This window comes from Tursiops truncatus, chromosome 17 (assembly GCF_011762595.2).
Source record: "Tursiops truncatus isolate mTurTru1 chromosome 17, mTurTru1.mat.Y, whole genome shotgun sequence".
Taxonomy (NCBI): Eukaryota; Metazoa; Chordata; class Mammalia; order Artiodactyla; family Delphinidae; genus Tursiops; species Tursiops truncatus.
This window is the reverse complement of record NC_047050.1, coordinates 69,340,525-70,493,957: the sequence shown is the minus strand read 5'-3', so window position 1 is coordinate 70,493,957 and position 1,153,433 is coordinate 69,340,525. Positions and strand designations below refer to the sequence as shown.

At 46.8% G+C, this 1,153,433-nt stretch overlaps 10 protein-coding genes and 5 long non-coding RNA genes across 46 annotated transcripts in view; 8 read left to right on the top strand and 7 right to left on the bottom strand.

Annotated features, from left to right (window-relative positions):
• ST3GAL1 (ST3 beta-galactoside alpha-2,3-sialyltransferase 1) overlaps positions 1 to 35,453 on the top strand; it is an 87,932-nt gene extending 52,479 nt beyond the window's left edge. For 2 of the 3 annotated variants that reach the window (XM_073794782.1, XM_073794783.1), the window contains exons 3-8: positions 18,337 to 19,243; positions 25,047 to 25,243; positions 26,382 to 26,561; positions 27,828 to 27,873; positions 28,993 to 29,112; positions 30,998 to 35,453. In XM_073794782.1, the coding sequence (XP_073650883.1) occupies positions 18,932 to 19,243; positions 25,047 to 25,243; positions 26,382 to 26,561; positions 27,828 to 27,873; positions 28,993 to 29,112; positions 30,998 to 31,171 (1,029 nt within the window). In that variant the 5' untranslated portion in view covers positions 18,337 to 18,931 and the 3' untranslated portion in view covers positions 31,172 to 35,453. Of the gene's footprint in view, positions 1 to 18,336; positions 19,244 to 25,046; positions 25,244 to 26,381; positions 26,562 to 27,827; positions 27,874 to 28,992 lie in introns of all 3 variants that reach the window. The other variant, XM_073794785.1, reaches the window with a different exon arrangement.
• A 104,476-nt stretch (positions 35,454 to 139,929) lies between these two features.
• Positions 139,930 to 194,740, top strand: NDRG1 (N-myc downstream regulated 1). 2 transcript variants are annotated; one of them, XM_033842894.2, is made up of 16 exons: positions 139,930 to 140,081; positions 152,101 to 152,181; positions 155,509 to 155,544; positions 169,225 to 169,330; positions 171,296 to 171,416; positions 174,821 to 174,883; positions 175,686 to 175,746; positions 176,845 to 176,931; positions 179,135 to 179,191; positions 181,972 to 182,075; positions 183,631 to 183,687; positions 184,517 to 184,568; positions 185,795 to 185,842; positions 186,944 to 186,979; positions 189,970 to 190,021; positions 192,918 to 194,740. In XM_033842894.2, exons 2-16 carry the CDS (start codon positions 152,119 to 152,121, stop codon positions 193,097 to 193,099), a joined length of 1,125 nt encoding a protein of 374 aa, XP_033698785.1. In that variant the 5' UTR covers positions 139,930 to 140,081; positions 152,101 to 152,118; the 3' UTR covers positions 193,100 to 194,740. The 2 variants fall into 2 exon arrangements, with proteins under 2 accessions (XP_033698785.1, XP_073650881.1); XM_073794780.1 differs by lacking the exon at positions 192,918 to 194,740 and adding an exon at positions 190,502 to 192,534.
• A 7,013-nt stretch (positions 194,741 to 201,753) lies between these two features.
• CCN4 (cellular communication network factor 4) lies at positions 201,754 to 232,284 on the bottom strand. 7 transcript variants are annotated; one of them, XM_033842905.2, is made up of 7 exons: positions 232,057 to 232,284; positions 225,076 to 225,418; positions 222,999 to 223,118; positions 215,775 to 216,031; positions 209,153 to 209,413; positions 205,716 to 205,909; positions 201,754 to 203,994 (listed from the first exon to the last, which is right to left on the bottom strand). In XM_033842905.2, exons 3-7 carry the CDS (start codon positions 223,049 to 223,051, stop codon positions 203,695 to 203,697), a joined length of 1,065 nt encoding a protein of 354 aa, XP_033698796.1. In that variant the 5' UTR covers positions 223,052 to 223,118; positions 225,076 to 225,418; positions 232,057 to 232,284; the 3' UTR covers positions 201,754 to 203,694. The 7 variants fall into 7 exon arrangements, with proteins under 7 accessions (XP_033698796.1, XP_033698798.1, XP_033698795.1 ...); XM_033842907.2 differs by having other exon boundaries at positions 215,752 to 216,031; positions 232,057 to 232,280; XM_033842904.2 differs by lacking the exon at positions 225,076 to 225,418.
• LOC141276951 (uncharacterized) lies at positions 212,878 to 215,745 on the bottom strand. Its single transcript, XR_012327431.1, has 2 exons — positions 214,121 to 215,745; positions 212,878 to 214,035 (listed from the first exon to the last, which is right to left on the bottom strand). It is a non-coding gene; the product is annotated as an uncharacterized lncRNA (long non-coding RNA).
• Positions 232,285 to 261,290: 29,006 nt separating the features above from the next.
• On the bottom strand, positions 261,291 to 268,051 carry LOC117308666 (uncharacterized). 2 transcript variants are annotated; one of them, XR_012327430.1, is made up of 4 exons: positions 267,544 to 268,051; positions 264,951 to 265,010; positions 264,612 to 264,784; positions 261,291 to 264,353 (listed from the first exon to the last, which is right to left on the bottom strand). It is a non-coding gene; the product is annotated as an uncharacterized lncRNA (long non-coding RNA). The 2 variants fall into 2 exon arrangements; XR_004522782.2 differs by having other exon boundaries at positions 261,291 to 264,784; positions 267,544 to 268,041.
• A 10,297-nt stretch (positions 268,052 to 278,348) lies between these two features.
• On the bottom strand, positions 278,349 to 520,842 carry TG (thyroglobulin). Its single transcript, XM_019931980.3, has 48 exons — positions 520,523 to 520,842; positions 519,422 to 519,530; positions 518,013 to 518,110; positions 516,672 to 516,875; positions 516,148 to 516,307; positions 510,297 to 510,403; positions 509,680 to 509,823; positions 509,304 to 509,489; positions 503,359 to 504,459; positions 501,913 to 502,500; positions 496,925 to 497,164; positions 494,315 to 494,452; positions 493,638 to 493,715; positions 492,968 to 493,080; positions 490,838 to 490,940; positions 489,597 to 489,797; positions 483,852 to 484,064; positions 482,384 to 482,538; positions 479,593 to 479,749; positions 477,908 to 478,132; positions 470,903 to 471,052; positions 468,778 to 468,948; positions 456,518 to 456,634; positions 455,885 to 456,000; positions 452,012 to 452,120; positions 446,711 to 446,902; positions 441,752 to 441,916; positions 434,478 to 434,543; positions 432,346 to 432,426; positions 427,564 to 427,701; positions 426,575 to 426,751; positions 425,055 to 425,166; positions 423,981 to 424,060; positions 423,147 to 423,290; positions 415,617 to 415,679; positions 393,568 to 393,702; positions 391,751 to 391,915; positions 387,675 to 387,894; positions 385,990 to 386,083; positions 383,331 to 383,490; positions 374,688 to 374,890; positions 313,624 to 313,788; positions 312,446 to 312,613; positions 298,890 to 299,071; positions 296,696 to 296,803; positions 280,810 to 280,944; positions 279,480 to 279,670; positions 278,349 to 278,581 (listed from the first exon to the last, which is right to left on the bottom strand). Exons 1-48 carry the CDS (start codon positions 520,587 to 520,589, stop codon positions 278,463 to 278,465), a joined length of 8,313 nt encoding a protein of 2,770 aa, XP_019787539.2. The 5' UTR covers positions 520,590 to 520,842; the 3' UTR covers positions 278,349 to 278,462.
• SLA (Src like adaptor) lies at positions 335,329 to 369,227 on the top strand. 2 transcript variants are annotated; one of them, XM_033842702.2, is made up of 8 exons: positions 335,329 to 335,464; positions 346,559 to 346,699; positions 355,771 to 355,870; positions 356,699 to 356,785; positions 359,713 to 359,816; positions 362,087 to 362,218; positions 366,087 to 366,219; positions 367,133 to 369,227. In XM_033842702.2, exons 2-8 carry the CDS (start codon positions 346,639 to 346,641, stop codon positions 367,344 to 367,346), a joined length of 831 nt encoding a protein of 276 aa, XP_033698593.1. In that variant the 5' UTR covers positions 335,329 to 335,464; positions 346,559 to 346,638; the 3' UTR covers positions 367,347 to 369,227. The 2 variants fall into 2 exon arrangements, with proteins under 2 accessions (XP_033698593.1, XP_019787541.1); XM_019931982.3 differs by lacking the exon at positions 335,329 to 335,464 and adding an exon at positions 343,869 to 343,891.
• Positions 520,843 to 526,820: 5,978 nt separating the features above from the next.
• On the bottom strand, positions 526,821 to 611,635 carry PHF20L1 (PHD finger protein 20 like 1). Of its 15 annotated transcripts, XM_073794772.1 has the most exons (22): positions 609,106 to 609,225; positions 604,541 to 604,684; positions 603,325 to 603,504; positions 593,382 to 593,553; positions 593,152 to 593,236; positions 589,345 to 589,433; positions 589,027 to 589,116; positions 583,989 to 584,202; positions 583,281 to 583,409; positions 578,330 to 578,412; positions 574,547 to 574,799; positions 572,212 to 572,400; positions 571,744 to 571,950; positions 565,196 to 565,252; positions 563,832 to 563,939; positions 548,327 to 548,491; positions 544,418 to 544,599; positions 543,321 to 543,420; positions 541,751 to 541,946; positions 538,262 to 538,622; positions 536,825 to 536,990; positions 526,821 to 534,977 (listed from the first exon to the last, which is right to left on the bottom strand). In XM_073794772.1, exons 4-22 carry the CDS (start codon positions 593,508 to 593,510, stop codon positions 534,835 to 534,837), a joined length of 2,946 nt encoding a protein of 981 aa, XP_073650873.1. In that variant the 5' UTR covers positions 593,511 to 593,553; positions 603,325 to 603,504; positions 604,541 to 604,684; positions 609,106 to 609,225; the 3' UTR covers positions 526,821 to 534,834. The 15 variants fall into 15 exon arrangements, with proteins under 15 accessions (XP_073650873.1, XP_033699171.1, XP_033699174.1 ...); XM_033843280.2 differs by lacking the exons at positions 603,325 to 603,504; positions 604,541 to 604,684 and adding an exon at positions 611,370 to 611,630; XM_033843283.2 differs by lacking the exons at positions 603,325 to 603,504; positions 604,541 to 604,684 and adding an exon at positions 611,370 to 611,630 and having other exon boundaries at positions 583,281 to 583,406.
• A 6,782-nt stretch (positions 611,636 to 618,417) lies between these two features.
• LOC141276949 (uncharacterized) lies at positions 618,418 to 621,420 on the bottom strand. The gene is made up of 4 exons (XR_012327428.1): positions 621,385 to 621,420; positions 621,019 to 621,203; positions 620,424 to 620,605; positions 618,418 to 618,436 (listed from the first exon to the last, which is right to left on the bottom strand). It is a non-coding gene; the product is annotated as an uncharacterized lncRNA (long non-coding RNA).
• On the top strand, positions 621,178 to 662,649 carry TMEM71 (transmembrane protein 71). 7 transcript variants are annotated; one of them, XR_012327426.1, is made up of 13 exons: positions 624,838 to 624,951; positions 625,377 to 625,432; positions 626,351 to 626,426; positions 627,647 to 627,707; positions 629,697 to 629,879; positions 631,665 to 631,837; positions 641,511 to 641,696; positions 645,289 to 645,364; positions 648,398 to 648,459; positions 648,550 to 648,610; positions 652,771 to 653,036; positions 654,711 to 654,910; positions 662,533 to 662,649. XR_012327426.1 is itself a non-coding variant. In XM_073794775.1 (12 exons), the coding sequence occupies exons 4-12, from the start codon at positions 626,387 to 626,389 to the stop codon at positions 651,699 to 651,701; spliced, it is 882 nt and encodes a 293-aa protein (XP_073650876.1). In that variant the 5' UTR covers positions 621,178 to 621,346; positions 624,470 to 624,831; positions 625,377 to 625,432; positions 626,351 to 626,386; the 3' UTR covers positions 651,702 to 652,685. The 7 variants fall into 7 exon arrangements, 6 of the variants coding, with proteins under 6 accessions (XP_073650876.1, XP_073650877.1, XP_073650879.1 ...); XM_073794775.1 differs by lacking the exons at positions 624,838 to 624,951; positions 652,771 to 653,036; positions 654,711 to 654,910; positions 662,533 to 662,649 and adding exons at positions 621,178 to 621,346; positions 624,470 to 624,831; positions 651,662 to 652,685; XM_073794776.1 differs by lacking the exons at positions 624,838 to 624,951; positions 625,377 to 625,432; positions 652,771 to 653,036; positions 654,711 to 654,910; positions 662,533 to 662,649 and adding exons at positions 621,178 to 621,346; positions 624,470 to 624,831; positions 651,662 to 652,685.
• Positions 662,650 to 666,078: 3,429 nt separating this feature from the next.
• DNAAF11 (dynein axonemal assembly factor 11) lies at positions 666,079 to 775,367 on the top strand. The gene is made up of 19 exons (XM_033842708.2): positions 666,079 to 666,367; positions 676,428 to 676,595; positions 680,862 to 680,939; positions 689,012 to 689,184; positions 694,554 to 694,780; positions 700,075 to 700,266; positions 701,748 to 701,825; positions 704,819 to 704,884; positions 708,209 to 708,278; positions 708,974 to 709,069; positions 731,703 to 731,788; positions 737,705 to 738,525; positions 741,760 to 741,825; positions 749,338 to 749,466; positions 750,509 to 750,711; positions 751,994 to 752,086; positions 760,016 to 760,176; positions 772,742 to 772,879; positions 775,278 to 775,367. The coding sequence occupies exons 1-12, from the start codon at positions 666,358 to 666,360 to the stop codon at positions 737,880 to 737,882; spliced, it is 1,422 nt and encodes a 473-aa protein (XP_033698599.1). The 5' UTR covers positions 666,079 to 666,357; the 3' UTR covers positions 737,883 to 738,525; positions 741,760 to 741,825; positions 749,338 to 749,466; positions 750,509 to 750,711; positions 751,994 to 752,086; positions 760,016 to 760,176; positions 772,742 to 772,879; positions 775,278 to 775,367.
• A 2,390-nt stretch (positions 775,368 to 777,757) lies between these two features.
• Positions 777,758 to 803,380, bottom strand: LOC141276948 (uncharacterized). The gene is made up of 3 exons (XR_012327427.1): positions 802,722 to 803,380; positions 798,816 to 798,889; positions 777,758 to 777,846 (listed from the first exon to the last, which is right to left on the bottom strand). It is a non-coding gene; the product is annotated as an uncharacterized lncRNA (long non-coding RNA).
• LOC141276950 (uncharacterized) lies at positions 781,470 to 788,813 on the top strand. Its single transcript, XR_012327429.1, has 2 exons — positions 781,470 to 782,655; positions 787,688 to 788,813. It is a non-coding gene; the product is annotated as an uncharacterized lncRNA (long non-coding RNA).
• Positions 803,381 to 803,685: 305 nt separating the features above from the next.
• Positions 803,686 to 1,095,513, top strand: KCNQ3 (potassium voltage-gated channel subfamily Q member 3). Its single transcript, XM_073794769.1, has 15 exons — positions 803,686 to 804,642; positions 1,041,767 to 1,041,857; positions 1,043,466 to 1,043,592; positions 1,047,549 to 1,047,721; positions 1,052,821 to 1,052,976; positions 1,054,038 to 1,054,148; positions 1,055,857 to 1,055,952; positions 1,056,855 to 1,056,953; positions 1,070,022 to 1,070,044; positions 1,084,435 to 1,084,637; positions 1,085,537 to 1,085,639; positions 1,087,993 to 1,088,124; positions 1,090,655 to 1,090,747; positions 1,092,783 to 1,092,867; positions 1,094,528 to 1,095,513. Exons 1-15 carry the CDS (start codon positions 804,251 to 804,253, stop codon positions 1,095,260 to 1,095,262), a joined length of 2,619 nt encoding a protein of 872 aa, XP_073650870.1. The 5' UTR covers positions 803,686 to 804,250; the 3' UTR covers positions 1,095,263 to 1,095,513.
• A 17,620-nt stretch (positions 1,095,514 to 1,113,133) lies between these two features.
• HHLA1 (HHLA1 neighbor of OC90) lies at positions 1,113,134 to 1,139,116 on the top strand. The gene is made up of 15 exons (XM_019931994.2): positions 1,113,134 to 1,113,212; positions 1,114,305 to 1,114,364; positions 1,117,306 to 1,117,365; positions 1,118,437 to 1,118,517; positions 1,119,004 to 1,119,087; positions 1,119,459 to 1,119,542; positions 1,124,677 to 1,124,760; positions 1,126,404 to 1,126,460; positions 1,126,565 to 1,126,657; positions 1,129,120 to 1,129,359; positions 1,131,310 to 1,131,558; positions 1,134,304 to 1,134,372; positions 1,134,697 to 1,134,771; positions 1,136,152 to 1,136,308; positions 1,138,949 to 1,139,116. Exons 1-15 carry the CDS (start codon positions 1,113,134 to 1,113,136, stop codon positions 1,139,082 to 1,139,084), a joined length of 1,608 nt encoding a protein of 535 aa, XP_019787553.2. The 3' UTR covers positions 1,139,085 to 1,139,116.
• Positions 1,139,117 to 1,153,433: the final 14,317 nt, after the last annotated feature.

Genomic DNA, 1,153,433 nt, shown 5'->3' with positions numbered 1-1,153,433 from the left:
GGAGGGAGCCCCATGCAGGTGGCTTGGGCCCCGAGTGCTGTGGTGTTGAATGGGCTGAGCTGCCCTTCCTTTCCTCCCGAGTGGGGCTTGGCTGGGGGATGGGGAGGGAAGCTGGGCCCGGGCAGTTTTGGGGTTTTTTTAAGTTTTTTTTTTTTTTGATGTGGACCATTTTTAAAGTCTTTATTGAATTTGTTACAATATTGTTTCTGTTTTATGTGGTTTTTGCCCACGGGGCATGTGGGATCTTAGCTCCCCGACCAGGGATCGAACCCGCACCCCCTGCATTGGAGGCAAAGTCGTAACCACCGGACCGCCAGGGGGGGTCCCCTGGGCTAGGGTAGTTTTATCCCAGCGGCCCCACTGGGCACTATGATACCCCTCTCACCCTTGTTTTCCGGGGATGGTTTGTGCCAGACACGTGCTTGTCTGGGGTCCCCGCCCATCCCAGAACACGGGGGGCGGGAGGTGCCGGGCTCCTCGCCACTTTGGCTGCTGGGTTTATCAGGCACTCCAAATCCCCGTTCTGGGCATCACCAGAGATCGACCCCCAACCCCTTCAGGAGCCTTCTGGAAGCCCCTTGTTAATCATTAGAGTGCAAATCTCCCCATGAAGTTAGGGGGCCTGGGAGGAAGTTATCTCTTTAAGACCAGTCAGGACTCCAGCCATTCACTTCTGCAAAGCTCTTTGGAGTCAGGGGCCAACCCCGGAGGCGGGGCCTGGGGTGGGGATTCAGAGTTCCCAATTGGCTTTCCTTTGTCATGACTTTTGTGCCACCCAAATCAGGGAAACCCCTCTTTCTTCTGGGGACCAATATCCTCCCGATGTGCTGCCTATACAGGGCAACTCCTTAAATTCCTGACCACGTTACACGCTTTGGATGTTGTGCGGATGTCTTTGGACTCCGAATTGAGCACCCTTCAGTCTACACACATAAGAAGATTTGTGGATTTAAATTCCTTTTGTGCAGCTCACAATAGGAAAATTTATCCAGCTCCTTCTCATATGACCCTAATCCTGGTTAATCATGTTTCTCGGGAGCGCTTCTCCAAAGCACCTGCTCTGAAGCACTGCTTGTGCTTCCGGGAACCTCTGCTTTTTCCTCCAGCGCTCCTCAGCAAAGCAGCAGGCAAGAGGTACTAGGGTGAGGGGAGGAGGATTTGCAAGCCCTGGGGAGGGTTCTCCCAGCCTGCCGCACTTCTTGGGTGTGGGGGAAATGGGCAAATGGTCAAGTTAGTGCAGGAGTGGGGAGACAGCCCTCCCAAACAGGCTTCCCAAGGCGCCGAGACGGAGGCAGGGCTGCTCTCCAGACTCTAGGGGGCGCTGTGTGCACCCTCTCCAGTCCAGACTCCATATGCTAATTGTGTCACTACTGTCTGCTGCTCACAAAGCATCATTGGCTCCCCATTTCCTTCATCCCAAAGTCCATATTTCTTAAGACTTCCATGACCAGGCCCCTGCCCACCAAAGTCACCCCTAAGAGCACCCTGTTTTCCATAACTGTGCCAATTGCCCCCATCACCGCTGCCTCCACCGTGCACTTTTTGGGAGCTGCCTGGTTTACCCCACCCTCTCCGTTCTCCTCCATCAGTGCTAGAGGCCCCCTGTGTTCAAAGCTGGGCTCCATGGCCACCTCCTCCACAGAGGTTGTCTCCCTTCTCCCTTCGGTTATCACCAACACGCCACTCCCGCATCCCTGGGGCCCTTGGCGTTCCCTCCTTGGAAACGCTGGTCCCTCACGAGCAGAAAGTTATATGTACGAGCTGCCGTGCACATGATCCTGGAGCGGCCCAGGCTGGCTTTACCATCTAGCGGTGAGGAGAGGCGTGGCCGGTGTGCTCAGTGAGGTGTTACGGGGTCCTCGCGTGCCCAGGTGAGAAGCCAGGCAGGCTGGCACTGAAGAGCAGGCCTGGGAATCCACCCCAGCCCTCGGTAGTTGTGTGACCCCAGCTCCCTCTCTGTAAGATAACAGTACCTTCCCCACACGACCTGCAACTGTCTCGTTCCCATCCTGGCTGGTCCCTAGGAAGCTACATAGCCTTGAAGGGTACCTTCCCTGGAGATCCTCTGGGTGCCTTGCCAGATGTCCGGCACATAAAGAGTCAGATGCTGACACTGCCAGATGGGCGGATTGCATGGATAAATGGGGAGACGGTGGCAGCTGCCTCATCAATCCAGAGACAGGATGAAGGAGACACTACCAGTGGCCACCAGACCTGGTTAGAGATGTTCTAGGGGCCTTAGTCTGCAGGAAAAACAATGAGGATTCTCTCTGATATCTGGATATTTAACTCCAGCAGAAGTCAGAGAGTTGACAAGTGGGAGAGAGCAGGTGAAACGGTCACAGAGCGGGGCTCAGGAGTGGGTGGGGTTCAAGCTCCAGTCACTGCCCAGAGCGGCCAAGGGCTAAGGGGGCCTTGCCCTGTGATTCCCCTGCGATCCAGTGGGAGGCAGTGTTGGGAGGTGGCTGGTGGGTGTCCCCAGGGAGCCTGGAGGCGGGGCTTGTTAGCACGCCCCCTAGTGGGAACTGGAATGTGGTGAGCCTGGAACTTGAGCGGTGCCCACAGGGAGCCTCCCTGCCCCCAGTTCTCTCCCTGCCCCAGACTCCATGGCATGAGGAGGACAAGCAGGCCTCCCGATGGGTGAGTCCCAGGCAGTGTTGGGAGCAGCATGGTTGGGAGGATTCCAGAAAGTGCAGGAGGAGGGAGGGGAGCCGGGGCACAGGGGGATCCAGCTGGCCTGCGCCAGCTCTTCCTGCACATCCTCTGAGCTGCCAGGGCTGTTCTCAGAGCAGCTTGTTTCTCTGGGGAGAGGAGTGGTGGGGAGGCAGGGCTCCCTGTGGGCCAAGCCTCCAGGTGGTACTGCTTGCAGGATGCAGATGGGGAACTCAGAGTGGGCCACCGAGGGCAGGTTAATGCCAGGGTGATTCTCAAGGGCGTGGTCTGGGATAGGGAAACACCAGGACAGTGTGGTCCCTGGGAGTGAAAACATTGGGGTGTTTCTAACCTTGGGGCTGAAGAGGCAAGAGGACAAGGACAGAGACCCCCAAACAGAGCCATTGCGTGGAGAGGGCCGCTTGACAGGAGCCAGCGGCCACCAGGTCCTGGCTGCCCCCCAGGGAGGGGGCCAGGGCCCTAAGCACCTGCCCTCAGCCCCCTTTCTCCCTCCAGTCTCCTTTCTGCGTCCCCATGGCCCAAAGCCCCCAGGGAGCCCGCCAGCGTGGGAACCCGTGCGTGCAGCCCTTGGGCACAGAGCAGGGTGCGAGAGGCGGAGAGACCATCTGGAAGAGAAGTGAGGGTGCCCGGCTCACCTCCCGAGACCCCGGAAGGCCTGGCTGCACACATTCGGCCCTCCCTGGCAGGCAGGGCAGGGACAAGGGGTGGCACTGCAGGAGGTGCTGTGCTGTCACTCCTGGTTTTCCTCCAACTGGTGTGACTTAGGCAAGTCTCGACCTCCCTGAGCCTGATCAGGAGACCCCACGGCTTCAAACCCTGCAGGGGCTTCCCATGGTGCCTGGGATGTGGCTGCAGCCCTTAGGGGGCCGCCAGACCTCGCCTGCCCGCCCCCAGCCCCATCCTGCATCTTCCTCTCTGGGTTTCCGCTTGACTTGACCTCTCTTTCAGTTCCTTCGGCCTCACCTGCTCTCCTGACAGGCCTTTGCACCTGCAGGTTCCTTTGCCTGGGGACCCTTGCTCTCTGCCTAGTTACCGGCCCATCCTGCAGTCCTCCGGGCACTACCGCTTTCTCGGGATGCCCGCCGGCTCATCCCACGCTCTATCCCCCATCGCCCTGAAGGAGGCCGTGTCATTTGGTTCTCCATGGGAACATGTAGTACAATAGCTGTATGTGTATACGCAGAGATGAATTTTTAGGAATCGGCTCACGCTTTGCTGGTGGGGCTCGCAAAGTCAAAATCTGGATGGCAGATCTGCAGGCCGGAGACTAGGCAAGAGCTGATGTCTTGGCCTTAAGTGTGTGAAATCTGTAGGGCAAGCCGGGGGGCTGGAAAGTCAGGCGGGATTTCTGTGTTACTTTGTGTCACGGCCCGTTTGCCTCTCCCTGGCTGGGGCCATCTCTCAGGCCTCACCACACCAGGCCGGGCTTCTGTTGGATGACGTTTTCTGGAGGGACCTGGGTCTGACTGCAGCCAAGGCTGGTCCTTCCTGAGCGGGGCCAGGAGACGGCACAGGAGCTGGCCCAGGACGGGCCGGGGGTGGGGGTGGGGGGCCTGGCTGCCAATTTCGTGTGTGACTCAGAGGGTGGGGATGGGCTGGAGGAGCTGACCAGGGAGAAAACAAAACCGGGAAGGGAGGGTTCACATCCGCTTGCCTGCCAGGCCCTGAACTGGCCGCACGCAAACCCTGTTCAGTGCTCGGGCTGCCACCATGGAGTGCAGATGGTCACTGGCCCTCTCTCTCAGCTCAGATGTCGCAGGGCTCAGGGCTGGGCCACCACCCACTGGGCTTTCCCTTGCCCAGAATCCCGGCTCCTTGGACAAGTCGATTGACAGCTGTGGGCCTCTGTTCCCACCTCTGAAAGAATGGAGCTGGTACCAGTGCCGTGTGACTGTCCAGTACCGTGGTTAAAACAGGGTCTGCAAGGAGAGACCCTCCATGAATGGAAGGTGGCCTCCATGAATTAATTAATAGATTAATTCGTGCCCCGTGCGGCCCCCTCAGAGGCAGGGATGGTTCTTAACCCCATTTTCTACATTAGGCACTCGAAGCTCAGGCAGCGCCTGTAATGCCCCTGGGTTACACCGCAAAGGGCTCGGTGCTTTTAGGATTTCCCGGCAGCGTCCCACCCCTGGCTGCAGCAGCTAGACTAACTCCTGACCTCTGACCTCTCCACCTCAACCCCTGATGGCTCCATCTGGGCCCATGACGCCCTCTGAGCTCCTGCCCTGGGAGGTGTAGAAACAGCCACGCTAGGGCAGCTGCGTGAATACAGCCGGTTCCTTATAAGGGGCCACGCCCGTCTTGGAGTTGGGAGCCTGGTTCCCCTCTGAGCTCTGGACTTTGCTGTGTGTCATTGGATGAGTCACTTGCCCTTTCTGAGCTCAGCCTCCACAGCTGTTAAATGAAGTGGGGCAGAAATGAGAGGGGGCAGGTGGGAGTGTCAGCTGGCGTTCCCCGCAGGAAACCGCAGGAGGAACGCCAGTAATCAAACCTAATGTTTAGGGAGCAGTCGCTGTGTGCCATGCACAGACCTATGAGCTTTCCCTGCACTGACTCGAGTCTTTCTCGGCCCCACCCTGTGAGCTGGACACTACCTTATCCCCATGTGATGGATGACGCTTCACTGAGGCAGAGGCTTCATGCAAAAGGATTTGGTTCAGGGGATCTGGTGCTTATAAAGTTGTTGGAAAGGTGATGGGGGGCATATTGGTCCTGATGCTGCAGGCTGGGGCCCAGAGGCCAGGAAGCCAGCACAGAATCGGAGGCTGCCCTGCAGACTCGGGGGTAGAGGGAGGCAGAGGGCCTGGGTCCAACGCTCAGGCCACACAGCAGCCTCCGCCCCTGCGGGAGGGAGGACAACCTGCAGTGTTTATCCTTCTCTTATTGGCCGATTCTCAACTGCATCCAGAGCCCTCCGGTCAGCGGAAGCTGGGAAATAGAGTTTTTAGACATCCAGCCCCTGCGGCACAGGGCCGAGAGCACAGAGGGAGGAAAGAATCCCCAGTCCCATAGACACTAACCAGCAGGGGGACCCTGCAAACAGAAGGAATCAGGATGCCCCAAAAGCCCTCACAGGCACACGGGTTGATGCACTGAGAATTAACCCTTTGAAGAGAGAATCTGGGCCATGTGAATTACAGATACCCCTTATGCCTCTAGCCCATTGACTGCTTTGGGACCCCCTTCACTGCAGGTTCTCAGAGGTAGAGCAGAGAGCAATGAAGTACTGGTTGTCCCGTCCCTTGAGGAATGGAAGCAACTAATGAAGCGAGTCAGAATCATAATTTTCGTAATTCCCCCGGTTGGTTCTTTCATGCCTGATTTTGTTTGGTCTTTTATGTAACCCTGTCAGTAGGGCAAGCCAGGGACTCTGTTGGACTTTTTACAAATGAGGAGCCTGAAACTTAGGGAGGGAAGAGAACTGACATTTATAATGTATCCTCTCTGTGTCCCGAAACCAAGCTGGTCACTTTTGTGCAAATAATTTTTATCCTACAGCAGCCCTCCATTTGGGCATTATTCGTCCCACCTTGTGGATTCAGAAACCGAGTATTAGAGAGAGGCAGTGCTTTGCCCATGAGAACAAAACTGGGAATGGGAAGAGTTGGGATTCGAACCCAGGTATGTCTGGGCCATCTTTTATTCCAACAACCATTGGCCATGACCCACTGGCACAGAACCAGAACAGATGGATTCCTAGTGTCCAGTGACCAGGGGCTGCAGAACAGTGCAGGAAAGATTGTTCTTCTTTTTTTAGTTTATGTTTTATTGGTCATTTGGAGCTCTTTGGAGGTTTTTTCTTCCAGTTTTATTGAGATATAATTGACGTACAGCACTGTTTAAGGTGTACAGCATCATGATTAGACTTAACATACATCATGAAATGATGAGCACAGTAGGTTTAGTGAACATCCAACATCTCGTATAGGTACAAAATAAAAGAAGTAGGAAAAAATGTTTCTTGTGGTGAAAACGCTTAGGGTTTGCTCTCTTCACAACTTTCCTATGTAACACACAACAGTGTTCATTGTCTTTATTGTGTAGTACATCACATCCCTAGCACGTCTTTATCTTACAACCGGAAGTTTGTACCTTTTGACCTCCTACATCCTGTTCGCACTCCTCCTACCAGAGAGGGTGGGAGGAGTGGGAACTGGTAACCACAACTCTGATCTCTTTTTTTTTTTTTTGCGGTATGCGGGCCTCTCACCGTTGTGGCCTCTCCCGTTGTGGAGCACAGGCTCCGGACGTGCAGGCTCAGCGGCCATGGCTCACGGGCCCAGCCGCTCCGTGGCATGTGGAATCTTCCCGGACCGGGGCACGAACCCGTGTCCCCTGCATCGGCAAGCGGACTCTCAACCACTGCGCCATCAGGGAAGCCCACAAATCTGATCTTTTTTTCTGTGAGTTTGTTTGTTCGTTTTGAACTATAATTGACCTACAACACTATGTTAAGTTCCTGTTACATAACATAGTGATTCCATATTTCTATACATTTCAAAGGGATCACCATAATAATTCTAGTTGTGATATGTCACCATACAAAGATATTACAAAGTTATTGACTGTATTCCCCACACTGTATATTCCCCACACTGTATATTCCCCACACTGTATGTTTTCTCTCCCTGACTCATTTATTTTGCAACTGGAAGTTTATACCTCCTAATCTGCTTTCCCTATTTCTTCCCCTTCTTCTTTCTTTCCTTCCCTCACTCCCCTACCCTCTGGCAACCACCTGTTTGCTCTCTGTGTCTGTGACTATTTCTGTTTTATGTTTGTTCATTTGTTGTTTTTTAGATTCACATGTAATCGATACCATACAGTGTTTGTCTTTCTCTTTCTAACTTCACTAAGCATGATACCCTCCATGTCCATCCATGCTATTGCAAATCTGCTTTATGGCAGAGTTATTTATGCACCTCTTCCTTATCCACTCGTCTGTTGATGGGCACTCAGATTGCTTCTGTATCTTGGCTGTCGTAAATTATGCTGCAGTGAACATAGGGCTGCGTATATATTTTGTAATTAATGTTTTTGTTTTCTTTGGATAAATACCCAGAAGTGGAATTGCTGGATCGTACGGTAGTTCTATTTTAAATTTTTTTAGGAATCTCCATATTATTTTCGATAGTGACTGCACCAATTTACATTCTCACTGACAGTGCACAGTGGTTCCCTTTTCTCCACATCCTCACCAACACTTGTTATTTGTGATACTTTTTTTAAAAATGTATTTACTTTAGTTATTTATTTTTGGATGCTTTGGGTCTTCGTTCCTGCGTGGGCTTTCTCTAGTTGCGGTGAGCGGGGGCTACTCATTTGTTGCGGTGCGTGGGCTTCTCACTGCAGTGGCTTGTCTCGTTGTGGAGCACGGGCTCTAGGTGCGCAGGCTTCAGTAGTTGTGGCGTGTGGGCTCAGTAGTTGTGGCGCACGGGCTCTAGAGCGCAGGCTCATTAGTTGTGGCGCATGGGCTTGGTTGCTCCGCGGCATGTGGGGTCCTCCCGGACCAGGGCTCGAACCCGTGTCCCCTGCATTGGCAACTGGATTCCCAACCACTGTGCCCCCAAGGAAGCCCTGTGGTACTTTTTTGATAACAGCTTTTCTGACAAGCATGAGGTGGTATCATTGTGGTTTTGATTTGCATTTGCCTGATGACTAGTGATGTTAGGATCTTTTCATGTGCCTGTCAGCCATCTGTATGTCACTGTTGGAAGAACATATATTCAGGTCTTCTGCCCATTTTTTAATTGGGTTATATGTTTTTGATGTTGAGTTGTATGAGTTCTTTGTATGTTTTGGATATTAATCCCTTATCAGCTATATCATTTGTAAATATCTTCTCTCATTCAGTAGGCAGCCTTTTTGTTTCGTTGATAATTTCAATTATAGGTCTTTTACCTCCTTAGTTAGATTTATACGTAGGTATTTTATTCTTTTTGAAGTAATTGTGAGATTGTTTTCTTAATTTCTATTTCTGATAGTTTGCTGTTAGTGTATGGATGTGGAACAGATTTCTGTATATTAATTTTGTATCCTGCAACTTTACTGAGTTCATTATGAATTGATTTAGGTTTCTGGAGGTGTCTTTAGACTTTTCTATGTATAGTATCATGTCCTCTGCAAACAGTGAGTTTTACTTCTTCCTTCCTAATAAAGGAATGTTTATTCCTTTTATTATTCTTTTTCTTTTTCTTGTCTGAGTGCTGTGGTTAACACCTCCAGTACTATGTTGAATAAAGCTGGTGAGAGTGGGCATCCTTGTATTTTTCCTGATCTTAGAGGAAATGCTTTTATCTTTTCACCATTGAGTATGGTGTTAGCTGTGGGTTTGTCATATATGGTGTTTATTATGTTGAGATATGTTCTCTCTGTACCCACATTGTGGAGCGTCTTTGTCATAAATGGACGTTGAATTTTGTCAAAAGCTTTTTCTGCATCTATTGAGATGATCATGTGATTTGTACTCTTCAGTTTGCTAACGTCATCTATTACATTGATTGATTTGTGGATATTGAACTATCCTTCCATTTTTGGGAGAAATCCCGCTTGATCATGGTATATGTTCTTTTAATGTATTGTTGAATTGTTTACTAATATTTTGTTGAGGATTTTAAAATTAATTTGTTTATTTATTTTCAGCTGTGTTGGGTCTTTGTTGCTGTGTGCGGGCTTTCTCTAGTTGCAGTGAGCGGGGGCTACTCTTCGTTGTGGTGCGCAGGCTCCTCATTGCAGTGGCTTCTCTTGTTGCAGAGCTTGGGCTCTAGGCGTGTGGGCTTCCGTAGTTGTGGCGCGTGGGCTTCATAGTTGTGGCGTGTGCGCTTCAGTAGTTGTGGCGCGTGGGCTTCAGTAGTTGTGGCTCACGGGCTCTAGAGCGCAGGCTCGGTAGTTGTGGCACATGGGCTTAGTTGCTTCGCAGCATGTGGGATCTTCCCAGACCAAGGCTTGAACCCGTGTCCCCTGCATTGGCAGGCGGATTCTTAACCGCTGGGCCACCAGGGAAGTCCCGAGGATTTTTACATCTATGTTCATCAGTGATATTTGGCCTGTAATATTTTTGTGTGTGATATCTTTGTCTGGTTTTGGTATCCTGCTGGCCTCATAGAATGAGCTCAGAAGTGTTCCTTCCTCTGCAATATTTTGGTATAGTTTGAGAAGGAAGGGTGTTAACTGTTTTCAGAATGTTTGGTAGAGTTTATCTGTGAAGCAATCTGATCCTGGACTTTTGATTGTTGGGAGGTTTTTGTTTGTTTGTTTGTTTTCTTACTGATTCAATTTCATTACTGGTCATTGGTCTCTTCATATTTTATATTTATTCCTGATTTAGTCTTGGGAGATGGAACATTTCTAAGAATTTATCCATTTCTTCTAGGTTGTCTATTTTATTGGTGTATAATTATTCATAGTAATCTCTTACGATCCTTTGTATTTTTGTTGTGTTGGTTGTAACTTCTCCTTTTTCATTTCTGATTTTATTGATTAGATTTCTATTACTATTACAATTTCTTCCTTTATTTTTGTTAAGATTTGTTTTGTGTATTTAGGTGTGCCTATGTGGGTGCATATATATTTACAATTGATATATTTTCTTCTTGGATTGATTCATTGATCATTATGTGATGTCCTTCTTTGTCTCTTGTTACATTCTTTATTTTAAAGATTAGTTTGTCTGACGTAAGTATTGCAAACCTGGCTTTCTTTTCATTTCCACTTGCATGGAGTACCTTCTTTCATCCCCTCACTTTCAGTGTGTGTGCCTTTAGATCTGAAGTGAGTCTCTTGTAGGCAGCATATGTATTTGTTATTATTCCTGTTCAGCTTCAGTGATTTCCACAACTCCGTCTTCCAGCGCGCTGATCCTTTCCTCTGTATAATCTAATCTGCAGTTGATTTCTTCTAGTGTTTTTTTTTTTTAATCAGTTATTGTATCTTCATCTCTGTTTGGTTCTTCTTTATATTTTCTATCTCTTTGTTAAAAAACTTCTAAAGGCTCACTTTGTACATCCAATCTTCTCTCAAGTTCTTTGACCATCTTTATGATCATTACCCAGAACTTTTTATCAGGTAGATTGTTTATCTCTGCTTCACTTAGTTCTTCTTCTGGGGTTTTGTCTTGTTCCTTTGTTTGGAATATATTCCTCTGCTGCCTCATTTTGCCTAATGTGCTCATTTTATTTCTATCTGTTTGGTAGGTTGGTTGTTTTTCCTGACCTTGGAAAAGGGGCCATATGTAGGAGACAGCCTATGGGTCCTAGCAGCACACTCCCCTCTCATCACCAGAGCTGTATGTTCTAGGAGTGCCCCCTGTGTGGGCTGTGGGGGTCTCTGTGTTGTGGCAGGCTGACTACTATGGGTGGCCTGGAAGGTGTGGCTGGCCCCCAGTCGGGGGGATTGCCGGGCCCTGCACTGTATGGAGTGTGCCAGCCACTGGTGGGAGTGGTTGGGTAATGAGGCCCCTAGCCATGGGTCCCTAGGGGACCCCAGGGCTAGTGCTGGCCCACTGGTAGATGGAGCTGGGTTCCAGGGTGAGTGGTTGCAGGTCCGAGGTTCCTGGATCTAGTGTTATCCTGCTGTGGCCAGGGTCAGATCCTGACATGGCTAGCTGCAGGGTCCAGGGTGTCCCAAAGCTGGTGTCAGCCAGCTGGTAAGTGGGGCTGGATCCCAGGGCAGCCAGCTGAGGTGTCTAAAGTGTCTTGGAGCTGGTGTTGGCCTGCCTACTGGTGAGTAGGGCTGGGGCTCGGTAGTGGGTGGGAGGAAGGTTCCTGGGTCTGGTGTTGGCCTGCTGGTGGGCTGGGCTGGGGCCCAAGGCCCCCTGGGGCTAGTGTCAGTCTGCTGATGTGCAGAGCTGAGTTCCAGGGTCTCTGGCTGCAGGGCCCTGGGGGTCTCAGAGTTAGTGTGTTGGCCTGCTGGTGGGTGGGGCTGTGACCTTGCCCCGTTTGTTGTTTGGCCGGAGGCATCCCAGTGCTGGTGCCCAAAGGCTGTTGAGCAGGGCTGGGTCCTGGTGCTAATAAGCTATAGAGAGGATTCCAAAATGGTGCTGCCAGCACCAGCATCCTCGTGGTAGGACGAGCTTCCCAAAAAGGCTGTCTCTAGTGTCTGTGCCCCCAGGGTGAGCTCCAGTTGCCTCCTGCCTCTCTGGGAGCGTCTCCGAGATCAGCATCAGGGTCTGACCCAGGCTCCTTTCAAGTCACTGCTTCCGCCCTGGGTCCCGGAGGGTATGAGGTTTTGTATGTGCCCTTCGAGAGCAGAGGCTCTATTTTCTACAGTCCTCTGGCTCTCCCCAAAGCAAGCCCTGCTGGCCTTCGAAGCCAGACGTTTTGAGGGCTCGTCTTCCTGTTTCAGGACCCCCAGGCTGGGGAGGCCAGTGTGGTCTCAGACCTCTCACTCCCTGGGGAGGATCTCTGCAGCTGTAATAACCCTCCCGTTTGTGGGTTGCCTACCTGAGGTCCTGAATATAACGTAAGTCTGCCCCACCTATCCATCTCATTGTGGTTCCTTCTTTATGTCTTTAGTTGTAGAAGATCTTTTCTGCTAGATTCTGGTCTTTCTCATCAATAGTTATTCTGTTGTAATTTTATTCGGCCCATGGGAGGAGGTGGACTTAAGGGCTTCCTACTCCACCATCTTGGCCACTCCCCCAGAGCTGTTCTTCTCTGATGGAAGGTTTGGGGGCCCTTCACCAGTCAGTTCTGATTTCATGCCACCCTGTGCCTTCACGTAAAGCCAGCCAGGACCCCAAAGGCCGGGACGTGGTGGGATCCAGTTTTCCGTGATCAGCAGGTTCACAGATGCTAATTCCCCACCACTGCTCCTCACGTTCTCAGGATGGTTGAGCCAGCCAGTCACCTCGCTGTGTGTCCCAAAGCTGCTGTGTGAGGAAGCAGAGTGAAAGCAGATGGGGCTGGGCCTCTTCCGGGACAGGGAAGTGGTGGCAGATGAGAGGCTGCAGCTGCAGCCCTCTGCTTGTTGGTTTGTTTCCTTCCCTCCCACGGTCCGCTCACTCAGCTGGTGCAAGGAGCTTTGCCCTGGCACCTCTGGGGACTCTCTGCCCCTCCCCCTTCTCCGGATCCACCAAGCCCTCATCATGTGCAGGGCGCCACGCCAGGCACGCAGAGTGGCAGAGAAAAGATTCCATGCCTTCCACGTCGGGCTGTGGCTGAAGCTTGTGTCAGACCACTTATCCCACCAAGGACTGTGAGAGCTGGGTAAGATAGAAATTCAGCTCTTCGAAGGTTTTAGAGAACAACCAGGCAGCCAGGACTTGAGGGACGAAGACCCCTGGAAGGAGAGAAATGGGCGGGGGTGAGCCTGATGCTTCCTGCCGCCTGCCTGCCCAAGGGATGCACTGGCTCGTGGGAGGCTCCAGAGGACAGACGGAGAGAAGCAGCTCAGTGTCGAGCAGTCCCACGAGGCTGGACATAAAAAATAACAGTAAAGAAATGAAATGAAAGTGTAGTGCGGGACTACCAAGTCAGCTAAAATTAAGGGGCCAAGAACCTAGGGCAACAGAAACCACAGGCAGAGAGTCACTATTCCTCACCTCTTTTTCCTTTCAAGGCATTTGCCGGAATTTCAGTGGCGTGGGACCAGAGCCTAAGGAAACAAGCTGGAAGCTGAGAGGTTGAGAAGCTAGACTGAGCCTTTGACAATCTCACAGTGTAGGGGAGGCAGGAATTGGAAGTGAGAATGTGCAAGGAAGAGGTCTCTTGGTAGGCCTCCTAGCTTTCCTTTAAGAAGGGCTATGCCCTGTAAGTAAGGGCAAGCCAGAAATAACTAGTCATCCTGAAGACAAGTGCGGCCCCAGTCATCCTGGTCACCAATTGGAACAAGGTAATGTGCCCGTGCTCTACCTAGCTCCAGGAGCAAACAAATTCCTCCCTGAATTAGGACAGCCTTCTCCTCAACTGCTACACTTCCAGCACGTGCGGTATCCACCGTCACCAGGCGTGCCAGGAGACAGCCAAATGACCGAAGAGAGATAAGGAGAGAAAATCGACGGCAGAAATAGACCCACATCTCCTCCAAACGTCATGAGGGTGAGACGGTCTTTAAATAACTGAATAACTCTGATGGCTCATTGGAGGAAGATAGATGACAAGGTGCAGATTTTCACCTGAAAACTAGAACTTATTTTTAAAAATTACTCAGATGGAAATTCTAGAACTGAAAAATACAACTGAAATGAATATAGTATATAATTTAAACAGATTAGACACAGCAGAAGAGAGGATGGACAAGGTAGTATCCATCTCAGGAAGCTGAAAAGATGACAGGTTACAAACCCAAAGAAATGACAAGAAAGGAAATGAAAATGAGAGCAAGTCCTGATGAAGTAGAACAATTAGCTGTGTCTACAGAGGACAGCCCAGGAGGAGGCAGGAGCCTGGAGCAAAGTGCTGGCTTTGCCACCATCTCGCTGTGTGACCTTGGACAAGTCTCTTGCCTTCTCTGAACCTCAGTTTCTCCTCTCAGGGAAATAAGCATGATGGCTCACTTCACCCAGATGACGTGAGGACCCCGTGGAGGACGGTCATGGCAGCTCTATATTAGAAGTGCTGATATTACCGTTCACTCGGTCATTTCACCAACAGTCATAGGGCAGGAGGCTAGGCAGAGAGCTAGGAGGGCATCCCAGCCTTGTTAGAACTACTGTGCAGTTCAGCAGGCATTAAATAAACGTTCACAAACCCATACTGTCCGTTCATTTGGTTTTCCGAGTATTGGAAACAACTCTTCTCTCGGTGGCTGGTAATTGCTGCTCTCTCCTTGTTGACGGGGTGGGGGGGTATATCTTCGTTAGGGACCCTCCTTCGGGGAATCCTTGCTTTCTGAGTTCTTGAAAGGACACCAACTTGCGTCAGCTTTTTGCAGTGACCCCGTTAGCCCGTCACATCCACGTCCGCTGTGCCTCTCCCAGAGCTCCCGTGTGTGGCCGTGAGATGACTGTCTCTCTGCAGACAGGACAGGGAGCTGTGTCCTCCTCCCCCTCCCTCTCCTCGTCCTCTTTGTTTTGGGAGGCTTGGCCAGCCTCCGTCCCTGGCCGCACTCTTGGCATGCGGAGATCTGTGGCCCATGGTGTATTGGCTTCAGTTCCACCTCCGGGTGCCAGGGCTGGCGCTCCCCGTGTGTAGCAGGCTGCCTCACATCACAGAGTGCAGAAAGTCACGCATTCCTCCTTTCTTCCCTGGGGCTGGGGGAAAGGGGAAGGTGGAGGGCTGTTCTTGCTTTTCCACTGCAGTTTTCCAGGGCTTTCAAAAGTGCTAATTGATACCAGCCTGGAAGTGTCTGCTGGTAGGTGGGTTCAGAACAAGCACCCTGGCCTCAGAGATGCAGCTACCAAGACGTCCCAGCTGGATGGGAGGAGGATGTCATAATCTGTACCTCGACAGCTCAGCCTTGCCCTCTGTCCCAACTCTCACCACACCTTCCCCCGGCCTCCGCCAGCGCTAGTGTAGAACATTAATATCTCTCGTGGAGCTGGGACGTTGTAGGGAACCTAACCTCTCATTCAGAATTTTATTCGATCAACATGGTTCAGTAATCATCTATTTCAGTGAACTTGTCTCTGCCCTTGGCATCAGGATACAGAGTCAATAAGAGCATCATGGGCCCTCCTCATGACAAAGACAGATGTAATGAGACCATGTGAGTCCTCTGCTTAGACCCTCCAGTGGGTCTCCATGTCCCTCAGAGATATCATGGCTTCTGAGTCCCGCACACCCTCGAACCCACCCACATACATGCCACATACATGCTCCTCTCTGATCCAAGGACACCAGCCTCCTTTCTCCCAAAGGCACTGGAGCCTTGCAGATGCCTGGGAAGCTCCCACCTTAGAATCTTTCATGACGGGTCCCCCCACCACCCAGCCCAGAGCCTGGCACAGCTCAGGGCCCCAGCAGATATGCAGCGAGTGAATCACGTGAATGGACAGATCTTGCTTGGTTAATAGCCTCGAGAAGCGGGCAGAATCTGTGTTGTCAGCCCCATGTTCCTGTTGAAGGGATGGTTCAGAGAGGTTAGGTAACTTGTTCACAGTCACACAGCAAATGCGTCGTGCAACCTGATGAGAATCAGAATCTTCCGACTCTTAGTCTGTGCTTTCTTGCTCAGGTCTCCACTCTGAGTTGGTGGCTCTTTCCCTTCATTCACCTCTGCATTCCTTCATGCCATGTGTGTTCCCGGTTTCCGGGCCACGACAGTGAGTGGGACTGAGTTTCTATCCTCCTGGAGCTCCCAGCTCAGGGAGGAGACAGATTAAGTACACCGCACAGGCAGAGTGGAGCCAGGATGCTGTGGAGGCCAGGAGAGGCCCCTATTCAGGCCGGCAGTGGGCAGGCCTCCCTCCAGGATCGGTGCCAGCTGAGCCCTGAAGAATGAATCAGAGCCAGGTGGGGTGGGGTGGATTTTCCGGACGGCGGGGACAGTCTGGGTAGGTGCCCAGAGGCAGGAGCAGCTGTGACCTGTGGGTTAGTTAGGGGATTTATTCTCTCAGGCCCCTGAAAAGTCAAGGCGTAGGGTGGGCCGCAGGGCTGGGTCGACGGGATTCAACACTGTTCGCCTCTTCCAGTGAGCTCGCAAAATGTCCAGTACGACCCTGACCTCGCCTCCAAACAGCAGACTGGCCAGAGCAAAAGAATGTTCCTTTGCCCCCCACTGCAAAGAGTCAGGAGTTTCACTCCAGATGAATTAGGCTGCACGTCCATCCCTGGACCAATGACTGCGGTAGGAGGGGTGGGAACCCTCTGCCTGCCAAGTTAGATCAGAGCCCGCCCTTGAGGACAAGCAGGTTAATCTAACTCAGATGACAGAGCTGGTGCTTGATGGAGAAGCAGGGGACAGCTGGAAGGGACAGCTCTGGACACCATTAGGTTCTACATACAAGTCACATGGTCACGACAAGTAGAAAGTGGAGCAGTAGGCAAATGGAGAGACGTTGCCACCCGGGCTGAGGTGCTGAGGAAGCAGTGGAGGCAACACATCTTGAGCCCTGGCTGCCTCCAGGAAGGCACTGTGGATTTAATCTGATTTTTGAGCTGCCCCTCTTTCTACCAAAAAGGTAAATCAGTCTTCCTTCCACTGTTGCTTTCCTGGAAAAAATATATCCTGCTTGTTGGTAGTCTATACCTTGAGGATGGGGAAGGAATTGATCAGACAGATAGAGATAGGGGCACGTTCCAGGCAAGTACCAAAGGGAATCATGTTCAAGTGCAGAGGTGTGACCACAGCTGCACTCTGCAGAAGCCCGGAAAGTCAGTGAGGTGTGGGAACTTGTGTTACAAGCGTTTGAGGAGTCCTGGTTTGCTTTCTTTGATTAAATAACTCCCAGCTTTCTCTGTATCCCTCCAACTATGGTCATCTGGAGCCCAGTTAACAGACAGGTTGTCCCGTCCAGGGCAGACCTCCTGCTTGCGTTTCTGGTACCCTGGCCCCTCCAGGTGCATGGAGTCAGAGGGGTGTGGGTCTGGATTCAGATCCTGCTTCTTACTTTCCCCATGACCTTGGGAAAGTCATTTAATCTCTTTGAATCTCTGTTTCTTCTTAGGACAACCTGGGAAACCCCTATCTAGCTGATGGTATACTTTGTCAGTCATCTGAGGAGATGGATATGTGTGACTGTACCATCCTGTTTGGCTGTTAGTGGCTCATCCAAGAACATTCATTCATACATTGAAAATGGAAAATGAAAGTTTAGCAGTTACTTAATGAACACCAGAAACTCAGCATTTTTAAAAATTAATTAATTTATTTATTGTTGGCCGCATTGGGTCTTTGTTGCTGCACGCGGGCTTTCTCTAGTTGCGGCGAGTGGGGGCTACTCTTCGTTGTGGTGCACGTGCTTCTCATTGCGATGGCTTCTCTTGCTGTGGAGCACGGGCTCTAGGCGTGTGAGCTTCCGTAGTTGTAGCACGTGGGCTCAGTAGTTGTGGCACGTGGGCTCTAGAGCACAGGCTCAGTAGTTGTGGCACACAGGCTTAGTTGCTCCGCGGCACGTGGGATCTTCCTGGACCAGGGCTTGAACCTGTGTCCCCTGCATTGGCAGGCAGATTCTCATCCGCTGCGCTGCCAGGGAAGTCCCAGCATATAGCATTTTGTCTTATCTTCATAACCATTCTATAAGTGGAGCTATTACTATCCCATTTTACAGAAGGGAAAATTGAGGGTCAGGAAGGCTGAATAACTTTCCCAAAGCCATACAACTGGTAAACCAGTACTTGAACCTGGGCCAGGTGGAAGCCTGGGCCACCCCCTAAGCATACCATTTTGGTTGTGGTTGAACTTTAGAATCTGAGAGACAGAGAGTGAAGGAGAGAGAAAGTAGCATGTCCTTGGCAATCTCTGTGCACCTGGCACTGTACGTGCGTTATTAACTCATTTCACAAACTTAGGTCTGATTCTTAAAGGTACTAGGTTCTGGTTGCAGGAAAGATGGGTGGGCCACCTTCCGTGTCTCTTAGCAACCCTGAAGGATAGGCGTTAACATCCCACTGTACACATGCACACACTGAGGCTCAAAAGGGTAAAATATCGTCTGCAGCCACTTGCCACATGGGCTTGACAACAGAACGGAAGACGATGGGAGGAAGTGGAGAGAGAGAAATGGTTTTTATAAAAAAGTAATAGAAGTTCATCCTGTTTTCTTCCTCCTTTTCTGTGCAGATGTCAGACAACCCTCAGTGCCTTTGTCAAGTCGGCTGCTTCACCGCCACATCTCTGGTGACAGCATGGGCAAGACCAAGTTCTAACTAAGGATTGCCACACACCGTCTTCTCTGGAGGGCGGTAACAAAGACAGCTTGACCCTGTCCTGTACCGCGACCCTTCCTTCGAGGCCCTCACCTCCGAGGGACCTGGCCTGTCACAAGGATTAATTACCCCTCAACCCCCTTGGATGGGAAAGGAAATCACTGTTATCAAGTTTCGATTAAAGCTTCATCAGGAGACATTATCGGCTGTTTAAGGATTGCTGAGGAAGCAGGCCGCTTTATTTCCTGAAAAGACAAATTATATGCCAGCAGAGGCACCCCGCCACAAGTGGTCCGCTTAGCCTTTGAGTGTCGCGGGTGATGTCGGGCATAGCCGGGTGGCCGTTGCCCAGCAGCAGTGGCCATAGGAGGCTTTGAGGCTCCCTGGGGCTCCCCGCCTTGCCTTGCAGTCGATCCTCTGTCTCTGGGATCTTTCGTGGAAGTTCCTCCTCAATTAGGCGCGATTTCCTGCAGCCCATCCCTGGGAGGCCCCGCGTCAGGAGAGCAGAAATGGCGACCGCGAGGAAAAGAACTCTCAAAGTTCTCACTTTCCTCACCCTCTTCATCTTCCTCACCTCCTTCTTCCTGAACTACTCCCACACCATGGTGGCCACCGCGTGGTTCCCCAGGCAGATGGTCCTCGAGCTCTCGGACAACTTCAGGAGGCTCGTGAATTACCCCCACAGGCCCTGCACCTGCGCCCGCTGCATCGGAGAGCGCAAGGTGTCCTCCTGGTTCGACGAGAGATTCAACCGGTCCCTGCAGCCGCTGCTGACGGCCAAGAACGCGCTCCTGGAGGAAGACACCTACAGCTGGTGGCTGGTGAGAGCCGGGGCTGAGTGTGGGTCTGGGGGTGAGATGTGGGCGGCCCCTGCCTGCCAGATGCTCACACCCAAGTGTGCACCAGGGGCCCTGCCAGGCGCTTGGCGGGATTCAGAATGCTGGTCATCCGTACGTTCGTTGGTTCATGCATTCAGCCTCTGTTATGGAGGATCTCCTGTATATATTATAAATCAGAGCAGAGGGCTCTGTAGCCGTTCCCTGTGTCTGCCGTAACAGGTGACCGCACGGGTGGTGGCTTACGGCAACAGAAGCGCATCCTCTCGCGATTCCGGAGGCAGAAGCCTGAGCTCAAGGTGCAGGTTCCAGGGGTTAGGACTTGGGCATATCTGTTTAGAGGCCACTACTTAACCCACTCTGGGTATGGAGAAACCAGATCGTTATTCTCATGGAATTATATCCTGGCAGAGAGAGACAGATAAGAAACAAATAAACAAGATAGACTCAGATAGAAGTGCTCGGAGGAGGATAAAAGGGGTTTGGGAGAAACTTGGGGCAGGGGCCTCTGTAAATGGGCTCGTCGGGAAGGTCTCTGAGCAGCCGGGAATTGAGCTGAGACCCAAAGGCGGAGAGGGCGCCGGCTGCGGGAGGATCTGGGGAAAGTGCCGCTGGTGACGGGGACAGCGAGTGCGAGAGCACTGGGGCAGCATCCGCTTGGTGTGTTGGAGGAGCTGGAGCTGTGTGTGGCCGTGAGCGCGGGCGTCTGGGAGTGGTCAGGACCCACAGCCAGGAGCCTGGGGTTTGTTCTGAGTGCAACAGGAAACCACTGTAGAATTTTAACTAGGGGAGGTCCATGATCTGATCTAGTTGTTGAGCGCAAAGTGGATTGAAGGGGAGTGAGAAATACCCATTCATTGAGGACTTATTGAGCATCTATTAGATGCCAAGATACTGAGATGGAAAGAAACAGCCTTGCCTTTTTAGCTTGCAGGGATGGTTGGAGGAGAAGGGAAAGCAGACCAGCCCAAGGCAGGGTGATGGGTGATAGGCACCCAGGGTCCCTGGGTTTTGCTCCTGACTTTCTATATTTTATCAAGGGTGATGTTGAGGAAGCTCTTCATCTCAGATTCTCAGACTGAGGTAGTAATAGTCGCCTCACCAGGTTTCTCTATAGCACCGCAAACATTAGGTTTTAACATTTTTATTTATTTTTGCTGTTTTAACGGGCAAGGGAAAATGAATTTGCATTCTTTCAGCACTTATGAAGGCTGAATGTTTTCTCATGTGGCTCTTACCGTTTCATCAAATTGTCCTCCCACGTCCCCACCCCAGCCCTTATGTGCAGTCCTTCTTTGCTGGAGTTTAGCCTCTTGGAAGGGATTTTGCAGGGTAGGAAGGAAGGGGAGAAGGTTCCTCATGAATAGAAATCAACAGAAAGGAGCAGGGCTTTAGAGCTTCTGGGTTCCTTGACAACACACAGACCACATGTTTTGAGTAAAGAATCAGGACACCACATCTGACAAGCGCTCCCGTCCCTCCAGACGGAGACACAAAATATTGAAATAAAAACCACCCTGGGGGCTTCCCTGGTGGAGCAGTGGTTGGGGGTCCGACTGCCGATGCAGGGGATGCGGGTTCGTGCCCCGGTCCGGGAGGGTCCCACATGCCGCGGAGCGCCTGGGCCCGTGAGCCATGGCCGCTGAGCCTGCGCGTCCGGAGCCTGTGCTCCGCAACGGGAGAGGCCACAACAGTGAGAGGCCCGCATACCGCAAAAAAAACAAAAACAAACAAACAAAACACCCTGGGAGTTCCAGCAGGCACCATAGCTCTGCATAAAGGCCCCCAGACAGCCAGGACAATGTCTGACAGATCCAGATTTAGGACCCCAAACACAGAGCCCTGCTTTTAAAGTATGACGTGCCTGGTGGGAAATGCCCTGAAGGATGCTTGGCTGGCCGGGAGCCCGCAGAAGGTGATTGATGCCAGGTGTCAGAGGGGCTGGCCCTAGACATGCTGTTCCCCAGACCTATTCGGGGCCCTGGTTTGGAGCAGACCCCTCGTGTCTGCTCCCTCTTCTGCTTTGTCTCCGGGATGAGGGGAAGGACTTGACTGAGGTCACTCAGCCATCTGTACAGAGCCAGGCCTGGGACCCGGCCGCCCGCCCCAAGGCACCCTTGCTTTCCCGTCCTCTTGCCCACCGCTGCTCCTCCAGACCCACATGGGAGGGAGGGCAGGCGTGGGGGAATCAGGAAGAAGCCTTCAGGAGCTGGGGGCTGACAGCTCAGGTGCCTTGGGTATCACGAAGTCCCCCATGTCCTGCGGCAGTGGGGTGATGCTGGCTGCCTCAGCCTCTGCCTCCAGGCTCTGCCTTAAGACTTGATGCTTCCAGGGAGCCTCTGACAACAGCAGCAGCCACTGCCTGAGCGCTGATTGTAGACCAAGAAATACACTGCTTGGAAACTAGGCAGGAAGAGTGAGAGGGGAGAAGGGCGTCTTGGAACTTCTGCCCTTTCTCTCCTGCGTGCATGTCAGCAGCCCTCTGGGACTTCCGTTGTCATTTACAAAAGGCAGAGAACTCAGAGAGTTCCTTCCCAAGGAAGACAGGGACATAGCGGTACTGACCTGCCTCATCTACCCCAGCTGGTGAGTGGATGCTTTAGGGCTCTAATCCCCAGAAACACAGCTCGATTCCAGCCCGCTGTCCCCGAGTTCTACTCAGCTCTGTACTCACCCCGTGGCCTAGATCTTTCCCTCTCTGGGCCTCAATCTCCGTTCCTGCCAGTGAGTGTCTGAAACAGAGCCAGGGTTCCTGAAGTGTGAGCCGGTGGGGCAGCGTGATTCCTGGTGATACAGGGGCAGGGCCTTTAAGAGCATCGCATCACGCTCAGGGCGAGGATGTCATTCGGCTTTAATTCTCTTTCCATCTTTGAAGCTGCGAGGATTAAATGTCGCTCCTTGTTTCATGATGCGCCTCTAACACCTGCCCATCTTGGTTCTAGCAAAGGAGGGCGGCTTGCCTGGGCAAGCAACGGGATGGAGCTGGAATCAAATAAAGTGGTTTTGTTTTCATCGTACTGGACACTTTCCTTTTTTTTTTGGACAGATTTTTTTACTTCTGCCAAGTAATTCTTGCTTCCCGCTTGTGGCAGAGAGATGAGATTTCCTTTAAAAATAAACTTACTTTTTAAAGTGAATCGTTAAAGAGGGGTAAGTCAGTAGTAGGTGGACGGGACAACGTGATGCTGCACTCCCAGCATGGGTACCCTGCTGGCTGTGAGCCTTCAAACCCCGGGGCCCCCGAGGCAAAGCAGGCACACGTGTCACGTAGTAGGTGCTCAGTAAATATTGCTGAGCGCTGGATTAAAGAACGCCGTGTTGCTCCCTTAACCCAGCATACAGTGTTGTGCTCCCTGAGGCAATGACATGGATGGAGGACACTCTCTGGTTCTGAGCGCATCTTCACGTTGTCAGGGCTCTTCCTGGGTGGGGGCCCCCGTGGAGGTCCCTGCCGGGCAGCTTGGCTGTGGTCCTCGATCCCAGGGGTCCTCAGAGTGTGGTCCCTGCACCAGTAGCAGCATCACCTGGGAGCCTGTGAGACATGGCTCTGTTGCCCAGATGTCACACATCAGCCCAGGTGATTCAGGAGCCTGGAGCTGCCCCAGGAGATCCTATCGGAGCAGGTGTTTAATCTGGATATAATTTTTGTCTTATTGTCGTAAAATATACATAACATAATATTTATCGCTGTTTTCTAAGTGTGCAATTCCATGGCATTAAATGCATTCACGATGCTGGGTTACCATCACCACTACCCGCACCTGGCGCTTCCGTCACCTCCAACAAAGCCCCCTGTATCCATTAATAACCACCCCCCTCGGCACCCCTCTCATCCCTCAGGCAGCCATTCTACATGCTAGAATTTGGCGATTCTAGTATCTCCTGTAAGTGGAATCGTACAATATGTGTCCTTCTGTGTCCGGCAAATAAGCCGGTGAAATAACACTTAGCATAAGTGTTTTCAAGATTCATCCATTGGGAGCATATATCAGAATGACCTTTTTTTTTATAACTGAATGATATTCCAGTGTCTGCACGTTCCACGTTTTGTTTATTCATTCATCCATCGATGGACACTTGGGTTGTTTCCACCTTTTGGCTATTGTGAGTAATGCTGCAATGAACACGAGTGAACAAGTTTGTGCTCATGACCCTGGTTTCAGTTCTTTTGTTTGTTTTTGTTTTTGTTTTTGTTTTTGTTTTGGCCTCATCTTGCGGTTTGTGGGACCTTAGTTCCCCGACCAGGGATTAAACCTGGGCCCTCGGCGCGGAGTCCAAACCGCTGGACTGCCAGGGAATTCCCTGATTTCCGTTCCTTTTAACACTTAGGAATGGAATTGCCGAGAAGCCACCCAACAGTTTTCCACGGTGGCCGCGCGAGTTTACATTCCCACCAGCGAGGCACGAGTGTTCCAGTGTCCTCACCTACGCTTGCTATTTCCCCTTTTTCTTTTATTGTAACCAGTGATGTTTCTAAGTAGAAGTGTGTCTGCGGTCCTGATGTCGTTGCCTGCGGCTCCCGCAGCATGTGAGTGTCTTAGGCTGGAAGAGATGCTGGGTGGTTTTATCTATTGGACCATCCAGGCCTCCTGGTGTGCCTCTCCTTGGGGATGCTAATTCCTCCAATGCCAGGTGGGGACCAGATGCCTGGGGATCTCCCTACGCGATCCCCCCGTCACTGACCTCCTAGACAGTGGCCAGAGCAGCTCCTAGCCTCACCTTTCTCTCCCAGCCCCTCTCCTGTCCCTGGGGCTGCGAGTAACTGGTGGGACTCACCTCACAGCCATCTACCCCTCCCCAAGCTCAGGGACTGGGCTTTCCAAAGGTCAAGGTTCCAGGGCTCTGAGGCAGGGGTGATGTTGTGGGAGAGACTTCAAGGTGGGTTTATAAAAGCCTGGCTTCAAATCCTGCTTTGGATTCGGGACACGTGCTCAACCGACCCGGGCCCCAGAGCATCCTTTCTCGTCAGCCTTTGAAGTGACACAGCCCTGCGGCTTGGTGACGCAGGCAGATGCGATGCTTCTTAGCAAATCTCTCCAGGTTTCACTCTGAGGGGGGGAGTAATGTGCATCAGCGAGCGGTCACTATGCAGCGTGGCCGAGCTCCCCCTCAGGCAGTGGACGGACGTGGGTGTACAGAGAGAGGGCTCAATAGGGAGACCCACTCATCCCACTTTTAGCACTGAGAGTCCTGCTTCTAGGGAAACCCCTGGGCCAACCAGGGGGCTGGTCACCCTCAGAATAAACCCAGTGTTTGTCTCCGCCTGTGGGTCAGAGAGGTCCCAGGGCAGCTGACCTCGGGTGTGGGTGTGAAAACAATTTGTTAAGCAGACATTGGACTCGTTGATGCATCCGGCAAAGGGCTGATTCTTGAGTCTGGCTGGAGCCCGGTGGTCCTGGGGCTGCAGGAGCTGAGAGGCGGGAGGGTGAGGGGAACAGAGGGGAGGGGAGGCGAGCGTGAAGGGTCACCCGACCCTTCTCCCATGTGCTTTACTCATACCAGCCAGTCTCATTGCGTCGAGGCCAGAGCTGTACCTCGCACGTAGTAGGTGCTCAATAAGCCTTTGTAGAATGAGTGAATGATCTCTTGCCTTCCCATCTCCCTGAGTGGCCCTTGGGCTCCTGGCAGGGGAGGTGGCTGTCTGAGCTGCCTGCATCTCCAGGTGCCCAGAGGAGAGAAGGGTACTCGGGAGGGGCTGGGTCACCAACCACAGGGGCCTCGGGGCCCAGCAGCGGGGGCCTGAGGTAACACATCCAGACTGACTGTGTCCTGCGTCCTCCGCCCACAGAGGCTCCAGCGGGAGAAACAGCCCAGTAACTTGAACGACACCATCAAGGAGCTGTTCCAGGTGGTGCCCGGGAACGTGGACCCCCTGCTGGAGAAGAGTTTGGTGGGCTGCCGGCGCTGTGCCGTCGTGGGCAACTCTGGCAACCTGAGAGAGTCCTGGTACGGGCCTCAGATAGACAGTCACGACTTCGTGCTCAGGTGGGTGCCAGCCCCTCGCCCCCCAGGCCACCCCGCTGCCCCCCAGGCCCCTGGAGCTGCAGGGGCTTCATGGCTCAGCGTCAGGAGGTCAAGACCCCAGTCCGGGTGTGCCCAGCCTTACCTGGGGACCCCGGGCCCCTCACTGCCCCCTCTGGGCCTCAGTTTCCCCATCTGCATTGCAGATGGACCAACAGGACCTCTCTGGATGGAGAGAGGAAACCATACACAGAGGTACCCAGGGGGCTGGGAGATTGGCCTTGAGAGGCCTGGCCAGGGGGCAAGACTAACTTGAGGACTCTTGTTTAATCTTTAAAATCCATCCCTGTCTGGGAGTTCCCTGGCGGTCCAGTGGTTAGGACTCAGCACTCTCACTGCCAGGGGCCGGGGTTCCATCCCTGGTCTGGGAACTAAGATCCTACAAGCTGCGCTGCCAAAAAAATAAATAAAATAAAAGCCGTCTCTGTTTTGCCATCTAGGCCATAACGTAACTATATACTTTTAATGTAAAATATGTTTCCCTGACACCAAGTAAAATGGGTATTCCAGGAAGATGCCCCAGGTCTCTCCCATGTTTCTTGTCATCCCCACACCAGTCACCCGACCCAGGGGCACCAGTGACTCAGATGAGAAGCGCAGGCACCTTCTAGAACCATCCCCTGTTTCTGTGGTGTCTGACTTTGTCTTTAGACCACTCACCTGGCCTCAGGGAGCCTCAGTGTACCTGGTGTCCGGTGGGCATGTCCATGGTGAGGGGGAAAGAGTCAGGTTCAGGGTCAGACAGGCCCTGAGTTCAAGGCTGCCTCTGGGTTACTCTGTGTCCTGGGATCAATTCTTTGCATTCAGATTTCTTTGGCCATAAAAATAGGACCATAAAGTACGTACTGGACACTGTCATCATTAAGTGTCAATGATGTGCGTCACTGGACCAGGACAGAGTAGGCCATCGATGGTGGCGATGGTCAGGCTCACTCGAGATCATAAATGAGAAAAAAGTAGCAAAAGCCTCTGAGCTGTGCCGCAGTTGCCCCCATTTCACAGATGCGGAAGTTGGGGCCCAGCACAGCCTCGCGGAGCTGAAGCCGACCCTCAGAATCGGTGCCGCAGTGCGATGCCTGTCCTCTCTCCCTCCCCCTCCCAGGATGAACAAGGCCCCCACGGCAGGGTTTGAGGCCGACGTGGGCAGCAAGACCACCCACCACCTCGTGTACCCCGAGAGCTTCCGGGAGCTGGCGGAGAACGTCAGCATGGTCCTGGTCCCCTTCAAGACCACCGACCTGCAGTGGGTAATCAGCGCCACCACCACAGGCACCATCTCCCAGTAAGTCCCCTCGGGGCGCCTGGAGGAGGGGCACTGCTTGTCCCGCTGCTGCTCCTTGCTGTGTGAGGGCCGCTGAGCCCCCCGCCACGCTGTTCCTCCCCCGGAACACCCCCCTCCCCAGGCCTCCTCCTGGAGGGCAGAGCCCCAGTCCCCCGGCCGCCTCCAGACCCTCCGGCTCTTCTTGGTACCCCTCCTCCCATCACCCCGATGCACCCGGAGCTCCGGCCTTCCTCTTCCTCGTGACTTCCCGCCCCTCCGAATAGACCTCCCAGCTTTGCTTCCCCAGACACCCTGGAGACCCCTCGGGAGAGGGAGCCCCGCTGGAAAGGACACAGCACGTGTTAGTTCTGACCCCACGCTCATCTCTGGGGTGCTCCCCGTTGATGACAGCCTCCGCCCGCCCCCGCTTCTCAAACCGTCAGAATGGCCCCGGCCGGGCTGGGGGGCGGGCGGGGAGACCGGGCGTGGAGCACGTCGGCTCCGGCTGCCTTGAGCACCGAGGAGCTCACGTCTTCTGATTTGTTCCGGGCACTTGGCACGGGTCTCAGTGAATTCCCACTAGTCCTTCTCATGACCTCCAGCCTCCAGGGAGACCCGGAGGCTTGGCGCCTTCGCAGAGCCAGGCTCGCACCTGCCTGAAGAGAAGTGGCTTAGTGCCCAGATGGCCAAAAGCCTCCTTGTCTGAGGCCTGGTTAGGAAGCCCGAGGGATTTGGGTGCGGGAAGCTGGGGTGGGGGGGCTGTGCTCGGAGGAGGAGGGCAGTGAGGGAAGCGGGCGCAGCCAGGGGAGGAGCTGGACCAGCCAGGGCTCCGCTGCCGGCCCCTCCCTCCTGGTCCCACAAGCTGGAACGTGACTTGTCCCCGAGGTAGATGCAACCCAGGTGGCCAGGCACGTATACCGTCATCTTGGGGGCACGGGAAATCTTGCAGGTGAAAAGGGGCCGTTGTGGGCCTATCAGCCAGCGTCCCAGCAGCGGGGGATGGGTGTTGTGGGCCCCGCTCCGTGCTGCTTGTGCTGTGTGCATGGCTTGGAGCAATCCCGCTTCTTAAACTTTCTGGGAGAAGGCGGCATAATGCAGCAGCAGGTCCTCGAATGGGCCACGATCGCCCTCTGGTGTCCATAATGGGCCACTGCGAGGAGGTGGGGTCCCTTGGGGAATGAGTGTGCTTTCCCGCTTGCCCCACCTGCGTCTCCAGCTGCCCCTACCAGCTGATGCCCAGGCCGCCAGCCCCCTCCCACATTAACCACCTGCCTTGTCCTCCCGCAGCACCTACGTTCCTGTCCCCACGAAGATCAAGGTGAAAAAGAATAAGGTGAGTCAAGGCTCAGGTGCCTTGTCCTCTGAGCTCAGCCTCGCTTTCAAGGCTCTGCGTGAGGACGGAGATCACCGTCTCCCTGCTCTGCCAGCATCGGGCGGCGGAGAGCCCCTGGGCCCCCGGGCTGCTGGGGCTGGTGGCCCCCCGCTTAGAGAGTGGAGAGACGAACCCTGGAGAGGCTCCCTAAGCCTGGACCCTGGACCTGCAGCACCACCCAGGAGCTTGTCACCAATGCGGATCCTCAGGCCACCCCAGATCTGCTGAATCAGAAACGCTGGATTTTTACAAGCCCCCCAGGGATGCTGGTGCTGTTCGAGAACCACTGCCCTACAGCATGAGCATCTGCAAAGCCAGACCTCGTCACCTGTCTCCATATCTGCATCTTCCCCAGTGGGCCCTGGAATGGGATTGGCTAAGATGTGGGCAAAGGGCAGAGGGATGAAGGAAATGAAGTGTCCGCCACACCAGACGTTTGCATACACTGTCATGTGTAGATGGAGAGATCAGGTTCAGAGAGGTCAGGTAACTTGCCCAGAGACACACAGCTAGTCACTGTATGGCTGGAGCTGATGTCTTCCCGATGGTGGCTGCGTGACATTGAGCATGTCACTTAGCCTCTCTGAGCCTCGATTTCCTCATCTGTAACATGAGGAGAGGGAGAGCTGGCATGCGGGGTCATTTTAGGGACTGGAGATCATTCAGGCCCATGTGAGGCAGACGGGTGGCTCGGTGCCTTCCTGCAGTGTGACAGGAGTGTCCCTGCCCCCAGCTCATGCTCTTCCCTGGAACCTTCTCCTGCAGCCTCATGTCCCACTCCTTGGCTGCATTTGATTGTAATTCAGATGTCACCTTGTCTGCAAGCCTTCCCACCCCAGTGCCTTATCTCCTTTCTCTGCTTTGTCTCTGTAGTCTCATCATTCTTTTCTAGCATCCTCTGTGTCTCAGTGATTTAGGTCATGATCCATCTTCTCCACTAGAACGTTAACCCCCCCACCCCGAGTGCAGGGTTATGAGTTCCAGTCCCAACAGGGTCCCCCGAGGTTACAATAGTGTGTGGCACCTAACACAGGCCTGGTATCCTTCTCCAGACCCCTCACCGTGTCCTCCCTCCCGCAGATCCTGATTTACCACCCAGCCTTCATCAAGTACGTCTTCGACAGCTGGCTGCAGGGCCACGGGCGGTACCCATCCACCGGCATCCTCTCGGTCATCTTCTCACTGCACATCTGTGATGAGGTAGGACCCCCTCCCCCATGCCTGCCTGCCCCCCCCAGGGGGTCGGGGACCGAGGGCTCCTCATTCTGTGTTCTCAAGAGGGGTGGCGAGAGCGCCTGCAGTCAGGCAGACCTCCATCCCCCTCCCGGCCCCGCATAGCCTGTCTCTTCTAGAAGCTCTGATCCTGTCTCTACAGTGAGGCTTGCACTGTCTCCCGCACGGGAAGTCTAGGTCGCAAGGCAGAGCCTGGCCCAGCAGGTGGAAGCTCAGATCTGATCTGGGGGCAATATAAGCATATCTCGCCCCCAGGAGTATATTATAATCGGGGGAGCTGTACGGGGTTGTGGTTTCGATCTCAGTTGCTCATCAGAATCATCTGTGGAGCTAAATTCTGGCCCCCAGGCCACAGCCCAGCCCACTTCCACCAGAATTCCTGAGGTTGGAAACCCGGCACGCAGGGGTTCCACTGTTCACGGAGGTTGAGAATCAGTGATTTTGCCAACCGTGTGTTTCCGATCATGGATTCGCCTCGCCGTACGCCAGCCTGGGCCTGAGTTTCCATCAATGATCTGGGGTGCTTGCTGCCCGTGGACAGTGAAGCAGGACGGGGACCACAGTGCCCCCTGCTTCTTCCCTGGCCTTGGGTTCAGGCAGGGCACTCCGCTGTCCCTTCTTGTCACGTACAGCCCATCCCCGCCCTCACCCCATCAGGCTCATCAGTGGACATCGCAGGGAGGAGGGGTCGAGGGGGTAGCAAGGTCCACCCACCGTCTCTGCCTCAGTTGTTCTGCCACCATCTTCGCCTGCCCTTCACCCCAGAAACCATACCTGCCTCTCATCTCCCCACCAAGCCCCTACCTCCAGCTGGCTGGTCAAAGAGCCCGTGGGCTTCTGCCTCAGAAATGCCCCTCCCATCCCTTAGCGCATGCTCTGGGGCGGGCCCGTGTCCCTGCTGGCATTTTCAGAAAAGGCTGCACTTGCCACAGAGCTGTCTCCTGCCCCTGGTGGGTCCCCACCCCTGAAAGCTGTCTGCCATGCTGCGGCCCACATAGCTTTCCCTCTCCCTGGAAGCCCCTCCTCCCGTCCCTTTCTGGTTACCTTCTGCTCATTTTCCAAGACCCAGTTCAAGTGTCACTTGCTCGAAAGAGCTCTCTCTGCTCTCGTCGGCCTCCTGCCCCTCCGCCCTTGGTGTTGAGGGAGCCCCAGCGTTAGCCCCTGTCCCCCACGGGGGCCCGGTTGGTGCTTGTTATAATTTAGGAGCGCCAGGGGCTGAGACCTGACTCCTGCATCCCTGATCGCGCCAGCATCCGCCTGAACTCTGACGGATTTAATGCAGCACCTGGCACAGAATAAGTGCTCAGTAAAAGTTTGTCATGCATGAGAAGCACGCCCCCTGCCCCGCCCACCGAACAGTGAGGACCCCCGGACCAGATGGGTATTCGTCCAAGGGAAGGCAGGGATCAGAGCTACCGCCCACCTCACTGTGGTCATCGCTCTTGGCCCCATTTTCCATATGAGGAAAGTGAGGCTCAGAGAAGTGATTCGGGACTTGCAGGATGTATCAGCAAGAGGTAGAGCTGGGATCTGAGGCAGGCTGTTGGGCCTCGAAGCCCTGCTCCTCAAGCCTTGGAGAAGAGGTTGTGCCTCCCCAGAGGTGGACCCAGCACCCGCAGGGCCACCCACAAGCCGTAGCCTCCCACTGTGCGCTCTGGCATTGGACTTGACTTTTTACTCAACTTGCCTTTGCTTCCCCAAGCCTCTGGGAGTTCCAGGCTCCTGGAGAAGAGTTTCTGTGAATCCTTGGAAGTGGTGTTTACAGATGCTGGGGGTGCCTGCAGGCTCTCTTTGTCAGAGGGTCCACCTGCAGCCCTGCTGTCCGGCTCTCACCTGTGCTTTGCCCCGGCAGGTGGACTTGTACGGCTTCGGGGCGGACAGCAAAGGGAACTGGCACCACTATTGGGAGAACAACCCGTCGGCAGGGGCTTTTCGAAAGACTGGGGTGCACGATGGGGACTTTGAGTCCAATGTGACGGCCACCTTGGCATCCATCAACAAAATCCGGATCTTCAAGGGAAGATGACGCTGTGAAGGGCTAAGGACAGATGCACCAGAGCGCACCTCTCCACATCCAGCCCCAGCTTCTCGCCAGAGCCACTGCGCTCTGGGAACTTGGAGGGCCGGCCTCAGGGGTGCGCCCAGGTGCCCCTCGCAGCCTCTTGCACCCCAACATTTGGTAGAATCTACTCAGCAAGGTTGCTGAGCCCTGCCAGGGCTGCAGGGCAAGTCTCAGAACCATTCTGGGGTGGGGAGACCCCTCTCGCTGCTGTTCCGGGCTGGGGAAGGTGGGGAGACTGTGGGGGAGGTCCAATCCGAAGACTCCCACATTCGAAAGAAGAGGATGGTCTCCTGGGGAGGATGCACAGAGACTCTGCTCTGCTGACGGGTCCGGGGCCAGCGCTCTGATTCTCGCTGTGAAGTTCCTGGGTGAGGACGACCCCCAGGACAGCCATGTGGGGCCTCCCTCACATGGTAGGACCACCACGCCTCCCCTTTCTGCCCAAAGCTCATTTATGGTGGCCAGGAGGGCTCCTCACCCACAGGTCTTCAGAGACTCTAAGTATCCAGATGTCTCCTTCCCAAGCTGCTGTTCCCTTGAGTAATCAATCTTTGTGTTTATCATGATGACTGAGAGCAGATCTGACGCCTTCTGTGTGCCTTTGTATTGGGGAGAGAGATGCATGCATTTGGCTGAAATGAGGCAAGAGCCCCAACTTGGGAAAGGGGACCGCAGCAGTGCACTCCCCTTACTCTGTAGCCGGGGACAGTTTTCTAGTTCCCTGAGCCAGCGTCTGAGTTGGAACAAAGCTCAGATGATACGCGGCTCCATCCAGAGGCCCGTCAGCCATGGGGACTTATTTTCACAGACTACTGGATTTGGTGCCCGTAACCTTCCAGAGCTGTGCAGGAGGCCGCCACCAGCCAGCAGTTTCCCCCAGGGGTCTACGCTCTGGGCCAGATCCCTCCTGGTCACCTGTGTGGTGTCCTGGGGGTTGCAGGGTCATCCTAGGAACGTGACCATCAGAGGGGAGAAGTCATACCTCATCCTTCACGTCCCAGCTGCTCGCTCTTCCTTGTCAGCCTTCCTGATTATTTATTGTTTTGTTTTTAAAATTCAACTGACGTCATCTGCACTTTGTGACTCAATTGCTCTCGCTTCGGCTGGTAGCTGGGGTGCGGACGCTCGAAGCCAGTTTTGTAGGAATCCTGAGACTTGGGGTACTGTGGTGTCTAGGGCTTGAGGGCTTGCTGGTGGGCAGATCGTGGGGTGTCAGGTCGGTAGGTTTGTGGGATGCTCTGTGCCTCCTTCTCTCCCAGTCCTACCTTTCTTATTTCTCATTACGGGCTTTAAATTGAGTCTCAGGCTAGGAATTGCCAAACCCAGCGGCACTGTCTTGGGGCCGGGTGGGGAGTAGAGTCGCAGGCGTGAAATGACAGTGATTTTTGGCTCCAGTTGCTGACATTTAATCAAAACAAAACAAACAAACAAAAAAAAAACAGCCCATTTTTTTCTGTCAAGAGCATTTCCTAAAAGGCCACTGATACTTTGAGGAGTTGTGACCGTGTCCTGGTCTGGGAAGCCAGCAGGCCGCCTCCGCTGCTCCCTGCAGCCCTCTGGGTAAGCCCTGCCCTCCCCAGCCTCACTTTCTCCCTCTGCAAATGGGGAGAGAGGAATTACAAATGGACCACAGATGGCAACGGGCATTCACAAGCATCCCTAGAAGTCACACACCGCGTTTGTTTTTCCCCTGAGTCCCTGTATATGAGTATTTTCCTGGGGAGAGGTTCCAGTTTTTATTCGATTCTCAAAGATTCAGGATCCAGAAAGTGGTTTTTAAAAGCTAACAAACAAAAACCTGTTCCAGCTTTAAAATTCTGCAAAATTGAAGACCCTCTTGACTGATAAAAGGCTTGTAAATTGCTGTGAGGTCATTATTCCGAGCATAAATCCTCAGAGGCTAGAGCTCATGGGAGTCCTTGACGTGAAGAATTCAGCAAACGTGCTGGTCGGCTGATTAATCCCAGGGACAAACCTTGCAGAAATGGACACTGGCGCAGGGAGCGGTGTGGGCTGACCCCTGAGCTCGCTCTCCCCTTCTCCTGAAAGCCAAGTCTGTTCAGGATGATGGGGTCAGAGAGAGCACTTAGCTTTCCTGGATGTGCTGAGTCAGGTCCCCAGAGCAGACAGGTGTCCACAGCTGAGCTGCGCGCCACCTGGGTTGGCCGCCTGGTCCCCACTCCACCTCTCCTTCCCACCAGGCTGTTCACTGTGAGATGCCTTTCAGCCCTTGGATCCCATTTTACAGATGAGAAAAGCAACGCCAGAGAAGGCAAGTGATTGCAAAAGTGAACCAGTTGTGAAACAGATTTTGAGCCAAAATAGGGTGTTCTTGGCTCCAGAGGTGGGCTTTCCCAGCCAGGCTCATCCAACCCCTCAAAGAACTGTAGTCGGTGTAGGTTTCGGACTACAAGCCTCTCACCGCCGGGCTTCGTTCTCAGGCTGCCCACGGTGGCCCGAGGCAAGCTGTAGCCTCGGCCTTCTCACACCGTCCTTCCAGTGGAGGAGGTAGCATCATGCTTTCCCAGAGCTGGGGCAGACATCATCTTGTGGCTTAACAACGGCCGCCTACCCGAATCCAGCCAGCCACTGTGGCCGGGATTAACGCACCATTGCCTTAAACCAGCGGGGCCCATACCGGGGTAAAGGTGGCTGAGAACTGGACAAGAGTGTTTCCCACGGGGATTTGGCCATCGGCTGGAGGACAAGAAGCACCCACACAAGGAAGTTCTTGCATGAACAGTATATGCAGTTGGGCTCCCCGGGGCTCCGGGATCCCAGCCCAGGGCTCTGTCCACTCCGCGGGCAGAGAGCTCCTTGGAGACCAGCCCCGGGCACGAAGCCTGCAGTAACCAGTGCTGAGCCTGAAGCCGAAAGGCGGAACTGATGAGGGAGAAGGATGTTACCAACATCCCAGACATCTGACTCCCCCAGGGAGTGAAGAGGCTGCTTTCTCAGCTGAGCAAAGCAATGTCTGCAGCCACACGACCCCTGGAGCCCCTGCTCTCACCCACCTGTAGGGGAAGAAAGGAGGGTCGGTTTGTAGTGATCTGGGGAAGAGAAGCAAGTTCTTGAATTGATGCCTTTTGAAACCCTGGCTTGACCAGGCATCGTCCAGCAAACCACGAGGGCTGGGCTTAGTGGGAGAAGGCAGACCCAAGGAAATAGGACATAAAAGAGAGAAGCCAGGTTAGAACGGGGGCAGGCGATTTTTGTCGCGGGGATTGGGGGTGGGTTCGGGGACGTGATGGCATCCCAGGCTCTGCCGCGGCCAGAAGGGCCAGCGAGAGGCCAGTCCTACCTCGACGCAGTCTGGGCCTCTGGATCAAAGGTGGGATAGAATCACAGAGAATATTGAGAACTGTGATGTTTGCTTTAACTGTTCTCTTCAAGGCAGCTTGAACCCAAAGGAAAAATGGAAAACTGAAAAGAGCTCACTCTCCCTCTCACGGTTCTGGTCGGAAGTGCTTTCTCCAGGGAAGCCAAAGATGGCTGGACTCCAGCCACGTGCCATCAGGGACTGGCAACTGTCCTCGCTCCCCCAGAGTTCGGGGATGTCACTGTGTCCATCGTGGACATCTGGTTTGCAGCAGACGTGGCCTGAGGCCACTGGCTGGTCATCCTCTCCTGGGATCTGGGCTAACAAGTTTTGAGCCCTCCTGGGGGGCAGTCCACGACACCTCTGCAAAAAAAAAGAAGAGGGTGTAGGAGGAACAGCAGGCCAGGCAAAGCAGCATCACATAGTCTGTCCTTACCCAAAGCACTGCATTTCCTACAAGCAGCCAGCCTCTGGCCTCCTGTCTCCCTCCCAGACCATCAGAGGTCCGTACTCGTGCTGAACTTGACCCCGTTGCTCAGCTTCTGAACTGCCATTGTCGCCCTCCTGCCCAACGTCCTGGTCCAGACATCAGCTTTAACCTGGGAGCCCTCACAGGGCCCCGGTAGGATGGACATGGGTGCGCCATCACGTTAGCACTTAACTGAATTCATGTCAAAGCCAAAGTTTCCTGAGCACTTTTTCCTCTTTGCAATCTTGTTGGATTGGTTGGTGGTGTTTTAAAATCTGCGTTCTTTGCCCCCCCCTTGCCTCACTCCCAGGTTTTGCAGCTAAGTGTTTGTTCTTCTGAATGAACTTGGCAAGAGTCTGCCTTCCTCAGCCTCTGCTCTGTTTTTTATTTTTAATTTATTGTTGAACATTTCCAATGATCCGAATCAAAGTGAATAAAAAAAGAGCTATTTTATTGTTTGGGTGTGTCTGTCGTTTTTCTGTGAGGGCTGTACCTTGGTGCTATCTCTTGAGGTTTCCGCTCAGGAGATGTTTTCAGTCCTAAAAAGACGCCTCCTGTGTTAGTGTCTGCCCTGAACTAAGTGCCCAGATGTTCAGGACATGGAGAGAGAGCCTCTCCTCAGATGCAACCGTGCCTTCTCCCTGCTGTGTGACTGTGGTAAAGTCGCCCAACCTCTCTGAACCTCAGCTGCCTCATCTGTCCAACGGGGACCACTCTACGGGCCAGCAGAGGGAGTGTGAAACCAAGAATAGATGCATCGTAGGAGGCTGGTGGAGACGCAAGCCCGCTGCTCCAAGCGTTTGCTGAATGAAATAGGCCAATGTGGGCAGATTAGTGTCCATCCTTCCCAAAGAAGACTCGTCCATGAATGGATGCAAGTCTGATCCAGAGCTGGCACAAACTGCCCAATTTTTAAAATAGATCCAACAGTCCACTACCAGGACTCTGTAAAGCTGGTGTAAATAATACTACTTCCCGATTTGCGTGGCACTTTACAGTTTGCACAACGCCTCCCTGGGCACGATCTTGAACTCTCTCAGGAGCCCTGCAGAGCTGGTGAATGGGGGCAGGCAGTTGAGGGCAGAGGTGAGGTTCAAGCCAAGCCTTCCCTCTCCAGATCTGGGGCTCCCTGTTCTCCGTGGTGACACCTCCCAAGTCACTTGAGAAGTTTGTCTGTGGTGACTTTCTGAAGGCAGCCCCTCCGGGATAGGACGGTGCAGAGATTAACACAGGTGCCCGGGAGTCAGGCTGCCTGGGCTCCTACTTACTAGCTGTGTGAGTGTGAGCGAGTTATTTAACCTCTCTGTGCATATTTCCTTATGGATAAAGTTGGGGTGATGAAGTACCTCCCATATAAGCAGGCGTTGAGGGTTAAATGAGTTCTACCATACCTGGGACCTTCTCTCATCAATGGTTAACAGGCTTCCTGACCCTCCACTCCATCAGAGACCCATCTTACCCCAAATTTATTTCTAGTTGGTATCACATTAGAGCTGCAATGTGGACAAGTGGCCACGAGGTGCCGACACATGGACCCCAGCCCCGCTGGATGAGCTAGGCCAGGCGGGAACTCTTCACTCCATGGAGACCCCAGCAGGGAAAGGAATCAGCCAGGGCCCTCCACAGGGAGCCCCGAGCATCTAAAGGCATTTCTTTGCGACCCTTCAGCACCCGCCAGAGACAAGCCAAAGCCAGCCTGCTCTGCACCACCCGACCCTTCCCACAAATGCAGGTCCCCCAGGATTTGGTTTTGGGAACCCTGGGGAAATCCACCCAGCAACACGCCTCAGGCTGCTCCAAACACGCACTTGATTGTTCAACAAAGAGCTAATGGGATAAAAAAAAAAAAAAAAAAAAAAAAGAGGGCTTCCCTGGTGGCGTAGTGGTTGAGAGTCCGCCTGCCGACGCAGGGGACACGAGTTCACGTCCCGGTCCGGGAAGATCCCACATGCCGCGGAGCGGCTAGGCCCGTGAGCCATGGCCGCTGAGCCTGCGTGTCTGGAGCCTGTGCTCCGCAGCGGGAGAGGCCACAACAGTAAGAGGCCCGCGTACTGCAAAAAAAAAAAAAAAAAAAAAAAAAAAAGAACGAAATTTTGTCATTTACCATAACATGGATGGATTTGGAGGGCATGAGTCTAAGTGAAGTAAGTCAGACAGAAAAACAAATACTGCATGATATCACTTATGTGTGGAATCTAAAAGATACAAAAACTAGTAATAACAAAAAAACAGACTCACAGATATAGAGAACAAAACAGTGGTTACAGGCTGGGATGGGGGGCAGCATGGTGGAGGGCACGGGGCCGGAGGAAGGAGGTACAAACTACTGGGTATAAGATAGACTCAAGGGTGTATTGTATAACACGGTGAATATAGACAATATTTTGTAATAACTGTAAATGGAAAGTAACCTTTAAAACTTGTATAAAAATTGTTTTAAAATTAAAAAAATAATAAGTTAGTTAAATTTTTAAAAATAGATAAAAAACCAACCAAAAGATATTTCTAATTTCTTTTTACTTTCTACCATAAGGATCTTTACACATACACAAAGATTGAAAGGAGAGAGTGTATGATCCCAGGTGTTAGATTCAACGATCCTCAGTGTTTTCCACATACGCCCCCTCATTTTTTCTTCTCCTTTCTTTTTCATCATCATTTTTCATGTCCAGCTGTGTTTAGGGATCTGCCTCAGATGTCACTTGGCCCCTGTGCATGAGTGAGTAGGTCTCTCAGAGCATGCCTGTCCCATCCACCTGAGTGTCACCCACCACGTGGAGATGTCCCCAGGCCCTCTGGCGCCCCGTCCTCCAAATGCCTTTGGAAGGTGGTTTATTTACACTAGGATTCACAAAAGTCATGTCACCAAAGGTCTGTCCCTTCCTAAGCAAGGAGGTCATGTGAGGTCCAGGATGCTATGCTTCTAAGGGTCTGAGAAGAAACACCGCCACTGATTCGTGGGTCCCTCTGTACCCACTGGGGAAGGGCCAGCTTCTCCTTCGCTTCTGCTTCGTTCACTGAGTCAGCACCCACCAAACACCTCCGGGGCTCAGGTACTAACCAGCCCTACGTCATCAATATCCATCTGTGGGACGATGATGATGATGAATTTTTCCCCTCTCCCCCCCACCCCGCACCCAAAGCCCACCACTGGGTCTGTCCAAACTCTGGAGCCCTGAAGAGCAAGACGATGCCCCGTCCACATGTCAGAGTCACAGCTCTTTGGTCATCTTCAGCTGAAGCATCAGATCTTCATGGAATCAGCAAATTCCAGGTAACCTGCTTCTCAGAGATGCTAGGCACCTCGCCACACCTTTTATCTGTGGTCATGTGGAAGGATTCAGAGACTGGTCGCACTCAACTCCAGTCCCACTGCTATGGACTGAATTGTGTCCCCAAAATCCATATGTTGAAGCCTTCACCCCCAGTGTGATGGTATTTAGAAATGAGGCCTTTGGGAGATGATTAGGTTTAGATGAGGCCCCATAATGGGATTAGTGCCCTTATAAGAAGATACATAGTGAAAAAAAAAGAAGCTACATAGTGAGAAGGCAGCTCAGCAAAACCAGATCCCAGCTGGGCTCTGGGAAGCACGTCCCTCCCCCAGTCTCTCCCCCATCTCCGGATCTCCACGTGGCTCACTGCTTAGGCTGTCCTGGCTGCTGCAATCAGCGATAGAAAAGTCCGTTCAATTGGATGAGATAAGCAAAGGAAATTGAATAGTTTGCTCCAGTTCTAATTCAATTCAAAATTAAATTAGCATTTAATTTTGACTGGTTCCTGAAGCAATCTCGCCATGACCTCAGAGCTCAGGACAGTAAGGTGGACTTGAGGCCCTAAGGCCCCAGCCATTTGGAATCAAGAGACCTGGGCCTTGTCAGGCTATGGACCTTGGAGGCCGTGGATCTGGCTGGAAGCCTGCAGGCCAAGGGCACAAGCTGGTAGAAACTCACAGCCCCAATTTGCACTCTGCCGCGAACGAGGGAAAGTAGGCAGCAAGATGGTGGGTGCCAGTGATAGGGAAAGGCGAGTGTTGCACCCAGATGGTACACGCTGCAAAGGAAGGTTTGGGGAGTGGGCGTGTGTGATGTCCAGAAACGTCAGTGTGGCCAAGGGAGACACGGTCCTCACCTGGACACTGCTGCTGAGAGCTGGACGTGAGTGGCCAGGAGCTGGGGTGGCAGTCGTGTCCGCAGGACCCTCCAGGCACGTCTCACAAGACAAGGCAATGAGCTACCACCCTCTTTTCAGGGCCAGGGATCCCCTGGGTGCCACCTGCCCAGCACACTTCCTGGCTTGTGGAAGGCCTCAGCAAAGGGTCTTGATTGCTATCAATTCAGAACATCCTTTCTCCAGCCCTGGGGAAGGGGTGCTTACCTATAACCTATTACTGTGGTAAGTTGCGTGCCCTGAGGGCACCTTCAGATCCACGTAGGTCCAAGCTCGGCTTCCTATGGGGACCGACCAGTTCTGAGGACTCCTTCCCATCCATATTTTAAAACATTTGGACTGGCTTTCCTGAAACTTTATCCAAAACAGGGAGCTAGAGGTGGTGTGGATTTGTGGATCGCTGGAAGATTCCTTTCCTTGGTAAGTCCCCCGAGAAGGAGGCTTGAGGCACACACAGGTCCAGGGAGTCAAAGACCTGGATTCAGACATGGGCCTTTTCTGTAAGGTAGGAAGATGATTCCTGATCTGCCTGTCTCATGGGAGTGTATGAGAAACTAACATACGCTATGTACACATACACTTCATTTGCTAAATATGTACCGAGAGCCACTGGGGGCTGGGCAAGACAGGCTCTGCCATCAGAAGGTCACAGCCTTATGGGGGGACAACCGTCACACCAGGAAACGTGGGAGATTATTAATAATGATGATAGCTCCCTTTCACACGCTGAGTACTTTGCCTACGTTAATCTCATTTAATCCTGCAGCAATCCTACCAAGAGCACTGTTCCTTCTAGAGGAGAATTTAACAAGGAAACTGAGATTCCAGGAGACGAAGTAACTTGCCAGGGTGGGAGGGGTAGAGCCAGGGCTTCAACAGCAAGACGCTGAGTTCCCCACAAGAGTGTGAGGACAGGGGACTGTCTGCTTTGCTCCAAACTGAAGCACTTGGGAGATGAGCCCTCCCAGAGTGGTTGCCCTGCCCTGGGAGCTGCCAAACCTTCACTGTGATCTTGGCCAAGAGCCTGACCAGAACACCTAGAGACAGTGGCCACCAGAGGGTGCAATGGAATCGCCTTCAGCCGGATTTTCAACACAGAAAGGGTTTGAAAACCACGTGAAAACACACACACACCCAGGTCAGAACTTAAAAAGCCTTGGCTATTATCGAGTCCACCGCTTCCAGATGAGGAGATTGGGATCTTTGTCTCTCAGCCAATAGAACTGTGTCAAGAGGAAAAGTCTGGACGCAGTTGGAAAAGGTCAAAACCGCAAGCAAACGAGGACTGGCTAAAAAGCGTTACGTGGTGTCGCGTTGTCACACAGCGTAGCGGGGCCCAGGCCCCTGCTGTACCTCCAGACCTCAGAATTTCACTAGCTTCAAGCCCCACCCTTTCTCTATGACTCATTAGCTTTCTAATCTATGGGGTAAACCTGATTTCTTGGACTTGGTTTCTTAATCTGTAGAATGAGTAGTAAATGAAAAAGTATATGGAAAGCACAGATGGCAGCATCACATTTTCTGAGTTCTTTCTCTGTACCAGGCATTCATCATGCATTTTCTCATTCAGTTCTCACAAGAGCCCCTCGGATGCGATAGTGCTACCACCTTCACGGAAGATCTGAGGCTCAGAGACTGTTAGCTACTTGCCTGTGGCCACACACTGCATGAGGGATCAGAGGATTCAACATCAGACCTGCCTCCATCAGTCAGGATACAACAGCCTAGCGCCGCAGCAACAAATAAGCCCGAGAATCCCAGTGACTTCGAACAGACGACAGACGTGTATTTCCTGCTGTGTCAGAGTCTGATGGGTTTGGCAATTTCCCTACATGGGCCGTCCATGTGGTGACTTGCGCTCCCCTGTTATTTTCATCTTGTGACAGTACCAGGTTCAACTTCAATTGGCCTTCAAGGCCAATGGCAAGGGGACAAGGGGGTGGAAATGACTCACTAAATCTTAACTTGGAGTCCGCACCCACCACTTCCATGCAAGGTCTAGTGGCCAGAGCTACTACCCACGTGGTCCAAACAAAGCTGCAAGGGAGGCTGGGAATGCGGGGGAGTGTCTGGGATAGTAGAGGAGCAGTATCTCCGCCCACGTCTTTCCTTGACGTCACAGACATCAGAGAGCTGCTGGTGAGAGGCCCCCTGGCTCTGCCCTGTGAGTCCTGAGTGTACCTGGGCAGAGCGGTCTGTTCTGCAGGCTCAGCAAAATGCAGACAGGCCAGCCCACACCCTAGGGAAGGACCCCAGAGACAGGGGTAGTGGAATCAAGGCTGTTCAGCCTCGTCTTCGTCAATGCCTTCTATTACCCGAAGGGCTGTTGTGCAGATGAGAAGCTTGGTGTGTCCAGGCGGCTGTTAGCGTTACCTTTGTCCGGCTTCTTCTGCGCAAGATGCTTCTTCCCAATGTAGACCCCCCAGCGATGGCATGAGCTGCTGTCTCAGGAAGGAAGTGAGCTCTCTTTGGGTAGCTGTCTGAGCAAAGGCCAGAGAACCACTTTTGGTAGATGCTAAGAGCAATCTGGACATCAGGAAAGATACACTGGGAAGAAAGGGTGGAGTTTGCCAGTGACTCCAAGCCATTCCCATTCTTGCAGACAGCATGGCAGCTGGACCACACACTGGCTCTGGGGTCTCCGTTTCCAGATCTGTACGTCGGAGGAGCTGGACAAAATCTATGTGTTTCAAGCCTTTATACCGAAGGACATCTAATCTCCTACTCGCCCAAAGTCACAAATAGAAGTTCCCTGAGGCCAGGGACGGTGTCAGTTTCTTCCCTTCTGAATTCCCTGCTCCTAGCACAGTAGCAGACATGTAGTAGGCACTCGAAAATTGTGTTGCTTGACTAAGTGAGCCTTTGGGAATTTATTCAATTTAAGTTGAATGCTAACATTTATTAAATATCTCCCATGTTCCAGTCTGTTTGTAGTGTTTGCAGGATGTAACTTACCTGCTGCACAATTCCAGGGGCAAGTATTCTTCCTGGCTGCACATTTTACAGATAAAAAAGAAAGGGCAACACAAACACAGCACTGAAGATGGTCATCAAACCACAAGAGAGGAAGGGAAGAAAAAAGACCTGCAAAAACAAACCCCAAACAGCCTCTGTGGAGAACAGTATGGAGGTTCCTTAAAAAACTAAAAATAAAGCTACCATATGATCCTGCAATCCTACTCCTGGGCATATATCCAGAGAAAAAACATGGTCCGAAAGGACACATGCACCCCAGTGTTCATTGCAGCGCTATTTACAATAGCCAAGACATGGAAGCAACCTAAATGTCCATTGACAGAGGAATGGATAAAGAAGATGTGGTACATGTATACCGTGGAATATTACTCAGCCATTAAAAAGAATGAAATAATGCCATTTGCAGCAACATACATGGACCTAGAGATTGTCATACTGAGTGAAGTAAGTCAGACAAAGAAAGACAAATATCATATGATTTACCTTATATGGAGAATCTTTAAAAAAATGATACAGATGAACTTATATACAAGGCAGAAACACCCTCAGAGAACTTGTTGCCGGGGGAAAGGGTGGGGGGGAGGGATAGTTAGAGAGTTTGGGATTGACATGTGCACACTGCTATATTTAAAGTGAATAACCAAGAAGGACCTACTGTATAGCACAGGGAACTCTGCTCAATATTATGTAACAACCTAAATGGGAAAAGAATTTGAAAAAGAGTAGATACGTGTGTATGTATAACTGAATCACTTTGCTGTACACCTGAAACTAACACAACATTGTTAATCAACTATACTCCGATATAAAATAAAAAGTTAAAAAAACCCGCCAAAACTCTGAGAGGTAGACCACCTTGCCCAGGGGCACACAGCCCATCAGCAGTGGACCCTGAATGTAAACCAGGCGGTCAGGCTCTGAGCCTGCACTCGGAACCCCTAAGCCCCTTGCAGTGTCTCCCCAAATAGCTGGCAGACACCTTTGAGGCACCTAACGCCATGGGACAGATAGAGGACAAGCTCCTGGAGATAAATGATGCTAGGAATGAAATGAGTCATGACTAGGGATTATGTGAGCTCCATCTGCCACCAAGGCCATGGGGACAGGGAACTCAGCTTTGCTCTAAACCGAGGCACTTTGGAGGTGAGCCCCGTGGGCTGATTCATCACAGAAGAGCCAGCCCAGTCTGGGGAATGCCCAGGGATGCCAGAAGGTTAATTTTCACCTTGACCAAGAGTGTTGACCAGACTGGGGTGGAGGGTGCAGCCGTACTGGTGCAGCTCCAAAAAAGAGAAGATGGTCACACTCAGCTGGGTGCTGAGGGTAAAGTAGGAGTTTACCAAAAAGGGAAAATCAGGGAACGGGCCTCCCCAGCTGAAGGGCCAGCTTCTGTGGCATGTCTCCTTCCTCTCTGATTCCTTCTTGGCCCTTTGCACATTCCCCATCTCCCACTTCATCTTCATATATCTGGGCTTCCTAAGACGCCATCTTTGGTCCTCTTCTTACAAACTACAGTCACACTGCCCCTCACTGCTGGTGCCATGACTCTCTATTTTTTCCCTTTCTCCTCCCTCAGACCCACATATCCATGTGTCTTCTGCATATCCTCCTTTCTATGTCCCAAAGCCCTGCACCTTCCACAAATCCAAACCAAATCCATCATCTTCCTCCCTTGCTCTTGCTCCTGGCGTCTCCACTGGCCTCCCTGGTCTGCAAAACAGGTGTGCAAGGTAGCATCCCTGGGGCTCCCTCTCTCTCACCCACCACAGCTATCCCACCCCCAAGCCCTGTCCATTCTGCTTCTATAACATGTATTGCTCACATCTAATCTTCTCCCCAGCTCCATTCCAATCCCCATTAAGCCTTCCTTATTACCTTGCAATTAGATAATATCAAGGACCTACTAACTCTAAAGTCCTCTCTCTGCTACTCATCTTGTCACTCTCCAATTCATTATCCACATGCATGTAATCTACTAAAACCCAAACTTGATTGTATCAGTCAGCTATTGTCATACTAATGTTTGTAGCAGCGCTATTCAAATAGCCCAAAGGTGGAAACAACCCAAGTGTCTATCAACAGAAGAGTGGGTAGATTGTGATGTACACACACGATGGAATATTATTCAGCCATAAAAAGGAATGAAGTACTGATACATGCTGCAATGTGGATAAACCCCGAGAATATTATGCTAAGCAAATAAAGCCAGACACAAAAGGTCACATAGGATATGAGTCCATTCTTGTGAGCTATCCATACTTCGTCAATCCAGAGACAGGAAGGGCTGGAGGTGGGGTCAGGGGGAGGGCTGGGAGTAACTGCTCAGCGGGTACAGAGGTATGTTCTGGGTTGATGCAAATGTCATGGAACTAGATAGAAGCAGTAATTGCACACCACTGTGAAGGTACCACAGGCCACCAGATAGTATACTTTAAAGTGCTTCCTTATATATTATCTAGATTTCGCATAAGTTAAAAGATTAAAATAGTAATCAATAATTGTTTTCCTATATTCTCTCATTTGATGAGCCCTGTGAGGGGGGCAGAATGTGGATTAATAATCCCTTTTTATGGACGTGGAAACCAGGGCCCAGCGTGTTAAAGTCTTGCTCAGAATCTAACAGGGTCTTAGCAGCAGGAGAAAGATTGGACCGGATTCCCTGACTGTCCAGCTTTGGGGAAGAACCTAGGGGCCGGTGTTTGCATCACTGGGCCCATGGCCAGAGGTCAGGGAGACGGGAGCCCCCTCTGGGCAGAGTCTCTGGGCAGCTGTCCAGCCTTGTGTCCGATGGGTAGGGGATTCTTTTCGAAGCCCCGAAGGAAGGTGTCCAGGTTACACATTCCCCACAGCCGGGTCTCTGCGAAGGGAGAGGAGGGACGGGGAGAAGGCAGGGAGGGCGAGTCAGGACCAGAGACAACGAGAGAGAAAAGCGGGCCTTGCAGGGTTTCATTTAAGTTTTCTAAAGAAATTGGAGCCCGAGAATTGTTCCAGAAATAGAGCTGTGACTGCAGGCACGTCCTGGAAATCCGACTTCCTGTTACAAACACGTGGCTTCCCTTTACCAGCTGAACTTTCCAAATCAAGGTAGAAAATGAACTGCTCAGCCTCTCCAGGTCATAGCTGCATAAACAGTGCGAGTGTCTCTGTCCTGACGCACGTAGGCACGGCTGAGAGTGGAAGGTTAGAAAGAGAAGAGCTGATCAGGTGATGCCTCCGGTCAGATTCTTCCCCAGGGGCTCCGAGTCCCTGGGAAACCAGGTCCCAGCCCAGGTGACCAAAGGCTTGTCCCAGCCCCGTCCCCGACCTCCAGCTCTGCCAGCCATCTCCTTGCTGGCCTGCCGTGGACCACCTCCCTTCCTGCTTTGGTGCTAACTGGCCGGATGGGGACAGGAGCAGCCTCCTGGGCCACGGGAAATTCATCCACTGCCCTCTCAGCTTTGCCTGGAGGATGGATCACCCCTTCCCTCCTGGCACCTACATCTCACGTCTCATCGTGCTTCCAGAGCTCCCAGGACAGCCGTCCATCCTCAGAAGAACGTGCTTATTCCGCACCAAAACTGTTTCTTTGCGGACTTCCCTGGTGGTCCAGGTGTTAAGACTCCACGCTTCCACTGCAGGGGACACGGATTCCATCCCTGGTCGGGAAGGTCTCACATACCAAAAAATAAAAATAAAAAATAAATAAAATGGTTAATTTTTTTAAAAAAAATTAGCAGCTCTTAGTCAGGGCTGGGGGAGTCCTCCTTGTGTTCTCACAGTGGCTGGCAGCTGGCAGGTGCTCGGGCAGTGCTGGCTGAATGGGAAAAGGCATCCCTTTAAAAATGCTGGCTGGATAGGTGGACAGGTAAATGGAAGAGATGAAGCTGACGTGAAGGATGCGGGGCGAGAAGTGTGAAGATCGGAGAGTCCTCCCTGAGTCATTCCAGACCCACTGGAAAGCCATAGGATTGCCCTGTGCCTTCTCTGACCCTGGTTCTCTCGGCCATAACGTAAGGGCTTTGGGCGACCCGATCCCAGAAGGCCTCTCCTAATCTGATCCTCTATGAGGCTCGGAGCCTGGGGCCTTAGGTGGCATGGAGGGGCTCTTCCCAAGGCCGAAGTCTCAGGTCAGCAGTTTTGGACCAAGATACATCACCTGGAAGGATCTACCTGGGGTGGGGACGGGGGGTGGACAGGTCGGGGGGTACTTTGTGCTAGGAGTCAGGGGTCCCCGGGAATATCACGCAGTATTCCAAATTCTGACTTTCCCCTTATACGTTCGTGTCCACAGCCATATTCGCTGCTTGCACCCGTGCACACAGCCGGGAGCAGAGGCCACCAGCTCCACGTTTAGGGAGGAGCGGTGGCTTATCCAAGACCTCACAACACATAGCACTGCTGCCATCCTTCATCAGGCTTTGAAGGTCTCTGCAAAACTGACCCAAGAGAAAGCGCTCAGTAAGTTCGGATGCCCAGGACCCTTTGTGTAAATTACTTGGCAGGCCAGCCTCAGTGCAACACAGTGATGGCCGATCGGTTCTGGCGGGGTGAGGAAAACAGTGACAGGCTTGACACCAAGCATGCTCCTTCCTGCCCTCCTGTTGAGATGTTTCAACTTCTCAACTTGAAAAGCTTCCCTGTCACTGCAGACAGCCAGTTCCTCGTGAGGGCCCTGCCTCTTGCCCACCTCTCCAACCTTCTGCATCTGACACGCCCCTCCTCCCCTCCTTCCCTCGGACACCTGCCCATCACGCCCCACCTCCATGCCTACACCCTGTCTGCTCCCGCCTCTGATGCCCTTTTCTATAAGACCAACTCCTTCCCGGTCCTGCTGTTTATTTCCAGCCAGAACTGATCCCTTCTTTCCTCTGTCCCCCTGGGCTAACGACAGTGCCCGAATTAGCACGCAGTACAACTTGCTAAAACGGTGCGGTTCCCCGCCCCCCTCTCCCCTCCCCCATCACACGGTTCACGGGGGCTTTTAGCTTTGTACTCTCAGTGCTTCCCATATTGCCCCGCACTTAGTCAGTTCTTTAGTATATATATAATAACAGCCGACATTTATCGGGTGCAGATTATGGGCAAGGCGCTGTACTGGTTCCCCCCATAGATGAATCCATCGAAGGTACACCGCTATGGGCAGGGTTGCTCCTGGCCTGTTGCTTGTAGACGCAGCCTTGAGCAGCAACCCATAGGCAGCCTGCAGCAGTGACTGTGCATGGTGACCCTGCCTGTAATGTAGACACCATCATTATCATTGTCACCATCGTCATTGTCATCATCAGCCCCATTTCATAAATTAAGAGTGAGAGGCACAGAGAGCTTCAGGAATTTGCCCAAAGTCACAGAGCTAGTAAGTGACAGAGCCAGGATTTGAACCGGCCCTTTGACTCCATAGTTCAAGCTCTTAACTATTATACGCTGCTGTTTTCTACCACACCGGGCTGCCAACAGGTGAGTCTGGGGTGTTGGAATGGAAGAACTAATGGATTGAATGCCTTTAGGAAGACCAAGAAGGAGAAGGCATTTCAGGGACTTTGTTAGCCAAAGCCTATGGAAGCAGATCAAGATGGTGTCCCTTCCAGACCCAACAGTCTAGGATGAATTGATGTTGCTGTGGTTCTCTGACTCCCATCCTTTCCCCAACCTGCCCACAGGGCTGAAGTACCTCCTGCTGGCATAGCAGAGACCTGACCCTGCCACGTACTTTACGTGGGATTTGGGGCAAATTTCTTAATCTCACTGAGCCTCAATGTTTTCCTCTGTAAAATGTGCCAAAGAATTGTGTCTTCCTTTGTAGTTTGGTTAAGGATTGAAGGACATGATGCTTATGAATTGCTTAATATGATGCCACAAACATTGTGAGGGCTCAAGAAATGGTTAAAGAAGTCATATATATATATATATATATATATATATATATATATATTTTTTTTTTTTTTTTTCGGGCAAGGCTTTACTGGGGCCCCTGCTGCAGCAGCGGGGAGTGAGAGCAAACAACAGGTTCCCTTGCTTGCTGGCTCCTGGGTTGGGGGGTGAGATTGTTCCTTATGTGGGGTGAGGGTAGGGGTGTGTCCAGGGGTCGGGCTGGAGGGGTGGCTTAGGTGTTTTGCCCACCACTTAGGTGGTGTCGAGTGCAGGGGGCATGCTCGGTACCCTGCTTTTGCTCCCAACGCCCTGGTTTTGCTCCCAGCTCTTCAGAAGTGGCAGGTTTTTTTTGTCTTTTGTAACTTTTGTCCAGAATTTGCCCCAACTGTGCATGCATGCAGTTATTTTTAGTCCCTTATAGTTTCTTTGTATTTTGTTGCTGGAGGAGAGGTTTGTCCAGGTGTGAGCACTGCAGCACTGCAGCAAAGGGTCCCAGGTCCCAGCCAGTCTCATCTGCCCCTGAGAGACTCTACACTGTTATTCTTAAGGGGTAAGGGGCCAGAGGTCTCTTCTTCTGAAAATTCTTCCTCCTGGACAGGGGCTGCAGACCCTAGCCTCCCCTAGAGGTGTAGAAGTCCCTTGCTGACTGTTCCAAGGACCTGTATGGACCTGGGCCACCCTCCGCTGGAACGGGTTGAATTCTTGAGTCATCATGAAACTTACTTCAAACTGTTGGAGCCTAGAAGACACAAACTCAATCAAAAGGTTAAATAAACAAGGGCCAAAAAGGAGAAGAACAACAGTAGCCGTTAAAGGGCCTGGAAAGGGAAGGAACCAGCTTAACTTTGGGAGGGCTTCCTTAACCGTTGACCAGACAGGGGAGGTGATGTCACCCCTGCCAAGAAGCCATTCTGCTTGGGTATATATTTTTGTTAATCTCAGGGTTAAAGTTTAATGTGTTTCTCTATTTTTAGAATGGAAGGTCTGGACCCGTTGGTCCCAGGTCTCCTTCTTGGAGAGAAAAGTCTTAGTCACAGGTTTACAACAGTAGGGAAGACAACGGAGTACTAGATGAAACAGCACAAGTCAGTATGACTGAAAAGAAAAGGTTATAAGAAAATAAAAGCCTCCTGCCAGAAAGTTTATTTTTTTAATTTATTTTAATTTTATTTTTGGCTGCATTGGGTCTTTGTTGCTGCGCACGGGCTTTCTCTAGTCGCGGTGAGCGGGGGCTACTCTTCGTTGCGGTATGCGGGCTTCTCATTGCGGTGGCTTCTCTTGTTGTGGAGCATGGGCTCTAGGCGCGCGGGCTTCAGTAGTTGTGGCACGTGGGCTCAGTAGTTGTGGCTCGTGGGCTCTAGAGCGCAGGTTTAGTGGTCGTGACACAGGCCTTAGTTGCTCCACGGCATGAGGGATCTTCCAGGACCAGGGCTCGAACTCGTTTTCCCTGCATTGGCAGGCGGATTCTTAACCATTGCGCCACCAGGGAAGTCTCCAGAAAGTTTTTTATACCTTGTGGGATCCAAGAGAACAAACTAGAGAAGCAGTTTTCAGTTTCCTCACGATATCAAATAGCAAGGATTGGTGGGTAATTGTCTGCTGGAGCCAAGTGGCTTGTCAAATTTTCTCAATGTTGGTTTCTATCTGGTGTGGGCATCAGGGCTGCTTTCTTTGCTTCCCGATCTGCCCTGTCGTTCCCTTGGGTAACTTGCGAGTTTCCTTTTGGTACCCGCGGCAGTGAATGGCTGCTACTAGTTTTCGTTTTTGAGCAGCTTCTGTAAGATATAAAATCTCAGGCCCGTCATTTACAGGGGAATTTTTTGCATTTAAAAGTCCCCTTTCCTTCCAGATAGCTGCATGGGCATGTAACACAAGGAAGGCATATTTTGAGTCTGTATATATATATTTATTTATTGTGGTACGCGGGCCTCTCACTGTTGTGGCCTCTCCCGTTGCGGAGCACAGGCTCCGGACGCACAGGCTCAGCGGCCATGGCTCACGGGCCCAGCCGCTCCGCGGCATGCGGGATCTTCCCGGACTGGGGCACGAACCCGTGTCCCCTGCATCGGCAGGAGGACTCTCAACCACTGCGCCACCAGGGAAGCCCTGGATATATATTTATAATTTACTTCCCCTAAGGTTAAGGCTCTAGTTAGGGCTATTCGCTCAGCCCTCTGGGCTGAAGTGTTAGGTGGCAAAGGTTTCGCTTCTATATAACACTGTAAGCGCTCACAGTAGCGCACCCTGCCGTCCTGACTCCATCTTTAACGAAACTACTGCCATCAGTAAACCATTCTTCCTCAAGGTTTTCTATGGCCTGATCTGTTAGATCAGGTCTACAGGTAGAAACCTGGTCAAGGGTCTCAGGGCAGGAATGTGTTAGTTCTGGGCCTCAGCAGGTATTAGTGCAGCCGGGTTGAGGGTGCGTCAAGTTTTAAGGGTTAGTTCTGGGGAGTCAAGGAGTAAAGCCTGGCACTTAGTAAGTTAGGCAATGGTGGCCTTTAATTCCCAGAATCCCTTGTACTTGATGAGGGGTCTGGACTTCCAGTCGCTGTCTGAAGGTAAGCTTGTTAGCTTCCTCCACTAATAAAGCCGTGGCAGCTACTGCCCAGAAGCAGCCAGGCCAACCTCGGGCCACAGAATCTAGCTGTTTGGGAAGATAGCCTAGAGGCTGAGGAACTTCTCCCAGCTTTGGGCCCCAGCCCCAGCGAGGCATTCCCTGCCACGGTACCAGCTCCAGGGAGCAGCCTCAGCCCCTGGACCCCGGTAATAGCCCCTCATTTTTTGTTCCCCAGCCCCAGGAAGAGATGTTTCCTGCTATTGCTAAACTCTAGGTTGCCTCAGCGTTTCCCATGAGTAGAGTTTACCAGAATTAAGAAATAAAAATACAGGAAGCCCAGTTAAATTTGCATTTCAGATAAACAGCACATCGTTTTTTAGTATAAGTAAGTATTCCCAAATATTACATGGGACATACTTATGTGAAAAACAAAATTCTTGCTTACCTGAAATGCAAATTTAACCGGGCTTCCTGTATTTTATCTGGCGACCCTACACGTAAGGCCTCTCAATTCTTCCTACACCACTGTGCCTAACTTTCTGTATTAAACGTTCTCTATTAAACTTCCTGGTAAAGGCTCTTTCGTTGCTGGATCCTGCTTGATATAAATGCCGAGTCCAGCAGGATCCGGTGGCTTATTTCTGGAATTCTAAAGTTGCTCCCTTACCCCAGCCTTCTATTCATCTTCCAGCTCCCCAGGAGTTCAAAGAAGAAGACGGAATTCAAAACTAACATTAATTCAGCATCTCTAGATGCCAAGCACTCAGAAAACTGGCAGAAATAAAACACTTTGCTATCTTAATTGCTGGCATCAGGACACATCCCAGAGAGAAGTTTTGTTTAGGAAAATACCTTAATAAGCTACTTGGGATGGAATCTGAGACCCTGAGGGCAGAGACCGGGACAACAAAAGAAGTGGCTAATGGGATGCTTAAGAAAATGAGGAAAATCTTTTTTTGCCTCTGGGAGAGCTGGGAAGAGATGTTTCAATTGCTCTATTATTGGAGAGCAAAGCACCCCCAAACCTGCTGTTGGAAAACCACAATGTTATTACGCTCATGAATTCTGTGGGCTGGAAATTGGGGTGGAGCCCAGACAGGTGGCTCGGCTGGGAAGACTCAGCCGAATGGGGTGACTCAACAGCAGGGAGCATCAAAAGTCTGGTGGCGGGTGCAGCCTCAGCTGGGGCTGGTGACCACAGCCAGCATCACGGCGTCTCCATGTGGTCTGGGCTTCTTTACACTAGGGTGGCCTCGGGGGAGCTGGACCTCTTACACGTCAGCCAAGGTTACCGAAAGCAAGCGTCCCAGTGGACGAGGCAGAAGCCGCATTGCCTGTCATGACCTGGGCTCAGAAATCACGTGATGTGACCTCCCCCTCGTTGTATCGGGGTGAAGCAGTCACAGACTCCACCTCTTGACGGGAGGGTGGAGAGGTCCCATAGCTGAAGAGCGTGCAAGATGGGAGAAGGTGTTACAATCTTGGCACGATCTGCCATGAGGAGAGAGAGGAGAGAAGGAGGAAAAAGAGAACCAGAAAAGGGCCAAGCGGTGAGAACAGCATGGAGAGGGAAATGGCTGGGCAGAGTGCCTGGGCGGAGCAGTGGGTGGCCCCAGAAAGTAAAAATGAGTTGTTGACTTCATTTGAACGTTGCATGCAATGTCACCCTCTTCCCTCCACTAACTTTAGTCCACCTTGGGCTGCTGTGTGCGTGTGCACGGTTCTGTGTGAGCGTGTGCACACAGAAAGAGATGGGTTTCCACGCTCGACTTATCAAGCTGTGAGTATGATGAAATGAAGACGCTTAGACTTAAATAATCCAGCGGAAAGGGGAGCAAAACGCCAGAACTCTGAACCCTTGAGCCCAAGTCCATGGGAATTTGCAAAAACGTGGGGTGGGCTTCGGATTTCTATAGAACATAGAAAGGGGAGTCAGGCCAACTTTATTTATTCACTCATGTATTTATTAATTCAAAAAGCTTAGGTTGTGCACCTACCTTGTGTCAGAGACACTGTGCTCGGAGCTGAGACAACAACAGGGACCAAGACATCCAGTGCCCCTGCACTCCTGGAGTTGACATTTTAGTGAGATAGACAATAAACAAGGAAGCAGATACAAACAAAAATGTCAGGGTTAGCCAACAACCCCCAAATCTCAGCCGCTTAAAACAATAAAACTTTATTTCTTATGGAGAAATCCAATATAGGTGTTTTTCAGGTCTTCTCGGATTGGGGGTGCAGGCTTTACTCGAATGTGACCCCCTCCCCATCTGCTAATCCTCAAGTACAGACCCTCTGTACTTGGCCTTGCAGACGGGAGCAGAGAGAGCAGGGACGACCGTGCAGGGGGTCTGTATAACAGACTGATGTAACAGTGGGCACCCCTCCTGTGCACGTGCCACTGGTGGCGAGGGCACAGTCACGTGACCACATCTCACTGCAAGGAAGGTGGGAGGTGTGGTCCAGCTGGATGTCCAGGAGGAGGAGGAAAGTGACACGTGTGATGAAGGAGAGAGACACGGTGTGCAGATGGGGAGTAAGTGGAGGAACCAACTCAGACTGAATGCTCCTAAGAGACGGGATTTGAGCTAAGAGCCGAAGGGCGAGGGGGAGACTGGTTCACACAGCTGGGCGACAGTGTTCTGGACAGAAAGGGAAGGACAAATCCCAGAAGTGGGTTTGATGTATTTAAGGAAAGGAAGTGGGCCAGTGGGGATGATTTGGGGTGAGAGGAGAGAGGTGGGCAGGGGCCTGGCTCTGCTGTTCCAGGGAAGCCTCGGGAGGGAGCTTGATGTTAACCCAAGCGCTACCGGAAGCCGCTGAAGCATCCCAGGCGGGGAGCGCCAGAATCCGAGCTGCGTTTTTCAGAGATCTTGTCCTTTTTGCAAAGGGCAAAGGGACCTTTATGGGTGTCTGAGTTATCTGAATTACAGTTTGCCATTTCCAGTCCTCACAATAGCTTCGGGGAGGAGATGGCACTGGCGCTTTTGTGTGTGTGAGGAAATGGAGGGTCAGAGGCGGGAGTAATCTGTACAGTGTTACTCATGACCTTGACATGGCCAAGTCTGGTTCTGAAGCCAAGGCTGAGAGAGGAGCCCTGGTTGAGAATAGAAGCTAGAGCTCCATCAGGATCCAAGGGTGAGGATGTGCCCAGAGGGGCTGATTCCTGGCAGCATGAGTGCCACCCCCGCCAAGCACAGCTGCACCTTGTCAGCCTCAGGGAAGGCTCCTCCCGGCCCTGGGGAGCAGGCCATAAGGAAGGAAATTTGGGGATGCCTGTGTCCAGGGGTCAGTGGGAAGCTTGGTGATCTTAGGACAACAGGGCTGTCAGTGCTCACTGCAGAGAGAGCGCAAACCCACTGTGCCCCCCTGAATAATGGCCCCTCCCCAGAGATGTCCACATCCTGACCCCAGAACCTGGGAACGTGTTACCTTACGCGGTAGCAAGAGGGATTTTGCAGATGTGATTAAGTTAAGGGTCTTGAGGTGGAAAGATCGTCCTGCGTCACCTGGCTGGGCTTCATGTAGTCGCAAGGGTCCTTATAAGGAGGAGGCGGGAGAGGCAGAGTCCCAGAGGGAGATGTGACGGCAGAATGATGCAGGGCCCTGAGCCGAGGAGCGGTGGGCAGCCTCTGGAAGCCGTAAAGACCAAGCAAATGATTCTCCCGTCAAGCCTCCAGAAGGAACACAGTCTCATTTTGGACTCCTGACGTCCAGCACTATAAGATAACCAATAAGATAACCAATTCCTTTGGCTTTAAGCCCCCAAACTGGTTGCAATTTGTTACAGCAACCATAGGAAGCTCACACCCCCATCAGCTAAGACAGCGCCGTGGGGACTTTGAAAGATCCCAGCACTTCTTTGAGGTTGTTGTTTGCTTCTCTCGGTGGTCATTTTTCTTCCCCTTTTTCTGTCCCTCTACAAATATTATTCATGAAACTCTGAAGCCAACAACAACTGTGGGCTCATGTTGGGAGTGCCAGAGAATGCTTGCCAGGGTCCCCAACCTGGAGCCAGCGTGAGAGCCAGGACAGAGGTGGCAGCTGAGGCCCCAGGTCCAGTGGGAAGGGGGACCGCCGAGTCCCCAAGCTGCCTGGGGCCAGGGTGGGGGACAGCCAGCTTCCCTCCAGTGGGCCTCGTGGCGTCAGAGGAGGCAGGACTCAAGGAGCACCTCCCCTGAAAAATACCCGCCCGCAACAGGGCTTTCAGGAGACTCCAGGGGCCCTTTCCACTCCTGGTTTTCAAGGCTCCTGACAGTGGCCCCCAAACAAGCCCAGCCTTTGATCCTTGGCTACCTTGGCGGAGATGGCGGCGTTGGCCTCCCCAGGGCTGCAGAGCGGCTGGCAGGCCTGGAAAGCAGGGCTTGGTTAATCAGTAAGGCTCTTGTTTGTCTGGCTTGCCCTTTTGATGACTTAGCACCCCTTGGCCTATTTATGAGGGTTGGCGATATCAGCATTTAATAAAATGTAATGAGTAACCTGCATCCAGAAACTTCCATACCTGCCTTTTATAAACACCATTCACTGGGCCCAGTCTCCCTGGGGACTTTGGGCTGGGGGCAAATCCGACATAGTTGAGAACATGCAGCTTCCTGTGGGGATGGGGGTCTGAGCCCTGAGCCAGCTGGTCTTGGGTTCTGGACCCAGCTCTCCTTACCTGCTGTGGGTCACCCCGCCTCTCAAGGCCCCCGTGTCTGCCTCTGCAAGGGACATGCCTTTGTCCTTTTGACAAATGCTTATTAACCATGAACTCTACCGCCTGTGCTCAGGAGTATGTGATAGGATGGAAGGAAAGTAGATGAAGGAATTGGGGCTGCCTAATAAGTACCCAATACATGAAGATCCCCTTCCCCTCAGTCCCCGGATGTCACCCAAGTTGGTGTGAGTTTGCCCTCAGGGGGGTCCCAGTGACCCAGGGTTTCTAAGAGAGGCATGTCCGGCTGGCGAGGGGCATCATTCAGGTGGACACGGGACAGGGGTGGCCATCCCAGTGGTGCCAGGCTCAGGCTCTGTGCACCAGGCAGCATGCGGCATGAGGCAAAGAGCCAGGTTCAGGCATCCCGGCTGTGTGTCCTCAAGAGAGTGACTCAGTGTCTCAGAGCCTCAGGTCTGAAATGAGAGTGAGTCGTGTGTCCCCAGATTAGAAGGACTCAGTAAGGATTGACAGAACGCTGTGCCCTGCGTGGCTGGTGCAGTAGAGGTGGGCTCCTTTCTCTCCTATCAGCTCCACAGCCCTCAAACCCACCCTTGGAGACCCCCAACAATGGAAGACCTCATTCCGTGCGGTAGGGAGCTCCACACGGCTGGAAGCTTTTGAGGAGAGATTGGACTTCCACACGTGGGGTATTAAGAAAAGTTTGAGGGAATTCCCTGGCAGTCCAATGGTTAGGCCCCTGCGCTTTCACTGCTATGGCCTGGGTTCAACCCCTGCTCGGAGAACTAAGATCCCACAAGCCACTCAGCATAGCGCAAAAAATAAAAATAAATTTAAAAATTAAAATGTATTTTAAAAAAAAAGAAAAGATTGACGTATGTGGGCCTCCTCAGTGGCCTAAGATTCTGTGTAGCCACGTGTTCCTGGCAGGGGACTCCAGAGATGCTGACCACCGGGGAGATGCGAAGAAATTCTGGGGGAGAACAGCAGAGGTGATGGCGTCAAGAGGACACCTCCATTCGTCAGACCTGCCTTCTACCAGGACCCGGGGGCCAGGCTGCGTGTGCCTGCCAGAGGCTATTTGATGGCCGTGTTTAAGGCACAGCCTGTCTTTTGGCCATGCCGCACACGGCATGCGGGATCTCAGTTCCCCGGCCAGGGATTGAACCCGTGCCCCCTGCAGTGGAAGCACGGACCCCCTAACCAGCGGACCTCCAGGGAATTCCCAGGCACGGCTTGTTCTTGAGGCCCAGAGAGTTTGAAGGACATTTCGGAGAGTGTCAACTGATATGAACATTAACATGTTAGAACTTGAAGGGGGCGCAGACACCGTTGGGTCCAAACCCTCATTCTATAGATTAGGAAGCTGAAACGCCAAAGCATGGGGATTTGCCCAAGGTGACAGTCAGGTAACTGGCCAGGTCTTCCTAACCAGGGCTATGCCCTGGGTAGACCTGTGACCTTACACAGGCCAGTTCTACCCTTGCACTCTTCCTCCCAGCAGCCTCAGGCTCCCAGGCCACCCCTGTTGGAGAGAAGACCCAATGCTCTCGGCTGGGCAGTAAGAGCCAGAACATTCCAGAGCGTGGGTATGAGGATGCACAGATACCTCTGTTCAGCCACAAGAGCCATGGGTGATAGAAGATGCTGACCCCTCCAGGAAGCTAGGGCAGGGCCGCCATGGGGGTCTCCACAGAGGGTCATGGTAGCGGGAAGAAAGTCAGAGGAAACTGTGACAGGAAGTGACGTACCATTTGGACTGGGGTAGTGATGAGATTTGGCCTCAAAGAACAAAGAAAGGGAACATTAGGTATCATATATTGAGTTATTGAATAGTTTCTATATAATGGACAACTGTGCTACATCCTTTAAAAATATTGTTTTGTTTAATTCTTCAATATATTTTCCTCCGAGAGGCTACCTACTGAAAAGACTTTCTCCTTCTTACTCTGTATCTCAGCATTTAACTCAGCGTTCGGTCATTTTGGTTTTTTATTGAAGACATTTATGCATTCGTTCAACATGTTATTAGGTGTTATTAGGCACCTTCCTATCTGCCAGGACTAAAAACACAGCAAGGGACTTCCCTGGCAGTCCAGCGGTTAAGACTCTGTGCTTTCACTGCAGGGGGTGCAGGTTCGATCCCTGGTCGGGGAGCTAAGGTCCGTGCCGTGGGGCACCCCCCTCCCCCCAAAAAATAAAGATAACATGACAAGAAAAAGTTTTTTAAAAATAAAAATAGTCTTTGCCGTCACAGAGCCTAGAGGTGGGACAGATCTATATTAAATTACCATACAGAGAGTTCTTGATTTTCTCCCATGAAACCGCGAGCCCATGGAGATCAGGATTAAGTGTGTCCTCGTGGGACAGGCTGAGTGCAGAAGCTCATGAGATCCTGGTTGTTAAAGATGCAGGAACCTTGCCAACCAGTTAAACTGTTGGTAGCTTGAAATGGATGATAGTGGGTGTGTTTACACCACAGCATCTGGCGAAGGCCACACACCAGGGCTTTTTTCTTCTTTTGCAGAGTGTGGTTTACCAGCACGGCCTCTTGCCCTCCGTACCAGGGGGCCCACACACAGAGAGAACTTAGTAATTGATGAACACTCACATATCCATTTCTTTGAAAGAGGAAGTATTTTTCAGATGAGGAAACTGAGCTTGAAGAGGTTTAGTAATTTGCTCAAGGTTATGCAGCTTGTAAGTGGAGAAGCTGGACTTCAGACTCAGGCCTCTGGCTCCCTCTCTGCTCTCAGCTTCCCGTCTGCACGGCCAGGTCTTCTGGGGAAAGAGCACCGTCTACACAGCAGGAAGGAGCCTGGACACCCGGGGCTGCCCGATGAGGGGAAGAAGGAGTCTGAGACACCACCTTGTGAGATCAGAGCTGGGTTTCTGAAAGTGGAGGCAAAGAATGCTTTTGCCTGTTGTTGATCAGTTTTGTTTCCAAAAATATAAATGTCCACCTCAGGGGCCTGGAATCCTTCCCAGAAAGGCACATGTGAAGCCAGGGTGAGGTCAGCTGACGCACCCCGGGGCCGATTGTTTCAATGTGCAGCTGACGGTGGAGCTCACAGACAGACCTGCCTCTTTTTTTATAAGAAGAGGTAGCTCAGGAGGGTTCGGTGTCCCTGGGCTGGCCGCAGATCTTGCTGCCTCCGTGAACTTGAGGGCTCCTTGCAGGCTTGCCTGCCGTGGCCTGAGCATCTCAGTAACGCCTGGGTTTATTAGTACTGACAGCAGCGTCAGCACTTGGTAAACATGATGCGTGAAGGAGACAGAGTATCTCTGATGTGGGTTAAACAAATAACACCTATGTTTATTCTGACTTAAAAGTAACCAAGGTACTTCCCTCGTGGTGCAGTGGATAAGACTCCGCGCTCCCCACGCAGGGGGTTTGATCCCTGATCAGGGAACTACATCCCATGTGCATGCCGCAACTAAGAGTTCTCATGCCGCAACTAAGGAGCTGGTGAGCCGCGACTAAGGAGCCCACCTGCAGCAACCAAAAAAAAAAAAAAGTAACCAAAACTTAATATAATGTCATTTGGGATAACACAAAGAATTATAAGAAAGAAAATAAAAGCTATACCTAGTAGTCACCGAGATAACCACGCTTAGCATTCTGGTGTATTCTTTTAAAAATGTGTGTGTGTGTGTGTGTGTGTGTGTCCGCATCCTTATTGAATCACACAGTATGTATAGGTTTGTATTTTCTCATTTTCACATAATCCTTTAACAGAAAAAGTTTCTCATGCTATTGAAGTCCTATAAAATATTCATTTTATAGTCTATGTAGCCTACCATCATACAGAATTACCCCTAATTTGACTTTTGTATTGTTCCTTTTTTTATTCTTATACCTAACATGGCATTGATGATGTTTCTACATAAGTCATTGCTCAGATGTCTGCTTTGTCTTCTTTCCCTTTTGAATATGAGTCCTGAGGAGTGGAATTAGTGGGTCAGAGAGTATGAAGTTTTCCAAATAATACATAAGCCTAAATTGATTTCTAGCACATTTATTTCAAGACCTTTGAGAGCGTGAGTATTAGTATTTTTAACTTCACGAATGTGACAGGTAACTGGTGTACGTTTCTTTGATTGCTGGCAAGGGGACCTGTGTCTTCCTCCTATTCGCCGTCCACATTTCCTCTTGCTCTTCTCTGTGCTCACAGGAGCCGTGGGTTTAGACCTCTAGCAGAGCTCTGGATTTTTTTTTTCCTGCGGTACACGGGCCTCTCACTGTTGTGACCTCTCCCGTTGCGGAGCACAGGCTCCGGACGCGCAGGCTCAGCGGTCATGGCTCACGGGCCCAGCCGCTCCGCGGCATGTGGGATCTTCCCGGACCGGGGCACGAACCTGTGTTCCCTGCATCGGCAGGCAGACTCTCAACCACTGCGCCACCAGGGAAGCCCTAGCAGAGCTCTGGAGAAGGACCTGGAAGCCTGTCCCGCCCCAAGGTCCCAGCTGGTGCCCACTCCCGTGCAGGCCAGCCAGAGCAGCAGAACCAGAGCTCCGCCTGGCACAGCGAGCAGCGTGGATTCCGGGAGACGTTTGGCACAGAGTGACGATTTCTGGGAAAAGCCACAGCCCACCTGGCCAGCGCCCGAGACCGCCTTGGCACCCTAAAGCCTCTGCTCCCCAGTGGGAAGCCAGGCGTGGAAGCCACAGGGCAGAGGCAGGGGCACAGCCTGGCTGGCTCCCCGACCTGCCTCTCCGCTCACTTGGCTCCCAGCGAGGACAAACCTCTGCTCCAGCTGTTTTCCTGCCGGCTTCCTCCTCAGGGAAGGAGGGAGAAAGAAGGTAAAAAGGAAAGGGAAAGAAGAAAGAGAGGTTCCTACCGCTGGGGTCTGGATTAGGAAGGAACTAAGATCCTTTTAGATTCTTCCTCAGAATCAACACTAACACAGTCAACTACAACTACAGTGTCTTGAGATCACAGAGGTGAAGATGCCCAAACCCTTTAATTCAGAGGAGCAGCTGAGAGCTGGGGCTCTGGAGCCAGAGTTCCAATCCCCACCTGCCACTTAGTATGCATGTGACAGTCACGTCACTTCTCAGCCTAAATGATACAACAAATGCAGCAGGCTGAGCACAGGGGAAGGTACAGGGAGCCTTCCACACATATTAGCTATTCCTTTTGCGATACTTTCCTACTGCTGCTGTAACAAGTAGTCAGTGCCTTAAAACAACACAAACTTAGGATCTTACAGTTCTGGGGGTCGGAAGTCCTAAGTGGGGCTCCATGAGCTGAAATCGAGGTGTCAGCAGGGCCGTGTTCCTTCTGGAGGCCCTGGGGAAATTTTGTTTCTTTGTCTCTTCCAGCTTCTAGAGTCAGCCTGCATTCATTGGCTTATGGCCCCTCCCATCATTTTCTCTTTTTTTAATTTAATTTAATTTTTATTTTATATTGAGGTAGAGTTGATTTACAATGTTGTGTTAGTTTCAGGTGTACAGCAAAGTGATTCAGTTATACAATACATATACCCATTCTTTTTATTTTTTAATTTTTAAAATGTTTTGGCCGTGCCACACAGCATGCGGGGTCTTCCCTGACCAGTGATTGAACCCATGCCCCCTGCATTGGGAGCATGGAGTCTTAACCACTGGACCACCAGGGAACTCTCCATATATCCATTCTTTTTCAGATTCTTTTCCCATATAGGTCATTACAGAGTATTGAGGAGAGTCCCCTGTGCCCTACAGCAGGTCCTTGTTGATTATCTATCTTATCTACAGCAGTGTGTGTATCTGTTAATCCCAAACTCCTAATTCACCTCTCCCCTCACCTCCCCCCTCCACTTTTTTTTTTTTTTTTTTTTTTATCCCGGTACACGGGCCTCTCACTGTTGTGGCCTCTCCCGTTGCGGAGCACAGGCTCTGGACGCACAGGCTCAGCGGCCATGGCTCACGGGCCCAGCTGCTCCGCGGCATGTGGGATCTTCCCGGACCGGGGCACGAACCCGTGTCCCCTGCATCGGCAGGCGGACTCTCAACCACTGCGCCACCAGGGAAGCCCCACTTTTATTCACCTCTCCCCCCACCTCCTCCCTCCACTTTCATTCACCTCTCCCCCCACCTCCTCCCTCCACTTTCAAAGTCAGCAGTCACTTCACTGGGACAGCTGCTTCTATCATATCTCCTTTTCTGACTCTTGCGCCCTCCTCTTCCATCTCTGAAGGCCCTTTGTGGTTACTTTGGTCCCACCCAGATCATCCAGGACAATCTCCCTGTCTAAAACTTCTTAACTTTATCACATTTGCAACGTTCCTTTTGCCACGTAAAGTGAGATATTCACAGGTTCTGGGAATTAGGACGTGGACATTTTTAGGGGCCATTAGTCCGCCTATCACACAATTATATTTTCACACATATTTACTGAGTACCTATTCTTTGCCAGGTGTAGTATCTTATTCTAAAGTGAACAATATTTAGGGCTGTTTTCTCAAGGAATTCACAGGCTAGTACAGATGACAAACAAGTAAACAAATAAGCAAATTAGAGAGTTTCGGTTGTAAAGATGTAATTCTATACAGGGAGTGTCAGGACCACCAAGGGGAAAAAGAAGCCTGAGAAATTCCAAGAAGAGGGAGGAGGAAAAGCAAAAGCATAAAGGGGAGAAGAGGCCAGTTAGAGGTCGTGTCGAGGAGCTGACTGTCCTTCCAGATTAGAGCGTGGGGCTGCTTATATGTAACAAGTGTTGGCTGAGTCGAGGGCTGACGTGGCTTTGAGGCAGGAGCCTGGAGAGGAGAGAAGAAACCAGATCACAGAGGACATCATACGTCACAGTAAAGAGCCTGGACTTTATTAAGTGGCCAGTGGGATGAAGGAGAAAGATTGAGAGCACTGTGTGACATGCTTAGGTTTCTAGGTTATGACAATAAGATAAAGTATGGATTACAGAGGGTGATGCTGCACGAGGAGAGACCAGCTCATCCACTACCTTCCTTCCATCCGTCCTTCCATCCACTCACCCATCCACCCATGCATGCATTCAACTATCTATCCATTCTTTAATCCATCATCCATCCAACTGTCCATCCACCCATTCTTTAATTCATTCATAAATACATACATGTATACCTACATTCAACTAATCTATCCATTCTTTAATTTTTCATCCATCCATACAACTATTCATCCATCCATCTATCCATTAAACTATTTATCTATCCATTCTTTCATTCATCATCCATTCACTGACCTTTTCATCCATCCATCCATCCATCCTCCCATCCATCCAGCCTCAGTTCATCTACTTATCTATCTGTTTAATAAACATTTACAGTATTTAGTACTTATTTCTCTGCTTGGCACTGTGCTCAGAATACAAAGACACAAAAGACATAATCTATGTCTTGAATAGTTCAGCTTCTAAAAGAATTGACAGATGGATAAAAGCCACTTACAATAAGTATGATAAATATCAAGATAGCAAAAGCTCTCAGGGTTAAGGAGAGGATATGTGGCTGAAGAAGTCACATTTGAAGGATACCTAAAACAGCCAGAGTGTGAGATCAGGGAAGGCTTCCTGGAAGAGGTAATGCCTAAACTGAGTATTTAAAGTTGAGTGGGAGTTAACAAAGCAAAACAGACGAAGGGTGGGAAAAGCGTTCCAGGCAAAAAGGACACTTAAAAAGCATGTTCAAGCATGGTGGGTTCTGAAACTCTTCAAGGGATTCATAACAAGACCCCAGACGAAGCAAGTAGCAGGAATAATTGTCTTAGTGCCCAGTAGAATGTCAGCTCCATGAGAGCAGGGACTTTTCCTTGTTCTGACACACAGTAAGTGCTCAACTAATATTTGTTGAATGAATGAATGATGACGAAAAGGAAATCTACGTCCTTATGCATGTTTCTAACATTCTTCCATTTCTACCACCCGGTTATGACACTTTTCTGATTATAGAGGTTTTCAATATTAAATTTGATACAACTTGTATTCTATTTCAGAACCATAATTCTTGCATTTGTTTTGAATCACTTGGGCATTTAAATGGGCTAGATGTTCATCATTAGTCTGTGGAGCTTCTCCAACTCAGGGTCCTGTGTTTGGTTTATCGCTGGGGTGACAGGAATTCATATCAACTGGTTTTTCTCTTGCTTTCTTCTTTCTTCCTCCAAGAAAAGCTCATGGACACTCTGGTCCTTCTCTTAGCATTAAAGTTCAATAACTATATCTTGGCATTCGTTATTTTGCAGGCTTTTTCCCCCTGGGACTTTGCCTATTTAATCTGTGTATTTATTTCAGGAAAGTTTCGCTCTAATACATATGTGTATAATTTCTCTCCCATTTTTCGTTTTCTTTCTCAGAAACCCTACTTAAGAATAAGTTGAATATTTTCTGGTTTGTCTTCCTTGTTTATCTCTCCTCTATTTGTATCTTATATTTCACATTACTGGGGCAAGAAAAAGAGAGGAGGAAAAGATAAGATCAGAAAAGAAGGAAAGGAGAGCTGATTACATATGACCTTGTGGCCACTGTGAAGTTTTTGGCTTTTTCTGTGCATGGGAGATGGGAAGTCATTTGAAGGCCAAGAAATAACTGTCATTATTATTGTTGCCTTTGTTGTTGCTGTTAGCAAGATGGCTGCTGTGTCACGGACCACTCCAAGCTGATAGTTGGCCATCAATTGGGCCAGTAGGAATCCATCCAACGGTGTGATTTCTGTGAATGTATCATGAGACATACTGCTCCACCCACAAGAGCCAGGCTGAGCTGCCTCTCGGGGCCACCCTCCTGGTCCCAGGCCCCAAATAAGGAGCAGAACTCAATCCAAGGTGCACTAGGACACCTCCGATGTATAGCCAGCAGGGGGGGCCAACCGAGCACCTGGTGGGTGCTGGCACTGTTCTTGTCTCCTCCACCCTCGAGCTCATTGAATGATTCCAGCAAACTCCTTGGGGGTTTCCATCTTTATCATCTGGCTTAAAGGAAGAGCGGATTGCATGGGGGCAGATGAGAGGTGGAAGACAGCAACTGACAGTCTCTTAAGCAGAGTGATAAATGCCTGAGGAATCAGGGAAATGGCTGGAGAAGAGAACCCGAACATAATGGCGGCCAACTGTGCAAAACCAGAAAAGAAAGCACAGATGGGTCTTTACGCAAAGGTTAGGGCATAGGGAGCTAGAGAAAGGAGGGCAGGGCACACCAGATATCTGGGGACGGGAGTGAGTGCCTGGGACAAGACAGTTGCCTCTCATGTGTCCCTGGGGGTAAGATCAATGAGGAGTAAAGAATGTTCCAAATGCCAGAGGAGGCAGAGCCAGCAGGAGCTGCCAAGTCTCAGGTTGAGTCTCCCAAGCATCAGACTCTAACACGAGGATTTGCGTGTCGGTAGCTTTTTGGGGAAATGTTCTCAGGAAGCAGCAGGGGTGGGAGACTGAAGCAGGGAAGGGACGGACACCAATGCCGGATGCATCCGTGAGCAGGTCGTGGCTGTGGAACCCTGGGGCTCGCTCCTACGGGGGTTGTCTGGGAGACGGCAGAGAACCTGACTCAGCACTGTCTCACCGAAGGGCGAGAGAGCTGGACTTGCAGCCACCAACTCCCACCTGCCATTGGTCACAGCGGCTCCTGGGACCCCCGAGCCCCTCTGAGCACAGGCTGAGGCCGCTTCTGCTCAGGTTGGGGGTGCTTCCGTCCTGGGGAAAGAAGCAGTGGGCCTCAGAAAGAGCCAGGGTGGGCGTCCAGAGCATCAGCCACAGGCAGGGGTACAGAGGTTTTCCTGGGATGCTGCTGCCTTTGGGTGAGACCACGTGTGTCCCAGTGGACGGCGTAGGATCCTGCCCCAACCCCAGACCAACCTGTCCACTTCTGACCACCTCTGGGGCTGCAGGAAGAGAAACTCTGGTCTAATGAGCTCAGAGCCCTTCCCTCTCCACCCTTTGAGGGTTTTCTGGAAGGAATGTTCATTTTCAACTCCACTGAGGGAACCATAAACCCAGATGCCACTCCCACCACGTCCCACCCATGCAATCCAAACTGGGTGAACCTGTTTCCTGCCATTGCATGAGGTTATATGCATTCCTCTTCCCCCATGACTCTAGAAACAATACTTTCACATTAAAGTCTAAAAAATACAAAAATGTGAAAGGAAAGGAATAAATTACACCTGAAATCCCATCACCCAGAGATAAGCATTGGGAATATTTTTGTAATTTATCTTTCAGATTATTTTTATTACACACATTTTTTGGTGATTGAAGTTATAGTTTTATGTATTTACAGTTGTCTATTCTGCTTTTTAACCTAGCATATCCTGAGTTTTTATTTTCTTGTTAAACAGATATTTGCAAACCTGCCTTTTGTGACTGCCTACATCCTACACTGGGGTTTATCTTCACCTTATCTGCTCAGTACATAAGAGCTGGGCATCAAGATGGTATCGAACGTCTGCATTATACCAAACACTCTGATGACTAACATTGGACTCGGCATTATTTTTGCATCTCAGATTATTTCCTTAGGATTCTACCCCTCATATTGACTTTCAAGATATGAGACTATTATGATAGAGTACCAATGAACCTGAAAGACGGCAGAGAGGGAAGGAAGCCCAAAATGCATGGCAAGGTTTATCAGAAAACTCCTCAAGAAGAAGGGGACATCACACTGGTCCATTTTAGTTTAGTTTATTTTTTTTTAATTAATTAATACTGTTAGGGACAAGGCAAGCTGAGGGAAAGGAGAAATGTTTGTGCTTATTGACAATTTCCTTCACATATTCTGTTATGAATAATGGAAAAGTAGGTTAGAGGTGACTGCTAACTGCTAAATCCATCCTTTTGGTAACAGAACCCCTATTTTTTAAGGACACTTTTAAATGAAAGGATTGAAAAAGATGTTGCATCTAAATGGTAACCAGAATAGAGTGGGCTTGGTTAGACTGATAACAGGAGAAACGGACTTTAAGTCAAAACTGTCGTAAGAGTCAAAGGAGGATGTTATCACTAATCATTAGAGAAATGCAAATCAAAACTACAGTGAGGTATCACCTCACACCAGTCAGAATGGCCATCATCAAAAAATCTACAAACAATAAATGCTGGTGAGGGTGTGGAGAAAAGGGAACCCTCTTGCACTGTTGGTGGGAATGTAAGTTGATACAGCCACTATGGAGAACAGTAGGGAGGTTCCTCAAAAAACTAAAAATAAAACTACCATACGACCCAGCAATCCCACTACTGGGCATATACCCTGAGAAAACCATAATTCAAAAAGAGTCATGTACCACAATGTTCATTGCAGCTCTATTTACAATAGCCAGGACATGGAAGCAACCTAAGTGTCCATCGACAGATGAATGGATAAAGAAGATGTGGCACATAGATACCATGGAATATTACTCAGCCTTAAAAAGAAATGAAATTGAACTATTTGTAGTGAGGTGGGTGGACCTAGAGTCTGTCATACAGAGTGAAGTAAGTCAGAAAGAGAAAAACAAATACCGTATGCTAACACATATATATGGAATCTAAAAAAAAACCAAAACGGTTCTGAAGAACCTAGGGGCAGGACAGGAATAAAGACGTAGACATAGAGAATGGACTTGAGGACACGGGGAGGGGGAAGGGCAAGCTGGGACGAAGTGAGAGAGGGGCGTGGACATATATACACTACCAAATGTGAAACAGATAGCTAGTGGGAAGCAGCCGCATAGCCCAGGGAGATCAGCTCGGTGCTTTGTGACCACCTAGAGGGGTGGGATAGGGAGGGTGGGAGGGAGACGCAAGAGGGAGGAGATATGGGGATATATGTATATGTACAGCTGATCCACTTTGTTATAAAGCAGAAACTAACACACTATTGTAAAGCAGTTATACTCCAATAAAGACGTTAAAAAAAAAAAGGAGGATGTTATATAATGATAAATGGGTCAATTCTCCAGGAAGATATAATAACTATAAATGTTTATGCACCAAACATCAGAGCTACCAAACACATGAAGCAAACACTGCCAGAATTGAAGGGAGAAAGAGACAGCAACGCAGAAATAATAAGAGATTTCAAAGACGGCTCCATGGAAGAGCTAACGTTTGAGCTGAGACTCAAAATACCAAAAAAGATCCTCTAAGCTAAAGCAAGGAACAGTGATCATATCATATCACAGGTAAACCGAGCACTAAGTTCTACCAGCAAAAATTCATGAAATCATCCGCTGTGCTTCAGAAGGAAGTATATGATTTTCCGCTCAGACCAATGAGGAAACAGAGGCCCAGAGAGGTTAAGTCACGTGCTCAAGGCCACACTGCAAGGAGGTGGGAGAACTGGGATTATGGCCCCGTAGAGCTCACCCCATAACCACTGCTCTCGATCCCCTGTATGAGCTTGGCATGACAGGCAGAGGGAAGGGATGGAGAAAGGGCACAGAGGCCTAACCACCCCCAGGTGGGTGGGCAGCTAGAAGCATTCCGTGTGGCTGTAGGGAGAGGTGCAAAGCGGCCCATGGAGGGAGAGGGCGAGACCAGAGCAGGGAGGGCCTTGCCAGCCATGCTTAAGAGCTGGGCCTTTAGACTGAGGTCAAGGGGGAGCCTTCAAGGTATAAAGCAAGTGGAGATCAGTGCTCAGTCTTGCCTTTTGGACAGATCACTCCTGCTTCAGAAGGGAGGAGACACTGGAGGCCAAGGGAAAAGGATGAAGGTTAAGAAAGGCAGACGGTGGGGAAAGAGAGGGAACTTGACTTCTAGACATAGCCCCCCAAGTTCAAGCAACCGACACTTACCGAGCTCACTCTGTGCAGGCCCTGTGCTGGGCGCTGTGAGGTGCATCTGCTGAGAGCTGCTCCTGTCCACCCATGAGGGTGTTATTACCCCCAGTCCACGGCTGAAGAGTGGGAGAGGTTTCCCAAAGGCCAAGGCGTGGGTGGCATTGGAACTTGAACTCAGACACACGTTCTTCCCTCTGGACCTTCCTAAAAGCTTTTGGTAAATGTAAAGTGTTGGAGATGTAAAAGGATTGCCATTGCCCAGTTCGGGAGAGGAGGCCAGAGAAGCGAAAGCTTGATTCTGCATGTGTCCGCGGGGCACTCGCTGTGCGCACCAGGCCCTTGGCCCCTGTCAGGTGCGACAAAGGGGAATCTGCCCTTGACCTCCAGGAGCTTGACGACGTCTAATGAGAGGCATACGGAATTCAAAAGGTAACTGGAGACTCTGAGAGGCTCAGCCCATTAGCACCAGAAAAACCTTCCTGGAAATGGGAGCGGTGAGCCCAGAGCTGGATGGAGTGTCTTTCGCCTGGCTTCTGTGTATCCCACATACCTGCAAGCACTGCTTTTCTCTCTCCAAACCTCAAAGTCACATCTGCCAGCTACCAGAGCTCAGACAATTGGAGTCAACTCTCCCAGGCTGCAGGGGGATTCTAGACTCGAATTGTCTTGTGTTTTTCCTCCAACATTTTCTGAAGGGCAGCTCAACTAACTTGAAAACTCTCTTTTGTTACATCCAGCATCATATTTTTCCTTTCAGTACAGGCGACGAGTCCAAACCATCATCTGCATGTGTTTTGTCAGCTGTTATGAGTCACAACTGTCAACCCAAATGTGAAAGAAATAAATGGCTAGAGGAGCATCCACAGGGGTGTAAACGGCACCACGCGTGGCAAAGAACACACCCAGCTGGGGGAGCCCAGGAGCGCCGAGCTGGGTGCTGGGAGCCTGTGCCACGCAGAATGCCAGGGAGCTCACAGAACTGGAGAGAAGGCTGGAGGCACAGAACCAGGAAAGTGCAGAAACCGAGAGCACCAGGGTCTCAGCATCCTCGTCTCCTGAAGGTTTGTATTAGTTTTCTGTGGCTGCCTTAACAAATTACCACAAACTCAGTATCTTAAGGCGACACAGATTTATGGCCCTACAGTGCTGCAGGTCCAAATTCTAAAATCAAGGTGCCGGAAGGGCTGTGTTCCTTCTGGAGGCTCCAGGGGAAAAATCCGACCCTGGCCTTTTCCAGCTTCTAGGAGCCGCCCACATTCCTTGGCTCCTGGCCAGCTCCACATCACCTTTTTTCCCTCTGCTTCCATGGTCACATCCCCTCCTTCTGTCTCTGACTCTGATTCTCCTGCCTCCCTCTCATAAGGACCCTTATGATTATATTGGTCCATTTCAGGATCCTTAGCTTAATCACATCTGCAAAGTCCCTCTTGCCATGTAAAATAACATATTCTGGGGCCTCCCTGGTGGCGCGGTGGTTGAGCGTCCGCCTGCCGATGCAGGGGACGCGGGTTCGTGCCCTGGTCCGGGAAGATCCAACGTGCCGTGAAGCGGCTGGGCCCGTGAGCCATGGCTGCTGAGCCTGCGCGTCCGGAGCCTGTGCTCCGCAACGGGAGAGGCCGCAGCAGTGAGAGGCCCGCGTACCGCAAAAAAAAAAAACACCAAAAAAAAACAAAACCATATTCTGGGCAGTAGGAATATGGACATGTTTGGGAGGGGCTGGTGAGTCTGAGTGTGGGGAAGCGCTAGCCCAGAGAAACACTAGCCATCTCGGTCCCACTAAGATCGTGGCTCCAGGCCAAGAACTGTGGGGCATACTTTCCAGGGAATGATTGCTCATCCTTCAACACACGGCACGATCTTTGTTACTATGCCCATTTTACACCCAGGAAGCAAGCAAACTGAGGCTGAGAGGGCTTGAAACGTGTTGCCTAAAAACATCCATTTAGGGCTTCCCTGGTGGCGCAGTGGTTGGGAATCCGCCTGCCAATGCAGGGGACACGGATTCGAGCCCTGGTCCGGGAAGATCCCACATGCTGCGGAACAACTAAGCCGGTGCACCACATCTACTGAGCCTGCACTCTAGAGCCCGCGAGCCACAACTATTGAAGCCCGCAAGCCGCAACTACTGAAGCCCGTGTGCCTAGAGCCCGTGCTCCGCAGCAAGAGAAGCCACCGCAATGAGAAGCTCGCGCACCACAACGAAGAGTAGCCCCGGGTCACCGCAACTAGAGAAAGCCCGTAGGCAGCAACGAAGACCCAACACAGCCAAAAATAATAAATAAATAAAATAAGTAAATTTATTAAAAAAGCAAAACAAAACAAAAACATCCATTTAGTGGATGGTCAAGTACAGAAACTCAGCTTTAAAAGACTTCATGCGATAACTGACTCAAGTGTTAGACTGCTTTGGGTTTTTTCTTCTCTGTTTTGTTTTCCATGAAATTCAAGGCTGGGTGGGTAAAGAAAGGAATCTGATAAACTTGCTCAGGTCTGGAACTTTTCCCAGAGCACAGGGGGCAGAGAACCAAACTGCACAAACACACCCTCTTGGCCAGAAAGTTCTTTTCAACAGCCTTCCCAGCCGGCTCAGTTCCTGTTTGTACCACTGGGAAGGGACTGCCTCCAGGTCTGAGTGGAAGGAGGAACAGGCTCTCATGGACTTCACCTCTGGGCAGCCCTGAGTGGGGCATGTGGGAGACGCGGAGCAGAGAGAGGTCAACCAACCTGCCTGAGGTCACACAGCAGGGAAGAGGGGGTTCCAGGATACAGAGTCTGTTCTGCCAGACACAGACCCCCTCTGACCAGCCCCCTGAAGCGACTCTCAGAACAGAAGCAACCTTGGAAGCAAGGGTCATGAGCCAAAGGCTATTCCTCAGAGGTTTTAGGAAGACGCCCTCATTTTATCCCAGACCCAGAGAAGGTTTCTCCTTCTCTCTGGTTTCTGGTGGCCTGAAGTTTCACACAGAAACTTCATGCACAGAATCACCAACTCCGGGGTACCCAGCAAACTGCCCCAGGAGACCTCAGCTTGTGAGCAAAACAAGAATCTATAGAACACGTTGTTTTATTCTTTTGTTCCCAAATCAACAAAGAAACTCTCAGCGGGCAGCCCCAGCTTGCTCATCTGTAAGATGAGAGCTTTGGAACCAGGAGAATTCCATGCAGAGGCTGAGTACTTGCTCACACAGCCCGAGCACCTGGAGAAACCCCCAGGCTCGGGGCTCAGCTCTGCTGCTAATTTGCTGTGTGACTTTGGCAAGTCGAGTCCCCTTTCTGAATCCAGCTGCCCTCTCTGTTGGAGAGAGGGTTCCTACAGGTGACATCCTCTCAGAGTCCTGGTCCAAAGAAGGCTGTGCTTCTGAAAAGGTTAACCTGACTGTCCTAGCACTCTTTGGCCTTAGCAGGAAGAGGTTCATTGCATCTCCTTCCAAAGCAGGCTCTGATCTGGGAAGGTGGCTGGGGTCTGCTGTCTGAGGGACAGATCACGTGTGGGCAGCCCGTCCTGGAGTGGGACCTCCTTTGACCATCTTCCCATGGGTACAGCGGCGCCTCTGCATCAGGGCCCTGCCTGCATGTCGACCTCACTCAGTGCCTACTTCAGCTCGGCCACGCTGATCTCCTTTCCATTTCTCAAACCAGACAAATCCTTTCTCACCTCTGCTACCTCTCCCAGGTGATACAAGACCCAGAACCCAAGCCCTGGCCTGGCTCTCAGCTGGCCCACCGCTGGCAGGTCTCAGTTCCCCCCTCTGTCCCCAGGGGCCTGGGGCAGCCGCAGCTAAAACCCCTCTATTCTCAAGTCGGAAGACCCCCTTACTCAAGGGGAGGAGACAAGAGAGAAGGCCGTGGCCCCTGCTGAGCTCACGAGGGCAGCCATCCCTGCTGCTTGACACCTGCCCGGGCCCTGCGAGCCAGCACCGTCGTGCTCACGGCACAGAGAAGACCCAAAGTCACAATCCTTACCCTCAAAGAACACCTGCTGGGAGTCTGGGGAATCTCAGGGACCCTGTCGTGGGCTGAATGGTTTCTCCACCCCCGAAAAGATATGTTCACTGGAAACTGTGAATTCAACCTTGTTTGGAAAAGGGTCTTTGCAGATGTAATTGAGCATCTCTAGTTAAGATCACGCTGCGTATAGGATGAGCCCTAAATCCAATGTCAGGTGTCCTTATAAGAGAAGGAAAGAGAGATTGGTGACACAGACACAGAGGAGAGGCCATATGAAAACATAGGAAGGGGCTGCAGTGACGCGTGTACAAGCCACGGAAAATCAAAGACTACTGGCGGCCACCGGATGCTGGGAGGGGGACAAGGGATGGACCCTCCCTCAGAGTCTCCAGGAGGAACCGACCCTGCCGACACCTTCATGTAAGACTTCTGCCTCCAGAACCGTGAGAGAATGCATTTTTGTTGCTTTAAGCCACCGCGCTTGTGGTCACCTGTTACAGCAGACACAGGAAACTAATACTGACCCTCTTTCGCAATATGTTCTTAGAAACATACAATCAAATAACTTGGATGATAAAGGAAACCAAAGGCAAGGAACTGCCCGCTCCCTCTGCACTCCACCCCTGCAGGCCCTCTGAGCATCCCCACTCTTCCTTCCCGGCTGGTCATGGGCGCTGCATCACCTCACTCTCAGCCTTGTGGGGCGGACACCACCATGGTTCCCAGAGGTCTGGCCTGGCCTGGGTTCTCTTCCAAGGACTCCTGCGTCCCTCCAGCCAGCCCCAGGCCTGCATTTGCTGCCCTGCCCAAAGCTCGGCTGGTGGGTGTGTGCAGCTGCAGGTGGGTGTCCTGGCCACTTCCTGCCTCCACCCCACCCTCTGGGCCACCAGGGCTGGGTCAGGGGTGCAGGGTGGAGCCTGGTGACTAGCCCCACCTGGCTCAGGGCCTCAGCCATGCAGGAAGAGAGGAGCGTGTGTTGTGCTGTGTTAAAAATACTGTGGGAATGCACACTTCCCTGTTGTGGGGTGGCCGAGGCCTGGCTTGAGCTCCGGGTCTCCAGAGCTTATGCCGAGAGACGGGGGGCTTGTGACAGCCTCCCGTACCTCCAGCCTAGTAGGAGATAAGCAGCTTCCCAAAGGGCTCAGCGTCCCGCCAGACACTAGGGGAGGGGGGCTCCCAGGTGCCTCCGATAAAGCCCAACTCCTCCCACCGGCTCTGAGGCCCTATGGGCCTGGGTCCCGTCTCCATCCTCGCCCGTCTGCCTTTCACTTCCTCCAGTGATCCAGGCCCTCTCCCACCTCGGGTCTCACGGGCTGATCCCTTGCCTGGAATGCTTTGCTGCCTTGACTGTCTTCCTTTCACCCTCCAAGTCTTGGCTTAAATGTCTCCTTTGCACAGAAACTCTCCTTTAATCAGCTTGACTAAGTCGGTCCCCCTCTCCCCCAACCCCTGTGATTTTCTCATTCTCTCTCTAGTCCTATTCTTTCCTTCAGAGCACGTATCGCAATTACATATTGCATTTGTTTATTTGTTCACTTGTTTATTATATTTTGCCCTCACAAGACTTTAAGCTCACCCAGGGCAAGGGTTCTGTCTTTCCTATTCCCCAATTTATACCCAGTGGGAAGTTTCTGGTCCATAAATACTTATTAAGTGAATGAGGGAGAGAAAAACAGCTTCTTTCCCTCTCTTGTCTCCTCTACCAAGCCCCGGCTGGGCTTCCAGGAACTGGGAATCCTAATTTAAAATGTAAAGACGCCCATGAGCTGGTGGAGAAATTTAGGTTCACTCCTTGGCCTCCAAGGCAGAGCTACTCGGGTGGCCCTGGGCAGCTCTCACGTCCTCCTGTTCAGATTCCAAACTCACTCCAAGATGAGCCAAGAAGGACACTGCAGCCTGGAAGGCAGGTCCCAGGAGGGCTGCTTCTCCTCATGCAGAGAAAAGGGGATTTTCTTCCATCGATGGGCACTTAAATTTTTTCCACGTCTTGGTTATTGTAAATAATGTTGCGGTGAACATGGGGGTATAGGTACCTTTTTGAATTAGTGTTTTCATTCCCTTGGGATAAACGCCCAGAAGTGGAGTTGCTTCTGACTTTAGGTAGTCCTATTATTAATTTTTTGAAGCACCTTCCTACTGTTCTTTCCATGTGGCTGCACAAGTTTACATTCCACCAACAGTGCACGAGGGTCCCTTTTCTCCACATCCTCGCCAACTCTTATCTTTATTTTCTTTTTTTTTTTGCGGTACGTGGGTCTCTCACTGTTGTGGCCTCTCCTGTTGCGGAGCACAGGCTCCAGACGCACAGGCTCAGCGGCCATGGCTCATGGGCCCAGTCGCCCCGCGGCATGTGGGATCCTCCCAGACTGGGGCACAAACCCGCGTCCCTTGCATCGGCAGGCGGACCCCCAACCACTGCGCCACCAGGGAAGCCCTTGGTTAGGGTTTTTATGTCTCGAAGGCTTGCGTTGTGCGACTTCTCCGTCTGTTTTCCAGATGATCCCCCTTCTCAGTTACATCGTTTGCAAATCATTGTTTTCTCTCGTTCGCTCTGCTGTGGACGCTTTGCCTATGCTGTTGAAAATCCTTTTCAGATGCCTGGAGCCCCAGCTGGCTTTATTGTGCTTCTGTTTCCCTTGTCTGAGGAGACTGATCCACAGACCTGCTCCCAAGACTGGGGTCCAAGAACGTACTGCCCATGGGTTGCTTCTAGGCCTAGCCTGGCTTCAGGTTTGACATTGCGGTAGTGGATTTGGTGTGAGGTTCTTGTTGTATGTGGCACGAGAAAGGAATCCAGTGTGCTGCTTGTGCATGGAGCAGTGCAGTTTCCCCAGCGCCACTCATTGCATAGGCTATCTTGTTCCCGTGGGACCTTCTCACCTCCTTTGTCAGAGACAAATTGACCGCACAAGCATGGCTTTCCTTCTGGGTTCTCTGTTCTCTTCCTTGGATCTGTGTGGATGTCTTCTGTGCCAATACCATGCTGTCTTGATGATGGCAGGTTTGTAGTCTAGTTGGAAATCAGGCAGCATGGGACGTCCAAAATCTGCACTTCTTTCTGAAGCGCATATCGACACGCTCTAGGTTCTTTTGTGTTTCCAGACACATTTCGGAATTCTTAGTTGTACTTGTCCGAGAAAATCCGTGGGTATTTTGAGAGGAATGGCATCGACTCTCTGGGTTGCCTCGGGGGCGTGGAATCATTTGCACCAGATGGACTCTTCCGATCCATGAGCACCACCTATCTTTCTGTGTTGGGTGTGTGTCATCTTCATTTTCTTTCATCAGTATGACTCTCGTCCCATTTTGTGAGTTACGGGTCTTGTAGGTTGTGGGTTAGATGGACTCCTAGGTATTTTCTTTGTGTTGTTACCGTCATTGCCCAAGGGGTTGTCTTCTTCCTTTCTCTTTCGGATAGTTTGTTGTGAGTGTACAGAAAGGCAACCGATTTCTGTAGCGTCGATGTAGTTTGTACCCTGCAATCGAGCTGTTTCCTGAGTTTTGTTTTGTTTCCTTTCGGGGGGAGGAAGGGTCAACTTCAGCATTTTCTGTGCAGAGAATCGGGTAAACTGGAGTCTTCCCTCTGCCGTCAGAACGTCTTCTTACTTCTTTCCATGCCGTTACTATAGCGAGGCCTTCCTCCGTCTAGGTGGGCTCCGGGCCCTCCAGCTGACTCGGGGCGGTGGCGGGAAGCTTGGCATCGTGCTCCAAGTCAGAGCCGGCTGCGCTGAGCTCTTTTTGGAGCCCAGGATTGGGCCCCATGGATCTCTGGGCCCTGGTTCTGGAGACCCCTCCATAGCCACACTCACCAGGAGCCTGTGCTGGCCCTCGTGGGCAGTGAGGGCAGGAGGTGGGGTGGGTCACCCCAGCCCCTCACTCGGGGAGATGCACTGGCTGTCCCCAGCTGACAACTTTCTTGTTTATATAGTTGAATAAGACAAAGTCCTTGGGCTTCCCTGCTGGCGCAGTGGTTGAGAGTCTGCCTACCGATGCAGGGGACGCGGGTTCATGCCCCGGTCTGGGAAGATCCCACATGCCGCAGAGCGGCTGGGCCCGTGAGCCATGGCCGCTGAGCCTGCGCGTCTGTGCCCTGCAACGGGAGAGGCCACAGCAGGGAGAGGCCCGCGTAACGCAAACAAACAAACAAACAAACAAACAAACAAAAACTCCTTGATTCATAGTCCAGTGGGAAGAAATCAATAGATACACTAATAACCATTTATCAGAAAAGAGGTGCTAGGTACGTTGGAGAGGTTCAAAGCTGGACAGAAGAGCAGGGAAGGGAAGGTGAATTCAGAGGGTGGGTTTTTGGAGGTTCCTGGTAGGGAGGTTTAACCCCAGCTGGACTTGGGCAGGGCATGGAGCCAGATGCGGGGGCAGGGTGGGGTGATGGGAAGCATGTCTGCCTGGGAGAGAAGAAAATCAGGAAATGGCAATATTACTTAATACTTGCTGACTGCTTACTAAGTGTCTGGTGCTTTCCATGTGTTGTCCAACCCCCCACCCAGTCCTATGAGTTGTGTGTTACTATTATTTTATAGTTGGGGACGATTCATTTCAGCAAGGAAGAATAGCTAACCTGCTGTGGTAGTTTTATAATATGTCCACAAATTGTTTGACTCGCCTTCCTTCAAAGGGTGGAGACTAACTGCCCTGTTTGAGTGTGGGCTGTTCTTAGTGACTCTGACAGTAGAATGTGGTAAAAGTGTTGGTTTAGACTCACAAGAGTAGGTCCTCAAAGGCACTGTGACCTCCTGTAGGTTCTCTCTGTTGGATCACTCATTTGGGGGAAAGTCAGCTGCCGTGTCACAAAGACACTCAAGCAGCCCTATGGGGAGATGCATGTGGAAAGGAACTGAGGTCTCCAATATCCATTCTTCCCTTCTATTAGAGGTATAAACTCTTTACCTGGGCAGGATACCCAGCTAAAATATCCATTTCCCAGAGTCCTTTGCAATTAGGCCATGGGACTTAGTTCTGGTTCAAAGGATAGGAGAGGAAAGGTTATGTGTAACTTCTTTCTTTCTGCTCATTAGATGGAATAATGTGGTCGGTGGAACTGGACCCACCATCTTGGAACATGAGATGTAAGCTCGACATTGAGAATGACAGAACAATGAGGTAGAAGAAGGCTAAGTTCTGATTGCTGTTGCTGTACAAGCCCTGGACCGTCCACCCAAACTTTTATGGGGAAGATAATTAAATGTAAATTTCTGCATTAAATTATTATTGCTTTGGGGCTGTGTGTTACAGGGGTCAAGCTGGAACATTAACTAATGCAGTCATTATGTTCTGCTGTCCCATCCTCACCACTAAGTCATTTTACGAAGTGTTTCATATCCTTTTCCTAGAGGCAAGGAGGGCTTTTGGACCCCCATTCTACACTGCAGGAACTTGATACTCAGAGAGGTTGACTGACTTGCCCCAGGTCACACAGCTGGTTAGTGGCAGAACCAGGACAAGACTTCAGGCCCCTTTCCCCTATGCTGACTGCATTTATCCTATCACCTCTTGGCTTACGACGAGTGCAATCAGCCAGATGCTGGACAGGAGAACCAAACCTGTGGTCCAAACCCATTGGCTCAGTAACTTCATGGGGCAGTTATGCATCACCGGATTCGAACAAAGGCTCAAGAGACCCCTGATGCTGTGCAGTCTCGTGCTTTCTCTGATCCACTTTCTTCACACCTGAACTTCTGAGGACGACTGTACATCCTCAGCCACCCAGCTAGAACAGGAAGGATGTTCAGTGTACGTACCCACACCATGCCCCATGAAAATACAAAAGGAGGAGTTCGTAGACACCGATCACTGTCAGTTGGCCAAGCACCTTACAGAGGTCATTTATTGATTGTATTTCATTTACACTCTCGCAGACTTTCTTTGCGTAGGTTCCATTCTATCCTCTGTCTACAACAAGGAAATGAAATTATAAGACGTGGTATGGCAGCCCCCCCAGCCATGAGTGACAGGTAGGGTTCCAGTATAAGACCTGTTGGCTTTAGACCTTATGTTCTTTCTACTCCAAAGTTTTGCCTGCCCCTTTTACTGCCTAAAGTTTAATTCCTATAGATTTCAACCATTAGTTTTACCTTTTACTTTGCCACTGAATTATACTGTATTTTATAAGAGTGAGATTTATTTGCTGTGATTCCACTTTGAGATGACCAAGTGAGTCAGGCTTCCTTGGAAGGTCAGGAGGAGAAAATCTTCTAAAGGGTGTGTTCTTTCAGCCTGTTTTGCTAAACATTGTCTCTACCAGAGAGAGAGAGAAAGAGAAAGAAAGAGGAGGAGAGAGCAAGCTAGAGGCGCTCATGGGAATGTGACTGCTTAAGAGAAAGAAACTTTTCCAGGAAAAATAAATCAACGTTTACAGAGGAAGTGATTTCTTCTGTTTGTTGAGGACAGGCTGCCCACTTGGCCAGTTACTTCTCCCAAACGAGTCCTCAACCCCACCCAAATGCTCTCCTCTCCGAACTCCTAACATTCCTAACTGTGCCCCTGTGACCAGAACTATGAGTTTTCATGTCACCCCAAAGGCAGGTTCGTCAGAGGAGGAACCACATTGCTGTGAGACATCCCACCCATCCCCGGAGAGTAAATGTCTTCAGGTCAAGGTCAGGTCTGTTCCTCTTCGCATCCTCAAAGCCATGCTCATTGCGTGACCAACTGTTTATGCTCCACACGTGAGAAATATCTGAGTGTCAGGAGCCCCAGGTAGATAACTTTGGATTCCTTTCTTAAGCCCGCCTTGGTGAGTCTCATCTGTCCTTTGAGGAAGTAGACCAGTTCTCCGGGAGTCAAAACTGAGACCAGTAAGCAGAAGTTTTGTGAAATCAGATTATAACACCATGTAAGAAAGAACATTCAATGCTCTCCAAAGATGAAAAGAAATGTAGTGAGGTCCCTGCCACCAGATAAGTTCAGGAAGAGGCTGGTAGAACACTACTTCTGTAAAGATTATTTAGATATTCCTTCAATACATATCACTGCTACCGAACACTGGATGAATAGGAGTGTGGAATTCGGATTATAATAGGAAGGATTCTGGACACATGGTTGCCCCTGTCTCCCTCTGTTATATTTGGCACTTTCTCTTTCAAGACTTTTCTTGCCTCATCTATAAAAGGAAGAAGGTGGTGAGGTTTAAAAAGGACAGGAACTAGTCATCCCGCTGTGGCAGTCTGCTGAAATATCAAAGCATAGTTGTGAGGGTATTTATACCGGATATCTATTGCAGCAAGGTTTATATTAGTTGAAAAGCAAGTAGAAACCTCCTCAGTATATCACTAGAAAAATTGTTAAATAAATTATGGTATATTCATACTATAATTTAATAGCCTAATGTGAAAAAAATTCTGTTGGAGTTCTGTGTGCCCTGGCCTGAGAACTTGATCTTGATATATATACTGTTAAGCAATTACTAAGTATGGCATGCAGGATGATATCATTTTCTAGGCATGCATTCATAAATATATCTTTGCTGTGAGCATAAACTTATAAAAGATGTGATTGTTAATACCAGTCATGTCAAGAAGTGGAAGGGGAGGAGAAGTTATTAGTTATAATTAGATCTAGGTCCATACAATGGCAAACTCAAAAAAACAGTGGCTTAAGTAAATTGGAGGTTCAGTTGCTTTTACGAAAAGAAGTTCAGAAAAAGATGGTCCAGAACTAATGTGGCAGTAGCTCGATGGTAAGCAGCTCAAGCACTATCTTTTCGCTTCATCATCCTTGACTAATGGCCTCTAGCCCCAAAGGCCATCTGTGGTCCAAGATGGCGGCTGGTGTGTCAGCCATCACACCTGGGCAGGAACACAGAAGAAGTTGTTTTATGCCTCTTTTAGAAATCTATCTCAAAAGTCCCACCAACCATACCTAATTGCAAGGGAGGCTGAGACATAGAGTTTTTTAGCTGGCTATAATAATTGTATTATATTTTATTTTATTATAGTAGGCCTTGGTAATGTAAAGCTTTTATTACTAAGAAAGAAATCGAGAATGGACATTGGGTAAGCAAGCCATGATCCCTATCACAAGAAGATTATTTACTTTTTTTTCTGAAATAGACTTTCATATGCTCTGGCTGAATACAATGAGAATCCATTGCTTTACAATTAAAAAAATCCAATTAGGAAAGGTTTTCTAAAGAGAAAAGACTAAATAACTTTCCTTAGCACACACCATGAGCCCACCAGGCATTTCGAATTATCTCATTTCATCATCACAGTAATCCCGCGGGGGACAGGATGAGCTCCCCCTCCCCCTTTGCAAGAGGAGGGGTCCAGGATGCAGAGGGATGACACAAATTTCCAAAGGTGTCATTGTCGTGAGTGGCAGAGCCAGGACTGGAATCCAGGAGTGCACGATTACCAATTTTGTGCTGCAATGTCTAAGACCATTTTCAGGAGGGGAAGAAAACCCACAAAACACAACTCATGTATGATTCTAGAATGCTAGATTTGAAAGGGGCTGTATTCCCTAACCAGATCATTAAGATGAGAACAAGACAGTGAATTCTGATCCTCCCTTAACTTCCAGATCTCTGATGGGTGTTCTCCAACGGGCAAGGCTTAGGACACCAGCCTCTAAGATGTATCGATTCCTGACAACATAAATCTTTCTTTTCTTCTTTCTTGTTCTTTTTGCTAATTTTCATGCAAACATCCAGGCAAAGACCAGGAGGTAAAAAATAAAGAACATATTTTCATTTCTTTTCCCCTCTGTTTCCCAAGTCTAATTTCATAAGAGTGAGAAGGACAAGACCAGAGCCTTATGTAAACACTGGGTTCCTCTCAGATTTTTATTGACATGAATTTATGAGGGAATCATGGAGGAGAACCTACAGGATAACATTATTCCAGCCAAGATGCTGTCTGCTTAGTGCTGGGTGGGAACACATGAGCACCGGGGGTATTTTCCTTGAAGCACTTTCAATTCTAGACAGGACAGAATCAAGCACAAAAAGAAGATATTGTATTCCTCCATCCTGTGCTAACTTGGGGTTCAAACCTTGGTCTCTTTATCCTACCAGAGACAGAGTTTTGTCCCTGAAATGAAAGCTTTTCTCAGAGAAATCTGAACTTCCCTCAATGGAAGGTCTTTTTCATAGTAGGTTCTAGTTTGTTCCCTATAAATTCCAATAAGGGACTAGCCCTGCCCGCTGGAAGCCCAGAGCGGGAGCTTTCTCGCCTGGAAGGCCCGTTGAGTATTGGTACATGCCTGGCGTTTCTGCCAAAGGGCGTCTACGCTTGCCTGGGAGTGTGGCAGGGAGTGGGCCTTACCTGGGGAGGAATCCCAGCTTCACTCCTCACCCGCGGTGGGAACTAGGGCTGATCCCTCAACTCTTCTGGCTCGATTTCCTCATCTGTAAAATCGCGATTCGCTTTTCCTCTCCCTGTCCTTCAAGAGTCAGGGAAGGTATCTTAACTCATTTCTGGGCCAATCTAAGGTTGTTGGAATAATTCAGAAAAAAAATCAAACAAAGATTCTTCTATTAGTACCGTGTAAGACTATATCCTTAGCCACTGAAAAATTGGCTAGAGGCTGGCTCAGAGCCCGAGAGGCAGCAGGTGAGAACGCATTATTATAAAACACTCCGAAACCCCAAAGCCCAGGTTCAAATCCCAGCTCCATCACCTGCCTGTTATGTGACCTTTGGCAAATGACCTGACCTCTCTGTGCTGTAGTTTCCTCACCTATAAATGGGAATAATGATAGTGATGATCTCATCTATGAGTTAATTCATGCAAAGTGCTTAGAACAGCCCTAATAATACAGACTCCATAGACATTGGCAGTTGGCTGTTATTATTATTTTTCCCACAGCTGCTCAGGGGAGGTTAGGGCCCCGCCCTCATCATATTCCCTCCAGGCAATAGCCACGTCCAGAAAACACGGCTGCTTCTGTGGCCAGCGCCCAGAGGGGCGGGGCAACCACTCCTGCTGCCCGCATAGAGTTCTAAGACTCACGCTCTTCCATGCTCCTCCCCGCGTGCAGCCCACAAGACAGAGTTCTAATGAACCAATGGTGAATTGGAAAACAACTCTTTCGAAACCAGTGAGTGCTGCCAGGATCCAGCCTCCACCTCCCAGCTGTGCTTATGGTGCTACCCTAGGCTCAGACAAAACATCAATGACGTGAGGCGACCAACCACTTGCTCCGCGGGAAAGATGTTGTTGGACTGGATCTGCGAGCCCTCCAGCGCTCACTCAGGACACCTGAACTTGGTAAATTTCTAGAGCATCCAGCAGTTCTGGGCTAGACACAGCTTTCATTCAAGCAGATCTGGTTTACCGAGCTCCTCCCGTACACCAGGTCTTATGTTAGCTTCTTTACATATTTAGTTCTCTCGACAGCCTGGGCTGAGTGTTCCAGAAGCAGCTATTGGGCACACGTGGCCCTCATGTAGAATGGTGGTTAGGCTGGTAGGTTCTGGAATCATTCTGCTTGGCTGAACTGTGACTCCACCGCTAACTGCTCAATGACCGGGTCCCACCGACTTCCCCTCTTAAGCCTCGGCTTTCTCATTGGTGAGATGGAGGTCACAACGGTGTCGAGTGTGAAACAGGAAAATCCACGTGGAATGCTTGGCATACACAGGGAATTCCATAACGTCAATAAATACCAGCTCCCAGACGCCAGGGTGGCCCGAGCCCTGGGGATAGAGGTGACAGAGGCGAAGTGCCCAGCTCTGAGACGAGTGTGGTCTCGGGGAAAGATGAGGAAGTGAGCCTAGACCATTGGACGTCTTGGCCTCCCTTCACAGAGGAGGCCATTGCGGCCCAGCAAGGCTCAGTGACTTGCCCAAGACCCCTCTGCTGCAACACCAAGGGGAGATCCGAGGACCCCTCTTGTTTTGCTTTAGGTTGACCTGGTCTTGTCCCCCCATCACACATATTCTCCACCTGCTAAGGCCCTCCCTTACCCTAGAGCGGGTATCACACTTGCAGAATCCCATTGGGGAGACCCTGCCTGGTTGAAGGAGGTATGCTTCCCCCTCCACCATCTTTGAGTCTGGGTGAGACCTCAGGGTGTGCTCACGGACAGGCGCAGCCTTGGCCTTGGTGGATCTGTCTTTGTCTGCAGGCCTTTTGTTTTGCGCCCTCTAGTGGGGTGGGAGCCAAGAGCTCCATTGTTGGGGTGGAGCTGGGGAGGCACCATGGGGAGGAAGCTGATGGGAGTCAGGGAGGCCGGCCCTGTGTGGAAGCTTGAGGGATGTAGGGGGAGAGTTTCTAGTGTGTGCTGCTGCCTGGGCCATAGCAACCCCACCGCAGCCACCTTCACAAGGACCTGTGGCCCTTGAGTTACTCAGGGATGCTTGGTTTTAGAAGGGATACCCAGAAAGTGAAACCGAGCAGGACCCTGTGGGGCTCCTGGGCACAGATGCCTTTCTGTCCCCCGTTTCTTGTCTGTAAGGAATAGACTCCAGCCTCCATGACCTTCCCTGCATTCCAAAGGACAGATTAGGACAGTTGCTCGTTAGGGAAGGGAGAGGATGCAGAGACAAGGGAGGAAAGAAACAATAGTGCAGGGTCCTGGTTCTCCCTCAATGGATGTACATAACAATATATTTGAGCTCTTTATACAGCTAAAACCCCCAACAGATAAAAGAGGTCAGCATTCTTCATTCCAGATTAAAGGAACCAGGGAAGCTCTTCAAGAAGACCACCAGAAGCCAGATTAAAGGAGCCAGAGAAACTCATCAAGAGATCTCCCGTGACCAGATTAAGGGAGTGCAGGCCCTGCACACACCCTAATCTTATCAGCAACCCCACCCTTGAACTATTGCTATAGAACTCCTCTCCAAATGCTCCTGGGTTCGGACACAGTTTTTCAGGGCAGGAGCCCGCTGTCGCCCCCTTTGTCTGGAAAAGCAATAAAGCTGTTCTTTCCTACATCGCCCAAAACTCTGTCTCTGAGATTCGACTTGGCACCAGTGCACAGAGGCCGAGTTTTCAGCATCAAAAGGTGGGGACAGGGGCTGACATCGGGGCTCCTGCAAACTCCTTCAGAGTTTACCAACCAGTGAGTACATCAACTCTTCTTTGCAAATGCGCTCGCGTCCAGCCTTCCTCTGCCCCCCTGGTTCTCTGCAGGTCAGGATGTTTGGGGGACTGGCCCCTCCTTCCCCTCCCTGCACTACCTCCATGCAGGCTGAACCCTGGGGTGGAGCATTTGCCAGAAGGAGCTAATTCCGACACCAGCTCTAATTTCTAGGAGTGCGGAGCCTTGGGCTGATTTCCTAATTGCTCTGTTTCAGTGGCCCCATCGATAAAATGGGAATAAGAAGAGCATCCCCGAGACATGCTTCTGAAGGTGAAGAAACAAAAACAGCTGGAATCTATTCCCAAGCAGTGACCTAAGGGCTTCTGCGGAAGGAAATCATTTCATCCTGACCACACTCTCCGAGGTCCATAGCAATGATTGCCACCTTTTACAGAAGCAAGTCCCGGGGAGCTTAGGAGAATTTCAGTGGCCGTGGAGTGGAAGTGAGTAAAAGGGTGAGGTAGCTGGGAGCTGAACGGGAAGGTGCAGGTGCTGAGTCTGTGTCCTAACTTGAGGCAGGACGGAGGAGGGCAGGCAGGTCTGCGTTTAAATTCAACCACTGCAGCTAGAAGGGCACTGAGACCTTGATGCTGAAAACTCGGCCTCTGTGCTTTGGTGCTGAATCAAATCTCAGAGACAGAGTTTTGGGTGAAGTAGAAGAAAATAGCTTTACTGTTTTGCCAGGCAAAGGGGGACACAGCGGGCTCCTGCCCTGAAAAACTGTGTCCCGACCCGGGAGGATTTGGTGAGGAGTTTTATAGCAATAGTTCAAGGGTGGGTTTGCTGATAAGATTAGGGTGTGTGTAGGGCCTGCACTCCTTTAATCTGGTCTCAGGTAACCTCTTTTTAAAATTTATTTATTTATTTATTTATTTTTGGCTGCGTTGGGTCTTCGTCACGGTACGCATGCTTCTCATTGCGGTGGCTTCTCTTGTTGCGGAGCACAGGCTCTAGGTGCGTGGGCTTTAGTAGTTGTGGCACACGGGCTCAGTAGTTGTGGCTCGCGAGCTCTAGAGTGCGGGCTCAGTAGTTGTGGCGCACGGGCTTAGTTGCTCTGCAGCATGTGGGGTCTTCCCGGACCGGGGACTGAAGCCGTGTACCTGGCATTGGCAGGCGGATTCTTAATCACTGCAGCACCAGGGAAGTCCCTCACTTAATCTCTTGATGAGTTTCTCTGTTTCCTTTAATCTGGCCTCAGGTGGTCTTCTCTGGAATGGAGAAAGCTGACATCTTCCATTTGTTGGGTTTTAGTTCTGTAAAGAGCTTAAAGATATTGTCATGTGTATCCTTGAGGGGGAACCAGGACTTGTCCCAAGGCTGCGCTACTGTTCCTTGGCCACTCCTCCCTTGCCTCTGCATGCCCTCCCTTCCCTGATTAGCATCTGTTTGAACCTGCCCTTTGGAACTCAGGGAAGGTCTTGGAGGCTGAACAGAAAGGTTCCTGGGCACGGGAGCCGCTCAGTTTCAATCTCTGTGTCCCAAGCTCCCCATTCTGGCCAGCAAAATGGAGCCTTGAAGGGTTTCAAGCAAGGTGACGACATAACCCATCAAGTGTGGCTAACGGTGCCCCACTGGGGAGGCTGGCGTGAGAATTCATGCCAAAGCCCCTGCATGGCTCCTGGGCCTTGGTAAGCACTTCTTAGAGGTCAGGCCTCCCTCCACGGACATATTTGTCTTCCCAAGTCCGTTTGCAAAGGGGAAAGACCTCCCTTCCTTTTAGACCCCTGGGTGTTCCCCGGCCCAGGGAGAGATGAGCAATGCTCAGGATAGTCTCAAAGCCTGGGGATCTGGGAGATGCCTGCCCGAGGCCAGGGCCTGTGGGAAGAGAAGGAGAACAGAAACAGCCTGGGGAAACAAACACACAAACAAACCTACAAACAAGGGCTGTGTTTGTTACGAAAGAGAAAGGGCCCATTCAGCCCTTGGCCCTGGGCGCCCCGTGCTTCCTCCAGGCCTGGAGCTCGGGGCAGTGTGCTCACAGTTATCCTGGGGCCTGGCTTCCCCAAAGCCACCTGTGACCCCCGGCTGCAGTGCAGGATGGGCTCCGGGGCTGCGGTCTGCCTGACACATCCCGGAGTCTGTGAGGATGAAGGCAGCTTTCCTTTCCCCGAACGCTCCTGGGTCGGCTCGTCTGAGAGGCCTAGGCATCTCGGCCCGGCCACATGGCCTGGGTGGGTCTCCCTTTCTCTTCCCCTTTCCCCTGCTCTGCTTCGTCATCATCTCTGAAGCTCCAGGGGCAAACAGTAGAGAGAATTATTCCAGCCATCTTAGGGGAAGAGGGGAAAAGGCAAGTGCTATTTATTGAGCACCTACCATCTGCCAGGCACTCAGCTAAGCCATCATCTACTGCTCCTGGCGGAGAAGGAACTGAAGCTCAGAGGACTGAAGAGGCTGGATCTGACTGACAGTGCACTCTCTTTCCAGCGCAAAATCTACCTTATGGGGCTGTGATGGTGAGAAATAGGGTGAAGAGGAAAGGCTATAATGAATGGGTGAGAAGGCAGCACGCAGTAAGTGTTCAGTAAATGTACGCTGGGTCCCATCTCGAGTCTCTATGGCACGCGCCAAAGACGTGTTTAATGCAAGGAAAGAATGGCTGCTTTAATCGGTTCATTTCTTTCGTGCAACAAATATTTACTGAGCACCTACGATGTGCCAGAAACTGTGTAGGGGTTGGAATACGCTGGTGACGGAGACAGAAAATGTGAAAATGTCCCTGCTCTCCTGCAGTTTATATTCTAGGTAATGTCAGGGAGAGGTATTCTTGACATGCATTTATCCAGCGCAAATGTGTTGAGGGCCTACTACGTGCCAGGCTCTGTCCTCTGTGCCATATTCTTCCACCAAATTCTGTCAGGCTAGGAAGCAGCGTTGCCTTGGGCTACTCAGTGACTTCATGGGGACTTGAGAAAAAGTGTCTTTTCCTCCGCTGACATCTGCAGGAAAATTGTGCTAATCAACACACAAATCATTAGTAATAACAATGTGAATGGTGCCCCTTGGAGGTGTGCAGTGAGCGAGTGGCCAAGTGGGGTTGTACCCAGTGGGGCTGCTGGGAGGCCACTCGGGATACCCTCCAACCCTAAGGAAGTCCCTCCAGGGCTCTTCCACACCCGATGGAATAGCTCCACCATGCCAGCAATAATAGTAATTACCGTGAATGAAAATCAGAGCTAACATTCACTAAAGACTCAGTACTATTCCAGAAACTGTGCTAGACATTCCTGATTTCATTCAGTCCTCCCAGCATTCTATAAGTTAGAGTCATGGGCTGAATTTTTTCCCCCCAAATTCGTATGTTGGCGTCCTAACCTCCAGAACCTCAGAATGTGACGAGATTTGGTAACAGGGTCTTTAAAGGGGTGATTAAGTTAAAAAGAGGCCATTAGGGTGGGCCCTAGTCTAATATGACTGGCGTCCTTATAAAAAGAGGAGATTAGGACAGGTACAGAGGGAAAACCACGGAGACACCAGGAAAAGACGACCATCTATCTATTAGCCAAAGAGAGGGACCTCAGGAGAAACTAACGCAGCTGACACCTTGATCTTGGACTTACAGCTTCCAGAATCATAAGAAAATAAATTTCTGTTGCTTAAGCCACCTAGTCCGTGGTACCTTGTTTCGGTAGCCCTAACAGATTACTACAGGTAGGCACTATTTTTCCCATTTTACCGATATACGAGCTGAGTCTCAGAGAGGTTATGTAACTCATCCAAGGTCACAAGCTAAGAAGTAAAAAGATGGGGTCGGAACGCGTATCTATCTGACTCCAACCCCATGTGCTCAGGCACACTGCACTGGACAGGTTTTTCTTCTTTGATACTTTTTTGGGCTTTTCAAAAATGCATTTTTAAACTTCATCTCCGCAAGTAAGTGTGTCATGGGGAGGGAGGTGGCACTAAGCCCGTTCACTCACATACCCTTAACCTGAGCCGAACCTGCAGAACCTGGGCAGTGGGCTTTCTGTTCCTCTGACCTCTGCCGCTTCAGCTGGGTCCCGCTAAAGGAACTGTCTATGCATGCTGTTTTGTTCTCTAAATCAGCTTGGTCTTTGGAGGCAGTGACCTTTGAAGAAAGAAAGAAAAATGTGAAATATTCCAAAGACAGTGAGTAATCTGAAAAGTCAGCTCTAGACCAGGGGGCAGCAAGCTTTGTCTGTAAAGAGTCAGATAGTAAATATCTTGGGCTTGGCCTGTCACACCGTCTCCATGGCAACCACTCAACTTTGCCTCAGTAACTTGAAGCTGCCATAGACAGTATGTAAATGAATGAGCATGGCTGTGTTCCAATAAAACTTTATTTATAGATACTAAAATTTGAATTTTACATCATTTTCCCCCTGTCATGAAAAAGTTATTCTTCTTTTGACTTTTTTTCTACCACTTAAAAGTGTAAAAACCATTCTTAGCCGGTGGGCCCCATGAAAACAGGCATTGGGCCAGATTTGGCCTGTGTGTTGTAGTTTGTAAGCCTTTGGGATAGATAAGTGTGTTGAACATTTCTGGGAAGCGATTTTAGACTGTTACAGCTGGGAGGGCCTAGGGATCAAGGCCGTCCTCCCTTGGTTTACAGATGGAGACGATGAGCCTCAGAGCATGAAGTAACTGCAGGACCCTGAACTCCTGGGGGCTGCGGCTCCATCTCGGGTCTTCAGGCCTAAAGTCTCCTCCCTCCCTGAGGACACAGGTCCCACCATAGGAGAGATGGCATTTCTTTCCAAAATAAGCTCCAGACCCAGGGTCTGTTGTCCCAGGTAGACAAATTTCCAAGAACAATTCACCTACTCAGGCTAAAATGCTATGAGTTAGAATAGGGAGATGTTTAGAACTGTGGGAAAGGCACACAGTAAGTGCTGTGTGTGGATTTGTGATAATAACACCTTGCTCCCTCTGGATGAACCCTCAACCCATGCTGGGAGCTTTACACAGTGCCCCATGGGCATTACTGCATTATCTCCATTAATCCTCAGCCCCAGAAGGTGAGTGCTGTTATTGTGTCCATTTTACAGACAAGGAGATTAAAACTCAGAGAGGTTAATTCACTTCACCAAAGACACACAGCTAAAAAGTGGCAACCTCAGGCCTCAAACCCAGGCCCGAGTGGCTTTATTGCTGGATGGTCAGTGGTGACATGACAAGTGCCCCCTGCCCTGTTAGACCCCCAGGCCAGATGTTGGGCTTGGTAATACAGTCACCCTGACCACGGAACTGACAAAGAGTAATGCGTTTCTGGTGTATTCATGGGGAAATTTCTCAGAGAAGGTGGATACAGAGAACTCCATCACTGAAATGCCCTTTGAGCTAAGGGAAAGACTTATCTTTCTGTCACAAGAAACTCAGGTGACGTTCTTACCACCCTCCCTCTTTGTTCTGTCCGGATCACTTTAAAATCAGTCCTGCAACTAAGCCTGTGCACCACAACTACTGAAGCCCACGCACCTAGAGCTCTTGCTCCGCAACAAAGAGAAGCCACCACAATGAGAAGCCCACGCACTGCAACGAAAAGTAGCCCCTGCTCGCCGCAACTAGAGAAAGCCCACGCACAGCAACGAAGACCCAACGCAGCCAGAAATAAATTAATTAAATTTTAAAAATATACATTTAAATTTCCTCCATGTCTCTTCATGGTTTGATAGCACGTTTCTTTTTTTTTTTTCTTAATAAATTTGTTTATTTATTTATGGCTGCGCTGGGTCTTTGTTGCTGTGCGCAGGCTTCTCATTGTGGTGGCTTCTCTTGTTGTGGAGCACGGGCTCTAGGTGCGTGGGCTTCAGTAGTTGTGGCACACGGGCTCGGTAGTTGTGGCTCACAGGTTTAGTTGCTCCACGGCATGTGGTATCTTCCCAGACCAGGGCTCGAGTCTGTGTCCCCTGTACGGGCAGGAGGATTCTTAACCACTGCACACCAGGGAAGCCCAACACATGTCTTTTTAGTGCTGAATAATATTCCATTGTCTGGATGCACCCCAGTTTATTTATCCATCCATCTACTGAAGGACATCTTAGATGCTTCCATTTTGGCAATTATGAATAAAGGTGCTATAAACATTCGTGTTCAGGTGTTTGCATGGACATACGTTTTCAACTCATCTGTGTAAATACCAAGAAGGGAGATGGCTGAATTGTATGGTAAGAGCATTTTTTTTTTTTGCGGTACGCGGGCCTCTCACTGTTGTGGCCTCTCCCGTTGCGGAGCACAGGCTCCGGACGCGCAGGCCCAGCGACCATGGCTCACGGGCCCAGCCGCTCCGTGGCATGTGGGATCTTCCTGGACCGGGGCACGAACCCGTGTCCCCTGCATCGGCAGGCGGACTCTCAACCACTGCGCCACCAGGGAAGCCCCGGTGAGAGCATATTTACTTTCGTAATAAACCACCAAACTGTCTTCCAAGGTGTCTCCACCGTTTTGTACTCCCACCGGCAATGTAAGAGGGTTCCCGTTGCTCCTGAACCTCACTGGTATTCGGTGTTGTCAAAGTTTTGACTTTTTGCCATTCTGACAGGTGCGTAGTGGTAGCTTGCTGTTGTTTTAATATGCATTTCCCTAATGATATGATATCGAGCATTTTTTTTCATATGCTTATTTGTCATCTGTATATCTTCTTTGGTAAAGTTGTCTGTCCAGGTCTTTTTCCCATTTTTTAATGGGATTGTTTATTTTCTATTGTTGAGTTTTAAGGTTTCTTTGTATATTTTGGATTAACAGTCCTTTATCAGATACACCTTTTGGAAATATTTTCTCCCGGTCTGTGGCTTGTCTTCTCGTTCTCTTGCTGAGAACGAGATTTTTAATCTTGGTGTGATTTTTAATTTTTTCTTTCTGAGTTCCTGTATTTTCAAATCTTTTTGGAATAAGCATGTATGACTTGAGTGTGGATCATCTTTAAAAAGATTTCAAAGTCATGTATAAAGGAGGAAAAGGGAGCATTTACATATATGCCACTTAATAGTCGCATTAACTCTGTAAGGCAAAAAAATAATGACTATATGTGTGTGTGTGTGTGTGTGTGTGTGTGTGCTCGTGTGCAGAAGACCAAAGTCTGGAGAGAGGAAGTACCTAGCTCAAGGTCACACAGCTCAGAGGTTTTGTTGGCGCCTTTGAACGGGGCCCTGGCAGTTCTAGGACCCAGGGGATCCCCGCCATTACAGTCCACACCAAGGAGCGCTAACAGACGAGATTGGCTCCGCTGGCCCCTGGGTGGTCCTGAGCTGCTCCTTCCAGGGCTCTGCATCCACCAAGACCAGCCTGGCACTGCCTGCCTCTTTCCATCTCAGCGAGTCCCCCTTGCATTGAACTCCTAGAAGAGCTTCCAGATTCCCCAGAGTGACCAGCCAGCTTCAAAGCAACAATGACTATATCCAGGGCAAACAGGGGAGCAGGGTGGGGCGAGGAGAAGCAGAAGCGGACACACCCAGGGTACAAGATAAGCCAGAAGGCCTCTCCCCAGCCCCACTGGGGACAACGCCCCTCCCCTACACCACCCCTCTTTCCTTGCTGACGGCCAGGCCGGCTTGGCCTACGGCAGACAATCACCCTCATCACCTTGCACCTGGCATTGAGCTGAGCTTAAGGCGACTTCCCTGAGACCTGGGCTGCACTAGCCAGACACTTGGACTTAGGGGACCGTGTTCTCCTTTCCTGACAGGTCTCCTAGGTGAGACTCCTTCTCTAAGGCTCCTGGGCCAGGGCCTGGTCCATAGTGAGCTTCTAATGCATGTCAGAGGCATGGCCCTTGTGATGGGCCAACCTCCTAGCCTCATCCCCCACTCCTGCCAGGGGCACCGCATTATATGCTCGGTCATTGTTTTATTGTCACCATGCTTTCATTCATTCACTGAAAAGATGATTATTGAGCACCTACTAAGTGCTTGGTGCGGTTCTAGGCACTGTGAGTTCCATGGACAAAGCAGTCCCAAACTTCCCTCCTCTAGTGGAACTGACATTCCACTGGGGGGAGATAGGTTTTCAGCAAAATAAATTCATAGATGACACAGAGCTGAATATTAAACAGTGATCAGTATTACAAAGAAAGAAACAATTGGGAAAGAAGAACTGGGCATGAGGAGTGTGGGTGTTTGCAATTTTAAATATGCAGTTCCTTTAAGTAAGCAAACATTTTATTACTACTCAATAAAGCTATTTTTAAGCATTCGTCCAAGTTAATCGTATGTCTATCTTTTACCAACGCAATCATCTTACTCCCTGCTTGCTCCCCTCCAGGATTTCTATCCCGATCTTAAAGCTAGTGTTTAGGGAGCCCTTGGAAGACGCTGGGTGAAGGCATCTTCCCTGGCACCGTGTCTGGTTGAAATGCCATGACTTGGTGTGTTTGGCGTCCTGGGTTGGTCGGGAGGCTGCAACTGCAACTTTGAAGAGTTAAACCGTGAGCACAAGGTCCCGAAGCCACGGAGCAGCAAGGTCCTGTTGAAATCCTGATTTGTCTGAAGGTAAACCCCATGCCCTCGAGTTTCTGTCCAGCTGTCCCCAGTAGGGCCCAGGCCCTAGGAGGGCCCTACTGGGCGGTGGGTGGGCTCCCTGCGCAGCTCTCCCCCAGGGTGTCTTTGCCACCAGCCACACTCTGTGCAGGTGAGGCTGCCACCTGAGATTCTTGGTTCAGCCGCTCCCCAGGCTTTTGCCCAGTGCGCGTCTGACAAGCTGGCTTTGCAACCAAGCTCCGTATCTGCTTCCGTGTCCTTTCTTCTCTGCATCACCTTCAGAGCCTGAGTCATCTCTCACCTGGCTCTTTAGCAATCTCACACCTGGAATCTGGAACCCAAACTCATTCCCTGAAGTCCCTCCCCATGTCTTAGCGAGAGCCGTCTCCTGAAGCTCCTGTCTGACATGCGTGCCCCAAGCTCACCACCGCCCCCTTCCCCCATCCAGGGCTTCCTAGTGCCCAGAGGCCCAGGTATCACCCAAAGGCCTCAGTGACAGGAGCGCCGCCCAATCCACAGGCCCCATGCACCATTCACTTCCACGTTGTTCACATAGTATTTAGGCCTCAGAATCCAGAGTGCCTGGGGTTCAAATCCCAACTCTGCAGATTTCTAACCGTATAGTATTGGGCAAAGAATGAAACTTTTCTGTTTGCTTGTCTTAGAACTGGAGTAATGCGAGTCCCTCTTAGGGAGGTGGATGGATTAAGTGAGATAACGCAGGTGCAGCACTTAGAGGTGGGCCTGCCAGTAAGCTATGATTAAAGCCCAAAGCGGGAAGGAAACTGGCAGACAGTCAGGATAGGCATATTCTCTTCTCCTGGTTCTGCCACTTCCTGGCTGTGTGAACTTGGGCAAGTCCCTTGGCCCCTCTGAACTTAAGGATGCAAAGTTCTTTGGAAAAGGTGTGAAATTATCCTGACCGAGCCACTGCCCAACACAATGCTATCCAATAAAACTATAATGCAAGCCACATATGTAATTTAATACATAAAAATATTCTAGTAACCATGTTTTCAAAAGTTAAAAGAAGCAAATGAACTGAACTCAAATTTTATATTTTTATTTAACCCAATATCCCCAACATGGTTTCAACATGTAATCGATAAAAAAAATAATGAGATATTTTATATTCTGTTTCTCAAGTCTTTGACATCTGGTGTGGATTTCACACTACAGAGTACATCTTTATTCAGATGCTAAATTTTCATCTGAAGTACTTGATCTGTATTTAGATTTCATAAAATTTGCAGTTGGAAAAAGTAGGTTCACGTACTCAACCCATTCCAAACACACTTCAAACTTTTCCAATATCTGCATTGACTATCAGTTTTTAACTTTTTATTTTAACAAATTAAAATGAAATCCAATGAAAAACTCAGTTCTTTGGTTGCTCTGGTCACAACTCAAGTGCTCTAAAACCACATGTAAACTGTCACATGGGGAGTACAGTCCCAACACCTCCTTCATTCACTCACTCATTCATTCATTCACCACCCCTCCTCTGGGTGGACCCCTGCTCCTGTCAGCCACAGAGCCCACCCCGAAAAGGAACAGAGAGGGAATTATTGTCCTGTCCTAGGACAATATCATGGTGACCTGCCTCTCCCCCACCAGCCACTTCCCTTCCTTGTACCTCAGTCTTCCTCTCTGTAAAATGGGCAAAAGGGGGTTGGCTGTCAATAGCCCCCAAAGGACCCACCATCCCCACTCAGCGTGACTGCCATGGGGAAAGCTCCTGGTCTTGGGGTCAGGCTGAGCTAGCTTTGAATCTCAGCTCCTTACCCAAGTCACCGTCCCTCTCTGAGGCTCAGTTTCCCCATGCCGGCCTGGCAGGATTGCAGACAGGATGGCAGGAGGGAACGTCCCTGGAGCCCTCAGCACTGCGCCCAGGGAGTGAGGACGGTAATATGGAGGACATGACAGATGTGCGAGGTCCCTCCTAGGAAAGTGGAAGGAAACTGGAGGGAGCGGCGGGGGATGAAAAAAGCGCAGGCTGGCAGGGCAGGTGCTGGTGGGCGGGGGAGGGGTCGCCCCGCCTACCGGCCCACACCCACGGGCGCTGAGTCACCTCTCAGCCTTGAGGATTCCTGGGAGGAGCATGAGGCACAGCACGTCCCGTCCCCGGATCCCGGATCGGGGCGGGCAGGAGGGGGAGATGGAGGGTGGCTTTCGGCACCAGCTCCTCTCTGCTGATGGGCAGTCCCAACCAGAAAAAGACCCGGCTGTCTGGGCACCAGCTAAAAGCCCTCTTGGGGTTCAGGCACCCAGACCTTGTCTACTGCTCCTGGAGCCCACGGCTCCGTGCGAGACAGACCTATAATTTTATCCCAAGGCACAGGGACTTTAGGTGCCAGGCCTGGCCATCCAGTGGCAGTGACCCTGGGCCCAGCTCTTTGCTTTCTGAGCTGCAAGTTGGCACATCTGCAAAATGGCCATAAATAACACTGCTCCGCCCTGTCTTCTAAGCTGCTAAAAACAAGTGGAGCACAGACTGCCCGAAGGCCTCCCTGAAGTCAGATGGAGAGGCTGGTAGAGCCAGGGGTGCTACAGGGGAGCCTCAGGAAAGAAGGGACCCAGATTCTTGCTGGGCAGCTATGTCCAGATTGGCCTTTTGGAAGCTTTTGGAGGGTGGAGGGCTTGGGGTCTTACCTATACACCCCACTTCCCTTAGTTTGCCTCTCTGTCGAATGGGCACATTCCATCTTCTTCCTACAGCAAAGTGTGTCCTCAAGAGGAAACGAGATGATGGGTGAGAGGTGGGTGGGTGTTTCCTGACCACCCAGGGGACCTCATTGGCTCTTTTTTACTTGGTTTTACTTGGCACAATGCTTGTCACTGTCAGTCAGAGTCACCTTGTTTACTTGGTTTTTGTGTGTCTTGCCCTCTAGACTCAGCCCCGTGTGTGCAGGATCCTTCCTGGCTTTGCTTTCCACAGTGTCCTCAAATCCTGTGCTTAATAAGCCCTCAGAAATGTTTGTTGAATGAACAAAAGGCAGTGAATGGCAGAGGGCCTGCTGAGAGGAGGTGCCTGTTGCCCCACGAACCCTGGTGATTCCAGAGCAGTTGGTGGGCAGACCGGCTTGAATCTGGCCCAACTGCTCAACCCTTGCTCCGTGCCTGACCACGTGGACCTCAGTTTCCTCATCTGTACAATGGGTACTTGAAGATGCAACAAGTAGTCAGTTGAATGAGTGTTATTATCTAATAGAGAAGACAGCTGGGTTGGGCCCAAATAGTGGATTTTTGCTGCCATGAATGTTTGCTGTTGTTGTTTAATTGAGAACTTACTTAACTAGAGAAAAGTGAGCAGAGTGCACTCATCCCAAGTGTATGTGCGATGATGCTACCCCATCAGTTACACAAGTCACAGTGGGAGCAGCAGGAGGTCCTGGACTTCATTTATTTAGTCTCTGGTTCTGATGCCAAAAACTCAGCCTCTGTGCGCCAATGCCAAATCAAATCTTGGAGACAGAGTTTTGGATGAAGTAGAAAAGAAGAGCTTTATTACTTTGCCAGGCAAAAGGAGACACAGTGGGATGGTGCCCTGAAAAACTGTGTCCCAACCTGGAGGATTTGGTGAGGAGTTTTATAGCTATGGTTCAAGGGCAGGGCTCTCGATAAGGATCAGGGTGTGTTCAGGGCCTGCACTCCTTTAATCTGGTCTCAGGTAATCTTTTGATGAGCTTCTCAAGGCTATCAAACTGTGACCTTCTCTCTGGAACATCTTCCATTTGGTGCGGGTTTTAGTTCTGCAGAAGAGCTCAGAGATATTCTTATGTGTATCCCTCAAGGTAGCACCAGGACCTGCCTCAAGGCTGTACTATTGTTTCTTGACTGTTCCTCCCTTGTCTCTGCATCCCCTTCCTTCCCTGATCAGCAGATGTTTGAAAGGCTCCAGTGCGCAGGAGCCCCACAGTGTCCCGCTCAGTTTCAGCAGAGAGTTCCCACCTTGTGCCCCAGGCTCTGGCTCCATCATCTCACTGAACCCTCCCAGGGTCCCTGTGCCTTAGGTGTCCTAGTCCCATTTCAAGGTGGAGGAAACTGAGACTCAGATGGACCTAGTAACGTGCTCACAGTTACACAGCTTGTTGGTGCCGAAGCCGGCTTCAGGATCCGGTCTGGCCTCGTGGCTGGGCTCGCCCTCTGCAGTACGGAGCCAGACACTGGCGGGCGAGGTCCTGGGGTCTCCACCAGGAAGCAGCTTCTGCAGCAGCCGCATGGGTGGCTGGAAGCCAGGACCAGGTCCAGGGCTGAGCTGGAGAAAGGTGCTGCCCTGGGGGACGCATCTGAACCAGGGTGAACTCTGTCTTCACTGGGCATTTTGTTTTATTTAATTAATGAGTTTATTTTTGGCCACACCGCGAGGCATGTGGGATCTTAGTTCCCTGACCAGGGCTCGAACCTCTGCCGCCTGCTGTGGAAGCACTGAGTCTTAACCACTGGACTGCCAGGAAGTCCCTTCATTGGGCATTTTAAGCATTTCAAGCCCTCTCTCTCTCTCTCTCTCTCTCTCTCTCTCTCTCTCTCTCTCTTTCTCTCTCTCTCTCTCTCTTTCTCTCTCTCTCTCTCTCTTTCTCTCTCTCTCTCCCCACCTCTCCCAGAGTCTCTCCCTCCTACATGTGTCCCCAACCTGTGATTTGAAAACTGTCAGGGGCCTCAGCCTAGCTGTTGCTGGGAAAGCACTGGCTAACAAACAGTGACATGGTTTTAAAATCATTCCAGAGCTCAGCCAGCCACGGTGGGGAGAGGAGGTAGGAACCTAAATAACTATAATCCAGGGAGGGGAGTGATAAGGTCCTGGAGATAATAGACCTACTTCTCAGTTAAGGCCTTGGTCCTTGGGTGGCTCCAGTTCACTGGGAAGGAGACAAACAGGTAATTAAGGTGGTGGAGATAAGGCTGTAATAGAGCCTTGGGCAAAGGACTGTGGGAGGTGAGGAGAAACCAAAACCTTTGTCCAGAGCCCACAGAGAAGCTTCCAGGAGGAGGGGCTTTGTGAACTAGGGTTTGCAGAAGATTCTGGAACTGGAAGAGCCTGGAAGGCAGGAGGGGTGTTCCCGGCTCAGGGAGCAGCAGGGCAGAGGTGACTTGGGTGTCATGTGTATCCCAGGAGCATGGAGTGGACAGACGTGCTTGTGGAACAGGGGTGCTTGGACTCATGGTCTGCGCAGCTCCAGACTAACCGGTTGACTTGGACGTGCTACTTTATCTCTCTGCGTGTTTGGAAAATTGGGGAGAATATTAGCTATGCTCAAGGTTGATGCTGGAGTTTGGGGGAGGTGGGGCATGCACTCCTGCAGGTTTGCTGCTTCCGGGAGCTCCACTGCTCTCAGGGAACCTGCATTTCCACTGGGACTTGCTGTCTCCTTGCACAAGAGCAAGTCCCACTGGCAGGGTGTCCAAGGTTGCTGGGACAGCAGCAGGGACACCCTGGCGTCTTCAGGACTTCCCAGAGCCTGCAGAACTCTTCACGTCTTAAGGACTGATGACAGCTACCATTTATGGAGTGCTTGCAGTAGGCTGGGCACTTTCCAGTAACTCTGCAAATAGAGGTTACCATCCCCCCTTTATAGACGAGAAAACTGAGGCACAGAGACAAGCTGGGTGCCCCAGGTTGCACAGCTAGTGAGAGACAGAGCCAGGATTCAGATCCAGACCTAGGCCTAGGCACGGGGCACTCATTAAATGTTTGAGGACAGATTGACGGTGTGTGAATGAGGAGTAGGGTACACAGAATCTGAGCCTTTCATAGTCTCCCGCATTATCAACGTCTCCCACCAGGGTGATACATTGGTTACAACTGATGAACCTGCATTGATACATTATAATCACCCAAAGCCCATAGTTTACATTACAGTTCACTCTTGGTGTTGGACATTCTCTTTGACAAATGTATATGATCTGTATCCATCAGTATAATATCATACAGAGTAGCTTCCACGGCCCTAAAGACCCTCTGTGCTCTGTCTCTTCATCCCCCGCTCCTCCCTAGCTCCAGGCAACCCCTGATCTTTTTATTGTCTCCATAGCTTTTCCTTTTCCACAGTGTCATAGAGTTGGAATCACACAGTATGTAAACGGTACAGTTTGACTTTTTCCACTTAGTCGTATGCATTCAAGTTTCCTCCATGCTTTTCATAACTTGATAGCTCACTTCTTTTCAGGGCTGAATAGTATTCCACTGTCTGGATGGACCACAGTTTACCCACTCACCTACTGCAGGACATCTCGGTTGTGTGATCTGTTTTTTCACACACCCTCCAGGTGATTCTGGTGCCAACTAGCATTCCAGAAGCCCTTATCTACACTATAGTTTAACAAATTTGACACCGTAGTCATTCCATGACTGTTCCCTACGCCTGGATAACTTTTCTTCCCAGCTCTGCCTACAGCAGGCTTGCTCATATTCTAAGGCACTTAAAATGCCAGCCCTTCCAGGATGCACCCCCAGAGCCCCACAGTCTGAAGCAATAACTCCCTGGCGGTGTCCCCCGGCGTGCTTGTCCATTCTGGCTGGAGCTGTCTCTCCTCTTCCACTGGATTGCGAGCTCCTGCAGACTGGACCTGGGTTTCTTCAACCCCCAGGCTCCTCGCTCCAGTCTGGGTCTACAGTGGTGCACAATAAATGCTGGTAGCTTAACGAATGCAACAGGCTGCCATCTAGTCAGCTCCTAGATACAGACTCACAAACCAGCAAGCAATGCGGCCGAGTGATTTTTATCACGTTCCCAGGAGCGACATCTTACGAACACGTCTCTGCAGACCAAAACGCATTTCTGAAAAAAGAACTGATAAAATTATCTCTTTCTAACGGTAAGGCAAAGAAAAAAAATTAACATAAACCAAGCATCATCCATCTGCTGGCACTGTTTTTGCTTTTTCTGTCTTATTATTTCTCCCTGCCCGGGTGGTAGATATGTGGAATTATCCCAGCTGAAGACAGCAGTGCTCAGAGATGTTTAGTAACTTGCTCTAAGGTCACACAGCCGGTGCTTTAATATTGGCCCAGGAACCTGTGAACCTGTGATTAGAATGCTCTTCCCTTACACCAGTCCAGTTAGAGGCAGGAGCCAGTGGGGTGAGAAACCAGCGTTTTGCAGGAATAGACCTCTTCCACCCATCTTCACACAATTTTCAAATAAAATAAAAGGTGCCACCTCTTTGGGGGCGGGGACACCACATCTCCAGCAGTTTCAGCCAACAGGAGGCACTGGGTGTGGCCACTGCAGGGACAAGCTGAAACGTTTGTCATTCCACAGGCTCTTTACTGGGTCAGGCCTTATCTGGCTGGGTTTCAGCTCATTTCATACGTGGAAGTCGTAAAACAAGCGAAGTGCGAGTGGGCAGGCTGCTGCCTGCCTCGCAGAAATAAACTCCAATAGCGTTATAAACAGCTGGGGGCAGGCAGCGTGGAGAAAGACATAGACCCAGGCCATGCCAGCCCCCGGGTCTGCAGGTCTCATATAAACACCCCATGTGCAGGCATCTTGCAGGGCAGATGAACGTACACAGTCAAGTCTGGTGTTTAAATATGCCGCTGGCTCACCTGAGTTACAAGGCCGGGGGCTCTTTCACTTTTCTAAACTTCAGTTTCCTCATCTGTGATGATGGTCATGACGGTGCCAGGGCTTTCACACATGCAGCTTCCAAATCCTCCAGCAAAACAGGTTCCCAAGGCTCAGGGGAGAACGGCAGTGTCAGGGTAGAGCTGGGAGGTAAACACACATCTCCTGACTTGGGGTCGCAGCTCTTTTTCTCTTGCAGGGTGGGTCTCCCGGCTTGGCAAGGGATTGGTTGGGGGTTTGGTATCATTTGCTCCACCTGGACTCGAAAACCCGAATCATGATGGCTCGAGGCAATCAACATCTGCGTGCTGTTGCCGGGTCAAATTCCTTAACAGAAATCCATGTGCCGTGTTTTATAGGATACAGAACTCTCCCCCGTCAACTTCTCCCCTGATTCTCCCACCTGCAGGGCTGTGAAGGAGGTGGCACTTGGGAGCATGTACTCGCAAACTTGAGTTCAAATCCTAGCTCTGCCCCTTACAGCCTGCGTGTCCTTGGGCAAATCTCTTGCTATCTCCTGAGTCTCCACCGCTTCCTTCCCTACAAAAGCGGAAGAGGGAGAAGAACACACCGGCTCTAAGAATCCGCAGAATGCACGCAGCCCTCCAGCTACAGAGCAGGGTGGAGTGGGTGCTCGCAAAGGGTGACCAGTGTCGCCCCGACTCATGCTAAGGCAGAGAGGTTAAGTGCCTCGCCCCAGGAACCGCCTGATGGTAACCTCATGACTACGAGCCCCCAGCCCCCCACCTGCCTTGCTTTACACCAGCCTCTGCCCTCTGGAATCTTCCATCTCCCAGGGAGAACAGAGCAGCTCACAGGGACTGAAATCCAGGTGGAATCAAAGCCCCTGCAAAAAGGTACAAGAGGAGAGCCGGAGGAGATCCCACGAGGGGACAGTTCCAGTTTGGAGAAAATGTCCAAGTTCCAGGAGGAGGTGGCATGAGGTTGGGTCTTGAAGGATGAGTGGGGTTGGAGGAGGGAGTGTGCTGGGCCCTGAGGTGTTGAGCCTGCTGGTGCCTTGGCCTCGGGATGGCTCTGTGGTGGGCCTGGGGAGGCTGGCAAGGCAGGACCTGGCCACCATGGATGGCTTTGGGAAGGTTGCCCTGGAAGCCAAAAATATGGGCTCCTTTCTGGATCCTTCCACACACCTCTCCTCCCCCCTGGTCCCCATCTCCACACCTCCCACCCTCTACTGGTTTCTTTGAATTGATAGAGAAGCCAGCATTCATGGGGCCCCTCTTGGCTGGGTACGCTGATAGGTCTCGAATATATACACAAAAGTCTGTGATGTAAAGATCAGACCAGAAAAGGGAGTCGCTTGAAGTCACATGGATTGGAGGGGAGAGTCGGGATCCCAGCTCCTTTCTCTCTGGTTCCCAAATTGAGCATCTTTCCATTAAAACACGCACCCTTGAAGGCCAAAGGAAGCCTTTTTGCTGGAGAAAAACAAAGCCTCTGGGAGGGATGGTCAGGCCTTAATAACTGCCCAGCGGGATGATTAACTGCCTGGTAGAAATCATCTATTTAATCTTTACCGTGTACACCTCTAAAGGCTTTCGATACTTCAACTTAATTGTCACAGCTGCTGCCTAGGCAGAGAGACAGTATTATGACCGGCATCGATTTCACACCAGGAAATTGACACGTCGAGTTTAAGTGGCTTGTCCAAGAGCACATGATTCATAGTACTTAAAGGTGGGATTTGAATCCAGGCAGCCGGGATCCAGCTCACTGCCCCAACTAGAATGACACGCGAGGTTGGTCAGGCTGTACCCTGCGCAAGGGCACACGTGGAGGCTGAAGTCCAGCTTGAATTCTGCTCTCTGGGCTGTGTATGCTGGCTGGGGGCTGCCACTGCTGGGAGGAAGGGGCATCTCCGTGTGACTTACTCACCAGGACCACCAAACCAACCTGTCCCCCCGGGAACTGTAGCTGCTGACCACATGGCGGCTTTTGTTAATTGCTCGATTGTTTGTTTGTTTGTTTTTTAAATGACCTTCTCAAAGCCATCTAAGAGCACAGATGAAAACACAAAGTGCATGGAGGCTGGGAAAAGGCGTTTAAACACCACCCAGCTCAGACGTTCCTGCTCCAGCAAACGGAAGTGAGCCCTTGAGCAGTTTTTCCTGGGCGGCCTGGCAAGCCCGTCTGGGCTGCATGTCCACACCACTGACCTGGCAGCCCCTCTTCTAGGAACCAGTCCAGCTGAAATGCTCATCAGCCTTTGCCACGGTTCCCGTGGGAGCATTGTGTGTAAGAGCAGAAAACTGGAAACCACCCAAAAAACCGTAAAGAAGAGATGGGTCAGATCGATGACGGGATGTTCGAATTTGGAGTACCAGATTTTGAAATGAAGGAGGTAGATTTGCTTGTAGTCACAGTGAAAGTAGCACAAGATCTACCTGAAATGCAGGATACTTAGTACACCAGGAGACCATTGGGACAAATAACATTTTCATGTAGGTGTATGTATTTAACCATTATGTTGAAGGCGGCAGAAAGCGGGGTTAAGTCCAAGTGTTCTAGAATAAGACCAGCTGGGAGAGTGTGGGTGAGGATCTTGACTTCCTGTGTCTCAGGGTTAAGGGCTCAGACCTGGAGCCAGGTGTCCTGGTTCTGCCCCTTCCTTCCTGTGTGTTACCCAACCGGTGACTCACTCTCGCTGTGCCTCAGTTACCCCATGTAGGAACGGGTGTGCAGATAGTACTTTCCTCATGGAGCTGTTGTGAAGATTAAATAAGTGAAACCACGTGATGCTTTCAGGCCTGGAGCAAAGTGAGACCCCAGGGGTCTTGGTTATGCTGAAGCCTGGAAGAAAATCCTGGAGAAACGTACACAGCCGACATTGGTCATAGATTATCTCCGATGAACATGTATGGTTGAAATCACACATTTCATAGCATTTAACATTTTGGGGAAAAAGAACAAATGACACACTTGCAGTCAGGAAAAGAAATCATTGATTCCAAAAGAAGGCACTTGCAAATGGCCTTCTAGGAGAGGTAAACTCATCCTTCCACTGCCTTCCCTGGATTCATCGCCCCAGGCTGCCAGCCTCCCTGCCCACTACCCTCCTCCCCACAGTTCCCTGGGCTTATCACTGTCACTGTTCTTACACCCCTGGGGTTTCCCTTTACAGGGCAGCCTCTCGCACAGCCCTGGAGCTCCCTAAGGACAGGGATGGCATCTAACTGATGGAACTCCTCTCCAGGCCTGGTCCACAGCCTGCATGCCGTAGGTGCCTGATGAGAATCTGCTGAGTCCGGGATCTTGAAAGCATTGCCCCAAGGGCTCGTTGGAGGAAGTGGCTTCTCCAGCCTGACGGTAAACACGCTCCCTCCTGACCCCTTCGGAATGCTCTTGGCTCTCGTTCCCAAGTCAGGCCCGAAAAATGAACACTGTGTGTTAATTACACAGCAAAACAGTGCTTTCTGGACTCAACCTCCGGGCGGCTGACCCTCTGGGCTGCCATGTGGTCAGCCAGCTGCTCCAGAGCCTGTCTCCCGGGAAGGAGCCTCCAGCTCTCCCAGCCCTGGGCCACAGCCTTCTCCAGGGCCTCCAGGGGCAGACAGCCGACCACGGAAATGAGAGACCCACTTTGCATATTAAATAAGAAGATCTGTCCTTTCCATGCACGTGTGCGTGTACGTGTGCGTAAGTGAGCGTGTTCGCGTGCGTGTGTGTGCACACGCCCCAAACCAAACAAAAAACCAAAAAATTGTAAAAGAAAGAAAGAAAGGGAAATTTTTCCTTTCCTAGATAAACTCTCTCTTCAGCTGTTTTCCTCTCTCACTTTAGAAAGACACAGATACTGAGAATTATTCCTCCCTTATAATAAACCACCAGAAGAAACGCACTGCTAAAGGCAGCTGACCCTTGACCTGGGGACACCCTAGGGCTTAGGAGGGATGGGGAGGTCTGGAGAGCTGGTGTCCCATACCCCAGGCTGGCCAGAACTGTACTCCAGCCACCTCTGTCCTGCAGGAAATGAGGCCAGTGATGCCAGTTTTGTCCTTTTCAAGTAAAAATCTGGACAGTTGGATTTTTATTTGAAATGTTTGATTTTTTAAATTGCTGTTGGCGGGAGGGTGGGAACACAAAGAAAGAAAGGAACAAAAGAGTGTTTGTGGGCCACATAAGGCCCTTGAGTTCACAATTCCTGAAGCTCCTGCCCATTTTACAGATGAATAAACTGAGGGGCTACAGTTGCCCAAGGTCCGTCCCTACGAGTGAGTGAGTGATCGGGGACGGAGGTTTCCGATTTCCCAGCCCAGACTCTTCTCTCCGTTCTGCCGTTGCAGCCAAGGGTCTGCACGCCCAGGGGCGGGGTCTCCAGGAGAGGAAACAGGTGCTCCTGCCTCCCCTCCATCCCCCAGTACCACCTCTTCCCAGGAACCTGTTGTGACAACTGATGGCCTAGAATCAGGTGGCCGATGCTTCCAGCTGCAGGAGAGAGACCAGAGGTAAGGGACTCAGGCTATTACAGAGATACTAGGGTCAGGGAGATGGAGGCTTCTCTGAAATTAGAGGTCAAGGGCAGGGGGACCAAGCTGGAATGCCGGTGTTTCCCCTTCTCTGCTGGGTAAGTGGGTAAGTGACGGAACCACTCTGGTCCTCAGTGTACTCAGGTTGAAAGTGGGGTAACACACAAGGCTGTGCGCAAGGTCAAGTTAATATAAATAAGGCCCCAGGTCCGAGAGGGTGCTCCTTGGTGCAAGAATTCTAGATGGCCGGGCATGGCTTCTTGCAAGAGAAAATAGAGAGGGTCTGGTGCAGTTTTAGGAGAAGGATCAGAGCTTCATGGAGGGTCAGCACAATGAGGAATCCCACCCCCTATATGGAGCCAGTATAACCAGGACTAGAGTTAGTACTGAGGACAGAGGTGTGCCCAGAAAAGACAGCTCAGAGCTTGCAAACTCAGCTCCCTAAATGTGCAGTGGAGGGGAGAAGGGACCTTGAGCAGGGAAGCTTCACGCCAGGGTGGAAAGGGCACTGACCCAGGGGACAAGACCTCTGGTCCTGTCTCCACCTCAATGGGCTGTGTGACTTCGGGAAAGTCACTGAACGTCTCTGAAATCCAGTTTTCACAACCGCAACAGGGAAAATGGCATCTTGCAGGCTGGTGGCAAGAGTAACCTAGGGAAAGCAGGTACATAATAAATGTGACTCCCTGGGTGGTCCCATCTCCTCCACATACTGGTTGCCTGGCGTCCCCTTCTGGGGCCTCATTTTCCCTGCCTGGATTCAGGTTTGTGTCTGAGTAATGTTTCCCAAACGGCAGTCTTTGGAATATTACGTTTATGATTTTTGCCATCACCCAAGCACATTTGGTAAAATTTATTACTTCACATTTAAAAAATTTAATGGATTCCCTTATATAAACTGAAACATAAAAAATTAAGGAAAACATTGCATCACTGTTCTAAGTGGAGAAGCCCTTTTGCTGGTCATAAATTGAAATCACTGGTAGAAATAAACACCATCAAAGGCAAAAGAGGTATTAAATTCGAGCTACGTACAGCTGCCCGGGGAGCTTCTGAGCACAGAGACTGCTTTTCTCCTTGTTACGAGGAAAGGAGAATAAGTGTTAGAGAAACGTCACCACCAGTAGCAAACTGAGACTTTTGCTCTGGGTGTAACAGGGAGGATTTAAGGAATTAACTTGGGAATAATTTTCGTCCTCTGTGATTTTATTTAATGCCTTGAAACTGTGCCTCAGAAAATCATGTTGGCAGCCCCCAACCCCATCTCCATGAGCAGAGGCCTGTGGGCTGAGCAGAGCCTGTTCCCAGCAAGTCTGTCCTGGCGGCAGGAAGTGCTCTTGTCGGGAGGAAGTAGTTCTGACGGCTGTGGGAGGGACCATAGAGTCCTCAAACCCTGGGGAGGGGTCCTAGGAGGGGCCTTTGGTAACAGACTGTGGCACGGCCCCCTGGGACACTGGTCACGTGAAGTGTGTACTCAGTCTGGAGAAGAGACCAGTGACTTAATCATGATGATGACCACAGCCCATTATACAGCCATCCAGGGCTTTAACTGGAGGCGACCATAAAAGAAAACCGTGAGATCCACTAAATCCACTTTCCCCACCCTGAAGCTTATGAGAAGCCTCCCAGGCAGACTTTTGGTAACTTACATCTTGCTCTCACACATGGAATTGAGGTAATAAAGTCTCTAACCTTTATCGGGTGTCTACCACGTGCCGGGCAACCGTGCTAACCATTTTGTAGGTGTTGTCTCATTTACCCTTCACGGCAGGTAATCATTATTGTCGTTATTTTAGATCTGAGGAAAGCGAGACGCAGAGAGGGTGATGTGTCAGCCAGGATCAGCGTCTCTAGGAGCCGGGGCTGGGTTTAATCAAACTCCAACTCCATGGGGTCCTGCCACAGATTGGAACAGGTGCGGACTGGCTCTTGTGACCCAAAGACGTAAGACTGAGGCATAAGGCCGGACATTTTCCAGGGAGCAGCCCGGGTGTAACGGAGCCTCTGGGTGTCGGCTGGAATGGACCCGCTCTGTGAGGCACAATGGCCAACCACCCACAGGGGCTGGACCATCCCCATCACGGGTGCCGGGACCAATGCGCAGCCTGGGGACAGTGTACTGATGATCGCCGCCATTACCCTGAGAGCAATCTGCAAGACGCTTGCCTCCCAGGCCCCTGGCAATGCACTGAGCTGTGCCTCCTGATTCTGATTTAACAGACTCTGCAACAGACTCCAGAAACATGGAGTCACCGCCCAAAGTCACTGGGTCCCTGGGAGGCTGAGCAAAAGTTGAATCCAAATTTGCCAGGGAAGAGACCTTGAGACTATACATTCCCCGAGCCTAGAATAGCCCCTGGCACCCAGCAAAATGAATGAATGAATGAGTGAGTGAGTGAATTACTTCCACTCTCCCTTGCTGGACCAAGAAAAGGTGTGGGAGGAAAATGCATCAACTTGTTAACAGTGGTGGTCTCTGGCCAGTGGGATCGTAGGCAACTTATTTTCCTTTTCACCTTTTCTGGCTGTTGTGAATTTCCTCTGATGGCTGTACTTGACCCTTGCAATGACAAACAGACGTAGCGTCCCTTTATTCTTCATGAGCTGCTCCACTCAGGTAAGCCATCCCAGATCCCAGGATCCCAGGGCAGACGTTGCCAGGCTCCTGAAACATTTTCTGGTACTAAGTGGAGAAAAGGAGTAGAGAGAGACCCTTGGTATACCACTGCCCTGTGGGCATGGCCTTGCCCCAAGGTCTGGTGCAGAGGGAGCCGGGGACCCCATAGACGGTTTCCGACCCCTCCCCTCTTCCCCACTCCCCACATCAGCACCACCTTTGCCAGGGCAGGTTGGTGGGGGGACTTGGCACAGCTCCGGCCTGACCCACTGCTGCCTCTCAGAGGGGCAGGACCCCGGGGCTCAGAGCCAGCCGGGGGAGGACCCGTCCAGGCCGGATGGTGCCCATGTTGAGCGCTGCCCTCAGCAAAGTGGAGAAGTAGGTCAGACTTAGCGGGGAGGCCCCAGCTTCCCCGATTCCTTTCTTACCTTCCCTGGACTTCCTGTTCTGGCCTCTCTGCCCATCCCTGTTCTCCCAGGTGTAGGAACCTGCCCACAGAGATTGATCTCAGTCAGTCTCATGGGTTTGGGACCTAGCAGAATTCTGTTCCTACTTGCCTGCTATGTGATTCTTTTTCTCATTCTGAAGCTCACTGTTTTCATATGTTGAATGGGGTTAGTGAGGCCTTGAGGGTGGAGCTCTCATGATGGATTCACGCCCTCGTGAAAAGTACAAGAGACAGGAAAGCTCTCTCTCCACCTTGTGAGGACACAGCAGGAAGGTGGCCATCTGCAAACCAGGAAGAGAGCTCTCGCCAGGAGCCAAATCTGCCTTGATCCTGGACTTCTGAGCCTGCAGAACTGTGAGAAATCAGTATTTGTTGTTTAAGCCGCCTGGTCTATGGTCTTTTGTTACAGCAGCCTGAGCAGACGAAGACAAGAAGGATGGGTGTCAGGAGACTGAGTTTGTATCCCTCTTCTGCTAGTGCGACTCTAGGCAAGAGGTTCCCTTCTCTGGGCCTCAGTTTCCCCGTCTGTAAAGCGGAAGTCCTAATCCCCCGAAACCTCTATAGCTAAGGGTTTCTGACCTGATTATAGGAGATGCCTGCACCTTAGCTGACCACCACTGAGGACCCAGAAAAGGATGGAGCCTGCGCCCTATAGGCTTGGAGCTGCCGGGAAGCACCCCCAGGGGAGGCGAGAGGGGGGAGGGGAAGGCATCCCCAGGCAGGGCCCTCACGGGGTCAGCGCTGGGGCTGAGTCCTGTAGGCTCTGGGAAGCACAGGACATACCTGTCCCTTCCCTGGTTAAATATTTGCCTTCTCTGGCCCCATCTCAGAGGAGTTCAGTCAGTCAGCCCAGTCAACGCATTTGTCCATGTCCTCGTGCATGTGGGCTGAGTGCTGAGGCAGCATTTTTGCTACACAGTTTTTTATTTAACTAGAAAAGAAAAAAAATAGCTCCCTGCTCCCTGCCCCCTGCTCACATCTCCCACCCCATCTCCAAGACCCAGCTGACCTTGGCTCTGCTCAAGACTAAGGTCAACCAGCGCTTGTCAGGCCAGCCCCGCAGTGCTCAGAGCCACAGGTCCTCATGCGGAGAGTATGGGTCTGAATTCTTGCTCAGCCACTGGGGCTGTGCATCTTGGGCAATTCCCTTAACCTCCCTGAGCATAGGCTCCACTCCGGCAAGATGAGCTAATAAAGGGTTTGTGGCTTGAGCCCGGTGAGGTCTCAACCCTTCCCCTTACACCCTTTGTCCTGCCCTGCCAAACTCATTGCCCTTCTTATGGGCAGCTCTCCCCTTCTAGGCTTTTGTGTTCCTGCCCGTTCCTTGAAGAAGCAGTGATGCCCGATGGTAGCAGCACCATTGTGAGTGGGCAGCCTCATGGGTGGGCTCAGGTCTCCTCCGCATCGCTAGCCTTTAGGGAAACTTACCTAACCTCTCTCAACCGTGATGTCCCGTCTGGGGATGAGACGGGGGATGAGAATCAGGTCTTCTTAGGATCGTTGGGAGGGTGGAAGACGACGATGCCTGCCGCATTGACACGAGCAAGGACCTCAGTAAAGATCAACATCACTGTTCATGAGACCAGCCTAAGCCCCTTGGCCCCACTCACTGTTCTCCCTGCCCCACCACTTCCCTTCCTCACCCTGGGCTGGTAAGCCCCTCCTCTTTATTCCGCTGTGCCATGCTGACTCTAAAGGCATAGCCCGTGATGGACTTAATCACCGTTTGTGCCTCATTTATCCGCCAGTCCCTAGGTCAACAGCACTTGAGCAGAGCCAGGTTCTTGAATGAGTGAATAAATGAACTGCCAATGACCTTTCCAGCCCCGTGGGGAAATGCTCCTGGTATCCAGCAATCAATAGTGATCTGTGTCCCACTTTCTAAGTTTCGCCCTAGAGGACGATCGCCAGGCTTAAATGCATGACACAGGGATCGGCGGACTGCACAGCCTGGCAGGGCAGAGGAAGGAGGCCAGAGAGGTCGTGTGGGCCAGGCCCTGGATCTCAACACGCCTCCTATGGTGGGCGAAGGAATATCACACACATCTATACCCTTTCATTCAGCTCACCCCGGTGGTGGGCTTGCTGGGCCCCCCTCCCAGGCTGGGTCCAGTCCTCAGAGAGGCTCCTTAAATTGCTGAGGGCTGCCCTGGATGAGTTTCTAGGATCCATAAGACCTAAAGTTCAGCTCCGTGAGGGAGGACACTCCCTCTGCCATGCCCAGACCCTGATGATGGGCACTTAGAGAGTCAGCCCCGGGAGGGAGGGGCCTGAGCCCTGGAGTATCACTGAGGCAGACCGGCATTTTCTTGAGGGTCTTGATAAAATACTGAGAGAGGACCCGAAGAGACTGTGTCTCATTTTCCCTGGCACCGTGCCTGCATTTTATCTTTCATTTTGAAAACAACACAATGATCATTCTTATAACTACTTCTTAAGATTCAACAGGATTCGCATCTTCTTTTTATTTTGTTTTTTTATTTGCTGGAACGTTGGAAAATAAGATGCAGGCATCACGATCACTTATCCCTAAACACTTCAACAAATATCTTCTAAAACTAAGGGCCTTGTCTCATATAACCACACTCCATCACCTCACCTGAGATCATTAATGATAAATTCCTAATCTCATTTAATACCCAGCCCATAGTCAAATGCACAGAACTGTCTCCCAAATAACTTTTATGTTTCTTTTCTTTCTTTCAAATCAGGATTTGATCAACGTCCGCACAGTGCATCATGTATGATGTGTTTTAAGTCTCTTTTAACCTAGACGTGTGCCTCCTGCCTGCCCCTTTTTTGTTCAGTCTTTTTTCCCTGACATTGGCTGCTGGTCAAGGGCAGGCCAGACATCGTGAAGGACGCCCCACACCCTGGTATTGTTCACCCTCCCCTCTTCCACCTACAACTCGTTCCCAGATGGGCTTGAACGTGGCTATTTTCAGAACTGGTGGTGTTAGGAAAGGGACTCTTGGTGACCTTCTCAGCAATAAAGGGGTGGCACATGCCATGGGAACCCAGGGGGGCCTGAACAGAAGACGGGCTCTGGGGACGAGGCACCACGGTCACATCAGAGGGAGCCCAGAGGCCCCGGGCTGGTGAGGGCACCTGGGTTATTCCTGACCCTTGCCCCCCATGTCACCTGCCAGCCCTCCTCCAGCCGACTGTGTTGTCTCAGATAGCTGGCCCCTTCCCACCCCACCTCCTCTATCTTCTCACCTGAGGTCCAGAGAAAGCCCTGGGCACCCACCGACTTCTCCTCTACCTCTGCCCTGGTTCGGTGTGAATTCTAGATTAATGAAAACATTCAATATAACATATAAAAGTAAATAAATAAACATAAACAAACAAATAAATAATACAATAGCAGAAATATAGGGGAGTATTAGCTACTTTACTGAGTCGAGTGGGAGCTTCAAGCATGACCTCAAAAGCTGGAGCCGTGCAGAGAACAAGGAATCGATCTGATTAAATCAATCAGCTGTAATGAAGACCCAAATAAATCCTGGAGAAAATAAAATGAACCACTGATGGTTAACTTCGGACATTTAATCTTGTCCACATACAAACTTTAATCTGTAGCATTTGTATAAATAGTAGACGTTTTGGTTAGCTACTGGGGTATAACGAATGACTGCAAACTAGTGGTTTGAAACACCAATTTGATTTGTTTGATCAATTTTCCTATTGATCCTGCAACTGGACAGGGCTTGGTACGGCCGATTCCTCTCAGCTCTGCGTGTCTGCTCATCAGCGAGCAGTGGGTGGAATGGGCTGCAGGACCCACTCCCAAGGTGGCCACTCACGTGGCTGGCTGCCAGGAGCCAAGCCAGAGCTGTTGGCTGGAGCCTCAGTTTTCTACCTCGGGGCTTGTCCATATGGCTAGACCGGGCCTCTGACAGTACGGTGGCATCATGGTGGTAGGATTAGATGGTTGGCAACTGGCTTCCGAGAGAGCCAAAGCAGAAGCTGCTACGGTCTGTGAAGGCTGAGTCCTGAAACTGTCCCAGTGTTACTTCTGCCTCATTCTATCAGTGGAAGCAGGTCACCAGAGGAGCCCAGGTTCAAGGGGGAAGGGAGCAAAGGCATGAATACCAGGAGACGTGGCTTATTGGAAACACCAAAGAAACCTTCGGCCACAATGAGAAATTAAACAAAATCCCAACAGAAAAACTGACAATGGATGAGAACAAATAATTCATATAAGAAATACCAATTGCCAACACATGTATAAAAATATATTCAACCCAACATCATTGAAGAAATACACATTTAAACTTCACCTAATTTTTCCCCACCCAAGAATGGAAGAGAGTATTGCCAAGACTCATAGACCATTGTTGGAATAAAAATCTTCTGTAAATTTCCCGGTGGGAAATTTTGATAAGATGGAACAAAAATCTTTAAAAATAATGAAACTTTTGATTCAGCAGTTCCACATTTAGGATTTCCCAGAACTTTTTGCTAAGGAAGTACTCAGAAAAGCATACAGTGTTGTTTAGATAGTAAAAGATTGAAAGGAAGTTGACTATCCATTAATCACGGACCAAATAAATAGTTGCATTGATTTAGTGGAACACAATGCAGTAAACATCTTAACGAATTTGGTGTTTATGCCACTGACCTGGCGTCAGAAAATATTTGCCAACCTTTCCTACCTCACGTCCTCCAGACCTGACCATTCAGACATTCGATTACTCATTCATTCCACAAACCTACTGAGTGAACATGGGGAAGAGCAATTATGCAAGATACAGCCCCTGCCTTCAAAGCAGTTTCACAGTCTTCGGGGAAAACGCACAGACATATTAATTGTTAAGCATAACACAGTGTAAATTGCATGGGTAAGTATACATCGACGACCCCACCTCTTTCATCCAGAAGTTGACCAGTGAGGTCCGAAGATGAGTTAAATAGTACCTAGTGCTACTGAAGATGAAGGAAAACAGGCCCCAGTCGTGAGCACGTTAATTGGCATATCACCCTCATCTTCTGATAGAAACTCGGTTAAATAAATTATTACGTATCTGTCCAATGGAACTCTATATAGCTCTAAATAAAGATTTATAAGAAATAAAAAAGATTTTATTTTGTTTTATTTATTTCTTCTAATTGAACAACTTGTATAACATGTCCTCAGTTATGTAACACTGGGAAATTTCTAAAAATATAAAAAAACATTTTGTGGGTTGGAACACCTGGGGAGTGGTCTTAGGAGGTGGAAAAAAGACTCACTTTTCATTTGACACCCTTGGGCACTGTATGGACTGAACGTTTGTGTCCTCCCGCAAATTCATATATTGAAATCCTAACCCTCATAGTGATGGTATTAGGAGGTGGGGTCTTTGGGAGATGATTAGGTCATGAGGTGAAGCCCTGGTGAATGAGATTAGTGCCCGGTATAAAAAAGACCCCAGGGCTTCCCTGGTGGCGCAGTGGTTGGGAGTCCGCCTGCCGATGCAGGGGACACGGGTTCGTGCCCCGATCCGGGAAGATCCCACATGCCGCGGAGCAGCTGGGCCCGTGAGCCATGGCCGCTGAGCCTGCGTGTCCGGAGCCTGTGCATCGCAACGGGAGAGGCCACAGCAGTGAGAGGCCCGCGTACCGCAAAAAAAAAAAAAAAAAAAGACCCCAGAGGGCTTCCTCACCCTCTTCCACCACAGAAGACACAGTGAGAAGTTGGCCGTCTACCAACAAGGAAGTGAGCTTTAACCTGCCAGGGCCTTGATCTTGGACTCCACAGCCTCCAGAAGTGTAAGAAACAGGTGTTTGTTGTTGTCTATGGTATTTTTGTTCCAGTAGCCTGAACGAAACAGGCACTACAGGATTTTTTTGGATTCAGTATGTGTGTTTTATAAAAATATTGTAATAAAATATGTAAAATATCAAAGACAGTGTTTCCATTACAGTATCTTACTATTGTCCTTTAAATTCACGCATGGTTTGATCCCTTTGTTCATTGATTCATTCAACAATTTGGTGGCAGAGTCACATCCCAGGTGGGAAGATACAAAGGAGAGAACACTCAGAGTCTAGGTAGGGGAGACGCCTGAGGAATGGGTGCCAGGAGGGGTCACATCGGTGCTGCAGGAGGGCTCCAGAGACAGTGACCTCCTCAATCAGCCAAGGGCATGTTGTAGGGGCCATGGAGCCGGCAAGCAGGGGGTGGGGCGCTTCAAGGAGAAGGGGACATCTGAGTCGGGCTCTGAAGTGTGAGCCGGGTGAGGAAGGCCAGGCAGGAACCTTGGCATCCAAGAGCACAAACTATTAATGTTTCCAGTTCAACTGACCTATTTAGCAGTAATGAGAAATTCACAAGTCAAAGGGAAGAGAGAAGAGAGGAGAGGCATCCAGATTGGGAGAACATGTCAGGCATTTTATAACTTATCACAGAAGGAACCACGCCTCACTTTGTTTTGTTTTGTTTTTGTTTGTTTTTAACAACGAGAACAAGAAGCTTCTCTCACCATCCCCAGTCACCATGGTAACCAAAGACCCTTCTGCTCAGAGTGATGGCTTTGTATCTTCTCTCCCAGGATAGCTCGGGAGGCTCACAATGCCATGACATCCAGGCAGCGTTCCCATGAGGACAGCCCACACCCTTCCTCAGATGCTGAAACACATTTCAGTGTCACAGCGGCAGACAACCAAGGGTTCCGGGAGGGCCTTTCAAAATTCTGTCCTTCAGGATCCCAGTTAATAAGCAGATGTAATCATGGCTTGGTTCCTGGAGGTGTGACCTTGAGCAAGTCACTTTCTCTCTCTGAAGAACAAATATCCCAGGACCAACCAACTCTCAGGATTGGTCCAAAGATTCGTGTGACGTTGTCCCACGTCAGGTGCAACCCATATAAAACTGCTCATCATCTTGTATCTCAGATCCTTAGCTACATCCTTTACACCTCTGGGCAAATTTTCTCTGCCCGGGGACCTGCTGGTGATAGCCACTCAGGCTGCACTCTGATCGCTCTGTTCTCTTCAGCATCTTTCAGCCCCACCTCCTCTTAATGATTCCCATGGCCACAGCCTCAGTTCAGTTTCCATGGTCTCTCCCTTTATAACCATCATCCACTCTCTCCCTGCTCTGTGCTTCCACTACACAATAGAAGACATCAAGCTCTTTTTTTTTTTTTTTTTTTTTGCGGTACACGGGCCTCTCACTGCTGTGGCCTCTCCCATTGCGGAGCACAGGCTCCGGACGCGCAGGCTCAGCGGCCATGGCTCACGGGCCCAGCCGCTCCGCGGCATGTGGGATCCTCCCGGACCGGGGCACGAACCCGTGTCCCCTGCATCAGCAGGCGGACTCTCAACCACTGCGCCACCAGGGAAGCCCCATCAAGCCCTTTGAAAACACAAATCTATGCCCTCTCCTGCTTGCAGAACTTCAATGGTTCCCAAGTGCCCAAAGGGCAGTCAAAATTCCTTATGAGGAACTTCCCTGGCGGTCTAGTGGTTAAGATTCTGTGCTCCCAGTGCAGGGGGAGCAGGTTTGATCCCTGGTCGGGAACTAAGATTCCCTATGCTGCCAGGCGTGGCCAAAAAAAAAAAAAAATCCTTATGAGAGTCTACAAGGGCCTTCCTGGCTGGCCCCCATCTACCCAATTAAACTCGATTCTAGATTTTCCAAACCCCATATTATGCCCAATACATCTATTACTAATCTGTCTTAAACACGCCACATTTTCTCATGCCTCCATGCCTTTGTTGTTCCCACTGCCTGGAACTGCCATGCCTTCTAATCCTTCTCTTTGTCTAAAAATGTCATCTCCTGTGGTGCTTCTCGAGCACCTTCCCTAACACCTGCCTGCCCCATGCTCACGTCACTTTGGAGCCTACCTCAGTCGTCCGGTGGGCACACAAGCCTGTGCTTGGTTTTCTCTGTACCCATCTCCTCACTGCCCTGGAGCAACCCGAGGGGCCTGGCTGGGGGAAGGTGCTCATCAAATGAAAAATCGGTGGTCCTGGGCTGACCCAGTGTCCGAGGAGGGAAAGCCTTCTGCTCACAGCTCAGACACCGGAGCCCTGCGTGGGAGCTGGCACAGCACGTGGACGTGACCGTCATCACCCTCCTCCCTGGGAGTCATTTTTCCTCCTGAGGCTATTTCCAGACATGTGGAACGTTTGGGGTTTAGCTTCTTTGCATTATTAGAATAGAGACTATTTTTTCTGAGTAAATGTATGTCCCCTTTCCGTGAAGAAGTTTAACCTTAAATTAATCTCATGGGACTTTCGTGGGCAAATGGGCCTTAGGACACGTCTGGTGAGTGGGTTCTGTGCCTGCTTTGCGGGTGGGGAGACTGAAGGTAAGCCTTGCAGACCTGGGGTGGCAGTGCCGACGGGGGCGGGAGGGGGGAGGGGGAGGGGTGGACAGAGCGGATCTGGAGGCTTTCTCAGCATGCCTCACTCTCCAGGGCGTCCTGACTTACTCCCCTCAGTGCCTGGGGCCCCAGCCTCCAGGGCAAGCTGCCTTGTGCTCATGGGACCCTTTACAGATCCCCAAACACTGCCCCCTCGGAGATGGGACTATCATTCTTGCTTTTACAGTTGGGGAAACAGGAGCTCAGAGAAGTACAGGGTCCCCAGGTTAGCCGCACAAGGGAACTCAAACTGAGGAGTTCTGCTTTCCAGCCGGGCCCCTTGCCCTGTAAAAGACAAATACATGCAACCCATACCCTGAAGAGCAAAAACCCTTAATTATTTCTAAAGCCAGTTAAGGGCAAAGACACATGGATATTGCTGGTGTCTTAAAGACCAGAAGAAAGTGCAGCCTAGAGGCCGGGGAGGAATTACTGGAGGAGCATCAAGTAACTTCCCTAAGTGATGTTTACATGCCTCAGATTCCACCATGACCCTCTACCAAGGCGCTTCCTCTTCCTGACCTACTTATCTCCTAGCAAAAATCAGCGACTCCATGCCCCCCTTTAAAAGTAATCCCGTGCTATCTCGAAATCAAAATCGTAGTATAAACTGCTTTTACGTATGATATTTTTTCTTTTAAAAAATTTATATTTTATATTGGAGCATAGTTGATGTATGATTTGAAGAAAATATATATGATGATCTAACTTTAATACAAAGGAGGAATAAGAGGAAACTGTTTTGCAATACACTGATACGTATTTTGATATGTAAACACTCGGGCAAGACTGTACTGGAAAACATAACGAAGCAGTCAGATTGCCTACACCTATAAATAAAAAAGTCACCATGAATAGTTACAGATACAGACCAACCTGGGTGTGCTCTGTGGGTGACGAAAAGCACTTCTGGGAGTGATGTGATTTTCCAAAACAGTGAACAACTCTTGAAAAGACCCCAGAGCCAACAAAGCACAAATTTCCCTCAATTTACATGGTAGCTACATCCTAGAAAATTCAGGGAATATTAACTCCGTGCAAAAACCCCTTCAAGTGTCTGTGCAAAAGAGAAATGGGTTCGGGGCTCAGACCATTATGAAAGGCTGTTTTACTTGTGTGGATGTCTAGTGGGAGAGTTTTAAGTGGGGTAATCTTTGTTGTACAATAAACCGCGCAGGGGATGATAGCGTTTCTAGGTGACTCGCATTAGCCAGATCATGATGTATGCAGGAGTGAGAGTGAAGGGGAGACGTAAATAATGATAATAAAACTAATCATGACCACTTGATAATTTTTATTAGGTGTCGGGGCCTGTTCTAAACTCACTAAAACCTCACAACAACTCTGCGAGGTTGGTCCCGGTATCACGCCCATTTTACAGATACGCAACCTGAGACATGGAGGTGTTACTGAACTTCCTTGAGGTCACACAGGTAAAAGGTGTTTAGTTCAGCACAACAAATGCCCATGAGCGTCTACTGTTTACAGGGGCCAAGCTAGGCAGGGAGAGTGTGGAAATTAATCACGCTCAGAGCCCACAGCAGAGGGAGCTAATGTTTACTGAGCACCTGTTATGCGCCAGGGTCTGGGCTGGATAGCATACCAGTAGCACCTCCAAAACGCATCTCGGCTCTGTCCCTTCCCTCCACGTGAGCTGCCCGCCCTAGGCTGGGACCTGGCACTGTCACCTCTCACCAGAACAGCTGCAGTAGTTTCCTCCTGATCGCTGCATTGCCAACCTTGCCCCACACCTGCACCCAGCAGTCAAATCATCTCCTGGCTCCCCTGCTGAGGACCTCAGGCCTCCCATCACCCTGGAAGGGAACCTGAGCTCCTGGGCACACCCACCAGCTTGGGGAACCTCCCTCTCAATCCACTCAGCCCCGCCTTCCTGCACTCCAGCCTGCCCACTGCCTTCCTTTCTCTCCTTTACCAGAACCTTCCTTTGCTCCACCCCATCTGCAGGGGACGTTTCTTGTCTTTCAGGTCTTCTCAGCATCTCCTGGATGGTGCTCCCAACCAGCCCCTCTCACTCTGGTTACCTTTTAGCTCACCTGGCTCTCCAGGTCATCTTGTGATACCACCCATCTCCTCCCGCTGGTAAGCTCCACCAGGGCGAGCACATGTTGTCCGAGGCTCCGTTGGAGTCTTCGTGCCTGACAAATGGTCGGCCTCAATGCAATGGGCAAAATGGATGAAGTAATAATTGAAAAATAAATGAATCCATGCATTTAATCTCTGTACAAGCCCTGCAAGGGCCTTTTAAAGACGGGTGCCCGTGGCTGCCGCAGATCAACTCCACTGGGATTGGATTCTGAACCAACCCAGCTTTCTGGAGTGGTCCTCCTGCTTCCCTTCCCCAGCCCTGGGTGGTGCGAAGGGACTTTCGTAGGAGCAGGGGGGCACCCACATGTGCACGATGATGGCAGCCAGGCAGGGAGGCCCCTGGGGGTGCCACCTGGACCCCTTCTCAAAGTAGATTCCCCAAGCTTGACTCATCTTCTTCCCATGAAAGTTGAGGAACCGCTTTCAGAAAAGCTGGCAGACTCTACCACGTCCTTGAGCAGCAGAGCAGGCCTGCTTTATCTGTGCCTGTGAGAAGCAGCCCTGCAAGAAGAGATGCTTTCTAGCTTAGCTTTCCGACTTAATAAACCCCCCTGGGTAATCCCCGTGATGTTTCGTGAACCTAATTCTGACTTCTTGGGGGCCCATTATTTCTTTAGCTAAGATCTGGGATTTGCCTAATTTCAGCCAGAGGGCAACACCCACGAGCCCAGAGTGGAGAGTGAAGTCATCAGCTGGGAAAGGGAATGGGGAGACAGGACGGTGAGGCAGGAGGAAGTGTGGAATCAGACAGCCCAGCTCCCATCACCTCTCTGCCGTGAGCCCTTCCAGGAAGTGCGGGCTCCTCTGACCTCGGTGTACCTCACTGGGAAATGCGGTGGCCAGGGTGTGCCCATCACTGTCACGTCCCTGGATTGCTGTGCAATTAGAAGACAGGATGGCATGAAGCAGCCACCCCTCCCTATGCTAAGTCTTTCCTACATTTTGAGACCCTGGAATTTCCTCCTAAAATGGGAACATTTATAAGCACAAATGGGATTGTTTCTTATTCACCGAAGGAGCGAGCTTGAACCTTGTTCTGCCTCATCTTAGGAGGGCAGCCTGTTGGTCCAGGGCTCAGGAAGGGGACTTAAATATTCCCTAGAGGTTAAGACTGGGAAGCAGGCACAGGAGAGGGAGGACAGGGGAGGAAGCAGCGGCTTGTATATTTTCCCCAGATTTTACTGTTTGCAAAGTGCTTTCACATTCTGTACCTTACATTAAGTCTACTATGTGCTTAAAGACACAGAGGCACAGAGGGTTTAGGTCACTTGCTCCAGGACACAGTTATCAGGAATCCAATCCAGGTCTTCTGATCCAATTCCAGGCTGTTCCCTCCTGCTGCAAGCATGTTCCAAGACCATTTGGCATCTTAGCTGGGGATGGACTATGGGTGTAGCCAAGAGCGTGGGTTTTGACAATACAGGACTTGATTTGAGTCCGGACCCTGCTCCATTTATGACCTTGGTCCAGCCACTTCACCTCCATGAGCCTCAGCTCCCATCCGGAGAATGGGGTGATAATGCGTACTCACAGGCGGGTTGTGACAATTAAATGACACAGATGTCTGAGCCTGGCACATATTCAGCGCTCTGTATGAAGCAACTGTCTTCCAACACTGTTCTCTTCCTTGAATGATGGACGGTTTAGATCGTTCATGTTTCTCCGCTGAAACCCGCCAGAGAGGTGACGACAACCGTGATTTGCTCCTGAGAGGGAATCTCAGTTCTGCCCAAGTCTTATCAAAGAAGCTGTCACTATACCCCTTTCTCTTCTTCCAAGATGCAGGTGTGCAGTAGAATAACGTCTTATTACCAACTCACCTGCAGTTAACACGCTTCCATTCCCATGAGCTGTCAGATGAAGTGGTCCAGTGAGCGCTAACGGCAGGCTGCCTGTTCCTCTCCTAGCCAGCCATGGAGAGAAAGTTATTTAACTTCATTCTCCCTGGTTGAGTCAGCTGTACATGGGGACCATGCTCTGACCCACCTCACAGGGCTTCAGCGAGGAGTAGGAAAGTTAACACACGTGTTTCACAAAACAATTCTTGTTATCCGCCCCCAAAGCAGAAAGCATTTTACATTCCCACTGTTATTAGTGATACCATTATAACATACAGACACTAATGATAACACCTGTGGCAGAAGATGTTAATGCTCACCCCATATCTACCTGATCCTTTCTACTTACTTTGGGACCCTATACCTGTTTCTGGTCAACGGACGATGAGCAAAAGTGACTTGTGTCAGTTGCAGGTCATCACACCTCCTCCCTTTCTTCCTGCCATGGCAAGCTTGCTGTCCACGTGCTCCTGAAGGCACAGGTGCACACAAAGAGACAAGTCTCACTAATAGATGTCAATGCAAAACTTTTTTTTTTATTTTTATTTTTTGCGGTATGCGGGCCTCTCACTGTTTTGGCCTCTCCCGTTGCGGAGCACAGGCTCCGGACGCGCAGGCTCAGCGGCCATGGCTCACCGGCCCAGCCGCTCCGCGGCATGTGGGATCTTCCCGGACCGGGGCACGAACCCGTGTCCCCTGCATCGGCAGGCGGACTCTCAACCACTGCGCCACCAGGGAAGCCCCCTAAATGGCTTTTAAAAATATTAAAAAGATGTAGAGCTTAACACAAAATAAGAGATAATTAAAGTAAGATAACTGAGACACCGTTTTCACCTATCAGATTTACTTAAAAATTTAAATATTTATAATACATGCTATTAATGAGATTGGATTGGATGGAAACTGGTTCATTGCTGGTGAGTGTGTAAATTGGCACAAACTTTATGAAGGGCAATTTGGCAATACTAGCAAAGTTATAAAAGCATGTACCCTTTGAACCAACAATCCCATTTCCGAGAATTCATCCAACTGATAAACTCACTCAGTTACTATGTGACATGTATTACTGCAGCATTATTTACAGTAAAAATTTGGAAATGTACCTGATATCTACCAAGTGAAGACTAATCAAATACTCTAGTTATCCATTCGATAGAATTTATGCAATGTCAGAAAGAACAAGGACTTTTTTTAATGTTTTATAAGGAAAGAGCTTCAGGATATATTGTTACTTGAAATAAACAAGGTCTAAGGTGATATATACACTATGCTAACTTCTGCCCAGTAGAAGTGGGGTGATAGACACATATGTTCAGATATGAGAGTGTTTTCTCTAGGAAACTAGGAAAGACTTGCACAAAGGTAACAAAACTGGTTGTTACGGTGGAGGGGAGGGAACTCAATGGTTGGGACAGGAGCGGGAATAAGACATTTTCATCTGTACCTTTTTATGTTGCTTATTTTGTTAAGCTATTAAAATGTATTCCCTATTCAAAGTTACTTAACATGAAAACATTTGCAAAATTAGCGCAAAGGCAATACAAAGAAGAAGGGGTGCAGGTGAGGGGGAGCGAAGTCTCCTAGGCTCCCACGAAGAGCTTGCTTTGGTCCCCCCAGATCCTTGGCCCACAGGCGAGAAGCTGGTGGAGAGAACACAGGTATTAACACTCCCAGTTCTGCTGGAATAAGCAACCCGCACCATCCGGGCAGCCCTGAGTCAGCACCTGGCTCTGCCTCTGCATGCAGAGAAAATGACTTTCAAAGGTGAGTCCATGGAGAACGTGCTTCTGGCACAAGCGGAACTGTCTGGGACAAAACACAGGCATTTCCCAACCCCTGGAAGAACCACCCCACTGTCTGGTGAAAGCCAAGGCTGTGTCCCAGAGTCAAAGCCAAATGGAGACCAAAGAGGTTGCCTGGGTAACTCTGTGAGGCCCAAGGAAAAGAGAGCTTCTGTAATGGGCTAGTTGGAGGGTCCACTCCTTTGCCCCATGGGAACACGGTGTGGCTGAATGGAAGATTCTAGCTCTGCCACTTAACAGTTCATTACACTTCTGGCAAGTCACTTAAACTCTCAGAAACTCAATTTCCTAATTTGTAAAATGGGTATCCTCTTGTCTCGCTGCACAGCTGTTGGGGGGATCAGAAGCAATGTGTGTGAAATGCTTGGTCTTCTGTGCTCAGTTCTGGATAGATAACTGAACACAGGATCCATGTATCTTTCACTTCCAGCTCTGCCTGGAGAAGACCTTCACCAAGGGAAGGTCTCTGAGCTACTACCTAGCTATTACCTAGCTTCATGAGGTTTAACCAGATGATAGGAAGGGACTAACCCAGGGATGGAAAAGACCCCGACATGTGTATATGGTCACACTTCTGCCCTGTGCCCAGAGCAGACATCACTAGTTGACATGAAGGGCAGACATCACTAGTTGCTATGACGAGAGAATTCTTAACGCAGTGCACTCCAGGCAGCCGTTTCTCATCCACCGCCATGCAGGAGAGGTGAAATCCATTTATCCATTCTAGACAGATCTCCAAAGTCCCATTACAATCTTGCTATCTCTGATATCTCAGATTCTATCAAAAATTAAAATATAAAATAATTTAAATATTTAATTAAAAAATTAAAAGATATTGCCACTTCCAAATTACTTAATATTTAATTCACATTAAAACACTTCTCTTTGGTGTGATGTGGACCAGGCCAGGGAGCAGAGCTTTCCTGCAAGGCACTGCTGCACCTGGACATGTGTCACTTGGCCTGGGCTCTGCCCCTGTCTGGCTCACCTGTGATCAGGAGATCACGTAGGACAAATACACATCCTTCTCCACTTGCGCTCTTGAAATAAATTCTGTGTCCTCTAGGGGCCCGCTGTTGTGGCCCTGGGGGCTGGGGTGGGTAAGGGAAGGAACAGAGAATATTTATTAAGTACCTACTGTTTGTCAGAAAATTGTATTTTATATCTTAGCAACATTTTGAGGTTGGTATTACTATCCCCATCGTACACGTGACAAGATTAAGGCTCAACGAGTTAAAATGGCTTCTTCCCCAAGGTTTCAGGGCAGGTAAACCAAGCGAGCGAATTTCCTGCCTGTTTAAATAACAGATACGAGACAGGACAAACCCTTCCAAACTAAAACTGTCTGAGCCAGACTTCTTTCTGTCCCTATAACTTAAAGTATTGGACAGTCTGGGGGCATAGAGTGGTCAAAATTTTTGATTTGAAGGCACATGGTTTCATGGTTAGAGGCTGTGGTGTTCTGATTCCTGCGGTGTGGTGGAACAGTCAGCCCAGTTCCCCCTAGGCCCACCCACATTTTCAGAGAATTCTCTGAGCTGGAAAAAGCTGCAAAGTCAAGGGAGTTCCCCAGGTGCCTTTTCCTGCCTGGCAGCCCTCTGCCCCCTTTGACGAAGGCTCCGTCAAGAGTCCTGGGCTGCCCCATGGTCAAGTCCAGGCTGGCTCACGGTCACCTATGACAGAAGGGAAAGCATCGTCATTGTCATCATGATCTGACAAAAGCTGACCCTGTGTCCATGCTGGGGCCTGGGCGCTCAGGGCAGGATCTCTACGGGAATATTCCACTGCCTGGACCTCACAGCAAGCTGTGTGCTAAGTACTTTATATGATATAGCTCACTTAATCTGCACACCCACCTTACAGGGTAGAAGTTATTACTAACCCTGAGCTGAGATTCTAGAAGGTAGAGTAACTTGTACAAAGTGATCCTTTAGAAAGTACATCTAAATCTATAGCCTTAGCTTTTGACTAATTCCTCTCTGCTAAACAGGTTTCTCTACTAGAGACTTGAAATAGTTTTGTCTAATTCTGAGTAATAGAAAAAAGAAACCCAAATAACAGTAGTTTAAGCAATATAGAAATTTAATTCTCTCTCATGTCCAAGGTGTCCAGAGGAGCTGTTCAGGGCTGGTATGGTGCCCCATGATATCAATAACCCAGGCTCCTTCTCTCGTGTTCTATGCTACATCTCATTCCTAAGGTTACTTTACGGTCCACCATGGCTGCTGGAGCTCCAGCCATTGCATTTCATTCTTGCCATCATTAAGGAGGAAGCAGATTAATTTGTGCATGCTTTCTCCCTTTAAACATATTTCTTAGATTTCAACTACTTCTACTTAAAACTTAGTATTGCTCCAAACTTAGTCACATACAAGAGAGATGGAAATATCATATTTATTTTGGCTGGTTTTGTGTTAAAAACTGGTGTCTATGATGGAGAAAGATGAAGAGAACTAATAGAACCCATTCTTTCTGGAGTGGAATGGGGCAAAAACAAGCAAACAAGCTTGGTCTAGGAATTAATTTATTCACTGTTCATTCATTCTTCAAACAAATATGCACAAATATGTACAAAAGGCTTACTTTCTTCTCATTTGGTTTTCCATGCAGGGGATTCAGGGTGACTAAGGCAGACCCCATCCCTGCCCTTATAGGCTCAAAGTCCAGTTGGGTGTCCTAGCTATGACTTTTGAGCGAGTGTTATGGCTTCAGTAAACCACATGCCTTCTCTGATCCTCAGTGGATCCTCGGCTATAGAATTCTTGAATCCTGTAGTTCATATAAACCTCCCAGTTAGAATATTTTCTGACGTGATGTCTCTGAGATGTGGGAAAAGGTAGGACCACAAAGAACCCGGCTTCCATCTTCTCCTCTCCGGGATACGGATCACCCACTTGCAGGGTTATTGTTTGAGTTGAATGGGTCCTGAGGGGAAGCACCCAGCAGGGTGCCTGGTGGAGAGCAGGGACTTTTCTTCTGTTTACATGTCTGTCGCTCTGCTGCAGGGGAAGAGAGATTCCCTGGCCTTGTAAGGAGGTCCTTTTGGAGCCTGAGAACTTCCAGGGAACATGGGGTACCAGGGTTTGGAGAGCTGTGGTGAGGGGGCTTGCAGGACACCAGCCATCAGTCCCTCTCACTGTCTCCTGGTGCCCCCTACTCTGGGACTCCTCCAACCTCAGGTTAGGGGACCTCTGTGGCTCTGTCATCCACAGTGGCAATTCTGTGTAAGGGGCAGTACTTGGCCCAAGTACATGGATTCTGGAGCTGCCGGCCTAGGTTCAAATCCTGACTCTGCCACTGTGGCCCCCAAAATTCATGTGGTGAAGTCCTAGCCTCCAGGACTTCAACATGGGACTGTATTTGGAGACAGGGTCTTTAAAGAGGTAATTAAGTTCAAATGAGGTTATTGGGGTGGATCCTAATCCAATATGACCGTTGTCCTTAAAAGAAGAGACATGTGTATGTACGGCTGAGTCCCTTTGCTGTGCACTTGAAACTGTCACAACATTGTTTATTGGCTACACTTCAATGCAAAATAAAAAAATAAAAATGAATAAGATAAAAAAAAAAAAAGAAGAGGAGATTAGGACAAGAAGATACACAAATGGAAGACCATGTGAGGACACAGGGAGAAGACAGCCATCTCTAAGCCAAGGAGAGAAGACTTGAGAAATCAATCCCGCCACACCTTGATCTTGGACTTTCAACCTCCAGGACTGAGAAAATACACTTCTGCTGCTTAGGCGGCCCAGTCTGTGTTCCTTTGCCATGGCAGCCCTAGCAAACAAATACAAGCTGTGTGACATCTTTTCACATAAGTTATGTGTCCATTTCCCTCATTTATAAAATTGGGGTTACAATAGGATCTCCCTCATAAGAATGTTTTGAGGCTTTAAACACAGCATATATTTAGAACAGGGCCTCAGTCAGTAAATGAATAATTATGACGATGATTACCTGTCCCCCTGCCCCACCAGATTTCAAGGGCAGAGATTCCCAACCCATTTCCCAATGTCTAGCACTCAGTGGAATATAGAACACTGCTCCTAGAAGGGAATAGTGTTGGACAAATGGGTGAATGAGTGAATGCCCTTTCAAATGCTTCCTGGAAGAAGGCAGGACTAAAATTGTTTTCAGTTGTTCTCTCTCTAATATCTACATGGAAATGCTTAAAAACAAAGTCAGTGCCCAAGTGTCAAAATGGGGGATTTCTGTATTTGGGGGAAAGGAGAGGCAGTGACACTCAGTCACCGCTGCCCAGCAGGTGACCTTTACCAGACATACCTGGGCCTGGGCCAGAGGCTTACCTGCATCTTGTGAGGCTGACGCAGCGTGCGTGGGGGATGTGGCCGACGAGCAGGACATGACCAAGCATGCAAGCAGGGTGAGGGTGTCAGAGAAACAGGCGAGACACCATTCCAGCTGGGCTGCCTGTTAGCATAGCGGCCGGCACCTGCCCTGGGCAGACACAAGGGCCTGTCCACTCCAAATGCCCCGCCTACATCCATCTTTCTCCTTTTTTGCATATTGAGTTTCGACGCCACACCCCACCCCCGGCCCTCCCCATTTTCTGGTCACTGATCTCTCTGCCCTTTTACCTGTAATCCCAAAGCCAGTTCTGTGAACATAAGAAAGCAATGGGGAAATCTTGGATCCCTGCAGAGAGCAATTCTGGCCCTTAAATACCTATGATTCTGCCCAGAGTTGGAGGCTGTAGTTGGCAGAAATTTCCTGGAGATAATAAGGTTTAAATACAATTATATCAGACATTAAAGACATTAAATACAATTATATCAGATGGCAAGCCAGCCTGCCATCCGGCAACGTATGCATCCTTTCATCAACGTTTATTAAGCGTCTTCTCTGTGCCAGCCAGGCTCTGGATGCCGGGGACACACTGGTCACCAGGAGAGTTTTCTCAAAGAGCTAGCCCCACAAAAGAAGAGACAGCCCTGCAAACAAAACATTCAGGCTTCATTGCAATGTTGCCATCACAGAAAACCTCCTTTAGGGGCGCCATGGGGGGAAACAGCAATGGCGACCTTCCGGATGGCATCCTGGAAGGTCTGAGGAGGACGAACCCACAGATGTGTCTCAGAGAACAAAATGACCACAAATACCTTCGCAGGCCAGGTAGACACTGTTTGTATGAGCACTTCCTCCGAGTAAATTTTAATTGTCTCCCACGCTTTTTCTAAGCCTCTTCTTCCATGTTGATAGTTGGAAATTATTAAAACTGTCCCTGGAAAGGGCGGAGGTCTTCACTTGCTGTCAGGCAGAGTAGAGAAAGTTGTTTCCCAGAGAATTGTCCAGATCAGCGGCGCCCAGTACAACCTCCTGTTATGATGGAAGTACTTGCTGTCTGGTGCAGTAGCCACTGGGTCACGTGGGGCTATCATAAGCCCTTGAAATGTAGCTAATCTTTCACTTCATTTCATTGGAATTAATTTTAAAATAGCCACACGTGGCTACTGGCTATTATATTAGAAAGCGCAGGGCTGGGCATCAAGGAAGCTGCCTCATCAGACCTGCATCCACCCTGTTTCCTAAGGCAGGCTCTCTCCAGGAGCGCTTCATGCCCTGGCGCTCTGTCTCCTGCGGGGATGCGGGCACCCTGCTGCAGGTGTGGTGTTGACACCTCTGGCCGCACACTCAGGCGCACAGGAAACGTCCATTTCCTTATTTTCTTTAAGTCAGATAAAACCTGACTGGCAGTTCCCTTTTTGCCAGCTCTGGGGGAAGTTCAGTCTCAGTCCTGAGCGGGCACCCAGCTCTCCCACACCGGTGTCACAGCAAGGTTCCAGGGCTGGGTTACGGAGCAGCCAAACACTGGGTAACCCAAGCTGATGCGTCCTGGGCACCAGGACCCTCTGGAGAGGGTGGGCTGAGGATACTGCCGCCCCTCCCCCTCCTTAAGACATGGGGTCAAAGGTCCCGGCTGCTAATAGAACCCTAGACTCTGCCCGCACCCCAGACAGAGAGATCTTCCCCCTCTACCTTCTAGCTTCTCTCCTTCCCTTCTGGTATTCTTGGCCAGAATCAAAATTTTACTTGCTTCAGCCTTTCCCAAAACAAAACCCAGCAGGGGCTGTGTCTTGCTTTGAGCCCGGTAAGCCCAACTCTGGGTCAAGAAGGGTCAAGAAGGCTCAAAATTGAGGCTTCCCTGGTGGCGCAGTGGTTGGGAGTACGCTTCCCGATGCAGAGGACGCGGGTTCGTGCCCCGGTCCAGAAAAATCCCACATGCCCCGGAGCGGCTGGGCCCGCGAGCCATGGCCACTGAGCCTGCCCGTCGGGAGCCGGTGCTCCGCAACGGGAGAGGCCACTACAGTGAGAGGCCCGCGTACCGCAAAAAAAAAAAAAAAAAAAGGCTCAAAATGGCCAGGTTTTTTCCCCTAGAACCCTACTGAAAAAACTTTAAAAGAACCCCACTGTTTAATATTGCGATTAATTACACTTCTTCATAAAACTGTGATGCCCCACAAGGAGAAGAAAGCGAGAGGCCAGGAAAAGACGTTCACAGCACAGGGAACAGCACGTGCAAAGGGACAGAGGCCGTTAAGCTCCACAGCAACCGGATTCCAGTGGGGCAGCCTCAGGTAGTTCATCTGAATGGTGGCGGCTCACTGAATGTCTGCCATGTGATTATTCCCACCAATCCTCGCGACTTAGATGTCGTCGTGCCCATTTCAAAGATGAGGAAACTGAAGTTTCAAGAGGTCAGACGATTTAGCCAAGGTCTCCCAGGATCCAAACCCAGGTCTCACGGACTAGAAGCGTCAGTTCCTGCAGCCAGCCTGGGAACAGATGATGTAGGTGAGGAACAAGGAGGAAGGTGAGACAGCAGCTTGCCTGGGAATGCGGTGTCCCAGTGGTGAGAGGCCCAGCCCGCAGCCAGGGGGCGTGTCAAGGGAGACGGCCTAAAATCTGAATCACCCAGGTGATGCCAGAAACCGCTGGCCCGTCGGTGAGTGTGTCCACCTTCCCCAGCTTCTATTAATAATCAGCCAGAGGAAGCCACCCACGGTTATGCACTTAATGATTAAACACATTGTCACCCCTCCCCAGAGCGCAGCCCTACTGCCCTGGAGCAGGCAGGAGTGACATCACCGGCAAAACCCTCCCTCCCTTTGAGAAGAGATGGTGTTGGCTGGGATTGTGGGAAGACTGGATTCAGAGTCACAGGGCTGGGGGCCTGGGGCCCGATGTACTCTCTCTGACTGTCAGGTCCTCCACCTACAGAGAGAAAGCGTTGGCTCCAAGCGTCTCCCCACCAACATTACATACAAGAGTGTTTGTAGAGCCGCTTGCATTTAGAAGGCACTGGGTGGTTTAGGAGAAAGAATGTGGGTTCGGGGACCCTCCAGACACAGTGGTTAGGGACAAATTTGGGAGCCAGACCGCCTGGGTTTGAATCCCAGCTCTACTATGTACTAGCTGGGCCGTCTTCGGCAAATTACTTAATCTTCTCTGCCTTGGTGTTTCCATTTATGAAGTAGAGATGACAAAAATGGTACCCTAAGTCTTAGAGATGTGGCGAAGATTATGATTATCACATGCAAATGATTTATAACAGTCCCCAGTCCCTTGTGCTTAATATGTATCAGCTATTCACCTTAGCCATGAATCCTTGGCCCAGGATTTTATCTGTTTGAGGCTCAGCTTCCCCATCTGCAAAATGGAGACAATCCCTACTTTGAGGTTAGACTGCTAATTGTAGGAGATGATGTATGCAAAGACCCTGGTTTAGAATTGACATTTAGTCACTGAAAGCCCCTTCCCCTCATTTTTTTCCTTCTAAGAATCATCAGGTTAGACCTTCTGAGTTTCCATCAGGGAGAGCCTTCTGGACAGGTATGAAGCAGTCTCTCCATCAGTCTGGATGTGGCATCAAGCAGCAATGGTACCACCGCAGGAGAAGAGTGACATCCTCCAAGAAAATTCCCAGATTGAGACATATTTCCCAGATGCCATTAAATAGTGATGGTCATTCCGTATACTGGAAAGAGCTGCTGATGGTGCCAGGCCCTCCAGAGACAGCAGGTTCTTGGGAATCAGCCACACTGGTTAGTCTTCCTAGCTGTGTGTCCTTGGGCAAGTCACCTCCCCTCTCTGAGCCTCAATTTCCTCGAGTGTAAAATGGGGATTATAATACTTGCTTTGCAGGTTGCTGTAAAAACTAGAAATAAAATGCGTACTGTCTAATGCAGTGCCTGGTGTATAATAGGTGTTCAATAAGTAGTCTCTAAAAAAAAAAAAAATAGAGTTCAAATTCTTTTCCACTTTGATTGTTCTCTCCTCCTGTCTGCCCAGGATCATGAGGCTCAGAGAGGCGGGTGGCAGCCCTGTTCCCGAAGCTCTTTGTTAGAGCCAAGGACTTTGTCTAAAGTAATCATACAGAGTTTGGCTTCAAGCCTGGGAGCTGAAAACTGGCTCCGGACGTGGGGTAAGAGAGAGGAGGGGTGAGATGGGATTTTTATTTCTTAGGGATGAACACAGAGAAGGGACAAACTCTTGAGATGACATCTTAATAATAGGACCTCTCACTTCTAATCCTGGGAGGCCAAGTATAAATACATAAAATAAATGACATCATTCAGCCTCATCAGCAAACAAAGGTGTGCAAATGCATTGAGAAAATGAGGTGCCAGGTGCCAGCTTTCACCTATCAGATGGGCAAACAGTCCCAGGGGCAGAGACGTGCCCACGCACACCTGCTGGGACCCCGCCTCACGCTGCCTATCGGAAGGTGGTTTGCAACACTGTATCAAAAGCCTTGAAAAATATATAAAATACATATTTTATATATATTATAATTATTTATATAATATATAAATATATATTATTATAATTATACACACACACACACACATATATATGTATATATATACCCGTTGGCCCAGAGATTTTGCTCTATAATATTATACAATGATGGGTTTGGGGAAGCATATACAGGGATAGTCATCCCCGCAGAAAACTGGAAACACCCAAAATATCCATCAATCTGGGACACGTTTAATGAAGTGTGGTCCATCCATGTAATGGAATAAATACTACGTGTCACTAGGGAGGATCTTATAGCCTCGCGGATGGCGGTGGTGGTAGTGGGGAAACCATCCGGGGGTGGCCGCGGTCCCTGTCTTGCGCCAGGCGGCTGTCATTCTCACGGGCGTTCCCTTTATAATTATTCTAGTCTACCGTACACTTACATTTGATGCACTTGCTGTTTTATGCTGTTGCATTTTATAAGAAGAAAGTAAAAAATGTAGGGACAGATTTTTTTAAAATGCAAAGTGTCTATCATGTATGGCTTTGTTAGAAAAAAGCAGGTTATAAACGTATATGTATCTTTATAGATAAAACATATAAGAATATAGTATGATAGCATTTTTAAATGCTGTCATCAAAATATCTATTTGCAATTAAATGTTATCATACGATTATATGATAATGCTGTCATCAAAATGCTGTCATCAAAATATCTATTTGCAATTAAATGCTGTCATCAAAATATCTATTTGCAATTAAATGTTATCATACGATTGTAAATATACCTTTACCCACACAAGCCCATAGGAAAATATCTGGAAGGACGAAAGCACTAAAATATTCAGAGAGATTATTTCTGGGGGGTGGTTTGTTTGCTGAATTTTCTGTACATTTTTTTTGGTTGTATGTATATATATGTATTTAGCGCTCCTCTGAATTTTCTAATAGTTCTACAGGGGGCGTTAGTTTCTGAAACGTTTTTTGTTTCTTATTATGGAGTAACACCCATTCTATAGCATTCCCCGGTTCATAACAGGCTCAGGATTAAGCCACGGTCCACTGCCGCTGCTGTTCACATGCCGAAGGTTAAGTCAGCATCTGCCTGGACAAACATGCATTTGGACTTGATATAAACAAGGGCTTGTTTGTCTGTTGTGGGTGCACTGGGCCACTCAGGCTGCATTCCCCGCCCCCGCCCCGACATGGCTCTGGGGGCTCTGTCCCCTGCTTCCCTGGAAGGCTGGGGGACTGTGGCAGCCACTTTTTCTCCTCTCCGTACACTCCCCGGCTGGCTTCCTCCTCGGAGACAAACTGCTCAGGTCACCGGCTCCCTGTCCAGCAACCATGCAGCCTGCGGGTCACCAGGGCCACCTTCCCAGGCCTAGGCCAAGAGTTGGATTGCTTTGTGCTATCAGCCCAGTCTGGGACTCAACTTCCTCATCTGTGAAATGGGGCTAAAAGTGCCCACACTGCCCACAGAACAAGTGGCACTTCCCTCTGATAAGTCTGTGCTCTGCACTTGTAGAAAGAATACTAGGTACAAACCTGTCCACCTGCTCAGGTGAACCTGGTTGGGTTTTTTAAAATTAATTAATTAATTAATTAATTAATTTTGGCTGTGTTGGGTCTTTGTTGCTGTGCACGGGCTTTCTCTAGTTGCGGCGAGCGGGGGCTACTCTTCGTTGAGGTGCACGGGCTTCTCATTGCGGTGGCTTCTCTTGCTGGGGAGCATGGGCTCTAGGCGCGCGGGCTTCAGTAGCTGTGTTTCCGCAGGCTCAGTAGTTGTGGCTCGTGGGCTCTAGAGCGCAGGCTCAGTAGTTGTGGCGCACGGGCTTAGTTGCTCCGCAGCATGTGGGATCTTCCCGGAGCAGGGCTCGAACCCGTGTCCCCTGCATTAGCAGGCGGATTCTTAACCACTGCGCCACCAGGGAAGCCCCGAACCTGGTTGGGTTTTAAGTAAAGACTTGTTTGTCTTCCCGCCACATCCCTCTGTTCTTTGCTTAGGAACAGGGCAGCTATGCCTCGTCTGCCTTGTACCTTGAAAATGACCTAACTTCTGCTCCAGCCCGCTCTGCCCTGTCCATGCCCACGTCTGTCGTCTGGCTCCTTGCAGCTTGCGGGGGGCATGTTTGCACCTTGTTCCTCCGGGTGCACTGCAGAGCCCCCTCCTCTTGCACGTGATCCCGATGGTGGCCAAGGGCACACGTTGCTTGAATGCTTGGGTGGGGTGGAAATTTCGGTCTCTGTCCAGAAAGAGGGAGCCACAGGCCCCTGCAGAATCAGGGTTGCGCTGAGCTGTGCTTTTGGACGCTCCCAGCAAGCGGTGAGGCTAAGAATCACTCAGGTTTAACTTCAGAAAGCATTGTGAGGGGGGAAGAAGGCAGTAAGCTCCCTTTCCTAATTGTAATAACACTGGGCCTGGCAGGATAATTTATTGACCAAGATGGAATTTGCCGCTAGGTCCAGGAAAGGGGTGGTGGCAGCTGAGGTTTAACACAAGGAATGCAAAGTCACGTGATACTCCTTCTCTAATCTGGCTGGGAAGTAAAATTCATGGTTGCTACCAAAAAAATCCTTTTGCATTTCTTGACCCGGTCCCAGGTGATGGTGGATGGGGAGCTGTCAGCCAGGAGCCCCCAGGGACACCTATCAGACTCTGGTCTAACTTCCTACCAACTAAGACAATCTAAAGTTGTGCCCAGAGCACCTGCAGAGATAAGGTAAATGCAGACTCGGAGGCAAAAAGAGCAGATTAAAGTTTAGGAAATGCCGAAGAACCATCCTATCTCCTAAAGCTGGAGGATTAGTGCTTGTGTTACTGTACTCAGGTTCAGCTGCTCGTGGCTCAGGAATCCAAAACTGAGAGGTAAGTGTTGAGTAAAAGAAAAGATTGCTTTATTGAGGAAGCCTGCAATTCTGGGGAGAAGGTGGACTCATGTCCCCCTAAAACCAACTCCCCGCTTCCCAGGTTTTGCTCAGAGATTATACAGGGAAAAGAGTAAAAGGGCTACATGCTAAGGAGAGGTTGTAGGGTATGTGATCAGCTCGGGGACACTCTTCTGATGGGTTGGTGGGGAGGTAAGTGGGAGTCAGCATCACCAACCTTCTGGTTCCGAACTGTGTGGGTCTATGTGCTTGTGGGCAGCATACGGTTAACTTCTCCCACCTGGCGGGGGTTTCAGTATCTGCAAAACAGCTCAAAGGATATGGCTCAGAATATTATCTATAGCCCTTGAGGAGGAACTAAAAGTCCTTGACTTTGTTTAATGGGTAAACTATTACTATTGGGTGTTGTTTGATTGCTTTCCTTGGCTTTTTCTTGTTTCTCTGATTAAATTTATTCTTTGGCTAAAGTTTTCCTACAGACAAGAGGCAGGTGGAGGACATGGGTGGCAGGTGTCTGTCCTGGGAAGGCCCCACGGTGTCCTGCTTGGTTACAGTAGTTTTAAGTCGACTGTCCATACATAAGTTCACATCTTCTTCCTCCTCTCCTCCTTCCTTCTGTTCAATTAGCAAATATTATTTAAGTTTTGCCTGCCCTGTGCAAAGTAGTGTGGTCCCAAGACAGAGAAGCTGCTGCTCCTTTTTGCAGGGAGCTCTGCCTACAGAGGTACAAGCAAAGCAGAGAGGATGAAGGAGCTAGAACGGCTGGGCCGGGCAGGCAGGCAGGTTAGGCTGGAAAGTGCAGTTGCAGGTGGTGGTGGAGACAGGAGGTCAAGCCAGGAAGGCGGGTGGAGAGTGAAGGGTCAGCAGCTTCAGGATGAGCCGCTGCCAAACATACATTCAGGCTCCTCGAAGCTCCCATGACCTCTCAGAGAAAACAGGGGAAGCTTCCCAGGGTTCTGTCCTCCTCAGAGTTTAGGAGTTCTCTAAAGAACTGACCTAAAATTAACTGACAGCCTTCTGATTTACTCTAGAAAGGACCCATCCGAGAACAAAGCCAACATGGAGTAAAACTGATCTGGGAGATACTGAGAGCTAGAGAGACAGAGATCTGGTGACACCAGGCCCTGGATCCAGCCATGCCTGAAGCCAGCACTTCTCTGGCTATTACTGCTACACGAGCCCCTAAGTATGTCCCCCTTTTATTGCTTAAGCCATTTGAAATTATGTTTATGCCACCTACACACTAATGAGTTCTAACTAATGACAAGAAAGGAAAACGCACAATGCTCTGGGGGCAGAAGGTGGTGAGAGCATGCTTATCCGTGCCTGGTCTAACGGCTGCCGGCTTCAAGTACCCCCTTTTCAGGAGGGTTTTTCTAAAACCTTGAGAGTAGGTGAGATCTCGGGTCATACGGTCTTCTAAGACACTGTGTTCTTAACAACATGTGTAACAATTCCAATTATAGAATCATGCCGTTTTCATCTCTTTATTGCTAGCACTTCACATGGTGCCTGATGGATTTTAAATGCTAGACCAACTACGTATTGAATTTTTTAAAAAAGTGAATCTAGTTGGAGAAGAACAAGAGAGGCTTACTGGAGGAGCTGACATTTGCCGTAGCCTTGGAAGATGGTGACCCAGTCAGGATGGGCTGTGTTGGGCTGCAGTGACACACACCCTCAGAATGCTAGTGGCACGTGGCAACAGGGTTTATTTCTTCTCCTTGTCACGCGTCCACTTTGGTCAGCTGGGGACTCTGCTCTGAGTTTCCTCCTTCCAGGGCCCAGGGGATGGAGTTTCTACCATCTGGAGTCGTCAGTGTGGCTGGGCTAAGAATGGTCAGGACAGGAGGTGAATTATAGGCTGGCTGTTAAAGTCCCCATTTGGAAGGGACACAAATCACTTCCACTCCCCGTTCACTGGCAGTGAAAATCATACCCATGTGCCTGATTTCAGGGACGGTGGAAGAGCTGAAATGGGGGTGACCAGTCTGGTGGCATCTCAGCTCTCAGCATCTCCTAGATCAGTGTGCTCCACACACACCAGCTTTGTTCTCAGGCAGGTCCTTTCTAGATTAAATCAGTGTTTTCCCCAGATGAGTGACAACTCCAGAGAAGGGGATGTAGGAGGGCTTTCTAGAAGGAGAAAAAAGCTTGGCCAAAGGTTCAGAGGTGAAGACGTGAGGGTCTACTCAAGGGAAAGTGGTGAGTAACCCAGTGACTGAAGGACGGAGAGAAAAATGCGGACATGTCGAGGGACATCTCCGTTGACACACGGGGGAGGGGTGGTGAACTTGGCAGGCAGCGAGAGCAATAGAAAGTTTAATTAGGCAGGACCTATGATTTAGGTTATTCAAGATGCCAGCCAAGCACGGGATGAAGGGAATGGAGAGGGTAGATGACAGAAGTGGGGCGGCCGGTGGGAAGCTCGTCAAGAACTACTGCGGGATCATATCCCAGAGTAGCTTCATCAGGGCTGCCCTGAGCCGGCAGGTTAGTAGGTCTCTCTGCAAATATTTGTTAAATACATATTAACTATGTACTGGGTTGAATCCTGTCACCACTGCCCCCCCTCCCCCCAACACATTCATTTTCACCCCTCAGAATGTGACCTCATTTGGAAATACGGTCTTTGCAGAGGTAATCAGTTAGGTTCAGATGAGGTCATATTGCATTAGGGTGGGCCCTTCAGCCAATATGACTCGTGTCCTCATAAGAAGAGGAGAGATACAGAGACAGAGACACAAGGGAAGAAGCCCATGCGATGACAGAGGCAGAGATCAGAGAGAGGCAGCTACGGGCCAGGGAACACCAAAGATTGCCTGCAAGCGCCGGGAGCTGGAAGAGGCGGGGAAAGATTCTACCCTGCAGGCTGCAGAGGGAGCAAGGGCCCTGCTGACGCTGTGACTTTGGACCTCTGGCTTCCAAAACTGTGAAACAATACATTTCTCTTATTTTGAGCCGCCCAGTTTGTGGTAGTTTGTTACAGCATCCCTGACAAACTACTACAAACCAGGAGCAAAGAGACCCTGATTTTTATGGGCCAAACGTTGTATACCTCTTCATTTCTGTTCAAAGTAAAAGATTCATTACAGACCCTGAACATACGCTAACACCTGCCCTCCTCTGGAATTGTTTTGCTTTTGCGGATTTTCCCCATCGCTCACAACTGGACATTATATGTCAAGGATGCCCTCAGAGGACTGGGAGAATGTACACAGGTCCACAGAGAGAGATCCTTCCACTTGGGCTCCTGAAGCAAGTAGAGAGATCCCTTCCCCTCCCAACAAAGTTTCCAAGCAAGGCTGCATAAAGTAAGGAGAGTTCAGGAATAAACGTTTGCATTCACTCACTTATTCGACCAGTATTTACTGGATTTCTGTATGAATCAGGTACTTTGCAAGATGTCAGGAGAGGTGGGATGAGATGATGATGGTGATGATGATGATGATGGTGGTGACTAACATTCTCTCAAGGGCTTTCTACGCGCCAGGCACCGTTCTAGGACTTTTCACAGGTCCTTTACATGTAGTAACTCATATTTCTTACGACAACCCTAGAAGTTAACTCTGTCATTATGAGTACATCTTCTCCAGGAGGAGGCTGAGGCAGGAAATTACAGAACTTGCCCAGGGGTAGAAAGCCGGTGAGTGGCAGAGATGAGATACAGATGATCTGCAAAGAGATGAAAGTAATTGGCTTCCAAGGAGGCGCAGGAAGTAAGAAAGTTGGGGGGTGGGGTGTGGAGGCAGCGAAGGCTATTGTTTTTCCTAACAAGCTTTGTAGAATTATTAAGCCAGGACTGACCTGTGAGCAACTTGATAAATTAAACACTGAAAAGTTAAAGGAAGGGGAGGTTGTTAGAATGGGTCAGTGACTGCCGTGAACATGTACTTGTTGATTAGAACAACTCACAAGAGAGGGAGACATGGATTCTGGAGAAGCTTGAAGATGGGGGGCGGAGCCCAATACTAGAGTGTGGGATGCTGGGTTTTCAGGGACAGTTTCTCATCTTAACGAGAGGGGAAAATAGGAACTGCAGCAGTGGGCTCATAAAATGTGGTCATTAGGTCTGACGGCTCCTCTTGCCCCGAGGAGACGCGGAGAGAGGCAGGGTAACTGCCCAAGGTACCACAGCTCCTGGGTGTTGAAATCAGGCATTCTTCCCCTGAACTCCAGCTTTCTCTTGGGTCTCTCTCAAGCCTGAGTACCCATGAACTCCAAGAAAGAAGGCCGGGAAGAATGATGCCTATGGTCGTTTTAGTTAGAACAGCCTATGAAAAAAATTTTGGTGTTGCTAACTAGAAATTTCCAGGGACATTAGTCCAGAAAATCCAGTCTCATTCTGTGTTGGCTTTGCAGCACACGCGCATTGACTAAGCAAACCTAATTCTACTGCTGACCAGCGAGAAAGAGAAATAATTTAAACAGTTCAGTACAATTGCACCCACGTTTGGCTCGGAGAGCTTCTGCTGTCTCAGCTGGCCTGGGCTGGGGGATGCGGAGCTGCAGGAAGCTCTCAGTTCCCTGGGGCTGCTCCACAGGATGAGCATTTTCTACCCGTGTGTGTGCAGCCGGGGCTGCCCCCAAGTCAGTCCTTCCTACAGCGAAACGCAAGAAAACGGCTTCATCTGGTACTCAGTGCACCGCAGAAACAACAATGCATTGCAGCACTGAAGGAAAACGTGGCTGTGTTGGACCCATGAGAGGGAGTCTGGGACCCAAACGACACGGTCATCAGAACTCTTCCAAGCTGATGTGGGCTCTGCAACGATCTCCTTTCACCCTGGTTGAAGAACGCCACCCCTCTCAGAACGTTCTCCTCCCCTGTAGAATTCTTCTTCTCTCCTCTCTTTGCCTCTGGTGCCTTGTCTCCTCTGCCCTCTCACTTGTTCTCTGCTCGTTGTGTTCCACAAGGCTGGTTTCCTAAGCAGAAGTCTAGCCTCCCATTGGGCAAATCTGGCTGCAGGTCTGGGCTCCTCTGTGTGCCCCACCCCCAAGTCTTCCTCAAAGCTTCCACTTGTTAATGAAGGAGTAGGCAGCCTACTCCACTTTCGAACTGGACCTTCTATATTTTTGCCAGGTAATAAACCATAGGGGCTCAAGAAATGTGTGTTCAAAGTCAAAATGGGGGAGGTAAGGGAAAATGGATGTATGTGGGTGGGGTAAAAGAAAGCTGGCCTGCAGACTGCTAGACCGGGGAGGGTGTTCCTACAACAGGGTGGATCTGGAAAAGGTAGACTTTTTGTTCATTACCATGTCCCCAGAGTCTAGAACAGAGCCTGGACAGAAAAGGTGCTCAATCCAGTTACCCAGTGAATGAGCTCAGCTTAACCTTCTTGTGCAGATGGAGAAAATGAGCCTTGGGGCTCCTGTGCTATGAACCCCAGGGAAAGGACCTTGCCTTTTCACTCCTTTTCCCAGAAGCTGAGCACAGGACCTGGCTCACAGCAGTGGCTCAATAAATATTTGTGGAATGACAGAATAGGTAAATATCAGAGCCCATGCAGGCAAATGGGACACACAGAGGAGAGGCAGGCCACTGCCTTGAGCAAAGCCTGGGATGGTGGAGGGAAGAGGTTTACCACTGGCAGGCAGATGGAGGGGGAGGGGCGCAGGTCCCTGCAAACACAAGTCTGGGCAAGGGGCCTGGGGACAACGACAGGGTCTTTTCTTCACCCATAAAATGATGCTCTCGCAGTGCAGTGATTCTCACCGGGGCTGCACATTAGAACCATCTGGGACGCTCTTAAAAGACGTCTGGTCTGCCATCCTTGAGATTCTAACCAAACTGTCCTGGGGTGGAGCCCTGGCACGTACCTTATAAAAAAGAGTTCCGCCGGGCATTCTGACCTGCAGAGCGTCTTAAGAACACGGAGTCAAAAACCAGACAGCAGACAAGGAAGCTAAGCGTCGAAAGGGCGCTCAGTACAAGTTCTGGGATCCAGAAGAGGAAAGAGTGAGAATCTTCCCTTCCAGCCAGGGTCCTGGGGGCGGGGAGAAGGACTCCAGGGCGGGAAAGGGCGGGTGGGCTCAGAACTCTGGAGGCGGGTAGGAAGCGGTGCGGGGGGTGGGGACGGGGCGGTGTCCAGGCTGTAGGATGGGCTGAGCAAGACGGACGTGATTAAATGGGAGCGTGCATTTCAGCGGAGAGCTGATGCAACAAGGCAGGGGCATGGGGTGAGAGTCGCAGGGAGCGGGTCTCCGGGAAGCAAAGGAGGCAGCTAAATGGGGCTCGGGAGCTAAAACCTGGAGGAAGTAGGGAATCGCCCGTAAGGGATGTCAGGGCGTGGCGCGACGGGACTCGGAAGAAGAAACTCTGAGATGGAGATGGTCACACAGAGACACACGGAAGTCCCCATGCACACGCACGAGCGCGCACAGGCACACGCACCCGCGCACAAACGCATCCCCGGTGCACACACGCCCGCTGCACACGCCGAGGCCCCGGCCTTCCGGGCGAAGGAAGGGACAGCAGAGCCTAACGGCCGCCGGGACCGGAGGCCCCTCCCCGCCGCGCCCCTACTCGGGCTTGCGCAACAGGCGGCGGCTCCGGCGGGCGCCCGCCGCGCGCTGCCCCAGCACGGCCAGTGGAGCCCAAGGGAGCGGGAGGAGCGCCCGCGAGGAGGGAGCGGCGAGGGGTGTGTCCCCGCTGCGAGCCGGGCCCGGGAGGGCGGGGGCGGGGCGAGGCACGGGGGGCGGGGCCACAGCGCCTATAAAGTCGCCCTCCTCCGGGGCATAAACAAACCTCCCCTGGCTCCCAGCTCAGGTTCGGGAGCGCACGCCTCTCTTCGCCGCTCTCCTTGCTCCCTCTGGGCGCCGCCAACCTAGCTCCGGCTCTTTCTGCTTTTCTCTCTCAACCTCAGGTAAGCCTGACGCCCTCTTCCCGCCGGGCGGGGAAGGATCGGTAGCCCGTGGGTGCTGCTGCAGCTCCTGGACCGCCCTTTGTGGCCCCGCGGAGCTGCAAGTGCTCGGCTTCCCCGTGGCGCGAGGGCGAGAGCGAGCAGGGGCTTTGGGGGCGCGGGCACTGCCGGAGTGAGGGGTTTCGATTCGGCTACAAGAGGAAAAAAGGGTCTACGTTCATCTTTCCCCTAGCTGAGGAAGTGGGATCCTGGGGGTCGGGGTCGGGGGTGGAGAGGCTCGGGGCACACCTTGACCGCGCTCCCGGGGCCCTCCCAGATCACAGCTGGCGCCGCTGGCCGGGGGGCGAGCTGGAGCTGGGAGCAGGGGGAGGGACCAAGAGTGTGTCGGGGGCGGGTTGGCGTTTGTCCCTGCAGTGGGGTGTCTGGGGAAGGAGGGGTTGAGTGCGCGTGTGTAGAAAGGCGGTGGGTAGGGGTGAGCGGCGATGGGGATGAGGCGGGAGAAGGGGGCGTGGGTGTGCCTGCTTCCCAGACTGTGCCCAGAGTCAGGGTGCGTCCGAGGGGCGGGGGCCCATTCAGCCTGGAAGCAGGGGTGGGGCGCGCTTGTGTGTGTGTGTGTGTGTGTGTGTGTGTGTGTGTGTGTTCGTGGTGGGGTGGGTCCGAGGTGTGTCACAGCGCGTGTGACACGCGCGGGAGCGAGGGTGGCAGGGTGCGGCCCCCAAGGTGGCCTGGGGTGGGCACTGTGGCGTCGCGGAAGAGGTGGCCTGGGCCGGAGGGGGCTTCGAGTGGCGTCACTTTCGCCTCCGCCCAGCCTCCCCCGCTTCGCCTCTCTCCCCTGCCTCCCGGGCCCGCCTCTCCTGCCCTGCAGGAGGAGAGCCTCTGGAGTTGCTCGGACGTTCTTGGGCCATCCGCCGCGGTCTCTGGTTCAGCCGTGGGCAGGGCGTGTGGTGCAAAGCGGTGCGCTCCGGGGCAAACGCGCGGTCACCGCTTGGGTCACGTTAGTGGCTGACGCTGGGATTTAGTGGCTCTTTTCCTTACCCCTCCCCCCCACCCCAGCCCACCAGTCCCACTCGCCCGTCTGTCGCCTCTGCTGTCAGATGTCCCTGTGGGTCTGGGGCAGCACCGATTTGTGGCTTGGAAGGGGGAGGTGCCTGGCAGCTGGTGGGGGAGAGTAATCTGGGGGCGGCGGAGGGCCCGGTTGTCTTGTGCCCGAGACCAACTCTTCTTCGCAGATGTCCTGGGCGCTTCAGTTTGAAGTTTGTTTGGTTCCTTTGAGCTACTGGGAAAGATTAAAGATTCGAAGAGAGTTCAGCCAGTGGCCACGCAGGAGGGCTTTAGCCTCCTCCTAATGGCCATTAGCCATACTTCACCTTCTCCTAAAGAACAAAATAAACACAAACCGTGTTCTTGCTATGAAAAATGCAGTTTCAAGGCAAACCTTCCAGCACAGCCTCCTCCTTTATAGAAATTCTGGAATCGTTACTGAGTTTCACAAACGTGAACTGAAATAAGCAAGGTACAGAGAGTGCCGGCCCCGGCACCTGCCTTCAAGGGGCTCACCAAGTAGGGGAGGAATGCAGGTGCCGGTGCAGCCCCCAGCCCTCTGTGGTGGTAACTGCTGGAATGGAGCGGCACAGGGTGGGAGTCAGGGGAGGGGGGGAGGTAGAGGTGGTCTGGAAGTGCTGGGAAACCTCCAAAGGGACAGTGCTCTGGTGTAAGGATCGAAGCCTGGGATGTCCCTTCGTAGCTTTGCGGGACCTTGTCTCTCATTAGAGAGTGAGAAGGAAGCTGTTGCCTGCCTCGCCCCATCACTTGGCACCTGGCCCAGGGCCAGGTCCTTGGGCAGGGATCAAATACAGACGCTGAATGAATTGAATGGCTCCTTCCCTTCTGGCCCACTCCCCGATGATCCCGCAGGTAGCCAGCATCCCGAGGAGGCAGTAGACCTTTCGGTGGTAGCATGTGCCTGGGCTTTCCAAGGAGACCTTGGAGCAGCTCTTAGGGTCTCCTCTCCTGAGAATCAAATCCAGGATTACTATCCATTGGTTTGATAATTTGGACTGGAATTGAAAACTCACACAACTTACTGGTCCAACTTCTACCCATTTTACAGATGGAAACTGAGACAGGGAACGACTTACCAAGGATGAGCCGAAACCGGGAATCGGCTCTCCATGACCCTTTCCAGGGGTCTCCTGGCTGGGATTGAAGGTGGTGAAAGGGTGTCTCAGTCTTGAGAGATTTATTTTCTGCTGTCAGAGGGGCAAAAATAAATTGGATCTTCACTGAGTTTCTGGTGAGGAAACTTTCCAGACAGAATGTGGGTGGTTGATTGATTTTCAGTGTGAATTGTGTGTTCTTGAGAGATTAGCAGACTCAGTCTAGTGAGAAAGGGCTGCAGCCCCGCTAAGCGGTGGTTGATGGGATTTGGGCTGCCTCCTCCAGCTTGGACCCCAGATCTAAACAGAGCTGGACCCGCCTTTCCCTCCCCTCAGTGCATTGAAATCTGGCCTGGGCTGCCTCAGCAAGGAAGGGGAAGAAAGATCGCATTGTGTTTTTCTGATGGCCTGAAGCTGCAGTTCTTCCTTGGGACCCAACTCCAGAGAATCCCATCCAAGGCGTGACTCAGAAGGCCCTGTGCTTCAGAAAGGAAGCCAAGGTGATGACTCAGCATCTGAGATTCTAGCAAGGAGGGGGCCTGACTCAGGCGGAGGGGGCCGGGGAGGGACAAGACCTCTCTCTCTTCAGATCAGTGGCTGTATCCTCGCATCCCCTCTCATCTTTGCAAGAGCTCTGCTTGGGCTGTCTTGGCTCCATTGAATGGATGAGAAAACCAAGGCCAAGAATGTTGAAGGGACTTGCTTGTGGGCCACGTGACTGAACGTGGGAGAGCCAGACTTAGAACCCAGGGAGTCAGACTTGAAAGCCTTTGTTCTTTTTCATGATAGCGTGTTGGGGTGATTGCATAAGAGCTTGAATGAAAAGTACAGAGAGGCAATCAGGAGCTCTGGGCCTCAGTTTCCTCCCCTGAAAAATGGGAATAACAGACAGCACTGTCTCACTGGGACGTGTAAATATTAATTGAGTTAATCCGTGGAAGGAACTGAGAACATCCGTGGAAGGAACTGAGAACAGTACTCGCCTGTGAGGACACCGTGAGGGACTTTGCTGTCAATCAGTTCCACAAATGACAAGGCATTTCCTTGGCAATCAGCGGCAGGAACCTTTGTTCTAAACTTACCCAGACCAGTGGGAGCACCTGCAATGCTGGACTCATGTCTTGCTTCTTGAAGTTTTTCCAAAAAGCTAGGCTTGGGCTTCCCTGGCGGCGCAGTGGTTAAGAATCCGCCTGCCAATGCAGGCGACACGGGTTCAAGCTCTGGTCCGGGAAGATCCCACATGCCGCGGAGCAACTAAGCCCGTGCGCCACAACTACTGAGCCTGAGCTCTGGAGCCTGCGAGCCACAACTACTGAGCTCGTGTGCCACAACTACTGAAGCCTGCGCGCCTAGAGCCCATGCTCCGCAACAAGAGAAGCCACTGCAGTGAGAAGCCTGTGCACCGCAACAGAGAGTGACCACTGCTCGTTGCAGCTAGAGAAAGCCCGCACACAGCAACAAAGACCCAACGCAGCCAAAAATAAATAAATAAAATAAATACACTTATTTAAAAAAAAAAAAAGCTAGGCTTATGCTGAATGCATAAAAATGTAATGGGAACCTGGTCTGAAATGCAGATTTCCAGGCCTTGTAGGTCTGGGATATGCCAGGAATCTGCATTGTTTCAAATCTCCCTGGGCTGGGCTGGGGGTAGGGTGTACTGAAGGCGGCCAGAGTTGAGGATACCTGCTCCAGAATAATGGGTAGGGGGAGAGGAAAAGAAAGGGGTGGCCACATTTCTCATGCCTCCAGGGTCTGGGGACACAGTACTCAGTACGTAGCTCTTATCTGGCTAACGTGACTTGTGATTTCAGGGCATCGCCTGGTTCAGTTGAGATAGGAGACATCCTTGCCATTTCTCAGGTCAGAAAACCGAGGCTTGCGCAGGTCACTTGCTTGTCCAGAATCAAGTGATGGGGTTCTGTTCCACGTGAGCCGCCCTGGACCTTTCCCCGCCCACAGCCTTCTGGACCTGTCTTTAGAACTTGAACTTTGTTTCTTGGATTCATTTCGGGCAGCCCTTCCTGCCTCCCTGATCTCAGTCTGGTTCCAGCCCTGCCCTTCTGCTTGCTCTCTCTCTTTATGTTTGGAGACAGAGACAGGCGGGTTGGCCATTTCTGCTGCAGAACCTGAGGAGGTTAAATTCCCTGGACACTCACTTGGCCCCCTGCTGTGCCAGCCCAGGCTTGTTGGAGCGGGGTGGGCAGGAGGGGTGGGGGACTCTTATCAGCTGTGCATGGAGCCCAGCTCTCCAGGGTGGGCGCCTTGTGAGAAGAGACCTGGGTAATCCTGGGAATCTGACTTGGCACCACAGGACAGACCAGATTACAGAATTCGGGTCCACACAGAGGTCTCTCTTTGACCCAATCTTTGACTCCATTTACTGAAGACCTGCCAAGCCCTGCTCACCCGGGCTCCAGCTCCAGGCGTTTCCATTCCGGCAGGGCTGCCCCTCCAACAGGTGGTAGGAAATGGGGCTCGTTAGCAGTCTGGGGGCCTTATCTTTTATAGATTTTTTTTCCTCCTTAAACCTGTGGAAACCTCTGTACGTATAAATTTTACGCCCATGTGCAGCTCTGCTTAAAGAGGTGGATGGGGACCGGGGTTCCATCCTGTTCCCCCATCTTGACCCCCGACTCCACCCTGTTGGCTTTGAGAAGGTTCTGGGCAGCCCTCTCTGAATGTGGGTGTGAGAGGCATTCTTACGATGCAGGTAATTCTGAGGACTGTCTTAGCTGGAAGCCTTCACCTCCTTTCCCCTCTCCTTATTAATCATTGAACTTGTCTCTTTTCTCCAGAAAGCCCTCCCTGGCCTTCCCCTCCGGGAAGGCAGGCTGGGTTAGGTACCCTTCTTGGATCATTCTGGGCTGTCTCCTTAGGCACCCTTTTCCCCGTAGACCTGAGAACCTGGCACTTAGTAGGCGCTCAATTAATGTTGGTCCAAAGGAAACCTCCACTTTTTAAGGAAATAACTTGGGCCCTCTTGTGTAGGAAAGGTCGGAAGGCCATCCAGAGGGTAGAAGCAGCAAGACCGTTTCGGGGAAGGATCCCGTCAGCGTGGCACTCATCCCATCTCGGGGACAAAGGGTTTTGTAGGAAGAAACTACATCCACATCCAATGCGACACTGGCTCCGTCTGTGTGCTTTCCACAAATTATCCCACAGACCATCCAGTGCCACCTATGCTTGTCCCGCAGATTCTCAGAAAAATCCTCTGACCCACCCAGCATCCTCCTTTGGACTTCCATCATTCTGCTCGTCCCTGCAGACGGTCTGATCTTCTCTCTGCCAAACACGTAGCTGGGCTGCCAGAACTCCGCTGAGAACCTACAGGAAGATCCTGGGTGGTGTTGCAGGGAAGGGGGTGGGCGAGGACCAAGTGCTGGCCCCTCCCTCTTCCTGCTATTGTGTCCCAGACACACTCCCTGACCTTCTTGCTGGTTCTGTGCTCTGGCCGAAGACAGACAAGTTCCGTTTCAGCTCTAGACTCGTACCTGGGGAATGCATGCAGCTGGGTGTGTCTTCTCTTTAGTGATTCCTTTTTCTTTTTTTTTTTTTTCACTCTTTCAATATCAGTCAGTTCCTTGAATGCTGCCGAGGTTCAACCTCCATGCAGAGCAGCAGGGGCCTCGAGGAATTCTGAGTCCAGTGAGTCCAGCCATATTTTTTCCTAGGTTTATTACTTAAGAAAAACATTGAGAGTTAAGGCCACCAAGTTCCTCACCCTCCCCAGAGCCTTGGGTTTCGAAAGGTCCAGAAAACATCAAGAGAACCCGCCAACTGCCTGGTAGCTTGGCATCAAAATCTCTTTGGCAAAGAAAGGACCAAAGAACGCATTCACAGCAAGGCAGAAAGAGGCAAGGCAGAAAGAGGCAAGGCATACCCCAAGGCTACTTTCCTTGAGGTTAACGCAGACAGGGGTCTGTTCTCTGGAACCTTCCGGGGGTCCCTGTATTCGGGGAAGATGTTGTGGCGACAGCAGCACCCGTTGATCCCCCCGCCCCCCTTTTAAATTCTGTTCTATAAAGAGCCCAGTGTGCTGGAAAAAACACCGCTTTCATGTGGCTTGGAAACCAGGCGTGTTCTGGAGCAGACAAGATCTGGACCACTGGCTGACCGTCACAATCAATGCCAACTTATCAACAATCGCTCCTGGGCCCTCTCTCTCTGCTTCACTGAAGGACTCCAGGAGGCTGTGGTCTGCCTGCGCCTGCCCTGCACACCTGCACCCATGTCGAAGGATGGAGTCTAGGCCTTAAGGGAGTCACATGGGCCTTGGCGTTTGAGCCTCAGGTGACCCATCTGTAAGCTGGGATGATCAGATCCACATTCTTCCAGGGACCTCCTTGAGGAACAGATAGAACAATGCAGGGAACCCTTTTTCAAAGTATTGGATTTGCCATGTCAGGAAGGCACTCTGGGGAAAAGCTAAACACAGAAGTCCTTCTGGGTATTGTGAAGGGAGAACAGAAAAGTCTAAGACGTGGGCTGGGCCTCTCATGGTGGCTCAGGGGGGCTGAGAACCTACAGGAAGATCCCGGGTGGTATTGCAGGGAAGGGGGCCTCTCGTGGTGGCTCTGGGGGGCTGCCCATGGTAGAGGGAGAAACACATGACTCCCCCAGCTGATCCACACAGGGGAAGCCTCCTGGGCACACATATAGCCCATCCTCAGCACATCCTCACCCTGGGGCTGGGTGCACGGTATGTATGTCTGTTTAGAGCAAGCTGGTGTCGCGGTCAACTGTCCCCTTTAAGGTTGCTTTAAGCTGTGTCATCTTGATGCTTGGCAACTTGGGGTACATTTCATAATCTCTCTGTGCCTCCGTTTCCCTGTCAGATTGTTCACGCTAAGGTCCACCTTCTGGGGTTGCTGGAAAGCTCAAAGGAGGGACAGAGTTTGGAGCCCGGGAGGTGCATAGAAGTTCTTGCTGCTGCGGTCCTGCTGTGCGCGTGCAGGGTTTTGGCCACTCCTGCTGAGATGGGCGCATCTTGGGGCTCCCAGAGCACATCCTGGATGTTTGTCTGCTGGACACCCCCGCCCTGCCTCGGGGGAGTTCTAGGGGCCCAGCAGAGCTTGCAGATAGGTCCCCCTGTGTGGCTTGCTAGAAGAGTGCCAGAGCTGGAGGGAGACCCTGTTTAATGGACAGGGAGGGTCGAGGCCGGGAGGAGAGGTTCTTCCAGGTTCCCAGGGCAGATGGATCCAGGCAGAGCCAAGCTGCATGGGGCCCTGGTAGGACCTCAGGGTGCACGGCCCTTTTGTCTGCGTGCAGCACCCTCCCCTAGGCTCCCATCCATCCTGAGCTTTGGGGACCAGGTGCTGTCCATAGAACACCCGCCACGTATTTAGTAGATGGGAAGCCAAGGCCCAGGGAGGGGATGAATGACTTGGGGAAAGTCATGTGGCGGGGTTTCCATGCCCCGACTCCTAAGCAGTGTTCCTGCTGCTCTACCAGGGTTTTTGAGAATCCCAGGCTCTGTGTCCCTCACTCTCCCAGTGACTGGTTAACAGCTCTCACGTGACCTCATTGCCTGAAATGCCTCTGCCCGCTGCCTTCCCAGTCCCCGAGGTCACCTATGTCCCTCCTCTGGACAAATCTCAGTCTTGGCTTCCCTGGAACCCATGAAGTCCAGCTAATTGCTGACTGACTCCTGGGTCTGTTGAACTGGAAAGGTATTTGCCCGCACCCGTTGGGCCTTTGTTACTCATTGACCTGTGTGATGGTGCATTGGGTCTGATTGCTGGAAACCCATGTGGCACCTGCTGAAGCTCTTCTCTGTGTCCCCTGCTTGCTGGGCCACTCGGGGACTAAGAATGTATAAAGCATAGACTTGTGTCCCCACAGATGTCCGCGGTCTCTGAGGCAACCAGAAAAGTGCACTGATTAATTAAGCAGCTGTTTGCCACATTCTGTGTGCCATAGTTTCATTTAAGCCCCGCTGCTACTCACTGGGAACAGGAGTTGTTATGCCCATTTTATAGATGAGCAGACTGAGGCTCAGAGTTGAGATCACAGAGCCAATCAATGGTGATGCCCAGGTCTGACCCTCAAGTCTCCCCGCCTAGCTCCTGGCTACCTTTCACTTCTGCGATGTTGGTTTTCTCAGAATTCTTTCTGGGCAAGTAGGTGGGAAAGGAAAATGTGGTATAAACCAGTCTGGCAGCTGGCCTTGTGACCTGGAGCCCCGTTTGGGCACGGAGTGGGGTTTTAGCAGAAGGAGGCCTGTCCCAACCTCATTTCCTGTCTGGAGCCGCTTCCTTCTGTGCTGAGACACAGTTGGCAGGTACGGCCCCATCCCCATGCTGCAGGGTGGCTGGGAGTCGGACTCCTGGGCTCCCACTCCTGTGCCCTGCGCGGCCTGGCCCTGTCACCCCCTGTCCATTGCATGATTGCCTCAGCCCTTTTCAGTCCGACGCTGCGCTGGGACTTTTCAGGAGGCCGTGGAGAAGGGCAAGGACGGGCATCCAACGCTCGGCCTCAGGTGCAGGGAGAGAGCTTGCTGAGCCAAGTTGGGCCTCAGGTCGGCTGTGGGGAGTGACGCTGGTGTGACCCTCCGAGTGGCACCTGGTGGGGGCGGGGGCACCAGCCAGAGCACCCAAATCAGGTCCCCTCCCATCGGTCCCTGACTTGTCACATAGAGTTGTCAACGGAGCTATCAGGGGTCCTTTCTGTCTCTGCTCAGTGCCTGCATGAGAACCTACTGTACGGGAAAGCCACCTCCGAGTAAATCGCCGTACAGTCCACGCTTGTTGGAACTCAGATGGTCTTTGAGGGCTAGTCTTGCCGGGGGCGGTGGCAGATGATAGGAAGGGGGGGCCCGAGGGGCTGCTGGGAGATGTCCCTGGCTTCACCCAAAGCACGTCAGCTTTCTTCTTAAAGACAATCAATTTTTATGTACTGAACTTCCTTGTAAGGTTTCCTTTAGGCAAACAGCTTCTGAACCAAAAGTTTGCGAAGTTTTTGGATTGAGGCGACAGAGACAGGGTGAGGGCTGGCCTCAAGTGGCCTAAGTCGGCGGAGCTGGGTGCCAAGCAGGCTGTCTTCTTGCTCCTCCAGTAGCGCAGGGAGGGCGGTGGGGGGCATGGGGAGGGGGAAGGTTCAAGGTGCACCTTCTGCAGCCCATTTGGGCAGCCTCGGTTATTGCGGGCAGTGACCTAGATGGAGGCCCCGGCCAACTCTTCCTGTTGGGACATTTGCAGTTACGGCTATCAGCTACAGGCTGCCCCGGGCCTGCAGGCACCCCCCTGCCCCGGGCAAGGAGAACTGGAGCGTCCCTCTGCTTTATCTGGTCTCCCTGCAGACCTCAGCGTCCTGGGGATCTCACTAGCTGCTGCTTGGTCTAGGCCAGGGTGTCTCAGCCTCTTCTTTCCTGGGACCAGATAATTCTGCTGCGGGAGCATCTTGTGCGCTGTGGGATGATTAACAGCTGCCCTGGCCTCCACCCACTAGATGCCAGTAGCATCGCCCAGTCACGATGATCAAGAATGTCTCCATAAAAAAAAAAAAAAAAAAGGTCTCCAGACAGCGCCAAATGGAGGGGGGGAAGAATCACTCTCGTTTAGACAAACACCGGGAGAGCTCTCCGTGGCCTCCGCCCTGAGCCTCCCCAAGGCCCTGAGCACATGGAGGGCGGCGCCCTCACCCAACCCGCCCAAAGCAGCGATTCTCAAATGCTGATGTTCAAGGGATTCGTGCCAGTTTTCAACCCACTGTCTCTTGGGGTCTGGGAAGCTGGGTTGTCGGAAGGAAAAGAAGGCGTGGAGTGAAGAGATGTCTCTGGGAGCATGTTCGGGAAGCCAGGAAGGTTGGACTTGAACTATTTCTTGTTCTGAAAGAGGATGAGGGGGCAGGTAGAGGCCAACAGTCTAGTGGGATCATGGCACCTGGCAGCCAAGGAGACCTGAGCACACCGGGCTGAACTGCCGTCTGGGATGAGCCCTTATAAATGTAGACCTGTTTTCACAGTGTTTCACTCTTGTGGTCTGGTGATCACGTAAGAGTGAATTTACGTACAAACATTGCTCTGAAGCTGCACGAAAGCCGTTCATCTGTCTATTCAACAAGCGAGTTGAGGCCCGACTTTGCACCTGGCTGTGATGCTGGGAGCTACAGGTAGGGAAGGGAAGGGGCCGGGTAGGCTACCTGTCCACAGGGGGCTGAAGGAGGCCTGCCCGGGCCCGCGCAGGAGGTAGCGGGAGACCCCGACTTCATCCCTGGCTTCTGAAGGAGCCCCTGTGAAATGTAAAGTCCTTGCCCTCTGAGCACCAACGGTGGCGTTGCCAGAGCCCCGGGCTTCTGGAAGTCTCCCTGCGCTGTGTAGGCGAGGTGTCCCACGGCCAGGGTCTCGGGACCACGAACACGCTGAGTTAGCAAGGCCGACAGACCTTGGCTTTTCATGCCTCCTGCTTCCAAGCTGGCAGCTGCCCAGCAATGTTCACAAATATAAAACCGACTTTGTTTTCAGAATGTTCTGGAGCCTGGACTCCAAAGGCTGCATAAAGGCATTCTTGTGGGGCTGGTTATCTACTGGGGAAAATCGTGCCGGGGCCCCAGACCCGAGCGTCCCAGGGGATCTGCCCACGGAATGCCATGTACGGCGGCGCAGGGCTGGGGGCCGGGTGGCCCCTGCTCTGTCGCCCGCTGACCTCTGAGAGGTGTGTCACAAAGAGGGCTCTTCTGGGTTCGGGGAGCTGGATCTTCAGAGGAGCCCTGGGCTGGAAGTTCAGAGACTTGCATTCTCTCTGTGGCTGTTAACGTCTGCGGGGAGCTTGGGGCGAGGTCCCCATCCTGGAAAGGAGCAGCGTGAGGGCCGAGGTCAGGCGGCTTCTCACCAAGTACCCGACGCGGAAGGTCTGGGTCTGTGACCTGAGGGTCCCTGGCCTCCTCCTGTCACTTACTTCTTCACCCTGTCTCGTCGGCCTCTGCCTGCAGCACGGAACCCTCATTCTGGACTCTCTGTGCCTCACCCCGGTACTGGTGGGCGCTTCGTTCTCCCAGCTTGATTATTCATCCGTAACAAGAAACGTTTATGCCACCAGGTCCTTGATTAGGCACCCAGGTGTGCGCTCAGTAACTGTCACCGCCCAAGCCTCGCTCCCCAGGGAGTCGATTATGGTGGCATTTCCGCCGCCCGAGCTCTGCTCAGCTTAGCTCTTTGGGTTCTTCTGCACTTGCCTGGGCGTCAGAGCCAAGGAGGACCTCTTCTGCCGCACCCCGATCTCTGCCCCCACCCCGGCCCTCCCCACCCCGGCTCTCCCACCCCTGCTCTGGCTCATGCAGTGCTTTTTGCCTCGAAAGTCCTTTTTCTTTCAAAATCCTCCTGAGTGGTCAGTGTCAGACCCCTTGGCGTGAGGTGTTCCCTGCCCCCTGCCCCTCTTCCCCCCAGCATGGAGCAGAGTGCCCTGGACAGAGCTGGACACGGGGGCGTCTGCGTGGCCGCCCCTCTGTTGGGGCCCCTCTCGTTTGAGGAGGAAGAAGGAGGAAGCTAGTGCCACGCCTGCCTGTGGCGGGCCTCCGCGACCTTCTGCCCCCTTTCGGTCGTCAAGCTGGGGCTGCCTGACTTTGGGCTCGGCGATGTGGGTCTCCTTCTAAAATGCAGGGAGAAACGTCTTCGGTGTGGTGGGTGGTCTTGGACTGGGTGTGAGGGCCTGGTTTTGAGTGTAGATGCGTCCGTAAGCCTCAGTTTCCCATCCTAGGAGATCTACTCCCCTGGGTCCCCAAGAGTGGGATGGGATGGGGCGGTGGGTAGGACGTAGGAGCTGCTGGGCTGTGCAAGTGAAGGCTTGCTCCCTGGCCTCAGATTTGCTCCTTTCTGAAAACATGTCCCAGCAGGAAGCGCTAACCTCCTGGTCTCTGTCCCTTTGTAGGCAGGTGACAGCAGGGACATGTCTCGGGAGCTGCAGGACGTGGACCTCGCTGAGGTGAAGCCTTTGGTGGAGAAAGGAGAGGTGAGTGGAGATGCCCCTGGCTAACCCCATCCCGTGCCCACTCGTACACAGGCATACGTGTGTGCACAATGGGAACACGCGTGCATGTACACTGCCACGTGTGTATACATGCACACACACGCACATGCCCACTGCTTCCTGGTTTCCACAGGTCACCTTGTCCAGGGATGCAAAGGGACAAGAAGTACCAGTTCAAGTCCCAGCTTGGCTCCCGAGTGCTAAGGCACTGTGGCCAGGCCTCTCACCCACCGCTGGCTTTTCTGCCCTCTCCTCACTGATCTCATTTGTGAAGTAAGGACATTGAACCAGAGTTGTCACCTCCACCTCTGGCATCCTGTGGTTCTAAAACCTTCAGCATGAAGCCCGTTGTCCATCGACTCTGTCTGCCCCATAGCTTAGAGGTTAAGGCCACATACACTGGGACCGGACTCTCTATGTTCAGATCCTGCCTGTGACACCCTGCAGCTTTGTGACCACCGGCAAATCCTTCAACCTCTTTGTGCTCCAGGCCCCCGACTTTAAAAAGCAGTGACACTAGGACTTATGTCATGGGGCCAGGGTGAGGATAGAGTGGGTTAATTCATGTGGAGCCGTTAGAACCCTGTCCGCCCTGAAGGGGACCAGCTTTGCTCATGAGCTCTTGTTGCTACAATTATTACCATCTTTTTGGGCAAACCTTTCAGGTCGACAAGGCCTCCCTGTTGGAAACAGAAGCCCCTGCCCTACAGCCCAGCCTGGCATGATCCATCCTGGACCGGCTGTGGATGGATGTGAAAAGGCTTTTCATTTACATAGTTGACGCTGTATTTTTAAACTATGTTCGTGTCCCGGTTCTCACGGAGCCTCTTAGCGGCCGGTGATGAGACACCTTTTTTTAGAATGTAAAGCTCAGGTTCAAAAGTGCAGTTACTCTGAGGTCAACTCAATGCTTTTGAAAGTAATAATTAGCATGCGTGAGCCACGTCCTGTGTGCCTGTCTCTGGGCCAGTCACACTTCATGGATTTTCTCCTGCTAAACGGAAGGATAAGGCTGTGGTTGATTAGAAACTAGGTTCATTGATTGCTCCCATTTTACAGAAGAGGAAGCTGAGTCTCCAGGAGGTTAATTTGTCCTCTTGGGTCGGTCACATGGTTACAAAATGTGGGGCTTGGAGCCAAGCTCAGGCCGGCTGCCACTGGAATGGGCTTATGACTCTGCTAGTGGCTGCTCTGTTTTAGGTCCATTAGTTCATGGACTTTTCATTATGAAAGTGGGAGGCAACTTTCTATTTCCCATTATATAGATGAGGAAACTGGTCTTGTTGGGAAGGGAATTGCCCAAGTTCATTTGGATATAGGTGACACAGCTAGTATTAGAAGCCAGGCCAGGCGAAGCTGCAGAATGCTTGAGATCATTCCCATGCTAGGGGTCTGCAAACATCTGCTATAAAGGGCCAGATGGTAATATCTTAGGCTTTGAGGACCACATGGTCTCTGTTGTAACTACTCAGTTTTAGAGTTACGGCATGAAAGCAGCCCTAGACAATATGTAAGCAAATGGGCTTGCTGTGTTCCAATAAAACTTTATTTACAAAACAAAAGGTGGAGGAATGGGGAGGGCCGTAGTTTGCCAACTATAATACTATTCACTATTCATGCTGCAAATCCATTTCCTCTTCTGTCTGAATCTTTGACACCGTATTGAAAAGCAAACAAACATACAAGAAAAAAAACAACCCCTAGGTGATACAGATACATATCAACATATTCTTATCCCTTTTGAAAAACCATATGAAATAGTATACCATGCTTTGCTTTATTTATTTAACCACTTACGATGGAGACCTTTCCAACGTCAGTCCATAGAGCACTTGCTTCTCTCTTGCCAGTGTCACAGTGTTCCACCACATTTATTTGACCAGTGCCCTGTATGTGGACACTGGGGTCCACATTGCCATTACCAACAGTGCGGCAGGATGTTCATACACTCGTTGGATCTTACATGTACCTCATTTCATACACATGCAGGTGCAGCTCTAAGGTAAACTCCCCAAGTGGCATCGCTGAGTGCAAGGGTAAATGCATTTTTAAACACAGCATTTATATATTTTAGGCAGCACAGTGCTACCCTTGGAAAATTTTACTTCTCAAACAAACGTCTAAAAGATTATCATCTCATGTCAGCCTATCTCTAAGTAGATATTGACCCTTTCTTTCAAGGTTTAGATGGAAGTAAACCTTCCAATTCCTTAGATTGACTCAGCAAAGCGTTTTTAATTAGGTTTGCTGTTGGGAAGTTCTTCCTGATGTCTGTCCTCAATCTCGATGACCTCTGCACTCTTGTTAACATATTGAAGGTTAGAGTTGTTCAGAATAGCTTTTCTACTCCCTCCTAGCAACACACACACACACACACACACACACACACACACACACACACACGAAGTATTTTTGGCCACATTTGCTTCCACCTGAATTTATCAAACTCCCTAATGTTCTTAACCCCAGCCCCAGGGGGTGTGAAGCTATTTTAATCTCTCTCAGCAGGCGGCTGTTACAATCTTATCTTCCAACCCCTGGCTGTCCCAAGGGGTCCTCCTTCCCCTTCCGTCACCTCTTTTGCCTTTTGCTCTGCTGAGCTGTTTTCTTTCATGGTGGGTAGTGGTGGGTCTAGCTGGGCCTCCGCTTTCAGGGGGTGTTTGAACTCCATCTCTGAGCTGAGAGGAAAGCATGCCAGTAACATCTCTTGGAAACTTCGGCCCAGGGTGGCTCCAGCTTCAACTCTGAGCTGTACTTTCACTGCTACTCAGGGGACAAGGGCCCCTTTCCTGTCTTCCTGGGCTTGGCCTGCCAGTGTCAGCTCTGGTGAAAGATGGAATTTGGGCTGGACACTCAGAATTGTTGGATTGAGGGAAATGCTCTGTTCTCCTCTTCCACCCATGAGAGATTGGACTTTAATCTAGATGATAGGCTGTCGTGGAAGAAATTTAAAGGCAGTAACATGGTCAGGTTTGAGCTTTAAAAGTATAGCACATAGGTGGAGACAGAGAGATCAGTTAATAGGCAATTACAGTCCTGTATCTCTCAAGCTTGTGGTCAGCTTAGACCTTCAGATCTTTTTTCACTAAGGCTGCAGTCAAAAAGGAATCCATCTACTGTGTCTACTTTTCTGCTGGACTGCTATTCTTTGAGATGAAAAGTCTCTCTCTGTAAGGCATTAGAGAGGCCCCACAGAGGACATAGGGTAGATATAACAGACTCAGGGCATGGAGAGGTCCGTGTGTTCTGACATTATTTCTCTGCTCCGGGAAACTGATGAAACTGACCATGTCTCTTGTCTTTCCACAGACCATCACTGGCCTCCTGCAAGAGTTTGATGTTCAGGCAAGTAGAAGACGTGGCTTCCCTTCCCCCTTTCCTACTCTGTCTTCTCTCTTTTCCTCTTTCTTCCATTGGTTAGATCAGTGTTCAGATGTTAGGGGTAAGGGGAGAGAAGGAAGTGGCCTCAGCTGATTCCCCACACTCAGCTTCTCTCCCCGGAGAGAAGCGCATTTGAGTTCTGGCCAAGGGCGTAGGAGCCAGTTACCCCCTGTGAAAGCAGGACAGATATCCAGCCCCCTTCAACCCTGCAGAGCTGGGCAGAGCTGTGGGGCGTGTGTGGAGGGAATGGCAAGACACTGAGTGGGCTTGGGACCCTGCGATGGGAGGGAATGGAGGAAGCAGAGGCTTGACGTTCTTGGCTGTGCCTGGGAAAGTGAAACCAGCCTTCTCTGTGGTTTTCTGGCTCCATCTCTGCTCCAGGTTGACATGAGAGCTAGGTGGGAGGTGCATCTGAAGGTCTGTCCAAGAACAAGTTTTGGGGAGAGTGGGTTGGCCTCTCATAGCCCAGGGGTGGGTCAGAACCTCAGGAACTGTAAATCCTGGACTCATTATCCCAAAGCTGCATGGGCCCCATGCTGTGCCAGGTGCTGGGGATGGAGCCGGAAGCCTGAGCACATCCGGGTCTTGTGGGCTTCCTGGAAAAGATAGGACCGAGGAGAGACCAGATGCAGACCGTCACGCTCACCTGGACCTCTGCCTGCACATCACACAGGTGCCCGGGCTTCCGGCCCATTCTGAGCCCTGCGTCTCCATCATACCTTTCACCCCCTTCCCCCCCAAATAGCTCACTCATCCTCCTGAATCTTGTATTTCAACGATCGGCCCACCACCCACCAGAGGCTGGGAATCTTGGCGTTGTCTTTGGAAGGAAGGGGAAAGAGGGAGAGGGGTTGGAAACATCGGCTGCGGTGAAATCAGGGAGGTGAATGTGCGAAGATCACACTCAAGGTGTGTGGGCCTTAGTGCACTTATGCGTCATCCTGGCTATACCTGGAGACCCCCCTGACCCGCGCCTGTGGAACCCACAGGGTGTGTCCGAGGTGTTGGTTTCTGTCCGGCCGTTTGTTCTCTGAGGCCAACACATCCTACTGTGTAACACTGACTTGTTCAGAGCACACTTATTACACCACCACTGTGCACCAGGCCCTGGACATCCAGACGTGTGACACCTGAACTCTGCAGGGGACGCCCCACTGAACCCCAGCAGCGCTGTGCAGTCGGGATTGCTGTCTCCATTCTTAAAGCTGGGGAAACAGGCTCAGAGGTTAAGCGTGCCTGGCCCTCAGTTGCACGGTTAGACAGTGCCCGGTGTGATTTGACCATGAAACCTGCTTTTACAGCCTCCTAGCAGCGTCTGTGTCAGGGCCAGAGCAGGCAGCCTGAGCAAGGGTTAGCAGCCGTCACGTGCCCTTTACTTAAGAGCGGTGCTGGCTTGGCTTGAAGGCGACTCCGTGAGCTGGCAGGGATGCCGCCTGCCCGAGGGAGGTCCTTCCAGCCAGGGGCCCTCTCGCCTCCCTCGCTGTCAGTGGGCGTCTGGGGCAGTCTGCAGGGACAGCTCAGGCTGGGACAGGTCATTTCCACCCCAGGGGTTTGTGATTAAAAGCAGCTGAGCCTGGAGATGCCCTCTCACCCCCCGGGAGCAGCTCTCTGACTCATCAGCCCTGGGTTTATAGCATCACTGCTGTCCCAGCCTCTCGGTGCATCTGCAGTGGATGAACTCAGATCAGGGCTGGCATCTCCCCATTTTATGAATGAGGAAACTGAGCCACCCAGACGGTGGAACTTGCCACAGTCAGGCCACAGCTGAGATGTCATGGCATCTTGGACAAAAGCATCTTTTTTGCCCCCTTTTTTGAGTCAGGCCAACCAGGTTTAATTCTAGCGGACCCTTTCAAGGTGTGTGCCCTTGAACAAGTTACTCAGCTCTTCTGAGCCTCCCTTACCCTCCATCTGTAAATTTAATAAAACAGTAAGAATGACTGATTTTGAGCCCTTACTGTGTGCCAGGCGCTGTTCTAGGCAGGCCGCCTTTACTTTAATTTAATTTAATTAAGTGCACGCATTTACTCTTTGCAAGAGCCCTGGGTGTGGGTTCTGGTATCACCTTATTGCAGGTGAGTGGTGCCCCCAGGTCATGCAGACTTGGCCCTCCCGACTTCCGGGCCCCTCCCCATCTCTCCCGGCTGTAACTCAGACACCAGTGCCGTTCACAGCGGCGCTTACTGCTTAGAAAGCAGAGGCCACACTCTCTGCAAGAATGCAGGTCATAGGCATGGATGGACATGTGGAAGCGACCCTTAGACTCCAGGGTCTGGGAACCCCCTGAGCCACCAGCTCCCCCCTGCACATGTCCCCGGGGGTGGGAGGAAACGTGGTCAGACCTCCAGGCACACTTTCTCCTCTGGGGTCACTGCTGGTGGGGGCTCAGCGGGGTGGTGTTGACTGAGCCTGCAGCCCTACTAGAGCTGGAAGCCAGGCCACCCGGTGGGCTCAGCCCACCTTTGTGCAGAGGAACAGAGAGGGACCTGGGATGGGTAGGACTAGGGCAGCTCCCTGGGTCCAAGACTGAGAGGAGGCAGGGCTATGAGTAGCTCAGGCCCAGGACAATGGCTAGTCACTCAGCCCCACCCATCGCCGACCGACCATGTCTGGTTTGTTCGTCCCACTGTGACTCAGACTGTCAGCTCCCTGCACCTTCTAGGCCATCAAAGGTTGGGGGACCCGAACCCATCACTTCACTGGCTGTATCGGCACCCAGAATACAGACCTCAGTCTTCAAGGAGCGCTTGGTCTCATGGGACATGGCCTCTGGTTCTACTCTGTTATACTTGTTTAAGAAGAAGAGAGTCAGGGTTCGGAAGCCACTTGCCTGAGGTCCCCTGCAGTGACAGGAAGGTGGCACCAGACCCCGGGCCTTGCCTCTTCCAGCCCTGAGAGCTTCTCGTTCTGCCCACGCCTGATGAGGCTGGTTTAATGGTGCTTCCTGCGAGCCAGGCCGTGTGCTAAGGGCTTCCCGGCCAATATCTCATTTAACTCCTCAACAACAGCATAAGCAGAGATACCGTTATCTTCATCGTTCAGATGGGGAAACTGAGGCCGGAGGCTGGGACTGGGTATCCCACCCAGGTCTGTCGGAGCGGGAAGGAAGCCCGTGCTCTTACTGTGCCGTTCACTGGCCGATGTCTCTGCCTCTCCCGTCCCCGGGCCAGAGCTCCCCCCGCTGGTCTCTTGTCTCACAGGACACTGGGTACATGGGGGTGCTCTGGGAAAGTGGGAGGTGAATAGGTTGTCTCCAGGGGTCCCAAGTTTGGCTCACCCAGCCCCTCAGTTTACACCTGGGGAAACTGAAGGACAGAGAAAGAGGGGAATCGTTTGTCCAGGCTTGTGAGGTGCGGGCAGCTGAGGGTGATGACATCTGATCCTCTGTCTGGTCGTTTCCCACCCTCCTGAGAACAGGGAGAGACGAGTGACAGGGCAGTAGAGCTGCAAAGATGCAGCAGCTGTGGCAGCCGCGGCCCTGGCTGTTCGATGGGCTCTGGGGGCTGTGAAGCTTGGGTGGCAGCCCCAGGGGCTGGCTGATCATTCGGGGCTGGGCTGGGCGGGGCTCCGGGCAGGGAGACTAACGTACTTTCTCTGTCACTGAAATGTCAGCTCTCGGTCCCGCTCCCGCCACCGAAGTAGCCATCCCCTCTGTGGTTTCGTCTTCCTGCAGCAGCCTTTTGATGTCCCTCCTCCCCAAGGTCAAGGCCACAGATTCAACCAGACTCGAGAGCCGAGTTTGCCCTTTCTTGGCTGTTTGACCCAGAGCAAGATGCTTCACCTCCCTTCAGCCTCAGTTTCCTCATCTGTGAAATGGGGAAATTCGCTCCAGCCTTGTGTAGAGAGGACAGTGACAGAGGGGAGCCCTGATGTGATGTTTCCCAATCAGTATTGGTCCAATAACACACCTGCTCTACCAACTGTATCATGAAGTTCTTCCAATTTTTATTTTTGTGTGTGTGGTGAAACACATACAACATAAAATTGACCATCCTAACCATTTTTAAGTGTCCACACTCCAGTGGCATGAAGTACATTCATAATACAGTGCAACCATTCCTTCCATCCATCTCAGCACTCTTTCTTTTCTAAAAAAATTTTTTAAATTAATTTTTTTATTGAAGTCTAGTTGATTTACAAAATTGCATTAATTTCTGCTGCACAGCAAAGAGACTCAGTTACACAAGTTTATACACTCCTTTATTATATTCTTTTCCATTATGGTTTATCCCGGGATATTGAATAGAGTTCCCTGTGCCCTACAGTAGGACCTTGGTGTTTATCCATTCTATATGTAATAGTTTATATCTACTAACCCCAAACTCCCAGTCCATCCCTCCCCCACCCCCTTCCCATTGGCAACCTCCAGAACTCTTTCCATCTGGCAAAACTGTAACTCTGTCCCCATGAAACACGAATTCCCCATTCCCCTCCACCCAGCCTCTGGCAACCATCATTCTACTTTCCGTTTCTAAGAATTTAATTACTCTAAGTAGCTCACGTAAGTGGCATCACACAGTGTTCGTCCTTTTGTGATTGGCTTCTTTCACCTAATGTCACGTGAGAGAAGTTTCATCCAGGCTGTAGCCTGTGTCAGAATGTCTTTCCTTTTGAAGGCTGAATAATACTCCTCTATATGTCTAGACCGAATTTTAATTATCCTTTCATCTACCAGTGGACACTTGGGTTGCTTCCACCCTTCTGCTGCTATGAATAGCACTGCTGTGATCATGGGTGTGCAACACCTGTCCAAGACTCTGCTTTCAGTCCTTTTGGGTGTGTACCCAAAGTGGAATTGTTGGGTCCTATGGTTATTGTAGATTGCTAAAATTTTGGTCATTCAAGAAACCTGGAAAACGTAGTTTATCTCTTCTCTGTGAAGATAATTCCTCGCTTCTGTGTCACTCTTGACGGTTTGCCAAGCACTGTTATGCGCTCCCTTCTCCGGGCACAGGTAGTAGCAAGAGCAGGGGACAGGAGTTTGGGCCCTGCGCAGGCGAACTTGAAGGTGGCTAAGGCTGGAGTGGGCGGGCTGCCACGTCCTCAACGTCAGCAGAGTGGCAACCTGAAGACCACAGAGGTTAGCCTCGGCGAGGGGCTGGGGAGGCAAGAGACGGCTCATCAACATCGTGCCCCAGCCTGGGCTGAGCCAGTGAGTCCCAGAGCTGTCCTGGGAGGTGGATGCATTTTCCCAATTGTGCATTCCTTTGTTCCTAGAACAAATGCCTGCTCTGTGTCTGGCATTGTCTTAGGTGCTGGGAACACTGGAGTGAGCCTGACAGGCAGTGAGCCCTCTTTCCAGGGGCTTCAGTTCTAAGCGAATAGCTCAGCACCATTCCCCGTGTGTTGCCCGGTTTTGCTTTCCCACTGCTCACAACGAACTGTCTTCATCTGACAGATGGAGAGCCTGAGCGCAGAGAGGTTCAGTCGCTTGCCTGAGGTCACGGGGTGGGAGAGGGGTAGGGCTAGGATTGCACCCAGCCTCCTGACTCCCTAGAAGGGGGAGGCAACACACATGAAGGATTCAGCAAAATGACAACCCCAGCTACTGTAGGGGCTTGGAAGACGATGGTGCAGGTTGATGAGATGGGGCAGGTTAAGGGGTCGGGCAAGGCTTTTGGAGGAGGTGACATTGGACTGAGACCTGAGTGATTTGTGAAGTCATATGACAGGAGAAGATTAGGGACCGATCACCCATGCAGAGGCATTGGCACATGGAGAGGTCCCTCTGGCTTGGATTCTGAGTCCTCGAAGGGCGAAGTGTATTCTTCCTGGAAGCTGTTATCTTACAAATGAATCACAATATTTGAGCTGCATCCGCGTGCCGAGCGACACTTTGTCAAGGTCGTTTCCAAAAAGATCTTTGGATAAAACTATATTCATTTAGATTTGGCTACTAGATCTTGTTGACTCATGATATCTGTGAAGGTTTCCCAGATTTCCAGCAGTCTGTAAAATCGTGGGCGTGGGTCGCTGAAGGATGTCCTTCAGAGGATGCCGTGCACCGTGCTGGCTGACGTTCTCTGGGTCACGGGGCCGGGAGCAGAGACGGACAGCACCTTGGTCAGCGGTGGCTGCAGAGCGTACCAGCGCGGAGACTCTCCCACCCACCCTAACCTTGGATTCACGCGGGAGCTCCTGCAAAACGACAGTCTCCTGCCTGCTGTGGGCTTCAGCTTCTCTGAGGAGCCAGGCGGGGGCCCAGGCTTTCCCAGGGGCTTTTGTTGAATCTTTTGGGACTTTGTACCCTCATGCCTTCTTGACAGATGAGGAAACTGAGGCTTTCCCATGGCCAGCGACTGTGCAGGGGCCGCATCGAACCCAACTCTGCCCCAGATCAGCTCTCTCAACCACGGCGTGTACTGCAGTGCTAGTAGGTCACCTTTGCAATTTCTGTCAGAAAGGATCTGGCCAGGTAGATAATCTGAACCGTGCTATGGTGGGTTTATGTTCAAGCCCTTGAGGGGGAGCTGCTGTAAGGACCCGAGAACTGACATCCTCAACGGCCGCCCACTTTCATCTGTTCATTTAGTTGGTCCTTACGGCTCATGGAATCAGGGCCCTGTCCGGGCAGTGCTTTGGGAGTTGAGTTTAAGGAGGCTGAGCTGCCTCACCGTGTGTGTCCAAAAGCAGCCAATGTTATTTTTCGAGGAGTATTTGGTACTTCAGCATTTTGACTAAATCGGGCAGACTCGTTTCCTTTCCCAAAGTGGTCGAGAATTTTTTTTTTTTTTTTGCATGAATCAAAATACACATTGTTAGCCCAGAGGTCCTCAGTGAGAAGCAGCTCCAGATCTGCTGTCTTAGGAGACAGCTTAGCTGCCAGAGCAGATGGCGTCTCGGCCTTATCTCTTCTGGCCTGACGTCACCTTAGGATGGGCAGCTCCTGAGACCCTACTTTGTCCCCCCTTGGAGAGGCTCTGGAGCCCTCAGAGCACAGAGCTGGGTGGGCGGCTGGCCTGAGGTGCTGGGGCTGCAGGAAGGAAGTGGTTTGATCTGACTCTGCAGAGAAGGTTCTGGCATCAGACTAGGCAGTTGTGTTTGCAAATCTGATGAGTGGGGAAAGTGAGAGTATTTTGGGTTCTGGTTTATTTTCTTTGGCTAGAATTCTAGAATCCAAGAATATCAGAGCTGGCAGATGCTTTATTATCCACCCCTACCCCTTCTGCTCCAGGTGGGGAGCCACTTGGTGGAAGGCCACTGAGGGGAGGGAGAGGTGGGAAGGGAACAAATGGGTATTTGCGTGCCCACCCGTTGTCTCAGGGCTTCCCTGCCAAGGTGGGAAATGATACTCTACTTAGCAGATGAGAGACCAGTTTGGAGATGTTAAGAAACTCGTCAAAGGGTACTATTGAGATAGTCCTAAGTTTGGTCCATCTGACTGTTAGATACATACTAAACCATGGGAGTCGTAAGAGCTGGTGTATCTTGAGCGTCAGCTGTTTGTCAGAAACTGTGCTGCCCTCTCTTCCTGCATCATCTCATTTAATTCTCAAAACAACCCTTTAAAAGAGGTTTTGTTGCCAACCGCGCTGAAGAGACGGGGGTTTAAGGGACTTGCCCAGTGTCACACGATGATGAGATAGATGGCAACGCTTGACTCAGTGCGGAGCCAAAGGCCATATAACTGGGGTGGGGGGGGGGAGGGCAGCGTGGGGACAGCAGAGTCCACTGCTCGTCACTCCCCGCTCAGGGCTGGGTAACTTCCTTTGGCCCCAAATCTCCTCTCCTGGTGCTATTTCTAATTCCTTCCACCTGGATCTTTAGTTATTTGGATGGTTTGATTTGATTCAGTTTCCATGGGAATCTGTGTTTGTGTGCTCACCAGGGATCTCCGGGCAATGAGCTGATGTTACCCACAGGCCCTCTGGGTGGAGGGGACAGAGGGGGCCGGGGCAGGAGGGGCAGTGGGCCGGAGGGTCTCCTGGGGTCTGGCTCCTGCTCTGGAGCTCCCAGTCTGGTGGAGCTGGGCCCGGGGGGACGTCTGATCCCCATCGTGTGGGTGCTGACTTTTTTTTCCCGTCTCTTGGAAGCAGATCAGCTCACAGGGAAAATGGAAATGGTGACCTTTTGCGCATTTCTTTCTTGGCACACGATTGCTTCTTGTCCTCCTGCCCCCTGACTGAAGGTGGGAAGACCTCGGAGGCTTGGAAGTCCTCAACCCACCATTTCCCATCCCCGCCTGCCCCCAGCCTCACTTCTGGGAAAGCCGTTGGGACTTAGAGCGAACTCCGAGCGCCAGATGGCAGCGGCACGCATCTGGGTCAGTGCCAAGGGAGGCTTTGCCTCTTCTGCCCTCCTCTGTGGGCTTCCTGGGAATGCCCTCCTGGTGGAAGGGACAGAGCACCTCGCCCGACAGCGTCCCCGTGATGGGGCTCCGATGGGCTTCCCAGGTCGGTCCAGCCCAGGCCACCAGGCTGACCTAGTATAGACGCGCATCTCCTGGTGCTGCAAAATAGATACAGTGGACAGAAGCGGGTTCAGGTCAGCTTTCCCTCTGCTAGCCCTGCGTTCTTGGGTAGTCACCTGACTTCCTGGGGGCTTAGTCTTCTACCCTGTAAAAATGGGGGTAGTAGCACTGTCCCCAGGGTGTCACGATTGTGACGTAAACACAGCATCAGACTCAGCACACAGGCGTCCTTTGCCTCCCTCTGCTCCGGGGATGGCCCTGCTTCCACTCTTCCGCTTTTCCCTAATCCAGGAGAGACTTTCCTCCTGATTCTTTCTTGCTTGGAGAATCGCCGTCGTCACGTGGGTTCCAGCTTCCCGCTGTACTCCCAGGCTGGTACCCTTTCCCCCGCTACAGATCATTCCCTGACTCTAACTCTTCTGTTTCTCCATGTGATGGCAGCATTAAAGAAAGCTGAGAAACGGAGGGAGCTTGGCCCCTTTGAGATCTTCTTCTCTTCTAGGTGTCCCAGGGGGCCAGGTGTCAGGACTCAGAGGCCCGAGGGCCTGTCCAGAATCTTAACTCTGTTACCTGCAGCTGTGTAGCTTTGGGGGCTAGGCTTCAGCCCCGGAGGCTGGCTTTTGCCATCTGTGAAATGTCTGTCCTAAGAGCACCGGGGCCAGACCTGGCTTTATGGTGTTTGTCCGGTAAGGGGACGGCTGCCCTTCTGTGCAAATACGATTGTGCGCCTCCACACACGTACCGTCCCCTGTCAGTCTTCATAATCCATGTGCTCCTTACTGAATGGTCAGGACGAGACCAGTGGCTCAGCCAGGCCTCCCCTCCCCCACTGCGGGCACAGGAGATGGACCAGGAAGATGGGGGGAGGGGTTATTGCACATAAAGCTGGTGGTGGGGCAAGCCCCTGGCCTTTTCTCTGGAGCCTCTGTTCTCATGCTTTGCCTTGCTTGCCTCAGCAAGCCTTGCCTTAATGCTACGTCTGATGAGCCTAAATTAGCTTTCTTTGCCTGCTGTTGCAAAGGGCGCCCTCTGCCCTCAGGTTGTGGCTTGACCAAGGCTTGCTAGACCGAGGGGAGGGGCGGCCCAGCGCGCCAGCTGACTTAGAGCCTGGGTAAGTGTGTCATCCTCTTAGAGTCCAAAGCGTTCAGCGTCTCCCTAGGGCCTGCTGGGCAGGCGGATTATGGAGGGAGGTGCAGCAGCTGGTCTCAGAGCTCTCCTAGATCATCCAACCAGTTGCCTTAAACCCTGGGGACTAGTCCCTGTGGCTTCACAGTAATCGTCTCTGGGGTCGGCATCTGTAACAGCCAGCATGGAGGGAAACGCTGCGATTTCCAAAACACTTTCCAGTCCCTACTAAAAGTCTTGGGAGCATCTCCACAAGCAGAAGGCTTTGTTACTGACCTCAGTTTACAGCTGAGGGAAGGAATTCTCAGAGAAGTCCGGTAACTTGGCCAAGGTCCCATGGTGGGTGTATCGTTAGAATTAATATCACCCAACAAACAGTGCCCTAAACAAGGAAATGGTTGATATTTTCGCTGACCCAGAAGGCCTGGTACAGCAGGCTGTGAATGTCACCCAGTCTCAGACTCCTTTCAGCTTCCTGCTCTGCCACCCTGGGCGTGTAGCTTTTGTCCTCATGCTCATAAGATGGCTGCTGAATCCCTGGGCATCTCATCCATGTTCCAGGTAGTAAGCAGGTGGAAGGGTGAAAAAGAAAAATTAAAAGGCCAAGTTTGAGTCTTTAAAAGAATTCTCCTCAGAGCTGCAGCAAATTCTGCTGACATCTCATTGGCCCGAACTGAATCTTCTGACCATCCTTGGCTACAAGGGAGATGTGGAAGGAGAGAATTTCATCAGGCACATTGCTGGGAATTTTGTCGTAAAGAAGAGGACAACGAATGTCTGGGAGGCCCAGCGACATAGTCTGCCATAGCTCACAAAGCTCTCAAGCCAGAATTGGCAGCCGAAGAGCTGAAATCTTTGAGGACCACTTGGTGCTAGGTTCTGTTTTCACCACCTGCCAGCTTACAGGCAGTGTAGACAGTAGGCATCGGTGCCGTTTCACAGCTTACCAGCTTACAGGTGGCGTAGACTGTGTAAATCTCTAAGCACCTTCTCCAGGGCAGAGCAAGCCTTTCTCCCTGGGAATCTGCAGTCAGGCTGGGGAGACGGCTAAGAACCAGATACGTGCCATTGTGGTAAATGCTACAAGGAAGAGGACAAGAACCATGTGTCCTGTGTACAGTGGGTGGCAGGAGGGGCCACCCCGAGGAAGTGACGTTTGTGCCGAGGCTGTTCCAAGTCAGACACGCCTACTGTACGTGCCTGCAGTTTGGGGGCAGATGTGTATTTGACGAGTGTGGGAGGAGCAGGTGTTATTTCTCTGTTCTATGTACCAGCGTATCCCAGCACCTGCCCCGTGGATTACTGGGTTTTGGAGATGCTGGGGAGATAAAAAACAATCTATAGCACGTCAGTGGGGACCTGACTTCCTGCGTCCCTCTTTAGAGAGTCACTGTGCACGTTGCATGTTAAAAGTTTTCTTTCTTCACGGGGCACCTGGCACAGAGTGTTAAAACGGAGACAGCAAAGAGCACAGGCTTTGGACTTGGACGGCCTCGGGTTCAGATCCTGCCGCACTGCTCCAGCTGTGTGACCTTGAGCAAATTCCCCTCAGTTTCCTCATCTGAAGTGCGGACAGGTGTTACCCAGTGGGGTTGTTGTGTGGGTTCAACGGGAGAGTGGATGTAAAATCCTCAGAGCAGGGCCAGATACGATGCTAATTGCCATCATACTGCCCTCCCCTCTGCACCCTGAGAGAGTGGCTTTCTAGACTCTTCCAGAGGAGGTGAGAGGAAAATCCAGGCCGCCTGGCCTTCTCTTTCTTGCATGCCCCTGGCTGGATCAGACCCCTGTGAGCCCGGACTCCTGAGATCTGGCTCTGAACTTGGAAGAGCTGAGGAGGGCGGTCTGGGTGGTGGACGGGTTCTGTGAGTGTTTCCAGCCACTGTTCTAGCCAGACGGGGGACCCCTGAGGAGCCCTGAGACAGGCTTTCCCCTATCAGCACAGGGAGTGGACCATGCAGTTCTGGGTCCCTGGGTGCCCTCTCTTTGGGAGAACGCGGGGGACACGGGTGGGTTCCTCCCTCCAGGACACTGGGTGATTCATCCCCACGGAGACAGAAGGGCAGAATGTTCCTTTGGGACTGCAGAGGACAAAGGGACGTGTCTGTGAGAGCTTTAATTCCTCCATCCAGTCTCAGACCCAGCCTTCTTGGTTTGGGCCAGTGGAGAGAGAGGCCCAGGGCCAGCTGAGGACCTTGTGCGTGTGCGCGGGTGACTTAAGGAGTGGGTCTCAGGCATGGGGAAGGTCACACTTGCCTTCCCTCCTCTTCCCCGTGTGGGCAGGTGGACACAGAACTCAGAGGACGGCTGATGGGGGCCAACACCCACATGAGGGCCCAGCAGACGTGGGTTGTAATCCTGGTTCACACTACAAGCTGTGTGCTCTTGGCCGGGGGCTGGGTCACCTCGAATTCTTCATCTGGAAAACGGGTTCGCTCAGCTCACCTGACTCTTGGTGGGCACTTAGCGAATATTATCCCTGTATCTCGGCGACCTTGCCACACCTGTACACCTACACCAGGCCACTTCCAGCTTCTGAGACTGGGTTCTTTATCCTTCCAGATAAGGATAACCACAGCTGATGCCTCTTCTGAGGCCCAGGCTGAAGTCTGCAGTGGTGTGAGGCCGCGGGCCATGGTCACAGCACTTCTGTAGTGCCTCGTGGGGGTGAAGCGTTAGTGCTCCGGGGGGCTTGTGCCAATCCTGGGAGACTTCACACCAGTCCTGGGAATTCTGTGGGGAGAGAGCTTGCCGACACCCTCACAGCCAATTAGGGGACAGAGTGGAGCCTGAACCCAAAATAGATTAATGGACTCCCTAGAGAAGCTCTGTTTACCATGATCATGCGAGTGTCAGGTCTTTATCCAGCAGATCCTGAGCTGTGCCAGGGCCCGAGGATCTCATAGTAAACAGGACAGAGGCAGCCTCTTCCTTCTTGGACACATTTAGCTCTGGTCCCACGGCTTTATCATTTTAAGGTCTTCAAAGAGATCAGTCAGCATCTGTTACCCATTCCCACCCCTGGGGGCTGCTAGACACATCCTGGGTGCCAGCCAGGGCCAGACGTCCCACACTTGCCACCAAGGTGGGGCTCAGGCGCATCATTACCCCCCTGCCCCCGTGTCCCGCGCAGCCCCATCTCGCCGGCGACTGTATCCCTCACCAGGCTTATCTCCTCTGCTGAAGAACCCGGGGTGGTCAGCTCCCTCCCGTCTTACAGATGGGGCTCCGGGGGCTCAGAGGGCTTGGGGAAGGCAGAGCCTGGATTTGAACCCTGATGCCCCAGGCTGGTGGGGACATTGCCCAGCCTGGCCTATTTTTAGAGGGCGCCTTGTGGGTCAGCTGAGGAGACAATAGAGAATGCGGTCCCCACAGTGAACCATTGTTCCCACGGTGGCTTCAGGGCCAGGGCTCCGCCCAGCAGATGATCTGTGGTCCCCCCTGGGGGCTGGACCATTGCCCCACCGTTTGCGGATTTTTCCAGCATTTGTATAGGCAGGAGTGAGCAGGCACTCGGAGGAAGAGAGAGAGGGCTGGGGAGATGGGGACCTCTGTGCTTTGGTTGGGGGGATAAGGCAGGTAGCCCAGGAGGACCCCTGTGCTGGGGATGGGCCCGGGCACGAAGCACTCAGCCTTCCCCCTGAGGTTCCATTGTTCTTCCCATTTCGCAGAGGCACGACGGCCGCCTGGGAGATGCTTCAGGGGTCTTCAGAGCGGATGCCTGGAAGCCCCAGCATCTCTCAGCCTGGGATGGAGAAGGGAGAGGGGTTTTGTTCAAAACTCAGATACTGAGTTTTCCCGCTCTCAAGGCGGAACCTGAAAATTGGGGTGTATTTATTTTTGAGCCGAGTTCTTCAGATTGGCAACCATTGACCTTAACGGATGGCGGGGTGCTTCCTTGGTCCCCCTTTCCCCTTTTGTCTCTGCTTCTCAGAGTGGCTTCTCTGGCCAGAGAGAGCTGCCACCCGAAGCCCAGTGCTCCCACGACCAAACTAGGAGCTTTCCCCCAACCGCAGTGAGACGCGCGCTGGGTGTCTGCAGGCTGTAATTCCAGCCACACCGTGACTGCGGGTCCCACATGACAGGCCCGTCTGTCTGTCTCTCCCCAGGAGCAGGACATCGAGACTTTGCATGGCTCCATTCACGTCACACTGTGTGGGACCCCCAAGGGGAACCGACCCGTCATCCTCACCTACCACGACATTGGCATGAACCGTAAGTTCCGAGGAGCCGCGTGTCCTGGGCGAGCGGGTGTCTGCCAGGGTTGGAGGAGAGGACAGCTAGGAAGGGCGGCTGGCAGGGAGTCTGCCTCATCCTCTTTTGCCGGGACTTCCTGGAGCTGTTCTGGGGAGAACTCTTGCCACAGACTGGACGAGCCCAGAATGCACTGCCTGGGTGCTGGGAGATGCTGGGGACTCAGGAGTCCTCCACCATCAGTCTGTGTGACAGTGACTGCCTTTAATGAAGGTCTACGGTGGTTTTTAGTGTTTTCACAGGATTGTGCAACCTTCAGCAGGATCCATTTTAGAACATTTTTATTATTCTGAAAAGAAGTTCTGTCCTCTTGTCTATCGCCCCCCAGTCTCCCATACCCCCCAGCCCCGGGCCACCACTAGTCTACTTTCTGTCTCTAAGATCTGCCCATTCTGGGCATATTTTATCAATGGAATCACACAACGTGTGGTCTTTCGTGACTGGCTTCTTTCGTCATGTTTGCAAGGTACGTCCGCATTGTGCCACGTATCAGTACTTTATCCTCTTTTGCTGAATGATATTCCATTGTACGGATACACCGCGTTCTGTGTGTCTGTGCTCGTTTAACGGGCGTTTGGATTTCCCACCTCTCGACTCTTCTGAATACCGCTGCTATGGATGTTTAGATCGCGAATTCTTAAGATGACCAGGAAGTGTTCCCAAATGTGGGAACAAATGGGACTGGAACAAGATCTACTTAGTATTACAGTTACACAGAACAGAAATGCTTCTGTGATGATTCAGAGGCGCTTGTGGCCCTTCCCGGTCCAGTGCTTATTGCGAGCTGGATGCTTGCTCGATTTTTGATTAACAGATGGACTGAATGACATTGTTTTTCCAACAGCTTATTAATACCTCGAGGCTACGAAGGATGTCAGTCACTGAAAACCATTTTTCTCCTTCACTCTCACTTCTCTTTTCTCTCTCTTTTCCCCCCATATGCCCCCTTGTAACCATCATGTACCAAATCCGATGCTGGGTACTTTGATATATACCACCTTATTCCACCGACTCTGATGAGGATATGGAATTGCATTTGGCGGTGTTACTCCTCCATTGTTAGGGTACAGTGAGCGCTGTAACAACAGACCCAAGGCCTCTGTGGCTTAACATGATATATGTTTAGTTCTCACTCATGTAACAACTCAGTGGACATTCTGTGGGACACCTTCCATGTGGTGATTCAGGGACCCAGGCTCTTTCTAGCTGTGACTCCACCGTCCCGTGGAGCCTCTGAGGGTTCTGTTGGCTCCTCCACACCTGGCAGTCACAAAAGAAAGAGGAGAGAAACCTAGAGGATTGGGTGGCAGGTGTTATGAGGAAATGGGGAGCCTCACATGCTATTGGCTAGAATCTGATCACATGACTGCCTCTGATTGCAAGGGAGGCTGGGAAATGTAGTCCAGAAGTGTGTCCTGGAAGAAAAGGGAAGTGTTTCGGTGAGCAGCTGGCCGTCTTTGCCTCAGCGATTAGGAGGGTCGTCCAAGCCCACCTAAGAGTGGTCCTCCTTGTTTGAAAATCCTGTGTGCCCTGGCCAGTATCCCTGAGGTGAGGGTTTAGGACACCTAGAGAGAAAGAGAGTGTCAGTGGGGCAACCCCACCTCATACGAGGACCGTCACGGCCACGACTGTTGGGGGAAGAAGCAGGAGCTGGAATGGGATCCCCTCCCAGCGCTGCCTGGAAGGTTATGTCATCCACCAGCATAGGCAGGAGAGTTTACTGACCGTCTCCACTTCCACACCCACTCCCTTGCCTCATGACTTATTCTTGCCTTTTATCACCAGAGGAAAGTGGGAAAGAAAATGTAGCCATTCTTTCTTGAAAGTTCCTTCCCCCTGCTGTGTAGGCATGAAACCAACAGAATGAATACAGACTTTATTCTCTCCTAACTTCTTCCTCTTCTCTCTCCCGTGCCTGTTCTCCAGACAAAACCTGCTATAACCCCCTCTTCAACTCCGAGGACATGCAGGAGATCACCCAGCACTTTGCTGTCTGCCACGTGGACGCCCCCGGCCAGCAGGACAGTGCGGCATCCTTCCCCACGGGGTAAGAGGAGGGAGCCTCGGGCCCCAGGACAGGGAAAGGAGAGCCCTGCAGGGTGGGAACAGGTGGTGGGAGGAGGCATTAGTCAGGCTTTTAAGGTTTCTTTTTTAATTGTAATACAACATATATAAGCTAAATTTTACTGTTTTTAACCATTTGTAAGTGTATGGTTCACTGACATTAAATACATTCACACTGTGTTGTAGCCATCACCACCATTATCTCCAGGACCTTTTAATTAGCCTAAACGGAACCCCCATAACCATCAATCAATAGCTCCCGACCTTCACCCCTCCAGACACCCTGTCCCCACCCCACCACAGCAGCCCAGCTAGTCGGGCTTTTTACTAGGGGTACATGGCCCGGACAGGACTAAAGTGGAAGAGGGTCTTGACAAGAAGAAATAGTTAGGAGAAAGATCTAGAAGGTTGGGAAGAAAAATAGAGACGAAAAAATGAAGTACGTCCTGTGGTTGGGAAGAAAAATAGAGACGAAAAAATGAAGTACGTCCTGTGGACCAGACTTAATCATCTTTATTTACAAATGTCATTTGTGTTTAATCCTTACATGGCTGGTGCTGGCAGCTCCATTCTCTAGATGGAAAAACTGAGGCATGCAGGGGTTAACTGCTTTGCTCAAGCTCGCGCAGCTGGTTTCATTGCGGGGGCGGGTGTCGGGTTTGAGCCCAGTCTGCTGGCTCTAAGACTCCAACTCTCTTTGGAACATCAGGCTGCCTTGGTCCCGGGTGTCTACACTGCCTGCTCCTCCCCAGTGCGTGGCTGATGTGGACTTTCAGCTCTCGTTGTGAGGCTGGGGGCAAGCTTACCGAGGGCACTGGACAGTCAGGGTCACATGGGGGTGGCAGACCTCTCGGAGGCCCCTCACCATGCTGTGATCCAACCAAGGTGGGACCAGGTTCTTGGGTTTAAAGTCTGTCAAAGAGGCCTTCTCGGTAGCACAAAGAGATCTTTTTTGTTAGTGTTCTGAATCATCCTTAATCATTAATCTTTATCAGAGAGGAAGGGAAGGGATGCCCAGACACACGTTAAAAGAGTTCAAAGCTTCTTAATACAGCAGCAGATTAAGCGTCTGTCAGCATATCCATCTTTGTTTGGACAAATTGTTTGAAAGACTTGGGGTGACCCAGTGACTCTCAGCTCCCCACGGGGAGATTTTAAAACTATTCTGAAACCTGGGCCCTGCTCGCAGGAATTTTCATTCCCTTCACCCGGAGGCCAAGGCGCAGGGTATTCGTTCCCCTAAGTTACCAGGCGATTCCAGCGTGTGGCTGGTGGGACCCACTGTCTGGGCGGGGCCCGGCGTGGTCAGGGGTCTCCTGGGCCCTCCAGGGTGCACGCCCCCATCCTGAGGCTGAGACGGCAAAGCAGGGATGGGGCCCCTGGCCGGGTCACTCCCGGCTCTGGAGTCAGCTTTCTACACATGGGGCCTCGTGGGTAGAACCCTGTCGCCTGCTGGCTGTGTACCCACCCCCAAGAGCAGTGAGGAAAGAAGCTGTGGAGTTAGGTGTCTCCCCAGCTCTCACCGTTTGGGGGCTGCTGGCTCCAAACCGAGCCGTGGCCATTTCAGAAAGACAACGGCTTCGTCGATGTGTAGCCCCGCCAACCGGGGCCTTCCTGGCTCTCTCCCTTTTGCACATGCTGGTCCCCCAGCCTAGAACGTTCCCTACACCCTTCAGTCCTCAAGCTCCCCCCCGCCCACGTCCCCTTCAATGGCACGTCTTCCAAGAAGCCCTCCGCTTGGTCAGAACAGATCTCGCTGCTTCAGCCTCCCGCTCTCAGCACCTTCCCCTCCCCGGTGGTCGCCACCGTCATGAGTTACGCGTATTTGTTTCTGCTGACTTGCCCCCCGGCTCCTGCACAGGACCGTGTCTGCTCTGCTCACATGGGTTCCCGTTGCCTCGCCAGGAGCCTGGCATGAGAAAGGCCCAACAGCTCCTCTGTTGAAGGGACTCCCTCCTGCCTGCCTGAGCCCCGAAGTCGGCGTTGTGGAATGCCTTCTAGTGGGCGTCACCCCCCCTCCCCCCAGCACCTAGACCGAGTGGGTCTTGTGGGGCATCTTGACGGCTCCCCCAGGGACCTGCCTCCAGGATCACAGGGCATTCGGAGGAGCTGGCTCCTAACACAGCGTGCCGTGTGGACTCGCTTTCCATAAAACGGGCCAGACTCCCTGATGACAGCCAAGACCTTGGTGAAAAGGACAAATCGAGCTCCTTCCAGGAAGATGGGAAAGAAAATGTGTGGGAACTCTGGCTAGGGTTGTAGGCACCTGGCCGGGCAAAGGCTCTAGGGCTTCCTTCTGGAAATTCAAGGGAGGTGAGCATACACTTGCTTCTGGGGAGGCAGAGGGAACAGCATGTGCAAAGGCTAAGAGGAGAGCCAGTCTAGAAATGGTAGGTAATCTGGAAGGAGCACCTGCTGGCCGAGAAGGATCCAGCCTGGGAGGCGGCCTCTGCTGTCCCCGTTGGAAAGGTGGGCACAGTGGGGACAGGAGACCCTTTCCAGGCCCTGCTAAGGAGGGGATGATGGGAAACTTGTTTCCTGCCGAGGGGAAGCCCTCGCCTTAATGTACAGACCCAGGCAGCCTGCAGGCTCCCTGGTCACCCAGTGTGAGTCCTCCTCACTGTCACCCTCCTCGGTACCTGCTGTCATGGGCCAGTTTTGAACAGAGAGGAGCTCCCCCAGCCCTCTGTTAACAGGAGGAGTGGTCCCGGAAGATGTGCGAGTCGAGGCATCCCTGTGCCTTAAAACCGCCCTGGGTATCCGTTTCCCGAAGCCACTGTGTCCAGCCAATCAGGGTGGCTTGCCTTCTCTGCCTTGTCTCCCAGGCTTCTTCTCAAGCATCTCTTGGGGAGAGGAGATGAGAGGGAGGGGCTTCCCCAAGGTCAGGAGGGCTTCACGGGAGGGCTGCCAGGGGGCCTCCTTTGGGAAGGTAAGTGAGTACATGGGCCTTGAAATCCTGAGAGCTCCAAATCCCTGCTTGTCTGCGAAGCCAAGTCACTTATCTCTTAGCCTTAATGATATTCACAATCTTTATATGAGGGAAATCATAGCAACCTCACAGACTAGTCGTAAAGATTAAATGAGCTTACAATGCTCATCAAACGCTTGTTGTGGGACCTGGAACATAGGAAGTGGTTTGTAAAGGGTCACTTGACAAAGTAAAAGGTGGGGGAATTGGCCTGGAGAGCATCCTTGCTCAGAGGAGCAGGCTGTGTACACGGTGGGGTGCTCGGAATGGGGGCCACGGGCGGGGACTAGACTGGGGAGTCTGGGCGCACGGGGCGGTTTGTTGCACGGTCTCCGCCTATCAAGTGTTTTTCGTTTGCACTGTTCATTTCCGCTGAGGTCCCGGCTTTTGTTAACTGCCTCTGCATGGCCTCTCCCAAGGTACGTGTACCCCTCCATGGACCAGCTGGCGGAAATGCTGCCCGGAGTCCTTCACCAGTTTGGGTAAGAGTGAGGGATCCACTCCCCCACCAGCTTGCAGAGAAGGGTGATCTCTAGCTTCTGCCTCTCCTGGGGTCTTGATCTGGCCCCAGCACTGAAATCTAGGTTAATGCTTAAAGATCAGGGAAGAAATCAGCTTGTTATACTCTGCAGACAGTGTTTTTCATGCAGTCTCTTTACTCCCATCTGCCTCTTGCAAGTTGGGCTTTTCTCCTTGAGTCAAAATCCATCACCCGATGACAGCCACTCCACCCATCTTTTCCTAGCCTCTCTTCTTTTATTGCTTTCTCTTTCCCATGGAACATTCTGGAATAGGGTTGCCTGAACGCTTAACGTCTCCCTCCAGGCCTTTATTTCTTCAGGGCTCAAGGAAACCTCTTAGTGGAGCCTTTTGTACGATGAGAACACCTCCATGTTCTTGCCCAATTCATTTTCATTCCAAGTTTTAGAATCCAAAATGAAGCTGGAGAGCGGGAAGAAGCAGTTTGGTAAATAGGCCTTCCCGGAAATGACAGCGGGGCTGTCAGAGCCTGGCCGCGGTCGGGCGAGGAGTGAGGAAAAGGCATGAGTCTTTCCAAGGTCATGGTCTTCTGTCCAGACATAAAGCATGATGCATTGCAGGTCCTGCAGGGCACGTACGGCAGCGTGGTCCCACTTTGTCTAGCCTGCCAGCCACCCTCAGCGATGCCCACGACACACCCTTGGGGAGATGAGGTTCCTCAGGGCAAGGGGCGGGGAAGGTTTTCAAAGGGCGCTTCCCATCGCTCACTCCTTCTGGGACATGAACTTTTATTTCTCCTTCCAGACTGAAAAGCATCATTGGCATGGGAACCGGAGCGGGTGCCTACATCCTCACTCGATTTGCTGTGAGTTCTTTCATTAAAAAAAAAAAACAACTCTCTCTCTCTATATATATGCACAATATATATATATATGTTTTAAAGAAAATTAATTCAAGATTAAGGAAGAAAATTAGAAAAGCACCAAAAAGAACTCCCCAAAGGGAAAAAGAAATGAGCCATAATTCCATTTCCCAAAGGAGAGCCACAGTGCACTTCGGGGTGTGTGGTCCAGAGTTACATATGCACATGGGGTGTGTGGGTGTGCACTCATGTACACACCAGCAGCTCTTTCCCTTCGCTGAAATGCCACACGAGACATGTGCTTTTATCATCATCTTCGCTCGGTTCGCGGTGATTGTGGCCGGGTCCTCATGTCACTGAGTACTCTACTGGGCTACTTCTGTGGCAGCTGCACAGGTTTTGTAGTCAGGGAACTCTTGGACCCTGACTAACTCTAAGCTAATCAGAGATGTAGGTGCTACCATGACAGATGTCACTTACGTTACTAGGGGTCCCGGTCAGGTGCTGCTGGGTCCTTTGGAGCCTTACCAAACGGTTGTTTCAAAATGCAGTGATGCTCATTTTGTTCAACTGTATGTAATCTGATGGGCTATTATTTGCTGGACTTTGCTAGAGGTTAGGCATGCTGGCACGAATACAAAATGGTCTGGCTGTCTAGGCTCTGAGCAGATAAAATAAGGTCTCAACTGTATCTTAGGTCTCTGTCTCCATATCTCTGAGAAGTAATAGAATTCTTACTGATTACTGAAGAGCTGATTAGCTTGTCTGATTTATGAGGGCCATGGTATGTTGTACCCATTTCACAGCTAGGGAAGCTGAGGGGCAGCAGCGTGAAGTGACTTGTCCCACGTAGGTCTGCCAAGCACATGTGCTCCTACTTCTCCTATGGTTTCCTCTTTCCCTTCTCTCAGGAGCCCCATTTAGTGTCTACTAAGCTGGAACCTCAGTTTTGGAAGGGGGGCAGTGTCGAGAGCAGCAGCCTGCTCTGGGGGTCTACACGGGTCCTCTTCTGGTACTTTTCTCAGTCTTTGGTTTGACTTTAAAGTTCACAGTCTCTCAGATGGCTAGGTTGTCTCTCTCACTTCGTGTCTCCAATTGCAGCTGAACAACCCTGAGATGGTGGAGGGCCTCGTCCTCATTAACGTGAACCCTTGTGCGGAAGGCTGGATGGACTGGGCCGCCTCCAAGGTGCGGCTGGGGGCCTGGGTCGGGCAAGGGGTGTCCCAGTCTGCAGAGGGGCAGGTGTGCCTGACTCTGCCTGGAGCACAAAATGCAAGAGACCTCTCCTAGCCCCACCCCTTCACCACCCCCAGCAAAGAAGGCAGCTTTCCTCCGCTTGGCTTTGAGTAGTGAACATGACCTCAGCCATGTGCTGTTCAGATTTCGATAGGACACTGCTGTCCAAGCCAGCAATACCAGTGGGACATGGGTCCCGAGCCAGCTTTGATAAGGACAGCCTGGGGACTTAGCATATGTTGGGCTTAGATCAAGATGCTGAGAATAAAAAGATGAACAAGACAGATGCCTGTCACCCCAGTCACCTACATGTTATTAATGAAAAAGAAATAACGTATCTGGTACTGATTCTATGCCACTTAACTTTACGATAATAATAATTAGCTAACAAGTGTTGAATGTTTATCGAGTTCTCTTTCTACTCTCCGTGGCTATACCTTCATGACCTCATTCAATCCTCAATCACTCCAGGAGTGGGGATTGTTAAAACCATTTTACAGAGGAGGAGACTGAGGGTCGCAGGGGTTAGGAAGCTGCCTAGGGCCGCACAGAGCCAGGTAGTGGGAGAACTGGGGCCAAACAAGATCCCTTGGGCTCTGTGGTGCTTGGAATCACCTCTGAGCTGGGCTCACCGCCGGCCCCGTCTCTCCATCAGCAGGTGTCAGATGCCCGCCGAGACCCAAGCACTGCAGGTCTGGGAATGCAGAGCTAGCAGGACACATCCCTGGCTGGGGAAAGGGCCCGAGCTGTCTCAGGAAGCTGTGCTCTGGCTGGGTTCCTTGTTTATCTTTTAAAAAGATGATTGTTTTTTTTCATAAGGGCCCCAGTATTTGCCAAGGAGAGGGGGAAACCATTCCAACTCTAACAGGACAGACTTTCAAGCCGGGGTGATCCTGGCTTCTCATTTTGAAAGTGTGTTTTTGCCAAGTTTGGGACGGCTCTTGGGGACAGGGGGTTTGAAGGGGTCTCCCTCCCCCTGCTTCCCACCCCATCCTGGCCACTGTGATATTTCATTCCTTCCTGGAACATTCCGCCAGGATGAGGGAGCCCTTTCTCCCACCGGCGTGATATTCAGAAGCAGAACACACTCCCTGGTTGTTTTTTTTTTCCAGCAAAGGCAATGGCACTGCAGTTGGCCAGTTTGGCTTCTTGGTAGCTGTTCTGAGCCAGACGTGGGGGCTGGGACGTTGACCACTGGCTAAAGTGGAGCCCGAGGGCTGTTTGGGGGTTTTTAGTATTTGCACCGTATCCTTCCTTTCCAGCCCCAGCCCTGGAAGAGGAAGACCTCTCTTGGGGGTCTAGTGTGTGTCAGGCACTGGGGTCTTATCCTGTGACATGTGTAGTTGCCGTGTGTAACCCTCACCTTGGCCTTGTGACTCTGAAGCTCCTGGCATCCTGGTTACAGATGAGGGGTCTGAGGTCCAGTGGCTCTGCTACCCTCCCAGGGCCACACAGCCGGGAGGTGGCAGATGGGTCAGCCTAGGTCCCCCAGGTCTAGAGCTTCTCTCCCCTATGGGTTCCTGCCTGACACTCAAGTTGGCCAACACACATTTATGGGGCTTCTGCTGTATGCCTAGCATTTACAGTGCTCTCACTGTGTACCTAGCATTTATGGAGCTTCTCCTGCACAGCTAGCATTTATGGAGCTCCTGCTGTATGCCTAGCATTTATGGAGCTCCTGCTGTATACCTAGGATTGTCAGTAGGAGCAGGTAGAGAAGAGAAGGTCAGTATATTCAGAGAGAGGAAACTGGCTTAAGAGGGAAAATCTAGAGGGTGATATAGTTTGAGGTAAGCAGATGCTGGCATGTAGACTGGGAGCTCAGTGTGTGTTTAGAAGTCCTTTACCGAGGACTTGGTGAACTGAGGCCTGAAAAAGCTGGGAGTACGTGGGGTCTTTGTTCAGATGCATTTTCTCCGCATCTCCTGTGCCCCGGGCTCTGAGAGTAAGGAATCGATGACCCTGCCTTCCAGGGCCCCAGGTTCAGTAAGTAAGTAACTGGAGACAGGTAACCGCCTTCCCATCAAAGGGGCGTCCTCAGACCTGAGTGCCAGGGAGCCCACACTGCTGCTCCGCCCCCAGGGCAGTGGGATTGGCCTGACCTTGTCCGGCTACTAGAACGCCGGCTTTCTAATCCCTGTTTCTGTCCTCCCAGATCTCCGGATGGACCCAAGCCCTTCCAGACATGGTGATGTCTCACCTCTTCGGGAAGGTGAGCAGCGTGGCCTGTCGTTGTGTTGTTCAGTCGTGTACTGCCAGGCCTGTAGAGTGCAGAGACGGCCCAGGCACAGCGAGGGGCCGCTCCGTCTGACCCTCCTGAAATAGCCCATCGTTACTCATTCACAATCGTCACTCCATTCCTTCTCTCTTGCTCTCCCTTTAACAGAAGTCTTTTTTTAACAGCTTTGTTGAAGTACAGTACACTGCACATATTGAAATTTGACAAATTTGACAAATTTTGACATTCTTAAAACCATCACTGAAGCCATCACAGATGACTAAGGAAATACCGTAACCCCCAGAACTTGCCCTGTGACGCTTGGTAATCCTTCTCTCCTCCTCAGGTAACCTCTGATCTGCTTTGGGTCACTGTAGGTTCATCTGCATTTCCTAGATTTTTATGTAAACAGTATCAGTACGTGCTCTTTTATTTTTAAATCTGACTTCTTTCACTCAGCGTTAAAGTATTTTGCCATCCATCCATGTCATTGGGCGAATCAAGAGTTCGTCCCTTTTTAGTGCTGAGTGGTGTTCTGTGGTATGGGTGTACCAGAGGCTGCTTCTCCGCTCACCTGTTGATGGACATTTGGGTTCTTTCCAGTTCTGGGCTATAACAAAGCCTACAGCAAACACATCCATGGAATTTGCTGTGCGTCGGCCTTGGTCCTAAGGACTCTATGACCGTATGAGGAGGACCTTTTATTCCTAGTTATGGATCTGTTTTTTTCCCCAGTTGTACATGGGGAAGCTGAGACCAGAGAGGTTGAGTGAGCTGTGTGAGGTCTTGCAGCCAGCGAGAGGGGCTGGGATTGGAACCTACGAGTCTCGCTCCAGTGTGGGTTCCGGTAACCATCTGTGCCTCTGCTGGTGCCTGGCTCTCAGGCGGGTTGTGGTGCACTTATCCCCACTGAGCATGGGCTGAACCAAGCCCCGGGCAGCACGCGAGTGGTGTGTGGTTCTGCCCCGCCACCCGGCCAGCGTGGCCTCTGACTCTGGCTTTGTACCTCCTGCTGGGCTGGAGGATGTACTGCTCTGATGCAGGGGTCTGACGTGGCCTTCAAGTTGCCCAGCTTGAGGTGACTTGTCTGCTCACTGTGTGTGGCCTACACACCACTGTTTGCTCCTTAGCTGAAGATGACCGTCTGGCGTGTGACCATATGACACCCAGGGAAGCAGAGGTTTTGCTGGGCTGCTGAAGTGTGCACTGTGTTTGGTCCTTGTATTAGTTTGTGGTAACAAAGGACCACAAACTGGGTGGCTTAAAACAACCGAAATATATCCTCTCTCAGTTCTGGGGGCCAGAAATCTGAAACCGAGTGTTGGCCGGGCCACACTCCTCCCGTGGTCCTAGGGGAGGACCTTCCTTGCTTCTTTCGGCTTCTGGTAGCCTCAGCCTTCCTCGGCTTGTGGCTTCTCACTCCGGTCTCTGCCTCCATCTTTGCGCGGCTTTCTCTGTGTCTGTTTCAAATCTCCTTCTGTCTTACAAGGACACTTGTCACTGGATTTAGAACCTACCGGCATAAGGCAGGATGACCTCATCTCTGGATCCTTAACTTAAATTACGTCTGCAAAGACCTTTTCCAAATAACGTTCGCAGAGTCCAGGAATTTGATGTGAAACATGTCCTTGGGGCCACCTTGTAGCCTACTAGAGTCCCCTTTCCTTTCTCATGCTTCCTTTCACGGTTTGCAATACATTTTCTCCACCCTGAGTGTATAATCTGAATCTGACAGCAATATGGGAAAGATCGGAGCCAGCATCTGTGTTTTCCTGGAAGAGGGGTGTCAAGTATAGAGTAAGAACTTTGCCTGACTGTACCCCAAATTACCTGGGGTATATGTTGGTACCCCCGAGTTGCTGCAGCTGTGTTTCCATCTGTAACCCCAGCACAATTCCTCGGACTATTTTTTTCCTGATGTTTTTTGGGGAAAAGCTGGTCTCTTTGTTGCTTCAGTGACCGTGGACTGTCTTGACACAGCTCAGGGAGACACTGGGCCCCCTTTTCTCCCTCTCGCTCCTGATCTGGTTGTTGTCAATCACATCAGACCCTTTCGTGAAAACTGTAGCATCCGCTGTTGCACAAATGAGAAACAGAGCAAGCTCATAACTTGTTTGTTTGTCCCAACTCACATTCAGAAAGGAACCAGGGAGAGGGAAGGCTGAGGCCAGCCTTCTGCAAGGGTCTGGTTGGCCCTCCTGGAAATCAACATTGCCCTTCATTCCGGCAACTTCCTGTTGCATGAGTTGGTTTTGTTTTGCAAACATGAAAAACTTCTTTTCACCTCTCCCCATTAAAAAGAAAATAATAGTAATTGCTAACAGTCGCCTCCATGCTTACTCTTGACAGTGGGCTTTCCAGAGTGGCCAACCTCTGATAAATCCTACAATTTGATGAAGGCGGGTAACGTCATCCCCACTCTTTTTTTTAAAAGGGAGCTGAGGCTCAGAGAGGTGAAGCACTCGCCCAATTAAGGGGCAGTGACGGAGCCGAGAGGACCGACTTCAGATCAAAACTCCTGAAGTCTGAGCCCAGCAGGGCGTGCTAGCCCCCCAGCTTTGCGTTCGCTCTGCTCCCAGCTGATATCCAGACACCAGTCTGCATCTGGGTGCGGCTCCCGCTTTCCTGAAGGTTCCCTCAGGCTCCACAGCAGGCTCGTGGAATAGGCATTACTGCCTTCACGACGTAGCTGGATAACCTGAAGGATGGTGAGGGTAGTGACCGGCCCGTGGCCGCAGTTCCCACGAACGACATTCTCCCCTCTGTCAATGCAGGAGGAAATGCAGAATAACGTGGAGGTGGTCCACACCTGCCGCCAGCACATCGTGAACGACATGAACCCCGGCAACCTGCACCTGTTCATCAACGTCTACAACAGGTACCAGGATGCCGCTGGGCCACACGATGGCCACTTGTCAGGCTCCTTTTGTAGTTCCGGGACGAACATGGGGCAAGAGAGGAGGGATTATAAAATTAATATAAGATGCAGCCCCTGAGCAAATAGATGAACAGAACAAGGGTGCCCAGTAAGGGCCCCTGGGAAGTCAGGTGCCTCCTGGAGTTTTGAGTGCTTTGCAAGGAGCAAACTGAACTTCTACTCCAGACCACCAGGGGCACACGCACGAGTGGGAACAGTCACATCGCAAAGGGTTTGCGTCCACGCCTGTGCCAACGCTGACCCTAAGGAAGGTCCGGGTGTGGGGAGAGCCGAGAGGGAGGCAGCAAAGCCCTAGGGGAGGACGGGAAGAATCCAGGGAGGCTGCTGGGAGGCGAAGGAGTCACTCCAAGGATAAGGACACACGAGCATGGTCTTTGGCGAGGGCGCAGCCCTCTTAAGGATACCTGAGTGCTGGTCTGGGGCTCAGCTAGGGGAGGGGACAGCTCGGGGCCCCTGGGAGCAGCCAGGGGTTCTGGAATCTCCAGGGAACTCAGCCTGCAGCTCCCACAGAGGGGGCAGGAATAAGCCTCCTGGGCTCTGTGTCTCTCACATGTTAATAACTTGGCTTCACGAAGGGCATTTGTGTCCCTTTCCTCTTACCCTCCACCCAGCCTCTCAGTGCAGGGGTGACTGGTAATGGCCCCAGCGTGTAACCAAAGACACGGAGGCTGAGTGCTCATTTATTCAGCAAGCGCTAAGTGAGAACTGGAGAGGGCAGGCTTTCAGCTGGGTAGTGGGCACCCAGAGGAGACGAGCAACAACCCCTCGCTGCCCCACATGCTGCAGGGACGAACTGGTGCCTCTGAAAAACCCTATGATGAGGGTGCTCTCACCGTCATTTCCTGCTGAGGAAGTGAAGGCACAGAGAGGTTCGGCATCCTGCCCAAGGTCACACAGCTAGGAAGCAGAGGAGCGTGATTTGAATGCAGCCGGGCTGGGTCCGGGCTGTGAGCCGGGAAAGGGTGTCTCATGGTGGGAGCTGCCAGGCAGGGAGAGGCTGGTGTCCGTCTGCAGGGGAGAGTAATAGAGCCACACTGGGTACAGTGGGAGACCATGGGAGGGTTTAAAACGAGGGAGTGAAAGGATCAGGTCTGAGTTCTAAAGAGTTGGTTTGGTTACTATGTAGAGGACTCAGAGTTGGGAGCGAGAGTGAGAGTGAGGCTAAGAGAAGAACCTGGACACCATTTGGGAGGTAGAGGCTCCTACGAGGGGGGATGGGAAGCAGGGACCTTCTGTAGAGGAGGGTGCGATTTGTATATAAAAGGAAAAAAGCACCTGGGGGACAATGAGGTGGGATTCGTGAGTCCCGCTGTCTCTGAAGCCACCTCTATGGACCCAGAGAGGCTGGGGTGGGACCTGACACAGCTTGGGATGTAGGTGGGTATTTGCCAGAGCGGCCAGTGCAGGAGCTCCTGGGATTGGCTCGGTGGGAGGGGCTTCCTCCAGGGGAGGGTCTGCTGATGTACAGGTATGTTTGTTTGTTGTTTGTCCGTAGCCGGCGGGACCTGGAGATTGAGCGACCGATGCCCGGAACCCACACGGTCACCCTGCAGTGAGTTGCCCTTCTCTCCTGCACCGTCTCTTTAGCTGTGCTTACCGTTGCCAGCAGCACCTCAGTTCTGAGTTTGGCAGGACTGCCCCCCTTGTGCTAGGACAGCCCAGTCAGCGAGAACTGCGTGGATCCTGCCCAGGGCTTGAGCACAGCCCAGCCTCACTGGTCTTCCCCTTGTGCAGGAATTTGGTTTGTAGGGTGTCCCTGAGAGCTGTGGGGGGAGCCTTGGACCTCCAACAAGGAATGCTAATAACCACAGCGGGACAGAATTTATGAAGCACCTATGCTATGCCCAATGCTGTGTGAGGCTTTGCTTCACAGAGCCTGGAGATGAATAAGACATAGGACCCACCCTGAAGTGCTCTATAGAGCTAGAAGGAAAAGACAGTTGTGGGTGCAGCCACCTGGATTCCAATAGTAACAACTATGTCTTTTTATAGTTCCTTAAGTGAACCATATTATTTGACACCTGAACTTCGCACATGCCATTTTCTCTGTCAGGCATGTCGTTTGCATCTCTGTTTTTGATTGCTGGCAAAGTCCTACTCATCCTTCCCTGCGGAGAGGGTGCTTGAAAATAAAACATCAGGGCATAGAAATTCTCTGGCTGAAATTCATACTAAGGTGTAAATGACTACTAACCCGTTTTTCCCTAAGAATAAAGCAGAGGATAGAGAATGAAGGTAGTAAAAAGAGCCAAAGGTACTGGGGAAAACAAAGTCAATCTTTTTTTTTTTTTTAGAATTCTGGCCCCAGCCTGGCAGGGCTGGGAGCATGAGAATCTCTCAGTGAACCTTGTGTTAACTCCCCCTTGTCTCCCTGCCCCCAGGTGTCCTGCTTTGTTGGTGGTTGGGGACAGTTCTCCTGCTGTGGACGCTGTGGTATGTAGAAATCAACCACTGGTTTCTGTGCTTAACTCAATGGTCCAATTTTAGTTACCTTGGTATGAAGTCTCCCTGCCCACCCTCTTCCCCTCCTCTGCTCCCCATCAGGGCAAGTGACATCTTCTAGATGCCATATTGGCCTTTGGTCAGAGGGTCCAGCCACCAGCCTCCTTCCCTGGTGACTGCCAGCCCTAGTTGCTTGGCAGTGGGGCCTCTGTCTCCTCTCCCAGGCCCCCTCACCTGCCTCCCATTGGCTTGTTTATACGGGCGTGTTTCCGCTTGGCTTCCTGGCTAGGAGACTGTCTGCGTGTTTGGGAATCAGGTGGAGCTTTCAGACCTGGTTGGAGCCTGATCCGTCTGGTGGGGCAGACAGGCATCTGGGGGGCGGGGCTTAGGAAAGGTTTTCTGGCTCGTTTCACCCCTTAATTCCCACCTGTGATGTGGTGGAGGCAAAACAGGACTCCATCTTTCCAACACCCCCATAGCCGAGGACACGGGAGACTTGGGGGCTAGTGGGCAGAGTCCTAGAGTAGTGACATGCCTTGTGCAGTAGGCTAGAGCAGGGTCAGCAAATGTTCATTTAGTAGAGACCTGGGGAATCCAAATGAACCATGAATTACTTGCAATCTAGTCCACTGGACATAATCATAAGATGCATCGATAAGGATATATTCTTTACATTAAGGGAGGTGATAATTCTACCATAGGCATTTTGAACATCACACGTTACGGGCGGGTATTTTGCCCACTTCTAGATGCACTTTTAAGAGGGTCATTGACAAACTGAAGAAAGAAACCATCCTGGTGGGTATGATTTCATTTGAAGAATGGTTGTTGGGACTGGGGTTGTTGAATCTGAAGAATTACTGGCAGCAGCTGGTGAAACAAGCCCATTCGTTTAGTAGCCGTTTCTGGAGCACCTTCTACATTTTAGCTCATCTTCACAACAGCCCTTTGAAAAAGATATTATCCCCATTTTATTGATGAGGAAACTGAGGCTCAAAGAAGTTAAGTAACTTGTCCAAGGTCACATAGCTAGTGATGGTAGGGCTGGAATTTAAAGCCACATCTGTTGAATCCCAAAGCCCACATTCTTTCTTCCATGACCGTAGGAATACTGGAGCTCCTGGTGATGGTGGCAGGGTGGCAGGGAGAGGGGGAAAATTTATGACTTTGGCTCCAGGTAGACAATTTGCAAATTTCTTCTCCCTCCTCTTGTCTAGGTGGAGTGCAACTCGAAACTGGACCCAACGAAGACCACTCTTCTCAAGGTACAGGGAAAATGATGGAGGGTTACATTTGTTCTCTCAGAAATCCCTAAGTTTCCTGCAAACTTGAGTTGTGCCTGATTATGGCAAAGCTGGTGGTCAGAAATCACAGAAATGGTGAATTAATGTGTCTGTTCACAAACATCTATTGGGTGCTGGCTGGTAACCCAAGGCTGCAAAGATGAGGGGATCCCTCTCTGGTACCCCAGGAGTTTACGGGCTGCCGGCCGTGGTGCTCTGAAGAGGGATGGATAGGAATTGTGTGGGTGGGGCCTGATTCTAGACAGACTGTCCCCACTGCACCCCCCTGCCCTGCTGAACGGGCCCCTGGAGTTCTGTCGCTGCATTCCCGTTGGGCTGAAGGCTGCCCCAAGTTAGCTGACCTTGAGGCTAGCCCTTGGGATTTAGTCTTGAGACTCTGGGCTGTAGGCTGGCCACAGCCCCACTCAGTCTCACCGAGACCTTCCAGTCCTATTTCCCCATCCTCACCTCGCTGCCCAAGTGCTCCAGAACCCTGGGCTTTGGATAAGTATTCACACATGCCTGGAATGGCTTTAAGCAGTGATGATGGCTTTGGGTTTGGTGATTTACTAGCAACTCTGGAAATTATAGCATTTACCAAGCGTGGCCAACCAGGAGCCCCGTCAGGCCTGAAGCCTTGAATCCTGCAGTTTCCTTCTGAGGGGTCTTTAAAGAGATTGTGTGTCCAGGGCCTCGTGCAGTGAATGCTTTCCGGTCAGACAGACCCTGGCGAGAACTTTGCAAGTTCCTCAAGTTCTCTCTGGCCCAGTTTCTGCCTCTAAAGTGGGACAGTCGTCCCTTCCAGGGTTTTGGGGGAGCAGAAAAATCATCTACGGGGCCTAGCACAGCGCCCGGCCTGTTGGAAGCTGCAAGTAATGGTTAACGCCGAGACGGATGGTAACCAAAGCAGGCGCGCCAGGTGAGGTGGGTGTTTCCCCACCTGTAACATGTCCAGGCCCCCCTCAGCAAGGCAGGCCCGGGGCAGGGCAGCGGGCAGAGTGGGTGCCCGTTTGGAGCTGGTCCACAGAGCCGGCATCCCCTCCACGTGAGGCCTTTGGCACTAACCAGCTTTCTTTCTCCCAGATGGCGGATTGTGGCGGCCTCCCACAGATCTCCCAGGTGAGTTACACCTGTCCCCGCTCCCCAGGTGGAGGGCATGTGCCTCTGGGACCCGTTACCCCCCTTTCCCTCACTGCCTGCTGGCCGCCCACCTTGCTGCTACATCTGATGACACATTTGGACCTGCTACCGTTTATAAAAGGTGCTTGCATGTCAGGACTTGCTTGGTCGTCCCCCAGAAGCCCCTGTGGAGTAGTTGATGCTGGCGTTCACAGGGGTGAAGGGATTTGCCAAGTGGACACAGCTTGGCAGTCATGCATCAGAATCTAGGTGTGTCTGACCCCAAAGACCACAGGCTTCCGCTGGAGCCACAGGCTCCTGGAGCCCAGGGGCAAAGCAGGGAGCGCAGAGAGGAGCTGAACCAAAGGGTGTGTTTCTGTGTGTGTGTGTGTGTGTGTTTCTGTGTTTGTGTGTGTGTGTGTGTGTGTGTGTGTCTGTGTGTGTGCATGCACATGGGTATATGTGTGTGTGTGCGTGTGTATGCATGTATGCATATGTGTGTATGTGTGTGTATGCATGTATGCATATGTGTGTGTGCGTGTATGCATGTATGCATATGTGCGTATGCACGTATAAACATATCAATCATTGTACTGTGTTTGCAGCACAATAACTGTCCCCTCCAAGTCTCCACCCATAAATACCACCCCCCAACCTAACAAGTGAATGAATTTTTTATCTCTTCTTATAATTTTCTATCAGTACAGTTTTGCACTCTATCTTACTATGAAATATTTTGTGCATTTTGGGTTGTCTTTTCCACCAAACTGTCCCCTAACCTTCTTTCTCCCTCCAGTCCTGAAAGGGACTTCAGAGCTTCGGTAATCCAGCGATTTCTCAATCGGATGTGTGCCTTTTTCTAGCTCTAGGTGCCCCCCCAGTCCTGACAAGTCCCGCTGAGCTCCCTGGGAGCCTCCCTTGCAGAGTGAGCGGCACAAGTGGCCTCGGGTGGCTCTCTTAACTTCTGTTTCCAGTGTCTCTCTCTGCTCCCACTGGCAAAGAACAAAATATTTTCAGCTTTTTATCTGCTGTTGTGTTTTGCCCAGTTGATAGCTGGAGTAGCCAGAGAAGGATGGGATGTCTCAGTTTCTAGAGGGAACAGATGGCTTTCCAGTAGAGCCCTGCTTGGATGTAAACAGGATTAATACCTGCACACTAGTGACTAGTTCATCCACCCAGCCCGCTTGACACTGCTACTGAGACAGTGCAGCAAAAGTTGGCTGCAGAGAAGGGGCGCCATTTTTCTTTCCACCTATACTTCCTTCCTCCCTTTATTCCTTTCTCTACTTGAAATGAGAGAAATCTAACTCTATCCTTAGTGAAAACACGTTTTATATGTCATGGCAGGAGCTGAGCTAGCCCAGGCTCCCAGGAGAGCAGCCCAATGAGGACCAGTAACTGTGTAATCCCTCCTCCTCCTGCCCTTGCAAGTTGGGTGTGTTTTTACAAAGGGCGTTCCCATCCTTCATTCCATTCAATCCTTGCAACAGTCTTTAGAGGAAGGAAGAGCATGCATTCTATCACAGTCACAGAAGGGAAACTGAGGCTAACAGATGGGAGAGATTGCCCTTGGTTACCCAGGGGAGCCGAGTTTGGGCCCAGATATTCTCCTTTCCAAGCCTGTCCTCTTGTTTCTGTCCGCCATGTTGAACACAGATGTCCCTGCAACTCTCGTCCCCTTCTTACAATCATCACGTGACCCCCAGAGGCCAATTGCAGCACAGGCTCTTCTTTAAATGTCATTTGGCTCTTTGAGAACAGCGGCAGGAGCTGGTGGAGGTGGGCAGGGACACTCCCTCCCCGATGACTGCTCACCAGTGAAATGAGAGGGTGTGAGAATAGACCCAGGACATTGCATTTAAGAGTTGGAATTAGGGCTTCCCTGGTGGCGCAGTGGTTGAGAGTCCGCCTGCCAATGCAGGGGACACCGGTTCGTGCCCTGGTCCGGGAAGATCCCACATGCCGCGGAGCGGCTGGGCCCGTGAGCCATAGCTGCTGAGACTGTGCGTCCGGAGCCTGTGCTCCGCAACGGGAGAGGCCACAACAGTGAGAGGCCCGTGTACCACCAAAAAAAAAAAAAAAAAAAAAAAGAGTTGGAATTAATTAGCCTGCGAATATGGCCTTCACCTCCCGTTTAGATTAAATTTTTGAGTGTAATTGGTAGAACTGGGTGTGTTCTCAGCATTCCCAACTCATTTTACTTAAAGTAGCCCAGTCGATTGATTTGTCTGTCCACCTATCCATCTATCCATCCATCCATTCATCCATTCATCTATTCTTCCTTCTTTGACCATCTTTTTCTTTCCTTCCATCCATACAGCCTCTCTTTTCATTAATCTATCCATCATCCTTCCTTCCTTTTTCCCTTCCTTCCTTCCTTCTTTCCATCGATCTTTTTTCGTTTTCATCTATCCATTTATCCACCATCCTTTCATCCAGCCAGCCAGCCAGCCAGCCTGCTACTGAGGCTGAGAGTAAACTGTTATGGGGTTTGGAAAGCCCTGGGTTAATATACAAGACCACTGATTAATCATAAGACCTTGGACGGATTATTTATCTCTCCAAGTCTGCTCAGCTGTGAAACATATATGAAGATGGTACTAACCTCATAAGGCCGTTGTCGGGAAGATGAGATAATGCTGCAAAGCCCTTAGCACAGTGAGTGGCTATTACATTCTAGACCCTGAGTTGGACACATCACTTTATCCAATGATGTCTTCTTTAGAGAAGCCCTCAGGAGTAGGTGTGGCACTCTGCCCATATTTTAGAGGTGAGAAAACTGGCTCAAACAGGTCATGTAACTTCTGGTCAAAGCTAATTTTGGTCTCCATAAGTATCCCATAGTCTTTCCTTTCCTTTCGTGTTTTGTCCTATCCACCCGAGGTGGCCTTCTGTCTTGGGCCAAGCTCTTTAACGAAGGTGACCACAGGCACGGCTGCATGATCTGGACCTCTGGTGACTGACAGCACTTCCCCTCTTTTCTCTTGCAGCCGGCCAAGCTTGCCGAGGCCTTCAAGTACTTCGTGCAGGGCATGGGATACAGTGAGTATGGCCTTTCCTGGCAGGCGGTGGGTTGAAGGGCAGCTGTGGGAACTGGAACCAGGTTGGGATGAGTACAGTATTCTGTATCACCTTGGCCAGCTTCAGCCTTTTTGCAAACTGGGCAGGTCAGGGAAGAAGTATTTAGGTGTGTGGAGGATGGGCCCCAGGGCAGGGGTTCCAGTGTCTCCTCATACCACAGTGCCTCATTCTCCCTCCATTGTTGAACAGAAGCTGCTTCACACCAGGGAATGTTTTAAGGTTTAGGTGAGGATTATCCCTTGAGCACCAAGAAGACAACAAACAATGAGACCATGAAAATCTTTTAAATTTTGGTTACATTCTTTCTAAGAGACTTGCAGTGATGATGGCGATGCTGGTAAAATGGCAATGATGATGATGATGATGATGGTGGTGGTGGTGGTGGTGGTGGTGATGAAAGATTAATAAATCCTTTATTTTTTTCTTCTTTAATCATCACAGTAATCCTAGGAGATACTCTTATCCTCATTTACAAATGACGAAACTGAGGCTTTGAGAGATTAAGTAAGGAGCAGAGTGGGGATCTGCGAAAGTTCTTTGAAAACTGTAAAGCTCTGAACAAGTGGGTGATAAAGCCACTTACATTCAAGACAGAGCATGTCTTTGCTAAATCATTAGATGTGGGAATTGAAGGATAAATAGAAGCACAATTAAAGAACTTGGAGCTTCTCGCGTTATGATTATCGTTTATTTACAGACATTTATTCACAGACACATTTTCAGAAATGCGGTCCCATGACCAGGACAGACAACACCAAGTGTAAGCACACTGCTGGGCAGCAGCCACCGTTGGTATATGTTGGTGTGTCGGCCACGGTTCCGGCCCCGGTGTGGTTCTTTGGGTTCTTTGTCTGCTGCCTGGAATTATAATTCATGTGCCCACCTTCACAAGGAAGTCTGAGCGTCTCATCACTCCCCCGTCCTTTTTTTTTGCTGAGGCTTAAACCGTTTGCTCATTTAAAATAGTAATGTTATGTTTGGTCAACTGACTGCAATGCAGTCTAAGGTTGGCCTCAGCCGTCCTTAGTTTCTGGAGTGACTGAGAGTGGACGAGCCTGATTTACATGCTTCGGACAGGATCCCTGTCCCAACGTGCCCTCTTCCAACAGAAAACATCTGCTCGTGGGTCTCCTGCCTTTCCAGCCTCTCTCCCTCCGAGGAAATGTGCAGGCAAAGGCAGTAACTGGAGAAGGCCTTCATTTACCTTGCAGCCATGAATTGCAACTCGTTTGTCTTGGACCTGCCCTGGGTTTAGATTTCTGCTTTGAAAGTGCATTCTGGGGAGAAAGGCAGGCCTTGTTTCCCCCCCCCCCCACATAAGCTTCTATTTCCAGAAAGCTGAAGCATCCTGCAGGTCGTAGGGAGAGACAGCAGAGCGAGCTGGAGGCATCAACTAAAGACAGAGTAGTCATTCATTTACTGAGTGTCTGCTCACAGCAGTGGGCAGAATGATGAGCCCCCAGCACCCATGACACCATGCTAGGGTCACCAGAGCCCCGCAAGGTCAGTAAGCCCCCAGATCTGGGGTCAAGAAACAGGGGCTCAGAGAGAATATGTGAGCAACAGATATAGGACTGATCCCAATTTTTCTCCAGATTCAGCAACTAGCTCTGTAAGAAGAGGATTCGGTACAGCAAGAATGAATTCTGTCTGTGGGTGTCTGCCACAGAAAGCCAACACCTGTGCCCACTGAGTGAACAGTGTAGCCCTTACATGCCTCTGTATTTATCAGCTGCCTCAGTGTGTGATATCCATTATTCAGTATGGCCTTGGCAATGACGCTTCAGTCGGGTGGTGTAGTAGTTTCCCAGGGCTGCCATAACAAATCCCCACAAACTGGGTGGCCTGGAACAACAGAAATTTATTCTCTCACGGTGCTACAGTTCTAGAGGCTAGAAGTCCAAAATCAAGATGTGGGCAGGGTCACGCTCCCTCCAGAGATTCTAAGAAGAATCCTTCCTTGCCTTGTCCCAGCTGCTGGTGGTTGCCAGCAGTCCTTGGCTTTTAGCTGCATCACTCTGACCTCTGCCCGGTCTTCACATGGCTTCTCCCTGTGTGCACCTGTGTCTCCTCCTCTTAAGAGGAAACCAGCCATGGCATCAGAGTTCACCCCAACCCAGGGTGACCTCATCGTATCTAAATAGATCTGAAAAGACCTTATTTCCAAAGAAGGTTACAGTCTGAGGTGCCGGTGGACGTGAGTTTGGGGGGATGCCATTCCACCCAGTACAGGCGGGGCGATTTTTTGTCTTCATTCCACCTTGTAAGCCACCTGCTGTGTTCAAGGGCATTTTAAATCCTTTGGAAGGGACAGTGCCGTTGATAGCACCTGGGAGCTCGCAGGTTTCCTGGAGGGAGAGACGACAGCTGACCACTCTGTGTGGCCTTGGTTTCCAGTCTGTGGCGTGCGGGGATTAGCCTGGCCAACCTTGAACGTCCTCCCCGCTCTGGTCATTGTTGGCCTTACGGGGTGGTGGGCACACACCCCGGCGCTGCTACCAGGGCGTCAGTGGTAGTATTCCCATTTTATAGGGGGGGCCGGGGGCTCAGAGAGGGACACTCCCAAAGCCCCAGAGCTGGGATTCAAGTAGCAGGTAGCAGACAGAGCTGGGATTCAGACCAGCTGTGGGTTCACGCCGCTGTGGGATCGCAGCCAGTCCTTACTCCACCTGGGTCTTGCGCTCCACCTCTGTGGGCAGAGACAGAAACGATGCGGAGCCCAGCAGCCGGATGGCTGCGAGGATGGACAGGAGCAAAGGTGCCCAGGCGGGTGGGGCGCACAGCAGGCAGCATCCCCGGTGTGCAGGTGCTTCCAGCGCTGGCCCATCCCCTCACGGGTCTCTCTCCTCTCTCGCAGTGCCCTCCGCCAGCATGACGCGCCTGATGAGGTCCCGCACAGCCTCAGGCTCCAGCGTCACGTCCCTGGAGGGCGCCCGCAGCCGCTCCCACACCAGCGAGGGCGCCCGGCTGGACATCGTCCCCAACTCCGGCGGCCCCGGGAGCAGCGCAGGGCCCAACTCCACGGAGGTGTCCTGCTAGGTGGCCTTGGGGACGGCCGCCCCTGGACTCTGGGATCAATCGCTGTAGCTGCCCCTCCTCCGGCCCCTCCCCGCCCCTGCCTGCCAACCACATGTAGCTCGGTATTAATCCAAAGCTTATTTTGTACGAGTGAGCTCTGGTGAGGACAAAGTGAGATTGGGTTTGTGGAGGGCTCCCCTTCCGGCGAGGGCGGGGTGGAGTGGACCAAAGGGAAAGAAGCATCTCAGTGTCCTGTTTCCACTAGCGAGCGGCCTAGAGGCCACTGTCTTACCCTCCCTCAGAGACACCAAACTGCCAAAAACAAGAAACACAGAGCAAACACTTGATCAATCCAAGGCTAGGCTGACCTGAGCATCCTGGCGCGAAGGGACGTTTTGTTGGAAGCCCAGCCCACCTACTTCCTGTTTCCTTTCCAACTAAAGAAAAAACAGACCCAGTTTCTGGAAACCAAACCCCTTCTGATTTGGAGAGGGGGAGAGGGGGGAATGGTGGCGAGCTCTTTTAGCAAAGCCAAACAGGAAGCGGGGAAAGAGGTGGAATTTATGCAGCGGCTCCGAAGTGTTTGGAAGAGCAAATCTCTGTCGTGAACTTGAAGAAGTAGATTTTTAACGTCTGCGCATATATACACTTTTCAGTGCCGATGCCAGAAGCCTGTTTTTCTGGCATTTTTTTAATGGACAACAGAAGCAGGTGACAAAATCTCCCAGTTTTTCAAAGAGACGGTCTTGGCAAACGTTTGGTATCGGGGGTTTGAGGCTTTGATTCTGCTGCCTGCCTCTTCCTCCACGTCACCTACTTCCTACCCCAAATACATGGACGAGTGATCATTTCATTCATGGGGAAGATCGTGCAGATTTGTAGCTGCTGCTTTGAAATGGAGGGCCGTGCCTGGCTCTGCTGCGTCTCCAGGCAGCGGCCGGGGGAGGGGGGCAGGGGCATTGAGGTGGGCTGGTATTTTTGGTTATTAGATGTAAAGGATTCCTCGTGGTTGTGATGGAGTCCAGTGCAGTTGTGATTTCAGTTGATCCCATCTGGTTCCCAGGAACCATGTGTGATTGAGTTAAATCTAGCTTCCAATCTTGGACAACCTGGGTTGAATCTGAACTTGACTGCCAAACATTTCTGACCTGGTGACCTTCCGGGATCTTCAGATAGAACTGTTCGCTCTTGTAGGGGGTGGGGATTCCCTTGGGGAGTGGTGGCCCAGAAGATGCAAGGATTCTGGAATGTGTATTCCATGGGCTTTCCTTCCCTCTCCCGCCTTCCTGCCCCTCTACCCTCTCGCTGAACCGGGTGGCATCACTGACATTTCTGGGCAACGTCAGCGTAGCTGTCGAGTTCCTGTACTACTTACTGCCTTTTGATTTTTACTTTGGCTAACCGTGGATCTTATAGGAAGTTTGATCAGAGTGAAGGGAACATTGTGAGTCAGCCGCCGGGGCCTAGTGGTTACTGGGAGGAATAGTCAAGCCTTCTAGGTAGCTTGGGGGGAATAATGACTCAGTTTACCTGCGACCTACCCCCTGGGAGGCAGAAATGGCTGAATCAGAACAAGAAACTGTTGTGTACAAGTCTTTCCAGAGGAGTTTCTTAATGAGATATTTGTATTTATTTCCAGACCAATAAATTTGTAACTTTGCAGTGGCTTGTGTCCTTTTCCTCCGCCTGAGAGGTCGTGCATTGGGATGGGTCTTTCTTACCTGGGGCTTCCTACCACGTGCCCCTCACCTTTGGAATTCTTTGCTTTACAGCATCCCTGTCCAGTAAAAATATAATACGAACCACAGATGTAACTTCAAATTTTCAAGTAGCCACATTAAAAAAGGTAGACACAAGTGAAATTAACTTTAATAATTTAACCCAACATATCCAAAGTATTATCACTTCAACATAGGATCAATGTAATTATTAAGGTCTCATGCATTCTTTCCTTCCTACTAAGAAATCCAGGGTGTGTTTTACATCCCAGCACATCTCAATTCGGACCAGCCCTGTTTCAAGCGCTCAATAGCTGAATAATACAGTGACAAGGGGATCAAGCTTTTCGACCTGTAATTAGAAGGAAACATCTTTTTCACATTTTATTTTTATTATAGAAAAGCGTGTGGAAAGACCACCCAGTGACAATCCCTGTAATGCTTCTGGCCCTTGTATTTAAAAAAAAAATGTAGACACAACAGGTTTCAGTACCACCTCCCATTTCTATTTAAAATTAGTTTAAAATTTTCAAAACAGTTGCAAAGATAGTACAGAGAGTTTCCATATACCCCACCTCCAGTTTCCCCTATTATTGTTATCATCTCATGATACTGCAGTGCATTGGTCACAGCTGAGAAATCAACATTGATAGATTACTATTAACTAAGCTCCCTACTTTCTTGGGATTTCACTAGTTTTTCCCTGTTGTCCTTTTTCTGTCCCAGGATCCCGTCCAGATACCAGGTTACATTTCGTCATCGTGCCTGCTTTGCTTCCTCTGGCCTGTAAGAGATTCTCAGACTATCCTTGCTTTTGATGACCTTGACGGTTTTGAGAAGCCCTGGTGGGGCATTTTGTAGAATGGCCTTCAATTGAGGTTTGCGTATATGGTTTTCTCATGGTCCAGTTGGGGTTCTGAGTTTTTGGAATGAAGACCCTGGAGGCTCAGTGCCATTCTCATCACCTCGTGCTGTCAGCATGATGGGCCAACGTGATTGAACACGGATGAGGTTGACTTTGATCGCCTGGCTGAGGTCGTGTTTGCCAGGTGTCTCAACTGTTAAGTTACTTTTTCTGCTTTTCCATACTTGTTCTTTTTGTTGGTGGTGGTGGTGTTTTTTTTGCGGTATGCGGGCTTCTCACTGCTGTGGCCTCTCCCGCCGCGGAGCATAGGCTCCGGATGCGCAGGCTCAGCGGCCCCATGGCATGTGGAATCCTCCCGGACCGGGGCACGAACCCGTGTCCCCTGCATCGGCAGGCGGACTCCCAACCACTGCGCCACCAGGGAAGCCCCATACTTGTTCTCTGGAAGCAAGTCCCTAAATGCAGCCCACACTTAACATCCCCCTCCTTTTTAAACAACTATCTTACTGTTTATTATATTGGTTTTTTTCTTCGCGTACCTTGAAGAGTTTCTTAGCATAATTAGCTATAAACACTGTTGCAGCCTGCACCATCATGCAGCAAGTGCCTGGGCAGGGAAGGATGAGGTGACCGTGTGTGGTGTGCCCGTCAGGAAGGGTTTTAACGCATGAAATACAGCACATAACAGTGCAAAAGAAACCACTGATGGTGAAGTGTAGTTCTCCAAATGTTCCGATTGTGTGACGTTTCTTTATTAGTAAGTTAAATAGTGATGTGGAGGCAGGTCTCAATATAATTTCAAGGTAGTGATGAGCATCATAGCAGTTCGAGAAAACTGCCACAACTGTGGTAAGAAAAATACATGTGATTTCAGCTGGTGACATTAGGGTTTGTGGCCCACAATGCCACACTGCAATTAGAGATTAGTAAAAACAAAGATTCGTTTCCCCCCATCCAAGCACACGACCCCTGAATTTAACCCAGGGATTCCTGGTCCGAGGACCCGAGGTTAAGGAGCCCTGCTGTAGATGCAGGAGGAGGAGCGTGTAGGCTCATCCCTATTCTACATTCACAATAAGGGCCTTTTCCGTGACGGATCCTGTGTGAGGGTCAGGAGCAAAGGAAAGGCAGGCACAGAAGAGCCAGCGGGGAATCGCCGTGGCAGTGGGCGCACGTGTGGCGCAGAGACCCCCTGGACCTGCCACGATCAGCTCCCTGGAGCTCAGGCTTCCATCGAGAGAAATGAACCGTTGCAGGTGTTTGCATGTATCAGATGCTATTTAGAGATGGTTTGCCCAGAGGCTGTTTTGCCAGCTGGGGATCTATTTCTGTTTTCCTAGCTGCTTATTTTGGTTTCGATCCCCAGACCCTTGGGTGTCAGCAGCAGCTGGGAGACAAGTGTGCACCAAGACCAACCACGTGCAGGCTCTATAGGGGCAACAGAGGCCCATCTGCCACCTTCCTCATTCCGCTTCTCAGACACCACCTCACTATCGGTCACTGGATGGGTCCCTAGATATAGCTTAAATCCATCTTGGGCTTCTCAGGCTGCATGCAAACCCTTCAACTGTGTTCCACATGGAATCCAAGGGCAGAGGGGAAGCTTGGCCTTATGGGTTTGGAGATGGGTTAGGGAGGGGGCCTAGTGAGCCGATGAGCCTCCTTCTTTCTAAGCACAGATTTCCCTGCATCTCTAAAGCATAAAACGATGGGATCCTTGACCTTCTGGTTCTTGGACCTGGAACTAAATGGGTCTTTGTGTCTTTCAAGGGTAAGAATTGAATGGGACCAGCTTGATTCAAGTGTCCAGCCGCTGTCCAATCAACTATGAGCGTAAGAGCATCTCGAGATAACTGCCACCATTGTGATAATATATGTGATTTCAACTGGTGACGTTACGGTTTGTGGCCCACCTTTAGGTCGGAGATGCTACATTGTAATCAGAGGTTAGTTCACACTACTCCCATCCCCTCCCTCACATACACACGGCAGGATTCCGAGTAGTTGATGCAGCTGTAGCCGGTGAATTGCTATGTGCTTTGCCATTAAACCCACTGACAGCCAAACTCACTGTTGCAGGAAAGGCCCTTCCTCATTCCTGCTCTGAGAAATTTCCTGAACACCCCGCCCTCCCCAGGAAGCACTGACCATGTGACCTCGTGACAAGGGCACCCTGCAGAGAATGCATCACTAATAATAGTAATATGTAGCGTTTATTATAGTTTCTTTTCCCTTTTTATCTTTATCTGCTTCACAGATAAGAAAGCCAAGGCTCACAGAGACGAAATGGCTTGTGCAACGATTTCTAAAATGGATTACGTCCCTCTGGTCTGGAAAACAGTTGGCTGAGAACGTGACTAATGCAGCCACCTACTGCCGTCTTGGGACTGTAGAACATTGGTTAGTTCCTGGGACTAATAAACTGGAGGACCTTGCGGCTTTTACTGCCCATGGGGACATCTGTCCCTCCATTCAGTAGTCCCACCCAGGCGGTGACCAGCCTTTACCGTATCTTTCATCTGGTTCTTAATTCTTCTGTCTCCTCCTTCGCTGGCAGGCTGACATTTTTCTCATGGCCATCAATAAGCCAGGTTTAGCAGCTTCCTTTTCCTCTTTATGGGATGGACTAAGAAACCCACTTTCGCTAGTGGTGTGTGAAAAACAAGATTTAGCATGGAGATCTGGAAACATTCTTTACAGCATATAATATACGAAACCATACCTGGGTTTGGTGCCAGCCTTTTCATCTCCTTAGAAATCATTTTTGCTCAGTTCTACATTGGAAAGAGCCCAGGTTCAGCTGGAACTGGGACCTCTGAATACATAGGATGCTTCTGCAACTTCATTTCATCGGTGGAGGGTGAGAGAGAACAGTGGCTTCTCTGCTATATGCTTTCTAGCCTTCATAATAAAATGCTCTGGCCATTTTCCCTGAATCCCATTTTCCCCAAACTTCATCCACCTGATATCATCTGAAATCTTTCCCAGAGTCCACACATGCACCTTAATTGGAGGCATCCATTGGACTCCACGATCTGAATTCCAATTTTGAAAAAAGTATGTTTCAGGATAGAAGTGTACTTGGAAATGATTCATGGGGCAATTATTTTTGTCCTGGAATGGATTCTGCCCTAGACTTTATTATAATAACATAACATGTTTTGGGTTGATGAGGGGGATTTAGCGGGAAGGTATCAAGTGCATCATTCCCTTCATTTACTCAGCCATCTGCACACCTGTTCAAAGAGCTGAGCGTGTGCTATGCACAGCACTGGGTTTGGGAGACACAGAAAAGTACGGCACCCTTCCTGCCTTCAAGAAGCCGGGGGCTTAATCAAATTACAGCATAAAATGAAAACATAAAAAGTTAAGGGATCGAGAAGCATAGGATGGAAATATTAAAGCATTCAACTGAATATCGGTGACACGTTTCCTTTACCTTTGTGATAGGACTGAAAATATGCAGACACAAACACTGACTTCAATTCTTACCATCGCCTTGCGGGTTCTTCCCAGTTCATAAGGAAACAGACTCAGCTAAATAATAGATGCGTTTGTTAAGTGCTTGCCACGTACCAAGCGCTATTCTAAAGCTGGTCGTGCATTTTGGTTATCACATCATCACCCCCACGAGGAAGGTACTGTCGTATTTTGCATTTCACAGCTGAGGACGCTGAAGCACAGATCGGTTAAGTGAGGAATTCCAGTAAAGAATAAAAGAAAGGTCCGCCGGCCTCCCGACGTCAGAACTGGTCCCACTGCGTCCTGCAACCCTCCTTATACTTCATTTCACTCCCCTTGGTTCCCAAGGCAGCTGGCAATGGACCTCTATCCACCCATCCCTCCATCCATCCAAACCCTGCTACCCAGTCCCTGACACGTACGAGGCTCAGAGGATGCAGTCATGGTCTCTGACCTCCAGGTACCCACAGGGCGGTTGGGGATATAAAAAGGCATGGAATAAATGAGTAAGTGAATGAATGCCAAATGTTCATTTTATATTTACATGAGATGTCTTCCGGCCTGGACACATTTGTACCCCTGGTGTTTTCTACATGCCAGAATTCATGTTTCTCAGTGCATTTCCAAACTTTTAGCTATTTTTATTGTCATGTATAAAATATCTGGGACCTAATTTCCACCAGCTGCACATTTATTGAACGTGTTCAATGTTCCGTCATTGCCTCATAATAACTGAATATACAAGAAATTCACCCAGTCCAGTAAGTCACTTTGCGGATGATATATTGCTTTAAGGCGAAAAGCTATAAACAGGGAATTTGAGCAATGAAAACCCTTCACATTAAATAAACACGTTCCGTGCTACCCAAATCATGAGAAAAATGAGGACTTGTAAAACATGACGGATTGCCCAAGTGCTACTTCTCCTCTATTGGGAAATTCCAAGACATTTCTTCATATGTGTTTTGTAGTCACCAAAATGGCAGTAGGAATACTTAAATATTAAGTCATAGTCTGAAAACAGACACACACACACACACACACATATATATATTTACACATACATACAACACGTATGTGTATGTGCAGAAATACACAGCTGGCCATTCTGACCATTCATGATTCCCAGCTGTGCAGGGTTATCATTGCAGTTACTTTGGATCAAGGTTAAGTCTTTAAAAATCAGTGACCTGATTCAGTATAACAGTCACAGGCTACATTACCTCCCCACGATCTCTAGGTATACACAGTACTTACAATGTCAGTGAGAGTCTAGACAATCATATCACTTGAATCGACCTTCTTTGATCACTCTCTGAATCCCTTTCAAAGTTAAAATTGCAGCTATTGTCAGTAAAGCACGTCTTGTGCCTTTTGATTCGGACGTCAGACTAACCTTGGTGTGCAATCCTGGTCTGTAATTCATTAGCTGGTAAGACATTGAGCAAATAACTTAACCTCTAATAGCCGCAGCTATCTTATTTCTAAAATGGGTAAATGATAATAAGGCCATATCTCATAGGTTTGCTCTGAGGATTAAATAAGACACTGCAGTAAAGCACCCAGTATAAGGCCTGGTAAGTGCTCAACAGATGCTAATGATAAGGTTTAGCAAGCATCGGTGGTTCAGTAAATTCAGGTTTCCTCTTTCCCCTACACACCTACACACACACGAGATGTTCACTCCAAGCACCTACATGAATTTCTTCACCAAAAGTTGACAAATCTTTAGCATACCTTTCCCTTCCCCCAGAACATGGGGTCACAGAGGACTAGAGTGGCAAGCTTCCTGCTCTATTTGAGCCCCCCGCCAACGTGACACTCCGATAGGGCTCATTCAGGCTCTCCCCGGAGGCCTCCCCAAGAGCAAGGAAGAGTGGAATAAGCTGGGATTTGGGTCGCTACTTTGGGAGGCAGATTTCCCAGCCTCTTTGAGTCCCAGACTTTCCATTTATAAAACAGGCAAGAGATGCTTCCTCAAAATCGCTGTGATGATTAGTACTATAATTCAAAACTTAAGAGCGCTTGGTACCAAGCAAGCACTCTAAGTAAAGGGACAGCTTTTCATTATGATTATTATTTGTAACTTCTACTGACTCAGGGCACACCACGGCTGGGCCCATAGCTCCTTCCCCATGACGTCAAAACACGGGGCTGAGACGTTCCGTCTGGGGCCTGCATAGGACAGATCCATTTCTCAAACCGGAGCATTCCGGCCACGCCATCCCACCCATTCCCAGGATAAAACCCCCAATTCCACCAAGCAGGCTTCCTAGGATCTTGGAAGCCATGCTCACTTTCCCAAACTGGGAAGCAAATTCAGTAAGAACCTAGCTCTTGGGTGTCTGCTGAATTTCAAATGGGGTCAGCGTTCATCTAGTCTTTGTAGCTTGTAGGTGGCAGGTGATTTCTACGAAAATCCAACATGTTCCATGAAGACTCAGAGAAGAGATTATTCATGGGATAAATTCTCTTCACACAGGAATTCTTCTTTTGTTTTGTTTTTTTTTCCAATAAAAATGTACACTTCTTTCAATAGTAAATGTCTTTCTACGGCATTTAAGACTTGGCTGATAAAAATCGGATTGTCATGTACCTTTGGAAGAAAGAGATCTTCTGAATACAAGTAGGAACATGTACACAATTTCCTTTATTCATCAAATACACATTGAGCACCACTGTATGCCTTGCATCGGGCATTCCGGAGGTCACCGTTAAGGAGGGCACATTCTCAACCCTTCTTCCCTGTCTAGGAATCCCACCCACAATTCGCCACCCAGAATTCCCTCATGAATAACCGCCCCGTCACTCAGTCTGCAGCACTGGGTAACAAAATCATCTTCAAACACATATGAGAGCTGGTTCGGATCTGAAGGAGGGAACGATCTGTAGGGGATTCAGTGGATTTTGGTTTAGCCCAGATTCTGTTTGACGCTTAGGCACGTAAATAATCTGAAAGTCAGACACTCTCTTCTCTTGTGAAAAGAGCCAGAGAGACACCAAGAAGAAGCAAAAATGATGTGAGAATCGCCTGTCCTGACATGTTTTCCTGCTCTGACACATTTGGAAGCTCTAAAAGTAGAGGGAAAAGATGGGTTATAGAGTCACTTCAACTTGGATTTGCATTCCGACTCCTCCACTGGCCATCTGGGTGACTTCAGTCAAGCTCCCTTCCCTTTCTGAGCTTCTGTTTCACATTTGTAAGAACAGAAATAGTAACGGGCACTTTTCAACACGGCCTCGAAGTTTCCATGAGCTAGTGTTAACGGTTACGTACAGCATGGGAACAATGTCTGACACATAGAAGGTACTATATAAAAGAATTATAGCAGTAAATATTTATATTTTACTAATAAAATAAATAATAGCCTCATGTCCATTAATAGCAACTTTCTCTTCCTTTTGTTGAACAGCTTCAAGCCCTTTCAGCTTTTCATCTCTGTTAAATATACTTGTTTTGAAACAACTGGTTAACCTCTGTCTTTGTACCAGAACCGGGTTTTACGGGTCAGTAGAACCCCAGTCTGTGAAACGGGTCACTGAGGCAGAAAGAGACATGTCCTGGGCCCAGGGACCCTTGCCACCCTAGGCTGATGCAGACTGGACCCACTTCTTGTTTCTGAAACCACTTCTTGGTTTGACCCACACTCACGCTGGACCCAAGGCTCCCTAAGAGCACAGGAATGTCACAGGGCACCATTCTCAGGGGTCAGAGACATCACCCCAGGGGACTCCACCAACTCCCACGAGCTCCCGTGCAGGGAGAGGATCCAGAAGTGAGGAGCCCGGCCGATTGCCCAGCACCCTGCCCTGTCCACGAGCAGCAGATTCAGTGCTGGAGTCAATCGCTCCTTCTGACAGTTGGCGGACCTTGCTCTGACCCTGGAGTATTGACTGGGGACTTCTCCCAGGAACAAGAAGGACGTTTATCGTCTTGCATTTCTGACTGGGATGAACCCAATGTACACCCCTCACAGGGCAGGGGTGAAGAGAAACCTGACCTCAACAATGCCCGGAATAATGGATACAACTGTTCATTAAAAAAACCAAACCCAAACAGCAATTCACCTCACTTGGCAAATGCTGGGTGACCTCGGGAGGCACAAATCTTTGGAATGAGAGACACTTTGGTGTGCAGTGGTCACAACCGTCGATCGGAGTAGCTCTAAATCCCATCTATCCTTCTGAATGGACCCAGAGAGCCTTACGATTTGGTATTTAAAGAAGGAATTAGTGACACTGAATGCCTAGCTGATTCTGTTCCTTGAGACTTGGGCAAGATCCAGCCAGACGTCCAGTGACTTGGACAGGCCGGACCAGCCTCGGGTACTGACCAGAACGGCTGGAGACAGGCACTTTCCTTGGAGTGTGCGTGGAATTGTCCAGGAGAGCACCCACTGTCTGGGCTTGAGCGGCACCACGATGGGTGCTTTGGGCGGTCGGAGACAGGAAAGGGGGCCACGGGTCCGGATCAGGGTTAAGGTGGACAAAAGAAGGCTCAGTGTGGGCCTCAGAAGGCTGCCTGCTTTACAAGCATGGGGCCAGGCCTCGAGCTCGTGTTTTGTGCCTGCCTAATTGGCAATTTCTGAGAAGTCAGGGTAGGAATCCAAGTCGGCAAAAATATCGTTGGGATTCCGACAGCTCAGGTTGCAGAAGCAAGCATTAATCCACAGGGCCTGGCGGGAGAAGCCAGGCCCGTCGGGACACTGGAAGGAGATGTCGATGGTTTTGGACTTGTAGGGGATGCAGCACCTGTTGTCCGTGCAGACCCCACAGTACTTGGGCCGGTACGAACGTGTGCTGGTGCAGCCGGCCAGTGTAAAGTTCACGGGCGCTTCTGGCTGGTACACGGCCAGACACTTCTTCCCTTCCTGCAGGAAAGGAGGTTTCAGTTGAGATGCTCAGAGGATCAACAGCCACTTTCTTCCCTCCAAGCCCTCAATTCTTCCCTTTTCACTCTCCACGCGCTCCGCCTCCCTTTCAGATTTGCGGCATCTTCCAACTGGGAAGGACCACCCCGAATACAGCAAGACCCAGTCATATTACGCAGGAGGAAACAAGAGCACAGGAGGGGGCTGCCTTGCGGTGGTGGTACCTCTCAAGCTGCAATTTCCTTTCTCTCCTGTGTTCCTGCCTTGCCAATGCCCAGTCCCTGGTCAGTTTCACTAACACGGAATGCCTTTGCGGCCGCTTTAGCCCATTAAGTACCCCTCGCTGGTTAGGGGCAGAACCATCATGGCCTCCCTGACTGGGGGATGCATTTTACCCTAAACTCTCCTCCTCCTCTGCCTCTGACACTCTCCCACACACCCTTTCCATGCAATGGATTCATTCACAATCCACGCAACTGGATTGCCATTATCCAAAGGGAGCTCTGTCCCTCCACCGGGCTGTGGGCCACTCGAGATGGGGCTCCTTCTGTGTCCCTGCAGTCTAATTCTGTGCCTGGTGCATAGTAGGCACTTACTAAACTCACTGAATGAATGGTCGTCGGGGTCTACTATGTACCGGCACCATGCCAGAAACGGAGGTAGAGCAGATCCAGGCGATGTGGGGTGGGTCTGAGGCTTGTATGATTGATCTGAGAGCTCTCTTAGGCACAGAATTATGGAAATGAACTTGGGTGGAAAGCATGAGGCAACAGCACGGGACGTGGATTCGTTTGGTGGTGAGCCCACCCCTACCTCGCACGCACCGTGCATTCACCCAGCTTAGGACTCTCTGTCCTGTGGCTGGTAAATTTCCCTCCCATGCTTTCGGTTAAGAGATGTTTGCTGAGTACCAAGCACCAAGAATACAAAGGCTAGTAGGGCAGGGGAAATTCAGAGAGGGAAAAGAGACAAGGGGAGGAACTGTGGGAAGCTAGGCTATCTCGCCTGCTGGACAACCCTCTCCTCAGCATCCCCAAGAAACCAGCAGTGCTCCCCAAATGGAATCAGTGCCGAGTTTTTCTTTCTCTTTATTTTTCACATGACACCAAGGCAGATGACCAGTCCTAAGGCGTTAGCAAGGAGGTCCTGGGTTAAGCAAATCAGATCCGTTTCTAACTCCAAGGACTGGGTCTTAGTCTCCTGTGGCCACTACACCCTTGATCCTTTATTTTAATTATCTTTGACTCTCAAAGCTGGAAGGGATGTCCGAGATCATTTCTGGTGTTTTACCAATGAGGGGACTGGGGCTCAGAGATGCAGGGAGATTGGCCATGGTCACACAGAGTCAGCAGCAGATGGGCATTTGACTCCAGCAGTCCTGAGTCCCGTTGTCCCCTACCGCCCCGTGTGGCTGTCACGTGAGTGCGGGCTGGCCCAGGAGCAGTCGGTGAGGGGTCCTTGGAATCACCACAGGAGAGCACTTCTGAGGGACCCTGCGATCTCTCCAGAGTCACCTTGATTGTAATAACATGGTCACCACTTCCACTGAGTGAAATTCACAACCCACCAACCCAGTGACACATGTGATCCCAAGAAACTGCTACAACGTGGGCTTAATTATTATACAAATACACACCACAAGCAAGCTCAGGAGCCGGGCTCAAAGCCAGGCTTGTCTGTTACGCCCGAGACACCTGCCCCACCCTGGGAGGCGGACCCACCTTGACGTGTGGCCAGAGGTCCACGTCACACGGCCGCAGGTTGCAGAGGCGACTCTCCTGCTCAGGCCAGCACCGGGCATTGATGTTGGAGATGCGCGTGGAGACCCCCAGGCCGCAGCTGGCGGAGCAGGGGCTCCAGGGGCTGCTGTAGGCTATGCAGTTCCTGTGCCACGGCTCTACCTCCTCCATGGCTGCTGCGGATGGGAACCAGATGCCCTGTCAGTTTCCAGTCTCTGTCAGCCCCCAATTCCTGTCGCCACCGCCCTAAGGGCTGGGGTCCCTGAACCTCAGGCAGGACAGAGGTGGGCTGTCCCTCAGCACAGAGGGCAAGTTGGCTTCAGCACAGTTTCCCAGGGAGAGGAGGGCTGTTCTGAGCTCCTTACACCTCTCCGGAGGGAGGACCATCTTTAGAGACAGGTGGACCTAAGTTCAATTCCTGCTTGAGCACCGAGAGGCTGTGCCCCTCTGGGCCTTAGGCTCTTCACTAGAATAATAACATCTGCCCTGCAGGGCTAGTACGGCAATAAAAGGGTCCAGATACTGACTGAGTACACATCAGGCATCTGCAAGGGGCTGGGAATAAAAGGTTAAAAGACACTGTTCCTGCCCCTGCAGAGATTATGCTATGCGGGAAAGGTCAAAGGGAAATGCCCGCACTGTAGTACCAGCATTTCATCTGGGCGATGCTGCGGGCATCGTGGTTAAGGGGACACACAGGCTTCAGAGGCAAATGGCCTGGGTTCAGCTCTGAGCACCACCACTTAGTAGCTGGATAGCTTCCAATAAACTAGCTCCCACCTCCGTGTCCCCACCTGTAAGAGGGGCTGACAGTAGCACCTCTCTCCCTCCTGTCCCAGGCTGGGGACAGAAAAGATGGGTTCAGACACGTGACAGCGTTCAAGCTGTCCCTGGCCCTTAGTGAGCCCTCAGTCAAGGTGGACTGAACCCCAACTCTTGGCTGGTTCTATCAACGCGTATATCCTGGCATCCAGATGCATGTGTAACTGGAGTGAGCTAGAGATGGAGGCAGGTAAAAAGCCAGGAAGACCAAGGAGAGATCTCACAGAGAGATGGAACACGGTACCCGAGAGAAAGACTGGAAGAGGAAGCTGGTCCAACCTGGCACACACACGCATGGCAACCAGAGACAGGAACGGGCAGGGACAGCAGGCGTGCAGGGGAGACGGGTGAATGAACGCGGGAATACATGAGTAAGAGAAGAGGATGGACAAGACGGAAGAGAGGAAAAAGAGGCCTCTGAGGACAGAAGGGAGGAGGGTCCGGGCTGGGATGAGCTGGGGCTGCGAGCACGGATGGAGAGGGCAGTGGGGGGGGATCTGCTTGGAAGGATGAAAGGGCTTTGGTTTCTGGGTCAGCCACTCAGCAGGGGCTCTGCTTGTGCTCGGTCAGAACGGGGTCACTGGGCCACACACAATGACATGATGGGCAGACAGCCGCTGCCCTGCACCCTCACCCCGTGACCCTCCTGTGCTCTGCCCTGGGAGGCCTGCTGGGGACAGAACTTCCCCGGCCACCTCCTCCATGGGCAGGGGATTGCTGCTTCCGGGAGCTGCTCAGCCCCGGATGGGGCACCCCAGGCCCCACCCAGAAAGGCTGTGCATCCCTGAACTGTAGGGGTGGCAGTACCACCCTCCTTCCTGGTCCAGTCAGACCCCTGGGGGCAGGCAGCCTGGGGACAGGTCTCTATTCTGGCCTTTACACTCCCCCCTCCCCTCCCCTCCCCTCCCCTCCCCTCCCCTCCCTTCTCCTCCCCTCTCCTGTCCAGTTTGTTCTTCTCTGAAATCCTCCCTCACTTGGCTTCTGAAACCCTCTTTCTCCTGTATCCGTCCTGCCTCTTGGATTCGTCTTCCTCAGCTTCATTCCCTCTCTCACCTTACATGGTGGTGTCGCAGGGCCACATCACTGGTCCTCCATAGAGGCAATTTTGCCCCCCAGGTCACAACTAGCAAAGTCTGGGGGTATTTTTGGTTGTCGCTACTTGGCTGGAAGGTGCTACTGGCACCTAGTAGGTGGGGGCCAGGTGTAAACCTCCTCCTACAAAGCCCAGGACTGTCCCCTCTATAAAGAATGATCCTGTCCAAAATGAGGTCAGCACTGAGGTCGAGAAACCCTGCTCTACGCAGTCTCTCTGAGCACTTCTCTCTGAGCACAATCTCTCATGCACTTATAACTTTAAAAAAACAACCAGTACCCTCAGAACGCCCAAACTCCATTGCCATTTCTTCACTCCCTCATGTCCACTTGCCTGGTGGACACTTTCCTTCTAGAAGTGTCCTCATCTGCTGTCTCCCACGTCACCAGACGCTCCTGGTTTTCCCATTACATGCTTGGCTCTCCTTCTCTGTCTCCCCCTCGGTCTCCTCTTCTGTCCTCCCTCAAACATCAGCCCCCCAGACCTCTGCCCCAGGCCCCCCCAACACATTACCCCTAGGCCCTCAGCAGTTCTGGGCCGGAGACTTCCGGAGCTCTCTCTCCGCCCCACCTCCCTCCTCCAGTGCTTTCCCCACAGGACGCTCCTCTGGGTGATCTCATGGGCAGGGCACCCAGCCTCAGCCTCAGCCTGTCTCCAGCAAGGGCGCTCTCCTCCCCAGAAGTACTCCCTGCTTTCTGTCCTAAGTAATGACGAGCCCCGGGAGTCTCTGTTACCCTCTCTCTCCTTCCCCCCACCCGTTGTATTGACGCCGAGCCCTTCAGTCTTACTTGTTCAATTCCTCTTGCATCTGTCCCTGCCTTGATACCTCTGCTCCCACTGCCCCAATTCAGGTCTCCTCGGCCCACATACCCATCCCTGCGTCCCTCCATCCATTCATCCATCCATAAGACGAACACTGATTTGGTACCAGCTAAGTGTCTGGCATTGGCTAGGCTCATGTAAGCTGTGGCTGAAACAAATAGGTCTGTCCCTGTCCTCTGTTTCCGGAGCTTCCTCTGGCCTGGCCTACCTGGCTGAAGTCTCACCTGTCCACCCATCCCCCAGAGTGAGCGGGAAGCCATCCACTCCCTCTCTGCCCTTCCACCTGCTGCTCAAGCCTCTCCTCCCGGGGTCCCCTCACACCGGTCCTTCCTCAGCCTCCACCCCTCCCCTCCTAAACTCCTTAGTAGGAGAATAAGGAACCGCAGGCCTCTGCTTCCTTCTTTACAAAGCACTTCCTCCTTTGACGCATGAAGGATCCCATAAGACAGGTGGACAGGTGGTCTTATTTCCATTTTACCAGTGGAGAAATAGGGTCCTGGAGGAAATGTGACTTTCCCAAGGTCACACCGCTCCTGAGTGGTGGACTGGGGGCCGGGGGCTCCTGTCAATCACAGGTGGGCAGTCAGAGCTTCGGGAGTGTCCGCCCCCACACTCCCGGACCCCAGGGCCTGCCCTCCCCACCCCCGCGCCCTGCGCCCCGCGCCCCGCGCGCAGCACCCACCTAAGGCGCCCGTGTGGCGCGGCGCAGTCTTGCGTGGCCTCCTGGCGTCGTCGTCGCACACCCACTGCTCGCAGCAGCGCCCGGGCACGCTCACCCGCCGGGCGTGGCGGCACCAGACGCGCGGGGGTCGCGCGCGGAGGCAGAGCGGCGTGCAGCCCACCGCGCCGCCCACGCACGTGCAGTTGTACTTGCAGTTGGGCTGGAAGGACTGGCCGTTGTTGTAGCGCACGCCGTCCAGCACGCAGCCCACGCCGACCACCTCTGCGGACACAGGCGCTGAAGGTCAGGCAGGTGGGCTCCGGCGTCCCCCGCAGGGCAGCCCCGCCCCCGCTGGGCCACGCCCCCCCACGTTCACGTCGTAGGGGAGGGGCGAAGGTAGAGCAGTGAGAAGCCACTGGGCCCAGCCGGCGGCGTGGGGGGAGTTCGGTGGCACCTGAGCAGAGGCAGCGCCAGTTCAGTTAACCCGCGGAGAAATACGCAGTGCCACCCTGGAGCGGGGTGGGAGGCCGGGACGGGGAGCCAGGTGGCTAGCCCCTGGTCCTGTCCCATCAAGGGGCACAAAACCTGGTCCTGACAATTTTCTGCCTCCAGGGTCACGGTTCTGAGCCCGGCAGTAAAGCCAATTCGAACACTTTGAAACAAAGACTCAGTTCATTCAATGCAAATTTATGGAGCAGTCTAGGTGCTGGGGATTTAGTAGTGAAGCAAGGAGCCGAAAAACCACGCCCTCGAAAAGATTACATTGTAGTGGGGGACAGAGGAAAGACAATGGACCATCTAGAATGTTGATGGGGCCAGTAAAGCAGTTGATGGGAGTGTGTGTGGGGAGTGGTTTGCAGATTTAAACAAGGTGGGCCAGCAAAGCCTCAAGGCGGTGAGGATGATTCAGCAAAAATGGGAAGGAGGTGAGCTGCCCAGGTCTTGTGCGAGGAGCCTTCCAGGCCGGGAGGGGCTGTAGGCGGGAAGGCCCGAGGTGGGAGCAGCCTGGGATGTGGGAGAGGGCAGGGAAGGGTGAGAGAAAGTCAGGAGGCAGGAGATGAGGTGAGAGGGGGCTTCCCTGGAGGCTCAGCGGAAAATACAAAGCTCCTAGAGCTTAGAACTGAGGCTGGCACACAGTAGGTGCTCAATGAGTAACTGTTGAATCAATGATACGAATTATGTTTCACAAAAACACTCGTGGTGCTGAGTTGAGAACAGACTGATGGGTATGGGTGGTGTCAGGAGGCCACACTAGGAATCCAGATAAGAAGAGGTGGTGGTGATTGGACCAGTGAGGGACAGCCAGGAGGAGAAGGGCTCAGCTTCTGGGTATATTTGGAAGGACCCGCTGACAGATAGGATGCAAGGATGAGAGGAGAAGCATCAAGAAGGACTCCTAGTTCTATGTCCTGAGCCCTGGAAGGAGAGGGATGCTCTGTCCTCAGAGGAGCAAGGTTGGGGTGGGTGGACTCAAGTTCCTCACTAGACACGAGATGCCTGGTTGACATCAGAGTGGCCGTGTGGAGCTTGTTCTGCAAGCCTGGAGTTCCAGGAGAGATCTGGGGCTGCTGGGCCCCCACCAGCATTCCCACCCTTGATGCCGGGTCCCACCCTGAGGACAGTGTCTGGAAGTGCAAGCAGAGAGCCCAGGGTGGCAAGGGCATTCACCCGAGGAGGGCTAGTCTGCCAAGAGTTCCAGCTTATCTCCTGGATTCACCCGAAGGTGAATCATCATCATCATCATTATCATCATCGTCATTGTCATCATCATCATCATCATCATCGTCATCATCACCATCATCATCATCATCGTCGTCATTATCATCATCATCGTCATCATCGTCATCGTCGTCATCGTCATCGTGATCATCATCCCTGTATCTAACAGGAGTGAGGGTTCTTGGTTGCCTGACCTGCTTTGTGTTAGCCTTCCTTGCTTTGCTGATTTCATCCCATAAGGAAACGATACCACATCATCACCTGCATTTTCACCTACAGCAAACCTGAGTCTCTGCGATGTTGCGTCACACACCTAAGGTCACAGAGCTCGGCTCAGCGGAGCAGTGAGGGCAGCCTGTGGGAATACTGGGGTGACTGCCTGTTTCCTTGGGAGGTGATTGTGCTGGAGAAGGTACAGAAAGGAAAGGCGCTAACACTCACTGCCCCTCTGATCTGGAGCCAGGCACCATCTGGTGTCTCACGCAGTCCTCGCGGGGGCTGCCCTAGGAGAGCTTTGCTTTCTTCCTTTGGCAGAGACGGGAACTGGGGGTGTGGGGTTAGTGCTTGAGGTCACCCAACAGGTGACTGATGGAGCTGCTCCCAAAGCCTGGGGGCTCTGACTCCACCATCCATTTCCTTCCACCAGACACCAATAAAGGAGGGGAAATAGGAAAACAAAACAAAGCAGAGGAAGCGCTGGGTGAATCACTGATCTTTGCCTCTGAGTCACCCCTGCCGGTGCGCTTTTGCTCCAGGGAGCGTGTGCGCGTGCGCGTGTGTATTGGTGGAGGGGGAGAAAGGAGTGCTGAAGCCCGTCTCTGCCCGTGTGTAGGAACTTCTGGTGGAGAGGGCAGCGCTGGGTGCTGGGAGCCCTTAGCACAGTGGTTCTCAACACCAGCTGCACGATAGCACCACCGGGGGAGCTCTTTAAAATTTTGATGCCCACACCATGCTCCAGTATATGAGGGTGGACCTGGGTTTCAGTATTTTTTATTGTTTTGCCCTTGGTAGCTCCCAGGTGAATCCAGTTTGCAGCCAGGCTTGGGAACCGTTGCCTCTAGAAGTTGTTCGCAGTCTCCTGGGAGGTTTAGGGGGTAGGGACAAGCGATGGCTGGTATGTGTGATGGCTGTGGGTTGTCTCGTCAGCGGACTCTGGCACCCCTTCCTTATTCGATTTCTTCCTGACTAATTGAAGGACCAGCTCCTGGCTAGATGGGGAAGCTGGCTGAGTTTCCTTCCCCATTCAGATGTGCAAGTCCAGGCATGAACGGGTGGGCTTTCATTTTACTGACGGACTTCAAGGAACTCAAGTCACCTTGCTGTGCCGTCTGGACCTCTACTCCCCTTGCCCCACCCCTGCTGGACTGTCACCTGCCTGGGAGCAGGGACAGTGGGCCATGCCTTGTAACCCCATTGCTGTATTATCACTAACCTGTGTTCACCGCGTGAATGAATCAGTGGACGGATGGGTGGATGTCAGATGGGGTGAGACCTACTCCGTATTGGGCTTCTACTGTGTATCAGGCACTTGACATCCTAACCACCCAGAGAGGTAGGCGTTATTCATTCATTGCATTTTTCCTTGATGAGGAAACTAACTGACACTTAAAAAGGTTAAGCAGCTTTCCTAAGACCATTGTACTAGTTAGTTACGGCGCTGGGCTTCGAACTTAGGTTGTCTAGCTCCAAACCCCATGCATGGGTTTTCTACTCCCTCACTCTTCAGATGGGAGAGTCTGCGCTTGGAACCAGCCCTGCCCCCAGACTCTGAGGATGACCGTGGACAAGGCTAAGGGAACTTCTACAAAGGAAAGTTGAAGCACATGAGACACTCACCAAGAGCAGCCTCAACCACCACGCGAAGCTGGTTGGATCAAGCTCCTTAAGTGACGTGCCCAAGGTCACGTAGCCAGTAAGTGGCAGAGCCAGGAGGCAAAACCCAAGTCTGTCTGCCTGTAAATTTCCTGATCCTTCCAGCAAACCACACTGCCCTCAATCCTGACCCAGCTGTATTGAATGCAGTCATGTTTGTCCACGAAAATAGCCAAACAGTTTAATCCAGAGGTCACTCGCTGCCCACAGAGGTGTTTAGTTTGGCCCATGGAGTGTTTTTAAAAAAAGTTTTCAATGTGTTGCCAACATTTACAAATCATGCACAAATCTGGATTTCTTTCTGGATTCACTTGAAAACGGAGCAGACGGGATCAGACCAAGCTCACTTTTCCGCCTGGCCGCAGTGGCCAAAGCTTGCATTCACTAGTTTGCCATAATCCCTGTGATCCTCTCTTTGAGTTATTTGTGCCAGTGTTGCAACTGCTCATTTTTATTTCCTTGTCCTGGCTTAATGACACGCACATCTCTGAGGACAGATTTAGCCTGGCCTGGGGATCGTCCATTGGTTGTTGGCCATTTGCTGACAGATGGTGTGTGTAGAGGAACACTTCTTTCTCTTTCCCCTCTCGCCCCAAAGCCTCTTCCTCTCTAGCGTCTCAGACCCTGGACTCTCTTCTTTCTCGCATTAGGGTCTCATGAATTCAGACACTATGGCAGCATTTCCGGGAAGATGTTCAGTAGCACACTGGTGAATTGTGTGTGTGTGCGTGTGCGCACATGTGTGCATGCTGTGTGTGTATCTGAGTGTGTGTGGTGGGGTAGGTGGGTCATTGGGTAAAATTCTGCCTGGAAAAACGTGTTCACTGTGCAAATAAGTTCAAAAAGAAAAGTTCTCTCTTGTCAGCTCTCTTTTTGGAATTTGACAATGGACGTGAACGTTTAAAACCTCTGAAAAGTTCTGTTTCACTTATTGAACCTTATTTATTCCGAAGTCTGTAGACCTATATGACCAGAGAACCCTTGGCAAGTGTAGTACTCATTACAGTCTCCTGAAAACCAGTCTTCTTTTCAAATACAAGGAATGGAAATAGAGACTCATGACGAGAGGGAGCCAGGTGAAGACAGGAGCTGACATTTAAAGACAGAGGTCTGGTGCTAGATTGGGAAGCTGGCTTTCCAGGCCCCTGGTGGCAAAGGCAGGCAGGATAGGCAGTCCCGGGGTCTGTACAGTCTATGGGTCCATGAGAGAATGTCTATAAAGTTGTGGTGCCTGGCACGTGGTGAGATGTCTTTGCAACTTTAGGGAATCATATAGTCACAATGAATTTCCTTTTAATGACCTTAAGGAACAGCTGTAAAAGGGGAAAGGAATGATGAGACGGTCTCAGAGACGTGGAGGGGATTCTACTGCGGGAGGGCTCAGCCTGGTTTCCTTACCTGGGTAGGGGGAGAGAGTATATGAGTGACTATATACGTCAGCAGTCAGTCTCAGACCTGAGTACGGGAGTGGTCCAAGGAGCTTGTTAAAGTTGTAGATTCCCATCTCCACTTGCAGAGAACTGGAATGAGTAAGTCTGGGGTGGGGCTCAGGAATAACATTTTTAACCAACACGTCAGATGATTCTATGCGGATGGAATCTGCAAGTTTTCACTGAACAGAGTTTTGTGGGGTTAATAATGAGTTTCAGTAAAAGGGGGGAAGATGGAAAGATGGCAGAATCAATGGTGGTTACTTGGACCGCGAAAGACAGATGACTTGGTGTGAAAGCTGAGGCATGAACTGAGGTCGAAAGAGCAGAAAGTGCTCATAAGTTAACCATGATTGTTTTGACTTGGAATTTTGTGCATAACCCTCGTCAACAACCCACTTCAGGGAATATAATGGGTTAACTGAGGGTGAGGGAGTCTGCTGTGTGTGAATATGCAGTGGTGTGTGTTAGAATCATAGTTACGGGGAAAGCTGGATTCAGCATTAGGGAAGAAGGGAGTTCTTGGGTTTATGAGGCTTTGAGTAACTTTTCAGAAGTTAGGCTGCTGTGTCATGATGCCTAGTGACGTCTTTTCATCATGCTGGATCAGGTATCTTGAATAAATGCTTAGATGATTCAAGCTAAGTGAATAACAGTCCAGATAGAAGCAGGAGACCAGAAAGTCCCAGAAAGGAGGTCTCTGAGAACAACAAAGGAAATGGTAGAACCCTGTGAAGAGCAAACAAACAGCCTCTCCCCTGGCATGGGGCTATTATAAGGACAAAGAGTAAAGAAAAAGCAAAGGCAAATAGAAACCCCAGGAAAAACAAAAGCCTTCATAATAAAGGAAATTCAAACAAGTGCACTGTCTCATGTCACAGTGAAAAACATTTACATAATCCTAATATTGTAAATAGTGGTTTATAACCAAAAATATGACAATGATATTGGAAGATGGGGGAGACGTCAGGTGGTAGTAAGGAACTCAGACATTAGCTATCATATAGGGATCATTCATAGATTATCCACAATTGATATTTAAAGCTGATCAATGTATAACTGAAGACATGTATTGAGGATTTGCAACTACCAGAAGAAAGGGCTGAAAGCTAAAAGTGACTGTAGTAACCAGAGGAACATGGGTGGGTGGTAGGAAGGGATGGTTTCAGGCTGCTGGGTTTTATCCTTTCAAGGCTACTAAATGTTTTAAAGCCATGTTATTTTAATTTACAATATTACTGAAATATCTGGAGCTCTGCAGGGTCCTGGTGCCCCTGGGAGGTCATGGGCAACCAGCAAAGAGTTCTACCACTAAGAAAACAGAACCAGGCTTGACTGGTGGATGCCTCTTCCCTGGACTCATCCATGGATGGAGAACAGAGAAGACAGCCAGGTTCTGGGTGCCAGAGGAATGCAGCATCCCTCCCTCCTCAGGAAGAGCCCAGCCTCTGGCCTCTAATCACGGCCTGGGGTAGGGGGCGGGGGGTATTTCCTGCAGAACTGGAGCCAGGCCAGAGGAAGGGCAATGGGTGGGGGTCCCTGGGCCAGAGCTGGGGATGCTGGGGGCTGGCCGGATGGTGTGTGTGGGGTGTCACTTACGTGCACATACTCCTACTGCGTACCTCGGGCTGTCCCCACTGTAGTCACAGTAGAGGCCCCGGTGGGGGTCACAGACAGCAGCCTCCGTGCAGTTGTCCCCGAGCTGCTGAGCACACATCTTGCAGCATTCGCAGCCGTCTGTGATGAGGCTGACCCCCAGCGGGCAGCGGGGCGGGGAGGACGGGCACTCGCACGGCCACTTGCAGAACTGGGGGTGTGCAGAGGTGTCCTCCAGGGGAGCCGGGGTGAAGACCGTGGCCGTGGGAGCTGGAGAGAGGGCCTGCAGGGGAAGGGCAGACATAAAGGGAGCTGCCAGGTAAGGGGTTCAGAGGCCAAAGGTCTGCAGTCACCTTCCCATCTTCACGGTGTTCAAAAGGTTTACGCGAAATTATGTTTCTCCACCATACTTTTACTAGCCAGACGTCTCCTTTCTCCTCAATGCAACCACAGGAGGAGCCGGAGTTCAGAGACTTAAGCCCGTCGCCCAAATTCCCCAGCTGGTAGGCCAGGGGGCAGGGGGCAGACTCTAGGTCAGACCTCTGAGCCCCATGGGTGTTTCCTTCCCTTCTGATCATCCCGAAACCTGGGAGGTCCTTGAGTTGGCCTCGATTGAAGATGAGGAAGCTACAGCTTTGAGGAAATGCCTTCTGATGAGTCACCTGTGTGGCATGGCCCACACCCCATCCACTGGTTGCTCTTTTCTCTGCGTCCTAAAGATCTACCCTCTCCACTGAGGTTTCAGGTGTACAGCACAGTGATTCAGTTACACATACATACATAGACACATGCACATATATATACATTCTTTTTCAGATTATATCCCCTTACAGGTTATTAGGAGATATTGAGTATAGTTCCCTGTGCTCTACAGTAGGTCCTTGTTAGTTACCTATTTTAGATATAGTAGTGTGTATCTGTTAATCCGAAACTCCTAATTTATCCCTCCACCCCCTTTCCCTTTGGTAGCCATACATTCGTTTTCTATGGCTGTAGGTCTACTTCTGTTTTGTAAATAAGTTCATTTGTATCTTTTTATTTTCAGATTCCACATGTAAGTGATATGCATATTTAACATCGGGTTTCAGGCAGGTATTTTTATGAATTTTCTTCTCCTTCTTATTTCCCCTCTGAGCCCCAGGAAAGGGCTGCATGGGTGGCTCCTGCAGCTGGCTTGCTCTGCCTCCGTAGGGAAGGGAGTCATGCTCTTGTTGCTGGTGCAAACCATGCAGAGAGGGGTCTTATTTTGCGCTAAGGGTAACGGACCACCACTCCGCTTCCCCAACCTGCACTCCTCCCCAGAACCCCATTCCCATCCCCGAGCCCATATATTCATCTTTATGCTGGCAAATATGATGGACAGGACAACAGGCCAGCGGGGAAGGAGACGTAAGTCCCAAAGAGCCCCCGCTGCGCTGAAGATCAGGCAGATAGAACGGGAGGCTGCTGTGGGGTGCCGGCCTGTATTAGGAACTTCCAACTGCCTGTATCTCAGGGATCCAGTCCCCCGCCCGGCCCCTCCGGCTGCCTTCCTGAACGGCCCTCCTGGCCCCTCACTCTTTATACTGGAGGAAACCTAGGCCCAGGGAGGAAGGGAATTGCCTGAGGATGGAGAGTGGAGGCTGCATTTTCCCACCCCCAGGCGGTGGTCCCTGCTGGGGAGCCTCCTGTCTGGGGCTCCTGAATTCTGAGGTTAGCGGAGGTGGAGCCAGGGCTTGCGCGGGGTGCCCCACGGGCCAGCTCCTCCGTCTTGAACCAGAGCCTGCTCTGTGGGCTTACAGATCTGCGCTTCATTCTTTGAACAATAGATGCTGAGATATTCCGACAGATTCCTTCTTTTCCTGAGGAGGAAAGCGAGATCCAAAAGGCAGAGGGACACCTCCAGGATGACACGGGCCATGTCAGGGCGTAGGCACAAATGACTCTCCAAGCTCTCATTTCTGGGACCTTTACCTCTGCCCCCTCTGGGCTCTTTCAGTCACTCCACAAACGTTTGCTGAGCTAGCTCACCGTCTCTCTTAAGTTTTAGGCACTTGAAGATGAAGTTATTAAAAATGTCCTGTGCTTGTGGCGCCGCAGCTCATAGGAGAGACAGTTATTCGAGGTGATTTATCACAATGTGAGGCCGTGTGTGAGTGCTGGGCACCGGGGCGGCCCCGGGAGCTCTCTGCCGAGGTGAGTGGTGGACATCCTTGAGTGCCTGGCTGTGAGAACCAGAGGCCAGGAGAGATGGTCCAGGCTGAAGTGCTGGATTAGCTGGGCTCTTGGTTCTGTGCTCGGCACATAACAAGTGCAGTAAATATTGATTTGACACATTAAGGGACTTTGAAAGTCAAAACTGCAAACCTTGATTTGAGGCTTTCGTCGCCTCTAGGCTTGGTTTCAGGCAGGTTTGCTGGTGGGGAGCAGACTGCTCTGCAGGTTGGCAGGGCTGGTCTGTGTTCATCGGGAAAGCATTTAGGTTACCTTCCCTCGTTCGCTTTTCCTCGAAAAGTACAACGTGACACACAAAACCCCAAACCCCCAAATCAATGAAACCACACGCTCACACACACACACACACACACACACACACTCACACACCCTCATCTTTCTGACTCTGTGCAGAGAGACTTTTCCTTGTCAGTCTGTGACAGTGGAGGCCTGGAGCTTTATGAATCCCCCAGACCACCTCTGACAGTCTCTAGACCCTCAAGACCTACTCCTGGCAGAGGAAATAAAAAAAAACCCTCTCCTCCAGGAAGCCTTCCATGCCTTTCCCAGGTTGTATTAGAGGTGCTGCCTCCCCTACTAAAATGTGAACTTGTAAAGGACAGAGCCTGTGCCTTACTTCTCTCTGTGGGCCTGAAACACGGCTCACGGCCCACAGCAGGGCTGTGTCAGTGTCACCTGGTGGAATGGATGGATGGGGAATTGTTGACTCTAAGGGGCTTTGGTGTCTCTTGATTTTTCAGGGTCTACCATCTTGGAAGCTTTTTTCTCTGCTCTAAGTTTGAGGGTCAAGAAAACAGCATGGGACCCGAGACAGTCAGAAGTGGGTTCTCTGTGTCCTTGGACAACCTTTCTGAGCCTCCACATCCCCATCTGTGAAATGGCCACAGTAATGCCCCCTCGGGAACTGTTGGGAGGGTGGAGGCACTGTGTATGCAGAAGCACTGTGTATGCAGGCCTGGCAAAGGGCAGACGCTCGAAAGCACGACTTCGCCCTTGCGCTCCCGTGCTTGTGCGCCCTGCCTCGCACCCACACAGCCCAGCACAAGACTTGGGGGTCTGGACACTTTGAACTGAGCTGGGATGGTCTGGAATCTGGATAGTAACCACCTCCACGTGGTTACTATCCATCCTGCTGTCTCCATACCAAGTTAAACCTCCCCAGAAGGAAGCCTCCTTTCCAAGTGCATGCCGGGAGCCCCAGGGCACTCAGCTCCTCAAGGGGAGCTGCAGAGAAGGCCCCCGCCCTGGATGAGGGAAGCAGGTGATGGCGCCGTGGGGCAGTGGAGGGAGGGGCCCCGGGTCCGCTGAGCCAAGCCCTTGCTGCTGGCGCCATCTAGTGGTAGAAATCTGCCATCCCTAGAAGGTCCTGGATGAGAGCTGTGGGTTGGGAAGACCTTTAGACCCCAGGGCCTGAGGACTCCTCATTTTGGTGCATGACCCTCTGAATCCCGACTGCCTTGTCCAGCACCCACGCCCCAGGGAAAGTGACTGCACACACACACACACACACACACACACACACACACACACACACGCATCAGCCACCTTGAATACCCAAGACGGCACTGCACGTCTGCCTGCCCTTGGTCACGGTACAGGGACTATTGCAAACTCACTGGGCCTACATCATTTTTTATAACAGCAGAAGCTAAGGGTGAACAAAGGGAAGGAAAGCAGTCAGAAAGCAAGGAGAATATCTATCGTCTGGAGAAAAAGCCAAAGAGAATCAAGAAGAGCCTTGGGTACTTGCAAATTGCAGCTGTTCACATAAGAGCCTCTTTTACAATGTGCTTCTGCATGCGGACTCCCCGCAGACACCACTGTGTTTACAGGAAAGACAGGAGGGTGGGGCTGTGCCCTGATGCTTCCCAGGCTGGGCACCCAGGGCTCAGGCTCCTGCCTGGTTCTGCCCGCTCAGCCCCTCAGCTCCCGGGCTGAGCCCACGGCCCACCTCCATCCTCAGAGCCCCCAGGGCAGTGCCTCACGCAGTCACTTCCTACAGTGGCTCCCAAACTTTGCCGCATGTTAGAACCACCCAGAAGCTTTGATAAACTCTGATGCCTGGCCACTGTCCGCAGACAGCCTGACTGAAGTGGTCTGGGAAGAATCCTGGGCACTGAACGCAGCCGAGGGTGACAAGGGTCCACTTGCCTAAGGACCTGGTTAAGATACAGATGCCTGAAGCCCACTTGGAATATTCAGCTTCAGCTCTTCTATGCTGGGCCCAGAATGTGTATGTTGACCTGCACCCCTGGTGATTCTCGTGAGAATGGGAACCGTTGTCTTAGAGAACTGGGCCAGGGGAGGGTACGATGGGGAGATTCTAGGCCATTTTCCTGTCTTAACATGACTTTTCTAGAACATCACTTACACGCCTAACCTGTCGGCAGCTTGATCAACCTTCCACAAAGCAGTCCAGGCCAGACTGCAGAACACACACCGTTTTCGGTAAGCAGGCCTCATGTAGTTAATTGAAAATGATGTACTTTGCTTTTACTGTTTTGTGAGAAAGACTGAAAAATGAAAGAAATAGAAAAGGAGCAGCTCCCCATGATAAGGCCCCTAAGTGTCAGCTGGGTACTGAATGAATGTGTCCCCTCAAATTTATATGTTGACGTTCTAACCTCTCTAAAGGTCATGGTATTAGGAGGTGAGGTCTTTGGGGAGGGTGATGAGGTCATAAGGGTGGAGCCCTTATGGCAGGGATTAGTACCCTTATAAAAAGGATTGCAGAGAGCTCCCTGGCTCCTTCCACCATGTGAAGACACAATGAGAAGATGCCAGTTATGAAAAGGGTCCTCATGTAGAATGTGACCATGCTGGCCTTGACCGTGGACTTCCAGCCTCCAGAACTATAAGCAATAAATTGGTGTTTGTGGCCACCCGGTGTGTGGTTTCCTAAAGAAGCCCAAAGGGGCTAAGACCATGTCTGCTACTTAACCCTCTGGGCAGGGAGGGTAATCAGTCGGCAGGTTGAAAGCCGTGAATCAATCCATTTAATCATATTTATTGGACAAACTTAAGCAGATGAAAATTAAGAAGGAAAACATTTTTACAACAATAAATGGTGGTAGGCATGGGAGCAGAGAGTAGGAGCTGGCAGTGGTGGGGTGCCACCCTGAGACCTTAACCATCCTGATCGATGATGGAGCCAGACCCCACCATCCTCTGAGAGTGTGTGTGGTTCATCGATGAGCAGGGCCCTGGGACCAGGAGGAAAGGGCAGGGCATCTGCAGTGAGTGGAACCCATTTCCCAAGGCTCTGTGACCTAGGGCCGTGCTCACCCTCTCTGAGCTTCAGTTTCCTCATTTGTAAAATAGTAATGATGACAGCATCCTCCAGCAGCCCTAATGCAGTTACAGTCTTACCTCCATTTTACGGATGAGGAAACTGAAGCTCAGAGAGCTTAAGTAACTTGCTCACAGTCTCGCAGCTGAGAAGGGGTCTCTGAGTGTCCCCAGAGTGTCCCTCCAGAGGGACTTATCACCATGCTGCCCTACTCCTTCATTCCTTCACATTCATATCCGTACATTCATTCCTCCATCCTCCCATCACACACATGTACTAAGCATCTCCTGCGCGGTTGGTGCTCAGATGAACAAGGCATGTGGTTCTTACCCGAAGGCAGTCACAGTATGGACACACACACAAGATTACAACACGGGGTGGTGACAATTGTAATTCATTTGAGCCCAAGCTTCCGGGGTCCCCGGAAGAGGAGATGGGAGCCTCTCGCGGGGCTTTTCAGGGACAGATTGCCCTTTCTTGACTCCTAGGTGCTCAACACTGAGCCTGGCACACCGTGGGCTAGTGCTTCGTGAATGGAAGGGATGGTAGAGAGCTTGGGCTTGCCCACGTTTGGGCGGCCACCCCCAGATGCTCCACCAGGGGGCAGGGTTGAGACAGGAATGGCCTGAGCCAGCCTCAGCTGGGCCCTGGGGGTTTTAGGAAAGGGCTGCCTTGTCTGGAAGCAGTTTCTGTTTGCTCCTTCCCTGAAAAGAGGCCTCGGTGGGCAGTGGGAGAATGTGGACACAGACCTGGGTCCAGAGCTGGGGATGCCCTGTGGTCAGCCCTCTCCGACCGTTTGCTCTCACTTTTCTGGTGTAACTAACAGGCGGCCACCATGTGACCTGGTGGACACATTTTCTGAGCATCTCCTCCTCCGAGGATACCCCTAGGGGTCTGTACCCAGGGCTTGGTAGGAATGCCCTGCAGGTGGGGTCACCGTCTTGGAAAACTCTTAGCTCAAACCCCACCAAGGCACCTGGCCTGAGTGTTTGGAGGACCCAGCACTGCCCAGAGCCTTCCATGTTCACTCCGGTTCCGATGGCAGGATCTCTAGGGACGTGAGGCCCAGCGCTGGCCAGGCTGCACGTCTTGGGAGGTGGAAGGTTTGTAGAGCTTTTCTGCTAATTAGTTTTGCAAACATGCAGTCTTATGAGCGTCTGTTTGGAAAAGTCGACTTTATATGGAGAAGGTAGAAAGGGCAGGAAGCCAGATTTCTTTCCAAATAACGAGCCCTCATGAATTTGTTCATTCATCAACTGAATATAAAGCATCTACAAAGTTCCCCGTATAAAGTCTCAGGGAGCACCCAGCCTCCCCAGGAGACAGGAGTATGAAAAAGGCAATTGCATTATAGAGCAAGGATCAGAAACCAGCCCCCAGGGACATCCCGCCCACAGCATTTTTTGTAACAGACTAGAACGGTGTCTACACTTTTAAAAGGCTGTAAAAAAAACAAAAAGAAAGATTCCATGGAAAGCCTATAGTCCACAAAGCTTAGAATATTTACTCTCTGGTCCTTTTTTAGTAAATGATCGCTAACTTCTGTTACAGAGTGACAGCGCTATTAATAAGAGCTAACCCTGACGGAGTGCATAGCCAGTGGTGGGCATTTCTACCAGGGTTACGTATAATCAAACTTAAAACGTGTTCATTCTTTTTTGGGGACGTGTTCAAATATTCACACTGTTGGGAGAATAATATAGTGAATCTCACATACCTATTCCCGCTTCAATAATTATCAACCTACCTCTGTCCACCTCCTTTCCTCCATTTCTCCCGCCTACACACATGCTTTTTCATTCTTGAGGATTTCAAAGCAAATCTCAGACATCATGTGATTGTACCTGAGATTCTTCAGAGAGTGTCTCTAAAGTGTGGAGAATTAAAAACAAACAAACAAACAATTTTCACACCGATTAACTTAGTTTGGTTACAATTTTGTAATCTTCCCTATAGCAAATACTTAGTCCATATTCAGACTTCACTGATTATCTCAAAGCTTTAAAAAAAAAAATCAGATGGTTTCTACGAATCAAGATCAAAATGAGGTCTACATTGTCTGTGTCTTGCCTTTTATGCCTCTTTTATTGGTTTCCACGCTAAGTCATCTAGTCGTTGTGAGAACCCTAAGAGGCAGGCTGCTTTTATAACCATCTCCCCCAGTTTACAGATAAGTAAACTGAGCCACAGAAAGGTCAGATCATTTGCCCAAGACCGTTCACAAGTGGCAGAGTTGGGATCTGAACCAGTATCAGTCTCTTAAGGCATCACACCCAAGGGCCACACGGCGGGGTGTCTCAGCAGAGTCTAGGGGCTATGAGAGCAAGGTGAGAAGGGAAAGGATGGGGCCGTGGAAGCAGGGAGGGCTTCCTGGAGGAGGAGTCATTTGGTCTGCATCTTTAAAGGATGAGTGAGAATTGACCAGAATGGCAAAGAGAACATCCAAGCTGAGGAACGGCATGAGCAGGGGCGTGCGGGTGCTGAAAAGTGGCATGGAGCAGGAATGACCAGTGGTCAGCGTTGCTGGGGCTTAGGGCTCAAGGACACGGGGAAGGCAAGCAGGCCTCATGGCCAGAGGACCTAAGGGCCATGCCTGGGACGTGTGCGCCTGCTGGGGGGAAAACGGGGATCTCTCCTGAGTCAGCCAACCCATTGTGCCAGGCAATGACCAGAACACCCCTGTAAGGGCAGTGCTGCGGGTCCCCATTTGACAGATGGGAAAACTGAGGCCCACGGAGGTTAGAGACACAGCAAGACAATTATACACTCTGTTCTGACTCTGGGTCTCGTATTCCCCCAGCAACCTCTAAGAGACCCTGTTCTTGCCTGATTTCCAGTTCATTCAACTCACGAAAAGGAGCAGAGAGCCTTCCACATCCCAGGCTTGGCTGTGGTGGTGGCCATGGCTGACCAGGGAGGGGACCAGCCCTGGAGCAAGAGCCAGTACAGACACAGGGGGAAGAAACTGCCCTCTGAGCTTAAGCCTGTTCTGCATACAAGGGAAGAGCTAGCAGCCGTCCAGTAGGACAGAGGGAACGGTCTTCAGCCCCTACGGGTGGACCTGTAGGTGGGAGGCCCTGGGCTGCAGCCCTGATGCTGAGACTGTGGCCTTGGACGAGTTGCTTGCCCCCCTGACAGGGCAGGGGCAAGTGGGCTGAGGCAATCCCTCTGGCGCTGTCTGACTCTGACCATCAGCTCACTGAGCTGGGCCTCCGACAAGGCCTCCCCTCCATCCACCGCCTGGACCCCGACCGCCCCCCCCCCCCCCCTGGATGGGGCCCTGTCTCGGGTGGGGAGGGCAGAACGTGGACAAGAGGCTGGGGCACTGGACACCCTGGGAAGGGGTCCTGCCAGCCCTGTGTGGGGAGCTTGGGGGTGTTCTTGAAGCGTGGATCGCAGGGAGGTCATCAAAACGTGTGCCTCAGTCTCCAAGTCTGTAAAGTGGGGGTGAGACTCAGTGAGACTCAGTGAGCTCCGTGTGGTCCTCAGCCCCCAGCGAGGTCCCAGCAAGGGTTGATGCTTTTGATCCTTTAAGAGCTGAAGTTTGCAGTTGTCAGGATGTGGCTACTTGGGGTATAGGGCCAGAGACAGCTGGAGTGAGTGTGTGTGTGTATGGGGGGCAGATGTGAACACCAAGGGCAGCAGTAGGGAGGACGGGTAGACGGCTGCAGTCCCCAGTCCACATAGCACGCACCCACCAGCTTCTGCTGTCCAGGAGCTCTCAGAAAAGCCTAGAAGACAGCACCCCAACCCCAAAGCACCCTGATCATCACTCTCTCATCGCGGCCCCCAAGCTCCTTCTCGACGCGCGCTCAGCATCCAACCTGCATTCTCTGCCTCTGTCGCTGGGGCTCTGTGAGTCGGGCTTTTAGGTCCCTTGTATGGATGAAAAGCTGAGGCCCAGCCCGGAGGTGGGGGGCTGGCTCTCAGCCCCAGATGCTGTACCGCCATCTCCCCTCGGCCACCACTCCATCCTGCCGAGAGCACGGGCAGATGGGTTTCTCGTCTCCACTTTCAGATGAAGAAATCCAGGCTCAGAGATGAAACCAAAGCCTAGCCTAGAATGGGGTCTGCGACTCCTTGCTCTGTGCTCAGGAACCACGCCCGTGGCTATGGCTCGCTGATCAGTCCTCTTAGTGACCGGGTCCGAGCGGGGAGCTGGAGGCCCTGGGAGGGAGAAAAGGGTGCATAATGGTGCAGTTTTCTCACGGGGCAGATGGAGGCATTATTCACGGAGATGGGGAGGCAGGTGGGACTGAGCTCTTAATGGTATTTACAAGGATGCTTCTCGAACGTGCGAGGCCTCAGGGATTGACTGTGGTCGAAAGTATCAAAACTCTGGAGTCCTGGATGGCGACTCAACCAGCTCAGTAGGCCCAGGGGAGCCGCCACTGGTAAAGACCAGCAGCGTCCGGGCATCCTAAGGACCAGGCCTGACCGGGTACCACTGAGATGGCGGGACCCTTGGAGATGAAGCTGGTGGTATGCTTTCCAGTTTTATGAGACCAGGGGTACGCTCTGAGAGTTGAAAGAGGAGACGTGGGAAAAAGGGAGAATATCTGGGGACACCTTGAAGGGCAGAAGCATATCTAGAGGAACATTCCAGAGCATGGGCTTTTGGGGTGTCAGGCCAACCGTACTCTTAATGAAGAGGCAGCAGTATGCGTTCCCTTACAAGAATCATGGCACCCGAGCCCTGTGACTGGCCCACCTGATGAATGAGTTGTGGCCCCTAGGAGTGGCTCACGCCTCCAGCTGGAAGCAAGTTTGGGGTCAAGTCCAACCTCCTCATTTTCAAGATTAACAGATGAGCGCTATGAAGGCAAGTGGCTTGTCTGATGTCACGGTGATGACTAGCTCTTTCCGCAACATTATTCTGCCCCAGGAGCAGGATGTGAGTCCCAGCTCTCTCAGAACATTCCTCCACCCTTAGACCACTTCCTTCCTCCTGCCCCTTCCAGCCCTGGGCGGGCTCAGGGCACATGGCCCTTCTCTCCACTCTAAGACTCGACGCGGGATTATGGGAGGGGCAGGGGAGGACCCCTCCCTTCCTGTCCTTTGGGCCTGGGCGCTCGTTTCCTCCGTCTTCCCCCTTATACCACCACCAAGGCCGAGCAGAGCCCAGGCCCATGCCCCAAGCCTGGACTTGCTTCCAGATGAGGGGGATGAGATGGGAAGATTTTATCACATCCCCTGGAATGCCCATTATCCACATTTGAGAGGCCCAGCTCCTCCTCTGATTCTGTCTCTCTTCCCCCCACCCCCCGCCCCCGCCATGATGGAAGGAAGAAGGGTAGGAGAGCTGGTAGATTATCAGGACGTCACGGCTGGAGGAGATACCAGAGTCTCTCTAATTCAATGGTTTTGGAAACGATGTGTGTGTAAGAATCTTCAAGGTGCCAGTTAATGTACAGGTGCCTGGGGGTGGGGGTGGGAAGTCTCCCCAGGAATTCAGGCTCAGGGCCCCAACGTTAGTTTTTTTTCTTCTGCAAGCCCTCTAAGCTTCCCTGTCAGATTTTCAACACATTCGTCTGTGCTAGGGAAAAAATCTACCTCCAGCACGTGAGCCGTCCTTGTCGGTAGGGACTGAGTTAACCATCTATCGCCACATCTCTAGAAATAGGAAGGGGCTGGGCACATAGCCGCACTGTTAACATCCATGGAACAAGTGAGTGGATGGGCATGAAAATCACTGTCATTGTCAACCTGACTCAGGGTTGTAAGACACAAGTCTCCCCTTCAAGCATCATCATCACCACCATCACCATCACCACCATCATCGTCAACATTACCACCATCATCATCATCAGTATTTCTTTCTCCTACGTGATAATCCAGAAGCGTTCACTGACTCCCTCTACATGTTCTGGGAAGCTGGCCAGGATGTGGAAACCTCGAGATCTTCTGAAGACCAACTCAGCACTGAGCCCAGCACAGCCCACCAATTACTCTGCCCCCCCCTCTTGCCCAGCTGGTACTGAGCCTGGGGTCTTTACCCTTTATTCTTTAAGCCTCCCAAGAGGATTAGCACCCAAGAAGTGAGTACTAACATTATGCCATTTTACAGATGAAGAAACTGGCTCAGAGAGGCTGGGTTACTTGTCTGAGGGTGCACAGCTTGCAAGGAGAGGAGCTCAGTATTTTCCCTTCCCCACCTATCACGATCGTTCTATGTACACTTGTGTCTTTCCAGGACAACATTGTCTAGTAAAACATAATGTGAGTTCTGAATGGAATTTTACATTTTCTAGCAGCCACACTAAAACGTAAAGGTGAAATTTATTTTCATGATGTATTTTGTTTAGCCCAATATCTTGAAAGTATTATCATTTCAACATGGAGTCAACAGAAAAAAATTATCCTGAGAATTTCACGGTCTTGTATTCACACTAAGTCTTTGAAATCCAGTGTGTATTTTAGCCTTTCGGCTCAGCTGGGACACAGCCACATCTCAGCTGCCCAGCGGCCTCATGTAACAAGTGGCTACTGGTTGGGCAGTGCAGGTCTGGACTATAATAAGCCTGCCTTGTAGGTGTGTGGTTTTCAAGGGAGCTGATGTACGCAGATGCCGCGGATACAGTGCCCAGGACACGGTGAGCGCTGGATCAGTGTTAGCCCTCATCGTCATCCGTGTTCCTGGGACAGAGTGTGCTCCACGGGAGTTGCTGAATGAATGGACAGTGTGCTGAAGCCTCGCCCGCAGACGTCTGCAGTGTTATACGGTCCTCTTGTGGGCCTTCCTACCCGGCTTTACTTCCTGGGCTGTGGTTGGCATCCCTCCCAGCTCCTCCCACGATCCCACCCTGGACCACTGCTGGCTCACCTCCCTGCTCCCATATGTAACCTACAGTGTGTGGAGCAGCCCATTCCCACCGCTCAGAGAGATGGCAAAGCTTCCCGGGAGGAACTCCAGGGTTTCTGTTTGTACAAAGACAGCCTCCTGGCGTTTGGCTGCTTTGCAGGCGTGGGGCAGGGGCCTTTCCTGAAGCCTGGGGAGGTGATGCCGCTGACAGCCTGGACGTACTGCCCAGCCCAAGGTCAGGATCGGGTCTCCCAAGGAGCACCGTTCCCGTGCCCATTCCAGAGGGTGAGCCCTCACCAAGGGCCGTGCCCAGGTGCAAAATGCCAGTCCGAGCCGCGCTCTCGCCAGCATCCTGGACAAGCAGTGGGCGGGAGGGGCCCAGAGCTGGGAGCAGAGTGTCCAGTCTGACGGAAGAGGCTCTGAGCAGGGAGCTGGTGGGTGTGGGGTTTGAAATGCTAGCTCAGTTCCCAGCTATACACAGGAAGTGTAAAGAAGCCATGTCGCTTATGCTCCTGCAATCTTTTAAAAGGGGTGTGCCGCCTACCCGGGGCCACGCGATTCTGTAGTTGGTCTGAGGGGCTGAAAGTGGGTTTGCATTTCACACTCAGCCCACGTATCCTCAAGCACACACACACACACACACACACACCATGGGGCTTTATACCTTCAGACAAGCCACAGTCACTTACACATGCATGCTTTTACCCCTGTGACACCAACACACATTTCTGTGGGAGAAGGTATATGGGTCTCAGCTGTACACAGACAACCAGAGACCTAATGTGTGCCCCGGAATTTATCCGCACAGCGTTCATGTACCTGGTCATGTGCTTCTGAGAGGCTTCCCTCAAGCAGCCCTGTGTTCACTCCTCGGCAACGGGGAATTGACGGGGCTCGGTCGTCAGCCCCGATTAACAAGAGAGGACGGGAAGGTCCGAGTGGTTGGGAACCTGCTGGAGCTGCCTCAGCCAGTGACAGAGCTTGCACCCGGCCTCTCTTTCCTGGATGACGTCACCCCTGCCTCCTCTCATTCCAACGTATGAGTGGCTGTCGCCTGCCTCGCCAGCCTGTAAGCTCAGTAGGGTCACGGACTTTGTGCTTCTCATATGTGCACACGTACATGGACCAGGGAGGCAAGAGGCTGTATTGTTGAGAGCTGACCTAGGTTCAAAGGTCAGCTCCACAGATTACTAGCTGTGTGACCTTGGGCAAATTACTTAACCTCTCTGAGCTTTAGTTTTTATCTACAAAGGAAGATGATTACATCTGCTTAATAGTATCGCTATGAGAATTTAGGAGATGCTTAATAAATAATCATAAATGTCATGTGGATGAACTGAGGAAGGTCTTACGTATATAAATATATAGGCTTTGGCGCAGTGCTTGGCAACCGCCCCCCCCCCCCAAATGTAGACCCTCTCTCTTAGCACAAGGGAGGTACTCACTACATGTAGAATGAAGAAAAGAACAAAGAGATGGAAAAACAAGGTCTGTCTGTAGCTCACCTTTATCATATGTTACATTCCTGAGTACACTTGGCTACGTTTCTGAGCTCACTGCCCTGTCCCGCTCCTGGATTTATCTCTTCCTGGGTTGGCCTCTTCCTCCTTCAATTACGGAACTTTTCGATAATGTTTTACTATCCGACAGGGCAAGTCCCCCCTCACAATTCGACTTCCTAGAAGTTTTCTTGGCAATTCTCATGAACCTTTTCTTCCATATGGACACATCTATCATCATTTTTTCCCATTAAAACCTCAGTGGGACCTTGAATGGACTCACATTCCCTTTATGTATGAGTTTGGGGAAGATGACCACAGATGGAACTTGGCTCTGAAGGAAAGTACAGGTTGACCTTTGTCTCCCAGCCCTCACGGGGGGGTTAATGCTCTATCCGGAGAGCTCCTGAATCAGATAACAGTGTTGTAGGGGGGAAGTATGGGTCCCCACAGAAGGTCCCTGGACAGGGGCACAGAAGAGAGGTAACTTGTCTCCTCCCAGAAACCTTCCCTCCATCCTGCTGCCTGGGTCTGTCTGTACTCCCAGCTCCTGTGCTGTGCGTCCCCTCCGCTGAGCCTGTGGGCCTGTACCCCCTCTTCCCTAGTGCAGATTGCTCTGAGGAGGTACCTGGGGTTCCCGTGTACTTGGACCCCCCACATACTTCTCTCCTTCTCCTCACTCAGACCTCACTACCCTACCCCTCTCACCTCTTCACCATCCACCCCCTGTCCTCCCAGACATTGCAACCCTGAAATAAAGGCTGATATGGCGTCTTCTGGGTGCTCCAGTTTTCAGGAAAGCTATGGAAGAGAGAGTGGGATTTGGCAGGAAACGATCTGAGTTTGAGCCCTCCCACTTATTAATTGTGAGACCCTGGGCAAGTCCCTGATTTGCCCTGTCTCCATTTCTTTCATTTGTAAAATGGAATTAATATCCTTTTTTAAAAAACTTTTTATTTTATATTGGAGCATACTTGATTAACAATGTTGTGTCAGTTTCAGGTGTACAACAAAGTGATTCGGTTATACGTATAATGTATCTATTCTTTTTCAAATCCTTTTCCCAGTTAGCTTGTTACAGAATATTGAGCAGAGTTCCCTGTGCTATACAGTAGGTCCTTGTTGGTCGTCCATTTTACATACAACAGAGTGTACATGTCAACCCCAAACTCCAAACTCCCTAAAAGTTCCCTGACCAGGGATGGAACCCATGCCCGCTGAATTGGGAGGGCAGAGTCTTAACCAATGGACTGCCAGGGAAGTCCCTTCTTCTTTTTTTTTTTTTTTGGTAGGATGGTTCAGCATCAACTACATTCAGAAGCCGCACAAGTTATGGAGGATTTAACAGCAAGTCACCCAGACGCCCTCCCTGATCTCATCAATGCACACGACCGTGCTTGGAGGAATATCCATCACCCAGCGCCTATGAGCAACTGGCCTGTGGTCAGCCGTCAGCTCTCAGCCTCAGATTTGGTTGATTCAGAACCAGCGTCTTTGAGCCCACGGGCAAGTAGCTTACCCCCAAGCCTCAGCTTCCTCATCTAGGAATGGGGCACATCAGTCCCCAAGAAAGCCGTCCATGGGTAATAAACTCCCTCTTGCCATCCTCCCTCGTTCTCTTGGCCTTACTACTGGCAGCAGGCCCTGGCCCGGGCTGTGGGATCTTGGATGCAGAAGCTCTTCACAGCTGCCCACCTCCTGCCCGCCCCGTGCCTGCTCCAAGCCTCGAGCCAGCCGCCTGGCTCTGTGCTGCCACGTGTCTTACTCCCTGGCTTCTCGGAGGTGCAGACCTTCCTCCCTTCCCCTCCGTGTGCCTTGGGATGGAGGTGGGAGAGAGAGAACCCTTAGGGTTCCCCTGAAACAGCGGGCTTCCTCTGCAGACCCGAATGTACATGCTTCATAAACTGTAGAGGGCTGTGCAAGCCCAAGGCGGCCGCATTTGGGTTAGAGAATCAGCACAAGCACTGTTTGTGCAAGTTAGTGCTTTTGTTGAGAGCTGATATTATCCCTTCCAACTTTTCTTGGCCTTTACTAACTCCCCCACCCCCCACCCCCTGCCTTGTAGCATCTCCGACACTTGGAAACTCATTTTCCAAACTCAAAGACTAGAAGTCTAACAATAGTTTTCCTTACTTTATGCTGCTCAGAGAGGGTGAGTGACTAGCCCAAGGTCACACAGCCAGTCTGGGCATTCCCACGTCTGGAGTCCAGGCTCCCTGACTCTGTTCCTTCGAGTGTCCCTTTCTGCTGCATTTCAGGTGGGAATAAAAGGCGTGGAAGTCCTGTTCGTTTTGTTTCCCCAGGTGCTGGCTCTGCTCCTCCCCTTGCCGGGATCAGCTGTCCCCAGCAGCCCTACTCCTCACCCTGGGCCTCGCCCTTGCTCCTCAGTGGACACCTCCCTGCCCCCTAACATTCCAGTCCTTCTCATCCTGCCCACCCATGCAGCAGGACCAGTGGAGATGGGAGCTGGGACCCCTCTCCGTGCCCCTCCGGGCAGGACTCACCATGGCCGGGGTGCTGCCCACTGCTCCTACTGCTGTCACTGCCACCAGCGCCCACGGCAGGAACCACCTCATGCCTGGAGGTCAGTGGCCAAGGCATCTACGGAGCAGCCCAGAGGATCCGGCCACCTCTCGGGGGAGCTGGGCCGAGACTGACCTGGCCCATCAGGAGTGCCAGATATGCCTCTTCCCGCAGCCCTGAGGGGGTTTTATTAAAGCAAGATCTGACGTCAGGGTTAAGGACAAGCCCTGCATTTTCCTCTGAAAAAACTTTTCCTGCCTCTCGCTCTCTCTCTTCTTTTTTTTTTCTTTCTTCCCTCTGTCCCCACCTCCAGCCCAAGCTTGGCCAGCCTCCCCGGCTCTGACAGCTCTTAAAGGGAAAGTTACAGGGCTATGATTTCACATCAGGGCGGTGAATTCTCACAGAAGGAGCTGGGGTCATCCTGCCTAGGCGTTTCTCAAAGGTGGGGCGGGGGAGACGGTGGGAGGGTACCAGGCGGAGGTGGAGATACAGTTACAGGGACCAGCGCTGGCACGGGCTTTGAAAGCGCTCCCAGTGGAGAAAATCAACTCCCTTCCATTCCCTCCCGGCTGCTCCTACTTCTGGTTTGCATTTGTCATCTTTCGCTCCTCTCTCCCTGGCTGCAAGCAAAGGAGGGTGGCTTTAGTCCACTGATCATGAAATGGTATGAATTCACAAATGAGCTCAGGGCTGGGGCCCTGGTTACCATCACCACCTCCTCTACAAATTAAAGCTCTGGTTTCCAACTTACAGGCGTTCCCGCCCCTGCTTTTAGCCTGAAGCCCTTGGGTACTGGAGCTGTCTCCCCATGTCTGGGCGCCTGTTACCCCTGGTGGGTTGGGGTGCCTGGCCTTCACCTCTTGCTGGACACTTGCCACACTGGTGAGGGGTCTCCTTTGGAGCCTGGTTTGCCCTCGTCCAGCCCCCTCATCCCCACGTGGACCTCAGCCACAGCCTCCTGACTGGTTCATTACCGTCCACACTTCTTAGAGCCACCAGAACAATCCTTGGCAAATGGAACCAAGGTGATGGTGGTCTCCTGGCTCCAGCCTCCCAAAGCCTGCCCATTGACTTAGCATGGCATTCCCAGCCCTTGCGTGGCCTCCAGGCCAGCAGCCTCCCTCATCTCTTCTGCTTCCATTCTCCCTCCCCTGCACTACACTCGGCCTCGGTGGACTCCTTGCTGTTCCTCTCACACCCCAGCAAATTCTCATCTCTGGACCTCAGTGGGAACTCTCTTCCCTGTGGTTTTCATAACAATTACGCCATCTCTTCCCTTTTACTGTAACATATACAAGCAGATGCTGAACCATGTGTGGCTGCTCGGAGGTGGTAGCAGACTTGTGCCTGTGGAGGGAGATTATGACCATAGACACGACCCCCATAAGAGGTGACTCTGATGATCTCTCCATTCATTGACTTAGGGGTGGGCCTCTCACCCAATTCTGGCCAATGAGACAGAAAGAGGACTCTGCTGGGGGCTCCTAGAAAGGACTCCATTCCTCAGGAGGAGAATAAACTTCTCTATGCATTCTCTTTCTTCCTTGAGTTCAAAGTTGACGGCTGGAGCTGCAGCAGTCATCTTGTGCATATAAGGCACAAGCTGGAGGATGAAAAGCCAACATGCTGAGAATGGTAGAGCAGAAGGAGGGAAAGAACCTGGGTCCTTGGAACTTAAGGTGTTACTGAATTAAACCTGGACCTTCAGACTTCCCACTGCATGAATTAATTTGATGACTTATTGCTTAAGCCATAGATTAAGAGTAACTTGCTCCTATAATCCTAATGAATATACGGGATTTGTAGAAATCATGTATGTAAAGTGGCAGTGGGGTATCTGTCACAGAGCAACTGCCCAGTAAACATCAATCCTCATTTTCTTCTCATGAACTCACTTGATGCTCTTAAAACAAATTCCATGAGGCAAGCACTGCGGAAAAGTGTCATTAAAGGAATCACCCAAAGTGTTAGGTGCTAATCCAGGTTCAGTGACCCTTTGATGAGCACCAGGTATGTAGAGGCCCTGTACTAAGAGACAGCTCATGACCACAAGGTGGACGGTATTACTGCCCCATGTTATGGGGGAGGGGAAGCGGGAACTCAGAGATGCCAGGTGATGTCAGGACATGTACTAAAGTAGGGGCAGGAGGGGGGCTGGAACCAAAGTCTTTGAACCCTGACAGCGACTGAGCCCTTCCAAGCCGGCTTCACCCGCTAAAGTCCCTAATGTTCTGTAATAAGAGTAAAGCTGAGCCCAGAGAATGCCAGGATCGCTTTTAGGAAGTCTGATTGCAAGACGCACTTGCAACAGATCCCCCAAATCACGATCGAAATGCTGGCCCCTTGTGCCTGCCGGTGAACCTCAGATGGCTCAGCTGCCATTCTTCATTGCCAAGGAAACCTGCAGCAGGCTGACCCAGTGAGCCAGGCAGGGCAGTGGGTTAGGAGGGAAAGCGCCTGGGGCGCCACCGCAGCCCTGCTGCTCACCTGTGGGCCTTGGACAACCAGCAGTCTCTCTGTGCTCAGTTTTTTCTTTCTTTTTTTTTGCGGTACGCGGGCCTCTCACTGTTGTGGCCTCTCCCGTTGTGGAGCACAGGCTCCGGACGTGCAGGCTCAGCGGCCATGGCTCACGGGCCCAGCCGCTCCGCGGCATGTGGGATCTTCCCGGACCGGGGCACGAACCCGCGTCCCCTGCATCGGCAGGCGGACTCTCAACCACTGCGCCACCAGGGAAGCCGTCTCTGTGTTCAGTTTTGTTTGCTTGAAGAAACAGCAGCATATTAGTGCCTACCCTGTGTGGTTGTCGGGAGGCCCCCTAAGCAGACAATTTGGCGTGTCCCAGCATTTGCGAGTGGAGGAGCCAGGATGGGTCGCAGCCCAGGCTGGTCTGATTGGGTGGCCTTGTGCCCATCCTACGTCAGGGCTTAGGCGTCTTGGCAGACCTCGTGTTGCAGCCTGGGTGTGTGTCTGGGGTCGGCCTTGGTGAGTGTGGGCCCAGGACCTGGCACGTCCTGCTCACGAGCTGGGCAATCTCTAAGTGACCGGCTGGTGGTGACCGGAACAGCAGCTGCATTTATGGAGCATCTATTGCGCCCCTGGAGACACTTGCCATTTCGCTGAATCCTCATCTCAAGTCATCTCATGCCCATTCTACAGATGAGGAAACTGAGGCATGGAGAGATGAAATAAATTTCCCCAGCCATTTGGCTCACGCACGGCAAAACTGTCATCAGGACTTAGACCCGTATGACTCCAAAACAATTTTTTTTCCAAGTAGACGAATCTGTCTCATGAGTGGAGCCAATAAGGGAATAAATGCGGGAATGAATGAATACAGTAGCTGGACAGACGGATGGGCGGATGGACAAATGACTGAATGTGTGAGTAGGTGATTCCACTGTTAGGAATATTCCATTCCCCAGGTCTCCCCAGGATGGGCTCCTCATTTTTAGTTTTCCGCATCCGTGTGCCCCTTCTCTGACCACTCTGCCTAACTCTTCAGCTCCATCACCCACTGGCTTCCTTCACCGCCCTGGCCCAAGCGCCACTGCTTGTTTGTTCAGCTGTTGACTGTCTCCCTCCTGGGCTATGAGATCCACGGGCAAAGCCAGGCCTACACCTGTCTGCCTCTCTGGGCTGAAGCCCAGCAACACGGAGAACCCGGCACAGCACGTGTTAGAGGCAGACTTCAGGTGAAGGGCCAGATGAATGAAGGAAGCAGACGAATGGCGTGGTGATGGGAGGGATGGATTGAGGAAGGAAGGAAGGAAAGAAGGAGGGAGGGAGGGAGGAAATAAAAGGAAGGAAGGAAGAAAAGGAGGAAGGCGGGCAGGCCTAGAGGAAGAGACCAGCAAAACCACGTGTCTCTGCTTCTCAAAGTGCCTGGAAGACTGCGTAGCACATAGTAGGTCTTCAGAGTCCATTTGTGGAAAGAGGAAGCTCAGGAGCACAGGAAAGACGGGGCTGAGCTGTGTCTAGTTGACAGCAGGAATGTGTGGGGGGCTGGGTGACAGACTACATCACCCAGGCGTGGGGCCCAGGGCCAATGCACAGGGTTATTTATCTCCTTGTCTGTAATTCATTTCTATCTGCGCTGCAGAGGTTCTCGGTGCGCTGCCTAGGCCACACAGGGCCCCTCTGAGTCCAGCACTTGCTGCTTCCCTCATCCCCATTTCCCACACCTCTCCCCACACTCGATCCACATCCCCGAGCAATGTGCATGTATATGGCCTTATAAAGTATGGAATGGTTGTCAATTTAATAATCGCGTGTAAAGCACTAATGATGTGCTAAGCTCTGCTCTGAGAATCTCTCAGGTCGGTGCTCATTTCATCCCCTCTTTACATTTGGGGAAATTGAGGCACAAGGAGCTAAAGGACCGTGCAGGAGGTGACACAGCAGGCACGCAGCAGAGAGCAGACTCATGGCAGAGAGTGGACACGTGTGAGCTTGTACTCTAGGTAAACGGCGGGATGCTCCAGCCCCGTCATTTCTCCTTTTCCCCCGTCTGTTCCAGTTTTCCGACCTCTCTGGCTACCTCTTTCCAGTGTGTGACTTCTGACCGTCGCCCTGGTTTCCCCAGTGTGCGAACTTTGGGTCCTGTTTCATCCCATCCCCCTAGTGAGGGGCCCTCCTGTGACCCCCGACTCCCCACCTGCCAGGCCTGCTGGAGAGTTTCTCTGGGATTTAGGCCTCACCCTTAGCTGTTCCCGTTGTTGATGCCGTTCCCACGTGGCATCAAGCCCATGGTTCAGGGCTGCCTGCACAAGCCTGGGTCAGTCTCCTGCCCCCTGCCACTCTCCTGCAGTGTGACCTTGGGGAAGTCACATAATCTCTCTGGGTACTGGCTTCCTCATCCCTAAAACAGGGATGAGAGAGGTATTGATCACTCTGAATTGCTCCTGGCACAGAGTAAGTGCTGTGGGAGGATGTATTAGACACGCTTAGCTCATAGTAGATGCTCAATAAAGCTCCTAGTCCGTGATGAATATTCTTCTTGGGACTCTGGGCCGGGAGTGCTTCAAGGGCAGGGTCTGGACAAGGGTGTCAAGGTCTGGGTCCTGCAACCTGACCTGACACACAGCAGGCACTCGGGACGTATGTGGCGGGGAGGACAGAGGCTGGGGTGGGGACAGTGTCAGGGCTCTGGCCTCATTCCCCGAGGAGGCCACGGCTCCACTTCTGCCTCTCCCGGCCGAGGGTCCCCGCGTCCAGCTGTTCGTAAGCTCTCCTTCAGTCTGAGCCCAACCTCTCAGCGGTTTCTCTAACAGACCTCCCAGAGCAGCTGTAAATAAATTCCAAAGAGCGGCTGGTGGAGGGGGTTTAAGAACAGAGGCCTGTTGAAAGCATTGCGACGCCAAACAATAAGGCCTCCTTGACCAGAGCCAGATGCACAGAGAATTCCAGAGACGCTCGGGACCAGGCGTCCAGAGGCCCCGGATCTGCTCACATCCTATTTGTTTGTCATTTATTTGTTCCACGAATGTGCACGGAGCCCACACAGTATGACGGCACGATGCCAGCTCCCGGGGCTACTCAGATGCACGCCCCACACCCCGGCTGGGGCAGCAGAGGACCCTTCCGCTGAACCAACATGGCTGCTTTAGAAAGCAGAGGATTTGGGGCTGGTCTGCTCTGCCCTCCACCTCCCTGTGATGCTGGCGCGGTGGCACAGGTGGGGCTCTACCTCTCCTCCTGGGGCCTAAGCGAGAATGGAGGCACTGATAAAGGGTGGCCCTGGGCTCCAGGTCTGCTCGGAGGTCAAGGTCAAGGTAACTGTCCCTCCTGCCCCAGCCTAAACAGCTAGGGCGGCTCTGGGAGGGTCACTGGGCAGCCCCTGGCCGGCTCCACGGCTGCTACTCATTTCTTGAGCCGCGACTGACTTGGGCAGAAGCTCACCTCTAGCGCCAGCCTTGGCTACAGATAGGGGCCCCCAGGGAAGGTGGAAGAGAAGAGCAAGGGCTTTGGGGTTAGGGGGGCCGGCGGCAAACTCTCGCTTTGTTATGTACAAGCTGGGAGATCCTGGGGAAGCCACTTCACCTCTCTGAGCCTCAGTTTTCCTATCAGTAAAATGGGGGTGATGATAATGGCTACCTCCCGGGGTTGTGATGGAGATGAAGTTAGTGCTCAGCATGTGGTAGTTGCTGAATATATGGCTGTTATTAATATTCCTCTTTGCTCTTCATCACAGACACTCTTCCAGTGCCCTCCGCCTGGGTCACCTTGATCCCTCCCCTCCAGCTATGAGTCTCCTGTCCTCAGCAGGGCTGAGGTTGGAACACAGCGTCCCCTGTTCTTCACCCCGCCTCCTTCAGTAAAATCTCCCAGTCCTCAGGGCGAGTGTTTCTGCTGGTCTCTTTGATGAAATTGACCGGGGGTGTGCGCAGGTGAGGAAAGAGAAATGAAACCGGTGAGACAGAGGCAGCGGTGCCGGCTGGTCTGACTCACTCCCTGCCGGCCCCTGACACACCCTGGGAATTCTCCCCTAAAGGGGAGGCGGGGTCACCTCACTGAAGACCCCTTCAGAACCACATGTAAATGCGTCCTGAACTCTCCCACCCAGAGACCCCCTCCAGCCCCGGACCTGGGCTCCAGCTACAAGGATTCCCGGGCAAAAGCAAGGCGCTGCTGTGGGTGGTAGCAGGGACACAGGGTCACAGGACACCCTTGTCATCTCTACGCCCCCTGGGAGCTGGCCCTTTGCTAGGCATGCAGAGTCACTCAATAGACGTTAGTTACAAAAACAAAGCTCCCTCACCCTCTTAGAGATGGATAATGCCATCTATTGCATGGGATTTCTGTGAGCATTAAATCAAAGAAAGTGTCTCCGATCCCTGGGATAGGAGCTGCCACAGGTTGCTTCTATGTGTCAGGTTCTCGCCCAAGCTCTCCCATTTTTTTTTTAAAGACTTTAGTTTTTAGAGCAGTTTTAGGGTTAAAACAAAATCGAGAGGAAGGCACAGAAATTTCCTATATACCCACGGACCCCACAAACGTATAGCCTCCCCCATTACAAAGCTCACTCACTAGAATGGTACGTTTCTTACCAAGGATGAACTGACATTCATGCATCATTATCACCCAGAGTCCACAGTTAGGTTCGCTCTTGGTGTTGTACATTCAATGGTTTTAGACAAATATACAGTGACATATATCCACCATCCCAGTATCACACAGAGTAGTTTCACTGCCCGAAAAATCCTCTGAGCTCTGTCATTCATCCCCTTGCCTCCCTAGCCCCTGGAGACCCCTGGTCTTTTACTGTCTTTGTAGTTTTTCCTTTTCCACAATGTCATACAGTTGCAATCTTATAGCATGTAACCTTTTCAGATCGGCTTCTTTCACTTAGCAATATGCACTTGAGTTTCTTCCTTGTCTTTAATGACTTGATAGTTGATGTCTTTTCAGTGCTGAATAATGTTCCATTGTCTGGATGCACTCGTCTATTTATCCATTCACCTACACTCGTCTATTTATCCATTCACCTTCCGAAGGACATCTCGGTTGCTTCTGAGCGCAGGCAATTATGAATAAAGCTGGAATACACATCCGTGGGCAGGTTTCTGTGTGGCTATAACTTTTCAACTCATCTGTGTATATACCAAGGAGCCCAACTGCTGGATCGTATGTAAGACTATGTGTAGTGTCGTAAGAAACCGTCAAAGTGTCTTCCGAAGTGTCTCTACCACTTTGCATCCCCACCACCAGCGCCTGAGAGTTCCTGTTGATACACATCCTCACCAGCATTTGCTGTTGTCAGTGTCCTGGATTTGGGCCATTCTAGTAGGTGTAGAGTAGCATCTCACTGTTGTTTTAATTCGTCACCTCAGAGCCACCGGACAGGCAGTCGTTAACGTCATCCCCATTTTACTCAGGTGGAAATTTGTGTTCACAGAAGTAAGTGATGACCCAAAGTCCCATGAGGGGTGGAGGTGGGGTTTGGACCCCAGGATGCTGGTGCCCTTGCCCAGGTTTATGACTCTCTGAGGGAGGAGGGGCTCTCGGGGCTCCAGGGCTCTTGAGTGCTCAGACGAGGAAGAGCACGGTCTGGGGTCCCGGGCAGGTTTGGTGGAAAAGCTACGTGCATGCTGGACTGTGCAGGTTGCATTGGGTTTGGCTCGGCAGCCGGCGGGAAGGAAGCTGGGTTCCAGGCTGGGAAGCAGAGAGCAGCCCTGCTGTGGAAAGGAGCATCATGTTACCCTTGTCCTTGGCTCTGAGGCTTTCCAAAGCACTCGTGGAAAGAACATTCAAGAAGAAGGTCCCATACCAGCCTGTGCCAGGAGACACCCCAGCATCTGAACCAGGCTGGGGGAGCCACTGTGTCTTCATTCTTGAGCCCCTGGGTGTCTGACCAGCCTCAGATGCAGCCCAGTGTTGACTGGGCGTTCTTGAAAGGAACTGTGCATGGGATTCACCTGGAAGCTTTTAAAATGTACACATTCCCAGGACTGCAACTGAGAGGTTGTGAGTCAGTGTGTCTGGAAAAGGCCGCAAATTTGCTCTTAAACAAACACTTCCTGGTTAGTCTGAAGAAGGCCTTCCTTGGAGCCTGACTTGAAAAACTGGTCAGAGTCATCAAGCCTGTGCTGTGATACAAACTGGCCTGGATCTGATCCCGGCTCCTGTCAGTGTTTCATCTTGGAGAAGTTGTGGACATTCTCTGAGCCACTGATTTTTTATCTGTAAAATGGGGTAATAAGATACGTTCCATTGTGGGTATGAGGATGAAATGAAAAACTGTGTTAGTTTTCCAGTGCTGTTGTAACAGATGACCATAAACTTGGTACTTAAAACAACAGAAATGTATTCTCTCACAGTTCTGGAGGCCAGAAATCAGAAAGCGAGGTGACGGCCAGGCTGGACTTTCTTCCAATTCTGGGGGAGACTGTTCCTCAGCTCTTCCAGGTCCTGGGGGGCCCCATCGCTCCTTGGCTTGTGGCCGCATCGCTCTGGTTCCTGCTTGTCTTCACATGGCCTCTCCTCTCCTATTTGTGTGTCTGTCCACTGTGTGTCTCTTATAAGGGACACTTGTCATTAGATCTGGGGCCACCCAAGTAATCCAGGCTGATCTCACCTTGAGATGTTTAACTTAACGGCATCTGTAAAGCCCCCTTTCCTAAATACGGTCACATTCACATAACATCTTATGGAAAAACCCAAACGAACTTTTTGGCCAACCCAATATCTTTTGGGCAGTTACCATTCAACCCCCTATATTTGAAAACTCTCAGTACAAGGCCTGGGGCATCACAGGGGCTCAATAAATAGTATTCTTCTACTCCCGCCCTTTCTTGCTTCTCTGTTGGTAAATTCTGCTCTTTCTACCTTCAAATAAATGTACAACCTGACCACTTCTTCCCACTTCCACTGCCACCATTCAGGTCCTGTGACCTGGGCTCACCAGGGACAGTGTCAGCCCCAGGAGAGTCCTGAGAAGGTCTGGTAGCCACTCCAATGGCTGGGTATGCAGCCGAGGCTGGACCCGTAGGTGCAGCGCAGTGGCCGTGGTGGAACTCGGGGCCTCACCAGATACAGGGGTGGAGTCTGGCAGGCCCTCGGGGGTGTCGGGGCTTTGAGAATCAGCCCAGCTGCTCAATATTTCCTGAGGGTGTGGAGCAGATCAGCGTCCCTTCCGGGACTCAGTTCCCCATCCACGTGATGAAGAGGAGGCCTCCACTCTGCAGCCTTGAGGCCCTGGGCTCTGCGTTTGAATGACATCTCTACTGCGTAGGCAGCTTTGGCGCAGAGGAAAGAGAGATTATCAAGGGCTCCAGCGGAAAATGGGGTTTTCTAGACACGAGGGACCAATGTCCTTAACCGTGTACCCAACACTGTCCCTGATGACCTCCAGCCTCATGTCCCACCATACACCCCTCACTTTCCTCTGCCCAGGCCAGACTGATGTCCCACAGGGCCAGTTTGCACCCTGGTCTCTGCTCTTCCCACCGAGGCTTTCAGCAGCTTCTTTGCTGCAAACTCTTACTTGTCCTTCAAGCATCTGCTCAGGGTTTACGGCCCCCAGCAAGCTTCTGTATCACTCTCGATTCAGAGGGGGAAAGGAATTGCCGTAAGCATAATGGGAATACAGATTCCCTGCATTGCACAAAGGAATTTATGGAATTTATTCTGTATGGGAATTTCGGCATTAGTGCTCACACACATGAGTATTGAACAGGGAGGAATGGGGAGAGGTGAGGTCAGGGAACAGTCCCCAATCAGTCCACCAGAGTTTGATTTTGACCCTGTTACCCGTCATGACCCCTGACCACTGGGTCTCCAGCAGTTACTGCTCTGAGACTCTGGTATCCCCACGGGACGCAGGGCGCACATTTGATGGGAACACCTCCCACTGTCAGTACCGCCCTGCAGGATACATTGCCGTCAGAGGCTTTCAAGGATGCTGGAGCCCCCTCCCCAGTGTGTATCCCAAAGGCTTGAAGAAGGACTGTCCACTGAACCTCCTGGGGAAACTAACTCGGGGGTGGGTGAGCACATTGAATTAAAAAACCCATTCCATTTTTTTTTTAATTAAAAAAAATTTTTTTAACATCTTTATTGGGGTATAATTGCTTTACAATGGTGTGTTAGTTTCTGCTTTATAACAAAGTGAATCAGTTATACATATACATATGTTCCCATATCTCTTCCCTCTTGCGTTTCCCTCCCTCCCACCCATTCCAGTAATCCAGTCTCCCTAAGTCCAAGGAAATTCTGGCATTTCAACCTTGTTCTATTTTGACCACCTTTGAGCCAGTTTCAGTGAATTTACCAAACAAACTGTTAAAACTGCTCACAGCTGCTTAAGCTGGCATGTTGAATCCAGACTCTCTGGTTAGTTAGATCATGTTAACAAATAAGACCTGATTCAGTATCATGTTCCTTGCACCCTGATTCGACATCCTTATGAATCACTTATACACAGATGACCTAAGTGCCTGTTCATATAAATTAGCAAAATTTTTTTTTTCTTTTTTCTTTTTTGTGGTACGCGGGCCTCTCACTGCCGTGGCCTCTCCCGTTGCAGAGCACAGGCTCCAGAAACGCAGGCTCAGGGCCATGGCTCACGGGCCCAACCGCTCCGCGGCATGTGGGATCTTCCCGGACCGGGGCAGGAACCCGCGTGCCCTGCAACGGCAGGCGGACTCTCAACCACTGCGCCACCAGGGAAGCCCAATTACCAAAATTTTACAGGTGATACATCGCATCCCTTAGTGCTGCTGGAAGACGCATCTGGCTGAAAATCTAGGAGCCACGTGAGCTGGTGGAGGTAGACCTCGGGGAGGATTGACACTGCCCCACCGCAGCCCCCTCAGGACCCTTCTTCATAGGTTCTGCAGACAAGGGAAGATGAGCCTCTCAGACGGGGAGGAAGGGCCGTTTTCTACTTGAAAAGGAAGCTTATAGAATTAGGGACTTTGTGGTCCTTGGAATCTTCATTGGAATCTTCCCACATGCCCTCATTCTGATATCGATGGTCTCATTTTCCCAATTCCTCCTTTGCAAGGCTGTGAATTCCATTTGCATTGTAATCCAGCTGCCCCAGGATTTGGTGTCGGGTTTGGCACACACACACACACACACACACACACACACACACACACCCCTACTGGTTTGCATCCTTGTTCTAGGGAGAAAAACACTCTAGACACATGACATTCTGCTATATCCTCAGTTCTCCCAAGCTCTGGATGGGGAATGCAGGTGTCTGCCATGGGTGGTCCTGTCTGTCAACTGTTGGAGGCTTTTTGGGGCCAAGGGCTGAGAGTCACTGCCTCCTTAAAGCCACACCTACCCCCTCCCCTGCCTTCCTGGAGATGATCCGCTGAAGGTGAAGCTTGCATGGCCAAGCCCCCTTCCCTGAGTGAGCTGGGAAGCCACTCCGCAGAGCAATCTGGCACTGTTTAATAAGATCAATAAAATAAAACAGGCGTGTGTCCTATGGCCTGGCAACCCCACTCTTGTGTATATGCCCCGAGACTTTTTCCGGGGACTATAAAGGGATACGTGGGAAGATGTTAATCTGGGTTTAGCTTGAGGTGATGAGAAGCTGGAGGGGGCCTTGTGTCCACGTGGGAAAACGGGGAAGTAAACCCAGTGGACAATGCAAACCACGCAGAAACAACGTACAGTTGTGCCCAGAGCAACAGGCGAGAACTGTGAATCCAAAGATGAATGAAAGACTTAAACAGGGGGGCTTCCCTGGTGGCGCAGTGGTAGAGAGTCCGCCTGCCAATGCAGAGGACACGGGTTCGTGCCCCAATCTGGGAGGATCCCATCATGCCATGGAGCAGCTGGGCCGTGTAAGCCATGGCCACTGAGCCTGCGCGTCCGGAGCCTGTGCTCTGCGGCGGGAGAGGCCATGGCAGTGAGAGGCCTGTGTATCGCAAAAAAAAAAAAAAAAAAAAAAAGTGCCACAGACTTCATGGCCTAAACAACAGAAATGGATTTATTTTCTCCCATTTCTGGAGGCTGGTTGTCCAAGATCAGGATGTCAGCAGGGCTGGTGTCTATGAGGCCTCGTCCTTGGCTTGTAGAAGATGTCTCCCTGTGTCTTCACAAGGTCTCCCCTCTGTGGGTGTCTGTTTCCCAATCTCCTCTTATAAGGACACCAGTCACAACAGATTAGGGTCCACCCTAGTGATCTCATTTTAACGTAATCACACCTTTGAAGACTCTGTCTCCAAATACAGTCACGTCCTGAGATCCTGGGGGTTAGGACTTCAACACTTCAATTTTAGGGAGGGATCCAACCCAGCGCATAACAAATGGCTCGTAATCAACAGAGCAGGACTTGACCCCAAACCTTCGGGCCGTTCAGTCCTTTGCCCACCCACAGGTGACCCAGGTCTAAAGCACACACAGCCGGATGCTTCGCTTGCCCTAACATCCTCATGAGTCTGTTTTGACCATGTCTGAGTGACCGGTCTGGCCCTGGTTCTCTGCGCACGTCCTTGCCAAATTCCCTTGACTCAATCATCAGGGCAAATTCTCCGGGGACAGGCAAGCAGACGTGGTGAGTGGCAGGGCCTTGACAGCCGAGCAGACCGTGGGCCGGGGCTTGGGGAAGCCAGGTGGCTACGGGGTTTGTGCGCAGTCCTCTGAGCTGCAGAGCTTCTTCTGGATGAACGGCCGGTCTGCAGCAGGGCTGGGATGACCTCTCTCCCCTGGCCACAGCGCTCAGCTCGCTTCAACATAGAGGCCAGCCGGCTGGAGTCCCACACGATTCCCTGGAGCTCTGAGCGCATGGGAGGTCCCAAAAGTCAGACAGCAGCCCCGGTTTGGCATCTTTTCCCGCCAAGCCCGTCTGGGACTTTTGGAGACGGCTATGATTTCTTCCCGGTACCTCTGAGCAGCGATGTTGGTCTCTGGGCATCACGGTCCTTGAGTGCCAGATGTCTCATACTCTCCCCCAGTTCTGTGTCCAGTGTGTGTGAACAGATGGAGACATAGATGTCACTGTGGGGAAGCAACATGACAGCCTCCTGATCCTTGCCCTTCGCTCTGCACCAACTCAGATGTCCTCCACACTCTCAAATCTCTAACATCTGTGTAAAGTGAGTTAATTTAACTCCACACTGTCTACACACCCAACTGTGAGCTAGGCCCTCACTTACAGAGGTGACCCCAAGGTGACCAAGGGGATAAGCTGAGGTCCTGGTCACTGCAGAGCCATGGGGATCGTAGCAGGTCCACATGCAGCTTCCCCACATGGCAGGTGGAGGTCATCCAGGCATGCATCAAGGTGAGCAAACCTGGGAAGGCCATGGGCAGGACCTAAAGGGCACGTAAGGATGAATAGGAGTTTGGTTGCTAGGTAGGGTGTGGAGAGGGAGTCAAATTCCAGGCAGAGGAAAGAATGCACAGATTTACCATGCAATCCTGTGTTTACTGAGCTCTTTGTTTGTACCAGGTGCCTTGTAAAGCACTTTACACATATTCATTCAATAATCTTCACCGCAAAACACAGCAGTCCATTTTATATGTGCAGATAAATTCAACCACGTCTCAAATTTCATGGCTCATAAGTGGCAGAGGTGGGATTCGAACCCATAGAGCTTGGCTCCAAGTCTACCTCCTTAACATGATTCCCATCTAGTTCCCTACTAGGCCTGATGGGGATGCTCCCCTTCGCTGTTCTGTGTTCTCTGAGCACCTACTGTGTGCCAGACACTGGAAGGGGCTGGGGTTAGGGTGGCCAGTTACAGCCCTGGTCTCCAAAACATTAACATATAAAGAAATAGTCAAGTTCAATACTAAGCAATAGAGTTGCCATTGAGGCAAACTCAGGGAATTATGGGGATACACTCAGCCTGGGGGAGGCATGGTCTACGGGGCCGGAGGTGGGTGGGAGTTTGCAGGTGGAGGACGTAGGGCACTGCACGTCTGCAAGCCAGGAAGAGTCCAGCCTGTCCAGGGAGGGCACTCTGAGAGGTGAGTGGCTGGGAAAGCTGCCAGAACTAGAAAACCCTTGCGGTCCTGCTAAGGACTGTGGGGTCCCTCTGAGGGCTGTGGGAACCACTGAAAAGGTGTCGACAGAACAGTGCTGTGGTCAGATCTTCTAGAATGTTCTTGGTGGCAGCCACCAGGAAAAGGCATGGTGAGGAGAGAGCTGGAGGCGGGGGTCCAGCTGGAAGCCGGTTAGGGTACAGTGGCGGGGAGACTGGGGCTCGGGGGACACCCAGGGTGTAGTAGAGGGAAAGGCTCAATGGGGAAAGGAGAGCATGTCAGGAGACAGTTGACTTCGGTCTCCAGGTGATGGCAGCTCCTCGGGCTTCTGAGAAGGAGGTGACATGATGAGAGGTCAATAAATGACGCATGGATGGATGGATTGGCAGTGGTGGGGAGAAAGCAGATACGAGGGGAGACAAGTGTGAAGGCTGGGGTCCCAGGCTGGAGAAGGGACACCTGATGAGGTGGAAACACACCTGTGACAGCTGCCAGCCTGATTGACTTTAGAATCTGGGCATTCAGGAGACACGGGTTAAACTCCACCACTGGGGGAAAGCAGCGTGAGTGAAGGTGAGAACAAAGGTGAGGAGCTCATCAGAGTTCCAGCCTTGCGCTCGGCACTCGGTAGGGCTGGGGAACTAGCTGACTAGGATCCCCACAGAGTGCACGGCCCTTGGAGGAGTAATGGAGACAGAGACTGGACACTGAAATCAAGAGCAGGCTTGCAGACCGGAGCGTGACTCTGTCTCCCATCCCTGCTCCTCCGAATGCTTTCAGATGTTCCACATCCATCGTTTCTCCTCCATGCAGGTGTCAGCCAGAGGTCTCACTCCATCTCTCGTTCCTACAGCATTTTGTTTTTCCCTGTTCGGTTCAAAAGACAGTTACAGACGTTACACATAAAATATACACGTATATTATGTGTATTATAATCATGTGGATATACTTTCAACTCTCTCAACAGACTGTGAGCTACTTGGGGTCAGAAGTGGGACTTTGTTTAGCTGGGTACACCTGTGCTAATAATGTCTGACCTTGTTCAGGTTAAGTGTTTACAGGAAGGAAGGGGGGAACGGAAAGAGGAAGAGAGGGAGAAAAGAGGAAAGAAAAAAAGGAAAAGAAGCATAAAGAGAAAAAATAATAAAGAAAAAGATGACAGAATTGGGAAAATGAATATATAGGTGGGTGGTTTGATGGTTAGAAAGATGAATGGATGTATAGGTGGATGGATGGATAGACAGGCAGATGAATGGATAGATAGTGATTAAATGGATGAAGAAACAGGAATGTGGGGGAACCGAAGAGCAACGTTAGAGTTTTTGCAAGCCATTGGGACGGCGGCGCTAGCCCTGCGATCTGCGGTCTGGTGGCCTCAGAGAACGACAGGGTCACTTGGCTGGCTGTGGGGCAGAACTGGGCCTAAAGACCTGACTCCTGGCCCTGAACTCGGGGCTATTTCTACTCACGAATCTGTGCGTGCAAAGACAGTAGGGAAGACCTCAAGTATCCCTGCTTAAGTGATCTTGGAGCAAGTTGCTTAATCCCTCAGCTCTCAGTTTCCCTTTCTGTTAAATTAGGATACAGCGCTTATCACATGGACGTGCGGCGTCCAGACAGCAATGAGCCTGTGCACTTTGCCCACAGCTGCACCCTGGCCTGGTGCAGTTAGCGTGCTTCCCTCTGAGTCTAGGGCAAGGGGTGTTGGCTTCTGCAGTACATATGGGCACTACCACACTGTGAGTCCTTGGGCTGGTCTTTCCCCTCTCCGTGCCTCAGTTTCCTGTTCTGTAAGGTGAGGGGCTGGACTGACCATCTGAAACTTCACCTCCGACTGACCTTGACTTGCCTGGGAAACCTCAGCTCCGTCCTTGGATGAGGGAATCAGGATAGCCCCTTGCCCCACGGGCCAGCGGGATGGCGCCTGGTCCGTCTGCCTTGCAGATTCCAGGGCATCTTTGGCTCTGCGTGGGCAGCCTTGCCGGGGGGTGGGGGGGGTGAGGGGGGGTTGCGTGTGTGGTGCCTCGTCCCCACTGTGCCCGGCCTGCATGCTTCACCCAGACACAATGCTGCCTCTCTTCTCTCTTCCAGATCTGGTTTAGATAATCTGTCTACTTTTTTCTTTTCCCCTATTTTCTATGAGATTCAGCAAATTCTGCTCTGGAGAAAGCTGCCAGGTCAGTGGGAAACTGGCATTTGTCAACAAACTGAACCAGTGTGATCTTCCAAGGCAAAACAGCCCAGACTGGTTTCCAAAGCAACTCACCCCAATGTCCACACTCGACAGAGGTAGCTGATTCCTGGGGGGCTGGAAGGGCACTGGGGCCCACGGCTGGGCATTCCGGGCCCAGGGGGAGAAGCCGCGGGTGTGAAATCTAATTTCTGCTCACTTGCTGAATATCTTTAACAGTTTCTTCATCTGTAAAGAAGAATTACTAATAATTGACCAGAAAGGGCTTTTGTGAGAATTAGAATAGAACATTTAGAAAGAGTCTAGCCAAATGTCTGATACATGGAGAAATGCTGTCTATTTAATACCAATATGTGTGTGTGTACATGTGTATATATGTATATATAATTTATATTTTTTAAAAACAACATATGCTTATAAAGGAATCTTTTTAAAGAAGCAAATCAAAAGATACACCAAGATTGACTCCCAGAGATGAGCCCTGTTACCACTAGTGACATTCAGTCATTTTTTTCTCTATATGTACAAATTGCACGTATATTTAGAAACTGAGGTCTTGCTACTTTTATTTACTGTTTACTTGATACTTTAAGCTAAACATTTTGTGCCTTCGGTTTCCTGGGAGAGCCTGGGGTGAATTAGCTGCATGATATCCCGTGTGTGGACCCATTGTGATTCAGGAGAACAATCCCCTGTCACTGGACACGCAGCTGGGATGTGAACCCAGGTCTGTCTGGGACCAAAGCCCTGGACGATTGTATCACCCACAAGAGCCTCCTATGGGGCTGAGGCTTCAATACCTGCCAATCTCTCTGAGTTTCTCAAACTCCATCTCTGCCCGACTCGCACTCCCCACTGCTCCTCCCTGGGCCTCCCTCCAGAAACCCAGGAGCCTGGTCTCCACTCACGTCTCACTAAGGAGCTGCAGATACACCCTCTTTAGGACCTGCACCCACCCCCTCCCCACATGGCCTGCCTGGTGAGAGGGGAGAAGATTAAGGGATTTAGAAAGAAGTGGAGTGAGGGGAGATGCCATATAAACATGGGTAAAAAGCGTGATATTTGCTGACAATCTTTTTTTTTTTTTTTCCTATCTTTCAGGGCTTGGCCCAGAGCTTCAAAGCACGAGTTCAGAAGTTTCTCTTGTAGAGCTGTTTTTGTTTTCCTAAGTGTGAGAAACCCAGAACCATGTGTTTCTCGTTCTACTTACTCCACATGTAAGAAAACCTTGCTAGGGGCTGGGACAGATACAAGGCCTAAACACTGATAAGTGCCGGATGAAGCCCCTTCTTCCTGTTGCGTGTGGACGTCTTCCTACGACGAGTCGCAGAGTCCATCTTCTCACTTCGCAGCAAATTCTTCTCTGATCTCTCTGCAGCCCTCTGCTTCCAGTTCCTCCTCTCCCGGCTGCCGTAGTGATTGGCCTACAAGAGAAACCTGACTGTTACATTCCCTTTCTTAAAATCTATAAAAGTTTTCCTTTTGCTCTCAAGGTAAGATCCACTCCTAAACCTGGGACCCAAACCCCTCCGGGATACAGTCTCTCCTGACCCGTCGACCCCCAGCCTCTTTCAGACTCTTCATTTCTCTTCCTCTGGACCCTGCTCATCCTGTTCTCTTGGCCAGGAAGACACATCCCTGATTTTAGGTTTTTTCACAAGCCCCTTCACCTGGCCACCTCCTAAGAGTGGGGCTAGACAGGGTGAGCTCTGGGTCACGCAGTCTGAGTTTTAATCTTGGTTCTGTCACTTTAAATCTGTGTGGTATTTGGCAAGTTACTCAACCTCTCTGAGCCTCATTTATCGCAAATTAAAATGGGGCTAATGATCATACCTATCTTGGAGGGATGTGATGAAGATTAAGGGAGCTATTACATATAAAGATGAAGTGCTCAGACCAATGCTTGCCACATAGTAAGTGTTCAATGAATGTTGGATCCTTGAGCTCAGGCATCACCTCCTTTGGAAGATTACAGATGATAGGAAATTCTTTGATAATCTTCTAGCAAAAGGTAGAGTCTATTTCTACTGCCCCTGAATCTGGACTGGTCCCATCACTATTTCGCCCAACGGAGTGTGGCAGAAATCACTGGGGTCTTGCCTTTAAAATGATGGGAAGCCTCTTCGTTGGTTGTTTGTAGCGTACTGGAAAGGTCCCAAGACTATGTGGAAAGGCAGAGGTGCCCAGCCTCCCAGCCATCCCTGCCAAGGTGCGAAGGTAAAGCAGCCATCTTGGAAGTGAGGGCTCCAGCCCCAGCCGTCCTAACTAATGCCATGTGCATCAAAGATGAACCACCTAGCTGAGCCCTTACCAATGCATCACACTGTGAGCAAAACAGAATGATTGCTTTAAGACACTGAGCTTGGGGTAGTCTGTCATGCAGCAATAGATAACTGAAACACCTCCTCCAGGAAGCTGCCTGGATTTTCCAAGTCTTGGATCTGTGCCTTTTCTGTGTGCCGAGTCTGCTTGCTTATATAAGACTCAGTCTATATCTTACAGTAGCACTTATGATAATGATAACTAAGTTTGGATGAGTGGATCTTTCAACCTGATTCTGGGGGTGGAATTATCCATGGAATCCACGTGGAGAACCTGTCCAGGTAAGACTTGGGCTTAGAAGAGCAGAGAAGGATGCCTGCTCCCCAGAGGACAGGGCAAGAGCTGCATTAAGCTGCCCAGTTATTCTTTCCTGGGGCCGGGTGTGTGACGGGATAGAAAGCGTGGAGGATGATACACTCACGGAACTCCCTCTGCCTAGGAGAAAAATTTGGGCTTCAGAAAGACTGCAGTTCTACCATAGATAGTCACCTCCAGCTGTCACATCCTTCTGCCGCCTCTGCATTTTTGTTCTGACTCTGCAACTTGTCCTGGGATGGATGCAAACTTGGGGCTCAGCCCTCTACTTCACACACACACACACAAACACAAATGCACACACACAAACACACACACACAGGGCCTCTGTATGTAGCAAAGCTTACCGTAAAGCTTTGGGGAAATGGAGGAAAATTTATTCACAGTAATACAAACGACTTCAAAAGAATTATACCCGTCTCTCATCTTACCGGGTCACCAGCCTCTCTGCCATGTGGCTGGGCCTCTCTCTTCTCTTTTCTCCCCATCCCGTGACCCCAAATCCATCTTTATTTCTAACACTCCTTGAGTCCTTGTCTCTTACTAATTCCAGTACAACCACAAGCTGCTGATCACAGGTGCTTTCTAAACAATCATCCGTGTGAAAATGTCACCTTCTAAGAGAAGCTGCTCAGATAATCATAGAAAAAATGACTACCCCTTCTCTTTACCCCTTTACCCATCTTTATTTTATGCAAGGCACTGATTTCTACCCAATACAGTCAGCTCACTGTATCAACCACAGATAGTTGGTTGAACCTGCGGATGCAGAGCCGGTGGATATAATAGCTGATTATACTACAGCATTTTGTACAAAGAAACTGAGACCCTTGGATATTGGTATTTGTCAAGGGTCCTGGAACAAATACCTAGCAGATACCAAGGGACGACTGTACTATACATAGCTTCCATGTTTATTATTGTTTCTCTTCCCATCAGAATGTAAACTTGAGGAGGGCAGGGACTTCGTTATCTTTACTATTAAATCCATAAAGTCCACACGAGTGTAGGCATATCACAGGGCCTGAACACATATTTTTGCAAGGATGAATAAATGAATGAATTGAAGGGACTCTGGTGCCAGTTAGTAGTACCTTTAAAAAATTTATTCTGCTACATAATAAATGGCCTGGAGCCTAATTACCATTAGAAATCAGATGTCCACAAGACAAGGGAACCCTCGTACACGGTTGGTGGGAATGTAAATTGGTACAGCCACTATGGAAACAGTATGGAGGTTCCTCAAAAAACTACCATATGACCCAGCAGTTCCACTCCTGGGTATATATCTGAAAAAAACAAAAACACTAATTTGAAAAGATACATGTACCCCAAAATTCATAGCAGCATTATTTATAATTGCCAAGGTATGGAAGCAACCTAAGTGTCCATTAACAGATGAATGGATAAGGAAGATGTGATATACACACACACACACACACACACACACACACACACACACACACACACAATGGAATACAACTCAGCCATAAAAAAGAATGAGATTTTGCCATTTGCAGTAACATGGATGGACTTGGAGGGCATTATGCTAAGTGAAATAAATCAGACTGAGAAAGACAAATACTGCTTGATATCACTTATATGTGGAATCTAAAACATATAACGAACTAGTGAGTAAAACGGAAAAGAAGCAGACTCACAGATATGGAGAACTAAGTAGCGGTTACCTGTGGGAGGAGGGAAGGGGGAGGGGCAATCTAACGGTAGGGGATAAAAGGGTTATTATGGGATTACATGAAATCACGTGCATGAAACTTTAAAAAATTGTAAAGCATTATAGAATTTAAAGGATCTTTCATTCAATAAAAAATAAAATTAAGTTAAATTTAAAAAAAGAAAAGAAAAAAGGAAGACTGCATCTAAAAGAGCAGTTGGATTGAACAAGGTCAGGTGTGGAGAAGAACTCACGGACGGAGCAGGGGAGGCCGTGCCGCCGCCCGCTCGCATCATCCCCTTTCCCATCACTGTCCCACCTCCATGAGGAGATGCCCTTTGCCCCTTCTCTCCTGCTGTCTTCCTTGTTCTCGGTCTAACCACGGCCAGAGCTGAGGTTTGGCTGATAATATGCTCCAGAGCTAACATTTTCCAGGCGTCTGCAGATGCCTGGTCTCAGGCCATTCCACACATCTGGAAGGAAGCTGTCTCTCATGGCTGGACCATGTGCTGGACCAATCTGAGCCGACCCCGTGGGCCCCCCACTGCTCGCCCACCGTGCACTCACTCAGGAGCCAGGCGAGCCGCCCTGGGGGTTGGGTGAGACAAGCCTGCCCTGGGCTTGGGGCAGATCTGTGGTTGGCGAGGGGTACCCAGAGCCAGCATTTGACCTCAGAGTTAAATCCCCTAAACCTCATGGACTGGAGCTGTGGGTTTTGTCTCTCTGCCACGAGTAACTCTTGGAGAAGAACAAGACACTCCAGGAACGGAGTGAGGGCCGGCCTCAGCCCCACGCATCCTCACAGCCCGGCTGTGGGTCACAGATGGGAGCTAGCTGAGAGGTGGGAGGGTGTGGTATCAGGACCATCTGCTTATTTTACAGACAGGAAGATGGAGGCCAAGAGAAGCTAACAGCAAACTAAGGAGGAGAGCTGGATAGGTGCCCACAGGCCCAGTGTAAGCTCGAGGTGACGTGAAGAAGGCCTGAGCGCTGCTGTCGGTGTGGATGGTACAGGTCCTGCTCTGCCCCTTTGCATGTGTGACTGCCAGTGGGTCCTTTAGCTGCTCTGAGTGTCAGTCTTCTCATCTGTCAAGTGGAACAAAAACATTCATTCCAGATTAGCCGTTGGAAAGATTAAATGGGAGAAGAGGCAGTGTTCAAAAAACAGGTGATCTTTTCAACTCCAGTGACCTTTGCATCTTCACCTCCTTGAAGGAAGGGTTCTTTTTCTTTTTTTAAAAAACACAACAACAAACATTTATTATCTCCCCGTTTACTCGGGGAGGTTAAGTAGGCTGGAGAAACCACATAGCTCATATGAACTAAAATCTGAAGTTTATTCATGGAACATCTTTCCCAGGAGAAGGTGAGAGGTTATTAAACGTTAGCGCTCAATCGACAAAGATTTATTAAGTGCCGTATGTGCGCTAGACACTCTTCTTCACACGGAGGATATAGAAGTGTCAGAGACAGACAGAGTCCCAACCTTCTGAGAAGAAAGTCAGATAACAAATATCTACCTAAATAAACAAGAAACTGGCAGGTACCAGTAGGTGCTGTGATGGAGACAAAAAATAAGGTAATATTGGTAGATGGAGACTCAGGCAGCCAATTCCTTAGCCAAGTTCAGGGAAGACCAGAGAGCAGGTGGCACCTGAATGATTAGAAAGAGGCAGAGAAACAGGATGATCTGGGGCAAGGGTGGTCCAGGCAGAGGGAACAGAGAATTGCAAAGTCCTGAAGCAAGATGAGGGTGATATGGTTAAGGACAAAAGGGAGGTGAGTGTGGAGAAGCACAGTAATAGGAGGAAGCACGGAGGGAGATGCAAACAGAGAATTAGCCAGGAGCTGGACCGCAGTGCTGGCCACAGAGTTTGGGTTTAGCTCTAAGAATAAGGACCCGCGGCATAGGGGTGGCATAGTCATCTTACTCTTTAGCAAGAAGACCCTGGCTGTTGTGTGGAGGATGGACTGTGGAAGGGGAGGGATGTTGAAATCCGCAGCCACGCTCTACCTGAGAAAGGTGCTCACACCCCTTCCTCCCTCTGCGGTGACCTCTACCTGCGCAGACACCAGAGCCCTCCCTTTCATTCTGTGGCTACCCTGCTGGACCTCCCCCAGTATCTGTTCATTCTGGAACTGAGGCATCTCCAAAACAAAATCCCACAGACCTGGCTTTCTCATTTCCTTTCTGGACATTTGTGACTAATATTAATTGAAGTTGTAGTCTATGAAAAAGAAGGCAAAATCTTGTTAAATCCTTGTTTAACCCTTGTTAAATCCCTCCTTCCAGAACTCTAAGACCAAAGTCCCATTATCTCATGGGGCAGAGGTGGAGTGGAGGGAGGGGAACAGGAGGAAGTGGGATCACAGGGTCTGGCACGGGGACCGCTGGAGGAGACGCGGTTTTCAAGACAGTTTTGCACCGCATGGGCCAGCCAAGGTCCGGGGCTGCAACGTCACTCCTGCAGCCAAAGATGATTAGTGGAACCAAGCTCCTCAGAGGAGATCCTTCCAAATCCTTTACCTCAAAAATCCTCGAGGATCTGGGTATTTTGTTTGGAAATAACTGAGTTGGTTTTTGAACTTTGTAAGGGTCTCTTCTCTGCTTCGCCTGTGACCGCGTACATTCCAGTGCTCTTAAATGACAACAGTATGCCAGCAACTGCCGGATGGACGCTTCCGGGCAAGGCTTCTCCTGGGAACCTGAGACTCTTAGGTCCAACGGATCTGTCGTAGACATCCCAAGGACGACATGTTCAACTCAGCTCCTGGTAGAACTTCCAAAATGGCCCTCCCACAGCCTCTCCGTGTTAACAAAGCTACAACCATCCACTCTCTGGCTAATGCCAGAAAAATGGGGATGTTTCTGCATTTCCTTATCTACTGTCTTAACAAATCCTCTTTTCACCTCTTAGGTGGGTCTCGAGTCTAGTGATTCCTTTCCTTCCTCATTCTTACCATTCCGATCCCAGCTTCCTCCCTGGATGGCCCTGCTAACTGATCCATCAGAGAGAGGCCATGGAGTTGCATCAGCACCGGAGATTTTGCTAAGACATGGGATAAGGGATATAAACCTTTTCTGAAGTTTCTTTTGACTCAGGATACGCTTACATGTGTGAGATTTCTATGTCTCTTCCTTGCAAGGGTCTGTAAATATACATCGTTTGAGTGATGAACTTTGCAGTTCCAGAATATTTGGGAAATGGAATATTCTAGTCATTGAAGATGCTGGTCAATTAAGAGGTATGACATGTATCATCTCTTAGAAGATCTCTCTCACTCCTCTTAATTTTTAATTACTTCTAATTCGTCAGGTTTGCATGGGGCCAATTCATTTTCTGCTGTTTACGATGAAAACATCAGGACCCTTAAACTCCCTACGTTTTCCTCTCCTTTCTCCACCTTCTCACAACTTCTATTGGCCATTCCACTGCCAACGAAAGGAGGAAAACTTCTGTGATCTTAATTACACTCCTGCTGCCACTTCTCCTGTATCTGTTCTCCCACTACTCTGGGACGTGCCTCTCCAGGCCAGGAGGGCACCCCCGCTTTTCAGGTCTGAGTTTTTGCACCTGCTCCTTCCTTTGCTGGGACTGTCCTTTCCCTACGTCACTCAAAGTTCAAGTCCTACTCATTAGCATTTTCACTATAGTTATTAGTTTCATGTTACCCAACAACGTGCCATGTCCTTCCACTGAGTCATATGCTGTACACCTAATGGAATCTTTTTTTTTCCTGAATTTTTAAATGCATGTAGACACACGCACCAAAATGAGATTATATTGTATGTGCTTTTGGTCTCACTGACCTGCTTTTCTCTTCCTTTGTCTTTCTGCTTCCTTCACCCTCTTCCTTTCACGTCATAAGCCCCCCCCCCACCCCTGGACCCCACCCTGATAATCAGTGTTCCCAACCTGATGTGCACATTCCCCATCTGCTCTGCTCTCCACGTATGTGTACATACATGGATCGAGTTTTTCGATCATTGTTTGCTTTACCAGAATGACATAATATAATGTAAACACACCTCTTTGCATCTCACTTTTATCACTCAAAAATACGTTCTATAAATCAAACTGATGTAATGTAAATATGGTTTTTAAATAATCCCATAATGTTCCCTGGTGTAATGTAGCATTACAGCTGACCCCTGAACAATGCAGGGGTTAGGGGCACAGAACTCCCATGGAGTCAAAAATCCATGAATAACTTTTTACTCCCCCAAAACTTAACTACTAATAAGCTATCGTTGGCTGGAAGCCTTACCAATAACAGGAACACTAGTAAAACACATATTTTGTACATTATATATATTATATACTGTATTCTTACAATAAAGTAAGCTAAAGGAAAGAAAATGTTAATAAGAAAATCATAAGGAAGAGAAAATACATTTAGAGTATTACTTCTGTTGATACTGTAAGTTTATGATGTCTGTTTAACAAGATGAATTTTCTATCAGTATCTACATCAATTTTTTCTTATATGACACAAAACACTGTAGGTATTTACTAACACTAGACATCAAAAAACAAAAGATAATGTGAAAAAGAAATTCACATTTATTTACATGTGTAACAATTCATGCATTGATAACAGAGAAGCAGCCACGTGATCGCTTTATGGTCGCCTAGGGCGATCAATACGATTGCGTCACTGTAGCTCGGCCTGTACACCAGTGAATACATTGTTGTAAAATGTTTATGCCGAACAGTATTGGAGTCACAGTCATTATACAGTATTGGAAACATTGTTGCTTTTTTTCAGAAAAACCACTTGCTTGTGATAATAGGCTGACAGGCAGGTTCTCCAGCTATTAGAGGGGCATACTGTACAGTAATGTAATTCTTTGAAAGCAAAGTTATGAAACAGTAGGAAAACTAGCACATCATTAATGTTATATTAAATATCACCCACCTTCTGCCTATGTGAGAATAGACTAGGACCTCCATTTAGGCATTGATGACATTCCTAACTTTTTCTGAATTTTTTCAACATTTCTAGGCCACATGGTTTGTTTGTGTTTTTTTCAAATGATCACAAATCTCCAAAGGAATTTCTAAAATATTTATTGGAAAAGAATCTGTGTGTAAGTGGACCTTACGCAGTTCAAACCCATGCTGTTCAAGGGTCAACTATACTTATTTAAACATTCGTTGAACAGTATGTTTGCACACGTGAAAACAGAGTTACAGAGATTAATTTACTTCTCAAGGTCATAGGAACGGCAGAGTCAAGATTTGAATCTATGTCTGTCTTGTTCTAAAACCCGTTCTTTCAGATGTTCTCCACTGGCTTCTAAGCACATCTGAAGCTCACAGCCACCCTGAGGACTGCAAGGCAGCCTCCATCACCCCCTTTCTTAGACTCAGAAAAGTTGAACGACTTACATTTGGCACAAATGTAGGTGAATTGCAAACCTACGGTTCCATCATCAGATCTAGAACTGTTTCAGCTCTGGTGCCTGCCCACCCCTTTTCTCTCGGGCTGGGATACCAGGGGCGGGATGGCAGCAGGGAGCCATTGGGTGGGTCTGTGTCTTTCAGTGGATTATCTGCGATCCAGATGAGCAGAGGCACTGTCTTCTTTGCCAAGGTTACAAGAACCTCCTCTCTTCAGTAGATCTTCCCTTTGGGGGCTCAGGTGGGTGAGAGAGAGAGGCGAGACATGCATAAAGGGAGGAACCCTGAAATCCCCAGGACAAAAATAACCTCATTTTCCACCACTTCCACTCCTACCCTCCATCCAAGGGGAAGGGCAGCAAAGTTTCAGAAACTGAAATGACTAGAAAGAAAAGAAAATTATTCAGTTGCCCAATATTTACATAAGAAGCTGCTTACATTTTCCTTTCCTATATTTAGCTTATGAGCTGGCCCACAGACATGGATATCCACCCACATGCACACGAGGATGCGTGCCCAGATCTACGTGTCTCACACACGCAGGCTCGATGTGCATGGCAAGCCGTCCCTCAGCCCACCTGGATTACGGACACAGCAGGGTCTCTGGGACGTGTCTATTCTCCTCCCCAGGCTCTGTGTCTTTGTTCGTCATACTGTCGATTGAATAAAAATGCACAATCTAAAAGCTGAAAATTATGTTTTACTCAGCAGTCTTACTGAGGACTATAGCCCAGGATACAGCCTCTTGGATTGCTCTGGGGGACTGTTCCGAAGAGGTAAGGGAGCGGCCGGGATATATAGGTGTTTTGTCCAAAAACAAAAACAAAAACAGATGGTCAAACATCAAAAGATAGTAATCTAATTAAAGAAAAAACAGACATCTCAAGTTAATAAATTTAACACTTTTCTATGTATGAGGAGATGCAAGAGTCTGGGCTAAATGAAATTATTCCTTTGATGTGCATCTTAACTATCTAGGGCGAGCATCCTGGTTTTCTCCATCCTGAATCCCCTCAAGGTGCACAGTTGAGGGAGGGCGGCAGGGGCAGCTGCAATGGCTGGTGGCTTTATGGCCGCAACATCCTTTGTTTACTGAAATGACAGGCGACATTCTTTGTCCAGAATGCGAACGAGTCTACGTTTGAGTTTCTTCAGAGGAAGGTCCTGAGATGAGAATTCAAGTGCAAGGGAGTTACTGGGAGGTGACTTGGGGAATCCCACTAAGAGAATGGTCAAGGGACACAGGGAATGCAAGGAACATCGTGAACACACAGCGGTGACCAGGGCAACAGAGGCCCAACCCCATGGGGAGCTCTGGGAGGGAGTGCAGAATGTGGCTCAGAATTATCCCACCCATGGAGGGAGGACGCTGGAGTGTGTATAGATCAACTCCCTTTCTGTCCTGGTGGAAGGCTGGTGTAGGAATGCACACTTTCACATGAGCCTGTCTGACGCGTGGGTGTAGGACACAGCCAGTCCAAGAAAGATGCCCATCACCACATCACCCAGAAAAAGGCTTCCATCCCAGTTCCGTTACATCCTTATTTGATACCTTCAATAATTCCCTTCTTGCCTCTGAACTTCAAGTTTCCTCATCTATAAACTGGGGAGAGGATGAAGGGTGGGGATGTGATAAACTAACGCACCTCAGGCATTGACTCACTTCACTCAACTTGCTTGAGGATCAACTCAGACTCTCAAAAGAGACTCATTTTCCGTCTCACCACCTCAACTTTCTTGGTTCCTCTTCAGCCTCTCCTTGTTAAATGGCCCTGGGCTCAGTTCTCAGACGTCTGTCTTCTCTAGAACACACCTCTCAGGTGACGTCATCTAACCTGAAAGCTTCGAGTATCATCTGGAGTAACTCTCAGGGCGCCCACACTCCTGTGTCCTCTCTGCCTCCTTCAAAGCAGATCTGGAATCTGACCACTTCTCACATTGCCTTCTATCACCCAGGTCCAACCCCTCCTCCTTTATCTTTGGCTTGGATCATTGCAATAGCTTCTTAATGCTTTAAACAAAATTTTTTTTTTAAATTGACGTATAGTTGATTTATAATGTCGTGTTAGTTTCAGGTGCACAGCACAGTGATTCAGTTATACATATATGTGTATATATCTATTACACTTCAGATTCTTTTCCTTTATAGGTTATTACAAAATGCTAAGTACAGTTTTAACTCTGCTCTTTTTAATTCCTGTTCCCTTTACAGCCTTTTCTCCACACGAAAGCCAGAGGGATTCTTCTTCAATACAAGCTGGACCATGTCACTCTATTCAGAGTCTTCTAATGCCATCCCATCTCATCTAAAGGAAAAGCCAGGGTCTCGACATTGGTTTACAAGACTGACTGGACCCTTTGACTCAAATCTCAAGTCTTATCTTCTCCACCCCTCTCTCCTGCCCACGGTCCAAGTACCCTCGGCCTCAGGGATTTTGCATGTGCTGCCGGCTCTGGGGGACATTCTTTCCGATGTCCTCCTTCACCTCCTTCAAGACTTTGCTCAAATATCACTGTCTCCTTGAGGTCTACCCTAAGCACCCTATTTCAGATTGCGATGCTATCCCATCTCACCTCCTCTTCTTTCCCTGTTAATTCTTCATAGCGCTCATAACCATTTATTATACTATAAGATGTTTGTGTTTATTTTATTCATTGTCTATTTTCAACCCACTGACCCCCAGTAGACAGTAACTTCATGAGGGCATTTCTTTTTGCCTGTTCTGATCACTGATGTATTCCAGAGCAATGCCTGGCAATAGAAGTACTCAGTCATTTGTAGAGTGAATGAGTAAATGAATGAATGGTATGGTGTGGGATCAATTCAATTTTATTTCCACAACTTACTGTTACCTCGTACACATTACTTACCCATCTAAATCTTAATTTCCTGATCTGTAAAATGGGGGGAAAAGTAGTACCTCCCTTCTATGGCTGTTGTGAAGAGAGGTGATATGTGATATATTAAACACTCAGCGACCAGAACATAATATGCTAAAAAGGTAAAAAAAAAATTTAAGTTTCTCTTTCACCTTGTACTTTGGTGGCTTCACAGATATCTTAGTGGAAAATTCAAAGAGCTCATGGTATAATAGTAGATACAAGAAAACGAACAAAAACACAACAAAAAATGATGCAAAGTGTATGTAAAAGATTAGCATAATTATGTAAATCTACACATACTCACACACAGAGACAAAAGGCCAGAAGAAACTTTGTCAAAATATTTATGACAATTATTTCCGGCATTTCTGGGGGGATTATGGGTGCCTAATTTTTTTATTCATATCATTTTTACGAAATTTCCCATAACAAATTTGTGTGACTTTTACAATTAAAAAAGCAATGGACAATCTTAAAAGAAAAAAATAGAGACCTTGTAAGAAATGTGTGTCTCTTTCCTCAGGAAGACCCTTCAAGCCCAAGTCCTCATCCTATAGTCCACAATGTTTTCAGAACACATTTTAATTCTTGTGTGTCAGGAGTTCACACTCCTTTTTTTTTTTTTGAGGTACGCGGGCCTCTCACTGCTGTGACCTCTCCCGTTGCGGAGCACAGGCTCCAGACGCGCAGGCTCAGCAGCCATGGCTCACGGGCCCAGCCGCTCCGCGGCATGTGGGATCTTTTTGGATCGGGGCACGAACCTGTGTCCCCTGCATCGGCAGGCGGACTCTCAACCACTGCGCCACCAGGGAAGCCCAGGAGTTCACTCTCTTATTACAAACCCACATCTGTCTTCTCCAAAGCCCATTTTCCTACTACATACCAAGTAGTAGCTTCTATATATCGAGGCCAAGTCTTCTCCAGCAACTTCGTTTACCTCATCTGTAGCACCACTGGGGATTAAAATGTAGAGCTACTAAAAATAATATGCAGTATGTACTTCTAATCAATGGGTCAAAGATTGACCAACATGATCAATGCATCATTTCTTGAAACAAGAATAGCAGATTGGGGCCAGGGTGCCAGGCTGTGGTCCAGCTGTGCCTCTCCCCCCTTGAGCTAAGCCTGCCCCACCGCTGTTTTCCTGAGACCCCAACTTGCAAAGACCAAATCTTGGCAGAGAATATTTACATCCGGTGGGCATCATTAAGGGACATATGGGGACATGAACCAGACATCCAGTCCCTGTCAATGCTCTGAGATCCAGGATTCAGACGTTTCCTGGTGAGAGAAGAGGCAGGGGAATGTCTGTTCCTGCCTGGTCACCCCAAAGAGTCCCCACATGTACTCGCAGTGACTCAATTTGTCAAGAAATGACTACATTGTGTTTTCTGTTACCTGGCAAAAATGGGTCCTCAAAATAGACTTTAAGTTGAATTTTTGTTATCTGTTTTGGTGACAGTAAAATTCAGAATCTACTGCAATAATGATCAGAAGGTTCCTCGGGTGGTAGGTCATGAACTTCCTCTCTGACGGCTTTTCAAGCAACGATAACACAGCCTGTAAGCAGAGCATCTATTTTCCCTGGGCCCAGCCTTGTTTCTGCGAGGCAGTGTCCTCCTGGGCTGTGTGGAAGTCCCGCTGGTGCCCTGGTCGTTCCAGAGAGCATCCTGGAACCCAGCAGCAATTGGGGCTTTATGCAGAAATCAAGGACAGATACAGGAGGGAGGGATTAGGTAGTGAAGCAGCTAGGAGAGGGGATTTGGGAAGACACGGCTGTGTGAAATTTCCCTTTGGCTCTGCTCACCGTCTATTGACACCAAGGAAGAGGGGGCTAGAGGCAGAAATAGACGATGTAGTTCACTCAGAAGAAATTGCTAACCTGAGAGGCAAGCGGGCTTTTGGGGTGTCTTAATGGCAGTGAGGTTCCAAATGCATGAGTCAGTGTAGGGGGCGGTGGATGGGGAGTGGGTGGGAGGGATTCCCTCCCCGACCCCAAGGGGCGAATATTTCACAACAGGCAGGGCAAGTGAATCAGCTTTCCAGCCTGCTTGCTGCCTGTAAATCACCAGCATGGTGGTTCCAGTGCCTTCCAGCCAAACACCAGCACTGATTCTCTCCGTGGCAGCAGAAGGTCCACCCGTGAAATTACAGGGTGGCCTCAGCTCAGGGCAGCACCTACCTTCCAGCCAAACACCAGCACTGATTCTCTCCGTGGCAGCAGAAGGTACACCCGTGAAATTACAGCATGGCCTCAGGGCAGCACCAGCCTATGGGATACAACGTCCAGCCCAGAAAGAGGCACCACCCTGGGGCCCTTCGATGTGGCCACTTGGAAGCTGCCTTTCGATGCACCAGGATGCCCTGGTCTGACTGTATGATGGACACCTGTCCTGCTGACTGACGTGCTTGCAAATATTCCCCTGTCTTGTCCCACGTGCCAGCCCCCACCCCCGGGCTCTCACCACAGGGTAGGGGAAGGGTCTCGGACGGGGTGAGGCGTCTGGGGTGCGCATTCTGGTGTATGAAAATGTTTACTTTTTGGTGGTTCCTCGGCTGGACACGGTCCCAGTGCCCCGTGTCAGCAGAGCTGATGCTGCGTCACATGCCGTGGCTCTGGGGTGACAGGTCCCCACAGGGAGCGTGAGTAGGAGAGAAAGAAAGGGACAGCAGGGCAGACATGGCCGCCGGGACCTGTGGGACTTCGGCGACACTCCAGGACCTCCTGGGGCGAGTTGGGAAGGCTCTGGTTGGGGAGATTTTGAACACCGAGGGCAAAGGTGGAAGGCTGAGCTGTGTTCTGGGTGGAAGAACAAGCCAGAGGGAGGGAGTCAGGGGATGGCGGTGGTAAAGGGTTTCCACGGGCCTCCGAGCTGTGGGCAAGGAAACGGGTCTTCAGAGGCACCACCTGGAAGCTGAGGGGCGCAGGCCGGAGGCTCTGGGCCATCTGTCGGCGGCAGGACTGCGGGCTTTCAGAATGAGTCAGGGACCGGCTGCTGACGCTGGTATTTTCCGTCCCAGGCCGTGTGGGCTGATCCTGAGCTTCAGAGGAAACCACTTGGCGAGAGGCGGCCTGGGAACCCTCAAGTCATATACCAATGTCCTCCTGCCCTTCAGCCCCCTGACCTCCAGCTCGGGCATACGTGAGGACACACGCCACCGCCAGGACCAGCACGAGGGAGCACGTGCCCACGCACAATCTCCAGCTTGTCACACGCGCAACACGCACTCACACCACCGCCGGCCCCGACCTATGCGTACACCCTCCCTGCCACACAGAAAGGAGCAGCGTTTACTCACTCATTCCTGCTGAGCTAGCGTGAAGGGAAGAAGTGACACAACCCGTGCCCAATGGGCAACGCCACTGGAACTGGGGCCTTGTCTGTGTGCGGTAGCTGGGGAGGGGCAGGCTGGAACCCATCGAGGGGTGCGCTGAGGGACGCCTGCAAAGCCTCTGAACTGTCCTGATGTAGCTAGAGATAGAATACAATGGAAGGGATGGTGTCACTGATGATGCTGGGTGACTCTCTGGTTTAGAAAAATGCCATAGAGGGCCTTCTGCATCCAGAGAAGCACACTTCTCTCCGCCACCCTCCTCGGGACGTGGACCCAGATTGGCCGTAGGTGAAGATGACTCACCTGATACCATAACAGGGATTCCCGATCTCTTCTGATGGGCAGGGAGAGAGAGGCCAGAGCCTGGAAAGAAGAGAAGAGGACAATATAGGAAGAGTTCCATGGGTGAGCAAGTGGGAGGCTGGGCAGAGCAGACGGCTGGAGGGTGTGACGCCGCCTGACCCCGAGGCTCGGCCTGGCCTCTGCAGGGAGCAGGTCTGAAGCTCTATGCTTTCTTGACCTCCCCAGAGCTCATTGCCTACAAAAGGAAAGAGTAACGTCTCAGGCAGAAGCTTCTAGCTTTGGGTGTTCAGCAGCCTGTATCATGAAGGTAGGTCTACCATTACCTCCCATTTTCCCAGCAGGGTTGAGGAGGGGGTGGCCTAGCTGGAAGAAATTCTGCACCTTTAAAAACTTGAACAAAGAATTGAGGAGGAAAAATATGACTATTCCAAATAGATGTCCAGCCAGAGGGATAAAGCTCTGTAGTCAACAGCAGAGAAATTGGTTAGGCAATGCAGACACGCCCTTGTATCTGACGGAGGACGTCCCGTTCTGCACAGCGGCATCGGCTTAGTCCCCACCAGTGGGCTAAGGGCAGTGGCTGAAATCCACCTCTTGCCTGTCACCAGGCCATGAAGCTACAGGGCCCTCCCCAGAGGGGCGCAACTTGTTCTGAATGTCATAGATGCCAACAACATAAATATGGAAAGCAGAGTTCCAAGAACACTGGCCTGCAGTTAGGAGCCCTGTGCTCTAATCCCACTGTGGCTACTCGGAAGGTACTAGAAGGGGCTCTATTTCCCCACCATCTTACAAAACACAGCGTGACACAGTGGGTGAGAGGAAGTGCACCGTGACGAAAAAATGCCCTGGAGTGTGTCAGATGAATGACCCAAGGAGACCCGAGGGAACAGCTCTGTGATGGTGGGCAAGTCACTCACCCCGTCTGAGCCTGAGTTTCCCATCTGTAAAATGCTGATGATAACTGCTCTCTCTCTGGCCTACTTGCCCGAGTTGGTGTGGAGAACAGACGAGTTATAAACATCCATGCCCTGTGGACACCCCAAGGTAGTCATGTTTATATAAAAGAGTCCAGGAGCGGGAGTTTGGTGACCCCACCTGGCCAGTCAAGGTGAGGCCAGGATACATCATCCCCAATGTCCCCGCCAGCCTCGCCTGGGGGCCCTGATAACATGTGGTCCAGCTGCTGTTGACCTGTTGTGGGTCCCTTCCTTTCTCCCAGCTTCAGTTTCCGTTTAGAAAATGGCAGAGGGGGACAAGATGATCCCAGATGTCCCTGCAAGCTCTGACCTTCTATGCGACTGCAGTGCTATACAATGTGGTCTCTGTGGTGGGACTGTTTGGACCTTCAGATCTCCTCCTTCCTCAGTGAGGAGGTCGAAATGAAGCTGAAGAAGGTCCAGTAAAGCAGAACGTGGTGACACTGCATCGTGTTTGCGTTCCCTTGTGAATAGTCGACTCTATGCACTAAGTCAATAGGAATAACAATGGTATGATGAAAATATGGAAATTTAAACAATCAAATGCCTATAAATACAAGCTACCTATTGCTCTTTTGTGATGAACCAAAAAGACAGAGATCTGCTCCAACATCAGAGAAGAAGCTGTCATAGATTTAAAAGGGGCGCACTCTGTACCCCAACTGTACCTATTGGACATTTACAGGAGATTCTCAAGGTTAATTTTGGCTGTATATGATTTTTACTCAAGAAATCAGAGCCTAACCTCCCTCCAACACTGCAAGATTCAGAGTAATACTCGTACTAGTACTAAATTCAGTACTAAAGTAATACACCGTGATTAAAATTTACTTAGAAGAATAATTAATGATGCAGTGAGTGCCCACATTTGATTAAAAAAGTTTCTTTTAAAGCGGGGTACAAAATGGTATATAGTATATGTGCCTTTTTGTTGTTTAAGTGTGTAAATAATTATATGCTACAGGAGTATGTTCATAAATGCTCAAAGTAGAAAGATATAACACTCTGAACGATGTGAGTGTATCTCTCTGGGTACTGGGGTTTGGGGTGATTGCGTTTCTCTCCTTTGTCTGGTCTGCTTTCAGTAATGATTCTTATGCCTCTGCAATCCAAGTCGTAAGTCGCCGATTGATCTAAGGAGCAGCTGGGGAAGAATCCCCAGAGGGCCCCAGAGGAACGGCAGAGGCTGGCCGTAGAGGGCCCCGGTGACCTTGCTCCCTCTCTCTCAACCGCTAACATACGTTGGAGCTATTCGGGGCCTGTGATGTCACCCGGCGGGCCGGCCCACGGCTGTGGTTATGATGTCATCTGCTGTCTGCGTGTGTGGCTCTGTGGCCAGTGAAGTCACTGGGGTGGGGCAGTCCCTGGAGGCGGCCCCTTTGTTCCCTGCACGGGAAGCTGCCTCCCCTGGACTTGGTCTATAGGAATCCACCACGACAGCCCAAGAAGCTCCAGGGCCGAAAAGGAGGAGCTGGCTAGGACTGGCGGGTTTGGCCTTAAGCCTCTACCCTCGGGGGGCTGGCATGCCCGGGCCCTCCGCAGTCCTCCCAGCCTGCCTGCTTCCTGCTGCTCCACCACCGAGAGGGCCCATATCGTGACTGTGTCTACTGTACCTTGCAGGAGGCTTTCAAGGTCAATTTTGATGATTCTTCAGCATCCCCGGCTGACCCTGAACTTCGCCTCATGATAGGCCCTCTACCCAGCAGCAGCGCCTGCCCCCGACCCCTGCACGGTTAACCTCAGCCCGTCCTTCAAAGAGCCTGTTTCCAAGTCCCCGCCTCTGTGGTCGCACAGAGGCAGCGTGGTATGGCTATTCACGGCTTGAGCCCTCGTGCCAGACTTCTGGGGCCAAATCCCTCTTACAGGGTGTGGTCTTGGGCAGGATTTCTCACTCCTCTGGATTTCGGGGAAACGGATTTTTCACCCCTCCCTTCACTTGAGAACGAAACGAGGAATTTCATGTATGATCCTGGCAGAGCTCAGCCTGGGTCCGGGTTACTGTTTGCTGCTGCTCATGGCAAATAACCTTCCTTTGTGTCTCGTTCTAGCTTCTCCTGGACATTTCTGGACACTGCGGCACCTTACATAAACCCACCTGAATTACTTTCTCATCAGTAAAAAGGGGGATGGAAATAATTATTAAATCAGGACAGATATCTGATATTAAAACTGGAAATGAACTCAGAAAGAGATGGTCAGCTGGTCTCCCTTCTCTCCCAGGCACCCTGGAGATCTTTAAAGGGAAGGTCGCTGAAAGACCAGGCCACAGTTTTGGTTCTTTTTGGCCCAGCTGATCGCGTTTGCCACATCTTGTTCTGAACCATCACGCATCCAAATCCTTGACCCAGTTGCAGCCTCTGCGAATAAGAAAAGGGGTGAGAAGAGAGGAGAATGGTGACTTTTACCTTAATGGCCTGTGAAACCACAACTAAAGGATTTTCCCCCCTGACGTGATATCAGAGTTCAAGGTGGAAGTAGCAACAAGCTGTCCTCCCAGCAAAGTTTCCCCCACCCCCTCCCTGTTCCCATCCCCTCCACCCCCATGAATCCCCACCTGTCTGCATGACCCATCAAGTGGTCGTGAGCCGTTACACAACTGGGAGGGGTACCGTCAATGGGAAGGGATTCAGGACATTAGTTCACCACGGCACTTGTGAAACCTTTGGGGAAAATCTTGACTTTGTCTGGAACATTACTCGAATTCTATTGTATGGGATATGTTTAGTTTCAGTGAAATTCCCCCAAGATTCTCCCAGCCAAAAAGTCTTGGTCTTAATCGACCCTGCCTGGTACCCTAGGGGCCCAAAGTCTAACGGTCCATGGGTCTTGGTAAGATATCTTGAAGGATGGTATATGTTTAAGGAAGAGAGGGATATGGGAGCCTGGCTCTCAGCGGACACCACAAAGAGTGGTGACGGTCATACTTCCAGTATGCTTGGTAGAAGTATACAGTAGCCAAGGGGCTTAGAGGTTCTGACTTCTTCATAACCTGGAGGTTCTGTGTATTGGTTTTTATTATTAGCGTAGAAAATTGGCTTAAAACAATACAGATTTTTCTCTATCACAGTTTCTGTAGGTCAGGAGTCTGCCACGGCCACCCCAGGCTAAAATCAAGGTGTCATCAGGGCTGCATTTCTCACTGGAGACTCTGAGGAAGAATTTACTTCCAGGCTTCTTCAGGTTGTTGGCAGAATCTAGCTCCTTGTGGTTGTAGGACTGAGGTCCTTGCTGGCTATTAGCTGGGGGCCACTCTTAGCTCCAGAGGCTTCTGTCTGGTCCTTGGATGCAGGCCCCTGTATCTCAGAGGCAGCAACAGCAAGTTGAATCCTTCTCATGCTTGGAATCTCCATGCCTTCCCCTTCTGCAGCATCTCTTCTGCCCCCAGACAGAGAAAGTTCCCTGCTTCTAAGGGGTCAGGTGACCAGATTGGCCCCCACCCCAACTAGATACTCCAGATATCTTCCTATATTAAGGCCCCTAAACTTAGTCACGTCTGCAAAGCCCCCTTTGGCATATAACAACCTATTTATGCGTTCTAGGTATCAGGGCATGGCCATGTTTGCAGGGCCAGTATTCAGTCTGCCGCACCCTGCAGTGAATTCTGTCCCACCTTGAGAATTCTGTCTGATCTGGGGTCTCTGAGTTTTCCTTCATCCTTCTGAAAAGCACTCACTGAGCATTCCCTGTGCCAGGAAATTTCTAAGTGTTTGGGATACAACATGGAAATGATAATATACTACTAAGAGGAGAGAGAAAAAGAAACTGGGTCCTCTTGAACACCTACGATGTGGCAGGTGACTTCATGCATTTTCTATAATGGTCAAGAACATCCCATTGTACAGATGAGAAAACTGGGGTTCAGGGGTTCAACAATGCACCCAAGATCGTCAGGACTCACCTGCTCGTTCCTCCTGGGCTGTCCAGGTTCTAGACCTTCCGGACACCTCCAGTCCACAGAGGGAAACACCACACCTGCTGGGACCAAGCCCTGGACCCTCTGCACCGGGGGCCATTTCCCTCTTCCCTAGAGCATGAGGCTGTCTGCATTTGTGGCCTTCCTGAGGGACCCCAGGGGGTTTCCCAAGGAAGCTGGAGGGGGAGCCAGCTGGCCTGCAGTCCCTAACATGGATGCCCAGAGTTGCTCTGCAGATGCCAGAGGGTACTGGGTGGGCTCCAGGCCCTGAAATCTCCTTTGGCCAAATTTACATGTTCTGGGCTGCCCAGGTGTGCTCCTTCCTCTTTCTGATGACCTGATGTATTTATAGCTCATCCTTCAAAGGGTAACGAGCAGTTGGCTTCAGACTACAGTCTTGTAGACAACTGGGAACAAATTAGGTGTTAATGCATGCTGTTGAACTAAGTGAGAAGGGCGGTGGCCAAAAGCCAGAAATATCCAAATAAAAAGCATTGCATCATAAGAGCAATTCACCTCCAGTTACTAATATTGTTTTTAATTATGACAATCACCTCTTGAACAGTTGCTGCATGTAAATGCTTTTAGGTGCCGTTGATAGATGTGAATTTATTTACTCCTTATGGCTCCTGAGAAGCGTAGGTATGGGATTTCATCACTAAGTCTGGAGGTGCTCAGAGATGTTAAGTAACCTGCTCTAGGACACAGAGCCGGCAAGGTGCAGAGGCTGGATTCAAAGGGGCAGGCGTGCCTTCTGCCAACTCACAGCCAACCAGACCACGTGGAGACCAGCGAGCCCTCTGGGTCCCTGACTTACACTGTAGTCACACAACTCTGTGCTGTTGGTCATCTCCTTCCCCGCTTTTACAGTGAAACAAACCGAGCTTCAGAAAAGCCGGGACCCCAGGGCTAGAAGGACCACCAGAAGGAAAAAAGAATGGTGGTGTGGATCTGGAAGCCAAGCTTTGGCATTTCTATGCTGCATTGTCCTTCTCTGGGACCGTGTTGGTCCAGACACCTGGGCTGGTGTCTGAGGTCACACTGACTTCTCCACCTAACGGGACAGGCCCAGGACTCCTGGGTCTTCTCTCTGCTGTTGGGGTGGGGCTTTGTCCTGGTTTGCTATTTTTTCTTTCCAGAACACCCTTCCCCCAGCTCTTCCATGACTGGTTCTAGTCCTTCAGTGAGATACACACAAATGCCATGTCCTCATGAGGGGGTTTATGTTCCCCTTCTCTCTCATTACCCCACCGCTGACCAGGCACACAGCTGGACTCAAGGATGCTTGGAGACAGCGGGACGAGGGCAAGGGAGGGAGGCGGAGGGTTCATTCAGAGAGAGGGGAGGCCCAGTGAATTCCAGTTTGAATATAAAGAAACAAAGAGGATGAGACGATGCCAGGGCTATCTTAGAGAAGGGTCAGCCAGCAAAGGCCTGGGACCAACTCTGGTCCTACCTCCCCTTTCAAGGGCAGCCCACGTCCCAGGCCAGGCAGCACTTCGGCAGAGCCCCAGACGTTGGTCACTGCCCCCAGGTTCGTTGGTAAAGTTCCCTCACTTGTCTGTTTCCCCGCTGTGACTCACTTTCTGACCTCGGAAAGGCCCAGAAGGTTGGCTCACACAGGCACCACTGGGACGGGGGCGCTGGCACGGCATTCGAGCAGACTTGCTCCAGGTACCGGAAGCTGAGCGCCTGCTTAGGCGGAGGGTGGAAGCAGGACCATCGAGGGAGGGGAGCGGGGGCAACCCCAGGAGCCCTGGGAGGATGGAGAGCTGATGGGAAAGAAACTCAAGGGCTCCCCTGGCAAGTGGCGGGTCGGGACCCGGGCCGGAGGGAGGCAGCTCCTGAACATGTGAGCTTACTAGATGCTGTCATGCCTTAGGGCTCCTGTATGCTTGCTGGGAGCCAGCTGTGCTTCTGTTCCTGCAGGGGACGGGGGGGGGTGCCTAGAACACCATCCCCACCTGCCCAAGCTGTCTACGCCAGGCTTATTTTTATTCATCCTTTGTATTCTGCCTGGGGCCACCTTTCTGGAGAACATTCTCCCATCGGACTTAGGTGCCCCCTGGGGCTCCTGAAACCTCAGCTTTGTCTCTATCAGCACACTCGTTGCCCTGAATTGAGACCCGCTGCTTACTTGTCTGAGCCTCTTTCTAGACCCGGAGCTCCTCAAGCATTGGGACTATTTATCTTTGTATTTTCAGCACCGAGTAGAGGGCTCAGCCCAAAGTGGGGAATGAGCTGCACAGAAACATATATTCATAATGAAAACATCTTCCAATGATTGTCCATCAATTTCTAATTATGCAGGACATTGATTTCTCTTGCCTTATAGGAGCCTCACAGCAGGGCCAGGAGAGTGATGACGTGTCCACATTTTCCAGGTGGAGCTGATGCCCCAATTGGTGGAGGGGTTTGGTGGGTCATTCAGTAGGAGAGCTGCTGAGTCAGAGCTCAGACTCCTATCTGAATCTGAAAGCCATATATCATCCTTAAGGTAGTGGTACCCAAACCTGGCTGAGACTCACTAAGGGGGATGTGAGAACATACACATTCCTGGAAGATGTGAAAAAAGTACAGAGGAAAATGAGGAGGGAAGGAAGGAAGGGAGGGAGGGAGGGAGGGAGGGAGGAAGGAAGGAAGGAAAGAAGGAAGGAAGGAAGAAGGAAGGGAGGGAGGGAGGGAGGGAAGAGAAAAGAAGAGGAAAGAAAGCAATTATAAATGTTAGATAAAACAAGAAGCTGTACTATAATACTATAGTCTAAACAGAAATCGCTCTAACACATAGCATGATTTTAAGGAACTGATGGAGTCTAGTAAAAGAGAAGCTATTTGATCTAGAGGCTTACGAATAGGCCTCTGGAAATGCCCAGAGGCTGCATCACAGACCAAGAGAACAGAATGTGTAATTCTAGCTCACAGCTTGGCCTGTGAGCAATATATATAACATCTTAACCTGGTAAATGAAGTTAACTGGTTTTTAACTGTAGAAATCACCAAGAGGACGAAGCGTGGAAGGCTTAGGGGAGGCTACAGGACAGAATGATTCTAAGAGCCTGGACAGCAAAAAAGAAGAAAAGAAGAAGAAGAGATATCAGGATACAAACACACTCATCACTTAACTAGCAAGATAGGGGTTGCTAGAAAATTGGTGGCGTAAGAAAAAAATATCTTGTTCAGAATTACAGAAGTATCCAAAAGGAAAAATAAGAATTATACCGTTCCTGAGCCTTTGGAGGTTTGCGAGGAGAGGCTGGGCGAGGTGAAGTGAGCTAAGTCTTCAGCTTTCTCAGCAGGAAATCAATAGTCCTAGAATGAAGCTGATAGATGACAAATAGAAACAAATTCATGGTCTAGAGTCACGGCGGGGAGGCTGAACTAAAATGAAAACTGTGAGAAGTCGCGAAAATGGGATTATGGCAGACGGGGGAACAAGGGAGGAATTCCTTAGGTGGGGTATTGTTTATGTGAAGATGTAGATTTCGGAGCCCTACCTGAGACCTACGTATCCTCAAAAGTTTGAGAACAGGAACCTCGGGTGATTTTCACACGCTCAGACCTTTCTTGGACCGATGGCCTGACAGCCTTGGATGGTCCGGGAGGAGATGCCCTTGTCTTCCCAGCTCCACTGGGGACCCTGGATTCCCCAAGTTCCCGACACCCCGGGGCCTCTGTGCCGGGGCCTGGAGCTGGGGGACTTGCAGCTGTGTTACAACTTCCCTTTGAGAAAGTTCCTCACCTCATCCCCTTGTCTGTCTGGCTTCCGGCTCAGGAGGAAGCTGACTCAGAACGACGCTGGACTCACGGTGAATATCATCACTTCCTTTCCTGATTCCTGCCTTACTGATCCCCAGGGTCACCATGGGTCTCACCTCCTGGCTCTTGGGTGACCCTCGCCTTGATGCCAGGTGTTCTGGGGCCTTCCTGCCCTTAGCAGAGGCGGGGAAAGTTTTTGACGTCTTCATGCTTGCCCTGCCACACGTCAGGCTGGCCCAGATCATCTGGGAAGAGACAGGGACTTGCAGAGGCATGTCTGCAGTGCAGGAGAAAGTGCTAGAATGGGAGCTGGGCCCAAGCTCTGAGAGCAGTCCCAGCAGGGTTGGCGGTGGGACCTGGGCGAGCCCCGCTCAGCTCCTTCCTCGTGATGTGGGTTCAGGCCTCCTCCAGCTTGGACAGTCTAACTACTGTATGTGTTTCTTTGGCCAGGCTTTTCTGAGAGCTGCTCCAGTGCAGAGCCAAGACGGCCTGGCCCCTGGACCCTCTGGCTCCCCATCCCTGCCTCTGTCACGGACTGCCTCGTATGTAGTAGGTAGCCTGAATCAATGGCTAACTGTCCAGGCTTTGTGGACAGTACTTTCTTGTGTTCTGTTCCTGTACACAGCACATCAGCAGAGGGTGAATCTGAAGAGCAGGCATGATGATGATGACTGGATGTTCAAATGGGATGTTTTCTATCTCAGTTTGCAAAGGCTGCAAACAAGTAGCCGGTGGCATCTGGTGCTAGGCCCTACGTGCAGGGTCTACAAAGTCGGTGGGCCATACGGGCTCTGTGAGCATCAGTCCATCACCTACCCCAACCAGGTTAAAGAATGTGAATGCCCCATTTTCCAGGCTATCGATGGTGAACTTGGGGTTTTGATATTGGACAGGAGTGAACTTTTTATTAACAGGAAATTAATAAGCTATGCCTGATCTTTGGTCCAAGCACAGGATACAATATACCTCTGAACAAGTACAGCAATGTATTAGTTTTCTATGGCTGCTGTAACAAATTACCACACATTTATGGGCTGAAAACAGCTCAAATTTATTATCTTACAGCTCCGTAGATGAGAAACTGACGTGACTCGCAGTGGATTAACATCGAGGTGTCCGCAGGCTGCATTTCTTTCTAGAGGTTCTAGGGAAGAATCCACTTCCTTGCCTTTTCCATCTTCTAGAGGCCACTCACATTCCTGGACTCATAACCCCTTCCTCCATCTTCAAAATCAGCAGTGTCAGGCCAGGTCCTTCTCACACTGGCATCTCTCTGGTCCTCTCCCTTGCCCCCCTCCTGTTTTTCGGGACCCTTGCGATTACAATGGACCCACCCAGGTAATCCCAGCTGTTTTCCCCCATTTTAGGGTCAGCTGCTTGGTAACCTTAACTCCATCTTCGACCCTAATGTCCCCTTGCCCTGTAACCCTACTTATTCACAGGTTATGGGAATTAGGCTGCGTTCATCTTTGGGGAGCCCTCATTCTGCCGACCACTAATGGAAAATGGTAGGAGAAAATACAAATACTTCCCGCTTACACATTGCTGAGTGTTGCTCATCCAGTAAACTCAGCTGAATTCATTCTGCAGGTGATGAAATTAAAGATTAGAGAGCTTATGAGTGGGGCTCATTTTTTTTTTTTTTTTTTTTTTTGCGGTACGCGGGCCTCTCACTGTTGTGGCCTCTCCCGTTGCGGAGCACAGGCTCCGGACGCGCAGGCTCAGCGGCCATGGCTCACGGGCCCAGCCGCTCCGTGGCATGTGGGATCTTCCCGGACCGGGGCACGAACCCGTGTCCCCTGCATCGGCAGGCAGACTCTCAACCACTGCACCACCGGGGAAGCCCGGGGCTCGTTCTTGAAATCCCCTGATGCCCCCCCAACCCTTCTGGGATTCTGATCTACTCCATCTGGGGTGTGGCCTGGGCGCTGGGATTTGCTACAAGCACTCAGATGATTCTAACCAAGGCCTGCAGCCGCTGGGCTAAAGGAATTACTCCAAGTCACCGCCCTACTGTGAGCTCCTGAAAAAGCAGGCACTGCACTCAGGCCTGTCTTATTTCAAAGCCCCCACTAGGTGCTGGTAGAGGAGAAACCTTCATTTCTTCCGCAGGGAATTGGTACTTTAACTGGAGACAGACTGTAGTTGAAACCAAGGGAACGAAGGTTCAGGGGTAGAATTTCAAGCACCCATTTCCTGATGGCAACACAAGAACAGGACTTCATTTGGGGGAGAAAAATGAGACAGTGCTCATAGGACAACACTTGGCATAGGGTGTGAGACCTCAGAAAATGATGACGCTGCTATTGGTTTTGTTAGGGCCGGGCTGTGGAGAGAGCAAGGCCAGCAGGGCCTTCTGGGTGCGTGAAGCCTCACCCCAAAGTTCACGCTGGCCGCTTCCTCTCTCTCCCCCCGGCGGGAATCTGAGCTCAAGGCTCTCCCAGAGCAGTCCTGGGTGGGCCACCTGGGCATCAGCCTCCCTCCCATCCCTCCCTGACACAGTGCCAGACCCCCCAGGTCTTGAATCCTGCAGTGAGTTGAATTGTGTCCCCCCAAAAGACAGGTCCAAGTCTTCATCCAAGTACCTGTGGATATAAATTTATTTGGAAATATGGTCTTTGCAGTTGTAATTATGGATTTCATGATGAGATCATTTTGGATGAAGGGTGTCCTTGTAAGAGACAGGAGAGGCAGATCTGACACATACAGAGAAGTCCGTGCGAAGACGGAGGAGAAATTGGTGGGACTCCATGGGTCACCAGCAGCCCCCAGAAGCTGAGGGAGGGGCATGAAACCCCTCCCTGAGGGGCCCTCAGAGCCTTAGAGACACTGGCTCTGCCAACATCTTCCTGTTGGATTCTGGCTTCCAGAACTGAGACCATTCATTACTGTTGTCTTAAGACCACCCTCCTCACCCTTTATGGTAACGTCTTATGGCAGCCACAGGAAACAAAGAGAGAGCTCACCCACCTCCACCTCTGGATCCCCGAAAAGAGCCAAACAGGCCTGGGAAGGCAGAGCACTGCCTCTCGGCGCTGTGTCCCCTGCCCCCCGTCTGAGTCCCCAGGCCCTGGAGCCTGATCCTATATGAAAGGTACCAGGAAGCACCAGGGCCATGACCTCTGGCACGGGGGCACTCATGCTCACCTGATTTTACAGCCCACTCTGGACTGAAGAGGTAGAGGTGCTGCAGGCCAACTCCAACTCCAGGTCAAACAAGAATGGCCCCAAGGACGGGTGGGCAGGACCAACTCTTCTGGTCTTGGGAGCAAAGATTGTTTATGCGGCAGAATGACAGCTACCTACCCAACAACTGTCTCCATTCATCTCTGCTAACTTCACCCAGCTTTGTTGAGACAGCAATATCTCCTACTCTAGGGAATAAGTCATGCCTGGTCTCATCAGATCATGGTAAGCCCATTCCCCACTGTCAGTAATTGGTTTAAAAGTGGGGATACAATTCTATTCTGGCCAATGAGATGCAAAGGGAAATTGGCTAGAAATTACTGGGAAAGATTTTCCTCCAAGAAAAGAAAGAGGCACTTGAAGGCAAGGCCCTTGGTACCCTGCTCTGCTTGCTTCCAGCATGGGATGCTGTCAGGAGGGGATGTGATGTCTGGAGCTGTGGCAGCTATATTGTGTTAGTGAAGTGAGCCATCATCCACGTGCTGAAGATGGCAAAGAGGAAGGTTACAAAGTGTCTGGGTCCTTGATGGCATCACTGAGCCACTGATCAATCTTGGGACCATTTGCCTCTGGGAGTCTTCTTTAGTTAAGGCATTGTAGTTGGGTCTTTGTTTACTTAAATGGAACAAAAAAAAGCCTATAATGAAGGTTAGAGGTTACCTGGGGTTTTCAGTGATATAAATAGGTTTTACAGGACACATGATGTGGCTATAGATTTATGTGAAGTCCAGGAAGAGTGAGGAAACAGAGAAGTCAGGAGACCTGAGTTGAACTCTGATCCTGCACTTTGCCCCTGTGTGAATTTAGGCGTAACATAAGGCTTTCTGAGCTCCGCCTTCCATAGCTGCAAAATGGGGGTGATAGTCCCAACATATGAATATTCACTGACTTTGGTCTGAGTTCAAATGAAATGACGTGTGAACGCATTTTATGACATGCCGTGTAAATGACAGACTGTTAACCGGCTCCACCTGCTTTGACTTTGGGTTAATTGCGTGTATGTATAATGGGGATGGGGTGGGGAAGGAAGAAGTTTTAAACAGAAGATTTGCCTTCATAAATGTGTCCCTCAGGAGATGAATGGTAAACTCAGGTGCTTATCTGGAAATGCAAATCAACCAATAGCTGGGGTGATGATTCTGCATCCTTGCACCTCTGCCCTCTCACACTCAGTCAGGCCAATTCTACTTCCTGAAGAGTCCATGGATCTGGACCTCCCCTCCATCTCTGCCCTCACGGCCTCCTTCCAGACCATACTGTTTCTCACTCAGAGATTTGTCCCAGCCCGAGTTGGTCTCCTACCTCCATTCTGGAACCTTCACCAGAGAGCTCTTCCTAACACGCAGGTGAGGCTGTGTCACTCTGGGGCCTGCCCTTGATGAATCCCCATTCCCTGGTCCGTGCGTCCCAGCAGCCAGCAGGGCCTGATGCACAGAGGATGCTCCCTCATCATCTACTGGGAGGAAACAGCAGCCTGGGATTCAAACCTCGGGAGGGTTATTAAGACATAGTTTGGCGTCTCCCAGGGATGTTCTCGAATGAACAAAGCTGAGTCACCACTGCTTCTCTGCATGTAGACACTTTATTGAAAGTGAGTGGCTAAGTTGGAGAATAAGGTGTCCAGGGTGGCAGCTGGGGTGAGGCTGGCAGGGTGGGGGGGTGGATCTTGGGGGCTGGTCACTTGCTGTAGGTCTTGGAGCCAAACTCTGGGAGACCTAGGAGGTCTTCTGTCAGCCCAGGGGCAAACGGGTGGCCTTCCTCTTCAGTCCCTGCTGACGGCCTATCCTCAGCTGCATCTGGAACAGGAGAGGCAAGGCTGGTCTAACCTGGCTCAGGACTCATCCTCCCTCGTCTCTTTCCCTTTGGCCCAAAGAGACCCCAGCCTCTGATGGGAGTTCCCTACTAATGCCCTACAGAGGGACATTTCTGGGGTGGGGCACCAGACTTACCTCCCGGCTCTAGGGACATGCTAAGGGTACAAGGGACTTGGGTTCATCAACTGAGAAGATAAAAGCAGAGTTGAGAGTCTAAACTGTATATTGGGCAAAAGGTCGCTTCCCTGCTGAATGCTACACTCTGCCCCTCCCCATGTGAAGAGCTCCTGTCACACTGAAAACCTCAGCTCTGCACCGCCTGCCCCAGGAAGGCTTCCGGGGACATGTGAGTCCTCCCTCCTTTGGGGGTCTCACTAGCTTGGGGGTAGACTTCCATCGTGGCACCCAAAAAGCTGAAGGACATTCGCTGGGTTCTGTCACTCACTCCCCCACTCTTCTGGAAGCTTCTTAGGGCACTGCATTGATCTCTATATTCCCCGTGCCGTCATTATGATTCACTTCTTCTCAGCACCTTTGCAACAGGAAGTTCTCTTCAACAGGAAGCAGTGAAATACCCATTTCTCCCCCGGCTAGGAATCCCTCTCCAAGGTGTTTCGTCCGAGCCACCAAGGGCAGCGGGCGTGAGGTTCAAGACCCTGCCTTCCTTCCCCACACCAATGCTGCCATCGGTCCCCTACTGAACCCGCCCAGCCCTCCCCAGCCCGGGCCTCCCAGTATCTTCTCCCTGTGCCCCTCCCATCCCCCATCAGAACAGGAGGCCCTTGACAAAGAGAAGCCGCCCCCCCAAAGACTGTGAGTTCCTCACAGGAAGGGGCAATGCCAATGGCATCCCAGTAACCCAGTGGCCCTGGATCCCTACCTGCTGAGGCCTTTAGAGACCGGATGTACTTGGACCAGAAGGAACAGTCGGCCTTTTTCAGGCCCTGTCGATTGGGCAGCAGGACGCTGAGCTCCTTGTAGCTCTCTGCGCCGTCACGGGGCACGAAGTTAGGCCAGGGGGGTGCAAACCCAGGCGCTTTCCTGGAGAACTCGTGTGGGTAGTTGGGATTTCTGGGGGAATGAGAAGAAAGAAAGAAAGTTCCCCAGGAGGCAAGAAAGTTCCCCGTGAGGGAAACTGCTCTCTCCTTTCATCACCTGGGATCACTTCCCACTTGCACGTGGTCTCTGAGGACCACGTCACACATCTTCAGGTGTCACAGCAGGAGTTGAACCTGCCCTATGTGATTCCAGGGCTGTGCTCTTAACAGCTGCATTACACACAACAGAAGTTGCAGATGCCCGAACTCTTCGCTCTTGGGCCATTTCTGGAAGAGGAAAGGTGGGAGCTCGCGACCCAGCAGTGTCACTCAGGACCTAGTGCTGCCCTCTGACTCTCTGAACGCTCAAGACGTCACCGTGTCTCTTTCAGTCCTGGTGTCCTTTATCTGGACACCACAGACAGTGTCTGGAATGCCTTTGTTTGCCCAAGGCCTGTGCAGGAAGGTGGGCCAGGAGCTGGGCAAACCTGTTGGCCACCTTCTTTTTGAAGGTCAACTTCCCTTTGAAGTTTCCAGGGGGCTGAGCACCGTGCTCGGTGAGCACTGCTTGTCTGGTGTAAAGGGAGACAGGGTGGAAAGGAGAGCAGGAACCAGTTCTGGAAGTGGGAATGGTGAGTATGCTATAGCTGGGCTAGAATAGAGGTTTGTGGGGAGGCCAGAGGCAGACAGGGAAGGATCTCGCGTGTCGTAACTTCATTTGATCATCTAAGACAGTGGTTCTCAACTTGGGGTGATTTTGCTTTCCAAGGGCCATTTGGCAATATCCGAAATATTTTTGTTCTCACAACTGGTACAGGGGTGAGGTGCTCCCAGCATCTCATGGGTGGAGGCCAGAGATGCTGCTGAACAGCCTACAATGCACAGGACGGCCCCACGCAAAGACTTATCCAGCCCTGTGTCAACAGTGCCGAGGGTGAGAAAGTCTGGTCTAGAGCCATCAAATGTGGCTGAACAAGGGAGTGTATGATTGGGATGTTTCTTTGTTAAGACTAATCTATGCAAAGGTCATTTTGGCTAGAAGGGGAGGCTGAGCCGGGGAGACCAGTGGTAGGGAGGAAAGGGTGAGTCCATCAACACAAAGTGTGGCCTTTGAGTTCAGAATGAGGGGAGGGAATGCACGGGGCAGGCTCCAGGCACACGTGGTCTACTCACCCGGATCGGATGAAGTTGGAAAAATACTGCATGATTTTCAGGGAAAGGCTTTTCTCCTCCAGAGTAAACTGCCCCTCGTAGGCAGGGTAGAAGGGAAGCCCAAAGGCATATCGAACATCTGCCAGCGATTCCAAGCTGGGAAAACACACGGAAAGAAGAAGGAGCAAAAGTTAAAGGAATAATAAACTGCTGGAAGAACCAAAGGAGCCAAAACCCAATATTCTTTGCCCAGCGAAGATTTTTCTCTCTTTATGTTTAGGATTACTGTTTGGTGCTTAGTTTAGTAGAGATTCTGCTTGGCCCTTAGTCCAATGGCCCCACTGGGGCAGATCCATGGCAAGTCTACAGGTTAAAGTGTACTCAGTGCTGAGCACTTAACTCCCTGGAAACAACCTCTGTAAGTTTGTAAGCAATTTTCCAAGACAATGTTCTCTTGACCACATTCCAACCATGATACTTAGAGTATCAATTGAACATCTGTTTCTTCGAAACAGCCCGCATTTTCAAGCCCTTCTCTGTGCTAGTCCTTGTTCATAGATGGCTTATACTTTCCAGCTCTTCAAGGTTGCTATTCATCCATGGAACCAACCCTAACACAGTGCCTGGCACATAGCTGGTCAGTAATATATGTGCTGTGCTGAACTGGATACCTAATATGCAGCAGACGGGGGGAATAAAGATTCGGAAGCCAGATGAGTGGTTTAAATGGACTGAGTTGGCACTGGTACAGGGGGCCATGGGAGTGAGCAGTGGGAGAAAAGCTGGAGGGACTTTAAAGCTGTGTAGTAGAGAAACTGGCTTTTCCCAAGGAGAAGTCTGGCCTTTGCCCTCTGGTGTCTGGGAGGTAATCCATGTCATACCTGATACGAGTGTCTTTGTTTAGGGCAGCGGCTGGCCACGCTGGACCTTCTGTGAATGTGGCCTCATTCAGCAGTCTCAGCGCAGGGGCCGTCCATGCCAAAGACCAACCACGTGACTCAGGGTGGGGGGCTTTGGGTCACATGGTAACAGTCAGGCTAGAGGCTGACACCAACCACACAGGCAGTCAATCATGCCTATGTAACGGGGTCCCAATCAAACCTCTGAACACCAAGTCTGGGGGAGCCCCCCTGGTCGGCACCGCTCTGTGTGCATCGTACATCAATGCCCAGAGGGTGAGCCCTCCTGGTTCCATGGGGAGGGGACAGCGGAGCTCGTGTTTGGAAACCCCCCAGGCCCGCCGCTATGTCGCTCTTCCTTTGTCTGATCTTAATCTGCATCCTTTCCCTGTGACGACCTCAACCACGCATACAGCAGCTTCCCGTGAGGTCTGTGAGTCTTTCTAGTGAATTATCAGACCGGAGGGTGATTTGGGGAACCCCCCCGAATTGCACTTGGCGTTAGAAATGAGCACGATCTTGGGTGGAGACTGTGTTCTCTGACCTTGTAATTGGCCTAATTTATCACAAGAGTCAATCTCTAATCTTACAGACGAAGTTCAGAGAGGTTTCCTGACTGACGCAGAGACACGCTGTAACTTGAGCAGCAGAGTTGGGCCGGGAACATTGCTAGGGAGCATGATGCTAACCAAAGGCCTGGAGGGGCCCAGGGGCGCCATCCCCGGGTCGTGGCTCCTCCAATTTCAAGGTGTGTGACTTCTCGAAAATTATTTGACCTCCCTGATTCCCTGCTTCGTCATCTACGGAATGGGTATAAAATACCTACTGCACAGGGTTGTTGTGAAGCTGGAGATAAGATGGTGTGTATGCAGTAGGTACTTAAAGGCCTGGCCCACTGCTTTCTCGTCCATCATTCTAAATACTTCAGGATGTAATCAACCATCTGTAAGGTAGCAGCAGTGTCTCTGGCCAGGCGACCAGTGACTCTCATCCACGCTGGTATAATGGGCAGATGTACCGATTGGACAGATGTCCTGGGAAAGGGCTCAGACCAGGTGGCTCCTAGATAAAGGCAATCTGTACAGAGGCTAAACTACTCTAAATCAAGATGCAAAGTTGTGTGAATAGACAGTGTGACGCTGGCTCAGGGTGACTCACTGTGATGACGCCCAGAGACGGGAAAGGGGACCCTCAAGATTAGGGATGTGAAGGGGAACATTTCAAGACAAGAGGGGGCCTTCTCTGCTATCCCTTGCCTGCTCATGTCGGGAACTGAGGTGACCCACCAGCGCAGGGCTGGAGCTGGAAGCCAGGCACCTGGCCCAGCCTGGGGACTTCTGAGGGGCTCGAGAGCTGGAACTCCTCCTTTCATCATAAGAATTATCAGCAGGTGTACATGTGACTAGTAGCACGGCGCAGAAGAAACGACACGCCACTGAGTCACTCAGCAGAGACCCCGCTCTGTCACTTGTCACCCGTGGAACTTTGGATGAGTCATTTGACTTCTCTGAGGCTTAGTTTCTACATTGTGAGATACAGACCAGAGCAGCCATCGCATGTGGAAGCTATTAAAACAAGTGTTTCACAAATGCCAGGGACGACTGTGATTACGGTTATTGTGTGTGAATATCGGCCACCTCCACCGGAAGGCATCATAGAAGGAACACGAGACAGTGTGAGCCACACAGGATGGACAGCACTCGGTCAGGATGGAGAGAATAACAGCCCCAAAGGGTGATGTCTCTTTGCAACTGTTGTCAGGGACCCCGACCCTCTTAGAGCAGCTGTAAGCTTTACTTCATGCCTGAGCAGGAAACAGAAAGAGGCAGTGGCATCAGAATTTATAGGTCCTGGCACCCGAAGAGCCAAGTCCTTTGTCCAGCTCTGGTCAAGCTCAGACGAGAGCCCAGAGTCTGCGGCCAGCCCTGCTGAGCGCCTGTTCGGAGCTACTGTTTCCTGAGCACCCGAGATGTGCCAGGGACTGTGGTTGGTCTTTAATCAGCAACTTTCAGGACCAGCCAGGAAGTAAAGTGTATCATTTGCATCGTTTCCAGGCAATGACCCAAGGCTCAGAAAGGTGAAGTGACACGGGAGAGCCAGGATCGGAAGCTGTTTCCCAGACCCCAAACCCTGTCTGTCTCTACTCTACCTCTGGGGGTGCAGCGCTGAGGACCAAATCAATACCCATTAATTTGGGTATCAATGCCCCAAATTCTCAGTGGTGTTTTAAGAGCCATAAAAGGAAAAGGAACACAGGACAAAAACATGCCAGGAAGATAGACATCGTAAGAAGGGCGATAAAAAATCTCTCACTAATACCCATGCTTGGTAGTTCGCAAATCACTGTCACCTTGCTTGTCTCAAGGGCCCCGTGAGTAGGTGGTATTGGAATGATTCATGGAGTTTTACACTGGAGGAAACTGAGGCTCCCAGAGGCCATTTTCCTCCCAAGGCCCTGAAACTCAGCGGCGATGCCAGGACCAGGTCTGGACTCCAAGGCCCGCTGTCCTCTTGGTCTTGTTGCACAGGGTCGTCCACCGGCACCACTACCACCACTGGGCTGGCTGAGGTCTGTGCATCTCAGTGGCTGCATAGGAACCGGGGGAGCCCAGAGTCGCAGGGGTCCCCCTCCCCCCGCTGCCCCGACCCCCCGAACCCGCTCCTCCCCTACAGCGTGTGGAAGGGAAACGTCTCGGGAGGCCCTGAAGAGAAAGTGACTTTATTCCTTTCCTACTGCTGCCCCCTAAGAAATGCCACAAACTAAGGGGTTTAAAACAACACACATGTACTATCTCACAGGCTCTGGAGTTCAGAGGTCCAGCATGGGTCTCATTGGGCCAAAATCAAGCGGTCAGCGGGCTTCATTCCTTTGGGAGTGGCTGCGGGACAATCTGTTTCCTACTCATCGGGGGTGTGACAGAATTCAGATCCCTGAGGGGAGGGACCCAAGTTCCCGTTCTGTCGCGGGCTGTAAACTGAAGGCCGTTCCCAGAGGCCACAGTTCACGGTCCTTCTTCTCTACCCTCAGAGCCATCAACAGTCAGTGGAGTCCTTCTCTCGTCCCATCTCTCTGACCCGCTCCTCTGGCCCCTCTCCTGCTTTGGGGAACTCGTGTCGTTAGATCAGGCCCACCTGGGTAATCCTGAATCATCTCCTACGTCCAGGTCCTGAATCTTATCCCATCGGCCAAGACCCTTTGCTACGTAAGGTGACATATTCACAGGTAGGGTGGGATTCGCATGTGGATGTTTGGAGGGGCCATATCCTGCCTTCCACAGTGGCCTTTTCCACTGTTTCTTCCAAAGAAAGCTGCATTCCCAATGGTGCAGCGAACAGCGTTCAAATCCTGGCTCCACCACTTAAAGCTATGAAATCCTGGGGAAGGTACACAACCTCTCTGAGGTTGTAAAATGGTGACACAATCACGCTTCCAAACATTGAATGAGGTTTAGCAACAACATTTTTCAAATCCCTTGCTCAGTGTCTGGCTCCAGTGTTCACTGCTATTTTCGTTTCCCCATGAGAACCGTCAGAAAGCTTAGGAATAAGGGTCTCTAACGTGAGGGTCCAGCACAGGGTTCCAGAGGACCACAAGTTCCCTGAAATTAGTATAACATATGCCGTGACGCTGTGGATGTGCATATTCCTTGGGAGAAGCTTCATAGTTTTCATCACGTTCTCCAAAAGATCTGTGCCGATGGTGTGACGGTAAACGCTTAATGATTGGCTTTTGCCAGTTTCCACGGTCTCCCACCATAGACGATGCCAAACTCCCAAAGTGATGTCATAGAACATGAAGCTGGGGAAAGATGTGCACAGCGGCTCCTGGGACCACACGCGAGCTGGCTCCAGCCCGCCACCCAGAGTTGACAGAGCACTGCCTTGGGGAAAGGCCTGGCCTTCCAGCGCATCTGATCTGTTTCATCTGAGGGCTCGCTGCGCATGAGGATGGCTGCTTTGCTTGCTCCTGAGCAGGATGCTGGAGTTATTTCAAGCTGCTGAAGACAGACATCTGGAGGAGGGGCAGGCAGTGGGAGCCTTGGAAGAGGGCTTATGGGATCGGAGCACCAAGGCCTCAGGGAGTCTGGGCTGAGTCCCTGACCCTCTGGAGGAAGAAGAGGGATTTGGAGTCAGCGTCGGCAGAGGGGGACACGGAAGGACACTCCAGGGACTGACGAGGTAAAAGGAGGAACTCGCTAGCTGAATGGCTGCAGTGCTGCAGGCTGAGGCAGGCAGTTCATGCCTGTTGATGTGGTTTCTAGGTTCTGTGCTGGATGTGATCACTGGTACGTCATATACCCAGACTTGTGGCACTCATGTGGGTATATGGCCACACTGCTTTTATTTAGCTTTTCGGTGTCATCTGCTGTCTTTGATAATAATCTTCCCATCATCCTTCCCTAACCTGATAGTCACGCATCCTATCTCAGACCAGGTCTGGATCTTCCCATCGTCCCATGTGGACATGGGGTCTAGGAAAGCTCCCTGCCCAGGCTGGGTGAGCTTGGCTCAAACCCCACTGACTCTCAGCTACTCTACCTGTGAAATGGGTCTGATCATCCCTGTTCAGCCTCCCCTGTGGCATTACCAGATGCTCACAGACTGATGGTGGGTGGAAATCGCTCTAAAAGCTACAAATTACCATCCAAGCAAGAGCTACTGTTGCTGGTGTTGGTCACGGTACATTTAGCCAGAGGGTGGGGAAACTGAGCGGTCACACAGCCCGGGGGACACCTGAGTGTGCGCTTCGGTTTCAGGATGTGAGTACAGTTCAGTGAGGACAGTGGCAAGACACTGCCTATCGTGGCAGGACTGCACTTGAGTCATATTTGCCAAATGCCTACTGTGCACCATGCTCTGAATAGGTGCTGGGGGAAAAGAGGCATAAGCCTGCCATCCATCAGGGAGCTCACAGTCTGACAGGAAATGCAAAGAAGCCAACATTAAAAAAATAAAATTCTCTGGGTTGCATGATGGATACATAGATATCAAATGATAGAATTGCTTACAAACTTCATAAAAGGAGAGAGAAAAGCAATACTACTTGTTTCAGGCAGGGGAATGGCGAGGAGTTCGTAGAAAGTCAGAAAGGAGAAATTATGGTTGATTTGTGCCTTGAAACGTGAGTGGAGGTCTCTAGGAGTGGGTGAAGTGTGGACGGGTGTCCGGGCAGAGACTTGGGGTGTGTGAATCACAGACTGGGTTCTGCGCTTTGTACGGACGACGGGGTGGGAGGTGTGGCCTGGCACAGAGGGGTGGAGGCAGGACGGGGAGCTGCGGCGGCAGGTGACGGATTCTCCAGCGCTCTGGGCCTCATGTATTGTGAGAAGTGCATCACGCTGAAAAATGAAATTGGAGTTTTTCCTGATCCAGGAAAATCAAAAGTTTGGGAAACACTCAAGCACATGCTCACTAAGGTCTTTAGGCTCCGGTCCTGTGGAAGGCATGAGAACTGAGGCCAGAAGGAACTGAGGGCCACATCTTAAGGGATAGAGGACATTGGTGGTTTCTACACAAGCCAGTCACAGGCTGCATCTCTTTCGGAACGATTGCCAGAGGGGGCTGGGAAGAAAGCTTAGAACTGAGAAATCACAGGGTGGCTGCAGTTATCCAGGAGAGATAGAAGTTTGCTTCTGTTTACAGATTGTCCCCCGACCTTACCTGTCAGTCATCCTGCATTCCAGCAAGTCAAAAGTCAAAGCCACCTTTCAGAGACTATTCATGTACAAGCTCCTGACCTGAGCTCTGCTTCCAGTATAAGAGAGGCATCACGTGTGGACACTGGGGCTCGTTAGGGAGCACGACTGAGATGGTGTCCCCAGAGGAACGCACTTGACACTGGGCCCTGCTGACACAGTGACCCGAGCTGGGGATCAGGGTGCGGAGAGGGACTGGGTAGGATCTTTCTTGACATAAACAGGCCACACGTTTACCTTCCAGGGCTTGAAGAGGCTTTTGGCTGGGGCCCGTTGCTCCAGCCCATCTCACTGGATTGATTTGAGAGTCTGCTGTTCCAGAGACTTCTATCCTTGTTGTTCTGTCCGAAAGAGGAGGCTTGCTGACCTCATCCCCATAAAATATACTCCTTTTTTTAATCTTTAGCCAGCATCTCTAGATAACTTCCTCCAAAAGAAATTAGGGAACATGGAGGAATAAAAGCCCTTCTGCTTCCCAGGATTTTTTCTTTTCTTTTTTTTTGAGGGATTGTTAAATAACTTACAAATAGGAGCTTACCAGTGTACTTCTCTTTGGGCAAATCTAATATGCAAAAGTTCAGATTCTGCCTAGGAATTAATCAAGAAGTAATTATATGCTTTGGTTCGCGTTTTACAAAGAGATTCGCTAAGCAATACTTTAAATAATTCAACCCCATCCCCGGCCCCAGATGAAATACTTGCAATATTTCCGTAACTCCCTAAAGCCCAGCACAGCTGGATGATATATGCTTTGGCAAATCCGGCGAAGCTTTCAGAGGACTTGCTGGATTAACCTGGACATTTTATTCTCTATATGAGGTGCAACAACTGTTGCTCAGAAAAGGCTGAACTTTCCTGGTCCAACACACCTACTCTCACCAGGAAGTTAGATGTTTACCAAGAACCAACTGTGTTCAGCACTGACCGGTCTGTGCCAGTAATGGTTCTTCTTGTAAGTACAGAGCTGAATTAAATGCATTACATGTCACGTGGATGCCCCACTTTCAAGAAACCAGAAGTGGACATCCACTTGCATTATGGTTATGGGTTTGCACAAATTTCAAAGGGAGAACTCTAAACCACATTTTCCTACTCAAACTTTTGACCCTGCATGAGAAGAATGGCAAGTAAATGCACGTTTGTACGTTTAGAGTGAAAATTAAATGTTTCAGGCATATTCATTAGTCATAAGTTCCCACTTTAATTGATTTTTTTTGATTAACTAAATGACCATCATATTGGATAACAGGGTTTCTATTCTATATTCAATTAAAAATCTGGTTTTTAGTGAGTTGTGTTCTGAGTGTGAGAGAAAAGACCAAGGTGCATTCTATATAACCTGTCTTAAAAATCCCCAATAACTTTCCATCATACTCAGATAAAATACTATCTCTTTGCTTGCCACAGCTTACAAACTCTTATGTGAACTGCAAGACCCTGTCTTTTTTCCCCATATCTCCAGCTACTCTGCTCCTCTTCAATAAACGCCAGCTCTCTGCCCGTCTTTATCCTCAAACATGTCAATCCCTTCCCCTTTCTCCTTCCTAGGGCAGTTATCTGAATTTACTCTACATGTTTATTTGTGTATTGTCTGTTCTTTGCACCCTAGCCCTAGACCCTCATCAGCCCACCCCCCTGACTACAGTGTTAGTCCCAAGATGGTAGCCCTTCTCTGTCTTACCAGCTGCTCCACCTCTAGGATCTCCATCTCAGAGAATCTGGGGCAGAGAAGACAGTAATTATTTGTCGAATCAGTGTTGAAGAGGATATATAGCACAAGCCCTTATACATCATGAATTTGGCTTCAGTCTCAGAAAATGATTTACTTCCATCTTTACTGGGAAATAATCTTGTTAATCACACAGGATGTAGCCAGGCCAATGGACCCAGTTCAAGAATTCAACCACTTAATAGTTGCTTTGGTTTGCTAATTCCAACTAATTCACCAAGACAGTCAAGTAAAAACATAATATTTGGAATCTGGAATGTTAAAGGCCCCTGGAATGCACAGAAACATCTAGAATGCCAATGCAGTGGTGTACAAAATATCTTGAGCCTGGAATTGATGTCTTTGTTTTTCCAGGGTTGGGACAACTTGTGAAGGAGGAACATTACTGCCTCTTTAGTCATTCTGATAATTTTTCTTCTCAGAACCTTGTTTTTCCTAAAAGGAAAATAACCCAAATATTGGCCATCTACAACACGCCAAGTATTTAATGTACATTGATTTGAATCTTCACACTATGAAGCAGATGTAACTACACCTATTTTCTAGGTGAGGAAACTATGGTGAAGGAACTTGCTCAAACACAGACAGCTGACAAATGGAAGAAATGGGATTAATACCCTAGTTGGTTTAACCTCCAAGGATGTGTTCTTTCACTACACTGAACTGCTTTTCCCAAAATTAAAGACTGGTCCAACATCCTACACGGAGCCTGGGTAGGCGTTTAATCCCAAGAGCCCTACCCCACTGCCCATTCAAAGTCAAGTCTCATCTCTCTAAAATGCCTCTGCACCGCTGAGACGTGGCAATGACATCTCAGGACTCCGGGGGCGAAGGACTTTGGAATAAGGACCTGAACACAGCACATAATTCAAGCATGATGGCTCGCACACAGCCCCGAGGTGAATTTCCATGGGAAACGATGAACTGGTACCACCCCCAGGAATCTTAAGATGATGGGTCCCCATCTCCCCTCTGAAGCGGCCACAGCAGATCTTTCAGGAGCTGCTACACAAAAACCACTTCTTCTGTGGTTGCTTTCTTCCCGGATCTTGTTCACTCCAACGTGGGTTCTCCCAGCATCAGACATTAAGCAGTATTGGTAGCACTTACTGAGTGCCAACTTTATGCCAGCCAGCTAGCTAGGCCATTTGCGTGTTTTGTCTTATTTGATCCCGACACACTCCTATAAGTGTACTATTATTAGCTCCATCTACGGATGAGGAAACCAAAGCTCAGAGAGGTCGTCACTTGCCAGAGGCTCGAAGTGAGAGGCAGAGCCAGGATAAGCCCCCTAAGGACAGGCAACGTCAGAGAATACATCAGTGCTCCCTTCTACACTCGCTGGGGCCTGGCTCCTGGAGGAATCCCCCAAACCTAGGCTAGCCACAGGGTCTTGGAGTCCGTGGCTCGTGAGTGGCAGAGTACACAATGTGGGTCCCGCCTAGGAAGACACTTGGGCGAGAGTGTCCTATGGGAGGAGCTGGTTAGAGAGAAAGACATCAACTGTCATCAACAAGATGGCGATGCCGGGACTGGCAGGGAGGGAAGAGTCCCAGCAGAGTGTGGGAGGTGGCGCCTAGACACAGCCGGGCAAGAGAGAGAACAGCCACGGCCTCAGACCTAGGAGTGGATAGCAGGTCAGGGTCCTGCCTGGTGTGACCACGGGAGAGAGCCTGCCAGCTTCCAGGTGAGCTTTGTAACAGAAGAGCCAGATGCTCCGGTTTGTGGTGCACTGTGGTCTGCCCGAGGGTCCGTGGGACCAGGGACAGTACCTGGCGGCGGAGGGATCTTGTGTTGATTCAGGAATAAGATCTGGGAAAGGGGTCACACCCTCTCTCCAGGTGGTCTTAGTGATAACTCCCGTTTTAAGGGATGCCAGCAGTGCTTACCAACAGAGGACCATTTTGGGCCCCAAGGGACAGTGGCCTTGTCTGGAGACATTTTCAGTGGTCACAACTGGGAAGGTGTTTCTGGTATTGAGTGGGCGGAGGCCAGGGTTGCTGCTAAACAGCACAGAATGCACAGGACAGCCCTCCATGGCAAAGAGTTATCCAGCCTGAAACGTCAACAGCGTCCAAGTTGAGAAACCCTGGATTACAGTCATCACTGAAAATCCCTCTTCGTGAAACAGCGGGCTATAGATGGGAGCCATGGAGGAAACTGGCTCAAAATCTCCCCAGTGAGCAGAACTGAGCAAAAGAAAACTGCTAAGTTTTGTCCTCGTGTCAATAGTCTTGGTGAGCAAAGCTGCCAGGCATTGTGGTGTGTACAAACACATACACACACCCACAAACACACCCTAGATGCAGACACTGCACCCCTGAACCCTTCCAGCAGCCCTGTGGGACATGCACTATTACTCTCCCCTTGGATAGATAAAGATGCATGGAGGCTCAGAGAGGTTAAGCAACTTGTCCAAAGTCGCACAGCTAGCAGGTGGACCTAGCCATGGCAGGCACTCAGAGGCTTTGGGTTGAAGTGGGTGCAATTGAAAGAAAACTGGAGAAAGGGCAGGAGGCAGGGTTTGAGTCCAGACTGCCGCTTACTGACTCTGGGACTGGGACATAATTCCAGTCTTCTCTGGGCGTTTGTTTCTTTATCTGTAAAATGACTTGGATGAAATCATCTTACATAGTCTATGATGCTTTGAATCTGGATCTTAAAATTGCACCTTCTTCTCACACTGTAGATTTTCCTTTTTTTGTCTCCTCCCCCATCCATTACACTTATTCTTTCCTCACAAAAGTTGGCCCTCAATTTCAGAGATGCAAATCTCATCTACATAATCCAGGTGAGCATGCAATGCTGTGATCAATTAACAAGAGTCTGCAAGAAAGTGGTAATTTATTGTGTTTTGTTCACTAGCTATGCCAGGAAGGCTAATATATGCTCACAGACAGATGGCTGAAACCATAAGGCACGCGCATATATTTTAAGTCTGTAGATTTCAGCCAGAAATAAATGAGAGTGTGACAGCTCCAGGGCAGAGTGAGAGAGATGTCTTTTCGAGCAGAAAAGATAAACTTGCCAACAATTAAATGGGTTAGTTTCTATGATTCATTCATTGACTCAAGTACCTACTACATAGACGGCACCATACTATGGTCGTGGTGGGGAGAGATGATATATGCCCAGAAAGATATCAAGCACGTGTTCTGATGGACAAGAATAATGAGACACTCTTACCATTTTCTGTTTGCCAGGTCCTGTTCTATACACAAATCGTCACAATAACCCTCTGAAGTAGGTACGATTATTCTTCTTCCCATTTTCAGTTGAAGAAACTGTCACCAAGGAGGTTAAGTGACTCGCCTTAGGTCCCTGAGCTAGTAAGCGTCAAGATGGGTTTCTAACGAGGCAGTTGGCCCAGAGTCGCTGCTCTACCCAGGACACTTTCTGCCTTTGTACAGTTGGCAACATCTCTGCCTGTAAAATGTTTCAGTGGCTCTGAGTGTCTCTTTCCTCCCAAACTGATAAAATGTCAGAGTCAGAAGGTGTCTGAGAGGTGACTGAGCCCAGACATTTTTCATATCTCTGTAAACTGAATGACCTTGAAATTTTAATAGAAGCTCAGTTATGAAGTAGAGAGAAAGGGGCTGGGAAGCTCGGACCCTCCATCTCGCTCTCCTTCTCCCCCGGGTCCACAGAGCCCAGTGAAGAATCACTACTCCTGACCTGTCCCACCTCCTTACTCCCATTTTGCAGATAGCAAAACCGAGCCCCAAGGAGCCTGTACACTAGAGTGGAAGAGACCCTTTCCCACCTGTCAACTGAGGTAGTTGGATCAGCTTCTGTCCTTCAGCATGATTTCCTGAGCACCTACTACGCCTCCTCTGTGCCAGGAGGCTCTCTAGGCCCTGAGGTGACCCAGGAGGCACTTTGTGTGGTTCTGATGCACGGGCGTGGCTTCCTTTCAAGGAGGGTTCTGTGGATCAGCGCAGTGGCGTCCTGTCTGTGGGTCCCCAGAGGGGCGTGAGGATGCTTTTCAGCAACAGAGAAACCCAAACTGGCCACAAGAGACTGAGGATGTGGTTTGGATTCTGTTCAAGGGCTGCTCCTCCGGGAACCACCCTGATCCCAGGTCCAGACAGCCTGCTTTGCACCCTTGCCCCTCGGGAGCCTCCCCAGCAGGGCTGTCATGTTAGAGAGAAGGGTGGTGCTTTGCGTTGAACTCTATCCCCCTTAAAAGATATGTCGGAGCCCTGACCTCTAGGATCTCAGAATATGACCTTCTTTGGGAATAGGGTATTTGCAGAGATAACCAAGTTAAAATGAGGTCGTTGCGGTGGGCCTTCATCCAGTCTGACTGGTGTCCTTATAAAAAGGAGAAATTTGCACACAGACACACAGTGGAAAGATGTTGTCTACAAGCCAAGGAATGCCTGAGGCCTCCAGAAGCTGGGGCGTGGGGTGCCTGGAGCAGATCGTCCTCTAGAGCCTCCAGAGGGAGCGCGGCTGTGCCGACACCTTGATTTCAGACTCCCGGCCTCCATAACGGTGGGACGCTACCTGTTGTTCTAAACCCGCCCGGGTGTGGTACTCTGTTACAGCGGCCCTAGGAACCAAATACAGGGGGGCTCAAAGCATTACTGATGCTGGCTGGAATCACCTGGATCCTTTTGCTATGTTACGTTTTGATCGTTTTTGTCCTCATATAACAGGTGCAGTTCTTATTTTTTTGCCACTTGGAACTTTTGGAGTTCCAAGCTGTATGCACACGTTGAAGGCTTTTGATGGACTTGCTGCAAGAGTATCGCGGCTTCTGCTACAATCTCTGCCTTGAAAGAGGGGAAGGTGGAGAAGCAGATGGAAGAACTCGCGCTCTGGGTGTGAACTCCTGAGAGCCCTGGCATTGGGGAGGCGCTGCCAGAGCACTCCACGAATGGCTTCCCATGCCTGGCCTCCCTGGATGTGGTCTGGCCTCCTGGATGTGGTGGCCACGGGATTAGGAGACCTCCTTTCATCTCTGTCCAAACCCTCGGCTCTTCTCACCATTCCTTCTCTCCCGAATGCCTTCTCACCAGAACCCTAGCTTGGCATTTACTTCCCTTCCCACAACCTGGAGGCAGTTGCTTGAATCTAGGAAGTAAATCAAGTTGGAATTATAAACAGTTCTAAGCAGAGAGACTGCGTGTTTTAGTGGAAAGAGAATTCTGGGGCTCAGAGAAGCTATGAGTAGGTCACTGCTCTATAACTAACGGCTGCTTGTCCTTGGGGAAATCACGTGGAACTTCTTGAACCTCAGACTCTTTATCTGTAACACAGAGATGCTCTTTCCAACACCGCTGGCCTCACAAAGATGGATGTTCCGTGAAGTGTTATGAATTGAATAACCCGTTGGGGGAAACCAGGTAACGAGTGCTTGTTTAGGAAAACTAGAATGTCTGGGGGCCTGTATTAGTTTCTCATGGCTCCTGTAACAAATTACCACAAGCTTTCATGACTTCATAGCAACAGAAATTTACTGTCTCACAGTTCTGGAGACCAGGAGTCCAAAACCGGTTTCACTGAGCCAAACTCCAGGTGTGGGCAGGGCCAGGCCCCCTCTGGAGGCTCTAGGGAAGAAGCCACTCCTCTTTCCTCCAGCTCTGGTGGGTGCTAGCATTTCTTGCTTGTGGGTACATCACTCCAATCTCTGCCTCTGTGGTCACGTTGCCTCCTCTTCTATGGGTACCAAATCTCTCTCTGCTCTCTCTTATAAGGACACTTGTGAAAGCACTTAGGACCCACTGGGATAATTCAGGATAGTTTTCCCACATCAAGATCCCTAACCTAATCACATCTGCGGGACCCCTTTTCCTTATAAGGGAACATTTACAGATTTCAGAGGTTAGGACCTGGTATCTTCAGGTGACCATTGTTCAACCTACTATAGGGATGTTGCCAATTATAATAAGAAATCGTGTATGGTTGTAAGACGTCCCTTGATGCTGGTGCAAAGCAACACAGGTTAGATAGGGATAATTTATAATCCAGATACTATTCACACCAACTCAGTGAGAGGAAACCATTAGCCTCATTTTGTAGATGAGGAAACTGAGGATCAGAGAGGCAAAGGAGCCTGCCTAAGGCTGCACAGCTGGCTAGTAGTGGAGCTCATCCTTCAGCTCTAAAGTTCACTTTCGGGACGTCCCTGGTGGCGCTGTGGTTAAGAATCCACCTGCCAATGCAGGAGACACGGGTTCGATCCCTGGTCTGCGAAGATCCCACATGCCGCAGAGCAACTAAGCCCGTGCACCACAGCTACTGAGCCTGCGCTCTAGAGCCCATGAGCCACAACTACTGGGCCCATGTGCTGCAACTACTGAAGTCCGTGTGCTGCAACTACTGAACCCCGCAGGCCTAGAGCCCGTGCTCCGCAATAAGAGGAGCCACCGCAATGAGAAGTCTGCGCACTGCAGCGAAGAGCAGCCCCTGCTCACCTGAACTAGAGAAAGTCCACACGCAGCAACGAAGACCCAACACAGCCCCCCCAAAAAAGTTGACTTTCTTACACTCAGTAACAGACCATGGACATGGGCGATGGATGTCCTTGCTCCATATGTCCTTGCTTCATACTTTCGTATGAGATGAAGCAACACACTCTGGCCTCTTGTGACACCTGACCCCCTGACATTCTGTTACCAAAGGAGCTCCAATGTGAAGTGGCTAATCTGATGTAATTTGTGGGACTCACATCAGATTATGTGGGAAGTTACTGGCCCAGCACTGGAGGGATCTGGGGTTTTCCAGCACAGGTGAAGAGCTCAGGACTGTAAGGTCATGAAGAAGTAGAACACGCGGCCTCACAGTCCTCCCTCCAATGCCCTGGAAACCTTGTGCCCCAGCGACGCACGTTGCTTTGCCTCCCACTGGCCGAGACCAAATATGCCTTATGACACCACTCCTCTCTGTTCCTTTGTTTAGCTGATGGCGCTATGAAAACCGAACCTTTGTTCTTTTCTTCTTTATTTTTCAATCTTTTCTTTGACTTCCGGGAAACTAGGATCACATCCTGGGCCCACTGGTCGCCGCTTCCTTTATCACTGGTTTTCTTTTGCTTGTATCTCTTATTTTTCTTTTCCATTTTGATAATTTTATTGCCCTTGAGACTTTTATTATAAGATACATTGAACTTATTCTGGAAGTTAGAAGGGTATATAAATTAGGGGTAAATAAAACTCCATTTGTTGCAAAAGAAATCTTTTTATACTTTGGAAAGTCATTTTCTTAAATTAAGATGAGTGTTCAGTTTTTAGAGACATAAACAGGTAGGATTAATAAAGATGGCTCCTCCCCCCAAGCCAGGTCAGTCAACGAATGCCTGATGTTGCAATTCCAAACTGCTTCCTATATCTTTTATTTGACTTGCTCTTCCTACAAGGCTGTGAGATAAAGTGGTGATTACTATTCTACCCATTTTTCAGATGATAAAACTGAGACTCAGAAAAGTTAAGTGACGCGTCCCATGTCATTGAACCAGGACTTGTATGATGGTCCTGCCTTCTTTTCTCTGCTGGCCTGTGGATCACAGAAGTGACAGGGACCCTCTGCCAGATTCTCTTTGTGTGCCAACACCCGCTGTGGCCACGCAGCCACCTTACCTGCTGTGGCCGTAGCTTTCAGGAGCGTGATACATGAAGACGTTTCCTTGGGCTCTCCTTGCCCAGTGTCTGGCCATGTCGATCACAGGACAGATGATAAAGTAGTCCCTGGTGAGAGGAGGACAGAGGATGGGGTCTAGCTATGCACAGCTCTATGGACAACAGTGCCGGGTAAAGGCTTCTCCCAGGCAAGGGACCTGGGCCACCAGCCAGCCCCTCTGCATAGGCCTGCAGAGAACACCCCCCGCCCCTCCTCACACCCTCCAGCTTTCCTCTCGCCCCTGCTGGCCCCCCTGCTGGCGCATGGTCCAGCCTGCTTCACGGAGGGCCACGAGCACACACTATGTCCATACGATGCATCGCAGGGTCAAGAGTCCCACGGAACAAACATCTTCCCAGGACATCAATTTTACTCAAAGACTTGGGAGCAAAACATTTTATATTAAAATAAATATAATATACTATGAAGCTGAACATAAAATAATTGTGCATTCTGAAGGAAGATGGAGACCTCAGGGACGTTTCAGGTTATGACACCTTTAGACCAGTGGCTCTCAGCTGGGATGCCTCCACGCTCCAGAAGACGTTTGGCAATGTCTGGGGGACATTTTTGGTTGTCACAGCTGGGAGTGGAAGGTTCCACCCTGGCAGCGCTGTGGATGGACCTTGCCGAGGAGACTGGAGGCAGGGAGGCCCATGGAGGCTGCTGCCTCAGTCTGGCCAGGAGAGAATGAGGACCTGGCCTAAGGGAGGAACGGAGTCCACCTCCTCAGTGAAGCCTTTTTTGGTTACCTGCCCTCCTTCAGGCCTCTGCTCTTGCCCTTGTTCACAGATTGTCCTCAAAGACAGTTACAGGCAAAGTTGGGGCAAGAATGAACATAGGTTTCTGAACTCTAGCCCTGAGCTCTTTCTACAACATTGATCTAAGCCAGTCCCGACTTGGCTGTGAGCTGCTCAGGGTCCAGGATTTGGACATCTGTGAGTTCTTCAGGTCCAGTCTGGGGCTGGGCCTCCAGGAATAGGTGTCGGCTATTTTGTTCAAAGCTGAGCTCTCTACTAGAAGGAAAATTAGAGCCTTCCTGTCCCCAAGATGCCAGGGGGTGGTACAAAGTTTTATTCTGAACTAGTGAACCTCTGATTGGAAACCACAGGCTCCTGGGAGGAATGACCAAGAAGGACAGTGGGCCTCAACATCTGAGTCAAGTTCAGCAGAGGCTTCTGAGCCTTGACAGTGGCTCTGTCCCCGGGGACAATGAGCAAGGGCCAGTGTGGACCTCCCTCCCCGAGGACGGGAAAGAAGTTACAGGATGCGGAAACCACCTGACCACACTCTCCCGGCTTGGAGGGGGGCCTGTCAGGGAAACAGAACATGTCAAGCAGCCCGTGAGGAACTCAAAGGTGACACGAGAGCTGGAGTCCCCACTGTGGTCTCATCCCAGGGGGCTCTGCAGGCAGAGAGAACTGGAATCCTGGCCATCTCTTGACGGTGCTGAGAGGGACATTCTGGGGACGGCAGAGCCTGTGACGGGTGCAGGCACCCACTAACCCCTCTTGGGTTGGGGGACCTGGGCGGACTTTCCCAGGGAAGGAAGCTTGAAGCAGCGGACTTGAGCAACAAGACGCATAAGCAGTGAGTGCAGAAACAGCACTCCCCACCCCCGGGAAGGGGATGTACGGCGTCAGGAGCCCTGGGTCTTCTGTTCTGGGTGTGACATCAGGCACAAGCCTTCCCCTGTCTAGGCCTCCATTTCCTGTGGAAGGTGAACTCTGGCCGCCCAGCAGAGTCACCTGGGGGAACCTTGAAAACTACCGATGCTTACGAGGCCTGGGCTCTAGCCACCCTTGGAGCTCTCCTCGCGCTGTTCTCAAGGGCAGCAGGGGTCCAGGTACTGGGCTGGAGGTGGGGTCCTCTCTGCTGGACTGCCCCCCGCCCGCTCTCCATCCACACAAGCTGAGCGCAGCTTCTCGGTTCGGGGCATATCCAAGCAGGCACCCTCTGACGGCGCGCGAGCACCACGGAGGGGAGGGGTGGGTCACCCTCGTGTCTCCCACTGGCGGGCAGGCAGCCCGCGCTGTGGACTGAATGACCGACACAGATGAAGCAGCAGCACCAGGCCCCGGTCCTCCTGGGGGATCTGAGCATCCCCACGGCCTCGGGGAGGCGGAGGCAGGACGGCGCGCCCAGGCGGCTCACCTCGCGGCCGCCTCCAGGGCGCGGGAGAAGGCGGCGTAGTCATCCGCGTGGTGCTCCAGGGAGTAGTACCACGTCGCCGCAGCCTGCACGTGCTCGTCCGCCGCCTCGCCGCCCAGAGAATTCTGCAGCGCCTGGTAAAAGGCTGTTTTGCTACTGGTCCGGCCTTGACTTTCCTCAAATTGCTTAAAAGAAAATATATGGAAAATCCCCAGTCAGATTCTGAAAGGCCCGACTGAGCATAGCTCAAGCCCTTGGTCTAGAATTTTCTCTCTCGGAGGCAGTGGAAGACGGCGAGAAATGCGTGGGAGCTGGAGCCGGACTGCCTGGTGGAAATCCCAGCTCTGCCCTTTTCCAGCTGTGTGGCCTTAAACAAGCACCTGTACCCCTCTGTGCCTGCCTGAAGGTGGACACAGTGGAGCCCCCAAGCAGGGTGGCGGCGAGGGTTAAAAGGGTTCATACACGTGAAGCCCTGAAAATGGCGCCTGGTGCCTAATACGTGCTCACTGAACACAAGTCTTTGTCGCAGGCTGATCACAGGTCTCACGCGTGCTCGTGCACTTGGTTCTCAGCCAGCTTGTCACCTGGTTTTGTTAGGAGAGCTAACTTCAGTCGCATTCACTGACTCAAGCATTCAACGTAGGGACACTGCCTGTACCCTTTTCTACTGATAGACACACTCTTGGTCCAGGGCCAGCGGCTTGCTAGGCCTGGGAAACAGCCCTGAACACGCTAATCAAGCTCTCTGCTCTCAAGGGCCTTGCGTTCTAGTGGGTGGAGACGGAAAATAAGCAAAGAGTTGTGCAGTTCATCCGGGACAGGTGCTATGAAGAGAAACGGAGCAGGGTGAAGGGATGGGGCAGGGCTGTTTTATATAGGATGGGCAGGGAAGGCAGGGAGCTCTGTGGGATGTGTGTCCAGATGGAGATAACTCTTTCTCCCTCCCTCCCTCCCTCCCTCCTTTCCTTCCTTCCTTCTTTTCTCCTTTTTCTTTCTTCCTCAGTCTCTTTTTTCTCTCTTCTTTTTAAGATTTATTTTTAAATCGAGGTAACATTGGCTTATGACATTATATAAGTTTGATGTGTCCAACATTCCGTTCCTACTTCTGTGTACCCTACAGCACACTCACCACCAAAGGTTCAGTTTCCGTCTGGTCACGCACACTTGAGTCAGTAAATGAAACTGAAGTTAATCCCTTTTACCCATTTGCCCTCGCCCCAACCCTCCTGCCCTGGTCACCACTACTCTGTAGCTTCGTGTTCATTTTTGCTCGGTTTGGTTTGTTCATTTGTTTGTTTCCCATGTGAGTGAAATCATATGGTATTTGTCTTCCTCCTCCCCCTTCCTTCCTTTCTTATCCTGTCTGCCTGGGAGAGTCTGGGGAGGCCATGTCATCCCCTCAGGACTCAGTTTCCTCATTTCTGAAGACAAGGGGTGGGGAGGGAGTATCAGTGACGCAGCTCTGGTGTCGGAGATCCAGACCCCTCGGCCCTTGTACGGTCCTAGGATGTGTGTTTACATATTTCTAGGCTCTTATTTCAACACGGACATGTGCTTATCAGGATATCCTGACATGTTTAAATTGTTTTTCTAAACATTACCAAGCACACAGGAACTGTGATTAGAATTCAAGGAGTGGGTATGATCAGTAAGTGACCCCTTCCGTCCGAGACACTCTTTCAGCACATCCTGGGGTTCTGGGTTGGACTGCCTTCAGCCTGGCTCACCAAGAGGCTGGACCAGTGGCTGGAATCACTGATCAGAGGCACGTCTGCTGGTGGCCACACACCAGCTTCAGGAGAGATGAGGAAAGGAGACAGGGAGAGGTGTGCAAAAAGGGCTTCATTTGAATTCTATCTATATTCTATCTATCTATCTTTGTTATCTATCTATAACGGGTTGTTTCTTGGAAAAAGATCTGAAGCAAATGTGGCAAAATATTAATATCTGTTAAATCTGAATAGTGATGTTTCTTTTATCAGTGTTTTTTTATATCAAATATTTCTGACCATGATCTATAATAAAAAAGACATTTTATACATGCAGAATTCACACACACACACTCACCCTCAATGCCTGTAGTAACGTTCACGAACAACATTCGTACTCATTGCTGTTAACATACATGATATATCTGATAGTTTCCATTCTATTCTAGTCTAGTCTAATCTAGTCTATTCAAAAATGCCTGCCTGAAATCTACTTAATTGACTTCACAGCCTACTAATAGTTTAGGGGGAAACCTGCATTATGTTATTCCCTGTTATTTTCTGAGTTTTTGGAATATTTTATCACAAAAATTATATTAGTCACCATTCGCATAACTCCAATTATTGCCAAACATTTAGCATGTGTATTTCACTGGAGTATCAAAAGCACCATACGAGTTGGGCAGTTGCATAGAATCATTGCCAGATTCCAGGGAAACCTGCATATAAGGGGCTTAGCACAGCTCTGGGCACACACGGTCAGTAGCGGTGAGCGATTGCTATTGCCCTGTCCCAGGCGCAGGCAGGGGCCCCTGGGGGGCTTCAAGATGCTGCGCTGAATCCCCAGGTGCTGTTATTGTCAGTTTAACGCCTAGTGTTCCAGAACTACCAAGTGGCAGAGGGGCACGCAGGGCTCTAGCGGGTGCCCAGGAAATAAGTGTTGGACAAATGAATGGAAGAGACACTGACCTCCACAGAGAGAACACAGGTGAGGCTGCAAGTCCAAAGTAGAACCTCCTAGATTCAAATCCCAGAGCTGGAAAGACCTGGGCTTGGATGCCCGCTTTGCTACGTATTAGTTATGTGACCTTGGGCAACTTACTGAATCCCTCTCTGCCTTTGTTTTCTCCTCTGTACAATGGGCACAATAATATTACCCTCTTCATAAAACTGTCCTGAGGTTAAATGAGATGACACCTACACACTCTTAGCATGATGTCGGCGGCTGGGTGTCTGCAGCGCAGCTGGCCCAGGGGAGCCCATGCTTTAGAGCCAGGCCTGATCCAGGCTGGTCCCGCTGGCTGTGGGTCCAGATCCTTGGGAACTCCTCTTCCGGATCACTGCTAGAAAACGACTGACCTCTCCCAAAGGACAGAGCCTCCTTCACGGGTGCTGCAGAAACTCTTTCCATAAGATGCACCTTTTAGGAGCAGCAGGGCACCAAGCCCTGGGCCTTGCCAGAAGTACCTCCAACCATCTGAACAATTCCATGGCTAGAATGCTAAAGGGAGGGGCCCAGGTTCTGCTTCCACAAAATTGCAATTTGTTTCCCATTCTGAGCGGATCTGAGCCTCTGAGACAAGCTGGGCCGTGGCTGCATCCACAGTCAGTATTTTGAAGAGACGGTTGGAGTGCGGATCTGAGCCCCCTGGGGGCGCGTGGGGATGCGAAGGGGCCCGTTCTCAGGAAGACCCAGGTCTCTGCCTTCTTGGCGAGGACAGAAGCACAGATGCTGTTGCTGGTTTAATTAGAGAGGCAGCAGGAGGGATGTGGCTACCACGTGACTGCCAAGCCAGGGCCGAAGCCACAAGCTGTAATGACAGGCAAGACGTGCCTCAGAGGCGGGTTTGCTGGGCCTGGGCTCATTAAGGGCCATCGAGAATTGTATTAATTATTATCAAATGGGTGACAGTAGATATTACTTCTCTCCCCCCTCTGGTTAGTAAATTACTAAAAGTAGGTGTCCTTGTGTTCACCCCAAGTTTGAGAAACAGGATGACAGCCACGTTGCTGCAGGGTCTTTATCTTCAAGTCACTGTTCAGTCAACAAATTTCTGCGCAGCGCCTGCATGTGCCGGGAGCAGCTCCAGGCATCTGGGGTGCGTCGGGGAACCGCACAGCCCACGTTCCTGGCCCTTTGGGGGCTTTTAGTCGAGTTCGGGGGAGGGACGGCACAGGACAAGTCTTTGTAACAGAGGAGGTTCGGTGGTGATCACTATGGCACAAGCGAACAAGCAGGGCTGGGGAGGGCGCAGGGTGCTGGCTGGTGAGGGTTGAAATCGTAAATGGGCTCATGGGATGGGCCTCGGACCTTGTGGAGGACAGCGGAGCTGAGACTGGAGGGAAGCGGGTGTTGGGTGTGGGCTCTGCAGGGCCCCAGGAGGGAGCCCGGGAGCTGCTGCTTCTTACTGCTTCTCTTCCGCCATGTGGGTCCCACGAGGCTGCTCGGAACCCCAAGGCGATCCTCAGAGCTCTTCATTCCCCCGCACCATCCTCTACTCTCAGGGACTCTTCTCGAATCCCCTCCCTCTTCTTGGACCAAGGGACACTCCTTCCCTCTGAGGCTGATGCCTCACTGCCCGGCGCTCTAGGGACCCTCCCCTCTGCTTGTTCAGCGACGTCACTGGGTAAATCTCCCCCCTCTTAGAACATGCGATGTGCAACTCTCCGTGACTCCTACCGCCACCCAGAAGGAAACGCCAGCCAAGGTGTCTGTCTGCCCACCTCGGCGTTCCCAGCACAGGGAATTCACCCCTCACCCCACAGCTACCTGGCCCCTCCACTCCCCCACCTCCACGCTTGCCAAGGTCGCTGATGGTCAGCACCAATGCCGGCGCAGCTCACCATCCCAGCCTGGGGCTCTTTCTTGCCTGGACTTGGTGACCCTCCCCATCTCCTTTTCCATAAAATTCTCCATCTCGGGCTCATTTCTGAACCTCCCCGCCACCTGGCTGTCTTGCCCACTTTAAATGCTGATGTCGTCCCCCCCACAGTTGCCACCCCTGCCCTTTCGCATCCCCTTCTGTCCACACACGCTCATGAGGTGGTACCATTTCCTCCCTTTGTTTCGACAGTGATCCGTAAGTTGACGATTCCTAAATCTCTCTCCAGCCTATGTGTACTTCCTCACCTCCAGAACCTTCTTCCCCTCCTATTTTCCCAACCTCAGTGATGAAGACCAGTACCCAGCAACCTGATTCGAAAAGAGATGTTTCCCGACTCCTCCCACTTGCTCATCTTCCCCAGGGCTCTGCGGTACCATGGTCCTGTTGAGTCTCCTCCTGAGGACGTCTCAACACACTCCTCCTGTCCACTTCTCCTGCCCCATCGGGGCTCCTTCCCTCCTCCTCTCCTTCCCACCCTGGGACAGAAACACTGACAATGTTCTCTGGGGAGTGGGGACCGCAGGAGGAGTGCTTTGTACACGGAAGATAGTTAATTAACTTTCGTACACTGATTACTCTTGATGTTATGCAAAATGGTTATGACTTCGTAAGTTTGAGAAGAGGGAGACCTGGGGCAGCATCTCCAAAGGCAATTGGGTGAACTCTGAAAGGATGAATGAATGAACAAATGCCCCAGAATTCTCTAGAGCTCTGAGGTAGGTAGAGACACAAATACTCTTTCATTTAATGGGCATAAATGAAAGACATACTGTTGGCCAGCAACTGAGGATTTGAAATGAACATGACACAGACCTTGCCATGGGACAGCCTGGTAAGGTCGCAGAGGTAATGTGGCAATGAATGAAGTGGTCATGAAACCTGGCTGAGGGTTGGTGTCCAGTGGAGATGGAGGTACAGTGGAAAGAGGGTGAGTTTGGGAAGCACATGACCACTTCCTCACTCTCCCCTCAGCCTACTCTGATCAGTCCGGCCTTCCACTAACCCCACTGAAATGGCCCTTACCAGGGGCGCCCAGGACCTACATCCTGTCAGGTCCGGGGTCAGATCTCTGCACTCAACTCACACCACTTCCAATGACATTGTACACTTGACCTCGGCTTCCTTTCAGAAAAACATTCTTTTCTTGGCTTTCTGTGACATCATAGTTTCCTGGTTTTCCTCCAAATCCATATATATAGCTCTGAACTCTCTCTTGAACTCCCAACTCATCTACTCAGCTGCCAATCTAAGATATATCCCAAATCTGGGCATTTCTCACCATTACCACGTCTTTAACCTTCATTTAACATGGCAGCTTGCTCCCTGGACCTCGCAATGGACCTCAGTCTGGTCTCTACCTCCTTTGTTACCCTTCCATAGTCAATTTTCCATAGAGCTGCCAGAATGCTCTTTAAAGAGATGAATCAGCCTAGTTGATTTACAATGTCGTATCTGTATGGTAAAACTATTTTAAAAAATAATAATAAAGTGAATTTTCCTGATTACTAAAAAAGAAAGAAAAAAAAAGATGAATCAGTACGATCATTCTCTAACTTAAAACTTTCTGATAACTGCCCCCTGCAAGTAGAATAAGTCACTCTTCTGATGACCTAACAGGTCCCTGCAACACATCTGCCTTCCTCCCTACTGCTTCCTCCATCATCCACTGGGTTTCCCAGCAACTGGCCTTCTGTGTCCCCCAAACCAGCGCTGCCTCAGCCCTTTGCACTGGCCCCTCGCCTCACTCGCCCCACAGCTGGCCCTTCTCATCAGAAACCACTTCCCTGAACTCTGTACAAAAGTGCTTTCCCCCATTGCATCACTTCCTCTCCCGTTACACTTTCCTTAAGAGCACTCTTCAAGATCTTAAACTCTTACTTTCTCTGCTTACGCATCCCTGTCTGTGTCCTCTCCCGAGAAGAGAAACTCCATGAGCCAGGAGCCTTATCTGTTCGGGTTACAACTTTCCCCCCAGCCTGGAGGAGAGCCCTCAGTGAGCATGTGCTGGCTGCATGCACGAATCAACTCGGGACCGCTCCTGCCCCAACCACTGGGTGTGGATGTGACGGGACAAGGGGCCAATCTCTCCACCATCCAGCAGGCCCGGTGTCCAGACCCCACCATCATTGCAGGGGCACACGATAAAACGTTCCTTTTAATTTAAAATCAGAAGAAAAAATAAATATGATAATAATGGATATATAAGAATGAATCCAGTCTACATTCATCTTTTACCTGCACGGTCAGAAAATACTTTTACTGTTCTGGGGGGACAAGTCAACCCCGCCAATCCCTGGCTTCCTCTGCACTGAGAATGATAACCCCACGCATCAGGGCCGGGGGACACTTAGACAAGGCGCCGTGCGTGCGTGACCACTCTGAGGGCCAGGTGGCTACAGCGCTGGCGTGGAGGGGTCCCAGCGTGGTCCCCAGGGGTTGGGTACTGTCTCCTTCACCTAGAAGTCCTCTCATAACTGCAGGGCTGGTCACCCTGTGCCCGTTCAAAGCCTAAAGAGAAGGCAGCCCCAACTGGTTAGGCAACCTGCCTGAACTGCGTGGCTAACGCAAGGAATTGTGACCCACTTTTCTAATTCCAGGTCCTGGGCTCTCCAGAGAGCCTCACGATGCCTGGGGTTGGGATCCTCGAACCACCCCACCCCAAAGGGCTGGGGAATTCGGTGCAGCAGCCCCTCTCCGCAGGAAATCCATGTACTTCCCTGGGACTCCTGTACCGTCCTCTGCTATAATCTGTCACCAAAGGCTTGATTTTCCCAGGCTGGAGCTCGTGCCAGCGCCTGGGGCTGCCAGGTGCCACTTTCCAATTCTTAGGCGGGCTGCCCTCCCCCTCCCTACTCTCCGCAGGGCCCCCATCCCACCTGCTCCTGGATGAGGCCAACTCCTGGCCAAGCTCAGGGGCACCTCAGCGGCAGCGATTCTGATTTTTCTCGCCTTCCTTGGAGATGCCTCTGCTTTGGAGGAGAAGGCAGAGCATCGCCTCTTGGAACAAATCTGCTTTTGATCATGCAAATTAATGCCTGGTTAATGTAGGCAGACTGTCAGTTTCACCAGTTAGGGAGAGAGAGAGAGAGAGAGAGAGAGAGAGAGAGAGAGAGAAGAGAGGGAAAAATCCCCACCATGGCAACTGATGAAGAATTTCAACAGAAAGCTGCTACTTCAGAAAATAAGATCGTCCTCTGTGAACAGAGCCTTTCTAGGCATCTCAGGCAGCGCTGATGTTCCGCGGGTATGTGGTTAACTTTGCTGGTATCATTAAGACTCCCTGGGTGGGCCATAGATGGCTTGGGGTGGTAAGTGGGTGAGGGTGTTCACGTGGAATCTCTGGAAGCCCTACCCAACATCTTTGGGCTGCGGGAATTTAGTGGGTCTCCGCTGATGTGATGGACGCGTGAGTCCGGGGGCTCACTTGGGGTGGGAGGGACATCTGCCCCTCCTGTGGCTTCCCCCAGGGAGCTGGGTGGTGTGTGTTTGTGGGCTGGGCTCCGGATGGTACTGATGCAGGGTGGCATGAGGAGAAAGCGTGTGTGTGCGTCTGCCAGGATTTGGAAAATTGGCTCAGGTCAGGCGAGGTGATTTAGTGATTGTGCGTCCTCTGTATTCCTGCTTTCTCGGGATTCTTCTCTGGATTGGGGACAATAGCTTTGGATACTGACCATAGTAGTACAGTTAAAGAATTAAGGGAAAAACTAATATTTATCGAGCACATGGTATTTTCCAGACATTGCTGCATGTATGATTTCCTTCAATATCTTTATGAGGATATGTACTAATAATCTCCCAATTTTACAGATAGGGAAACTGAGGCTCAGGCTCTGGAGAACTCATATACCCCTGATTACAATCCATGGACACCCAGGGCACTCTCCCCGCTCCGTTGACAGACAGCTGGGGGAACAGGGTCCTGGTCAGTTCCTTCGTCACTGGGTCACTACTGCTGGCAGTGCCACTGCGGGTCCAGTGACGCCCCCTTCCCTAACTGCCCTGAGGTCCTACAGTAGGACGACCATCTCTCCAAATAGTGTGTATCAAACTGCATTTTAGTTACTTACTTTTGCCCATTTTCTATTTCGTTACTTGACTGAGCTCCCCGAGGGCAGGGTTTAATTTGTATTGATGCCCCCAGACACCTAGCATGGCACCTGGCACGTAGTAAGTGACCTTGTGAAGTATCCCCATGACTAGATGAATAGGTCTCTGTGTTGGGAAAACCTACTTGAGACCCTGTTCTAGGCGGATGTGGACATTTTCTACAGTTGCAGGTATGTTCTGCTTCTCAGCACAGACAGGGTGGGAAGGGCTCAGCCCATGTGGATGGACAGAGGATTCGGGAAAGGAATCACTGGGATGGAGGCCCTCAGGAACGTGCCATCCTGGGTTTCTCCTCGGCTAACGGCAGCTGGACTCAGGGGCTATGAAGCCTTCCAGGTGGAAATGGAGAAACCCACAACCCAACGCTGAATACAGGTCACGAGCAGGCTGAGGAAGGGAAGGCAACCCGGAGGGCATGAGTGAGCAGAATGTTTGGAAATAAAAGAGGAACTTCAATACCACCTCCAGAGGGCAGCTGGTAGCTTGGTTCCCACGTGGGTGTCCACGCTACTCCATGGCATTTCTGTGTTGGGCATGATTCTGAGGATTATTCCTCTGGGCTATGATCTGGCTGTAGGGTGGTGTAGGTGGTGCTAGTGCATTTCCATCCCTGTCCTAACTTTAGCACACAAAGTGCCCCCAGTTGGAGCCAGAGGACCTTCAGTGGAGACTTGGCTTTGCAAATGACTAGCTAGTAGACCTTGGGACAATCATTAAACCTCTCGATACTTATTTCTCCCTCCGTACAATGGTGTTAAATGTTGGTTCGTGGGTATGGAGCTCATAGCATTATGGCTGAGAGAAAAGAAGAATGTGGGTGCAACTGCAAAGCCCTTTGCACCGAGGGGCCCTGATTCTAGATGGGTTTGTGCTCACCCGGCATATGCTGTCATTGTTGGACGACAAGCTCGTGGAGGGAAGGCCTGGCTTTTCCCAGAGGGCTGGGATGGCAAAAGGGTGCCTTTGGCGTTGAATTCTGGCTTCTCTCTGAACTGGTTTCCCATCTGAGCGTTAGTGATAAGAATCCCTGATCCATAGGGTCGTTTGGGAATAAATGATCTCCTTGAAGACTCCTAGGTCAGACCCATAATTTCATTCTTTCCACTGAATAAAGATTCATTGAGCACTTACTGTGTGCCAGCCACTTTTGTAGGCACCACAGATATAGCAGAAAGCAAAATAGATAAAGTCTCAGAGCTCCTGGGGCTCACATTCCAGAGGAGGAAGAAACAGAGTAGACGAATATAGAACATGTCAAGGGGAACAGGTGCTGAGGACGGGGGGCAGGATAAAGGGGAGAGAGGGTGCTGGGGGTGTGGATGCCTTTGCCACCAGAGTGGTCCAGGATGAAGGAAGTGAGGGAATGAGGTACCTGGGGAGGAACATTCTAGAAGGGGGAACAGAAAGCGCCAAGACCCTAAGGTGGGAGTGTGCGCGGCAGATTTGAGGAGCACCACAGGGACCGGTTAGGCTGAAACACAGTCAGCGGGAGGAGGCGGGCAGCAGGAACGAGGTCAGAGGACAAACAGTGGCCACGTCAGATAGTGGGCGTTAAGGACTGTGGCTTTTCCTCTGCATGAGCTGAGACCACTGGACGGCTTTAAGAAGAGGAGTGACGTGATCTGACTTACACCGTAAAGGGATTACTCCAGCCCCTGTGGCTCTCATAGAGCAAAGGGGGCAAAGCCAGAAGCAGGGAGATGGTTGGGGGCCATTGCAAAGCTCCCGGAGAAAGATGATGGCAAGCATCAGGGTGGTGGCAGAAGAGGTGGGAGAGGGGGTTGGAAACATCTTGAAGATAGACGTGCTGATGGAATGCTGGTAGGCAGAGAGAGAGGTTTGGAGTCTGGGTTGCTGTTTATTGAGATGGTGAAGACAGCGGGGGCATAAGCTGGTTGGGGGTGGGGACATAAGTGGAATCAGCAGTTCATTTTTGCTGTGTTAAGACTGAGAAGCGATCAGACATCTAAGTGAAGACGTCAAGTAGACCCTGCGCTAACCCAGTCTAGAGTTCAAGGGAAAAGCCCAGGTGGGAGGTACAGAGTGGGGCTGGAGGTACATGTTCAGGAGATGGCGGCATGTAATGGCACTGCAAGTGTGGACTTGGCCTCAAACCCGACTGTTACTGCATCCCTGCTTCTCCCAACTGTCCACAGCAGTCAGCACCTAGGTGGGTTCCCAGCGGGATGCAGGCTCACAAGAACCACCCAACGACTGCACTAGTGCCTGTTCAAAGGAGAATAAATGGAGAAGGGAAGTCAGACAGGAATAGTCAGCCTGTTCCCTATTCTGGTGCCTGGACTTGAGGGCACGCTCTCCCACCCGTCTCCTTCCTGGTGCAGGCAGTGAGCTCTGTCAGCAGACACGATCTTTCTTTGCAAGCGGACCAAGGAAACATCTCCTTGAAAGCCTCAGAGGGAAACTCAATGCATTGTTGAGGAGGGCTTCCAGTCCTCTGGATGCAGGTTCCCTGCTGGAGGGGGTTCAGAAATTCAGGGCAGAGGTGGGAAACTCCCAAGATGCTGCTGGGAGAGGACCAGGAAACACCAAGGCAGCCGCAGACAATCCTCTTACAATGGGTTGGCATCACCCGAAAATATAAACTTGAGCTGCCCTATGGTCAACCCCAGCACCAAGACTGCCAGTAACAGCTCCCCTCCCCCCAGCCCCGACGGATGGCCCTTCCACTGGGGGTGGGAGGAGTACAGGAACGTGCTGCTGGGGCCTGCTTCTAGGACGATTCCCCAGGCTCCCGGGAATGGAGTTCTCTCTCTCTAAGGTCGGAGATGGCTGGGATGCATTTCCAGTGCATGGTCCAAAGAACCAGAGCTGTGAGGATATAGCATCTTCTGCACCAAGATTTCCACATCCTCCCCTGATGGGCAGTGTGGAATGAGGTGTTGCATGGAAGAGGGTCCAGGGCCGATGGCCATGTCTTTCCATGCTGCCCATGCTGTAGGGCATCGTCTCTCTCGGGCAGCACGCAGAGAGTGCAGCACAAATGTAAGGACGTTCATTTCTTTCTCTTGCTTTATAATTCTTTGTTTTTGTGAATCTTTTTAACGCTTAGTATAAGAGTACTCATGTATATAATTTATACTCAAATGACTGTGCTTACTATTTTCTAACTGATGACGGGCTTGATCAAAGTAGTGGGAATTTGAAGACCCACTACTTTAGAGAAGAAAAGCCCAGGGCTAGTGGTGGAGAGTGGCATTGTTTCAGTGTTTCCTGAGTGTTAGTCTGGTTCAATAATCAAGTTGCAGCCCCTTGAAGTAAAGGGCTGAGTCATATATGGGCGCTCGGCAGAAAAAGGTAGAGATGGATCAGGGGCAAAAGTTCCTTCTCCGTGGCTGTGAGTCAACGGGATGGAAGCTGTTAGTGACCTAAGCTCTGCTCTATGCCACCCCCCAATACACACACACACAACGCAACACAATGCTCTCTACTTATACATATACATATATATGCACACATATATGCCTATGTGATGTATTCTCACGTATATTAGTAATGTTAGTCATATTAAATGCATAGTATTCTTTTTCACATTGCCACACCTCCTGGGACAGCCCATGTTAATTGCTTGCTGTGGCTCTTTCTGCAGCACTATCCTTTCACACAGAAATACATACAATTATACACACTTACATTTTACAGATATACACAGGTTGGTTGTTTTTTCAATCTATGAATGCTACCTTAATTTCACACTCCTCTGCATTCTGATTTTTTTTTGTTTTCCATTTAACAACATATCACAGGCATCCTCAAGCCAGGAGAGATGTATCTGGTTCATTCTTTTCACCGTCTGCATCATATTCAATAGTTCATCATATTCAATAGTGTGTATCTTCATGTAGTCAACCATTTCCCTGTTCATAGACATCTGAGTTGCTTTCAGTGTTTTTGCCACAGTAATCAATGCTGTGATTAATACCCTTGTATATATATCTCATGTCAAAGTGGTGCTTTTATCGCTGTGAGATAGATTCCCCTAAGTGAGGTAGATTACCCAAGGGAATAGCATAATCCAAAGGATGCCAGACCCCATTTGGCTGCATTAATGATTCTTTTTTTGTTGTTATTCATTCCAACGAAACTGCCTTATATTCAATAGAGCCAGACAGAGCCCTAGGCTGAGTGTGGGTCCTCACCTTGTGTCATGTGCTGGGGCCACCATCCCAGGCTGATGACCTAGAGGACCCATCAGGAGTAGCTTGACAAGGAGGGGTGGGCAGGCCAGGGGGGAGCGTGCTCGACCTCTTCCTGGGTGGCTGCATCCTGTGAGGAGTGATGGCCTCTCTGGTCTGAGAGGAAGTGTCTGCTCAGGCAGATAAATGACCTCACAAGTCCCTCGCACTTTGCTGCGTCTCCGCACGAAGCTGCTCTTGCCCTGGGCCTGGTCCACACTTTCCTGGGACGGCTGGGAAGCTCGGGAGCTTGGAAGGCTAGTGTTTGGGTTTCCCTGCCGGGACTCTCTTCATCCCCACGCCTCTCCTTCTCCCAGCCTCCGTGGGACAAGCATCTTTCATGGAGCAGCGGTACCCACGGCCTGGAGCCCTGAAGCTGCAGAGCTCCTGGGGCAGCCCTACTGGCAGTTTCCCACAGTGATTCCTTCGCAGCTGTAATCTGTGGATGTGTCTGTGTTGCTCACAACTCGGCAGGTGTCTTATTTCTGAATCCCACCCACCACTACCACCTCCCAAACTTCTTATAGAGCCTTTGCACATGTAGTTTTTCAGCGATTGTTTTGAAAATAAGCAAGTAAGTCGATGACTCTTGACCAAGGTCAGACTTAGGTCCAGAGTCACTGGGCCGCACCCCGCAGGGGCCCCTGAGGCCTCCTCCCACCTACCTTCACGGCCTTGGCTCTGCTGATGATCCCGTCGTCCTGAGAACTCCCGATGAGCAGATCCACCTTGACCCGTGGAGCTCTCTGCAGTGCTCTGGCTGGAGCTTCTTGGAGGTACTGGCCACTGACCACAGGGCCCCAGTAGTGGAAAGGGCCACTCACGGCCAGAAGCTGCATCAGGTGCAAAGGGGTGTCATGATTTATATGGACTTTGTCCTTTATAAAAATGGTACCGGAATAATCGTTGCATTGCTTCACTTAATCGGGCCTGAACCATTATGAACACCAGCGCTGCTTATTTACCCAAAGCTCTACTGGGAAATAAGAGTAACGTGGCCAGACAACAGCCAGGCGGGACACCAGGCGACAGCGCCGGGAAGGGGGGTCTTGCTCTGAGCAGTGGTCGGTCCCTAGGGGAGCATCCCAGAGCCTCCCGCCAAAGTGACAACAGATCCACAGGGAGGAACGGGTAAGCCTGAGCCTGTGGTTGAGTGAGTGAAGCAAGAGATATTGATCGAGGAGGAGGTGCTGGCCAAAGGCAGGATATGACAGGGGAATTCATCAGCTGTAGCCACCATCCAATTAGCCCACATTTGGAGGAGCTGAGGATAAGACCTGCGCCGCGTCTGCAAGTCCAGGCTCATTGCCGAAGGGATTAAAGTGTCAGCTCAGATGACAAGTTATTCCTGCTAGAGTCCCCTTTGTTAATATCAGGGCCAGCCAGAGAGACTAGGGGCTGTGAGCAGGGTCTTTATAGGCTGGAGAAGGAAGCGCACAACTGTCCTGCCTAAGGGGGCATGTTGGCCTCGCTCCACTGCAGCCGTGACCATAGTGCTCAGTGCATGTCGCTGTGGCTTGACGGGGTGCCACCAGGGTACCAGCAAGACCCTTTACCTATGTCACTTCATTTTCTTTTCCTCCTCTATAATGTTCCCATCATTATCCCCATCGTACAGATAAAATCTGATGAGCAGAGAGAACTGCCGACCCTCAGGACCTGTGCTTGGTCCATCACATCCTGTGGCCTACGCACGGCACAGGGGCTCTGGAAATATGCACTCAGTTCCAGCTGGTCACCTGCCTACTGCGTGGCCTTGGGTGGGTCTTGTCTCCTTTCTGGCCTGGTTTCCATTTGTAAAAGATCAGAGGGTGTCCCTCCCAACTCGCACACAAGTGCCCACCTTGGTCTGGGCATCATTGAGGACACGGGCAGGCTCCCGGCGGAGGCAGGACACCATTTCTTGGATGGACGAGGTGGGGCAGCCAACCTCCTTCGCCAAAGCAGCTGCCTGCTGCCGAGCCTTCTCCGGACTGATGACAGCGGCGGGGGAGAGCACGGAGCCGCCCTGGAAGACAAAGCAGACTCAGGGCCCAAAGTCTAGATCATCTCCCATCCTTTGCTCAGCCCAGAGACCTCAGGGCCTCATCAGGGCTCTGCATCCTTCTTCTAGGTACGGGAGTCCCAGGACCCTTCCCGGGATACCCACAGGCATCTAGGAAGTCAGAGCTGATCAATATTATATCAACATGTTGTGAGCTCTTGAGTGAGTCTCCCTAGGCCTCAGTTTCTCACCTGTAAAGTGAGAGCAGTGGACCGAGTGACCTTCAGTCTTGGCTATAAACTAAAGTTGTATATTGAGGCAAAGAGTTGATGGTGGTTGAACAGGGACAAATATTAGAACTGTCCCCTGAGAAGAGGACTCTGCAAAAGTGGATACATCCCACCAGCACCTCCTGGGGGCTCCTTAAAGAGCAAGATTTCCTGGCTCAGTTAAGCTAGAGTTGGACTTTAAAATAGATGCCCACTCAAAGGTGATGGAAACACAGTCATTGTGAAAGTAAATTGTATCAGCAAAGTCATTGTAAGTCTCCGTACAAATTTCAGGTCTCTGGGAGCATTTCCTCTCTAAGAATGCAGGTGATGGTTACTGGGTTCTGGGACATGGCTCTCCGGGCCTGGACTGTTGGTGGAACTGGGTCTTCTGCCAGGGGTGGAAGAGGTGAGCTGAGTGGGGTCTTGACCAGGGTAGGACCCCGGGGCCCATCCTCTGTGGGTCACCCCTTCCCTCCAGCTCAGACGCGGGCTACTGCCCACCATAGAATCAGGGACGGTCTGGGACTGGACTGCTGGTACCGCTACCATTACTCGTGATGCTGCCACTAATAATAGTAACAGAACGGCCATCGACTGGGGACTTAGACTATCTCGAGAGCTTCCGCCTTTTTATCTCATTGGATCCTCATTAGAGATGTGTACGTTAGCGGCTGTTCCTGTCTCCATTTTATAAATACAGAAAGAAAGAAATGGGGAAATTAAGTAGCTCGGCCAAAAATCTTATCAGAGGTGGAAACAGCCTGTGGCTTCAGACAGCTGGGCTCCAGAGTCTGCTGTGCTCCAGGGCCTTGGGCAGAACGTGGAAAGCTCTAGATCTATGACCAGCCTCTGTAATGAGGGGCAGCTGGGCTGGAGAGTATTGGTCATGGGGCACTTACTGCTACCTGCCAAGTGGTCCCCCCTCCCTGCTTTGTCTCATGTAATCGTCACAACCAGAATACAAGGTGGGTACAACTGTCATCCCCGCCCTGTCGACAAGCAAACTAAGCCTCCAAGAGGAAAGGGAGAATCCTCACTTATCAAGTCCCTAATATATACCAGGAGCTGGGAGCTTGGCAACCACAGTTTACAAGTACTTCACATGTATTAACTCAGTAAATCCTCTCCACAGCCCTGGGAGGTAAATATTATTTATGCCCTTATCTTAGAGAGGAGGAAAGTAAAGCACAGAGAGGTTCAGTATCCTGTCCAACGTCGCACAGCTGGTGAGTGGCAGGGCCAGGACCCCAGTCTCAGCAGCCCACCCCCTGGGCTGTGCTCTCAGCCCCACGTGATGCCATGTGTGTTTTCACATCCAGAACAAGAAGGTGTGTCCAGGAGCTGAACTGCCCCCCTTGCTCCAATGTAAAGAGAACACTGAGCTGGCTGACTCTATGGTATATGTTTCCATTTTAGGCCCTACCCTGAGCTAAAAATACCAGCAACAGAGAGCTCGGTTTCCTCATACGTGAAATGGGTTTACCAGCAGGTGCGGCTCTCTCTGGGTCTTTGAGAGGGTCGTTGAGGTAATGCAGAGGAAGCACTCTGGAAACTGTAAAGTGCGGTGCCCATGCTCCCCTAGGTCATTGTGTTCCTACCCACCGTGTAAAACAGACAGAGGTCTAGAGGGGGGGACACCGACCCTCCTGAAAGCCTGCTGGACGAGTTTCCTGAAATAGGGAGTACATTCCAGCGCTGCCCCCGGGAGGTCCCAGGGGTCTTCATGCTTCAGGTCAGGACTGAGGGTCACGGGCAAAGCACGGGCACCGCAATGACAATAGGCCGCCCTGAGGGTAGACAGAGAGCTGAGGGCAGTACTGGGCCAGGCAGCTGCCCAGAGGGCAGGCAGCCCTCTGACTGGGGCCTGGAGCCTGGGGCTGGGCCTGCCCACACGGAACGTCGAGGCTCCAAATCCCAGAAGCTAAATGCAGCGAAAGTAGAAGCTCTGTGCTCCAGACCCGGCCCCAAGTCTGCAGGCTGACTTCACATGTTCCTCAGCACCTTTCCTCCTGGGCACCTTGACATAGAAGTATTGATCCTCGTGGTCCCTCTGGGGCGGCTGAGATGCCCAAGAATCACAAGAGCCAACCTCGATGGAGCGTTTCTGTGCGTCCTCAGTATCCGACAGATATTAATTTACTTAAGCCTCACTACCATCCCATAGGGCAGGGGGAATTAGCACCCTATTTTGTAGAGGAGGGGGTTTCAGGCACAGAGAGGCTCTGTGGACCTCCAGCCAAGGGCTCTTGCTCTGAGCTTCAGCGTCTACAAACCAGGGCGAGTCCTAAGCAGTGATAAAAGTAATATGCCAGCCAATGCCAGCCAGCCTGGAGCTCAGCAATGGTGTCAGCAAGTGAAGGTCATGATGGTTGAACCCTGACGTGGAGTCCCTGTGCCCGTGGGATTATCCTTCCAACACTGAGAATGTCAGCCTTTCTGAGAACCACTGGATGTGTTCAGTCTGAAGGGAAAACACACACACACACACACACACTAATACACACTCACGATATTCAAGGTTAAAGCCCCATGTTCTAAAGGGCGCTTTGAGCTGACGAACTGCAGAAGGATGAGGTGGGCCTCTGAGCCTGCTCTGCCCACAGAGAGGCTGCGAGGAGGTGCGGACTTCAGGATGGGGCCCTCTAATGCGTTCTACGTTTTCTACAGATGTCAAAAGCCAGAGTCCCTGATACGGTGAGGAAGTGGTTAAAGGCGTGGGTTACACTGACATTGCAAGAGAGAACTCAGAGAACTTTCCTGTCTTCAAGGACTTTGTTTTAATCGATCTTTCTGAAGGAAACCACATTCTTCATGGAAAATCAGTGGTTAAACAAGCCAACAGCCGGCTCAGCCCTCACTTTGAAGCACTTGGTTGAAGACGGAGAACTGGGGGCGGCAGGAGGGTGTGGTGCGCAGAGTCGTGCAAAGAGCGGGGCCTTTGGGGGCAGAAGGACCAGGTTCAAACCCCGACCCTGATGCTCGCTGATGTAGTGACCTTGGGCAAGTGAGTGACACCTGGGGCCTCGGTTTCCTCATCTGTGAATGGGGACGACGAACCTACTCCACAGGTCATGGTGAAGATGCCCAGAGGAGGTGGCTGCGTCTTCCCCATGGCGGGAGGTGAGGTCCCTACTGCTGTGAGCGCCACGGGGCTCAGGGGACCGGGGACCGGCAGCAGGGTCTCTCCAGCCTGCCTGTCACGCCAGCCGTCCATCCCCAGCCCTGGGCCCGCGCTTTATCTAAATCTGATCTAGCTATCGAGTGGCAATGAATTTCCGCTTGCTGTTTTCTTAACTTTAAAAATAGTGCAGGGCAAAACCACAATTGCTGACCACTGCTTTTTCTTTCTGGAACCTCTGAACACAGGAAGGTGTCTTGACCTCAGCCAGCCACTACGGTCACCTGAGAGTCAGGGCATGACCCTGGCCAACCACGGGCACAGAGCACGTGCTCATAGACAGAAAGACACACTCACAGTACAGCCATGCACACATACAGTCACGCACAGACACACACACACACATTGCAGACACACACAGACTCACACACAAAAACACACACTCTCACACAGAGACACAGATAGAAAGACACACACAGATACACTCAGCCACACACAGACACACCAGACTTTTCTTGAAATGGACACCTCCGTGAGCCATTCACAGGTCTTCCCCAGAAAGCACCAAGGAGGGGGGAGTTTCTGTAACAAACACGCCGTCCCAGGAGGGCCTGGTGGCCCTCTCTTAGGGGGACAGGTGAGTCCAAGAAAGTGGCTCTGGGTGGCAGGTGAGCCCTCCAGGAGGTGCCCGTTCCTTCTCATCTCCTTCCTCGAGTCCGTCACCTTCTGCCACCTGTCCCCCCTGCAATGGATCCCTCACCCATGAGCGGGCCAGTGATGTTACCTAATGGGGAAAGAGGGGGTGGGTGGGAAGCTGGGCGCCCGCCGGGGGCACAGTGTGGAATCAAGGAGTTAATTCACGCCGAGCCCTTGCGAAGGTGCCCTGCATGTAGATGTAACAATGATGGCAATAATTCTCATTTAAATAACACTCACCATGTGCCACACACGCTAGGAGGCTGTGCACATAGAGGCTGGTTTACACCCAAGAACAACCCTACGAGGTGGGGACAGGGTTATCGCAGCCTTACAGGTGATGAAACTCAGGGCAGAGATCAGGCTCCTTGCCCCGAGTCTCACAGCTGGGGAGCGAGGGCACCGGGATTTGAACCCAGGCAGTTGGCTCCTTAGCAGCATGTTCTAACCTTGTGAGCCCTCAGTCTTATGCCTCTGGTCACCGGTCCCTTTCCGTCCCTTGTGAATGTGAGGCCAAAGCAAAGTGGAAGGTCATGGCTCCGGGCCCGGGCAGACCAGGGTTTCGACCCCAGCTCCACCCATTGCCATCTTGCCAAGTCCCTTTGTCATTCTGAGCTTCCAGCTCCTGATCTGAAAAATGGGGATATTTTGGTGAACACTCATGGGGCTGGTACGCAGAGTGAGCGAGATGATGGATGCAAACTACCTAACATGGAATCATCACTCGATGGAGTTAGTTATGATCGTTGTGATGAATACTGTTACCCAGGTATTTTACTCCTACAAGTTGATGTACTATCATTTGATATTATCATTATCAAAGTCACTTACTTAAACGTGTTGTTACAAACCTAGTGACAGGTAGCGAGTCCCCTGCAACCTCTGTCTTGGATTTCTGCTCACATGCACTTCCTACTTTTTGAAAATACGGACTATATCCATAGGACACACATGTTAGTGGCCTCAAGATGAGTCTGTCTATCATCAGCGTCAAGAGAGAGCCGGGAATTCTCATGCTTTCAAAGTTCAGAGCGGGGAGAGATTTCTGAGCGCGAGGGGGTCCAGAGGAAGCTGCACAGAAGAAGGACTTGAGTGGGCTCTGATGGGAGGAAATGATTAGAGAAAAGGAAAGAGGCCAGGTGGCCACTCTTGGGGGGAATAGGCGGGGATGGCAGGTGAACTCAGGGGTCTGATTACCCAAGGGAGCTGTAGGGGGTAGGAGCTCGTTGCAAGTAACCCAGCATCCCCAGAACAGGACTTAGAACTCAGAAAAATATGTACTGAATGAATGAGCCAGTGGCTGTGTAAGTGGATGGGTAGATGGATGGATGGACCAATTAATTCTCCTGGGTGAAGAGAGACATGGGCATAGAGAGATAGTGAGGAACAAAAGGGAGAGGGCTTTAAATCCAGCCTAAGCAAGAGGTGCAATTAGAAGGTAGTAAACCCCAAGATACAGGACAGGTATCTCACAGGCAGTGAGGAGTCAGTAAAGGCTTCTGAACAGGTGTTAGAGAAGGTATTTTAGGAATGTCCTTGAGTCATTTGTCTTTGCATCTCGGTGCTGAAAATAGTGCATAGCTTTCAATAGCCTCTCCGCAAATGAGCCTCGAAGCTTCCTGAAGATGAACTTCTGATGGCAGAGGTTGGGATGGTTATTCCTTTACCCCCGGAGCCTAGCACAAAGCTTGGCATACGGCAGACCTTCGCTAAACATTGGTGAGCAGGAACTCAAAGGAATGGCTGGATGGTGGATTGGCCGCTGAGTGGGATGAATGGGAGAGGTGCTGTCTGAGGCAGGAAGCTCAGCAGAGGCTCGTGTGCCCAGAGGAGAAAGGGGTGAGGCGTGGTCCAGAGCATCACTGCCACTGCCCTGCATAGGACCCTCTCCTAGGAACGGGCCCAAACCGGGAAGGTTGAGACCAGAATGTTGTAGACTAGCCGGACTGGGGGACACCATCGAGGCGGACAACTCAGAGAGAATTCTGCAAACTAAAGCAAGAGATAGACTTTTTAAAAAACCTTCTGTACATCCAAGTTAATATTCTCTTTAATCTTTTCTACACCGAAATAGTCTTATTTTCTTGATCCCTAAAAGCATGAGTTTTAGTCTAATTTGTAACACTTCGAGTTTGGCAAAATTTCAGTCAAAGGGATGATAATTAACACAACTTTCATCTTGAAACCCTAGTCTGAGGGCATGAGAGCATGCTTCCCCCTTCCTCTTCTTCTTAGGAATCAGCAGTTCTTGTTTTCAGTTGGTGAAAGCCCAGGGAATTGGGATGAGGAAAAAAAGCTGTATCTTAGCCCTTGTTAATGTCCTTCGAATATCAGACGAGGTGTTGCCCTTGCCTCGAAGCATCTTAACGCCAAGTACAGGGATGAATCGTAACCTAGGGGAGCGCGTGAAAGGCAAGGCTGGAAAGAGGCTCCGTGAGTCCTTCCCGTCTTACGGAAAAGTGTGTGTGTACGAAATACATCACCTCTCTAAGCCTCAGTGCTCTCCACTATCCAGCCTCACAGCCTTGTTGCAAGAGGTGTACGAAGCGCGCCGTGTGAGGAACTCAGCACGGGGCCTGGTGCAGAGCACACGCTCACCACTGGCTTCCGTTCCTTCTCTTCCCCTTAGTTCTGTGGGTCCTCCCAATAGGACAACAGCTCGCCAGCCCTTTGGTGACTAATTCTACCTTGTCATTCTCTTTAAACCTTTGAAAGCAACTTCCAGTGTGGAAAAGTGGGGTAGCGCTTCATAAATTGCAGCTGATGGCAGGAGTCAGAACCTGCAGGAAAGACAAACAGCCTGGTCCCTCTGAGGCGCAGGGAACAGAGCAGGAGGTACGGCTTCACGGCCGGGTCTGCTTCCTCCCGGCCCTGGGACGCCTGCTAAGCCCTCCGCAGCCTCTCTCCACCTCCATCTCTCCATCTTTATATAACTTGCGTTAAAACATTTTTTAAAAAGCTTCTGGCCACACCACGCAGCATGTGGGATCTTAGTTCCCCAGCCAGGGCCTGAGCCCCCTGCATTGGAAGCACGGAGTCTTAACCACTGGACCACCAGGGAATTCCTGCTCCATCTTTATCTAACTTTTAAAGGGAAGTGGAAGGGAGTTAAATGTTTACAACGTACCTTCTAAGAGCCAGTCACTCACGCACACTTTCTCATGTGGTCCCAGCAACAGCCCCGTGTGGACCATCATCCCCACCTTGTAGATGGAGGCTCAGAGTGGGCACACACTTTCTTCAAGGTCTTGGGACTAAAAGCAGCAGAGCCAGGGTTATAAAGCTTGCGCTGTCTCTCCCCTACACTGTCCTACCTATGGCTGGAAACAACCAGAACTCAGCCCATCACACCCTTATTTTCCACGTCACTCGGGGTGGCTTATGGGTGATGACCCGTAAACAAAATCTTTGCGAGGGTGGCCAGGACAGAGAGAGGAAAGGCGGGGAGAGTCTGGCTTCTCCTGTGTCCGGAGTGCCGAATGGGGAAGAGTTACACAGGACGGCTTGCAAAGGTCCCTTGTCATGCCCTCGTGATGTCTGCAGCCTGGAAAAGCCACACAGACCAGAACCCACCCTCCGTCACTTTGACGTGCATTTACAACTGTCCCACACCCTGCTTTATACAGAGCGCTCACTCCATCTCATTTCAGTACGCTCACCCACCTGATGAAGTAGGAAGAACCAATAGGATTTAAAAAGAAAATACATTACTTGTTTAACCACTCTTTTGTACGTTCCCTACTTCATTCCAAAAAGATATTGGGGTATACTCAGGAAAGGGTGTCAAAGAAGTTTAGCAAGCTGCTGGTACCAAGCGAAGGAGGTTAAGAAGCCAGATTTCCTGAACCCCAAGATGCTGTGGCTTTCCCATGATGCCATGCTGCCTTGATGGAGGGCAGGGGTCCTGTGAAATTCACGCCATCTCCCCACTGCCTATCACTCCACCAGGCTCTCTGCATAGCCCAACTTTGCCAATTCCCAGAGTCCCCTATTAATTCCAGGAGAGGGAATGATGGGTGAGTTTTATGGGCTTTTTACACTTTTCAGAATATTCTAACTTTTCTCCAATGAATTTATATTACTTTTAATTAGAAAGAATTTTAATTACATTTAAAAGATCAGTTCCATACTAAAACATAACCTGACTCTTGTCAAGAGGAAAGCAGCCATAGTCACTGATCAGTGGATGAGTGGCAAGGCCAAGACCATGGAAGAACACTTGGCAGGGGAAATAAGAGGAAGACCCCCGAGGGCGGGAGAGGCCATCCTGACCGAGAGGAGTGGTCCCAAGAACAAGCCTTGCGTCATCGCATCACAGGTCTGCCTAAATGGCAATCTTCTTCACACCCTGGAAGAAAGCTAACGTGCCTTGTCCTACAGCCATCGGTGTCATCTGTTTAGTTAAAGGCAGAATGACAACCTTTGCAATCTTTAAAGCAAAAACAGCGGCACAAAAGTCTATGGTAGAAAATACAGGCGAACAAAACAAAGAAATTTAAAATTACTTACTGTCCTCTCAATCATGACTGCTAAATACTGTTATCCTCCTAGCATGTATCTTCCGTGTGTGTGTGTGTGTGTTATAAGTAGGAAACAGGTTAAATCATATTGATTTTGAACTTGTCTTTTTTTATCTCACAGTCCATTGTGAATATCAGTCTGTGCTGATACCTAGCCATTTAGGAGATTTTCTAAAGCCATCGTGCATCAGGTATTTAGGCTCTTAGGGAGAGAGTCATGGAGAGGTTAGGAGCAGCTGCAGGTCACACTTGGATGCAAAGCCCTGCTCTGCTTTGTACGTTTTGATTTGGACTCTTCCTTCGTCTGTAAGAAGGAGTGTAATGATGCTGAGAGCTTCCCTAGAGGACTGTTGTAGTGAAAAATAAGATGATTTTCCTGTAACAACAGGGTGCATTACACATGTGAGTATTCAGTAAACGATAGCTTTATTGTTTCTAGTTTTATGATGTTTTAGACAACACTGAAATGCACATCCTTGTAGCTAAATCTATTCACATAGCCATCATGATTTTCATATACAAAAGAATTACTAGGTCAAAAGGTATACATATGTTTTTTCTGCGAGATAATGAAAATGTATTGAATGAGCAGTTTACATAATATTTTAATCGTTTCCCAACAGATACCATGTGAAAACATTTATTAAATGGAAATATTTTTGTATTGTATATGTATGATAAACATTTAGATAGTATTTTAAACCATGTTTCTCGGTCCCTATAGCTAAGTTTTTAAAAATGGTTTTAGGGCTTCCCTGGTGGCGCAGTGGTTGAGCGTCCGCCTGCCGATGCAGGGGACATGGGTTCGTGCCCCGGTCCGGGAGGATCTCACATGCCACGGAGCGACTGGGCCCGTGAGCCATGGCCGCTGAGCCTGCGCGTCTGGAGCCTGTGCTCCGCAACGGGAGAGGCCAAAACAATGAGAGGCCCGCGTACCGCAAAAAAAAAAAAAAAAAAAAAAAAAATGGTTTTAATGAGCTATAACTCACATACCAGACAGTTCACTCACTTAATGCATACAATTCAATGGTTTTTAGTTATATTCACAGAGTCGTGCAACCATCACCATAATCTAATTTTAGAATATTTTCATCATCCCACAAAGAAATCCTGTACCCACTAGGAGTCAGTCCCCATCCCCCACCCTCACTCCCTGCCCCTGGAAACCACTAACGTACTTTCTCATTCTGAACATGTCATATAAATGGAATCACACAACACCGTGGCCTTCTGTGTCTGGCTGCTTTCACTTCATCCATGTTATAGCATGGAAGCGTCAGTACTTCATTCCTTTTGGTTGCTGAGTAATTCTCCACTGCCTAGATATACGATTATTTTGTGTACCTATTTATCAGCGGATGGACATTCGGTTGTTTCTACTTTTTGGTGATTATAAGCAATGCTGCTGTGAATATCCGTGTTTAATTTTGCGTCTGTGGTTATATGTCTTCATTTCTCTTGGTTGTATTCCTAGGAGTATGTATGTGTGTATGCTGGGTCATATAGTAACTCTATATTTAACCCTTTGAGAAGGTGCCGACATGTTTTCTGAAGCAGCTGCACCACTTTATATTCCCACAAGCAATGTACGAATGTTCCGATCTCTCCACACCGTCACCAACGCTTTGTCTTTTTTATTATTATTATGGAAATTTTAGTGGGTATGAAGTGGTATCTCATCATGGTTTTAATTTGCATTTCCCTAATGTCTATGATGTTGAGTATCTTTTCATGTGCTTATGGGCCATTTGTGTATCTTCTTTGGGGAAACATCTATTCAGATCCTTTGCCCATTTTTAAATTGGGATAATTTGTGTTTTTGTTACTGAGTTATTAGTGTTCGTTGTATATTCTGGATACAAGTCCCTTATCAGATATATGATTTGTAAGCATTTTCTCCCATTCTGTGGGTTGTCTTTTCACTTTCTTGATGGTATTTTTTGCAACACAAAAGTTTTTAGTTTTGGTGAGACCCAATGCATTTATTTTTTTCTTTGCTGTTTTTGCTTAACCCAAGGTTCAGGAGCCCTGCCTAGCATTCTAACTATACATATTTTTAAAACATTTTTTATAACATGCTGCCAAAATGCCTTACAAAAAGGCATTATTATTTGCAAACTTAACCCACCAACCAACCGTGTCTACACGTGGAAGAAAGAGGAGGAGATGCCAGCAGGTAGTGGGTGGCTGCTGCGTTGCACGCCCTTTACATCATCTTCTAAACCTCGGAACTGGGGAGAGAAGGCTGTGTCCCTTTTGTGAAAGAGGCACAAAGCCTCAGACAGGATAAATGACTTGCCCCAAATCACCCACTGCTTCCGAGTTGGATTCAGTCTGTTTGTCTCCAAAGCAGCTGCACCGTCCGGCCTCCCTATGCCAAAGGGAATAGGGACCAGGCAACTATCTGCTCTCAGCCTCCCTTCTCCTGACACCTTTGGCAAATGGTACTCTCCACGGGACCTGGCTACAGATCGTCCCCTGTACCTGGATGCGCTGTGTGGAGGCCTTGCCCAGGTATCCGCTGTGGGGAGCCCTCCCGGGTCGGGGAGCCTCCTGGGCACTTGCTCAGCCTTGGCTTGGCCCCTTTAGAACAGAGCTTGCTCTCCTGTCATGTTTCTCCTCCAGGCTCTTGGAGACTTGACAAAATGCCTTTCTCCATCTGTCACAAACATTACATCCAACGGCCTCAGTCACCTTCTGGCTGTAAGAAACCATTTAAACTCTTGGCACTTGAAAAGTACTGCTTTCCTAGGCAAAGGTATCACCCTTTAAAAGTGACACCCTGAGTGATGGCCAAGGCAATGGCTGCCCCCTTATTTCAAAGGGAATTGAAAAGGCAGGCTCCTGAGCATTTCTCCCTGTTCTCAACAAGCAATTCATACATACACGGTGGGCAGGTGTCGCTTTTTAAAAATAATATCAAAATTATAACTTGTAAAAGTGCCTAGATGTTTCTTCCTAGGCATGTGTTCCTGTGGCTTTGTTTCAGGGACCAGCTGGCCCAGAATAGTGCCTAGGGCAGCTGGGACTGTGTGGAAGAGAGGGCAAGTCTTGGCCTCGGAGGATGTGAGCCTAGGCTTTCCCACATTCTTATCCTTTGGCTTCGAACAAATCAGTCACCCCTTTAAGCCTCAGTCCCCTCAACGATACAGCACGTACCTCACAGCCTTATTGCAAGAGGTGTGGGAAGCACAGTGTGAGGAGCTCAGCACGGGGCCTGGGGCAGAGCAAACGCTTCACTGGCTTCCGTTCCTTCTCTTCCTCTTAGTTCTGTGGGTCCCCCCAGTAGGAATGGTAGCCCTTTGCTGACTAATTCTACACTGTCGTGCTCTTAAAAATTTTGAAAAGCAAAACCAGTGTAGAGAAGTGGTAAGAACACGGGCTTAGAAATCAGAGAGACTTGCGTTTGAGCCTCTGCTCTGTCCCTTAGTGGCCTTGTCGTGTTCATAGTGATGCATCAGTGAACTTCACCAAATCAGTGAACTTCACCAAATCCATTTTGTAAAGTCGGGATTTTACTCATCCCTCTTAGTTTTGTTGTGTGGGTTGGTGACATCAGGTTACATGAATAAATGGTACTGACGGCAGCTCTGGGGGTAGCCAGCCCTTGCCCAGGGCTGCACTTGCACATCTAATTTCAAGGTGGAAAGATGGAGGGGCGAGAGGCACAGCCTGGATTCCCAGCCCAGAGGAAGCTGGCCTAGAACCGAAGCCTGGCCACTCTGCCCCACGGGAGAGACTGAGCTGCCTGTTTTCCCTGTAAGTTTGACTCCACACTCAGCTGTGGTGCGTGAACTTCCCCACCAAACGTGAGCAGCTAGAAGACAGCAGAGCCCAGCCCAGACATCCAGGAGTGCAAAAGCCACGTCTGATTACTAGTTTCCTCCCCGTCACCCCCGACTGCCTCCCTCTCTCCATCTCCCCCTCCTTTGCTTTCTTCCTTCTCCCTTCCCCCCTGGAGTAAATGGCCCCGATCAGCTCCTGACCCATAGAAAGGGCTCCCTGTGCCTGCCCTGGAGAAGCACAGTGTGTGTGGAAGTTCTGAGACTCTGGCAGGTGTGGATGGTCTTGTGTGTGCAGGAGGGGAACTGGCTGGGGGATAGGGTGTCCCCTCAGGGGACAGTAGCAGCAGGAGGGGTGACCTGGGCTGCATGGACATGACTGGTGGTGACTCTGGGTGGAGCGAGCAGAGCAGAGAGGTGGGGTGTGGCCGGTGTGGGTGTGACATCCCTGGAGAGGTCAGCTGAGGAGGGGCACCTCGGCAAGAGCCTGTGCTGGGAGGAAGGGCACTGGCCCAAGAGGGCCTTCCTGGGTTCCACGAGCAAAAGCGTGGGGAGGGGGCTGCCCCAGGGAGCTCAGTTATAGGGTGCTGGGCTCAGGTTCCAGGATGGGAGTCCCTGTGCTGGCCACAGAGGGTGGGGAGGAGGCCTGGAAGGAAGGGTCGCACCGGAAGTGGACTGTCCAGGATTCCTGTAACGTCCGGGCCACAGAGGCCACTGTGGACTTGCTCTTTGAGGTTGCAGAGGGCGAACTGTCTGCACAACCAGCTGAAGTGAAACCCGCGACCCGGGCCTGTCCTGGCGGCTGTGCCTTCGGGCCTGAGCCTCACACCCCAACCCTCCCGCACTTGGCCTTGTGTGTTCAGTTGGGCCTGGCATTTTCCACTGCCCACTTCCTTATCTTGTATTAGCTCTAGCTGGGTGTGAAGTCTGAGCCCAGCGCCCGCCCTGTAAACGAGGGTAGCCCCGGGGCCCATCATTCCGGCAGACCCGCTCCCCAAACTTTCCCGTGTGGATAATCCCAGGGGACTCTGGCTAAGGTACTGATGCATTGCTAGGAACTAAATAGGTACCCTCCTGAATCCTTGCCCCAGCTGAGCTCCCAGAGTCCATGTCACATCATTTGCAACTCCATCCCCTTCAAATTTGTCAGGGAAAAGAAGTATAAATTATTATACAGAGTAGAAAAAAGAATGGGCTTTGGGATTAGAGAAATCTTCCTGAGTCCTGAGCTGACAACTCGGTAAGTGGCTTTACTCCCTGGGTCTCAGTTTCCCCACCTGTAAAATGGGTATATAATAGTGTCTCAAGGTACGGCATCGAGAGCATGGGCCGTATGTCAATTATTAGCCCAGGTTCAAGTCCAGCATCCCCTGCCTACCAGCTGTGTGTCCTCAGGAAAGCTATTTACACCCCCCGTGTCTCAGTTTCCTCAAATGTAAGATGGGGGTAAGAAGGATATTTACCTCACTTGCTTGTTGAGATGAGCTGGTGACATAAAAGGTAATGTGCTTACATGTGTTAGGTTTCTAATAAACAGTAGCTGTCATTAAACTCAGAATTGATATTTCAAAGAGTTCTTGCAAAACTTAAATGAAATAACAGGTTTGAAAAATACTTTATAACCTGTAGAGCACTGTCAGAGATCAGTTATTATTATTTATAACATTATTGCTACTCAAACTAAAATTTAAAAAAATAGTGAAATTTTCTCCAGTCTAAAGAAGGCTTTGGGGTTGAAATTCTGTTTTGGCCGAGGATATTTTAAGCGGCTGAGCTTGTCTGTCCTTTCCTATCCCTCCTTGGCGGCCTGATGATGCTGGGTATAATTAGCTGTGGCTCAGTAAAGGCTGGCTGACAATTTCACACCCATCCAGTGGCTTATAAATGGATGACACCGTTCTAAATTACATCAAGGCCAGCTTTGAGCTTGTTCTTTAGAGGAGAACCACAGAATCTCGTCACGCGTGAAAAGCCTATCTCACAGAAGTGTTAAGGCATCATAGAATGAGCAAGTTAGAAGTTAGAAAGGGGACTTTAATAAAAGCCACAACCATCCTGTGATAGATCGCAACCTCCTTTCGTGCCATTAAAGCACATTTTGAGGTGTTTGGGTGAGTTTAATTGCTATTATTGTTTATGAGATGAAAATACAGGGGCAAAGCAGTTAAGAGGTCTGACTCTGGTCATGCTGGGAAGCTAATCACAGAGGCCTGATCTCTAAATGTCTGTGCAGCTGTTTCTACCAGCCCAGGGACACAGCCTGCTCTGCTGCTAGAAGCTAGTCCTTTATCAGGATAATTCCAGGGGCATTTTTGAGCCCCTCTTATATGCCAGATGCTGCAGGGAATCTGAAGATGATTAAAACCCTCAGAAAGTTTGTCATCTACAGGGACGGGAGTTTTTTTGTTTTTTTACTCCCTCTCTCCCACCCTGCAATTCTCCCTCCCTCCCCTTCCTGCTTCCTAGTAAATTCTTGACGGCCACTTTGGCCATGCAAGGTACTAGTGCTAGGTATCAAGCACTGGCAAAACAGGTAGGTTCCTTGCCTTCATGGAACTTAACGGTTCTGGAAGTCAGACCAACATGGAGATGGGAAAGGGAGATGTTAGGGATACCCTTGAAGAAATTCCCTTCATGGGGCCTGATACCACCGGATGCCACTATGCACCCCCTCTTCTTTCTCTTGGGGAGACTGCCTCTTGTCTTTGTTCTAAGTGGAATTCACAAGGATCTCTGTGCCCTTCCCCTAAGACTGACTATATATTTGCCTCAAGGGAAGATAACCCACAATGTTTCCCAATTCCTTGTTAAGAACGCTCTTCGTTTAGAAATGATGCCTTGTCTCCTCCTTTATGCTTCTACTAGAGTCTTGGTCTCCTAAATAGGGTGCACGAGACAATCCATTGGAGCACAGGAAGAAAATTCTAAAATAGTTACTTATAAATATCACTTAAGTAGCCTTAACCTTTTAAAACATTTTTTTAGGGACTTCCCTGGCGGTCCAGTGGTTAGGGCTCCGCACTTCCACTGCAGGGGACATGGGTTGGATCCCTGGTTGGGGAACTAAGATCCTGCAGACAGATGGTACCACATCTTCCATCCCTCCTCCCCACCAATGTCACGGGGCAGGAGCCAGCCTGGGGAATAGGCCACTGGGACAGCTGAAGAACATCACCTTAGGACAGAGGACATGAGCTGGGGGCACAGGGCTTGAGCCCACCTTTTGCAGGGGGTAAAGGGAACATGAGCCCTTCTGCCAGGCTCTGAGTCCCTAAGAGGAAAGGATCAAGCCCTGGCTGGCCTGGACTGGAGACTCATCCCTGATTCTGGCAGATCCTAAAATGAGGGGAACAATAGAAGTAAATTCAGACGCAAAGCCAGCAGAGCCTGCCAGGCAGTAGGAGAAAGGGGAAGGTCACTGAGACGGCAGGTTGGAGCCGTGAGGACCGGGGAGGAATCCACACAGACGCCAAGCACGATGCGGGGAGGGTGGGTGGAAGGCTGGGGCGGGTCTGGGCTGAGACTCAACTGATCTGAGGAGGGTCACCTCATCAGCCTGTCCCAGGAGCATCTGAGAGGGAAGAGGAGATCACAGGGGGCAGCATGGCCGGCGAGTGGCAGATGCCCCTCCTCACTGGAGACACTTCCACCTCCAGACCAGATGCAACTCGTCATCCCGTAACGAGAAAAAACGAGAAGGCACAAACGGAACGTCCTGGCCCGCACCAGCAAGTGTGTAGCCTCAGTGGACTCTGCTCGTGTTCACGGGTGAGCTGAACACCACCCGTCCATTGAGCCTCGGGCCCACTGCAACATTCGGAACCATTTCCTTTGGCTTCCCACAGTGCTGCCCTGTCATTGTGGTCCGTCCCTGACCTCCTGGGTGACAGGGCATGTGTCCCAGTCATCCTTGTGCCCCCAGAGCTTAGCCTCATGACTGGCGTGAGGCTAATATTTACGTAATACAATATTCGTTTAAATAAATAAACACCTGTTAGGTCTGGAAAACAAAAGAGTTTGCATCTTAGTGCGTCTAGAGGAAGTTAATAAGGAAAGCAAAGTTGCAACGTTGCGAAGGCTGAAACCGGCTCCCTGCTCAGAGAGCCTCCCCGGCTCTGGGAATGCATTGTCCCTGAGGGGGACACAATGGGGTCGGGTTGAGCAAGAATAGAAGAGAACAGCTCTGGTGAATCAGCAGCATTTATGCAACTCCTCACAGCAGAAAACCCCAGTGCAAACGGAGCCTCTGCTTCTCTTTTTCCCAAGAACACTGTCAGCTCCAAGAGGTCTCCCAGATAAGCGCAAAGATTCTGATGATGTACGTTCAGGTCCCACTCTAGCTGGAGAATTCAGCTCATCCAGATGGACCACTTACCCTGCTTTGGAGATGGTTCCAGAAACATGAACAACTCCCACTTCTAGAGAAACAATAGGGTCTGACGTCTCCCAGGTGATTTTCAAGGTTAGCTCACTGTGCTCCCCAAAGGTGAAGAGCCAGTGTTCACAGTGTACATGCTTTCGTTCTGAAAGCAGGTCCACCACCTTCATGTATCTGTACACTTGATGGACGGGTGTGGGTCATGTGTGGGGGCAGGCGGCGTGCTGGGCTCACGGTCATGTGTTAGACCTGTCCCTGCCCTCCCCAGCTTATACTCCACTTTGAAAGGAAAGGGGGGGGGGCGTGCATATTCTGTGCCCCACCTCGTGCCTTGCCCTATGCTAGGTAATTTACACACATCCTCCTATGGACTCTCACAATCTAGGAAAGAAGGAGGATTATAGTAACACCATTTTGGCTCACAGAGAGATTCAGAAACCTTGGCAAGGTCACGCAGCTCCGAAATACCTTGAACCACTCTCTTCTCTTGACTCCAATATGCATGTGCCCTATTTCTGCAGGGGCAGGTAAAACTCCAAGGGGTGTTGCGAGGAGGGAGCAATCCCTTTTGGTTGGGGGAGGTCTGGGAACTCGTAAGGACAAGGTGAGCTCTGGGCTGGGCCTGGCAGGAGGGAGGACCTCTCACCCAGGGAAAGGAAGGGCAGGGCAGCAGCAAAGTGCATGGTGAAGGGGTAGGAGCCCTGGCTGCAGCGCAGAGGGGCGCAGGAGGTCACTGCAAGGAATGGGGCGTGGAGGCCTTGAGTGGGGACTCATGGGAGGACAAACTATGATGAACGTTGAAAACGGATGGAGTTGGTCCTGTAGGATGCAGAAGTCTTCAGTAGGTACTTGAGGAGGATGGAGACAGGCGCTAAGTCTCATTCAGGCATACAGGGCTGGGACGGAACGACAGAAGTGCTGGGACATGAGAGGACCAGGTGGGAGGCAGCAAAAACAGTGACAGCAAGCTCACCTCCCGGGGCTAGACCTCATCAGATGGGGGACCCAGAGCAAGTAAGTTAAACCTGAGGAGCCTCGGTTTCTTCGGGTGAAGTCTAGACATAGAGAGTCACTGGAAAGAAGAAAGGGGGGCCACAGCAAGAGCCGAGTTCCTTTCCTGGCACTGCCCCCCCCAATATGAGATCCCTTTCCCTGCTTTCTGCTCCTTGAACGCTGCGAGAACTTGTAACCCCAAACCTTTGCACATGCCCTTGGCTTTGCCTGACGACTCCTCCCCTTGATCTTCATGCTGGTGGCACTCTGGGATCTTTTCAGAATTCTCTTCCAAGATGAGCCTTTTCCTTGCTGTCCCCACTCTCTCAGCCACCTTCTATGCCATTACCTGTTCATTTCTCTAACTCAGCACCAAAGGCAGCACCTAGCACATAGCAGGTGTTCAACAAATGGTTGTTGAATAAATGACTGAATGAGTGAATAAGTACTTATCCAGCCATACGAGGTGCATGAACTTGGCTCTCAGACAACCCAGTAGCTTGCATGGGATCTTGAAGCTCGTATGGTTTAACCCCTTTGAAAAGGAGAAGCCCATCGACAGTTTTACGGCACCAAGTACAACTCTCATGTTCGGTACCTGCTTATTGAACTTCCCTACTGAGTGGACGAGCTGACACTTGACTCTCCCCATTGACAGGGGGTTTACTAGTACTGAGGTCACCTTTTTCACCCTCTATCCTTTCCAACATTTATGTAGAAAGAAGGAAAAGTGCTTTCGAGTAGAACTGGTAAGCTGCTAACACTGGACCAAGCTGTAAACTGTGGGGCTTAAGCATTGCATCCCCTGCCGTGTGACGCTGAGTCACCTTTACCTCCTGGAGCCTGGAGCCCCTCTGAGACCTGACGCTGGGGAAGTGGGCTTGGTCCTGCTTGGGTTAGGAGACCTGAGGACCCCCAGGTGGGGAGGTTACACCCGACTCCCGACAATATTAAGTGTGTAAATCTGGCTGTTTACAAAGTGGAACATGTCATTTCAATAAGGTGACGACTGCACATAAGTACGAGGAAATTAATCGAGCAAATCTCAACTCACGGGGGCATCTTGCTAACCTGCCTGTGGCCACTAGCCTGGGTCCTAACAGCGAATTAACTCGCAAAGCCCTCCAGAAATCGGATGCTTTTACACCTATGGACCTGGGTGTCTCCATGTGCTCTAAAGTGTGGCCGCCGGACACGACATGGTCACCCAGCCAGGGCCGACCCCAGACTTATCCTCAAGGACCTTGGCGGGGGCAGCCCCTGCTAAGGGTGGGCTCCGACCTCCGGACCCCCTGCTCGGCCTGCAGCCCAGCATTCTTGGCAGCGCGGTTGACAGCTTCAAGAACATCTTCTCACACACGTTCTGTTTCGGCGCGGTCACCACGGGGGTGCCAGGGAGGTAGTGAAACACCAGGGCCAGGGCAAGTCAGCAACAGTCCCAGGCTACCTAGTCACCCCCTGGACATGGGCACAGTGGTTCCCGCCACCCGGGCTCCCGCGGCTCCAAATTCTGGGCTTCTCCTTCGCAGCAGCTTCTCCTGGGTGTGGACTGCTGCCTTCAATGGAGACCGCTCTCTGGTCCCTGCCTGCCTGCTGTCGGCCTCCGCCACCAGACTCGAAGCTTCCTTAAGGCCCGCTGTGCCTTTCCCCTACCCTCCAGAGTCTGCATGGGCCTCTAACCCCCTAGCTTGTGTCAAGGCCGGCTCCTTTTCCACCCCCGCGGGTCTCAGCCAATGGCACAGAGGGCCCACCCCCCACCCCGGTCCCCTCTATCACGCTGGCCATGTCATTTCCTTGTAGAGTCACCGGAATTGACAGTCACTATAGTCCAGTCCTTATCCCCTGGCTCCTTGGAGGAGGTAATCAGCTCAGTGAGGGCGGGGCTTTCATGCACGGCTGAACTCCAGTGCCTGGAAAACTTCATTGAATAAATGATTGAATGAGGGAATGGATTCAGAGTCTAACTCACAATAGATTCTCAGTAAATATTTTTTGAAAAGTTGCCGAAAGCGCATGACTTTTGACTATCAATCTAAACCTTTTTTCCTCCTCTGTGTGAATTCTGGGGGAAAAAAACTCCACTTCTGCCTCTCCCTGCGCACCCGCTCTTCCCCATCGAGGCGAATCATCCATTCAGTCTTTGCACCATCTCCTCTGCACCTTCCCAGGGTGCCCTGTGCAGAGCAGGGGCTTTTACGAGTTGTCTAAGGAATCCTCTCTCTAGTGCAGAGTTCTTGCTAAATCTAGAAGCAGCCCTGGTGTTTTTAATTCATCTTCGAGAACAACACCGAGAGAGGTTTCTAAATGACTGTTCCCGCTGGCCGTATTGGCCCTGCTGGGTTGGGGCCGTGACACTGGCCTTGGCTCTGCTTGGGGACCAGCTGTGTGATTCTGGGCAAGTCCCTGGATGCTCTGTCTTCTCTGTGAAGCACGGGTTGGGCCAGGGCTCTCAGAGGGAACTCATCTGGTGTTCCCAGCTCACGCAGGTGACTCTGGGCGGGCCGCCTGGAGTCGGCATCCCGGCAGCTTCCATCTCTGCCACCAACAAGCCCTTGCGCCCCATGTGCCTGGGCTTTCCTGCTTGAGACTCACATGCTATGAACAGGGAGCTGTACACTATCATTTAAAAATTATTAGACCCATCAAAAAAGTTGAAATAGTACAGTGCACCTATGCCTTTCACCTAGATTGACAAAGTATGACATTTTGCCACATTTGCTTTCTCATTTCTCAAATACATTTCTCATTCTCTTTCTCTTTGTATGCGTGTGTGTTTTCTTTTTTTTTTTTTTGCGGTACGCGGGCCTCTCACTGCTGTGGCCTCTCCCGTTGCAGAGCACAGGCTCCGGACGCGCAGGCTCAGCAGCCATGGCTCACGGGCCCAGCCGCTCCGCGGCATGTGGGATCTTCCCAGACTGGGGCACAAACCCATGTCCCCTGCTTCGGCAGGCGGACTCTCAACCACTGCACCACAAGGGAAGCCCCCCTTTTTTTTTTTAATGAACCATTTGAAAGTTAAAGACACCATGCCTCTTGACCTCTAAATACTCAGAAGTTAACACTTTCTTCACATAACTATAATGTCATTCTCACGCCCAGGACAATTACCATCGACGCAAGTGACCTAACATGCCGTATATATTTGAATATCCCCCACCTCCATCCCAATGTTTTTCTAGTCCTTCTCCCTTGATCCAGGATCCAGCATCACACATTCAGTTACCCCGTTTTCTTAGTCAACTTGAAGCAGAAACCTGGAGAAGCTGATTATTTTTCATAACCCTTCTAGTTTCTTCTGGTTGTAGCACAGCCGAGGGGTGGTGCGCCTCCCTGGGAAGGCTGGTGGGTTGCTCCTTTCTGTAAAGGGTCTTTGATGCCCACTATTTCAAGCCTCTGCCAATTAAAAACTCATCTACAGCGGAGCCAGGGCCAGAAGCTCTGCTCCAGGGTCCACTGGGCAGTGACATCAATAAACTGAGAAAAGAGAAGCTGCAGCTCTGAACTACAGCCTCCCTGGACCCAGGGAGCTTTGGGGACTGTGAGAGCAGCCTCTTGGCCTCCTCTGCCTTTTAATTAGAGACAAAAAGTTCCAGTGTCTGAAAGCCAAGCGTGGCCCAGACATTTAGAACCAAGCTGCCCATATTCCCAAGTGCTTTGTCAAAAAAAAATGAACAATGCTGCTATCTGCCCTGTCCTTACAGAGAGAAGTCTGCTCGGTGCCGTTGCTGAAAACAGGAACCTGCCTTCTGCAAGCCTCTCTTGTTTCTAGCAGAGGAAGTTGTAACTGGTTTAGCAACTGCGCTTCTTGACAGCATGGGTTCCTCAGCACCGCACAAGGCTCACCCTGCCGCAGAAGCAGCAGCTGATGGAGAGGCGGTGATGGTGCTCCTGGCGGCCCTGCTTCAGCTACTCCCAGGGGAGACCATGCCCAGCTGCTGAAGGTATCTGGGGGGACATGGGGGGGCTGGGGTGGGGGAGGCTTCAGGACCCCAGAGACACACAGCTGGTAGCAGGTGGACTTTCTGGAGACAGATGTGCTCTGGGAGGACAGGCAGAGCCTGGTCCCAAGCGAGGCTCAGCACCTAACACGGCGGCTGGCACGTCGTGGCTGCTCAGTGATGGGGAACCGCACGGCAGGAAGGGCTGGGAGAGCTGGGACGGGCACGCTCCTGCCAGAGAAGGTTTTTTCCAGCCGCAGAACATCCTAGCACATAGCAGGCTTCTTACCGAGGGCTCTCCTGCTCGCTATTAGACTTTTTAGCAGCGTGACCTTGGGCGAGACATTTAAACCTCTCCAGGCCTTCATTCTCTCCTCTGTGAGGCAGGAATAATGGTACCCAACTCACACAGGTATCGAGCAGATGAAATGAGCTGACATATGCAAAGTGCCCAAGCCAGTTTCAGACACATAGTAGGTGCTCAATAAATGCTATCAGTGTGGAGTCATGATGTCTAAAGGTACGTGGAGCCCAGGCAGGTGGACATCACAATAGTGCTTCTAGGAGTTTGGGAGTGTGGATCTTCTGTGGGAAGATGCCAACGAGGGCGGATGATAATAAGCAACAAGGATCCAAGCAGGTGGGCTGTGTACAGGGCAGGAGCAGTATTAAAGGAAGGGCAAACACACCAGGCACATAAAACCTGAAAACAAGATGTGAGGAGTAGAAGAGATCTGGGAGAACCAGAATCCCCTCAGGAGTGCGGCACACTCCACATCTTTTTAGGTTCTTAGATGTCCAGAGAGCCTGGTGTCAGGGAAATGACCTGGGTTTTGGCCTCAGACTGTCCTGAATCGGGGTTATGCACGCAGAGTGAAGGGAAAGAGTCTGCCAAGCTGAGTGGCAGGGGAGGGGTGTTGCATGAAAGGTTCTTCTCCTGCACTCCTCGGCACAATCCTGTAAGATTACGATGATTATTTGCTTTTGACAAATGAGAAAATGAGGCTCAGAGAGGTTATGAATCTTGGTGATTCATCCAAGTCACACAGCTGGTGAGAGCCTCTGAGGGCTCCAACGGCTGAGGTGGGGAAGCGGGAGCCTTACCTCAGCGAGAGCAGATGTGGGAAGGACGAAAGTGTGTCTTTAAAGCAGTGCTTCTGTCTTAGGAGAAATAACACCCCATAGTTGCAAATTGTCTTTCTGTAGTTTGCTATAAGGTGCCGCAAACTGGGGCTGTGGTCCTTTTAAAACTGGGGAGGTAAGGCCAAATCAAAGTTCTGGCAAAATCTGGTGCAATCTATAGTCTCCAGTTGGAAAAATGTTATTCAAGAGTGCTTAACATGCTCTGACAAATATAACAGTAATAATATTAAAAAACGATTGCAGGGCAGAACTAGAGACACAGATGTAGAGAATAAATGTATGGACACCAAGGGGGCAAAGCGGGGCGGGGATGGTGGTGGGATGAACTGGGAGGTTGGGATTGACACGGATACACTGATGTGTATAAAATAGATAACTAAGGAGAACCTGCTGTATAAAAAATAAATTAAATAAACTTCAAGAAAAGTAGTAATTAAAAAAAAACAAACGATGGAACAGACAGACTGAAAGCTATTTAGACTCCTGCATCTTAAACGGATCTAGAATCAGGGAAGTAAGACCAGGGAAACCCATTGTTTTAATCAGCTACACCTGGGCCAACGTTCTGGGTCAGCCGCCAGTGAACTAACTGAGTGACTCTGGGCAAGTTACTTTGCTTCTCTGAGGGTTAGTTTTTTCCTCGTAAAAAGAAGACCAGCTTCCGTGTGTGTTAGTAAGAAGTTTAAATTATATACAGTATGTAGGAGACGCTAAATACTAAATAGCAGCTATTAATATTATTCCTAACCCAGACAATTAAAGTACCCCCAGTTACTTGTATACCCCTAGGCAGTAAACAGTAGCAGACTGTGTTAAATATGATGGGTCAAACTGCACAGCCGATGACCTGGACATTCCTTCATGATTTTTCTGAACGCTTATTTCTAAGTGTTCCTCCATCTCATATAAGTGAAACAGACATGGGATGGGTAGGTTTGTATTGCACTGAAATCATTTTCCTATTACAGAAAAAATTTCCCCACGCTGAGCTTCGAGTGCGGGCGATGTATTTCCAAGGGGAGTGGATCTTTCTTAAAGACTTAGAAATGATTCATTTCAATAAACCCCAATCAGCTTCCTGCATTAATAGATGCTGCTGGGTTTTAATTTTTCATTTGACATTCAGCAAGAATTTATTTCCCCCAGCTCTGAAAGAAGCTGGAGCTTAAAATTCTCATTAAAATTTTCCAGCATGTGAGGCTAGAGCATTTGGTTCTTGTCAGCCAACGTGAGGGCCCTGTAAGCACATGTATCCATCCATCTGCCCACCCGTGCATCCATCTCTCCTTCCCTTAATGAATATGCGTTGAGGCTGTACTGTGTGACTGACTTCCTCCCTCTCCTTCCTCCCCAAGAGTTCCAAAGGAAATAAGTACACTGGGTCCGAACCACTTCCTCCTATCTGAGAACCACGAAGGGAGGGGTCTCATTTCATTACGGTAACTTGAGCTACAGACAGAAACTGTGTGGCCTCAAAGTGGCTCACTATTTTTGTCAAACAGCTTTGCAAAGTCACACTTCCCTCCTTGGCACCATCCAGGCAGCTGGGACCATGGCCGGGGGGCTCAGGGTTGGGGAGGGGGGAGGGAAGGTGGGGAGACTCAAGGAGCTTCAGAAGAAAGTGGGAGTCGTCCTCCCAACTGTGCTCAGGGGCAGAGGGCCACCTTGAGAGGGTCAGGCTGCCCCTGAAAGCACAGCCCCGCCTGCCTGCACTGTGCTGGGTACTTGTGGATGGTAATTTTATCCACTCGACTGAATTCAGTGAGCGCTTACTATGTGCCAGGCACCTGCTAGGTAATGATTTTTCATTGAGCAATATAATAGACATGGGATCGTGTTCTCAGGGAGTTTATAACCTGGGGTTGTTAAAGAAACAAATACATAATGACGAACAGTGGCGTGAGCCACGAAGGGGACCGAGCCCAGGACAGAGAGCAGAGGGGAACCAGTTGTCACTGAAGTCTTTAAGTTTAGTTCTCACGCGAACCCTGGCAGGCGGCCGCGCTCCTTCTCAAAGTACAGATGTGCTATCTCCCCTACTCTTCCAGACTCCAGACCTTCCAAGTCACATGGACAGTCAGCTAAAAAATACATCCTCTGAACAGAACTTCTAAGCACCCAGGGTTCAGGACCCACTTCCCAACATACCACTTTATCAATATGCCTATTGGTCCATCTACTGAACACCTGTGATGTACCTGACCCTCTAGCACACAAGTGCCGTGATCTTGTCATAAAAAGGGGTCGATTCAGCTTTATGGAACCGTCTGTCCATTTCCTTATGCCTCAGAGCAGAGTATTTAAGAGTCAGGCTCTGGAGCCAGACGCCTGGGTTCAAACCCTGCCTTCTCTTTTACCAGCTTGGTGATAAACTCGGACAAGTGATGTACACTCTCTGGCCTGGGTTTCCTCAATCATACAAGAGGCATAATGACGGTGGCGTGTCTCTCGCAGGCACAGTGTCTCCTCAGTTTCCATCTATTCCTTTTATTTCCTTATGGAACATCTACCGTGTTCCAGCTCTGAGTGAAAACAGACTTCTGTCTTCACGGCACTTACAGTCATTCATCAAACAATCACAGAAGTGAGTGTCAGAATCATAATCTACTTCAGGTGACGCCGAAGAGATAAGGATGGAATGGTGAGCTGAAAAGGAGTAGCTCGGGGGTCCTCACCCCGGGCACCTGTGTGTTTTGACAAGTGATTCACGCGGGGCTCAGCACATGCAAATGCCGTTAGGAGGCAAGATATGAATTTTCATCTCGCTCCATAAGCTTATGAGCCTTGCTGGTGGTTCGTGTGTATGACCCAAAAGCAAAACTAAGTCTTGCTGGGAAAAGCGATGTAATAGAGGAATCACTAACTTCATGATCCCTGGGCCCACGTGTCCAGATGCCCTCCTCTTTCTAAGGAGTCCTGCATTTCCCAAGCATCCAGATTTGAAATGAAAGGAAAAGCCTATTTCATATTCACTGTTGTCCCATTCTGTCCAATTGTGTATCTGTGTGATCTAACATCAAAATAATTGTCTTTACGACTGTTTTCTCATTGCCAAGGATTATTCTCATTGCCCAGGATTCTCATTGTTAGCTTATAGGTTATGAGGGTATCCAGGACCCGGCCTGGGGCCTGAACCTCATTTGGACCATTTTTTGTCAGATGTGTTCAGTGTCCAGCAGGCTCACAGACTGGAGGTACCATATCCCACCAGCCCTGGGTATTGGCTGTGGCGGGGGGACTCTGAGTATGAAAAGCTGATCTAGAAAAAAAAGAAATGGGGAAATGTGAAATTTTGCTTCAATGACGTGTTAAAAGCCATGAAGGGAAGGAGAGATGGATGCACGGGCGGGCAGATGGATGGATACATGTGCTCACATGGATCCCGTAGGTTTGGGGAGAAGGCACTTGCTTGTAGCACAGTTATTGTCAGCAGAGAGTTGAGCCACAGAGAGCCCCCCGCCCCTGCCCCGCAATGTGCTCGTTTTGTAACACCTACTCTCTAATCCTTACTCGTGAAAAATCCAGCAAGGCAGATATGGTTATGCTCGTTTTTTAAAATAAAAACAAACAAAAAACAGTGGAAAGAAGTTTAGTGACTTCCTAAGAGGTGAAACTGAGATTTGCCCCAGCACCAAGAGGTCCCAAATCTGGCTTCTTCCTACGACATCCTAAAATGACCATAAACTGTTTTCTAGGATGCATCCACCCTGGTCTTAGGGTAAAGCCAAGCCTCCCTTTTATCCTGAGGGCATATGAGATCCCCTTCCAGACACCCGAGGGTGGAAGGGGCTCGTGGACATGTGGGTCAGTGCTGGCAAATGGGCAATGGCTCTCTGTGGTGGACAGGGTGCTGGACAGGGGGTCATAGCACTTATCCAAACTTACTGAGCGACCCTGAGCTGATGGCTTGCCCTCTCTGAGCCTTTTCTTTGTAATGTGAGGGCACTGAACTGCTCTGTTTCAGTTGGTGCTTTATGATATCCTAGGATCAGGGAGTCCTATCAGGAGAAACAAAGGGGCAAGAGTGCTGAGTCCCCAGCCTCCAACCGGCAGCTTGCTTTGATCTATTTTTCATGTGGAGCTTCTGGGGCAATTTTGTTAAAACAGGTTTCAACCAGCAGACCGTATCGCAGCCTCCTTCTCCATGGAGCATCAGGAGGAGAAGGTGGGCCTGGGGGGCAGGGAGGACACGCCTGTGGCTGCACCCGCCCGGAGAGGAGAGCAGGGAACGATGTGGGTCACAGGGGTGGTGCACCTGCCAAGCGAGGTCAGGATGTGGTGGGGTGCCCCCCGGAAATCCTGCGAGATCCTTGGCAGGGGAGCCAACCGATGCTAAGGCCCTGTCCCAGCTCTTATTGCCCCTGGTGCGGAGGGCAGACCACAGGCAGCCCTGAGCAAGTACCAAGGCAGTTGGGCGGATACCTGGGACCACTCACGGGGCACGGGGCAGGGGGTGGGGGGCACGGTAGTTGAGGCAAAAGGGCTGTGAGCCATTGTCTGGCCCAACTCTTTCCCCATCATATTTGAGAAGCCGAGGCCCAAGGAGGGGAAGGACTGCTCAAGCTTGCACGAGGCCCAAGGAGGGGAAGGACTGCTCAAGCTAGGTCAAGCTTGGTGACCTAGCTGGCCACCCAGTACCCCCAAGGGATCCAGCGTGGGTAAATCCGTAGCTATCCCATCTTACCAAACTTATCTCTGCTTAAATATGACCTTAATTTAATCCTCAGAATAACCCCTCAGGGCATGTATTAATATCTCAAATGTCTGCATTTGGAAATCAAGGATCAGAGACGTGCAATAACTCGCTAAAGGACACACAGCCAGTAGGCCAGGGAGCTGGAATCTGAACTCAGGCTTGCTTGCTTTGAAAACCCTCTTTGCAAGGCACCCTCATTCTTCTCTAGTTCTGCTTCTGATTATAAAAGCAATTCAGGCACATGGGAGAAAAATCGGGGCATTTTAGAAAGGAGTAAATACGAAATCGAGAAATTCACCTATAAAATCACTACTCAGAGAGAGCCCTTGGAAACATCTCGGCAATAATTTCCTCTAATATTTTTCTACATATATGCATATGCATGTTAAAGTTTTATAAAATTGAGATAGTATGAACATGACGAGTTTTGTTTGTTTGTTTTGGGTTCTTTTTTTCCCCCATAGCATTAATAGTTCTTTAAAACAATGCTTTGAAAGGCTGGAAAACATCCCACACGATTCACTCCTGCCCTTCTGACCATGCCAGGCGACCTAACAGTGGCCATGATAGCTGAACCTGAGCAGGCCCTAACTGGCTTCTCTCTCCTGTCCCTCCTGCCCCGCCCGCCCTTCCCAGCCAGATCCCCAGCCCTGGGCTTCCAAACATTGCCACCTGACATCCAAGAGACCCCTCGGGACCTCTGAGCCCCCTGGACTGAAGTTTCACCCTAAAGTTTATGGTCCCCGAAGTTTGCTTTGATGACCTTTCAAAATCACTTTCCATTGAGTTCTTGGGCTGGGCCAGAGGGCAGAGAAGCAGGACAGCATTTCATGGTCAGTTGAGAGCAGGGGTTTTGGGGTCAGGCAGACCTGGTTTAAAACCCATTTGTCCTCTTACTGATCGTATAACCTTGGACACGTTACTTAATTTATGTCGCCTGTAGAGCAGGGCTGCTGTGAGCCACCCAGGGGACGAAGGCTGTACAATGCTGAGCCAGGTGCCTGGCAGAGGAAGGGCTGAGCACCTAAGGTGGTGCTGCTGTGGGGGGTTGGATGTGACGGGTGAAGAGGGTCCCCACCCGGGCCATCTGCTCCCACACCTTAGAAGCAGGTCACGTGGGTGGGCTTCCCGCTGTCACACTCTGTGGAAGAAATACCTAGGGCCAAAGGGAGGGTTCCATCCCTAAGTAGGTGTTCACATTCCAACTGTCGCCAAGGTTTCCCAACTGTCCCAGACCTGCCTTCCCTTGGTTGGGGCTCCTCGAGCTGTCGCCCCCTTGCCATACGATGAAGGGGTTCAGGTTACTTCCTTTCCCACGGCGAGGCCTGGCTTTTAGAAGCACCAAGTGGATGAGATGCACAGAGCTGTCCTGGGATGCTGCCCTGGGAGTGGAAGGCTCTGAGAAGTCTGAGCCCCTGTGTCCACACGATAACGCAGAGCGCGTGACAAAAGGATCCCTGATCTGGTCAAACAGAAACCAGCTGGAGACGGCACAGCCCACATTCCTGTGACCTCTCCACGCCAGGTGTCCGCTCAAAGGGTGGCCAGCCATTTGCTGAACAGAGTCCCTCGGGGACCTGGCTTCCAGTGGAGACGGCAGCATGGCCCTGGGAAAAGGACGTGGGCTCTGAAGCCAGGAGGGGAAGGTAGGCCCCTGCATCCCTGGTCTCCGGGGCTCCAGCCCCAGGTGTGTGGGCAGGGGAGCTAACTGGCTGACCCCTACACAGAGAAGGTGAGCTGGGAAACTCTGCCTCCTGGGATGCTGGGAAGATAAAAGGCAGTGGCATCTGCTAATTGCCCACCAGGAGGTGGGCATATAGCACACCTGAACTGCCTGGCCTGGATCCCGAGGGATGTAAAGACAAGGCTTGGGTTCTGTCTAATGGGACTTCATAAGAAAGTGACAGTGGGTCTTTTCTCTTAGTAATAATTTTCCAAAGGTCACTGAGTCTTGATTGCTAGAATTGAAAGGGATTCAGTGGCTCTCTCTTTGGAGATCACCTTTTCCACTCATCTCATTTTTAAGAAGAGTAAACTGGGGCCCAAGGTCATGCAGAGAAAAAGAAGCGTTGGTCCAAAGACTGGGGGAAAACGAAGAGGCGGAGGCCAGTTTCAATCCTCTGACATCACAAAGAAAAGGGAGAAGGAAAGCAAGACTGTTCACAGCCAATGTTAATTAACTCATTTCTCTGTGGCTCTCTCCTTATTGTTTCTAGAAGCATTTGTCTCTCATACCCTCGCTCCCACCTCCAGCCACGGCATAAAACTGTCACAGATTAAATCAGATTGTTCAGTCATTTCACTGGGGAGACCCCAGCTCTCAGTCCCTGGAGGCACTTCCGCTCTTCTCAAATCAAAGCCTCTTTCAGATGAGTTCACTCCTACTTGGAGTCGGTAGGAAGCCAGCGAGCAGACCTCTAAGGGGCAGCTGGACCGATGAGCTTTTCTGAAAAGCGCGGGCAGGATACGGTGCTTGCAGCCCAGCCCAGCCCCTGCTCACAGCTTGCGCCCACCTGCCAGACAGAAACAAGGAGAGGACCGAGAACCCGGGCTCCCAGCCTCCACTCCACTTTCTCATCTCGAGACCGTGGGTATGTTTCTTTCCTCGGATGGACCTCAGTTTTCCCATCTGTAAAATGCAATTTTCAATCTTTTGTTTTGTTTTGTTTTTCTATATTGGATTCCCTGAACTCCTCCAAATAGCACACAAATGCCAGAGAAGAATTATAAAGTTGTTAGACAGAGAGAATTCACTTGGATAGATAACAAAGTCTCTCCCCACGACTTTTCTGGAGTTGTTGGTGTAGAGACCAGTGTTGGACATGATGGCTAGAGGCTGTCGCTTGGAAGTGGCTCGGGGAGAAGACGGAGTAGGTGGACGGCTAAGACAAGCTGCAGAGAAGGGGCCTGGGATGCCTGCAGGGGTGGGAGCTCACCTGCCTATTGGTGCTCTGGTCGGGGGTGAAAGGCGCAAGTCCTGGGGTCTAGCCGATCGTGGAGGCCAAGCATCAGGCTGCAGGGAGCAGAGTGGCATTGTTCTAGGAGTCAGGTGACGGGGCGGGCGGTGAGGACCCTCGGGAGAGTGAGGGGTGAGGCCAGCACACATTTCAGAGTCATCTCCGCACGAGAGGGCTGCCAGGGCCTCTCCTCCACCTGTCCTGAGAGCTTTCTCTAGAGGCCTGAAGGCCTTGGTGATAACAGAGAGGGAGGCTGAGGGACTGGGGAGACTGTGGGCTCTAGAAAGGCACTGGGAGCAGGACGGAGGCAGCAGGTGCCTCTCGAACATCTGTGCATCTCATGTGGGGCGCTGGCCCCCCAGGCAGTCTGCTTGCTTCGCTCCTTCCCTGGACCAACCTCAGGTGGGGCCCCAGAGGCGGTGGCCTTCCCTGTCCTCCGGGTGGGACCCCGTGGGCCGCCTTCCTCCGGGCACTGGCTCAGGGTCCTGCACAGGAGACGCTGAACTGCAGGGAATGAGGTTGCCAGTCCCTCCACTGGTGTGGTTTCCCCAGCACTTTTTGGGGAGCACATTTCTGGGAGTGCCTACACCAGACCAGGGACCGGCCAGGGACAAAGAAAACTCGTCCTTGCCCCCTGGAGCCAGGGTGCTGCTGTTAAAACATGCCCCACCTGCAGGAAGGGCCCTGACCTTGCATCGGGAGGGGCCTCACCCTTAAACTACGCCCATTGTGTCCAGTCACAAAGGCCAACAGGCTCAGAAGACAGGCCTCCTCATTTGAGCATGTGGCCCATTCCAGCCACATGTTCTGCAGTGCATTATGAGTTTACAGTTTTTGCAAGTCTTGCCATTATCTTGGGAACAGCACAATGATACTACAGTCTCTTGGCTTGAGTTGTAAGTGATAAACTGTCCATGTAAGTAGTTAAAATAGATTAACTTTCAAAGAACACTCACTCTGGTTTTCCTTGTTTCATAATATACCAGGTATCCCCTCCCCCCAGTTAGGAAGCGCTGCAGACCTCCCTCAGCCTCTGAAAGGCCTTGCTCTGAGAGCATCCATCTTTCCAGTATCTGAAACTGTAATGCATAAAGGAAGGATGTAAGGCCAGGCTGGGGGTTGGACTAGCTGACTTTGGGACCCTTTCAAACTCATGAGGCATTGCTCTTAAACTGGAGACAGACAATGGGGTGGAATGCAAGTTTCCCAGTGGGCTGGACACCGGCTGGGGGATTCTGCCCCATCAACTGTCTTTGTCCCCAGGAGACAGGCATAGTTCTGTCTAAGGATGTGGCCTTCTTCTCTGTGCCTCAAGCAGCCTGGGAGGACACGTCTATGCCGGAATCACTTAAGTCCTTTTCCAAAATACTTATACAAAGACCCAGAATTTAAGCTTTTCTCACTATGGACTAACAGAAAACACACAGTAAATGGCAATAACCTACAAGGATTTTATGCCGGGTTGTGTTCTAAGTGTTTCACAGGCTTTATCTATTAACGTTGCAGCCACAACCCAATGTTGTTTTATTATTATTCCCTGAAACAGTCAGGAAAAGGTCGAGAACTTGCCCGAGGTCACCTAGCTTGCACGTGCAGAGCCAGAATTTGAACATTATGGAACAAACCGGAGACTTAGCATCAGCCATTCAAATCCCAGCTCTCCGGTTACATGCTGTGTGACCTTGGGCAAAATCCTTACCTTCTCTGAGACTCAGTTTTCCTTTCTGCAAAATGGGGTTAGGGATGCAGAGATTCTATGATAATCAAAAGTAACAGCAGGTGTCAGAGTGCTGTAGCAGCACGGGAAGCAGGCAGCCAACAAACTGTATTGTCAGGGTTTTTCACTTGCCACCGTTGCTTAGAGCATGTTGAGAAACTCCAACAGAAGAGAGAAAGTGGAAACAGAAAGTACCCTCTTCTCACCCCCTTTTGGTTGTGGAGCCACATAACTCCTGAGTTTTAAGAGCTCCGAATGCCAGGACCCTGAGAGTTGAGGGTCAGGGCTCAGGAGAGCCAGGGTGGGGGGATCTGAAAGGCACTCAGTCTGTCTCACAAACACTGCCGGCTGCTTGCTGTCAGCCGTGCGGAGGAATGGAAGCTTTCTCCACCGACAGCACTTGCTAGCAACTTCCCTCTCTGCGGTTTTTCTCTGTCATTCCCTTGATAAAAGAAGTAGAGCTGCACAAATGTAACCAACTTTCACGAATCTCATCTTCACATAAAAACACCCGCCTTTCAAGAAGTGAGCTGCCTGAAAGAATGATGCAGGATGTACTCTAAACTGGGTCATTCTCCACCCAGAGGGCTCGTGGCTCACTCTCCGTGTGGATCCCCTGAGCCATTGGCTTCGAGTGGCTTCGACAGCCCGGGGAGAGAGAAAAATGGGAAACAGCATGCGATCTACCCCGGCGCCTCCCGAGAGGCCTCTGCCTAGCCCAGAGGGTAAGTCTGGCTTCTTTGGCGAAGACGGGGCAATGCGGGTGCTGACAGCTGTTAAAACAGGGCAGTGGGTACGTTGGGCTTCCTTATACTTGTCTCTCTCGCTTTGCTTGCGTTAACATGTTTGTAGTTAAATGTTAAAAAAAGATCCACAATGGTGTCCTGGAAGGATGCCGAATCACTGGCACTTTGCGATGGACCTTTGAAGCAGCTGGTTCGATCCTTTTATTTTTTTAAATAAATTTATTTATTTATTTTTGGCTGCATTGGGTCCTCGTTGCTGTGCGTGGGCTTCTCATTGTGGTGGCCTCTCCTGTTGCGGAGCATGGGCCCCAGGCACACGGGCCTCAGCAGCTGTGGCTCACAGGCTCCAGAGCACAGGCTCGGCAGCCGTGGCGCACAGGCCCAGCTGCTCCGCGGCATGTGGGATCCTCCTGGACAAGGGATCGAACCTGTGTTCCCCGGGGTTGGCAGGCAGATTCTTAACCACTGTGCTACCAGGGAAGCCCTGATCCTTTTATTTTATAGGTGGTGAAACTGAGGCCCACAAAGCAAATGTAATTTGTATATTAGCTATTGGTAGAGTCAGATTTCCAACCCAGGTGGGTCTGGTTCTGAAACCTAGGCTCTTTCGTACCATAGCCTGCCAGCTGTGATATAATATTATGATGGGTATATAATGCTATCATGAGTATATGATACTATCATGGGTATATGATATTATCATGGGTATATAATGTTATCAAACTCTGCTGGAGTGTTTTCAGTGTAACTTTACGAAGCCAGCCACTAGCCCTAGGAAATCTTCCTGAAAGTAAAGGAATCCTTGTGTCCATTGGTAGGATCACAGGGGACAGGCGTTCTAGGGGGAAGGCACAATGTGATGGGTTAATTGAGGATGACAAGAATCAGCTTTTCCCAGAGATGCCAGGCTGAGCCATTCCCCCGAAGCTACAGAGTCTCGTTCAGGGATGGCCCGAGAGCTGGGAGGGGACATCCGCAATGATGACCTAGGCATGTAACATAATGCAAGCATTTATGATATTAGAGATTATAAATTTGAAACTCAAACAATACAAATTAAAAAATAGGAATTTAATTATTAAAATTTCCTTGTAGCTCATGTAAGGCTGAGAGCAAAGCCATCGAGCTCCAGGTTCAGGGGTGCTGGTGGCCACCAACACCCTCTCCTTTATTTCCTAGCAGGACAGTGTGGGTGCACCTGTGGGTCCTTGAGGAGTTAGGAAGGGGATGGTCAGGAGGATGGGTGACCCATCAGTGTCCCCAGGGTGAGTCATGGGGGATTTGGGACACTTGGGCCTCCCGCCTTACATCACAGTACTTGGGGCCTGGTCCCTCCCTCCTAATGGGGGTGACCCCACCTGGTTCCACCATATCCCCTGCAGCACTGAACTGGGTCACGTTCACAGGCACAGACGCCCAGCATGGTGCGTGCCGAGCACAGCTCCCCATGAGCGGAGCGGGGACGGAGCCAGGTGCCATGACGCTACCTGCCACTCACTCCGTGACTTCCGGGGCCCTTCAAAAAGGAGTCGCCTTCTCACTTTTTCCAAAGTGGAGACCCCCAACTTATGCACAGTCTCATGACTCCTCAGATGTCCCCAAGTGACCATGCACAGACCTTCCTGCTCTGTCCCCGGCTCCAGTAAAATGCGGGGCGATTCTAGCAACCCTCCTTTCCAGCTCCTCGATACCCCTCCCAGACAGAAGTGGGGGAAGACAGGAAGAATGTTCCCGGAGGTGGGACCACGTGATTAGCTGGAGCTGCGCCGTGGGCCCCCCGAGCGAGCGGGGGAAGCTTTTCCCTCCGATGCAAAGCTCAGAGCTGTGTGCAGTCCTCCTGCTGCCATGGGGGAGGACCTGGGCCCCTTCCCTCACCTCCTCCAACCCAGCTCAAGTCTCAGTCTCCTCCTCTGGTCATGGCCACTTCTGGAGGACCAACACTGCCAGGCCAGGGCGCCGGCTCCAGGGCAGGGGAGGCACCGCCCACGAGCCCATCGTGTGTGGTCGCCCCTCCCACGGGGCTGGCGGGGCTGGCAGGGGCGGCATGCTTGAGCAAACCCCATGAAAACACGGGCCTCCAAGGACTTGCCCATTTGCCTTTATTTTCTCAATGCAAATCATCATGAAATAAGTTTCTCTTTTTCCACTGCGTGGGTGGGAGGTCACCTCTAGAGAGGAGGGAGAGGGGTCTCCCCGCCCCTCCGCCCCCTGGTTCGGAGAATTCCCCAGGTCGCACCCAGTGTGTGACCCAGGCACAACCACATCAAGCGCTGGCGGGGGGCGGCTTTTCCAGCCCCCGCCCCTGAGAAGTTTCCTTTGCGATCGGTCCTGACTTGATTTCCTCTTTTCTCTGACACCTAGTTGAATAAGGGACAGGTGGTACAGTTGATGCTACATTAATTAGTCTTGATTCAAATGATGTAGAGAATGTGGGTTTTCATGGAACAAGCACCTCTCAGGTAACACTCCTGCTTACTCATTTGACTGGTCTCAAATACCTAGGAGGTCATGCGGGAGTGCATTGCTTTGGGCCAACAAACAATTAGTGCTTCCTCTGACATCAGCCTGAGTGGTGGGCCTGAGGCCCTAGGCCCCGCACAGGGGTCAGCAGGAGGCCAACCTGTGGACTTCTAGACCAACAAGTGTCCTGAGCAGGATTGTGAATGCTTTGGAATACGGGTTTGCCCATCGGTTTTCTCCTAAACTAAGCTTTCAAGAACATTCCTGATTAGTCTGGTTCCCAGAGATGAATATCACAAACCCAGAGAGGTAGCAGGGCTTGATGGAAATAGGGCAGGTCTGGAAGTCAAATGGCCTTGTTGGGCTTCTCGTATTGCCCCCTGGGAGCTACCTGACCACAGGTAAGTCACACAGCCTCCCACGAGGGAGGCTCTCACGTGGAGATCAGAGCGACCCCCCCAGCAGCAATGGCAGCACAAAGCAGCTACCTGATACGTGTGGGTAGAAGAACTTTTTTTTAATTTAACTCCATTTAAGGCTATCTGATTGTACTAGGCTGTGTCTAAATGGCCTTCCCCCCAAAAAAGTTTTAAAGTGATAGAATTGGGGATTCCGTGACTTGTTTCCAAATCATCCCAAACAGCTCATTTTCTCTGCAAATTCTACACATGGTTCAGACTCCTGTTTTGGGCCCGACATAGGCGGTACAAAGTTGAATGAGAGCCAGGGAACTCCCAAGGAGTAGGGAAATAGCATATTTCCACCTTAAAAAGAGCATTCAGTCACATTGCTGTGATCTTTTCCCCTCCCCGTTCCTTATCTTCTTATTGCCCTGGCCGAAAATGAGATCTCACTGGCAGAGGTGGTGACACAAACCCAGACCCCCTTCCGTGCAAGGATGGAAATAATGCTAAACTGTGCATTTACATAGCATCAAGGGTGCTGCCAGGGTGGGTGGAAAGAGGGGCGGGTGGGGCTCTGGGGGAGGAAGAGGGGGCAGGGAACCTCAGAGACAGCAGAATACTTCTCAGAGAGTGGTGCTCAGACCACCTGCCTCGATCCCCTGGGTAATCATCAAAACTGCAGATTCCTGAGCCCCACCCTGGACCTGCTTGTGGGAATCCTGGGGTGGCGGGAGGGAGCCGCACACCTGATTTCGTACAAGCCCCCGGTGCATCTTAAGTCCCCTAAAACTTGCAGACCACAGAGCTACCCCTACACCAGCACACAAGGAGAGAGAGAAAGAGAGAGAGAAGCCAGCTGTCTCCCTAGTGTCTCTCTGTCCTCATTGGTAACATGGGGGTAATTCGAGTTACTTGGTGCTCGGATGTGCCTGCGCAGGCCACGTGCTTTAGACACCCTGGATTCTCACACAGTGCAGGGGTGATCCCGATTATCGTTTCAACTTGGCAGTTGAGGAAACTGAGGGACGAACAGGGTTAGTTACTTGCCCGAGGCCATACGGCTGGGATTTGAAGTCAGTGGCCTGAATCTAGTCCCCGCTCTTCACCCACGCATCACGTGCCTGGAGGGGACAGACTTGCAAGAAGCACATGTGTTTTCTGGAGTGAGAGAGAGCGTGGTCACCAGATTTAATGACACAGACACTCAAGCGCCCTTGTGAGGGACACAGACGGGAACCGCGTCAGATCTTTGACTAGATGCAGGTTTCCCATCCGGTCTCACTCACCCCACTGCTGGTACATACTATGGCTTTAGGTGCAACATGATAATTCAACGTTTATATTGAATGTACAACGTTCGTATACTTAACGGATACCATACAAATTATGATTAGTCCATCAAACCCCTGATTTCACATTGCTTAGGAGGGGACTAAAGGTTTTTTGAAACTGAATTTAACATGAAGAGAAATGCTATTAAGTAAGTGGTAGTGTAGGTGGTACTCAGTTGTGACCAGGAGAAGACCAGGTCATCAAGAACGGAGTCTGCGTCCTCTGCTGATAGGTTACCTGGTTCCAAAACGAGGCCCTCAACTTACTGGTTGTGTGTTCTTGGCAAGACTCTCCACCTGGCTGTACTGTCTGAGAGGCCTGCTCAGTCCCATTCTGCCCCATCTGAGTGATGGAGAAGCCAAGAGCTTTCTGGGCCACTGGGTCTCACTTTCCAGCCCGTAATACAGGACCCACAGGTACAAATGGTTCGTGGTAACCAAGAGAACTCAGTAGATCTTCTATCAGGCCAGTCTGCCTAGCCCTGTCTTATTGTTTCGGTGTGTGTTTGGGGGGTGGGGGGTGTATTTCCAGTAAAAGATACTAAAAGTAAGGTCTGCTTTCACCCCTCCCGAGGCCGTGAGTTTGAGCATGACTCAAGGAAATGCAAAAGCAGAAGCTGAACTCACTGGGTTGGTTACTCCTCTCCTGCCGGCGGCACTGAGCTCCTTGTGCCAGCTCTGAAGGCTCCCTCACATCAGCCTTTGTCTCAGCCTGTCAGGGGTCAAGATCAACTGGGAAGAGCCTGGTAACTGCGTCTCAAAAAGGCCTGAGTGGCTTAGGCACCCGACTGTGAGCTTGGAAACCCTCATGCTCTCTCCCAGACGTTTTCCTAACATGCCCCCAAGCCTTGGTTCCTTCACCCTTTAAATAAGAATATATGTTCCACAGCATTGTATTGGAGCAAAGGAAGTAAAGAATGGCTGCTTTTGCAAGATGGTTATAAATGGGATCTACTAAAAGGTTTTCAGCATTTTAAAAGAAATGATAATACTACTCTAAGGAATAATAATGCAGAAAAAGGGCCTGTCCTCTTTTGACCACGTAATATTTGTGGCTAGTAAGTTCTGCCTCAGTCTCCTTCCTTGTTTGGATTCATTTCCTATTTTACACTTTTGTGCAGTGTTCAATCTGATTCACTTCTGAGTTGAGCTGTCACCAATATTTGGTCTCTTGAATTTCATCTTCTGTTCTCAGCAAACGGAGTTTGTTTTTAGAAGATAAGAATATTTTCAAATTTATGGGACTAGAGGCTTTTCAGAATTTAGAACACTACTGGCTGAGACTGGCCTGGATTACGGCATGATAACCCTACCCCGTGCCATAAACATGATACCAGCTGCCACTGATTGAGGCAGGCTCTATACAGACACTTCCTCATGAATCCTAACCCAATCAGATGAAGCCCATTTTGATATTTCCCAGTTTTATACATGAAGAAATCAAGCTCAGATTGGTTAAAAATAAATCTTTCTCCAACTCGCAGAACAATTAAGTTGAGGAGGTGGAATTCAAGCCAGGCCTGATTTATTTCAAAGCCGGTTCTCTCTCCCGAAAATTCTCCCTGGATTCTCTTTTGTCTGCCCTGCACACTATTCTTCACTTAATCTGTTTCCTTATCTTGAGTCTGCCATAATCCCATCTGCTTCCTGTGAGCTCCGCTTCCCTGTATCACTCATTTATCTGACTTAATTCAAAAGCTCTGCTCTCCACAAAGCCAGGGGCTCCAGAAGTCCATAATAATGTGTTTGAACTTTATGAGCGAACTTAAATTTCCTATCTTGCGTTTATTTCACCGTAGGGACCTAAGCTCAGGGAAGACTTAGCTGGGATCCTGGCCCCCGACCTTACTTAGAACGGCCGCCCTTCCCACAAAAGTACAAACTGAACTTTCTATCTTCCACTGACTTTGCCTTCTGTTTTTCCAATGCTGGGGAAAAAGGTGATAGGGATGGACCTGAAATCCCTGGCAAATGACCACGCAAAGGCCATAACCTTGAAGCGGAAGCTCCATTGCAAGATTTTCTCAGCAATGTTTGTGTCATAGCTATAAAAAAAATCATTATTATGAAAATTCCACAGGAAACTCAACTCTGTTATTGTAAAATTGAAACTCTCCATCCCCTTAAGCCTGTTTTCCCCGATTGAAACAATTTTTTTATAATGGGATTTTGTTTTTGTTTCTGTTTTTAGCATTATGAAAAGACGGTTGTTCTGTTTCACAGCCTTACTCTTGAATCAGAGATCAAAGGCCCAGCCCCTCTTGTAGACACACAACGTGTTTCAAGTTTCCATTATCGGCACAGATAAATGCTGTGCCTCTCATTTCCACACTTGTTTTTCAAAAGGGGCTGGTTCTGTGATGACCTCCCCACCCCATGCTGCCTGCTGCAGATCAGGTTCCCTTCTCCTGGACCCTTTAAAACCTTAGCCCAGTAGCACTTTCCAAGGTCCTAGTAGCATGGGGACCTCTTCATTTGGTAAACCTGCCTTGGGCATTCTGGGTGGGACAGGACCGGTGCTGGGCTAGGGGCCACAAGACAGCTCCTCCTGAGGTTCACAGCCATTCCCTGATAGCCACACAAATGCAAACACACACACAACCCTGGCTAATTGCCTCTAAGGAAAAGCCCAGGGCCCAAGACGGGGTACAAGAGGAGGGCTGGGCCTCTCCCGAGCATCAGACCAGCCTCCCCTCTAGGAGGTGACTTCTGAGTTGATAGAGGTGGGAAGGATGAGAAAGGGGACAGCAGAGTGTAGTTCAGGCAGAGGGAACAGACTGTTCACAGGCTCTGAGGATGAGGGAACCTGGCTGGCTGAGAAAAGCATACAATGGCCTATCTCACAGCTTCAGAGGCAGTGGAGACCATGTTACTAACTGGTCCTTTCATATTTGGGAGCAATTAGTCCAGGAAGGACAGATTTCCATCATGAAAGCATTTTCCAACCCCTCATTTCCCAGACTAACCCACACCTCAGAGGGGAAAATGGGTCCACTCTCAGAGTGGCAAATCAGCCTCAGAACCGGGGCCGATTTACCGGGCAGCTGGTCAAACCCACTCACTGCCCAGCACCTTCCTAGGGCCCCTACCTAACACCGTATCTGCAATTTCGTGCTCTTTTTCTTAAAGAGGACCTCCAAATGTGTATAGGCTTCGTGTCCCACCAAGTCTGGACCCATCCCTTATTAAAACTCAGGACTCCGGGCTTCAAGCCCAACTGCAGTGCCACCTCTAATTATTGGACTGGGCCAGAGCTACACAAGGGAAGAACTCTTTTTATAGCAAAGCAGAGTGTGGGGAGGCCTCCGCACAGGCTCAGGGAAGGTCAGAGGCCTCACTGTCAGCCCTTCCCCGGCGACTCCATTCCTTCTCATGAGCCCTCCCTGCTTTCACTGACTGTGGCCACCGTGAATCACTTGATTTCCATCTCACTGCCTGTGACTCAGCTTCCCCAAGTGAACAATCTGTCTGAGTGCGCTCTTCCATGGTGATCACTCGTTTCTCATTTATTCTTATTCATCCTCATACTTAAGCTCTCTTTCGACTTCGTCTGATAGGGGACATGTGAGTTGGAGACTACAGGACATGTGGGCTCTAAGGGGCAGGGGCTAGAGGTCCCGCATGAGGGTGTCTGGATCCTAGAAAGTGGCCACCAAGCCTGAGGTGCCCAAGTGCTGGCTGGGGTGAAGGGGGCGGGGAATGACCCCTCCCCCCATTAGTGGCGTATTCTCTAGATTGTGAGCTCCGTGACAGCAGGGAGACTTGGCTTGCTTTGTTCGCCATGCTTGGCCTACAGTAGGTGCTCAATAAATAACTGGCAAATGAATGAATAAATGGTATGTTACCCAGAATTTTGAGTTCAGATGCCCAGCCAGCAGACAGACTGATCAACGCAACATCCCAGCAAACAGTGACTGAATTTGCCAATTTGTAGGATATGCTATTTCCCCAGAGACATAGCCCGATATTCCCCTGCAGCTAAGGGATCCGAATTACGGCAAATCACTAAGGCTGTGAAACAAGGCTTTGTTTAGTGTCAGAACGTGACCTCTCATGCTATCTCTTTATCTGTGGTCTACAGTAAGCTGTAGTCACCTGAACCAGAATGAACGAAAGAGCATGCTTTCCTTTTCAAAATTTCACCAGAATTACTTTCAACATGTGTATGATGAGTACTTAATATTTCTTTCACCTTCCCTCCCCAGCAAAAGTCCCTATTAAGTAGATTCCCGACACGGTACCTTCCATTCTACAAGGAAGAAGGGCTTTGTTGAGCTTCAGAGTTAATATCTCCTGACCCTGGTGGGTCCTCAGAACTCACAGAGCCTAAGCCCGACACCCCAACCCTGATACGTTGCAGACATGGGGCCCACAAGCCCCAAGGAGGGTACCTGAGGTGATGGTAATAAGATGGGATGTTTTCACAGCATCTCATTATTCATGGCTGCTGCTACATACTTTCATCTTATCTCATAAAAAAAATCCTGGAAAGAGGTATTATTAGCCCCATTTTAAAGATGGGAAAATCAAGGCTAGGAGGCATTCTAGGACTTGCCCAAGATTATATGGATCAGTAGACACAGGGGCGGACCATGGAGTCAGATCTTATGACCTCAGCTCAAGGACCTCTGGATTCCCATTTCTCAGATGAGAACGTCAGGGCCAGGGCAGGCTTGATCATGAGAGTAGGTCACCTGACCCTCTGGGTTCCTTCAAGCATCCTGTCTCACCATCCCTGAAGAGAGGAGGATCAGCTGAAAATTGCTGTTTCAAAACAATCAAGTGTCTTTAGCTGAAAAGTCCCCAGGAAGATCTTACCTCTGCCTCTACATCCCCTTTGCCTTTGTTTCCCCAGGACTGGACAGCGACTTCCTGGCTGTGCTGAGTGACTACCCGTCTCCTGACATCAGCCCCCCGATATTCCGCCGTGGGGAGAAACTGCGTGTGATTTCTGAGTGAGTGAGCTTTCCAAAACTTCTACAAAGCCCCCAAAAGAAGAACTCGATTTTGGTGGGAATCATTAGATTTTAGCTATAGCTGTCCATTTCCACATGGGCCCTGGTCCTGTTGTGAGGTGAGAAATTTGGCCCATACAACAGGCCTTAATGCTTAATCCTCCTTAGTGCTGCCAGTACTCTAGAGCCTTCCATGGCTCCCCATTGCCTGACGGATAAAATTTAATTCCTTAACTTGGCTTTTGAGGCGCTTTATGATCCAACGACTTCTTCTTATGTTGGCCTCATCTCCCAGACACAGACAGGGTTGATATTATATATTAGTGCAGACTCAGAAAGAGGACACAGAGGTCTGAAAAAAACTTCTGATGATAAACAGAAAGGTATTGCCTTCTAGCCTGTTGTCTCTCCATGATTTGAAATAGGCTATAAAAGAAATAGGGGCTCTGAGCACCTTTTATTTAGATCCTCATTGATGTAGACATGTGAAACTATCTTGGTTAAATCTCAGGGTCTATTTCAGCACAGCAAACATTTATTTTTAAAAAGCCTCCAACTGTGGAAGATCAGCTGGAAACATCATCTGCTCATCCCTGAAAGGTGGCTATTGCCAACTTGTGGGAAGATTTCCTGTTAGCTCAGAATGGGGGAGATACACTTAAAAACTAAATTTTCATAGGGAGAAATTCCAGTTAACATGGCCATTGACAGACCTTAAAAAAGGAACATCCCAATGTATCCCAGGTTAAATCTGATTACTCTCTTCATTCGTTCATTCACTTTGACACTCCCCTATTCACTCTTTTTTATTTGTTCTTGTCCTTCTAGTGAAGGGGGCTGGTGGAAAGCCATTTCCCTTAGCACTGGTCGAGAGAGCTACATTCCTGGAATATGTGTGGCCAGAGTTTACCATGGGTGAGTACATTTCCAAAATAGCATCAATAAAGCATAATCTTTATGCAAGTGACTCAGACATCTGCATAGAGAGATCCCAGCCTGGGACAGTGGAAAGGAAAGTATTGGTTCGAGAGGGTCACTTCTATTCTCAGCTCAGTCCCTAAGGAATGGTGCGACCTTGGGCTAACCTTGCCCTCTCTGAGACTCGATTTCCTCAATAGTAAGACAAATGATGGACCTTGCAGCTCTAATGCGGTGTTCCTGTAGCAATAAGGATTCAGGAACTGTGACCACAGGATGCAGCAGCCAAAAGTCAGTCTAAGTTCAAACCCTGCCTCTGTCACTTACTGGCTGTGTGACAGTGGGCAAGTTGTTCAACATTCTAAGAATCAGTTTCCTTTCCTCACGCGTCAAATAGAGATCATAGTATAGAATGATAGGAATAATAATATACAGTAATGGGACCAAAGTCTAGGGTTGTTAGGAAAATGAGATAGGATAATACATGGAGATCTCTTGAAACCATGCCTGGCTTTACCATCAGCACTCAATACGTAGTAGCTACATTCTTACCAAATCATATCCAGAACACAGAGAACAGGCTCTGACAAAAATGCTTACGTACCCAACCTGACAAATGGAGAAGTCAAGCAGAAAAGGAGACCCTTTAAATAATTGGGCACAGCAGATGAGAAAGCAAGGACGTTGCTTTCCTCTGCAGTTGTGACATGACGGGTGGCCCTGGTGGCCAGCACATCCAGGCCAGGACAGGTGTGTCTCAGCCCTGCTTCCTTGGTGGGGCCTCGCAAAACTTCCTTAACCTCCTTGAGCCACAGTCTCCTCATCTGTCGAGCTACCAAGGCCAGACCTTGGCATATAGGAAGGGAGAAGGGAACTCCACTTTCCATTTGAGGGATCCAGAAATAACTTCCTTACAGTCAGAGAAGGACTCTGCATGCCACCTGCTCACCTGGGGAAGCAGAGCAAACTGCCTGAATATTTGAAGCATAGAATTCAGCGCAATTCATTGCAGTGTTACTGATTTTGATGATGAATACCCAAAATTGTCTCTGTGCTTAGGATGACGAAGCTGAGCGGAGATGGGGCAGTAGCTACTATGAGAGTTATGTTCTGAAAGAGAAGTGAGTCATGGAACTCTTCTCATCAGCTGTGTGTCATTGATCCATCCATTCACTTAGCAATCGTGCATGGATACCTTCATGTTGAAGATGTGGCGCTGAATGCTGGCAGGAGCAGGGAGTAAGGAACCCAGATGAATAAGATGTAATCCTGACACTATAGCACTTCCAATCTAGCAGATGCAATAAATGTTCTTAAAATATATAACAGGAAGAGAGGCGTTGCAGCATAGCGGTTATGGAATTCGAAAAATGCATCTCAATTCTAGCTCTATAAGTTGCAACGTGGGTAACTTGGATAAATTACTTAATCGCTCTGACCTGCAGTATCCTCATCGGTGAAAGAGAGATAATACTACCTGTCGTAGGGGGTTAATATGAGGCTTAGATTTCAAGTGCTTAATATGGTATGTGGCCGATAATTAGTATTCATGCATGGCTGTTGTTACTGTCATTGTTTTATTGTCTTCATATTTATAAGTGGAATTTCACGTAAGGACTTGAAAGGATGAATGTCATGTATGCTGCAATAATTAATATGCCATATACTATGGAGACCTAAGGGAATAGTTGAAGTATTTGGCCGAATATGGTGTCATCATGATCTTAGTAACAAAATCTTTCTTGGAGACCAGTACATAAATAAACGGTATGGGATGTTATGCCTGCATGTCTTCTCACACACGGTGCTTCAGGAGCCCTCAGCCAGCCCCGTCAATGGCCCGCTTTCATGCCACAGGGAATGTTAAAGAGTGAGAAACAGCAGAGTGTTAATATTGGTCACAGCATGCACTCATCCAGACGTGTGATTGAAAGCCAGGGCACGTTCATTGAAACAGAGTCAGTTAAAAAAGGATGTACAATTGCTTCCGAGTACACACCAGCCAGCTGCTAACAGCATTTCCTTCCACGCTGAGATCTGGCCCAGCCTGGTCTGAAAAATGAGACGGGCCCTTCCCTTTAGAACACAGATTCCTTTGTGTCCCGAGCTGCTTTCTAAAGCGTATTCAAAGTGCCCACTCTCCTCTGGAAGGTGAACATTACACTGAAAAGCTGGACTACAGTATTACAACTGCTTTTTTTAATTGTTCAGTGAAAAAAAAGCAAGAAACGTATGGAAATGCATCATGCAATGACAACTGAGTTTAAAATATGTTGAAAAGAGAAGACAAGGAGGAAATAGAATGAATGCAAGGTGGGGCATCACGTGGTGAAATTAGGCACCACCATTTTTTTCTTTTTTCTTTCCTCCCTCTCTCCTTCCCCCCCTCCCTCCCTTCCTTCCTTCCTCCCTCCCTCCCTTCCTTCTTTCCTTCCTTTCTCATGTTCATTCATTCATTCACTCACAGATATATACCAAGCTTGATAACCTGGACACAAAGGCAAAACCTCAAACGACAGACACAGTCCCTGACCCCATGGGTGGAGGAGCCGGGTAGTCAGAGTATCAGGGACATAGACATTAAATAAACTACCAAATAGGTCCCTTATCACATTTTAGGATGCTTTTATATAATACGGAATGGGCACAATGCAGCTGGCATTTGAGAAACAGGATAAGAAAGATGCTTTGTGCATCTCTGTGTCCTAATTATCCAATGTAACACCTGGCTTGCAGTGTGTACTTGGGAATTTTATTTGAAAGATTAAATGAATGAATGAACTGTTGATTACCTTGCTCTTTTTTTTTTTTAATTCCAACAGAGGGTTTTATATTAGCTGGACCTGAATCATTTCTGCATCCCTCCTGTCTTTCTTGGGGGAGGGTGTATTCAGGATACTCATGGCTGTCTTTCTTCTCCCCAGCTGGCTGTTTGAGGGGCTGGGCAGAGACAAAGCTGAGGAGCTGCTGCAGCTGCCAGACACGAAGATCGGCTCCTTCATGATCAGGGAGAGTGAGACCAAGAGAGGTGAGCAGCCTCCAATTCATCTTTCCGTACGTGGGTCAGACATGCAGGCTTTGCTCCGGGCTGACTCATTCACTACCTGGCTCAGGTTCCCTCCTCCTATGAGGCATGCAAATCACTCCGGCGCGGTGAGCTCCCAACAGCCCACACACCATCAGTGCGGCCAGCACCGAAGCCGAAGCCGGGGGCAGTGACCTGGGGCGGGGCGGGGGGGGGGGGCGTCGCTGGCGCAGGCTCTGACCCACAGCAGGCCTGGCAGACCTGTTGTGTTCTTACTACACAGCAGACCTTCATTCTTAGTCCTGGCTGTGCCCTACAATGAAATCAGGCAGCTTAGAGAATCGGGACCAGCAGATTCACCATGACCTTCACTGTTTTAATTTTCATACATCCTACGCACTAAATAATTCAGTGAAAAAGAAATAGCCGGGCTTCGTCATGGTTCGAAGCAAGGGTCCCGAACTCTAGTTTGGCCTGCGTGAATTACTAAGAAGTCACCTCTTCTCTCTAAGCCTAAGTTACCTGCTTTATAACATGGGATTAATAATAGGAAAATACTTGGCAGGTGTCTGGAATGGCGTATACACTTAAGCTCGCAGAAGCAAAACATTAATAGCCTGGGCTTACTCAGGCTAACTGAGAATTGATATTAACTTCTTAAATATAGAAAATACTTTCAAGGTCTTAGCCTGCTTCCTGTACGTTCGCTATCAAAGAAGAGAAAATGTGGTATGTGAGACTATTTCCCGTGCACTTATTAAGCACCAGAGCTACCTGGTGCCGGATGGAGCCCTCCACCAAAATGGGCACCAGCTTTCCTTTGGGGAAGCAGGGACCACATATATGTGGATTAAAATTTTAAAAAAAGCCAGGAACAGCTTTTCTCTCCAAAACCTGAATAAGCTGGGTAAGAGCAAAAGCAAAGCAAAGGCAAAACTTCCTGTGCAGGTCCCAGGGATCTCCCGAGGCAGGAGACCCAGACTCCGGCATGGCCGGGGCGTGGCGGGGGACGGACCCAGTGTGAGTTGCCAGAGCTGATCTAAAAATAATCAGGCCGAGCTGCGGCCGAGCTGGGGCCCAGGTGGGGGGCCCAGGCCCTGCTCCCTTGGGTATGCAAAGTTCTCTTAAGTTTCCACCTGCTACCCTTGACCTACTCACCATACTTCCAGTCCCTGCTGACATTACCGGAAGACACAGGCTGAACTGACTCACAGGGCGGGCCTGGGACAGAGCGGCGAGGGACGCCCGGCAGAATGCTCGCAGGCCTGCTCTAGGGGGACAAAATGGGGCTGCCACTTCCAAGCTGTGTGCCTCAGGCTATTTCACGCAGTGCTCGAGCCTCAGTCTCTCTGTCTATATAGTATTTGAGAACAATACCTCCCAGAGTCTTTCTGAGAATCATCAGAGACGTTGCTATGGAATAGCTCAGTACCCAGCCCAGCACATGCAGCAAAAACTCAGCAAGTACAAGTGCCCCTCCATCTCACTGCTTCGCCAGCCTTTTCACTCCTCGAACCTCAGAAGACAGAGCAGGAAGGACTCTTAAACATGACCTAAGCTCAATTCTCTCACTTTCCATTTGGGGAAGTCGAGGCTAAGAGAGGTAGTGGCAGGTGCTCACCCAAAGTTCTACTCTGATTAACCCATCTTGGGTCATTACTCTCATGGTGCTGAAGGAGACAAAACACATTTCATGTTGCCTAGGAATACTCAGAAAAATGTCTTAACTGCCACAGTTCCTAAATTTCTGAGAACACCAAGCATAAGTCAGAGGCAAAACGGACCAGGAAAAGGGGGCATAACTGTAAGGGCCCCTCAACTGTGTGATGGAGGAAAACGACAGCACAAATACCTTGGAGTGTGAACTTGGGAAAGACTCAAGAATGACCGCAGATCCGGGATGTACAGGATGCAATCCAACTCTAGTCATTTCATTTGGTCTAAGGACCCACAAAAGGATGTGGAAGCCCCCAGAATGGTAACTCACAAAGCAAAGACTTATTCCTTGCATTTGAACACCAGCATTGCAACAAGGTTAATGCAACTGGGCTGCTCAAATACTATGCTCCTGGGGTCTCTAAAGAGTGAGCTACAACCAAGCAGACAGGGTTTGAGCAGCCGTTGCTCAAAACACAAAAGCATGTGTCTGGGTACCACCATCATATCACAAGGCTGAGAAGGTCTCTCTGCCTCAGCGGTGGTGGGCTCCTTAGCTGGCGGCCCTTGGGTGGGGACACATGGAATGCCACTGACTCGTCCTTCACTTCCTGCAGGTTTTTATTCGCTCTCGGTTAGACACCGGCAGGTGAAGCATTACCGCATCTTCCGTCTGCCAAACAACTGGTATTACATTTCCCCAAGACTCACCTTCCAGTGCCTGGAGGACCTGGTGAACCACTATTCTGGTAAGAAACACTCCATTGGGACCAATACATGACGCCCCTCTTTTCTAACTGCCCCTACCCCGGGCACTCAGGCTAGGCTGCACACGGGTCACCAAGACATGCCAGGTGGTTTACTTTGCTCTCTTGCCCATCCTGGCTTCTTCATATGCTCTTTTCTTTTTAATTCAGACTGTAAATTTCAGGCTAAAACAGACTGAATGTGAAGGCTGCCTAAGGAAGTAAAATGCAGCCAACCTCAACTTCACCCCCTCTCTACCTGTAAGTGCAACGAATTAGGATGCCCCTACATTCACAACCACAGACAGTCTGCACTTCCTTAAGTGGACTGTACGCTTGGGCCTCCGGGGCTTTGCTCTGAAATGCCGCTCATTTCCCCTTTTCTGCATGTCAAAATCCTCGTCAACCTTCAAGGCCAACAGGAAGCCACTTCCTTGATGAAGCCCTAAGAGTCAGAAAACTAATGGTCTGTTTTCTCTGCTCTCCTAGCATGTCAGGTGCTTTTCTCCCTAGAACTCTGGGCGTCCTGCCCAGTGACCTAGTTAACTGTGTACTGGTCTGTGTTTCCCAACAAGCTCTTAGACACCAGGGATTATACTTTGTTCATCCATATGTCCTCCCTGGGCCCAGGAGAGAAGTCCAAATGTTTCATGCTGACCAGGATGGGGCGCATCCTCCAGGATGGCGGAAGCAGAGTGGGGTTTGATGGAGGCGATGATACAGTGTGCAGAGTTGGAAGAGGACCTTCGTGTTAGATTGGGAAAGGCCTGAATGCCAGGTCAGGAGTTAGAGTTTTATCCTATGGAAAAGGGAGAAATAGTAAAAAGGTGGCTGCATTTCTAAGAGTTGGCTCTGGAACCTTCTTGTGTTCATATCCCAGATCTGGGCAACCTTGGGCTGGCGGTCCACCTTTGTGCCCACATTTCTCCAGATAAGGCAGGTGCTGACTGTTCCTACCGCGCGGATGCTGTGAGGTCCGCTGAGTTAGAGCACGGAAAGTGCTGACGAGAGCGCCGGCCACTCAGACGTGGGCTCCTGCTATGTGAGCCACTGTTCCCCGGCCAGGAGGGCTCCCTCCTCCCTGCTTCTGCCTTGTGAAAGGGAGGAAGACAGAAGCTGCTTTCCCTTTGTAAGCATCTTCCCCCTTCTGGGCTCAGGATGTCTGACCCCACACCCTGGCTTCTTTAGGATGTGGGATCTTGAAGGGCATTTCAAGGTGAAAGGAGGAGTCCACGGGGCTGGGTTATCACACCTGGCCTGGGAGAAGTGCAGGTCTGGAAGGAGGAATGGCCGCTATGGAAACCCAGGCCCAGGCTCCGGTATGGGCTCCGTGAGACCGTGGGCAAATACCTTCACTTCTCAGAGCCCCGGATCCCCATTCATGGAAGGTGGATGAGAGCAGCGCCCCCTGCAGGTAGTTGTCATGATTATTGAACACGAAGGTGAACGTAACATGTTTATCACAGCCTGGCACGTGGCGGATGCAAAATAAATGATAACAAATATTACTCCCATGATACCCCAACACCTAGCAGCTTAGCTAAAAATGAAAGAGGAAGGGAGTCCTGGAAACAGTCAGCTTTTACTGATCATGAGTCAAACTTGGTTGTGGTATTTGGCTTTTAATAAGAATCTTCTGAGAGGTGTGGTGACCATAAGTTTTGCATAGACAAAAGCAAACATGAAAAGGATGCTGGCCCAGCAAAGATTTTTATGGACCAGGAGGTCCACACGGCTTCCAGGCCGCAGACGCTCGAGGATCTCACGCCAGCGCAGAAGCAGCGCCTTCCAAAAATGCACCCCTGGCCATCGCATCAGCACAGGGATCGCAGTCAGCAGTCACCTCTGCGAATGACTGAAAAGGGTCTGGATGGAGGCCTGAAAGGCTTCCGGTGCCTTCAGGACCTCAAGGTGGGAATAATGTGGCCAATTTACGTCCCACCAGGTTCTTCCTAAAGGCGCAGAATCAGAGAAGATGTTCGCTAAGCGACGTGAACAGACAATTTTGTTTTATGAGTTACTTATATTTATTATCCTGTGCTCTTGGGAAAATTATTTAATATCTCAGAGCCTCAGTTTCTGCATCTATAAAATGGGGATTAAAATGCCTCACAGGATTATTGTTAGGACCAAAAAAAATAATGCCTGTGAACTGGCTGTGATCCTGACCCCAGGGGCCTTGTTTTCTTCATTCCCCAAATGGATGTAACAGTACTGATGGCCCAGAGTAGCTCGGGGTTCCCTGAGCTGGCACATGCCACGCTCGCCCAGCACCGGGCTCAGCCTACGTGCTCAGAAGCGTTCGTCCTCTTCTTCTTTGCCAGAATGTATTTCTCAGCCTAAGTGTTAACCTTGCTAAGGAAGGAGGCTCCCCCGCCTGTGCTATCTCCTGCAGCTGGTTTCTTTTGTCTTTGTGTCTGACTCAGTCTCCTTTGCCTCCTAATCTGGGAGGGCGTTTCAATTTCCAACCTGTGACAGGTAATTATTGCAGATCCACATCCAGTTAAGCTCCCTGTAACCTCAGGGTCCAATCTCACATTCCTCAGTGTGAGCCCGTGTGGGCGGACAGCTGAGTTCACGGGAAGATCACATGGAGACGCAGCGTTGCTGACGGCCACCCTCTGCCAGCCTGGGCTTGCTTCTTCAGCTACCATTACCTTTTGTTCTTCGGCAAGGACACCCCAAGAGCTGCATCAATAAGCTGGGAGGTGGAGCCTGCCTTAGGGGCGATGAGCTTCCTAAACCCTGGTGATTTATGTGCTCGGGGCTGGGGTGGCGTTGTCCTGAGAGGCCAGTGGCAGCTCACATCCTTGGCCACCTCATCTCCCCCAGGACGTGAGACCCACTGCGCTCTTCGGCCTCAATAGGGCCACACAGAATCTCCTCTGTCTGTAAGAACACCTGAGCCCAGCAGGCTCGAGTCTTTCTCATGATGTCGTGGGCTACGGGAAGGCTTCGAAGAGACGGAGGCTCTACCTTAAAGCTCCTGGAAAGATGGGGGACCATGGAAACTCAGCTATGTCCTACTAGCAGAGGGATAAGAGGAAAGGATTTATTTAATTTTCATCCTCTTTGTATCTAGGGTAGAGAAGAGAGATGTTTCTTCCTTTTTTCTTCGTCCATTTTCTCCATTTGCCTTTTATCTTTTTTCTCCTCCTATTTCTGTATCTTTTATCCTTTTTGTTCTGTCTTTGCTTCTTCCCCTCCCTCCCTCTCTCTACCTCACTCCCTCCTTCTCTCTCCATCTTCCCCCCTCCCTTCCCTCCTCCCTTCCTTCCTTCCTTCCTTCCTCCCTCCCTCCCCCTCCCTCTCTCTCCCCCTTCCTTTCTGTCTTCTTTCCTTGTTTCCTTTACCTCCCTTTCTTCCTGAAGATGCATTAGCCCCACCCATGCTGTACTGAGCCCCTTCTGTGTGCTGTGGGGGAACACACATTGCACACATCTCCCCCACCGCCGCGCACACAGGAGGCTCACCTGAAGCGGATGGCCCTGCACCTTGCTGTGAAACCACTGAGTCTGGGCCCTCACGCGAGTGCTCTGCCAGCTGTTCTCTCTTGGTAGCACAGTCCCCTCATCCAACAATTGAGGAAACAGGTTCAGAGAGGGTCAAGGTGATTCACTATCTGGGCGGAGCTGAAACTCAAACCCAAGTTTGGTGGATTCTGGATCCTAAACCCTTCTCTTTACTTGTGTCAAGCCAAGCACGGTGTGTACCCAGGACACGTTAATATTTCTTCAACAGGTGGGCACGTGACTCTCAGCCCCTCTCAGATCTCAGCCTCCATTCCCCCTTGTGAATATCCAGGGCCCCGCACCTCACACTGGCCGGGGCATCCCACAGTCGCTGACTGGTTCTCTGCTTCCCTCCTCAGAGGTGGCCGACGGCCTCTGCTGTGTGCTGACCACGCCCTGCCTCACTCAGACCACGGCTGCCCCAGCAGTGAGGGCCCCCGACGCACCTGTCACCTTGCGCCAGAAGACCTTCGACTGGAAGAGGGCGTCCAGGTGTGTGTCTGCATGTGTGTGAGTGTGTGTGTGTGTGTGTGTGTGTCCTCCATGAACGAACGTGCAAGCCCCAAACCAGCACGTGAGCCTGGCACATGAACACCATGGCCAGTTACCGCTGGCCCTGCTAAACCCTCGCTCTGAGCAGATGCAGACCCCAGGAATCCCACTGTCCCCTGGGAGGCAGACCCAGCCTCAGGCCTCATGCCCCGGGTGGCATGGCCCTAGCAACTCCCCGCCATGGCCTCAGTCCCCGCAGTTGTGCAAACATTTATTGAGCCCTCCTTTGGTGTTAGCTGAATATTTTCTAGCTGAACGATACCATCTTGCTTTTTTCTAATTGTTAGTATCCTAACAATTAGAGAATAACACACAAATCAATCTTGTACAAATTTAATATTACTGTAAACTTAATCTTGAAGGTAAACATACAAGCAAAATCCTAAGGCAACTTCATTTTTTTAAGGGAAAAAAAAATCTTCCCTTATTTGTTCTATTTGATTGTCAGCTATTGCATTTTTAGGGGTATCTGTAGTTGGAATTATCTGTAGTTGGGGTTATCGTATTAATTAAACACCGATCCAGACATCCCATTGGCAAATTCAAAGAAAATCAGTCATCAGAATTGCCTGGGAAATGAATAAAACAGCTCCTCCTTGTAAATATCATGAAGAATATTCATTAAAATTTATAGTTGGAAGTTTTAGCCATCCAAGGAAATGGCAGTTCAGAGAGGTTGAGTGATTTCTCCAAGATTACACAGCCGCAAATGCAAGAAGCAGAATTAGAATGTTAGATATATATTAACCAGGCTCTTCATTTGTTTTTCTACCTTTTCTCATTCTTTTGTCCTCCATCCCACTATGTCCCTCTCTTTTGCCCCTTTCTCTGTCCACTTTCTGCCCACTCGCAGACGGCAAGATGACCCGGAGGGGGCTGAGAACCCACTCAGTGTGGATGAGTCCCTTTTCAGCTACGGCCTTCGGGAAAGCATCGCCTCCTACCTGTCCCTGACCGGGGATGACAGCACCTCCTTCGATCGAAAGAAGAAAAGCGTCTCTTTGATGTACAGTGGAAGCAAAAGAAAGAGCTCTTTCTTCTCGTCAACGCCGTACTTTGAAGACTAGCCCGAGAACAGACACCATGGTGTTTGCACAAAGTAACAGAGGTTCAAACTGTCACCTGGGATCTTGCAGAAAGGCACGGTTTCCTGGTCCCTGGGGAACCCCACATCTTCCAGAAGCCAAGAGAAGCCACATGGAGAATTGAACTCTCATCTTCTCTATCTGCGTCATGACAAAGGGAGCCCCTCTCTGGCATTTGATCAGGCACATTGCAAAATGTGGACTCCTGGCATCTTCAGGCGAGGGTTCAGAAGAGCCCTGCGTGTGTGCATGTGCACGCCACATTTGTGGGAAAGACAAAGATGCTCTCTCACAGGAACGTGCCCAACCAAGGACCACTCTCCAACACACCGCCCAGGTGGACTCACTCTGAGGTCCCTGAAGAAAACCTCTGAATGAGATAAGCCTGAGAAGAAGATGAGCCAGAAACTGTGGCCTGGCAGAAAGTCTGGGTTTGCAAATTGATCTCCTGCATTGAACTTTTGTAACCAATCTGTAAAGAGACCTCTGGGATATGCCTCCTCTCTTTTTAAGGGAGTTCAGTGACACTAAATGCTAACCTTCCTTACGAGCCCTGAATGGGGAGATCCCTTTGGGCTTCTCGTTCCAAAGCTACGTGTGCAGAAGTCAGATGGCCTCCCTACTTCTGCTGAGACCACGAGTAATGGGGGAGGGGGGCGGCTGCTGACAGTGAAAGCGCGAGGGCAGGCCTGGCACTGCGCAAGATTTCATGAGGTCACCGACCACAGCTCACAGCACAGGAAGAGCTTCCCTGGGGTGCTGAGATTCTTGTCTATATTAATGCATCAATTACTCATTCATGACAGTGACTGCCAGAAGCGGCACTGTGTTAAGTTCTGTGTAAGGTGTCAGGTCAAAAATATGTATATGTATGTGTGTGTGTGTGTGTGTGTATATATATATATATATATATATATATATAGAGAGAGAGAGAGAGAGAGAGAGAGAGAGAGAGAGAGAGAGAGAGAGAGGGAGAGCGGGAGGGGCCCCAGCAGTGTAGACAGGGAGAAAAGTGTATAAACAAATATTGGGGGCTGTAGAAGCAGAAATCAGCTCACAGCTTTGGGTGGGAGTGGGGTCAGGTGAGGGTGACCCAGGAGCTCATGTTTCAGCTGGATCTTTAAACAGTGGAACGGTTGGTTGGACTGGGTAAGTGAGAATGGTTGGATTTTTTGAAAAAAGGAAACTGATAAGTTCTAAAGGAATAACGCATCCAGTATCTTATTCTAAAACGAGTCTGGCAGCCACAGGAATAAAAATGCTCAGCTCTAGAAAAGATGGGAATTGGAGTGGCTTAATTCTGTCAAACATAATTCTAAGAGACGAAAGAGAAAACATAGCAAAGTTCTAGAGCAGAAGAAGCCTTTATCTCCAGATCCTGTTAGGAAGGGGGCTGCAGATGTCGCCGTGACGCATTTTCCCAGTTGCAAAGGGATTCAGGGGGAGGAGGGGCACTGCCAACAGGAAAGGTTTGTCTGTCCAGTATATATGCATTCTGTCCATCTGAGATCACTGCGCTGGTGGTGTGTGCACACGCGCTTACATGATTTTCTGTATCATCAGATTCCAGTGTGTTTATCCAAGAAGACACTTGTGGTTTCCTCAACATTCCCCAAAGGCTGTTTCTATAGAGCCAGCCAATGTATGGGAAATGAATGTAGCTCTGGGGACCTCGGCTTCCGCCATAAGGCAGGGTGACCTGGTGAACACCTGTGTATACAGCGTCTTCTGTATTGTTTTCTGTTGTGATTCACGTGGTTGGAACATTTGGGGAATAGGCGGAGGGATTTCTAAGTGGGAAGCATTACGCTTTGCTAAATCATGTATGTATTCCTGATTAAAATAAACCTAATGAATATTTAATTCTTGGAAAGTGGGGAGAGCTTCCTGGGTGAGGCTGGTGGGTGGTTCGTCTAGAAGCTCTGTGGGTTTCGAATTTTCAAATAAACTTGCAGCTGGAGAGAGAGGAGACCAGGGAACACGAGACGAACCCGCATTGGTTAGTATCTTGGTTTCTTCTTGAGGTGCAGCCTTAAGAAACCAGGGTTTTATGACTTTTGAGGGTGCCTCATCCAACTTGAAGGTGGATGTCCAGGGATCGAGGGAGAGAACAATTTCTTAGCAATTGTTATGAAAATTTTGTCTCACCTACACATCCCTGCAAATTACTTTTGATACCTCTGCTATTTGTTCTTCCAAGAGTTTCTTTCTACAAATATGTTTTTGGACACCTATTAAATACCAGACACTGTCCTGGGTGCTGGGGTCATTGCAGTAAAACCAGAGGAGGTCCCCGCGGGGCAGAGCCGGGAGATGTGCCCTTCCTTCCCCACGTCAGCAGGGGTGGCTCTCCTCTCCTTCGTCCCCTCCCCGCAGTCTGCAATCCCTGGCAGCCCAGGCTCAGCCCTGCAGATGACAGCAAGGCCCTGGGATGACAGACAAACACCTAGAAGGAAGCCGGCCCCCGAGAGATCACGAGATACCTGTACTCCACACTTGGGGAAACATTATGGGAAAGAGGAAAAAAAAGAAACGCATTTGTTATTTAAGCTACTTTTGTGATGGGTCTCCTTGTTAGAGCAGGTGAGTATTTGCTCCAAAGCGCACAGAAATAAACCCGCCATGATTTGCAGATAATGAGATAACTCCACAGAAAATCCAATGGAAACAACAGACAAAGTATTAGAGGCGGTAAGAAAGCTCGCCAAATGCGGAACCAACTTCTTCCACTACACCCGTATTTACCAACTGGAAAGTAAAATAGAAAACACGAAACCATTTATGTAGGGTCTCGCCTCAAAATAACTTCGCAAAACTTTTATGGAGAAAAGTTCAAAACTCTATGAGAAGACGTAAGGAGACAAAAATACTATGTTCCTGGTTATGGGGTTAAACTGATCCATGGATATAAGAACTAACATCCTAAAAACATAGATATTTTTCTGAAATGATTTGAAAAATTACATGAAACTACAATCCAATTCCCATCCGGAATATTTTTAAAAATCCGTAAACTTATTCTAGAATATATATGGAAGCATCAAAGCCTGTGAATAGCTAGGCCAGTTTTGATTAAGGGAAGCAATGGGGCGAGGGCTCCCACTGGGAGGTCTGTATGAAAACAGGAAAAATCAGTGCTCTGGGACCAAGCCAGCATCCCCTGCTCTCCACCACTGCTGGTTTAATGGACTCAGCATGGTCTCAGGTGCCCTCTTTGAACCAGGAGCTGAGCTAAGTGCTAAGGCCGTACTAAGAGCTACTAAGAGCATAAATCACGTACCCAATCAAGCACCGAGTCACAGTAGAAATGGAATAAGATGTGTTAGAAAAGTTAACAAATGGAAAACAAGTCGGAATTCCTAAAAATCGCTACGTAGAAGTCTCTTCCCCGCCGTGAGATGCTTTCTGTTTTAGAGCTGGAGGAAGTCTTAGAGGCCCAATTCTGCTGAGCCCCGAAGGGTGGAGTGATTGTCCAGGTGGAAAACAGGATGTGCTGACCACAGAAGAGCCTGGAAAGATCTAGAGGAAGGCACAGCATTTTCTAGGAATGGTGGCAGAGCTGCTGAGCCTGGACTGTAGGGCTCATGTGGGAAAGGAGACCGGAAAACTTAGCTTGAGGCCAGTTTCTGAGGCCTGGAGTTCACTCAGAGGAATGCAGAATTGGGGCAGTGTCAAAGGAAAGCAATGGAAATTTCTTCTGGGTCCTGAGAATCACAGCACAGAGGACATGACCTCCTCTGCCTTCTCTTAAAACTGGCCAAGGGGTCAGCGCCACAGAATTCAGGCTTGCAATATGGCTCCCCTCTTCCTTTTTCAAGCTGGCCCCCAGGGCAGGTGAAACACTCGGGATCTGCTTTTGCCTGGAGTTGCCTTCGCTTGGCATGGGACATGGGGGAGCTCGGGTTCCTTGAGTTCCCACAGTGTGCAGGGCACTTTACAGACCTTGTATCATGACTGCGTGAGCCCGTAGGAGACAGAATTAATCACACCTATTTTATCCATGAAGAAGGCAGTGGTAAAGTGTTTCACCCAAGGCCAGCATCTTAACTGAGGCTTTTCTGACCCTAGGCCTGCACTCTTCCTCTGACACATTGAGACCCCGAATGAGTCACAGGCTCTTGGAGGAGCCTCACAGTGTAGAAGAACACAGGGTTTGGCTTCAGCTTCCAACCCCTAACGCAGCTCCTTCTTTACTGTGTGTTCTTTAGCGGGTCACTAAACATCTCTGAGCCTTGGCTTTATTTTGTCTAGATTAGAAATAAAATAAATGTCCCTGGCAAATTAATGTGAGGAATCTATGAGGTAATATATTCGAAGTGACTTATGGTCCCAAACATGCTAAACAAATAAATATAAGTTATTAATTATCACAGGAGTCTGTTTCGTCCAAATTTCAACAGTTCTGGTCCCAAGATTTGTAGAAAGACTGAAGATTTTATCCAAGAATATAGCACCAACTCACATTCATTCCCCCAAACATCTGTTGGTAGAGAGCACACTGAAGAACTGCTAATATCTTGAAGTATTTTAATTCTCTCATTCCCAAATAATTTCACAGGCATCCCCCCAAACTGCAGGGAGCAGTTGTAAAGGCTACCTCCACATGACTAAAACAGATGGAGGGATTATTCTTAAATACACTACCATTTGCTAAAACAGATTAGTTTTTGAAATTCCCTAAACATCGAAACCCTCCAGAACCTTCAAAAGGAAAATTCTGCCTTCTGGGCGCACTGGAAGGTATTTTTGGTGTCCTCTGGGTCCCACTCAGTGTCTGGCTTCTGAGCAGGCCCTGGGGGCATCAACGCAGCCCTTCAGGATCAACTCAAAGTCAGGAAGGTCTGCTTTCAATACCAGGAACTGAAAGATGTTTGTGCTCAGGCCTCCTGACACTCAGATGCACCAAGCATGAAGGGACAGATTGAAGAAAACCTGATGCAAAGGACGAGAAACACAAGGAAGAGGTGGGAAGGCAAGAAGTGGACTAGCCTGTGGGTCCCTTGACACCCCCCCCTCCCAGGCTCATGAGCTCCTTTACTGCCCGGATGTTAATCACGGAGCATCGACCCTAAGACAGCAGTGCTGGGTGCCCCGGGCTCTGTGGAGAGCCAGGCATCCCCGGCTGTCCTGGAGATGACAGTCTTGTAAGAGAGACATACATGGCAGTAGAAGCAATTATGTACCGGTGGGGAAGCAGGAGAGATGCCGTACGAGATTTACGGATGGCATCAGCCATAGGAAGAGGGCCTGGTTCGAGGCTGGAAAGTCTGGAAGTAGCCCCTGAAAGACGAGTAGGGAGGGCAAAGAGGAAGACGGGAGAAAAGGAATCCACGCACAGGAAACTACCAGTAAGAGGCAGGAACTAGTGCAGGGACCCTTCAAGGAGTACTAGAAGGCTCCCGTGGCTGAAGGGGAGAGATGAAGTGGCAGGAGGCCCTGCTCCTTGGCAGGGACAGCAATGATGTTGATCCCGCCTCCGTTGTGCCCAAACAGTGACACTTCTCCACCCTGCTTATGATCACAGGTTTGGATCCTGGGAAGGCTGGAGAGAGCTAGATGTGGTTTGATGGCCTTAGAATCGCCAGCAGGTCCATGGCACTGGCCTCAGTGGTTCTCCTTCGTACCTTCCTTTGGGTCACTCAGTAGTCTCCTCATTGCTTTCTCTTCCTCCAGCACTGCCCCTCTTACACGCATCCTCCGCCGAGCTCTAGAAGTCTTCCTGAAGGCGAGTCTAAGCAAGTTTCCCACCTGCCTAAAACCTTCTGATGGCATGAGAGTGTTCATAGTAGCACTATTTCCAGCAGCCAAAAGGGGGAAGCAACCCAAACATCAATCAATAGATGAATGGATAAACAAAATGTGCTGTACACATACAACGGAATATCATTCAGCCCTAAAAAGGAATGAAATTCCGACGCATGCTACAAAGTGGACGAAGCTTGAGGACACTATGCTAAGTGAAGTAAGCCAGTTACAAAAGGACAGATCTTCTAGGATTCCACTAACATGAGGTAAATTCATATTAGAGTGGGCAAATTCACAGACACAGAAAGTAGAGTAGCAGTTGCCAGGGGCTGGGAGGAAAGGAGAATGGGGAGTTAGCGTTTGACAGGTACAGAGTCTCTGTTTAGGATGATGAACAAGTACTGGTGACAGTTCATGCTGATGGTTGCACTACATTGAAATGTACTCAATGCCAGTGAATTGTACACTTAGTACTGGTTAAAACGGAAAACCAAACCAGCAAACACACAAAAGACGCTGAAGGCTCCCATGCACTCAGGATAACACCCGAGGCGTTTACTGCAGGCTGGCTGCTCTCTGCCTCCACACCACTGTCCACGCAGACCCGGTCCTCCAGCTGCACTGCATGATGGGCAGACCGCAGCAAAGAGCCAAACTTTCCCTTGGTGCTAGGACTCTGGTTACAGCCTTCAACATCAGCTGGCACAGTCTCTCTCTCAGGAGGCATTCTGGGACATTCTCTCTTTCCCCTGAGTTTGGTTGGGAGCGTCTCTCTGAGCTGCTCTAAGATGCTCTTTTAAATATCTGCTTTAAATGTTTGTCACCTCTTTCTCCAGTAAACTACAAGCTTCCTGAGAACTAGGTCGTGTATTATTTAGCATGGCACTTCCAAAAAGGAGCATAGTACCTGGCACCAGTTGGACATTCAATAACATTAGAAGCTCATCAGTGACACCATAGCCATCAGAGCATATGCTGTGGTCAACAGGTTGTTTCCTCCATCATAATTATTTCATCACTATCAACATTCTCATGCCATCATCATCACCACCAACATCACCATCACCAACATCACCATCATCAACACCATCATCATCATCATCATCACCATCATCACCATCATCACCATCAACACCACCATCATCACCATCATCACCATCATCATCATCATAATCATCATCATCATCACTCAGCAGGTACTTCAGACCATCCAGTGGAATCCTGAGTGTTATGTTCTATTCTTTGCCTTCACTCACCAGTCAGCAACAAAGTTGGCCAAACCTTTGTTGCTCTGTGACAGATCCAGCTGCCCTCCACTGCTTTAATTGCTATTAAACCCTAATGAGGCACTCCCAGGAAATAGAAACTCTTCCCCGTCTAGAATTATTAACATTTTAGATGTGAGTGGACAGCAGTCAGGGGAGCCCTGCAGCATCCGGGCTCACGTGAACACGGAAAGATGGCCATGGGCAGGACACCCACTCAGAACAAAGGATAAAGCAAGTCCAAGCAACTGAAGCCAACTGGGGCAAGGAGGGACCACCTTCAGCAAGACTGAAGGCAGAGCAGGCGACTCACCATCAGCATGGCTCTCCGGAAGAGTCTGGAGTCTGTGGCCCTAGTGGTTAGAAGGTGGACGCTGGCCACGTCGGCTCCGCCACGGTCTGCTGCCAGTGTCACGCGCTGAGGGTCCCCACCAAACGCTCCGATGTGGGTCTGCACCCAGGTCAGAGCCACCACCTGGTCCAGCAGCCCCCAGTTGCCGCTCAACTCGCCGGACCCTTCAGAAAGAGGAAAGCCTTCAGCACTCTGCGATTCTGCAACCTGGGATGTAACCATCCTCGTGTTGTGTAAGCCAGGCACAGGGTGCCGGTGGGGGGCCTGGGCTCCTGCCCGCATAGGTCTGGACTGTGGTTTCCCAATATAGTGGGGCAGTGGGAAGAGCCTGGGCTCCGGAACCAGGCCCATCCAGCCCGGATTCTCGCTTCAGCTACGAGACTGCAGACATGTCCCTCCACCTCTGTGGGCCACGGCCACCCCATCTCCCCCCACTGCCCGTAAGGAGGGCGGCTTCTCAGATGAGAGGCATTGCACGTTCAGACCCCAGGCTTGGCGCATCCGACGAGAAGGAGCTGAATTTCCGGCCCCCCATCTCCCCCCACTGCCCGTGACTCTCCGTGTCTCCTGCCCCCCGATGATGGCCAGGCCCGGCTGAGACGCTCGGCCCCACCTCTTCCCACTACCTTCCATGACCTTCGCAGCAGCGGCAGAGCTGCGATTCAAGTTTCTTACATTGTTTGTTTGTTGTTGATTGTCATTTGATCCTGTTGCTTGTTTCCAAAGCACACACCTTTTGACTACAGTCATGTATATGACCACATATGCAGCACTCAGTTCAGTCCATCTCTCTTTCATTCATAGAATTCAATAAATATGTATCAAAAGCTCAGCATGTTTTTTTAAGTCGAATGATTCCGATACAAAGAAACCATACAGCCAACACATGCTCTTCCCCTTGGCATCTGGGACACGCCATGCCCAGGCCCTTCCGGGTCCTCTGAATTCAACGGCTCCTCTTAGTCTACACTGCTAACTGCCCTGAAACACCAAGCCTGCTCTGGTTTGAGCCGAGGTTCATGCCCTTCGTCTCCGGCTTCTTTCCAGGAAACCCCAGCAGAACCCGTAGCTCCAGCCACCGCCTACGTGCCAACGACTCTCGGGACTGTGTCCGCAGCCCAGGGCACTCTCCCAGGCCTGGGACCCTCGAGTTCCCCCAAGAGGCTGTCTCACAGGCACCTCAAGTCCATTCAGCCCCAAAGGGAATTGATTCTAAGTCTCCTGAGCGCTCCCACCGGCGGCCTCGGCTGAGTTTCTTACTTTCTCCTTCAAGCGTGGCACCGCCCAACCTGCTCCTGCAGGGCCTCGCGGGAGTCTCCCCGACTCCTCCTTCGACCGTGTCCCCCTCCTCCCCAGCCGCTGCAGGCTCTCCCGCCACTGACTGCCACCCCCTTTCCTCCACGCTTCTCCTTGGCCTCCTGTATCCACACATTCCTCCCTACAGTGAATTCTCCATGGCGCATGCAGAGTGGTCTTCTAAACTTAGAATCTTGATTATCTCTCTCTCTGACACACACACACACACACCCTGCCCCATCCTATGTAAAATCTCCCCTCTCATCCCATGGTCCTTAGGACACCATTTCAGTTCTTCTATCACATTCAAAGCCCCCCGGGACCGGGCCATCCATCTCTCAGGCCACATCTCCCTTTGTCTCCCCACTGTCCTGTGCTGCAACCAGCCAGGCTTCCCCTCAGAGGCTCAAACACACCAGCCCCACCCTCCCCCATGCCTGTGCTTGCACATGTGATTTCCTCCACCCAGAGCTGTGCCCTCTCCCACTGACCTTCTCTAACTCCCTCCTCTGGCCCAGTCATCCTCCAAGTCTTAGCTATACCATCAGCTCATAGGCAGCCCTCAGGGGAAGTGAGGGGCCCCTTTCAAAGTATTTGTCACCACTGGCTTCCCTGCTAGACTCTACCCCCCATGAAAACCAGAAGCACAGAGTAGGTCCTTATGAAATGTTAGGTAAATGAAATGACTACAGTTATTATGAACACGATTCAACGTCAAGTGAAAAACTATCAGAAAGAACCCATATTCCCAAATAGAAAAACAGAAAGACCTTGCATCCGATTCCCCAAACTGGTGTTCACAAAGCTGACGAGAACACCAGCTCAGTGGACATAATGGTACGAATTACTCTTCCAGCTGGGGAGACACTCAGAATTTCTTCAAATGCATTTCATGTTCTGGGTTTAGTGAAGCCATTGGTACCATCCTCTCTGTGGACTTTTCTGGATTACATGAACATTCCATTGGTTAGGATGAGTGCTTTTGTTTCCAAGGTCTGAGGGAGGGCAGGAAAGCCGGGCACCAGCTGAGCAGGACCCAGTCTGGGAAGTGACGTCCACGGCCTGCATTTCTAGTGACAACAGGGAGGGACGCCACTGTCCCTGACTCTCACTCCCCATGTACCAGCTTCCCACTTACGATGCTGACAGTCTGGGGTCTACAGACCCCTAGGATGTCAGAGATGAGGGTGCATTCAGGAGGCAAGTCCGAACTGGGCTTCACCTCATGCCAGGTGCTGTGCTGGGTAGTGCAGAGAGCAAGATAGACGAGATCCTGGCCCTCGAAGCAGACGCCCTCTGGGACGTGCACACGAAGCAGCCACCTAGCTGCTCTGAGATGGTCTAATTCAACCCTTTCCTCCCCTGGTGGAACCTGAGACTTGAGAGGGAAAGAGACTGTTGAGGTGCAAGAAGCAAATTCGAGATCAAGTTGGCACTTAAATCCAATGCACACTCGGAGCTCTTTGTCCTAACATTCAATCCAATTCAACAAACGTTTGTCCAAAAAATCTATGGTGTGCAAGGCACTGTGTTATTTTCATTAAAAAATTTAAGTACTCTATTTATGGAACTTTCTCTGCTCAGAAGCCTTCATAACTCCCTCATTCCTGCCGCATCAAGTCTAACTCCTTCCTGGCTTTTCAGCTCCTCTAAGATTGACTTCAGCCCATCTGAACAGTCCGGGTCCCTTCACTTTCTAACACCTGCCCTTGTCCAGCCATTGGCGTCTGCTCATCACCTGTGTTCATTGCCCTGCAGTCTGGCCTTGGTTGAGCTCCATTCTCTTTATCCTCTGGGACTCCGTCTCACCTGGCTCAGCCCCGCCACAAACACATAGCGTTCAGTGCTGCTGGGGATGTGAAACTGGACAGGGCTGCTCTCTGCTGGCCAGGCGTGTACAGTCCAGGAGGGAGACGGTGTGAGAGGAAGGTGTCCGGACAGCGTGATGGCGCTCCTCCCCATCTGCCTCACGCCGCCCTGATGGGCCCCCCCAGCTCCATGCTCCCACCTCTCTGGTCAGAACACACCAGCAAACATTCGACTGTTCCCTCACTGTCTAACCGGCTCCTGCTAGCTCATCTGATTTCTTCATCTGTCCCTCTAAAGCTCCTTAGCTGGGCTCACAGTGGGTTCCCCCCAGCTCTTGTTGATGGCCATCAACAGAAGGCATCACGGTGTGCGGGCTTAGCAGGCAGGTTATGGAGCCAGACGAGCTGGGCACAGGTCCCAACACCTACTAGCTGTGCGGGGCCCTGGACAAGTTACTTAATGTGACTTGACTTTCCCCGTCTGTAAAATGGAATAATAATAGTTCCAACCTCAATAGGTTGTTATGATGATTGAATTTGTTAATATCCGTAAAAGGAACAGAACAGTGCAATGCCTGGCATAAAGCACTCTGGAATTTGTTTGGTTTTTCTTAAATAAAATGAAACAGGTTTAGGTCCCAGCATTATCTCACAGGTGCCCTTTGCATGGTCTGCCTTGTCTTTAGTAGCAAAAATTACATCTGTGACGGGGGCAGGACTCTGTGCCTGTTTTTCTGGTTAGGATGGTGAGCAGACCCCCTCAGAGGGGAGGCTCCAAGCGCCCCAGGGATGACGGGGTGATGGGTGTGTTACGTGTCTGGCCTTCGGTCTGTCTCCCTGGCCAAAGCCCACTTCCTCTGCTCCCACACCCTGCAGGGCGCCCGCGAGCCATGGCCGACCCGCTCCTCTGATCCTGCACGCCACTGGCCTGGGTTGCCCTTGCTGCATTGCTTTACCAGAGAGAGAAGGATAATCACTGTGCCCCACGGCCCTGGGGTCTGTCCCACCGGCAGGGTCCAGGCTGGGAGAGGGCCTCCCTGGCCCATCACCAACCCCCTCACTTCCTTCCCAATTGCTCTTCATCAGGAATCGTGCTCCTTTTAAGTACTGCTGGGTTTCTCGCAGAGAACACGAGTTTGTCTGGTCGGCGCAGGCCTGGCGTGAGCTGCTGTTCTCAGCTTCCTCCCATCCCTTTCTTAATGTGCCTCTGGAGTCTGGAGCTCTTGGGGGGTTATCTTCACTCTGGGCTACAACAGCAGATGCTGCACACATTTATCACATGAGAACGATGTACATGAAGCAGCAGCTTGGCCTAACTCAGTAAATGCCAGGGGCTGCAGTTGCTGGTGGCCAGATGCAGGGCCGGGACATGGCTGCAGCAGAGCCCTGGCTTGGAGAGGCCCTGCCAGGGAAAGGAAAGGGGCATTAGCCCCCGGGAGCCCCTGCAAGGTACCAGCAAGGTTCCCGGTGTTTGCCTTCACATGCTTGATCTCCTGAGAGACGGGCAGCCTGGGATGGGATGGGACGCTGAGGGAGGGACCGAGGGACCCCCCCAGAGCCCCTGAGCCCCATGGAGCGAGGAGCTGCCCCTGGACTTGCTCTTCTCGGGTGCGAATCCTGTACACTGTGCAGGACACCAGTCTGGGGCTGGCACTTGAAGTCGCCCAGCTCTTTCCAGACCTGTCCTGAACCACAGTTTCCAACTATTTAAAATGGAAAGGAGGAGGGATGAGTCGGTGGAGCTCAGGCAAGTCTCAGGGCGGGCGGTGAAACTATTCTGTATGATTGGTGGACACGCGTCATGATGTTTGTCAAAACCCACAGAATGTACAACACAAAGAGTGAGCCCTGCTGTAGAGTATGGACTTTAGTCAATACTAACATACCACTATGGGCTCATGGAGTGTAACAAGTGTGTGGCACCAATGCGGGACCTTAACAGGGGAAACTGAGGCAGGGGAGGACGCAGCATATGGGAACTCTGTAATTTATGCTCAAATTATTCTGTAAACTTAAGATCATCTAGATAATGAAATCCATTACATATATGTATTTTTTTCTTTTCTTTTTTTCTTTTTTTTTCCGGCTGCGCCACTCATCTTGTGAGATCTTAGTTCCCTGACCAGGGACTGAACCTGCGCCCTCGGCAGTGTAAGCGCCGAGTCCTAACCACTGGACCGCCAGGGAATTCCCTATATATTTTTTTTCATGGGAAAGGGATGATGTATTTGTGTTGGAAGTTTATTGGGGGCTTAGCTGAATCGCACACCTGCTCTTTTCTCCCTCTGCTGTGAGTGCGCACCTTCTCCGCCTGGAACCTTGCCGTGGGACGCCCAGTGTCTGGCGGGAGGTGGTCGTCTGCAGCCAGGAGCCTGTGTGTGTGTCCTAGAGCTGCTGCCCCTCCACCCACCGGCCCTGGCGGCCACTCTCTGGGTCTCAGTTTCTTGATTGACTGATGGCTCCCCTAGGGGCTGAACTGCAAGGAGCTCCAGGTAAGAGATGCTAAAGCTCTGGAATGTGGGAAGTACCAGGAGGTCTCCAGAATAAAGCAAAGAAAAGCTGCCTGAGCCTAAATGAATTAAAACACTGATCCTGGGCTTCCCTGGTGGTGCAGTGGTTGAGAGTCCACCTGCCGATGCAGGGGACGCGGGTTCGTGCCCCGGTCCGGGAAGATCCCACATGCCGCGGAACGGCTGGGCCCGTGAGCCATGGCTGCTGAGCCTGCGCGTCCGGAGCCTGTGCTCCACACGGGAGAGGCCACAGCAGTGAGAGACCCGCATACCGCAAAAAAACAAACAAACAAACAAAAAAAACCCCCCAAAAACACTGATCCTCTCTGTACACAGAAGAATGAGGAATCTGTAGGGCATTTCTAAACACCAAGGGAGAGTAAACTATTTTTTAAAATGATACCTATTCTCAATCTTTAACATTAACTGCTAAGTATTGTTCTTTCTTCCTTCTTCCTCTGTATCCCCTGTCTCCTACATTTATTTTTTTAATTAATTTTTATTGGAGTATAGTTGCTTTACGGTATCACATTAGTTTCTGCTGTACAGCAAAGTGAATCAGTTATACGTATATATATATCCCCACTTTTTAAAAAATAGCTTACCCTTACATGAATCATATATCATATATGTTATATAAGCACTATATATAAAGCATGAGAAAAAAGCAAACATGTTAACCCACCACCCAGCTTAAGAAACAGAACAAACACCACAAATTCTTGAGAGGACCCTTACACAGACAACACACGTAAACAGGAAGGCAAACACCATGGAAACTCCTGGAACCCCAGTTTTAAATGTGCAACTTTAAGGGGAAGCAATTCTCTTTGAGGAGTTTTCTTTTCTTTGTGGGGGAGAGGGAGTGGCACACATAACTTTTCCAGACATGTCAACTTTAGATAGCTGGGGTTTTTTTCAGTTTTAAAAGAGATTATATTTGTGAAACAACTAAGTTAACATTTTTCTCCTTTCCCTATTTCCTTGAACACTCAAGTTATATGTTAAAGATATTTTAAAACTGTCCTGAATTAAAAGAGATTGTGAAAGTTGCGAAAACAACAACAACAACAATAAAACCGAAAACATCGAGGGAGCAAGCTACCATTTCTTCTTAGTGCTTCATCCACGGGATTCAACGCCCAGTGTGACATTAAATTTAACTCACGGCTGCGGGGCATAAAGTCCCTTAACCTCTCTGAGCCTCGTCGTTTCCTCTATGACATGACCGCACAGGGCTGACCTCGCAAAGGTGCCTGGAGACTGAAATGACGTCACCCAGAAAAGATGTCTGGTAGAGATGGGTGCTGGGTGAGGGTAACTCTCCTTCTCTCTTGCTGACAGCTTTGCTTTAAGCACAAGGAACAGGCAGTGTTGCAAGTCAGGAGTGAGAAGGTGTGGGTGTTCTGGAAGAGTTCCGACCCCAGACTCTGCCTCGCCGGCAGCAGAAATGAGTTTCCCTTCCAGGAAGCCCACAGAATTCTCCATAAGATCACAGCCCATGAAATCATAATCCCCGCCCCCTCATGGAGGGATGGCATATGGAAATTCGCTCTCTTGTGTCTGGAAACACTCTGAGCCAGAGTCAGCCATGTCTGTGAAATGCTCCACCTGAGCGGGTCCCACAGGCTAGGTTCTGAGTTTCACCATCTCTTTAGAGAAAGGAGCTCCTGATTTAACAGATTGTCAGTCGTGTGTTTGAAAAGAGGAAAGAAAACCTGGGCAGGGCATTCAGTGCTCCAGCAGCTTTCCCTGCACCCCTGAAGGAAAGTCTGGAATCTGGTCATCGTCCACATTCCCCTCATTGGCACCTGGTCACATGTTGCCTTAACTTGTTGCCTGTTTCATGTTTGTTGTGCAGACGAAGAATCTTCTTTATGACACTCAAGGCCTCCTGCCACGTGGTCCACCCAGCCCTCATTCCCCAGCACTGCCTGGCTTCTGCTCACGCAGGATGCCTGCTCCACTCGGCCACATTCTAGAGGAGTCCGTCATTCCCACCAGGCTACCTCCCACCCACCCAGCCATACTCAGCAGGCAAGACATTCCAGGTCTTAAATGAGATCCCCGGAGAACAGAGATGCTGTTAGGTGCCTGTCCCTGAGGACTCCTAAAGCCCATCACAGCCTCTAAAGTCCCTTTACATGTAGCATATCACTGGAGCCTCACAGTGACTTTGGAAGTTGGGTAAAATTATTCCCATTTTACAGAGGAGAAAACTGAGACTTGGAGAAAGGAAGGGTTTTATCCAAGGTCACACAGACAACCCTTGGCTCTTCAGATTCCCAGACCAGCGTGTCTGCCCTCTGCCACGTCTGCCTGTCAAACAACTGCCCTACCACTGGGGGTTGGGGTGGGGGGGTGGGGAGATGGAGGAAGAGACATGGGTGGATGATGCTGGGATTGGTCCAAGCCTCAATTCTGCCCTGTGGACTGGTGGGGAAGGTGGAGGGCATAACCAGAGTGATAAAGGCATCTGTGACTGGAAAGGGGACAGGCCGGATGTTCAAAAGCGATCTGGAATTCGAGGGGAATCAGAAATCATTGTCTATGCAGCCCTCACTCCAGTAAATGGCTTTCTGAGGGCCCAAGAGCTCTAATCCATGCCTTAGAGTCTCCAGGGCAGGTCGACCCTGGTGATGAATCCTGGCTCTGCTCCTTCCTGACCACGTGAGCTTGAGCCAGGGTCTAGCCCTCTGGGGTCTCGGTACACACACGCGCACACACAGATACATCACAAGATAAAACGTACTTGGAACAGCTTCAGACACATGATAAGTGTAATCAGTAGTAACTGTGACTCTCATCTATGGGCATCAGCATGGCTGGAGGGTCTCGTGAACGCACTGGTCATACCACTCCCTGCTCAGCGGGCTGGAGGAGGGCTGCGGGCTGGGAAGAATGGGGCTTGGGGAAGAAAGGACTAAACGCACACAAAGAACACACCCGGCTCAGGAGGTCAGCGGTCCCCACCAACGCCAGCAACTCACCGGAACTCAGGAAGCCAAAGACGCCCACTCGGTAGCTGGCAGTGACCACGATGAGGTTGCCAACAGCAGCCAAGAAGGAGCCATCCACGGCCGGCTGGCCCCCGCTGGCCCCGCCCTCTGCGGCGTTGTGGAGGAACACCAGCACAGACACGTTGGGGGCCTGTAGGGATTGGAGAAATGCGGGAGCTCCAGGCGGCCACCCTCACCCCCCAGAGCTTGGTGAGGGTACCTTCCCCATGCAGGTGCCCAACTGTGAGGCGACGCACGACTCTTCCTTCACCTCTGCCCTGTAGGCATATTCAGTCTCAGTTAGGGGCTGAATTGTGTGCCCCCCAAATTCACATCTTGAAGCCCTAACCCTGGCTGCCTCAGACTGTGACTGTGTTTGGAGACAAGTCCTGTAACGAGATGGCCCTAATCCAATAGGACTGGCGTCCTCATACAGAGAAGAAATTTAGACACAGATGCACACAGAGGGGAGGCCTGCGGAGACACAGGGAGGAGAAGATGACCATCTACAAGCCAAGGAGAGTGGCCTCGGAAGGAAACAACCCTGTAGACATTTTGATCTTGGACTTCTGGCTTTCAAAATCATGAGAAAATACCCTTCTGTGGTTTCAGCCTTCCAGTCTGTGGTACTTTGATAGAGCAGACTGAGCAAAGGAGCAAAACCCACCTCCCGGATGAGGACCCAGAGCGCCATAAAAAGTGAAGACACGTTGCCCACGCTGCCGAGTGAGCCGGGGACCTGTCCCATGCAGCCACGTGGTCTCCCAGCAGCCCAGCTCCTGGCCCGCGTTTACTCTGGAAGACGGTTCTGTGTCCTCCTTGGGGAGTCCTTGAGTTTGGTCACCATCCCTGGAATCCCATCTTGTTAACACAGAGCCACCTTTGTTTAGCCCGACTGAGCGCCAGGCACCATGCTGACTATTGGCGTGTGTCACTTATTCAGTCCTCAAACAGCTCCGTGAGGGTGGCATGTTGTCGTTACTCCCATTTTACCGATGAGGAAGCAGAGGCTTGCTGGCGTTAAATAGCCTGCCTCAGGTCACATGGCTATGAGTAGCAGAGCTGGGATCTGAACCCAGGTTGACCCCTTCCTATCAGAATATTGTGTTCCGTCTAGGGGATCTGACACCCCGCCCCAGGCCATGGTGAATGCAAGGCCCCAGGTGGCTCTCGCTCACTCAGGCCCTGAATCCCTGGGCTGTGACTTCTCTACTCCATGTGCCCTGGGCTCCGACACCAACAGCAAACACTGACCAAGGACCTGCCTGGGTGGGTGCCGTGCTAAGTGTGCTCACCTAGAACGTCTGATTAGAGCTTCCGCCTCACAAGGTAGATGACTCTAAGCACCCCCATTCTACAGGTGTGAAAACAGAGGCTCAGAGCAGTGAAGTGGCTTCTTGAAACATCTACAGAAAGGAAGGGACCGAGCAGAATTCTGACCCCAGCCCCCTCCTCCCTCTGGGACACCCCTTCTCGTAGATGTCACCACCTGGTAGGCTTGTTGATTCTTCCAACAGGAGGCCTTTCAAATGCCATAGAAAAAGGCCAGCTCAGGTGGCCTTGGTTTCATTTGCTGTGGGCCGCCAGAGAGGTCAGGGACAGGCCCTGTCTTCCCTCCTCAAAGTACCCTGAGTTATTTTTGTTGAGTAGCAGGCGAGCAAGAGAGGATACTTCCACTCACGCAGCCCAGGAGGGCCTGCACATTTAGGCGCCCTTGTTCCAAGCTTACTCAGGCCAGCCTGCTGTGACCCAGCCTCCAAAGTACACCGCCTCTCACTGCTGGTAAACTGGGGACCAGGAAGCGGTGGCCCAGTCACATGTACCATGGGATCTGTCAGTACAGGGCTGGCGTCACCAGAAACTCATGTTTCCTAAGGCTCATCAGTTCTGTTTTCTCTCATGAGCTCCGACCCTTCCCCCCAAACAGGAAACTCAAACACTCAACATCAGGATCATAGCTGCTACCTAGGCAGATACAGCCTTCAAAGCAGGACCTAACCAAAGTCAGGGTCACCTCCCAAACCTCACCCTCTAGAACTGCCTCAAATGAGAGACCAATGGAAAGAAATACCCGCTAGGGGGGTCTCTCCAAGGGTCTCTCCAAGAAGAGCCACTGGTTTCCTCATTTGCGGATTAGTTTGATCCAGCTCCACACTCCCCCAGCCCGCGGCCCTCCAGGGGGCCCTGCGTCAGCGGCTGGCCCTCACCCGCCGGCGCGGCTCTCACCCCGCCTCGTCCGCACCCCTGCTCAGGTGCGCCCTCCTGATCACCACCTACCTCACTCCTCCTGCCACTCCGTCTCCTCCCCTGCTGTGTTTTTCTTCACAACCATATTAATACCACAGTTGTCCAATATTTATCTGCTTATCTGTTTATTTCTGCTCCTCCCACTGAGAACAGCCCCTCCTGTGACGGGCGCTTTATGAATACTTCTTAGAGGGCCGGAGCCGGATAGCCACGCACGTGCTCCCGTGCGGGAGATCAGGTGAGGCCGTGGGGGACCCAGGCTTGCTCTCAGCCACTCAGGCCTCAGGAAGCCAAGAACCCACCAGGAGAGTGCAGGGCGGACTGTGCTGGCCGCTCTGGGGCTGGGGATTTCTAATGGGGCCGTTTTCAGGGCAAACATAGTTTTCAGGGCTGCAGCACTCACCATGTTCTGAGGGACAAACACGTTGAGATACAGGCAGTCCTCGCTGACCCCGGGGGACGAAGGCGTCCTGGCGCCTGGTTGCCAGCAACTGGCCCTGCAAGTACAGACAGACAGAAGGCATGACTTGCAGGGAAAACAACCAAAGCGACAAGTCCCAGCCCCCTTCCCATCAGCGGCGGCAGAGCCCACTGCCCCATTCCAAAAGCCCAGCGGCCCACCAGCATTTAGGCAGCTTCAGGAAATGGTTAATGGGATTGGTGAGTAAATGGTGGAAAGAGCAGCATGCCCATCCCTCTCTCTACCACGGGCCTGAGGAACATCCCACAGGGACAAAGGGCTGGTCCAGAGAGAAGGATGCCCGGATAAAGAGGAAAGTGTGTGTCACCTGCAACCTGGGCCCTTCCTGGCTCCAAGGGAGCAGACCTGCTGGGATGAGGTGTCCCAACCGGTTTTCTACGTCAGTACAGAGTCCAAGTGTGCCAGTGGAACATCTCCTGGCATAAGAGCTGAGACTGCATCTGGGACACATCTAATGGAGGCATGATGGTTACCCGCCCAGGCCTTGTTAGCACTGGGCTCTGATGAACCTAGCTCTCCAACTACTCTCCACTCAAAAGCCTCAACCACCTCATCTGTCAAATGGGTGTATCCTAACACGCTAAAGTGTTCTAATTAGTCCATATTTGTTTCTCTGGTTGCCCAATGGTGGAGACTTATTCATGACTTTCTGCATCTTTCTGCCACTGTCCTAGTTTAAGCCTCCACTGTTGCTTGCCTGGAGCAGTCCAGAGCCTCCTGCCCATCCCTCTATCTGGCCCTGGGCCTGTAGACCTGCCCAGCAGCCAGCCGTGGGAGCGATGGACAGAGAGAATACGGCTGCCTTGAGACAGAGCTGTGGACCCCTGTGGGAAGGGGAAAGGCCATGGGGATGGGAGAGGGAGACATGGGTGCTCTTTCCATAGACGCTCTGAACACGCTTTAATTTAGAAAAATCACAAAATCGTATCCAATCTGTCAACTCTTTACAGTGGTATATGCATGGGAGGGAATGGGCAAAACTGAAAGCAGTTGATGACGAAGGAAAATAAGATATTCCATTATTTCCCCTTTTTGGAAAATTCCTTTTAATATTGTTCCTGTTGGGGGAATCAAAGTCCTTTTAAATTATATTTTCACTAGCTCATGTGTTTTTCCTTCTCTGCTTACTTCTCAGCCCCACTGAAGTCAGAAGTGGCCGGGAGGCTGAGTCCTGGTCACCGCCACACTGGGGCACGTGACGAATGCATGCCCCACCTGCAGCTGTGGCCGTGGAGACCTCCCCTGCAGACTCTTCCACAGCCTCTCTTTCCTGGATGCGAAGTCAAGGAAGGCTCCTAGAAGGAACCTTAGAAGGTCTGTGCTGAAGAAGGCACATCAGCCTGGGTGCCCGCATTACTGCATGGAGCAAAGCCCACCTGCCCCTCCATCACCAAAGGGATTGTGCAGGACCAAGACAATGTTAAGTCACCGACAAGTGGGAGTTTATGTGTTAAAGCACTCAACACCATCTGAACAAATATAACCCCTGCTCCACGCATGGCTCAAATTCGCATGCACTGCTCTGTTATCAAGTCTCATTTTGAAGGCTTAGAATGGGAGAAGGCTTCCCTGGGCATCCCCCGAAAGGTACTCCACTCCACCCTTACCGTGGCTTGGTGGCATCCCAGGACCCTGTCCAGTTCAAGGGCTCCGGGGCCCGGAAGCGGCTTCCCGCCAGGGGCGGGGTGGCATATGGAACTCCCAGGAACTGGTCCACTTGCTTCCACGAAGTGCCCACCTGGATGGCCTGGGACCTGCCCAGCAGCCGGCCGTGGGTGGTGATGGTCACAGAAGGTGCAGATGTCCCAACGCCGAGCAGAGGGATGTCTGGGAGGGGGGAGAGAGAGAGAGAGAGCAGCTGGTGCTCTATTCACAGGTATTCCGAATATACTTTAAGAAACAAATCTAAAAGCCCAAACACTGCTTTCTGCATTAAAAAAAAAAGAAAGTTAGTTATTCATTCAGGCCCCAATAGCTTAAGTCTAGTCATGTTAGTATTCAATGTGGAAAAAGAAAAGAAAAGAAAAGAAAAGAAACCCAGCAAAGACACCTGATCTTCCCCGGGCACTGAGCAATCCCTCCCCCAGGTGTGCCACCTCAGCTCTTCCCAGAGAGGCAGCCCAGGCCCACAGCCCCTGCCTCAGCGCCCTGGGGCCAGATGTTACCACAATTCTGAATTATTTGGATTTTAAAAAGAACAGAGGGGCACAGAACGGGCAAGGTCCAATCCTCCAGGGGGGTATGGAGTTGAGACCCATCAACAGACACACCAGTTACTTCTGGGATGAAATGTATAGGTTATTCCTACTAAGAGGGATGAACACATAATATCTTTTCTTCGGTCACTTCAGGTCAGATATTGCCACCAAACGAGTTTGCCACAAACTTACAAAAAAAATTTTTTTTTCTGACTTTTAGAGTGTTTGGATTTCAGAATTGCAGCTAAGGCACTGCAGACCCGGTACTTGTATTTCACTGGTGAGGAAATAGGTTTAGAGTCTGGGGGTGGGCAGCTGTCAGGACTTCAAAGTGATGTAGGATTCAAAGCTATACTTTTCTGAGCCACAGCTCTGACCACAGGGTCAGAGGTTCACAAAGGGTCAAGGCCAGGCCTCGGCCCAGGTCTGCAACGTGCATCCCCCTTTGCGCAGGTCCGGATCCCACCCGGTCTGTGAGTTCACACTGGTGCTGCCGAACCCTGCACTGTGCTCCACAGGCCTTCCGTCCCCACCCTGTAGTGCTAACCTCCAGACGCTTATCAGCCTTTCTTCAGCCCTGTCTTACCCCCTCCACTATATTTCTCACATTCATTCATTGGTTCAATAAACTTCTGTTGGGCCCCGGCTCAGGGCCAGATGCCATTTTCAGGGACTTAAGACAGGCCTGTGCCTGGTTCCCCACAGGCCTTAGGGCCTTGCACGGAGGAAACCAACACTGGTGAAGAGAGTGTGTGTGTGTGTGTGTGTGTGTGTGTGTGTGTGTGTGTGTGTGTGTGTGTGTGTGTGTGTCAAGCGGGGGGGTCTCTCATTATTTCCAACATGTTGAGCCTGGGAGAGGAGGCAGACAGACAGACAGGCAGGCGGAAGTCTATCCATTCCTCAAAAGCTTGGTACCATGCAGTGGTTCAATTAGAGGTGGTTTTGACCCCAGGAAGCATTTGACAATGTCTGGAGACGCTTTTCGTTGTCATAAGGGTTGGGGAGAGATACTAGCTACTGGTATCTCATAGGGCAGAGGCCAGAGAAGCTGCTAAACATCCTGCAATAGAGAAGATAGGCCCCCACAATGAGCCTTCTGCTCCCAGCTGTCAATGGTGCCGAGGCCGAGACTCCCTGGCGTGATGTGCGTTCATGACTTCCAGGCCACTGAGGGTCAATGTGGTGAGAAGGAAACAACGGATGGTCTGAGGAGTCCAGCAGGTCTGTGTTTTGTGTTATGGACCAGCTACTTTAGAAAACCTCTATAATTCTTCTCATCCTCAATTTTCCCATCTGCAAAATAGGAACAGTAGCAGTTCCTACAATGCAAAGATGTTAGGAATAAATAACACAATGCCTGTAATGTCCCAAGCCCAGTGCCTGGCAAATGACAGGAGATCAACACATGAATGAGTGAATGGGAAAGAGGGAGGGAGGGAGGGAGGGAGGGAGGGAGGAAGGAAGGAAGGAAGAAGGAAGGAAGGAAGGAAGGAAGGAAGGAAACAGTGAGTGAAAACTTCTCTGTTGCATAAACACTGGCATGTGAGTTAGAACTCAAAATGGAAACTCAGGATGGAAAGAAACAGTTGCCGATTTGTAATCTGGCCTTGATCACAAATCATGACTGCTCTCACTCCCACGGTTCTTTCCTTCTCACAAGATTTCCTGTTTCAATTGCAAATCACAGGCTCTCCGGCCAGCATTCAGGACTGTGGGCGCTAAAGTAGCAAACCATCTGAGGTCAGCTCTGCAGGAAACAGCCCCATTTCACCAATGTGGCAGCATCTGAAGCAGGGAGCGAAGACAGAAAACGTAAAAGCTCAAGCATTTCGAGGGAAGGCAAGCCTGCTTTCCCACAGATGGTGGTATTTAAGCCTCCCTCCAGAGGCTGCCCAGAGAATCCCAGACTGAAAGAGATCCAACGTGGGGAAAACATTTGATGTGCATTTCTCCCTTTGGAATCTTCTGCAGAAATGTGGATTCTTTCAGAATACCCACATATTTAGGCCCTGTGACTCTCTGGATTAAGAAAGTTATCTGTAGCTCTACATATGCATTGGGTGCAGACAAATCACATCTATGTAGATAAATGTGGGCGTGCATCTTCTGCTGGAAGGTGAGCATTTCACATTGAATTTGAGACACACAGAACTAGGAGAGAAGCAGTCGGATTTGTTTTACAGAACTCAGACCTCGAAGTGAAGGCATTTCTCAGCAGGACTACCATGCAGATTAGCTACACTATGGGTGAAATCTGTCTAACTCACTGAATGACATAAACGTCCTGAGAGAAGACAAGCCTTGAGATTAAGGGCCCAAGACCTCAGTTTACAGGAATCAAAGCACTCCCAGCCCTGGGGGCCCTCTCCGGATCTAAAGGCTGAGGTGCAGGAGGGGGCAGAGGAGAGGTCACTGGATCCAGACAGGCCTGAAGGACCGTTAATGCTCAAGCACAGGGTGGGCCCAAATCCCACTGCTACTTGGTTTTGTAAATAAAGTTTTATTGGCACACAGCCATGCCTGTGGATTGGTTGTTGTCTGTGGCTGCTTTCCTGCTACAACAGTAGAGCTGAGTAGCTGGAACAGAGACTTGTGGCTGTAAAGCCTAAAATATTTCTTATCTGGCCCTTTACAGACGGAGTTTGCTGACATCTGCTCTTGAAGATAAAATGGCAGACATGGCCAACATTTCTAAAAAATTATTCATTTCATCCCATAAGCATGTTTAATGGGGGAGGTGTGTCCTCCAGGCCCTCGATTCCCATGTTTCCTGTCCCACAGCTCTTATTAGTTCACTTAGGGATGCACTTATATGCTGCTCTCTCCTTGCTTGCTTCACCCCTGTATCCCCAGCACCTAACACAAGGGCTGACACATAATAGTACGTTATTCGATGTTTCTAAACTAAACCGAGCCGGAAGCAGCTGCTCTCTCCGGGCACTGTGGTGTGGTCTTTAGGCGATGCGGTTTTATGGGAGAGGACTGCCTCTAGAGATAGGAGATCTGTCTCCAAGTCCCCGTTCTGTCATCACTAGCTGTGTGAAATCAGAGAAATAACTTTAACTTCCCTGGACCAGAGTCTCCTGATCTCTAAGACGGGGATAAAACCCTTATCTTGCCACCTCACAGGATAGTGTGAGTATCAAATGGGACAAGGCATGTGAAACAACTTTCTAAATTCTAAAATAGTAGTTAAAAAGTGGTCTAATTATTTTACTCAGAAATGCAAAGGCCAAAATGGCTTCTATAACTCAAAGGAAATAATGAATAAAGGCAGTCCAGAGAAGTTCTAGGTCAGAAGTAGGGTTTTTCACCTTCCTTCAGTCCATCCCATGTGAGTGCCACAGAGCCTAGGATGACTTTGACTGACTTTCCCTTAAGAACCTCAAAAGCCACTGCCCATGAGTCACCAGGTGCTCGGACAGTCCCTCCCAGCCACACCCAGGCCCTCAGGAATGGCTGCAAAGACACAGGCCAGCACTTACTTGGCTTCTGGTAGATGTGGGTGGCCTCTTCACGGAGCAGAAGTTGGCAGTTTTGGGCCTGCAGGCTGTGTGTGCAGCTCTGGGTATCAGCATAGAACATACACCTCACAACGCCAGGTTGGGTTTGCAGAGTAGTGACAAGGCAGGCCTGGTGATGGGAGCATTCTGTGGAGGAGGAGATGAGTGGGGCTTGGGCCTGAGAGATCACCGCAGTCATGTACCCAATCCTGCATCCATGAATCCATCATCCCTCCATCCATCCATCCATCTATGCTACCATCTAATCATGCATCCACGAATCCATGCATGCAACCCTCCATCTATCCAAGCATCATCCCTCCATCCATCCATGCAATTTTACATCCATGAATCTGTGTATCATCCACCCACCCCCGCTTCCATTCATCCCAAGATAACCTGGGATGCCCAGCAGGAAATAATTAACCTGGGAGAGAAGACCCTGGGTGGGCTCTCTGCTGCAGTCTCCTCATCTCCCTTCAGGGTCAGCCCAAAGTCAAAGCTTCCAAGGGGGTAAGCCAGCTAGCCATCCTTCCATCCAGTCGTGCCTCATGAATCTGTACATCCACCCATGCACCATCCATTCACCCATCCAATGATGCGTGCATGCATCCATCTATACAAACACTCACTTCTTCATTTAAACACCAGGCCCAGTGCTAGGGGCTGGGAATAAAATAGTGGTGGTGGAGGCCCCAACCCTCCCATCAATCTATTTTCCACACAACAGTCCGGATGTTGGTTGGTTATTTATTCACAAATGTGCTCTTGTCATTCTCCGACTGAAGTCGTAGCAGACAAGGCTCTTCACACTCCAGCCCTTGCCTTCCTCTTCAGCCTCGTCTCCCTCTGCCTCCCCAACCCCATCACACCCACCACCTTCCGTCAGGGGTTATGTCCTTTTCCATGGGTACCAGGTCATGCACTAGACTGTTTAAAAGATTCATGGCATTAGGGTATTCAGTCCTAAAAACAGCTCTGAAAGTAGTGCTGCTTCATTTGATTGAGCAAGTTGTGCATTGCCTAAAGGCCTTATTCATAGCCCAGTCTCTGTGCTGTGGCACCACCCAGAATTGCGTGATGTACAACCTATACAACCGTACATGGTGGCCCTGGCTGTAATATGCACATATTGTTATCCAACCTTGTAGGGGAGAGGATCCATGTAATCTCAGAATTGAAAAGTGTAAATGTTACCCAATCTTGGCCTCTTTCACAAGGTGAAGGCTTTGCAGAACATTCTGATCATATGGTCACCTAGCTTTTGTTTAAATACCAATGACTGAAACCCTGTAAAGGAAGTATGCATCCGTGGACAGCTTTGCCTATTAGGAAGTTCTTCATATTGCACTGAAAAATGTCTCTTGAAATTTGAGTTTTACCCATAGGCCTTTGCTTGCCCCATGAGCTTGGCCAGAACAATATCCTTCCTCCTGGCCACGACGGCCCACCTGTAATCTGAGGACAGCCGTCACAGCTTCCATGCATCTCCATCTCAGACTAACCCCCTAGGTCCTCCCTCTGATCTTCCTCTGACCGGGTTCAATGTTGCGCATTTTCTGGCTGGCTTAGCCCCTTGGAGACCGTGACCATGGCCAACCCTGCAGGAGGATGAGGAGACTACAGAGCAGAGACCCCCCGCCAGGGCCTTCTCCCCGAGGTGAGGTCCTTCCGGCCAGACACCCCAGGTGATCTCGGGGTCTCCTATGTGTTTTTGAGGTCAGAATCTTGAGGAGCACTTGTGTGAGAGGAGTCCCATCCCAATCAACCCCCTACCTGGAGGTGGAAACTCCCCTTACCCCACAAACAGCGGTCTCGGGCAGCAGAGAAGTCACCCGTGGCAGCAGTGCTGATGTGGGCAACGTCAAAGTTCCGGATGGATGGATCAACAACTACTGAAGAGAGGGCCAGGGACTGCCACGAGTCCAGAGCGACTAGGAGGGAAAGCAGGGACAGTTAGTGGAGTGTCATCCGATGCCCCCAAAGGGTGCCCAAGGGCTCCCTCCTGGTGGTCTCCATCCCCAGTTCTTTTTTTTTTTTTTTTTGCGGTACATGGGTCTCTCACTGTTGTGGCCTCTACCGTTGCGGAGCACAGGCTCCAGACGCGCCAGGCTCAGCGGCCATGGCTCACGGGCCCAGCCGCTCCGCGGCACGTGGGATCCTCCCGGACCGGGGCACGAGCCCGTGTCCCCTGCATCGGCAGGCAGACTCTCAACAACTGTGCCACCAGGGAAGCCCCGTGACTCCATTTCTTTATCCATCTCTCCATTCTACTATGATTTTTAAGAGTTTTTTTTTCATATGAGCCAAGGTCCCGAGCTTAAGTCTAGGGATACAGAGGTGAAGAACAAAGCAACCAAAACATGGGCGTTTCTATTGAGCAGCTCACAGTAGAAGGGAGAGAATGTGAAATGACAAGACAAACACTGTAGTACAGTTGTTATAATGCAAAAGTCAGAATAACGCTAGTAACCATGATAATAACAGGCTCGTCAGTGTTCCTTATGTGGTACTTTGTGATGTGCTGCCCGGCTGCCTGCAGGACCAAGGCTCTCATTTCCCAGCTGCTGGAGGCTTATGGCCGGCGCTCCCAGCTGAGTCCCTCTCTAGGAGCTACCTAGGTCTACTAGGCTAGCTGCCTCCCCTCCACAGGGTCAGCCTTCATCCCCAAACTAGTCCCTGTGGGTATACCAAGGCCCTCTTGCCTCAAGATGGTCCAACTCCCAAGGGCCGGCCCGGCTTCACAGCTCACTGAGGCGTCAATGCGGCCATTGTTTGGTTTGCATCAATGTTTTACTTCTCCCCCTGCCCAATTCTGCCCCCTCGCTTCCTTGTTTCTCCCAAGAGCACTGAGCACTGCCCAAGAGCACTGAGCACTGAACTTTCTGCATATGCAAATCTGCATCTCAGAGTCTGTTTCCTGGAAAACCTCAGCTAAGGCCTCCTCTTTAAAAGATGAAGACAATGAATGAGGCACAGGGATGTGGAAACGGCTTTGCCCGAGAGCGTGCTGTGCTTTCGGAGTGGGCAAGATGGAAAGCAGGTCTCTGCATCCAGAAAGCCTGTGCCTGCCATTGCTCTACTCTGCTGCTTCCCAGTCCTCGCACAGGACATGCTGTCATGGCGAGAGGGAGGGACATCTGCTTGTGGCTGCCACAGAGACGCTTGGCAGAGGCAAAGAAATCTGCCAGAGCACCTGTGTCCCTGTGAGGACAGAGGTGACCCTGCACGGGGGGCTTAAGCTTCCACCGCGAGGAAGGACTGTGGGTCCAGGGGGATGACTGCATTACTCTGTCCACAAATGGCATCAAACCAGGCACGATGCCACCTCCCAGAATAGGCCTCCGTGACCACTTGGGAGTGCTAATACCAGAATACTGTATGGAACCATTCAGTGGGTACAGCACTGATAGTTAATGGAGAAAATCTATTTATCTACTTATTTTTTCTTTCTGTCTTTGACTTTTTTTCTTTTTTTTTCCAGAAGACGGTAGCAGTTTACCCTTATGACAAATATTTGTGTCTACTTTGTGCTAGCGAAACACAGTGGCAATCTTAGGTGTAACATTTCACATTTTACAAAGTGCCGTTACTTATCGCCCAAGCCCTGTGGGGGTGATACGCCATCATCTCAGTTTCCTTGTCTGTAAAACATCATCATGTTTGATCCTCGCAGCGCCCCAGATGGGGGTGGGGAAGGGACTCTAATGCCTCCTTCACAGATAAGGAGTCAGAAGCTGGAAGAGGTATGTGACTTTCCAAGAATGCTGAGCTGGACAGTGACCAAGCCAGAGACAGACCCAGGCCTCCTGGCTCTAAACCAGGGCTCCTTCCATCCCTCTGAGCTTCCTACAGAGCTGAGCATCCTCTCCAGAAAATTATCCCCAGGTAGGAAAAGGTCGTTGTCTTTGACAGCATCATGCTCTTAGCTATACGGGGAAGACTGTCATTTTTATCTTGAACTTGTCTTTGACACCAGAGCACTGAGCATCACTAAAATTAGAATGGTAAATAAAGTAGCAAAATGATCTAGCACCACCACCCTTCTTTTCAATGAAAGAAAGAAAGAAACAAAGAAAGAAAGAAACAAAGAAAGAAACAAAGAAAGAGAAAGAATGGAATTCTTTGATAAAATTCATCAGTGAAACTACCTAGATCTGAAGTTTGCTCTGTGAGGGGACTTTTGTTAATAAATTTAACATTGTTTATAGACAAAAAAAAAAAAAAAAAAAAAAAAAGAAGGAAGAAAGTAAAGAAAAAGAGAGCGAGAAAAAAGGTTTATCCAGAGAAGTGGCCAAATAATGCAACCAGATTTCGCGTGGACTCAGCAAGAGGAAGTGAAAGCCCCACACCTGTCCTGGAGCTGCAGGGCCACCCTCAGAATGTGGAGCCGTGTATTTCTGAACTTGGGACCTGGCTTCCCTGTAAGAGACCCTGGGCTTTCATTTCCTTAAGCATCCTCCACGTGTTGCTATTTTCATGGTCATTACAAGTGGCATTTTTGCAACATGGCCAAACCGAGGTGTATATTTTTAGATGGTGAGCACACTGCAATTTCAGAGAAGGGTTATGATGGGATTTCAGGACGGAACTTGCCAATTATGGTCTTAAAATGGAAGCCTTGGCTGCCCTCCACCTTTATTTAGGTTGATGTCTAGGGGAAAGCGTTCTAATTAAAGGGTGAATTTCCCCTCCAAAGTGAGAGTCAGCTCATCTGTCGCCATCCCAGGGCCTGGAGTCAGCTCTCTGCCACACCCCACAACTGTCCCCCTCCCCTGGCTGGCAGGACCCCCGGATGAGCCATTGCTGCCATGCAGAATCTAACATCTGGGGTTCCACGCGCATCTCGTGAAAATTCTGAGAACAAGTTCTTTGTGAATGCAGAAGCATAGTGAAGCACGAAAGCTGGGCGAACTTGGTAGCATTTCACAGGAGTTTACTAATTTGCCAAGAACCTCGCAATACCATTGCTGTTTAATGTTCACGATAACCCATGCTGTGGGCATCACTACTGTGCGCATTTTACAGATGAGGAAACAGACCCAGTAAACACACCCAAAGTGCTTAGCTGATAAGCGGCAGTGCTTGGGCTTGAGCCCCGCTCCTTCAGCTTCAGAATCCACGGTTTACTCCAAGGCAGACCTCCTCTCCGGGTGAATGAGATGGTGACAGCTTTCAGACGCACCCAAAGGGATAGTCTGCTCCGAAATGCACCATCTGTGGTTTGTTAATTAGTTTTTTCTTCCTTTGTTTAAAATATATTTTACAGACTGCATTGTCAACATCACTTATTTAAAAAAGAAAATCGTTGGTGTTCCCTGGCAGTCCAGTGGTTAGGACTCAACACTTTCACTGCGTGGTCTGGGTTCAATCCCTGGTCAGGGAAGTAAGATGCCACAAGCCATCCAGTGTGGCCAATAGCTAGCTAAATAAATAAATAAGAAAATCACTTCCCCTTGAATTTGAAATGCCACGTTTATCATATATTAAGTCCTTATATGTAAATGAGTTTTCTTTGGTGAGTACCAATTCTTTTTCATTCATTTCTGCTAATTCTGGCTCTATTCCCAAACTGCTTAAACTAGAGTCACTTTATACTATATTCTATCGTCAAATGGTAAAAGTTTTCCCACATTATTTTTCCTTTAAAAATATTTTTTGGTTGTTTATTTACCAGATGAAATTGAAAATCACTTGGTCAAGTTTCAAGAAAACATTTTGTGGATGTTATTTGGAAAAATTGATTTGAGAAAAAGATTTTTAATTGTATTCTGTTTAATTTTCGGTGTCATTAAGAATGGAATGGGATTGTTTCCCATTATATTTTTTAAATGGTTACAGTTGACCAAAAGGAAAGCTATGTATTTGTGTGTATTTATTTTCTAACAGGACCTGAACCTACTCTGAACGTAACTCACAGACGTAGTTGAAGCTCAGGCTCATATCTCTGTGGCTACTTTGGAAACAGGCCCACAGTAGATTCCAGTCTTAGGGAATACATGCCATCCAGCAGCTGTAACTCATGATGGCATAAATGACACGTACTTGCTTAAGAAGTCAGGTTCCAGGAGTTTATCTCAGCTCCTCCACTTAACAGCTCTGTGACTCTGGGCAAACCACTCACCCTCTCTGAGCTTCAGTTTCCTCATCAGTAAAATGGGTATATTACCAGATGCTCTCTTCTAAGATGGTCATTGGGAATGAATGAGCTACTGTGTGTGAGCTGCACAGAGCCTGCTTGGGGTAGGATTAGTGAAATCAGCTGCTCCCATTCTCTCTGGGCCGAGTTGCTCAATTCTTGCTGTGTTTGGGTCACTGTCTTTTTGAAACTATAGAGGTAGGAGCCTGACTGAGGTGCTGGGGGAAGTTCTCTAAGGGGTAAAGGAGCAGAAATCACTGTTGGTGATTTCAAAACCTTCCTCCTGAATTCGCCTCATCCCCTCACCCCAGCCTTGTCCCTGCCCAGGAGGGCCTCTGTCAGCATCTCCCTTCCCGCCTCCAGCCCTGGGACTCCTGGTCAGGCCATTAGCACAGTGGACGCAGGATGCGTGCCCGACCAGGAGGCCTGCTGCTGAATACAGCAACTTTCGGAAACAGAAGCATTTCAAGGTTTTGTGAGCCCAGCACACCCCAGATGAACCCATCGCCACCCCCTCTCTCCATCCTGCTCTTTGCTCCCACACCGTGCTCTTTCTTTCCTCAGGGACTGCATCCACCACCCACCCTGATGCCCAACCCAGAAATCCCACCATCTTCATCACCTTCTCCCTCACTTTGTCCTGGCAATTCTGCCACCTCAGCCCCTCTGGGAACTGTCCTTTCTTTTCCACCTAGATTCTGGCCTCATCAATTTCACTCCAGATGCTCCAGTTACTGAGACCCAAACGGGCCTCCCTGTCACCGGCCCCCTCATCCCTTCTCAGGCCATCAACACACTGCGACCAGGGTCACCTCCAAATCTGATTACGACACCCACTGCCCCATGTCCTTGGGGTAACAGGGCGGGTCTGCTGAGGTCTTCAGCTATATCACACCCCTCTCACTTTCACATGGTGGGCCTGGGTGCTTGCCATGGTCACCCATACTCCAAACACATTGTACAATCATAAGGAGAAAGAGATGTTGCTTTACTACATAATTTGAGTTACTTATGTTAACTCAGATCCATCCTAGTCATAGCAGATGAGGCAATGAGCCACCGGGAGGAATAGTCACAGGGCACTCCCCAAGGTCACCGGGCACCCCCAAGGTCACAGGGTAGAGCCTGGTCTCAGACCCTGCCAGCATGGTTTCCATCTGCCTGGCTGTAGCCTGGGACCTCCTTCCCAGCAGCAGATGCACTCCCTCTCAGCCCTTGACACAAGCCTGTGTTATGGTGTGGAATCTTGATGACTCTTTCATACTGTAAACAACCTACATATGAAATAGTTCACCAACAGGTCTGAAGACCTTGGAGGAAACACGCCTTCAGAAGAACGTGGCCCTGCCTGTCCATTAGCAGAGAGGAAAGGGTCACCCTGAAGGGAAGAGAGACTCACCCATGTCACACAGCCCTTACCTCTGTGATGGGGACAGACAGGCTACCATCTAGTGGGCTGGCAAATTCAAGATGACCTGATTCTGTCTTACAGTACAGTGCTGAGATGGACAACATTATCCCTATTTTACAGAAGAGAAAAGTGAATGAGGGCCAGAGAGGGCCAATGACTTGCCCAAGGCCACACAGCTAAAAGGTAGTGAGCCAGCATTTGAACCCGGGACAGCCTTGTGCCATTAGGTTGCCCTGTACACCTAAGCATTGCTGAGGGTGGGCAGGGCCGAGGGGAGGGAACGAGAGGGGCAGCACGGCCTGCAACCTTGGTACAGGCAGGCCTTGGGGTGATATCAAGGTACTTCCATTCCCTTCCAGGCAGCATTATTCCTTTTAATGTAGACTCAGCTTAAAAAAAATCACTAGACTAAAATATGTTTGAAAATTTCCACCAATATATGGAAAACTGTGTTTAATTCCCTTTCCTTCCTCCCTCCCTTCCTTCCTTTCTTCCTCTTTTCTTGCCTTCCTGTCTTCTTGCCTTCCTTTGTTCCTTTCCACACGGATATCAGTTAAAGAAAGAAATGTTTGATTTTGATTTCAAGGCCCAGAGAGAGTAATTCCAGCTGTTAAAAATAGCTAAAACAAAACAAAACAAAAAACAAACACCCACGGAACTACAGACCTGTGTTAAGACAGGAGGAACAGGTCTCCCGCTTGCTGGCTGGGTAAGTAACCAAGGGTAAGTTCCCACTCTGGCCCTCCTCTCTCTCATTTGAAAAACGGTAGGGGTGTGGGGGGGAAAGAGCCTTTCAAAGTTTTTTAATCAGATCAAAGTGCAGAAATGTCAAGCCAGTCGCAAATGCCTGACCTTCTCTCCAACATTCAAATAATCACAGAGCCATTTTTTAAATGAAAAGATCAATGTGATTTTCTTAAGAATCACCAAGAATGAAGATAACAAGCAGACACTCTAGAGCACTGAAAAGAATCCAGGATTCTTACTGTTCTTCTTGCAATCAGAACCAAGAAGAATTCCTTTCTGCTCCTCAAGGCTTATCGAAGGGATAGGTGCTGAATGTCGAAAAAGCTTGAGGAAATACTGGAGGTGGTTTCCATGCCCAGGCCAGCCGGGGGAGAAAACATCAACGCTTTGAAGCCTTTCAGCAGGAAAGGTCTTTCACAAGGAAAACATTTCAGGCACCAGCAAGCCTCCGTGACCTTGGAGTCAGCAGAGTATAACAGGCTCGCTAATGCTGCTTTCTCAGCTTTACGGCCACAAGCTCTCGCTGGTAGAAGACACTTGTGTGCTGTCATTATTGGATGGGACCAAGACTCAGACATCCTGATTTCTCACCAGACACCGTCTTTCAAGTGAGAACCACGTCACACTGGTCTATTTTTACCCTCATTAACACTCAAAAAAAAAAAAAAAAAACAAAAAACCCCAAAACCCTAGATGTTCCTTTGATAACAGAAAGAAGAAAAAAGATGTCCCTTGTTATTTTGCAACTATTTGAGAGATGAAACTGTGACCAGAGCTAGCTGTTGGTCTAGCATACCTTCAGAGAGAAATGCCTGACATAGCAGACCCTACTGGACCCGTTTTAACATTTATAACACTAGAAAAATACACAGAGACGTATTTACCTCTGTTCAGCCTCCAAATACCTATTTTTGAGCTATCCAGGAAGCATGCTTTCATCTTTAACTTTGCACCTCCAGAGCTTAGCAGAGGGATGGCAGTGAGTACTGTGGGTTGAATTGTGCCCCCTCAATCCCAAGATTCACACTTCAAATTCATCCTAACCCCTAGCACCTCCGAACGTGACCTTATTTGGACATAGGGCCTTCACAGAGGTAATCGAGTGAAAATGAGATCATCAGAATGGTCCCTAATCCAAAAGGACTGGTGTCCTCATAAAAAGAGAAAATTTAGACATAGAAACAGACATTAAAGGAAGATGACATGCAGACACAGGGAGAAAACTACCATCTACAAGCCAAGGAGAGGGTTCCAGAACAGATCCTTCACTCACAGCCCTCAGAAGGAACCCACCCTGCCAGTACCTTGATCTTGGACTACCAGCCTCCAGAATTGGGAGAGAATAAATTTCTGTTGTTTAAACCCCCAGATTGTGGTATTTTGTTACATAGCCCGAACTAACACAGTGAGTGACTATCCAGTAAAAACAAACATTCCTTGATTCACAGAGAGCTATACCCCTGTGTTGCATAGAAATGCTGATTGTAATGATAATTCTTATCATGTCAAATAACACATATTACCATGGCTAATGTTTACCAACCATTTCCTATTTGCCAGATGCGCTGCGATGTGCTATGTGTGTTGTTTCATTTAATCCACACACAGCCATGTGCATGGCTGTCCTGGCCACCACTGTGTGCACATTTTAAGGAGGGACCACTCTGGGAGCACCCTGCCTGCCCAAATCCCAGCTCTGCCCACTGCCAGCTCCGACATGGGGTAAATCGTACTCTGTAAACTGGAATAGTCGTGTCACCTGAGGTCACCTGAGTCACAGAGAGGGTTTCCCATATGCTAAGGGTTACAGCTTGCTACTGATCCTTCTAGCCTCCCTGAGGGGAGGGGTGGAAGCAGCTGTGCTGTCCTCCCATCTGGTTTTCCCAACACCATATCGTTGTCCCCATTGTGTGTCGTGGCATAAAAAGTCAGTGGGCCTTGGACACACGGTGAGGGTGAGGGCTGAATGGATTGATGCCTACAAACTGCTTGGAGCATAACAAGCACTCAGTAACACTTATTAAAGATTTGCCCCCTGTGTGTTGACCCCCAAAACCAGAGCTTCTAGCTCTGCCGTGTTGCTGAATGCACAAGGGCGTACACGCTGTTACTTGTAAAACAGGGCATTTTCAACCAAAACACGAGCATTAACAGTACTGATAGGAATGCTGCCACCCCCACACTTTCCTGGTCAAGAGTGTTGCACAGTGGGGGGTTAGGTCTGGTTATATGGCCCAGGAGGACCAGAAAAGACCCACTCTGATGATTCAGGGGCTTGGGAGGAAGGATGGAGAAGACAGCACATCTTCAGGCTAGGACAGGGGTGAGCAAGAAGCTTCTGTTAGAAGACGAATAGTAAATGTCAATATTTTAAGCACTGTTGGCCACGTTCATTCTCTGCTGCACGTTATCTCTATATGTCACATTCTGAGCTTACAGGTCTTGCACAGAAACAGACTACAGGCTGTGGTTTGCGACCCCCAGGCCAGAAGGCAGAGCCAGAAGGGACAGGGGTTCAGTCACTATGTACCATGACGGGTGGAGGGTCTACATTCTGGGAACCAAAAATCCAATAGGAAACTCGACAGGGAGTTTTGTACTTTTTCCGGGAATGAGGAGCCATCTGGGAAATGCCATCTGGAAGGTAAAGTATCGTAATTTTATGACATGTTGATAGTTCTCCTTCCTAGCCTGGAATGTTAATGTCCTTTTACAAAATGATTCGTTTGTTTTGTTTTTTTTTAAAGGGTTCTTATTTGGTAGAATGAAAAGGTGGCAGACATGAGCTGCCCTCCAGCCCGAGGATAGAATCCAAGCCCTGCCTGTCTTCTCGACATGGAGGTGGTCTCCCCCGACTCCTGACCCAGCCTCCTGCAGCTGCCAGCTCTCTGAAATCATCCGCCTGCTGTCACAGCGAATCCCCGACCCTTTCTCATCCTTCCCTATCCGCTGTGTCCTGGAAACAAGGGTTCTTACCATAACGTCCCCTGCCCTCATTCTGAGTCACAATCTTCCAGCTATGACACCTTCTAGTACTTCTCATCCTCAACTAGGGGTGCCTGGTCATTCTCCCACATTCTTCAAATTCTTTGCCAGCCAGCTGGTAATTTTCATCTTCACCCCAAATCCTGCTAAAACCTTGGGGGACTTTGTCATCTATGGAGAAAGTAGATGGCCTATTTCATAGTCTGGCCTCAGTTTCCTGGCCTCTTTAATCCCAGAAAACTGTATTTGCATTCATTCCAGCCAAGTACCTCCACAATCGCATCCCAACCCCTGGCACAGCACTGAGCTTCGTCACCCTGTAAATCCCACTTGTCTAAGGGACACTTGCCGTTACGTCCCACAATCCTCCTTCCTTCTAGCATTTTTGCACTTTATTCCATCAAAACCAGCTCTTTAACTTCACTGTGATTTCTACTCTCTTACCCTCCACACCATGTTATCCATCTTCACTGGCTCATAAACCAAGGCCTCCGATCGGTTGGGGTCCATCATTTCAACTTCCCTTCTGCCACTGCCCTCAGCCCCCTTTCTTCCCCCTTGGGTTAATCCGATGGGCCTGCTGCCTCTGCAACTTGTCTTGGCCTGAGTACGGCTAAAGAAATACCCACAGACAAACAGATTGGCGCCTTTACAACTATGGGATCTTCAGCCTCCATTGAAGTCTCAAGGCAGCCTGACAATGCAGTCGTCTCTCTCTTGTGTTCTCCCCAGGCCTGGGTATCACCATGACCCCTGCACTCTCAGCAGGTGCCTGACTTCTTGCAGCCCAGAGAAAGAGGGACCGTTATCAGCAGCAGCTTCAACTCCCCACCCTCCAGCTACTCTCTATGAACCATCCCATCTTTCCCTCTTTGTTTCTCCTGAACGGAGAAAGGGTGGCTGTTTGAAGACAATTCCCCCATCGGTGCTCGACAGCTTGACCTCACCCCCTCAGGGACATCCATCTACCGACTATCCCCCCATCCAGGCCCACTCCCATCCCTCCTATATGCCCAGTCTACCCCTGAACACTGACACTTCACTCTTTGCATAAAAACGTACACACATTTCTCCATTATTAAAACAACCCTTTACTCTAGCCCAAGGTTTCTTAACTTAGGGTCTGGGTTTAAGGGGGTCCGTTTCCCTGAAAATACATGCAAAATTTGGTACGTATGGAGGAGTATGTTGTTTTCAATACATTCTCGTGGGTGACTCATGACCTAAACGTTGATAGTTACTAACAAATGTTCTACAGTTCTTTTTTTAGCTGTCAATCTCTTTCTTTTTCTTCAGAGCCAAGATTTTTGGGAAAGTTTGTAGTTTCCATTTTCTCAAATCACTACTATGTAGTTTCTTCCCTCATCACCTTGTGAAATCTGCAAAGGACTCTTCATGACTAACCCAGTGAATGCTTGCAGTCCCCAGCTTCCTGGAAGCTGCTGACCACTTGACCCACCCCTGGTTTCCACGACACCACGTGCTCCTTCTAGCTTTCTAGCCGCTCTTCTGGCTTCTCTTCTGCTCTTCCCTTAAAAACTGCGATTCCTCAGAGATCTGTCCCTGACCTTTACTATTTGCACCCTACACACTCTCCGTGGGTGATCTCATGATCCCCATGACTTAAAATACTACCGACATGCCAGTGATTATCAAATGTATCTCCAGGCCAGACCTTCGCCCAAGCCTCACGCTGAGATACTCAGTGCTCACTAGACACCTCCAAGCAGATGTCCCTGAAGCATCCCAAACTCAGCATGTTGAAAGCTGAACACTTACATCTTACTTCCATCCTCACCCACACTCTTTAACTGGTCCCCTCCTTATATTCTCTATCTTGAGAAGTGGCACTCCACCCACGGGACTACCTGACCTGAAACGTTCAACGTTATCCTCACCTGGTGTTTCAGTAGACTGAACGTCCATCTAGAAAGGTCATTATAGAAGGAAAGTCAAAATGAATATTAGTTTCAACTCTAAATTTCAGATTCTACCATTGTAAGTGGATGGGGTAAATGCAGTTATCTGATTTGCTAGCAAAATGCACGGCCCCCAAGTTTCCTCACGTTCTGTCTGCTGCCTCCCTTGCCTGCTTCTCCAGACACTTCTCTCATCTGTCCACTTCCTACCACCCCAAACTCACATCTGGCCATCTAGCAACACACTCTGTGTTGTCTGACTTTGTTCATTATTCCCCTTGTTTACACTTACAAAGTGAAGTCAGTTTATGCATATGATGAGCTTGTATCATCCTTCAAAACCCAACTCAGATGTCACTTCCCTTGGAAACCCCTCTGAAAGACTCCTTCCTCCACCACGCCGCCATAGTTTTTCTTCTGCTCTAAGTATCTTCTAAATATGTCTAGTGTTCCACTAATATGCTGCATCGAAACTTACTTATGTTCTTTTCTCAGTTAAAATTATGAGCATCTTGAGATCAAAGGCTCTGCCTTAGTTTTCATTAATTCTCCAAGACCTATCATGAGAGCATATAAAAATATTAACAATAGAAATAGTAATATAGCTGTAGCTAGCATTTATTAAGGGATCTACATGCTAAACAGGAATAACGTCATCACAATTTCGCATGAGCCGCCCAGTCCATAAATATGTAATGAATGAGTAAATGAACATAGCTCTCTAATTAATAAAGGAGAAATGAGATACTCATTCTTTTTTCATCTCTATAAAGATTAACGCTAGAATTATTCTCATACCACAAGACCTCAGTAAATAATTATTGAATAAATCAATTAGCTGATCAATTAATCACATAGGAAGCAAGTAATGGGCATTTGATTTCATAATATCTCACGTTTATGTGATGCATTCTAGTTTGTGAAACATCTTCACTTACACTGTGATATTTAATAATGACATCAACCTGTGCATTCACTGTATCACTATTACTATTTTGCAAGGGACTAAACTGAAGATCAGAGGTGGGGAATAACTTGGCTAAAGTCACAGCTCATGATGGGCAAGCCAAGGGCTTGACCCAGGCTGCCCCCTCCCAGTCCCCGCCCCGCCACAGCTGCCCCTTTCTCCCTGTGGCTCAACTCCAGACTCATAAATTGGTTCCCTTTAGTGGCATGTACATCTCAGGCGGGGGTTTTCAAAGACATCAGAAATGGTCCAGCATCTGTTGAGATTATGAGCTTGTGGTTGGTGAGTAATCATCTTCTACACGGCTAACTTCAAAGACACTTCTAGAGAAATGTCTAAGAAAAAAGCATACACATGAAACCAGACTTGGAGCTATACTCTGTCCATGTCCTCATGACAAATCGCTAAATGCATTGCAAGCAAAATTCCTAGTGGAAATTCAAAGGCTCAGATTGAATCTGATTTCTCTCTAGGAAGTTTGACTCCTGTCAAGTAGAACCCCCCAAATTCCACCCACATGCAAAGGCTACCTGGGAGGTGGCATGATAAATGGGTTACTGAGAGCATCTGAATTCCTCTTTCTTGGGGTCATTGTGAGTGATCCCAGGGAGCTGGGGAAAACTGCAGAAATGTGGAGGCACAGATGCATATGAGAACCAACGTGAGCTGAGTAAAGTAATTCCAATGATGCGGAGGCTTCCCTAGAGACATTGAACAAGAGCGTGGGACGGAGGCCATCCTGACCTCTGAGTGGACTGTAGGTAACTTGCACAAGGTCTGACAGCTGGTTTGAACCCGGGCGGGCAAACTCCCAACACTGCACTCCTGCCCTCTGCCTCTCCAGTCAGTGTGAGGGTAGGGCCCCTGCTGCTGTCGCCACTCAGCATGCATCCACTAGCACGCTAGGCACTGTGCTAAGCACCTGCCCTACACGACTTCATCCAGATCTCACAGCAACTTGTGGATGGAGGTGATATTATGAAAACTCTGCCTCAAGGAGCCCAAGGCTCAGAGCAGTGACGTGACTGGCCCCCATGACACAGAGTAGGAATAGAACTGGAATTGAAACCCAGATTCGCCCCGTGCCAAGGTCCCTCTGCTTCATTGCTTCTGCTTCTCAGAACATCCGCCAAGAGCCGTCTGCTTGTCTGCGGGTAAAAGTTATCACAAAACAGAAGAAAAAAAACCAAAACACCTTAAAGCATAACTGAGCCAATCGTCAGAATGACCAAAATAGAAAACTTAAAGAGAAACTTAGAGGGCACGTAAACCACCCCCCACCCCGCACAGTGAGGGAATCTCCAACATGCTTGAATACCCCACTAACGGGGAGCTCATCCTCTCCACCTTGCGCCATCCCAGCAGGACACACCACGACTTCTTCCTCCGTCCTCTGACCCCATCGCCTCTCACCTCATCCCCCACTGCCCCTCCCATGACGCCAGATGCTCTGTCTATACTGAAGCCCCTCCCTCGGTCTCTCCCGTGCTAGGCTCCTCTCCCCTCCTGGACTTTACTCATGGGGGAGGGAAGGTGATTGCTTCCTTGGTAAATTGAATTCAGTTCCACCAAGGAGGCCAGAGAATTCAGCACAGACTCAACAGTGGGGGGAAAAGAATCAATGAAGAATGACCAAAGGATCATTAAAAAATTTTTTTTAATTTAAAAAAACTGTGTAGCCATTGGTAACATAGTATTACCTTTTTAAATCAACAGCTAAAATTGTTATAATCTATAAAACTAAAGGAAATCTACCACTGTTGATGGTTGCATTCAGGAATGGTCTACTCCATAGTCAGCTACTCAGAATGGTTACAGGGCTCCTAGGAAGGGTAAAAAACCATCTAAAATATTTTCCCCCAAATGCTTAGCAAATGGTCTGAATTTCCACTCTTAAAAACGAAATCTTTCTGGTTTACCCACTTGTTAAAATGTTACCACTCTTGGAGAAAATATTATATTAAAAAGAAGGTAGGTTCTAGGTTGGCATATTTTGTTCTTGGTTCTACTCCCTTCAACTCAGTCGAGCAAATAAACCCTTGATGGACCAGGAACAAAACTGTTGTTGTCTGGGGAGGGAGTTATCAAGGTAAATCCTCTGTTTTCTCCAGCCTCAAAGATCTAACAAAGGTTTAAGACACAACTATTCAGCAAACATTGATCAAATGCCTCCCAGGCCCACTATGCACATATGCACAGGTTGTATACTGTACAATTGCAGGGGCAGCATTCACAAAGATGACCTGTGAAAAGGATCCCTTAGCACTGGCAGTGCTTGACTTAATCTAGCTATTCCAACACAGTCAGCCTTCACCAGACATTGGGTGCAGCAATTTTACATATAATATATCTTTCCAGCTTAATAACAGCCTCTTTGAAAACATCATCATCTCCATTTTATAGGTGAGACAACTGAGATTCACAAATATCTTTTAAATTAGTCAAGTTCCCATACCTAAGGAGTGGCAAAGATAGGATTCCTGTATCCCATGTGTGTTCCAATCCATTCATGTGCTTACCATTCATTCATTTATTCATTCTTTCAACAAGCATTAATTGAATCACTGTTGGTTTTAAATATTAACCTAGAGCAAAGTGAACATTTATATATTTTTTTCTTTTTTAAAAAACCAAACAATTATAAATAAAATAAGACTGAGAGTCTACTAGACACTTGGCTAAGTGTTTAGGATCAAACCATGAATTACAAAATAACTGCCCTTCGGAGCACGAAATCTAGCAAGCAAGCAAGCAAGCAAGCAAAATATATTCATTCATTTGGTAACTATTTCTTGAGAACTGACTAGGTACCAGTCATTCTTCTAAGAGCTAAAATAGCAGTGAACAAGCCAGATAAAGTCCCTGCCCTCTGCGGCTTCCTTTTTAGAGGAGGGCAAACAAATACTTAAGAAGTAAACAAGTGAGAAGATTTCATAGCAAAAAGATAAGAAGACAATAAAGCAAGGTGAAGGGGTAGAGAGTGCCGAAGGGGCTGCTTTGATGGGGTGGTCAGGGGGGTCTCTTTGAGGCGGTGATGTTAGCTCAGAGCAGAGGAGGAGCCAGCCCTGAAGACGTACTAGGATGAAGGCTCCATGGGGCAGGGCTTTCTGAGGCTCTGTTCACTGCTGTAGCCCCAGCACCCAGTGCCAGGCACAGAGTAAGTGCTCACTAAACACCTGTTGAATGAATAAGCGAATGAACAGGGGAATGGCAGCCGAGGCAGAAGAAACTATAACTGTGTCCCAAATCCAGCACCTCACCAGCTGGCCGGAGGCTCCCTCCTGCTTCGTGGAGAGAAGTGAAGCCTTCCAAGCTGGGGCCCAGTTTCCCCACGTGTCCCACTTTCCTTCAGTCTGCCGTGGCTGTGATCCCAGTTTGCCAGCTGTTCTTCCATCACAGCCCCTGGGTCTCAGAGAAGCAGAGAAGTGGTCCAGGGGAGCTGCCACATGTAAGGCTGTGCCCAGAGCACACTCAGCCCTGCCAGTTACAGCTACCCAGGCGCCTCGGGGCCGTGGCAGATGTGCATCCTGGCCACACGTGTTAGTCTGGGCACGCAGCTACTAACTAGTCCCAGCACTCTCGACAGACTGAAGGTAGGAAAGAGTGCGTGCCTGCCAGCCTCACCTTGATGGGCCCTGGGATACGGGATCTTCCCCTGGACAGCACTTCCCGTGAAGTAGGGACAGAGTGTACACCGTGAGGTCCAGAGAGAAAGTGTGTGTTTGTGTGTGTGTGTGTGTGTGTGTGTGTGTGTGCGTGAGCACACATCAGCTCTGTGCATATTTGGAAAGGAGATTTAAGTTTTATACAAACATTAGGCAATTTTGGAGTCAGTGCCTGCTCACATGGCCCTTTCAGCCCAAGGACCAAAGGGATTAAGAATTAGCTTGTGTGGGCTAATGCACCACCAGACTCATGGCTACAGCAGGCAGGTGACAATGCCCCAGGGTTGGTGCAGGGCAGCCTGCACAGTTTTAACAGCACCCATTCCACCCTCAAATGTGCCCCAGATGAGATTATTAAAGTATAACACCACTAGGCTGCAGGCTGTGATGTCCTCCAGATCCCCCTTCATTAATGAAGGGCTCTTCCCCAGCTGCTAGGAGGGCTGCTGGCAGATAGACCCCACTGTCAGCCCCTGCAGGGAGAGTGACCCCTAGAAGGGCAGCCCGTATCAGTGAGTGACCAACGTGAGGGCATAACAATTCTGAAGATCGTCCCAGCATCCCTAGAGGTCAGCTGAGGCCTCCTTTAAGGCTGCATTGAAGCTCAAGTTCTCCCTCTGCCCTTCTCTTTCCCTCTCCCACCCCTCTGGATTCCATTCCCTTAAAAAATGACCTGCATACTGAACTCAGAGTCTGATTCCTGAGGAACCCAACCAGCAACAGTCAGCATCTTCAGTGGGGAGACTCTGGATTTGGATTCAGATTGGGTTTGAACCCCAGCTCTACCACTCATTAGTTATGTGACCTTGCGCCTTTCTGACCCTCAGTTTCCAAATCTGTAAAATGGACATAATGGTGCACACTGCCTAGGGCAGTTGTGGGGATTAAAATATGGAAAGCATTTAGCATAGTGATTGACATATTTAGTCACTCAATACCTAGGAATATTAAAAATGATTTTATAGCTCTGCCCTTAACTGGCTGTGACTTGGGAGAGTCACTTTCTCTCTCTCTGCCTCAGTTTCCTCCCCTATAAAAAGATGGTTTGGACTTGGGCACTATTACTGACATTTCTTAAACACCCACTCTTACCAGGTTTTGTGCCGAGCCTTGTACTTTATTCCACAACACAAGCCTACTAGGTTGATATTTCTTACTTTTCACCATCATCCTCATTTTACAGAGGCCAACAAAGGCATCAGGAGGCTGAGGAATTTGACCCCAGAGTACCCATGTGTTAAGTGATGGAACGGGATTGGAAGCTGGGCAGACGGACTTCAAATCTCATCTCCACACCAGAATGCGCCGATGTTTCCCTCAATTAGATGATGCACACACTCCTGCCAGTGCTGACATTTTTTAGGATCACACGACTCTGTCTCCAGCTTAGTGGAAAACATTTGCAGAAAAGATCAACTGAATTCTATCAACCCTTTGGCACAGCTGTGAAAAGCCAGAGGCAAAGCAGACAAAAGTGATTGACTACAAATCGCAGGTCCCAAAAAGACTGCTGGTGTGGCCACTTCTATCTCCATATACCCAGGGACAGCTTTGTTGCTGTCACCGGGCTCCGGGCTGGTGAAGCTGAGCAGGGCAAACTTTCACCAGGCATCCCTCTCAGCCGTGCGTCACACCCTCTCAACTGCAGCCTCACCCACAGCCTCGATCTGCTGGTAGCAACCTGTGATCACAGTCAAGGGCTGGGGCATTTTTTAAAGGGTATTTTGAAGTTCCTCAGGTGAAAGGAACCTAGAGTACAGGTATAACTTTTTAAAGACTCACATCTGTGTTTTCCCCTCGCTTGCAATCTAAATACTCTAAATAATCTAAATTTGTTTCAATGGCACCTCTAAGAGAAGAGCTTCTGAGATAGTGGATGACAAGCAAAACGTCAATTCTCCTGGGAATTAGCCCTTGGAAGACCTCCCCGCCCCCCATTTGGCCTGCAGGAGGGGGCAGACAGTGGTCATCCTACAGACAGGGTCCAACATCTGAAAAGACATCTCATGCTAACCCTGAGCTGGGCTGTCATGGGTCTTTTAAGAAGCAATGGACATTTTCTCTTATGAAGAAATATCACCTTTACTGTGTTGCCCGTTTCAAAAAGCATACAACGTTTCCCTAAAGAGCGTAAAACGGCACTCTACATACAGATGACGCAACTGTCCTCGTTCTCTCAAAGCCTAGCTTGTCAGGCACCAGTGCGTCTCCCACACAGCCCAAAGGGAGAGCGTCTGAGTCATTTTAAAGCTCATTATGGAACTGCCTAAAACCCTTCAAGGATTCGTGGTACCCAAGGCACTCGAATGTTTGGCCCCAGTCCCCTGTCCAGCCTCCCTCCTGGCCCTGCAGTCCTGAGCTACCTGTACTTCCCTGCATGTGCGGCGCTAATGCAGGCCCCGGGATTCTGTCCATGCACTGCCCTCTGCCCAGGATGCCCCCTGCCCCCTCCTGGCCATCTGACAAATGCACACTGGCCTTTATGGCACAGACTGGCCCTGATGTGCCTGGGTGCTTTCACTGTCTGTGGTGAATTTTGGGGGAGCCTTCCCCAGGCTCCCACTGCCACTGGAAGTGGCTTCACTTTGGTAAGTGGCTCATCTCCTTAAATTCTTTCTTCCTGTGCCTTTCTCCTAATTAGTAGGTGGGATACTCTCTTTGCAAACAAGACCTTCAACACAGCACACCTTTCCTGGAACGTAAGTGACAATTCAGAATCCATTTTCCAAAATAGATATTCACCAGATTGAACTAAATTGAAGTGAAAGAGGAATCTGTTTTGCCATAACATGCTTCTCTGTTTGTGCCCACCCTAGCGCTCCCAAGACACCTTGCCAAGGTCTAGTTCCAAACCCAGTACGAAGTCCCACACCGGCTCCATGTTCAAGCTACAGCATTTCTCTACTGATCATCTTCTGCCTCTCCCACTGACAGCCCTAGGCCCACCACCCTGGACCGTTTCCAATGTCTGAATGCCTCAGGCTGTTTTGTGGTCCTGGGCCTTTGCACGTGCACTCTCTTTGGAAAGACTTTCTGAAACACACCCATTTGATAAACTCCTGCTGTCTTCAAACCCCGCCCCCCACCCGTTAATGTGTCTGAAGTCTTCTCGGGAGCAACATAGACCAAGCGTTTAGAGTGTATGTACCCAAGACAGGCCCCTGAGATTTCACAAGCCACCTTTGGCTTCACCATCCCCATCGACCAATCAGCTCATCAGAATCCCATTTTCAAAGAGGCTTTGAACGGGCAGCTTATACACACAATCTCATAAAAGAAACAAGGCCGAGACTTTAGGTCTCCCGACAAGTCTGGGGCTGGGAAGTCCATCTCTGTCACCCTTTCCAGAAGCTCAAACCAAATATTTTCATCTAACTTTGAGGGGGGCCAGGCAGGCACATGTGGGTTCCAATCCCAGCTTGATCATTTAACCTAACAGAGCTTCAGTCTCCTTATTTGAAAAATTAACCTTGTTACCATCTAACTTTCTTCTGAGCATTAAATGATTTCTGAACTGCTTGGTATTTAATAAATATTTCCTTTTCTCCCCGAATAAAAAGTGCATAAACATGAGGGTTTTACGTATGCTTGGTATATACATGCAAGTGTGAGCACACACACACACGTGCACACTCACCAATCCATGTCACAATCACACAGACATACCAACACCCCGAAGGCAGAATGATGTCCTCCCTCGGACTCGCATCAAAGGAACACGCTCAACCTCTTAATTCCAACTTGGAAGCTCTAAGCACACATGGAATGTCGGCCCCCCCATCTCTCCTGCTTTCAGATCACACTCGTCAAAGGCACACTTGAAAATACCGTGACATCTCATTCCGCCTTCAAAACATCTACTCAGCTCCATAGACTGTGTGTGTGTGTGAAGGGAGATGTGGAATTCTACACCTTTTCTTTCTTTTGTTAGTAACTCAAGTCTCAGTAATACAAATTTTAGCAAAAACAGACTGGAAGCATTGTAAAATCACCTGAAGAGGTTTATGTGTTGATCGATTCCTGTCTAACATATGCATTTGACATCAGGTACGGAAGTTTTCTTTATCCGTAAATTTAATAAATGATATTTTTAGTGATAATAGTTAAGGATTCTAAGCACATGATGGAAAAAAAACCACTTTGAGGGACTTCCTTGATGGCGCAGTGGCTAAGAATCCGCCTGCTAATGCAGGGGACACGGGTTCGATCCCTAGTCTGGGAAGATCCCACATGCGGAGCAACTAAGCCCGTGTGTCACAACTACTGAGCCTGTGCTCTAAAGCCCGCGAGCCACAACTACAGAAGCCCAAGCACCTAGAGTCTGTGTTCTGCAGCAAGAGAAGCCACTGCAATGAGAAGCCCGTGCACCGCAATGAAGAGTAGCCCCCGCTTGTTGCCACTGGAGAAAGCCCACGCGTAGCAACGAAGACCCAACACAGCCAAAAATAAATAAATAAAATAAATAAATTTATTAAAAAAACAACAACAAAAAAGGAACCACTTTGATTCACTGCTAGTAAGTCTGCAACAACAAACAAGTGTTTGGGACTAATTTGGCGATATAGATCTAGAGTCAAAAAATCTAGAGTTTTCAAACCCAGTAATTCTGCTTTGGAGAGTCTGCCCCCAGGAAATAATCTCAACATTGGAAAGAGCTTTATGTACCAAGGTATTCTTGTGGTATTTTCGTAATAGTGAGGAGTCAAAAACAATCAAATGCCCAGAAATAGAGGAATGAGTTAGTGAACGACAGTGCGTCGACCTAGTAGGATAATGTGACAACCATGGTTGATCACTGTACTGTCTTTGTTTCTTCATCACCAGATTGGGAGCATTTTAAGGGGAAGAACATAGACAGATGAATGAATGAATGAATATACACATGCATACATGAATGGTTTAGACATATATAACTGTTTGGAAATATACACATGATGCAATATTAGGTAAAAACAAGACACATAACATTGTAGCAAGATTACAACTACTTTTCCATACAGAAAAGTCTAAGGAGATTAGGAAATAAACCGATATATGAACTGACATGGAGTAACTTCTAAATAATTCTGTGATTTTTTTCCTTCTGTATTTCAGCATTGTTTGAATTTTCTGTAATTAGCAAATAGGAAAATAGGACCTGCCCCTTGAGGTTGGTGTGAAGATCAAATGTCTTAGATGTGAAATCTTTAAGTGCTTAGACATCGATATTCTGTACAGAATGCTCAGGGGAAAAAAATACACACAAAGTCAGCTCTTGTAACTGAGGGAAGGAAGTGACAACATGCTTGAGGACATTCATACTCTCAGCCCAGCCTTGATGACAAATGATTCTCTCCTACACGAGCTACATGTTGTCCCTTCAGCCAGGACCATAATGACAGACATCTAGTGCCCCTCAGACATCATGTCACAGGACAGGAATGATGAGAGCCTCTCATTTCCTGACTAAGGGGAAGCAGAAAAGGGACATGCAGCAAAGCCCACGCTGCCCTGCCCGGTCCCGTGGCGACCACCGCCCCGCGCTTCCTGCTGCCAGACAGGGTGTGTGCGGTGGGGACGGTGCCATGTGCAGAAGGAGATGGCAGCCCCAGCCCAGGTGGTGCTCCTGGGATCAGGGCCAGCGCCCGGCCTCAGATGTCACTGTGCTGCACGGGGCACCGACGGCTCGGAGCCCCGACTCCTCTGCACATAGTTCCCAAACGCTACTCTTCCTGACACGGCCCCGGGCTTGTGCAGGCCTAGTCACTACACAACAGGGTGCAACAAACCTTAGAATGAAAAGCAGGAGGACTGGGCTCCCGCCGCGCTCTGCGGCCAGTTGGACGCACTCCTTGGCTGGCATGTAAACTGCTGTGATGTGCTGCTGGCATTTGCCCTCTCTATGCATGTGTGAACTGAGAGGGGCTTGAGTTCATGGATGTGAGAGGGTCGTGGGAGCTATAAACTACGGGACAAAAGCAAGGAGAAAGATGAGGCCGCATCACATCGGAGAAATTAGGAAGACAATGAACTTACCGCTCTCTGTGAGGGGAGGCAAAGCCACCGAAGGGCAAAAACCGGAAGTGTCGTTTTGAGCAACTGCAAAAGAAGACAACGGCAGCCCTTTAGCTCTTTTTCACCCTTTCGATCATTGAGTCCTGAAAGGCAGGACTAGAGGTCCAACCTGGTGACAGAAAAGTCAAACTTGGAAGGCAGACGGTGGGCCCACAGTGCCCAGCACCACTCCCACGTGGTCAGAACGGGCTAGGCTGTGCTGAAGGGACGTCCTGACACCTCAGGGGCTTAAACCAACCTGGCACCACGCGCTCACTGCAGCTGGGCTGCTTTCTCTCCTCTGTGTCACCCTCCCTCGAGGCCCAGGCCGGGGAGACGCCATCAAGCCCCTGCCTCACAGACACTGCGGCAGGGGACCTCACTCCTGCTCTCACAGCTTCGCCGACGAGTGACACACAGCACTCGCCATCTTCACAGCGTTTTCCAAAGCCAGCGGTGAGGAAGTGCAGACCTACCGTGTTCCAGAGAGTGAGCACCCAGGGACACACAGGGAACGAGTGAAACGCCCACCACCATGGCTTAACGGACTCACTCAGGGAGGGCACTTAGCCTGTCTGGGCCTCAGTTTCCACATCTGTACACTGAGGATGACACAACATATGCTGAGAATGGCTGTGGGCATGACAGGAGGTAGTGTAGGGCCAGACACAGGGTGGGAGTTCACTAGACGGCAGCTATTCACCGCAGGCTGCGTGGCAGGTGGACGGAGCCTGGAGTAGGAGGGCAGACAGACTGGGCTCGAACCTCCATATGCCTCTTAGAAGCAGGGCAGATGGACAAGTTACCTGGCTTCTTCTGTGCCCAGCTTTGGCGTTGGCACATGAGGATGATGTCAGAATTAAATGAGAAACCGTGCAGACCCAGCAGGTGACCGTGAGAGCCCATTATCCCCTTCCCCTTCCTCTTCCTTTACTGAACAAATCAAAATCTTCAAAGCCTCAGCATCCTTTTCTTCCAGTGGCCCAAACTAGGAGTGCTGTCAGATCTTCTCCCTCTCTGAGCTATGGTGTAGCATGGTCAGGGGTCAAGGGTCATGGGTGGGGCCCACAGTCAAGGGTCAGCAACCCAGGGTGAGATTGTGTGACCTTGAGCAAGTTGCTTCACCTCCCTGTCCTCAGTTTCCTTGTCTGTAAAATGGGGGTAATGACAGTACCTCTCTCAGGGTTGTGAGGCTTGGATGAGTTGTTGTATGTAAACCTTTGGGCATACAGTAAGCACTCAATAAACGCCGGCCACTATTCACTCTTTTTTTTTTTTTTTTTTGTGGTACGCGGGCCTCTCACTGCCGCGGCCTCTCCCGCTGCAGAGCACAGGCTCCGGACGCGCAGGCTCAGTGGCCATGGCTCATGCGCCCAGCCACTCCATGGCATGTGGGATCTTCCCAGACCAGGGCACGAACGTGCGTCCCCTGCATCGGCAGGCGGACTCTCAACCACTGCACTACCAGGAAAGCCCCACTATTCACTCTTAATATCGCCCTTTCACAGTGACACACCCTTGTCCTTGACTCTTGGTCTTGTCTGCCTCCATGAAAAGCCTCGAGTCAGAGTCATGCTCTATTCTGGTCCCCGAAGTCCCGGTTTGGGTTCCCTCCCATCCCGTCCCCTCCGCCGCCTTCCTCACTTTGGTCAGACATGCCACGACCCAGCCTCCCTGAGTTCTCGAGCCCCCAGCTGTCGTGTGTCTCTCCTGCTTGACTCCATCTGCCTAGAAGCACCTGCTCCTGGTCATCATTCTATGGCCCTGGTTCCCAGCCTTCGGCAGACATTGGAATCCCCTGGAGGGCTTGATGACACACACCACGTTGGCCCCATCCCCAGACTGTCTGGTTCAGCAGGTGTGGGCTGGGGCCTGAGATCCGGCGTTTCTAACAAGTTCCCAGGTGAGGCTGACACTGCTGGTCCAGGGACTCACGCTGAGGGTTGCTGAGCTAAGGCTCCTGTCACCCAACATTCTGTGAGCTCCTCCCACAAAACTCAGAATGACTCAGAACCACCCACCATGCTCTACAGCGCCCAGGGGCCCAGCTTGTTTATTTAAATGTCCATCTTTGCTTTCTCAGAGCAAAGACCCTGAGAGTCAGTGCAATCTTCAGAAAACAATCTGATGAACCTACATCGAGGGCATTCCGATGCCCACACCCTTGGACCCAGTAATTCTGCTTCTGGAAATTTATCTGGAAATTCAAAGCAAGCTCGGTTTGCAAAGGAAACATTTATACAGCACTAATGAAACACTGGAAACCGTATACGTCTAATGCTGTGAGAACAGTGAGGCGAGCTGCCGCACATCCGCGGGGAGAATTACTATGCGCGCGTCTCAGCCAGGCATTCATCACCTAGTTCTGGGGCTGCTGCTGCTCTACTTACCCTTCCTCATCCTCCATCAGTGTTTCCTGACGGGGGGCTGTCGGCCCTTTGGGTGGGACCTTCTTCACTGTACAGGAATAGCTGAGCCCTGAAAGTTCTCAGCTTCCCTGGGCCGCGGGGCACTGAGCCTCAGCCCCTGCGAGGGACTCCGTCCCTGGGGACGCCCCTACAGAGCATCATACCGTGCAACCTTGACCAAGTTGCTCAGCTAATTCATGCTTGTTAAACAGATGGATGGTAACCCTTCTGCTTCTTCCCAGCTCTGCTTTCAGTGACATCAAGCTGGTGGCTTGAAATGGGCTGTGGCTGGAGTATTTACACCACGGAAAGTGGCAACCGCTACAAAACAACAAATCAGGGCCCCTGCCACCCTCCCCAGTTGTAACACATTTGCCAGCACAGCAGAGAATGCGGGTAAGGATAGACCCAACCTCATCACATTCTTTGGGGACCAAATAAGATGTTGCCTGTGAAACACTAGCCTAGCCCTGGAGCCCACTCCGTGCTAAGTAAATGGCAGACACTCTTGAGGGGATGTGAGTGATGATGTGAAGAGCGGACTGCACAGTGAATTCTCCTACGTGTGGTGGTTTCTACATGGGCTGCAGAGAAGCATAATTAGAAGAGCTGGTCATTTCCTTTCCATTTCCCATATCTAGAATAGCTACAGGGTCCAAGTACATTTGCTTAACAGAAGAACAAAGGAAGTGTGAGGCTTCGGTTGTTTTTTTTAGATGCTGCCTGTGACTTTGTAAACAAACCAAAGATCCTGCCCCACTTGCAAGTCACGCACAGCTGCGGAGCGAATGGCAGCCCAGTTCTCCGAGAGCAGCAGGTACCAGTGCCCCAGAGGCCGCCCCCTCCAGGCAGCCCTGAGCTCTGGGGCAGCTGGACTGCAGAGCAGCCTTCTTACCCTGTACTCCCACCTTGGTTGCTAAGATGCTTCCGCGTTGGGTCCTGCTGTTGGAAAGTGGCTGCCAACAGCCTCATTTGCATCATAATTGCTTGGCCTGAGCCTCTCAGTTTGGTGCTCAGACCCATGCAAATTTCTGTTCTCTGTGGACAGCAGTCAGAAAGCACACGGCTGCAGGCTCTCTGGGGGCCCCTCTGGGCGCTCCCTGCTCTAGGTTTGTGCCTCTCTCCTGGATCCTAAGAGACTCAACTCCCACTTCTGTTTTGAGAACACAGCCCAGTACCAGGGTTATGTTGCCCGTGTGCAGGTCTCTGCGGCCCCGGGGGCTGCAGGGCAGGACCACCCACTATCCCTACGCAGCGGCCACTGCGCCCTTCACCCAGCTTTCCTTTATCTACGCCCAGATTTTCCCCCAGAGTGGCTTTTGCATAATCTCTTATAGAACAAAATTTCTTGCTCCCCTTTTGTGCTTCAGAAGCCCCCGTGGGTCCCCCCCACCGTAACACAAGCCACAGGGCTGAGTAGTTCTCTGATACAGAGGGAATAATTACCTCCCGGTGAGGGGATAGGAGAGTACCAGCCCCACAGGCGTTGTAAGTGAATGCAGGGAGAGTGCTGGAGAGTTGTTTCTGACATTAGTAAGTGTTTGAGAGATGTTCATGTCTCTCACTTCTGCCTCCCCAGCCAGGCTAAACGCTCTTGGGGAGGACCTTCTACCCCTGATGCTTCCATGGTGTTTGACACATAGTAGGAGCTCAACAAATAGCCCTTCCTTTCCCCTTCCTCAGTGTCATTCTTCAGAAACAGAACCTGTGTTACCTTCTTTGTGTCTGGCTCTCAGCCTGCAGTCAAATCAGGGGTCTGTGCTCATCACTCAACAGAGATGCCAGTACACTAAATGACCAAACCATGGATTTGAAGTGAGGGCAAAGCCTATTAACGGAAATTCTTTGCAAGAATTCCTTTGTAAAAAATCCGTGTCTCCTGTGCTGACAGAGAGGTCATCCTTCAAGGCTCAGGTCCCCCTGTGCAGGCTTCCCTGGCCCTGCAGGGGCCCTACTTCCTACTATTGTGTGTGATGTATAACTGATTCACTTTGTTATAAAGCAGAAACTAACACACCATTGTAAAGCAATTATACTGTAATAAAGATGTAAAAAAAAAATCTAACCACTCAATTAAAAAAATAATAATACAAAGATAAGGATGTGGGGAAAGTAACGACAATGTCAGCTTGCCTGTTGGGACTTTCCAACGTTACACTAGGGAAGTTTTGTCTACTACAGAAAACAGAATACACCACCGTCTAAGGTTCAGAATCCAGAAGATGAGTGTGTTTTGGCTCAAAATATATCACAAATCAGAAGGTGGCTTTGCACTAGGTCAATGTGACCCAGCGGAGAGAATGGTCTAATTTATCGAACCAGTTTCCCTGAGTAAGGTTCCTTCTCTCTGCCTGGGTCTTAGGAGGAGATAATCCATCACGTCTTGAGACTTAGCCCACCACCCGCAATGGGTGGTGAAGACGACTTAAGGGAAAAAGACTGACCAGTGAGGACCTAGTTCTGCTCCGATGGAGAGTCATGGGTCACACCAGGCCACCAGAACCCCTGCAGCTGGCCCTCTTCTGAAATGGAAAATTCAGAGCCACTCACACCAGAATGGCCGTAAGCCATGTGCATCCCGAGGTGTTTCTCGCCCAGGGGTCCTGAGAGACTGACGCCATTTTGGCATTTTTCGATTTTTCTCCCCACTCACCCAGACACAGAAAGCAGGCGGCATGCAGGGTGAAAAGCTGCCTGCTTGGGCAGCTCCAGGCCAGCGGGCCAGAGCCTGCAGGAGGTGGTCCCTGAAGCATAAAGGAGGGTGTAGGAGGCTTTCAGTAATGGATTTCCACCAGTCTGAAGCAGAATTAATTTCTTGCTCCCATGTTCCCACAGCACTTCATGCATATGACTGTTCTAGAACTGAGCCTATGATGCTACAATTAATCATACGTGCCCGCATCTTCTTCACTAGGATGTGAGCACCTAAGAAAAAAATGACTACATCTTATTAACCCCACACTTCCTAGTGCCCAGCACAGTGCATGACCCAGTATGGACACTCGATAAAGTTTGAAAACTTCTAGATTTACGACATGAGCAATCCAGAGCTAGAACGGCTTATTTACCTACAGGCTGTAACTCCTCCTTAAGTTGTGAGCGCCTGGAGGACAGGAATCATTTCTTATTCCAACTCAGCCATATAACACAGTGAATACGTCATATGGCTGAGGAGAGCCATATAATATGGATATATGGTTGGTTATTTGGACCCAGTTCTTTCTGACTAGGTCCACAAATTCTGGGTCCAAATTCTGTCATTTACCTGCTATGTGTGACTTTGGGCAAGTGACTTAATCTCCCTGAACCTCAGCTAACAGTGGTTATGAGGATTCGGTGAGATAACACTTATAAAGTGCTTGGCATCCAGCCAGGCACACAGTAAGAGCCCAGGGATTAGAGGCTGGATTTGTAAAACCAGAGGCCCCCCGGGCGTGGCTGACATTCGGTCAGTGTCTGTCGAATGAATTTGTAATTCCCTGCCCTGCAGTTCCTGGTCAGAACTCCTGAGTCCCCAGCCTGACCCCACAGAATATACATTGGAAAAAGTCAGTGGTCTGTGCAGTCAGATAAAAAGAAACAGAACAGATGGAAAAAGTGGGGGCAATAAGCACCTTGGGTTCTTTTCCTTGCTAACTCCTGCCAGATGTTGTAACCCTGTGATATGATTCCCATATTTCTGAACAAATGAATTATTTCTTAGCCTCTTTTTATCCAATTCTTCCCTGAGCAATAGAAAGATGAAAAATGACATTTTCCAGCTTTGGGTGGGGTGAGGAGATGGGAAGAGGTGTGGGAGGACAGCTGGGCAAGGAGGCACTGTGGGCTGAGAGTTCAGTTCTAAAGGCCCTAAATACCCAGAGCTGGCACTGGAGCTCCTGCGGGGCCACCATCCTAGGCAGGCGTTCACTCCCCGTCCTCTATACGGCACACCCTCCCCCCTAAAGAGAAACCCACTGAGGATGTTTCATCATACACTCCTGATGTTTTTCTTAAAACAATTCAAGATGTTAAAATAAAATAAAAGGAATAAATAGAGTGAACTCAGATCAAGTCACAGGATGCTCAAAGTAGACGTCAGCAAGGAAGATTCTTTTCAGCCTGGTAACAATCAACCCCAAAAGACTCTGCCTTGAAGCCACAGAATGTCTCGGGGGTTCGTAGGCTCATGAACAAATGTCAAGGACCAGATTCCACCAAAAGCCCCATCCCAAGCCTCTCGGGTTGGACGTAGCTCTGGAACAAGAGGTCAACCTACTGCTGGTTTCGTTTATTAGTTTTATTTTTTCAGTTTATTGGTCAAATGGTTGTTTGAGTTGAGCTGGCAATGTGTCCAGACAGTTTCACATACAGTCACTCATGCCATATGGGAGACCTGCCAGGAGGCAGCAGGTAAAGGGGAAGAGTGAAGTCTGGAGTCTTGAGAGCTGGGTTTGCGACCTGACTATGCTTCTTGATGGCTATGTGGTTTGGGTCAAATAACTTCCACTGTCTACACCATACTCTCCTCATCTTAAAATGGAGGAAATAATGTCTACTCCATGGAGGCATTGAGTAATATATTGTATAACCCGTGTAGAAGCCGCAGCACACATGTAGACACACAGTGGGCACACGAGGAATGTCAGTTCTCCTCTCCTTTCCTACATTGGGCAAAGCATTGTGTTGGGTGATATGCAGAATGTGAAATCAAAGTTACAGACCTCTAAGGTTCCTCCAGGTCAGACATCCTGTTACTCTCATTTCTAGGGCAAGGACCAGGCCAGGGCCAGACTCTCTCCCTTAAATTTAAAGCTTGAACACAACCACCAAAACCCTCTGGGGCAGACTGAGGAAGACAGTGTCACACTGAAGAGGTTGTCCATTCACTCCTGCTGAATACATCCATGGAGCTGAGGCCTAGTTGGACATCTTTCCTTTGAGTCTACAAGCAGACTTTCAATACGTTCCTTTTCTGCTTACGTTAAATAGAATCTGTCTCTGTTGCTTGCACCCAGTGAATCCTGACTAATCTCCTCCCGGGGCCAAGGACATCATCCTAACATACAGTTGAGAAGCAGTCAACTAAAGATGTCCATGTAGCTGTTCGGAGAATATCACTTACCAGGCTTCTGGTACCACCCGAAGGGATAAGTGCGGACCTCAGTGTCGGGAGAGCCACAGTCCAGAATGCGCCAGGCTCCTCCATTTTCCTCACTGCACATCTGAATTCCCAAGCTGTTCAGAGTTAGGCATGTCACCTCTCCTCCTGGAGCAAAAAATATCGAGGACCAGGGAAATGATCATGATGGAAGATTCTAACGGAATGAGAGAAATTCTGCAAACTCATTCTTCAGCAGACTTTTGAGGTGCAGCACACTATTCCAGTGACGATCTTAGTCACTGATGAAAAACCCGCTACCTTAATGAGCTTCTGATCAAAGAGGACATCGATGGAGACAGCACAGAACTGTCGTGTGCCTAGGGCTATGCTGGGGCTGTGTTTGCATCATACTCCTTGGTCCTCACTCAGCCCTAGGAGGAGGGTAACATTTCTATCCCTATTTACAGATAAGAAAACCGAGGCTCAGAGAGATTAAGTCGCTTGTCCAGAATCAAGATTTAAATGCAGATCGTATGGATGGATCCAAAGTTCACACTACCAAGCTGCCTGACCCAGGTCTTGAAAGCTGAGCAGAAGACAGCTGAGTGAGCCATGGCAGGAAGGCTACTTGGGTCAGGGAGAAGAGTCGTGTAACGCTGACTGGGCACTGGGCCAGGGGCCATGTCCCAGCTACCGTGTTTATTAGCCACCTCCCCTCTCCAAGCCCCCACCTCCCATCTGTGAATGAAAGGCGCTCTTCTCCACCCACACGAGGAGGTGCTGAGGATTAGATCAGACTGTAGACGCGAACGGGTTTTCTAGACTGTAAAGTGTCGTGGGAGTTACCATTATTACCTTTTAACTGGGAAACGTTAAGAAAGCCAAAGCCCGTGCAGCACGGGTCCACGTCACACAGGCGTTCACATTCGAAGAAGCTGGAGGAAGGGGAAAAGAGCAGGCCTGAAGGTTTGTGCTGGGCAGGACCTATGGGGCAGGCTGAATCGCTACCACTGCCTTCTGGGGGCCTGCCCTCTATGACGACCCTTTCCTGAGTCCAGACACACAAGCTCTGCTCCCGCAGCGCCCATCCCAGCACCAGAGTCAGACTGATCTCCATTTCCCACCCTCCTTCTTGTCCCCCTTCCTGTCGGCATGGGTGGTGCCCAGCCAGAACTCAAGGCAGACTATCCTGTATCATCTTTTAATCTGCATTTGCAAAAGCAGATCTTAAATGCCAGCAGCATGGCGTAGTTTCATAAACCAACAACACTTCGTAGATCAACAATTCATAGATCAATGACTCTCAAATTGTAACTTCAACGGGGGAGCTTAGTTAAAGCTCAGATTCCCGAGCCCCCTGTAAATGCTGATTCGGCAGGTCCAGGGTAGGACCCAGGAATGCAGTTTGTAAAAAGTCCCCTGGTAATTCTGATGGGTGAGATCGACAGACTGGTGGAGAGAAACATCACCTTTAATGAAAACAACTAAATTACAGCTGACTAGTTAAATCAATAATAGAATACATTTTTTAAATAAAAAATTAAATAAATTGAAAGCCGTGATATGCCTATGGTCCCGCTGGAAGTTCTGCTTGCTCTCTGGATTTTCAGTGCAGCACAGGAAGACTTGGCTGGTCAACTTTATTACAATGCTTGATAACTTGTATTAACTGATAAAACACGGGTCAGTGTTTCCCTTTTGCGTCAGCTGACCAGATATTCAGGGCTAAATGTTGTGCTGACTATTAGTAACTGACCTTAGCCATGGTTTTTAGATAGTTACCTCCTTAGTACTTTTTCACCCTTTGCTTTGGGTTTTTCAGTCTTTTATGCTTGTGCCTTTAACTGATATTATATCACCATCTTTATGAAAACAGAAGGGTCGTTATTAAGTATTGCAGTGGGGCGGGAGTGAATGGAAACAGCTTACCCATTGGAAATGGATTTGTTAAACATGGGCACTTTGTTTCTAATGGAAATCCCCGTCAGCTTTTGGAACGGCAGGCGAGTGTAAAAATTCTTCACTTTATCTTGCAGTACAACTACACAGAGGGAAGAAAGACATATTATGTAAGGAGAGATGTGCTGTAGCCATAAAGATACTTTTGTAGGGGGACAAAGGTATACAAACCACACTGAAAGCTTCCGATTAAGATGGCGTATTAAACCCATGTACTTACAGTCTACTCCCACCCCAAACCTCACTAAAATCATAGTAAAGGCATATACCCCCAAGGCAAAAGAGGATAGGAGAGGGGAGAGAGAGAGAAATTTTGAAAGTTAGAAAAACACAGAGGAGTAAAAGTTGACCTAAGAACGCTGAATTCTCAACTTTTCTGTGGGAAGAACTGAGAAGCAACCCCACACACCTTCTGGAATCCCCCAAAGTTTCAGTATCAGCAGCAGTGGGATGAAAGTGAGCTAAAACAGAATGGGCTGGAAAGCTTCTGCAGAAGAGTTAGGTCTCCAGAGGCCCTCCTCTTTTTTCCACAGCCAACAACTGCCCCTTCCTACCATGGAAGGATGGGGTCTCTTGGGGGTGCCAGGTTGAGTTGTAATGGAGGGGGTACCACACCGAAGCCGGGGGATTTTTTCCAGTCAGTCCACATGGTGAATATTGAGATCCCCTAATTTTCCAATCTTATTTGGCATCTAAACCACAAGCATCCAGGCTCACACCCCCAGGCCAGATATTACAAGATTCCTCTGGAGGAAGGGCCTAGACATATGGACGTGAGGGAGTCCCCAAAGGGTGACCCAACTAGATTATCCTACCAAGAAAGCCCAAGTCAACAAGCTCCCACAACACACTCAGAGCTTCCCAGTTAGCCCCTGTCTTACATTTAAGTGGAAAAATCAAGGGTCACCAGACACCTGAGAAAGGCCTCCAGCAAGGAAGATAGAACAGTAAATGAAAGATCTCAGCATGATGGAAGAAATGAAGACTGGGCAAGGTGAACCCCCCTCCACCCAAATAGTATTAATGTTAAACATTAATAAACATTAATGTTCTCAAAGGGGTAAAATTAACTTCTATCTTGTTGAAGCCACAGTTGTTGGGATTTTCTATAATAAATGGCCAATTGGAATTCCACCTGCTATGTGCAAAAAACATGATTTCTATGAGCAGTGGGATTCCAGAGTGAGATTATTCTCTCTAGTCAATTTGATGCATTTCTAAATGCCTTTGCACCTCTACAAGAAGCCTGGGTAACTTTACTTTTAGACATTTTTTTTTTTTTTTTGGCCTCTCCACACAGCCTGTGGGATCTTACCTCCCCGACCAGGGATCAAACCCGTACCCCCTGCAGTGGAAGCGCAGAGTCTTAACAGCTAGACCGCCGGGGAAGTCCATTTTTCAAGGAAGAAGAACTGATCTGGATATTTGTAGAGCCACAGAGGCAGCAGCCCACTAAAAACGCAGTTTGGGTTGATCCAACAAGCACTCACCTTTCTTCTGGAAGAGGGCACTTGGCCTGTGGGGCAGGATCAGTCTGCAGCCTTTGGGACTGGACTCCATGACATCATCACACACCTGGGCCTCTGGGTAGAGGGTGCAGGTGAAGTACAAGGGTGCGCTGTCTGTTACCTCTGCCAGCTGACAGAAAGAGGGCTCCTGGACACAGCCTACAGGCAAGAGAACAGTTGGGTGTTAGTCCTAGGGAGGCCAGCAGTGGAGGGTTACCTCTACAGGACCTTCTGGGAGAAATGCCCCGTGGGGACTCTTCCCAGGCAGGGAAGAGGCCCAGGTCAGTCAAGGCTGTCCAGTCTGGAAGGCCCAAGAAAAACACTAGGGTTCTCCTGGCTGGGGAGAGGGCCATGCACGAAACAGGGCGTCCAGGTGGCTCCAAAAAAAGGCAAAGTCCAAGAGGGTGAGGGGTCAGCTGGAAACTCAGCAATACGGGAGCAGAGAGGGTAAAACTCCATTGGATCTGCCCAGGACCATCTCAGAGGCAGTCAGGACCTCAGACCACAGGCCACAGGATGTAAAATTTGGTGGCGCTGTGAACAATCTCCCCTGTTCCCGTGTCAGACTTTGCCACTGGCACACGTGAGCTCCCTCATGGGGAGGCATATGGCTGATTTTGATTTTCTTATTCCCAAGGTGAAACACAAGGCCTAGATCACAGCACCTGTGCAACACAGCATGTGCCTGTTAGGTAAAGGATGGATGGATGGATAGATGGGTGGATGGATGGATGGGTGGATGGATGGATGATAGGTTCTGAGAGCAGAGTAGAGACTAACTACACGATTAGCTTCTTGAAGATATGGGTTATGTCCTGCCTTCTGTATCACCCATGACACTAACACTGAAGGGACCCCTGAGTTATGCTATTGAATTTGATCATATCTGTGTCTCAAGAGTTTTTAAACTAGGCCTGAGATGCCTGACCACAGGGTGGAGAAGAAGGAGGAGGAGGTCTAAGGATACTTACGAGAAAGACACCACAGATTTGCCTGCTGCAGTGAAAATAGGTGTTTGAAAAGCCAGTGCTGCTGGCTGGGCAGGGATCGGTTTCCATTGACAATGACTTGGTTAAGGTCCACAGGGGAGAAAAGCTCTGTTGTCAAATCTGAAAAAGAAGGGGCAAGTCAACTTCCTTTGCCTTTATCTCCATGGTGAAAATCTCTGTCTCTCTGTCTGTCTCACACACACACACACACTTGCAGGCTGTGTGAGGCCACAGCATGTCTGGAGTCAATAGGGTTGGGAGCCTTGTCAGGCAGGACAGATTCAGAAGGTCCCAGAAAGCCCTAAAAATTATGGAGTTGCAACACCTTAGAATCTTGGTTGGGGAGAAAACTTGGGAGCCATCTGGTTTAACTTTTCACCTAATGCAGAACTCTTCCCCACGATATTTCTGGCCGAGGTCCCTGCAGCCCTGCGTGACATGTCTGTGCCCACCGCAGCCACCCACTCCATCATTAGGACGTTGAGGAACCAAATCTGCCCCTTTGTAAATGTGAACCACTGATGCTCCTTCTGTCTTCCGAAGCCACATGGAAGTTCTAACTTCCTCCCAATGGCAGCCTTCATCTGTGAAGACAGCTCTCAGCTCCGCTCAGCCCCAGACTTGAAAGTTCCAGCTTTCATATCTCCCACCTCACCCCACCCCCCATCTTTCTTTGTGTCTTCATACGCCATGATTCTGGCTGAAGGCTCTTCTTGGGTACACCACTGCCCACGGGACGGCAGTCCAAGCTTTCTTCTTGGTCCGGACTCTACCTGCATTTGGAGCTTCATCTCTGATTGCTTCAACTCACACTCAAGAAGCATGTACATTACACTACATTAATCATGTAGTTAATCGCTATTCTGCTCCCAGAACACTGGTAATTCCAGCTCATCACCTCACTGCTTGCTGCCCCAGGACTACTGTCCGTGCTCACTTGCCCTTTACCCCCTTCCTCGTCACCTGCCTAGTCCTCCTGGGCTTCAAGGACCAACATTGCTCCCTCCTGCTCTGATGTTCAGTGGCTCTATAAAGAGGGTCTCCAGCGTTGAGGGACCTAGCACCCCAGCCCAGGAGTAGGGGCACATTTCTGCACCTCATGAGGGCTCTGACTTCCCAGAGGGGCTTTCACTGGGGGCATAAAGCGGATCATGGAATGAGCTGGGGCAGGTTTACAGCATCCCTTAGCTTGGGGCCCTGGAATGAGGGGCTCTACAGCCCACGCATACCCCACGTTGCCTTGGACTGCAGCATCTTCTCAGAAGCCCACTCTTCAGGCCACTTAAAGCAGGCTCACAAAGGCCCTCACCAACAACTACCACCAAAGGGGATAAAAGTGTATGAGGTCTGGCAGGGCCAGAAGTTTAGTGCAAACAGAGACCCCAGGAACCGTGTCGCCAGTCCCTCCTCTGTGCAGCCACCGCCCTTTGGGTTATTGCTTCCCATGCTACTGTACCATGGCTGGTTGCATGCCTGTCTCCCTGCTGAACCATACCTGGCATAGGTAGGAGCGCACACACCACCCCTTAAGACAGCAGAGGAAGAAAGGAAAAACAACATAGCCAGCCTAGAGGCTCACTTGTAGATCCTGGAGTCACACTTTGTCCTCAGAGCCTCTGCACAGGCTGTCCCCCTTGCCTGGAACTCCTTCACCCAGGTGTTCTCTGGAAATGCCTGGCAGATCTTCCAGGCTCCTCTGAGAAGCCCCTGTTACCTGTTGGAGGCTGCCAAGCATCCTCCCTCCCTGCAATCCCTCTGCACTGACACCCCATCGCAGCCCTCACGACCCTGGCCTGCCGTGGCTGGCACATGGGAATTCTCACCAGCCTGGGAACTTCTGAGGGCACCGAGTATGTGCACCAAAAATGTCTGCTGGGTGAAAGAATGGCTACTGTAGCCTCTCAGTTTATCCCTGATGCTGCATTAGGAAGAATCCATTTTCGACTTGTTCTCTCAAAACTTTGCAATCCTCTTGAAGGCCAGGAGGCCAATAGGGGGCTGCCAGCTGGGAGGTTGTTCTCTGCTTTTCTGTGTGTGTCTAAGACACTCGGAGTAACTGCAGTAACTGGAAGCAGAAAGGGGAACATTCCTCGCTGTGCTGTGACTGGGAAAGGCCCTTCTGGGGAGCACGGAGGAGCACCGGCCAGGGAAGTGACCCACTGCAGGGGAGCCCATCAACGGGGCTTCTCCTGCAGGGGCGTTATCTCCTCAAGTCCAGGAATGTAATCAGCTGGGAAGGGGAAACCCAAGCTGGGCTTTGCCTATTCACCCTGAAGCCCTCCAGGGTCTCCCGGTGGGGGAGGAGAGGCAGGCCTTCCTGTGGGAATCATGTGATAGCTTTGTAGATGCGCCCGGCACAGTGGATAATGACGGATTTTACAGAACATTCTCAAGTACCAGGAAAACATTCACATTTACATGGCCGTGAGCGGTCTGGCTACCGCTCAGAGGCGCTGCTAAGGTTGGGGATCACGAACGTAAATGTCCCCAGGGCAGGCTGGCCTGCAGGAGTGTAGGGTGCTGGGGGGTAGGGGCAAACAGGAGAGCCACACCCCATGGAGGGGGCAGCTCAGCTCAGCTCGAGGGTGGTCGCCAGGCAGAAATTTGAAGCCTGCGCTGCTAGAGCTTTTCCTCTGTTTTTCTCTACAGAAGCTGGAAATCTGAATTTTTATATAAAATCTTCCAATTTAAAAATATTGGCTCTGTTAAATAAAATCAGAAGTCTACTCTGCAAATCAAACAGAACCCGTCTGCCCTGTCCGCCAGGGGCCACCAAGACTCAGCTCTCAAGTCCATGCTGTCTGCACCTGGGAGCAGCTTGTGTTCTAGAAGAACCTGGGCCTTAGAGTCAGCTGACCAGGGTTTGAATCCCAGCGTGGCTGCTTCCTTAGCACTGGACCAGCTGAAGCGAGGGCTACCAGGCACTCTGAGCTCCGCATTGCTCATTGGTAAAATGGGAAGAATGACAGCGATGAGCAGGGCTGTCAACGTTTGTGCGGCGATGGATTTAAAGCACCAGAGGCAGGGCCGGCACCCAGGAGTCTCAAGGGGGAGCGGGCTCACTGCTGCTCCCCTGCCTGGTGAGCTCACTCCCCCTGCCCCTGTGGCAGCAGAGAAACCTGAACAGCAGCCATGGGCTTGGGAGGCTCCCAGGACACAACCAATATGCCGATTGCCAGTGCAGGCAAAGATTGGACAGGAGAGGGGCCAGGTCTCTGTGCAGGAGGGACCCAGCTAAAGGCTTGCACCTGAGAACAAGAAGGGGAAGGCTCCTGTGAGGGTGCCCACTCCCCCACTCCCCCCAGCTCGCTGGCAAGACTGAAGCTGCCACTACAAACCTCTGAAGGTGCAGAAGGGCATAGCTGTTAAGGCATTTGGACGGGAATATGCCCCGTGACCCTAGCACGGTCCCCAGCTGGGATCTGCTGTCCGACAGGCAATACAGGAAGAGAGATGGGCTGGGGACAGAACCTTCTGGAAGGCTTGCTACGAGCCAGGCTCGGTGCTAGGATCATAATCCCAACTACCACATAATAACAGCTACCGGTTTTTGAGCACCTGCTCTGTGTCATGGCAACTTATAGAATTACATCCTCTAATCCCGTCTCATGGGGACTGCTATTACTCTCATTTAAAGAAGGAGAAACTGAGGCTCAGAGAAGATGACTCGGGGTTGCACAGGCAGATGGAGACAGGGCTGGGATTCGAACCCTGCTCTACTGACCTGAGGGCCACACTCGGAATCAGGACACAGCCCTCGAGCCCTCAGCTCTATGGACACAGAGCAAACTCATAACTGCTGAACAGCTAGTATGGGATGAGCCCCAGTTGTAATGATTTATGTACATGATCTCATTTTTATCTGCACCAAAGCCATGGGAAAGGGAAGAAACTACCATTGTGTGGGCATCTGGGGATATTATGTACCAGGCAATGTGCCAGATGTCTTCCAGGTATGTTCTCTATAAGAGGATAAGTGGAAAGCAAGGTACGTTCTACACAGCAGGAATCGAGGCTCACAGGAGGTGAGCAAAGTACCCATGGCCATGCAGTTCGTAGTGAGTTGCCAAAAGCCGCTCCAGCCCATCTCTCTGCTGTGCAATGTGGTGTTTCTCCCCTCTGGTGTGCCGTCCCCCACCACCGTGCTGCAGGCTGACTGCCTCCCCTCTCCCTACCCCCTCCTCCCCTCCCCTCTCTCTCTCTCTCTACCTGGCTCTCTTTCCCTCTCCCTCTGCCCCCAACCGGGACTTTCAGCTCCACCTAAGGAAAAACAACTGTAGCCTCGGGCAATGGAGAAGCCTCAGACACCACACACACGCTGCCCCTAGGAAGCTGTGGATTTACATCTTCCACTGCATAAAATGACTCTCTCTCAAGAGACCCTCACAGACATCTCATCCATAAACAGTTCCAGAACATGAACATTTTGCTTACATTCTTCAGCGTGTACATAATCGAAGGCACTGATCACCTTCAGATGAACTTTGCTCTTTAATAGTCTTTTGCTGGATTTGTTATTATGGTTGTTTTCTTTCTCAGCAGCAGTGGTGACTTTGCAGTCATTTCACCTTACTTTTTGTGCCAATTGCCCCTCCGAGGAGCGGTCCGTATTAACGAAATGGATAGTGGATTAGAAGCTTAGACGGGGTCCATGGCTGCAGAATGGAGTGGTGTTCATGGGTCCACTCATCGACCAGACCCTTGGCATCACCATCTGTCTCCCCAGCCAGACACCAAGTATATTAAGAGGTTTGGGATGGGTACCTGTTTCTGCTGGAGACGCTGGCCTTGGTTCCACAGCTCGTCTGCACCCCATAGACTCAGACCGAGACCCCATGTCAGAATCTAGGAGAAAAAAAGAAAAGGATCGCTGTTCTAATATTGGGGAGGAAAAGGGGAGATATTCCTCTGGTCAACAAAATGGTAATGACAATGTAGGAAACACTCATGGTCCACAGCCAGGTGCCCCAATACAATCTGGAACAAATCCAGCGGCATAGGTCTGCATTCTTCGTCCTTTTGTGGAACATCAGCCACCCTCTCCGTAAGAGAACTATTATTGTCCTTGATATTGAGATTGCTAGCATTGGTAAAGTCTTTTAGAGTTAACAGGATATGCTTATAAATATTGGTCTTTACGACCCCCTGTGAAGGGAAGGAGTAAGACCTCCATTTTACTCTTGAGAAAACTGAGACTCACAGACTTGAAATAACTTATCCCAGAACATGCAGGTGGAAAGTAGATGAACTGGAAGTTGAAAAAATTAAATGAAATTCCCAAGTCAGGAACAGGTCTTCCGTGACGGGGGAACCAGGTTTTAGGCAGGTCTTTGGGTGCTTCTGTTTAGTGGGGCAAATGTCCTGGGGAGAAGCAAGTCCTTAATTTTTCACCAGCTAGCAAATCATTTACCAGAATTTTAATTTTTTTTAATTGCGGCATCACTGACGTACAATATTATATGTTAAGGTTGTACAATATAGTGATTCACAATTTTTAATGGGTATACTCCATTTATAGTCATTAAGCTACAAGGCTATATTGTACAACACAGAAATTTCTAATAAATAGAAAGCACTGGACTTGGAACCAGTGTCTGGGTCCCACCCCAGGACCACCTCCTGAGATGCTCCTGTGAGCATCTCACTTAACCTCTCCAAGTCTCTTTTTTTTTTTTTTGTCTGAAAAGTGAACAGAATATCAACCCCGCATGTACCATATGGGTATTACTAAAGGAGAAAAGAAGTGTATCATCTCATTATATCACCTTAAAATGAAAACCATGATGGGCACCTTCCTTTCATCTTCCTCCCCTCTCCTCTCCTTTTCTCCTTCTTCTTCCTTCTTCCTTCTCCTGCTCATCATCCACCATCATCACCACCACCATCACTCACATTAATTAGCATGGATGATGCACGAGGTACTGTACTAAGTACGTTACAGGAATTACTGAGCCAATGCTCACACAACTCTATGAGGCCAGGACCATTTTTATTGCCTTGTCACCCATGTGTTCAAGCTCACACGGGTGGGAAGTAAAGGAACCAGAATTCTTACCCAGTCACTCTAAGCCCACCCTTTGTGCTCTCTCACACTATTTCACAGGCATAGAATCAGGTCACCAGTCCTATCTCTCAGAGGACTGGAGATCAGTCAGGAGGGATCATGGGAAGAGGAGGGAAGTGGTACAGTGGCCGGGATCTTTCCCCATGTCTCTCACCCGGCACCTAGGACCATGACACCTAGGACCCCCGCCTGTCTGCTCCCTCCTGAGGCTGGGGCCCTTTCCAGGTCAAGGCTGTGCCTCACTCATCTCTCTCACCATGTTAGACTCATTGTACATGCCTTCCACAGTCCCTGGCTCTGAGTAGGCACTAGGTCAAGGTTCATTAAATTCAAAGGAGAAAAAAGAAAGCAGAAAAGAGATGCCAAATATGCATTTCATCTGAGCCCAACCTGTCCCATGAACCCACGGTAGCATCAGCTCTAAGCAGGAGCCCATGGCACACCCCCCTGGGGTCCTGTCCCTCACCGAGCCTCGGGGAAGGAGGGGCCTGCGGCTGAGGCTCCCTGGAGAAATGCCTCCTGTAGTTTGTGGTGGCCTCAGAGCTCCCATCCTACTAACAAGGGCAGCTTGTGGTCAATGAACTTGATCTCACAGGAACCAGTGCTTACTTCCTTCATCCTTCCTTAGGTTTCCACACTTTTCATTTTTGTTTTACACTGTGGTATCTTATCTGATGAGAGTTGGGGCCCTTCTATCCACACAGAGCACTCACTTGGAAAGTAAATCTCTACATTGTTTCTCTGGGGAGCAGAGTGCCTTGTGAGTGAGAAGTGGGTCCAGACCGTCTCCTATGATCAGTGTCTGCTCACCCCCTCCCACCACAGAGCTTACCTTTCCAGAGATAAACCTGCTGGGAACTGGTAAAGGTGCTCCGGTTTCCTTTCAGGGGTGTCAGACCTGCAAAGAAGATGTTTATTTGTACGAGCTTGAGTGTGCTTGCTCCTACTGGGGACCCACCGTGATCGTAACCGCCTTACCTCCCCAACACTGGCCCCTCCTGGGCCTGAGACTCTGTTTCCCACACAAGGCACATCCCAAAATCTTCTCGAAGCTTTCCTCCAGCTGCTGGTACAAAACCAGAGCTGGCCAGAATTATGGATGTTAGCATAACTGATGCCATCTTGGGCCCCTACAATCCTTTCTGTCCTTCCACTGACCCTGCCTAGGGCCGTACTGTGCCATAAATCACTTCTCTGTCATCAAGAGCTTTGTAGTTAATAGATATTGTTTAATGATCGTTAGGTCCAGGTGGCCTCTATGCTCTGGTAGCCTCCAAACAATGATGAAGACCTTGGCTGATGTATTTCCAGCACACGAGAGTAGTTACCCATTCATAAACCTTCACTTAGGAATGCACGTCCTGTTTCCAAGCACGTACCCCCATACGCTAGGTTAATTATAAAATTGTCCTAGTGGCTCCTCAGTAGTGCAGAGTGCAGCTACTTATGCTTCCAGAGCATTGATGCTCAATCCCCATCCCGCCCTGTGAGCAAGTTACCCTATAATAAATAGACCCACTGATTATTTCGAGCTGCCTGCCTCATTTTACGGTGTCAAGATACCGTCTCAGTTCAGTGGGCACTTTTCGTTCCCTCCATCCTCCAAAACCAGAGCCCACGTGTCTTTCTTAGAGCACCAAAAGGACTATTGTAGGGAGGGGTCAGGATCCTGCGACACTGAGAATCACTTAAGGAACTATGGATTGGTTTAAAGTGAGCCAAATTCATAGAAGCCTCAACAGCTGTGTTAATTTTCCTTGTCACTTACATCCTCTGAGAGTCTTGCCCCATTGGCAAATGGGGATGGTATTTGTGAGGCTGGGAATGTCTGTCTTCAACCTCATGCTTGACCATAATTTTCCAGCTCCTTGAATGTACTGTGAGCTTCCAGGGGCTGAGAATGGGCCTTATTCCTCTTTATATCACCCACACCTATTATTATCCCTGCCATAGAACCAGTGTTCAGCACCGTAACGAATGCAAAGACAAACGAATAGGGAAAACAAAGCAATCAATGGTTTTCAGAGTCCACCCAGTCAGTGCAGAGCCTCATCTGCCCAAGCACAAGAAGGCTGGCCAGGAAATTAGTTTTCCTAATGCAGACTTCCGATCCCCCAAACTCCCCCAGTTCAATATTGTTGATGGTGAGAAGACACATAGAACAGAAGGAAACCTCATCCCTCCTCTTCCTGGCTCATGGTTTAGACTCTCCAGACATCGTCCCATGCCTTCCACAGTAACTGAGTTAAAATACCCCTGCTGCACAAACAGGCCTGCAGACTCTGCCTTATGTGATCTGCTCTCTCTGTAATCAAGGCTGCAGGAACACACACACATTTAGAACTGTGGGGCTTTGGCAGGGAGCCGGACCCTCGAGGGTTGATGGGTGTTGTGTGGTCTTAATTGACTTTAGGACACTTCTGCAGAGATCATGTGCTACATCTGGGGTGGGGGTTGGGGGGCGCGTGGTATGAGTAGTTTGAATCTACGACGTGGGAGTGGGCACGATCCTAAACTGGAAAACCTAGGTTTCAGAGTCCCTCTTTTACAGGCCGTTTTCTCTTCTCTGTATCATCACTTCCACCACGTCTCTACTTATATTCCTTGCCCTTCCTACATAAACTACACTCCTGAATCCTTGTCTCAGGCTCTGTCATTAGCTTACTGCTAATGACAGCTACCGTAAAGAACTGAGAGAGGCATCCTGTGTCTAGGTGTCCATCATACATCTACTCCAGATGCCCTTGGTGACCATGAACATTATAGATGCATGTAAGTTCCTCCACTCAGCTCCCAGCACCCCAAGGTAGTGACAATCATTGATACAAAACAGACTCCCACAAAGAGAACGCCAGCCATCGGGCTGAGCCTCACCATTAATCAACAACATGAAGCCTTTGGGATGTAGAAAAAACCCAGGAGTATTTCTTCCAAGGCCTGTCTTTCCTATCCAATTTTAAATCCCTGTGGGCACTAGGGGATGTTCAGTCTGCCTATTTTTTAATTCATCTGCACTGCAAGGTGTTGTCAGAAATGGGGCATGTGCAGCCCCAGAGCTTCCCAAGTAGTTTTTCTTAGAAACAAGATGATCCAGACAACACCAAACAGCTGAGAACACCTGACGCGTCCACTGGGAATCGGGGAGAGGCAGACCCCGAGTGGACTCTTCTACGGAGACACACGCCAACCTGGCACCAGGTTAAACAGAAATTGGCGACAGGAAAGAGAAACCTCACAGCCAGTGAAACGTGCTGATAAGACTGCTTCCGGGTGATTTGTGGGGTTATTTGTTTTGGGGTGTATTTGTTTGTTCTGGGTAATATTAGAAGTCTACCCTACTCCCATGGAGTCGGCTGGCTTAACAAAAGAGGAGAGAAGTGTTAAAGGGGGTTCTGCGCCCCACAATCCTTCATCAGTCCATAAGATGAGCAAATAGGAGGCCCACTCTACTTTAATAATGTCCGTATCTGTCACCCCAACTAGCCTGTGAGCTCCTTGAGAGCAGAAACCACTCTACCTGTCTCTGTAGTCTGCTGCCTGGCCTGGCACCTCACACCCAGCTGCTTGCCAGGACGAGCGATAGCGGGGCTAGCTCAGCAACTCCCCTCGCCATGGCTGTCATGCCCCTCCCAGCTCATCTCTGCAGTGCACACTTGACCCGCTGCCTTTCCTGCACCTTTTGTTCCCTTCTCCCCACAGCCCTTTAAAATCTTGAAATAGAATATGCTGGTAGATGACCTTCATTCCCCAATATCTGAAGTACAGCGGCCCCAGAGAGATGTCCAGGGAGCAAAATTCTCAATTACCAGACTCCTTAATTTGCTGGTATGATACAAGGGTACCTCTGAAGCACTTTTCTGCTTCCAGTAAATTAGATGCAGGGCCATTGCAGCAGACAGTGAGAGATGCCCCTGACAGCTCCGGTCTCCACAGCTTGAGTTGAAGCCCCAGCCATGGCACTTAATGTAAAGATAGTTTCTTGAAGTGTGACACGTCACGGCTATAAAATTCACCCCCATGAGCAAAAGTGTGATATAACCTCACACTTCTGCCTCAGATTGCCTCTGCCTCACCAGACTGTCAAAAGGATCAGTTGAGTTGATGGATGTGAAAATGCTTTGTAAAATGCGGCACGGATGCTGACGCCCTTACTATTTGAATTTAGTGTGTTCCGTTGGGTTGTGATTTCCTACAACTGGCAATCAATTCACTTACATTTTATAAGAAGATACTCATTCTCCATGAACCACCTGCTGAAGCAGACCCTTGCCGTACCGGTGAGCTGAACAGTGAGAACGGATGTCCAGACCGGACATCCTACAGAGCGCCTCTGCTGCATGTGCAACTGGGGGACCAGGGACTTGGGGTTCGGAAAACGATACCTTAAACTACAGCCTGTAGAGCACGTTAGCACTGCCTTATGTAATATATTTTAAAAGTGTGCCCCCATTTTACAGATGAAGACCCTGAGGCTCAGGGTGGTTAGGTGCTCTGAACAAGGTCACGGAACTGGGGGATGGGTGGGGAAGCAGGATTCAGCTGCCAACCATTAAATGCCAACCATTGCTCCAGGGTCTCCAGTATCTACTGAGTGCCCGCCTCGCTCCAAGCACTATTCCAAGTGCTTCACATGCTTTCCTCCTATAATCCTCCCAATCTCCCCAGGCGTCAGAAGTCACCATTATCCTCATTTTATAATTGGAAAGACCAAGACACAGAGAGCTCATATAACTAGTAAGCATTCACACTGGGATTTGAATCCTGGGGTCTGATTCCAGAGTCTGTATTTTAAAAACCATCTAACCATTTGCAAAATGGAAGGAAGAGGCTGGCCCTCAACCAACCGTGGGAGGGCTAGAAATCCTCTTTGTTATCCCTATCCCCTTCCCACGTGCTACCAATCCACTCCACAGTGTCTCCTTCAGTTGTTCGGATACCTGGAATCCTCACTCCTCTTTCCCTCCATCAGTATCCCTCCATCAATATCTGCCATTAGGAAAAGGTACTTATCAGCTCTTCACACTTTAGTAAGAATTCAGATCCCTATGTTTATTTTCTCAAGGGTTAACTGTACTGAAGGCTGATGTCTTACTGTGGGAAGGAAGGATTTGGCCCTATTGTTCCCAATTGGAGGTGGCCTCCAGATCAGTCTGTGTGCAAGTCAACCTTCAGTCTGGAACATCATGAATATGCCTCAGGCTGCCCGAAATCCCCATCAGAGGGTTCCCTTCTTAAAGCTCTGCCAGCACCCCAAAATATATACATACACAGAGGGCACTGAAAACAATAAAGAACTTCAAAAGTCTTCGGTAATCACTCCTCCTCAGGGAGGCCAGACAAGGGCATAGTCTTCACTTCTTGGGCACGTACCAAGCACACACTCTGTGTTAAGCATTTCACTCTGGATTTATTGCCCATGAATGGATCATATGTCTTTCTTCAAATGCTTGTTTCCACACTGGGCTACCTCTCAGAGTAATGGATACCATGTGTTTACTATCCATCATAGAAATAAGTTATTGGATTTTACTTACCCCAAAAGAAACTAAACCTCATGGAATTCCACAAATTCTGCAATATTTTTTCCAGGCTTTGGTAAATAGGCATTCCACAGATACTATGTATATTCTCTATGCCAGGTTTTATGCTCCATGGTGTGAATCCAGAAATTAATAAGACACAGTTCTTATTATATATTATATAGTAAGTCCAGTTCTTAAATATAACAAAAAATGACAGATTTTTAAATGATACTAAAATCACCTAATAGTAATACTATGTGTCAGAGACCATACTAAGTTCTACACGTGTATCATCTGTAAGTGCCGATATAGGGAAGCAGTTATGAACGTCACTGTGGAGCCAGAATGCCTGGTTTCAGCTCCCTTCTACGTGCAAGCTCTGAGACCTTAGGAAAGCCCCACTTCTGTGTGCCTCAGTGTCTTCAGCTGTAAAATGGGGATAATGATAATAGTACCTCCCTTTTTTAAATTAAACTTTCTTTCCTTTTTGGTTGCACCACGCGGCATGTGGGATTGTAGTTTCCCGACCAGGGATGGAACTCATGCCCCCTGCAGTAGAAGCGCGGAGTCTTCCCCACTGGACCACCAGGAGAGTCCCAGTAGTACCTCCCTTAAAGCACTGTGCTGAGGATTCACGAGTTAGAACAGGCCAGGACCTTGGAGCAGGACCTGGCTCCTAGTGAGCACCACGGAAGATGTTTCTATCACCATTGCCATTGTTTACCCTCTCCTTTCATCTTCACAACCCAGTGAGAGGGAAACTGTCATTACTCCATTAGCAATCAGGCCTGAAGGTATTTACTGGCTTGCTCAAGGTCACACAGCTGGTGTCCAAAGGTGGGATTCAACACCAGGGGGCAAACTCTAAGCCGGGCCAGGGAGGGAAGCAGCCAGGCAAAGGCTGGGTTTAGATGCACTGCCCACTGCACTGTCTAACAGAGCAATGCATGCAGCATGCACGAAGCTCTGCAGAGGAGGAAGCAATAAGACCTGCAGGGGTAGTCAGGGAGGGCTTTTGGAGGAGGTGACATTGAGCTCTCTGCCATTAGAACCCCAAGGGCTGCAGTACACTGAGAAGCATGGAAACTTCTCCGGGAGAAAGGACATGGTCTCTGCCAGCCCTTAGAGGACCACCTTCCAGGGCATCTCACGGCTCCTTTGACCTCTGCCCAGTCCCCTCCTCTCCTCTATCTGGCTGACACCAGCTCATGCTTTCACCCTTCTCAACTCAGAGGGTGGACTGGAACCATGGGGTCAAGTTCTGAGTTCACAGGCTGGCAGATAAATAGAGCAGAGAGGAGACAAGATGGACCAGGCTGCCGCCAACCGCACACTGGGTCCGGAAGAGGGAAGTGAGCAGCTGGGCCCCGTTTACGCTGAAAACTCAGACTGTCCAGGTCGGAAGGAAACTTCCAGGTCACCTAACTCAGTGCTTCTCAAACTTAGCGGGCATGGCATTACCCAGACAGCCTGTTAGAACAGATTCCTGGGGCCTCCCTGGGGTCCGGGGAGAGGCCTGAGAATCTGTATTTCTCATGATCATCTGGCGATGCTAAGCCTGCTGGTCCCGACCACACTGAGTAGCCCTGGCGTGGTGGTCCCTGGCTCAGGACAGAGCAGTCTCCACTCCTCCCTGGTGGAGGTCTGCTGAGAGGCAGCAGAGGCCGGGGCTGGGGGAGGCAGAGAGAGAGCTGACTGGCCGCCGGGGCCTCGGGTGCTAAGGCCCCTCCCTGTAAAATGAGGAGTGGGGCGGATGATCTCAGGGGGGATCTCTAGATCCAGTGCTTATACGTTTATGGAAAATGTTGGAAGAGCTTCTGAAAGAAAAAAGGGCAAGGAGCAAGCTCAATGGTTATTTCTGTCAGTGGAGCCCCTGTCGGGGGGCCAACAGTTCCTTGGGCCCCTGTATCTAGGATGGGCAGTGCTGTGGTTATCTCCTGGAATTCCTTGACTGACAGAGGGGAAATACACCCAGGGAGATAGCCCTGGGGGACATACCGCATCTTTGGCCCCAGTTCTTCCCCCTACCTTGTAGTCACACATTTTACACTGGACTTTGCAGTTCCTGCCACTAAAGGATGGAGTATGTTTCCCCACTCCTGACTTCCAGTCGGGCCGGGCCAGTGCAGTGAGGCAGTGGTGACAGGGACAGACCCAAGCCTCAACCTTCAACGGCCTGGCTTGTTTCCCTTGTTCTTTCCTGATTCTGCCCATAGGAGAACGTGCTCATCCAGAAGAAGAGGCACATGAAGTAGGGCCAGGCCACCCTGGCCAAGTCCAGACAAGAGCGGTCAACCACCAAGTGACCCCCGAGACACGTGAAAGAGCCCGGTCAAGGTCAGTGCAGCTGCCCTGCTGAGCCAGCCTCCCCCCAGCCAACCTGCGGCCCCAGAGCTGTGTCACGCTTCCCGTGGAGCGCTGCTGAGATGCTCTGGTTGTTTTTTCTGCCCCTCTTGGGTACAGTTTCTTTTCAGAAGGATAAACACCTCAGGGTATGGAGAGGGCTCACAGCAAAGGAGCAGACCTTGCTGGTGAGGACAGCTCATTGTGAAGGAACGCACACGTGCAGAAGGCAGAGGCTTACTCTTGAACTCCTGGCCTCCCAGACGCAGCGTCGCCTGGCGGCTGTCTTGCTCATACGTCACCCCAGGACACGCAGCTTTAGCCTGAGCTTCCGAAGGGTCCCTCCAGTCTCTGACATGGCAAAGCAGGACATCGGGAGAGCTCAGCAACCCACAGATGATGGAACCTACAGAGTCATGAGATGGGAGAGAGGTCAGTGTGATGGGGACCAAGCAGAGCCCCTTTAGAGACACGCGTCTGTGCCCTGAGAGGCTTGTAGGCTGTGGGCGGGCAACAACTCCTCGGGAGTGGACACCGGAACTCAGGAGCCTGGTTTTAATTTGGGCTATCCTTCCCCAATCGTCCTGCAGTTGTCTTACTGGAAAATTCCTGAGAGGAGGGACACTACCTCCTCCTCCATGAGAGCCCTTCTTCATGGGGACAGCAGCAGTGACACCTCTGATACCACCAGGGGTCTTACTGCCAGAATCCTCTGTCTCCATTTTCCATCTTTTTGAGGCTTCAAGGAATGATATGCGCTATGATAAGCGCTTTAAGTATATTAATCTCCTTAATTCTTATTGACATTATTTTCTCCATCTCACGGATGAGGAAACTGAGCTTCATATAAGTTAAGTACATTGCCCGAATTTATTGAGATCTAGAAATTACATATTTTATGTATTATTTGGATACATAACCCTGCTAGGTAGTACAGTTGTTCAGATTCTCCCGGGGGAAAAAAAGAAAAGAAAAGAAAAAGGAAATATACCACCCCGCAGCTCCTATTCCCTTCTTTATCCTAACTTATGTCCAAATCCAGATAAGTTTCAAACTTCTTGCACCAAAATCTCCCCAACGTAGGGGACTCACAGATGCCTGGCTTATGAATCTGACGTGTTGTTCTCTCCTGTCCCGCTTTTAACCTGAGTAGTTAAAACTAATCGTCATCATTATCATCAGCAGCATCTTTGTGGTAAAAAGTTACCTGAGAGACCCACTAACTCGGTGGTTCTCAAACCAGGGTGTTTAGACCGATTATATCAAAATCACAGAGAGAGCTTTGAAAGTGCTTGTTCCTGGGCACCAACTACAGAGGTTCCGACTTGACAGGTCGCAAGGGTGGCATTTGGGAATTAGTCCTGTGAACAGCACCACAGGTGATCCTAGCGCACAGCCGGGTCCCAGAATCCCTGAGCTGGTGAGGCCACTTCACTTCACAGATGGGGCTGTTTGAGTGACTGCACAGAACTAGAGGAAGGACCAGAGGGCAGTGAGTGCCTCGCCCGGCCTGGCCGGACCCAGAGCCGGAGCCGAGCACAGGGCAGCAGGGGTGCGTAAGCGCCTGCCGAGAGCCCAGAGGAAGCCTGAGCTCTGCGGCTGCCCCTCTCCGAAGCCAAAGGAAGAATCATGGACTTAAACAAGAGGTGGGGCACGTTTTTCCTCCGGCTCTCGGACCTGGGAAGAGAAATGCAGGCAGCTTTCTTCTTTAACTAATGCTCAAGTGTCGATGAGAACTCCGGGTGTCTGAGAGGTGGGCGCCAGCTGGAGATTTGAAATCACTTTGCTGATCACGTGAGCCGGCTTCAATTACGCTCCCGGGAGCCTCAGGCCACACAAGTGCCACTGAACCCCATTTCCAAGTTGCCTCAACTCCTTGTTGTGTTACAAGTAGGCTCATGAAATGTAGGTCCAGAAGCCTCATGAATTTTCACTAATAATTATCAGTGGAAACAAAGCCATTTCAGGGTTGGAGGTTGGAGGGGCTGGAGTCCTGCAGGGGAGAAGGGGGCGGGGACAAGGGGGACTCTACCAGAAATTAAATGCCCTTCCAGACTGCAGTAAAAGCATGTAGCGGGATTCTGTTCCTGGTCATCAGCAGATCCAGCCAAAGCTTCACAAGTAAAATTCCAGGACTGCCCATCAGACGAGACTGGGAAAAACATCTGCCTGATGTTTGATGTGTGTCTCAAAGAAAAGCTTAACTTGCAGCATTGCGAGGTGGTTGTTCAGATCAACATAATTCACGGATCACGGGTTACACTGGGAGGGAAAGACAGGCAAACTGCTAGCCAGAAATGTCATGGAAAAAAGGATTGTGTGGGCTTTACCGCTCCCCAGAACAAAGTAATTACTCCATAGATGATCCTAAGGAAAATGAAGTCAACCTTTCCAATTTGAAAAATCTTGTGGTCTGGTGAGTAATCGAACATCTGGGGAAATTGTGGTATCCTCAGAAAAGACATTAAGATTAAAGAAGGCAGAAAGCACCCTGGATTTGAATTGCAGTGTTTCTAAATATAGGCACACATCAAGAAGACATATACAGACACACCTCAGAGCAGTCGCAGGTCTGGTTCCAGGCCACCACAATAAAGCACAAGTTGCAAGAAAGTGAGTCACGTGGAATTTTTGGTTTCCCAGCACCTATAAAAGTTATGTTCACACTATACTGTAGTCTACTAAGGGTGCTATAGCATTACGTCTAAAAAAACAAAGCACATACCTTACTTTAAAAGTGCCTTGTCGCTAAAATATGCTAACCAGCATCTGAGCCTTCAGCGAGTCGTAATCTTTTTTACAACAGTAACATCAAAGATCATTGATCATAGATCACCATGACAAATGTAATAATAATGAAAGAGTTTGACAAATTTTGAGAATTACCAAAATGTGACACAGAGACACAAAGCGAGCAAATGCTCCTGGAAAAATGGCGCGATAGACTTGCTCGGTGCAGAGTTGCCACAAACCTTCAATTTGTAAAAAAACGCAGCATCTACGAAGCACGATGAACTACAATAAAATGAGGTGTGCCTGTGTGCGTGTGTCCGTGTATATGTGTGTGTACAATGTCTATTTTTTTGCTTATCTAAACACTGACATGAATGCACATCACATAACCACAAAGCATTAAACCTAGAAGGAATTTTAGGATTCAACTTACTTCAATCCACATTCCTGCCTGGGCTCCTTTGACCTCCAACAAAACATTCTCACTGTAGCCTCTGCTGACCACTGCAAGCTGACCTCAGCATTTTTCAGGAATCACCTTGTCTGAACACCCAGCAGCATTCAAAACTGTTGACAACTTCCTTCATCTTTCAACCGTCTCCAGTCTGGTTTCTATGACCTGCTGCTCTCCTGGGTCTCCTCCTCTCTGTCTTCTATGCAGATTCTTCATCAGTTATGTAGATATTCCCCAGGGATCAGTCCCATTCTCCTCCATCTTCTCACCCAGCACCCCCTTCCTAGGAAATCCATCCGTACCCACACCTCTGCTACTACCTCAATGCTGGCTGTTCACACATTTCCATCTCCCACCCAGACTCCCTCTCTGAGCTCTGCATCTTTGTATCCAAAAGCTCAGTCCACATTTTGTGAATGTCTTAAAGCCACTTCATACTTAGCATATACCCACTCCATATGGACCTTCCCAAATATCCCTTTCCCATCATCAAATCTGACACCCGATATCTTCCATCACTCACCATACAACTGTCCCACCAGGTGACCAAGCTAGACAGCCAACAGTATCTACCTCTGAGTCTGGAGAGAATGATGTACAGATGCTGGAATTGATCATAGCCTTGGGTCTGTAGACTGATAAGTCCAGTGTCATAGATGATGTTCTCCAGAATACGCAGTCTCCCCAACTGAGCTCAGCTCCCAGGAATACCCACTCTGACCAGACTCTCTCTCCTCTCTTACCATCTAAACATTACCCATCCCGCAAAGCCTGGATCAAGTCTCTCCTCTTCCAGAAGGCTCTCCCTGACCACCAAGCCCCCTTGACATCTCCCTCCTCTACACTCAAGCCTCCTACGGCCTCAGCCACTTGTGTCGCCTTGTGTATCGAGCCTGGTGCACAGCGGAGCTCCATACATGCCTGGATGGCAGCACAGATGAGGGAGTGAAGGTTATGGTCCTTCATGGTACCTTCGCCTCCCTGACCACATTCTAAGCTCCTTTTATAGATTCCCAATACCTGGAACATTGGATTTCACAGGTATGGTGATCACTTAAGGTTTATAGCTGACTGGAAGTGAGGGTCATAAAAAGATATATAAGATTACTTCATATATTTTTTAATCTTCAGAATTCTCCATTAGCTGAAGCTGCCAATCATGCAGTTGGTCACAGGGAAGTCCCTCTGTCACTAAATTAATAGCATACCAGGAGCCAAGCTCAAGTCCAGCATTTTGCACCCAGTATCTTTATAATGAATAGTCAAATAGGAATTATCATTATCTCTCTTTCATGGATAAGGGACCTACAACTTAGTTTAAGCAATTTGTTCGAGAAAAGTGAGATAGTTACAGAGTGATGACTAGAACCCAGGTCCGTCTGACCTAAGCCCCTTCTCAACAACCATGAGGCTACGTAGCCAAGGACATGGATTTATTTCTGTAAACAGAAGTCTATTCCCACTGTTGAGAGACAACTGAAAATTCCAGCCCTATGGGTCACATGACCTGGTATACAGTAGGCACTCAAAAAATAATCAATCACTGAATGAACGATCATGGGTGATGGGAATGAACTAACATTTTTCAACCAAGTGTGGTGGGTCCAGGCTTCAAAGGCGGCAGTGAGATGCTGCTGAAGATACACCTGGGCTCAAATCACAGCCCCATCACTCGTGACTGTGTCAGGAGCAGGGTGATTAGGAGCAGCTAGTTGAATTCTCTGAGCCTCAGTTTCTTGGTTTGTGAAAATGGAGCTCGAAATATCTCCTCTGAAAGCAGAACTAAGGAAAAACGTGGTATTCAAACGCAAAGTGGCCAACATAGTATGTGACCTGTTGGAAGGGTCGTGATAGTCCCTAATTTTGTGAATATCACTTTCTAAGTGAGTGTGGCCGCTTCCCCAGGCATTCTCCGTGTTGTGGATCCTGTCTTCTGCAATCCCACGCCTTCCCCAAACTTTGTAGACCACAGCTCGTGGAAGAGGGAAGCCCCAGCCCTCACTGTCATATTACCTCCTTGGACCTGCGTGAGGACGAAGCCATCGCAACAGGAATCACGGTCACAGGCAAGAAGACAGAAGAGATGGACTTCGGTCAGACTGGCTCCTGATGCTGAGAAGGTGACGGGGCTGTACATCCCAGAGAGCACATTTTGGAAACCAGTCTGTTCAAAGCTTTTCTGACCTGTCATGGTGAATTCTTGGCCTGGGGAAAAGGTAGAAAAAAAATTTTTTTTAAGATCTCAAAACAATGCAGAGTTGAGCAGAGCGTGCTGGTCACATGACAGTGGGCCCTCTGACCACACCAGGTACAGGGTGCGGTCCACCGAGATGCTCTCTGTGCCATGAAAATCCTGGGCCTCCCGTGTGTGCAGAGCAATGGAGCCCACCAAAGCCATGGCCCCAAAGCAGCAGACCTAGACAAACACCTACCACACCTTTGAGGGTCTGAAGGGGAGGTGTGGAGGACTGGCATTTATTATGGTTTTTATTATTACCAGCAAATATTTACTGAGCTCTAACTATACACACAGACACCAGGCCACGTGCTTTACCTAGACGGCCTCACTTAATGTTCACTGCCCTTGAGTTCGGTTCGGACCGCTCTGCTGTCACGTGTGTTTCTGTAAGGCAAAGTGGTTTGAACACGTGGTGCCCAGGCAGCTCGGCCGCTGCAATGCTGAGGTTGCACTGGTTGATCTGCAGTGTTCCCAGCTTGTCGCTGCCTTGTGTCATCCAACTACAGGTGAGTGCAGCACATACACGTGCAGCTGAAGACAGCAAAGCTGCGGAAACACAGGACTGCATGATGCCCGTCAGCCCACGGATTTCCTCTGCCTCAGACCGGCCAGCAGCTCTGTCTTCAGAGTGAGGACGGCCGTTTTCCCTTCCCTTCGTGCATCTGTGCGCCTCAACCTCTTCAGGCCTTCCCCTCTCCCATCAAGCTACGCTGCCCTTCACACTTACTGTAGCATTTCTTTGTGATGGATTCAATATGTCTCTTTTTAAAGTTTTGCTAGCATTTTAAATCGGATTGTTATTGTCAGTCCTCTGGCTAGAAGTGGCATGGTTTGAGTTTTGCCTGTCCCTAAGTCTCGTTTTCCCATAAAAGCCCAGTTATTTTTAGAGCATCTTTTTGCAAATATGAGGCTTTTTCAGATACATATATTTCACTATAGCCAACATGTCTGTGCTATTATTATACCCATTTTGCACTTGAGGAAAGAACCTTAACGAGTGAACAGTCTGGCCTAGGTTCACACGGCTGCTGGCGGCAGAAAGAACACCACAGCCTGTGCGCTTGGCCGCCCTGACCTCCCAGTGGCCTGACAGGTCACCAGGTCTTAACCAACACATGCACCTAAAGGTGGTGGAGACCTTACAGCGTGGGAGCAAGAGTGCAAGCTTCAGAACCAGGCGGACCCGAGCGCGAATCCCCGCAGCACCCCTGGCAAGTGAGTTCTTAGGTCCTCCGAGCCTCAGCTTTCCCTTCTGTAACCGGCGAGGATGGTACATAATCCTCACAGATGCTGAGCGGATGAAACGATAGGCTGGACATTAAAAGGCTGAACCATGAGCTTGGCCCTTAGCTGACGCTCAGCAGATACATTACAGGTCTCCAAAAAGCCAGCATCTTCTTCCTCCAAGCCCTCGCTCACGCAGCCCCCCTCTGCCTGACTGTCCTCTAACTGTGCCAGGCCAAGCCCCCGCCCACCCTTCGCCAAAGCCCAGCTTGACTTAAAGGGCCCATCTCCCAGCTTTATACGGTTAGAATTCATCTCCCTCCCTTGATCTCTCTTACATTCTGTCTGTGCCTCCACTAAGGCTCTGTCATCCTTCACGCTACAGTTAAGCCACTGGAGACAGCTACTGCTGCCCCACCAGCTGTGATTCCCCGGACACAGTCCCCGCTCTCACAGCAGGAGTCACAAGCCACGTGTGACTACTCGAAGACCAATTTCAGTTCGTCAGAGTTCATGCTGCAGTAGCCACATTCCAAGTGCTTAGCGGCTACCTGTGGCTACTGGCTGTCATTTTGGACAGCAGAGATTTATTGAGCATTTCCATCCCTGCGGAAAGTTCTACTGCACAGTGCTGCCCTGGATGGTAGGGCCGCGTCTCAGCTCACTGGGCATCCTCCCACAGCCTGCACAGAGGACCGCCTGCCCTGAGATCTGGGCACGGTGGGCTCCTTCTCATCCTTAGTTCCGACATTCCCTTCTCTGAAGTTCCTTCCCTGAGCACCCAAAGCAGCTCATGTTCATTTTTCTTTTCCTTTCTAAATTGTCATAAAATATACATAACAAACAATTTACCACTTTAACCGTTTTTAAGTGTATAGTTCAGTGGCGTTAAGAACATTCATGATATTGTGCACCATCACCCCATCCACCTCCAGAACTTTTCATCCTCCCAACTCAAACTCTGTCCCCATCAAATACTAACTCCCCTCTCCCCCCTCCCCCAGCCCTGAGTAACTACCGTTCCACTTTCTTCTCCATGAATTTGGCTCTTCTAGGTAGCCCACGTCCATCTTTACCCTAAAGTCCTGTTTCATTTTCATCAAAGCACTTATCACCCTCTTGAAGTGCTTTTATTGCTGGACCAATTCCTCTATCAATCAGGGATGCTGTCTGTTTCGATCACAGCGGCATCCACAGCACCTGCGAAGTGTGTATCCTTTCACAGGCACTCAGTAAACACGTATGGGGCGTGCAGTGCTGGGCTCACCCACATGGTGGTGGAGTCCTAGACAACGGAGCAGGTCTGGGAGATGCTCCCTAGTTGGGGGAGGTCGGGCCTACAGTCCTTGGTCCACCCGGATGCAGTGGGACAAGATGCTTCCTGTTTCTAGGCTTCACCTGTGACATGAGGGCTAGATAATCTCCAAGGAACCTTCAGGCCCTGACTTCCTTTGATACTGAAAAATCACATGGCTCCTCCTCCACAGTCAAGGCCACGGACCTTAAGTGGGTATGGACAGAGGACGGCCCTGGAGGATGGACCCAGCTGTCCCATCTTCCAGGTCACTTAAGCACAGGCCTGTGGAGGAACATGCTGACTGCCTACTGGGTGCCATGGACTGTGCAGGAGACTTTCAGAAACTGTGTCCTTTTCTGCTCAGCTGTGCCACTTTATTCCCACTTTACAGAAAGTAAAATAAAGAAGTTGTTCCTGATCAAAGATAGAACTAGTACGTTGGGAGCGGGGGAATCTAAAGCCAGATCCAGTTTACATCCCTTCTCTTTTCATTACAACAGAACCCAGAATGGCTGGGTCTGTGCATTTTCTGCTTGAAAATATAAAAGGCAAAACAAAACAAAACCAAGAAAAGGCAAAACAAAACAAAAAAAGGCAAAAAACATTTCTGCCCTTGATTTAGCTTGGCAGCAAAGAAGCTTCACAATTTCCCTTGCAATTTTCCCCCAAAGTATAAACTTTCAGGAGACAAGGAGGAGAAAAAAATAACAAACACTTAAAAAGAAATACAATTGCCTTTTTTAAAAAATATGATAAAAGGCCAAAGTAGGGTTTTAAAGAACATTTTTGAGAGGGGTTACTTGTTTTATTTTGGTTTTCCTTTTCAGAAAATAATCTCTGTGCTCTGTCATTTTTCAAAATGGGTAGTAAAAATAATTGGAATAAACACTGGGGCAGAAATTCTAAAACCTGGCCAGAGATCAGAGAAAACCCAGCTCTGCTGGACTCCATTCTCCCAGGGGAGCTCTCATTTCAGACAGGATGGAGGTATTAGGCGAAAGAAGGACCAGAGACAAAAGTACACAGACGCTTGTCCCTGCCGTGGGCTGAGCCTGCTACCGAGGTCGGCCGAGGCCCTGGGCCTGGTCCAAGGCATCCTCTCCATCGCCAGCTGCTCGCAGCGCAATTCTGAAGCTGCTGGGAGCAGGCTGCCTGCCCGGAGCTTCAGACCTAAGGAAGTGACATGCCTGCCACCTTCATTCCAATGCCGCCCCCCGCCCCAGTCCTCGCTCAGGTCCCCTGGCCTATCTTCCAGTCCACAGCCATTGCCTCGGGTCATTGGGAAACTGTTAGCAAGAGTGACAAGGATCGTAGAAGGCCTCCTCTGGCTCTTTACCACACACCACACACTGTTTTAAAAGCATTGCATCATTCTGAAAGCATCCTCATTCCCACCCCCCAACAACCTCAGTTCACCTGCGACTACTATTTGACTAACGGAATCACAGCAGCCTACAATGTCTAGGAACTTGTCCACCGTCACACACAGCTCGTGGTGGCAGAGCTGGGGTCAACCCCCCAGGTGGGCTCCAGCCCCCTCACCCTTGACCGCAGGAAGCGAGGCCGGGGGAGCGGTGACTAGAAAGGGCATCATAGCTCACGGGCAGAGTGTAGTCGTGGGCCAGGGCTCAGGACCCTGCACTGCTGTCCCCTCTCTTGGCCCTGATGGAGAGGGCAGAGTCGTGCAGGCTGTAGGATTCTTGGGAAAGACCCACTGCTTCGTTACAGCAACCAAAAGTATCTCCCTGACCCCCTCTGTGAGGCCGTGTAGGGGAATCAGACGCACTTAGATTCAAAGCCAGATCCCCAATTTACTAGCAATATGACCTTGTGCAACACTCTTAATCTCTCTGAGCCTCAGTTTTCTCATCTGTAAAACAGGGATTATGATCCCATTTTCACCTTCCTTCAAGAATCTCTGTGAGGGTGGAATGAAAGGTGTCTGGGGAAGTGAGCTGTAAACTATAAAACACGAGACGGCTTCGCTACTCAAAGTGCAGTCCAGGGACCAGCTGCTTTGGCGTCCCTGAGAGGTTATTTGATAGGCAAAATCTTGGCCTTACCCTGACTTACTGACCCGGCATCTGCAGTGTTACCAGCCCCCAGGTAACGTGCATACACACTGCAGCCGGGGAGGTCCTGAGTGCAGGGCAGGGAGAGACAAGAGCTTGGAGGTCTGGCTGCTTATGAGAAGGTCTGACAGCTTCTGGGGAAGGTGGACAGGAAAGGGAGAGGGGAGTGAAGCTCCGTGAGATGGAGGGCCAGGATGGGCAGCTGCAGGGAGCCCAGGGCCTATGGCCCTGCTGGGGACACCCCCATATCACAGGCAGCCACATGAGCTTGCACAGGGCACACGGTGTGGACTCAGCTGGCCTCTGCCCGCAGCCCTCGTGTCTGCTCTGCAACTGAATCACTCACCTGCAGGATGGGCCTCCCTGTCCCTTGCGCTGGGGGCAGCGTGGCTCCTCTCTAAACGTGTCCTGTGGGAAAGCAGCCCCAGACACTGAACAGGCTAAGCCACTGGGGCCCCGAGCTACCCAGCTCATCAACCTACCCTTTTTCAGATACACAGCTGGAGAGTCTCCACCCCTGCTCCTCGCTTTCACCCGGCACATCAGACTTCCAAAGCTGGTGGCCTCCGAGGTCCCCAGTGCATCTTCCTCCTAAACGTGGAAAGAGGCTGAATTATCGTCCGGTGACACTTAACAATTAAATTCAACAAACATTTATTAAACTCTAACCAAAGCTAGGCACGGGGCTTACAAGGATAAATAGAAGATTCCTGCTCCTTAGTTTCTCCCCATCTATTGAAGCACACAGACATGTAAGCAGTAAATTCCAGCCCAGAGTGTTAGCTGCAAAGACATGTGCAATAAAAGAGGAGATAATTACCCCTGAAGAAGGAGTGGTTAACTCTATTGAGAAAGGGGAGCTAGAAAATTTTCCCAGAAAAAGTGAATCTGGGTGGGGTTCTGACGTATAAATAAGAGTTTGTCAGGTGGAAACAAGAGATGGGGGATTGTAAGCAGAAGAAACGGCAGAGATGGAGACCTGGGATCCCGTGGGTGTTTTCATTAACTAGGTCTAGTTGTTCTCAGGGACTGTCAGTTATGAGAGGGGTGTGATGGGAGGAGAGAGGGAGAGGGAGAGAGAGAGAGAGAGAGAGAGAGAGAGAGAGAGAGAGAGAGAGAGAGAGAGAGAGAGAGAGAGAGGCAGGGTCCAGCCCAGGGAAGACCTTGTTTGGCACACAGCTTGTACACAGGGAGGATCAGGGGAAGGTTCTTTAGCCTGGAAATGGGGAGGTCAGGCTTCTAAAGGTCTTGCTGTTTTCCAGTGCCTCTGACCCCTAGGTCCAGAGCTCTTGCTGGGTGGGCGTGGTAGGCTAAATCTGTATCAATTTCTGTCTTGTTTCTAGTATTTTGCCCCCTCCCTGCCCCCACCCCCTGCAAAGTTGCCCAACTTTGAGTTTCCCAGTTCAATTTTGGGAATTTGGGGAGGGCAGAGGCTAAAACAAAGGCGATTTGAAGGCAACAGCTCTCCTTGCTTTTTGAAAAAAACCCAAACTCACTGAACGGATGATGGTCTGAGGAGGGAAGAAGGGCCTTTGAGGAGGCGGGATTCCTGCAGACTGACAAGGACCTAAGTCTTGGGTCCCAGATTACAGGAGCCCTGGCCCCGTCTGCAGTCAGGCTCTGCTGGGTGGCGGCGGGCACTGAGGGAGGGGGCGGAGGGAACCCGAAGCACGGGGCCCCTGCCTCAGCAAGAGTCCCTTCCCCACCCTGAGCCTGGCCCAGACCCAGTGGTGCCAAGGGGCCTGAAGTCGGCTCCTGGGACCGTGGCCTCGGCTCTGGGCTGAGTGGACCGATCCCTCATGGTCAAAGGCACTGCAGGGCCCCGGCCCTGGAGAGGAGCCTTACTAATGGTTGAGATGGAATCCCCGTCGACCTGATGTGTGGATAAGACACTAACAACCATGGTGACGACTAGGACAAAGGTCATTGAGCATTTCCTTTGCAGCAGAAACTGTCCTGTGAGTTTTCCCATGTATGACTTCACAACAGTCCTGTGACGCGGGTGCCGTTATTACCCCATATTTATGGGGGCTCTGAGGAACCAAGGTGCAAAAGAGCAACAAGCAAGTAGTGGGACTGGGACTTGAACCCAGGCAACCTGGCTCCAGAGTCGCCTTCTAACTACTCTCCCTGTAAGACAGTATCTCTCGTGGGCTGAGGGGTTGAAGTTAGAGTTAGTTCTTCTTTTGTCTTTTTTAATAAAATGAAATGTTGTATATCTTGTAGACTAAAATCCACACTTACTGAGCAAGCACCTGTCAGCAGAGGATCAGATGATCAATAATCTAAGACATTTACTCACAGAAATGCCAGGTGCTTAGTAAGCGCTCAACAAATGTCAGCTCTTTCTCTTATTTTTAATTCTATAAGCTGGTTCTGATCCCTTAGGGAAACACAAGTAGCAGACGTTCTTTAGATCAGGGATTCCCAAGGACATGACAGTTGCCTAGGGAACCACTGTCACTGACAGCTGTGACCCTCAGACCACAAAGGACCTGACAGAAGTCTGGACAGAGGTGTCCCATTATTAGCAGAATCACTCACCATGGACCAGCCAAGATGCGGGAGCACCACCTGGACCCTGATAACAAATAAATAAGCCCAGCCTGTCTGCACTGTCCCAGGGCAGGAGAGGTGACACTGAGAGCACGGCTCAGTACTGACCTTAATGGGTTAAGGTGGTGAGTTCTTGCTGAGTGTCACCAGTCTACTAGCCTATCCTCCCTCCCACACCCCACCCCTTTTTCCCCCTGATATATCTTAAGGCAGGTCTGAATCATGATCGCAAAAACAAACAAAGGCGCCGTCATCCTCCTCAAAATGCTTTAAACTCAAAGAAGTGAACGTGTCCTCAGCAATCTACTGTGTGTATGGAGTTAGTCTCTCAGATCCTCACCAGACTCCATCTTACCGATGATGAGACGGAGGTTAAGGAACCTGCACATGGTAAACAGCCCCAAAATGACAGGGTTGAGTTTCAATCCAAGACAGCTCCCTACTTTTCTCAAGATCCTACAGCTCCAGGCCCCAGCTTGAGTCCTAAAATTCAGGGGTCCACCTTCCATGCGGTTTCTGGGCTGTCACTTATGAATATGCACTTGCACACAAGCACTGGTACCTGGTGCTGATGCAAAACTGCTAACAGGGGACTTCCCTGGTGATACAGTGGTTAAGAATCCACCTGTCAATGCAGGGGACACGGGTTCGAGCCCTGGTCTGGGAAGATCCCACATGCCGAGGAGCAACTAAGCCCATGCACCACAACTACTGAGCCTGCGCTCTAGACCCCATGAGCCACAACTACTGAGCCCGTGTGCTACAACTACTGAAACCCGCGCACCTAGAGCCCATGCTCCACAACAAGAGAAGTCACCGCAATGAGAAGCCCGCACACCGCAACTAGGAGTGGCCCCCACTCGCCACAACTAGAGAAAGCCCACATGCAGAAACGAAGACCCAACGCAGCCAAAAATAAATAAATAAAATAAATAAATGTATTTTTAAAAAAACTGCTAACAAATCTATATGCCCTTAAATGTGAGATAAATGAGGTCCATGCAAAGAATGGATTGGTATGTTGCCATTAAAAAGAACAAGGGTCATTTTTTAGATACAGAAAGATAAATATTATGTAAGAAAATCAAGGTAGAAAAGAATATGCATTGTAAAATATTAGCATGTAAACAAAATGTTTTTATGTAATAAACACTTATAAACACATAGAAATGTTCTGGAAGGATCCATAAGGAATGGAGGAGTGAAAATGGAGATTTGCATGTGGCTAAGAGTTAGGAAGTTAGGAGAATTGCTTTTCACTGCATACCTTTCTGTCCTAATTCATGGTAACAATGAAATTGCTGATACCCGACCAGCTTTCACTTACTGAAACAGCAATTTCATGTGGTTCTAACTAATATTTAACTTTCTTTTCCGTTTTAAGCCATAATCATGTTTTACTTCTACAATGGGAAGGAATGCTGGGGTCTGGGGCTCAGGGAGACAGATGGTATTTTGGTCTCTGGACAATGTCCTGGTGTGTCCAGTGGCCCAAGCTACCCAATAAGCAGGTGGGGGACAGAAGGAGGGGGTTCATCACTGAAATCCTCTTCTGATGGATCTGTCTGGAAATGGTGCTGCTCAGATAAACAGTCCCTAAGTTAACTTCATCCTGAGCCATCACTGGTCCTCTGCAGTTTCAATTTCCCAAAGTCCCATCGTTTTGAAGAAATGGAGGTAACGTGGGATCAGCTACTGACAATCTCATCCCATCACCTGATCAAAGTGGTGTCAATTCAATCAGGGCATGTCTGATGTAGGACAAGAGACAGACCCACCATGCAGCTGCCACGACTCACCCGACCAGAAGTTGTGCAGGCGAAGTTGTCACTTGCCCAAGCATAGAAATCGCAGGAGACTTCTGATCCCACCGTGGACACTGTGAGGAAGCTGCAGGTTTCATCTAGTGCACAGTCTGCAAGCACCATGGGACAGTCACCCACCAGTCCCTCAGGAGATGCTGAGGACAGACGGACACATACCCCTACTCCCTGCCCCCCCAAACACACACACATACACACACACACAGTAACATGGGTTACAATGACTATTCATGGAGGACTGGAGGATTATGAGACAGTGCTCGTAAAGATGAATACTCAGTAAGTGGTAGCTGTTATTACCCATCCCTGGCCTGACCGCTGAAATAAACAGATACATCTCCTGATCTGGACAAAATGCTCTACAAGGAACGAATGTCCTTCAATTCTGCTCCCTAACATCTGGCAGAGCCTCGTTCTTGGCAGGTGGTGGATGCACTATAAACTTCTAACTGAAATTATGAGTTGGATGCACATTTTGAGAATCAAGTGATTTACAAAGTATTTTTTATACCGTATATTTGATGATCATTTCAAGGGTTGTACTTGATGTGTCTTGCAAGATCAGCACAGCATATTCGTACGGCACCACCCAGGTGCCCGGCCCCTTACCTGCCAAGCACTGCGTCAGTGAGGACTCAGAACCGGGAACTTCGGACTTGACCAGCACAGCGACATCTGCATCGAAGATCACCTTAGATTCTGGGAGCTTCTCAAATTTCCTCATCACTGAAAGGAACGCAAATCTATGAGATTTGACTCTGAGGGGTCTGGGGCCGCTGTAGAGAAGCCAAAAAGAGTTTTAGGTCAAGAAATCACTTCCCACTCACAGCCCTTGGTCACACAGGTGTTCCAAAAAGAGAAATTCCCTTTTAAGTGTAGTTCCAGAATGCTGCCTCATGGCTAATACTGAGAGCTATAACTTGCCATGTCTCCTTTTTCCACCTCATTGTCAGGAAGTAAGAAGAATAATTTAATATTGTATTAGTCCTCACAACTCCCTTTTTCACATTGATATTGATTTTCTATCTAAATTTATATTTCCTTGTCCTTATCTTTTTTTTTTTTTTTTTTTTTGCAGTACGCGGGCCTATCACTCTGCTGTGGCCTCTCCCATTGCGGAGCACAGGCTCCGGACGCACAGGCTCAGCTGCCATGGCTCACGGGGCCAGCCGCTCCGCGGCATGTGGGATCTTCCTGGACTGGGGCACGAACCTGTGTCCTCTGCATCGGCACGCGGACTCTCAACCACCACACCACCAGGGAAGCCCATTGTCCTTATCTTTGAATGCTAATGATATCTCATAATTATTTTATGTATAATTCTATAAATAAAATATTTTATTTATAATGATATCTCATATTTATTTTAAAACAACTTGTCCACTTTCTGGAAAGAAGTAAGTTATTTTTAAAAGACAAATAAAACATGTGCACATGGGTTCACGTAAGTCTGAAAATGTGTCATGAGGCTCAGATATGTTTATGATAGTATTTGTTTAAATATGTTAGTATCTGTTTTCCCAGGTACCAACAACACACCTGAGCTCCTATCTGTAGGAATGACACAGTCACATGTTCATGGAACTAGATAAGAGAGGAGAAAGAAATAAAATTTCTCAAGGCTATGAGACTTGGAACTCACTTTTCACCAAGCAAAAAGCACTGCATGTAACTCTCAAGGAATGAGACTTACCTGACAAGCCAAAATGCCCAAGAGTGTCAATATTTTGCAGGTAACTATCAAAAACAAACCCTGAAGTGCATGAGTACTAGTTTTTTGCAGACATGATTATAAACATGTACGTAAGTCCTCATTCTCACACACATCCACTTCTTTATAAAAGAGACCATGTCTGAGTTGGTTTTCATCATGTCAATAAATTCATAGCCATCCAAAGCAATATATTCTCAGTTTTCATAATAAGTGCAGAAAAAAGTTTATTTCCTTTGGAGTGGGAATGGGAGAGGGCAGCATTAATATAATAGAAATGGCATGTATTAAGCCTTCAAAAACCTTGATATAAAAAATTCTAATTTTGAGAGGACCTTCAAGATGGCAGAGGAGTAAGACGTGGAGATCACCTTCCTCCCCACAAATACAACAAAAATAAATCTACATGTGGAACAACTCCTACAGAACACCTACTGAACACTGGCAGAAGACCTCAGACCTCCCAAAAGGCAAGAAGCTCCCCACGTACCTGGGGTAGGGCAAAAGAAAAAAGCAAAAACAGAGAAAAAAGAATAGGGACGGGACCTGCCCCTCTGGGAGGGAGCTGTGAAGGAGGAAAGGTTTCCACGCACTAGGAAGCCCCTTTACTGGTGGAGACGGGGGTGAGCAGGGGGGAAGCTTCAGAGCCATGGAGGAGAGCGCAGCCACAGGGGTGCGGAGGGCAAAGCAGAGAGATTCCTGCACAGAGGATCGGTGCCGACCGGCACTCACCAGCCCTAGAGGCTTGTCGGCTCACACTCCAGGGCAGGCGGGGGCTGGGAGCTGAGGCTCGGGCATCGGAGGTCGGATCCCAGGAAGAGGACTGGGGTTGGCTGCGTTAACACAGCCTGAACAGGCTAGTGCACCACAGCTAGCCAAGAGGGAGTCCGGGAAAAACCCTGGACCTGCCTAAGAGGCAAGACACCATTGTTTCTTGGTGTGCGAGGAGAGGGGATTCAGAGCACGGCCTAAACGAGCTCCAGAGATGGGTGTGAGCTGCGGCTATCAGCACAGACACCAGAGACAGGCATCAGATGCTAAGGCTGCTGCTGCAGCCACCAAGAAGCCTATGTGTGAGAGCAGGTCACTCTCCACACCTCCCCTCCCAGAAGCCTGTGCAGCCCACCACTGCCAGGGTCCCATGACTCAGGGACAACTTCCCCAGGAGAATGCACGGCACAACTCAGGCTGCTGCAATGTCACGCTGGCCTCTGCCGCTGCAGGCTCACCCCGCACTCCGTGCCCCTCCCTCCCCCCGGCCTGAGTGAGCCAGATCCCCCGAATCAGCGGCTCCTTTAACCCCGTCCTGTCTGAGCGAAGAACAGACGCCCTCCAGCGACCTACACACAGAGGCGGGGCCAAATCCAAAGCTGAGCCCCTGGGAGTTGTGCTAACAAAGAAGAGAAAGGGAAATCTCTCCCAGCAGCCTCAGAAGCAGCGGATTAAATCTCAACAGTCAACTCCATGTACCCTGCATCTGTGGAATACCTGAATAGACAACGAATCAGCCCAAAATTGAGGCGGTAGACTTTGAGAACAACTGTAGACTTGGGGTTTGCTGTATGCAACTGATTAGTTTCTGATTTTTATGTTTATCTCAGTATAGCTCTTAGTGCTTGTTATCATTGTGGATTTGTTTCTTGGTTTCCTTGCTCTCTTTTTTTATTACTTTTTAAATTTTTTATTATATATATATATTTTTTATTTCCATAACTTTATTTTATTTTATTTTTCTGTCTTTTTTTTCTCCCTTTTTTTCTGAGCCGTGTGGCTGACAGGGTCTTGGTGTTCCGGCTGGGTGTCCGTCCTGAGCCTCTGAGGTGGGAGAGCCAAGTTCAGGACATTGCTCCACCAGAAACCTCCTGGCCCCACGTAATATGAGTCAGCGAGAGCTCTCCCAGAGATCTCCATCTCAAAGCTAAGACCCAGCTCCACTCAATGACCAGCAAGCTCCACTGCTGGACATCCCATGCCAAACAGCTAGCAATATAGGAACACAACCCCACCCATTAGCAGAGAGGTTGCCTAAAATCATAATAAGTTCAAAGACACCCCAAAACACACCACCGGGGGCAGTCCTGCCCACCAGAAAGACAAGATCCAGCCTCATCCACCAGAACACAGGCACCAGTCCCCTCCACCAGGAAGCCTACACAACCCACTGAACCAACCTCACCCACTGGGGGACAGACACCAAAAACAACGGGAACTATGAACCTGCAGCCTGCGAAAAGAAGACCCCAACACAGTAAGTTTAGCAAAATGAGAAGACAGAGAAATACACAGCAGATGAGGGAGCAAGGTAAAAACCCACCAGACCAAACAAGTGAAGAGGAAATAGGCAGTCTACCTGAAAAACAATTCAGAGTAATGATAGTAAACATGATGCAAAATTTTGGAAATAGAATGGAGAAAATACAAGAAATGTTTAACAAGGACCTAGAACTATAGAGCAAACAATGATGAAAAAAACAATAAATGAAATTGAAAATTCTCTAGAAGGAATTAATAGCAGGATAACTGAGGCAGAAGAACGGATAAGTGACCTGGAAGATAAAATGGTGGAAATAACTACTGCAGAGCAGAATAAAAAAAAAAGAATGAAAAGAATTGAGGACAGCCTCAGAGACCCCTGGGACAACATTAAACACACAAACATTCAAATTATAGGGGTCCCAGAAGAAGAAGAGAAAAAGAAAGGGACTCAGAAATATTTGAAGAGATTATAGTTGAAAACTTCCCTAATATGGGAAAGGAAATAGTCAATCAAGTCGAGGAAGCACACAAAGTCCCATACAGGATAAATCCAAGGAGAAACATGCCAAGACACATATTAATCAACCTATCAAAAAATAAATACAAAGAAAAAATATCAAAAGCAGCAAGGGAAAAACAACAAATAACATACAAGGGAATCCCCATAAGGTTAACAGCTGATCTTTCAGCAGAAACTCTGCAAGTCAGAAGGGAGTGGCAGGACATATTTAAACTGATGAAAGGGAAAAACATACAACCAAGATTACTCTACCCAGTAAGGATCTCATTCAGATTCGATAGACAAATTAAAACATTTACAGACAAGCAGAAGCTAAGAAAATTCAGCACCACCATGCCAGCTTTACAACAAATGCGAAAGGAACTTCTCTAGGCAGGAAACACAAGAGAAGGAAAAGATGTACAAAAACAAACCCAAAACAATTAAGAAAATGGTAATAGGAATATACATATCGATAATTACCTTATATGTAAATGGATAAAATGCTCCAACCAAAAGTCATAGACTGTCTGAATGGATACAAAAACAAGACCCATATATATGCTGTCTACAAGAGACCCACTTCAGACCTAGGGACGCATATGGACTAAAAGTGAGGGGATAGAAAAAGATATTCCATGGAAACGGAAATCAAAAGAAAGTTGGAGTAGCAATACTCATATCAGATAAAGTAGACTTTAAAATAAAAACTGTTACAAGAGACAAAGAAGGACACTACATAATGATCAAGGGATCAATCCAAGAAGAAGATATAACAATTGTAAATATTTATGCACCCAACATAGGAGCACCTCAATACATAAGGCAAATGCTAACAGCCATAAAAGGGGAAATTGACAGTAACAGAATAATAGTAAAGGACTTTAACACCCCACTTTCACCAATGGACAGATCATCCAAAATGAAAATAAATAAGGAAACACAAGCTTTAAATGATACATTAAACAAGATGGACTTAATTGATATTTATAGGACATTCCATCCAAAAACAACAGAATACACTTTCTTCTCAAGTGCTCAGGGAACATTCACCAGGATAGATCATATCTTGGGTCACAAATCAAGCCTTGGTAAATTTAAGAAAATTGAAATCATATCAAGTATCTTTTCCAACCACAACTCTATGAGACTAGACATCAATTACAGGAAGAAAACTGTAAAAAATACAAACACATGGAGGCTAAACAATACACTACTAAATAACCAAGAGATCACTAAAGAAATCAAAGAGGATTTCAAAAAATACCTAGAAACAAATGACAATGAAAACACAACAACCCAAAACCTATGGGATGCAGCAAAAGCAGTTCTAAGAGGGAAGTTTACAGCAATACAATCCTACCTCAAGAAACAAGAAAAATCTCAAACAACCTAACTTTAAACCTAAAGCAATTACAGAAAGAAGAACAAAAAAACCCGCCAAGTTAGCAGAAGGAAAGAAATAATAAAGATGAGATCAGAAATAAATGAAAAAGAAATGAAGGAAACGATTGTAAAGATCAATAAAACTAAAAGCTGGTTCTTTGAGAAGATAAACAAAATTGATAAACCATTAGCCACACTCATGAAGAAAAAAAGAGACAAGAACTCAAATCAACAGAATTAGAAATGAAAAAAGAGAAGTAACAACTGACACTGCAGAAATACAAAGAATCATGAGAGATTACTACAAGCAACTATATGCCAATAAAATGGACAAATTATTATAAAAGCACAACCTTCCAAGACTGAACCAGGAAGAAATAGAAAATATGAACCAACCAATCACAAGCACTTAAAATGAAACTGTGATTAAAAATGTTCCAACAAACAAAAGCCCAGGACCAGATGGCTTCACAGGCGAATTCTATCAAACATTTAGAGAAGAGCTAACACCTATCCTTCTCAAACTCTTCCAAAATATAGCAGAGGGAAGAACACTCCCAAATTCATTCTATGAGGCCACCATCACCCTGATACCAAAACCAGAGAAAGATGTCACAAAAAAAGAAAACTACAGGCCAATATCACTGATGAACATAGATGCAAAAATCCTCAAGAAAATACTAGCAAACAGAATCCGACAGCACATTAAAAGGATCATACACCATGATCAAGTGGGGTTTATCCCAGGAATGCAAGGATTCTTCAATATATGCAAATCAATCAATGTGATAAACCATATTAACAAATTGAAGGAGAAAAACCATATGATCATCTCAATCGATGCAGAGAAAGCTTTTGACAAAATTCAACACCCATTTATGATAAAACCCATCCAGAAAGTAGGCATAGAGGGAGCTTACCTCAACATAATAAAGGCCATATATGACAAATCCACAGCCAACATCATTCTCAATGGTGAAAAACTGAAACCATTTCCACAAAGATCAGGAATAAGACAAGGTTGCCCACTCTCACTGTTATTATTCAACATAGTTTTGGAAGTTTTAGCCACAGCAATCAGAGAAGAAAAAGAAATAAAAGGAATACAAATCAGAAAAGAAGCACTAAAACTGTCACTGTTTGCAGATGACATGATACTATACATAGAGAATCCTAAAGATGCTACCAGAAAACTACTAGAGCTAATCAATTAATTTAGTAAAGTAGCAAGATACAAAATTAATGCACAGAAATCTCTTGCATTCCTACACACTAATGATGAAAAATCTGAAAGCGAAATTAAGGAAACACTCCCATTTACCATTACAACAAAAAGAATAAAATATCTAGGAATAAACCTACCTAAGGAGACAAAAGACCTGTTTGTAGAAAACTATAAGACACTGATGAAAGAAATTAAAGACGATAGAAACACATGGAGATATATACCATGTTCTTGGATTGGAAGAATCAACATTGTGAAAATGACTATACTACCCAAAGCAATCTACAAATTCAATGCAATCCCTATCAAACTACCAATAGCATTTTTCACAGAACTAGAACAAAACATTTCACAATTTGTATGGAAACACAAAAGACCCCAAACAGCCAAATCAATCTTGAGAAAGAAAAATGGAGCGGGAGGAATCAGGCTCCCTGATGTCAGACTATACTACAAAGCTACAGTAATCAAGACAGTATGGTACTGGCACAAAAACAGAAATATAGATCAATGGAACAGGATAGAAAGCCCAGAGATAAACCCACGAACATATGGCCACCTTATCTTTGATAAAGGAGGTAAGGATATACAGTGGAGAAAAGACAGCCTCTTCCATAAGTGGTGCTGGGAAAACTGGACAGCTACATGTAAAAGAATGAAATTAGAACAGTCCCTAACCCCATACACAAAAATAAACTCAAAATGGATCAAAGGCCTAAATGTAAGGCCAGACATAATAAAACTCTTAGAGGAAAACATAGGCAGAACACTCTATGACATAAATCACAGCAAGATCCTTTTTGGCCCACCTCCTACAGAAATGGAAATAAAAACAAAAATAAACAAATGGGACCTAATGAAATGTAAAACCTTTTGCACAGCAAAAGAAACCATAAACAAGATGAAAAGACGGTACTCAGAATGGGAGAAAATGTTTGCAAACAAAGCAACTGACAAAGGACTCATCTCCAAAATATACAAGCAGCTCATGCAGCTCAATATCAAAAAAACAAACAACCCAATCCAAAAATGGGCAGAAGGCCTAAATAGACATTTCTCCAAAGAAGATATACAGATTGCCAACAAACACATGAAAGGATGCTCAACATCACTAATCGTTAGAGAAATGCAAATCAAAACTACAGTGAGGTATCACCTCACACCAGTCAGAATGGCCATCATCAAAAATTCTACAAACAATAAATGCTGGAGAGGGTGTGGAGAAAAGGAACCCTCTTGCACTGTTGGTGGGAATGTAAATTGGTACAGCTAGTATGGAGAACAGTATGGAGGTTCCTTAAAAAACTAAAAACAGAATTACCATATGACCCAGAAATCCCAGTAATGGGCATATACCCTGAGAAAACCATAAATCAAAAAGAGTCACATAACACAATGTTCATTGCAGCTCTATTTACAATAGCCAGGACGTGGAAGCAACCTAAGTGTCCATCGACAGATGAATGGATAACGAAGATGTGGCACATATATATAATGGAATATTACTCAGCCATAAAAAGAAACGAAATTGAGTAATTTGTAGTGAGGTGGATGGACCTAGAGTCTGTCATACAGAGTGAAGTAAGTCAGAAATAGAAAAACAAATACCATATGCTAACACATATATATGGAGTCTAAAAAAAAAAAAAAGGAAAGGTTCTGGAGAACTTAGGTGAAGGACAGTAATAAAGACGCAGACATAGAGAATGGACTTGAGGAAGGGGGAAGGGTAAGCTGGCACATAGTGAGTGAGTGGCATAGACATATACACTACCAAACGTAAAATAGATAGCTAGTGGGAAGCAGCCGCATAGCACAGGGAGATCAGCTCAGTGCTTTGTGACCACCTAGAGGGGTGGGATAGGGAGGGTGGGAGGGAGACACAAAAGGGAGGGGCTATGGGGATATATGTATACGTATAACTGGTTCACTTTGTGATACAGCAGAAACTAACACAACATTGTAAAGCAATTATACTCCAATAAAGATGTTAAAAAACAAATTCTAATTTTACAAAGTAAAATACAAATTCTAATTTTACAAAGTGGTCCTTCATTGATCATTGAAGTTGCCAAGTTCATGTGCTCAGCCCATACTCAGTCCCTCTGCTCTCATCTCCTCCTCTCTTTTTTATTTTTTATATTCCTTGTTATCTTATTTCTAGGGACCAGAAGCTGCAGTCCAGCAAACACCACGTCATAGGCAGCCAGTGTCCCTGAGGCTTGGTTGCTATGGACCAGCAGCTTACAGCATTCTAGGAGACTAAATAAAATTTGAAACATTTTTCAGTTTCCAATTAAAGTCTTCTCAGGAGCCAGAAATGGTGTAAGTTTAGCACTTCAGTTAGAGAATCTGCTGGTTTTCACACAAGGGACACCTTGGTGATGGAGGTCCTGACATTTCAGAGTTCTGTGAAGAAGCTCATTGACAAACAGAACAGAAACAATTTATGAACTGAGCTACCAATGATTCCGTGGAATATTGAGTTAGTGTACAGATTTATACATTCTGTTGGTGCCTTACAGATAGTTACGAATTTACATACATAACAGATATTTACAAATGTTTTGGGGAAAGTATAAAGGGTCAGCATCTGGGCACATCGCTCTATTTGATCATGATTCCGCACAGTGTACTGTGGCTATTTATGTGCCTGTCTCTTTCCAAGACAAGGATAATGTCCTGATGATATGTGAACACCCGCCAGCTAGGATAGTGACAGATATATACTAGTTTCCTACTTATTAGATGGATGGATGACTGCCAAAATCATTACAACACCAGGAAACCAGGGCAGAATATTATGAAGACGGTGTAATTCCAATGGTAGGTGTATTCCTCTGTTTGAGCACTTGACATGGAATATGAAGTCTTTGGTGTGGACCAACAAAGGGCAGAACTAGAAAACTGGATCTAGAGTTAAAGGGAAGATGAGCTTGAAATATTTCCACCGGCCAAGGTCTAAACAAAGGGTTTACCACAGGCAACGTCAGAAAGATCAAGGGGGCCACGCTGAAGGTGTAGCAGAGAGAGATAAGGTGTGGAGGCGGCTGGCAATGGGGAAGGGGCACTAGCTCTGGAGTCAGCCAGTCCTGATGCCACCGCCCTCACCAGCTCTGTGTCCCGGGCATGTCTCAGCCTCTGAGAGTCTCAGCTGCCTGGTGTGAGGAATAAACAGAGCAGCACGGAGTACCCGGTACCAACTCAGGAAATGCTGGGTCCCTCTGCCCCCTGCAGGGACACCCCGCCTCGGTGTCAGGGCTTGTCAGACTGGCTGCAGGAATTCAGGTGGTGGGAGAATCCCTTTCCCTGATGACCTTTAGGAAATAGTTCCAAAGAAGCCCAGATAATTAGAGTCATTCATGCATTGTGTCGACAAGACAAGCGCCAGCTACTCTCGAATAGAACAAAAAGAAAGATACAGGTCTAGCCGCAAAGGAACATGTCGTCTAATGAGGCTAGAGTCCAGAGAGGGCCCTAAGGCGGTGCAATTCTACTGTATCCTGTATAATTGCTTTACAATGGTGTGTTAGTTTCTGCTTTATAACAAAGTGAATCAGTTCTACATATACATATGTTCCCATATCTCTTCCCTCTTGCATCTCCCTCCCTCCCACCCTCCCTATCCCACCCCTCTAGGTGGTCACAAAGCACCGAGCTGATCTCCCTGTGCTATGCGGCTGCTTCCCACTAGCTATCTATTTTACGTTTGGTTGTGTATATATGTCCACGCCACTCTCTCGCTTTGTCACAGCTTACCCTTCCCCCTCCCATATCCTCAAGTCCATTCTCTAGTAGGTCTGTGTCTTTATTCCTGTCTTACCCCTAGGTTCTTCATGTCATTTTTTTCCTTAAATTCCATATATATGTGTTAGCATACAGTATTTGTCTTTCTCTTTCTGACTTACTTCACTCTGTATGACAGACTCTAGGTCCATCCACCTCATTACAAATAGCTCAATTTTGTTTCTTTTTATGGCTGAGTAATATTGCATTGTATATATGTGCCACATCTTCTTTACCCATTCATCCGATGATGGACACTTAGGTTGTTTCCATCTCCGGGCTATTGTAAATAGAGCTGCAATGAACATTTTGGTACATGACTCTTTTTGAATTATGGTTCACTGAAGAGTTTTAAGGGGAATTGTATAAGTAGAATTGCCTCTTAACTGCTCTGAAGCACCGTGGGCAAGTCATTGGATGGAGGCAAGGCTGGAGCAGAGAGATGAATCAGGAGGCTACAGCAGTGATCCACGTGTCTGAGGATCCAGGTCGGACAGAGGGAGGTGGTGTCAGGATGTGGAAGGGGCACCGTCCTCGCCGGTGGATACCTTTTCGGGGAATTACACAGCTGACCTCTACGCGCTTCGCCTTTTCTAGGGGACAAAAACCTCAATAATGAGACTTCAATCCCATGCCCAAAGAGAAAGATCTCAAAGTCAAGTTGAAAGGATTCTGAGACAGCGTGCTGCCATCCCAGTGGGGGCCCAGCTTCTTAACATGGAAATCCTCCTGCATATCCAGAAAGGGAAATCTAAGCTCCAAGCTTTGCATAAGAAGCCAAGATGCTGAGGACGAACCTGGAGGCTATTCATAAACCTGTACTTCAGGGAGGCGTCATCAAAGTTGGCAAAGCTGAGCTGCTCCTCATAAACATTTCTGGTGCCACTGATTAAACTGGCCTGTCTGCTCCAGATGAACACAGGGCAGAACAAGCCAGGAAATGCTTTACAAAGTGCGCATTACAATCCGCACAGCCAAGCCAGCGGTACGGATGCAAAGAGGGCCAGAGTTAAGATGCAAGCACCCAGAATGGCCAGTAATCACCGTGGTCCTTGGGCAAGTTGCTTTCCCTCTGAGGACGTCTTCTCCCTCATTTGTAAAGGATAACAAAGATCTGCCTAACTGATCTCTTAAAGCACTTCCAGCTCTAACTCCCCAATTGCTATTTCTGCCCAAGAGGAGGGATACTGACAAATAATAATAAAGACTTTCATTGGATTTGCAATTTATCCATGGACAGACACACACACACACACACACCCTTGGCATTCATTAACACTTCGCTAAGGCATTAACAATCCCATTTTACAGATGGGGAAACTGTTGAATATAAGTGACTTGCCCAGCACTGCACGACCAGTAAAGGGCACAACTGGGATTAAATTAGTTCTGGTCCCACTCCCATGCACCTAGGATTATAGGACTCCTGTCAGTTCTTTCGCACCCATTATCTCATTGAAGAGCTGGGCTCAATGTTTGGCATCTTCATAGGATAATATTGACCCTCACAGTGTCTCAGGAGGCAAGCAGGAGGCTTCTGGGGTGATGAGCATCAGAGAAGTTGAGCGATTTGCTCTGGGTAACCCAGCAAGTAACATGGAAGAAGGACTGGCACTCGGGTCTTCCCCCAACATCCCACTGAGGGAGAAATGCTGACCAGCTTTTTGGAGGCAAGCTGCCCACAAGAAAGGAAACCTCAGCAGACAAATGATTTTTAAATTCATTTCTCATGCTGCTGAAGTATTTAGGGGTGAGGTTTCATGATGTCTGAAATATACTTTCCAATGATTAAAAGAGAGAGAGAAAGAGCAAAACAATAACAATTTTTGGATCTGGGTGACGAGTATTTGTTCTTCCTACTATTCTTTCAACTCCTACATAGGTTAAAAGTTTTTGAAATGAAAGGCTGGGGACAACTGCATCTCACATGTCTCTCCCCTTCTAGAAAGCCCTTGGGATTACAGGCCCTGTCCCCAGGAGTGGCTGACTTAACGGCCTGCACGTACTCAGACACTGGGCGTCCATCAGCAAGGCCTCCGTCTCTGACCACGGCAGCCTCTGCCCCTCGCTGTCCACGCAGAAGGCCTTCCCGCTGGCCCCATCCCTCTGGCTGGCTCGGTACTGGCCGTCCTGGTCACACTGCAGGCCTGCCTCATTCTTCTGACAGCCAGTGACACCTGGAACCAAAGATGGATACAGCTCTCAGTGCCGTGCCTCTGGGGTCCCCTCCCTGCCGGACCCCAGGCTCCCAGTCCTTGATCAGACGTCCAAGTCACACGTTGGAGCCAGACACCCCCCAGCTTAAAACTTGTCAGTGTCGCCACCCCGACCAAAAGACAAAGTCTGGGCTCGCCTTTGGGCCACTAAGGCCGCTGTGACCTGGCCCCGCCCATCTGACCCTGCACGTGCCCCTGTGTGTCCACAGTCGGCCTGGAACGCACTGCCTGCTCTGATACCATTTGCTGGGACTCAGGTTCTGCCCCCCGGTTCTTCTCCTGGTGCACCCTTCTCCCCAGTCTGCAAGGAGTTAACTCTTCACCGGCCAGTCCTCATTTCCTCAGGGAAGCCCCCAGACCCCTTGATGCCCGAGTGTTACACACTCTCCTCTTGACCCCTACCTCTGCTCAGAGCCGGCACAGTTATCATTTCCATTGGTCTGCGGGAAGGAACGGTTTGCAGCTGTCTGACTCCCTCCCAAGCAGGCAGGGACCTCATCTGGCTTTGCTCCCTATTTTATTCCAGTACCTTGCTCAGTGTCTGACATATAATACAAGCCTCCTACACGTCCCAGGCTTTGACACTGTGATTTATAATAAGAAATATGTGCTTGGTCTTTATCCCCATTTCTGGAAGTTGACATTCAGAGAAGGAAGGTGACTTGGCCGAGGTCACAGTGCCAGTAGGAGGGAGCGTGGGGATGGAAATGGGGTTGGGGGGTGGCGAGCCTCCGCCTCCCCCTCTGCTCCCTGCCATGTAGGCAGCACCCGCTCCACAAAGATCAGCGCTCTGCAGGGACCTCCTTTCAAGAAAGGATTCCTCGGGGCCGTGTGACAACACTTCATGTCATCCCAAACCACAGTGTCTGGAGCCAACGTGTGCAAACTGAGCGGGACGCCCGGGTGTCAAGGACACTCTGAGTTCCTGGGAAAGAGTTTCTCCTCCAGAAGGAATGTCAGACATCTGGCCTAGGAAATTCCTCTATTTACTTTCTTGGAAATACCGCCCTATTTCCACTGCTCTCCTGACCAAGGAAACTGCCTCTGTCACAGAAGGTGACTTGACCTCTTTTGATTATTTTACAATTCTAAACACTACTCTGATTTTAAGCAATGCCTCATGTTGACACCATTTCAGACTAACATGAAAAGATTTGCGACAAGGCAAGTTATGGGCCCCTGCTAGAGAAAACCCAACACTCCCCAGTTGACTGTTAAGTAAATAGGCCAAGTGAAATCACATGACATACAAGAAGGCCACCGGTACACACAGTCCTGACAGATTCATGGGGCCAGAAAGGGAATATGAGCTACACAGTGGTAATGATCGTAGGTGGAAAACATCTTCCACTTCTTAATCTGATAACATTGACTTACAAAAATCAGAAGTTTCAGAATCAGACAATGCCAAGATCAAAGGCAAGCTATGTCACTTTCTAGCTGAGCAACTTTAGCTAAATTTCTTCCGTGAGCCTTAGCCGTTTTATACGTAAAAGTTGGGCTCATAATGTTTACCTGGAAGGGGAGTTGGGAGGATTGAACGAAGCAACACGGGCAAAAGGTCTGGCCTAGCTCTTGACAGAGCACAGGCATTCAAAGGGGGTGCCCTTTGGATTACGATCTGTATCCAATGGTTCTCAAGGGTGGACAATTTTGCCCCCATCTAGGAGACATCTGGCATTGTCTGGAGACAGTTTGGTTGTCACAACTTGGTGTGCGTGGGTGGTACTACTGGCATCTAATAGGTAAGGAGCAGTGGTGCTGCTAAATAAACATCCTATCATGCAAGGGACAGCGCTCCAAAACGAAGAAGTATCTGTCTCAAAATTTCAGTAGTAACAAGGTTGAGATGTCCTGCAGGGTCCCCATGACATTGTAGGGTTTCTCTTTCGAAGTGGGACCCTTTAGAACTTACAGTGAGTCTGGCTGAAAGCTCCAACGGAAATGGTCGTTCTGCCCACAGGACAAGGGACGCAGGCCAGGCTACCTGCCTGTTCTTGGTAGAATCCAGCAGGACAGGGAATACACTGCTCATCCTGAAAATAGCTTCCTTCAGGACACTTAACTGGAAAAGATAAACAGAGCAATGAGGTTAAAGAACAAGACACTAGCTTTATAGTTACAACCTCAGAACACACAGGGTCTCTGAAACTCCAGAGTCAGACAAGAGCTCATTCATTTAACAAATTGCCCACTGAGAATCTGCTGTGCGTCAGGCTCTAAGAGTAGGGGATAAGCCGTGAAGAGGGTCGACAAAGTTCCTGCTCTCCAGGAGCTGATGGGCTGGTAGGATGAGAGGGTGTCCAACCAGCATGTCAGAGTTGAGTGAAATGAAGCAGGAGCAGAGGGCACGAGGAAGTGAGGAAAGCCCCTCTGAGAGGCGACACATGAGACCTGATGGGTGAGGAATATTCTAGGCCAAGATGCAGAAGAGAATTCTGTGCAGAGAGAACAGCAAGTGCAAAAATCCTGAGGCAGGAATGAGTTTGGATTATTCAAGGAACAGAAAGATAAAAGCCAACTAAAGCCAGCTACTGAGCTAGAGCTTACTAGACAAAGAGAAGGTTGTCATGGGATGAAGTTGAGAACATCTTGAAACATGAGCGTCCCTCCATAGGTTGCCATGGGAATATGGGAGAGCACAGTGGTGGGTGCAAACTTTGGGGTCAGACAGACCGGGTAAAATTCCCCACCCCACTCTACCTAAATGCCTCTGGACTTCCCTGAGGCTCCATTTTCTCCTCTGTAAAAAAAGGATTAATAATATTATCCCGTTGGAGTGCAGTGATGATGTACAGAAAGCACATATCATAATGCCAGACTCACAGGTGCTCAACACATGGTAATTCATTCTAGACTTGAGGGAGCCATTCCTGGCAGCCAACCTCAGCACCTACTCTGTCCAGACAGAGTGCCCTCCCTCTGTGGGGTGATTTCAACAATTCAGCACCATCTCACTTGAATGTGGCCTCTCCCGCTTGGTCAGTCGGTGATGGCATGGCTCAGACCTGGGACTACCGGGAGGCAAGTGAGACGCCCAGGGCACAGGACTGACAGAGGCCCTCACAGTTGGCTTGTTGAGTCTGATTTACTCAGAAACTCCAAGTGTGACCCTGAGAGTGAGGACCTACTCACGTCTTGCAGCCTGGATGCCTCATTCACCTCATTCGTCTCCTCCCTGTGCTCCCCTGTCAATCAGCAGTCTTTCTGTCCCTCTGATTCTAACACTCCCAACCCTTCCTAATTTGGCTCCTCCAATATGATACGAGCTGAGAAACTAGAAACCCAAACTGGACAGATGCATGCCGCATGAGGGTTCTAAGTTGGCGTCCAAGAGCCCTGCTCTGAGGCGAGTGCGTGAACTTGGCCACACAGATTCTGACAGCTCAGAGAAGGGGATGGCGGAAGGAGGTTCTATTTTGTCTTTTTTCTTGATTCAGGGTTGTGTTCTGGAGATTTTTCCAAATAACTTCTAGAAGAAGTGAGCTGCTACCCAGTAAGGGTGGGAGCCAAAAGCGTGCCCACTCTTGGGGGTGCTGTCTTTGTGCCTGGCCCTCCTCTATGTGCCACGTGTACATCACTACAGCATACCCAGGAGTCAGCGTTCTACCTGCACTTCACAGATGAGAAAGCTGAGCCTCAGGACATTCATGCATGACGCTCCCAGCATGCTCTTCTGAAAAGGGCAGGGAGGAAGTAAAATTATAGAACGCGCCAAGCACAGTGCCAGGTATTACAATGTCACCACGTTATGGGAAAGCTATCAGCGCCATTCTAGCCTGGAGAAAACTGATGTTCAAGGGCAAGGTCAACCAGGCAGCGAGATGACAGGGGTGGGATTCAAGCCCCATTCTCGCCAAACCAAAGCCTTTTCTCCACACACCAATTCAACCACCTTCCTTTGACGACGAAGTGAGCACAAACGTGTAGGATGTGCTCGAACGGAGCCAGCGTGGATCTGAGAGCTACTCTCTTGAGTGTGCATATGTGTGTGGTGTTTCTGAGTAAATCAGAAACTCCAGGCACACCCTGGAAACTGAAAGGTGTGTTTTCCGGCCTGCCCTGTGCCATGCACATCCTCGCTCAGAGAGCGGGGTTTCGTTACTTCTATGAGTCACATTGTTGATCTTCTCTAGTATTTTTACCTCAGTACTGTGGCTGTTTTTTCAAGTAGTCTCCAAGTTCATTGCTAAAGGAAAACAAAACCTTTTAAGCCAGCCTTAGTTGCTGCCTCTGAACCCAAGGTGCAGGTGAAGGGGCAGAAAAAAGAGAGCTGGGAATTTTTGCTGCCATACATTTCAGGCCTCTCGAGCACGCGCAAGGAACCTGTGTTCTGTTTCTTTCCATGTCTGACGTCAAGAGTCTTTTCCACCCAAAGGCACCTTTGTGAACATCACGGTGAGGCTCCGTTGCCTCCTTCCCCAGCAGGTGGGTCCTCCTAGAGACCCTGAGTCCGCCGCAGCAACTGGATGTCTATCCCTCAGTTAAATCCCTTCATGGAAATCACTGGGAAATCCCTGGCGCCTCAGTGCCCTCTTCCGTAAAATGAGGCAATTTGGCCAATTTGAGTTTGCAAGTTGCACAGAGCTTTGGGGTTATGCCATCTGTCTAGCCAACCCATTCCCAAAGTCCCCAAACAACAGCAGTCGTGTTTCTGCTGAAGAAAAATATCTGAGGAAGCATAACCTTCCTTCACTCCTTAGCCTGCTTTGCTCAACCCCACCCCTGGCCCCATCACTCTCCAACTTAAAATTCGCCCCTGGTGATCCCACCAAACCCAGCCCCTTGCTGTGCCCCCAGGCCTCTCCCACTCTGGTCCTCTCCTATCTCTCAGGCCCCATTCTCCTGTCACGCAAACCATGTGCACTGTCCCCATAATGCCACAGCACCTCGTAACTCCCTGCTTTTGCGCTAATCTCCATTTCTGGAATGTGCTTCATCACTTTAGCGAACTTGACACGGGGGCACACACACACACACACACACACACACACACACACACACCACTTCTTGTCTGTTCTTGTCCAAGTGACAATTTTAACTAGCCTTTAAGACTTCGCGCCAGCCTTTACTACCCCAGCAAGCCATCCCTGACTGCCCTGAGTGGGATGCAAAAGGCTTTTCACATGGTATTTTAGCTGTCTTTTCACTTAACCTCGCTTCAGCTAGACTGTGGGCTCTTTGAAAGTGGAGCTATGACGTTTGCTTCCCTAAGAATGTCACGTGGTATTGGACACATAATTATATTTTGAAAGTTTGGATGGAATGGATGGATGGATGGATGGATGGATGGAAGGATGGATGGGAGGACTGATGGAAGGAAGGACAGATGCTTGCATGGACAGATGCATGAATAGAAAGAAGGAAGGAAGGAAAGGAGGGAGGGAGGAAGGAAACAAGACATAACATGTTACTTCAGGAAAAAATCCGTAGAGAACTAGCTCTATTATACGAATTTGCAGTGAACGAGTGACAGTGAATGGTGTTCAGAATGGAAATGGAAAATCCAGACAATTTCTCTGGGATTCTCCTTAATGGAACAACCTGGTATGAAGGTTGCCAGCAGGTAATTCTGAGGGGAAGCCACGTGGCTGGCAGTGAGGCAAGAGGGTGAACATAACTGACCGCGTGGGAGGGGCAAGCAAAGCCTCCACCCCTTGCAGTAGGCACTGCCTAGACTAAGGCTGCTACGCCTGCCTGAGTCACGGGAGGCGGACATTCCCACCAGTCTCCCTGAGTCACTGTCCCCCCGGAGACCATCCAGATTGGCCCCCCACGACAACACACAGAAACCCTGCCTTATCTCCACAGGACAATGCTCTGCTTGTAGCCTCACAGCTGTATTCCAGATGTGCTTCAGAAGGAAAAAGAGCCAGTAAGAATAGATACAAGAATCCGAGGGCGTGATTTCACCAAGAGCCCTTGTTGAGAAGGGAGACTTGTGAATCACCGGACAGAACAAAGAATTTGGAAACAGCAGGGCTGAGTTTAAATCTCACACGGACAATTAACAACAAAACAATGTGCTGAAGTTTCACTTTGTGTGAAGCAATGTGCTTTGTATCCATTATATTCAGCTATGCAAACCACAGTCCCCACGAAATAGGAACTACTGTCCCTGTTTTCCAGATTACGCCTAGTGAAGGTGGGCAGTGTCCCAAGAACCCACACTGAGAAGGTGCTGGAGCTAAGACTTGAACCCAGGTCTACCTGACTTCCAAGAGCAGTTTCCTCACACTCTTAACTGTATGCCCCCCAGCTGCTTCGTCAACCCCTTGGCATTAAAAATACCTGACATCCTGGACCAGAGCAATGCAGAAATTCAATAGAGAATGGATGTTATCATTGATACTGGAGAAGATCCAGGGCTTTTGGTACAGCTTTTGTGAATTCCATTCTGGACCTTTCTAACCATTTGGAGTAAGGGGTGGGGCTGAATGGTGTGATCAACAATGCTCTGTAACTTGGTAAAAAGCTGCCGCAGTTGAAGAACAGAATGTAGGTTTGTGTAGAGCTAGGATGGGTAGACTACAGCCCTCAGGCCAAATGCAGCTCACCTTCCGTTTGGCAAGCAAAGTTTTATTAGGACACAGCCACGTTTCTCCCCCCACAATGGACGAGCTGAGTCCACGAGACAGAAACAGAATGGTCTGCAAAGGCTAAAAGACTTGCTTTGGCCCTTTACGGAAAAAGGTGGCCACTCCTGTTCTGCAGCAAGTGCAGCCCTGGCCAAACCTTTCATTCACAGGCCCACCCTATAACTCCCACTCTCTCTGAAGCCGGTCACCCCGAGGCCGGGTTCTGATTCCCTGGGTCTCCACTGCTTGACACCCGTCAGGCAAGTCTGTCTGTGCTCCTGGCTCGGCTTCCCCTCCCACTTCCCAGCTGAGCCGCACTATCTGTCCTGGTAGACAGGAAATGGCCATCTAATCATCAACCGAGTTCCCTAGAGGGAACCGAGGACCAGATTCCCAGTCCACCCCCTTTATTTTACACACAGGAAATGCGGACCTGGCGCTTGACTGGTCCCTCTCTCCATCTCCTGCTGTCCCGCCTCTTGGCTCCAAGCTCCAGAGGGGGCACCCAAGGTTGGTGAGGCTCTTCAAGTGGGGCTCCCAGACCCCCTTATCAACACCACCTGGGGTGATTATAAAAGCAGCCTCCTCCCAATACACGCATGCTTGTGCACAAAGACACACACACACACACACACACACACACACACACACACACACACACACACACACACAGAGAGATTTTGGCAGTGGAGCCCAAGGCTCTTCACAGCAAGTCTGAGAACACAGTGGCAGGTGTTGCAATCACCTCTGTTGCTGTGACCCTGTTTCTCCCACCCTGGCAGGTGGCACATCCACGCCTGCTTCTACTTCTTATCTTCTTTGTTTGGGCAGCTCTGTTGAGGTGGAAGGATCGTGAGCTCTGGTCCCAGAGGACCTGGGGTAACTCATCCACAGAGAACCGAGTCCCTCCTTTGAGTCAGCCCTGCTCTGGGCACTACAGACCCATGACCTCATTTCATCTGAGTCTCAGCCTCTTCACCTGTCAAATGGGGCGATGACCTGCCACCGGGGGCGATAGTAAGAGTTAAGTATTTGTGAAGGTGTTTGTAAACTGCAAAATCCTCTGTAAATGTTAGCAAGAAGTGGTTGTGTCTCTGGTTTCTGTGTTAAGAGTTAGCTGTGCCTGAAATCCAGTGTGGAGCTTAGAATCTGGCATGGATTTCATAAGAGGAAAGGCCTTATAGCTTTTGTGTTGCAACCAACATGAATAGTGGAAAAATAAATCACTGAGAAACATAGTCTCTCTCTTCAGCTCAATAAAAATGCCTCTGTCTCATGCCATGTGGGAGGATGACTTCTCACCATGAGGCCCTGGAAGTTTCAGTAGTGGATGGAACAATGGCCCCCAAAGAGGTCCATGTTCTAATCCCTGGAAACTGTAAATATGTTAGGTCACATGGCAAAGGGAAACTAAGGTTGCAGATGGAATTAAGGTCGCTAGTCAACTGACCTTAAAACAGGGAGAGTGTCCTGGATTACCCAGCTGTGTGCAATCATAAGGTCCTTAGAAGTGACAGACAGCATGCAAGGGAGCTCTGACCATGGAAGAACGGCCCGAGAGCTACAACACTGCCGGTTTTGAAGACGAAGAAAGGAAGCCACAAGCCAAGAAATGTGGGCAACATCTAGAAGCTGGAAAAATCAGGAAACTGATTCCCTCCCAGGGCCTCTGGTAGGAATGCAGCCCTCCTGACACCTTGATGTGAGCCCAGTGAGACCCTGTGTGAGAATTCAAGCCTACAGAACTACAGCACAATAAGTGGGTGTTGTTTTAAACAGCTACATTTGTGGCGATTTGTTACGGCAGCAAATCACACAGCTTCTATTCAGGGAACCGGCAGCTGCAGTCTAGTGAGAATGGCTTCCAAGGCTGCTGATGTGTCAGGCCAAGAACAGCCCAGTAAACCTCCACCAGGAATCACTTCCCCTGAACCATCACGTCCTGGGATGATCGCTGGCCATTTGGGGATGGTGGTGGGTGACGTGTTGCCATAACCAGACTGGGAAAAGTCATGGAGCACATGGGGTAGACATCGGCCTTCTCCACCAAGACAGCGCAGCCCAGGCCACAGGGTCCAAGCTCATCAAGGACTAAGAGGAAGGATAACCTCAAACATGGGAGCTCTTCCTCTGTCATGTTGCCTCTAGTTTCAGCTACTACCTGGTGGGTGATAACTATATGCCTGTGAGTATATTTGGACAATTGAAAAGCTTTCATTCAATAAATAAATGAATGAGTCTCCACTCTGTATGTCAGAATAACCTCTATCAGAGCTCTGTGGCCTTTCCCACAACCTCGCATGGCTCAGTAACAGCGGTCCAGGGAGAGAGGGGGAACCTACCACACCCCAATGGGTCCTGACTGGCGTTGCTGGTGGCCGAGACTTGGTGGAATCCTTCCAAGCACCCAAACTGTGTCCTGGGAGAGGTGCCAAAGCGGTCCCCTTGGAGGAATTGGATGAATGTGTCTGCTGGGAACGTCTTGGAATTCAGATGAAGCTGGAATTTTCCACTTTGGATCAGATCTGCAAAGCGCCCAACGAGATCCTTGCCCACCAAGGCTTCCTCTGCAAGACACAAGATGAGGCAGGAGTGTCATTGCTCCTGCAAGGGTCAGGGAGGATCCAGGGACAGAGCCACCCAGCACATCCACAGCGAAAGGAGACATAGGCCTTTGCCAGTGTCTCATTTTACAGAGGGAGAAACTGAGACCCAGAGAAGGGGATTGATTGACCCAAAGATACACAGAATCAGAAGCACAGCTAGGACTCCAAACCAGATCTCCAGCTCCTGTCATTTCTGTGGCAGCAATGTGACCCCCACTGGTATAGGATATCATGACTTCAATCACTCATCTAAGGTACACTATCCAGATACACGACTGTCCCAACCTTTGCCAAGCCACCATCCCTGCGCCTCAGTTTCCCCATCTGAAAAATGGGGCTAGGAATGCCCCTGTTGCAGTTGGTGAGGATTACAAGAGAGAATGTGATGGGGCCGATCAAAGGGAAGGCAGAGCCTCCGTCTCAGGTTCAGCTAAACGCTGAGAAGGCCTCCAGCTGTCGAACTCCAAGTGTTTCCTAGGAAGAAAGCAGATGCGTGAGCACTACATCTGGAGCTGGGGAGGGTCCCAGCACGCAACGAACATTCACACCACAACGGCTACTGTAAAGGCAGCCCCAGGCCATGGACGCCAGGAATAAACATCTCATCCATTTGCAGCTTCAAACATACCCAAATTATGCCGGCTGTTTCCAGAGGAAAAAAAAGTGACCCTTAATTCATAACGCTACTGGGGGGAGATGGTAATTAGGGTCACAGGCACTGCAGAATGTCTGAGATACAGTCTGCCTCCTGGGTTACACTGTGGCGTTGTCTACAAGTTCCCCCTCATAGAACAGAGGTCAAGCTCCAGCCAGCCCCGACCCTCGGCATTTGGCCACCAGACAGTGGAAGAGGAAGTGGAGAAGCTTCCACCCTCTGGTCAGAAGCCCATGGGTTATGTCCCACCCTGGTTCAGAGTAACGATCGTAAGAGCCACTCTGCTTCTCCTTAGATCTTTCTACTCTCGATTCATCCATATCATTACCACTCCATTTTAAATAGTGTTAATAATGGGTTTAAACAGTGTCAGTGGTCTGAGACATTCTGTTTGGAAGTAGGCAGGACATAAATTATAAACCAATGGATGCGCCCTCACCCCGCCCCACCCTCCCCTACTTCACACCTGTCTTCCTTCTCTGTGCCCAGAAAACGAAGATGAGAATTAGAAAATGTTCACAAAAGCACAGTCGGGTGATATTATTTAGCTCTAGTCAGCTATGGACCAGAACTCTATTGCTCTTTATAAACTTCTCAGGAAGTAGCCCCTCCCACTAGCCCCTTCCTCCCACGGGAACCCTCCCATGGTTCCCTCCCTGAGCCCCACAGGAAGGCGCTGGGGCCGCAGTGGCTCCATCTGATGGATAGGAGCATTGAGACCCAGCGAGTCTGTGCACCTTCACGGCAGCAGTGCGGGAAAACATACCAACGTCACGCAGATCTGGGAGAGAGGCGGGTGGGACATCCTCCAGCCGCAATTTCCACGTGACATTGGCTCCTAACCGCTCCCCGCTCAGACACTCCACCCGCACCGTGAAGTCGTCACAGACGGGGATGGAGACAGGGGTCCCAGCCGTCTTCACCTGCACGGAGACACGAGCTCAAGAACACGGAGCAGGGAGCCAGCGTTGCCGAGCCCGCGCCAGGCACTTAAACTGGCTTATGTTACTGTCAGAGGAGGTCGTGACCTCCCTTTGACCCGGGAACTGGCCCCAGGCAATCAGAGCTCCTGAGCCCTCCCCTGTCCTCAGAAGGTCTGCTCTACACCCACCACCTGTCCCCAGTGGGAGCTGTTTGGGAGGACACAGCCTTGAGAAAGCTGGAAAATGAGGTTCCAGGTTCAGAGAGGTTGAATCACCTGCTCAGGTCACACAGCCTGCAGACAGAGGTGTAAGCAGAATAAAAGCCAATGTAAATGGGAAAAGAATTTGAAAGAGAATAGATACACATATATGTAAAAATAAAATAAAATAAACTACAAAGAAAACAAATATACTTAGAAAAAAATTTGAAGATTCTCAAAAAATTAAAAGGGCACAGACACACACACACACACACACACACACACACACACACACGAAAGCCTAAACACTCCGAATTCACGGGGCTGTACTTCATTGGAGAAACAACTTCTGCCGACGACTCGGCCAATGTCCTCACAACACCTACATCCAGCAGGACACGACCCTCCCTCCCGGGAAGCAACAGCTCCTCCATTGTGACCACAAGGCCTGGCTTCTCCTCCCAACCTGAGCACGGCCCTCAGTGCCCCCTGACCGTCTGCAGGGCAGGGCAGTGGTGGTGCCTGGTTAGCCTGGGGACAGTGCCAGGCAGGGGCCGGGGTTCAACACAAGCCTCACTGGGCCCTCTTCCCATCGTGCTCTTTCAAAGGCAACATCCCAAGAGCTTCTATATCAAGCCCCAGGGGGTGTTAGTTTATCAGAAGCTTGGGCATCTAGAGGTGAATGAGAAGGTTCTGTGTAAAAGGAAGGGTCTGTGAAGGACATCTGTCCAACCCACGATCCAGAGTCGATCTGGGCCTTGGCTGTCAGCCTGCTGCACGAGAGACCTTGACCACCTCATTCAGGGTCCAGACGATGCCCTCTCAACACAGGCCCTGGGCTGCAGGAGGTCATTCAACATGAATGGCAGGTCAAGCCACAGACTGGTACCAGGCACCCACTATGTGCCGTGCACCCCACGACGCCCAGGGTGCAGGTGCGCCAGTGGACGTGGGGTTCGTGCCGCTGTCACTGGAGGAGAACTGCTGTGTGCCAGGTACCTGGCATTCCCGCAAGGCAATGCGCACACTTTTTGAACATCCCCCATTATTCAGGCCCTGCGTGGAGCGCTTTAAACATGTTGGCTAGTTTAGTCTCCAAAACAGGCCTGTGGAGTCAGAACTGTCATTACCCCACGTTACAGATTGAATTAGCTTCAGAGAGGCTGAGGGGCTGCTGAGCACCAGTGTATTACTGATGAAAATCTGTCCTGGCCGCTGTAACTAGTGTCTGGCTTTGTTTATCTCCGATAATCCTCAGTGCCTAAAACCATGCTTGGCCTGTAACAGGCACCCAAACACTTGCTAAATGGAAGAATGAAGGAGGGAGAAAATGAGTGAAAGAATGAACAAATTTGGTGTAGTGAGAGTCTAGACTTACTCCGTGATGTGAAATCTCGGGCAACTTACTTACTCTCCATGGGCTTTAGTTAATTCACTTACCAGTCAAGGGCTAATGATACCCACTGAGCAGGGTGCTGTAATCATTAGCGATAAGGAAAGTAGAACTTGCAGCCTGGCACCAGGAATACAACCAGTGCTCACTAACCCATAAATATTGCTGATACTGCTGTCAAGTGCCTTTCTTTAGATAAAAGGGGGCAAGATTTGTTTCTCTTTGTTTTAAAATCAATACTCTTTGTATTTGGTTTTGTGAAAATGTGTGTTCTCCGAAATTCTTAACATGAGGTGCTAGAAATGAGTTGCTCTGATGAGACAGCAGCCTTTGAGCAGAACGAGGACTTATTTAACTGAGTGACTTTTAAAGACTCCCTCTGTGAACGCTTGGGACTTCAAATCACCAAAGTCCTTGCCTATTACACAGCTAAAAACTCTTTGGTAACCATGTCTCTCCAGTTGGCATGTAACATTTTCCTTCCAAGGAGGATCCATGATGCCTCCTCACAGATTTAAGGACCGGCCCGGCATAGCAGCTCAGAGAGCGTGTCGCAGCACTGCAGCCTCCCTGCCCCATTCCCAGGCTCTTTCTTCATGGGTGGGGACAGTACCATATGGTGACCACAGCTCTGTCCTCACGTCAGCCGGCCTGGCTCTACCATTTCCCAGCTGTGACTCTGGCCAATTATTTTTACTCTCTAGTAATAACACGGTAACAATAATAGGGCTCCAGTGAGGATCGCATTAACTAACCCATGCTAAGGGATGCACGGTGCCTGGCACAATCTAAGCACTCAGCACGCATTTGGTTTGCTATCTTTATGCAGAAAGAATGGTCAATGATGAGATGGATACCAGATCCACCTCTGCCTCTATGTCATTAGCCTTGTCTGAGTTACTTTCTCATCCTGGGCCTCAGTTTGCCCATTGGTAAAAGGACCGTGGGTTGAACTGTAAGTTCATTTGAAATCTGAGGTTCTCTGCCCGGTGACCCTCAGCTCAGTCCAAGCCCCCCTTGTGGGGAAGGCCAGGCACATACCTGGATCTGACAGAAGCCGCGGGCTGTGAGCTCGTCTAACAGGAAATGCTGGAAAGCTGGCAGCAAGCCTGTGTAGTCGGCGTGGCACACCTTGCCCGGCGGGAGCTGGAGCTGGAGCTGCCCTTGGGTCCAGAGAGTCTGCCACAGCTGGGGCCCTGCAGACAAGCACCAGAGGTCAGCAGACAGGGGCGGAAGAGCTGTGGGATTCTTTTCTTTGTCTTGTTTGGTTTTTCCTCTGCAAAAATAACCCTTCTTCATTTAGCTTGGAGCCCACGAGCACTGCCATCTTGCTGGTCACCCTCTGAGTCTAACTACTTCCTAGCATGCCGGCTCGTCTCAAATTACTTCGCACCCTCACAGCAAACTCAGTCCTGCCTCAGCCTCTAAACCAGGCTGCTTTACATTTACATGGGACCTGGACATTCTTGTTGGAAAATCTTCCACTTGCACTCAAACAGGGCCACTGCACCTGGTTTGGCCAGTTAAGAGTTTCACCACAGCCTATGTGAAAGGCTTTCTCTAAGGTTGCTCAGTGCACAACTTGCACAGTCGTACACAGCAGCCCTGCACTCCACTTTAGGAGCTCAGGACCTATGCCTCTCTTCTCCCAAGTCCCTTGCTCAGTCGTGACCAGTCTGGTCTTAATTTCGGCTCAGGCCACTCTGTCATCATCCAGGGAAATAGGCCACGTATTTGTCCAAATCATATTTTGAAATTTTTCTGGATAGTATTCTCTCTTTCAGAATGCTTTATGGCAAATACTGTCCTTTGATGCTCTACCAGCCACCCAGAGCCTTGTGACAGTCAGTCCCAGGATCTGGGTCTCCCTCCTGAACGCCCCTCCCGCTGCCCTGGGTGGACCCAGCGCCGGTCCCCGAGTCCGCCCCCGGCCTGGCTGTGAGTAACCATGGCCAGCCTTTGCCAGGACAGATGCAGTCAGAGCCTGATGTGGCCTCACAGCCATGTGCATGTGAAAGTGGGTTTGCTATGAGAACAGGAGGAAGGAGCTCTGCCCATATTTAAATATGGCCCAGGCCCACAGTGATCAGAAAGGATGCCATACCCCGGAGCTCCAAATGGACGTGGGGGCAGGGCTGGCGTGGCAGTGTCACTGTCCCTCTCAGAGGCCGGACCAGCAGCTCTAAGCTTGCCAACACCATAGTAACCAATACGGCCAGTGGATCACCTGTATCTTGAATGCAGTCCTGTATCCAAGAGCCCAGAATGATGGCAGGTGTCTCAAGGGGCAGATTGCTCCAGAGAAGCCACAAACAGCGCTTCCCCCCCAGGGGTCTGGGAAGCACATCTGCTCCTTCTAGAAGAAAATGCTCCATTGGACCTTCTCTCCTGCTCTGATGCCACCTGGCTTACGGTGGACAGGCTACACTCGGGTGGGGAAAATGAAGGCCTCGGCCCCGAGCCCTGAGAGGGAGCGGGGCACCGGGCAGCCCTTCCTGGGGCCACTCACGCTGGCAGGCACGGGGCTGAGGGGGCTGCGACTCCCAGCGTCTCCTCTGCAGGCTACACAGCAGCGGCCCTGGCGGGAAGGCACTCCGGTAGCCCGGGCGGCACAGCAGCTGGCACCGCTGCATGGCAGCCCCTCCTGGGCCTGAGGCTGGCGCGCACAGGAGGGCCCCGCCGGCCACATCCGACACGTTGAAGGGCAGTGGGCACTGCGGGCCTAGGAGAAGGAAAGGGACAGCTGTGGGCACCTGCCCAGCGCCGGGGCTGAGCACTGCCCCCCTCACTGCCGCTCACTCGCACGGGGGGCCCCCGTCCTCCCTTCCCTCAGGCCAGCCTGGGCCTGTCCCCACCCTGCCCCGCCCTCCGCCTGGCCGAGCCCATCCTCTCTCGGTTTTATCACACGCCTGAGCAGGGCTGACTCTCGTTCCTCCACCACCAGCTCAGGCCCTCTCGAGCTTCTTCCCGTCTCTTCCATCTCTAAGTCCCATTCCCAGCCAGTCTCCTCCACCTCAAGGCCAACGGGTCCAGAGCTCAGTGTCTGCTGCCCACACCCGCTCTGGCTTCAGCACCCCGAGCTCAAGGCCTGGCACCTCCAGCCAGGAACATGGCAGCCAAGACGGTCCCACCTCCTCTGCCCATCAGCTGAAGCAGTGGCTCACACCTCCTCAACTTCTCTTCATTCCCACCGCACTTCCTTCATTTAGACATTCGTCATCTTCTTCCTGAACGGCTATCGAAGCTTCCTCACCAGCTCCCCGCATTTGGGCCTCATCCCCTGCCCTTCTGCTCCCGTGTCCAATCCAGTCCCCGCCGCCGGCAAAGAAATGGAGCTGGACTTGGCTCTCAAGACCCCCCGAGCGCCTGCTGACCCAACTCCCTCTCTCTGCTCTGGTCTCTTCCAGCCCCATTTTGCCCCATAGTTGTCGTTCCCTGACCGTAGGCTGGTTGCACACCCCATGCCCTTCCCTCTGCCTGCTCGTCTGCCTAAAAGTTTTCTTTACAGGTCCTCAGTTATCAGCTCAACCCCTCAAACTGTCTAACCCTTCCATGGTTCTCCCAGGCCAACTTAGGCCTCCTTTCTCTAAGCTCTCAGGCCACTTGGAGTAGACCACCCCCCACCACCCCGCCGTGTTATCAATTATTCAAGACTCTATCTGCATTCTGGTCTCCCCACTGGATTGAGCTCCGAGAGGAAAGAGGACCCCTTTCCTCTGTTCACCCAGGCCATGGCACAATGCTGACCCAGAACACAAGCTCCATGAGTATGTGTTAAATAAGTGGGTAACTAAGTAAATTAAAGGACAGACATACTCCATGCGACAATTTCACACCTGGCTAGAGGTTTAGTTCATCATCTGACCGAAGCATAGCCTTGCTGCCTGCATATGTCTGGCTTTAAAATCTGCAATCCACATGTGACTCAGGAGTACTTGGGGGCCTCACAGATGGAGAATGACCCATTTTGATCTCCAGGGGGCAGCCTGGGTCTTCAAGACGATGGCCTCTGGCCAAAATTTTGCACTGTAATTTGAGGGCTTATTGAGTTGGCTCTTACCAAGTACCATGTATACACTGGGGATGGGAAGCCTGTGGGCTATGGGGCCAGCCTGTGGGCTATGGGACCAGCCTGTGGGGCCAGCCTGTGGGCCAGCCTGTGGGCTATGGGGTCAGCCTGCAAGCTTTGAATCCTGGCTCAATCATTTACTAGTTGAGCCCCCTAGAGCAAGTTAATTACTGTCTCTGTGACTCCGTTTTCTTGCCCATCAAATGGTGAGGATAGCAATAGTGCCTACCACCTAGGGATGGTGTGAATCAAAATGAATTAAGGCATGTAAAGAGCTCAGAGGAGTTACTGGCAGCTAATAGATGGTCATTAATGTTAGCTATTATTAACAATAACAACAAGCGTAATACATTATTGCCTGACTGGAAATTATAGGATGTGAATTCACCCTTTCAGAGCAATGAAATAGCATTTGATGCACCATGAGGGTAAACTGAGAGAAATAATAGCTGATATTTACCACGAATTTTAGAGGCTGTTTAACTCTGTCATGATCAATACTTAACTGGACCTCACTCAAAATAGCCCTATGAAGCAGGGATCCCCGGTTTTATCATTCCCCTTTTACAGATGACGAAACTGAGGTTTGAGGATTTGGAGGGACAGAGCCAGGGCTTGAGTGCTGGTTCTTTGAACCGAAGCACTATCCCAGCAGGGAAAGGCCCTTTAGTCTGGCGCTGCTGAGGGATGGAAGGGTGCTCCTCCCTGGGCTCCCCGGCTCCCTGGCTCCAGCATACCCTTTCCAGAGCCCGCAACACTCGGTGTTATAATGGCTCGCGGACGTCTCCCAGGCCCCGGCCCTATCTCTGGCTTAGACAGCGGGCTCGCCAGGCCGGGGGAGGACTCCACCCCTCCGTGCTGAGCGCGGGATTGTGCACAGCCCCACACGTCTCTGAGCCTCCGCGTCCGACCTCTAGGATGGCGATAAAGGTCCCTGGCACTTCCGACCACCAAGGCGGGCCAAGTACAGGAGGGAAGGTTTGGGGCACCTGGAAAGCCAGAGCACCGCTGAGTTGTGACCTCTCACGTGGGAGGGTGCCTGGGCCCCGGGCCGAGGACCTGCGAGGGGCTTCCCACACCAGCAGCCAGGCCCCCATTGGCAGCCAAGGCCACTGAGGCTGACGAGGCCAAGCTCCTCCTCACGCCAGGCAGAGCGGAACTGGAACCTGCATGCCCCCGCATCTCCAGCCCACGCTCTTTCCTCTGTCCTCCCAGGCTTCCTGCAACTACTCGGCCAGGCCCCTCTCAGGACTCACGCAGGATCCCCAGCTGGACCCGTATGTGGGCCCAGAACTGGCTCTCATCCTTCCCGCGGGACCCCAGGGAAAACCCCTCACCATCTGAACCTCCAATACCACACCTCTATTTAAAAACCACTGTGCGGCCCTTGGTATGTGCCCGGGATACTGTTAAGAGCATCACCAATACCAACTCCTTCAATTCGCCCCACAAAGCTGAGGGGTAGGTCCCACTATCCTCATTTCCCAGATGCCAACGCTGAGGCACACTGAGGGTAAATATCTTGCCTGTGACCCGAGAGCTAGGACACGGCACAACCGGACCCCAGAATCTATGTTCTCCACGAGTGTGCCAGGCGTGTGTGCATGTGTGTGTGAAAAGCGAGGTATCAGTGAGGGAATGTGCACATGTGAGCCCCTGGTGCACAGAGTAAACCTCAATAAATGCAGGTTCCCCTCCAGGTCCCCAGGATGGCTCTGTACCCTGGGGCTCTTCTGGTTCCCCTCCATGGCCTTTTTTGGGAGTGGGCCAGTGAGTGCTTTGACTTGGCTGGGAAGGCATCTCCTCCTGGGGTCTCCGCGTCGTCTGAGACACAGACGTTCCTCTCGTCAGCGTCTCACCCTGCCCAGCCGACCTGCTTTCCCATGGCCTTCCTCCCCAGTTTCACTGAAATGCAGACTCCCTGGCTATGGTTTGACTCATCCAGCCTCCGTGGTCGGGGAGGAGGGAAAAAGGAAGAAGTATGGAAACTGACGTGAATTGAACACCCACAGCGGGCCAGCATGGAGAGGGCACTCTACCTCCTTAATCTCACGCAGTCCTTCCAAAGGATAACTGCATCATTGCCATTTTAGAGGCTAGGAGAGCAAAGGCTCAAAGCAGCTGAGTGGCTTGCCTGGGGCACGTGCTGGTGACTGGACTAGAAACCAGATCCTGCTTCCAGCCCCTCATACAGGAGCTCGTGCGCACGGCGCATTTACTGTGTGCCAGGGCCGCCCAAGCATCTCCCAAGAACTGATTTCATCTTCACAGCATCTCTGTGAGGCAAGACTGTTGTCACCCTCATCCCACAGGTGAGGACCCCGAAGAAGCGGGACCTTAAATTTCTGCCCTAAGTCCTACAGCAGCAAGTGGGGAGCCAGGCCTGGCCCTGGAGGCTGCCCTCTGAGCCACCAGGTGAAGCTGTTTACAGAGACTATTTGAATTAGTCTTAACGATGACTCTAAGAAATAGCTACGATTCCCCATGCCCATTTCACCGATTGGGAACCTGTGGTCCAGGGAGGTTAAGGGACTAGCCCAAGGTCACCCGCAAGGGAGGTGGCAGAGCTGACACTCAGGTCTGTCTGTCTGGCCCCTACATCTGAGCTTTCTCCACCACGCTCTGCAGTAGGTCAGCAGGAAGGGGCTTCGTTAGCGCTGGCTGTTCCATTTGCCAGAGGTGTGGCTTTCAACATATTAACGAGCTTCTGTGAGTCCCAGTTTTGCCATCTGTATAACGGGGAGTGGGACTGTTCTATTTACCTGCATCGCTGGGAGGCAAAAATGGGATAAGTAATGTGAAAAGCACATTTTAACAGGTAAATCTCTGCACAGGTAAGTTATTATCGTGGAATCCTGCAAGGCCAAGCCGCATGGAGTCTTCTCAGGCCCCAGAAGAGCTGTGCTTCCGGACCTGTTCCTGCAGGAGACACATCAGGCTGTTTCCTGGGTCCCAAACAGTGCAGACCACTCTTAGATGCCCTGCAAGTTCAATGTGCGTGGCGTCCGACCCTAAGGCTGCCACATCACTTCTCTCGGCAGCATCTGGCAGGGAGCTCTACTCATAAATACCCACTGAGCACCTACTATGTTCCCTGCATGATGGAAGCTGCTGAGGCCCTTGAAGCAGGCCCCGTACAGAGAGGGGGAGTTGGGGGCTTGGGAGAAAAGGCGTGTGGTGAGAGCCGTGGGCACACGCCACAGGTTAGGGTCAGGTGAGGAAATGGACAGAAGGGGACAGAGACCCACAAAGAAAGCAGGTGACTCTTCCTTCCCACCCTTCCTTTGAAGAGACCCCCTGTCTCTTTACAATATAAATATAAATTTACAAATATAAAAATTCTCTTTACGCATAGAAATCACTAGACCTAATTAAATGTGTCCGCAGTTCCAAAATGTTGCTTATAGACTGCAAAAGTTAAAAATAAGGCAACGAAACAATAAGGACAGCAAAAGAAAGGCAATTGCAATAAAATTAGTATTTAGTACAATATCCCTCGACCCTGCCAGACCCAACATCCCAATTTGTAATAAATATTTTGCAATGTCTTCATTTACTGTTCTGAAACGAAAGTCACAGATAATGTAACCTACCTGTGCCCATAAATTTTAGCGTGACTGCAATGTTCTGTGACTTGAGTATATAGGAGGAATGAAAGGTAAGTAACTGATAATTAAATAATATTTTAATAAGTAATAATATATTTCAATAGTATAATATATAATCATAAGAGATATGTTTCAATATCTGATATCCAAATGATTTTTAAACTAGAAATAAAAATAAACAGATCGACACCTCCACGGACTCCTAAAGCTCCCTGGCTGGGATGGACCCGCCCACACTGAGATCCTGCTGTGTGTACCCTCCTCTCCACTCGAGGATGGGGAGACCAAGACCCGGCACCCCTCAGCAGGCCTGAGCTTTGTGAGGCGCCGGCTCAGGAGGTCCCTGCACGGGTTCTCCTTGGTTTGAGCCCCAGGGCTGGGCATTGGTACAAAGCAGACGCAGTTTCAGCATCACGGGAATCAACTGTGACCACATCCCTCTTGCGGTTCCCTTGTCTCCCTTCCTGTCCCCACTGTCCTGGCACCTTTGGAGTCCCCCCAACCCCAGCCAGGACAAAGGAAGAGATGAGCAGGACCCCACCAGCCCAGGGAGCCCCTCTGCAGCATCACCACTTACTCTCACAGGCCGGCTGGCTCCCAGCCACGCGGGTCCCAGGCACCTCCTCTCCGCTGCCCAGGACACACCAGCAGCTGCCCTGGGACGGGTCGCATTGCACTGGGGAGAAGCCTCCATCCTCCGCCGTGCAGGCTGGGGCGTAGCCAGGGCTGGCTCTCCTGGAGGGAACTCCACTCTGGAGCACTTCACAGAGGCTCGGGCCTTGATGCAAAGACAAGCCCTATGGGCTCTTTGCCCGTGAAGCTGCCATAGCCCTTGTCACCACCCACCACCGACTGCCACCTGCCTGCAGGGCCCCAGGGTCTGGGGTGCCTCCTCACTGGGGTGTTGAACTAGGACAGGGCAAAGCCTGGGCCTCGCTCAGGTCTGTACTCCCCTATCTGCTACACACACACACACACACACACACACACACACACACACACACACACACACACACACACACGCAACCACAGTTCAGATGATAAGGGCGACAACAGGAGATGTGCAGGGCAGTTTAGGAGTCCGTAGGAAGGTAGTGAACTCCGCCGTGGAAGGGGGAGGCCCGCAAAGGCTTCCTGGAGGGACCTATGGGTGGGCTGAGTAAGACTTAGCCAGCTGGTAGCGGGAGGGGTGGGAGGTTTGCAGAGGCTGAACCAGAACACATTAAGGCCCCGGGGGAAGAGAGTGTCTGCCTGCTTGAAACGTCTGACTACAGTCTATTACACCTGGATCTTGATGCTGAGATGGAGAAACAAGAGAAGCAAAAGAAGTTACAGGAGCCACACACACAGGGGCCCATGAGCCACAGCAAAGAGCCTGGCCCTAAGGACCATGGGGAGTGTCGATGGGTTCCAGGCAGAGGAGGGACATAAACACGTCTGCACTTTACGGACATCGTCTTGACCTCACCGTGGAAACCAGACGGCGGAGCCAGGCTGGAGCCTGTGGTGGCGTCCGTGCTGCACAGCTGGTCTCCCATGAAAGCACCAGTGCCCACTTTAATAGGGACCAGCGCTGGTTTGCGCCTCTAGTTACGAAGTGCAGCCCCAATCTCTGCTGTGTGTATTTCTCCCAAGAACCCACTGAAGTGGAGGAATATTGTCCCTATTTCATAGGTGAGAATACTGAGGCACAGTGAGGATAGAGGCTTGCGCAGCTCTGGAAGTGGTCGAGCTGGGACGTGAAGCCCCAGCTCTTGGGGCTCCACACCCGGTGCTCATGGGTGGGGTAGGGGGTAACGGGGGAGGAGCCATACTTACACTGGGCACTGCCGTTTGTGCCAGGCGGTGTGCCCTCTCCTGAGGCCGGGTCCACACACCAGGTGCTGGCCTCTGACACCTGCAGCCTGGCAAACTCTCCTGTCTGAGACAAAGCCGAGGTCGTGTCACCAAGGGCAGGTGATTTTGTAGCTGATACGTCAGTAGCCAGATGTCAAGAATGTTCCTTCAGAACCACTGGGGATGGTTTCTCCAAGTGGAAGGGGTGGGAGGAGGTGCTGTCCTCTTCCAGACCCTCTACATACATTATTTGAGTTGGTGATTTTAACAACCCCATGAGACAAGAACCACAGTTAACCCATTTTAGGGCAGGCGAAACTGAGGCTCACTCAGAGAGGGAAAGTGACAGGACAACATCCCATAGGTTGGGGAGCGGCAGACCCGGGCTGGGCCTAAACCCATCCAGCCCCAAAGCCCAGCCACTCTCTTGAAATAATGCCCCCCATTCCAGAAATGATTTTCAGCAAGCATCCCTTGGAGAAAGGGAGTCTGTAACACCTGTAACAGGGAATAAAGAAAAGGTAAAAGGGAGCCACCCAAACCCTGACCGGGGCCCCTGTCTCCTCGGCCTGCCCCAGGGCCAGCTGGGGGATGCTGGGGAAGCTCCTTCGATTCACTGGGGAGAGTTTCCTCATCTAAAAAAGAAGGAGGTGGGACTAGATGGACCCTTGAGCACGTTCCTTCTCAGAGCCCTTGATGGAAGAAAACATCATCTCTCCTGAGCGTGTGTAACAGCAGGTGTCGGGAGAGGGCAGCTCCCCCAACCTTCCTGGCCGTCACTGGAGGTTTCCTTGACTTTTCTTGGGCACTTGTTCGTTTTATACTCTGCTGTGCCATGTTCACAGACAAGAAATGACCATCATAACGACACCCGACATTTCCAGAGAACATACCAGGAGGCCCCCCCCTCCCTGGGGGTGTCATTCAGTCCCTGGGAGGTAGGGAGCCCACTGTCCTCATTCTACTCAGAGAGGCCCAGAGAAATCAGGTGATGCACCCCTGGGCGCACGGCTTTTTAGCTACACAGGTAAGAGTCAAAGCCAAGCAAAGGTTTGAGAAAACATGGGATAAAGACTTAAAATTGAGAACACTTTAGCCATTAACGTGAATTTTCTTCGAGAGTTGGGTCCAAGGCATAGCCATCCCGTTTGGGCAGTGGACGTCTTGGGTCCTGTTTCCTGGCACCTGGGTGCTCCAGGAGACAGGCTGGTAAACCACACGATCAGAGGTTCTCTGGGACCTGCTCTGAACCCCTTTTCCCTCCGTCAGAGCTGTGGTTTCTGCCTCTCCTCCTCCATGGGTGAACTCGCCACCCCACCCCTGATGATGGAGCAGACTCTCATTCCAGTGGTAGGGGGCTGTCAGCCAAAATAAAAGATTAAATTTCTCTATAAAACTCCATCATAATTGGGGTCCATGTTTACAGCACCAAACAATAATAATAATGAGGAATAATAATAAGGACACTTTTGCTCAGTAATTTGCAGTTTCACTAACCTCTACACTGCTGATTTCATCTGATTTTCTTGGAGCCCCTTGGAGCCTAGCAGAGTGGGTGGCGGTGTTCCTATCACTCCTACTTCAGGGAAAGGGGCCTGAGGCACAGAGATTGCCATCATTTGGCACCTAAGTGGTTGATTCCAGCAAGAAGCTTTTCCCTAAGAGCTTTCACATCAGTCACTGCACTAAACCATGACAACCCTCCACGGAGCTGCGGAGGGAAATACATTACGTCCCCCATTTATGCTGAGAAGCTAAAATGTGATGAGCGTGGCGATGTGGCAAACGGCCTCAGAAACTGTACATGCGTAGATTATTTTTCAAAGAGTTTTCATTAAAGATATTTCCTTAGGGCCTCAAAACAATCCTAGCGCTAGGGAAGGTTAAAATGTGGCCTGATCTTAGGATAAAACAAAGTACGGAGAAGCACAGAGAAGGTAAGTAAATTACCCAAGTTCACACAGCTAGGGTCAGCCAGGGCTGGGACAAAAACCCAGGTCTAGAACTCCTGTGAGTTTTCGACTAAAACAAATTTTATTGAAAACTAGAAAAATTACCATCCAGGAAGTTCTAGCTTCCCTCTCAACCCTTCCTGGGCCTTCAGAGGCTTACCTCTAAGCAGGTTGGGATGAACAGGTCTTTTGGAGATGGGTTTCCTTGGGAACCAGCCTGTTTCCAACTGGAAAGCAGCGCCCTGGCTCGAGACTTCTCACAGCTGGTGGGGCCTGGCAGGGAGAGAGGGGATCTCTTAACAGACTGGCCATGGGTGCCAAGGAAGGGTGGGGAGCCCAGGTTGGCCCGAGTGTCAGAGCCGTGCATCTTGGTGGATGGAGGTGCCTTATACATAGAGCTGGAAACTCAGAGAAGAAGCAGGCTGAGATTCTGGGACAAAGACCCACATGGGACGTATCATCTCTGACGTGTAATGCGAGCGCTTGATTGCACGGGTCTGAACTCAGGAAAGAGGTTGGACTATAGACCAGATGCAACGTGGCTGCTGAAAGTACAGAAGTGGCAGAAACTGCCCAGGGAGCAGGTGCAGCGGGGAGACCTGGGGCTCCCTCTCCCCCTGCAGCTGCCTCTCTCCACCTGGGAAACGAGGACCACCAATTAGGAAGGGCCAAGGTCAGGGAGAGTCTTCCAGGCCTGGGGACTAGAGGAGGCGTGGTCTGGCTGCCCTCAGGGGCTCGTCTGAAGGGCTGGCCCACGGAGCCTCCCCAGGCTGGGAGTGGGCACCACCCACCAGAGCACCCACCGCCCGGGTCAGGGGGGCTTCTCTTACACTGCGGGATCTGAGGGGAGCGGGCAGCCAGCGAGGTAGGGACGTACTCTCCCTTCCCGTCCACACACCAGCAGTGCCCTGGAAAAGAGCCACAGCCAGAGTTCAGGAAGCGCCCCGAGGGACCTGCCCCAAGTGTCCCGCAATACACACTACTATATATAGAATAGATGACGAATAAGGACCTACTATACAGCACAGGGAACTCTACTCAATACTCTGTAATGGCCTATAGGGGAAAAGAATCTAAAAAAGAGTGGCTATATGTATATGCATAACTGGTTCACTTTGCTGTACACCTGAAACTAACACAACACTGCAAATCAGCTGCACTCCAATAAAAATCTTTTAAAAATTTTAAAAAACTTTCCTCATTTGCATGCATAGCAGTGCCAATAAGGTCCCTCTCCCATCCTCCCATCTGTCCGCCCTCCCCAACACTGTCCACAATCACAGGCCTTAACACCCAGAAACCTCAGCAACCACTCACGTGACCTTTGGGCTGGTAGAAGGCCACTGCTCCCATTGTACAGATGGGACAACCAGAGGCCAGAGAAACTAAAGGACTTGCCCCCAGCCGCCAAACAGGGGCCTAGAGTCCAGCTCACTTGCCCCCCAGGGCCGGGCTCTTTCCTCTAAGTGGTGTCACTTGGCCTCCCCAGGGCGCCCGCCCCCCTCACCAGTTGCGGCGTGGCACTGCACGGGCTCCCAACTTCCGAATGCATCACACTGGGGCACGTAGATGCTGGACCGCAGAGGGGTGGATGCCTGTGGGGATCTGCCCAGGTGGACACGGAGTCTCTGGTAGAAGTCAAAGGCTGGAGTCAGGAGAGAGGAGCAGAGATGTGAGTGCCTGACTGGCAAAGCCCGGGCCGCGTAGGCTCCATCCTGAGAACAGCCACACAGACCCTGTTTCAACATAGGCAGCTTTTTTATTTATGTGACAAACACTTCCACCCAAAATAGGCTCACTGAGCAGTGGGTAGGCACTCACCAGATTGCCCATTAAAAATAAAAATGTAAAAAAACATAAAACTAAAATGTCAGCTGATGGGAATTCCCTGGTGGTCCAGTGGGTAGGACTCTGTACCTCCACTGCAGGGCGCACGGATTTGATCCCTGGTGGGGGAACTAAGATCCCGCAAGCTGCAAGGCGCAGCCAAAAAAAAAAAAGAAAAGAAAAGTGTCGGCTGAAGTTTGAAGGAATGGAATCACTGTTCCTCCTTCTTCAGGAATTCTCATTTAGAGCTGATCAGGTCAACACAGTGTCTTCAGGCACATGAGATAGCAGTGATCACTGATGACACTTATCACACGTTGACTGTGTGCCACGCACAGCTGCGTAGCAGCTACCTTTCCTCCTGCGCCCACCCCTCCCCCTCACGAGGACCTGGGACACTGCTACCAGGTTCTGATGGTCAAAGACACTTTGTGGCCCTCAATCTTTTTCTGCGCTGGGCCTTCGATCCCCGTACTCTACAGGACATGGAGGTTTGCACACCAAGAGCTTCCTCTCCTCTGCAACAGTAGACGTGCCTCTTCTCATTTGCAGGGATGCCAAGGAAAGTGACCAACCCTGGTCCTTCTCTATAGACACTTCCTTTTTTCCCAGTGATGTCAGACATGCAAAATCAGAGCCAGTGGCTTGGTGGAGGGCAACTTCCTTAGCCTGACTTCTGAGGAATATGCCATCATACCATTCAGCGAATAAATCCCTATGGTGCCAACCGTTCTCTCTTCCCTTCCTCTAAATTTCCCTCTCTAACCAATGTGGTCACAACTCAAGGGGCATCAGTCCCTCCCCCTCTCTTTGATTACATCATACCCTGCCCATGCACAAAATTTTAAAAAACTGGTTTCCTGCCCAAAGCAGAATCTCCAAGTCTCTAAGGAACAGAGAAAGAAAGTACCTGGGCATGAGGGGAGGGAAGGAAGGAGAAGAGAAAAAAAGAGGAGGAAAGAATCAAGGGTGGTTAAGCAACATTCTCCAGGTTCCCACTACCTGTTGAGTGCTGTTCTAGGCCCCAGGATATAAAGAATAAGACGGGTGCCTTGTCCTCCCAAAGCCACGGCTGATGAGCAAGAGAAGCAGGAAATAAAGATGGCTCTTGGGAGACTCTCACATGTGGTTAAGGAAATAAAGACATGCGAAACCCAATGTCAAGGTGGCGGCAGACATGCCAGGAACATGAAAGCAGGGAGGCTCCAGCCTGTGGGCGTGGGCGCTCGTCATCTCAGTACAGATGTGAGGGGAACACTGCTTGGCTGTTTTGTGGCCCAAGCCCAGAGAACCCCTGACAGGGAATCAGCTAAGCTGACAAGGGGCTGGGAACTCGGGTCTGCTTGGAGATGGACGAATCGGTCCTCCCTGCCAAGTTGGTGCGGGGTCAGCGAGAGGACTGCAGGGACATGGGACCCTGCTGCCAGAGCAGGCTGCAGGTGCTGGAGGATGAGATGGGGCCCTGGGATGAGACCAATCTAGGCTCCGAGCCTGGCCATACCAGGCAGCAGGGGCATGGGACGGAGGCCCGGGGGCCAAACCACCAGCATCGCATCCAGGCTCTGCTAGTTATTAATTAGGTGAACTTGGGCGTGCGACTTAACCTCTGTTTCCACATTTGAAAAGAATCAAAGATGGGGATTATAGCATCATTCTCATGGAGCTGTTGGAGGACCAAATGCAAAGATGCGGTAATCTGCTTAGCACAGGAAGTGCCTGGCCAGAGGCACATTTCAATTAGTTGAAACGCTGAGCTGTTATTAGGCCAGAGCAGTGTCAGTCCTCTGAGCGTATTTCTGTTACACGCAGGCACTGAGTTGTGCTTTTTGGAATTACTACCTGGATTAGATTCGCTCACATGAGGAAGGTGCCTAAACCCGGAAGTTCCTCAGTTAGGAGGGTTCCTCTCCTTTCCCCCTTGGAGGGGTGTTCCTGAATCCTTGGAAATGGGGGGAAGCCTCAGAACATGCCATGAGGGGAATGGGAGCATTTGGGGCTCACATATTTGAACCTTCTAACCAGAATGCTTGGCTTCCTGGTGGGCGGCAGGCACCATCTGCAATACAAAATGTGAAGCCCTGCCCCCAAGGGGCTCTGCTGGAGGATCGGGGGACATCTCGGAGAGGTGTGCAAAATTCCAGCTTTGGCTGGGATCACAAAAAGCCTTTGTCTTTTCCGGAATCCATGGGCCCAGGGAAACCACAGTCCTGAAGATGACTGAAGAGGAACTAATTCAAGCTCTTGCTTCCTCCAAAGAAGGAACAAGAAACCAGAAGCACCGGGCACTCACTGGACAGAGCTGCCAATCGAATGGCATAATCACTCCCGCTCAGAAACTTCTCCAATAAAGTCTCTCGGGGCAGGGAGAGGCGAGGAAGGGCCAGCTCCTCGTCCGTCAGCCGGATTCCTTTGGCCGCTAGGAAACTCTCTCCCAGAGGGAACCGAGAACTGTTGGAATCCATGACGATCTCTTCTGCTTCCTTAATGAACTGCAGGACACGAAGCTTCACTTGCTCACAAGAGCCAGGACCTAGGGAAGTAAAGACATCACAGACGGATTCATCCACCTCGTGTTGCTCCCTTTGACCCCTTTGAAGTATGTGAGCATGTAGACACACACTCACACACACACTCACACACACACACTCACACAGTCACTCACACACACACACTCTCTCTCTCTCTCTCACACACACACACACACACACACTCACACACTCACACACATATTTCTGCCTCTGCTGTTTCCTTCACCTCAGCTCTTTCCACAACCTGAAATGTTCTTCCTGTTTTGTCTCCACAATTGCATTCACTCAACATTTATGGAGTATCTATTTTGTAAGAAGATTAGTAGTAGTTAATGTTTATTTCATGCCAGGCATTGTACTATGAACATTTACACAAACAATTTAATTTAATTTATTAAACAGCCCAGTATGATGTTATTATTATGTGTGTGTTACAGATGACAAACTGAGCCATGGTGAAGTCATATAACTTTAAACAAGCTCCTAGCTGGCAAATAGTTGCTTCAGAATTCCAGTCTAGTCAGTATGACTCTAGAACCAGTGATGTTGACCAGCTGCCTCAAATGGAAGGATGGACAGATGGATGGATTGATGGATAATAGACAGATAAATGCGGGAATGGATGGATGGATGGATGAGTGGATGGACGGATGGATGTATAGACCACAGATGGGGGAACGGATGGATAAATGGGGGAATGGATGAATGGATGGATGAGTGGATGGATAGATGGATATCAAAAGTTGAAAGAAGGCATTGTAATTTAGTAAAGAGTTATTCTTGTGAAAGGGAAAGAGCATGACTCTCAGAGACCTCTGTGTTCAAATGTCAGCATGATCTCTTATCAGCTGTGTAATAATGTACTTAACTTTTCTGAGCTTCAGTCTTGTGATCTGTGAAATGGGGATAATCAGGGAATCTACGCCATAGGGTTTTTGTAATTATTCTATGAGTGTGGCAGCTGAAGTGGTTGGCACATGTCTGGTACATGCTGTCCTTGAAATTGTTACTACTATCAAAAGCCACCGAGCCATATTTATTTCAATCAATCACACTGAATTCAACAGTGAATGTGTTCAGTAGATTCTTTTGAGAGCACAGGATTACCAGAAACTCTTGACACCTAGGATTTGAAGACATTGATTTCTGTGGATGTTCTTGATCAAAAAATCTATTCTCTCAATCCCACGGATTTGGAATCCCTGAAGCAAAAGTTCACATTCAAAACTCTATGCTTACTGCTCATGTCTTTCAGAATAGACTGAAGATTCCATAACTGGACACTTAAGACCTTTGAAAATCTGGCCCCAATTTGCCTTTAGTCTCTCCTTCTATAATTCCCTCCTAAGTACCCTGCCCCCCTTCCTACCACCTTTCTCCACCCATCCCCAACAAAGCAGACCCTTTCACAGTCTCCCTGACCCGGCACATCTATTTCCTCTGTCAGGAAGGGCTGGGCAAACATCCCTCACGATCCAGAAGCTGATGCCATGCAAATCTTTCCCCAACTCCCCATTCGGTGAGTAGCCCCATTCTCTGGGCATCCTCCGTCGTGTCTTCTGTGTTCACACTTCTGTTCTATCATTTCAGCTTATTACCCGATGACAAGTCAGTTTCTCACACTAGGCTCTGAGCCCCTGGAGGACAGACACCATACCTTTCTCATGATTGTTTCCCCGTCACACGGCACAGTGCTCACAGCAGGTGGTCCATAAATGCATATGAAGTGAAGAAAGCAAACTGCAAACAGGCCAGAGATGGCAATACGGACAGGACCTGACATCATACCCCTAAGGGCAGGAGCCATCATCCCTGCATGTGTGCAGGAAGTTACTGGTCACCTCCTTACTTACTGTCAGTTGTATTAATCCAGTTAGTTGAGGACTTTCTATGTACTGGACCTGGCACTTTCCATCTATTGTCTGCTATAATTCTCACACCAACGCTTTTGAAGTAGTTATCTGTCATAACCCAGATTTTACAGATGAAACTAAGACTAAGACAGACGACCTTTCTCTAGCTCACAGAGTAGGAGGTAACAGAACCCGGATTCAAGATGCCTAGGGCTCTGTCTTCTAGGTCCATCCTTCTCAAACTTTAGGGAGCATTAGATCCACATGAGGATCTTGCAGAAATGCAGATTTTGATTGAGCAGATGGAGTCCGAGATTCTGAATTTCTGACAAGTTCCCAAAGTGGTGCTGATGCTGCTCGAGTCTGATGCTTTGAGCATCAGGGCTCTGAACCAATGGCCACCAAGCCCTTCTGATAACACACCCCTATCAACGAAAGAGTTTGAACATGCACCCCAAAACATGTGCATTTCTTTATTTATAAAGCATATGTATGTACCGGTATAATAAGGTGCTGGGTACAGTTTTCTCAGCTGTTTCAGCTGTCAACAATTAATGGCAAAAACAAAAACAGAAATGTAAAAGGAAGAGATAAAATACTAAATATAAATGGAAGTTCTAATACTTTCTTCCCAGTGGATTATTCTATAAACCCGGGTGGTCTACTCTACACAACCTCACATTACTCAATGAAAGAGATGGTATATTCTAAGTTCAGCTCCAACGCTTTGGTGAATAAGGTCTCAAAGTGAATGAGACTAGCTACTGAATTTACTAGGTGCTTTTGGTATCAGCAACTCAGGCCCCAAAAATTAGATCCAAAGAGGACCAAATTCAGTCTTAAATCATCTAAAAATACAGGAATGTCCCCGTGTAGGAGACCTGACCATTGGTCCAGAGAATCTCAAAAAATAAATGAGACTTCTTATATAACAGTCATGCTGACATCTGTGTGTTGACTTTGAAGGTCAGCCCATTGCTAGGACTTGACATGTTAAAGGAGAATCCTAGTAGTGGGTCTCCAGGCTGTTCAAGATGCCCAGGGAATTACCGTTCTCATCACATATTCCTATCACCAAAAACCCACTTCTGCTAAAGCCTAAACTTCGGCTAATGTCAAAATAGTGACACTAATTCAAAAAAATACATGCACTCCAGTATTCATAGCAGCATTATTTACAATTGCCAAGATATGGAAGCCACCTAAGTGCCCATAAACAGATGAATGGATAAAGAAGATGTGTATACACACACACACACACACACACACACACACACACACACTGGAATACTACTCAGCCATAAAAAAGAATAAAGTTTTGCCATTTGCAGCAACATGGATGGACTTGGAGGGCATTATGCTAACTGAAATAAGTCAGACTGAGAAAGACAAATACTGTATGATATCACTTATATGTGTAATCTAAAAAATACAACAAGCTAGTGAATATAACAAAAAAATAAGCAGACTCAACAGATACAGAGAACAAACTAGTGGTTACCAGTGAGAGTGGAGGGACAATATAGGGATGGGAGAGTGGGAGGTGCAAACTATTGAGTATAAGATAGGCTCAAGGATGAATTGTACAACATAGGGAATATAGCCAATATTCTGTAGTAACTGTAAATGGACTGTAACCTTTAAAAACCGTTTAAATTTTTTAAAATTTTTAAATAATAAAATTTAAAAAATTGTCTGATTAATTTTAACAATAGCCAGAAAGGTCTGGACAATGTTGAACATTGCAAAGGATGAATGGAGAGATTTTATTGGACTTGAACAGCTATAATATTACCTGTAAAATTAACAACTGCTAGTTAGTGAGATTCTGCTTTGGTAATACCAGTGTTGAATCTGTCTGGCGGCTCTTTCAAACTGATGTCATGGCTATTTGGTGGTAAGGCATTTTAGTTTAAGACACAGAGTCAGCTACATTCTGTTTATGTCATACACCATAGCTTTGTTGTAAGTCTTCTGCCACAAAGCTGCACTCACAGGCCTCCTTCAGCAGCTCTTCAATTAGCCCTTGATTTAACCCCCCTCAAGTATAGATAAATAAAGGCACTTTGAAGACAGAAGCTCTTCCTGAGGTCCAGAGCACCTAGCAGTGTCCTTATAAGTAACAAAACCATCACAATATGTGCTGGTTAACCAAACGATGCACCTACTTAGGACAGATTACTAAAGCATTCGCCATACGGAGCAAGAGCCAGGTCATATTCACTTTATAGCCTTCACTGGGCTAAGATAATGCTTTGCACACAGAAGACATCCAGTTAAAATTTGAGGCATTGATTTAAATAATCGATTATATGAAAATTTAAAAATGAATTACATTAACTTTGCCGATGCCTGACTGTGTAGATGTAGGGAACTCACTTCCCTTCTGTGAGCCTCGGTGTTACGGACTGAATGTTTGGGTCCTCCTCAAAGGGATGTGCTAAAGCCCTAATCCCCAATGGGATGGTATTTGGAGGTGGGACCTCTGGGAGGTGATTAGGTTTAGGTGAGGTCATGAAGGTGGGGCCCTCAGGATGGGATTAGTGTCTTAAAAAATGAAGAGACCAAAGCTCTTCCTCTCTCTCTGCCATGTGAATACACAGTGAGAAGGTTGCCTTCTGCAAGCCAGGAAGACGGCTCTCACCAGGAACCGAGTCTGCCGGCACCTTGACCTTCCACCCTCCAGAACTGTGAGAAACAAATGTCTGTTGGTTGAGCCCCTCAGTCTGCTACTCTGTTACAGCCTCCTGAGCTGACTAATACATTCAGTTTTCTCAGTCATACGTTGAAGGGATGTACCTGGCCTTCTCTAAACTCCATTCCAGCTTTGACAATACACTCCCACCAGATACCCATTTTTAAAACCCACAAATTCAGCTCTTCGTGGTTTAACTCACATGCTGGGACCTTGCCGGGCTCGGTCCGGGTTCCTTCCAGCTTTTGACCAGCCTCATCCACACACCAGCAGCTCCGGAGGTCGAAGTGGGCCAGTGGCGTGCTAAAGTCTGAGTAGGGCCCTGGGTATCGGCTGAGCTGGCCGTTTAGGATCTGCCAGAAGACGGAGGGCTCCAGAAGGATGTTCCCTCCGGGCTGGGTCAGGTTCCCTTCCAACACTGCCAGCGGGACATCTTGGACTGACGAGTATCTTGCCAGCCCTGGGAAGATGTCTTGTTGGCCAGTCTCATACAGACTTTGAATAAAGAGACGGAAGTTTCTGGAAGCCACTTCTCTGTAGCTCCTGACCTTCATTAGCAGCTCTGCAGGGCTCAGCTCCTGGCCACCACGGTTCTGAGCTCGCCACTGTTCATACCACTCAAAGGCCTGCTCGGGGGGCCCGTCACATTGCACGCGTCTCCACTGCCCGCTGGCACTGCACTGCGGGATATAGATGCTGGAGAGGGTGGGCAGCATGCTGGGATTAGAGACCAGGGCCCGCACCGTCCCAAGGAAGGCGCGCTCAGCCTGTAACTGACAGGGTGTGGGGCCTGGGGAGGAACAAAGCACAGGTACGTCAGGTTAAGAAGTTTAATAAGCCCCGAAGACCGAGATGGAAGACCTTAACTGTCCAAACTCTATCTAACACCTTATACAACCATAGAGATGCCATCAACCTTAAATTTGTAAGTATCATCCAGAAAGAGAACATCCCCATCACTAAATGAACATGGTTGAGACCAGCTGTTGTCAGCACGGCAGACACGTACGTGGCAGTTCCTTAAGGCCAAATAAATCTCCCTATTCACTCCTTAGAATGGTAAACATTATCAAGACCTTTCTGGACAATTTTTAAATCAGCCAGCATAATTTTTTTTTTTTTTTTTTTGTGGTACGCGGGCCTCTCATTGTTGTGGCCTCTCCCGTTGCAGAGCACAGGCTCCAGACGCGCAGGCTCAGCAGCCATGGCTCACGGGCCCAGCCGCTCCGCGGCATGTGGGATCTTCCCGGACCGGGGCACAAACCCGTGTCCCCTGCATTGGCAGGCGGACTCTCAACCACTGTGCCACCAGGGAAGCCCGCCAGCATAATACTTAAAATGGATAAACAACAAGGACCTACTGTATAGCACAGGGAACTCTGCTCAATATTAAGTAACAACCTAAATGGGAAAAGAATTTGAAAAAAGAGTAGATATATGTATAACTGAATCACTTTGCTGAACATCTGAAACTATCACAACATTGTTAATCAACTATACTCCGATATAAAATTAAATGTTAAAAAAAGAAAACAGCCAGCATATTTTGCCATAACAGAATTTGGGGCTTTAGCTACAGCGGTAAGGCACTGTGTCAGGGGCCCAGGGGAGAATCAGAGTCTGCAGATTGAATACCCAACAGACTTACATTGCTTGGGTTCTCCAAGTTCACTTCGAGTTCCGGGAATAGGCTGACCCTCGGCGTCCACACAGTAACACTCTGAGTTGAAGCACTGGACAGGGAGGAAGTGCCCCTCACTGGTACAAGAAGGGACAAACAGGCTGGACCCGGCAGGCTGGCTACCCAAGAGGCTTTGCATGCGCATCCTTTGCTTTTCACACTCTGTGGGGCACTTCGGTTGTCCACCTCTGACCCTGGAGCCAGCAAGTTCTTGGCCCTGGGCATCCACGCACCAGCATTCTCCAGCAAAGCACTGGACCTCCTTGTAGCTCCCTTCTGCAGTGCATGATGGGACAAAAAGGCTGCCAGGTGTCTGCCCACAGCCCTGGGAGCTAAGCACCATTTCCATCACGTCACCTAAATCCTTTGCTTTGTCCTCTGGCACAGAAATAGCATGCTGCAAGAAGAGAAGGAATTCTGGAAGCTCCAGGAGGGAAGAAAGGAATTTCATGGCATTTTGATTCTCTTGTAAGTTGATTTCAAAGCCAAAGCTGCCCACAACTGGCTTATTCATAGCAGCACCCCTCTTCAAGGCTTCAGGGGCTTCCCTGGCAGGATTTGAATCCAGTCCCACGGAGAAGGGCTTGGCTGGATCTGCTAGTGCCCATCCATTTTGGAAGCCTGGGAGACCAAGTTGCTGGAAAAGGCGACTGAAATTAAACGTACCTCTTGGGCCCAGGGCTCCAGACAAGTTAAACTGCATGACATTCTCCAAAAATCTCCCTCCAAAGAGGTTTTGCTGGAGTCGCTTTGGGTTGGTGGTGAACTGCAGGGCAAGACGGGCCAGCTCTTGGGAGGGAAGAATCCCTCTGATGGCTTCTTTGAGGAGACTTTCTAGGGCAGCAAACCGTGTATCCTGCCCTTGTACCATTGGGTGGAGAATCCCAGAATCCACAAAGAGCTCCTTGATCAAGGAGGGGCAGGATGAGGCAAATCCAGTGACTCTCTGAGAGCCCGGTCCTTCCTCGGGAGCCAGGAACAAGTCATGCCGGCTGAAGTAGCCCGAGGGCCCAAAGCGGAGTCTGGAAATGGCCCGCCGCCTCTCAGAGGGACAGGACTGGTCTTCAGCTGCAGGAGAAATGCAAACAGAGATGCAAACAGAGAAATGGTTTTACTATCACCAGTAACCCTGCCACAAGGCCTCAGATCTTTCTGGTAGTGAGATGAAAAAAGTCAGTCAGGGACCGAATTCACACCTCTTGCTTCTCTGTATCTTTGTATTAACACTTTCTTCCTTCCCCCTGAGCAGAACCCGTGGCTCCCATCTTGGGGAGTAAGGACTCCAGGTGACTTGACTTTCTCTCCTAGATTTCATTACAGGGTGACCTCCCCCTCAGGCTGGGCTCAGAGACACCAGCTCACTTTCTGGAACGTTGACCACACATTCACCACCATGAATGGTGTCTCTTCACCAGGTGTCCTGCCTCGCCCAATATTCAAGTCCACCTGGAACCTCAGAATGTGATCTCACTTGGAATGAGCATCTCTGCAGATGTCATTAGTTAAGATGAGGTCATACTGGATTAGGGAGGGCCCTAAATCCAATGACTGATGTCCTTAAAAAATGCCATGTTACAGAGAAGATACACGGGGAAGAAAAACACAGGAAGATGGATGCAGAGGCAAGAGTGAGGCAGCTATAAGCCAATGAATGCCAATGATTGCCAGCAAACATCAGAAGCTAGGAAGGGGCACGGAAGGAGTCTACTCTGGAGCCTTCCGAGGGAGCGCGGCCCTGCTGACACCTTGATTTCAGACTTTTGGCCTGCAGGACTGTGAGAGAATAAACGTCTGTTATTTTAAGCCACCCAGTTTGTGGTCATTTCTTACGGCCCCCCTAGGAAACTACTATACCAACAAATTCCTATTTGTTTTTAATGAAATGTTGTTTTCCAGTATTCTCCTACTGGAATTCTTAATGGCCTTTAATGCTTCATCATATGCTCTTCATGTGGCTTTCAATTCCTCCTTGTGGGTCATTTCATCTAGGCTAACTCGTTTGTAGTCTGTTTGAGGATAAGAACCATACTTTAAGTGCTATTGGTATTTCCCATAATTAGAAATATTTTCCTATGTTTCAACATATTGATACAGTATTTAGGAATTATGATATTTCCCATAATATAATACAATAATGCCCACTCAGCAAACACACTTAGCACATTCTCCCAGGCTTCTTGACCTTCCCTTGAAATTATTAATTAGATAGTATTAACTCAGTTAACTCAATATATGTGTGGTCAGGTCATTCTATCTGAATATCCTAAGTTGACTGTCATCCCATTCAGAGAGAAGATTTTAAATTCAAACTCCGATTGTCTCAGTCACATAGGTGGAAGGGAGAGAGCTCCATTTTTCTCCATAAAACCATAAATCTTAGAAGTCCTTTGCGATCCACCCACCCGCAACTTTTCCAAATCATTCTTTTCCCTCAATTCACATGGGTGCCAAAAAGGAAGTCAGCCAATTTTCCTCTGTAACCAGGCAATAAAGAGCTGGAACTTGCGGTCAGAGAGAGTGAGAAAGACTGGCAACATCTGAACACATAACACATCCGTCCATGAGGCCACAGCTTCCTCTAATGGATATTACAGCAAGGTATGGAAGAAATCAAGCTCACGGCTCGGCTTACTCTCTTTCCAAATTAAGAGCATATTGTGTCCATTCATTTGTTATGTAGAGTTACCAAGGCAAAAAAAAAAAAAAAGAAAATTCAGATATTTGTTCCATGTGGCATTTGTTTCCATGGAAACAGGACTGATACACCAGAGAGAAAAAGTAAAAAAATATATATGATCCATGCATTTGGAAGTACTTTTGGTTTTAATTTGGAAGACCACAGTTCTTCATTTTTACCTGGAAATTGGAGGGCACAATATTCTCTGGGTTTTAATAGAACCAAAGTGTAATTGTAAAACTATCTTCAAGGCAGAGCTTCAGAATGTTCTTTTTCTACATCCTCACACTTAGCAGATAGGATGGTACCCAATACTGTGCCAAGAACTCAAAATGTTAAGTTGGAGAAATCAACTGGTTTACCAGGAAGTATTGAAAGAACATTAACACATGTCTATTTTGAGCCTCTAAAAAGACTGTACTCCTCCTTCACTGTTTCAGATCTTGCCCAGGCCATCCAGTTCACCTAAACTGGAAGCCTGCAAGTGCTCCTGGATTCCTACCGCTCCACCGCTAACACCTTTCAGGGTCTCACTGCAAGGTGGAACAGTCTTTTTTTTTTAAGATTTTCTTTTTTTGATGTGGACCATTTTTAACATCTTTATTGAATTTGTTACAATATTGCTTCTGTTTTACGTTTTGGTTTTTTGGCCACGAGGCATGTGGGATCTCAGCTCCCCGACCAGGGATCGAACTCACACCCCCTGCGTTGGAAGGTGAAGTCCTAACCAGTGGACCGCCAGGGAAGTCCCTGGAATGGAGTCTTACTGGGATGCCTGGTGACATGTCTCAAGTCCACACCCTCTTCCACAGCCCGCTACTTCTACTTCAGTATTGCTTCCTGTCCTGGGCTGAATAGGCTCCCCAGAACTCATGTCCTTCCTGGAACCTCAGATGTGATCTTCTTTCGAAACGGGGTCATTGTAGATGTAATGAGTTAGGATGGGGTCCTACTGGAGTAGGCTCTACTACTCTAGAGTGCTCTTAATTATAGGATTAAGTGGGCTCTTAATCCTATACAACTAGTGTCGTTACAAGAAGAGGAGATGAGATACAGAGGCAGACACCCAGGGAGACAGCCATGTGACAACAGAGGCAGAGTGTGGAGTTATGCAGTCACGAGCCAAGGAACACCAAAGACTGTTGGTGTACAAAAGAATGAAACAATGCCATTTGCAGCAACATGGATGGACCTAGAGATTATCATACTGAGTGAAGTAAGTCAGACAGAGAAAGACAAATATCGTATGATATTGCTTATATGTGGAATCTAAAACAAGGGTACAAATGAACTTACCTACAAAACAGAAATAGAGTCACAGATGTAGAAAACAAATTTATGGTTACCAGGGGGTAAGGGTGGGGAGGGACAAATTGGGAGTTTGGGATCGACATATACACACTACTATGTATAAAATAGATAACTAATAAGGACCTACTGTATAGCACAGGGAACTCTACTCAGTAGTCTGTAATGGCCTATATGGAAAAGAATCTAAGAAAGAGTGTATATGTATATGTATATGTATAACTGATTCACTTTGCTGTACACCTGAAACTAACACAGCATTGTAAATCAACTATACTCCAATAAAAATTAAAAAATAAAACAATTACGTTTCTGTCTAAAAACACAAAGATTGTTGGCGACTATCACAAACCAGGAAGAGGCAAGGAAGGATTCTCCCCTGAAGCCTTGAGAGCGAGCATGGCTCTGCTGACACCTTGATTTTAGACTTCTAGCCTTTAGAACTGTGCAAGAATAGATTTCTGTTGTTCTAAGCCACTCAGTTTGTGGTCATCTGTTACAGCCACGCCAGGAAAGTAACATAGGCCCCTTATCTCTCTTCAGGACACTGCAATGACCTTCAAACGCCCCACTACCTGCAGCTTGATGCTCCTGTACAATCTGTCCTCCAAAATGCCTGGGCTGTCTTTCCTACACACCAACCCCACACGGCACTCTCCAGCTTAAAAACCCTCAACAGCTCCTCTGACCCTCCAGGATGAAGCCCCCAAGCCTTTGCTTTGCTATGAAAGACCTTACTACCCCTGCCTTTCAGAGTTCCCCACCCCAAACATACTCCAACATGCTTTTTCTCTATCCTTCTCGCGGATTCACTGTTCATTAGCTCACCAATGCCTATTACAGATCTTCCTCCACTGTGGCAGGGTGACATCCTGATAAACCCATCGTAAGCAGAAAATATCATGAAGTCGAAAACGCATTGAATATCCAACATTGTAGCTTAGCCTCGCCTACCTTAAATGTACTCAGAACACTTACATTAGCGTACAGTTGGGTAAAATCATCTTAACACGAAGCCCATTTTATAATAAAGTGCTGAATATCTCATGTAAGTATTTTTTTTTTTTTGGCCTCACCGTGATGCTTGCAGGATCTTGGTTCCCCGACCAGGATTTGAACATGGGCCCCGGCAGTGAAAGTGCCAAGTCCTAACCACTAGATGGCCAGGGAATTCCCTCATGCAATTTATTGGATACTGTACTGAAAGGGAAAGACAGCATAGCTGTCTGGGTACAGAATGGTCATAAGTGTATGGGTTACAATCGAGTGGCTAATGGGGGGAGCTGCGGCTCACTGCCATTGCCCATCATCACGAGAAAGTTTCATACCGCATATCTCTAGGCCGGGAAATGATCGAGATTCAAAGCACTGTTTCTACTGAATGTGTATCATTTTCGCACCATTGCAAAGTCAAAAAATTGTAAGTCAAACCATCATAAGTTGGGACCCTTTCGTATTTATATCCTTATAATTTTGTTTCTCCTGTTCTTTGTAGAGAGAACACCTCTCTTTATTTTCCTCCTTCAGGAAACATCTTTATTTTAGAAGATGTTCAACAAGTGTCACCTCTTCCATGAAGCCTTCCTGGATATTTCCTTGTCATACATGCTGCGAGATAGGATTGACCCGGTTCTGCTCTGTGCTCCTTCAGCTATCAGCACACACTTCTCTCATGGCACGTGTACACTTAATTCTTCTACTATTCTCTGAGCTCCCTGAGGAAGCAACCATGCCTGATGCAGGACAAGAAATGTGCTGGAAATTAATGATGATAAACAGGTTTGCATCATGTTGAACCTGAAAGGCCTGTGGGGGCACCCTCAGGAGGCAGTGGAATTAATGGGTTATGAAGAGGTCCATCTGGAGAGACACTTAAAGTCACATAACCTGACGAGAACAAGAGAGGAGGCCTGGAGAGGACACCCACCACAGGACGGAGGCTCCCCTTGACGCCGCGTCCCCTGGATCTCCCGTCCCTGGGCGTCCACACACCAGCACGGTCCATCCCTCTGGCACTGTACCGCCTGGTACTCCCCATCTGGGCGGCAGCTCGGAGCGCAGGGGTGACCGAAGCTGGTGGCTGTAAACCGCTCCACTTCACATTTCGTGGGGCCTACAAGAGATCCGCGTGGTAAAGGAAAGGACAGTTGGTGTGTTTACAGCATGCGTTCTGGGCGCTGGTAAGACTGTTTCAATCACTGCACCCACTTTGCTGGGACAGCCACAGAGACTGCAGCGACTTGAAACCCGAGTGGTTTTCTCCTAGCAGAAACACACACATCTGCCGTCGGCTTAGTACTTACATCGGAATCTGCCAGAGATGACTAGCTGCACCGCTAGGAACCGTCTCTGCAGTATTCGGTACAGGGTGGTCTCAGTGAAGGTGGAAGCAAGGTCCAGGCCAGCAAAAACGGTGTCGTAAATTTCATCGAGTAGCAGCTCCAAACCTGAGCCAAGACAGCAAGCGTTTGGAGGGATGGGTTCATTCAGACAGGAGGCCCTGACCTCGCTGCGTAAACAGATACAAAGAGGCCAGAGCCTCCACTGGCATCATTGTGCTTTGGGTCTGAACAAGGCTTTAATGGTTTTCAAAGTCAGGGCGGCTGTGTATGGTTGCACAGTTTGTTCACAGCACAAGGGAGCACAGCTGAGAGAGTGAGAGATTGCAGTCCATCCTGGGTCCTACTTGCCACGCTTGGAGCTGCATCTGCGCAGGGGAGGGGTGGGGTGGGGCAGGGGCTGGGCACCTCTTTCCAGTGTGTGCAAAGGCACCACGTAGACTAGCAGCAGCTGTGTTTAAAGGACCGTCCCTGAAAGTTTGCGAAGGCCACGCCCTCCTCCATATCCAGGGCAGCCCAGCCGCTGTTTCTGATTGACAGGGAGTGACATTTAGGCTCTCGGGTCTGGCGAATGCGCTTACCTGTCTCAGCCAGCTCCCGCCCTTGGCTGTCCACACAGTGACAATACCCAGACACCTCCGGAAACCTTCTGCGAAAGGAACTGAAGGTCACAAATGCATCTGGGAACCTAAGAGACAATGGATTTATGACCACCGTTTCATAAAAAGCAAGTCATCATGAGCTCTTCCTGTAGAAATAAATTAATGTGGCCTCATTTCATCTGGGGAAAAGAAATGGCTGCTTCTTTATTTCATGCCATTTGCTCCATGCTTCCTGCAGTAAATGTATTTTTTTTTTTTTCTAAATTGGTTGTCCTTGGCCAGAGCGAGGCTGGACCTGTGAAAATAAAGCTGTGCTTGGCTGTCATCCACTAATTAGCATTTTTCTCACTCGTGGCATTTGACCAATTTATGCCCAAGCGTGTGTCTCATAGGACCAGGCAGAAAACAGTTAATGAGCATTGCATTAACAAGTTCCTTTACCAGAATATAACCCTAGAGACTAAGGGCCAAGTGTGCTTTACAGACATATGGTACACATTGTAGATGATCTCATTTGGGGAGATCAGACGACTTCAGATCCCTTTACAACTTTTCAAGAGCTTGAAAGGAAGCCAGATTCCAGGATAGGAAATTCTTATGTAGGCCATTTCCCAGTCCCACAGTTGAAAAAAACACCAAATCAATGTGACATCACTAACAAGGACTAAACATCCCTTGCCATAAATTGAGGAAAAGGATGCCTAAATCCTGCCTGACCCGGCAATTGCTAAAGGGAGCTAATTGGCTGGGCTCCCCATCCTGGAAGTAATATGAAGCCCAGGTGAGTGACGTAAAGCTGTATCAGGAGTTCTTCCCACGTGCAATGACATAGCAACCAGAGAGGATTTGTTCATGTTTATGCAACACTGAGAGATTTATTGTATGCCCTATATAGCAAGTCTATGAAACCAAGTATAGTATGTTTCTACCTACATCTGGAAATATATCCCCAACCAATAAGTTAGCAGAAAAGCAGCTCTCTGCACAGATAGGTCTACTGCTGTGTAATATATTCTAGCAAAATGTTGAAAACAACCTTAATGTCCAAAGATATGAAAATTAAAAGTGAATTATAGTAAACCCCCCAAACGAATGCATGCATAACATTATGTAAAAAGCGTAGAATACAAAATGGCATGTACATATACTACAATTACTCCTATGCACATGAACCAGTATTGGAAGGGAATATATTTGCAGGAACCGCTCAGAGCCTGAACACAGGGTGCACGAGTATTAGTTAATCTGAATGTAAATGAATGCACAAAACAAGACCTATGAACGCACTGTAGAATTATGGATTTTTTCCATGTTGTTGGTCTATGACTATGTGTATGTGAGTTAAATTAAAAAGAATGTTACACTAAGTGAGTTGAATAAAAGAAACTAAAAACTCACTTGGCCCAGTTGCTCCCACTGACAGGAGGTATATGACAGAAGTTCATTCATTGGAACATGGGACAATTCAATTACAAAAGTGCTAATAATAGTAGCATAATCATTTCCATTTATTGAACACTAATCTGTAGAAGACAACCTGCAAAATGTTTAATATATGTTGACTCATTTAATTCATTTAACCCTCCTAAAAGGCAGGTGGTATTTTTTTCATGCCCATTTTAGAGGTTAAAAAAGTGAGGTGTATTGGCCATGGGTCTTGAACCAGTGGTGGGAACGGGGGTTCAAATCCAGGGCTTCACCACCACGTGATCTCTGCTAATGGTGTTACGCAGTGTGTTTGGCGGTACCCAGTTCCTGCCCCATATCCTGAGAGGCAGTCCTCTGTTTTGACACTCTTCTTTCTAGGCTGGACACTGAGCTTTTCCTGGCATCTAATAGAGAGTGATGGGTCACTCAGCTGGCCCGAGGTTCTGAAGCCCATTCCAGCATGAGGCACGGGAAGTTTAAATCACTCCAGTCCCACATTCCACCAATTCAACCCAGAGACCCAACTCAACCTTCAACTAATGGAAAAGGATGCTTCCCTTTCTTTGGATTTTATCAGGATAAGAATAAAAGAGTCCTCAAGAAGGAAAATTGTAGTGGAGGGGAAAATGATGGCGTTTCTGCTTTTATGTTCAGATTGTGGCCAACACAGAGTTAGAGAAATCACAAATGAGGCTCCGTGCGATACAAAATGTCAGGCCCTGCCAGGCGTCCGGTCCTGCTCACCTGCAGGGTAGGATTCGTGCCCCTGGACCCAGGGAGCCAACACCCCTACTCAGTCAGATGCTCCAACCCTCTCCCGGATAGCCCCTCCAGACATCTCGCCATTGATGAAGACTAGCAGAGCCCTCCTCAAAGTCAAGCGCTATGACTCCCACAGTGCCTGGGGCACTGCAGACACTGCAGAGGGTCCTGTGAGTGTAACAGGTGATGAGTCCACGAGGATGTCTCCACACACAGTCGCTCACACATTCAGGTAACGAGGCCCCTTTACCACATGTTATGACGCATCTGCTCCTTCCCCCTGGATCACCTGTATCGCATGGGTTGCCAAGGCATTTGAAGAAGTTTGAACGAGCTCAGTCACTAAGGACGAGAACTGATAAAGAAACCAATTGAATTTAATTCGGGTCACTAAAGCCTTGATAATGGCATCGGCTCTTAAGCCCTTTACTACAATCTGCTTCGCCAGAATACGCTTCCCTAGTTAGTGGTTAGGTAAGGGCAATGTGAAAGGTGGGGGAGGGGCCAGAAGGACTAGCAAAGCTCACTCCATCACGTCACCCCATCATGACATGTTCTTTTGGTCACCGGCCAAACAAGTGTAGTTAACAGCTGCCTTTTTCAAGAGGCAAAAGGACCTGCCTTAAATGGGCAAATGCTGTGGTCAAGTTCAAGTGTATATCATCACCCAGCACATCAAGAACCCACAACAAACAGGTTGGCAAATGAGGCTTCCAGGCTCCCTGTGGCCCCATGGAAACAGGTCAACTGCCTTACGCCACTTCTCCATGTGAATTTCCCATAGAAATCGCCTCAGATTCAATATGCCAAAAGCAAATTTGTGACTTTTCCTTTCCAGACTCTTCCTGTACCATCCATCCAGAAACCAGACCTTGGAGTCCTCCTTAATGTTTTCTCTCCCTCGCCTCCCATATATGTTCCTTCACCAAGTTCCATGGAGTCTACCAAGTCAATATTTGTCCAATCCCACTCCATCTCACCATGGTCCTCTCCATCACCTGCTCTGGTCCAAGTTGACAGCACCTCTCACCTGGACTAGTACGGTAGCCTCCGAACTTGTAGAGTCGCCCCCAGGCACCCATTCTGCTCTTCCCTGACCCCAGTCCATTCTTTTCAAAATCCAAGTCTGATGGTTAATAAGATATACCCAACTCCCTCTCAGGCTTAAAATTCTTGATGCAGTATTGGGGACGTACTGAAACTAAAAATTACTCCTTGTTTATGTGAAATTCAAATATCACTGGCCATCCGGTAGTTTTTCAACTGGCGACCCTAGGTGTTATATCTAGACTCTCCACGTAGCCTCCGTGGCTCCTGACACTTTGCCCCAGTGGAGTCACTGGGGCTGGCACTGCCCAGGTCTGCTTATCAGAAAATTCCTGAATATGGCTGGGCTTCCAGTAACCAGCCACCTGACCCTTCCCATGACCTTCTTAAATCAGAATTCGCTCAGAGACATGCTTGCTTACATAAAAGAAAGGCTCCCGTTTCAAGGGTAAACTTTTTTTGTTCCTTAACAATGGATGCTTAGTCCTGAATGTTTGCCTTTAACTCGACTGCCCTCTGGTGGAAGCAGCTATGAATTGTGCCTCAAGCTGGCACCTGCAAGAAGTTCTTTGATGACTGTAGGCCTACTGTATGCAAGGCTCTGTGCTCTATGCTGTGGGGAACAGAGATGAACTGAGGTTTTGTGGGATGGTAAAAGGAGACAGACAGCTCTGGGACCCACCAACTGTGATTCCTAGGCTAGGGTCCTTAACTTCTGTGCTTCAGATTCCCCATTGTATGCCAGAGACCATCAGTTCCAATTATTTTTGTAAATATTGAAGTAAATGAAAGGATCTCAAATTCTCTGTATATAGTGAACATCCAGTTGAACTTGAACTGAGCACACGTTGGTTTGTATCAATGAGCATCAGTAAATCAGGCTGTTTGCAGATTCCTATGTGCACACGGGCAGGCCTTGTGGGGCGGGGAGGGGAATGTAACCTACATTTGCTGAATGTAACCTACATTTGCTGAAGCTGGTGATCTTCCTCACAGATGCATAATAATTTACAATTTTCGCAGTGGTTTCACAGACAAGGGCTCAGCATATCTTCACCGTGACCTAATGAGCCAGTGTTGTCCTTACAGATGGGGACACTGAGGCTCAGAGAAGTAAGTGACCAGGTCACTTTGCCAGCAGTGACAGAGTCAGAATGAGGGTCACAGGGCAAATGCTATGGGGCCAGGCGGGTAATGCAAACAGATGGAGCAGAGGTATATGGCAGCAGGACACGGAGAGACCCAGAGCAGCGGCGGGGGGCAGCGCTCAGTCCAAAGAGAACCAGCTTCTTGGTGCCATGCGACAATGCATGTAGCCCTCACCCTTGTTCTTCAGAATCAGGAATTCAGAATTTTGTGTGTTATGTAGAACATATAAAATTGCTGATGTTCAACTATTTTTACCTACACAAACGGAAATTTCACAGGATTCTACTTAAAATCCCCCAGTTTTTAAAACACTATGCAGCTCAAAAGAGACTTATCTCTGGGACAGTTCTTGGTCACAGGCTTTTATCTGTGACCTCTCCCGGCACATCCCTCTCTCTCATAGGGAAAGAAACTTGTTGTTTTGAAAGCCAGCCACATAAAGGCTCAGGTTCTCCAAGAGAATTCCTATCAGTATTCACAGACTAATATTCTTATTTATTTTCACTCAGAATGTTTCAATTATATCTGAAGTCTGTGCGAGCCCTTTACAGCAATAGAGTAGCCATCTTGAATAACCAGAAGCTATCCAGTTATTTGGGCCAAGATCTATGATGCACCTCCCTTTTCATATTTGTTATTTAAATCTTTAAACTCATTGATAAGTGCAAACATACATGCAATTTATAAAAACGGTCCACGTTTTTTACGGAGCCATCATTTTTCCTTTTCCGCTGGTTCCCTTCTCCACAGCAACCTGACCCTCAAGGCGGCTGTGATAACCACACAGTGTGTGCTCATTCATGGTTTTCTCTGCACCCACCTAATCCTATATGGACACAAGCACGGTCACATAATATGAACGTAATATAGAATCATATATGCACATGAAGGGACCTGTCTGATGTTTGTTCTCTAAAAATTAAATCCTCTTACATGATCTGTACCTTGTGTATCGTATTATCTTAATGGGCTGCAGAATCCTCTCCGAATCAACTGGAATTGTTGATTTGCATTTTTTTTAAAAGGCTGCAGAAATATTTATGGCAGGTACACATTTATCCAGCCATCCACCTTGGGTTGTCAGCCATTTTGTTCCCAGTTTTTGGCTACAATAAACAACAATGCAGTAGACCTCCCAGAACGTACATCTTCACATTGTGGTGTTTTCATCTCCACGGGCTGGCCGGACCAGAAGGTTCGCCTGTTTTTAATCTGAATGGCTATTGCCAGCCCGCTCTGTGGGGAATGCTGTAGCCCTTCAGTCCGTCACAGCAAAGGAGCGTGAGGCCTCTGTCCGTTCCCACGGGCTGCGTGTCTCACACACACACACGCGCGTGAGCACGCGCGCGTCCCAGCATACAGTCCCAAAGCGAGCGGGAGCTTTGGCAGGAGATGGGAAGGGATGGCCCGTGACGAGCACGCTCAGGGGCCCAGCAGCCCTTACCTGTTGTAGCTGTGGACCAAGTCGAAGATCATCATGTCCGTGGTGTTGACGAACTTGCACTGCACAGACATGAAGGCTCCGTCTAGAGAACACTGGGGCGGGGACTTGTCCCCCACCCCATGGAGGAGACGGCGATTTCTTATCTCACAGCTCCCTGGACCTAAACATTTCCAAGAAAACAATTTTTAATTCTCCCATACAAGGAGGTGTGTATGCTTCTGCAGTGGAGGTGCATGGGTTCATACGACACTCGTGACAGCATCCCAAACAGGGACTAAGGCCTGGGACAGGAGATGCTCCTTGAAATCCTACTTACTCTTCTAATGATCAGCCGGTGAATATTGCTGTCCACCACATGGAACTATCAGAAGGAATAAAACCTTCCTAAAATCCCTTCCTTCTCTGTGTCGAGGGCCAGGTCCTCTGCCTTTTCTCGGGGAGCCCTGACCCCGTTTTGGTTCCGATATGGGAGGCCGCCCACAGCCTCCACCTCCTCATGGGGTGCTGGTGCCGCTGGGACTTACATCGTGTCGGCCTCCCTCGCTGGCGGGTCCCGTACACCTCCATCCCTTCCGTGTCCACACACCAGCACTGCTCCCGTCGCAGGTCGCACTGCACGGGCTCGTAATCCCCCGAATCCTGACACTGAGGGAGGTAGGATGTGGCCGTGCTGTTGATGTAGCTGCTCAGTAAGATCTGCTGCTTCTGCAGCTGGCAGAACGACAGACCTGTGGCAACAAAGAGTGGCGTCAAAGCAGGACAGCAGGGACGACGTAGGGGTCGTAACCCAGGAGGACCCTTCTCCCTCCCCAGAGGCGGGAAGGCAGGGCAGTCCTTCCCACAGCCCATGGGTGCTTGATGAGCTGGCAACAGCCTCAGGACCAGCGTTCCAACTGCCCAACTCTGTATCCCAGGATTTCTCCTGACATCCTGCGGACCGAGCTTGGAAGGGCAGGTTTCATCGTGTCCCATGGGTCCCCGGGACACCCCACAGCCCTGCCACTGCAGAGGTGCAGTGTGAATGGAGTACACAGGCTGCTGTTGACAGCTTGTCTGAATTCAACTTTCCCCGCACACTTGCTGTGTGACCTTGAGGAAGTCTGTCACCTCTCTGTGCCCCACTCACGTTATCTACAGAATTAAAATACAACTGTCTTCTTCAGGTGCATGAGGACTAGTGACGTTAGTGATTACTGCTCCTACTGAATACCTACTGTGGGCCGGGTGTCTTATGTGCATTTTAAATCCCCTCAACCATCACAGTTGATCCTATAGCAGATACTACATTCTTGTTACAGACAAGGAACAAGAACTCAGTGAGAGCATGGGACCCAGCAGCATGCTGGCCCCCAAAACCAGTGCCCAAAACAGAGCTTTGCTCCATTAAAGGATAAGTGGTTCCAAGCTCAGTTTCACAATTTTAAGATGACCAGTGTAAACTGACCTTTGTTTTAGGCTGAACTGTGACATGCTTTAAATGGGGACTGGGCTTTCTCTGACTACTCATCGTAACAACCATTTTAACAGGAAAGTTTTCACCTCAGTCTCAAATTTTAGAAACACCCCAGGTGAAAGAACACTTCCTGTGCCCGTGGCTGCTTTCTGGTTTCAGAGACCTTTGATGTCTGCTCCCTGTTGCTTCCTTCTTAGCACCAGGCACCGAGCCTGGCACATGGGGGAATTCAGAGGCGACAGCTAAACAAATGACTTGTCAAGTTGGTTTTCACAGCAGTCCCGTAGGAGATAGGGTCGAATTCAAAGGGGAAGATCCAGCAGCCCATGGGGAGACTCACCCTTGACACACCCAAGCCTAGTGCTCTACCCAGGATGTGAGTTGTCCCCAGCGGGTCCCCCCGCCAACTTACAGGATGCAGGCCGCCCAGGCTGCCGGCTGCCGGGCACTTCCCTGCCGTCGGCGTCCACACACCAGCAGGAGCCTCCATCCTTCCCGCACTGGACAGTCCTGGGGGCAGGAGACACAGTCAGGTAGGTACCTTTCTTCTTCCTTTCCATCCCTCCAAGCCTTAATTCATTTAAACTGGGAAGAGATTGGTGTGGAGCAGGGCAGGTGACTAGAGAAAGGGAAAGCGCTGACACCTGTGACAGCCCCGCACATTCATTCTCCACCAGGCCAGTCTGCCAGCCCTGTAGCAAAGGCCACCCTGGTGTCCACGCTCCTGCCCCATGGAGGCTGCAGAGGGTAAAGGTGCCCCTTACGTGGACCAGAAGTGGGCAGACAGTGGCCTGGGTTATGGTTACTCAGGAAGCGCTCCATGGGTCTCCAAGGGGAAGTGATAGCTAAACTGAGGCGGAGGGGCGGACAGGTGTTATACCAGGGGCCTAAGAAGGTAAAAGGTGTTCCAGGTAAAGAGAACTTCGAATGCAAAACCTTCTGAGGAGGAGCAGGGCTGGCTTGAACCTGCACGTGGCCAGGAAAGAGACACGAGAACAGCTAGATACTGATTAAATAAGGCGGCAAAGGTGAACCATCCTCCTAACCCCTCTGCTCCAGAACTCCCAGAGCTCCAAGCAGGGACTGGCCTTTGCACTGGCCTTCGCTCTCGAGAGTAGGTAAGCGCTTCGTTAGGCACACAAAGCAAGCTTGTGAATAAAATGGAGCTGGGGTGGGGGGTGACGGATGTCTCAGGGATGTTTCCCAGAACACAGCCCTAGAGACGGAGTTCCCCTTGTTCAAACGTGGCTGGAACAGCGTGGGGAAAGTGAAACACATGCAAAGGGTTCCTGTGTGTTATCACTCCACTCTCCCGGGAGAGAGTCCCGGGCCCCAAGTTCTTGTGAGGGCAGCCAAAAACCCCTTTCAGAGAGGAGCCCAGTGGGGAGACAGCGTCATGCAGCCCAGAGGGCCGAACTCAGCACAGCTTGGAGGCAGCCACTGACCTGAGTTCAGAGGCCCCTGCTTCCCTCCACCTCTGACTCATCAAGAGGATGCAGGGAGGAGAAGAGGCACCAAAGCATCCGTCATGTGATCTCCCCACCCCGGCGCCCCTTATTAAAGTAAAGCTTTGGCAGGAAAGGAGGGGGCATCCTTGGTTCTGGCTGGAATGGAGCATGGGTTGGGGCACTCTGGGTCAGATGACTCAGTGTTGATTAGTCTGAGGATCTCAGTGGCAGGCACCCTCCAGGTGACAGTAGCCACATCTCACGTTCAAGGAGGAGAGTAAAGGGAGGGTGGGAAGGGTGGACGGGGGACAGGAACGAGATGTGCTTTAAGGCCTCCAAGGCCCCTGAGTCCACATGGCTGGAGTAGCCTTACTGGAAGCTGCCATCCTCAGCGCACTGGGGAACGTAGTCTGCTCCCTTCAGAAAGGCCGCCTCCCTCTGCTGCTCACACGGACGGAGAGGCTGGGCGTCCACCTGGTACTCTGCACAAAGGAAGTGATTCATCAGAGAGGAGTTGCTGGTCTGGATTCCAGTAAGAGAGACGGGCTCCCTAAAGGCACAGATGCTCTTCCGGGTTTTATTTCCAGCACCATCATCAAGTATGTTCTAACTTGCAATTTTGCAGCTACTCACACTTTTTCCAAGTATGACATTGGCTCCCGTAATCCCCTGGGAGGCATTATCTCCACCTTACCCATGTGGCCCTAAGACTTGGGCAGGGAATGTCCTCTGTTCAAGATCATACAGCTGGCAGGAGAAGGGTTCAAAGTGAACCCTTGGATTGCACGTTCCCCCAGCGAGCAGCTGGGTCAGGTCAGAACACCATAAAGGAGATGCTCTTGAATTTACCAAGGCACTCCCTGCGGACAGAGCACCTTCCTGGTCCCGCATGGAATACAAAATAACTCCCATGTGTCTTATTTTCCATGGAGAATGTGTGTAACATGCAGGAGCTTATGCCGAAATCAGTCACAACTGCTTACTTTCCCAGCGAGGAAGCAAGCTGAGACTTATCCGAAGTCACAGGCTAAGTGGCTGAGCCGCAGCTAGAACTTAGGTCTATTTCATGCCACCAGTAGATTTGTGTTTTTCACTACCTGCTATTTCTCAAATATCCCACACGGATAACCTAGTACTTGAGATCTCTAAGAGAATAAAAAAAAACAACAGCAATGCCAAAATTTGCCAACAGGGTGGGGTGGGGGAGAGCTAGAATCCGACGAGGAATATCTGGTTTCCCATCTCCTCTCCACAAATCACTGACTCCGTGACCTCAGACCATCCAGTTTCCCTCTCAAGACCCTCTGTCTCTTCATCTGAAAAGGGAAGAGCAAGTAACTGAACTCGGGACACTGTGAGGATTAAATGAGATCACAGAGGTTCCAAGGCCCTGGGGCAAATCCTGGCTAACAAGGGGCTGGCCTGAGAGCTCCCTCCTGACCCAACGCTCCATGGCCTCAGGCTCGGAACTCACCAAAGCTGTTGGCTGACACCAAGCAGGCTGAGCCCAGCAAACTGAAGACCGCCAGGGCCAGGGCCATTTTCCTGGGCCCTTCCAGGCACGAAGAGGTAGAAGCCGCTGCCTCCTTGGGCTCTGGCCAGGGAGCCTTTATAGAGCTGACGGGGGTGCCCCCAGCCCACCCGCCACTGGCGCTCAGTGAAGCAGCGCCGCCCTGTTTTCTCTGCTGGCCACGAGGAGGTCCTCCACCTGCGTCTGCTCCCTCTGAGGACACTCATGTGGCCAGTGGGCGATGAGAATCTTGTGCAGCTGTCGGGGAGGAGAACTGGGGGGCATGGCTTCAAAATTCATCTTCAGGGGTAAAGGCCAAAGCTCTGCGGCTTTCTGGGCAACGGGCTCAGGCCCACCATGAAGGAAAGGCAACCCCGCCTCCCTTCCCCCTCCTTCCTTCCTCCTTCCTTCCTCTCTCCCTCCCTCCCTTCCTTCTTTCCTTCCAACAATGTTTCTTTAGAGCCCAAAAGTGTAGCAGACAGTATTCTAGGCAATGAGGATATGGCAGAGGACAAAAAAGGCAGAACCATTAATACAGACTGTACGAATTTTAGTGAGAGAAGCCAGACACACGCACACACACATTCATATTCATATTTATCCTCCTCTCCCTTCTGTCCCAGGACTTCGGATGTCGCCAACCAAAAAAAGAGCAGGAACTGTGTCTTGCACATGAAGCCTGCACATCAGTGTGTTTTCTCCGTTTGCTTCTCCACCGGAAGGGGTAGGGGATGGAGGCTCCCTCCACAGGTGCTCAGAAGGAAGCGTGGGCAGGTCTTGAAGAGCACTTGGCCGTGGGGTCAGGGAGATAACTAACAACGAGACTTAGATTTCAGACAAAGGTGATTTGAGAAGGTGTGTTCGCATTTACTGGAAAATTAGAACTCCCCCCGTGTGGCCCCTTGCTATCCCCATTACACGGGGTAGTTCTACACATGCTATGGAGACCCTCTAACAATATAATAAGCGTAGCCTTCTGCAGCCCCTGCCATCTCTCCAGGTCCAGGTGTTCTAAAGCAGACGAGTTTTCTAAAACATTGAAATCACGGTTAGAGGTCTACCAGAAACCCCACTCACCATGCTTCCTACCACCCCCAACACGTATGCACGGACCTTGCACAGGTCAGCCTGTGTGCTGAGTCATTCTCGCTGGTCTGGCCTCCGGCAAGCAACAGAGTGGAGTCAATGAGGGTGAAAGCGTGCAGCCAGTGAGCCAGAGCCACATGGGCTTCCTTCAGAGTCAGCATGACGCATACCTGGAAGGAGAGGTGCTTCTCTCCACCCAAGCGATGGAGCGGTAAGCTTGGAGAGAACCACACCAAGACGCTGCCTCCTCACCATGAAAACCCCTTTCTCATGATGACTCAGCTCCTTGTCACTGCTCTCACCTGATTCCCCCTGAGCTGGGAGGACGTACAAGCTTTTGTGGTAACTCTGAGTGGCAGTGCCCTGGTCTGGTCTCCCCCAGTCTGCTCCTGGCTCAGGCCTCCATCACTCTGGCAGGCTCTTCACCACTGGTCCTGTCACCTCTCCCTCCCTCCTCGATCCTAATTCAATCACTTAGTCTTCTCGTTCATCTCCTTCATTCTTGAAGACTAGGGTGCTAGGTATAATAAGCACCTACTGGGGATTTGGGGGAAATGGAGAATAATTGGAATCCAGAGGAGGAAATTGCTTCAAAACAAACATCAGATGCCACTCTTTCTGGCCCACCATAGAGAACTGCTTACCAGCCATCTCTCCTAGAGCTCCGCTTGATGCCATGCTGCTGGGTCCCCTGCCACTGCCTTGGACAGCTACTCTCATCTCCCACATAACCAGTGACTCAAAGCCACATTCCTCTTTCTCCTTGGTTGCCAGAGCAATAATCAAAATTCCTGGAACTAGACTTCTGCTTCCAGAAGATGGAATAGACACATTTTTTCCCTATTGCTCCTGCTAAGTACATCTAAAACCCCTGGATATTATATGTAACACAAACAGAAGACACTAAAAGATGGATAGAAGAAGACAGCCATCAAGCAACCTCAGGACCAGAGGAACAATATGGTAGCAAGTTCCCTGAATGTTATTTTGCCTCATGTATCTCAGACTGGGTGTTAGAGAAGACAGCAACCAGAAATGCCAATAAGCACAGACCCCCAAAAAAGCCCCGAGAAAAGCTTTTCGAGCCAAAGGTCCAGGAAAGGGGAGCCTGGCAAGACAGAAAACTTTTAGACAATAATTGCTCTATTCCAGCAACCCTCACAGGAAAACACTGTGGCTCCACCCCAACCCATGCCAGCAAAAGCCAGCGGGGGAGACGTGGGAATTCCACCCTTGCCAAGTTAAGGAGGCTCTCCAGGCCCCCACCAGGGTGGTGACTGAAAGGCCATGTGAGAAGCCAGAATTTTTACCCCAGTTGGGCTGGAATGAGCCCCCTCTCTCTGTGGGGTCAGTAGAGACCACATGGGCAGCCTGAACTTCCACCCACTCCCAGCCAGCAACAGTAAGGATGCCAAACCTCCCAGCTAGGGTTGCATCAGCATTGACCGACAGGGGAGCCTAAACTCCCACACCCAACCAACTGATATCTGTCAGGGGGCAATGGAGATGGAGCAAGAATTTGGACATCTATCCTTACGAACAGCAATGAGGTGGTGTCCCTTTTCTCCCACCTCAGTGATATCAAGAGTTCTACTAAAACAGAAGATTTAATAAGATCTAGATTTTCTTAACACACACCCGAACTGTCCAGGTTTTAACCAAAAATCACTCATCCTACCAAGAATCAGGAAAATATCAACTAGAATGAGAAATGACAGTCAGCAAATGCCAATACCAAGATGATACAGATATTAAAATTATTTTAAAAGAATTTTAAAGCAGTCATCATAAAAATGCTTCAACGAACAATCATGAACATACTCAAAACAAGTGAAACTATAGACAGTTTCAGTAAAGGCATAGTCACGAACAAAGAAACAGAAGATGTAAAAAAGAACCATATGGAAATTTTAGAGCTAAAAAATAAAATAACCAAAATTTAAAAACTTTATATACGGGTTAAACAATAAAGTAGAAGGAACAGAGCAAAGAATTCATGAACTTGAAGACAGAACAATAAAAATGACCCAACCTGAACAACTAGACAGAAATGTATCAAGGACACAGAAGAACTCAACAGCACCATCAACCAGAGGATCTAATCAACATTCACAGAACACTCCACCCCACGAGAGCAGAATACACATTCTTCGCAACACCCGTGGGGCATATACTAAGATCATATCCTGGGTCATAAAACAAATCTCAACAAATATGAAAGATTTGATGTCATACTCTGACTACAATGGAAATGAACTAGAAATCAATGCCAGAAAGACAACAGTTCTTTGAACAAAATTTTCAAACAACTAAACATCAGACTTGTAAATAATCCATGGGTCAAAGAAGAAGTCTCAAGGGAAATTTAAAAATATATTGAAGTGAATGAAAATGTAAACACAACACATCAAAATTTGTGGGACACAGTTAAAGCAGTACTGAGAGGGAAATTTATAGCACAATGTTTACATCAGAAAAAAAGGAAAGTTACCTGCCAAACTGGTAACTAACAACATCCATGGAAAAGTAAGGGGTGGAATAAGAGACCAAGAGCACTTAGGGGAAAATCCCTTCTCATGGACTGAAAACCAAGAACAAGGCAGGGCATTTACCTTCTAACAATTCTCTAACATACTCCTCCATCCATAAATCCAATAGTCTTAACCATTAAAAGCAGAATGGTTAAGTCTTGGAGAGGAAAAGATCATCCATCAGAGTAGTCCTACTCCCACCTCAATGAGATCCTACCAAGAGTACCAATGGCATGGCCATCAAGCTACTTGATCTCTCCATGCCCCAATTTTTCCATCTACGAAGTTGTAATGTTATTAGTGCCCAAACTCATAGGATGATGTGATTACTAAATACATAAATATAAGATGCATAGTGCAGGGCCTGGCACACAATAAGCACTCAATGTTCTTTTTCTTGTAAAACTGAGAAATTTCCAGTGGTGGGAGCACCAGACATCAGTCAACATACTTAAAATCTCAACTTCTATCTCCTCTTTAAGCCCAATGTGCTGCACTGAAGGCAGGTGTTTATCTGGCAATACCTCATCCACCAGCTTGGGTGGGCAGTCATTCACAGCCTTGTCCCACGCTGACTGCCGTCCTGGAATTTTGCCACCCTCTTAAACCTTAGCCTTGGCAATGTTTCCTCCTCATCACCATTTTTTTCAGCTGTAGAATCATTCTCAGTTCATTGAAGCTTTTGAAGTCCATGGCACCATGGAACTGGTGGGACCATGTCAACTGAAAGAAAAATGCCCAATGTAAGAGTTGTGAGTTTTTTTTATTCAGGAATCTTGCTGAGGACTGTAGCCTGGGAGATGGCCTTTTAGTAGTTCTGAAGATGTAGGGGAGAAACCAGCTTCTAAATGCTTTTTGCCTAGGGAATACATGTAGGCAGGCATACATCTTGATAAAAGACTACTGCTAGTCACAAAGAACAGATACCTTGAGTTAATAATTTAGTGCTTTTCTATGTACAGGAAGATGCAAGAATCTGGGTTCATTAAAATTCTTCCTGAGATATACATCTAACTACCTTATCTAAGGGGCCTGTTTTCCCAAAGCAGAGTGCCTCATTCTGTTCTTCATCCTGAGTTCCTCACAGGGTGCATAGTGAGTCATTGACTGCAGTGCCTGACAACTTAATCCTCGTAGAACTGGGTGATGAGCAACACTCTTTGTTCTTCTTTGTTTGCAGCCAGAAGGCTGATGCTCCTGAATCACTGCTCCTCCTCACTTTCAACTCTTCAGGTCTTGAGCAGTATGTGTTTTGCTGTATTATTTTCTGCAACAGAGGAATATGATGCTGACATTTTAATTTCCATGGTGGCTCTCCTTTTGCTTTCAGGAAAGCTCAGCCTATTTTCTAACGCTTTAAATAGCTTCTTAAGTCACGCACTTCTCTTCTCTGGTTCATTTTGACTGGTATTGTTCGCTGGATTTGAGTTTCTCTTTCCCCTTTTCCTTATGGAAAATACATATATTTAACATCTATGTCTCATGTATGTCTCTAGGTTTTGTCCTTTTGGGTCTCTCAAGTTGGAAGAGATAAAAATCATGAAGCTCAGGGACTGGCAGAGCATCAGTTATTCAGCCCAATCTTGTCTGCTGCCATTTCCTCTGCTGTCACAGTCAAGGCATTCTGCCGTCCAAACACGGATGCTGTCTTGTTCTGCCAGGCTTCCCTTCAATGGGTTTCTTATCTGTGTGCCTTAACTTCAGAGTCAACATTTGATAAATTTCTCAGGCATGTTCCTCAGGGCATAAGTACTATCTGTATTTCTACCTCTGCACGAAGGTGGCTGCCTCACCTTGAAACTCACTGAAATTACTTGGAGTATTCTGTGCTGATCTTCCTGGTCCAATCTTCTCACATCTGTCTAGATTTTCTGTAAGCATCCCACACAATGGCCCATTCAAGGTGTTGGAGAGAAGACATTTTCCTTTACTCTTCTAGGTTCTTCTCGCTAGTCCAAGAATTAAGTCAACATGAGACAAATTAACAGGGGAAAATCAAAAGTTTAATAACGTACACATGGGAGAGACCCACAAGAACTGAATAATGTGCCCAAATGGCCTAAATCCTCACCTTAAATACTATCTTCAGCTACAGACAAACAAGGATATTAGGGGTAGCGATCTGGGACTTCAAAGGGGAGGAAAGCAATTGGCATGGAGATGGAAAAGCAAATATTTGGTAAACAAATGCTTGCTGGGCCAAGCAGAGACAATGAGACCCAGAGTGGACTCTCATCTCCAGGCCCTGCTGAGCTCCCCCACCCCACTCAGCCCATATTCTTTGCAGAGATCTCCAGTGACAGCTCTGTTCTGGAACAAGCCCTGTATCTAAATTCTCTTAGGCAGTTACAAGGAAGCTCAAAGTTTCTTCCTGAGTCTTTTGGGCCTTGATTGTTTTCAGCTCAAAATAACCCACATTGCCGAAGAGACATCTGGGGGTGGCAAATTTTGCTCCCCTATAAAGGGATGGTTCCCCCTCACTCTTACTGTGAGCCCTCCATTTGTGGCTTTAAGTTGGAGCTTCTCAATAGTCTCCTGATCTCCTTACATTTCATTTACCTATAAGGCCTCCTTAGTTTCCTCCCTAGAAAATATTTGGAAATATGCAAAAATTCTAGGATTAATAAGTCAGTTTGACAATGTCATAGGATACAAGATATAAAAAAATCAATTTTATTTATATTCTAGTAATTAAACATCTGAAAACAAAATTGAGAAAACAGTTCCATTTACCATATCATCAAAAAGAAGAAAATACTTAGATATAAACTTAACAAGTGCAAAATCTGAACACTGAAAACTACAAAATTTTGCTGAAAAAAAATACAGAAATCCTAAACACATGGAGAAACACAGCATGCTCTTGGATCAAAAGACTCAATAGTGTTAGAATGGTAACTGATCTGTAGATTCTGTGCAGTTCCTGTCAAAATTCCAGCAGGTTTTTAAAAGAAGGTAACAAATCTGATCCTAAAACTTTTATAGAAATGCAAAAAAACCAAAGTTGGCAAAAACAGGTAAGAAAGAACATAATTAAAGGAATTACACCATCCAATTGATTCCAAACCTTACTCTTAAGCTACAGTAATCAAGATAGTGTGACATTTGCATAAGGACATATAGATCAATGGGAAGAGTATGGAAATAAACCTACATAATTATGGTCAATTGATTTTTGACAAAGGGACCTAGGTAATTCAAAGGGAAAATAATATTTTTAACAAAAGGCACTGGAGCAATTGGATATCTACTTGCAAATTAAAAGGATGGATCACTTCACACCTATTAAAATGGTTAACATCCAAAACATTGGCAAACACCAAATAAACACTGGCAAGGAAGGATGTGGAACAACAAGAACTCTCCTTCATTCAACTGATCGTATTTTTTTAGGTTGATTTCTAGATTCCCTGTTCTGTACTATCAATCTACATCTCTATCTTTATGCTACTTCTATACTGTCTTGGCTACTATAGCTTATTAAGCCACCAAATCAGAAATTATATGTCCCTCAACTTTAGTTCTTCCTTTTCAAAATTGTTCAGGGCATTCTAGGTCCTTTACATTTCCATATAAAATTTAGAATCAGTTCACTAATTTCTATTTCAAAAAGTCTGCTGGGATTTTACTCGGGATTGCATTATATCTATCAATCCATTTTGGGAGAACTGACAAATGTTAACAGTACTGTGTCTTCCAATCCATGTTCTTAGTGTATCTTTCTATTCATTTATCTCGTCTTTATTCTAGGCATTGTTTTGTAGTTTTCTCTGTACAGGTTCTGCATGTTTTCAGATTTACTGTTAAGTATTTTTTTTTATGCTATTGAAAATGGCATTTAAAAAATTCTAACTTCCAATATCTCCTTGCTAATGTACAGAAACATTAGTTCTAGTGGCATTTTGATAGGCTCCTTAGACTTTTCCAGGTACACAGCATGTCACCTGCAAATGTTTCTTCTTCCTTTCCAAGTGCTATGCCTTTTATTTTTCCTCCTTTATTGTCCAGTGCCATATTGCACTAGCAGGACCTCCAGATTGATGTTGGATAATAATGGTGATAGTGGATATTCTGGACTTGTTCCTTATTTTAGAGAAAAGTATTCATTTACCATTATGAGGTTTAAGTTTCTTGATAGATGCCCTCTATTGTTATGCAAATTCTTTTCTATTCCTTTTCTGGTAGTTTTTAATCTTGAATGGATGCTGAAATTTATGAAAACCTTTATCTTAATTTAGTGAGATTAACATAATTTCATTATTTTACTGACACTAAACCAACTTTGTATTGGTTTCCTTGTATTGGTATTCCTGTGGAATACCCAACTTGATCTTGATATATTATCCTTATTGTATATGACTGGGTTCACATTGCTAATATTTTGTGGGGACTGTGTCTATGTTCAAAAGGGATATGTATTAGTCTGTAATTTCCTTTCCTTGCAGTGTTTTTTTCTGGTTCTGGAATGAGGTCAAAGTTGGTCTTGAAACAAGTGTTCCTTTCTTCTCTATTTTCTGTCAGTGCTTGTGTAAAATCAAGTTTTCTTCCTTAAATGTTTGATAGAAGTCACATTTAAGCCTGGAGTTTTTTGGTTTTTTTTTTAAAGAAGGGATTGGGTCCTTTTTTTTTTTTTAATTTGTTTATTTTTAGCTGCATTGGGTCTTCGTTGCTAGGCACGGGCTTTTTCTAGTTGCAGCGAGCAGGAGCTACTCTTCATTGCAGTGCGTGGGCTTCTCACTGCAGTGGCTTCTCTTGTTGCGGAGCATGGACTCTAGGCGCATGGGTTTCAGTAGCTGTGGCAAGCAGGCTCAGTAGTTGTGGCTTGCAGGCTATAGAGCACAAGGCCTGGAGTTCTGAGGGAACATTTTCAATTTCAAATTCAATTTATTTAATTTCTTGAGTCAGTTTTGCTAACTTGTATCTTTTGAGGAATTTCTCTGTTTCATGTAAACTATTAAACTTATTGGCACTGGTTTTTCATAATACCCTTTAAAAAAAACTGTATGTTTTAATGTTCCCGCTTCCATTCTAATTTCCGATCAGTCTATGTAGGAGTTAACCAATTTTATCGTTCTGTGCAAAGAATCAGCTTTTTCATTTATATTGATGCTTCCCTACTATTCGTCCATTTAGTATTTCATTGATTTCAGCACATTTCTTTCTTTTTCCATTTATTTTGGTTTTAATTTGTTTGTTTTTCTAGTTTTTTTTAATCTTAAACCAGTGATTTTGTACCTTTTGTATTTAAAATGTCTATTTTTTTAATTGAGGTATAATTGACATTAGTTTCAGGTGTACAATAAGATTCAATATTTGTATATATTGCAAAATGACAAGTCTAGTTAAAATCTGTACCTTGCTTTTTATTATAAGCATTTGAAACTGTAAATTTCCCTCTAATATTGAGCTGCATCCCACAAATTTTAACATGATGTATTTTCATTTTCATTCAATTAAAAATATTTTCTAATTTTACTTGTAACTTTTTTGAGTCATGGATTGTTTTACAAGTATGTGATAATTTCCAAACACTTTGGGGTTTTTTCAGTTATCTAATACTGATTTCCAGTTTAATTCCATTATTGTTGGAGAACATTTTATGCATTTCAATTTTAAATGAGTTGAGAGCTGTTTTATAGTCTAGTATGTAGTCCATCTTTTTGAGTGTTCCATGTGTATTAAAGAGGAAATTTGTATTCTCACGTTGTTGGGTGGAACATTCTATCAATGTCAATTAGGTCAAGTTGAGTGTTCATCTTTGTTCAAGTCTTCTATCCTGATTTTCTGTCTACTTGTTCTATCAATTAGTGTTAAAGGAGGGCTAAAATCTTCAACTATAATTGCAGATTTTTCTATTTTCTATTCAGCGATATTAGTGTTTGCTTCATGTATTTTGATACTCTATTAAGAAGCCTATAAATACGTTTTAAAAATGCAATTTACTTTTCTGTGTGTATGTGGACAAAAGTACAAGAGGATGACAAAGGCCTGTAAGTATAAAAGAAGATAACATTCTATCAGGAAGCAAACTGGAAAGGCAGAAAACAGAATATAAAATTTGTAAAGTTTTCAAATGTTAAAGAAGAGCTTGCTCATGTATTTTTAAAATAGATGTTGGTAAGTAGCAAAATTGTATCGATTCTATTGTATACATTTTAAAATGATAACAGGTTGATTTTAATAGGCCAATATTTATAAATTAGAAATCACACTCTTTGCAACTGTTTACATTTATGATGAACAATTTCAAATGGCAGAATCAAAGCCCCACTGCCCATAGCACTGTTCTCAATTGTGCATATTTACCTTGGCTTTTTCCTCCCCTTCCCTACTTTTCCCCCTTCCTCACTCCAACTTCCTTAGATGACTCACTCCAACTTCCTCTTAAATAAACAAAATACACTTAAGTCTTGTCTCCAGATCTCCAGGTACCAGAAATGAATTACAATTTTTCAAAATTCCTACAGAGAGGTCACAGTCAAAAAACATTCAAAGACCACCACTTTAATTAACATATATATTCTATGTCCCCCAAACCTCTCCACCTACATACAAGTCTAGTTATCTTTCCTTTCTTTTGCCTCTGTGGTTCCTTATACTCTTTGCTATCACCTATCTCGTTGAAAAAAAATTTTTTTAATGTTTCCGTTAGCCTGTAGACTGTGGTTCCATTAACATTAACTCCATAACCAACTATATGACTTAATGGCTGGCACACAGATGGCATTCAATGTGTCCCCTATATTTAATTTTCAACTTTGTAATTTAAATACTTTATTTGCTTCATTTAACTCGCAAAACCAGGTTCTAGCCTAAGTATTCTTCCCATTTTATACATAAGAAAACCAAAGCTCAGAGAGATCACTGCTGGTAAACCGCCAGAGTGAAAATCTGAGGAGAGAATTGCAAAGCTCACGCCTGCTCCACTACAGGAAATATATGATTCACTGACGTGGTTCCTGCACGTCAGTACAACGCAGGATACTATAAGAGGCCTTCAACAATGGACTGCTTCTCTTAGGAAGAGAAATTGAAACCTGAAGAACTGCCTGCATTTATAGAGACACAACAAACAAAGAAGAATTTTCCAGAAGAGGAAAATAATATGAAGGCAAGAGATGGAAACAAGCATAGTCTATCTAAACAGTGAGGCTATATTTAAATGGATTTGAGAATCGGTTAGGTAAAATACAAAAGATCCAGATTATACACACCTGACTTGGTTTGAAATAGGGAGTCACTAATGATATCAGAAAACACAAATGACAAGAATAGGTGAAACACACCTGCTAGGAAAAGAACATGAGTTTAAACAGCACGGGGTTTGCGTCTTGAACCTGTCACTAATATGTGACAAGTCTCTAAATGTTTCTAAACCTCAGCTTCCCCATCTTAAAAATGATCCTGTCTTATCTTTCCACAAAAGAACGAAATTAGATGCTGCAGGTAACATGTACAATACCTGGCACAGAGCAGTCACTCAATGTTAATCCCCTAACTTGACAGTGACCATTTTGATGAATCAGAATGAAGAGAAAATTAAAATTTCTTAAGCCCACAGTAATACCTCCATGACATGATTTTGTAAAAGACGGTGTACTACTGGTGGGATTGAGAAGGAAGAAGATGACACCATCCATTTTAAGGAACCAGCACATCTAGTGAAGGAATGGATAAGGGGGAGGGACTGCAAGTTTCAAGCCGGGGCTGAGGGTGGTGATATTAAAGCAGAGAGAGTGAAACTGGCAGGAGACCCAGTTGGCTGGAGGGGAAATGGGCTCCTTCATTTTGAACACACAGAATATGAACACCTGAGAGGACGTCAGTGGAAATAAGGTGAGTGTCAGGAAAAAGGATTTTACCTGAAATTATGAGAATAATCAATTTCCTTTAAGGAAAGTGTGCATTACTCTTAAGTTTGAAAATAATAAGTCAGTAGAAACACACAGGAGTATGAAGAAGTACAAATTATACTTATCAGTACCATACTAAGAAGGATCCTTCCCCACCAATGTCAGTCTATTCTGTCTGGGTAGCAATGAAAAGTTATCTTTTCAAGAAACACCCTCTCTAGTTTATTGCTTATATTTAAATATATATACTCACATTTTTTAAGTAAGACTAAGTGGAAAGAAAACTCATCTGAAACCTCACACAATGGACTTACTTCTCAAAAATGAATTCACTTTCCTAAATAAGGAATGACTCGGCCTGCTAGTTGCTAAAAGGCTTCAACCAATTGTTGATATACTCTATATTAAGTGGGTATGTGCATACAAGTAATTTGATACAGATTTACTTTAAAAATATGAAGTAAAAATTCAGACTCCCAATTCATATGCATAAAAGCAGAGCAAAAATTCAATATTCTAATTATTAGTTGAACTTCTAGTTTGCTGGCTGCTAACAAATAAAGTGATCTAATTTTAAGATACTCCAAGAACAAATGCACATTAACTTAACTGTGGTCATCAGGGATTAAGAATATGAGTGCCACTGGGTACAAAGGGTCCTCTGTGCATGTGACAAGAATCTAGGCAACACCGCTATTCACAGCCTGTTAAGGATGCTACTTGCTCCATTCTGAAAAAAAAGATATAAATTAAATGTCTAGAATTTAACCATAATAGGGAAAAGATTAGAGCCATTATTTTAAAACACAAATGAAAGGCAAAGTATCAAACTTGAAATAGAGACATTAGCAAATTTACTCCACACATGAAATATAGGCACTATTATTTTTACTTTAATATGCAAATTTAATAACTACCTCATATCCCTCTACCAAAGCTTTTCATTTCTCAGTAAGATTTTTGACAAAGTTAATGTATCATAAGTAATACATAGGGCTGTATTTTATGTCTGTGATCTTTGGCACATTTGTCAAGTTGGAGAATGTCAAAAGGCAATAAAAATGTCTAATGACTGTTTTGCACATTCTTTTAATCATCTTTACATCAAAATATAAGGCTGCAAAAAGGCAAGCTGAAATTTTATGATATGTGGAATTGTTTTAATAAAGAGTTTTACATACAGTACCTTACATATAGAACAGTGTGTTTGCAAATTTAAATAATATCTGAATGTACAGTGGCATGTATTCTTATCAAAGATAAATTCAAGTTTACTGTCCATCAGTTCTAAAATGCATTTATACAGATTGCTAGAACTGATCAACAGAACGAGGCATAAAATATTCAAGTGTTATATGTCATCAAATAGCCTCCTAACAGTCTTTTTTCCTCTTTTTAAAAAAGTTTCAAAACCTGTACATACATTTTTAATTTTTAAAAACAGTCTGTTAAAAGGTAACATTTCATGTTAACCACCAGTTCTTATAGTCTATAGTAATAAAACTAGATATGTGTAGATATAAATATGTGTAGATTATGTACATATGTACGTTGAGTGTTTGTTTCAAACAAGCACACACACTTAACGCATACCTGCACGCAGAGCACTGGGGGCAGCACACAACTCACAAGAGCACTGGCAGACGGGAGGGCCTGGGCTCGAAATCCAGCAAGAGCTGACACAGCAACTGAGTTGCCTTTGGTTTCAGAAATCTGTCCATTTGTGATCAAAGCTAAGAGTTTTGAGTGCGTATGTATTTTTTAAAAATAAAATTCATCTTCAGAAATGAAGCTTTTCCAGTATTCCACTACCAGCAGTTAAAAATCCACAGCCACAAATTATTTTGATATTTTTGTCACTCCTCATCCCAGCTGAGGTTATTTACAACTTCTTTTTTTCTGAAGGCAAATACCAAGCATACTCAGGATCAAACTGTACGTTGAAACCTGAATACTGAAATTTGACCATATATATTCTCTATATAGTATATGTGATATATGCGTTTCTGATGGGCTGATGGCATTATGTAAGACTTGGGTGAGAGAACTCCCACAGGATTTAAAATTCTCTTTCCAGCAGTATCATCATCATTTGGCACACTGACCCTTCTGCGAGCCATTCTGTGTTTTACAGTGAGCTTAATGCCAGCAATAAACTCCAATTATTTTGTTGTTTGTTTTTACAATATATTCATAATGAAGTAAGAATTCCACAACTGTTTTCCTCAGAAGTGAGACTTCTACTGTCAGTTTTCTGATTAAGGACATTCATCACCTAAGAAACAGCTCATGATCCTATAAAAGTTTCAATACTCTAAACTTCGGTGCAGGTAGATCAACTGCAGAGAAGACAGTTCTTACAACAAGCTTATAGAACTCTCCAGAATTTAAATTTCCTCTACAATTTTGGTTTGGGCCAAATGTTGGTTTATAAACATAGATCTTTCTACTAAAAACTATGTAATACACCATATTTCTTTCTACAGGTATCTCGAGCTTCATGTTAGCAACTATTCAAAAATCCTGCCAATCTGATTCCCTCAGCACAGATTATGTTCTACCTCCACTGATCCTTGGCATATGACACATCATCATTTGTATCTAGCTCATAAATTTTTTTAATATTAGCTTCCTTAATAAAGTTGTTCTTCATTTTCCTTTCCAAGGTGCCATCCTATTGATGTCACAAATCAGTAAATGACCAAACATCACTAAGCTTTTTAACTATCCACTTAGCAGCCGTGTGGATAATAAAAATTAGTCGACTGAACAGAGCCACATTCTTTGCATTAGGTGTTCACTGCTGTCATACAGAGCAGAGAGTTGCTATTTGTTGTACTTTGCCCATGTCCATTAGGAGCTGTTTGATGTGGCGTTTAAGTTGGGGCAGCCTCGTGAGAGGATCAGGTGGCTCCAACTCCCCTGTGAAATCAAGCCAGCTTTCCAGAACTAAAAGAGAGAAGAGAAGAACAAACACATTTAAACGGCAACTGGAAACACAGTCAAAAAATGGTATAATTAGAAGGCTGAAAAAGTGATGGAGAAAGAGTTCACTTCCCTTTCACTAGAAAGCCAATCTACAGAAGTCACTTCTGAGCAGTTAAGCATCCTCTACGCCTCATCCCACAAGAGTTCTAGCCCCTCTCAGTAATCTTTATCTGTTGTTCTACCTGTCGTCATTTTAGGTAATTTTTCCTTTTAAAGATAAAAAGTAACTGCATTTTGAGTGTCTCCTTTACTCTCTTCTGGAACAGGAAACAACATTCCCTGTTCCTGCTCAAGCTTTCTATTAATTTAGGCTTAAATCATCTCCATTTTAAATGAAACTTAGCTACTCTAACCATTTTTTTAAATCTAGAAGTTCTTTTTAACAAAGGAAAGGAGGTAGAAATTTCTTAGTGTCCTTTCATTCCCACTATTTTATCAGTACTTTAAAAAAAAAAGAAGCATATTAGAAGTTCAGGCAGAATGCAATTAATTACATTCTATACTTTTTATTAATAATAATAGGGGATAGCATCAAGTTGCATTTTCTTCTTCTTCAAAAATCTACTTAAGGGCTTCCCTGGTGGCACAGTGGTTAAGAATCCGCCTGCCAATACAGGAGACACGGGTTCGAGCCCTGGTACAGGAAGATCCCACATGCCGCAGAGCAACTAAGCCCATGCACCACAACTACTGAGCCCACGAGCCACAACTACTGAAGCGCGCCTAGAGCCCATGCTCCGCAACAAGAGAAGCCACCGCAATGAGAAGCCTGCGCACCACAACAAAGAGCAGCCCCCACTCCCCTCAACTAGAGAAAGCCCGCGTGCAGCAACGAAGACCCAACGCAGCCAAAATAAATAAATAAAATAAATTTATATATTAAAAAAATCTACTTAAAACTAACTAAACTAACTCTACAACTGGCTTATAACCAAACAGAAGATGCTTCTGAAATGGGTTTCCATTTCTTCTTTTCACAGGGAAAAACGAAGCAGTAGAAACTCTAACTTACCGGGGGATGAAAGTAGCACATACTTTCGCAAATAAAAAAAGGGGTGGGGGTGGGCAGGAGATACAATCTATGAGGTTAAAAAAATGCAGTCAAAAAGCATAGGAAAACACTAGATTAGGAATTGAGTAATCTAAAGTACTCTATTTTCTCAACTATAAAATGGGGATAACATTTTTCCTGTCCACTCCTTAGGGCTCCGGTGCAATAAAATTTTTAAATATAAAAGAAAACATTTGAAAATGTGTATGCAAACTTAAGCTTTATCTACTTAAACTTGCAGGACTTCTTTGTTATTAATTTCACTTAACAAACACTGTCCAAAGTGAAAACAAAATGTTTTCCCCCACATTTCAAATATGCTTAAAGTCCTTATGCTGACTTCCAAAAAAAAACACAGTTCAATGAAAATATTCACTGAATATTATTTATTGAATAATAATTTATTGAATAATATTATTCAGTGAATAATAATATTATTGTTTTCCATTAAATAATAAATATTCCATATGGTATATACTGAGCCTGGCAGGTAGGCAATATTTAATAAATATCCATCTTAAAAAACAAAATCCCTAAAATATCCAGTCATATTGTCTTGAGACTAAAAGACCCTAAATGCCAGATGTGTTAAATACAATGTAAAGGGAGCAGCAAAGCTCCATCAGCCTGGACAGCATCTGTAGTTTTTGTCCCATAATTTTAAAAACTTCAAATAACTTCAATTAAATTATTCAAAAGTACAATAAACACACTTTACAGACTACAGCAATTGTATTTCAATTCTTTCTTAAATTACCATCAACTTCTTTTTCTATCAGGTCCATCCTGCTGGTGACTTCATTCTGCACATTCTCTATGTGTGTAAGGAGATTGAGTTGCCACTGAAGATGTGAGTCTCCCGGGTCTTCAGTGCCCTTTTTATCATTATAAACAAATACTGTATTCCTTTCAGCTGAATTCTTCTCCAAAGAGCCAACAGAAAAAACAAAGAATTGGATGAAATGTAATGTCATAAAGGGAAAGATGCATTAAAAACATCACTACCCACAATGATAGGTAAAATCCAACCTGACTCCCAGAATATTCGTAAAGGAAGTACTAGCACATAACTAAATTACATCTGATGGTCCTGAAAAGCAGACATGCCTGCTATGTCTCTTCACAATGCCTAGCAGAGTGCTACACAGGGTAGAAGGCCTTCAATAAAACCTGCTGAAAAAATGAAGGAGCTAATTATATTCTGTAACTAGAAAGCCCAGCTAATTTAGACTGACCCCTTCCTCAGTTAATCTAAGCCGTGTCACAAGTGGAGTGAAGGCAAAAAGCAATGATGGAAAAAAATTAAGATAGTTGGCAAAGGCTAGTATAAAGCATAATTAACTGCAGACTGGACTTTATTATTGCAGCTAAATCAATGAGGTGAGGGGAAGAGAAAAATCCCTTAAAAACTTAAAAAGTGCAGACTGCTTAACACACACACAAAATCTGACCTCAGTTTCACCAGCGATAACTCATTTCATAAGAGGGATATTAATTTGACAAAATAATTTACCACGAAATTTTGGGTACCATAAGCTTTTCAAATTCAGTTAAGTATTTATTTATAGAACTTACTTGATAAAAGAGGCCAGAAAAATAAAGAACTAATTTTAAAGCAGTATTGCTAATTGAAAAATCAATTAAAAATGAAGGCATGACATCTCTAAGTTGTGAACAAGAAATAAGTTTACAAATATTCAATGTACACAGAGCTATAAGAATTCAACTTAGTGCATAATGTGATTGATATGCATATACAAATATGCTATAATTTTTAAAAAGATGATTTTTTAGATAAAAAGCGCCACTTTTTATCTAAAACACATACAAAAGGAACACAAATTATATTAATATATACACACCCACATGCACTTTCATGTTTTCACATGTAGACATTCTCATTTGGAAAAAAATTTGGCTCATGGTTTTTAGAGGCATCTAAGTGTACTTATAAACTTGAAACTTCTGTTAAGGCAAAAGTTTAATGAATTACTACATTCCTGAATTAGGGGATAATTAAATGTTCAAATGGCCAGTGTTTTCCTGTAGCGAAAGCAAAAAATGTCTTTACCCTAACAAGGTACTTGTGAACTTGGAAATGTAAGTAAAATCTGGAATCTCAGTATGTTTTATTTCACAAAATTTTCTTTTGTTCTATCGTATTTCCAAGCAAAGACAAATGAACTAGTTATACCTTTCTGGGCTTTCCATCTTCTTTTACTGGGTATTGTAAACGGTTTTTATCTCTCATGTGAAATTCCTGTTCTTCTTCAAAACTACTAACATCATCATCATCTGAGCTCCCAGGGTCTGCGAAAGTTTTGCAGTCTTGACCAAAACTTTGTGGCTTTTGGTAGCTGTGTTCACTTGTTATATAAGTTCCCTCCACTTTTAGGGGCAAACGAGGTGGTTCCTTATGGTTCTGTACATGATACTTCTTTTCTTCCACATTAACTGTGTCTTGCACCATTAGTTTTTTTTCTACCCCAGCAATTACTTGATCTTTCCTCTTCCCAGAACAAGCCCAGAGACGAAGGTCAGGATGATGTTTATTCCTTAAAATAAAGTTGGAGAAACAGCAGTTCAGAAAAAAAAAGTCCAGTAACAAGTATAATGCCACAATAAATTTCAGAATGTACAATTACATAGTTAACCCTCAGTTATCCATGCCTTTTGTATGTTCAGTGTACTGACTTAGGTGGACCGATCCCCACCTCTCTATTGAAGACCTAGAGCACCGCCAAGCAAACAAGGTTAGCAGGAGGTCAGGAACTCAAGACAAAAGGAAAGGTACTTTCTAGGTTAACCTGCCCCAGAATTTCATCCAAAATGTACATTTTCATAATTTTACAGAAATAAAACTCAGGTGGAAAAGCAATAATGAATGTACTTTTGTGACAGTTCACATCATCATCTGATATATGCACTTCTTTTACTCATTTTTCACTGTATTTTTTAAAACTGTACAACATAAAAAACTTTTACATGAGCATATTTTAACATCTTTAGTCAATCAAAAAGCGATACTTCCTCATGACAAAAAATTCAGATTATAAATGTGTACAAAGTAAAAACCTCCCTGCCATGGCAATCATAGATAACTGAAGTATAATCTTCCACACTTTTTCTGTACATATAAAATTATTTTTTAAGTGGGTAAGCACACACTTTTTCTTTGTACACAAATGGGGCTCTCATACAATTTGCCTTCTTCATATATAACACGTAAGGGCATCTTGCCTTGTCAGTACACAGAGATTTTCCCTTACTTTCACTCTAGTAGCTGAACAGTATTAATGTGCTGCAGTTTAGTCTCACCAACCAATTCCCTGCCAATACACGTGTGTGTGTTTGCACCTCTGCACACAAGTGCGAATTTATCAGTCAGATAAATTTCTAGATATGAAATTCCTAGAAAATGTACGCACATTTTAATTCTGACAGGTACTGCCAAAGTGGCCTCCAAAGAGGCTGTACTAATTACATGCTCACTAACAGTCCATGATAATATCCCTTTTCCCCCATCCTCACTAAACATGTGAGCATGATATCGCATAGTTAATTCTGTAGTAATTAAAATTCTGTAGTAAGCAAAAGAGCAATCCATTCATCATATTCTGTAGTAAGTAAAAGGAGGATATTCTGGAGGCATAAACCTTTGAGAAGGCTCAATAATGTTTGTGAACTGATAATTTCCAAATTAGATAAATACCAGGAGACAAATTAGTTTTCTTTCTAATAATAAGGCTTGTTTCTGAAATTATAAATTTTATCTTTTGAACTCCTAATAGTTTAATAGCCAGAAAATACAACAATTCTTCAACAGTAAAAGGCATAGTAGAAGGAAAGCTAGATTTGTAATTCAATAGTCCAATGTGTTGAATCCTGCTGTGCCTTAGAGGAGGAGTTTGGACAAGTTACAGAAACTCTATCTTTGACTACCCATCTATCAAACAAAGTAAGAACTTTATTGTAAGGATTAAATGAAATAGCACATGAAACCACCAATTTCAGGTTTTGTAGTAGACTTCCAATAAATAGTAGCTAGTGAAAATAACTATTATTATTAGAAATATTAACATAAAAAGAGCCTATAGGCATGAGGCAAAATTTGTCCAGTTGAAATCCTTAGAGAAATTATGAATGTACAGAAATTCATATTGATGTCAAGGACAACCAGGTTTTAAAAAAAAAGCTTAGCTTAATAATTTAGTTTCTCCTTTGAGTTTTAGCATTTGCATGGCCTTTTTATAAAGAAATCCATATTCAGGTTTATGACATACAACCAAAGCAAATTCCATTCAACAATTACTGAGTACTTATCCCTCCACTAACCTCTAGGAATAAAAGGATAAATAAGACACAAGCCCTACCTTCAAGGAACCCATGGCTTAGTAAGGGGAGGCAGACATAAACAAGGTGCACCAAAGTGCCTGAAATCAGTACGCATGGAGTCTGCCAAGGATGCGATCAGCTCTAGTTGGGAAGGTAATCATGAAAAAGCATTTGCTAGAAGGACTAATGGTAGAAGGTTATTCTGGCTGTGAGTAAAGGCCTGGAGCTATGTAAAAGCATGCTTCATTCAGCGATTATGGTTTGGTATAGCTGGAACATTTGGGGGAAAAATCAGGAGAGGGAAGACATGACAACAAAATGACAGAGAGAATACGCATCGTGGAAGGATTCAGAGTGCATGCTGAACGAGCCTGCACTCTTCGCATTGGGCACCAGGAAGACACGATGGTATATTAAGCTCCAAAGAGACAAACTCCTCCTTATCTTTTACTAGATCACATTGGCAACAGTATGAAGGATGAACTGAAAGAGCACAAGACTGGAGCCACCAGGAATTTACAAGGTATGGCAACTGTTCACGTGAGAAGAACAGCCCGCTCAGACAGTCTTGGTGAGGAGAAAGACGGGACGGTAAGGAACCACAGGGACAGAGTACTCAGTGGGCCTCGCCACTGCGGGAGGGGCGGGACGGAGATGGAAGGAAGGGAAGGGCACGTTTCCGGTCCAGGCAAGTGAGCCAAATAAAGAAAATCTTGTGAAAAACCAGTGAATCACCCTGTTTTATATAATATATGTATACTTTTAAAGAGAAATTCTAGGGAGGTATTAGGAAGAACTGAAAACAAGGACTTCAAGAACATTCTGATATGTATGGAGGCTCAGTGTTTTTTCTGTTTTTGTTTTGCTTTGTTTTTAAGGAGAAATTGCCCGGGATGACTATAACATATTTGGTGCACAGGAGACGAATGGATTACATGACCTGTTGGCTCCCTTCAAAGCCAATCTTAAGGTAATTTAAAAATATACCTTTGCATCTATTTCATCGTGACAGCATTCCTGAAGGAGGACACACACCACACGGTTCACCACAGCAACTGTACTTCTGTGCACAAGGTGAGCCCACAAAACAGTGTGACGGGACTAACATTTGCTGAAATACTAGACGCCGTTGTTACTCACCCACGCTTCTCTATTCCAGGACAATAGGCATGAAGGAGCTATTCATCCAAAAAGTTACTAACCTTTCCTTTTTTTTAAAGTTAAAATTTGTTCAAATATCTATTCTGTCTTCCAAGCTGCTAATCTGAACCTGCAAAAAGCCAACTGATTTAGTTTAAATTAAAATTCACACTAAAGTATGCCCCTCCCTTCGCCGCCCTTCACTTACTTTAGGATTCCGATCTTCAGCTGTAACCCATGCAGGACTTCCGTAACGCCATAGACATCAGCAAGCAGGTGGTGTGTGGAAACTATCTTCTTGGCATTGAGATGAGAGTAGTTTTCTTTTAAAAATGATAACCCACACATTCTCCCATTATTCAACCAATCCTTATCATAACGGTATTTTGCGCTCCATCTCTGACCTGTAGATAAAGTTGACATTAAAGTGACAAAGGATTCCACTTATTCAGATTTCCCTTCAACTGCTATCCGATTAACATCACTCAGTGAACAAGGCGAGCTCTAGGACTAAGAACAAATTCAAAAGACGAGTCAGACAGTGCGTCGAGGAGTTGGCACTGTGAGAGCTCCTCCCACCTTCAGATGTCCTGCCCGGTAAGCAGGACAAACTCCATGAAGGATGTGGTCAGTGGCAGGTCACACCTGCAGAGGAACCTTGAGTGTGTTGCTTTCCATTTTTTATGTCTCTGTTTTATGTCATCTGTTTTCTAAAAAGGCCAAAAGGGCTCGATAGAAACTAGACAGGGGTACCTGTTTCTCTCACTAACATTTGTTTTGAACTGGGCGAAACAAAGAGTTCCAGTTAACTGACTAAGGACCCCTCCCTCACATCTAAGAGCTCACAGAATCCAATATAATCCTATATCTTCACCACCGATAGTAATTATTTCCTATTACAATTAGTTGCTTCTATGTCTGTGTCCCCTACTATGCTGTGAGAGAGAGGAAGGTGTGGTTAGAATCAATCACCTTACCTCTCACCACAGATTTTGGCAAATAAAAGGCATCTGATAAATGCTGCTGGATGAATGAATGAACAAATGCCTACCTTCATGTAGGTTTGGATAACTCTCCTGCTTCTTAATGTTATTATTATTATTATTTCTGATAGACAGAACAAGGCAGCAGCCTTTCATTTGAGATGTCTAGATGGGTTCTGCCTCGGAGATGAAGCGCACACGACATGCAGAACACTGCTGCTCGGAGAGCCTCTGCGTGGAGGAAGGCACCTAGTGGACAGGGAGCCCAAAGGCACAGGTCTTCCTCTCGGTGCGGCCAGTCTAGCACCATCCTTGTGCACGAGGCATGCGACATTCTGTGCCCTAGCTGCCTCGTCAGTAAACTAAAGGACTTGGGCGTGATAACTGGACATCCCATCTGCTCTGACGTTAGGTTCATTTGCTGCACTATCAGACACTCGTTCAAAACCACGTCAGGAGGAGCGTGAGTTCAGACTCTGAGTCCGTTCAAATAGCCATATGTTAACCTATTTAGAAATCAATAGATTAAGGAGCTAGTTCTTTTCAGGTAAAAGCCACAACCCTCTCCTTCCAGTAAGGTAGTTACTTATGTTGAGGAATTTATGCTAATGCTTTTGCCTAAATAATTAATATAGAAAATGAAACTATAACAAACAGTGAATTTTAAATTTTAACATGGAAGCGGAGTCTAGCTGACACAGAGGTCATGGTGTCTCAGTCAGCTGACGTACAATGGAACCTGTACGTAACAAGACATCCAGACACCTTGCGATGAGCACAGGGACCGAAGCTTACCTGGAGGGTCCCGGCAGATGTAGCAGAGGTACTGCTCCGGGATGCTCTCCTCCAGCAGCCCCATGCACACGCTGTGCTGCCAGCACAGGCACTCTTCACACTGCCGGGAAACAACCGTGCTTTACTCGCTAGAAATCAAGACAGACCCCCTTCTCTTCAACTAGCTGGCTGAATCTTGCTGCGGCAGCGGCTGCGGCAGCTGCCACCAGTTCAATTCTTAATCCACGTAACAAAAGCAAGTGATGACTTACGAGAAATTTCACTTCTGAAACAGTCAGCTATTTCAAGCACTTCCTCTCGCTGCACCCATTAAAATGTGCTTTGATAAACTGGCTTAATCGTAAAAAAAGGCATAAGATTATTTCTCCCATCTATTTCACACATCCTTAGAACTCTTAAAAATAGCTTATTGAAGTGCAGAAATTTTTAAAAAAAAATAGGTGACTTTGTAGCAGTGCGTTAGGCAACAACCTCTTAAATACTACCTGTGTGGTGAACCTATAAATTTGTAGTTCCCTTATTGAGAAAACCACTGAAAAGGGGGAAAAAAGAGGATTACTTTTTCTTCGTTTCTATAACTAACATCTCCGAATCTTCAAAATGTAACCACAAAATATGGGTTATGCTTTCCTTTTTTCTTAAAGATACCTTTTCTACAGGGAGAGGGTATTTGTAATGGTAATCCTTGCAACAAAGCTTTCCTTTAATCTTCAATACTGTGGAAACTTTTCTACCCTTTGAAGGGTGACTATATACCATGAACTATTAAACAACAGGATCCAGACCAGCGGGAAAAGGATGGCTATGGTCTACCCTTCAGTGTGGATGCTAAGCCACCTTAATGGCTCTTGAAAAGAATTTCAGCTAGAAGACCTCAAAAGAAACACCCCGGAGAGAGAGCCTCAGATAAGAAAACAGTCTACTTCATCTGAAGAAGCGATCTGCCAATCATTACAACTGGTACTTTAAACTTGATGCTAAGCTAGAAGCCTCCATCTTCAAAAGGACGGTGAGGAAAAAGAGAACACACAGATGCCCCGACGAATGTGCTGAGCACCTGAACTAACTCATTCAGTGCTGAAGGGAAGGCAGGTCACCTGAATCATGAAGCCATTCTCCTCGTCCATTTCACAAATGCATCGCACAATTTCATTAAGCGCATCATCTTCATCTTGAGATTCCTCAAAATTGGTTGAATCAAAGTCCTGATTGTACTCATCCCCACTTAGGAGCAAACTCTCCGTTGAAGAATCATCTAGGAAATCCACATCCGATAAGTCTAGAATATACATAAAAGCATACTCAGCATTTTTTTTCATTTTTACGTCATTTTCTAGAAAGAAAGGCACTATGGGAAGTGATTATAAGCTATTAACTATTTAGAAAGGGAGGGCAGATGAATGGGAATACAGCATTTGTCTCTAGACAAAGAAACAAATGATTTTTGAAGCTTAGGCAACTATGATTGTTTTACATCTTAATGTTAACACCATTACAAGTAACTCAGAAAGTATCCCTTAGTCCAGGTGCTTACAGAGGTTAGGGCTAAGGTTGATATTAACAATTAAAATGTGCAGTTTTCAAATGCTTTCACAAACATTATTCCTTCTGATCCTCACAACAACGGCTTGTAAAAAGAACAGGGTTCATTATTTGCACCATACAGCTACATAGCACTTCAGAGAGGTGAAGGAGCTTGCCTAGGGTCCTAGCAGCAATACTCTGAATCTTAACAGTAACAGTATCTTCAACTACCACTGCACTTAATACACACCAGGTACCACCCGAAGCACTTTAAATATGACATGACTTGCTCGGTAATGCAGCCAGCTAGTGGTAAAGCCGACTGCACACCAGGACTGCCCGACTCTACAACCTGTGCTCTTAATGATTTCAGCATTTCTTAAACTGGGATTATGAGTCCCCTAAGGAATTTTAAAATGTTTTAAATTTCATTTTGATAAAAATCTTTAAAAAAATAAATAAGTATACCCTAGAAGTTAGGTTATATTGATGACCACTATATACAACTCTATTTACATCCTAGGCTTTAGGTTGTACTTATAACAGCGTTGAGTCAAAGACTATCATTTAGCTCAGGCTATTGAGGAAAAAAAATATCAAGGCAAATATAAGGAAATGTTTAATCATGACAAAGGGAAAGAAATGATGACAGGGCACTAAAGGTTTGCCGGAGTGTGGGTGGAGAAATGTTGGGGAAACTGAGTCATCACGTGGCACGTGACACAAGACCTCACCACTGCTCACAGGCTCCTGGAATGGAGGCTGCTCCTCAGAACAGAGAGCAGAGCTGGCTCCTCCCTACCTTACCACCCTAACCTGCAGTCACGTTCTCAACCATTCCTTCACCTGCTGCTTTCATCTCCCCTTTCTAGAATGTCAAGAGTCCATGAGGGCAATCAAGAGTCCATTGCATTGCTGAATGCTCTGTAGTCAGTGCTTAGGATGAAGCCTGATACATATGATAGCCACTCCAGAATGTTTCTGAAGAGGGAAGGAGGGAGTCGTTATATAGAGAAAAATTTTTCAGACTTAATCAGACCAGGTGGAAGTTGCCTGCATTCAAACTAAATAATTCATGCAATTTATATTTTAAATATTTCATATGACTTAGTGTTTTCCTTATCAGCTTCTAATCGTGCTTATTTTTTCCCCAACTCAATGTTTTTGAATGTTTCGTTTCTGATTTATAAAAAGTTAATGTTTTCTAGAAAAATAAATGTTTTCTTCTCTTCAGGATTGTAGGACATCTTGGAGAGAGTAAGGTCAGTAGAAATGAGACAATGGTACAGAAATACAAAAAAACATTCAAGGAACCAAAAGTAAATCAATTAGATATTATAAAATCTTTCTAATATTAACAGTATGGGTAGTTTTGAGAACATGAAGAATAAATTTCATTTATTCATAATCTTGCTAACTTAAATCCAAAATTTGCATTTTCTCTTGGGCTTTCTTGAATACAAGTTCATGTTTCAAAATGGCAGACTAGAACGTGGATGAACAGTTTCAAACACTGCTGCAGCACGTATGTGGTATTCAATGAATGGCAATCGTAACAGGGTTAGCAACGAATTTAATTTAAAAACTACTATCATTGAAAGGAATTAGTGTATATCTCACATAGGCTTGTATGGCCAACACAGCCAGGCTTTACGGTGCCAGAAGGCAAATTTAAAAAACTGGCCAGAAAATCCAGTTCGACTAACTCACAAGCATCAACGCAGTGTCTGGCTGAATTCTGGAGGCTAAGTAAATGGGCCACTGGGTTGAAAGTTAAATAAGAAAAGCAAGTACAAGTTCTTTCTCACACTGAAATGGCCACCTGGACAACAGCTCCAACCGAGTGGCCACAGAACACTGTTCTCTTATAACTGCTGCCCCTTGAACTGACATTACTGTTTCCCCAGACAGTATTCTCAAAGTGTGGTTTCCACATCAGCATCACCTGGGAGCTTGTCAAAAATCAGAAATACTATGGGTAAGACCCAGAACTGTGTTTTAAGAAGCTCTCCAGGTGGCTCTTATGCACATTGAGAACCTCTCCAGCTTTCTTCTCAGAGCTCAGCGCTTGAACACATGAAGGGCAGGGGAGAGACAGAGGGACTGAGGGTGCACATTCATGACACTCTTCCCAGCCCTCTCTCAAGTGTTCTAGTTCCAGCAACACCGGTCATCCAGATATTATCTCCCACTCTCCATCACTCTGTATAAAAAGGCAATTTTGAGACCTTGACGGCTCACAGTATGGGTGTTATGTGATTTTCAACCCTGGCTACTGGGGCTGTCTTGCCAGGACCCACCCTCCGAGAAATCCCAGATTTGTGCTCCGCTGAAGGACCTGATATCATATATTTTAGCATCACACCAATGAATCTAATGTACACCTGAGGTTAAGAACCACTGGCCCAAAAGGGAAAAGGGGACTTGTATTTGTTAGAAAAGGGAATAGAACTTTTTCTTAATCCCAATTTTTTTTTTTTTAGATTTGAGATTTTAAAATCTCAAAAGTGCTATGTGCTTATTTTAGGGGAAAGGGAAGAATATGCTTTTCTCCACAGTGAGCTAGAGGGGAGTTAGGCCTGGAAGAGAATAGGCAGTAACAGTGCCAGAGAAAACACATGACCTGGCATCTGCCATGTAGGGCACTTAAGGAAAAGACAGGGCACTCCCCATAAATATCCCTGGGATTTTACATAGGACGAACCCCCATCCCTTACTCTTCACTCCTTGACTTTGGTTCCTACTGTGCTAGACCTCTGGTCTCAAGCCATCAATATCTGCAGTTGGGAGAGTTCCTCTTCCCATTGCTTAGAACACTGGCAGGTAAGAGTCCTCAACACCTTCCACTGTCAGGACTGGACTTACAGGAAAACCTGAGAGATTCCAACTCCAGGGCTCGTGTCACCACCTAACATGGCCTTCTGTCTACGTGCTTAATACCTGAATGTGTTCACATCACTGATCTGATCACATTTCCAGACTTTTGGTTACAGACATATCTGTGATCAGGAATTCAAAGTGCATTTTTAAGACTATGATAAATATCTGGCAGAAAAAGCATTACCTTAGGAGTTAAGATAGACCTTCGTATGAGTTTTAATTCTAACGCTAACTAGCCCCATAAGTTACTTAACCCATAAGCCTCTGCTTGTTTATGTAGTGTGGGTAACAATATCTACTTTATAAGCTGGTAGTGAAGAATATGAAAATACATGTAAAAACACCTGCAGAAGACCAGTACACAGTAGACACTAATTGTTTCCTTACTACCTGTCCTACAGTTAAGTATAAATGCCAATTTTACTTTATATAAATTAAAAAGTAGCTCAAATTTCTAATGTTGAGATTTTCATATTAGTTCATGGAATAACTTTTTAAATTGTGTGCCCTGCTCAGATAGGCCTCATTAAAGTATGTTTTATTTTCGGTTCCACATTTAAGAATCTTAAGACTTGTTTTAAGCATTACATGGTTACACATACTTTCACCACTAAGATCAACTGACAAAATTGCCCTTGGGTACTGATATGTTGTATTTTTCTCCGTAAACATGCTTCGTAGAGCCAGAGAACTCCCAGAAGATCGAGTTAGTGGAGAAGAGCACCTTTCCAAAAATTCTAGGGAACTGTCTTCATAGTCTGAATAGTCTGCAACATAAGATACATAGAGAAATATTAATAAAGTGTCAAGTAATCAAGAAGAGTCACTATAAAAATAATGAGAAAGTCATGTTTTATGATACATAAATAATCATGCCACCACTTTCTCTTCTCATCCATGAACAGCTAGATCATTATGCATCTGATGAACTAGGTTTGGCAAGGACACCTGGGACATACACCCCAGGCAGTATATACATAGCAGGGAGCACCATTTTCTAACTGGTACCCATAAACTCTTATTAAGTAGTCCAGAAGTGAAAAAGGATTACAGCTACATTTTCTCTTCATTATAATCACAGCTATGTCTGCAGTAAGATGTGCAAGATGGAAATTAATCTTTTTTTTTAAAGAGGTTCTCATGATGTCTAGCATGTCAATTATTATAGTGATAATTTGATCAATAAATTCTTCAGCAGAAAACCTCTGAACTAAATTAAATGGTCCTGAAAAAAATTAGTTCTGTCTTCCTCAGCTTAGAATGAGTCATGAAGATGGATAAGCAGAGTGGGGTGGGGAAGCAAAGACAGGAGAGGGTATGAGTCTAGGCACATGGGGAGGCCACAAAGCAGAATACCTGGCACATCTGACAAACTACAAGACCGTGGTTGGAGCACACTGAGTGAGGGAGATGAGCAATGAGGCTGGAGTGACACCAGCCAGATCAGGTTAAAGTTTTTTTTTGTTTTTAAGTTTTATCCTGAAAGCAACAGAAAGTCAAAGTTTGTAAGGGGAAGCAAGATGTGACACACATCCAGTTCCATTTTTCATCTGTGGAATGGAGGAAGGGGTCCAGGGAGCACAAGTAGGCGGTGGGGACACAGTTCAGAGGCAGTGGCCTGGGTTGGGAGGCAGCTGAGGTGACATTTGAGAGGCAGACGCAGTCACCTGTGGACTGGAGATGGAAGGCTGAGATGCTACCTTCCAGGACGATTTCCAGGTTTCTGCTTGAACAACTAGGTGTTGAAACTGGCATTCTGAGATGGAGCTGAAGTGTAAATGGGAGATGGAGAAATCAGAGGAGAAATGCAGATTCAGAGGAGGGCTTTTTAAAGATGGGAGATCCTACACACTGTCCATATAAATCTAAAAATCCGGGGATGGGGAGGCAGGCAGTGAGAAATGCCAGGATTTTAAGAAGAGAAAGATAGACAGTCTCTTCACTGTAGTAGAGGCAAAGGAGAAGACTGATATGTTCAGGTAAGTATGTGGATGTGGTGGATAAGACATGTGCAAGTGCTCATCCGATGCCTTCTATTTCCTCAACTGAGTATGAGGCAAAGGATGTAAACTGATGCAGATTAGGGAATAAATAAGAGGTAGAAAAGGCTGAAGAAAGGTAGAGAGTGGAAAAGCAAGCTTACAAGAGAAGAGCAGTCCAATGCTGGTGTGTACTGAGTATCATCCATCAGAAGCTGGTAGTGTGGGAAGCAGAATAATGGTCCCCTAAAACGTCCAAAGCCTAATCCCCAGACTTGTGAATAGGCTGGGTTACATGGCAAAGGGGAATTAAGGTTGCTGATGGAATCAGGCTGGAAGTCAGCTGACCTTAAAATAAGAGATTATCCTGACTTATCTGGGTTGGCCTAATATCAACACAAGGGTCCCTAAAAGTAAAAGAGGGGGCAAAAGAGTCAGTGCCAGAGTGATGTAAAGTAAGAAAAGACTCGAGCCACCACTGCTGGCTTTGAAGATGTGAGCGGGACAAGGGCCAGGACACTTGGCAGCCTCTGGAGTCTGGAAAGGCAAGAAAACGGATTCTCCCCTAGAGCCTCCTGAAAGGAGTGCAGTCCTGACACCCTGATTTTAGCCCAGTGAGACCCATTTTGGACTTCTGACCTTCAGAACCTTAAGATAATCAATGTGTATTTTTAAGTCACTGTTATGTAGTTGTGACAGCAGCAATGGGAAACGAATATAGTGGTCATCGTAAATATCACAGCAGAGCTCACGTTTACCGAGAGCTCTCTATGTGCCAAACTGGACTCTAAGTGCTTTATGTGTACTAACTCGTAATCCTCACAACCATCCAATAAGGGAGGTACAACTGCTAGTGCTGTTTTACAAATGAAAAAACAGAGGCAGAAAAGGTTAAGCTGCCCAAGAATACACAGCTATCAATGGCAAATCCAACATTTGAGCCCAGACAGCCTGACTACAGAAGCCTTACTCTTCAACAAAAAGCATCACTAGTGGATTTCAACATTTAACGTGTACACACACTGGAAGGCTTGTTCAAACCACTTCCTGGGCCTCACACCTGCGTCATTCAGCAGTGGGGCCACTCCCAGATGATGCTGGTGCTGTCAGCCCTACAGAGCCTTCTCTCATAGCCTCCCAGAAACTGCAGGGCTGCCAGCACCGTGTTACTCAAGCACAGGCGTGGAAATGTGAAGGGCACTGATTAAGCGCTAGCCAGGCACTGGGTTAAGTATCGATACTTCACGATTACCTTAAGGCATCCTAACAATAAATCTACATAGCAGAAACTATCGTTACCCTTTTACGAGTGAGGAAACTGAGGTTTATAGCATTTAAATAACTTGCCAAAGGTCACCCAAGCTCTAAGTGCTGCAAGCAGGATTTGAACCCACACACTCAGCTCTCAAAAGCTGCCCTTTCATCCATGACATGCTACAATGCCCTCTCAGCAAAAGTGAAAGCAGAAGTACTGGCTGAGTATAAAAATGGTAAAAATCTCAATTTGGTGTTAAAAATAGAACATAGCTGACATTTAATCTCTTTACGTTATATTAGCAACTGAACAAAATTTCTTAGCATTCTACACCCCTCCTGTATTCCCCGCTCCCACGCCCTCAGGCTATTATGAATAAAAGTCTACTGCTATGTTTCAGGGTTAGAGCAATGTAATCTTCTACATAAAGCTTCTCTAAATAGAATTTATTTTGTACTGCTTTTACCACACACAAAATACATCATACCTTTCCTAGTAGATATTTATGCATGCTTTTTACCACTCGTAACATATACGCTTGCTTACAAGTGCCTGGAAGGGAATCTTGGTTTTTACTATACGATACTTTGGATTCTCTTTGCATTTCTCATTCTAGTTCTTTTAAACCTCTGTATGCCTTCAGTTTTCTCATATTTACAGATACATGAAAGACAAAGAGATGGTGAGATGTGCTCAAAATAACAAAGCTAAAGACTGGCAAAGATGTCACTCTTAAATAGAATCCAACACGGCAATTTCTCACACACACAGATTGAACACAATGTTAGCTTTATATTATGGAAACTAATTCTGGTAATTGAAACATGTCAACCCACTCTTGAATGGGATAATTATAAAGAACTACTTAACTCAATTACTACTTTCCATAACTTCATTTAAACAGATAAGTACTGACTTAGTATGCCAACAAACACAAGGAGGGAAGGATACACAGCCTAGTAAACAATCTTTAAGACACAGGAGGTAAGATTAACAACACAGCATGATGGTTGAAGTTAAAATTAAGACTCAGAAGCCAGACTGCCAGGGTTTCAATCTGCTTTTCTCCACTCACTAGCCATGTGAGCTTGGACAACTCTCTTCATCTCTCTGTTTTAGTTAACTGTTTATAAAATGGGGATAACAGGCCTCACCGTAAAAGGTTAATGCGGGGATTAAATGACCTAGTATATGTAAAATGCTTAGTGTTTGGCATATAAAAAGCACCAGCAGGATATGCAAAATCACACTGAGTGATGAAAAGAAAGATTTTTTTAAACTCCTTAATGGCAGTAATTGCAGACTAAAATACATATTCTATTAGGAACCTCACGTAGTAATAATGTGAATTCTTTAAAATTAAGATGTCTTTGAAATTTCAAAGTTACTTAAACCCCCCTATTTCCAGTTTAAAGAACACTCTTCTGATTTAATCATCTGGGGAAAAGTGTCACTTCCAAGATAAATGTAAATAGCCCAGAAAAAATTCTCCTCAAACGTAATAACTAATTGCAAAGACGTTGGTAATTACTCGACCCAACTCCTGCTGTGTATGAAGAGCAATGCTTCTGTACATCTTTAGTATTTACCAGGACTCTACTTTCGAAGTTAAGATTTTCACTTATAGATCTGATTTTAAAACATTTTTTAAAGGTTTATTTTTTTAATGGCTCTTTATAAATAGGGTTACCATAGGTAATGGTGGGTTACAATTCTGAGGTGCAAATTTTCTCTGTACTTTTTTCTCTAAGACTTATTAATCCTAATCCCTCTCTCCTTTCTTTCAAGTTACCACTTCCTGCATTCTCATAACTACCCCTCACTTTGCTACCAGGTATGGCCCACTTCTTACTTTGTTCTTTGTCAGCCCCTCCCTGTTATCTTTTCCCCACTTTCACAGGTGTTTTGGTACACAGGATTCTGCATCTGCTGCTGTAGTACTGGAAGAGAGCTGTTTGCCGATGCAACGTAAGGTGACTTAAAAACCTTGGCCCTTCCTCTCCTCACGCCTTGGTGTCTCTGTTGGAATACCCAAGGCAGCCAAATCCCCTCAGCCTCTGCTCAGCTGCGAGTACATCTGGCAGTCTGGTCTGCAGTGTGAAGCTTCTCATTTCTGCATTCCGATACATAATCACAGGAGGGCAGTCACTAAACAAGGGAATCTGTGGTTCATGGTTTCCATTTACAGAGCTCCAGAGCCTCCTAACGTTAGGTTCTCTCTAGTATGGATTCCATAGAGCTATCTGTGAAGGGGTGGGGTGGAGGAGAAAGGCTGAGGACCAGTGCAGACACAGAAGTGTCCAGAGATGTTCAAGACAATCTCTGGGAAGTGGTTTCAAGTTTTTCAATCCCATTTTCATCCCATATCTTTAAATTTACTTTGGTAGCTTTAGAGTTAGAAAATGTAGAAATTTCATATCCTGTGGAAAGATTAGATGTTATTTTTGGTCTATAGAGTTAAAATCTGAAGAATTTACCAAAAGTGACTACCAACTCCGAAATTACCTCGTTGCCTTTACAGTTTTTAAAACTTTTTTTTCTTTTAAGTGTTTGATGAATACGGGGAAGAAATGGGTATGACATAAAGCACATAAATACTACAAAAGACTTAGGTACTCATCATAAAATTTAAGAGGCTGTCACTGTCAGTTTTGAAGCTTCCTTTGTGCCACTTTCCAATTTGAACTAATAAATTTCCTTCGTCCACCTCAGAGGTAATCACTATCCTAAATTTCTATTCATCATTCTCTTGCTTTCATGCTTTTGCTACATACATTTGAATCTCTAAAAAATATACTGTTTAGTTTTACAAATTTTTGATCTTTACATAAATGAAATTATATTACTGTACATGTTTTCTTCAGTGACTTGATTTTTATTTATTTATTCTTCTTAGTTATCCATTTTATACATATTAGTGTATACATGTCAATCCCAATCTCCCAATTAATCCCACCACCACCACCACCCTGCTGCTTTCCCCCTTGGTGTCCATACGTTTGTCCTCTACATCTGTGTCTCAATTTCTGCCCTGCAAACCGGTTCATCTGTACCATTTTTCTAGGTTCCAAATATATGCGTTAACATACGATATTTGTTTTTCTCTTTCTGACTTACTTCACTCTGTATGACAGTCTCTAGATCCATCCATGTCTCTACAAATGACCCAATTTCATTCCTTTTTATGGCTGAGTAACACTCCATTGTGTATATGTACCACATCTTCTTTATCCATTTGTCTGGAGATGGGCATTTCGGTTGCTTCCACGACCTGGCTATTGTAAACAGTGCTGCAATGAACATTGGGGTGCGTGTGCCTTTTTGAATTATGGTTTTCCCTGGGTATATGCCCAGTAGTGGGATTACTGGGTCATATGGTAATTCCATTTTTAGTTTTATAAGGAACCTCCATACTGTTCTCCATAGTGGCTGTATCAGCTTACATTCCCACCAACAGTGCAAGAGGGCTCCCTTTTCTCCACACCCTCTCCAGCATTTATTGTTTCTAGATTTTTTGATGATGGCCATTCTGACCGGCTTGAGGTGATATCTCATTGTAGTTTTGATTTGCATTTCTCTAATGATTAGTGATGTTGAGCAGCTTTTCATGTGCCTCTTGGCCATCTGTATGTCTTCTTTGGAGAAACGTCTAGTTAGGTCTTCTGCCCATTTTGGGATTGGGCTGTTTGTTTTTCTGATATTGAGCTGCATGACCAACTTGTGCATTTTGGAGATTAATCCTTTGTCTGTTGCTTCGTTTGCAAATATTTTCTCCCATTCTGAGGATTGTCTTTTCATCTTGTTTATAGTGTGCTTTGCTCTGCAAAAGCTTTTAAGTTTCATTAGGTCCCATTTGTTTGTTTTTTAGTTTATTTCCATTACTCTAGGAGGTGGATCAAAAAAGATCTTACTATGATTTATGTCAAAGAGTTTTCTTCCTATGTTTTCCCCTAAGAGTTTTATAGTGTCCAGTCTTACATTTAGGTCTCTAATCCATTTTGAGTTTACTTTTGTGTATGGTGTTAGGGAGTGTTCTAATTTCATTCTTTTACATGGAGCTGTCCAGTCTTCCCAGCACCACTTACTGAAGAGACTGTCTTTTCTCCATTGTATATTCTTGCCTCCTCTACCAAAGATAAGGTGACCAAATGTGTGTGGGTTTATCTCTGGGCTTTCTATCCTGTTCCATTGATCTATATTTCTGTTTTTGTGCCAGTACTAAACTGTCTTGATTACTGTAGCTTTGTAGTATAGTCTGAAGTCAGGGAGTCTGATTCCTCCAGTTCCGTTTTTTCCCTCAAGACTGCTTTGGCTATTCAGGATCTTCTGTGTCTCCATACAAATTTTAAGACGTTTTTGTTCTGGTTCTGTAAAAAATGCCATTGGTAATTTGATAGGAATTGCATTAAATCTGTAGATTGCTTTGGGTAATATAGTCATTTTCACAATATTGATTCTTCCAATCCAAGAACATGGTATATCTCTCCATCTGTTGGTATCATCTTTAATTTCATTCTTCAGTGTCTTATAGTTTTCTGCATACAGATCTTTGTCTCCATAGGTAGCTTTATTCCTAGGTGTTTTATTCTTTTTGTTGCAATGGTAAATGGGAGTGTTTCCTTAATTTCTCTTTCAGATTTTTCATCATTAGTGCATAGGAATGCAAGAGATTTCTGTGCATTAATTTTGTATCCACAAATTTACCAAATTCATTGATTACCTCTAGTAGTTTTCTGGTGGCATCTTTAGGATTCTCTATGTATAGTATCATGTCATTTGCAAACACTGACAGTTTTACTTCTTCTTTTCCAGTTTGTATTGCTTTTCTTTCTTTTTCTTCTCTGACTGCCGTGGCTAGGACTTCCAAAACTATGTAGAATAATAGTGGTGAGACTGGACATCCTTGTCTTGTTCCTGATCTTAGAGGAAATGCTTTCAGTTTTCCACCACTGAGAACGATGTCTGCTGTGGGTCTGTCATATATGGCCTTTATTATGTTGAGGTAGGTTCCCTCTATGCCCACTTTCTGGAGAGGTTTTATCATAAATGGGTGTTGAATTCTGTCAAAAACTTTTTCTCCATCTATTGAGATGATCATATGGTTTTTAATTCTTTAATACATTAATATGGTGTATCACATTGATTGATTTGCATATATTGAAGAATCCTTGCATCCCTGGGATAAATCCCACTTGATCATGGTGTATGATCCTTTTAATGTGTTGTTGGATTCTGTTTGCTAGTATTTTGTTGAGGATTTTTGCATCTGTATTCATCAGTGATACTGGTACTTTTTTTTTTTTTGTAGTATCTTTGTCTGGTTTGCTTTCAGGGTGATGGTGGCCTCACAGAATGAGTTTGGGAGTGTTCCTTCCTCTGCATTTTTTGGGAACAGTTTGAGAAGGATGGGTGTTAGCTCTTCTCTAAATGTTTGACAGAATTCGCCTGTGAAGCCATCTGGTCCTGGACTTTTGTTTGTTGGAAGATTTTAAATCACAGTTTCAACTTCATTACTTGCGACTGGTCTGTTCATATTTTCTATTTCTTCCTGGTTCACTCTTGGAAGGTTATAACTTTCTAAGAATTTGTCCATTTCTTCCAGGTTGTCCATTTTATTGGCATAGAGTTGCTTGTAGTAGTCTCTTAGGATGCTTTGTATTCCTGCGGTGTCTGTTGTAACTTCTCCTTTTTCATTCTGATTTTATTGATTTGAGTCTTCTCCCTCTTTCTTGATGAGTCTGGCTAATGGTTTATCAATGTTGTTTATCTTCTCGAAGAACCAGCTTTTAATTTTATTGATCTTTGCTACTGTCTTCTTTGTTTCTATTTCATTAATTTCTGCTCTGATCTTTATGATTTCTTCCCTTCTGCTAACTTTGGGTTTTGTTTGCTCTTCTTTCTCTAGTTCCTTTAGGTGTAAGGTTAGATTGTTTATTTGAGGTTTTTCTTGTTTCTTGAGGTAGGCTTGTAATGCTATAAACTTCCCTCTTAGAATGGCTTTTGCTGCATCCCATAGGTTTTGGATCATTGTGTTTTCATTGTCATTTGTCTCTAGATATTTTTTGATTTCCTCTTTGATTCCTTCAGTGATCTCTTGGTTATTTACTAATGTATTGTTTAGCTTCCGTGTTTGTGGTTTTTACGGTTTTTTCCCTGTAATTGACTTCTAATCTCATAGTGCTGTGGTCAGAAAAGATGCTTGATATGATTTCAACTTTCTTAAATTTACTAAAACTTGATTTGTGACCCAAGATGTGATCTACCCTGGAGAATGTTCCATGTGCACTCGAGAAGAAAGTGTAATCTGCTGTTTTTGGATGGAATGTCCTATAAATATCAATTAAATCTATCTGGTCTATTGTGTCATTTAAAGCTTGTGTTTCCTTGTTAATTTTCTGCTTGGATGATCTGTCCATTGGTGTAAGTGATGTGTTAAAGTCCCCCACTATTATTATGTTACTGTCAATTTCCTCTTTTATAGCTGTTAGCAGTTGCCTTATGTATTGAGGTGCTCCTATGTTGGGTTCATATATATTTATAATTGTTGTATCTTCTTGGATTGATCCCTTGATCATGATGTAGTGTCCTTCCTTGTCTCTTGTAACATTCGTTATTTTATAGTCTATTTTATCTGATAGGAGTATTGCTACTCCAGCTTTCTTTTGATTTCCATTTGCATGGAATCTTTTTCCATTCCCTCACTTTCAGTCTGTATGTTTCCCTAGGTCTGAAGTGGGTCTCTTTAGACAGCATATATATGGGTCTTGTTTCTGTATCCATTCAGCGTCTTTTGGTTGGAGCATTTAATCCATTCACATTTAAGGTAATTATCGATATGCATGTTCCTATTACCATTTTCTTAATTTTCTTAATTGTTTTGGGTTTGTGTTTGTATGTTCTTTTCTTCTCTTGTGTTTCCCACTTAGAGAAGTTCCTTTAGTATTTGTTGTAGAGCTGGTTTGGTAGTGCTGAATTCTCTTAGCTTTTGGTTGTCTGTAAAGCTTTTGATTTCTCCATCGAATCTGAATGAGATTCTTGCCAGGTAGAGTAATCTTGGTTGTGGGTTCTTCCCTTTCATCACTTTAAATATGTCATGCCACTCACTCCCTTCTGGCTTGTAGAGTTTCTGCTGAGAAATCAGCTGTTAACCTTATGGGAGTTCCCTTGTATGTTATTTGTTGTTTTTCTCTTGCTGCTTTCAGTAATTTTTGTCTTTAATTTTTGCCAATTTGATTACTATGTGTCTCGGTGTGTTTCTCCTTGGGTTTATCCTGTATGGGACTCTCTGTGCTTCCTGGACTTGGGTGGCTATTTCCTTTCCCAAGTTTGGGAAGTTTTCAACTATAATCTCTTCAAATATTTTCTCTGGTCCTTTCTCTCTCTCTTCTCCTTCTGGGACCCCTATAATGCGAATGTTGTTGTGTTTAATGTTGTCCCAGAGTCTCTTAGGCTGTCTTCATTTCTTTTCATTCTTTTTTCTTTATTCTGTTCTGCAGCAGTGATTCTGTCTTCCAGGTCGTTTATCCATTCTTCTGCCTCAGTTATTCTGCTATTGACTCCTTCTAGTGAATTTTTCATTTCAGTTATTGTATTGTTCATCTCGGTTTGTTTGTTCTTTAATTCTTCTAAGTCTTTGTTAAACATTTCTTGCATCTTCTCACTCTTTGCCTCTATTCTTTTTCCAAGGTCCTGGATCATCTTCGTTATCATTATTCTGAATTCTTTTCCTGGAAGGTTGCCTATCTCCACTTCATGTAGTTGTTTTGTCTTGTTCCTTCATCTGGTACATAGCTCTCTGCCTTTTCATCTTGTCTATCTTTCTGTGAATGTGGTTTTTGTGCCACAGGCTGCAGGATTGTAGTTCTTCTTCCTTCTGCTGTCTGCCCTCTGGTGGATGAGGCTATCTAGGAGGCTTGTGCAAGTTTCCTGATGGGAGAGACTGGTGGTGGGTAGAGCTGGCTGTTGCTCTGGTGGGCAGAGCTCAGTAAAACTTTAATCTGCTTGTCTACTGATGGGTGGGGCTGGGTTCCCTCCCTGTTGGTTGTTCGGCCTGAGGTGACCCAACACTGGAACCTACCCAGGCTCTTTGATGGGGCTAATGGCGGACTCTGGGAGGAGTCACACCAAGGAGTACTTCCCAGAACTTCTGCTGCCACTGTCCTTGTCCTCACAGTGAGACACAGCCACCCCCCCCCCCCCCGCCTCTGCAGGAGACCCTCCAACACCAGCAGGTAAGTCTGGTTCAGTCACCTATGGGGTCACTGCTCCTTCCTCTGGGTCCCGATGCGCACACTACTTTGTGTGTGCCCTCCAAGAGTGGAGTCTCTGTTTCCCCCAGTCCTGTCGAAGTCCTGCAATCAAATCCCACTAGCTTTCAAAGTCTGATTCTCTAGGAATTCCTCCTCCCGTTGCCGGACCCCCAGGTCGGGAAGCCTGATGTGGGGCTCAGAATCTTCACTCTGGTGGGTGGACTTCTGTGGTATAGGTGTTCTCCAGTTTGTGAGTCACCTACCCAGCAGTTATGGGATTTGATTTTATTGTGATTGCGCCCCTCCTACCGTCTCATTGTGGCTTCTCCTTTGTCTTTGGATGTGGGGCATCTTTTCTGGTGAGTTCCAGTGTCTTCCTGTCAATGACTGTTCAGCAGTTAGTTGTGACTCTGGTGCTCTCACAAGAGGGAGTGTGAACACATCCTTCTACTCTGCCATCTTGAACCAATTCAGTGACTTGATTTGTAGCTTAACCATTTTGTCGATGAGATTCCAGTGGGTATAATCCATTTATTTACATAGTGATACGGAGTCCACTGAATGGACAGGTGGACACCTGGGCCGATGCCAGTGCTGCTGTGAACATTCTTATATGTGTCTCCTGATGTACCTACTGTGTGAGTTTTGTTAGGAATGTGAGGTCATGTGGTAAGCACATCGTCAACTCTACTCTCATCAGAAAAGCATCGCTGCTTTTCCATAGCAGTCGTACAGCTGTCTCCATCTCCTCAGCAACGTCTGACATCATCCACCTTGTAATTTCCGCCCATGTGGCAGATAGGAAATAGATTTCACCAGGTTCTGAAAACTGCATTATGCAGCTGCTCATAAGAGTGAGCACTGTATTATATAATCATTTTTATCATTTTCAGGTTTCCACTTCTGTGAAATACCTGTTGAAACCTTTTGTCCATTTTCATACCGGGTTTTCTTTTCCTTTTTGATCTGTAAGGGTTTGAAATATATTTTGAATACTAATGCTTTGTCAGGTATTTGCATTGCCAGTATCTTCTGATGGTTTGTGCTGCATTTTCACTCTCTTTATAATGCTTGTGATGAACCAAAGTTCGTTTCAGTCTAGTCACATTTTCAACCTTTTTGTTTCGGGTTAGCATTTTTTGTTTAGAAATCTCTGCCCAAATATAATAAAGATGTTTTCCTATACTTTCAAAGTTGTCTTTCACATACTAAGTCTTTAATCAACCTGGAATTGATTTTTGTGTACGGTGTAAGGTGGAGTCCATTTTCATTCTTCTTCACCATATGGATTATAAATTGTTCTAATACCAATTACTGAAAACTTCATCCCTTACCTGTTATACTAAGATGTCAGCTTTGAATAAACCAAGTTTTGAAATATGTATGAATCTGCTTTGGATTATCCTGTTCTTAATAAATCTATTCTTTCAAAATACCTCACTGCTGTAATAACTATAACTGAACAGTAATTCTTCTCCTTATTCTTCTTCAAGAGTGACTGTATTATTTTTGGCTCTTTACTCTTCCATATTAAGTTTTAGAATCAGCAATGAACCTATAGATTTATTTGAAGTGACATCAATAGCGAATCTACAACCCCACGAACATGAATTATTTCCCATTTGTTTAGGCCTTCTTCACATTTCTAAATAAAGTTTTATAATCTGCTAGTCACAGTTTTTTTTTCAAACATAAGTACACATGCATGTATCAAATGGTTTTTCTACATTTATCAAAACTGTAATGTTACTGTAGTGAATTTCATTAATTGATTTTCTAATGTCAAACCAACTCTGCATTCCAAACCTATGCAGTCATACTTTTAAATATACTGCTAGATTTAATTCCATAACATTTATTTATGTGTTTCGCATCTTTGTCCATAAATAAGAACAGCCCGTGATTGTCCTTTCCCATACCATTCTCTTCTGATTTTGAGAGCAAAGTTATTTAAATCATCTAAAGTGAATTTGGAGTTGTATTAGTTTCCTAGGGCTGCCCCAACAAATTACCACAAATTTGGTGGACTGAAACAATAGAAATTTATTCTCTCTCAGTTCTGGGGGCCAGAAGTCCAAAATTAGGTCTCAGCAGGGCCACCTCCCTCTGACTTCTCTAGGGGCAAATTCTTCCTTGCCTCTTGCAGCTTTTGGTGGCTCAAGCTCCTTGGCTTGGAACTGCATCACTCCAAGCACTTCCTATGTGTTTGCACAGACTTCTCCCCTGTGTCTCAAATCCCCCTCTCCTTTCTCTTATAAGACACCAGTCATTGGCTTTAGGGTTCACTCCAAAACCCAGATGACCTCAATCCTAATTATATCAGCAAAGATCCTATTCCCAAATGCAGTCACATTCACAGGTATGGGGGTCAGGAACTGGACACCTACTTGTGGGGGACATGATTCATCCCACTACAGGAGTGCACCCTCTTTTTCTAAATTCTAAAATGATTTATGTAAGTTTGGAATAATCTTCTTCTTTAATGTTTGGTAGAACTTGACAGCAAAACTTGTTGGACCAGGATGTCTTTCTTTGTGAAAAGATTTTAAAATGCTGATTAAATTTCTTTCAAGGTTTGAAGACTATTCAGGTTTCTACCTTCCTGAATAAGTTTGGTTTCTGCCAATTGCCCATACCTTCAAATAACCTCTCAAGTTCACTGGCATAAAGTTGTTTACATTATCTTATTTTTATGTCTGGAGCATCTGTAGTTATGTTCTCTTTATTCTTAATATAGTTTATTTGTACATTTTGTCTTTTCTTTCTTAACAGCCTTCCCGGAGGTTTGTTGATCTTATTCGTTTTTTACAAAAAAATTAATTTTGGCATTGTTCATTTCTTCCTAGCATTTCTTTTTAACTTATTAATTTCTGCTCATATGTTCATTAATCATATTCACTTCTGCTTTTTTTGGACTTATTCTTTTCTAACTTCTTAAGCTCGAGACTTAGCTGACTTTCAGCCTTCTTTTCTAATATAAGCATGTACACCAATATATATTCTTCTTCTAAGTGCCATTTTAACTACATTCTCAAGTTTTGACACATATATAACATTTTCATCACCTGTCAGGTTCTTAACATCTTACTTTCCCTTTGGTACTGTGCTTTCATCCATAAATTATATAAAAATATTTTGCTTGATTTCTAAACATATGGGACTTTTTGTCTTTTCAATACTGATTTTAGTTAACTATAATATCTTTAAAATGTGTTGAGGTTTGCTTGAAGCTGCATCCCATGGTCAATTTTTTTTTTTTTTTTTTTTTGCAGTAAGCAGGCCTCTCTCACTGTTGTGGCCTCTCCTGTTGCGGAGCACAGGCTCTGGACGCGCAGGCTCAGCGGCCATGGCTCACGGGCCCAGCCGCTCCGCGGCATGTGGGATCTTCCCGGACCGGGGCACGAACCCACGTCCCCTGCATCGGCAGGCGGACTCCCAACCACTGCGCCACCAGGGAAGCCCCCCATGGTCAATTTTAATAAATGTTTGTGTCTGTTTGATAAAACTGTCTACTCTGCAGCTGCTGAGTTCAGTGTCCTGGACAGGTCTATTAGATCAACTGTGCAGCTGCCATCTTTCTTAGTATCCTTACAGATACTTTTGAGTTTTGTTAATTTATTAATTACTAAGAAAGATATGAGGATGTTACTCTTGTGATGAAATTCAGAAATTGTATGTCTAGAAAGATATAAAGTGAACTGAACCTTTATCATTATATGGTAACCTCCTATCTCCAGGAATGATTTTTGCTTTAATGACTATCTAAAAGGACATCCTTTAGAGACAGGCTATTGATAGAAAAATAATTTGGTTTTTTCCAGGTTTTTCTAAAAATATTTTCCCTCATTTTTGAAAGCTAATTTAAGGGACTGTAAGATTCCAGATTGAGAATAATTCCTTCAGTACACAGAAGGGTACTTGGTCAGGGTATCCAGTCCACCACAACGCTGGCAATGAAACACTCTAACAGTTGCAGTGATTAATTTACAAACCACTTAACTTACAGACTGTAGTAAAACAGAGCTGCGTATTTTCAAAATTAGCAAGACAAGGGAAAGCTACTACAGGAACTTCTCAGCTGTGAAGAACATGGGAATATTGTCCTACCACAATTTTGGTAGAAAAGGACAGTTGAAAGCATCTTAGAATTTTTAAAAATGGGAATCAACGGGCTTCCCTGGTGGCGCAGTGGTAGAGAGTCCGCCTGCCGATGCAGGGGACACGGGTTCGTGCCCCAGTCTGGGAAGATCCCACATGCCGCGGAGCGGCTAGGCCTGTGAGCCATGGCCGCTGAGCCTGTGCGTCCGGAGCCTGTGCTCCACAACGGGAGAGGCCACAACAGTGAGAGGCCTGCATACCGCAAAAAAACAAAAAAAAAAAACGGGAATCACCATTTTAGCATACAGTCAGCCCTCTGTATCCACAAGTTCTGCGCCTGGGGATTTAACCAACTGCGGATCAATTTTCAATTTCCAAGGATATGGAACCACAGGTATGAAGGGCTGAATATACCATGCCATTTGATATAAGAAACTTGAGCATCAGTGGATTTTGGTATCCGCTGGGGGTCCTGGAACCAATCCCCCTCCCCACCAACCGGATACTGAGGGAGGACTGGACTTACCATGCTGCTTAGATTTCTTTTTCTTTTTCTTCTTCTTCTTCTGCTTTGGTTTGTAGTGATCTTTGTCCCTCTTCTCTTTTCTTTCTTTATCCTTTTCTTTTCTCTTACCTAAATGACCAAAGTGAGTAAGTTAGTAATCATGACTGATCCTGATTTGTTCCTCTGTGGTTAACCTAAAAGCAGCATTTATGTTTTAATCAGCTATTCCAGTCACCTGCCCAGAGTGGATGGATTCAATTAAACTGTTCCTGTCATGAGTCTGGAACTCCTGATTAGCTTATTGGGCTATAAGAGGGGATCTTCATTAGCAGTGTTGAGAAATCCCAACTCCTGACACCTTAAAGTTAACACAGACAGTAGTTAAAATCTTTAAATGAGTAATATAACTCAGTTTCCTGATGTGGCAAGAAATAAACTCCATAACTTAAGAAAGACCTGACTGAGGAGACTCAGCATTTCCACACAAAATTTAATGAGAAAATATACTAGAAGCTTAAAAAATAAAAATAAAAAAACTTGAATTTTTTTCCTTTGGAAAAACAAAAAAACTAGATCATTTCCACAAATAATTCCTTCAGTCTTTCAATACTTTCCCAGTGTATACAAGAATGAAAATAAAAAGCACAAAGAAAAAAAACTTATTTCATTAAACTAAATTTTGTCCCCAAATTTTAAAATATTCCTTTTTCCCAATCATATGCACTTTAAAGAAAATGAACAGATGTTAAAACAGTTTCCTAGAGTATTTTATTTAAAATTAATTCATCACATATATTCAACTATTGTTCCAACTCAGAAAGGTTTAGCCCATAACTTATCAACCATATTAAACCAACTTTCAGTAACTCAAGCTCCAGGTAGCTAACCTGTAGAATACTTAAGACTATTATCCATTATTCCAAAACTTTTAGTCATTATAGCACAGAAGACAGAAAAGATAGCAGAAAAACTTTCAGTCATTATAGCACAGAAGACAGAAAAGACAGCAGAAAACTTAGTAACTTTTTATAAAGTAAAAAAAAAAGGCTGAAAAAAAAGGCTATTTTAATTTACCATCCATTCTCTAAGTTTCAATAATATTAAATGGTAGCTTATTTTTAAACAGTCATAGTTTTAAAGATGTTCAAAAACATCAAGTTCTCAGAGAAAGCCTTAGGCTCCCTTGACAAAAAATACCCATACTACTGCAAGATATGTATTTAAGAAATCACATATTTGGAGCCGAATAATACTAATAAACACTAAAACAGATGATCACTTACACCTAAAGGAGCACTAACAGGTAAAAAGTAAGGGACAGACTATGTCCTCCCACTGCCAAGCCATCTATAGCCTTTTGCTTAAAGATTACTTTCTGTTCATACCAAATGTAGTTGAGCTTTTTTCTTCCAATTTCACTTTTTTTTCTGTTTTCGATATTCCTGCAGGTTTAGGGGAAAAATATGTAAGTTTAGTCAGAAAGGATTAAAAGTATGGGACAATGTTTTAAATTACAATTGCTCACAAAACTCTACCTAAGACTCTTTTCCCCTAAAGGTCTACATTATTTTATTGCCTGAACTAGTAACAAAGAAGTGGGATTTATTACTTCAAAGGAATAATAAATTAAGAATGATTTTTGTTCCCTCAGACTACTCAGATTAGATTCCTAGTTCCACCATTTATTAGCTCACAGCCTCGAGTAAATCATTTAATCTCTCAGTGCTTCAGTTTCCTTATCTGCTAAATAGGACTAAGAGCATCATCTACCTCCTGTTGTTATCAGTATAAGGTGAGTCAAAATGTGTATTGATGAAATGCTTAGTGTCTGATAACTACTGTTTTTTTCTCACTTTCTCCTTTATGGTGGGGTAATAATTTGAGACTACATCAGTTCTAGAAATAGCATAAATATGGGTCTGAACATAAAAAAATGTTAGGATAAATGCACTAGGCAATCAGTTAAGATCAACTTTGGCATCACAGCCTTTGGCAGTCCATGTTGAAATGCACTCCAGTGGTAGGTCCACGTAACATTTCTGCTCCTGTGACAATTATGACAAAATGCTATTCCAGTCATCCAAATGAAATATTAAATTTCACATTAAATTATACTGGTTTTCAACAATCTGCATAAAATTTTTAAACTAATATTTAACCTCTGTTGCCTAGAACAAACTTGTACCTTTGAACTTCATCATGAATGTGTTATTAGGTAACGATAAAAGCCAAAACAGAATTATTCTATAAATTATTTTGGTCTTTATCCAAATGTAAGATATAAAGGCTTATTATCACATACAAAATATTCAACCTTAGTGGCACTTAGGTTTTATTACCTAATAGTCCAAAATACATTTTTAAACCAATAGTGTACCTCATGAACTGTGCTGCTGACACAGACACACTTAACCAAGCTTCTCAACTCATATTCAACCACTGCCAATGCTAATATCTTATGTGTGTATAGGGTTAATCTAAGAAAAACACTCTAGTGCATTTAAAATACACTTTCAGTCTATTAAATTATGCTTTAATATCACAGTTATGAGTTCTTTGATTTTTAAATCACTGCAGTACAGTATCAAAAAAGCTAGCACTTTATTCATCTTACTGCAAATAATTTACATAATTTAAATAAAACACAATAAAAATGTAAAAATACCACTCAACTTGAATTAAATGCTAATAAGGCTCTAATAATTAAGTTTCAAATTAAGTAAATATATTGATAATCTCCATGACAAAAAGATTTCTTATGACAAAAAAATGAAAAGGACATCAGAGCAAAGAGAAATACAATTAAACTTCCTTATTATCAAAACTGTTGAACAAATGCCTCACTTAAACTGTTAATTTACTAATTACTGTTTACTACAATCAATGCCATGAAAATTCCACAAATTTGACACAATTTTCTTGAAAATGACAAGGCATTTACAACGGAAACAGTAAGAGATTTGCTTTCTAAATCCTCTGTGATAGTAGAGCTATACCAGAAGCAGCCCTTGATCATGATTATTGCCTTGTAGGTCCCTCCCTAATCCCCAGGAGCACTGAATCTCCAGAGTGAAAGGTGGAGCAAGGCCAGAATCCCCTGGGGTGATTCAAATGGAAGGAACTGCCTTACAGGGCTGCCTTTCCTGACTAGAATGTGTGGGATCCCTCAGGTACTTGGAAGACAAGTAAAATGGTCCTGAACCTCAGCTCCAGAAAACAGGTCAGCACAGCAGAACAGATTCAGTAACTAGCAGAGTGCTTTCAGGAGGACCAGTTCTAGATTGTTTTCACATGTTCTGGTGGGTCCCAAACCTTTATATTTCTTAACTGATAAAATTTTGCAAGTAAAATTGGGGAACTGAGAAAGGCTTATCAACATTTTACACAATTAAGGATATTAAAATAAATATTCCTATATGCAATAATGGCAGGACTTTAAAAAACACCCATGCCCAAATAGAAAAAAAAATAGATCTATTCAAGAATTCTACAAAAGAATCAATTTCATTTTATGAGAAGTTCTCTACATTGTCCTTATTTCACCAGGCACTAGAATTTGGGAACCAAAGTACGTGGATATTAGTTTACAGAATACTGGTTTTTACACTAAATTTTATCAACAGAACATTTTCGTCAAACAAAATGTTATGTAATATTCCAATACATAATACAACCACCCCCCGCCAAATGAAAAACACAATAAAAAAACTGAATGGAGCGCTTTAGATTAAAGCAAGAGTGACAGATCTCTGAGCCACGCCTGCTTTCACATCCTGCAAGGCGCAGTAATGTGGAGAGGTTTTGGCAGTGTGCGAAATATCTGATTCTCCTGGCAAAAAAGGCGGCTATCCCTGAGACTCTCCATGGAAACCCCAGGCTCTGTACAAGCCATGAACATCTGCTGTGGGGTGGAGGGAGATTACGGAGTCTCTGGTTGTAGTTCTGTTTTGTACAATTCTGGAAAAAAACTGAAAAACACTTTAAAACAAAAAGGCTTTTTAGAAAGTAAATGTGAAATTGGTGTCCCCACAAGTCAGAATGTGACTGTTATTGTCTCACCCGTCCATACACTAAGCTTCCATATTTTAACTCCTTGAAGGGCTCAGAGTAATTCAGTATTTGTTATATCAGTACATATATCCAGTAGATAAATAAGAAAACTAGTTAACATCCCAGTTAGCAACAGAACTAACACTCTATCCTTACCTAAAACTGGTTGGCTCTGTTAGAGAAAGTATTCTGATAATAAAATAAAAACAAAGGCATCGATTTTTACAAGGGCACCAATGACTGTTTTTGGTAATGAGGGCGGCAGGGCAGTAGTATTCTTAACCTTGATTAGTCATATTCTATGCATGCTTCCCAGTGGAAGAATGCAGAGGATTAGGGCAAGTTCATTATCTATACTGGAAAAACAAGTGTTAACCTATTAAGAACACATGTATATAATAATTGGATAATTTGCATAATCTCATTAATTCTTTACCATGACTGTGATATGAGCATGCACATACCACTCACACGAAAAAGTAAAACTCTAAGTCTGTTAAACTATTTCACAGTTAATGACTAACATCCTCATCATTCTTAATACCCCCAAAATTCCAATTTGAAAAAAATACCCCCAGAAAATGTCTTTGATACAAGTTCTGGTAAATAATGCTTTCTACAGAAGTTTTAAAATTCAACAGTAACAAAATTTACTTTTATAATTAACATGAAACAAACCAAGCAAACAGATTAAAAAATTAAAAAGAAAGAAGAAACAAAAACAAAACTCCTGGTACTTTGACTGCAGATGGAAGACAACTTGGGAAGCAGACAGAAGGCCAACAAATACTACGAAACAGTTTCGAGAGGGTAGCTAACAAAAGTGTTGAGAGAAAAAAGCACGCAGACCACTGAGAATTTCAGTGCAAGTCAGACAGGTTCACAAGGTTTTAATCAAAAGATGTCCAATTAGAACATGACCTGAATTCCATTACTTCCCTCAAAAAACAAAAAATGAAAAGGGGTAATAGAAATAAATCAGAATCCCCCCCAAACCCCGCATTCAAATGCTGTGACTGTGTTCAACCCTCTAACAAATGGACTTCCAGTAATTAACATTTAAATCCATGCATTTCCTTGATTTAAGCAATTAAAGTTGCCAGTTATCACCATACTTAAGATGATCCTCATTTTTCAACAAACTTACAAATACATCACATTATAAATCCAAACTCCTCTCTACCTTTCACTTTTCCAGCAAACTATCTTACAACTTTGACTTTCTCAAAGAGTTTTCGAATACTTAAAAAGGAAAAAAATATGGTGCCTTCCCTCTACCTCAGTACATTTTTTAACCATTATGAGAAACAAGAACCACACCCCAATGATAATTAGCTACATCTCCACAAATATACTAGAAATTCTGGGGGAAAAACGAAAAACCACTAGGCTAGTACTCTGATTAGACACAAAATCACTGGAATTAAAGATTTCCATGTATAATCACTACTTTGACATTTTAGGATACATCATTCAACTAAGATAACTTAGTTATTATACAGCTATTTACATTCATCTATCTTTCAGGCTTGTTACTATTGCTATATAAAAGAAAATACAAACGTTTTCAAATGCACATCTAAAAATAAATTCCCCGGGCTTCCCTGGTGGTGCAGTGGTTAAGTATCTGCCTGCCAATGCTGGGTACACAGGTTCAAGCCCTGGTCTGGGAAGATCCCACGTGCCGCAGAGCAACTAAGCCCGTGTGCCACAACTACCGAGCCTGCACTCTAGAGCCCATGAGCCACAACTACTGAGCCCACGTGCCTAGTGCCCATGCTCCGCAACAAAAGAAGTCACCGCGATGAGAAGCCCACGTGCAGCAAGGAAGACCCGAAGCAGCCAAAAGTAAATAAATTAAATACATAAATTAAAAATATACACATTGGGGGCTTCCTTGGTGGCCCAGTGGTTGAGAATCTGCCTGCCAATGCAGGGGACATGGGTTCGAGCCCTGGTCTGGGAAGATCCCACATACCATAGAGCAACTGGGCCCGTGAGCCACAACGACTGAGCCTGCGCGTCTGGAGTCTGTGCTCTGCAACGAGAGGCCATGATAGTGAGAGGCCCGCGCACCGCAATGAAGAGTGGCCCCCGCTCACCGCAACTAGAGAAAGCCCTCGCACAGAAACAAAGACCCAACACAACAAAAAATACATTAAAAAAAAATATATATATATATATATACACACACATACATTTTAAAAACTAATGACTTTATCATTTAAAAAAATAAATAAATAAAAATAAATTCCCCAATGAATATATCTTTTTTTTTTTTTTGCGGTATGCGGGCCTCTCACTGCTGTGGCCTCTCCCGTCGCGGAGCACAGTCTCCGGACATGCAGGCTCAGCGGCCATGGTTCACGGGCCCAGCCGCTCCGCGGCATGTGGGATCCTCCTGGACCGGGGCACAAACCCGCGTCCCCCGCATCGGCAGGCGGACTCTCAACCACTGCACCACCAGGAAAGCCCAATATATATCATTTTAACTTGAACATATTTTTCATATATTCAGTACAGCAAAAAATTCCAGATTGTTAAAGGACTCATAAGAACTTCACCAGGAAAAGTATCTCAAAGGGTTAAAGGTAATTCAGAAATCTTGTGAAAACTGCGAAAAGAAAAATTAATCACCCTACAGATAGAAGGGGCTTAGAAATTGTCCAAAGACAATGGATCAGTTTTGGGAAATGACAAGAAATGTTTCAAAGCCTACAAATCTTCAAATTTGGGCTCTGATTTTTTTAAAACAAGATATGGAAACACTATCATGTACAAAATAACTTCAATCTTTTATTGATTAATGGAATTGTAGAACACTGTATGTTTAATATTAGTTACACTTTCACTTTGAAAGAAGGAACAAGAAGGTAACAGCAGTAATATAAGAAGTATGCTTAAGTTACTTCAGTCATTTTATTTTAATATACACCACCACCAGAAAAGAGCAAGCTCTATTTTATACTTCACCCAAGGATTTGATAAAGTGGTTTCAGAGAAGATACTACTAAAATCGATTATCCCAATACTCTCTGGCTGCTAATCAAAAAACAGTTTTATGTTTTTCCCTACTTCTGAACTGACTCAATTCACCTTATTTATCCATCTACTGATAATTCCAAATTAGTAATTTACTGGAAAAGCATTTGAAATTAGTATTTGCCTTTTTTTTTCTTTTACTCTAGGGGCTCTTTGGTTGAGGTTAAAATTCTATAAAACTTCCAAGTAAAACAATGTAACCATATAAGGGAAATATAAATAAATATAAATCTAATATTCTGTTAGATTAAAACATCAACTTGATAAAATACCTCCGCACGATTTCAGATTACAATAAGTGTCATAAAATCATCAAAAAATGTCTTACTGAGTAGGGCTGATTTTACACATTAGACTCCCAAAATAACATTACAACAAATTACATTTAAATTTTGGAGATTCTGCTCCAAAATATGGGATTATATGTAAGATACAGGTATATAAATCAATTTAAGCTAAGTGTTTCTTAAATATTAAATTCTATTAAATCCTTAAACCTAAGTATTGAGCCCATTAAGTTATTTTCTGGCTTCAAAACCAAGAAACTTCTGTAATTATATTTAGCTCTAATAATTCCTATTTAGTGGAAACAGGATATAAGAAAGAAGTAGGGAGAAGGAAGTAGATTAAAGTGACAAAATAAGAAGTATATCCAGAGAATACGATAGTAAATGGTCACACAAAAGGACGTTAAACAGACTGAGAAACCCTATCTTCCACAGATGTTATGGAGAAGTATTTATAAAGAGGAACTACATATTAAAATAATGTAATTATACATCAAACTGTTTTTACTGTATAAATGCAAGCCTAGCTAACTTGTAAAATGAATCTTTTTTACCTGATGCTGTTGGAGCTCCTCTTCCATCAGTTACTGCTTTGGAAGAAAGATTTGTAAGCATCTGTGTATCTTCCTTTTCTGCCCTGGGGCATTCATTATGGTAAGAGGGATCTGGGGCTAGCGGTGCTGTAACTTCCGAACCACGACTTAAGTCAAGAGGGAGACAGGGTCCCAGTTTCTCAAGTGACAAATGTGCAACATCAGGCACTACACAAAATAAAGAATGTAATATGTTAATATAAATACACTGTCTCGGTTAATATCCATGTGGATTAAAATGTTATATAAATTAAACAGTGCCTGGAAATAAAGAAGGCACGAAATAAATACTTGTAGAATTAAATGAAGTGCTTATAAGTCCAAAGGTTGTTAAGGAAAAAGCAGAAATTTCTTAATATTTTAATAATCTTTATCTCAGTGTTTTGTCTTCTTTTATGTTTGGTTCTATAGAAAAGCAATATACATTACCCTCTGGTACTGAAGACTCTTGCTGATTTTGAGAACTGATGGAGAATACTTTCCCATCAGTGGCTGGAGAGGGAGGAGAAACCTTTTCTACAGAATCATCAGGCATGGGCAAGGTGGCTAAACGCTGAGATCTTCTTCTCCGCTCACTATGCTTGAAAGGTCTAGGGGGGTTCACAGGCTGTGGAGGACCTAGAAAAAGATCTTCAATGTTCACGAAGCAGATACATGCCAGGATCATCTTATAATACTTAAGGAGAAAAATGGGAAAAATGATTCAAATTCTGCCCTCTGATGTTGTAAGGTATCCACAAGGAACGGCATGTTCCAAAAGTAATCAAAGGCAAAAACTGCCCCCATTCACAAGGGTTAATCAAAACTTCTAAAATCTAAAGCCTACTAGAACCAAAAGAAAATAACATGGAACATTAATTTCAGGTAGTTTCCCAAGTAACAGACTACAGTTAATTCTCTAATTGCAGATCCTTGTTAGTTGCCATTTTTCCTTTGGGAAAATAATCTCTGTATAGCCAAAGATTAAAAAAAATACATATATATATATATATATATGTGTGTGTGTATATATATATATATATATATATATATATATATGTCCCTTTTGCTACATTACAAATCTAGAAACTCTAAGAAAAAAAAGGCAGGGGCATAGGTGACAAAAATCTGACATGCATTGTAGAGTTAGTGCTTTACTTGCCAAAGTAAAACTAATGTAAGTAATTTTATCCCACCCTCATTCCCGCAAATGGATTTTTATAAACATATATTTGGGCCTGATTCATTAAAAAAAATTGAACACAAACAACTTTAAGGACTCATTATGGGCAAAACCCGAGGATTTTTAAAGAATATGACACTGTTCTTGCCCTCGTGTGTTTTTTATTTTGTTTTAAAAAACTAACTTGGTGAGCCATTTGAGCATCTTCTAGCTATGTATTAACAGAAGTTTGGAAATTTTTTTTTTTAACCTTTCATTTTCTTCTTTCTACACGGCATGTAAATATGTTTGATGATTTAGAACAGGCAGGACTACATAAGCCAATATATGCATGTTAATTTAGCAGGAGGAAATGAGTAGTTTAAAAAGGTTGACGCTTTGGGTATTTAAAAATAATTTTACAAAAGTCAAAATGGAAAAGACATGGTGATAATTGAAAAAAAAAAGAATAAAATTCAATTGCTGTAACACTGGTCATAATACCAAAATACAAAACAATTGCAAAATAAAATACGTATCAATGTCATGTGACACTGTAGTGACTACTAATGATATTATTTCATGATAAATGCCATAATGAAATGAAGCTTATAAAGAAACAGTTGAGTTTTTCTGTTTCCATCATTTCTACTCATTTATTAAAAAGAACCAAAACAAAACAAAGAAGTACCAAAACCTGATCAAAAATTGAAAAACATGGTTTGGCAAAAAGAATATAGCAATGGAATGCAAGAGGAAGTTAATATATTTGATTGATAGACGTCTTCTCAATGTCACCATTTTTAATTGTTGTGGAAGATATGATATGGAGAAGTTCATGAGGAAATGTGTCATATTCATTTAATAATCAGGTTACTAATTCATTCACTGTATAAACAGCAAAATTATCTTTTACCCGGTGACTTTTCAGGTAATTATTTTTCATATGTCTCTAACTTAGAATACTAAAACATGAGAAACACACAGTCAACACAAATCTTGTCTTATATATATCCAAACCCATGTCAATAGGCTATTTAAAAAAGACCAAGTTAACTCTTGAAAAATTAGTGGTATTGAAACAGTAAAATCTTTAAATATAAGATCAAGGAAGCAATCTTCTTCTTTCATCAGTAAGATTAAACTGAAGTTTGCACCCTAAATCCTACAATAAGAACTGAATAAAATGTATTGCCGAAGAGGGTACAGACAACTGGGGACAGTAACTAAATCTATCCATAAGAATAGTCTTAGGAGTTCAGGAAAACATCCACTATGGGTCTTTTTGTATCTCATAATGGTTTTGTTCTGTTTTTTTGTAATGAATCAGGCCTCTCATTGTGCTTGGATTATTAGTTGAGGAGAGTCAAACTACAGTGGAATTTGGTTATTAAATGCTAAGGTTTCTTAACCAGCAGTATAGTCACTGTACCTCTGTACAATACATCAGTCAGAAATGTAAATGGGTTTTGCCCCTAAAATAGTTTCAAGTCTTCCCTATCATATCCACTTAAGTTTGAATTTTTAAAATGCAACTTCATAAAAATACAATATAACTACAACCAAACTGTTTTTAATGTATCTTATAGGATAAGTAACTATTTTTTAAAAATCTGTGCTCACTAGTTTTATTTATCATTGAAGAAGAAAGCTGAGATACAAGCGTCAAATCCTCGACTTGTATTAATTCTGGGGAAAGTGGTGATTTAGGGGGTTTTATACACCCAGAAGAATCTCCAGATTCATGTTTGCATTTCTTGCTGCGAGCCTTCCCTGAAGACAAAGTTGAGGATAACAGTGCAGGTTTCTGAGTGTTGGCAGAACTGCTAATGTCAGCTTCATTTTTTTTCTGACTTTGAGGTTTAGGTGAAATCGCCTGAATAAATAATAAAAAATTGATATTTTTATTTTGGTTTCTTCATTTTTGTTGTTTTCTATTTTGACTGTTAAGCATCTTTAGTATCCAAAAACATTGTTAAGCAACATATAACATTTCTATTACAAATGAAAAACCAAAAAGAACCCCACAAATTATTAACTAAAAGTTGAATAGGCTGTCTTTAAAGGGATGCTGTCAACTTGTAGTCTAAATTCAGGTTTTTTAAAATGTATTATTTATAATATTCTCAGAAATAAAATGTTATCTTACTGGACAAATATGTTCCGTATTGAGTTAAAATATACCTCTTTTGACACCATAATTACCAATGACATTGATAATAATTAGGTAAATAAACAGCATTTTCAAGTTTTAGAGCATTGGAAGAATACATTTAAGCTTCTGACTTTCAGATTTTTTTTTTATAAAATAATTTCCTTTATCGAGTTCAATGCAGAGGTTTAAGTAGACAATTTCCCTTTAAAGAAAGATCTCAACAGGAAAACAATGATCAAATTAACGAAACATTATCTTTAACTCATTTTAATGCTGAAAGCTAGAGTTTCATAAGCATAATGCATCATGAAATCAAAGCCACCAGCAATACAGAGTTAAAAGACTAAAAAACAATACAAAACAAGCAACAACAACAAGAACAAAAAAAAAAAAAACAAGGAGTAAAACCAAGTGTAAGTTAAAAACATTGGATTTAAAAACAAAATACGTCGCATTCTTAGATGAGAGTTTTTACCTTCTTCCTGCCAACTGATACTTTTAAAAAAAAATTAGAACTTTGTCAGTTCTTTCATAAAGAATATCTTCATTCATTTGGCAGTAAAATGTCCTACATATGTAAAACTATATGTGAATGTGTCCTAAGACATCAGAGAACAGCCACATTAGATGGATTTGCAATCTACGGTGTTGGAATGCCTATACTGTATCTCTTTTTGATATATGTTATCTGAGAGCAAAGTATGAGATACACTTTTTTAAAAAAAACCTATACTAGAATAGGTTTTTATAAAGAACCAAACTACTAGCTCTATGAACAACATGCTTGTCCCCAAGATACCTTTTTACTTCCATATCTTTTGTGAGGGATGACCATCAGGTCTGCAGTCTGCAGTTCTCTGGAATATGGAAGATCATTGTCTGGGGACCAAACAGCTTTCTGTTCCCACTAAAAATATTTATAAAGCGCTCAAATTTTGGTGGAAAAAAAGTGAATATTTGGTATTAAGTATGGCACCTTTGTGCTACAGATGGCATGTTGGACATACCACATAAAGGGCTGGTGTCAAGTGTCTCATTCATTGAGTTGTCATTTCTATTCTTGAATTTACTCATTACACATGTGTATAAGTGCAGATTAATCATTTGAAAAAAAAAAACTCCATATGCAGAAAGGATTCCTAAGCTTATCATAAAAGGTGTTGCCAGAAAAGTAATTAGAGCCATTACTTGTAAATAAACAATTTTATTGTTCATCTTCACATATGTGAGAGACATCACTACAGCATCCATTACTCTCAAGTTACAAAGTTATAAAACAAGATTTTAATACTTAAATTAATATCTGGATAAGGTGCTTAACCGCTAAACAAGGACAAATTAACATTTTTTAAAACTTACTGAATTATGCATCTAATGCAGGTTTTATCCAAAAGTAAATATAACATGACAATTCCCTAATACAATTAAATAATCTGTAATTAATAATCTGAGAACTGGGGTTCAAGACCACAGAGTTTGAGGTTTTTTTTAATGTAAATAAATAAATCCCTCAGGACAGTAAGTTTTGGCCTTAGGCCTGTTATAAATCTACGTCATGAGTGGCATTATTTTACTCATTAGGGCAACAGAGGTTAGTGACAATCTCTCTCCTTCAAGTCTATTGTTGATACCGAGATGTAATTAAGAATTTTATAACTCGGCTTTTTAACTTTGAAGAAGGGCAAACACTTAGCACAAAAATTAAGAGTATGGTTACAAAACATTTCACATTGAAATCAACCTGAATGAAAAAAAGGGGGGGAACAGCATCCTGTTCCTTAAAAATATAAAATAATTTACAAAGTTTTCATTAATGATCATTGGTCTCTTTGTTACAAAACTGGGAAGGACTCTCAAAATTTTTTTAATTATGTAAATAAAAACAGCCGAGTTACTCAATTTTTTTTCTTTGTTTTTTAAGCTCAGTTTCAAAATGTTGTACTTCTCTCTGAAATGGGCACTGCCCTCTACACTAACTTTCACATATAATAAATAATTTTCACAATCACATTCATCTCAGCAGGATTGTGCATAATAAAAGATTGACATTGTAATGAATTTTCCAGAAACATTTTATTACCCAAGTCCCTGATTTATTGCATTCTGAGAATACCATAAACAGTGGTGAAAATACAAAATATTGTTATATCTGGGACGTTGAATATAGTAATACACAGTAAAAAAGTCACTTAAAATTTGGTTGATATACTGACAATAACGGCAAAGACTTAACCGTTTGATGACCACAGAAAATCAGAAGGTATGATTCGCTGACATATTAATCAATTTAAAAGATCACTGATTCAATACAACATTAATGGAGGCACCAAAACAATGCACTGTTATCATATCAGGCCTAAAATAACCCTGAAAAACTCAATACAATATCAATTAAATTTGGACTGTTTTTTAAAACGCATATAGAGAAGAGCAACAGGTACTCATTTTAAAGTCTTCTTTATTAGGCTACTAATAAAGACAATTAAAATAATACAAAAAGGGTATATTAAAACTACATTAAGGCTCAGATTTTAAAACAGGAGAACCAAGGAAATCCAGTTATGGCTATTACTGTGTTCTTATAGTCTTACAGTGCCCAAGAAGGTAAGCCCTTAGAAAATGGAAAAGCATGCACAGTCCACTATATACAGGTATTGTGGGAATCTGAAGGTAGCCAAGGCAAAATCTAGCAACTGCAACCTTCACTTTTAAATTCCTCTATTAGGTGGTTTAAAGACAGACCCTTAATAGTTTAAAAAAATTTTTTTTGTAGTTATTAAAATATACATCCTAGCAAAAATGTATGGCTCATTGATCAATTCATAAAACACATAGTCAGTCTAACAACACCAATTGTTACAATATAAAAGAAACTTCTTACAAAAGAAGCTTTATTAGATGTCAAAAAACCCTGTTTTAACTCACAAATGAAAAGTATTTGTGTAAGGGTCTTTTTGTAAGCTAGTTAAATGTGATCCAGCTGGAAGCCTATACCCTGGGATGCCTGCCTCCAGGCCTTCAACTGTTGGGGGACAAAGGCTTTAATGCCAGCCTACTGAAAATAAACACTAATGAAGTCTGTAGTTTATCTGTATACCTTGGAGAAGGCAGAGTTAAAAATATAGCATCAATTAATTACCTTCCTATTCCCATATCTGATCAAAAGGGCAATTTCAATTATGTGGATACTATAGCTCCTTGATCATTCCAGTTGGGAACCTTGAAAAAAATCAAATGCTACCATTTCATACCTGCTCCAGCATTGGAGCCGTTTCACTGTTGTCTTCCTTTTTTTCAGCACCATCCACCCCAACAGCTTTGGATGCCAACAAACCTTGAGAAAAATTGTACAGAAATTGCTTATTAGAAAAAATATCGACTTTCACACTAATTAACTTCTCAAAAATTTTAGCAGTTGAAATCCCCTATACTTTTTTATAGAAAGTAAATACAACACTCTCAGAAATTTACTTGTCAAAAATACAAACACCCTTAATAATGGCTCAAGGGGCTGAATTAGAACTTGAGAGTTGCTTACACAATTAGTTTTTAAAATAAAAAAATTAACTAAAAATACCCTTTTAAAAAAATCACACATATACACATTTATTCTGTACAAATTTAAATTTCTATGGTTTAATGTCCCAAAACCTAAGATGGCTTAAATTGTTAATACTTAGGCTTTGTCTATAACTGAAATAAAATATGGAATTAATATTAAGATATAAGGAATCCTTCCAAACAACCAGAATATAAAATAAGATTGTTGTTGTTGTTGGATTATTAGTTAAAAAAATACTTCCAATTTTTTATTTCACCCGGATCCTTTAACCTAAGCTTTACAAGTTTGTTTCTATACCCAGCTGTAGCTTACCTTCTTACAAAAGTGGTGAAAACATGGATGCATCCATTTTATGTTAACGTAAAAGAGTACAGATCCTTCCTACAACATTTGAACTTACTTAATATTATAGCCTCATTCTACAATTAATGAAATACACTGGGAGTTCCAGTTTTCACCAATATATACCATTAATTCTGAATTTTAGAAGACAGAATATTTTATCTGGAGTATATATAATTAACTTTACAAGACATTAAAACTCTGCTTTAATTTAGAAATTACAGGCATTTACTTAGTCAAGATTCTTTGCTAAGCACCAGATAGGTACCCTCAATGGAATCAAATTTATTTGCTGCTTCTTATGGCCACCAAGCACATAAAAAGTCACCAAAAATCATTTTTGTGTCATTTCAAAGTCAGGCACACAAAACCTTGGCCTCAAAGGAAGCATGTTTAATAACTGACAAAATAACAGTAAACTTACTTCAGCAATTGTACCATTATATTATTAACGCTGTCTACATCATATTTAATAGGAGAAAAAAGGTGCCCCAAAATGCCACCTAACTTCGAGCTACCCTGTGGCAACATCACTTGACTTTTTCAGGTAACAATCTCAAAGATGTTAAGTAATCTAAGTGGAAATTCAAATATTAAAATTGTATTCTCAAAATAGTACTAGAGCCAAGTGTTAAATCAGGCAAAAGGCACCTTTCCATTATTAGATAATAAAGTTGAATATCTATCACTCAGAATTGTAATTCAAAACAGCAAAGGCTGAGAATAAAACAATGATTTTGATACAGCAGTGATTGGTATTAAAACTGCTATTTGGTGCAGTTTGACATAATTCATATTGCTCAAGTCCCACACAGTATTAAGTGTAGGTTTAAATGGAGGAAAAAAGACCCAATGTATAAGTAATTTTACAAAAATAGTTTATAAATCATAAATTCAATCCTAACTATAATAATAAAACTTTTGAACACATTTTTAGATGACTAAAAAAGATGTAGCACAGAATATTTCTTTAACATTTAAAGCTGCATTCACTAGGTTTTTCTTCTCTAGCTAATATTTCTGAGGTTAAATACTACTAAAAATAAAAAGAAAAATAATTAGGAAATTAGGTTCTTCTTTTGTAGGGAACTGAGTAGAGGCCCTACTTCGAAGGGGTACTCAAAGAGGACAAATATTTGCTATTCAATCTACTAAATACACTTTACGTTTTTCGTTTCCTTTCATATAGGTGGTGGAAATACTTTTAAATCATATCAATAGATGAAACAGATCACAACCTTCAAGAATTAATTGGAGGAAAATAAATACAAATGAAATTAATTTTTGTTATTTGCAAATATGTATTAATTATCAATATATTACTTATCAATATATTACTAACAAGTCCTCATCCAAATAAGATATCTACAAACATTTTAACAGAATGTGTTATGCAGTTTTAAGAAATTATTTAAATATCAGGTAGAAGTAGAATGTAAATTTTTGTAAGTCCCACCCACAAAGTGATAATTTCTCAATACTCTACTTCAGCTATAAAGTAGAGTTAGTCTCTCACTGCTGATAGGAATAAACACAACAGAGGCCAGAGCATCTGGTAATGGGGAAGACAGAAAGAGCAAAGTGGTTAAATTCATGGTCTACTTTTCATCCAGCGATTCCAAAACACAATATTCTTGCTTAGATTAAGAACCAAATATCCTGGATATTATTATCAATAACTTATTACTGGCCAATTCAAATCTCTGGGGTTTTTTAATTATTTTTTAAATTCCTTAAGCTGTACAAACATATCTAAACTGGCTGAATGTCTAGGAACTCCTAGAACTATTACAAACAGACCATGCACTAACTGCTGTTTCTTCTTTTACTCTCTGACAACCCGTACTTTAAAATCTACTCAAATTTGCTTACAGTTTGCTTGCAACTTTGTCCCAAAGTATAAACTTCATTATCTTTGTAAAATAGTTTGTTCTAAATCAGTATGCATAAAGTTATCAATAATTATCAATAAGGTACATGACAATGAAAAATAAGATTCTGGAAGAACATATATATACTATGCAACAATAATTTCAGTGTCTACTTATTTGAAAATTTTGAAGAAAGCCATCCTATTCCATTCTCTGTAGAGAAATCATGTTTGGAATCTCTGTAGGGTGTATATATGAGGAAGAAACAGAAAGAGAGTGAATAAATACATGAATTAAATTTATCCAGCTGCTGGTCCACTTATTTCCTGTTAGAACTATTTAAAAAATAAATAAAATGGTGTGCGTGGGGGGGGGGGGGTAATACATCAGAGCAGGCTGAGATGCTGCCATGTTACCAGCCTATTCCTCTCAGTAGTAAAGGGACAAAAAGACAGATATAAGTGAGCTTGAGAAATTTAAAATATGCCATAATTCCATAACAAAATTGCTATTTCATATTAGTTCTCATCTCTTTTTATGGTCCACAGATGAAATTTACTGTACAGAGGCAAGCCGGAGTTTCAATCATAAAAGACAATCTTAAAATATCTATTATCTTTTTGCATGGTATAGTTGTAACATGAAATCAGAAATAGATGCAGAGATGAACTATTAAAAAAACTAACATACATCTTCTGAGTAAATAAAGGGAAAAGATCATAACAGTTTCACATTCGTAAAATCTTATGCCTTTCTACTGTTGCCCAAACTATTACTTGTTGATTTGCGATTCCCAAGAGGAAGTGAAGACAAAGTCCCTCCACAGAAGGCACAGGGTGTTACTAAAGCAACCAGTATTAGAACTTCCTTGAGGTACACGGTAAAATGGTTTTCCCCCCACTACTGTCTTTTCAAGGCCAAGCGGAAATACTGCATCATTGTGGATTGAGCTGTTTTCTTACTTCTTTAAATGGTGAGCTTGAACTTCTCAGTAAGACACATGTAAGAGTATACTGACTGAAACTAAAATCAGATTATCCAGATTGTAGGAAAAACCATGATGCTGGGAAACTGGCAGTTGTAGCGTCAGTGTCACTTCCATCTTCCTTGATCTTGGCTCCCCCAATAAGGCTGTTTCAATCTTGGTATCACAGCAGTTAGAAGTACTATTCCACAGTACAGAGCTCGGAGTTCCATTATTCCAAGTCAAAACGGAAGTCTCAAGTTGCCATCATAATAATCACTAAGATAACATTTTGGCTTTCTCCAAAGCTAATAGTTTCTAAGGAAAAGGTGGAATGGGGATGGGTAAATTGATTTGAAATATTTCCTGTCCTGGGGCCAAATATATCCTTTATCAGAGAAAGGCACAAAAATAATATTAACAATGGAAAGACTAAATACTCTCACTTGTTGAAACCAATTATAATTACTTAGATGAATACTGTAATAAAACAGTGGCTCTAAAGAACCCTCAGCTGCAAAGTCATCTTTCAGTGGACTTACACTCTTTAGAAAATGGTCAAAATGTTTAATTTACATTTATTCTTGGGTCTGACAATGAAACCAAGCTTTTTCAAGTTATTTAAAAGAATGTCAACAAAGATTTACATAGCTTTATTAGGCCAAAGGCACAAAAAAATCATTTGTCCTTAAAATAAGAGCATATGACTGAATATTAATTAAAATATTTTACCTCCCCTTTTATAACATATACTCAGAAAAATTAAATATATTCACAATTTCTTTTAAAGATTAGAATCATTAGGCTGAATGGAACTGTGGGTCTTAGTATGACTGGCCCCTTCTTCTGTAAACACTAACCAGGCTAGAATTTCCAGTGCTTTTCATCATTCTAGTATTCTACTTCCTAATTACAACAAGGCATAGAGAAATAAGTCCAAATTCTAGAGACCAACCTGAAGATAAGAATAGAAATTTTTAAAATGTATAGAAGTACTTTTACATTGGGCATAACAAATTTGGGAGCTGAATTTAATTCAGTATTCATCTTCCCAACCATATATGGTACCATCTTTAATGAGACCAGTCAAGCGTAAGAATGTGTAATATTTAGAACCTCAGACATTATGTCACCACAAGTTGACAAAAGCATATAATTCAATTCTTAGAGAAACTACTCCTGCCACCCAGGTGATTTTAAAACTACGGAATTTTGTAACATTTGATCCTATGGATCCTCACAACATCCCTGTGAGGTAGGTAGAAAATATGTGATACTTTTCACATTTCCAACAGAAAAAGCCCCTGGTGTTGAAAGGGATGACCTTGAAGAAACAAAGCAACTGTCTTTCTCATTAACCAGTTAGCTTCACTAAACCAATAGATACATTTTCCTTTATTAAAAACAAACTACTATAAAATCAAACCCTCCATTTCCCCCCAAAAAGAATCATTGTAGTTTACCAGTAATCTTGTTAAGTCGAGCTCTCTTTGCCTGAAATGAGTTGCCTTGATTATTTTTCCTCTTGTTTGATAATGTGCTCTCTGGCTGTGGAAAGACCATCTTTGGAACGTTCTCTACATGAAGTCCTACTTTTAATAGAATATATATATGAGAGTTTATCTAGAATCCAAAGTTAAAACACATGAATATTTTTAAAATAGCAAAATAATACAAAAGATCTGCACTTAATTTTTTCAATCTAGTGCTTGACACAACTTTAAAAAACACAAATCTCTCTAGACCAACATATTAGAAATAAAAAAACTACTAAGCAGTTATGCTTTAGGAAAGGAGTGACTTACTGCTTTTTCTGTATTATATATTGAAATGCATGCAGAAACATTTTAAAGGCTAAAGAAAACAAAACAAACAAACAAAAAAACCCACACAAAAGAAATCCGAAAACCTACTTGGTAGAAGTTACAAATCAAATTCTCAATGCATTTCTATTCAAGAATACTGAGGGTAACCATTATCAAGCACCCATATTAGGCCATTAATCTTCAGATCTGTAAGACGCTAAAAAACTTAACCATCATATTATGCTAGGAAAAAAATCCTAATAATTTCAACACATGTTCAAATTACAGGCAGCCAAAGGATTTGACTTATTCACTATGTGAGTTTACCACTGCCATAGGGAATGAATGTAAGAACATATTTTGTACCAAATGTTTCACTAGATGTGGGCAGATCTTCCTTCTTCTCAACTTCTGGTGTGGCTAGAGAAGCTGAAGTTTCTTCCTTTTTTGAAGGTACTTTAAACCATTTTCTCTCATCTTTCTCTTTATCTTTATTGCTGTTAGCGCTAGTCCGAGGTTTGTTCCCTGTTTTATTCTTGGCTGCAGCTGCAGCAGCTGCTTTGACTAAAGCTATCCAATCCTCCAAAGGAAAAACACAAAACATGTGAAGCATTAAAAATTAATTAAAATTTAATTATACTAATGAATAAAAACATGTATCACATTTTCAAAGCTATTTTCACTCACATGCACACAAATATAAAAATCAAATTAACTACATTTACAAGGTAGATCATCAACATGGTAGATTATCAAATTTAACAATCTAATCGGTTATATGATCTTAGAGAAAATGGGAAAATATTCAATATCAAATACTCTTTTGATGGACTAAAATCTAAAATATAAGAAAACCTATGACAAATGTGGAATATTACATGACAGTCTACCTTAGGGTTTAAACGTTGAATTATGTTTCTTCTCTATAATGCAACAGATCATAAAAGTAATAAGAAAAAAAAGCTTATGTTGTAATTCTGCAAAGATTAAAAGAAACATATAGTCAGCCCGCCCTATCCTTGGGTTCTGCAGGCGTGTATTCAACCAACTGCGGATCAAAAATAGTTGGGAAAAAGAATTCCAGAAAGTTCCAAAAAGCAAAACTTGAATTTGCCATGCTCTGGCAACTATTTACATAGCATTTACACTGTATTTACAACAATTTACATAGCTTTTACCTTGTATTAGGTATTGTAAGTAATCTAGAGATGATTTGGGAGCATGTGAATAGGTTATATGCAATATTGTGCCATTTTATAAAACAGACTTGAGCATCTACAGACTTTGGTATCCATGAGGGTCCTGGAACCAATCTCCTGCAGATAATGAGGGACGACTGTATTACCACTGAGCAAATTACTCTTGCTTATTAGGAAGAATGTATCACCCAAGGTAAGGTCAATTTCATAGAAATCAAAGTATGATTTTATTATTTTTTAAAGCTTTTAAAGTTTGGATACCTATTTATCACAACAGCTTAATATTACTAGTAAAAAAAAAAAAAAGAGCTACTTGACTTGACCAAGGTAAAGTACACACTGTCAGACTCCAGTTTAATTTCCCTCCCTCTACAATTTCCTGAATCTGTATTAGTTACCATTCTTCTGAGATGCAAATATTTATATTTCCTGTGATAATTTTTTTAGTTTGTGGCTAAATAATTTTTACTGTTTTACTTTTAACTAAAAACACTTATTGTATTATGGAAAGATGTAAAGAAGTGGTACTAACATGTAAATTTTCACAAAGGCTCTTTTATAACAAATATTTGTAATATCTCTACAGAGTTAATCTTCAACTGATGACTGATGCCACTAAGCTATCAAACAGACCATTGATTCAGACTCAACCAAAATGTGTAATACGTTAAATTCTTAGTCCAAGCAACTAAAAACAATTTCACAACATCAAATGCATTTAATTCATGGGTTACATTAACAAACATAGGCCATTAAGCAATTCAAGTTGATGACTCCTCAGTCTTGAAAATATATGGCAGAGACAATAAGCCATTAAAAGCAAACATACAAAATCTGTCTCTCTCTCCCCCATGACTGAAATGAACTGAAAACATCATGCGATGTTCTACCTAACACATTCATTCACCAATTTTCTATTGGATACCCTATTACATATACCAGGAAACATGCTAAGCTAATAAAAGATGCTAGATGAAAACCCCAGGAACCCACTGGCCTGGAGTGACCACATCTTTGCTCCTGCCTGGAAGACACTCAATATCCAGATTTCCCCGTATTTTAAACTACATCCCCAATGCATGTCTTATTAGAAAATGAATTATGACAAAGTTGTGAAATAATTTTTTTTTTTTTTTTGAGGTACGCGGGCCTCTCACTGTTGTGGCCTCTCCCGCCGCGGAGCACAGGCTCTGGACGCGCAGGCTCAGCAGCCATGGCTCACGGGCCCAGCCGCTCCAGGGCATGTGGAATCTTCCCGGACTGGGGCACGAACCCGTGTCCCCTGCATCGGCAGGCGGACTCTCAACCGCTGCGCCACCAGGGAAGCCCCGTGAAATAAAATTTTGTATCTCTAGTTTGTAAAACCAAAGAACAGCAGATGCACCAGTATTGTCCAATCCAAGTTTTACTTAGAACCACCTCCTTTTTTAGTCCTGCCCATAACGAACTGACAGGCAAATAAAATTAACTATAAGACAGTGTGACAGGAGAGACAGTAGAGAATAAACAAAATATTACAGGAGAACAACAAAATTTTGCCTGAAGAGAAAGACTAGTGGAAGGCTTCAGGGAAAATGATAAATGATTTGAACCCTAAAGTAGGAATTTGCTAGGGAAAAAGGCAAAGAACAAGAAATGGACACTCCAAGCAAAAGGAAAACCATTAAACAAAGGGGTGGCAAAGTGTACGCTAATAGGAAAGAGGGGTTTAAGGTCAAGGAGCAATCTGGGTGACTTAAGTATCATGGCTAAGTTGAGCCTTGAGACTAACATTTAAGTAGAAGGAAAAAAGCAACACCAATGAAAACAACTTATAGAGTGCCATCAACAAAGCAGAAAGAAAAACAGGAGTAAGTACAACAGGCAAGCAAAGGCAAGTGATAATTCAGCAGAGATCATATGTTTGCAGTCTTATTAAGAACAGGGCATTTAATTCTGAGTTCCACATTGCAAGGAAAATTTTAAGTTGTTAAGAGAAATGCTAAAAGATGCCGGGGATAAATTCCATGCTCAGTTGTTTTCTCTCTCCAATAAAGAGAAAACTAGAAGAAAGAGATTCATGCTGTACTCTTTGAAAGTGAAATTAGATAAAACAGTTCTTGATCACATGACTTGTTAATCATGGGAATCGCTGCAGTTGCGTGATTAAAGAATTCTCCCATTATTTTGTTCTTCCATTTTTTAATTGGAAAGATTCACTATCAAAAAGAACTCGTGTAGGGACTCTGGCGGTCCAGTGGTTAAGCCTTTGCCTTCCAATGCAGGGGGTGCGGGTTTGATCCCTGGTCGGGAGCTAAGATCCCACATGCCTCGGGGCCAAAAAACCAAAACATAAAACAGAGGCACTATTGTAACAAATTCAATAAAGACTTTAAAAATGGTCCACATCCAAAAAAATCTTTGAAATAAATAAATAACTGGTGTGATCCTTCCATGAATGAGAACTAAAGATGTTTCAAAGTTTCCTGTAGATAACACAGAGCACTGCACTATAATGAACACTATAATGAAATCGGGTATGAGTTCAGTCACTCTGCACACTATGGTTGAGTGAAATTTTAGGTAAGTCATTCTCTAAATTCTGAATTCCTCAACTGTGAAACAGAAATATCAGCTATACCTATGTCAAAGGATTTGCTATAAGAATCCAATAAAACAATGCATACAAAAAATGTTCTAAAAATGGTAAAGGATCTTATGAGCCAATCTTTAACACTAGTGAGTTACAGTGTAAATTTTATATCAGCTCACTCTCAAGAAGAAAAATAGGTGAGAAGAAGCTACAGAAAGTTTAAAGAAGAACATTTCCACACTGCATTTATTTGATTCCTTATCCTTTGCTGGTTTAATAAAAGAAATTTTACTGTATAGTTTTATAAAGGAATTCTCAAAGGACTCAAAATTTAGATGATAATATGCAAAGTGGGATTCTCTTAGCACGGCCCAAACACCTGGTTTATTAAGACATTCAAAAAATAAGAACATTTTATAAAAAACAATTCTACAAATGTTTTGAATATGCTCGTAATTAAAAATTATGAAGAAAATGTAAAATTAAAGGAAATATACTACTAATATTTTCTTCTCAAGTTTGTACTTGACATTGATTTTAATGTTAAATACATCATGGTGTGACTAGAATACTAATTAAAAATAAACATCCAATACATCCAAAAAATTAATTTTTACAACTTATTATTTTACCACGAACCAAACTGGCTCAATGTCTCTTTGGAAAAAATAAAGTTTCAAGGTTAGTGCCATCTCATAAACATTCGAACGACTAGAATGACAAAATAATATTTTTAAAGCAAAAAAAAAAAAAAAATGAGAATTTTAATTAAACAGGTACTAACTTCCCAATGTTTAAATCAATCTTTCCATGCAGTAACCAAGGAATCACACCACTGAATGCTTAAGAGAACATTTTATTTATACATACAAGTAGGAAGACACAAAGCAATTTCACAATCAAAAGCATTTCCATTTTAAATGGCATCTCCACATTAATTGGGGGAAAAAAAAACTCTGCTAGCTGATGATTTCAAAATTATATTTTTGAAAACCACATCACTTAAAACACTCACGCACTTCTCAGAAAACATCAAAAATAATTTTTTTAACTGTGATAGTCTACGTTCTAGACTACTAAATATATACACTTGACTGGAACTGACCATGTGATTTCAACACAGTTCAGGATGATATTTTTTACTGCATGTTATGCAATAAATATGTAGCATATTTCCATATTAGACATTTTTATAGATCACTTTCAATTTCTTAAAATTAATTGTAGGTCCAGGTGCTGAAAATCCCAAATAACAGCAGAACATAAAAGAAAATATTTTAAATTTCTACCGGCACCTTTTCTTTCCAGTATTTCAGGAAACATAATCAACCATAATGGAATTATGGTTTTAACTTCATCCCAGATTCTCCTTCAAATGCTTACCGTTCATTCTTGCTTTGAGCAGTGACAAAGCATGTAATACACTGCTTACAACATATAACTCAGAGAGCCCTACCTGAAACAGCCTACAGAGTGTCAGGTAAGCGCCTTTTGAAAGAAGATTAACGACTATGATTTATAGAAGAAAAGAAGAAGATAAGAAACTCAATATAAAATTTTATATTAAAAATTAACTTTCTAAATGATACTATATACCAGGAAAAACAAAACAAAATTAAAAAAAGGCACTTACCTCACTTCCCATAGACTGGTTACACGATCCAGCTGGGTCGATAGGACAACACCAGCTTAGTGGATGCTGGGATTTCACCTGGAACAGAAACTAGTGACCTATAACTTTAGCAGGTCTAAAACCAAAGAAGCAAAAATCAAGTGTATAATTTATTTTACATTCTAAGCTTCTCTTTCTTGCTGCTATTTGGGGCTATCAGCACATAATCCTACAATTAGTTCACTTTAAAATATATATATGTCTGTATATATATATTTTGATCAGTCACCATTCAAGAAAACATCCCTGTGGGTAGCTAGGAATGCTGAACACTCTTACCTGCCCCTTAGCATCCTCGGGCATGGCTTTAATGTGCATTCTCTTTAAACAACGAATAACTCCATCATAAAACTGAACTGTGAAAGTTCCTGAAATGGGAGTGAGTCAGCATCATTAGAAAATACAATTCAACCTTACAGCAACACATGATATAGAACAAGTAATGCCCTGACAGAAATAAACACCCTATGATTGCAGTAACTGCAAAGACACACCCCTGCTAAGGACCCCACCAAGTTTACTGAGTTTATTGTCTCTTTCCCTGTAAAAATAACTTTGACTTCCCTTATAAAGTACACGAATTAAATCTTGATAAGTTAGTTGCATGTAATTTTGATTTTTACTGGAGGATTTTAAACAATTTTAAACTGGAGGATTTTATAACAATTTAGGTATATGTTTAAATAACACATCAGGTATGTTATACCTGAAGAAAATAAAATCATTAATTATAAAAATGTATAATATTTCTAAGAATCATCATTTGTTCTCTTTGAAAGCTTCTAAATAATGGAGAGAAAGATCTGCTATAGGGAAAAAATCATTTTCTCAGGAAAGGATTATTCCTTTGCAAGATTAATTAACTGGCAAAGAAGAATTATAGATTCACAGGCTTTTCAGCTAGAAAATATACATATCATCTGCATACCAGTCTTCCTGTGCAGATAAGAACACTGACTTCCAGGGAGGCGAAACGCTGCATCCAATGACAGCTAAGCAGCAGCCCAGCCATTAACTAAAAACCCTGATTCCCCTGTCTTTCCCACTGAACGATTCTGCTTTTAGGACTCAATATTCTGTTTACATGGCTATTTCAAAGCATATTCACTTTTTGTTACAGACTCCATGCTTTCAAGTCTTTTACAGTACTATCAGAAAATATATCAGTTACGTAGATTTTATACTTATGGAAATTCCAATGTTTTTCTATCATTTCCTATACAAATGAGGGCAGAGTGCCACTTCAAGTAAACAGATACTTGACCTTTACGAAAGAGGTATAAACAATTGGCGCCAAAGCCAATAAATCTACGCACAAGGATTTTTCTTTTCTTTGTAATTTGAATAACACCATTGATTTCATATCTTTCTATAATTAGCATAATGTACAAATCACAGATATAAAGATCTAAACCCAAGTTATGAAAACAACTGATGAACTAAATAGCAAGAATGTGAAGAATCTGGGAAGACTGTGAGAATGCCAAACCACACGAACCCCTTACACCCCAACATGCTTGCCCCTGTCCTCCTCTCCTTCTTCACAGGGCACTGCCGACAGCAGCAGGCTCTTCACTACGCAGACCGTGCATTCATCCCTCCCTGCCATTGCTCACACTGCTTCAGCTGCTGTGATGCCGTCCTCCTTCCTAACTCCAGCCCACTCTTCAAGGATCAGCTCTTCAAATCCCACCCATAATATGAAAACTTCCCTGACCACTCCAATCTACACTGATTTGCCCCTTCTCTTCAACTTCTCTAAGACATACTACATATACCTAAATGTTCACATTTGTTAGTTTTGTTTAGCTTTTGTAGTGAACAGAAAACTCTTTGAGGGTTTCCTTTTTCTTTCTTTTTTTTTCAGGGGGGGCGGGGGGATAGTGGCAGGCGGCGGGGGAGGCTCATCCACCATGTGGGACATACAGAAAAATGACCAAATTAATACTTCCCATGGAAATTTTTTAAAAACAAGTTATATCTGCCAATATTTCACTAAGGGCTTACTCAAAACTACTGCTGAAATGGCAGAGGCTGCAATCAGTAACATCACTCTTCCACTGATGTAAGCTTAAATTTCTATATAACATGCCCATGAACAAACAGAATAGAATAAAAAATGAAGGTGGTTTGTTTTTGTGCATGTTGTATGTGTGTATGCATATACTGGTAAAAGAAGCTTTAAGCATGGAAGAAAGGTCCCAAAGCTCACACATTTAAAGAAATCTCTCCTAATGATGAGAGAGCATTGTTTAATTTTGCTTCGCTTTGTTCCATTTTGGGTAGATCCTATTAACCTACGAAACTGATTCAATACTTCTTTTCCTTCCAAAAATTGTTACTGACTGCCTACTCTGTGCTGGGCTCTGGACTAGACACTTGGGGAGCCAGTGTGAGTTAAGACACGGGAGTAAGAGCTCCATAACACAGCTCTCCAGAAGTATTAAGTGAACAGTGATTTAAAGGCCCCACTAGAAAAGAAGTAACCTGCAAACTTAATAACTGAGATGTCCCTCAGGTGACCAGTAATAAACTCATAGCCATATTTGTTATTTCAATTAGGTAAACCAATAAATTGGACCTTGGCTTTTGTAAAGTTACATTATCATTTCTAGCTAGACAACTATGATTTACTTTTTTACACCTAACATTTTTAAATATATGTCTTTTTAAATGTTTTCCTCTTCTATCTTCTCTTACCTCAATTTTTCTCATTTTTTGTTAGTTTAAATTCTCAGCTTAAATCCCTTCCATGCTTCCCATCACCTCCAAGTAAAATTCAAATTCTTTAGGAAGACTACAGGATACTTCACATGCCGATCCTTGCTTCTCTCTCCCACCTCTTCTGCTATTCTACAACCTTTAAAGGAATCCTTCATTCCAGTCACATCAAAGATTTGCAGTTCCTTAAAAATGGCATGCCTTTCTACTATTCTTTTGCATACACCATTTCTTCTGACAGAAAAACCTTTTCATCCGTCCTTTTCTAGATAACTTGTGTGGCTTTCAAGATACAGTTTAAAGTACGTATCCCCTTACTTAGGTTAAATGCCCTTCTTGCAAAGAAGTTGTCACTCAATGTGTTTTTTTCTTTTTTTTTTTTTCGGCCATGCCATGTGGCTTGTGGGATCTTAGTTCCCCGACCAGGGATTGAACCCAGGCCCTCGGCAGTGAAAGTGCTGAGTCCTAACCACTGGACTACCTGGGAATTCCCTCAATGTGTTTCTTTAGTAAAAAGAATGAATGAGTGGTCGAGTTTAAGAAATAATTAATAGAAAACTAATGTATTTTGGAAAATATGCTTAGAAGTATTTCACGACTGTTTTAAATGAGATTTTAAACAATTTAAAAAATAAAATATTTAAGTATATTTCCAATAATAATTTAATGCCTTTCTAAATTAATGCCTTTCTAAATTAATCTACAATTTTTAAAATTCATTCCCTGTCCAACAGGTTCTCTCATTTTATGCCACACTAACACACCTGATTTCTGTGGTACTTTCAACATTTCTGATAAGTTCAGTAACTTTTGCTCAGTAGTAATATTAGATACCACAAAAGGCTATTTAATTCTCAATTATCTACAGAAATCAAGAAAAAAAGAGCAGGGAGAAAAATGCAATAAAGGAAATCCTCAATTGATAAGTTCTATACTCTTTCCTCAGAAAACTGTACTGTTTCACTTCCAAGTTGAACTGATTTGAATTTTCCTATATCTTTAGCACTCAGGTTGAGATCTTCATAAAATAACTTAGCCAACAAACTGGAAACAGAGAAGTAGAAATAAAATGCATATAATATAAGCCTGTCAACTGAAAGCTGAAAGATTTTAAGCAACTATTTACCTCTATTAATTTAAACAGTCTATTTAGGCAGTATATTATGTATCATCTTATTGTATACAATATATAACATACTGGATGCCCCTAAAAAAGAGTATTATTAGAAGATTCATTAGGTAAAGTATAAAACAAAGAGAAGCAACAGCTATATGTAACAATTTCATACATTAATTAAAATTAGAACTATAGTTAAATTTTACTATAAATCCCATTTTAATTCTCAGATCATTCCAAACACATACCTTCTTTGTTAATCGCCTCAATCTTGGCAGGGTAATAGCGACAGTCTGTCCAACGAGCCAGAACTTCTTCTCCGGCTTTAAAATCCTATTTTAAACAACTTTCAAGATCAATACCATGTATAATAAATAAGCACTTCCTTAATAAAAAACAAGCTTTTGTAAAATTTAACAGAATTCCTTTTAAAAATACATCATTACACATCTGGCAAACAGAAAAGCTTGCTACTTACAAAGAAGTCTTCCTCGTCTTTTAGCCCTTCTTTTCTTAATGCAGGTCTCTCAAGGGGTCTCAACCTATTGCTATCCCAGTAAATCCACTCATCATAACGATGACTCCAGCGCTCAAAATGGACCAACATCTTGCCCTCCTCATAGTCGATTTTTTCAATTCGTGATGGATACCTCAAAAATAAAAAGAGCCTTCATATCAAAAGAAAATTCTTACATTTGTTTATACAAAGTATTAACTGAAATACTGCTTACTAGTACAACCATAAACAAAACAATATGGATCCATATTTTTAAACTACTGACCAACAAAGTTTGCTTTATTCTTTGTCTTTTCTTTTTAATGACTGTTCTTAAGACCTAATGAAATAGTCTGATACACTCCCAGTGGAAATATAAATTATATAATTTAGAATATAAATTGTGCTGTCTTGGGAAATAATTTGATAACATGTATCAAGTGCCTTAAACATATCCCTCCTTTTTGACCAAATAATTCCAATTCTGGAACTATATACACAAAACATTTATAATAACAGAAAGCAGAAATCATATGATTAAGAAAACTGAAGACTGTCTATAACTATACAAACAATGGTATATCCACTGAATGGAATATTATATAGACTTTAAATGTAATGCTTACAAACGATTTATAATGTAGGAAAATGTAAAAAAGTAGTACTATGTTCACTAGAATTATAAGTATAGAAAATAAATTTGTCTAGCAAAAAATATCAACATGTACATTTATCTCTATATGGCAAAAAAAAACACTTTCCCTTTTCTGTTTTTCTACACTTTCCAATATTTTATAATGAGCATCAATGACGGTAGGGAAAGCTCAAACCTTCAATTTAAAAATATAAAAATAACATCACATTGTTCTGTCTTCATGTGTGCTGATTCTCTTATGATGAATTCCAAAATAAAAATTAGTTAACTTGAAACTTTTAACACAAACAAGCCCTCTTCAAAAAAAAAAAAAATATATATATATAGGCCTATTCATTCCTAATGTACTGTATTAAATGTTCACAGTGACTCATCAGAATTCAACAGCAGCACATGGTAGATGATTCAGCCATAGAGTTTATCTCATACTTTTGCTGGGTTTTGATAAATCTCAATTTTTTATTTTCCCTGTGGAATAAATGTAAATTTATATTGTTAACATAAATTTAAATATAAAGCACAACAGACCTCACATAACTTTGAAATCTAGGCACCGACTACTACCTGCTTCACATATCCCTCATGCTGTTCAAGGCCTTTTATGCGTCTCCAGAGCCCTGAATTGTTCCTGGTATAGCGTCTTTCCTTACTTCAGTCTAAGGAACTGAACTGTTTGGAGTTTCCTCAAACACAACAATGCACTGTCAAACGTCTGTGCTTTTGTACCTTCTGTTCTTTCTGCCTGGACCTAAGCTGCCCTTCCCTTCCTCTGTATGCTCATCATTCAAGACTTGGTTTAACACGTAGTCACTTGTGTGAAGATTTCCCCAGATCCCCGCCCCCTGGTGCTCTCACTTGCACCCGTCTCATCATAATCATCTCTGTGCACGTTCCTAAACTGTGTGCTGCGGAGCATTTACAGCCCTTGAGACATTAATACGTGTGACACAAAAAAAGGGTCCCGTGGTCAAATAAGCTAGGAAAATACTGGATTAAATAAACCGTTTTCTTTACTGAAAGACTTCTTGGTCCTGCCAATAAGACAGAAATAAAGCATGCACTATTATCAAACCATGTCACCCTTTCATCACAAAGTATTTATGAACATTTCCTGAGAGAGTAGAGGTCTAAGGAACATGATGTTAGCAACTACTCTGGCCTGTGAGTTTCGGGAACTGAGTCATGGCCACCTTTGAACCCCCAGCATCTTCACAGTGACAGACACACACTGGCTACTCAGGGAATGCTCGGCATGAATAAGAAGTGACGTTAAAGAAAGAAAATCTGCACATTTCTTCAGAACTAAGAAGGCTGTCGACCCAATTATAACCTTATGTTAGATCTTAAGACTTTTTGAGGGAATAGGTGTGGGTAAGGAAACGTTCTGTCCAAGAAAAGCATGAAAACAAGAAAACCTAGGGGATTAATATACTCCCTGAGGTGGATATGCCGATTCCACTCACTTAGAATCAGTGCTGTAATGCTTGTCTTTTGCAGTGTTGCTTTGTTTTTGCTGCTTTGGTTTTTAAAACATAAAAAATGTCAGTAGCATGAAGGGAAGCTTAGCGATACGGCTGTCCTTTAGTTTATTTTTCAACATTCACTAGCCACTTAACTACTATAAACAGATGTTCTATCAGTGCTAAGTTTCTAATTTATGTGTTTATTATCACATCTTTCTGATTTTGAAAAAAAAATTGAAGGTTTATTCCATAAGTTCCTTCAAATTCTAAATGTACACAATTAAATGGTAGGTTAAAAGGAAACATAATTAACTCTTCTCTTCAAGGAGCTTAGCTTAGTGTTAGATGAAGAGAGAGCAGCAGAATATTGACAGAGTCATAAATCCGTCAGGCCCTATGTTCTTTCTTTACTGAGCATCAGCTGATTTTTATATGCCTTATCTCATTAGATCCTGGTAACCATCCAAGGTACAGATAACACAGTCACCATTTAACAGATGAAGACTGTCCAAGGATACACATGGTAAGAGTATTCAAAGTCAAAGCTAACTGGCACAAAAAGCCTACAGGATAAATGGGATAAGGCCTGTATCAAAGTAATTATACCATACATGGTAAACTGGTAAGTATATATAACATTTTTTTTCTCCTTTGTATATCAAGCTTTTATTTCTGAAAAACCATGAATATTGAGGTGGACGTATAATAACAATTATTTGGTAGGGGCCCAGATGTTATGCTTTTGACATAGCATGAGGTTAATGACAACATTACAGCAAAGGTATCTAAAAAGAAAACAAAAATTCTTGCCAGAGTTGATGCTCTCATTAACAGATTTCCTAACAAATTTAGTTAGTTCTTCCTGAAGATAGTGAGCAGTGGGATACTAACTTCATGCTAATTTTGACTATGATTTCTCTCTGCCACTATATTTTTTTTTGTAATTTGAATATACTTTATTTTTTTCATTGATGTATAGTTGACTTTTCAAAAATTCAACATAAGATGCTATAATTAATTGTTCAGAGAAAATTGGAGCATTCACTGAAGGTTCTTGGGAGACATTATGTTGGTCTTGGTGGGGAACTTTAAGGATTTAGACCTAATGAACATGGTACGAAGGTAAGGTGTATACATAAAGCATTGCTCATTTATTCAATCAATGTTCATTTACTTAAAACCATCATGTGACTCAGAGTTAAGCAATCGACCAGACAAGGAAGATTCAGACAAGTAGACTGTCGTTTCTGTCCTCATGGACCTCAGGATCAGAGATTGGAGGGGCACTTCAAGGAAACAGTTCCCTTTGGCTAGGCTACATGGTAAGCAGTTAAGGTGAGTAAAGGAGAATAGTGGGACATCAGACTGGACTGGTTAGCTAGGTTCAAACTAAAGGGCTCTGAAACAGTGAACTACTGAAATGACCCTTCATTCATTACATTCAAATAGGGAATCCCATAAAGTCTGTACTTAATTTGGTTATCAGTTACACCTTAGAAAAAAATCCTAACATCAACATCTTTGCTATACACGTAAAATGCACAAAATGGCGATTTAACATATAGTTCTATACAGTGAAATGATTTCCTTGTTCAAGATGGCCCATAGTAATAATGCCTTGATACACACAGTGAATAAAAAATACTTCCAAACAAATGCATTCACAAATGCCTCTAGATCTTGAACGACAGCAATATTATTTTGATGCACAATTTATGTTTTATCATAACTGAGTGTGAATGGAATGTAAGATTTTTCTTACTGAATTTGGTAGATATCATGATATTTTGTTTCTTTTTTTTTTAAAGAATGAATCATGGAAAGCTGTTAAGAGTAAAGAATAGTGATTACACTGAGTCCCAAACATTTATAAATGATGCGGGAAAAGATTTGAAAAGTAGGAGACTGGGGTTTCAGAGTTAAAACAATTAGAGATAAGAAGAAAGAAAGAAAAAAAAAACATAGTTGGCATCTCTCCAGGGCTCAAAGAAAGAGATGGAGAGAAGGCAACCTCACTAGGACTATGATCCCTCAACGCCAAAATTCTACATAGAGCTCTATTACTCCTTATCGTGTCACTGCAAAATACCATAAAATTGCCACTGTCTTCCCTATTATAATCCCACTTTGAAATGCTTGCACTGTTTAAATGATATTTACTTGTATAGAAATTAAGAGACTGCCTCCATTGCTCTGGGCCTACCTTGCCCTCATATGTCTTTTGCACTTGAATCTTAGAGAACAGTTTACTCTGAGCAAACTTAGCAAGAAAAATAATCCACCCTGAATTGTTTATTAGGCTTAATGGAAACAAATAGCATTCAGAAACACTGAGAAGTCTTTACAATGATTCTTGCTGAATTTAACAGAATTCTCATACATGCAATTCTACTACTGTAATCTCTCAATTGATTTCTTAGGACTCTTTCTAAATCAGTGTGGTCAAAACCCTCCAATGGTCAAGTTCAACTGTAACAACAGAGTACAGCAAGACCATTAACAAAAACGAAAATAATTTTCACCTTCTCTGAACTCTTGTAACTCTTTATTGCCTCATCTAATACCAGCATTTTAACACTGTCACTGGTGCCTCCCATTTACACAAGATGGTTCAGAGAATCAAGATTTATGGATTCTGGGGCTTCCCTAGTGGCGCAGTGGTTGAGAGTCTGCCTGCCAATGCAGGGGACACGGGTTCGAGCCCTGGTCTGGGAAGATCCCACATACCGCGGAGCAACTAAGCCCGTGCGCCACAACTACTGAGCCTGCGCGTCTGGAGTCCGTGCTCCGCAACAAGAGAGGCCGCGATAGTGAGAGGCCCATGCGCTGCGATGAAAAGTAGCTCCCGCTCGCCACAACTAGAGAAAGCCCTTGCACAGCAACGAAGACCCAACACAACCAAAAATAAATTAATTAAAAAAAAAAGATTTATGGATTCTGAACTAAACCTGTAACCCAATAAGAACCAGATACTGACCAAAGAGGTTAGCTACACACTGAATATACTGTATTGGTTTCCTGTAACATCAACTCTTGTGTGTTGTCAAAACACAAAGAGAAGTGAGAAACCTAAAATGGGAATTACCATTACAGATGAATTACTATACTGGCTCATGGTGTTAACTGTTTTACATGGGCAGATCCTGACTGACAGCTAGATCAGGAAACCATGATCCCCTGAGGCTATATGAAAAAAACACTTTGGTGTAGATGTGTATGAGTATTCTCTTGAGAGAGGGGTTCCCAACTTTAATCAGATTTCAAAGGGGTCCATGATAAAAAAAAAAAAATTCTCTGGAAGGCAAGATCATCTATTAACACTGAAAACTATAGGTGCCCCACTCTCCTTGGAAGGAAGAAAGAAATGATGGGCATGCAGCTATGCCAGAACTACAGTCTGATAGATTAAAAAAATACTTTTATATTCAATGCAGTAACAGTAAAACAATTAAACATGATTTGAATTTAGAGAACTCAATCTGATTTATCACCTAGTTTGATACATCCAGATTTTTACCTGTATTGATAAAGAACATCAACCATGAGGAAATGATAAGGGAAATTCCTTGATACACGGATGGCCTACAATCTCCTACACTTAAGCCAAAGGACATGGCTGTTAACTACTCATTGATAGGTTACAACCCCCTGAGCAAGGCCAGACTTTATCAAACGTCCCAAAAGCCATCAGAATTCACTCTGAGATTTAACTAATCATTTGAATAAGTGCTGTATAAATCAAAATGGCAATTAACCCAATAAATTATTCAAATTATGTATTTTAAATAATAGTCCTGTTCTTGTTTATATTGGTAAGACAATAAAATTTCTAATTTATATAAATTTAAAAACTGACAGTTCCTCATTCATTTCATTTAACTCAACACTGAGTCTCTAATTCACTGTATGTCAGACACTAAACTAGGAATAAAGCTACAAATACAAATAACAATCAACAAACTCAGATTCAGCAGGGAGGGGAGAGAAAAAGGGAATCAATAAGCTAATACAATTACAATATAGCACATAGAAGGAGTACCTAAATTAGATGTTCTCTTGGATAAAGTAGTTCTTCGATTTTTAAAGGATGAAATACACTTAAAATACGACTTAAACATAATTTAAATGTTAGCAGAATCTTTGGGAGTTAGAATTCACAATTCAGAACAGTCTTGTTGATAAGAATTGCATAAGCAAGAAACTCTAACATGGCATCATAAAAAATGACTAAAACATATTGCAAGAGATAGAAATAGAGACCTTCCTTACATACAATTGTCAGGAAGAGGATTATTTGCCAAATAATAAAAATTAATGTAGAATGAAGTCCAAAGCAAACATAATATTCCTATAACCTGCTAACCTTCTAAAATTTTAGCTTCCTGGAAATACTTTACATTTACATTATGCTTTGTAATTTTCTAGTGTTTTCTCACCATTCACTCTCTTCAACAATGTCACCCATTATTACAGTACTTTCAGATGATGTGCTTGTAGGTATTGCATGTTAATTTGTTTCACACTTGAGGAACAGACTGAAAACAAAACCCTTTTGATTAATTCAAACCTGATATTCCAAAATAAAGTATAAATCCAAAGAGTCTATTAATAGAATTTCAAGAACATTCAGAGGATGGTTATATATGTCAAAATCACATCTTTTACAACACTGAATTCTAAGGATCTCAGTGCATTATCCCTCAGGCCCTCTTTTCAGACTCATTCATCCCCAGGACACATGTTCAACACAAGCAGCCAGACCACCCTGCTTCCTACCTGCCCATAATCTTTGCAGCAAAGAATGGGTAAGATCAGAGTTAGCTAGGTATTTTGCTTCAGTAACTCGGAGCAGCCACCTTTCAAATTAAGGTTTCATTTCAAATCACTGGATTTATTTAAACTCCTGTTCTTCTCTACCTCCTTGCCATGCCTACATTCGTTCACACCAACCGTGCTGGCCAAATGAAAGTGCCCACCCCATAGCCTTTATGCTCATGACCGTCTCCTGCTGTAAGAATCAATTAGACTATCAAAAATTCCTTTCCCACTCCACCAAAAACGCCACCAGTATTCTACTCAAAGTTTATGTACTTCATATAATTTGTTCAGGCCAACATGACCATTCTTTGTTATTTAATTCTGTTACAAAACTCCAAACTCTAGCAGGTTGCAGTCCACCCAATTTCTATTTCTTAATATTTAGCATTTAAAAATTATTTTAATACTACAGATAATCACATATGCTTACACACCTATGTTAAAGTTTTAAGAATTTACACTGACTCCTCTCCTGTTAGATTCTACTTTCTTAGAATAACTAATATTCATGCTATTATTATTAATAAAGCTAACATTTATTAAGTGCCTCCCATGTGGCAGAAAACATGAAGAGCTCTAAATGTGCACTGTCCTGCTTATCCTCAAAGAACCACTTGAGTTGGGCACTACTACTGTTCCCAGTTACTTAAGGAGGTCATAGAGGCTCTGAAAGTCAAGTAATTTTCTCAAGTCGAAACAGTGGTGGATCCCTGAATGGAGGTTTGTCTATCTCTTAAAGAATTTGCTTTTGATCATTATATATTCTGCATCTTACAACTGATCATTTTCAGCTCTTGTAAAACTTACTGCAGTATTTCAAATATAGGGGGCTCTTTATCAAGAGGTCCTGAAAACAAAAACAATATAAAATCAAGTTATCTGTTTATTTTTTCTTGCAAATTTACTCTTCTGCTTCTGATACAAAATAAAATGTGTAAAGCTTTTCGTTAGCCCAGAGAGTATGGAAAACAGCTTTTATTATACTGTACAAAATAAACATCCCCCCTCCCTTGTGTAATTCATAATAGTTTGACAAATATCATTTTATGCTTAGTTTTCAGCCAGTAAGTCACAATCCATTTGCAGTAGTGTTCTGCAATGGTAACCAGATTTCAGAATATCCCCGAAACTTTTGGGCTCATTCTTTACCAACTCACCAAAATTCAATGAATTTTGCTGGGCACCTTTTATGAGTAAAAGGGGCTAGGCCTTGTATATAATTCATTTCACATCAGTAGCTTATTCTTCAGTACTTTACCTACCCATGATGTAGTAGAAACGTATTCATTTTTAATTGAAGAGGGTTGGTTTTTTGGCAATGAGAAAACAGACTTTTAAGACACAATGAATATTAAATATCCACATTCTTTCTTCAATTTTATTGCAACAATTCTCTCCAAGTTGTGTTAACTTTAATGACTGAAATAACGTAATATTTACATACTAGTTTCTAATTTAATAAGAAGAAAAAATTTATCTGCTGATCAATGATCTGTAGGAGATGGTAGGAGGAACAGTCAATAGTTCTTCAATACAATGTCATATAAAATACTAAAACACTGAAACCATTATGAAGAATAACAAAACTAAGCTGCCTTTTCAATACCATGTTAATTTCTTTTAAGAAATTATACTACCAATTTTTAAAGCTAGTATTCTCTCCCTCAGTTAAAAAAATAATTTAAAAATAGAATTAAAAACCCTTAAGCATCTGCAGATACAGTTCTGTCTACTTAGCGAAACTAGAATTGCAAAACATTCTTTTTTGTAAAATTGATTACCACCACAGATAAATTATTTCCTAATTATTGACTTTAATCAATTACTCACCACAAAACAAAGCATTACATAATGTGGTAAGACAAGTGTTAAATCTCGCAACACATAATAATAATATTCAGCAGGAAAAATGTAACGAATAGGGAACTGGATGCGTGTGATAGATGATGACCGAACTTCAACCAAATATCAGATAAGCAAATAAAACTGTCTTCTCTCGTGATCCAACCCTTGCCATTACATGAACGCACACAAGGCACAGAACAATAAAAGTCAATCCATGATTAACCGTAACCACAGGGAGCCTTTTTTTTTTTTTTTTTTTTAAATAAAGCAACAAGGGCCTAAACCCTAACAACTATCCAGCCAGATAGCGCTTGGGACCACAGAAAGAGGAGCAGGAAAACTGACGCACACCAGAGTACGCGCGGCTCAATATATTCTGTTGTACTGAAAAATAACAAGAAAGGATTTCTGGATCATGCATCACTTTGTCCATACTTACATTTTAACTTCCTCCAACTAACATAAACAGTTAAAACAGACTATAAATTCAAAAAATAATCCAGGATATTTCCACGGCTGTCCGCCTCAAAAACTATATCTTCAGGTTAACAATTCTGTATGGTCTAGACCGGTGGTTCTCGTATGTGGTCCCTAGACCAGCAGCATCGGCATCATGTGGAGACCTGTGAGGATGCACATTATCGCCCCCACCTCAGATCTACTAAATTAGAAGCTTGTAGCTGTTGGGCCCACGAATCTGTGCCTGACAAACCCTTCAGGTGATTCTTACGCAGGCTCATGTTTAAGAACTATTCTTTCAGACTTCACCTGAATCACTTTCAAAACTGTAGGATCAACGAACTTGGTAAGAGAACCAATGTGTTAGTGAATGGGTACTACACAGAAAGTTAGTGAGTTAAAGTACTAAAGCCAAGAGTTATGATTCTAAGTAATTTCAAAATTAAACAGTTAATGAGAAAGCATTTAAATGATGGGAGAGCAGGATGTAGAAAGAGTAACTACCGGCCCAATACCACTATTCTACAAATACTTCAAACCTCTATATTTTTGTTCCCAATTATATTCACCTTTCTCCACCTTTTTCAATACATTTTCTCTTCTTCTAGAGACCAGCAGTTTTGGGCAAACTACATTGGACTTATAGTCCTTGCCTACTTTACTTCTGCCTCAAGCCATTACTTACCTATCTAAAAGTGAGATTAAAAAACCTGTCACCCCTGAATAGGTGAAAAGGAGATAGAAGAGCTTGCGTTTCCAGTTCCAGCAATCTGAGAGGTCACTGAATATGCCACACCTTCACTTTAAGGACATTAAAGCAGAAAAGTCAGTCTCCAAAGTCCCACAGTCCACGGCAGAACAGCACCTAGAACCCACATTTTCTGACTTTAGTTAAATTTACTTTTTTCAATATTCCTTTTCTCTTGCCTTTCAAGAAATCTAGGATAAGCAAAAAATTTGAGCAGAAAAGAAAAAGCTCAATTAAAGAAAAACATGAATCAACATAATGAAAGGAAGACTATTAGAGAAAGAACAGTAAGAACAAAGCAGGTGTGTTTCAAAATAAATATGTCTACTCCTATTTCTAATCTTGCTTTCAACATTCTTTTGTGGGGGGGGGAAGGGGAGGGGAAGGGAGAACTTTATCTTTAAAAGTTCATGGGGTTTTCTTTTGTGGAAAATTTAAAACTTAAACTACTAAAATGTTTGTACACTGGTGCAGACCTGTTTGATGATTATTAAACTGAGGGTTCACTTAGATCTTAGGATTCAAAACTTGTGACTTTCTGAATGTAAAGAATCTCAGAATTTAAAAACAAGTCTTATGAATTTCAGTTTGAAATTCTCTACAGGCAGGGTCCTTAATCTGGAGTCCACGGGTAAGTTTTCTACCACCACCCATAATATATATTACTCAGTTATTTTGGTATATAAACACGATTGTACATTTTTCTGAGTCTACAGCTGAAATTAGGTTGTCAAAGGTGGTGACTCAAAATTAGAATCAATACTTTCCAAGTACAAAGAGATTTAGGAAAGGTCAACATACAAAAGGACAAATTTTATTTATATTAGCAAAATAATATTTTAAAAGTATTCACCTATGGTTTCTACAAATTCCAAACTCACCTAATGTAATTTAAATGTGTTTTCAGTTTTTAAATTTCATCTACATACTACTTTTCAGGAGCACACTTCTGTTCCAAATATAGATCACACAACTTATCTCTACTAGTGTTTTCCTTTGAATAGCAAATCCAATCAGTAAAAGACAATCCCTTTTAATTCAGACAATACGTAATTTTATTTAAATTAGAAAGTATTTGTACTTCCTACAATCTAAATTTCTTTGATTTTCCCACTCTACTAAAATTCTGTTCATGAACAGTTTAAAAACTCACATTTGCAAATGTTCCATACAGTTCAAAAAACTCCAAATGTGTGGAAACAGCATTTGTCAATTCAAATTTATACTGTTCTATCAAACTCTGTACTTGCAGACATCTCCACATTTTTTTTATCTTTCATTTTCCTTTCCTTTAGATCTAGAAGAGAATTACATAGAAATATTCCAATAAAGGTTGGACGAGCGTAACTCATCTGAATATTTTAAAATGACTTTATAATTTCAAGTTGAAGAGTAACACCAGAGCATATTACTTTGTTTTGTTTTCACAACTAAAACTTGCTATAGAGTATGCTAATTTCAGTCAAAAAGTTAAATCAGTAGTCAAAACTGGTTTATCACATTTTTTACTGAACAACGTTCAGAATGATTAGATACTTTAACGTTTTTAAGGGTGCTTTCTAAATTATAAAACTCTGCAAAAACAAAGATTTTATCATCACCTCAAAAAGGTTTTATAGCATGTTGCAATGACATGATATTCCTTCTGTATTCCAGGCCATTCTCATGTCAACACTAAGGCTACACTTAAAAACTTACACATTGAGTCTTCAGATCCCCAAAGATAAGTTTTTCAACTCTCCCTCTTCCCTTGCATTTACCTCAGTGCTTTATAATTATGTATTATTTTATATAATCTGAAGCAAGTTTAAATACATTATTTTATTTGATCCTTAAAATAATTCTGTAAGTAAAAGTCAGTAACACTGCTTGCATTTTACTGCTAAGCCAACCAAGTTCAAGGACTTAACTCATATTTACAGGATCAGAAAGTGGCAGTCTGAATTTGAACCTGCCTCTTTCCTCTTTAGAATCCACTGATAGTGTCTCAAATATAACTTCAACTCTGAACTTTCTCTTTCCCCAAACACACTCCTGTATCAACGACCTGTATTTATCTTCATTCTTATGATGCGACTGCATTCAAGAAATTATAAAGAAATTATAAAGCTAATATGTTCAGGTTTGGATATACAGAGGCTGCAGTGGCATATATGAGGGAGATAAGACAGAAAATGGTTGACTGTGTTAGCTGTGAACATTAACACATTGAAAGCCTTTTCAAAGACTTTTAAATTAAAAGACTGTTGAGAAAGACATTAAAATGTTTTGAGTAAAACTACAAATTTTTTAAAAATTAAAGCAACCCACACTTCTCAGTAGGAGTTAGATTTAGTCCATATAGAAGAGATCCAGGAAGAGATATGGGAACATATGTATATGTATAACTGATTCACTTTCTTATAAAGCAGAAACTAACACACCATTGTAAAGCAATTATACCCCAAAAAAGATGTTAAAAAAAGAGAAGAGATCCAGGTATCAAAAACCACACACTGGAACAGAAGGCGACTGGCCTCTCACTGACTTCTCAGGGCCTGCATTCATTAGTATTGGTAAATAATCAAACCACCAGGGTTTTCCGATGTAACTGGAAAATTACTTTGAAAGCAAAAAGTGATAAACTGCTACTTAAAATGTGGAGTGTATTTTCGAGGATGAAGTATCTTTCTGAACTTTAAAGAATATGTGATATGGTTTGCTCAAGGAATAATAATGTACTTTCCCCCCAAAAAATAGGTTGAGTCTTCCTCTTAAATCAAATCTACCCCAAACCTAAATGTGGGAGCTTAACTTTAATTTCTGTCCACTAAATTTAGAGTTTATCCTTTTATTTCTAGAGTACATACTAAAAAATATTTTCCTTTTTTTAACATAGGACAAACCTTCTACATATAAGACAAATGGGCATTCAGGTGCCCTACTATCACAACTTTCCCGCCGTACTTCTCTTTAAAAGCTAATGTATCAACATATAAGTCATTTTCCTAGTAATAGCTACACTGCTTATTGTAAATGTCTTACGTACAAAGAGAGTAAGTAATACTTGCATTTCTGCCTGTCCCTCCCTGTCCAATGCCTATAATTCAAAAGACATTTATGGAATAGTATTGAGTAGGGCCTCAATACTATTCCAACTGAATGAATAAATGTGGAAGACTAAGCACTCAATATGGATGCAACCCAAAGAGAATATGAAAGAAAGTAGAGAGGGAGGGATGAAAGACAGAAGGAAATTAGTTCAGTATATTTTCAGTGATTAACTGTTTTGCCCTCATAAGGATATCAAAGTTTCTCAACACTTAAATAATCCTTCTATATTTTCACATGATATTAAAGCAAAAATGTGTGGAATTTATAGGGGATACAGAATGGCCCATAACAAAAGAAACAATATAAAGAATAAAATTTATCCCATTTAAAAATAAAATCTGTTAAGAGCACCACGTCTCACAGAACTTCTTTTGTGCCCCATATAAAATTCAATAAATCTTAGCAGTTAATTACTTGTCCTACAGTAAAGTACTTTAATACTAAATTAAAGGGCCACCCAAGCCGAAACACTGTTTGAGACTACTGACAGTAACAAAGTCACGAGAAAATTATTTCTTTCAATTACCTAGAATATGTATATACAATACTCTTAATGCTTTTGTAATTAAAGCCCCACTAGAGCAGAATGCTAAAATCGTCGTATAAATGAGCTCACAAAAATCGAACTGACAGCAAGTTGCAGTGATTATCGTATGTGATTATTCTGGCTAATGTTTACTCACTTTAAAGAGACCGTTATTACTGGGGTCATTAAAATTAAATCTAACCTTCATCAATGAGTACATCTGCATGATATCACTCTATCTAAGCACCTGGGAATTTTTTGATGAGAAGCATAAGATAATGAAAAAATTAAGCTACAACTTTTATTTGTTTTCTGACATTCCAAATACTCTAAAAGCAAACTCAGACTTAATTTTTAAAGTAGTTCTTTTTCATAATCTTTTTAACTACTGAATCACCGATTCAACAGCTGATGAATTAGGAAACATTTCACCACTAAAAGTGAGTTTCTTACTAATACCAGTTAATTATGCCAATATCCCTTAAGGCCATTGGGAGAACTAATAAACTATGTGCTTTTCCAAAACTGGAAGCTAGTTCAATTGCAACTTTGTCAGTTTGGAAGCCTAAGAAAAGAGTAATATGAATTAACTAATAATTCAAAAAGCCAGTAACTTTAAAAAAAGAAAAAAAATAATTTAACATCAAAGAAGTAGCATTTCTCATACTCTTGCATCACAGAGAGGTTCAATAGTGTGTCCCTTCAGAGTAAAAAGCTTCTTTTGGTCAAAATCAGAACCAAAGAGAGCCAATTACTGACTAAAATAGCATCTTTCAGCGTATGGTCTAATGCAGTGGCTCTCTATCAGGGGCACATAAGCCCTCCACTCCCCCACCCCCCAAAAAAAAACATTCGGCAACATCTGGAGACACAGTTTACCATCGTGACTAGGAGAGATGCTACTGCCTGGTTCCCGGGTGCTTTCCAAGCCCCTCCTGAGAACGCTGTGTACATTCTCCAGCTGATGAGAGTAATTAAGCCCCCTAAAAAGAAGCACTCACTGAGATGCAGCTTGGAGGCATGAGGCCAAATAACTGTGCCTTCCCATCTCAAACTATAGATTCAAACTGTCCCAAGCAGAGCCCATTAAGCTGGGGGTCACGGACGTTTGCAGAGTTCCAACACCTTCGTTTTTGCTAATAGAAAAAAACCCCAGGCTGGTCTAAAGTCAAGTATCATGACTAATCAAGATTTCTCTGCCTGCCATTGCCAATTCAGGAAGTTGACTTAATACAAATCCATCAAAGACAAATCTACAAAATGCCCACTACATTTTAAAGGGAGTTGTAATGAAAAGAAAATGTCAAAAAGGCTGGTAAAGTTGTTGAACTGCTAGATTCCTCATCAAAATAAATGGGCTTCAAGAGGAACTGAGGCTGAACCAAGAGACAGCCACCCAGAGAACAGAACTGGAGGCCAGCTAACAGGAATGAGGAAGGCATTCCCTAGGAGAAAGAGGGAATTCTCATTCCTACAGCAGTCCAGTGATCCTGGTGTGTGCTATTTCCCCTTCTCTCCTTTCCAGGTGGTGATTTTATCCTAGGTAACCAATTTCTCCTACACCATTGTATGTAGGGGTATGTTGGAGGTGTCTGAATTCACCCCTTATCACAGATGGCTGGTATAGGAGAAGAAATAAGAGAAGGCCTGAAAGGATTACTCATTTAAAACTGGAAACAGTAACAACCTGCCTTTAGGTCAGTGCACTCTGGGGAAGGAGGAGGTAAACTGGGTTTTGGTTTTAGGTGGAACAGTGAATGACAACTCTGCTAACCATCAACATATTCTGCAGTTTGAAAGACCACCTCTGACACAGGCCAAAAAAAGTAGATTTGCATCAAGTTTTTTCTGAAACTTGGGAATCTGGTTATCTGGATTAATCTTCTCCCTCCTACCACCCACAGAGCTCATATTAAGTACAAAAGAGTACTGGTAACTGCAAAATCCGAAGAGTAGGAAAACTAAATAAACAACGTATATGTTTACTCAAAATGTGAACAAGTTAATGTTTCTGCCACTGTCAGAAGAAGAGCAATTAACCAGCCCATGTGAAACTACAGATATCATGCTTTAGGTCAAGGGCTCCATATTTTCCATACCATTTTTGTAAGTAGTCCAGTGCCTCCAAACGAGCACCAATCTCAAAAGTGATTCCAGGACGATTTGGGGGCTTTTTACTCATCTTGAGATCCTGTTCTTCGGAATTCTCTTTTCACTACCTCAAGAGAAAAAAAAAAAAATTAGATTCTGATGCATAAAAGGCACAAGGGATTAAACAGAATTTTTTTAAACATTACATGAGAAGTTAAAATAACTGCCAAATTTTTAAGAAATTTGAATGATGATTACCAATATCTCTAGGTAAAGTACTGTACAACTTGCAATCTTAACAATGAATTAAGAAAAGGGAGATTAAAAAGCTAACTACTTTAAAAGAATGAATAGATGGGGATTAAAACTAACTAATGGCTAAAATGCTTTAAATTTTAACTCAAAAATACCCAAGAAAATTCTTCAGGATAACAGCTGAAAATGTTTTTCTGTCTTTGAAAACTCAGGACAATTGAGTATTCTGGCATATGACTATTGAAATTCTTAAGAGAACAAATTAACCAAGTTTTTCAACAGATATTTATTGAGTGCCTTGTAACATAAAACACTTGATAACACACTAAAGAACACAATGATGGAAGAAACAGCAGACACACTCTTCCAGTGCAGATTTAGTATTCCCCTTGTGATTAGGATTTTTCATTACCTATAATCTCCCACCTTGGTAGCACATGATTCAATAATTTTAATTTAACATATAAACTTGCAGAGGAAATTTCTTTCTTTTTCTTCACATTCAACAAGCAACAATGATACAGACATTTCTTAACTCTGAGAATTTATTTCTACTATATTTCAACATAGACAGTACCCACACTGACAATAAAAATGGTTGTACGTTCAAACAAAAAACTACAAAGGAATACCTATTCCTCTCTAGACCACGAACATGTGGAATATTCACAATCCTCTTGGCCAGTGGCGAGCTAGCACACTTGAGGTAGCCTCTTTTTCACTAACTAGCACCAGAGGAATATGAATACATTTTGCAACAGCCCAATCAAAATGTAATATTTAATCAGGAATGGAAACCTACTGGGGGAGAGGAGAAATCTCTAAAACCGTTCTGAAATTTAGAATTACTAATATGACTATGCTCCCTCCCAAGTTAAAAAAGAAAACACACAACTGTCTCATGTTTTTTCAATGGTTTTGTCACAATTCTAAAGGGACAAAACAGCAAGCATAAAAACCAACTGCCCTTTCCTCTTAGAAAGAATCTGCTAAGGGAAAATACATGCCACATATGCCAAAGACAGCAATACATGTCATAAAAATACGTAAAATCAAACTTAACTACTCATGGGGGTGGGCGGGGGGGGATATCCTCCTGCCTGCCAGGGCAACAGCAAAGATTAATGCATTAAAGTTAACAGTAGGCTCAGCCAGAGGGCGTTTGGTGCAAAAGAAACAGTAGTATGAATATTTTTAATAGCGGTCTGGTCAGTGTGCAACACCCAAGGCAGTTACTTGTAGAAACGTAATCCACCTTTTCTGCTGCTCTTCACAGGGAGAACTTAGTAAGGGGTAATTGAGGAGCTACACTAACATTTTCTAGGATCAAACTTAGAACCCACAAGAAGTGACAAAGTTAATACATATAATTCCCCCCCAGTGACACTGCGGGATGAGGTGCCAGAAAAGGAAAGATTTCCTTCTTCTTGGGCGGAGAGGGGCAGATGGGGAGGGATCTGAATTAAGGAAAAGTAAGACAAATAAACAGTCTATTGGGGGAGGGGGGTAAAACCTGAAGCAGAAAGAGAAAGGGGGACGGAGAGAACGGAGAGGAATAAAAATCGGGAAGGAAAACGAACAAGAAAGCAAAAATATATAAATAAGGGTGGTGAAACCTGAGGACCTGACAAACGGGAAGGAAGAGTAAATCAACTAGAAGATACAACCCTGGGAAAATGAAGCAATGGTCAGAGAATGGCCGCGGGGCCAAAAAAACGGTGGGGGGGAGGTGATGCGGGGCGGGAGGGGGCTGACCAGAGACAAACAGGAAAGGCTCAGACCGGGCGGCCAGGGTGCAGGAGACGCCTCCAGGTTTGACAGCCGTCCGGCCCTCGGCAGGGGGGGAAGGAAGGGAGGGGTAGAGGGAGCGGCGGCGCCCAGACAATAGGGGCGGCAAGTTACGGAGAGGGACGCGGGAGGGGAGCGGGCCAGAGACAGACACCAGCGCTGGGGTGTCCCGGGCGGCCAGGCGGGGGCCAGGCGGCCTCCAGGCCCTGCAGGCGCCGCCGCCTCTTACCGACTCGGCCTCCTCTTTGCACAGTTGCCGGGCTATCCGGGGCCGAGCCGGGGCGCGAACAGGACGGCCAGCCCGGGACTCCGCCTCCGCCTCCTCCCAGGCAGCGGTCGGGGACGGAGCAGGAGCGGAGCGGAGAGAGCTGGGGCCGCAGCGCGGGGTCGGGCTCGAGGTCGCGCGGGAGGGAGCAGGTCCGAGCCCTCAAGCCCGCTCAGTGTCCGCTGCCATCGCCTCCTCCGCCGCCGGCCAGCCCTGACGCGACGCCGGCCCAGACGACGTCAGCCGCCCGCGACGAACCGGAAGCTGGTCTGGTCGCGTCACGTGACGCAAGAGGGTTTGGCCCGGGCCGTGCGGCCGATTGGAGGGCCGCCCTGGGAGGCGGGGCTTTGCGGCAGTTGGCTGACAGCTGACGGGAGGGGCCCTGGTTACCGAAGGAAGGAACGCGGGCCCCGGGACCCCATTGGCAGTTGTGAAGTGTTTGACCTTTGAGAGGTGAGGACGAAACCCATTGAATGTCACTGTTCTTGATTTGTTGGGAACCAGGTTCTCAAAATTCCTCAATCCCAGCACCCTGGGCAAACTTTTGTAAAGGCACACTACACGCTTTCTTAGATATCCACCCCATTCCACATTAAGAATAGAGCAAAGGGTTACTGTTATAAACTAAATAAACGTCTATTGAATGAATGCCTAGTGGCAGGAACTGTGCTGTAAGTACACCACATGACAACCACAATCGCACAATTGTATTCCTTTATAGTCTAGGAGATCCTTACCACACAAAAGGCAAATATTACTAAGACATTCTGTGTGTGTTGCATATGTGTGTGTGTGTGTGTGTGTGTGTGTGTGTGTGTGTGCAGCTCAAGAACCTATGGCTAAATCGACATGACTTTCCTAAGAATACACAACTAATGACAGCAGAACTACTTTTCTTGAATACTTACCATATCCCAAACTCTGTACTACGCACAGAAGAAAGTGTCCCAACTTTGGGGAAACCAACAAGTAAACACATTCAAAGCAATGTTGAGATAAACATCTTTTTTCTCTTTCCAGTGTGCTACTCTGATTCTCAAGCTTTCTAAATGCAACACTGCATGCAAATAATACATTTATCATGCTTTACAGAGTGCAGATAAAATAGCAAAGTATCACTCTTTAAGCTTCAATTATACTGAGATTGAGTAATTTAAACAACCACATCCATATCCTCTTATTCAACAGACGTTCCATCAGCACTTACTATGTTACTAATAACTACTGAATTACACTGAGAATGGCAATATACGGAAAAGATATAAATAAGACAGTCTCTAGTGGACATTTGTCTTCTTGGTTTTCAGCTGACCAGCATCCGAAATCCCTTTCAATGTTTGGGAAATTTCCCATCATGGTTGTCATTAGTAGAGTATACCATATATTTATAGATTCCACATGACAGGATTATACTTTGCACCCTCCTTAGAATTATATGTGACCATTTGATTTGCTTTGGCTAATAAAAGGAAATTGGAAGTGAGTTTTGTCACAGCCAGTTGGTAATTTAAAAAATCCAGTTCACCAAGTTTTTTGTCTCTGGCACAGCAAAATGCAATTTTTGAGATGGTGGCTGCTCTAACAACCCGTATTCTAAAGAGATTATGATGATGCTAATCCACAAGTGATATGTGGTATAAGGAAAAAAATAAATATTCGTTGGTTTAAGCTATTGAAATGTTGAGGTTGTTTGTTAACAGCATAACCTAATGCAAACTGACATATACACCCACCTTATGAGCCTTAGGGCAAAGTCAGCCTCACACTAAATAAGATGAAAGTATAAGAAACTCATGTTCCCTGTTTCCCTTGCGGCTAAAGTTCTATTCCTGGCTATACCAATTAGACTCTCTCACTGAGAACTATATATCAGAAGCTGCTGGTGATGTTCAAAATAAGGAAAATTTTCTCCAGCAGCAGTGGGAATACCAGTTATCAAATTTCTAACCTTCAGCCCAGAGCTAACTAACTGAACCCTGGCAAAATCCCTGCTGACCCACAAACCAATAGGTGAGAAAAAAATAAATATTTGTTGTTTTACATCACTGAAAATTTGAGGTTGTTTGCGATTTAATTAAAATACATAATGTAAAGGCTAGCACAGATTCTATCCAATTTCCACAGTTTGCTGACAATCTATCCTGAACAGATGATTCTTCCATTTTAATTGGGACTTAACAAGAGATCCCTCCAATAATGTAACTTGAAAGAAAATAAATGGAAATTGGGTCTAATGTATCAATAAATGATTCTTGGCTTGAATGGATTGTATAGGTGAGTGTCCTCAATGCAGTCAATACCGTCCTTTAGAAGGCACCTTGGGAATGGGCGGAGGAGGCATATTTTTAGTTGTCACATGATTGGAGGAAGGCATTGCTGCAACTTAATGGGGAGGGACCAGGGCTACTAGACATCCTGAAATGCACAATGCAGCCCCATACCTTGAAGAATTGCCGCAGGTCGTACATGACTTTTGAATGGCCCTCGGAACTTTCACGTAGGTTAAAAAAAGAACTGTTGATCATTTTTGGAGCCTAGAACTCAGTTTTACGCATAAGCACAAAGTATTTTTGCAAGGTTTTAATATGCACTCAGTTTCGAGGAATGAGGCCACTATATAACATGAGGGAAGGCTGTCCTCTTTGTATGAATATTACCAAGATTTTATTGCATTTTTAAAAATCATGCCACCAATGGCAAAGCTACTCATAGTATTTGAGGCACTGATAGAACACACCTATATCACTCTGCATTTTATGTTACATTCAGGATAAATCTAAATTTCCATATTAGCACTTGACTGCTTCATTGTGGCTCTTCGTGAGTCATGGCTGACCACTTACGTACTGAGATAGATATTATTTTTATTGTGAATTACTTTCATAAATGTATTCTTACATTATTGTTATGGCATTGTATTGATTTTTTTAAATATGTGGAGCTTGATTATTTCATTTATGGATTTAATTTCAGAAGAGTGCAGAAGATGTGACATAGTATTAACTCTAAAAAGGGGACATTACGTCTGATAAGACTGATAGAAAACTCATATAGGCTATCATCGCTGCTTTTGACCCTACAAAGTCAACGGTCAGAACCAGGGAAGAGATACAACATACTGTATAGAAAAGTCTGGAGATGACTCCCCAGCCATACAGTGAAGCTATGCATCACTATGTCCCCTCTTCTCTAGTACCCAACACACCCCTTGTCCAGATGGTAAATGTTAGCCATCAGACACTTCATCTCCAAATTTAGAAAGAAAGAACTTACAGCTGTGTTTGAGTGGAACCAAACAAGCAGTGGGCAAATTATCTTGAAACAAGGGTCCTTAGGCAGAAATCACTGAACTAAATTTCTCCAACATTAAAAATATGAATATGGAACCATAATACCCCCTGGAATATTTAACAACTGTATATACCTATTTTAAGGGGAGAAGTCGTTACTAAATACCAGATATTCCTTCATTACATGCAAAACACAGAAATCTATTTTGTGTGTTTGCTTTAATATGTATAATCAGTGAAGAAAATCAAAGCAATTTAAAGATTCTTTTAAATAGACTAGTTTGGTAGAAGCCTAAGCTGCTGCAGCAGACACCCTCGGCATATCTACCTGTTCCATTTTAAAATCTTTGAAAATGGCACTAATAGCACATCCTTCACCTGCCAAAGACCTTAGTTGTCTCGTCTCTCTAGCACCATATCCTTTTACCAACTGACCAGAAGTGGTAGTTGTTCCAGAATTAATCTCTGGCAGTTGGGCTCCTAGACCAGGTATGAACATGACAAACAGATATCATCTCTCTCATATGTTCACACACAGCATTCTGCTCACATTCCTAAAGTATTATATTTCCCATTGAATATGAAATCAACTCTTAATCCCTCAATGGATTTTCCCGTTTGTGATACTGGAACAAAGGATGGGGTCTTCACTTTCAGCTACTAGGTTGATACTTCGAAACTCCTCTGATTCTGATCATTGTTGTTTACTGTTATCATTTCCATGAACTCTCTCAGTGTTTCTCAACATTGGTCCATCAATCATCTGCATTAGATGCACCCAGGCTGTTTGTTAAAATGCAAGTTCATGGGCCCTAACCTGTATCTTGGTCTTAGAGACCGGAAACCTGTATTTTAAAAGCCATCCTAAATCATTCCTATGTACACGGAAGTTTCAGACCTGCAGTGTGTTAGGAGTCTTGTGGTTGCATGGGACTGAAATTCAAGGCAAACAGGCTTAAGCATAAATGGAATTTATGTTTGTGGAATTAAAAACGGATGCGGTATGTTTTGCCTTCTGATTCAGGGATCAAATGATAACATCTTTCACTCTGCTTCCTGTGGGTTGGCTTGATTCTTGGGATCCACATCCAGGCCCCCAACAACTTCAGACCCATCACTGCAACATCCTAATGAACATAAAAACAAGTCCTAGAAGTCATTCTCTCATTGGCCTAGATTGTCAGGTGCCCAATTCTGAACCAAGCATGGTGGCTGTGGGAATGACTTATACTGATTTTTCTTGAACCTGGGTCCAATCCCCAGTCAGGCAGGTGGAAGTGGAGACTGGCCCCAACCTCAGGGACTGAGAGATGGGAATAAGTGGGTCTTTTAAAGAAAATTGAGGTGCTGTTACTTGAAAGAAAATGGGAGCCAGACAACAAAAACAACTAATATTCATTGCAACTGGCTTATACTGACTGTAACTCCAAATGACAATTTATAGCCATTCAACAAAATTGAGTTTACTCTTCTTGGTTTGTAAAGATAGAAAACCAAGCCAAATGAGAGGCAAATCTAGTAAGAGTTTGACCTAACATTCATATTCCTAATTACTTAGGTATTTGCTTTCACAGGCAAATCTCTGCAATGTGGAACACTCTGCTGGGGATTGTTAAAACTGGGGGAAGAGAAGGTAGGCAACAGAACATAGCAAGCATACAAATTGACAGTTAACCAAATAGTGAACACTTTTAACCTCTTGGTGACCATTATTTTCCTTGTGAATGGAGCTAGCCACAATTCAGTGGCATTCTCAAACATGGCAGACCGCATGCCTGCGTGCACTCATTCTTTTATCTTTCAGGTACTTGCTTAATCACTCAACAAATGTTGAGTGATTTCTGCTTAATACTAGAAACTGGGTGATGCAGAGTGAGAGAACAGGAAGAAAAACAAAATGAGGCATCCAAAGCTAAGGGAACTTGCCGTGATGGAGAGGTGGATACAGAAACAACAAAGTACAGTATGAAGGTAAATATGAATCATTTTGAAATAGAGATACTGTAGGACTGTGCTCATTCTGACTCAGAAAATCAAGGAAGACTGCATAGAGGAAGTGACATTTGAAATACACTTTGAAGGATGAGTAAGCTTCAAATAAGATTCTATACAGACTCCAAAATTATTATTGCCCTATGGTTCTTTACAGTTTTTTTAATTGACGTATAGTTGATGTACAATATTAACTAAGTTACAGGGGTACAATATAGTGATTCACAATTTTTAAAGGTTATACTCCATTTATAGTAAGCATAAAATATTGGCTATATTCCCCATGTTGCACATTATAGTCTTGTAGCTTATTTTACACCTGTTTATAACTCTTAATCCTTACCCTTATATTGCTCCTCCCCTTTGTCTCTCCCCACTGGTAACCACTGGTTTGTTCTCTACACCTCTGAGTCTGCTTCTTTTTTGTTATATTCACTAGTTCTTGTATTTTTTGGATTCCACATATAAGTGATATCATACAGTATTTGTCTATCTCTGTCTGACTTATTTCACTTAGCGTAATGCCAAGTCCATCCACGTTGCTGCAAATGGCAACATTTCATTCTTTTTTATGGCTGAGTGGTAGTCCATTATATTCCATTCCGTATGTACCGCATCTTCTTTATCCACTCATCTGTTGATGCATACTTTTTATAGTTTTGATTGAAGCTCTGACAAATAAAAAACAGCATTCTACTTCCAATTCTTTCCCACAGCGTTTATTGAGCATCTGCAATGTGCCAAGTTCAGTGCTAGGCCCAAGGAGCATAAGGAGGAAAAATCTTATTTCCTGATCATAAGGCACTTAACAGTGTAGTCAAGCAGACCAACACACTAATAGGTCGTCCTTATACAGTGTAAGCATGCAGGAATATGCAGGGTTAGGATATGCGCTCTAACTGGTCACTTGCAATTTAACTAAGTGTCTGTCCTTTTGGTCAGGACCAGAAAACAATACCAACATCTCCAAGGTAACTGCCAGACACTCGAGATGAAAGAGAGTTCTCCCCATGGGGGAGGGAAGAGGGCTGGACTGGGGCAGAGAACTTGTTAGCACATGCATTGCCACAGTTCTGCCTTAGTAAAAAAATACTGAGGCAATCCAACTTCGTGGTCAGGTATTAGATTACTTCCTCATTTGTAGTTTGCAAAACATTCAACAGAGCCAGTTTCCCCAAGACAAGGGTAAACATCCTTTGATTTTCTTTATTTTCTTTCCTTTTTATTTATTTATTTTCAGAACTATGGGTATCATGCAGATTATAGGAGGCTATAAATTTGAAGGAAATCAAATCCATTACCTTATTTCTTGCTGTTGTTTTTTAATGGCAACTTAAAATAGAAAGCGTATGAGAGCCAGGGATTTGGAAAAAGACCAGGAATTGGATGTTAGACCTGACACCATCACCAGAGTGGTTGAGGTCTAGACACTTCTCTGATTTTCCTTTCCTCACACGTAAGTGAGAATCTTAAATCTACTTCACAGGGCTGTAATGAGGATTAAATTAGAAAGAACCAGCTGTATGTGTTTTGCAAATGATAATTGATGTACAAATGCCAGGTGTTTCCAAATGTCCCTCTTTCACCTTTCCCAGGGACCCTTATATCTAGTTGCTGTAATCTCTGAGGGTACTCCCAGTTTCACTCGCTGTGATTCCATGAAAACACACATTTTTCTGAAGACTTACTTTGCTTCAAGTCCTGTGTTTGCTGCTGGGGCTTACAGAGATGAGTAAGACGCTGTTCTTGCTGCCAAGAATGCAAGCTTTTATTAAGACTTTATTACTGGGTTTTCACTAATCAGTCTCTCTCGATCCTCCTCCTCTAAAAACTGCCCCCCGCCCCCCAGTTTCTCAGTCTATCTCTTGTCTCTCTCCATCTCTCTCTCTTTAAAAAAGGTATTACCACTGTAATTAGAATATGAACTCTGAGCACACAGTAAGGACATACCTAGAGCATTTTTAAGAGACTACTTGCAAGAATTATTGTACAAATCCTAAAAAGACACAGTAACAACAAAGGAAGTTTGAGAACATTAGTTAAAGACAAATATCATATGATGTCGCTTATATGTAGAACCAAAAAAAGGGTACAAGTGAATTTATCTACAAAACAGAAATAGAGTCACAGATGCAGAAAACAAACTTATGGTTACCGGTGAGGGGGGGGGGGAGGGGGGGAGGGATAAACTGGGAGATTGGGATTGACATATACACACTACTATATATAAAAAATAAATAACTAATAAGGACCTACTATATAGCACAGGGAACCCTACTCAATACTCTGTAATGACCTATATGGAGAATGAATCTAAAAAAAGAGTTGCTATATGTATATGTATAACTGATGCACTTTGCTGTATAGCTGAAAGTAACACAACATCATAAACCAAATATACTTCAATAAAAACTTTTTAAAAAATGAACGAATGTAAAGGCAAATAATAAAAGTATTGTGATGAATCTGTGTTGAATTGTAAGCTCTGAAAATCAGAAGAAATCATTAGAGATTTCATTCTTCTATCACCATCTGAACATGTGATACTCTAGTATTATTACAAGGGAATTAAAGTGAACCAGTTTAATTAAATCCAGATCTATCCTGGCTGGCCATTCTTCTGATTTCTTTGTCTTTTCTTAGTGTATCACTCACAACTGAATTATCATGCTCTCCAAATATTTATATGTAAATCCCCATCCCTACCCACATAGTACCTACAGGCAAAATAACCCCCTATTGGCATTCTGGTCTTACAATCTAATCACAATTCATATTGACGACAGCATCTATTACTCACAAAACCAAACAATTTGAAAGTTCTTCCAAGACAGTGTCCATAAATTATGCATATGACACATGACAAATACCCAAGAAACGGGTAATCTGACAAGTTCAAGGTGACAGCAATTAAAAAGAGAGATGCATATGTCTCAAAAGAATTATAGGCAAGGATATTGGCACAGGGAGTTGACAGGAATCAAGTAAATAAAAAACAGTTGACTACGTTTTTGATAGACTGTCCAGCCAAAGAGGTACTCGCTTGGTATCAAAGAGATGATGACAATTTAAAGCTTCAAAGAACCTCTTCCACCTTCCAACTTCCAGGAGCGAAAGTAGGCTGAGAAAGTTGCTCAGCTGCCGAGGAAAGCATATTCTCTTATCTCCAGAGGTAGCCAAGGAGAGTAAGGAAAAGGAGTGAGTTTTACTTTCCAGAGGGTGAAGCAGGAGCCACAAAACAGTTGCCTGGGTTGTCCCACCCGGGGATCAGAATCAGGGCCTTATCAGGAGCATTTTCCATCCACAGGGTGTAGGACTCTTGCAATGTCTGACCATTCAGTTACAGAATTTCCATGCAACAGCCACTGCTGTGTGTCTGCCATTATGCCCCTTTCTAAACAGGAAAGTTTGGGTGGAAATTATTCTGTCCCTCTTCCAGTATTGAATGTTGGGTGTAGGGGGCAAGGTGGTGGAATCAATATAGAAATATTAGAAGACTCTAGATTTGAAATCTGTTGCCATGATTGAATGGCACTGGGGGGTATCCTCTTTGGAAATACATCCTTTCAGCATTTTTGAAAGTGAGAGAGGGAGGTAAATATTTAGGACAGAGATGGAGGACTGCAAATCACATAATTATTTCAAGTTATTCCCTTGCCTCTCTACATACGTCTGCTCCCGTCTCCACTCATTGCCCTGTGACTTGCAGTGCCTCCCCATGGAGGTGTGTACTTACCCCACTGACTTTGAGCTTGGCCACACGATCCACTTTGACCAATAAAGTATGAGTGGAAATTTCAGATGCCAGCCCTGAAGAGAAGTTTTTAGAGGCTTTACGTACTTCTGCCAGCTCTTTTGTTCCCTCTCTGCGTTGAGAAAGACATGTTCCTCATAGGGGCTGATCCTCCAGCCTGGCTTCTGGAATAAAGTCATGAGGGACAGAGCTATAGCCAACTTGCAGGCAACATAGGGCAAGATGTGTTGGTCAGATTCAAGCAAAGAAGCAGAACCACCAGGAATAATGTAGAATACGTAATTGTTCAAAGTAAGCATTGAATCTTAGATGACTTTATTTTACTTTTTCAGATATAATTATTATTGCTATTTAAGAGAATTGCTCTTAGAAGGGAAAGAATCTTCTTTTGGTGACAACACAAAGTCTGTGAAAATGCAGTGTGATTGAATATATGTTGAAAAAGAAAACCCTATTGCCAGTTGTTTACCACTGATCCGGCCGTTGGCTAGCAGAAGGATGTGAGTTACCGAAATGAACACTGTAAACATACGCAACTGATCATCCTCACAATAGGAAGAAAAATCATGCTACTTACTGTTTGCTTATAAAGATGCTACAGGGAATGCGTGGCTGCTGGAGGAGGTCATGGAGAGGACGTGACCAAAGGGTGACCCGTGGGCTGGACCTGGCTAATGGGAGGCTCCTCAACCTCTCCCCTGTCTTGGGAATGTTTGTTCTGCCTGCTGTTCCGGCAGTGGGAGCCATTTTCAAGGATGAAGCCTTGAGAGAGTAAGATGTTGTTGGGACCATCTGGACTGAATACGTGACTGAACCCCCTTAAAACCTCTATATAAACTTTGGAGATTCAGGCAGGTGCGTGCAGAGATCTACTCATCTTGCAGCGCCCAAGACAAGCCTCGCAGGTAAGTTCCCTTGTTTATTTACCCTGCCACATACCAACCTGGAGTTCTCTGCCTCTTTCTTTGGTGTCTCCTTGCCCTCTGTGTATGGGGTCCAGGTTGTGAACCAAGAGTGTTCCGGGCCCTCTGAAATTATGTTAGATATACATATTGTATTTTTTATAGTTTCTCTGTGTTAGGTTTTTGAGGGAGAGGAGAGTCTTAGACAATTTTAGACACTGGCGAGAGAGTTTCAGTCTATTTGGCTGTTCCAGGGGTGCTGAACCTGACATTGTAGGACTGTTGCTCAGGATCAAAGGAAGCGGGGTGAGTAGGGACCACTGGAATCCCTGAAGAACATGACTCTATCACTGAAACCCACGTTGGCCTCTTCCCATCTCTAAACCTCCAACTTCATGGCCGTGGATGCCCTCCTGTGGAGACACACTCACTTCTGGACCAGGATTTGGGAAGCTGAACAAAGCAGTCCCACAGGGACTGGAGCTTTGGGCCCAGTCCATGCAGTGAGCCAGCAGATCTGTGAAAATTTGTAGGAGTAGCAACGAAGCCTGAGCCACATGAACCTTCCAAGGACCACCATGGCTCCTGATGCATTCTCACTTTCCAACTCTTGCACTAACTGCACTTGTGGCCCATCCTAACCAGGGAATTCTGGGACATATGGTCGGCTTACCCACATTGACACATAAAGCCACCACATGGGACGGTACCTGATTATTGCTACAAGCCACAAAGATTTGGGCTTTGACTTTTACTATAGCATAATTGTGATACAATGGCTGGCCTCTGTCTCCTTCTAGGACTAAGATCATTAGTCTTTCCAGGTGTTGGCCCATGTATATCTTCTTCTGGCCCCCATAAAGTTCTGTGCTATGTGGCAAAGAGCCCAGCCAGACTTAGAAGGTGTCAAATCCTATTCATTCATTATTAAGTGCCTACTGTGCACCAGACATGATGCCAAACATAGAAACCACAATACCAAACTAGAAAATCATGGTTCCTATTTTCCCAAAGCTCACAGTATAGCATGAGAGATAAATATCAATAAAAACCTGGTCCATTTACCACAATTGTGATACATGTTCCAAAGGAAAAGTACAGTCAGCTGTGAGACCTAGAACCTGATCTGGGAGGTCAGAGAGGCTGCTCAGAGAAAGAACTATTTGCACCTAAAAGATGAACGGGAGAGACAGAGGCTGGGGAAGGAGATGGCAAGGGGCAAAGGAAATAGTGTGTTCAAAAAGCTTGAGGTAGAACCAAGCTCGAGAACCTGAAAAAATAGTCACAGTGGTTGAATTCTACAAAGATGGGGTGTGGTGAGGAAATGGAAAGGCTGGAAAATAGGTAGGACTGGACCCCACAGGACCTTGTAGGTATTACAAGAGATTTTGAACTTGATCTGAGAGAGGAGCGAAGGCAAGCCACTGAAGGATTTAATCAGAGAGCAAAATAATCAGATATTTACACAGAGAGATCATTCTGGCTGTGGCTTGGAGAATATATTGGAGAGACGCCGGTGACAGAAAGTTGGTACCAAAGTCCAGACAAGAGAAGGTGGCCTCTGGAGCTCCAGAGCTGACAGTGGAGATGGAGAGAGTGTCTTATTCAGAGGCTACAGAGGGGATAGTGTTGAGTCCTCCTAGTTTCCTGACCCGAGCAGTAGAATGGAAGTTGATGTCATTTAATGGAACACAGAATACCAGAGGCGGGTGAGGCTTAGGTAGGAAGGGAGATCATGAGTACTTGAAGGATTTAAATAAGGATGCAGGTGTGTTTATTTATTGTTTATAGTATTTTTAAATTAATTCATCACACGCACCAAGTTATATTAGCGTTGCCCAAAATGCATTCACTAGCATCCTGCCCATCAAAAAACAGTCCATGAACCAGCAGCGTTTTCACCTGGAGCTGGTTAAAAATGCAGTCTCTATTGCTACCTCAGGTATTATGCTGTTCAGTAGATCTCTAGGACTTATTCATCTTTCATAACTGAAACCTTGTATCCTTTGACCAACACTCCCCTGTTTCCCCCTCCTCCCAGCCCCTGGCAACCACCATCCTACTTTCAAGCTCACAGTGGTTGTTGGCTGCATTCTTGGCTTATGGACTCAGGACCACAGTTCCTCACTGGATTTTGAGACAACTTTCAGATCCTTGCCACGTGTGCTTCTCCAACATGGCAGCTTGCTCCATCCAAGTGTGTAAGCCCAGAAGGTTACAGAGAGCCCAGCAAGACAGATGCTGCCATCTTTTGTGACCTAATCATAGTAGTGGCAACCCATCACCTTTTTGTCTTATTCTGTTTAGGAGAAGCAAATTATTAGCTTCAGCCCACACTCAAGGGGAGGGAATTCCATAAGGATCTTTGAGGGCCATCTTTAAAAACTGCCTACCACAGACTAGATGGGCTCGCCTCCTAACAGCTTCCCTTGCCTGGGGGTGTTCTACAGAGGACCCTCCCTGCCTTTGGCCATAACCTCAGGGGGGAAGGAAACCCCAAGAAAGAAAGAGATTAACTTTTCTGCCAGCCTGACGACTGGTACCTCAGAAGGGAAGTTGATTTACAGAAAACAAATAAGGAATCCATCTTGCACATCTGAGCTAAGGACTCAATTCTCATTATTTTTATCTCATTTAATGCACCAAGCCATTAAATTTATAATTGAGAAAGTTACAACTCAAAGAGATTAAGTCATAAATCTGAGGTCACAGCTACTATGGCAGACAGGGTTTGGATCTCAGTCTGTGTGACTCTCCATTACCCAATGCATCTCAGCGTTGCTGGAATGTCTATTTCTTTTATCACTGACAATAGCAGAGATTTGTAGGAACCCAACAGTAGCATCCAGCTCTTTAGCTCTACAAACATATAAATATAAAATTTTGAATGCCACTCACAGAGATTCTTGGAAAGTCCAACCTTTGGTGGATCAACCTACTGGCACTGTGGACATTTTCAGAAGATCACGCTCTGGTACTTGATAGTATTCTCAGTTTAATAGCATCAGTGCGTGATCACCAGTAATGATTTGGACAAAGCACTATGTACTACACTCATACTGAAAATAGCCAGAAGATGATAAGCAAGGTGCTGCTTCTCTGAAAGTTTTCCTTATGTTCTCACAGCTGGGATGACGAGTTAGCTCAGAAGAGCAACCCTCGAGTGACTGTGATGTATCCAGCGGGTCTGATTCACCCCCCACTGCTGGTCCAGAAGACAGCTTTCATCTTCACCATGTTCCTCAGCATGAATGCCACTGACATGAGCCCCACAGGAAGTATGACCTCATTCTGCCTCTCAGCAGAACGGTTACTCAGGCTGTTTTTTAAAAGAAAACAAGAGCAGTTGTAGGCTGCCTTTCCCAAGAACTACGAGCTCTTCTATTCTAGGAAACAGCCAAAAGAACAAGAGGCTGCCGAAGGCAAAATTTCTCTGCAACGGCCTGCACAGGGCAATGTGTGCAGCCATCTTTTAGAAGGAGGACAAGGTGGGATTTTCCTTTCTTAACAGACTTCTGCACCTGTTGATATGCTGACGCTATTTTCAGCCGAAGAACTGCTAAGTCCTGGATTTCTCCTCTCTCAACCACAGGAAACTTCATATTTCAGTAATTTTTTTTGTTATTTATCAATAGGAAGAAGGGACTGGGAACTTTCTTTGGAAGGAATACGTATGGGCAGATTATTTTTCAGTACAGTTGAGTTGTTTTGATGGAACTGGTAGATGCGATCTGTTTCTTGAAAAGTCTTAGAGCTGCAACTGAAGTCTTTTTCAGTGTTACTAATACTTGATTAACTATTAGTTAACTGTAGCCTGTTATAACTATTTGTAAGATGTAGCAGTAAGACCTTGCTTTCTGCTATGCAATTTGTTGGCTTAAAATTAAACTTGATGATTGGGAGTATCTAACATAGGGTAATTTGGGCTGGATAAAAAGTGAAAGGACAAGTGACATACTATTATGTTATAGAGCAAAAAATATTATTTTATATTCCAAGCCATTAAAATCTATGAATGTCTGCTTTGACTTAGAGATCTTCCAAGGAATGCCAGAAAGTTCTCCTGATTTCTCTTAAGGTCTCTGTAAGGTAGGATCTATATTGTCTAACAGGTTTTGTGTATAGTTTATTGAAAGAATCAATTTGAACTTATAGAATTATTTGGGTTTGTTTTAATGTGTGACAGCTACGAAAACAACCTATTACTAGTTATCACATTTGAAAAGCATGGATAGAGGTGATGAATCAGAAAAGAATTTAGTCTTACCTTACTATGCTACTAGGATAGTGATATACACAAAGTTTAATAGTCTTTGGAAAGTAGATCTATGTCATGAGTGGTAAGTGATCAAAGTTTACCTAATCTACACACTTGGATATGTGTTTAATTTGTAACTGAGAAAGTAAATTATATGTTCAGGAGCACTGAGTTTTGAAATCTGCCCAGTGACATACTATTTTTAGTGCAATGCTGCTTATGCTACTTAGAAATGTCCAGGGTAGTAGCAACTGGAAAAGACCACCAGCCCTCTCTGTAACCACCTGTCAATGGTTTGAAGTGTTGGGTGTTGGACACCAACCCCCTAGCATTGTTTGAACTTGATAATGAAGTTGATGTGTGTTGGATGATGAAAATACAAATACATCTATTTAGAGGGTTCTAGAACCAATCTTTTTTTTCTGATTTCTTAATCAAATAATTAATTTTTCTTATTTTATTTTGATTACAAGTCAACCTTTGTAAGTCTAGCCTTCCTGAATAAAATGTTGTGCTTATTTAGAGAAAAAGATTATTTAGATGCACTGAGCAACACAATGGAAAATGTAATCTAAAATCGTAGAGGCAGACACAACCTCAGTGGCCCTTCAACCCTGCCTTCAATCCCATTGATCTCTGTACTCTTTCAGTAAACAAATCTGACTAGTGCAATTAGTAGATGCCATCTGTTTTGACTTCATCTTTCTATTTTTAATACGTAATCCACCTTTTTTTAATGTCTTCTGCAGAAAATCTGTGAAGTTTGAACAAGCAGCCTTCCCAAGATGAACCGAATATCTCAGCTGATGTCAACACCAGTAGCAAGTAAATGTAGAACTGCTCTACGCAATTATCTTTTGAACGATTAGACTTCTTTTAGCAATTTCCTTGCTTTGATTTTGCTGATACTCATACCATTAACCATCTGTCAGTAGCTCGTGCTTCTTAAATGCCAGTGTTCACTTTGGCAATGATTTTGACTTCATTTCTTTCCTTGAGAGAAATGTGGTATTTTTCCTTTTAGTAGGAAAAAAAAAAAATCACCATTTTTTGATGCCTGTGCATAAATGTGAAAGGGGATTGTTTATCAGTTACTATTAAGATGCAAAACGGTTGGTCTGTAAAAAAATACCGAATGATTTTGATAGCTACTTGGAGAAAATGTGGGCGTTGTTCAAACGGTAGTGGTTTCAAATTTCTTCCTTCCTCTTGTTATTTTCTCCCCAAACCCTGCTTCTACCCTCCCTCACACTCCTACAATTTTCTCCTTCAAATCCACCAACCCAATCTGAAAGTCTAAACTCCTTTCTTTGTCTTAGATATTTATTGTCAGTAATGGAACCAAGTTTCACTGAACCTGTCTATTAGAAGTATTCACACCATTACTATGCAATATAAAATGCTGCTTTAAAGTTTAGAATATTAATCAACTACGACTCTCCCCAGTTGAAATCTGTTGCCATGCCTTTGGTTAAATTGGAACATGAATGAATGCATGATCTATTTTTTAATTAAGAATACTCACAGGCGTCATACATTGGAAAATCATTTATATAAAACAAAACTTTATTTTTTTCCACCACTCGTCTTCTGCTCATTATTTTGTAATAGAAGTGCCTTCAAATGCACTAACGAGCGAGAATCTAGGCAGATGATTGAATTCCTCAAATGACTGAGTAAGCTAAAATAACCAGAACGTTGGGTAATTGATTCGGGTTTGGGACAGCTTCACGTAAGATGTTTTCTTCTTCCTTTTCATGAGTCAGTTTGATGCTAATGGCATATCATTGCCTCATCCGAACTAAGGAACCTCTCAAGGAGAGTTGAGTGAGAGAAGAGACAGGAGATAGAAGCCCCTAGATTATGTCTTGCTGCCTGTAGAGACCTGGTGACAAGTTGTGCTCGTCCTGATTCATTGGATGGCTGCACCATTTGGAATCTCTGCTGAGGCTGGAACATCAGCTATTCACACCGTCCACAGTTTGCAATCATGCATGTTGATGCAGTGTGATAAATTTGTACTTCTCTCTCATTTCCTTATGCAGATTCTTCCCGGTCTGAGAAAGAATACGCTGTAGAGCTGTCTCCCCCATGCATTTTCCCAAGGTATTCCATGGGGCTTTTCGCAAGAAAAATCAATCAAATTCTTTCTGTATGCGTTATTTTGTTGTATTCTTGGCTTAAAAATATTGGAAAATCCCTGGCGTTCCAGTGGTTAGTACTCGGCTCTTTCACTGCTGTGGCCTGAGATTCAATTCCTGGTCAGGGAACGAAGATCCCGCAAGCCACGTAGTGCGGGGTATATATATTAGTTTTAGGTTTCATCCAGCTTTGGTATGGAGATATATCTCCAGTCCCATGCACATACAAATTGCAAACTTGCCTAACCTAATAAATGGAGTTTGGGAGGGAGGGAGGTGAGTGTGTGGGCAAACGTGAATGGTTTGTTTGTTTGGTGAGTGGAGAAACTACCGAATACCGATGCGTGGTTACTTTTTCTCAAATTGATCTTCTCTTAAATATGCTTTTACTGTCTCGCTTTACAAGAGCCACAAGGGCCTATACCAGCGCACAAGCCAGCCAAATGTCATGCTCCACTAAAACCTGTGGAATCTACCATGTTGTTCACGTTCTGCAGTGAAGTCTCTTTTCTTTTCATTCCTTACTTTTTTTTTTCTTTTCTTTTTTTCTGTTTCTCTGTCTGTCTTTTATTCCTCACACAGGCATCAGCCAATGTTTCCTCTAGCATTTTGTGAAACATGCCAGTGGTATAAAGGGATCGTGCTTTGATATTAGAACCTGTCCCCTTTTGTAAATTCTAGGCCTCCTACCACTAGCAAATGCATCAGTCAAAGATGAACAGGCAGGTCACATGGAAAGAGCGCATGCTTTAGAGTCAGAAAGACCAGAGTTCAAATCTTAACTCTGCCACTTACTAGCTGTATAAAATACCCAATTTATTTGCCCTTCTGCATCTCTTTTTTTTTTCCTGCTGTACTATAAAGATAATAATACTTAGCTTTTAGGGAGGTTTGTGAAAAGCAGATAAAGTGTGAAGTATGGGCCAGGCTCGTAGTAAGTTTTCCATAAATAATATACATTTAAAATAGTATTTTGCTAACTTCAGTGCATGTAATAGTTGTGAATAGGCTTTTTTCTTTGATAGCACCAGTTTATTTTTTAAATATTTTATTGAAGTATCATTGATTTACAGTGTTGTGTTAGTTTCAGGTGTACAGCAAAGTGATTCAGTTGTATGTATTCAGAATATATATATTTTTTGCAGATTCTTTTCCCTTATAGGTTATTACAAAATATTGACATTGCTCCCTGTGTTATACAGTAGGTCCTTGTTGGTTATCTATTTTATATACAGCATGAATAAGCTTTAAACTTAAAAAAATTTTTCAGAATTTCAGTGAAGCATGAGGCATGAGGTTGCCTTTCAACCAGACAGACATGTGATTGTTTTTCAAACCTAAGACATATACAGACTCACCCAACTAAGTAGAAGACTTCCCTGGATAGCAAATCAGGGAGGGTAACTATGCAATCATTTGTGTGGTTGACCTGAGGGAAATTGGCAAAAGCCAAAAAGATCTCTTTGACTGCATGTTCTCCTATAATTCATATACGTCTGGTGGTTGTGTAGCTGTGATTTATCTATTACAGTGACAAGAGTAAGGATATAGCATTCAGAGGGTTATTTGAAGTAAGGGTGGGCTGGAGCAGGCTCTGAGCTTCCAACATCCCAGGTAGGCTGTTTTGCAATTTTTTTCCTTCCAAGGGTGAGGGGTATCATATGGTGAAGAAACTGATTAGCCCTAAGTTTTCATCAAAGTGTTTGAAACAGAAAGAAACACTAAATGTGCTGTAGCTCAGTTGTCTCGCAGGTAAAGAGATGAAAGTGAGAAGTTTAAGAGAGGCAGTCTCAGAGGTGCAGGAGTAGTTGGTAGCCGGGAATGCAAAGAGCTGGTTTTCCTTCACAGCGACTAGAAATGTGGTTTTTGCGCGCCTGGATGAACCGGACAGAGATTGAAAGGTCTTCTCTCATCCCCTCCTTGGTTTTGTCTGTGATTTCCTGGATGGCAACAGTCCCTTTGACTGCTGCCCCATAGATCCCCTGACAGATTCCCACCTTACCTGTCGCCGAAGTCCCAGACTCCTCACCAATGGCTACTACATCTGGACCGAAGACAGTTTTCTCTGTGACAAAGATGGCAACACAACTCTGAGCCCCTCCCAGACCAGTGTCCTGTACAAGGAGAACTTAGTCAAGTAAGTAGAGGAGGTTAGGTACAAGGATCTGAAGTCCAACCCAAACGTTAATTATTCATTCATTCATTTGTTCATTCAACATCATTTATAAGGAGCCCATTACTGCTCCAGTTGGTGGAAACACACAGGCTCATAAGGGGCAGGGGTGGCCGACGTGAAAACAAAGGAAAGTAATGAAGCTGGGCTTCCCTGGTGGCGCAGTGGATAGGAATCTGCCTGCCAATGCAGGGGACACGGGTTCGATCCCTGGTCCAGGAAGATCCCACATGCCGCAGAGCAACTAAGCCCACGCGCCATAACTACTGAGCCTGAACTCTAAAGCCCTCGAGCCACACTACTGAAGCCCATGCGCCTAGAGCCCGTGCTCCGCAACAAGAGAAGCCACCGCAATGAGAAGCCCACGCACCACAACGAAGACCCAGTGCAGCCAAAAAAAAATTAAAAATAAATAAAAATTTAAAAATAAAATTAAATTAAAAAAAAGAAAGTAATGAAGCCATACAGGTGCTGGGAGTGAAGCCTGATAGAGGTTAGTAGAGGGGAGAAGGAAAGGAGGCCCATTTTATTTGGAGCGACGGGTTAATACAAGCTTCTTAGAGATGAGGATGATTGATTTGAGTCTTGAGAGGCACAGGCTGCTAGTTAAGATAGATGTAGGAAAGAGGACTTCCAGAGGAGGGAACAGGCATGGAGTTCTAAGATACCCTGATACAAAGTGAGAGGAATGGCACACAGTTCGGGAGGCCTACCACTTAGGGTGGAAAGGGCTGCTCTCCCAAGGGAGGAGACTAAGCCCAGAAGCAGGGCTGGATTGAAGAGGTTACATTCCAGCCTAAGAAGGTTGGGCTTTATTCTGTAGATAAAAGAGGAGCTATTGACAAACTATCAGACTCATCCTTAGCAAGATAACACTGATTACAAGGTAGAAGATGGATGGTTGGGAGTGTGGATGTGTGGGGAATCAAAATCTTTTGGAAATGCAATTACCAAATCACATCACCACCCACCCCCTTCCCCTTGACATACTTCAGTGATCTCCCTGTGCTCTTATGTTAAATTCCAACTCCTTCACATAACAGTCAAGGTTATTCATTATCCACCTTCTTTTTACCTTTCCTGACTCATTTCCTAGCATGACTCAATATGAGACTTCTTGTTCATATACCCCAGAAAGGCTCCCTTGACTCCAGATTAGCAATACCCCTCCTGGTACTCTCAAAGCAGCCTCGGTTAATGCGGTTAGAACACACATCCACAGAGCACAGTAATCCAGGGCAGAGAGGATGGAGCCAGACTGCCTGGGTTTGCACCCCTGTTATGTCACTTACTAGCTGTATGACCTCAGACAAGTTCTTTAACTCTTTGTGCCTCAGTTTCCTGATCTGAGAAATGAGGTAACAGTAGCACCTACCTCACAGGGCTGTTCTGAGGATAATGTGAGTTACTATATGTAAATCACTAAGAAAGACACCAGGCACATGATGAGGTCAGTGAAAGCATTAGCCGTATCTGCATTATTTTTGCCTTTCTCCCATACTAGATTATGAACTTTTTTGACCCAAGGTTTTGTCTTTTATCTCAATATACTTGACATTGATCCAAGCACCTGGCACACACAGAAATTTAAGAAACTTCTCTGGAATTAATGGAGGAAACAAATGAAATGAGCTTCACGGACCTGGGTGGTAGAGATGTGCCCTGTGCGTCCATTTGCACTAAATTCTCCGCTTTGACCCTGAGTTGACTCCTACTCATTATTCACTTGGTACTTTCATTTCTCTCCAGAATATTTAGAAAGAAAAAGAGAATCCGCCGTTCTTTTTCTTCTCTCTTCAACCTCAGTGCCTCTGAATCTTGGCTGCATGGAAACACCTTTGGTAATGCTGACTCTTCCCCCAATGAGGACGTCTGGTTGGAGGGGGTCAGGAGGCTGGAAACAAACCATTGCAATGAAAATGGTGAGTCTGAACCTCTTTTTCCATGGTGAAATTTCCAAAAGAGAAGTAGCAACCATGTGGTCCTGGACCAGTGGTGAGGAGAGTATGGGGGCAACACAGTGGAGGCCTGGGGTATTGAGGGCTCTTCAGGATGTCTTCCGGGAAGGGGAAGAGGGAGACCAGGTCCCTTACATACATGCATTGGACCCTGATCACACTGATCTGCGCTGTTTCCTGAACACCGTGCTCTTCCTCAGTTCTGCCGCTTCGCTCCTGTTGTTCATATGCTGGGATTCGTTCATTCATTCATTTATTCACTTGGAAGATTTTATTGAGGGCCAACTAGGTATCAGGCATCGTTCTACACACTGGGACGTATCGGTGAACAAAACAGACAAAACTATTTGTTCGCACGCAACTTGCATTCCTGACAAGGAATGCAATGACGTAAATTACGAAGCATGCTGGAAAGTGGTAAGAAGTGTGGGGCAGCGAAGGGGGAAGTGATGGGCATTTCAAGTTTCGGTGGGGTGACTGGCATGGCCTTCCTGAAAGTGACTTTTGAGCACTGACTTAAACGTGGGAGTGAAGCATCTGGCGAGAAACAATCGGGCAAAGGAAATGCAAGGTCACAGGTTCTGGCCTAGGAGCCTGCGAGGGGCTGAGTGAGTGAGGGGAGAAGAGAGGTCAGGACCTCAGAGGTGTATGGGTGGAGCAGCTGCGGAAGGACGATGAGACCTGTGAGACCATTTCAAAGGCTTTGCTCTCTGCTCCGAGTGAGAGGAGAAACCGCTGGAGGATTTTGAGCAGAAGAATAACGTGATTCGCCTTACATTTTGACAACATAGCTCTGGCTGCTGTGTTCAGGTTAGAGGTGAGGTAGGTATAGAGGGCAGAAGCAAGGAAACCAGTGAAGAGGTGTTAGAGTGACTCAGGTGGGAGAGAATGGCAGCTTGAACTAAGATGATAGCAGGATGACGGTGAGAATGGGAAGGATTCTGGATACACTTTGACGGTAGAGCCAACAGGATTTTGCTGTCGTGGGCTGAGAGAAAGAAAGAGAGCAGTCAAGGGTGCTTATTATATGCTAAGCACTTTACATCCTGTCTTGTTTATGTTATTTATGTATTATATTATTATTTATATATTACTTTGTTTATATACAGTATCATGTTTAAATACCTCAAAGTCCTCTAGGAATTAGGTCATATTATCATATTTATTATCATTATGATAAAATTGAAGTTCAGGGTTAAGTAACTTGCCCATGTTCATTTAGTTTATAAACAGCAGAGTTGGAATTCAACCTAGGTCTGTCTAGTTTGAAAGCGCAGCCTTTGCTCTGTTGCCAGTAAGGGTTTTCCTCTCCTTTCCAGCATATACCTCATAGCCCAGGCCCAAAGAGCAAAGCAAGAGGACTCACATAACACAACCACATAAGAATTTAAAGATATGGTCCTTACGTGTCCAATATTTTTCTCAACCTGCTTTCTGGGCAGACAGCTCAAATACTATATTACTTTTGTGAAAGCTTTTGGATTTGTAGTAATTACAGATTCATAAGAAGTTGAAAAATAAATAATACAGAAAGCACCTGTGTACCCTTCACCCAACATCCCCTGCTGGTAAAACTTTCTCAGTAGTGCATTATCAAAACCAGGAAATTGACATTGATGCCAGACCATGAAGATTCCATCAGTTTTTGTCTGTGAATGTGTGTGTGTGTGTGTTACACTAGATTCAGTTAAAAAAATAGAGTGCTTGTTAAATGAAGAAACAATTCCTTATGTTAACAAACTAGTAATTAAACTGAGTATATCCTAGTTCCCCACAATAACAAGGATGTATAAACAGGACAAAGATAAAAGAAAGAGGCAGGGATGTGGCGGGTGAGCCTGGAATGATAGACTGAAGATATCTGAAGAAACTTCTGCGCCGTGTTGAGGACTTTGGATTTTGTCTAATCAATCAAGGATATTTTAGAAGCCTATTTTATTTTATTTTTTTATTTATTTATTTTTTTTGTGGTACACGGGCCTCTCACTGTTATGGCCTCTCCCGTTGCGGAGCACAGGCTCCGGACGCGCAGGCTCAGCAGCCATGGCTCACGGGCCCAGCCGCTCCGCGGCACGTGGGATCCTCCCGGACCGGGGCACGAACCCATGTCCCCTGCATCGGCAGGCGGACTCTCAACCACTGCGCCACCAGGGAAGCCCTATTTTATTATTTTTTATTGAAGTATAGTTGCTTTACAATATAGTGTTAGTTTCTGCTGTACAGCGAAGTGAATCATTTATACGTATATATCATATATACGTATACTTACATATCTCCTCTTTTTTAGATTTCCTTCCCATTTAGGTCACCACAGATCACTGAGTAGAGTTCACTGTAAGTTCTCCTTAGTTATCTATTTTATACATAGTAGTGTATATATGTCAATCCTAATCTCCCAGTTCATCCCACCCCCTTCCCCCCTTGACGTCCCTAAGTTTGTTCTCTACACCTGTGTCTCTATTTCTGCTTTGCACATACACTCCTTTTGATATTCTTTTCCATCGTGGTTTATCATAGGATACTGAATATAGCTCTCTGTGCTACACAGTAGGACCTTGTTGTTTATCCATTCCATATCTAATAGCTTACATCTGCTGGTAGAAGGCTCTTAAGCAGGGCAATGACACAATCAGATTTAGATGTTTAAAGATTGCCTTTACAGCGCCATGAAGTGAAGATTGGATGGAGGTACCTAGTGGGAACTCAGAGGCAATTAAAATCAGCTGGCACACCAGGGACCGTGGCTCTGGAAATAGAGGGAAGAGATTGAAGGAATCTTTTTCAAGGTAGAATTGGCACACTGGTGACAGATCGAATGTAGTGATGAGAAAGTGGGAGGAATCAAAGAAAACGGATGTGTTTAATTCAGGGAACTGTGTGAAAAGTTCTGCCTGTCACCAAGGCCTGGAAGACAGTTGGGCCGAGTTATGAGGAAGATGAGCTTTTGAGCTGAACGGACCTAAAGTCAAGTCCTTGAATCACCTTCTCCAACCTGAGTGTTCTCGGGGAAGTTAGTTAACAATCCTGGTCTTCTATTTCTATGTATATAAAATAAGAAAAATAGTAACGTGGAATTGCTGTGAGGATGAGATGCAATAATTCATGGAAAGGACATATTAGTACAGGGTCTGGTGTCCTGCTCAATATGAATTAGCTATAAAAAGGCAAAAAGGAACAGATTGGGGTCAGGAAAAGAGACCCTGAATTCTGTTTCTTGTGAGTTTAATTTGTTGTACTTATGGGAAGTGGACAGATAGCCAGTAGGGGTTTAGAAGTGTAAGAAAAGAGGTCAGGAGTGAGGAAGGATCTGGATATCGATTTGGAAGCCAGTGTGAGAAGTAGTAGAGGTCTTTGGAATAAAGGAGGAAAACAAGTGGATGAGCAGAAAGGAGAGTTAAGAAAGGGATTTAGGAGGTTAAACAGCAGCTCCAGTAATAATTATCCCTGATAGTAATGAGAGCTATGGACCAGCATCATTGCAACAAATCCATTATGTTATGTCATCACTTCTCTCCAAAGTCTATGCGCGAGTATTAGTTGTGTGCATGTGTGTGTGTTAGGAACACAATGTAAGATTTACCCTCTTAGCAAAGTTCTAAGTATACAACACAGAATCGTTACCTATAGCCACGGTGCTGTACAGACCTCTAGGATTCATTCATCTTGTGGAACTGAAATTTGGACTACGGAAATCATGCAGCATTTCTCCCGCTGTGTCTGGCTTGTTTCACATAGCACAATGTGCTTCAGGTTCTTCCATGTTGGTGAGGATGTGGAAAAACGGGAACCCTTGTGCACTGCTGGAGGGAATGTAAATTAGTACAGTCGCTATGGAAAACAGTAGGGAGGCTCCTAAAAAAATTAAAAATAGAACTACCATGTGATCCAGCAATCCCACTTCTGGATATATATTCACAGGAATTGAAATCAGGATCTCAAAGAGTTATCAGCATTCCATATTCATTGCAGCGTTACTCGCAATAGCAAAGATATGGAAACAATCTAAATGTCCATCAGCAGATAAATGAGCAAAGAAAATGTGGCATATACATACAGTGGAATGTCATTCAGCCTTATAAAAGAAGGAAATCCTGCCATTTGCAACAACATGGAGAGAGTATTATGATTATCCCCATTTTACCGAGGGGAACGCTAAGGCAGATTAGATCCTTTTCATGGGGCCGTGCAACTAGTAAGTAGCATAGGCTGGCCTCAAACCGAGGAATCTTGAGTATGTGCTCACCGTGCTACACCCAGGACAGGCACGGTGGGGAAAGTTTCTCAGGCAGAGGACCAGAACAGCATGATGCCATGAAAGAAGAGCATATAAAGAAATGACTAAGGGTGTGCCGCTTGCGAAAGAGGTCAAGTGTCCTGCAGCCTTAAAGACGTCTCTGGTAAAAAAGTTATGCACGGCATCTTCCATCAGAAGGCAACTAGAATGCAGCAGAAAATAACACAACAATGTAAAGAATCATATTCCAATGAAGATGTTAAAAAAAAAAGAACAAGGCAACTAGAGGTGATCCTGCCAACTCTTGGCATCCCGGACAGATTGTGGCACGGATACCTACAGTGAGAAGGAGCCCTCCTTACTTTTTAATTGAGATATAATTCATACCATAAAGTTTACCATATTAACATGTACAATTCAGTGATTGTTTTAGTATATTCACAAAGTAGGTTATGAAACCATGACCACTTTCTAATTCCAGAACATTTGCATCACACCAAAGAGAAACACCGTACTCGTTATCAGGCATGCCCCATTTCCTGTCCCCCTACCCATTAGCAGACCATTAGCCTACTTCCTGTCTGCATGGATTTGCCTAATTTGGACTCATGACTTTTTCTTTTTCTGGAGGAAAAATTAAACCTTTTTATTTTTAAAAACCAGAAACACTAGGAAAATATATCACAGCCTTGAAACAGCAAAGAGACAGGCTATATTAGCATTTCAAGTAATTAAGTTGGTAAAAAGACAACAAGGTCCTAAGCAAAACGATAAGGTGCCAGAGCAGGGGCAGGAACACTGCATGTTGCAACGGTCCTGACAAAAGTGGTGTTTGGTAATGGTTGGGGGCCTGCCCTTCTTCTGCCCTAAAGGAATCACAGCTCAGCCCTGAGTTGCTTACTTTTTCTTCCGTGACCTTCGTGTTGCCAAGGGCTTGTCTCAATAGAGTTCTGTTATTTCAGGGGGCAAAGTCAGCAATATTGGGGCTTAGGCTTTCATTCCATTCTGTTTTATAAAAACCAGGTTTTTCCAAATCCAGTACTTCATGACTCTCCTAATCTCACCGTTCTTTCCTGTATACTAGTATACAACACAATCAAAACCCCCTTGACTTTTAAGGGTGGGCTGCATCTTCCTCTCATTGGTAGCACTGCGGCAGTAGTGGCTGGCTTCTGCTGACCTATCTTATGCACTTGGAACATCCATCTCTTGGTCCTAGGCTGACTTTCTGGAACACATGGGGCAAGCCTCTTCTTGGTTCTAAAGCAACGTTTTCCCAAAGTGTGGGTGAGGCAGCAGACGCCTCTAGGACACGACAGTAGTGAATGCTGAATCTCTCAGTGAGACAGAAGCTCTGACTCTTCCAGATCTCACCATCTTTCTCATAAAACCAAGGAGAAGGGCTCAGATGGGAGCCCCAGTTGCTTTAAGACTCTTGAACACTCACTACTCTCTCTTTTAACAAAGAACAGACTCAGAGCTCTCCCCTACAAAAGTATTTAGTGCAAATTAAATAAGGTCTCATTTTCACTGTATTTGGTTTTGTTTTTTGTTTTTTGCGGTACGCGGGCCTCTCACTGTTGTGGCCTCTCCCGTTGCGGAGCACAGGCTCCGGACGCACAGGCTCAGCGGCCACGGCTCACGGGCCCAGCTGCTCCGCGGCATGTGGGATCTTCCCGGACCGGGTCACGAACCCATGTCCCCTGCATCGGCAGGCGGACTCTCAACCGCTGCACCACCAGGGAAGCCCTGTATTTGTTTTTATATTTACTTTTTCTTTAGGACATTTAAATGATTGATATAAAGTTTCCTTTAAAGTAAAAGACTAAAGTGAAACAATTTAAGAAAATATGAAATGGCTAGGAGTTAAGAAGGCTCCGGGATGTGGCAAAAATCAGGAAAATGATGCTTGGATGCCTAAAGTTTGGGAATCACTGTTCTAAAGGCAGAGTTTCACATATTTGTAAATCAACATCTTGTTTTCCCATAGTTGCCTCTTCAAAATATGTCCAAACAACCTTAAAGCAATTGGACCACAGCAGCACCGCATGTGCATGAGGTATCTTGTTAAAATTCTCATGGTTTCCAAATATCTTCTAAATATAACAAATCAAACCACCCCCCTCCAAATCAGTAATTAGTCAACCCCGGGTGCGCACACACAGGATTTTGAAAGCTCTCATTTCTGCTGTCAATTGTAATCAAATCTTCCCCAGACTTCTTATTTTCCGGATTTACCCAAAGCCCCGTGACTTTTATCAGCAATTTATTTTTCTCTGGAAACATCGCCGAGTTAGAAGACTAGAGAAGAATTCAAAATTAAATTGTTTTGCTGTTTTCTCTCTGGGCCATGGATGCAATCAAAACTTACTTCCTCTGATTTCCTTTTGCTTCATTTTTCAGGCTAAAAATGTTTTTCTTGTTGTTGTTGCCTATTTTGTTTATCCTTAGCTCACCCCTTCCACAGCTGTGTCGAGATACCTTTCCTCATTAGCTGCAATTCATTCTTTAGCCATGGCATTCTGTGGCTCCCCAGACCCAATACTGCAATTTGGGATGCATCCCCAGAGCCCGTGAGTCATATTGATAGAGGATCTAGGATTCGTGCAGGGAGGACGAATCAGGACTTCCCGCTCTATTTCTGCCAGTCCCAAGAAAGAAAGACAAGATGACCTCAGACAAGGCACCCTTGCCTGAGGTCTGCGATTTTCTCTTGATCTAGCGCCTCTTCCGTAAATATCTTTAATGGCAACATCTGTATGTCACTTTGTGTTTCCCTCTATAGCAAACAAATGCCCATTCTGCATTGCAAGGATAGGGAATGTGCTCCGGAGAAATGGATTCCTCCTTTTCAAACAGGAGTCAACTACCCTGCATTTAAATAAATCAGGAGGAACAGAATGAAATTAATATCTTCAAATATAATACCAAAGAACTATTTACTGAAATGTTTTCTGCATTATGATTCTTTCATTTATTATTAAGGTTAGAGGGAAAAAAATGTCAGTGAGGGGAAGCGTGAATTGGGGGCAAACCTTGTCCTTTCAGAGATGAAAATTCCTTGATCATTTTTTGTTAAGATTCTTTTGTGGTTTCTCTTTTTAATGTCAGCTCTTCTTGCAGAAAATTCTGTGTAATATTTCCAGTATGCTACACGAGATACATTTTTCTTTCATCTCACTCTCAGTGGCAAAGCATAAGTTCAACAGAGCAGCCTTGGACGACAGCACAGGAATATTTTTACTCTTCTCACATCCTCAACCATATCTCCCCAGATCTTAGTTCAGTGCCATTCATGAATATATAATCAGCCATGAAAGTTACCAGTTCCTTCTCACTTCCATGTTAATTTGACCACATAGCTTCCTCTCTTTTTTTAAAACAGCTTTATTGAGGTATAATTGATATATGCAGATGTACTTATTTAATGTGTACACTTTGATGAGTTTGGACAGTTGCAAACCCCCTGATACCATCACCAGAGTCAAGGCAACAGACATCCAACACCTCCCAGAGTTTCCTTGTGTCCCTTTGTGGAGTCTTTTGTTTCTGCGGGGGTTTTGGGGGGAGTCTGTTTTTTGTACTAAGAACAAAAAGCGAGATCACCCTTCTCAACACATTTTGAAGTGCATAAAATACCTCATTGACACCTATAGCCACTATGTTCAGCAGACCTCTAGAACTTATTCATCTAGCATCACTGAAACCTTATAACTGTTGAACAACTCCCCATAGCCCGCTCCCCCCAGCTCCTGGCAACCACCATTTTATTCTCTGCTTTTCTGATTTTGACTATTTTAGACACCACATGTGTAAGTGGAATCATGCGGTATTTGTCTCTCTATGACTGGCTTATTTCACTTAGCATAATGTCCTCCTGGTTCATCCACAATGTTACAAATGACAGGATTTTCTTTACTCATTTGCCTATTGGTGAATACTCGGGTTGTTTCCATAACTTGGCTGTTGTGAATAGTGCTGCAATGAACAAGGTCCAGGACCTCGTCTGCAACTTGATCATTACTGGATGCTCTGCATGTTTCACTTTCTACTGTTTCCTTTTTCTATGGCAACCAGCAGGGATGCTTCTGCAGATTGCTTTGTCAAGAGGCAGCAAGTTGTGGGTGGGAGGGTGGGAGGCAACCTGCAGGGTTGGCAGGAATTCCCGTGTCCAGAAGCATCAGTTCATTAGCTCAGTATCCAGGCCTGTCTTGTGCATTATAGGATGTTTCACAACATCCCTGGGTTTTATTTCCTTAGATACCAGTGACACCCCATCCCTTCTCCCCTGCTCAAGTTGTGACAACCTAAAATGACTCCAAACATTGTCAAATGTCCCCTGGGGAGAGAAATTACTTCTGCTTAAGAAGCACTGTTATATGAGGACCCCAAGTGTCTCTTGGAGTTCCACAGTCATTCCCAGCTTCCAAAACGGGGAGGGGCCTCTCTCCCATCTCTCACTGCTGAGTGAGCACTTCAACACACCAGGTACCTCCTGTTACACTCATGCTCCAAGTTGCCCTCAGGATAAATCTTAGCTCCTGAGTGAGTGTGACCCATGAGGCCCTTCGTGATTTGACCCCCTCTTAGCAGTCCAGCCAGAACCATCTTCCAGGACTTCCTGCCTGACCACATAGGAGGCCTCCCTCTTCTGGGAACCTGCCACGTTCTCTCCCAGGCTGATGTCTTTCCTTCTCCCCCTCCCCCCTCCCTCCCCCTCCCCTCCTCCTCTCCTCTCCCCCTCCCCCTCTCCCCTCCCCCTCTCCCCTCCCCCCTCCCCCTTCCCCCTCTCCCCTCCCCCTCTCCCTCCTTCTCCTCTCTGCCTGGCCTGCCCTCCTCCTGCTGTCTCTCTGGAAGCACTCCTACTCATCCTTCAAGTTTCCACTTCAGCACTCACACACTCCCTCCTAGGCTCCATCTGGACACCTTCTGCCAGGCTTCCACATAGCAATGACCTCGTTGCCTCTTAGCTGTGGGCTTGTGTGCCTGTCCCTCTCCAACTGTGAGTGGGGCACAGCAGTATCTACTTTGGCTTCCGACTCCCAGCCTCTTGAGCTGTGTCCTGTGTGCAGTTATACAATAATTCTGCATTGAATGAATCAACGGATCCGCCCGCCCGGGGCTCATGAAGCTTTTGCCTTCCCCTCTACCCTGGCTTCCCCTCTACCCTGGCTCCCCTTCCGAAACTCTGGCTTGGCATCTTCTCTGGGGCTGTCACCTGTGGGCTGCCTTAGTCACTTTATGATCCAGACATGCCATGAAAATAGAGGTTAGGAAAAAAATATCTCTGCTCGTTCAGTTCCAATTCTCTGTCCTTCTTGAGACTATTGTTATGATCATTAGTCACCGAAAACACACACACACACAAACACGCACAAGCACTGATCCCTTCTGCTCTTCCAGGAGGTGGTTTGGACTATTCACTGACGGATAACTGGGAGTCGGAGAAGCTAAATGCAGAGTCTGTGAAAACCTCCTTTTCCAGCCATGTCACCTCTCGGAGTCCCGGAGAAAACTCCCACAACCTGCCTCCTCGGTCCCAGTTCACAGCTTCTGAACCTTTCCAGGAAAACATTTTGGATCATCCAAGTGAGTTTTTTTTTTTTTTAAATCTTTGCCACACCCAAATAATTCTTCCTTTCAGGGCCCAGAGATGACTATATCCCCTTAGGCGCTGGTATCAGCCTGTGCCCATGTGATGCATTCGCAGAGAAGGTGATTGATTTGGAGGTGTCATCTTTGAGGCACCAGAAGGACTGGATTTGCAGTGTTATTTATTTTTTAAAAACCCTGAAGACGTTTGGCAAGATGTTAAGCTTGGCTAAAGCGGAGTCGTGCGTACACAGGTGTACACTGTTATCATCTTTATACTTAGCTGTGCATTTGACATACACTATAAGAAGAAAATGAAGGGAAGAAAGAAAAGAACGTCCTTTCATGCTATGCCCCCAGCAAGGAAAGTCAAAAGATATCCAGGCATTGTTATTTCCTGTCAGTAGTACATCTGAAATAAATTCAGCAGGCATCTCCCTTAATCTCTAGCTTGCTAATATCAGATTAATCATGTTTGCACACAGTGTCGCCTCCAGGCTCTATCTTCAGCTTGCCAAGGTTCAAAGCCCAGTGCCCATTTGTTGGCTGGAACTCAGAAGCTGTTTACCCAACCCTGCAAAATTTCACGTTTTCATCTGTAAATGGAGATAACCATAGTGCTTACCTTGTAAATGACTAAAATAATCCGTGTCGAGCACTTAGCATCGTGTATACTAAGCACTTCAAAAATGTGACGTTATGATTACATAAGATTGAGGTTAAGTGGAAAAATAATATCTTCTCTTTGTTTGCCTTCCCCAGATCATGAATATTTATTTCACTGACCACTTCTACTCCCAAAGACCAATATGCTCTGCTTTATTTTGTCCCAGTGCAGCTATTAGATAAGTGTTGAGGGTTTTTTAGTTCCCTTTCAAGGTGTTGGGATGACAGAGAAAGCAGTGTTTATTTTTTAGACAGTTCCCCGGTGATCAACACCTACTAAGGCTTCACAGCCACCTCCTCCAGGGAGTCCACCCTGTTTTCTGAGGAAGAGGTGTTAAGTGACCCCTTTTTGTGTTCCTCCATACCCATTTCCTGCACTGCTCTTGCATGTTTACTTTTGTATCTCACCCATCATGCTGTGAGCTCCTTCAGGATGGGCACCATATCTTAGGCATTTGTAGATTTTAAACTTACCCAGGTAGTGCTTGGCACAGAGCACGGGCTCCATGACTGTGGTGGACCAGTTAAGTGTGCTACCTCCATTTTACAGATAAGAATACTCAAGTTCAGACAGGCCAAGTAAGCCTCTGTACATGTTCTGTGTTGTATCTAGAATGTCTCCCACGGGCTATACCTGGAAGACCCCTGCTCTTTCTTCAAGGTACAGTTCAGAGGAGACCGCTTCTGTGGGGCCTTCTCTGCCCCCTGCTGGGGCGTTGAGGTAACACTTGGCTTCCCTGAGACGCCATAGCACACAGCACCGGGTATCTATCTCTCTGTTGACGCCCTCTTCCTTTGCCTCACCCGTCTATGAAGCCCTGAGTGGACAAGGTCTCCATTTGATTCTATTTTACCTCCTTCGCATGTAGGTTTTGAGCGTGCAGGCTGTTTCAGGTGATGGTTCATATGCTAGGGATATAGGCATGCATGGCATCATCTTTATCACTCAGGGCTTTTTGAGTTCCAGCGGATGGCAATCCAACTCAAAATGGATTAATCAATCATTGAATGTATTGCTTCATATTATTAAAAACTCCAGGCAAACATTTCAGGTTTCTGTCAGTCTGTACAAGTCTCTTTTCTTCTGTGTCAGCTTCACTCTTTAAAATGCTACTTACTACTCCATGGTAGTTCCTGCTGGCTCTGTACCTACAACTTTCCATGTTCAAGGCCAGCAGAAGGAGATTATTGGCTTCTCAAGTTAGGACCAAAGGGCAGGCTTTCTTGGTTCAGGAAGGGTCCCCTTTACATGGCAAAACCAATCCCTTTGTCAATAAACATGTAAAGCTCCAAATGGCTTGGAGTGGATCAAAGACTGGGAGGGAAATCAGTCTGTCCATGGGCACCATGTACTAGGAGAAGGGGAGAGGGGCTTCCCAAGGAAAATATGGGCACTGCCACCAAAGAGCAGCCAATAGATGCTGGCTATTCTCAATAGTCTGGTGGGGAATCGTAGAGAAAGAAAACAGCAATTTTAATTCAGTGTGAAAAGGTTGTTGATGGAGACAGGCATAAGGTATAATGGGATTATAAAGAGGGAGAAGCTAAGGGCCAAGGGGGAGTTGAAGGCATCCAGGAAGGCTTCTTCAAGGAGGTTACACGTGAACTAAGCCAAAATCAATGCTACGTGAGCGGCTACTGATGGAATGAATCAATGAACACCTTGTCCACAATCACACAATGCATATCTTTATAGAACTTGAATTTAAACCCAATTTTCCTTCAATATTCAAGTCTAGTGACCTTTGCAGTCAAGCTAGACTTATTTCTGTGAGAAAATGGGTTTCAAATTCTACTTGAAATCAGAGGAAGCTAAGAATAGAAACATACTTTAGAAGGATGGTTGAGTGTTCAACTGAACCCACAATAACTTATCTAAATCACAGTATACATGAAATACTGTACACTTGCAGTGATGTCATTCACAACTGCTATATTTTGCATTGCCAGTCTCCAGTGTTCTGCCCGCATTGTGGACTAAGTAGGTTTCTGTTAGCTGACTCGACCTCCATTCAGAGCACAAATGGCAAAAATAAACGCGTTCATAGCTCAAAGTCATTCCAAGTTTTAAACAACTATTTAAACAAAAATTGAGCTTTTGAAGCATTTGGCAAAGATTAAGCTGAGGTTTGTTCTATTTTCCTTTAGATCTTTATGTGGCGATCCTTAAACTAGCTCTGATTTCTTTTAGGTGATTAGAATAATACTCAGGGTCACAACTGGTTTAACTCTTCCATTTATAACTTCTGGAGGATTTGCAGTCATTTCCACTGTGGCTTAGTAGCACTGAAATATTTTATGATAGCAAAGAGTTTCAGAAGGACAGATAGTTCCGAATATTTATTCTCTTTTTTTGCCCTTTAGAGACTCCCAGCATGCCACGTTGCCATTCTCTTTCCCCGCCCCATTTTAGGCAAAACATGGTGTTCTGGCTAGATGTGGTTTTTCAATCTTGGCTCTAGCACCTCATAGCTGTGTGACCTTGGACGAATTTCATCATTTGAAATTTGGTCTTCTCATTTGCAGAACTGTGATAATGGTTCCCGCCTCAGGCTTTTGTCGTGTTGATGAAATGAACTGATGTAGGAAAGCTCTTTGTGAATCATAAGTCACTCCACAAATTTGAGGCATTAATATTATTATCAATATCATCCCAGTTAGATTTCTGACATTAGCATACATTCTAAAAAGCCTTTCCCCAACGTTAAAGTAAAAGGCAAGCCCCAAACTGTTTATGTAATGTAATCATTTATTTTTTTAGTGATAGGACAAAAGTGATCATTTTCAGGAAATTTGTAATAAATGGCCCTGTACAACATTTGATAATTTTATCTTATTACTTATGACAAATTACTTGAGCTGACATACGTTTGAAAACCATGTGTTTGAGTTCTAATTCATTTCTTTTTATTTTTCCTATTAGAAACCAGTTTGTTAGGAGAGGTCTCCTTTCAAGCAACTCTGTTTGCTGCATGCTTAATTATCTCTGCCTGTGCAAGGTAATTCAGATTTTATGTTTATGTGGTTGTGTTTCATAATTAATGAAGCTGTAATTGATTGATGATTTCCTTACCTTGTTCCGCAAAGCGTTTTAGGTAGCTCTGTGGTTAAGATCTGTTCATTTGTCTGTCCATTGCCCTTTTATCTATCACCTCCCTCCTCCCATTATCTCACAAGACATATCAAAGGCAGTGGATCTTGCTAGAAATTGGATTTTTACCATGCATTATCCTTCGTTTAAATCCTCAGTGACTCCCTATTACAGATACAGTCTAAGTAACCCTACTTGGAGTTCAAGGGCATGTGAAGTCCCACAACGGAGTCCCATTGGGACTCCATCTTTCCCATTATATTTTTATATCCTCACATAAAATGTCTCCTCAACATCTCAGAGGACATAACGCTCTTGCCTGGTTATAGGCACGTTTCTGTTCTACCCTCTGTCCAGCGTGTCCTTCCTATTCTTTTCTTGCCCAAGTCTCCAGGGCAGTGATCAAGTCCCATCTGAGCTAATCCCACCTGTGCCTCAGAGCCTTTGTGCTTGCTATTTATTCTGCCTACTACAGTCTTTTTCTTCTGGAGAAACAATAACTTGTGCCCTTAATTCTTTCTGAAATCTGTCCAAATGTCACAAACATTGTCAGAAAACCCTTCCCTGACAACCCTGTATAAATAGAATACCATTCTCTATCACACACATCTCACTTGGCTTTTCTTCGGAGCCTTTATCACCACTGACCTATTATGTGTTCACTTGTTTAAATGCTAATGATCCGTCTTTCCCTATAAGATTGCAAGCTCCTTGAGGACAGAGACACTGTGCTAGGGCCTCATCGATATTTGTTGAAACAATGAAACAGGGATGAATGGTACCTCCTGGGGTCTTTGTGGTCCTTGAACTCCAGTCACTAAGTGCCGCTTCCTCTCAAGTCCCTCCTGTTGATGATCAAGTATCTCACATCCCATGGACCACTTGGGGGAGTTGTATTTTTAAATACGAAGCCCTGGATCCCATCCCTTGAGATACCAATTTAGATCGAGTGAGAATCCATACTTTAAAACAGCTTCCCAGATAATTATGAGGTTTGAGAAGTATTTTTAGATCATAATGGAACCAGAAGAACACAAAGGGGTTGGGGGGAGTCCTGTAGTTAAAAATACATTTGCAAAATTCTGCATTATATATCCCAAGTTGGAGGATCACAATGTGTATTAGCATAATAAAGTCTCAGTGAAATAATGTGGTGAAGAAACCTGTTTAGCTTTATTTAACTTAGCTTTTCCCAGACTTTGCTGATCATGGAAACTTTTCTTTATTTCATAGGACTATTAATAAAGTGTTCCTCTTAGGTTAATTTCTGTAGAAACTCCTCCCTTAAGAGGAGAAATTGACTCCCCATCACTTGAGTTTGAGCTACCTTTGGAAACTTGCTTCCAAGCAGTAGTGTTTGGAAAGAGGGGGAAAAGGAAACTTTTCAGTTGAGAAAACTGACACATGGTACCTCAGATGATGAAGGTCAACATCAAAAGGTATGAGTAGTGTTGATGGCATGTACCCTTCATATGATGAGAATGGCACTCCACCTCTAGGGTCTTCCGAACCCCAGTCTAACCATGAGAAAAACCCAACTTGAGGGACACTCTCCACATTATCTGACCAGTGCTCCTCAAAACCATCAAGGTCATCAAAACCAAGGAGAGTCTGAGAGATCGTCACAGCCCAAAGGAACCTAAGGAGACATAATGACTAAATGTCATGTGATATCCTATGTGGGATGCTGGAAAATGGATCAATTAGGGAAAAACTGTAAAGTTCAGATGAAGTGTGGAGTTGAGTTATTAGTGATGCGCCGATGTTGGCTCCTTATAATTATAGCAAAGGTACCATGTACTGTAAGATGCTAATAACAGAGGAAATGGATGTGGGGTATGTGAGAACCCTTTGTATTCTTTTTTGCAATTTCTCTGTATATCTAAAGTTATTCTAAAGTAAAAAGTGTAGTTAAGTAAATAACTGTTTTTTTAAAAAAGAACTATTCCTATGGGCAACAGCATGGATGAACCTCACGGATATTATATAAGTGAAAGATGACAACAGAGTCTATATGATTGTCAAGAAAAGGCAAGACCAATCAGTTACTATAGATGTAAGAATAGTGGTTAATTTGGGGGGATAAAGTGGGAAAGATCAACAAAGGAAACCTTATGGGTTGCTGGAAATATTTTATTTCCTGCTTTGGGTGATTACGAGGGTTTATATTTTTAAAAAACCCAAAATGTGCACTTTATATGCTTTAGTGTACATTTGCTAAAGCTCAACTTTTAAAAGTTTTTAAAATGCCTATGAAGAGATGTCTGCGAAGATATTTGTCAGAATTTAATAGTGAATGCTTCAGGGCGGTGGGAGTTTTTTGGTGACATTTTCCTCTCGTCTTTGTATTTATTTGCAATCTCTTTCCATATTCATATTTTGAGCACAAAAGCTATAAAAATATTATTCTTCAAAAAGAAGAAAATCCACTGTGTGATACAATCATCCATCAGATTGACAAAAACCCAAAAGTTTAACACCCTCTTTTGTCAAGGTTATGAAGCAGTAGGCATACAAAGTTTCTCCTTTTTTTTTTTCCTAGAAGTTTTATACTTTTGTGGTTTACATTTCAGTCTATGACTCATTTTGAGTTAAATTTTGTGTTAAGGTGTGAAGTCTTTGTATAGGTTCGTTTTTCTGCATGTGTCTAAATGATTATTTTGACACCATTTGTTGAAAAGACTCTCCTTTTTCCATTGCATTGCTTTTGCACCTCTGTTAAAAAATCACTTAACTTGTATCTGTATGGGTCTATTTCTGGAACTTCTATTCTTTTCCGTTGATCTATATCTCTATCCTTTTGCCAATACTGCACTATCTCTATTACTGTAGTTTTATAGTAAATCCTAAAATCATCCATCTATGGTAAATCTAAAAGAACATCTTATGTGTTGGAAATATACAATTAGTTTGCTAAGCCTGAGCAATCCTACTGTTTCAGATGGTTTCTGGGAGGAATCATAGCCAGTGTCTTCACATGCTCCTTGGTGATAACCATTGCTTGTAAGTAACCGTTTCCCAAATTACTGCTCTGATTCCTGTATTTTATTCCAGTTTTGGGCATTTAAAAATACTTTCTCTTTTTCCTCCAAGATGTCGTCAAGTCATTTCTTCTCAGCCTTGCCAACTCTTTCAAAGCCACCACCTGCACTTGGTAAGTGTTGCCTGTGTTAGCATCATCTGTACAAAGACGACCACAGTCTGATATCTGAGAATGCTTTCTGCTGAGTAATGGATGGCAGTGACTATGTACAAGAAAGGTCCTGATTATTTGTCCTGAAGAATACTTTCTATTCCTGCTAAGATCTGATAGTAGTATTAACCTGTCTCCTAAATTCCTACACCAAAATAGATAGAATTAGTTTTTAAGGCAGCAAGACATAGGAAATAATATGAATTTTCAATTTTTAAGTAGTTTTTAAAGGGCTCTTATAGATTCATAGCACTGTACTTCATAAATAGCCCATATTAAAAGGCTTTTATCTTAGAGTTTCCCAAAGAGCTGGCAAACTGCCCGTGAAATGATTTCAGTTACAAACTGTGATTTCTCCACCATCTCTCACCCACCCACTTAACGATCCCCCTATATGCTGACTGCCATAGTTCAGCATATTTCGAAGGGTGACCGGGGTCTGGGTGAGGTGCTCACAGAATCTCAAACAGCCTGCAAATCTCCATCCCCTTGCAAGATGGATGGTGTTAATTACCCTCACTTTAATATGGCTGCCAGAGGTCGACTCCCAGAGTTCGGAGGCTGAGGTCTGTAATTCAAATTAGTTTACTGGCCTTCTCTCTTGACACCCTGTTGCCCTATTTATGAAATTTTTCTGTTAATTCTGAAATCACAGTGCGGCTTAGTGAAGACTTATTTTGTTTTGGACTCCAGCCAACATTGATTTACTGTCACGCTGAGCGATGTTTCCCTTCCTTTCCTGGCCTTCGAGGTTTCTAGGGGCGAGCATCTGGTATAGCTAAGTTTTATTTAACCTGATAGTTAGAAAATTGGGTCCTGAGGTCACCCGAGAAATCCTTATTCTTTAGTTCTTATAAATTAATGATATTTGTCTAAAACTTTTCTAAGATACCCACTTCTTTCCCTCTAGCTACGGGGCTGTGCACAGGCGCATCTCACACGAGGTTAACCACAGATTCGCACGTGTGCTCAGCTTTTTGGGCTGAGATGTCAGGACTGGACTAACCGGTCCAGGACTGGACTAACCTATAATGTCTGAACAAAAGACTTTCATCCAAAGAGTCAATTTGTAACCCAACTTTCAGAAGTGTCAGATGGTGAGAATAGTAGAAACCCGTTTTCTTTGGGTTTTAAGATGAATATATACAATTAATCAGAGCGACAAGTATCATCTTTTTAGGAAGCTTAATGAGGGCGGAGTTTCTCAAAGCAAGGCATGGGGACATTTGCTCTAGAGTCAACTGGGGAGCTTGTTTGAAAAGCAGAGGAATGGATCCTGATTCCAGACCTTCTGAATCCAAATTTATGAGGAGGTCTTTATTATTAATAACCTCCCCAGGAAATTCTTTGCACATTAACTATGAAAGTCTTGGAACGATGGTTTGTAAAGCCTTTACCCCTTGATCTCTAAAGTGGCATCGCTTAGCCTACTAAATCTTTATTGAGAGTTTACGATGTGTTCTGTGCTGCACTGGGTGTCCAGTAATGCTCAGCAGACATTTATGGAGTCTCTGCTAAGGGTCAGACACTGTCATTAAGTGCCAGGGTTACAATGCCAAGGCCTCGAGATTTCAGAGTCTAATTAGAGGGACATGTAAAGGGCAAGGTGAAGTTACATTTTGAATGCGATAAGTGCAAGTACAGAGTTAGCACAGAGGCTATGGGATCACCAGGAATGATGTTTGGCTAGACCAGGAGAGGTAAGGAGGGGGGGCAGGGAAGGCAATCTGGATAAGCCAGTATCTGACCTGCAGGTGTTGTGTCACCTGTTGCTTTAAGGGCATCTCCCACTGTTCTGTACTCCTCATAAAAGAAATTAGATCAAGACCAGGATGATATTTCCATCTTAAACGCTCTCAGCTACAGCCTCATTTATGGAAAAAGATTACTTCTTTGATTACTTGTGTACATACTTCAACTTGTTTTCCTCTCGTTTCCTCTCCATTTTTTCCCATTTCCTGCCCACCGACCTCATATACACACACTCTTGCATTCAGGATCTGTGAAAACAAGGACTATTGACTTCATTTCTGTATCCAATGCCTTGAAAATAGTAGGTACTCCATAAATATTCATTGAATTGAATGTATTTGCTGTCTCTTTTCTTAAAGTACTTCCTTTAGAGCCAAGAGCTCTGCTCCTGTACATTAAAGATTTTGCAACCCTCTTCCTCATATGTAAACATATCCAGAAACCAATAAGCCAAAGACATGGTTACTAACAAGAACAACTCATAGGTCTCCTCCAATAATCAAGGAGCGGAAACCACGGGAATTGCAGACAAGCACTGAATTCAGTTCAACAAACATTACGGGGCAGCCCTCCCACACCGGTCCGGCGCTGCACATAGTTAGATTAGATAAGATACCTACTCTTTAGCACTTTATAGTTCTCAAATCACATCCCTTTTCATACCATCATGCAATTCTTATTCAACCACCTTCTTGGTTAAATATAAAGTCTTCAAGTTTGGGGACTGTCTATACTGCTCACCATTGGTTTGAAGGTTCCTTTCAAATGAAGGTCATCAGAGGTACCCCATGTCGCCAATAACGTGTTAGCATCAGAAGTGTCCATTTTGCATTCATGACATCATAGTAGCAAAATGGGCAACATCTCTTTTCTCTACTTCTCCATGAAGAAATATATATTTATACAGTTGGTGAATGAACGAATCAACTTTAGAGAGTAGAAATATGGGGAAAATGCACTTGTTTTTTGGGGAGAGAAGAAAGACAATATAAAATAGTAGTTAACTAAGTACAAAGCTGGGATTAGGGACAAAAACCTCTGTAGGCTGTCCCAGGAAGGGGAGATAACTGAGAACTAGTAGGAGGAAAAAGAGCTGGGGCACCACTGTCCTAGTTTTGATTATTCAAGGTAGTCGTGCTTGTGTGTGTGTGTGCGTGTGGTCATGCAGTAATTCATGCAGTCATGCAGAAAAAGCAGATACTGCATTTTCTCATGTATGTGGATGGATTATGCATTTCTTTCCTCCTTTCTCTGACCTAGGTTTTGCCAAAATTTGACAACCATTCAGGAGAGCCTCTGATGAATGTCTTCAATCTGAATATCCAGAAATTGTCCCATTTGTAGTCTGCTTGGAATCAACTGTTTTATTGGAAAGAGTGAACAAGTGGATAACTGAGAAAAAAGAACATTTTAATTTGGTTATGTGGTTTAAAAAAAAATCTCAGTTTTGGCCTCACAATGATAATATGCTCATGAAAATAATATTAATTTGTCTTTCCTCTGCAAACACAAGCAGTTGCAAGGAAAGGACTGGGAAACGTGACAGAGAACAAACCACCTGGATGAGTGTTCTCTTAGTATACCTTAAGGCAGTGGTTCTCAAACATTAATTTTCTTTAGAGAATTCTATGAGGAGCTTATAACAATGCAGATTCCTGGGCCTGCCTGCCTGTACCTATCCCTTGCTGAACCGCTGCAGTTGAACAAAGAAAGGGAATTCACATAATCAGCACCAACTTGAAAGTAAATAAATGCGGTTTGTACATAAACTATAATGTAGAAAAAGTTTTCAGTTCTTCCCAAGGAATGGCCTAATAGAAGGTGGTGACAGTAGATAATGGTTGATGGAAAATAGGCAGGAGAGAGCCATTTTTCAGAAAGTTCTTCTTTCTAACCAGTTTCTTTACCAAGTTTTCAATCATCTTGGCACTCATGATTACCTTTCACTCAAACTTCAATTCAAATAAAGATATAACACACAAAAAATACCTCAGGGGCAAAATAAAGGCAAAACACCGCAGTGCTTTGAAATACACAAAAATTGCACAGTTGCACTGAGGGATTACAGGAGATGCTCCTCTCCATCCCTCTTGCTTGGTATATGTTCCCAAATGTGGCCTGCGGTTCAAATTTGCTTTGCATGACATTCTCTGGCTGGAGAATTGTGTGGAGAAAATTGTCTTTGCTTAAAATGGTAATGTCAAAATATCACTTTTTATATCAATTGTACTTAGTGCCTTTTTGGTTGAAAAAGTTTTATGGTAATAAATGGAGTCATCAATGACTTGGTTTGGTCAAATACTAGTCGACATGTTGCTGTGAAGGTATTTTTTTGGATGTAATTAACATCTACAATGAATGGACTTTAGGTAAAGCAGATGACCCTCCATGATGTGGGTGGTCCTCATCCAATCAGTTGAAGGCTTTAAGAGAAAAGACTGCGGTTTCCTGAGGAAAAAGGAATTCTGTCTACAGATCGCAACAGCCAAATGCTGCGTGAGTTTCCAGGCTGCGGACTCAGGACCACGATATCAACTCTTACCTGAATCTCCAGTTTGCTGGCTTGCCGCATAAATTTTGGACATGTCAGTCCCCACAATTTCATAAGACAATTCCTTAACATCTCTCTACATAGGTATATAGATATAGATACCTATAAATATATCTATAGTTATCATAAATATATCATATATGTCTTACGTTCTTGGAATATACCATTGGTTCTGTTTCCCTGGAAAATCTTGCCTAATACAGCAGGTGTTATAATCACCTTTTGATAGATAACCTTGGAAAAGTTTGAAAACTTTCCCAAGGACACAAGGGGCACGTAGGGGATCTAGGTTTCAAACCCAAGTCTGTGTGACCCAACAGCCCTTACTCTTCCCACTGCTGAGAAGGGGTAGAGGGGAGGAGCGTGGCACCTTGAAGATCAAATATTGCCTGAGTCACTCTCTCCGGAAATACTAACCCAGGAAAAAGCTTTCCATGAAGCAGAAGATTAAATGAAAAGAGTCATTTTTCAGGGACAGCTGTGGCCTTTACCTTGGATCTTGTATCTCAAGATTCTCAAATCGAGTTCCTGAAAGATTTGGCTTTAAGATGCCAAAAGCTTATTCCATCTTATTGGGAATAAGATGCTGTAGGAGAGAAAAATCATCTGATGCTGTCTGGCTTGCTTTAGGACCTCTGCTTGTAGAGGCTCCTATGGCTGCAGCCAGCTCATGATGGAGCATTTACTGTGTGCTAGATGTTTATCTACCTTACCTGTAATCCTTACGGTAGTCCATAGTTTGGTTTTTGCTGTAACAACAGACAAACCCATGTAACACCTGATGTGGTCCAGGCAGATCTTGTAATGATGCCATTGGCCATCTATGGCCTCCAAGCTTGTCTGCTTACCTGTCTCAGGCAAGAGAGTGACACATGCCTTCCCTTTTGTGCCAGGAGTGAGAGGTAGTCACACGACCCCACCAATGGGGTGGGGGGGGGGGTGGCTGGGAAATGTAGGGAAGCCTGTGAATCTTTGGTGAGCTCTAGTGGACCCTACCAGACCCTCATTTTAACGACGAGGAAGGTGAATCTCAGAGAGAACGTGTGACTTGTGCACCCCAGGTCTTAAGGCTCCTATGTCATTTCCCACAAGTAAACTCTACTGTAGTTACTTCAAAATGACTCAAAATGATCTGCCTGTGCTACCCTTGGATGGATGCCAACCATTCCCCCTCCCCACCAAAAGGAATCCCACTATTGCTCATACAATGCAGCAGAGCAGACACCTGCTAAGTTGGCATACTTTGCACCAATGCCACATTTCCTTACCCAGCCTTGACGAAGGTCTGATCATGTATTAAAAAAATTATCTATCCCGCTGTGGTGGCTGTATCCCCTCCATCTGTCCCTTGCTGGGCGAAATCTGCTACAGCTGCAAGTGACACCTGCTAGAGAACCAGACGAGGTACCTCGGGGGTGTGGCGCAACTTAGCAGGTGGATGCTAAAAGCTGGCAACCACTTGGCCACAATTTTCTTATCCTTTTGTAGCCTTAAAGGAAATAAAAACAAAGAAAATGAAAGGCAAGGTGGGGGACAAAGGCTGGTACTGTATATCAGGACTTTTATTTTCAATGCAAATATATCATTTCATATTTGCCTGGTGGAGAGGGAGGGCGACCCACCCTCCATCCTAACCCAGATTGCAGCAGCATACTCTTGTGTGGGTGAAACTTGAGTTCAGGCTGCAACTGATCTGCTGTTGGGGAGGTAGCAGAAGCTCAGTGCCAGGAGCTCCATTTTTCTTCTTGTTTTTTTCAGTGAAAGGAAGAATCGAGGACCACATTCCAGACCTTTCCACCTTCCCCATTTACTTGGTTCTTCCTCTGCTGAATCACATCCTTTGAACACTAGCACTGTAGTTAACAACTCGATGTTCCTGCCCTGGAGTGAGACTGGACCCGGGGCTAAGTTCTGACCTGGCTACTTACCTGCTCTGTCACTTTGGACATTTGGACAAGGTATTTCATCTTTCTTCCTTTCTTTTTTTTTTTTTTTCTTGTTGTTGTTGTTAGTTCCCTGAACAGGGATTGAACTCGTGCCCTTGGCAGTGAAACCTCAGAGTTCTAACCACTGGACAGCCAGGGAATTTCCCTGGCCTTGAGCCTTTTTTTTTTTTAAATTTATTTGTTTATTTTATTTATTTTATTTTTGGCTGCGTTGGGTCTTTGCTGCTGCACGCGGGCTTTCTCTGGTCGCAGTGACCTGGATCTACTCTTCGTTGCGGTGCACGGGCTTCTCATTGCGGTGACTTCTCTTGCTGCAGAGCACGGGCTCTAGGCGTGTGGGCTTCAGTAGTTGTGGCACGCGGGCTCAGTAGTTGTGGCTCGCGGGCTCTAGAGCGCAGGCTCAGTAGTTGTGGCGCACGGGCTTAGTTGCTCCGCGGCACGTGGGATCTTCCCGGACCAGGGCTCGAGACTGTGTTCCCTGCATTGGAAGGTGGATTCTTAACCACTGAGCCACCAAGGGAGCCCGGTATTTCATCTTTCTAAGCCTTAATTTCCTCATCTATAAAATGGGATAAAATATCACCTAATTCATAGCATTTTTACGAGAATTAAATGAGTCCATTCAGGCAAAGTACTTAAGGCTTAACACAGTGTTAGATACATACTAAGCTCTTCCAAAGTGGGAGCTGCTGTTACCAACAGAAGTAGTAACATTAGTAGTAGGGGTAGGAGTTTTCCTGACTTATGGGACCATGTGAATTTTTCAGTTGGTAGGTGAGACGGTAGCGAGAAGTGGGCTGAGGCTTGGCCAAGGGCACGTCAATCTAGCTGAATAAATACCTCTTCCCGTGTTTAACACAAAGTGCAGTGATATAAAGACAATGTGGGTTTTGAAGTCAGACAGACATAGGTTGGACTTGGCTGCTCTGTCATTTATGACCTTGTCATGTTGGGCCTGTCACTCAGCTTCTCTGAACTCCATCTGTAAAACAGATACGTTCATGCCTTGTGGTTCCACAGTCTGGGGGTAGGTGGGGGTGGTATGACTTTTCTGACATAGAGGAGATCAAAGAAGAGAAGATGAGCTTATATACAGGAATGAGAAAGGATTCACTTTGAAAATAACCAGTTAACTTTTCTTCATTCTGTAAGTGCTTCACCCTCATTTCATTTAAATAAAAAAAGAGAAAATTCAAATAAGCAAAAGAGAAAAAGCTACCCAGGATCCCTCAACCCAAAGACAGCCACTGCCAACATCTTGGTTTTGAGCCAAGAAAAATGTCTTGGTGGCCAGGGTGATAAGATATGAAAACAGACCTCCCAGAGAGAAGGACTTTGGACATGGAAGCAGCCACCATCTGGGGTCAATCGTGCGGCCGTTGCCCTGTTGGAAGCAGAGGGCTCCGGCAGATGACAGGCCCAGCCCCCTGCTATGATTTAGTATAAGGGCAGTGTCATCAGCTGTCACCCTGCAAGAAAGTTATCTTACTCCGTACGCCAACGTGGGGGCCAAGGTGGCCACAAAAAAAGTTAGTTTTAAAGACCCTTTATCAAACGGGAAGCAGGACATAAATTAAAATCTAGTGTATCCACCATTGTAAAGTAATTATACCCCAATAAAGATGATAAAAAAAAAAAAAAAAAAAAATCTAGTGTATCCAGTACATCATTGTGTCCTCACTCTCTCCTTCCCTCCTTTTTTTCAAGTCTTAGCCCCGGTGTCAGTTCTGAGCTCCACACAGCTCAGGGCTCACAGTTCAATGATCAAGGTAGACAAAGAGGCAGTGACATCAACATGATGGGCAGTAAGACAGAGGGGACTCCAGGTAGCCATGGAGCCCTAACGAGGGTGGGATGCTCCCACCTCTGTCTGGATTGTAAAGCCTCCCAGGCGTCCCCTGTACTCCCCTGCACAGCTCTCAGCCCACTGGCATAAATCCAGTGTCTATCTTTCCTCATGAGTATAAGCTCGAGGAGGGCATTTCTATCCCCAGTGCCTAGCCAGTGCCAGCTGGGGAGATGCTCAGTGAGTACTGACCAGATAGATGCTGTTGAAAGAAAGTGTGAGTTGAGAGGTGTTTGTGGTGGATACCAACTGTCTTGTTCTGTCCAGTATCCCTTCTTCCCTTTGTCTGGTTCCCATAGCATCTTTCTCAATCACCCCTTCCCCGATCCATAGGTTTAGTGGGGCTGCTGGTCCCAAACCCTGGAGGACACAGGGGCACAGGACACAGCTTGGCCGATCAGATTCTCTTTCTCCCAGGGACAGACGTGATTAGAGGAAGGATGTGATTGAGCCCGGAAAGAGGACTGAATTCATTCTGCTGCTGGCTCTCCCCAACTTGGCTGCCCAGTTCTTTCCTAGAATCTCAGAGGAACCTTGGTGTCTTTCCAATAGAGCTTTCCTTTGAATTGAAGTTGGTCCGAATACATTTATCTTGCTTGATAGAAAAAAGAAACTAACATGCTCTTTTCTTTCTTTAAAAGTTTTAATTGAGATGAAATTCACAAACAGAAAATCAACCACGTTAAAGTGTACAATTCAAGGGCATTCAGCGCAGTCACAGTGTTGTGCAACCATCACCTCTATCAAGTTCAACAGCATTTTCATTACCCCCAAAACAAAACTCTGCACCCATTAGGCAGTCACGCCCCACGACCCCTCCCTGAGCCCCTGGCAACCACTAATCTGCTTTCGCTCTCTATGGCTTTACCTATCCTGGAGGTTTTGTATAAGTGGAATCACACAATATGTGACCTTCTGGGTCTGGCCGCTTTCACTTAGCATAGTGTTTTTGAGGTTCACCCACATTGTAGCATGTATCAGCACTTCATTCCTTTTCATGGCTGAATAATATTCCATTGAACCTTATTGGACGGACCACATTTGTTTATCCCTTCATTCACTAATGAACATTTGGCTTGTTTCCACCTTTCGGTTATTGTGAATAATTCTGAAATATTCTTGAAGAATGACTATGAGTTTGGCAGGTGAAGAAAACGGGAGAGGAAATTTAAAGAAAAGGGGACAACAAATTCCAGAGCAGAGAAATGTTCCTACACGGTCTCTCCCCTTTGTGCTTTTTCAGGCTACAGTTGAGTCTCCACACAGCAGCTACAGGGATCTTTCCAAAATGTACATCAGATGGCCTCACTTTCCTGTTGAAAACACTCCATTCCATATTACATTTCCTCCCGCTCGCTCTGCCGTGGCCACAACACTGCTCTCATGTCTGTTCCTACAACACACAAGCTCAGCTCCACCTCAGGGCCTTTGCACCTGCAGGACACCGGCAGAAACGCCCTTCTCCCCGAACTTCTTAAGGCCAGCTTCTCCTCATCGTGCAGATACCACCTCTGCAGCGAGAACTTCCCAGCCACCCCGGAATGTTCTCCTCATCCACACCCACCACCCCAGGTCACTCGACTCTCTCATTTTCTGAAGAATGACAAACGACTTTTTTGTTCATTTGTGGTGTGTGGTTTTTGGTTTTTTGGTTTGGTTTTGGTTTTTGTCTTTGGTCTCCCCCTGTTCTGTGCTCTTTTCCTTCATCAAAACAGAATCTCCAAGAGGGCCAGGGATTCATTGAATCCCTGGTGTATAGAAGAGTGCCTGGCATATAGAAAGTGCTCAATAAATAATTGTTTAATGAGCAGTTGGCTGGGCGTGACCCATTGGAGAACTGGCAAGGAATATGGTGGGGCTGGTGCAAAGAAAGCAAGCCAGAGGTCCGTGGATTGTGGCAAAAACATTGACTGTGTCTAGATTTCCCAAGATGCCTCTTTATGCCAGCCTTATTCTACTTTAGCTTTAGAACTTCTCTGATTTGATTATTTCATACTACTGACGGGATGGAATTCTTATCTATTACTTCTGTTTCAGAGTCAGCATAAAAACCCTAGAAGAGAGTTGATCCTGAGAAGTGACTTTGCAAAGGGGAGGCAGAATGAACAATGGGAGAAGGCAGAGCACACTTATGTTCTCTTTCAGCGCTGTGTGGCTTCTGACAAATCACCTAACCTCTCTGAAGTTCAGGTTTCTCATCAGCAAAAATGGCATCTTTGAGAATAATATTCTATTATATGGATATACTGCATTTTGTTTATTATTCACCAACCGATGGACATTTGGGTGATTTCCACCCTAACTATTATGAATAAGGTTGTGTGAAATTCACATACAAGCCTTTGCGGGGAGACGTGTTTTGATTTCTCCTCGGTAGATACCCAGGAACGAAATTGCTAGGTGATATGGTACATTTATGTTTAACATTTTAAGAAACTACAAATCGTTTCCAAAGTAGCTTCGTCATTTTCTATCCCCACTAGCCACATGTGAGGGTGAGGGTTTCTCCACAGCCTCGCTGACACTTGGTGATATCTGTCTTTCTGATTATAGCCGATCCCTAGTGAAGGCATGAAGGTGAAAGGCATGCCCTAGTGAAATCCATGAAGTGGATTTGCATTCCGTGGTAGCCAATGATGTCGAGCATCTTTCATGTGCTTCTTGTCTTACCACTCATTTTCTTTACTGCCTCTGTGCTCACAGTCTCATCTTTCACCTTAAATCAGTCACACCCTCCACAGTCAAACCCTGGACCTTGTCATTACCTCCCTCATAGTCTCAAATTTGAACATTCCACTCTTAACTATCAACATCTTTCCAGCTCACTATCTTTCCGCCTCCAACAATTTTTGCAGTGCTAACAGGATCAAATTATATTGATCCTGACAGTGTTTCACTGTCTCTCATCCTCTGCCATGTCTTCATTTTTGTTCTTCTCCACTTGAGATTCCATGAGCTATCATTAAAGTCATTCCTTTGCACCTCCCTCTGCTTATTGTGTTCTCCTGGTAAAACTACAGCGCTGGTTGCATCTAGTGAGTCATCTGTTATGCATGTGTGCTCACAAACTGAACATGGCTCAAGAAAAACCACTCAACCAGGCCCTTCTTTAAATTCATGATCACAACCCTCGAAGCGTGTTTGGTCATGTCTGGCAATCATCCTATCCCACCCTGTGTACTGACTATCCTATTCCCCAGGTGACTATTTCATACCTTGTCCTTTTTTTCTCAAACCTTCAAGAAATCCTCTCTGAGTCTCATTCTTAGCTGACGTCGTTGCTTCCTATTTTGTGGAGAAAATAGAAACAAGTATGAAGACACAGCTAACCATATCTATCCACCTACCAGCATCTGTTCCTACTCTCTTCCTTCCTGTTCTATGGATGGAAAGTCCTTGTTGCTATTTAAGGCCATCTCACTGCTCATGCACTGAAACCCACCCCCTCTTATGTATTCATAGAAATTGCTCCAGGAATCGTTCTCTCTTCTGCAGCAGCAGCCTCTGTTATGCTGTCATAACTCCTGTCTTAATTAAGCATTCTTTTGATTCCACACCCTTTACAACTACTCTCTTCCTCCATTTCTCTGCTCCTAGTAGTAGAAAATTCCTTGGTGGATTTGTCTTCCATACTTACTTATCTCCAGTTCATCTCCTCCAAGTCTTTCTTGAACTCACCCCAATCAGGATTTCACTCTGCCCATTCATCACAGCAGCCCCTGTCAAAGCTACAATGACCTTCAATGTTGCTAAATCCAATGGTCCATTCTTGGGTCTCATTTGACTTGACCTATAGCAGCATTTCACATAGTCACTCCTGCCTTCTTGAAGCACTTTTCTTACTTGCCTTTACCTCCTACCTCACTGGCTTTGTGTCTCATTTGCGAATTCTTCCACATAGGCCAACTTTCAAATATTAGTTATTCTTGGCTTTGTCTTTGGACCTCTTCTCTGTCAAAATTCACTCCAAGAGTGGTCTCATCCGTACACGTGAGTGTAAACCCCTCTGCAAACCACGACCCCTCCAATGCTATCCCCAGCCTGGACCTCTGCTCCACGTGCACATACCCAATCGCCCTCTCACAATTTCCACCTGGATGTCTAAAACACATCTCAAGTTTAACATGTGCAAAACAGACCTCTTAATTCCCACCTCCTCCAAATCTGCCCCTCCACTTCTTCACCATGTCAGTTCACGGAAATGCCATTTTTTCAGTTTTCCTAATAAAATATTCAGGGGTCCTCCTTGATTCCTATATTAGTTTGCTGGGACTGCTATAACACAGTGCCACAAACTGGGTGACTTAAATGACAGAAATGTATCTTCTCATTGTTCTGGAAGCTACAAGTCCAAAATCAAGGTGTCAGTAGGTTTGGTTCCTTCTGAGGGCCATGAGGGAAGGATCTGGTCCAGGCTTGTAAACGGCTGTCTCTTCGCTGTGTCTTCACATGGTCTTCCATGTGATGCATCTGTGTCCATCATGTTTGGAATAACACTGTCTCCTTACAAGGTCTTACTGATTATTAGCCTCCCACCTACCCCGTAACATTTGTTCTTTGATCGTCTGCCCCATCATATCAGGCACCTTTCTCCGTGCCTTTAGCAGGGCAGGTTTTCCTCCATCTGAGAGCTTTTACTCTTCTCTCTCCCGGGGAAAATCTTCCCTTTAGTTCTTCACATAACTGGCTCCTCCTCATGGTCAGGGCTCATCCCAAATGTGACCTGTTTGACTACCCAGGTAGCCTTCCTCTGAATTTACTCCATCTCCCATTTTTCTTTCATAACCTGTATCATCACCTGCAACTGTCGTATGTAGCCTTTATTTGTTTACTTGTTTGTTGTCTATCACCCCCTATGTGTATATAAGTTCCTGGATGGTCAAAACCTTTCAGTCTCGATCATCACTCTATGCCCAGCCCTAGGGGCTCAATACATGTTTGTTAACAGCAACAAAAATATAATGAGTTAATGGGACCCTCTAATGCCCACCCAGATGAGGAATCTTTATACCAACTACATCATGCTCTTGAAACAATTATTTGGGTACACACGCACTTGCACGTGTGTGCACACACACAAACATGTACACACATTCAGGTTCGTAAGAGGAGACAGGTCAAGTAAAAGATTATATTAAAATCAGAGTTTGGAAAAGACAGCGTCAGTCCTCTGTTCATGTAAGCAAAACCTTGAAAACATTACTTTTCTCTAAGCTGAAATGGGAAGCTATGAGTTCTAGAAGATTTTGTGGGTAAAAGGCCACTCTCTGCCTTTGGACAAATGGTGCACAGCAGGGCTGTGTGACAAGGAAGGTGAGATCATGTTCGGCAGCTGCCACCCAACTTGGAAAGGGTTGATCGATATGACAAAGTCTTTTCACAAAGAACATAAATCAAAGAAGATGACTGACAGTGAAGTAAACATTTTAGAACTAGAGTAATTAGGAATATATTAGCAATTAAAATAAACTTATTATCATTAGCAAAATTGGCAGTTACTTGCAATTTCCCCAGGGGCCTCATATCAAGTTTATCCTTGTAGATTATATTAAGGCAGGATTAATGTTTCTGGAGATACAGCTTTAATTTCTGTGGATTTCATTTTTTCATATCCCTGTAGAGCTCAGTGGTTCTCAAATAATAGTCTTGTGGATCTCAGGTTTTCTCTGAGCTGGACCCAGGTGTTGTAACCCCAAAACTGAACAAAGCTGTTGTTTACCCAATTCTCAGAGAAAACTAAATGAGTGGATACGATTTTTTAGTTTCCTCTTTTATGCAATTTTTTTAGGCCTTCACCACCTGCTAGCACGTGTCTTCCAGGAAGTACTAGAAAATGACAGAACTCCGGAGCCTGAAGCAAATAAATAAACTAATCAAGGGGAAACCTTGGTCACCAGCCTTCTAAGATCAATGCATCTTCCTTCTCTGGACATGTGTGCTGATGGGCTGGACTTTTTGGATGGTAACCGAGGCAGGACTGAACTCTCTACCTCTTTTACCTTTTGATTTCTGCTTATTGTCCTAACAAATGGGAACGGTATCTTTTAGCACCATAAGGCATCAAAGTCATATCACTTAGGGTTCTTTGTTGCTAGTAATGAAAACGGACCCTGGCAATAGAACCAAAAGGGTAGTAGGGGTAACTTTGTCTTCTACAGCAGGAAACTCGTACCTGGAATTGCCCTCCAACAAGACCCAGAGGAGTAAATACTGGGACAAAACAAATGTCCACTTCAAACTTAAGGTTATGAGAGACAGTCAGTGCGAGCAAGATTCTACTCTGTGTTAGAGTTGCTTTACTCAGAAGAATCTGGAAGACTTAGTCTCTTCCCACTGAAGCTGGGGAAGGTCCAGAAACAACAGATGTCCAAGGGACATGACAGGATGGAGCTGGGAGGCAGTGGGGAAGGGTGGGCTGAGAGGCAAATAAGGAAACAGTTCAGGAAACCAGAAAGGGAGAGGGCATGCCGGTGCCCATCTGAGAGGGGCTGACCTCATGGGAAATGAAGGAAATACTTTATTCTATATTTTAGACTCTGAGAGAAATTGTGACCTGTCACTGGTAAGACTGTGTTCTTCATGGCAATGACTAACTGGGTCTGAACATTTTCCCATGGATGTCGTAGGGATGTAAGAGGAGGGTTACCCAAACAGATGTATATTCATTTGCTCTGGAAGTAAAGGGCTTAAGTTTAATTAATGGGTTTTAATACACACACCAGTATTTTATACTGTTTCCCTTTTCAGATGAGAATTATTGGTCTAGTTAAGCAAGAAGAGCAACCATAGGTATGAAAGTTTAGACCAAGGAAGGACTCTGGAGAACACCAAGTGGGACTGGTGGGTTGATCTAGGCACGTGGAAGTTGGGTCTCAGTAGCCTTGGAGGATTCAGGGGGAGACTTTAGCTCTGCGTTTTTCAAACCCTACTTCTAGGAATTTCCCATGAGCCTCTAAAGGCCTCTGAAAGCAAACAAAATCAAACACTGTTCTTTTCCTAGGTCTACACAGACAAATAGCCGATTGAATTGTCTCAGTTCATATCAGATCAGTGCTCAGGGACACTGCCATCTGCTTCAAACCAGAGAAGAGCCTCTTTTATGTGTCTTATGTATTAGGATTTGAACAGAGGACTGAGACTGCTCACACAATGCTTAGAAACAACTGAGTCCAGATTCCTACCTCAATGAGGCATCTCCTTCTACAAAATCCTGCACAGATCAAACACATTTTAATTAAGTAAATGCAACTAACAAACTCTATTTAATTAAACAGCATTAAACCATCCCATAAACATGCAGTGGAAGGGACTTGTCCACCCTTTGAATCCTGGTGTACTTCCAGCCACTTCAACCAATAGACTACAAAGGAAAAGACTTGACCATTTCTCGTAGCAGTCAAGTCCACCGTTTCAGTTCTCTCCTGCTGTATTAAACTACTCCCAAACTTACCTCATGATTTTTTGGGTCAGGAATTCCGGCAGGGATCAGCTGGGTGATTCTCCTGTACTATGTGGCATTGACACACTGACATTCAGAGATGGATGGTCTAGTTTACGGGGTCCAAGACAGCATCACTCAATATCTGCCATGTGGACAGGGAGAGCTGAAAGGCTGGGGCTTGGCTGGAGGGGCCACCTACACTTGGCTTCTCCAGCATGGTGGCTTTAAGGTAGACAGACTTCTAATAAGGCAGCTCAGGACTCCACAAGTCAGTGTTTAGCAAAGCAGATTTTTATGAACTAACTCTGCAAATTACAGAGCATCTCTTTCTTTGTACCCTATTGGTCCAAGTGGTCAGAAGCATGCCCAGATTCAAGGTAAAGGGCATTGACACTGCCTTTCAATGGAAGGAATGTAAAATAATTTGTATCCAGGCAGGTTTAAAATCTTTCCATCCACCACTGGAAATTCTGGATGAAAGAAGGAGGGAAGGAAGAACTTGAAACTGTAGAAGTGCTGGTAAGCTTGGGAGCTTGGTTTACTTGTTATAGAGTTGCAATGAGGAAATTCTTCTGAAGGAAAATTAATGCAAAGTACAACGAAATTGTAACCACAGTATTAGTTACACATCATAAAAATACTGAATTATATAATAATAGTAAAAATAATAAGAACCCAATAGCTTTCTAGGTCAATGTCCCTGGAATTTATCCAGCACAAAAGAAGAAGGAGACCTATTTTGCTGTTCCTGGAATTTTTAAAAACCGTCTTTAAAATTTATTTCTACTTATATATAGAATATGTTGCAGCAGTTTTCTCAGGAAGCCCCACTCATCTTGTTACATTTCCAAGAGCCAAAGAAATAAGTCTATTTTGAATAATGATTTGCATAAGCAGACACACACCATGGCTCTTTAAACTACCACATTCAGTTTGAATGAAATGAACTTGACTTTACCAGGAGCTGTCATATTGTGATTTATTTCCCAGTTTCCCTTCCTGTCAGTGGACTGTAACAATCATAGGACACTGTACACCTGTCCTCTGTGGCCCATGGGTCCTCTGATTCTAAGAAACGGTGTCTGTTAGGTTGAGTTGAGGAAGGACACAGCATAACCAGCCCAGCCTAGCTCATGACAAATTACGAAGTAAATATTCCTGGTTTCCGTTTTAGCACCCACATCTCTTCTCTATTCCACCAGAGTGTCAAACAATCTGTCAAGACCCTGCTCCCAGAAGGAGCTCTTATCCTAGATTTTAGTGAAAAGATCCCAAAATGAAGAAGTGTCCAATGTCCAAAAGAATGGGGCACCTTTCCTGGGTAGCCTGCTCCATCCCCTAAATACTGAGTCTGCTGTTTTAAAAAAAGTGTCTTTCATTCACTCAGATTATCTCATTAAAGCTTCACAACGGGACTTCCCTGGTGGCGCAGTGGTTGGGAGTCCGCCTGCCGATGCAGGGGACACGGGTTCGTGCCCCGGTCCGGGAAGATCCCTACATGCCGCGGAGCGGCTGGGCCTGTGAGCCATGGCCGCTGAGCCTGCGCGTCCGGAGCCTGTGCTCCGCAACGGGAGAGGCCCCAGCAGTGAGAGGCCCGCGTACCGCCAAAAAAAAAAAAAAAAAAAAAGCTTCACAATGATCCTTGGAAGTTATTATTAGCACTCATCTAACAGGTGGAAACTAAGGTTAAGGAAGTTTAAGGTCACACCTCTGGGAAATGGAGTGTGGGCCGATTCCAGATTTTCTGGCTCCGGAAGGCGTTAAATAAAATACAAAGAGAAAAAAAAAGTAAAGGGCGGTCTAAGAGGCACGCCTAGGAAGCAGCTCCCCTCAGGAAACAGAGGGTCTCTTGGTTCTTTGTTTAGTCCGGCCAGTTGATCTGGAGAAAGGGAGGCAGTCTGCGAAGGTGGAAGGTGGGGACGTGGAGGAGGACTAGGTCTGGGTTGCGGGGTGCCCCTGTGTCCTCGCGGGGAACCCCTTCTCTGCCCATTCTCGCCTCCTTGCTCCTCCTGAGTCGGCAAACGCGGCCCCGCCTGGGCCCGCGCGGCCGCCGTAGAATCCCCGTTGCCATGGCTCCCAGGTGCGGGCGCGCGGAGGAGAGACTAGGAGGCGTCCAGGGAGTCCTTGGGGGTCCTGGTCGAGCTTCCTGGGCCCGCGAACCCGAGAGGCGCCATGGGACGGAGTAAGCGCCCTCTCCCACCTTCCGCCCTCGATTGTCCCCATTCTGGGCATCGTCCCGGGCCTCTTGGGACCCTCGGCGCCCCTTCCCAACAGCGGGACCACAGCCCGGCCTAGCCCTTCGCTCTCTAAAGACCGGGCAGTGACATGTCGCCCGCTGACTGGCGGGGCAGCTTGGCCCCGGCCAGGCCCAGGTTCCCGTTCTGTAAAATGGGGTGGGCGTCGGGGCGGGGGAGGAAAGCATCGGATTTGACGGAAAGGCTGGCTAGTGGAAGGTCTAGGGTTTGGGCGTCAGACACGCCGGGTTCGAGCCCGCGCATCTCCTTGCCTGCAGCGTGGGGTAGTCGCTGTCTCTGAACCACAGCCCTCGGACTCTTTGGGAAGGCAGTGTAGCCTGGTGGTTGAGGGCACCGACTCCGGCACCTATCAGCTGTGAGACTTCCTCACCTCCAAAACGTAGGCAATAATAGGACGTTTACAGACAGCCGGTGTTGTAAATGTGATTATAAATGTACCAAGAGACTGAGTTGGCAGGATTAACAGTTATTTATGTTAGATTGAACCAATTATACCAGGTTGAACCTTTCCAGTATTGACACCGTCTTTGACCTTTACACGTGGCAATTTTATACAGTTCCACCGAATTTATCACTTACTGTAAAAGTGTTATAGTGAATACTTTTAAATCAAGAGACCGTGGTGGATGATGGGGTTTCTGCCCTGGAAGAGCTGACAGCCTGGTGGTGGAAGGGGGCTGGTGATTTTAAATGTTAACACTTCGTTCGGAAACCAGTTATTTCCTTTCACACTTTTCCTCCCCTCATCCCCATACTGTGGTCCCAGATTTTTCTTTTTCTTTTTGCTCATCAACATTTTTTACTTTTCTGTGGATTATCCTTTGCCCTCTGTCTCTGAATCTTGTCCACCTTCATTTGTTAAATCATTAACTTATCAGAATTGTATTGGAGTTCCTACCCCGTGCCAGGCGTTGAGGACACAGTGGTGAACAAACAGGTGGGCCGGCCCTCCTGGAGCTTCTCCCTTTGAGGAAGAAGGCAAACACTTGCTTAAAAATATCAGTCACTATAGAGTCAAGACTAAGATACAAGATTCTTTTTACTGCTCTTTCCACAGTTCTGAACTGTCTACATCAGGAGAAAAAACTTGGGCTTCTGAGAGAAGATGGTAATAATGGCTTAATAATGGCAGCAAGTACGTCGTGTACTTGCTGCCTTCTAGGCAATGTTCTAAGTGGTTTCTCTGTGTTAACTCCTGGAGTCCTCACAAAAATCTTATGAAATAGACACTACTGTCACCTCCATTTTGCAGATGAGGAATCTGAAGCACAGAGAGGTTAGGCAACTTGCCGATTGTCACACAGTAAGTGATGTATCTGGGATGTGAACCTGAAAGGGCTGGCTTTCTTTAATATGTCACTACGCTGTCTCTTGAATGTAAGGGAAGGTCTGGTGAGGAGAAGAGAGGTCGTAGTGCAAGTTCTCATGTTGAAAGTCAAAGAGACTGCTTTTCTGTCAGAATCTGCGCAGGGAGAGCAGTGTCAAGCCCAGGGGCAGTGGCTAGGGGAAAATGAAAGAATTGGTTCTTCTCTGCACATTTAGTCTGGTGTAGATTATGATTTAGAGAAGAATGAGCTTCTTTTCTAAACAAAAATTTAATATAGAATTCATTTTGTATTACTGTGAGTATCAAATTAGGGTGATTAGTCTCATGGAGATATGATCTGTGTATGCATTTGCTGGGGGAAGTTAAGTACCCACAGAGCCATAGGATGTTATCCCTGGAAGAGTGCTCAGTGGTCTCTAATCCATGCCATGTGTAAAACCATACAGATGGAACCTGTTATGCAGAAAGTTTAAGCATCTGGTCCCGAACCTTGCACTTGTTATGTGATAGGTTAGAATTAAATTTGGGGCTCCAGCTCAGTGGCCTTTCATAATGTCTTCATTTTCTTAAAGGCACATAGTGGAAAAAATCAGTTTTATATTAATTCCTCTCAGTTCACCTTGACTAGGAAACTCCCATTAGAATCATCCTCCTTATTCATTGCCATTATATTGTAGACTTCATCAACTGCTTATAACAAATACTTTACGTCTCTTGTTTCATACTTCTAAGTCTTAATCCATTTGGTGGACAGTGTTGTTCACCACTAATTTCAAGCTCTTTGAAATTGAGATGAGATACGTTGCTAGATACCATGTGGATTGTTCATCACATGCCTATGAACAATCGCTAAGTGCTTTTCACAGACATTTTAGCTATATAAGGAAAAGCTTTTTGATGAAAGATGGGCTTCCAAGAAAAACATCCTTTAAAGAAATTGCATATATTTACATACCAAGCACATAGACAAAGTTTAAGAAATAAGCAAAAAACTTAATTATGGATAAATAGAGTGTTTTTAATTTGTTTTATTTTTTAATGGAGGGCCTAATTTAATTTTCAAACTGAACTGGTTACTAAAGAGTGTAGTAATTTGTTTAACTTTGTTCTTAACTTAATGACTTTATTTGACAATAGCTTTAAGGCTAGAACAGCTATTTCCTTTCTGTAATTATTCATTGATGTAACTGAAAGAGGAATGCTTAGACAAATATTCTGTACCTTAAGAAAATTAAAATACATTGACTGTTACATTCATTTAAGTTTATATGAGTGGTCATAGTGAAATTGCTCAGACAGTGCACTTGAAAATTTAACAATTTAAACATGTGCATAATTCTTCTTAACCAGTCCTTTGAGAGCATACCACCCCCCTGCTGAATGCTTTACATGCATAGGGCACTTAATCCTCCCAATAACTGTCTGAAATAAGTACCATAGAAACTCTCTTGAGACAGGTCATTGGAAACACTTGGTTAAAGTGCTAAGTCATAAAAATGATACATTTTAGGGCTTCTTTCTACAGCTATGATAGAGTAACTGGTATTGGACTTAACCTTCCACTGTAGGCAACTATGAAGTTGGGCAGGAACAACAAGTAGGACATAACCATGCTCCTTGAGAGAAGGGAAATGCAAAAGTCATACCCCACTGTCACCCCAGCTTTCTTTGTAGAAGCACTTTCCTACTTGCAGTAAAGAAGATAGAATTCAAGCAAAGTAGTGGTCTTGCAGAGCTAAGGCAGAAATTAGCCTTCTGAGCTGCAGAAGTTGCTGTAATTTATGGGGTAGGATACAGAGAAGGAGGTACAGTATGGAATGGGGGAGGGAAGAAGACTTCATGGGGACGTTTACTGTAGGATTTAGGCAAGGGCTGGCTGAGCATGTGTAGCAAAGACTTGGAGAGACCTGAAAGAGATCACCTACTGTGGGGCAGAGTATGGAATGGAGATGCCAGAGGTCAGGCAGTCCTGGAAGACACAGGAGTCCTGGCCCATCCGGAGTTAAAAGACCTTGCTGAGCCCTTTAAGTATTCATTTGAGACCCCCAAGAAAACCATACCTTAGCAGTAAGTACTGGGCCCTGGAGTAATGGCCATGCTCTAGGGCTAAGTTCAAAACTAAAATAGATCCACTCTAACAAAAAATACAGTCAAGCCTAACAGGGAAAAAAGGTTCTGTCAGTACTTTCACTGCCTGCCAGAATAAAGTTCTACTCCTTTTAAAGGACAGTGATACAATCTAGACTTTCTACAGCGCTTCAATAGAAGAATATAATGACCAGCCTACAATTAAAAATTGCTAGACACAAGGAGCAGAAACATGTGGCCATGATCAAGAACAGAAGCAGTTAATAAAAACAGATCCCAGGATGATAGAGGTGCTGAAATTAGCACACAAAGACTTTAAAGCAGTGTGTTAGTTTCCTACAGCTGCCATAACAAATTACTACAAATTTAGAAGCTTACAGTTCTGCAGGTCACAAGTCTGATATAGAGTCCCTATATCAGACTCTTGTAGATGCTCTTGTAGATTTTCACCCTACCTGAAATCAGGGTGTCAGTGAGACTGTGTTCCTTTCTGGAGGCTCTAGGGGAGGAGCATTTTCTTGTTTGAGTTGTTGGCAGAATTTGGTTCCTTACAGTAATAGGACTGAGATCCTCATTTCATTGTTGGTTCTCAGCTTAAGGCCATTTCTAGATTCTAGAGGCCACCCATGTTCCTTGGCTTGTGGCTCCCTTACTTCATCTTTAGAGCCAGCAGTGGTGAGTTGAATCCTTCTCATTCTATGCATCTCTTTTTCTTCTTCTTCCATCTCAATCTGTGACGTGGCCAGGAAAGTCTCTCTGATTTTAAGGCTGTGTGTGATTAGATTGGGTCTACCTGGAGAATCTAGGGTACTCTCCCCATCTTAAGGTCCTTACCCTTAATGACATTTGCAAAGTCCCTTTGCCCTTTTGCCAGGCAAGGTAACATATTCCCAGGTTCTGGAAATTAGCGCGTAGGCAATAAATAACCTTAGGTTCCACCTTAAGATACTAGAAAAAGATTACAAATTAAACCAGAAATAAATAGAAACCTGGAATAGTACAAGAGCTAAAATCAATGTAGTAGAAAACATAAGGTAAGACAATAGGAAACAAAATAGACAAACGGTAGTAAACAAAATTAATGGAAATTTTATTCTTATCCTATGACCCAGCTATTTTACTCCTAGATATTACCAAAGAAAAATGAAAACCTTTGTCCACTCAAACTTATGTATGATTTGTTTTCTTATGATTGTTTTAAGAGTTCTTTATATATTCTACATATAAGTCCTTTATAGAATATATGATTTGCAAATATTTTCTCTCCATCTATGGCTTATATTTTCATTCTCTTAACAGTGTTTTTCAAAGAGCAGAAGTTTAAAATTTTGAAGTCCAGCTTATCAACTTGTTCTTTTATAGATTTTGCTTTTCGTGCCATCCAAGAAATCTTTACCTAACCCCAGTTCACATAGACTTTGCTCTTACGTTTTTGTTTCCCTAATTTTAAGTTTTACGTTATTCTGCCATCCATTTAACTCAGTTTTTTAATAAGACACCATTGTAAATGATGTTGGTATGTAGAAATATAATTGACTTTTGCATTATAGATCTTATATCCTGCAAACTTGCTAAACTCTGCTATGAGTTCTACCGGCTTTTGATGTAGATTTTGTTGGATATTCTCCATAGACAATCATGCCGTCTGCAAAGAGAGATAATTCTACTTCTTCCTTTCCTATCTGGATGCCTTTTATTTCTTTTTCTTGCCTTATTGCTAGAATCTGGCTAGAACCTTTAGTACAATGTTGAGGTGGTGAGAACAGCTATCCTTGCCTTTTCCCTGATCTCGGGAAAAGCATTCAGTCTTTGTCCATTAAGTAGGATGGTAGCTGCAGGTCTCTTGTAGATGCCCTTTATCAAGTTGGGTCAGTTCCCTTCTCTTCCTACCTTGCTGCAAGTGTTTCTGTTTGTTTGTTTGCTTATAATCAGGTTTTTACTGATCAGTCTGTCAAGAAATTCACCAATTTCATTTTTTTAAAGTATTTTTATTGATTTTTCTCTGTTTTTCTGTTTTCCATTTCATTGATTTCTGCTATAGCCTCTATTATTTACTTCCTTATGCTTACTTTGGGTTTAATTTGGTTTGTTTTGTTTTGTTAGTTTCTCAAAGAAGAAGCTGATATTTGGGACCTTTCTTCTTTCTTGCTATCGGCATTTAGTGCTATAAATTTCTTCCAAGTTATGTTTTAGCTGCACCCCACAGATTTTGATATGCTCGTTTTTTTCATGTTACATTCTGTTCAAAATACTTCCTCCTTTTGAGTTCCCAATGACAAATTTTTTTAAAAAAGCATCACTTTCTTATATTTTGTCTTGATGTTTAGTTATCTTAGGCTGGAGGGTAAATCCTGTGCCTGTGACTCCATCCTGTCTGGAACCTGAAGGCTCTGCTACTCTAATGACTTAATGATTAGATTAAATCATTAACGATATGACTTAATGATTAGATTAAATCATTAACGATATAATGATTTTCCTTGTCCTGGTTCTCTGCCCTCTGCTTTCAGGGAGAAAACCTCTTTATATGCTATCAGTGTAGCACTGTGGTTTTCACACCTAGCTTTCAATGTTCAGTTGTCACTCTCAGCCTTACCTTGTCAACTGTGTTTAGTGGCAGCCACCCAATACAGCTGTCCTTAAAGTTACAGTTTCCCCCATATTTCCCTAATGCCTGGTGTGTCACACTTACCAGTGTGTTCCCTTCCATTAATATCCCATTTGCTATAGATTGAATGTTTGTTTCCCACCAAAATTCATATGGTGAGATCTTAACACTCGAGGTGATGGTATTAGGAGGCGGGGCCTTTGGGAGATAATTAGGTCATGAGCACAGAACCCTCATATTGGGATTATTGCCCTTATGAAAGAGGCCCCAGAGATCTCGCTCATACCCTTCACCATGGGAGGTTACTATCAACGGGGAACAAATATTCAACGTTCCATGTTAGCTAACGTCTGCTTTTGTGTACCACTTCCGGTATCCACCCTTCCAGGTTGGGTTCCCCAGGAGGCAGACTTTTAGACGGAGGCTAGTGTGCAGGAGGTTTATTAGGGAGTGTCATTGGAGTGGGTAGGGAAAAAAGCAAGAGAGGGAAGTAGGGCTGGGATGCATCTTAACAAAGGCCTTAGCCAACCAACCTGGAAATCGGAAGGAGCTCTGAACTTGGAACGGACCTCTGCGTTTTCCCAAGTTGCGGTGAGAGGGTTGGGCCCTTTTAGCCCCACATCAGTCGATCACTGGATATGGACTTTCCTGGGAAGGGGCGTGACCTTGGTTGAGGTGTTTCTTCAGCTGGGGTGACTTCACGGTGGGCAGCTGAGGGCTGCCTTCTGGCAGAACTCCCAGCAGCAGGAAGTAATCCTTCAAGCCTGAAGGGGGGAACTGGGCACGGTAGCACCTACCATAGCCTGTGGTGCCCTTTCCTCTTTTGTTTATCTGGCAAATATCTACTCACATTTCAAGATCCAGCCCGGACTTCTTCTCCATGATGCTTCGCTTGACCTTCTTCTTGTCACTCAGTAGCATGGATCACTCCCTCCTTTGTACTCACTGTACTTTCTGTGTTCTTCTGTACTTGCCCCGTACACCCCGTCTGTGTTTGTAACAGCACACTCTGCATGAGTGCCTCTAACAGTGTCATGGGATCAGGGTGTAGAGTGTGGCCACCAACGCTCATGATAACCATGAGTCAGTAAGAAAAGGCAGGGCAGATGAGTGATCCTGTTGCTTAAAATGCCCATGGAAAACAATAAAAGTTCAGATGCTACAGGAAGAGATCTTCACCTATTTGTAACCCCTTCATTTATGTTAAATCTGTTTCGTATATGTATCCACTAGATCTTTCAAGATGTTTACAAATTCTGCAGAATCTGCCCGAAACATACATTACTGATTTTATTCTAATCCAGCAAGAAGGAGAGGGTTGTGTACAAAACATGATATAAAACCTGAAGGATGAACACTAAATTGTTGGCTTTGGGAGTTTCTAGAACCTCGTTCAATACACTGAAATCTCTTTCATAGTAAACACAACATGACAACCTCTAGTATTCCAGAAAATTCTCCTCTTGCCCTTTTCCCCCCCTACCCTGCAAAGTCATTTTATTGTAACTCCCTCACGTTATTGAGAACCCAGCCATATTAAGGAATTGAAAAGAAGCCTAGGGTAGCTCATCAGTTTTGGTTAAAACTTTGGAATCCACAGCAGAATTCTTTTAGGGAGATAAGTATGAATCTGTGGTTCTAATTGTTAGTACCGTTCATCAACCACCTCATTCACATATTGGTTATGACCTTGTATAGGTGAGACACTTCTCAGAGTCCATCTGAATCCTGTATTTTGCTGTTTGAATTTTTCCAAAATAAGGAAGTGAAAGTATATTTCATATAGTAAGTACCTTGGCATGTTCTTCTATACCATGTGATAGGCACTGTAATACCATCTGTCTTGAAATAGTCTTATGATGACATATTAATGCTTCCAAAGCCTTTTTAAGTCCCTAGAGTGCTGTCTTGTAAATGCAGTGCTGTATTATTTAGAGTAGGACTTTCTAAAGACGAACAGTGCTCCTTGGAGTTAAAGAATGTTTGGTCTAAGTTGCATAGTACATAAAACAACAAAATGTTTTCCCATTTCAAAGTCTGAAACACTATAATCTCCATACACCATGTAGGTATTCTGACACATTTCTTCTTGGGGACCCTGGTTTTTGCACAGATGTTTGCCATCACAGGTGAGGCAGTATTGTGTAACAGCAGTTTCCTGAGTTACACAATATGTAACTACGAAAACAATGTGCCACACAGCAGTTTGCTTAATATAGAAGAGTTCAGAAAAGGGCTGCTGGGAAATTCTAGACCTTCACAGTTCTACCTTCCTCTGTGATTCTCTTGATTTTCATTTAATCTATCCTCCTCGTGCGTAACTGTTGCTGTTGGGCAGACTTCCCTGTTGTGCTGAGTGAATCTGAGCCCCTCCTCTCCCACGTGTGTGTGTGTATGTGTGTGTGTGTGTAAATTTGTTATTTATGCCAACTCCCCCACCTTTCCCCACCCCTTTCCACTAATAGTGATTTTTATCATCTTAATTCTCATGATTAGGAGATATGGACCAACGTAATTCCTTCCTAATGTCTACATGCCTCTGCGTTTCCCTTGTCTTTCTTCCAAAGAACTGTCACTGCAAGCAGCCCCGTCTCCTACCACCGGAAGCAGCAGAGGGTTTAGCTAACTGCACACAGATGATGGAGTTCGTACATGTTTTCACATTGTTCAAAAAAGGCAAACTTCACTTTTAAGGATGTGGCACAGAAGTGGGGCAGCTGAAGGTGCTGTGAAGAACTTTGTCTCCGCTAGAGAAGCTTGTGCATTTAGGAAGCTTGAGAAATTTTGAGAGGCTCTTATTTCCTCACTTTTGGGGCAGTGGAGCATAGTGGTTCAGAGCACGTGGTCAGGTGCCGGATTCCTACACTTAAAACCTCGCTCTAGCACTTACTAGCGCGACCTTGGGCAAGTTATTTAAACTATCTGTGCCTCAATTCCTCATTTGAAAAAGATAAATAGTCGTTGTACATACTCACGTGTTAATACATGCATAGCATTTAGGACAGTGCTTGGCACCTTGTAAATGGCAGTAAATGAATCTTTATTATCTTGTAGGATGGACGTGTGACATTTCCACATTCCACCTAAAATGTGAGGGTTCAGACGGATTAATAATTTTTAATAGCACTGGAAAATACAAGTTTTCTCCATTGTCATTCCCTCCTTGATTTTAGTACATATTACAAAGAGGGTGCGTGTCCTGTTCTTGGCCCTCACTGTGGACCAGATGTTGTCTCCAGTACCTTGGTGCTACCATCATCTCATGGTCCTGGCCTGTGACATCAGACCAGCCCACTGCTACTCATCCCTCTTGTCAGGGGGGTGGGGACTCTCGCAACCCCTCCTCCTGCGAGCAGCTTCTTTCATGCCTCCTGGAAACGGAGCAAGTGCTTTATAAGATTGCAGTGCAAAATCTGTGGTGTTCCTCTCCTGTCTCTTCCACTCGAGTTAAATAAATACCAGTTGAATGAATGAATGAGCGAGTGAACCTTTCCTTATTGAATGGCTGTGGCTGTTGAATGAATGAATGAGTGAGTGAACCTTTCCTTATTGAATGGCTGTGGCTGTTGAATGGAGATGCTTTCATATTTCTGCCCTCTGTCAGCCCGACCGAGCCTCTCCGGAGCAGGTTTCTCTGTCTTGGATTACTTAGTGGGTCTCATCCAGTTCGACATGATACCACCTGAAGATTCCACGTTCTCAGGGTCAACTTGGTTACCATCCATACAGCGAAATGTATGTAGATCCCAGTGTAAGAAAGACAAAATGTATCATCACATCTTTCTTCTGAGTCACCCTGGAATCACAAAAACTCCCAGCAGGAGGAAGCACTCCTCTGATCTCTGTTCCTTTGAAAATGACTTGGGCCTGGAGAATTCACATCTAACTGCAAGGAAAAACCAATGCATTACTAACTTAATATTAATGGGGATGGAGATATAATATGTAACAAATTTTCTTTCAGTCACGGAAGATCTTATTAGACGGAATGCCGAGCACAATGACTGTATAATTTTTTCCCTGGAGGAGCTCTCCTTGCATCAGCAAGAAATAGAAAGACTAGAACATATTGACAGGTGGTGCCGGGATTTAAAAATCCTCTATCTTCAAAATAATCTCATTGGAAAAATTGGTAAGTCTTCAGGACTTTGTCCTTATGGTTTCTTTAACATTTTGAATGGGAGAATGTTGGCAAATGCAGTGTTATTCTTAGAGGAAGAAAAAGAATGACATGGAGGAATAGACGCAGCCATCTCTCAGTAGCTGTGTATGGAACCCTTCCCTGAACCTTTTCGTGCCTGTTCCATCTCCTGGCCCTGGGCGTCTCCATCAAGGAATTGGGAGGACCAGTTGATGGCTGGGAGCACATTAGTTGACGTAGTCATTTAAAACCTGATTTTTAAAAAGTTTAAGAGGGAGGCGGATATAATCCAGGAGTTTGTCATGGCTTTACAGCATCACTCTGTGAACCTGAAAGGGTTCTGTGAGAGCTGAGTAAATCCTTGTCAGATCCCAGCCTGTGATAACTAGGTCTGCCATACGTATTGAGAATGTACATGTGCAAGGCATTGTGCTCAGTATTGGATATCGAGGGGGCTCCACAATTACACCCCTGCTTACTGCTCCAGTTTGGAATGAAATGAGAGGTAAAAACAGGAGTCAGGAGGATGGAGATCCAAAAATCAGCATTATAACTGATAAAAACTCTTTGGAGAATGTGGCTTAGACTTGCAGCCAAGTGAGATTCCTAATATGCCCCCAGAATTAAGCCTACCCACCACCCACTTACATGCAGAACTGGACAATGCAGGCTTCCCCTACCCACGCAGGCCCCCTGCTTTATGGCGGGAGCGGGTCGAGACTGTGTGCCCTCTGCCAGCGGGGAGATCCCAGACCCAGGAGAGAGGGTGGGATTGGGCATGCCCAGTTCCTTCTCCCAGTTCACCCATGAGGTAAGTGCGTCCTCCCCATCCAATTGCCACCTCCTCCCCCGGGAAGAATGAGTTAAGGGGACAGAGAGAAGAGAGACCTGTGGAGACACTCTTAACAGGGGATCCTGCCACATGGAAGCAGGAGGAGTGACCCCCAAACCTCAGAAAAGCTACAGTGTAGTTTAGTGGTAAGAGCAGGTGCAGGCCCTAATGTCAGGTAGACCCAGGTTTGAACCCTGCCTCTGCAAAAAACTAAGTCAGTCAACTTAGTCCCTCTGTGCCTTAGTCTTGCCATCTGTAAAATGGGAACAACAACATCTAACACACAGACATATTAGAGCTACATGGAACGACGTGCTTAGCTTTATGCCCGCTCATGAGAAAATAGCTGCTCTGCTATTAATATCATCACTTTCCCAGGGGCCCCAGGCCAGCCCCGTGGAGGTAGAAGCAGAGGGGAGAACCACACAGAGTTGGCGGAAAAGGGATGGAGTCAGGGTTGATGAGGCAGAGTGAGTGCCAGCCCCTGTGGGTTCTGACACTACAGCCCAGAGGCCGGCTCGTAAGATTATACTTTAACTCTCCACCGTCACAAGCGGCGGTTCTCAACAGGGCCGCTTGGCAATGTCTAGAGACATACCTGGTTGTTGCTCTGTGTGTGTGTGTGTGTGTGTGTGTGTGTGTGTGTGTAAGGGGTCAGCTACTGGTGTGTGTGTGTGTGTGTGTGTGTGTGTGTGTGTGTAAGGGGTCAGCTACTGGCAGTTAGTGTGCAGAGGCCAGGGACGTGCTAACAGTCCCCGGACCTCTCCCCCGCCCCCTCCAAGAAAGAATTACCTGGCCCCGAATGATAGTATTGCTGAGGCTGAGAAACTCTGCTGATGTAGTTGCCTCCAGCTTAGTGGGTAATTGAAAATTGGCTCTAGGGATACAAAAAGTCTGGAATTTGCATCATTTTTCAAGGTTTATTAAAATTCTTTCTTTTCCTTCAGATAATTATTTTTGGCATCTTGTACTTTACCAGAAATTAGAAACTCTGGCGCATTGTTCAATTAAAAAGGCTGTTATAGAAAACCACTAGCTTTTATGCATGAGAGCATTAAAGAGTTGTCCTAATTGTGCAGCTCTAAAAGAGTGCCCGAAATTTTCATCTCCACAGCTGGGTCCATCACAATTACTAATTAGTAGCATAGTATTTCAGTCCTTTTCAGAGCTGTGAGAAAGCTTAAATTTTTGCTTCCAAAGTATTCTTAAATTAAACACGCTTTTAAATCCTAATAATGGGATTTTTCAGTGCTACTCCACCCATAGGCATTTAGGCACTTTTTTAGCAAGTAAAACTGTTTCTCTAGGATTCAGACTCGCTCTTGGGCCACGGAGGTAGAAGTTTGCAAAACACCTGCCTTTCCTGAAGCTGTGTTCCTCACTGGGAGATCCAGGTGGGCTGTGGAGCCAGGCTTTGTTTAGTGGGACTCCAGGTGTCAGCTGAGGACTGTCCAGGGTCTGTGAAAATGGGGCTCGGGCCTCACCCCAGACTTACTGGCTCAGAGCCTCAGGGGGTGGGCTTCCGGAATCTGCATTGGTAACAGCTTCCCGATGAGCCCCAAGCTGAACGCCTCAGAGCGGCTTGAACTGGGGGATGGGTTTGGTCCAGTACAAGTTTGTAGGTCTGGTTATAGAAGTTGGTGAGAACTCCTCCCAGGCTGGTTTGGCCGAGAACGCAGACTCCCTTCCTGCTGCCCAAGAAGCTCTGCATATTTTTACTTATAGAGCTTTGTTTTTTCCTGACCAGTTTGACCCATTGTTCTCGATTTAATTTAATTTAATTTAGGAAACCCTTACAAAACAAATATTAACTTTTTTTCTACCAGATGACTCTTTTCGCACTTACAGCGTTATACATAAAACGAAAGTGGAGAAGGAAAGGTATTTTATCGTGGGCTGGCAATTTTAACAATAATAACTTTATGTATTTTTGTTCAGGGTATGTACTAGACACTGTATTATAATCTTGGGCACATGGAGCTCTACAAGTCTATGACTGTCAAATGCTCAGATATGGCCTAGAGGAACTCTTGTAAACATCAGTATTACTTAGAATAATATAGTTGCTGAGAGAAACTTTAGTAATTTATTTCACAATCCTCATTTAAAAAATGAGTAAACTGAGGCTCAGAGAGGTAAACTGTTATTCTCAGGAGTTCTATGGAAAGAAATACATGATATTTTATAAATTTTAGGTGAAATATTAGTAGTGATAAGGGTGACGGTTATAAATCATCATGTTTGACCGTCATAATATCCCTGAAAAATGGTCCAGAGGAAGCATTATTTAAGTCAGCCTGCCCCAAATGCACATTTCTTAGCAGGGTTTTCTACATTCATGTCATCTTAGAAAGGACTCTTCTTTTAAAGTGTAGTGTAGTGATTGAGTGCCAAGCTCTGGAGTAAGATTTCCTGGCTCTACCACTTAACCTTGAACAAGTGGATTTATTCTCTGCACCTTGGTATTCTCATTTGCATAAGGGAGACGACAATAGTTTTAACTTCATAGGATTGTTATGAAGATTAAATGAGATAATACACAAAATGCTTAGAAAATTGTATGGCATGTAATAAGCACTCAGTAATGTAAGCTATGGTATTATTTACTGTTTTTAAAGGGCCCCACCCTTCAGCGATTCCTTGAGTTATTTATGCTTTTGCCTTGCCTATATGGCCTTTACATATTTATTAGAAACAATAATCCTGTATCAGGATGATTTTGGCTTCACGTAAAGGAAAACACAACTCAGGATGGCTTAGCAGTGAGGAAATCTAGCATCTAACCCAACTATAAGTCTAGAGATAGGCCAGTCTCCAGGGTTGGTTGATTCCTTCTCTATGCTCCACCAGTCACAGTGGGCTTCATCCTACAGCTGGTTCCCTCAGGTTTGCAAGATGACTATGAGTACCAGTAAAGATAGTATTTCCTTCCTTTTTAACATCCAGTAGGAGAAAGAGACAGGAAATCCGTAAGCATGAAATACAGATCATTCCTCCTCATCTGATTGGGAGTACTTGGTGTGCACGCCTTCTGCTGCATCACACAATCGCCAGGAGACTGCCACAGGCTGGTTGACTTAAGCCTGGGCTCCTGAGCTGTCACTAGCCAAGGACATGGGATTGCCACGTGCTGGGCCAGCTTAGTTAAGCCTAACCCCCCTGGAGTTGGAGCTGGGTAGAGACATGAGCAGAAATGGGTTGGTTCCAGTAGGAAGGACAGAGGGAGAAATGGATGCTGCGTGGGCAACCAACAATGTCTGAAGTACAACCCCTAATCTACCTACTTTCTGAGGTACAGATTTGAAAAAGCAACATGGTTTTGACAACCATAATGATCCTTAGCTTCTCGTTACCATTTTCATAAGATTACATAAAAATGTCTTTTATCTTGAAGGTTAATTAATTCCATTCTTTGTATATTTCAGAAAATGTTAGCAAACTCAAGAAACTTGAATATTTGAATTTAGCTTTAAACAACATTGAAAAAATTGAAAATTTGGAAGGTAAGGGTTTTCTTCTTATAATTTATTGTTAATTAAACTTAGACTTCAACAGTATTGCTTAAACAATAGGTAGACTTTTCAAATTAACATTTTACATAAGTCTTATGTTTGTCAATTCTTGTTGTAAAAAGTCAAACGATAACAAGATACACAAATTCAAAAATGTAAGTCTACTTCACCCCTTCCTAACCCAGTTTCCTTCCCAGAGGCAGTGGTATTAATGCTTTGGTGTATAGAAGGTAGTTTTGTTACATTTTGCTTTGTATCAATGGGATCATACTATGAATATTGTTTTCAAAATGAATTTCTTCCATAAAATTACCTTGTTCTTCTGATCCAGGAAGGATGGGGAAGGCTGTCTAATGGAATGATTGTAGACTGAGTTATCCAACTATTGTTCTGCAGATGGACAATTGGGTGGTTTCTACATTTTGCTATAATAAGCATGGCTGCAATGAGCATCCTAATACGTTTCAGTCTGTGTACAGGTGTAAATATTTTTCTAGGATAGATACTTAGCAATGGAATTCCTGGGTTTAAATACGCATATTTTGGAAAATATTGCCAATTTGTTCTCCGAAAAGGTTGTATTGATATATACTTGTACCTATGGTCCACGTGAATACCCATTTTCCCCCAACTTCACTAGCGCTTTTTATAAGCAATCTATTTCTAAAGATTAGAAGACATTGTTCTCTAGTAATTTTTAAAATTTGCTCCTCACTTACTATTACTGATCTTCCATATAACCTTTCAGATGTTTATTGAATATTTTTTTCTGACATGAATAACTACTTCATATCTTTTGGCCATTTTTCTTCATGTGCTCTTGTGCATTCCAGATATTAATACCTTGTTATACATGTTATAAATCTTTTCTCTTGAGTGTACTACTTTTATTTCAGTCATGATGCTGGTATTGTTCAGAAGTCTTACTTCTGAAATGAATATACTCCAATTTATCAATCTTTTTCTTTATGGATTCTTTATGGTTTCTGGATACAAATATAGTCCATATAAATTCTAATTTTAATAATTTTATTCTTTACATTTAATCTCTCTAATGTGCTTCAAATTTAACATGTAAATGTTCCTGAATGGAAATATTTGGACAATTTAGTATTTTGAAAACTGAAATATAATTTACGTATTATAAACTTACATACACCATTTTAAAATACACGATTCACAGGTTTTTAGTGTATTTGCAAGGTTGTGCATCCATCATCACTATTTAATTCCAGAACATTTTCATCACCTTAAAAGAAACCCCCGTATCCATTAGCATTCATTCCCCATTCACCTCCTACCCTAGCCCCTAACAACCCCTAATCTACTTTCTGTCTCCATAGATTTTCCCATTCTGAACATGTAATATAGATGGAGTCAAACAATACATGGTCGTCTGTTCTGACTTCTTTTTTTTTTTTTTTTTTTTTTACGGTACACGGGCTTCTCACTGTTGTAGCCTCTCCCCTTGCGGAGCACAGGCTCCGGACGCTCATGCTCAGTGGCCATGGCTCACGGGCCCAGCCGCTCCGCGACATGTGGGATCTTCCCGGACCGGGGCACGAACCCGCGTCCCCTGCATCGGCAGGCGGACTCTCAACCACTGCGCCACCAGGGAAGCCCCTGTTCTGACTTCTTAGTCTAATGTGTTCAGGGTTCATCCATGCTGTAGGATGCATCAGTACTTAATCTTTTTTAGGGCTGAATAATATTCCGTCATATGGATACACCTCATTTTGTTTATTCATTTATTAGTTGATGGGTATTTGAGTTGAGTCCACTTTTTGGTTACTATGAACAAAGCTGCTATGAACATTAATGTACAAGTTTTTGCATAAACATCTGTTTTCAGTTAACTTAGTGCACCTAGGTATGGAACTGATGGGTCCTGTGATAACTGGAATTGACGGGTCCTGTGATAACTGTACGTCTCACTGTTTTCAGGAACTGCTTTGGCAGCGGCACCAGCTTGCATTCCCACCAGCCGTTTACGAGGGCTCCCGTTTCTCCACATCCTTGCCAGCACTTGTCATTTTCAGTTTTCATGTATTTATTTATCTATAGTAGCCATCCTATAGTGAGTGTGAAGTGGTATATCATTGTGGTCCTGATTTGCATTCACCTAATGACTAATAAGTTTGGGCATTTTTTTATGTGCTTATTGGCCATTTGTATATCTTCTTTGGAGAAATCTTCTTTATTCAAAATCTTTGCCCATTTTCTAACTAGGTTATTTGTTGTTTGACTGCTGAACTGTAAGACTTATTTCTTTATTTTGAACGCTAGAATCCGATCAGATAAATGATTTGTAGATATATTCTCCCATTTTGTGGGTTTTCTTGTCAGCTTCCTTGTTGGTGTCCTTTATAGCACAATTTTTTCTTAAACAACTTTATTGAGGTATAATTGATGTACAAAAGCCTGCACATATTGAATATATATAATTTGTTGAGTTTGGACATATGCACACACATGTGAAACCATCACCGCGATTAAAACCTCTTTGTCTTGTTATTCTGGGAGGTTTCCTGTTTTACTTTGCAGGCTTCTATTCTGTGCTGTTATTTTTTTTCGAAATGTCTAATAACACTTGGTGTCTGTTGATAACCACAAAGAATTTGGTTGATTAGGTGGCTGTGTGGGCTTATTCTGCAGTTGTGAGGTGGTGTTTCCACATCCAGCCTCTGGCCTGGCTGGCAGGGCCACTGTGGGCTCTGTGTGGGTGGGCAGGGGCTTGGGGCAGAGGCAGGCAAGCTCCTCTCCCCACCCCACTCCCATCTTCCAAGAGCTAAAATTAGGAGGACATTATTTAAGTCCTGTTGGATTTTAGCCTATTTGTCTCCTAGTGTAGACATCGGTATTTCAGGGGCCATCAAGGTCATGTATCAATAAAGGCATAAATATTCATCATACATTTTTAATGTTCATCCTCAAAGCCTGAAATGTCATCACTGTCAAAGCCCCCAAACCGTCATCAGTGCTGGAACTGAGACGGTTCTTTCCATTATTGGCATTTTTCTGCATTAGAAATGGAGCCTTTGCTCTTTCCCAGCTACCACTCTCCAGCCCTGTTACCATATCCACATGTGAACAAATGAAATAACAAAATTTGCACTACCGCTTCCCTGGTGGCACAGTGGTTAAGAATCCGCCCGCCAATGCCGGGGACACGGGTTCGAGCCCTGGTCTGGGAAGATCCCAGATGCTGTGGAGCAACTAAGCCCACAACTAAGCCCACAACCGTGCACCACAACTACTGAGCCTGTGCTCTGGAGCCCGCGAGCCACAACTACTGAGCCCACATGCCACAACTACTGAAGCCCACGCGCCTAGAGCCCATGCTCGGCAACAAGAGAAGCCACTGCAAAGAGAAGCCTGCGCACCACAGGGAAGACCCAACGCAGCCAAAAATAAATAAATTAAAAAAGAAAACTTAAAAAAAATTGCTCTATATCTATGTTTTTTAGTAGTGAAATGTCTATCTATAATGTCAGAGAAATAATTAAAACTCTCATTCTCAGTTGGCTTGTTATTTTCATTAAGAAAGTAGTATCTGAAAGGATGTGGAGAGTTCTGTTTTTGCGGTATGTGTCGGCCACCAACCACTAGAGGGCAGTATTGTCACTATCGTCTTTTTGAGCTTTGAGAACTTGGTCCACAGTGGACACTTCTTCCTTTTGGTCCTCTGCCTTCCAGCTCTAATACGGATGCACCGGGCTCAGGGTCGTCTGAGGATATGTTTGGGGAGATGGGCAGTAGGGAGGGATGGGTGTCTTATCTTTTGGCAAATATGCACTTGTTGTTTAATTTTAAATGTTTGAGGAAGAGAGGAGGAAGTTGGATATATATATATACTCAGCTCACATACTTGAGTAAATCTCAGTATAATTTAAAACGTAAGTTGGATTTTTCTTTGTTTGTTTTGCTGCATGGCAAAACATAACTGTATCCTTCTTTTTCTTTTTTCCTTGTTGTGAATTCACCAAGATTTTTTTCCATCCCACCCCTCCTCTCCCACCCTTAAAACCTGGAAGGAGAGATGGGGTTTCTATTAGTGTCAACTCTCCCTCTTGGGAAATCAGCATGTTGGTTTCAGTGGCCTTTAGACCTCCGTGGGCCACTGAGCTCGAGCTTCACAGAACAGGGGCTGAAGGGTGGGACTCAGTTGAAGGAGGGAGGTTTTCTCAAGCCTGTCTAGTTCAGCAAGAATAGTTCTTTCAAATGGCAGATGTGGTTTAATTTCTTATGTGTAGGCCTAGTAGAAGAAAAATTAAGATTCATCACTTTGAAAAATGTAATGAACATTTGGAGGGTTCTGCATCTACAAAATTACAGCAAAATCCAAAAATTATATGAATTTTTGAGCTTGTTGGAGTCTTTCAAATGTCAGTCTTTTCTCATATGGAAGAAAAACATAATTAAAATATCTCTCAGAGTCTCCCAAAGTCAACTTAAGAAATACCAGGTAACCTGTATCTTAAGTCAGACTACCCCAAATATATCTTTACACTTCATAAAATCCATCTAACATTTTTTTTTGGCCAATGTAAAACAGACATACAGGCACAGAGATATAAACTTAATTATATTTATATGTCTAGTTTCATATTCATTCTTCATATAGTGGCTTAGTTCATTCACATCACTATGCTTTAATGACTGAATTATCAAATATGTTGATGTGCTTTAAATAACTCCTTATTGTTTGGTGCTTGAAGTGTTTTTAATTATGTTTGCTCTTGTGAATAGAACTGTTCTGAACAGCTTTGTACAAATTACCTGTTTCCAGTTGAGGTATTTGATTGGGACCTTTTCCTCCCCAATGAAATTCTGGATCAAGAGAAAAAAAAAAAACACTTAAGAGCCTATTTTGTGTATTGACAAATTGAATGCTGAAAATATATATATATATATTTTTAATCTCATAACCTTTCCAACATATTTAAAATTTATTTTTGAAGATATGAAGTTTCTGAATTTCCTTCACCTGTGTAGCTGAGTCTGGAATATTATAAAAGTATTTATTTGTTCTTGTGCATTTTGGTTATTCGGCTTTTCAATAATTCATATTTTACCATAGTAACGCAATAGACAGTCTCAAAAGTCAAAGTGATATCTATACTCGTGTTGAAGAACAGACCTCTTGTCAATGCCGCCAGACCCCCCAGTCCTGCCCCCTAGAGGCGACCGCCATCCACTCCCCTTCCTTCTTCTGCTGCATGTTTCCAAGTAACCTGCTTACACCAGGCGTCCTCTACTCTCTCATTTTAGGCATCGTCTATTGACCTCCTACGTGGCAGGTGCAGATTTTGTTCTCACTCGCTGCCCCGAGGTTCTTTATCCCTGTCTATCCGCCTTGCTTATGTTTTCGAGTCACATAACGGGATATCATAATGAGACACAGGATATGGGCCCATCTATGGTGACTGGTGTTTTGAATGAACGCTTTGTTGGGGGGAGTGGTCACGCTCACGTGCCTGCTGACCCACGTCTAACCTCTGGCCTTTCTTGCTCCCCCTTTCTCCTCCCACCAGAGGATGGCTGGTCTGGCTCTCTCCATCCATGTAGGAATTGCAGGCCTCAGCTCACCCCTCACAAGGGTATGACTACAACCGCTTGTGCTTAGAGACGCAACACTGTGTCCCACAGAGCTTTAGCGTGAGAGTTTTGCGGTGATGGTCATGGTCATGGTCATGATGATACGTTAGTAATAAACAGCTGACGTCGGCAAAGAGAACTTCTAGTGGACAGGTTCAGAGAGGCTTTTCAGCTGGGCGGACCTGGGATTCGGTTCCCGTCCCCACTTGGTAGCTTTGTTGAACTTTGTTCATTTCTTAGCTTATTTGCCTCACAGTTCCAGTTATCTATTGCAGTGAAAAAAAAACAACACCCCAGGACTCAGTGCCTTGAAACAGCTTTCTTTCGCCACCCAGTTCTGTGGGTGAGGAACTCAGCAAGAGTTTGGCTGGGACGTTCCTCTCTGACCCAGGGCATTAGGCTTCTTTACTGTCTTTTCAGCCAGCTTGAGCTCTGACACCCCCTCCGCGCAACCCGTCCATGGCTCACGCTCCTTGCCCTGCTTGATCTCCGTGCCCAACCCTAGGTGGGCCCCTCCGCGGGCGCCTTCTTCCCCTGGCTTACGCTCCCAATCCCCACACTAGCCCTCGTTAGGGTATCCACCTTGCCCTCCTCGAGCTCTGACACCTTGCTCATGGCGCTGCTCCCCTGCGGACCCCTCTTCACTCTACTTGGTCTCCGATGCCTCTTGCTGGGTGTCATGTGAGGACACCCTCCCTACCTTCCTTGGGCTCTGATTCCTCAAGTCAGGCTGCCCTTCCTTGTTGGTACCCATCCTGTCTGCACTGACACCCCATGGCTGGCTGTCTTTGGTGTGGATGCTCTTTTCATCCTGCCCAGGTTCCTACCCACCATCCCTCTCTGCAGGGATGCCTTCCTCACTGGGCTTGGGCTCCTGCCCTCGTGCCAGACCACCTTCACCCGGGATGCCCCTCACTGCTGGGGCCCCGGCTTCCAGCACAGGGCAGCCCTCTGCACACTGTCCTCATCCTGTGTGGGCTCCACCACTCTGCTCTGGACCAACGTAGCTATCGCTCGCCTCTCTACTCCTTCTTTACTTTGCGTTCCCTGATGGCTTTAGGAATTAGTTGTTCTGAAAGGAAGGGAAGAGAAGGAAAGGGAAGGGAAAGGAAAGAGCGGGGAAGAGGAGCAGCCACCTTGACAAACCTTTTCTTTCTCTCTCTCTTCCTTTTGTCCGTCTTTCTTTCCTTCCTTCCTTCTTTCCTATGTTCTCAAAATAGGGAGACGAGTTAGGAGATACACCATATTGCATGCAAAAGGTGACAGGAACCTGAACTGGAATACTGGTAATAGGATTATAGTGGACAAGAAGTATGTAAAAAGAAGTTAGGACTTAAGATCTGCATGGCTTGATGACTGATGACATGAAGGGACTAAGAGGATAGTTTAGGTTAACTTCCTAGTTAACCCTGACTTGACTCTTGGTGTTGAATCACATCTGATACCAAAATGGTGATGATGTCGATAGAGTTTAGATGTAAAGAAGGCAGAAAAGCTGTCTTGAGGAGTACAGAGTGAGAGAAAATATGGAGACTTCAGTTTGGACATGTTGAATGTGATATGTCTTGCGGGCATGTAGAAACAGGAGTGTGATGTTCAGTTGGATGGTCAGACATGGGTTTATTGTTTGGGAGTCATCAGAATCTGGGGTTAGTGAAACCAGTGGGCATGACTACTGTTATCAAGACCGTAAGGAAAGGAAATATTGGGTCAAGGATAGAAATCTCCATCACATTGATGGGGTGGAAAAGCCTGCAAAAGAGGTCAAGAGGAATAGACTTCATTGCAAAGGAGGACAAGGAAAGAGTAGCATCAGAGTTTCAAGACAGTTGAGAGATTTAAGAGACAGTCCATGGTCGATTGTGCCACATGCAGCAGACTCTTCTAGTGACATGGTGCATTGAAGAGGCTCCATTAGATTTGTCAACATGATGCAGTCACGCCAGATAGTGACCAAATCTAAATGTGAACAGCCCAGAGCTTGTGGATACGGGCAGGAAAATGATTTCCTTTGGCTGGAGGGACTAAGGGGTTGAAAGTAAGGGGAGGACTTCCCTGGTGGCGCAGTGGTTGAGAGTCCGCCTGCCGATGCAGGGGACGCGGGTTCGTGCCCCGGTCCGGGAAGATCCCACATGCTGCGGAGTGGCTGGGCCCGTGAGCCATGGCCACTGAGCCTGCGCGTCCGGAGCCTGTGCTCCGCAACGGGAGAGGCCACAACAGTGAGAGGCCCGCGTACCGCAAAAATAAATAAATAAAAAAGAAAGAAAGTAAGGGGAGACACAGATAGAAAAGTGAGTCAAGACTAAGCCTCTTTGATGTTTCTGAAAAACCACTTCTTGGTAAGCAGTGCAGTTAATCAACAGACTTAAAATATTGCAACTGTTATTTCTATGATGTGTTATTGTACACATTTTACTGCCTGTGTGATTTTTCTGGCTTTTTTTTCTTTTCATTTCTCTCGGCAGGATGCGAAGGGCTGACAAAGCTTGACTTGACGGTAAATTTCATTGGTGAGCTGAGCAGTGTGAAAACCCTTCAACACAACATCCACCTGAAGGAGCTCTTCCTCATGGGAAACCCCTGCGCTGACTTTGACGGCTACAGACAGTTCGTGGTGGCAGCTCTGCAACAACTAAAGGTATGCTTTTTTTTCAGTGATACAAAGTTCTCAGAAAAATGAAAACAAGCAACTGCAGTGATTCCTGATTTATTCACAGCATTTTCAGAGAATGTGTTGTTTTAGAGGATGGAATATTCCAGAAAATCAAAACCGAGTCTTTGGCTCACTGAACCTTTGAAGTTATTTTAATATTATAGCTTTAATAAACCTTTGAAAAATAAATTGCATGCTTTTCTCCTTTCTCATTCAGAACACACACAGTTTAATTGAACTTTCTTGGTGAGTTCAAGTCATTGTTACAAAGAGCGTTCCTTATTACTAGTAGCAAACCGAAAGTTTAGGGCTTTTGAGGTGGCTACAGCTATATACCTTTGTATTTCACAGTCTTAAACTACTGTGCTTTTTAAAGTATTATTTCTTACTATTGCTTTCTATTAACTCATTCGCTATGTTAGTAATTCTCAAACTCTGGTATGCTTTGGAGTACTTAGATGGGGTTCGCTGGGCCCCTCCCCCAGAGTTTCTGATTCAGTAGGTCTGATGGGCACCCAAGAATTTGTATTTCTAACAGGTTTTCAGGTGATGCTGATGCTACCGGTCCAGGGACCTCATTTGAGAACCACTGCTCTGTGTGTTAATTTCTTATGCCAAATCTCCCCATATTCGATACTTTTGGTACTGGGAAACAACACATGGTTTCTAGAGAAATCATACACCTGAGAATATTTAAGTAGTAATATTAAAGTCCATGTAATTCCAAGAGTTCCTGACCTGCATGTGTTGGTTTGAAACCTCGGGAGCTTCCCAGGTGAAATCTGAAACTGGCCCCCATGCACGGAGGGCAAGGAGAGACCAAAGAAAGAGGCAGGACTCCAGATGCGTAGGTGGCAGGTTTAATAAGCAAGAAAACCTACTTACCAAGCTTGTTTTGGGCAACAGGATGAGTAGATCTCTGCGCCTGCCTGCCATAATCTTACAGGTTTATAGAGAGGCCTTAACTGGGTTCAGTCACGTACACCGTCCAGAGGGTCTCAACAGAGCCTCACTGTCTCAAGGCTGCACCCTTGGAACCGCTCCTAGTGTGGGAGCAGCGGGCAGAAGGTACATTCCAAGGACAGGGGAGGGGGTGAGGAGCCTGTGATTGGCCAGGTCCAGTCGCAGGCCATCCAGCGGTCACGTCCTCTTGGTGTCCCTCCAGCAGCAGGGACAGCATTTTGCTTCTGCAGAGAGAATGCATGGAGGCTCTGGCTTTCTAACAGTCCTTTTCCTCTATCCTCAGAGGACATTTGTTTTTAGACTGCTGTGTTCTGTGTAGTCAAAATTGCTGGATTGATAGAACACATTTCTTCTAATGTAAAGTTTCTTTGATTAAGAGAAGGAATGATTCAGGTAATTGAATCTAGAATATATATGTAGAATGAATGATGAGGTAGATCAAACATAACCCAGGCTGATCATCATTGTACAATGACTTCCTAAAAAAATGAACTGATGAGAACCAGAATTTCAGAGAAAATGGATGCTGTGAACCATCTCCCTGGAAGGGTGCAGGGACTGTCATCACAGCTGGGCCCCCTGTCAACTCTGCAGTGCCTGGGCTAGGGGTATGTGAGAGCCATCAGACAGGTGCCTGAAGCATGGGCCAGGGTTGTTCCAGGTGCTTTGGACACAGCATCTCTGATACTCCCGGCCTCTTGCAGGGAGATGATTAGGTGCATTCTGAGATGAGGGAGCGAGGCCTTGGAAAGCTGATGCTGCTTGTTTAAGGTGACACACCTGGCAAGTGACCCTTGTGGGATTTGAACCTAATAGCCCACCTTTCACACCATAACCACACTCACTGCTTCTGTCTGGGTTAATGTACAGGCTTCAGGTCCAGTCTTTCCTTTCAGAAAGACTGTTCTGAATAAGCTGTTACAACAGGCAACAGCCTCCCTTTGAAATATAGTATTCATAAATGTGTTTACTAGTATTTAAAAACAGCTTGATAAATTTTAGGGTCTTAGTTACCATTCCATTGAAAGTTTGTGATCTACTTGACAGGAGTTGCATTAACAGATGTATTATTTTCCTAGGGCTGCCATAACAAAGTTCTGCAAAGGGGCTGGCTTGAACATCAGGAATTTATCTCATTGTTCTGGACACTAGAAGTTCTAGATCAAGGTGTGGGTTGGTTGCTTCTGAGTCTGTGAGGCAGCATCTGTTCCATGCCTTTATCCCAGCTTCTGGTGGGTCCTGGCAAGCTTTGACTTTCTTTGGCTTGTGGAAGCGTCACTCCCATCTTTTTTTAAGGACACCAGTCATGTTGGATTAGGGGCCCACGCTACTGCAGAATAATCTCATCTTAACTGATTACATCAGCAGGGACCCTATTTCCAAAATAAGGTTACATTCTGAGGTACTGGGGGTCAGGACTTCAACATAACTTTTTTTGGGGGAAACACAATTTAACTCATAACAACAGAGTAGTTATTTAGACAGACATGCACAAGACATGTGAGGAGATTCAGCCCTTTTCAACTATCCTCTTCCTAGTGTCTGAGCCACTCCAGGTGGTAAGTAGGCACTGTAGCCTAGTGGGAAAAGTTTTGTAGCAGACAAACCAGGATAAGACTCATGTCTCTGCTACCCGTGAGTTGCATGCCTCATTTTTCTCATCTATAATGGATTAATAATTCCTACTTTAAAGAAGTTCTCTGAGCCCTCAATAAATCTTAGTTTCTCTTTCTCTTCTTTGCTGAAGCACACGTGCAATTATTATCAAGAAACGTAGACACTCTGCCTCTGTGTTGCAAGAACTCTAAGTGAATAAAGATCAAGGAATACTGCAATGCACAGCCTAAAACTTAATCTCTCAGTTCATCAGCCCTTCTGAATTCAGCTGTGATTTTGGACTGAAGAAAACTTAGGCCAATTTTGAAAACTACCTAACAAAAGTCTTCAAAAACCTGAGATCCAATAAGAAGGCCCCAAGAACAGGTGCTGGCATACATGTGACAGCATCTCAAATTTGTCATCAGTTCCCAGTATGAGGTCTTCTGCTTCCTGCCTGTATTGGTGACAAGGGGTTTATTGGTCATAATCTTTTAGAAACAGTAGGTCTAAATTATATCAATGTTTATTTAACCCAAGTATAAGGAAATATATATATATGTTATATATAATACTATATATGTATATATATAAAGTTAATACTTAAATCCTTACATCCTAGATACAGGTAAGAGAATATATCACCTTCTTCGCAATGTTCATCAAAATTCCAGTGAAAGAAATTATATTTATCCAGAATTTTCCAAATTGTTTTTTTTTTTTTTTTTTTTTTTGGCCGCTCTGTGCAGCATGTGGGATCTTAGTTCCTTGACCAGGGATCAAAACTGCGCCCCCTGCAGTGGAAGTTCAGAGTCTTAACCACAGTCCCAGAATTGCTTAGATCTTAACCCTAGCTTAAACGAAGTTAATTACCAAAAAAAAAAGGCTAAGTACTTAGACCACAATTACTTACCTCCTTAAATAATAGGTTTTATTGAATTCGATTTTATCATTATGGCCTCACCTTTCACTGAAGGATCTTAGAAGAGACAGCTTTGTGAAGACTGTTATGTATGGACATGTTACTACAGAAACAATGCGTGACGTCTCTCAAGATCTCCACTAAGAAACTCTACTTTAGAAATATGTTTTAGAACTAAGTATTAGAGAGAAGCTAGAAACGAGTATATTTTCTCAGTAAAGAAAGCAAAAATCGCTTCACCGATGATGTTTTTCTGTTTTACTTTGGCCGCCAGCAAGCTCAGAGCCAATTCTGCCGCCCATCTACAGCAGCCATATGAGTTCTTATGACCAAAACCTACTTTAAATTATTTTTTTTCCAAATAGCGACATTATAATTTTGATTTTTAATTAACTGCTCCTGACAATTTTTATTTTTTATTATTTTTTAATTTATTTATTTTATTATTTTATTTTATTTATTTATTTTTGGCTGCGTTGGGTCTTTGTTGCTGCACGCAGGCTTTTCTCTAGCTGCGGCGAGTGGAGGCTACTCTTCGCTGTGGTGTGCGTGCTTCTCATTGCGGTGGCTTCTCTTGTTGTGGAGCACGGGCTGTAGGCACATGGGCTTCAGTAGTTGTGGCTCGTGGGCTCTAGAGCACAGACTCAGTAGTTGTGGCGCACGGGCTTAGTTGCTCTGCGGCATGTGGGATCTTCCAGGACCAGGGCTTGAACCCGTGTCCCCTGCGTTGGCAGGTGGATTCTTAACCACTGCACCACCAGGGAATTTTTAAAATTCATATTTAACTCCATCTTTGTGTGTTTTGTATTTGTTTGTGTTAGTTTCCTTTTGCTGTGGTAATGAATGACCACAAACTCAGTGGTTTAAAACAACACAAATATATACTCTTTGTTTTGGAGGTCAGAATCTAAGATTGTGGTGTTGGCAAGACTCTGCTCCTTTTGCAGGCTTCAGAGGAAATTTTGTTTCCCTGCATTTCTCAGCTTCTAGAGGGTGCCTGCATTTTTGAGTCCCTGCCCCTTCCTCCATCTTTAAGGCCAGCCGTGTAGCATCTTCAGACCTCTCCCTAACTCTGACCCTGACACTTCTGCTGCCTTCTTTCCTTTATAAAGACCCATGTGATTACATCCGGCCCACCCAGATAATCCAGGATAATCTCCCCATTTTAACATCCTTAACTTAATCGCATCTGCAAAGTCATTTTTACCATGGAAGGTAACATTCACAGGGATTAGAAAGTGGACATTCTTGGGGGACCATTATTCTGCCTACCACACTTTTCTAAATACCTCACCTCTCTTTGTAGAAAAAGGCTCAGTAAATAAGTAGGCATCTCTAAATTGGTAGCTTTGAACCTTCAGATTTTGGGTTGGTGTTTTTAATATTTCAATTTGGAACAATCCCTATAGAGGTACCAGATGAAAACAGTGACCATAAGAATTAATAATACATTCTATATGTCTTGTCAAGGGTAGAACATGGGCTCATTTGCAATAGAGCTCAGTTTTGTGTGATGTACGAGGCCCTTTTTTGTAGAGAGCATTGGGGACTTGACTTGAGGCACTGAAATTCTTTACATAGTGAGCAGTTATAAAATTACTATATTTTGGGAGCTTGTCATTAATAATCAGTTTCAACAGGAGACCTACTTATTATTATTACCAGTAAAGATACTTTGTAAACTGTGTTAAGTGTATGAAGTAAACATTGATTTAGATCAAAGTTTCTGACGGTTCCCATTACTTTGCTTTTAATTCCATATCACTAAGGTGCATAATTTATTATTTCTCATCTTGCAAGCAAAGTCTGCTTGGGGCTGATTCAAATGGTGACTTTTGAATAAATGCACTGTGTTGGCTGTTTTTTATTCCAGTGGTTGGATGGTAAAGAAATTGAGCGTTCAGAAAGGATTCAGGCATTACAGGACTTTCCAGTAGTTGAACAACAAATCAGAGAGCAGGAGAAAGCTTACTGCCTCAAACGAGCCAAGGACAAGGAAGAGGCTCAGAGGAAACTGCAGGAGGAGGAAAACAAAGGCGAGAGGGAGGGAAGGCACACAGGCTTTGACGGACGTTGGTACACAGACATCAGTGCTACTCTGTATGTAACTTTTTTTTTTCTTTTTAAAAATTGTCAATATCCTCCTGTTTTACAAGGTAAAACCAAAAAGCAGAAATAAAAACCTTTCATTTCCTATTGTGAAGGGCTGTATGTTACCACAATGCAGGAAAGAACATTGAATAACCACTAAATACTACTCTGTATGTAACTTAATAGAGTGTACTTTCTAGTTAACTTGTGTTAAAAAGTTCTCTTCCCAAGGTGTTCACAGTTTCACTTATATTCCAGACAACTGATTTGAAGAATAAATTATGATGTGAATTTTGGGTGAAGACGATGTATGTTCATCCCATTGTTTGTGACAATTCTGTGAGGCTTGCCTCCCTTAAAGCCTTTTCAAACTAGCAACTTTAATTTGCATCTAAAATTATCTTCAGACAAATCTCTTTAAAAGATGCACAGGAAAGAAATTAACAGGTGTACTTTGATTTATAAAGTAGGAATATTTTAGAAAAGTTAAATACAAACCACATTTATAAATTGAATAATTTTGATTACATCATAAGATGTTCTGTTTTGTGAATTATGTAATGAATACATCTTTAATGTGATTAATAAGCCCCTAATTGGTCATTTTTACAAGCATGAATTTTTCATTCTTGCTTATTTTAAGAGAATTGCACCTATAGTCAGGTGATTTGATTCCACACAACAAAAGCTTTAAATATTTTGTAACAGAATCTCTTAAGCTTGAGAAAATAATAATTATAAAATATTTCAGATGTACATAAATGTTAGAAAAATAAATAGGCAGCTTAATAATAAATGTCAATAGTTCGCATGTTTGCTTTGGATCTTATTTTATTTTATTTCATTTCATTTCACTTCACTTCATTATTATTTTTTTTCGGGCGTGCCACACAGCACGCAAAATCTTAGTCCCCTGACCAGGTTTCAGAGCTACACCCCCTGTAGCAGAAGCGCAGAATCTTAACCACTGGACTGCCAGGGATGTCCCTGGATCTTTTATTTTTAAATGAGAAATAAAATATCAATAGAGGAGAAGCTCCTTAAGTATTTCTCCCCCCATCCCACTCCTCCTTTCATCCTCCATGGTGTCCACCATCCTAAAGTTAGTATGTGTTTGGTATAATGTTGATCCCATCCATATTGTAATGCATTTACTACGTAATTATGCCTCCTTAAACAAGAGTAGTGTCATGTTGTTGTTTTTTAGCATGAATATCTTTCTACAGCTTTGCTTTTCATTCAGTATTATGTTTTTGAGATTTATGCATATGAAGACACGTAGAACTAGTTCATTCATTCTAACTGTGCAATAAAATTCCATCGAATGAATAAATCACAGTTTATCCCAGAGGTAATATTCAGAATATTTAGCAGCAATTCTTTATTCCTGACCAATCAGAATATGCGCCAGCTCCAACAATCTGTGGTTTTCCCTTTCTTGTTTTTTTCAGACAATGGGGCACACATCTCCTTGTGCTAGTATGGAAGTTTCTGTAGTGTATTCAGCAATTGCTACATATTAATTATAAACATCTTTTCGACTTTATATGCATTGCCCAATTGTTTTTTAAAGTGTACTAATTTTAACTCATATATCAGCAGTATAGGAGAGTTCCTAATCTTTGCCAGTAGTAGATAATGTGATCTCTTAAAACATTGGCTAATCAAGTTGGTTGTTAAATAGCATCTAATGTTTTAATTTGAATTTCTAGAATGACGAGTCAGTTTCAGTATCTTAAATGTCTTCTTTTTTTTTTTTTTTTTGCGGTACGCGGGCCTCTCACTGTTGTGGCCTCTCCCGTTGTGGAGCCGCAGCATGTAGGATCTTCCCAGACAAGGGCACGAACCCGTGTCCCCCGCATTGGCAGGCAGACTCTCAACCACTGCGCCACCAGAGAAGCCCTTAAATGTCTTCTTATATGTTTATTGGCTATTCAGATTTCTTCTATTCAAGACCTCCGCATATTTTAAATAAGTTGTACTTTTTTTTCTTACTAATTGATAGTTCTTTTATATTCTAGATGCAAATTCTTTAGTCCTTATGAGCTTTGCAAGTATCTTCTGTCTGTGACTTGGGTTTAATTTTGATAAGTGCTTGTTTTATAGAATTTAGAAGTCTTTTCTGATCTTGTTTATGAAAATTTTCAATACCCCAGTGTCATATCTGTCTATCTGGAATAACTTCACAGCAGTGTGGGGTAGGGTGCTAATCACTTCCCACACAGGTTTGTTTGTTTGTGCCCCATTGATTAATAATTGTCATTCTATTCTTCTCCCGTATTATATACCCTCTTCTCGTGATTCATGGGCCCATTTCTGGGCTCTCTGGACTCCTCCATGGGAGTACCTCCACATGGTTTAAATTTCTATAAATCTTGATCTTTGGTAGGAAATATTTTCGTGTTTCAAAATTATCTTGGCTCTTCTTGACTCTTTTTTACTCTTCTTTGAGAATTTTAGAATCTGCCATTCAAATTCCCCCCAGATCACTAGTGTAATTTTGGTTGAAATTAAATTTAGTTTACACGTTAATAAGGGGAAAGTTGACATCTTCAGGGCATTGATTCTTTCCTTTCTGAACTTTGTAATAGCTCTATTTATTTAGACCTTCTTCTGAGTCCTTCAATAAGTTTTTATAATTTTTCTCTATAAAGGTTTTACACCATTTCTTATTAGATTTATTTCTAAGTATCTTGTAGAATGGGATTTTAAAAATAGGCTTTTTTTTTAATTGATTGAAATGATTCCATCTTGTGGAGTATTCCTTTATTTTTTTTTATTTTTATTATTTTTTTTATGTTGGGGGTAGGAGTTTATTAATTAATTTATTTATTTTTGCTGTGTTGGGTCTTCGTTTCTGTGTGAGGGCTTTCTCTAGTTCCAGCGAGCGGGGGCCACTCTTCATTGTGGTGCGCGGGCCTCTCACTGTCGCGGCCTCTCTTTTTGCGGAGCACAGGATCCAGACGTGCAGGCTCAGTAGTTGTGGCTCACGGGCCTAGTTGCTCCGCGGTATGTGGGATCCTCCCAGACCAGGGCTCGAACCCGCGTCCCCTTCATTAGCAGGCAGATTCTCAACCACTGCGCCACCAGGGAAGCCCAAAAATAGGCTTTTACTTGGGTCTTTCTGATGTATATAGAGACAAATGGTTTCTGTGTACTGATACTGTATTATGCAATCTTGCTGAACTTTTTAAAAAGATGCAGCAGTTAGTCTGTGTTAGCCTGTGTTTTCTATGTAGAAAAACCCATTTTTTTAATAAACAGCAACTTAAAATTGTTTTCCAATCCTTCTACCTCTGCTTTTTATTTTTTATGGTGCCTGCTGAGCCTCCAGTACGAGGTAGAATAATAGCAGTAAGAATGGGTGTCTGTTATCTTGCTCCTGACTTTTAAAAGAATGTTTCCAATTCCTCATCATTACGTATAATGATTCCTGTGAGGCTTTGGTAGAATTAAGTTAGTTTTCTTTTCTTCCAAGTTGATGAACAGCTTTTATCATCATGGATACTGGATTTTTATTGAATGCTTTTTCTGCATCTGTTGAGATAATCATGTTTTCCTGTTGTTGTGTTGAATTAACATTAATAGATTTTTCAATATTAAACCATCCTTGAATTTCTAGAACAAACTCACTTTGTCCACATATTTTTTTTTCAATTTTTTATTGAGGTATAGCTGATTTACAATGTTGTGTTAGTTTTAGGTGTACAGCAAAGTGATTCAGTTATATATATATATTCTTTTTCAGATTCTTTTCCATTATAGCTTATTACAAGATGCTGAATATAGTTCCCTGTGCTACATAGTAGATCCTTGTTGCTTATCTATTTTATATATAGTAGTGTGTATCTGTCTCACAAACTCTTAATTTATCCTTCCCCCCACCTTTCCCCTTTGGTAACCATAAGTTTGTTTTCTATGTCTGTGAGTTTGTTTCTGTTTGCCAAACAAAATTTTTTTAATGAGAATGAAACCAATTATTTCAGTGGCCATTAGCTAAAATATTGTAGAATATTACAGATTCCCTTAATAGATTGTTTTTTTTTTCCAGTACTGTAAAGAACCATAGCTATGTGGCAAAGCATTTATTTTCAGTAATTTGCTCTATTTTGCTTATAAAACTGTCTAGTTGCATTTTATAATACGTAAGGTATCTAAGCAGATTTTACTGTGTTCCGTTTACACTATTTAAATTTCATGTTCTGGTAGTTTTTGTCCCTCCTTTCAAAAAGCATCTTATTTGAAGGTCAACTAAATGAGCATTTTGTGTCATCTCATTTCAGTAACAACAATAACAAAATCTAACATTTAATGAGTACTTACTATTTGCCATACTTGGTTCTAAAGGCTTCCTGTAGATTTTTTCATTTAATGTCATTTTGTAACAGAGCATATTCTAGGGAGAGGTGAGGGGAGAAAGCCTCTCCTAATTGTGTGCTGTTTGAATGATGTCCTTTTCTGTCTGCTAGAATAGAGTCTCCTGTAAGTCGTGTTGCTGTCTATCTTGACTAGAGCTGTCTCTCTGGTGCCTGGTACACAGAAAGACAATAAATATTACTTGAATCCATGCTGAATGAATGTTGAATATCATATAATACTTATTTGAGGCCATATAGAGACATCATGTAATTCTCTGACAGTCCACAAAACATGAATAAAAAAGAGAGCAGAGCACCATTGCCATATAAAGCTACAAAATCCAAAGTTATCCATGAAAAATGGAGTAGTTAGAGGCCATACCATGGGCGATCTCATGTATCCCACTGGAGAATTTTAGAGGCAGAGAATCATTAAAGAGCCTGGAAATAATATGATTAAATTTTTAAGAAAGATTCCTCTGGGAGCAGGGTGGAGGATGGAATTGAAGGGTGCAAGACTGGAGGTGGAGTGATTGCTAAGGCCCAGTGGTCCCTGAGTTTGTCTGATCATCAGAACCTACTGCAAAATATTGTAAAGCAAGGGTCCTGGACCCCACTTCAAATCAACTGGAGAGACTCTGGTGGGAGCCCAGGAATCTGTACTGTGTATAAAGCTCCCCAGGTGGCTCACATCGACCAGGTCTATGAACCCTTGAACGTGATTACTGCAGTATTCCTGGTGATAGATGAAGTGGGCCTGCCCCAATGCTGTGGCACTAATTTCCTCCAACTTGGCTCAGATAGGCTCTCTTTCAGACACATTTTGTCATTCAAAGGTAAGAAGGTAACACACACACAAAATATAGATATTTAAGGGGCAGCATTCAGGATGAAACTCAAACGTCCATTATTATTGGTTTTAACGTGCCCTGTGTTCTTTTCTAGCCCATCTTCTGAAGGGAGCAAAGACGACGTCCAGGCACCAGAAATACAAGAAGAGGAATGTAAGAAAAAGAAATTAGACAGCGGTGAAGACGACCTGGAATTCTGGAATAAGCCCTCTTTGTATACCCCTGAATCTAGATTGGAAACTCTGAGACATATGGAAAAACAACGGAAAGACCAAGAAAAATTAAGGTATTCCATTTTATCCTGTCATTGAGAGTGATGGAGTATATTTTCATGATTGTACCTTGTTTTACCCATTATCTGTGTTAGCTATCAAACACAGACTTTGCTTTTTCTAATTTCAGCTTTTTGTTGAAGTGTTATCTACTAACCCTTCTTTAGGATGTCATGAATCGAGGCATTTTAGGTAGGGTTTTGTTTCTATCACCTTAGCTTTTTAACAACTTTAAATGTGTCAGATAAGAGCCTGGCCTGGTTTACAGATACTGGTTATCCAAGTCATTCTGTTCAGTGTGCTGTAGTCTACACGATCTAATGGGTTCCTGAGATGTTTTCCTCTTCTGAATGCCCTCTAATTGTCCTGTGTCATGGAGAATAATGTAGTTCATGGAAACATGAACTTAATTGGACCTGAGAACCCAGTTTAAGATCCAGAAAAATGTGAATAAATTTACATTGTAAAATAAAGTTAAATGATATAAAATCTGTATTAAAAGAACAACAGAAATCCAAGATGAAGAATTGCCTGCAGTTCTGTCATCTAAACAGATTTGTCCATCTGCTCTTCTAGAGCTTGTCCATATATGCCTTTTTAAAGTTTTTATGTATTTTCAGTAAGTGTTTAAATAAACAGAATTTATGTTCTACATGTTCTTTCATGTTATTCCATGAATCTTTCCTCTTTGCTCCATTTATTTTCCTCCTACCTCTGCCCCTTCATGGTAATAAGAGTTAGCAGGCTTGGGTCCATCCTACCAGAACTTCTACCACCTGCTACAATCATATAAATGATTTCTGCAAACGTAGGATTGAAGGTCTTTTCTTAAAAACAAAAGTGGACTTACATTTTATTTGTTCTCACTAAATCATCATCAACACTTTTCTATAACTTTCTAGACGAGTAGGTAAAGAGTGAACACATTTTTCAATAGCCGCAAAATATTTCATAGCATGAATGTACCACAGTCAATCCAATCATTCCTCCATTGATGGACATTCTTGATGGTTCCAAGGTTTTGCCACTGTAGATAATGCTGTGATAGACATCCTTTTATGTAGATCCTATGTACTGGTATTTTTATTTCTATAAAATAGCTTCTATTTGGCATTTTAAAAACTGTAATTTTAGCTAAAGTAGAAGATGTATACACAAATGGGGAATTAACAGTTAGCTGAGTAAATCATGCATAAAATAGACTCATTTAAATATTCGTGGCTATCTCATGAAAAGGAGTTTTCTCCCCCATTCGAATTATCTGGCAAATTGTCTTGGTCACATTTTCGCTTTACAGATATAGATATAATCACACAAAAATGTGGCTCGATTGTCAGTTCCCAGCAGTGGACTTCATCACAGTGAATTGCTGATGTATTCACAAATACCTGATTATTTTTTCTTAAACTGTTTCACACATTAATTGCTTTTATATTATCTTTGTTTATTTTTTTCTCTCTCCCGCCCCTTGTTCCCACCTACCCCTAATATTAAGTGAAAAAAAGAAGAAAGTGAAACCACCCAGGGTGCTGATCTGTGAGGATGGGAGAGCCCTGAATGTAAATGAGCCCAAGTAAGTGAGGCCGAGTGGAGACTTGAAGAAGCAGAATGTGTGGTGTTGGTCATACGATGGTTTCAATGACACGTTTGTTCTGCAGAGAATATATCTGACCACTCTTAACAAACTTGATGAGCCTAATAAGAATGTCATTTTGTGTGTATTTGAAAGCAGAACATCATTATGCTTTCAAGTGTGTAATGTTATATTTCGTTTTCTTGGCATCCAAAACATGACCTTGACGTATGGAAATCTTAGTTATTCTGTGTCTCCTGAAACCTTGAACCATGTACAGTTTTAGGCCTGAAAATTCCAAGTGCATTATTGTTGTGTTTCTTAATTTTTAAAACTCTGCCATGAACAAGCTGGCTGAGGATACTGATAGATCTCCTATACGCCTACTTTATACTCTGGAACACACCTGCAAAGCATTCGAGAGCTAAGGAAAGAAATTGATATAAATACCTCGATGGAGTTGATGAGAGAGGAAAAATATTCCAACTGGAAGTCCTCATGTATAGTGGTATCTAGCTGTTTTTAAATTTTAAACTAGAAAGCAGGCGGAAAAGGCCTTTTCTAGTCAAAGTACAGATCAAAAAGCCTACGAACTCGATCTTGTTGGCTTCATTGCTCAGAACCTGTTTACTTTGATCATTTCGTTTGCTGTGCTGTTACCACAATAGAAGAGGTGCTGTCCTAAATCACTCCTAGGCGTCATTCACGTCCCCTTCACAGCAGTCTTGTGTGGTAGGCAGTATTTCTTCTTCACAGGTCAAAAACTTGAACTGAGAGGTGAATGACTTGCCCAAGGCCACGTAGGTAATAGGTGGTGTGTCTGACTTGCCCGTGCTAGCCCATTTCTAGTGGTTTCCATGATCAAGTTCATAATCTCACCCCCACCTCACCCCCCCCCCACACACACACACCCCTTCTTTATCCAGAAGTCATGAATGCAGCACAACACATGATGCTAATCCCTGGGGATACAGAAGTGAATATGACAGATTTCTGCCTTCAAGGAACTTAAAAATCTAGTGGGGAGACTGTCTCTTCAGGCTACAGCAGGGCTTGAGGGAGACCCTCTGGGCTCTGCGTGCCCCTAGTGAGACCACAGAAGCTTCTGCAGTCCCATCGTTTTTATATTCCATGTTCACATCATTTCTATATTCAGTCACATCTTTTCAAATCTCAGCCATCTACTTAACCTAACAGATTTGCCCAGATTGATCATACTTTCCTTCTCCAAACAGGTTCTTCCCTTTGCTTCTGATTCTTTGACCCTACTACCTTCTCATCTTCTGCCTTGCTGGATCCTTTCTGTCTTGTCTCCTAAGTGCTCTGGGGCAAACTCCTCAGCTATCTTCTCTTTCCACATTCACTCTTTCGAGATCTCACCAAATCCCATGATTTCAACACTATCCTTCCTTTACTTACAACCAGACCCAACCTCTTCCCTGAGCTCAAGACTTGTATATGCACCTAGCTATCTGCTCTCCTGTGTGGATATAAACTATGTGTCGTAGGCTTATCGTGGCTAAAGCAGACATCCTCACTTCTATCCCCACAACCACGTACCATCAGGTCCTCAGAGGTCCTCCAGCTCAGGAGTGAGCATCCACTGGGTATCAAGACCAAAACCTCGGATTCATCCTCAATTCTTCTCTCCCTCCTGTTATCAGTGAGCTCTTCCTTCAGAATTACCAGAATCCCACCCCTTCTCATTCACTCCATTGCCACCACCTTAGAGGAAGTCAACCTCCTCTTGCCTGGATGGTTGCAATAGCCTGTTAAGTGGCACACACCCCCTCTCTTAAGGAAAATTCCTGGAAAGCACCAAACCACATTTTCTTTACGGAATTAAATCACATGATCTCATCTAGCTGCCAGGGAGGCTGGGGAATGTGGTCTTTACCCTGCAGAGCCATATTCCTCATTAAAATCAGGGACCCTGTTACTATGGATAAAGGGGGAGCAGACAGTGGGGAATATCAGTCTCTGCCATAGAAAACCTCCCTGAAATTACCTTTCAAGAGATGGATGACGGGAGAGTTGAAGCTGGTGGCTGGAGCATGGGGGAATAAGCAAGCAAGGCAGAGGAGAAAGCATATAGGAAAGCGCCAGAGATGAGATCGAGAATGCGTGGGTCATTGGAGCACCTGAGGAGGTCCCGCCGGGCAGGAGTGTTGAAAGCAAGTGAGAGTGACCGCCACAAGCAGACATCCTGCTGGCAGCCACACCTGGGGGACAACCTTACATTTCTCCAAACAATCTAGCCTACATTCTTTAATATTGTTGGGGTATTATACTTTGCAGAGTAATATGATAAGTGAAACATTCAAAATAAAATTAACCAAGTAATTCTGAACAGTACATCGACAGTATGGAAGTTATACCTAGGACTCAATCTCAGGGTACAGCTGAGATTTGAAATCCTGCCTCCAAGGCTCACATGACCTCTTTCCCAGCTACGTCAGCCTCTCTGAGCCTGTTTCTTCTTCTATAAAATGGAAGTGATAGGTCATGGGCAGCATCTCAGCATTTCCGGGGGCTAGGGAAAGGTCACCAATGAAAGGAGACGAAAAAAGACAAGACTGCTTAAAACTTAATGGAATGCTGGATAAGGGCAAGCAAATGCAACATGTAATTCCCCATCAATAATTCTGTGTTTTAGTTTGCTTCTTGCAAACCCGAATGAAATGGAAAAGAAAACTTTAACCACCAGGTGTCTCTGTCTCTGCACTGATGCTAATTTTTTTTTTTTTTTATGTAGTTCAGGATTCTCATATTGAAACAATGTAAACAGGAATAATTTATGAATATGTTGTAGGTTTCTTTTGAAATTTTTAAACTAACAGATTTTATTGACCAGCTACCAAAATAAGTTTGTCGTTGAAGATTATGACATAGTTTTTATCAAATTTTCTTTTGATACTGGGATGGGGTTATCTATAAAGTATCGCTAAAAACATCCTCTTTCCCCCCCCCCCCCCACATGGATTATTCCTTAGACTTGACTTCTCTTTGAGAGATGATGAAAAGCGTAACCAGATCGTCCTGGACCTGGCTGTATATAGGTAAAGACCTTTTATTATGCATTTATTTCATGGCATTTCTTGCTATTTTCATTCTCAGTCACAGCCCCTTGAGTTCTTAAACATGAACAGTGGCCTCTTTATCACTGGCTGCCCCCTCTTCCCAGGCCACGTCCTACATCCTAACTGGTTTCACCCCCGCACTCCCTGCTTGCTTACCCCTCATTCCCACATCCTGACAGCTGCTCTCCCCCAACCCACAACTGTCCACAGCTGTGACATTCACACCATCAGCCTGCGTCACCTTCCACGCTTCCTTGTTGAAGCCATTTAAAGACACCCGGGCCATCTGCCTCCCTCCTTGAAGATTCCAGGTCCTGGCTCACTTCCTCTGTCCTGCTGATGATTTCAGGATCCACGTTCAGGACCTTTCTGCTTCTCCAGCCCTTTCAGACCCACCGAGGCCCCAGTACTTTTGTCCTTGTGCCTCCCTCTGCCTGTATCACTCTCACGCTAGGTGTCCTCATGCCCTTCAGGCCTCTGTTCAGATGTCACTTTATTATAGAGGCCTCTCTGCCTCACCATCCAGTATAGACCAGTACCACCCCTGCCTCAGCACGTCCTTCCACCTCTCCCTGCTTTTTTATTTCTACCTGACAAACTCTCAATTTACCTGTATTTTGAAACATGTGTAGTTGAGGCAGAAACTTTTATTTTTTTGTTCCTACCTCTTTATGTCTCTAACACCTAAAACAGTGCCTGACACCCGTTAGGAGCTCAGTAAGTACAGGAGTAAATGGATGAATGAATGAATGATTTTGACGATGGAATCAATGAACATTTACATTCATGAGTTGTAATAAAGGCATTTCTATTTTTGAGGGATTTTATTACATGCTCTATCTCATTTAACTTCTCAGTAACCCAGTGGCATGGGAGAGATTGTTATCCTGGGATTACCCAAGGAGGGTGAGTCTTGTGAAAGTAAACATGGTAATTGGAGAAGCCAGAATGTGAACCCTCAGTCTTAGGTCCAACTTTGTTTCTTTAATTGTGATAAAATACACATAACTTAAAATTCACCATTTCAACCCTTTCAATTGTACAACTCAGTGGCATTCAGTAAATTCACAATGTTGTGACACCATTACCACTATCTACTTCCAGGAAATTTTCTCACACATAAGGAAACCCCGTACCCCATAAGCAGTCACTCTTCATTTCCCCCCTTCCCCTGGCAACCACTCATCTGCTTTCTGTCTCCATAGTTTGCCCATTCTGGGTATTTCATATAAATGAATCAGATCTGGCCTTTGTGTCTGGTTTCTTTCACTCAGTATAATGTCTTCAGGGTTCATCCATGTTGTAGCATATTCATGGCTGAATAATATTCCATTGAATGCAGAGACCACCTTTTTGTTTATCCGTTCACCCACTGACGGGCACTTGGGGTGTGTCCATCTTTGGCCGGCGTGAATGGGGGCCAGCTCTCAGTGCAGCCCTCCCTCATCACACTCAGCTGCGTCTCCCACGCCTCCAACAGCCCTTCTGCCCACTTGCTGCCAGGTCACCTGCCTTTAAGAAGCGCTGCCTTCCATTCCAGCCCTCCTCCAGCTGACTGCATGTTCTCTGTTGCTCCAACTCCCTGAGCTTCCCTTTCTGCTGTTTTTCAGTTAAACATTCCCTTTTTCATCCTTTTAAGTCCTTTCCATTTTTAGGCCTTATTCCTGGAGTTCAGTGAATGTGTGCCTCTTTCTCCTTTTAGCTCGATTAGCTACTTAACATTAATCCTCAGATGAAAACTTTCCTCATTTCCCCGTGCATGTACCTTTTCAAGGACCGGTGATATTTCTCCTGTCTAAGTAGAAAAATCCTTCCATTCGCATGATTCTGTCCAAACTATTACACTAAAATTCCTTGTTATCTTCATTGGCACATGGATGTATGCATGAAAGTTCATGCATTCGTGTATGCTTCCTGCTTCTATTTCTTCCAATAGCTGTAGAATGCCTGCTACATGCCACGCACTGGGAGACTGTAACCAGCCTGTTCTGAATACAGTCCCTGCTCTCCTGGGTTTACGGCCCAGTGGAGATGGCAGACAATACATAGGCAGGCATCTAATAGGTAATTACAAAGGGAGAGGAGTGCCGTACGGGAAAAGGACAGAGTTCAGGGATGGAGAACAATGGTGTGTGTAGTCTGGTAGTTGGCGGTGTAGGGGATGGCTGGAGAAAAAGGGAAAGCCAGGGACATGAGCACTGAAAATTGAAGGATAAGATGTAGCGAGCTCTACAAAGGACTGGTAGAAGATTATTTTAGGCAGAGGAGAACAGCACATGCAAAACCCTTGTAGGTCGGGGCAGAGGAACTTTAGGCGGCCCTAAGCACGAAAAAGAATCTGTAATCCATAGTTAAAGTGGTAGATAATAAACATGAAGTTGTAGGAAAACCTGACTCTACTTTTAATTATTTTAATTTTTCATTAATTGTAACAATGCTTTATTACCACTAACTATGTACTAGGCATGGTGCACGTGTCTTCTTAGCAATCTTAGGGGATAGGCACTATTTGTATCCTCATTTTACAGGTGAGGAAACAGAGGCTTAGAAAGGTTAAGGAATGTGATCCAGGGTAATAAAGCAGGAAGGGGAAGGTGGAGTCAGTCCTCACAAGCCTGGTGGCTAAAACCTGAGCCTGTCACCCCTGTATCGTCCTACCTGCCATGATGTTTGTGATTTTTGAATCATCGCTGCATTTTCAAATATTTTAACATGTATAAAAATAATCATTTGGCCAAACTTCTTATTTTAACGAGTGATGTGGAATCTAAACCTTTCCTCTGCTCGCGAAGTGTAGAACAATTGCCCCCAGTCCTGAGGTCACTGCCATAGAGGGAGAGAGCTGGGCTTGCTGGGCAGGATGGGCTTCCGGAGCCAGTCTTCCGGGAGAGGTAGGATGGGGCAGCTGCAGAACAGCTGCAGGGAATCGACAGCCCTAAGGACGCAGGAGCTTAGTGGATTCAGCATTCCTGGCTATTCAAGTCAGCCTTAGGGGCTTAAAATAAAATATTCATGAAGGAGCATGGCAAGCCGTTCTCTGCAAACCTCTGGTGTTTCAGGCCGCAGATATTTTGGGGTAAGGGGCAATCAATGCCAAGTGTACTTGTGGGTCTAAAAATGAAATTGCTGATATGTTGAATTTCCGGCGGTCTGGGCATGAATTTAAGATGAATATTCTAAGACCTGTTTAGCATGGAAATTGTAAACTTTCTTCACTTAAAATGGTCCCTCAAGTGGGACTTTGTATTTACACTTCTTTAAATGGTTTTGAAAATTATAACACTCGGTTGTTGAATTTTGAAGGTATATGGACACCTCTTTAATCGATGTTGATGTACAACCAACTTACGTGCGAGTGATGGTCAAGGGAAAGGTAAGTGTAACCTTTGGGCTGTCCCCGTTTCAGAAGCTCAGCCTTGAATCAAACTAGCTTGCCTCAAAACAGATTTAAGTAATTTTAAAATAGAAAAAGAGAAACCCAGTCAGAGTGCTGTTTTTTTAGACACATGATTTTAAATGACGGGAGTGGTATGATAAAATTTGTATTTTTAACCTGTGTTTGTTTTGTTAGTACTTTTTTCAGAGCTGATAAGATGGTCATGTATGGGTAGCCTATGCTTGAAGTTATATTTAAATAATGTACCCATTTAAAATAATGCACCCATTTAAAATTGTCAGTGATTTCATTCACAGCAACTGTAACTTTATCACTTTTGAAATAGTAGTTTTTGCTGATTCTGAGCTTTCATATCAGTTAGCTTGAAGACATTAAAATGGAAATGTGTTGATGTTTTATGACAAGAAGTTTTATCTATAAATCCTTTATCAGCCATGTTCTCATAAATGGACCAGTCACGATCTGTGACTAACTGTTCCTCAGACAATTAATTAAAATTCGTAAAATCGTTCATGCATATCAAGCATTGCCCATATTTTATTTTTTCCCTAATAAGCCTAAGCAGATTTTTTAAATAAATGGTGAATCTTAAATTTGTAATGAAAACACCTCTTAAAGTAACCCCCTCGTGTAATACGCACTCACTCTCCACACTTCCTGTTTGCTTTCAGCCATTTCAGCTTGTCCTTCCTGCAGAAGTCAAACCTGACAGCAGCTCTGCTAAAAGAGCTCAGACAACAGGGCATCTGGTGGTCTACATGCCCAAGGTAGGTAGCCTCATTTGTTCAAACCTCAAGTTCCTAGAGGAACGTGGCCTGCCAGGGCTCCTGATGACTTGTGATCGAGGTCTTTTGGGCTGAGAGAGCCAGAAAATGTACTTGGACCAGCTCAGGTAGGAGAACAAAGGCCTGTGAGAAGGGAGAGCTGGGACCGGGGCGCTGTGACTGTTGTAACTCCTCCTACCTGCAGTTCCTGCCTCCCAGCCTTCCTACCTGGCAGAACAGAGTGTGGAGGAGGGGTGCGTAGATCACAGGCGCCATGAGCATGCCCGGCACACGGTAATCAGTACTTTCCTTACCAATAACTTTGAAAGGAGATGTAGTAGGCCTTGGGTCTCTTAAAAAAAGTGTGGTTGAATTCCCGATATTGAGCTTACTAGATTCGTGACTTTGGGCAAGTTATTAACCTGGTTCTGGGCCTCTTTTTCCTAATACCGCTTTTAAGAAAGATAATACACATAAAATTCATAGCATAGTGAGCACTTATTGATGCCATCATTGTTGCTCTTTATATTATTTTTATGATATGGACTAGAAAGTTTTTTTTTTTTTTTTAAAGAAGATGTTGGGGGTAGGAGTGTATTTATTTATTTATCTTTGCTGTGTTGGGTCTTCGTTTCTGTGCGAGGGCTTTCTCTAGTTGCGGCGAGTGGGGGCCACTCTTCGTCGCGGTGCGCGGGCCTCTCACTATCGTGGCCTCTCCTGTTGCGGAGCACAGGCTCCAGATGCGCAGGCTCAGTAGTTGTGGCTCACGGGCCTAGTTGCTCCGCGGCATGTGGGATCCTTCTAGACCAGGGCTCGAACCCGTGTCCCCTGCATTAGCAGGCAGATTCTCAACCACTGCGCCACCAGGGAAGCCCAAGATAGTATTTTAAACTAAAACTCTTTTTTGTCTTTTATTTGGGAGGAGAAGTGTTGTATATGTATTTTTTTCAGTTTTTTTTAATTGAAGTATAATTGATTTACAATATTGCGCTAGTTTCAGGAATACAGCAAAGTGTTCTGTTTTTTGTTTTGGGGTTTTTTTTGCAGATTACATTTCAGTGTAGGTTATTATAAGATAACGAATATAATTCTCTGTGTTTTGTAGAAAATCCCTGCTGCTTATCTATTTTATGGATAGTAATTTTTATCTGTTAATCACATCCTCCTAATTTGTCCCTCCCCCTCCCTCTTATGCTTGGTAAGTCAGACAGAGAAAGACGATACTATAAGATATCACTTATATGTAGAATCTAAAAAATAATGCAAATGAATCTGTATACAGCACAGGAACAGACTCACAGACATAGAGAACAAAACTATATGTGCACTTTTGATATGGCTGACTTCTAATGACTGGTAGTGTTCCCTCCGCTGACTTTCAGACTCTAACTTTGATCTCAGAGCTGAATGTCTGAGACAGAAGCTGTTTAGAAGCCTGAACAGACTTAACATGGATAGATGACAATCCTGAAAAAACTTAAGGAAATAAAACTTAAAAAAAAATCATCTGTCTATATGGACTATTCCGATTCCTCAATACAGGCTCTGTGAATGAGTTAGGATGTTTTGTGCTGCAAGCTGCAGAAACTCCAAACAGAATTGGCTTTAACCGGAAAGAAGTGTTTCAACTCTTGTAACAAGATACGGAAGGTTGGGAGGGCCCAGTCAGGGGAGGGTCAGGCCCTTTCTGATATGTTAGCTCTGAACTCAGACCTGCTTCCTTCTTGACATGAGCACTTCCTTCTTGACATGAGTTACATGAGTAACTGGGGTGACTTGCTTTTGTGTTCTTACCTTGCACAAAAATGGAAAGACAAAGAATCAGAGAAAGACCAGAGAGAGGACCTCTCCCATCGCCATGGAATAAAAGCTCCTCTGGACTGATCTGGCTAATTTAGCTGAAGAGGCTAACAAATCCTGAGGAGCTTAACCCTGGACAATGAAACCAATCTCTGGCCAAACAGATGGTAGTCCTTTCTTCGTTCCTATTATTTTATGTTTGGTTACTGTTATCTCATCTCATGAGCTAGGGGTAGGGTCAGCTTTGCCCCAGTCACTCAGGTTTCAAAGGGGAAGAGTAGATAAACCAACGTGGGGTTCTCCTTGTGAGAAAGAAACGTGGGGTTCTCCTTGTGAGAAAGAAAAGGGACCTGGGGGACACAAAGATTATAAACTTGATTAACCAATAAGGTTTCTATAATGGTTTAATAATCCTTCATTTTCCCAAAGCCAGTTTTGTAACAGATTATGAGTAATCAGTTATGTATTTTTACTCTGAGGTAATAAGACAGCAAATACAATTTGTTGTCAAGCAATAAAACAACAAACACAACGGGAAGAATCGCATTGTCCTTGTTGACTACAACAAATTAAGGAAACGCTTCTATGCCAGTTAGAATATCCTATAGGGAAATCTAAGCGATAACTCAATTACCTCAGTGTTTCGACAGAGACATTTGAATGACACTGCGATCAGCATTCTCCTTTCTTTTTTTTTTGAAATTTCCATTCTAACTGAAAAGCCAAAGATTAAATGGTAACTGCTATGTTCCTAAAAGGAAATCAAGACGTATGATTTGCGTACCTTTTACAGGGTGCCAGGCAGTTGATCAGAAGACCTCTGCTATCTCTGCTTATGAATCTTTTAAATGAATACAACATTCTATTTCCGTTATCCTTTTTGTCTTTATATCTGTTTAAATCTTCATGTTAAATACACATAAAAAGTATAAAAAATGGCTTATTAAAGAAAAGGCATTTTAGAAGTGTTTGGTTGAAGATGAGATAATTTACATAGAAAGAATCAGAATGGTTCTTTTTTTTTCTTAATAAGAAACTATGTATAACATTTTTTCCTTTGAGGTATATACTTTTTTAAGATTTTAGACTACTGTCTAAAAGTAACATGGATGTGAAGCTATCTCTATCATTATTCCTTTTAATTATTAAATTATTAATTATTAATTTATTTACTTTTATCGTTTCTTTTATATACCTCTGTCATTATTCCTCCTAAAAGGTAGCTATTTCTTGCCCTGAATTAGTTGTTTTTGACTCATGAGTTAGGTATTTGTAAGGACTGTAAAGCTCAAAGAACAAAAGCTTTTTCTTAAAAATTAAATTTAAAAAGTCATCAAAAGTTAAAAAATAAAATTCTAACTTCACTTATGCTTACTATTAAAAATATGTGTTACTAAAAGTTAACATCTTCATAATTCCTATTGATTGAAACAATTGAAGTACCGAAGTTTCATCCACTGAGTCGTTTTTTGTGTCTAGGCTTCTACCTTACTGTGGCATTGTCCGTGTCTGACTTGCGTTATAACGACTGAGGCATCTTCTTGGAATTTTAAAGCATTTTGTAAAGATCAGGTAGACACTTAGGTATACTTTTGTTTCTTTCACAGAACAGTGTGGTCAATATGTTAAGTGATAACTTAGTACTTCAGGAAATATCTAATATAGTCCTTAGTAGTTTATAATACTTGGATACTCTAAATTAATGAAAAGAAGATCAAATTTGCTGTTTAGTTTTTCCTTCTTTGTGATAGCATTTGTAAAGAATACTTGTGAAAAGCTAACCTATTTGATGTCTGTGCTGTGATGATTATATTGTGTTTATCTGTGGAAATTCAGTGATTAACTTTGTATACATTTTTTCAAGGACACAATTTGTAATGGAATCCACAAAGTGCTCAAATATTTCTTATTCTACATTTCATTCAGTATTTTGTCATGGATGTCAAATGGATCCTTTTCCCTTCCCTACCCCTAAATGAAGCCGGATCTATACAGACTGGGTGCCGATAAATAGGCAAGTTTCGTTAAGTCTGTTCCCCGTCACAGGTCATGGCTAGATGTTCTGTTGCTGAGCTGCTGGTGGGTTCTCCCAGCTCAGCTCCACATCCCAGGGACGTTCATCTCATGCTAGCTCTACAATACCAGATGCTTTCCAACATCTGCCACCAAGTCTGTAATCTGTGGGTTGATAGAATACACAGATATCACAATCCTTGCCATTCCCTGCAGAATTCCTGTCTCCATCTGCCATCTTTGTAACGTAACTCACGAGTACCACATCTCCCAGGCCATCTCCTCCACCGTGATTTCAAGGGTTGATGTCTTGGCTAGAAGTGGCAGGTGGGGTAGTGGTTGCAAAGATACTCTGGCTTTCTCAGAAAGTGGCATTAGGGAATAGAAGTTCCCTAATTGGTAAGTCAGACAGAGAAAGACAATACTATAAGATATCACTTATATGTAGAATCTAAAAAATAATGCAGCAAAGTAGGAAACATTCTGTGTTTCATGAGGCTTTTCTCAATCCTGCTCCACTTGTCAGTGGCATTTCTCTCTAGCTTCCGGCACTGTTGTATTCATTAGTCTTAGCTTTTGGGATTGATGTAGAGTCTCAGTCTCCAGTGCCTTTTATTACATTAGATGTATCCAGTCAGGAAACATGGACCTATGGGTGTCACCTGTCTACCAGAAATTCACTATTCTTCTTTGTTCAGCACAGCAGCCAAATGATCATTTTATAGTATATGTAAATCAGACCAAGTCTTGTTTTCTAGTCATTCAGAGTTAAAAGCAAAATCCCCTGATAACCTCCACCTGCCATTATCTCTCTGACGTTATCTTCTACGACTTTACCCTCTGATCATTCCAGCCACCTTGGCTTCCTTACTATTTCACAAATGTGACAAGCATCCTCCTACCCCAGGGCCTTTGCACGTACTGTTCACTCTGCTGGAATGCCCTTCTCCCAGATATCCTCATGATTTGTTCTCTCCCTTCTTTCAGTTTTTTTTTTTTTCTTAAGTGTTATTTTACCATGGGGTCTTTCCTGATCCCGATATTTTAAAAGTTTCCCCTTCCGCATCCCAGTACTCTTTATCCCCTGTTCCTGCTGTATTTTTCTTCATAGAATGTATCACCACTGGACAGTCCATGTATTTAATTGTTTATTTCTTTGTCTATCTCCCTCCCTCAACAAAAATTTAAGCTTCATGAAAGTAGGGACTTTTGTCTGTTCTTGTTACTACTGTGTCACTGGCACCTAGAACAGAAACTGGCAAAGAGTAGGTATTCAATAAATTTTTGTTGAACAAGTGAATGCATTAAATGCATCTTTAAAATACATTTTAATATTTAGAACACGAATCTCCCCTAATTCCTCTCCTCCCTCCTCAACCATTTCCTCATTGTTTCTCCATGTGTATTATTCCAGGTTAACTTTCAAATAATTTTATCAAATTCTGCCTCCAGAAATGCCATTTGAATTTTTATTGCTATTACCATTTAGAGAGAGTGAAAAGAGATGATTAAAGTAATGGGCTCTGGAGCCAGAGAACCTGGGTTAAATCCTGATACTTCTGCTCAGCAGCTGTGTGACCTTGAGCAAATTATTAATCCCTCTGTGCTGTGCCTCAGACTCCTTGTCCATAAAGTGATATTAATGATCATTCATACCTCAAAAGGTTGTTTTGAGGACTATATAAATTAATGTGTAAAGCACCTAGATGAGCACTTGGGACACAATACACACTGCATTCATGTTACTATTAATTAATATTATCCATTACTAGTAATCAGTATTGTCAAGTTAATCAATATTAATTCCTATTAGTAAATATTTTTATTACTGAGTTGCATTGAATTTATAGATTGTTGTGGGAATGAATTGATATATCTACATAATCGAATCTGCACTACAATAATGTATTGTAGTGTCCAATGATGTAGTGTCCTAATGATGAAAAATCTGAAAGAGAAATAGAGGATACACTCCCATTTACCATTGCAACAAAAAGAATAAAATACCTAGGAATAAACCTACCTAAGGAGACAAAAGACCTGTATGCAGAAAACTAAAAGACAGTGTTGAAAGAAATTAAAGATGATACAAACAGATGAAGAGATATACCATGTTCTTGGATTGGAAGAATCAACATTGTGAAAATGACTCTACTACCCAAAGCAATCTACAGATTCAATGCAATCCCTATCAAACTGCCAATGGCATTTTTCAGAGAGCTAGAACCAAAAATTTCACAATTTGTATGGAAACACAAAAAACCCTGAACAGCCAAAGCAATCTTGAGAAAGAAAAACGGAGCTGGAGGAATCAGGCTCCCAGACTTCAGACTATACTACAAAGATGCAGTAATCAAGATAGTATGGTACTGGCACAAAAACAGAAATATAGATCAATGGAACAAGCTAGAAAGCCCAGAGATAAACCCATGCACAGATGGTCACCTTACCTTTGATAAAGGAGGCGAGAATATACAATGGAAAAAAGACAGCCTCTTCAATAAGTGGTGCTGGGAAAACTGGACAGCTATATGTAAAAGAATGAAATTAGAACACTCCCTAACACCATACACAAAAATAAACTCAAAACGGATTAAAAACCTAAAGGTAAGGCCAAACACTATCAAACTCTTAGAGGAAAACATAGGCAGAACACTCTATGACATAAATCACAGCAAGATCCCTTTGACCCATCTCCTAGAGAAAGGGAAATAAAACCAAAAATAAACAAATGTGTCCTAATGAAACTTAAAAGCTTTTGCACAGCAAAGGAAACCATAAACAAGTAGAAAAGACAACTCTTAGAATGGGAGAAAATATTTGCAAACGAAGCAACTGACAAAGGATTGATCTCCAAAATATACAAGCAGCTCATGCAGCTCAATAACAAAAAACCAAACAACCGAATCCAAAAATGGGCAGAAGACCTAAATAGACATTTCTCCAAAGAAGATATACAGATTGCCAACAAACACGTGAAAGGATGCTCAATATCACTACTCATCATAGAAATGCAAATCAAAACTACAATGAGGTATCACCTCACACCAGTCAGAATGGCCATCATCAAAAAATCTACACAATAAATGCTGGAGAGTGTGTGGAGAAAAGGGAACCCGATGGCACTGTTGGTGGGAATGTAAGTTGATACAGCCACTATGGAGAACAGTATGGAGGTTCCTTAAAAAACTAAAAATAGAACTACCATGCGACCCAACAATCCCACTACTGGGCATATACCCTGAGAAAACCATAACTCAAAAAGAGTCATGTACCACAATGTTCATTGCAGCACTGTTTACAATAGCCAGGACATGGAAGCAACCTAAGTGTCCATTGACAGATGAATGGATAAAGAAGATGTGGCTCATATATACAATGGAATCTTACTCAGCCATAAAAAGAAACAAAATTGAGTTATTTGTAGTGAGGTGGATGGACATAGAGTCTGTCATACAGAGTGAAGTAAGTCAGAACAAGAAAAACAAATACCGTATGCTAACACGTATGTATGGAATCTAAAAAAAAAAAAAAGGTTCTGAAGAACCTAGGGGCAGGACAGGAATAAAGACACAGATGTAGGGAATGGACTTGAGGACATGGCGAGGGGGACCGGTAAGCCGGGATGAAGTGAGAGAGTAGCATGGACATATATACACTACCAAATGTAAAATAGATAGCTAGTGGGAAGCAGATGCATAGCACAGGGAGATCAACTTGGTGTTTTGTGACCACCTAGAGGGGTAGTATAGGGAGAGTGGGAGGGAGATGCAAGAGGGAGGAGATATGGGGATGTATGTATATGTATAGCTGTTTCACTTTGTGATACAGCAGAAACTAACACAACATTGTAAAGAATAATACTCCAATAAAGATGTTAATAAAAAAAATAAAGAAAAAGGAAAAAGAAAATGATATTTGGCAGGAATCAAAGGGAAATTTTAGAAAACTTGGCAATTCTAAATAGGGTCCAAGAGGACATAGCAAGTGTAAAAATAGAGAATGGAGACAAGTAAGAATGCAACAAGATGGGGGCAAAGGCAATAGTTAGAGATAAACAGGTGCTGAATGAGATAAGGAAGAACAAAATGGAAACTAGCACTGAAGTAGCAGAATTAAAGTCTGCAATGGCGATTAAATAGAAGGAATGACATGGGAAACAAAGCAAATGTGGAAAATAGCTTGAAGAGCCTTCCTAAAATGTAGCTAAAGGACAAGAGCTAAAAACTATGCAAGATATTATAAATATAGAGCACTTAGATGAAAGTGTAATCGAAGAATTAGTTATGGTCACACCAACAAAATGAGAACAATTTTAGAAGTCATAACTTTTTTGAGCTTAAAAACATAAGAATTAGAATATTCAGATCAAAAGCAATTAACGAGTTCTAAGTAAAATTACCGAAAACAGACCAATGTCAGAATTCCTTCATTACAAGGATAAATATCCTATAACTTTTCAGAAGGTGCAAAGAGGTGTTACCCACAAAGGAAATATTTAAAATTAAAAATCACCACCACCACCACCAGCAACAAAAAACATCCTCCTGGCCTCAAAATTCTCTCCAATAAAAAATGTCAAAAGAAAATAGAAAAAAAAAATAAAAGCATGAAAAGATCATCTCCACATACTGTCACCATCACATCTTTCCTTGCTCAGCCTCTGTGGCCGTCCTGATTCTATGATGAACTGTCTGTGATCTAACCAAACTCTCCAGATGTGTGTTGCCTCCTATTTCCCCTTGCCTTTGAAGGACCATTTTTCCCCCTCTGACAATTCTCTCTTCTCTCTACTTCTTCACTGAATTTTCTGCTATACATCTTACATTTGAAAACATGCTGTAACATCTCCCTTCTTCAAAATAAAAACATTCCCCTCTACTTACTGCTCTGACCTGCTTCACAGCGAAACTCTTAAAGCAGACATCTATATCTTCTGTTCCAATTCTTTTCTCATAATCTCTAAAAGCAACTCCAATTAGGTGTTCACCTCTTTTCCAGGCTCCCCATCATGGAAGCATCTCTTTTTTTTTTTTAATTTTTTTATTTTTGCGGTACGCAGGCCTCTCGCTGCTGTGGTCTCTCCCGTTGCAGAGCACAGGCTTGTAGGTAGATAGGTAGGTAGGTAGAGAGAGAGAGAGAGAGAGGGAGATAGAGAATCTTTTTTCAAATAAGTACCCAGCCCACCGTGAAAATTAAACGAGGTGCTCAGAGAGACTTGAGTGGGATTCCAGTAGAAACCTAGTCGGTATTTTGGAATCTGGTTATACCATGTTCCTACTCTTCCGCCTCGAGGGAAACTTGAGAGTCCCACGGTTGTTGCAGAGACTAAATTGTGAGATGCAGACTCACATTTGAACTGTAAAACACTTCCTAAATTTGCAGCCTCCCAGAAGAAGAAGCCTCCATAGGGAGATGAGTACAGTGGTTTATTTGGGGAGTATGGGGGTGCTGGTCATGGAGTAGGGAAGGAAAGGCAGTCAAGACAAAGTGTCAGCAGCCCCAGCGGGAAAGCTCTAGGAGACAGTGCAAAACACGTGCTTCAGAATAACTCAGCGGTGATGGAACTGGGATAGTAGTAACCAACGCTGAGAATATTTGCTCGATAGCTGTTCCCTGCTGCAGGGTGTGGGGAATGGGGTAATGTGAACTCGCCAGCACTTCTGAACTGTCGCTGGCCTAGAACAAACAAGAATGATCGTGAACATTTTCATGTACATGGAGGGTATTTCCCACTCAGACTATCTCTAGTAAGATTCTAAAAGGATATTTTCTTTTCTTTTAAAACATCATCATCATTCTTGATGCTTGTCCTAACCTAATAAAATATCATTTGCAATCTTAGGCTGTGTGTGTGTATGATCCTCCATGGGGAACTGTCAAATAAGATTGCACTTTACAAGTATAAAAGAATTTTGAAGGAACCGTTTGATAGTTAGATTTTTTTCTCCTTTTATTTCAAAGCCATGAAGCTGTCTTGTGCAACTGTCAATATTGATTTTACATATGAATGTCAGTAATTGCACCTTTAAAATTTTTCCTCAGACAGCTTGGGTATCTTTGGAATCAAAGCCAGTATTCTTATCCTTCTTATTTTTCTGATCAATTTTTCAAAAATTTAAATTTTCTTTGCTACCAATTATGTCTTTATTTGACATAGACTATACTTCAAAAATGTTTGACTTATCCAGGTATTTTTACCTGTTCAAAGATTTTTAAATAATTTATATATTTTCTAATTGTGGATTAATGGCCTTTTTTAAAGAGAAAAAAGAGCTTGTTTTCTTTAAAGGAATATTTTTGTTTAACAGGCTCAGTGAATTATGTGCCTTTCTTAGTGAAGTCAATCAGAACAGTTAACAAATCATGAAGTTGTTAAAATGTCAGCAGTAAATTTGGGTATAAATACTAACTTCCTCTAATGCCAGAGGAAAATAAAGAAGTCTTATTGATTCCAAAGTTTTATATTAATAGTATTCCTTTGCAGGAATCTGAGCTTTGCACGTTTAACTGTTCGACACCAGTATTATGGATAATTAACTAATAAATATGAACACCAGAAATATGTAAGAAGGTGGATAATTTTCAAGTGCCCCAGTTCTTCTGAAGGTGACTTAAGTATTGCTAGGCAGTCGTCTATGTCATTTGTGGGGCAGGGCCTCACTGAAGGGCACTGTTCAGCCAGTAACTGACACACCTCCCCTCCCCTCCAGATCACACAACGGGCTTATGTCAAGACAGGTTGCTATCTAATGGGCTTAGAGAGTTTGGAAGTTTTATGAAGGAAAAAAAAGTGGAGACGTTTTTAGAAATTACTGATGAAGCATGAGTGAAGACATTAAATGTGTATACTTAAGCAAAATCATGGTGGAGGAAAAACATGCCGCATCCATAAATAAACTATGTGGAAGTTATTAACCAGATGAGGGAACGATTTAGCATGCTTGGCTTGCCACACCATGGAAATAAGGTGGTAGAACTCAGAAATGGAAAACTTCCTGCAAAATTCTGAAAAACTTTAGACAATTAATGAGTTATTAATCAATTAAAATATTCAATTTATGAAAGATTTATTAAGTACCTAGTATGAATAAAGCACTGTGAAAATTACTGTGGAAACGAAAAATAAATGATAGGTCCTGTCTCCTTGTTGAAGCCACTGTCACCGCCGCAAACCCAGACCTGCCCATGCCCCAGTTTCTAAGTCCCAGTTTCAAACAGACTCAGACACTTGTTGAGTAGTTTCTCATTCTTCTGCTTAAACTTGAAATTATGTTACTAACTCACAGACTACTGTCACAGTCATAGCTGCTTGGATTTTCTATGGTTCCCTAAATCTCTCCTCCACTAGTTGGACCCAGCACCAACAGAGCCCAGCATGCATGAAGCTGCAGCCCACGGAACTCCTGTCTCTTCCCCATTTGTAGACAGAATAGGCAGGAATAAGCATCTCCAGGGGTCTTTGCTCTTAGTTCTAATCTGTTGCCATTCATTCATTCATTCACTCATTCAAATATTCCATGTATTTTAATGAGTACCTACTATGTGCTAGGCACCTATGGTAGGGTCTTGGAAATGCAAAAAAAAAGGAAGATGTGTACTGAATGTGGAAGGAAGATGTGACACCTAAAGATATCCTTTTGCAGGTTAGGACTGAGGCTGTGATATCTTCCTGCTATGTCACGTTGAACTGAAGACCTAATGAGGGCTTCTCATTCCCCAGTCCCCGTTACATCCCTCACCCATGAGTCCTTGGCTACTGAGACACTGTCATCTTCCTAAAGTATTAGTCTAAAAGTCTATAATCTTATAGAAATAGCTTTAATTATTTTGAATAAGATTTCGAAAAGATTCCAAAAGTTATTATTTTCCTTGGAAGAAGTAGTGAAGGTGGTACAAGAAGAAAACAATGTGATTTATACAACTTAGATTAAAACGTGAAAATTGGAAAAGTGTGAGTGGGGAGAACAAACATATAAATATTTTCTATTTCACAACCCCCAAATATATATATTACACTTTATTCATGTTAACATTTAATATAAATGTTTTTAGGGAAACTGAGTAGAATTAAATAAAAATAGGTAAATTACAAAGTATTACAGAAAATAAATGCAAACAAAAGTCAGTAGTTACATGGAATTGGAAAGCATGAGGAAGGAAACATAAAAAGAAAATCTGTAGGAAGGTAATTGATGTAAAATCAGTTACGCTATACAGTTTACAAGAATCTAAAAGACACAGGAAATCTATAAAGAAAAGAATGCATAAAGCCCTATTAGCTGAATGCAAGCAAAATTAAAGTAGTTATGACAAAATTAATATCAGAGATGACAAAATTTAAAGCACAAAAGCATTTAATGGAACAGGATTATTCTATAGTAACAAAAAATAATATAAAATAAAGATCCACTGCCTTATATTTATTAGATGTACATTATTTAAGTGTTTAAAATGTAAGTTCCTGTAAACATAGGGAAAATCAACAGAATCAGCTCTACTGGAAGATTTATGACCAATTTCTGTCTTTGATATGATCAACAAAATGTAGGACCATTTATTATTTGAATAATATAATTAAGATCATTTAAAAACTTCATAATTAACAAAACCCTATGAAAAGTTCACTTTAATTTCCAAATGAAAAATTATAGAAATTACATTTAATTACAAGTCAATAGAAATAAAATTGTGTATGAAATAGGGTAAACCAACAAATAAAATTGGAAAATTCAAAATACTGTCCTAAAATGCGATTAAACCACAAAAGGAATAAAAAATATATATTACTTGGAAAGTTAAAAATGTAAACATTAGCAAACTATACAGGCTTTAGAATCAAAGACCCTTTACATGCAGCTGCCGACTGACAAACCAATTTGTAATCGGCGTGACTAATTTAAAGTGGTTAAGTGAACCCATGATTTCCTTCTGCAGATCTTTTTGCCTCACAGTCTTTCCTGTCTCAGAAAATGGCACCATCATCTCCCCAGCTGGCCAAGTCAAAGACTAGGAGGCATCCCTGACATATCTCTGACCCTCACAACCTACATCTTGTTGGCACTACTGCCCAAATGTACCCTGAATCCAGTCACTTGTCACCATCTCCCTCTTCACTCCTGTCCAAGCCAGTGTCATCACCCAACCAGACCACCTCTGATGCCCTCTCCCTGTTTTCCCTGATTCTGTTCTTTCCACCCTTTCTTTCTCCATGCAGAAGCCAAAGTGACATTTTAAACACATAAATCAGTTCATTTTATTCTGCTTAAAGCCCACCAATGGCTTCCCGTTGCACTTGGAGTGATATTCACATTTCCTTGTTGTGGCCCTGAAGGCTCCGTACGAGCTAGCATCTGCCTGCATTTCTAGCATCTTCTTCTTCCACTTTCCTCTTCTCATTATGGCCCAGACTTGGCTTTTTTTCTTTCCTGGAGCACAGTAGCCTCACTTCCCACCACAGGACTTTTGTACTTGTTGGTTTTTTTCTTGCTAAGTGCACTCTGCGCCCTTTTTCTTTTCACGCCTGTCTCCTTTGTATCACACAGGTGATACAAAGTGCCTCCTTTAACCAGGCACTTTTCCTGATCATCAGTGCTAACGTGGCCAGCTACATTCCGTCAGTCATCTTTCTCGGTTATATTACCTGGCTTATTGTTATGACAGTATTTATCACTGTAAGAAACAATCTGATTTGTTCAGTTTTGTATGGTTTGTCTTCGCCATCTAAGTGTAAGGTTCATGATCATAGAGACCTTGATTCATCCAGTGTCTGGAATAGTACCTGTCTTCTAGGTACCAAATAAATATTAGTTGAAGAATGAAACCCCAAAACTACTTATCACGGCTTGTGTTTTTTGGACATTTTTCCCAGCCAATCACTTGCTTATTATTTTTAATTCAGTAAGAAAATGAAGTTTTTAGATTTATTGCTAATATGAATTATTTTATTTCTATTTGGATTGTTGCTTCCTATCTCATGTCCATGAAATCTTTAGATTCATAGATATTCTCTTTTGTTTTATTCTAGGGGCTTTATCATTTTAGCTTTTTTACCTTTAGGTCTATGATCCATTTCAAATTAATTTTTATATAAGATTGGGAGATATTGGTTAATTAGGAAAATATCAGGTTGTCATCTTATTTCACATCTTATACCAAAATAAATTTCATATGGATTAAAGAATTAAATATTATTTTTAAATATTTTTAGAAAGAAATAAAAGTATGCTGTATACCTGAAACTAATATGATATTATAAATCAACTATACTTCAATAAAAATAAATATATAAGTGGAGATAAGGTAAATATTTACTTCTATTCTCTGCAGAGATTGGCTAACAATGGCAGAAATCACCAAGGAAAAGCAATAGTTTTGGTTACTTTAACCAAAGCTGTATGTCAAAAACCACCATTCATAAACATTTATTGTTCATTTATATTTCATCCATTTATTCATTCATTGAACAAATAATTTTTGAGGGCCTGTCATGTACCCAGCACAGAAAATCCTCCTGGGGTTTACATTTTAGTGGCAGGAAAACAGACAGTAAACTAATAAACAAGACAATATACAGTTTTTCAAATGCTGACACGTCCCATTGCCGAGGAAAAACACCACAAAAGACCAAAGAAGATATAATATCAGTATTACATATAAATTCATGGAAGTGTTTCAGAAAAATACCAAACCCCAATAGAAAAGAGGTAAATCACAGTTACAAAAGAAGCACAAAAACGTCTATGGTATTAGAGTTCCCTCAGTCTCATGGCCTCCTTGTTTAAATAATTTAACAATACGTAGATAATGTGTTTACAGGACAAAATTCCAAAGTATTAAGTTTACAAGTAAAGCAAACATCCTTTCCATCCCTCTTCCCCAGCTATTTGGTTCCCCTTTCCAGAACCGCTACCAGTTTTCTAGCAAAACAATCAATAAAATTCCATGCCTGTGAAGGTTCAACAGTACTCTAATAAAGTGCTAGAGGAAATAGAGGATGATGTAATCTTTTCGAAAATAAAATTGTCAACATATATCAAGCTTTAAAAGTACTTTATGACTTAATAATTCTAATTTTTTACTCTCCTAATAAAATGGATATATGATAGCAATTAATGTATACAGGTAGACACCATAGTATAATTATGAGACATTGTAAACCATCTAAATATCTAAAATCAGTCCATTAAATGACTGTGTGTAATTATACAATTATTATCTCTCATCTATAGATCAAAGTATATCATTTTAGTGATGATGAGGGATGTTTCATCAGTGCAGTGACCATGCTTTTCTGGTTCACCGTAGCATCATAGCTCCTGGTCCTGTTCCTGGGATGTTATAGGCATCCCATAAATGTGGGTTGTATACATGAATTGCATCCAGAACGGCTAGAAGCCGTGGGATCAGCTAAAACTGTTTTCAAAACTTGCCTGGGGCTTCCCTGGTGGCGCAGTGGTTGAGAGTCCGCCTGCCGATGCACGACACGGGTTCGTGCCCCGGTCCGAGAGGATCCCACATGCTGCGGAGCGGCTGGGCCCGTGAGCCATGGCCGCTGAGCCTGCGCGTCCGGAGCCTGTGCTCCGCAACGGGAGAGGCCACAACAGTGAGACGCCCGTGTAGAGCAAAAAAAAAAAAAAACTTGCCTGATCCTAAGAATCACCTGGAGAGAGTTTGTTCAAAACACTAGATTCCCAGGCCACTATCTGCATAGTCTAATTAGGTGATGTGGAAACGTGTATTTTAACAAGCACCCCGCAGTTTGAGAGCATGGAGTAAATCAATAAGTATCTAATGGAAAATCAGGAAACACTTTAGTATTGAAAATTATGTATACAGGAAATTTACGCAGGAATTTATAGGAGGAATTCAGGAAATGTACTGCATAGGTAGCAGAAGATCTGAGATGCCAAAGAAGGGAGAGTAAGACCACCTTGAAATTTGTAACATTATAGGCCACCACCACTCCCAGGACAGAGGGAGGAGGTGATGTTGGCAGAAACCACGCCCTAGGGTCCCCTGGAAGAAGCCAGACCTGCAGCAGGTGCCTTGGGCAGCCACAGGGTAGACTCTGCCACTGCTGGAGAAGTTGCTCACGTGAATAGAGATCATGGGAGAAGCACCCGAAGTCTCTCTTTCTTGGTCCCCCTGCCTCCCGCCAATGCTTCCCATTGGCCAAGCCCAGCTGGAAGCCAGATGACATGGGAAGCTTGATAACGAACGAAGCCTGCAGGGTTCCATCTCCCTGTAACAAACAGAACAGGGCCAGAAATGGATAGGACGACAAACAGGCTCAAAACCTGTACTGTGAGTTTGGCACCGTGGCACACCCTCATTAAACTACTGGACTGAAGAGGGTAAAAGCCAATTCATAAATCTTGAATCTATTTAAGCAGAATCTCCCTTTGATCTTCATGTTAACATTCATGTTCCTCCATGCTGGGCAGCTGTGGATAATGGATTTTACTTCATGCAAATGTCCCCTTTGACAAGGATGTATAGGTACTCGGTGATCTTGAATGCAGAGTTCAAAACCTGCCTCATGAGACTCAGCGGGCAGCTAGAGAAATATGCATATATCTGGAGTCTGTAGGTGAATGAAAGCCCCAAAGAACAGCTAAATTAGCCAACAGTTTACGAGTGTTCTTACGATCAGTTTGCTGGCCATTACACACATTTAGACAGTTTCCTAACAGGATTGTATGTCATTAGTATTTTCAGAGTAGAGTTGGGGTGGGGGAGAACTTGACTATAATAGTTGAAAAAGAAATAAAATTATATTTTTATCTAGTGAGGAAAGAGACATTTTCAAAAGCCGTCACTCCACTGGACTTAGTATTTTTAACATCACGCACTTCGGCTAATGAAAATAGGAAGTGCATTTAGAATGTTGCTCTTTCAGCTGAGATGAATACCTATGTCACTGAAAAAAAATACTGCAAGAGTCTCCATCACCTCTTGTGCAAAGTCCAAACACCTTAAAGTCTCCCAAGATCTGACCTCTGCCTAGTTCTTCAGCCTTATTTCTAGCTATTATCCGCCTAATATTCGGTGCTCGTTTATGTGATCATTTACCTTCCAGTCTTTGTTTATGCTTTTTTCTCTCTCTGGAATGTTCTTAATTCCTTATATAATCTTCATCTCATAATCTCCATCTTCTGGCAAATTCCCACTTATTCTTTAAAATTCACATCAAATATCACATCCTTAGTAAGTCTTCTTTGATCACTGCTCCCCATGCCGCCCAGTCTGACTCCCTCCCTTGGGCTTCTGTAGAGTCTGTGCATATTTCTATCAATTGAACTCTCTTAGTGTTTTGGTTTTTTTGTTGTTTTTTTTTTTGCGGTACACGGGCCTCTCACTGCTGTGGCCTCTCCCGTTGTGGAGCACAGGCTCTGGACGCGCGGGCTCAGCGGCCATGGCTCACGGGCCCAGCCGCTCCATGGCATGTGGGATCTTCCCGGACCAAGGCACAAACTCGTGTCCCCTGCATCAGCAGGCGGACTCTCAACCACTGCGCCACCAGGGAAGCCCTCTTAGTGTATTTTAATTGCTTTTGTGTCTTTATTCCTCATGAGATGATCAGGGATAATTTTTAAATCTATCATTCCCTATCTATTGCTCAGTCCTATGCTTGGTGCATAATAGATACTCAGTAAATATTTCTTTGAGAAGATTTAATGAAGGTAATTGTTGAAACTGTGATACAAAATGAAAATCCAAGAGAAAGAGAAATTTACCTCACATTGTCCTGAATACTATTATTTAAGAAGCAAGGGGAAATTCACAAGAAAAAGTTAAAAGGTCAATTGTTTACATTTTCTTTTGTAGCAAATATCTTCCATTGTACTCCATTTTCTTTGTCCATTCACTCTTTTAACTTCCCACTAGCAAGTCTTCATCTGAAATGGAGGGATTGTTTACATATTCTTATTTAGCTTCATGTAAATAACTATTAAGCTAAACCGTGGAAAATCACGGTTTTCTAGGTCAAAAATAGGGGGCTTCCCTGCTGATCCAGTGGTTAAGAATTCTCCTGCCAATGCAGGGGACACAGGTTCAAGCCCTGGTCTGGGAAGATCCCACATGCCGCCGAGCAACTAAGCCCGTGCGCCACAGCTACTGAGCCTGTGCTCTAGAGCCCGCGAGCCACAGCTACTGAGCCCGTGTGCCACAACTACTGAGCCCGTGCACCTAGAGCCTGTGCTCTGAAACAATAGAAGCCACCACAATGAGAAGCCCACTGCGATGAAGAGTAGCCCCTGCTTGCCACAACTAGAGAAAGCCCGCGCACAGCAACAAAGACCCAACGCAGCCAAAAATAAAAAATAATAAAAATAAATTAATTATAAAATAAAAATTTTTAGGGCTTCCCTGGTGGCGCAGTGGTTGAGAGTCCACCTGCCGATGCAGGGGACATGGGTTCATGCCCCGGTCCGGGAAGATCCCACATGCAGCGGAGCGGCTGCGCCTGTGAGCCACATGGCCTCTGAACCTGTGCGTCCGGAGCCTGTGCTCCACAACGGGAGAGGCCACAGCAGTGAGAGGCCTGCGTACCGCAAAATAAAATAAAAAAAAATTTTAAACCTATAAAAAATAGTCAGATGTTGGTAATTTCTATGATTCAACCTAAAAATAAGGATTAGGAGGCAGGTCTCTCTCCCTCACGTCTGTTTACTGTATTCTTACACAGCTCATGTAGGTAGTCTGGATTTCTTGGCATTAGTAACTTTTATGGTTGGTAAAGCAGCCACGTACATTAAGGTAAATGTAGATGGTCTCAGTGTAGGCTGCTACCCCAGGGAGGTAAAGGGACTCCATCCCACGGTGCTATTTAAACCAAGGCTGGAGAACCAGCTCTCACGAAAGCCTTTTGAAGGGTCATTTGCCTTCTGAACTAAAGGGGACTCAATTCCTACCTCCACGTTCACTCCCAACTTTCAATTGCATGAATCTATGCGTTAAAATAACCTAATATTATTAAAATGTTAATTTGTACCTTTGTGCCTATCCCACAATTGAATTTCCAAGCAGTTGCTTACATTTCCCTCTATGGATTCAGGAAACCATTTGCTCCACTTTGTCTAATTTATTAAACATATTTTGGCCCTTACACCTTTCCCAGTAGTCACCCCTAAACACACTTTGTACAAGTGAATAGGAAGTTTGATGTTAATGAGCATCGTTTTCTAGAGGAAGAGTAGCACTAGGCTGCAGGTATAGAGGGAAACCACATGTTACTATTTCAGTACCTTGGAATTCTGAACTTTGGTCCCTACTTGGGAAAATTAGATCTCTTATCAGAAGAGTGTTTCCTGCTATTCATATAAATATTGTTGTTAAGATGAATTTTGGTGTCAATATGAATGCTGGTGTTAATACTTTTCTTACTGCTGATTTCTTAATTCCCCCTAACTTTTAAACTTAAAAGAACATTTGAAACTAAATGAGCTGAAAATATCTTTTAAAAATAAGCAACACGGGCTTCCCTGGTGGCGCAGTGGTTGAGAATCTGCCTGCCGATGCAGGGGACACGGGTTCAAGCCCTGGTCTGGGAAGATCCCACATGCCGCGGAGCAACTGGGCCCGTGAGCCACAATTACTGAGCCTGCGCGTCTGGAGCCTGTGCTCCGCAACAGGAGAGGCCGCGATAGTGAGAGGCCCGCGCACCGCGATGAAGAGGGGCCCCCGCTTGCCACAACTAGAGAAAACCCTCGCACAGAAACGAAGACCCAACACAGCCAAAAAACAAATAAATTAATTACTTTAAAAAAAAAAAAAATAAGCAACACATTGAGATTCTGGTACACAGCAAATTCCTGGTGAAGAAAAGTTCCAAATTTGCGATTCTATTTGCATTTCCATAAACACAGAGAATCTTTGTCTGAGCTTATTATGGGACAAATAGCAGTGTTAGAGCTGGGGTGTTGTAAGACTCTAATTATGCGTGTGCTCCCATTCTGATTAGCGCATTTACAGCACGAAGCAATACAAAACCTGTGCTTTGGGCTCAAAAGCCTTTTTTCTTGAAGTTGACATTTTCATGAATTTTAAGTGACATTGGTCTCATTTAATGTAATTAAAATATTAAAAAATAAAAAGGCTCTCAGATGCCACTGCTCCCCAAGAAGCAGACCCTGAGATGGAGGTGCGCTTGCAGAACATTTGCTGGGGAGCAGCCTGGGGATCCACACCTGTGGGAGGGGAGGAAGCAGGACTGGGAAAGGGGAGAAGCTGAGCTGCGTTGCCAGCCTGACAGAGGCCCCAGCCACTGCCTGCCCAAGCTCTGTGGCTCACGTGGTCCTTTAGATAAGTCGTCCCGAGTTGGGCTAAGGGAGCAGCCTACACCCCACATTGATCAGAGAGATTGAAACACAGGCTCCGGATTCTCACGCTCAGTTCCAGGTCCCAGGCATGTCAAGGAAGGAGCAGAGAGTTCCAGAACTGAAAAGGCCATGTGGTCAAGGACCTCGGATAAATTAGGGGTAACTGGTATGGATGGATGACCTTCACTCCCGAAGAAGAGTTGGGCAGCCCACGCATAGGTTTGGGGCTCACTCTGGTCATGTTCCCATCTCTCTGGCTTGGTCAGTAGAAATTAAAATTACTTAAAAATGAAATAAAATGAAAACTTTAGTGTCTCGGTTACACTAACAGCATTGCGAGTGCTCTGGGGCCCCGTGTTGGACAGCCCGAAACGTTTCCATCATTGCAGAAAATTCTCCTGGACAGCACTGCTCCCCGAGAGCCTGCCGCCATGCCTCTTGGAGGGAGGTCCTGCTGACCCCACTCACCCCCGAGACACCCCAGGAGGAAGGTGCCAGCTTTCATTACCCCAACGCCTACTACCGCCCTCTGCTCCCTCAACTGCAAGGCATCTCTGTTTAGTCTCCTCAACTATGTCATTCCTTGCCCTCATATTTGACATTAATGTGGCTTAATAAACCAGAACTGGCATCGATAGAAACTGAAAAGCATTTCCATTTCTTTATGGATAGGCCAGGAACATGGGGGAAATATTTGTACCCATCACACTAGTTCAATCAGAGAAAAGAAAAAAAAAACAACGTTTAAGTTTTCACTTTAAAATAGCATAAACCTTCCTACCCTGGCACATGAACATCCAAAAATGTAACATCATGGGCCAGCAAGAAATGAATGGAAAGCAGTAAAATTGGCATGAAATAGACTTTAAAACATAGCAAATACATCATTTCGGAATTAGCTGCCTCCAAAGCAAACCTCGTTTGATGATAAAAACATGCTTCACTGAGCGATCCTTTCCATGAGTCACCTCCTCTAATTATCCAGTGAACACTGCATTGGTGGCTTCCATTGCTCGCTCTTCCATGGTTTCCTTCTACATGTTTTTGTTATGCAGAATATACCTTTTAAAAGATGTTTCTGAACAAACTCTTCCAGCCTTGAAACTTCCTGTGTTTGGTACATGAGGCATTTGTTGTTGTTTTTTTCTCTTCTGGAGTCTCAGCAAAAGTCTGGCCATCACACAAACCATTGGTCATGCTTAAAGGTATTTTCCCTAGTCGGGTGTTCAATACATGATTGAAAGGGTGGTGTTTAAGCCGACCTTTCCTTGCTGCATTGCACGTAGGCCCTCCCATGAGGTCTGTGGGAAGGGACTGAACTAAATCGCACGTACACACACAGATTGAATTTTTATAAAATATGATGGAAAAATATACAACCGCAGTATCTAAAACAACGGTTGCTTGTACCACCGCATAGGAGACGGATTGCCATCAAGGGCAATAAGAACACTCACCTCCCCAGATTTGATGCTATAGTCCCCCCAGACAAGGATGCCTTGCTTCATTTGCTCAGTCACCGCCCATGTATTGAAGCATACACGTGATAAACAGTGGGCTAGGCTTTCTGGGGTTCTGACCAACGGCATCACTACTCTTGCGCTTTGAGGCCATTATGTAAACTAAGGGTTACCTGAACCCGAGCACAGTTGATCTGATAACCAAGGCAGCTACTAAGTGACTAAGGAACTGGTGGGATACACTGGACAAAGGGATGATTCACATCACATTCTGGGCAGGGCGGAGCAGGATGGTGCAAGATTCCATCATGCTGCTCAGAACGGCCCACAGTTTTAAACATATGAATTGTTTATTTCTGGAATTTCCATTTAATATTTTCAGACTGTTGACCATGGGTAACTGAAACCGAGGAAAGAGAAGCCTTAAAGTGCTTCCTTTAATTGAAAAGGTGAAAGTTCCTGACTTAATAAGGAAAGAAAGAAAAGTATCTGCTGAGGTTAATATCTGCAGTATGAAGGAATCTTCTACCCGTGAAATTGTGAGGAAGGAAAAAGAAATTCATGCTGGTTTTGCCGCCGTACCTCAAATTGCAAAACTTATGGCCACAGTGAGTGATAGGTGCTTAGTTAAGATGGAAAAGGTATTAAATCTGAACAATTTTGTAACATGTATTACAGTATATTGCAATAATTGTTCTGCTTTATCACTAGTTATTGTTTTTAGTATTTTACTGTGCCTAATTTATAAATTAAACTTCATCACAGGTATGTGTGTAAAGGAAAAAACATACTATATACAGGGTTTGGTACTATCTGTGGTTTCAGGCATGCACTGGGGGTCTTAGCACGCATCCCCATGGATACAGGGCGACTATTGGAGCTTTCTCATGCCCCATGTAGGGGCTTAAAGTCAGACTCTTTCATGGAATATGTAGTGGAAATTAAAATGTTTTAGCATTTAAAAAATATATAGTGTATATTTTTGAAGATGTATCAGAGAGAATGTATCACTAACTATGTCCTGTGTTTTTGTTTTAGGTGGGCGAGATAATCACAGGTTGTCAAGGAACATCAAAGCCAGTGAAAAGCACGCCGGACAGCAGCAGGGAGAAGACGAACAAAAGGTGCCCTCCCCTCAGCCCGTCTTAACTTCGCTTAGAGTTCTCTTCATTGTCATTTGGTGCCTAGAATGCACCTTCCACATAGGTACAGTGACTGAAAGTTCAAAAAGGATTCATACCATGAACATTAATGTTTAGACTCTTGATTTGCAGGGCTCGGAAACAGATCTGTGTATATTTAGGTTCCAGCTTCCGGTGACAGTAATAAAAGTGGCAGTAGCCACACCGACAGCTGCATTGACCGGGCACTTGCTTTGTATCGGGCACCATTCCGTGTGCTTTACTCAGAGTAACGCATTTAATCCTCACAATTTTTACCCTCAGTTTACAGACGAGGAAAATGAGGGAGGGAGGAGTTTGGAATGTCAGAAGGTCATGTAGCTGTGACCTGTTGGGACGACTCTGCTGAGCCCTGCTCCTAACACTGCTCACCGCCTCCCTTTTATGACCTGTGTCACGTCATAGATTCCAAAACCCTCAGGGCTGCAAGGACCAAAAGGCCCCGTGTGTGCCCTCTTGTGAGTCATAGGTCACCTTCCAGCCTTGGCTTAAGCTTCCTTCTCAACAGGATCCTCACCCTCTCAAGAGAATATTCGTGGCATTCTCAATATTCCCCCAGTGTCTGAAAGCTTCTCTTTGATTCCTAACTGAAGGTTCTAGCTCTGCCCCCAGAGACACCCCAGAACAAAGCCCACTTCCCACAAGCAGTGACAATCCTTAGAGTAGTTCAGACAAAGCTCTCATTATTTCTCAGTTCTTCCTTAGAATGAGCATCCCAGCTCTTTCAACCCTCCTTCTCCTTGCCGTGATTTCCAGACTCGTACCGTCCAGACGGCAGACTCTATTTTGGACCAAGGCAAACTATCTTTGAGATACAAATGTATATGCTAGAATTGCCACTATAAAAATACCTGAACAGGAACTATATTTATATCTTGCATAATACAAGCAGTCAGGCATTCGTGTATATTCAAAGACAACTGTCAAATTTTGTAGAGATTTTCAAACACGGGGTTTGTTTAAACAACAGGTATGGAGTTGAATTCCTTCTGAAAAGCGGGTTGCTGTTTTTAACCTTGGAAAGCCACTCTCATGTTTCCCAGCTCAGTGATTTCCATTTCAGATACATGTGTAATTTACAGAGAATCAAGGGTGTTAGGACTACTATGAATCTTCACGGTCATAATTAACCCCCAGCGGCATCAAACACATGTAAAGAGTTCGAATCTAATTTATGAGGAATCACAGGGATTGGAAACCAAGTCATTGCCAAAGTTTGGAGCTGGTTTTCAAGACTCCAGGAAAACCGTCATTACTGTGATTACACTTGATGATTAGAGATATCCTAGCACAATTCGTCATAAGAGGACCTCCTGCAGTATTTTCACAAAGCCTTTCTTTTTCTTTTTCGTTACTGAGAAAGGATCACCTGACGACCGTTCATAATCTATCGATGGGAAGGTTGTTTGTGGTGCTCCTTAATCACTGACAAACTTCCTTACACACATTATCTCAGCTTCTGGCTGGGCAACCCATTAGCCTAACAGCCACCTGTAAATGCTGCACATGGGCACGGGGTCAGGCAGGTTGTTGGCTTGGGGGAAAGGGCTACAGAGGCAGCGGTAACTGGGGGCAGGGAGGTCGGAATAGGCCCCTCAACCCTCTCATAGCCTGAGTGGTCCTTTCCTCATGCTGTGGAGACAGAGTGAATAGAGGGAGAAGATGAAGGGAAGGAGAGTTATGTTCACTGGGACCAGATGGGGTCATGTTTGGGGGGAAGGTCACTGACCCAGTGAACTCTTGTGGTCCTGTGACACTGTACGATGACGGAAAACACACAACTTCCTCAAAAGTGGACTTACTGAGTACTGAGTGCCTACCCTGTGCTATATGATGCTATACGCTATCTTTACTCTTCAAAATAACTGCAGTATAAATCCTCGTATCCTAATATACTGAGGTTCAAAGAGATAGAGCAATTTGTCCAAGATCACAAAGTTGTTAAGTGAGTGGTGGAAGCAGGACCATAAAATGTAGCCCATTCCTGGGCTTGCCTTCTTACTCTCCTCATGGTGTCGTTTTGAAAAATTAGACTTTCTTTAGAGCAGTCTTATTAGGTTCACAGCAAAATCAAGTGGAAGGCACAGAGATTTCCCATATACTCCCTGCCCCAGCTCAGGCGCAGCCTCCCTCATTATCCACATCCCCCATCAGAGTGCAACATTTGTTACAGCTGGTGAGCCTGCATCCATGCGTCGTTAGCACCCAGATCCGTAATCTGCGTTAGGGCTCAGTCTTGGTGTTGTGCGTTCTATGGGTTTGGACGAATGTATAATGGCATGTATCCACTCCTATAGTGTCATACAGAGTAGTTTCACTGCCCTGCAAATCCTCTGTGCTCCACCTATGCATCCCGCTCTCCCCCCTCACAGCCCCTGGCAACTATTAGTCTTTTTACTGTCACCATAATCTTGTCTTTTCCAAAGTGTTATGTAATTGGAATTATCCAGTACGTAGCCTTTTCAGATTGGCTTCTCTTCCTTAGTAATTGCATTTAAGGTTCCTCCATGTCTTTTCATGGCTTGCTAGCTCATTTCTTTTTAATGCTGAGTAATATGCCATTGTCTGGATGGACCACAGTTTAATTTATCCATTCACCCACTGAAGGGCATCTTAGCTGCTCCAGTTGTTTGGCAATTATGAATAACGCTGCTATACACATCCTGCGCAGGTTTTTATGTGGCCATAAAGTTTCAGCTCCTTTGGGTAAATGCCGAGAAGCACAACTGCTGGGTCGTGTGGTAAGAATATGTTTAGTTATGTGAGAAGCTGCCGAGCTGTCCTCTGAAGGGGCTGCACCCTTCTGCTTCCCCACCAGTCATGTGTGAGTGTTCCTGTTGCTCCACATCCGCGCCAGCGTTTGGTGCTGTCGGTGTTCGGATCTGGACCATTCTAAATAGGTGTGTGGTGGTATGTCATTGTTGTTTTAACTCCCGTTTCCCTGATGATATATGGCAAAGAATGATGGCTTTCTTTCTTCCCAAACCTGTATCTTTTCTTTTTCGCGCATGACTGCATAGGGAAAAAATCCAGTACGATGTTGAAAAGAGGGTGATAGCAGGCATCTTTGTCTTATTGCCAATTCCGGACCGAAAGTTTTCAGCATTTTACTCTCAAGTCTGGAATATTTTTTTTAAACGTAAGTGTAGTGCTTTTATAACTCATGCTTTCCTAGTCACTATCTGAAGTTGTTGCGTCTCTATTTCTGTTCTTGTTGCTTCTGCTGATTCTTATGCAGAGTGCCCGTTTACTTGAGTGCTTGTTTACTTTCCTGTGATCTGCTGCCTTGCTGGGGGCTTCTCAGAGGTCCAGGAGGTGCGCTGCCAGGGAGCATTGATGTGTGCTTTGGGGCAGATCCTAAAGACACTGCTAGTTTAGAACCACTTCAGTCTAAGTTCAAGATTGAGGGTTGGTTTGTTTGTTTTTTAGCTGCTATAAACCCATGGAACTGCCAGCCTGTGGTGACAACTCATCCCTCTTCTGTCCCACTGGGGCACCTCCCCTCACAGCCCCCTGGGGAGGTGGGCAGAGCGGGTTTACCTCTCATTCACTCGCACGGGAGGCGAAAGCCCCTTGGGACTGCACCCTTACTGGGGAGAGGGCATCCTGTTAGACTGCCCACCTGGTACGCTCAGGGCCTGGCCCTCTGTCCCCAGACTCTGTACATCCAGCAAGACCAAAGCCTGACTTTAGGGGCTCACCGAATGCCCTCAGGGCAAAGGTGGTCTCAGGACTCCATTCCCCTTTCTGGGTTCCTCCTTTCACTGAATTCTGACCTTGTGGATCCTAATTATCTCACCACATCTTTCACGATCTCAGTAAAGTTTTTCGTGGGTAGTGGGAGTCTTCGGTCCAAATAAGCTAGCCCAACAGATTATCATTTCTTTATGTTCTTTAATAGAAAGAGTCAATCGTTGATGTATTTTACGCCTACTGCCTACTGATTTTAGACATTTTCTTTCTTTCTTCCGTGGTAATAAATTTATTCATTCCGTCTTCCAGCTATTCTTAGTAGGTGCCAGAGGTTCTGGTCTGACAGCCAGGTAGTGGGTAAAACCAGCAATGGGCATCTGTCACTTTAGGCCTGTGACATAGGGACAGGAAGCAGCCAGGGAGAAAAGCCCCTCTCCTCTTTATTTTGGGGACCAGTGTGGTCCTCAGGTGCCTCAGGCCCAGAGATTCATGAGTCATTAAAGCCCTGCATGCAAACTATTCCTCACAACATCTGAAGCAGGGGCTCTGCAGATAACTATATACATACTAGCTAAGCTCATAGTTTATTACTGAGATCCAGAAATTATGGCCCAAGAGATATGCCTACAATTGAGATGGGCTGCTTTCCTCAAAGTCAAGGACAACATAATTATAATAGGTGAATTTAGATATTTACTTAATTAAGCCATAGATATCATAGTCTTTTAATAAGAACAGATGAATTAAAAAGTACGCTATAGTTAATAGTGACTGTAATGCAAGTCTTTGAAAACTGTAACTTCTTAACACTGTTTATAGTGTACAATCTGGGACTTCAGAAAATGCCCTTTTATAGTCTTTGTATACTTTGTATTTTTCTTCAGCAGGTCCAGAAGTATTAGTCAAGATACTAAGGAATCAAAAAGTCAGATCTTTCAAGGGCTGTGCAGGTTACAGGAATGAGCGGGAGGGCTGTAAGAACAGCAGAGTTTACACTTTCCAAAGAAAATCGGACCTCCTTCCCCCACCACATTGTGTCTGCTGCACGAGTTTGGTCTGAGGACATGGGTTTGGAGCTCCTGGATTAGACTGACTGTGATATTCCTTAGGGCAGAGATAATTTCTTATTTAATTTCGTTAATCCACAATAATAACTTTTTTTTTCATTTATTCGACAACTATTTATTCGGTAAAGCTATACGCCAAAGATACAAGATGAAAAAGACAATACCTTTGCTTCAAAGATGTCAGTCTTATAGGGAGAACAGGTCGGTAATGAGACAATTACATGACGATATGATAACTTTTCTATTGAGCACAACACTGCACTCCTAGATGTTAGCAGGAAGCTTGTCTGTTTGCACAGACCATGCTATTTCTGGTGTCTAGCACAGCAACTAGAATACAGTCGGCGTTTAAGGTATATCTGTTGAATGAATGAATTAATGGTGCGGTGATTCCAAAATAATTTCTAAATCATCGATATCCCTGGGGGAACTTTATATAAATACAGATTACTGGGTCCAACTCCAGGCCTATGGAATGGAAATTGCCAGAAAAGCAGCCCTGTGACTGTATCATCTAGAGTTTTCTCTATGACGGTGATAAGGGGACTCAGTGGCCAGCAGAGCTGCTTCCTGGGTCTGTTTCACTCCAGCTATCACTGGAAGGATGGAGTGCTGGCGGAGGAGTGGTTCCTTGTGGGAGGGGAAACTGTGGGCTAAGCTTGGCGTGCACCTGAACTTGTAGTGCAGGCTGAGTGGTCTGAAGCAGCAGGGTCCAGGAGCTTGATTAGCTCCATTCAGGAGTGAGAACTGCCTGGTGTGATTCTATTATTGATCTTGGCTCTGGGGCATGGCCTGCTGTATCATTTCAATTATCAAAAAAATCTTAGGTAAGCAGAGTCTCCCCGCTGCCCTCTCCTCCACCTGCCTGCACGTCAGCACGGCCCTGCGGCGCTCTCTAGCACTTTATTTCTCCTAGGGTCGACTCTTGCTTCTACTAGGCTCTAAGCTACTTGAAACCAGGGATGGGGTCCTATCTTTGCCTCCATGCTCCAGGGATAGTACTTGCCGATATTTGCTGAACAAATGAATGAATGAGTTGAATCTACCTGAAATTTACTTAAAACTGATATCTCAATTTCCTTTGCCCTTTTTGTTGTAGAAGCCAGCAAATGGAGAGACTAGAAGTAGATCCCAGCAAGCATGCCTTCCCTGATGTGGCTAACATAGTTCAAGCGAAAAAACACACGCCCAGAAGAGTTCAAGCTGAACCCAAAATCATACCAAGCGAGGAAGATCCAGACTTTGAAGATAATCCCGAAGTGCCTCCGTTGATTTGAAAACTTCAGGCTGCACCGACTGTGCACTCAGTGCAGAGAGTGCGTGTATGTTATTTCTGGGGTAAACACAGTTATTTTCAACATGGCTCCTCCGATGTTTTAGGTCCTACTTTGTACATTAATATTCTCAAACCAGTTTACAATTAAAATGTGTACCTTCAAAATGCTATAACATCATTTGTCTATAGTAAAGTGTTGGCTAGGGAAAATGTTCAGTAAATCACAGAACTATTATAGAAACACGCTGATTATAAATCCCAGAATTGCCTGCTTGTGCAGATAGATGAAGTCGTGGATTAAAGCACAGATTATTAAACCTGTGCTTCGGCAGACGGGTCAAGCTCAGAAGTTAAAATTGTAATTTCAGATCAAATTGGAATGCTTTCAGGTGATTTTAAGCAGTGTTTCTGTTTTCTTCTCATGACATGTCTGCTTTCTCTGATGGCGAGGTATAATGGCAAGAAGATGAGGTTGGAAATGAGACACCTTGAAGTCAGATTCCCTTTCAGTCGCTTTGGATGAAACTTCAGCAAGTGCATGAACTTCCCCGCGCCTTAGTGGCTCCATCTGTGACTGGGGAGGAAGAATACTTGCCGTGTATGTAGGTTTGTCTCCAGATGAACCGTCTGAAGTGCCTGACACTGTACGTTGTGCATTTCCGCTCCCTCCTTCCCCCAGCCTCCTTTCCCTGTTTCCTCCGCTACTCCTCTCCCTCCTCCTCTTTCTTCACCTTCCTTCTCATCCTACTCTCCCTCCCCTACTTCCTTCTTCACATTTTAAATACTTGCACCTCCTCTTTATCTAGAACATTATGAGCTCAATATTCCACATACAATACACGAAAACTATCTTCACTCTGACCATGATTTACTAGCATTTAAATCAGGTTCTGATCAGCAAATATTTTACTCAGCAGCTCCTGAGCCCTGGGACCTGCTCTGTTCATCAAGGGGTCGGTGGTGACAAGGCAGTGAAATGTACAAACACGGACCCCGTCAGGCAGTGGTAAGAGCCTGCGGTCAGAAGGCAGTTCTGTTTGTTCTCCAGTGGAAATGCTCTCGCCTCTGGAACCAATACCTCTAAAGCAGCAGGGCCCAAAGTTGCAGGAACAGGAATGAAACTGGCCAGTTCATCATTATGGGTGTTAGTGAGAGGACCCTCTCCCATTTCGATCCCTTGATCCCAGATCCACGCTTCTTGGCTCTGGGAGAAATAGCACCACATACTGGCTAGGGATTCAGAGCCCATACTTTATCCTTGGGAACATGATCTCACCCGTGCGAGGTATTATCACCCAGCTGGCCCTGTAGCTGCGTCTTCAAAAGGCCACTTCATTGTTCTACCAGGTCAGCTGCTCCAGGATGATGATGAACATGGTAAATCCAGCGAATTCCCTAGATATAACTCCACGGGCATACTTCATTTGCTGTGAAAATGAGTTCCTCGGCCAGAGGCGGTGCTCCATGAAGTACTGTGGCAGTGAATAGTGCACCCACTGCGTAAACCCACAGATGGTGGCTTTGGCAGAAGCACTGTAGGAAGGAAGGCAGATTCATGTTCAGAACAAGCGTATATTCCAGTGAGAACAAGGCACCGCTCCTTCCATGATGGGTGGAAGTGTTCCAGTGTAATCGACTTTCCAGCAGGTGATGGATGGTCCCCTGGGGTATAGTGCCATGTAAGGAGCTCCCTGTTGGTTTCTGCCGTTGTCAAATTGGTCATTGTGGATGTCTGCAAATTATTTGACACTCCTCCCATCAAGAGGTGGGGTCTCTGCCCTCCTATCTTGAATATGGACCAACCTTAGTGACTTGCTTGCAACCTACAGCATAATGATAAAATGATACTATGTGCTGTCAAGGCTAAATCAGAAAAGGCCATATTACAACCATCTGATTCTCTTGGGACACTCTCTCTGGGGGAATCCAGCTGCCATGTAAAAAGTCCAGCTCCCCTGGGGCTGCCATGATGGAGATGCCGCAGGAGGTGTTCCTGTCCATTGCCCCAGAAGCACTCTCAGCTGACGGCATTACCTGCCAGACATAGGAGTGCACCATCTTTGATGTCCAGTCCTGGCTACCATCTGGCTGCAATTGCATGAGAAACGTCAAAGTGAGAACCACCCTGCTGAGCCTTCCCAAACTCTGACACACAACATTGTGAGCAAAATAAAATGGTTGTAATCCACTAAACGTAGGGAGAATTTGTTCTGCAGCAATGGCAACCAGAGCAGGATTGGTATGTGGAAGTGGAGTGTTACCATAACTGAAACCAAAGACACACGGCCGTTGCCTGGGACCAGGGAGCGGCCAGAAGCTAGAAGGCCCTTGAGGAAGTTTGTGACAGTTGGCTACTCTAGGAGGCAGACACCAAGAGAGAGTTAGAGTGTGGGAGGTTTATTGGGGGTAGTGGCTTGGAAGGATGAAGAGAGGGGGCAGGAGTAGGAAAGGCTTTAGACTTTAGATTTTAGATACAGTCTTGACATCTGAAAAACGAGGAAGGAGGATTGGTTAAAAGGAGCCTCAGACTGCAGTGCAGCTGTGAGAATGCCTAGGCCAGCCCAGAGAGGCACACAAAACGGTCCACGGAAGACGGGCATGTTGGACAGAAATGGCCACGCCCGGCTGCTCCTGCCACATTTAGTTATTGGCCGGAAGCTGCCGGGGAGAGTGAGGTGACCACAGCTGGAGAGCTGGAGCGAATCCCAAAGGCACTTACAGCTGGAGGCTCCCAGCTGTTTGCACCCCACGTGGCTGGCGCTCTCTCTCTCGCGCTCTCTCTCTCTCTCTCTCTCTCTCTCTCTCTGTCTCTCTCTCTGTCTCTCTCTCTTGCTCTCTCTCTCTCTCTCTCTCTCTCTCTCTCTGTCTCTCTCTCTGTCTCTCTCTCTTGCTCTCGCTCTCTCTCGCTCTCTTTCTCTCTCTCTCTCTCTCTCTCTCTCTCTCTCTCCCTCCCTCTCCCTCCTTATTCATTCTCAGCAAGGCTCCCCGCCTGCAAAGGGGAAAGACTTTTCTGGACTTCCTGGAGGGGTGAGAAGCTCCACGGCAGAGGCTGGGGGCGTGCTGCTTCATGCTGGGGGCTGAGGAGGGAGGGAGTCTCAGAGGCCAGGGCTGCGGGATGTAGGAGATGGACGAACGGGAGACCTCTGAGGAGTCCATGAAAAGGCCTCCAGAGGGAGAAGAGTCAGCTTCCACCCTCCTCCAGGCTGACAGAGCAGGAAGCCTGACCAAGTCGGGTAAGGACTGTCTTACCTGCCTCTGTCAAGGTCTGGGCAGTTCCTAGCTTGGCGCTTGAGTGGTAGAAGGGAGGAGGTCGTCACCAGGACCCAGAGAGGGTCGTAGGCCACTGACAGGAGCCCGGACCTTGTTGCAGGGATGCAGCCAGCAGGGAGGGAGCAGGGGAATAAACATCTTGACCTTACTCTCCTGCTTCCCCCCATCCCTGGCTAGAGCTTCCCACTGGCCAAACCCAACTGGAGGCTGGGGCCGAGGGAGCCTATTGGTCAGGTCCCAGGGGTCAGGCTCCAGGGCACACAGCAGGATGGAGGGAGGCACACTCCCCTTTGCCCGTCTTCCCTCACGCTTCTCTAACCCTGACTCCTCCCGGATGGAGCTAGGTCTCGGATCCAGCGGTGGTTGGGGGGGGTGGGGGGCAGCGGGGCAGGATAAGAGAACAGCCATATTGTCAGCTACTGGTTTCCAACCTAAGCAGCCTGAGGTGGGGCAGGGGAGGGGGAGGAGAGGACGTAATGCCGGGGTTTGGACTGTGATAGGGGACATTACTGAACGGAGACTGAGAATATGATTCAAATGGCTGAAGGGTCATCTGTTACCCAAGAATACAAGAAAATACCATTGGGTCTGCTTAAATCTTCATCCAGGGCCAGGGAAGGATCACCCACACTGAAGAAAGGGGAAACTATACCATGTTTTGATCAGAGCTGCAGGTGAGCATTCAACATTAAGTTTATACTAATAACGCGTGATCCCAGAATCCGGAGCCCGGGCTGCTTTGTCCAAATTCTCCCTGTGTCACTCTCCTCTCCCTGTGCCTCTGCTCGTCTCTTACTCTGAGAAGGCTCACTGCCTAAGTCCCCACATCAGCTCCAGCAGGGACAGGAGTGGCCTTCCCTCCCGGCTCTCAGTCCCCAGCAGAAAGGACATCGCACAGGGTGTGATGTCATCCTCTGTCCCCAGTACCCAAGCACGCCAGCCCCTGCGTTTTTTTTCTCCTGCTTTCGTTGCTGGGGTTTTTCTTGAGCAGCATGAACTGGCCCTTCTCTATCACTGGCCGTGATGTCCCACCGTCCCCAGCCCAGCCATTCGCGTCTCTGCATCCTGCCCCCAGCCATCAGGACGAGCTTTGCAGCAGGAACCCCCTGCGTGTGAGTGGCCTGCGAATGTCAAGAGGAAGCTGCCAACCGTGACCTTGATGGGAGGTGTGAGAGCTGCGCCAGGCCCAGGCCGCGGGGACAGTGCCCTGCTCCCCACCCACTCCCGGGAAGGCTGCCCTCTGCCTGACAGCTGGGGCTCCACGCGCCATGTACAGCAGCCAAGGTTCGCAGCCTGTCACAGCTTGCCTGACACATTGGAGGGAAAGTGCTGCCGCGTCTCCAGTTGACGCATGTCAGGCCAAGGCATCTGCTGCTCTCAAACCTCAGCTCAAACTAGATGCTCTTTTACACGTCTGCTCCCTGACTTTGCTCCTTCCCTTGGGTCTGGTGTTTTCCTTGAGCCTCGGTTTGCCATGCTTATGGGTCTCTTCAATCCGTACACATTTCCTGAGCACCTACTAAGTGTAAGGAGCACATCGGGTGCCAGAGAAGTCTCTCCCCCGAGAACCCGTTCTCCCGGTTCTTGTCCTCTTTCTGCTGAGCGACCTATGGCTCCTCCGGCCATCACATCAGGCCGGTAGCCAGGTGACCCCTTTGTCACATCCTCTCCTCCACGTTCACACTCTCCCTCTCCCGGGACACTTGGGCCCATCCCGTGGCTTGTGCTGCCGGCTCTAGGCTGATGCCCCTGAAATCTCCATCTCAGAGCTCAGGTGCATTTCTCAAGCTCACCTGACTCTTCTCTTGGACCATCCTTCAGTTCATTGTCTTCTCTTGCCTTTTCCTGCCACTTCACCTTATTCCGCTTCTTATCTTCTGACTTTTGTTTCACGGATTCATTTTCCAATTACCCAGTTGAGAAAACACCATGACTGCTTCCAATGTTCAACATTCAGTTGGTAACTCAGTCCTGTCAATTCTCCCTCAAAAAGAGCTTTTCTAGTCTTCTTCAAACCCATGGTTGCCGTCTGCATGCGATCTCCTGTCATCTGCTGTGTCGGCACGTCCCGCACACCCCGCGACTGCTGCCTGGGGGAAAAGCCTGAGCCTATCAGATCCAGGTCCCCACTGCTGTGAGCTCACATCTCCCACCATGTCCCCTCGGGCACCCAACCTGCCCGCTACTCTGCAGTGGTCACCATTCCTGAGAGCCACACGGGGGTTATATACACACTGACTCTGTCATCACTGAACTGGGGTTGGTGATGTGCTGGGTCCAAGGGCTCCGGTGAGCCCTCTCGGGATTGGATGGGAACAGGGTGGTGTTACCAAAACCCAGGGGCAGAGTGGAGGCCTACTCAGGGAGGGGAAAGCAGGACCAAGTGCACAAGGCCCCTATCTCCCGCTAAGAGCATCAGTTGTTGGGATAATTATAAACAAATGGAGAGTCTTCAGAGGGAAATTGAATCCAACATGAAGGGCCATCATACTGCATCATCTGTGCTGGGAAAGAAACCCACGGTCCTGCAGGGGAAGAAATCACTGACCTCGGTGAGCACAAGCTCACCCCTCGGCACTCAGGGTCATGGAACACTGTGTTGAGTCTGCTGACTTCCACCACCAAAGGAAAAAAAATAGAGTGTCCATTCTGGTTACCATACACAACATAACCATTCCATGCCTGGGGCGACAAAACAACCATTTTATTATGCTCACAGTTTCTGTAAGTCAGAAATACAGACCAACACATCAGGGACAGTTTGTCTTTTCTCTCTCACGTCTGGAACCTCAACTTGGAAGACCCAAAGGCCATGGATAACTTGACATCTGGAGGCTCGATGAACCTGGAGGTGTCTTCACTCACACTTTTGGCAGTTGAGGCTGGCTTTTGACCAGGACCTCAGCTGGGCTGACAGCCAGAACACCTGCATGTGTCTATGAGGTCTAGGCTTCCTCAGAGCACAGCAGCGAGGTTCCAAGACTGAGCCTCTAGGAGAACGATGACGAAATGCCTGACATTTCTGTGATTTAGTTTTGGAAGTGACTCAGCTCTCTTCTGCCACACCCTATTGATCAGGGCCACCCCAAAGGCCTGTCCAGGTTCAAGGAGAAGATTCAGTCTCTCCATCTTGCTGGAGGAGTGGCTGGGTTCTACAAGAGCCTATGAAGAAAGAGATATTGTTAGGGGACCTTAGGAAAATGCAGTCTACCACCCACCCTTTCTCCTCCTTGGAACTCAAGTTCTTTCAGGCAACATTTCCTGCCCCCAAGGAAAGAGGAGGTGTTTCTTCTGTTGTTGTATGAATAAAAGATGTGGGCAATGCAGGGGGGAGAGGCGTGTTTAATTCTACCTCAGGATCATTTTTATAACGTATACCACTGCCCACCTCTCCTTTTTTTGGAGGGTTCTATAAATAAAAATATTTACAAATCAATGCAAAAGCAAATAAAGATCCTTGGAGGCAATCTGAGAGGCCTGTTCATAGTTATGAACTGAATCCCATTTAATGTTCCTTAAGTTGTGCACATAAAAATAGAAGAGAATTTTTTAAAAATTCCCTTTGGCCGTATTTCTTCGAGAGAAGCACTGATACTGCATTTGCCTCTCCACAAGTTAATTTTTTTTCTGGTATTATCTTTGCATTCTAGCTCATACAACCCAGACTTTCCAGGGGCTCAGTAGGTGGGTTCTCAGGGTGAGATCACTGGCTCTCGCCCCACCTACCAAGGAAGGAGCTACAGCTTGTGTTCCAGGCATTTCTGGGGAATCACTCACGGTTCCAGGGCTCCTTTTCCCAGTGAGATTCCACCTTCTGGGGACCTCCTCTCCTCTGAGCTCCGGTCTCTGCTGCTTCCCTGTGATCTCCACACATGCCTCAGGGCCCTGACTACAAGAGCACCTCCAAGGGCTGCCTGTGACCCTTTACTAGAAGGGGACCCAGAGCAGTTCCTACTGGACCCCAAGCCTTTAGAGAATAAATTCCAGGCACACCACGTTTTATTGCACTTCATTTTATTGTGCTTTGCAGATATTGCCTTTTTTATTTTATTTTATTTTATTTCTTTAACAAATTGAGGTTGGTGGCAACTCTGCATCAAGAAAGTCTATCAGCAGCATTTTTTCAACAGCATTTGCTCACTTTGTGTCCCTCTGTCACATTTTGGTGATTCTTGAAATATTTCAAGGTTATTTTTCATTATTGTTATATTTGTTATGGTGATCTGTGATCAGTGATCTTTGATGTTACCACTGTAATCGTTTTGCGGTGCCATGAACTGTGCCTATATAAGCAAACTTAATCAATAAGATAAATGCTGTGTGTTCTGACTGCTCCCTCTCTCTTCAGGCCTCCCTGTTCCCTGAGACACAGAGAGATTGAAATTAGGCCAGTTAATAACTTACAATGGCCTCTAAGTGTTCAAGTTTGAAAGGAAGAGTCTCACATCTCTTACTTTAAATCAAAAACTAAAAATAATTAAGCTTAGCGAAGAAGGCATGTCGAAAGCTGAGGTAGGTTGAAAGCCAGGCGTCTTGAGCCAGACAGCCAAGTTGTGAACGGAAAAGAAAAGTTCTTGAAGGTAATTCAAAGCACTCCTCCAGTGAACACCGGAATGATAAGAAAGCAAAATCGCCTTATTGCTGATAGGAAGATTCTAGCGGTCTGCTTAGATCAAAGCAGCCACAACATTCCCTTAAGCCAAAGCCTAATCCAGAGCAAGGCCCTAACTCTCTTCAGTTCTATGAAGGCTGAGAGAGGTGAGGAAGCTGCCTAAGAAAAGTTTGAAGTGAGCAGAGGCTGGTTCATAAGGCAGAAGGAAAGAAGGCATCTTCATAACGTAAAAGTACAAGGTGAAGCAGCAAGTGCTAATGTAGAAGCTGCAGCAAGTTATCCAGAAGATCTAGTGAAGGTAATTGATGAAAAGTGGCTACTCTAAGCAACAGGTTGTTCAGTGCAGATGAAACAGCCTTATATTGGGAGAAGACGTCATTTACGAATTTTATAGCTGGATAGGAGAAGTCAATGCCTGGCTTCAAAGGACAGGCTGACTCTCTTGTTAGGGGTTAATGCAGCTGGTGGCTTTAAGTTGAAGCCAATGCTCATTTACCATTCTGAAAATCCTCAGGCCCTTAAGAATTATGCTAAATCTACTCTGCCTGTGTTGTATAAATAGAACAACAAAGCCAAATGACAGCACATCTGTTTACAACATGGTTTACTGAATATTTTAAGCCCACTGTTGAGACCTACTGCTTAGACAAAAAATATTCCTCTCAAAATATTACTGCTTATTGAAATGCACCTGGTCACCCAAGAGCTCTGATGGAGATGTACAAGGAGATTCATGCTGTTTTCACGCCTGCTAACACAACATCTATTCTGCAGCCCACGAATTAAGGAGTAATTTTGAATTTCAAGTCTTATTATTTAAGAAATACATTTTGTAAGGCTATGGCTGTCATAGACAGTGATTTCTCTGATGGATCTGGTTAAAGTATATTGAAAACCTTCTGGACAGGAATCACTATTCTAGATGCTGTTAAGAACATTCGTAATTCACCAGAAGAGGTCAAATATCAACATTAGCAGGAGTTTAAAAGAAGGTGCTTCCAACCCTCATGGATGACTTGGAGGGGCTTACGCCTTCAGCAGAGGAGTTAACTGCAGATGCAGTGGAAATAGGAACAGAACTTGAATTAGGAGTGGAACCTGAAGATGTGACTGAATTGCTGCAATCTCACGATAAAACTTTAACAGATGAAGAGTTACTTCTTATGGATAAATAAAGTGGTTTCTTTAGATGGAATCTACTCCTGGTGAAGGTGCTGTGAAGAGTTTTGAAATGACAACAAAGGATTTAGAATATTACATAAACTTAAGTGGATAAAGAAGCAGCAGGATTTGAGAGAATTGACTCCAAATGTGAAAGAAATTCTACTGTGGGTAAAATGTTATGAAACAGCATTGCATGATACAGAGAAAAGGTTTGTAAAAGGTAGAGTCAATAGATGGGACAGGCTTCTTGTCATCTTTTTTTTTTTTGCAGTACGCGGGCCTCTCACTGTTGTGGCCTCACCTGTTACGGAGCACAGACTCCGGATGTGCAGGCTCAGCGGCCATGGCTCACGGGCCCAGCCGCTCTGCGGCATGTGGGATCTTCCTGGACCAGGGCACGAACCCGTGTCCCCTGCATTGGCAGGCGGACTCTCAACCACTGTGCCACCAGGGAAGCCCTTGTCATCTTATTTTAAGAAATTGCCACAGTCCCCCCAGTTTTCAGCAGCCATCAACATCGAAGCAAGACCCTCCACCAGCAAAATTATAACTCGCTGAAGGCTCAGATGATGCTTAGCGCTTTTTAGCAATAAAGTATTTTTTAATTAAGGTATGTACATTTTTCAGACGTAATGCTATTGCACACTTAATAGACTACAGTATAGTGTAAACATAAATTTTACATGCACTGGGAGGCCAAAAAATTCATATGACTCACTTCATTGCAATACTGGCTTTATTGTGATGGTTTGGAACTGAACCCTCAGTCTCTCCAAGGTACGTCTGTACTTCTGCATTAGTTGAAGCCCTTCTTCCCACCCTGTGTTGTGAGGGTGGATTGACAATACCTTTTTCCTCTCTAGTGTGTCTTCATCTGTAGGTAGACACCCAGCAAGTAGTGCCCAAGGAGGGTACCAATGATGCAGCCACCTCTGCCCCTGGGCCTGTCCCTCCTCAGACTTAGAACACAAGCTGGGTCTCAAAGAACGTTGAAGGAATTCTCATGCAGGCATTCAGGTGATGGACCCAGCACTGCACCAGTTAGTGAAGAACTGGGCCTCATCCCAACCCTTCCCTGTCATTCTAGGGGCAAGGCATCAAGTTCTATGACTGGAGAGATGTGCTCTATGTATATGCTCTTCCCATAATCCCCTTTTCCATTCCTCTCCCTTCTCATGTTCTGTCTTATTAACCGTCTGCCCCAATGTGATATTATGATTGATAAGAATTCTATGTATTCTTTGTCCCCTTTACTGGCACAGAGCCCCTAAAACCCTTGGAATTTCCTCAGTGCAGAAAGCAATGAAAGTGTCTTTTGTTATGTTAAAGAGACGGCTTTTGGAAAGCCCCTAGGTTAGGAAAGGATGGGGGTTGGTTGCCAGGAGATCCATCCACGTGATTCGAGGTTGGCACCTTCAGTCCCATCTCCCCACCCACCTCCAGGATGGGGAGAGGGGCTGGAGGTTGAATCCATCATCAATGGCCAATGATTTCATCAATCGTGCCTATGTAATGAAGCCTTCATAAAAACCCAAAGGACAGGGTTCAGAGAGCTTCTGGGTTGATGAAGCCATTGAGCCTTGAGGAGAGTGGTGGGCTCAGAGAGCGTGGAAACTCGGTGCCCTTCCCCCATACCTTGCCCGGTGCATCTCCTCCATCTGGCTGTTCCTGAGTTATATCCTTTCATAATAAACCGGTTATCTGGTAAGTCAAATGTTTCTCGAGCTCTGTAAGCCGCTCTAGCAAATTAATCGAACCTAAGGAGGGGGCCATTGGAAACTCCAGTTTACAGCCAGTTGGTCAGAAGCCCAGGTGACAACCTGGTCTAGCGATGGCATCTGAAGTGGGGTGGGGGTGTGGAGAGTGAGCATTCTTGCAGGACTGAGCCCTTAACTTGTGGAATATGATGCTCTCTCCAGGTAGACAGTGTCAGAATTGGGTTGATGTGTAAGACACCCAGCTGGTGCCGGAGAACTGCTTGGTGGTATGGGGAAAAGCCCTTCCACACATTGTAACTGGTGGCCAGAACCATTTTACCCCGCATGACCCCAACTGCCCATTTCCTTGGAAATACCAGACCTCTCTATTGAAATGATCAAATTCCAAATCTCTTCTGTCTTAAAAATTGTGTCACTTCCACCGTCCAGGGAGCCTTGGAGGAAAGGGTAGACTCTGTGTCACTGTAGGTTGATTCTGCGAGACTTGGTGAATGATCCCTCAGTGTAAGTGCCACCCCTTAGACCAAGGCAGGGGGTAGGGGGCTCTTCCGCTCAGAGATGAAAAAGAAAACCCACCATGAAAAGTCTTTCCCCCAAACCCTCATTTGGATTCCCTGTGATGGTCATACTCTTTCTGGGAACATAACTCTGGCCTCATTTCTTGTAAACAACCCTGGTCTTATTTTGTTTAGAGATTGTCAACTGAAAAAAGAAACGCACAGACTAAAAGTTGAGAAGTATGTTTTATTTGGCAGTCTTTCTGAGGACTTCAAGCCTGGAAGACAGCCTCTCCGATGGCTCTGAGGGACTGCTCCAAAGAGGTAGGCGTGGAACCAGGATACATAGGGGTTTTGCAACAAAGGCCTGGTAGTACTGTTAAAGAAACAGAAATTTCAAGTTAATGGGAAGATGTAAGAGTCTGGGCTCATTGAAATCATTCCTTTGATGTGCACCTTAGCTAGCTAGGGCCAGTATCCTGTTCTTTTTCTCATCCTGAGTTCTCTCAGGGCTCACCTTCGGGGTGGAGGGCGGGTGGCTGCAGTGGCTTGGTGGCGGCAACGTCCTTTGTTTACAGATACGGCAGCAACATTTTTCACTCACAAGATTGTTTTCATAACCTGGTCTCTGGTAACCAACAGAGCTGCCCTCCCTCACCTGGCAACGTTCAGCTCAAATTTCTTCTCTTGAATTCCTAGGATTTTTATTTAAGTAGGCTGCACTAGGCAAAGCCCTGTCTCTCCTTAGGACTCAGCCAGTTTCCCCAGGCTCTGCTAAAGACCGAGTTGGCAATAGTCACCACGCTGCACTCTGAACCCACCCTCCCTCCTCAGAAAGTTAGTCTGGTTCTGCGACAGGCCCTCAAGCCAATCCCTCCTCCCATCAGGTCACTTTCTCTCCCAAGAGGCTCCTTGTGTGAAAAGAGTTAACACAGCAGGCCTGAGACTGCTGTCCTTAGAAAGGCCTGCTTACAAGATTGGCTGTTGGTTGGCACCTGGGACCTTGGATTTCAGGAGTGTTCCCACTGTCCCCTAAGTGATAAGGGAGGCTCCCAGTGCTTAAACAGTTCATGCAAACAACGTGGTGTGTGCTGAACACTGCTTTCCTCTGCGGAGTCTGGGATCTTGGTACCTGCCAGGCAGAGGTAGACAATAAAACCTTGACTCCTGAGTCTCCAGTCAGCACCCCTGGTGGACAACATTTCACAACCACCACAAGTCGTTGCTGGAGGAATTAAGTGTATCCTGTGTGGCTCCACTGGGAGGGGGTTCTGGAAGCTGTGTCTGGTTTCCTCCAGACTCTGCCCCATGTGCCTTTTCCCTTTGCTGATTTTGCTTTGTATCCTTTTGCTGTAATAAATCATAGCTGTGGCTGTGACTATATGCCAAGTCTTGCAAGGCTTCCAGGCAAGTCATCAAACCTCTCAGTGGCTTAGGAGCACAGCCAACATACTCCTCCATCCTGTTTTCTTCCCTGCCCCATGATGAGACTTCTTTTCAGCCACTTACCATTTTCCTAGACGTGCCCAGATATGCCTGGACCACAGTGATGAATGCAGCTGCTTCAAGGTAAATACACACCGAGATCTGCTTCATAATATATTTTCCCATGATCTAAGTTTCCATTTACATTTTTCTATTGTATTACATGTCATATGCCATTATAATATACCTAAAAATTCTGTAAAATGAGATGGCATAAATATATAAATGAAGCCTATTTGATCACATGCAATAAAGTTAGAAAAGTATAGCTAACACTATGCTTTCTTCGTCTATAAAAAAGACTACTAAATGATTGTTGGGTTAAAAAAAATGAAATAAATAAAATTATTGAGTTTAGATGACAATGAAAGCATCATATGTCAAAATCTGAAAGCAATGTTTAAAAGAAAAGTGATGTTTAAAAGAAAGTTTTAGCTTTTGTTGAAAGACAATTTTTTCGAGAAAAAGATAAAATTATAACTCTCCCATAAATAGAAATAAGTAAATGTCAAAGATTTTTAACTCATCGAGTGGACCAATATGATGTTACAACTAGTTCAAAGGAGAATACAGAATCATTAGCACACAGGCGTAAGGAATGCTGAAATGAATTTACGAAATCAGTCTATCCATATGGCAGTGATAAATTGTAGCCCACCTGACACAATTTGCATTATTATCAGCTTCCTACAACTTCCACAGCCCTAATACTGTCAGGAAGGAGAAAAATAAGAATCTCTACTTTCCATCATAAGCAAAAATAAACTCTAAATGGATTACAGAGGTAAATATGAAAGAATTCTCTGAAGCTGATAGAAAAACTTTAAGTTAATATGTTTAGGATCTCAGGATGGGGAAGGATGTTTTGAACAAGACCCCTCATATCAAAAATTATTTGCAAAAGTCTAAAACCACAAAAAGTTAGTATCTAATACGCATGAGGAACTCAACGCAGATCAGAGAAAAAGGACTGACAGAAGGCGAACTCTAAGTGCTAATAAGTAAATTTCACCAGCAATCAGAAAAAACCAATTAAACAAGGAGACTCTAAAACTTGTCATTAAGTTCTGGTAAGATGTGGAGAAACAGGAGCACTTTTCCCCTCTGGAAACCTGTGTGCAGTTCTTGGTGGCTTTACGTAAGTGTGGGAAAGGTGATGTTCAAATCACGCAACAGTTGGTATCCCTTGGGTGCCTGACCCATCACATAGGAGGTCATTCCTGAAACACGTATCTCAGCAAAACTCAAGCCTGGGTCAACAGAAGAATGTTTCTCATAGCAAAGAGTTGGAGGGAACTCTGTATCCAATGTTCAGGGAAATGGATGAATAAAATGATGACTGTGTTTTAAATGCCATTGTTTTCAGGGGTCAGATGACATGAACCAGATGTACAGGCAGAAACATGATTGGATCTTGAAAAATAGTATCCAGTGGAAAAAATAAGAAATAGCATGAAAGGTAAAGCACAATAAAATCTTTGTAAACTTAAAACAACACACACTCAATGAAACACAATTTTTTAAAGGACACACGTATACCAAAGTAATTGTATGGAAGATGGTTCGAAGGTCATAAACTAAATAGACTAACTTGAATGTCATGGAAGAGTGGAATGGGTGTAGGGATGTGGAGTGGTGGAGAAAATAACACAAATACATACCTATAAATTCTTATGTATGTAAATAAAACAAGCCATGCAGAGGCTTTGCATGAACGATGTGTAATGAGTAGAAGAACATGATTAACTCTCTTCAGTAAGGGTTATTCTCTAAGTTGGGGGAGAAGGGAAGGTGATAAGTCAGTATTAGTTTCTTACTTTCATATGGCTTTGAGGGAGTTTGAGAAATAATTCACCCAACTAGAAACAGATGGATTCAGACTGGTGGTCACAATTTTTTTTCCCCAAAAATATGAGGAATATTTACTGTGAGTAAGCACTGTTCTTGGCCCTTGGGGCTACACCGGTGACCAATAAAAAATCTCTTTCCTTGAAGACTTACATTCCAGTGGACAGGAAGTTGTGGAAGCTCTAAAAAGAACTGTCTGCATCCATAGCAGCTCTCCAGGCCCGGCATTAGGACCTGGGGACAGCAGTCAGAGGCAGGAACTCGGTGTCCCTCATCAAAGCACAAAGGTCTCAAGATTCATTCAAGAGCCATTTTTTCTTCTCCATCCTTCAGTGCCTGGTTCATGATATGAACATTTGAGATGGTTGTTGAAGGAAGGAAGTTGAGAGAAGGGAGAGAAAGAAGCAGGCAAGCAATGCGATTTCAAGATGTCTGAGAAGATGCCAAACGTGGCAGATAGCACGTGGGGTATGCAGCCTGCTAGGGTTGTCCCTGCTTTTTGAACCCACTTAAAGTGAAAGGCAAACAAAATCTAAATTAAAATTCAATCTAAATCTAAACTAAATCACTACTTTACTTAGTTATACAGTTAATAAATTGTCTTTATCAAAAAAAATAAAAGAATACATGGAAGCAAATAGCAAACATATTCACCAAGAGTTCTCTCTCTCTCTTTCTCTCTCTCTCTATATATGTATAAAATATATTAATCTCACATATATAATGCATACAGATATTTAATTTTATATAAATATATATAATAAATATTATGTATGTACAATTTTATATATGTAAAATTCTCTCAAATTCAGCAATGTTGAATTCAACAGATAACTGAGCCCCTGTTATGTTGTAAAACTAGACTAGGTCCTTTCACACTCAGCATCTGTTTATTCCTCATACAGCACTAATGAGGTAGAAATAATGTACAAGCTCTGTTGCACAGATGAATGAACTGAGGCTCAGAGAGGCTAGGACACCTGCACAAAGCCACACAGCTAATAAGAGGTTTGTTGGCAGTTGGATTTAGGATTTAGACTTGACTCCAAGCCCAAGCTCTTTCCCGTATGCTACAATTTCCTGTCCCAGTAGGAGAACAGAAAAAATCACCGTGAGGTTGTAAAGACCCCACTGGATCTCAACATAGGCCTTGCACCTTAGCCCACTCTCCAGCTATTCCTTGGACTTGACCAAAGCTGTCAGTGTGGGGACCACTGCCTCAAACTAGGCTTATAATTCAACAGCACTACATGATAGATGACTTATAGTAGTTAAGATTTTTGCTATGTTAGGATTCATCTAGCTGCATATAACAGAAAATAAAAGGAAAAAAGTGGATAAAGTAAGGGCAATGTTTATTTCTGCCTGTTGAATAAGAGTCCAGAGGTAGGGAATCCAGGGCTAGTATGGAGATTTCATGGTGTCATTAAGCAACAGTCTTCTTTCTGCTCCTCCATTTGAGCACACGGTATCACTAGTTGATATTACCTCAGGGCCTGAGAAGGTTGCTGGAGCTCCAACCATCACATCCATGGTCTAGCTGGACAAAGGGAAAAAGTACGTTTTCAAAATTAGCTGTCTTTAAGAAACTTTCTTGTAGTTCCTACATACGTCTACTTCTCATTGGCCAAGGCTTAGATAACGATGACTCTGAGATCCAAGGCAGGCTGGAAATGGAGTGTTAGTTCTGCATGAAAATCTACCAGCTAAAATCAGGGTCCTGCTATAAAATAAAGACTAGCAATCTCTACCAAATCTGGCAGATGGCATGAATGCCTAGGGAACAAAGCTGAACGAGGATTAGATAGCATTCTCCTCGGCCTTGGTCCAGCACCATGAACTCAGGCCAGTTAGTAGGTACTCTGAAGCCCCGTTTCCTTCTTTATAAAATGAGGATGACTGCATCTATTTCATTCAGATGTTCTGAGAGTAAAGTAAGTTAGTAGCCATAGCAAAGGCCATCTTTGTTCAGCCACATTCTTGGGTAGGCAGCCACAGCTGGTTGCGCAGACATGGTCTGCCAGGTCTTGAGGTTACTTCACATGGACCAGGATGTGGATTTTTCCCCCGCCAGGTTAGCTGTCTTTAAGAAACCTTTAGGTTTTGTAGGAGTTCCTACACACCTTCTACTTACTTCATGGCCCCATTTTACAGAGAAGGAAACCGAGTCCAGGTTGGTTAAGCAACACACTCAAGTACACTACAGTAAGTGGCAGAGCTCGGATTTGAATCATTGCATTCTTCCTCCTCTGCTTTCCTCAAAGGCTTGAATATGCTCACAGGTTTGCATTCTCTCATATTCCATGAGGTTTCAAATACTCTCTTTCCCAGTCAGATCGTTTGTCAGAATTTGTGTACCAACTTGTGTTTTGAAAATGGTCACTGCCTCTGTATACTTGGTCACCAAGTACAGTCCACTCATCTTTTTATCTCTGCCTCATTGGCTCTGTGTCCATCAGTGGCTTATCACCTTTTCTTAACCTATGCTGTGTAAGTTAAACTGTAAAAGCACATGCCTTTAATGTCATCTAAAATTCCAAAATTATGCCAATTGGAAATGCATTTGGCTACAAGTAACAGAAAACCCAACACACAATGGCTTAAGAAACAGGAGGTCCTTGGAGTCTGGAGTTAGGCAAATTGGGGCTGGTCTGATAAAACGCTTCATTTTTCTGTCTTCCTATCCCACCATCCTTAGCATGCACTTTTCATCTTCACGGTGATGAAATGACTGCTGCATCTTCAAGTATCACATCTTTATTCCAGATGGAAGGAGAAAGAAAAATGAGAAGAGGTCAAAAGTGTGAAGAACATGCTCACCACACACCAGACCTTGCACCATGGTTCCCACTTGTATCTCATTGGCCAAGATTGGGACACATGGCCACTGCTTGCTGCAATGGCTAGAGATCCATTATGTTTTAACTGTGCACTGTTTTACACCAGAGAAAATCAGGGTTCTGTTAGACAGGAAGAAGGGGTGAATGCTTATTGGGTAGACAACAGCCGAAGATAAATAAAACAAAAATAAATTGAATAGCGCCTCTTACAATTAATCAAGCTGATAATTTTATGAAATAAAATTCCATTTTGACCTTTGAAAAATAAGGTATTTTTACTTATTTCATGAGACAACATTGTGATCCTTGAAGCTAACTGCACACCATAAGGACAATGCATCTTGTTGAAGATCAATTAGGTCACAATGTTTTATTTTCAAATTACTATCAAACTCCTTATCGGAGGGAACATGGATTGCCCACTCCTGATGTCTCCTTCCATGCGGATGAATATCCATTTATGTCAGACTCCTTGTTTCTTTCTCTTTAAATCTGAACAGAGGCTATAAAAACAGGGGTGCTACTTATTATATCACCACACATCTTAACACCATACATTCTCATAAGATTCCTTAGTCCTTCTTCATCAAGACCTGCTGATTTAGGTTTTTACCTCTGGAAGCCTCCTTTGCTATAATAACCCCTGAATTACTGCATGTTCTTCCCTTCTCTCCTGGGAACAGGGCTATATATTAACCATGAGTAGTTCCCCCAAAGCTTGCACAGAGCCTGGCCCGTGGTAAGCAGTTTGAATGACTCTCCCACCTTGACCTCCAAGCTTCTACCTTTCATGTCACTGCCCTGCTTAGAAACCTCCACAGGCTGTATATTATGGACTTAAAAGCCTGGTTTCCTTGGGATCAGCTTTGCTGAACTGGAACTGGGTTTGGATGCCCAGGTGAGCCTGCACTGGAGAGCAACCCTTTACCTAGACCCAGCAGGCTCCAGTTCAGCCAGTTCTTTATACAGGGAGGTAATGAGGAGACTTGTATGCCCAAAGAACTCTGGATTCATATGCTTCCAGGATGCTTTTGTAGTCTGGAAAGTTCTCATACTTGACTATCATTTATAAACCATTTATAAGGTACTTACTGTTGGGCCAACACCACTCTAAGTGCATCCTATACAGCATTCTCCAATCAGAATAACCCTGCAGTGTTGGGCATATTAGCCCTATGAGGAACGTGGGCTTCTTTGAGATTGAATGACTTCACGTTGGTTTAGTAAGAACAGAGTCTGGTTTGAAACTCAGATCTAACTTATTTCAAAACCATGCACTTGCCACTGTACATGTTTCTTTTATACTACACCACGCTGATTTATAATAATATACAAAATTGTATGTAAGTGTATCGGCAAGTTCATAGCTTTACCTCCACTGACATAAAAAGAATCCCATACTCTCGCCTTGTATCAAAACATTTGCAGGGACTATTTTTTCTTTACCATGTCTCTTTAAATCATCCCCTTACTCTTTTTCTCTTTTCTGTTAATTAGCCAGGTTGCTAAGCTGGCACAAGGAAGTGGTGTTAAAGTGTCCCCAAATTAATAGTGCCTCATCAGTACTGATGCAGGGCATGAAGTTACCTTCGGAAGTGTTACCTGAATGCAGTTAGCACCCCCTCAGCTGCTGACTTCAGACAGGAATGGGAACTCAGCAGAAATATCAGCAGGTCTGTGTTAGCCATAAGCAGAATCCTGGGGTCAGAGAAGGCGAAGTCCTCCTGGCCCACCAGTGTCCTTCCAATCACTCTACTCCCCTTGGCTGTACTATGCCCTGGGCCCTACTGCCTCCCAGCTCTCAGGGCTCAAGGCTTCCAGAGCCAGTTTTTTTTCCTGACTGGAATTGTTCTGTTCCTAGGTCACCCCTTAAATAGAGCACATGGCATCTCCAGGCAAATGGATAGGTCAACTGTGAGTTGCGCTAATGGGACAGGGTCAGGGCAACTCCCTGGCACCATGGGAACCATGCCCTGCATTCAGTGCTGGCTCTAACCTGTCAGAAACCCCCATGCTGGATGGGAGAGGAGCTGGGGGTGTGGCAGAATGAAGGGGAGCTTCTCCTAAGTAGGTCTTCAGGCATCTCTATCATTGGTTAGCCCCGCTTGGATTGCACATTCCTTCCCCAGGCTAATTTCAGTCTTTAAAAGTTCTACAAGGGTTAAAAATCCCATCTGAGATGAAATTTACTCATTCAGTTGTTCATAAATAGAGCAAACTCGGGTCGGTTCCATCTGTCCCACGACCTGTAACAGCCACCTCTAGGCTAGAGAGGGGGCATATAATTGATGGGAAGATTGTAGTTGAGGGAAGCACTCTGGGGAAATAGAAAAAGCCCTGGCACACATGGGTTCCCATGAAGATGGGACCGATCCTTGCTCAGCCACTTACTAGATGTGTGATGTTGGGAATGCTACCCACCCACTTAGAGCTTCCATTTCTTCATCTGTAAAATAAGGTTTATAATAATGCTGATCACATAGAGTTGGTGTGAGGACTAAACGAGATGTGAAGCTATGGCACATAGTAAGCACTCCAGTAACTGTTAGTGATCAAGATGATGAAAATGAGGATGATGTTGATGGTAATGGTGCTGATGATGTTAATGATGATGGTGATGATGGCGATGGTGATTATTTTGATGACAGAGAAGAATAATATATGTGAAGTATTTAGCCATTAAAACAGTATGCTGTTGGAACTGAATAGAGTCCGGGAACAGGACCACAGCATATGGACACTTGATCTACAACAAAAGAGAGACTAAGAGAGTAATAGAGAAAGAATGGCTTCTTCAATAAATGGTGCTGGATCAAGTGCATATCTGTACGGAAAAACGTAAAACTCACTCCCACTTCACACAAAACTCAACACTTAAGGTTATTTTAAAATCTAAATGTGAAAAGTAATACAAAAATTCTTCTAGAACAGTGTCACCTTGCTTGGATCTTCCTGACTGGTTAATCCAATCAGCCTGAGTAGGCCATTCACTGAGACACATTTTAACAGGGAACCAGATAACTATGTCTTAGAAGCGTGAATAAGGGCAGCTGCTACCTCTTTTATTTCCCTCAACCCACGCAGTGAAATCTGCTCTTCTAGTCCCATGTGGGGAGCCTGCCTGATCAAGGTTTAAGATGAGTCTGGGCAGGAAAACCCTTCTCTCTCTGTCCCAACTGTGGCTGGGTCTTTGTGGCAGGGCTGTGACCTGGGTCCTTGCCATCACGTGGGTGAAGCGTTTCATAGTATGTCCTTCAGAACCATCCATGTCCCTCTCGGCACCATCAACATCCCAGGCTCAGAGTTTAGATTCAGGGCACAGTCCTTTTCCAGGTGGTCCTGCTTTGAGGGATAAGAAATTTGCAGAGGTAGATGGAGTTGGTTCTTATTTCCTGGGTGGTTCCATTGATCAGAGCCCTGGCAGCATGAGGGATTCAGGTTGTCCAGACGCCTGTGGAAGATGGCTAACAATGAATGTCCTGAGGGCCAGCTATGCACTAGGCATGGGGCTAGGAGCATTCAAACTTCATCTCTAGTCCGTGGAGCAATTCCATGAGATCCTTATTTTATAGATAAACAGACTGGGCAGAGAGGTTAAGTTACATATCCAGGATCACACAGCTAATGGGCAGAAGAGCCAGGATTTAGACCCGGGCCGAGACACTACCTCAGTACACAGACTGCAACATGAGGGCAGGTAGAGAGGAGGTCAGCCATCACAGCACAAATATGAACACAGCCAGCTTCTGCTGTATCTAAAGGGAAGAATCAGACTTCTCAGGAGGTGAGTGAGCATTAGTCGCTCCCTTGACCTATCTTCCCCATTATTCTGTCTCTCCATAAGATTTTGCTGAAACTCATGAGGGGAGAGAGACAGAGGTGATGCTTGCAGACAAGGGCCTAAAGGGTCGCCAATGTTTCTTCATCAGAACTGATGAAGGCCCTCCCAGAGCTCTGGGTGTTTTTTTAAAAATTATTTTATTTTATATTGGAGTATAGTTGATTCACAATGTTGTGTTGGTTTCAGATGTACAGCAAAGTGATGCAGTTGTACATATCCATATATCTATTCTTTTTCAGATTTTTTCCCCATATAGGTTATTACAGAATACTGACTAGAGTACCCTGTGCTATACAGTAGGTCCTTGTTTTTTGTCTACTTTATATATAGTAGTGTGTATATGTTAATCCCAATTTCCTAATTTATCCCTCCCCTCCACTTTCCCCTTTGATAACCATAAGTTTGTTCTCTGTGTCTGTGAGTCTGTATTTGTTTTGTAGATAAGTTCATTTGTATCAGTTTTTTAGATTCCACATATAAGTGATATCACATGATATTTGTTTCTCTGTCTAACTTACTTCATTTAGTATGATAATCTCTAGGTCCATCCACGTTGCTGCAAATGGCATTATTTCATTCTCTTTTATGGCTGATTAAAGCTTTGGGTGTTAAGTAAGCAATTAACAGCCATTTAATCAATCCTTATTTTTAGGGAAGAATTATTTTTAAAAATACAATTTAAAATGTGTTGTTTCATCAACAATGACTTAATTCACAACAAACCAGAACCTTAAGCTTACCAGCATATCCTTTTCATGACATATTTGGCTAAGTGAGGCTCATCTAATACTGTAAAGATGAAAATAATAATAAATAACATTTATTAAGCATCTACTGTGTACCTTTCATTTTATTGCAGCAAATATTGGTTGAGCACTTGCTATGTTCCAGGCTGAGGATCCAGCAATAAACAAAGTTAACAGAAATCTCCATCCTTACGGAGTTTACATTCTACTGAAGGGAGCCGGAAAATAAATAGACAAACGAATAAGTGAACAAGCCCACCATATGGTGTAAAAGGTACGGAGAAAATTAAGCAAGAGAGAGGGATTGAGAGCACCACGGGGGCTGTGATATTAAATGATGAGGTCAAGGAGGGGGGCATTTAGGCAAAGAACTCACTGAGTTGTCAGACTCAGAATGGACTCCTTGGGGAAGACGGTTTCAAGTCGATTTAGCAAAAAATGTGAAGGCCCTGTGGTGGGAATGAGCTGAGCTCCTGGGAAGGGTGACCTGGAGGCCACGTGTCTGGAGAGGGCGAGCGAGATTCAGTCAGGGGGTCAATAGGGCCAGAAGACACAACAGCTCCCAGGGCTCCTTCCACTCTGCTTTCATCCCCACTGAGACAGAAGTGGGTGGGCAAGGACACGGAACAGTGTGTGCCATGTGTTAGACTGCTTCCAGAGCCCCACTCCGGTTGCTTGTAGAGGCAACAGGAAAAGCCAGGGACCTGTTAGAAGTGGTGGTGACAATCCAGAGAGAGACGATGCTGGCTTGGATTAGCGGATGGTGGTGAAAGTTGGGAGAAGTAACTGGATTCTGCATATGTTTTGAGGAGAGACACCTCAGGGTTTGCAGATGGAGTGTGTGTTTTTTTGAGAGAGAGAGGAGTCAGGGGTGGTCCTGAAGTGTTTGAGAAATTGCAAGGATGATGCGACTTGTACAGAGATCTGGAAGAGTGGGGGGAAAATCATCCTCATCGGGGGCAGTGGAAGAGGGGGAGTTTACATTCTACTGAAGGGAGCCGGAAAATAAATAGACAAACAAATAAGTGAACAAGCCCACCATATGGTGTAAGAGGTATGGAGAAAAGTAAGCAAGAGAGAGGGACTGAGAGTACCATGGGGGCTGTGATATTAAATGATGAGGTCAAGGAGGCCAGCCTTGAAAGTGCTAAGTTGCAAACGCCTGTTGGATACCCAAGGAGGGGTATTGGGTAGGCAGATGGGGTCTGGAATCCAGAGGAGAGAATTGGGTGGGAGATATCATTTCTAAAGCTTCGGCAACACTTAGAGGTAAGCGTCATTTACCTCATTGTACAAGGAAGGAAACTCAATCACAGATGTTAAATAACATTCAAGGTCATCCAGCTAATGCGTCAGGATGTGAACCCGGTTCAGAAACCACCCTTCGTGCTAAATGCGTTCCTGCTTGATTGAAGATTGTAGATGTAAGGAGAAAATCCTCATGTGTGTCTCTCTCCTCTCTCTCTCTCTCTCTCTTTTTTTTTTAAACAAAGAAACAAAAAAAAAAACCTTTGTAGCTCAGCTCAAACTTTCCTCCATCTAAGCTCAGATCCAGAGCCAACTGGCCTCCCACTCACTTGAAAAAAATGTAAAATCCCACTTCCAGAGAGCTTTTCGTTGGCTTAGAAAGCAGTCACGATTCACAGTCCATCCAACAGAGACTTGTTTTTGGCAAAGACACCAAGGGATGATGTCATTCTCTGAGGACAGGGAAAACCCTGCACGCCTTTGATTTCTCCTTCAAAGCCCATCACAGCGCAGCTTCCCTGCTGCTGGCAGCAGTGTAAACTGGTACAATGTTTTTGGAAGGGACACTTTCAAGATGTAGCAAGAATATTAAATATGTTCTGCCCTATGACCTCAACGTTATAATTCTGGTCTTAGGAAATAATCCATACCACATAAAGATGTCTTAGTCTCAGAGATGTCCATCACAGGCCTATTTATAACGCTGGCATTTTTAAAGCCATCTCATATCCAATGGAGAAATGGTTAAATAAATTATGGATGTCAGAGTTAGCTTTAGAAAGGATTTGAAGTCATGGAAAATGTTAGGGTTTAAAGGCAGGATGCAACACTATATTTTGATCCAGTCTTCATCTATATTGAGGTGATTTTTAAAAGCAATTGGTGACTAATGAGATGTAGTGAAAATGTTATATATGTAAAACGATGCTGTTAGGGGCTGTATGGGGCCTTGCTTTCTTTTCCTAGAATGGAAAACTCAGAATGGCACAGCTGAAAACAGAAGACTTTAGGAGACTCACGTTCTAACTGGCCACCTCCTCACAGCTTACCGAAAGGTGCCATTTCAACGAGACAGCTCTTATCCCACCACCTCTCTCCCCACCTCTACCAGCAACCTCCAGCCAACATAAGTGGAATCTTGGAAGACTGGAGAGTATATCTGCTCAGGAAAGATAAGAACAATACAGAGAAGTCATATTCCTCCTTTCCCCATGGCTTGGGAACGCAGTGTATGTTTAAGGTTCCCATCCTCAAAGCGAAGGGAAAGAGGTGTCAAGAGTATCACTCATAAAAACTGGTGCGAGCCAGCAAGAAGGAGAAGCTGATTCCTTCTGTTTGGAGGCCAGTCTTACTGGCCTATCCCTAGATTATCAAAGAAAGGAGTAAGAGCATGGGGTGACAGAGTGTGTAGGAGAAACGCCAACAGAGAGGACCCCCCCTTGAATCCAACATTCCCAAGACAGACATAAAATAGGTCTGGCACGTGCATGCAGGTCTAAGAGCTGATCTCAGTGGTCAAGGGGAAGAGGTAGGATCCCATCCCTCAATGCAAGGAGTGGCTAAGAATTTATCGTCCTCTTTACCATACCCATCTTCCAGTCATAAATTATTTTTCCATATGCAAAATATATTCGCCCTCTCCCATGATCCCCCAAATCCCATACCATTACAGCCTTGGATCTCATCAACTAAATTACGTCTGGATGTAGATGAGGCTCAGTGGGTGTGCTTCCCTGAGTATGGCTTTTCTCCAATGGCAGAGCTGTGAACTAACAAGGTATGTTAGCTTTCCCACGCCCCCAGCATACAATGAGATAAGCACAAAATAACTACAGTAGGCAAAATAACTGCAATAGACACTCCAATTCAAAAAGGGCTTTGGGGGATGTCAGCTGAGCGAAGTGGTGGTTCCCCCAAGGTTTCTCTGGCTGGTTGGAACTCTTTATATCCCCAGCACTGCACAGCCCCCAGAATCTCCATTCAGCTTACAATTCCTCTGCAGTTATTTTCTGCTGGGCTATAAAGAGTCTTACTCTTTGCATGCACAGGTTAGTATTTGATCAAAGACTTAAGTGGACCTTATGCACATTTCTGGTAGCTCCTTATCTGTGTAGCTCCCCGCCTTCTCTCTAGTACCTGGTTCCACAAACTCCAGCCATCTTAGCAGCTCCTAACTCGGATCTCTGTCTCTCCAGGTCACCAAAACCTCTGCATTCTTTTTGGGCTTTATCTCCCTCTACTGTATTCTAAAAAGTTCCCCTAGGCAGAAAACTGGAACAATCATGGGGCTCATCTCACGTTTCTTCTCTCAAAGGGATCATATTCATGCAATGTCTATTGTCCACTTTGCCTAGTTTTTCATGTACAATGTGTGGCACTCCACAAAAAATAACCAGACACACAAGGAGGCAAACTGATAAAAACAGAAAACAAAATAAGCTATTGAAACAGACCCATATACAAATAATGGAGTGATCAACTTCAGACTACAAAATAAATATGCATAAAATATTCTAGAAGTTAAAAGACAAGATTTAGAATTTGGTCAGTGAACCAGAAACTATCAAAAAATAAACCTTTAGAGCTTAAAAAGTAGAGTGACTAAAATTTAAAAACTCAATGGACTTCCTTAACAGACGATTAAACCAAACTGGGAGGATAATTTGTAAACTGAAAGACAACTGGAATGATACAAGAAGCGAGAAAACACAGCTAAATACAGAAAAGAGAGTAATGGATCCCTATAAGGATAAAAGGTTAAGAATTGGACAGAAGCAGTATTTAAAGAGATAATGGTTGGGAACTTTTTTAAAAAAAATCTGACAAAAGACATTAAGCTAGAGATTTAAGAATCTTTACAAACCCCAAGCAGGATAAATAAAAAGAAAATTACACCTAAGCACAGCAAGTAAAACTACCAAAAAAAGAGGAAAAGGGCTTCCCTGGTGGCGCAGTGGTTGAGAGTCCGCCTGTCGATGCAGGGGAGGCGGGTTCGTGCCCCGGTCCGGGAAGATCCCACATGCCGCGGAGCGGCTGGGCCCGTGAGCCATGGCCGCTGAGCCTGCGCATCCGGAGCCTGTGCTCCGCAACGGGAGAGGCCACAACAGTGAGAGGCCCGCGTACCGAAAAAAAAAAAAAAGAGGAAAAAAAAAAATCCTCTTAAAAACAACTAGAGGAAACAACAGACAGGAGGGGGAGTTACTCTGAGGGATGAAAGGCGTGGAATCAGGGGAGAATTTCACTTTACCTGATACTTAAGCTGGACCTTGAAAGATGGGTATGGTTTGGGGTAAAAGATCTTCAAGGTACTGGGAGTGATCAACAAACACTCAGAGATGTGAATGCTCAGGACATATGCTTCTGTATGAAGGCGGTGCAATTTGATCCTGGAAAGGTAGCTCGGGGACAGACTGGGAATGACCTAGAATTCCTCCCCAGGTGTTTGACCTTCCTCCTGAAGATAGCGGGGAACTATTGACAGTTTAAAATCAGGGCGTTGACTGAAGAAGCCACATCTTTTCCAAAGCAAGAGGCAGACATTGGGGAAAAGAGAGCCAGGTCCCCTTGTGCAACATTTATCTAGAGAATATGAAAATAGTCCTCATCCTTGACGTTAGAAACTATATAGAGCTGGACATGGAAAGAGGGGCATGGGAACAGTCATTTACTCAGTACTTGCTTTGTGCCATCAGTAATAAAGATAGGTACTTACAAAGACATCATAGTGTTATCTTTCACCATAATCTCTTTGGGAGGCCATTCATTTACTTCTTCTCAACATTACAAGCTTTTCTCCTGCCTCTGTACTTTTCACATGCTGTTCCAGTCTACTCCTACTTTTTAGCCTGGATAATACTTAGTCATCCTTCCAGTATCAGTTTAAATATAACTTTTCCCATGAACTTTCCAGGCAAATTTAGGGTCTTCTTCTCATATACTTACATTATTTTAAAAAATATTCCCATTATGACAATTATTTCATTTTATCACAGTAATCTATGTCCTAGCCCTGCTAATGCAGTGGCACCAGCGTTAGTAATTTTGCACTAGCCCATCAGTCTTTGCAGGGCTGGACCACCTCTTACCAATCTTGTACCTTTAGCACCTAGCAGAGAATCCAGGCCGTTAGAGTGATGCCAACTTCAAATACCACCACTTGTCGTGTCATAGAGAAAAAGAGTGTGGCAAGTTGAATCCTGGTTTTTCAAGCGTTAGCCCATAAATCACGTACCAGTTTTGCTATCTTGGCCAAAGCAAGTCACGTGGCTACACTTAACTTCATAGGGGCAGGGTAGTGTAATATTATTATGGCCAAGAGGAGAAGTGCGAATTTTGGGTGAATAGTACCAATGACTGCCACAGTGAATAAGCTTGCAACAAGTAATAAAATAATGTCATAAGTTGTATGGATTAAATAAAATATGTGTAAAGTTTAGAAACTGTGAAATGCTGCACAAATATTATGTCTAAGTTATTATAGAGGCATAATGTTATGGATGTCAGATAAAGGAACTATTAAATCCAACATGTGAGGTGGGTGGAAGACTTCATGGGGATAATGACAATTGTGAGATAATTAGAATTTGCATATGTAGACATGGTAAAGCGGGCATTGCAGGTGGAGGGAACAGCAAAGGTCTGGAGACAGTACTGTAAAGGGCACATTTGAGGAATGACATATCTAGTGGAGCTTAAGAAGGCATCTGTTCAAATAGCATCTCTACAGGGAGGAGCTTCCAATGGCCAGGTGGAAAATAAAAGGCCAGCTGTGCCATTTTCAGAAGCAAAGGCGTCCATATGCAAGAACCCAGATGCCACAGATACACAGGAGACAGCCCAAGCCCAACACCACAGTCATGCTAGCCGTCTGATGAGCTCATCATCCTCCCAAGAGCTCATTACACAGCCTGGCATGGGCGATGTCTCTGCCACTCAACCCACCCAGACAGAGCCACAGAGATGAGATCATTATCATCTTTTTTAAAAAGTCACTATTTAAACAACTGAAATGCTTGGCCTCATGCTGTCAGGAAAGCTGTCACCATGGAAAAGAAAAAGAGAAAGTCCCCAAATTAGTGTTGAATTTCTTCCAAGAACTGTCAATATTTTTGGAAGCCCCCAGAGAACAAATGCTTTCTGGAGGCTGGCAGGATGCAGTGTTGGAGAGGGAGTGACTTCAGGCTGACTGATGGTGGCCAGTCGGTGCCACATTCCGTGGGTGACATCTGAGACAGGCAGTCGGCAGCCTGGAGTGAGAACAAAATGCCACACCTATGGGCTGATGAAAACGTGCAAAAATCTCTCAGAAAACTCAGAGCAAGATACATACTACTGGTCTGTGTTTCTATTTCTAATCTGAGTTTTATTCATTTTACACTGACCTGCTAAATAAGGCAGAAACCTTCGAATGTGCCTAGTGCCCCCAAATCGTTTATTTATGGGTGTCTCCTGGGTGTACCAGTCATTTTTTTTTTTTTTGCAGTACGCGGGCCTCTCACTGTTGTGGCCTCTCCCGCTGCAGAGCACAGGCTCCGGATGCGCAGGCTCAGCGGCCATGGCTCACGGGCCCAGCCGCTCCGCGGCATGTGGGATCTTCCTCGACCGGGGCACGAACCCGTGTCCCCTGCATCGGCAGGCGGACTCTCAACCACTGCGCCACCAGGGAAGCCCCGGTGTACCAGTCTTGATGGTCATTGGACAATCAGAGTCAAATCTCAAATTAGGATGGTACAAGGTGGGTTTCTTAAGGGGACTATTGATAAAGGTGTGGGGAAGCTTTAGAGGAATCACAAGGACTAGTAATAGTGGGATTGTTACCATCACACTTGGTCACTAGCTGCCCCAGGAAAGGCATAGTCTTGGGTGAGACAGCTCAGTCACATCCCATAGGAGCGAAGAACTGGGGTTGAAGGCTAACCACACTCCCTGTAACTGACAGCAAGTTCTTCTCGGGAAAAGCACCTGGGCTGTGCATCTGCGTGTCTACTCCAGTCCTCTCCTTGCCCTGTTCAGATCCACTTCTCAATATGTGTTTGAGGAGTCAGTCCTCCAGGATCCTGGTGGGCTTCTTTTCCTTAGGAGAAACTAGAAAGGGGAAGTTAGTAGGACAAAGTACTCATCTTCCGGTACCACCTTGGTGGTCATTTATCCTTGATTTCTTCTGCTGGTACCAGCTGAATATTACCTTCATCCCCTACTCATCTGTTTTGCCTCTAAGGATGCTACGTTGTATTAAGCATCTCTGTAGGCCTCTGTGTGTCACACTGACAGTTGTCGTAGTTGCGCCCCCTGGTTTCTGGCCTTTAAGCGCTGCCCCTCTAATACTGGCCGCCAATAAGCGCTGGCCTCTATTGGTGTAGGGTCCTACCACCCCCACTGCTATCTGCAAGACAAGTTCTTTCACAGCCTCTTCTACATCAGCCCTGGCCCACAGAGGAGATCCACCACCTTTCATGATGCTGGTGCCCACTCAACAGAGAATCCCTTATGTCTGCAGTAAATGGTTTGTCCTCTGAGCCTTCCTGTGAATCATCTGATGGGTCCTCCCCGACGTAGAAATGGTAAATCAGTTCCAGCCTGCCCACCTCCCTGAGCTTTTCCATCCCTGCCTTCACCACCTGCCATGGCAAGTCTCGCATTTCAGCTTTGCTCAGCTTAAGGCACTACTTCTTCTATGCCTCCAGGATCACAAATTCACACCATCTCCCCGAGTGCTTGGCAGGATATTAACTTCTGTAGCTCAGGAGAGTGAACCTGAGTCAGTAAACTCTACCCAATTTTACATTTTGTCCCCCTTGAAGCACCCTTAGATTCAACACCCTTAGAATCCGCTACCATGCGTACTCCCGGGCTTCAGGAGGGAAATGATGGCTACATCTCCATCATGTCTTCAGATCATAAGGGAACCATTTATACCTCCTTCAGAGTCCCTAGTCTTATTTTGTTACATTTATTGTGTTACAAAACTATTATTGCTGCTAATAAAATACATGACCCTATGGATGGGACAGGGTTTTGTATAATCTTGGAGATTTCTCTTTCCCGAGAGGCAAAGAAGGTCCAAGGGGCCCCTGCCTGTAGGCATGATCACCGGAGGTAATCCAGTAAAGAACCCAAAGGACAGAGAGAGGGGCGGGGATTGAACCAAGAGAAACTGAGGCAAGACCAGCTTCCTGGAGAAGATGGCCAATCACAGCTAAGTGACCACATAGATGAGAACAAGAAATGGCTCTGGGATGTGGCCAGTAGGAGGTTTGTGATAATCTGGGCAAGAGCTGGTAGAATAGACAGGACAGTGGGGGCAGCTGGAGGCCTTCCTATTGGTTAACCTCTGTTTTTCTCCTCGTTCCACTGGAACCGAGCACAGTGCTGGCACAGAGGGGGTTAATGTCTGCCAAAGACGAGCAGGGCAATTGGGTGACTCAACGTGGAAGTGATCGCTCCCTTTTTCTGAATTATCACGTGCCTTTTCTCTGTCTCTCTGGATTGCCTTCAATATTAGATTGCGGGTATTTGTGTGCAGGTTTTCATTTCTCTCCTTTCCTAAACTGTCAGCTTTATGAAAGCAGAATCTTTTATTTACGCTAAGGGCCCAGCACAGACTCTTGTACTTATTAGGTGTTCAATAGCATTTGTTCAATGAATGAATGAAGCAGAGTAATGAATGAATGAAAGGTCAATGATGTTCCCTCATCTGATATGCCTTTTACTAAATCTCCTTTTTTAAAAAATTAATTAATTAATTAATTAAGTTTGGCTGCGTCGGGTCTTAGTTGCGCCATGCAGGGTCTAGTTCCCTGACCAGGGATCGAACCGGGGCCCCCTGAACTAGGAGTGAGGAGTCTTACCCACTGGACCACCAGAGAAGTCCCCTAAATATACTTTATCGAATATATATTAATCAACATAAATGTATGTAAGGGGTCAAGAGGAAACTCAACATATTAAATATCAAGAACGATCTATGCAAAAGGATTTTTTAAAGGTGTTTTGGAAAAGGAAGCCCAGAAAATGAAAACGTTTTTCCCACCTGTTGTTCCTCATTTATTCATTAATTACCCCAAACTTCTATTTAAATGCTATTAATGTGTCTCCTAAAATTAGCTAGTGATTGACATGATAAGGTAACATCTCAGACCTCATGCTGCCGAACCAGCGAGCAAGCTTCTTTCACACCTCACAGCTAATTTCAGAGGTGAGACTAGGTACCCAGGCCTGTGAATATGTGAGACTTTAAAATTACCCTGGATTCTCAAGCGGCACTCACCCATCAGTTCCCATGGAATACACGTACATATGCGCTCAGGTGATGTATCTTGTATCCACGTGTCTTATTAGTCTCCCAAGACCTGATAAGCAACTCTCTTTGTTCTCTGGACATCCAAGCTCTTACTATGTCACCTTGTTAAGTAAGTAATACGCCTTCCATCTGAGAAATTCTGGAGCCACCAGTTCAGCTAATACTAGTTTTGTCTTGTGACAATACTCTAAGGAAAATGGCGCTCACTTGCAGAGCGGCTGTGAATATGGGAAGTGCTCAGAAAATATTACTTCTCTCGCTTCTTTAAAATTGGAAATTTTTCCATAGTGGATTTTTTTGTGCTCCCCTCAGATACCCTGGGACCCCCTCCCTGGTTTCTGCATGCATTGTGCTTTTGCATCTGTTGGCCTGCTCCAGCAGTTCTCTGCCCTGGGGCTCCTGGAGCCCTTTGCTTGCAGGTACAGAGAGCAGGAAGGACCTGGGAGTTATGTCTCCCTGGGGTGGGTTTTAGCCCAGGATTGTGTGATGCAGGGTGTCAAAGCCCAGCCCCTTTATCTGAGCAGGGACAGACTCTGAGGCATCCCTTATACGCTGGAGTTTCCTGCAGAATCAGGCTGAAGACTTGGCCTGACACTGAACTCCTGCTTGGCTTCTTTTCCCCTTCCTGTTCTGTCTCCCTGATTCCTTTACCAGCTTCTCCTGGGAACAAGTTCTTGCAAGTTATCTGCGTGTGAGTCCTCATGTCAGTGTCTGCTTCCGGAGAAACCAATCTAAGTCAGTTTTGTTAGGTGGAAAATGCATTTACCAAAACAAAAGGATTGGTCATTAAATAGCCTCTCCCTGGATGTGAAGGGCCAGGGATGCTGCTGCCGATGTCCAAGTGGTAGCTAGGTGGACCTGAGCAAGGATAGTGCTGGAGGGATGGAGGGGGATGGGCACAGAAAGGAACATATTGTAGAATCCACAGAATCAAAGAGCTGGAGGTGGAGGCAGAAGGGAGGAGGGCGGGTAAGATCCAAGGATGGCTCTACGTCCATGACTCGAGAGGCTGCGTGGACAGTGACCTTGGGAACCAAGTAGCAGGACATGGGGAGGAGGCAAGCTTGAGTGTGAGCGTGTCAGGCTTGTGGGACATCCAGGTGGAAGTCCTTGTCACAGACACAGAGCAGGGAAGCTCCAGGCACGGAGGCAGTGCGTGAAGCTCAGAGTGCTAAGTATATGTATCTGGGCTAAGGAGCTGTTCAAGCAGCAAATACGAAAATCCAAGGGAAAGAAACACACAGGGGCAGCGACACAGACAATAAAAATCAAGCATAAACAAAACAAAACTCTGAATCCCACAAACTAAGCATCCTTCTCAGTAATTTCTGATCCCCTCTGCTCCACGCATTAATCCAAAACATCTTTCCCCTAGTTGACCTAAGGTTCTCTTTAAACTTAATATTATTTTTCATTGGTTGTATTTGCCCCATACATGAATATTTCTTGTTGCCTCTTCACCTCTCTGAGGCTCATTTCCCACATCTCTAAAATGAGGGGCTACCTTACAGAGTTGCTCTGAGGATCCATGAGATAATTCTTGTGGGCTGCCTAGCGTATCTGTTCATGATACGGGCCTGGAAAGTGTCATTGGCTCACCTACCCATTTCACTGGCATGCTTCCTGTCACGTGCTCTTTCTAATAAAAAAAATTACATTAAAAACTTTTAGAAAAAAAAAAGACTAGGGTTAGAATGACTAGGATGATGATTCAGGTCTGAAAATATAATTAAGCTGTTTTTCACCCAAAATGACTTTGCTGATGAAATATGGTATTGGTAGAGGACTGGGTGGCTAGAGGAAGTGAGGGGGATTTCAGAAGATAGATCACCCCTGGGAAAGGCACACTGAAATAAAATTAGCCTGTGGGTTTTATAAAAAGATGCCATAGAGAAAGAGAAGGCCCAGGAAGAAGAAGCCATACATCACGTTTTTCATAATTTTTAAAATAGAAAGTCAAGACATTTTTACCATTTTCTGTATATAAGAGACAATTTGTGTGGTCATTCTTTTGGGACAAATTGACAATTGTGACAAATTTTTGAGTTCCACTCTTTCTCCCTCCCTCTCCCTTACATGTCTGTTGAAACAAATAGCTCCCTGGCCTAGATGTGGAAATCATCAAGGGGGTGGGCAGTGTCCTACTTATTTTGCATCCTTGGTGCTTAGAAAGCGCCTGGTAAATAGAAATTTTGAGCCAATAAATGTCTGTTGAATGGCTGAATGATTGAACAAATCAATGAATAGACAATAACATTCACTGTCCTCCAGAAGATTACAATACATTGCACAGGAGAGAGCACGCCCTTGGAGAGAAAGTTAGATGGTCCAGGGAAATCGAGGGCACAGGCTTTGGAACAGCAATCAGCGCTTCACGTGGGAACAATGCTGAGGTGGGTGATGAGTCTGCCAGGGCTTCAAATACTGTATTAAAAATTAAATCTGCAGTTCATGTTTATTCCATGGTGTGTTTTGCATTCTGGACAATCCTGGCAATATCTGGAGAATTACTGTTTACATCAATTAGAATTCCAGCATGTTTGAGCTGGAAAGCATTGGATTTCTTGGAGGTGGTGCAAATAATCTCAGAAAGTGCTTTCATCAAAGTGAATAACTTTGTTTTTTGTTTGTTTGTGGGTTTTTTTTTTTTGGCCGTACCGCGTGGTTTGCAGGATCTTAGTTCCCTGACCAAGGATTGAACCCGTGCCCTTGGCAATAAAATTATAGAGTCCTAACCACTGGACAGCCAGGGAACTCCTGAAAGTGAATAACTTTGGAATTGAAGGGAATTTAGAGACATCTTAGTTGATCCTCCATATGAAAAATGAGGAAACTGAATTCCAGAAAGGGGAGGTGGTTTGGTCAAGGCCCATGTAATACAGTCCTATAAATGCTGCTTTGACTTCGTTTTGAGGCCTCAGCTAGAGGTTGGTTAGTTCCCCATCCTGAGCAGTGGATTAAGTCCACACCCCCAACCATCTTCTTCACAGGCATCCCACACTCTCCATCACTATGCCCGCCCTAATTGCTCCAGGGTCCGGTCCAGACAACCAGACACAGCCCCGATACCCAAGATCCCACTGAAATTACTCAAATGAGCCAATCCTAACCCTGCTTACCTTGCATCACCTGTTCCTTCCCAAGGAACCCACAGTCAAGGGTCTTGCCCACAGGTCCCCTCCTCTCTCTTTCTGGTGACTGACCCCAGGAGTCCCCTGAGTGTCCCTGTGTGGTGTGCTGTGTTTTCCCCAGGAAACTGTACAACTCCTTTCGGTCTTTCCCTCTTGATCAGCAGCTGGCTGCACCACACCTCGCCCGAGGTCACCTGGTGAAAATGTTCCACCGTGAATTGAGGCCAAGACCAAAGCTCTGATGGAGAAGAATCAAGCCAGAACCCTCCCCTGACTCCTTCTGCCAGCCTCAGATGCAGGTGATGTATTTCTCCCTTAAATATATGATCTAAAATTTTGCTTCCTGAGGCTTTACTCTTCTTTCTCTAGATGCCATTTGGTCTCCTAGGAAAGAAGTCAAACATAATCTCTTACCCAAGTTCCACTGAAGTGAGGGTTCACACCCATCTTTTAGGAAGGATTTTAACCCATCCAGCAAGAGCTGTGGAATTGGACAACACTTGCCCTCCAAAAGTCCTACTTTGTGGCTGACTTAAATAATTTTTGCTGCAAATCTGGGTTGCAGCCTCTGTTTCTTTTAGCTGCTTAATGGGGTTGAGGGATGGCCAAGGGCCCGTCTCCATGAGGAGTGTTTCTTCTCCTGCAGGCTGCTTAAACGTGACGCATGCGGCACTTCAGTCAATGCCTAAAGTTCAGGGTCACGTAAGTGACATTTGAGTGGCCTGTCCAAATGGATTTTTAAGAAAAAAATGTCAGTGTCAGTGACAGGTATGTGGATAATTGAATTATTAAATACAATTTCCTTTTTTTTCCCCCATGGGCATGCCCCTTACATATTTTTTTAATGATCCATTTCTTAGTGACCAAATAATCACATACATAGAAATCTCTTTGCTTATTTCTCTTCTTTCTTTTTTTGGAATAATAGTATGTTAAATGTGAACCCTTAGGATCCGAGAACTGGTTAGAAAGGAAGTAAATGTCACCTAATCAGATTTCTCCCATCTGAAATCTGAATCTACTAAAACTACATTTCTCAATTTTTTCAAGAATAAGAAGTCACTTTTAGGCTCAAAGGATTTCACAGATCCCTGTATAATAGTAGTTGCATTTTTAGTATCCGTGGATTGAGAAGCTACTACAAATTCAGTCACCCCTTTAAATGAAGCTTTATCTTACGAATCATAACCACGTATGTGCACATTGAACAACATATATTGGTGAGAGGGGTGGAGAGGATGAAGGTTATGGACTCAAAGACTCTGCAGTTGCTTCACCAACCCTTCCTTTCTGCCGACACTGCACCCCCGAGACTCCCACAACCCATGCTGGTTCTCTGAAACATTTCCGCCAAGTAGTTCTGGTTTCTGCCTGTAAATTCCCTGTGCTGAGCATCTCACTACCTCACAAAGAAGCCCTCTGTATCTCTGAGCTGCTCTGCCTAATATTGGCAGCTTCTTTCTAATGTTTAGCTAAAATCCTTCTCTCTGGTTTTCACCCCCTGAGCCCAATGAAGACAATTATCGTCTTTCACATGACAACTCAGCATTCATGCTTTCCACCCCCAGTAGGGCCAGGATGAAGTGGGCCCAGAAAAGGCTGCTCTGAGGGACATACAAAAGGCTAAGGCTCTAAGGGCTGCAAAATTAGTGGGTGCTGCTGTGGACCCATCCTTGGACTCACGTGACTACTGGTATCATGGGGACAGAAGAATCCAAGTCAAGAGTCCCGGCTGACAGTGAAGAAACAGAGAGGTGGAAACTTCACAGCTGACTGGGTCCCAGGGATTCCAGGCTGATAGGAGATGATTATGATGAGGAATTTATCAACCCAGTGGTGAAAGGTGGCCAAAAATTAGGTCCCAAGTAAATCTTTGAACTAACATCTGGATGTAGTGGGAAAAGTATTCAGATGAAAACCACCAGACCTAAAAGAAACTTACTGCAGATCTCTTCACGCAACCTCAAGATGTTCTTATCCATGTTCTCACTGGTATGATTCCATATTTATAAGATCACATGTGTACACACACGCGTGTGGGCGCACACACACACACACACAGCATGTTTCTATTCTTGCTGATTTCTTTAGTGATGGAACACATGACTTTTCAGCTAGCGCGTGACTCCCTTAGCTATGAGTGGGTGATCAAAGGGAATACAGTGTCCTAGAAATTCCCATGTCCTTCTTCCCACTCTTCCTTTGACCCTCCTCCCAGGCTCCCCTGTTTCTAAATAAACATACCCAGGTCACTGAAAGTTTTTAAGACCCCCCCCCGCATCTTCCAAGTTTCTCTTTTCTAAATATGTTCCTTTGGCCAAAGCACAGTACTGAGAATTTAACCCGTGACTCCACATGTGGACTGAATAAAATGGAATCTTCAATGTCCTCCCTTTATTGCTAGTAGCCCACATGTTGTACACAGACCACATTCTGCACAAGAGGCTAAACACCCACCCCATCTCATGCCCAACCAGGCAGGAGAGCCCAGTGGTTAAGAACAAGGGCCTGGACTCAGACCCACCTGGTCTCGACACCTGTCTCCTCGTCTCTCTCTGTGAGTCATTCAGCCTCTCCAACCCCAGTATCTACCATCCTGAAAGGCTGGATTTGGGTGAAGGTTTGCAAAAAGAATCCTGTTTTTTTCTCATTCAAACACCTTCCATTTGTTAATTTATTCCACACATATTCTTCCAGACAGTGTTGATGCGGAATGAACAAGACAAACTTCACCCTGGTCCGATGGAACTTACCTCCTAGAGGTGAAAATGGACAAAAAAGCGGTAGGTAATTGAATGAGTGATACGTCAGGTTGCGATTAGTGCCAGGTATGAATATTATATGGACTGAGGGGATGGAGGTTACAGACGGTGCTTTTTATTTTTTTTAATTTATTTATTTTTGGCTGCATTGGGTCTTCGTTGCAGTGCGTGGGCTTTCTCCAGTTGCTGTGAGCAAGGGCCACTCTTCGTTGCGGTGCGCGGGCCTCTCATTGTGGTGGCTTCTCTTGTTGTGGGGCACGGGCTCTAGGCACACGGGCTCAGTAGCTGTGGCTCGCAGGCTCTAGAGCACAGGCTCAGTAGTTGTGGCGCACGGGCTCAGTAGCTGTGGCTCGCAGGCTCTAGAGCGCAGGCTCAGTAGTTGTGGTGCACGGGCTCAGTAGTTGTGGCTCACAGGCTATAGAGCGCTGGCTCAGCAGTTGTGGCTCACAGGCTTAGTTGCTCCACAGCATGTGGGATCTTCCCGGTCCAGGGCTCGAACCCATGTCCCCTGCACTGGCAGGCAGATTCCCAACCACTGCGCCACCAGGGAAGCCCAGACAGTGCTATTTTAGCTGGGATGGTCTGAGGAAGCCTCAAAGCACAAGCTGCTTGTAGGAGCGAGGGTCTGAGTGTACAGGTAAGTCACAGAAAGTCCGACGTAAACAGGCCTCGTCAACGAGGAAGCGTGCATCTCACATAAGGAGAGTTACGTTCACCGCATTCAGGGCTGGCCTCACTCAGAGGCTGCAGCAATGGTCTGAGTGGCACAGCCCATCAGGGCTGCATGGACAGAAGAAAGAAGACCAGCTCCTCCAGGGGTTCATTTTAAGGGGAGAGGAAGCCATTTCCCAGAAGCTCTACTCAAGGCTTGCTTCTCATGTCTCAGATCCTAGAATTAGGTCAAATACTTGTTCCGGAACAAGTCATTGGCAGGAAGAAGTAATTACACAGTTGGCCTGGGCTTTTCCAATACAGGCACCACCAGCCAGGCCTTCATTCGACAGTTCGTATATGTCAGACACTCTGTTCAGCATACAGGTAGAGTCCTCTCCTCAAATTTAAAATCCTATGAAGACTTTGAAGCCTACATTTGTCCATCCACGTTCCATGCATGCATGCGCAGTGTGTTATCATGGGCAGGAACACAGCCAGACCTGGAGCAGTCTCTTCTTACCCCTCAAGACCTTGGCATCCTGGGGTATTTACTTAGCCTCTGAAGTCTCTGTTTCCTGATCCAAGAAATGGATGAAAATAATCACCCCTTCCTCATAGGATCGCTGTAAGATGGAGCTAGGGGCAGCACAAAGTAATTGCTCACTTAGCACGTCAGTGACGCGCAGGGCAGGGCAAGGGCGCCTCAAGCGAGATGCCAGGACCGCAGGTCCCTGCCTGGGTGCCTGGCTTGCCTCACCCGTGCCCAGGCCCTGGGTGGACATCAAACATGTATTGACCTTCTAGTTATGTGAGACTGTGCCGTCGACACCCTTTGGTCAAAGGCCACTAGGAACATACCTGGAGTTGAGCAAACCAGGTATCCTACTTGTTGCAGGAGTGAGAAGGCAGAGCACAGGGAACCGTGGGGAGTCTCAGTAAAAGGGGACCAGAAAGAACCTGTTCTAGGATTTGGGCCTTGTTTGGGGATTTGGGGCCCAGTAAAGACACAGGGGTCAACTCTAAGTTGGGTGTTGTTAGAAAGTGGGGACAATTTACGTTTGGGTTTCTCAATAAATCTCAGTCTATAGGGAGGGGAGCCTAGAGCGAGGATAAGGCTGGGATTGGAAAAGAGGCCACAGTCGCTCATTGTAGCCAAGAGGCGGGGATGTTTAATATTTAGTGGGTGGCCCAGGGACATCATTTTGACCTGTTCCCAGACAAGATTATGAAGTGGCCCTGTTTTGTATCACTTTCCCATAGTCTCAGAGTAACCTTGTAGGATGCTGGTGTCCTGGAGAAGGTTTATGTCCAGCAGCAGAGGGATCTGGCCTTGCCGTGAGGGCCCAGCCAGTTTCTGGATGGTTTTTCTTTCTTAGTACTAGACAATGGAGGCCAAACATTAAGTCCCTGCCCTCAAGAAACTCATAGCCTGGAGGGAGGCAAACATTTACAATACTGTATGAGGATAATGCATTTATCATTACTGCAATAATGGAGGTGTTATATCTAGATGGGGGGGCTCATGGGAAGCAAAGGGGAGCACCAGCGAAAGCTTCTGCAAAGGAGGGTATATTCCGCTCGGGACAAAGGATGAGAAAGAGAAAGAGACAAAGGAAACCCTCCCTGAGTGTGGCCGGCTGTGCTCCAAATTATAAATTCAACACAAGCCCCAGCAACTTTGCAACTGTAGACGTTTTCTTCTCTCTCTTTCCAGGAAGAAAAATAGCCCTTCTATGTTCATCTTTGGAATCGCCATTTGTCATTCTCAAGGTGCCTCGGTGCCTTTGTCTCTGGTGTCAGCTGGCAGCAACGTTGCTAAAAATAGCTGGCGCAGGGAATCGCGCTACACACTGAACATTAAAAATAGAAAGGGAAGCACTGATGTGAATAATGCATAGGAGAGAATCCCGCTCGCGCTGGCCTCCAGGTTCTCCGGGGGCCTGGCTGCTGGGCAGAGCCCTGCAGGGCAGGGGAGGATCAAAGCATTTGTTCCGCTCCTGCTTCAGTGAAAGGGCAGCCCGCAAATGACAGCTTGCCCCTCGGCCTGCCTGGGCCTGCGAAGGCTGAGAAGAAATGAAGGCTCAGACCAGCATTCTGGAATGCAGATCTGCTGTCTAATTTATAAGCAGAAATTCAAATGCCATCCACGACCAGCACAAAGGAGGGGTGGGTCTGTGACATGGCAGTGAGGACATGCCCTATGGGAAGCCATGGAGTTTCTTTAAAAAATATCCTGCTGGCCAATCAGAACCCATCTGCAAGGGGCGCTTGTCTCTGCAATCCCCAGATTAGGATTTCTGCAAAATGCAATAGCTGTTCAAAGTCAAGACCCGATTGCATCAGCCAGAGGGGAGCTCCCGCCACATCCAAGAACGTCGTAAGTTCCTCATCAATATTGATGAATAACCAAATGTTCTTAGAAGGATACACAAAAAACCTCCCTTTACACTGACTCATTTGCCATGACCAGACACTAGTTTTATTTCTGGCAGTCCCAGACTGTCAGCACTGAAATAACTCAGAGACTGGTGCGTAGAGTGCAGGGTGAAGTCCCGAGAAGGGAAGAAGGTATCTCAGGTCACTCAGAGGCGAGGCTGACCTCCCCCTTCACTGCCCCTGATTTGCCTTCCCCAGCGGTTGCCTGCTGAGTCACCTCTTCAAATCCTCATGCAATAGGAGCCTTGTTCCCAAACGCAGAACAAGCCTTGATGCAGGTAGAATTCACTGTGTCTGACCCAGCACATACATCAGAGGTGGTATGCAGTCCCTTCGTGGCCCTGAACTGTGGGACTAGGGCAGCCCATGGACCCCCAGCATTGCCCTGGAGTACAGGGTCTCTGCTGCATCCATCTAGCAAGCTGGGTTTTAATCTGATCCAATAGTCTTCCTAGCTCTCCTAAGAGAAAGGTAACTGCTATTACAGAGATCGTCTCTCCTTCCTCAGGGGCGGGGGCTTCATTCTCAACCCACATCCAGCATCCTCGTCGAATGGCTAAGGACACAGCTTTGGAACCAGCCTGGGCTCAAATCCAGTTCTGTCCTTGACCGTCTGCTCCACTTTGAGCAGCATGCCTGACATCTCCAGGCTCCTATTTCCTGCTCCTGAAGTGGGACCAATACCACTGATTTACCAGGGCTGTTACAAAGCCAAGACCACAAATGAGAAAGGTTGACCACAGTGACCACACACAACTGGCACTCTGCAGACAGCAGTGCCTCCTGTTTCCCAGAGCTTCAATGTCTGCACTGCAAGCCTCCCGGTTCCGACTGAGAGCTGGCTTTGAATCCCAGGTCTGTGACACTCCCTCGGTGGCCTTGGGTAACGGGCATCCATCCGCTTGCTTGTCAATGAAGACCATCAAGCCTCCCTTGGTGGCTGTGGAGCAGGTTAGTGAGATGACAGGATACAGGGCAGCTGTGATGACACCGAGCCCTTAGGCCTTCAGGATGTGAAAACCGTTTTCCTTGTAGGGGCCATAGAACTGGCCTGGCATATGCTTAAATTGGTGGCAGGTCAACTTTTATTTTCCTGTCTTTCCCTCATCATTCACTTATTCAGTCATTCTTTTACTCATTCATTTACTCTTTTATTTATTTATTAATTCATTTGTCAAATCCCCAAAACATATACCCTGGGCTGGGTCCTATACTGCTTACTGCATTACCAGAGAGGAATAAGACATGCCCCTGACTTTGATGGGGGCCCCTAAGAAGGAAGGTCACCCTGGCAAATGTTCATCAAGAACCTTGAAGATTCCATGGGCCTCTCCTATCCTTTTCCTGTTTTGATTTTGTCTCCTACTATCCAGTAAAGTGGGTGAGGTAGACAGAATAGTGTTTCCAAAGATGACCACGGCCTAATCCTTGGAAAATGTGAATGTTACCTTCCATGGCAAGAGGGACTTTGTGGATGGGATTAAGTTAAGCATCATGATACAGGGAGATAACCCTGGATGATTGGGTTGGGCCCTCAATGTAAGGACAAGGGTCCTTAGAAGAGGGAGGAGGGAGATCTGATTTCAGAGACAGAGAAAGTAAAATATGACATTGGAGGGCAGAGGTTGGAAGAGACTGGAGCCATGTGGCCAAGGAATGCTGGCAGCCTTGGAAACACAGAAACATGTTTGGGAACATGGAAAGAACACCAAATACCCATTCCTAATACTCACACTGTACCTTAGAGGAAAACTACACTGGATTCATACACAGTGAGAAAACATTCAATGAATCAGCCCTCTAGGATCGGAGCAAATAGAACATCTACCCAGAGCTACCTAAGCAGGGGACAGATGGAAACAAATGACACAATGACTCAGCAAATACAGTACAGAAGAAAAAACTACACTCCTGAAAGGAACACAGCAAGCAGAAGTCAGACAAAGACCCCAAACTATGAGGAAACATAACTCAGGGAAGGGAAGGGAATGTGTCATAATTGTTTCAGGCTATAGAATGACTTAATAAGACCATGAATTTAAAATTTTAAAGTTCAAACAAAGAAATACTGAAACAACAGGAGGAGATGAATCAAGAAAATTTAGACATAGGGCCCCAGTAGGAAACAGAAGGCACTCCGCTGGGATTCTGAAGAAATTGAATCAAGGGTCCACTTACAGGGTGAGGGATGTCATTGAGGAATGTGAAAGCACCCAAGTACTGGTGACAGTAGGAAGCTGTCCCCAGCCCCAGGCCTGCGAGGGCAGGAGAAAGAGCTGGTGTTACCAGAAGCATGAAAGAAGGGCCTCACCAGCTGAAGAGGATGCTGGGAAAGATGTATTCTTAGTTGGGTGCGTGGTTACATTGAATGAAATTAAGGTTCTATAGCTGAGAAAAAAAGGGGAAGATGTGTATTGGGTGGCCACACACTATCTCTGTCACAAATAGACAAACTTTCTTCACTCAGCAAGTACCGAGAGCTTTGTGAAGGAGGAGGGGAAGGAGAAGGAAAGACAAACGTGACACAGACGCCAATATTCAGCGACTCACAGTCTAATGGGGAGACAGATATGTAATAAATGAGTTTATTAGAGTCTCTGCTGCCCTCTTTAAAGTGTGTCTAAGGATTGACATACACACACTACTATTTTAAAATAGGTAACCCACAAGGACCTACAGTATAGCCCGGGGGACTCTGTTCAATATTCTGTAATAACCTAAATGAGAAAAGAATTTGCAAAAGAATAAATATGAGTATGTGTATATCTGAATCACTTTGCTGCACACCTGAAACTAACACAACATTGTAAATCAACTAGAATCCAATATAAAATTTAAAAAATATATTGAGGTTAGTAAGCATAAAGAAAATTAATGAATGGTAACTGGATATATACCAAGTTGTATTGAAACCGAATGTTGAATCCTTTTTTAAATCAGGATAAGGAAGCAATTTTTTTGGTATTTTTCAAATGTTTTTAGAGCTGTTCTATTCAGTTATGCACTAATACATCCTATTAAACACAAACTGATTTAAGATGTGAAAAAAAAGTGTGCCTAAGGAGATGGGGGGTACAAAGAGGGCCGTTGTCTGCTGACCCTAGAGTTTGGTGGACACACATCTCTTGAAGGGAGTGGCCTTTGAAAACATGGAGATTTTCTCCAGGAAAACCTGGAGGGGTAGTGGGAATAATTAAGAAGGGGAGAAATGGTACCCCACGTCTGGGGGACCGCAGGCCTGGAGTCTGGCAGGAATGTATGAGGGGAGATGGGACAGGAGAGGTGGGCCAGAGACGTGTTGTGAAGGGTTTGCATGCTGCGCTTACGTTGGAGTCTCTAATACATGGAGGGGACAGTCTGCTTCTGTGAAATGGTGGTAATAATAGTGTCTACTTCACTGGGCTGTGTCGAGGATTCAACGGAATGAAACAGTGAGTCCCCAGCAAATTCTAGTTATAAATACTGAGAGGCTAGGAGGTCCCTTGTCATTAACAAAGGCTGGACCACCCCTTAGTGGGAGACCAGGGGGAGTCAAAGGAAGCAAATGCCTGCAAATGAGAGGGCCTCTTAGGACTTGGCTGAAATTTTCTTTCTAGGCAGAAATTTTGTTTTGATTTGATTTCGTGTAAAAGATGTTGCTGATACGGCCACTTCAGAGATGGAGGCTTCTGCGATAATTTTTGACACACTTTCCTTGAAAAGCTCTTAAAGGCTTCCTTAAAATACATTTTGCTGAGATTGAAAATGAGTCCCGTCTATCTGCTCCCAGCTGTCTGGACCAGGGGTTGTTTCTGCCTCAGCCAATTTTTTGAAGCCGTCAGAGGGACAAAGTGTGTTACTGGCCGCGGCTCCGGAGGAGGCTTGGGTCAGGGAGATGCTCTTCCACAGCCGATGGGCCACGGGGGTGTCCAGCTCCCTCACCTCCCACAGGAAGCAGCTCCTGGGCGGGGGCTGGTGGCAGTTTAGTTATCACAGTGTTTCAGGCCAACACCATGGCTGAGAAGATAAAGAACCATCCTTTAATTTCTTTCCAATGTTTGGTATTTTTAAGAAATTGAGGTATCACGTTCATATAGAAAAGTGAGCACATCATTAACGTACAGCTTGATTTTTATAGCTGGATACCCCCATGTAACCACTGCCAAGGTCAAGACATAGAGCATTTTCATCAACTCGGAGATGCCCTTGTGCTCTTCCCAAGTCCTTACACCCACCCACCAGAGGTAAATGCTATTCCGACCTCCAAAACCATCCATTAGTTTTGCACATTCGTGTTCTCTGTATCAATGGAATCGTACCGTGTGCGGTCCTTTGCTTTTGGTTCTTCTAATGCAACTAAGGTCTCTGAGATTCCCCTATGTTTTAGTGTATATCAGTAGCTTGTTCTTTTACATTATTGTGTAGTAGCCAACTTTACATCTAAATTATCGTTTTCTAAAGTTAAAAACTTGACACTTATACAAATGTAAATTTGCCGTGTATCAAAGATTTTATTCAACTTATTAATTAATGAGTGAATCAGTAAAACACTAAAAACAGGTTCCAATGAGGATTTGACTTCCGGAGGTTTGTATTCTCTACCAGATAGAATTTGTTGGTATTGTTGTGAACAGGAATAATTTTAGTTGCTATGAACAGGAAGCATTTGCATTGTTATCTGTTTTCCATAACTTACTATCCTTCCAGAGCTGTAAAGTCACAGAATCAATAGAAAGAAAGGTATATTCCCTATACATTCAGGAAACCCCTGGACCACACCCAGCACTGAGCTAGAAGATTACCTAGGGATCTCTTTGGCTCTGTATCAAGTCTTAGAAAATATTTCCTGACAGTGTGAACATACTTCAATTTATTTATCCATTTGCTTGTTGATGACCATTTGAGTTATTTACAGTTTGGAGTTATTATGAATAAAGCTACCATGAGCATTTTGTGGACATGTGTATCACTTCTCTTGAGTATACACCTAGGAGTGGAATTGCTGGTTCATAGAAAACTTGCACCTTTCTCTTTCGTAGATACTCCTGAGCAGTTTTCCAAAATCGTTGTACCATTGTAAATTCTCCCTTGCCTCCCAGATGTGTCTGATAATTCCAGTTGCTCTGCTTCCTTGCTAACATTTGGTGGTGGCAGTGTTTTTCATTTGAGCCATTCATGGGTTGTGCAGACACCATCAGTTTTTATCACTTAAGTCAGGAGTTTTTCAACTTCCATGTGTATAAGAATTACCTGGGCTGTTCATTTAAAATGTGGATGCACAGGTCCCAGCCCACCTCCAGAAGTTTTGATCTAGTAGTTCTGGCTCAAGCTCAGAAATCTGCATTATTAACCAGCACCTTATTACTAAGGCTTCAGTAGTTGTGGCTCGTGGGCTCTGGAGCACAGGCTCAGTAGTTGCGGCGCACGGGCTTAGCTGCTCCACGGCATGTGCGATCTTCCCAGACCAGGGCTTGAACCCGTGTCCCCTGCATTGGCAGGCGGATTCTTAACCACTCCACCACCAGAGAAGCCCTCTATTTCTGTTTTGCAAATAAGTTCATTCGTATCCTTTTCTAATATTCCCCATATAAGAGATACCATATGACACAAGATAAAGTCTTAAGCAAAATCCCAGTGTATGAAACAGATCATAATTAAGCAAGGACTAGGAGCACAGCACCAGCCTGTGTAACTCCTCTGAGCCCTGGTGTCCTACTTCCACCTGTAACCTCCCCTGGGCCCCAGGACAAGGGCTTGTGAACCACAGGCCCCCAGCACTGTCCCTAAGAGTCCTGAGCACAGACGTGTGATTTATATAACATGCCATTTTTATTTGTTTAAGAAAACATCCACCCCTAAACTTCGGATTCTCTTTTCTTTAAACCTAAATATAACCTGAGAGTAAAGTGTAACCTGGGTGTGGGGAGAGGGAGAGCAATTGGATGGCCCAGGAGCTATGAACTAGAAGTCACAGTAACAGTGAACCGAGGGCAGAAAAAGCAGGTGGCAAAGGGCAGAAATATTATTCCGGAGGGAATTACCCCTACACCCCAAATAAATCAATTTTACATGCGGGAGTTCTCTTATCCTCAGATGGCAAGCTGATTAAAGCTAGAGAACACTTCTAGCATCCTTCGCCATGCTCATGGCCTTTCATTGTCCAGCTGTGTGACCTTTGGCCAATCACGTCATCTCTCTCATCCTTAGTTTTAACATCTGTGCAATTGTATCAAGAGCACCAACCTCGGTAGGAAGAACAAGGATTAAGGGAAATGCATGGTGCCCGTGAGAGTCCCAGGCCACAGGAGGCGCTCAGCAAAAAATGTTTCCTCCCCTGGACCCCCGTTGAGTCAAGTGTACACCCTGCAGATCCACCAGCCGTCTCAGAACTATTATGGTGACAGTGGTGTGACTTTCTTCTCTGCTTTCCTGCTGGGACCGGGAAGAGCCACCCCATCCCCTGCATAAGTGAAGGGAGGAAGGGCCAGGATGACACCAGTAGGAGGGACTGGAGAGAAGCATATGAGTACAGCAAATTCTATAAACATGGGAGGATGAGATCGTCGTACCATCAACTTCAGGAGCAGGAGCAGCTGCCCAGCTAGACACAGGGGTAGGTACGTGGAAAGCTGCAATTTTAGCTGACTTGTAATAACAATCATCGCTAAAATGTATTGAGCGCTTAGTGAGTGTGCCAACCGCTGGGATAGGCAACTTGCTCATTTATCCTCACAACAACCCTACGGCATAGGTGCGCGCCCTTGTTATCTTACAGATGAGGGAATTGGGGCACTAGGGGCTTATGGACCTTCTCCAAGGTTACTCAGCTACTAGACAGTGCAGTTGTGCTCACCTGGGTTCACACGGCCGTACCAGTTAGGGCGTAGGCTTAGTGGCTGTCAGAGAGGTTCAAATACCGTGGCCTAAACAAGTCAGAAGTTAATTTTTCTCATGTGTCAGTCTTAATGGAAGCTGTCAGAGGCCGAGTCCCTTTGACCTTATCACTCAGCCCTCCCTAGGGGTACGGCCCCATTTGTGTGGTCCCTGAAAACTCACCATCACATCCTCCTCCCGGGTGGCAAGAAAGGGGTGAGGGGAAGGCGAGGCACTTTGCCTCCATCACTTCTGCTCTCACACCATTGACCTGGACTCGGTTAGGAGGTCTTATCTAGCACCAAGAGGGGTGTGTGAATACCTGTTTTAAGTTAAAATCAACTGTTGTTATTATTAATGTAATAGTAAATAAAGGAAGATGCATTAGCGGACAGCCTCTATCTTGTAGTGAGAGGTATTGGGCAGAATATGACCAGGACTTTCACATCTAAGACAAAATATAAGCTGCAGCATGAACAAACGTCTTGCAGGCACCTACCATGTACAGGGAAGCATACGACAAGCCATGGATAGAAGACTTACGAGGTATAACTCTGAAGACACAAGGATAGCATGAGCTGAGAACCTTCTGAGTACCTGAAACTGGGCTGGACACTTCCAAGACATCATGTCCTACAATTGTCTCCACACAGCAGTTGAGAGATGAGAGCATTCAGGCTCAAAGAGGTGAAATGACTTGCTGAAGTTCACGCGTCTAGTAAGCGGTCAGATCAAGATTCAAGATTCAAGATTCCTGTGTGACCCTGGGCAGGTTACTTAACTTCTCTGTACCTATGACTTCCTCATCTCTAAAGCGGAGAAAATGGTACCCACCCTACAGGACTGCTGTAGGTGGTGGATGCTCTAATGTACTTAAGATGCTGGGTAGAAGGTTGGGCCGGTAGCAAACCCTCGGCAAATGGTTAGATGTTATTACTGTTGTTATTAACGTTATTGTTAATATTAGTATTAGTGTTATCTTTCCACTCTCCCACCCTGCATCCAGTCCTAATCCAAGTGTGGTAAATTCTGTATTAGGAATACAGAAAGCTAAGGATGTCCACGGAGATGGTGGGATCCTTTGAAGTCTAAAACATAAGAAAGACTCATAAAGGAAAAGAATTCGCTGGACTTTGAAAGAAGGGTAGGATTTTAAAAGGCAGAGGAGTGAGGCTGGATGAAGAAGGCATTCCGGGGAAGGGGATGAACTTGGGAAAAGGCATCTGGAAAGGCACTGGTAAGGGCGTCATGGGGTAGTGAAGTGGGATAGGTGAGGGGAATGAGTGGGAGACAAGGCGGGATGGCGAGGGACGGGGGAAGCACGGAGCTAATTTAAAGAGGTTGGCCTTTTACCTGAAGGCAATGGAGAGCCCTGGAGGGTTTTGATCAGCTCTGCGCCAGAGGAGGATTGCCATGGCAACAACTCTGGGGAAAGATGGGCAGGTGGAGAGGCCAGCTCAGTAACGAGAGCCATGGTTTAGCTAAGAGGTAATGAGGATCCGAATTAGAGCTACGGCTTTGGGTAAGACTGGGAGGGAACCAAATCAGGACAGTGTGTGGAGGGGGAGCTAAAGGATCACAGTGGCTCTGTGTGTAGAGGGTAAGGCGGGTGGAGCAGTGAAGCTGGAACGCTTAAGCCCACTGTCTGAAGCCCAGGCTCCATATAACTTAAGCCTCATAGCGTATGATGCTCTCTGCCTGCTGTGACAAATTGAGAAATTATTGCTTTTTATTTTTTTCTGGCTGGTTCTGGTTAGCCCCGAAACTATTCATTCACTCCCTCACTTGTTCATTTGTTAATGCATGTGCTCAGAGTTTATGTTAAGCAAGTTCAATTGGTAAAGAGATCCAATGTGCTTTAGACGACAATTTCTATGAGCAAGGTATAGAGAGGGCTCTTGTGACAAAAAAGTCCTGCTAGAAACCGGATATCTGTGTTCCCCCTAAATTCCTATGTTGAGGCCTATTCCCCCAATGTGATGGTATGAGGGGTGGGGCCTTTGGAAGGTGATTTAGGTCATGGGGCTGGAGCCCTCATGAATGGGATTAATGCCCTTATACAAGAGACCCCAGGGAGTCCCCCTTTCCCTTCTGCAATGTGACAACACAGCCAGGAGACCAGGAACATTCACCAGATGCCGAACCTGCTGGTGCCTTACTTTGACTTTCCCAGTCTCCAGAACTGTTAGAAATAAACTTCTATTGTTTATAAGTCACCTAGTCTCTGGTATGCTTTTATAGCAGCCAGAACAGACTAAGACAGGCCCCCAAATACACTGGTTTGAACAAGCCACAGTTAATTTATCTTCCTTATTTAAGTTTAAAGTCAGTTCAGGTATGGTGTGAGGGCCTGATGGTGAAGGGAAATTAGCCTACTTCTAACTCTTCTGCCATCCTCAACAGGTAGCTTCCATCTCGAGATCCGGAACGGCTGCTCCAGTGGCCGCTGTCATGTCTACACTCAAACCAGCAAGAAAAGGGGAAAGAAAGGGGAGGACTCCTCTTCCCTTAAAGGTTGTGACCCAGAAGGTGAACACATCACTTCCATTTACATCCCACAGCTGGAACTTTTTCCCATGATCACATAACTGCAAAGGAGGCTGACGAAGGTACTCTTGAGTTGGGTTGGGTGTCCACGTACAGATGCGAAACCTACCACCAGGGAATAAGGGGATGTTGGCAAACAAATACAGTCTCTGCTACTCTCCTATATCCCCTGTGCCTACTAAATTCAGCGAACTTAGAAGGGGCTGATCCCTTTGCATGGTGAGTTAACAAAAACCTCATGATAGGTTCTGGGATACCAAGATGAAAGAATATACTTTCTGTTTTGAAGGAGCTTTTAGTCAATACCGGGTGCTAGACAAGTAAAGAAACAAAGACAATGAATTGTATCGGGTGGGATAGCAGCCTGTGCGGGTCACAGTTTAAACAGTCACAAAGGAGAAAGGCAGCACATCCATCTGGGGCAAGAGAGGTCAGAAAAGACTCCATCAAGAAGGTGGTGCTCAGCTGAGTCTGGAAGCTGAGTCGATGTTTGTCTGGGGAGCCAGGCGAGGAGAGCCGTTCAAGGACGCAAGAGAAGCACATCAGCAAAGACAGGAAGATTTAGAACAACCTGGTACATTCAGAGGAGGGCAAGTGGGATGGGAGAGAGATGGCAAGAGAAGACGATGGGATGGAGGAGGTGCGTGGGGACCAGGTCTGGGGACCTTAGTCTTTATCCCATAGGAAATGGTGGCCCATTGAACAGTTTCAAATACAGATGTTTAATGTGTCAGGGGTGCAATTACATTTGCATTTTTGGAAACTTGCTTTAAGTACACTTTGTGGGGCGATGAACTAACAGTAGGGACAGGACCGGCAATGGGAAGCAAAATATCGCAGAAGCTTAGTTTTTCTTGGTGAGTCTTAAAGTTTGATGCAAATCTAACTGTCAATAGTCTAATATACCTCAGAAATACCTCATAAAGCTAGAAATACTTTATCTGAAATTAATTAAAGTTGCAGTTGACTATTTTAAGACCAAGTCTGGTTGATAGTTGTTTTCTGTCATCAGTTTTATTTCCAGTGCTCAAATTTTGACTTGCTCTGTTTGTGTCTGCCTCTCCTGCTGAAGACTGTAAAGAGGAGGAAGATGTTTAGAGAAGAGCTGTGTACCCTTGGGAAGGTCTCCTGCCTTCCACACCACAGCTGAATTATGAGTGGGCTGGAAGGGATGAACCCCAAGGCTCCTTCTATGCTCTAGGAAGAGTCTGTGGCATCCAAACCATGGAAACCCTGAGAAGTAAAGAATCCAAGGGATTATCAATCATCTCATGTAACTTGGAGGAAACTGAGCTCAGAGAGGTCCAATGATATGCTCAAGGTCACCTGGCTAAGTAGCAGCAACAAAACCACGGGCCAGGATGTGGGTCCTTCTCAGGTCAAGTCTTTTCCCACGAATAGGATCAAATTTCACAGCCTAGACGAGGACCTCTCTGCCACCTCTTGTCCTCCCTCAGCTGAAATGATGCCCCTGCCCCCTGCAAAGTGTCTTCCACTTCTAAATTTCCATAATTTATAGGGTTTACCATGAGAGCATTTTGTGGATACTTTTCTACTAATGCTTATCACACCAAGCAGCAAATGCTCACCCAGTCATTCATTTGTTTATTTAGTGAGAATTTTCCAGTCTCATTATAATCTTCATTAGCAGCACTTTCAAGGATAACACCGGACGCCGTGGTGCTCTCCAGTTTTTGACTTACAAATAATGCAGTGGGAAACCTCACTGAATCTTGGTAGGCATCTCTGATTATCTACTTGGGATAGAGTCTAGATGGAGAATCTTCTACCAGGATGTCTGATATACACTTCACAATTAACAGGGCCAAGATGGAATCCTGACTTACTGCCCCATCCTGATACCACACACACATACACACAGACACACAGACACACAGACACAGACACACTCACACACAGACACACACTCACACACACATACACTCACACAGACACATACACACTCACACAGACACACACACACAGTCACACACAATACACAGACACACACACAGACACACACACACACACACACACATACACACACGCACACACACTCCTTCTGCTTCTTCCACAGTCTTACTCATCAGTGAATGACACCACATTGCACTCAAGTACTTAAACCAAAAACCTACTATCTTCAATATCTTTCTTCTATTTACCCTCTTATTTAGTCCATCAGCACGTCCCATCGGTTCTACCTTCCTAATACCTCCTAAATCTATCTCATATCATCTCCAGTGTCACCAGCTTGGTCCAAGCCCCCAGCATCTCTCCTGACACCTGAGATAGCCCCTAGCTCACCTCCTTCCATCTAATCCAGACCTCTTATATTCCATTTTCTATACAGTAGCCAGAATAATATAAAAATGTAAATCAGTTCATATCGTATATCCTCCTAAAATCCTACAATATTTAGCACAGATTTAAGGAAAAAAAATACAAACTCTTAATCATGGCTTACAAAGCCCCCTGACCACCCTGCCGACCGCACCTCCTTCTACCCCCTTTCCCAATGCATTCATTTATTTTATTAAGTGAAAGTTACAGTGATGGGCACTTGCAATGTATCAGCAGGAAAAAGAAACAAAGATTCCTTTCTCATGGAATTTATATTCTCCCAGGAAAGACAAGAAACACAATACATGGAAGCCTTGCAGAGTGTGGTAGAAGTGGTATGTGCTATGGGGAAAAGAGAGGTAGGACAGAATAAGGAGGAGGCGGGGTTATAGGATACGGCTTTAAATAGGATATGACATTTCAGCAATTCTTCTAACAGGTGGAGTTAGCCACATAGAGAGGAGGAGAAGAACTTTCTAAGCAGAGAATATCCATTTCCTATACAGCAGCCATCATAATACACTGCATACCTTACATTCTAGTTTCTGAAGTTCAGACAGTGAGCAAGTGAAATGAACAAGAAAACTGGGAAAGTTCACGTAGTGATAAACAGTTTAACAGATCTAAAATAGGATCATATGAAGTGACTGACTGAGGACTACTTCAGGTTACTTATTGCATCTCATCCTTGTATCACCCTGGTAAGTTAGGTCTTAGTAGCCTCATTGTACAGAGAAAGAAACTAATGGCAGAAAGACTTTAAATCCTTTGCCCAAGTTCACTCAGCTAGTTGCTCCTTTCGCGTGTCTCCATGGGCGCTCTGTGGCTGTCACGGCACTTGTCATGTGGTCTTACAAGGGCGTGTTTAGTCACCTGACTTTCCTGCAAGGCTGTGAGCCCCGTGAGGGGGAAGCTGCATCTTTCTCGTTCCACACAGAACCTGAGACACTAGCACGGTGGCTAACACCCCGCAGGCATCCAACAATGCGTGCTAAACCCATGAATACATGCCTGACCCCTAGTTCAAATCCTGGTCTGACGGACCCTAAATCTGAAGGCTTGCACTATGAATATATTGGCCCTAATGTAGAATGCTGGTTTGAAAAATAGTCACAAATTCTTTGACACTCTTTCCATTGAGTCAGTGTCCAAACCCGAGGGGCTTTTGACTCCTCCAGCCAATGGAGTACATTGTAAGTGACACTGTGTGGCCCTGGGGCTGGGTCACAAAAGGTCATGCAGATTCCACCTCATTCATTGGAACACTTGCTGCCAGCTGTCCTGAGGGGAACACGCGTAAGAGCTCTGGTCAACAGTCCCACTGGTGTCCAAACATCCCCAGAGAAGGGGCCGTCTTGGAAGTGGATCCTCTCACCCCCGATGATCCAACCCCACCCCTTTGAGTTGAGTCATCCTAGCTGAGACTCAAACATGGGGCAGTAACAGGCCAGTAGTGCGGTGCCCTGTCGGAGCTCCTGACACAAAGACTCCACAAAAATCATAAAAGCGCTGTTGCTTTGCACCAGGAAGTGTGAGGTAGTAGGTTACATGGCCACAGATAACTGGAACATGAAGGAAAATCCTATGTTCATATTGACTTAACTGTTGTGTTGACAGTTTATCTCCCTTTCCTGAATGTAAGCTTTCTGAGTGCAGGAATTTTTGCCTCTTTTGGTCAAAGCTGTATTTCTGGCACCTAGTAGAGGACGTGGCATATAGTAGCTGCTCAATAACTGTTTATGAAATGAATGAAGCTTTAAACATATTCATTGAAATAGAGGAGCAGGAAAAATCAGCTTTTAGCCATTTGGCCAAAGCCAAGAGGGAAACATCAAGCTTGCAAGATTTCCAATGACGGCAGGATAAAACCATACTGGATGCTTTAGGAAAGCCTGGATCTTTCTGAAACAATTTACTGCAATCATTTTTACTCTGTCTTACCCTTCTCCATCATCTTCCTAGATAGTGAGAGATTTTCCATGATTTAGTTTATGTCTTACTCATTCCTTGCCAAGCCTGGAAGATCCTAGAAACTCTTAGTTGCTCCAAAAATATTTAGTGAATGAGCTCTCATGCATCCCAAACCACAGAGCCAAGTTTTATCTTCGTGAATGTAATACAAAACTGAGCTCTTAATCTGGAAAGGAAAGAATCAGCTACTTAATATGCAATGTCAGCAGCCTTGTCGATTTTATGGTTCAAAACAGAACTGCATGTCCCTAAGCCCAGTCGATTTCCTGTTTGTTATCACATTAGGCAGACGGAAAATTTGAAGGACATCTCCAGCCATTAAGACTGGCATAAATCTTTCAGGACTGCATTTAAATACATAATACTTCCCATTAACATTGTTTTGAAATTAGGGTCCACTCAATTTCTTGATTAAGCAGGAGTTCTTTTATCAAGTAATTCTGCTCCTTTCAGCTGATAACTGGGCTCCCAAAATCTATAGTCGTTGGTAGGAACCCCTGTTGATGTCAGTCCTGCTTTTAAGGCAGACTTTGTTCAAAATTCCATACAAGATCTTCGTTGGTCCCCTCTTTGACCTTCACTCTGCCTGAGTGTTTTTATCGTCAGTTAATGAGAAGAACAATGGTCCTAGCACCTCTACTGCAGCCTCCCCATGCTCAGCACTCCAGTAGTTTTCAGAATAACACCAAGGTGTGGTACTAGCATCTCCATTTTACAGATGATAGAATGAGGGCCCAGGGAGATTGAACAAGCTGCCCGAAGTCACAGCAAGCGGGTGGCAGAGCCAGGAGTTGAACTTTGCGTTGATTTGATTGTAAAGCAGGTATTCCTCTGACTTTGCTGAAAGGGATGGAAGACAAACTGGCATTTATAAGAGCTCCTACTATGTGCCAGGCACTATATTGGACATGATAGTCTTTAGTCATTTTATAGCCACATTATAAAGTAGGCATTTTAATCTCCATTTCACATAGGAAAATGAGGCTCCAACATATTTAACAATTTGCCCAAGGTTAAACAGCTACTAATCCATGAAGCCAGGATTCAAGTTCAGGCTGTGAGACTCCACACACTGCTCTTTTCTTTAAGCAGGAGCCTAAGCACTGAATGAAAGGTCTAGTAGGTGGTGAATTAACAGGGAGGCAGAGGTATCCTGTGACTTGGGGGAAATCACTAAATCTCTCTGCCTCTCAACATCTCCACCTGTAAAATGGGTTTATAAAGCTCTCCCTCCCTACCCCACAAGGCTTTGGGAGGATCAACTTTAGGACTGAATAAAGGAACTACCTGTCCTAAACCCTTACTTTACAGATCAGGACACTGAGGCCCAGACAGGCCATGCAGCTTTTCCAAGTTGTTTAGTGAATTGATGACCCGGGCTAGATTAGAACCTCGGTGTATCAGTCAGCTAATGCTTGGTAACAAGTGCCAAAGTTTATTTTAAAGTTAAAAGCATAACCCTCATGCATATATAAAATGAATACGTGGTGAAGATTTTTATCCAACTCATGAAGTAATGAGAGAATCAGGAAGATGTTGAGACCAGTTCAAAGGAGATTTTGAAGAACACAGAGAGATACATAGACAATCAGGAATGCTGAAATAAATTTGCTAAAAGATGCATAACAGGTTAATATTCAAAAGGCCATAAAATGTCAAGTTTGGGGTTATCTTTTCTACAGGACACAAGTCAACTATATCTCTATAGCACAAAATTCATTTGCACTGCTATCAGTTTTCTACAAGTTAACTTTTATCTCTGCAAAGTTTCAAAATAGCAAAGGTACAGATACCTATAGATCAGAGCATCCCTGTAGGGATTACAGCACTCTGCCAAAAGGACACCAAATAATCACTTTTGCTGACTTCCAATATTTCCTGATACAGGAAATCACTGAAATTTTCATAGCTTTTGGTCATAAGTATTTATTCATCTGTTCACAGGTCAAAAGGTGGTGGGGTGTCTCTGCCCAACATGTCTTATTCTGGGGCCCAGGCTGTAGGGACCAGCAGCTTCCTGGGGCATGTTCTTCTCACAGAGGAGGGGTCAGGGCTGTGAGAGAAGCAAGCATAACCATGTGATGCCTCTTAAGGTCTAGGCCTGAACATGATGCATTTTTACTTCTGCCCATATTCCACTGGGCAAAGCAAGTTATGAGAACAAGCAAAACATTTGTGAGATGTATCATCCTCCCATGGGTGTGGGAGGGTGAATATTTCCTGAGCAGTAATCGGTCCATATCAGGTTGTGTTAAGAGATGCAAAACATCTGGACACAGAGGCACTATGTAAACATACAGGAACAAGAGTCTTTTACATACAGAGGTCTGTTGTGACTATCTGCCCCCTCTTCCAGAAGTGAATGAAAATATGGTTGGCCAGCCAAAGATCAAGTTTGGAAATGAACTCACTCTGATGCTTGGTTGAGTGACACAATCTTCTAATAGTGGGGGACTCTTGTGGAGATATTAAAAGACAGTTGAAAAACATCTTTCTTAAATAAGGTATGTCTAGCCCTTTGGGTTTACAGAACTACGCCTGGGGGGATACAAAATGACAGAATACTCATAGCACATTATCCTGACCATTGGTTTTACGTGAAACATTTTGAGAACTGTTTTGAATTAAAAGAAGATAACAGCTATAGTATAAGTATACCACATGCCAACAATAAATGGTATATGACATTTAATGGATTATTTTCATGTGTTGTTTTATTCTTATTTTGCCGCAAATAATTAATAGGAAAAATACTTTACGGTAAACAAACAGAGATGAAGAAGGAGGGTTTCCAGTCTGACAACCATTTGGGGTATCACCCACAGAGCAAGCTTGAGACGGGGTGGGAAGTACAAAACCAGAGAGCAGGGATCTTCCCCCCAGAATAGGGCTGTGTCCAAGTGTGGCCCTTTATGAGGCCTAGGATATGGGAAGCAGATTGGGGGAACACTGTTCCCCCAGAATTGGGGGCCCAAGAGTCTCTTCCCCACTCTCTTAACTCTTTTGTTCTTCCTCTTCTTTTTTTCGACACCATCATCACAATCAGACTTGCTGCTCCCACTTATGAATTGCTCCCCCTTGTGTTAGGTGCTGTGTACTACACTTTACATAAGCTCCGCGGCTTTATATCACCTGCCTGGTCCCCACTGACACAGGAATTTGCAAACCCTGGCCAGGACTTCCACTCACAAAGCCTGTTTGGTGTGGTCTCAGAAAATTTACAAATTAACACCCATTTAAAAAGGAATCTTAAGTCAAGATTTTTTTTTTTTAAAGTGGCTGTTCTTCCTTTGAGGAAAAAAGATAAAGTATTCTTTTCATTTTTTCCCAGTCAATCGGTAGCATCAAAAGAAAAGTCAAGACACAATTAAGTTCTAAATAATGCAATGTCCTACATGTGTTAGATTATCTAGTCTTTCAATAGTCTTCTTAGGAAGCTTTTATTATGGATATAATATTTAATATAAATGTGGGATTAATAATAATAATAATGGAAAATTAGGCTCAAAGAGATTAATAATGGGTCAAACAGAAATAAGAATGTGGCCCAAAAACCATCTGCAATGTAACAATTTCTTGGGGTCTCTGTATTTAGCTTTGAACCTCACCATAACCACGTGAGGTAAATGTTACTAACGACTCCATTTTCCTGAAGCGGAAGCTGAGCACGAGAGAACCTTCATAGCTTCCTCAAGTCCACATAGCCAGAAAGCGCCAAGGTTGGGACTGAAACCTAGGTCTTCAGACACTAAAACCTGAGCTATCACCGCCGTCCTATGAAACACCTGAATTTCACCACCTGCGTTACATTCACATCACCTCGGGAAAACTTCATCTCACCACGAAGAAAAACTTTTCAATTATGGGGACAGCATCTTCTGAGATTTGGAGAAAAATCTGAACCTTTGCTCAGCCATTGTTCTCCGACTTTGGGCAATCCACATACATCTGTGCAAAACCTACCTCAGTGGGCAGCTGTGACAATTAAACGAGGTAAAGAAGGAAAGGTGCCTAATAGCACAGGGCTTCCCACCAAATGGGCACTAAGTGGTGAGCGTATTGGTTATTCAACAATGGGATTCCTTCTTGGAAGGCAATGTGCTGGAGACAGTCAAGTAGAGACCAAAAGACTCGGCTATAGACTGATCAGGATTCACATTTTATTAGCTAGGTTCATGACCCTTTAGTGGAATGTAAAATATCTGTAGTGGGCTCATGCTATGAGCTGAATTGTATCCCCCCAAAATTCACATGTTGGCCTCCTAACCTCCAGTACCTTGATGTAACTCTATTGGGAGACAGAGCCTTTAGGGAGGTGAGTAAGCTCAGATGAGGCTGTTAGGATGGGCCTTAATCCAGTACGACTGGTGTCCTTATAAGAAGGGGAAATGGACACACAAAGAGACACTAGGAGTGGGCACACACGGAGAAAAGACCGCATGAAGACACAGAAGGGAGGCAGCTCATCTGTAAGCCGCGGAGGTGACACCAGAAGAAACCAGCCCTGCCAAAAACTTGATCTTGGACTTCCTCAATTTCTGTTCTTTCAGCCAGTGAGTCTGTGGGCCTTTGTTCCGGCACTGCCAGCAGACGAATACCGTTTGCAATCAGCATTTTATAAACTAGAGGACAGCAGATATCAGAAGGTATCCTCATTCATTTCGGTTGGTTATGTGTACGTTGTACTACATGCACTGGGTTGTAACATAAATGTGGGTCACTGTCACCAAGTGTGGGGCGACACTGGACTTGACACCCAAAAGTTCTCTTCTAATTTGGATATCATAATAATTGTTATTATTGTAATTAATATGTTAATATTCAGCGTATGAGTTAATATGTATTAACTGACTCTAAGTGCCAAAGGTTTACAAATATTAACTCCCTGACTCCTGAAACGTCCCTTCAAGGTAATTATTATTCCTATTTTACAGATAAGGCTGAGACTGATTATTTAATCTGCCCAGGGTCAAATGCTTAGCATTTTTCAGAGAAAGAATTCCTGCCCAGAGCAGCCTGTCTCAAAAGCCTGAGTTCTCCCTATGCAGCATCATTGTGCAGCTACCCATAATCCTCCGTCCAGTTCCTAGCACCTTAGCACCCAGGCATCAGTTTCCCCTCTGCAAAACGTTCAGTGATGGAAATTAGGAAGACCTTGGACTTAACAGGCTCTGCGCACGTGACTAAGGGTACAATGGGCCTTTTATGATGGCTGTAAGAACCGGGAACGCTTCTCCAGTTGGCATGGAGCTCTTCTCTCTGTCAACTAAGGTAAATGGAGTATCTGGGTGTCTGGGGGGGCGGGGGGCGGGTAATGAGACACAAACATCTACTCCATCAGGACTAGAAGGAGGTAGGGAAATGGTCCCGGAACTCCTTGTCTGAAGACACTGTGAAGAGCATCTCTGCCCACGGCACTCAGCCCTCCTGCACGAACAAGCTCTGGGCCAGACACTCTTGAACGCAGGTACATGGGCTCATTAGAAGGGAAATGGCAGCGGGTAATTGGAATATGTAAATGGCATGGGCAAACAGGGTGTTTTAACAATCAAGACCCGAAGAGAAAGAGCTTAATTTGATGGAGAGAAAGGAACAGACTGCCCAGAGTCAATTACTGGAGCCAGAGGAGGGAGGCTTAGCTTAGCAGGAAACCCACAGTCAGGAGGGAGGGAGGCTGGGACGTTAGCTGGGTTTGCTTCTGCCTCTAAAATGCCAAGTGACCCAGTGACCCAGCCCCTGTCTTTTCCCAGATACCAATTCTTGAGAACTCTTTTGCGCTAAACACTTCTTGCAGCCGTTCCCCCCCGCTCTTCTCCGGGATCCGTCGCCACTTTCCGTCTGGACCGCAACATCTCTCAGATGAGCTCCACCAACAGTCTTGTAACTGTTCTAATAGAATTAATTCCTCCCAATCCCAGCCTCTCCTCCAGAGTCATCACAAAGCCTTTTCTGCAACCACCTGGGACCACGTCAGTCTATGCTTAAAGCACCTTGAACTTAGTCCCCAAGTTCATAAGCCTGGTACCTAGGCAAGCCTGTCCCGAATGGCCCCTGCTTCATTTATGCTCGCCTCGGCCAACTGAACCTCTTGCCCTGGAAACTTCAGGCTGTGTCTTTTTTTTTTCTTGTTGGTCCACACCACAGCACATGGGATCTTAGCTCCCCGACCAGGTATCGAACCCACACCCCCTGCATTGGGAGGCAAAGTCTTAACCACTGGACGGCCGGGGAAGTCCCTCCACGCTGTGTCTTGACTCCAAGGCTTTGCATATGCTGAGGCTTCCACTTGGCACAGAATTCTCAGCAAGTAATACAACTTAGGGGTTGAAAGTACAGACTCTAGATAACTTGAATCTTGGGACCCCCATTTTTTGCCGTGTAACCTTGAGCAGGGTACTTAACCTCTTTAAGTGTCATTTCATCATGGTTAGTAGAGAACAATAACCATTATGCCTCTCTCCTAACTTTGTTGCTGGGATTAAGTGAGATAAACCACGTAAAGCACTTCGCCCAGTGCCAGGCATATAGTGAGCACTTGATAAATGTAAATGATGATGATGATGAGCGTCTGTGATGATCCAGGTCATTGAAATGCACGATGATACAGAGATGAGTAAATTGTTTTACATTGTTTATCTCATCTTTTCAACTACACATGGAATTCATTACTCACCTTTCTTTTCTTTTTTCCTCCTGTTTCCCACAGATAGAGAGCGACGCGTGAAACGGGCAATCAATAAACGCTCACTGGAAAGATGAATGAATGAGTGCATTAGATGCATGAGTTGACTATTTTACCCAATATAATTATTTAAAAGAAAAAGGAAAAATGACACGAAGAAACATGCAAATTAAATTTAAAGGTTAATGTAAGAATGGCAAAGGCAAGGCACTGTTTTCCCACTGAGAACAACCAAAGCTAAGCCCTTTAGTTATTGCCATCTGGGGTGAAGGTGAGTGCCATGTGGCTGGGGGCTCTTTCATTCCCCATCACGCCTGATTTGAGCTGCCTTCCACAGTCATGTGTCCAGACACCTTCGAGTAAGATGCACAGTACATCACAGGCTACACAGCTCTGCCTCATCATGGATCCCTGAATGGTGATCAGACCATTTTACAGATGAGGAAACTGAGGTCAGATATGAGTTCAGCAACTAGGTCAAGGTCACTAAGCTCAAAGGCACAGAGCCAGGACCCGAATTTGGGTCCGGGTCTAAATTCCATACTTTAAGCTGCCCTCATCCTCTGGGTGACAGGTGCAAGGGTGTCCTTCCGCCACTCTCATCTTTTTCATTCCCAGGAAGGCTTCTCACTTGCAACGAAGCCCTCATGTAGAGTGGTCTGAAGTTTAGGAAAAGGAAGACAAACAAAGGCATGGAGGAAGGGCATAGGGCAGCAACTTTGAGGATTTGCTGTAGTTGGGTTTTCAAGAACAAAAATACATACAGGGGAGGCGTGGGATCCTTCCTTTCCAAATATATGTCCTTTTGGCCTGGGTTGTTACAGACCCAAAATTGGAGCTTGTGCTGTCTCTTCCAAAAAAGCAAAGGGTGTCTCCTTAGCTGCAAAGACTTGTCTCACTGGCTCCTCCCAGAGGTAGAGTTATAACAAGCATGGTGGGGATGCATGATCTGATCAGAAGCAGTTTTATGTGGGATTCTACGATAGTGAATACAGTATGTTCAGTCCATAGAGGGTGATGTTGGCAGAAACATCATGGGCATGGGAGGCAATTCTGTATCCAGGAGATATGTCTGTTCTAGTGAGGTCACATCTCCCCCACCCACGGTTGGAAGGCCCAATGTAATCAACCTGCCACCAGCTGGCTGGCTGGACACCCGGGGGAAGGTGCCATTCTGGGGGCTGAGTGTTGGTTTTTGCTGCAGTAGCGTTGGCAATAGTCACCGCCAGAATGTTAGCAGAGGGTACTTCTGGGTAACAAGATGACAAATTATTATCGTTGCCTTTTTGCTGATTTATATTTCATAATTTCTCTACAACTATATGCACTTCTTATGCAACAAATACTAAAAGCAAATTTAAACATGGTCTAAAACAGTTATTTAATGTGTTTTGGGAGCAGGGAGAGAGGGTAGGTAGGGTCCCCATTAGCCTGTTCCTGTGAACCTGAGGTACTACCCGGCTCATTTGATTACAGTTATAGTAACCAGCACTGGAGTATAATCATCTCCTACAAGCACATTTCTGTTCATCTGGTCACTACACGCCTAACCCTAAGAAGTATAATCTACAAAGGTGGAAACTGAGGCTCAGAGGAGGTTTTTTGGTCTCTCTCTCTGTCTCTCTGTCTCTCTCTCTCTCTGTCTCTCTGTCTCTCTCTGTCTCTGTCTCTGTCTCTCTCCTTATTCATTCTCAGCAAGGCTCCCCGCCTGCAAAGGGGAAAGACTTCACTCGCCCTAAAGTACAGTGAGATGAACACCAGGAGAGGCGAAAACAAAAGCAAATGAAGAGAGGAGGGATCCCGAGAGGAAAATTTAAGAACTAGGAAGTGGCTGGGTTTTCAAGATAACAAGTTGTGCAGAGCTGGCATGCAAAGCCAGGAGGGGGATGCCCTGTTGTTTCCACCATGGCCCCTGCCTGACTCTTGAGGATACTCTGTCACTGAACTCTGTCTTGGTGCCAATACCCAGTTGACACCTGAGGCTTTTGGGATTTTGGCTTCAAAGAAGATTCCTTCCAGGGGGATATAGACATCTGATTTCCATTAGCGGGAAAATGTGCTAAAGAGGGTTGAGATTACATAGTCTCCCAAATGGCACCCAGTTTTTTGTGACATTTCCAAACTCCCTATCTGAACAACACTCTCCACCAGATTATAAAACCATTGAAGCAAATCCATTTCCAAACTCCCTGGCAGTTTCCCTATCATTGGGTTTAACTGATCAGAGTTACAAATTTGATATTGACTTTGCTTCACCCTTTTTGGGGGGCATGAACAGTCCCCGCGCTGGATCTTAAAACGTTAATATCTGACAGTCTGCGGATCTTATCAAGATAGAAGCCTCCTCACGTGCCTGAGGTCCAAACTGTCATTTTGGAAATCTGAACATTTGATTAATTGCACAGTATTGAATTCTTGCTTATGCCTTCTTTCTATGTAGTCCTTGACTAGTACCCTTTTGAGCTTATCTAATGAGGCTTTTTAAGTACTGTCAATGTTACTATGTTACTGAATTAGGTCAGATAAGCCATCTGGGGTGAAGGTGAGTGCCATGTGGCTATGTTACTGAAGTTACAACAGTATTAAGATTTCCTAAGATTAAAGACTTTCATAATAGTAAAAGACAAAAACAAAAATCTCATACACAAACATACAGCCAATGCTCCATTAGGTACCAGGCATTGTTCTGGAGTCTTTGCATTCTGCATTCATTTATTCATCATTCTTTCATGCTGCCAATAAGTACTGAGAGCTTACTATTATACAGAACAGGTGTTCTTCTAGGATGCTGAGCCCCTGTGCTTGTTTAGAAAGATAATAGTAAACAAAATGCAAATATGATCATTTTAGGCAGTGATAAATGTAATGAATGAATAAAACAGCAAGGGATTGTGGAGGAAGGTAACTTTACAAAAGGTGCTCAAATATGAAGGGCAGAATGGTTCTAGGTAGCTGGAATTGGGCTGGGACAGAAAGTACCTGCATGTGTTGGTGCTCTGGTGGGGTGGAGGCTTAACAAATGTTAGGGAGCCTGCTTCAGGTGCCCGGCTTCTGTTTGGACCTTTTCTCGTCCAGGCAATTCCCTTTCTCCATACTCTTCCTCCTTCCCAGAGTTTGCACTGACTGGTTACTAACATGTTCCAACTAATTATTGAGCATTAATTTATTCATAAGCATTTACCGGGGTCCCACCATGCGGGGAGTCACGTTTCCATGTACCAATTCATGTAATCTTCACAAAACCCATCCTGCAGCCCATTGACCAAGGAATAAGTTTTCATGTCTTATTTTATATATAGTTCTCACATTAGAGTCACTTTCTGGGCAGCCTATTCTGCTGCGCCAAGCAGTTTTTGTGCCAATGCAACACCATTTTAAGGACTTCAGCTTTGTAGCATAGCTTAACTCCCTTCTTGAAACTGCACCCTTGTTGCTGCTGAGATTTTTCAGGTTCTTCCCTCTGACAGTCATTCATACAGGTCCCCCTCCTCCTTCCTCACCCCAATTCTTCTTCCCTCCTCCATCCTTTCTCCCTTTCCCCATTTCCTCTCTCCTCCAGTCCCCTGCCCTTCACTCTCTTTCACTCTCCTTGGCCAACTCCTCCAGGCAAATCCAGAGCCACGTGCCACATGCAGGCCTTCTGGGGGCTCCTTTCTGCACACTAGGGATAGATCTTTGGCTTGGCCTTGCTTACACACCCTCCCCTCCACCCCAGCAGACAAAAGGAGAGAGAGAGTGGAAAATAAAGGAGGCACCAGGTGCCTGGGCAGCAGGAATGAAGGGTTTCTCTAATGCTGGCGGCGATGGTAGAAGGAAGGGGGGGAGTTAGGTTCAAAGGGCACGACCCCTAGTGAATTAACAAGATCTACACGCCCCAACCCCCAACTGAGGCCTCACCTTCTACTCTCCTCAGAGCTCAATAAGCTCAAGGTGCTCTTCACCTTTGCACTGGCTGTTCTGCTGCCTGGAAGGCTCTCCTGGACATTTACGTAGTTTTTCCGGCTTACCATTAAACCTCACCTCCAAATGTCACCTCCACAATGAGATCTTCCAGGAGCAACCAACTTAAAGAAGTTCCCCGCTTGTAGCACAGGACGCTATTTTCTTTCCTCGTTGAATTACCAATATAGGAAATTATGCTGTTATGTTTGTTTTTCCGTTATTGTCTTCCACCTTTCAAGAATGCAAACTTTCTGTGCGCAGGGACCTCGTCTGCCCTGGTCCTAGAACATTGCCTCTCTTACTCACGTGGGTTTAGTCACTGATTGAATGAATGAACAGAAACTCAGGCAAGAGAGGGAATGACCTGCTTAGAGCACAAGTTAGGAGCGAAGCCGATTCCCCTTGTCCTATTTCTTCGGTCTCTGCTCACTCTAGTTGATGGAGGTACCATTCAAGGGGCCGGGAGGTGAGGGCGGAACTGTCCACCACGAACCACGAACCAAAGGGACTAAGGAGCCACAAGCACTGCTAGCACCGAGCGGGTGGGTTCGCGGTGCGCTCGGCCTTGGCCAACCCAGCAACTTCGATTTTACTTCCGAAGCCCAGAAGCTGGTTGGGAGGTGACGAGAAAACGTAAAGATGCAGGGCCCAGGCGAACACGGGAAAAGAGACGACGCCCCCAGCCGCTTCTCCTCTTCGCGCCGCGCGCGGCGCCGGGGGTAAGCCCCAACGCCCACGGGTGCGCGTGCAGCCAGGCTCAGCGGCCGCAGCTGCGCTCACTGGCTCTCCGCGGGCCGCGGGGAGGGGCGGGGCGCCGCCCGGGCCTTTGGCCGCGAAGGGGCGGGACGATGGGGCCCCACCCTGGCGCGGGCGGGAGGGAGGCGGCGTGCGCTCCGGCCTCTGCGCGGTCGCCCGCTCGCTACTGCGGCTGGAGCGAGGCTGAGGCTGGAGCGAGCGGGCGGGCGAGCGAGCGGGCGGGCGAGCTGGGCGGGGCGGGGCGGGACGGGGGAGTGGCGCGGGTAGGAGCGTGGAGGAGGGAGGAGGCGGCGGCGGCGGCGCGTGTGGCGGGCGGGAGGGCGGCTGGCACCCGGCTTGTAAATAAACTGCGATGCTGTCTCGGGCTCGCCGGCCGGGGGGCCGCCGCCGCCGCCGCCGCCCCGGAGCGCCGGTGCCGGGCTCCCGCCGCCGCGCGCCCTAGCGCCTCCGCGCCAGCCTCGCGTGCCCTCGCCCGCCTCTAGCAGCCCGCGGCCCGCGCCCCCCGGTGTCCCGCGGCTGACCCGCGCGGGATGTGACCCCTCCCCCCTGCCCCCCGGGGCCCCGCCTTAGCCTGCTTTTGGAGGGGGGGGTGGGGAGGGGCGCGCGGATCATGGCATTGGAGTTCCCGGGCTCGCCGCCGCCGCCGCCGCCTCTTCCACGCACCCCGAGCGCCCCTTCTTCCCGAAGCAGCTGCGGAGAAGGCGAAGCGGCCGGCGGGGGCGAGGCCGATGGGGCTCAAGGCGCGCAGGGCGGCGGGGGCGGCTGGCGGCGGCGGCGACGGGGGCGACGGCGGCGGCGGCGGGGCCCCTAACCCTGCCGGAGGGGACGCGGCGGCGGCGGCGGGCGACGAGGAGCGGAAAGTGGGGCTGGCGCCGGGCGACGTGGAGCAAGTCACCTTGGCGCTCGGGGCCGGAGCTGACAAAGACGGGACCCTGCTGCTGGAGGGCGGCGGCCGCGACGAGGGGCTGCGGAGGACCCCGCAGGGCATCGGGCTCCTGGCCAAGACCCCCCTGAGCCGCCCTGTCAAGAGGAACAACGCCAAGTACCGACGCATCCAAACTTTGATCTACGACGCCCTCGAGAGACCGCGGGGCTGGGCGCTGCTCTACCACGCTCTCGTGTGAGTACCGGGCCGCTCGGGGCGCCCCTCGGAGGCGGCGTGTGGCTGGGGGTTCGGGGGGGGGGGCGGTGGGCTGGAGCTGGGGACGGCTCTGAGGCTTCAAAGTCCAGGGGCGCCCGTCCGCCGGATTGGAGACCAGCCTGCCCTGTGCTGTGTAGGTGTGTGTGTGGGTCTGTGAACCACTCTCTGGGGGCTGGACACCAGGGCTTGAAAGATCCAAGCGTGGCTCCTCAGCTGATTTGGAGACCGCTTTGGCCTGTGTGTGTGTGCGCGCGGGTGCGCAGTTACGGCACCTTCTCCGGATGTTGGTATCCAAGCTTAAAAGAATTCTGTGGTTTTTCTAATTAACGAGGAGGTCGAACGGGATAAAGCGGATCTTCCCATGCGCTCTGTGGCTCTGCTCAGGGTGGGTCCCTTCTATTTGGGGTCGCTGCTGACTTTAAATGATACATCCTGGAGTTGGGGATGGGAGTGGTACATTGCCCACAGTGGGGTGTGCGTGTGTGTGCGTGTGTGTGTGTGTGTGTGTGTGTGTTTGAGCGCGGGTGTCGATGGCTTTGCTTGTGCTACCTTCTTAAGGCTCCATTCTCGTATGGAAAGGAACGTGGTTTGCTCCAGTTGGGGACTTGGACTGGCCAAAATGCATGTTTTGGGATTCTTTTTAGGGAAGTTAATGAGAGAGAGAGGGATGGGGGGGGATTGATTGTGATTCTCAGGCTCTAAGTCTAGACTGACGGGTGAGGGCTTAACAGCGCCAGTAGGTGGGGGCCAGGGATAATTTTGGCTGGAGCATCTCCATAATTTGGTCTTAATATCCCCTGAACTGCTTGCTTTTCTCTTGCTTTGACTGGGCAAGGGCAGCGGGAGTGTGAAGGGGCCTGGGCTGAAGGTTTGCCCCCTGGAGAGGGTCCCCTTCTAGTCAGGATGTAAGTGCGTGGTGGGAAGGAAGATGGAACTTCTACTCCTGACACTCTGGCTAGAAAATCCTGCTGTGTTGGGGGAGAGGGCGAAGATGGTAGTGGTGGCTCCTCTCCAGGAGGGGAAATCACAGCTGGCAGCGCGCGCCTCAGGGCTGGCAGGGCACTTCCAGGTACCCCTTTCTTCCTGTCTGCGGCTTAGTCATCCTGATGGCTGCTTCTTAGGAGGCTGTACCGTTACCAGGGTTTTGGCGGGGAATCGGCCAAGACCTTGACCCTTCTTGTGCCGTTAGCAATGGATATTCCTCTCTGTCCTTCTCCGATTGACCCATGACCTACGTGGTGGGAAGGGGTTCGGGGAGCCTCGGAGTTAAACACTACCTGCCAATCTTCCTTGGTTGGAAAGGCTTTTCCAGCTTTGGCCGCCAGGTGGAGGCGTCTGCACAGGACCTCAGGCTTGGCAACAGGTTTCATCAGAGAGGTTACCGAAGCCTGGAAAGGGCGCCTTCCGGAAACTGAGGAACTAAGGACATGCAGCCAGGAACATGGGTTTTGGGGGGTGGGGTGGAGGGGGGCTGTCCAGCCTTTGGCATTCATGTCTGCGTGTATTTGCAGGCGTTAGTGAATGGACAGAAGGGTTAGCAATTGTTGCTCTTCCATTTGCTTTCTTCAGGTGGTAAAAAGGGATTGAAAGATATTCGTCTCTGTCTCTAGTGCTGTATTTAGTTCAATTGAACTGAAGATAATACTGGAATATGCGATAATAAAAAAGGCACACGAATTATTTGAGCGCACACAAGCATACACAGCCTCACATGTCCTTTTGCACGTAAATGGTGTTCAGTACGTGTTGGCTGACTTCCGAACCCGGGGTCCTACTGGAGTTTGTGGGCTCCCTCTTTCTTCTCCTCCCACCTTTCCCAGCCGGCGCTCCAGCCCTGTCTTGACCAGTCTGGGGAAGGGATAGGTAAGGCCTCAATGTTATTCTTCTCTAGAATTATTCCATCACCTGGAAGCAGGTTTGGGAATGCCAAAATCTGTATGTAGCCTCAGTTTCCCAGACAGGACCCAGGAAAATTTCAATCTATGGGAGGAGAAAGGCACTTTCACACATGCAAATCATTTATTTCATTTCATTCTCACCATGATGCTATGATGTGGGAATTGTTCCCTACATTTGATAGGTGAAGATATGAAAACTAAAACAGATAGCACCACCTGTCCAGGATCCCATAGCTGGAGCTCGCATATGAATGCAGTGGGTCATCACTTGTTTGTGAGCCCGGATTCCAGTTCTGGCCCTCTGCCAACAACTGCGGGACTCTGGGTATTTTACCAGGCGTCCCTGGATGCCCCTCACCCATTGGTAGCAGAGGACTCTTAGTCCCGCCTCTGCCTCCCCTTCATAGCTCACAGTTGGCAAATGGCTGGGAATGGAGTTTGGAATCAAAGCAGGGGCTGCTCAGAACCCAGGGAACCACAGTGTTAGGGAAACGGGACATGGCCTGGGGTGGCGGTGGTATTGGGATTCTGGTGAATGGGGCGTTAGACAGGAAAACCCATTGGGCTGGGTTTGAGCTCCTGATACTGAAGCATACCTGGTTAGTGGAGGCACTGTACATCCTTCCTCCAGCTGGGAGGAAGTCTGGTCAAGTGAACAAAACCATACCTTTCATTGATGATTCAGGATTTTCCAAGCACTGAAATTCGTGCTTCAAAGCAGCCATTATCCTATTCTGGGCTGTGGTTAATGACAGAACGCGGGCCAGGAATTTGGGCTGACCGTGGGCTCACAGGCTAGTGCACGCTCTTTTTTAAAAAAAATGAACCGGACCCATGAGATGTGATTTTTTTCCTTCTCTCCCAAAGGCAGGATACAGCAAATGTGAGAATCAAAGACCGCACCCGTCCGCCCCCAGCCCACCGCCCCTGTCCCCTTTGCCTTAAATGCCCGTCCCTTGCTTTCTCCTGGCTACTCACTTTCACCTTGGCCGAGTTCTCATGTCACCTCCTCTGGGAGGTTTTTCCCCGACCCTCCAGCTGAGCTAGAATTGCCCCTCCTCGGCAGCATCCCCAAGCATAGGATTTTGCACTGGACTGACCTGCTTGCTCACCTCCCCCGGCAGAGCTGAGAGCTACTTTGAGGAAGGGCTGTGTTGCGTCTTAGCCACCTCAGTCCCCAGCAGGCTTCTGGGCTCACGGCAGTCACCCAGTAAGTGTTTGCTGAATGGATGAGTGAACGCATACTCTCAGGTTCACCCAGACTTTGTTCTGCGTGGTTTTCCTGTTCTCAGAACAATAATAAGTAGTCAGCATTACGGAACATTCATGATGAGAACAGCTCTCAGAAGTCTCATGGTGGACAACAGGGGAGAGGTGGGAGACCACGCTGTGACCCCGGTAAGGCTGATCGCTTCTCTATATCTTTAGCTGCATGGCTGAAAAGGATTCTGATGCTGTAGAAAAGGGGCTGGACTTGAAGTTCACATCTGGACTCTGCCTTCAGTCTCTTTGACTTTGCATGAGCCGAGCTGGGGAAGATCTGTAAGTTGAGGGTGAGAACCATCCATCGTAGGGTGGTTTTTAGGCTTAAAAAAAGTAGTGTATATGAATGAAATTAGCCCAGTATTAGGCATGAAGTGTTTACTAGTTGATTCTGAAATAGGGTCTCCTTAAAAGTCATACACACCTGCCGCTGTGGCTGTCCTGAGGCTGTCTGGGGACTCCCCCTTCCTAGCCTGTTAGTGGGAAGATGCTGGCTTCATCTTGGCATTATTGCTGGTCATCTTGGCATTATTGCTGGACTGGCAACCATACAAGCATCCCACTACCCTGACCACCTCTCCATGGCCAGTTGGCTGTGATCAGTTGATCACCTGTTGACCCACCAATGGGAAATGATCACAAGAGATGCACACTGATTGCATTCTCAGGTGGACTGGCCCCTGGGACATCGGGCAGGCAAGGCTGAGAGGTGGGGCGCAAGGACCCAGCAGCCGCTCTGGAAGGTGAAGGGCCTGGCTGGTGGACCTAGCATATTGACTAAAGGAACTACAGCCCTCAAGGTGGAGGAGAGACACTGGCCTCTCACTGAGACCCCTTAGGAAAGTAGAGTCTTTGCAAGTCTTTGAAGTAAGAGAAATTTGATTTCCCAAACTTGCTTTGCCTCTTACGGGCCAGTATGTTCCTGGGCAAGTTGCTGGATCTCTGAGTTTCAGTTTCTTAGTCTAAAAGATGTTCTCAATATAGACTCTTGTGGAGCTAAGAGCACCTTACATAGAAGAAGTGCTCAATAATAGACAGAACTTTGTGTTGTCGATGTTAGTCAATAGAAATGCCTTCGCTGCGCCTGGCACTCTTCTAGACATTGGCATTATAGCAGTAAACAAAACCAAGCAAAACAAAACAGTCTGATCTCTGCCCCAATCGAACATGTATTCTAATAATATCTTTCTTTTATTGGGGTATAGTTGCTTTACAATGTTGTGTTAGTTTCTGTGGTACGACGAAGTGAATCAACTATACGTATACCTATATCCCCTCCCTCTACTAATATCTTAATAATATTCAATATCATCTAATAATAACATTAGTATTAGCAGAAATCTCAGAGTTTGGCCATCTGGTCAACTTCCCGGCCTAGGTGTAAGGAATCCCTTGAACTGCATCTCAGCCAGTGCTACAACTTGTAATTCATTACGGAGGGGATGGACTGCTGGACTCAGTTCTCTCAGCTATTCTGTTCTCCGACTCTATTCATCCCATTCTCTTCCTTTTCTGCCCCCATGTATCGTATTCTTTCTCATTTCCCACTAGATGTTTGTCTTCTTAACCCTCTCAGTTCATCCTCACTTTTTTTTCTTACCCCACTAATTTCCTCTTTGCATTCTCTTCCTCAGTTTTGTGGGTTTCCTTCTCATTATTGTGAACCAAGGATTTTGAAAAGCTCTCATTCGTTTTTAAATAATTTTTATTTTATTGTGGCAAGAACACTTAACATGAAACCTACCCTCAACAGATATTTAAGTGTACAGTGCGTTACTGTTGACTGTAGGCGCAGAGTTGTACAGCTGATCTCTCCTCTTGCTTAATTGAAACTTTATGCCTGTTGGTTAGTAACTCCCTCTTTCTCCTCCCTCCAGCCCTGGGGAACCACCATTTTACTCTCTGACTCTATGAATTTGACTGTCTCAGGTGCCTCATATAAGTAGACTCCTGCAATGTTTGTCTTTCTGTGATCGGCTTATTTCACTTAGCATAATGTCCTCAAGGTTCATCTATGTTGCCACATACTGCAGAATTTCCTTCTTAAGACTGAGTAGTATTCTATTTTCTTTATCCATTCATCCGTTGATGGACATTTAGGTTGTTTTCCACCTCTTGGCTCATGTGAGTAGTACTTCAATGAACATGGAGGTGCTAATAGCTCTTTGATCCCTTGATAATAATATTTTGAGGAAATACTCAGAAGTGGGATTGCTGGATCACATGGTAGTTTTAATTTTTGAGGAACTTCCATACTGTTTTCCAGCTGTACCATTTTGCATTTTCGCCAAAAATGTGTAAGGCTTGCAGTTTCTCTGTATCCTCACCAACACTTAGGGTCTCGTTTTCTTTTGTTCGTTTGTTTGTTCGTTTGTTTGAAATAAGAGCCATTCTGACAGGTGTGAGGTGATCTCAGTGGTAAGAGCGTGGTCTTTGGAGTCAGACCTGGGTTTAATCCAACTTTGCTGTTTCCTTGCTTTGTGACCTGGAGCAATTCGCTCAACTTCCCTGGAGTTCAGTTTATTTATGATATGGAGATAATAATACCTACGCCCCCAGGATTGTTGTGAAATTTAATCAAGGTGATGATATTAAACACCTGAACGTTGCATTGTGTTGATTTGCAACCTCAGGAGTTCCCCAGGTGAAATTGAAATTGGTCGGGTACATGGAGGGCAAGGAGAGACCGAAGAAAGAGGCAGGCCACTCTGGATGAGTAGGTGGCGGGTGTAAGAAGCAGAGAACTTACATACGAGGCTTGTCTTGGGCAGCAAGACAGGTAGATCTCCACACCCAACCGCCAGCATCTTAAAAGTTTATATAGAGGCCTTCACGGGGTTCAGTAACACTATCTAGGTGGTGTCAACAACATGTGCTCACTCAAGGCTGCACCCTTGAAAATAGCTCCCGCTGTGGGAACAGTGGGCAGAGTATATGCCCAGCACTGGAGGGATAAGGGGCCAGCCCACAGGTCTACCAGCGGTCACGACCTCTCCATGACCTCCACCACGACCTCTCTATGACCTCCTCCACGACCTCTCTATGCCCTCCACCACGATCTCTCCATGACCTCCACCAGCACATTGTAGACTTAGTAAATATTGTTTCATTTTTGCTTCCCCTCTCAACCGTGTTTAATCTGCCTTCTTCTTGTACCCCCCTCATAAAATCCATGCCCCCTCGCCTTTCTAATAATCTCATTTGACTTTTCTTTTCATTTTATGAACTTCCTGACTTCTTCCTGGCCTTCTTTCTTATGACATTTTCAAGCCATTCAAGCAGAATGAAGAGGTCAGGTAAGGGGTGAACAACAACTCCCAACATCAGATCTCTGCGCAGCAGTGACGCTATATGCTGGGAATGACAATGACCACAGGTGCCCCGTATTCACTTTCTAGGAAATGGGCTAACATCAAATGGCCCTTCTTGCTAGAATGGAGGGTACCCAGTGTCTCTCTTCTATAAATGAATGACAGATGCTGAGATTTGCCCAGGCTCTTGAAACTACTTTGGTGGTGGAGCTCGGATCACGCAGGAGTCCTCCACCCACAAGGTGGTGCTCTCTTCACCATGTCACAGTTCTCCTCTATAGAAGACAATGTACCAGAAGAGTAACAGAGAGGGACAGAAACTCTCCCTTCCAGGGTGAGGTGCTTTAGAGCTGCATTTCTGGAAAGTTCCCAGGGGAAACCAGTGCTGCTGGTCTGCAGACCACACTTGGAGTAAGGCTTCTCAGACTTTGATACACGTGTGAATCACCTAGACAAGAAGGCACCTTAAGAAAAATCTGGCAGACTGCACCTGAACCAAAGCCATCCAGCTTCTGTATAACGAGGCGAACTGACCCTACCTTCCTCCTGAGTAGTTCAGTGGAAATTTACAACATACCTGCAGTCGTGCCTAAAAGGACTGAATCTAATCATGAAGAAATAACAAAGTCGAATGGTGGGACATCCTGCAAGATATCTGGTCTCTTTCAAAGGGTGCATGTCATGAAAACAAACAAAGATGAGGATAACTGTTTCAGTTAAAGGAGGCTAAAGGCACATGACAACCAAGTGCAATACTTGAGAATCGACAAGTGGGACTGCATCAAACTTCTGCACCACAAAAGAAGCGATCAATCAAATGAAAAGGCAACTATGGTAGGGGAGAAAATATTTGCAACCGTGTATTTGATGAGGGGTTAATATCCAAAATATATAAAGAATTCATGCAACTCAGTAACAAGAAAGCAAATAATCTGATTAAAAAATGGGCAAAGGATCTGAATAGATATTTTTCCAAGAAGACGTACAAATGGCCAACAGGCACATGAAAAGGTGCTCAGCATCACTAATCATCAGGGAAATGCAAAGTAAAACCACGATGAGATACCACCTCACACCTGTCAGAATGGCCATCATCAAAAAGACAAGAAATAACGAGTGTTGGCAAGGATGTGGAGAAAAGGGATCCCTTATGCAATGTTGGTGGGAACGTAAACTGGTGCAGCCACTGTGGGAAAACAGTATGGAGGTCCCTCAAAAAATTAAAAATAGAACTACCATATGGTCCAGCAATCCCAGCTCTGGATATATATCCAAAGGAGATGAAATCAGTATCTTAAAGAGCTATTTGCAGTCCCGTGTTCATTGCTGTATTATTTACAATAGACTAGATTTGGAAACAGCCTGAGTGTCCATTGTTGGATGAATGGATAAAGGAAATGTGGTATATATATATATATATATATATATATATATATATATATATAAAATGGAATCTTTTCCAGCTGTAGAAAAGAAGCAAATCATGCTATTTGCAACAACATGGATGAACCTTGAGGGCATTATGCTAAGAGAAATAAGTCAGAGAGACACAGTACTATACTATGTCACTTATACAGGAATCTAAAAAAATTGAACTCAGGACCAGAGATCAGATTGGTGGTTGCCAGGGGCTGGGGGGTGCAGGAAATGGATGAAGTTGGTCAGGGGGTACAAACTTCCAGTTATAAGATGAATAGGTTCTGGGGATCTAATGTACAGCATGGTGACTGTAGTTAAAAATAACTCTTGTATAATTGAAAGCTGCTAAGAGAGCAGATCCTAAAAATTCTCACCAAAAAAAAAAAAAAAAATCAACTATGTGAGGTGTTGGATGTGTTTATGAACCTTATAATATATATAATGCACATTTAATCACCACATCATGTACCTTAAGCTTATGCAATGTTATATGTCAATACAGCTGGAAAAAACACAAACCAACCAATGCAATTCATGATTCTTGATTGGATCCTGAGTTAAAAAAATAATAACAATCAAAGATATTATTATAGGGACAATTAAGAAAATTTGAACAGGGATTCCATATGAGATGACAATATATATCCAAATTTAATTTCTCGAGTATGATAATTGCATTTCAGTCATGCAGATGAAGGTTCTTTTTTTTTAAGAGATGCGTGCTGTAATATTTAGTGGTGAAGTGTCGTGATATCTGCAACTTACTTTCAAGTGGTTCAGCACACATACAGACTCTGTAAGTGTGTGTGTGTGTGTGTACACAATACATACACAGGGGAAGAGGGAGAAGGAAGAAAACATGGCAAAAATATTAACACTTGGAAAACCTAGGCAAGGCTTATATATGTGTGGATTATGTTACCATTCTAATTAAAAATATTTTTAAATAAAAAGTTAAAAATACTTAAAAAAAAAAAAAAAGAAGAAGACAAACACACACAAACAGCACAGAGCACATTACAGATGAAGGCCTCACCCCAGAAACAGATACCACTGCTCTGTGGGGTCCAGGCATCATTGTGAAGTGATTCTAATATGAAGCCAGGCCTGAAAACCGTTGGCTGAGCTCAACGGGCTTTCTTAGGTTCACGGATTCTGTATAGACCGTGCCTCAAATTTCCTCTCCACCTTGGAGTTTTCTTTGTTTTAATTAAAAAATTTTTTTTAATTAAAAAAAATTTATTGAGTATAGTTGATTTACAATGTTGTGTTAGTTTCAGATGTACAACAAAATGATTTGGTTATACATATATATGTATATATATATTCCTTTTCAGTTGCTTCTCCCTTATAGGTTATTACAAAATATTGAGTATAGTTCCCTGTGCTTTGTCCAGGTGATGGGAAACATCCAGGAGAAAGGCGCAGTTTAGCATGCTAAGGTCATTCATTTCAAGGCCACACGTACTGACTCAAATGCCAAGCTTCGTGCCAGGACGTTGAGGGAGATGAGCCATACCTAATTCTTTCCCTATGGAGGTGGAGACTGGAAACGACTAAATGTAAATAGCCTAGCTAATGCAGTAATAGCATGCAAATGAGGAACACTGGCATGCAGAATGGGGAAGGCACTGTTGTCTCCTTTGTTAAGGGAGACTTCTGCAAAGGAGGTGTAAGCAGTGGGGAGAAGATGGAGGAATTGACTGACGGTCCCATTGACGACTCATCTCCCCCTCCTACTAGGAGGACTAATAATTCAGAACACTGAATTATTATTCTTGCACTATTTGGAGGTTCCCCCTTTCATCTGTATTCATTTTAAAAGATTCCATCAATGTTTAAAAGGTTCCTAAATCAAGTGTGCCCCTATGGTCTTTTCCAGAGAATCAAGGTCCTGCTCTCTTTCTCTTTTTGGCTTGGGTTTCGAAGTTTTGACATTAATGAAAACAAGATGTGGTGCATCTTTGGACCACAGAGCAGTGTGAAGGGAAGCATGGGAAAGGTCCTCAAAGTTGGATTGACTAAAAGTCATTCTAGACACTGTGGTACGTGGTTCTGGTGTGGGATGACTGGAGATGGCTGTGAGTTTGTCAGAAATGCATTGGGTAAGTTGTTTGAAGATGTGTGATTCAAACACTTCCCTTGTCTCACAGTCTGCAAATACTTACGTGTAGAATTGATGAAGAATCCCATGAGGCAGCATGTGAGGAAGCACTTTGGAAAGTACACAGGGAGTGGCATTCTGAGGTAACATTGTCCGAAAGCTGTATGAGGAGCAGACAGGTCCCACAGTTGGGTTTTGGGTTTGGGCATTTGCCCAGGGACAGATTTGCCACGTTTCTGTCTGTGCTGCGTCACCTGAACATCACTGGGTATTTTAAGCGGGAACCCATTAACGGTATGCCTTAGTACCTGTGTTACAGGGATGTTGGCTTCCCTAGGTTGATCGCCTTTTAGGAGAATGAAGAGAAAGAGGTTTGGAGATGACAAGACAACAGTCAAAGATGACAAGACTGCAGTCAATACAGAGGTTTCAGGTCACCTCTAGTTTGGCAGGCGTCATAGGATGCAAATCAGATCCCGTCCAATTGTACCCTTGTTGGATGGGACTTTTCATTCTGCCACAGAAGGGATAGAGGATTTTGTTTGAAATGTTTTCGTAAGAAAACAGATTGGGTTATAACTCGGGAACAAGATTGCTTCTTGCATGTAGTTTATGAAGAACAGGAGTAAGTACCGATGCAGTTGGCTCATGGGGCATCCTGTACGTGGGCTCTGCTTGGCTTCCTCCCGAGGGGGGCTTCTGTCCTGCTGAAGACTTCAGGGTTTCCTCGGGATCGCCTTTTCCTCTTCTTCACCCTCCCCTCCTTCAAGAGACATAAAATCCTTTGGACCCTGTCTAAGAGTATAACAGCTGAGTTGGGGCATATAAAACCAAGCTATCAATAAAAACCAACATTTTTACATCATTTTGTAGTTTATTCTATTCCCTCTTGGGCAGTGCTACCAGGACACTTGCTTTAGAAGTATTAGCCAAATGGCTGTTACAGCAGGGCCCTTCTTACAAATTCGCCACATCTGTTTTTTCTAACTACGCCAGTGTTGTATCGGAGGAGCCTGTCCATGGAGTTTCTTTGCCATGAGATTTTTCGTAAACCTGCCATAGCAGTTCAAGTCCATCTCTACCTTTATGGATGTCTTTTGTAGGGGATGGGGTGAAATATTATCCAACATGACTTGAAAATATTGAGCCGAGGGAATATGTTCTTCCGGTCCAGGCCATCTGTACTAATGGAAAATCACTCAGTCCTATCACACTATGGATCTCCCTACTCCTGCCCGTTCCTAAAACCCCAGCTCCGGCTTTATCTCCCCCCACGTCTATCAGTTTCGGATGTTTCTCCACCTAGTGAGGCCAGTCCAGAAAAATGAAACCTTAGGCACCAGCAAGTCTAATCAAGCTAAACAGCAGTTTAGGGGATTTACGAACCTGGAGAGAGGCACCTGGCAGATTACAAAGATCAGAGACCGTTAGAACTGTAGAGAAGAGCTAACGGAGGCCCAGGGCAGTGAGAAAGTTGCCTGAGGTCACTTTGATGGCAAAGGGAGGACTTGAACTCAGGTCTTCTTCCAAGGCTGGCTTCCATTCAGCCACATCAGCTTTCCCTCGCGGGCTTCCAATGGCTGTGTACCAGTGGAGCAGTCTTACCAACAGCATGACTGTTCTGGGTTGCCTTGTCTCGGGGTCTAGATCAGGTAAGCAGCAGAAAGAGCAAAGCCAAGTGCATGCTATCCAGGCGTCCATCCACAGGCCCCAGTCGGCCTCTGGCCAAGGAGGGTTTCTCTTCCTGTAGAAATTCCTTGTCCTTTGACCCTCTTTTCTCCACCCTACCCCCCAAATCCAGCCCTCTACCAAGAGTCATATAAAATGCTCTCTGGGGCTTCCCTGGTGGCGCAGTGGTTGAGAGTCCGCCTGCCGATGCAGGGGACGCTGGTTCGTGCCCTGGTCCAGGAGGATCCCACGTGCTGCGGAGCAGCTGGGCCCGTGAGCCATGGCCGCTGAGCCTGCGCGTCTGGAGCCTGTGCTCTGCAGCGGGAGAGGCCACAACAGTGAGAGGCCCGCGTACCGCAAAAAAAAAAAAAAAAAATTGCTCTCTGATCTCCCTTGAGTCCAACATTAAGTTGGGGCATTCAAAACCAGCATATCAGTGCTAACTAATATTTTTTATCCATTTGGGTTATTATTCTGTCACCTGTGGGGCAGCACCATCATCTGGCCCATTCATGGAAACCTGATCTGTTTTCATTAATAACAGTCACTGATATTTATAGAGTTATTTCCCTGTGCCACGTTGGGCTAAGCGCTCTTCATGTTTTTTCTAAGGTGAGCCTGAGAGCCCAGCCCCTAGGAGACCCAAGCTCTCACCCTGAGTCCTGGGCTAGTTTGCTCAGTTGTCTCCAACAGGTCATCGTACTCGTAAGAGCCCCAGTGTTTCATCTGATAAATGGCCCTAATATTCACTGCCCTACATTGAAAGGATTTAATGAATGACTTCATGGTGTACTCAGGGGAGGCTACCACTGCATCTTACTTTGTGTCCCTCCAGAAGCTCCCTGAGGCAAGGTGCTCAGTGCAAGTGGTTTATTTAATGCACAGTCGTGCAATCTGGTTTGCAATATCTCCCCGCTGAGGAGTCTTTTTAGACACTTTTTTCCCTGATTGCTCCCACCCATGATGTTTTAATACCACAGATATACTGTGTATCCTTTATGTACTGTATTTATGTCTGGGTTCCATATATAAAAAGAGTAAGATTTTTTTCCCCAACCCCACCCTCCAACAACCAACTTTGCCCCCTTGAAGGCAATACCCAGCGCTACTGAGAATGCATGATTTAGGAGGTGATTCTGAGAAAAATTGGAAAAATAAGTAAAATTGGAGCAAGTGGGGAAATAAGACACGAAAGAGAATGCAGACCGTAAGGACGCATTTATCATCAAGCAGGTCACCATGGGGGTTAATTAACACTGGCCCCCCAGGGGCCCCTGTAATGCAGTGTACAGCAGTGCAGAATTATCCTCAGACTCCATCCATCATTGGCTCAGGGCTGATCCCAGGGGTATTACCTCTCAGAGAAATCCCTTAGACAAAAATGGGGGTGTTTGCCAAAGGTATTTGTTTGCAGAAGGCCACCTTTGGCAGGTGCTGGGAGAAGGTGCTGAGGAGGGGGTGAGAGGGGCATTGACAGCAACTGCTGTACATTGTCTCATTCTGAAGTGAAGAAAATATTGGAACTTGTGGTTCACAAATGTTTCTGTGTTTTGTTTTGTTTTTTCCAGTGGTTCTTAAGTAAAGGAAGTCTTGTGGCCGCAGGGTCATGGTAATTCTGTAGTGTTTTTTCCCCCTCATTAATTTTTCATTTAGGAAAGTCATTCAGGAAAAAAAACCTGTGAATTTAAAGTATTTGTAAATATGTTGACTCAGTGCCTCGTATCTCACGATGGCTACGCTTTTTGAACTCTTAATGTGTGCAGGACTGTAGAGGTCTCAAAAGCACCATGAAACCAGGCCATTGCCTGCATTTCCTTTGGGGGATGGAGCCGTATCCTTGTTGAAATTCTGGTGTGTTCACATATTAGTAATTCTTACCAAATAAAACAGGAGAGTTATTTTAAATAAGCTTGGAGAACTTTAGTCCTGCTGACACTATAATTCCGAGTGCCTTTTGTGATGCTTTCAAAGAACGAAGAATCTAATTTATAATGTGAGAAGCATTAGCATTTTCAAAACAAGATTAAAATAGGTATATTCCGGTTGCCCTTACAGACACATCTTTCATTGAGAAAATGGCAGGATCTGGTTGTGAAGTGTGGTGCTGACGTCCACCGTTTGCCTCGGTTCTGGTTTCCTGGGAAAGTAATTAACATCCACCTTCAGGATTCCAGAATGTTAGCAGGAATGTTGAGTTGCTTCTTGAATTCCTCTGGGAATTAGGTACCATGATTTCAACACCTTATCTGGTCGGGAAGAAATCTCATAGGAGAATCTTCATCCTTTACGTTTAAACATCTTTGTCTGCAAATACGTCTGCTCATCAGACTCAAGGTATTCTGATTCATCGTTCAGCTGACATTGATTTCAGGTCTAAAAGATGCCATGCCTTGGACTAGGAACAGGGGATATAGGGATGAATATATTAGGTTTTGCTGTTTCTGTCCACGGTCAAGTAGGTAAATAAATAATTGCACAGTGGTGTGATACTTTCATATGTGCATATACTCAGTCTACACGAGGCTCAAGTAAAACTGTCAACGTCGTTTAAATGAGTCAGGGCAAATTTCCATCAAGAAGAAACAGAGTTCGTCATGCGTATAAGGTTAAAGACTGTTTCCTTCTTCACTTCGTAATGTACAACCCTGACTATGACTGTGTCACACATTTAGAAATCAGAGGTCTGATTTATTCTCACACTAAAGGAAAAGTGTTGAAATTGATGCAAGAGAGAGTGGGATCATAGAACCTAGCACTGGGTGAACCTTGAGGTGAGCTGTTTAAAGAGGCTGAAGATGGTTTCCTAGCTGTACTTTTTGTACGTGCAAATATTCATTCTTTGCAGCCCAGGGTCTCATGCAATACCTGGCCCACCAGATACTCAGTCTTGGGTAAATGCACACAGTGCCAGTCCTGAGAGCTGTGCAGGTGAAGTAATGGAAGCAGAAGTGGATACAGATAAGACCTGGCTTTGAATCCTGGCTGTGCTGTGTTTTAGCCGAGTAACCTTGAGTGAACCACTTAACCAGCCTAAACCTGTTTCCTCACCTGTAACGTGGAACTTGCTTATTCGCATGGTTGTTATAAAGATTCAATGAAATGTCAGTAATATAGTCCAAAGCCTGGTTGTAGCTCGTGGTCAGTATCTGATACATTGCTGTGCCCTCTCCATTCTTTCAAAAACCTGCTAAGATAGAAATGATGTCAGTCAATGGAAGTAATGTTGAAATTAATATCGTAATTTCTGCCTTCAAGTTAGGCTCTGGACATGATGAAGTTCTGTTACAATGTGTGAGTTCTATTATCATGGTAAAAGGAAGGAATTTACATGGAAAGGGAAGAAGAGGTACATAAAGAAAAGAGTTCTGCTGCCTGACTCAAGTTTGCTGAGGAAGCAGAGATGCTGAGGAAAACACTTGCCCAGCTGCACAGCACGTGATCAGTACACCACCAAACTGTCAAGTTCATCTAAAACAAGGAAAGATTGAGAAACTGTCACAGCCAAGAGGGGCTTCCAGAAATGTGACAGCTGAATGAGATAAGGTGTCCTGGATGGGATCCTGGAACAGAAAAATGATAGTAGGTTAAAAACTAAGGAAGTCTAAATACAGTATGGGGACTTCCCTGGTGGTGCAGTGGGTAAGACTGTGTGCTCCCAATGCAGGGGCCCGGGGTTCGATCCCTCGTCAGGGAACTAGGTCTCACACGCATGCTGCAACTAAAGATCCCACATACCACAACTAAAGATCCCACATGCCGCAACTAAGAAGCCCGCATGCTGCAACTAAGAAGCCCGCATGCTGCAACTAAGACCTGGCAGAGCCAAAATAAATAAAAAATAAATAAGTAAATAAATAAATAATTTTTAAAAATATAGTATGGACTTTAGTTAATAATAATATATCAGTATCAGTTCATTAACTATAACAGATGTGTCATACTAGTCTAAGATGTTATAATAGGTGAAACTGAGTGCAGGTTATATGGGAACTCACTGTACCACCCTCTCAATTTTTCTGTAAATGGAAAACTCTTCTATAAAGTAAGGTCTATTTAAAAAAAATTAATTGCTGGACTCTGTGAACAGAGGCACTGCATTTACAGAGGTCCTCCAACCTGTTACATAGACATGGAAACACTCTCAGGCAGATGAGATCACGTCCCCCGTGTCTCACAATTAAGAGCTGAGATTTGGACCCAGGTCATCTAGTTTCAAGTTTAGTCTAGCTGTTTTCTATTACTCTTTCATCTGCTCTTGTTGTATTAAGTGATGTCCATGAAATTATGATTTCCCCAATGGACGGTGTTCAGATCACATCAGTTGTTCAGTGCCATCGTCTGGGTGGGCCAGTGGAGCCAAGTCTCTTCTGATCACTTCCTGAGGCACAATTTGAGGGGACAGTACATTTTCCCTTATGTATCATTGACCAGCACTGGGTCAGCTGCTCCTTCTACCTTGGACCAATGAAGTGATGGCCAAGGGAAGTACCGTGATTGACTTAGACGCATCCTGAACCACTTCCTGGGGTCTGGCACATTGCCAACCAGACAGAATGAGACTTCGTTAGGAGGAGAAAGATAGAGGAGTGTCTTCTGGGTAGACACACAGCTCGTCTGCCGTGTTGTGGTCACCAGGAGCCCGTCTCAGAGGCTGGGACTCACGGCTGGCATTATCATCATCGTCTTCTTTCCCCGTCATGTCTGCCTCCAGGTCCTGCTTCACTGGCTGCTGGCCTGATCTTCTGCAGAGAGGGCTTCTAAGTTCATTGCCTTTCCCATCCTGAGTGGTTGAGGGTGTGCAAGGAGGTTCCGGAGGCCCTGGACACCCTGATGACGCTTGCCCATTGCCATATCCCAAGCAGCCTGCTGAGCCAGGAAAAGGGAATGGAAGTTATTTATTTTGTCTGATCGAAGCTACTGTGGTTACTGCAGTTGGCTGTTGAAGTGGGGTGGGAGGCTGGAAACCTTAGGAGACTTCTCACTCTGTGGCCCTGCTCCTGACTCACCGTGTACCTGGAAGGAGGTTGTATCAGGTCAGAGGGGGCCTAAGGGAATGAGGAGGTCCCAGGAGATGGGATGGGGGGCTCTTGTGCTGGGCTCTTTGACATCTTTTATGGAGGGAATGGCATAAGGTAAGCATGGATGGATTGATGTGGTTCCCACCTTCAAAGACCTTATGGTCCAGAGGAGAGGCAGACATGCACATGACCACACAGGAAGCCGGGGTGCCCTCGTAGCTGCAGCGTGGGCTCTGAGGTATGGGAGGAAATCCTCTTTGCCACCTGTGTGACCTCCAGCAAATTGCTTCACCTTCTTGAGCTTCGAATTCTTCATCAGTAAAAATGGGATAATAGGACCTGCCCTGCCAGACCGCTGTCACCATAGGATGGCATAATGGCTGTAAGATAGTTGGCTCCTTCCTACTGATGGTAATGGGAACAAATGACTCTCATACAAACGCAGGGGGCACAGAGGCTGGAAGTCAAAATACAGACAGACTGCTGTGGGTTGGTTCCGAGATAGGACTCTGGCAGGCTTCCTGGAGGAGGCCGCCTTTGAGCCAGGCATAAAAGGATGCGGTGGTTTCAGGGTCAGGGTTAGGACTGAAGACAGAAGGAACAACTTAGGCAAAGCCTTGGAAATGAAAAATGCTGCTGCTGCTGAGTAAGGTGTGACTATTTCCTGGTGGCTGTACCTGGGGGCTCTTTTGTAGGGGGTTAGATAGCTGGGTGGTGAGAGGATGAAGTAGGAAATGTAATAGGAGGGGTCAGATTTTTTTAAACTGTGAAATTGCTGTGCAACCAGGGATAAGAAACTTCCATGTCTCTGTGCCTTTTCTTCTTCCCTGAAAAATCAGGTAGTTGGAAACATTTTAGGGTTTCCTGATGGAGAAGCTGTTAGCGTTATGGATGACATTGTTTCTCTTTGGACAGGAAAGTCGCAATTTTGCGGAATTTTCAGCATTTTCTGGACCCTGCCTACAAGTGCTATTAGAGCTCCCAGAGTTGGAATAACCCAGCCACTCCCAGGCTTTTCCACTACCGAGGGTAGCACCCTCGGTTGAGCACCACTAGCCTCCAAAGGCCATGACTCTGGCTGATACTTTGGTCTCAAATTCCCAGTTTTTATACTGTCAGTGATGAGTCAAAGCAAAAACACAGATGTAGGAGGCTGGAGGATTCATTACACTTGTGGGGTTAATACAGTGTTTTTATGACTTCAAGAAACCCTAAATTACTTTTTAGACTGAAACAGTTTGGCTCAGGTAAAATACCACGTACATCATTTCAGAAGTTGGGGGAAATGCAAGTTACATAAACCACATATATGTGCACACACACACAAACACACACACAGACACACTCCTCAGTCCCCATGTCCCAGAGTTTGGAACATTAATTAGTGTCACTGCATGGAACAAATGAAGCTGGGGACCTGTTGCTTCCATATGGAAAAAATGGGAAGCATTTTCCGATGCTGACATCGGAAGCAGCAGAGCAGTACATTCATTACTGGGATATCACCAGGACACAGACTCTCTCCAGGCACCGAGCTTGCTGTTCCAGGAGCCTGGGCACTTCGGCTGGATGGGGAGGTCGTGTGTGGATGAAAGCGTGGCTTGTGTTTCAGGTGGGGAAGGTGTGTTGGAGCAGGGAGTCTTAGCCAGGCCGCGGGGGTCTGAACTCCCACTGTATGACCGCAGGCAGATTACACCTGACTTCTCTGGATCTCAGTTTTCTCATCTATAAAATGGGGATATGAACAGTACTTACCTCAGAGCATGGTTGCGAGGATTACCTGAGTCAATAAAGGTAAAACACGAAAAGCAATGGGCACAAAACGAGAGTGGTATGTGTCTGCTGTTATGACGACGATCTGTCAGGGCCTCTTGGATTCTTGCTGTAAACACATAGGTGCTCAAAAATGCCAACTGAGGGACTTCCCTGGTGGTCCAGTGGGTAAGACTCCGTGCTCCCAGCGCAGGGGGCCCGGGTTCGATCTCTGGTCTGGGAACTAGATCCTGCATGCATGCCGCAACTAAGAAGTTTGCGTGCTGCAACGAAGATCCAGTGTGCCTCAACTAATGCTTGGTGCAGCCTAAATAAGTAAATAATAAATAAATATAAAAAAATGCCAACTGAACAAATGAATCCAAGTAAGGGAACAGGGAGTCATAGTGGGCCACCTAAGTGGGAAAAGTACGGCCCTTTTTTGCCATATTATTTTTTTAATTGTAGTAAAATATAAAACATAAAATTTACCATTTTAGCCATGAGAGTACAGCTCAGTGGTTTAATGTGCAACCGTCACCACCGTCCATCCACAGATGTTTTTATCTTACAGAACTGAAACTCTGCACCCATTTGTCTGAATCCATTAGGACTGCTGTACCAGAAATACCATAAACTGGATGGTTTAAATAACAGACATTTATTTCTCACAGTACTGGAGGCTGGGAAGACCAAGATCAAGGCATTGGCAGACTTGATGTCTGGTGATGGCCTTCTTCCTGTTTCATGAAAGAAGGCTTCTTGCTCTGTCCTCACATGGTAGAAGGGGCAAGGGAGCTCTATGGGGTGTCTTTCATAAGGGCACTAATCCCATTAATGAGGGCTGCACCCTCATGACCTAATCACCTCCCAAAGGCCCTACCTCACACTGGGGGTTAGGATTTCAACATAGGAATTTGGGGAGGGGACATAGTCAGTCTGTAGCACCCTGAAACACTAATCCTCCCATTCCTCCCTCCCCCCAGCCCCTGGCAGTTACCATCTTACTTTTTGTCTCTGTGAATTTGACTACTCTAGTACCTCATATAAGTGGAATAATACGCTATTTGTCCTTTTGTAACTGGCTTATCTCACTTAGTATAATGTACTCAAGGTTCATCCATGTTGTAACATATGTCAAAATTTCCTTCCTTTTCGAAGGCCGAATAATATTCCATTATATGTATGTTCCACATTCTGTTTATTCATTCATCCATCAGTGGACACTTGGGTTGCTTCGACCTTCTGGTTCTTGTGAATGGTGCTGCTGTGAACATGGGTGCACAAAGCCACATTAATGCTTTTCACCATGACCCAGCTTCTCTGAGTATCTCGGACACCTCAAGCCAATTTCATCCATTGCTCCTTGGCAAGGAGTGGGGAGGAAGGACTGTGTGAGTACTGGGCACTAAGGTGACCAACTGCTAGCTGAATAACTTTGGGCAGTTCCTTTATCCCTCTGGGCCTCCATTTCTTCATCTGCAAAATGAGGGTGCTCACGTTTCCTTCCTTATGGTGTTGAGAGAATAGAAGGTGTTAACTTCTGTAAAGCACTTGGGACAGCACTGACACATGGTAAGCATTGTTAAATGGAAGTTCCTGTTATTTACGTACTATTCTGGCCCTGTCTCATGATTTTATTTTCACTGTGACCTGATGTGGACGTTAGGAGGTGGAGGCTCAGAGAAGTCAGGTGACTTGTCCAGGGACACACAGCTGGTAGGCCACGGAGCTGGATGGGAACCTGCATGGGCCCGAGTACAAGCCATGTTTCCCTTCCCAGTTTTTCCCTGGGCTTTTCTCCTTGAGCTGCAAAGGATCTGGTGCCCCCGTTCATCCCGCATTAAGCTCTGCCTTGGCAGGGTTTGCCCAGAGTGTCCCAACCAGATCAGGGCTCCGTTATAGGCAAGAGCCAGGCACGATATGTTTTCTTTTCATTGGCAGTGCCAGGCATGATGCTGGCCATGAGGTCCGTGTTTAACAAACACTATTGACTAATCCCCTTGGCCTTGCAGCATCCAAGCTGAGTTCCAAACAAAACCCAGCTCTGAACACGGGCATGGGAAGCGGCTGTTGGAAAGCTGAGTGCAGCTGACTTCCGTGGGGACTCCACGAGTACGCCGGGAACTTGGCCTGCGGTGAAGGTTCTGTGCTTTAGTTGGGCCAGGTCAGCTCAAATGCCGTTTCCTTACAACCATCCCGGCCCATGAGCAGAATTCAGCCAGAGTCTGTGGTGTGTGTATCCTAGTCCAGGTTTGGTTTAAGTCAGTAGTTTTGTGTGCTTGGAGATGGCAATAAACAAGTCAATAAGAATTGAGCTGTTGTGGTGCAGCCTTGCGGAAGGGTTGAGTTCCATCCCTCTCGGAAAGAAGCTGCGTCCTTTATACCCCCTTGCAATGCTGCTTTTCTTCGTTCATCCCTTTGCCTCTTCTAGTTGCCCAGAGAGGGGCAGAGACAAGAGGGTGGTGCTTAGGAGTGGAGGGAAGGTTGGGGATGTGAGATGGTTCTGGGTGGAGAAAGACCAAGCAAGTTCCGTCTTCCTCTTCAGCTTCCAGCCTGCCGCCTACTCTGCACCTGCCTTGTGGTTCTTGGCCTCGGGGAGATGGTGTGAAGTCAGCCACTCTTGAGCCCAGTGGTGCTCAGATTTCCTATTCATAAACCATTCCTTGCATCTTCCGTTATGAAGTCCGTGGCGGGCACTGCTGAGCATGAAATGGATTGAATAATGGAGATGTTTTTCGGGGGGGCAGGGGAGTACTGTCGTAATTCATTGGGCAGAGCACTGGGGTGGGGGTCTGGACACTTGGCAGTGGCCCCGGTGTGAACATGGGCAAGTCTTGGGCCCACGTTGGACCTTATTTTTCCTTTTTGTAAAATTGTAAGGCCTTCACTGGCTCTGACCTTCCATGATTCTGTCCCTGCCCCTCGCTTCAGCCAGTGGGAATTGGTGTCGATCATTTGCCTCTTATGTGTAGCCCCCGTCTCTCCCACCATTCTCTGATTTCCCTTTGGGGACTTTAGCCCACCTATTCTTAACCATGTTGTTTGGTTAAGAGTACCTCCATGCCTGACTCCAGAGGCGGGCCCTGTTTGGAATCATCCTGTCAGCCCGTCTCCTCTGGCCCCCGTGGTGGGTACAGAAAGGTACATGCCACCCCATCAGAGCCGGTGGGAGGAGAGGGTGGATCTGAGGACTTGGGAGAGAATCCCAGAAGAGGTGTCATCTCCTGTGGGTGGTGTGGTGTGAGGGTGTGAGATCTGGAGCAGCTGCAGTCATTTTTCTAACACGAGTAGGGGTCTGGAGAAGTGGGAGAGGGGAAGGAAGTGGCCGTTTCTCAGGGCCTGAAATCAAAGGCTAAACCACTGAGTGGAGTGGGAATACCTGCTTGCAGGCTGAGAGATAGGTGTTTGGAAAGGCAGGTGTGGTGGAGGTAGGGAATTGGACATGGCTGTGTAGGCCACAGTAAACATTTAAGTCTGTCCCCAAGGCCACTGGGTTTCCCAGCATGATCAGATTTGTGTTTGTAAGAATGACTTTGCTGCTGGGCGGAGAAGGGTTAGGGTTTAGGGATACATGTGGTCCTTAGCTGTTCCAGGATGGCGGCTACAATTCAGAATGAGGTCATTTATTAAGCCTCGGCCTTGGAGGTGCACATGGCATTCTGACCCACTGAATCTCTGAAGCATCTCTGCTATACTGAATTGCATTGTCCCCACTCTGTAGTTAAAAAAGAACACTCTCAGAGAACTCCAGTATCTTGCTCAGTGTCACACACAGCCAGATGCCAGCTCCCAAGCCTGTACTCTCCCCACGGTACCAGTGACAGCACACTTCACTGTTTGACCAGCAGGGCCCTTCTTGCTTTCACCTGCTCTCTGAAGCCTTCGGCAACCTTCAGGGCCAAGGTTTACATTTGTGTTCAAGACGATTTCCTTCCTGCTCATAATAAATGTCAAATTGAATGATGGAAGTGATTCAGCAAGGAATAGAATTTGAGGCGGGGGGGAAAGAGCTGTGTAAAAACATTTGCAAATGGATTAAAAATTTGAGTCCACCGGCTCATGCCAACATACTTGGAAGTTTGGGAGATATTTTTAGACCGTGAAATCCAAATGGCACAGATCGTGGGTTGGAAAGATGGCAATGCAAAGTAGAGTTTGCTAGCTGTGACCAGAGATTGCTTTGCCGAGTTTCTCCTTAGCTATAACATAGCAGCATCCCAGATGTAGAATCCCGAGTCCACAGTCTTCCTTTATTTTTTTTTTGGATCTTTCTCCTTCCACATCAGGAGCCCTGGGGCTCAGCCACCTGTACTTAGAGGCCCCTGGAGAGACCTACCTGTTGTTGTCTTTGGGATCATCTTCACATTTTTGGAGGCCATGAAGGCAGCCCCGTTTGAACCAGCTGAGGAGTCCCAGGGAGCTTGTTGGCTCATGGATCCCAAAGGAGATCAAGAGAAGGACCAAGCGAGGAGGGGGGCTTTACCCGGGGCCAAGAACACTTGGAGCCAGGGGCTGGAGGACTGCCCAGACATGAGCTGTCATCCGCACTTCTCTCTCTGCAGACTCTTTCTGCGTGGTAGGAATCATGGTTACCTACAGCATCTGAACTTTATGTCTCTCTGTCCCTGGAGAGAGACTGCCCTTTCCTCTTTAGTTTTCAAGTTAGGAACATGGGTGTCCACTGCTGGATCCCCCTTCCCAACCTGTGTCCTGGGGGTATGGGTCACGAGAGAGCATGACAGCTGCTGCAAAACAGGGAATAGAGGTGATCCCAAGAAAAGGGAGGAGAGCTTGTCAAAATCTTTGACGATAGATTTCACCGGATGTCATTTACAGCCCACCAGGCACTTTTCCAGATGCTTTACCTATGTTATCTCTTTTAATCCTCACAACCACCGCATGAAGTAGGTGCAGTTAAATGGAAAATAAAAGGAGGATTTGATCTCCCTGCAGGGTTCCTGGGATGATGAATGAGATAGTATTCTGAGGTTGCTGAGGGCAGTGTCCGGCGTGTACCTCCTTTCCCATTCCTTAAAAATGTTTTCAGTTATTTTTATTTTGATCAGAGGAATACATGCATGTAACTCAAACCCCAAATGGTATACTCGCAGGTTTAAAATGGAAAGCCACAGCCCTACACCGCCCTGTGCCTTCCCTATACCACTTCCAGAGGCAAAGCCTTCTCTTTCTGTTTGTTCCCAGACCCCCTGGTGGTTCTCGCCATGTCTCTCAGTTATGGGCTTGGTGCTGCTGTCCTTTGATGAATCATCTTTAGGCACTTTTATTGATTTCCTGTTCTATCTCAGATCCCTTATGGTTTATGTTCTCTTTTATTCTTCTCTTTTCTCCCACTGTCTGCGCCCTCGGTTCCTTTATCTGTGACCTCTCTTTCCTCCTCTTCTCTTTTTTTTTTTGCGGTACGCGGGCCTCTCTCTGTTGTGGCCTCTCCCGTTGCGGAGCACAGGCTCCGGACGCGCAGGCTTAGCGGCCGTGGCTCACGGGCCCAGCCGCTCCGCGGCACGTGGGATCTTCCCGGATCGGGGCACGACCCTGTGTCCCCTGCATCGGCAGGCGGACTCTCAACCACTGCGCCGCCAGGGAAGCCCGAGCCTTGTTTCTTTTAACTCTCAATTTGCATGACCCTATGAAGCAAGTTTTATTTTCTTATTTTTTAATTTTTACAACTAAGAGAACTGAGGCACAGAAAAGTAACATGACTTGCATAACATAACAAACTCAGGCTGTTGGCCTGCAGAGTCCCTGCTCTTATCCTGTACACGGTGCTGTCTTTTTATTATGAATCTGTGCCTGTTTTTGATAATATTAATGATGCTATTATAATTCAGCATGGAGGCTCTCCACCAGGGACAGGACACGTGACCCTGGTTGTAGCATGAAGACATGTACTCAGAATTCCCGGAGTTCATGTACAGAGTGTGGAAACAGAGTCTAATGTAGGAATGAGTTGTGGTGGCCAGGTGAGAGTGGCAGAGAGAACACAGGGGACAGACGAGAAAGCTCTGGAAGGGGCCCGGGCTAAACTAATGGGAGAAACACTGTATCATGTCCATGTTATAATGTGAGGGTGGGCTCTGGAGCCAGACTGTCTGGGTTCAAATTCCAGCTCTGAAACTTACCAGCTCTGTCACTTTGAACAAGTTACTAAACCTCTCTGTGCTTTTCAGGTTTCTGATCTGAAGAAAGGGATCACACATTGGGCTTATCTCTCTCACAGGCTTGGTATTTATAAATATTCAACTGAGAATGTTGCCTGGCACTTACCTAGTTGTTAAGTAAATAAGGAGAACACAAGGTGGGGAGAAGAGTCTCGAGGGGCTGGGCGACCTCACTAGGGTCCTAACAAGGACGGGAGCAGGACCTGAATCCAGGACTCCTTGCACCGTCCCAGGTAAATCCACACTTCTTCCCTCACGTAGCACGACTTGCTGCAAAATAGAGAAAGCAAAACAAAATAGGGTAACGATCCTCCTCGTGGTTGTCTGTGGTGTGAGAGGAGCATCCAGTTAGGACATGTGTGTCTGTGTCTGGGGCAGGGGATTTAGGGTGCTTGGTGGGGAAGGGGAGGGAGTAGGGAGTGATGGTGATGGGTTTTAGACCAAGCCCTTTGTCTACATGCCTTCCGGGAACCCGGGCTCTCGGTCATCTCCGACATGTGGGTATCTCTGTCCCGGCCCCTTTTTCAGATCCCTTTGATTCTTATTAATGCTGTTTTTCAATTAAATTATTCTTAGCTCTGGAATCTACCCAATTAAAGAAGTAATTTTCTGTACTTTTCCTGGCAGTGATTGCTTACCTGGTTTGGTGGTGCCTTTAGCAGTGAAAAAAGCAGAGTGGATACTCCAGGGCCACCTGCTCTAATTGGTGGTGCTGGGGAGTGGGACGCGATTTCCATTGTGGGGTGGATTTCTACAAAAGCTAGCCTGACAATGAAACAGGCTAGTCAAATGCCAGTTCTCCCCCGCCCCTGCCACCTTTATTTCCAAAGGTTATGCTCAAGCAGGTCTCAGAGATAGCTCAGATTTGTAATTCTAATTTCCTTGGAAATAGGGCTAAATAGAGCATTTGTCATTCCTCTCCATGTGGGTTACCAGCCACAGATGAGGATTTATGGCTTGAGCCTCTCCCTCCTCCAAAGGCCTGTCTCTGGGGCAGAGATGTGATGTCTGAGCAGATGAGGGAGAGGGTGTTGGGGGTGAGGGTGGGGACTGGGTGTTCTCAGTTAAAAATACCTCAAATATATTTTTCCTCTAAATCTGGGGAAGAGAAAAACATACACTGCTAAAGCTTCAGGTTGCCTGGTTATGATTAAAATTCAAAACAGGAAAATGATGTTGAAAGGAGTGAAATACTTTCAGCACTGGAGGAGGGGTCTTCTGTCCTGGATATTTATTTGGGGAAGGAGAATGCTTTGCCTTCATAGGGTCAGTTGAAGACTAGCAGGCTCAGATAGGAGCACGTGTGGCTCGCCAGGCTGAGAGGTGGAGCAAGCTTTCCAGGTAGCTTGTGGGAATGAATGGAGAGAGGATCTGGCCCATCTTGGTTGAAGCCAGCATTTGAGAAGTTTAGTGTTGGAGGTTAGAGCCTGGCTGTGTAGCCATTTATTCATTCTACAAATATATTTACCACCTACTGCATGCCAGGCTCTGTGCTAGCACCAGGGGAGCTGACGGGGCATCCAAACCTAACAAATGGTCTCTGACTCCATGGAGTTTATAGCTAGTAGGGAAGACAGATGTTATTCAGGGAATCACAAAAATAGATGTAAAATTACCACTGTAAGTGTCCCAGAGAAGAGGTGCCTGGGGCATAAAGCTCCTTGGAGAACTCACTGGGCATCACAGACATTGGAATTGAGATACGGAGAAAAAAATCTGTTTTACCTTTTGAGGTCTTTAGGTGTCAGAAGTGGGAAAAGAGTTCAAAGCAAAGACCTTGCTGCCAGTCTTGGCTGTGACACATGGTAGTTAAGACTTTTGGCAAGTCAGTTCCCCTCTAAGAGCTGCATCTGTCCCATTTGGAAAATGAGGCTGATCAGACCCGCCCCGTGGTGGCAGTGGTTCGGATGTAGAGGGAAGAGCTGATGGGGGATCTGGTAGGCCAGAATCCTTTGACACGTGAGAAGCAGAGTTGCGATCTCTTCTCTGCTCTATCACTCTGAGCAGAATGTCATTCACGGCTTCTGATAAATACATAGCCAGCCTTGATTTAGGGCTTGGCAGGGCTGGGCCCTGTGGTTTACAGGCTCCATAAATGTTCACACGTTCTGAGTATTAGGACATGGGCATCCTTGGCCTTCTTGGAGACATCTTCTCAGTAAGAACTGCAGGGAGATTTTGGCCAATCACTCTACCTCCATGAGCCTCAGTTCTCCATCTTTGAAATGGGTATAGTAATAGCCATGCATCATGGATCTTCAGAGAACATTCTGCTGCAGTACTTCATGGCACCAGATCTACGCGTGGTAACCATTAGCAGGAGGGGAGGCTGGGAATCTTTCCTTTTGACTGTAAAGGCATTTTCTGTCTTTGTCAGGTCTTACGTGGGAACTTGACAATAATGAAAATTTACAAAGCCATATTCAGCAGAAAATGAAATTAATTTAAAATCTCTGCTAAACAGTTATTTAGTATGAACTTTCAGTTTCCATTAACCTTAACAAAAGCTTAATTTAAAAAAAATCTGAGTTTGGCTATTTTACTTTTAAAAGGATGAAAACCTTTTTAAGCTCAGAGAAAATCAAAACTGCATGAAATGTGTGACAAAAATGACATTCCAAGAAAATAAAATATAAGGAAACTGAAACAAGGAAACAAAAATATTTTCCAGGCTCAAAGAAGATTCATATATAAATAATGCTCAAACTATATAGACCCTATATAGACCATATAGGTGATACCTCAGTTCATTATAAATTAAGGTACAGTATCGTCTGAAGAGAGCTTTGAGCAAAGTTGAACAATATACTACTGTTTTAAGTTTTCTTCATAATATACCAGATTTAAGATTTGAAAGAAGAACTTTAGATATTCTGCATAGATCTAGATGCTGTTTAAGAAAGGCTGAAAATGACTGTTGGTGATCTATACAATCAAGTTAAAGTATTTCATAATATCACCTGCAGTTACAACTTATCATGTGTCCCCCCTTACAGTGTTTGAATGTGGTAATGTGAAAGTCACGATTCATTTCCACATCCAAATAATACCTTAAGAATTTTGTTGATGGTTCTACTTGTTATTGCCTCAGCAACGTGAAGCTTCTCCAGATTAATTAAAAGCTATCTAAGAACTACACTGACTCAAGAAAGTTTCTCTTACTTGGCATTTTGTCAATAGAGTGCATATTATCTGAAAATATTAATTACAGAATGTAATGCATTTGCTGGAACGAAGGCAAAAACGTTTTGTGGCATAAATACATAATAATTATGAATTATTTTGTAAAAAGCCATTTAATAAATTTTGACTCTGCCCCGCTTTCAGTGGCCAACTGTTGCAGAGCTGGGGCAGGGTGTGGAGGCTGGTAGAGATGATACAGACTTGATTGTAATGCAGAGTGTTGAGAAAAGCCTTGGCTGTTGGACCAAGTTCAGGGAGCCTTCTTTCTGTGTTGAGGTTCTTGAACAAATGGTCTGTGCTTCTTTTCCTCTATTTCCTTGGGCTTCTGTTTGTTACTCAGTCTGGGTTTGGATCCCTTTTGGGGCAGATTGCTCTCAGTTTCTTTATCAATAAAGCAGGGATAAGAAAGGCATGCCCCCCAAGATGCTTGAAGATGAAATGCACGGGAGGTAGCCTGCAGTGGCTAGGATCGCGTAGACTTGAGGTAACATCCTGGTTCCTGTACTTGCTCGTGGTTACTTATGTTCTCTGAGCTTTAGTTCCTCATCTATAAGGAGATTCATCCCTGCCTCTGCCTTTCTTGTGAGGATCAAAGTCAACCTACATGGGAGCTCTGAGCTTTTCTTGTTCCCTCGACTGAAGAACTCCATACCTATTCATGCACTCATTTGTTCATTCACTATTTTATCCCACAGAATATTTGAGTATCTATTATGTGCTGAAAATATTAACGCACTAACAAATTAAAGAACCAAATACTAAATAGAATCAAACAATAATATTTACCAGGGGAAGCACTGGATCTGTGGTCCGGGATGCCCTTACATTGCTCCCTGAGCTTCTCACATCCTTTTTTTTTTCTCTTAAAAAGATTTTATTTTTAATTTTTGAAAAATTTTATTGAAATATGGTTGATTTGCAATGTGTTAGTTTCAGGGGTGTACAGCAAAGTGATTCAGTTATACATATATAGAGAGATAATGTATTCTTTTTTTATCTTCTCTTCCATTATAGGTTATTATAAGATATTGAGTATCGTTCCCTGTGCTATACAGTAGGTCCCTGTTGGTTATCTATTTCATCTATAGTAGTGGGTATATGTTAATCCCATACTCCTAATTTATCCCTCCCCTCCTTTCCCCTTTGGTGACCATAAGTTTGTGTTCTGTGTCTGTGAGCCTATTTCTGTTTTGTAAATAAGTTCATTTGTATCATTTTTTTAGATCCCACGTATAAGTGATACCATATGATATTTAGAATAGAAATTCCAAATGGAATATTACTCAACCATAAAAAGAATGAAATAATGCCATTTGTGGCAACATGGATGGACCTAGAGATCGTCATACTAAGTGAAGTAAGTCAGAGGATGACAAATACCACATCCTTTCTGAATTATTGGTGTGTGGGCCTGTGTTCCCACATGGCCCCATGCCGGTTTATCCTTGTACACCCTGTACTGGGACAGTACCCCTGGCACTTAGTGGGTGATTAGTAGATATTTTTGCATCCCATCCATGTGAGGCTGTAGGTCCAGGGGGCTGGACTTTGGGGCCAGAAATTTTTTCAGACTTAGAAAATCTTACAGAGGTTCGTATCGGTTCCATGTGGTATTGACGTCTACCCAGTCTCCAGGGGCCAGCTGTTTTCTAGATCACCTCCTTTTGAAGCCTCCCCTTGTTACCATGCCCAGTAACCCATTTTTCACTCATCCTTTCCAGTATTCACTGTTGATACTGGACATCATTGGACCTTGTCTATGTACAGCTCTTCATGACCATCCTGGTGGCCCCTAGAAGTTTCCTTCAAATTATTTTGATTTAACTTAAAAACATCTGAGCTGATTTAGAGTGAGCCACATCTTAGTTTGAAGGATACCTGCATAATCCAACATTAATTTAACTTCTCCTCAATTTTCTCTTCGATGTGACAGAAATAAAACTGTCTGCCTTGGAAGGTTGTGATGACCACATGAGCTGATTCGTTCATTCAGCAAATACTTATCCAGCATCTGTTATGTGCAGGCACTGTTACAGGCACTTGGAATATTTCAGTGAGCAAAAGAAAGAAAAAAAACCTTTGCCTTTATGGAATGAGCATTCTAGTTGGGGAGGCCCATGATAAACATAACAAATGGGAAAATTTTACAGACTGTTAAACAGTGGTAACTGTGGAGGAAAATAGAACAGGTGATGCAAAGATTTAGCAACTGTAAAATACCATGGAAATAATAGTTTATTTTGTTAAGTATATACTAAAAAAAAAAAAAAAAGCAATTCAACATACTCTCATCAGCTTCCCTCAATTTCCCTCAACTTCCAGAAAGAAGTGTGCAGCCTTCTCACACTCATTGATTGAGTTCCCCAGGTGACTGTTGGAAAATTAGAATGCTGTGTTGGGGAGCACAGATGAACCCACCTTTGTTGACTTGGAAAGAAAGCTGACCCAAAAGGAAATGAGGGAGCATTAGACCGTACCCAGCCCTTCTCTGTTGAGTCAGAACTAGCTCACACATCAGTGGGGGGGGGGGGTGTTTTCCACAAACAGATGGCTAGTGGGAGCTCTTCATTGAATTGGGAACCGGTAGGGGCTAAGGATCCAGGTGAACAGCATCCTTGACTTTTATAACATCTGATCTGGACGCTCATGTGAAAGGATGAGATAAACACCTGGAGAGTTCGGGGTGGCTGCTCTGATTCTCCTCCAACAGCCTAAGACTCTTTGACCCCATGCACTTTGGGCACTGAAGGAGCCAATAATTCTAGTAACACCCAACGGGGATTCTTCATCCACCATGGAGAGAAGACAATACCATTTTGTTTAAGCCAGAATTGGGGGTCATGGTATTGCTATCCCTGCTTGTGGGTTCTCTCTGTTCAAGTGCTGGCAGGTTATTCTCAGCATCAACTGGACCATTAGTTCAACAGATACTCTGCGCCTGGCGTCATGACAGCCACTGGAGATACAAGCAAAAGAGACACGAATTCTTACCCACATGGAGGTTTCGGTCTGGTGGGGAAAACATATTTAAATGAGAAGGGGTTACGCTGGCCATAATGTCCTGTGTGGAACTGAGGGGCAAGTCTCTGAAGGACGGAGACCAGTCAGGAGAGTGGTTGAGGACATTATTGGAAGACTGTTAAAGCTCTGGAAATCCAGCGTGCTGTTTAACCTAGTTGGAGTGCTCGACTTTTATGTATTTAAGTAAATTCTTGGTTGATTTAAACTCTGGACTTGAAAACAACCTCCAGTATTTTGACAGATTGCAGTTTGGTTTTGTCTTGGGTTTTTGCCGTGTTTCTTCATTTTCTGCCTTAGGCCCTCGATGTCTTAGCTGGTCACATCTCTACCACCGGGAAGCTGGGTTGCCGTGGATTCTTACCCGACCCCCGATTGATTCAATTCTGATTCACTCTCCGAACGTGCACTGAGGGCCTGCCATGTGCCCCATCACGTGCCAGATGCTGCAGTATAATGGTAAACAGAGTGGGGTCCCTCAGGATTGTGAATTTCCGTGTTGAGTCAATAGAGGATCAACGGGAAAACATGGGGAGTGAATCAAGTTAAGTTAAATGAAATCAGTAAAAGTTTCTACCTGTGGTTCTCAGTGAGTCCCCACAATAACCCCATGGAGTAGATCTTATTAAAATCACTTTAGAGAAAGCGAGACTGATGCCTAAAGTTACTGGTCCAAGGTTGTACAGTTAGTGTGGGAAAAATAAATGAGACGTGACTCCAGGCCTCTGGACCGTAGTAAAAGGGCTCAGCACGGGCCTGGTTGGAGCTCTCTGTGAGGTGGGGTGCTACCCCGGCTATTGCCTGTCTGGGCCCCAGCAGGAAGGGTGAAAATGGCTTCAATAGAGCCATGGAAATGCCTAGACGTGCTCTCAAAACAATGCTTATTCCTCTCTCCTCCCATTCTGGGGACTGTGGGCCCACCTGCCAAGGAGGACAGCCAGCATGCCTCATCTATAGATCTGATTTCATGAGGATCCCTTGTGAGGTGAGCCGGGCTCCATCGTCCCAGGAGACGGGGAGATGGAAGAGGTCAGAGCCTGGGGAGAACTTCGGGCTTTGCTGGGCACACCTGCAGTGAGCTCTGAGGGCGGCCAGGCCGGGAGATACAGGAATGACTGAGGACTCCCTGGATACCAGAGCTGGCCAGCGTGGGCAGCGTGTCTTCTGACTGAGGAGACACAACCTGGATGGTTATTTGGCGGGAACGTCATAGTGAGATCGAAACCCTGGAAGAAGACGTCTGACTCCTCCCCTCTCCGGTCCCTTTGGATTCTGGGAGACTGGTTCTGCTGTGGGTGGCAGCAGGGGCAGGAACGTCTCCTGGGCTAGTGATTCCTGAAAATGGTCCATGAAGGTCATGAGGATGTGCTTTCTCAGGGGACATAGGAGGGAAGAACCCTGATGTGTGGGGTTTCAAGGAATGCGAGTGGCCTCTGGGAGGCTGGGCTGACCTGGATTTGGTGCTGCCTGGGGGCAGTCTGAGGAAAGAAGATTCTAGGGCCTAATGCAATCAGGGTGAAGCATGAGGTGTTATTGTCAGGCATACAGCCAGGGTCTTGGCCAGGAGGATAGCACTGTGCACTGTGTTCATGGGGTGAGGGGAGAGTGGACGGGGTGAGGGAGCCCCGAGGTTGGCAGCCAGGAGAGTACGTGGCCTGTGAGGAACAGGAAGGCTGAGCTGCCCCTACCGAGCCCTTAGACTGATGCTCAGGGGAGAGCAGCATTGGGCACTTTGGAATGGAAAGGGGCTGTGGAGGGGAGGGTTATGAGCTATTCTGAGATGTATTCTTTTATCAGCCTTTGACAGTTTAAATGGAAAAATCTTCCTACTGCTACCGTGTGGGGAGAGGTCCACCAAGATGAACAAATACTTCCTCTCGCTGAAGCTAATTGTTCTGAATGCATAGGGAGGAGCTTGTGGCGATGGTTGAGTTCCCCACTGATTCCCTAGCTTCTGTAGGCGTTTGTCTCCTGGAATGGGGTAGGTTCTGGTGGCTCAGGGATTTTGTAGACACAGACGGTTACACAATTGGAAAGGCCCTGGCAGGTGCCCTGGTTCATTTAGCTCGTTGATTGCAAACAGGAGACAACCGGCTAAGTCCAGGGAAGGGAAGCAACTTGCCCAGAGTCACACGGCAGATTGGTTGAAGACCCAAGGCTGACACTTCAGGCCTTTTGGCTCAATTCAGTGACCTTTCTGTGCTGAATTGTTGGGAGGATGCTTGGAAATTCTTGGTTCAGCAGTTTCTGATGAGTCTTCTCATTAGCATTGCTTGGGTACTTCGAGCGTTTCTGATGGCTGTATCCTGCTCCACCTTAGAGATTCTGATTTATTTAGTGTGGGATGGAGACTGAGATTATGTTTGTTTTTGAATCTTTGGGGGGGATTCTAATGTGTAGCCAGGGCTGAGAACCATTAGCCCAGTCAAACTAATTCCAAATGATGCTTATAAGGGAAGTTCTGGGTGGAAATCTAACCGAAGCACATGTTGAAGATGATTTCTAAGAATAAATAGCTCATGAAATAAGGAAGAAGCCTCTCTGGTTGGGACGGTCTCTGAATGACTACGCAGGCCAAGGCATGTCCCTTATGTTCTATCCCTATGCCCAGTTCTTGGCACAGGGCATGGCAGGGAGTACGTGTTTGAGCATCAGTACCTGCTTTTTGAATGAATGAATGAATGGGAGCATTTGATTTTGGAAACAATCTAAGGCAGTGAGCAGAGGCGCTCTGAGCAGACTGTTTGGAAAACTCATTCTTTAGATATTTACTGCATCTATTTGATGACATGCCACAGACAAACTTTGAGAGTGGGTCTAGAAATACTTATTCCTTGGAAAAAGAAAAACAAATCAGTGTCTAAGAGGATAAAGCATGTATTGGGTGGTTGGAGTATCATAGTTAGGGCTACTCCTCTGTTTTCAGCAGTCCTCCTAGCTAGCTGGATGACTAGCCATGGGATCTTGTTTTCTGTGTTAGTTTCATCATCTGTCAAATAAGGATACGGTGCCTCTACTTCCTGCCTCACCCAGCTGTTCATTCAGTACCCATGTGCCGGGCGTCTGCTGGGAGCCGGGCGTCTGCTGGGAGCCGGGCGTCTGCTGGGTGCCGGGCGTCTGCTGGGAGCCGGGCGTCTGCTGGGTGCCGGGCGTCTGCTGGGAGCCGGGCGTCTGCTGGGTGCCGGGCGTCTGCTGGGAGCCGGGCGTCTGCTGGGAGCCGGGCGTGGGCTTGGTGCTGAGGCTGCAAAGATAATAAGGCGAGATGCCTGCTGGGCCAGAGATCTTCACACCATCCACTCCTTCATCCCTCACTGACAAGCACACGTCAAGTGCCCACGGTGTGCCTGGCACTGTGCTTGTGAGGATCAAAACCAGGGGATCTGGGGCAAGTGCTTTCAAATAGTGTTTTGAAAAATACAAAGCACTGATCCAAATGCCAAGGTCACCCCGTATTGAAAGGCCTGAAATGGCTAAGCTTGGAAATCCCGTGGAGGCCTTTCTGACCTCCCTCAGGGGTCCCTTCTATTATCGCCTTTATCATATCATAGAGTCATGTTCCGTTTAGATGTCTGTTTCTGTACCTTTAGGAGAAAGATGGTCTCCTATTTATATGTCAGCCCCCAGAACACAATGGGTGCTTCATATCTGCTTGTTTAACTGAATGAATATACTAGTTTTGTGCCAGTGGTGTTCTAAAATGCATATAAGTAATATTCCTGGCGAGGCATATATTTTTACAAAACATAATTTACATATACAATTTGAGATGGGTGTACCTTGCTGTATCTTCCACTTTTAAGACACGATAAAGGAAATCACAAACTTGGGAGCATTTTAAGGGTTAATCATTTTTTCAGTGAGGCTTAGAAAGCTGGGCTATGCTTGCGCGTGCGTGCGTGCGTGTGTGTGTGTGTGTGTGTGTGTGTGTGTGTGTTTTCTCTAGGGTGGTGGACGAAAAGGGAACGCTGACTAATTTCTATGTGCTGCTTTCCAGGGACCAGAGGCTGTGGTTGCTATCTCAGATTGTGTTAATTGTTGTAATAATGTTTTGTAAATAAGTTGCGTTATGCAGAAGTGGCTTAGGTGTGTTTCCAAGGAATTTTGGACTAGCTGCGGCAGTCATTCCCAGTTGGAAAAGACTTTGCTGGAGGCAGGAAAGAATGAAAAGAGAGCACAGCTAACAGAAGGACTCCGCTTTAGAGACAGGATCACAGAGAGGAGTGGGAGGTGGAAGGGGAAATGGCACAAGGAGAGAGAGACAGAGCTAGGCAGATGGAGAAAAGGAGGAGGGAAGCATCCGGGGGCAGATGGACCTTGAGAGAGCTGAGATGCCGAGTGGAGACAGATGGAGGGAGAGAGCAAGCTGCAGAGGCACAGACAACGGTGGGGACACACACACGGGATCGGGGACACAGAGGCAGACACCCTGGGAGAGACTGGAAGAGAGAGAGAGAGAGAGAAAACCCAGGGAGCGTCCGCAGGCCGAGGCCTGGTTGCTGGGTAGATCGTGGCCAGGAGGCCTTGCCTGTAATGTGTCCACGGGGAATTTTAAATAAGATCTTTAAAGTGGTTAAAGGCTATTTTATTGAAAAAAGATCTGGGCCTCTTTGGTGAAGAGAGACCAGCCTGGACCACGTTTTGCCCTGTGCTCAGCTGCTGTCTCAGTTGTGTGTGTGTGTGTGTGTGTGTGTGTGTGTGTGTGTGTGTGTGTGTGTGTGTGTGTGTGTGTGTGTGTGTGTGTGTGTGTGTGTGAGGGTGGGGCGGGGGGAGTGTTGGGGATTTGCTCCCCTCTTTTCCTCCTGTCTGTAGCTCGGCTGGGGAGCACCCCGTCCCCAGGTAATTTGGGAGGGAGTGTGCATGGGGCCCCGCAAGAGCCTTGATTTCTTTGGCTTTGCTCTTCAGACCCCAAGTCTCGCGGGAACCAGGGTATTATTTTTATATTTTAAGTCGTTGTTGCAGAGAGCAAATGCAGCTTGAGGCCATTCCTTTGCTTCTGAAGCTTCTTTGGAATCAGACCTGGTAGGAGTTTAAGGGTTAATCAGGAGATAGTACAGTTTTCCAGGATCCAAGAGGGTGGTCAGAATGGTGTCTTGCTCTCCTGCCCTGGGGTCAGTGAGCCCATCCTGACCCCTCACCATGATGTGATTAATTAGATTAAAGGAGACAGAACAAGGAAGAGGAGGTGGGGCCTCAGAGGTCCTCTAGTTCAGTCTTTTCATTTTGCAGATAGAGACACTGAGGCCCTGAGAGGCGGAATGGCTAGAAGCCCAGGGCTCTGTGTGCAAGGCCAGCGTTCTTTCTCCTGTTGAGGGTAGGAAGGCACTTAAGCCATAAACCTGCTGCCTGACCCACTCCCTTTCCCGTGGCAGGCATCACTAGTTAATCTCAGGTATCACTACTCAACCATGGTCTCCTCGTGCCAGCGCCTTCTCAAGCAGTCTTTGGGGGACACCAACCATTATTTAGTTTCTTCATGCAGGATGAGTGTTTTTACTTTCCTTGTACCATACAGTGCTCTCCTGCTGGCCTGCGTTTGTCTTTCTTATGCGATAGCTTTATAGTAATAATCTGTGGCCCACTCTCCCCTGATTAATAATAACACCTATGATGTAGTCACAGGGAATCTAATCCGTCCCTTCTCAGAGTCCAAGTGTTGTTTATATGTGAACGTGAGGGGGTAGGAAGGAAGATTGACTCCTATCTCAGTGGTTATTGACGTCCTTGCTTTTCTGTTTCTTTTACTTGGGGGCAGGGGAGCCCCTATAGTTAGATTATAGGAATTTGAATTTTGGTCTTTTGCAAGGAAGGCTTTATTATCCCTTGGAAGATGAAGAAACTTAGAGAGTTTGGCCAAGCTCATACAGGCGAAGGACAGAGTCCGGCCTTTATGGGGGTGGCTGGACACACAACACCAAATACAGGACAGAGGGCGTCCACAGTAGTTCGTTATCCACACGTGATCACAGCCTGGGGGAGAGGACACCACCCGCCACATAGGGCTCCATGGGGGCTGATCAATTGTTATGGCAGCCCCAGAAGGCTAATACACCCGTGGTGTCTCAAGAGCCCTGCTGCTGGTGGGGCAGAAAGATGACCAGTCCGAGCGCCAGGACCCCTGGGCTTGGCCCTGGTCTGCCACTAATGAGCTGTGGCCTTGAGACAATCTGTTTTGCCTTCTGGGCCTCAGTTTCCTTGTCTATAAAATGAGGGGTAGGGGAGGGGATGATGAAATAATAGAGCAGGGCGACCAGAGATTGAGGGTGGAATCCTTGGGGGTGCTGGGACTGAGCTGTTAAGTATTGCAACCTTCGGAAGGGGATGGGGGCTGAGGCGCAGGGGAACATGGGAGGAAGGGTGCAGGGGCCAAGGGCATGGGTGCTCTTCTGAGTGTGACACATGGGCAGAACTGCTGGGGAGTCTGCACCCACTGAGTCAGCTGCAAATGCTGCCCTCTCCCACTTAGCTGGGCCTGGAGCTGGGGCAGGGATGGGAACTGCTGATGGGAACCGGTTCATTCCAGTCCGGAGCAGGATTTTGACATGATGGAAAAGAAAAAGAATAATAACAAGCCCTCCATTTGAGATCATTTGGCTGCAAATGATGGGAGACACGTTTAGGATATTTCTGCTCTGGTTTTTTTTATTTTTTTGAAATTCCAGAAATAATTCTTTTGACCTAGTTTTGGTTGTGCTCAGGATGTGGTTAGAGTTAACGGAGCTGAAGTACAATATGCACTTTCAACGTTCCAAGTCACCTGCAGGGCTGCGTGTCTGCTTGGGTCTCAGTGTCCTTTGGACAGGGGCGGGGGTGGGGTAGGGTGATGGGGTGGGAGAGGGGGTGAGGGGTCAGGGCTATGTTCCCCCTGAAACCTGAGGGATCAGTGCAGCTCAGAGGTCAGGGATGTGGGCTCTGGAGTGAGTTTGCGGCTCTGCCACTGTGGCTGTGTGGCTTTGGGTAAGTTACTCACCTCTCTGAACCCCAGTTTACTCAGCTGCAAAATGGGGTGACTTTGCCCTCCTCGAAGGGGTTCCCTTGTTCGATTGTTACAACAGCCCTGTGAGGTTGGAGCCACTAATGACCTCATGTTACAGATGGAGACCTGGCACCATGGGGGGGTTGGGTGACAGGCTCACAGTCACATCTCATGGCCGTGAGAATTTCCAAGCCGAGAGCCTGGGCGGAGTCCACGCTCTTTATCTGCCTCTTCCTGTCTTTCCAGGTGGATATTTGGTAGTGAGTATTGCCTTTGGTGGAAGACGCTAAACCTTGTACACTGTGGAGGTCCAGGTTGCTGGAAAGTGGCCCCGATTCAGTGGAATCGGGATAAAGTCCTGGAACGCCGAGGCCCGTGGAGTGGGAAGCTTTACCATCCTTTCCCGGGAATGCTTCCTTTTGGTCCCTGCCAGCAGTGGTGCCCTATCCCAGCAGCTCCTGTGTTGTCCACAGGACATGCCCGCTACGTCCTCCTCTTCCGCACAGGCAGCACGGACGGGCGCCTGGTAATACCCCAATTTTGTCAGATGACATCAGACAGAGTTCTGGCTTCTCCTTGCATCTTCACAGTGGAGTGGCTAGCTTGTGTGAGTCCTGGAAAGGGGCTCCCAGCTTGATCAAGCGTGGTCTCCTGGGCCCCCGTCTCCATATGCAGAGTCCCATCTCCCCCCCACCCTCCTCCTCCAGGACCTGTTCCTCCCAGTGTGTGCTGTTTCATGACTGTGCTTTCGCTCATGCCGTTCCTTCTACCTGAAATGCTTCTTTATAAGATTTGGTTTTTTTTTTTGGATGTGGACCATTTTCAAAGTCTTTACTGAATTTGTTACAATATTGCTTCTGTTTTATGTTTTGGTTTTTTTGTCCGCGAGGCACATGGGATCTTAGCTCCCCAACCAGGGATCGAACCCACACCCCCTGCAGTGGAAGGGGAAGTCTAAACCACTGGACCGCCAGGGAAGTCCCCACCTGAAGCGCTTTCCCCTCTTTCTCCACCGTCTACCCCAAGGGCTCCTTTGCTTCCTCAGACCTTGGCTTAAAGGTCTATCCCTTCTTCTCCCAGGCAGCTGAGATTCTAGTGCAGAGACAGACAGACAAATAACTACATGTGATGATTTGGAAACAAAGGCTTTGGTGAAATGGAGGGTTGTGGGTGGAGGCATCCCGGAGATGCAGCTGTCGGATGAGGGGCCAGTCACGCCCAGGACTGATATGTGGGCAGAGTGGCTGCTGGAAGAGAACCGTGTTCCGAGGTCCTGAGGTGGGAGAGCTAAAGAAAAGCCAGAAGAGCAGGAATGCCCTGCAGGATGGGGAGTTAGATTGAAATGTCAGTGCAAAATGTGTGCTGTGGGATGATCCCTTTGGCTGTTGTGTTTACTCTGGAAGTATTGGGTTGGCCAAAAAGTTCGTTCGAGCGTTTCTGTAGCATCTTACCGGAAAACCCGAACAAACTTTTTGGCCAGCACAAGAGATGTGCCGATAAAGGAAAGGGGAAGGTGTGGGATGCCTTGTGGGTCTCTGGTTGGAGCAACTGAATCAGATAGTCGTGCCATTTCCCGAGAAGAGCTGCGTGTGGAGGTGAAATCCGGGGGTGTGTTTGGGATGTAGAAGGTGTTCATGGTGGGGTGACAGATGGCGGAGGCCCTTAAAGGCAGTTGGGTAGAGGGGCAGCAGCTCCGAGTGGAGGTTAATGACCTTCCTCTGTTCCTCATGTCGGTGGTGCAGCCCCAGAGCTACGGACGGGGCTTATGATGCTGCTGGAAGGTGGGGAGAGGCAGGGATGGGACAGGGGCACTAGTGTGACGGTTTGAACCTGGGCCCATCCTGGCTGCCTTTAAGGAAACGGGGTCGCATTTGCCCATCTTCAGGTTCCAGGCGTCTCACCCGTTCCCTGTTCCAGAAAGCAAATTTCATTGGCGATTCTGCCGTCAGATCTAGGGCCCGTGACTCACATCACGGTATTATGTTTCCTGTGTCTCCTTTTGTTCCTGCTTTATTCGGGTTTATTCCTCATCTTCCAGTTTGGAAAACATTGTTTTTGCTGAAGACAGAATCACCCATTGAGGTGAAAAAGACCACGTTTTGCCTTTCATCTGTTGCCGATCCACCATCTGCCCCCATTTTGTTTTCCTTCCTCCTGCACGAGGTTGTACAACACAATTTTGGTCGTTCCTGGTGTCTTTCTTCTGCTCCTCCTGGGTCTGCATCTCCCTCGTGCTTTTCCTACAGATGTGAAACACTTTTAAAGATGTCTCCTGAATCTCTTTATCTCCCGTTCCTTTGGCTCACCTGCCCTTTTGTAATTGGGGCTTAATGGAGAGCATTTCCCGATTCCCAACACTGGTTTCTTGAGACTTCTTACCGAAGGATTTGTGATGACACTGTTGGAATTTCACTTTCTTCGAGCTTTGCTTGGACCAGGGTAAGCTCTCATCTTGCTGAGGGCGTCTGTGTGCCAATCACATGCCTGAATAGATTTAGTTACCAAATATCTTAAAATATATGACCATTCATATCCACAGATGCTGTATATTATATCCCTGCATATACATATGTCTCATCAGGAAACTTCGAAAATACAGCAAAGCACTTCTCAATACGCACACTGACTGTATAAACCTTTGAGAAACTCACCTTTGTCACCTTCGGCTCAAACCTCCCATTGGAATATACCGGCCCTGCGTTCCAGTTCCAGTTTACCTTTCAAACATCGTATTCACCATTTGGATTAAAATGTAAATTTACTTCATGTTAACCCAAGCAACATTTTTTTTGAGCACCTACTGTGTGCTGGTCTGGGGGCTAGAGTTACAGAGGGAAATGAGGTCACTTCTTGCCCTTTAGCAATGAGGGGCCTTCTATGCTGCGTTGGCAAGTATATGAAGCCTCAATCAGGGAAGCAGGCGTTCTCTTTGTAGCCTCAGGAATACAAAACGCACTGAAAGCCCAGAAACACGATGCTTCTGCAGCATCATTTATCAACATGTCTCGAGTACACTGTGGTTTGGTACAAATCAGTTTTTCATCAAGGCATAAGCAGTTAAATAAACACTTGTCCTTGCCTAGAGAGTTCTTCCCTCCATGAGTCTGTTCTGACCACAGTGACCTCTTTGATGTGCTGTCTGGGTTCTGGTTAATTTGTCTTCTTTTGAGTGAAAAACACAGCCCACGCACTTTGGGGTGTCAGCCCGGGAGACATCCGTCCTGGCTCTGGGTTTCGGCTCAAAGGTAAGGGACAGGCTGCAGATGTGACCAGGTTGGTCTCCTGACTGTGACAGCCCAGAGGCTGATGGGCCGCCATCATCGGTGCCCATGACATTGTGGTGACGGGAGGGATTCCTTCTTAGACACTTCAGAATTTACCCAGCCCAGCGTTCATCCCCCTAGGTGGGTGCCCACGTATTCCAACAGGCAGTTCTGTTTGCGTTTTTCCTTTGAAGAGAGAATGGCATGCTTGGAAGAACACAGGCTCTGTAGTCAGACATTCTTGAGCTCAAATGCAGCCTCATCCGTTGTTACTGATGGTGTGTTGCTGTGCTGCCTTGGGCAAGCCACTTAAGGGGTTTTGAGCCTCAGTTTGTATCATCTGTGAAATGGGCTGCTAGTGCTGACCATTGTGTCTTAGGCTTGTTTGGAGGATTAGAAATAAAGCTGGTACAACACCTAGAAGAGTCCCTGCATGTATTAGCCACTTGGAAAACAGGTGTCCTCTTTCTTATCAGCAGGGAGTGCTCTCTAAAGGCACAGGTAGCTTCACAAGCGGAGGTGGGTATGGTTGTGACCATCTTTTCTCTGGTCTCCTTGATGGTTTTCTTGGCAAATACTTTAGGAAGGGCCTTCTGTCTGGTCCCAGAAGTCAGGAACCCAAGGTGCTTATTAAATTTTACTTAGGTAGCTCTAGCTTCCACTAAGACGGTGACCAGTATATTCAGAAATCAAGACAAAAACTCTAATAATTTTTAGGGTGTTTTTATAGCCGAAAATGGAGGTGGAAAACGCCTTGCGGAGGCTTGGGTGAGAGAGCTGAGTTACTCAGCAGGGAGTTTGGGAGGGGAGGGAAGAAATGTCCTCCTTATGCAAAAAATGCCACCATGCTTCAGCGCCCGAAGCATTTGGATTGTGGACCAGGAAGCATCTTTTACAGACCTTTCTAGACCAATCTCTCCTCAGTTATGCTGACGCCCCTTCTCGTGTTTCTGCTGTGTGCCGGGCTTTATTCACCTCCCTTAACCCTCACAAAGATGCTCGAAGGCAGGGGCTGTCATGCTCACCCATTTTACAGGTGAGAAAACCGCGCCTTACGATCTGACTTGCTTTATGGCTTTTAAAGGTTGAATTTGGACTTAAACTGAGGTCTGACTCCAAAGCCCACCCCCAGCCACGGTGCTGCCACTTTCCTCACCCGTCCTCCTTACAGCTGTTTTCTTTTTATATTTAGCACAAGAGGAGGTTACAGCTCAGGGCAGGGAATAAAGGACTTCTCTTAAATTCACAGCCAGTTAGAAGCAGAACCAGGTTAGGACCCAGAACTCCTGACTGCGGCGCCTGCTTTTCTTCTGCTCCCGGCCTTGCGTCCCTCGAGTGCACCTTATTAAAACCACACAGAAGCTGGAGACGTCAGCTCTGTCACAGAAGGCAGCCCTTCCTTCTGGCTGCCAGTGGATACCGGTCCTCTTCAGGAAGCCTAGGATCTGAGCTTGTATTTGTCTTGTCCTCAGGCATCAAAGTAATTGTTTCCTCCTCATCTTCCTGTGGGACTTTCAATGTGGGTAATGATGCTCTGACTCAGAGAAACCCCACATCGGCTTTGTGATTCCAAACCACCAGCTGCCGGAGATGCTCAGGTCCTCCATGTTCATGAGAGTCCTTACAGATCAGGATTCCTGTCCCTTAACCCCGGCTAGCTGCGGGACATCTCCCCTGGAAGATGAGGCAGGATGGTTCAGCGGGGAAATATTCCCTTAGACCATGACCCGTTGCGGAGCACAGGCTCTGGACGCGCAGGCTCAGCGGCCATGGCTCACGGGCCCAGCCGCTCTGCAGCATGTGGGATCTTCCCGGACCAGGGCACGAACCCGTGTCCCCTGCATCGGCAGGTGGACTCTCAACCACTGCGCCACCAGGGAAGCCCAGCAAGTCGGTTTTGTTCACAGATGCATCCTTCTTACTCAGCCTGGAATGAATGAATGAATGGGTGCCTGGAATGAATGGATGAATGACTGGGTGAATGAATGAACTTTACCCAGGTCTGAGTCACAGGACCATTGCTAAGGGGTAAACTCCCCCCTCCCCAACCGCATGGAGTATGGGTGTATCACCAGAACAGGGACCATACGCAGACCGGTCAAAAAAGTGGATGCCGTCTATGTGCTGAGTATTTTGTTTGTCTCTCCAAATCCATTCGCCACCTGCTCTGTATCCCTATGAGACTAACCTTGTGAATTTCATCATTGGCTCCCTCGCCTGGACTTCTGGTTGGGTGCAGACAACAGAGGCAGCAGTGGAAGATCAGAGGGTGAGAGCTGGGGAGAGAGGACTTGGTTCCCTCCCGCTGGGCTGTTGTGGGCCACAGCTCCTGCTGGGAGCCCTCTGCCTGCTTCCCTTCTTTTGCCTTTTAGGCCCAGGGGTGATAAGAGTTCTCTGCTGTGGTCAGTTCCAGGGAGCTTTTCCCTCCCTCGTCGATTACCCGAAGCCCAGCCCCGCTGTTGTAAGTAGTCCCTTGATCGGTCTGCGGAGCAGCCAGTGTCCCCGTGTCTCCGCGGAGACAGGAGGCTGGAGGCTGCTGTTTGACTCAGCAGCTGGGGATCAGGTCCCCGGAATCCAGAGGAGGGTAAGACTCAGTGCCTTCACTAAGGGAGCCCTCAGACTCATGGGGGATACAGAGGGACCAGCACAGGGGCCAGCATCCATGTTAGAGGGATGTCCACTTGGGGTGATGGTGACACTCCTCTGGTGGCAGACCTCATGCTCGCTGCACTGGGCCAGGCTGCTCTGGAGCCTGAGAAATCTCAGTAGATTCAGGCTGGCAAAGACATCAGACTGAGGAGCGGGGCTGGAAGGAGACTCAGGTTCGGGGGTGGAAATGAAGGACCAGGGGGAAGCCGCCTGGAGTCGAGGTCCGGGCAGCCTGCGGCTCAGGGAGGCTGGGTGTCCATCCAGGAGGCCTCCATCCGCGGACTTCTGCAGCTGCTCTAGCTTTGGGGGCCTTTAATGAAGTCTTTGCCCTGGTGAGGTGACACGATCTGGCCAGAGCACTGGGCTCAGGCACTGCGGCTCTGCCAGGTGACTTTAACAGAACTGGCTGCAGCCTCTCTCAGGCGGTGGTTTGGGGCTTGGAGCTCCAGCGTGGACCACTCGCCATCCCTACTTCTCCCAGACTTCCTGTTCATCCTTCCCGATTCAAGCAAAATGTCTCTTTGTTCCCTTTATATATTCTTTTGCTTCACATCCACTTTGGTTTTTATTCCTCTCCTTAAAGGATGCTACCTGTCTTCCCTCCTCCTTTCCCAGGAGTGGTCCACGGGGCAGGACATGAATAACTGTGTCCAGGGGTCGAGCTCCTAGGGAGTCCCCTTTCTCTCCTTCCTCAGCTCTGCCGCATCTAACTGTACATCCTCCAGAGTCAGCCCTAGCAAACGTGACAGGGCTTCTCTGGCAGAGAAGCTGCTGGAAATAGCTGCATTTGATACGCTGGGGCTGGTGAGGGCTGTCATCCCGCCTGCCTGCGTTGCTGCTCTGAATGTTAAATCCAGAGGGGGAGGGGCGGCCTGGCATTTCCCAGCTCTGCCTGAGGGGATCCCTCCCCTCCCTGGGCTTTCCAGGGCTTCCCTGCTTTCTTCCTGATGCTTCTCCCTCTTGCAGTGGAAAGTGTACCTTCTGGAGACTTGGGAAAATGGTGGACTGGGGCTGGTTACCTTACCCCCCTGCAGTGCTGATCCCCCATCTGTAAATGGGGGTGGTGCTAGCTCATACCCCTCGAGGCTGTTGTGAAAATTAAACAATGTAGGTTAAGCTCCCAACAGGGCTTGTTGTAGGAACTCCACCCGAGGTAGATGCTGCTGTTATTATTATTATTATCTTGCGTAATGGGACCCGAGCCTGGTAGGCACAGGGGGTGCCTTTGCAGGCTGTACCCAGGAGGCTGGGGCAGGCATCTGTTCGGGATGAATAATTCATCACCAGTCTCCTTTGCTCCCAAAGCAGCATCTCCTGGCAAACACTGCAGACGAATTCATTTGTCACGGGTTGTGGGGGGGGGTACGCTGGAGAACAGATGGGATTCCCCAGTCACGTGCCCCTGCAGACAGCATGACACACAGTCGTGCTGAGGAAGCCCTGCTTCTTGGAGGAGGAACTTCTTCAGCTTCTGAAAATGGATGCAGCGAACCTGCTGCCTGTGCCTTATGTGGCAAAAGCTTTGTGCTGTTCTGGAAGAAAGCGGGTATTTTCCATCCTGCTGTGTCCTTGACAGCGTCTGACAATGTTTGTTAACCGTGGGGACACACACGTCCCCTGGGAATTATAAGATCAGTTTATATAATTATTTTATTCCTCCTGGGTGCCAGGCCCTGTAACTGTTAGGCACAGGAGACCAGATGAATGGAGATCATCTGTACAGAATGTTAAGGACACTCAGAGAAGGGGGTTGCTGACATAGTGTACTGAATAAGTAACAGCTGACTGTAAGCTACTTTAACTCTGCCTATGGCATTCAGGGAAGGCTTCCTGGAGGAGGTGCTGATTCAACTGAACTTGGAGGATGAGCTGGAGTTTCTAGATGAAGGAGGATTTTGAGGAACACATGAGAAAGCATGGTTTTTCCAGAAAACTTTACAGGGTTGAATATCTGAAGGATAAACATGAACCAGGTGGAGGTCCCGGCACACCTCACTAGGTTTGCACGTGATCCATCCAGTGGGAGCCACGGATGGGTGTTGGGTAGGAGGGGAACTTGGTATTGTTGGTATTATGGCAAGAGTACTCTGACTGCGTGGGGCAGAGTGGGTTGAGGAAAGGAGATCAGTTTGTGCATTCATTCATTCACTCACGAATTCATCCACCCATCCTTTTATTTGTACAGCAGATATTTCTCAAGTGCCCAGTGTGTGCTACACTGAGAGGTGTCAGTGGGGAGAGGAACCCAGTTGAGAGGTGAGGGATGGGGAAACCAGCGCTGAGAGGTGAGGGATGGGGAGACCAGCGCGGCTTGTTGGGTCAGATTGGTATCGCTTTGCTTTCAGTAAATGAGGTCAATAGAACGAAGCTCTTGGTCTGATCAGAACCCTGCTGCACAGTTGGGGTCCATCCACAGACACCGCGTGCCACCCCTGGTGTGCTGCTGGACAGCACTGTCATGAGGCAGGAGAGGTGACTGTGCTGTCCTCTCTTTGCTCCCAGAATCCCCCGGGGCATCTAACGCCTGTTCTGTGCCGCTTGCCGTGGCACTGCTGTCCAGATGCACAAATGCACATAGGCACACACCTCTTTCACCTTAGCAAGCTCAGGTGGCCAGTGAAGTTTGCAAAAGGGTTTCTATTCCATGCCTAAAACATTGCCAAAACCCACAGGTCCCGGTTGAACTCTGCTTGGAGACGCCTTGGTACTCCTGTGGGGCAGAAATTTCCATTCCGCTTCCTCCCCTTCGGATATCCTTCCTGAGCATCTTTTCCTCAAAAGGGCGTGCTTTATGGATCACCTGAATCAGGATGGCCTGGGATAAGGGTTAAAAGGCCGGCTCCTGAGCCCCAGGCAGGCTTAAGTGAATTAGGATTTCCTGGAGGGCGGGGTGGGGAGCTGGGGAGCTTGCATTTTTAATCACCACCTTTGGTGTCTGGTGATTCTGAAGCTCTTTCATGTCTTCTGAGAAGTACCATTTTAAAGCACAGAGCTTTTTTTTTTTTTTTTTCTCCTGGAATCAGCAAAGCACTATTCCTGAGCCACGTGTCATGCAGTGGGCTTATTTCATTCTCACTCCTGCCCCAGAGGATGGTGGAGGGGGTTCTCTATTTTATGCTGTAAGTAAGGGGGTGAAGCTGGGGTTCAAACCTCAATCGCCTAAGGCCAGTAGATGTCTACATCTGATGCAGGTACTGCATCAGTGCTCAAAGGCGGGCGATGAAGTAGTTCACTGAACAGGACGGACGCTCGGGGCGTGAGCAGGAGCTCCATTCATCCTCCGCTTGTCCATTTCAACCCACTCTTGGGAACTGGGGCTCCATCCCCCATGGAACCTCGGCAGGCCCATGGCTTATCTGTGCACTTGGAGACTCAGAAGTCCTGCAGTCGCTTGGAATCTTGGGACAGTGTCACTTTAGGAAGCAGTGTGCTGGGTCCTGGGAGCAGATGGCCTTTTATGTGTGGCCCTGATGTTTCCGTTTCTTCTTCTCTGGTGGTGGCAGAGTTGCTGTAACCTTGAAAATAGCACAACATGGTAATTACTGCTCATGTTCATCGTCCCTTGGTGCTTGTGAGCTCCTTGGGGGAAGAGATTCTCTGAAGTTTTTTGTGAAATATTATTACAAATTTAACAGCTGAAAACACCCATTTATTACCTTACAGATATTGTAGGTTCGGTTCCTGGCACAGTGTGGTTGTGTTCTCTGCTCAGGACCTCAAGGCAGACTTGAGGTGTCGGCCAGGGCTGTGTTCTCAGCTGAGACTCGGTTCTCTTCCAAGCTCACTTGCTGTTGGCAGAATTCACTTCCTTGAGGTTGTAGGACTGAGGCTCTGCTCTCTTGCTGGCTGTCAACCAGGGTCCATTCTCAGCTCCTGGACGCCATCCACTTTCCTTCCCACTGCGCCCTCTCCAACACATGGCACCTTGCTCCCCTCTCACCTCTTTTATGGGCTTGCCAGGTTAGGTCAGCCGCACCCAGGATAATCTCCCTTTTGAGTAACTCGGAGTCATCTGGGACCTTAATTATATCTGCAGAATCCTTTCTGTCACATAAGGGGAAATAACCGTAGAAGTTCCATTCTCTCATATTCACAAGTCCTACTGATATTCCAGAGGAGGGGGTTATACAGGGTGTACACCTGGGGCCATCTTGGAAATCTGCCTACCGCGGGGCTCATGTTTAATTCACAGGGTACAGGGTCAGATATTCGCTTTGTTGAAGGTAAGGGAGCTGCCTGGAGGACCAGAGCAGGGCACAGAGAAGATTTCATACACCCAGAAACACACCCCAGGCGGTAGAAGCAGGACTCAAACTCACTGCACCAGTATTTGGCAAAGAGCCTCGAGACCCTGTTGGATTCTTGCAGATATCTCCGTAGAGTATTATGCTGACGATTTTCTAGGGAGAATTTTATGGAGCCCATTCCACATCGAGCACTTGAGTAGCTGGTTGCTGAATTTAGTCCGTGATGGTTAAAAAAAATTTTTTTTAATTGTTCCCTGACATAGTCTGCATTATACTTTTTATAGCCCTTTGGTCCAGAGCTTAATCAATTTCAGTGGACGGGTGGGTGAGCAAGTTTGTGAATAAGTTCATTATCACTAAATTAACCTATTTACTCACTCATTTCTTCATCCAGCCACTTAGCAACTTCCTGCAGCCAGTAGCCAGCATCCTTCTGTCAAAAGCCCACTCCCCCTGCTGGGATGAGCACTGGTGCTAAGACACCACACAGTCCCTGGCTCTTACTGTGGCCCAGGGTTCCTTCGGTGTGATCCGAGGGGTGCTTGAACTTGGGTTGCCTGGGGAGCGTGTGAAACATGCAGATTTCTGCACTCTGCTGCAGACCCACTGAACTAGACCGCCTGGCTGTGGCACCAGGAATATGTGAGTTTTGCAAGCGTCCCGGATGGTTGAGGGCGGTGGAAGCATGAGACCCGCGAGCCCAGTGGTACTGGGGAGACAGCAGCAAACAGGCACTTCTGTTCCGTGTGTCCGTTGCTGTGACGGAGGAAGGCGGTGGGTGCGGACAAGAGGGGGACATTGTTCCAGGGAGAAGGATCAGAAGAGAGCGAGAAAACGGAGACGGCCAGGAACTAAAAGAACCGTGCTCCCTGGATTCTGGGACTGAAGTGTAGCCACATTGATTGACTCTGAATCCAGTTTAACCTGGCGGACTCCGGGTGAAGCTAACCCTAAACCCCTCCTTTCCAGGGTGGAGAGAAAAATCAATCTGTGATTTGTCTAGGGAGTCGTTCTCTTTCCCCATCAGAGATAGCGCGGAGCCAAAGGAATGAGGCCACTGGTCCCTTTGCGAGGGTGAGTCTGCAGAGCTGCGGGGCAGGGCTGTTGGCTCCCTTTGTAGGGCTTGTCGCCTCCCTAGCGGGAAGGGTCCCTGCCTCCTGTGGAACCAGCCCTGCCCTCGCCCACCCGCCTCACCGCCGTCAGTCCGCACCTCCTCTGAGGAAGGATGGCGGGCGGAGGCCCGGGTGGAGGTGTTGACCGCTGGCTTACACCTGGCATGGGAAGCAGAGGTGCCCAGCCTGGCTTGGTTTGTAAAAAGGGGAGGAAAAAGAACCCCTCATTTTCTGTCTCCTTTGTGAGTTATTACATGCTCTTCCCACACACGAGATTGTCTTTCCCCCTTTCTCTCATCACATGCACACAGTTTTTTCACTTGAAGCCTACGAAAGTGGAGAAGCGTTGACCTGATTTCTGAATCCAAGTTGACTCCTGAGATCAGTTTGTATATTTAACGTTAGTATCTCCTACCCCAAGCCCCCGAGTTCTGACCTGTTGTTAAATTCATAGTGTTTCTTATACTTTTGGTGTCCGGAACTGAGGGAACATACTAGTTTAGTGTTGGGGTGTGTGTGTGTGTGTGTGTGCGTGTGTTTCCGTATGTGTCTCTGTGTGTGTCTCTGTGTGGGCCTGTGTGTCTGTCGGTCTGTGTGTTGTACATTGGGCAGATGGGGCTCGGGTACAGAGTTGTGAAGGAGATGATGCCTGCAAAGTAGGCAAGGCAAGATTTTAAAATCAATGTTTGTTTCCTTCATGCTTAGAGCAAGGGGAAGCCTTTGGAACAGAGCTTGTAATGAGTGGGCGACCCCAGTTAAAATACTGAAGTTCTTCTCTGCAGGTTTGGGGGGTAGCTGCTGCCCCAGGCTCCTGAGTCCCTGACCCCCCTCTCACCCCTAAGCCCTAATCGTCTGTCCCAAACTCCACTGGATCCAGCAAGAAAAGTGTTAATTACTGGGACCCAAGACGCCCCAAGGCCACCATCTGTTCTGATTAATCAGTATTCAGACAAAACCCAGGGTTAAATATTTTGAAACAGCACCGTTTCTTCAATTAGAAGGTTTACTCCCCACCATAGCCTTGTGAAATTGGAAAATTCGGCATTACTACTCCCAATTCACAAGTGTGGAAACTGTTGCACAGAGAATTGAAGTCACCCACACGTGGCCACCCACCTGGGACATCTCTGCCTGGTTTCCTGTTCTCCGAGGCTGAATGTTACCTTCAGCCTTGCCTTTCCTGACCTGGAGGCGATTTGGGAGTGAAGTTTCCAGCGGTTTTATTTTCTGGGAGGAGCCTCCCCCTGGGGTGCCTTTCGGGGGTCCCCTCCTCCATCTTTGTTGTGATGGCCTATCCCTGGTAGAGGCCCTCCAAAGCTAAATCCGTGTGTTTGCTGCATAAAGAAGTGTTGGTTGAATGAAGAAATGATTGGACCCGGCTGCAGCGTTGATCTTGTCTTGAAACAGCCAGAGTCGTTTTTGAACTTGTCAGTCTCCAGCCTAAACTGCAAATTCCTGGAAGGCAGGGCCCCTGTCTGCTGATCTTTGCACCCCACCTTGTTGCCCCAGCACAGCCCCTGGTACTGCATGGTGTGGGTGCTTTTCCAGAGTTCTTTGATAGGGTGGAGTAAACCCCAGTCAACCACGTCTTGAAGTCTTCACCTTCCGGATAGTGGGAAAATGTGCCTTAGCAGGTCTCTTACTCTGAAACCAAATGCAAGAAGGGCTCTTTCAGAAGCAGCCTGTAGTTTTAGTGCCACGAAGAGGCTGGGTACTAGAGGGAGAGTGGGCTGGGGGACCACAGAACTTGGAGAATCTCAGAGTTGTTCTTTGTGGGGATGGCCATTTCATGCACCTGGACAAGCTTACCCGGCACTTTGTGGACTGATGGCTCGTGGCTGGGGTCTGTGCATATGCAGAAGTAGCCAATGTCTTGTCTCTGGCCACTTTCTGAACTTTTGCCCCGTGGCAGCTCCTTGACAGACTTTTGAAGAATGGGAAATTAACCAAGGGCATGTATCCCCTGCTCCTGCAGTGTCTCCTGTCCCGTTCCACAGCTCTGCCCTCACTCTGCCCAGGCTCTGCCCTGACCTCACCCCCGCCCTTGGTATGTCAGGAAAATACAGGCTCTTTGGTCGTGGAGACACACATTCAAACCCTTGTTCTGTCTCTGTAACTGGGATCGTGGGTGAGTCACTCAGGAATCTTCTCTTTTCCTCATCTGGGAAATCAGAAGAGTGGAGTTATTGTGAACATTAAGATAAATGCTTATCGTATACAAAGTGAGCTCCCTTATTTAAAATCAACTGATTAGGGACTTTAATCACACCTATAAAATACCTTCAAGGAAGCACTTTGTGTTTGATTGAGTAACTGGAGGTTGTACTTAGCCAAGTTAACAATCAAAAAACCACCCCAGGGCTTCCCTGGTGACGCGGTGGTTGGGGGTCCGCCTGCCGATGCAGGGGACACGGGTTCGTGCCCCGGTCCGGGAGGATCCCACGTGCCGCGGAGTGACTGGGCCCATGAGCCATGGCCACTTAGCCAGTGCGTCCGGAGCCTGTGCTCCACAGCGGGAGAGGCCACAACAGTGAGAGGCCCGCGTACTGCAAAAAAACAAACAAACAAACAAACACCCCAGTTCTTAACCAGGGGAGAGAGTAGAACTCTCTGAGGGACTGAGAGCTCTGATGCTCAGAGCTTCAGGGGAACTTTCTCAAATGACAGAGCTCTCCTTGCCCTGGAGCTTTGCTATGTGACCTTTCTTCCCATCTAGAACCACTGGTCTGCAGAACACTTCTTTGTCCTACTTCCCTCCTCCCTAATCGAAACTCCCCTGTCAATGTCTTTCTATTTGCTGTGAATTTTGTGGAAGAGAAGCGAAAGTGGGGCAAGTCTGAGCTGTGCTGGCCAACTTGCAGGTCACCTGAGGAGTTCCTGGTGGCATTTGGCCACAGGTTCTGGAAGAGAAGTGATTTCACAGGTTTCAGGGAGAAGTGATTCAGGAGCGGCTCATGGGGAGAGGACAGTGTCCTACCCTCCCCTGTAGCCTGGCCTCATGGCGAGTCCTTAGGAGCTGAAAACTAAGCTACTAACATCCAGCTACAGCATGTTCCCTGGGGTGTCCAAAGGATGAATAAAACTAGGTCCCTGTTCTCTGCAGGATCCACCAGACTGCAGAGGAGACAGATGCAGGAACAGTCGTCCCCAGAACGGTAAATGTGGGGCACTCAGTACAGCAGGAGAAGATCATGAGCCCCAGTTGTGTGGGCCCAGAAGCTTCCAGAGGAGGTGACTGAGTCCTGAAGGGTTCATAGACATTGGCCAGTGGAAAAGCAATTATGGTATTTGTTTCCTCGAGGCTTTAAAGTTCGACGTCTACACGGCTTGGGGTGGAGCGTCAGGTGGTGTTCCTGAGGCTTGGGCGGCAGGCAGGATTCACGCTTGCAGCCCGCGCCCACGTGCCGTTTAAACATCCAACCGCTAATTAATGAACCCCAACCCGAGCTTGCTTGAATGTGCCAGCCTCGGCATTCGAAGCAGCCTGCTCCCCGGAGAGCAGGGATGGGCTGAGGGTCTGTACGCAGAAGGCTCGGGCTGGGGCAGGGCCACTGTCCCACTACAGGGTCTGGGGGAGGGGGTGGTCAGAGTGGCCACTGGGCCTGCTAAGGGCCCAGGAGCTCCCACGACCCGCAGGAGAGCCCCAGGTCACGGCTGTCTTTGTGACAAATCCTCATTTGGACATTTTCTTGCTTTCTTTTTTCTTTATTTTTTATATTAGAGTGTATATATATATATATTTTTTTTTTTTTTTTGCGGTATGCGGGCCTCTCACTGTTGTGGCCCCTCCCGTTGCGGAGCACAGGCTCTGGACGCGCAGGCTCAGCGGCCATGGCTCACGGGCCCAGCCGCTCCACGGCATGTGGGATCTTCCCGGACCGGGGCACGAACCTGTGTCCCCTGCATCGGCAGGCGGACTCTCAACCACTGCGCCACCAGGGAAGCCCTATATTAGAGTATATTTGATTTACAATGTTGTGTTAGTTTCAGGAGAACAACAAAGTGATTTAGTTATACATATACAGGTATCTATTCTTTTTCAGATTCTTTTCCCCTATAGGTTATTACAGAGTATTGAGTAGAGTTCCCTGTGCTACAAAGTAGGTCCTTGTTGTTTATCTATTTTATATATAATAGTGTGTATATGTTAATCCCAGCCTCCTAATTTATCTCCCCCTCCTTTCCCCTTTGGTAACCGTAAGTTTGTTTTCTAAGCCTGTGAGTCAGTTTCTGTTTTGTAAACAAGTTCATTTGTATTGTTTTTTTTAGATTCCACATATAAGTGATATCATATGATATTTGTCTTTTTCTGTCTGACTTATTACTTCACTTAGTATGATAGTCTCTGGGTCCATCCATGTTGCTGCAAATGGTATTATTTCATTCTTTTTTATGGATGAGTAATATTCCACTGTATATTGGACTTCTTGCTTAATTTTTAATTTCTTTTTAATTAACAGACTTTTTTTTTTAATGCAGTTTTAGGTTTACAGAACAATTAGGCAGAGAATGCAGTGTTTCTGTAGATCTCTGTCTACACACAGTTTCTCCCATTTTTAACATCTTGCCTTAGTTGGCATGTTTGTTACAGTGGATGAACCAATAGTGATACACTGTCATTCACCAAAGCCCCTAGTTTACATCATGCTTCCCTCTTGGTGTTGTACAATTCTGTGGGTTTTGCCAAACGCATAAAGTCCTGTGTCCGCCGTGACAGTATCATGTAGAATCGCTTCACTGCCCCGCCCCCCCCCCAGGTCCCCTGTGCTCCCCCTGCTAGAAGCCAGGTGGAGCTCGCGTGAAGAGGAGGCACAGCCTTTCAAGGAGCCCGGGAGGGCATTTGTGAACAGCCTCTCAGGTCACTCTGGGCCCTGCCAGGAGACCTGCGAAAGACCAGACCCCATCACAGCAGCCTTCGTTGCTTCTCTGAATTAAAATGTGCTGGTGGTTTGTGTTTATCTGTGGTTAATCTTGTTTAAGGAAGAATTAAGGGGACTCTAAGTGCTTACCAAGCAGAAGACGTTGTTTGCTACCAGACACGATGCAGAGTGGGGTGGCACCCGGCTCTGGGGCCCTCCCCTAGCCCAACCCTGGCCCCAACCTTCCTGCGTGAATTTTGTGAAGCCGAGTTAAGGGTTGCCCAGCTCCCCTGCCCTCTGCGTTAGTGTCAGAGGCCCGGGCGAGGCTCGCCTGGAGCCTCAGTCCTGCAGATGTGAAACTAACGCCACCACCTGCCTTTCCAGGTCCTGGTGAAAGAGTAAGTGAGACCACGTAGAGAAGAGCCAAGGGAAGGCGCTAGAGTGTGATGCCATCGTGGCCAGGTGCAGGGAGGCCCGGGACAGAAACACGCGGCAGCCAGAGCGCAGGGAGGCCCGGGACAGAAACACGTGGCAGCCAGAGCGCAGGGAGGCCCGGGACAGAAACACGCGGCAGCCAGAGCGCTGGAGAGCCTCACCGCTCTGCTGCTCACGGACTGTCTCGCCCCACGTGCATGATTCTGATTGACTTCCTGACAGTTGTGATGCAGGAGAGGAGACTCTTGCAGGCGGGCATCTCTGCTGCTTCCCTACGTCCACCTGGGCTTCCTTGGCAGTCAGAGTCGGAGCTGGTGTGGGACCGCCGTGCAGGGACCCTCGGTGGCGTCACCGGGGCCGGGGAGCTGGCTCCTCGCCTGTGCAGCCTGCGCCACGTGGGGCCATCCTGTTGAGAGCCTGTTGTTCCAAGTTGATCAAATGTCACTTTTATCTGGGTTATGACACAGGCTGTGTACTTGAGCACAAGGCTATGTGGAGAGCCAGACCTGGGGTTTGGCTCTGTGCCTGGAAATCAGACCGTGATCACATGAGCCGTGAACCCGGCCCTGTGCTGAAACAAACGGGTAACTTAGAGGTGGATGGGAGTCGAACTGGGTTTTAGTTCAACCCCCTCATTTCACAAAGAAGGAGGCAGATTCCACAGAAAAGGTGCACAGCTGGATGCCAGATAACTGTGTGTTGAATATATTAATAAATGCAGGGTTGAGTAGCATATATATATATCTGCCTCATGCCCTGCACACAACCTCCTTCACCGGGCCAGGTCCAGCTCACTGTTGAGCTCTAAGTGCCGCTGCCTCTGGGAAGCCCTCCCTGACTGCCAGGTCGGGTTCTTCTGCATGTGCCTCTTCCTTAGCATGTGTCTTTCCACGTTGTCTTTGCCTATTTACACGGCTGTCTCCTCCAGCAGACTATGAGCGCCTGGGGGGCAGGGCCGTATCTTATTATTTTGTCTCCAGCAGTGCCTGGCTTCTAGTGTAGACAGTACACTACTTGCCAAGGGAATGAATGAATAAATGAATGAACAAATGAACAGTTGGGTGGTTGAAGCCAAACTGGGCTGAACGACTGAATCTCTGGAAGCTAGTATAATTTTGTTCAGTGATGCTAAGAGAGATAGTAGACACTCTCTTCCTTGACACTAGCTCTGAAATTGGTATATTTATTCATTTTTTCTTGGCAAATATTTATTGGGTTCCTATTAGATGCTAAGCTGGAAATTCAACACCGGGCAAGATAGAGAACTTCTGCCCTAATGGAGCTAGAATCTAGAGTGGGGAGATCACTGAATTAATTTAACAAATATGAAAGGAAATACATAGAACTGGTAAGCCCTAATTCCTGGGGTGAGCAGCTTTGTAGATAGGACAGTCAGAAAGGGAGGAGTTGATCTTTGGGCCAGATCTTATGCCAGGGAGTTGGTTACCCTTGTGTGTAGAGAGAACAGTAAGTACAAAGGTCCTGAGGCAGGAAGGACTTGGCGTGTTGGAGGAACTTATTTAAAGGCCAGGTGGTTAAGGGGGAGGGTGACGTGGGGTGAGGTGGGAGAACCTGCTGATCATGCAGGGAGAGCCTTGGATTTTATTCTAAGTGCAGCAGGAAGACATGGGGGGAATTGGCTCGTTTTTCATTTCCTTTGGAGTTCTCAATGCTGAGGGTTGTGGGAAGAGATGTGAAGAATGGGTTCAAGAGGGGCAAAAATTGAGGCTGGGGTACCACTTAGCATGATTCTTCACAGCTCCAGATGAGAGGTTGATGGGCTTGGACCAGGGGTGGCATTCATGGTAATAATATCTAATATTTATTGAGCACGTATGCTGGAGTAACTCATGAAACACTGCCAGCAGCTTTATCCCATCAGTTCTATTACTGTTCCCAAGTCATGGGTGAGACTTAGAGAACAGAGGCTTAAAGAAATCACTTGCTGAAGGACACGGAGCTGGGAAGTAGAGGAGCCAGGATGTGCATCTAGGAAGCTTAGTTGCCAAGCCCGTGCTTCTTCCCGCCGTCCATATGGGATCCGTATGGGACGTGTTGTAGGGTGGAATTGATGAGACTTGCTGCTAGGCTGGATGCCGGGAGGGGTAGCAAGAGAATCCCTGGAGCATCTGGGGGACAGGGAGGTCTATAGTAAGACCAGAATTCTTTCCTGGAATTTTTTTTTTTTTTACCATCTCAGCTCAGACCCTTGTTCTCCCCGGGACCTTTGCACTGGTCTCCTGCCCCATCTGCTACCTCTGCAGACCCTCACACATGCGTGCCCCACTGTTGAGACATTGACATTGCCTTGTCTCCCTTCTTTCTTACTAAAGCCAGTGTCATGCCTTTTCTTAGTGCTTCCATTGGCTATTCCATCACCCAACATGAGTACCAAACCAACAGGGTCCTAAAATGGTCTTTCCTCTTCCTGCCTCACTGCAAACCACAAACCATGTGATGCTGTGTTTCCAGAGTCCACCCAGCTCTGCGCACAGGGCAGGACACAGGGTAGATGGTCAATGCAAGATGCTTGAACAGATCGATAAAGGCACTCTGCTCTCCTGTCTCACCGCCTTTGTACATGTTGTTCTGAACCAGAATATCCTTCCCTGACCTCTCTGTTCACTGCCATCTTGCACATCCTCTAAAGCCCATCGCACATTCCTGCTGCTCTGGGAGACTTTCTCTGATGGCCACCACTAGACGTTTACGTCCTCCTTTTTATAAGGTTACCAAGTATAGACACCGTTCCAGCTTCAGTGACCATCTCCACTAGGAGACGGCCTGCCTGCCCTGTGGGGGACAGGACGTCTGGACATGACTTTCATCACCTATCCTGAGCACGTGCAAAATCAAGAAGGAAGCAGAAAGGACCTCCTGAGAAGTCATGGCTTGTCCCTTGCTCTCTGCTCTCACACTGATAGAATGCGTTCGTACGCCGTGTAGGGCTTGTTGACTCTCATTTGAAATAAGCTTGCCTTCAGGAAAGAGTGATTACGTACCTGGTAGGTGTCAGGCACTGTCCTAGGCACTGTGGATACAGCTGTCGCAAAGCAGGTTAAAATCCCCATCCTCACAGAGCTCAGGTTTCAGTTAGGGTAGGGGGAAATAAGCAAAACAGGTGGGGCTGAGTGGCCATATCTCTCGGGAGGAAAACAAGCAGGGGCTGGGTGCGGGGAAGGGTGGCTTGCTGTTGGGTGCTGGGTGATGATGAGGCCTTATCCAAAGGGCCCTGGAAGCAGAGTTCATGGAAGGGAGGGAGGGGGCAATGAGGAGAAGAACACGGAGCATGCCGTGCTGACGGAGGAAAGGGTCTCGCGTGTTCTGGGAGCAGCCAGGAGACCAGCGTGGTCCAGATGGTGAGAACATGAAGTGGGACGCGCAGTCAGAGAGATGAGAGGATGCTGAGGTCACCAGGACCTTGGAGGCCGTCTTAGGGCCTGGACCTTCACTCTGGGGAATTTGAAATGCTCCTGGAGGGTTCTGAGAGAGTGATATGAGCTGACTTTAGGTTTTAGTAGCATCTCTCTGGCTCCTAGGCTGAAAACAGACCATAGAAAGGAATGTTTCCATTTTACAGAAGAGAAAACTGAGGCTCAGAAAGAGAGTTTATCTGAAGTCCAATAACTGGTGAAGGGGCAGGCCCTGGGAGCCTAGGGGTGGGCAGGATCGTCCTGTTCTGAGGTTCTCAGCATCCCATGTGCACAGACAGGGATGTAGTAATGGCCTTATGGGGGCATGTGCCCAGACAGGGATGTAATAACGGCCTTATGGGGGTGCCCCGAAAGTTCTCCCATCTTTATGGATGCTTGGTATTTTGTTCAGTGTAAGGGGTTATTGAAATCTTAGGATTCTTTTGCCCCCCTTTCTCTCCCTTTTTCTAGCTCTGTGGGCCTCGATGTAAAATGGCTCCTGAAGGCCAGTATGGCGAGGATGGGATAAGAGAAACAGGACACCAGGTGTATCAGGAGAGCTGTCTTCCTGAGGTGCAGGCAGCGTGTTGCTTGTCTGCTAATAGAACAAACAGCTTACTGCGAGAGCTGCAAAAATGTTCAAATGCACTGGAATAAAAAAATGACAAAAACAGTCTGAGGCTTAGGCTGCTCTGTGGGCGCACAGAGGTGACAGCTATTTCTGTAACTCATTACAGGAGTTTTTCTTGCAACGTTGTTAAAACTTGTGAAGCAGGTTGATTCTACTGCACATACAGAGACAAAGCCTATGAATAAATATATAAATCTTAAGTGCATGTTACACCATTGGTTTGTCCTCCAGCACCTTTGTGGACACCTCCCGTTATTTGGACAGAGGTCCGGAGAAGACTTCCCGTTTTGTTGGTGGATTTCTAGGATGGCCCGGCTCAAAGGGCACTTGATTTATGGCTGCACTGAACGCATCTTCAGGTGTGTGCAGGCCGATGCGTGCAGGTGGCTTCACTGTGTGGTCAGAGGAGGGGTGAGCCAGAGCTTGCTGTTGCAGCCCATAGCTCGTGCCATATGGGGATGCGGTCTGAGGTTCAGCTCCTTCCTTTTGGGGCAGATGCCAGCATCACCTGGGGTTCTGAGAAAGTCCATTCAATCCATCAGATGTGCTGTGTGGTTTATTTGCTTCCTTCCTTCTCTCCTTTTTCTCCTGGCTCATCTTCCCAGCCTCTCTTTCTCCCTTTCTCCCTTCTCTGCCCTCTCTGTCTACCAACTCTGCATTTTTAGCATCATTCAGTCTCTTACTGTATCCAACCACTTAACCTGTTCTATTTATACTATTTGTATAAATAGAAAAATTAAAATAACCTTTTTTTAGCATCTTTATTGGAGTCTAATAGCTTTACAATGGTGTGCTAGTTTCTGCTTTGTAACAAAGTGAATCAGCTATACATATACATATATCCCCATATCTCCTCCCTCTTGCGTCTCCCTCCCACCCTCCCTACCCCACCCTTCTAGGTGGTCACAAAACACTGAGCTGATCTCCCTGTGCTATGCGGCTGCTTCCCACTAGCTATCTATTTTACATTTGGTAGTGTATATATGTCCATGCCACTCTCTCACTTCGTCCCAGCTTACCCTTCCCAACCCCCGTGCCCTCAAGTCCATTCTCTACATCTGTGTCTTTATTCCTGTCCTACCCCTAGGTTCTTCAGAACCTTTTTTTTTTCTTTAGATTCCATATATATGTGTTAGCATATGGTATTTGTTTTTCTCTTTCTGACTTACTTCACTCTGTATGACAGACTCCAGGTCCATCCACCTCACTACAAATAAACTCAAATTCGTTCTTTTTTATGGCAGAGTAATATTCCATTGTATATATGTGCCACATCTTCTTTATCTATTCATCTGTCGATGGACACTTAGGTTGCTTCCATGTCCTGGCTATTGTAAATAGAGCTACAGTGAACATTGTGGTACATGACTCTTATTGAGTTATGGTTTTCTCAGGGTATATGCCCAATAATGAGATTGCTGGGTCTTACGGTAGTTCTATTTTTAGTTTTTTAAGGAACCTCCATACTGTTCTCCATAGTGGCTGTATCAACTTACATTCCCACCAACAGTGCCAGAGGGTTCCCTTTCCTCCACACCCTCTCCAGCATTTATTGTTTGTAGATTTTTTGATGATGGCCATTCTGACCAGTGTGAGGTGATACCTCATTGTAGTTTTGATTTTCATTTTTCTAATGATTAGTGATGTTGAGCATCCTTTCATGTGTTTTTTGGCAATCTGTATGTCTTCTTTGGAGAAATGTCTATTTAGGTCTTCTGCCCATTTTTGAATTGGGTTGTTTTCTTGATATTGAGCTGCATGAGCTGCTTGTATATTTTGGAGATTAATCCTTTGTCAGTTGCTTCATTTGCAAATATTTTCTCCCATTCTGAGGGTTGTCTTTCCATCTTGTTTATGGTTTCCTTTGCTGTGCAAAAGCTTTTAAGTTTCATTAGGACCCATTTATTTATTTTTGGTTTTATTTCCCTTTCTCTAGGAGGTGGATCAAAAAGGATCTTGCTGTGATTTATGTCATAGAGTGCTCTGCTTATGTTTTCCTCTAAGAGTTTGATAGTATCTGGCCTTCCATTTAGGTCTTTAATCCATTTTGAGTTTATTTTTGTGTATGGTGTTAGGGAGTGTACTCATTTCATTCTTTTACATGTAGCTGTCCAGTTTTCCCAGCACCACTTATTGAAGAGGCTGTCTTTTCTCCATTGTATATTCTTGCCTCCTTTGTCAAAAATAAGGTGACCGCATGTGCGTGGGTTTATCTCTGGGCTTTCTATCCTGTTCCATTGATCTGTATTTCTGTTTTTGTGCCAGTACCATACTGTCTTGATTACTGTAGCTTTGTAATATAGTCTGAAATTCGGGAGCCTGATTCCTCCAGCTCCGTTTTTCTTTCTCAAGATTGCTTTGGCTATTCAGGGTCTTTCATGTTTCCATACAAATTGTGAAATTTTTTGTTCTAGTTCTGTGAAAAATGCCATTGGTAGTTTGATAGGGATTGCATTGAATCTGTAGATTGCTTTGAATCTGTAGATTGCTTTGGGTAGTATAGTCATTTTCATAATGTTGATTCTTCCAATCCAGGAACATGGTATATCTCTCCATCTGTTTGTATCATCTTTAATTTCATTCTTCAGTGTCTTATAGTTTTCTGCATACAGGTCTTTTGTCTCCTTAAGTAGGTTTACTCCTAGACATTTTATTCTTTTTGTTGCAGTGGTAAATGGGAGTGTTTCCTTAATTTCTCTGTCAGATTTTTCATCATTAGTGTATAGGAATGCCAGAGATTTCTGTGCATTAATTTTTTATCCTGCTACTTTACCAAATTTATTGATTAGCTCTAGTAGTTTTCTGGTAGCATCTTTAGGATTCTCTATGTATAGTGTCATGTCATCTGCAAAAAGTGATAGCTTTACTTCTTTTCCAATTTGGATTCCTTTTATTTTTCTTCTCTGATTGCTGTGGCTAAAACTTCCAAAACTATGTTGAATAATAGTGGTGAGAGTGGAGAACCTCGTCTTGTTCCTGATCTTAGAGGAAATGGTTTCAGTTTTTCACCATTGAGAATGATGTTGGCTGTGGGTTTGTCATATATGGCCTTTATTATGTTGAGGTAAGTTCCCTCTATGCCTACTTTCTGGAGAGTTTTTATCCTAAATGGGTGTTGAATTTTGTCGAAAGCTTTCTCTGCATCTATTGAGATGATCATATGGTTTTTCTCCTTCAGTTTGTTAATATGGTTTATCACATTGATAGATTTGCGTATATTGAAGAATCCTCGCATTCCTGGGATAAATCCCACTTGATCATGGTGTATGATCCTTTTAATGTGCTGTTGGATTCTGTTTGATAGCATTTTGTTGAAATGAAAAAGGAGAAGTAACAACTGACACTGCAGAAATACAGAGGATCATGAGAGACTACTACAAGCAACTATATGCCAATAAAGTGGACAACCTGGAAGAAATGGACAAATTCTTAGAAAAGCACAACCTTCTGAGACTGAACCAGGAAGAAATAGAAAATATAAACAGACGAATCACAAGCACTGAAATTGAGACTGTGCTTAAAAATCTTCCAACAAACAAAAGCCCAGGACCAGATGGCGAATTCTATCAAACATTTAGAGCTAACACCTATCCTTCTCAAAGTCTTCCAAAATATAGCAGAGGGAGGAACACTCCCAAACTCATTCTATGAGGCCACCATCACCCTGACACCAAAACTAGACAAAGATGTCACAAAGAAAGAAAACTACAGGCCAGTATGACTGATGAACATAGATGCAGAATCCTCAACAAAATAGCATTTTAATAAGGGAAAAGGCTTATGCAAGTAACCTTTAATAAAATGTTGAGTTCTTGAGGCACCGCAAATAATATTCTGACATTTGAGAAATTTTTTTTTGGCAGAGGAAGGTACTTAGAGAATTTAGAAAATGGAAATAATGAGCAAATTATTTTAGAGAATGCTATTTAAAAAATAAAAAGCCAGTATAAGTTGGTTTCTTCCATTCTGTTCAAGTCTAATACATTTTCCAAAAATGCACAAAAGTCAAAAGCAACACCAAGAAGCTCCTTAATTGGGAGAGACCATATTGCACCAGAAAATGAAAATAAAAATTAACCAAAGAGTCAAAGAATGGCAGAGACCTGAAGCCGTTTGTTCTCATGTTTTGTTTGGTTCAGCAGAAACTGTTTGCAGAGAATAAAGACTATATTTTGGACTTGTGTTCAATTTGAAGACAAGATGATTTCTCTCGAAACAAGAGATTTTTCAAAACTGATGTGGAATTTGGTGTCACTCTAGATTTTGTTGCTCAGTGTTTGCCCCTGGCACCATCTGTGTCCCCCGCCGTCCCTGCGTACCCACCCAAGTACGCAGACACAGAATAACCCTGTGAGCCTTTTGCACCAGGAGGAAATGTTTTATAAATGTGACTTTTTCATAGTAGATATTCTTTTCTTTAAAAGACAATCCTAGGACTTAGATAGATAGGCAGACAGATGAACAGACGCCAGGGTAGATAGTTGGCATTTAGCTAAATGTGAAGAAAAAAAATTATTGAACTTGGATTGAGGTGATCATGATTTTGAGTCCTGTACCTTCCATTTGCCCTTAAACAAATTACTCTTTGGGAAGTATTTTTTAACCTTTAAAAATATAATTCTTAAAGAAAGGATCTTTCAAGCTAAATATTCTAAGAGCCAAGGTGGTTCCCTGGGTCACCCATACAGAGGCCACCAAACATAGGCAGGCCATATGAGCATCATTTGTTGAGCATCATTTGTTGACAACCTGTTTTAATTCACAACTGATAGGCTCTGGAAAACAGATCCTTCCCTCAGGGATCCCTGTCAGAAAACAGAGCATTTCCTGACCCTGTGCTTTGTGCCAGGCGTTCTCCTGTGTGAGATTTTTCATGATTCCTTCCCCAGCCCTATGCGGTGTATATACTCCTGTCATGACTACCTTATTACAGAAGAAGCAGCTGAGGCCCAGGGAGGTTCAGCAACTCGCCGAGGCAACCCAGGCAGGGAGGGAGGAGGCTTCACTCTAAGACGGGCCCCCTTCCAGCTCACTGTGCATTGAGAGGGACCACGGAGGTCGGCGTCGGGCAAGATGCTCACCTGGGGCCCAGTGGGGCCCAGCTCAGCCTCCCAGGCTGAGTAGTGAAGCTTCAAGTAGTGGTCTGGTAGAATGAGATTTCAGCCTACAAAGCCACCATCCAACCAGACCAACTGAATTTAATGTGTGCCTTTGGCCGTGGGGCTTTTTACGAAAAGTGCAGTCATAATAATAAACCACTTGGAAAATAAATGGGCTGAACTGTCAGAAGGTGGCATAACGAAGCTCTCGTCATCTCAGAGGCAGAGGCACTGGATAATAATAAGTAGTAATATTAATAACCATAATTATTGTTAGAATAAAATAAATTGTAATAATAATAGTATTGTTAAGAATTTGAACTAGAGTTCATTGAGGGTAGGCCCAGTGTGAGATGGGGATAAATCATCCCATCCGTCGTTATACCTCCAGGGCCTGTTGGAATGTCTCGCACACAACAGGTGCTCAGTAGAGAGGGCTGTTACCACCTGGTGTTGTCTTTTGAACACTACGATTCTTGCACCTAATCTTGTTTTTCTCTTTGCCTTGATCATTAGGGAACTCAGATGGACTTGAAACTCTGGCATCCAGAAAGAGCTTCACTTTCTAATTTCATCTTATTTTCTTTATTTCCTTTCTCCCAGTGATGACTGTTCCTTTCTATCCCTACCTGCCCACTGCTTTACTTACTCTAGGTTCTTTTCCCCTTAAAGGTAACATTGATTGAATATTTACTGTAAGGCAGACATTATGTCAAGGACTTTTTATGTGTTATCTAATTTAGTTACTCTACACCAGTCTATTTTACAAAGAGGAAACTGAGGGATTTTGCTGTCTTGTTGACTGTCTAATCCCAACACCTGGGCCAGACATGAGATCATAGTAACTTAGACTGGAGGATGGATAGAAGTGAGTGACTGGCATAAGTGATGGTGTCCAGGGACTTTCAACCCAGGTTAATTGTGACAGCAAATGGAGGGAGCAATGAGGAGTGATTCCCTGGGTTCCAGTTGTAACAACAATGAAGGAGCTGGTGCTTTTTCCCAATGGGAGACTGGGGATCAAAAGCTTTGGAAGGAAAATTGAGAGTTTCGTTTTTAACTTCTTAGAGATGCCATGGAAACATCCTGGTGATGTCAGGTAGACAGGTGGCTCTGTGAGCCCAGCTGTCAGAGGAATGGGCCAAGTTGAGGTCATGAACTTGGGAGCCATCAGCAAATAGAAGCCGTGGGTGCGGATGAGCTCGCCCAGGTGAAGACACAGAGAAGGAGAAAGGGCACGTTGAACCTGAGTAGCTCCAGTGTTTAAAGGTTGAGTAGCGGAAAATAAGCCCATAGAGTTGACCAAAAAGAATCTTAGAAAGAAGTAGGGGGAAAACTAGAATAGCTAAGTGTCATGAAAGCTGAGAAGAAGAGAATGTTTTTGGAGACACAGTGATCCATCTGTCAAATGCTACTGAGAAAGTCTTACACGAGGAAAGAGATGTGTCAGTTGGATTAAGAAACGTGGAAGGCACTGGTGACTTGAGTGGTTCATTGAGGAGTGAGTGGAGGATTACAGTATCCTCCATGAGATAGTCTTACCAAAGAGGCCTAATCCGGTTCTCATTAGGAGTAGGCCACCCGACAAATCCAGAATGTGTGTTACCCTGTATGGCAACTGGCCTGACTCTTTAAAAATGTCGGTAACATGAAAAACGTCGCCCAACCCCAAGAAACTGTTGTTGATTAAAAGGGAATAAAGGAACATAACCAAATTCCATCATGTACCTTGATTAGATCCTGGATTTTTAAATATGAGTAAACATTTTTGAGACAGAGAAATGCTAATGTGCATTTCATATTAGATGATATTATGGAATTTTTGTTAATTTTCCTGGGTGTGATAATGACATTGTGGTTATAAAGGAAAATGTCCTTGTTATTAAGAGGTGCTGAAGAATTTAGAGGAACGGTTACTATATTAGTGTCCTGTTGCTGCTGTAACAAATTACCACAAATTTCGTGGCCTAAAGCAATACAAATTTATCAGCTTAGAGTTCTGAAAATTAAAAGTCTGAAATGGGTCTCATAGGGCTAAAATCTAGATATTATCAAGGATACCAGGAAAATCTCTCCATCTTAAGGTCAGCTGATTAGCAATCTAAAGTCCACCTGCAAACTTAATTCCCCTTTGCCATGTTACCCAAAATATTCACAGGCTCTTAGAGTTAGATGAGGACCTCTTTGGGGGCCATTATTCCACCCCACAGTCATGATGTCTCCAACTTATTTTCCAATGTATCATAATTTTTAAAAAGTATAAATAAAGCAAAAGGGGACAAAATGTTAACATTGGATAAATCTAGGTGAAGGGCATGTAAGTGTTCGCTGTTTTCTCTCAACTTCTTTGTAAGTTTGAAAAATGTCAAAATAAAAAGTTGGAGGAAAAAAACTTGAATGGGAGGTGAAGATTAGGGTACCCTGTGTAGACCAGTTGGTTTAGAAGTTGGGTGGAAATGGGGCTGTAGATACAGAGATGTGGAGGAGATGGAAGGTTTTAGGACAGGAAACACTAGGGCTAAGGCCGTCTAAAGATCACCAAGGGGAACCAGTGGGAAATCCACAGGCACCCAGGGCTCGCCAGGGCTGGACGCTGTGTGGAAACCTCTCTCTCCTCTCCGGCTGCCCATCCCCACCTAACAGCACTGCCTAGAACTTACCCACTTCCTAGGATGTTGAAAATAGCAATGGGAAAATAAGGTTCTGTCTCTAAAATGTAGACTTGGACTGAATACTTACCTTAAAGCACTGTGGAAAGGATGAACATGCTAACGTGAAAGACGCACCAGGAGTGGAAGAGGTTTTCAAGAAAAAAGAACTGTCCAGTTATCGGAATGAAGTTGGGTCTTTGCTGCCCTCCCTTGAGTTTATCCCCTCACACATCACTTTTCATTATTGCACTCTTATCAAGGATTTATTCCATGCTGCTTGTGTCTTGTGCACCACCCCGCAGCAGTCTCTGGGAGGTGTACTACTACTGTCCCAATTTCACAGATAAGGAAGTTCATGTTCAAGGTCACACAGCTGGCGGGGATGGAGCTGGGATTTGAACCCGGGCAGTCTGACTCTATAGTATGTTCTCTTTGGCACAGTGCTGCATTAGTCCAGAAGAAATATTCTTACTGGAAAGCAGGAGGAACCTTTCTGTGGCTTCACAGATGCTTCAGGGAGGGGCGGAGAGGGTTTGTCTTCATTGCTCTCTGCAAAACTTCGTGACATCCTCTTTTCTCAGTAGTTTCTCAGAATAGCTGAGAGGCCCTTGCTCTGACCTGAACATCCCTGCAAGTGTGCGTGTTACTGAGTCCAAGCTCATACTGCTCGCTGTATGACAGGCCAGTAATTCCAGAGGCGAGGTGTTAGGGCAAGGGACAGCACCTTTATTGGGAAAGCCAGCAGACAGAGAAGATGGTGGACTAGTGTCCCAAAGAACCTTTTTCCCCGAGTTAGAATTCAGGCTTCTTTATACTAAAAGGGGGGGCGGGTGTGGTTGGTTGTTGCGAACTTCTTGGTGCCGGTCTTGCCGCTGTCCACCTAGGTCTGGTTGCAATGTTCCTATAAACCTCCAACAAGACAAATATTATTCTCTGTTCTGCAACTTTTTATCTTTATATGAATGGAAGAGTGTTGTACCTTTAAAGGTCAGAGCCTTGAGAACGGGCTATCCTGTGTATTTCTGGCTGTAGGCAACATCCTTAACTTGTAGCAAAAGCAATAAAATACAGAGTTTCAAGAAAAAGAAACAGATCCAATATGGAGTTGGATTTGTTCTTCCCTATTACACGCCCGCGCGCACACACACACAGACACACACGCCCCTTTTCTCCCAACCCCTCCAATTCCTTTTCTCTTACCTTTGGCAAGATCGCTGTAGCAGCTTTGCACCACCTTGGCTAGCTGAAGCCTGCACAGATCCAGGTGCTGCTGTGTGTGTGGACACCAGAAGCCAGGAGCCATGCGTGCTGTCAGAATTCTGCCTGCTACAATGACCCTCATCTCTTTGGTATTTTCCCAAGGTTTTGGTACCCAGGCTTTTGTACTTGCAGGGAGAAGGACTGGACAAATCTGAGACCAAACCTGGAAAGCAACAGGAAGAAATTTCTCCCTCTTGACATACGTGAAGTTACTGCCTTGCCGGGTTTGTTTGACCATGTGTGGCTCTGAGGAGATCAAGTTTTTTGTTTTCTTTACAGTATAAGCGGCATGTTTTTCTTCCCTGTAAATTCACCTTCTGCAAAGGTTGGTTCTTATTTGCAGAATCTCACTGCGCAGTGTAGGTAGTGGCTAGAGAATTGATTTCCACGACAACTGAACTTGGAGACCCAAATGTTTGTTATCCTGATCTGTAAAATGGGGCCAGTCATGGGCCACTGTGAAGATGAAATGAGACAGCGTATGTGGCACAGGGAGCAGAGTACCTGGGTCAGGGATAGAGGTCGTGGCCACAGCCTGTGCCAAGGACCTCTCATACGGTCTCATTTAATCCTCACCACAATCCCGGGAATAGATACTAGAATTAGCTCCATTTAGCAGATGAGGAAAGTGAAATTGCTGAAATTAGGTAACGTGCTGAAGTCCAAACAGATCATACCGGCAAATCTGGGGCTGACCTCAGGTCTCTGACCACAGCCCGGGCCTGGCAACTGTGAAACCAGCCTGCTACCTTAGGGCATCGCTAAGGGTCAATTCGAGTCCCATGAGTCCCATGAGTATTCCTGGTCTCTGGTGAGATGTGTCATTCCCCTAGGAGATGCCATTAGTGCCTTTGTTGGCTTTGAGGCTCCCTGAACCTCAGCCCCGGTAGGGATCGACCGAGCGCTGACCTGAAGGTTATCGGGAGAAACCAGTAAGGGAGCACCTGGGAAAGCCCACGACACGTTGTGGAAGCTCCAGAATCCTTGGTGAGCTGGAAATTTCCTTAGGATGACATGCTGGATAAACACTAGGTTATTATTACTATGTGATTAAAAGCCTCTCCACTTCCCTGGGTTTGTTTTTATGTTTCTGAATTGTCTTGAGCTAAGATGCATGGGCAAGTTGAAAAAAGAGCTATCGTCAGTTGCAAAAGATGTACTGAATGGGGCTTCCCTGGTGGCGCAGTGGTTGAGGGTCCGCCTGCCGATGCAGGGGACACGGGTTCGTGCCCCGGTCCGGGAAGATCCCACATGCCGCGGAGCGGCTGGGCCCGTGAGCCATGGCCACTGAGCCTGTGCGTCCGGAGCCTGTGCTCCACAACGGGAGAGGCCACAACAGTGAGAGGCCCGCGTACCGCAAAAAAAAAAAAGATGTACTGAATGGAGTAGGGGACCACTTTGACTTGAGCTGCATTTTGTGAAATCAGAGTCGAAGCCACCTCTTTGCTATTGGGTTAGACCCCGCCCCGCCCCCACCGGTGCTTCTGTCAGAGCCTGGTGTGGATGGGGAGTTCCAGGAAACACAATGGGGACCAGAGGGGATGTTAATGAAGCACCTATTAGTGCTTCCCGCCCCTCTGTGCGCTCTGAGTGGGCGGTGCTTGGGCTGACTCATTGAGCTCGGATTGGTTGCAGGGAGGCAGGCCCCATTACCAGCAGTAGGAGATCAGTTTCCGCATCCTGTGCCATCGGAGCTGGTCCTCGGTTGTACTTTAAGTTGCACCTCTGAGCAGAAGCACAGTTTGTCTCCCCAGGACATCCAGGAAGCCGGGGCCAAGGTGTACCATACGACGTCTTAGCAACAGATGGATTCCTTCCGTGGTGCATGATGCTGGTCAAACCAGCAAACGGTCCAATCTGGGGACTTCTCTGGCTTCGGACTATTTAATTAACAGGGGCCTCATGGGCTGGGCCAGTCCCTGAGTTTCTCTCACCACCCCATGGTCATCACATCTTCAAGGACCCCATCAAATCATGACAATGAGGGTGACAGTTGTGGCCACATTTTAAGTACTCTCTCTGAATCCAGCAATCGCTTTACATATATTAGCTCATTTAATTTTATAAAAAATTCTTTGATGATGGGGGTTTGTACTATTTTCATCCCTGTTTTCTGGGTCAGGGAGAAACTGAGTCATATGCCCAGGGTCTCCGTGGCTATTAAGTGGCAGGAATGGAAACTGGTTCCAGGGCTGACTCCCCCAAACCCATGACTCAGCAGTGACCTTCTGCTAAAGCCTTCCCTGAGCCCCAAGGCCAAAGTCCACTCTGACTTCTCAGAGCTCCCCTGACCTTTGCCTGGATCTTCTAATGGTACCTGTCACCTTCTTCCCAGCGTGGCAGGGAAGGATGCTGCACGGTGGCTGGCACAGGGGAGGCCCTCTGAGTACTTGCACATCTTGCCTTGCCTTTGGAAGACAGACCCTGAGTCAGAATCACAGTTTTTAATGCCCACAGCCTGGCGCCTGGCACATGGTCCGTATTTTCCTCATGCTGGTGGCTTCTTTGCCTGAACGTGGACTCGAGTCTGGCTAGAGCTTGTATCACACTGAGCAGATGAAGGGACACAGTGGGTACTTGGCACACCCTGGCTGGACAGATGAGTGAAAGAATATATATGCAACAGGTGATGAAGAATTATAGCCATCATCCCCATCATGACTTGGCATTTTCATGGAACGTGCAGCAAGAATGCAGGACACGTGTCAGTGGTGGAATGATCAGGGGCCTGGTAGACCTGGATTGCAGTCCCCACATTGTCACTTAATCATGATGGCTTTAGGAAAAATCACAGGGCCTCCTTTAGCGTCTGTCCTTTGACCTCTAAATTGAGGATAACCGTCATGAGTTTAATAGGTGGTTCTGTGGCTAAAATGAAATATTTGAAAGAAAGCCTGAGCATGGTGCCCGACACAGAGTACGCACTTGATAAATTACTCAGGTCATTCCTGTATTCAGCAAATGTTTATTGAACACCTACTATGTGCCAGGTGTTGTTCTAGATCAGAGGTCAGCAAACTATGGCCTGCAGGCCAAATCCAGCCCACAACTTGTATTGGAACACACTTGTATTGCTTACCTACTGTCTATGGAAGCTTTGCTTTACGAGGAAGAGTTGAATAATTGAGACAAAGACATTATGGCTTTTGTAAAGCCAAAAATATTTACCCTCTGGCCTTTCCTGTAAAGAAGACGTTTGCTGAACTCTTTTCTAGATGGTTGGGATAGAGCCACGAACAATGACAAAGACAAAACTCTGTGCTTCTTACATTGGGTAGTGCCGGGGTGATAAGTTCAGGAAGAGAATACAGTGATGGTGGGAGATGGGAAATCAGAGGAGTTATTTAGATGGAGTGTCCTCTCTCTTGAGGTGACACTTATGCAGCCATTCACGTCTTCACAGACAGAAAACTTCAGTCGGGGGGGAAAAGTGAAGTAGCAGTAAAAACGCCGGAAGTGTTAAGCACCTACTGTGTGCTTCATGTTGTGGACCTAGACTTGAACTAAACTGGAAAATTCCTAGCATCATGAAATTTACATTCTAGACTGTGTGGGACACCAAGACAATAAAGAACTACCCCCCAAAAATTTGTTAAAGACTATTATATTAGAAGATGAAAAGTGCTAAGGGATAAAATAGACTGAGTAGCCAGGCGGGAAAAATGTGGCGGGGAGATTATGGTAGTTTTAAAGGAGGGAATCAGTGTAGGTGTTATTGGTGACATCTAAACAAGGAGTTGAGGGAGAGGAAGGGGTGAGCCATGCAAGGCATGTGCCGTAGAACCTGTAGACCAAAGAAACAGCTAGTGCAAAGGCACTGGGGTGGAAATGTGCCTGGCGTCTCTGAGAAACAGCAAGGAGGCAAGTATGGCTGGGGCAGAGTAGGAAGATGGTGAGGGCTAGCAGTTGAGATCAGATAGGTAATGGGCCATGGACAGGACTTGGGGGCCAGCGTAGTGCCTCCATTTTGAAGATCACAGCAAAAATGGTGAATCCTCTCCTGGAAAATTTTAACCCAACTCAGGAGCAAAAGATGAGTTCCAGAGAGTTTCTGTTGGAGACAAGTCAATAAAATTGACCCAAGAACTAAAGAGCCAGTGTTCTCTTTGCAGAGAAAGTGACTCAGTGTAGGTCTGAGGAATTACGCTGTAACCAGATATGTTTCTCCGGGAGGGAAGCTGGATGCTGAAGGCATTAAAAGGATCTGGCTTGGAACTGCTGGGTAATGAAAGTCCACAGTGGTCTACGACAGACAGCCAGATGTGCACACGCAAAAGCCCACTATCCCCCCCCCCTCAGGTGTGGCTAGTGGACACATACACCTTGTCACTCGTATGTCAGTATCAGAGTATGTATTTGATGGGGGCTTTCAAATGGATTTTTCTTTTTCTTTTTCTGGCTCAAGAAAACACATTGTGTCCACACCCACCCCTTCTTAGCACAGGAGGCAGTTGCCAAGACAGTGGTACCCAGGCACCGTGAGCATCTGTTTCGGAAGCAGTAGAGTCCTTTGTAAGCCTGGTGGCTCCAGAGCGCTGCTCCCCACATAGAAGGTGGTGCAGGAGGCTGGCTGGCAGCTGGGTGAGAATAAGTCTCCAGGGGGTTAGAAAGAAGAGAGATGGGTAGCTGTTTTTGAGTCTCCTGCTGCGGGAGAGGAAGATGTTTTCTCTCTTCTGGTTGCTGTCGACTAGTAAGAAAGGATGTTTCTGACCCTGTTTTCCCTTGGTGGTGCTGTGTACCCAATGGCAGCCTTCAAAAGCAGTTTGGTGGTGTTTGTTTTAGCTCCACGGGCTTCTAAAATCCAGGTCAGCCTACAGAATCAGTTTTATCAGTGTCATTCCCCAGCCACCTGCTGGATGTGTGGGGGGGTGAAGTGTTTTCTAGCTGAGCGCGTTTAGTGTGTTTGGGGCTTCTGTATCCCTTAGCTCCGCACAGCCTCATCAAAACATCTAAGACGAGGAGAGAGCTTCTTTTGTCCTCCTGTCTATTTCATAGGCATGTAGAGGTTGCGTGTCTGCCCCACAGTCACCCAGCCAGTAAAAGGTGGAGGGAATGTTTAAGATCTGGCCTTTTGATACCGTAGTCTTCAGGGCTTGTGTCTGAGCTACCGAACAAATGAACCTCTGTCCAGACGAGCATCTGTGCCCATTACCACTCACAGGGTGTGCCGTAGCCACTGTCAGCCGAATCCAGGAAAGGTGGATCTGGACTTTGTCTCTGGGGAGTTATAACCTGTAATGGAAGAGAATCTGAAAAAGAAAATATATTCATATATATCTGATTCACTTTGCTGTACACCTGAAACTAACACAGCATTGTAAATCAACTATACTTCAATAAAAATATTATCAGAACATAAAATAAACTTACAAAACCAGAGGGTGTGCCCCAAGTGGAAATGCCCCCTAACTCCCTCAATGACTTAATCACCCTGGATTCTGAATGACATTGCTCTGTTCTGAAATTGTACCCATCCTCCCAGTCCTAAAGGATAAAGGTATTCCATACCTGAGGATGATCCTGGTTTGTCCTGAGATTGTAGAAACCAAATATTTAATAGTAATAACATTTTTATATGTTTGTAATTATTTTGACCCCTTCATTCATGTTATCTCATTAAAAAGAATATATATTGCTACATTATTATTATAAAGATAGCAGCCTAATACCTACTGGGCACTTAAAATGTGCCAAGAAACACTCTAAACCCTTCATGGGTATTGGCATTTGTAATCCTCAGAGCTTTCTTAGAAATACTGTTGTTGCACCCATTTTACAGGAGAGGAAACCGAGGCACAGAGAAGTGCTCAGAGTCACACAGATAAGGCGAAATGGAGGTAGCATTTAAATTTCAGCTCACAGACTGGAGAGCTTGTGCTGCCTTTTCCCATTGTACCAGTGCTTCTCAGAGCTCACGTGAGTGTTTTAAAACACCCAGGGAGTGTTTTAAAAAATGCAAATGCCACTCTCTCCGCTCAGAGATTCTGTTTGTTTGGTCTGGGGTGGGGCCCAGGCATCAGTATTTTTGTTGTTCTTGCTTTATTAGCTTTTTTACGGTGATTACAACATGCATGGAAAAAAAGGCATAAGACAAATGTACAGCTCATGGAATTAACGTAAGGGGAACAGCTGTGCCCTGTGCCACCATGCAGGTAAGGACATCGCCAGCACCTCAGAGCTCCCGCACTGTCCCTTTCCACTCACAACCCAGACTCTCCCCGCAAAGTAACCATTATCCTGACTTTTACAGTGATTACATTCTTGTTTCTCTTTAGAGTTTCAATTGGAAAGTATTCATCCCTAAACGCTATAGTTTCTTTTACCTGCCTTTGGACTTTATTTAATTGGAGCCCTATAGAAGGTGTTATTTTGCGTCTAGTTTCTTTCCTTCAGCCGTACGTTTGTGAGATTTATCCATGTTATTGTGCGTCACTTGAGCTCATTCATTTTCATTGCTGTATGGAATTCCACTGTATGACTGTAGCATCAGTCACCATTGATGGACATTTGGGTTGGTTTCTATACTGGATTATTACAAGCAACGTTGTTAGAAATTTTCTTGTATGTGCTTTTTGGTGCGTATATGTACATATGCAAGGTCTATGGCAAGGAGTACAATTGTGGGCTCCAGGATCGTTATCTTCAAATGTAATACCTAATGTCTGTTTGCCAATGCAGTTGTACCAATGTGTACTCCTGGCAATAGCGTATGAGAGTTCTTCCTATACCACCTCCCCAAAACCCCTTCCTATTATCAGCCATTGTTGTAGCCATTCTGATGGGCTTGTGGAAGTATCTCACTGTGGCTCCAATTTGCATTTCTCTGATGGCTTATGAGGTTGCCCACTTTTCATTTGGTTAGTTGCTGCTTGGATATCCTCTTTTGTGATGTGGGTACTCCAGTTTCTACACCACCTTCCCATTAGGATGCCAACTTTTTTTTAAAAAAAAACATATTCTGGATAAAAGCCTTTTATTAATTATATGTGTAGCAAATATCTTTTCTCACTCTGTGGCTTCACTTTTCTCTCTCTTAATGGTTTTGTTTCTTTTGTTTTGTCTTGTGAACAAGGGTTCTTAATTTCAATGCGGTGAAATTGGTGAATTATTTCCTTTATGAAAACATCATGAAGGTTTCTCCATTATTTTCTTCTCTAAGTTTTATTGTTTTATCTTTCATTCCAAGGTCTACCATCAACCTGAAATTGATTTTTGTGTATCATGTGAGGTAGAAATCAGTTTCATTTTCTTTTTTAATTGATACCAGATTTTTCAAGGAACATATTTTTAAAAATCCGTTTTATCAGCTTATGTATTACTATTTATTTAAGCTTCCCAGCCGAGTCCAGATTATAGCCTGGGATGACAACTACTGCACTGTGCTTAAAATCATGTTTCTTGTGGGACATTTGGGGAAAAGAATAACATCTCAAAGAACATAAAAATCTCTACCTGATCCCACCACCCAAAACTAACCATATACATTAATTTCATGCATATTTTATTTGACGATGCCTGCAACCAAACCTGATACTTAGTAGATGCTTCATCAATATTTTTTGAAAGAAATAAAGAATAAGTGAGTGAATGAAAACTTTTGTTTATCTCCTTCCATCTTTTTTATTCTTTGCATAGTTATACAAATTCGGGTCATGCTATACATGCTATTGGCAATATAATTTATTAGCAATAGCTCTTGCCTGTTTTCTAATATAAATTTTTTTCTAATTGGTGATTTTTAATGGCTCTCTGGTATTTCATCATATATGGAATGTTTTAAATCGGTGACCCGTTGAACTTGTACATTACTTCCAATTTTTGATTAGTATAAATAACATCCTTCATCCTGAAGTCCTCATGTGCTTTTCAGTTTACTTCTTCAGAATGTGTTCCTAGAAGTAGATCAAGGTATGAATATTTATAAGTATTTTTAAACTTATTACCAAATTGCTTTAAAAATTTCTGAATCAATTTAAATTACTCCAAGCAACCCAATGCCTGTTTCTCAGAATCTTCAGACATACTCTTTCCCAGAATTTTCAATTAGACTTGTGCCATCATTTTTTTTCAATCTGCGCTAATTTGATGGATTAAAAAGTCATATCACATGTTTAATATTCAGTTGATTTATTTCAGGTGAATTTGAAAATGGTATTTATGTAACTCTTTATGTTTTTTCTTTTTCAACTTGCTAATATCTTGTAAGAGTTCTTTATTAAGGACAGTAATCTTTGGATTATCAGATACATTGCAAATATATTTCCCAAATGGTAACTTTTCTTTGAAGTTCATTGTTTTTTTTCTTCTTCAAAAGTTTCACATTATTATAAAATCTACCTTATCGGGCTTCCCTGGTGGTGCAGTGGTTGAGAGTCCGCCTGCCGATGCAGGGGACACGGGTTCGTGCCCTGGTCCGAGAAGATCCCACATGCCGCGGAGCGGCTGGGCCCGTGAGCCATGGCCGCTGAGCCTGTGCATCCGGAGCCTGTACTCCGCAACGGGAGAGGCCACAGCAGTGAGAGGCCCGCGTACCACAGGAAAAAAAAAAAAAAAATCTGCCTTATCAAGCTTGTGTGTGTGTGTGTGTGTGTGTGTGTGTGTGTGTGTGTGTAGGGGGGGGTTGATCTTTAAGTTTCTGCTTCCTAAAGCCTTCCCTATGTTGTCTTAGTGGGACTGTCTTTAGGCTTTCAACATTAAGTAAGATGTTTTCTATTGGTTTCAAATTATTTTACTATCTTGATGAATTCTTTTAATACTACTAATTTAATAAAACAACATGAACAGATACCAAACTTGATCAGTTGCCATTGGTCATCTATGAAGATGATTATATGGATTTTTCCCTTTGACTTATTAATGCTGACTCCCATTAATAACTTTTCTAATGGCAGACTATCTTTCATGCTCCTGGCACAAAGGCCGTACTGAACATAATGTTCTATTAGGACATAATAAGTTTTGTTCTTCTAATATGCTGCTTGAGTCTCCTACTAGGATATTATATAGGATTTTTGCTTCTGTAAGTGTATGCGAGAATGCTCTTTATTTTATTTTTGTTAGTTTTCAACATGGTGTTGTGCTTCCCAAAATGGATTGGGAGAATTTTCATTTTTTCCTGAGAGCTGAGGAATGAGTCATGATCCATTCCTTGATGGTTTAAAAGAGCTTTGAATTTTTTATTGTATCTTTGCTGTGATGAGTTTTTAAATATCTTGAACGAATTTTGGTAATTCATATTTTTCCTTTAAAATCATCATCTATTTCATCAACTTTTAAAAAGAACTATATATAGGATATATTTTTGTGATTTAAAAATGTATATTTGTGGATATAAAAACTTTCTATGAAAATTTTTGTCTATGTTTAACCAGCTTTAGAATTTATTCTTCAACTTTACTCTTAATTTATGCTTTTATATTTTTAATTCCATTAAACTGTTCCATATAGTTAAAAAAATTTTAGTTGCAAGCTCATTCCATTGATTTTAATCTAGCCTCCTCCAGTATTGACAGTACTTAAGGCTACGCATTTTCCTCTGAGAACAGCTTTGGATACTACTTTTATATTCTGATATGAGATGTGCTCATTATCATTTTCTTTTCAATCAGAAAGTATGCTTCCCTAGGAAGATATCTATCAAAATCACCTAAAGGATCTTTTTAAACAATATAAGCAATCCAGTATCTTCCCTGTCCTGCCTCCACCCCCAGCCCCATCCCAGAGTTCTTTATTTTTTCTTTTTCTTTGTCACTTTGTTTTAGATGTGTTTCTGATAGATAGCAAATTGGTAGATTTGTGTTTGTTTTTTTTTTTTTAACCCTCTTAGGGTATTTTCAGGATATTTAAATCTGTTTGCACTTATTATATATTTAATCATCTGTCATCATTACCATCTTGTTTCATTTTTGCTTTCTGTACATTGTATTTCCTTGCTGTTTCCTTGGTATTCTATTTTTTGCTGTTGGCCTACCTCTGCACTTCTTACCCTCTAAGGTGGATCCCTAGGTCTGACATGATGTTATGTGGGATCTGGTGCTGCTCAAACATGCTGTCAGTTCTTAGGTAATGGGGCTGGCTGAGATCCTGAAGGCAGGAAAGGGATACTCGTCCTTGAAATGTGTATCTATTCCTGCCAATGGAATAGTTACCCATTCTGGGTAGACAGGCTACAGTGTATCTGCCTTGCCTCCCAGGGGCTGGTGGGTCTTCTCAAATGATGGTGGTGTATGGGGATCTCTGTGTTGGTCTTTTTGTTGGCAGGGTGCCTCCCCAGGAAGCTAACTCTGAGAAGGACTTTAACCTACAGGATGTTTGTTAGGGAGTGCTCTTGAAATTAGCACCTGTGGAAAGGAAGGGAAGGAAGCAGCCCTGAGCAGAGAGAGAAGTAGAGCTTCCATACAGTCCCTTCAAAGACCTCTGCCAACTTCACTGGGATCCTTGAAGCTGGGATGATCTTTCAGAATTGTCCCCAGTTGGAGCAAGCAGGCAGGGCCTCTCTACCCCTGTGTTGGTCAGTGGTTGGCTGTAGACATGATCTTGGGCGAGGAGTTTTCATCAACCAAAGCAATCCTTTCAAGGCTGTTCTACTAGCATTCCAGCACCTGGAGGGGGAGGAAGGGAGTCTTTTGTGCCTGAAGGGGCATCTCAGTGGCACATCACAATATCCGTGCCGCTTACCAGTGCTAGTTACTGGACCAAACACTGTATATGGATTATTCGGTTCAACTTTCACAAAAGCCCTGTGAAGCAGGCACTGTCAGCGTTCCCATTGTACAGATGGGAAGGTGAGGCATCAAGAGTTTGAAGAATTTGCCCCTAATAAAGAAACAGAAGAACTGGTACTCAAACCCAGGCAGTGTGACTTGAATATACTGCCTCTATTGATCTGGAAGGTATAAGCCTTGCTCTGGATTTCCCTAGCAGTCACTTTTAAGTATTGGAAAATATCCTTTAACCTGTTTCTCCAATGACCATATCTGGTTCTGCCGCATGTTGCTGTTACACGTGAATGACCAGCTGACAGGTATAGAATTCTTGGGTTGCAACCTTTCCCATTAAGCCTCTGTGTGGATGTTCCGCTGCCCTCTGAGGTTTACTGCTTGCAGGCTTAGGGCCTCGATTCTTTCATCTTCCACTGTACATGGCCTCTTTGTTTGTACTTGTGTCCTTGGTGAGTTGTCTCCATCCTGGAATCTCAAAACTGCCATCCCATTACTTCAAGGTGTTTACTTTCCTCCCATCTGCTCTCCACTTGGGTGAAATCACTCGTTCATTCTTCTGTTCATTCATCTTTTGAAATGTGCTTGTGTTCATTCCCTGCCACACACAGTGCTCGTTGATGGGCACACAGAGATAAGCCAGCCATAGCAGCCCACAGGAATGAGGAGACAGACAGGAAGTAAAACATTGCCTCGGGGTAGGCATGTGCCCCGGAGACAGACTCCCTGAGTCTGGGGAGCAGGCCTTGGGGAAGAAAAGCCTTGTAGAAGGTGAGCTCTGATTTGGGATTTGAAGGATGTGTAGGAGCTTGTCAGGTGACATGCTGATGCTCTTGCACTGACTCCAAGTCTCCCCAGCTTGGCTTTTTGTCTCGTCAAGGAAGCTCGACAAAGACCATCACAAGAACCGTAGCTAATGCCTAATGCAGAAACTCTGTAGATGCTTTTCCTCTGCTCACTCATTTAATCCTTATTTTTCAGAGGAGAAACTGAGGCCCAGAGAGGCTACATGGTTTGTCTGAAGTCACACAGCTAGGAAGTGGTTGAGTCACGGTTTGGTTCCCTGCCTGATGATGCTCAGAGGGAAAGGTAGAGCCGAGGCTCAGAGACCATCTGTGTCATATTGGGAAACAGCAAAGAGCCGTCTCTGGGTTCTTCTTCCTCCAGGTAGCCCTCCTTCCCCAGCCCACCCTTGACCCCATCCACCAGAGCCCCTCTCTGCATACCTTGCATGTGCTCTGTGTCAGCACCACTTTGGGTGCTGTGGGCAAGAGAGATGAACAGAGTGTGGTCCCTTCCAACACCTGTTAAAACAATAAGGAAAACTTTATTCAAGGTGATTGCAGTAGGGGAGAGAGATCAGGCTAAGCTCTGAATGAATACAAGGAGAAGTGGGGGGAATGCCCTGGCGGTCGAGTGGTTAGAACTCCGTGCTCTCACAGCCGAAGGCTTGGGTTCAACCCTTGGTCTGGGAACTAAGATCCCACAAACTGCTTGGCACGGCCAGAAAAAAAAAAAGTGGGGCTTTATAGCCAAAGGAAGGGGTGAGGGTTTATACCAGTGGATGGAAAATTACTAAGAGAAGGCCTCAAAGATAGGGAGACTCTTGCTAAACTGATCCAACAGATTCTTACCAAAAGCAGACCAAGGACTTAGACATCAAAGGTGGGGCATGAGGAACTTGATCAGGTATCAAGACGGGGGGTACTTGCTAAACAGAGTCAGCAGGTTTCTTTGCTAAGATTGGACTGGGCAGGCCAAAGGCAGGACAGGGGTCAAGGTCCAGGACTAGCCAGATTAAAGTCTGGTCAAGGAGAGTCTCTGTTATTAGTTGATGTCATATGACAAGCAGTTCAGAAGGCGCATTGAATGCGTGAATGCAAGGATGCTGCACCGTCTCAGTCCTAAGTGAGGGGATGTGAGTGTAACCACCACCCCCTCCTCTTCGCCTCACTGCCCCCCTTGAGCCTCGGGCTCTCTCTGACCTCTGCTGTCCACCCAGTCCCCCTCTGGCTTCCTGCAGGCGGGCGGGGTCCCCACCTCCCTCCCTACCCTGGCCCTGTCACCATGACAATCTTGCACTCTGCAAATAAAACACGCTGCACAAGTCATTTATGGTTAGAAAATGTATGTGATTCCCCAGCCCCTGCATGCCGTGTCACCTCTACATCAGCGGGAGGCGTCCCTCCATAATGTCACCCCCCTCTCTCCCTACCCCCCACCTGTGTTGTATTCTCACCAGGTCAGCACCTGGTTTTCAAAGGAAAGTTGCTGGATGTGTGGGGAAAGAGGTCAAGAATGGTTTGGGGATGGGGTGTTTTCAGCTGTGTACTCATAGAAGACAAGGGGTTAGATTTTTGTCTGTTTGGAATGAGAGAGTTACAGCAAGAGCTAGGTGCTTCTCATGAGGTGCTCTGGGCGTGGAGCCAGGCTTTGTACTCTAGAGACCCTGTGTCATTTAATCCTCCCAACAGCCCTCTGAGGCAGTTACTTGCTCTAGCTCCATTTCACAGCCAGGAACACTGAGGTTCACAGAGGGTCAGTAACTTCCCCAGATGAACCAAGCTAAGAGGTGGTAGAGGCAGCATCTGGGTGCAGCTCATCTGACCCCTTGGCCCTAAGCTCTTCACAGGATCACCGTACCAAGGATGGCATGAAGGCATGCCCTCGTCCACCCTCGTCCTACCCCTGTCCCCAGCTCCTCAGCAGCATCTCTCTCCTCTGAAGCCTGGCCACAGGTCTTAATGTCTCACTTCAAAAAGCCTGACCCCCGCAACGAAGCAGTTCAAAACCCTGTAAGATGTTATGGTGTATGACTTAGATCTCAACAAAGCTGTTATTTAAGAAAAAAAAAAAAACTGCAGGACTTCCCTGGTGGCTCAGTGGTTAAGAATCCACCTGTCAATGAAGAGGACACGGGTTCGAGCCCTAGTCCAGGAAGATCCCACATGCAGCGGAGCAGCTAAGCCCATGCACCACAACTACTGAGCCCGCACGCCACAACTACTGAAGCCCACGCGCCTAGAGCCTGTGCTCCACAACAGGAGACGCCATCGCAACGAAAAGCCCGCGCACTGCAACGAAGACCCAGAAGAGCCAAAAATAAGTAAATTAATTTTTAAAAAAATCTGCAAAGATTCAAAACTATGCATTCAGGCACCCCCCGCCACCCCGTATGGCATGGGTTGTTACTTAATGTGACTGGGACAAGCCCTCTGCTGGCTACTGCAGCAGAGGCCGTGATGGGGTGGGGAACTGGTGTGGTGACGTATTAGGACATGGCTGCCTAGCCCAGTAGGCTTCCGCTTATGTGCCCGGGATGTTCTTACCCCAGTTCTGGCGCTCGGCTTAGCCTGACCACAGTCAAGGCCCACCCAGACCTCTCTGATCCTCCGCTGTACAGGGAGGGACTGAGCCAAAGGGAAGGGATGGTGTCCCTCTGAGTATCCGGCTCCTAGGCCCTCGGGCCGGGGTCGGGGCCCGATGGATGCTGGTGGGATCTGCTCCTCCCATCCACCGCTAGGATGTCAGCACCATGAAGTCAGCATCTGCTGTTTTGTTCACTGAGAAAGCGCAGGCATCTAGATGCCTAGCACATAGTAGATGCTCAATAAATATTTGGTGACTGAGGGAACTCCAGTTGTAGGCTGACGGTGATGTAAACAGGAGTTAGCCCAATGGGGAATCTCCATCTGTAGGGAAGTTCTCGCCTCTGCCTGCAGCATAGCAGTCCTGGCTCTCTCTAAACGTTTCGGGGTCCTGTGGTCTGGGAGCCCTGGCTCCCTCTATAGGACATGACACCACACATGATCAGCACCTCTTTGGGAAGCGCTGTCACTTCTCAGTGGAAATCTGTACCACTTAGTAATCCAGAACTTGAGGCCCAGTGAGCGTGTGGTTCGTCGGTGAGGACTCGGGGCGGCACTTCTGTGCATGCTGGCCTGGGCCAGTGTGGGTGACTGACTGGCACAGGGGAGGAGTTTTAGCGCCAGATCGATCTAGGCTTGAATCCTGGCAGTGCCGCTTCTCAGCTGTGTGGCCTTCGGCAAATGACTTAACCTCTCTGAGACTCAGTTTCCACATCTGTAAAGTTAGCGGTCATAGCCCGAGCTTGTAAGGGTATTGGGCGGATTAAACATAAGTAGGTAAGTCGCTCGGCAGACAGAGACGCTCAAGAATTACTTTCTGGTTAATCGGTTTCTTGACAGCTCTGAATATTCATCTTTCCTTTGCTCCGTTCTCCCTGCTTTACATTTCAAGTCTCTATCCAGGTGTGCGGACACCCTTCCCCTCTTCCACGTCTTTCTGCTTCCCTTGTTTTTCCATAGTAAGAGGGCATTACTTTCTGCCCATTTTTTCCATATAGTTAAGCTTTGGCCATATGTCATGATGAGCTGGGACTCCCCCGCTGGGGCTTGGATATCTGGAGGTGGTGGATCTGTGTCTGTCCCATCTCTGCGTGCACAAGGCCTGCCTGGGACAGGGTGGGTGTTCAGTGAATAGGAATTAAATGAACTGATAGTTCCTCTCTGGACATTTTCTCTCCCTCAGCTGTAAGACTGAAGCCCCTGCGAAAAAAGCCAGAAGTCTTTAAGTCTGATGAATGTGGCTATAATTCCTACAGCCATGCATGGGTGTGTGTGTGTGTGAGTCAGAGGGGAGATCCAGGGTGTGTCAGGGTGTGTGCGTGTAGAGGACCCAGCAGAAGACTCTCTGGCGTGGGCAGCAGGGGAAGTGGGCCAGGAAGAGGCAGGCTGTTAGTCTAGGGGGTGTTTTATGTGAGCACCAAGCCCTTCTTCATGTGGCTTCTGATGCTGAGTTTGATCCACCGAAGTCGGGAAGATCACTTCCTGTCTAGGAAGGTGACCACATGTATAAAGTGGAATTGACATGCTTGTCTCGTTCTCATGGAGTGAGTTATGAAGCTAGAAGGGGCCTCTGTCTCTACAGTAGCCAGACAAGATCCCACACTTCAGGCTGACACTGGCCTGGGCTCAAAACCCCCCTCCTGATGCACAGCTGTGTGCCCCATGCAGACAAGTGTTTTTATTTCTCTGCTCTTCAATTCTCAACAGTAACAGCGGGGATACTAGAATCTCTTAAGTAGTTCTTGAATGCGGAAGACGGATTAGGCAATTTTTTTCTTATGCCCGGCTCAGTGGTTGGCACACAGTAGGTATTCAATAAGCAAGTAAAACATATGGCTGTACATCTTTACATTGTCTTAATTACTATTATCATCACCAGTAATAGTACAACTCTGGGGTTTGTTGGCCTTAATGTAATCATAGGTAGGGTAAGCCAAAAAGAACATTTAAAAAAAAAGATGCCAAGATTTCGTTAGGAGCTCCTTGAATGGAAATCAGGGGAATGTAATGTAGCCCCAGTAGTAATAGCAACTGGCAAATACTTCATTTGGTGTGATACACGCCACATCTTTGTCTCTCGAACAGTTAGCTGGATGAAGAAATAGCTGTCTGGCCTCAGAAACGGAACATAATATGCAATTAAAATTAAGGACTTTCTATTTGAGGGGACCTGTTACATGAAATTATAGGAGGGAGCAATCGAGGAATATTATTGTTTCGCATATATAGGGATCGGTAATTAGAAGATGCTGAACACCAGCTGGAAAGGGCCTGGGGAGGGGAGGAGGCCCTCACCCCGCTGGGCGCGGGCCATCCCTGGGGGGCGTTTATGTTACATACAGAAAACGAGATGCCTTGCAGCCACCATAAATGATGGGCTGAATCTCAGTGGCTGTGGTTGTGGAGAAGAAACTTAGATTCTCGACAGAATGACCTGGTCTCACATTCTGGTCCCTGTATTGAATTATGTTATTTTTCCCTTCCAAGTGTTGGTTTCCTTCTCATCCGGAAAACAGGCTACTCTTTTTGAGCACATAGGTTTGTTGTGGGATCACAAAGGAGATGATACTCATAATAGGTTTCCTAAAGTGCTTGCAAGGAGTAAGTTCTTAATAGATATTAGTTTTTATTATTCTGTTCATAGACGTGATGAGCTGCCCACGCATGACAGAGGAGGTGAAAAGCAAACACACAAACCAGGTTATGAATAGGACCTGTATCATTAGGATGCTTCCGGCTGCAAGTAAAAGATAGCTCAGCCAAGGGGAATTATACACCAGGGCATTTCATATCTCATAGAACAAGAAGTCCTGGCTTGGTTAAGTCAGTTGTTCGACGTTATGGTTCCATTGACAAGGGGAAAGGGGGAGTGACTGATCAATAGATGTAAAGTTTCAGGGAAGCAAGATGACTTCGTTCTGGAAAGCTGCTTACAACTTTGTGCTATAGTCAGCCATACTGTATTCTACGCTTAAAGCCTTGTCGAGAAGGTAGATCCCATGGTAAGTGTTCTTACCACAATAAAATACAATTAAATTAAAAATAAATAAACTTCTCTCTCCCCCCCCAAAAAAAAACCCCAAACAAAACAATATCAACAACAACAATAGCAAAACCTGATGGGGTTGGAACCAATGTCTTTGGTATCTGGAAAGTCACGTTTACAAAAGAAACATTTTTTTCTAGATCAAGTGACTTGAGGTGGAATGGCCACTCTCCCCCCCCCCCCCCCGCCTTTCCCTCTCTCTCTCTCTGTCTCTCAGTTCTTAGCATCTAAGCTTCGTTGCCTGAAACTCTTCCATTCCTTTCTTCCTGCCCCCCAAACCCCCCAGTTAACAAGACCACGCTTGGTGCGCCCAGACCTGGGTGGATTATTGGGGGAACAGCGTGAGGGGTGTAAGCACTTAGTTAAATGCACAAGTGAATTCCCAGCATCGTATTTTGGAATAGGATAACTATAATCGTTGTAAAGTAAAATGCTGCTGATTGTAAGACAGACCCTCGATTTAGCTACAACTTTCAAGAAGAAAAATTAGAAACATGAAATGTACACATTCTGATTTCAGAAATACAGTAACGTGAGGAGAAAGAAGTGCGTCTCTTAGAAGTGAGGTGTTAAACCGATAACTGTGGGAAATGGAATTTGGATGGATGAAGTGGAGGGAAGACCAACTTGGCATGCTGGGCAAGGCCAATTAGATGAAAACACACTGATCGACATGGATGTTCTGTGAGGGTCTCACGTGAGGTGGGCCCTGGGCTCTTTGCTGCGTCACACCCCTGCCCACAAGGAGCTCACGGTCCATGAGACCGATTTCTAACCTGAAAAACCTGCTTCTGTGCGGGGAGTGCTAGAATGAGGTGTGCAGAGAGTGCCAGGTGAGCACAGGTGAGCACTTACCTGGCCTGGTGGTGGTGGGGTCAGTAGAGAATTCCTAAGGGAAGTGGTACCCGTGGTGAGTCAGCAGGCATAAGAAGGAATGGGCCAGGAGGAGAGGCTGAACAGGTATTGCAGGGAGAGGCCTACAGGTGGGAAGTGTGGCTGGGGGGTGCCCGGGAGAGGGAGGCAGTGCCCCAGCCCATGAAAGAGCACGGGATGCCCAGTGGGGAAGCTCGGGCCTTCCCCTGAGAGCCGTGGGAGCCAGCAAAGACTTCAGCCCCACAGAGAGCAGGTCAGCGGGGAACCGAATCACCCTGGCTGCCAGGGTGCAAAGAATGGGCTTCAAGCAGCTGTTCTCAAAGCATGGCCTGGGGACCCCGAGGGTCCCCCTTCCAGCGAATCCAAGAGGCCAAACTATTTTCATAATCACACTCAGGACACATTTGCCTTTTTCAGCGCCATTCTTTTGTGAGCCTACAGTGGAGTTTCTCAGAGGTTCCACGGCCTGTGTGATCAAGATGGATTGGATGCAAAAGCAGATGAGAGTCCAGCTGTCTTCTCTTGAGCCAAACATTGAAAAGAGATTTAGCCAAAAGGCCCAAACAGCACTATTCTTATTAGCGCAGTGCTTATCTGTTCTGCGCAATATAGCTGGTTTTCATCAAAGATGTGTTATTTATGCTAACGTAATAAGTTTATTATTATTTTTAAATGAATTAAACATATGTTAAAATATCTCAGTTTTAATTTCAAGTAGAGTAGATGTTGATTGATCTGATCCACACGAACAAAAGCTCTTTGCAGTCCTCTGTAATACTGTATTGAAGAATGGCAAATGTCGCGAATAGCTAGTCTAGTTCGCTTTCCGGGCGGGGCCCGTGTCAGGAAGTACCAGCAGGGGACAGTACTGGGTCAAGGCTCCTCTGGCCCCAGGGTAGGAGAGACGGGGCAGGAGGGAGTGGAGGATGGAGACAACTGGCAGCCCAAGAGGAATCTTCCTTTAACAGAGGTTGTCCACGGTCTGTTCTAGATGTCAAGCCTTTGCCGCTGGATCTGACATTTGTGTCTTTTATGTCACTCATCTTTGCAATATCACTGTGAAAAAAGGTGCTGGGGGCTTTGGATTTTACAAATGAGGAAACTGAGGCTCAGAGAGGGAAAGCGGCTTCCCCAAGGACACAGAGCAAGCCGGGCAGGGCCAGGATTCAAACCCAGGTCTGTGTGACTCTGGGGGCCTTTGCATGTCTCGCCCATGATGGGTCATGTTCATTGATGAGAGGTGTTTGAGGTCCCAGCCCCCCACTGCCGCTCAGGGCTATGGGCCCCCTGCCCCTGGCTGCCCTGAGGGGTGGCCCGTGATGGTGTCTGAGGGAACACGCTGACCACGGTTGATAGCACAAGGCAGGCAAAGGGATCTCAGCTGGGGAGGTCACTGCAGCCTGGAGGCGCTTCTGGGAGGAAATGTAGAGCCAGTGATGAGCTCCTCCTTGGGCAGAAGCAGCCCAGGCAGCTGGGGAGAGGAGGACTCCTCTTCAAGGCAGGCTGTCTTCTCCCTGTCATTCAGCAGAGCTCACTGGGTACCATTTATGTGTCAGGAGCTAAGCTTGGTCCATTGGGGGAGCACAGAGAGGAGAGAGAGAAGGAATATTTGTTAACTTTTTGCAGTGCAGTCAGCAAGCAAAGGTCAGAGCTGCATGGAATCCCGGGGGGATCTCAACTGGGAAGGCTCATCCTGCCACTTGTTGGCTGTGTTACCTTGAGCATGTAACCTGACCTCTCTGTGCCTCAGTTTCCTGGGAGTGAAATGGAGATGGTACACAAGGACTCACCTTGTAGGGTTGGCATGAGAATCAGATGGGCCAATACATAAAAGCACTTAGGTCTTGGCCTGGCAGCTAGAAAGTCCTAGACAAATGTCACTCTTAACATTTTGCTGTCCTGCCCTGAACATGTTAAGACGACCTGCCCTACCAGCATTGCATGAGCGGCGTAAAGCACATCTTATCACATCGTTCTCACCACAGCCCTGCGTGTGAGGTGTTTTGTTATTGCCCCAATGAGGCTCGGAGAACCTGACTTGTCCCAGGTGTAGGTCTCCAGGGCCATCTGTCCCTGTTTATTCCGACTGCAGTGGCTAACTTCTCAGTGACACTTCCAGTGCTGGAGGCCTGGATGTGGGCATGCCTTTGAACTCGCATTCTTCTACTTGCATTAAGAGGAGCCTACGTGATGGGAGAGGCCTGCATTGGAGCTGAGAGACCACAGGGAAGTGGGCATTTGCTGAGCTCATCTTTGGGAACGAGAAAGGAGAGCCTGGAGGTCCCGAGGATTCAGGACCCCAGCCAGAGGCTGTGGCCAAGGCAGGTTTGGGAAATTCTACATCTTTGCTCATTTTCTCGTACTTTCTTTCATTTTCTCTCTCCTCTTCTTCCTCTTCCTGCCCCATTAAGGAAACCACCTTCACGGGGCACTTTTTTCTAGGAGCAGGACTCCATCCACAGTTTGCGTGCATTTCTCCTGGCTTCACGAGGAGCCCATGAGGTTGTACCAAGGAGAGTGATCTGTGCTCCCCTGAGCCCACCCTGCCAGCTCTGTTCTAAATGCTTTTTTTTCAGTACGCGGGCCTCTCACCGTTGTGGCCTCTCCCGTTGTGGAGCACAGGCTCCGGACGCGCAGGCTCAGCGGCCATGGCTCACGGGCCCAGCCGCTCCGCGGCATGTGGGATCCTCCCGGACCCGGGCATGAACCCGTGTCCCCTGCATCGGCAGACGGACTCTCAACCACTGTGCCACCAGGGAAGCCCCTAAATGCTTTTATGTCTTCACTCACTCCAACCTCAGAACAGCCTTGGGGGAGTAGGTACTGTTAGGGTGCCCATTTTACAGATGAAGAGCTCGGGGCTTGCAGAAGTACAGGAGATGCCCAAGAACACTTAGCTAGTGAGTGCCAGTGGCGGGATAGCATCAGAGACAGATAGTCCGATTCCAGAGCCCAGTGTTAAGCCACAGTCTTGGACAGAAAAGGCCTTACTCAAGGAAGCAATAAAGGGCACTCTGCATTTGGTACAGAACCTCTAAGAGATGGATGGAATGGGGAAGCCGGCAGCCCAGACCGAGCCACTCCGAGGCTAGAGGTGTGCCCGTTCTTGGAGCCAGGGCTGCGAGATGAAGTGAGGAGACTCGGTGCCGGGGACACACGGGGCTGGAGCAGAGGCCACAGAGGTGGGCAGGCCTGGGATTCTCTTTCCTCCATCCTTGACCTTGGCTTTGTAGCTACCGTGTGAAGAACGATGATGCCTTAAATGACTAGGTCCCCTTGGCGTAGCTCTCAAGGCTGGATGTCAGGCCAGTGCTGAAGTTGGGTGCTCACCAAAGGGCAGGGCATGATGTTTGCCGTGTGCAGAGGGGAGACTGAAGAAACACGAGGCCTGTCTGCTGGTATTTACTCTGGAATTACTGACTGTGCACAGTGGAGCCACTGCCTGGGGGGATCTAGCCAGTGTTGCTTAAATTTCAAAGGTAGGGCTTTATTTTTTTCATGGGGGGTGGTGTTGGTTTTTTCCTGGTTGTCCTGACTTGGCAGGAAGAGGAATGCCACCTCCAGTGCCTCTGGAAATACTTCTTCCTGCTTTAAACAGGGCAAGCTCTCAGAGAGGGGTCTAGTCTTTCACAAATCCCGCTCTTCCGTGGGGACCAGTGTGCTGAAGGTGGCCATAAAGACGCTTATTTCCCCACCAGCCACTTTCACCTCATCCCTGCTAACTCGGCTCCAGCCTCTCCTCCTCCAGGAAGTCTTCTCTGATTGCCCAGGCTAGTTTGGCCCCTCCCTCCTGCATTTCACTGCACCCTGCGTGCCTCAGTTCTCACCCTCACCATACTTTATTGAAGCCTTTGGCTTGCACGTCTGCCTCCTGCACTGGGCTGCAGGCTCCTCGGTGCATGGCCTCAGCGCTCAGTAAATATTTGTGTCATCAATTTGCCAACCCTAGCAGATAGGCTATTAGTCCCATTTAGAGCAGTGATAAAGTTTCTGAGAGAATAAGCCACTTACCCCAATTATTAAGTGCCTGCTTTGGGATTCAGTATCGTTTGCAGTAGATCACATTACAATTCCACACAGTGCCAAAGACTCTAGAGGAACAAAGAAGCCTGGAGATGACAAGAGCCTAGTGAAATAGCCAGTCCATCAGTGAGCACTAGATACCTACTGAGCGCTCCCTTCGTGCCGGGGAGGAAGAAACCTCAGGTCCTGCCTTCAAGAAGAGTCGGATTGAAGATGGAGGAGCTGGTAGATAAGGCGCGGTTGTGAGAAGATTACTGTCGGCACAAATGTTTCTGTGGCCCGAAGTCAGTGACATGCAGCTGGGAGTGACCAGGGCGGCCTCTGGGAAACGAGGGGTCTCACCAAGGATTTGCAAAATGGGAAGGGCAGAGAAACCTACAGGAGCGGTTGAAGGGCTTGGACGCGGGAGCTTATTTCCCTGCTTAGCAAACTGTGGGCTTTGTAACCTTGGAGAATTTTCTTTACCTCTCTGTACCTCAGTTTCCTGATCTGTAAAACGGAGATGGTGACCCTGACGTCCTTGTTGGGCAGTGACAAGAAGTAAGTGGGACCAGGCATGAAGAGCACTTTACACAGTGCCTTGCACGTTGTAAAGTGGTCCAGGAACGCTGCCTCTTGTTATTAACACAATGGTTATTCCTGGTAGTACCAGTAGGCGGGGCATTCCCAGCAATGGTCTCTGCACCTTGGCATCTGCCCTAACTTGGAGTGGGTCTTCCCAACCTTGCCAGCTGTGTAACTGGATCCCCCATTGCTCTGTGGCTGAATTCGGCCAAGCACCCTTGCTTTCCATTTCTTATTGATCAGGGCTGTTTGAAACATGCCTGAAAACACGGCGCTCTAATGGCACAGAGAGCTTGCCAGAGGGAGCAGGCTAGTGGCTTACAAATGCCCCTCCCAACCACTGGCCCACCAGGGGACTCACTTTCCAAGTAGGCACCAGGAGAGCATTACAGGAAACAGTTAATGATGCCTGTTCCTTCCATGGGTCAGGTTTCTGCAAGAAGATTCATTCATTCATTCATTCACTCATCCATCCATCCATCCATCCATCTATCCATCTATCCATCCGTCCATCCGTCCATCCATCCATCCATCCATCCATCCATCCATCCATCCATCCATCCATCCATCTATCCATCCATCCATCCATCCATCCATCCATCTATCCGTCCATCCATCCATCCGTCCTTCCGTCCATCCGTCCATCCGTCCATCCATCCATCCATCCATCCATCCATCCATCCATCCATCCATCCTTCCATCCATTCACTTGGCAAGCATGCATTGGTTTGCTGTTGCTCAAACACTGTGCTGGGCATGCGTGCAATGGATATTTATTAAGTGCTTACTGTGTGTGGCTCATTGCCCCTGCCCTCCAGCAGCTTGGTACACTGTGACGTCTGAGCCATTGGAGACCCTGAATAGGTGGAGTGGGTGCCCAGGTGAGTGCTGACAGAGTCATGATGACAGCGTCAGCCTGGCCGGGCATCAGAAGAGGCTTCAGCCCAGCCTTAAAAGACAAGTGGGATTCAAGCACGGGAAAACGGAGGAAATGAGCCTTGTTGGCAGAGGGAGCAGGGCTGCGTGGGGAAGGCCAGGAGTTTGGACATAATGATTGTGGTAATTACAACCACAGACATTTATAGAGAGCCGAGCCATAGCCCCTGCCTTCCTAAGCACTGAGCTCACCTTATCTCAAGGACTGTTGAGTGTTGTGCCTGGCAGATACTTTTAGGGACTTGCTTCTGGGGTGAGAGTGTCTGGGCTTAAGTCCTGGCTCCACCTGCATTTGCTGTGTGATCACACAGTTCCCTCATCTTTAAAAACTGGTAATGTAATCATTTATCTATGTCAGTATGGACTTGTGGATGTTTATTTTATACTTTGGGTTATAGTTGAATTCTGCCTTATTTTGTTACTCACATTGTTTCAGCTTCAGCCATTGAGAGCTCTTTCAACTGGCTCCTGTGTCCCTTTGATGTATGTCTGCTGGTGTGTGTGTGTGCGTCTGCGTGTGTGTGTATGCATATGTGTGTATATGCATGTGTGTGTGTGCGTGTGCGTGTATGTGTGTATATGCGTGTGTGTGTGTATGCGTGTGTGTATATGCATGTGTGTGTACGTGTGTGTGTGTGTATGTGTGTGTGTATATGCATGTGTGTGTGCGTGTGTGTGTGTGTGTGTGTGTGTGTGTGTGTTTAAGCACTATTTAGTACTTCAGCCTCATCTTGTATAGTCCCTGCCCCAGCCCTAGAATCAGCCCTTTCACTAAAAATTCCCAGTTCCTTTTATTGGACAGTGGTATTAGAAATCAAGATCTGGTTGGTAAGTGTGTTCATTGCTATTGGGATGTCATTGCTTCTAGACAAATCTCCAGTGCAGAAAATTCCAAATAATTTATGTAGAGAATTCCCTTCAGGGAGATGGAGCACGACTCCCCATCCCCTAAGTGTGGGCTGCACGTGGTGATTTCCATCCAATTAGTGCAGCATATAACGAGGGAAAAAGAGGAGTAGCTTTTCAGTGGACAAAGCTGATGAACACAACCTCAGCCAGCTGACGAAGGTCAGCATCAACAGGGATGTAATGTTGATAGCGTGTACCCTTGCTGTGATGTGATGAGAAAGGCACTTTACCTCCTCAAAACCCATAACCCCAGTCTCATCATGAGAAAACATCAATTGAGAGACATTCAACAAAATGCCTGGCCTGTCCCCCTCAAAACTGTTAAGATGATCAAAAATAAGCAAAATCTGAGAGACTTTCACAGTGTAGAGAAGCCTAAGGAACGTAAATAAATGTGCTATGGTATTCTGAGTGGTATCCTTTAAGAGAACAAAGGGCAGTGATGGGGAAGATGATGAAATCTTAATAAAGTATGACTTCAGTTAATAATGATGTATCAATATTAATTCATTAGTTGTGACAAATGTACCATAGTAAAGTAAGATGTCAACAGTAGGGAAACTGGTTGTAGGTCTATGAGAGCATTCTGTATCTGCACCAGTTCTCTGTAAATCTATAACTATTCTAAACAAAAACATTTATTGTAAAATGTAGGTAATACTATTATTACCGAAAAGGTTCTTGTAAAAAAGAAATATGACATTATATACCAAACACAGCATGTGTACAGAGTAAGTCCTCAATTCATGTCGATTCTTACTGTCATTATGGTTACTTAGTTCTCCCAAATCCCCTATGAAGGGGCTGTTGCCATGGTATCCCTTTGAAGGAGGTGTGGCATTGTCTCCCTTTTTCGGCCGTGCAGTATATTCCTTATGCAAACCCAAGGTTCATGTAGCTGAATGTCAAAATCTGAGCCTGTGAGTAATCTCTTAATATGCACCTACTGTATACCTAGCAGTATGCTCTATTTCTCTGGGAATTGCACATTCCGATTCTCAAATATGTCTGGGAGGAGCAGAGCTTCTGAGAGCCATGCTGTTCTGATGGAGCACAGGGACACATAAGTATATTTCATTCTGACAAGTGATCTGGCGAAAAGGCATTAACACAGGGTACAAGACGACCCCACAACAATAGGTCTGCCAGAAGTAGTTGTGAAAGTCTGAGATTGCTACTGCCTCCAACTAATCTCAGTAATGCTTCTTTTTGTTTGATATTATCTTTGAGTTTGGGCTGGCAAGCACTAGAGGTTTAAGAAAAATCTGTGGGGAAAATTGTTTATTAGTTGAAAAAAATCGGTTCAGTAGCTTAACTTGTCATGCAGATTAGCACCAGACCACTGTTATTTCTTTATTGTAGACTCTGAGATCTTGAACAGGGCGGTATCTTGTTTTTCCAGATTTTGCCAACAGGCTTAATAAATGTTGGGCAAATGAGCGACCAAATAAATATGTGAATGACGATTTATTATTGGCTTACCTTAGTCCAGTTCTTTGGACACCAGTGTGTTGCTGGAATTTTTTTTTAATCAATTTATTTTTTATTTATTTATTTTTGGTTGCACTGGGACTTCGTTGCTGTGCGCGGGCTTTCTCTAGTTGTGGCGAGCGGGGGCTACTCTTAGTTGTGGTGCGGTGGCTTCTCTTGTTGCAGAGCACAGGCGCTAGGCGCGCGGGCTTCAGTAGTTGTGGCATGCAGACTCAGTAGTTGTGGCTCGCGGGCTCTAGAGCGCAGACTCAGTAGTTGTGGCTCACGGGCTTAGTTGCTCTGCGGCATGTGGGATCTTCCCGGACCCGGGCTCGAACCTGTGTCCCCTGCATTGGCAGGTGGATTCTTAACCACTGCGCCACCAGGGAAGTCCCTGTTGCTGGAATTTAATTTAAGAACATCTTCTCTGGGATAAACAAAGGGTCTCATAATCTTGCTGAAGAAGGGAAAAAACCCACGTATATAGGAAATATCATGATCAGTTGTATTCAGTGGTCTCTGAACAGGCATTCGGGGTTGAGTGGGAGGGGAAGGTGACAGGCTGTCAATAATGCACACGTACCAATGTTTCTTATGTTTGTGCCTTTGCTGTAATGCCTCCTTCTTTTATCCCCACATCTTCCCCTTGGCTATTCCTACACATCTTTTAAGATATGCAGCTCAGAAAGAAAAAGGAGGAATACTTCCAAATTCTTTTTATAAAGCAATCATAAGAATGATGCCAAAACTCAGTGAAGACTGCACAGAAATAGAAACCTGTAGTCCAATTTCACTTGTGACAAACATCCTAAGTAAAATATTAGCAGAATTCAGCAATGCATTAAAAGAATATTTTATGATCAAATGGAATTTGTTCTGGAATGTAGCATTAGGAGATCTATAACATTTTTCATCTTAGGAAATCGATCTAAGGAGAACACGCACATGATCATCTCGATAGATGCTGAGAAGGCATTTAACAGAAGTCAGCATATATTTCTTGAAAATTTTCTTAGTAAAATTAGAATTGATGTATATTTAAAAAAAAAATTTTGAAAGACTTATCTTAATTCGAAAGCCAGCATCATGCCTACTGAGAAAACACTGGAGGCGTTCAGAGTAAAGTATGAAAGGCAAGAGCGTACACTATCAGTGTGGTTATTTAGCATTGTACTAGCGATACTCGCCAATGTGTTTATACAGAGAAAGGAATTGGAAGTACGAAAATCAGAAAAGAGGAGGTAGCATTAATGCTACTTTCAGATAACATGATTAATGCCTGGAAAACTTAAGAGAATCAGATTAAATATGCTAAGAAGAGATTTAGTAAGGTGACGGGGCAAAAAATTGATACATGGAAATCAATATGCAAATTTTAATGAGACCACAAACTTACTTACTGTAGTAACAGAAAAGATAAAATACCTAAGGATAAATGTAACAAGCAACCTGCAAGAGTTATATGAAAAGAACTTTAAATTGCCCTACAGGCAGTCAACAAAAGCACTAAACAAATGAGAGGGTTTGGCATGCTCTTGAATTAAGAGGCTTTTATATAAGGATGTCAGTTCTGCCTGTATTCATGTGTAAAGTTAACTTAATCCCAGTATAAACATGCTGGTGCTTGTTTGACTAGACAATTAGGTTTATACAGCAAATGCTGATTTTGTTCTAGATTCTGTTTACATCCTTTACCAGCATTCACTTATTTAATCCAATAACAAACCATGGGGCATATACCATTATTATCATCCTGCCTATTTTACAGCTGTGAAGGCTGAGGCACATAGAAGTTGGGTAATATGCTCAGGGTCACACACACTTGCAAAACGGCAGAGCCAGCCTGGAAACCCAGGGAGGTCACCTCCAGAGCCCTCCCTCACTTCAACCATGGTGCTTCATTTTGAAGTAATAGGAAACAGGTATTGTGATAGGAAAAACATGCATAGGCACCCAACTCATTTTTTTTATGGGTAAAATTTTAGAAAACTGGATGCCTCATTGGATTATTGTAAGGATGAAATGATTTCACCTATATACTGCCTCTAGCATAGTGCCTAGTGCAGAGTCGCTGCCCAATAAACATTAGCCCCTTTTCACCTAGGAGGGAGCCCAACAGAAAGTAGATTTAACACTTACCCACTGATGTACTCAACATGAGTTATTATGCACTTCCTGTGTGCAGGCTTTATGCTCAACTCTGGATTTAAAAAGGAATAAATATTAAATGAATGAGTGCAGAAAAGAAACAGAAAGCCAAAAACCAATACCAGGTCAGTAGCAGGAGTGCTAGAGTAGCCTTTATCACCTTCCCATTGATATTCTGTGCACCATATTGATATTGACATTGTTGTCATATTGATAGCCTTTATCACCAGATAAAGGTAGAGAATAGACCACTTCCTAGCTCTGTGATTTTGACCAAGTTTCCACTCCAAAACCTAGTTTCTTTTTAAAGTAAGGAAGATAATAATAGTACCTACTACACAATGGGCTAATCTATACCAAAAGAAAGTACCTAGGCAATTTATCAATGTTCACTATTATATGATTAGTATTATTATTTGCAGTAGTAGTTGTTGTTGGAGTAGTATTGACATGAGCTAACGCGGACTGTATAAGATCTTACAGAAAAACCCAAACAGACTTTTCAGCCAACCCAATATACGTCTCCACCCATCCATCCACCTACCCATCCCTTTACTGAGCCCACTTATAAAATGTGTATTAAGTACCTAGTACCACATCTGCGCTAGGTCCTGGACATACAGTGGTAAGTCAGACATACCTATACCTTCCCTTCTGGAATTGATGGTCAAGCAGCAATGACACTCTCTCCAGGCCAGGCTCTCACCACTTGACTTCTCTGAGCCCTCCTCAGATACTAAACAAGGCTGGCTCCCCCGGGATGATAGAGAACTCTTTCCCAGGGAAAAGGCAGATTCAATGGAGAAGGCTTAGGGAATCCATTGTAGCTACATAATGTGAAGTCATCAGCCCAGAACCAAAAGCTATGTGTTCTATAGGTGTGTGGCCGACACTTAGATAGACCTCCATTGGGGTGATTTTTTTTCTTTTCCTCCTAAAGTAATTTCCTCTTTAAGTGTTTTCAAATTATATCTTCTCGAGTATCGCCTTTCACAATGTTAACCACATCCTGTGTCATAATCTGTATTCCTCCTGCCCTGAAACGTTTTAATTCAATTTTTGCATTATGTCCGATGTGATGAATTAGAGCCAGAGAATCATTGACTAAGTATCAGGAGAGATGGACTGAGGAGTTGAAACTAACGGCATTTGGGGACAGTAGTTTTCCACGAATATGAGCGTCACGAACGAAGAGGTGAATTATGTTGCAGCCAAGAGCAGTACACAGACTTCAGTGATACATGTGACTTTTTTAAAAGAGAGAGCGAATTGCATTTGAGTTTAGATGCTTTGAGCGATTCCGCTTTTAAATATAGGGTCAACTAAGGGTAGAGTAGAGTAGCCCAGCATGAAATTCACCAGTCCCAGGCGCTCAGAAAGCGCAAAAGCAGGGAGGAAAGGAAGATGGGCAGAAGAAGCGCAAGCCAGTGGGACGTGAAGGCTGAGATGGGTCAGGTGTGAAGCATGGTTTGGAAAGAACAAGTGTGAATGACGTAAGCACGTAGGAGCCATTCACTGTGGGGCTGCTGTTGAGCCCTGGACTAACATTCTGGACTAAGAGAAGCCGTCCAGGGTAGTTGGTGGTGGAGTGCCATAGAAACAGAAGGTCGCGCTGGGTCAGCACGTTTTGAGAGGTGGCCCTCAGGAACACAGGGGCTGCCTGCACTGATGAACCCTCCTTGCGGGTTACGTCACTACAAATGCTCATGAGTCTTTTTTATGGGAATATTTGTCTGTATCAGAACCATATCCTATACACCAGGCACACACACACATATACAACATGGCCTGGTAGCATCTTCCAAAGTGTGTTCCCAAGGACACTAATCAATTAAGGAAAGAAGGGTTCAATGACAAAATAATTTGGGAAACACTTAGCCATCGTTTGGAGAGTCAGAGTACACCTTAGCTTATTAAAGGCTCTGAGAAGTCTGCAAGTCTGACTTCTTCTTTCATTTAGTCTTTCCCAAACAAATTTGCCACATGGAACCCTTTTGTATTTGGGGCTTTTACCTACAAATATCCTCCAGAATTAGTGTTCCACTTGGTGCCCTTGGAGAGATTTGCATCAGAGATGCCCAGCATATCTCGTTAGCTCTCCTGCAAGTGGCCGAATGAAGGGCTTACTTCTGAATTCTCACTTTGTGCACTGCTTTTGTCTGATGTATTCATAGTACTTCATGAGAGTCTACTAGCGGCCAGGGATCCGTCTGTGGGGTTCATGGTTCCTGTGTTTGCAGCTTCCCCTCCGCTCTTTAATCTTTGCCTGATGGGATTCCCTGCCTCTTGCCTCCCCTTCATTCTAACCTCTAAAACCCAAAGCTACATGGTGTCCGCCATGCTTACAAATTCATTACAGAGTCTCATTAGCATGGTCATAAGCCCCCAGCCTCCACTCGGCATTTCCCAACTCAGTACATCTGCCCTCCTGCCAGCTGTGGAGCTGAAGACCACATGCCCTTCAAGCCTGCTTGCCTTTACACTTCCTTAGTATCTTCTTTGTTATGCACTCTCCTCTTTGCCTGGCTAATCCCACATCCCGTTTTTAACCTAGCTCAAATGTTCTGCTTTCTGGCATCAGGGTACCTTGGTGACCATTCCCATTTAGCAGTGCTTCCTGAGGCTTTCTCAGAAATAAGCACGCAGTATAGACTCCAGTTAGAGCATTTGCTTCAGCAAGTCATCATTTCATGTTTGTTTGTTTAAGCACTGATTTCCCCCAGGGACCTGAACTTCTCAAGGGTACAGCTTTTGTTTGTTTCTTTCTGTTTCCACAGGAGCTGATAGGTACTCAGTAGATGTTTGTAGATGACTTGGCAAAGTGGAATTTTGGCAGGTCCTTCAAGCGTGATTTGAATTTGGATAAGTGGTAAGAATTAGAGGCTTTCCACAGGTTAAAATGTGACATTCTTAGAAAACACAGCAGATCCTGCGTTTGGGAATCTTCTGGTAGACCTGAACCAAGACGTAGAAGTATCTTGTTGTATGGTTTGCAAATACATTTTGAGGGTTCTTAAAATTATACTTACGTTTCCAAATGAAATTAATAGTGGTCTCTTTCGAAATATTGGAAAATATATAATAGAAAACAGATTGATAAAAAAAAATCACCCAAGCCACACAGGAAAGAAAAAACACTGTTAATATTTTAGAGGGTCTCTTGCAGGTTTTTTCTGTGTTCAAGTTTTCATCACATAATTCAAAATCCTGCTCATTCCATTTATGTAAAACATAAGTATTTTACAATGTTATTACTTTACTATTTGCTAACATAATTTTGTTAATGTAATTTTAATGGCTGCATAATATTCTTTCTCCTGGATTTAGTATAAGGAGATTACTGTTTTTCACTATTACATTATTATAAATAATACTGAAGGACTTTGCTGGGCTTATATCTCTGACTTAGTTTTAGACATATAAATAGACAGTTTAAAGGTCTAAATTTGCCTGAATTAGTTTATAAAAGATAATTACCAGTGTCTTCTTCCTTAATCAATAACTAAGAATTCTGTTTTACTGCCCTCTTGACTTGAATACTTTTATAGGTGAAAAAGAAAGCTTCTTTCTTTTCTCTTTCTTTGATTACTATTAATAGTGACTATTTTAGATATCTTATTGTCTGTTCAAGTTGCTTTATGTATTTATATTTTAGAGAGATTTCCCACGGACAGAAATTTCACAGTCTGAGAAACAGAGTTGAAATTTCGCAGTCTGAAAGACAGAGTTGCTATTCCAAGACACAATGGAAACAATGATCAGGAAGTCAGCACAGGAGAAATTCAGAAGATAAAAAATATTCTATTGATTTTCAAAAGTTCAATACATAAAAAAAATACATTAGGTATAAAAGATCTCTGCTTTGGAGCTACCAGACAGGGACATTGGGGGAGTTTTGCTCTGGGAATCTGGGAGTGAGGGGTTGGGGAGGTTTATCCGGTACAAATATCAGGTGAGGCCAGGAGTTCTACTTTGAGTGGGATGTTCTCTGGGGCAATTCCATTTATAACCAAACTGCCTGGCTTCCAAGAGGCCCTGGATGGCGGTCAGGAGCCTGGACTTTGGAACCCAGCATCCCAGCTTATTAGCTGTGTATCAGAGAGCAGTAACTTCATTGCTTTGTGCCTCAGCTTCCTTATCTGTAAAGTGGGGCAACAGGCTGGTGTGAGGATTAAAGGAGTTACATAGAAAGTGCCCAGAACGCAGTAGACAATATCTAGATATGAATTTACTCTAGTTGTTTCCTGACTTGGTTTTAGAACCGACTTGTTCTCCTATTCCTTGAGCAGTCTGTTGGTTAAGGGTCCCTGGCAAATGACCCCAAACTCCTCTGATGGACCTAGAGGAATCATAAACGCTTACATTCTTGGAGGGCATTCCAGTTATCTGGAAATACTTTCATATCTTCTGTCTTACTCAGTCTTCACACTGACTTGTAGGGCAGGTGCCATCTCATCATCACCTTGAATTCTTATTCTTGCATCTTCTAGCAGGGTGACCTTGGGACTAGCACTCCCTCTCTGGAGCCTCAGTTGCTGCCGTTTAACCTTGGCTTATGCCCTCAAGACTCAGACTCAACATCCCTCTTCTGTAGCCTCCTCCATCCCCCTAAATAGGTGAGGTCACTTCCTATATGGTCTCTTTCATCCTCTTGACATTAGTATCATGTTTTTTCTTTTTTTCTTCTAGCACAGTGGGCAGTATGCATTTGACAAAAGAATTCAGACTGAACAAGGATCCTAACCTGAAAATTGAGTGGGCTGGTGTATGTAAAGGGCATTGGAAGGGTTCAGTCATTATTTATTGGTTGAGTGGATGTGAATTCCTTCACTCTGCCCTTGGAATTGGAAAAGATTTTGCCATTCTCTCATCAAATTTCACATCCAGGGAGTTCCCTGGTGGTCCAGTGGCTAGGACTCGGCCCTTTCACTCCTGTGGCCTCAGGTTCAATCCCTGGTTAGAGAACTAAGATCCCACAAGCTGCACAATGTGGCCAACAAAAGAGAAAAAAAAATCACATCCTGTTCCTAAGCTCTTCACAGCCCCTGGGCTAATCAGTAGACCATCTCCAACCACGGAGGCTAACATTTCAAGAGAGGTCTTGTAGGTATGGGATGTGGAATGCTCCGCCTCGGAGGAGGGGGCAAGTTTCAAACACAGCTTCTGTGTGCTTCCAATTTTCCTGATGATAGGTACTGTCCACAGACCATAAATACATTGAAGATGTTCAAAATGTAAGTTAGAAAACATCATGGAGGCAAGCCTATAGGGTGTACCATCAGAGGGCCTGGACGTAGCTCTTACAGGTTGTTAGGCAGTTGAGTGATGTTAATGCCCTTTGTCTAAAGTGCTCCTGTGTCTGTGGGGACCTGGGAAGCCATCTGTGGGCTGCAATTTGGGGAATTTGCATTGGGTGCTAGGCGAGGGGATGGAATGAAAACCGAAGCGATAAGGAAGATCAAATAAAGTGCATTCTGGACCGAAGCTTGATGGAAGCATCACCTCGACGGTCTAAGCAGTGAAGCTGAAGCCAGGTCAGCCCCTTCTCTCCCTTCCCTCCTCGCCAAGCACTGTCCAGGACCCCGGGGGTAAAAACAAAGGTCCTACCTTCATGACACATTCTAGAGACTGAAACAGAGACTCAAGAAGAAAATAAAGGAAGAAACAAGGGAGGTACAGACTATGAAAATAGATGAGAAGGAATAAATGGGGTGACGTCCCTGGGAGGTAGGGGGAGTCGAGATGTCAATGAGAGCCTGGTGTGGAAGGCCGGGCAGCAGTGCCCGAAGAACGGCCACCAGCTCTTCTCTGAGTATAACGCCTCCTCTGGGAGTAGGAGGGGATGGGACCAGGGAGCCGGAGCTGACTGCTCTTTCAAAGAGCCCCTGTGAGGTTTAAGGTGCATCCTCCACTCATCCCACCAACAGCTCTCGAGCACCTCCTCTTTGCCAGGCTCTGCTCCTGTTCTGGGCAGTAGCAGTAAACAAGGCAAGGTCTCAGCCATCAGGAAACTTACATTCTAGTGGGAGGAGGCGGATCTGTAACAAGCAAACCCAGCGTCATAGGTCAGGTGAGCAAAAGTGCCATGAAACTGAATAAACAGAGGGCCAGAGGGAAGAGGATGGGGCTTGAGGGCGAGAGCCACATGGGAATCTAGACAGAGGAGTTGCTTGGCTAATTTCAGGAACAGCGAGGAAGCCAGCCTGGCTGGAGGGAGACGGGAGATGTGATCAGAGAGCGCTGGGAGATCAGCGCTTCACAGGCCACGACAAAGGACTTCATTACATGCTGGACTCCCTAAGTTCTTAAGAGTCTTCAGAACTGGGGCCGTGTTGGCCATTTGTAACAGGAGAAGCTAGAACCACAGGTCAAGGGTAGGCATTGTCAGGGACACGGCGGTGCCCAGGTTCAGGTCGGAGCAGCTAAATGGGTATCAGATCCTAGGGGGCCAGTGCAGATCCAGAAATGTGGGTGAGACGCAGAAGCTGGGCAAACACAGGCCAGGAGTAGGTGGGAGGCAGGAGAAAGGTCTGTGGATATTGCAGTGAATTGCCTGGGCTTCCTTTGAACCACACCTTCCGTGTTCACTGGTGGGTACCTTGACCTGGGTTTGCCAAGGAGAACCCAGAGAATGAAATGAATGCAAAGGTGCTTTGTTAACACCCGTTATTTGTCAACGGCGTCGTCACTAGTTTCTCTAAGGGCCACTGATACGAGCAGGAAACTCTTTCACCTTGTCACACAAGGGATGACTGGATTTGTCTCAAGGACTCTGAGGTGTGTGATCAGATTCAACTGGTAGCCCTGCCACCACCCACAGACCTCTAACCCGCTCACCTGTCCAGACCCCCCCAAGTGTCCAAGGAGCATCGTAAAGCTTCCACAGTGAAGGCATCACTGATGGCTTGACCCAAGCAGAGGCGGCTGAGGGGATGGCAGACCCCTTTTCCCCAGAGATCCCAGCAAGACAGACCCTGGGGAAGCAAGAGTGACAAGTCCATCAGAGATAAAAGGCAATGAGCAACACACCAAGCTGGAAACATTTCTGAAGACTGGAAAGTGTTTAGTTATCAAATATTAGCTATGGGTTGCCTAGCAGGAGCTCCCCGATCTGAATCAACGATGAAACACTTCTGCCTCTTAGCTTTCAACCAGGGAGTGAGGGTTTTCCCGTTTTTGAAAGGGTGGGTAATTTGGTTGAATGCCCCACTACAATTAAACTGGCGTGTTTGTGATGCTCTATCATCCTCTTTGACCCTCACAATTATACTGTGCTCTTCCCAGCTGACAGATAAGGAAAGGAGGGCTTGGAGAGGTCAAGTACGGGGCCAAGGTCAAAGAGATGACAAGCATGAAGGGAGTTAGGGCAGAGAACTGGTTAATGAATATACTGGAAGCGGAATTCCAGCAATGGACAGGGATGGCCCAGACCCACTGTTCTCCCCCCCACGGCTGATGGTGTCTGGCTGTGCATTTCCCGTGGAGGTGGGGGCTGCCAGTCTGGACCATCGTGGAGTCTGGGGGGCTTTAGCCTTGGGGGGTTCACTGACCCCTTTAGGAATCTATTGAAAGTGCTGAGTCCTTATCCAGGAAAAGTATGCATTCCCACAAATCAGTATAAATTTCAGGGGTTCATACCCACCACTGAAGCACAAACATGGATCCCGAATGAAGATCCTCTGACATCGTCCGATCCCCATATTTGAATTCCACGTCGATGTTCCCCGCACTGGACTGGGCTCCTTTATTCTTTTGGAACAACTCCAGTCATTACTGCATGCTCCCCACCTCCTTACCTTTGGAAGCGCTGGGATAACATTTCTTCCCGAATCAAGTAAGTCTGTCATGCTCAGTGTAGTCAGAAGTTCGTGATGATTATAGAGTTCTTGAGCTGAAAGGAACCAGAGGCATCTCTAGGCAAAGCTTTACGCAACGTGCCTTCTTGGAGATTCCACTTCCTCGCGACATGATTGGGTTTTATAACAAAGGCTTCCTGTGGCTGAATGAGTCTGGACATGGCTGATTGAAACCGTGCTGACCAGGATTCTCGGTGGAGTCACAGCGATGCCCAAAGATGGGGCCAGGGATGGAACATCTCCCTAATTCATTAGGCCTCCGAATGCATTCTCTCTAGAAGCACCTCACAGGTCTGATGCTTCTCAGGAAACTGATTCCGCTCAGCCTCTTTCCTCATTCTGAAGTGGAAGAAGCTTAGAGGCATTGAAGACAGTTCACCGGAGTCATCCTTTCCTCCTGCAATAATCATTGTCTCCTTCATACCAGGTCCCATCCCACATAGGGCATAAGACCTTGTCTCTGACCTCAAGAGGCTCCTATTTTCATGGGGACACTGACACAAAAATTACAGTTCAACGCAATAAGTGTGCAGGGCCGTGAGTTTGGAGCACTGGAGACTAGTGAGAGGCTGGACACGGTGTGTTGGGGGCTGCAGCTGCTTCCGGTGCCCCAGGTCCCATCCCCTTCCTTGCCCCACATCTCATTTGAGCTGCGTCTGCTGGGGCAGCCCAATGCGAGCTCAGAGTTGCAGATGGACCTGGCATGGTCCACAGTGCAGGGCAGTGAACCACCTTGGTGCCAACCCAGGAGATGTGTGTAAAGTGCTCCGGCCTCCTGACCTTCATGCAGAGAATTCTGAGAGATTCTGTAAGCATCTCAGGTGGTCTCGAGGGAATCGAGCCCCTGATGCCTACAGCACGTGTTCACACTGGCTGTCCTCCCTGCCTGCCCACCCCTCCACTCGCTCCCGCACTCTTGCTTCCAGGAGTTGCCCTTCAGATGAATCACCCACCCAGGTCCTTTTCTTTTGGGGAAACCCAAACTAAGAAGACATAAAAGCAAGTGGGTGATGTTTTTGTTTGAACGCGAGTGAATCTAATGCCAGATGGTCTGGCTGGGTGAGTAACACAGGATTCTCTGCCTCATTTAGAAAGGGAGGATTTTCAAGATGTTCTTGGTGCTCCCTGCATAAGTGACTCAACTCCCAGAATCCCAGGGCCTTTTATTACTATTATTATTAATATAATTATTTTGGATTTACTTCATTTTCTCCCAAGCCACAGGACTGTAGAACCTCAAACCTGGCACATATTTTTAAAGATATCTAATCCACTTCTAAACTCATACTTAAAATTGCCTCCATATCATTTCTCTTGTGTGGCCATCACCCTCTGTTGTTTTTCCTCTTGCGATGGGGAGCTCACTGCCTCACAGACCATCCAGTTCCTGGGCTATCACTCAACAAATCAACTCAACAAAGATTGATGTGAGAAGAGCATTAATCATCACGCTGTATCCTCTAGGTTGTAAAGCATTTGAGAAATCGCACAGAAGTCAGATAGGGGCCATGGCTCAGCTTGGTTGATGGTAAAAATTCATTAGGAAATGGGACTTTGTCCTGAGCCCAGAGAGCTTCCTAATATTTCTCTTTCCACTTGCAGACCATGGGACATTCCTAAGGGGAGAGACGGGTCTGCAGGGTGAGCACACATCTGGCCAAGTCTGTGGAGGGTTGGGGTCTGCCTGACTGCACTCATGTACAAGGACCTAGATCCCCAAAGTGGGAAGATGCTCTTGTGTATGGTCTTGAAAGCATCGTTCCTGCTTTGTAGAGAACTGGGTACAAATGCCTTTCAGACTGCAGCCATCTAACCCACTCAGCCCGTCACTCCTCCCCAGGAGGGAAAGCAAGTAAGGGGCTGGGAGAGACCAAGAAACATTTCTTCAGTGTTGACCTGTCCTGGGGACCAAGTAGAGATGCCTTTGTGTTTTGGGGACTGTAAGGAAAGAGCTAATAAAAGGTTCTACCACTCCCAACCCAGTCCCAGAGACTATGCTGGTGAAGGGATGGAGTGGAGAGCACGACAGACACTGTCTGTGACCTGCCCCAATGCCCAGCATCTGGAGGGACAGAAGGCGGGCACAGGACGCTGTGAGAAGGTAGAGAAAGGAGAGCGTGACGGTGATGTCGAGCCCAGAGCGTTGGATCCTTGGACATCATTTCACCCAGTGGTTCTCAGCTGGAGGCAGTTCTGCCCCCAGGGGACCCTTGGCAAAGTCTGAAGACGTTTGTGATTGAACTGGGAGAGGGTGCTACTGGCATCTCGTGAGTAGAGGCTGGGGTGGTGCTCACCACCTTACAATACCAAGGGCAGGACTCACCCTTTCTGTCAGCTCAGAACCAGGCCTTCTGCCTCAACCTAGCATTCTTCCTAGTACATCCTTCTTGTAGAAGTGTGGCTTTGAATGGACAGTTAAATTTTTTTTCCACGATAACAACCTGACGGCTGAGGATGAGCAGCCTCAGGGCAGGTGTCCCTTCTGCTGCTTTCTGAACAGCAAGGAACTAACCTTGGTGGAGCCCCCACTTAGTGCCTGGCACTATGCTGAGAGCCATGAAACCCATCGACAGCCCTCTGATGTTCCCATTATACAGATGAGGAAAACAGAGGCTCAGAGAGGAAGCGTGATTGCCTGAGTTATCACCCTCATAAGGGGATGCACTGCCATTCAGAGTCAGCCTGCCCTCAAAGCCCTGCCTACCTGACTTCCTGGGCCCAGATGATCACTGCCTTTTGCTGCTCCACTTCCCCCTGAGCTGAGAGGACCATCTGAGAATCCGTGAAGTCTTGGTTCCTGAAACCCCATTGAGGATCCGGGTGGTTAAGGGACTTGGCGCAAACCTTTTTGGGGGTGAATGTGCCTCAGAAGTCAATGAGCCTAGACTCCTTGGTTGCAAGTGACAGAATCATCACTTAAGCACAAAAGGGATTGTGTTAGCTCATGTCCGCAGCCCACATGATGGGCAGGCTCCGTTGAAAGCACTCAGAAACCATCGGCATTCCCTCTCACTCCCCCACTTCTTTCTGCTTTGCCAGCTTCATTCTTTTAGACCAGCTTTCTCACGAGTGTGGAAATGTGTTTGCTCCCAGTCTCATTGCTGAAAAAGTCTAATTGCTTTGGACTCTTCCTCTTCAACTCTCATTGAAAATTCCCAAGGAAGAGTTCTGATTGGCAGGCTTGTGGTCACATGCCAATCTTTGGACCTATCACTGTGGTAGAGAGGTGGGGCTTTATGATTGGCCCACCTGGGGTCAGGGGCCTCTCCCTGGACATGTTAAGTCTGGAGGGGCATGGCCAGCTCCATCAGGGTGGCAGTTCTCCAAACAAGCCTGTGATGGTGCCTGGTGGTGGAGAGGCACTGAGGGTCCAGCTGGCATCCCAGCGCCTACTAGAAACAGGGAGAGAGAGCTCTTACTAGGTGTGTGATCCTTGCTCACCATGGGTAACAAATAGCTTTGAGGTCTCTTTATAGCAGTCATTTATGCTCACCCTGCCCACAGCTCTGCAGTAAGGTAAACGGAAGCATTCTAAATCCTGACCTCAATCTGGTTTCTAGAAATGTTTCTAGAAACATTTCCACAAATAGATCAGTTCTTAATTAAGTAGCGTAAAGGACAAGGTGCATTCTCTCTTCACCTCGAGCTTTTTGCTGCCCTGGGGACCGTTTTAGAACAGGCACTGTTTGCTGATTTCCCTCCAGATGTATCCTGGGGACAGTAGTGGAGACAGTGGCAGGGTGATACTCCAGGCAGGCTGCAGAGATGCTGAACCTCCACACCCAACCCATCCCTATGTCAGCAGGCCGTCTGCTGAGACACGTAAAGTGTAGAGGCTACCAGGGATTATTGGGGGTGCCCCACCCACTCCACAAGCCCAGCAATAAAGGGAACAAGGAGGGATTAGCTAGGAATTCATCCTCCAGATGGGGACATCTGGGACCTGCAAGGCAGAATGACTCAGTCCAGAGCAAGACCAGGCTGCCTTCTCATAGAAGGTAGGAACATCTTTGAAGAAAGAATTTTCCCCTCCACAGTGGGGTTGGCCCACCATGGAAGTCTGAGTATGGAGAGTCTGGGGAGCAGAGTGGAAAGTGCCTCTTGAGCATTGTCTAGGGGAGAGCACGTGCTGACCCAAGAACATGATCTGGTTTTAGTGACTGTGTATACTTGTGATGGAGATGGAAATGTCCGGCTTTCTCAGTGCCAGGAAACACTCAAATAATGTAACTAGTGCCTTTGTTTTGATTCCTGTCTCACGAAGCCAACTTCTGGTTTACAGCTGATCCCGACCTAAGGAAGTATTGTCTGGTATCCTTGACAGTTGTTTTCCCTGTGCAGTAATCACTTGGCATGCTGGTTTATACATCAGTCTCTTTGAGTCTGGTTAATGTGAGTCTACCTAAGGGAAGAGGAGGCCTGGAAAATGGCAAATACACTAATGCTAAGTTTTATCCTGTGAGGTCTCATGGCAGCCAAGATATCCTCTTTAGCTTTTCTTCAGACATGGACAGTGGAAGTTCAGTGAGTGCTCAGCACAAGTTGGGCACTAGAAGGAAAAGCAGACAAGCTCCTGCATCTCACAGAACATACACAGTTCCAACCCTCTCTTGTTCAAAACCCTGAGCCAGGTGCTGCAAGGAATGCAAGACAATGAGAACATGGTCATGGCCCCAGGGACCTAATAGACAGATAGGGAACACACACTCATAACCACAAGGCATTGATAACCTCCCCCGTTGCCATTTTTGAGCTTACAGCATTCTCTCTTGCCTGTGATCTCACCTTCTTGCTATAAAAATTCAAGGTTTTTCAAAGTAGGTATTGTTAAATCAAACTATAGATGAGGAAATGAGGCCAAAAGAGATTACCAGGTCTGCCCAAGGTCCCTCGTCAGTGAAAGAGCCAAGATTGGAACACATGTATCCATACTTCCCAGTTTTAACCCTTTCCATGTGCCAATAGCTGTCCCTAGTTGTCTATCACTTTTTTTTTCTGATAGTTTTTCTGCCTGAAAATCCTTCCCTTCCCTTCTTTCTGCCCTCTGCATCCTCCCAGATCTGCCAGTCAAAATCCTACTTTTTGTACTCAGCTCTCATGCTGTCCCTTCCATGAATCCAGACAAGCATATATCGGACATCATGCCAAGTAGGCAACTGGGGTCAGGACAGTGGGAAGTGGACACAGATCCCTAAACTCCCCAAAGAGAAAATAATCCTTAACTCTAGGAACCATGATAGAGCTGTCAAAAACTCACAAAACCAGCTATGCAGATCTTGACACATGAGTCAGCGAGTATTTTTGCCCTAACAGGTAAAATAGCATAATCTCCATTAAAATGAAAAAATGAAATCAAAGAAAAAAAATGAGCATGTCGGCATGTAACCATTGCCACTTACTAGCGCCATCTTGTGGTTAGATCTGTCACTCCCAGAGCTAAGTAACCACCCCAGTTCCTACTTGCTTCCTCCTAAACATTATGCTCTCCTTGTGCCCATGGGCAGCACGTGACTTAATCATCACAGCAGCTCTGGGCAGTGACTTTCCTATGTGAGCCTTGTGTTGTGTACCTTAAATTGTCAGGGTTTCTCAGCCTCAACAGCTTTGATATTTTGAGCTTGATAATCCTTTGTAGCCTGCTAAGTCTTTGGTAGCCAGGGAAGTCAAGAAAGGGGCACTTTGAGGTAGAAATGATGATAGTTTGAAGCAGGTCTTGCCAGCCTTGTGGTCTAATGAGGTGGTGGAGCCTTTCATGAAAGGGAGGAAAGATGGACTAGGCAGGCTCTGGACCTGCGCTGTCCAGTAGGGTGGCCACTGGCCACATGTGGCTGTTTACATTGAACTTAATTAAAATTGAATACAATTAAAAATTCAGTTTCTTCATCCTTCACTAGCCACTTTCCATGTGCTCCGAAGTTGCGTGTAGCTAGTGACACCACGTTAACAGTACAGCTATAGAATGGGTCCCCCATCACCAAAAGTTCTGGACGGTGCCGCACTGGATCTCCACAAAGCGTGGAGAGCCTAGATTGTAACATAAACACCCTCATGAAAACTTATTTCTAACAGACCTTATGCAAACCAGCAAACCCTCTGCTGTGAATTTACACAGAGATTTTTTTTTATCGAAATACAGTTGATTGACAATATTGTGTTTGTTTCAGGTGTACAGCACAGCAATTCAGTGTTATATATACATATATACAGTAAGCCCCCTACACACGAACCTTCAAATTGCGAACTTTCAAAGATGCAAGCGTGCATTCGTGCGTCCGATCATGTAAGTTAGTTCACGTGTCTGGCGTACATTGTCACATGCGTGCATCACCTACAAGAAGTTCTGCTTCTGTGTACTTTACTGTGCAGTACTGTAGCGAGTACAGGAGTACAGTATCTTTACTTCAAGCCCAGGATGTCCGGAAGCAAGAGTAAAAGCAGCGGTGAGGTAGCTGCTGAAGAACTGAAGCGATTCCTGATGCAGGAAATGACAAGGGGATTTTCTTTAGCTGAGAAGGCACTGTTAGTGTTTGAGGCATAGGACCTGAACATAGAATGGTACATGAAGGTTGCAGCAGCCGTTCAGAGTGCAATCCAGTGCCACGTGTCATCTATGATGAGAAAAAAAGAGCTACTACCCAGACATCCTGGATCATTTTTTCAAGAGGGTGGATAGAATTAAATCCAGCAAGGAACCAGCACCTGTGCCATCAGCATCGGGCGTGAGTGAAATTGCAGCTCGCCCTCCGTCTCCTATCGCTGACGATCCTTCAGCTCTACCACCTCCCACCTCCTCTCCCTCCTCCAGTCAGTAACTCTTCTTGCCTGTTCACGTGATGCCAGCCCCTGTATGCCAGCTGTTGTACTGTACTGAAAAGTACTACTGTACTGAAAAGTACTACTGTACTTTTCAAGGTACTGTACTGTAAGATTAAAAATGTTTTCTTTATTTTTGTGTGTTTGTTTTTTTATGTATTATTCGTGTGAAAAGTGTTATAAACCTATTACAGTACAGTACTATATAGGCGATGAGCAAGGTTGGCTGGAGGGAGAACCTGTAGCTCCTTGAGCACCGGTGTGCCTTCCAGCCAGGGCCTCCTGGGAGATTTTTCCAGGCAGACGTGGAAGAATTTGCTCCATGGTTTTGCAGTTGAACAGTCAGTGGCAGCTCAACTATACACATCTGCTAGGTTCCCACATTCGACTTGCAGAAGAGGCAAAAGAAATGGTGAGTCAAGCTTCTTCACTGTGATGGAGAGCATGGTGGAGAGGGCTCTAGACACTCCTTGTGCTGACAGCACCACCCTCCCCTATCACCAGCAGCTTAGAAGACGGCTGAGTCATCCTGACCTTTGGCGATGCTCCTGTGCCCACCTCCCTAGGCTCCGGCTCACCTCGAAGAGGCTGGCATTTTTCAGAGTGAGGTGACGCTTGCATGAGCAGAGGCCAGAAGTGGAAATGTAGCTGGAGAAAACCAGCATGGAAATGCCAGTCTGCCCTTTTTGGAACTTGACAGCCAGAGCAGGGTACCCACGTGGCTTCAAGTTCCAGGTTTATTGTCGAGTAGCCACTGTGGGTCCTCAGTGCTGGGGAGAGTGGGATCAGCTAAGGTCAGGCCATGACATCAGCCTCACTGCCACCATCATCTCACTATTGTTGTCACCATCATGTGACCATCATCATGATTATCACATCATCACTATCACCAGCATTATCATCACCATCATCGTCACTCTTGTCACCATCAATGTCACAATCGTCATCACATCATCATTACCATCACTGTCACTGTCACCGTCATATTTTAATCACCATCAGCATCATCAGTGATCATCACCGTCACCATCATTGTCACTCTCATCAGATTATCACCATCACCATCAGCATCATTACCATCATCATCACTGTCAATGCTGTTATAACCTTTAGTGATGATAAATAATAACAATTTATTGAGCTCTTACTATTGTCAAGTTCTGTGCGTATCATCTCATTTTCCCACCACTCTCCAGGGCTCTGGCACTTTAGAGATAAGGCCAGTGAGATTCAGTGATTTATGTAATGGGCCAAAAAGAAAAAAAGGAACGGGGCTTCCCTGGTGGTGCAGTGGTTGAGAATCTGCCTCCCAACGAAGGGGACACGGGTTCGAGACCTGGTCTGGGAAGATCCCACATGCCACGGGGCAACTGGGCCCGTGCGCCACAACTACTGAGCCTGCGCGTCTGAAGCCTGTGCTCCGCAACAAGAGAGGCCACGACAGTGAGAGGCCCACGCACCGTGATGAAGAGTGGCCCCCGCTCGCCGCAACTAGAGAAAGCCCTCGCACAGAAAGGAAGACCCAACACAGCCAAAAATAAATAAAAAATAAATAAATAAATAAATTTATTTAAAAAAAAGGAAAGAAAAAAATTTCTCAATTGGAGAGGATAGGATTCAACCCAGACTCTGTGACTTGCTCCAGGGGGTGCTCTCACTGTATGTGGGATTCTTTCATCAGTGTTTATCACAGCTGTACTCCAGTGGTTATTCATGTAGCAGCAGTCTTCCTGGCCCGATGTGACTGTCCCGAATGAGCATCCCCTTGTTCACAGCTGCAGACCTGGGTAGGTGCTCAGTACCACCTCACGGCTCGAACGAATTCCTGCAGCAGCACACTCTCTCAATTTTATTCTTTCCAAGGTTCCAAATGTATCCACCTTCCTGTATATAATTATTATTATTTTAATTCTTCAGGCAGACCTAAGGCAGGGAGGCAGGCTAGGTCTGAGTGACTACATTAAACCAATGAGAGATGCCAAGTGAATGTAGCTACTCTGTGATTTAGCCAGAACCTCTGATTCAGTGCTCTTCTAAATTTCATCTGGGTCATATTTGTAAGTGTTCTGAGGGACAGAGGAGCAGGGATTCACCCAAAGCCAGTTACAGTCACCATGCTGTGCCCCTTGATCCACCCATCGATGCGAACACAGTCTAGCAAAAATGCACCACGGACCACGTGGAGCTGTATGTTGCCAGCTAGGCTGACCTTGAGAAATTGGTCACTTTATCTCAGCTCTTCTTTTTTTTTTTTGCGGTACGCGGGCCTCTCACTGTTGTGGCCTCTCCCGTTGCGGAGCACAGGCTCCGGACGTGCAGGCTTAGCGGCCATGGCTCACGGGCCCAGCCTCTCCGCAGCATGTGGGATCCTCCCAGACCGGGGCACGAAGCCGCGTCCCCTGCATCAGCAGGCGGACTCTCTTCTTCTTTTTTATTTTTTAAAAAAAATTTTGGCCAAGCCGTGGGGCATGCGGGATCTTAGTTCCCCAACCAGTGATCGAACCTGCGCACCCTGCAGTGGAAGCGCAGAGTCTTAACCGCTGGACCACCAGGGAGGTCCCTTTCTCAGCTCTTCGTCCTCTTCCTTGGGTCACCTCACCTTTGTTTGTTGATGTCTTCTTTGCTTGTTCAACTGCATCAAGTTGCCCACCGTCAGAGCTCAGCCTCCCACTCATCACTGGACCCACCCATTTGCTTCCCCCCAATCTCCCTTTTGCTCCTACTGCAACTGGCCTTGACTTTATCCATAGCCTCCATGCAAGTGTCCCCAGCAGCTGTCTACTCCCTTGTAGCCTATGTTGTGGTCTTTTCCAGGAGTACCACAAAGTCACTTGCTCTGTGTTAGTTTCCTGGGCTCTAGATTCAAATTCAAATCAGGTTCCGCCCCTGATGAGCTGTGTGATCCTGGGTGCGTTTCTTAACTCCTCTGGTCCTCGGTTTCCTCATCTACATCATGGGGATCATAACTGCACCACTTCGTAGGGTTTCCTCGAGGAGTCCATAGTCCGGATGTGTGAAGTGCTCAGGACAGTGTTTGGCCCCTACAACAAACTCAGTGAATGTCTGTTTTCTTCAGCTCTAGATATGACGTGCTCTACACGGTCTCTTTTAGTCTGCTTGACGGTTATGTGAGAGCAATATGTGAAGGCATGGTGCATCTTTTAAGAGATTTGATGGTGGAAAGAAAAACAGAAAGGGTCATGGTTTGGACTTGAGCCAGGGACAATCAAATGAGCTTAGGGTGTGTTAGAACGGTGCTGAGGGATCGGCGTCCTCCATCAGAATTTACAGAAAACCAACCATGCGCAATGGTGGACGAGGGATCGTGCAGGAGAGGGAACAGTATCAGTGGATCGATGCCCACTGGAAATAGGAGGTTATTGATTAGATCAAAGACACATGGAGAGAGTTTGCATCAACAGAGAGGACACTCCTCCTCCAAGTCTGGAGGGAACAGGCATAGGAAGAAGAGGGTGTGGCAAGAAGAGTCAGGATGTTTCTGTGCAGGCAAAACCAGCCCATTTATTAGAGAAAAATGTGACGCATGTGAATTATTTTTGTCTAGTGAAAACTGCATGGTTGCGTGAGAGTTGTGTATAGGTGTTGCTCTGGACGATTAGAGGTGGATAAGCCCTCCCTTTAGTTCCCATAGATTTCCAAGATTAGAGAGATGGTAACCAGACAGCTGGCATAGAACCTTCGACTCTCCAAGTTCAACAGTGAATGGAGAGGTTTACAACAGAGATACCAGGTCTGGTTTAAGCCCATAGTGGAAGGGCCATGGTGTGTGCGTTCATTCATTTCTTCATTCATGCATTTCTTCATTCACTTTTCACAGACTCATTTGTTCACTCGGTTATCAAATTTCCGTGCTAGGACCCGAGGATAGAGAAGGAGCTCCCAGCTGGAAAGGACTGTAAGACACATACACCCATGACTGTGATCCAAGGTAGAATGTGTATGGACGTGGCAGGAGTGAAAAAGATGACTGTCTCAGGAGTTAAGGAGAGAAACATCTGGGAAGAGGAGGCATTTGAGTTGAACCTCTCGACACGGAGAGAATTTGCCTTCAGCCGGATAGATGACACTCCCATCTTTCTTTAAGGCTGAAGAGGGTGGAACATGCCAACCCTTCAACAAACACCTCTCCCGTTAAGGGTTATCAGCGAGTGGCTCCTGCCTGTGGGGCAGTTAGGCATTAATGCTGTGCTCGGTGGGAGCTCTCTTCATGCGTGTTTGACGCTTTGCCTCTTGGCTGACGTAGCTCTTCCTTCCCTTTCTCTTTGCTCCTTCTGGACCAGAGCGTTCCAGTAGAACTTTCTGCAGTGATGATGTTCCGTACCTGCTCTGTTCAACATGGTAACCACAAGCTGCATCTGACCGTCGAACACTTGAAACGTGGCTACTGTGACTGAGGAACTGAAGTCTTAATCGTCATTAATTTAAATTTAGACAGTGTGGCTAATAGAACTCCTTGCAACTCTGTGTTCTTGCTTAGTTCCTGGCACTTGGGAGATGCTCAGTATAGGTGCAATGAAGGAAACTATTTTTTGCTGCTGAAAATCTAGGCTGCTTCTTAAGGAGAGTGAATATCTTTACAGAGAAGACCTTTGTGTCGCTGAGCTCCTGCTCTCGTGGATTTGGCTTTACAAGTTGGCCAGTAGAAGGTGCCCCATCCACATTCTCAAGGTCTGGGTAGAGCCAGAAACCCAGGCTTTGGGGAAAGGGGAAGCTACTCTAACAGAGGCAGAAAAATGTGGGCTTTCTGGTGATGAAAGGAGACGGGGCAGAGCAGATGGGGATCATTTGCTTGTCATATAACCCTCCACTCGAATCTGACCCAAGCTGATAAAATGCTTCGTGTGAGTGGGTTTTTGGAAGAAAGTGAAGGGCTGACCATTGTACCTGGGGGTGCACAATAAAGCAGAGACCCCGCCCTGCAGGAAGGCCCGGGGAGTAGCAGGTGCCTTAGTGCGCGCAGGCTGCTATAACGGTACACCACAGACTGGGTAGGTTATAAACAACAGAAGTGTATTGCTCACCGTTCTGGAGGCTGGAAGCCTGAGATAAATCAGGGTGCCAGCATGGTTGGGTAAGAGCCGTCTTCCAGGTGGCCAGCTTCTTGCCATGTCCTCACATGGCAGAAGGGGTGAGGGATCTCTCTGGGGTCTCTTTCATAAGGGCATTAATCCCACTCATGAGGGCTCTACCCCATGACCTAATCATCTCCCAAAGTCCTTATCTCCCAACACCATCACATTGGTTGTTAGGATTCCAACATGTGAATTTCGGGGAGCCACAAACATTCAGACCTTGGCAGCAGGTCTCTGAGGGAGTGTGTTGAATTCCCAGGCATTTGGGATTGCTGAGGACAATTTTGTTCTGTTTGGATTTTTGAGGGGTGAAGGGGTCTTCCGCTTGGCCACTCTGAATTGGTGGAGAGAATGCATAAGTTAGTGAATGGATGAATGAAGGGGAAGAGTTAAAAGATAAGACACAACATAGATTCTTGTTCTCTTAAAAAATTCATTTCACATCTGGAAGGACCCTGGTCCAGGCTCTGGTCCAGCCCCTACATTGTTCAGAGGAGGCACCTGAGGCCCAGAGAGGGGAAGAGAGTGGCCCGAGGCCACATAGCTGCCTGATTAATGGTAGGACACAGCTGGAGTCTGGGTCCCCCCCACTCTGATTCTTTTTTTTTTTTTTTAAATATTTATTGGAATATAGTTGATTTACAGAGTTGTGTTAGTTTCAGGTATACAGCAGAGTGAATCAGTTATGCATATACATCTATCCACTCTTTTTTTAGATTCTTTTCCCATATAGGCCATTGCAGGGTATTGAGTAGAGTTCCCTGTGCTATACAGCAGGTTCTTACTAGTCATCTATTTTGCATGTAGTAGTGTGTATATGTCAGTCCCAGTCTCCCAGGTTATCCCTCCTCCCTCTTATCCCCTGGTAACCATAAGTTTGTTTTCTACATCTATGACTCTACTTCTGTTCCGTAAATAAGTTCATTTGTACCTTTTTGTTAGATTCTACATATAAGCGATATATGATATTTGTCTTTCTGTGTCTGACTGACTTCACTCAGTATGACAATCTCTAGGTCCATCCCCCCACTCTGATTCTGATGTCTTTTCCATCGTATTCCAGGTGCTCCTGTAATGTGGAAAATGGGAGTTTTCAGGATGCAGCTCCTTTGACGGGTTTGCTCTGTGGTACTCCCTCATGCTCTACGCTGGCTTCTCCTGAGTTTTGCCAGGCGGGTCTCCCCAGAACGTTAGATAAGCTCTATCAGGAGAAAGCTCATTGAGGAGGCACGAAGGCGACCTTGGAGTCACGTCTCTGTAAAGTCTCAGCAACCATCCATCACTCAGCCCCAGAGCCAGTTTCTGCCGGGCTGTTTCCTGCCAGAAACAGCTCGATGTTTTTCTGTCACCATCCCCTCAACAGGAAAGGGCATTTGCTGACAAACAACCGGCTTGTTCCTCAGAGCACAGATGGGAATTCTGGACGGGCGGGCACCATCGGGGCTGAGGCTAGCAAGTGTTCCCCCCACACCCTCGGTTTCCCTGCACACACCACTGTCAGACCACCAACACTCAAAGAGCAGTGATCAAAATAACAGCCACGGCAGTGAAATGAACAGCGTGCAAGTGGCAGGCACTCATCTAAATGTTATCAGAGATCAGTTAATCCTCCAGCAGTGCTCTGAGGTGGGTGCTACAGTTATCCCCATTTTATTACATGGGGTTAATGGGGTTGTCCAGACTCACACAGTTAGGATATGGCAGAGTTCGGATTCAAACCCAGATGGTATGACTCCCAGATCTGTGCTCTCAGCCGTGCAGGAGGTGTCGTGGAGCCAGGGGTCTGGGTGTACAGTTTCAGTTCTGCCTTACGTGTTAGCGTGAGACCTTGGGGCCATGCCTGACCCCCGCCTTCAGGGTCTCCCAGGCTGGGTCATACCCCCTGTCACAGGGTCATTGTGAGAATCACAAAGGATGACATTTGCAAAGTGCTTCCCTGTACTCTTACCCAGCACCCCACATGTTCTCAATAAACTTGAAGAGAAAGACAATTACAGAAGGCATTTGTTTCTCCAGCCTCCCACCGTCTGAGACCTGCCACTGCACTTTTATCCTTACCCAGCTCATCCCTACATGGCCCCGAGGTGGTTCCCATCTTCCAATGTTAGGTTGATTTAGAAAAAAAAATATTTGGATGATAAGAATAGAGCGTGTATTTTATGAGGTTTCCCTTGACAGGTGTTTTGCAAAGCTCATTTTTACACTGTCCAAGTTTGGCATTCTGGCACAGAATCAACCCCAAAAAGCGCGGGGGCAGGGTTATATGAGTATTTATTATATGCCAGACATGGGGCCGGCACGTTGGTTTTAATCCTCATAAATGAGCCCAAATGCATTTAGTTGTAGCCATGACTACGACTGCACCGTGATTCCTGAACCGCAAGGTCAGTAGCTTAGGGGGCTGTGCTGAGCCCTTGACACCTTGTGAATTCGTTGTCCGTAGAAATATGTTCTGAGCCCAAACTGTTGACCAATAGGGAGCCTGTTGGTACCAGCCCATCATTCACAAGGTGGGAGCTGACTCTACAGTTCTTGGCCTGAGGAACCATCGTGCCCCCGGTCCGTCCACTGATGGGCTTCTGGGGACTCTGCTGTCCTTGAATTATATGTAAGTGCCGAGGCCAGTTCTAGCTCAAAAGAGGACTTTATACAAATTAGAAAAAGATGATGCCCAACATTTTCAGGAGGAAAAACTGCAAAAGGGGCTCCTTCTCTGGGCGGATTCATCATCAAGATTGTCCCCTTCCTCCTGGATGCCCTCTCCAGGGTCAGGGCTTGCTGAGTGGAGTGTGGGCTGGATTTCAGCCTCCACCGGAGGCCCCTTGGCCTGGTGCCCTTATGCAGTGCACAACCTGAACAACCTTTGGGGACGCCCTGTGCACTGTTGCCTGTAAATACGATCGTTTTGAGTGAAGGGGGTCTATGGGTTGCATGGGGGGCATCTCTGATCCAAAAAGATTTATTAGTCATGGTGATAAGATGAAGGGTGCCCCATACAGAGTATAAGTATGAGGAAGGGGATGGAGCAAACACTGTGACTGTGTGTGACAGTTCACTGGACTTTTTTTTTTTCAGACCAGGCAACAATGTCTTTTATTATGTAGGGGTTTTTAAAATTATTTCTGCAATCTCTCCATATGTGGGCAAAAATAAGTGTACAGCGTAGCATATTAGAACTCGCGAACCTGATCACTGCCGAGAGAAGGGAACGTGATCCGTACCACACGCTTAACCAGGAGGCCAGTTCATCTGCCGACCTCCAGGAACATGGAGATGAACAGGATAGACAAGGGGAGGCGGAGGACACGCTGTGCGGACGCTGCCTGGCGTCAGAGCCCCGCATACCTCTCGGGCGTCCTCCTTAATGGTCTCCGTCTCAGTTCCTCGTCTGTAAAGGGAGGATAAAGATCCTAGCTCACAGGGTGCTTCTGAGCTTAGAAAAGATAGTGCATATGAAGCCATTAGAGTAGTGCCTGGCATGGAGTGGGGGGTCAGCCCATGGCTGTAATCGCCACCTGCTCCTCGTCTGGAGCCCCACGGGGTTAGCCTTCAACGCTGTCCTCCCCCTCCCCGTCGGATCAGGTAGGTACCTTATACCTGAGATGAACCGATGAGGAAACTGCATCCCTCCTGAGCACCTTCCCCTTTGCACGTGGAATAGAGCCATGATGGGAAAGCGACCACTGACTTCCAAGGTGGCGGTTGGTGCCGAGGCTGCGCAGAGGGGGAGGTGACGGCACTGCCGAGCTCTGCTTGTAATGCAGGTGATCTGTCTCTGGAAACCCCGCCAGCCTTGTCGGGGGTCAGTCCACGCGTGCCCAGACCGGCACCTGCCCTTTGGGAACCTCTAGTCAGGTGGGGGAGGCAGGGAAATGGGATGAGAGCTCAGGTGATGGGATGGTGGCCCTGCCTTCCCGCTGCTGTGAGGCCAGCTCCCTTCTACACGTCCAGCTCTGTTTATGAAGAAGGAGCCTCTTCTCCGGGAATTAGTCTTGGGGCTGCAGAGGGGAGCTAGGCAAGGTCCCAGCCCAAGGAGCTCACGGTGAGACTCTAAGACTTGAAGAGTCCTTCAGTTGAATAAATGAGACCACTGCGGGGAGGGGAGGGGAAAGACATAAAAACAAGTGACACAGAATAAAGAGGATGTAGGTTCTCTTCCCCTCTTCCCCACCCTTCCACCCTCCCCCACCCTTCCACCCCTCCCCCATCCTTCCACCCCTCCCCCATACACTTCTCTAAATACTACTGCTTGAAACTCTTAGAAGGCTTCTCTCTGATTTTGCATTTGGAGTCTAGATCAATCTCTTTGGGAATAGGTCTTGTGATCGGTGTGAAGGGACAAAAGCTTTAAAGGAAAAGAAGGGAGCTCTGGAATGGGTGCCCTGCCCTGCTCACACCTCTGCGGGATGCTTGTCACCCAGGCTGTCATCCTCTGATTGCTCCATCAGACCTCGAGCTCCCTGGGGGCAGGAGTTTTGCCTTCCTGCCATGTATCCACATCAACGATGACAGTCGCTGGCCCTTTGTAGGCACAGAGTGAATACTTATTAAAAAGTGAGAGGGTGTCGTCACAGAGGAGACGGTGAAACTCGAGAGAAGTTGGGACTGTCATGGAAAGCCTGGGGTGCAAGTCAGTGGACAGCTGTTGAAAAATACTTACGACGCTCTGTAATTTTGGAAAGACCACTTTGGCTGAAAGATGGGGACTTAAAGTAAACGGGGCAGTGATAGGTCAGAGAGTGGAGACTGCGGTAAAATCCGGGTCTGAGACAGTGGGGGTCTGAAGTAGGGTAGTGGCAGTGGGACTGTAAGTTAAATAACCATGTGTGCACAGTTGTGGGGGGAAGGGTCTCGCTGGGAATGAAAGCCAGGGATGCAGTCTTCCCAGAAAGAAATGCTCTTGAATGTCCTGTTGAGTCCCTCTGCCCCCATTAGGTATTTCTGAGATTGTCACACCTGTAAGCATTGCTCTATGGCCTGCAGCTTGGGGGCGGCACCGGAGACAGGCATTCCTATCCCCCTGAGGTACTGCACCACGAGGGGCGTCTAGCTAGAAGCCTGCCAAGGACCACATGGGTGAGCCTGGACTCAGACGCCCCCTCCCCACTCTAGCCATTGCATGAGACTGCAGCCTCAGCAGACAGCTTGACGGCAACACATAAGAGACCTTGAGTCAGAGACACCCAAGTAAGCCACACCTGGACTCCTGACCCAGGCAAACTGTAACACAGTAAATATTTGTTGTTTGAAACAACAGTGCTACGTCTTACAGGGTACCATCCTTCAGCAAACGCTTAATGAGAACCTGCTAGATTTGGGGGATATAGTTTTTAGCTGTCACCTGCCCAGGAGCTCACCAATTAACGAGGAAACAGACCATTTAAAACCAGTTATCTGTGAAGACTCACACTGGACATACAGGTGGACAGGTAGCCTGTGAGCTGTGGGACCCCATCTCACAGGGCCACGCGGCTTGGGCCAGGATGGCAGGAATGGCTCCCTGGAGGAAGCAACACATAAACTGAAATTAAAGGAAGAATGGGAATTAGCCAGGAGAAAAATAGAAGGGTGTAAAGGGGGAAGAAAGGAAGTTCAGGGTTATCACCCCCATTTAAAGATGAGAAAAGTAAGGCTCAGAAAAGTCAAGTTTCGCCCCAACTTTCATAATTAGAAGGAAGTGGTGGAGCCAGACTTTGATCCAAGGTCAACAGGGTCCCCAGCTGTCCCTCCCCCATGGCCCACCCCACCCCGTACAGCTCCAGATCACTTTACTCACCTGGTGTTACCTATTTCTCACTCTTACCTGTCTTTCTCTTGACTCTTATTTTATAACATTCTTGAAATTGGGCTTGTTTCCATTTAAGGGATTAAAAATTCCAATTCCCTTATGCCTATTTAAGGCAAAGATGGGGAATCTATTCTTTTTACCATCCCATGGGAACAAGCAGTGGTTCATACTAAAGAAATGAGTTGCTTAATCTTGCTAGGGATTTCTCGGTAAAGAAAAAGAAGAGACTTGAATCGTTAAAATTTCATTCACCTGAAAGTGGTTAGAAAAGCAAGTCAGGGTTCTGACTTGGAGTTTACACAGTACAGAAAAGCCTAAGCAAGGTGATGGAGGACACAGAACGCATAAACCCACCACCTGGAGCATCCACCCCAGTGCGTTTTCCTCCTGCCGGCTTCGTGTGGACAATGTCATATACTCATTCAGCACTTCATAGTATTTTGAAACTCATCGGCTTTTGATTAAAATATGGAATGTAAAGTTGTATTTAAGAGATGGAGCAAACATTTAAAAATAATCTATCTTCATTTCTTATGAAGGGCAAGGCAGTGAGAAGGGAGACAGACAGACGTAAGCAGGCAGAACTGCCAGTAAGGTTGGCGAAGGAGGGATTTGGTCATCTCCCGCGTAACTCCGGGGTCCAGTTGCCCCTGCTCTCCACTCCCAGGCCGCACGACTGTGACACCAGCAGGTGGTACCATCCTCTGGGGCAGGAGGCTGGTTAGGCTGAGTGGAGCGGTGGAACCCTGTGCCTTGTGCCACTTGCCCTTTGGCCCTGCGGGCGCATCCTCCCAGCCATCTGAATTCAGCCCCTTCCCCACGCGGCACGTTCCCTTCCCAGGGGAACATGCCGCGTGGCACCTCGGCCGTCCTGCCTGAGCTTGGAGAGCAGGCATCCTGCTTGCCCTACCCCAGTCTGGCTCTGGGCTGAGTAAGATGGCATCATTGTGGGACACAGCACGGAAATTAAGGGTCCGAGCCTGGAGTCCCACAGACAGGCCTGCCTCTAACATTTGTGAGGCAGGGGCTGAAGTATGAACGGGGCCCTCCAGACCACGGCTGTCCCCCACCTCCCTGCCGCAGCTGCAGCCCAGACCATGAGGGGCTTGTGTGCATGCCTGGACCCCCGGCTCGCACGTCCAAGCTCCTCCCTCCTCACCCATTTAGGCCCTCCCTCCAGCGTCACCTTAGACCCCCGTCATGTGCCTGCAGGAGCCTGGGCTGCTCTAGGGAACCCAGAGCCACGATGAGGCTGCCCTGCCCAGGAAACCTTTGGGGTGTTGCTCAGGGGAATTGCATGGTCCTTGGTGGGACAGAGTGGGGACGTGGGCTCCACACTGGCACATTGTCTTGGTCCTGCAGAATCCTTCTGTGCAGGGGCAGGGAACACGGCAGAAGGAGGATCCTAGTGGGGTCCCTAAAGCCAGAGCCAGGACAGGGACCCTGGGTGCCCAGCCCTAGGAACCATACTGCCCACAAAGCTGGGTTCAAACCCCACTTCTGCCTATTACCATGTGGTTTAGAGCAAGTTACTTAATCTCTTGAAACTTCAGTTGACTTACCTGTAACACAGGGATAATAATAGCACATAACTTCATAGAGACACTATGGGGGTTCAAAGAAATAAGATATAGAAGGTCTTCGGGTGCCTGGCACACAGAAAGTAAGTGTTAGCTCGTGCTATTTTCTCATTTTCCTCGGGTTGGTGTGTTTCTTGGCCATAAAGACAAGAACCAGATTCGTGAGATGCACCACTGTTCGCCCAGCACCTGCCTTGGTGCCTTGCGTGGAGTTGGACTCAATCATTATTTGTTGATTTCCTGAAATCTGGGCACAGCAAGGAATAAATTAGTAAAAGAGTCAAATCCCCTTTGTCTGGTGCTTGCATTTTAGTGAGTGAGATTGACAAACGAGCAAGCACCAGATGTAATGGCTGGAGGTTCTAAGTCCTCCAGTAAGGGGGTCTGGAGGCACTGTTTGAGATGAGATGTTCAGGGAAGGCTCTTCGAAGAGGTAATTGAGTGAATGAATGAATGAGTGAATATTAACCATCTGAGGGCAGGGACTTGGTCTTGTCTCTGCTGTGTCACTAAGCCTCTTGCATTGTGCCTGACAGCGGATGCTCGAAAGGTTCGTTCTGTGGATGAGTGCAGGTCTATTAGTATAAACTTTGACCAGGGGTGGGAATCTATACAACCCTGCAGGTGGCCTTGGGACCCTGTTGGATCGTCTCCAGGCGTGGGAATCCCATGATTCCTTTGACAGCCATCTCCCTTTTGAGAAAGCTTTTATGAGATGTATCCTGCATCAACTTTCTTCTGCCGTGATCCAGCCCGAGCCCTCGTCACCATTCCCAGATCCAGTCTGGGTTTCTGCTTAAATATCCCCAGAGATGGGAAGCTCGTGACCCTGAGGAATGCCCATGGTGACATTTGTCCCCCTGCTGCTTCCATTCAGGGTGACCAGCTCTGCTGTGGACTGAAAGTTCATGTCCCCCCCGCCCCCCAAAATTCACATGTTGAAACCTAATCCTCAAGGTGATGCTATGTGGAGGTGGGGCCTTTGGGAGGTGATTAGGTCATGGGATTATGAGAAAAGAGGAGCTACAGAGGTGATCTCTCTCTGCCACGTGAGGACACGGCGAGAAGACAGATGCCTGCAAACCAGGAAGTGGGACTTTATCAGACACCGAATCTGCCAGCACCCTGATCTTGCACTTCCCAGCCTCCAGGACTGTCAGGAATAAAAGTGTGTTGTTTAAGCCCCCCATTCTGTGGTATTTTTGTTGTAGCAGCCCTAACGGACTCAAACAAATTTCCTCACCCAGTAAGTGTCGTGAGAAGGAAAGGTTGTGCTTCCTCCATGGTCGTGATTCCTCCTCCAATGTAAACAGCCCCAGTTCCGTATCTGGCCACCTTTGTTGACCTCTCGTAACCCTACTCTCTTCAGTTGACCCCACGGTATTGGACATACCCACCTGCGTGTCATAGCCGGAGCAGAAACCAGATGTCCATCCTGTCCATCTGTATGAGTCTGTTCAGGCCGCCATGACACAGTGCCACAGGTTGGGTGGCTTCAACCTCCAGAGTTTATTTTCTGACAATTCTGGAGGTTTGAAGTCCCAGACCAAGATGTTTACAGCATTGGTTCCTTCTGGGGCTGCTCTCTTTGGCTTGTAGGTGGTCATCTTCCCCTTCCTGTGTTTCCACAAGGTCTTCCCTCTGTGTGTCTGCGTCTTAATTTCCTCTCCTTGTAAAGGCACCAGTCATATTGGATTAGGGCCCACCCATTTGACTTCATTTTAATTTAATTTCCTCTGTGAAGACCTTATCTCCTAGTATGGTCACATTCTCAGGTACTGGGACTTGATACGAATTTGTGGGGCACACAGTTCAGCCCATGACACCAGCCACCGTCTCCTTTCCCAGATGTGGAAACTGAGGCCAAAAGTAGGGAAGGGTCTTGACTAAGGTCCCAGCTCTGTGTTGGAGTTTAGAAGGGACCCAGTTTTTTTGCCCCCAGCACACACTCCATCCCATGTGACGATGTGATAATGTTTTCTGAAACCCACCTGTTGCTCTTCCTCGGCCGGTTTCTCCTCTCTTAATTGGGTGGGTCCTCATCTTCCCCCATCCCGTCCCTCCAGGGCCTCGGGAAGAGGCTGGGGAAAGCCAGCCTGTCCCTGTGTGGTTGTTGGTTCCGCCTGCTCTGAGCTCCTACTGAGCTGTGGTGTGTGGCGATCCTAGAAACAATGGGATGGAGGCCAGGGAACACGCTGCCCTTATTTATTTTTGCCTTAAAAAAAATTAACTAGGACATAACGATATTATTCTGGGTTTGTTCAGTCTGGGAAGCCTCTAACTTTGTTTCACAAATCAGTGACGTAACAGGAAAGCTCAGGAAGGGGGTGTGTTGTAATGGCAACAGCTGGAGAGCTGGGCCCTCCCTCTGCGCCATCACTCACCAGCTGGGAAACTCTGGGAAGGTTGCCATCTAGCCTCAGTTTTCTCATTCTGTAAAAGTGGAGCTGATAACCCATCATCCTTCGTGTAATTATTTAAGAAATATGCATATAAAGACCTTGGCACAATAGTTGGTACCTAGTAGATGCTCTAAGTATGGTTCCTTAATAAACAGGGAAATACTGTTCGGTAACTATCCTTAGTTCTCACCTTAACCTGTGTTCACTTGACTCTTCCTCAAGTGTGGTCCTTCCTTAGAGATACAGCGAACGGGGTAAGGAAAAGACGAGAGGGGAGTTTTCTTACGTGGGAAACTGAGGGCCAAAGGCTGTCTGCACCCAGCCTTTCCTTCACTGTGCGTTTTTTCACTTCATCCAGTTAACAAATATCTCCTGATTTTGAGATGTTGTGTCTAGAGATTAGGGACACAGAGATAAATAAATAAGGTCCTGCTCTCAAAAATTATATAGTTTTGCTGCGAAGAAAGAATGCAGTGAAAGACATTGTCATGAGATAAAGGTATAAAAACTGAAGCATGAGCAGACTCTAGAGATGTGTCTGGAGCTCAGCACGGTGATCAAGGCTAACAAGAGAGATTGGAAGTCATCAACACAAGGATTGCAGTTGACGATACAGGAGAGGAAGAAGATGGAGGTTACGGAGACTGAGAAGAGTATTCTGGGAAACCTGATGCTCACGGAGTGTTGAAAGTGAGACAGTCCTGGTCTTGGGGGTGTTGGTGTCCAAGGAAGTCCATTCCGAGGGTGGGAGCTGCTGCAGAGTCCGGGTCGGGTGGTACGTACTAGACACCGTGGTTTCAGGAGGCCGGTTCCTCAAGTGCAGGACCCTTGTGGCGGATGCGCTTTGGAAGGATGCCCAGCAACGCGGGGCAGAGCCTGGTTCAAGCCAGCGTGCCAGGCCTGCCAGGCTGGGGTCATAGCAGGGAGGTCGATGATGACTAGAGGGCTGAGTCAATCCTTGAAGCAGTAGCCTCACCGTAGAGTCAGAAACTTCACAGCTAATGAGGCAACCCAAAGCCCATCTCAGAAACCAGGAGTCAGACCAACATAACTTACCCTAGACCCTTCTATCTGGTGGGCCCGGGGGCTCTGGGCTACTCAACGTCCTGGTTGGGAAGGGCTGAGCCTTCAGGGAGTACGAAGCACCTCTCCAGCTGAGTGGACCGAGCAAAGGCGGGATACACACACCTCACCTGGGCCTTGGCATCACTGCTGCAAAGTGAGGAGTTGACCTAGGATGATCTCAAAGGCCTCTTTTGGCTCCAACTCTTAATAGACTCTCTGTTCTCTTTTTTCCTAAGGAGGTTGTGATTGCCTCGAGGGCAGGGGCAGTCTTGGGCTTAAATCCTGACTTCAACTCTTTGCTGCAAGTTGGGCAAGTTACTTCACTCTTACTCTATTATGGAGACAGTAATGCTTACCATTGGTTGTGGTGGGGATTAAATGAGAAGTACGGTGGCTGGAAGTATATCGGGATGGTTTCAGCTGACCAGAGGTTAGCAATCTCTTTCTGTAAAGAGCTGGATAATAAGTAAATACTTTAGGCTTCGGGGACCACAAACAATCACTGTCGCAGCTACTCAGCCCTGCCTTGGTAGCATGAAAGTAGCCACAAATAATGCGTAAATGAATGGACGTGGCTGTCTTCCAACACAACTTTATTTACCAAAACACGTGGCAGGCTGGATTTGCTGGGTTTGATCCACGGATTGTAGTTTGCTGATCTCTGATTTGGACCAGTCAGCCTAATGCCTACCTTTTCCTGAGGCCACGGGATCTCTTCTCGGCCGTGCTTCTAGCTTTAAGTTTGGGTGGATTTGGTTTGGGAGGAAGAAAGCAGGTCTTTGTAGTCAGGCACGAGTGTGGACCTCCGTATGGAGCACAGGGGGTGGGACAAACGGAAATGTCCTTCCTTGCTTCCTGGGGGCAGATGACGCCTCACCAGCCTGTGATCTGTAGGGAAGGCACGTGCAGGAGAGGGACACTGGGAGCTCGGCGTGTCCTGCAGACATAATCACTGCTCTCTGAAACAAAGGGCCCAAGGTGCGCCAATCTAACAACTTCGTAGGTGGCCCCGTCTGCGCTTGTCCGTGGGCTGCACGGAGAAATGTCATTATTTGGGGAAATTCCATTCCCTCAGATGGGTCATCACCAACTGTGGCCCCAAGCCCTCATAACACGCCTGTTTTTAATTGGTTACGTGGAGGTTTGAAAGCCTGCGCGGTTCAGAGCGAGCATCTAGGGATGAAGACCACGTTTTCTGCTCCAGGGTTCCTATGCAAGTGTATCTGAGCTGAGCAAGTGGCTAGAGAGACACACTTGGTCTGCCTGTCCCAGTCTCTGCTGTCTGAAGGCCTGGGCTATATGGCAGTCGTGGTTTGGCACGTCATACAGGTATCTTATCTTTGAGATTTAAATAAAGGATAGGACCTACTTATCTTTATTCCACATAGGATGGGAAACCCAGTGAGTTCTTTTTGTTCTTCCAGTACCTCTGCCACTTGGTGGGGTGGTGGTGGGAACAGGCAAATGCGTCATCCGGCTCTGAGATTCCTGCTCTGATGGACTCTCTAGCTGAGTCCTGCCTCCCCTCTATGCCTGCTCACCTGAGTCAACAGAGACGCCCACTACACCCCTTGCCTTGATTTCCTTCCAAAGCCCTTCCTTGGAGCACTGGCATGGAGAGCTGAATTTCTGGAGAATGAAGGATACTGTCAGAGATGGGAGAGGCAAATCACGCGCTAAACAGCAAACCATTAAAACGGGATATTAGGGCTCCCCTGGTGGCGCAGTGCTTGAGAGACTGCCTGCCGATGCAGGGGACGCGGGTTCGTGCCCCGGTCCGGGAGGATCCCACATGCCGCGGAGCGGCTGGGCCCGTGAGCCATGGCCGCTGAGCCTGCGCGTCCGGAGCCTGTGCTCCGCAACGGGAGGGGCCGCAGCAGTGAGAGGCCCGCGTACCACAAAAAACAACAAAAAAACTGGATATTAGACATCTGTGTTATTTGATGAATGCTCATCCCCGCGAACTGCTCACTGGCCGGATATCTCTGTGAGCCCCTCCCTCCCAAGGCCCATTTCTGTTCCTCTTCTCCTCCTCTCTCTGCTCGCTCACTGCTACCAAAGCATGCCCTGAGGCCACGTCCAAGCCATTATCCAGAAAATGGGCTAGAAAAGCTCTTTTTGTGCCTATTTCTCCACCTATAATGTGGACATAATACTAATACCTTTTCCATAGGGCTGTAGCAGGGATTTTAAACAGTAATGCTGGAGGGGACTTGGCCCAGAGCCTGGCTGGCCCAGAGCGGGGAGGCGGGTCCTGCTGGGGACTGCCTGCCCAGGACACTTTCTGTGATGCTAGATTCTTTGTCCGTATGTAATAGATCTTAAAGAGCAAGTAGGATTTCACCTGGTACACTGGTGTGCGGATGTTCTTGGCAAAAAGAACAGCCTGGACGAAAGCACAGAGGTATGGTGGTGAATGGTGTGTTCTAGAAATGAATATAGATGAATTTGGCTCAGGTGGAAAGAATGTGGAGAAGCCACCAAAAAATGTGATTAGAAAACCAGAGGAAATTGTGAAGGTCTTGCTGGGGTTGTGGGCATGCTGAGAAGTTTGCTGTTTATCCTTTAGGAAATCAGAGTCCAGCCCGGAAGTGACATGAAGTTGTCTGCTTAGATGCCTCCTTCTGTGGAAGGAGAGCAGATGGAAGCAGGGAGACCCACAATAGCCCAGGAAAGGTGTGATGAGGGCCTCAAGGAGGGAGCGGCAGCGGGAGAAGATGGTATTCATGGTAAACCTAGGGCTCCTACAAGACGGTGATACCGTGGCCAAGTCTTAGCAGAGTGAGATGGTGGTACCAGTGCTAGGTTTTAGCAGGACAAGATGGCGGGTGGTCCACGGCCAGGGTTTTAGCAAGGAGAGATGGTGGTACCTAGGCAGTTTTAGTAGGGTGAGATAGTGGTGTGAGAGCCAGGTTTTAGCAGGGCAAAATGGAGGGCTCTTCCAGGTTTTGGTCGGGCGATAAGAACCTGGCAGGACCTAGGAGGGGTGGGGTCCAGTTTGGGAGAACGGTGCATTATGTATCCAGCATCCTGTGTTTCTGTGACTCCTGAGTATGTCTGTGCTCTACACAGTGGGAGGACTTTATATCTCCATCCAACCAGCCACTCCATAACCACGAGCTACCCCAGTGGCTCTCAACCCCGGCTGCACGTTTAATCACCTAGAGCTTTTGAAAAGCAAAGACTAGGTCCCATTTTAGACCTTTTGAATCTGACCTCTCTGTGGGTAGATCTAACGTACTTCTGCTTGTTTATTTATTTTTCAAATGTTGCCCAGCCAATTCTAATGTGCAGCCTCCATTGAGAAGCACTCATTTGTGAGAGGGACTGTGGGTGAAGAGGAAGTTCTCAGGGTTGCAAGTGGATATAGACGGTCTTCAGCAGGTGCAGACGAAGGTGCCCATAGGCTGTGAGCATTTTGAAGCTTCACCAGGCACCAGCATCGGTTGTTTTCTCATTTGTTGTACATAACAGCAGCGCATAGATCCATTAAGCCTTCCCTCTTCCTCTTGGTGCTGAATGTAATTTCAGGGTCTCTGGCTCTGAGCAAACACGGCTGTCGGGATATATTAGCTTTCCTTCTGGAAGGTAAAGTCCCAGCTCCTCCTTTGAGTGTGAGCTGCTTTTTGCCCTCAGAATTAGGTGGGCTGCAAGGGTCAGGCAGAATTACCTGTATCGTGAACAATTTGGGTCCATTTCAGGCTGGAAACTGACTATGGCAAGCTAGATCTCCTGGGTTTTGGTGACAGTGACCTTGGGCAAATCGTGTCATCTTCCTGAGCCTTAGTGGTTTTATCTGTAAAATAGGCAGGTAATGCCATTCCTACAAGATGAGGCCAGCATCCCCATGAGGCAGCGACGGGGATGCTCCTTACCTGTGTGCATCAGCCCTGGGCCCATAGGCATCATCATCCTCATTTTAACAGATGAATAAGCTGAGGTCTGAGAGTTTAGTAACTTTTCTGAGGTCCTATGGCTGACAAGTGACAGAACCGGGAATAGAACCTTGGCATTTGGATTCCAGAGCCCATGGTCTTGACCACCAGATAAAGTGATATGTGAGTGTTCTGGGAACCTGAAACTATACAAATCCAACCGTACATTAAACTTTTTTAAGGATACTGTACTTTCAAAACTGACAGCTTTATTGTCTGTTGGCAATGAGGTCTTGTGGGTTCGCTGGAAATCACAGTGGGCATTTATTCATTTTATTCCATTCATTCGTTCAACATGTAGTTCAGGAATAGAGCTAAGTTTGTCCAAGTCTGGCCATCATAACGGCTGTAGGGGTGAGGGTGGGGTCACTTCTGGGGAACTGAGAGGGTAAGACTGAGGTTGGCCTAAGTAAACTCTTCACTTTGCGTCCTGAGTAGGCTTCATGCCCCCATGTCCCCGTGTATGTTGTGATAAGTCCACACTGACAGGCCAGGCCATTAGAGCAATGGAAAGCCCATTGCATCACGCTGTGTCAGTGATCCAGGGATCATACGTGAGCATGAGAGGAGGTCGCAGGAGTCTAGAGGGACCTGTAGCCGTCATCCGTCACCTCTGGGCAGTAGAGCTACTTCATGGTGGGCTCTCAGCGGCTCTTTCATTCACGGGCCATCACACCATGGTCAGACCAACCACGGAGACTTGCAGAGTCCCAGGCAGCCTGTCTCGGATCAGTGCAAAGTCTGCCTCTGTTCTCTCTTCTGATCTCAGGCATGTTTTTCAGGTGCCTGTGTGTTGATTTATTCTTTAAACTCACTCAACAAGTTAAGTCCTGAGCCTGCTGGGCGCTGGGAGACAAGATGAGTTAGACCGAGGTCCCTGCCCTCAGGGAGTCCACCAAGTAGGATAAAAAACGAGCCCACAGAGAGACAGGCATCACTGTGCCTGCTGTGGCTTTGCAGTTAGGACGATGGTCGGGAGGATGCCTCCCTGCTCAGCTCAAGCTCTGGGAGGTCAGAGAGTCTCGCCAGTGAGTGGATTCATATTTTTAGTTTTTCATGATTGAGGAGAAAATTTCTAATAGAAAATGATGGCAGATCATCACATCAGCTGCGTGATCTTGAGCTTGAACAAGCTACTCAGTCTCTCTGAGCCTGTTTCCCCAGCAATCTCTGCATCCTTTGGGCAGAAGTGACTCTGGCTTCTATGATATTTCCTAACACCTGGTTAAATGGAGAAATATTATCATCTCCTTAACATGCCTTCCCCTTCCAACCTGCCTGTTCACTTATTTCCCCTGCCTCCAGATTGCCTTGGCTCACCCCATCCCTTTACTTTTCAGGGGCATTTGGGGATCTATCTATCTATAGTTCTATAGTTCTATCTTGTTACAATTCAGTCTCCCTGAAGCCTTCCTTCTTGGTCTTTAGCATTCGTCTCTTTTTGCATCTCCAGCCCTGGCTGTTTCCTGCACTCACTCCCTAATGTTTCTCCTGCCAATCCAAGGCACTTCTCCAAGGTCATGGGATCTCGATATCCTTAAGGACCAGGGCCCAGCATTTCTGGGAGCAGTGGATTCAGGGTCAAGTGATGCTTCTGTGTCTCACATAGAATAGGCACTCAGTAGATGGGTTCCGTCACTGCATGAGTCACATCCATTTCCCTCATTTTGGCATATCGATGCGGTGGCAACTGAGATTCAGAGAGGGTGAGTGATTGAGCTGGGGTCACACAGCTAGACGGCAGCGGGACTCGGTCCCAGGCCGCGTGCTGCCGTGTGTATGTGTGCCGTGTTGAACATTTACTCTGGGCTGGATGCCGTACTAGTGCTTCTGCAGGATCACACACTGGACCTCATAGTGGCCTGAATGGCCTATCTGGAAGGAACCTCTGCTTTCCCCTCTTTGCAGATGAGGAATCAGAGTCTCGGGACATCAGGAGCTTGCCCCCAAATCACAGAGCCATGCATGGAATTGGCAGAACCAAGGTTCTACCTAGGTTCGTCTGACTTTAGAGACTTTGTTCTCAACCGTCATTTCTCATCTTGCTAACGCCCAGCTCTGTGGGGTGGAGAGTAGTTTGTGCCAGTCAGAGTGAATCCGAAGAAACAGAGGCAGAGACTGTTCAAGGCAGACAAGGTGAGCTGAGCATTTAAATATAATCTTTCAGGAAAGGATGATGCCAGAGTGAACTGCTGAAATCAGAGAGTTTGGATAAAATGGGCCTATCTCATCACCCTGCCTCATCTGGGGATAAATGTGGTCGTTTAAAATACCACTACATTTGGGAAAAGAAAACAAGCAAAGAAACAAACAGTAACTCACCTGCGTAGAGCCTGAAGCAGATTCCCTGTTCCAGGGTCGTTGTGAGTAAAAATGTTTCTGTAAAAATTTCCAAAATTACAGACTTCTCAAAAATACTCATTGAGCTACAATTCAGGCTCCTTTAAGACAGTTCCCCCACTGCCTCCAAAAGATGGAAAACCATTCAGAAGCATGAATCATAGAACAATAACTTGGGATACATGAGAGGAACTACTGCTAGTGTATAATTCAATTTTGGCCTGAAATGAAGTTTAATAATACATAGAGTGGCCTCATTTTCCTCTTATTAAAGTGAAGGATATGACTTCAGGGAGAAATGAGCTAATTGAATAGAAATGTTTCAGATATAAGAAAACTAAAGGACATGGATTGCCCTTGTAAAAGGGAAAACAAACAGGAACTGAGCTGTTAGGAGAAATAAGTTATCTTCCAACTTGAAGAAAGTACTTACAGAAGAGAAACCTGTATTACAACCCCAAAGACCCCCTCAAAAAGTGAGCCAGGGAAAAGCAGCTTTTCCTTGAAGGGAGGCATTGGACAAGTCACACCCTGGGAGTATGAGCTTTTGCCTTGTAATGCCCCGAGAGTCACAGCCCAAATCTCTTCAGTCACGTGTCACATAGACGTTTCCTAACCATTATCCCTTCTGCCTCCTGAATTCCTCAATTCTATCAGTGGGCCTAGAGTCACCAACCAGAAGCCAAGAACTCCCCTTCCGTTTTGCTCTCATAACCTTCCCCTTCCAGGCAAGCCTTAGTCTAGATGATTCTACTACCTAAGCATCTCTCAATTCTATACCTGACCACCCTTCTCCCTGCATCCTCCCTGCCCTATTCCATACCTTCATTGTATTCCACCTGCCCTATTCCATACCTTCATTGTATTCCACCTGGCCTCTTGCTGCAGTCTCCTAATTATATTCAATTTCCCATTTCTCTGGTTTCTCCTCCATTTTTCCAACCAAAACATCTTCCTAAAATCCTAACCTGACCATGGCTTTTATCTTTTTAAAATGATTCTGTAGTTGATTCTTCATCACTTATAGGATAGCCTAAACTCCCTAACTAAATCCAATGTACAGTCATGGTCTTCTTTCCTTATGTTCCCTATTCTGGAACTCTATCCCCAGTCTAAACAATTTCTTGCAAATGTCTGGACACATTTCGTTCTGTCACGCCTGCATTCGCAATTAACTTCTCCGCCTCCTATGATGGTCATTACCTAATTCTCATATTCAGAGACTTCTCTCACACCACACCCTGTAGGACTTCGGTATTATTTTGGTGTTTGGAATGGAGGAAATATCTCATTTTGCTAATTGTTTTGGACAACATATATTGGGTTTTTCTTTCTTTCACTTGTTTCTGACGCTACCTTCCCATAAATTAAATTTCCCATTACTGGAACCTCTTTTCAGTTATTTTGCTTGGTTATCTTTACCCAACAATTCTTGTTATACAAGTTATAACTCTTGTACCTTATTTTTTATTATTAAGTATGCTTAATAATCATTTTTCCAGTTTTATTGAGATAGAATTGACATTCATCAGTGTGTAAGTTTCAGGTATACAGCATAACAGTTTGACTTTGACGTATATGGTGAAATGACGAACACAGTAAGTTTAGCTAGCTAGCGTCCATCATCTCATGCATCTCAAAGAGAAAGCAAAAAAAAAAAAAGAAATGTTTTTTCTCATCATGAGAACTCTTAATGATTTTCTCTCTTAACAGTTTTCACTATCATTTTCTTTTAGGGCAAGGCACTTCTCATTACTCTGCTTTTCCAAACATTCTGGTATATTCTCCCAGGTTTACTTTAAAATCCATCCGTTTAACCGGGTCTCTCCACCACAATCTTTGGGGTCTTGTAAGAACTCTAATAAGCCTAAAATTAATTGGGAAATGATCAAGATCTTTACAGTTAGTCTTTTCCTCCAGAGACATGTTTTTCCTTTGTTTGTCTTCCTACAGGGCTGAGTAATTCATGTTAGGATTTTCTCTCCCTCACTGTTTGGTTGCCAGAGTTATTATTGGTTTTGCTAATTTCAGTGGATTTATCTCTTCCCCTTTTATCTTTCCTGTTTTTGCACTGTGCTGGGCGTATGCATTTCTTTTTATATCCAGCCATTTTACAACCTGGTCTCTTATTAGTGGTAATGCTCGGTGTGCTTGGTTGCTGTTCGCTCGGTTTTCTTTTCAGCTGATTTGCTTGGGAGTTCTCATTCAGACGTGGATTCCAGAGCCAGTGCATCTGGCTCTCTACTCGCCACTGTGAGATCTGGAAAAAGTTAACCTCCCGGTTCCTCGTTTTCCTTCTCTGCTTATTGAGTATAATGACAGTACCTGCCTCGTAAGGTTATTGTGAAGATTCAGCTGGGAACTTTATGTAAAGTGTTAACCAATGCTTAGTCCTTCTGAGGCTTCAGGGAATGTTACTCTTGCTGTTGCTGGAGATAGACATTCATGTTACTAAAAACAGTGGTACATGCAAACGCAAGAACTATTATTTCTGGTTTCTAATTCCTCTGACTCCTCCTTTTAAAGGGATAGCATTAAATTACTTTGATGATAATGTGGGTCCTTGTCCATGACATCAGTTGGATCCCATTACATAGCTCACCATTCCCATAGTTCCTCATGTCAACAAAATACTCTTCCGTTTTCGGTTTACTGGATTTTTTTTTTCAAGAATGGACAATAAGCTTGGTCAAATGATCTACTGATACAAATAATGAGATGATTTGCTGATTTTAAACCCTGGTAGCCTTCCATGTCATAAACCCTATTTAGTCACCGTAGGTTATTCCTTTAAAATGTTCTTCGGCAATCCACGTGCTACCATTTTTCTGAAGGACTTTTGCAGCCGTCTTCTTCATGGAGGTATTTGCCTTTGGTCATATTCAGTTCTCCTTCCATTGCAAATGATCTCCTTGTAACTCCCTTTTCCCGTTTTCATAGAAGCCGGGTTCTCTGACGTCCTATTGCAAAAGCCCTTTCTGCGTTTCTAAAACATTCTTCAGTCTCCCCTTTGCCAGAGGTATCCTCTTCCTTAGAGACTTCCGGATAACCTTCTCTTCCACTCATGTCACACTGTTCTTTTCATGGGCTTTATTTTTGCTATTTCCTCCTCTTTATTCGTTTCTAGAGAAGGGGTGTCTCTCCAGGCCAGGGTTTGGCAACAGGCAGACTTACGTGGACTGCCTTTGGCCTTGGCCACTGCCGCATGAATGATGGTCCCAGCCTTTCCCAGGGGTGCATCTAGGAGGTTGGTGTGCCCAGCGGCTTCGGGCCCCGGTCCTGGGGTCTTACAGGCATCTGCTGTGTGCAGTTTTGATGAACCGTGGTGGGAGCTTCCACCGCCAGGCAGGCAGAGCTTTCTGTGTGTCTGCAGTGGTGCAGCACCTGAAGGGTACCAAGTTCCTGTGCACGAAGCCCCCAAACCCGTCCCGTCTCCATCCCCAGTGGAGTGTTTCGCCTGCAGTGACCCCCATCCCCCAGGATGCATTGCATCACTGCTGCTCTCTGCTTTGTCTTTTCCCTGGAGATGAAAATACTGGGAGGAGGAAGTGCCTGAACACAGCACTGGCCGATTCATAAAGCAGCACACAAAAGCAGAAAGGTGACTGACCACTTTTCTGGTGAATACAGACCCTGGTTCTCTGCCAGTGGAGAGGAGGGGCTCAACGTCTCCTGTAGTAGTTTCCTAGGGTGCCGTAGCAAAGTACCACAAATTGGGTGGCTTAAACCAACCGAAATTGATTGTTTCACAGGTCCGGAGGCCAGAGGTCTGAAATCAAGGTGTGGTCAGGGCTGCGCTCCCTCAGAAGTCTCCAACAACGGATCCTTTCTTGCCTCTTGCAGCTTCCGGTGGCCACCAGCATTTCTTGGAGTTCCTTGGCTGGTAGATACAGCACTCCAGTCTCTGCCTCCATCTGCACACGGCCTCTTGCCTGTGTGGGTCTGTGTCTCCTCTCCTTGTTTTATAAGGACACCAGTCATTGAATTGAGGGCCAGTCCTAAGCCAGTGTGATCTCATCCTAACTAGTCACGTCTGCAGACTCTGAAGTTCTGGGTGCGCGTGAATTTTGCGGGGCACCGTTCAATCCACTGCTCCCCCTCACACCTTTCAGCCTGGTTGGGCCTCTCTCTTTCACAAGACAGTGTTTGCCAAGGTCACCAGTACTTCTTCTCAGTCTAGCTCCTTTGACTTTAGATGAATCACAGTTAACAGTTAGTGTTTCTTTGTGCCAGGCACTTTATATGCCTGAATTCATCAAATATTGTTCATGAAAATTCTTTCCTAATTCTGGCAAGAGTTTACTTATCCCTTTTGGTTTTCAGTGTGGTTATGAGTTAGAGGAAGTTTTGCCTGTTTCTCCTGTGTCCTCGTTGGTATTTTAGTGAGAAATACCAATTGAAGGAGACTGGGACTGCTGGACAGACATCACCTTGACCTTTCTGTCTCCTTAAGGACAATTCATATAATTGTCCTCCAATTCTGTATGCTTACTTTTAAAATAAATTGCTAACCAGAGGGCACGCTTATTTCCGAATTTCCAAATCATTTGGTGGTACCTTATTCTGCCATCTCGCAGCGCCGGTGTAATACATGTGACCTGGCGTATGGAGAACACCTAGCAAACTCCCTGACATACTGTAGATATTCCGTAAAGGTTTGTTGACTAAACAGATAACTTTAATCTACCAGGTTAGCTGTCTTATTAAATATAGACGTAGGTGGCTCTGCCCCCCCAAAACCCATCTCTTTAATAAACCATGCAGAGTTGTTCAAAGAATTCCGGGATTTATTCAGATGTAGTTTTCCAAATTCACTTTTAACCCTTTTTCAAAATAGAGACTATTCAGCTCATATTCTGCTTTTGTGACTCCGCGTTATCTAGTGGCTGGAGCAGTGAGTTTCACTTACACATGGTCAGTAGAGTTTCAGACACCCTGGGAGCCCTGCTACCCTGGGCCTTTGTTTTCCATCATCAGGCTCTTGGTAGGACCTGGGGTCAGAGCCTCATCCCTGGGTCTTACCTTTGGGTGGGCTTTCTGGACTCACCTTCCCTACCCCCGCCCCACCTGAGTCACCTGAAGCCCGTAATACAAAAATGGGGAAATGTCCCACAGCCTAATCAGCATGTGCAGCTGTATGTGTCTGTGATGCAGCCCCACCTTGAGTAGCACCACTGCAGTCTGACCCTTCACTTATAGGGATGGGAGCAGAGGGACACGTCCAGCTTCCTGTCAGTCAGTTATAGGAGCAAACAGCCAATGCAGGCCAGTGGGGTTCAGCTCCTGGCACGCCATCACACCTGCTCCTCATACAGATAGATGACTCTTCCCCAGGCCCTCACCATGGTGACCCCAGTGGAGCACTTTGTACCCCTCACCTGCACTTCCGTGGAGAACAGAGTGGAAGAGGCATAGGCAACAGATTCATGCTAAGACACGGAGAAACCTGCAATGGAAATGGCAGCTGGGGAACTTTTAGGGTCACGGAGATGAGCCTGGGGTGCCCGGCTATTCAGACAGACATGCAGCTAGTAAATAAGAAAAGGCATCCATCAAACAATGCGATGGCCGTGGAAGGGTTCCTGGGTGAGGACATAGAATCTACACGGCCAGTCCGGGCCAGGCAGCGGCCACTCAGGGGTCCAGGCAGGCTGCCTACCCACCCTGCAGCTTATCGTTCTCCCCCGCATATGGGGGACACGTAGATTTATGACCTTAGTTTTCAGATTGCTTTGAACTGAATGACTTCCTGGGGCCAGCACATTTATTCTAGCAGTAACTCATTTACGTGAGGGCATCTGACTTTCCTTTTAAAGGTTGTGATATAAAGTTCCCCTTTCTAATACTGTAATTGGATTTAAGGGGAAAGGAAAGTGGATTTTAAAAATATAAAGTAATTAATAGTATGGGTGGTACCTGCTGGATAAGGCAAAGATGGTGATCAGCTCTCTGACCAACCAACATTTGGGAAAGTCTAGAGATTCGAGGGTCCTTCCAAGTTTAGAATTTCATAGCTCAGAGCTCTCTGTGAGGTAGTTGGGATTCAAACGCCATAGAGGGACCTGTTTTCAAGACTTGGTCATCAAAAGATGTGGATTTGTCCTGCCTGCTTATGCTTCTTCAATTCATTTTTTTGTTTGCAAAATCCTTATCATGCAGTTACCAGTTCATTCCTTTAGGTGGAATTCAGTGAGAGTCAGATCTCTGGCATGTGGTCCTTGCTGTTGGGAGTTGCAGTTAGCTTGGTTTTGATGCTGGAAGCTGGCTTCATGTTCTGAGGCACGCCTGTCAATGCAGGCTAGTGTGTTTGGGGTGCCGAAGTGGAGCTGAATCATTCATTAGCTCACAGGCCTCTTCCAGTTTGCACATGGCTCCATACGGTAGCTGTGCCCCTGGAAATTCGCCTCTAAATCGAACGTCAGGAATCAACGTAGGAAATTATAGAGCAGTGCCTGGCATAGAGTAGTTGCTTAAAAAATGAATGAATGCGCAACGAGAGATGGTAATAGTTAACAATTCAGAATCTGGTGTCAGATAGATCTGGTCTAGACTCCTGTTTCTGCCACTTAGCAGCCGTGGCATCTTGAGCAATTCACTTAACCTCTCTGAGCCTCAGTTTCTCTATCTGCAGAGTGGGGATGATAACATTCTTATGTCACAGGGTTATTGTGAGACACATGACTTACATGAGCAAGCAAACCATGTCGGTCACCGTACCTGCCCCATCGCAAGCCCTCGGTAAGTGTTACGTCTTGTGGTTATTATTATTCCCACTGATGATAATAATGATTTTAAAATACATACAGGCAGTTCCTGAATTACGGTGCGTGGTTTGCACACCTGCCTCACGTATGCCCCCCCACATGAATCCTTAATAGTAGTTTTGGGAAATCTCCTTTTCTCCCTGCTAATTATATAGTCTTCCCAGAAATGCCTTCCCACCTTATCCTTGTCTACTTTCCCTCCAGAGCCAGGTCCCTCGTCCAGCCCTTCCCCAGCAGGCTGAGTCCGTCGCCCCCTTCTCTGTGCTCCAGCATTCTCTCTGCAATCGTGGTTATCGCCACGGATGCTGAGATGTCTCTTCATCTGCTCTCTTCCTCACTGGACTGGGAGGGACTGCAGTTGGAGCCACTGACAAAGAAGAAAGCCCAGGGACCCAGGAGACCATAGAGAAAGAAGGGGACCCAGGCTCAAAGCCAAGGGGAGCTACGGAGCCCAGCTGTATATTTTTTCAACCAAAATCCTAGGACTCCTTCTGTTTTGAGTTCCCTGGAGATGTCCTGCCTTTCTTTGTCCTCCTGCCTTCCTGCCTGTGGCTCCCTGCGGGCCTGACACTGAAAGATCTCAGGAAGCCCCAGGAAGCCTTAGAGCTTGTTTCTGGCCCAGGAGGCAAGTGTTGCCATCCTCAGGGGGCCAGAGGAGGAGACAGGCTGTCATGGGAGCAACCAGCTGGCCCAGGGAGAAAAGAAGCTGGTGGACACATTTCTGTCACCAGGGAGCATAAAGACAAGCCTAAGGGAAGCTTGGGGACCTGTGTGACTCTGCAAGAGTCACATGACTTCTCTGATCTTCTGTTTCCTCAGCTGTAAGACTTAAGCCTTGCATTAGAAGAGCAGTTTTCCGACTGTGTTCAGCAGAGTTCAAAGCATTCTCCAGGCAAATTCAGCCCCCAGGATGGAAAGAAGGGAGAGTCCCATGGCCAAGGGGAGAGTCCTTGCCTTCTTACCCTGCCAATCACAGAGGCTCCTCCCCTTCTTACCCTGCCAGTCATGGAAGCCCCACCCCTTCTGACCCTGACAATCACAGAGGCTTCTCCTTTCTTACACAGCCATTAAGAATAGCTCTGGCTAAAGTGTTTTACATACTGAGCTTTCCTCTAGGCTTTTCCTTTACAAGATAGGACTATTTGGCTTTTAAAAACATTTAAATGCCTCTGAACAAGATCATTTATATTTCTCCCTCCATGCCCAAGAATGTATGACACTAAAACTTACACTAACAGTTACAAAGACAGGTAGGGGAAAGAACAGATAAAGGGATGGACATTTATCAGTGTCTTCCATATACTCAGCACCACTGTGAATCCGTTAGGGATCAATATGTTGACCCAAAGCTGATTTTTCTTTTACATTTGCCTCAAGGCGAACCTCACTGAAGAATAGATCATACTGAGATCATTAATTCAGTTCAATTAAATGAGCATTTATGAGTGAGTGCTTTGTACACCACCGGGCTCTGGGGATTCTGTGATGAACAAAACATTGGCCCTGTTGTTATGGAGCTTACAGCCCTCTGAGGAGTCTCAGATCTGGAAAAGATGTTTTAAAAATGAGATGATTAAGCCCAGAGAAGAGAAGTGCTTTGGTCGAAGTCACACACAGCAAGTGACTAGAATTAAGCTCTGGGTTTCCCAAGGTGACTGTTACAACCTACTTCACTTCTGCCTTCCCAATTTATTACTTATTAGCGGGAAGACCACTAAGTTCTTCTAGAATTAGCCACAATTTCAAAGGGCTTACGTAGTTCAAAAAGGAGCCAGTCGTACTCTTAATGCTCCCTGGCCAAAAAAAAAAAAAAAAAAAATTTGGGACAGCTACTCAGTCCGCTCTTGCTGTAACTTCTCACTGCCACATGGTGTCACTGTTGAACCCAGGTCCTGTACAGCCCAGTGGCTGCTCTGTTTACCCTGCACTGGAACTATTGCTGGCCCAAGTCCTATGCTTGCTTCCAAGATGCTGTAAACTTAGGTTCCAAGATTTCACCTACTTAATTGCATGCTTATATGCTCAGTCATTGATTGGTAACGAATAATTCTACAGCTGGGTCAACTTTAGCTGCTTGTAATACGGGAACCAACCTTTTCTCACAGATTCTGTGGTTCATGTATGAAATCTATGTCACTGACCAAGACTCCCCCCAAACTCTGAGCCACTTTGTATCCTGTCTTGGTTTATTCCCATCTAGAATCCCATGACTCTTTGGGCAGATTATTTCACCACCTCCCAGCTCGAGATATAAAGGGATGTTGTCAAGGGTCTACCTTTATTAAGGCAGGTAATATTCCATTATCCTCTTCCTCCAGAACAGTGTGTATGTGTATATAACTAAGGGATATCACTCATGAGACTCTGCCCTGAATAACAGTCTTTCTAAGGCTACCAGTTCCATCTATCTAGGAAAATTTTGTTACGCTTTAAACTAACTTCTGCTTCACACTAACTCTTCCTAGCTTGTCTAGGGAAAACTTGTGATCTTCCCAAGCTGGGTTTATGAAACATGATGAGCAAGGACGAGCAGCCCCAAAACAGAATTTCAAGACTATCTCAAAGGATAAGCATTATGGAAAGTACTTGTCTGGTTGTGGGGCTGGAGTGAGTCATAGGAGGGTTTGAGGGCAGATGGTAGTAAGCATGGTCTGGACAGAGCTTGACCAGAATTTATGAACTAGGTAGGTTCCTGGAACAGTCCGTGGTCTTATCTCTGGAACATATGAGTTCATTGCTACATCAATTTGTGGTCTTATCTTGGAGCGTATGGGACTGAAGGAGCTGGTTTTAAAATGCTTTGAGCTTAATTTGTGTTGCATGTCAGAGCTGGTTCAGATTATCCGTTCTTAGGGTCAGCGTTCATTCTGCAAATTGGTTTCTGTTTTATTTCTCACTCCCATTAGCCAAACCAAACCAGAAGGCAGCCTGCAAGGGAGCCCTGATGAGATGGTCTTCAGAGATCAGTCTCCCAGGCACGGGGCAGGACAGGAAAGAGAAATGGCTCTGGGGGACAAATGTAGAAGAACCAGCACCCTTAGCTGCCAGCCTGCCCCTTTTCCTTTCTTCTCCCCCTCCCTCATTTCTTCATTTCCCAACTGATGTTAATTCTTCTTCATCTGGGTCACTACAATCTATCACTCTTGCCTCCAGTCATTTCACACTTTGGGAATTACTGCTCTAAGCCCTTGCAGATTATAATTGTATTGTATAAATAGAATATATATTTATTGTATAAATAAAAATATAATATATAAACCATCCACTATTATATATTATGTTATTGAACATTTTTATGCAGGATGTCTTTTATACCCAGAGGTCTCAGCCTCTAAGTCAGCACTGTCCAACAGACTTTCTGCATGGTCCAGTATGGTAGCCGTTAGCCGCACGTGGCTATCAAGCTATGACTATTGTGAATAATGAGCTGGAGTTTTAATTTTAGTTAATTTGCACTTGATTTAGAGGCTCGGGCTACTCTGTTAAGTAAATAGCCCTGAAAGGGGTTCTCTTTATCTGCATTTTAGATATGAGAAAACTGAGTCCTGGCAAGGTTAAGTAGCATGCCCATGATGACTTGGCTGGTAAATGATGGAGTCAGGACAGGAACCCTGTTCTCACTGGCCCCAAAGACACTCAGCTTTATACCACGACTGTTCCCTCTGCCCATATACCCTTATCCTCATCCTCTCAGCCAACTCCTACTCATCCTTCAAAATCCAACTCAACTCTCTCCTCCTCCATGAAGCCTCTATAATCCCCACGCAAAGTTTTGAAGACATGTCAACGTTATACTTAGTATCTCAGCCAGTGTACCTTTCACATCGTACTGCAGTTATCTGTTTAGTTGCTTACATTTCTTAATAGAGTGTGAGGTCTTTGAGGATGACCTCACAGTAGGTAGGACGCATAGTAGGTATAAAGAATAAGTTTGGCAAATGAATGCTTTGCCATCATTGCTGCCTTCATGGGTTTCATAGCACTGAAGTGGTAAGGCTATAGCATGGGGCTTATTGGTGCTAATCTCATCTGTTTCCTTAATAGGTTTAAATGCTATAGATGAACGTGATCTCTGCTGAGAGAAAATTCAGGCCTGCCCACCTCCCTCTTGGGCGACTGATGGCTCTGGCGGAGAGTATTTTAAGCCTGCTGCCCTTTGACTTGAGTCTTTCTTCCCCCAGTCATTACACGTTGCCTTGCATGCCTCCCCAGCAGGGTGGTGGATCAGCAGTGCCTGAAGACTGTGATATAATTCAGTAGGTTCTCCTGAGCAGCTGCCTGCTGGACAGACACATACATCTCTGGATGTCCAGGGCAGCCATGAGCCAAAGGACCACTGAACGGAGGGGTCCTGGGGTGGATGAATTCCCTGGTAAAATTGGATAGAGGCATTTTGACTCAATACCTGGGACACAGCATTGTTACAGATGGGTTTGAGAATTGAGAGGGCAGGAGAGAAAGGAAAGCTTAGTCCTAGGAGACTGACTTCAAAGACCAGAGAACATTTTTTGTTTTTTTTTAAAGAAGATGTGGGGGGTAGGAGTTTATTAATTAATTTATTTATTTTTGCTGTGTTGGGTCTTCGTTTCTGTGCGAGGGCTTTCTCTAGTTGTGGCAAGCGAGGGCTACTCTTCATCGCGGTGCGCGGGCCTCTCACCATCGCGGCCTCTCTTGTTGCGGAGCACAGGCTCCAGACGCGCAGGCTCAGTAGTTGTGGCTCACGGGCCTAGTTGCTCCGCAGCATGTGGGATCCTCCCAGACCAGGGCTCGAACCCGTGTCCCCTGCATTAGCAGGTAGATTCTCAACCACTGCGCCACCAGGGAAGCCCAACCAGAGAACATTTTGATGGTGTCTATTCAAAACCAGTTTGTGGTCAACCCTCTCGGAGGAAGGGACTCAAAGGAAATAACCTCACCCCTGTGTCTTCATTATCTTGTCCCCAGTGACCAGCTCTGCATTGCCCCCAGAAATAAGTCTAAACTCCTTAGCACTGTTTTCCAGGGGCAGCCGTAGGTCAAGTCTCAGATGCCAAGGGCCAGGTGGATGATACCACCAAGAGTGAAGTAGCAGTTTGGAGAATTTGGCACATTGGAAAGTCCACGGCTGCTCAGAGGGCCCAGCCACAGCTCCACTGGCCTATTGTCATACGAGAGAAGGAGAGCCAGGCTTTCTTTTTTCTTTTATTAGAAGAGGGAAATCTGGATTTTGGTGTTAAGTATCTAGTTTCTTGTAGTACTTTGTGGACCAGGTAAAGCATATCCTCTGGATCAGACTCGGTCCAAGGGTTGTTATTTTGCTGCCCCTTCATCTGCCCCAGCTCCACCGCCCTGGATTCCTTCATATCCTCTACTCTTCTGCCATTTTGACTAGCGGGGAAGAAAGACTCAAGTCAAAAGGGCAGCAGCCTTAAAATACTGTCAGCCAGAGCCATCAATCGCCCAAGAGGGAGGCGGGCAGGCCTGAACACTCCATCCTCATTCACACCACAGTACCTTTGCACATGCTGTTCCTTCATCCCAGAATTCCTTTTCCCTCCCATTTATATGTTAAGCCTGTACTGATCCTTCCAGCAGCAGCTCAGTTGTCACCTCCTCTAGAAGTCTCCTGACATCCCCAGGCATCTGTTCCTGCCTCTGGCTCCCTTAGCTTTGTTTCCACCTTGTCTGTTGCATTTGCTACTTTATATTCTAATTTGGGGGTTGCCTCAGTTAGACTCTTGCGCTCCGGGGCTACACATTGCACATAGCCAGCTTTCTGTGGGACCCCGTTCCCCAATGCATCATGGCAGCCAAGGTGCAGAGTGTCCTGATTGGAACTGATTTGCATCCTCCTGCAAGCCTAACCCCATTCATAGGTCTTCATCTCAGTGAAGGGCAGCACCCTCATCCAGTTCTCAGGCTAGAAATAAGAGAGTCATCTTATTTATTTATTTATTTTTTTTGCGGTGCGCGGGCCTCTCACTGTTGTGGCCTCTCCCGTTGCGGAGCACAGGCTCCGGACGCGCAGGCTCAGCGGCCATGGCTCACGGGCCCAGCCGCTCCGCGGCATGTGGGATCTTCCCGCACCGGGGCACGAACCCGTGTCCCCTGCATCGGCAGGCGGACTCTCAACCACTGCGCCACCAGGGAAGCCCTAGAGAGTCATCTTACAGTCCTTCATTTCCCTCTCTTTCTACATCCTGTCAATGACCAAGCAAGACCTCCTTTCAGTATGTCCGTTTAATCACCATCCCTCTCAGTTGGTCCAAACTGTCATTAGTATGTGGTGAGTAAACACTTCCTTAATGAATTGTTTAACTGTGGGCCTGTTTTCATGTCGGATTGCGGTAAACTGCACAAAAATCTGGGAAGACCCCTGAGAAAAATGGAATTGAACAGGACTGTACTGGCTGGGTAGGCTGGCGGTCAGGTGGCAAAAGAAGGTGTGACAGGCGGGGGGGGGGAATGGTGGCTGGAATGAACAGGACCATTTTGCAGAAGCAGGGATCCTTGGCCTGACTGGAGTGGAGTATTATGGGATAGGTAGGCAGAGGGGAATGAGCCAAAAGGTTCATAGTTGGAGGGCCTGGAAACCTCTAGAAGCTATTCATAGTCTGTGTACACACTGCTGTATTTAAAATGGATAACCAACAAGGACCTACTGTATAGCACAGGGAACTCTGCGCAATATTAAGTAACAACCTAAATGGGAAAAGAATATGAAAAAGAATAGGTACATGTATATGTATAACTGAATCACTTTGCTGGACACCTGAAACTACCACAACATTGTTAATCAACTATACTCCGATATAAAATTAAAAGTTTAAAACACAAACCTACCTTGAAGCTCCAAAACAAGTAAACAAACCAACAACAAGAACAATAGAAATGCTCTTAAAATTTTTGGTAGAGATCCTAAGAGCGATTGCAAGAGCTGACTATTTATGCAATGAAAAGGTGTGTTGAGTTGTCAGAAGTTCAGGGTCTGGTATTAAAAAAAAGGTTTGGGGGAAACAAAAAGGAAATAGAGAGCCTTGGCTGGTTCTTGAGCAGGAGATTCGTGTTTCCATGCCCCAAGTAAGAGGGAACAGGACATAAGACAAGCAAAGGGTGGGGAAGGCACAAAGCACGAGCTATGGGCGTGGAGTCCATTGGAAACTGGGGCAGCCACAAGGCACCTGGACTCCAGGGTATGTCTGGGCAGAGACAGTGTTTGAAGGAAGAGTTTGGGTATCACAGGGGTGTGGAGTGTGCAGAAAGGAGGAGAGAGACCAAGGGAGCCCATCACCTTTTAGTCCGACTTGCCAAGCACGAGCTGACAGTGAGCCTTCTCTCGAGTAAAGTGGAAAGAAAAAACATTGGCTAAGCTGGCAACATTCTCATTCTTCTTCGGCTGGCTTGATCCCTTGTTATAACAGCAAGTGGGTAAAAATAATTGTCAGTATCCTGAGGCTGGTGAACCCTTGTGAATGCTTCCAGAGGACAAAGCGCTTGTTCACCATCTTCTCTGATTTCCATGCCAAGCCTGCCTCATCATCAGTGATGTCATTCCTGATTCCTCTACAGATGAGGCCACTAGGGTCCTGGAGAAGAATTAATATACCCGAGGCAGGCAGGTGGGGAGTCCCAGGCAGGTGGAACCATTACCTGAGATTCAGTTTAAAACAGTTTTTTGGGTGCAGTTCCCCCGAGATTCTGTTTTAGTGTGTGATGGGTAGGGCTGTCTTCCCCAGGTAGTCTTGGAAACCACAACGCTTCCCCACCCTGCCTGGGCCTGAGACCCAGCCTGGTTCTGGTGTTACAGTCGTGGGGTCATGGCGCCAGGTGCTGATGGGTCCCAGATCTGGACTTCCCTCTGCCGTCTCACATCCCTGAAAAGGCCTCTGGGGCACCTCTCAGCAGGTACCCGGGTTTTAAACCTGCCACTTACTGACAGCCTGTGAGCGCATCGTTGTGCCTGCCTTAAGGGGCCCTGCAAAGATAAGTCAGAAATAGCCCTTCCTACCGGGAACAAAAACAGAAATCGTGAAACAAATCCATGTATTCTTATCTCTGTGCGGGGCTCTCCTGACAAATGGGCAGAAGTTGCTTCCAACGTTCTGCCACTTGAAATGGCAGCAAAGGACTTTCCCTGTCAGGAAGAGAAAATGAAAAAAAAACCAAAACTGTCACTTTTCTATGATGGAATAATCTGTGGTCCATTCTTGTCTTCTGTTTTTTTCTCTTTTGTTTTCTTTCCATCCCATAATAGACACATTTTTCCATTCATTCCCCGTTGCAGTAGGACCCAGGTTATTGTATGTGTTAGTGTGTCCCTGGAGTGTTATAGGGGACAGACATCCCTGCCTGCAGATGGCTACAGAGAGGCAGACATATGAACAGGTACTGACAATCAGGGCTTGTAGGTGCTGGGATGGAAGGATGCCCAGAGAGCTCTGAGAGGGCAGAGAAAAGGGGCACATGGCCTCGGTATAAGCCAGTATCCCCTCTGCCAACAGGGAGAGCATTTCCATCATTGCCTGGCGTTGGGCTCAATTCTTTGACCTTATAAACAGAATTTAAATTGCTTCATTTTTCAGAGAGGCAGGGAAGGACTGCTTGATTGAGACTTTTAAAAAGTTGTGCACCCGATTCTGGAAGAGGCAATGGGACCTACAGGCTGAAAGCCGGGGCACCTCCCTAATTATATTCCACTTTCCAAAACGAGGACATGCCACTTCTCAGATCTTGGAGCAAGATGCCTCCAAGGGATTAAATATTAATAGGATCCTTCCTTCCTTTTTTCCACCTTATCTCATTTTAAAATGCATTTTCTCTTCTCCCACTTCATTTATTTCTTCATTTGTTCTCTCGATCCATCCAGTGCGAATTTGCCATGAACGCTGCTGGCACAGGGCATACACAGATAAATAGCACATTTCCGCCGTGCGTCTTAACCCTGGATGTCCATCAAAATCTCTCAAGGATCCAGCTTCCCTATGAATACAAATGCCCTGGGACCACCTCCAGGTTACATTTTTAAGTGATGAAAGCAAAATGTAGGGAAGTGTGTAGTCTGGTAACATTTGTGTGGGGAACAATTTGGGGAGGAAAACAATGTGCATATATTTTTTTTTTTGTATCTGCACAGAATATGTCAGGAAGAATATATAAGAAGCTAGAAGCATTGGTTGCCTGTGGAAATGGGAACAGTTGTCTAAATAGCAGGGTAGGAGGGAGACTTACTGCTATACGCTACTCGGTACTGTGCCATTTGAATGTATGCTCATTTCAAAATAATTTTAATTAGAATTAAAAATAAATAAGTAACTTAATTAATTAAATAATCTGCAGACCTTTCTTCCAATAGGTTAAGGTACCAGTTCTATACACTAGCTGTCCTTGACTATTTGCAATTCCCTGAATGAGATGTGTTTTCTCTGGCCTCCATGCGTTTGCAGGAGCATCTATACACTAGCTGTCCTTGACTATTTGCAGTTCCCTGAATGAGATGTGTTCTCTCTGGCCTCCATGCATTTGCAGGAGCAGTTTCCTCTGCCTGGTACACACTTCCCCTCCACCTTTCGTGCCCACACCCAGATTGGTACCCAACCAGGGTTTTCTTTGCTGCGTGCAGGCTTTTCTCTAGTTGTGGCGAGCGGGGGCTACTCTTCCTTGCGGTGTGCGGGCTTCTCATTGCGGTGGCTTCTCTTATTGCGGAGCATGGGCTCTAGGCGCGTGGGCTTCAGTAGTTGCGGCACGCGGGCTCAGTAGTTGTGGCTCGCGGGGCTCTAGAGTGCAGGCTCAGTAGTCGTGGGGCACGGGCTCGGTTGTTCCGCGGCACGTGGGATCTTCCCGGCCCAGGGCTTGAACCCATGTCCCCTGCATTGGCAGGAGGATTCTTAAACCACTGTGCCACCAGGGAAGTCCCACCACCTTTCTGCCTCTCTGTTTCCAAAATATCCCATGCTCTCCCCATCATAAATCTCTCATGCAAGACTACCGCGGTCTGTTCACCTGGATAGGGTGCCCATCAAACCTCATACTCCAGTGAAAAGAGATCACTCCTAAGGTATTACCTGTAGCGTCCCTAAGATCTGGCCCCTTCAATGAGGTAGGTGCTCAGTAAATGAAGATTGGACAGTGACAGACTGGTCCGCACTAGAAAGTGAGTGTCTACTGCTCCCAGGCACTGACTGCTGAAACACATCCTTGGGAGTCCAAGGCAGAGGTGCTCAAACTACAGCCCGTGGGCCACCCCGTCTCTTTGTAAGCAAGGCTTTACTGGCACCGAGCCACACCCATTTGTTTATACGTTGCCTGTGGCTGTTTCTATGCTACCATGAGGGATTTGAGTAGTGGCGACCGAGACACTGCAGCCCACACAGCCCAAGACATATACTGTCTGGCCCTTTACAGAAAAAAGTTTGCCACTCCCTGGTCCAAGGCATCCTTGTCTCCTGCTGCAAGGCTCCAGTCCCACCTGGCTTTGCCCTCTGCTTGCTCTTACCCTAGGTTGGCCAAATCATCATAGTTTGCAGAGGGCTGTCCTACTTTTAACACTTAGAGTCTCATGCCTTGGGAAACTCCTCCATCCTGGGCAAACCGGGGTGGTTGGTTCCCCATGCACATCTCCTGCTAGCCAGAAGGCTCCGCCTCACATGGTCCTCCCCTAACACAGAGCCAAGGACACAGGCTCCAATATAACCTCCTGAGAGCAAAGCGTAAACGTTTGTGATTTCAGAATCGGAACGACCAAAGAGCTTGCGTAACTTAAAATACACGTTTAGGAGAAACAGTCAAATACCAAGACAGTAAAGTTGCTTGTAGAGGTCATCGGTAATTTCACTGCTTATCCCACCCCCATCTGCACCCTTTGAGGGGGTCTCTGCCACCTTATCGGTCCTGGTTGGTGGCTTTAGAGCCAGGGTATCGGGGGGACTGCAGAAGGTCAGGTGGCACTGTAGCCTCCTTCAGCATAACCTCTGTTCAGACCCACACAGGACTTGTAACATGAGTAAGACACAAAATGTCTTAGCCACACAAATGTGGAGAATGTGTGTTAGAGTAGCATAAATTATCCTACATGACTGATCCACCGACATATAATTTAGAATATATTTACGACATAAAGTTAGTTTGTATTTGTGCTCTAATGGGAAAGGTTCTAGAAAAAGGCACATTAAACTCTCTTGGATCCCCACCCACTAAAATGGTGAGCAGTAAATTGTCCATGAAATCAGAGTTTTCTGAGGGTTTGGAGTTGCAAAGACCCAAGTTCACATCCTGACTCGGCTGCCTACACAGTTTGTCTTACTGGGCAAAGTGAACACTGTCCAGTAGGATTTTCTGCGGTGGTGGGCATGTTCTATTCCGCACTGCCCAATATAATCCCCCCACCAGCCGCGTGTGACTGTTTAAATTTAAATGAATCAAAGTTAGTTAATTAAAATTTAAAATTCAGTTCCTCAGTCACACTAACCACATTTAAAGTGCCCAGTAGTTTTAAGGAATAGAGAAAATGTATATAAAATACCTGGCTTGGAATTGTTGATCAAATATAAAAATTATTACTTTCACCACCTGTTTATTTGTTCCACATGCCTATGGAGAAGGAGTGCGTAAAAACACCATCTCAGAGGGACAGTGCCTGGTGGGCAGCTGCCAGTGTGACCAGCATCGGGCTGTAGGGTCAGCCATAAGTCTAGATGTTTACAGCTTAGAAAATATAGAGCATCTGATCATTCAGGTATTCCACGAGTGCTTATGGAGGTGTTTCTCTGGATTATGAAATAAATCTCAAAATCTGGGAAGTTTAGCCCCAGAATGAGAATTTCCCAGTGGAAAGGACCCGTAGGACCAAAAGTCCCTGATGCTGTACTGCCCAACACATCAGTTTGGATTTTCTTTCTCTCTCTGATTCTTCTTTTCAACTTAAGGTGTTCCCCCACAGAAGCACTGTTCCCGATAACAATGGCCCACAAAATCCTAAACCCCTTTCTCTTTCCAGCATCACTGGAATAAACTCTGTCTTTCCAAACAACCTTACTGAACACCAAGGGAGAACATTAGAAGAATCATCTCCGAGCCTGTGAGGAATCTTTCAGTAATGCCATTTACAAAGGAGTGAGTTCTGGTCCTTTCCGGGGCTTATCAGCTCTGTCCCAATTCACATGAGACCTGAAGGGACAGAGATCCCTGCCTGTCATTTGTTGGCCGGCACCTGCCAGGTAGCATCTGGTCACCCAGTCTCTCGAGCATCGTCCTACACATCATGACCCTTTGATCATCAAGACCTGAAGAAATAGAACCCTCCTCCCTACCCAGCGCCTTCCCCTTCAACACCCAGTCTGAAGACCTGACCCTTCTATGGACCTCCCTCTTCAGGCCTGACCAGTCCTCAAGGTCAATTGCATCACCATGATTCATGCAACACAGAACCCAGCCTTCCCAGAATAGGAGGCACGGCATTGCAATAACTGGTGGGTCATTCCTTCATGTGAAACTGGGTTCAAATAATGTGAGAGTCAGTATTAAATCATTGTCGCTAGTCCTCTGGGAAGTTCCTGTTTTTTACGGAGCCTAAGACAAATGAATATCCATATGTTCAACTCTCCATCCATCCGTCCATTTATCCATCCATCCCTCTGTTGGTCCATCTCATTATCCATCCATTCAGGCATTTGTTCACCTGTCTTTCCACCTATCCTATCTGTTCATCCTTCCTTCCTTCATCCCTCCCTCCATCCTTCCCTCCCTCTCTTCCTTTCTTCCTTCCATATCTCCACCTACCCACTCACAAACATGTGTAATGTGGTGGCCAATAGCTTACTCTCTGGAGTCAAATTACACGGGTTGGGATTCCAGTTCTGTGCTATTACCATGTGACTTGGTCTCTCTGAGCCTCCTTTCCTCATCTGCATGGGAGGATGAATAATAATATTTACCTCATACTCATTGGGTTGGGTGAGAATTACCTAAGATGATGCATTTGAAGTCTCGGGAACGCTTCCTGATATATAGTTAGTTAGCTATTATTATTAATCACCCACTACAGACCCCAAGGACACCAACGACATACAAGGTCTGGCCATCGGCCAGGAACTCTTTGCCCCAGTGAGACTCAGACTTTTCCCTGCATTTTTTTTTTTTTTTTTTTTTTGTGGTACGCGGGCCTCTCACTGTTGTGGCCTCTCCTGTTGCGGAGCACAGGCTCCGGACGCGCAGGCTCAGCAGCCATGGCTCACGGGCCCAGCCGCTCCGCGGCATGTGGGATCTTCCCGGACTGGGGCACAAACCCGTGTCCCCTGCATCGGCAGGTGGACTCCCAACCACTGCGCCACAAGGAAGCCCCTCCCTGCATTTTATGTAGTTGATTATTTCAACATCTATCACTTGAAGTAGCAACAGATCAGTCAAGCATATCATTTTGGGAATTAAAACTAAATATGTGAAAACTCTAGAACTCTTCACTGTGTAAGTAATGAACAATTTCAGACATTTGGACAGGACTCGGATTGGGTGGGGCTGTTTGGGGACAGAAGGTCTTAAAATCTCCCCGTGGAGCAGCCCTTGCTCTGTCTGTGTCACTCAGAGCCTGGACTGTCTGTACCGCAGGATATTACCTTTGTTATCTCTTCTGTTGTCTGCAACCCGTGGAGGCCAAGTCATCTTTTTAAATTTTGTCTTCCAAGACAGGCTTAATGTTGTTGTTTCTTTTTAAATTAACTTTTCCCTTAAGGTCCTCATCTGGCCTCCAATACTCAGTTACACCCAGCATGCCTGGATGGATCACCCCAAGCATTTGGAGGTCGTGGCTCTGGGCTCCTCTCTTTAGGGTCTCTATAGTTCCTCTGCATCCAGTTATGTATAGATGGCATTTTTCATACCTTCTGTTCAAGTAGTGAACGCCTTTATCTTTCCCAAGTGAAGTCTCATGTGGATTTTTAATAAGTGAAAGGGATAACATGAATCTTGTATACAATCATAGATACACATTGGGGGCAATATTATCTGAACTAAGTGTTGGTTAGATGTGATTGAGAAACACATTGGAAAACTGTAGCAGAGGCATAAAAATTATTTCAACTTAATTAACAAATGACCTTTCTCATGACGTAGAGTTAGATGACTTGACATCGGGAATATCCTGGGAAACAGCAACAAAAAGAATTATTTTTGTGGATATTTCAGATCAGCAGGCTAAATCTTGGTGATGGAGAATGATTTTTGTTGGTACTTTCCCAAGCTGTGAAAAGAACATTTGTGTTCATCTCTCTCAGTATCCGAAAGGCTGTCTGTGTTCAAGATGAGGAAGGCCGAGAAATTCACACTGATTGTGCACGTCCTAGGTGTTTGCGCTGTGCTGAGTGCTTTGTAAACATTCCCAGCTTCCACGACTCTTCAAAATTATCGTCTGAATTTGCTGTCTCCATTTCCGCCCCTTCCACCCACCCTGGTCTGGCTTCTTTTTACCACCATCCACCGAAATAGCTCTTGCCAAGGTCTCCAGTGCATGACACTAAATCCAGTAGACATTTTCCTCTCTTCAACATGTTTGATACCTCAGCAACATTCAGCGCTTCTGGAAATCTTCTCTTCCTTTATCTTTATGACACTAGATGTCCTGCTTCTCCTCCCCCCCCACCTCTGACTGTGGGTCCCCTGTTGTCATGGAGGTACCTGTCTTTCCCAGGCAGAACACGGTGCCTAAGAAATCTCATCTACACTCACGACTCCAGTCCTCTTCCAGGCGCAGATCACTCACGATTGTGTGTCTGTGTGTCTGCTCTCAGTCTGAACGTCCAGTTGCCTTCTTGTTATTGGCATTGAAGTAACTTCTTCTTTTCTCTAAAACTTGTTCTTTTTTCCCCAGTATTTTCTAACCCAGTGGGTGGCAATTCCACCCATTCTCCACCAGAAACTTACAAAACATCCTTGAAACCTCCCTCTTCCTCATCTTCTGTATCCAGTTGATCTTTGAGACCTCTTGGGTCTGCCTCCAGATATCTCTTGAAGTCTTTATCTTCTCCGTCTCCAAGGATGCCCTTGGTTCAAACCATAATCTCCAGTCTGTATGATTACAGCCTCCAGAATGCCCCGCCCCGCAACAACCATTCTTTCTCCATCTATTTGAATCTCCACCCAGCAGCCAGAGAGACCCATGTTAAAATGCAGATTGGGTCGTGTCTCTCCCCTTCCCCCATCCCACCTCCAGATGAAACACGTCAGTGCCTTTCATCGTTCTTGGGATAAAGCACAGCATCCTTACAGAGCCTGCAGTGGCCTTCTTCCCCTCCTGCCTCATCCTCTATCACTCTCTCCTTCGTCTGCCAGATGATCAGTCCTTGGCTGGGTCTCGAGGGCACCAAGATGAGTAACATTAATTTTTTAACGTAATGACTAGTCAGGGTCTCGGGCACGTTTTCTGTGTCAGGAGTATGGATTATGAATAGGACTTCAGATTTGGTGTGAAAGAGCATGGGCTGTCTTCCATACATGAACTTGGAGATGGGCTTCTACATTCGCTGAACGTATGAAGGTCTGCTTTCTACAAAACCATTTTTCTACACTGAGACTACGTCTAAACAACCAAGGAAGAGTCTATGCAAGAGAGAGTAGGGCCGTGTCATTGGGACCTAACCCTGCTTGGAGATGTTGGGATTTTTCTGCCTGCTACCAAGGATGTAGTCACAGATTGAATAAGGGCCCTGAGAGGTCGAATACCTGCTTTCAGGAAGTCTGTAATTTAACAAGGAGGCAAAAGAGAGAGAATATAAAAGCATTGGGGAAAAAAGGACTTTGCAGATGTGATTAAGTTAGGGTCGTGACATACGGAGATTATCTCAGATTATCCTGATAGGCTCTAGATGCAGTCACAGGTACCCTTGTAGTAAGAGGGAGGCAGAGAGTTGTGACACACAGATGGAAGAGAAAAAGCCATGGGACAAGGCAGAGGTGGGAGTGATGTGGCCAGAAGCTGAGAAATGCCAGCAGCCACCAAACGCTGGAAGAGGCATGAGACACATTCTCTCCTGGAGCGTCCAGCTGGAGGGTGGCCCACTGACATCTCAATGTCAGGCCAGTGGTACTGATTTTGGACTGCTGGCCTCCAAAACTCTGAGAGAATTCACTTCTGTTGTTTTCGGCTGCCAAGTTTGTGATGATTTGTCACAGGAGCTTCAGGAAACTTCATGCCCAAATATCGATAATATAAATCACAATGTGTAAGAAGTGCTCACCATTAGAATCTATGCATTTTTGCGGGCCTTTCACTGCTGTGGCCCCTCCCGTTGCGGAGCACAGGCTCCGGACGCGCAGGCTCAGTGGCCATGGCTCACGGGCCCAGCCGCTCCGCGGCATGTGGGATCTTCCCGGACCGGGGCACGAACCCGTGTGCCCCGCATCGGCAGGCGGACTCTCAACCACTGCACCATCAGGGAAGCCCAAATCTATGCACTTTTAATTAGCCTCCATGTCATGATGCTCACAGCTCTTCTCTCTCTCTCTCCAGCCTTCTCAATGCATATTCCTGCTAAAGGAGGACTTAGTCGTATGTTCTTCCTATAACCTTGAATGAGAACATATCTGAGTGATCTATTTTCCAACCCACCTCTTATAGCCAGTGTCTTTGTAGCTCCATTGACAGCTTTGCTTTTCAGGATCCTATTGAAATCCACTTCGATTGCTTGAAAATCAGACATCGTTCTGCCACTTTGAACTTCTGCATTGTGTCTCGAATAGTGTAATCATGTCCCACGCACAAGGTCTTCCCACCCAATAACGTGAATGACAACATTCTCCCTTCACCGTGAACGGCTCTTAAGTATTCCGACTGTGTCTCCAGGCTGTTGAGGTGGGCCCATGCAGAGGCTGATAAATTGTGTGGAATGGGTCAGGGACTGGGCTAGTGGGTTCAGTTCAACTCAGAGATTTGTAAGTATCAGTCCCAAATGCAAGGATCTCAAAATCCAGAGAGCAAAGTAGACGCATAAGACCAGAACTCTCATACAATGTGTTGCCTTGAAAAAGAGGTAGGGGCAAAGTACTTTGCAAGTAAGAGATGTGCAAACAAGTGATCCAGTGATGGAGAATCAGAGAGCAGTAGAGAAGCGTGGGCAATCTGGGAATTTGTAGGTGCTTATCCAGCAATAGAACCAGCATGGACAGAGACAATGAGAGTCACTTACAGAGTTAGGGAAAAACAAATAGTCCAGAAACTGGAGAGCAGCTCATATTTACGTGGGAGAACTACCTACAGGAATTTGATTTGGAGAAGTGATTTTTACAAGACGGAAAGCAAAATTATGAGATGCTGTATCATACAAGCAATTTTTTAAAATGTTAAGCGCCATGGGTATGTCGGTGAGGACGAGGTGATAAGACCTCTTGCATACTTTTGGCGGGACGCTGAGTTAATCCATTTTTATTAGAGAATGACTTTGCAATATGTCATAAAAATACCCACATATTTTCCCCCGAGGATGCTGCCTCCAAGAGTCTATCCTAAAGGAATAAGATGAAATATGGAAACACATCAGGCATAGAGATGTTTATTGCAGCAGTATTTATAATGTCAAAATCAGCAAATACCTTCTCTGTCCAAGAAGAAGGGAAAGCAAAATAAATTGTGGTTTCCAGAGCTCACAAGGTGGCAGGCAGCGAAATTAACCATTTTGAAGTGTATAATTCAGTGGTATGTAGCATACAGAATGTTGTTTGACCATCACCTCTATCTAGTTCCAAAACATTTTTATCACACTAAACGGAAATCACTTCCCACCCCCTCCTGCCCCCTGGAAACGGCTAATCAGCTTTCTGTCTCTGTGGGTTTACCTGTTCTGGACATTTCATATAAATGGAAATGTATAACATACGACCGTTTATATCTGGCTTCTTTCACTTAGCATACTGTTTTCAGGGTTCACTGTGCTGTAGTGTGTATCAGTGCTTTATTCCTTTCCAAGGCTGAATAATACTCCGTTGTGTGGATTTACCACTTTTCGTTTATCTGTTCATCCCCTGATGGATGTTTGAATTGTTTCTACCTTTTGGTTATTGTGAATATTGCTGCTATGAGCATCTGTGTACACGTTTTTGTTTGAATACCTGTTTTCAGTCCTTTGGGGACATACCTAGAAGTAGAATTGCTCATCGTCAGTTTCTTTTTAATTGAACTTGAATGTCTTTGGTCGGCCTGTATGTCTCAGCTTAGCTTCAGTTCCAACGGCTCCCTTTGGTTGTATACTCAATCCCTTTACATGCCCACATCAAGCTCTTCTTTTCCCTCAAAGGCATTCCTTTTGGGTATGTGATCACTCTCTCGCCCAGTCTATGGACTGTTCCATGGCCATGGGAGATGACGCTATAGAAATTTTAATAACATGGGGAAATATTTCTGTTACAATGTTAGCAAGGGAAGGATGAGGTTATCATATTATAGGACTTTTTCATCAAAACAAAGTATCTAATCCTACGCCTGGTCAGTACGGCTTGAACTTTTTTCCCATGGAAAGATATTCATAAAAACACTGTAGAAAATTCCCCATACACAGGCTGACACTTGCTTCCCTTTCTTCATCTCCATGGGGTACTCAGTGGAGAACACAAGGAAATCCATAGAGCCTCAGAAGAAGATCCAAGTTCAAATGCCAGGTTGCCCACCACCTGGCTGTGTCACCTTGGATAGCTACTCACACACAGTAGGTGTTAATAAATGGTTGTTATTATTGAGTTAAAGCAGATGTGACCTTTTCTTGATTTTATTATTTTTGAGGTGTAACTTACAGTCCAAGGTATGTTTACCTCCTCATTACTGGACCAGGAATGCCTCCCCAAGCCCCAGAGTCCCTTCCTTCAAGAGAATCGCCCTGCCCTCAGCATCAGCAGAGCAGATTCCTTACAGCATCTCACCTCTTTTCTTCATGGGACACAACCCAATTTGTAATTCTTTGCTTGTCCTGTTGTTTAATGTACATCTCCTCTCTGGGCTCTGTAAACATAGGGGTCCTATCTGTATTCCTGGTGTCTGGCACAAAAGTAGATGCCAGAAAAATATTTATTTGAATAATGAATAGGAATCAAAAGATTGGGGTCCAGCCCTACGCTTTCTAGTCTGTGATCCTGTGCCCACATGATGCTAATGTTATAAGGAACCAGTTTGTAAAAGATGACATCAGGGACACACCAGCCCCTATTTTGCAGAATTGTGTCACCTTCCACATGTGTATATCTCTCAGTGTTTTCAGAACACTTTCAAATCCAGTGTGTTGTCCCCCGGATGACTTTTCCCCGTCTCCCGACCTGGCACAGGGTGCAGATGACAAGGAGGTGGCAGGGACCTCTGGAGGGGTCTTGGGGGTCAGCAGCCCACTGGCCATGCTGACCTGCACTGCTGATGACTCATGTGAGACCAGGAAGAAGCTCTCCCGCCCAGCGCTGGGGTTTCTACCAGCAAAATGCCCACGAACATATGGAAAGGAGCAAATCACTTTTATTTGCTTGGTGATCCGGGTCTTTCCTCCATGTGTGTTGCTTGTTGAGAGAAATGCAGGTAAATATCATAGTAAAACAACAGGATTTGAAGTCAGATATACTGAGTCCATTCATTTCTTCATATTTCCATGAAGTGAACACTTTGCTAGATAGAACTTCCTTTGTATCCTGACTCAGGACTGTATGCTGGAGAGTGAAAGATAAATACTGGTCTTTTTACCTCTCTGAGCCTCTGTTTCCTCCTCTGGAAAATGGGAATTAATAATAATGCCTGGGGCTTCCCTGGTGGCTTAGTGGTTGAGAGTCCGCCTGCCGATGCAGGGGACACGGTTTCGTGCCCCGGTCCGGGAGGATCCCACATGCCGCAGAGCGGCTGGGCCCGTGAGCCATGGCCGCTGAGCCTGCGCGTCTGAAGCCTGTGCTCCACAACGGGAGAGGCCACAACAGTGAGAGGCCCACGTACCGCAAAATAAATAAATAAATAAATAAATAAATAATAATAATACCTGGCTAGAAAAAAGAGGCCCGGGCAAATGATTAGAAGCAGTGGAGCAGATTTTCATTAAGAATTTCTATAGTATCTTCCACCAAGAAAAACACAATTTCAGAGGGTTCTCCCTGTGTCCTTTCTCCTTGTTTCTTCCTTCTGTTCTGTTTCCCATCCGGGACTCTTCCCCAGTTGTTGCCTTCCTCGCTCTTCTCTTCCTGGGATGCTCTCAGCATCCTCTTTCCCTCTCTCCCAGCCTGACTCCCTCCTGCTAGCACTGCTCCCAGCCCCACTCTGCTGGGAACCCGTGGCCGGCCTCGGAGCAGCCTTGTGGTCATTGGGCCAGGCCACCAGCACGCTCTCATCACATGCGCAACCTGCTAAGTGGAGATCATGGTGCAGTTCTATTTTGGGAGCTTTAGGCCCACAGAGCCCTCGACACCCGATGTTGAGGGGAGGGAGGGCTGGTGATGCCCGCCTCGGTGCCGATGCCAAGCCGCCCTGGCAGAGCATGATCTCAGAAACAGAATTTTTCTCGTGTGCGGGAACAGGAGGGAGATGCAAACAGCAGAAGATGGTTGGTGGGGAAGCGAGGGGGGATAAGTATTGTGGGCGAGAAGAGGAGAGAAACACCCCAGTGCTGTGCTCCTGAGAGGGTCCCGAGAGACACCAGGAGTGTGCCAGGGACAGAATTGTGTTCAGTCCCTCAAAACTGGGCAAGGGGACAGACAAGGCTGGGAATGAGGGTGGCCTGCGCTCTCCTTCTGAGCGCGGACTAAAGGTTCTCATCCTGTTAAAATTCAGGAATGGGACGTGGCCCCGCTTAACCCACTGAGGATGGGATAAAGAGCCGGAAGACAGATATTCAGGGAATCTTTTTCTTGCGCCTGCTGTTTAGGAAATCACAGATAAATTCAGTTCACTCAGGAAGGTGGGGTTTTTTTGCAACTCCGCTAGAGGCCGGGGAGACAGAATCAGTCCCTGACCTCCCGGTGCTGACAGAGTGGGTGTTTCCAATGAGTCTTACGGGGTACACTGGGTATAGGGCGCTTTGTGGACCTAGAGCCGTGACCTGTGTGGTTAGAAAAAGTCATGCCACGCAGAACCTTTCATCCAGGCTTGAGGGAGGAGTTGGAGTGAGGCGGATGAAGCGTATGAGGAAGATGACTAGGACAGAGGACCCAGGGAAGAGAGGTCAGGAGCAAGTTCCCTCTTCCTGCAGGACCATCACAAGAGGAGTGAGAGGAGGGGCAGGGTTGGGTCATGGGAGCTTCCTGAGCCATAGAAGGAGCTGGGCTCTGCTCCTTGAGCAGTGGGAAGCCGCTGTGGGATTCCCAGCACACCGAGTCTACAAGGACGTGCTCTTGTAAAGCTCGCCCAGGCCGCAGTGAATTGCCTTTAAGTGAGGAGTGAATGTGGGGGCCCAGGGGAGGCTATCACAGTTGTCCTCATGGAGATTGACACCAGCATGGAGATGCAGATGCAGATGCAGATGGAGACGGAGATGCAGATGCAGATGCAGATGGAGATGGAGATGCAGATGCAGATGGAGACGGAGATGCAGATGCAGATGCAGATGCAGATGGAGATGGAGATGCAGATGCAGATGCAGATGGAGACGGAGATGCAGATACAGATGGAGATGGAGTAAAGTAGATGAATTATATACATATATATAAAATATATGTATTTATGAAACATATATATATATACGCAGGAGGTCAATTTGTTAGGACTGGACACAGCTTTGATGGGGGTCAGTGCTGCCCCCCTGGAGTACCGTAGCAAAGGAGGCAGGGCAGGCACTGCGTGAGACCAGAACGCATCCTGGGGCTGCTCTACCCCTGGGAATGCTGGCACACAGCCATGGTTTGCCTACAGTGTCCCTCTCAGCCGCGTTTGCAGGGGACGTGCTGTCTGAACGGAAGGGCAGGTGGCACCAGTGGCATACTATGAGCAAGATGCTCAGTCTCAGTCTGTTTCCAGGTTTGTCCAATGCAGACAGTGATAGCTTATCCACCGGAAGTGCTCCACACTGATGTGGGGCATGAAACAAAGCCGCAAGGGCCTGCCGCTGAATATACCTGCTGCTTAGTAAGTGTGAGTTCCCACCCCAGGTTTCTCTCCCCATCCCAGCCGGAACAGCCACCCTTGATACTAGCTTCCATTCTTGGTCTTGCTGGAATGCAGGCAAATAAAGAAACCACATCTCTTCTTCCTCCACTGTTCAAAGCCCTGTATCGCTCACCCCTGGTCCACGATGCCAGCAGTGCTCCTGCTGATTTCCTACTTGTGGTCCCCTGGCCAATTACAGGGCAAACACAAGGATTTTTTTTCCTCCTTTAACTCATTTCTGCCTTTGCATCTTTGCACCAGCTCTCTTCCATCTGCCTAGAACACAGTCCCTGCAGTTCTTCATGGAGGCTAGAACACAGTCCCTGCAGTTCTTCATGGAGGCTCCTTGGACCCTCAGCTTAAATGTTACCCCCATCAAAAGGTCTTCTTTAGCATCCAAGGTAAAGCAGCCCACCCTCCTCAGTCGTGGTTCTCTGGCATAGCTTCACAGAATTGTCCTCTCTCTGAAATTATCTTGAGTATTTGTTTATTGTTCATTGCTTGTCTTTCCCCCACTGAAGTGTAAGGTCCAGGGACCAGAGGCTTGGTTTTTCTTATTCACTACTATGTCCCCAGCATCCAGAACTGAGTCTGATAGATACTGGGTGCTCAGTAATTATATTACATAAACAAATGAGTGTCTTATCATTAAGTTTATCCCAATTGTTAATTCCTTATGGAATTTGTCAAAGCTTGTCAGATCCATGATACCCCTTGACAGTCATATTTGTGTGTATAAGTACAGATGTACATACACATATATACACACACTCATATATACATACATATACATGTGCAATCATACAGGCATGCGTATATATGTATGTGCTTACACATGTGTGTGCATATATACATATACAATCATATGTTAGTGTTTGTGTGTGTGTATATTTGTGTCTCACCATCAACAGAGCAGGTAATATTATCTCCACTTTGCAGATGTGAAAACTAGGCTTGGATAGGAGTCTCCCTTACCTGGTCTGGAGTTGATTGGGCATATCAGTTCATAGTCACTCTTATGCCCAGAACTGGGTGTGTTTCTCCTCCTCCCAGGTGTTGAAAAGAAATAGAGAAAGAAGTTCAGCAAACAGTTCTGTTGGCTCTTACAGTAAAATTCAAACCTGAAGACTGGCCTCTATGCTACTGCAGCCAGGGCACCTGTTGACCAGAAGTGACCAAGGGCCGGGAATAGCCTGGGTGACCCATTTCCTCACCTGTAGAATGGCATCCCTGATGACTGTCCACAGTTGCTGAGAGGGACATAATCATGAGGTTGATTTCCTGAGAACAATGCTTGTCTTCCCATCCAAATGGAAACTGTCAGTGATGGTTCCTGTTTCCGGTTCTGCACCTCTCTTATCTGTCTCCCTAGGCCTTGGCGAAGTGAAGAATTGCTCAAGGAAAACGCCGATTCCAAAGTGCGATCTTAGGAAGCCAGTGTCTGTGGCTCAGCATTCTTCTCTGCTGTCTGTGCAACAGCCCCTTCTGGCAGTCGGCCTGTGGCATTCTCAGCAGAATGTTTTTTAAATGCATAAAATAAAATTAATAGGATTACACAAGAAGCCAATTATACTGAAATGCAGTTATCAAAATTCAAAACAAACCATTTTTGTAACAGTAATATATGTGCATCTTTAGTAATATGCTAAATAACGAGATCCGGCAACAAGCCCAAGTACCGTCATCGCAAAGCAGTGAAAAGAGTGACTGTTATTTTGAGATCTCTGCTACAACTATGATGTGATATCAGAACATCTGTGATTTCTATTAATGACAAAGGCATGGGCGCTATTAATACTCCTGTGGTCTGCCTACTTTCATAATTGAAGGAAATCTTGCGGTCTCGGAAGACAGATGGATTTCGGTCCTCCTGACTCATTTGAATCCCAGCCTTGAGTAAGCCTCGCCCTGTCTCAGAAGGATGTCATCCCCCCGCCTACCCCACAAGGGTGAAGGAGAGATGGGACACCAAGTGGGAAATGGAGAGACACAGAGGACAGGTAGGATCTGAAAACAGAGGGAGGAGTCTCATTTTCAGAAACAAAAAGACCTTTGTCCGCTCTGGTTTTCAGACAACAAGATCCAGTCAGCTCTTGGCATATTTAACCCAGCCCGGCTCACAGCGGGGGTTTCTGGGCTTGTCCTTTGGAGACTGTCAGCAGGGACTTTTCCAACTTCAGCGTCTGCGAGTCTGCGAACTCACCCATCTGCTCATTTGGGCTCCTTCTCAGCAGGGCGTTCTCGCATGTGTTGACAAAAAAATCTTTTGACATGTAGAAGGTTAGTAATTTTTAGATTTCGCGAAAAGACGCTCACAAATCTGTCTCCCCAGCCGGTCTTCCCCTTCCCTCCTTCTCTATGGAGTCCGCCTTCAGATTAATTTGGCAGCCTCGCAGTTTCTTCTCTAAGTCTTGTTAAGATTTACTTTGCAAACTTGGGCATCTAGTTCCCCCGTGTATTGGCAGTGCTTAGCATGACCCGCATCTATTCCACGGTCGAGCAAACACTGATAATAACCATGGCTTGGACAGATGGAGTGGAAAGAGGGCTGGATTGAGGTCAAAAGTCTTGAGTTTGAATCTGTGACTTAAAAGCTGTGTGACTTTGGGCAAGTTGCTCAACGTCTCTGAGCCCTAGTCTTTTTCATCTGTGAAAAGAGGCTGTAACATCTACCTTATAGGTTGTAAACTCAGAAAACACAAAAGTGGTGAGCATACTGTCTAGCACGTAGTAAGTTTCAATAAAGATTTTTCCTTTCTTTTAAAAAGAATATTGTTTATTCTTTTTTGCCATCTTTAAGCCAGTTCTGTTGCAAGTTCCTTCAGTCATAATTGTTGTCTCTCATCGATGTGGCACGTTCATTCTGTGCTAAGATGAGAAAGTTGAAGGATCACTGATTAAGTAAGTACCTGCTCTGTTCCAAGCACTGTGCACACGTTGCGGACTCTTGGACTCGTAGCACTGCTTATCCAGGCGTTACCGTCGGCGCTATTACCCTTGTTGTGCAGACTCGAGGGACTTGAGTGATTTCCCAGAGTCGTGCGACTCTGCATGGCAGAATGGGATCGATCCTGGTTCTGTCGGGTGTTCTCTGGAACACAGATTCTTCACTTCGTCTATAGTCCTGACCATGGAGGGTTGTTTGTTGTTGTTTTAATTTTTCATGTTATTTGTTTATTTATTTTAACTTCTTTAAAAAAAATGTGTTTTTTGGAGGGTTGCTTGATGTTTGAAAATAAGGCAGGTGTGACCTCAGCCCCAAGTAGGCTAAAAATGCCTGTGAGGAGTGAGGAGTGAGAAGAGATGCCCATTTTGAATCAATGTGAGGAAATAGTTTTAAATGTCCATCATGCCTGAAACCCCAGTGGGTGGCCTTGTTGGGGCTGGTGGACTCCCCACCATTGAAGGTGCAGGGGGCTGGGCAGGGGCTCCCAAATGCCCGTTCGGCTCCCTGGTAAGGAGAGTCTTCGACTGGACGTTTCTGAGGTTCTGTCCGTGGCTCTGCCCCTCCTCCTGAGTGACCTTTGCCGAGTCCCTTACACCTTAGGGCCTCCATTGCCTCTTCTGTAAAATTGATAAAGGGCCCCCGGCTCCCGCAGTGGTTGTGAGATAATCCAGGGCAGGTGCCCAGGACCATTTCTGAAGTGTGGGGAGGACACAGTAAACGTAGCTTCAAGCGTTATTTTCACTCCTACGAATAAATAATGAAAATACAGGTGGGGTTTTTTCACGGTTTGCCTGAAGAGCAGCCCTGGAATCGAAGGCCTGTTCTGGGGCACCATCTGCTGGGACTGTGGACGAGGTGGGGTCAGTGCAACGGCTGCACCTAGTCAGTGCTCGATAGATAAATCGTAGACGGTGATGGTCGTGGTAGTAAGATTTTAGTTTTATTATTTAGGTTCAGTAGGTGGTTCCCAAGGCGGGCTTCAGATGTCACCAGTCAGAGCCAGTGCACACAGGGAACGTTCCATCGATCCTCAAAGCGACCCCTGGACCCTATGAGGCTTGTGTGGGCCTGGAGGGTGGAGTTACTGACCTTCCTGGTTGCTTCTAACTCCGCAAGGCTGATCAGCAAAAAACAATTGTGCCTGGAACTCCTCGGTGTTATGTCATAGCTTTTTCTCCCCCCCCCCCCACACCCTTCCCCGCAAGGGATAGTACAGTGAATTCATTGTTTGCTTTTATTTGATTTGAAAGGGCGTGTAAATAATCTTTCAATAGTAGCGATCGTCCATTCATGTGTATAATGCCATGTAGTTTAGAAAACATTTTCCCATATGCCCTTTTGCCTTTTCACTGGTTCACTCAATCCACAGATATTTACTCAGTGACTACTACGTGTTAGGAATTGTGTAGGCCCTGGGGAGCAAAGATAAATTGGATCCTTCCCCTGCCCTCAACTATGGCTACCTCCTTTCCCTTCTTCAGGACCCAGCTCAGAGTCCCCTCTTACCTAAACAGCCGCCCAGCTCCCAGCACTCCACTGAGAACTTCACAGTTTACACTTGTTTGTTTGTTGACATTTCCCTCTCTGCCACACGTTTCCTGAAGACGGCAAGTGCAGAGCCTGGCACAGTGCATGGCACATCAGACGCAATGGGTATTTGATGGAATGAATAAAATGTGACACACGAGTTCTAGAAAGAGCAGAGGCACAGGGAAGGGAGCAATATATTTTGCAGAAAAAGCAGGAGCTGTAATTTGATCCTTTAGTGTACCCTGTTAGATAGAACAATAGTTATTCTCATTTAGCATGCAATGAAACTGACCTGCTAGAAGACTCAGTTCCTGGCCGGACAGAAATAGAGCCCAGCCGTTCTGGCTCTTCCTTCTGGATAGACAGTGACTATGGGAATGGTGGCAGCCTTAAGTCATGTGGACCAGAGTTGGACCAACACTGCCAATGGCAGGGGAGGGAAGGGCTGGGACACTACTGAAACTGAGCAGGACCCTTAGGGGCCTTGCCAGGGACAAAGCTCCTTGTCCCCGCCTCTTGTTTGTAGAAAAGCTTTAGCCTCCTAGACCTTCCCCGAGTTCCAAAGAGCAAATTTAATCAGAGAAGTGAGAAAATACAGAAACAAAGGAAAGCAGTCGAGCAAGACAAAATAATAATAGTTTAGCCATAAAATAAAGTCAAGAATCTTTAGTTCCTCCTCAAAGGCTATCAATAATATCCTGAGCCATATCCTTGAGTTGTTTTGCAGATACTAAAACCCCCAACAGATGGAGGAAGTTAACAGCATGCTGACCACCTACATGTAGACCCCAGACCGGTTGGAACAAGAAGGAGGGTGATGACTGTAATCCCCAAACATCACCCTGTTACCTCACCATCAACCAATCAGAGAATTGTGCATGAGCTGATCACACACCCTGTGACCCTCTCCTACCCCCTTCCCTGAAAACCATGAGGGAGTTTGGGTCTTTTGAGCATTAGCTTCCCATTCTCCTTGCATGGTGCCCTGCAGTAAATGCTGTACTTTCACCATGACCCAACATCAGTGAACTGGTTTTGCTCTGCGTCGGGTAAGCAGACCTTAGTTCGGTTTGGTAACACTGTTAAGTTCTGTGAACCCACTCTGTGCCAGGCACTATGCTAGGCATTTTGCGTATGTTATTCTCCCCATTTTACAGATTCAGAAACTAAGGCACAGAGAGATTAAGCATGAGGCTCAAGGTAGTTACCCAGAGCTAGCAAGAGATGAAGCTGGATTTGCATCCAGATCTGGTTGATGTCAAAGCCCATGTCCATCCCATCTCTCCATCCTGCTGGACAGCCTAGGTGAAGGGGAGTTACCAGAAGTGAAATGCCTGACAGCCAGAGTTACCATAGAAACAAGCTGATTGCAGAGTTCTCAAGAGATTTTTTAAAATTTTAATAAATAAATAAGGCAGAACAGGTCATAGGAGAAGCCCATCTTTTTCTTGGCTCTAACCAATGTGATACCTGGCGACTTCCATTTCAGTAAGTGGCCTTCTGGCCCTTTGGTCAGTCACTGCACAATGATGTCATTTTCACTCTGTGATTACATAGCAGTGTCAGTGACAAAGTATAACCTTTGCCATTGGTTCATTCAACAAACCAAATCTTTTCTGAAAAGAAATATCCTGTAAAAATATTCTGTGAAAAAAACACTCTGGGAAATATTTCTATAAAAATACAAATTTATTAAATTTTTCATACATGGATGTCTCTGTTGAAACTACTCAACTCTGACTTTGCATCATGAAAGTAGCTGTAGGAAATGCTTAAATGAATGGGCATGCCTGTGTTCCAATAAAACTTTATTTATAAAAAGACAATGACCGGTTTTGGCCTACAGGCCATAGTTGCCAACCTCAGAGTCCAGAGCTCCTTATTTTACAGATGAGGAGATTGAGGCTCAGAGAGGCTCAAAGTCTTGTCCATGGTCAGAGTTAAAAGGGAAGTGGTGCAAGCTTTGCCTTTGGTTGCCCACAGCTCTTGGAAGGATGGTCTCAGACGAGTGTGTTTGGAAAACAACATGTGCCTACTTCTGCGATGAAATGCCTGCGACCAGGACTCCCTGCATATGGAGATTCTCTTTCAGGCAGTTGGAAACTGGAAAATTCTTGACTTGGTATTTTTAGAAAAACGGCCTTTTCCCAACCATCAGTTTTCAATCTGGCAGTGTCAGTATCCGTTGCCAGAGTTTTTTTTTCTTTTTTTTTTTTTTGCGGTACGCGGGCCTCTCACTGTTGTGGCCTCTCCCGCCGCGGAGCACAGGCTCCGGACGCGCAGGCTCAGCGGCCATGGCTCACGGGCCCAGCCGCTTCGCGGCATGTGGGATCTTCCCGGACCGGGGCACGAACCCGTGTCCCCTGCATCGGCAGGTGGACTCTCAACCACTGTGCCACCAGGGAAGCCCCATTGCCAGAGTTTTAATTGAAACATCAAGTTAAAGTTTTCTCTGATTACTTCGGCAAAGCTGCATAATAAAGTCTGCTTAATTGTTTTTCCAGAAAAATCATAAAGCTTGGAAATCCTAGGGAAGCTGCAGGTATTTAATGGGAAGGTGGGAAGGTTAGAGAAAGTGGTCCCTTAGATAATGGGCCACTTGGAAACGACTGGACAAACTTAGCCACTTCGGAGTAGGTGATGGAATTGTAAATTCTGTCTTTGGAGAGGTGTGGGCTACAGAGGGAGCCCCAACCTTTTGCCTGACCTACCCCCACCCAGCCTCTCTGTTGACTGAACGCACAAAGTCAGAAATCTCATTTTGACAAGTATTTATTGAGTCCCGGCTCTGCATCAGGATTCGTGTTAGGTGGGGCTGTGATGGAGAGAGGGCAGGAGTCAGGAAGAGGAGAGAAATATGCAAGGGGCACCGCGATCAGGCCCTTGTATTCAAGAGGCTCAGAGTCTAGTGGGGAAGACAAGATTTGTGCATTACTGAAGATAATTCTAGTTGCTGTAACAGGACTTTAGCCTAAAAGGTAATTTCTCTCTGATATAAAGTTCAGTTGGGGACTTCCCTAGTCGTCCAGTGAGTAAGACTCCATGCTCCCAATGCAGGCAGCCCGGGTTCAAGCCCTGGTTGGGGAACCAGATACCGTAGGCATGCCACAACTAAGAAGTCCACATGCTGCAACTAAAGATCCCATGTGCCGCAACTAAGACCCGGCGCAGCCAAAATAAATAAATAAATGAATATTTAAAAAAAAAAAATAATAATAATAAAGTCCAGTTGGCAACACGGAGAGGGCGTTAGTTGTTTCAATGCTTATGGGTAACAATAAGTTAACGTGTAAAAAGCAGTGTTTTTCAGTGTGGTCCTTAGACCAGTTGCACCAGAATCACTGAGATGTCAAAATGTAGATTTTTGGGTTCCTCCTCCAGCTATTTTCATTCAGGAGGGTCCATAGTCATCCCAGGGGTCCTGATATATACTAACATTTAGGAGTTACTGATGCAGACTGTAATAAGGATTTAGGATTGACAAGAAGCTATGTGTGAGATTTTGGAGAGAATTTAAGGTTATTCTGAGGAGTTTAGACTTTGCCCTGTAAGGAGGCCCTGAAGAGTTTGATCACAGGAGTGACAAGTTCAAAGCGTTGCTTTGAGAAGATTAATCTGCAGCTGTGAGCTAGAAAGCCATTGCACATGTCCAGGAAAGGCATGCTGGGATTCAGTGTGATTAATACGTGCAAAGAACTTACATGGTGCCTGGCACGGAGGAAGTGAGCAACACATTTCAGTTGTGATGTTTACTCCTGAGCTGAGATGATGCCAACAGGAAATAAGAGGAAGGAGTATGGCGGAACTCCAGAAACAAAGATTGAATATAATCTGGGACCCTGGGTAAGTGGGTGGTTTTGTTTCTTTGCATGTATCCCTGATAGCGTACCACAACCACTTCTTTACATGCAGTGGAATTTGAAGGTGGCTCTTGGTATCAGGACCGCAGTCCACAGAAAGCATCTTGGAGTTTCCTGATGGATCTGAGCGGGTTGAGGTCCTGGTAGGAAACCCTGGTTCCTTATTTCCCGTCCAGTAGCTTTCGTTTTCTGCAAATCATCCGTTTCCACATGGAGAAAACATTTTCTTTAGCCTTCCTTTCCAGTGTCCTTCTAGCAGTGGTAATAAGTAAACCCTCAGATTTCAGGTACATAACACAAGATTTCAGATGTTAAATACAGAGGGATGCTTTTCTCCGTATGGTGATTCAGGGACCCAGGCACTTTTCATCTTGTAGCTCTGTCATCGTCTAGAACAGAAGTTCCCAAAACGTGTTTCTGGACCGGTAGCATCACCTGGGAGCTTATTAGAAAGGCAAATTCTTAGGCTTCTCACCAGACCTGCTGAATCAGAAACTTAGGAGGGTCCCAGAAATCTGGGCTTTCAGACACTCTCAGGGATTCCGAGGCAACTCAAGGCTGAGAATCACCACTGCTCCAGGCCTCTGGAGCCCTCTGCTTCCCACCTGAAGGGGTAGGGTGGAGAGGTGTGGATAGCAGTGTTTTTGCACCAGGTCCTAACGGATACAGGTCACTTTCTCTCCCATTCCTACTGGAAAACGCCTCCTGTGAAGCAGGCTGGGATTTGTAGTCGGAACATCCTAAAAGAATAAAAACCAGGTTGCGATGAAGAGCTTGCAACATGCCACCTGTCTCCCCATCAGTAAAGCAGGCACAAAAAAGGTCTGCCACAGAGTTACCGTGAGAATTCTTTGATAAAATGGAATCTCGGTTCCCGGCTCAGTAAATTTTAGTCTGCTACCTGTCCCGCCCCTGAACCCTCAAGATGGTCAGGAGTCATTAATCTTCCATCATTTCTGCTGCTTGGGAATATTTTTGGCTCTGCAAAGAACACATCCAGAAAGATCCATCCACCAGTCAGCTCAATCACCAAATGCTTTGACTCTATACGTAACGATTTTAAAGTAGCACTGAGTGAATTCTTACTATCTGAAAGGCACTTTGGGTAAGTGGTACCATTCATTCCTAACTACACCTTGCGGGGTACGACATCTAGCTCCCTTTTTACAGAGGAGAAATCCAGGGCTCTGAGACATGAATTGTTTACAGAGGTCCCCAGCTGGCAAGTGACAGCTGAGTTGGGCTGCCTGACTTCTTCTGCTTTACCTGGCTTGCCATCTGGGCTGTAGGAGGGACAGGAAAATAGAAGGTGATGCCTCCAAGCCCAGAGAGCTCACAATCTAGATGATGACATCAGATAGAGACAGAAAAAGACACTGACATTAAATGTGCCTGCCAGTGTTTCATTCCTTACCTTGTTCTAGGGAGGAAAAAAACCCCCAGAGATTTAAGGCAAACTGACTCATAGAACGCCATTAAAAAGCCAGATGAGCTAAGCACATGAACGGTAGACACAGAGGCCATGGTGTGCTCTGACGTCAGTTCCAACCATTTGCGTGTGTCACAGCTAAAATCTGCCGTACTGATGCACAGGGTGTGACACGCAAGCTTCCGCGGGAAAAGCCCCCATCTCCATGGTGATTGACGGTGTGTCTCAGACATTGTCTAGGGGTTAGGAAGGCACTGGAGACAGCACATCCTGTCGGAACAGTGGGGCCTGTAAGGAATGCCATGCTTTCTTGCCCTTGCCTTGCAATTCAGCGTCCTGGGAGAGCTGGGAATAACAGACAGACTCATTGCCAAGGAGTTAAAATTGTGCTATTAACACTCCCCTCCAGAGGTCCTAAGCATGCTGGTTGACACAGCATGGCCTTGCTATTACGAGCAAATACAAATTTCCTGTCTGAAAATGCAGAGCATCTATTTCATCCAGAGAAAGAGGATAAATGGCCACTCATATCCTAAAACCACCAGATTCAGTAGGAATTAGCTAAGCTTTCTTATTCTAGAATGGCTTAACATCAATAGCTGTGATCTGTTGAGCATCTACTGGGCACTGTGCCAGGCCCCTGTGCCTTAATTACTACCAGTCCTTTCCACAGCCCTACAAGGTAGCTATTCCCACTTTTTAAATGAGGCAGTTGTGGCTCAGAGAGGTTAAGTGTCTTGCCCAAGGTCGCATAACTCACAGGTCTGTCTAAGCCCAAGCCTGGGTTCTTTCCACTAGAAGAAGAAAGAACCCTTTTTGCCTTTTGCCATGGTTCTCAACTCTAACCTTCAGAGCTTTTTAAAAGTTTATAGCTAATAAATGATTATAACAGCTCATCCTACTGCATGCTTACTGAAGGCCAGGCTGTATTCTAAGTCCCTTTAACTTTCATAAAAACCCTGTAAGGTAGTCATTATTCTGAAATGTAGGTGAAGCACCAGAGCACAGAGAAGTGAGATAACTTATCCAAGGTCACGCAACTAATAAGTGGTAGACCGTGGCTTTGAACCCAGGCAAATGGATTTGCCTTGTCACTCTAGACCTGGAAGGCATCTGAATTTCTGGGGTGGGACTCTGGTACAAGTTGTGTTTTATGAAGTCCCACAGGAGATTCTGATAGATTTGGAGTAGGAGCCCCTGCCTAGAAGCCCCTGTGTGTCTGAAAGTTCCATTCCTTCTGTCCACCTGGGCTCTCCAAATAGAACTCACTACACACCAGCCTCAGTGGGCCCCAGTTGTTAGCATGACAGGAGATGGCCAGGAAGTTTTGGGGAAATGACAGCAACCCACAGCCCCTCCTGATTGTTGGGGGCAGCGGGAGTGTGGTTCTGGTTCTTCCTGCGCAGCTCAATGCTCAGCAGTTACCTGATGCTCTTCCAGCCCAGTCCTTTGGACACCTGTGGACAGAGGCTGGCCAAGGGAGGAATTTAAGGTGAAGCAGCCAGCCTAGCTTACGGGTCAAAAGCATGGAGTTTGGAGGCAGACTGACCTGGATTGGAACCCAGTTTCACCACTTGCTAGCTGGGTCAACTTGGCAAGTCACTCAGCCTCTCTGCACCTCAGTGTCTCAGACTGGGGATCATCATATACCTATAGGATCATAGTGAGTGTACATTAGATATTTTGAAGATGCTGGGCTTTGTGCCTAACACAGAGTGAGCTCTCAGGTTGCCTAGGGAGAAGTGGGTGGAGTTGAGGGACAGGGACCTGCGCTAGAGCCACTAGGGTGAGACATGACGTGGCCGGCGGTGACCCCAAAAGTTCAAGATCTCCAGTCTGGTGGGAGCGCACACTGTCCAAGGAGCGAGGCCGTCTCTGGGCACGGGCAAAGTGAGGGGTCAGCAGTGGGCGCCCTCTCTGAAGTCACAGATGTGTCTACAGGCCAGCTGACTACTGAGGCTGCTGCTCCAACCTGGACCATTAAATGAGACAGAGACCACCACATCCTCAGCCCCCAATAAAAGGAGGACCCGGGCCCCGCCCCCTGCAAGCATCCTAAGACCTCTTTCCTCCTTCCTGACTTGATTTCTCTCTCCGTTCTTGGCCTCTGTGTAGTAACTTGTCTCTTTCGGTTTCATCAACAAGATTTTCTCTGGACCTGATGATGGTTCAGCATTGACAGTCTGCACAGGTGGACTTGTGGTTCCATCTGCCTCTGGCCATTTGAAGGAATAAGCCAGCAAACCAGCCTCAGCCCCAGGAAACCTCCTTAGCAGCAACCTGTTGGGCTGTGCCCTTGAGTACAGAACTGGACAGAGTGGTGAGTCAGGGTAAAGCAGTCAAACCAGTCTCTCTACGGGAATCAGGGCCCTAGGCCCGAAAGTGAGGCTCTAGCCCCAGGAAGCTAGCCCTTTGCAGAGCACACTGAGATCTGAGATCACTGTCAAAGAGTGGATAGGTTACCAGGCAGATGCCAGGCCTAGGACTAAGCAGCCAGAGTGAGTGGTCCTCTGTCACCATCTAAACTAGCAGCGAGGTTAGCACCGGACCAGCAGGATGAAGGAGTGATGCCAACTCCATTTTCGACTCAGTGGGAAGCCAAAGCAATGCAAGGAGCATCAGCCTTGGGGTCGGAGAGATGAATCCCAGCTCCTCCTCTTAGTCAGTATGGAACCTTGGGCACGTCCTCAGCATCTCAGGTCCCTTGATTAAAATGGGGACGATGATTGTACCCATTCAAAGGTTTGTTGGCCAAATTAAATGAGTCCAGAGGACTTAGGTCATCCACAGCAAGAACTCAGTGAATGGTGTTGGTATTTCAGTTAGGGTTACGCTCTGATGTATAAAACCTAAGTAACAAAAGGGTGAGATATTTCTTTTCCCGTGTTTTCATGAAGTCTGGGCATAGCCTCTCCAAGGCTGGTGTGGCAGCTCCAGGCTGTCAAAGGGGACCCGAAGCACCTTCCATTTTTTGCCTCTCCCCTCCTTAGCGTTTGCCTCCATCCTCAAGAGCATATGGTGATACGGGATGGCTGATAGAAGTCCCATCCCCTGCATGCAGCCTGCTGGTCTCTGCGTCTTAACCTCTGTACATGTTATTCCCACTGCCTACGATGCCCTTCCCCCACTTAGTCATCCTGGACCCCTCAGCTCAAAGGTGACTTCCCCACAGAAGTCTTTGCTGACACCCACATTAAGGATTATACGTATCGTGTCAGACCGTATTGGTCTGTCTCCTTGTCCACCCCTCACCTGGCGTAGCCTGATAACGAGCTCCTTGAATGTTGGAGGCTTGCCAACACCTCCATGAGTCCACAGTCCCTAGCACAAGGCCTGGAATAGTGTAGGTGCTCAATAAATATGGACGAGTGGAAGTCTGAATGAGTGAGGCGGGCTTGATTGCCACTCACCTCTGTACATTTCCCCAGCACAGGCACCCTTGAGAGACCTGTGTTGCATCAGACATTGAATTATCATTGGGTTCCTGATGCCCCAGTAGAGAATTTCGGGGGTTGATTTGTTTTGTTGATCATTTATGCTTTAACTTCTTTAACGGCCATGCAAAATGTTTTTCCTCTAAATAAATAAATTTGAGGACAAATTGTTTAACATTTTAATGAATTAACACTTACCCCTAATATTCAAAAAAAGTGCAAAGAGTAATCCAATAAACACCTATGGACCCACCATCCAACTTGAGCATGAGATAATATGAAATGTGGAAATAGAAGCCCCTTGTGTACCCCCTCCCCAGGTGAATCCCTTTGCAGAAGTAACTACTATTCTACACATAGGGTTTATCACACATATGCATTAGATATACACGGCCAGGACAAACAGGAGGTGAGTGAGGGGAATCGTGCCAGTACAGGGTTTATCCTGTTATTTAAAAATGTTTTGATACTTTATTCATCATGGATTTTTTTTGCATTAATTTTGACCTTTTAAATGTCGCATTAAATATCTTCATTGCTGAGACCTTTGACATCCCCCTAAATTTTTATTGGTAACAACATTACTGAGATATAATTCACACAACCCTATAGTTCACCCACACAAAGTGTCTAATTCAGAGTTTTTTTAGCATGTCCATAGAGTTGTGGAACCATCACCAAAATCAAATTTAGGATATTTTCATCACTGCAAAGGAAACCTTATACCCCTTAGCAGTCACTCTGTTCTCCCCTCTCTTCAGGCCCTGGTAACCACTAATCTACTTTCTGTCTGTGGATTTGCCCATTCTAGACATTTCATTTAAATGGACATTTCTTGTGTCCTGTCCATCTTCTTTCATTTACCATAATATTTTCAGTATTCATCTGCAGCGTAGCACGTATCAGTACTTCATTCCTTTTTATTGCCAAATAAGATTCCATTGTATAGATACACCCCATTTTGTTCATCCGTTCATCAGCTGGGTTGTATCCACTTTGGGGCTGTTCTGAATAGTGCTATGAGCATCTTGTGTACAAGCACCCCCTTAAATTTTGTGTATGAGGTGAGCGTCTCATTTCCCTCACCCTCGTCCCAGCCCTGTTGCTACATATGAAGAGTTTTGTTCCGTGGCTAAAGTGAAAACCAAGAGAGCAGCCTAATTCCCCAAGCAGAGTGTGGACATTGGCATCCAGGGCTGTGCAGGTAAAGGCTGGAAATGGGGAGCTGCCCAGGGGGGAGCAGCAGAGTCAGCTTTGTTACTACCCCAAGACTCCCCACTACAGTCTTTCCTGTTCTTCCAGTCACATCTGCCGCCGCCAGTGGGTCCCCACTCTGTTTGCCACCGTCCCGTCCTGCCACTTGCATCTTTTCTGCAGAGGGACGACTGCATACTGCCTTTCTCGTCCTAGCTTCAAAACATCCTCCACCCTTTGGGAAGCTTGCTGCAGAGCAGGGATTGAGGATGCGGGCCAGTCAGAGAACAAAGGATGTCTATGGGGGTGGGGACGCACAAGCACAGTGAGAACGGGACAGCGGGTCATTTGGTGCAGGTCCATGTAGCAAATGGAGCCCTGCTGGGCAAGGCGGAGCACACTTGATTGGGCAGAGTCAGGCATGGGTGAAGGTGGCCGCACTAAGAAGCGTGATATTAAAAAGGAGACCTCTCCGACTTCAGGGAGAAAACCAGTACCTCAGCAAGGATCAGTGGCTTCAGGACACCCCACCCGACCCCCAACTTTGCTCAGTGCACTCCAGATGCAGAGCTGAATTGCATGCATATTCCTGGGCCCCAGTCCCTCTTCTGCCTCTGACCTTAGAAGAGATTTAAATTTTAGCGCTGTTGGGAACGGTGAGTCTGTGTGGGGTTTCTTTTTGGAATGATGAAATGTTCCGGAAATAAGCTGTAGTGGTGGTTGCCCCACTTTGTGAATATACTAAAAACCAACAAATTTTACACTTTAAAAAAGTGACTTTTGTAGTATGGGGGTTAGGTTTCAATACTAAAAGAATGAAAGAATAAATGAGAGGATGAATATGTGATTAGATGGATGGAGGGAGGGTTGGAAGGATCAAAGCAGAAATGGATAAACAAAGAACTATGGAAGCTTCAAGCAGATACAGCATTTTATTTTAGCTGCTGTATTTCCAAGGATGGGAGTAGGTTGGGAGCATTCCACGGTGAGAAGCAAAAAACTATCCTGGATGAAAACAATAGGGTTTCGTTCTATTATTGATTATTAACTTTATTCCATTTTGGTCAAATGCATTTTGTATGATTTCAGTCCTTTTAAATATTTTGAAACTTGTTTTACGGCCTAGCAAATAGTGATCCTGGAGAATGTTCCACGTGCACTTGAGAAGACTGTGCATTCTGCTATTGTTGGAAGAAATGTTTTGTAGATGTCTGTTGGGTCTAGTTGGTTTATGCTGTCGTTGATCTCCTGTCTAGTTGTTCTCTTCATTATTGAATATGGAGTATTGACACCTCCAGCAGTTTTTAAATTGTGCATTTCTTCTTTCACACTGAATAATCTCAACTGACTTCTCTTCAAGTTGGCTTATTCTTTTTCCTGCCAGTGCACACCTGATGTTGAGTTCTGGTGAATATTCCATTACGTGTAATGTCCTTTTCCAATTCTGTCTCCTCATTGATATTCTCTACTTGGTGAGACGTTGTTCTCATACTTTAATTCTTTATACATGGTTTCCATTAGTCCTTTGAACATATTTAACCTAGCAGACTTAACATCTTTGTCTAGAAGTCTTTCATCTGGGTTTCCTCAGGGACAGTTTTATTGACCTGGTTTTTTTTTTATATATGAGCAATACTTCCTTGTTTCTTTGCATGGCTTATGTTTTATTGGAAACTGGACACTTTAAGTCATAAGATTTGGCAACCCTAGAAATCAGATACCCTCAGGATTTGTTGTTGCTACTGTTTATTGTGGTTGGCAGTATTTGTTTAGTGAGTTTCCTGAATTAATTCTTTAAAATCTGTATTCTTTTTCCTGTGCGGCCACTTAAGTCTTCACTTAGCTTAGTGGTCAACTAATGATTAGACAGGGATTTTCCCCAGTTCCTGGGTAAGTCTCCCTGCCTGTACTGCATGTGTGTTAGGGCGTGGCTTCAGCGCTCAGGCAGGCAGCTTGTAACTCCACCGTGGTCTTCACTTTCTGCTTGTGCAGAGCCTCAAAATCAGCCAGAAATGAAGGCTTAGGGCCTTCTCAGGTCTTTCCTGGGCAGACACCTAGCCCTGGGCATGTGCACATCCTTACGTGTGTGCTTGGTTTGCTAGGTTCCCAGGAATATTCAGGAACCCTCGTGGCCCAGATTTTCCCTTTAAGGTTTTTGGTTAGCTTCTTGTTTTCCCCAGCTGTTATTGCCACCTCAGTCAGCTATGATGTTTAACAGTTTCCACTGATGGTTTTCAAGAAGATACTCTCAGGGGAAAAAAAAGCAGCTCTCACTGGGCAAGTTCTGAGTTAGGTCAAATAAAGACAAGCCCCTGCAATGGGATTTTCCAGGGAACTGCCAGACAGATCAAATAATGACAGTTTTCTGGGAGCTTGGCTTTGAAGGCACTGAAAACCCATTCTCACCCCTCCAGAGGCTACTAGACTGCTGGTTTTCACAGGGGTTTGTGGGGCTGTTGGTTTTCAAGGCTGTCATGGGGCTGGAGCGGAAGAAATGGCACTAAGGCGCATTAAAATGCAACAAAGCTTTGCTTTTCCTTCTGAGATTCAGCCGTGTTTCTTGAATAAATACTCCTGGATTGTTCCAAGCCTTTGGTTAATTTCCAGAGGTCTGAAAAGTTGATTCTGTTTTGTTGCTTGCATGAAGGAGAGGACTCTAGGAGGACCTTATTTTGCTGTTCCTGAACTGTCTTTTCTATTCATTTATCCTTAAAACCTTTGCCCTCAAGGTGGTACACCTCATTTTATGCATTGTCTGTATTCCTAACTTGTCTGTGCAAGTGGTTTTTTTCATTGTTTATTTGTTCCTTAAAGGCCCCTGTAAATTCTGTATTACTTGCTTAACAGTGACTCGTTTGCTTAACATGGAACGCATCTACTCTTCCTCGCCAGGCAGTGGAGAGGACATCCCTTCTCCTGTTTATTCCATGCATCCCTTCCCCCCCTCTCTCTAAAGCTATATCCTCACATGTCAATGGGTACTTGAAATCTGATTAAAGTCATTCTAATGCAGTAGGTCTGGGATGAGTCCTGAGGTTCTGTTCTTTTACAAGTTCCCGGGTGATGATGGTCCATGGGTCACACTTTGAGTAGCAAGGTCCTAAAGATTTAGCAGCATTGGCCTCCAAAGCCCGCCCCCTACATCTCCTTGATAGAATAGAGCTTCCATCTGCTTTCTTCACCTGGGCTGTTTATGCACTTGAACTTTCATATGTGGGTCCCAGAGGAATCCTGTGGGATTTTCTTCAGGGCTTTCAGAGTGAAGGAAAAGTTCGTCTTCTAGGGTGGATTTTGGTGAGGTTGTGCCCGAAATCCAGGAACGGATGGAGGGAATTTCCAGGTCACTGTAAAATCAAACATGGCTGAATTCTCTGAGCGCTGTGCGTTATTAGTACGGGTGAAGGGGAAGCCAGGAGAAGTCTGAATGGTTTCAAAACATGCCAGGTGTCTCTTATATCGATACACATTTTCTGAGAAAAGAAGGAGGAGGAGAGAAAGTGTATAAAGCAGAAGAAAGGAAGGCAGAGGGAGAAGGCAAACCCCTGTGCTCAAAGCCACTGTGTTTTAGGAGCTGCAGGAGAGCATCTTGTTTCCAGTTTCGGGCCTGTTTCCTCTGTGCCTCAGTTTCTTCTGTTGTAAGAGGGGGATAACGTTAGTACCCACATACAACCACCTCTGTAGGTGCTGAGTTATGTTAGTTCTTGTTTTTTTATCACTAGGCTCTTTGCTGGGTCCTTGCCACCCATTATGCCATTTAATTTTCCTAACTCTCCAAAGGGAGACATTATGACTGAAGTTTAAAGACTTGGTCACCAAAGCCCAGAGAGGGCGACCTATCCAAGGTCGACAGCTGGGGTCAGAGCCAGGAGTGGTGCTTACATCTGACTTCCAAGTCTTGCTGTCTTTGCTTCCTGGGAGTGAACCCCACATTCTGCTTGGATGCAAACTTCTGGGGAGGTCCTCACCCAGCACAGTGTCTGGTACACAGGACACGCTCTATAAATCTGTTTCTGCTTGAACAGATGAGTGGGTGAAATTCAGAAAGGGAAGTGTAGGAGCCTTTGTGAAATCTTCCTCTGAAGAAGTGAAAAGGTGCTTTTCCAGAGATGATTTATTCTACTGGTGAGGAAGGCAAAATGGATTGGCAGGCCTCCTAGAAGCCGGTGACAAAGGCAAAAGTGAGACAGCAGTGTTTTACCTGGAGCAGTGTCACTCCGTAAGCAACTGTGAGCTGTGATTAAAAGAGGGCCATTACGGGCTTCCCTGGTGGCGCAGCGGTTGAGAGTCCGCCTGCCGATGCAGGGGACGCGGGTTCGTGCCCCGGTCCGGGAAGATCCCACATGCCGCGGAGCGGCTGGGCCCTTGAGTCATGGCCGCTGAGCCTGCGCGTCCGGAGCCTGTGCTCCGCAACGGGAGAGGCCACAGCAGTGAGAGGCCCGCGTACCACAAAAAAAAAAGAAAAAAGAAGGCCATTAGTATCCATCAGATTAGAGTACGCTCAAGAGCATCCCCAGGGACCTCGAGACAGAGATGAGAGATGATGCCACGTGGGATGCCATGGAGCCGCCATGGTCCTCCTCAACAGAAGAGAACGTGTTTCACTTCCACACCATTCAATGAAAGCAGGTTTGGGAGAGCAATGCACATCTTCTACGGATCGTACCTGGCCCAGGGGTTGATTTTAGAATATCTGGGGCAGTTGATGAACAGCACTTCACAAGAGGTCCCTCGATAAAGTTTCCCTCTGCCAAGCTTTTGGGAGCTAGTGGGTAGGGATGAGTTTGGGGTCACCCTTCCTGAGTATCCTAAGGGCAACTATTGCATTTTGCCAGGTAGGAGTGACCAGTGGACAGAACGAACTGATCTGGGGAAGGACCTGGTGCCCTTTTGTGAGATAACAAGTGTCTGAAAGGGCCTGAGCCCAATTCGGGGTCTACTCACTCCTCTCGGGGATGGTGAAATGGCCCACAGATGGGCCAGACATCTCCTCAGAGATTGTCTTTATAATCTGTTCATATTCATGTATGACTAGGCTATTCGTGCCCTCAAACCTCTACTCCATATTTTAGGTAGGTGTAACCCTGCTGAAGCTCACCTTAGAAACTTAGGACTTGATGAAATATTTTAAAAACGTGTGATCTCCCCACCATATGAAATGATAACCACAGACTATGTACTGTGTAGTTAACTTAAGCCTAAACACATCCCATTCATAGAAGCTATTCCATGGGGTCAGCCTATTTCTCCCCATTAAAGAATTGCTGAAGATGCAGCCAGGCTGCGTCTAGGGGCTCTAACGGTGTTGTCAGGGATCCTTTGTTTCCCTGTCTCTTGGCTCTACTTTTATCCGTGGAGGCTCCATTCTCTGTTGGACTCTCCCCAGGATGAGGTCCTAGCAATGAGCCGTTCCAATGAAGAGAGACACCAGTCGTTCAGGCAAACATCCATCCCTGCCTTGTCTCGAATTGAACTAACTTGCAGTCACTGTGGCAAGATGGGAGGGAGTCTGCTGATTGTCTAGATCTGGGGTCTGTGCCTCTGCCGGGCGGGTGTGGAGAGGATCAGCCCCACGTGAATCATGTGGACTGAGTGTGTAGGCGTGGAAGGATAAGTAAAGAGTACTGAGGTGCTGCGATTAGAGGAAAGGTGCCAACAAATCTTGTTGGAATCTGAGCTGTCTCTTCATTTTGCCCATTGTGTTGGATAGAGGACTTATGAGAGGGGCAGAGGGTGGGTACTGAGGTCCCCCTAGAGGCCAGTACAAAGGAATCCTTGCTCTAGTCATTTTCTGGTTTTAATTGGGGAGGTGATGTTGGTGAACTAACACGAATAAGATCGACAGTGCTCTCTTTTTCCAAGCAAACACGTAAATAAGCATATGAATCTATATGTCATATATACATGAATATATAAGCATATTCGTATGCTTATTTAAGTGCTTACTTGGAAAAAGATAGTACTGTCAATACTATGTTATATCTATACCTAATATGGAAATTTACAGACTGGAAGAGGTCTGTGGGTCAGTTTTGGGAGCCATTAACCTGGGGTCTGGTATCAGAAGAGTAGGAGAGCCCTGCCACTTACCTGCTGCGTAGCCTTTGGCAACTGTTTCACATCTCAGTTTTCATCACTGTAACATAAGGATACTAATAGTACCTACTCCTCTGGTCTGGGATGCAATGAGTTAATATTTGTGAAGCACCTGGTAAGTGATATATAACTGATTGCTACTGTTATTTTCATTTCTCCCTCCTTGTTCCAAACAATCATGTTGAATGGAACATTCTCGGCCTTTAATAGGTATTTCTCTTACCCTTTCAGCAAATGAGGAGTGAGGGTGGCTAATGTGAGTTCATATATGATGACAAGGTTGTGCTGTGGACTTGGACTTTGTCTCACCTGGGGGACCCTGCTGAAGTCACTCAGTCACCTTTGAACTTCACTTTCTCTTCTGTCCAAAGCAAGTGTAAAATATATACACAGTTTAATGTCTAGGTTTGTCGTGCAGGTGAAATTAGATGAAGGAGAAAAAAAATGCATGTACGTTTGCAAAGGTTAGAATTTTGTTGGAGCTCGTAGAGAATTTGTGGCCTCCAGGAGATCACAGCTAGAGAAAAAGACAAGTAAATATATGACTACACGATAGCGTAACAAGAGCCACACCAGGCAATAAAGTCTAATGACAATCATAATATAATGACTCTGATTTCTTTTTTTGTTTGTTTGTTTTTGTTTCTGTTTTTGACTCTGATTTCTTAGGCAGTGGCCGTTGACACATAGTTTATGAACTTTATTAAGGAGATGCCAATATTCTCCCTCTTTTATAAATGACAAATGTGAGACTTGGAGTTTAAAGCAGGTGCACAGAGTTGCACACATACATAGGCGGGTGCTCATAACCATCACCATATCCTCCTCCGAGGTGCTGAGTACTTTCTGGAGGAAGGGATGTTGGGCTGAGACCCGAGGGGTCAGCAGAATTGGTTAGGAAAGACAGAGGTGAAGGAAGACGTGCCGGGCGGAAGGGGCAGTGTGAAGAAAGGCAGAGAAGGGAGAGAGAGAACTTGCTGTCTCAACCCTGAAACGGAACACTCCATTAAATAATCTGATGTAATGCCCTGTCATGGCAAGTTGCACAGACTGGAACAATCTCTCCAATATCTCCAGCCTCTTGGAGGGAGAGACCAAATGAACAAGAGGCATTATCAGGGCTGCGATCAGCCTTGTCTAAGCAAAGAAATTGCTCCCCTCCTGCTAAATAATGATTTAAAGTGTTGTTTATATTTCCAACTTCATGACGGCCTCATAAAAGAAACCAGCACCCCAGCAATACCCTGAAGTTGGGATGTGGAAGCACCACATTTCTCTGCAGACCTCCTATTTCTGTAAACTTTATAGCTTCTTCCTAAACTTGCTGCTTTGGGCATTATTCCCCCAACATTCCTTCTCTCCTGGAAAGGAATGGTTTATTGGAAATATCCCATTTGGCTATTTTGAAGCAATGATTTCTTTATTTCCTGGGTTATTTAAATCCCCTTTGCCTGTGCCCAAAGGGCTCTGAGCATTTGTACAAAAAGCAGAAGATGGGACAGGCAGTCTGTTTACTGTAAGCCGGTGGCTCCCCCCAAATAACTGCGGGCCCCTGGCCATGTCCCATGTAGAAAACTGCCCGGGTCCTGAATCCTCAGGGTCAGCAGATTGGGAAGGAAAGATGAAGAGATTCTTCTTGTTTCTGTGTCTGCATTCTGGAGGGATCCTTTGAGTTTCTCTTCATTCATTCGCTTGTTCATTCCTTCCTTCGTTCATCAACTACTCACGAGCATTTTGTACATGACAGATACTCTGCTAAGTTAAATGACTACTGAGATAAATAAAATTTAGACCCTATCCTCAAGAAGCTCACAGGCTACCAGCAAGCAAGCAGCGTTAAGTGCCTGGGAAAGTAAGTTCAAGGATGCAGCGCCATGTATGTTGGGGAAAGCTAAATAGCGACAGGCTTATACCGGGTAATACTAGGCAGTAGTTAGGAAGGATGAGGTAATGTGTCCTAATATGCTTGAATATCTGAGACGTGCTGAGTAGGAAAATAACACACCAAGTATAATATAGGTATGTAAGAGACATATAAACCTATGTCACTTTGATGATTAACTTAGAAGACCAGTAGTGGAAGCGACTAAGTTATTTTCTTGGTGGGCTTGAGAGGGGTGGTTAAAAACTCCAGAAGTTTTTAACCTTATCTGCGACTTTTTTAAGCAGTCAATGTTCATATAGCATATATATTTAGAGGCCAGTTGCTAAACACAACCTTAAATGCAGGTATAGGCTGCAGACATAATGCTCATAATTCCCTCCTTTTAAGAGAGAATTTCAGGGAAGTTTTCCTATAGGAGAGCACATCAGAATAGGGCTTTGATGAATGAATAGGAGTTTTCCAGAATGATGAAACAAAACGCTTGCAAACAGGAGCAAACTGCAGGTGATGGCATAAGAAAGGTGGGCACAGATTAGATCCTGAAGGGCCAGGGGTGCCTAGATGAGCAACACAGTGGAAGAAAGTGCTGAAGTTCTTTGAGCAGGAACTGAATTCATCCCAACTTGCAGAAGTTAATCCTAGGTCCTTGCAGAGACCTACTGAGGCCTGGCCAGTTCCAGCTTTGTCCCAGATAAGGTAAACTGAGTAAGAATAATACGGGAGAAACTTATATGTAGCTCTTTCAACAAGCAAGTTCTTAAGTGTTTTACGTGTATCATCTCATTGAATTCTCACAACTGCCCTGTGAGTAAATATGCTAGAATTACCCCCATTTTGCAAGTGAGGAAACTGAAGGATAGAGGACTTGAAATTAATCACAGAGGAAACACTTCTTTCCCAAGGCTTTTGTTTGTTTGTTTTGTTTTTAATTTTTTTAATTAAATTTATTTATTTATTTATTTATTTTTGGCTGCGTTGGTCTTCATTGCTGCACACGGGCTTTCTCTAGTTGCGGCGAGCGGGGCTACTCTTCGTTGCGGCTCATGGGCTTCTTATTGCAGTGGCTTCTTTTGTTGCAGAGCACAGGCTCTAGGCACGTGAGCTTCAGTAGCTGTGGCACGTAGGCTCAGTAGTTGTGGCTCACAGGCTTTAGAGCGCAGGCTCAGTAGTTGTGGTGCACGGGCTTAGTTGCTCCGCAGCATGTGGGATCTTCCCAGACCAGGGCTTGAACCCGTGTTCCCTGCATTGGCAGGTGGATTCTTAACCACTGCCCCACCAGGGAAGTCCCTTCCAAGGCTTTTGATATGGTCAGACACCAATTATATAGCTTGAGGTGACAGTTTACATCCCTCAGGGGATAAGACCATTCAGGGTGGGGAGGGACCATTCAGGGGGGAGTATGCATATTGTGACCATTCAGGGGGAGGTATGCATATTGTGATTGCCATTATGTAAATGAATGCATAAAAGAAATGCTAACCAAAGAGATACCAAAGTGATAGGGTAGTAGTGAGTAGCTTTTTCATCTTTTCATTGGTTAAGTTTGGTGCTGTGATTATGTTACTCTTATAATAAAAGCCAGGCTTCTATAAATAATGAAAAACTTTTACCTTCAGGCTCCAGAGTTGCCAACAAATGATTATGGGATGACACAGGCCGAAATGAGAGAAGCACCGTATCCTGGCTTCTGTGCAGGCAGAGGAAGGGAGCAGAGGGGATGTCGGGCTGGGTTCTGTACAATGATTCAAATTCAGGATGCTCAGGAGACCTCAGTCTCTCATGTGCATGGTGAGGGGCTGGATCTGTGTTTTCCCCAACGCGGATTCTTTCTATCAGATGTTTTAAAAAGTAAATGGAGAAATAGGACCCTAGATAACATTGAATCACATAGTTAAGTTTTTCCCTTTTTATTCTTTTCAATCTTTCTGGTTAAAAGGAGGAATTCTCATTTTGTTGAAAGTATATTTTCAGCGCCTCTCTATCCCTTAATAGTTACCTTTACTGCCTCCCTTTCTTTCTTCCTTCCTTCCCTCCTTCCTTCCTTCCTCTTTCGGTCTTTCTTTTCTTAAACAACAAAAAAAAGAGCAAGCCCTGGGCTCAAAACGTTAGCCGGGCAACAGAATCTGCCTCTAATTTAGTCACAGTCTTTTTTTTGTCATTGTACTTAGTTGTACAGTTTCCTTCTAATTATTGCAGGTAATAACATACTTTGCTTCTTCAAAATAACTATGAAAATGTCTTTTATGTGAAAAAATCAAGCTCAAGAAAAAGAAGTAATTGATGGTACAGGTGGTGATTAAATATGGAAAAGTAATCACTGAGGTTTCAGAACCTTGCACTATCTGCTATCTCTGGTCCTGTTCAGTTTTGAGACTCTAGAGGTTGGAGGGAGACCAAGAACCTCGGTCCCTCATCAGTTGCTCATCCGTGTTTGAATCAGCACAGTAACATCCAGGACACCCCCTTGCTCTACTAGGCTGTAGTTTTCCTTCTGTCAGCTGGTATTTGAAGGCTCAGTTGATGCTTTTTGCCACTGATCTTCCTCAGGTTTTCAGTGAAGGATGAGCACACGTGCACAGGACAATAATGATGATACCTGGATTGTGAAACCAGCATATTTTCCTAAGAGCTTGGAATCTGGATACAAGGAAAGATGATGGATATTTCTACCCTTACAGGTTCAGCCGTGAAGGGAAGGGATAAAGGGAAATGAACCATTATTGAGCACTTAGTGTGTACATTGCACCGTTAGTAACTTTATCTTGCTGTGAAATTGAGGCTCAGGCAGGTTAGGTACTTGACCCAGGGACACACAGCTATTAAGCTGGGAATCAGACTCTGACACCAAATCTCTGGCTCCAGAGCTATGGCTCTTTCCATGAAGCAGCTCTTGGCCTTACTTGATGAGGCTTTTGACACAATTTTCATAAATGGGTTAAAAAAATCACTTTTTAGTTACTGCTTTTTATTCTGCTTCTTTCAGGCTGAAACCCCTCCGAACCCTATATGTGTTTCCTTTTTGGCCTCCAAACATTTGCCAGGAATTCCTTCCCTACCTCCTTTCCAAACCAAAGTCACCTGTTACCTCCTCCAGGAAGCCTTTGGGAACAATTCCAGATCACATTATTTTTTCTCCTTTCGAGACTGCCAATGTGAGACTAGAGACTTATAAGACTCGTGAGGTTGTATCACACCCAACATGTGGGGATTCAGATCCTGGCTCTATCACATACTAGCTTTGTGAGTTTGGGCAAGTCACTTAACCTTCCTGAGCCTCAGGTTGTTAATCTGTAGAATGGGCTCCATATCGTGAAAGTTAAGCCTCGTGGCCCATTGTCAGAATGGAACTGACATTAATCAGATGCTCTTCTCTTTCTCCTGCCTGGTATCTTCCCATCCTGATACCTTTTATCCCCTACTGCCAGAGTTCCTTCTAGGAATTCTATTGTCTTATTCCTCCTCAGAAATATTCAGACTGCCCCCACTTCCTTATGTAGAACATCATGGTAGAAAGGAGGTGGCATCCCAGCCTCTCTTCCAAAGAGTCGTTTGTCCCAAAGCAAGTGCCTCCTCTCTCTGAGATTTATGTTCTCGTCTATAAAACTAGGAAAGTGAGGTCTACTCCACAGGATTTGGGTAAACAAAGTGCCCATAAATTAATACAAACATTGTTTGGTTCCCCGTAAAATACAATGTCAGGTGTTATGATAAGCCCTTGGGATTCTAAAACAAAAAATAACTCAATTATTCATTCATTCAATAAATGTTTATTTTGTATTATACATACTGTGTGCTTGGCGCTGTCCTAGGTGCTGGAGATCTGGTGGTGAATGAAAAAGGTATGGAATCTACGTTTTTACTATATATATCATCTATTTAGTCAAGAAAACCAGCAAAACAATAGATCATTATAAAACCAGCTGCTATGCTGTTGAAAGTGGTGTAGTACAGAAGGTAAACTTGCAGCTCTGAAATCAGAGTGTTCTAGTTTCAAATCCCAAGTCTTCTACTTACCAACTGTGTGGCTTTCGGTAGGTGTCTTGACATCTCTAAGCATAAACAGGGCCTGTATCATGAGGTTGTGCTCGTGGTCAGATGAGACAGGGTATGCAAGTTGCCAAGACATCATAGATGGTCCATGGATGTCCGTGCCCCGCCCAGTTCCTACACAGGGTGGGACTGCCTTCCACCCACCTCACCCCGTAATTCCTTGCACAGTGTCTTATTCAATAAATGTCTGTTGATTGACTAGTAAAACGTTATTAGACGGGAGCAAGCAGGTGCATTAACCACCTCTCAGGTCAGCAACTCTGCCGTACCCACATATGAGGTATTTGCCGTTCTGCATGACTCAGATAGATATTTCTTTTCCACTAATGCATGAAAAAAAATGAGCTGGGCTTTCTTCCTGCCTCGTAAGAAATGTGGTGCTGCTGTAAGTGGTTGTGCAAAGAGGAATAAATTCTAAGCAAATTAAAATATCCTTGATCTCTCCGGATGCCCTTGACTGTATAATGCTTACTATAGTCCTGAGTAAGTTAGTTCAATTCCCTCCTCAGTTTCCACTTCTGTGAAAAATGGAACTAATCCTTTTCCCTTCTACCACTCAGTGTTTTTCTAGAGATAAAGGGAGGTGATGGATAACAATAACTGTAATCACAGAATGATTATTTAAGATACTATTGTTGCATAATATCTTTATAAAGTAAGAAGAACTTTACATTGTGCTTAGAAGCAGATAAACGCAGTGATGTGAGTCCTGGCAGTTTTCCAGCCGTAACCTTGAGCAACTTATTTAACGTCACTAAGTTTATTTTCTCATCCATGAAACAGTTAGAATTATTATAGCAGCTTTGTAGGGTTGTTGTGAGAGCTACAGGACTTAAAATATGGAAAAGCCCTAATACAGTGTCTGGCACATCATAGACTCTTATTAACTGATTCATTTATTCTTTCATTTGTTCAACAAATGGGCACCGTGAGCACAGAGCAAGCCCTTGGTCAAGACTTGTTTACATCCCCAGCGTCGAAAATACAGCCCTCAAGTAAACAATACCATCACTGAAATGTACCCCTGTGGCAGGTGTTCTTAGTCAACCACTAGTCTTTCTTCTTTCTTCTCTTCATTCCTAACGGACACCCAGTTCATCAAGAACAGCCCCAGACACTAACTCCATCAGCATCCCTGTAGATTGGGTGGTCATGTGACATAGTTCTGGCCACTGAGGTGTGGCAGGAAGCCTTTTGGCTTTTCCTTATAAAAGGCTTCCTGTGTCTTCCTTCTGTCCTGTACGTGGGTTTAATACCTGTAGATGCTGTGTGTTATGATGTTGAGACAACCAAGATGAGGGGGAAGCCAAGACAGTCATTGAGACATAGGCTGTGGCATTGCTGAGCTGTTGAACAGATGTCAGCAGGTGCTTGCCTCACATATCTTGCTGTGTGAGAAAAATAAAATGTCCTCCTTTAAGCCAGTCTTATGGGTGACCCAGAGTGTTCCCAATCAATGCTCCCCTTATCCAGGAGGGAACACACTCATGACACCAGCTGAGATAGCGGTAGTCTATTCGAAAGTGAGAAGCAAAGCTACATCAGACATTGAAAACTCACGTTTTCAAAATCATTTCCAGCCAAACACCAACCAGAAGCATATTCCATGACTTGATTTGAATTCTGTCAGTAGCAAATCTTCTTCCCTGCTTTCATTTTCCCTTGCTGTCTAATCCAGATTCCATGAGTCCATTTCATGAAATTATTTCTACTCAGACGCCGGAATAGAAAATGCTAAATCCTAGGTTTACCTGAGAATTGCCTCGACCTCGATATTCTGCTAGGGCGTGTGGGAGGCCCAGTGCCTTTAGGATACATTCTGGGTTATCTCTAAGCTGCAGGTTCAACATAAGCATAAAACCCGAGCTACTGGATCACCTGGACACCCTACTCTGAAAGCATCCCTGGAATTTTGGCTTCCCCGCTTAGGCTCTTGACGGGAGGAAAAAGCAGAGACCTCCATCCTGCTTTCTTGCATTCATCTCACACACGAATACATCACTCTTCTTCACTGCTGAAGAGAGATACCGAGCTACACAGCTGCCCCCCACCCTCCCCATTGCCCTCCGTTGCAGCCTGAGGACACAGAAAAAATGTTTGCCCTTTTTACTAATTTACAGAAACTTAATATGGATATATAACATAAATTAGATACTTACACAAAGGCAAGGCAATTGTGTCTTATGCTGACTAGATTCTAAAGGCAGAAAAGCAGGCAAAGATTCCTTTAATAATTTAAAAAAACACCCAACATCCAAAATTGCTCTTCAGTTGTCAGAACCCGGCACTTTCAATATTTCAGCTGAAGCAATAAAGGAAAAGGTCTAACTTGACCTGCGGGAAAAGTAATGAAGTGAATAAATTGAATGACCAAATAATTTGTTGTGCAAACCAGACCACTTCTGACAGTGAAAGGCAGAGCTATTAATAATTATGCTGGCACAGCAAGAGTAACCCAGAACAGATCTGGACAAACCAGGATATGTGGTGACACTATGAATACGGACTGTCACCGTTAGCGCCCCCCCGCCAGGCATACACAGCTTGACGCTGACAGAGGAGATGACTCCCTTTGTACATGGGGAAACTGAGTCTCAGAAGAGTTGTGATTTGCCCAAGACTACACGGCTTGGTGGCAGGGGATTTCAGATTGTGACAATTCTCCCATCTCCATGAAAAACGGTTTTCCCTTGGTGGGTGAAAGCCCCACAGCTCTTCCATTCCAAGTTTGGGAAATTAACGCTGTGTAATGACAGGGGGTGCCTGAACAGAGTTCTTGAGACCCGACCTTAAGGTGGGCTGCCTTTGAGTGTGGGACAGAGAGATCTCAAAACAGAAGAAAACTGATACTTATGCAACACACTACCTCCCGGGCATGGTGATAGGATGTATGTGTGTTTTATCTTGTTTGGTTTCCAGAGCAAACACATGAGGTGGTTATTCATGTTCCCATTTTTCAGATTGGGAAACTGAGGCTCAGCTCAATTAAGTGATTTGCCCATGCTTAGGGCAGGTAGAAAGTGGCAGATCCAAAGCTGGGTTGTTCAGCCTCACAGTTTGTGCTCCTGTCACCACATCAGGTGTCCCGATTTGGAAAACAGAAAGCCTCAGGACCATCTGTCTTTCTCCATCACCACTGCTGCCCTGGTCCAGCCACCATCCAGTTCTTCCTGGACCACTGCAGGAGCTTCCTCGTCTCATGCCACACAGTCCATTCTCCACACAATGGCCAGAACCATCATTTTAAAAAGTAAATCGGATCTAGTGGTGATGATTGCACCATCGTGACACCTGCCTGCGATGCTCTGCTGGGTTCCGTAGGGCCGGTTCCTTCGCATCACTTGGATCTCAGCCAAAATGCCATTCCCTGGGTTGGCTTTCCTCCTGCCCCCACTGAGTTAGCACCTTCCTAAGCCACTTCCAGTGGCTCCACCCTGTTCATTTCTTGATGACACTTACCCTTGTCCGAAATCCTCTGATGTGTGGGTCTGTGTGTCATTGTCAGCCTCCCCTCTTGGCAGGTGCTCTGCTCAGTGGGGTCCATGCTGGGCTCCTTCCAGCTGTATCTCTGTGGCCCAGCACAAGGCCTGGCAGGAAGCAGTGGATGAATGAGATCCTCCTCTGGATGAACCCATTGGAAAAGCCCGATTCTCCTCCGTGCTGCCGCCTACACTAATGTGGCCAAACTAGGAAGAATGTGGGATTATCTCCAAGCTCTTCCTTAACTCCACTACTACTGGGAAGAGTTTTCCGAGCCCAGTTACAGAATCACAGTTGCAAAGGGCAAACTCTTTTCACCTGGAAAAATACTTGATTCTGCCTGAGAGTGAACATTTTGAAAATCTTTCCAATGGGACCTCTGTTTCCCAAATGGTTCCAGCTTAACCGTGACCTCCATCAGGTTATTCAATCCAAACATACAAAAGAACCCATAAATCTTTGATGCTTGCAGAGATTCAAGTGCCTTTTCTTGTAACTTAAGAGAGAGAGAAAGCAGAGTTGACACTGAGAAAACAGAAGCCTGACTGAGAACACGACTGCGATTAACACTGATAATGAAAACAAGAAAATAACCACTGGGTGAGCGCCTGCTCTGTGCCAAGTAGCACACAAGACGAGGTTTATTCACATCGTCTCTGTCTAAGCCCGTGATGGCAGGTGGAGTTCCAAGGTGGCCCCCACCATTCCCTGGCCCCTGCCTAATTCCAGGGACTGTGGATATGATGGTTTGGGTTATCTCATCTGGCACACTTGACTTTAAGAAAGGAAGATTATCTGGGCGGGCTTGACCTCATCATATGAGCCCTTTAAACCTGGGAACAAAGGTCAGAGAAAAACGGAGATTTGAAGCCTGGGAAGGATGCAGCACAAGTGAGATTCTCCATTGCTGGCTTTGAAGATGAAGGGGGGCACGCAGCAAGGAGTGTGGGTGGCCCCTGAAAGCTGAGAATGGCTCCTGGCTGCCAGCCAGCAAGGGATCAGAGACTTCAGTCCTACAACCACAGGAGCTGAATTCTGCCAACAACCTGAATGGCCTCGGAAGAGGACCCCAAGATCCAGGTGAGAATGCAGCTAGCCAACACCTGGACTTCAGCCTTGTGGTGCCCTGAGCAGAGATGCTTCTGACCCAGAGATCTGTGAGCTAGTAGGTGGGTCTCATTTAAGCCACTAAGTGTGGTAGTCACACAGCCCTGGAAAAGTAATACACTCACAATAACGTTACAAAGTACATTGAGTCAGATGACACAACGGGGAGTGGATACTAGTGATAGCGATGATGAGATCATGATGATGTTGACGATGACAACATGATGATGATGACATGGTGGCATAGCTGACATCTACCGAGGACTCTCTGTGTCAGTGCTGAGTACACGTGATCTCAGTTGCTCTTCACACCAAACTTTGCAAGACAGGAACTAGTATTTTAATCTCTGTTTGAAGCTGAGGGAAGTTAGGAATATTTACTTTAGTCATGTCACTGGCCCAAGGTTCGCCCTTAGTCAGAGCAGGATTCCAACTCAGGGTCTGCCTGGCCCCATCTTTGTGCACTTAAGCCGCTCACAGCACCACCTTCCATGGCCCACGCTGGGCAACAGGCAGGGGCTTCACAGAGTAGGAAGAGGCTTGGTCCAGTGGAGGAGGGTCAGGGGGCAGCATGAATACAGGCCTGGAGGCATACAATTGGATGAAAAGTGTGGGAAATCAAAAGTTGGGTGAAACTGTTGGAGACCTGTGCTTTCAAAGTCAGGTTTTCTTGATTGCAAAAACAGAAACTCAAAGCTACCTAAGAAATAAAGAGAATTTATTATTAAAACAAAAACTGAAAGCGAAACAAAACTAGGGTGTCTCCTGGATTACTGAGCTCTCTAAGGTATTACGAGAACTAACCCTCCTTCTCTCCTTTCTCTTAAACACCTTTTCTTTCTCTCTTTCCCTACATTCCCCCTTCTCCCCTGGACTCTTTGGGCAACATGATTGCCAAGAGCTTCCCAAAATACATGTCATACCCCATGCTCCCAGAAAGAGAATGACAGCATCTCTCATGCCCCAAGACTAAATTCTCAGGGAAAGACTCCATTGGCCCAGCTTGGGTTAGGGACCCACCCCCAGCCCAATCAGCCTATTACATGGGGTCATATAGTCCTCACTTGGAAGCTTCTACTGAATGAATGGGGAAGAAAGGGGGAAATTTGTATGAAAGGGGTGCTGAGGAAGCTACCTCCACAGCAATGGGGCAAGGCAAGAAAAGACTGGAGGGAAACACAGAAGCAAAGTCATGAAGTACTTTAAGGGTCAGGCCTAGTGAGCTTACCTAGCGACGAATTAATTGATAGATGGAAAGCCTTGGCAGAACCTTATTTATTAGGGGACTGACGTATTACGAAGAAAGCCCTGGGCCTCTTAAATCATTTTATTTGGAGGATCTGCTGCTCCTCTGTCACTAAGTCCAGCCGTGAAATGGGGGGAGACTTTGGAAATGCTGGAAGAACTAAGGCTGCCCTATGACCTGCTCCGTGACCTGGGCCAGCCCTCCCTGCTACTTAGTTTGATTCCGTGAACTCCTGCAAACACACCCTGCTCTTGGCAAGCTGCTAAATCCAAGAAGATATAATCAACGACATTCTAACGCATGAATAAATAAAAGCCTTGGGAGAGACTGAGGGAATTTAACACCTCTGTAAGTACCTCTAAGGTTATTGCTTGGAGAATTAAAGCACATTTCATGAAAGCCACTGATTTGGGAAGCTGATGCTGTAGGGGATGACAAAATGAGACTCAAAGTAATTTCAGGAAGGAGGAGGCTGGAGGGAGATTGTTAGTTCTCCAGGAAGCCTTGGATAGTAACACTGAAACTGACAGATTGCAAAAGCTGGAAGACCACGCCCAGGGCTGTGATGCGCCAGTGCCAGGGGCGACCCTTACAGTGGCTTCCAGTGAAATGTGACATTTGAGACAGGCTCAGCTGATGGCCCTGGACCCTATAGATGGCCAGTTACAGTCGATTATAGAAGAAGATAACATGGCAGTTCCTGATCTTAGCCAAGTCATTTAAACATTCTGAGCTTCACTTTCTATGTTGAGAAAATAATACCTTAGGTGTTGTGAATAAAGGTCCGATATCATAACACAAAGAATAATCGTTGACACGAAGTAGATCATCAAATATATGCTAGCTTTCTCATCTCCCATTTCCCGTCAAATCTTGGCCTTTGAGGCCCTCAGACTGACTTTTTTTTTTTTTTTTTGGCGGTACGCGGGCCTCTCACTGTTGTGGCCTCTCCCGCTGCGGAGCACAGGTTCCGGACGCGCAGGCCTAGCGGCCACGGCTCACGGGCCTATCCGCTCCGTGGTACGTGGGATCCTCCCGGACTGGGGCACGAACCCGCGTCCCCTGCATCGGCAGGCGGACTCCCAACCACTGCGCCACCAGGGAAGCCCCCAGACTGACATTTGATACGGACTCTTTCCCTTGTTTTATTACCCTGGAAATGACTTAAGTCTAAAGGCAATTTTGCATTTTGAGTCTAAGGCACCATATCCAGGTGGGGTGGGAAATGCTGCAGGCGGGCTGTCTGAATGTTGACACACAGATTGAGAGACGGGAACCTGTAGCCACACCTCATGATGGTAAATTCCAGTCATCTCCATCCTTTACCATGCTCACATCCCCTGTATGCCGATCCCAGAAAACAAAGCAGACTTTCCTCCAACCAGGCAACCAGTACCTACCTCGATGCCGGGTCATCACAGGAGGCCACAGCCCTTGACAAGGAACAGTGTCCCCACGCCACCCCCGGCAAGAGGACAGAGACATTGGTTGGTTTTCTTCACTGATGTATTCCAAGCACTTAGCCTTGTGCCTGGTACACAGTAGGCTCTCAGTAAATATTTGAAAGGCAGTCTCCCAGGGCCTGATCTCGGGTGGCCTCGGCCGGCAGTGGCTTGAAGCGGAGTTTCGGTTCCCAGACAGAGACTGAAGTCAGGCCTCAACGGTGAGAGAGCTGAGCCCTAACCACTAGACCACCAGGGGCCAGTGGCCAGTGACAATGCCCTGGCCAGTCAGCTGTGTAGAAATGAATTTCCACATAGAGACGGAAAGTAGTGAAACAAATAAGGTGTTTATTAGGAGGAAAAGGGTACCTATGGATAGACACACGGGAGGAGAGAGTCATGCCCTCATGTAGTTTGAATCACTTTTATGGGGCATTCCTTCCCCATTTCCTTTGGCCAGTCATCTCGCTTCGCCTGGTTCTGAGTCCGTATTGGGTTTATCTCAGGAACCTCCCATGCGTGCGTGCGCATCTCTCAGCCAAGGTGGATTCTAGCAAAGAGGCCTACGGATAGTTGACGTCACTTACTGTGGGGTGACGCCCACTCCCTTTTTGACATCCAAGGTGCTTTTCTGCACATGTGTAGTCAGGAAGGTCTCCTTGACTTCGAGAAGGAGGAACATGTGGTCTTTTATCTCTCATCTGGGCAGGGACAGCCTCCTCTTTCCATTGTCCTGCTATTGATGTTTTGGAGTTTCTGTCCACAAGGAATGAACTCCAGCTGCTTACCCTGGGGCCCATCTATCTCCTTCTTCAGCCCCACCCAAAACCTACTGAATCAGAATGTGCTATTTAACAAAATCCCCGGGGATTCGTGTGCACATTAACTCCTGAGACGCTCTGGGGTTATGGGAATGCTCCAGGTAGCTTGACCACATGTGCAGAAACAGGAATACAGACTTGGACAAGAAAAAGGGTCGGTTTTCCTGTGGTTCAGAGGGATGAGCCTGTGCTAAGGAGTCATTTGCCTATGATTTAAGTCCACAGCCTACCATGGCCCTAGTTAGATGACCTTCATCAACTTCCTAGTCTCTGAAGTTCAGTCACCTCTGCTGGAAATTACTGGAATGGTTGTCGCTCTTTCCCACAGGGGGGTTGTGAGGAATGGGACATCCAGAGTGTTGAGCACCTTGTTTTATATGTTATGGGAGCCCAGTCAGTACAAATTTCCTTTCTGAAAATATTCAAAATTAGAACTGTTGTGCGACCCTCTGGATCACGACTGCTGGGGACTAGGGGAGGGACCCAAAAGACCATTGTGCCGGGCTTCCCTGGTGGCGCAGTGGTTGGGAATCTGCCTGCCAATGCAGGGGACACGGGTTCGAGCCCTGGTCTGGGAAGATCTCACGTGCCGCGGAGCAACTAAGCCTGTGTGTCACAACTACTGAGCCTGCGCGTCTGGAGCCTGTGCTCCGCAACAGGAGAGGCAGCGACAGTGAGAGGCCCGCGCACCGCGATGAAGAGCGGCCCCCGCTCGCTGCAACTGGAGAAGGCCCTCGCACAGAAACGGAGACCCAACACAACCAAAAATAAATAAATAAATAAATTTATTTATTTTAAAAAAAGCTAACTAGGCTGTACATAGGATTAAAAAAAAAAAAAACCCTCATCTTAAAAGATGAGATGCCTCGGAGCCATCATGCAGAACACAAATGTGGCCTGGAACAGGGCAGAGAATTGCGGTGGACATCACAAGTCAAAGGAAAGGCTTGAAAGCATCTGCAAAGAGGCCCGCATATCTAAGTGCATGAGCTTCCCAGGGCTGCCGTAGCAAAGCCCCGTGCACTGCGTGTAAAACAACAGATATTTGTTCCCTCACACTTCTGCAGACCAGAGGTCCAAAATCAAGGTGTCCACAGCCTCTCTCTGAAGGCTCTAGGGAAGAATCCTTCATGCCTCTTCTAGCTCCTGGGGTTTACTGGCAGTTCTTGGCGTTCCTTCCTTGGCTTGTAGATACAGCACTCCGGTCCCACGCCATCTGCTCCCTGTGTGTCTTCACATCTTCTTCCCTCTGGGCATGTCTGTCTGTGTCCAAATTTTCCCTTCTTATAAGGAAACCAGTCATATTGGATGAGGGCCCACCCTAATGACCTCATTTTAACTTTATCTCTAGGAAGACCCTCTTTCCAAATAAGGTCACATATTGAGGAAGTGACGGTTGGGACCTCAGCATATCCTTTGGAGGGGGACAGGATTCAACCCATAATACTAAACAAGGGTTCTTGGTGAGAAGTGGATGTAATTCTGGAGGAGGGGGAGGGGAGGGTTGAAGCTATATAACCTAATATTGTATATAGGGCCACAGCATAATGGTAAAAAAGAAAAACAGGTTTGGAAAGCACCAGTAAAATATAGTGCTTTCTTGCCCAAAACTAGTGTGGCCGTGACTTTCAGGAATCATGTCTTCCCGTTGCTCTGGCACCTGTGGCTTGGGATCAGTTCTCATCTCTGCTTTCTGTAGAAAGTTTCAAAATACTGTCACAGGGACCTCCCTGAGTGGCAGGAAGACGCATTGTAAGAAAGTCTCCTGTGACTGAATCTGGAGGGAGGTCGGAGGGTTGTTGTGCTGTGTGTGTGTGTGTGTGTGTGTGTGTGTGTGTGTCAGGGCGGGGGAGCGGTTTCCTCTTCTGCCTGTGGTGGCAGCAGTAGCTGTGTCTTTCTCAGCAGTGACAGGCTGAGAAATTGGAAGATGAATTTCGACTGAGTGCGTGGGTGTGATTTCTCTTTTCTCTAGCGGAGGCTTCATCTTGGAAGGTAGGGAGCTGTTTTTATCCTGGCTTGGGAAACTGAAGAGGCAGCTGCCAGTGTGCAGATGAGGACTTTGCAGCCTCCAGGGGTCCGTTCTGCTGGGAGCCCTGGGAAGGTGCCAGTGTGAATGCTCATTGGGCCTCACCCCACACCGCTCTAGGGAGGCAGCCTTCGGGAGAAGCTGGGAGGGGCGTTTGGTCCTGCCACCTGGAAACAGGCGAGGTGGACCCAGCGTGGCCCTGAAGCAGAGGAGCAAACATGTTATTGACAAAATTGGTTTCCCAGGTGGAAGGTGAGCCGTCGGACCCCATCGTGCCCTTCCCAGAGCCAGCAGCTTTTCTGCGCTAGAGTGTTCTGTGAAAGATGCCAGTTATGTGGGTTGAGATATTTACCAAGCTCCCTCCCCGGCAAGTCTCCGTGTAGGAGATGGTGGCATATCCTTAGCCTTAATGCATTCAGCCTGGGGCTGCTCTCTGCCCTGCCGTGTTTCGTCCTGGGGCGATGCTGCATTTGCTTCCTTGTTCAGTATATTTAGTGACAAGAATGTGCCTCTTGGAAGGTCTAGGAATGACCCACTCCACACCCTCTGCTCTTCTCGAACGCTCTGTTCAATGCTATCTGTTGCCATGGTTTAACGGACCACCTGCTAGCTCACGACTCTCAAATTTCTAGCTCCAAATCAGACTGTCTTAGAAATTCCAGCCTGTGTTTACTGACTAGCCATCACCACCTGGAAGCTGCCCCACAGGCACCTCGAGCACAATCTTCAAAATTAATCTCAATAGCTTTCTTCCAGCGTTTCTTCTGTACCCAAAACTCAGCAGCAAAGAGCAATGCCATCTTACTTGTGCTATCCTCCAAACCCTGTCAAAGTTGACTCTCCATCCTTTTTACTGAAGTTCTGAAGTCGATTTAACTTTAAGACTTCAATGTGTTTTGAGTCGGCCTCTTCCTCCTGCTGTCTGTTGCCACTGGCTTGGTTGAGTCGCTCATCAGTAATCTCCTGGGGAAAGCTGCACCAGGAGCCACTTTCATGCCATTCTTCACCCCACATCAAGAAAGATCTTTGTGAAACACAAATGTGATCATGATTGCATTTAAAATCCTTTGTCGGGGGGAGGAAAAACTCTTCCTCTGTCCTTTCAGGTTCTGTTCTTAGGACCTGCAAATTAAACTGACAAATGACAGATTAACAGGAGGAAAGACAAACTTCATTCACATATGTATGCAGGAGCGTGCAGAAAACATGGTTCAAAGAAGTGATTAAAATTTGGGGCTTGACTTCCCTGGTGGCACAACGGTCAAGAATCCGCCTGCCAATGCAGGGGACACAGGTTCGAGCCCTGGTCTGGGAAGATCCCACATGCCGCTTAGCAACTAAGCCCGTGCGCCACAGCTACTGAGCCTGCGTTCTAGAGCCCGGGAGCCACAACTGCTGAAGCCCACGTGCCACAACTACTGAAGCCCGCATGCCTAGAGCCCATGCTCCGCAACAAGAGAAGCCACCACAATGAGAAGCCTGCGCCCCACAACGAAGAGTAGCCCCCGCTCGCCCCAAGGAGAGAAAGCCCGTGGGCAGCAAGGAAGACCCAACACAGCCAAAAATTAATTAATTAATTTATTTATTTATTTTAAAAATTGGGGGCTTATATACCAAGTTAATAGGAGAAGGATAAGGGGAGAGAGGGCACTTATAAAAAAAGGAATGACTTTGGGGAAAGAAAAATGGGCCTTAGGAGAGTCTATGCAAGTTATGATAGTTTTGTGACAATGTTTATGCAGTTTCTCATCCCAATACTGACTTCTGGTCTCTGGTGATAGGAATCAATCTTCCCTCTGTACAGGAAGCCTCCCTTGGAAGGGAGGACTTTATGGCAGCTGAATTCTCTTGGAAGGCTCTGCTTTTAGGCAGATGGGGGTGGGGAGTTCAGACAAGGCCCTTTTCTGCATCTTTCGATTCTCAAATGACTTCAGCTCGAAATAATTTTGAATGCCACGGTGGTATGTTCTGGATGGCTTCACCTTCGATGGTGCCCTGTTATCTGCAAGATAAACGCAACTCCCTAACACAATATGTCAAGCTGGTTAGGATTTGGCCTCCATCTCTCTGGTTTCATCTCACAGAACTCCTTTCCAGTCTTCTCTGTCTGCCTCTTTTTCTTTCCTTTTAAGAGTCAGCTGACGGGCTATCTGTGGAAGGACACTTCCAGACATTCTTAGGCTGGGTCGGTACCTCTCCGCACTACGACCCCAAGGTTACCCTTACCCTCAACTTCGACCACAGTGGACTGAAAGTATGTTTTCTTGTCTCTCTGTCAGATAACAATAAAAATAAGAGCTGCGCTTTTTGAGTGTTCACCATGTTCTAGGCATTTTCCTAAGTGTTTCCATGAAGTAATTAATTTCAAATTCACAATAGCTCTCTGACACAGGTACTAGATTGTGAGCTCCTTGAAAGAAAAGACTGTTTCTTTTGCAATTACGTATCTTCTGTGGCTAATTCTATACCAGACACATAACAGGTGCTCAATAAACATTTTCTTTAATAAATGAGTGAACAGATGGGTGCAGAAGTGAATTATTCAGTGTAATAGGGTGGCTCTCTCTATATATTCCTCAAAAAAATTATTCGTCACTTTGAGGCCTGAATAGTTTGAGTTCTTGGGGAAAAAAAGCCCACTAGTTGAGAAATCACATGAACTTGATTTGTGTAAATCAAAAAAGTTTCCCCAGAGCCAAAAGTGCCTTGGTCTTACTTAACAAATGTATGAGCAGTCAATGGAAGCTCCCTGTGGCTAATAGCCATAGCTTTGATTTTTTCAACACTATTTTCTACCAGCAGAGGAGTTCTCAGCAAAATCAGCTTACTCACTGTTGGAGGCACTAAACACAGTCTTATTGGGTTTTGTGTTTTTTGTTGTTTTTGCGTGAACTCAGTAATGCGTGAACTCAGTAATGCTTCTTAATTTCTCACCTTCTCTGAGTTTGAGCAATGTCTACAGTTTATGAGACGCAGAAGACGCTGCAAGACAGAGGGCGATGGGAGGTGAGTTTGTAGTCTTCTTATGGGCGAATGAATAAATAGGAATGGCAGTGTAATCTACTACCCATAATATAAAGTCTCCCACAACACCACTGATAATGGGGTTGCGGAAAAGAGGAGTTCCCTTCTAATAACATGGAGGGCCAAGGTTTCAGTATCAGTCATCTTGATCAAGGGGAGAAAACTGACATTTCTTAAATACCATCAATGTGCCAAACACTGGGCTGGGCACTTTGGGGTATTTTATCTCATTTAAAAAACCACTCAGGCTTCCCTGGTGGCGCAGTGGTTAAGAATCCACCTGCCAGTGCATGGGACATGGGTTGGAGCCCTGGTCCAGGGAGATCCCACATGCCACGGAGCAGCTAAGCCCATGTGCCTCAACTACTGAGCCTGCGCTCTAGAGCCTGCGTGCCACAAATACTGAAGCCCGCATGCCACAAATACTGAAGCCCGCACCCCTAGAGCCTGTGCCCTGCAACAAGAGAAACCACTGCAATGAGAAGCCCGCGCACCACAATGAAGAGTAGCTCCCGCTTGCCACAACTAGAGAAAGCCGGCGCGCAGCAACAAAAACCCAACACAGCCAAAAATAAATAAATAAAATAATTTTTTTAAAAAATCACTCATTTTGGGCTTCCCTGGTGGCACAGTGGTTGAGAGTCCGCCTGCCGATGCAGTGGATACGGGTTCGTGCCCCGGTCTGGGAGGATCCCACGTGCCGCGAAGCGGCTGGGCCCGTGAGCCATGGCCGCTGAGCCTGCGCGTCCGGAGCCTGTGCTCCACAACGCGAGAAGCCACAACAGTGAGAGGCCCGCGTACCGCAAAAAAAAAAAATCACTCATTTTGATACAAACTACTATATATAAAGTAGATAGACAACAGGGTCCTACTATATAGCACAGGGAACTGTATTCAATATCTTGTAATAACCTATACTGGAAAAGAATATGAAAAAGAATACATATGTATAACTGAATCACTTTGCTGAGCACCTAAAACTAACACAACATTATAAATCAACAGCAACAACAAAGAATGTTTCCAAGGTCACCTCTATACTGTCAATTGAATCAAAGTCAGAAATAAGAATTTTGCCACATCAGTGCAATTAGTTAGATATTAAAAGAATAAAAAATGTTAACAGTGGTTCTTCAGAGCCAAAAAATATCTCTCGTTTGTATGTTGAGTACCTATTACATGCTAGGCACTGTGGACAGAGGTAAGCAAAAACAGACGTGGCTTATAACTCCTGCAACAAATGTTGCATGTATATAAAATTGGTAAATGCTGTGGGTTGAAAGTTTAGGAGAAGGCCTACTTCTCTTTAAAGGATTGATGCCTGTGGTGAGAGAGAAACGTCAAAACCCAGGATGAGATGAGCCAGACTTTGTACAAGGGCAAAACATGTGCATGGTAGCAGAGGCGTGGAGAGGCCAGGGAGCCCCATGAGTGTGGTGAGGGGCCGTTTATTGTAAACCAAAGATGGAAGAAGATACAGTGGGACCACCGAATGTAGGAGAGAAGGAATGAGGAATCAGGCGAACGTGGCTTCCTCCGCAGAGCGCTGGCAAAGTGTCAGCTGCCAGCAGCAGAGCCAATGTGCCAGAGCTGCCCTCGGCACAGGGCCCAGCGACCCTGTTGATCACCACCCTGCAGTGGGTTCAAGTTTCCACAAAGCACGGGTCAACTAGGCCCCGGTATTGGTCTGCTAGGGCTGCCATAACAGAATACCACCGACTGGGAGGCTTAAACAACAGGAGTTTATCTTCTCACGGTCTGGAGGCTGGAGGTCCAGTCGAGGTGTCAGCAGATTTGGTTTCTCCTGAGGCCTCTCTCCTTGACTGGTAGATGTGGCTCTGTCTCTCTGTGTCCTCAGGTGGTCTTTCCGCTGTGTGAGGGAGCCCCTGGTATCTCTTTTTCTGTCCCAATTGCTGCTTCTTACAAGGACACTAGTCAGATTGGATTAAGGCCCACACTTAGAGTCTATTTCAATTTAATCCTCAATCGGGAGACCCTGTGTCCAAACACAGTCACATCCTGAGGTCCTGGGGCTGAGGGCTTTAAGGAATGAATTTTAGGGGGACACAGTTCATCTCATAACACCCCCAAACAGTTCTGTCCCCAGTAGTAAAAGTGGGATCAAAGTAAAGTGAAGCCAGAAGGAAAAGAAGAATAAATCCTCTTGGGAAACCTAGCAAAGGCCTCACAGAGGGGGTGACAGTTAAGCTAAATTTCGAATTTATGCTTAAGTCTCTGATAAGCCGAGAATGGGGAAAGTGGGGATGGATGAGAGAGGATGGCATGTCCAAGGTCATATAACATGTACACACTGCTATATTTAAAACAGATAGGAAACAAGGACCTACTGTATAGCACAGGGAACTCTACTCAATATTCTGTAATAACCTAAATGGGAAAAGAATTTGAAAAAGGATAGATACACGTATATGTGTAACTGAATCACTTTGCTGTACACCTGAAACTAATACAACATTGTCAATCAACTATGCTCCAATAGAAAATAAAAATTTTTAAGAAAAGAAAATATCTTAGACGTAAGAGCACAATGTGATTGCAGCTAGTGGTCCTTGGGAAGGTGTGGGTAAAGGAGGGTTGGAGTATATTGAGGCCAGATAGCAAAGGGCCTTGTGCATCCTTGGTTCTGAGTCAAGGTATGAGGAATAGGGATCCTTCTCAGTGGAAGAAGTAAGAACCATTATTAATGGATCTGTTGGGCGTGAGATATGTATTAAGTACTTTATTACGTAGCAACTTGTATGCGCCACCACCTTCTCTGCCACCGTGGATAAGTGACTTCCCCTCTCTGAGATGCACTTCTGTCTTCCGAAAAATGATGTCAGTGATACTTTCCTCTGAGATGCTGTGATGGTTCAGTCAGATAATGGACATGAAATTTTCAAAACATTTGTATAAATGTGACTTTTATTTTTATCACTCAGAGAGTGTTGCCAAAATGTGGGCACAGAATTACATCCTCCTCACACAGTTCACACTCATTGATTTGGTCTTGCGGGATCTACAGTGAAATCAGTTTTCCTCTGTTTGGTCATAGACTTAGCTCCAGGAGATCATTGATAATTGATACCCCGCTGTATTTCTCAGGTGATCTTGCACCAGCCTCAACCCACCTCTCTTTACACTTCTGCAAAATGGTACTGTCTGTAATAGCTACAACTCAGGTTTATTTTTAAGAACACCGTGCCTTGGACATATATACACTACCAAATGTAAAATGGATAGCTAGTGGGAAGCAGCCGCATAGCACAGGGAGATCAGCTCGGTGCTTTGTGACCACCTACAGGGGTGGGATAGGGAGGGTGGGAGGGAGACGCAAGAGGGAGGAGTTATGGGGATATATGTATATATATGTACAGCTGCTTCACTTTGTTATAAAGCAGAAACTAACACACCATTGTAAAGCAATTATACTCCAATAAAGATGTTAAAAACAAAAAAGAACACCATACCTAGTGTGTAAATTCACGCATTCCGGCTTTGTGTTTCTGGCTCTGAAGTTACTCTAATTTGGGCTTTGGCCACTTGTCAATTCATGAGTTTATTTTAAATGTTACCACTAAGCCATGATTCCCTAACCTGCCTCTATGCTTGTAAACACACACACACACACACACACACACACACACACACACACACACACACACACACACACACACACACACACCCTTGTCCACCAGCAGTGGATGAAAACACCCCATAATATGGCATTTAATTCACCACTGCAATCTTAAAATCCTCCATGACTGGGCTTCCCTGGTGGCGCAGTGGTTGAGAGTCCGCCTGCCGATGCAGGGGACACAGGTTCGTGCCCCGGTCCGGGAAGATCCCACATGCCTCGGAGCGGCTGGGCCCGTGAGCCATGGCCGCTGAGCCTGCGCGTCCGGAGCCTGTGCTCCGCAACGGGAGAGGCCACAACAGTGAGAGGCCCGCGTACCGAAAAAAAAAAAATCCTCCATGGCTATTTCTAGCATAGGGATGCAGACTCAGGGTGGGAAGCCGGCTTCGAGAGCACTTGTTCCAGGCCCCCATGTGAGAGCTGAATCTCCTTTGCTGATGTCAGGGGAGGGGAAACGGCACTTCCAAGGCAGCCAGTGCCACCACCACCTGAGTACAGCTCTGCCTCTCAATTCCTGGTTTCATGCAGGTCCTTTTGGCTGTTAGCTTGGACTCTGTAACTAGTCGTGTGCTGATAAATATTTACTAACTTAAAGAAAAACACTGGTTTGTAGCATTTGCCTCTTCCTATAGTGTTAGTACTCCCACCATGGGCAGTTTCGAGTAACCAATGTGAAGTGACTGAAATCAGAGTCAGGAAGGGGTGCACATAATGGGCTCTTGCAAAGCAGTGTGAACAGACCCCGGACACCCCTGTCATCCAGTTAGCGTCACAGCTAAGTAAAGATCTGCCTTGTCATCCCAGGTCTTCACCTGAAGCCCGTGCGCTCACCCACCCTGTCTTCTCTGTCCTAAACTGCACCCGTTCCTACCTGCTACTGATGAGTTTTAGCAAAACTTGAGGCTCTGAACTGCCTTCCCAGACACCATTTCCCTTTCACTCCCAGAATGTGATTCCTATGATCTTTCTAGATTGACTACTTGATTTCCTCTGGCATATTTCAATTCTGGCTTCAACTCACGGAGGGACTCGGCTACTTTTATATTTGTCTTATGCCATCTCTATTAGAGGTGTGAAGATATTTTAAAAGTTCTTTTCATTTGGGCACAATACTCCTCACTGTTACTGCTACCAGTAGAGTATATTTATTTTTTCCTCCTGGGGCTCACACAGAACAAGCCCTGCTGGGAATCCTCACTTCCTGATTTGCAAACAGGGGATGAACTGGTGGGTCTATTCTGTCTTAACTTTAGCATAAATACGTTATTAATGCAGCCTTCTCCTGCAAATTGTAAGCCCAGAGAGGGGCCGTGTCTGCTCTGTTTTATCATCGTACCCGTGCCTGGCAAAATGCTTGAAGTACAGTAGACAATAATGAGACCTGACCATGCCTTCATGCCTTCATTCATCCATTCATTCATTCATCCATTCATCCATTCTTCCAGTGAATGGAATTACCATTATGCAGCTCATGCTAGGCGCAGCAGGTTCTCATGAGAAGAATGGAAAGTTAGGACAGAGCATTGTTGAAAGCTCAAAAAGTGTCCGAATCGAGGTATTTGGGTGACACATGCACCAGCGATTGGCTTAGTTTCCAGCCACTTGGAGAAAGATTGTCCTGTTCCCTTTGGCTCAATTGGCCGTAATGAACCTACTTTTAACACTTTTCAGAGACAGAGAAAATGGCAACAGGAGAAGGCGTGCCTTGAGTTTGATTCTTGAGGGTACAGTATGTTCCTGATGATTGACAAGCTGGTGCTTCAGACCCCATTCATTGAGACCAACTAGTAGAAGGGGGCAGGTCAGAATGTACTGCAGGAGAATGTTTCCTCACTTTCAAGGGCATCCAGACTCTCAGAGTCTCTACCGCCCAAAGGGAGGCCCAACAGCCGTCAGCCTGAGCCTGGGCTAATCAATCCAAAAAATTAACTTTTAAAAAGCAATTAATCCTGTTTATATTAGTGTGTGTCTGAATTTTAATTATGGGCTATCTCCATTACTTTCTGGAAGGATGCAAGTGTAAATTTTAAGTCTATAAATTAAATCCATTGGAAAACAAAATATTATTCTGGAGCTCAGATTTGTTATTAGATTTTAATAATTTAGTGTGTGTGTGTGTTTACCAAACATTTATTCAACGCTTGCTGTATGCCAGCATTGTGCTCAATACTGAGTTGTCCAAAGTAAATAAGTTTCCTGCCTTCTAGAAGTTAGTCTCTCAGAGTATATACCTACCACATCCGAATCTCCCAGGCTTTATTAACATTTCAGATTAACCCAACGTTCCAAGCATACTATCAGAGCCTATTAAGGGAGAGTCCCAAAATGTGCATTTTAAAATAAGTTCTGCAGGTCTTTCTCATGCATACTAAAGTTTGATGTCATTCATTGCATTAAATACAATAGTAATAGCTTGCATTTATGCTTTTCTAATGATTGCAGTGTCTTGGGATTCCTACACTAGAATTCCTTCAACACCTGACTTGTAGGTAACGCAAGTGATAGCCCCATCTGGCAAAAGGTGCTGAAGTCATCTCCCACCACCTCTGCCAGCTGCCCCTACTCTGATGGCTCCTACATGCTCTTGTACTTTGTACACATCTCCGTGAAAATACTTCTCACGTGGGATCGCAGTTTACGTCCATAGTTGCCTGCCTTCCTGCTGGACAGAAGGCTCCTTGAGAAGGAAACCCATCTTGTTTCTATCTGAATCCCCAGGCCTCCCATGTTGTTTGATTCTTAGCACAGGTCCATAAAGATACTGTCTCCTTCCTTCCTTGTCTGAGAAGTAAGTTATTCATTATTGTCTATAGTATTTCATTTAATCTGTTTTGCACATTTGTGAATGAGTGAATGAAATCCACAAAACACTTTCACACACAGTATGCCCTTTGATGAGACAATGAATAACAACCATTGATACGTAGCTTTCACGAAGTGTTTGTCAATTACCAGTCGCTCCTGTTCACCTTCATGATTTTTGTCACATCCAAGCTGGTATCGATTTAATATTTTTCTCTTGAAGTGAACTCGCTGATTCTGGCTCCCATAAATTTAGCCTGATCCTAAGCAATAGTATCTGTGAAGTCATGTTATCTGATATGCTACATTATGTGCTTTTTCAAATCCACATTAAGTACATAACTAAAGGTCCCTCGTATACCGCCCACCTGTACATTGCACATCCTACAAAAGCCTTCCTGTGGCTGATGCACTAGACAGAGTTGCTGGTTCAGATTTTAACTGGCTCCTGGCTTTCTCCTCTACCATATATAGCAAAGGAGACACAACTCCCCACCTGCAGACTTCGATTCTCTTGGGACCCTCCTGAATGTTCTCTTCTCCGCCAACCCAAAGGCCACGCAGAGTACCTTCCCTTGCTCTTCGCCCACACTGAGCTGTCCCATCTCTGGATCTAACGAGACCGTTCGACTTAGCAAGCAATGATGTACCAAGTGCCTCTTTTCCCTGCAAACAGTCGGCTTCGTTACATGCTTATTCACTCAAGGAATATTTATCAACCTGCTGTGAATATGTCGTCCTGGGGACAATGGGCTGATGTGGAAATTAACCAATTTTAGGGAGCCTTGTTTGCTTGTATAGATTTGGTAATCAGGGGCTTTGGGGGTGCACTTTTTGATTAAAGGAAGGATGTCCTTCATCATAAAATATTCTTGATGTTTTTTAAGAGAATAATACTTTAGGGGAAAATGTCCATCAGCTCAGGGCCCAAAGTACTTCAGTCTGCTTCTGCATTCACTTTAGCATGTCCTGAGAGTCAGCTTACCTTGGCCATGGTACCTCATAAAAGCCTTAAAGATCTTTCCTTCAATTTTGGGAGGGAGGTGGTAGCTTTGGTCACTGTTCCTTATTTATCCCTAACTGTCCCCGAGCTTCGGATCTCATGACCAAGCAATCAGTCTAGTCTGCGACAAGCTGCTTATAAAACCAATGTAAGAGTCTGCACGTCTTTCTGCTTTTCCTCGTGCTTGGAATTGTAGGGGGCAGATTTGGAGAAGGCATAGCAGACGTGAGTGTTTTGCTCTCAGCCAGTAAAGGAACTCACTTAGTGGATCTTAGGAAAGCAATATCTGATGAAAAATACAAAGTTGTTGGTGAGGAGGGGTGTGGTGCAATGGAAAGAGAAGGAGAAAACCAAAGGAAACTTCAGGAGGGTCTTAATATTTGTGCCAGCTCCCCAGTTTTCTTCCTGGGCTCCTCAGGAAAGGGGTTGGGCTTCTCTGGGGCTCGTTCTTCTCATCTGTAAAAGGTAAAAACATAGATTGGATTGGTCAGGGGGATTCTTGCTTTTCTTTAGCAGAAGAATCTTTCATTTTATTTTTAATTACATTCTATGCTGAACCACAGTATCCACAAGCAGATAAAAAGGAAGGTGCTCTGGTTGCAGAGGATTTGGGGCAGAGCAAGGGGGGCGGGGCTTCGCCTTTCTCGAGGAATCTAAGAACTAGAGTGATGTCATCAGATTTACACTGAAAAAGCTCACAATGACTATCTTATGAGCAATAGTCTCGAGGGGCCAAGACTGCAGGCTCAGAGACCATTTATAGAGGTAGTTGGTGTGTGGGGGCCAAGAGGGGAGAGCCGGGAAGTTGTGTGGCTCCAGGGTAAATGGTCCTATTGCCCAGAGATGGAACGGATATCAGGGGGAGGAAGCTGGCCAGGCTCCAGGGGGGGACAGACTGCTGCTTACCCTGTCCTGTCAGGTCCTCACTGTGGCTGATGAGTCGAAACTTCACCAAGACAAGAGGAAGGACTGAGAGCTAACCCCAAACAATGGGATAAGCTCTGAATTGACTAAGCAGTTGACCTGGGAACCTTCTCATCACATGTGGCCTGAGACTTCGGCATCACCTGGGGGCTCATCAGGCCCCACCCCAGACCTGCTGAATCAAAATCTGTATTTAGTGAGGTCCCCGAGTAATTCCTGCACACACTAGAGTTTGAGAAAACCCTAATGGAAAAACACTTTCGTGACACATAAGCCTGCGCTAGATTCCTGGATATTCCATTTACTGGTGTGGACTTTAGCCAAATCAGCCGTTTCTGAATTTTCTCATCCACGCCATGGAGGCGATAATACTCCCCTTACAGAGAGGTTTGTGGAACAGAGATGCTGTAAGTAGAGTTTAGCACCCAACTCACTATTGAAGCAAAAGTTGATGATCAGGAAAATAAAGGAAAACAATAATAACGCGCACACACACACACACACACACACACACACACACACACACACACACACACACACACACACACACACACACACACACACACACACACCATTCCTCTGTGGTCCACGACAGAAGAAAGGAAGTGAGGAAGGGGTGCTAGGCCACCATTGTGTTTCTGGTGTCAGTTTTCAGTTTTCCATTTTCTCTCTTCTCCAATAAGGGAAATTCGTCATACTTTCTAGGGAGCAGGGGAAAGATTTTCTTTTTATATTGATTATTTCCGGGAAGATTGTCACCATTTCATAATACATAGAAAGAGCATGGATTTTAAATTGAAACAGACCAGATTTTGACCTCCCTCTGTGCTTCCTACCTGTGAGACACTGGGTGCACTGATTAACCTTAGTTTATCTCATCTGTAAAATGGGGAGAATAAAACCTTGCAAGGAGTAAATGAGATATGATATGAAAAGAGTCCAACTCTTTTTATAAATCCCCCTTTCTCCCTCCTTTTCTTCTATGATTTTTTTCTGTCTACCATTATTAGAGAACCCTTCTCATCAAAACTGTGGTTAGAGTTATGGCATGGGAATATTTATTCATTCAACAAAAATCTACTGGACGCTCACCATGTGCCGCGTGCTATTTAGATGCTAGGGATGCAACACAACTGGGTTTGTTCATTTTTCTATTATGTGCCTCACCTGTGGGTTACACCTATGCTGCGTACTGTGCTAGGTGGGGGGCATGCAGCATGCCTGGAGTTTATTCATTTTTCTATTTTATTCCCCATCCTGTAGGTTACACCAGGGCTATCTGATCTGAATGGGGCAGAGATTTATTCTCCTCGGGAAACAGGCAAAGTCTGTGGTCATTTCGATGGCATTCATAAAACCTCCCTCATTTAGGTTTCAAGGATAAGGCTCATTCTGCCAGGTCTTTGCATCCTCTATTAAGAAGGCACCCTCAACCACACACTTGGCTAGGCAAATTAATAACACAAATAAGTCTGAAAATATTTAACCTCCTTAGGAGAACAAACTGTTTTTCAAGGAGACTGGCAAGTCCATTTGCATGCAAACGTTTAATGGGCTGCTTTTAAATGATCTTTATCTATTTATTGAAGCAGGTCTGCCCAGACCCCTCGACAGTTAGCTCTTAGATGGAGCCGCACATGATCTGGAAATCATCAAAATGCACTTATTGAGAGATGCTCAGTAGTTGGAACTTCCTGTGGTTTGCTTGGACCTTTGCCCCAATTAGCTCAATCAGTCAGCTTTGACTGAGCTCACGGTTACAGCCAACCATGAAGAAATTGTAACTACATTGTGCATTGCACATAGTAGGTGATTAATAAGCAGTGTTGGATGAATGAATGAAGTCATGAGATTTATTTCCTCTGCACCCTGCCTGGACACTCTTAGATTCCTCTCCAATGGATGTGCTGCTAAACATTTAACAACCAGCCGTGAGCAGGGGAAGGGCGGGGCCCTGTGTTGCAGTGTTTGCTGGTTTCTGAGGTGTAAATAGTCCCTCTCTGGTGAATTTCAGACTACTAGCATGACGTCACTGAACACAGGGAAGAGATGGGCACCCTTATATAATATCTCTACCAGACAGAAAACAAAAGATGTAAATAACCTCAAGGGCATAGGTAACAGTGAAATATAAAATCATTAGGTAGTGATGAGTTTTGAGCATTTAGGACCTTTTTTCATATAATTTATTTTACTATAAGCTTATATAATTTAGTTTTTAATAACAGATGAGTTTAACCATAGCTTGAAAAATTACTGAGAATTTAATCGTCGGCTCTCTGGAGTCCCATGAAGGGGTTCCAGTGCACCCCTGTTTCTTACGCATTTCACGTGTGCGAGCTCTGGAGTGACACCACCCCCTCTTCCCTCTCTGTGCTGTCTGGGAGGACTGGGGGCTAAGTGCTGCCTGAGATGCAAATAACCAGATGATGGGGTGTGCCCTCTCCCTGCTGAAGGTCCAAGAGCATGCTGTTTGCACCTCATTAGTGGCATTTTTCGCCTTCTTTTGTTTGTGTTAAGAGCTGCTCCTCTACTTGTCCCTTTCACTGGGGTCTGTACAGTGTGAAACCTGGATGTCCTTTGGGATCCAAGTGGAACTGGTTCCAACACTATCGCACGCATGGTGGGAGCCTGCTTCCCTCCACCCAGTCTCCTTAAGCACTGGGCTGTGTGGAGCGAGGTCATGTTTGCCTGTGGTCCTCTGGCTTAGAAATTCTTCCGGGATAACATTCTGTGAAGGGCTCAGTACTTCCTCATTGATGCACGTGGTGTCTCCAGGACCTGGAGCTCAGCCCCTTCCCCCGATGTCCCTCAGAATATCATGCACATAAGGCAGTTATGCATGTAGCAAATGCTCCCCAAGCTTCTGGCCTATTGCAGAGGTGTGTTTTGTTATTGCCGTTGTGTTGTTGTCATTGTTTTTCATTCCCATGTGGTTTGGTCCTCTGGCCCTTTTCTCCTGAAAGCCTCCCATCTTCCACTTCTCTACCCAGCACTCTTCCATGAAGTGCAACTCCTCTCCATGGATCATGAAAGGAGTTTATTATACAGAGAAATGTGGCTATTTATGCTTTTTTGCATATCCTCAGACTCATGTTTACTGATAATCATGGACCCTCTTTTCCCAGTCTCCCCTTTGTCTCACATCAGGTTTTCAAGAACCTGACTCTAAGCTATAGAATAGAAACAAAGGGACGATTTCAGCAAAGTCCCGAGGAGGGCAGCTTCTACCTGACCCTACCAGGAGTCCCAGAATGTGAGTTACAGTCCTGACCCAGGACCCATCTGTCATTGGCTAAGCCCCACCCCCATCTGGCCATACATTCTACCTTCTGCTCCTGGCCACAGATGAAGCATTTCCAGCAGCCCATGGGCTACTTCTTCCAAAGAAGAATAGCAGATAAGGCTTGTTGGAGGAAGGAAACTGAGGAGCAGTAAAAGGTCCTTGGTTAGAGGCTCTGGGCAGAGCATGGACAACGTCTGCTACAGTCTTTTAGGGCAAAATAGAACTGCCCAAAGCTTTAGATCCCTGTCTGGCTCCCTTTTTCTTTGATCATCTCTATGAAGAGAAGAAGGCAGAATAGAGATTGATTATTTCCCTCTGCTACGAATGATGCACAGCCTTGAGATACTACGTTGCTATGGTTCAGGGCGTGTGGGGGAGATAGACCTGTGCAACCCAAAATTCAGATTTACAGGGTGGAATTTGCAACTGCTCATATGTTTCCAAGAAAGGAACCTCAGTGCCTGTGAACCAGAAGAGGGCGAAAAGACTTGGAGCTCCAACCCTGGCAGGGATTTGGTTAAGGAGAGTCAGCAAGTTCCACTCCCATTCATTCAGTAACTATTTCCGGAGCACCTGCTATGCCCCAGGTACTGTCCCCAGGTGTCTGGGCTGCAGCGATGACCAAGAATGACACGTTCCACCTCTCATGCATCTAAGCCCAGTCTCCTCTCCAGTAGCATCAGGTAAATCACCCAGCCTGGCAGATTTGCAGAGAAGAGCGATGAGGTAACGACAGGAAAGTGCTTCGTTAGCCCTCATGTGGCTGAGTCATTTTTGCTTTCCCAGGTAGAGCGTTCATCAAAACAAGGACTCTTTTAAATAGGGGGATAGTTTAATTCAGTGCTTCACAAATGGTGCCAATTGCATGTGTGCACGGAGAGGGAGGGAAGTGAGCGGAGGGGAGGGGAGGGGGTGTGGCCAAGGGTCGACAAACATCCCTCCCCATAAAGCCACTATCACTTTTGCAGTTATATTTATTTGACTTATGCATAAGGTTCTTTTTACCTAAGTATAGTTGATTTATAATGTTGTGTTAGTTTCAGTTGTACAGCAAAGTGACTCAGTTTTATATATATATTTTTTTTTCAGATTCATTTCCATTATAGGTTATTACAAGATACTGAATATAGTTCCCTGTGCTATACAGTGAATCCCTGTTGTTTATCTATTTTATATATAGTAGTGTGTCTCTGTTAATCCCAAATTCCAAATTTATCCCTCCCCTCTTTTCCCCTTTGGTAACCGTAAGCTTATTTTCTATGTCTGTGAGTCTATTTCTGTTTGTCAGTAAATTCATTTGTATTATTTTCTAGATTCCACATATAAGTGATATCATACAGTATTTTTCTTTCTCCATCTGACTTACTTCACTTAGTATGATAGTCTTTAGGTCCATCCATGTTGCTGCAAATGGCATTATTTCATTCTTTTTTATGGCTGAGTAGTATTCCGTTGTATATAAACCACATCTTCTTTATCCATCATATATTGACGGACTTTTAGGTTGCTTACATGTCTTGGCTGTTGTAAATAGTGCTGCTGTGAACATTGGGGTGCATATATCTTTTCGAATGGCAGTTTTCATCTTTTCTGGATATATGCCCAGGAGTGGGATTGCTGGATCATATGGTAGCTCTGTTTAGTTTTTTGAGGAACCTCCATACTGTTCTCCATAGTGGCTGTACCAGTTTACATTCCCACCAACAGTGTAGGAGGGTTCCCTTTTCTCCACACCCTCTCCAGCATTTATTATTTGTAGACTTTTTGGTGATGGCCATTCTGACCGGTGTGAGAATGGCCGGTAGTTTTAAAGACTTGTTTTTGAAGAAAGAACTCCACTCCTAAGTAAAGAAGAGGAAGAAAGAGAGAGGGAGGGAGGGAAGGAGGGAAGAGAAAAAGAGAAGGAGATATTGGCCTGGTTTATTTAAAGTCTACTTCAGTTGGGAGCACAAAAGTCTGCCCGTATATTTTCAGGAGCACGTCTATTGCTTAAATGGTGGTCTGTATCTTAGTATTAGAATGGGAAACGATCTGCAGAAATTATCTAGTTACTAGAGGATATTGTCGCTCAGACAGACAATGTGACTCACTCCCAGTCACCCAGGTAGCTGGGGGCAGATCCAGGACCAGAACCCAGGCCCTTGACTTCAGTCCTGGGTCTTTTCACCACCCCTTGCCTCCACACCTTGCTTTATCTTTAAAGTGAGGACAGTTCCGCACACTTACAATGCACTAGTCAGGTACCTTGGTTCTGAGTCATTCTGCATATTTTTCCTTCTCTCTTTGTCTTTTTTTCTTGTCCTCATTTCAAGGAGGAAACTTGGTGTCCTCATCTCTAAAGAGAGAGAGAGAAAAACATCCCATTTGAGATGCCACGCTCATGACACATTTCCCATGCAGCCCCGTAGCTCAGCGTCAAGGAGCATTGATTACTCAGTCCCCATTAGAGCCCCGTGAGAGCACAGGGACCTTGATAAATGGATCTGGGGTCTTCGTTACTGCGTCTAGGATGGTTTGCAAACCAGAGCTTGCAGTAGCCTACCAAGGCGGTGGCTGGCCTTCGGACCGGCCCACGAAGGATGCTCTCTCTCTCCACATCCTCTGGGTCTGTGGCCTGTGAGGGACACACCAAGGACAAGCTTTGTCGGCATCTCAGGGTTGGAGGGGATGATGTATGCCTGGCAGGAGCTGAGTGTAACTGGTGTTGATTTGGGTCTTTGAGCCCTTGATGCTGGCATGTTATCAGCAGCTACTCTCAGATATGGAAAGATGAAAAAGCCAAACCCGCAAGCTGTCTCCAGGAGATGGGCTCCGGGGAACAGAGGGGAGTGGGAACCCTAAGCCAGCATCCCTGATCCCACTGGGAGGGGGAAGTTATGGGAAGCTGTGGAAGGAGAGTGGCCCCTCCGTCAATGAAGTCCATGTGCCACTGGAAGGACTATCAGACATTCAGATGGCAAAGCTGCAAGGGACAGTTAATGCTCCGGCAGCAGAACTCAGTGTCCGAGACGATATGGCAGCTAGAGATATGGGCTGGGTCTCAGAAGATGAAGTGGAACAAAGATAAATGGAAGTGTCTGTACTTAGGTCCAAGAAGACGTCGACTACACAAGCACTGATAAATGATCTATGATTTTATAATAAATGTGGGGGAAAAAATCTGTGTTTCAGTTTTCCATAAGTTCACTTTGAAGAGTCGACAGTGTCCTGTGCGTGCCCCAAACTCCGATGACTTCAGAGGCTGTCTGAGTCGGCGGTGGTGCGACCTGAAGAAGTCTGCCTTCTCTATCCACAGCTCCAGGCTGCCTGCAGGGCTCTGTGTGGAGAAGAGCATCTCAGGGCTCCTCAGGCCTGGCGGGAGTTACCCCAAGTAGTTAATGCCTATGTAGGGAAGAGCCAGCGTCATAGCCCTGGGGGATGGATGGTGATGTCAGTGGAGACAGAGCAGAGAGAGGAGACGAGGACTTGTCAGCAGGAGGAATACAGAGTCTGCAGCCTGAGGACTGAAGCCTGACAAAGTACCCAAGTTGAGTCTTCACCTAAGAGTCTTCTTCTAAAAGGGGCCATGCCTGGACATCCAGCAGGGGGCCTCGCACTTGACATGGTCAGACCAGCCTTGTGTGTAGATCTAAGGACCACTTACTGAGGGTTCGTGGAGAGTGGAACATGTCCAAAAGAGAATGATCGACATGGCAAAGACACTCAGAAGTCTGTCATCAGAGGCCAGGTTTAAAGAGCATGATTCCAAACCAGAGAAGGGTTGGGTGGTGGGCGTGGAGAGCCACTTGTGAATGAAAGGTAGTGTTGTGTATGTTTCCATAGTAGAGAAGCAAGACAGCTGGGTAGAATTTATGGGGAGACAGGTGTCAACTCCTTTTGGGGAAGGACTTGGAGGCTCTTGGGACCAAGGCCACTGGTGGGGCTTTTTAAGGGAATTTTGCAGGAACTGCAGGAATCAGATGGACATGGGGAGATAAGAAAGTGAGTGTGGGAGCCTGTGATGAATAAAAGGAGGTCAAGGTCAGCCAGCCAGAGGGCAAACAAGGCATCAGTGGGCACCCACCCTGCATGTTGCACTATAGTATACAGTCAAGAATGTGAGGTGTTTTTGGTTTTTGTTTTTTGTTTTTTTGCGGTATGTGGACCTCTTACTGTTGTGGCCTCTCCCGTTGCGGAGCACAGGCTCCGGACACGCAGGCCCAGCGGCCATGGCTCACGGGCCCAGCCGCTCCGTGGCATGTGGGATCTTCCCAGACCTGGGCATGAACCCGCGTCCCCTGCATCGGCAGGCGGACTCTCAACCACTGCGGCACCAGGGAAGCCCAAGAATGTGAGTTTTGTTGCCAGATGAACATCAATGCTAGTTCTACCACTTACAAGCCATGTGGCCTGGGAAATTTATGTAACCTTTGTTAAAAGATAATTTTTTTAAAAAAGTAAACTCATGACTCCTATACATATATAAAATGAACATATGTTAAAGATTTTCTTTAATTCATCAATTAATGAAGGAACCAGGCAAATGTTACAAAAGACCCAAAAGGGAGAAAAACATTCATAGATCAGGACTATTGAAATAAATGGACACCTGGCAACACTGGGTTTTTTTCAAAGGGGAAGGGGAAAGAAATCAATTGAACCTATACTAGACAGGACAGAATCTGAATGTTTAGAGACAAGAATTAGTTGGCTTTGCCTTCTCTTATTTACAATTTACAATTTAGTTATAACGTAGCTCAGAGACAATGAAAGACTAAAGCCCCTAAGGACAAAGAAAAACTTAAGGTAACCTGGGAGGGTATGATCTAAACAAGGCAGAGTTTTCTTATACCTTTTAGAGTCTCTGTTTGCCCATCTTGAAAATGGCAGAGATTGTATATCAGTAGTTAGCTCTGAGGATTAAAGAAAATGATGCATGCCTAGGGCTTCGGTTAAGAATCTGCCTGCAAATGCAGGGGACACGCGTTCAAGCCCTGGCCCGGGAAGATCCCACATGCCACAGAGCAACTAAGCCCATGCGCCACAACTACTGAGCCTGTGCTCTAGAGTCCGTGAGCCACAACTACTGAACCCACGTGCCACAACTACTGAAGCCTGCACACCTAGAGCCCGTGCTCCCCAACAAGAGAAGCCACCACAATGAGAACCACACCACACCACACCACAACGAAGAATAACCCCCATTAGCCTCAACTAGAGAAAGCCCGTGCGTAGCAATGAAGACCCAATGCAGCCAAAAAGCAAAAAGAAAATGATGCATGCCTTGCATTTTGACCAATGTCTGGCACATGACAAGATTTTAATGAGGTACCCGGCAGGCATGATGGTTGGATGGAAGACACACTGTAATAGGAGCCATAAGGCAGGTCTGTGCAGAGGTCTGTGGGCCCAGAGGAAGGCACTGTGATCTCTGATGGGGAAGCCGTGCAGCAGTGGCTTCTGTGCCGACTGTTGATGAGAATTAACAGTGAGCATTTATGTGCCATTTTAGTGGATTGTCTTATTTAATTTTCACAACTACCCTAAGGTAAATATAATTTCCCCATTTTACAGGTGATAATAGTGGAATAGTGTGGTGCACAGACTTTGAGGTGGACCTCACCATCCCCTCTACTGATATACATAATAACATGAAAGCTTAGCACCGTCTTGCTAGAGTCCCCCCTGCAACCTTACTCTCTCCCTTTCTCCCTCCCTCCCTCCTCTCTCCATTTCTGGCTTTAAAAAAGCAAGTTGCCATGAATCCCTTTGGCCACAGAGGGAGCTTGGTCACAGGTTCATCCCCAGTCGAGCTTCTGATGAGAACCCAACCCTGGCTGACATTTGATACAGCCTTAAGCAGGAAACCTAGATAAGCTGTACCCTGACTTTTTTTTTTTTTTTACTGCATTGGGTCTTCTTTGCTGCTCGCAGGCTTTCTCTAGTTGTGTTGGGCTGGGGCTACTCTTTGTTACAGTGCATGGGCTTCTCATTGCAGTGGCTTCTCTTGTTACAGAGCACGGGCTCTAGGCACGCGGGCTTCAGTAGTTGCAGCACATAAGCTCAGTAGTTGTGGCTCGCGGACTCTAGAGCACAGGCTCATTAGTTGCGGTGCACGGGCTTAGTTGCTCCACAGTATGTGGGATCTTCCCGGGCCAGGGCTCAAACGCGTGTCCCCTGCATTGGCAGATGGATTCTTAACCACTGTGCCACCATGTATGCTGACTTTTGACCCACAGATACTGTGAGATGATAAATGTGTGTTGTTTGAAGCTGCTAAACTTGTGGCGGTGTGTCACATGGCATAGAAAACTCATTCATGTAAGGAGATGATAGATATCGAGTAACTTGCCCAGGGTGTCTCACTAAAAATTGTTAGAGCTGTGATTCGGTCACCATTCTTTCTGATGGCACAGACACAGCCCCGATCAAGGCAGGTGCCCACCCCAAGCTTATGTGCTTCTTTGACTACTGACCGGCCAGAGACAGGATTCAAATCCATATGGTTCCGCTCCAGAGCCCACAGTGTTAAGTGGTGGCGTATTCCTTCCAGAGACTGGCTTTCAGCCCTGACCTCACATTATTATCATGTGGGGGAGGTTTAAAAACTAGATCAGCATTGGCTCACCAGAGCAATTAACCTAGGAGATCCCTGGGTTGGGGGTAGCCCATGGTATTTTGCTTTTGAAGATCCACAGTGATTTTAATTCACAGCTGGCTCACAAACGACTGTTCCAGGGCGTAGGGGATGCCCAGGAAACCATACCATCATTACATCTGGGGAGAAGCCCTTTGCTAAAAGATAATTTAGGGAAAGGTGAGGTCACGACTGGCATCATCATTTTTCCATTGAAACACAAACATTGTTTTTAATACCCAGCTCTTCTTGCCTAAGAAGGGGAAGCCTCATTCAGCTTGTACGTGGCTGGCACCAAATATCTTCCCCAAGTGCTCTGACAAACGCTGCTAGACAGGAAGAAGAAAAGACAGAGACAGGTGATACAAAGTCAGAGAAGGAGGAGGACACCTCCTGGAGAGGTCAGAGAGTTATGACACATGAGACAGACAAGGGCTAATGAACGTGAAACCCCATTGCCGATTATCTTCAATGAATATGGGGTGTGTCTAGAAGCCAAAGCACCCACAAGTGGCCCATCTCTCTTCCCACACAGGTAAATCATTCCCATAGTTCCTGAGAAAGGGCCTGTCTGCTTCCTGCTCTTCACCATTCCCCTGTAACTGAACCCCGAGGGCCTGTTTTAAGCCACACTCTGCCTCGTCTGCCTCCTCTCCAGTGGCCTGAAGCCCAGGACATTCCCTGTTGCACCTCCTGGTGCAAATAAGAATCACAAATCTGTTCTAGATCCAGAAGGTGTCTTGGGAGGATGAAACGTGGCATGAACATGAGCTGAAGTCCTGCAATGTGCCAGAACTGTGTGTGCTTGTTCTCACTGATTCTCCCAACCCAACTCTTACAATCGCTCTGAGAGGTCAGTTGGTTAGACCCATTTCACAGATGAGGAAACTGAGGCTCAGAGTCAGCTTGCCCAAGATGGCCCAGGTGGTTGGTGGCAAAGTCTTAAAATGAGATTTCCTATCCTAGTATTCCTTTCCCTCCCCATCCCTCTTTTCCTACATGTCCAAATACATGCAACTTTTGCTCCACTTTCTCAGCCTTCTCCTCAGATAAATATTGTGGCTCAATTTACAAAGTTTGATGCTGGTCCTACGAACTGGGAACTGTGGAGCCAGTGAACACAAGCCTGAGGTAACTCCCAACACCCGTGGCTAGCGAATGGTCTTGCATTTTTCCCTCCAGTGACTGACCTTAGAAATGCGAGGAAGGGGGTCTGAAAGCTCCAAGATACTGTTGGGTTTTGAAATTGTAGCTAATAGCTGGTAACGCCTGAGAACTTATTAGGGTGCTCTTGACTGCCCTCTGTCCCCACACAGTGGCACGTGCTCTGTCCACTTTAATGTCCGCTGGAATAATTGGTTTCCTGATGATGCTGTTAAGTATCTCAAAGGCAGACCTGATTCTTGGATCACCTCTGTACCTTGACACGGGGCTCAGTACGAGTAATTGCTCAGTAAACGTGTATTGAATGAAGGACTGAGTGAGTGAATATAAAATCCAGGAGCATTTAAAGATGAACACGGTACCCAGGGAAGGAAGGAAATTGCTCAAACAATCAGCCATGATAGCTGTTGTTTCTACAAGTGCAGCTGGGCAAACAGATGTGTCTCCGTCATGCTAACGCCGTCATGGGACACACTTTTTTAAAAAATCTCTCTCATTTTGGAAACTTGAAGCCACTAAATGTTTCCATTCTAATGAGATTTTCAGAAGCAGAGGAAAAAAAATCTAGAATAATCAGGGCTTGTGTCATGCTGGGGGGAAAACAGCGAGGGGCCCAGATCTTACTTTGTGTCTCTGTGTTTAGCTCTCAAAAGAAACACTAGAGCCATTTGTAGGAAGGTGCTAATGGAATAAGAAAATATAAGATGTTTACACCTTTTGGTTTGGGTTTAAGAGGACCAATTTTTATCTCTGAATGAGAAAAGTCTCCAGGGCATGGTAAGAAAAGTAATATGCCAATTACACACTGGCATTTTTCCCACTGTCTTCAGCCTGAAGGCAGTTGAAAGGCTGGCTTGGCCCCTATGTAAGTGGGAAGGTGAATGCCTACTTTGGGACAATTTCAGAGCTGTTGAGAAGACTTGCTCCCTTTTCTCCTAAAACCTCTGTTGTTCAGCTGGAGCTCCCGCAAGAAGTAACTTAATCCTGGGCGCAAGGCTTTATTCCCTTTTAAAATGCAAATCCTAGGTGCCATCTTATACCTATTAAACTAGCAAGTCAATTAGCAAACTGTATGAAATAGTCAGTGCTGGTGAAATTGGGTGACAATGGGTGCTCCTGTGTTCCTGGGGACAGTGTAAAGTGTGTGACCCTTCAGAAAAGTATGAAGAATCCATTCAGAATATCTGAATGTATCATCCATTCAGATGTTCAAAGCCCAGATATTCTAGAGTTTTATTACGAGGAATTGGTTCTAAAGAAGGAAAAACTTCACGCACAAAAATATTTACCATCGTGTTACTTATAACAATACAGAACTGGTAGCAACGTAAATCTGAATATCCAGCAATAAGAGAGTGGTTATAGATATTTCAGGGCACTGATATCGTAGAATGCAGCTCTTCCATTAAACATGATTGTTTTGAATATTTTATAGCTAAGTGGAAGAATATTTATGCTTTAATAAGATAAAAATGTAGACTGTGCTGCTGAGACAAAGCAAATATTAAAAATTGTGTGTGCCTGTGTCCTTGGGCTGCAAAAGGGCAGGAGAAAATGAAAATAGTTGATTTATTAGGCTTAGAATTGAAGATGAGGATTCCTTTATTTTGGTCTCCATTGTTTGCTTTAGAAGGTCTTCTGTGAATTGAGACTTTTAAACCAAGAAGACTGGAGATGCACAGAGGAAGGTATCTGATGGTAGGCGTGCACAGGGACCAAGAACCAGTGAGGAGATGGGATGCTTTCGATCTGCAGTGAGAAAGGCAGAAGAAAAGGCTATTATTGGGGCAGCTGTAGAGGCTGGAAGACTATGGGAACAGAGGTGACTTGGAGGGGAAGGGAAGGGATGTCCTAGAAGCACATGCTTAGACTCTAGGCTCTGAATTTCAAGCCCCAGCCAATTCCTTGCAAAATATCCTTATGCCCAGATGGAAGAGACATGAGGTGGGACTGGAGAGAAAATGCTAGCCTCTACTGTGAACCTTTTAAGACATGCCCCTCTCCTTCTGGAAAGTGGGAGGGGTGAAGGGGAACCATGCAGCCTATTTGCCATTCCTCCCATCATCTTGTCACCTTCCACCCTCATGGATCCAACCTGGATCTCTTCCAGCCTGGTCCTTTCGGGGGTTTATGGAGGCTTCATTACATAGACATAATTGATTGAATCATTGGCCACTGGTGATGGAACTCAAGCTCCAGCCCCTCTGCCCTCCCCAGAGGTCTGGGAATTGGGACTGGAGGTTCCAACCCTCTAATCACTTGGTTACCTCTGCTGGTAACAGCCCCCCATCCTGAGGTGCTTCCCAAAAGTCACCTTCACTAACATAACAAAAGATACCTTGATTGTGCTACTCACTAAGGAAATTCCAAAGGTTTTATGAACTCAGTACCAGAAGCTGGGACAAGACCGCATATATATTTCTCATTATATATCCCAGGCTAACCGCATAGTAGGTGCTCTGTAACCGATTGCTAAATCAAGCATCCTCGTAGGGTTCAGCATCGTTCCAGTGGCAGAGTGGGTGTCTATGGAAGGATGGATCGAGACCTCAAAAGTACTGCCCGGAGTCTGAAACAAAGAATATTTTGTTCACGAAGCTGACTGGACTTTTAGTTGAGGCTTACGAATTTTTAATTACACCTTTGTTTTTTCATGCCCACTCCTGCGGCAAAGCCAAGGGAGCACCTACTGTTTCTCTTCTGATCTTTCAAGGTTCACTTTCTTGATTTCTTTTTTTTTTTTTTGCGGTACGCGGGCCTCTCACTGCTGTGGCCTCTCCTGTTGCAGAGCACAGGCTCCGGACACGCAGGCTCAGCGGCCATGGCTCACGGGCCCAGCCGCTCCGCGGCATGTGGGATCTTCCCGGACCGGGGCACGAACACGTGTCCCCTGCATCGGCAGGCGGACTCTCAACCACTGCGCCACCAGGGAAGCCCCACTTTCTTGATTTCTTGATGGCAAGCACCAGCCAACCCCATCCAGCTCTCTAATACAATGTGTCCTGTGACAAGGTCTTGAAGAAATTATGAAAAATTCCATAAAAATGGTCCTGGTGAGAGTGGGCCATGTGGGAATGTAGCTTGTATTGTATCTTACCCAACCTTCCAGGATCAGCTGTCCTACATGGGCATGAAAAAATACTGTAACTTTTTTTCTGGGGGTGTATGTGCACATGGGAAGTTCCTTACGATGATACACTACTGTCGACATGGTTGAAAGTTGACAGAGGATGAAATAACACCATTGGCAGCAACATGGATGGACCTAGAGATTATCATACTAAGTGAAGTAAGCCAGACAGAGAGAAACAAATATCATATAGCTTATATGTAGAATCTTTAAAAATGGTACAGATGAACTTATTTATAAAACAGAAATGGACCCACAAACATAGAAAGCAAACTTATGGCTACCGAAAGGGAAGAAGGGGGAGAGATAAGTTAAGAGTTTGGGATTAACAGATACACACTACTATATATAAAACAGATAAACAACAAGGACCTACTGTATAGCATAGGAAACTATACTCAATATTTTGTAAAAACCTATAAAGGAAAAGAATCTGAAAAAGAATATAGATAGATAGATAATGAATCACTGTGCTGTACACCTGAAACTAACACAACATTGCAAATCAACTATACTTCAATTGAAAAATAAAAGAAAGAAAGAAAGAAAGAAATTTGACAAAGGAAATGGATGGGAGTCTGTGTTCTGGGCACTGGGAATGGCTTGAAGGGGTTGCAAGTTACCAACTTTCACTGGTGCTTACCCTCCATCTGCACTGGAATAGCAGCCTCTGTCCCATGTTATTTACACTGGTGTTTTATTAGCCTCATTTTAGAAATAAGGAGACTGAGGTTTCCAGAGGCAAGACAACGAGACCAAGTGCACATGGCTAGAAACGTGATCCAGAAATCGAAACCAGATTCTGCCTTCCCACTAAGACCTTTCCTTTTCTGATAAGCCAAGTTGTCCAAACGATGCTTGGCTCTGTGTGTGTGGAGGTGGGGAGAGATAGTGGGTTAGGAGGAACAGGGTGAGAGGAGACGGGGGCAAAACGAAAGCCTTTCTGTAGAATTGAAATGAGGAGTTGGGAAGACAGGGAGGGTGGGGAGTGATGGAAATGAGGCTGGGGGAAGATTGCTCTGGACTTTCCAGGATGGATTGGAGGGACGGGAGTAGAGGGCTGTAGGAGCCAGGTCAGGAGACCACCTGGAGTGATGCAAGAGAAAAACGAGGTAGCCTTTCTAAGGCGTCAGTCCTAGAGACGGAGGGAGGTCGACCAGATGTCTGATATTATTTCAGAGGAAAAATGGGCATAATTTGCTAAAGGATTAGTATTCCTGTAGGGGTGGAGCACAGCTGCAGCATAGGAGTAGGGGGGCTCCCTGTATCCTGGTGGGGGAGCCGGGATGGGCACCTGGCAAACCTTATCTCACTGAATACTCGTCACAACCCTGTGAGCAGCCCTTTGTGCCTTCCTTTCCAAATCTTCCAGTAAATGAGCTGAAGCTCGGAAAGATGGGGTATCTTGCCGGAAGTCATGCACCCCACAAGGAGGAGGATCCAGATTCAAACCTGGGTGCCCGTGATGGTCATATCCAGGGAGGAAGGGCGTAAAGCCTGGGGCACTTGGGAACACATAGGGTTCCTGATGCTTACCACTCTGCTATCCGAGGGGAGCCCCAGGAAGCTTCACTGCATGAAAATGTGGGAGCTTTAGTTCCTGTGAAATAAAAGATGGGAAATGTTAGGAGATGCAAACAAACTCGGGCTGTAACAGGTCCAGTGAAAGCAGAAGGTCTTAGGCCAAATAAACCCTGGACCCACACCAATGCCTGTGCCCTTCTGGTGCTGGGGACACGGGATCTACCTCCAGCCCCTCAGACATCCCCAGAGTCCTATCGTGACCCTTGTCCTGTCCAAGGGTTTGTCCTAAAGGACTTGGCTGTAAGACAGCTTTACCTACCTCTGCTTTGTCAATTCTAAATGCATGTTTTTCCCATTTTAACATCTCTAAAATGAGGACGTGGAATACAGTCAATGGCTGTCATAGTTTAACTGTCAGTTTCCCTTTCTTAGTAGTTTATACGATTATAATGGGTCTTACAATTAATTGTGTCTGAGAGATAATGAAATATAGTGTTTCTTGGTAGAGTTACCCAAAGATGATATATGTGAGATGAACTCCAGATGTCTTATAATAAGAACAGTTGCTTCCAGTTATTGAGAAATTGCAAATTTCCCAGGCACTTTATTTTATGGAATATTGAAAATAACAGTCATAATAATAATACTAATTGCCAACATTTATCAAGCACTAGCCTAAGCACTTTATTAGCCCCATTTTACAGATGGAGAAACTGAGGCACATTTAGTCCTCACAACAACTCTGTGAGGTGTAATACAGGCATACCTCGTTTTACGGTGCTTCAATTTATTACACTTCACAGGTGCTACTGTTTTTACAAATTGAAGGTTTGTGGCAATCTTGCTTTGAACAAGCCTATGAGTGCCATTTTTTTCAACGGCATTTTCTCACTTCCTGACTGTGTCACACTGACTGTGTCAAACTTTTTCATTATTATATTTGTTATAGTATCTGTGATCATTGACCTTTGATGTTACTACTGTGACTCACAGAAGACTCAAATGATTGTTAGAATTTTTTAGCAATAAAGTACTTTTTAATTAAGGTACGTACATTGGTTTTTAGACATAATGCTATTGCACACTTAATAGTCTACAGTATAGTGTAAACATAACTTTCATGTGCTGTGGGAAACCAAAAAATTCACGTGACCTGCTTTATTATGGTGGTCTGGAACCAAACCTGCAATATCTCCAAGGTATTGCTACATCTGCAGTTATCCCCAAAATGAATGAGAGACATTGAAGGATCAGAGGGGTTGAGTTACTTGCCCAAAGTCACACAGCAGTAAATAGTGTAGTCAAAATTCAAATTCATTCCATGTCTGATTCCCAAATTTAGGGTCCCAATTATAAATATTTTGTAAATGGGTATGTACGTTGGCAAATTGGGAGGAAAGTACCAATTGCTGAGTGCTGAGTACTACCAGCCTGTAAGCATCTTATATCTGTTATCCCACTGAATCCTGTTGGCAGGTAGGCACTTCATCCCACTCTATAGATCAGGAACCAGAAGCCCAGTGCTGAGGCTGGCCTTGAAACCCTGATGTGTTTGGCTCTAGGGCCCAGGCTGTTCCCTGACAAGAGGTGCCCATGACACTTGGTCAGGTCGTGAAGTTTCCTTGCAGCCTAAAGTAACACAGTCAGCGCCATCCACAAATATGCTTCTGGGGCAGAAACGGTGCCTTCAGACAGAGCTGCTGATTTGTTTAAAAACCATTAGTGGGCTTCCCTGGTGGCGCAGTGGTTGAGAGTCCGCCTGTCGATGCAGGGGAGGCGGGTTCGTGCCCCGGTCCGGGAGGATCCCACATGCCGCGGAGCGGCTGGGCCCGTGAGCCATGGCCGCTGAGCCTGCGCGTCCGGAGCCTGTGCTCCGCAACGGGAGAGGCCACAGCAGTGAGAGGCCCGCGTACCGCAAAGGGGGAAAAAAAAACCATTAGTAAGCAGACAGGATGCTCAAGAAGAAATGCATTGTAACATACCATGAAACTCAAATAGATGTTTCCAGAGACAGATTCACCATGAAACTAATGAAGCTTAAACTGCAAGCCCAGTGCTATTTTTTATCATAACTTGTATTCTTTCCCCTAAGTTTGTATTTCTTTTCTTCCACAAACCTGGATGGATGTGACCCTATTTTATTCCCCTAATCTTGTTAAATATTCTGTCATCTATCTCAACCACGGTGAGATTAAATCCTTTACTTTCAGTTTTAAATATTTTTTTCTGCCCTGCAATTAGGCATATCAGACATCTTGAGGTGGTACCGATTGAATTCAGTTGCCCTGGGCTCTTAGTTTAAATCAGAAGTTGGGAAACTTTTTCTTAAAAAGCTGAATAGCAAATATTTTAGGCTTGTGGGCCAAATGGTCTCTGCTGCAGCTACTCAGCTCTGCTGTTGCCTCACAGAAGCAGCCACAGGCAATATATAAACAAAGGAGAGTGGCTGTGGTATAAGAAAATTTATTTACAGAAGTACCAGCTGGCTGGACTTGAGCCCAGGGCCGCAGTTTGCTGACTCCTGGTTTAGATGGTCAAAACCTGCATCTGCGTTACGCATCTGTAAATCTACAGATGGATGTGGACAGGATATACACAGATCAAGATATAGATACAGGTTTGTCTGTGGTTCTTTGTGAATATGATTTTCTTGCCTCATTTCAAGAACAGGGAAGTTTTTTTAGGACAAAATGATTTTTTCTATATCCCATTAAAGTCATCTTTTTACTCTCCTCTGTGAGCATAAGATGAGAAGGAAGGAGGTAAGAAACTGGCATCTGATGAATGCCTGGTAATTACCAGGATTCCAGGCAGTTTACATATGTGGTTCTCTTTTCGTCCACATGACCATGCCATGAGGTAGGTTTAGAGGGTCCCTTATTCCACAGTTAATAGGAATCAGTGAATATCTACTTAAAGGGAATCTGCTGAAAATGGGGACCAAACTTCATACTAAACAGTGAAGGAAATTTCTCATTAGTACGTAACCACAAAAATATAATTAAAATACAAAAACATGTTTATTGTATCTCATAGTTCACAAAATTGAGGTTATAATTGCAACTATGCTCTAATTTTTACGATGAAAAAGGACTCAATTGAGTGTTAATTTGAGGTTATATTTTCTTTGCAAAAACTAGATGATGATACAATATAACTTCACATTTTATTTTCTCAACATTCTGGGGGAAGGATTGTATGGTATTTTTCCCACTTTGAAGTATCGGTTGACTTGTCTTTTGTTGTTCCAGTACGATTGTCACTTGTTCATGGCTTTGGTGTATTTAGAACAGCTCTCCATCATCATATCCACCAACTTCATGGAATCCTACATCCTTTGTAAGCTTTGCCTTTTCACTTTGCAGATGGTTCACATTGTACTATTGGACGCTGTACCTGATAGGGAGGCAGAGACTGACGTTCAAGGCCGTGATGCCCAAGGTATAGGCTGTGTTAAATCATTGAGGATGTGTGTGTGGAGACCTCATTAGAGAAGTGGTCTTTAGTTATGAGGATTTTTGCTGCCCTGTGCAATCTCTGAGCTACGCAGACTGGGATAAAGAAGAAGTTAAGGAAGATCCCTTGATTTGTCACTCCTGTGTTGTCGATGAGAAACTGAGGTTCAGAAAAATAAACCTGCCCCAGGTCATCTGGTTTCTAGGTGGTGAGCCAAGATTCAGATCCTGGTTAACTAGTACTGGCTATCTATTACTGCATAACAAGCTGCCACAAAACTTAGCAGCTTAACATAACACACGTTTATCATCTCAGTTGCTATGGGTCAGGAATCCAGGCGTGGCTTACCTGGGTCTCCTGCTCAGGGTTTCTCACAAAGCCTGTGATGAAGGTGCCAGCCAGGGCTGGGGTCTCATCTGAAGGCTCCACTGGGGAAGGACTCTCTTTCAGGCCCCCTTTTGTAGCTATTGGAAGAATTTTGTTCCTTGAAGGCTCTTGGACTGAGGGTCTTGGTACCTTGCTAGCCACTGGCGGAAGGCCACATTGAGTTCCATCCCACGTGGGCCTCTCCAAGATGGAGGTACGAACACCTTGCTTCATCAAAGCCAGCAAAAGAGGGAGTTTCTGGTGGTCTAGTGGTTAGGATTCAGCACTGTCACTGCCGTGGCCCGAGAACAGAGATCCCGTAAGCTTCACAGCGCACCACCCCCTCCCAAAAATACAGCCAGCAAGAGAGAGTCTACTAGCAAGGTGGCAGTCACAGTCTTTTATAACCTGACTCCAGAAGTGACATGCCACCTTTACTGTATTCTGTTGGTTAGAAACTAGCCATAGGTCCCAGCCAACTTTCCACAGAGGGAATTAACCACATGTGTGCATAGCAGGAGGCAAGATTCACTGGGGTCATCTTAAGATCTGACTGTTAACACTAGATTCCAAAATCTTTACTCTTCTCCTTTTTGGTACTGGTTACCAGGGGAGCATGGTGGATGCTTACACCATGAAGAAGAAGCTTAAAATATAACCTTACATCACTTTGTAGCACCACTACCTTGGAATGCGTTTGGATGTTGACTAAAAATGCTTTGTCGATAACAAGGCTTTGCAGATACGCCAGTCCCTAACACAGTGCCTGACACACGGGAAGCACACTGCAGATGACGAAACGAATGCCATTGAATGGGGAGAGGGGATTGGGGGCCAGATTGACTTTAACATCTCAGGATGTTTCAGAGATATGGCTTGTTCTGGGGAGGAGAAAAGGAAACACCCAGAGATGGACTGTTTCTCTCCACGGGCTTGGTTCAGATTCCCACTGTACCTGCCACTCAGCATGGCCCAGGAGTCCTGCTGGAGCCGGAAGTACAGAGCTCATGACTCCTGTCTCTAGCCTATAGGGGGAAAAGAGTATGACCTGCCAGCCCTAGGATAGCATCCCCTTTATCAGGAAGTGTAAAATGAAAACCAGGGTACTGGAGAGGGCATGTTGGTGGCACTGTTAATGGGACTGTTGTATATTTCAGCTGGTGATATGATGAGGGGGTCAGAGGCATGGAACAGAACCGCTTGGTCTGGGGAAGGCTGCTAACCCTGTCCGCAGGCAGAAGACTCCAACCCTCCCACCTCCCCAAAATAAATGTGGCCTCCTTTAGGGGGGGCTGGATGGACCTGAGAACGCTGACACCCAGGGTCCCTGCAGAAATAGACAAGTGATGACTCAGGCTTGGTGTAGACGGTGCAGGGCATGGTGGCACTCAGACATCTTCTTGCCAGGGCTTCTTCCAAGTTCTAGTTGATTTCCCTATTCTAAAGAACAATCTCAGGTCTGAAGAGATGGCAAAAAGTTCCATTAGCCACATGACACTCAGCCACAGGCCCGACCCATCCAAGCTCAAATTCACTCCTGCAGTAGCTAACACGAATCGGCCTCCGTGCTGTGCCGGGCGCGGTGTCACATAGCCTCCGAGCGTGGCCTTGTGTGCTTCTCATATGCACAACAACCCTGAATCAGGAGCTGTGGTCATTCCCACTTACAGATGAGGAAACAGTCTCCTAGGGGGTAAGTGACAGAGTTGAGGTCTGAACTCCTGAACCCAAGTCTGTGCTTCTGTGAAAGCTCTTCCAGGCCCTCCTGCCAGGGTGGGCTGGAGGCCTGAACCCACAACAGCTTCCCTCACAGGCCTTTTGGATCTTGTAACCCACTCATTTCACAGATGTGTACACTGAGGCCTGGGAACAGGAAAAAGCTTCTTCAAGTGCCTACGATGAGTCCACCACAGAGCTAGAAGTAGAACTCAGGTGTGTGTCGCTTCTTCAGAATCGCTTGGGCTGGGCACTGAGATTCTAGGAGGCCTTGGGGCTGACGCGGAGGGAATAAGGAAGCCCCTGACACACAGTGGGCGCTTTACCTCCGGGAATTTCCATGGGGGATCGGTAGGATCCTGATGTGGTCTGAAGGCTGTAGCTTCTGCTGGAGAGCAAGGATCAGGGTGGCAGCCGAAGATCAGGACCTGTGGGCTAGCTGTGGCCTCAGCACACCTGCCCCGTCAGAGGGGTCAGTTCTGCTGCGCCTGGCTAGGGAGCGTGATGCTACACATGCCCGTTTCATGGCACATGGATGGGGGGTGTAAGGAGGAGAGGCCAGCGGTCAGCCGCCACCTTCCTCCCTCGGTCTAGGGCCTTTGGTGAGCTGCAGGTACTCGGAAGATGCCTACCAGGACCCAGGAACCAGCCGCGGTCTCAGGGAACTACGTGGAAATGGAATTGAGCTTTTCTCCCCCAAACTGGAGTCCAGAGGAGAGGGGAAGCTGAACTGTGGGCCTCAGCCCTCCCCCTCTCTGGCTGGCTCTAACCTGGCCTCGTTCCCTGCAGAGTCTCACCCAAGTCCCCGTGACCGCTCTCAGCACAGGGTCCGGTCCCAGCAGCGCTGCCCCCCGCTTCCTTCCTTTGGTGACCCCGCTGCCTGAGCCTGCAAGCTGTGTCCCTCATCTGTAAAATGGGGGCACAGATATAACGGTGACAATGCCCCTGGCTGGCATTGCTGCTGTCTGGGGTAAAAGAGAAAATGATGTGCTAAGAAAACGACCAAGTCAATGCTGGAGTTTTCACCCTCTTGGGCTTACTTTGAACGAAGCCTGGGAGAGGATATTTCCAGCAGGTCCGGCTTTGTTCCTGTCAGGGGATGCCCAGCTCGGGTGAGAAGAGGTGGGTAGGAGATGGTGTCTGGCTTAAGGGTATGTCAAGACCCTTGACCTTAACTGGCCTCATTGGCAAAGACAGCCAGGACCCTGCAGACAGAAGGACAGCTGTTGACTCTCCCCAAGACTTCAGCAAGTCCCAGGAGGGGGGTCGGGGGGAGAAGTGCTAGGTGAGGAACAGAGGGGAGAGGAAAAGAAATCAGGAGAGAGAGGGCAGTGAGAGGAGTGGAGTGAGGGAAACAGCCAAGGCTACAGAGGAGGAAACCACAGTGACAGAAGAAGTAACCGAATAATTGGTGAGGCATTGTGGGGGGTGGGGGGTGGGGAGAGAGAGAGAGAGAGAAAACAAGATGAGAAGGGAAGACCCTGGCTAGCCACACCTATCTGGCTTCCATCTGTGAGACTGATCATTTGGTCCTCCTGTCTGAAATCAAGTTCATATCTTAAAAATAAACTTTACTATGCAAGAGACCAAAGGGTGTTTCCCCTTCTCAGGTGAAAGAGGGCTTCCCTGCTGCCTTTCGCTTTATAAATTAATCATTGTTTTCAAATCCCAGCAAGTAAATTCCCCAGGTTGCCGGTGCTTTTAATTCCTGGAGATGCCAGGAAGTGCCACGTTCCGCCAGGTGTTTGCTGCCCTCTCCTGGCTGAAGCCCGGTTCTGCATGCCCCCTGCAGGTGGGAACCACAGTGACACTGCGTTTTGGTGACAGGTTAAGGATGAGTTATCCCCTCACCTGGCTCTAAAATCACAATTGGAGCTGAAAGGGACTTAGGTCTCTAGCCCCAACCTCTCCCCTAAGCTTTAGACTTGAATTTCGACCAGCCTGCTGAATATTTCCACTTGGACCTCAAACGGCAGGTGTGCAGCGTAGCTTATCTTTGCTGTCGTCCTGGCCCCGGGGCACATACTCTTGAAGTCTGTGAACACCACACGGTCCACCCTGTCACCCACCAACCCCCGTGAGCCTCCAGATGCCCCTCCTGCCCAGCCTACACATCCCAGTAGTCGCAAGTCCCGCTGAAACTTCGGAAGGATTCTGTCTCATGGAACCCTGTCATCTCTGCAGGTCAGTCCATGACAACAGCTTCCTGACTGCTGTCCTGTCAGAGAGCAGTCTTTCTAGACATAGGTGATACGGGTGTGGATACTGATGATGATATAGATACAGATATAGATGACATGGAGGTGGATATAGAAATAGATAAAGATGATATGGATATGGCTATACCTACAGATGTAGTAGATATAGATCTTCTGCAGAATAAAGTCCAAACTCTCACTTGGCCAACAAAACTGTTCATACCCTACTCTGGCTTGCCCCTCCAGGCCCATCCTATATCCCTTGCCTTCTATTCCAACCACAGGGCAACTGCTCATCTCTGAAATTGTTTTTATCCATCCTCTAAACACATATGGGTTCTTCCTAAGTGCCAGGCTTTGGGGTAGTCACTGGGACACAGAGAGGAACAAGATAGACCACCCTCAAGGAGTGGAGCCTCACAGACCAAACACACAAGTGCAGCCCAGACATCATCTGAAGAATGAGGGGGTGAGGTGGGGCTCTATAAAAACTGGATGCACTTGGTACAGATTCCCATCCACACTCTTAGGTTTCTGTTGCTGCCTAACAGATTGCCACTAACTTAGTGGCTTATAGCAACACATGTGAACCGTCTCACAGTTTCCATGGGTTAGGACCCTGGGCATGTGTTAACTGGGCCCTCCTCTTGGGGTCTCACAAAGCAGCAGTCAAGGGGTGGGCTGGGCTGGGCTCCTTTCTGGAGCTTGGGAGTCCTCCAGACTCACCTGACTGTTGGTCCTTGTGGTTGTAGGACTGAAGTCCCACTTTCATGCTGGTTGTCAGGTTTCATGCAGGGCTGCTTTCAGGTCCTAAAAGCCACCACAGTTTCTGGCCTTGTGACCCTCACAGACCCTTCCCGACATGGCAGCTCACTTCAAGGCCAGCAGGTGATTCTTGCTCCATTCAGCTAAGACGGAGTCTTATCTAAAGTAACATAATCACAGACGCGTCTATCCCATTGCCTTTGCCACATAATGAAACCTAATCAAGGGAGTGACATCCCATCACCTCCGCCATAATCTCTTGTTAGAACCGAGTCGAAGGTTCAGCCTGCACTCAGGTATGAGGATCATACAAGGGCGTGGCTCGTTTGGGGTCACTTTATGGCATGGTCACCATGCACACACCTCGTAGACTCTTCCCAAGATTCACATGCATTTCAAGTACAGGACTGTGGGTCGAGTCCCAGAATCTGCCTAAGGACTCTTGTTCCTCCTGAATTAGTTTAGCTGTGGGACATCAAGCTTTCCCTTCTCCCCACACATATCCCTACCCAGGCCACAGGCTCTAGCCCCATGTTCAATGCCCGGTAAAGACAAAACCACTCCATAAGGCCATGGTTGACGATTGTCTTTGCAGGACCACGATCTTGTAATTTTAGCCAGTCTTGTACCTAACACCCTTTCAGCATGTGGCCATATCCTCTCCTCTTTGTCATTCCCGGCCCTCAAGACCAACCCCCCCCCCCCCCCCCCCCCCCGCCGTCTCCAATTTCTGGCTACTTTTTCTTACTGAGAGGTTTAGCAGTCTTGTGCCTTTAGGGTTGCAACTTCCACCTCAACTGGATCAGTAAAATGTTTCACTAGGCAAAGGCAGTTCCTGCCCTAGGATGAATTCTCAAGTTGGGTGTTAAGATAGAGTGCTTTATGTATGACACAGTGCACAAACGATTACAAAATGATAATGGGTTAGGATCAGTACTGGAATAGAAATGCCTTAGGGTGCTCTGTGATCCTAGAGGAGGGATCACATGAGGAAGCCTACAGGCAGCAGCTGGGAGGCTCTGGAGGCAAAGCCATGACCGGCACTGTCAAGGTATCAGCAGGAAGATGAAGGGGCGTGTGTGGGGAGCGGGCAGGGAAGGGGAGAGTCGAGGCAGACACCGGTAGGGTAAGAGAATCTGAGGAAGTGCTGTGATTCAGTACGGCCCGCCTGGGTGTGGGAGAGCAAGAAGAGATGAGGCTGTGAGGAAGGCAAAGCCAGATCATAGAAGGCTCACACCCCTTGCTAAAGGAGAAGATTGAATGGGGTTTTGTGTCCACAGTGCCGAAGGGTCCATACTCCAGGTCAACACATACAATGGGCAATGTCCTGGATAAACCGAAACATATGGTCAACCCTAGCTAAGCCTCACATATCTTTCCACCCCTTTGGCCACAGCCTCTGGCATGCTTCCAGTGTTGTGCTCCCAAAGCATGTGGTGGACACTCAGATCATAACCTCAACCACACTCTCGTGCGATTATTTGTGCTCTGTTTCCCCCACTGGACTAGGAGAAATGATGGCTAGGTTTTATTCATGTTTGTACCCTTAAAGCCATCTCTCTGCCTAGGACAGAAGAGGCATTGATATTAAATCACAATAAAATAGTAGCTAACATTTAATGAAGGCTAAGTATCTGTCAGGCATTCTTCTAAGCCCATGACACAGATTATATCATTGAAAAATTGAGAGCACAGCACTTTTATTGGATCCATTTTACATATGAGAAAATCAGGATGCAGAGAGGTTGTGTCACTTGCCTAAGATGACACAGCATGAGAGGAGGGAGAGGATTCTAATCTAGATCTTATCTCCAGAGCCCTTGAATGAATAAAGTCAAGTCTTGAGAGAGCAAGAGTATGCATTTGTAGAATCGTCTAAGAGCACGTTTCCCAGAGCCCGTCCGGCCAGGGATGCGTGTGTGTCTGGGCAGGCACCAGGCATCATTTGCGTGATCTTAAACAGTGGACCGAACGACTCTCCATCCGTTATCTCCTGTGGTCCTCACAATAACTGTGATCTCTAGGCAGGTTCGTTATTCTCATTCTATGGACGTGATCACTGGGGTTCCCAGAATCAGTGAGCTGCTCAAGATCACATACCAGAGCCTCTTTCTAGTCCATATCTTTGGACTCCAAACTGTATGGTCTTTTTACTGACAACACAGTTGTCCTGACGGTAATGATTCCTTCTGAGGAATTTCTTCATTGCTAAAATGGGAATGATCATATCTACCTTGGGAGGCGGTTGTGAGGATAAATGAGCTGATAGATGTAGCAACTGCTCACTAAAGAGTGGTGGGGGGTGTTGACGTTTTTACAGTTGTCACTGTCATCATCATCGTCATCATCACCTGAGAAGATTTGGGATGAAGAGAAGGCAGATTCCAGCTATGGATCAGGAGTCATGAATTTAAATAAAATGGCCAAACACAGGAGGGAGTTGAAAATCTTGTTTGGGTTCATAGGCAGGGTTGGAAACATGGATTCAGGTCTGCAGATCAGCTGCACTGTTGATCAGAAAATGTGATCAGGAGGGATCACCAAGGGCCGGAGCCAGGACTCTGGTCCAGTCCAGGGCCCGGAGCAGACATTTCCAGGCCTCCTTACATCATGGTCCTTACTGTCACACCATGAGATCGCTTCCTGTTTGTCTGAACTCTGAGCTCAGGAGGACGGGATCCAGCTTATTCATCATTGAATTTCAGCTCTGTCCCCCAGTGCCTGCCATATAAATGTTGGATGGATGGATGGATGGATGGATGGATGGATGAATGAATGAATGTACAAGTGGGTACCCACTTACACAAACCAAAAAAGCATGGATTGGAACCTAGCAGGGCACAGAGCCAGATTACACAGAGCAGGAGAGCTTGGAGTATGTGACCCAGCCTCCTGCATGGACCCTCGCTTGTAATTTCCCTCTTACACACCCAGGGAACCTGGTGCTGACCATTGAACCAAAGACTCTCCACCAGGAGCCAGGGAGAACCCTTTTTCTTTGCTGAAACAGGGAAGCGTGCACACACACACACACTGTCCCTCCACCGCCATCATCACCCCCCTCACACACAGGGAGTTTATAAACATAATAATCTCAAAGGATTGTTTGCAGTTAGCTTCTGCCTGAGGCGGGGCCATGAACCAGATGAGCTCGCAGTGACTTTTCAATGAGCAACAGTGCATCGCGGTGGCTTCTGTTCTTTCTAGCAGGAAGCACCCTTGGTAATTTCAAAATCGATTCTGAAGGCCCCCAGTTGAAAGAGGTTGTTTCCTTTAGTAACCATTGACTGTCAAAAAAATAATAATAATATGAAGATATGGTGACAGACGCCATCACCGAATTTATCAATCGTTGGATGAATTTGTCTTTATTCTAAGAATGTTTTCATATATTTGAGAAACATAGACCTATATGTGCAGGACACATGATTGACATATTCATATTCCCGTTGATTTACCAAAGCTTGCGGTAACTTTGGTTTTTCAAGGCATCTGCAGCCCTCCAGGGCTGGGACCCGTTGATCTAATTCAAATTCTCACTGTTTCCACTAACTAGCTGGTAAAGTAAAAGTTATGCACATTGCCTCACCTCTCTCAGCCCTGTTTTCTTTAACTGGAGCACTAATTCCTACCTGCCTTTCAGGTGTGTTATGAGGTTAAATGGTGTCACGGATAAAGCACACACCTATGTCGAACGGATGCTGTAGCTTCATCCCGTCTGACACCTTCGCAGTCTTGCCTCGGCGCAATCCAAGACTAGACGCTTCCTTAGTTTCCTTCTTCCTTCCCCTCTAGGTTCCTGATTGTCCTTGGGTGCTTGATTCTGGCCGTCCTGACCACCTTCAGGGAGTACGAGACTGTTTCGGGAGACTGGCTTCTGCTGCTGGTGAGGAGGCGCCTGCCCCGTGGTGCTGTGCTGTGGGGGTAGATGCTCTGGTGGGACCGCCAACGATGAAGACAAGGAGGCCTTGGGTGCAGTTCTGCCCAACCGGTTTTGGCTTCCTGGAGTCTCTGGCCAAGTCCAGGCCCAGGAGAAAGCATTGGTGGATCAGTGGCTGAGGTCTGCTGGGGGCACAGGTGGAGCAGGGAATGGCTGGCCTGTGTTATTCCAGGTTAGAGATAAGGGGGCATAAACAAGGTCAACACAAACACCAATACCCACTGGTTAAATGATAAAATACAGCTTCCCAACACTCTGACAGTAACAGAAAGGCATGTTTCGTCCCAACCCTTCCTCTGCTTTTCCTCCCTAAACCCTGAGGATCTCTTCCTTCAAGGCCAAGCAACAAATCCCATTTCTGCATGAGCACTCCAGGACCTCCCTTCTGGGCCTCTGCCTGTTTTTACTCTCCAGTCTGTATCCCGTGGTGAGGCAGAGAGAGCGTGCAGTTAGAATTCTCTGGCAAGTTACCTAACACCCCGACTCAGTCTCCTCCCACCCTCACCTAAAAGATGTAGCAGTGTACGGTGAGGGGCACAGGCCAATAGGCTGGTGCAGCCTCCACACCGGGCCAGGAGGAGGCTCCCAGGAAGGGCTGGATCCTTCTCCAGCTGGCCTTTTGAATGACCACGCCTTCCTGGATTAGGATCAACCCACCTCTCTAGGGTGAGGCCCCACCCCCTGCACAGGGAAGGGATGCCAGCCCCCAATCAGGGTTTACGAAATAGCAGAACCTTTGCCTCCCACTGAGCTAACCAGTGTCCATGGTGCTGGAATCAGCAGGTTCCTTCCAAGGGCAGGTGTTGACAGTCTACAGGGCAGATCTGAAGCTAAGACCTGAGCAGATGACTCCCGGGAAGCCATCCAGTTCCAGGAACTAAGTTTCGAGGATTGCTGCAGCTCCCCAAGGGCCCCAGGGAGGTCACCAAGCAGTGGGGGCGAAGGTGTCTCCATCTGACTCACAAAGGAGGCTCAGCAGGGAAGATGCAAACCCGCTGTCCCGGGAGACGCCATAGCATGGTCCTGACGGGCTCAGAGCCTGATCACCTGCCTGGGATTCCTTCTTTGCCACTTTTGGCCTTGAGACATTTGTTCAGCCACTCCTTGCCCAGCCTGGGTTTTTCAAAATACAAGATGAGGGTCATATTATAAAATACTTCCGGGTGGTGCCTGGCCCAGGAGCTGTGCTCAGTAACCGTTGGCCACGATTAGCAATACCAGGGACCAGACACCGGCTGGGCAATATCATTGATTCCTCTCCTTCCAACCCAACTGAACTTCTTGGAGGCTTTTAGTACATTAAAGGGATTTTTTAAGAATGATCCATTAGAACAAAAACATAGAAAAAAGGCTTAATGTTAGAGACAGTTAGCACATCAGAGTGAAGACAGGAACTGCCCTAAACTGAATGGAGGTGATCAGCCTGTCCTACCCGCTCTACCACCAAACCAGCAACAACAGAAATCCAGCTCTTCAGAACTTACGGACAGAAATCGCTAGTTCTGGACAACCGGGTCCCGGTTAATGTGTCTCTCCACATGTGCTTCAACGCAGGAAACATTTGCTATTTTCATCTTCGGAGCCGAGTTTGCTTTGAGGATCTGGGCTGCTGGGTGTTGCTGCCGATACAAAGGCTGGCGGGGACGACTGAAGTTTGCCAGGAAGCCCTTGTGCATGTTGGGTAAGCCCTGACCCCGAGCCCGGGGGTGCCTCATCCCCTCTGTTGGTGCATTATTTCTCTGAGGCAATTTTAAGCAGACGCTGTTCTTCTGGGAAACCATGCGGCATCGTGGGGGCCCGCCCCGCCTCTGACCCTCCCTTCAATCCTCCAGCAGGTGGAATTCCTGCCCCCGTGGCTTCTCTTTATAATGAGTCCACAGGGCAGGAATTCTTAAGGCGGGTGGGAGACACTCTTGGCATTTGGGTCGTGAAGGAGCCACAGCTCGTTGCAGGATGTGGGGCAACCCCAGTCCCTGGAGTAGTAGCACCCCAGTCACCGTGACAGCCAAACTGCCCGTGCAGTTCGACTGGCCCCGGTGGGGATGGGAGGCGTGACACCATTGCTGGTTGAGAATGACCTCTGTAGGGCCGCAGAGGTAATTCTTCCATCCTAACACCCAGTCTGGAAGAATCTAGCACCTGTGACCCCCCTCGCCACCATAATGCTGTGTCCTGACCCACCTTGCTTTGGAGAGGTGTCATGGAGACTCCTCCATCCAGGTGTAGGCATTTTGATAGCAAAGAAGGTGGAAGCTCTCACACACACCTATTGGTGCACCCCACCATGTTCCCGTCTGAAGGTCCTACTAAAGTCATACAGTGACAGGACGAAATCTACCTGCAGTGATGGTTAGGAGTCTTGTAGCTTCGACTTCCTAGGGATGGTTAAAGTCAGAGGATCATAGAATGTCAGGGCTGGAAGGGACCTTCAAAAGCGTTTGGTTGAAGATGCCCTCCTGTCTGATGCTCCAGCCCCCTTTGCAGCAGCCTTTAAGTGGTCCCCCAGACTCTACTTGCATACCTCCAGTCACGGGGCGCTCACCATCTCTCGAGGGTATTCATTCCATCTTAACTCCTCTGACTGTCTTCAGATATTCGAGTTCAGCCATCCTATTCCTCCCCTCCACTCCAGCAGTCTCCTTTCATTGGGAGGGATGTGCTTAGCGGCTTCAACTCCATCTTATAGCCCATTTTCTTAGCATCATAGACCCTCTCCTCTGAGCTGCTGCTTATTCCTCACTCCCCTTTTAAAAAGTGACCTGCCGGGACTGGATACAGCCCTGTGGGTACAAATGACCCAGCCAGGGAGGAAGAGCTGGACCCCTCCCCTGTCCTAGGTGCCAAGTTCTCTCCGTGCCTCCTGGGGCTGTGTTGCCGCGTTTGCAGGTTGCCTCACACAAAGGACAGGTACCACCAGCCTCACTGTCGGCTGAAGCCTCTCTTCCTTCTTCCCATTTGCTGCTGAGGTTGGAAATCTGAGGGTTTTGTTTATTGCTTAGAATTTTGAGTGCAAGGAGGGTGGGTGTGTGTACGCACACGTGCACACGTGCAATTTTGGAGCACTTGGTAGTTACTGGGTTTTTTTCACATTTTTTTTCTCTCTTCCTTTGTCCTCTTTCCATGTCTATCTACCGTGTCTGAGTCCTTTACAGCTGCTATAACAGTACACCACAGACAGCGTAGCTTATAAACAACAGAAATTTATTTCTCACAGTTCTGGAGGCTGGACATCTGAGATTGGGGTGGCAGCATGGCCGGGTTCTGGTGAGAGTCCAGTTCCCACTTCCTAGACAGCTGTCTTCTTGCTGTGTCCTCACATGATGGAAGGGGCGAGGGAGCACGCTGGGGTCTCTTTCATAAGGGTACTAATGCCATGCATGGGGGATCCACCCTCATGACCTAATCACCTCCCAAAGGCCCCACCTCCCAATACCATTACACGGGGGGTTAGGACTCAACATATGAATTTGAAAGGACCCGAACATTCAGTCCATGGCAGCCCCCAACTTTCCTTCCCCTTCCTCTTTCCTGTCTTTCTTTTAAGTCTTAAGCTGACTTCTTTTTGGGGTGACCTATCCAGTGTGTGTGTGTGTGTGTGTGTGTGTGTGTGTGTGGGCAGGGGGTGGGGGAGATGACTTTGTGATCGACGGTGCCCAGATTCAGAGTTTCCTGCCAAGTTAGAGGATGTCATAGCATGCGGAGCCCGGGCCCCTCCGGAACAGGGGCGTTCCCCGTGGAGCTGTCTCCACTATTCCAGGATTGTACCGGAGCTCCAGATCACGTTCCCCTGCCCGCCTTCCTGGAGAGACAAGGCTGGGCCTCAGCCTCCACCATCCTTGCTGGCCTCTTTCCTGATGTCGCTGCATTTTCTCTTCTACTCCTCTCAACTTCTCCCATAACGTGGCCCCTGTGGGAAATGTTGCTTTTCTCTGTGTGTCTGACAAGAGGCTGGTCATCACGTCCACACACATCATGGCCTCCTTGCTCGAAGCAGCCTCAGACCCTGCCATTTTGGGCGTGGATGGGTCCCTCTGGGCCAGAATTTGCTGTCCTGTCAGAGTGTCATAGACTTCAGTCACATTTACCCTGCACCTAGGTTTTGTTTTCTCTTTTACAAACGTGATAAACGGGTATCTTTGCACAGATAGACTGAGAAGCCTGGCCAAGGATGTAGACCTATTGGTATCCAGGTGTCTGAGCACTACTTTTTCCCAAAGCGTAGGCACACCTGGGAGGTACTTGGACACGGTGGAAGGAGTGCCAGCTTTTTTGGCAGACGTACCTGGTGTAGATCAAGGAGCCTAATCCAAGCTGGGCGGCAGCACAAACAAAGGTGTAGAGGTGTGAGAGGACACTGTGGGCTCAGCAAACCACACATGCTTCCAGAAGGTTCCCAGGGGCTGGATCACAGAGGGTTTTCAGAAGTTTGGACTTTGCCCAGTGGATAAACATTCCTACAATGTGTTCCCTGGAATCCTGATGCTCTTGCAAAACAAACAAACAAAAACAGTTCAGACAGGTCAAAATCTTTGGAGAAAGGCTGGACTTCATTGGTAAAATTGAGAGCCACAGGGCCTATTAGCATATTAAAGGCTCTGAGAAGTCCTGCAGTAGCAAAACCTGTTTAATTGAATTTTTTTCAGATTTACTTGATCATGGGATCCTTTTTACTTGCTTAGCCCCCTGCAGTACAGTGGGGGGATAACGGATCCGGGAGCTGAGGGGAGGGCATTGAAGGGAATAAGAAAGAGACCAGGGCCCTCTTTCTTCCATCCTCAGCCATTTAACTTCAGGAGCCAGCTTGGCCCTTTCAGAAGTGCCTCATCCCCTCGGCCTCTGCTTCCACCAGTCACAGCTCTGGTAGACGTTTCTAGGTCACCTCCTGACAGCAGCATCCCACTTCTGGGGTGGGCCCAATGTTTTCCCACAGTCTACCCCAGGGCCTTCTCTGAAGCTGAGGGAGGTCACAGGCAGTGGAGCTGGTGAGTGTGGGGACGTTACGACCCCCTCAGCCAGCAGGGAACAGGATCTGGAGGACAGATGGCCCAGCTCCCATCTTTCAGAGGGACAGTGGTGGGAGGCGTTCTGCCTACAGCTCAGAGGCTCCAGCAGCAGCCTTGACAACATCCCTTGCACTGGCCTTTTCCCCGCCCCCCTCTCCCCTCACTTCTGCTTCCTGAGATCATTTCTCATTAAATCAGCCACAGCCTCGTCCCTGGCTCAGGGGCTGTTTGCAGGGAAAACCCACAGTAAAGCAGCATCTGAGCTTCAGGCTTCATCTCCACCACCTGGGCAGCCCAGATCCCTTCTCGGCCAGAGAGGGGCCCCCAAGTGCCACTCCCGGAGGGCCTTGGAGCTTCACTTCCCTAGGATTTAGAGTGAGCGTTGGAGTCCAGCAGGCCTCCTGCATCCAGTCCCAAGTCGGCCACATCCGGCCGCGTGGCCCTAGGAGGGCATTCACGCTCAGAGCTCCTGTCTCCTCACCTGTCACGGGAGAACTCGAATCATGTGCGGTCCACGTGACGATTTAACGCAGCAGCGTTTAGCTTGTGTTCGTCTGCCGCCGACTGTGACGGCTCCCGTGCCTTGGCCTGACCTCCTTTCCCCCGCCCCTGCCACCCTCCGTCCTCTCTCCAGACATCTTCGTGCTGATTGCCTCTGTGCCGGTGGTTGCCGTGGGAAACCAGGGCAATGTCCTGGCCACGTCCCTGCGGAGCCTGCGCTTCCTGCAGATACTGCGGATGCTTCGCATGGACCGGAGGGGCGGCACCTGGAAGCTCCTGGGCTCGGCCATCTGCGCCCACAGCAAAGTAAGTGTCGCTGCGAAGAGGCCAGACCGCGCTGGCTTCCTGCCCACCTAGGCCCATCCGTGGCATCTCCTCCCTGACAGCATCCCCAGAGGGTGGTTGTCCTGCCCACTGATGATGATGATGACAGTGAAGATGGGGGGAGAAGCAGCAGCAGGAAGGAGAAGCACACACAGGTGTGCCGCAGCCAGCAGACGCAGGTAGACCCGGGCTCAGGTCTCAGCCGCACCAAATGCAAACAACTTTGGCCAAGTCACTCAACCCCCTTTGACCTCAGTTTTCCCTCATTCCTAAAGCGGGGATGATAATGCCTGTACCTCCGGATTGTGGAGAGGATGAAATGAGCCAATGCAAACCAGCATGGGATGGGAGGGAAGGGTTCTGGAATCCGGCAGACTGGTTTGAATCCAGACTCTATTGATGGGACTTTGGAGATTTCCTGTAACCCCTCTGGGTCTTCTCTCCTGCCGTTTATAAAATGGAAATGATAATGCGTTCACCTCAGGGTGAAAAGCCTTTAGAATACACCCAGTTCATTGATGTGGTTCAGTTGCTATTGTTATTACGTAGCCAGAAGCACAGGTGCCTAGAATTTAGTGTTCGATACAGATTAGCTCGCCCCCGGGGTCAGGCACTGTTCTTACCCCATTTCAGTGCTAAGGAAGCAGATCTGGAAAGAGGAAGTGAGCTGCCCACCAGCACAGACCCAGGCTGTCTGGCTTCAGAGCCTGTGCTCAGTGATTTGCTGCTGGTCGTGGCGGCTCTTGCCTCGCCAAGGGAGATGAGAAGCTAGGATGAGTGGGACCTGGCCTGATCTCTCCCAGAGTCCCACGTGCTTGTGCAGGTGTGGAAACCCAGGCAGGCAGAGTCCAGCGTGTCTGGAGCTGTCTCTGTCGTGCTCCCTGTGTTTCTTTCCTATGGTTAGCCCAGACCTTTGGTAGCACTTTGTGTTAACATCCCTGCCTCAGCCGGACCCTGGAGAAATGAAGCAAAAACCTCTGAGTGGCAGGAAAAACCTCACACTCCGAGGCCAGTTCAGGAGAAATCGGAGTGAAGGACCCCTGGGATGGGTGTTCTTCAGGGGATAAAGCCAAAGCTACCTTTGTCACTACAAGAGCATCTTCTTGTGCCAGGCTTGGTGGGTACAATGGACACGGTTGGTGCCCTGACCAGGCTACCTTTACCGGGAGGATGTGCTCAGCCCTCAGCTGCTATGAGAGTTAGCCGCTAATATTCCCAGCTGTCCCCTTCTCTGGAGACATACAGGAGCGCAGCCTGGCCCAGGAGCTTATACTGTTCTCATCTTCCTTCCCCCACATGAGGGAAGCACACAGTCAGTGACTGACTGACACAAGTACCTTTCCTGTGTTGGGACCAGTCCTGTGGTGCAGTTCACACTCCAGAGCTCCCCGTGGGATCAGGCTGAAGGAGGCCCCAGCAGAGACCACATCCTTGCTGAGCTCTTGTCTCCTGCCCTGTCTGGTTTCTTTCACTCCCTCTCTCGCGAGACCCTCCCTCAATCATCACACGCACCTGAGTTTCTGTCTCAGGCTCTGCTTCTGGGGAAGTGCACCAAAGGCAGTGATCCTGGGGCAAGTTGCCCTTGGGGAGCTCAGAGTTTCCCTTATATGCGTTAACAGCACCATGCCATCCCCACTTGGCAACCCCAGAATGCCTCCACACAGCTAACTCCTGGGTTCTTCCAGCTCAGTGCACACCCAGATATGCCGGCATGTCATCGTAGAATACAGGAGCTCAGGAGTCAGACAGCAGCTCAGTGCAAATTTCAGCTGTGCCGCCTTCCAGCCGTAAGACTTTAAGAACATTGCTCTGTCTTTATACGAGCTTCCCCAGTGGTTAAAATGTGAATCCTTCCAGCGGCTCACATAAGAAAAGGTACATGTAAGTGCCTGGTGAATAGTAAATGCTCATTAATGGTAGCATGGATTATTTCAAACATGCTTTTCTTCACGAACATACAAGTAAATATATACAGAAAATGAAATACAAATTTAAAACACCCGGAGTCTCTCACTGGAGGATGCAGTTTCTTGCCATACATGTGTTATTCCCCATCTGTGCCACTTCTGGCCACAGGCTCGGGGAGGTCAGGGCTTTCTTTTCAGAGTTCTTTCTTCACCCGACCTTCTATTTTGTCTTTTATCAGAGGACTTGTCAGCAATACCTAAACTTGTCTCCATGGAGCTGAGCTGATTCCCAGCTCCAGTGGAAATCAGGGCTAAAAGGGCTGCTTACGATCCTTGTCCTGTGCTCCCTCAGACTAGAATAGATGACAGTTGGATGTTTGCTATGTAATTCCTGGGAAAAGATGGTCCACGCCACCGCCAGACCCCACAACTGATGCCAGGCGGGCAGAACTTCAAGTATGTGGTAGGAGACCAAAGGCAGACAAAACAACTGCTTGGCAAGCTCTGTATCCCATCCTTCCCCCAACAGTCCCACTAGACGAGCCTTCAGCCTTTCACTGTGCCGAAGCTGCAGAGCAGTTATAGGGCTGGCCTTCACTTCCGGGGCAGGCAGTGTGTTCAGGAGGTAAGCGCTTACCTAGATTTGAGTCCAGCATTTACTAACTGCAAGAGCTTACACCAGTTCCTTCTCTGAGCCTGGTGAACAGGCACTTACAATTCATTTCTTCATTCATTCAGAAAACGTGTTCTCTGGGCCAAGTTCCATGCTTGACTCCCCTGGAGACTCAGAGATGAAGAGTGACGGGCCCATACAGGGTTGCACAGGGTTAGACTTTAAAGTTAACGCTCTTACTAAAGTTAGGATCAGCCGGGCTCTGCTTCCAAAACAAATAAGCCCTGGAGTCTCTGACTTAGCACAAAAGATGTGGGTGTCTTCTCACTCACACAGTGTCTCATGTGGGCTGGGTGGTACTCATCTGTCTTGGAAATGAGCCTTGAGTCACCAAGGCAAGGGAAGGGGAGCCCAGAGCATCCTCTAGAATGGATGTAAGGCAGGAAGTAGCTCCCATCACCCCCCCACATTGGCTGGACCCCAGGCCCTCAGCCCGCACCCGACTGCAGGGGGGCTCAGGCGTGTGTCCTGCCACAGAACTGCTGGCGGAAACTGCCTCCAGGCAGAATTGCCTTGAATAGCCTTGAGATGACTGCAGGGCACAGAGTGGGGACACATTTCACTCCTCAGGGATGACCTTTATACCAGCTCTTAATCCCACCCAGCCAGTGCTTCTGTGTGTGCATGGACAGCTGTTTCTCTGCTTAAGCACCAGGTGAAACTTCTGACTTGCGTTTGGGGGCCAGAGGGTATGAGAAAGCTTAGGCCCACCAGAATCACACCTAACAGAGCAAGAGGGTCATGCTCATACAGCCACTGGGGAAGGACGATCCAATTTGTCTTTTCCTTCTCAAACCCCAGCGGGGCAGACACTCACGGAGGGGAAGGACTGGCTGGATTGCCTGCAGCATCTCAGCTAACCTCTCTCTGCTGTAAACTCACACGAGTGCACTGTGCACGGGATGCTGTGGGGAAGGTCAGGCCTCTAAGCAAATGAGCATAAGAAAGTGTTAGAGATTGAAAGTTCGTTTGGAAAATAGTGAAGGCATTGAAAGAAAGCTAGAAATGAACCCTAGCTCTAATTGGGGGAGCAAACATCATAATGGAGGTTTGAAAGTTCGTTTGGAAAATAGTGAAGGCATTGAAAGAAAGCTAGAAATGAACCCTAGCTCTAATTGGGGGAGCAAACATCATAATGGAGGTGACGTGAGTCTGAAGATGACTCAGTGCTCTCTGGTTGGTCCCATGGGGAGGGACAGGGAGGACAGAGGACCAAGGTGAACAAAGGCACAGAAGCAGGCAGAAAGCAGCCCTGTCAGCGCGACGCGATTCACCCATAAAGCCAGCTGACTGGCCGCAGATGGTCAAATAGATGAACTCCATCGACATGAACGGCTTCATCCTCTGTGATGACTCAGCAGGAATGACGAGCCTAATCTCCAGGCGGTGTTCGCCCATGACTTTGACTTTCTTCTGCCCAACCTACCACAGTAACCACAGCAACCCTTGGGACTGGAATAGAATGAAAGACATAGAAAGCACCTCAGGGCTTGTCATGGTCAGGATGTTTGAAACCTCAGTGATTTGCCCATCTTTGCCATATCTCTGCGCCATCCTTACTGTTCCTCAACGTTTTCCTTTAAATCAGCTTTCTCCTGTTTACATACATGTCCTAGTCTGTCATGCGGGAATATCCATGAAATAATAGGTTTTAGTGTAATCTGTGCTAATGTGTAATATGGTCTAAATCAGTAGGTGACCGCGTCACATAAAAAACACCTGTCTGCATTTGAAGTGTCTGTGGCACTTTCTGGAACTCTCTGGTTCAGTCCCTTCATTTTAAAAATGAAGAAACTGGGCTTCCCTGGTGGCGCAGTGGTTGAGAGTCTGCCTGCCAATGCAGGGGACGCGGGTTCGTGTCCCGGTCCGGGAAGATCCCACATGCCCTGGAGCGGCTGGGCCCGTGAGCCGTGGCCGCTGAGCCTGTGCTCCGCAATGGGAGAGGCCACAACAGTGAGAGGCCCGCGTACCACAAAAAAAAAAAAAAAAAAAAAAAGAAGAAACTGAGGCTGGGGGGGAGGGGTCATTTGCCCAGAGTCACACACAGTCAGTTAGTGGCAGGGCTGGGTCCCTGTCCACAGCTCCGTCCGCTCTGCCAGGATAGCTCCCCATTGCTGTCCGTCCCTGTCCCAGTAGAAACGAGCTTTGTCCTTGCCCTGCCCAGTCCTGGGTAGGATCGGCTCTCCTGAGTCCCGAGCCTTGTCTCAGAGGCAGTGGCCCGTCTCTCCTGCCTTCTTGCCTCCAGGGGAAGGCCCTTGAGCTGTGATATAGGATCACAGAAATCTTCCTCTCCTCCTAGAGCTATACACTTGTTCTGTTAATGATGAAAATAATGACCATATTACTGATCCTACTTTACGGTGATGGGAGATGAGGAACAGAGAAAGTAAGTAACTTGCCCACAGCCGGGCAACCTGGACTCCAGCTCCAGTGTGTCTGCTTCCAACCTCCGCCCAGCCTCCACTCGTGACCCCCTCCCTGTCTCCGCTTTGCCCTCCCAGGAGCTCATCACCGCCTGGTACATCGGGTTCCTGACACTCATCCTTTCTTCATTTCTCGTCTACCTGGTTGAGAAGGATGTGCCGGAGGTGGATGCCCAAGGAGAAGAGATGAAAGAGGAGTTTGAGACCTACGCGGATGCCCTTTGGTGGGGTCTGGTGAGTCACCACCTTGAAGGCTGCCCGGTGGGGATTGGCTGTTAGGGACAGAGAGAGATGGAGGGCGTGGCATGGATGCGTTCGGTGGGGCCACTGCGTTCTGCAGCCACAGGGGAGGGGAGGCCTCCTCCATTTCTGAACCTGCCCCTGGGAGACGCCCCCTGCAGGGTAGGCCCTTGGAAGGGGCTTTTCCATAGTGTTTATAAGAAGTCAGAGCTCTCAACAGTCTGGTCCTACGGTCACTCAGGTACCTTACCTCACTCGTCGTAGGCTGTCATCCGCCAAGCCGTGCTGTGCAGACAGACACAGTGGCAGATGGAGATGTGTGTACCCAGACCCTCAAACACGCCTAGAGACACACAGCCCCACACCCACAGGACATGTGGCACTAAAGCATTGCTCTAGGCATTTTACATTTATAAATCTATTTGAAGCTGAAATAACTCTTATTAGCTCCCTTTTAAAAATGGGGAAACTGAGGCCTGAAGTTGAGTAACTAATTCAAGGACGATCTCTGAGCCAGTTAGTGGTTGACTTGGGATTTGAACTCAGGCATTTGGGTTCTAGAAGCCACACTCTTAACTGGTCCGAAAGCCTGCCTTCCACGTTCATAAGTACATGTGCGCTGATAACCTACACATGTAAACACACACAGGAATATTCAGCTCATACCAGGACAGACACGGGCACAGACCTTAGCCATGCACACATACACACACAATGCATATGAATACACCCCAAGAGCACATATATTTAGAATCATGGCTGTACACAAAATCGCACATAGGCAGATATACACATGAATGTATATCACATGCACATGTTTGCAATTTTGAAATATTCGTTGACTATAGGGAAGAAATCCTTAACTTAGAAACAGGTGTGGTCTCAAGGCTCCCGTATAAATTCGCTGGTACTTAGCACCATCTCTCCCATGGGAATCTTATTCTAAACGGCAACAGCACCCCGGTCAGCACAAAGGCTTGTAGGTGAAGCTCAGCTGATACATCATTAATTTCCTCTCCCTGGGAAGCCTCATGTCTGAACTCTTCTCTCTTCAGATAACACTGGCCACCATTGGCTACGGAGACAAGACGCCCAAAACGTGGGAAGGCCGTCTGATCGCAGCCACCTTTTCCTTAATCGGCGTCTCCTTTTTCGCCCTTCCAGCGGTGAGTATCTCTGGTGTTCTCCCTAGTGTGATGGGCGGGACCCCTCACCACTTGGCCCCAGCTCAACTTTCCAGCCTCATCTTCCATCGTCTCGTATCTTGAATTCCAGCTCTATCAACTCAGTAACCATCCCCGTAGCGTGGTTTCCTGTCTCTCTTCCGTAGGCTGTGCTGATCCCTTTGCCACGAGTGATCCCCCCAAACACCTACTCCTCTTTCAAGACCCAGTTTCTTTTTTTTTAATTCTTTTTAATTGCAGTATAGCTGATTTGCAATGCTGTGCCCATCTCTGCTGTACAGCAAAGTGACTCAGTTATACACAGAGACATTTTTTTTTTAATCTTTTCCATTATGGTTTAATCACAGGATACTGAATATAGTTCCCCGTGCTGTACCGTAGGACCTTGTTATTTATCCTCAAGACCCAGTTTCAATGCTGCCTTCTTTAGGCTGAGTTAGTCCTTCCCTCCTCTGGGCATAGCTCTTTAAAGGCATTTCAGACCCCATGCTGGGGTTGCACATTTCCAAATCTGCCTGCCCAGAAGACTGTGAGCTCCTGGGGAGCTGAGATTATGTCTTTCACCCACGTATTCCTTGCACCTAGCGGGTCCTTTGTATATGTGAGTTTCCTTCCCTTGCCCTGTCATCTACTGGTTTATATAAAAAATGCATTTCCCTCAAGAATAAGTTTTGACCCCTGATAGAATAACTTCCCCAAAGCCCAGTGCCCATCAGTGTAATAACAGCAATAATAATAGATAGCATTTGTTGAACATAGTGTGCCCTAGATTCAGGACAAATGCTTTACCTACACCATCTCACTTAATCTTTGTGACAACATTAGGAGTTTGGCGCTACATTTATCTCCATTTTCCAGATGAGAAGACTGAGGCTTAATTGGGTTAGTGAAGTTTCCACAGTCACAGGGCTTTGGGTTGTGGAGCCAGGGACCCAGGTCTGCTCATTCCAAGCCTGGCTCTTAATCACAAAACTTGAAGAGAACCTTCTTGTATAACAAACCCTCTTCCCTGCCCTTCACCTCCCATCCTTTTGTGGCTAACGTTCTTTGACCACTGCAGCCCTACCTGGTCTATTTTTTTTCTAAGCTGTTTGACCTTGGGCACATGGCCTTTCTGATTCTCAGTTTCCTTATCTGTAACAGGTGAGGGCCAGTGAGGGTGCGACTTGGTCTCTAAATTCTCTCTTGACTTGAAAAGGGTGTGTTCCTACCTGTGTAATTCACATGAGAGTCCGACCTGGAAATCAAAACAGATCACAATTCAGAGGGATTCCAGCCAGAGTAAAAGCCTCAAGTGACAATTCAAGCAACTAAAATATTTTTTAAATTCCCTTAATAGTAACTGGGAATCTATTCTGCATCATACTCCTTACTAAGCAGTTCCTATTACATTATCTCACTTTTTTTCCTAACAGAGTTATGCGGTAGGTACCTTTATCCTACTTCCGTGTGGTAGAAAGTGAGATGCAGCAGAGAGGAGGCTGGCCCAGGGTCTCACTGCAGGGAAGTGGCAGAGTCAGGAAGCCCTGGCTTTAAGGCTCCACTTAACCCAGCTCCTACTCGCTGGAAGAGAAAGAAGGGATCTTTCCTCCTCCCCTTGGCTTCAGTGTCGTCCTGCTGCTGGGAGCCGGGCTGGGGCTCTGGGAGAGTCTGGGTGGGGCTGACTTCAGGGCCTGACCTCTCCCTTCAGGGCATCCTGGGGTCCGGGCTGGCGCTCAAGGTGCAGGAGCAACACCGTCAGAAGCACTTTGAGAAAAGGAGGAAGCCCGCTGCTGAGCTCATCCAGGTCTGTCTGCCTGGGGATGAACTGGAATGGAACTGAGATCCCGCGTAGCTGCCTCTGCTTGTGTGTCTGTGTGTCTGTCTCTGTGTGTGTGTCTATAGACAGCCAGGCAGCAGTGGGTGTTGGTCCTCTGCCAGCTCTCCATCCTTATCTCTCCCCCAACCGTGGGCTGGGGGTTGGGGACCATCGTGAGAGATGGTGGAAGAGGCAGAGTGTTCCCTCTTTCACTTCAGAGAAAGTTCCTGCTTTGTGGTTTTATGGGCCACTGGGAGCGCAGAGAATAGGAAAAGAGAGCGTTCTGCCTCTAGCTGCCTGGGACTGCATGTCTGCGTGACCACCCACGCGTGAACTTGTGTCCAGTTGCAGTGAGGGTCTCTGTGGGTCAGATACAGGATGTTATCCTCCATACTGTAGTTTCTAGGCCAGTGCTGATCTCTAAGAGTCCGCTCTATCTTCGCAAACCCCAAACCATCACGGTACAGAAGACCTAGTATATTAGAATCAAAACCTCATCTCCCGGGCTGTCCCTTGCACTGGGAAATGCACAGAAGTGGCACAGAAGACTGTTTGTCTTCCTACCTGTTTGAGGAATCTCGAGGAATCTTGCAACGAGAGTAATCCCTGCTCCTTTCAGGGATCTTCTACCCAGTACCCGCCTCCCCCGTCCACTGTAGTTCACCTCTCCACACCCCACACCATCAATTATAGCTCCGAGATGATGGGGTCAAGGAAGGTTTTCTTCCCATAGGAGCTACAGAAAGCCAAGAATCCGGCTTCTCTGGATATGACCTCACTGTACGTTATACTCTTAGGTGTCAAGGGCTTTCTGTTTTAATGTTGTGGGATTCCATGTGAAAGTTTCGGGTGACACCAGGTCATTCCTGCCCCTCTTTTCTCCTCCCCAGGCCGCCTGGAGGTACTATGCTACCAACCCCAACAGGATTGATCTTGTGGCGACATGGAGGTTCTATGAATCAGTCGTCTCTTTTCCGTTCTTCAGGCAAGTGGCCACTCATCTGAATGCTCAGAGCGTGACTGACCATCCCTCCCGTGGGTCTGTATTTGTGCCTGTTGGCTTCATGGTTTCCCAGAGGACGTCCTTCAGGGCAGTGGTTCCCAATCTGGGCTGCATGTTAGAATCATTAGAGCTTAAAATATCCCAATGCCCAGACCATACCCAGGCAGATTCAATCCGAATCCCCAGGGTTGCAGCCCAGGTATCAGTATTTTTTAAAGCTCCCCAGATGAACCCAGGGTGTCACCCAGCATTTCCAGCTAAACAGTGTGGAGTGGCTGAAAAGGGAGGTCGGGCCAGTGTTTGAGCAGATCAGTGGCTGAGGAAGTGAGGATCCAGTGCAATGGGCCACCCTGGCGGTCCTGGAGGCCGCAGCACCTGCCCATGGCCTGCACCGCCAGACCGCTCTGGACAGGGGGACAGGCATGGGGAAGAAGCAGCTGGGGGCCCAGAGATGTGGTTTGTGTTCTCAGAGGTGGGAGATTAAATGAAAGGCTTCAGGAAAAAAAAAAAAATTAAAACCTCTTCCTATGGCCAGCACCTAAGTTATTTTTTTATTATTTTTTAAAAAATTTCTTTTGGCCACGCCACACAGCTTATGGGGTCCTAGTTCCCCGACCAGGGATCAAACCCGTGCCCCCTGCAGTGGAAGTGCAGAGTCCTAACCACTGGACCGCCAGGGAAGTCCCTGGCCAGCACCTATGAAAAGGGAGAGGGAAATGAATACTTACTGGATGTCCAGTATGTTCCTGGAATCCAAGTTCACATTTCATTTAATTCTCACAGGCATCCTATGAAATAAGTCAGAGGTTCTCAAATGTCAGGGTGCATTAAAATCAGTGGGGGCTGTAAACACCAGCTCCTGCGTCCACCGTCAGCAATTTCAGTGGCGTTAGAGTAGCTCAAGCACCTCGCATAGGCACCCCTGTTGATTCCAACACAGTGGCCCACGGTGCATCCTTGGAGACAGGCGGGGTGGTCGGTATCACCAGGCGCCTCTCGTGGATGAGCCAACTGGGGCTCAGGAACTTGGGTCATTTTGGCCAGTGTCAGCCACACCTAGAGGCCCCCAAAGCCCATGATCTTTTCACTACTTGGGCTTCTGAAATAGACCGCACCTTGCCAGATTTTGTTTTTAATTTTTGAATTTTATTTTATTTATTTTTTTATACAGCAGGTCCTTATTAGTCATCAATTTTATACACATCCGTGTATACATGTCAATCCCAATCTCCCAATTCATCACACCACCACCACCCCCTGCCTCTTTCCCCCCTTGGTGTCCATACGTTTGTTCTCTACATCTGTGTCTCTATTTCTGCCCTGCAAACTGGTTCATCTGTACCATTTTCTAGGTTCCACATATACACATTAATATATGATATTTGTTCTTCTCTTTCTCACTTACTTCACTCTGTATAACAGTCTCTAGATCCATCCACGTCTCTACAAATGACCCAATTTTATTCCTTTTTATGGCTGAGTAATATTCCATAGTATATATGTACCACATCTTCTTTATCCATTCGTCTGTCGATGGGCATTTAGGTTGCTTCCATGACCTGGCTATTGTAAATAGTGCTGCAATGAACATTGGGGTGCATGTCTTTTTGAATTATGGTTTTCTCTGGGCATATGCCCAGTAGTGGGATCGCTGGATCATATGGTAATTCTATTTTTAGTTTTTTAAGGAACCTCCATACTGTTCTCCATAGTGGCTGTATCAGTTTACATTCCCACCAACAGTGCAAGAGGGTTCCCTTTTCTCCACACCCTCTCCAGCATTTGTTGTTTGTAGATGTTCTGATGATGCCCATTCTAACTGGTGTGAGGTGATACCTCATTGTAGTTTTCATTTCCGTTTCTCTCATAATTAGTGAGGTTGAGCAGCTTTTCATGTGCCTCTTGGCCATCTGCATGTCTTCTTTGGAGAAATGTCTGTTTAGGTCTTCTGCCCATTTTTGGATTAGGTTGTATGTTTCTTTAATATTGAGCTGCATGAGCTGTTTATATATTTTGGAGATTAATCCTTTGTCCGTTGATTCGTTTGCAAATATTTTCTCCCATTCTGAGGGTTGTCTTTTCATATATTTTCTTGTGCCTTACCCAGGTACGTGGGGAGTTTCTTGCCTTTTAGGAGGTCTGAGGTCTTCTGCCAGCGTTCAGTGGGTGTTCTATAGGAGAGTTCCACGTGTAGATGTATTTCTGATGTATCTGTGGGGAGGAAGGTGATCCCCGCATCTTACTCTTCCGCCATCTTGTCCGACTGCCGAGAAATCTTAAAGGGGCTTTTCTGGCGCAAGGTGGCCATCCCTGGTTTCACATCCACATGATCTCAGGCACAAACCTCCTTGTTTTTCCATTTTGTCTTTAAGTTACTTGTTGAAACAACTGGCCCGTGGTCCCAAGGACTGTCCGGCTTCGGCTGGTGGGGCCCCCCCAGAGCCGGCAGCCTCAGTGAGGCCGCCCTCCCCTCGCGCTCCGGGGCAGTTCAGCCAGTCTTTTCATCTTGTTTATGGTTTCCTTTGCTTTGCAAAAGGTTTTAAGTTTCATTAGGTCCCATTTGTTTATTTTTGTTTTGATTTCCATTACTGTAGGAGGTGGGTCAAAAAAGATCTTGCTGTGATTTATGTCGAAGAGTATTCTCATGTTTTCCTCTAAGAGTCTTTTTTTTTTTTTTTTTTTTGCGGTACGCGGGCCTCTCACTGCTGTGGTCTCTCCCATTGCGGAGCACAGGCTCCGGACGCGCAGGCTCAGCGGCCATGGCTCACGGGCCCAGCCGCTCCGCGGCATGTGGGATCTTCCCGGACCGGGGCACGAACCCGTGTCCCCTGCATCGGCAGGCGGACTCTCAACCACTGCACCACCAGGGAAGCCCCCTCTAAGAGTTTTATTGTGTCCTGTCTTACATTAAGGTCTCTAATCCATTTTGAGTTTATTTTTGTATATGGTGTTAGGGAGTGTTCTAATTTCATTCTTTTACATGTAGCTGTCCAGTTTTCACAGCACCACTTATTGAAGAGACTGTCTATTCTCCATTGTATATCCTTGCCTCCTTTGTCATAGATTAGTTGACCATAGGTGCATGGGTTTATCTCTGGGCTTTCTATCTTGTTCCATTGATCTTTGTTTCTGTTTTTGTGCCACTACCATATTGTCTTGATTACTGTAGCTTTGTAGTATAGTCTGAAATCAGGGAGTCTGATTCCTCCAGCTCCGTATTTTTTCCCTCAAGACTGCTTTGGCTATTCAGGGTCTTTTGTGTCTCCATATAAATTTTAAGATGATTTGTTCTAGTTCCGTAAAAAATGCCATTGGTAATTTGATAGGGATTGCATTGAATCTGTAGATTGCTTTGGGTAGTATAGTCATTTTCACAATATTGATTCTTCCAATCCAAGAACATGGTATATCTCTCCATCTGTTGGTATCATCTTTAATTTCTTTCATCAGTGTCTTATAGTTTTCTGCATACAGGTCTTTTGTCTCCATAGGTAGCTTTATTCCTAGGTATTTTATTCTTTTTGTTGAAATGGTAAATGGGAGTGTTTCCTTAATTTCTCTTTCAGATTTTTCATCATTAGTGTATAGGAATGCAAGAGATTTCTGTGCATTAATTTTGTACCCTGCAACTTTACCAGATTCCTTGATTAGCTCTAGTAGTTTTCTGGTGGCATCTTTAGGATTCTCTATGTATAGTATCATGTCATCTGCAAACAGTGACAGTTTTGCTTCTTCTTTTCCAGTTTGTATTTCTTTTCCTTCTCTGATTGCCGTGGCTAGGACTTCCAAAACTATGTAGAATAATAGTGGTGAGAGTGGATATCCTTGTCTTGTTCCTGATCTTAGAGGAAATGCTTTCAGTTTTTCACCATTGGGAATGACGTTTGCTGTGGGTTTGTCGTATATGGCCTTTATTATGTTGAGGTAGGTTCCCTCTATGCCCACTTTCTGTAGAGCTTTTATCATAAATGGGTGTTGAATTTTGTCAAAAGCTTTTTCTACATCTATTGAGATGATCATATGGTTTTTATTCTTCAATTTGTTTATATGGTTTATCACATTGATTGATTTACATATATTGAAGAATCCTTGCATCCCTGGGATAAATCCCACTTGATCATGGTGTATGATCCTTTTAATGTGTTGTTGGATTCTGTTTGCTAGTATTTTGTTGAGGACTTTTGCATCTCTGTTCATCAGTGATATTGGCCTGTAATTTTCTTTTTTTGTAGTATCTTTGTGTGGTTTTGGTATCAGGATGATGGTGGCCTCATAGAATGAGTTTGTGAGTATTCCTTCCTCCACAATTTTTTGGAAGAGTTTGAGAAGGATGGGTGTTAGTTCTTCTCTAAATGTTTGATAGAATTCACCTGTGAAGCCATCTGGTCCTGGACTTTTGTATGTTGGAAGATTTTTAATCGGAGTTTCAATTTCATTACTTGTGATTGGTCTGTTGATATTTTCCATTTCTTCCTGGTTCAGTCTTGGAAGGTTATACCGTTCTAAGAATTTGTCCATTTCTTCCAGGTTGTCCATTTTATTGGCATAGAGTTGCTTGTAGTAGTCTCTTGGGATGCTTTGTATTTCTGCGGTGTCTGTTGTAACTTCTCCTTCTTCATTTCTAATTTTATTGAGTTGAGTCCTCTCCCTCTTTTTCTTGATGAGTCTGGCTTATGGTTTATCAATTTTGTTTATCTGCTCAGAGAACCAGCTTTTAGTTTTATTGATCTTTGCTATTGTTTTCTTTGTTTCTATTTCATTTATTTCTGCTCTGATCTTTATGATTTCTTTCCTTCTTCTAACTTTGGGTTTTGTTTGTTCTTCTTTCTCTAGTTCCTTTAGGTGTAAGGTTAGATTGTTTATTTGAGATTTTTCTTGTTTCTTGAGGTAGGCTTGTATAGCTATAAACTTCCCTCAGAACTGCTTTTGCTGCATCCCATAGGTTTTGGATTATCGTGTTTTCATTGTCATTTGTCTCTAGGTATTTTTTGATTTCCTCTTTGATTTGTTCAGTGATCTCTTGGTTATTTAGTAACGTATTGTTTAGCCTTCATGTGTTTGTGTTTTTTACGTTTTTTTCCCTGTAGTTGATTTCTAATCTCATAGCATTGTGGTCAGAAAAGATACTTGATATGATTTCAATTTTCTTAAATCTACTGTGGCTTGATTTGTGACCCAAGATGTGATCTATCCCAGAGAATGTTCCATGCGCACTTGAGAAGAAAGTGTAATCTACTGTTTTTGGATGGAATGTCCCATAAATATCAATTAAATCTATCTGGTCTGTTGTGTCAGTTAAAGCTTCTGATTCCTTATTTATTTTCATTTTGGATGATCTGACCATTGGTGTAAGTGAGGTGTTAAAGTCCCCCACTATTATTGTGTTACTGTCAATTTCCTCTTTTTAGCTGTTAGCAGTTGCATTATGTATTGAGGTGTCCTATGTTGGGTGCATAAATATTTATAATTGTTATATCTTCTTCTTGGATTGATCCCTTGATCATTATGTAGTGTCCTTCCTTGTCTCTTGTAACTTTATTTTAAAGTCTATTTTATCTGATACGAGTATTGCTACTCCAGCTTTCTTTTGATTTCCATTTGCATGAATATCTTTTTCCATCCCCTCCCTTTGAGTCTGTATGTGTCCCTATGTCTGAAGTGGGTCTCTTGTAGACAGCATATATATGGGTCGTGTTTTTGTATCCATTCAGCAAGCCTGTGTCTTTTAGTTGAAGCATTTAATCCATTCACGTTTAAGGTAATTATTGATATGTATGTTCCTATGACCATTTTCTTAATTGTTTCGGGTTTGTTTTTATAGGTCCTTTTCGTCTCTTGTGTTTGCCACTTAGAGAAGTTCCTTTAGCATTTGTTGAAGAGGCAGTTTGGTGGTGCTGAATTCTCTTAGCTTTTGCTTGTCTGTAAAGCTTTTGATTTCTTCATCGAATCTGAATGAGATCCTTGCTGGGTGGAGTAATCTTGGTTGTAGTTTCTTCCCTTGCATCACTTTAAGTATATCATGCCACTCCCTTCTGGATTGTAGCATTTCTGCTGAGAAATCAGCTGTTAACCTTTTGGAGGTTCCCTTGTATGTTATTTGTCATTTTTCCCTTGCTGCTTTCAATAATTTTTCTTTGTCTTTAATTTTTGGCAGTTTGATTACTATGTGTCTCGGCCTGTTTCTCCTTGGGTTTATCCTGTATGGGACTCTCTGTACTTCCTGGACTTGGGTGGCTATTTCCTTTCCCATGTTAGGGAAGTTTTTGACTATAATCTCTTCAAATATTTTCTCAGGTCCTTTCTCTCTCTCTTCTCCTTCTGGGACCTCTATAATGCAAATGCTGTTGTGTTTAATGTTGTCCCAGAGGTCTCTTAGGCTGTCTTCATTTCTTTTCATTCTTTTTTCTTTATTCTGTTCCACAGCAGTGAATTCCACCATACTGTCTTCCAGGTCACTTATCCATTCTTCTGCCTTAGTTTTTCTGCTATTGATTTCCTTCTAGTGTATTTTTCATTTCAGTTATTGTATTGTTCATCTCTGTTTGTTTGTTCTTTAATTCTTCTAGGTCTTTGTTAAACATTTCTTGCATCTTCTCGATCTTTGCCTACATTCTTTTTCCAAGGTCCTGGATCATCTTCACTATCATTATTCTGAATTCTTTTTCTAGAAGGTTCCCTATCTCCACTTCATTTAGTTGTTTTTCTGGGGTTTTATCTTGTTCCTTCATCTGGTACATAGCCCTCTGCCTTTTCATCTTGTCTCTCTTTCTGTGAATGTGGTTTTTGTTCCACAGGCTGCAGGATTGTAATTCTTCTTGCTTCTGCTGTCTGCCCTCTGGTGGATGAGGCTATCTAAGAGGCTTGTGCAAGTTTCCTGATGGGAGGGACTGGTGGTGGGTAGAGCTGGGTGTTGCTTTCATGGGCAGAGCTCAGTAAAGCTTTAATCTGCTTGACTGCTGATGGGTGGGGCTGGGTTCCCTCCCTGTTGGTTGTTTGGCCTGAGGCAACCCAACAATGGAGCCTACCTGGGCTCTTTGTTAGGGCTAATGGTGGACTCTGGGAGGGCTCACGCCAAGGAGTACTTCCCAGAACTTCTGCTGCCAGTGTCCTTGTCCCTGCAGTGAGCCACAGCCACCCCCTGCCTCTGCAGGAGACCCTCCCACACTAGCAGGTAGGTCTGGTTCAGTCTCCCCTAGGGTCACTGCTCCTTCCCCTGGGTCCCAATGCACACACTACTTTGTGTGTGCCCTCCAAGAGTGGAGTCTCTGTTTCCCCCAGTCCTTTTGAAGTCCTGCGATCAAATCCCACTAGCCTTCGAAGTCTGATTCTCTAGGAATGCCTCCTCCTGTTGCCGGAACCCCAGGTTGGGAACCTGACGTGGGGCTCAGAACCTTCACTCCAGTGGGTGGACTTCTGTGGTATGTTCTCCAGTCACCCACCCAGCAGTTACGGGATTTGATTTTACTGGGATTGCGCCCCTCCTACCATCTCACTGTGGCTTCTCCTTTGTCTTTGGATGTGGGGTATCTTTTTTGGTGAGTTCCAGTGTCTTCCTGTCGATGATTGTCCAGCAGCTAGTTGTGATTCTGGTGTTCTCACAAGAGGGAGTGAGAGCACGTCCTTCTACTCCGCCATCTTGGTTCCTGATCTCAGTAATCTAAGCTTTCACCTTAGGAAACTAGAGGTGCCCGTGACTCGCCGCTAGTTGTGCTCAGGCAGGAAACACGCTCACCGACACCATCAGCGAAGTGCCCAAAATCTTTGCTAGATTTTAGACACTGTGGTCCAGAGCTCAGATTTTTAAGTGTGTGGATAGAAGCCTGGGTGGATAGGACCCTTGAGTTGGAAGAAGTAGAGGGACACTCAGAGCTCATACCTGGAGTGGAAACCCTGCCCTGAAGCGTGTTTCTGCCACATGTCTGGGTTCATGAACCGTAGCATGACCCAGTGAGGACGGGTGGCTCCCCCAGCCCCATCCCACCTTCCCACACTCTCATGGTGGAGCCTGGGGCCAGGCTCTGAACTCGGCCTCAATTTTCCCTCCACTTCCATCCCTGGACTGTGGTAAAGGTTTAAGAAAATTCATGACATCATGACTGACTCATTTCCCTGCATAAAACCTTCCACTGGATAACCATGATGAAGAGAACAAGATCCCAACCCTGACCACGACCCGCAGGGCCCCAGAACCTCAGGGCTCTGCTTACCTCTCCCATCTCAGCATCTATGGTGCTGTTACTCCCAAGAGGGTCTAGTGGCACGTGGCATTTTCTAGTCCAGGCATTCGGTCCACCAATATTTTTGAGCCCCTTGTATATGCTAAGGATTGGACCAGACCATGCAGGTCACAAGTGACTTGTGAAGGACTCTGACCTTGATCCTGAAAGCGAAGAGAAGCCACTGGCGGCAGAGAATGACATGATCAGATGTGTGTTTCAGGAAAGTGACAGGAGCGAGGATGGATTGGACAGGCTCAGGATTCTACACAAGGAGATCAGCTAACAAAGGAATGCAGGATTCAGGGGAAGAGGAAATGTGAGAGCTTAAACCAAGGTAACAGCAGTAGGAAGGGACGATGGAGGGAGGACCTGAAAGGGAATAAGCAAAGGGAAAGAAACTCAGGGAGTGATGACTTGTGGGAGAGTTAATGAGATGAGAAGAAGCAAGGCTTCCGTAATGGAATGATAAATTTTGGTTTACTAACTGTGTCTTCTTACTTGTAATTAGATTTACTCAGAAGATGATCTCTGTGATTCCTTTTGATTCTAACATTTGATTGTTGCTATAATCATTTTGGGATAGTATCAGCTTTCCTGGGGATAACAAGGGTCTTAGAATGGGCAGGTGGCTTCTCCTGAAGAGAACAGAGTGACCTTGAACTCAAAAACAAGAACTTGTGCAACCACATTGAATTCTGAATCAAGATTTCTATTTGCTTTGCATCCCAAGGTCTTGGCAAGAGGCCCATTCTTTTGCGTTGATTTATTACAAATAAGGCATTGTCCCAGCTGTCGGAGACTCCAAGGAATACGTTGTGCTGCAGACAGCAGCCGTGATATGGGAATGGCTTTTACACTAAGAGAGAACATTTCTTTCCGTTTTTCAAGGACAAAAGTATAAAACCACTAGAGAATTCACTTGGTAACCATTCTGAAGCAAGGCCGTCCCTTGGGAGAAGAATGCCGCCCCCCCCCCCCGCCCATATTCCAACCCACTCCATATGTTTAATGGCCAAAAAAAAAAAAAAGTAGCTGATAATACACTAGTGTGTCCTCACCTGCTTCCTAAAGGCTTTTTTATTTGATTTACTTTTTTGAAAGAACACTTTATTGAGATATATTTCATATACTACAAAAGGATTTCACATACCATAAAAGGTACCCTTTTAAAGTAACAATTTGGTAGGTTTTTAGTATATTCACAAAGTTGGGCATTGATCGCCACTATCTAACTCCAGAGTGTTTTCATTACCCCAAACACAAGCCCTGTGCCCTTTAGCAGTTACTCTTGGTTCCCTCTTCTCCCCCAGCCCTTTGCAAACCACTAATATTTTCTCTCTCAATTCTGCCTATTCTGCACATTTCATATAAAAATAAAATCTTATAATGTGATTTCTTTCATTTGTCATAGTATTTTCAAGTTGCATCTATGTTGTCTTGTGTATCAGAACTTTTTCCTTTTATGGCTGAATAATACTCCATCATATATACCCCACTGTATTTATCCGTTCGTCAGTTGATGCATATTTGTGGCATTTACACTTTTTGGCCCATGAACATTCAGGTACATGTTGTGTGGATATGTGTTTCCAATGCTCTTGGGTGTATACCTAGGAGTGGAATAGGTAACTCTATGTTTAACTTTTTGAGGAACTGCCAGACTGTTTTCCATGGTGGCTGCACCACTGTATAGTCCTCCAAAAGATTTTGAAGGATGAAGTTGTGTAGTCCATTTCTAAGAGTGGTGTCAGGGCTTCCCTGGTGGCGCAGTGGTTGAGAGTCCGCCTGCCGATGCGGGGGACGCGGGTTCGTGCCCCGGTCCGGGAAGATCCCACATGCCGCGGAGCGGCTGGGCCCGTGAGCCATGGCCGCTGAGCCTGCGCGTCCGAAGCCTGTGCTCCGCAACGGGAGAGGCCACAGCAGTGAGAGGCCCGCGTACCGCAAAAAAAAAAAAAAAAAGAGTGGTGTCATATCAGTTTCCAGCAAGCGTAGTTCTCTGTTAATTTGCAAGCATATGTGTGTATGTATACACACGTGTACATATGTGTATGTATGTACATGCATATTTTGGGCTGGCAGTGATGAGTGATGGTATTGCCTTTTTTGTTTTTCTTTTGTGATTACTTAAAATTATAAAATCGTTACTTTTGAATTGCAAAGAACCTCAGAGAGTGTCAAGTCCCACCCCAATTTCATATGAGAAGAAACTGAGGCCCCCCCAGCAGCTCAGGGGCTTGCTCGAGGCCACACATCACGTTGGGCATAGCTGGGACCAAACCCAGGTCTTCTGATTTGCTGGCCAATGGAAACTGTGTAGCCCTCGTAGAAGTAGGTGGTAGGAGGCTGAGAAGGTACAGGAAGATGCTGGGGGGATGGGAGATTGTACGTCCTCATGCACAAGCAGAGAAGAGAGCAGACATTAAAAACCAGATGTTGCTTACCACCAACAAAAACACACGCACACAGATTTGTTCCCTAAAAGTGATAGTAGAATTGTCTATAGCTGCGCCGCCCAGTATGGTGACCACTAGTTACATGTGGCTGTTGAGCATCTATTACTAGTTACTGGGAATTGACTTGCTAATTTTCTTCCATCTTAATTTAAACAGCCATATGTGATGATTGATTAGCGGCTACCGTTGGACAGTGCGGCTTTGGAATCATGAGATATTAGAACTAAAGTGAAGCTGAGACTTAGGCCCAAGAAACAGAAGTTACTTGACCAAGAAGACCCAGTTAATTTATTGTAGAACCAGAACTTGTTCTTTTTATGACCAGGGTCAAGATTACTGGAGTGCTTAGAAATGGGGAAGGGGGACTATATGCTGTAACCCTTTGCTACGGCCAAATAATATTGGATCTGTTTTCCTACAGGCTATCTCGTTTAACCTTTAGAATGTCCTGGGAGATAAGTAGAATGGGGAACTCCATTTTTCATTTTTCATAGCCATAAGCTTATAGGTGAAGAATCAGAGCATCAGTGAGATTAATCAGCTTGTCTAATGTCACCCAGCTAGTAAGCAATGGAGCGAAGATCGGAACCCAGGTCTTATGCCAAAGCCCATTATATCTCTGGAAAGAAAGAGTTTTTTGGTTTTGGTTTTGTTTTTTTTTTGTTTTTTTGCGGTACGTGGGCTTCTCACTGTTGTGGCCTCTCCCGTTGCGGAGCACAGGCTCCGGACGTGCAGGCTCAGCAGCCATGGCTCACGGGCCCAGCTGCTCTGCGGCATGTGGGAGGTCACTGGCTTGCGGGGGGTGGGGGGGAAGTGGGGAGGTTGGGGAGTTCTGATGCTGGAGGGGGAGGCATGGCATCATTGTCCTGTAGCATGAGAAGGGAATGGAAGTGGTGCCTCTAATTCTTTTTTTAAATTGAAATATAGCTGATTTACAATATTGTGTTTCAGGTGTACAGCATAGTGTCTCAGTTATATAATTTTTCAGATGATTTTCCATTGTAGGTTACTACAAGATCCTCCCTGTGCTATACAGTAAATCCTTGTTGCTTGTCTATTTTATGTATAGTAGGGTGTATCTGATAGTCCCATACTCCTAATTTATCCCTCCCTTTAGCACGGCCCCCCCCCCGCAGAGCCCTCTGCTCCCATCCTGCCCTTGGCCCACTGCCTTGCCTTCTCCTTCTCCTCTTAGTGCCGTCCCTACTTTTCCTGGAGCCAAAAGTCAGAGCTTTTTCTGTCCACATGCTTCAGGAGGGGAAATAGGCCCAGAGGATGTGTCCAGCTCAAAGCCACACTAGAGCCACAGGCTGAGCTGACGCATGAACTAGAAAGCCTTAACTCTCCAACTGGTCCTTTTGCTCTTCTACCTCATGTTCTCTCCTCATACCTCATATTCTCTCCCCATTTCCCCCACCCGTGGATCCCAATGACAGTCCAGGTATTCATTCAGTATTTCCTGTGCACTTACAAAGTGCCAGGGTAGGGGGTGCTCAGATTTTAGAGCTGAGAGAAGCAGAGGCTCTGCCTCCGCACGACCACGTCATTCTAAGACAATGTGAACCAGTCCAATTCCACGTACGAAGATACTAGCTCAGCCTCAACCCTGGGAATTTAGATAGAAACACCAGGAGGAGCCCCTCCAGCTGGAACTTAAAGGAGGAGTAAGCCTGTTCTAGGCAGAGCCTGAGCGAAGTCTCAGTTGTGAATGTGTGTAGACTGCATGTGGCCTCGTGGTTAGAAGTGTGGGCTCTGGAGCCAGATCATCTAGGTCTGAATCCTGACTCGGCTGCTTCCTGGCTATGAGACCTTGAGCAATTTACTGAATCTCTCTGTGTCTCAGTTTTCTCATCAGGAAAATGGGGGTGATAATAATACTTACCTCATAGGGTTGCTAGTGATGATTAAATACGTGAAAAGCACTTAAAAGAGTGTCTGCCTACTAACTACCGCACACTAAACATTAGTGACGATGATGTCGACTGTAATGATGGTGGTGACGGAGTGATGGGGTGTGTGGCTGCTAAGTTATGAAATTCCTGGTTTCCTGATCTGTCCCCACTGCTAAACAGATCACCTGAACCCAGCACAAGGTGTGGGGCAGCAACCATTTTGGGGATGAATAAATGAATGAATGGCTGAGAAGAACCTTGGAGTTCAGAGCCAGACCTATTAGATCACAGGAGGGGTCTGCGGTCTGGCTGGGGAAACCCATGTCATTCACTGGTTCTCCTCCACATGTACCATCTTGTCCCAGAGCTCCACCCTGCTCCTTGATCTTCATCAAAGGGAAGCTTGGGGACAGATTTTGGGGAGAGGGGGAGCTGTTGCATGTAATTTATGCTGTGTTTATTTTTTTCTCCCCCGTCTCCTCACAGGAAGGAACAGCTGGACGCAGCAGCCAGGTATGTTTGTGATTATGAAGCCTCTTCTTCCCACCACTGTGTCGGGACAGAGGGTCCAGTTGTGTACACTGTAGGGCCCCTGGGCAGTCATGCAGGTCGTGAGATAGAGTTTGGGGGTTCACTGCTGTTGCTGGCCGCCATTTTCCTCTGCCAATTTCATGTTAATTTACTCAGGAACAACTTAATTGTGATCATAGCAGCAGCCACATTTTGAGTGTTTCTCCTCTGTGTCTGGAGTCGTGCATGTGTTATCTCATGTGGTCCTCACATCCACAGTGAAAGATCGACTCTCGTGTCTTCATTTATGGATTGAGGAGACTGGGGCTCAGAGACGTTGAGTTACTCCGCCTGGGTCACACAGCTACTGAGGAGCAAGACCAAAATTCAAACTCAGGTCTGAATGTTAAGACCATGTTATTTCCATTATATCTTGCTTCGTTTGCTTCTTGGGCTCACAGATGGTTTTTCGAAAAGTAAATCAAGACTATAATTCATGATCCCCAGTAAACCATGCTCACTACAGGCTGCTGCAGAAGCAGGTTGAGCTTCTGCATGAGTCCTCTCTCTTCCTTTTGGTTCCATCTAGAGAAGATGTCACAGTATCAGGGACACTATGGACCCTGCTCGAGATTGTAAAGGAGGACCATCTCTCGCAAACAGTTTAACTGTTTGTATATAAGTCATCCCTCTATCTCCACAGGGGATTGTTGCCAGGACCCTTAAGGATACCCAAATCCGCAGATGCTCAAGTCCCTTGTATAAAATGCCGGAGTGTTTGCATATAACCTATGCGCCTCCTTCTGTGTCCTTTAAATCATCTCTAGATCAGTTAGAATACCTAGTACAGTGCAAGTGCTATATCAGTAGTTGCAAACACAACATAAATGCTCTGTAAATCGTTCCCCGTATGTGGCAAATTCAACTTTTGTGTTTTGAAACTTTCTGAAACATTTTTTTCGAATATTTTTGATCCTCACCTGGCTGAACCTGTGAATGCGGGACCTGCAGATATGGAAAAGCCACCTGCATTTATAAATAGAAATAATTATATGTGTTAATATACATTACGTATATAACATAGATTTAAAGTATTATTGTTGACAAAGTACTTGTAAAGCCTCCCAGTCAGTCTCCTGGACACCAACTCAGCTGTTGTCCTTCTAGAGCTGACAGATTGGGCAGAGGAGGTGGTGGGACCCTGGACCATCTGTATGGGAACCCCTTAATCCTGCCTGGAAGGAACAGACAGCACCAGTTAACTCACAGACAAAGACACAGTTTGGACTTTGTCCCTCCTTTATGCAGACTTTCAAATGGAAGGAGCATTGCGTGGTCGGAACCAGTCCAGACTCCAGAGGGCATTTGGGGAGATTGTAAAGGAGGGCTGACCACTGACAGTGACAGTGTCAGGAGACATTTGCTAGAGGACCTGCAGCACCTCATGTCTCACAGAGGCAGAGCGGGAAGATGCCTCAGAGATCCTCCTCTGGATGCTTTTACAGAAATGAGTCCCCCCAAGAGGGCAGGCTCACCCCAAGTTACGGAAATCATGAGCTCGAGGGGTTACGTGATCTCAGGACTCCCCATGGAGTTCTCTTTCCCCCTCATCTCATGACTGATGGGGTTTTAAATCATGCAGGTGTTGACACTGCAAGTGAATTACTGCATTGACCTTTATATCCTTTTCTATGGAGACACGAACAGAATTTAGCCAAATTGGAATGTATGAGCAAAATACCGCTGTGCACTGGACTAGGCAGTTTGGTTTAACTTGGGCTTAGGTAGATGCATTTTGCAGCTTTGCTGGGCGTGCTTCTCCAGTTACTGAAAACGGGCTCTGAAATCTGCTCATCAGCTTACTCATGCCTCTGTCGAGAACTCTCCACTCTGCCAGGGGCACATACAGAGGGAAAGGACATTCCATGATTTCTTGGGGTTAGAGTCGCTGGGTGTTTTCTAGCTCCTCCTCTTCAGGAAGAGCTAGGTCAGTTACATAAGCCACTCAGCCTCCCTCATCCAGGCTTGGGTGCAGCACTTTTGACTTGAACAACAAATAGGTTTGGCTGATAGATTGGCAGGGGAGATGGCAGGCGTGATTGTACCCGTGAAGCTTGGAGGCGGTGCCGGAGATCTGGAGGAAGGATGGGTGAATTGTCGACAGAGGGATCAATTCTTTGACCGAAGAAGGCAGGGAGCAAGGAGACCAGAGGATGGTCAGCAATGTACGTGTGCGTTCGATGAATACTCACTGGTATACCATTAGCTTCTTCAACAGGCTGCCAGCTGACTGGTGTTTCTGTCTTACTTTATTATTATTTCTAAATAGGCAGAATCAGATTTGGAGTTCATCTTTTTGACACCTTCTAACACAGGTGGCCCACACATCTGTTTGTCAGCCCAAGGAAAGAGTTATATCCTCTTTAACTTAACAGCTCCTGGTTCTCTGTTGGGATAAGGAAAGGAACATTTTGGGCTTCCCCGGTGGCGCAGTGGTTGAGAATCTGCCTGCTGATGCAGGGGACACGGGTTCGTGTCCCAGTCCGGGAAGATCCCACGTGCCGCGGAGCGGCTGGGCCCGTGAGCCATGGCCGCTGAGCCTGCGCGTCCAGAGCCTGTGCTCCGCAACAGGAGAGGCCACAACAGTGAGAGGCCCACGTACCGCAAAAAAAAAAAAAAAAATTAAAGGAACATTTTAGTCAGCTTGTTGGAAAGAGCTCATACCTGTAGTTTCTTATAAAGCTAGTGCGTGTTCCCGCCACCCCCCGCAAAGGGTCAAGAGAGCTGAGCTTCTTTGGTCCCAAGGATGGGACTGTCTTGACTGATTTGATTTTATGCAGGCTTGTTTGAGGAACAGAAGCCCCCTGACTTCCTACAATGGCTGGGAGGTTGGCTTTGATCACTGTATGCTTCCTTCTCGGGACCTATAACTCTGAGAAAGAAGAGAGCCAGCTTCCGTTGGGGGCTTGGTAGGGGCTGAGCAGTTTCCATAGATCGTCTTAATTAATTCTTGTAAAGATGGAGACAGTTGACAACCCACTGCCTCACCCCTTCTCACCTAGTTTAGATGCCCCACTCGTGGTGCCCTTAAGTAGGACTCAGCACTTCCCCTAAGGAAGCGTTTACTTTATTTTTTTTATAAATTTATTTATTCATTTATTTTTGGCTGCACTGGGACTTCGTTGCTACGTGCGGGCTTTTCTCTAGTTGTGGCACGCGGGGGCTACTCTTCATTGCGGTGCGCGGGCTTCTCATTGCGGTGGCTTCTCTTGTGGAGCATGGGCCCTAGAGCACGTGGACTTCAGTAGTTGTGGCTCGTGGGCTCAGTAGTTGTGGCTCGTGGGCTCTAGAGCGCAGGCTCAGTAGTTGTGGTGCACGGGCTTAGTTGCTCTGCGGCATGCAGGATCTTCCCCGACCAGGCCTTGAACCCGTGTCCCCTGCGTTGGCGGGTGGGTTCTTAACCACTGCACCACCAGGGACGTCCCGCATTTACTTCATGTACAGTCAAAACTTTTAAAATTCCCTCTTCCTCTCTACGAGTTTGATAGGGCTAACACTGTGCCTGAAATGTAGGATGTACTCCGTAAATTTGCTGAATGTATAAATAAATGATTTAATGAAGGAGATATTGTACAATCATATTCCTTAGGAGGAAATTGAGCTCAAGCGTGTATGTAACTTAGACCTAAGCCAAGGACAGAAATAGCCAAGATGAGGACTTCAGATATAGGTCTGTCTGACTGCATCAGGCCATGCAGGCTGAGTCCCACCACAGCACAGGTGGTCGTCATGCCGTCCTCGTCCTCCAGGAGAAAAGAGTGAGGTCAGTTCATCTCGCAGACTCTTGATCCTGGCACTTGTTCTCTCTCGGCCAGGAACTCTTACCTCTTTGTTCCGCTTGCTCCTTCGCTTCATCTGAGACTCTGCCAAACGTCACCTCCTGTAACAGACCCTCCTTGCCTCTCCGGCTGAAGACTCCAGAGTCAGACTATCAGACTTCAAAACCTGGCTGCTCTGCTTATGAGCTGTGTGATCTTGAGCAACTTCTGCAACCTCTCTGTGTCCTCATGTCCTCATACGTGGAAGGGGACAATAATAGTCCTAACCTCATAGGCTGCTTGGAATGACACCTGTGGTCCGGCAGAAGTAAACGCTCACTAGAGATTAGTTCTGCTCATTTGGGGTGTTACTCATCCACGAGATTTGGAAACACGGGAAAAATAATCCTTTTAGGAAACCAACACAGAAAAATATATAGGTTCTCACTCTTCCATCAGTGTATGAGTCTGCGTGTCCTCAGAGCACCAGCTGCAAGTGTTCTGGAATCGTGCTCATAGATCTCCAGACATGCTGGATCAGAGGAAACAAATAGATCCTTGAGCTCAGCAGAGCTAACTTTGCAAACCTGTCCAGATGAGAGTGAAGCAGATCAATATATCAGGGTTATTTTAAAATCACAATGTTCTTCCTACAGCCCAGGAGTCAGTCCTCTCATGACCCTACCTCCTGGTCCCTGCTTTATCCACCGTTTTCCTTCCTCAGCCCAGACAGTCCGTTAGGAACCACCAGCCCCCTAGCCCTCGGCTGCCTCATCACAGAAGTTGGACCAAGGGATTCCTGAGCCACTTCCTGTGTGTTGTGAGTTTGTGGCCACAGTAGCAGAATTGGTCCCGCATCGTTTTGCCACATTAGATAATGTGAGTTACAGGCCACTTGGAGGATTTTTTTTTTTTTTTTTTTTTTGTTTTGCGATACGCGGGCCTCTCACTGTTGTGGCCTCTCCCGTTGCGGAGCACAGGCTCCGGACACGCAGGCTCAGCGGCCATGGCTCACGGGCCCAGCCGCTCCGCGGCATGTGGGATCTTCCCAGAATGGGGCACAAACCCATGTCCCCTGCATCGTCAGGCGGACTCTCAACCATTGCGCCACCAGGGAAGCCTGTTGGAAGACTTTTTGACAGTATGATTTGGGCACATTGCCAAACCTTTGTGCCTCAGTTTTCTCATCTATATAATGGTTATAGTAAGAATACCTACCTCCTAGGGCTATTGTAAGGATTAAGTGTGAATAGAGCCTTAACCTGGCAAATACTACATAAGGTTTGCTTTTATTATTATTACTGTCATTATCCTGATTGACACCCACATTTCTGGGTTTTCTGTGCCGAGGATCTTTTCCACATGCTGTAAGGCCAGCTTAGGAGTCAGATCAGCATAGGTTTGAATCTTAGCTTGGCAATGGTTTTCCCCTCCCTTCCTTCCTTCCTTCCATAACCCAAACATTAAGAGCCCTGCTTTGCCTCAGGCCCTAGAGATTCCCAGGGAATTGGGACTCACAGTGTAATGGGGAAGGCACTCACAGTCTGATGGGGGAGGTGGATATGTCAACCAAAAAAGAACAATGTAGTGTGGAGGGTGCTGGTATGGGGATATTACAGACACAGGAGTACAGAGAAGGCGAGCAGAGGAAGGGAAATCTAAGTTCTACCTGGAACAACACATCAGGAGAGGATCCCTGAGGTGCTTTCCTTTGACTTGACTGTTAAGGGCTGAGTGGCTTTACACGGGGCTGAGGGAGGGATTAGGGCTCTAATTTTGTTCCTTCCCTCCTTCATTCTTTCATCCTTCACACTAAGAAGCATTGAGTCCCTAGGCCTGTAATCTTTCCATGGGCCATCTATTTCTGTATGAGAAATCCCTAGAAACGCCAACTCATTAGGTCAGTAAAGAAGAGCATGCAGAGAAAAATGTGCAAAATGCCTAAATAAATGAGTCTTCATTTCTCTATAGAGGAATTTATATCGTAGCTAGAAACAAAGGATGTGAGTTCTCCTAGCTCTACTGTGAAGTACCAGGATGCTGACGACCACTCAATTTTCATTGTCATCTAATTCCCAATTAAGGTCTCTCGTTTTAATGAAAAACAAACATAGGCGAGATAGCGACTTTCATTCATAGTTTTTTCTCAGAGAGAAAAGCAGGGCACCAAAGCCTCAAAGGTTTGGCATGTGGATGGTGACAGATTTTTATTCTCTCTGTGCTTTCTCTGCCTTTTTCAGGGTAGACCATGGTGCTGAGGGAGCCTCTAAAAGGGGACTGCTGGTCTTGTGTAGGCTCTACCTTTCCCATGTGTAAAGAGGGAAGGAAGAAACAATGAAAAAGAGAAGGGACAAAATCAGGGCTTTAACTCCTGTAGGTGGGATTGGCTGCTCTGTGCTGGTTACCCAGTTTGTGCTCATTGAGCTGAACAAACAGAACAAGACAGATTGACCATTTCTTCAAAAGACTCTTCTGTTGGCTGCAGTGACACTGTACTCTTGGCTGCAGTGACACTGTACTCTTGGTTTATCCATCATCCAACTATCCGTCATCAATCATCCATCCATCATCGTCCATCTGTCCATCCACCCATCCATCATCCATCCATCATCCATCCATCTGTCCATCCACCCATCCATCATTCATAATACATCATCCATCATCCATCATCCACCCATCCATCATCCATCATCCGTCCATCATCGTCCATCTGTTCATCCGTCCATCCACCTATCCAATGAATATTTATTAAGACCCTCCTGTGTACCAGAAGCCCTTTTAGGGAATATAGCTATGAATAAGAAAGATAAGGTCCCCAACTATTTATTTGACAGGGTGCCTCTCAGTCTTCCTAAAAGTAACTTGTCCCAAGCTCAAATTTTGTTTTTTTGTTTTTTTAAAAAAACATATTTATAGCTTATCCAGGACACACATGTCCAACAAAGATGGCATGAGGCGGCAGAGGATATAGTCAGGTTGGTCCCAAGCAAAGTTGTTTACTAAGCACTGTTTGCCTCTGATATTTTTTAACCTTACCTATTGGGTTGTCTCCCTTCCAACTTCTCTCTGATATCACAGCTTCACTGACACCTCCTCCCGACGATCTCATCTTATTCTGTATCCTGGATGGGAAGGGCAAGAATTGTATTTAAAAGCACCACTCCTAAGGTTCTCTTTGTATTTTGTTCATATGAACACTTTTATGAGTTTTTAATGTGCAAACGTGGGCCCAAGAGCTGAGTGTGAGAGTAGAGACAAAAGAGAGTTTAATTGAATTGGAAGTGAGAAGCATCTAGATTGGAACAGAGGAGGACTCAACCCTGGAGGGAGTATATAAGGAGGAGAAACGGGAAGGGAGAGGAGGATATACCGCAGGAAGGTATAACCACTGAGAAATTTTCCCAATGGAGAGAGTCTAAATGATTTTTTAATTTTAATTTTTTTAATTTTAAGTTTCTTAAAACAAATTTACATGGTTCATTAGTCAAAATAATATAGAGGCAAACAGTAAAACATCTTAGTACAACTTCCATCCCTGTCTACCCCATTCCACCCTCCTACCCCCCATAAATAATCTTTTTCAGTTTTTAGGTATCTTTCCAGTGTTTCTTTAGCACATACAAACCAAAATTTATTTATATTTTTATATTCCAAATTCCAAAAGTATTTTAAGAGTGACGTCTAATATTCAACCTAAGTTGTTTGAGTAGTGAGGCAAATCCTCACCATCTACTAAGATCCGCTTCACACCACAGTCTTGTATCAAGCGTGTATGTGTGTGAAGACAAGGGACTGCCAAACTCGACTTCTGATTTCTTCTCCAAACCTGTTTTGCTCCTTTTGCTCAACTGAAAACAAAATGGCATCACTGTAGAAAAAAAATCATGTCCCCACCCACCCATTTGTGTAGCCAGAAACCCAGGAGTGGTGCCTTACCTGCCTCTTGCCCTCATGGCCACACAGAATCCATCAAGGAAGACTGTTGTGGTTCTTCTCCAGAATAAATGTCCAAGTGCTGGTCTCCTCCTTCCCACTGCAGTCACCCAAGTCCAAGCCACCAGCTTAGGAAACTTCAGTGGCATCTTCTTTGGTCTTTCATTGTTTCCTTGCTTTCCTCCAATCCACTCTCCATGGAGCAGCCATGGTATTTCCTTTTTTGTTGCCTTTTTTTTTTTTTTTTTTTTTTGTGGTTCGCGGGCCTCTCACTGCTGCGGCCTCTCCCGTTGCGGAGCACAGGCTCTGGACGCGCAGGCTCAGCGGCCATGGCTCACGGGCCCAGCCGCTCCGCGGCATGTGGAATCTTCCCAGGCCAGGGCACGAACCCGTGTCCCCTGCATCGGCAGGCAGACTCCCAACCACTGCGCCACCAGGGAAGCCCGGTGTTCCCTTTTTTAAAAACAATTTTTTATTGTGGTAACATACACATAAAATTTACCGTCTTAACCATTTTTAAATGTACATTTCAGTACCGTTAAATATATTCATATTGTTGTGCAACCAATCTCCTGAACTTCTTTGTCTTATAAAACTGAAACTCTGCGCCCATTGGACACCAGCTCCCCGTTTCCTCCTCCCTCCAGCCCCTGAAAACCACCATTCAGCTTCCTGCTTCTGCAGGTCTGACTGCTTTAGGCACCTCATATGAGTGGAATCATACAGCATTTGTCTTTTGGCGACTGGCTTATTTCACTGAGCATAATATCCTCAAGGTTCATCCATGTTGTAGCACGTGGCAGAATTTCCTTCCTTTTTAAGGCTCCGTCATATGTTTATACTGCGTTTTGTTTATTCATTCATTCTTCCATCCACGGACATTTGGGTGGTTTCCGCCTTTTGGCTATTGTGAACAGTGCTGCTATGAACATGTGAATTCTTTTTAAAAGCAAAGTTGATATCCTCTTTCCTTCTTAGAACTCTTTGGGTGTCTCCAGGTAGACCTAGAATAAAATAGAAATTCCTATTTTCCTCTTCCTATTTTTGAATTCTATTTCTAAAAATCCCTGACCGACCTGGCCTCTGATCCCATCTTGCCCTTTGTCCCCCATTCACGTATTTTTGGTCACGTGCGCTCCCTTCAGTGGCATAAACCAGCCCTCACACCCTTTGCACCCACGTGCGAGTCTTCTGCCTGGAGAGGTCTCACTCCTTTTCTTTGAAGTCTTGCTTCTTCCTACTCTTCCAGTCTCAGCTTCCATGTCTGGAGCCACCATTATCTTGAACCTGAACCACTGAAACTGGTTCTCTGATTGTTCTTCCCATCCACCCGAGGCCTTCCCTGACCACCCTACCTAAGGTGACCGCATGATATTCTCTGTTACTGCGCTCTCTTTGTTTCCTGGTGTTGACTGAAAAAAAATGCACAACCTAGAAGTTAAGAATTACTTTTTATTCGGCAGACTTTCTGAGGACTTAAGCCCTGGTTGCAGCCTCTCAGATCGCTCTGCAGGACCGTTCCAAAGAGCATCCAGGATATATAGGAGTTTCTGCCACAAAGACCGGGTGGTCAGAACATCGAAAGTTTACTGTTAATTAAAGAAAACCTGGCATCTCAGGTTAAGGAGTTTAGCGCTTTTCTATGTATGGGAAGATGCAAAAGTCTGGGCTCACTGAAATCATTCCACTATAGGCACCTCAGCTCTCTAGGGCCAGCATCTGGCACTTTCTCATCCTCAAGCCCCTCCGAGTGCACCTTGGGGGGCATCGTGTTTCCATCCTGAGGTCCCTCAGGGCTCACCTTTGGGGCAGCTGTAATGTGACGGCTTGATGGCTGCAACATCCTTTGTTTACTGATCTGACAGGCAACATTTTCTTCATTGACACTGGTCAGATTTCCAACAATACATATATCTGTTTGCCTAGTGTGTGATTTCTTGACCTTATTGTAAGCTCCCTGGAGGCTGTAAACCACGTCTGTTTTAGTCACAACTATTACCTTAGCAAGTTACTAAGAGCCTAGCATTTTCAAGATGTAGAACACATTTTTGTGGAATAAATACATAACATTAGCTCTATTTTACAGGTGAAAGAAAAAAAAAAACGGCATCAGAAAGAGTTAACGCCTTACCCAAGTTAAAAAATATTACCTGCAGGGCAGCGATCTGAACCCAGTTCTCTTCTCCCAAAGGCAACACTCTTTCCACTCTACAGCACATCCTCCCTCAGCTGAAGTTGGGTTCATTTTCTTAATCAGAAGGTCAAATATTATTCCTTCCTTCTTTCACCCAACGTCGTAACAGTGTTTTCAGTGCTTACTATGTGCCAGGCACTGTGTTAGATGCTGGATCATTAGACAAAGTACAGTTTCTGAACAGATAGCTTTTGGTTTCTTATGCTCAGCTCCGTTGACTTTTTGGGTGGGATAAGTTTTTGCTGTGGGGCCACCCTGTGTGCATTGTAGGAAGTTTAGCAGCATCCCTGGCCTTGACCCACTAGAAGCCAGTAGCACTCTCCAAGTGATGTCAATCAAGTGCGATTCCAGACATGCCATTGGGGGCAAAATGAGAGAGACAGTCCCTCGAAAGTCAGAGATTTCATTATGGTGGCCAAGCGCCATGGTTGGGAAAAGTCTTTAAGAAAGCACAGTGAGGGCTTCCTGGGTGGCGCAGTGGTTGAGAGTCCGCCTGCCGATGCAGGGGACACGGGTTCGTGCCCCGGTCTGGGGATATCCCACATGCCGCGGAGCGGCTGGGCCCGTGAACCATGGCCGCTGAGCCTGCGCGTCTGGAGCCTGTGCTCTGCAACGGGAGAGGCCACAACAGTGAGAGACCCGCATACCTCAAAAAAAAAAAAAAAAAGAAAGCACAGTGAATGGATATCTAACTGGACCAAGGGTGGAAGTGTGCCTCGGAACTGATATTTGGACGAAGTTTCAGACAAAAAGTCGGTCTTTTGGTTAAAAGAAGGGATGAAGGTTTTCCTAGATACAGGTCACCACTTGTGCCAAGGCTGGGAAATCAGGGAACTGCGTGGAGCTTAAGACAACTTAGAGTTCCCTGGGGCAGGAGCCCAGGGCAGGGGCTGAACAACTTTGCCGGGAAAGAACAGCCTTGACTTTACTTTTGCCATCCTTAGTCTCTATTTCCAGTTTTCCCAATTCGTGTTTGGAAGTCATTTGTCTGCACTTAACAAATCAGGGGCCCCGGCTTTCCAAGGGGATCTGATGTCAGCTTCAAGGAGAGCTTTTCTTGTGAGACCCAGCATAGCCTCCAGACACACAGCCTGAATCATGCACTAGAAATCCATACGGAGAAGGGCAGAGATGGGTTTTGAGTTTCAAGGATGAACTTTGCCTTGCGTTTGATTATCCTTTGGGGTCTTGGATTTCAGGCAACACAATTAAGAAGTAAGCTGATCACCCACTTTGCTGGAGAGAGAATTCCGCTAAGCCTCTTAGGCTCAATGGCCGTAATTCAGAGCCGAGGTTCCTGACTCGTGCCCGACACATCTGGATTCCTAATGCTGTCAGAATCCACCTCTCATAAAACGAGCTCTGTGACCAGTGGGGTATTAAGTGAACATAGCCAAAGCAATTCAGACTGTTAGAAGTTGCAGGGAAACATTTAAATGCCAAACAAGCGAATCCTAAATCCCAACAGAGAGAGAACCAAGAGAGTTCTTTCATTATCTGATAGTCAGCAGTTGTCCTGAGATTTCAAATCAGGACAAAGTGGCCGCCATTACTTTTTTTACTTTTGTCTTGCTTAGTTTAAAATTAAGCTTCTCATACACTTACCTCCTGCCCAGGTCAAGTTCTGTGACAGTGGGGAGTGTTTGAGACTAGCATTGAGAAGAAGTACTGTAAAATAATACATAAATCCTGAGAACTCATCTCAGTTCATTAAAAAAAAAAAAAAACACTTTTTTGTGGCTCAGGAAATTTTATCCCTCCTTTTCACACATGTCGTTAGCTTTCTACTGCTTCTGTAGGAAGAGGATTATTTACCGAGATAATGGTGACAGCCAGCATTTATTGAAAGCTTCTCACATCCGCATCCCAGACAGTCAGCTAAGCACTTTACACGTATTCCCTCACTTAACCCTTCCACAGCCACATGTAACATGGGCTGGCCCTCATCATTGTGCCCGTGAAGGAGCTGAGGACCAGACGGCATGAGTTCTGTGTCCTAGGTTACATGTTTTTTAGGACGTTTCCCCTCAGGCCAGTTTTGCCCCAGAGTCCTGACCATCAGGCTGTGCTGAGCAAGGCTGTGGGGTGTGTTCAGAGATAACCAGGCAGAGTCCTTTCTTTGCCAGGACTACACAGTCGAGTGGGGCGGGCGGGTGTGGGAGTGTACAGCCTCTACCCTGGGTACCAGACACAGAGACGGAGAAAAACACAGCCTGTCTTTGGAACAGATGGGGAGAACTCAGTTTCCAAGAGGGGACCCTTGGGCAGTTTTAAAGGGCAGATGGGAATGAGGTCAACTGAGAAGGCAAGGAAGGCATGGCTGAGTGCACCAAGGCATGCAGGAGGGGACGTGGGGATGGGCAAGGGGCTTGGTACTGATGGAATGATGGATCTGCTTGGCAGTATAGCAAGACAGGTAGGCAGGGGCCAGGAAGCAGAGGGCCTGAGAAGTGACTGACCTCAAGTCCCCTTCTCCCTTAGCTCATGGCTAGGAAAGCCTTCTCTGTTCAGTTGACATCCTGCCTTGTTTAGTATTTTGAGCCCCTGGACCCTGATTTATTCTCATTAGTCATTTACCTAGTACCGGTCAGGAAACCACTCTGAGAACTTTGACCAGCTCAGGAAAGATGGCATCATCTGAGTACTGGCATTTCTCTGAATCTACTCTGGGCATGTACATGTATTCATGTAACAATGCCGGGCGAGAGAGAACAGTCCAGAAGGAGTCAGATGTAACAATTACTCATCCACTTGTTCGTTCATTCATTAATGAAATACTTCTTAGTGGCTTCTCTATGCCAGGCTGAAGACAAGAAGCATTACAGACATTATCATATGTAATGCTCCCCAAATCTCTCCTAAGCAAAGTGTTTTTAGGCCCACTTAACCAATGAGGACCCGGTGCTCAGAGAGCGTAAGGCACCTGCTCGGGACGAGGTGCTCCCACCTCTGCAGCTCCACCGCCAGGACCTCCTCACCACCCCAAGCCACAGAGATGGCAGCAGCTTCTGGCTCTCATAACCAGACGCAGACTGTAGAAATACTCAGTTATCTCAGGCTGACGCAAAGCTGACTTGACCACCCATAGTCATATTCATTTGTTCACTCATTTCTCCCACAAGTACATGCACACCTGCTGGGTACCAAGCCCCGTGTGGGTGATGGAGAGAACGCAGCTGAGCTGAGTGTACTGATGTGTGAAACAAGCACTATGGGTCTCTCTGGTCTGTACCACACAAAAGGACTTCCCTCCTGTGCCCACTCAGGTGAGGGGCAGAGGCTAAGAGACAGAGGGAGAAACTACTATTTATAGAGCACCGACTGTATCCCAGGCTCCATGCCAAATCCTTGACAGGCATGATCCCACTGCAACCGAGTGAAGTGGGACGTGTTTATCCCTATTTTAAAGGTGAGGTAACTGAGTCTGGTTAAGGTCACAGGTTTGCCCGAGGACACCTAGATGGTTTCTGCACCACGGCAACTTTCTGTTGGACTCATTAACTGTTTTTTGTGCCAAGAAGACTTTTGGCAGTACAATGAAGTCCCGGGACCCTTTCTCAGAATAACAACTTAGAGTCCATAAATAAAAGGCAGACAGTTACAAAAGAAACTGATAATGTTGAAATGTAATTACCAAAATATTTAAACTTTTGAGATGCAGTCGTATACGTGCTTCTTTGTGTTGAATCTAATGGCATGATGTAGTGGCAGGTTGAATACTACCATAATTTCAAAGCAGTGACGAGCATGGCAATACCTGGAGATAACAGGATATAAAATGACCTGTGATTTCTGTTGTGGAAAGTCACAGGACATGGCTGGGGCATTAAGGATATTACTGGGGTTTATTCATACATTCATAATTGAAAGACATGCTAATTTTCAGTTTGAGATTAGTGAATTAAAATCTAGTAAATTAAAAATGCAGTGTTTTTCCCATTCAAGCTCATGGACCTCCCCCAAAGTTCTGTCCATGGCGGGGTGTCTGTGGACACCAGGTTAGGGTACTTGCTTTATGTCATTCAGTTCTGTTCAAGGAACACTTGATAAAGCTTCGCCTCTGTGAGTCACTATCTGGGCACCACGGAGCGGTACAAGGGAAGTTATTGATGCAGAGGAGATGGGAGTGGAGGAGGAATGAAGCTTCTTTGCTGCCTGCTGCTACAGGCTGGCATTTTATATCCTGGATCTCGTTTACGCTGCACTTAAGCATATGAAGAAACTGAAACTCAGAGAAACGCGCCTGAAGTGTAATAGCTAGTCAGTTGCAGAGCTAGGATCTGAACCAAGCCCTGTCCCATTCCAAGCCGCTCAATCAGATTGAGCCCTGGAGGCGCGAGTCCCACTCCCGCGTGGAAGAGGATGTGTGCGTCTTTATGGAGAGGGACGGGAAATTACGAAAGCCTGCACTCAAGGAGGAAAATTGTTCACTTTTGCTTATTTTGTAGCCAAAAGCTGGGTCTCTTGGATCGGGTTCGCCTTTCTAATCCTCGTGGTAGCAATACTAAAGGAAAGCTATTTACCCCTCTGAATGTAGATGCCATAGAAGAAAGTCCTTCTAAAGAACCAAAGCCTGTTGGCTCAAACAATAAAGAGCGTTTCCGCACCGCCTTCCGCATGAAAGCATACGCTTTCTGGCAGAGCTCTGAAGGTAACGCCCTTCCTCTTCCTCACCCTGTCTCCTCCCTCTCACTTCCTCCCACCCTCTTCCTTCCTCCCCTCCCTCCCTCCCTTCCCTGTGGAAGAACCCTGCAGTCTACAAAGTAGCCCTTTCCTGCTGCCCTGCATCAGCGTCTCACTTGTCTTATCCTCAGCCCCTGGGCTGTGATAGGTCCCTGCACTCACTCCAAGAGCAGAGGGCCCACGTTAGCTGTTCTCCTGGGCCAGGGTCACCACATGTGTCTGCACATCCCCTCCAGGGAGCCTTGGGACATACCGCCATGGATCCTAAGGGGGGCCCTGATGAGTGCATTGCCATGGAGGTCACCTCGAAGGATGGAGAGGGGCCCGGTGCAGAGTGATCTGGACACCTGGGGAACTCAGCACCCCCAGGGGTGGGAGGAGGTGTTGGAGAAGTGCCCCATGGGGGCTGTAGGAGCAACACATCTGTGTGCCCCTTTCACTTACGAAAAGGGAGGATGAGTAGGGCTCAGAAAGTGACCACCCCCCAAGTCAAGGTCACAAGGATAATGACTGACAGAGCAAGAATCCAAACCCGGGTCTGTCTGATAAACACCCACGTGTGTCCCTTTGCTGCCTCCAAAGGGCCACTCCGGAACCCTGGAATTCACATCACCTCCATCCTAGCCTTCTCCCCCAGCAACAGTCCTGACCTACAGGCACCTCTGACTCAGACATCTGGATAACAGAAGGGAGATGAGGAGAGGGTCGGAATGACGGAATGACGTCACAACTGGAGAACGCATCGGGGTTTCTGAAATGGGAATGGAGATGCAGGAGGCTGAGTTTGGATGGCTCTGACCGAACCAGGTCCCCGAGCCTTTCCGAGTACTGTGACCTGCCCTTGACATGTGTCTCCTTCCCTCCCAGATGCCGGGACGGCCGACCCCATAGCGGAGGACAGGGGCTACGGGAATGACTTCCTCATCGAAGACATGATCCCCACCCTGAAGGCCGCCATCCGAGCCGTCAGGTAACGCCCCCTCCTCCCTGCCTGTGGGCCTCCCGAGGCCCCAGCTCAGCTCCACAGGGTGCGGTTTTGTAAAGTGCTCTTGGGCTTTGGGAAGGTGGGCAGAAGATCCCTCAGGTAACCCCTGAGTCAAGTCCAGAGACTATGTCAGTTCTAAGGGAGCGGCTGCATTAGCAGGTCATCCTGGGAGACCTTTGCTCTCCGTTTTATAAAAATGCTTCCACAGGCCCCTGACAGTGTTTCCGACTGTCACCCTCTTGTCTGGCTTCGGCCACCATTTATTTTAAAGGATGTTGGGGAGGCAGGCAGGGGTGTATTGACATGGAGTTTTCTTTTATAAGGCTTCTCACTCAAAATAGCTTTTCTTCTGCCTGTCTTCATCCATCTAGTTCTTTTTTAATTAGCATTTTCAACAAGATAATCACAGATAGGATTTTTTTGTCTGCTTCAGACAAGACTGTAATTCACCCTGGCTATTTCTGTTTTGTTTTGAATTCCACAAGAAAATAAAAATATGCTACTACTTCAAGGAAACTTTGACCAGGATATGGGCTTATAAGCACTCCGCCATAGTGGCAGTGAATTCTGGAAACTAAGTCAGAGTCTCTGAGAACTAGTCGTGATATTTTCAGAAGATTCCCAGTCCAGTAGATCAGGGAGCACAATAGTTTATAATATGTGACCCTCAGCAAAGCCGCTGACCTGGTTCCTCATGATCCCATCCTGTACAATGTCCCAGAAATGAGGCTGGATAAAAACACAACTACCTGGATTCATAACTGGTTGAATGGTCTTATTCAAAGAAAACCAATGAATGAATCTGTGTCAAGCTCGAGGGAGGTCTCTGCCGGGATGCTTCATGGTCTGGCTTCTGCCCCATCCTTTTTAGCATTGTCATTGATGCCTTAGTTCAGAGGTTGGCAAACTTTTTCTGTAAAGAGCCAGGTAGTAAATATGTCAGGATTTATGATCCGTAGGTCTCCGCTGTATTCAACTTTGATTCTGTAGTGCAAAAGCAACTGTAAACAGTCTATAAATGAATGACTGGGACTGTGTTCCAACATAACTTTACTTTCAAAAACAGGCAGTGGGCCAGATTTGGCCTGCAAGCCATAGTTCCTGATACCTACCTTAGATGGAGCTATGTAAAGGGCAGGCTTAGAAAATGACATAAAATTGGAAAGGATGGCGAGTTGGATATACAGTCAATAGGCAAAAATAGTGTTTAGGGGCTGACGCCATGGGCTATGACAAACAAAATGAGCCTTGAATGCACCATAAAAAAGACCTGTACATGGGACTTCCCTGGTGGTCCAGTGGTAAAGAATCCTCCTTACAGTGCAGGGGACTCAGGTTCGATCCCTGGTCAGGGAACTAACATCCCACATGCTACTGAGCTCGAGCGAGAAGAGGAGAGAGAGAAAACCCGAACACCACAACTAGAGAGAAACCCGAATGCCACAACTAGAAGAGAAGAGAAAACCCGAACGCCACAACTAGAGAGAAACCTGTTGCCTCAGCAAAGATCCTGCGTGCCACAACTAAGACCCGATGCAGCCAAAAAGTAAAAGACCTGTACAAGTATGAGATGGGAGGACCTGGGAAGCTGTGTTTCCTACCTGGCCTATGATTAAAGGTTTTAACTGACACTATGTTCAGCAAGAGTTGACCTCGTGATGGGAATTTCAAGGAGCATTAATCACCTAGGATGACTTTATTGGTTCCCAGGAAGATGGAGGTGAGGGTTCAGCATCTCCAAGTTCTGGGTGCCCCCACTTAATTGAGAACCTGAGAAAACTCGGGGAACAGAAGCTAGCTTTTCTCTTCCGGGAGCTCGTAAGCCAAAAGACTGAGGAGGCTATTGAGGAAGAGATATGTCAGCTGTCCTCAAACAGAAAGCAGTGTGACACAGGATTAGGACCGTGAGCCTTGTCCGCGTACAAACCTGGGTTTGAAGGAAACTCTGACGTTATGAGCTAGATGGCCCTGGGAAGATGCTGGAGCTCTCTCGGCCACAGTTGCATCATCTGTGAATTGATCTATTAGCAAATTGTTAAAAATGCGCTTAGCTCAGTGTCTGGCATGTAATGAATGTGAAATAAATGTTAGCTCTTATTGTTACTATGAATTTATTATTCAAACGAGTAGAAGGAGGTAGTCATGAAGGAGAGACGCCAGCCAGCCTCATTCAGTGTGTTTCCAAGAGGTAGAACCAGGACCAAGAGTTGAAACTTCTCATCAAGTTGTTTCTTTTTGGATGTTTTATCCTCCCCCGCCCCAGAGTTTGCTCATCTTGTATCATAATTTCCTTTACTGTCCACTCTTGATATACAAATGTCTCTACTTTGCCTTGCAGAATTCTACAATTCCGTCTCTATAAAAAAAAATTCAAGGAGACTTTGAGGCCTTATGATGTGAAGGATGTGATTGAGCAGTATTCCGCCGGACATCTTGACATGCTTTCCAGGATAAAGTACCTTCAGACGAGGTAAGACAGCACACCTGGAAGGATGGTGCTCTCCTGACTGCTAAGGAATTAGACAGAGCCAGGTAGACCTTAGCGCTGAGGGTGAAAGGCATTCAGTAATCCACAGTGCAGGGGAGAAATTTTAAGAACAAACATATTCATCAAACGTGGATGTCAAGGCCAACCAACACCAGATCAGACAGGCTGGGAAGAATTTCTATGACATTGACACGGCCAAGATCAACACCCTGATTAGGCCTCAGGGAGAAAAAAGGCATCTGTGCTACTGTCCCCTGACTGTGCTGCTTTGGATGTTGCCAACAAAATTGGGATTACCTAAAATGAGTCCAGTTGACTAATTCTAAATATAAATTTTCACCCAATTAAAAGTTCATCAAGTGTTATTTATACTAGTGAAAATATGGAAACAGCATTGATTCCCAATTCCCAGTAACTGCCTCCATTTTTGTTAGGCACCTGGTGCTCTACATTTATGTCTCTAATCCCTTATAACCCCCTAAGTATTGCATTATAGCTGCCATCTTACCAGTGATGAAACTGAAGCTCATAGGACGATGGATTTGCCCAAAACTACCCAGCTAGTAGGTGGCAGAGCTGGAAGTCAAACCAGATCCAACTGGTTACAAAACTCCCATTCTCTGTAACATACCACACTGCCTCAAATCTATAAATAGTGATTAAGAAAAGAATGGTACCTGCTCTCATTAAAAAGTTATGCAGCCATCAAATGACATGTTAAAAATGTATATAGTGAGATAAAAATTTATGTGATTAGTGAATATATATATGCATAATATGATTACTTATAGTACACTTAGATACTTATATGGACATACGTATGATTATATTTATATATAGTCTACCTAGATCTTGTGATGATATTAACTATGTTATTTATATACTGTGATTACAAAAATGTACACACGTAACATTTATTTGGAAATATACACAACACATACACACTCTCCCTTACAGGAGCCTAAAGAAGAGAAATAAGACTTCCCCCAAGGGGTTACCATAGCTCTACTGATGTGATGAGTCCATGTGTGATTTTATTTCTTCTTTTTAAATTTATCAAATCTTCAATGAATTGTAAAAATAAATATCCTTTTAAAAAGAAAATCATTTAAAACAACTAAAGGACACTTTGATGTCACGTCATAGAACTGACATCAGGAAGCCAAAGCCCTGAGGCTCATTCTCAGACCTGTGTGAGATTTCAGATTGACATGAGTCAGGTCCTCTCTGGACCTCAGTTTTCTCATCTGAATATTTCACCATTGGGTTGTCCTGCAGAGTTAATAGGACCATCATGTTGAATGAGTTGACCATTAACGATGCTGCTGGGTTGGAAGAATGCTTATTTGTGACCTTCCTTTATCCATAAATGGAATACCAACTGTGACGGCCCAGCACAGTGGCGGGCACACAATCGGTGCTCAATGCTGCCGAGCAAAAGGATACGTGAACGAGTTCTGAGCCTAACGTGCTGTTATTTATGCAATGTGTCTCTCTGAGAGATGGAAGGAGGGAACATGATGTCTAGGACATACCGGCCTCCAGAAATATCAGCCCCTCTTAATGTGCATTGAGTGGACCTTTGCACAGTCACCATGTTTGGTATTTATCAGGCACAGGAGTTTCTGAGTCTTAGCGGGAGGTTGACTGCCTAAGTGGGCTAATCACATGCCCCCAGCCATGCTGATACTGCAGGAGGCCAGAGAGAAAGGAAGGGTGATTTAGTACATGGTGGGGTCACTGGAGGAGCGGTTGGGTTTGCAGAGAGACAGAGTGAGGCATGGCTTCTTCTGGGTGCGTGGTCTTAGCGGTCCTAGGCCTGTGACAAGCCTTCAAGGCTGCTCCCACACCCGGCCCCTGCCCTAGCCGTGCAACTTGATGAGGGGAGGGGGTGGGGGGGCGTTTGTCTCCTGTTGTGCTCAGGGTGGCGCAGATAGGGAGCTAGTGGCTTGAGCAGAAATGGAAGCAAGGTGTGGGAGCCAGTGTTGGATCATCCCTCTTAACGGTCGGAGAAGCCTGCAAAGCAGCAGAGAAAAGAGAGCACAGCTGAAAACAGAGGCTAGGGTTTAGGAGGAAAAACTCCCTAACTAGGTGTTTTGGGTGGAATAAAAGAGCTGGAAGACCAGATAGGCTGTAGCACACATGACATTTCCTGTAAGAAATAACAAGACACAACTGTCACCCTGTCTCAGTGGTTTGGCTGCCTCTCTCCCCTGGGATAGAGAGATGCTCCCGGTACCCGTGGACCGAAAAAAGATAATGATACATTGAGATTATAAATTCTTACTCTCTTTCTGTGTCTCTGTCTCTCTGTCTCTCTGTCTCTGTCTCTGTCTCTCTCTCTCTCGTCACCTCTTCCTTTCCCTTTCCCCCTTCCTCTCTCTTGTTTCTCTTCTCCTTTATATTCCAAACCCACAGCTGACTACAGAAGGAAGAGAATGAATTGCTTTCTTCTCTTTTCATGTAAAGCTGTTTTTAATTTAATCCCCTCTCTTTGTGTGCTCTCTTTCAGAATAGATATGATTTTCACCCCTGGACCTCCGTCTACTCCAAAACATAAGAAGTCTCAGAAAGCATTCACCTACCCATCCCAGCAATCTCCCAGGTGGGGCCTATGGTCATGGGCTGACAGGCTGTGTGGTGCCAAAGCCCACAGAGCATTCCCCAAACCTCAGCTGGGCTTCTTCACGGTGGGGTGAGGTTGCCATTCCCCTAAACCAGATGAAGAGAAAGAGTTTGAAGCCTATTCCGGCCTGTGGCCATCTGAGAGGTTTCTGTACAAAAGACTTGCAGCCCCTCCACCCAGACCCTGTAGGTGACACTGCTTTTTATGGCTATTGAAAATGAAACTAATGGTTTCCTAGTTATAAAATAAGAGGAGACTTACGAGCTTTACTGGAACCGAAAGAATATGTCACGTTGGCAGAGCCCAAGGCACTCCTGGTCAGCTGTCTCGGCTTTTCCTGCATCATCACCCACAGAGCCCAAGAAGGAAATCAGATGTCAGGTCCCTGACAACACTGTAACAGGCAGAGCTGTGTCCTTCAACAGAGCAGCTCCGCTGTCCCTCAAAAGATGTTTGAGAATTGTCCTTTGTTAGGTCCTCATGAACAAGGAGCCATCCTTTAGAACAGCGGTCCCCAACCTTTTTGGCACCAGGGACCGGTTTCATGGAAGACAACTTTTCCACGGACTGGGGGTTGGGGGGGGATGGTTTCCGGATGATTCAAACACATTACATTTATTGTGCACTTTATTTCTATTATTACTACATTGTAATATATAATGAAATAATTATACAACTCACTGTAAGACTGACCGGAGACGGAGCTCAGGCGGTAATGCGAGCGACGGGGAGCGGCTGTAACCCACCGCTCACCTCCTGCTGTGCGGCCCGGTTCCTAACAGTAGCGGTCCGTGGCCCGGGCGTTGGGGATGCCTGCTTTAGAAAGTCCACTGTGAAAGAAGTGTACACTTCTTTATTCCCCAGTGTCTTCAAGGCAGGTAACATGAGTGACGGGAGGTAGGCATAAGAAATGTTATGCACCTTATCATAATAAGGCTCCTTATTAAAGAAGGGAGAACGTAAGGAGGATAATATACAGCATCTAATCTTTGGCCTCAGTCCTGGGGATAGAATAGCAAGGGGTGAACGTGCCCCATCCCAAGGAGGTAATTGTTACTTTGTTCTGCTGTTGCTAATTTTACCAATGAAGATCCTCTGTTTCCAGAGAGTCTGATTTCTCAAGAAAAGCTGCATATCCAGATTTCATGTACAATTCCCCATTTCTGAGATGGCTTAAATATTTAGAACCCTGTGCAAGCCAAGGAGAACACCGGTGGGCTTGGATTCAGCACACAGGCCACCAGTATTTGACATATGCTTTAATTCAAGATTGCTCAGCCCAAGACAGGCCAGGGTCTTAGCAGGAGTCAGTAGCCTAGAGAGAAAAACCAACTGCCTAGAAAGTGCCAGACATGAATGGTTTCAAGCAATAGCTAAGTGCCCTGAAAGGTCTCTTCTACGTAGAGCAATATTGAAACTAACTGGAATTTAGGCAGATATGAACTGTGCCTGGCCAAGGAGCAAATGCAGCACACGTCTCCATCCTGTTCCCTACGAATAGCATCTTTTGCATCATTTTCCAGATTTCACATCTGTTTCCCAGTCTTAACTAAATGAAACAGATGAAATATTGGAATATTGGTCCCCACTGTGTAGAATTTCAGAGATGAGACAACCCCTCCCCCACTCCATCCTCAACCAGTCGTCCGAGACGGAAAGGCCAAGGAACATAATTTAAAGGAATCAAACACTCTGGGCACAGTTACTAACCTTGACACAGAGCTTCCTAAGAGCAGCTTAATATTCAGCTTCAGGACTTCCCTGGCAGTCCGCTGGTTAAACTTCACACTTCCCTGCAGTAAACACGGTAAGCATGAGATGTCCCTGTTGAAGACAGGAAAATGCTGGCCTTTCCTGATGCCCATTTGCCTCCAGAGTTGCGTGGTCTCTTCCAGACCACGTCAGCCTGAACACGAGAAGGATAGTTCCAGGGGCCACAGCCCACCTAGCTGAAATGACCTTGCAAGGCACAAGTAGCTATCACGATCTTACAGCAACATGGGCTCTTCCCTAGGAATGAACCGTACGTGGCCAGACCGTCCACATCCGAAGCTGAAGACCAGAGCATGATGGGGAAGTTTGTGAAAGTCGAGAGGCAGGTAGGTCCTTCCTTTCTCTCACCAAAAAACAAGTATGTGAAATTTACTTTCAAATGTCATTTTTTTCATAGGGAGATAACATACTTGAGAATCTACCATTCATAAAAGGATCTGGAAATGAAATCGCCGATTCAGCACTTTACTGGTTGGGTGGTCACGTGCAAGTGAATAAATTGTTCTGAGTCTTAGTTTCCTCGTATGTAGAATGGGGATTTTAATTCCTCATGACGTTGCCATGAGGACTAAATCAACTGACACCTGTAAATTATCTACAGTAGTAGCTGGCACACAGTAAACACTCAACAAATGGTGGCTACTGTTACCATGAACTTCATGGTGTTTAAGGAATGTTGGTGACCTTCTCCACATTTCTTCGTAATTCTCCTCCTTCCCTGAAAGTTTGGGTCATTGTGTGGCCGGTGTGAAGGGGCCTGGAGGAGGGCAGGCTGTGGGTGGGGTTCATTCAGGGCAGAAAGAAACCTATTCAGTGACAGCACCCTAGGTAGCCCACCTCTCCTCTCTGCAGTAAAGCAGCTTATATTTCAGGATCGTTTGCCCAACTTTACACTAGATAAATAGCACTGTCAGTTTCCCTTAGGATTCCTATCAATCCTTTTATTTTATTCAGAACCTAAAATTGGATCTGTGCAGAAGAAGCAAGAGAAAATTTGAATGATTATTCTTTTTTGGTATATCAAGAATATCCTTTTCCATTTTAAATTTTTAATTTCTCATCTCAGCTCTTCCACTTACCTGCTCTGTGATGTTTGATGAGTTACTTCATCTCTCTGTGCCTCTATTTCCTCACCTGGAAAATAGAGAGAATAATAGTATCCACCTCATAGGGCTGTTATGAAAATTAAATAAGTTAATATCTTTAAAGTGCATACTAACTGCTAGAGAAGTACTAGTTATTGTTAAGGCTTGGGTACCAACTCAGCCATGACCTAGTTCTACGCTTTGTGTCTTCATCTGTAAGAGAGGATGGTAGACCTGCCTGCAGTGCTTCCTGGTGAGTTATGAACTGTCAGGGAAAGAACATGCCATGCACACTTGTGTCTGTGCACTCAAAGATTTTGATACGTTCTCAATTTTGTGGGTAGGAACAGATAGATGCAGCTTATCTCAGTGTATCTTCCCCTGGCCTCCAAGACCCCTAGGCAGGGTCTCCAGTTCTGAGCTCAATTCTTGCTAACCACTGCCCTTGTATCTTTGGGGCTTACATCACCAGGTAGGGGAAATGTACACAAACAGTCTAGATGCTTCTGTAAGGGGATGTTTGCAAATCAAGATCTCCCGCTCCTAGACCCAAACGCAGCAGCAAGGCCACCTCCTCCTCGGGTAGAACTTGTCCTCCACCCATCTCTCTGCTTCCGGCTTTCTGGGAAGTCCTTGCCCTGTGTGTGTTTTTTTTTTTTTAGATTAGCACGAATCCATGCGCAAGGCTCAAAATCAAGAGGCACAAAATAATTAGCTGTTATGATGATTACGACTTGCAAGAACCCTCTTCCTTTCTGAGAAGTAAACGCTATAGTTTTTCCTCCCGACCAGTAAAACTACCCGCAGGTCCGGAGAAAGCAGCGATTCACGGCTCCTTGTGTTTTCCAGGTTCGCGACGTGGGGAAGAAGGCAGCAATTCACGGCTCCTTGTGTTTTCCAGGTTCGCGACATGGGGAAGAAGCTGGACTTCCTGGTGGACATGCATATGCAGCACATGGAGCGGCTGCAGGTGCACGTCACCGACTTCTGCCCGACCAAGGGGACCTCTTCGCCAGCTGAGGCGGAGAGGAGAGAGGACCACCGGGAAGCGGATTTGAAAACCATCATGTGTAACGACTCTGAGACCGGCGCCCCCGGCGCTCCCTACAGCATCCACCAGGTGCCCATTGACAGGGCCGGCCCCTACGGGGTTTTTGCCCACGACCCCGTGAACCTGTCCCGAGGGGCACCCAGTTCTGGAAAGGTTCACGCCACCCTTTCCTCCTCGGCGACCACCTATGCGGAAAGGCCCACCGTCCTGCCTATCTTGACTCTTCTTGACTCCCGAGGGAGCTACCACTCCCAGGCTGAACTGCACAGCCCCTGCTCGGACCGGGTCTCCCCCCAGCAGAGACGCAGCATCACCCGGGACAGTGACACCCCCCTGTCCCTGATGTCCGTCAACCACGAGGAGCTGGAACGCTCTCCAAGTGGCTTCAGCATCTCCCAAGACAGAGACGATTTTGTGTTTGGCCCGAGCGGGGGGTCAAGCTGGATGAGGGAGAAACGGTACCTCGCCGAGGGTGAGACAGACACGGACACAGACCCCTTCACGCCCAGTGGCTCCATGCCTTTGTCATCCACGGGGGATGGTATTTCCGATTCGATATGGACCCCTTCCAACAAGCCCACTTAAAAGGGGTCGTGGGCTGGCTCCTCCTTGTAATGTAGACAGACTTTGTATAGCTCGCTTGCTCTCACACCCGCCACGTACCTGTGAGATCCCCAGTGGCTGCGTCAAACGCGTGCATGTGCGTGGCAGCCCCGCCCGGGCTGGGGCTTCTCGTGGCCTTTCTCCCCTCCAGGTGGCCACAGTGGAGCCGCCTCCTCTCGAGCATGGTTTGCATGACCTACACTATATAAATGGCGCCGCTGACCTCTTTAGGATACACGTTTAGCCGCTCTTCTTACTTTGAATCATGACTGGACCAGTACAGGGAGAAACGACTGAGGAGCCGTGCGATGTGTCTGTGTGGTCGTCTGGTTTGGGTTTTGGTTGGGTGAGCAGAGGAAGTCGTTTACGTTGTTTCTAGCATCACTGCCCCTTTGTGTAAAACAGTCCAACAATTAGCCGTTTTCTAAAGCAAGCAAATAATTCTCTCAACAAAAATACATTGCGTATCAGTGACGTCGCCTCCTGAGCTAAAAACATGAGGGGAGGAACGAGATAGTCATCACATCTTCAAAACCAAGAATTTAAAACATTATTAAGGAAAGCCTGGGAAAACCTTCCAAAAGCTCTCAAAGGGACCTCACTAAGTAAGTCTGTCATTGTCAACTATCACGCCCCGGTTTCCTCATCTATGAAGGGTGGTGGCAGGTGTAACGTGTTGGATGAGTTGTGACTAGGCAGGGAGAAAACACACACACATGCACATTAAGATAGTTCCCAAATTACGTAGCCAAAGATAACAGAATTTATCAGCAGTGGGGTGCCCCTTGGGGCAGGGGCTCAGTGCCTTCAAAATGAGGTTCCAATTCACATTCTTCCCCGAGATACTTGTATAAAATATCCATCTCAAATAGGAACTAGAGTCAAGAGGGCGCACAGAGTTATCCAGTCCACATCCTTCCTTGTAAAAATGAGAAAGCTTAGGCCCAGGTAAAGACATATGTCCAGGGCCACTCCATTGTTCCCCAGAGACCTGAGACTCAAAGCCTGGTCAGCTGACTCACTCCAGGCCCTGGTCCCTCCTGCCATGCCACTCTGCAGTTTACACAACAGGACGGAGATGCCTGTACTCTGTTGTGTGGAAAGCACTCGTGACACTGTTTACCCAGCGGGAGGAGGATGTCTGCTTTTATTGCAAAACATGTTTGTCGGATGCTTTGCATTTTGGATCCAGAAAAAAGTAGTAATACAAGTGAGCTACAACATTCATTAATATGCAACTAGACAAAATTTCCACAACCATCCATTTTTCCTCCTCTAGATTTTTTTTTTTTTTTTTTTTTTTTTGTTGTACGCAGGCCTCTCACCGCTGTGGCCTCTCCCATTACGGAGCACAGGCTCCGGACGCGCAGGCTTAGCGGCCATGGCTCACAGTCCCAGCCGCTCCGCGGCATGTGGGATCTTCCCGGACCGGGGCACGAACCTGCGTCCCCTGCATCGGCAGGCGGACTCTCAACCACTGCGCCACCAGGGAAGCCCCCTCCTCTAGATTTTTTAAACCACACATAGCCATAAGACTAGCTGAGCTCACTGTCCTGCTACATAAGCATTAATATGAAGCAGAAGCCATCCTGCTAGGAGATGTTGCTATTCTCTGAAACACACTGATGGAAAAGGTTTCCGTTAGGCTCGAGATAATTAGCTAAATGACTACACTGCAGTGTTACTGTCTCACTCTTTTCATACGTCTAAGCACACATTGTGGATGGTTACCTTGATGACAGGATGTTTGAAGTGGCCTACGCGAGTGTCTGCGTCCCACCGATGCTCTCCCTCGCAGTCTCGTCAAGAGCCATAATGGCTGCGGCAGACGTGATGGTGGATGGTTTCATCATTACCTAGTGCAGGGATCTTGCACTATATCGGCGAGAGGAGCTCCTTCCTCAGAGATTGGTTTCTTTCAACCTATGTGTCAACAGGTACCATGTGTAAGGCTCAGAGTACAGTAATAATGAAGGGTCAGCCCCTGACTTTAGGGACTTACAACCAAAGCCTGAAGTCCTTGGCTTTGTGAGGGGTAAAAAAAGGAGTTTTACTTGGAGAGTCCCACGAATGGATGGGTGTTGGCTTTGAAGTCCGAGGTAGGAAATACACAAGAGTGCGCACATACATCAGACGTGAAACCCCCTCCCCCATGGTTTGCCGTTTGACTTTCTGGCTATCTGAAGGGCAAAGGGCATGTGAGCCTCCTGACCCCCTTCAGTATGGCTGCAGTTGATGACCTAAGAAACCTTATGCCCCTTCCTTAGAGTTCGGTTCTTGATTCTGACCTTCCTGGAATCTTTTGTCAAAAATGATTGAGCCATCTAACATACCAATTATTTTTCTAACTTATTAATATTCTTGCAGAACCTACTGGCCTCAGTATCTTACAAATAGAGGCGTTTTCCAAGAACTCAATGGAGTTCCCAGCTGGAAGAGTGAGACTTTCTCATCCTCAGGTTAAAAATAGTTACCATGGCTCCAAAGTTAGAGGATTACCTTAGGTTCTTTTAGTAACTGATGGGCAGGGATTGGGTTTGTGTCGATTCCATACCTCCAATGCAGTATGTTGTCTTTATCAGTGTAGACCAAGGCAAATTACATCGTCATGAATGAATAAATGATAAGAATCTTAAGAGCTGTTCTTTCCCATCTAAGAAAACAAAAAAGAAAGAAAAATCATCTAGAATATTCTTTGATATTCCTTTAAAAAAAAAACACATTCCAGAAATGCAAAGCAAACCAAACCTACTCAAGTTGCCTGCCCACAGATGACATCATCAACATGGCTGGCATTGATGAAGTAGAAATTCAGAGTCTGGGATTAAACATAAGTTATTAGGAGAAACAGTGTGTGCTTCCACAAACCTCTTTTTGTCAAACAAAAAAAACAGCATGATGAAATAATCCAACAGAATTGGTAAATAACACAGCCCAAGATTATTCTACTTCAGATAAACCAGTGGTTCTGAAGCTTGCCCAGGAAATTGCAGTAGTTTCAGCAGAACTCCATGAAATAATGGCAAATGAAGGATGACTTTCTCAAGGGAAACTATGATATATGTATTCAGTCTCTGTGTCACAACATGATATATGCAAAATTGAAGAGGTCGTCTTTTAGCAGGATCAACATTAATGAGATAAATACACTTTCCAAATGTTAGGTGACGGGGGATCCTATTGGGCTGAGAAGAAAATACTTGAGATCAATTTTGAGTTTTGACTATCAGAGACTAGCACACAAGCAAATACTTAAAGTTTTTTTGTTTTTTTAATTGTGAGAGGGAAAAAATATCAAATTGAGAAAGTTTATTCACTAACTGTGTTTGTTCTGGAAACTGAGAGATTAGACTTATTAGACATGGCATTGATATTATAAAGCTCTAGTTGTCATGAAAACATAGCCAGAAAACCCCAAGGTATATACTGTACATCAAATGAGCTCATTAATCAACAGTATGCATTTAATGCCTATTTTGTGCAAGACAGTTCCTAGACACTGTAAGTTGAAAGAATAATTACTTACAGAAAATGTTAACGTTAACAGGAGCTACTCAAAACTGGCCAAGATCATTGTCATAATTCCATACCACCCTAATGAGCGTGATAAAAACGTTCCTTTGGTTATTCATTTACAAGATTTATTAAGCGCCACTGTCTTCTAGGCACGGCACAATGCACCAGAAATTCAGAGATAAGAAAAATACAGACTGCTGTCAAAAAGCTAGGAATCTGGTGGCCTTGAATTATTAAAGGTCCCTTTAAATTATGTCTCCCAGAAGTGGAAAGAACCTGACTTCATCCCTGCAGACAACTATACAGACAGGAATGCTTCCTAGGCTGGAATCAGTGAGAGACTGAACATGGAAGAAAGTGAAAGCAAAACTTCTGCATCAAAATCGTAATGACCCCATCAGCTCCGGGAAGGCCGATTGGATTGTAGGGGGACTTTGAGTTTGCGTTCAATGCTTTAGACATTATAGCTCCAGACAAGCTGTGGAAGAAGGAGTTTCTGGAGTATCTGAGAAGGTTCTTGGAGAAATCAGCTTTTTCTTCCTCTCCAAATCCCTACCATGATTGAGACCAGGCAAGGAGCTGAGCTACTTCCATTTCATTGTGTTGACCAAGAGAAGCTTATAGTAAAGACCAATATACAGCATCTATTTGAAGAGAAAAGTGTCACTCTGCTTCTGGAAACCTGCACATCAGGTTCTCCTGGGGCAAGAGGATAAATGTGTCCAGTGTCCTAAGAAGCCAACAGCACTTTGGAAAGTGCACCCCAGGCTTCCTCCAGAAGATGCCCCATAGGTACTCTTCATGTTCCTTGAATACATATCCAGGGCACCTAGAACCCCAAGGATTACCTTTGCTTTCTGAACCCTGGGCATCCTGAGGAGTCTGCCCATGTCCTCACTTGTCTTTGAAGGCTTGCTTGTTTCAGGATGAACTTTTAAACAGACTGTAAGTCCTTTCTTTGTATTCAAATCAACCCAAAGTTCTTGTGTTACTGATATTACACTATTTAAAACTGAGCCAACAGTCCCCTAAATCAGGTAGCAGGTATCACGATGCCCAGGTCAGAACATGTTAGGAACCAGCCTATCTGCATAGCTTTAGTGCTTTAGGAAACCAGTAATGAAAAATACCAAAGAGCTCGGAAGGATATAGAGATGCCCTGGATGAAAATTTGACTTATATTCAAACGTCTTTGGCTTTTCTGATGTGTTTTGATTTTCAGACACAATCTATATAGATAAAGCCCCTACTACAATGACTGCCATATCCGGGGTACTGTTATTCGTGTTCTTTTTTTACATCATGTATGGACGCCATTGCCTGAGTCTTGGTATTACTCATGAACTCTAAATTTACACTAGAAAATCTTTTTCAGAAAAAGAGTGGTGAAGATACAATCCCAATTTTTACACGACAAAATCAGGCACTTTCACAATTGCTATTTAAATAAGGACATCTCTAGAAATAGAAATGCTTACTTTTTCCCTCAAAATAAGGAAGAGCAGGAATGTCGGAATGAGGAGAGCAAGACTGTTGGGTCCCAGTGGTTGGGCTGTGGCAGTTCCATGGGACACACTGTACCAGATACTGCCCTGTTGTCTCGAAGGATGATGTGTAGGAGGTAAAGCCAAATAGAAGGAATAATTAAATATAAAGAAATGAGTGGTTTCAACGAGGAAATTCAACCATGCCATGATGTCTGTCAGACAAATGCTAGCAATGAGTGGAGAACTTCCAAGAAAGAGTTTAAGTTTGCTGAAACCCTCCTCAGGGGGATTGGTTCCCAGCTTTGAACAGCCTCAACTCTGGCATCCCTGCAGGAAACTGGGCTTTATTATCATAGACACAGGGAGGTATAATTTCATAGATTCTTAGATGCTCAGAGCAAGAAGAGACCTTCATTACCCAGACCACCTCTCTTTTTATATCAGGAAGCAGAGGCTCAGAGCAAAGGGAGTCACACTTAGTCGATCAGCGATTAAATGAGTGACTGTGTAGCAGAATCTAGAACTCAGGTCTCCTAACTCCTGGACCAGATGTTGGAGATCAAAAACTAAAATACCCAGTGAGAATAAAGTATTTCTGTTGAGCCCAGGAGATGAGAGAGAACTTCCTGGTCCACTGGAGAAACTGCGAAACCAGACACATGTGTCAGGACATCTTCCCATCTCTGGAATATGATTGATGATCCCATGCCTTGAAAGATGACATCGCTCTTTCTTCCAAAATCCTGCTGTGTTCCAAAGCTGCAGACATGCCACTGCTGCCGTGTGTGGTTGAGAAAAGGAATGAAGAAGAGCACTCCTCCCCTCCGCTCCCCTGACCCCTCCCCCAAGCTTAGACTGGTTCAGTTCTTTGGTCCATCGCTTGGACTCATTCAGCTCCAGAGTGATGCCTCAGGTTATATCCTTACCTATAAGCCAAGTTACCAGGATTTCTCCTTGAAAAAAATGTATGGGCTTGATTTTAGGAAATGGGATGTGATTTCTTTGGGGAAGTATATGACCCCAAGTCAGCAGGTCTACTGAAGTTGTCCCTTTGCCCTGGGATCTCTGGGTCCCACCTGGGCACAGCCTGACTCCTCCTGCTTTGTCCCAGAGAACGTCTGTCTTGGTCATATCACAGCCAGGTATTCTAGTCTTCACCAAAAGCTACAAAGAAGCAAATAGTATTCAACTGAAGATATCTTATGTTCCTGTAACTAGAAAATTATTTTAGGAAGTCACCAGGCCTCCATTGGCTCAAATGAGGATTTCCATAGTTGGTTTCCACTTATATTGTGCTTGGGATAGATTTTCCAGAATTTGGCAGGGCTCCTCTTATTAAAGCTAGTAGCAGGATGTTCAGTTCTCCTGAGTCAGGAGCTCCTAAGAGATAGAAAGGTGGTCAAGTTCTTGGATGGCAATAGGTGACCCACTGACTTTAATGATTGTCATTCTGTCAGCCTTCACATAGCACCGTTCTAAGGTTAAAATAAGTGTCAGAGGGAAATAAGTAAAAAAATAAGGGTCTATGTAAGAATAACCTGAGTGTGACTTATAATTGAGCGGTCAAAAGCCTTGCCCAGGGGTTAGGAATATATTTGCAATTCCTCTTAGACTTGTCAGATGGACTCTACAATTTGTTGCCTGAGAGTAACGCAAAATGAAAGCACGTTTCGCTTCAGTGTTCTATTCTCTTCCTCTGTCCCCAAGACTGAGTTCAGGGAAGGGGAGGAGAATTCACCCTAAGCTCTCTTTATGGGCAGCATGTGACGTCATAGTTCTCTCTCTCGACTTCATGCAATCCTCATCACAACCCCACTGAGGAGGTATTACTGTTTCCATCTTCTAGAAAGCTGAAGCTGAGAGGGAGAAGCCGTTAACCAAAACCCATGTGCCCCCAAAGCCCATTCTTCCTCCCCACCCCAAGTCTCCCAGGTCAATAGAAATGCTCCCAAATCATGCCTTGCGGGCTTCCACAAAGCCTTGCCCTCCCACACCCCATCACCTTTAGGTAAAATGATTACAGTCCTGTTGGTTCCCTGGAGAGAAGAGTGATTCTTGCATTGACTGTTCCCCTTGCTATTCGGCGGGTCCTGTCTGCTCCTTTGCGTGGTTTCACGATCCAGCTGTCGGCGGCAGAGAATAATGCCACATCAATTGTCCATCTGGCTCATGTTGGAATCCATCAGCTCTGGGAGTTTGGTGTGGCTACAGATTATCCCACAAGTGCCCCTTGTTCTTTGCCCCCAAGGATTTCCTTTCATTGTTTTAACCAAACGAGTTCAAGTGTCCCTCCTGACTAGTCTTTTGTCTCTAGACTGTCCCTTTATTTCAGAGCTTAGAGATCCTGCAGAAACAGGTGAGTCTTCAAAAACATTCTCTGGGAGGCCAAAGGCTCAGGACAGTTGTGTTTCTCTTTCTCGATATGAAAAGATCAAGGTTCCCAGTGGAAGCCAACCTGATCTGATAATTGGGCTCTTCTTTTCCCTCTGAATCCTTTTCCAAGGGAGGGGAGCGCAGCTCCACCCTCCAAAGTTCCTGTGAGAGTTCAGACTCCAGGTGGGAGGACAAGTTCCAAGACTGGCAGCCACCTTGTTGTCGAGTGTCAGGCTTTGCTGTTGGAGATGTGAGGTGGGCCCTGCCCCATCCTGAAAATCCCCTTAGAAAGATGCACCAACTTCACCAGAATTGTCAATCATTCCCTGTTTTAAAGAGGAAGATGCCTTCCACATTGCTTCCAACGGGGTATGGCTATTCTTCTTTTTTCTCTTTGTGATGTAGCAGCGATGGAAAACACCAATCTGAAGAGCAAGCTGAGGCTTCCAGTGACATGAATCCGTTGTTTCTGATTTTGGATTGTACTTTCTTTAACCCCCTTTTACGGCCTAGAATTCTGGTGCCTTGCCCCCTGAATTTGCCTCCATGCTACAGTAGGCTCTCTTCACGTTCTGGCTTACATGGGAACACAACTCTTCCACAAGTGGCCTTTCGTGCTCTTTATAATATGATTTCCTGTAATTTTTAAACTGTATGTGTAATTTATATTCTGGCTCTGTCCAATATTTGAACAACTTTAATAAGTTGATTTCCATATATATTATGCAAACAATTCTTACCTGATTTTTTATGTTCTATCTTAAAACAAATAAATACCGCACCACTTATTAATAAATAGACATTTCAATGATTGTGTGGCAGAATGTTCTTTGCTTCATTAGCAACACAGAGCGACAAGGAAAGACAGTTCATTATTCGTTGCGGGCAGGAGGAATAGGACGGGATTTGGGTATGTTTGTAAGAAGTGGTTGAGACGCAGAGAATAAAGACACAAGAAAGGAAACATAATTCAATGTTTTCACAGCTACAAATGCATGATGTGGACTGCACATCTCCTTAATAACAGCCACTATACAGGTTGTAGATGTACAGACTTTAGTAAAACATGATCTAATCGTTACAGTTTTAAGACATTATTACTCCATTTTTATAGGTGAGAAAATTCAGACCCAGAAACATAAAAGACCTGCCCGAGGACAGACATTCATAAATGAACAGTCACAAGTAGGGCCCAGGACCATCTACCCCCAAGACTCATGCCACTTTCTTTGGAGAAGCTTCCCCTCCTAGACCATGTTGGGGGGAAGACCACGTGGGTGACTCAGAGTGAATGTAAGTCAACAGAGAGGAAATCAGTAAAGCTTATATCAGATGGCCTCTCTCTGTTGTCAGTACAGCAGGAAGGGATGTTTTCTCATGAGAAAGAGGGAGTTGGAGCAGGGAACCTTGGGAGAGTTACTTAACCTTTCTCTGTCTTGGTTTATCATCTGTAAAGTGGGGAGAAAACTGTGTGCCTTGAAGGGTTATTATCCTAGCCAAGGATCTGGCACTCAGCGCATGTTCAGTGAATGACAGCTTTTGACTCTATCCTGTACCCACACGCCTGGCTGCCTTAATTTGGGTTTCCGCAAGAATAGAGACAGAATGTTGGATGCAGGTAGTATATTTGGAAAGTGATCCCAGAAAACACGGCTGAGAAAGAGGGAGAGACTGGAACAGGGAGGGAGAAAAGCCAGTAAAGAATGAGCTAATCCTTGTGGGTAACTGGTCTCAATTCCACCAGGAACCCCCTGAGAACCCATGTGAAATACACCAGAGAATCATTCCACCTTGGGACAGGCATCTGGGGCATTCATCCACGGAGCCCGGTTCTTCCCTGGTTGAGAGTTGCCCCTGGGATATAAATTCCCTCCTCTGTCAGTTTTCCTGTGCTACAGCTGAGCAAGCTCCCAGGTGCAAAAGCTCTAAGGCAGAGAAGCAGAGAGACGTAGCCAGAGGAGCTGCCTGCCTGCTGTGACCTGTGTACTGTGACCACAGGTGAGCTCGCAGCTGGGCAGAGGGAAAACGGCATAGCAACATGAGCATCTGGTACATAAGCCCACCTGAAAACCCTACATACACACAGGGAAGCAAAAACCCAGCCAGGTTGCCACAAATCACTCTGTAAGTCAAAGGACAAAGTTGGCCAACACTGGACAAGCTGGCCGTGGTGCCCATGAACTTGTTCATTATTAAAACAGTGCCTGTAACCACTAGGAAGCAGGGTAGAAGGTCTGCTGGAAGGTCAGGTCCACATTTGTCATTGTGAAGACCTGGGGCTGACAGGTGAGATGAGCATCCACTCAGCAAACGTATGTCCCTCCCCCAATAAAACATACCCGCCTTTGGTCTCAGATGACCGCATGACAGACAGATAAAGAGCCTACAAATTATATCCCTGAGAAAATCCTTTCCATCTGCACAAATGGAGCAAAAGCCCATTCATAACCTCGCAGATCCTCCTGGGAGCCAGTTACTGTTCCTAACAATGTCGGCTTCCAACAATGAAGCTTTCAACAATGAACAATGTCGGGCATCCAGGTGACCTGAGACCCTGTGGCTTCCCCACACTGAAGACGTGTAAGGTGTCTCCCCTGAGAAGAGTCCAATTGTCCTTGTATCCTGCCTCCACATCAAATATGAAAACATTGCCAGCAATTTATCTTCTGGCTCTGGGCAGGTCAGCAGCCCCAGGCCAGTGGAGGGCAGGTGGAGTTAGCAGAGAGAAGCAGAAATGAAATTAGGAAGTAACAGAGGTCAGGTCATGAACAGCCTCCTGGGTCGTGATAAAGACATTTGCTTTTACTCTGAGTCAGACAGGAAGTCATGCAGGGCTTTGAGGAGAGAGGTGAGAAGATCTGACGGATGCTAACAAGGGGTTCTCTGGCTGCTGTATTGAGAATACACTGAATGAGGCAAAGGCAGAGGCAAGGAGATTAATCAGGGACACGACTGCATTAGCAATAATCCAGGTGAGAGCCAAGAGTGGCTTGGACCAGGGTGATGGAGGTGGTGAGAAATCTTAATATTTAGAATCTAGATACCTTTTAAGAGTAGAAATGACAGCTATATGTATACATATATCCCCTCCCTCTTGGATCTCCCCCCTCTGCTGCCCCTTCCCACCCATGTAAGTCACCACAGAGCACCGAGCTGAGTTCCCTGAGCTATACAGCAGGTTCCCACTAGCTATCTGCTTTACACATGGTACTGATTCACTTCATTGCACAGCAGAAACTAACATGACACTATAAAGCAACTATATCCCAATAAAAATAATTTAAAAAAAGAACCCAGCCACAGACAATTAAAAAAAAAAAGAGTAGAAATGACAGGATTTTCTGATAGACTGAATGTGAGATGTGGAAGAAGGAGAAAAATCCAGGAAGATTATGCAGTATTTTATTTGAGTACCTGGAAGAATGAACGCATCATTAATTGAGATGGGAGTAGATTAGGGAAGGGGCAAGTTTTTGCAAAAGGATGTGAATTTGGCTTTTTAAATGTTAAATCTGAGATGCACATGAGGCATCTAGTGGAAATGTTCTGTAGAGAGCTGAGTGTGGAATTAAGATTATTTAGGGCTGAAGGTACCTATCTATCTATCTGTCTGTCTGTCTATCTATCTATAGATTTGACAAGTTATAGATAACCTTTAGAACCATGAGACAAGATGCGATCCCCAAGTGAACAAGTATAGAGAAAAAAGAGGAGACACCTAAAGACTACACCCAGCAACCTCAAGAGGTCAAGGAGACGAGGCGGAATCAGCAAAAGAGGCTGAGCAAAAGCAGCTGATGACATAGAAGACGATCAGAAGAGTATGGCGTTGGCGATGCCAAGCGCAGACCTCATCTCATGGAGCGAGTGACCTATTGCAGGCGCGGAGTGCCACTGAGAGGTCGAGTGAGCAGAGCAGTTAGCCACATGGGAGTCATGGAGACCTTGACAAAGGCGGTTTGGGTGGGGTGCTGCCGTGATGCCTGATTGGCGTGGCCTTGAGAGAGAGGAGAGGAGAGGAATTGGGGGCATTGAATAGGGACAACTCATAGTGACCATCTTAAGCATACAGTTCCATGGTATTGAATAAATTCATAACAGTGTGAAACTATCCCTAACTTCCATCTCCATAACTCTTTCCTTCTTGTAAAATTGAAACTCTGCACCACCCATTCAAGAGTAACTCCCCATTCTCCTCCCCCCCACCATCCCTGGCAACCACCATTCTACTTTCTGTCTCTATGATTTTGACTATTAGGTACCTCATACAAGTGGAAGCCTGCAGCATTTGTCTTTTTGTACCTGCATTTTTAAGTACAAGGAAAATGAGCCTCAGAGAGGTCAAGCAGTTTGCCCAAGGCCACACAGCTAGCCAATCACTGAAGCAGAACCAGGGCTGTGGCTTTTGTTCCTGCTGCTTCATCCGGAAATGTTACTGTTAGCACAGTAGGTATATTTCACAAGAATCGACCGAAAGTTCAGAAATGCAATCTTTCTAGGCAGACAATGGGTAACGATTCCCAAATGTCTACCTTGAACCAGGTGCCGTAAGCCCTTTCCTTACGACCATTCTATCCTTCTGACAGCCTTCTGCGGTGGCTACTATCGCGATCTTCATTTCCTAGATGAGAAAAGTAACTTGGAGGTAACTGATCTCCCTAAACTGAAATGTACAGGCCAGGAGGGCAGGGATCCCGACTGGCTTATTTGGAGCTGAGCCCCCAGCACCCTGAAAAGGTCTGGCACACAAACGGCTCTCCTAGACCATTCCCATAGACAGTGTTTGGCCCCTGCCTCGTTTTCCAACAATATCCTCATTGTCCCCCACCTCCTGCGTGGGTTCCAGCCGGCCTGAACCACTGTAGGTGCTGGGGAGGCAGGATGCTTGAGGTACAAGGGTACCTGCGCTGAAGGTACACACATACACACAACCTACTGAGGGAGACAGACGAGCAAAGAGGTCATCCCAATAGAGCACAATAAGACAAATACAAAAATATTACCCTTAATGGGATGGGAGGGTATCAGAGAAGGCTTCCTGGTGACGGGGAGGTCTGAGGTGAGAATAAAAAGGATGAGGTAAAGTTTGGGGTGTGGGTAGCTGAAGGGAGCATATCACAGCCAAAGAGATCTTCACATGTGGATAATGAAATTCAAATTTATATCATTTTTACACATCATGAAATACTCTTCTTCTTTTGCTTCTTTACAACTGTTTAAAAATGTAGAACCATTTTCGGCTTTATAAGAACAGGCAATGGGGCCAGGCTTGCCCACCCTGCTAAAATTCACGAGCAACCCCTAGCCAGTTCTTCAGAAGACTTGCACTGGCTCACAGGACAGGTGATGCTTGGCTCACAGACCTTTACAGCAGGAAGGGGAAATCATCACCCTGTGATCCTGTTCTGCTCCTTCAATACATGTAATTACTGTCAGAAGAGGTTTCCCATCCCACGTTGAATCAGTGCTTTGTCATTCTGTTCACGGACAGCAAAGGCATTTTTCTCCAATGGAGGTGATCCGGTTTCACGGCTGTGAATTCTTGGTAGGATTATTATTCCATTTTTTTTTTCCAGAGGACTTAAAGCAAAGTTATCAAGCCTTTCCCCACCTCCACCCTCTGTATCTTTCACTAAGAACTCATATAAACCCCACAGCTCTGACTTAGCTGTTAATCTTTCAGGCTGCTTAAATTCTTTGAAGAACTTTATCCTGCTCGGGAGACAGGTAAGTCACATACCGTAGAGATTTGCAAACCCTTCGGTTCCCTCTACTCCCCAAAGCATGAAGCCAGATAAGAAATGCATCTGCTCTAATTCCCAGACTCTGGGCTCCTGGTTGCCGAATGATAGGAGAGGAGTTTCTATCACCCAATCCCTTACTCTGCACTTAAGCTAAAACTCACCCCTTGATCACAGTCTGTTTCTTTCCATTTTTTCCCTTAAGCTATCGATTAGCATCTTAATGCAGTCCTCAGCCGGGAGGATGGCTTGTCCTCACATCTATGATAAAGGAAACATGATCTTTAATCCAAAGAATTGGAATGAGAAGAAAAGAATGCCCTGAAAAATGGCTGGCAGCAAGGCAACAGCTCAGAAACTATACTTTCTCAGAGGCCAATCAATCATGGATTTTGGCGGCAAACTGACCGGGATTCCACTCCTGGCTCTTTGAGCTGCGTTCCCAGGGGTCGGTTGCTTGCCTGGGCCTTGCTTTCCTCCAACTATAAAATAAGGATGATAACCCCTAAGTGGGGTTACTTCCAGGACCAGTAGATATCATATATAAAATTCCTGGCACCTCAGATAGTCAAGAAATAATAGATTCTTTGCTTCTTTTTCTGAATGAACTATTTTTGAAAAACCAGAACCTCCCCTTTCAGTGTCTCCCCCGGGCAGTGGAGCCGACTGCCGGGGTGTACGGCCTTAGGCCTCTGGGTCCTCCTCACAGAGAGGGAGCTGGTCCTCACTAGGAAGGATGCTGAGTGCAAGTGTTATCTCCAGATTCTTGGATGCAATACCATAGACATGAATGTCACTTCCACAAGACTCTTAGGTAAGCAAAGCTCTCTCTTTTATTAAAAGAGAGAGCTTGTGCACAAGGGAGAAGGTGGAAGAAAGTGGCAGCTCCCTGAGAAGGGGCGAGTTGCTTTTATAACAATAGGGAGGGTTTGTCTCATCATCACTGGTTAATTTCCAGAAATCATCAAACTTCTTTGATCGCACCAGGTGGCTCCATGGTGGCTGTCGGGAACAGGGAGCGCTTTGGTGAGGGAAAAGGAGTGCCTGAGAATTTTCTGCAAGAAAACATTGGAACAGATAAGGTTAAAATTGATAGCTGAGCTTCTTGTCTTGTGGCAACTAGGTACACTCCTTGGTGTAACAGAGATAAAGTTAATCTTGAACTCCTGTGAGCCTGGTTTTTGTCTCTGGGACTCAGGACCCCAGAGCCTTTGTTCTTTTGCTTCCAAGGCCCGTTTGGCCCAAGGTCTTCCCCCAGTCCTTTTTCAAAATGGCTGTACTCTTGTCTTCCTGTCTCAAGTGCGCCGTTACAATGTATTGAGAACATGCTGCTCTGACTGTGGCTGGTCCAAACAAGATGGACTTCAGTGTGAGTTTTGACCCTGACACTGGCATTATCATTATTCTGTATCTGACTAGCCATCTTTCGGCTGCAAAGTCCAGTGAGAAAGGTAGGTTTCCTTGGCAGGCTAGACTAGCCTTTGTTGATTGGTGATCCCCATTAACCGGAAGTGATACAATGTTTAATTAAGGCTCCAGCAGCTTTGTTCTGACCACTCACATTTCCAGCTCCAGGGCTACTGCCAGTCAGACACAGACAGACTGTGAATGCATTTCACAAGCCTCTTGGGCTGATTCACGGATCACGGATCCCAACGACACTTCTCAGCCCTTCTCCTGGGAGTGTGACCGGACTTCTTAGCCTTCGACCCACCAAAATGCTTTGAAATAATCATCAATTCTGTGTGTTTCCAACCTCAGGTCCTTTGGGGCACTCTGGGCTGGTATTTTGAAGGGCAGGAGAACAGAGCAGAACATGGTAAAAAAAGGACACAAACTTTAGTATCTGGGAGACCATGGTTCAAACCCCAGTTCTCCCACTTAGAGCCACGTGACCACGAGTAAGGGGCTCTCCCACCGATGCCTGGGGCCCTCTCTTGTATAACTGAAGTATCTCACGGGATGCTTGAGAAGGCAAAATAACAGAGATGATAGCCAAAAGTAGAGATTCAGTAAATTATACTGTTGGAGAGGAAAAAATAACTGTTTCCTCCACCCTCTTAGGTTCAGTATCTGGGGCTCTGCAAATTGAAATGACAAAACGATTAACAGGAAAAAAGGCTTATTTCATATATATATGGGATGGGAGCACCACAGAAATAAATGAAAACCTCAAAAAGGTGGTCAGACCCTGAAGCTTCTATATCATTTTAACAGACGGATGTTAAGTTTGTGGGGAAGTGACAAGAAATAAAAAGGGTTTTGAGTTTCTAGGGTGCTAAATCGTGGAAAGGTAAATACATGGGGAAACTAGTGGAAGATAAGAGTTATTTTAGTGAGGTTCGTCTGTGCAGTCCCATCTCGGTGCCAACTTTCCATTCCCTTCATGGCCATAAGACTCCCCCTCCCGCCAGGAAGGAGAACTTATGGCAGACCTGCTCTTAGTCGGAGAGCGGAGGCTCCAAGAAGGCTTCTTCCTGCACCTGTTGATTCTCAACGGGCTATAGATCAAAATAATCCATATGCCAAAGTGGGATATTTGGGGGCAGCATATTTTGACCCCACTGAGTACGTTATTATCGTCATTGTGTCACTACATGACTAGCTTTTATGCCAGTGTCACTGGCTGTGTATTCAAAAATAGCCATGGGAAACAAGGCCCGACTGCAGAGCACAGGGAACTATATTCAAACGCCTGTGATACACCAGAATGGAAACGAATATGTATAACTGAATCACTTTGCCACACAGCAGAAATTAACACAATATTGTAAATCAACTATACTTAAAAAAAAAAAGAAAATAAAAAAATGGCCATGGGAAATGCAGTGAAATAATGATGACTCCGTTTCAGAGGAAATGTTTGGACCTCTGATCCAGTCTTTGTAAGATATAACTTTGAAGACTGCAATTCCATCCATATGGGGAATATGGATGGAAGTACAATCCTCTTTCTTACTCTTGGAGTACCACCATCTTTTGAAGTACCAACACTTTTATTTATTTGTTAAGAATTTACACAGCCTTTGCTCTGCACCATATACCATTGCCTGTATTTTATAAATATAACAGCCTTGGGTGAGGAAACTAAGACAGAGAGAGGTTTAACAACTTGCACAGCAGGAGTGACCAAACCAAGGAGCAAAGCCAGGCAGCTGGGCTCCAGGGTCTGTGCTTGTAACACCAATGCCATGAGCTCAACAAAGATTTTTTGAGTGAATGCAGGTTAAGTATCTAGAGCCAGAGGGCATTCAAGATGCAAATCAAGTGTGTGAGACCCTAACTCCTGCTCCTTCCTCTGCCCTAGTGTCCCACGGTGGTCCAGGCTCTTAAGGGGGACTTTGCCTGCCCATGATGGCTGGTGTTATGTACCGAGTGCCTATATGTGCCAGGCACTGGGTTAAGTACTTTAGGTTCATTATCTTAAATCCTCACAAAGACCTTATGAGCTAAGTTCTCTTATCCCCATTTTGCTGATGAGGAAAACCAAGCTTCAAAGAGTAGACAGATTTATGAGAATGGGAGGACTCCAAGGAAGCGCCCCCCAGCCTTGTGAGGCCTATCTCTGTCCAGGGTGACATTCAGAAGAAACACCACCGAAGTATCTACCGATAATTAAAAAGCAAATTTAAACGTTTACGAGGATCTTTCAAGAAAATTCCAAAGATGGTTCTATCCCTAATGGGTAGCAAAACTTCTTAAAATATAATTTTCCGTGAAGATGCTCAATTCCTGAGACAATTTTCACCCCAGCGCACTTTCTCTTGACATTTCTCCTCTTCCCCAAGTCACCTTCCAGATCTATTCCGTTCTCTACCACCGGCAAATTTCTACTCTTTTCAAATCAAGTCTGCGCAGCCCCTATTGAATGGGTAATACATGAATACCTACACATCAAGACTGTGTAGTTATGACGTGACAGTGTGCGTCAGGCGGCATTCTGTGTGGTGTCTGGCACACTAAGCACTCAATAAATTTTCACCATCCTTCCTATTGGTCTCAGCTTTGCGGCTTTTACCTGTCATACTGATTCTGCGCAGCAAATGCCCAGGTGGAGGCCTGGCACACAGTGCTGCAGTGAAGGAAAGAGAGTGTGAACACTCACGTGTACGTGTGTATTAATATTATTTTCTTATTTATAAGCAGCAGTGATGCTGTATTTGAAGGGTACTTTCCATCTAAACAGCGGGAAAACCCATGGAAGAGACACCAATTCTCCCTGAATATGCCTGCACCCCTCCCGGACTTCCTGCAGTTATTCAGGACCACATGAGTAATTCTGGAGGAGGTTGTACATGAATGTAAGCGTGTCACTTCCTGCCAGAGCATTTAAGAGTTGGTGCATAATCCTCCAGGTCTTTCCCTTCCCCTGCCACTATGAGTCAATGACTAAGGAGGCCACAGGGATGGAGACCTACAAGAACGTGGAACCTCCATCATCCAGGGCCCCTGAGTGAGCGAGAAGGGCAGTTCCCCACCAATACGCAGAGGGTACAGACTATCAACAAGAAATCGACTTTTATGGCTGAATTAAGCCAGTGAGATTGCAGAGTTAATCTGTTACCTCAGCATAACCTCACCTATCCTAACTATACAATGGCTTTCATCAACTGTGTTTCCAATGACTCCCCACGCAGTATTCTCAAGGATCTTCTGCATCAATGTGGTTAGTAATCCAGCTGGTTTCCTCCAAGTGCTTGCCTGCTTGCTTCCAGGTGGACCAGAGTATCCAAGACATGCCAGGCTTCCTGCTACATGGTCCACTGGTAAGGCTGTGCATGGGCCTCACATGTGTCCTGTCCCTTTACAATACAGGTGGGTCTGGTCGAAGTTCAAGTGTCTGTTCTGTATACTATGTTTGGGTATTCATTGTGCTTTAGAGAATTGTAGCAGCCAGCGTTTCAGCCCAGAATCCAAACGAGTTTGATAAAAATGGCAATAATAAATTCCCCATTTATTCTGCTGCAGTTGAGTCCCATTTATGCAACAGAATTATCTTCATCTCCACTGTTACCATCCTTATCCAAAGCATCATCTTCTCTTTGGTGGGCCACCAGGAGAGCTTCCCAAAGCAGCTCCTTGCTTCCCCTCTTGTCTCTCAATGATCCATTCTCCACTCACCAGCCTGAGCCACCTTTTCATACATTCATTAAGCCACCTTCCGAGTCCTCCCTCATTTCTCCCTCCTCCTCCCCAAAAGTATTCAATGACTTTCTACTTCTCTTTGGACAGTATCCTAAGTCCTTTACGTGCTCTACATGACCCAGCCACCTCCCCATCGTCTACGGTCCCTCATATCCTTCATTCCTTATGCTCCATCACATTGGCCTTCTTTCAGTTCATAAAATAATACTCATGCCCATCTCAGACCCCGGGCTCAGGCTGTTACCTGTACACAGAATACCCCCTCAGCCAAGTACGTCCTGCTCACACACTACTCGTCTTTCAGATCTCAGCTGAAAGTCACCTCCCAGGGACGGCTTTCAGATCCCTGAGATTAGATCAGGCTCCCTGTTCCATACTCTCAAAACGTTTTCAAAGTATCTAACATTGTTTGTAATAATATCCATGGGTCTTAATTTCCTTCATGTTGGCCTTCCCAACTAGACTATAAGCTCCATAAGGATGGAATCTCTATCTATCTGCTCATATTATACCAGCATCTAACACACACAATGCCTATTAAAGTCCAGAGGCTTAGTAACATGATCAACTATTAGTATTATTATAGTTAGTCAATAAATATTTAGTGACGAAATGATTGAATGAATGAGCAAACTCCATGTGGGATTTCAAGTAAGTCCACATCATAATTTTCTCATCTTTAAAAGGATTATTTTGGGTTAAATTTTCTCTGATGTTATGTCTGGGTTATAATTTCTCTGATGAAATCTTTTCTTCCTTTAGAGTCTGCCTTTAAAGGGGAAGCCAAGAAGGAAAATGTCATGACCTTCCTACTTACAACATGTAAATGGGCAGGTGGTCCTTCTTAGTTTACTCTGTCTTGGGTAACTTCCTTGGCTTCTCTGAGCCTCACTTTCTCTGTCTGTAAGATGGAGACTGTACCTGTATCTCCAGCTCTAACAGTCATAGTAATAGTTCCCATGAGCTGCTCATTGCTTTATGGTTCATGGTACACCCGGATTCTCATGACCTTATTAAATCCACAAAAACTGTGACCTTCTATTAGCAATAGACGATTTCATAAAGGGAGATATTGTTATTTGACATCATCACTTTTGTAATAATCCCACCTTTCTTTGACTTTTTTTTCTGATGGTATGAATTTGGTTGTAAAGCAAATGCAGGACAAGGTAAAAGACAGAGAGGAGTCAGGCGCTGGGTTTCTGTTCCTAATGTTTTGGCAAACAAGCAGGATAATTTTTTTAATACTTTTGAATTTGGGGATGGGGAGTGGTAGCAGGAATCGCTCTTTATGCTAAATTTTTAATTTACTTTTAATTAGTTAGTACATTCATATAGTTCAAAATGCAGAAGGTACAAAGGTGAAAAAGTTAAATGCTCCACCAGTCAGCCACTTCCTTCTCCAGAAGACACCAGTTGTACCAATTTCTTCTCTATAAGCAGGGTAATTTTCAGCAAATATTTCCCGTTTGGGTCTTTAATTTTCTCTTTAAGTGGGAACAATTCCTGTTTCACAGGTAATCATAAACCATGAAAAGCAATAAAATACTAAGCATGACTAAGTATGAAGAGTGCTAATACCATTTACCTTAAAGATACTACTATGGTGGTCATTTTATCCAAAAAGAGAACAATAGCTTTATGTTATCTGCCCAGCAATTTATCTGAAAAATGTCTATAGCATCCTATTCAGAAATCCCTGCTTCTGGGGTATTTAGATCACACTTCAAATATTGTTACCAAAATCCACCCATGGGTTTGTAATTATGAAAAGAAGTGGTGGAAATAATTTTTCCTTAATGAAATGAGCAGTGTTAAGAAAGGCTCTTGGTTAGGAAGACTGCAGCCCAGGGCTCATCATTCAGATTTGACAGGTGTTAAGAATCCCACAAACCCAGCAGCTTATAGCATCCCTGGAGCTTGGCAATCCAGAGCCCAGATGATTCCGGTCCCTCACCCTGACAGAGGGCTCTGCTTCGTGGTCAGGTAACAGGTGAGGTCGGCTGGTATCTCCTACAGATCTCCCTGCAGCTGCTTCAGAGTAGATTGTGGGTGTCAAGGGCCCCTCAGTGTGCCTGAGAGGGGAAAGCCAGACGGACTCTCCCAAGCCAGGGGGGGGTTTGTTTGACAGCTTCAGGCCTGCTTGGTAATAAACATCTGTCTCAGACTTCCTTTAATTGTATCGAGAACATAACCGCCACCTCCAGTAGCCATGTTGTGCTGTAAAGAAGGACATCCACAGACTCCCCCTACCTCTAACCCCAAAGCTCTGATATTTAACCAAAAAACCCGATCATCTGTGAAAGGCCAGATTGGCTGACAACGGTTGACTGAACCTAAGTTCCAACAGGGTACATAGAAAGCAGAGGGAACAACCTAAACGTTCATCCACGGGCGAATGGATAAAGAAAATGGAGTATATGCACACAGTGGAATATTATGCAGCCTTAAAAAAGAAGGGAATCCTGCCATTCACCACAACGTGGATAAACCTTCTGCTAAGTGAGATAAACAGTCACAGAAGGACAAATACCACATGATGCTGCTTCTATGGGGAATCTAAAATCATCAAACTCATAGAAGCAGAGAGAAGAAAGGTGTTTGCCAGGGTCTGGGAGGAGGTGGACACAGGGAGACTGGCCAGATGTGGGATTTAGATACATCACGTAACATTCTGGGTCTCAGTTTCTCATCCTTCAAAGGTAGTGTTGGATAAGATGAGTTTTCAGGATATTATAAATTGCTGAGGCTCTGCTTCCACGGTACTATTTTATTCATGAAAACTTTTATTTCAGTGTCTGGAAATAAAGAAGTTAAGAAGGAAAAAGATGGGGCTTTCCTTGGTGCAATGGTAACTAGACCGGTCCTAAATGCTAACTTACTCTGTGACACTGTAACACATTTTTCAGCCTCTCTGTGCCTTGGTTTTTCCATCTATAAAATGGACATAAATCACCTCCTCCATTGGAATGTGACATGAAAAAATAATCATTGCAACAATAATAGTAACGGATGCAGTATGAGTAAATGGCGTCTAATCCAAAAAAGCTGACTGACTTTTCAGGTTTTAGCTTTCCGTCACTTCCGCAGTGAGGTCTCCTCCATCCCCCAGACCAGGTTGGGTTCTCTGATAGAGGTGCTCCCAGCATCCTGCTGGTCCCTGTTTGACACTCTTCTCCTGGGATTACACGTGAATCTCCCTCCTCCCTCTGAGCCACAGACAGTAGGCTCTGCAGCCGTGGAGACTCAGTCCCTTCCTGTTGACCTCTTTATACCAAACACCTACCGTACTGCCTAGCCCTAGGTGAGTATTTATCGAATGAATAAAGAATGAATGAACGTCTTTGGTATCTCAGGATTTCCTTTGACACTGTCTTCTTTGGCAGCATGAAATTTGCTGAGTGGGCAAATGGCCTGATACTTCGGAAGTAGGTTCTGGCCCTTCATTACCAGCACTCAGTTGTGCAAATTTAGGCAAGTTTCTTCTCCTCTCTGAGCCTTGGTTTCCCAACCCGGTAAAGAGATGGGGTGGATTAGGCTCCCTGCATGGGAATCACCTTGTCCGTTTATTAAAATCTGCATTTCTAGACCACGTCCAGTTCAAGGAGACTAGAATCTCAGGGGGAGGGACCACAGTGCCCCCGGTGATGCGGACCTTCCCTAAACCGGAGGGCAGCTGCGGTACAGACCTCAAGGCCCCCCCAGCAACGTGGGGCTGGGGTCGAAGGCTCTACTTCCCTCCTGAAGCCTTTTCTCTTCCCAGTGTCTGGCCTCAGAGGAGACGAGAGTAGAGAAAAGGGGGTCGCTTTTCTGGATACCACAGGTGAGTACTGCCCACCCCACCCCCAGTGCTCCATGGGTGGCCTGGGCCGCTGAGATTACTTCTCCCGCCTCTTTGGACCTCCATTCTCACCCCCGCAGCAGAGCAACGGCATCCCTCCAATCCTCAGATTGCTTTAGCCACAATTATCTGAACATTAGGTAAGAGATGAAGAAGACAGTGTTTGCCAAAACATGACGAGCAGCGTCAAGCTCTCATGTCCCCTTTGTCAACTGCTGTTTCCAAGTCTTCAGGGAACAGCTGGGAGAAGCAGCATCTCTCCACTTGGCTGCACACTACCAGTATCTCGGCAATTGGATGGATGGATGGATGGATGGATGTAGGTAGTAATGTCTGTGACACATCCCAGACCTATTGAATCTGAATCTCTGAGGATGGAGCCCAAGCATCAGAATTGTGGAACTGGAAAAAAATCTTTCCAGTGATGCCAAGGGCCAGCCAGGATCCGAGCTCCTCTGTTTTTTTGGTTTTTTGTTTTTTTGGTACGCGGGCCTCTCACTGTTGTGGCCTCTCCCGTTGCGGAGCACAGGCTCCGGACGCGCAGGCTCAGCGGTCATGGCTCACAGGCCCAGCCGCTCCGCGGCACGTGGGATCTTCCCGGACCGGGGCACGAACCCGTGTCCCCTGCATCGGCAGGCGGACTCTCAACCACTGCGCCACCAGAGAAGCCCCGAGCTCCTCTGTTAGACAATGTCATTATTTATATTATACAGCACGTTGAGAACTCCTGCAATTTCCTAGGGCTTATATTGTATATAAGCATCTCCCACCAATCTCTACTCTCTCCAAATGCAGAGAGAAAATATTCCCTAAAATAAGCATTCCTTGTGTTTCACCCAAACTTCTACCTACTCTTGCTTGTCACAGTACATGCCATTAGCTGTCACCTCCTGAGGACAGGAACTGCCTTTTATCTTCCAAATCCTTGTGCCCAGCACAGGGTGTGAGTTCATGTCCAAAGAGGAGGCACATCTGCCTGAATGTCGGAAATGAGGAACTTTTCCTTTTGCCAAGAAAGGCCTGCTGATGACGTTATCTTTGAATCTCTTTCAGAACTGCCTGCAATGTCGGTTGATCTGTCTGCGCTTAACCTGACAGAGCTGGTGAACGGGATGCTGATCAGAGCTTTAAAAGGTAAACAGTTGTTTTAAAAGAACAATCCAGGCCCATTTTTATCTTGTTCCTGCTTCGCCTCTGGACTCTCCACGACCTGGGCAAGACCCGTCACATCTCTGTGTGTCTCGGGTCCTCTGTGTTCAGAGCAGAGAATGTGTGTCCTGCCTAACTCATGATGAGACTGAAAACATCCAGATGAAGCAGGTTTGCCAGCATTTTGAGAGCAAGCTGCACTCCAAACGCAGCATCTGTGTAGGCATCTCTACTCATAACTATATTATGAGACAACTGCAAAAGTTTAAGGACAGTTTAGGAAATATAGCCAAGGGACATGTATTTTTGCCTTTTTTGTTTGTTTTTGCTTTGATTTGATTTTTGTTGTTTATTGTTATATTTTTATTTGTTCATCGTATTATTAATTTCCATGATCAGTTTGCTAATTTCTATTGCTGTTATTATTGTTAGTGGGCATTTACTGTTTCTTCATCTCAATGTTTTTGACAGACAGCAAGCACTTTTTCTCCTTGCTAAGTGTTACTTCCCACAGCTCCTTTGCCTTCCACAAGTTTTCTGTGGCCATTTACAACAGTAAGTGCTGGCTCTCCTTTTTTAAAAAAAATTATTTTATTGAAGTATAGTTGATTTACAATGTTGTGTTAATTTCTGCTGTACAGCAAAGGACTGAGTCATAGATACATATATATATATGTTCTTTTTCATATTCTTTTCCATTATGGTTTATCACAGGATATTGAATAGAGTTCCCTGTGCTATACAGTACGGCCTTGTTGTTTATCCATTCTAAATATAGTAGTTTGCGTCTGCTAATCCCAAATTCCCTATCCATCCATCTCCTATGCCCCCTCCTCCATCTTTTCTTGGTGGCGAGAATGGTAAGCGATGGGTAGGCAGGCCAGGCCATGTGTCAGGGTTGCTATGTGCTTCGTTTCTCTTCACAGTTTCTAACCTGAAGACTGTGGACCCAGCCAAATTCCCCTCACGGTACTGCTACTGCTTAAACAACCGGACCAACGATTTATCAGGTGGGTAGAACTCACTTTGAGGCTTGCAGGCTGCCCTGATTTTGCTTGTGCCCTTTTAAATAAGGTTGAATTATTTGTTTTCTCCTTAGACTAAGATCAGAAAATGAAATGATATCTATTATGCTTAAATATGTGCACATCCATTGTCCTGGAAAGTTCCTTTCTTGGTTTTCTACCCTAGAGCAATAGTTACGTCTGCGCAAAGGGGCAAGAACAAAAGGTAGCATTGTTTGAGAGCAAAAGCTGAGAACAACCTAAACATCCATCATTAGGAAAACGGCTGAACAGTCTACGGTACAGTCAAATCTTGGAAGACAGCCATAGAGAATGCATAAATGCATGCGTGTACACATGCAAAGGCAGAGTGAGGACCAGAAAGGCCAGCGAGTGAGCCAGAGAGCCGTGAGAAATGAGTTCAGAATTGTGGGGGCAAGGCAGGAAAGGTGTTGCAGATCATGTAGAAGTTTATAGTCTGCCACAAGGTTTTCCACTTTTACTATGAAGAAGGAAGCCATTGTGATTGTCCACACAGAGGAGTGACGTGATCTAACTTACATTTTAAAAGGAGCCTTTTGGCTGCTTGTTAAAGAACAGTCTGTAAGGGAAGCAAAGACTCAAGGTGAAAAAGTCTTCTGCTTTTTTTTCCCCTCGCTTAACATAATATTAAAAATATTTTCCATGATATTACAAACTCTTTGCAAACGTGTAATGGTTACATAACCTATGAATGTGAGCATTTTCTTAGCTAGTATGCTGTTGAACTTTTGGGTGGATTCTAGGTTTCTCTTAATATAAAAAAAATCCTGTATTAGACATCTTCGTGTCTAAAACGTTTCCCTGTTTTAGATTACTTTCTGAGGATAGATTCCCCAAGGAGGAATTTATGGACCAAATGTTGTACAAAGAGGATAATGATTATTGTTTAATAAGTACTGGATGCCACACTCTGCAATAAGTACCTAATATCCATCTTCTTATTTAACTCACCCTCTGAATCTCATCAACAAACTACATTTGGGAGGGAAAATGTTCTTCATAATCACATCTTTCTCACCATCTATTAGCCTCGGCTAGAGGCCAAGTTTTGTCTGGTGTTGAGTCCCTGCCCTGATTGTGTGAAAGATAAAAATAAAATTTAAAAATTGGAGTCACATCTGCTGGGGAATTTTGTAATTCTGTTTGGTGAGCTGAAGTGTATTTTCATACACATGCAATGCTTATTTGCAAAGAACTGATCCATGGATCGTTACCACTGATAAAATAGCATCTTGCTCCCCTGGTAAACCATAGAGATTTTCACAAGGTTTAACATGTCACAACGTGCCTAACGCTGATTCCCCTCCAACTGCTACCCTGAGAGGCTGTACACTTTGGCCAACATCTTGCCATGGTTCAAAACCTTTGGGGAAGATGTGTTTGTGGATAATCTTCAGACATGGATTGTTTTCTGAATATTCTCAACTCTGACATATAGCCTTCCTCTGAGTGTGTTTTTCCTTAATGAAAATAGCTTAAATTTTCTTGATTTAAAAAATAATATATTGTGATGATAAAGTATATTGTGATGTTAATATATTGTGATGTTAAATTTTCTTGATTTAAAAAATAATATATTGTGAGCTTAAATTTTTCTTTTTTTTTTTTTTTTGCGGTACGCGGGCCTCTCACTGTTGTGGCCTCTCCTGTTGCGGAGCACAGGCTCTGGACGCTCAGGCTTAGCGGCCATGGCTCACGGGCCCAGCCGCTCCACGGCATGTGAGATCTTCCCAGACCAGGGCACGAACCCGTGTCCCCTGCATCGGCAGGCGGACTCTCAACCACTGCACCACCGGGGAAGCCCGAGCTTAAATTTTCTTGATTTAAAAATAATATATTGTGATGTGAAAAATAATATATTGTGTTGTATGGAAGGTATGATTATACCTTCCATACAACATGGAAGGTATAATCAAAATATCAGAGACACCTGATATCCCAACATCCATAGGTAATCACATTACCCAAGGTGATCTAAGCCACCTCTCTCTAATTCATCTATCTAAGCCATCTGTCAACTACATATCTAACCTACCTCTCTAACCTACCTACCTACTCCACCTACCTACCCCATTCATCTGGCCATCTATCTACCCATCCTACTGTACCTTCTCTATATTATTTAGAAAACAAGCTAGGCTATTATAACAAATGACCCCAAAACAGGGTGACTTACAGAAGGTAGAAGTTTCATGTGTGACAGTCTAGGTAAGCATACCAGGACTGCTCTGATGGTTTGATGGTTTAGGAGCCCAGGCTCCCTCTAGCTTGTTGCTCTGCCTTCCATAAGGTCTGGCCCTCGTTCTCATAGTCCAGGGTGGTTTGTCACCGCATTCACATTCCAGCTACAAGGAAGGGGAGAAAGGAGCTGGAAGGCACACCCATTCACTATATAAACTCAGTCTGGAAACCTTTCACATTGCTTCTTTTCACATTCTATTGTCTAGAACGGAGTCACACGGCCACACCCACCTGCAAAGCAGGCTTGAAAATGTAATTTTCAATTACGTTAAACTACCATGTGCCCAACTGAAATTTCATGTTTTCTTACTAAAGGAAAATGAGAGGATGGATATTGGGAGACAGCTGTCAGTATCTACCATGTTTTCTATGAAATTTTATATTCCATTTTCAACTAATCAGCATGTCTTAAAAAACATTCCATTCAATGATATAAATATGCTTCATCCTTCATATGAATTCACAGTATTCATTGAAAGAATGTACCGTAATATAATTTATCTCCTCCTGATGGAAACTTTTTTTTTACAATTATCAGCAATGCTGTGATGAGAACCTGTGTACAATCACTTGCAGTGTTTGCCCGATTATCACTGTAGGATACAGTCCTCAAAACAGAACTGTTGTCTCACAGGAAGAGGATCTTGTGATGCTTCAAACTGCTAAAATTTCCTCTAGAAATCTTGCAGAAGTTTACACTTCTACCAGTAATGTTTGAAAGTGTGTGTTTTTCCACACCCTCGCCAACACTGAGTACCAAGAGACATTCTTAAATCATTACCAATTAAGACAGACAAAAAGGGTTTTTTCCCTATTTTCTATTTATATATGAAAGTAGTCAGAAATCATTCATCTGTGTGTTGCTAGTAAATTAGATAGTTCATATTTTCATCAAAACAAAGAATATCTTTGAGGCAGTGATAACTGATATTCTTCCAAGCCTAGGACCCGATTGTGAAAGCAGTTCTAAAAGGAGAGTTGACAAATGTATTGAGTACGAGATTTGTATGAGCAGTGGTGGAAATTTTGGGAAGAACAGGAGCTTTAGCACAAGGCAGACCTCAGATCAAATTCAAGCCCTGCCACATGCTCTGGGACCTTGGGAAAGTTCCATCATTTCTCTGAAACTTGGGCAGAATCTGGACTCCATGCTTGGTGTCTGGGCTGCAAAGCCATGCTCATAGCTTCTATGTAATATAAATAGTGGATTGCAGTTTCTTGGTCTATCTATGAGTCTCTCTCTCTCTCACTAATCTCAGCTTCGGGTAGGCAGAGATGGTGTCTTAATCCTCCAGTGCCTAAAAGATGTCTGGCATACGCCAACACTCCATGAATGTTTATTAGATGAATGAATTAATAAACAAAGGAGACTTTTGAGAATTAGAAAGAAAATAGATGGCGTAAGTAATGAAATACTACCCCTCTTCAGTTTCTACAATGTGACTATAAACAGATTGGTCTAAAGAGACATAAAGAAGGATGCCTACATTCTGCATGGCCACGTGTCCACACCTGTACAGGTGGCCCACCACATCTTCCTCTAGGAGACTAACCACACACCCGTGCAAGTGTGGTAAGGTGGCATGTCACCATGGCTCCGGCTCACATAGGGTAGCCCCCACCTCCTGTTGGCCTTGCATGCTATACATTCCACTGGTTGTCACATCATGTTTTCATGCCTCTCTGGGTTCTATATTTTCAGTGGTCTGGGTTCTATATTTTCAAGTCAGCTTGCCCCTGACCCCAGCTCATAACCCCGTTACTGAGTAAAAGAAGCATTTAGACGAGGCACGACGGGAAACTATCCCTGGGCCCTCAGAAGCTTCTTTAGAAATTCACAGTTTGGGGCTCCTAGAATAAGTACTCCTTGTTTCTGAAGCCAAGACCTTGCTGGGTCCTGGAAAACCATAACTGAACAGCAGAAGAGGCAGCAGCTGTGTGGGTAGGAAGTGCATTAGGAACTTTCGTTGGTCAATGGCACCCACCATGTCAAGACCTGTTCAGAACGTGCTCAGAGAGAAAGTCCTCGAAGATTTTATAGCTTGAAATTTTGTAAAATTATCTCAATCTCCTCCCATCAGACTTCTGAATGTGGAGGGCAGGAGAAGAGCTCCCTTGTTCTATTTTGTGTAAAGTCCTTGTCTCCTTTGATAGTTCATAGTTTATAATCCACCACTAAATTTGGTATCATTTTGAAAATCTGAAGTTATGTAAATTTACATCCCATGTCTGCAGGGCTGCTTCCTATCCAATGAATTTGGTATTCTAAATCAATTAGACGAAATAATGGGGGGGGGAACAAATCAGAAAAACCATTATTCAACACTATGGTTTTGCAAAGCTCTCTGGTGTTGGCAGAGAAGGATCTGGGGTGGGGGGAGGGAAATGGAGGAGAAAGGAGATTATGATGGTGGATCCAAAAGTTTACTGCCTGGGACTTCCCTGGTGGCGCAGTGGTTAAGACTCTGTGCTCCCAACCCAGAGGGCCCGGGTTTGCTCCCTGGTCAGGGAACTAGATCCCACATGCATGCCGCAACTAAGAGTTCACATGCCATAACTAAGGACCCTGCCTGCCACAACCAAGACCTGGTGCAACCAAATAAATAAGTAAATAAATATTTAAAAAAAAAAAAAAAAACAAAAAAAAAACAAAAGTTTACTGCCTGCCTGAAATCAAGCCTTGAAAAATAACTAGTAGTATTTCTTTTTATGATTGTTAATAATCCCCAATACACCGAACTAAATCAAACTTGTAAAATCTACTCTGAAAAATCCAAATACAATATACATTTCCCTTCAAGTCTCTGAAATTTAAACCAAGTCTCAGAAATTTAAACCTCCTCAATCTGTCTTACAGATTTCACAGCCCTACTGGTGGACATCATTGGAAATTCTACCAGCTACCTCACAGAGATTTTAAAGTCACCCTCCATCCTCTCAGGTGTGCTCATCTTGAAAATGCTTGGCAAATGTGAGATTTGGCATTCATCATGGAATAAAACCTAGTCAACTTCCCACCCCGATCCCTACCATAGGCCGGGCTGCCAGGAACTTTAATGTAAGTTTAATTTAGACAATCAGCGTGGTACAGTTTCAACAACCAGTACAGTATTTGAAGCTTCCATCTTCCTATCAAAGCTATTCCTGGGGTCCAAAAAGTTGGAGGAAGAATCCAAGGCTCAACACTGGGGGTAGTTAGGCAGACTCAAAACACGGCTTCTACTGGACAGCTATACTCCCATTTTAAAGACGAGAAAACTGAGATTCAGAGAGGTTGAATATTTTGCTCAAGGTTGGCTCAGAATTCAGATTTAGATCTCTATGGAGCCTAAACTCATGTCTGACATACAACTGAGAAAGATACGCTTCAGTTATAAGGCGGCTTCATATAACCCGCAGGCAATTCACACTCCCCGGGGGGCCTACTTTGAAGAGCACAGATGCAGTCAATAGCCCAACTCTTGGTCTCGTCAGAAAGGTGGCGTCCCACACTGTGGAGCGACTACTGTTTTAGGAGCAGTGCGGGAGGAAGAAAGAGAAATAATAGATCTATTCAGGTGCCCGGGACCCTTCTAAGGGCTTCCCTCATTGGATCCTCACCACAGCCATATGGGGCAGCTACTATATTTAGCTCCACTTTACAGGTGAGGAAACTGTGGCACTGAGAGGTTAAGGAACTAGCCAAGATCGTTCTGCAGAGATAGAATTCTAACCCAGGTGATCTGGCTCTGAAGTCCATGCTCTTGGTCACTACTAATACATATAGTAATAGGGCCACGTCAACAAGAACCATTATTACTATGATGCCTATTTACTGAGCTCTTCTGCCAAGCACCATACTTAGAGTTTCACATACATTGTCTCATTGGATCATCACAGCCATCCTACCAGAGATGTCCAACCACACAACCACAGTCCTTTAGGCAGCACCGTCAGGGACAAGTATGCTTAGGAACTCAGAAGTTTTCGGATTTTTGATGGGGTAATAGGGTGTCTACACTATACCTGACAGAACACCTCCAGCAGCATCCAGGACAGCTTGCTGTAAATCAGACACATTCATATTCATTTAGCAAAGTGGTTCACCCTTTACACTAAGGAGAGATAAACTACAATAGCCTCGCATCTGTCAGTTCAGGTTTTGCCACTGAATGAGTCGGCACCAAACTCACACAAGAACCTTCCATCTTACGGAGATTTGGGGCTTTGGGAAGTGCAAATGAGGCACTGTGGGATTTGAATTCTCCCCATTTTAAAGATAGGTGAACTGAGTCTTAGAGAGGTCAAGCAGTTTATTTATGCTCACTTAACTAATCAGTGCCAGAGCTAATGCTGTAATCCTGGACGCTGACCCCAGAGGCTCTGCCCTTAGCCATTACATTATACTGCACCTTCCCTCCATCAAAAAAATTAAAACCAGAAACTCGGGGATGACTGAAAATCAGGGCTCCTAAATAAGGAGTTAGCCTTATTTTCCTATAGCATCCAGAGCTAGAGATTTCCAGCTTAATTTTCATTTCAACCAAAGACTTAACAGCTTCAGGCCCATTGCTAAGTCCTGTTGTATCCTGGTCTGTCTTGCAGTGAGTCAAGTGAATGAATCTGACTGCATCTTCATCTGTGTGATGTCAGGAAAGTCAGGTGAACCACCAGCCATTCTTTGACAAGCTCTCTGAGCTGAGAATTAAACACAGCCCTCCAGCAGGTGAGCCCAAGATTTGACGCTGTTGGTGTGGTTCTTGCAGGAAGGAATCTTTCTGACTTCTGGGAGATGGCGGAAAAATCTCCTGTTATCAATTACACATTTACCAGCAGTGTGTCTGGTGTTCTGGGTGAGTGTAACCCTCCCAAACTCCCACTATAGAGTGTCCAGACCAGGGTCCCAGCTAGCAAGCTGAGACTGAATGCTGCCCTCAGGTATTTTATTTAGCTGTACTGTGTGAAAATCAGAGGATTTCATCATTAAAATTTTTTGAATTTCTAGATTTTTTTTTTTTTTTTTTTGGCAAAATGTCGGGTAGCCCTGGACCCTCCCCCTCACCCATGGCAACTGGGGTTGAGTTGCCATCCTCCCCATTAGGAGAGACACCTTTCTCCTCTTTTCCACAGCCCTCACTTCTCCCTGTTGCCTTGCACTTTCTTCTCATATAAACCACCTGGTTTTTGTAGGTATTTGAATTTGTGACCCTGTTGTAGACATTGCCACTCCGTAATACTCAGACCGTACCCAACCATCCTCTACCCCTCCACACACATCTACCCATCTTCCTGCCTTTTCTCTGGCATCAGGTGGCATTTTTTGGAACCACCTTAAAGCCATCTTTTTCCCGTACACTTATGGGTCATTTCTAGCTGAGTAAAGCTTCTGGAATCTGGTTGGTCTTCCAAGATCATCATCTGTTGCTATGATTATCTTAGTTAAAGTCCTTGTCATCTATCTTTACTATAATAGCCTCTGAACCAATCTCCTTTGACCCAGTCTCTTATTTCTCTGAAATATCCATCCATTGTCATAAGAGTGATAAAATCATTAGGTTATGTCTCTTCATTGCTCAGAACTCCTAAGTCAGCAGTAGAGGGTCTGAAGTTCTTAGCATCGAGTATACATTTGTCTGTCATCAAGCCCACCCTACCTACTCTCTTTCACATAAACCTTCTGCTAAAACTCCACTGAAATCCCTGCCCTTCTTGCAGGCGGCATACATCTCCATGCCCCTGCAACTTTGCTCATGCTATTATACCAGAATGGAACTTCCCTACTTCTCCATAGTTCAGAATCCAATTTGTCTGTCAACGGCCAGCTCAGCTGCTGACTCCTCTTTCCAAAAAATCCTCCAGTCAAAATTAGTCTTCTGTCTTCTAGGATTCTACAACACACACTTAGAAGTCATTTGGACTGTTACTCCAGGTTGTGTCACAGATGACCTCATCTGTGTGTCTCTTCACTGAATCATACTTGAAGGCAGAGACTGTCTCCTTCATCTCCACAGTCTGCTTTCCCCTCAGTGCCTCACACTGTACTTTGCACATAGTAGGTTCTTTATCCGTGTTTATTGGAGTGAAATGAAGTTTACACTCAACCTCCAGTTCCACTCCAGAGGGCTGCCTTGATATTTATTGTAGGGCATCTCTTAGTCATGCCGAGGAAGGAACTTCAACTGTATGGAATAAGGCTGCTTGATAAGGAGAAGAAATGGGCATTTGGTGGGTTCCCCTCACCTACCCAATTCTGAGGACAGATCTGAGGGGTGAGTCGATCTCACTTCTTCAGAGAGTCCTTTCATGACTTTCTGACCCCCAGTCTCAATGATGTCTCCCCTTTTGTGCTCCTGTAAAGTTTTCCCAGCAACAACTGCTTGAGAAGAGAGAACATATGAACAAGTTGACCCAAAGTTGATGTGCTTGATGGCCAGTCACCTGGCTGAGTGATAGACGGATTGGCAGGCACTCAGTCCCACGTGCATTAATCTGAGAGCTTCTGGTGCATGTGGGGTGATACTGAGCTCAGAAGTAAGGCAGGAGAGAGGAAATGAGGCTGCAGGGCCACCTTCTGCAATTGCACTGGTTGTGCCTGACACACAGTTACCTGCCAAAGGGGCAAGTAGGGGCCGAAATCCCACCTGTCTGCAGGCCAGGCTTTGTCCCCCCAGAGGAAGAGACCTTATGGGCTGGTGAGAGCCTGTCCTATCCTAACATGCAGCCTCCATCCCCTAAGCCTTCCCGAGGGAGGCTTCATGAACACTTGGACCTCTTCCTCCTTTTCCTCATGGAGAATCCAAGGGCACTGTGTAGATCTCCTTCTGAATGAAGCCTTCCTTCTGTCTCTGTGGGGGGCCATCTTTCAAGTGGGTTTCTTACTGGCAGCCCCTAGTTCCCCCAAATTTCACCTCTGGCCCCTAGTCAGACCCACAGCGCACATGAGCAAACCTAATCCCTCTTCCTGGGACCAGTGCCAGAGCTGTGGAGGGGTTGAGGGTTGTGAAGTGGGCAAGGACCCTGACAGGATCCAGGTTCTGTTCAGGAAACACCTCAAGTGTCTGATGCTTTCTGGCCTGACAGCTTTGCATTCTGTGCACGTTGCTTTTGCCCGTGGCATTTTCACCCCTCGATATTTTAGCTTAATCTGTCATTCAAGGGGAAACCCTCCTCTTGGTGACGTAACATACTGCTCCGAGCAAGGTCGGAATCTCTGCATTCTGTGTATTTGCTGTCCAATGACCTTTCAGTGGCTCGACAGTTCTCTGTGTGCAAAGTGCCAAGCGTAGTAAAGCTGCCATTGACTGTCTCCTTGAATGTGCAGCTACCAGCGGGACGGCCCTGACTTCACAGCTCACACCCACAAGCCGGCAAACACTACCAAGGACAAGCCCCCCACGTGGATCCCAGAACGCTGGAGTGTCTGCTCTGAGAAGCTCTCCCAGGACAGAGACAACCCCTCCTTCACAGGGAGAGCAGACCACGAACACAAACAAGCATGCTGAGGGTCACAGCAGAGCCCCAGCCGCCCTGGACGGCGCCTCTCCCACCCTCTCAGACTGGGGTGAGATTTCTCACCCCGTCCTCTCCTGTCCCGTTTCTCCCCACACTTCCCTCTAGGCTCAGATAAATAAGTGAAATCCTTCCTTTATCCCTTGTCCACCAACCTCTTTGTTCAGCAGCCCTTTAAGAAGAGAGAGATGTGAACCAGTATGGGTATGATACCTATAAGCAAAGGCAACAAATGTCACTGGCATAATGTCTTTCTAACATTTAATTTTATAATTTTTTTAACATCCTGACTTCTATTTATTTTGCTTTTTTTTAACATCTTTATTAGAGTATAATTGCTTTACAATGGTGTGTTAGTTTCTGCTCTATAACAAAGTGAATCAGTTATACTAGTTTAAGACTCACAGGAAGCTGCAAAAATAGTACAAAATCCCCTCATACCGTGCACCCAGCATCCCCCGATAGTAATATAAATGTGGTATATGGTAACATCAGGTATTTTCATTTTAACAGAGCAGGTAGCAATCTCTCTCCTGAAATTCACACTAAATGGTGAAATGCAGTCAACATTTTATGGCAGGCAGGGTTAGGTTAATTTGTAGCTGGCTGGATAATGTTGCCAAGAATATATTAATGACTTGATGCCAGTGTAAAAAGCTGCTGCTGCTGACCTGCTGAGAAGTTCTTCTTTTCCCATCATTTTTGTGGGGACTGATCAGTGGTGTTGTCACTGAAGATGTAAAAGGCATGCTTATCCTATTTGGAATAAGATACAACTGAGCTAACTCTTTCATTAAAGGACGATTATGTCTCAATGAGTTCCAACAATGGACCACAGTCATCAGAATACATTCATTCATTCATTCACTCATCAATACGTATATTTAATATCAGACCCCAGGCTAGCTGTCAAAAAACACAGCTCTAGCAATGTTCCCTTTCCTTCCTGAGCTCTCAGATCTGGGAGAGAGACATAGACAAGTAAACTGATAATTATTATCCAGCCTACAAAGAGCTATTGTCCTGGAGAGCCCAGAGAGGGGGCTCCCCTGAGGAGCTTGAGAACCGATAAAAGTCAAGCAGACAGGGAAACAAGAACGAGGAAAAGGAATCAGATTCACTAACTAGAAATTTTTTAGTAATGTATCCACATCAAGACAATTATACAAAATTAGAAAGCTTTCCAGCATAATATGAAAAAAGATGTGATTGCCAGTGGCAAGAAAAATCATAAAATATCTAGCTATCACTCTGAGAGGGAAAGTGCTAGTTTTGCATGAGAAAAACTACAAAACTTTCAAGAGAGTAATAAAAGCATATTTAAATAGATAAAGGGTTATACCATGTTCTGGATGAGAAATCGGAATAGTTTTAAAATGGCAACTGTTCCCAACTTAACCTATAGATTTAAAATCCTCCCAGGGGATAAGTTTTGTACAACCTGAAAAAAATGTATTTTAATTCTTAACATGGGAATGAACGAGTGAAAACACCTGGCGCTTGTTTAAAAGACCAGTGAGGGAAGACTTGTCTTAATGACCGTCCTGTGATATTGTCAGTCAGCCGTCATCATTATCGTCACTGCCATTTCAATGGTAACGCTGAGAAGAGTTTAGTAACTCGCCCCAGAGTTCACAGCGTGGAGGAGGTGGGGGCAGAACGTACACCTCCAGGTCCCCTTACCTTAAACCTTTCCACTGTATCACATGACTAGAATCAGTATTTCTTAAATTTGACAGTGTCCACTGTCCTCTGGACACACACCCTAGCTGATTGTTCAGCGTCCTAGGAATCTGGAGAATTTTTTTGAATTAGTGGTTGGGAAAACAAAGTTTAGTGTGGTCCCCTTATTCCAATTCAGGGTAGGGTTGAAGTCCCTGGATTATCTCTATTATGCATGCGCACTGCATGTACCCTTAGATTATATGTCAATGTCTTGTCAATTTTACATCTGAATCAAAGCAGTCAAGCAGTAACTGCCCTGTTACTGTCACCTGTGCAGCTACCGGGAAGGTGGCTGGAATTCCATGGGTGACAGCCCGCAGGCAGGCATGGGCTTCCACACTACCTGTGCCCTGGGCTCAGGCCACCAGTGAGAAAACACCTGGAGGTCTTCCCTGGGAAACACGTTCCTCCCTGCCGACATCTCCTGCAGAGGCCGAGAAGGCCACGAACACACGGAACTTTTCCGAGACTCCTGCCAGGACAGCGGCCATGCCTGACAGCCCACCAGGGACCAGCCCAACCTCAGGTAAGAGAGGATGCTCGCTCCTACGCCACTAATTACATATACAAATATAGTGATAGGCACATTAAAATGTAATCATATAGTACGAGGAAGGTCTGAGCTCTGAAAAACTGTGCGATTCCAATTTTGTGTTTGTCTATGTATTTGTGTATGTGTGTACGTGTGTGATACAGATACACAGAAAATAGAAACTAACCAAAATAAGACTGAAAAGAAATTCACAACATGTTAACCTTGGCTACATCTGGGAAGTATCAATAGATAAGATTTGATTTTTCTTCACTTCAGTGTCATGAATTTTCCATATTTTCTACTCCTAGGATCAGACAAAAATGGTTTACCTGTTTTTAAAATCACTTCCTCTGATCTCTGCAGCCAGAGGCCCTTCTTCTATGCTTCTGTTTTCAATGGATCGTAACATTCATCACTGCTGTGCTGTTAGGAGCCATGAACTTGACCTTTCTCCCCTCTGGACTATGCTCTCTTTAAAGGCCTGTGTCTTTTCTCTCCAGTTCCCATGAAACACAGCAGACATCCAGTAAAAGCTTGCTGAATTACCTGAATTTCTGATGAAGTAGAGAGGAAGAAGTAAATGAATTTCAAAGGGTGCAAATGTAAAGTCTTAACTTTAGGTGCAAAATCTCAATTGTACAAAAAGGTCTGGGAATGTAACTGATAGCTTAAATCAGAGAAACACCTGACATAATGGCATCGGGAAAAATACAGGCTAACATACTTGGGTTTGGCCAACAGGCAACAACAGCCAGCACAGCCCTGAGGCTTTGAGCTCTGGCCTTTATTTCAGACACAGTAGCTTTTACATCTTGACTCCACCACCGTTGTCTCCTTAGGCAGTTCTTTTGATTTCTCTGAGTCCTGGTTTTCTCATCTTCGAAATGGGGAAGGTGATGCTTACTTTTCAGAGTGGCTGTGCTGATTCAGTTAAGTGAAGTCTGTAAGGTGTTCAGCTCCACACGGAGCACCTTGGAATCACTCAATCAATGGCAACGCTTACTGCCCTGTCCTACTGCCCCCAGGGCGACAGCGTAGCAGCCAGCTTCAGGACACATGCTCAGGAGGGTAGTGGCAAAGCGGATGTCAACCATAGGAGAGCATGTGTCTGCTTTTGCCCTAGGCCCCTTGCAGCTCTAACCCTCTGTGATTCTGCAGTCATTTAGTTAAACTGTGAACAGTGACCACAGACGAGTCAGCTCTGTGTTTGGGTTAGCGTTAAGGCTGCTCATCTTCCAGAACTACACAGAAACACACCCAGGCAGCGAGCATCAGCGGTGCCTTCTGTATTCAGGGGCTTACAGTCAGTGCCTGGAGGGGAATCCAAAGAGGATGCTGATGGCTCCCCTAGTGGAGCAGTGGTTAAGAATCCACCAGCCAATGCAGGGGACACGGGTTCAAGCCCTAGTCGGGGAAGATCCCACATGCCGCAGAGCAACAAAGCCCGTGCGCCACAACTACTGAAGCCTGTGTGCCTAGAGCCTGTGAGCCACAACTACTGAGCCCAAAGAGCCACAACTACTGAAGTCCACGCGCCCAGAGCCCGTGCTCCGCAACAAGAGAAGCCACCGCATTGAGAAGCTCACGCAACGCAACAAAGAGCAGTCCCCGCTCGCCACAACTAGAGAAAGTGCGCACGCAGCAACCAAGACCCAACGCAGCCAAAAATAAATAAATAAAATAAATAACAAAAAACAAAAACAAAACAAAGAGGATGCTGACCGGCTCTGAGAAAACGACCAGGTTGCCCCCTGGCGTTGGGCCTCCTGCCCATAGTTATCTGTTTGTAAATGTGTCATGCTGCCCGTCTCTGCTGCTGAGGCAGTTGAACTCAACGCTGCCACACCCACCATCCTAGCAGAGGAGCCTAATAAGGAACAAGCAGGACTGCAACACTGTACTGGGTCCAGCCCAGGCTCTGAGACCTCACCCCACCCCTCCACATCTTCCTTCAGACTCCAGCCATAGCAAATGGCCTTCCACTCACTTCTCTGAGTCTTTGCTTATTACGCACTTTCCTCTGCTTGGAAGGCCTGTTCCCCTCACCTACGGCTATGCTTTCTCCATCCCAGAGAAGACGTCACCTGGCCCATCCCCCATCCCCACGCTCATGTTGCACTCCCAGCCTCACCCCTTTCCTTTCCGCTTAACCACACGAGGCAAAGTGCCTGTTTCCTCTTCCTCTCCCTCATTTTCTGTAAGAAGGCTGCTTTGCTGGTTTTGCCAGAGGCATGGTTCTTGACAGCAGGATCGCTTCCCAAAGTGGTCCTTAAATCAGGACTTCATGAAGAGGATCAAAAGAATTGTTGAGATGAGCCCACATTCTATGATGATGATGCTGGGCAGTGTACAGGGGTGGGGACGGAGTAAGTGTGCACACCAGACTCAGGCGAATGAAGAGCATCTCGTGTCCTCTTTGCCTAGGAGCACCGTGCTGGGACGTGGCCCATGCAAGTCCACTCCTCTCCCATTTCATACTAGTGTTAGCGGGTTTCCAGTGGCACCAACACACTGTATGACAGTTACTGATGGGACTTGCCCATTTCCTCCTCAACACTGGGGGTGCCTCCACTGTAGAGTCTATTTCATACTCGTTTCTGCATCCTCGGCAACCCCCAGCTACCTGGCTTGATAAGCAGCAGTGGATGAACAGGGCAGGACTGGTGGCAGGGGGCCTCTTCTGCTCATGCATCCTTTGAAGAAACTCAAGCTCACCTCTCTCTCCTCTCATCCCAGGCCCATTCACCCCTGGCACACAGACTCCAAGTCCCACCAAGGCTCCGGCCCCCAGATATCCACAGGCAGGTAAGAATGTGGCCCTGGAAAGAGGAACCCGATACCCCAGGTGGAAAATATTGTTCAGGGGCAGGGGCGTGACGGGACGGGGGTGCCTGCAGGCAGACTAAGCTTGTTATTGTATTTTATTGGTTCCAGCAGGAGGAGAGCAGGAGAACTAAGTCTTGCTGTGCTATTAAATCACCCTAGGATCTTGCATAAATCACTCTCTTTCTTGACTACAATTTCCCTGTGGATTTATAGAACTCTTTAAGCTGCCATGATTCTCCGCTCGAGTGTATACCCCAGGTCCATTTCATTCTGACCTTTGCGAGGCCATTGTTGTCCTTGCAGGTGATCTCCCTGTTGCGTGGCCCTTTACCCCTGGAGAAGAGCCAGTCCTCGTCCCAGGACCCCACCGGGCTTCAAGTACGTACCAGTGCCCTGTCGCTCCTATAGCTTTTGTTTGTTTTGGACGAAGTTGTGTAGTATAATAAAAAGAGGTTTGTTTGATAAATTTAGATTCAGACTGCTGGGATTAACCCCTAGCTCTGCTATTTACTGGTGAGGTAACCTCCTGCGCTCAAATTCCAGAATTCAGTTTCCTCCGCTGTAAAGCATGAATAATAACCATTATCGTGGGCACTAAAAATGTATTTTCTCTGCAGCGTTTTGTATTAGGTAAGATAATGTGTGTGGAAGTGGTTTGGAACTGGAGAGCGCCATATAACTTAATTCAATCAACTGTTTTTGAATGGACACCCACTGAGAATGTGCTGGACACCCTGTAAACGGAAGCTGCTCTTACAATGAGCATGATGTTAGCAGAAAGAGGGGAAGGAAGAAAGGATGACTCCAAAGGTCCGCCCCCAGCCACTGGGTACCATTCACTTCTATCCCCTGTGGAAGGACATTCCTGGACACTTCATTCTTACAGAATTCTAGGGGAATCCCTCTCCTGGGCTTGGATGTGGGTTTTCAGGACCCGACAGAGGCTCAGGACTTGGAGTTTCTGTGGTTTACGCTGCATTTTTCCCATTTTTGGATGTCAAACTCTTTTTTCCCGTGGAGCCAGTTTCCATGAGAGAGAAATTGACACAAAGTGAGTCCTTCAAAGCTGGTTGAGTCCTCAGGTCCCTCCCACTCCTAGATGCCTTTCAATATGATTCTCCTGAATGTTCTAGTCATATGTCAACGGGGCATTATTAAATTGCTGGACGCTGCACCGTCTCCTTTTTCATATAACCTGAGATCTGCCTCGGCCCCATTCTCAGCCTGCAGTGAATGGTGAATGGACCTTTCAGACACAAGGACGTGATTATGCTACCACAGGAAATTATAGCCCTGTTTTCTCCAGGTTCTAAAGAAACACAAGAGTGGTGCAGATGGGGGCAGTCGTCAGACTGAGCTTTAGAAAACAAGTTGACTGTATTTACCTGTATCTTTATCCGTATCTTTATCCGTATCTGTATCTATACATCTATCTCCGTACGGCTCCATCCATCCATCCATCGTTCCAGCCATCTAATGAGAAATATAAAATCTCTCATTAGAACTTTTATTTTTAATAAAATTTCAGTGAGACCATCTCTGATTTCTTCCAGGAACCAGACCCCCTCCTTTCTCTACCTATCTCTGGGAAGTCTCACAGGCAGCTTTACCAGACATGGTGAAGCAAGGCCATGTTTACCTGTTGTTCTTGAGCTACCTGAGATCGGGGTCAAGACAGTATTCACTCAGCACAGTCCCTGACAAAGGGAAGATGCTAAAGTATTGTTGACGTGAATGGTCTGGGATTGCATCTTCTAGGGTGTCCTGAGCCGCTCCTCAAGGAGGCGGCCATGACCTCTGCTCCTCTCACGCTGGCTGTCCAGAAGCTCAACCCTTGCCTGATGGAGCTGTGCCGCTTTTTCCAGCAATGCCTCTGCATGAGCCAGAAGAGAGACCCCAGGATGGAGGCAGTGAGGTAACCTGAGCCACTCACTGCTTTTTACATCCAGTATTTACAGGCTTCTGATTCTGCTTGACTCCTCTGCAGGCCACTAAGTGATGAGGCATTAAGTAATCCACACACAGATGACAGGGGTGCCTCAAGGAATGCACACTCCAGTGAGTCCTCTATTGCACTGTCACCTCCTTGAGAACGAGCATGAAACCTCATTCATTTCTGGGTCCCCAGAGCCAAGGGTGGGCCATGACACAGTCAGTGCTGTCAAGTTGACTTGTATTGTGTCACATCTGCTGCAATAATTACAGAGGATTTTGAGTGGTCCCGGAACCCCAATGCCCTCAGCCTGGCACGATTTGGTAGAAGAGACTAATCAGAGGTTATGTCCACCTAAATTCCAGTTTTTTCATAAATCCCTAGCAGTCATTTGCTGACTTAATAATAAAGATGTAAATGGAAAATTAGAAGGCAGACCCCATCTTATATTAAGAAGGACTAGGTGTGGATGTTTTCCTGCCCAGGAAAGCTGACACACTGTCCTTTCTTCTGGGATTTATCCTTGGCTGTAAACCCAGAGCCAATCAAGGTAGATGAATATTTCTGCTCCAATAGTAGGAGGCCAATCTCTCAGATCTTTAAAGTTGTTTTCAAAGTCTCCTTATGAGATCTTTCAGCTTTTTCAATGCCCATTATCCACGGGCTCTAAGCCCCAAGTTCAGGTTGGCAGCCTTTTTCCATCACTCTTTTCTGGCCCTGGTCTTGGATCTCCAATCAGAGTGGATGCTTCTTCCACCCAGAGAGGGAGATATGCAAGATTTGCAGACCTGAAGGTGTTAGCCAGCAAGGTGGAGGCATTTCTCCACGGCACAGGCTGATCCTAAAGAAGAGGACATTTTGCAACAATACTTTCCTACTCGATCAGCCCACTATTCCTTCCTTCTTTCTCTATCTATCGAGCTCTTTGTATCAATAACAAGTGCCAAGTCTCCACTATGTATCAATTTAACACTGAGAGGAGCCAGCAGGATATAGAGACAAATCAGAAATAAACCCAGAAACTGAGGATTCCATAGTTGGGGGTAATAAATGGTCATAAACACACATTAAAATATGACATGGTAAGTGACAAAATCAAGTCACGCACACAGGCAAAACCTATTAATCTCATACCCTTGGAAGAAAATCAGATTTGAACCATCCATATTGCATATTTGCTGGAAGGATAATGAGGAAAGCAGAAACTTCCAGAAAGAAATTTGAGTTTAAATTTAGAGAAATGAAGCGTCTGTAAAACTGAGCTTATCCCTTCTTTTCCCTTTAAGTTAATAGTGAAGTGTTCTATAATCGTATAGTAAGCATTGAATATGGGATAAGAATAACAGAGTAGGAGGCTGGCATTACTCAGTGTGCTTGTTGAACAGGACGGCCCCTGTGGCCAAAAACAATCGTGGTTTAGTGGGGCAGTTTGGCCATGTGAAGAGACAAATTACAAAGAAGTGTGACAGATGCTATAGCAGATACAAGCTCTGCTATACAAGCTCGTATAGCAGAATACAAGCCATGGGACCCCAGAGGAAATAACTAATAGGGCTTATGGAGGAATGGGAGTTTGTTGGGCAAAAAATGGGAGAGGCCACTCCAGGCAAAAATGGTGGAGAGTGAGAGGCAGACTGGAACATCTCAGGACCACGGAGAGTTCCAGGTAGCTACAGCAAAAACGGGAGGCCACTGTCCCAGCATATGTCCCTATTCAGGAAACCTTGTCCTTCCCAACATCTACTTGGGTCTTGCAAATGAGTTTTGACTTTTCCCAGAGTTCCAGCAGCAACATCTCTGTGCCTCGGTTTCCAGAGTTTTATAGTGTCCTGTAAATTGAGGGTGACAGAACCTGGGAAATCTTTACAGTCAGCTTTACATGAGCAATTGGTTGCTCCTCAGAATATGCGAGAATCACAGAATGATACAGATGGAAGAGAAGTTAGAGACTATTGAGCCCAACCTCCTCATAGCTCAGGCGAAGGATTGAAAGGGAACTGGATTCCCAAGAGTCCTATGTGAAGCCAGTGACACAGCCTGTCCTGAAAACTCTTCTTCCTAATGACATGCGTGGCCTTTTCACTGAAGCCTTTTGAAGCAATCCCTGCGGTCACCAGCCAAGAGCAGGAGATTATTTTGCTAATATTTGCTCCACTGTTGACTATAACAGCCCTGCGCTTTTACTCCACCTCACACAAAAATAAATAAATGAACATCATCATTGATCCAGCACCTATGATAAGCCCAGCACCGTTGGGGAACTTTGCAAATGTTATCTCATGTCATCCTCAGGATACCCTATGAGTGTAGATTCCATTATTGCCTCTCATTTATATATGAAAAAAACAAGGCCCAGAGAATTAAGTAATCAGCCTGAAAGTCATACATTCTAGTAAGTAAAGATGGTAGAACTAAAAATAAGTCTTTCTGACTCTGAAGTCTAAGCTTTTTCCTACTCAGACTCATTCTCTACCTCTCCTCCCACAGCCTATAAAGATGGAGAGGGAGTTCCTTGCTATGAATAATTAGCCATTATGACTTTTTTTTTTTTTTTTTAGTATGGGTTTCTTCTTATAGCCACAAAGGATAGTAATTGCGTTCAACTCTGATTTAAATCTTTAGGTATTGTCTTGAATACTACTCCTGGTTTCTGAAGAATGCAACATACATCTGTCAGAGGGTGAAAAGGGTGTTCCACTCACACAGTAAGTACACAGCCGGACTGTATTGTAAATCGTGTTCTATGAAAAGGTTCTAGAACTCTGAGTGATGTTCCTGCCTTAGCACGGGGTCAGTAGGAGGAAGTATAACTCATCTAGTGATCATGAATCCTAGACAAAAAGAGTCTAGGGTATTTCTGAATCCCCTTCACCTAACAGTTTGAAAAAAAAAAATGCAGGAGTCAGCCCAGCCAAACACTGTTGCTTTCTCTGTGCTCCTGGGCAAGCTTCTTATCCTCTCTGAGTCCCCATGTAAGCTAAAAAGACAAAGACAAATGAAACAGGAGACACTCACCATGTAAGCACTCAAACTCCTGACCAAAGCAAAATGTATACCAATAATTCAAGAAGAAGACGGCAGCTTGAAGTGCTAGAAGTGGATGTGTATGGTACCTCCATCCTCGTCCTCATGGCATCTGAGCCCCATTTATTCTCAGAGATGCCAGACATCTTCTTTTTTTCTTCTACTCCTGCCAACAAAAGTGGCTGACGTAGTCTGTCCGTTCCCAAAACCAATAGTTTGGCCATGGTATTGTGCCACCCTCCTGAACTGTCCGGTCAAGGGACTCTGGCTTTCTGAAAAGCATGGAACCAGGCTGAACTCTGTGAAAAATTCTTTCTAAGTATAACCCAAATATAAGGCAGGTGGTCATATGGCCATGCTTTACATAACAACAAACAATCAAACAAAACACAATTTAGCTGCCCAGCCCTTCCTTGTGGCTTTTGAAGAATCAATTGAGATCCAGGATGACACTTCTCAGAAACTCTTATTCTTTTTGCCCCTCCATTATCTCTCACTTCCCACAAGCTACCGTCTTAAAACCTCTCTTCAGGCTTCATTTTCCAACGTATCACTCAATAACTTTCCTAAAATCAAGCTTTCTGGCTCTTTCTCTGTTTCCATATATCGCCTCTGATTATTTTCTTTTCCTTTTGCCTTTCACTTTTTTATCTCTCAAACACAGTTTCCTTATTTCTTATACAAGTCCATCACCCCCCTTCCGCTGTCTTTTCCTTCCAGCGTCACCTGTATTCTGCATCATAAAGACCAAGCATTTGGACTGGGGGTGTTGGAGGGGCTCAGTAGTCAAAAATAGAAATCTATTTACCTGGTGTGGGGAGAGGGAATAGGAAATCTTGCAAACTGCTTATTGACTAGCTCTTCTATTGTCCTCACCACATTAAAATCTCCACACAAACGGCATTTTACATTTACGGAACATCATAATGAGTTCAGATTAGCATTGTGCAAACTGGGGAGATGAGGTTGGTACAGCTGCGTGTTAGAAAAACATCACTGGGCAGAGACTGGCAAAATGAGGCTTTGCTCTCAACACGACTTTCCTGCTAACTAGCAAGGGGGTCTTGCACAAGTTCCTTCATTCTCTGAGGTTGACTCTGAGTAACACCCTGTCCTGTGCACTGCCATATACTGGCCCCCTGGGAAGAGCCTGGGCCATCGCTGGCGCTGTCAGAATTTATGTCTCTGTAGCATTTCCCTCTCCATACCATGAGTTCCCTCTCTTTTTTTTTTCCAGCCTTGAAACAAAAATGCCTCGAGAATATCTGCAAGTCTGTTTGAGGTCTTGAAAAAGCAATGGGACCTAACAGTAAGTTGGGCAACATCTGTTCACCCTGGCCCCTGGCCCAAGTTGGCTGCATTTGCAGAATTCACCCAGGCTGCAGCCAGATCGTCAATTAATTGAATGTGGGTCTTTTTGGAAGTAGCAATTCTTTCTCTCCTGTGAATCTGTGGGGATTGAATGTGGAAGACCACGTGTTAGAGCTCTCACAATCAATGCAGTGATGCTGACTCCCTTGCCTGCTCCAAGGTCATGGAAACCTAGTAGCTATGCTCAAGGGACTCCCATGGTGACTGAGACTGAAGAAACGGGATATGGGGTGTCATGCTTGCATGAACAAACCAGTCCAGGCACTGAGACTCTGACATGGCTTAAACTTGGGACTTCAGGAAGGCAACACAAGGATAAATGAGGAAAGCTGAACCCATCCTCTGGAGAGAGTCACATATGAATTCTCTGCACAGTTTATTCAAACTTGCTTATCTACAACTCATCAGACTTGCTGTACTATCGATCCACATAACCTTCCAAGCCTTCTAAACAGGAGGTGATGAGAACCTTCCCTCACGGGGAGGTGGAGAGTGTTGTTTTGTGATGTCTGGGCTTGATTTCTCTTCTGTGCGTCCCACCGTATTTGGGGGTGCCCAAGGGCACTCTCAGGTTTGATGATGTACTGCTAGGACTCACAGAAGTCAGCAAAGTTCTTAGAGTCACTTTTACCACTGAGTGCAGCAAAAAGGTAGAGATTAAGGTCAGCCAAGGGAAAAGGCGCAGAGGGCAGAGTCCAGGCACAAGCTCCTGGTTGTGTCCTCTCCAAGCGGACTCACATGGACAGCACTGAATTCCTCCAGCAATGATGTGTGGCAGCATGTATGGAGTACTGTCAACCAGGAAACTCATCCGAGCCGTGGAGTCCAGGGGTTTCGCTGGGGGTCAGTCATGCGGGGACATGAAATGCCCACATGGCTGAGCTCAGTTACTCAGGCTCCAGCCCCACCAGAGGTCAAGCTGACACTGTGTGACCCATGGCGCCCACTACAAATCACCTTGTTAGCTTAGACTACCTGGCATGGTGCAAAGCCCCGGGTATACAAAGACACTTACCAAGCAATACATCCCAAGGGTTTAGAGGTTACGTCCTAGGAACTGTTCAAGGACCAGACCTTTCTTTGGCAGATGCATGGTTCGAATGCCCTCCTGAGTCATCCCTCTACTGCACACTCACACGATGAGCCATCCCCCTCATGGGATCAGGCCCCTGTATGCTATTTCCATGTCTGTGCTTGCTCCAGTATCTCTGTAAATGCTGAGTGTCTACGCAGAGCATTACTAAGCTCTCTCCAGTGGCCCCGTCTGGACCCCTTCGTTCCTCACTGCAGGGACAGCTTCCCTCCACTCACTCACCTCGCACGCTGCCGAGCATCGGCGTTCCCTCCTTTATGATCTATGCCCGCCACTTTCCAAGTAGCATCCAAGTGGAGACAGTTTTCCCCCTTCGGAAGACCCTGAGTGTCCTTGCACGACCAGTGAACAACAGGTTCTTTCGTGAAGGAAGTAGCTCGATGCTTCCCTGTCTGGTCAAACACAGAAAGATTTATTGTTAATCCCCAGGACACCCGAGGGGCCCTCAAAGTTACGCAAATGTCAAGCTCATAAACAGCTGTGGTCGGGCCTCCTAGGGCCTGCGAAGGGCCCCTTGTTTGCAAAGCTGAGGAGGACACAGTAAATTTGCTAAGGCAAAGGCATTCGTACCTGGATAGGAATCAAGAAAACAGCATCATTCATTAAGTGTGGGTTAATCTGACCCGACCCTCTGTGATGGATCAAATTGATATTAATTAGGGACCTTTGGCAGGAAATGATCCCTGAGGTTCCACAGAGAGTAATTTATCATCAGGGAAAGTAGAGGATGAACTGATGGACGACTTGGTCCCGACCCCCGGCTGTCTGCTCGTGTGGAACCCGCCAACCACCCTTTAGGGTTAATGATTACGCACGACCACAACTTTTAAAAGCCCGAGTGTGGGGGACGTCTGAGGCCCACGCAGAGGGGACAAAGGCTCAGAGCACCACATGGGACCGGTTTTCTAGGGTCACACTATCCCAACAGCAGCCACGGCGGGAAGTAAATAGGGCCCAAGGAAAATTGGCCGGAGCCTGGAGTCCACAGCCTCTTGGAGTGTAAGGGGAGGTTGGCCCCTCCTGGGCTGAATAAGTCCTGATGTGGCGGATGCTTAGGGCAATGAGGAGGCCTCAGGGGGTGCCTCCACACTGGCGTTGCTACTCATTTGTGCATATGTGGCCACCAGTGGTTTACTGATGAGGTAGAGAGATAGGACAGTTATGGTGCCCCAGCCAATGAAGGAGACCATGCAGCTACACATGTAACATCCTTAACCAGGATTCTTCCTGGAGGCAAAGCACAGGTGCATTTCTGTCTACTTGACTCAAGTCCAAAAGACTAGCTAAACTAGCAAGAGAAAGAGATGGAGAGGGGGAGGGGAAAAGGGAGCAAAAGGGATTCTGTGTGTGTTTCCTAGTCCCACTGCGTATCTCTATGAGTTCGTGTGTGCATGTTGCTATGTCCACCTATTCTGAATAGGTGCCCTGTGTTGGGGGCTTGTGTGAGTGAGGAAATAGGGTGCTATCATAATGCAATCTTAAATTTGAAACTCCCATACAACAGCCTTTTTTCTCTTATGTCTGAGTTCTTGTGAAAACTGATCTCACCCTGCTCCATCAACAGAGAAGGAAAAGGCCAAGGTTCCAGGGATATTGTAGGCCTGTGGTTCTCAATCAGAGGTGATCTGGACCCCCAGAGATATTTGTCTGGCAATATCTAGAGACATTTTTGTTTGTCACAACTTGGGGAGGGGGACTGCTACTGGTATCTAGTGGGTAGAGCCCCAAGATGCCGCTAAATACCTTAAAATGCACAGGAGACCCCAACAGCGAAAACTTATTTGGACGAAAATATCAATAGTGCTAAGGTTGAGATACCCTGTTGTTGGCTATGGGAAGAAGATGAACTTCTCAAATCCCGAGAAATGTCTAGAACAACACACCTATGCAGATTGTTATTACCCCTTGGCATTGAGCAGAACGTAGGCTCTGGAGATGCTGAAAAGATGAATTTTGCCACATTGATCCATCTACCGCCCTTGACATAATCGTTTTAGAGATGGTGCGTCTTCTGTATTAGTGAGAAAGGAAGGGCGTGCCATAGCTTCGTTCCTCTGTGCACCTGAGATACTGAACAATAATTAATGATCGAAACAAAGCTTCGATGCACAAGGACAACTAATGATTTGAAGAAACCCTTCAGTGGGCTCTGTAAAGGCTCAGCGCTTCCCAGATTTGATCACTGGATGAGCCCTGGTTCTCCAGGAGGCAGTGGTGGAGGGAACAGCTCACAGCCAGGTTCACCTGTAAGCCAAGAGCGGTCCCATCACACGTGCGCTCGGACTAACTCCTCAAACCTCGACAACCCCTGTTTGTCTCATCTGTAAAATGGAGCTAGTGCTGTATCCTACCACTGTCAGGATGATGAGGATAAAATCCTGTCAAAACATTTGTGGTGCCCAATAGGCTTTCAAGAAATGTTCTCTCTCCTTGCTAAATCTGCAAAGGAAACAATTCCCAAGGGGGCTATCAAGGAAAGGGGAAGAACCAGGATTTAATGGGCCCCACTACCATCCATGCCCTTTACCTGGCTCACCTCATTCTCACGGTCCTCGTGGGATTACTCCCCATGGATGTGGAGTCAAGGCTAGGCAGTGACAAGCTCCAAGCTCCATATCCCTCTGGTAATGAGTAAGCAGGATGGGCACTGGAACCTAGGATGTCTGATTTCAAAGCCCCATCTCGCCCTACCCCCCAGCTTGTGCAGAAAAGCCCTAAAGGAAAGAGGTATCAAATTCCCAGGCCGGAGGCCAGGCACATAGAAGAATCACCCCAGAGATCCTCTTGCTGGAAAATTAACTAGACAAAGCCAGCCCTTTTCCTGGACCGAGAGCTCTTGTGAATTTCATGGAACTCCCCTGATGACCCCGAGACATAATCTCTGGGCCTCCAAGCCTTTGAGATGAGGTAGGGTGTGTGGAACAGGGGAGCCATTGTTCTCTAATTAGAGCCTGGGTCTCCTCTGAGGCTCAAGATGGGCCTCTTAATGGAGTCTTCACCTGCTCCAAGCCAGAGCCTTATGATGCCTCCTCCCCCTCAGAGGCAGCCCACCTGCCAGAATCATGAAAGGCTGTCCTCTTGATGTGAGGAGGGGGAGGGGGACCGCATGACTAAGGGTTTTCCCTGGGGTATAAAGGGCTCAGTCCCCATCTTGTTCAAAGCCAAGCATCGTGCACCCAGCAGCTTTCGAGTGGGACCTTCACGGTAGGCACCCCCTTCTCCTGATTGTGGAGGGGGCCAAAAGGAAGGAAGGGAGGGTGGAGGGAGGGCGTTAAGAATGGAGGAAGGGGGAGGGAGGGAGAAAAAGAGGGAGGCAAGGATGGAGGGATGGTAAGGATGGGAGGAACAAAGGGAGGGAGGGAGGATGCTCTCAAGAGGTACCTGAGCCCTGGATGCTACTCCAAGATGTAGCTAAAAACTCAGAGGCACTCAGCTCTTGTACAAAGAGATGTAGTGCCAGAGGACAACGTCTGGTGCATTTACCTGGGGAAAAAATCCAGCACAACACATCAATGAGAGTCCCACAAACCTGTGTGGGCCAACGTCTCTCCCTAGGGCACCTGGTGTGGAAATAGAACCATCATGAGTCATGGGCTGGCCTTACTAAGCACCTAGTTCATGCTAGGCAGGCCCCACCTTGAAGGATTACTCCATTCAATCCTCATGACACCCTGAGGAAGATAAGTGGGCATCTTACTGGCCAGGAAAATAAGTACAAGACAGCTTCAGTGTCTGGCTCAGGGCACTCATCAAGGGAAAGGTGGAGCCTGAGCCCCCTCCCCTGGTCCCCCCCCACAACCCGACTCCACCCCAGGTCTGTCCAGCTAGAAAGGCCTTGCTCTTAGAAACATCCTAGATGAGGCGGAATCAGTCTTCAGGGAACACCTTGGTGAGCCAGGCCTCCAGTGCACGCAGACCAAGGCGAGGCTTGGGGACCCTCAGTCCCACAAGATAGCACTGCCGCAAGGTCCCTGACAGCCCTGGAGGCCTCCTTAGGAAAAGGCTGTTCTCCTCCAGGTGGACACAGCCCCAGCCCCAAGGGCACCTGACTCTGTCAGCAGAAGGATGCTGGATTTCAGCAGCGGCCCTGAGTCATCCCACCCCCTGATCCTAATGTGCATGTCCCCCCACTTCAAGTCTCTTTCCCCATTGTTCAAGGCTGAGCCCATGCTGTCACCTCTGGCTGGCTCTGCAATTTCTCTTTTCTTGGCTCCCAGCTGGGGATTGTCAACTGCAGTGTCACACCACACCCCAGCGAGTGGCTGGCCAGCCTGGGGGCCTCCCAACAAGTATTGCCAAAACTCTCAACAGTTATACAGTGAATAAAATTACTAGGCTGCTTATTTGAGATTTTATGATCACCATCGCAGTTGAGGGTAAAACACCTTGCTACCGAGTCCAAGCTCGCTCTGCTCGCCGCACGACAGGCCGATGAATTGGGAGGCGAGGTGTTGAGGCAGGGAAGACGACTTTATTCGGAAAGCTGGCAGATTGATAAGATGACAGACTAGTGTCTCCAAAAAACCATCTTACTGGGGTTTGGATGCCAATTTCTCTTATAGCACAGAGCCGGGAGGAGACGAGGAAGTAAAGTAAAAAGGCCATAAGTTTAGCAAATATCCCCTGGAATAGCCAGCCTCAGGGAAGGGATGTGTTAATTTCTTCTTTCCTGTAGCCATCCACAGGTGGACAGGGTCCGGATGTTTCCCTGAACAAAGGCACTTTAACATTTAGGCAGAGGGGCAGGGTTCCCCGAGGCAGGCCATTACTTATAGACAGTATCCTTTTAGTGAACAAAAGCAGTGGAAAGCAAAGGTTAAAGTAAAAGAAACAGATCCAGCCTGTAGTCAGACTTGCCTCCTCCCTGTTACAACCTGGACCAGAGACTCAAGTCGGACTGGCTGAGCAGTTTGAATCTTGTGCCTGGTGCTGCCACGGTCCCCCTGCCGTGGTGCCTTTGGGCAAAGGTGGCCTTGCAAGTTACTGGACCGCTCTGAGCCTTGGCTCCTCACCTAGAAAGTTCTAGTGTGTCCTTATGAGCCAGTATACGGAGATGCTTGGTGAAGACCCAAGGCAAAGAATGACCCAATCACTGAAAGGTAGTGTTTAAAGGAATGAGGTCCTGGAGTTTATAACATCACTTTTAATTGTGGTAAAATATACGTAACATAAAAGTTACCATTTAAACCATTTTTAAGTGAGCAGTCCAGTAGCGTTAAGTGCATTCACATTGTTGTGCTAACATTACCTCCATCACCTCTAAAACTTTTTCAGGTTTTTCAGGTTTTTCTCTAAAGGTTTTTCAGGTTGACACAGCCCTGCAGAGGGCAAGCGTGGGAGTCCAGCACTGGCTGCATTTCAGCCTCTACTTGCCCACTCAGCACAACACCTTTGCGAAGTGCACAACATATACAACCGTATTCAGCAGCCCTGTGTGTGCCACTGGGGTAGCATGGTCACTCTGGATTATCATTCACACTGTGTCCTAAAAACATGTTCTAAAGCTGAATATGTGTACGTCAATCATCCATCTCACATTCCTTTGGGAGTTAGATTCCCAGGGAGCTAAAACTATTCTATTCTAAATCCCTCTGGTCTTTAAGTTGTTCCTTCCCTATTAAATACATGGTTGACCTGCTTGAGGCAATAGACGTAAGTGACTACTGAAGTTCAATACTGACTGCTCAGATCCCAGGGCAGCTACAGTTGAAATGTGGCAGGTTCCTGACCCCACCCACCTCGCCCCTTCCCCCCAGGCCCTTCCAAAGGCACATTCCTTGCAGCGCTAGGACTGCCGCAAAGTATGCAAAAGCACTGTTTGCTAGCGGCAGCGCTGCCAAGCGATGGCCAGATTTATTCTGTGATGTTGGTACAAAAGTTCAGAGCCAGCCCGCTCAAGAATATCCTATGATATCACTTATGGGTGGAATCTAAAAAAATGATATAAATGAACTTATTTACAGAACAGAAATCGACTCACAAATATAGAGAAAAAACTTGTGGTTTCCAAAGGGGATGGGGGGGAGATAAATTAAGAGTTTGGGATTAACAGATACACACTATGTATAAAATGGCTAAACAACAAGGACCTACTTTATAGTACAGGGAACTATACTCAGTATCTTGTAATACCCTATAATGAAAAAGAATCTGTAAAAGTATATACACACACACACACACACACACATATCTGAATCACTTTGCTGTACACCCAAAATTAATACAACATTGTAAATTAACTATACTTCAATTGAAAAATGGTTAAAAAAATTTTAAGACTGCTGCTCAGAATGCTGGTGGGTCATAACGTATGGGTTGCTCAAAATTCAATTTACAGAAGTCAAACTATAGCACTTGTTAAATTGCCACCCTTTCCCATTCGTCTGTGAACCAGGTAAGGTGTGTTTTCCTCACTTTGCTTTCCTGGATCCTTGCAATGTGCCTGACCCATAATAAATGACCATTGATTTAGTGAATAAATAAATGAGACCAGAACTATGTCCTCAAGGAGCGCACGGTGAGGTGTCCATTTTACAGATGGATAAACTGAGTCTCAAAGAGGGAACATAATCTCCTTACTGTCGTATTGCTAACAAAGCCGCTGGCAAAGCTGGGACAGAGACACTTTCGGGGCTTTCTCTTTTTCCTGCACTGCATCACGGGACAAACAGCTCCTGTGGGGTCTCGTGTCATGGTTTCTGAAAGCACACTTGCCATATTATGCTGACTTCTCTCCCAGGACGCTGTTGCAGCTGATGCCAGGACCCCACTGTTTGCTCTGCTGCCATGATCGTGCTTCTGCTTGTAGGAATGCTAATGGCCCCGCAAGGCGGTGAGTGACGGTATTTTACTGTATTTCTGGCTTAGTATATAATTACATACAATGAACCCTGGGCCGTCTTGTCAAATTCCATCTGATTTGCTTACTAGTAATTTTATCACCTTGCCTAATGAGTGGTGGAAATCCAACATGAATGATAAGCTCGAGGGTTAATAGTGATATTAAAGCTGATATTTTGAGCATGGACACGTGGGATGGGGGTAAGTGGGCACCAGAGAACAAAGGGCAAGGGTTAGCAAGGTCCTCTCCACCCGGTATTGCATCTCCTCCCCCGCTGCTCAGGGGCTGCTGTCCCTTGCTTTGCTGATTCCCTTGGAGTGTGTTGGCCTTCCTGACATGCAACAGCTCCCTTGCCCCTTCTGGAGGCATCTCTGGTGTAAAAGCAAACACTTCCAACCCCACATTCGAAAGTTGGGGCCCATGCCACCAAACCTGAAAGCCACCTAAGTAAGCTCCTTGGCAGCCGGCGTAATAACTCCGAGTTCACTTGGGATCTTAGCTGTGAATCTGAGTCTTCCGGCTCCTTCCTATGCGCTTTCTTATTTGCATATTTATGCAGCTAAACATCCCAAATCACTTCTTTCCTTCCTGCAACTGCTTGGGCACTGTCGTTGCTGAGATCACTCATTTATCTTGTCATTTTTCTCCTTCTTTTTCTATATTCAGGTAAACTCTGGACCAACCCACTGACCCTCCCCTCTCTGTGGTTCCCTTCCAATCCCAATAGTGACAGTGAAGCAAAGGGAACCCACAATATTATTGATCGTTTATCTTGACCAGGACCTGAGTTAGGAGATAATTCAAGAGGTTTGCATGTCGTCCAGAAGCTTGTAGGTTGAAATTAGAATATAACCACTTTCCATAAGATGCAAAGTCTTCCCTTCAAGTTCAAATCCTTCCAAACACCACCTCGGACCTTTCCTCTGAGACAGAGTGGGCCAACCCCTTCCAGAATGTGCTGGGCTTCTATTGATTATTTACTTCCTTCATATGTCGCTTCTTTCTTATTAAAAGGTTTTGGTCATAACTGGGGTCCCATTGCTAGAACAACTGGGGCTGATGTATCAGCCCCTCAAACTTTCTCAAGAACTTAAGTGGTCTTGATCAAATATCAACTATGGGACTTCCCTGGCGGTCCAGTGGTTAGGACTACTTGCTCCCGATGCAAGGGGCACAGGTTCGATCCCTGGTCAGGGAACTAAGATCCTGCATGCCGCACGGCGTGGCAAAAAAAAAAAAAAAAAAAAAAGATCCCAGCTATGATCTTGACTCACCTCATCTTTGGTGACCAAATTGTGCAATGTTCTACAGTTTTTCCCTAATTTTTTTCCTTTTAAATGAAATCTCATTTACCAAAACCCATTTTTATAATTTTTAAACTTCTTTTCTTGTCTAACACTTTCTTCTTCCAAAATGATACATTTCCCTTTGATCAAAATTGTCCTTTTACGTCCTCCCACCCCCACTTACATGCCTTTTAAAATTTTTAATTTCTTTATAAAATTGAGGCCACTAAACATTTTTCTATCTGTCCTTCTTGCTTTAACTCTGTTTCCCCTTAGTTTACTACTACATTGTGATACTAAAAATGATCATGATATCCTGTTATGATAACCTGTCACAGACATTTGTGTTTGTCCTGAGAGATTTTATTTTCAAACACAAACACCTAGAGTTAAAAAAAAAAAGTATAACCATAGAAAGTTTAAGTGCAAACATCCCCTTTTATATATGGGTTTAGATGTGCCGTGCCTACAGTTCCAGTTTTGCAGGGGTGAGTGTGTGGCCACCATAGAGACTGCCCACCTCCCCAGTTCGCCAATTCTTGGTCGTGACATTGTAGGGGGAAAGGTCTGTTTTTGAGGCCTCTGCCTGCACGCTACTCTCAAAGAAGTCTGGGTCTTCTCTGATGACAGGACAGGATTAAGTGTGGAAAGGTTTCAACTGTGATTAAAAAAATGGAGTGTCAACCAGGAAAGTCTGGGAGAGGTCATACAGCTCTGCAAGTGAAGGACAGACCGGGGAGGGGTGGTGGTGAACGCATCCTAGACAGACACAGGTGTGTCTAAGGAAATTTGGCAAGGCCCCCAGGGAGGAGTCCATCAGAAGAGTCCCGCGTCCCCCAGGAACCCAGCCCACCATGAATACCTGCTGAGCTGTTGGCTAGGAGCAGCCGTGAGGGATGCGGGCTGAGGCTTCTGTGCAAACACTGCCTTAGACTTCAGGGCGCAGCACTTGCTGGAGTTGGAGTTTCTTAAGGAGCCTCCATAGTGCCTGCACCAGTTCACATTCCCACCAGCAGTGCCAGAGGGTTCCCGTCTCTCCACACCCTCTCCAGCATTTGTTGTTCGTGGATTTTTTGGTGATGGAGGTGTACCTCATTGCAGTTGTGATTTGCATTTCTCTAATGATTAGCGGTGTTGGGCACCTTTTCATGTGCCTCTTGGCCGTGTGTATGTCTTCTTTGGAGAAATGTCTATTTAGGTCTAGAAAGTTTCTTTTCTAAGTGCCAAATCAATCTTCTTGCTATAGTTCACGTCTGGCCAGTTTCCTATTAGCTCAGAGAAAACATCTCTCTCCATTATGTTCACTGGTTATAACAATTCCCTGCTGAAAGTAGGGTTTTCTTAAAGATTTTTGGAATAAGTATTGCAGCATGTAAAGAAAAAATAAAACTAAATACAATAAAATAAAATCCAGGGTGACTTTTATAGCTGCTCATGAAAATGCGTGGGCACCGATATCCCAAAAAGTAAGTGGGAGTGTAGGGGGGCAAACATACCTGATTAGCCCATGTCAGTAAGAAGATCATTCCCCACCCTCCAGAGCAGAAATTTTATTATCAGTTGCACAAAGGAAATACCAGTGCAGTAATGAACAAGGAGCAGGCCATATATATATATGTATATATATATATATATATTTTTTTTTTTTTGCGATACGCGGGCCTCTCACTGTTGTGGCCTCTCCCGTTACGGAGCACAGGCCCCGGACGCACAGGCTCAGCGGCCATGGCTCACGGGCCCAGCCGCTCCGCGGCATGTGAGATCTTCCCAGACCAGGGCACGAACCCGCGTCCCCTGCATCGGCAGGCGGACTCTCAACCACTGCGCCGCCGGGGAAGCCCAGCAGGCCATATTTTACAATCGCTGCTTAAGTGGGCAGTAGATATTCTTAGCTGTTGGCTGGTATGCTAATTAAACAGTTCCTGAGGCCGTTGTGCCCAGTGTAGAAAGTGCCAGAGCAGTTACACGGGCTCTGTGATAAGGGCTCGAACAGAACTGAAGTTGTGAGTCTCCCGCCTGGTCTGAAAGCCTGCACTGTGCAGAGCACTGTCGCCGTACAGCCCGTGGCGCTCAGTCAGGAGGGAACTCCTCTCCCTGGGAACCATTCCGAGAACCTGGCAGAGAGGAGCCGTGGTTGGAACCAAAAGCTGAGACGTGTACGTCAGCTCAAGCCCTGCCTAGCTGGCCTAGGTGGCGTACTGACCCCACCAAGCCCCTCTGCACACACCCAAAGTATCTTCCTTTCACCCTCAAACTAAAATCAGCCTGCAACCTGCTTTTGTTGCTGTTTTAAAATTTGAGCCAAGAGTTTAAAATGGGAAGATTTTCCAGACTTCCAACAAATTTTTTAAGATCTGGATTGTGGGATTCCTTCCCCAAGGCCTGGGGCTGAGTGACAGCTGTCCCTCCCACTGTGACCTGGGGCTCTCAAGTTCTCCACAGTCTCCACCAATCCTTATTGTCTCCCAGCACTGGACCACTTGTTTAAATCATCTGCCTGACTCCTGGAGAGATTTGGGTTTGCAGTCTTGAGTCTTAAGAAAGACTCCTGTTTTCTCTGTCCTGGACAAGTACAGTCAGTCTAAACCTTACTGGGCTCTGGGCCTCCCATCTCAGCCCTTCCAAGTCATTCTTCATGGTTTCCTTTAATCCACTCAGCAAACAGTACGCCAAATGAGGTGCTAGGCTTTGGAACTATGATGAGGTTCCTGCCCTCAGGTGTTCAAAGTCTAATGCCAGAGACCCACAAGTAAGGAGACCCTGAGAATCAGCATGAATAGTACCATGGTAGAGGTCACCGGAAGGTGGGAGTGGGCATGAGAGCTCAGAGGGCAGGCAACTAGCCAGAATCTTCCAACATGGAGGGAGGGAGAGAGGAAAGACTTCCACATGGTATTGTTAAAACTAAGCTTAAATGGTGAGTAGCTGAGCCAGGCTGAGTCATGGACAAAGCACTCCAGCAGAGGACATGGCCTGTGCAAAGGCCCAGGGGTCAGGGCACACTCATGGAACTGAGAGCAATTCAGGATGGTTGGAGTGTGGCATCCAAGAGGGATTGATCCCAGCTGTTCCAGCTCACTGCAGTCCCCCAGATATCAACCAGGGGTACAAAATGCACAGGACAGCCACAACAGAAAATTATCCAGCCCAAATATCAATAGTCTTAGGCCGTGAAACCTGCTCTACGCCAAACAGGGCCAACTGGGGGCATCTTCCTGAATAAATTTAATCTAACCTGCTTCTTTGAAGGCCAACCCGTTGTGGCTTTCAGATTTGCAGGTTTCCAAACAATGTCAAACTTATGGCCCTGATTAAATTGACCACTTTGTGAAGAAAGACAAAAATCTTTCAACATTTCAGGCTACTCATATGCTGCATATAACCAGGGGGGAAAGCACTGTGAGCGTGGACAAGTCTGTAAGCCCTCTGAGCCTCTAGGGAGCTGGTCCCTGGTTGAACTAAGATTCCAATTCCCATCCATTTGTCCCCATT

Excerpts from the sequence above, each read along its gene's own strand:
- NDRG1 (XM_033842894.2), top strand. The coding sequence starts at position 152,119 with ATGTCTCGGGAGCTGCAGGACGTGGACCTCGCTGAGGTGAAGCCTTTG. Across the intron at positions 184,569-185,794 it reads CTCCTGCTGTGGACGCTGTG|GTGGAGTGCAACTCGAAACT; the intron begins GTATGTAGAAAT and ends CCTCTTGTCTAG. Across the intron at positions 185,843-186,943 it reads CGAAGACCACTCTTCTCAAG|ATGGCGGATTGTGGCGGCCT; the intron begins GTACAGGGAAAA and ends TCTTTCTCCCAG.
- CCN4 (XM_033842902.2), bottom strand. The coding sequence starts at position 232,128 with ATGAGGTGGTTCCTGCCGTGGGCGCTGGTGGCAGTGACAGCAGTAGGA. Across the intron at positions 209,414-215,751 it reads CGCAGTAGGAGTATGTGCAC|AGGTGGTCGGCGTGGGCTGC; the intron begins GTAAGTGACACC and ends CTGTGTCCGCAG. Across the intron at positions 205,910-209,152 it reads GCGCCACACGGGCGCCTTAG|CAGCCATGGAGGAGGTAGAG; the intron begins GTGGGTGCTGCG and ends TCCCATCCGCAG.
- SLA (XM_033842702.2), top strand. The coding sequence starts at position 346,639 with ATGGGAAACAGCATGCGATCTACCCCGGCGCCTCCCGAGAGGCCTCTG. Across the intron at positions 359,817-362,086 it reads GGAGAGTGAGACCAAGAGAG|GTTTTTATTCGCTCTCGGTT; the intron begins GTGAGCAGCCTC and ends CACTTCCTGCAG. Across the intron at positions 366,220-367,132 it reads GACTGGAAGAGGGCGTCCAG|ACGGCAAGATGACCCGGAGG; the intron begins GTGTGTGTCTGC and ends GCCCACTCGCAG.
- TG (XM_019931980.3), bottom strand. The coding sequence starts at position 520,589 with ATGGCCCTGGCCCTGGCGGTCTTCAGTTTGCTGGGCTCAGCCTGCTTG. Across the intron at positions 425,167-426,574 it reads TGCCCTCTTCCAGAAGAAAG|TTGTACTGCAAGATAAAGTG; the intron begins GTGAGTGCTTGT and ends CCCTCTGTGTAG. Across the intron at positions 415,680-423,146 it reads CGGGTGGTACCAGAAGCCTG|TTGCTCAAAACGACACTTCC; the intron begins GTAAGTGATATT and ends CTTCTTTTGCAG.
- PHF20L1 (XM_033843280.2), bottom strand. The coding sequence starts at position 609,188 with ATGAGTAAAAAGCCCCCAAATCGTCCTGGAATCACTTTTGAGATTGGT. Across the intron at positions 593,554-609,105 it reads CTGGACTACTTACAAAAATG|GTATCCATCACGAATTGAAA; the intron begins GTATGGAAAATA and ends TTTATTTTTGAG. Across the intron at positions 536,991-538,261 it reads AAGATGGAAAGCCCAGAAAG|AAGAATTCAGCTGAAAGGAA; the intron begins GTATAACTAGTT and ends GGCTCTTTGGAG.
- TMEM71 (XM_073794778.1), top strand. The coding sequence starts at position 626,387 with ATGAACCGAATATCTCAGCTGATGTCAACACCAGTAGCAA. Across the intron at positions 627,708-629,696 it reads CCCCCATGCATTTTCCCAAG|TCCCTTTGACTGCTGCCCCA; the intron begins GTATTCCATGGG and ends GGATGGCAACAG. Across the intron at positions 645,365-648,397 it reads ATTATCTCTGCCTGTGCAAG|ATGGTTTCTGGGAGGAATCA; the intron begins GTAATTCAGATT and ends CTACTGTTTCAG.
- DNAAF11 (XM_033842708.2), top strand. Across the intron at positions 680,940-689,011 it reads AAAAATTGAAAATTTGGAAG|GATGCGAAGGGCTGACAAAG; the intron begins GTAAGGGTTTTC and ends TTCTCTCGGCAG. Across the intron at positions 694,781-700,074 it reads ACAGACATCAGTGCTACTCT|CCCATCTTCTGAAGGGAGCA; the intron begins GTATGTAACTTT and ends GTTCTTTTCTAG.
- KCNQ3 (XM_073794769.1), top strand. The coding sequence starts at position 804,251 with ATGGGGCTCAAGGCGCGCAGGGCGGCGGGGGCGGCTGGCGGCGGCGGC. Across the intron at positions 1,047,722-1,052,820 it reads CCATCTGCGCCCACAGCAAA|GAGCTCATCACCGCCTGGTA; the intron begins GTAAGTGTCGCT and ends TTGCCCTCCCAG. Across the intron at positions 1,056,954-1,070,021 it reads CTTTTCCGTTCTTCAGGCAA|GAACAGCTGGACGCAGCAGC; the intron begins GTGGCCACTCAT and ends CCTCACAGGAAG.
- HHLA1 (XM_019931994.2), top strand. The coding sequence starts at position 1,113,134 with ATGCCAGGCTTCCTGCTACATGGTCCACTGGTAAGGCTGTGCATGGGC. Across the intron at positions 1,124,761-1,126,403 it reads GTCACCCTCCATCCTCTCAG|TGAGTCAAGTGAATGAATCT; the intron begins GTGTGCTCATCT and ends TCTGTCTTGCAG. Across the intron at positions 1,134,772-1,136,151 it reads AGGACCCCACCGGGCTTCAA|GGTGTCCTGAGCCGCTCCTC; the intron begins GTACGTACCAGT and ends TGCATCTTCTAG.